Source organism: Opisthocomus hoazin, chromosome 6, assembly GCF_030867145.1.
Source record: "Opisthocomus hoazin isolate bOpiHoa1 chromosome 6, bOpiHoa1.hap1, whole genome shotgun sequence".
In the NCBI taxonomy this organism is placed as follows: domain Eukaryota; kingdom Metazoa; phylum Chordata; class Aves; order Opisthocomiformes; family Opisthocomidae; genus Opisthocomus; species Opisthocomus hoazin.
This window is the reverse complement of record NC_134419.1, coordinates 4,822,166-5,975,598: the sequence shown is the minus strand read 5'-3', so window position 1 is coordinate 5,975,598 and position 1,153,433 is coordinate 4,822,166. Positions and strand designations below refer to the sequence as shown.

The 1,153,433-nt window shown below is 44.3% G+C and overlaps 11 protein-coding genes and 1 long non-coding RNA gene across 36 annotated transcripts; 3 read left to right on the top strand and 9 right to left on the bottom strand.

Moving 5' to 3' along the window:
* Positions 1–228,425: 228,425 nt before the first annotated feature.
* Positions 228,426–276,540, bottom strand: PLPP3 (phospholipid phosphatase 3). Its single transcript, XM_075424422.1, has 6 exons — positions 276,376–276,540; positions 250,723–250,880; positions 245,528–245,811; positions 244,708–244,765; positions 235,965–236,141; positions 228,426–230,231 (listed from the first exon to the last, which is right to left on the bottom strand). Exons 1-6 carry the CDS (start codon positions 276,512–276,514, stop codon positions 230,106–230,108), a joined length of 942 nt encoding a protein of 313 aa, XP_075280537.1. The 5' UTR covers positions 276,515–276,540; the 3' UTR covers positions 228,426–230,105.
* A 30,493-nt stretch (positions 276,541–307,033) lies between these two features.
* Positions 307,034–330,725, top strand: PRKAA2 (protein kinase AMP-activated catalytic subunit alpha 2). Of its 3 annotated transcripts, XR_012764379.1 has the most exons (10): positions 307,034–307,187; positions 313,198–313,339; positions 315,407–315,500; positions 316,924–317,068; positions 317,970–318,057; positions 319,841–320,065; positions 321,424–321,928; positions 323,671–323,797; positions 324,731–329,019; positions 329,211–330,725. XR_012764379.1 is itself a non-coding variant. In XM_075424421.1 (9 exons), the coding sequence occupies exons 3-9, from the start codon at positions 315,441–315,443 to the stop codon at positions 324,967–324,969; spliced, it is 1,389 nt and encodes a 462-aa protein (XP_075280536.1). In that variant the 5' UTR covers positions 307,034–307,162; positions 313,198–313,339; positions 315,407–315,440; the 3' UTR covers positions 324,970–330,725. The 3 variants fall into 3 exon arrangements, 2 of the variants coding, with proteins under 2 accessions (XP_075280536.1, XP_075280535.1); XM_075424421.1 differs by having other exon boundaries at positions 307,034–307,162; positions 324,731–330,725; XM_075424420.1 differs by having other exon boundaries at positions 324,731–330,725.
* FYB2 (FYN binding protein 2) lies at positions 329,160–358,556 on the bottom strand. Of its 6 annotated transcripts, XM_075424417.1 has the most exons (20): positions 358,466–358,556; positions 353,775–354,555; positions 352,584–352,778; positions 351,470–351,503; positions 348,626–348,714; positions 347,830–347,858; positions 346,533–346,564; positions 345,581–345,665; positions 345,078–345,231; positions 342,767–342,893; positions 342,624–342,667; positions 342,256–342,325; positions 339,318–339,401; positions 337,967–337,995; positions 337,148–337,208; positions 336,482–336,574; positions 334,450–334,534; positions 333,985–334,141; positions 333,802–333,835; positions 329,160–331,411 (listed from the first exon to the last, which is right to left on the bottom strand). In XM_075424417.1, exons 1-20 carry the CDS (start codon positions 358,472–358,474, stop codon positions 331,393–331,395), a joined length of 2,211 nt encoding a protein of 736 aa, XP_075280532.1. In that variant the 5' UTR covers positions 358,475–358,556; the 3' UTR covers positions 329,160–331,392. The 6 variants fall into 6 exon arrangements, with proteins under 6 accessions (XP_075280532.1, XP_075280529.1, XP_075280530.1 ...); XM_075424414.1 differs by lacking the exon at positions 358,466–358,556 and having other exon boundaries at positions 353,775–356,540; XM_075424415.1 differs by lacking the exon at positions 358,466–358,556 and having other exon boundaries at positions 337,148–337,205; positions 353,775–356,540.
* Positions 358,557–366,529: 7,973 nt separating this feature from the next.
* C8A (complement C8 alpha chain) lies at positions 366,530–385,824 on the top strand. 3 transcript variants are annotated; one of them, XM_075424411.1, is made up of 11 exons: positions 366,530–366,780; positions 368,876–368,972; positions 369,846–370,061; positions 371,231–371,375; positions 372,980–373,110; positions 374,609–374,809; positions 376,134–376,374; positions 380,149–380,277; positions 380,970–381,127; positions 383,309–383,531; positions 385,514–385,824. In XM_075424411.1, the coding sequence occupies exons 1-11, from the start codon at positions 366,662–366,664 to the stop codon at positions 385,663–385,665; spliced, it is 1,812 nt and encodes a 603-aa protein (XP_075280526.1). In that variant the 5' UTR covers positions 366,530–366,661; the 3' UTR covers positions 385,666–385,824. The 3 variants fall into 3 exon arrangements, with proteins under 3 accessions (XP_075280526.1, XP_075280528.1, XP_075280527.1); XM_075424412.1 differs by having other exon boundaries at positions 366,531–366,780; positions 369,917–370,061; positions 372,921–373,110; XM_075424413.1 differs by lacking the exon at positions 369,846–370,061.
* Positions 385,825–391,997: 6,173 nt separating this feature from the next.
* Positions 391,998–411,069, bottom strand: C8B (complement C8 beta chain). Its single transcript, XM_009932989.2, has 12 exons — positions 410,928–411,069; positions 409,190–409,343; positions 407,964–408,105; positions 406,821–406,962; positions 404,511–404,643; positions 403,453–403,650; positions 401,074–401,314; positions 398,409–398,537; positions 397,750–397,913; positions 395,437–395,590; positions 394,099–394,167; positions 391,998–392,687 (listed from the first exon to the last, which is right to left on the bottom strand). The coding sequence occupies exons 1-12, from the start codon at positions 411,050–411,052 to the stop codon at positions 392,536–392,538; spliced, it is 1,803 nt and encodes a 600-aa protein (XP_009931291.2). The 5' UTR covers positions 411,053–411,069; the 3' UTR covers positions 391,998–392,535.
* A 6,598-nt stretch (positions 411,070–417,667) lies between these two features.
* DAB1 (DAB adaptor protein 1) lies at positions 417,668–900,283 on the bottom strand. 9 transcript variants are annotated; one of them, XM_075424401.1, is made up of 17 exons: positions 900,194–900,283; positions 669,291–669,362; positions 544,541–544,740; positions 485,178–485,317; positions 482,770–482,868; positions 461,357–461,488; positions 460,610–460,729; positions 459,974–460,012; positions 458,573–458,638; positions 453,870–453,929; positions 440,574–440,630; positions 437,601–437,663; positions 436,365–436,473; positions 432,889–433,437; positions 431,924–432,051; positions 430,891–430,989; positions 417,668–420,944 (listed from the first exon to the last, which is right to left on the bottom strand). In XM_075424401.1, the coding sequence occupies exons 3-16, from the start codon at positions 544,605–544,607 to the stop codon at positions 430,906–430,908; spliced, it is 1,713 nt and encodes a 570-aa protein (XP_075280516.1). In that variant the 5' UTR covers positions 544,608–544,740; positions 669,291–669,362; positions 900,194–900,283; the 3' UTR covers positions 417,668–420,944; positions 430,891–430,905. The 9 variants fall into 9 exon arrangements, with proteins under 9 accessions (XP_075280516.1, XP_075280518.1, XP_075280519.1 ...); XM_075424403.1 differs by lacking the exon at positions 900,194–900,283 and adding an exon at positions 786,635–786,654; XM_075424404.1 differs by lacking the exons at positions 669,291–669,362; positions 900,194–900,283 and adding exons at positions 569,348–569,460; positions 591,796–592,051.
* A 93,797-nt stretch (positions 900,284–994,080) lies between these two features.
* Positions 994,081–1,013,589, bottom strand: OMA1 (OMA1 zinc metallopeptidase). 4 transcript variants are annotated; one of them, XM_075424393.1, is made up of 9 exons: positions 1,013,484–1,013,589; positions 1,012,066–1,012,594; positions 1,011,404–1,011,632; positions 1,010,204–1,010,377; positions 1,010,004–1,010,111; positions 1,008,277–1,008,405; positions 1,003,843–1,003,917; positions 1,001,849–1,001,998; positions 994,081–994,399 (listed from the first exon to the last, which is right to left on the bottom strand). In XM_075424393.1, exons 2-9 carry the CDS (start codon positions 1,012,572–1,012,574, stop codon positions 994,181–994,183), a joined length of 1,593 nt encoding a protein of 530 aa, XP_075280508.1. In that variant the 5' UTR covers positions 1,012,575–1,012,594; positions 1,013,484–1,013,589; the 3' UTR covers positions 994,081–994,180. The 4 variants fall into 4 exon arrangements, with proteins under 4 accessions (XP_075280508.1, XP_075280507.1, XP_075280509.1 ...); XM_075424392.1 differs by lacking the exon at positions 1,013,484–1,013,589 and adding an exon at positions 1,013,239–1,013,417; XM_075424394.1 differs by lacking the exon at positions 1,013,484–1,013,589 and adding an exon at positions 1,013,094–1,013,161.
* Positions 1,013,590–1,013,598: 9 nt separating this feature from the next.
* On the top strand, positions 1,013,599–1,036,773 carry LOC142361769 (uncharacterized). 3 transcript variants are annotated; one of them, XR_012764377.1, is made up of 4 exons: positions 1,013,599–1,019,730; positions 1,020,875–1,021,008; positions 1,029,543–1,029,892; positions 1,036,449–1,036,773. It is a non-coding gene; the product is annotated as an uncharacterized LOC142361769 (long non-coding RNA). The 3 variants fall into 3 exon arrangements; XR_012764376.1 differs by lacking the exon at positions 1,036,449–1,036,773 and adding an exon at positions 1,030,653–1,031,373; XR_012764375.1 differs by lacking the exons at positions 1,029,543–1,029,892; positions 1,036,449–1,036,773 and adding an exon at positions 1,025,846–1,026,297.
* TACSTD2 (tumor associated calcium signal transducer 2) lies at positions 1,021,880–1,023,778 on the bottom strand. Its single transcript, XM_009932974.2, has one exon. It carries the CDS (start codon positions 1,023,776–1,023,778, stop codon positions 1,022,879–1,022,881), a length of 900 nt encoding a protein of 299 aa, XP_009931276.2. The 3' UTR covers positions 1,021,880–1,022,878.
* MYSM1 (Myb like, SWIRM and MPN domains 1) lies at positions 1,030,259–1,047,493 on the bottom strand. Of its 3 annotated transcripts, none has more exons than XM_075424380.1 (20): positions 1,047,386–1,047,493; positions 1,045,667–1,045,742; positions 1,045,396–1,045,466; positions 1,044,268–1,044,345; positions 1,044,104–1,044,130; positions 1,043,540–1,043,618; positions 1,042,726–1,042,824; positions 1,041,384–1,042,147; positions 1,039,039–1,039,169; positions 1,037,760–1,037,863; positions 1,036,767–1,036,844; positions 1,035,560–1,035,648; positions 1,035,179–1,035,233; positions 1,035,044–1,035,094; positions 1,034,461–1,034,535; positions 1,033,985–1,034,173; positions 1,033,620–1,033,752; positions 1,031,559–1,031,664; positions 1,031,378–1,031,435; positions 1,030,259–1,030,534 (listed from the first exon to the last, which is right to left on the bottom strand). In XM_075424380.1, the coding sequence occupies exons 1-20, from the start codon at positions 1,047,454–1,047,456 to the stop codon at positions 1,030,370–1,030,372; spliced, it is 2,499 nt and encodes an 832-aa protein (XP_075280495.1). In that variant the 5' UTR covers positions 1,047,457–1,047,493; the 3' UTR covers positions 1,030,259–1,030,369. The 3 variants fall into 3 exon arrangements, with proteins under 3 accessions (XP_075280495.1, XP_075280496.1, XP_075280497.1); XM_075424381.1 differs by having other exon boundaries at positions 1,031,378–1,031,432; XM_075424382.1 differs by lacking the exon at positions 1,035,044–1,035,094.
* A 2,376-nt stretch (positions 1,047,494–1,049,869) lies between these two features.
* LOC104328028 (CARD- and ANK-domain containing inflammasome adapter protein) lies at positions 1,049,870–1,052,182 on the bottom strand. The gene has a single exon (XM_009932987.2). The coding sequence runs from the start codon at positions 1,052,180–1,052,182 to the stop codon at positions 1,049,870–1,049,872; it is 2,313 nt and encodes a 770-aa protein (XP_009931289.2).
* A 20,977-nt stretch (positions 1,052,183–1,073,159) lies between these two features.
* On the bottom strand, positions 1,073,160–1,075,111 carry JUN (Jun proto-oncogene, AP-1 transcription factor subunit). The gene has a single exon (XM_009932985.2). It carries the CDS (start codon positions 1,074,697–1,074,699, stop codon positions 1,073,755–1,073,757), a length of 945 nt encoding a protein of 314 aa, XP_009931287.2. The 5' UTR covers positions 1,074,700–1,075,111; the 3' UTR covers positions 1,073,160–1,073,754.
* Positions 1,075,112–1,153,433: the final 78,322 nt, after the last annotated feature.

Sequence of the window (1,153,433 nt, the reverse complement as noted above, 5' to 3'; positions counted from 1 at the left end):
TTATTTTTGTCATTGCACAAAAGGTGATATTGAGCCCAGAATAACTGTTTCTATTTATGACTTTGGCTTTTGGCCTAAGCTCAAAGGAAGCGAAAAAAATAATGATATCCTTTTCTGAAGGTCTTGGGGCACTCAAGTTTCAGATGTTAGTGTACAGGAAAGTTTACCAGGGTCTCAGTGTCAACAGCAAAGGCAGCTCCCCAGTAGCTTTATTTGGGTTGTTTGGCTGTTCATCGGGGAGAAAACCCATCGGAGAAAACATGTGGGATAGGGAACAGAGGCCACAGCGATTCCTTAAGCCTACATCTACTAAAGCCTTTTCTAAGGTGTCAGCAACTTCAGGAGGAAGAGGAAGACTCAATAGCCAAGACTTCGTGCGTGCTACAACCCTCCAGCTCCAAGAGCTATTCTAGTCCCCAGTGAGGCACTGTCTCAGGAATGTACCTCTAACACCCCAGGAAAATATTTTGGTCCCTTAATGTGTTGGCACAACACACCGAGAAGGGTGACAGAGTTTCTTCCTGCTAAAAGAAATCATTGTTTAAGCTGAATATTGATGAAGCCAACAAATCACACTGACCAGGGTGTAATAACCGAGGAGGTACCCACAGAGATAGACGCTAGGTAGAAAGGGGCTTTTGCTTGCACGTAAATGGAGAACTCGTGAAGGGTGGATGTATATGTGGAAATGGATTTAATAAACACCTACTGAGCCTCTCTCCTACTTCCCTGCCTGTAAATATCCACCGAGGTATTTTAATCTTGATGGTTTTAATAATACAAGAAAATCTTATTAATAATTAAATTTTGGAATGTTTCTGCTTAGTCAACTCTAGGGCAACAGTTTAACTTGACACAACAGTGTTTGCTTTAAATTGTGTGAACCATGCCAGTCCGTGGGGGTGATTCATTTGCTGGCTAATTAACAAATGTCTAATGTAAATTTAACATTCACTTCGACTTACATTCCTGCAACCCAAACTTCTTTTTGATTGGGGTTGCTGCAAGTGGAAGCCAAATATTTTCATTGGTGGAGCCAAGGGGATGGCATATGCTACTCGTTTAGATTTCCATTTCCTTTGCATCTTCTCAGGGTCTGAAAGTCAGACGTTAACATTTCCAAATACAAAGTCATTTTTGTATGAAAATTTGCAAATAACCCCCTAAGATTTTCTAGTACTACTAAAACCTAAATCCCAAGTTCTTTCATTTTCAAGAGGACTGTGTCATATGAGGTTCCTCTATTCCTTGTTCCCAACTTTCCTGGTAAATAAATGCATAGACAATTTGGCTTTAAGATATTTTTATGACTTTCCTGTGCTGAGCATCCTTCAGCTGGTGGTGAGCTGGAGAACCAAGCCAAGCCATTGCTCAACGGAGAGGTGCTTTGGCTCCCAGTCACCTCTCTGCTTCGTGTAATGTCCCCACTCTCCCAGATGGTGCATCACTATTTTTTTCAGACATTAATGTTTCTGGAGTACGACAATACCGACTGTGATGTAAACAGGATCATAGCTTTCCCGATGGCCCACGTAAGAAGATAAACAACTTAATCCTGCAAATAGACTGCAGGCTCCTGCAGCTGACCAGGACTACACTCTCCAGTGGCTGTGTTGCTGGGAAGTGCTAGGTAAACAACCACAGAGAGGAAAAGTGAGGTACTTGGGGGTGGTTGAAGGAGCAAGGATGAGGTCTGGGGCTTGCATGGTGCCACGCAGAGAGAGTTTGGCCTTGGATGACTCTCATCACTGGTCCATGCACCGTGAGCCCTGCCTGCTGCTTGGGGAGCTGGTGGTAGTGGCTGCACGCCAGCTGGATGCCTTCCGGCCGTTTGCCTTTGCTTCAGGAAAGGTCCCTCTGTGGGCACAACAGCATGGCTCGGCAGGAAGGGAACGTGTCCTCATTGCCTTTTAAATGCCTTTTACCAGTGTTCTGGCAAGCCCTGGCACACGTTTGAATGGCCTCAGGAGGTGTCCAGAGGCAACAAATCCAGCCACATGCAGAGCCTGTGTGAGGGAACTGTGCACCTCTCCTAGAGACTTCCACCCACTTCTGTAATACCTCCCTCGTATCATCGGGTTGGACTCCCACAACTGAACACCCACCTGTTATGTTGCAGGAAGAGCTTATTCAGTTTCAATGCTGGGAAAGCCCGTGGTGGAGAATCCATCATTTTTAATGTTTTCTTAAGCAAATGTTCGCAATTTTGTGGAACATTTTAGCATTCATATCCTACTCCAACTGGCTGGCTTGCTTTCACCCGCCTTGTGGTGAGATACTTCCTTAAGGGAGCTGGATTTTGGGAAGCCTGTCCCGGGAAGCATGAGACAAGGAGCTCAGACCTCTTGATGGTAATTCTGCCATTTGTGCTGCTTCGCTTTGTAAGTTTGGAAAGGTGGCGTAGACCCTTTTGCTCAGTTTCCAGCTCAGCAAGGCAAAGCAAAGACTGCTGAAGCCCATCGGGGGCTGCTGTGGAGTGCAATGAAGTCACGTTCCTAACGGGCTTGGAAATTGTCTGATGAAAGCCATATGCTGATACTGGGATCATCTAACACAGGTTTGATTTCAAGATTGTTTGGAAATGATCCAGCAGGGAGAGAGAGGGCTTGCGACGACTTTTGAGAAATGCCTGCATGGGATCAAGCATCAGCCCATTTCTCCAGGAGAGAGATCCAGGTGCATCCGAGGGCGTTTATTTTAGAAATTGCACAGTAATCTCTCAATAACATCATTCCGACGTCCAGCACCTCCTCACTGCAGCTCTGTTTCAATGAGATATAGAGATACTGTGAAAGTGGTGGGGTTTTCACCCTATTTTGAAATCTCTTCTTGATGTAAATGCACTTTTCACTTGGTTTTGTTGAAGGTTTAGGCCAGGCCTATGGGTTGTGCTTGGAAAATCCAGGTTTTGCTCTGAATTTTGTAGCTCAGTCCTGAAACTCCCTGGAAGAAGGGCATGAAACATTCATGGGGGCTTTCTCTTGTGAGGGATTCAGAGCCGTGAAACATCACCTTGTTTTGTTATCCAGCAAGGGGAACTGTGCTCTACCTGTGTGCATTGATGTCTGCTGCTCTATGGGCTGGATATAAACATAAAATATCTTTGCCTCTGTTGCACGTACTTCCACCTTGGTGAGCCCAGAGCTGAGCAAACACAAGCAACAATTTTTTTTTCATCTTTTTAAAACAGAGTGTCCTTTTCAGATTAAAAATTCATACCATCATTAGTACTGAATGGTGTCTTCTTGACTCTCCTGTGCTCCCTTATGGCACAGGGAAACCTATGTAAAGAAAATTGGCTGGCTCTTGAAAAGCATAAATGAGAGGAACCGGCTGCAGGGAGAGGTTTCTGAGCCCTGTTAGGGTTCGAGAAGGAGTTCAAACACTTCGTTCTTCAGCTGCTGGAGATAAAAGTCCTGGTACATTCAATTCCCACTTTCTGCTGCTGCCAGTAAGCAGGGGGGCTTCTTCCTCAGCCTCTTACCACCGCAGAAATAACAGAGATAAAGCAAGCAAAATAAATAAATGCTTTGTGGCTAGAATAGATAATAATTTCACCAGCTGAATATTAAAATATCAAAGCTCAAGGAAAGGATATATAATTATGGGCCTTTGAAGTTCAAGAAAGGTCTGTTTCATCAACATGGTAGCTGATATTTCAAATGCAAAGACAGAATGATAATACTACACTGGCATTTCTGACCCACAGAGGATATGTTAGAAGAAGAAGGAAATCCTTTGAGACACAAACCCTTTAGACTGTGGGTGATTGATTATCCTACCCCAAAAGGGTCGTTCCCTGACAGGAGAATGTTGCTCAGCATCATTTCTCTCCATTTTACTCCTGCCGTATTTCTGATTTTTTTTAAGAAGGATTGTTTGACCCACTAAGAGCAGGTGACATGCGACACTGAAATGAATGGACTCTATGTGTGTAGTCGTACTGGAAATATCCCCAGATAAAACAGGAGATCTATATTCTCCAATCCAGTAAATTCTGACTGAACTTTATTTGTTCGATCCCAATTTCTAAACTAGGGCCAGGATTAAAAAGCTTAGCAAAATTTCCAGGTGGTGCAAACTTTTTACTTTGACTCCATGCTATGGCAGGTAAAGAAAAGTCAGCCTTGACACAGCTTATACAGAACATAATGCTGTCCTGAAAAAACTTGGATTCAGACATTTCCCCTTATTTTCCCTAGGCCCACTCTGAGACCTAGAGGCCCTGCCTGATGCCTGCCAGGCTTGCGGGAGCTGCAGTGGTGATGGCTTCAGTTTCCCACACTGCATTTCCCAGGATGCAGGACGGCAACTGGCGCTCCGTTGGAGGTGAGCCCTGGCTCATAAGAGGGCTGAGGAGGAAGATGTTGGGTTCCCAAAGGCACCACGACAGCCTGGGTAGGGAAAGGAGAACTTCTGAAGGAAAGCTGTAAGACATACAGCAAGGTATGCTTTTTGGTTTTTTTAATTTTATTTTTATTTTTGGTTACACTGTTAAAGAAAGATGTTTCACTGTGGTCACAGTGAAATAAAAAATGTCATTTGCTGAGGATATGCTAGGCGGAAAGAAAAGCTGTTAAAGCCAACTGAAGCTTTATGAGTGCCAGCAGTGTTTATACCATGCGGTTCTTGTACTTAGAAAGAGTTTACTACATTAAGGTTATTTTATATTTTAGTAGACTGTCGTCACATTTGGATACATTTTCTGTTGCAGATTAACATCCAGTCCAGTTTTGTGGTTGGGGAAAGACAAGCAAGAGCCCTCAGGTACATGTCAGTGGAAGAGGATCTTTTATTTGAGGGTAGGGATGTTGAATGACCCCAAAGCTTCCTGTTGGTGTTTTAGTAGCAGGATGTTCTCACCTCATGTTGGCTAGGAAGTCAAACTTCTATGCTTGTGTAGAGACCTAGTAAAAGCGTGAGAGCAGTGTACCGTATCCAATTGCCTAGGTAAAGCGTGTTATATAGCTTTTTGGTTCAAAGTGGGAATCAGCCTGTGGGACAGAAATAGTCTTTTTCAAAATGCTTTGCATGCGTGGGAGTTCTTCAACATGATATTTCAAACTTCGTGGTGCAATATGAAAGAAATGAAAGTTTCAGAATGGGACAGTTTATTTTGCTTTTCAGCGTGCATGTGCAGTGACTGTGCAGTAGATGGAAGGATGACGTGGTGATTGGAAGCGGCCAATTAAACAGTCATCTTCATAGGTTCCTGTTTGATCACTTAGAGCAAGAGAGCTCTACAGCACATCCTACACGTGCTGGTTTGTCTGAGCCCAGTTTGAATACGGGTGCAGGAGGGTGAAGGTGTCCACCCAGACCATGGTGGCAGCATGGCCATGCCGAGGTGCAGCAGCACAGCCGAGCTGCTCGGCATCAGTGAGGCTTGGAGGAGCTGGAGGTTGAGGGCAGCCTTTTTGCCAAGTACTCTACAGTGGTGAAACACAATCCTTCAGATTAGTTGCACTTGTCATTTGGCCTGGTTTCGTATCAACACTGTGGAGTGAGAAAAGTTTTGTCTCAGCACAAAGCGGGAGCTTTGGAGAAAGGCACAAATGGGTTTCTCCCAGCTGCGGTGTCCGTGGGGATGTGTCCTCTGTTTGTCTGATGCTGATCCAGCTCTGTTTGTATTGCATAATGTGGATATCCTTTTTGTCCTGCTCAAACAGCGAGCATTTTGCAGATTTGAAACCTGGAGCCTCTTGTTACGGTGCTCAGTGCGGATCCTTGATGTGACTGGAGCCTCTGGGTGCTATGCTAAAGGACTAGTGGCAATTTTTGCCCTGACTCCAGTAAAATTTTCCATCAATGGCTTCTAAGGTGGCATATCCTGCTGGTCAAAACCATCAGCTGTCTGAGGCTGGGAGGCTGTGCTGCTCCTAGTGCAACAGGGCTCTACTCGGTGTTGCTCAGAGCACCTCGGTAGAGGAAGTGTCTGACTTCGGAATAATTCACTGCATCTAAAATGGCTCTTGCAAAGCCCTTGCTGACACCCAGTTTAGTGATGGTTTGAAGATTATGAATACCTTGTTATATGTCAGAGTGAGCTTCCCAGGGTTTGGAATTACACTTTAACCAAAAACGTTAAATGTCAGGTTTCTTTTGAAGGTTGGGTTTTCTGTCTGCAGGAGGGTTGAGAATACATGAGTGAGCATTATTCCTTGCTTGGATGCTCCTGTGCTGCATGGCTGGGGGATTGCCTGTTGCTGGACTTGATTTTTCTTGAGATGTGTTTCTCTGGTTCCTTCCCTGCTTTCTCATGCTGCTGAATTTGAAGAGTCCTTTGGAGTGGCCTTTGGTGTTGGCCAGATGGGGATGACAAATGGGGTCACTCCAATTTTGGGGCTGGCATGGGCTGGCCCTGGCAGCCTCCTCTCCATGCATCCCTCTGCACAAGCCTTGTCTGTCTGTCGAGGACATGACATGTAGAGGGATACAGGTCCCCCTGGGAGACCCTCCTGATCCCCACACCCTGAGCTCCTCAGCTCTGAGTGTCCTCTGGGGTTGTCACAAAAGACAAAGAAATTTCTCAGGAACTACCACAAATCAAACCCAGAACTTTTATAACGAAATCTAAATGAAACCATAAGATAAGAGAAATAGCAAACAAGGATTTCCTCTCTTCTATGGTAGAACTGGCAATTTAAATTAAAAAAGTTGAAATAAGTGAGTGATACACGGTTCAATGGCAAATCCGAGTGTCCTGGTTCTGCTAGAAAGGCATTTGGCTACAGATTCAGCCCGTAGACTTTTCTGTGTGTGTAGACCTCTTTTTTTGTGTGTCAGTTAGCTGTTTCTACCACATGGCTTTAAATTAAGTCTTGGTCGGTGTCAGAGTTGAGATCTGTTTTACAGGGATGTATTTGTGGAAGAGCATCCAAATACCTGCCTCTGAACTTGTCAGTTGTAACTATATTCTCAGCAGACGTTGAAAGCCATAAATCTCATGCTGAGGGCTTTGAATATCACTTAAGAGCTTAAGCCATGTTCTTGGAATGAGTTTATGAGAAAAAACCCGGAGGGACTCAGCGGCAGGCATGGGGAATTGGATCCCTCCTTCCTTTCTTCTCGCTGGGGGCAACGAATCCCCACGGGTAGAAATGACAAAGCCTTTTCCAAACAGCACAGCCACAGTACGTACCTTGCAGGAAAACTCCAGAAAATACTGGAGAGCCAAATGTTGTCTCAAGCTAAGATCAACATGATGGAGTGGGAGGTGGGACGGGTTGGTCAGACCGATGGGGGAAGCACTTTCTGCATAGTAAAACAGCTCATTAAATCCAAACTAATTGCTTGGTCCTCAAATTGTCTAATAGCTGGTTGTCCTTTCTTCAGCTGGCTCTGTTCCCTTTCTGACACCACAGACAAGAGCAAGCGTGCAACTCTGATTTAGAAATGTCAGTGTGGTTTAAGTTAGGGAGTGTTTATAATAATTATGAATTGCCTTTACGGTTTATTTGCTTTCCTTAGCAATTGCGAGAAGACAGCAGCTGACAGCTGTGGAAATTTCTAGTGTTGTTCCCCCACTACGGAATGACATGGATCTAATTAGTGTGTACCATCAGCACTGCATTATTAAATTAATAATTGTTAGAAATCTATTTGCACCTGTGCTAATGTAACACTATTTATCCTAAAGCATGTTAAATCATTAAGTGCTTGAAGTCTCTAATGACACCGGCTTTGGGAGAACTGCAGCAAGAATCAGAGGCTTTCCCAAATGCATGAAACTGCCAGATGAAGGGGAAATTCTTTCCTGTGCAAAGCAACAGGGATTGCCTATTTCATGCAGCATAGGTACCATATATATATGTATATATGTGTATGTATGTATTTACAAAATACACCCAAGATCACTATATTAAATAACTTTTTTTTAAAAAAAAAAAAAGGTGCATGGGGAGGGAAGCAAAGCTGTTGAAAATAAAGCAGAGACTGTCTGGGCTATTAACAGATTCTGCTAGCGCTGTGCAAAGCACTGAGATTTTTAACAGATCAGCCAGGAGTATTGCTGTCAAAAAATCCTTTACAGACCTACTAGATTCCTTTTACCCCTTCAGCAATAGTGAAATAGAGATATTGAATTGATATGCTGTGTTAGGCTTGGCTGTTGCAGAGTGATTATGGTTGATATTTTTTGAGGAAGCAGACAGACCATAAAGAAACATGTTGGAGTCTAAACTATAACGCATCCACACAAAATATTTGCGGTGGTTGAATTTATGCAACTTGAAACTTGACTCTTTCACTTAATTTCTATGTATTTTTAGAATTGTTGATGGCAGGAGACAGCAGCATCCCTCCTTGAAGATTGCATACCGTTCTTGGAAACACAAAGGAAATAAACTTTTACCAAGGTGACACCGTTTATTATTATTAGTCCTAGTTATTTGTTTTTATTTTAGTGGGACAGAGAAGACCAGTCGGGGTCAAACCATCTGTGTGAGGCATCTTCTAGGAAAAGATGGCCCCTACCTCAGGAACAATTGCAGTTCAATGAAAGCCTGCATTCAGCAAAGTGCTTAAGCACAGATTTAATTGTAACCACATGCATGAATCCCTTTGATGCTGCATCATATCGGAAGCCGTGATACAAGACAATAATGAGGCGTATCGAGCAATCATATGGGACACGGATCGAGAGAGGAGCAAAGAGCTGAGAGGACAGGCATTTACACAGGCCAAATAGATAAAAGATGATGCCTTTTTCCCTTTTTGCTGTACATGGATCTCTGCTTTGTCTGTGTGGAGGCAGGAGGTCACTAGATCAAAAGTAGCCCGTGTAATCTCATTAGACCTCTTGCTCAATCCGTAAGCGTTTAAAGTACTATCCCATGGCAGTCAAAGGAAGACATGCAGAGATGGATGGCAGGACCATCAGGTCTGCAGACTGAAAGCACCTTGGCCATGTGTAAGCATTGGCGTAGCTGGTATTGTCATTCTTAACCCCAAAGTGGAGGTGATGAGCGAATGTCTCACACTGAAGCTACGTCTAATTCTCCAGCAGAGATGCAGTTGCTCGGCAGGTCAGCATCACCAGCCAACTTTAATCTGCTGAGTTTGTGGCTGTGTCAGCAAATTGCTGGTACTCCCCTGTCCACCAGTGTTGACAAGTTAAAACCTGACCTGTTAAAAGGGACAGCTTGTGTACATGAACCACTTCCACCCACTTTTGGAGGAGGTGAACAGCAGAGGAATCTGGCTTTTCCATGCATCAAGCTGAATTAGAGCAGATTGCTAATGTCTCCCACTTGTGGATTTGAATTCTGCAACTGTCTGCATTCGCTTGTGATGTAACGTTTTGCTGGGAGAAAGTTATTCCAATCTTGTGTGTTTTGTAACAGATATTGCTGTACTCATAAATCACTGCTGAGTGACTGCCTGCTCAGATGTTAGATGGAATTGCTATTACTGCACACAGGGCATGCAGTAGTACCTGATCAGTGCTTAAGGTTGGCTGAAGCCCCTGAGAACATCTGCCCACCATTAACTGAAGGCTTTTGAATCCCCTTTTCCTTTCCTGCCTTTCTCATTGTATGAAGACCAGAGGAAACTGTGATTTTTGCAGAAGCTGTTTGTCCTTTGTGAACCCTCTTTGAATGAACTAATGTGCTTTACTACATGCACAATGAAACATCAACGCGGTGCCATCAGACAAATTCTGCCCTCAAATAACTGAGCGGGCAAGAAACTATGAGCTCTGCACATGTGTCTGATAGACTTATGTGTCTCATCTGCGAAGCATTGAACTCAGAGGTGTAAATCTATAGGTTCAGTGCTGAGAATCTGTCCTGCAGTATTTATGGCTGTTGTTTAACTTTAATCTCAGCCATTCATTTGCTTCCTGGTTCTCATATAATTAGAACATATTAAACAGGAGCCAACCACAAGAAATATAAAAGGTTAATGCAGTTAGGAAATGTCAGTGGAATGAATACAGCTCACTAATTCACGGGTTCTTTCCATAAATATTTCCACCAGCCAAAATATTGACTTTAAGCTTTTCCATCTCCTGCATGTAAAGCTTTGTATTCCCTTGTCGCAGCAACAAATACCTCAGAGCATGTGGATGGTGCTCAGCACAGGGCAAGCGGTTACAGTGTGCAGTTGTGGTATTAATTAAGTGGCAGAGTCAGATTTCACGATGGTAAGGCACACCCAGACATGGAAAACTTGGACATAACAAAAAAGAGCAATGTGTTACAGTGGAGATTGCAGAAATTGTTTAGGACAACAGTCTGGAGCTGGTCCAGCAAACATCTAACCCCAAAATGTTTTGCTGCGAGTAGCACAAATGTTTGGATGTTTGGATTGAGAGATGTCCTGGGTCACTGTCCTCAGCTGCTGAAGAAGTTCACATCTTGGATCTTTTTTCGTTAATTGGTCAAGACTCATCTTAAGAGCTGTTTATATTCTCTTAACCCCGATTCCCATAGTGGAAGGTGGTTCCATGACCTCCTGACTCTACTGATTCAAAATAGTTTTTTGGTTTTTGTGCCTGCTGCCAGCCCAGGGTTCCTGAGCACCCTGACTGGGCTGCACGTGTGATGGGTGGGTGACAGTCATGATTTACTGCTGACCTCCCATGTTCCGAGCTTCATTCAAGAAATCAGCAGCTCCTACCTGTGGCTGTTTGATGCTGATGTTTCTCTTCTGTCCAGACTTGCTCAGGATGCTAAATGAAAGGGAACCCACTACTGTTTTCCTTGAATCCCTACCAAATTCCTGCCTGTTTGAGAATTAGAGATAAATCTTTCAGTGAGTCTGTAGTGCTAAACCCTAGCAGCTGTACTCAGGGTTAACTGTCCCTTGGGCTTTTCATGTGTGCACGGGGCATGGCTGCCTGCGCAAAACATGTTATTCCCTTAATCTGCTTCCCTAAGTGCTACCTGTGGTTTCAGATGATAAGTGTTCTGGATGTTTTCCTCTGGACCATCTCATAAAACCAGCATGTGCTATTATAAAGCAGTGGGCTGCATCTCAGAAATGAAATCGGTCCTTTACACCACTGAGGGCTGGAATGCAGATTCTCCATGCCGTATTTTTGATAGATTTTTTGTATCTAGCAGCCTGGTGGGATGCCTGCACATCCTGAGAGCACGTCCTAGATCTATTTGTGTCAGAAGATACAAACAATAAATTCACATTATGCTACATGTGCTCTAATGAAACTCCAAAGTGCTTTCTAGGATTACCTCTGCTGAGGAGGTGGGTAGTGCCTGGAAGGGGGTTGGGTATCTCTGTCAGCTTGCTTATGCCAGAAGCAGTGTGTCATGCTGGGCTAGGAGTCTGTGCTGGATAACTAGCTTTGAGGTGTGAGATGATAGATATCTGTATGTCTTTAACTCAAACACAGTACCAGCCTTTCTTGGCTTCATGTGTCCTGTTAACTTGCTTGGAGCTGGCTGGTGCATCATGCTATTGGGCTATGTAGATTGTGGAGGTCCCACCCACTCCTTCTACTCTTTCACCAGTGTTTGGTGGGATTATTCGCTCAGAGAATTTTATCCTGTAGTTTGACTTTATAAAGTAAATGAGATTAAATGTTTCATAAAGATAAGCCTTTGCCTAAGCACTGCCCTGAACTAGATGAGCACCCACAGACTGCAAAGAACTGAGGAAGACTCACTCTGCGGTGCTCGTGCTGCTCATCATTTGTCCTGTCTTATATTCAGCTACCTGGGTGAGTGTCCTCTTCCACTGCAAGGCTCACTTGCCTGCCCAGCCACTGGTATTTGTGTGTTGTGTTTTTTTTTTTTTGTTTTTTTTTTCTCCTGAGCCAGGTACACTGATTTGAACAGGGTGTACAACTGGAGAATGCAAAGCGAAGCAAGCCAAAATGAAATGCATCACCTGGCAGAGCAGTGGGAATCACCAGGCTGTGGGTGGAGCAGCTGGCGCGAGGGCTTGGAAGGGAGGTTCCATCAAAACTGTGCATCCCCACAATGGCAAAGGATGAAGGCTGGACCTGAAAGTGACATCTAAGCTGTACACCAACAGTCTGCTGAAAGGCAGCACTCCTGCAATAATGCTAATTTTAGGCAATGACGGGGAAGAGATAAAGGAAAGGAAAAGGAAAAGGAAAAGGGAAAGGGAAAGGGAAAGGGAAAGGGAAAGGGAAAGGGAAAGGGAAGGGAAGGGAAGGGAAGGGAGGAAGGAAGGAAGGAAGGAAGGAAGGAAGGAAGGAAGGAAGGAAGGAAGGAAGGAAGGAAGGAAGGAAGGAAGGAAGGAAGATTGATGCCTTTTGACCCAGGCGCAATGGCTCTAAGCAGAAACAACATATGGAGCTGCAGTGTCGTGCTGCAGTGCAGTCAGTGCCTTGCTTTTAAGCTCACTGCATTTTGTGCTGCTGATGCCCTGAATTCATCATTTAGTAAATATAAAGAGTGCCTAGCTTCCTGTAGCACTGACTACATGAATCTGGGTTCAATATACATGTGGGTGTATATAGGATACATTCTTTATGACTTACTGTATCTTTAACACCAATTCACAGCACTTGTGTAATAATGGGCTCATGACAGAAATCAAGATTTGCCTTTGAACGAATATATCTTTTATAAAAGGAACCACAGTGAAGCAGCCCAATGAGACATGCACTTGGTTTTTTATAAGGTTTTATACTGCTTTCATCCTCCTGGGATGTGTGTGCTTCCCATTAGTGCATTCCCCACCATCCTTGCCATCTGTCACAAGTGATTTGCTCTTTCTCATCTTATCTCCCCCAGAGGAGAACTGTTTCTGAACAGAATTAAGTGCCTTTTTTTTTTTTTTTTTTTGGTAGGGTTTCTAAGATTCCTTACAAGTACACTCCATTCGCTGCTTATGCTGGGGAAAGCCAGGACCTTTTCAAGCTTCTGGTCCTGCTACTCTCTACCAGTTTAATGGGTCAGACGCAATCAAGGCATCCTAGTGGAAATGTATCGCTCCCCTGCCCCATACCTTGGGGCATGGCTGGAAAGCATTGGTGCTGAGGGAGCTCTGGATTCCCAGCCTCAAACCCTTTGAAAAGCAGCAGCAGCAGTGAGGGTTTGAGCCTGAGGTGGTTCTGTTTTGGTGTAATCCTCTTCCCAGTATTGCTTGGCAGAACTGTGGTTGAAACCCTCACCTGCCATCTTGTAGGTGCTACTGGCAAAACTCCAGTCAAACCTTCTGAATTATCCACATGGAAAATTTTATTTCTGTGATGGCTTTTCCCTTAAAAATATCCAGTTCAGGCCTGGGGATGGGTGCATGAAAGTCATCTGGGAGTTAAAACTGCATCAGCCTGGAGTTTCACTGCCATATCTATTCACCACCACATTCACTAAGAATACACATTTTTTCCCCTAAAAATCTTCCTGTGAAGTCAGTCCCACTAAAAGCCACAAGGGCTGAGTCACTGTGCAGGGTCTTGTAGCACATAATCACCTGGGGGATTATTTCCTTGGTGGAATAGTTAGAAAATCAAGTATGTCTGGCCACTGGAAAGAAGAAGAAATTCCTTCCTGTATCCAAAACCATGGGGGGTGAGACACGGATGATGGCCAGAGGCAGCAGATGAGCCAGGAAGGCCAGGTGTTTTGCGATGCACCACTCAAGACTTTGTCATCATCTGCTCCTTCGAAGAAGTGTTCTTCTGAGACAACTTGGGCTTTGGCTCTGAGCTAAATCATGTCAGAAAGGTGTTTCTCGTTTTGCTAATTACCATCAAGCAGCAGGGATTATCTTCCTTGCTTGTATTGCATGGGGATAATTTGGCATTGGCATGACTTCTGAGTTGTTCTGATGGAGGTGTTTTTAAAGTTGAGGTCATGGCAGGGCTCCTTGCAAATAGCCCCTTCAGCAGCACTTGCTGTGCTGTATTGCCAAGGCATGCTGGAGCATTTTGAGTTTTCTCAGGCAAAAAAAAAAAGGGAAAAGGCCCCAGCTGAGCTTGGAAACCCTCGTGCTTCTTGGTTGAAGGCAGGTTATTTACTGTTGTTCTTGGCGCAGGAGCAGTTTCGAGGGCTGTGAGACTGGGCTTGGCTGCATTCAGCACGGCTCCTCGGCACCACGGAGGCTCCTGGCATGCCGGGGGGGTACAGAGCCCCCCAACCCCACATCAGCACAGGACACCGACCTGTGTTGGAGAGGTGGTTTAATCGTCTGTGCTAACTGGGGAACCAACCAGGTAGATGCCGCCCAACATGTGCTCAGAAAAATTCACGTCTACTACCTCCGGAGGCAATTAGTCAAAGAGCAGTAAGAGTGGGCTGCACAGCATCTACTGTAATGGCTAACTGAGGGACTGAAGTCAAGACTGAAGATGCTAAACTGCATGTTGAGGGATGTCAACCTATTTCTAGCTGAGCTCCCAGCACAGGGAAGGTTGCTTTGATCTGCGAAGTGGGGAAAAACTCCTTATATAGAGATTTCAGGCTCTATGTGGGTGGAAAATCTGGGAAATCTCCAGGTGGAAGAAAGCTGGTCTTGGTACGTTTCATAATAATATGAAATAACTTAAATATGAAAACTTCTGCTTTTGCTACAGCTGGCGTAGTATTTCCTTAAATCACAGTCCTCTGGATCTGGTTATTGTACAGGCCTTTTCATCTTCGAATGTCTTTGCAAGTTTTATCTAACTGAATTGCCTTAGAAGCACAATAAAATTGAGGGCAAAATATTAACTTTCTTTGTTTCCTCCTAGGTAATATGTTACACTTTCTTCCTCATTTTAGATGAATGACTCTAGTTCTTCATAAAATTTCTTCTAGTATCCTGGTAGGAATCCCCTCTGGAATAGTTAATCATGTGCTGTAACACAAATATGAGTAGAAGTTTGTCTTGCTTTCCAATTTTAACCTCAAAGTTTTCGGCTGTCTTGGAGACTTCCTTTGGCAGTCATCTTAAAAGACCCCGTTAGTGCCTCCGTCAAACTGCAGGCGAGGGTTTCATTACAACAGGCTTGGTCTAGGAGCCGATGTTAATCTTTCAGCTTCCCTTTAAAATGGGATCTGAAGGTTTGCTAGCGTTAGGAAGTTTAACCTAACAGATTACGGATCCTGGTCTATTCTCTATCACCCGATCGTCTCTTTCCAAGGAATGCAGAGGCTTTAGTTGCCTTCAAGACTAGGCAGCTTTTAAAAATACTGCCGGCGCTCAGTTGGCTTGCTCATTTATCAGGACAAATAGGCAGCAAAAGGGACTGTAGCTCCTTTCTCTCCTTTGCATTGCCTGGAGGAATATAAGAGCTGTAAGCTATATAATATAGTAGCTGTAGCACATCGGGAGTGCGTCTGGTGCCGGTTCAAGTAGAAGTCATGGGGCTTGATACAGAAATTATCAGCTGAGACTGTTTGGTTTGCGTTTCACAGGAAGCTGGATGGGACTATAACAACAGTCCCTTTGGGTTCTAAAAGTCTATCAAAGTTATAAATTACAATCTAGGCCAAACATCTCTAGTATTTGCAGGCAGCTATTCTGGGTGCTGGAAATCATGGCTACATAAAAGTCTGATGGATGGCAAGAAATGCGTTGGAGACACCATGCATGAAGCATCATGCATAGATCCTGGCTTAAGCTTTATTTCTTCCATGGCAAATGAACTTGCAAAATGTTTATTTGGCCAGGATTTCCATGGTAACAAGAAGGCTGTTTTGTACTGGAAGACATTTCCCTCTCTGGGAGTCCTTGAAAACTGGTGTGCTTTGTAATAAGTAGGTGTTTTGGAGCTGCATGTTGTGACCAGAGGAAGGGTGTTGTGGACCAGCATCTGAGGCTGGAATGCACAGCCATATAATCTAGCAATCATGTTTGCAGGGACTGAGCTGCTCAGGGTTTTGTACCTGCAGCATCTCCTGTCAGTGCAAACAAAATTCCCGATACCGCTGTTGGATCAATTGGAAGGCAGTAATAAAAGTCCTGAGCAACTGCAAAAGGGTCTTTCAGAAGATGCAGGATGCAGTCCCGTGTTGATACTGAATAAAGGTGAATCCTCTGGCACAGGAAAAGGTAACGGAGGCTTAAAAGGTGGAACTGCATGCAAAGCTCGGGAGAAGGTCTGGGGGTGTGAAGGTGTGATATGTGTGAGGTGTACGTGTGTGGTTGTGCAAATGTGGGCCCATGGGAGGGATGTTTCTGCACCACTGGGAAGCCCAGATGTTCATGGGAAGACTGGGCACATGTGAACTATGTGGGCGTTATTTGTAGAGCATCACAGTTGAGTGAGCAAATTTGTAACCTAACCTCGCCACCGGCTGGGGCCAAGCTATGAGAAAATGCTTAAAGTCATGGAGAAAGAGGATATACAGTCTGCCTTAGAGGTAAAATTTTTCCATCTGACTTCAACTGAAGTTTGAACTGTGTCCTAAGTTAATAATATTTACACCCATCTAAGGGAGGAGGCCTTTGATTCTGTAATGAGTCTGCGGTTTGTTCTGCGATACCTTTTTACTTTCTGCCATATGAGTTTCTCATGCTCTGGACAACCTTGGATGGGTATTTATAGAGCAAGAATGTGTGAATCCTTCACCCTTCAAACATGTGCTCAGCCTTAGGAACCGTAATGATTCATATCCTTGTCTAATCACCATTGATTATACACAGAAAACTTGGATAAATCTTCTGAGAGGCTTAAAATGCGATGTATATCTAGCTTCCAAAATAGCCATATGGGTTGTGACTCATTTCTTCAGATGCTGTTCATAAAAATCAATTATGCGGTCACTTGGGCTACCAGAAGGGATCTTTTCCGTTGGCCATTTGTTTCCTAATACTGTATTTTATAACTCTTAGAAAATCGTAAAATGGTTACAAATTAGATAATATTTCTGGCAAGAAACGTCCATACAGACAGATCTGTGGCAGTTTATTTAAAAGCAGGCTGGGATCCTAGAACATGCTGAGATTTTTAGCATTGATGTGCTAAAAACACCTGGCAGAGAAAAGGGGAAATGCGAAGCATCTGGAGAAAAAAAGTGAGGCTGCAGAGTGAGGGAGGCAGTTGCTTGTCTGGCACTCGGAGGATGGTTGCTTGCTCGACTCTCGCATTCCTTGCCCAAATCGTGTAGACCAGTGTTTTCAAATCTGATGGCTACGATTGGAAAGCTCAAGTCGTTGCGCTGTGATTACCTACCACCTTGAAGACGTAGGTGGCTGTGGCAGAAGAAGCCACCATTGACTCCTGTAGATTAAAGTGTTAGTCAAAGGGATTAAGAGAGGATGAGAAGCTGGTTTGCAATGCAAAATGCAACTGAGGTGTACAAAGTCTTTATAAAATATAGTGCTTTTTATAGTCATCTGATACTGCAGTGCGGTCACCCCTGGGAAATGCAGGGGTCTTTATGAGAGTTGCTGTTCATTCTCTGGGCTAAAGCATTTGAGGGACTGACACTGTCTGCTTCCTACCTATAAAATCTGCAGACTTTTCTATTGGTCTTTCTGCCTTCTCTGTAAGTAGGTTCTGCTTTTGTGTCGAAGCATCGTGGGTCAGTGTCAACAGTGTTTGGCTGCTGAGGGTGGCAGGGTGGCATGACACTAGTCCAAATGTCTGATTCAGGATGGTTCTTGTTTGTGTACACAATGTAGTGGCCCTGGGCTATGAGTATTAATCAAAAATGCTAATTTAAAAGGAGAAGATCGGGAACGTATCCTTGCAAGAAAGCATTACAGCTACTTCAGATAAGAACTTTGTCTCCTGAAAACGGGAAGATGAGATTATCTCAGAGATGTCACTGTGTGTTTGCTCTGAATAAAATACAACTTCGCAGTCAGCTGCCTGTGCCTGCATATGTCAGCCGGACAGATCCACCAACTTTTCCTGAAAGAGTTTTGATGTCCTGTGGCTGGTGAATGGCTTAATTAGAAATTCTTCATGAGATTCACCTCTGATCTTCAGATAAGTCACTTTGCATACCCTGCCCTTGTGTTTCCACTGCCTGTTCCATGCGTAGGACATCCATCGACAGAAAATCACTCCAGAGCAAATGCTACCCTAGCATAAACACATTGCTAGATTTCCAACTTTTATTTTTCTCAAGCAGTATATATAATTTGTTTTCTGCGCTTGCTCAGCTCTTTGAAATATTGCTAGGCTGCTCACCCATCTTATCTTCTTACACAAATATTTACGTGCATTTGTACTTTGTAAAGCATGATTTAAATTGCCTTTGCTGGACCAGTGAGATGGTGCCTCTGTGACCCAGCCCTCTGGTCCCAGGGTTGCAAGGCCAGATCGTGATACATGTCCCATGGAGAATTGTTGCTGACTCAGCCAGAAGGCTGCCAGCTTCTCCCAGAAATACCCCATGTTGCCATGATAGCTTCTGGCCATCCTCTGCCACCTTTTGCAAGTAGCTTGATCTACTGTCTTCTGGGTGAGCAGTGTTGCTCTTGCCTAGAGGAAGCTGTGGATGATGTGAAACAGCAGCTTTGTTAATCAGCTACATTACTCCAGTATCGTGTTTATTGTGAGGGCCTACAGGACAGATGGTTAATGGGCAAGACAGGCTGGTCCTGGACGCTGGACTCCACACTGGTGGGGCTGCCTGTGGCAGTGCTGGAGGTGTGGGATGGACTGGGAGCTTCCAACCAGCCTTGCCCCAAAGCCCTGTGCACAGCTCTGATTATGGAAACAGTGTATCACAGAGGGATGCTGATTTAAAAAAGAGAGTTAAAAAATACTCTTGGAGTCTCTGTCCTGCCTTAGACTTTCTGAAACAGCAGAAAGAGGGGGATTCTGTTTTCGCAGCATCGCTTCTGGCAGATCTCAGAAGAAAGTATTTTAAAACATTCCACTGTGATGTTTGGATGCTTTCACTCGAACAGAAGCCATGCACTTCATGCAGAAGTTGCTGGGTGAGGCTGCAGTCTCCAGAGGGTCTGAACATTTGTGATGGTTCCCCTGGCCTTAAAACGTATGAATTTGTGCATTTCTGTATTTATTAGTACATTTTTCTGGGCGTGAATCACTGGGCATTTTTCAAAGTGAGTCATCTGAAGGCAAAGATGCATCATTGCTGCGAGCTTACTGGTGGCTCAGAACTAACACTCAGTCAGAAATGGAGGGGAGGTCATTGGGTTTGACTTTCTACTGTTTAACCCTTTCTTAGGTGTCCCAACTGTCCAAACGTCAGCCCTTCTGGTCTAATAAAGTCATTAGCAGTTATCTGACCTGAGCCATGATTCAGTTTCTGCTACTTTTTTTAAAATCCCGAAACACAGAAAGAGTTAAGGGGAAGCAGTGGAAACAAATTGGATCCAACCAATGGTAAAAGCAGCTCAAAGTAACTCTAGTGATGGGTGATACTGTTTTTATAGAGGCCAGCAAAGTTCACCAAAGCCCATTAAAGCTTCTGAGCCAGGTCAACGGGCTTTGGATCAGGCACTTCGTCAGGACGGCTGCGTGGTGAATTGTGTACCTAATGCAGTTTTAATGAAAATGTTATCCTCTGGAGCAAGGCCAGATACGACTAGAGCAGGAGCAAAGACCCTCCGTTCCCTAGCAATCAAGGGAAAAGATATTACGGCTATTTCATAAGCCTGTATGTTTTAAAAGTCTAAGAAAGCCAGCCCACATCAACAGCAGAACGAGCAGAGTTCTACGTGGACACGTCATTTAATCACAATTTAATAAGGCTCCTGTATCAGACCTTCGTAATGAAACTTTTGGGTAGAACCAAACAAAGGGGTCACTGTGGGAGAGAAGAATGCAGCCTTTGATTCACGGTTTCTTTTTAGGGTTCACGATGTTTCGTTTTCAGTAAGCTGCTGGAGAAATGAAATGCTTTCCGCATGCCAACTGTTACCTCATAAATGGTCCTTATGAAAAGTAATTTGTGATCACTAGATGATTATCAGCCTTCTCGGCCAAGCTCCTGTGAGAAGCGTGAGTTCTTCTTCCCTCAAAGAACCCCCCAGGTATTCAGGCCTTTAACAAGTACTCCAAAGAGGTGTTTAGAGCCTGGATGACAAAAGGGTGTTATTTTAATGAGACAATAAGCTGCTGGGAGCCAACAAGTTGGCCTGGGACAAGTATGCACAGCCTGGTGGTCTGGGTTGTGATGAGAGGACATGAGGGCAGTGGTGCATCAGGCAGGGATGAGCTGCCTGCACTGAGGACCAAAACCTGCTATACCAAATGATGCCCAAGGATATTCATCCCCATGGGTGTTAATGGTCTCCGTGGTTTGGGAGCAGATAACTCACTAGTAGGTGAAGAGAGCAGTGAACAATCTGGAGATGGTGAATGGAGATTACAGATGGAGGAGGAAGGTGACTTTACTGTCGGTCTGAGCCTCTTGGTGTTACTGTTCTTGCTTGCCAGGTTTCAGAGTATAGCAAGGTCCCCTCCCCTTTATTCTGTAGAGCCAAGGTGGGGTCCCAGAACCTATGGGACAAGAACATCCATCACCCAATTACAGCTCTGATGATCATTATCGGCTGCAGACACATCTCACTGTCCCTGGAGGCAATAAAATGCAGGCACTGAAGCTTTTCAAGATATGAATTTGGTTGGTGCATGCAGCCACCTGGAAAGCCTTGGCCCAAAAGGACAAGCTGGAAAATGCAGATTTATTTTTTTTGATTTGTCCATGACCCTGCTTTCCAGAGGGACCTTGACAGGCTTGAGAGGTGGGCCTGTATGAACCTCATGAAGTTCGAAAAAGACAAGTACAAGGTCCCGCATGTCAGTTGGGGCAATCCCAAGCACAAATAAAGGCTGCGTGGAGAATGGATTGAGAGCAGCCCTGAGGAGAAGGACTTGGGTGTGCCAGTTGACCAGAAGCTCAGCATGACCTGGAAGTGTGCACTCGCAGCCCAGAAGGGCAACCGTACCCTGGGCTGCATCCCCAGCAGTGTGGGCAGTGGGCGAGGAAGGGAATTCTGCCCCTCTGCCCCACTCTGGTGAGACCCCCCCGGGAGTCCTGCGTCCAGCTCTGGAGCCCTCAGCACAGGACAGACCTGGAGCTGTTGGAGCACGGCCAGAGGAGGCCCCAGCAATGATCCGAGGGCTGGAACCCCTCTGCTGGGAGGAAAGGCTGGGAAAGCTGGGGCTGGTCAGCCTGGAGAATAGAAGGCTCCAGGGAAACCTTAGAGCAGCTGCCAGTGCCTGAAGGGGCTGCGAGAGAGCTGGAGAGGGGCTTTGACAAGGGCATGGAGTGACAGGACAAGGGGTGATGGTTTTGAGCCGAAAGAGGGGAGATTTAGATTAGATATTAGGAAGAAATTCTTCACCATGAGGGTGGTGAGGCCCTGGCCCAGGTTGCCCAGAGAAGCTATGACTGCCCCCTCCCCTGGCTGTGTTCAAGGCCAGGCTGGACGGGGCTTGGAGCACTCTGGTCTGGTGGAAGGGGTCCCTGCCCATGGCAGAGGGGTTGGAATGAGATGATCTACAAGTCTCCTTCCAACCTGAACCATTTTATGATTCTATGATCTGTTGACTCTCCCCAGATCTTTTTTCTTGAAAACATCTCACTTGCCTATTTCAGAGTGCCAATTGCTGGTTTTTAACCAGCGCTTGAGATACGATGTGTCCTGAAAGTGGCCCTGATGCTGGAGACGTGGGGTCTTATCTTCAGTATTTCGCCACAGAGGGGTTCGTTGTCCTGGTCTCCTGTGTGTGGCAGCATGTTGTTCCCCAGGATTCCTTCAGCCCACTCCTGGGGGAGTTAAACTTTAATTTTGTCCTTTGTTTGTTTTGTTCTTGCTAGATATTACACAGGCATTGGGCTGGATGGTTGCTTTTTGTGTACTGGAAAAAATAACTAAACTCTCTAGTGATTCTTGCCACGAGTGAATATTTATTGGAGGAAGAAAGAGTTTAGAGTTGTTTTTGCTCATAAGGCTCTTAGAGGCTGAGCCTCACATTGTTGTCATCTCTGGCGCGGTGCAGGGAAGCTGAGGGCAGGGTGTGGGTCACCGCTGTCGTGGGTGGCCAGGTTACCTGCCAAGCCGCGTGCAGCAGCCGCCTGCCCCGAGAACTTGCTCAGTGCACACAAGTCCTGTGCTGTCTCTCTACCAGTCCTTCCTCAAAGCTCTTTGCTCATGTGATACAGGCATAAAATTGATGGAGCTGATGTGAGCTGAGCAAGGTTCATCCAGCCTGTGCTCCCGTTTGCCTGGAGCTCCCTGTCTGGCTGGGTTGGTCTGGGTTCTGCCTGGGTTTGCTTGCAGGCACCATCGAGACAGGACCTCTCTTTGCTGTATGCTCTTGTCATGCTTCTGAGTTTGGGGCTTGCAGCTGCGCGGTGTTTGCCTTCAGTTCTTTTTCTTTAATGCATTGCTTCTGCATATCTGTGTGTGTGCCTATATATATTTATATATGAAAAATACATTTGTGAATAGATAGGTAAGATCTATACTTGCACACAAGTCTATTAATAACACAATATTCTCTACACACAAAATGCTATGGTACATAAATCCTATCAAACCCATACTATGTCTCACAGTGACTGGATAGCTGGCAATTAAACTGCAGCACCATGGCAGGCCAAACAAACGCCACAGGTTGCCTTATTTCTCCCTGCTGCCAGGGGCATGGTGCCCCTGGTTAGGAAGGAGTCAGTGTTGCTTCAGCTCAGCCTTTGTCAGCTCCAAATGTGAGGCATTAAACGGGAAGGGTCATCTGCACCCAGCTGTGTCTCCTCTGAGCAAAGGTCTTGGCATGCTTGGCAGAGTACACTTAAATTATGTGATGGGACGCTGTGCAGGCAGGTGTCCCGACTCCTAAAGCATTGCAAAAATGTCTCCCTAACTGTTATCTCATAAATATTAAATAAAGGACAACTTAGGTTTGCTTTATCATTCCCTAATGCTGCAGAAATTTTAGAATTATTAAACCAGCCACTTTGTTAATCCTTTTTCTGTTCCCCGAACAGCTTTTTGTAGCGATGCAAGGTGGATTAAAATCCAGCCCCAATGGAACACTGTGAAAAGGTGATTTATACTGTCCTTTTCATTAAGAAAAAAAGCAACAGAGTAAAACACAAATGGAATGGCCGGTATTTTTTCTGCATCCCGGGGTTATCATGGCTTTAAACTCTTCTCAACAGTGTGCTGTATCTGTAATAATGGATGCAGAGCTGCTGCAAATAAAGCAGTCAGGCTTCCCTTGCCAGTTTTCATATATTATGTTATGTGAACAATCAGAGAAGCTTCTGCCTCCCTGATTTCAAATCAAAAATGGCTAACAAGTAAAGGATGCGCTCAGCTTCTACCCAAAGCTCATTAAAAGAAACAACATTATGTGTAGTCAAAAAATATCTAGTGATGAGAGTCACTTATGAATTTCAGGGTGGAAAAAACACAGCTGCTTGAGGGGAGAGACTGTGGGTGCCAGGTAATGGGACAGGTATTTTGTGCTTATCTGCTGCTGGTTAAACACAGGATGCAGTGTGTGCTCCCCATCACTCCCTCATCTTGCGTAGCCGTCCCTTCTAGCAAAGCTTTGTGTGTTATGTTTGGCGACTTAGAGGTAGGGTAGTATATCTCCGGCTGCATCTGATACTAATAAAACATGGCTGAAACAAAATATAATAGCTCTCAAACTAATCCTTGCTTTCTTATTTTTACATCAGAAGCAGGGCATTTGTCCATCGGTGGCTCCGATACAATCGCGGTGAATTAAGATGGCCCATTTGCAGGATGTCCATAAATATGTATTGCTGTTCCTCAACCTGGTTTTCCTGGCAATTTCTTCTGCTTTCTCATGTGTCAGAAGATCTTCCCAAAGCTGCTGCTGAAGTACACTAGCCAAATGCCTCTGGAAAGACTTTTGCAGAAGCTGAGGTTATATGACCTCTCCTTAAATCAGAGCTGAATTGTTTGGAGTGCTTCAGCCTTCTGATGTGATGCTGTTTCCGAAAATCAGGCCCTTTTTGGATGCTGCAGGTTCTCCTACCAGGCCACCAAATCTCAGGCACCCAAATGCTGAGTCACCCACTAAAACACAGACCTTTATGTACCACCTTAGCCCTGGCGTTACCCTGACTTCCAGCATGGTTGAACACTGCTCTTCCAGCTTCAGTTGGTGCTCATCAGCCCAACAAAATGGGTCCTGGGTGTTCACGAGCTGCCTGCAGTGGAGGACATGCTGTTTCTCCTGTTTTCTAGGGCTGGGCACGCTCATAGCTCCAATAAGCATTGTACGTGGTTGGAGTTCTGGGGAGTTCATCTGTTACTGAGTGGCAAAATAAAAAGCTGAGAACGGGCAATAAAATGATAAGGCATGTTCAGTCTCCACCAGTGGCTAAAGCTCTCCTTAGGAGGAAGAGATAGCACAAAGGTTGAACCTTACCTGGCTGCCAACAGCATGTCTCCTGAGGAAGCACCTCTCTGTCCATCAGCACCAGCTGTCCAGGAAACTCTTCTTCTAGGAAGCCTTGTCCAAGGCTGCTGAAGTCAACACAAACATCTCTCACCTTCATGTGGCCTTGGCTTGAGCTCTGGGAATTCTGCAATGGAGAAGGAGAAGGTGATCCAAAGACAGCGGCGGGTGGCTTGGAGGGAGACCAGAGTGGCTGTGACCTTCCATCATGTCCATTCTGGTGGGGCAGTGTCCCGTTCCCCATGTGCCTCCACTGATGCGGGTCTGGAGGTGTCCTCACAGTGTGGGAGGAACCCCCAGCACCACGTCAGCTGCCTCTGAGTATGATGCTTCTCCTGCCCTTGGCTTAGGAGCAATGAGTCCTTCCACCTCCATTGCACGTCTTGCAAAGCAGGCTGTTGGCTAACCCCGGTGTGAAATGGCCTGCACTCACTACTTAGGGAGGGGGAGGAGGGAAAAAAAATGCCAAAAGCATGCCAGTACCAAGCACAGGAAAAGTTGTTTTTCATTTATTGTTGAGATATCAAAGATAGGGAAACATAGAAGCAGCTCTGGAGGAGCTGGGCGGAAGGCCTCGCAGTGTAGGAAGTGTTGGTCAAATAAAAGTGGAGGATGTTTATGGTGTGAAATTGGGAAGTGTTTTCAGGAAGCTGGTAGGAAAATTCAGCTGACATAGGACAGGGGAAAACAAGAACGCAGAGAGTGAGAGGAGGGACGCTCTGCCTTGTTTAGCTGTGTTTATAGAAAATTGGATGATCCTCAAATCTGCTGTTCAGTCATGAGCTGCCACAGACGTCCCTGCCCACCTCGTCTCTGCCGTTCAGGCTCGGGAAATGCTGCTGTGGGGTGTGCAGGGCTATTCTGGGCTGGAGGCTATTTTGAGAAGCATCAGCAAGGCCAAGCTCATCAGTACCGTCACAGATGGACTTTGCGGGGGTGAACTTGGCTCACTGAATTAACACGTTTGGGCTGTCTAACAGCAAAGAGCAGTGGAGGAAAACAGGCTCTTTGGGTTTTTTTTTCCCACAACTACCACCGAAGTTCTCGATGCGTTGCATGGGACATCTCTACTTTATGGAGCTTAAATGGAAGGTCCATTTTTCTTTCTTCTTTTAACAGTGAATAAAATGAGTGTGTAAGACCTCAAAAGATGGCAAAAGGTATCATTTAAACTGAAGTAAGAGCACCAGCTTACATGCTTTCTTGCACAGAGGTGATGGCCCTTAAAGTTCTCAGTTCTATTTCTCTGACTTGCCCAGAACTTATGGTGTGGCACAGATTAGTGAAAATAGTCTTGTTAAAAAACAAGAAGTTCCTGGAATGTGATCCCTAGGCAGAGCTCAAAGGCTACAAATGATTAAATAGCCAGGACAAATGAAAGAAAATAATCCTTCATCTACACTGTGGTCACTCTAAAATTCACTGCTGCAGGAAATCATTGAAATCAAACATCCTGGATGCTATAATTTTATTTTGTAAGGAATGTTTTAATTTCACATTCATCAATAGCATGTTTAGGCTAGCCAGGCAGTACAAGAAGTGTCCTTACTCAACTTTCAAGGCATTGAAGGGCTCACGAGGAGGAATTATTCCTCATTTGTGAACTCTAATGACTGAGTGTGGGCATTGCCAGAAGGGAAGGAATCACTTTCTTCTGCCTTGCATTTCACCCACGATGAGGAAAAGACGCTCAACAGGATGGATTTAGGATCTGATTGTAAGCAAGGCTGATATTGCCATATATTTGATTTAAATTTTAATCAAGTAAATTGTTTTTCAAATGCAGATAACAAGGCACTGGCTCCAAAAATAAAACACGAACAAGCAATCTATCAGCCATGTCTGTCAGCAAAACAGACGCCATCTCATAAACCTGCCAAACCAGCCTTTTGCTTCAAACAATAAAAACTGGAAGGACTCAAAAGCCTCAGCTCTAAAAATCTCTCTTTGTATGTTTAAAAAAAAAAAACTAAAATGAAAATGTCCCAGCTCTCAATTGGTGTAATTTGGATTAGGTTAATGTAAAAATGAAAACCAGTCAATAAATCTTTTAGTGGAGATCAAAAGCAATGTGTGCAGGAAACCAGAAAATTGATGATACGACATTTTCTGACACTCTATAACATTCATATTATTCAGAGAACTGCCAACCACAATTGTTCGAATACTCTTTTAACTGATGTTGTTACTCGAACTCATAAGCCAGCCACTGATCTCCCTGGGGAAAAACATATGGGAAGACAGTAGCTCAATTAAAAGTAATATGGTGTGTGGCTCTTAATCCTTGTTTGAGCCCTTGTGCCAGAAAGCTCTTAAGTGAGTGTTTAAATATAAGCCTCTGCTCAAATTTTATCTGTTTTACGTGCATTTCTTGAGTAAAATGCTCAAAATACTGTTGAATACCCGTTGCAAAAGTTGGGTCTGACTTCAGCTGGCCATGCTTGGAGATGGCACTGACTTTCTCCTGGGTGCGTTGGGCTCTGTGAGGAATTCTGGATGCTTTCTGTCATTGATAAATACTGGTTTCTGATTGCAAAAACTTGATTTGAATCCTGTCTCCCCCTAGTGATGTGAAAACAATTGGAAGGAGGTGAATGGGGTGTCAGAGGTTTAATGTCCAAGGTGCTCTCCTATTTACGTGAGCGGAAAACAGATGTCAGCAAGCTCTCCCCATAACTGTGCACCTCCACTGGTGACCATAGGACGGGGCTTGGAGGCATTTGGGATGGAGAGCATTGTGCTGCGAGCAGAGCTGCCGTCGGCTTGTTTGGCTGATTAAGCAGGCGCCTTTTGGCTGGGTTGCATTGTATCTTCTGCTCCTCTGCAGGAATAGTTTCTCCGTTGCGTGCCGGCATCTGTGCTGAATGCGAGTCTGGCATCCTCTTGCCTGTCCTGAAAATTAGTGACATCTGAAGAAAAGGAATGATGAAAACAAGATTATGGAAATCTCACTTGCATGGAAAGAAAAGTATTGGTATTGGAGACTTCCCGGGTGGATCATGCAGGTCGAGCTGTGCCCATGTCACCAGGCAGGCTGCGTGCCACTGGTGTCCACGGGGTTGTGCCCAGCAGAGAGGTGGTAACACAGCATTGCTTTCACCTGGTCGGGTTCCTACAGCTGATCGCAGCAGATGGGACCAGCATGTGGAGCGGAGCTGAAAGCGTACTTATTTTACTCCCATTTTCTTTTCCCTCCCCTTTGAAGGGGGGCAAAGCTGCCTGCACCTCGGCTGCAGGCTCACTATGGACAATGTCCCATGGAAGATGTGCCAGCCTTGCTTTTTCCCATGGCATTTTACCACTCATTAATCCTTTTGATTTTAGCCTCTTTGAAGCCCAGGATTTGGATGTTTTTCAGCACACTCTGAAATCGGACATGAAAACACTTCAGCCAGTGCAAAAGTTTAAACCCCTTGTTTAAACACCCTGGAAAGGCTTTCACTTGATATGCTGACAATGACTGACTTTATTATGTTTATCTTTTGGCAATATCTCCTTTTGCAATTGATAGCGTCTCGTGTTTTCCTGGTGCCAAGTTCAATTTCCAGCCTTACCAAATGAAAGGGTCTGTCGTGTTTCTCTGCCACGCTGTGGCGTGCTCTGGGCAGTCTGTGATTTCGGTGGTAAATACACAGAGGAATAAAATAAACATGTAACAGAACAGCACCCACAGACACACACATATGATAAAAAGTCTGGGCTTTCACCTAATTTAGACCAGAAAATTGGCATCCGATTTTATTGTTCAGACTGACTCCAAGAGCACAAACATATTTTTTCCTTCAAAACGAGAACTGCCAAAATATAAAGAATGATATCTGCTGCTTTGAACTAATTGGGATTAACTGTTTTGTGTCCGCTTTTCGTGGAACAAGTGCTATTTTACTCAGTTAATAGCAGCAAAGATTTAGGGAAATGGATGGTGCGAGGGTCCTTGCAGCCTGTGGCCACGATGCAGCGTTTGGATCCATGCAGGAGGGACATTCTGCCCGGCACCTTTGGATGTTTGAAACAGGAATAGTCTCTGTTCCCAAAGTCTCAGCCCTAGGATGCTCCCATCGCAGCATGCAGAGGCAAGTTGGAAGCAGCCAAGCCAGACAGGGGAGGGTGGCAGGGAAAATGCTGAGCTTTTGGCAATTTGGTTCCATTTTAATTAGCATTTTCTGTGCACTTTCTGATTTCCCATTTTTGTCTCCAACTGCTGAGACTGTTTCTGGAAGTGTTTCCGAAAAGCAGGAAAAAAAGCACAATCCTATCGAGAACCCAAGTACTTGATTAAAATTGTTGGGATTAGAATAGCATTGCAATTAGAGTTGTGTCTATTTGCCTTCCGGGGTTTACGATCTGTGTTTTCATGCCTTTTGCTGTAAACGTGGGCCTGGAAATTTATCTTGGGGTTTCAAAACAGCCAAATGTTGCAAAAGGTGCCAGAAGGACTGGGGGAGCTGGGAATGCTGGCCTTGCAAGAGGATGGGGGAGCAACCCGCCGTTGCCTGTGGCTCTGTTTGGGATGTTGAAATAGGTGCAGGAAAAAAATACCGTGTTCGGTTAAGGGCTGATCTGAAGAACCGCACTGACAAAGCATGTAAGGCATGGCGTGTTCTACGGAGGAACCATGCAGCATATTTTTAGCACCATTTCCTGGCACCTTGTGTATTAACTACTTCCAGACCGAGAGCATCGGGCAGGGGTGGTCTGAGTCGCTGGGATTCGTGTGCTGATCGTGCACGGCATGCGTGTGATGGGGTGGCTGATACAACTGTGGAGCAGAAGTCAAGAAGGAAGAGGAGTGTTTTTGATGCAGCTCCCAGGGGACCTCTCGAGGCGAAGATGCCTGAGCGCTGCGGTATGCCACTTGCCCAGATGTTTATACCGTGGATGAGCGGAACAAACCTGGAGACAAGCTGTTCCTGGAGCAGCCCGCATGGACAGGCACGCGAGAGCATCCCCAGGGATGCCACGTGGGGCTACCAGCCCTACCAGCCTGCTGTCCCCACCAGCTGGTGTGCTGGAAGGACCATCTCCAAGGGCATGTGGTGGACCAGGCCACCCGGCTGGAAAGGTCCTATGTGTGCAGGGGGTCACAGGAGTGGGTAATATTTTCTGTATGAATAATCAATCTTTTCGTCAGGATGTCCCTGGGATGCTTGTCAGCCTAGATATATGCTGAAGATCTGAGCAGGTGCCTGAGAAAATAGATAAGACAGATGCCAAACAGAAGTGTGGGTCTGCTGGCTTTGCTTATTCTGGTGTTTCATTAAGCTTTCAGTAATGTTGTACGGGGCTGATGCTTTCGCTCCTTCCTGCAGGACACTGCCCGTAGCTGAACTGCTGTCCAGCCTAGCCACCCTTTGAGTGGCAGGGCAAGCACGAGGGTCTCAGACCGTAATTTCCTCATAGAATTGATTATGTTTTATTTATTCAATGTTATGCCAAGTTGGGCAAAGGTCGTGAGAGGAGATGTAAGGCCCCAGGGGAGGAGGAACTTTCTAGGAATGTCTCCTTGGATGACCTTTAGTAAGACATTGAAGCGCAGGCAGTGGAGAGAAGGACAGGTGGACCCTGTTCCCCAAGGGAAAGGGACCTTTTCCCAGAGCTCCGGGTATTTATCCTTCCCAACGGAGCCCTCTTTGGTGGGTACGACGGGGAGATTTTCCTACCCCTTACCACTCTGCTTTTGCTGCTGGGTCATTGAGGAAACCACTAAACCAGCTGAGAGAACATTGATTTTGGATTGCTGGTTTGTTTGTTTAGTGTTGGAGTCTGCCATGAAAATCTGGGGCAAATTAAGAAAAAACAAAGCAAAGATTTTTCCTGGGAAGACAAAAAACCCACCAACCTCAGAAACCCACGCTGTTTCCTAACTCGGTGGCGAGGAAGAAGTGAGCACATGGACACACACACACCACACCACCACCTGCAGGAGACCTTCTAATTCCTGAGTCTAGAAAATCAGTGATCCCACAAAAAGACCCCTGGCAAGGTGACAGGAACTCCCAGGCCATGAACAAAAGTTATGCACTTTTCCCCCCCCTTTACTACTTTTACCTCCCAGCAGGCTTCACTGGATTCACCCTCCTTCACGTGATTTTTTTGCATTCTGCACTGATTGCAGAGGTGGTGAGAGGTGCTCGGACTGCAGCGTCCTCACACCTGGCTCTGATTCCCCACTCGCTCTCTAGAATTGATGAAGTGCCAAGTGTCAAGAGTCTGACTTCAATTTGGGCATCCAACGGGGAGACGTGGCTCGTGACGAGAGAGTCAGCTCTGGGGGAGGGCTCAGCTGCCAGCTTACAGGCAGTTAAAGCTTGAACAAGTAGTAGGTTAGGGAACTGCAAACATGGACCATGGGCGAGGGGAGAGGCTGGGCTTGCCGGGGAAGCCCGGTCTGAAGTGACTGAGGCAAATTCGTGCGGTGGGTGAGAGCTGGGGAAGCCTCACTGCGTGGCTGCCATGGCTTTTGTGGCTGTAGCACCCTGTCGCCAAAAAGAAATATATAGACTTTGGTATCTTGCATCGATCCTGGGAGCCAGGCACGTGCTTCAGAAGCAGCAGCAGCTTTCCTTCTTATTTCTATCCCTGCTTCTCATTTGCTCTGTCACCTCAGGCAAATCATTTAACCCCAGCTTCAACCTATTTTACAGGGATGTTGCAAGGCTTAATTAAGGCTTGTAAAAGGTCTTGAGTTCCTGAGAGGTGCCTGCTGGAGTAGGGTGATTAATCACATGTTGATGGCAGGGATATTGTGGGGGTAAATCCAAGCAGTCACCAGTAGGGCAGATGATATTTTTCCCTGGGGGAAGAAGACAGGGGTTGTAAAAGCATGCACATATCAGATTTATTCATTCTGGATATCAAGTTCTTGAAACTATAGGGAGGCTCTGTAGCCGAAACCACAGAAATCCGACTGTGTGGCTGAGATAAAGACATTCTGAATTTCCACAAAAGCCAATCAAAGATACATAAATTAAGGTGTTTCCCCCTTGATTTCAGAGTCAAAAAGGCAAACAATTTGCAAGACTTGAAGTTGTAGGAATAAAAGTTTGGCACTTCCTCTGAACATCATCCTCACCCTCTGAAAACACAACAGAATCACCCTGTTAGTATTCATTGCAGTAGAGCAAAAAGGAAGATTATTCAGAGGAGGAGGAGGGAAAAAACCCAACAACTTTTGCTGAACTTCATGCAGTTGTTCGCATGATTGCCCAGTTGCCCTTCCATATATAAAAGGAGAGGAGCAGGCAAATGCTGGGCCCTGTGCAGTTACTTCCAAGATGACCCAGTTCTCCTTCTTTGTGGAAAAAATGGAGAAGGAAATGTCGCCTGCTGAACTCTGTGCAGTGTTTTGGAGTTTGTTTTTTTTTTGCCCAGTGCTTTTCTCCTGTAACTTCGTCTCCTTCAACAGTCTCACCTCGAATTCACACCAGCATCATGAAAAGGAGCTGGGGCTTGGAAAGCAAACCAGGCAAAGGCAGAACAGTCTTTGCTCGACTTTAGAATTCATCAGGCTTTGCCCCAGAAGTTGGTGGTTACAAAGGGACGGACCTGCGCTGGGCTGGGTGTGCAGTGATTTGCCTTTGAATACCGAGGAGGGCTCTCCATGGCCCCGGTGACGGGGAGGAATGCAGCGAGCGCTCGCGCATGCAAACGAGGGTGATTTCATACGCTTTTCAGAGACAGAGCATAAATCAATGTTGTTTTGTAGATGGCTTGGCTTGCCGCATTTTTTTCCCTTAGGGAACATCCAGTATCCATGTACTACGCGGAAGGGCGCTGCAGGGGACAGGGGATGGCTGTGCCCTCTGTTTTCACCTCAATATGCAGCTCAGTGAAAACTGGATTTTATTCTTCCAGGGTCCAAACAGAGCCAGCCAAAACCAGAGATTATCATCACTAAGGAATCCTGCCTGGGGAGCTTCCACCAACCAGGAGAGCAGTCAGTTTGAGATTTTTTAAAGCATTTTTTTATGGCATGGCAGTTTTAGTTGAGCTAAATGAAGCTTATTGCAGTGGGGAATTCAGCGTGCACATGTTTAAAAATCTTTTAAGATTGGATATTTTAACTCCAGCAAATAATCAAGTCCCAGGAACAATTTAGATGAGTAATATATTAAAAACAGGCTTATACAGATCCAAGAAAAACGTTGGAGGATCCATAGGGGTCATTGTTATGCACTGCAGGCTTAAATATATTGACTTTTACAACTGCAAATGGATGGTTGCATAGTGGTTTCCACCAAAGAGCAGTTTCAGTTGTGATAACTCACACAAAGTGAAATTCAGTCTTGTGCACAGAGTCAGCATGAGGTCTAAGAACTGAGTGAACTTAATCTTTATCTCTCTACAAACATTACATCTCTTTAATCCTTGAGGCATGCCATTCCGGGAAGGACCCTGCATAAAGGATGCAATAGAGCAAGGCAGGAATCAGATTTGTTATTTATAGAAAAAATCTGAAAACGCTAGGCCGGTAACTAGTGGTGTCCCCCAGGGGTCAGTACTGGGCCCAGTCTTGTTTAACTTCCTCATCAATGACCTGGATGAAGAGTTAGAATGTTTTTTCTGGGATGCATTAGGAGGAGTGTGGCCAGCAGGTAGAGGGAGGTTCTCCTTCCCCTCTACACTGCCCTAGTGAGGTCCCATCTGGAGTACTCTGTCCAGTTCTGGGCTCCCCACTTCAAGAAAGATGAGGAGCTACTGGAGAGAGTCCAGCGGAGGGCTACGAGGATGGTGAGGGGACTGGAGCATCTTTCCTACAAGGAGAGGCTGAGGGAGCTGGGCTTGTTCAGCCTGAAGAAGAGAAGGCTGAGAGGGGACCTTATATATGCTTATAAATATCTGCAGGGTGGATGTCAGGAGGATGAGGCCAAACTCTTTTCAGTGGTGCCCAGCGACAGGACAAGGGGCAATGGGCACAAACTGCAGCATAGGAAGCTCCATCTGAACATGAAGAAGAACTTCTTCCCTCTGAGGGTGACGGAGCCCTGACACAGGCTGCCCAGGAGGGAGGGGAGGTTGTGGAGTCTCCTTCTCTGGAGATATTCAAGACCTGCCTGGATGCGGTCCTGTGCAGCCTGCTGTAGGTCACCCTGCTTCGGCAGGGGAATTGGATTAGATGACCCACAGAGGTCCCTTCCAACCCCTACCACGCTGGGATTCTGTGATTCTGAAATTACAGGAAATAAAGCATTTTCTAGAGGGGAAGAAAATCTCAAAAACAAAAATAAACTGACATTTTCACCAATGAAAGTGGTTTTTGCTTCTCTAAAATTGTATCATTGTCTCAAAAACAAAAGAGAAATTTGAAATTTGCCAGTCAGTGTAATGTCAACCCTTCCATTTCAGGAAAATCAGAGTACTTTTTGTACAGGAGATTTCTTTTTGATACAAAATTTGTGAAGTTTATAGATTTTTACAGAATAATGTTTCTTTTCCAGTGGAAAAAAATCAACCCACAATCAACTTTCTTCTGGAGGCTGTGCGAACTGCTCTATTAAACTCAAAACACCTTCGAAAGTTCAAGATTTAAAAGTCCATAGACAGGAAATATTCAAGGAGTATGGGTAGGTAGGATGTGGCCATAAGCACACAGGCTTCTTCGTGGCACTGTGGTCTGTTCTTCTGGGCTATTAGAAGAGATGCAACAGTGAAACCAACTGTCATGGGACAATGCCTTGGAGTTGCTGGGATTTCTCCTGGCAGGGTTTGTTGCCCATACCAAGGCATGCTCTTCACATGCGATGTACGCAAAAAACTGTCATCTATAGGGAAGTGTTGGTTTTCACTTGTTAGAGTTATACAACACTCTAGATTTTCACTGAGGTGATTTGGATTAATTTTTAATCAAATTTATGTTCTCATGCCAGAAAAAACTGTTGATGAAACTGGATTTCCATTGGCACCAAGACCTAAAGACTCAGCAAATAAAACTGATCATGGGAGCTGTAATCAGCATGTGAAGAACAGCCCCCGGCACAGTCAGATACCTCGAAGACTGCTGAATAGTTACATTTCTGTAATGCTTCCTCCTATGACGCGGTGTGACAGCAGATATTTCCTCCCTGAAGATGAATTTGTCGTTAACAAAACCAGGAGAGGGGACAGTGTCAGCAGCAAGGCTCGTAATCACCTTCGGTCGCAAGATATTGTGCAGGAACCCAAACGTCTGAAGGAAAATATTTTGCTTTATTCAAAAATACTTATTTCTGGTCCATTGGAGGAGCTATGTAGTTTACTAATTAGGGAATTGGGAACCAGGGGTTCACGAGTTGTAATCCTTGGCCGAGTGAAGCAATGTGTTCATTACAGCTGTCACTCAGCTCCCTCCTGTCTCACTTTTCTGATCTGTTAATTGAGGTTAAGACCCTCTATACCCCGAAGGTGCAAGGAGGATTAATTAGATGACGTCTGTAGCACTGCAGTCTTCACTTTGGGCAAAGGTTGGAGCTCCAGAAGAAACTCAGAAGTCCCACTGGCAAAGTTTGTTTTCTGTTGAAAACCTGAATATGGGTGCTTCAGTTCTGAATCACTGAGACGTTATCGTTTTCATCTGAAAATAACCAACATATGAAACAAATGTTTCTGACACAAGGGGGGCAGGAAGGAAAACTGATCTTTGACAAGTGTTTAACAGGTTTACCTGTGAAGGAGAGCAGGGAGGTTTTTCTTACTGAAAAAAAATCTGAACTCTAGCATCCCAAGTACTTGGCAACAGCATAATCACAACTTTAATAAAGCTCTCGGTTTTCCTGTTACAATAAATTAGGACTGCTCTGTGTTAAAAACAAAGCAAAGGGGAAGCAAACAAACCAAAACCCCAACCCTTGAATCAGTCCAGGGAAAAGGGTTCACTACTGGGCATATCTCAAAACCTATCCAGGAACTGCGTGTTCTCGAACCGATTAAATTTACCCACCAGCCGCTTGTTGGGCTGCATTAGCAAGCAAAACAAACTGGCTGACAGCTCGTGCTGTACTGCACGGGAAAAAAAACACGTCTCTCAATGGCTTTTCCAATTCCAGGGACGGAGCAGGCGTCTTAACTACTTATTTACTCAGCTCTGCTCACCCAGAAAGGACCCAACCTGATGGATGGCCCCTGACCTCTCTGCTCCGCATGGCCACCAGCCAGACTGCCACTTGGGTGTCTTCTGAGCAGGGAGATACAAACCTCCCATCTGGCAAGCGTCCAGCCTATTTTTGCTCCGTACCATCGTAAGAAATACTACACTTCCCTGAATGGATGACCTCGAAGTCACATGCAAGTTAAATAGAAGCGTAAGTTATCGGGACTTGCAGCCATGAAGCCATTCTCCGGGAGGAAAGGGTAAATAAACAAATCATTTATTAGCAAGTAAAATTGTTTTTTCTTTGAAATGCAAAAATGTGCTCTCTGGTGAATGATGTTCTTAGCTTCACCCTTCGCTCTCACCAGGCAGGCTCCAAGCATGTCATGAGCAAAACTGCTTTTAAGTCACCCGTCCAGCTGGTCTGCTGTAAGGTGGTGTTTGTCTGGTTAATCTCTTAGGGCAGCACCCGAGTAAGGGGAATTTAGCCACTGACGCTGAGGATAGCAGGGCCAAACCCTGACTGTGGATATGGGGCAACAGCGGCTGAGACACCCTGGTGTCCTGCGCTGGGGGGCTTGGGGGAGAAGGATGATCTTGGGTACCACCGAGGTGGATGTGGAGGCTGCCCATGCAGAGGTAATGACAGAGAAAGGGAGAAGGTTTGTGGCTTTCACACGAGGTGTGTCTGGAGAACATGTTGGTTTGCCTCTGCTCCTGGCTCTGTCACAGGGCTACACACGGTGTGGGACTGAAGAGGGGAAGGTGGCTTTGTGGCCAGCCCATCCACTTGTCCGGGAAAGAGATGGGGCTCCAAGGGTCACCTCCCCTTAGGGTGCCCAGCAGCGCAGACACCATCCCAATTTACTTTAGATCTTCCCCCTCCCTTTCCTGGGCTGATCCTTCAACTTACAAAGCTGTCGTCATTTTTCACCAAAAAAACACTACTGGAGTGTTCAAAGAAGCACACAGACTCTCCGCCTGCCCATCAAGCCCCCATCCTTTAAGCCAGCTCCTTCCAACCAGCTCCCCAGAGACAGCCAGTGTGTTAATTAGCCCATCCATCCTCAGGAAGCTCCTGTGTCTTGCCTCTGCTCTGCGTCACAGGCACATAACCAACAGAGGTTTACGTCTAGCGGGTCTGGAGATTCACTTTGGATGTCTCCTTTGATACCTTGATGATGCGGTGAGTCTGGACATGCAGTTGATCCCACGTGGGCTGGAGACGCCTTTACATCTCTGCTGCATGGTGCTGCCAATTAGGAGATGCCGTGGGGGAAACTGGGCTGAGTTCCTGCAGTTTCTGTCCTCCACTGGTTGTCAGCGATGCTGGTGAAGGTGGGACAGTGCCCGCTACTGCCCCATGGGAGCGTGGCAATGAGTCAGTGAAGAAAAGCAGCTATGTTGTGCACTGAGGAGGAAAATGAAGGGGAAAGATAAAAAGGTGAAGGAAAGCCTAGCTAGAAATCATTCCTGAGTCTTGTCAGTTTATCAGAAGAGATCTCCTGCTCCTGACTCCTCCAGGAGAGTGTGGGTTGGGGACAAACCTCCCAGCTTTCCCCCCACTTCAGAAATGGCTTTTAAGTCCATAAAGCTTTTTAGAAACACTGATTCAGAATGCGGTCAAACTGCTTCTGCTGAGGACGTTGACAAGTCACAGATTGCTTGTACCGTCACTGGTGTCCTGTGTCACCACGAGCGGGCCATTCGTGCTTGCCACACTCTCAGGAAGGAGACGTAAATATTTTTCACAATGATGTAAAGGAGTTGGAGTTACTACCACAAAAATGTTATTTTTCTCCCATTTGTGGTGCGCCAGCCAAATGAGCCCACTGGCATAAGAGCTCAGGCACAAACACCTTCCTCCAGTGCATTGGTTTGAAGAGTTGTTTAAGATACTTATAAAGCACTCAGGTCTCGGAATAAACTGCCCTGTAAGAGACACAGACCAGTGGATATGTCTGCATCTTGCCACAGTTGCTGGAGCTCCAAAGTAGCTGTTTTCTGGGCTGCGTCAGCTGTGATTTATATAATTGTTTTCAGGATCATATCATCATCTATTTCTTAAAAACTACCTTTTCCCCAAAGACTGGACTTTGGAAATGAGATTCCTGACATTCCTCGTATTGTCCAGCTGAGACCTGTGGTACAAACAGCATTTTTGTAACGCTGTTTGGAAAGGCGAGCTGTGTTTGTTATTGAACCCTCTCTCTCCATCTTATTTAGACATTTTTTCTTTCTCTACTGTTGTTATTTATGAGTGTGAAACTGGTCTTTCTGTTCGGAGAGGGATTGCTCCACGAGTAAAATTGTGGGTTTCAGCGGTCTGCAGCTTCTGAATGAATACTTTGAGTCAATAAATGTGCTACCACAATTTCATAACTTATCCATATGAGGATTAAAATAAACTGAGGAAAACAACAAAATAGATCAGTTACTTTTGTGGCGACTACTCAAACCTGCAGGACGATAGAAAAAGTACATCTTGCTTTCTAATTTAAATAGCACGAATTTATTTTTAGGCCTTGGCCAGTGTGGGAGCTTGTGGCTGAAGCAGAGACAGGGTTGCCATGGGTGGGTAAGGCCTCCTGGGCTGTTAAATCCTTCCTCTGGCAGTTTTAACGCTTGTTTCAGACAGCAGCTCAGAGCTCCAGCATGGGATAGTGGGGCAAAGTGGGAAGAAGTGGGATCGGTATCAACAGCCTTGGGTGCAAACCCTTAATTCAAGCACAATGAAATGCATACGGCCGAAACCTTTTGCAGTCGGTTTTCAGGGAACATTTCACTTAGCTCCTGCATCTCCCCGTTCTTCCACATTGACCTCGTTGCTCCTGGACCTGACCCATGTGGCAACACATTTCGTCTTGTAGTGTTTGTCTTCCCTTTCCTGCGACCTGACCAGGGCAGAAGAAGCTCCAGCAAATACAGCACTTGTACCGCGCAGGGCTGAGAAAAATTGTGTGCGTTCAGACGGGTGTGTGTGTGATATGAAACATAGGGCAGGGGGGGTTGTCCTGCTTGGGGACCCCTGGTGCTTCCAGAGTAGGGGAGCAAAGTACCCTGATGAGGCCACCGCTTTGTGGAAGGACTTTCTGATGCATTTCCAAGCTGAAATACAAGTCCTGCCATCTGGGTCTGAGGGGACCTACTCTCGCCTCTGCATGGGGTCAGACTTTAGAAAGGCGTTGCGGCTCCTGAAGATGCAGAAGCGAGTGGGGTTTTGAACAGGACCTTATACATGGGAAGGCTTAAGTAAGCTGCAGATACAGGGAAGATAAGAGATCATTTCAGATGAACGCAGGCATCTAATACTGTTTGAAGTCTCCAATGGTATCCAGGTCATCCTAATGGGACTGAAAGGTCGAAGGTGAGAAGCAGAGGAGACCTGCATTGCACACAGCGAGCAGTCCCTTGCCGGGTGCAACATGCTAGTCAGGGTGGCCTTTTCCTCTCCAACACTTGTCTCCAGCCTCTGTTGCTTCTTTCCAATGGTGGTTTATATCACCCAGGTAGAAGCGAGAACATCTGCCCTACCAAATGTATGGGCCTGAGTCCTGAGCTGGCCTGAGGCTTGGCTGAAACTTGCAGTGTGTGGCAGCGTTTCTGCATCACCAGCTGGAAGGCTGCAGAGGCCAAAATATCAGATCTGAGTTTCCAAATGAACTTCTGAGAAAGTTTATGCATGTCAAGCACTCTAATCCATGGGGTTCTGCTTGAACCTCAGAGCCACCCTCAGTGTGGGACTCTGAGCGTCTCCGAAACAGCCAGCTCTGCAGCCAGAGCTTTCTGGGTCGTGTCTTTATACTGTACGTTTCTCAATGTCAACTAAAATGAAAAGGCCATGAAGACATTACCTCTGTTTACAAAAAGACAGAAACAAACACTTGCATTTGCGAAAGCAAATGTCAACACCATTGAGCCGGAGCAGAGTTGTTTATGATGAAGAAAGGTTAATATTTAATGAAAGGTTAACTCCTCTTTTTTCTTTTTTTTTTTTAAGAAAATGTGCCTAAAATCACCAGACTTTGCAAAAGATATGGTTTTGATTAAGAAACATCTGACTTAACAAAAGCAAAGTCAAAGTTAATATGTGCATAGTTTTGTATTAGCCGGCCTTTAATTTTGGAGTAAAACTCTAATGATTGCAGTAAATTTGCTCATTTATGAAGCAGAGAGGAAATGTGATACACAGAAGAGATTAGGGGCAAGGAAAACAACCCTTCTACTGAAACAGAGACGAGCCCTGCCGCTGCCATATCCCCCCAGACTGCTTCCTCTAGGCTCCCTCAGAAACAGGGACGTGGGTTTTTCAAGGGTACACAAACTTCCACATCACAGGGGGAAAAAAATTCAGGATAGAAAGAGAGATCTGCGGGCTTTTCTGTGCAGAAGAATGTTTCGGTTCAGACTGAGCAAATGAAATTAGGCCTTTCTGCTGGTCTGGAGTTACCAAAATGAGAAAATAAGGGAAGGGGGGGGGGAGAAGAAAAAGAAGTTTTGCAGCTTCTGGGAGAAAGCAAGAACGAGCCACATCGAGCCCGCAGCTCAGACGGGGCAGGGCTGTGTCCCATGAGTCCCTTCTTGTGCATCCAAGAGAGGACCACAGAGCAAGATCTCACCCTACAGGAGCATGAAGCAGCGGCCAGCGCACCCCACACGCAAGGTGCAGGATGATGGGTGGGAAAACCTTTGCTGGAGGAACAATCAGCAGGAGAAGAGGAGTGCCATAACATGGTTAGCCTGGGTCTCGGTGCCAGCAAACAGAGCATCGGTCCCTTCTCCAGTCCCTTCGTCATCGTCCTTCCTTGCATCACACGGGGCTCAGCGACTGCAGGGCTCTGCCCAGAGCCCAGGGCAGCCCCACAGAAACACTCGCAACCCAAACACCTGCTGCTGCCTGAGCATATTGCACCTCAGGCTCGCTGAAGCCGTATTTTAAAGTAAAAAAGTTTTCTTTCCAAACAGAAGTTGTGCAAATATCTCTCTTTTTCTGAAAGGACACTGACATCCCTTCATTAACCATATTACCCCTGCAAAATGAACATCCCGGTGGGATTTTCCCATGCTGGGGTGTCCAGGAGATGGGACCTGCGCTGGGCACTGCCCTGCCAGGGCTCGGCACTGAGTGGGAGCAGCTGCACCACCGTCTGCCAGCACTCGGTGTCCCTCAGGACTCGAGGCGGGGGACGGCCACTTTGTTTTCCAGCCAGAATTTTTGTTTGCAGGCAGGAGGGACTGTTTGATCTCACAGCGATGGGAAAAGCTGCTGCGTTAGGATGCGTTTGGAAAGCGCCTGCCTTGGCGGTGGCCCTGATAAGGCTTGCGGTGTCTTTGAAGGCGAAAGGGAGGGTCCGAGGGGACCCCTGGGCATTTGGAGGAGGGAACATCCCTCGGGGGATGACAGCCCGGGCGCGGAGCTCATAACGCGCTCTCCTCAGGTTATCTAAATAGCATATAAATCACTGTCGGGGCTGCCATTTCCTCTGACGGGGACCCGTGTAAGTGATTAATAACACACAAACAGTGGTACTTTGTGGAACAGCAGTAAATTTTATTATAACTTCCTTCCACTTGATAAGCACTTCCATGGAGACAGGACACCCGCTCCCCTCCCATCCGCCGCCCGCAGAAGACCCCGGCAGCCCCGAGGTTAGGGAGGGCTCCAGCCCTCCGGCCGTTTCACGACCAGCTGCAAGCCATGAAAAGGAGCGGTTTTGTTTTGCTTTGTTTCGTTTGACTGGATGGAGCCTCTCATCCCCACTGACTGACCCGGGGTTGCATCTTGCACACCTGCTGTTAGAAAACTCCAATAAAGCGTCAAGCGGAGCGCGACGTGTCAAGCGCATAGTGTCAAGCATCCCTACGCCACGGCGATGGGATGCGCAGGGGCTGCTGCAAGGAGAAGTGCTCCTTACGAGACAGAGGTGGAGAAAGACCGTAACTGTTAGTGCTTGGGGTTTGGAAAGCAATGAGAGTGATTGCTGACGCTCTCACCACTTTACCCTTTTCTCTTGAGGATTCACATGTTCTCTAAATATTTACATAGAAACATGTGTTTGTGTATGTGGAATGCTATTTTTTTTTTAAATGTTACACTGTTTTTTTCAAGTGGGAGTGGTGGTTGCTGGTAGACGAACAACAGTGTGTAGCAGCAGTAAGCCCAGAGCAGGAACGCGGTAAATGCTCACGTGTCTGCAACATGGTGCTTGGGTTTTGTTACAGTGGGGGTGTAATTTCCTATCGCTTTATATCTGTAATCAAGTATTTTACATGCTCGGTGAAGGGGGGTGGAAGTGCCTGCCCAACCCGAATCTGTCCTGAATAAGGGTTTTCTCCCCAGTGCTGGTTTGCACAGGCAGATTTCGGTAGATGGGAGATGCACACAGAGCGTCTTAGTGTGTAAACTTATAACATCTTGCAAAAATGATTGGGCAAGCCACGGATGGGATGCGTCATATGAGCTCTCTGCTTTGGTTCTGGAATTTTTTCCCCCCACATTGTTTATAAAATCAGGAAGGTTTTCCTTTCTAGTCTTTAACGCACTACACAAGGAAAGGGAGCAAGGTGCAAATGGTGTAACAGGAGCAGGCAGCTGCTGGGAAAAGCTGAGCTGGTTTTGGTCTCTCTGTAGAGACCCGAGCCCAGAAATTTTGTTTTGCCACTGGAAGAGGCAGTCGTGAGCAGAGTGGTGGCTGCTTTGGCTTTTGGGCATCTGGGGCAAATCGCAGCAGCGCGTAGGACAGATTCGAGCTGAGGCAGGTGGCCCAGATGCTGCTGGGGTTTGGAGGTGACCCTGAGCAGGCGTCCAGGACAGATATAACCCTTGTATCTCTACTTAACACTGTGTGGCCCATGAATTAACTTTTTTCCTCCTTTTTTTTTGGCTAAGCACAAGCGAGTTTCTTGCTCTAGTGTGTGTGAACGGCTGATCTTGGCTGGCATGGTGCCATGGGCATGCATTGCAGTAACATGTATTCTATATGGAGGAAAAAGCCTCTGGAGAAACAAAGCTTCGAACCATTCAGTTTGTAAGGGGGCAACGCTGGCAGCAAAAGATGTGAATGAAAGCTTGTGGGACGCTGAATGAGCCAGTTAATCTAGATGGGTTTGCTTATTTTTCTTTCCTTGTAGGCATTGAGTGTAGGCTGAATTTTATTCTGACGGCCAAATGCTGGTCTGACTGCAGAGCAGCGTCTGTGTGCTCACACTTCTGAGTTCTTGGAAATCCTAGCAGTGAATGAATAAAATGCAAACAAAGTAGTAGCAAGGCATTTTTGTTATTCCTCGAGCAAATCCAAGCAGTTTATATGAGATAGCATGGCAAAGCGAACAGCACCGTCGCTTGGATCCTGTTCTAAGGGTGGCTCCTGGCTGCAATGGGCACGCGTCTGCTGTAGGTTGTGCTTGGGCATCCCTGTCCCGAAGGAAGCCAGGTACCTGCTCAGAGACCACTGAAATGAGCTCTGTCCTTGCCATCGCTGCAGGTGTCCAGATGGAACAGGAGCTGTCACCAGCAGCAAGCTGGTGATGCTGCTCACTGTCAGGTTTATCAGTGAGAAGGAGGGTTTCAAGGTGTTGTGGCTGATGTTTTACAAATTGAGCTTCCAAAAAATCCTGCTTAATTTTTAAAAAATTTTTCTTTTTTATTTTTTCCTGAGGCTGATTAAGTGTGAGAGAAGTTTGGAATAATTATCTTTCCATCCCAGCCTCAGAGATCTTATATATCAAAGAAACAACGGATGGGATAGCAATAGAGGAGGTTGGGAGGATGCTGCCGTGGTTGGGGAAATGGCATATAGGCTTGGGTGGGATGCCCATCTCAGATAAGGTGTCAACAAAAAACACAAAAGCTTCAGAGTAAGAAAATGACTTGAAATAAAAAGTAGGGAAGAAGTAGGACTTATTCGGAGGTTCAAAGGTAGGGTGGAAGCCCAAGGTTTTCAACAGCATGCAGCAATCATAGGGGATGATACGGTATTTCTTCCTGTTGCCTCTGCGTAAATGTAGTTATGAATGCTTAGACTAATAAAATTTCAGTGAGAGAGATTTCTTTCACAGTCCAAGCCACAAATACGTTTCAGGGAAAAGGCAGAACATCAATTTAAAAAAAAAAATTCCCAGAAAATACTGAGAAATTTTCAGCAACTTTTTAAAATGCTTTTGTGGAGCCTCCAAAATTTTTGTGGGCTTTTATCCTCCCATCCTAATCTTCACACAGCTGAAGAGAAACCAGCATGTTTGATGGAGCTCTCACTCAAGTATGTTTGCAGGAAGTCAACCCATGAAGAAATATTACAAAGAAAAATTCCTTAGACACTTTTATGCTTTGAATGACTCAAAACCCCACCACAAAATATTGAAAAATCTGCTGAAATTTGGAAAAAAATAAAAAAAGGAATCTGAAGGATCATGAAGAAATAAATATCTATTGTCCCACAAAAAAAGGCTTTATGTCTGCAAGCCAGGAAGGTTTGTATCATAATATATTCTGACACAGCACAAAGAAAATAAACAAAAAGAAAACAGCCGCCAGATCTATCTTTTGCAGATCCTCATGGAAATTCAGCGCTTCTTTGGGGATTTGTTTTTGTTCGCCATGTTCTGTGGTGGGTCTCAGGGGCTTCGGTCAACATGGCCAGGGGACAACCTCCATGGGCATGGCCCCCGGCATGTGCAGCCTCTGCTGCAGCCCCTACCTGGCTGTGGGCATGGGAGGAGGAAAAGACTGGGGCATTTTCCAGGCAAGGACGGGACTGGAAAGCGTCTACGTGTGAGGAATGCGTCACCTCTCCCCAGCTCCTGGTTAATATATCCACCACACTTCGGGGTTTAAAATCAAACCTCTTCACATTTTCTCTGTTATCGTGGGCTTTCTGTAAATGCTTTTTTATATTGCATTGCATCACTTTTATATCAAAACCAGATCAGAAAAAATTGTCCTTGGCCCTTTTTTTTTTAATGACTGCGAATTTCAAAGCATTTCAGGATTACGCAGTGAAAAAGAGGTACTTCCAGCCTTCATCTAAAATGGATTCATTCCTGTCACCAAAATGCATTAAAAAAATAATAAATAAACCACAAACTAGTTCCAGGCAAGACAGATGGATGTGATAGTTGAGCTTTGGATGACACCAGCCGTGCTGAGCCCTTGCAATGTATTTTGTGTGGGTAAATTGAACACGATGCTGAACAAAATGTGATTTTCACACAAATACTTTGTTTACATGCTTGTATGCTCCTCATGAAATGTTTAAGGCTCTCCTTTAAGACAAAATGCTCAGGTAGATGGTTGTGTCTTCAAACAGGCCTATATTTACTGGAGGGAGCAGGTGATTCCCTGTGGGCACTGTCTGCTGCAGCACATGTGTCTTCTGCCACATCGTGCTCTATTCCCACCTCGTTCAGATGTGGGCTGCATTAGTCACCGTGTTACTGGAATATCATGAAGAAATTGTAACTGCTTGTGCAGAAAAAGTCCAACATTTCAGTTCTATGTTAGAAATTATTTACATATATCTCAGAAAAAGGAGACTTTGTAAATGAGATGTTCTGGGTAATTTTGGAGCTCCACTCTTGTGTTCAAAAAGCTTCAGGTGGAAGTCAGTGGGACTAAGTACTTTTTCAAAAGTGGCATCTTGTTGACGCAGATTTCCTTAAGGAGAAATCTTACAGATTTAAAAAGAAAAAAAATATTCACTTACAGGAAAATTCTCCATTCTGGCTGGCCCTCTGGACCGTGTCGTAACTATTGCTGAGCACAGAATGGGCTTCTTTATGGCTTTGGTTTCCTGCTTCCATGTGCTCCAGCGTTCGCACTGCTGCAGTCTGCAGTCCTCAGAGAAGTATTTTGCATGAGTCCACTGTGAGATCTTCACTGACTCTTGCTTCTCATTAAGAACAAAAACTCATTCTATCCTTTGCGAATGCTGTCACATTGCTGGAAAATGAACTACGCAGGTGGGCTGCTTTCCTTATCCTATAGTGTTTCTGTCGTCTCAGTTGCTCCCTGGTAACAACCAGCCACTTGCTGCAAGTGTGAGAAACTGCTGCAGCCCTGGACGAAGCGCACTCCTGATTACTGAACCAAACCAGGGCGGAAGCAGACCAGCCGTGCTCAGAACGACTCTTCAAAAAACTTCTTTCCCTGAAGTTGATGTTACCGCTGTGACACAGGTTAAAGAAGGAGCCAGATCTGGGGGATAAGGCAGTTCAGGTAGAAGAGGGCTTGTTCTCTTGTTAATAAGAGACACAGTTATCATGTCCTGCTTTCAGGGAAGCGTTTCTGAAGGCTTGTAATTGGGGACGGTTACACTAGAAATATCTGTAGTTGAGTGTGGAAGAACAATATGGAGATTTGGTTGAGTTCTCTGCCCAGTGTTAGTTGGGTAGAAGAAGAACACATGTGTGAGAAGAAAGACAACCATTTACATTTGTTCTGTAAAGCCCCCTTGTGCAGGACAAACAGAGGTAGAATAGAAATTAAACCCCTTGCCAGGGCTAGGCCATCTCTGTTTGTTTGGATTTGCACTCCTGCCTTGAACCATCAGAGCTTTATGTGTCTTGAACTGAACCAGGAGCTCTAGGTAACATTTAAGCAATTCCAAACATGTTTTTCACCACTGAAATGACAGAAGGATTTTGAAAAATCAGAAGAAAAAAAATGTGTTTTACTTGAATTGTATTTTACCCAAATCCCTGAAGTGTGGGTAGTGACTCACACTCCCAACTGGTGTAAATCAGCAATGGGCTAACGAGCAGAGAGGAACCATGCTAATTTATGTCTCTGCCAACACAGCCTCTTTTTTTGGTGCACCAGTGCTGGAGCCACCAGCAACTCCAGATTGTGCACTCCCCAGGAGAAGGCCACCAAGGATAGGTCTGCTGAGGACACAGCAGGGACTTTCAGGTAATGTAGCTGCTCCACCTCCTTATTTTTGGCCCAGAGGCAGCTCCTATCTGATCACAATATTCAGTAGAATGTTTTAGTTGGGATATTTAGATGCTGTTTTGTGATTTTCCAAATTGTTGGATGTTATCTGTTGTATACATGAGAGCTTTATAGTGATTGTTTTTTTTTTCTTATGACTGTGGCAGTCACATGTTCTTGGTGACTGTAAAGCATTGCGTAGGATTTACCCCTTGTTTCTTCAGTCCCTTTGGAGTGCTGTCTTGAGATGGTACCTCTGTAATAAGCAACGTGTGCAACACGAGCCTCAGGTGCTAGGAAGGAGCCTTGGTATTGAAAAGCCCTGGCACAGCTTGGCCTGTTTGGATAGACCCAGCGGTTTGGACAGTCCAACGACATCCATATGCAATGATTTTTCTTGATTCACAATGTTGAAACTAAAAACCGCTTGGCTTTAAGCTTTAAGCCTCCGCATACATTCCCCTGAGAATGAGCATTTCTGGCAAACTATAAGTTCTTAAATATCGCTTCTCCAATTACATTCTCACAGGTTAGTATTTATGCAGGCCTGGCTTTTCAAATCCACGGAGCTGGTACTGGGCTGAGGCTTAATGCATTACAGGTGGCTTCTGGTGCTTTGGGCTCTCTGACCAAACTGATTCCAGATGGCCACACAGTATGAGTAATAACATCAGCTCATTAAGTTGCAAGGTTTCAACTACAATCACAGAATTATCAATGAAATAAAAGCTAACGGCATATCAGCTGCACCCTAAGCCATAAATAGGATTTACAGCAAAACAAAAAATTCATTTTGAACACAGATCTCTCATCATTTCAGTACTGGGTGTCCACATAATGGGTTTATTCACTAGCAGAAGAGTAAAAATCTGCCCTACCCTCTCAAAAATGTAGTCCTGAAGGCTACTGCACCGTGGTCCTGTCAGCCTCTGATTTTAGAAAAGCTTTCGGTTGGGGTCATTGGAAATGCACAACAGTATTTATCTGTGATGGCTTAGGAAATAACTGGAATGAGCTTAGGTCTCAGATCAGAGACAAGTGTCAGAAAGCCTCGTTACCTTGTGTTTTGTGTTACGGTTGCAAAGGTTTTTCTTTGTGCAAATTGTTATCTGTCTTCTGGCGTGTATATCACGTCCAGCAGGATGGCCCTTGCAGTGTGTACAGGTGGCTTCTGCTACTTTATAGCCTGTATCAACAGTGTTTTGGCAGTTTAGATGTCTTTTCTGTTCAGAATCACCCTGGGGAAACATTTCTCCAAGCTCCTGGGGTAGCTAGGGTGATCGAAATCCCTGATCTTGGCTGTGAAGGGGTGAGTTTTGCATAAAGAATGTAAATAGAATAGAAAAATACATGTAAATTAAGTAATGCCTCTTTGAATTTTTGTAGTCCTTGAGCCAAGCAGGATGTGTTAGTAGACAAATACAGCAGCTGAGGTAGATACTTTTTTAATTTCTCCTTGACTCTGACACCACTGAGTTTTGGTTGACTTGATAAAATTCCTGTCACCAATCCCTGAATCTTCAGTGCAGCAGACAGTTGGCATCAGGTGCTTGATCAGCCTCACTGGTTTCAGTGGGGTTTCTCAAGCACATGAAGCGGTGTGTGCCGATGAGAGTCTGCAGAAATCTGGCCAGACTGGGCTAAAGCTACAGCGTGGGGTGTGGTGTTGAGCAGAGCCCCTCTGCCATGGCACGGCCTGGGTCATGCTGATGCAGTGCTGATGGGGGGAATAGCAGGGAGGGCTTACAGTTCCTCTTGCCCTTGCTTGCATTCTGCTAAACCTGACCCCACTGCCAAGAAGTCAGGGCTTAATTAGTAGTAAAAACCTAAATGACTGAAAGAAAATGTATTAAAGAAACAGTGTCACATGGTTTGGAGCAAGGTATCATGTGTGTCGTGGTATAAATTATGCCAGAATGATGAATAAGGAATGCTTCCAACCCAGCTAAAACCATGAGCTGTTCTTCTGTGCACCTCCATACCAGGCATCCAGAGAACCTGTATGTTAGAGGCATGAAGGAATCTTGCTGTGTATAGTAGAAATGCCATGTCTTGTGGAGCCTGAGGGTGTAAATGGGCTGCCCAAGTTTGTGGGAAGCCTGGAGAGCTTTATATGACCCTGGTGCGGTCCTAGAGGTCCTGGTCGTGGTCAAAGCCTAGATCCAGTACCCTGAGTCACACTGGTAACCGGTGCAATGATCTGCTTTGTTACCACTCTGCATGAATAATTGACTCAAAATCAGACCCTTGATAATTAGAGACATTTTCTTTGGCTTTATCCTACCTGCTTAGCCTCCCCGGCTGCACTGCCGTTACAAGTGCAAGCAAAGTTTCCATTTCTACCCCAAGGGCTGTTTACGGTGGCAGCATTGCCTGTGGGTCATGTGATAGTTCAAGCAATGCAGTGCTAGGAAAGGTGAGTACATCTAGTGTCCTGCTATATGGGATTTAATTATCAACAAAAGTAATCCTGTAGGTAGTTCTCTCTCCATTCTGTAATTCTGAGGGTCTCGCAGATGTGCTGTGTCTCTTCTTCCAGATGTTGACGGCTTTTTCAGAGTGCTGGGCACTGGCCCAAGGAGGGATTTGGTATCGGGGAATTCTGGCACAGGCTGTGTTTCCAACGATGTGTACACCGAGGAAATTATTGTGTGCGAGTGTAATGCAGAGACACCTCTGGAGGCTGAGCTCAAGTCCCTGGGCAGGCACAGTATTGATCAAAAGTTGGGACTGTGGGCAGGCATGGACAAAAGTAACGTGGTGATTTAGTGGGGTGGGTTTTTCTGTCTCAGGCCACTGTTATCCTTTGTGCTTTTTGAATGATAGTGCCTCCAGCACCGTTCTTCCACAAGCAGCACGTTTTCAGTTGGGTGCGTGGTGTTACTGTGAGTTTTGAGGGCTATATTCAGGTGGTCTTCTTCAGACGTGTAATTTGGGCGATGCAATGTGTAAGTCGCAGGCTGCTGTTTCAGCAGGGTGATCCTGCCTGGGTTAAGACCTGTGCCCCCTGTGCACACACAGTGTCAATGGAAAGAGCAGAGAGCAACCCAGGAGCCCTAAACTCGCACAAGCCTGTGAAGTGCCTCCATGGGGGGCTTGGGTGATGGGCTAGGTATGGCATGGGTGTGCTGAGCTGGGAGCTGCCTTGCACCAGTCAGTGTGAAACTGGGCACAGCTCTATATCCAGGCAGGGCTTCGTAGCAGGAACCTCCATCCTGGCTTTTTGGGTTGGTTCTGGGGGTTTGAGGGTAGGACATGCCCTGAATGCAGCTCGCCTCCTAACCCAAGGGTCTGCTGGCTATAAGCAGTGGGCATGTGAGCTTGCGTCTCGGCACCAGCAGCGTGCAGACTCAAGCTCGTGTGCCAAGCAGAGCGGTGCTGAAGAAAGGCTATGTGCAACATGAGGAATGCCAGACCTACCCACTGTCTCCAGATCTGTCTCCCCAGCCAGGCTCTGGATCTTATTTGGATGCAGAGAGATTTATAAGGCATTCTCTTAATTAGGGGCCCCTGTTTCTACTGAGAAAGATGGGGAATGAGGAGACCTAACGGAGAGGCAATAGCGAGCAGCGGACTGAAAGGGAAGGCTGGGGAGACTGGTGGTGTGTGCTGTAAAGAAGTAGGGGCAATAAAATACACCAATAAAAATGATGTGTACGTCCATAGCCTCATCTAAGAAGGGGGAACAACAGCAGGTTCCTTCTAAGGGCAAACAAGAGAAACCCATCCATGTGTAAGCAATTATCGGAAACACATGGGAGAGGTGGACAGGGCAGACAAATCCAAAAGCCATATGATATTGCACAGAAGAGTGAGGCTCATGTAAAGCCTGGGAGTTCATATATTTCACAGCTCACAATTGTACAGAGACGCCAAAAGCTGCAACTGGGAAGGCTCTTCTCATTTTGGCCTCAAGGGCTGTGCACAGATGGGTAAAGCTGGGGAAGGAGTGCTGGGTCGAAGGGGTTGGTATGCTGCTGAGGAGAGCCAGAGTTCTGCTTGGCTCTGCTGTGTGCTTTCCTCTATAAAACTTTTGCAGCCAGTCCATGTCACAGGGGCACTGAGCTGGGGTACCAGCAGTGATATAGCTCTGCTGCAACAGTGCTGCTGCTGAGCTTTAGGGCTAACTTTGGGGAATCTGTGCTTTAGTCTGTTTTGGAGTGTGGACTTGTCCTTGTTGCCTTTAAATATTCTGTCAATGTAGTGGCAGGATGATATTCACTGCAGGGGTGGGGGTCCAGAAGCATTGCATCCAGCCTTCCACCCCTGCAGAAAGATCAAACAGCATCTTCATGTGTTCCCATCACTGCAAGGACTGTGGTGGAGTCTAGATGCTCCTGAGCTGCGTTTGTGCTACCTGGCCATGCACTGCTGCTCTGAAGGTCATGGTAGGTTGGAGGCCAAGGTGTCATCCAGCTCCTGTGCAAAGTGAGTGCACTGTGGACTGCATGGTGCTGTGAAGTACAGGAGAGATCCCCTCCACTGAGACCCAGCCCCGTGGTGTGCCAGATCAGCTCAGTTGAGCACATTTCTTCTTGGCAACTAATCTGAACCAGCTGTCTAAGCTGCTTTGTGTCCACTTGCAAAAAACATGCTGTGAACTCGATGCATGTCATCAGTTCACTGATTTGGATGCATTTAGCTTGTCTCAAATGCAACAACAGTCAAGTCAACCGCTGTTTTCTCACACATGCCCAAACTCCAGTCTGCCTAACAGTGCCCCAAATCGGGCTGATCTGTGAGTTGCTGTTTTCCAAATGTCTCATGTCACAAATGTGGGGACGTTGTCCCCAGGATATGTGGAGAACAGCCTCATAGGAGTCAAAATTATGCCACTTGGTTTTCTCATTGCAGACCAGGCTCTGGTCCTTAGGGATCATAACATTTGCTCGATCTCCCCAGCAGTAAGCAGACAAACTTATTCTCTTTAGTCTTAACAGTAGGAGAAAAATATTTGAAGCAACTGAGTTTTAAATTTACAAATACCCTGTAAAGCCTTGGACATTGCTATGCTGCAATAATCTCTTGCTTTGCAACCCACCGCAATGGAAGTGCTCTGCCTGTCTGTAGCCTTGTAATCCGAGGTGGATGGCTGGACTGGGAAAGAACAGTTTCCAAATGTGGGTTTAAGGGTTGCTTGAAGGCTACCTCATTTTCAAATGCACAACTGCTTGTTCAGGTTGGGCTGTGAAAGGAGCTGATCTGAAATGCATCTCTCTTGTATGTGCTATTGGTTACAGAAAATGATTCTGCCTTGTAAAAAACAACAGAGAGGAAGGTTCTCTTAACTCCTAATGTGCCATGCTCCTGAACGTTAAGGTGGCTGTGAGGTTGGGTTTTTACTGAGCGAGCAGATGTTTTAGTGCTCTGATGATTACCTTTGCTGGAAAGGGTGTGCTTACACCTCTGAGAGCAATGGTATGTTCAGCCTCAGTAAACATGTTCTGCTCCATCTCACTGAGCACTGAAAGCACAAACTGCTCTTGGGCTTCACTGCAGAAGGGGCGGCTTTGCCAATATAAAGAAGAACTTGTTCAGGGTCTGCTTTCATCTCTGCATTATCAGAACTATTAAAATGAGAAAAGAGCTCTTTAAGCCTCATTGGACAGTGACACTAAAAATACCCCAACAGCCCCCTCAATCCCAAGCCCCAAACAACTGAAAAACAAAAGCCAGCCCTAAACCCTAAGCCCCGGAAAACCCTGTGGTATCCATCACTGCCATGTATAATCACAGTTAAAAATCCAAATGAAGTCTGCAGCCTGTCAACTCTGCAGACAGATTTGGTGGTGATATGAGCAAAGCCAACATTTAAAAATGACTGAATTCTCATTATAAAGATACATGATCCTCCTTCTCATTGAGAACAGTTGGGTTTTGCTTCCAGTGGAGAGCCAAGCCATTTATTTTATAGCTCCATTGTATGCTGCACTGGGAATTGTTCCCGCAGATAGAGGTTTCTAGCATGTTTTCCCTATGTACTTTGTTCCACATGCACTGTGCCCTTTGCACATGCTGAGGGCTCTCACATGAATTACACTTTGCCTGATTTGGTTGGATGGGTTTCCTACATTTGTGTCCTATAAATTGGCATGGCAATGTATTTATTTTGGTAATCAACCAGTTCTTTGTAAATCTGTGAGCTTAATCCTCCAGGAGAGAGATATAAAAGGCTCATTCTCGGTTTCTAACAATGAAGATAAATACCTTTATTTTCATAACTTTTGGACATCTCTTTTCATGGCGTCCAGCCAAATCATGAGGTCCTTGCTCAGGCAAGAGCACGCAGATGTCATTAAGTTCCTCACCAGGCTTGTTAGGGCATGGAAAAACTCTTCTGAGGAAGGATGGTCTTGTGGTTTTGCCATTGATTGGGAATTTAGTTCAACTGGGCTAAGTTCTTGCCTTTGCCATGTATTTCCAATGTGACCTTGCATGACCCTCCCTGTCTACATCTGCTTCCCCAAAACCTCCTGCTGTCGAGCATATAAATCTCCTCGGTGCAGAGGCCCTCTTGCTGTGGGTTGTTTCGTGCAGGAATTTTGGCTGAGGCTGTGAGGCGTTGCAGAGGCAATGCAGATGTGAGAACAGCAACAAGCTTTCGGCTCCATCTGCACATCAGGACTGGCTCCACCTTGCTCCAAGGTGATGAGATGTACGCCAGAAGACACCTGATCCTGTTAATGCACAGCTATGCCCATAATAATGTGTCCATTCTCACCTTATTAGTCCAGGTGCTATAGCAATCAAACTTGGATGCACTGGTTGTTGTGCTCCTTGTGCTGAAGATGGCTCACAGCTGGGTGCATCTGCCAGTGGGGCCTGACACAAAGGACTGAGGATGGCTGTCCTGGGTTCTGCTGTCCTTTTCTAGCAGCTCATCCCTTCCCAGGGACTCTTACTCTAGCATCGTCATTCATCTGCTGATCATTAGTACTCTGGTGGCCTCTTGGCAAGACTGGTCACAGAAACATCCAGGTTTGTTTCCTGTCTGGAGGTGCTGGGAAGATCTCCCTGCAGCATTTTAAATAGCACTGGGAAAACGGGCGTGAAGGCTGAGTGTTTGGGCAAGACAGCGGCTGAGCGTGGAGGAGTGAGGCAGTGGTGGAAGGTGCTGGCCTCTGTGTGGGGTGACATGGTCAGGGGAGCTGGCGGAGGCTGTGAGCACAGGCTGGGGTCAGTTGGCTCATCTCAAGCAGGGGATATAGTATGTCAGGCATGCTGGTTGATGTGTTGTCATTGACTGGAGCATGATAAGGATCTCCCCGTGCTTCCGGCCATCCTCCGTTTTCCCCCCAGCTGGAGGGATAATTTCTCCATGGTGGCCAGCAGGAGGGTGGGGGATAGCACAGCCCAGCTCCTCTGCCATCCAGGGCTGGAGCCTGCCGCAAGGAAAAACGTATATGGCTTCTACTTGGCAGAGTTCCTCTCAGTGCGTGCTCCCCCTTCACACACACAACTGCGTTTGTTATTCTAATACGCCTACTATTTGGAGCGTGAGCTGCAAGCTCGTACTTGGGGAGAAAGTCTTAATGCATAGAAATGGTTCACTTCACTGAAGTGATACTGCGTGTGCTAGTTAAGCTCTGCTGAGCGGGACCCGGAGGATGCAATCATCATCCAAGAGGCCTTCACTGGCCTTTGGTTGATGTCCAAGTACCTGTCCCCTTCTGGTGCTCAGTGTCTTCCACCACCATTGCCTAGGGTGGGAGCTAAGAGTGAGGCTGGATTAAGGTGTGTGGCTATGGCAAGCAGGCTGCAGCCTTTTCAGTCTGTCCTTCGCCCTGGTCTGGCTGAAGGTGTTCATCAGGCCCAAAGGCCTCCATGAGCACCTCAGGTTTCATTGGATAATCAGACAATAACAAACCCTTTGAGACTTGAACTATGGCCACCATCTCTGTGTCAGTAGCACATGTGCTCATTCTGTATTTGGGAGCAAAGTTCACACATCACTGAAAAACCGTCCATTTCTCTATGCCTTTTGCAACATCTGCTTCCCCTAAAATACATTTCTTTGCCATTTTTTTTAAATTAAAGCTTGGGGGGGTGGGTTGGGCTGTGGTGTGGTGGTACAGAAAAGAAAAGGTTTTCTAAGTGACTGTTTCCATAGCCAAAAAATCCCTTTACAATAAGTAATGACGATGGTCCTTTTTTTTTTTTTTTTATACCAGCCTTTACAGTGAGAGCAATATGTTATCCATAAATCTTAAGGCTGGTTAATTCCTATAAAGTTCTGCTAGCAGAATCAAATGATTTTATTACCCCATGTCAAATTAATGCTGGGTGTCAACCAGTGTCGCTTCCTTCTTGAAAAATGACCATGACATTAAGCAGATTTTATTTATGCTTTCCTGCCTGATGATCAAAAATAGTAAAATTGAACAGTGAGGGTGGGGAAGAGTCAGTGCATGTTTTATAAATAACATCACCACCACTTCTCTTTGGAGTAAGCCCATGGTGATGCCCACACAGTGGGACTCGGGTGTGCTCCCTGGACACGTGCTGAATCTGTTTTTCCTTGTACGACTGGTTGTTGTGGGAAGGGAATTTGGACTCATGGCCCTAAAATCAACTCTGGGCCTGCTTCAGCTGATTGCCTGGTTTGATGAGAAGGGTGGTACTGTGGGACATGCCCCAAAGCACAGTGTTCCCTTTGTAAGAAGTTGTCTGAAATTCTTCTTGCTATCCCGTATTTAGGTATGGGAAAGGCCAAAAAGAAAAGGGAAGCTCATCTTCTGGCTGATGTCTGGATTAGATTCCCACAAACTGAAGGAATAACTCGTGTAGTCTCATGCCACTGGTCTTATACGTGTTGATGTCTGCTTCAGTGCTCTGGTGGGCTCAGGAACTTGGTGGCACCTTGGTGGGATGCCAGTTGTAATCTTTTTTTTAGTTTAACTGGAGTAAAATTTTGATTGTTAGAAGCTAATTATTTTATGGTGACACCTGAAACGTGCATAGACTCTGCAGATGTGCGTAGTCAAATACAGCCCAGCCTGGAAGCAGTTTGCTGTCTTCTGTCCAAGTTTTCGAACAAAACACTGAGAAACTCCATATGATGGTTTGGGTGAAACAAAATAAGCAGACAAGGAAAAAGAAACATTTCTGTCCTGTGATTCTTGGTGCTGTAATGTCCTTGTGAGAAATCCTTTATTGATAAACGGTGACCTCTTGTGCAAAGGGACAAAGAACCACGAAAGACCATCCCACTGGGAGCTTCATTTGCTCAGAAGGCAATCATCCTCGACAAGCCCATGAGTAGCTGGAGACAGTGGCCTGGATGAATTTGCCTCTTTGGTTTCCCCATCCAGCCCATGCAAGCAGATGGAAACAGCAGCTGCCAAGCACACCACACCTCCTGGCCTGCAATAATAATCACAGATCAGCTCACCTCTGGCCCACAGTAAGTGTCTGGAGAAATTCTTCCGTTGCCAGTTGCCCAGGTTCAAGCCTATTCTCTTTGGCTTGACCCATAGCTGGGGGTTTGTCTTTCACTACGCTAGTGAAATGCATTAAGAAAGGCCAGGCGAGGACATTACGATCAGCACCATGAAAGATAATTTGCTTTCTGAGTCAGCTCTCCATGTCTCTAGCACTGCCAGCACTAGGACTCACTGCTGTTTCTCTTGCTGCCCTGGCTGTAGTCGTTCTCTCTGAGCCCAAATATTTCCACTGTATATTTTGGGAAGAACTGGAACGTTCCACTCAGTCTTCCAAAATCTGAATATCACTAGTTATGGCCCTCCCTAACACCTAAGAGTCAGCCCTGGACACGCTGCACGTTATTTTTATGGATCCAAATCTGTCATGGTCCACCCAGTTTAGCCCAGCCACCTGCAGCTGGGTTAGCAGTGTTGTGTCCACCCTCTCTGAGTTTTCCCTAGAGATGCAATGGGGATGGTCTTTACCCTTATAGTCCCTCCTATCTTGGGATCACTTGCAGCTGAATCAAGAAGGGATACAGCCAATGCACAGCACAGGACATCATCCAGAAGCTGGGGCATAATGGAGCCTCTTGTAGCTCTTCTTTGACCACCTTCCTGGATCTCCTTACAAAGAAAACACAACCCTATGGAGGAATGGCATGGAGTCAGCACGCATACAGGGTTTTAGCTGGGAACCAGGGTGGGACACATTCCTGGCCCACACAGTCAGACCCATTTAGTCTCTTCCTTGTCTGGGCAGGACAGTGCAACCTCTCTGTCCTTTTCTCCAATTCATCCCTTGGTTCTGAGGTCAACATCATGGCCAATACAGTCCCTGAGGATTCAAGACCTGATTTCATCACAACTGTAGACCGTGAGTCCTGAGAGAAAACTCTGCTCTGCTTGGATAATTCAGCCTACACAACCAGGAAGAGAAAGACTACAGATAGGGAGGATGGGTTGTCCTTATGCTAAAGTGATCTAATCCATACTCCAAACATCCTCTACGCTTCTTTAGTCAAGCCCTAGGCTCATAACTGGAGAGATTTTTGACATGCCCACTTCTTGCATTCTGTCAATCAACCAGCTGAAGAATCTCTACAATGTCCAGCACTTCCTGTCATTGTCAGGAGCTTCCCTCTGATTCATTTCACTAACCTCTTCAGCCCAGATGTTCAAAGATGCACAAGTCTGAGCCAAAGAATAGCCAATTTGCAACAAGTGGCCATGAGGTGCTAATATCCCTTTGCCATAGGATTGGCAGCATGGATCATGCTTACATGGGAACTGCAGCTGCAGGATATGAACATCTGAAAGCACTGTTAGAACATAAGAAAAATAAAACAGTTCAGACACATGACCTCAGGGCCGATGTTTTATTAAAGAATATATATATTAATGCTGTTCCCTCTGATAAAGAACTTATTTAGTTCTTGCTTAAACTGACACCCCTAACCTATTGCTTAGAACTACTGTATCTTCCTATGCAGGGGTTTATTTTGTCACCAGGCCAAATAAAGTCATGTAGTTAGAAGCCTTTGGCACCTGCCTGCACATTTGCATCTGGGAAGAAAACATTTTTGTCCCTTCTCTCTTTCTCTGTACAGTTAGTTTATAGAGCCAAAGCTACCCCTAGGGCTCACTTCTCATGCTTGCTCTCGGAGCGATGTATTTCTAAGTCACCGAGTGTTGGGATGGTTGGAGGGAGCAAAGCCTGATCAGCCGTTTCTCATGATGGTCTGCAAAAATTGAAGTGTGACAAAGTGTTCAGGAGGACGCTTAATTATATTACAAGGTGTGAGGAACTTGGAACCATAATACGGAGACCACTATAGAGAAGATCATTTTGCCTCAAACTTTCCAGTGTGGGGAGCTTATAAAATATAAGCTTTTTATTTTATAACATTTTTATATTATAATTATATTTTAACTCACACTTTTAAATACATAAAGAAACCTAACGTTTTATAACCTTGCTGAACTGGAAAATCTGAGGCATGCACATTTGGTGATGCTGACAGTTTGATGCATGGATTTTTTGGGTCAATCACATGCTCTTGTCAAAATTCCTTAATTGCATCTCACTTTTACATAGGTTTTTACACTCAGTCCCATGAAAGTCTTGTTCAAGACCTTAAAATAGAGCTTAACTGATTCACAGAGCTTGTGTTGGTCTTACTGGGTTGATTCACCCAAGCTTTGTAATAATAATAAGAAATGATTCTTAACAACATCAATATGTTATTTCTGATCGCTTCCCCTGGGACTCATGCATGTTACAAAGGAAGCTGGTGTCACTGTTTTAAAGATAAAACACACCCAGCTAACCAGTGGGGATGTTAATTAGGCTTTGGACATCCAGGTTTAATCTTCTTGCTATTATCATTTTCCTACATGTGAAATGTTTATCTAATTTACTTCCACATGTTTTTAAACATCTGCTGCAAGATGGACTTCTCCATCCAGCCCGTAATTCAGCATGTGGGAGGATTTCAGTGGTGAATGTGGCTGTGAAAAGGGCAGACAAAAATAGCGTCAGCTTCCCAGGGTGTAAGGTCGGGGTGCCAGCTGGTGTAAAGCAGGGTGTCTCCTCTCCTGTGCTGCCTGCGCAAGGCGTGATTCATCTTCACCAAACTGTACTGGTCTGGTTTGAGATGTTCCAAGCCAATCTTCCACATTTTCGCCTATCTGAATCGGTTGCATTGTGAGGGTTTGTCCTGGATGAGTGAGACAATTACTGGAGAAAGCTTCTTGTCTCTCCATAGTGGGCTTTGTGGACACGGTGCTCAGTGATGCACCAAGTGCAGGTGGGCACACACAAGCTGTCAAAACGGGATGCTGAGCTGCAACATGCTCAGAGTGCAACCCTGGGTAGTGCTAATGGAGGAGTTAATGTTCCCTTGATATTGTCCTGGGTGGTAAACCCATTCGCAAGTGTTTTCTATGCAGCCCTTTTCTATAATCAGCTTTAAAGGTACCACTGAGCACAGGTCTTCCCAGGGATGCTCTAGTCATGGTACAGTGATGCTGTGCAGGTAACTGATGGGCAGGAGCAATGCTGTGATAACATTTAACCAAGAAATGGAATGGCCTCACTTGTATAGGAAGCCTACAATGGTCCCTTCTGGATTTGAAATCTGAGAGGTACCTGCATTTGGCAAGTACTTGCAGGAATGGAACAGCAGCCCTTCCCACCTGGACCAGACCTCTGAAGCTCACTGGCTGGAGAACCAGGCCAGGTGGGATTTACCCCTCGCTCTTGCCAATGTGTAACCTGGCAGGGCTGAGCTGCTTGGATACAGACCCCTCCTCCTCCAGTGAAAGCAGGGAGCCAGGCAGAGAGCAGCAGCTTTCCCAGCAGTGCTCAATGGCATGCCGTACCCCAGGGCGACTTGCCTTCCCTGCGGTGAAAAGCTGTAAATTACACACCAATAACTGCATGGAAATGGCTGGGCAAATATTTTGGAAGATGGAGAAACTTTGTAGAAACCACTGCTTTTTGAGTCACTTGTGGACGGAAAAAGGTGAAGATCTCCCTGGCAGATGATTTGCAGAACATTATTTGTCTCAAGAGTACCCGCTCCCTCTCTTCCTTCTCCCCTTTCTTATCTGCTTGCTCTTTTGCACTTTGCCATTCAAAGTCTGATGAAAACATAGTTTCCAAATTGATTTTTTTTTTTTTCCCCTCCCAAACTTCTAACATCAATAAATACTTCAAAGGTAGAGAGAACGCACATGCCAACTCCTAGCCTAGAGCTGACTTTTACAGCTCTGTAATAAACCCCTTTAAAAAAATGTTTATAATGGCCATGACCGTGGTACTTAACTATTGCAGTGCTTTCTGTCACCCTCATAATGTTAAGTGCCAATAAATCACCTGAACTGTCGCAGTGCCCTGTAGTTATTTGCAAAGCTGTTAGAGCAGTATTTTGAGGGTTTATTGACCAAGTGGAACAAAAGCTGGGTCTCTTCTGTTTTGTGGATTTTTTGGGGATGTTTTTGTTGTGTTTTTCCTCACAGGAGGGTAGATTAAATGCCACCCAAACCTCAGGCTGGCCTCTTGTACCCGCGGTGTGTAATGCTGCTATTTTTGGAGGTATTTCACAGGGGATCAAACCCAGTTCAGAGACGAGGCGGAGCAGCGGTTGCTCCGTGGTCGTGAGCCACGTGCAGTGCCTAACCTGCGCTCAGGGCTGAGCGTGCAGCCAGAAATGGGATTTGTGGGGAGGCACCAGGCTGCGCTGAAAGGAGAGGCAAGAAGCAAAGGGCCTTTCCCTGTTCCCAGGCCCTGCTCTGAAGCCTCCCAGACTCTACTTATAGCAGAAAGGGAGTTTTGTACTCCAGTTTCCCAGCCCGTGTTAGGCTGGGCAGAGCACGGTGCTCCCGTATTCCTATTGGCACCCAGTTCAGATCTTGCTTGGTGCGAATTCAGGGTGTTGTTCTGGGGCTTATAGACTCAACCATACCCCTTTTGCAAAGATTCTCTGTTGAGAATTCCCAAAATTTCACCCACTGAGAAGCAGAAGTAGTAAAACCATAAAATAAAATTTATCCTTCATCTTTGTTTCCTGCATGCTGTCATCTCTGCACTAGAGGTTTCTGAAGACAACTCCCTATGAAGGATAGGGATGAAGATGTCCAAAATCTAGTGAAGAGAAGAATTAGGGCTTGTGTCATGAGCACAGTCTTGGTTTAAAATTAATACATGAAAAATAAACTGTTTTCTCCAAAAAAGTAAACATAGTAAGTTTTCCAACTGTGTCAATAACCCAAGGACAAAATGAGTTTTGAGACAGCAATGGATCATACAGAAAAGCAAGGTTTAGCTGTTTGTAATTAAAAGTCAATATTAGAAGCAAAAGGCCAATCAGCTCGAAAAGCCACCTGCCTTCTCTTAAAGTGTGTTTTGAAGATCCTTAGCATTAGGAGCTGCTGTCTCTGAGTGTATTACCTGGTTGGAATTTTTCATGGAGCTTGAATTTATTAGAAAACAGCCCCAGTCAAGCAGAACTGTGCAAATTAAATTGGATTTACATGACGGGGTGAGGCCCAAGCACAGCAGCTAGGAAATGCCCGAGAAGCAAAAGACAAACCAGAGGGATCAGGGAGGAAGGCTGCTTTATGTAAACAGTGTTAAGGGGGAAGAAAAAAAAAAAAAATTGACTAATAGAGCAATAAAATTAAAATTCCCACTTCAGCTGCCCTGGGTGTTTCAAAGGGAGACACTGAGGGAGAGTTAGATAGTAGAGGAAATAAACAGATTTTAGTATATAATGAGCAGGAGGCTGGAATATTATTGTAGGATAAAGTGTTCTGGGACCAAGAGAGCTGACCCAAACCATGTTCCTGTTGCGACAAAGGGTGAAGACTTGATCTTCAACCCCAGTGAAGCCTGAAGGACTCTGTTGGCTTCAGTAAGCTCAGGGTGAAGCCTGACTTTCTCGTGGCAGTTAGGAGCTTCACAGTTTCTTCCTTTTAAGAAATATGTCTGTCGGCTTGCGCTGCTGAGTATTATCTTATCAGAATATGGTTTCTTCATCAGTAATATGTATGTTTCATCTGAATCTGTAAATTCTGAATTGCTTCCATATGCCAGATATTTCACTGGAGAGACCCTCCACTTTGGGAATGTCATTACTGCCCAAGGTAATCTTCTCTGAGTCATAATGTAAACTCAAAGTTATTGCAAGTTATTAGCAATCACAATTTGCCAGGAAAATAGAATCAAGAGCATATCAGAGAAAGTAACTCAATTGCAAAATGAACATGCCCTCTGTTGCAGTCTGAGCCCATTAATATCGACTTTCCAAATCCAGAGAGTGATTTCCTCTTGTGCCTGTATAATAAAGTGCTGCAGCATGTTTTCTTCTGAAGGAAGCAACAGGATTTTATTGAATGTATGGAAGGGAATTGGTTTTCTGGTTTGTTACTTAAGGCTGATCCTTACTGTCAACATTTGTGATGAGTAAACCTCAAGAAATAACAGAGCTAAAGGCTTAATCTGGTGCCACTGTGATTTGTAGAGCGAAGTTGGAGAGGCATGGTTGTGGCCATGCTGCTGGGGACCAGCCAAGGAGAAGGTGTGTGCAAGCACCCTGGGTGGAGGTTGCTTTGGCAGAACTGAGTAGTGCTGCTCTTAAAGATGAAGGGGTCTGCTAACAGCGACAGTGTGCTGCTGCCGCCATCAGCAGAGCTCGGGAGAGGGCACGAAGGAAATGTGGTGAAAAGAAAGTCATGAAAGAAGTGCTAAATGTGCCGTTTCATGCTGGAGCAGCTCAGCTTATGAGAAATCCTCCCTCTTGCATCCTACTGTTTAGAGTGTGGATTTGGAAGGGTGAGAAATGGCTCTTTACTAGTAACACTTTGATTCCCCTGATCCCGGTGGGCTCGTGGCGGGGATTTCCTCCAGCTAAATGCTGAAGTGAGCAGCTTCCAAGTCTATTTGTATAGAAATATCAATGTGTAGCAGGTCCAGCAACTGGCTGTGAAGGGACAAACTATTATCTTGGAGCCCTGACCCAGATGCGTCTGCTCACGCAGATGGCAATGCAGTATCCCTGCAAATGGAGCTGTTCTCCTAAGCTGCTGAGGTCCTTCAGCATTGCCTACAGATGTCCCAGTGATTGTCCCCACGTAATGGACAGTGGTGGCTTGGCCTTGCTCTGGTGCACAGTCATGGTGGGTGTCCTCATGAGCCTTAGACATTAATCAGTCCCAGTTGATACCAGGGGAAACTTTAAAAGCCCCAGTATGTGGGATCATGTCAGATGTCTGCAAGTGACTGCACAGCTGAAGTGAGAGCTGGCAGGAGAACTGTCTGGTTGGCTTCTCCTGAAATCCATCTATCCATTCTGGTGGAAAGAACAACCTCTTTGGCTGGTGTGAACAGATATCACTCCAAGGGGAGCCATAAAATGTTGCCCATTCATAGCATTCATCCGCCTGGCAGGGACACTGCTTCTCATGTGGCACTGGCATTTCTGATTCACTTGCCTGGTGTGAACCTGCAGTTGTGGGTGAGAGAATTGGAGACAAGGAGGACAGAGCAAATGGGTGTCTAACGGAGAGCTGCTTCTGGAGAAGCATAAGAGACTTTTAGTTGCCTGAGAGCCTCGGTGGTTCTCTGGACTGGTGATAAAGGATGCAAACTGGGTGCAGAATAGTGCATTCCCTGGCCCTCATCAAACCAAATGGAAACATAGCAGAGCCTCACCCTATAAAGCCCGCTCTGAGGTGTCAGCGGCTGACTTGTTCTGGTAGGACAATAAAGGTCTAAAAACCCCCCACCCCTTGAGAATTCATTTGGTAGGTGTTGCACCTACCTGCCCTGCACTTTCTTTAGCGTTACAGGTGCTATACAAAACCAGGCTCTGCCTGAGACCGGCACTGCTTTTACATCTCTGCAGCAGCAGCTGTGCACACAGTAACAGGCCAGCTTGGACACAGGAGAAGCAGGTCGAAGGCTCAGCCTGCTGCGGACTGCATCCTTACAGCTCTTGCATCATGGTGGGCCAGCAGCACACTTCGGTAGGATTTACAGCTCACCCACAGGGGATAGGAGAGCTGTCAAGCTTTGCTTCAGTGTGGACTGAAGTTGGGCTTCAAAAGATCTTTTCCTTCCCTCCCTTCCCTCCCTTCCCTCCCTCCCTTCCTTCCCTCCTTCCTTCCTGGGGAAAAAAAGGTGTAAAATTCTGTTTCACTCTCCTTGAATTTAACAGCGTTTTTTTCCATTCATTTCAGTGAGGTTGCAGGTATTTGTGTGTGTTTCCACCAGCTAGTGCCCAAGTGTAACAGCAGAGCTGGTCTGAAAAAGGGAGTTTCTCACAGAAGAAAGAAGAATGCAACTCTGCTGGAAAAGATCTTTTTTGACAGTGGCTGCAAAAGGTTGTTCTGGGACTGATTTAAAGAGCAGTGGGCAATCTTAGAAGATTCCCTCAGGGCAGCCATAAGTGAAGTGATGAAAATGTCCTCATGTTTTACACAGCTCTGCTCCGGGCCCGGGGGGAGAGGCAGCAGTGCTGGAACAACACGCAGAGCCCCATGCAGATGGTGCCATTGCCGAGGGGACAGGATGTGGGAGCAAGCACAAGTCAGAACAAGCAGGACAAAGCTTCAGCGTTGTGGAGCTGGCCGTTTGCGGGGCTTTTGCTGTAGCTGCAAAATGCAGCACTAACACCATCCCAGTGTCCCAGAGAGCTTCCCCATGGGAGATGTGATCTTCCTCCACCTTCCTACATGAGTCTGGCTGCCCCAAGATGGACCCATATGGTGCTTAGCAGACATCTGCTCGATATGGTGGGGCTGAGCAGGAAAAGCAGTGGCTCTTCTTGCTCCTTGTTCATCTGCAGAGAGAGCTGCTCTGGGGTTTCTCCCCGCTGCGTGGGTTCAGGGAGCTGCTCTGACAGATGCGATGCTTCACCCGGAGATGTCAGTGGTCATGACACCGCTCTGAAGTCTGCCGTGCTTATGTAGGGCCTGCTGCCAGTGCCAGGGAGAACTTCCACTATGCATGTGCTTCTAATTTACACAATTTGCATACTAATTTACAGCATATAGACAGAGAAGGAATGAGGGCTTGGAAGAGATGGAGGCAGTTTGTTTGTGATGCTGTGTTTGATGTGGCTGCCTTTTCGTGCTGGAGTTTTGCATGTGTGTGTGACATAAGTGGCCTTAAAAATACAAGGGAATGGGTGGGAGGAAAACAAGAATGGAAACTGCAAGCCTTTTTCTAAGCTAGATACTGTAATAATCCTGGCAATTAACTATGGAAAAGCTCCAGAGCTGGATTTTTTTCTGCCATTCATTTGTCTTCAGTAGAACTGAGAAAGGAGAGACCTTCCCACTTGCCGCACAGCAGCCATGCCAAAGGGGGGACTTGGTTATAACTAGTTTCAGAGCAGGGTGTCCCTTCTGGTGTATCTGTGTGCTTTGCCCATAAAATTCTCACACACACCCCCAGACTAGTGCAAAAAATCAGAAAGTGAACTCTAAAGACTTCTCCGATGAATGAGGCTCTTTGTTCTGAAACACTGTCACCCAAGAGTGAGCCCTCTGGGGAGATTTATAGCAAGATTTCAAACTACTCATAAGGGAAGACTTCTTTGATTAATCAGGCTGCAAAGCACTACAAGGCAGAAGTCCACAGTCAAGGAAGCTGAGCATGGCCACACAAGCAAGCCTATGGGTATGTGAATGAGAACTTGGGTGTTGCCATGTTGTAGACATTGCTTAGCTGTTGTGGTTGAGAGAAGTCAGTTTGCCAAAGCCCAGTATGTCCTGGGGTTTGACCAATGCTGAAGCAATCACAGGTTTTCTGGAGCTGGCTCTGGTTTGCACTGGCTTCTTGAGGTCCCTCAAGAGCCACTGTTTTATTGAGGGCAGCTGGACTGCAGCACCATGTAGCTCTGCCTCCCTTTGCTCTCATGGCCGCAATCTACAAAGTCACTGCTTCATTCATCCATAAACCATCTGGATGTTTTGCTCATGTCCAAAGCTACCTGGATCAAAGAAGGGTGCATCCCACAGTGCCATCAGGGTGTTGGTGTGATGAGGGACCACTGACTGCAGAGCTCCCAGAAGGATTCAAATCAATAAAGGAAAGTGTTGGGATGGAGAATCAGAGCCACCTCAGACAGGTGAGGTAAAGCTTGGGCTTTGGTCAGTCTTCTCTGTGTGGTACAACCAATCTAGTTATCCTTTGCAAGTAGGTCAGGTTGGGACCTCAGCTTGCTCTTCTGCTCTCGCTGGCTGTAAGTAGCTAAATTGGAGTAAGAATTTTCTCCATTGCAGAGACGGGGAACTGAGGCAAATACATGCAAGGCTGATTTCTCAATGGAGCAAAAGCTTTGCCTTGCTTAAAATCAAGCAGGAAGGGTCTAACAATGCTGAGATATGAGACTATGTTCTAGTCCCAAACAAGGTTTACAGTCTGGAAGAATTTCCTTACATTTTGTTTATTCTGTATCATGCACGAAGGCAGGTTTATGGCATGCATTCACTCTACAGTGATTATAGTGCTAATGAATTTGAGTAGTTAATCAATGTAGTGTGAGTTCTTCTCACTTTAAAAAAGAAAATAGTCAAACCATCCAATTTATGCTTACTCTTTGCAGAATGTTTTCTGTTCTGTCAATCTAAACATGGAGAAGTATTTTAAACAGATGTAGGCCATCAGTTTCTATAAACATCATAATTGTTTGGCACCACTGATGCTTACATTTAGCGATGCAATTTGCAAGGATCCACACAGACACCAGGCGCACGCTTTCTGCTGTGCGCAGAAACACAATTTACATCCCGTTAGAGGCCCATAAGCTTCCTCCTGTAAAACTGGCTTTAACTTCATGCCTGGCACCAAACAACGGCTATTACCCTTGCAGCTTTATATAGCTTTGTGCTGCACGCTCAGCCATTTTAGTGTACTTGCTTGGTGAGGTTTGGTAGGAGGATGTGGTTTGGATTCCACCCCAACAGCTCTTTGTTCTCATTACCCTGCTGCAAACTAGATGCAACGTTAGTGGCACCTCAATTTGCTCAGGGTTTATCAGAAGAAAAGAATACAAATGGCCTCTCGGAGCTCAGTTCAGTCATTTACCCATGAGTTTGTATGAACTCATCCAATCTGCTCTGGTGGGTCTGGGATCATGGGTGATCGTGAAGCTGATGCTTGTAGTTCTGTCCGCAGAAAGCAGAGGAGGTGTGGTCCTCAACTCGCCCTGTCATAAAAATGATGAATTAAGCTGAAGAGAGGGGGTTGAAAGGAATGGATGGGTAATATTCACACTAATAAATCTAGTGTGGCAATTAAAATCGCCTTTGAAAATGTGTATTATCAGCACAAATGGAAATACAGACAAGAGCAGCAGCTGCCAAGTGCTTCTCTGTGTTTATAATCAAACAGGATGGACTCAGCATTAGCTGGCAACTGCTGGCCAAGCCCATGGCTCTCATGGACTGGGATGAACAGCTCTCCCTAAGCCATCTTTCATCTTAAGCTCATCTGCAGCTTAGTTGTTCTTATTCCATATCAGCCTTCAATGTAGTGGTGGAGTGATTGCCATCATCTCTGGTCCTTTTAGTTGCTTTAGTTCTTAGTGATTCCTTCCATTAGCCCTAACTGGGGAGGTCAAAATCAGACACTTTTGCACTGCGGGCTGGCGGCAGCGTGTGGCCTGAAGGCATAAAGCCAGTCAGGGCTTTGCCCTGCATCATTCCTGTCTCAAGACAGCCCTGTGTGCACTGTCCTCCTGTTATGAAATAGTAAGCGGCAACAATAAAATGAGCTTTTGCAGATAGCGTATGTTCAACTCACAGGCTTATTTCTTAATATACTTTGGCTCCGGCCTCTAGCTGAGAAACCAGATTGCATCAGAAGTGTGGATAAATGTACAGTCAGGCCATTGCGCAAATCTTGCCTCGGTGTGACATAGAGAAAGCTGTGAATATCACCACAGATTGAAGGAAGCAACTGCTTCTCCTCTCTGACCCCCTGGGATGAGAGTTTGTGAACTTTAAGGTCACTTTTACTATCCAGTATCAGTTTTTGGTCAGCTAGGTGTTGAGAAAGGTGTTGTCCTGATTTTGAAGCACAGATGAGGCATTCCCCACTGGGATGGAGACACAAGGATAGAGTACCAGAGAAAAATTCATTTCATCCACCTCCAGCTGTCTACTTAAGGTGTCTGACTTAGCTGCATGACTTAGCTTGTCTCTCAACGGCTCCTCTACGCAGAGGAGAGAGAAAGGTTATTCCATAAGGCTCTTCCCTACACGTGAGGCTAATTCCTGCTCTGAATTGCTCACCAGAAGAAAGATCTCTCTACAGAGATTATAAAGAGATCAAAGGAAGATCAGCCACCCAATTTACTTGCTTATACAACATGATTAAAGTTGTCTGGGGCAAATGTTCTTATTCCTTTGCCCCCAGTGACAAAGGTTTCTAGGGCATCTGGTGGGCACCTCCATGGTGCAAGGGAGAGGTCCCTGCAACAATAAAAAAGGGGCTCTTTTTTCCCAGAAAGCGCTGAACTTCACCCAGAAGAAAGCTTCCAAGCACCTACAAGGAAACCTAAAGCTAGAGTAAAAGGTTGGAGTTAATGGAAGTGGTTCATGGTTGTGGTTGCTCAGTGGTCAAAACAGTTTGCTCTTCCATGTGTGCACAAAGGCCTTATTCTAGGAATTCCTGCTCATGCCACTAGGAATTCAGCCCAAAATAGACTCCTTGGGTCAGAGAAGAACAGAGAGCGTAGCTCAGCAATCAAAAATGCACCAAACTTGGCCTCAGACAGAGTTTTGCACTCTTTGACCAGGGCAGAACCTGGTGTCAAGCTTTCCCCAAGAGTCATACTCCTAAATGGGAAGGAGCCCAAAATGATCACATGTTGACTGCCTGTTCAATGACAACTGGCTCTTACTGCCAAACTAACTGTTTGGGGAGGTCTGCTCTTGGAAAATCGACTGCTGCCCGCATGCTGATGTTCCTCTAGAGAGCAGGAATTTCTCAATCTCGGCTGGGCCAATAACCCTTTCCAAACCCAGGGTTAAAGGAGTCATCTACTCTAGCCTTGTCGCCGTCTGCACCAGGGTCAGGAGCTCAGCAACAGTTTCTCTGCCACTTAGCTGTCCCCTCCCTTTCTACCAAGTCTGGTGTCAGTAAACCTTTCTGAAAGCGTGGGAGTGTCCTTGCAGTGGCTCCTGGCAGGAGGTTTGGAGGAAAACAGAAAAAATCTGCCTTGGGTACCTCTGCTTTGACTGTGACCTGAGCAGCACATTTCTGGTTTTGTGTTCTGGGGTAACATAACAGATATAAACATGGCAAAAGTACTATGTCCCTCCTGTTCTTTTACTGCACTGATGGATTTTAAAATATACTGGATTTCTTCTCTCTGAATGAAGCATACTTATTTCTTACTCCAGAAGTTAAACTGAATTCTTAGTCAAACAAGTGCTCTGAAGATAATGCTGTAGGGTTTTTGGCACCTACACACCTGCCATCAATTGAGTTTCTTAATCATATTAGGGTCCTTGCCTAGGTTTCTCGAGTGATGTTTGTGTTTCTAAAGATACGTAGGTTTTGTCCCTTAGGTAGCATGCAAGACTAAACTCTGGAAGCTGTAATTGTTCAGTTCAGACAAACATACTGACAAGCAATGGCCCATCCAGAGTAGACCTGAATTTCTTGGATGAGTCAGATTTTGCTACAGAACTCTTCAGTGGTCCAGGAGAAATCTGTGAGAAGGTCTTCTACTGGTATGCAAGAACCATACGATCCAGTATCTCAACAGTTACGTGAATATTTTAAAGACAATGAGATAACTTTTTCCTTCTGGCCTCTTTTGAAAGCAGGATTCATGGCTGTATGAACACGTGCACCGACTCTTTCTTCTGAACTGATCTGCTTATTTCTCCTAGCAAGAATGGTCCATCGGCCAGAGCAGCAATGATTCTTGGTTCCAGCATCATCAGAGCTTGAGATGGTCCACATCAAGGTCTGAATCCCAAGACTGGCCTCTACCAAACTGTAGGCTGGGGCCCAAAGATCAATAGTAGTTATTTAGGAAAGGCTTATTCTGAGACATGGTTTAGCAATGCCTGCAGTCTTTCCAACCTGGTAAACAGAGACAAGAGCACACTCCCAGCTGTTGCGCCTCGGCAGGGTCCCAGCTCCTTGCAAGCAAGGTCCACTGACCCCTTCTTAGCCTGCCTGATGGCAGCTGCCTGGGCTGGGCTAGAAGCCTTGGTTGAATCATCTGCAGATCCCACTTCCCACCCTTGTACAGCAAAGCAACACCTTTTCCCTGCTGCCAAAAATTTCTCCAATGGCCAGGCAGAAATCAAGCTCTGGCCACAATCCCCTCTGGACCCTAATATTTCCACCTAAAAAAAAGAAAAAGAAAACAAAGGAACAGAAGTAGCTATTTGTGCGCCTTTCAGGGTTGTGAAGCCGCTTGCCCCGCGGCTGCGAGGCACACACCTCAGGAAGAATGGCCGCTTTTCAGCCGCTGGCAGTTCGTTGCAAGCAGACGGGGCAGTGGCAAAGCCCTTCTGTTCAGCGCAGGCTCTCGGTCCATGACCCTTTCACCATTCCCAGTAACCCAAGATCCAACAAGGGCTCCTTTGACATCATTTGGGACTAAGCTGGAGCAGGGCTGGGCAAAGTCTTCCGCTTCAAATGGGAGGGTGAAAGGTGTTTATGCGAACGCCCGGGCGCTAGTGGGCATCACAAGTCTGTGGGGAAGTCACTGAGCAGTCAAGTTAATTATTTTTAATGAACTGGGCCAAAGCAGATTGTGTTATTTTGTAACATATTAGTTTGGAAAGCAGTGAAAGTGTTTGGCAATCCCTCCCTGGCCATCACAGGGACCCCTTTGTGCTTGCCTTTTCCCCACTTTTCTCTTGTGTGTATAGCTGGCTCCCACATCTCCACTTGCCGACGCTGATTGATTGCATTAATATCACTGTAAATATTACATAATCTCCACTTACAATGCTAGAAGGAACTGATGAGTTTTGCTTTGCCAAGAGTTGTCAGGCTGGAAAATAATAATAATAAAAGTAATTTAGAAAAAAAAAAAATCTTTCTTCTTTATTTCCCCACCTTGTTTTTCGCCACGTGTGTTTGCTATTGCCCATGTTGGCTGCAGACCAGGAAAAGGTTGTATCCACCCTTTGTGGCTGTTGCTTCAATGGGACAGCGAAAAAGAGGTGGGAAAAGGCAGATGCAGCATGGCAGTGAACTGTGCCTGGCCTCAGTTGAGGCATGGTAACGGAGGTATTGAAGGATGTCAGGCCACTTATGGAGAAAAAGTAGGTTTCAGAAAGTAGGGTTCAAGCTAAGGAGAATGTGGATATGCAAGGAGCTCTGTACCCATCCTTGTACTGCAGGCCAGTGGAAATACGGTTGCTGGAGTGTGGCAGCCTGTTCTCTCCATTAGTGGCTGAATTGAAGCTGGTGTACTGGGTACTTGAGCTCGCCCCGTTCAGCATTTAAAGACCCTGGTTTCACTTTCCTGCAGAAGTGACCGGTCTCCCAGGGTCTTTCCAAGATCATGTCCTGGGCTGGGGAGGCTGCAGGGAGGGACCAAGGAGAGCCACGTGGGATCGTCCTTCCCACTGCACTCGGGGCAGGTGGGAGGGAAGATGCAACTCCTCCTCCAGCACCGGTCCAGGGTCACTTGACCTTATATGTGTAACACATCCTCCATCCTGACCCTTGTTCAGGCCAGTTCTGTTTCTTTTCTCTGTCTCCCTCCCAGAGACAGCTACGTATCAGGTTGCGTTTTGAAGCAGGCGCAATGTTTTCAGACTCTGTAGAAAATCCATTTATCATATCAGCCTTACATTAGCCAAAGTATCGGAGATAAAAATTATCTTGGAAATCTAAACATAGATTCTAATCTAAGGTACAGCAGCATCTGTTTCCCATTACTTTTTATTACTTGCAAGATTTGAGCGGTATTATTCCTGCGGTGAGACATTTCTGAAAGCGGAGGTCTGCGCTTCCCAGAACTGCGAGTCCCGGTGCTGATTGCTGCTCATCTCCCGGGGCTCATCTGCATGGGAATAGCTGATTACTCAGCGTGCAGCGTCAGGGAAGCGCGTGTCCTGCGCACAGGCAGGCTCCCCGGGCAGCAGGCTCAGCCCAGAAAAGGGTTATGCTGACTTCAGCAGTATTGCCATTGCGGTTGGACCTTTTTCAGAAGTCTGCTCAGGGACACTTTTCCAGAGGTATTTGCAATACCAGTCTGCCAGGCTTCACTGGTCCAAACTGGCTGGGGAACAGCAGTGATGTGTAGACGTGGACACAAAGCCGTGACTTCAGGCTCCCCTTTTGTAGCAGAGCTCTTTCTGAGCTGTGCTTTGGGGACGATGAGGTCCTCGCAGGCTGCTGCCAGAAGTGACTCAAACCCACCACTACTTCTCATCTCATGAGGCCAAATCCTGCACAGGGTGGTGCACAGCACAGCGTTCAGCTTAGCCGTTGGGCAGGCCGCTGGATCCAACGTAATGCAGCCAGCCTTGCCTGCTCTCCAGGGACTGGCTTCAGGGCTTGGAATGCTTGAAGCTACAAGTCAAGTGGCCATGACATCCATGCACCAGCTTGGGACCCTGAGGACACCAACAGACCTTGATTTCCCTGCCCAGCCTCACCTAGGACCTTTGATGGTCCATGCTTGAGTGCAGGCAAGCCTGAGCTACACTGCACAATTACGTGCCCCTTGCCCTGCTTCTGAGTTGTTGCTTGGTTTTCCTGGATTTTCCTTTTGGGAGCAGCCCCACTCTTGCTTCTCCCTGATGCCAGCAAGCTTGTCATTCTTTGCAGTGCCTTGGGCATAGCGAAGGGGATGTGCTGTGAACTCAGCCTTGCCCTGCCGCTTGGAGACAAGTATGCAGCTCTGCAAACTACTGTTTGCCTCTTGAGACAAATTATGGCATACAGCAATAGTTGAGGAATAGCACAAGAGGAGTATGCAATGAATCATGATGCATATGCACACGAGGGGAAAAGTTCAACCTTCTGTTTGCCATTATCTGACTCTTGAAAGCTGAACTGTTCAATTCTTGCGTTTTCTTACCAGAGTTTATTTCTGTGGCATTTCCTAAGTCTATCTGTCTGTCTCTCTTAAGGCAGGAGAAAGAGAGTGTATCCTTCCTCAGAAGTTTGCAGTTGTGCTGGCATGCAAATAAAAATAAAATGAAAATAAACTAGGATAAGAGAGCAGAAAAGTGCAATGTGTAACTCTGGATCTCTGCATTTGCAGAGTTGAATGCATTTCTTTAGCTTACCCAGCTGGGGCAGCCACGGTGTGCCTGAAGTGTATCTCCACGGCACGTTCTCCTGCCTGGGGTAGAGGTGGGAACAGGGATGGGGACCTTGGAAACTGCTTTGGCTGCAGGAGGCTGCGTACCCTGACTTACCAGTGCAGCGGTGTTCAAAATCATGCGTCCCAGTTAGCAGCAGAGATGTCATTTTCTTCAGATTGCATCAACCAAAATGGGTTTTTCTCTGAGGGACAGAGCAAGCGGAGAGAGGAGAGAGATCATCCCCACCGAGTAACTCAAAATTGACTTTACCTCTCAAGGTACCTGTTTTCCCCAACACTAATAACAAGACCACGTGCTGGCTAATCTCCTAAATTAGCTCCCTCCAGGTGTATGAAACTGGGCTTTTTAGGGCAGTCCGAAATCCCATCAAATTATTATTGACAATACAGGAAAATTAGTCTTTAGTTTCATGGTCATTATGCACAAGTAGTCCTAAAGAACTGTGGTACCCAGGACTAGATGCAAACCAGGGGTTTGTTAGTCTCTGCTCAATACATCAGATTTTGTCAGACTTCCAGATTCTATAGTGGATACTTGTCCTTCCTCAGGCAAATGTTTAACACGCAAAGAGCAGGCCAAGAGGTTTCCAGTCATCTCATAATCATCTATGAGTACTCACATGGGAGAGGATGTCTTTTTTTGGCGGGGGGGGCAGGGAGAAGTATCTCCTTAATCTAGCGGAAAAATGAGGTCCCAAAATAACGAGGAAACAGAAGCTAAACACATTTAGAGTGGTGACAAGACATGGGTTTTCAAGAATGACACTAATTACACATTGCAACCCATTAGCTTGGTGACTGGAGGAGTCTACATTCCTTCCTTCCTCCCCTTTGCTGCCAAGACTCTTCTGGAGAGAGCAGGCTGAGCCATGGGGGAGGTCAGCGTGGGAGCGCTGCGACTCCTCCTCTCTCTGAGCTGGGAGGACGCAGCATGGTAATGCCGTACACCACTGCACCAGCTCATAACTGTAAACTGTCCCCCTGCTCAGCACCCTGGAGTGTTAACCCTGAAGCCTAATGATGCCCATTTCCACTTGAGAAGTATTTCAGGGCTAATTCCTTGGACAACAACATGTGCTTTTGCTGGGATTTGAGGCAGTCGGAGTAAAATTGCCTTGTTTGACCCCAAATCCCCCTCCTGAACCTCCTCAGTCTGCCCTACACCTGCTTGTGTGAGCTGCTTTTGTGGCAGTTCTGCCTGAAGAAGCACACACGGTTCATATACCTAAAACTACAATTTGGATTACGTAGCAAGAAAAATAACTAAATGAACCATTTCATTTGAACCTGACCTGCCAAATGAACCTGACAAAATTACAATGGCATTTGCAGTGTTTACACCAATCTGATTTTTCTGGATATTCTCCTGGAAAAAAGAAAAAGCACCCTCCTCCCACGTAATTTCACAGTAATGTTTGCTTGCTTATTGTGTACTCAAGCTGGCTGCGCAATTACCAAGCCACTTTGGTAGTTTATGCCACTACTTATCTTTTTATTAAACAAAAACAGCTATGACTTTCTGAACTGGCTGCACGCAGCAGAGAAAGGTCATTCTGGAGAACAGGGACTGGGACCCGAGCGCTGTCTGGACTCTAGCAGACCGCGAGCAGTTTGGGGTCAGAGTTTTTGGATAGAATTTTGTACAGTGTCCGACAACAGAGCTTGGGCTTCAAAATGTTCCCAAAACATAGCGGATGAGGATTGCCTGTATGGGTTAATCCTGCCCGTCTGTGCACCGGAGGAGATACTGCAGCTCTCCTCGTGCGTCCACCCCCTCGGAGCCAGAGGAGAATTTATGTCAAAGTACAGAGGACCTTATTACTGGTATTAGCACTTATTAACCAGTTTGATTCTATTAAGGGAAACCTGCAGTGAATAATGAGAGTTGAGCTGGCCCTTTCCACAAGTGCTTTAACAGCTGGTGGCCCGAGAGCTGTTTTGATGAAATAAATCACCCTGATGGAAAAATCTCAAAAGCCGCAGACTGTGGAAAGTTGACCAGATCTTTACTGGCAGTATTTAGGGATGCTCTAAACAATGAGACAGTTGTTTCCCTGTTACTTTCAGTACTGCGCCTGGAAAAACATGATACTCCTGAAGCTGGCCTGCCCTGAAAGGTTCGGGATGCAGGGCACTGCTGAACATGACTGCAGGACTCCTGGAGGGGCTTCTGTGCTTGTGAAGCTTTGAATGTCTGCGGTGATTAGCAGGGTCATCTTGACCTCAGCTGGGGATGGCAGGACAGGCAGAGGTGGAGGGGTTTTTCCCTGGAGCCTGGCTTTTTGCTGTGAGCATCCTCCACCATCCTGCACCTGCTGTGAATTCCTGGGGCAAAAAAAGAGTTGTTGCAAGGCACAGCCACTGCCATAAAACCTGTGAAAAGTAAATACGGAGGCAGGGCTGAATAAATCCCCGAGATCCCTGTGGAGTAGCTGCAAGGTATTGGCTCTCTTTCTGCGCGTGGCAGGATCTTGCCTTGGAGACCTCCAGCCTCTGGATGGCATCTCAGTGAGGCAAATCCAGCATTTCCATCTGGTAACTCTATTTTGGCTTATATCTTGAAGGAGATGCTCTGGAAAAAGCATCTGCTGGGGCAGACAAAGCCTCTGTCTGCGGCGGCTGGAGAAAAGAGCTAAGCAGTGGCACCGTCGCACGCAGGGCAGGAGCCGACCAGTGTGCAGTGGTGCTGGACCTCCCTTAGCCTCTGTGCTCAGCAAACGCAAGTGAGCGAGGCTGTGCCTTGAGCCCCCCAGACCGTGGAGATGGGGGAAGGCATCTAAGCCATTTGTTCTCCTCAAGCTGAGCTGGCTATGAGTGTTTGGTTGGGTTTGTTTCTCCCATTTTGGAGCTCCTGGAGCAAAGTGCTGTGGGGACTTTGCTGAGTTTTACAACAGAAAGCGAGAGCTGAGGTGACTGGCTCAAGTACAGATAACTGAAGATAATTTAGCAGATAGCAGGAGTTTCTTTTCACCTTTTCACCTTGACCTCCTCCTTCTCACCTCGAACAGAAACTGCTTCCTCGGCAGCCTGTCTTCAGGGAAACAAAACACACGGAGAAGAAATGAGGAGAGAAGTGTAAATCAAAGGTCGTTTTGGCAAGAGATCTAGTTTTCACTTTCTGTTCTTGGGAAGGTCTTCAGCCTGCAGGACTAGATGTCCTTTCAAAGGCTGGGAGTAAGGATAGGCGAAAAAGTAATCTGGTCTGAGCTTCTCAGCTTAGAAATCCTCATGCAGTAGGTTACTGAGCAGCAATAGAAAGAGGTTAAGGGCATACAAGAAAGGAGACCCTTCCTGTCTGGTTGGTGGTGGTAGCAGTTTCTGAGCTAGGTTTGACCCTTCCACGGATGCCTGCATGCTGCAGAGGAGCTTAATGCTGGCGTTTAGTGGTGAGGCAGTAAAACAGAAGTGATCTGCTAAATTCTGTCTAATAAGGTCTTTCTCTTTAATTGGGTGTTTGTGGATGTGGAAGTGGTAGTTTAAATACCTCGGAAGACATCAAACCAATGGGAAGGTATATGAGCGGCTGGGTGGGCTCCTGTTTTCTGGGCAGGCTCTCAAGAACCCTCGAGGAACACCCTCCGCTCTGCTCCCTGCTGAAGTTTCTATCAGTGCTTATCATAAAGCTCAGATGAGAGCAATTGTCACCAGTTGCCCCACTTGACTGCTTGCTTGTTCTCCTAAAATTAAAGCCTAATGACCTCCCAAGACGATGTTACTGGCACCTTTTCCTAATCAGCAGAACGTGGCATTTTGCATACATTTTTTTTTCCCTACCCTGTTGCCTTGGCCTCTCACCCATTTACACTGATGTGCCGTTTACACCTTTTAATGGCACAAGGGATGAGTCTATCCTGTTTATACAACATCAAATACAGCTTTTGTCATGTTCTCTTTGTCATGGGCAAACCAGACTGCCTTTACGGAGATTCATTCCACCTTCTGGAGCAAGACCAGGTAAATAAGTTATTACAGTCAGAAAGTCCTGTTTATGGAGGAAAAAAAATAGATCAAGCCCAGCATGTAATGCAATAACTGTGGGCTGTGGGAGAAAAGATGTAATTGTTGTCTGTGCTAAACACATATCTAAACAGGATCACAATTAATTAGTTATTTAATAGGTGACTAATGTAAATACTGCAATTAAAAAAAACTATTAAAAATCACATTAAAAAAAGAAACCTCACAAGAAATGCAGCTTTGTCCTGGATGGCCAGTCAACAAAATCAACAAACTGTTAAGAAAAAAAGTGTCTGTGCATGCCCGAATCAGTAAAACACAGATTAATTACTTGGCACATTTTATCTTCAAAGTCCTCTGCGCACACTGAGTAATTAATCCTCCCAACACCTCTGTGCGGTATGTGCAGCAGGCAGTGGTAAAAAACAAGCTTGTATTGCAGCCAGGTGTAAATACCTTGTTGTGGGGCACATTCTTGGTAGAGGAAATGCCACTGTAAAGTCAATAGTGGGGAGTGGAGTGTGCTTATCTCTTCAATGGCACTCATTGTAAGCCCCGGCTGCCTTTGTTTGGGGGGGGGGGAAACTGAGGCACGTGTCAAAGGAGTTCGTGGAGGCTGCAGAAAGCTGCCCTCAGTTTCCCCACCAGCCTCTGCGATGAGCAGAGTGGCTTTAGTGAAATCCGGTGAGCTTATGCAGCGCCTTTGCCTTCAAACCCATGTCTGAACGTCAGGTGCAACCTGGGGTTGGGTTAGTCTGCCAAACCTGAAAATACTTTCCAATGCAAGCTTTGGGTCTGCTGAGTTGAAATTAATGAATTTCAATTTAATTAATTGTTCCCGGGCAGAGGAGAGAGGTCCCCCTCCCTCGTGGAGTCCACTGTGGCATACATGCTCCACCAGCAGCTGGGGGAGGACTGAAGAGGCGTGGATGGTGCGGCCACGTGTGTCTGTGGTGTCCTGAGCCCATTTTTGGGCTCTGTCAAACAGATGACAAATGGCTTTCTGCTCTGATCCTTCTGCCTGTTGCTCCATGTGATGACTTTTTGCCATAAAGCCAGAAGGTGGGGAAAAGATAAATACGAGTAGTAGATCAGAGAGGAGTAACACGTGGGGGAATGAGAAGTAAGAATGCAATGGTGCGGCATGGAAAACTCACATTAACATCAAGCCATGTCATTAACACATCCAAGCTTGGGGTCCGGGAGTGCCAGCAGAAATAAAATACCTTAAGGAGGGAAATCAAAGATGATACCTTCTGATCCCGTCCATCTCCCATTAAATGCAGCAAAGGGCTGTGTGGAACTTGGCAGGTACTGCGCGGAGCAAACCTTCCCAGCCGGGAATGACTAATCCCACCCTGGCTGCCGTTAAGAGACCATTTGCAGCAGTGGCTAATTGGGCTGAGCATTTATACCACTGTCCAAAAATAAACTTTCCCACCAAGAAGGGTGAGCTACAAATGGAAAACTACCTGCACTGAGATTAATTCTGGTGTGGGAAGGAAGGCACTTCTGCAAAATGAAAAGCTGTATTCAAGAAAGGATTTGTTTTCCCTTTGATCAGAGGTGCAGCAAGGATGAAAATGGAGGTTTATGGATTTGGAGCCAGCAGGGAACACAACTTTCACCAGAACTGAACTTTTTGTAGTTCCATTTGCAGGTGTGCCCCTGCGTATGTGGAAGATGAACACTGCTACATGGCTTTCACAGTCAGCATGGTTCAAATGACACCAAAGTGTGGGTCCTCTGACTGGGGGGTGTTCAGCCTCGCGAGCTGGTACCTGATGCTGCAGCAAGGTGCTGCTGAGTGGCCCTGGGTCACCCCTCTGCCACCCCTGGGGACAGCCTGTGGGTTGACTCCACCTACAGCCACAAATGTCCTCAAAATAACTGCTTAAAATAGCCATCAACACTTCCTTGCCTCAGACTCCTCCATAATTCTAATCTGACACCATGTTGTTTACATCCATTTTCTTTTGGTTCTCAAGTGACAGCTTGTGTGGACCACAGGGTTTCTCCCTCTTCATCTTCTTCTCCCTACAGAGCTCAGGGAAGGTCCTGTCCTTTCCTTCACTCCAGACTCCTTTGCTTCTTGACTCTCAGATGAGCCTGTCTCTGTCCCCCAGCCTGCTTTTGCTCAGCCTCGGGGCCAGCTGGTTGGGGAAAATGCTGTTATTGAGGATGAATCCCCAAGAACAGATACTTATCAGTGTTATTAGGCTGGTTGTTGCCCTGTGGATTTTCCATTTGTCTAGGAATTCAAACAACAATAGAGAAGGCAGAGTTCGGAATCTCCAATGGATTTAGCAAAGCGTGAAACATTTCCCAAACCATCGCGTCACGCAGGCTTATCATGTGCGCACAAGCCCCATCTTAAATCCCGAGTAAACTGCCAAGTTCTTTCCCCATAGGACATGCTCCATGACGTATATCAGCTGGATCATCAGGATAGTCCGTCCCTGCAAAACAGCGTCTGAACACATGCTGTGGGTTAAACAAGGAACTTAAGCATGTGCTTGAAGATTATGTGCTATCCTGATTTGTAAATAATGCCCGTAACTCTGATTAGGACTGTGGAATGAGGCCGATCTCTACCCTAAGATGTGTTGATCTGTCTGGAGGTTGTCAGGGAATGTCACCTTCCTAATTCTCTCGTTTGTGCAATTAGGGTTTCAGATTTGGCTGAAAGAGGTGCATGCAGGTTGGCATTAGGTGACTCTTCTTTGAAGGCTGATCCAACAGCACTGGGTGGAAAAACTCCTACTAAGGCTGAGCAAACCCCAAACTGTTACTCCAGCAAATATTTGATTAACACCAAATACCCGCTCATTTCTGCTGTTCACGAATAATTTGTTGTTTGGAGGGGATTTAACTTTATTATTTTCCAGTGTCTCTTTTTCATAAGAATGTGTGCTTTGCCACACCAGCTGCTTCTGAAAGAACACCCAACACAAAAAATGTGCAGAACAGAGGCATTTAAGATCTGTCCTTTCTGGAAGGCGATGGACTGCCCACCTTTCATCCAGGAGCTGCTGGCTGCCCGCTGGCAGCCCAGACCCCAGGGTGTTGTGGAGAAAAGGGCATCCAAAATGGTCCACGTCCATTCTGGTTCTAAAAGCAGAACCAGAGCATACAGGAAAGAGTGCAGGTGAAGAATTGGAAGTGACACCTAGTAGTGAAGTAGAGAAATGCCATCAGTGAGCAGCATGGAGCTAGGGCATGGGGTGTGTGAGCTGTACTGGTGCTGGCCCTGGGTGCTGTGGTGTGAGGACATCTCAGTATCCTGCACCCACGTGCCGTGGTCCTTGGATGTGCCTCCTCTGGGGCTCTGCCCCGGGCTGAGGCCGGCGGGGGCTCGGGAACAGTCTGAGTTCCTGGCACAGCACCGTGGGAAGGACACGCAAGTGAACCCTCCCCGATCGGCACCACTGAAACCTCCGTGCCGGGTTGCCCGGAGCACCTGGGTGTCAGGGAGCGCAGCGCTGTCAGGATTGCTCAGCATCAGGCAGGGCCTGACCTGATTTCTAAAACTCCCATTAAATGATGAATACTGGCTTTTTTTGTATTTTAGCATCTCCGCTTTTCCTGCCTTCCGTGCTCACAGAGATGTATGGTATGTGTTGTTAGCCTGGTCCGTATATAATCCAACATTTATTAGATTATTAACCCTCTTACTCCTGTTGCTGGGTTTTTAGATCCTCTCATTACTAATTGGTACACGTTCTGGCACCTCAGTGCCACAGACATCAACAAATAACCTTGTGTTTCTTAGTATTTTTCAGAGCAAATGTCCCAAGCGTAGGACTTTCTCTTCTGCCTTGAAGGGAGTGGGAAGCAACGTTCCCAGCCTCCGCACGTGGCTTTCCCTTGTTTATCCCACGAGGTTGGATTAGACCCTCTGCCATCCATCATCCATTCAGAGATACAAATTTTACTAATGGCCACAGTGTAAATATTTACAGTAAACAGTTTTAACAGCTGACTTTTAGTAGCCACCGTGCATATGGAATTACATAAACAGGAAGGACAATTATAGGGGTCGAAAAATTGGCAGAGGAAGCAAGCAAAAGAAAGAAGCTAAAATGCTGAATTCCTACAGTATGTAATTAATAGAATAATTAATTAGCAATTACCCTTCTTTTATGAAGACCCACAACACAGGCATGAAACGAAAGTGTAGAACTATTTGGCCCTACAAAGTAATATATGGTGCTGAAATTCGCATTATGTTACTTTTTTGACCCAAGTGATTAGCCAGGATGTGGGGTCTCACGGCTTGTTTCCACTAGAAGCAGAAATTAATGATGGTCTCAAGTATTTCTTTAACACAATCCTGTTTATTTCAAAGACTGAGCAAAATCCTCGTTCCCTGAATTCATTAGGAATTAAATAGCAGGAGGCAGTTTCCTTGGGCAGCAGTCCAAGCCCCCTTTTCCAGCCAGCACTCAACCTAAAAAGCTCACTTCATCAGTCTCATTTCAAGGTCATGCTTCATGTGCTTCTTTAGTTATCCTTGACTTTTTCAGCTGCCTTCTCTCCTTGCTACTGTGATATTTCTCACGATGTTTTTCCTACTTTTTTCTCCCCTTTCCCCCTACCTCCTTCCCCTTCCCACCTCCCCCCCTAAAAAAACCCTGCATGAATTCCTTCACTGCTTTAAAAGCAATTCAAATCCTTAGCACCTGGCTAACTGATGCTCTATGTTTTAGGCAGTGGCTCCTACCGCTTTAAACTTCTAATTCTCCCCCCACCCCTCAACAACATAGCTATTTCTTCTATTTATCATCAGCAAAAGTGGCCATTAGGCATCCCCTCTCCCACCTGACAGTGGCTTTGTGTCTTCTGCCGTTGTAGCTTGAGCTTGCCAGATGCCTGTGATTCTTATTACCTTTCTTTTTTTTCCTGCTTTTTCTTGTATCCTCAAGAATCTTCCTGAGGGAAAGACAGAATTTGTTCTGCTCTTTTAGACAGGCTTTGCCCCTGAATGGGATTTTGTTTTTGCTTTCCACTCGAGATGGTAAACTCCTGTCACCACGTAAAACACAGAACGATGAAAAATTCCTGTGCGTGCTTGGTCTGTATGTGCACATGCACACTCTTCGGACCTCAGCGAGAAGATAGATTAGCTCTTATTCCCCCCTCCTCTGCCAGACTAGCTCTTCCTTTCTGTATGTTTGTTTAACAAATCGGAGCTAAGGCCACCTGCTCTTTGAAAGGCAGAAGCAGTATAAGGCAATAACAAAATGATTCAGTATTTCAGTGGAAATCTCGGTTCTGTAGCTGAGGTTTTTTCGGGCACAGTGAGCAGAGTATTTACAAGGCTAATTTCAGATATTCAGAGTATTTCAACAGGTTTTTAAAGGTCCGACCTACAAACTAGAACTGAGAGCAAGGCTTAAGCTTGGGTTTATACATCCCAAGTGCCAAGATTGCTCAGATATGCGCTCTGTATTCCCTTGCTTGGATCTGTTTTATCCTGCAGAAGGCAGGAGGAGGAAGGTTATTTGACTTGGAGCTGGGCAGATGTCTGACGAAATAACGTGAGCAAATTAAGACAGATGAAAAGTGGGGACACAGGGGGAGAGAAAAGTGAATTTCTTTTCCTCTTCTGGAAAATCCAAACAGTTCAATATCTGCTGCAGTCCAGGTGGCATTCATTTCCCTCGTTTAACTAATTGGGGAGACTGGGATTTTTATTTTGTTTAATTTATTTTCTTTTTACAATTTTCTTGAAGCTTTTTTTCATCTATATTTTGATTTGCTTTGGAACCACATGTTTTCCTGCTATATGGAAAAGAATCAGTAAGCCATCACCTCCACTTCCTAAAACACTTTTACTGCTGATTTCTTTTTTTATTTATTAAATGGATTTCTGAAAACCTGCTGTTGCCTTAAAAAAATTGAGGAAAAAAAAAACACAGTAGTAAAAGAATTAAGAATTCTTCTAGTAACTCTGTGGGAAAGACGTAGCCTGTGGTGACTGACTGGGGCTCAGGGAAAATCTTGCTAGGTCCCACCAGCTCTTCCTTGGAGGATGATCACAGCTCAGTCACAGCAGCAGGAGGGAAATAATTATGTCAGGACCATTTTTTGCTGGGGATGCACAGCCCAGTTTGGGGGTTCAAGGACGAACTGATGTCTTCTGCCTCAGGGGCAACCTCAGGCAATAAGTGACTCTGGGCCATTTTATCAGATCTCTGCACCAGCCTTGTGTGCATGCATGCAAGGAGAAGCTGATGGGACTAAATTTCTCAGATTTCCTTGGGAAAATGCTTGTACAAACCTGGATGCCACGTGAAATCTGTACAAAGCAGCACCATAATGACACCAGCCTGCCAGATCTCACTATTTCTTAGTAATTTGACTCTTGATCCTAGAAAAAGATGGAGTATTTCAGCGCTGTTGGGTTTATGTTCGAAGGGAGACTCAAGTGCAGACAACCACAAACCTTAATTGGCAATTAATGCTCAGATCATTAAATAATTTGAGTCCAAGGCATGCTGCCAAGGAAAACACCACAAAGATTGTGTTATTGTAAACTGATTAACAAACTGTGAAAGACAGACTTTTCCTGACGCAGAGGAAAGATGGGAATAACTGAAGATAGCAGGAGGCGTAATGTAATTATGAAGAACTTGAAGCTAGAACATAAACACAGGAATACAACCCCTGAGTCAGCAGTGCTCTTAAATAAATGTAATTTTAAACTCAAAAAACGCACCCATTAAATCAAGTACAGGAATTTTGTGCTTAAAATTAGGCCTATGCACAAGTGCCTTGCTGAGCTTGAGGCCAGGTGAGGCACAGGTCTAAGTGCTGTTGGTGTTTTATTCTCAACAAATTAGGTCCCATTTTCAGCTTGCCTGTAACAAGTCTGGCAAAGTTTGGGCCATTCTTGTCGTTGTTATTTGTGTGTCCCTTCTCTGTCATTATTATTCATAACAATAATGTAATTCCCACTCACACCTTGAGGCCTTAAGGAAGTCAGAAGAGCACTGATAAAGACTGGTAGATCTGTACAGCTTTCATGTTGTCAATACCCACGTTCAATACTAAAATATACCCTTAATACAAAGCAATGGCCAAATCTCCAGGCTCACGCTAACATTCATGCCTCCCCAAAGGCCATGGCTCAGTAACATGTAGTTTCCCAGAGATCCTCAACACATACGTATTCACATCTATATAATCTTTCTGGTATGCATCCGAAGAGACAAATTTAGCATGCTACTAATTTATTTTACAGATGGTTAATGACGCTAATTGTGCATGCACCTGTTCACTCAAAGGGTTTATTTAAAGGAATTGACATAATCTATGCAAAGAAATGGAGGGGTTGGGTCTGTAGCTGCTGTTAGTCCACTGCTACTGGCCAAGCATCCCACAGAGAACCTCTTTCCTCCCAGGATTAACCCATCTGCACCATACACTTTTGCACCGATATTCCATAAACTGAGGATTTGGGGGAAATAATTTAAAGAAAAGATGCTGTTATACTGCAGAGGTATTAAGAACAAAACTGAGTGCTTTCACGGCACACTCTGCCTCTGTCCTTCTCAGGTAGGTAACCCTTCATCCATCCTTCACATTCAGCTGTCTCTGACAGCAATGCTCCACACACGCTGGATTAGTCCCCGCTGTCCCCAGCAGGTCCCCAGGGCACTGCTGACTTGAACAACCTCCTCCCCACCTTGCCCCTCACCTTATGCCCAACACCAGCCCTTGCAGTGGCACAGGGTGGGAACATGACCCAACTGCTGTCCCCAGCCCCCTCTGCAAGTGATCGATGCAAGGGGCAGTGAGCAGAAGGCAAGAGGTGTGAGTTTTACGTTGTTTTTTTTAAGGAACATTATAATTTTTTCCTGTTTTATTGTGGACTGAGAAATGAATGCAAAAGAAGATGTGGCTAAACGCAGCTAAAATTAGCATAGCTGATATTGCACCCATGGTAGATCACATAGAATGAGGAAAAATAAGAAAGAAAAGAAAAAAAGAGGCGAGAAGATGTATAACAAGGAAGCAAATTTCTGCGTTCACAACTAAATGTACAAGGATGAAGCTAGAAATATCACAGCAGAGGGTGGACAAGGAATACCTTTGGAGCAGAATTGCGCTGGGTAACCTGTTCGAGAAGGAACCCAGCAAAGATGAAGTTGCCCTTCTTGTTGAAAGGAAAGGTGCTATTCCCAAAAGACGTAATCGAGCTTGAGCCAGTGCTTTTCCTTTTCATAGCAGTGTTCTCTTCACTTCTTCCTTTTCTAAGAAATATAGGACATCTTTGGCCTTTGCTGAGGAGCACCTGCTGGAGCCCCATCACTGCAGCCACGTTGCTGCAAATGGCATCCCATGACTTAAGTGGCAGCTAGCGGGTAACTAGAATGTACCATGCCATCTAGTTGGAAAACCACTAGCCATTTAATAAATACTTTGGCTTCCTGCAATTTTACCAATAATTTTGGTCACAAAGACCAATTGCCAGTAGAAGAGGATTTTTATGGTTCTCATCCAAAGTTCAGATAAAGTCAATGAAATGATTTCTGCTAATTGTAATGCAGATTGGCTCAGACACTATCCATGTGAAACCATATTTTTTCCTGTCTTTATAAAGTTTGCAGGAAAAGAAAAGGAAACTGTTCCACTTGTCTAGTTACTCTTTAACAAATGGTTTGAGCATTTTTCAAATTCTGCCTTTGGGATGTTCATGCGTGACTGAACACTGTTAAAATAGAACTTGACATTGGTATTCATGGAAATGCTAAGAAAACTGCCTTTCTTTATAAGAAGAAAAAGACCTAACCCTAAAAGGAACATTAAACACATAAATAACACGAAACATGGCTGTTTCCACAATAATTTGAATGATTCATGTATTTGTTTTTAGTCCAGGGCTTTTAAGATAAAGATTCATCATATGAATTATTTTTGTAGGTAATGCACACTATAAACATTTTATTCCTCCCCCCCCCCCCCCCCACCCCACCCCGAAGATCTGATACTTTATTTTTTTTCTGCGGAAAGTAAGATTTTTCCAAACTTTTCATGAATAAGTGGTGACGACTGAAAGTTCTCTAATCTCTTGCCATTTACAAGTGAGTCCACGTGGAGTTTTTGGATGGAAAGTTGAGCAGAAGGTTCCAAGAGCTGCAGGGCTCTCTAGCTCTGAGCCGGGCTGAGTATATGAAGATGTATCCCAGGCAGCAAAGTCCGGCCTTCCAGAGCACACTTATTTTTTCACTCTCATCCTCGCCCTCTGATGAGCAAAGGCAGCCTTTTCTTGCCTGCGCATTCCTTACTACCTACGTAGCCAGATCCCTCTGGGGTAGACAGGGGAGGATTTGGCTGCTCAAGGACCATCCCAGGATCAGGGTGGCTCATTCTGGTCTGGCCCTGGGTACCATGCTCTGATATTCCCTTTTTGCATGTTCGGAGGTGTTTGTTTGGAGGGAGTGTGAAATTTGCATTTTGGCAGCCCAGTCTTTAGTCCTGGGATTAACTCCTCTCGTTCCTCCCTTAAAAAGAAGCTGTACCATCTGGACAGGGGCTTAGGGGTGAGGAATGAGTCTCTCCAAGACTTCTGATGATTTAACAGGGCGGTTTATTCCATTAATACATTATGTGTTGGGGCATGGCCCTTTGGAGTCAATGGGAATCTTTACAGTTGGTTTCCATTAACTAAATCTAAAATGGAGGTACAGCTTCAGAGGCACTTATCTGTGGAGAAACACCAGTACACAAGACCCTGCATATCACAGCCCTGGGTGGCGGGTGACTATTAGCTGCTTTGGCTGTAAATCTTAGCTTCAACATTATGCTGCAGCCTTGGGTGGACTGCAGGCCTCACGTTCTGTAGTGATCTTAGAGGATGCTCGTGTTTCTTCTTGTGGTGCCTTACACAGTGTTTTACGTACCAAGACGCTGCACCAGGGGTGTGAAGATAGCTTGGAAAAAAAGTTTGCATTGCATCCTTAGCGCAGACATATTTGTGATGTGTTATTCTTTGCCACTTCTAGAACAGGTGGTCTCCTCTCTCAGGGTTAAGAGGGACCAAGCCTTGGAGGGACCAACTCTACCTCTAAGAGTTTATTGGTTTAGAGAGCACAGGGTCAAGAACAAAACCCTTTGCCCTGGCTAGAGTTGCCTCACCAAAACCACCAAGAAATGTGGCATTTCTTCCAAGGTTAAAATGTTGCTCTCACAGTAAGACATTAGATATTTCAGTAGGAACACCAGCTGTAGGCTCGTGCTTGTGTTGATCCTCTCCCTTCTGACACATGCTTCTGCAAGGGGACGTTGCTTCAGCTCTTGCGCTCCAGGTCTCCAGCTCTGTGGCGGTGACAGCTTTCCCTCACTGCTTCTCCTGGTTTTTTAGTTTGTCAGCTTTTAAGACTGAAGCTCCTTTATCAATATGGGAATGTTTGGGAGTGATTTTTTATACTCTGTACACCATTGAGTATATAGTCCATACACCACCACAAAAAAGGTCAACCATGTTCAGGTCTAAGATTCGCTTTAATAAAAATTGTACAGAGACAAAAGTGATTGATGAATATTGAATTTCAAATGTGGACTCACTTCTAGAAAATTTTGAGCATTTTTGCTTTCACGAGAATACCCTACTTGGGCTAAAATGTGAAAGGTTTGCAGTATTTTTTTCCGCAGGATGGATTGCTGTCTAACTATGTAGAAATACTCTCTACTGTGCCACATAGTAAAGCATATTTTTTTCCTCTTTCGCAACAAGTGGTCAGAAGCCAGCTTTCTTCTTATTTATCCAACTTTTGTCATCCTACAGGGAGAGGACTGGAGATTTAGTAATATCTTGAAAAAAAGGATTGCCAATACAAATGCAATTGTTTCTTGCAAAGGCACATCCAGGAGACAACATTCAATGCTTCCAAAAAGGAAAAGCAAAGCTGAATGTAAAATAATTCTGAGAGGAATTTGTGGAATGTAACAAGGAATGAGTCTGTGCCTGCCGAGATGATAGATCATTAAAATTCAATGAGACATTTCTCTAGAAGTCAGATATTCAGTGTAACATAACTCACAGTGCCCCCGGGGAGCAGTTGTAGGTGGGGAATGGACTCTTGGGTGATGGTTTATGGCACAGGCTCAACGGGAATCGGAGCTTTTCCAAAAGGAGAGCTGTTTGCATGCTTAAGACATCATCTAGCATTGCCCAGCTGAGCTGGTGGGACACTCTAGGAACAGCCAAGAAAACACGGATTGAATACTGAGATGTTAACCCATAAACAAAAGAGAGATCCAGGACTCCTGTGTATGGGGCTTGGCAACTTCAGCTCTTTGATGACAGCAGAAGAGTGACAATTAATATCCTAGTCCAGTAACAAATTTAACCACACCTCCACATTCCCAATCCTATTAAGTTCTAGTTAAATAGTATTAGTTTTAGTATAAACAGGACGTATTTCATATATATATGCATGACTCTGGCTAGGGTTACTGTCCTGAACCCGAGCCATGACAGATGAACATCTCCGCTTTAGCCTTGTTTTTGTTTTGCTGGTTATGCTTGCAGCAAACAACTGTGTCTGAGAATCCCTGGGGTCCATGGGATCAACTGTTTAATCAGCTGTAGCAAGAATGTAATTGTCTTTGTTGTTAACCGTTCAGCTATGAAAAGCCTAAGTAGTATATGTACATTTGGAAGCACTACATGAGTAGTTTTGTCCCTGCTTTGCTCCCTCCTACTGGTCAAATGCTCAAAATAACTGAAATATTTTGGAAGAGAAACATTTTGCTGTTTTGTCCAAAGTTCTTGTTTTCAGTTCAAACAGATAATTGCATCTGTAATGGATAGATGCTTTCTTCACTTGGCTCCGTTAACATCATAAAACACCTGCTAAGGCTGAGCTTCTTTTAGCTCTGAAATGTTACTTTCTAACAACTCTCTGTAATACAAATGTACCACCACATCTACAAAATTTTTGCTTTAGAAATTTTGAGAAACTACCCTCCTTCCCTCTACAAACGTACTCCTTTTTGCTGTTTTTTGTTCATTCTTTTTAGTCTTCTACTTAGAGCATGAACATTTTCCAGGCTTGCAAAACAAAAGAAAAAATTCCAACCAAATTTAATGTAACTGTTAAGGTGCCAAAAATGCAAATCTCCCGTAGCCATTGTTTCCGAGTACAGAGGATGTAGGATAATGAGGTGGTTCCTCCTCCCAGGGCAGCAGTCTTGCATCCCTGCAAAGGGAAGCTTGGACTGCTTCTCTGTCCACACCACAGCATGAGCAGGCTCTTTCTGCACTTTAGGGATGCCCAGGACACAGCCAACACTCAGCTGCTGGGGTGGGAAGGGACACTGGTGTCCACCCAGGGCCACCCTACCATGGGGGAGCAAACTCTGGTCCTGGTTACGCTTGGGCTCTGCAGGCAGACTTCAGCTTAACTGAGCTAAAAGGCAGCTCGTGTGGGCGATTGCTTCACTCTGTTGAGTGTTGCAAGACCACTCAAGGTTTCAGCTGTTTTTCTGCATGCTGGAATGTGTCTCTGGTCCGGGTGTTGAGTCATTTCTCCCAGAAACGAGTGGCTGCTGGCTCTTGATGTTTAGAGCAGCGCCTGCGCACCCAGGCGAGCAGGGTGCGGGGGGCAGCCCCGGGGTCAGCACCCTCTCTGGCGTACGGAAATCGGGTGTTGCAATCCTTGCGTGAAGATTGCCAAGTTTTTAATGGAAAGTTAATGGATGGCTAACCTCAAAATGCTGGGAGCTACCTAAAGGGTTACATCACTCTACCACCCACAAGCGTTTCTTGCGAACTTTTCCTGACTTCACCCGAACCTCTCAGCTGTCATCTCCTCTGGATTTGGACAGGCAGCAGCATTTGGGTTTGGTTTTAATCCCTTATGAAAGGCATTTTTTTAAGGTGTTGCTGAGTGCAGAGACAGAAGCAACAGTCCATGTCGCCAAGTGTGGCAGAGACGCGCTTGAGCACCCTGTTCTCAGCCTGAGCCCTGACTACGTTAGTGCTAATATCAAGGAGCTGGTGGGTGGGAGAAGGTCTATCCCTTTTTCCTTGCCATTGTCACATCTGACTCCTCCCGGACAGTAGTCAGAGGAGAGCAAACCACAGGCTCCTTTCAAATTGTTCCCAGTATCGCTGTCTCCGTGTCGTGCTTTTGAAATGGCAACCCAAGAAATGAAGAGTCCCCGTTTTCCTTCTCATCCCCAGCACCTCCCTTTCCAGCTCTCAGTTCCAATTTCAGAAAAAAAAAGTGAACGAAACAGAACTGATAAACATCTTGCCATGTTGTGTAACTCCTGCCCTCAGTGCATTTTCCATGCTCTCGAGCCAGACAGGTTATTCATTTTGAATTTATAGTTATGTCTCACTCTCTGATATCTCTATCACAAAAATCTCTATCTCCTGTTTTCTAAACCTGCAACTGTTTATGTTTGTCTAGCTTTTGAATTCCTCTCAGTCCCTCGCCAGGCTGGGGTGTCCCAAAGACTCCGGAGGGAGAGCAAGCGCTCGCCATGAGCAGGGACACGGAGGTGGTGGGTGGTCTGTGGGGGAGTGTGGCCGCCCTCCATGTACGCTCAGACTACAAACGTCCTGCAAACCCCAGAAATGTATTTTCCTTCCGTATGCAGTCCAAGGCTACAGGTAAAACTTGAGCTCCTGTGTCACAAGCTTTGCCAAGGGGCAGGCAGGCTGCTCCTTGGCTGCCTGCACTGGTGTGCCCGGCACAAATGCTCAGCTGTTTCCAACAGCCCAGAATTGACAGGGAAAGCTCGGATATTTTGACTTTTTTTCATCACTTTATTGTACAGCAAACCTGAAAGTATCTGTTTGCCTGAATTTTCCATGTGATGGAGGGTGGCACAGAGGCAGCGAGGAAGAAATCATCTCTGTGTTGCGTTGAAGGCGTTGCAGTTGTGCCGGAGTTTGCCTCTCCCTGCCCGCAAAATGTAACTTGAGCCTTCTGCATGAAACTTGCTCAATTTAAAGTTTACACAAATCATCTTGTTACTTCCAGCTTTCCTTAGCTCTCGCAGGGTTTTATTTGTTTTTTAGCCCTTTTCTCAGAGGTGGGTTGCTCAGCACCCAGATGCCCCCTAATTCCAGGGCGGAGAGAGCTTTGGGGGATCAGGTTTCCCGCCTGGAATAAGCTCAGCAGCCCCCAGAGCCCCAGGGGGAGGTCGGGCCATTTGATGCGAAGGAACTGAGAGATGCTGGCTTGGTTATCCATGCAAAAGGGAGGCTGTGAAGGTGTTACAGCTCTGCAGCATCCTAAAATGGGACTGTGCCAGGGGGACAGCTAATGTCCAGGTAAAGCTTTACATTAAGGAGATTTCGGAGGAAAAGGAGAGATTTCTGACAACAAAAACGGTGTGATGCTGAGCACTTAAGGAAGCATAAAAGTCTCTGGTTTTATAGGGATGTTAGGAGGATTTATGAAAAGTGCTATATGATGAGAATAAGACTTGAGGATGCAGAGCTCTGTTCCTAAATGCCCTCTCTGCCTGGGGACCAGGGGCATGCACCTTTTCTGGGTTGTTTGCACTCCTAGGACTCCTTCAAGCCCTAATCCCTTCCAGGGTGCCTGGCTTTATATAGGCACTTGCTATAAAAGAATCCTTGCCCTGCTTTAGTGGAGTTATTTTTCCTGCTACTCCACTTAAACGCTATAATTTAAACCAATCTCTGTTGGCTTAATACATACTGAAACTTTTTGTTCTATTGCCTGTGACTTAATTTTATTTCTTCTTTTTTTTTTCTCCACCCCCTGCTAATTCCTCCACTCAATTTTCATCTCCCAAGGCCACAGCTAGAGCAGTTTTTTCATGATTATCACTCATCGTAATAGAGTCAGCAGAATTCATGATGTCATGATAAGAAATCAACTTGCTTAAGTGATTTTGAAGACAACTCATCTCAATAATTCCCCTGCCCTCACCCTGACAATAAACTTATATCTCTTTGGCCTGCTTTTTTTACTAGTATAATTGTGTTTGTCATGATGGTAGCAGTGCTTTGTGTGCCAGAAACATATCCCCAGAGCAGCTGTGATGAAAAACACTGTAGCAAATTTTGCAAGTCATTATTAGTCATTTGCCAGAAATGAATGGCAGCTCAGGCTGGAAGTACGTTACCCAGACGATGCCCAGGAAAGCAAGGTCCATGGCGTGTGCCAGGGGCTTTCTTCTTCCCACACGGACAGGGATGACTTTCACTGAGGGTGGTCGGAATGACTCATGTCCTGCCAGAAGAGAGCTGGGACCCTTTCCTTGGAAGGAATGGGAATGGAGGCCGAGCCTGATTCACAATGTCTGATTTTTCTTGAAAAACTGCTTTTGAAAGCTCCCAATGCTGTTGATTCTGATTCAGTGGCCCGCCAGTGCCTAAACTGTTCTTTTCTCCTTGCTCCTATCCCTAAATGCAGTTATTGCATGTCTTGGGGTTGCAAATCCATGCTCCTGACTTGCAGTTTCTCTTTTCAAAACCCAGGATGGAGATATCCTCGTCCCTCTGGACTTCCCCATGTGATGCTATGGCTGTGACTCCCTTTCAGCTCCATCCTTTCCAAGTACCCTTCTCACTGCTGCTCTGCCTTTGCCCCATGCTCTGCAGCAACTCTTTACTGAGCATTGCAGGCAGGGTGGCAAGCTGGTTGGACTAACCCTTGGTTCTCCTATTTCTGCTCCATTTTTACTGCACCACAATACTTTTTCCCTCTCCATGTGTGTGGCTGGAAAACATCTGAGGCTTTTTTCCTCATTAAGAAATCTAGCTAGGTTAATTATAACAGTTCTCATTTTACTTTCCCTCTCCCCAGCCTCTAAGATGCTTCCTTTGTTGCTTTTACATCCCTTTTTGCCCACTTGATAAGACTCCTACTGTTTTCCCACCTTAGATATCCATGCAGGTCAGTGAGGAGGCCTTCCTCTTTTAGCAGGGAGATATATTCGAAGGCATTTTTTTTGTGTTTCCTAATAGAAATTCCAACCCCCTTTATCATAACAGTCCCTGAGCCCTTCAGTCTCCCTGACTCCTCCATCTCTGCTTCCTTTTTGATATTGAAAGCCATAGTTTTACTTAAAGTGAGTCAAGTTGTGATCACTCAATTTAGGGATATTTGCTATGACTTAGACAGCATTTTTTCAGTGCCTAACTGAAAGCAAGTCAGAAATAGCAACTGGTGAGGAAGCCCATCCATGAATAACTGGGCTCCACTAAGATAGTATAGTGATTTCCCCAATTTCCCCCCCGGAAATCTCTGTCAAGAGCACAATTCCCGGTAGCTTCCCTCTCTCTAACGCCACACAGAGGTCATTGCGAAGGTCAAGTCTTGGTCAGACACGCAGTGTCACAGCATCATGCTGGCTGGTCCCTGATGGAACTCGTTTCTTTGCATCAGCAAGGCGGCAGTGGCTTGTGATTTATCAGAGACCACCACACCATAGCTCTTGCTGCTCTGCAGAAATCCTGCCAGAGTCTGAATCAACTAATCTGATAATTTTAAGGGCTTTTGTGGTCTTGACTGGGGAATGTGTCTCTTCAAGTGTAATATGTCTTACATCCTTGAAGGCCCTGTGTGAATTTCATGGACTTATTTGGCTCTTTAAATCCTCCCGTGCTGGGAGGATGTTACTGTGAGCTCAGGGGTGGCTGTGCTCCTTTTGGCCTTCCATAGGAGCCTGCCTTCTTGTTCAGACCACTCTGAAATCCGCCTTTTATCCTCTGCCACTTTTGATTTGTTGGTGTTTCTTCTCCCACTAGTATTTTTTCCAGCCTGGTTTTAGGTACAAGTGAAGTTTACATATATTATGTTATTTAGAGCAGACGTTTCTGCTTTAGTTTAGCTAGAAGTGCTGCATCAGGGGTGGTCTTTCCTTCACTTCAAATCACCTTGTAATCTCCCATCAACCAGAGATCACTGCCACTTTCTGCTGAGTGCTACATAGGCAGCTTCAGCTTGGCTTTGCTTGATGGCCAAGAGCCTACACAACCCTCCCTTCTGTGAATTCTTCTGAAGAAACAAAACTCTCCATTTCCAACCTGGGCAAAATACAACCAACACCCTAAAAAACCCCAAAAGACCATGATCAGATCAAGTATGAGAAATTTCTCTGGGGACGGATATTTTTGGCTCTGTCAGCCTGATGACTGAACAGCCTATTTCAATGAGCCCCAGCGAGACCTCAGATTTGAGCGATCTCCACTGGACGACTGCTCACCAGAGCCCTTTCAAACCAGCTCAGCTAGAAAGAATTGTTTCACTTCAGTCAGATGCGTCCTTACACCCTGCTCTTCTGTGTGGGATTTCTTGCTGTTGATGTCCTTTTTGCAGTGGGCAGGGAACTTAGAAATGATGTGAAAAATTGTCTTCCTGTGGTAGTGTCATTAAATGTATACTCTGGGAATTGCTTTTTTGGCAGAAATTTGGAGAAATCATATATTTCCCTTTGTTTTGTCTTGGAAATACATAAAAAAATGAAACAATCACAAAGCTGCATTGTTATCAATGAATACTGTTTGGGAAAATATTGCTTTACTCTTTCTTTTCCATGCGTTTATTTGGGAGGTTATGGCTGTTTTTCTCTTGCATAGGCAGTAAAGTTCAAATTATTGTTGGATTTGGAGATTTTAGCCCAGCTTCACTTACAAAAGAAGTCAGAACTTGATAAAATGCCCACTAATGGAGGTGGAAAGACTCCCACTGACTTTGAGAAACTGTTGCTCATGTGTCAGAGAACACCCCAGAAATGTTTTATTTTATGATGATTTCAGAGTTAAGGAAATTGTGATTCTTTGAATTGGAAGAATAGATGGATAGTGGCTCACACTTTTGTACAATTCCTATGCTGCTACAGCATCACTGTTTGACTTTGGGTTGGGCATTGCTGAGGACAAAGCAGTAGTATATGAAAGTGGTTTTTTTCCCCTGTTGTCATGATAGACAGCCCAATCAGCTTAAATTTTTTATTCATATATATATATTTAGTCTTGTCCAATCAACTTGAAATTTGGAGAAAGTGAATTTGGGAATGGGATCTCCTTTGCATATCAGAAGGAGATAAAACAAGCTACAATGGCTTTGAGCAACATTCAGACAAATCTGGGCTAGAAACACAATTAAAAATTTTAGTGGTGGAAGTACTTAACCATAAGATACCCATAAAGATATGATTTGTGGATGGGACATGTAGGATTCTCTATCACTAGAAGCCAAGTTTGGGTGGTTTTCTTCAAAGTGCTCAGCATGACTCAGAGACACCCTGTAGAGAAACAAATTCAGGACAAGAGTTATGCATGGGTTGGGCAGGAGGTGACAACAGGACAAGGCTCATGTTTGGGTTAGGCAGGAGATGACAAAAGATAGTCATTACGGTCCACCTCATCCTTATAATCACAGATTTGCATTAAGTAGGTAATTATCGACAATATGCACTTCAAATCTCAGTTCTTATGAGTTCACCTGCAGGGAAATTTAATGCCCCAAAGACTTTTGCAGTTTTGGTCTGAAAAGACTGTTGTAGTTGTTGTTGTTGGAGCTGAGCAGGCTCATCGTCACAGCTGTAAGCCTGCAAGAAATGTCATATACACACGGCCCAGGAAAATTCTGCAGAAGCTTCTGGGCAACAGCGTGGTGTGGCAGCCGGACAGGACTTATAGAGAGTGGAAATGTAAATGAGGTGTTTGGGGCAGGTAAAAGCAAGCCTTCTCCTTTTCTAGTGGTGCTGTGATGACAGTCAAACCACCAGTATGCAAGAGTTATCCCAGGGGCTGCTTGGTGGCTCCACTCCTTGAAGGAGGGGTGCCTCAACATGCTGATGAGGACATTCTGGTTTCTTAGGCTCTGGTAACATCAAGCTACTTCAAAGGAAGAACAATTGTGAAGTTAACAGTAAGAAAAAAAAAAAGAAAAGAAGAAAAGAGGCCCGTGTTTTGTGGTTAACAATCAGCAAGTGTCATGTCTCTTTCCAAAGCAGAGGCCTCTTGATTTTTGCTTCTGTCTCATTCAATTATGCTCAAAGGACCATACTTAAAAGCTTCAGGAAAAGGAGTCAGACCTTTACAATAAAAGACAAGAAGCTGTGTTTGCGAGTGCCAGCCTTTAATTCCTGCAGTTCGCATAGTGAAGAGCAGTTGAAAAGCAATGTCAGGGCTGGGCTGATGCCAGGGCTGACAGATAACCTCTGAGACACCGTGCTCACCTGGGCATGTCCTGGTTTGGTAGTTGTGTACCAATCCATGTTCACTGCCAGACTCTTTCAGTTTCTTAATAAAGACATTTCTGATAGCAGATTAATCAGATTGCCTATTTTCTTGTCCCAGATAGAGAATTTGGAAGAAATGCTCCAAAAGCGTGAATGCTTCTCTTGACCAAGGCACAAATTCCCAAGGAGTCTACATCTGAGGTCCTTAAATCTCTGAGGCTGAGCACAGGGGACCCATATGTCTTATTCTGGATCAAGGTGAATCTCCCTTCTTGAAGGTCTAAGACCCCCATGCAACCCATGCACGTGAAGGTCTAGGATCGCCAGTTCACCCACTTCCCGGGACTGGGACTGAAATCCTTGATCCAACTCTCTCAAAATTATTGGTTAGCGTTGGTGGATACTTATGTCCAACAGGCCTTTTTCTCCATGCTGTGGCAGGAGTTTCTTGTTGTTACTCTTGAGCGGGACCTGTTGAAGCTGCTGTTGGAAATCTCACGGCAGCAAGGCACAGGCTCTGCGCTGCACAGGCTTTCACAAACATTCCTTTGCTTCCTGCATGGCAGGCACATCTCTAGGTCTGCTCTCATTCTCTTATTTTTTACCAGGATGGAAGGAAATTGTACATATGACTGTTCCCACTTCTGTTCCAGCTAAATAAAATGCTGAGAGCCTCCCCCACATTTTATGATTTGTTTCTAAGTTTATTTGAAGCTAGGGACAGGCAAATGGAATATGACTGGGATGGTGCTGAGCCCATACTGGGATACTGAACTGCAAAATTTCTTGGATAGGGAAATAGGTATGGAAACATGTTACAGCATTAATCAAAAATAAATCTTCCTCTATTGTTTTTCTTCTCTAAGTAAAATTCTATCAGATACTCATTTACAGTTTGGATACATACCGTGAAACATTTGACATATGATTAACTTCATGCTGTGAATTATTTGAGGCTTTCTAGAAGACTTACGTGGGATTTGGTGTGGAGCTGTGTGGCTCCTCAAGCCCCATGCAGGATGGATGGCATCTTTTCCTGCCACTTCTATGTTGTGGAGGTTGCTCGCAGGCTGTGACATCTCATCAGCTGAGATATCAGCATCTGCTTGGAAAATTCATTCCCATTCATAATTTAGCCATGTGCAGTAGGCACAGGATGTGCATATTTTGGAAGAGAGATTGCATCAGGGAGAAAGGTCAGCAGAAGGGGCATTGCTGAGTGGATCCGCAGGTGGTTTAACTCACTGCCCGTGAGAACCAGCGTGCAGCAGCTATTTGCTTTTCGCATAAACAGAGCATAGCGAGGTGACCCTCCGCTCTGCTCAGCACTCAACCCTTGGTCCTTCTGACATCCATGCTGAGGGCCAGCACCGTCCAGTGCTTCTGGAGAGTTGTTTTTTTTTTCACAACCTAGATTCAAGTTTTGAGCAAGCCAGAGACTTCTTTGTGTGTACACAAGAGCTGGAGCTCAGGCTAAGCAGCCATGTAGACACAGCCAGTGGGAGCAGCAAAGCTTAAAACTTCAAGCTCTGCTTTGTTCCCCATGAAGCCAGCGAAAGCTAGATTCTCCTGCTTACTGGGGAGGCAGGAAAGACAGGAATTTCAAAACTTCATTCCTTCAATTCGCCTTTCCCTCAAAAATGCTGCTCTTCCTTCAGCTTCTTCTCTGGTCCCCAGTCTAAGCCAAGTTTTCATAACTCCTTTTTCCCCCACCCTCTGGTTTGAATTACTGCAGTGTCTATCACTTTTAGCTGACGTTGTGAATAAACTCTTATAATGCAGTGAACATCTTGCTTTCTAAATCACTTCAGTGATAACCAAATTTAGCAGGATGATTTAGAGCCCAGGAAGTTCGGAGGGTGTGTTTATTTTACTAGAATTTCTTGTACACATAAGTGACCATCCTGCTGACTATCTGTATGAAGAACTCCTCGTGGGAAAAATACTGTGAATTTTGCTTCACTACCCGATTTCCACTTTTACTGTAATACAGTGTTTTGGTATGGAAATCACAGCTTCTGTTGCCGGAGACAGACTAACGCTGAAAACTCCCCAGAGGGAAATGAGCTTTCATCCAAGTGGAGGCCAGACAGCCAATTATTTTTCCTTAATAAGAACAACTGCTTGATGCTGCATCATACTTGAAACTAATAATGAGTTAAATCGTAACAACAGCAGCTGGTGGAAAGTGAAAGAATACCAGGAAATAGCTCCTCAGGCACCCTATAGTTAGCTTGTGGACTTCGTTGCCACAGGAGATCACTGTGATGACTGCTATTGTACAAACACCATGGCCCTTACTCAAGAAAAACTGTTGCTTATCTGCATAAGAAATATGCAAGGGAGGTTTCTGGAAGAGCTTGTTGTAGCGGTGAGGTGGGACAAGAATGACTCCGTGCAAGGTGCCTGCTCACCACGGCTAGGAAACTCTGTCAAGGCTTCCTGTGAAGCCCAGCTGGCCTAAAATAGATAACCTGGGAATAGCTGTTCCTGGAATCATAATGCTTAATCTACCATGCTTCCTCGTTTCCCCTAAGCCCCCTCTGTTCCCTCAAATTAGTGGTCAACGGAATAGAAGAGGGTTTCTGTGTAGAACAGCTGTCAGGTTTCCATCGTAAAATCACTTGTCAACTCTACCTGCCTCCAATCTGATTCTGCAGAAAAATTGTTTTCCAGTGTTATTTTGGATCTTAATGCCTCTGAAATAAATGCTGTAGTGCCATGGAAAAGCGGTCCTTGAGCTCACGAGCAGTGTGAGTGTCGGCAGCCCGTCCCCAGCCTGAGATTTCCATCTCTGTATTGACAGATTCTGCCTCAGGCAGCTCTAATTAGATATAAGATTGTGTGAGGATCAGAGCAAATTTATTCTGTTATTCTGCATATCTTGACACCAGCAAGGTTTTCTCCAGAGTCCGCACATTAATTTTGACATTAAACTTCCTTTACAGGTTTGTAAGTTTATACTTCTAACAAACTTGGCCTGTACTTTTTCCACTGATGCCCATAATATGTTTCATTTTAAGACCAACTGGACAAGCTGGGATTTTCTAGTTGTTTTATTTCCAGAATATAGGCTGGAAATCACACAAGGAGCCAAAACATACATGAACCTCTTATCATCATAATCAGATATATATCATAGTGTTACATAGGAAGAGCTGTCTTTACAACAACTGGGAAAAGGTGTGAGTCATCGTTTCTTACTCCATATACGTAAGTAGAACATCACACCACAGCTCATAAGATGTGATTACATATGAAAGGGAAGATTTGAACGATCAAGGTTTATCGCTGAGATTTTGCAATGGAAATGACCTGTGATTCACTTCTAATTTCTGAGGGTTTTGCAGTTTTTTTGGAGCTAACGAAAAGCAACGAAGAATGCTTCCCGTAACATCCAGAGCCCTTCGCTGTACAAAGGCAACAACACGCCGTTTTGGACACATAAAGGGCAAAGGACTTGCCAAACAACTGTGTCCTGACACTTCACTATTGGCTGAAAATTGACATCCACACATCACTTCATATCAGCTCAGCTTTGTCTTATACTCATTATATTGGCTCAGGAGCTGCTTTTTTGTACTCGTGAATACACATGTAACTTGTGTGTGCTGTTCAAGCTGTCTTGCTGGAGACCTGCCATTAGCCGGGGAGGTCATATGGATCTGATGGCTAGAAGGACAAATGAGCCAGAGAAAAATCAATAGAAACTCTACAGGGAAGCCCAGGAATCCTTCCAAATTATGGGGATCTGCTGCAAACCCTACCTTTTCAAGCATTTGGTGCAATTTCAGAAAGATCAGTCCCAGTAAAAACAACTGCTTTACTAAGTAAATAGAAGTATTTAATATTTTTCCTGTCTCCTGAAAGCAAAATCCATTCAAGGCAGCAATGGATGCAGCAGAAAACCTAGTGGCTCGTTTCACTGGGCTGTTTCCTTCTGACTGGACAAACTTTCATCCTAATACTCTTGTGAAGTCTTGTGAAGTCTCATTTTCAACAAAGGAATGGCCAAGCTGCAGCCAGTGTGTGTCATGAGAACATGACCAGGAAAAGGCACTTAGAAGAAAGTAGAACCCAAGACTACACGATATCTTGATAGTTAACTTGGTTAGAGTGATTAATACTAACAACCCGGAACAAAATGCGGAGTTTTGGGAGATTTGGGGTGAAAGCAAACATTGCCGTTTCCCATCAACTCTTTTGCTTCCTGGCTGAGTTTTGCTTATACCCCAAATGTTCACGTTGCTTCCTCTTTCCAAGACCTGGATAGTCATATTGACAAAATATTGCATTTATGGTTAATTTTTTGTTCTTCTTGCTCAGGACAAAAAAAGAGCAATGATGGAGGAAGAAGTCTAGCTGAAGTCAAGTAGACCCTTTGAATCAAGGCCAGATGTTTGTCTAGAGGACACCGGGACTCAGACATGTACATCTGAGTTACCTTTGGAAATCTTACAGTCAGGGCTTTTGCAGGAGGGCAGCAGGGTAGATATAACAGGGTTTTCTGGCTTTCAGATCCATGACTCTGTGGATCCTCTCATTAAAAAAAGCCTTTTCCTTTGCATTTTAAGAAGCTGAACTTCAGCTACTGATTCCTAGGTGGAGTTGCTAGCACCGGCCATCATGAGCTATGAAACACCTCTCTTGCCAACATTGTTGCAGCTCTTAACCACTGGACTCGGCATCGCTTCGCTGACTCTTGCTGGCCCTGGGCTGGTGTATTTATACACAGAAAAATCTGTCTCTAAATGTTTCTGAGGCTTGGGTTTTGCTGCCACTTTACATATTGAACATGACTGAGGTTTCGGTAATTGTTCCAATGGTGAAAAGCAGAAGAAATGCCGCTCACCCGAACAATCACTCTTGTCTGGTGATCTGGGTTTGATTATGGCCCTTTGTAGATGTCTGAAAATCAGTTCATATCCTTTGCTTCAGAGACAAACCCTATGAAATGTATTTAGTGTCCCACTGAGTATTGCTCACATTTAATTCTGTGTTTATTTTTGGTCACAAACTTGGTGGGTAACTGCGTAAACAAAGCTGCTATAAGCATACACACGGGCGCACAAAAAGGCTGCTGAGCAAACGATGCCAATCTGGGTAAGTCTAATGTAAACACCTAGTCTAGACAAGATGATCTAGAGGCAGAAGCCAGCTCTGATGTCAAAGGAGACCAAATGTTGATAAAATTGCTAGAACCAGGGAGCCAAAGGGGTTTTGTGTTAAACCTGGATAGTGGTTAACAGTGATGTTTTTACCCAGCTTGAGTTCATGGAGTTTTTGACCTAATATATTACTTCAGACTTCCTAACTCGGCATCCAGCATCTGAGTTAACAGGTCTGAAAAGCCTCTGCTTAGGTTAGTCCTTAGATGCTTTTCAGGACTGCAGGGTACAAAGCCCCTTCCAGCTCTGGGCAAAGCCTCGGTTTTCTGTACCCTAATGTGTCCTCTATGGTGCCTCCACAACACTGCCTGGTGTGGGCAGGGGTATGGTCCGAGGGACAGACCATCTCACCTGGTCCCTAAATCCCCTTTCCGTGTCTGTTGCCTCCTGTGAACATAGCAGGTCCATGCACTGCAGCAGCTCTGCATGAAGGGGTGCCGTCCGCTTCCATGCTGCAAATGTGGAGCTGGCTGCAGGCAATGGTGCTGAGGTCTGCTGGCTGCTGCCGCAGAGAAAATGACTCAGAAACTTCTACACATTTGTTTGCATTTCCAAGCAGGGCTTCAAGGTAAGGAATAGTTGAAGCCCAGCAGCTGAGCAACACTTGCCATCTGGAAATACAATCCCAGCAGAACTGCAATGACAAAATCAAGCATAAACTCCCTCTGATCTGACCCATGCTTAGTTTTGCCACTAAAGCAATGGTGTGGCTTCTTGAGGCTGTATTAACACTGCGTATCATACAAATTGCAAAGGAGCTGCTGCCCCTGCCCAGAGCATTCAAGCATGCTTAACCATCTTAGCTTAGAGCCTCTCTGGCTGTGTTTTGGCATGTTTGGCTCCAGTGCTAGCCAGAACTGGAAGTTAAAAGAAAAAAACCTCTCTCTCTGTCTTTCTCTCACTCTCTCTATCTAATGTACTTTATGTATGTGTATAAAAAAACATCCATGTTCTTCTTATATTTTGCATGCCCTATGTGAGATCTATACCACATATTGTACTCGCCCATTAGTCTGGTTGCTGGAGCAATTGGTCAGATTCTAATTTGTCTTGAGGTTGTCTGGCCAACATCTGCACACACTCCGTTCTAGAACGGAAACTGCTTGCCCAATTTTTGGAATACAGCAACAAAATTTCCCCAAACTAAAATAACTTCTAGAGAAGAAAACAAACTGAGAAAAACGTTATTCATGGGAAATGATTTGGAGTGCAGAACAATATGTCAGCTACTAAACAGGTTAGGGTCAGTGGCATAAGCAGCACCATGAAAGAGAAAATCTGCTGTGTGGTTCCTGTGGTGGGACAGATCTCCCACAGCCTGTGTCCTCGGCTGCCTCTGTTCCTAGAGCACTGTCCTGCTCAGGTCAACTTGCAGGACTAGCTGCAAGCCTATCCCAAAAGATGATCCTCATTGCTTCCAGTTAGGTGGATGTTTAACCTGCTGGATGCTGCTCTTCTGGCTCCTTGACCAATGGCATGCTAATGAACATGTGGGACTGAACCATGGCATTGATGCCTCTGGAAATCTACTCTGAGGAACAAATAGGGTCTTCACAGTCTCAATATTAGCAGTGCAAGGGCCACCACCAGCTCTGGTCTCTCCGATGCCAGTGCCTCTCCTGGGCATGAGACGTGAAAACTGAGGTGTGCCAGGGGTGGCTGCACCCTTCTCCCCACTTTCCCCAGCCCTCACTAGGGAAAGCTCTAGGTAAGATGCTCTTTCATATTTCCTCCAGCTGCCCCTAAAGGCACAGAAAAGCCCTGAAATGAGGGAAGTCATATAATCTATGTTCTGGATTTTGCTTAAAAGCATATTAATCTCCCTCCCTTTTTTCTTTCGGTGGGATTTCCTTTGTTTTACTGAGCAGCTGCAGGCTGCAAGGTCCCAGAATTGTAATTTTGGCCTGCAATAGCACCATATATTGTCACAGTGTGTATTACATATCCAATAAAGCCTGACTATTGCGTCCTCTGGGCACACTTTAAAATAATTGCTTGTAAAAGCACATACTCATCTCAGCTGCACTTGTCTGAGGGACCAGAAACAGAAAAGTCTCTCTGACTTCCCACACCACAAATTCTCCTTGTTCCTCCTTCGTCACAGTCACCCTTCATCACCTTCAGCCCCCCAAAATAAGCTTTTCAGAGGGAATCACTCAATACCAGTCTTTACCCCTTCAACCTTACTCAAGGCTGCATGGAGGTGGCCCTACACATGGTGGAGGCAGCTCCTCAGGGGCAAGGGGATGGCAGAGAAGAGGGAGTGGGATTTTTCTCTTTGTCCCATAGGAGAAAGAGGGATGCCTTTTCCACCTCCTCCTCCACAAATGCCCCTTCCTCTGTGCACACAGAAGAAGCAGGTCCAGACTGTGGTGATGGCTGTTGACTTCGCTACAAGCACACCATGCCACACTGGTGGCTGCCATTACTCTCTGCCTTTGGGCATAGGGTATTCAAACATCAAAACTACTACATAACACCAAAGAAAAACAATTTCTCCAGCTGACATGGCCTACAAGCCCCAGAGCTTTTTCCTTTCCTCCTTCACCTCTTAAATCCTCTGTGCAAGCAAGGAGACCATAACCCTTTCTTGGCTGTTTCACCCTGTCTCAGAGTGACTATTAGAAATTAGTGACGAGTGAACATCCAGTGCTTTGCAGTTTGGGGTCACTTCACTTTAAATAAGCATCCAAACGTTCACAGCTGAGCTAGCCAAAGCTCATTTGTCTCAAAGGTTTCTCACACAATTTCAGGCACAATTTCTTCTGGCCACAGCTGGGAGTATCAGGAGAATAGTGCTCGTTACTGTGTTTTGGCATGTTTGGCTCTAGTGCTAGCCAGAACTGGACATTAGAAGAAAAAAACCCTCTATCTATCTATCTATCTATCTATCTATCTATCTATCTATCTATCTGTCTAATGTACGTTATGTATGTGTACGTGTATAAAAAATTTAGATCCTCAGAACCCAAATGAAGCTTTATTCAAAACTGGTTTGAGTTGGACATAATGTTTCGGAAAATTGTTCTGCATTTCTAATCCACTTACTAGCAATCAGCATTTCAGTCCATTTTGAAAAAAGATATCATGCGATCTGACTGGAGGGGGTTTGTGTGTGTTTACAAAGTTATTCACTTACAGAAAGTAGCAGGCAAAAGTTTATCTACTGACAGCTCATTGTGAGAATTGCAGGCAGGGGCTTGAAATATTTACACAAGGTGTTTCATTGTGGACTTTCTGAATGTGAAAGTATTAAAACTCAAGAAATACACATAGCGAGTTGCAGAAAATTAATTCTCTTCCTTTCATTTCTGTACTTGTAAGCAATCTTTGCCAGTCCTCTTTCCATTCCAGAGCACAATATCACCCATAAAAGACCAGAGAGTGTCTGCTCAGTGCAACATTTCTGCTTGTTTATAACAGGAGGGAGAAAAAAAGGGTTGAATTTATTACAGCTGGTGGGGGAGATCTGGTTTTGTCCGTTTTACCTGACTGCCACCGAAACCGTATGTACAATGTAAGTTTAAAGAAGCATACCTGTAAAGAATTCCTGCTGTTGAGCTTTCCGCAGGGTTTTCCTGAAGTCTGACCTTCAGCAATCATGGTTTTGCCTTGTTTTACAGAGATCTAATTGTTCCTAATTTCCTGTCGATGAATGGTACAAGGTGTGGAAATGCACTTTTAATGTTAAATTTCAATCATTTGTCTGACTTAATAGACATGGATAGCTCTTTCGAATGTAAGTACTTCCAGTTCATGTAGGACATATTTATACTGAAAATCTATGCAGAGTGGGTAAAGCCATTATTCAGGATGCATGAAAATATTTCCTACCTACAGTTGTCGAGCTCTGTGGGAGCTGTGGGCACAGGGCTTGGATCTTCTGATCTCAAGAAATCGACTCTATAGGATGAATATTATTTTCTTCCAGTGCAAACCATGCTGGGTTCCTACCTGCCACAGGCAGGTTACAGTCACCTGTAGCTCAGCAACTTGCAGATGTCCTCCCACCGTTGGGGAAATCCTGGTGGCACAAGGGCAATGTTCCAAGAGGAAAATGTTTCCTGGTTTTCTTGTTTCCTTTCCTTGAAACACTGTTGGTCCTTTGGAATCTTTCTCCTCTTTCCCATGATTTCTAGTAAAGAAAAGTGTTTTGAATTGATGGATTTTTGTGTAAATCACAAATGTGTCTTGCAGTAATCTGCTTTTTGCAGCAGATTTCTCTCGCTGTTGCTGAGAAGGGCTTCCTTAGCTTGGGGTACGCTGTAAGGAAATCAGTGCATCCAGTTTAGCGACTGATTCTTCAAGGATTAGCTGCTCTACATTCCTCTCCTCTTGCCCGCAGAGGCAGGCGGGGAAGCACCCTGCATCACTGCCGTGCCCATGGTGTGCAGTAACGGCAGGGTGGGCTGCCCTGAGGCACAGGGGGCAGTGGCCATGAGAGCATCCAGCTCTGGGAAAGGAATGCTGGCTGCCTGACTTGAAGCCTCTATCAGAGCCCCCGTCTGAATGCCTTGATCTGAAATATATGGCAATATTTCTTCTGGGCCTTGATCTTGCTAGGTGATGCAGAGAGTAGTGTTTCTACCAGTTAATGCTTCAAAGAGGCACTAAAGTCCCAGGGAAAATCGCTTTTGACCTATGAAGACATAGTTAAGGAATTGCAAAACTGTCTTGGCATGGTGCAGGAGAACTTAGAAGAGAACTATTAATGATATCAGATAAACCAGTTCAGGTAAAGCAATTTGTGTATAGGCAGTAAGTACTTGACGTTATTTTAGACATGAGTAACATTTCAGCAAATTGCAATTTACTGAAATCTTTAAGTGAGCAGTCATTAATCCTGTAAGACTTCCACAGATGAACTTAGGCCTATGTTGCTAAATGCTATTTAGGAGCAGATTAAAAAAGAAAAAAGTCTCACCACATAATTTTCCCAGCTAATACGAAACCTGAATCAGAGTAATTATTGCAATTACCAAGTCCGTGTGTTTGGTATTTTTCATTCAGCTTTACACACTATTTTGAAAGCTCTTGACAGGACACTAAATTTTGTCTGAGTTTTTTCCCCCTTTCTGAAGCACTCAGTTACACCAAAAAATCCATTCATTTGTCAATATATGCAGCTATTCTTCTATTTGTTATGTATGATACCGCTTTTCGAGTACTGAAGCACAGGAAGTTCCGTCTGAATATGAGGAAGAATTTCTTCACTCTGAGGGTGACGGAGCACTGGAACAGGCTGCCCAGGGAGATGGTGGAGTCTCCTTCTCTGGAGATATTCAAGACCCTCCTGGACAAGGTCCTCTACAACCTACTGTAGGTGACCCTGCTTCGGCAGGAGGAGTGGACTAGATGACCCACAGAGGTCCCTTCCAACCCCTACCATTCTGTGATTCTGTGATTCTGTGACACTGAATCTATGAAAAGTGACTGTATTTTTCCTCTGAAAAAAAGATGTGTATCAGAACTTTTCCTTAACATAGAGTGTGTTTTAATATAACTCAGCTCATAGCTAGTCCCTTCCTGCGCAGATAACATTTTACACTCAAATTTTGCTCTTTGAGCTTTTCAGCCTTTCAGTTCCAGCACTGGATTCATATCAGGTTTCCTCTCTTAAATAGCTCTCCTGTCTGTTTTGTATAACTTCCACTGATTTTCAGGGTATCTTTGTTTCAAAATCTGTTGGTCTGGTGGGACTGTATGTGTCTCTGTTGTGTTTAACTATCCCCTGCAACCTGTTAATATAGCATAATGGCTTTGCAAAGATAAAAACCTTACCAACAAAATAATACTCCTTTCATTACAAAACAAACCCTGAAAAAAACTAGACACTGGAAATGAAAAATATTTCAAGAGAAGGAATATGTAGGTCACAGCTTTTCTCAATTTTTGTAATTTAATGCAGCCTGGAATAATTGCTGCGTGCATTCTCTTGAAATCAATTCCTATAATGTTCTTCTTGCTCAGTCTCTATTTTCAAATGTCCCTGGTAATATACGTTGTTTTGTTTTCCAATTAATTACATAGTGAAAATGCTAAAAAAGTAAGTTGAATCAGAGTTTATCCAAATATTGAAAAGAAACATAGCCATCCACATCAGCCTGTTAGCTGTTGGTCTCTTCGTGGGAAATTAACTCCACTTCTGAAGGTCTCACTGACACAAGGCCCCAAACTCTGGAGAAAAATATACTTCAGTGGAGGAGATGGGGGAAGTCAAAGACTTACCGCTCGAGTCTCAGGTAATCTGAGGGAAATCTGAGGAAATTAAGTAGTGTGTAAATGGTGCATAAGCTTTCTGCGTTGTGCATGCAATTCCCTTTGGAGAAAACAGTGGGATCATGCATGATTTCTTCTTCAGGATGGTGACCTTTTCCTCTTATATGTGCTGCAGAAGATACTTAAAGCATGCTCTAAAGCAATTTAAAAGCATCTGATGGCAGTAAAAAGGTTAAAGGCTTTGTGTACAGTCCCTAGGAATTACCTGGCAGTCCCAGTTTACATTACAAAAAACGACTGGAAAACCAGTTTTATGAGATTTGCATTACCGGTCAGCTCTGGAGGGCAGGGGGGAGATACTGGACAGGGAATAACAGAAAAGCGGTTGCACTCTCGCTTGCCAGTCTCAGAAAACCAAAGGTGAGCATATAACACCTTTGGTTTGACATAGAAGTATTTTTCTTTCCCTTTAGCTTCACATTTTTCTGCACACCACTTTACATGCTACCAGCTCTGGGGAAAGATATGGAAGATAAGTATTGAAGAAAGGTATCTACTTATCTGCTAAAAGAGAAAATACTGGCAGATTTTCAGATTAGGCATAAGTGTTTGAAAAGCTGTTCTATTTAAAAGATTATTTTCCACTCTGTAGCAAAAAAATGAAGTACTTGAAAAATATCAACATGTTTCATGAATCCTTCATGAATAATGGTCAGCTCCAAGTATGAAGTGGAGCTCACAAGTTAGTGTTACACTTTCTTCGGTATCTCTTTGCACATATGCCCTTTGAAATTAGTAGACTTAACCCCACTTTTGTTGTGACTGAAGAGAATTGTTTTTCCAAAAGGAAAAGGAGGAAAGCCTAAACTGCTCCAGTGGATAGTTCTTCATCCTCCCTCTCAACCACTGCACTCCATCACCGTCTCTTCACGTACAGTCAAGAAGTGTGCTATGTTTTAGGTGGCATTTGTAACTGAAATCTGGACAGTTTCTGTTGCTGAACAGCCTGATATGCTTCCCACAGAGGAGTTCTGTGGCATCCGAAGGCGAGTCAGGAACATCCATCCCTCTGTTACTTATTGCCAGATTTCTCATCTTACCGTTGGTGACGAAATAATTGTCACTATGGATGATTTCCATCTGCCCAGCTAAGTTGCTGTATGGCATTTTGAACTGCAGAAAGTATCAGGCTTTTTTTTTTTCTTTCTTTCTTTTCCCCATTTTCTGTCTTCGATTTAATACAGAGATCTGACTGGCCCTGCAAAAGAAAACTTAAATTAGAAAATCTTTAATTGAGGTGTTCCCTATCAATCCAAACAGATGTCTCTCTTATTACTCTTGCAGGAATAAGTGTTAACCAGTTGAGTACAGTAATTACTGATATTCATCAGCAACCAAGCTTGTTTAAGTGGTGTTCTTGCCAGATTTTTAATTACACTGCATAGATGGGACAGATTTTTAAATACTTTAGCCCTATGCAAATTTAATTATAGAGTTGGTTTTTTTGAGAAATCATCACTGTGTCCATATTAACAAAATTATCTGGATTGCCCTTAAGATAGTTTTTAAGCTGTTCAATCTTAGTTTATATTGTTTATGATGATGATGGTAATTGGATTGCACTGACGGCTTTTTTTGGTTAGTTTAGTGGGAATCTTTTCTCCCCTATTCTTATGACTAGTCATAATGACCACAAATAGCCATATTTCCATCTGAATCAATAGAGGCACACTGACTAATGCAGGAGGTCTTCTATAGCAGAAGCCGGACTCTCCTTATGTATCTGGTAGCGCAATGTTGAATAACCAGCAACCACCGTGGGTTCAAGATCCCATCCCTTTGTATTCAGCACAGCTACACACTGTTGCCTGTGTCTGCTTGCTTTCAGCTGTGGTGGTGTCACGGAGCATGCATGACACAAACTGCTCCTGCCCCCAAAAAGCCTCTTCATCAGATACAAATAACATCAATCAAATCATTCTCACATTGAATTTTACCTTTTCTTTTCCTTAGATGGCATAATCTAAGACAGTTACCACCCTTCTTAATTGTTAACACAAATCTCTTCAGAAATCATTGATCACCTGTCAATTTTTCTGATCAATATTCAAATGCCATCTTTTTTTTTCAGTAGCCATTAGATTTACAGGAGAGCATCGTATGACTTCATTCCATGATCAAAGGAATACACCGTTTAGTGCCAAGTTTCCAATGTGAATACTTGCGCTATAAAATTTCTTTCCATTAATTTGTTGCTTCTATAATTGTTCTTGTCAGTAAATGTGTTCGTTACTGGGAACAGAAACTTAAAAAGAACGTAAGAACAGTTACAGTGCATTCAATAAGGCATTAAAATGAGTATTCCTGGGAACCCTTTTGGTAGTATTTTCCCAGCAGTGTGTCTTCCAATGGACAGCTCTGCAGAAAGCTTGGGGAGAGAAGGAACCTGGATCATTTTCCATGGAAATCCTCATTCATTTAGCCCAGAGACTGCAAGACTGGACACTGTTTGGCAAGACATAATTCAATAACAGCATCTTCCCTGCCTGGGAATAGAACTCAGTTGCTTGGTTTATCTGAGAAACCTTGTCTGAGTTTTTAAGCACAGAAATAAGCAGCTGGTAAAGAGGAGAATTTGAAGCAATTTTGTTTGAAAATGCAGCCCTTTTCAAACAGCAAGGCTCAACTATCTGTATTATTTTGGAAATCTGAGATGACTGCTTATTTGAGAGAGCTTAAATGTACATCAGTTCTTGGTGGTGAGCCCTGTATTTTCATATCCATTCCTCTGATGATAAAGAAACTTGAGATAAATTGCAAAGAAGGGCTTTCCACAGACCCCCACCCCCCCACCCCCATTTGTGGAGGAAAGCCAATACATCAGAGAGAGCTCAGACATTTTATTGGAGGGACCACATTTTTACTGTGACCGTGGTAACCCTTCATGTTCCTGAGATGACAAAGTCCCTTCTCCTCCTCTCATCATCACCTCATGTCTGTGTGGCAACTTCAGCAACTGTTCTGAAAGGAAGTGCAATTTTAGTTTTGTTTCATTCTAAAACAAAGATATTAAAATGGAGAAATCATCACTTGGACCTCCAAAGAGCAATTAACTAGAAACTTAAAATTGGAAACCCTGATTCCACCTCAAATTTCTTTGTTTTAGACCCATTTGGAGTGATAGGTAGTGAAGGACTGCAGAAGTAGAATAAAGAAACCTGCTTACAGCAAGTACAATGACGTCTGAAACATCTGAGAGGCTTCATTCTACTTTGATATCCTAAATTTAAATAAACAGTGTAGTTGCAGATTCACACGTTAAATCCGTTTAGCAGTCAGAGACCAATACATCTGCTGTCACCTGCGTGATCACACATACAAGTTATAGCTGCACACAAAGAAGAGCAAGACTTACTGTTTTATTATATTTTATTCCTACCAAAGCTCAGACTTCGGGTTTTTTTGTCATATTTTCTGTTATCACCTCAGTCATCATGAAGACATGCCACTATGTCCTCGTAGAAGTTTCTGTGATTTGGGAAAGGTGATATGCTTTCTTCCAGCACAATTTGGACTGAGCAGGTGAAAACCTTTCCCCAGCACACAACCTGCTTGTTGACCTAAAACCAGAATGTTTCACCTGACCCACCGTATGCCGATGTCAAAATCTGGACAACTCATTCTTAGAGTGAGTGAAGAGGAACAGGCACCTAAAGGACCTCAACCATTTACCCTGCAGTAGCCATCACACCTTAAATATGCATGTTCCTCCCTATTGATTTGTGAGGGACCCCATGAATCTCTCCACCAAGTGCAAGTCTTCCTTACATGTGCTTAAAGTGCAGGGAGGTGAACCATTCATCACATCTGCCAGTTTTACCTGTGTTTCCTTTACACGTTGATTTTTCTGGCTATTAGTGGGTTAAATGGAAAACCACACACTGCTAAAGCTGCAGGTTAGTGCTCTGAGATTTGGAAGGATTTAGCTTTCTTATTGTGTTATTCTGTAGAAATAACTGTATTGTTTGCTGAGAAAAAACCCACAATAAAACATCTGTTTTACTCTTCACACCAATAACTACATTCATCAAACCCTGCTAGGGCTACTGAAGCAGGAACCATCAAAATACGAGAACCACTGTAACATCTGAGGGGAATTTGCAACTTTGCTGTACCTGGGAAGAACATGACTCAGTGTATTTGGCAAATACACAGACACTGGGGAATGTGTCTTGCAAAAGGCAGCAAAGCAGTGTCAAAGAGCAGATGGATTGCACTGTGCTTTGCAGACTGGAAGACGCTCTGTTGTCTCCTGGAGTAAAGCAGCTGCTCTGAAACATGTCTCCTAGCACACTTTCTGCTGATGTAGTGGTCGCTGTGCAGGAAGCAGCTGAGCCCTTTCTAGCACTTCCAGCAGCCAAGTCTGAGCATCCCGATGGTGTCATCCTTAGAGACAGTGTGTCTGAGGACAGGCAGTGATGAGGTTAAGGTGCTTGATAGCCTTGTTACCCCAAGTGCACAAGAAAGTGTTAGATGAACAGTAGCAATAAGGGGGCAATTAGGGGACGTAGATCCTACAGAGGTCCAGAAGATCCATCAAGGTTCGCCTTTTTGTGACATTTTCATTTTTTAATTGCAGCACTGCCAGGGGAGAGGGAGCGGAGGCTGTGCGGGATCCTTTGCAATGCAGATGCCAACTGCTTTATCTAGTACCAAAGCAGTGTCTGTATGTGCTTTGGCTGAAACCTGGATGCAGTGCATTGACCCAGTGTCTCTTTGCCATTGATCCCAAGGCAGGTGGGCTCAGGTCCTCCCCAGCATGGTGCCGCTGGGAGCACGGGGTCGTCACTGAGCTGCTTCTCATAAAGGTGTTTAAAAGTCATGCATGACCTGCCAGAAAAATTTCTCCTTGTCCCCTTGCTTAGGAGTGAAATGTCGTGCCCCCAAAATCATGTGGCAAGATTACAACCAGATTTTCACATTGCGATTTTCACATTGCAGTGTGTTCTGTTTACAAATGGAGACCAAACTATGCGACCAAATCACAACCCCTTATTAGAGGGGTAAAGGCTGAGACGGTAAAGTGCCGTGCACTGTGTGGATGGGCTGGAACCACTCTGCTGTGCCTCAGTTCGTTGGCACAGGACCCAGTAACGTGGGTATCCAACCAGTCGTTTTATACATAGAAACTTGTAATTGCGTGAGTATTTCCACTCACTCTTAATTCGGCTGATGAACACGCACAGATGTGAGGGTAAAAGGTTGTGTGAGATTCAGGATGTCACCAGCTCCTCTTACATAGCCTCCTTGGGCTGCTCAAGTGTTGTTTTAATAACAGTAGTAGCAACATTAATTTATTGTAAATTGAAAAGGAGAGTTAAAGCAAAGGAAAGCCGTGCCAGGATCCTCCAGGAAGACACAAGAAATCAAGAGGAGCCTTTTCTTCTCAGAATTGGAAAGCAACCCTGGGGAAGGTGACAATAGTGCACTTCTGCCACCCACCCCCTCCTCTCTGTGCCCATTTGCAAAGCCTCTGGGCAAAACAGGGGTTGTGCCTGCCACCTATGTGAGCCATGGGTGGCACCCATAGGTGCCTGGAGCACCTTGCACCATCAGCATCACCCTTGAGTCTCTGCTGCAGCCACCACTGGGTGCCTCGCCGGGCTGCTGGCTCACGTGGGAGCACTTTGTCAGGTGCTCCACCGAACCACCCCCCCCCGCAAAATGCTGCCGGGAGAAGTGCCAAGCTCGCCCTCAGGGTGACTTCCCTCAAGCAGCTGGGCTTGCTTTTCTCACACACCAGCCCCCCTCGGACGCATTGCATGGGCATTTGAGCAACTACCCAACCATAAAATAAGCATAAATGTTTTCTTAGGGAGTGGAAGAGGAATGTGTTTACAATCCACTCCAAAATTTCCCAAAAATAAAGACTCCATGTCCATGGACAATAATCGTATTAGCACACCAGGAAGTTGAAACAAAAAAAAGAGCTAAAAAAGGTCTGCAATGGTCACACACTGCTGGGTTTGTCCCTTTCCGGACACACTTGATTAGACTCCTTTACTGGTTTGCAGACAAAGTAAATCTAACAGGGAAGGACTGAAGTACTGACATATGGTTAAGATAGTAAAACACCCCAAACCTTTCCAAGCATTAACTGAATTTCGTCCAAAATTCCATTAAAATATATACTGAAATTATGTGGAAAAAGGGGAGGGTTTAGGGTTTTTTTAGCCATTTATGTGTTTTTTTGGTGTGGTAGTGTCATCGTGATTCTTAGTTCAAATTCCTCAAGTTCACACACCTCACACAAAATGCTGCATTGACTTGGTGCCACAACTGACATCCATTCAGGGAACGTTAATCTCATGGACCCTCAAATCTAACACTTCCAAATTAACATCAGTTGTGGTTAGTTTCTTCATATGCACTCTCTCTAGATATTCATTTTTTGGCTGTGTGCAACTGCCAACAGGAGAAATGCGTTAAAAGATTTAACTCTAGCCTCACACAAGCAAGTGGTGTTTCAGAACATCGATACTTTGGCAGGGGTCTGGACACTGATGGGTAAATGGAGACAATCTGGAGAAAAGTTTCTGGTATTTTCATTTCTCAAACCCTGTCCACTGGTGACCAGGGTTACAACAACTGGTCTTCGTCAAAAACCTGCCTCGCTTCCCCAAATCCTATTCTAGCACCTTAAAAATGTCAAGAGGGCTCATTCTTTCTCCTAAATGCCTTGATGGGAAGGGTACAGAGTAGTCCACAGTGGGCTATGATGTCTTCAGAGAAAAGTAAGAGGTATCTGGGTCAGGGCTTGTGTCAGGGACCTCCAAGACATCCTTCTTTGACAGGCTGGTAGCAGTTCAGTGCAGGCCATTATTTAATTTCAAGAACACTAGGAGGATCTATACAATTTTCCCTGTATTTCTCAAAAATTCACTGCTTGGACAACAGCACCAATACCTAGGAGTGAGGCAGATGGCGTTAGATGGTCGTGCTGAGGCTCATGTGTTGGACTTCCTTGAAATCAAGGTGGGCTACAAATATGCACTGCAGTCTGTTGCAGCTCCACACCTGAAAGGCGAGGAGACATTGCTGCATCTGTATCTGATTTGTGTGTGCCCCAACAAGGAAATTGTTTTGCAGAAGGGTTTTACACTCAGGCCATGTTTTTATTTCAAGCTGGTGAGATTTTACTGGAGGTCCACTGTGTGGCCCTGAGTGTTATGTGGTTTCAATATTTTGACATCACTAGTTAGGGTAAGACTAGAACATTGTTTTGAGTTGTTTTATTCATTCTAAAATGCTACTTTTACCCGGGAAACAACACCCCATGAATGTCCTCATATTGAACAAGTATTGGAAATTTACTGGAGGTTTCTCTGAACAGAAAATTTGCTAAAATTTTCTTTTGAGATGCGACATTAGTCAGGCAACTTCCTGATAGTTTCACCTGCGAACCAGGGAGAGAATCGAGTAACTTTCATATATTTTGCTTGCTTTTTTAAAACAGATATTTTCCTTGTTTAATTTGGAGATGGCGCTTTTTTTTTTACCTGAAAAAACAACTCCAACTCTTTGCTAAAGGCTAAGAAATAACAATCCAAATGTGAAAATGAAACAGAATCATTCATTTATAGTCACACAAAATAGTCAGTCTGAAATGAACTTTTTTCCTGATTTTTCTGGTTTGGCAGCCAAATTAAAAAAAAAAACAACATTCATTGCACAGCTTTAAATAATGTGTTTCAAAAATAGTCCAAAGGGATACATTCTCACAGAAACAGATTCTCTTTCATTTTTCAAGTCATCCAATAGAGAGGGGAAAATAGGGACCAGAAGCTCCTCCAAGTTTCCTTCTGCTGCTCCTCTTAAAACAGGGAAAACACATTTCTGACCACATTACATGTTTTAGTTGGACACCACTAAATACAAGGCTTCTGCTGAAATGCAGAACACCACCCGACCGAAGTTCAAAGTTGGGCAACCAGCCATGATTATTTGTAAAATAAAATGGATCCGAAAGCTGTCATAAGTGCAAATGCAATGGCACCTTGGAGCATCCTCCTACTTGTAAACACCCGCCCACCGTGGTCCCTGACTCGCGTATCCTAAGATTTACCCTCCTTCTGTGACACAGCCAGGATTTAGGTTCAGGAGGACTTTGGCTCGGGATGCTGGGTTGTCCTGCCTTTCCTTCCTTCCTCTTCCCTGCTGTGTTTTGGTTTGGGCAGTACATGAAGGCAACATCATTGTTTTCCTGGAGGGCACTGGGATATTTGTGATTCATGCACGGGTAAAAGAAGGAAGAATAAAGGAAGTGCTATGGGAAAGGGCCAGTGATTTCTTCTGAGGGATTTATTGCAGCTCCTTCATCTCCTTCTCACTGGGAGGGTCTTGGTCCTTCTCATCTGATGACCTTTCCTAGCACAGTGTGCAATGGCTGCAAACCTGTACTCCTTCCCACACACACTGAGTTAAGTATAAATCTTTGGGGAAAAATGTGTCCCTGATGTCTCTTAATGCAGAGACCTGTGTTTTAATTCTTTAGTTTCTATTTTCTGGGGTTTTGTTCTAGTTCATTTGGATGTATGAATGCTGCCTTTTATGTATTCCTTATTATTTCGCCTGATGGGGACGTTTCTGCCAGGCCCACGGTAGATTCTGCGTTCTGTGAAATACATAAATGCATTCACACACTCTGGCTAAATCACGTGGTTGTTAGCTTGCGATATTCCCATATCTACCAACAATTTAACTAGCGGAGCACTTAGGAGTGTAGCAAGGAGTGCAGGAGCAGAGATTTTCTGCTTTCCCACCCCAGATCTCCATACTCTGTGAGATCTGTGGAGAATATCTATGTAGCTGGTTGGAAAAAAATCCATTTTATAAAAAGCAGCAACGCATATTTGTACTTCTTTCCATACCCAAGAGCTGGTCATCCCTGAACCTTTCCTCACAGGTTTGGTTTTGACAACTGAAAGCTCTTTGGGCCACCCAAAACTCCCTGAGTCGTGAGCTTCAGGCAAACCAGCTTCTATGGCCAAGAGGATCTAAGAGAGCGATGCTGCATCACATGCAGCTGCCCTGGATGTCTCCATGCTGGCTGGTGTGACTATAACAGGCCACAGCTCTTGCCCAGGCACTGGTCCCTGATGAGGTGTGCGAACTGCTCCACCCTGAACCCCTTCACAACTGGTCCTGAAAAAACCTTTCTAGGACTGAGCTCACCCACAGTTCAAACGGTGGTTTTCACTGTAACCAGACAGGCTTTCAACCTTTTTTTTGGCTGAAGCGGCTCGCCAAAATTCAGGGCTTAGCACTTTCATTTTTTCTCCTCCCTCTTCTCTTTCCTGGTTCGGCTGGTGGGAAGAGGAATGCCTGGCTGGAGTCAGAGCCGGTGGGGATGTGGGCTGTTTCTTCCATGGGAAGCTATGAAGTCCCACTTCCCCCTGCACACCAGGAATCAAAGAGGCGGAAAGGCTCTTCTTACTCGGACAGCCAAGTGCCGTTCCCAACTGGCCCTTGGTCCCAAAAAAGTCCCTTTCGAGTTTCTCAGTTCCTGTGCTTATTCTGGCCTCCTCCTCTGCTTCTCGCCACTGCTCCCAGGCTGTGGACATGCTCTAGGCGCTCTTCCCACTACCATGTCCACCAGGTGCTTACCATCACCTCCATGATGGGATGGAGTTCATGATTCTGCCAAAGGAGGTCACCTCCGACCAACCCTTCGTCAGTGTTGAGAAAACCCTTGTCACCCATGAGGAGATTTACCCACTGGCCACAGACGTCAACAAGAAAATACCAGCCGTGCGGCACTGCTTGTGGTCTGCAGGCTTTGGAGACCAGCAGGACCTGGTCTGTCTCACCTCCTGGTGACACGCTTTGTGGCACTGTGCATTGGCAGAGGGAATTGGTATTTAAGGGTTGAAAATGGCAGCTAAATCAGGGCACTGGGCATGATTTCCTCTAGGCAGCCCGTACTCCGAAGCAGTCACGGCACCGAGCTCGAAATAAGACCTGTTCTGTTGTAATCGGTGAACGAAGTGCATTTCATGGGTGCCATGACGCATGTTTTTAAGAATAATAACAGTTGTATGGCTTGGGACCTCCTCTCTGAAGGAAATAGATCCAACATAATTCCATGTATATATGGCTACTTTAGTAAATATACTTCTGTATGCTGTAAAAATCGGACATTTTCCTGGCCCTAAGGGTGTGGATTTGTCTGCAAACATTGCCATAACATGAAATTTCAGATTCATTTTCTGCAGAGGAAAACAAGAAGATTTTTGGTAAGTTCTTGATTTAAGAAAAAAAAAAGTCAGTGCAGTTGTCTGCAGTACAAAACTTTGCAACTGTTGTCATTCACATCATCAACAAACAGACTGAAAGAAGTGGTGTGCAGGGGTGTGGGAAAAAGAGCTTTGTGGTTTTTTGGTTTCAGCTCTGCCTGTGAATCACTTTGCAGTCTTGGACAAGTGGCTTAACCTCTCAGGGACTCGATCTATTTAGCTCTGCTGTGGGCTGAACAGTATTTAGTGGACCTCATTTAAGGGGGCGTTTGAAGTATCCATGAGAGTTGGGAATATGCAGAGTCCCTGAAGAAAGATGGCATGTTGCTTGCTGGAGTATCACGGCTTCAGACTTCCAGAAATCCAGATGTCTTACATGAAAAGGGTGTTCTTGCTACATACGTATGAATTTTTCTTCCTTAGAGGCAAGCAAAGCAACATCTTCCAGACAGGGACTAATATCCTGACATCCTCCTCAGGCAGACTCTCACTCAGTTTTGCCTGAACTAGAATTTGGCTCTTTGTGAATTAATCAACACAATCCATTGACTCTTTAACCCGTAAATTGTCAAACTCCATTATTTCCAGCTAAGCAGATGGCTGAAAACAAATTACCTGTAAGATAAGGTACTCTGGCTCTAGTTTTAAGTAAAACTCATGTTTGCTAAACATGAACATTATAGTTACATAAATAACAAGAGAAAAAAATCACCACCATAGCCAAAAATCATTTTTCTGCAAAAGCATAGAGGATCAATTTCTTTAGTTTAGTATTACCAAACTTGGCAGTAATTCACATGTGAAGTATAGTGATGTCATCTGGTTGGCCTTTTCCCATCGCAAACAGTAAATCTTAAAATCTGGAGGGATCTTTTATTTGGTTATTCATATTGTACTGCATCAAGGGGTTACAACACATGTGCCTGGGCTTATTAAAATCATCTGGAAGAGAAGAGCTTATTATTTAAAGGCACAGGACTTGAGCCTATGCTGTTTTTCCTGGAGACTGTTTTTTTCTGATGTCAGCTACACTTACGGTTGTACACTCACCACCACTTGTATCACGTTGAGAGGGCCCTTTGTTTGGAGTGGCTTTTTCTAGTGTCTGGAAATAGACACTCTAACCCACGGACTTGCATCCATCATCCAAGGGACCAGGAGTGCGCAATGCCTTTCTTCTTAAGGGAGGACTTACACCGTCATAGTCCATCTCCTCATTGGCTTTTGAGTGGAAAGTTACTACTCTCTGGTGATAAAGTCCACACAAAACCTCCTATTTTGGGGAACAGGCACATTGTTGTTCTCTAGCCAGCCCAATCTCTTGCTCCCAGGGATGATTTCATTGCATTTACTCCAGTGCAGTGAACAAATAGCAGGCAGGACTTCTTCAAGTCCTGCGGTGCCTTCAGCTGGGCTGCTCCTTTCCTTGCTTTCCTAAATTTCTGCAGGCTTCTTTCTCCTTCTCATTTTTATTTACATTTCTGAGGTCTACTTTGTTTGGGGTTTGGTTTGGGCTGCTGGCTGTTTTTCTTGGAAAAAGCCATGGTAGAGCAAGCGCAGGATGTCCTCACGACACTGTTTCGTGGAAATTTCCCTCGCTGGAGATGGCTCTATGTTTCTCCAAGGCATCAAGCCAGCCCAGCACTACAAAGCAACCTGGAGTATTTTGCAGTCAGTGGATTCCTCATCACAGATCCAGTCAGGATCTAATTATATCTCTACATAGTTTTTTCCCCATTTACTTAATAACTCTGCATATGTGTTTGCACTGGCGCATTCTGCCTTGGCTCCTGTTTGAGTCCCTCTGCGTTGGCTTCTTCTTCTAACCTGTGTGGTTAGAGGTTTCACTGGTTTATTAAATCTCCTCATGGTACGGGGCAAAAGCCCATTTTGTAACTTAGCCAGGTAGGCAAGTTCCGTGCTGGAGCACCCTACTGAAACTTTGCTGAACTCTTCTGCAAAAGCATGACTGAAATATTTCCAGCCAATTGTGAACACTCAACAGCAACTTATTAGATAACAAAGCAATGATTGCTAGGTACACAAAATCAGCCCATGACTGGAATTAAAAGTTAAACAGAAAAAGAAAAAGCCATCACATTTTTTTCTCATATTTCGAGAAGGAAACAGTGTCTAACACCTGAAAAATGAAGACAAACACAGTTGCGAACAGCCCTTTACTTTTCTCCTCAAGTATTTGGAAAGATGTGGCAATACGAAAAACTCAGCTTTAGCTTTGATATTAGCAGATGATTCCCCACGTTGAATGCCACCATGAAAATCACATTTCTGTGACGGGGATGGGTCACTTCAATGGACAAGAACAGCTTGGGGTGTCAGGTATGAGACTGTAAGATCTGCCACCAGAAGTCTTATTCAGGTCATTTCCTCGCCTTCATCATACCGACCTGATTTTCAGTGCAGCTGTTACTGTATGCACTAATGCTTGTTGAGTAGCTCTCTGAATCCATTTCCACCCACAGAAAAGATTCCTGCATCGTCCACACTCGTGTATGTAAGTTCTATCCGTATATTTATGATAGAGGAAGGATAAAAGGCAGATCTCTCTGGTGTCTTAAAAAATATAGATTGTCAATACTTTTAAATTTCAAGGGCTGACTGTCCTTTTAGCACAGTGTTGTCACAGTTTCTACACTTACTCTGTTATCTTCAGGGTTGTCCTCATGCCTCACTTTCCTGGCTGTGAATGTTAATTATTTTCCTGCATAAAGGTAGTCACCACAGACCTGCTATAGATAATACTAAATCCTGTCCCAAGAGGCTGTTATTACCCTCCTTCGGTGTCTTGTGCACCATGTTGCAGTCAGTAGCCTCAGCCTTGCTTGTGTGATAGTGCAGGATAATGTAACACACAGGACAAGGAACAGCATTGCCAGGCTTTCTGCTATGCTGGCTTTGTAGCAGCAGCTGCCGTAACCTCAAGTCTCCATTTCTTCACCTCTGTAAGGGATACAGTACCGTCCTTCGATGTCACGCGCGATGCCACAGCACGAGTTAACGTTTGTAGATGCAACACGATTGCCAGAGAGTGCAGAAAGAACATGTATAAAACCTAGTCACAAATTTCCAGCCAGGCTTAGAAGTTAAATCACTTTTTTTTACAAAAAAGGTCTGCTTTCCATGGGGGAAAAATTGACATTTCCTGAAATCACTAAAACTTTTTATCTGACAATGAAAAATTTACTAGTCCCAGTTGGAATTTTTTGATTTTTTTTTTATGAAAACGTAGAAGTCCTAGCAAAGCAGAACCTCCTCGGCTGGTCCTGGTTGATTGTTGCTTTATTCTGTATCATACCTGATCACTGTTGCATTGACGTTTTCTTAGCTTAGAAAAAGGGCTTTGATTAATATCGTTGCAGAAGCCTGTTAAATGACAGTGAATATTTTAGTTATTGTACCTGCTTAGTCAAACAGAACATGCTTCCAATTAGCATTGGTCTGCACTGTTTCAAAATAAATGTGTAACTCATTATCAGCTGGTATCACAGGTTTTAAACCAAAATACATCCAAAAGGAAATGTGTAACTAATATTTCATATCAGTTCCATAAATCATGAGCACATATGCCTTATTTTTTCCTCTCTCCTTCTTGGATGCTGTACCCCTTAGAACATTAACTGCTGTGTGTGCCTATTGCTGTCTAAATGCAGAGCTCCGTCACCTCCAGTCTTTCGCCTGAGGTCCTGGAGAAAGCAATGGACAAGTCACAGCTCATAGAGAATTAGGGTCAGAAGGAATCAGCTGAACATAACCCTGAAGAAGGAGGGGTTAAAAAAAAGCACTGTCATGGGGAGATGGCAGGGAAAGTCGCTCCTCTGGGACACAGTTCTTTCCCATGCTCCCCTCCATGCGCCCAGGAAACATGTGGAGCACTCTCCATTTAACCGGGCCCACTGTCCTGAGCAGAGCAAACCTTTCCTCTCTTTTGGGTTGTGTTTCAGTCTATACAAGATGAGGAGTGTCCTTATATTCGATCTTCTCCCATCAAACCACAGTGACAAATGAATTGGTTTATCCCAGTATTAACTCTTGGTGGAGCATCTGGTGTGCCCACGGATCAGCTGAGGTTTGTCCAGGGGTTCCTGGGACTTGAGTTTCTGTAATGTAGACAGAATCAGTGTCCTTTAAATTAGAGAATATGTTGCACTGCTCGGCTCTTGATATCCCATTCATAGAGGGTAGATATTGCTGTTGCTGTCCCCACATCCTATGACCTACCTGAAGAGCCTGTTTTTATCTCATATAGAGAAAGCTTTCCCCTCTTTGCTAACACAGTTGATGATTGTGCCCCACCAGCCTCCTCTGCTTGGCTTTCCCCCCACCCCACCTTGCTCATCAGCCAAGGCCTTCCAAAAAAGGTAGTCACGCACACACAGAAGAGCCAGTTGACTATATAAAATAAAACAGACTGACCTACAAAAAAGTCACTGTGCAATAAAACGAGATGTTACTCGGCCACTACATGGTCTCATTCTGCAGCAGCTTTCCGTCTCTGTTTCACCCACCACCTGGTGTGCCTTCCCCATCTCTGCAGTGCGGGGATGCCAGGGCAGGGCTGTCGCTGACAGCTCTGCCAGGTGGCTGGGCACCATGGATGGTTCCCGCTTTGTTTGATTTCTCGGTGAGGCAGCTGATGAGACAGCAATCAGCCCTGGCTATAAGGTGCTGTATTGTTTGGCTGAGCTTTCCAGAGGACAAGACATGTTTAGGTGCGTCTGCTCTTCGCAAAGCACAACCAGCCCTGGTGCATACGTGAAGCAGGCCTGCAGCGTGCACACTTCTCTGTTTTGGCCATGGTCACTCAGTCCTACTGCCCTTTCTCTAATCATCTCCAAGTTTTTCTCTCCATTTTGCTTAGAAATCTGATAGCAAGTCAAGCTTGAATTCTTGTTCTTTCCTTGGATAAGAAAAATTCTGCACTGTTATTTTTAATTTCAGGAAATGCATAAATATTCAGCACTGACAAAATAAATGTGAGTAAATATGTGGCCAAGTGTAAATGAGACATTCAGCAAGGATAACTTTCAGCTGCTGGAAAAGTGAAACACATCAAGGATGTGCAGAAGGTCCCAGTCCCCATCTGCAATGGGGACTCTGGGAGGCTGCAGGGCTGGAAGGTGCTGGACCTTCTATGGGAGGAGAACAGTGAAGGGTGTGAGGGATATAAAAAATGAGTATGAAAGGAAGGAGAGTCTTTCAAAACAAGAGCGCTGTTTTTACGTATTTATGGGGCTACACAGGAACTGGTTGGAGGGATGCTGCACAGACACGTCCAAATCGGAGGGTGTCAAATGCTTGGATGATACTCAAGTATGCGTATTCACCATGTCACCCTTTGGCTTCTAGCAGCAGGCCAAATCCCAAAGGATCCCTATTATTAATTTATCCTTGATTCTTAGATAGGCCCAGGCTATTTTGATAAAGGGAGGAAGGCTATTGTGACTTTCCTTCCTTTATTGCTCCACCCAAGATTAAGCAGACAGGATATTTTACAGCATTGTACATACAGTCAATATATCGTCTAGCAAAAGGTGCTGGACCTCAGAGACCAGGCTCCCTTCTGTGTTAGGCTGTTTAGTTCATAGATAAAACTGGAGAAGTTTGATTTTTCAGGATTTTCTCCTTGCTCCTAAATTGCTCAGCCCAGACTTTTTTGTTTCAGATCGTGTCACAGAAGATCCTGATGAAGACACATGCTTGGTCTCTACTTAAACATAACTCAAAATATAAAGTCCTTATTTGGATGAGCATTATATGCATTTTTTTTTCTTGGTGTTTTCTATTGCACATTTAGAGCTGCCTGGAGTCCTGCTATTTTGCAGGATGAGGCTTCCAAACTATTGATCCTGGGGCCGTAGCAAAGAAACTCACCACAACAGCTTTCAGCCCAAATTCAGTCAAAATATAGCCTTATCCCTTCAAAGATTGTGTTCCAGAAACTCTGTGTAAATGTTGTTGTGGGATCATTGTGACCCACACCTTTGGTAATGCAGGCTTTCAGTCACTCTTACTTCTGTCTTATCACTGTTGTGTCTCTGCTCAGACCTTTGAGCTGGCTTTGCAAAACACCCTGTGAGTTGTGCAGTGCTTTTGCTGCCCACCACATCTCTCCGTCCCCTACTCGGGAGAGTTGCAACTAGGTAGGGAGGAGAATGAACTTCCACCGGGAAGGATTGCTGTTGGGAAAAGTCACAATGTACTCAAGAAGTCTGATTTGTTATACATTTTCCTTCTACAAGACCAGTTCTTCAGTCCTCATGGGTAGGCACTTTATCAATGAGAAAAGGAGAAAGGTCTTTGTAGACCTGAATCACCCTTAAACTGCCCTAGACATAGGAAAAGATTGGACTGACAAAGTTATTTCTGGTACTGGTCACTGAACATCACTCTTGCACAGCTGGGATGTGGGCTGGTGACAGGGGCAGGTCCAGCCACCCATTGCACTGCACAGTGGCCAGGTGCATGCCTGGACCTTGATAACATAAGCCCATATTTATCCTTCTGGTGACTTTTCAGTCACATCCACATCAAAATGTAGAGCCTCTTCTGGGAAAATAACAATGCAGGGGACGTGCATGATGAAAGGGCTCCCGGGACAGTCACTGCACCGACTCGGAGCTGAGCCCAGAGACACACCATAGAAGTGACGTGTTTCATGTCTTTTGCCGTAAGAGCCTGGTATCAGAGGGATACAGGACTGGTACCGTGTTTACCCAGGCACTTTGAATAAATCCGCTTCCTCCGCCAACAGAACCCGCTCAGCAAAAATGGATGAATGCCTCATAAAAGGGGGCAAATGCTCTATTATCCTTTAAACGAAAAGCAGCCTTAAAAATAAATGAATAAGCCAGGTTGTTTAATGAGACATTGAAATCAGCTATCACTGCCAAAACACAACTCCTTCTCTCAGCCTCCTGTTCTAATTATAAGAATGGTAATTTGCCAGCTCCCAGCTTCCTGTTATTAAGCCAATTGTTCAATTTTCAGAAAGATTTGGGAGAGTAATCTAAAAACCAAGGGCTGACATTCACCCAGCACAGATGATCACCTCCACCTTCTCCTTCTCCTCCTTCTCCTCTTCTTCCTCCTCCTCTCCCGCAGCAGGGTGCAAAGCCACGATACGAGGGACACCTCCATGTCTCTGAGCACTGGGGAAAGCCTTCTCCACGAGGCAAGAGGGTGGTGTCCGTGTGTGACGGGGAGCCCAAGAGACACAAGGCCCCTGGCACCAAAGGCAACGAAAAGAATGAATCAGCCCCCGAATTTCCTAGCAGACTTGCCGTGACAGCCCAGGCCTTGTTTTTTCCTTAGAAAGAAACAGTATTCCTCTGACAGCAGCCGTCTTTTAGAGGGAAAAGCCCTGTTTTTTTTGCAAAAACAACATACCTAGCATAATAAGATTACTGCATGTTATGAAATCTATTGCAAGAGAGAAAAAGGACTTGGCATGCCTGGCTTCTGCCAGGAGAGTGAGCAAAGTCACCCTGGCAAAGAGAAGTTCAGGTTTTCTTCTGGTAACACCAGTTGTTCTTTAACACAAGAAGGATACTCAGTCCCTGGAGGTCAGGGATAAAGTCGTTGTTTGCTGTACTCTGTATGAATGACACAGGTGCTTATATCCCTGGTCACCATGTCAGCGGCTTCTGGAGCATCCTGACACACAGAGCCTGTTGCATGTCACTCGAGGACTCACCAAACATTAAGGGGACTCCCCTGAAGTCATGAGCACTGATGAGGATAGTCTAATCAAAGGCATGTTGGTCCATGGGTCAACATTTAAGAATTTTCTCTTGTTCAAATGACAGACTTTTCTATCCTTGGACAGCATTAGACTGAAACAGGTTCCACCTTTGCGTGTTCTGGTGTGTTTTTTTAAAACCCTGTCGCCATTGTCTCTAAATACTACAGGAGAGGTTTTCAAAGACACAAATGGCAGTTCAGCTTCCAACTCCCACCACCTTTCCAAGGCAGATGACCATAAAATTGCCCTTTGTACAGTGAAAATCTTTCCTGCCTATACTGCGCTATTAGGTTACCCACACAGGCTTCTTCTCTTGACCTCAAACCCCCGCAGATCTTGAGTTCCCAGCTGCCGGCAGGACTGGCACTCGGGTAAGCGATGATATCGCTAATGCCTTTGCATCCTGCATGTTTCCTTGTTTCATTTGGGTGACACACATTTTTCCAGTGTTAAATGTCCATATTTCTGTAGCGCTATATATATATTTGTGCAGCATTCTTACAATAACGTTACACTGGAAATTTGTATCAGGCAGGATCTGTATTTTAAACTTTCAGTTCACTGACTGATAACAAAGTTAAGTTTTTCTAATTATTTCATTATGTTATCTGCATAAGAAATCTCACTGACTCCTCCTTTACTTCATCTTGCATTTAGTTTCCTACCTCAGTCTATATTCTATATCTTCATTCCAGGGAAATACGGATGAAGTGAAATGTATTGTAGAAATGAAATCTTCTGAATATTTTCCTCCAAGTGAGGAAATTCCCTGTTGTTGATATGTTTCTGTGAGCAGGACATACTCGGATACAGGCAGAGGATTCTTTGTACACACAGTTCCTTTCACAGCTATAAAACATTGTTGTTTACAGAGGTATATTTTCCCAGATCTCTGCTGTATTAATCACTGTGGCTGACCCAGAATGTTTTTTCTGAAAAGCAACCACTACCACATTTCCTTTCTGGGATGCGATATTAAAGTATGAATGCAATGGAGAGCACCAGAACTCAATCACACGGAGGCTCTGCACCCTCCTCATGCTCTTATTTGCCTTATAAGTCGTATCCTAGGAGCTAGCCTGGACTTTCAAACTGTAATTTAAGTCCATTGATCACCTCCTTCACAAAAATTATGAGTCAGCTATAACCGACGTGGCAAAGCTGCTTGTTGACTCTTCCAAACAGCTGTTTGAACAGACTCTCCAACCTCCAGTAAAATATTGCAGACAACTGTGAAGTTTACTAACTCCTTGTTAAAGCGATCTCCTTGAAGTCTTCAGCTCACCAGAAGACAAACTGCACCAACATGGCATGCTCCCGCTCCGAAGCACAAACAGCCGTTTCCACCAGCGAACAGAAATTATGCCCATAAAATTTTCCACTGGAAATTCTTGTGTCTCTGGTTTAGATCAATGACATTAAAACAAAGACAGACGGAGTGTTTTACTCCTATCTAAGGCAGTGGTGGGTTGCCGTTCTGATTCCTCACTTCTTTGTCTCATCTCTTCTCTTCTTGCTTTTGGCCCTGGGCTTACTGCTGTCACAGGGCGATGGCACGTGGCAAGAAGTCTTACCTCGCTCGTCCTGGTGTCCACAGCCTGGGATTTAGCCCTGGGAATGGCAACAAGCCTACGCTTCAGGACCGGCCCTCAGAGCATGACCTTCAGACATGGTTTTCCTTGCAACAGCAGCAAATTGATGCAGGGGTAACGTTGATGTTCCCATCGTGCCATGTTTACAAGGTTTCTGGTCCTTGCTGTCCATGTGCTCTCTACCCACTGAAGACTAGTTACGCTCAGCCCACCCAACAGGAGAGGGCAGCAGCATGACAGACAGGTCTGAGACCAGACAGCACTGGGACAGGACAGAGGACCAACAGTGGGGAAGGAAATGGGCTGACCATGCCCAGCAGCATGTGGGATGGTCAGTACATGGGACATTAGCTGAGGACAGGATGACCAAGTTGAACACTCTGCTAATAGTTGCAGACCAGTGCCTTTTTTCACAAAGACACTTTGCTTCTCTAAAGCCACGTAATGCAATACACAGCTTACTTTTTTTTTTTACACCATTCCCCCAGGTTTTCATCTCTCTGTCCTTTCTCCCTCCTGCCCCACCCTTCCAGGAATTCACATTGCACACATTTCTGCAAAGGGACTTAATGATTTCTCTTTAAAGCTTTGGGAGAGGAATGTCCTTTCTATTAATGCTTATCATTGTGTACTGCTTCAGTAAAGATTCCTTTTAAACCAAAAAGAATGTCCTGAGCAGGGCTGGGGGGGTGAATTGCCTAAGATGTTCAGCGTCCAGGGTCAGACCCCTGAACATGCACAATTTTAAACACAAAGAGAACACGAAGTATCGTCTGAAGTATTCCATTTGCTCTGGGCAGTGTATTTTCTGTGCTACCCACTGTACAGCATTGGGACTGTGATTTGTTTTTGTTTTCTTTGTAAATAAATCCTTATAAAGACTTTCCCTTGTCTGACTCCAACACAACAGATGGACCATATACTGCGCTAATGACTCAGCATGGTGAAGTCCCTAGCCCATGTCTGAAGCTTGTCTACGCCAAAGGATCTCAGGAAATGTCCTATGCCCCCCTCCTTTTCCAAGGAAACAGGAGACACATGGGAGACAGACCATGCTAGGGTCAGTTCCCAGCAAGGAGCCAGGACACAACTGACCTGTGCACGCAGAGCCCAGGAGGGTGAACACGCACGTGGCCAGGCCCCGTCTCTTCCATCACGATCATTTTGCAGAAAGCCATCACTTTTCTGAAGATGTCACCAGGTCAGCAAGCAGCATCACAACAGTATATGGCATCAACAGCATCATCTCTACTGCTGCAAATGGCCAGGGTTATGTCCTCAGTGAGGATCTATGTGACCAAAAGGTGTAAGCTTTTGTCACCTGAGCTACAGTAGCAGCTCCTTGAGCTGGTATCCGTAATAGCTTTCTATTCTCCACATGCAAGAGGCACTCAAAACATACAGTGCAGATTGTGAGCACAGTGCAGATGCATAACAGAGTGTCTGGGTTGACTGGTGGAAGGTTTTTCTCAGTTGCAAAGTCAGTCTTTCATGCTTTGGACCCTGTTACTGATATTTGATAATATATAGCATAGAAAAGATAGAGCTTCTATATCCCAGACAACAGACTCCATAAATGCACTTATAAAATAATTCAGTGAGAGATCATCTGTTGCACTTGTGCACGATGAAAGGGAAGCTGTCCAAAATCTGTATTCTAACGGGGAAAAAGTAATCCTTGGAAGCAGAGAGGGGGAATCTGCTGGCTAAGAGACCCCAGCAAGCTTTGAATGTTTCACAGGCTGTAACTGATACTGAGACTTCTGGGCAAATGGACAAAGGAATTCCTGAAGGCAGACCTCTCTCAAGCCCTAAAATGCACTTTTTTTTTAGTTCACAAAGAGACATCTTCAATGTTTTGGTGGAGGATGTTATTGGCTTGTCAGGGCTTCGGGAGGTTATTTAACTTCTTCCATTCACAGTTCTGGACTTTGTGGTCTTCTGTCTTTATTTCTAATGAATTTCTGTCTCAGCAGTGAGATGTCTCGTTCCCATTCCAGAGATGTAATTTGACTTCTCCTGTAAGGGATCTGGCTACACACACGTTTTTTCTGCAGCCAGAACTTACAGGCACTTCAGCTTCTATTCAAAGCAAATGTGAAGCTCAGTATACATGTTGGGGCCGAACTCCCATCACAGCAAAGTGCCCTCAAGGCCTTGCAAGTCCAGGCCCCTTGTAAATTTGCTTCTTTTAAGAAACAGAAAATAAAGTATCCTGCCTCTTAGAAAAACAAGGGTAAACTGAGAGAAAGTTCCTACTGCTCCAGAACACCCTCAAACTGCAGATAAATCTAAGCATGCTTGTGCTTTCAGTTTTAAAGGTTGAAACCATTGGGCTGGCTGGGGATAAGGAGAATCAAGGGATACCTGTCATCAGGGTGGGTGGTAGGGTCCAGGGCTGGTTTGCAATCTCTCCTTAGCTGGGTTAGTTGTGTACCAGGCCTGAGAGCTACTATAATATAGATATGTGCGGTACCCAAGGCTGCAGGAGGTAGAAGAAGTGGGGAAAATTGGTGACTCACAAAGAAACCCTATTCATGCCCCTTGCCCCACTTACTTTGCTGACATGAGTAAAGAGAAACATTTTCATGGGTTCTTTACCCCAGAAAGCTTCTCCCACAGCAACATTCTCCTCTGACACCTCTACACCCCAAAGCTGCAGCTGTGTCTCGCTTGTGAAATGGTACAATGAAGTCCCATCTCTACATCTCTTTAGTTGTTGGAGTCACTCTAGGCTTTTAAACAACCTCATCCTGCTGAATTAAGCTCTGAGCACTGCAAACCTCCCTTTCCCTTGGTAGCCACGGTTCATTCATGTCAGTGGATCTTGTTCAACGAACAAGCCTTATTAGACCAGGACTGTGTGCTCGTTAACAAAAAAGGATAGGAAGAAGGGACAAGGATAGATTCCTGAACTTATACAGCTGAGCTGGGCTGAGAGATAAACAAACTATTAAATCACGGTGCTGCGCTGTTGCCAGACTGATATATCTCTCCTTTGAAAATAGTGTCTGCAAGGAAATGACAAAAAATTTTCCATATGCAGACCTTACAGACGCACTGAAGTGAGTAACTTGGAGGACGTCAGTATTTTCAGTATTCCTGTCCTTCCGGAAAGCTGTGGCCAAATCCCCGCTGAGAATAACGAGAGCCTCCTGGAAACCATACTGACAACTCGGAGAGCACAGCCTAGTAAATGATGAGTAAAGACCCCGAAGTGATGTGTAGGATTCCAGCAGTACGTGGGCTTACGTCTGGACCGCAGCCATGTAGAGGTCATGGAGGGAAATAAATCAGTGGCTAGTGAGCTGCGCTGGTGAATTTGGCTGTGATTTCTGCCCCTTGCTCATTGTAGTCACTCCAGGACCTGGGACTCCATTCGTCAGCACGACGGCGGAAATGCAAAATCCAGATCATTACAATGGAGACCTTTGAAAGAAGGCTCTCAGGAGAAAGTCTGCTTAGCAAAGGGAGTCATCAGCTCTTTGCAGCTGCAAATATGTTGTCTAGGACAAGAAAACACAGAGAAAAATAAATAAATACAACCAAATCCTGCATTAAGGTCTCAGACCAAATGAAGTCACTTCCAGAAAAACATTGTCGAGCACTTTGCTTGTATAACACATGGATCTCTGTGTGTATGTGCTGCCATTAGAGACTGCAGTGGACTCATCAGGACTTAGGAGACCCATGTGCCCTGCCTGGTGTGGGGCGGGCTGCAGTGCAATGGGGTGGCAGAGGCTCTGCAAGGCAGTACTTCCAGATGCCCGCTGGGGCTGACCAGGGCTTGTGGTGCCCATTGCATACACTGAGGGCAGGATTCTGCTACCTTTCCCTAACTGAGAAACCTTTCTAACATAAACCAGAAGGTCTCCAGCTCTTGATGGAACCTGTATAATGCTCATTGCCTGTTGGATCAACTTCATCATTCCTCGTATTTTGTTCCCACGAAGCTTTCCCTCACCCCAGTTCTCCCAAATTTATTCCACCCTTCTCTTACAACTCGGCTTTTGAAGGCAAATTCCTTGTCACTTCTGCCATCACCCCAGTGGCTGTCATCTGTGAAGCACTGCATTTGTAAGACCTCATTGGTGAAACAGTCTTCAAGTCAAGAAAAGATTGTACCAGCATCTTGCAGGATAAGCAGTCTTTCCATGACATGCCTGACATGTCCAAAAACTCCAATAGACATGGAAAATTGGGAGGTTTTGTTGTAGAAATATTGCTGAACCCTAAACCCAGGCTGTATTGAGGGGCTTCATACTTGTCCCAAGTAAACCAGGGCCTGAGATTGTACCTGTAGACCTAGCTGCAAATTTAGATTTTAAGATGCTATGAATAGAATAACTCATACTGCTTTCTTGTTTTTTAATAGGGCAGAAAGGCTGAGAGCTGACAGCGGCTCTGACAGCTCCTTGGTGCCCTGGACCGTAGGAGCCAGCAAGAGCTGCCATCGCTCACAATCAGATGCAGCATGGAAAGGTGCTGTGCTCTCTGCACTGGCCCAGGCTGGGGAAAAAAAAAACCACTTTTGTCGGGAATATTTTACAGAAAAGAGGGATGTTGGCTCAAAATCTATTATTTTCTTTTACGAGAACAATTGTACATTTCTGCAGAGAGCATCAACATTGCGAATCAAATTTTCCTGAGATAGATAAACCCATTTTGACAGGGGTTTTTGTCCTTTTTTAGTAGCATCAACAGTCTTTATTCAGATTTTTGAAAGACTCTCTCTGACCGTCTTCTTCCCTGCTTAAACGTCAGTTTTGCAGCTAGACTAGAGTTTCCTCTTCCTACAGCAAGTGAAATTCATGGGTGGGCTAGAGCAGAACTATGTAGTTTATTGAGTTACGTCTTCTTTAAGCCCTCTTTTCCAAAATTTCAGTGAACCGTAAACAGGTACCCAGCACAGAGGTAAACTCTGTGGTTTGCAGAAAGCAAATGAAAGCGAGGGAGGAGAAGGAAGGTTATCTCAGGAGGGTCGGTCCTACCAAAGTCTATTCTGTCTTGGCAAGGAGTACATCCTTATTAACGCTGGTTTTAATAATACCCTTCAGATGGTTTATGCCTGCAGCAAGTGAAGTCTGCTGCACGAAGGCTGTTTGCCTTGGAAACCTTCCTCTGTTTTTCTTTTATTTTGATTCCCATTTTCAGGAAGGATGCGAAGCCTGCCCTCCGTTGCGTGCTCTCCTTCAGTGTTTCTGCCTCCTTCCCATAGCTTGCCTTGGGCTCCTGCTAGATAGTAAGATGTTAAGAATCATCATCAACAGAAAAATAGTGTGCTCTTTTATTTTATTTACACAGCTGCCACAAATTTTGTTATGCCTAAATCTTCTGTATTTCCTCTCTCAGTGGGTTGGAGAGAGAAGAATGGGCTTTTTAGCATTTGTGTTTACTTTCATTGCTCTTTAAAATATTTTATGGCCTTTTAACAGAGTGGCACAATAATATTAAAATAACTAAAAAAAAAAAGTACGGTAAATTTATTAAAGAATCATAGAAGTGGATTAACACTTCAAATACCCCTTCAAAGTGGCAGCATGTCCTTGCTTTGAAGTGAAGCAATAAATTCACTTTATAATTCTTTATTAGAGCTTTTATTGGAAATTAGAGTGCGTGTACTAAACAAAATTTCAGCTTATCTATATACAGATATTTGCCTACAAATTGGATGTAAGACAACGTATTGTACAATAGAATGCAATTTATATTGCAGCAGCCAGCAGAGATTCAGTCAAGGTCCACCCCCATGCTTAACGCTCCATCTGTCTCTCTTAAAAGTCAGCCTTACTCTCAAAAATAAGCAGACAGATGGTGTCAAATGGGAAAATAGCTGAAGTGGTTTGCTGCAGGTTGTATAGCAAGTTCACGGCTGATGAGCATCCCTTTTGGTACACCCAGCGCTGCCACCCGGCATTGCAGAGCCTGCCTTTCATGACAGCACACAGCAGATGATCCTAAGCAAAAGTTATGATACACTGATAGTCTTATCTCGCTGGTGGCTGGAATGAGAACAATGCAGTGTACAAACGCAGGCCCTTATCACAGAGAGAGTAGACAAAACAAGAGGGATGGAGGAACAAGATGCAGGCAAGGGGCTGGCACAGGAGAGGCATCCATCTCAGAGCAAGCAAGCAGCACAGGAAAGCGGAAGGTGGATACTTTATTATAAAGATAGCCACATACGCAATTTTACTGCTTTTGTCCTAAATAACGTCCTGAGGAGCACTGAAAGCCAACAGCATCCTAAGGGACGAGCCAGGCCAGCGCTTCCCTGGGTACCCAGCAGTACAGTGGCATGCAGAGACTCTCACTCTTCCTCAGCGAGGAGGAGGAGGACATCTCAGACAAAGCCCTTAACTTGCTCGGCACTGGTCATTTTCCCTCCCATTCCCTTCGCATTTGCAAAGCTCATCGACAAACTCATGATTTAAGGAGTGGGGCCAGTTGATTATGCCAACATATGTTGTTTATACGACGTAAATAATCACCATGGGGGTTGTCACAAAGGAGACTGCCCCTGGGAAGTCACAGGTGGGAGGAGACTAAATGGTAATCATGGCACTTGAAGCAGTTACAAGCTCCCAGTAGCTCAGAGAGATTAATCTTCTGCTACCTGCTCCTACTTGAAGTTATGGCATCCTGGATTTCAGGAGCTTCCGCTCTTCTGCATGACCCAACAAACATCCTTTCAGGATCTCCGGTGAATAAACAACTCTCTGAGATGCGTCTGCCCTGTTGCAGTACCCGTCCCAAGGAGTGCCTGCTCATCTCTTCAGCATTGTGTAAACACGCATGGCACAATCCGGAGCTATTTTCTTTCATAATTGCTTCTTCAAAGGGCCAACTCCTCACGTCTGAGTTCATCAAGCTGTCACTCAAGAAAGTCAAATCTCTGGACGGGTGCTGCAGCCCTTCCATGGGCTCCAGTTTCCCGCAGTTCATGGGCTCGAACAGAAGCTGTTTGACTCAGCTGGCTGCTGGGCTGGAGGAGGGCACCAGTCTGTGCCGATAAACAAGCCGCTTTGCAATGTCAGCTCCTTGACAGCTGCCCCTCGCCCTCCTTTGAAGCCTGGCGTGTCAGCAAGCTCAGCATCGCCGTCACGGTGTGCAAGGGTAAAGGTTTTTATTGTGCTAAAGGAACGAAGCTGAGAGCATTTCTCCTGGCACATTTTCTTGTTCACTGCAAACCTGTGATCCCAGATCCCAGCTCCCAGGACAAAACAGGATTCTGTTTGACTGGAACCAGTGTGTACAGGGGTGATTTTGCTTTGAAGGTGCATTTTTCCGTGCAGATTAGAGCCAGACTCTCCGGTGGTGTAAATCAGTGGCACAGTCATGTGTTACCAGTCAAACTATGCCTGATTTACCTCACCGAGCTTCTGTCTCTCTAGACAGAATCCACTCAGAAGACACTGGCTTTGTCCTACCATAGCAGTAATATCCTGATTAAGTTACAAATTTGCTACTAAAAACCCATTGTCATGTTCAAGTTATGCAGGGTGAACACAATATCGCAATACAAGTTAGCAGAAGGAGATTAAATAGTAGAGCCAAATCAGTTACAGATTTATTCCATAAACTTCTCATGATTTCGTTGTACTTTTCCCTCCTTTGATGAATGGATTTTCCCAAGTATGACAGATTTATTTTTTGTGGCAGTTATTTTTTCTGTTGCCACCCTTTATGCCAGTTTTCCATTAAATACTAAGGAACAAGATGAGGTGAGAAGTAAGTTTGTAGCTGCAATTTGATTTAGGTGCATGTAGTTCGTATTTGAGAACTTTTTTTAAACGACACAAGGACTCTGTTTCAAAAGCCTTTGTATGGCTCTTTGGAAAAACTCATGTTTTTAGGAAAAGGAAGAAATCTGAAGGAAATGATAGGATCTGCAAATGGCATTTGAAAAATCAAAATTTAAAAAAGATCCTGTTTCAAGCATCACTTTAAACTGGAAATTTTCTGAAAGATTGTGAAATATTTACATATAGTTAAAAGGGTTTTTTGTAAAGAACTGTGGAATATGTATGCATTACCGAGAGGAATTTTACTCAAAGTACTCAGGCAGGCTTTTGGTTTCCTCAGATTTCTTTGGAGATTTCCAAACCTATAAATGCCATAAATAAGATCAAAAGTTTCTCTGTCTGAATTCTATTAAACTGACAACTTTTCTTTCTTAAAAAAAACTATGATCCACAGTTTATTTTGCTGGACCCATATTTGATATTTAAGGAAATTAAACAAATCTCACATATAGTCTCCCAAAATAATATGGGGTGTTCATTAACACATGTTAAATTTAATGAAAACTTGGTGGTGAACATATAAATAGCACAGCTGTCAGGCTATTTTGTAAAACTGGAGCTGTCCCTGCTGTAAAGTGTGCAGAGCAGATTCACAGAGATAATATTTGTTGCTATTTGTAATCCCTCTTTTGTTGTTTCTGTTTTGTGGGCTCTTTGGTTAGACACTAGCCAGCTACACAGCGTGGTACTCCATCAATATCCTATAGCGCTGCTGCGATGCTTGCAAGTTGCCCAGTGTTTCCACGTTCAGCCCTATCAGGAAACAACAAGTCCTTGTGTCTGCATCCTTGCACAACAAAATCTTGGTGTAATTGCACCACGGTGAGTTGGGAGACTTCCAGTAGATGGTCCCCCCGGCAAACATAGACAACGAGTGATGTACTGAGTTGAGAGGGGAAAAAAAATTCATCTAACACTTTTGAACATCCCAAACCAGGGACTTGGACCCAGTTGTTCATTATCCATCCTGCTTTCCCCTACTATTAGAGATCCTAATCTCTTTTTCCCTAAGATGGCAGCTCTCTTCCATTCCCACCTCCACCGATATTTATGGGGCCGAGCATAATTATGTGGCTCAGCATCATGGTTCTCCAGTGGCAAGTTTATTACCCATTGACTTATGCCTGGCTTTACTAGCAAAAATTACATCAGAATCTGGCCCTCTGCTTTCATTTTCCTCTGTTGTTTAATAAAAAGCATGGCAGTATTGACACACGCTTAGCGTGACAGTTCTCCAAAAATCATTGTAAGGTAGCCTTACCCCAAATCCCCACTCACACTCGAGCTCCAGACAAAGCCACCTTAAAGCAAGTCTGTGGTTAAGTAAGTACTGCAGTCCTGATGCTGAAGATCGTGACTTCTCTCATGCTTCATGCTGCAGCTCCAGGAGCTCCAAGCATGGCCCAGGGAAGACTTTGTGACCTTTTGGACTGGTCTCCCCATCCCCCTGAGAAACCTCCCATGGAGACAGTGTGCAGCTATTGCTCAACACATGATAGCATCATCACCACTCCTGGTGCTTGCAGACAACCGTGCTCATGGCAAAGAGGCAGTGACAGTGGAACAGAGGCCAAAGTTTTGATTGAATATCCAAGTCTTGAAATGGATCTGCCTTCCCAATAGGAAGCTGTTGAATAGATTAAACCATTAAATGTGGTCTCGCATGAGGTCAGAAAGTTGATTCCCCCCCCAAAAAAAAAAATTACACCCTGTGAACAAATAGACAAAAGTAGTAAGTGTGGGAGTTTTCTACAGAAAGTATTGATGGACCTCAAGCAAGCACATGCGTCCCCCACAAAGGTGGTGTTCATCTAAAAACATTTTCCTTACCACCTCCCTCCCCACCCCAATTAAGCTTGAAGATTTTTTTCCATCAGCCCTAACCAGAAAGCATCAAAAGCTTGTTCCAAAATCCAATGACATCATAGGGAGCCTTTCCAAAGGCTAATGGGCTTTGGGATCAGGTCCCCATTTTTTATTCCAAGTGTTCACAACAGTGAGCTTAAATTGGTTCATGTGCTTGTATGTGCCCAAGAAGGTTTTCCAACCTTACGTTCCTTTGGGACAAAGTTTCCCCCCATGTGGTGGGCTTGAAGTAAAGCAAATTTAAATCCCATCAATCACTTGCATGAGGACATGAGAAGGGTCAGGCCGGCTGAGCAGAAGTGGATTTCTTCTTACATGTGGTCTTATCAGCACGACTGAGCGGAGGGACATCCCTGCCAGGCAGCTGCCAAAGAAGGGGTGCCAGTGGCACTATGCTGAGGTGAAGATGGTGGTGAGGCTGCCCAAAAAGAGCTGAGAAGTTTGCAAGGGACAGAGTGGGGAAGCCCATGGAAGAGAATCCCACAGGTCCTCTGCTCTGTGCAGCAGTTTTGCCACTATTTATGAAAGAAGCCTTGTGAGAAGGGTGGATCTGAATATTTCTATGCCTTCCTTTTGGTGGTATTCATTCATCTAGTGTTAGACATTAATCTTTGCTTAATTGACCAGAAGGCCGCAGATCCACGGTATGTGAATATGATCCTAATTAGCTCACTTCAGGTTACATATTGATTTTCTGCGCATTGCCTTTTGGAGCTGTGGAGCAGCGTGTTTTTTGAGGAGAACATAAAAGAGAGAAGGGCAGGGGGGTGTTAGTTACAGCTATAAATTTTACAGTTCACTGGAAACCACATTAAATGGCAACGTCGGTTTATAGATCAACTCTGCAACTGCTTGGTCGTTAAAGTGGTGGTGGTAGATTATTGTGTTGTAGCCTTGTAAAATATGGGCACCGTATTTGCTGGGAGTGAACTTAAAAAGAACAATAAAAGTCTCCAGTGTCTTTCATTTCTCATTTCTCTTGTGTTACAGTAGGCGATATGATACAATCTGTGTGTGCACTTTTCTGGGGTGTGAGTATTTGCAAGGCTTCTCTCTCATGCTCCAAAGGTCAAAGCTGATGAGTCTTCCTGATTTGAGGTTATACCAATTCTGCATCACTTTCTGCCTGCCCCAGACATGGAGGATATGGCCAGACCACCCCTAAATTGCAGTGACCTTCCAGGAGCAGCAATTTCCAGTGCCACTGAAGCTGTGTATCCAGCTGCACGGCCATCTCATGCATCAGCGGTGCCCGTGTTTTGCTAGCCCTTCTGAGCTGCAGAGCATCGTGTGCCTCTTCCAGCTCAGCCAGACCTGAGGACAAAATTCAAGTACAAAAATAAAACTTGGAAGTGATAAAAAATGGAATCTCTTCCCAGACAGTGCCTAATCTCTGCCTGTCTTCTGAAAATGTAGACATTTATTTTGGACTATGAAGAACTTCTTTCAAATGTTTGGCCACTACTAGAGACGCTGAGCTTGTTGGAAAATTCCAGCCACAATATGCTGCCTGATGACCAATAAATTTTGCACTGATGTTTTCCTTCCTTATCGGAACGAGAGAGCGGTTTGCAGGAGTGGTGCATTGTTCGCTGGAGGGATTAGGGTTAATAATCACATTTTTGTCTGCACGTGGCACAAAGTCACTTCCAACCAAGCAGCAACAAGTGCTGCCTCACTACAGGCCTGGCTGATCAGAAAGCTGTTCTTTAAAAAGAGGATATTTCCAGCTTTAAAATGCTGTATTGTCAGGTGAAATTAATTAGCTTTACTTCACAGTAGACAAATGGGAATTCTCTCAGAAACATACTTCTGTGGACTAAGCAGCTAATTGTGTGAAATGAAACATTTTATGAAATGCTACCGCTACCACTTACCACACTTTACAGAATTTCTCTGGATAAATTCGCACTCGCTTTGTGGAGGATAACCCAGAGGTGAGACGAAGCACATTGCTGTCATGAGCCGCTGTGGTGGGTCCAGGCATAGATAGGAAACCAAACACAGAAACACAGTCCCCCCTCCCCACCTAGTTTATTGTTGATACAGACTTTAAGCTGGATAGCTGTGAGCTTTCTGGCTGTCTTTTTTCCCCTCTAAATGCCAGACTACTAAAGCTACTGGTTGAATTCCTGATGCAGGAAGAACAAGTACTAGTCTGAACTGAGTCCAGTTTGATGGTGATGGCAGTCACCACCACAAGGCTGTCAACCTTCATTTGTTGAGTGGGTCAGTGGGACTGACCTTCCCACTCACTTTCTCAGGGACAGAAAATGATCAATATTCTGGGCATGTTTTTGGCAATTCCTGCAGAACTCACATGGCCACAGGTGAGCCCTCACTGTGCTCTTGGCTCATGAGCCAGAAGAGCAACAGAGAGCTTTAAAGGAGGTGTGAATGACCTCTTCTGTCCCCTTCCTGTGGATAGCAAGAGCTTTTGTTGCCTGCATTTCAAAAATTTATATAGTCTTGTGAATGCTGAATCTGCTTTAAAAATAACATAAACAGAATTTGGTAAAAGTGATTGAATACATGATGCTTCTGTCAAGTTTGCTTGGTCACTTTCTAATGGAAAGGACTGTGAATGCTGTTAGGAACTCAGCCGCTGAGTAATAAGGCAAGCTGCACAATTGGGATTTCCTTAAGAAAGAAAGAAAAAAGGAAAGCTGCTGTTCTTCTAACGCAAAGGGAAAGGGCAATGCATCTCTGCTTGAGATATATGTACTAACGTTACATGATCTGACTGCTCTTCAGTGAAAGACTAGAATGCGTTCCTAAATTTTTTATTTTTTTTTTAGTGTGGGGAAGCTTTGCTTGGCTAAGGGGAGCATAAAGATTGAAGACCCCATCTTCCACCAGGCTGCATCCTGTTTATGGCAGTTTGGCATATAGAAGTGCTTTAACCCAGCCACAGATCATCCGTGTTGATGCAGGAGGAATTGCTGGTTTCTATAAGATGTCATGGCCAGATTGTGGTCCTGGGGAACCTCATGGCGGGAGAATGAGTGTGGTATGTCATTACTGCTTTGATATTTCAGTGGGGGATCACCAGGGACCTTCTGTCAGTGGGACAAATATGAAAGATCTGGCAGGCGCTTATCTCAGCCAGGGTAGCGGCATAGGTCAAGGCTTGCTATGCTGTCCTGCTGCAAGGAAAGTCATTCACGAATTAGCCTTTGAAGACAAGCAACTCAGTGTCTCTTTGATGACAAATGCTTAAAACCATCCGTATAGTTCAATTTTGTCATTATTTGGGTGTTGTTCTGTTTATTGCCCTGTTTTTAAAAATAAAGACCTTGTCAGGGAAAGGTTGTAGCATGCCCCTAGAAAGACATTACATTCAGTTTAAAATTTCCTATGTCCCCAGCTAAAAATGTGAATCAGAGATAAAGTCTGACACATTCTCACCATTTGTCTCTTTGGCAAAAGGAAAAACAGGGTCATTTGGTTCTGGTTCTGACGTACAGGATGCCTCTTGAGCCGTCATACTTGATAACTTCAACTTGAACTTGTCCACTTCTGTAAATGGGGCTGATTTATAACTTTGCAATACAGGCTTAGAGCTTTGTGTGATTTTCTGTGTGGTACTAAGCTGCCCTGATGTAATGGCATTAAAGGCATGAGTTCTTGCTTGCCAGTTGTTTAGCACCAGGGACCAAGGTGTTCAGGTCTAAAGAGCCATCAGGGCGCACAAAGCGTGTTTCAGGCACAGTAACCCTGTGACAGGGGGAGTTCAGTGGGGTTTGGGAGTGATTTGTGGTAAAAGTCCTGATCTCTAGTATGGAAAAAAATCTCCCCAAATCCCGAAAGAAATCTGCAAAGTCAGGCACTCAATTTTCCTCTCTCATTAAAGTAATCATAAAGAATTTTGTTTTTTTAAAAAAGACAAAAACCTTTACTAGATACCACAATTGCTACTAAAATCTAAGGAAGTGCTGTCCAAACTCCAGTTTCTTGGGATTTTCATGTGGTTCCTCTGCCAGTTTCAGCTATAGTTAGACTATTTATGTCTCCTTGCAGCTTAGTGATAAAATGTAAGCCTGCAGCTGCCAGCAACTCAATCTCCTGCAGTTCAGAGACCAGAAATTAGCATGGATAATCCAAAACACACTACCAAATGGCTGGTTGTGAGCCCATCCTGGGTCTGAATTTCAATTGCAAGGCTGGGCCATCCGTTACTAGAGCAGGGTTGTTCTGGCTACGGACAGGTGTACTACAATAAGTCTTCATGCTCTTTCCCTGCACGTTGGCACTGCCTTAGCACAGATGAGACCATCATCTGGTAGATCCTTGAAGAAGTTAAATTTCCTCCAAACCTTCAGCACACGTCTCATGGCACAGAAGACGATGCCTGAGGTCTGCCAGCTCATCAGTGTTTTAGAAATACATGGCAGCAGGATTTCAAAGGTTGAGGCCGTTTATAGATGCTGGTTCTGGGAGTGCTCTGACAATGCCTTTTGTATTAGTCAGAGAAGAAATGCATTATTCCTGCAGACCACTCTGATTTCTGTTTGTTTGTTTGTTTTTAACTTCATATAGTACATATAATTTCATGTTACATGACTGCAAAACAAAGCTCTTTCAACCTTTATTTACTAAAGATGTGCTTGGCTGGGTTTGAGAGACTTCAAATGGCATGAGAGAAAACAGATGAGATGACAGGAAAAAACAGAAATTAGCTCTCACTCTTAAGATGATCCTGCTGTATGACTAACCCGGCAAAAATAACACATCTCTATGGGTTCCTCAGAGCTGTGCTGTGTGTTTAAAGACTCGGGGTCATTTTGTGTCTTACTCTGCTATAAGAAGACCATCCCATAACTCTGTTTCCAGGTGGTAATGAACCACTGGTTTAGGGCAGGGTAAGACTGACTTTCAGGAACAGCAACATGAGCTGGACAGTGAGTGGAATCATAGAATCATAGAATAGTTTGGGTTGGGAGGCATCTTATATATCATCCAGTTACAACCACCTACCACGGGCAGAGACCTCTTCCACCAGATCAGGCTGCTCAAAGCCCCGTCCAGCCTGGCCTTGGACACTGCCAGGCAGGGGGAATCCACAGCTTCTCTAGGCAACCTGTGCCATGGCCTCACCACCCGCATAGTAAAGAGTTTCTTCCTTATATCTAATCTAAATCTACTGTCTTTCAGTTTGAAGCCATTATTCCTTCTTCTATCACTCCACGCCCTTGTAAAAAGTCACTCTCCATCTCCCTTGTAGCTCCCCTTCAGGTACTGGAGAAAGCAGTAATACTGTAGGCTGTGTCCTTATGGACTATAGACTCCTCCGTCTGGGTGTACTGCACACGAATCCATTATGTTTCAAAAAAAAAAAAAAAAAAACAGAGTGTGGTAAAACATTCATTCAAATTATGAGCAACCACCAAAGATCCTGCCTTGCACGAGTTGCTTGACCATCTCACCCTGGTGAACTCTGGTACAGCTGCTAAAGCTAAGAAGTGCTTGTGTTTATAATTGTTGGAGTTTCTTAAAAGTGAAACAAGTGACTGGCTGCACCAGCTTATATGCACAGATGCCTCTGGGCAGCCTGACAGGTTGCACGTCTACTGCTGCAATGCCAAGAGCTTGACACTTACTTTTTGGGACCATGCTCGGTAGTTAATAGCTGACAATGTTGTCCAGCACTCGATCCTTATGCTACTCTGTTGCACGCATAGCTGTGATACTGTCAGAGGTATACTTGGATATCCTACACATTTACTATATATATATAAAATATGTTCTGAATTGTATGGATAAGGAGGAAAAAAAAAGTCCATTCCTGGCTGGATTCTGTATCTTAGCTCCTTATTTTGATTCCATTTTTCCCCATCTTTTTTTTACCCCTTTCAACCAAGAATGCATGCAGGGGTTATTGGAATTGGTATGTGTGTCTTATATTGGAATGATTAATTATTCAGAAATGTTCTGTTTATAATAAAACTCCCTTACAATGCTTGGACTGTGTCAAGACTGCTTAGAGCTGGCACAAATGAGAGTTATTCCCACTTTTAAGGGCTATTAATAGTGCCAAAGAAATACAAAGATGGCTCATAGCACCTATGTAGTTACTATTCATCACATACGTGCTTATTATATAGGTATGCATGAGATAAATAGACAGATAGATCTGCACAGCACAATGCTTAAGCTGTGCCAGAGAAATAAAATTCCATCCCCGGAGAGTCTAACTGAGAAGGCAAATAGGGGCTAGCAATGAAATCACAGATTACGATCGCAGCTAAATGGCTTCTTTGAGCAAGAAGATGAGTTGGCGTATTTTCCCTGGGAGGCTGATTCTGATATGCATGACATTATAAATAAAAAGGCATGAACCACATGCCAAGGATGTGAGCCAAAGCTGATAAAAGCCAGTGGGAGTCCTTCAGTGTCAACAGGCTTCAGAGCAGGTCTGTGATGCCGCAGGCTGTCTGAAAGTAGCTGCTGCAGCCTGGCATCCCAAATCTTCCCTACACACCACCTTGGCCTCATCACCACGGGGTCTGGACACTCCATGAATTGCCCTTAACATCCTTCACCATCTCTCTAAGGAACTATTGTCATCTCTGTGTTACCAACAGGTAGCACAGGTTTAGCAGGACGGCTTCTCACGATGGATGAAAAAGTAGTTGGATTAACAGGAACTGCGAATGCCTGATTTCAGGTTGCTCTGTCCTGGGGGCTTTAGAAGCAATCGCTGTGCTAATATCAGCTCTGTGCAGTGTGGCTGGAAGAAAGTAATGCAGGGATTTCATGATATCCCTATTTGTGTTGTAACCCCTGATTGTATAACATGACTGAGGATCAGAATTTCTCCTATGTGTAAGCCAGACCACGCCTAGCGAAGGCAAAAATACTCTTTCGCATTCACCAAGTGGCAGTTTATATTAACCAGATCCAGCTTCAAATCCAATTGCCTCCACCTAGTCACTTCCCAGAAAGCTGGTGAGGTATTAGATGAAGAGCTCATTTCAGAGATACATTAATTTTCATTGGGGATTTTCTAATAAATTCCTTCCATGAGAAAGGTACACAGGGGCTTTCTTTGTTAAAGACTGCAGCTCAAAAAGCCTCTTTACTCGTGGGAATAGGTGGCGTTCCTTTCCTTACTCATCCATGGAGGTCTCCAGCCAAGAACAGGGACACAACTAGCCAAAGAAAGGAGTCCACCCAAATAAACTAATGTCAAGTCATTGGAAAACTGTGGAAAATGTTCTGGAAATATTCTCATCATGTGTTCTCCAGAAGCAGTGTTTTTTCACAGAGGACATTCCCACTAGCAAAGAGCCCATGAACAGGTCTTCTCTTCTGCCTTTTCTTTTTTTCCCTTTCTGCTGTGTTCCCCAGCCACCAACGTGCAGGCTCCTGAAGTCAGAAAGCTAAGCAGCAATACATCTTCATTTCTGGAAAAAAAAAAAGGTAAATAATTATGACCATTGCAAGAAGATTTTGCTACCTCTAGCACGCTGGAGTAAAACCACAAACCTTAAAACTGTGCTGACTCTTTTTTCCTCTAGTCAGTGGAGCTCCTTGTATGTTTATGTAGTTATGGGCAGAGACTATGCTCCATCCTTCTTGTGCGATGTTTGGTCTTAAAATTAAAGCAAGATTTTCCTCCTTTCCACTGCTCTTCTCCAAGATATTTTTAGATAAGTATTGGGTCCTTCTTAGATTTCATTTTAGTAGGCTAGGGCTGCCGCAGATTTCAAGTTTCTTCTTGTAGGAAAGGCTGCATATTCCCTGGTCTTTCTAGTTGCCCTTTTCCTGCATTTATGGCCGGGGTTCACCTTGCCGGGAAGGTGCACAGCAACGCACGCCGGATCCCCAGTGGACTCTTATCAACATCCCTTGCAAAGGCTTCCCTGCTTCCTTGCATCTGCCCAGTCCCTCTTGCCAGGATCAGAACTGCTTTTCTCAAGATCACACTGGTGCTATTGAGTCATCCTGTGATTAATTAGCACGTCTGGGTCTTTCCTCCTTTGTCATTTCCCACTGGTGACCGAACTTTACCAGGCTGCCTGGCTCTCTGCTGTGGAAGGGTGTGCAGCACAGCTCCGATTTGGGCTCGATTCTTGCCATCCCAGAGCCTCTGGGAACCTGACATGAACCCTCGGCAGCTCCACAGCCCAGGAAGCAGGAATATCTGGGTTCTCCCAGGACTGGTAGAAGACCAGGGGCTCGTCCTGCATTTCCCCAAAGCTCGCTGAAACAGATGCGGTTCTGGAAAACAGTTGAGTCTGACAGGTCTCCAGTCTTAGACGAAAAGCCATTTGGTCAGAGTATGATCATCCAGCTGTATTCAGGACACAGCCTGCTGATTTTATGGATACACATATATCTTTTAGGACTAGAAATCAGCGTTGTTTTTGTCTTCATGTGTAATGTTTGACATATGATGTAAATTTACTTTTACAATGTACAGACATAAAAGCTACCGTGGCTTGGACTTAGAATTTATTGATTGTAGAAAACTGACTACCAGGTTTTCTGATTAACATTTTTGTATACAATGGGAGAGAAAAAATGAAAGAATCAAAGTGTGTGAGGGCAAATTTTGCACTAGATATAGAAATTATTTCGCCCTTTAAAATTTCACTGCTACAATAAAACAGTGTATGAACAATTAATTCAGTTTAGCACAGACCTGTCCTGTAAGTTTTAAAGTGTGCTCAGTAACTATCTAGCTATCCATAGGCTCAGTTTGATTCAGAAAATGTCTTGAATAGATTTATGCATGCCCAAGTGGTGAGTTACAAATTTAACAATTATAAAGCAAGATTTATCTCTTCTCTAGTACCAGAACGCCATGAATCTTTTCGCAGGAGCCTACACAAACAAGCTACGGAAAACTCTGAAGTCAGTGGGAGAAGGACCTGATTAGGAGCTACAGCCTGAGGCTTTTAGCTGTGGACAGACGGGTTTGGGCTCCCACCAAGTGCATGTTTGCTTTGCTGTGTGCTCATCACTTGGGCGGTTGATGGCACCCATTTTATTCCCAGTAGAGCCTGGGAGGACACAAACCCCCTCTGCTCTCTTTGCTCTTTTGTGCTGTTGATGCTCATCTTTGGCTCAAACTTACTGATGTTTTCTAGCAAAACTTTATAACTGTTGTTTGTTTATGCGATAGAGGAGTGTATAATGGACAGAACCTAGCCTCTAGTTGTTACCAGGGCCTGGTTCATATAAAATTTTCTAGCCTGACTTTATAATTCAAACCATTTTCATCCTGCAAACACACAAATAGGCAAGCTGAAGCTTTTGAGCAAGCCATGCCTGCAGCTGAGTGAATGTGTTCTGCTTGAGAGTATCATTAAAGCAATTTCCGATAATGTCTGGCAGTGGGTAGGTTTCTTCTAATGATTTTATTAAAAAGTGAATTAAAGGCCAAAGGTTGCTTTCCTACAGCCCTTAATTTCCTGTTTCAGTGCCAAATGCTGTGTGCAGAAATTGTTTGGAGCAGAAGACAAGGGAGGATCAGCCCCCGGCGAGGCTGTTGGAGCTGCGGCGCTGCGGCCGCACACGTGTGCAAGTCTGTTCTCGCAATGCAGTTTAACATCAGAAAACACAATGACAGAAGCACAGAGTTATCAATTACAGACATAAGCCTGCAGAAGTGGGAAAATGCGGTATTGACTCTAAACAAGGCCCCAGCATTCTGTTTAATGTCTGGGATATGATTTTCCTTTTCCTGACGCCAACTTGACATCAGCATAACTCCAGGGAGGGTAATGCAGAGGAGAAGTGTGTCCTGAAGGCTTACATGCCCTTTGGCATGACTGGTCTAGCAGTATGAGTTTGCATTTTCCTTGCATCTTTATGTAGCTTGGATGTTGCTGATACTTTATTTGTGATTTTCAGTTTGGTAAACCTGTGTAGCGCTTCAAATTCAGGAGCTCCTGGTGGACCAGCAGCTGTGGAGAAGCAGGGGCGTTTGCAAAGAAGCAAATAAACTAATGCAATAAGAATAAATAGAAGAACAGTAACAGGCTACAGCCTCCTTCTCCTAGGGTCTTCTTACCTCTCAATGCTTGTGAGAGAGAAAATACAACATCCCCAACATAGATAATGGGTGTTAAACATCAGAGGTTTGGAGTCAGCTGGGATGTGCTTTCAGTGGTATTCCATTATTTGGAAAACCAAACACAAATTCCCTCCAAATGTGCAGAAGGACTCTGTGAGATGCAACTTCCTCCTTTGCAGCATTCATGGGCCTGGCCAACTATTGGCCAGGAGCAGCATGTTGATAAAACTCCAGTCTTTAAAATACTTCTACGAAACAACCATAATTTACCCTACTGCAAGAGGTATAAACTGTAATTTAATAATGTGTTTGTAAGGGAACGGCTTTTTTAAATAAAAAACATTTTAGTATTATTAAAGAAATGTAGTACATAAAAATATCTAATTGCTGAGGAAACAGCATGATTCTGATGTTCAGATATTTAACAGGGGCAAATCATTACAAGGAGGGGAGCTGCGTTTTTATGGTGGACTCTTGTAGTATGGGTCTCGTTAAGATTTCAGGGAATCCTGTTCCAAATCTTTACCATTCTTGCAAATTATGTTAAGTATGTAAGCTTTCATCCTGCTCCAATGGTGAGTTCTCAAACATAGATGATGTTTCTTTGCAGGAGTTATAAGCATCTTTCAAGTTAAAGGAGACTATTTCTTACAGGACAAAGCTTCATGCTTTGGGCTCTCAGACTTCTAGGTTCAATTCCCGTAAAGTGTCCCCAGAACATCAGTTTTAAGAATAGTGCTGGAGTTGCTCGAACTCTCCAAAAGCTCAGACCCAGGGCAAGTTTAGCCAGGCAAAAACATGCAATTTCTGCTCCGTCTTGGTTGCAGTCATCTGCTCTGACACAAAATAGGATTAAGAATCATATAACTGCTTCCAGCTAATAGATTTAGGCTGTGGTTCCAGGATTATTAATACCAGATCTGTGCACTACCAGCTCACCCAGGACTATAAATCTAATGTGGATCAGGCATGGACACATGATTGTGTTTTGTCAAATTAGCCAAGGGACATGGTATGGAATTCATACCAGCTTTATACTTTTGTGCTAGCTGCAGCCCTGCTGTGGAAAGGCAGAAGATAGCTGGTCCAACATGAAGTTAAGACAATACTGATACCCTAAAAACCCTGCTGTTATGAAGGGGGTTTTTTTAGTTGTTTTTTTGACAAATGTGAACTGTTAACTGGAGTTTGTCTATGTTCTAGCAGCGTGTTGCTCATCTGGTACATGGCACCGATGGTCTGATACTACATGTCTTAGAGTTTGGTGCAAACCACAGCCTTAATAAGAATTAGCACTTGAGTTCCTGTCATGTAGCGACCCTTGGAAATCTCTTTCTAGGGCAGTAACCATTGTCCCCTTATCACATGTATGGGACCAAACTTTATGCTGCTTATTTGTAGACCTACGGCAGGTCTTTTCTCTTGAAAAACCAACATGTTATAGAGGACTCTCATGCATATTTGCTACAACACTCTAGTTATAAATATCTTTAAAATCTTAGAAGAAGGAGTCCACATTTCCTCATTACTCTGGTGATATGTTAAATAGTAGTTCTTGGTGTAGTTGAGAGGTTGGGGTTGGAAACTTACCTTGCCGAATGCAAAAAGTGGAGCTCTTCTTTGCTCTAAGGTTCTCTCACTGTCATCAAAGCAGCAGATAGGGGACTACAAATGAAACAGCATGGCTGTAGCATATGTGTTCTTGGCTGAGAAATGACACATGGATAACACATGACGAACAAATAATCCCATTTTATCTTTTTACATGATTTTTTTTGTGGTGGGAGATGAAGCTCTCGTGTAACTGCTAGGATGTGGACAGGACATTAGGCAAAGTCAGGAGTCTGGGGAGGCCGGGGATGACCATGCAGCCCATCCACACTATAGAACAGCTTTTTCAGGACAAGCCTTTGCAAGAAGATGCAATACAGGTGTAGATCTGCCCCAGGGAAGTCACAGCAATGTGTCTGAGCATCTCCATCATTCCCAAGAAATGCTGATAAGCTTTTCACACTAACACAACAACTCACATCCATGTGAGTCACTTCTGTGCTCAAGCTCTCCTCTCACCTTCATGAAAACAATTGGCCCTGAGGACTTCTGTATCGTCACACATGAAACACATCAGCAGCACTTCTGAACAGTGCTTTGGATATTTGGTCATGTTGGGAACCAGGAAAGGGTGAAATCTGGAGGGTCTTACATGCTGTATAAGGCCTGCAGGTCAGGATTGACACTGGAGTGTAACTGAAGTCAGGCTTTGACCCTTAACTTGGAAATACAAAGCTAAATTTTCCCCTCATTTTCCCCCTCCCGATTCCTCCCTGGTTCCCTACATGGCTGTTCTGTATTATGATCCCTTTAAATAAGCAGCCTGTCATTAGCTTTTATCCCAGTGCTTGCTCAGCCGGACTAAAGTCTAGGTCTCTTTGTTTTTAAGACTTGCATGGTGTGTAAGTGCCAGATGTTTCCCATCTCTTGGCTCTTGGTGAAATAAACACGAACTGCCATAACCTTCACCTTTCAACTCTTACATTACCTATTCCTAAAGTACAAAAAATGGATGTGTGTTTATGCAGCAAGGCTTTGAACTACCTTCCAGGTTTATGTCAAAAGTCCTATTCTCTAGGCAAAGATAACATATGAGAATGGGCTTGAGTATTGCTATAAAATTCACCTTCTGCTCTAATGAAGCAGTAGTCTTCGTGGAGGAAAGTACTCTGAGGGGGTTAGAGACCATGTAAAACTGATCTGACTTTCAGACCAAGTCAGTCAACTCCAGATTCGTCACTCCTGGAAAACGAAGTCACTCCGTGGGTGACAGTCCAGTGACTTTATATAAAAGCAGCGTAAATGTGCAGGTAGTCCATAGGGATTTATCCAATGTGTCACGGCTTTCTGCACAGACTATGCAGTTCCTCTCTTTAATGTATTTCAGTTATCTTTACAACTTTCCCTTCCCTGCCCCAGAAACAGCAAAGCTGATTTGGAGGGGTTAATACAGGAATTTTCATCATTAATAACAGCTCATCTAAATTAATCCTGGAGTTATTTTTCTTCCTCCCCTTCTTTTGCTTCTCATTTTATAAAATCTTTCTGGAAGGCACCTGGGTGACTTAGCTTTTGGCAGGGCATAGAGGGCTTCTTCAAGTTAATACTCCTGTGTCCTAAGCAGAGAATATATAGCCTCGGGAGGCTGGGACCAGCTGCCTGATGACACACGCTCAAAGCTTCCCAGGAACAGCTACCCAGGCTTAGGTATCTCATAAGAAAGCCATACAACAGCTTTTCCTTTTTAACTTGATTCAGTAGCATTATGCAATTAAATGAGGAACAAATGCTGTAATTAAGATTGCAAAAGCATTTCCATTAGAATTCCAAGTGAATTATGCAAATAGAATTTTAATTTGTGCTAATTCTCCTCTTCCCAGAAAAATGAAGTCTTCCGTTGGGGATGGAATATTTTTGGTCATAGTCTCAGCTGGAAGGTGAATTAACAAGAACAGAGCAATGAAATACTTTAGCCACTATTCACTTGTGCATACTGAAAAGAATGTGTTTTCCCCACTGTAAACAGACTGGTAGCTACATCTTTTCCCCACAGAAAGCTAAAAAACATCTTTCCTGCAGACCTGGGAAATTCTTGCAGAGAGCAATCATCATGGAACTTTCTTCTGTATTTTGAAATCTTCAGAATATTCTCACTGAGTTTTTGTGTTGATCCTCAAGCCAAATATTTGGAGACCGTCTATTTTAAAGAGTGCCCATTTTCCAGGCTGACTGGACTATCCACGGAGATAAGACAGAAACTGTAGGAAGCCAGAGCCTGAAGGATGGCTGTGTCTGGGCACTGATGAGTCTCCACAAAGTTATAGAGGGCCTGGCCTCTTTTATGACCTCTCAGTGCATATTTCCTTAACCAAGTTGACTCAGGATGCTGGGGTCACTGAAACACAAGTGATTTCAAAGGCTGGACTGAAGTGTACATGCCATGATCTTCTATAAATTCATACTAAACCAAAGCCCTCAGATCAGGAGCAGTTACTGGTATGTCTGAGGGGGAATAAGAAATGGCACACAGCGAGACAAATAGATTTCAGGGTCTTTCCATAACTTCTGCAGCACAGTCTATTAAGCTCAAATTTGTGCATACTCTAACCCCCATTGCATATGTCTAGGCTGTTCATCCATTCAAGTCCTTATTGAAGATGCACTGAAGTAAACTCAGAAGTTTCAGCTGCAGCACACACAGGTGCCTTAATCGTTTCTTTATCCTTCGTAAGTACCTGGTGCCTTTCTGTCTAAGCTCCAATCTAGCAAGCTATATGTAGGTTTAGAAATTTCACTTTTTCTATAAGTTAACCTTAACCAAATGACAGTGCCTTTTAGTGACATCTAAAAAATGCAAGGAAAAAAATAACATTTAATTGTTCACCTAATGCCAAACTGCTCGTTATTCAGTATGGACCTTCTGAGAGGCTACCGTAATTTAGGAAATACATCTGTGTTATATATAGCCACATATCTAGGTTGAAGATACCTGTACAAGACTACAAGAATTTATCTGTATCTTTAGATTCTACCTCACTCCTGTTAGACAATGCTTTACTTCACGTGTGGTCTCGACTGAAGCTAAAGAATTCTCCTGTCCCCTCAGTATTTCTGAATATAATATAGGTAATTAGGTGTCTAAATAGTTTTTTGAGTTTTGATGGTGGCTTAAATGGTTCAGAAGATAGATAGAGGAGGGACATCACACAGCCTCTTTGAGCAGCCTGGTCCAATGTTCAACCAACCCCACTTTAAAAAAAGCTTTATTTTACAGATAAATGGACTTTCCTGTATTTCAATTTGTGTTCATTGCCTCTTGCCCTGGCACTGGATGCCACTGAGAAGAGTTTGGCTCAGTCTTCTTTAGTCTGCCTTGTCAGGACTACATTGATATGGTCCTCCTGAGCCTCCTCTTCTCCGGGTTCTTCAGAGTCTCAGCCTCTCTTTGTGTGAGATGCTCCAGTGCCTCAGCCATCTTTGGGGCCCTCCACTGGACTGTCTCCAGTGTGCCCCTCCTCTCCTGTCCTGGGGAGCCCAACACTGGACCCAGCACTCCAGATGCATCTCACCAGTGCCAAGTAGAGGGGAAGGATCAGCTGCCTCAACCTGAAGGCAACACTCTTCCTAATGCAGCCCAGGGTGCTGGTGGTCTTCTTTGCTGTGAGGGTACATCTCTGGCTCTTCACATTCAGCTTTGTGTCCACCAGAATCCGCAGATCCTGTTCTTCCAAGATGCTTCCAAGACTGCCAGCCCCCAACCTGTCCTGGTGCATGGGGTTACTCCTCCCCACTCTACACTTCCCTATGTTGAACATCATGAGACTCCCCCTGGCCCATTTCTCCACCTTTCGAGGTCCCCCTGAAGAGCAGCAAACCCATCAATCATTCTGTGTCATCTGCAAACTTGCTGAGGGTGCTCTCTGTCCCATCCTTCTGGTTGCTAACGGGGTTGTTGAACCATATTGGATCCAGTATCAAGCCCTATTACATGCTCCGATGCTCATGCTCTCCTTGACACCTTCCTTGTTACACCGTTTTGTCCCATTACATCATCATTTAGCTGGAGCCCTTTGCCCAGAAGGTGGGTGACTGCTCTGATAAAAAGCACAGCAGTCACAAAATCAGATATTTCAGTGAAAACAACAGTAAATTTTTGTATGTAAAATGGTATTTAAATTCCTTCTTGGCATCTTTCTAGCGTACTGCAAGAGCAATGTACATTAAAACACATTCTGGGTTTTTTTTCTGTTACCTGAAGGCAGTAAATCACAGGGTTACAAATGTTACCTCACTTAGGAATAAAGCCATCCCCTTTAGCATTGGTTTCAGTAAAAACACAAATGCTTCTGCAGACAAATGACAAAGTTTTATGGCTGTGGTTCTTTGAAACAATTAATAAACATTTGTTTGCCACTTCTCTCTGGGGCCACTGTTCACTTACTAATTTACACATCACCAAGAGGCCATTTAACTCTTGCCTGTAGGTATTAAACGCTATCCATTACTGTGTCACTGAAAATATAAACTGTCTGGAGGTTGAGAGATGTTTGGAAAGGAATAAGAGCAGCTCAGCCCACGGCAGGTCATCCTGAGGCAGAGCTCAGGATCCCTCAAGAGCCTTATAGCTTCTGATGTGACTTAATAGCAGTGCTTCTGCCCAAAAGACTCTGTGTAGTGCTGTGAAGCACTCTTCCGTAACTATCACTCTCCTTTAGAAAAGATGGAGCTTGATGTCCACATTTCTAGATATTCTTCAGCTTTTCTTTGCCCTCCTCTTCTGCTGTCACATCCAGGCCAGCAGCAGTTACTCTCACTAATATTAGACTCTTTTCAGTGGTGCCTAGCGACAGGACAAGGGGCAACAGGCACAAACTGAAGCAGAGGAAGTTCCGTCTGAACATGAGGAAGAACTTCTTCCCTCTGAGGGTGACGGAGCACTGGCACAGGCTGCCCAGGGAGGTTGTGGATTCTCCTTCTCTGGAGATATTCAAGACCCACCTGGACAAGGTCCTGTGCAGCCTGCTGTAGGTGACCCTGCTTTGGCAAGAGGGTTGGACTAGATGACCCACAGAGGTCCCTTCCAACCCCTAACATTAACTGATTCTGTGATTCTGTGATTATCTGTCTTGTCCAGCATTTGCACATAACCAAATTACCCTCCCAACAGTTTCCAGATTTTTAACAGTGTGGATCAAATGTTCAGACTCTTCTCCTAGCTCATAACCCTCAGCCTGGGAATCAGATGTCCAGCTCTTCCCTGGGCTTATTTATAAATGTACATACATCTTCGAGTTCTATGTGTTTGTGTTCTTTGAAAACCTCATCTGTTTCCCTGGAGATTTGTGCTTCATCAGTTCCTGTCTGTGGGTCCCTGGTTGATAACATGACTTCTAGAAGCTTGTGAATTAGCTGGCTATAGCTGTTTGGTTTTTTTCCTTCCTGTTTGGCTTGAAAAACCTGCCCTCTGTAATGCTTGTTATTAAAAACTTAAAAAGAAAAGCTCTTGCGAAATATTTTTTGTTGTTGTTAATTACAATTCTCCCTTTTTTGCCTGTTTATGTTGCTTCTCTCTGGTTAGGCCAAGTCCTTGCAAACAAGATTTCTCTATAGATTTACCAGCTACGCAAGTGCAACAGGGACGTAAGTAATGCAGACTTTCTGCATATGAGTGTGCATCCATGAGGGCACACAGAAGAGGCAGACACGTGGGTAGCAACCCCCACCATCTGCCTTGGGCCAGCGCTGCATGGCTTTTGCAAGTGGTCCAAGGTTGCTCCAAGCTGGCTGTCTTCTGACTTGGTGCACCAGCATTAGCACAGCACAGTGCTGATGTTAAGAGACATTTCTCCACCTTTGGATGGGGACAGGATGCATGCCATACTCACCACGGGACTCGTGGGCAGCTTGGACCAGGCTGCAAATGTCCTAGAGATATTTTGCTCTTCTTCATACCATGGATTTCCAAAGCCTGTAGCTGCTATATGCAGCAGGAATAGCAGATTGGAGAGTGCACACTGGAGTGTTGAGCATCTTAGAGGTAATAATTCAGCTGTCACTGGTTATTTAATTCTTTGTGTAAAGACCACAAAACCTGGAGAACAGTCAGCATTTGGAAGATGCCATCACTATTTAGACAGCACCAAGTGCCCAGGTCTTAACATGGCTGAAAGACTTCATGAGCTCCTCTGGAAGTGAATAAAAATGCAAGGAAGCAGCAAACATGAAACACCTTCATGACCTGCTCATGGGCTTGCTCTCTCTGATGTCTTAGGTGGGTGAAGATGATTCTGTGGGAGGTGTATGGCAGAAAGGTCTCACTGGGTGCCCTCGTATGAGGATCACCCTGAAGCCTCCTCCAACTTTGCCAGCAACATCTCCAGTAATGCCAGTGGCGGTGATCAACATGTAAGGTGGATATCTGTCCCTGGGAGTGAGTGTTTGGCCACGAGCAGGCCTGGAGATAAGCCTATTTTAATCGTGTCCTGGCCTGACCAGTGCTTTTCCCAGCTGTCTCATGTACTGCTGGACTCTGGCCTCCTATTTCTGTGCAGACATTACAGAGTATTCATGTACAAGTGCTGCACAACACTTGAAAGGTGAGGTTATGTACGGCTTCTCAGACTGCCTCCCCTGTGCTACTGACTTATGAACGTGTCTATAAGCTCAACAGCATGTGTTTTTTCCAAAGGACAAAGTCTATTTGCACATGGTGAGCTATCTCCCAAGCGCCAGCACTTTGCAAGTGAACCATCTCTATCCCACTGCTGCCCAACAACAGCCTCTGAGCTACAGATTCATCTTTTGTCTAAAATACCAAGACAAAGCTGACCATCAAATAAAGAAACATTCCTTATGATATTCTTTTTTTATAGCTCCCAACTACTGTAAACTGTGGAGGAACAGAGCTGCAAAGCTGGCCATTAAACTGTCTGCTCTTTCCTGTTTGAACAGGACCTCTCCAGGGTTTGAGCTGCCTCAACCACCATGGGTCAACATCCAGGAAGGAAGACGTTTCTAAGGAAACCGTGGAGGCTTTCCACCAAGGTGGTTGCATGAAAGCACTGAAAGTGGTGAGAGTGACAAAAAGCAGTTCATTGGATAATGTAGAAAAAGGTAAAAAGTTATTGCACACAGACTGTTTTTATAATGAGGCCATTCAGGCATAAAATCACTTTAAATAGGTAGTTTGTTTCCACATAGCAGAATTATTTTTGTCCTGCTCTTTCAAGGAGGAGTTTATCTAGGCACAGGGGTGCATAAATAATAAATAGCCCTGGGGCAAGGCATTTTTACATTTTTCCCCCAGCTTCGTATCCTGTTGCAGTTGGTCTCAGGCTGCAAAATGAATTTTGTTTTCTGAAATAATATTATTTACTTTGAGTGCAGTACTCTGCAATAGGCTATGAATTCTATTCTGCAGTTGCAATGTCCCAAATCAGACAGAAGCTTTACAGTCCAGCATTTTCATTAAATGGCTTTTCTGTGGGTTGCAGGGCAGTTCACTATGAGGACAGGTACAGTCTCATTAGCTCGGGGACTGGCAAGAAAAGTATGCGTGTGCGTCACTGGATGGGCACACACTGTGGGATGTGAATGGTCCACAGATAACCCCATAGAGACCAGAAGTGGAGGATCACCCTGAAGGTGGTAGATTAGAGGAGGTGACAGCCACCGTGCTGCAGACACACCGCTGTGAGACTCTCCAGACAGACACAACAGGTTCATTTCTTCTGTCTTCTGTGATGCTGAGCAACTCTGAATATATTTCTAAAAGCAACTGCATCAGCAAGGCCAGGAGGTCACACTAGCATCTGCTTCTCTTCTCACAAGGTCTCATCCTGCCCACTGGGAGCCTGTGAGCTCTGCCTCCTGGCAGTGTCCCAAGGGCTGGAGTGAGCCTGCCATCAACACCTGCTTGGAGGAACCAATCTGGGGTCTGACCTACCAGCCCAGACTTACTGATGGATGGCGGTGGTGACCAGCAGTCCTGGAGAGACCCTGCAGGTGATTTAGAGCTAATGGGAGAGGAGGGAGGCTGGAGCAGCAATCGGGCTCGCCCTGTTCACCACTGCTCTCATGTAAGCTTTGGGGACAGTTTGGGTACATTACCAGTGGCTTTCCACAATTTGTTCACAAGGGCTCTTGGTCTGAATCTCGGTCTCTCTCAGCTAGCTATGACATCTGTCATTTTCTCACGGCACAATCTTGTGCATTGCTACCCTGCACTTCAGCCCCTGCAGGGAGCCCTTGTTAGGTTAAGCAGAACTGCACTGAATAAGCAACAAATATTTAGGAGCCTCAGGGCATGAAAAAATGGAGATGGAGATTCTCTTCCTTAATTTGGCTGTAGCCAACTTTCCCTATAGGCAGAAAGGAAGTGGGTGAGCTGCTTCTTCTCACCAATTCCTTGGATTGCCACCTGTGCATCATCAGGGATGAATGATGGTAGTGAAAGAAGCAAGAAGACAGGATTTTGGTATGGGAGACTCATGGTTCATCAGGGAGATCCCAGAAGGGTGAAACACACAGCATGCGGGCTCCTGGAATGGAAGAACAGCAACCTGCAGTAGGGAAGGGGTTGGGTTCAATGGGTTCAAGTGAAGAGCCTCCATCACCTGTGCTAGAGAGGTCTGGGGGTTGTATCAGAAGTTTGAGCCCAGGGGAAACAAACAGAAAAAGCTAAGGACGGATCAGCCTGAAATGATCCAGACATGCAATAAAGTCCCAGGTTGCTGGAGGGGGAGGGGGTGAAATTCCTGCTCTCCTCAAAGAGCATGAGTGATTAGTTCTAAAAGCCATGTGCCAACGCTCCTCCGTGCCTGCTGCTGTTCAAGATAAAATAACAGGTCATCTGTTGGAGCAGAGGTCCTTCCAGACTGAAGTCTAATTTCTGTGCTCCAGGGGCTTAAGTGCTGGTTCAAAGGTCACCAGGGAATACCAGTCGCTGAGCAAGGATGAAGCTCATTTTCACTAAAAACAGAGCCCGCAGAGCAGGACCCTGCTCTCAGTCTGTCTCACGCAGTTGGTGTCTGCACAGTCTCAGCAGGGAAAGAGGTGTTTGGAGATCAATAGCCTAGATGGGTGGTGCCAGAGCAGATGTTGGTTGTGTCACTACGCTGAGACAGGGCCTTACCTTCACTCACGTAGGCAAACGGCTTGAAGTGCAGGCATGTAAAATAAACCTCAGCAGCTAAAGATAAGCCCGAGGGAAGCCCTCATGGCTCCATTCCCTTGCACCAAAACTCTGTATGTCTTCATCTAGGAGCCATGTTCTTCCTACGTAAACTGTGCCTTCACCTACTTGGTGGGTGATCTTTGTCCCAGCAAAAGATGCAGAAAGATTGCAAATAAGTGTAGGTCTCACTAACCTCTTCACTCATAAGCACACACACAATAAAAGGTCTTTTTTTTTTTAAATGGAAATATTCATACTTGTGGTTTGAAAGGACCTTTCATTTCAGTTGCATGCCTCTAGTTTCTTATTACTGGAACAGCAATAGTTAATAGGGTTAAAAGGGTGAAGCACGGTGGGCATAGCAGCACCTGAAGCACAGCAGACACCCAAGGCCTCCCTGGCTGCTCCACACACTGGTGCCCCTGTCCGTACTGGAAGGAGGTCTGCCATCAGCTGAGGCTGGAGGTGGGCTGCTTGGGAGCTAGAGCAATGAAAAGGTCATGCACTGCTAGCCTAGGAAACAGATTTTCTTTTTTTTCCCTAGACAGCATGGAAAAACATAGTGCAAAATGTAAGTAAAGTAAAATGAGAACCCCTTTATCACCCAGGTAAAGCTATAGGGAGAACCTCATGTGACTTCAACAGAACACGTGTATTAGAGGGCCATTAGATAAAACGGCACTAGAAACTTTGGAAAAATAAACTAAGTTGAATGCTTAGGAACCTGAGTCCTGTTTTAGACTAGATGTCAGTCCATGTTTCACCTGGGCCATGAATTCCCGCCCTATCCTTTTCACTTATACACGACTCTGTTTTTCCTGTAACAAGTCACATATTTGCAGTCCTTGGTTGCCCTTGGAAAAACCACTGGACTTCCCCAGAAAGAAAACCCAAGAACCAACTACAACACAACCTTAACACAAAAGCTCTCAGGGGCTCCTTACGGTGCCCTGCAAAGCATTCAAGGTTTTTTAAGTGTTTGCTCATTATAAGCAGGAGCAGATTTTTTCCATTACAAAGTGATCTATTTCACAGCTTTCAGCCAGAAGTGTCAAGCAATCAAGCTGCAGTTATGCCTTAACAATTGCTAATATATTTCAGCACCTAATGAATCTATGCAAAAAAGGCAGGTAAAGGATAGAAACAGCCTGCAGTTAACTCCTGCCCTCCCCTTGCAAGGATTTCTATCCCCAGTCTCGCAGTCTTATGTTTTTACTGAGTGGCAATTAATTAAAAAGATCAAGATAGAAGAAAGATGGAAACCTTATTACTGGTGTTATATTTCCATACTAGTTTTGCCCAGAGGAAGAAGTTTCCCAGGAGATTAGCTAATAGTTAAGCTATTAAAGACTTCTAAACTGGAAAGGTTATTTGCAAGGTCAGACAACTTTACTAAGCTGGTAGTTTCAAAATTATCCTGGGTTCCTTTACTAATTCATCGATCAAAATGACACGTTTTAAATTGTAGATGAAAATGGAACAGATTTAAGTTCCTGTCATGTAACCCCTGCACAAAAACTACACATTACAAGCCTCTAACCGTAGTAATTTTTAAGTGAGAATGAAACATTTGTTCTTATTACGAAGTGCTGATTTACTACAAATTCACAAAGAGCTGAACCAGCCTTCACACTGAAAAACATGCAGCCTAACCAGCTTCTCCCAGGTGTTCTGAGCAGTTAATGCACCACCATTCCCCCACCAGCATTAGTTCTCTTTCTCATTCCCAGATAAAGATAGGGATGCACTTCCGTAAGACGGGAAACAAATGCACAGGAAGGAGAGATATAAAGGAGGGCTCTTCTCATAGATTCACCAACCTAAACCAAAGTTTCTTTATGGGAATCCAAGAGATCTGCAGGGGACAGGTGAGCTGCTGTGATCTGTCTCAGGGCAATACTAAATCCCACCTGGACTCAAGGCAGGTCAGTCCTGTGCCAGGTGATGAGAACTACGTCCCTCCATGTCCCAGGAGAAATGCTCTGGACCAGTGACTAGGCCCAAGAGTCCATTGTTCCCCTTCTGCTTCAGCTTTTGAAGTCCTCCACCTACACCGATATCTAGATATCCAGGTCTGATGCCCCTACTAGGGTGTCTGTATGGGGTTTCCAGGCTAGCTCTGTCATTCAGCTGTTGATCAGCTTTGCAATTATTCTTAATACTAGGACCGCCATTTGGGGATAACTCTAGATTGGCCACTGCAGAAGTTGCATTTGAAACATCTTGCTTGGGAGAGGTTGAGCACCTCTTACACATGAAGTCAGGTGCAGAGAGAAACATTTGCTGCTTTTCAGTCAAAGTAAGAAGGGTACAAAGCAGGGTTAAATGGGGGTTAAATGAACCTGCAAAGCATTAGTAGGCAGACAGACCCGGCCAGGACTGGATCACGCAGGAGAAATCCATGCTATGTTTGAGATGAAGTCATAAACAATCAGTTTGTTTACCCCTGAAGTTTTCACTGGGGTTTCAGCTCTGTGCCGAAGCAAGAGGAACCAGAGCCTTCACGAGCAGGGCAGAGCTGCTGAGCTTGGCCCTGCTGCTCCATGTTGTCCTCTGCTTGGATAGCTGCCCTGGCTGCCTGTGCCACACTGGTTCTCCCACATCTCTGAAGTGTGGTGGGTACACACAGCATGTTACTCTGCTGGGAGACCGGTCTAGGAATGACCCAGAGATACAGTCCCAGTCAGAGTCCATAATGCTGTGATAGCGGCTGCAGGGCTCCAGACAGGAGTTTGCAGAGAAGCATGTGCTCAGCCTTCTCCAGAAAGCAGGTCCCCCTAAGCAGTATCAGAACAGACACCATAAGCCAGGTTGTTATTCTGGAAAAAAAAAATCTTAAGCACCAAAATCAGTCCTTTAGCACAGAGGAGGAAGATGTCCCCAGCTTAAACAGAACAACTTCCAGCCTCGTAGGGAAAGCTCGGGAGGCCCAGACTGGCAGACCTTGAGGCTCTTGCATCCTGTGCACAACACTTGGAGCTCGCAAGAGCTGTGTCACCCCCGGAGCCATGCTCTCATGGCCAGTTACGTGCTGTCACAAGTATGTGTGCCGTTTCATCACTGGCTGCCTCGAATCGGCCGGTTTTGTGGGCAGCAGTGGAGGCGTTGCTTTTCTTTCCATCTGGCCCCTCTGTGTCCTCCAGCAAAGGAGTCAGCACTTGTGGCCACAGCTGTAGCAAACCCCATATGTCGAAGCTTGGATCATTTTCTTTCCCAGCCGAGGCATCTGGATCTGTGGCTTGTTCAGCTAATAGCCTCGCTGGCAGGGTTGCAAGCAGCTCTGGAGCTACGTAGTCACAAGGAAGCTTGGGGAGGAGCTCACCTGTCCTACAGGTCACTTTTCATTCTTTCTTTTGAAAGGATGTGACTCGTTGACATAAATTTCATAGACATTCAGTGAAAAATGCTACTGGATAATATCGACCTCCTTTCAAGGTCTTTGCTATCATATCTCCTGCTACTTCAAGAATTGCTCCTGTCAAGATAATGTGTTTATAAGTTTTTTTCATCCTGAATCAGTTGCAGAATATTCAGGCAGTGGGACATATGGAAATCATATGAGGTTTTACCACATTAGACTTGAAAGTGATCTCTTTAAGAACACAGGGGCTCACAAGTCGCAGGAGCTGTTTAGTGCCTGACTGCTGAGGCATCACCCAGAGGTGATGCATGGGAGAAGGGAAACTCCTTGCTCTTTCATCTTTGGGGATCACTAAGCTATCTTGTTAAAAGTGTATTTGGTGCTGGTCAGAAATCTTCCACTGAGCTTTTTTCCGGGGAGAACATGGAGTTTGGTTACATGAACACCATCTGTGTTCTCAAAATGTTTGTTTTTTCTATTGGAAACTGAAACCCCCACTGGTGAGCAGCCCAGTCCTCTGGATCCAGGACCTGACAAGGGGTTTTGTAATGATGATAAGTACAGCATCACCATCGTGGTGATGACTCCTGAGCTGGCACCTCCCTGCTGCCACAGAGCTGAAAATGAGACATGAATGATGATGTGAGCAGGAAATTTTAGGAATGGGACTTTCTGACCACGGTTGTTCCCACCCCTCTCTTCTTGCCCGGCACATCCCTGACAGAACAAATTAACCCTTATCTAGCTCCAGCCATGCCTACTGCCACTGAACTCCCTGTTTCCTAAATGGACTCCACCCTTAGCATCCTTATGCTTTTTATATGGGGTAACAGACCATAATTTCTCTGTTAGGGATCAGCTGTAGAACCTGCCTGTGCCTGTTTATATGGTAATCCCGAAGCAGCGTACAAAGAGACATTATTCAAGGCCAGATCACGCTTGCTATTTTAATTTTGCCTTTGCTGTTCTGAAGCCTTGCACCCACGCAGGATTCAGAGGGTAAGAAAATGCATCAACCAAGCTGATATAGAAAAGTGGTCAAAATCCATGTGGGTAGAAAAGCAATTTGCTTTGCAGAAGGCCTGAAGCAGAGAGGATGGAAGAAAGAAAGAGAGCAAGAAGGAAAGACAGACATCTGCCAAGCAGCTCCAGCATTTGTAACTAATGATGTGTTTGTTCAGACCAGAGCACATACTCGTTTACCTGGGCAATTCTGCTGTCACATGCCGCACACCAGACAAAGCCATACATCTAAGTTACCGAGCACTTACTAAGCAGCAAGCGTGGCCATTTATCACGTAACACTACATATATGCTATTTCACCATGGAATGCAGTATGCTACGCTGGAACACAGTGGCAGCCACCTCCAAACATGCTGAACAACAGAGTGTTTTTGTGCAGGGGGAAAACATCGGTTAGCTATTGCAGTGTGACCATCAGGCTTGCTTTGTTTCTTATTGAAGTCGCTACCCTGAAGCTGCATCATTAAAACTTTTCTCATTTGCAGTTTCTTTGGTAGGTAAATTGTTTATTTTTCTGTTTTAATAGGATGCACTTCATGCTGGTACCTTTCTTAATTTCATCTCTGAGATTCGCTGGCTCAGCTTCTAGAACAAGAAATGGCCAAGAAGCCGTATGTATTCTAGTTGAACATCATGAAGCCCGTAAACTGCAAGCTTTCTTTGAGGGACAAGCATGTGGGTTATTATTCAACCAGAAAACATATGTGAATAATTGAGGAAACGGATCCATCAGAAAATGTGAAGTCAGCTTGCTGTGAATAACATATCTGTGCATTTTGACCTGTTGCTGACAACAAATATATTTCACTATTACCTGGATAGCAATGATTGGGTTTTTTTCCTGCTCTAAATGAAAGCCAGTTGAGAGAAGCCGGCAACAGACAAATGATGCTCATTCCACCCCTGCTTTTACTTAATGGCTGATATCAAGATCCTCGGCATTCATTGGTGACATTACTATTAAAAACATATTGCTTATCTGGCTCTTTTATTCCTACAAATCAAGCCTGGAAATAAATCTGTGCTGATGGAGTGGTGAGCACGCAGCCATGGGAAGGAGAAGAGCTGGCCCTGGGCTGGAACCCACCGAGCTGTGCACCTGCCTGGGCTAAGCTCATCAGGCATCACACAGGGAACCAAAAAACCCTAATCCCCAAGGAGCCAAAATGTGCTGGACTCAGTAGAGGGGATGCAAAACCCATAGGGGGGGCATGTGACACCTCATTGCAGCCACCCAGCCCAGCACTGGTGCTTAATGGGGGAGGACTGGGACACTGGTATCTGTGTGCAATACTTCATGTGGCAATCCCAGGTGGAGGGACGATGCAGGGTTGCTTGAATGGCAGCAGAGCGTGGTGGTCCACTATGCTATGCACTCCACACTTGGCAGGAGTACATCCTATTAATTCAACATAGAAGTATATTAATATGTCAATATGTGGATGCAATAAATTACTAAATACAAAATAATCCCTCGCAAGTTATGCATGTGTGTTCTTCTGAGCAGCATTTTGTGTGTGTGTGATACGTGATATACAAATACCATTCTACCAAGATCAGGTCTCTAGGATTAAAAATATACGATGAATTAAAATTTCATATGAAATTCTAGCTCTGGTGAGTGCTGGAAAACATTACTTTCCCCTTTTCCCCTTCATCCCCAGAAAGCTTTTTATTGGGGAAGATGAGTAAATGTTTCACAGTCTTTTCCACTATGGAAGAGAGTTTTTTAATCACAAGTGTTGCCGAGAAGAAATGAAATTGCCTTACCAGATTGGTTTCAGGTACTAAGAAAAACCTGTAATGTTATTAATGCTGTCCAGGCAAGGCGGGATGACACAGTGCATCAGCTGAAATCTAATGACAAGTGAAATTTTTGTTTTTATTTACATAAACCAAGCACGAGTTTGAGGTTATATTTTGCCTCCAGTTTATCAGAATTTCTCTGTTTATTTTATTATCTGTCCTTGGGGCATGGACAAAGCTTTACCTGATTATCTGGAGTCAGCAAAGAAAGACATAACTTCAGGCTTTTTAAGATCTACAGATGGTCTGCTTCGGAGTGCTGGCAGTGTGTGCAGACACGATCAGGTAACTGCCGTGGGGGATTATGATATCTGGTGACCAGTTCTAATGTTCACAGGAAAAAATCCCAATCTTTCCTTGTAAAGGCATCACTGAAGGACCAAGTAGAAAAAAGACAGAGGTCTGGAAAGAGAATAAAAACATTGGGTGCCTCTATATTTCATGCCAGTTCAGATGTGGCCACATCTGATTAATGTTCTCTTTGCAAAGTCCTGAAGTAGGAACACACTGGGATGTTTAGTCACAGGAGATACTGTGTATCAGAAGAGGAATCCCATCACTCCTCCTACAGGGTGGCCAAAACCCACCAAGGTCTTCTAGGGGGATATGGGGCTGCATTGCTTTGTCTTGATTGTAGATGCACAAGGGAAATCTTGAGATCTCAGGAGCTGGCTGATGGGTGTCTCCAGGTGTGCAAGAGCCCCACTCACTGCAGGTACTTCAAAGGCAGACCCTGAGCTATTCCAGCCAGTCCCCTGCAAGCAGCCCAGATTAGCAGGGAAGAACGTCCCTTTCTCTCTTCTTGCAGGATTCCCTCAGAAATAATGTGTCAAAAAAAAAAAAAAAATCCTCTATTGTTCCATTTGGCTTTCAGCTCTACAAGGACGACATGGGATGACTTGATCACACAAAATTGATGAGGCCACCAGGTGAAGTTTGGGTGAAAACCGCTTCAAGATTTAACACCAGCTTTCGCTTTATACTCTGACTGAAAGCACAAATTTATTGTATAAGCTTCAGTAACTCGGGAAGCTACTAACCACTTTGGAGTCCGGCTCTTTATGCAGTTTTTGTCTGTGATATTTTTCCATCACATCTGAGCAGTTTTAACTTACTGTCAAAGTGAATCTGAGACTGATAATCTTTATGATTTTTTTACTGAGAGAAGACATTAAGCTACTTACTTTGGCTGCACTTCCTACCCTGCAGAAATTATTTATCCAAGCACAGCAGCAAAGTGGGTCAGGGGAGGAATAAAAAAGAAACTGCCCACAAAAATCTTGACTCCCTCGCAGAAGCTGGATTAAGACTCAAGACACTGGGCAAAAACCGCCTGCCGCATTCTCCGTTTCAAAGGTAAGGTGTCAGCTCAGACAGTGACGTGAAAAGGCTGCAAAGTTTGAGCTGCAAAATCGCTCTCCCATGGTTTGCAAGGCTAGCCACAAAGCAGGCAGCAGAGAGAAGGAATCCTAGCTCAAAGCTGCTCTGCCTTTACCTCAAAGGCATGTAAATCCCAAAGAGCGAGTTGCTTCCTTGACTCCATGAAAATACAGCGGAGAAAGCGCTTGGGAAAATGTGGGTGCCCACAGGGAGGATGGGAGGAGGAAAGGGGAGAGAAAACTTTTTCCCTGCAGTTTCTACCACAAACAGTTCTCTTCAACAGGAGAGTCGCATCTTTTCGCTGCTCCCTGAAGCGAGGGGAGCGTTGCTGAGCCCTTGAAGTGAACTGAGACGTGTACACGTAGCATTGGGGACTGTAGGTCCCGCGCGAGAAAAATAAAGAGCTCAAGTTGCAGAAAAAGAGTGATCTAGGAGTGAAACCTGAGAGAAGTATGTAGGCTGCCTGACAGCTCCCTGTAGCTCCAACTTAACCATCAAGGCTGCAGCAAAACCTTGGACAAACTTCTTGCTACAGGAAAAGTCACTTTGGTGCAGCTGGGAGGACTGGAAAACACGCTCATATAAAACGATATTCGCAGAGTAACCAGAGAAAGAAGAGGTCACACCATTTGTGAAAGCAATCTGTGCAGATGAGCAGGGAAACACAAGCGACGGTGGCAGCTCAGCTAATCAAGCAGAATCTAACATTAATAAACCAAAAGTGGACGAAAGGAGATAAGCCCCGGCACAGCTGTTGGCAGAAGGGAGTTTTTCTCACTTCACCAACAGGAATCCAGCCACCCACAAAAACCCAACATATTTCTCCTTATGTTAGGCAATTAAAACCCCAATCTTCATTCAGATAAACTTCAGGTAGTGTCGTACACTGTTCTTTATTTGTGCCTCCTGGTGCTGATGAGTGATCCTCCAGAACCACAAGCAAGCAGTCAGACGTCTCCACCTCCAATACAGGCAAAGGAAACGGTCTTGTCCGGGGGGAATCCATGAACCAAGCAGATGAGAGAAATGGGATTTTCATAATCACTCCAAGCTGCACCAGGTCTGATCTCACTGAGGTTAATTGTAGTTTTAGTACTGATAACCGTAGGAGCATTGTTACCAAGGGTAGTCCCAGCCAGGGCAGAGGTGGGGGCTGTGCAGCATCGGGCAGCATTTGCCGAGCGGATGCGGCCGGGCAGGCTGGAAGCACTGTCTCCTGGATAGCAGCCCTCCCAGGAATATGGCCTTGATTAAGCCAGCGAAGCGCTTTCTCAGCAGTGATGTTGCTGGTGACCTCCATGGGCAATGTGGGGCATCAGAGACAGACCTGCCAGCACAGTCCACCTCTCCTCACCCTCCAGGAAATGTCTCAGAAGACCAAACTTACAAGTGGACAAGCTGAAAAGTGCTGAGACAGTAGGAACAGACCTTCGGACAGGAAAGCGAGTGACTTCTGGGGTAAGACTGGTATTTGTGCAATAAAATTCCAGAATGACTCCAGATTCCCCTGATTGAGGCCAGATTTATTCTCTCACTGCTATGTAAGTCAGCTGTTAGGTTGTTTCTTTTCCTTAGGTGTTTCCCTGACTCCTTAATGAAGCTCTCTCACTAACTTCTCACTTGGAAAATAGGAATTCAGACAAGTTTGTAGAGCCTTTAGGGAAAAAAAAAGATAGCTGAATTAATCTGTCTTCTCCTCTGATCAGACACCGTACACATGCTGTTGGCTTCCACAAAATGATTAGAACCAGAGGTGAGAGCCATAGGCAAACTTGAAAATATCATTCGGCTCATCCCACGTGATCTTTCCTCACCAAAATGTTAGGAAACCAAGCTGTGTGGTATGGAGCAGCCTCAGATTGCTCGCAGATGTCAGGATGAAGAGAAGTTCATTTCCGTCTGTGAAGGAAAGGTCACCGAGTAGCACAGCTCCACCAGTGCATATGTACCCACCAAACATGACAAAAGGCTGCTATCAGAGGTATTTTCCATGCAGACAGCACATTTTGCAACTCTGACTTGCGTTAGGGTGACGTTACTTGTAGGAGTGTACTCAACCTCAGACACTTGCTGCGTTCCAAAACTTTTTTAAGTCTTTCCCTCTTGATATTTTCAAAGAGCAGCTCTTCAAGGTGGGTGATTTCCAAAGAGGCTGATTGTGCAAACAAGTCGTGGCGGATGGTTCGAGTGGGAAAATGCACAGCTGGAGGAGCGGTGGGGCTACAGATTTCACAGTCTTTGGGCTGTTTGTGAGCATAGCCTGAGTCAGCAGTCTGTGTTTTCTTCCGGGCAAGAACAGATATTTCATGTAAATTTTGCCATCCTGTCCTTGTTTCCCGTGTATAAGAAATGACCCAAAGGCAGAGAAGGAGACAATGCAGAAAATTGCAGTGCATGAAGGGTACCCATAAACCAGGAGCATTTTAAAATGAAGCTTTTCAGCATTTGAATTATTTAGCAGCAGATGAGCTGGAGGAAAGCAGGGGGTTACTGGCCGAGTGTGGAAACAGGCGGCTGCGCTGTGGGAGCCAACAGGAAGATGTAGTTGGCACTTAAACACATTGAGGAATAGGAAGACAAAGACTTTCTGCCCAAAGTGTGTTGGTGTGCAGTGCTCTGGGGATGGGTGATGCTCTGGAGCAGAGTGAACAGCTCTACTTGGCCCCACAGTATTCTGCATGTAAGCAGCTGCCTCAGTGCCTAATGAAGGCAAAAGCGGTCCCATCACTGCAGCTGCATCTACGCTGGGCACCTCTCCCAGCTCCATTTGCAATGCTTCTCCTCTCTGCCCGTAGGTCTGGACTGGGCTGGGCTGGACTGGGCATCCCCCATACAAGGGTCTATGGATTTACTCCTGGAGTCAGCCATGAAGACAGCAGTTCAAGAGTTCTGAAGGCTGCAGAGCGCTGATGTCTTTGCTATCAACAAAGCAGTATATCCACCAGAACTTCTCACTGTGGGTGCCACCTGTTAACACCACTGCTTCTGATATTGATCTTTTTACCTCTTCTCCTCCCACTGTGTGCATGAATCCTTTAAAAATCCAGCAGTTTCAACCAAATATGAATTCTACTCTTCTTAAACAAAAGCACTTTAAAAAGCCTGTATAGAATGTACAACACTGAATGAATTACCTTTGCTAGAAGTTCCTCTCTGAAGATCATCTCAGCTTTTTGGGGTCTGACTGTTCACAAAGGGCAATGCACAGCCTGAATCCGAGCCAGTCAAAGCTCAGCACCTCTAAACAGTCAGCCTTGGCTCCTCTGGGAACCAGAAGCTGAACAGGCCACACGAGGGCTACCAGAGTTGACCTCTGCAGGAGGTGCGGGGCTGGTATCTGGCTCGCACGTGGGACCTTCCGGATGGAGGCTTGCAAAGCCTGGTAATCCGGATGGAATCTCAGTTGGGGATTCATGTTAACGGGGTCTGGAGCTGGCCTATTCTGCTGCCTCAACTTCTCCCCATCAGTGACTCCCTCAGTACTTCTCTCCTTCCTGGTGTACGTGCCTCTTTTGAGACTGCCATAGATCAGGAATTCATCTTCAGATTAATTTCTGCTTGCCCAGAGTTTGTCACTGCTTTGGGATCATCAGCAGTAAAATGCCTCAAAACATTAATCATCATTATCGTAATTATTACAGTGATTACTGCTCAGTCTCAGCAAAGCAACAGAAGTTTCTCAAGCAGCAATCCCTGACAAACCATCAGTGAAATTTTTTTTTATATATAAATGATTTCGAACAGGAGCAGCACACACTTCTCGCTCCTTCGGCCGGTGGGGGCTCGGAGCCGTGTCCCTGTGTAAGCGGCACACTCGTACGAGCACCAGTGCCGGGCTCTGTGTAACCCAAGTGAAAACAGCAAAAGGTAACTGGCAAATAGATGTCAGCAGTGCTTCTAATCATCGCAGACCTCCTTTGACACATGTTTTTAATTGCTTTTTTGTAAAAAAAGGAAAGAAATAAATAAAACCAGTTATGAATAATCTAATCAGCTCAGCAACCACCTGTGAAACGTGGCTTCCCAGCTGCAGAAAATCAAATGGAAGAATAGAAAACAGACCATTCTCCCAGGTAACACACATTCACATTAGACGCGCGTCATTCCAAAGCCGCAGAAGAAAAATGCATTAATGCCATTTTTGTCTCACAGCGTACATGCCACTCTGTAAAAAGTATCTTGGAGGAATGTTTATTCAAGGAACACAGAGTATCTGCTTTAAAGTCAAAAGGTAGAGGGAGAAGATGGAAGAGGGAAACCTGCTCCTTGGCATAATTTCAAATGAAAAGAACAGCATCATCAACAAATTCCCACATAGCACTAATTTGAGGGATTGCAGTCCAGCAGGCAAAATTACTTAGGAATAATTAAGCATGCTTCCCTGATATAAAGGTATTCAAGCAAAGTTAGAATGCAGAGCTGTATAGGCACGGCTTTATTCAAGAAGTAATTTGTTTTCCTGGTATGAAAAGAGAGTTATGTTCGCTGCATTTTGGAGCCACCCAGCAAATGTCCTCATGAAGCTGTTTTTCATGGGAAAGAGCTGTTTCACGGAGGGAAAAAGGTAACATCCTGACATGGAGGAAAAAAAAAAAGTGAACTGTATTTTCAAGGCTGTTTTGACATGTTTTTCTTCTACACAGAACCAGACTTCAAATACAGCTTCGTAACCACGACAGCTAAATGACCCACCCAGAGAACTCTTTTTTCCACAAACAATATAGCGTCGGGAGAAGGAGCCTGAGAGGAAAAGCAAACAGTCCTTAAAGCAACTGCTTTATTTGGATAGTTCTGAACCACTGGCATTGGGGGCAGATTTTAAGTTGGTGGGCGTGAGGAGAGGAAAGCTCATGGTTTTGATTTGAAGTAGCCACATCAAAACCTGTTTTAGAGAAGGGAATGGCAGTATTTTGAAAAATACATCCTTCTTAAGGGGATGTTAGGGAAAACAATTCCGTGGCCTGTTGAATGATATAAGCCAACACGCTGGCTGAGGAGAAAAAAAATTGCCTGTAAGTGAGGTTCTTGGATAAATCCAAAGTACACCTTCCCCGGTCGCAGCAATACCTTTAGGTGAAGGAAATCATCATGCACACGTGCTGCTAGTGGGCAGAGAAGGGACAGCCAGCAGGTGTCAAAATGTTGTTCTTTCTTTCCCACCAAAGGGACTGCAAACCTGCAATCATGCACACAGTGTCAGCAAGAAACTAAAAACCAACTGTCCCACCCCAAAGAGACCTGGAGCCCCTGTTACGGATCCATCCACCCCGCCTGTCCAGGTACCTCCGATCAGCTGAGAGTCCCCAAGTCATTGCTGATGCAGCAATGATGGACGAGGCACAAATTTGCATGATGGAGGACATGGGATGGTGTTGAACAGTAACATTGGGAGGAGCTAGTGGGAAACTAGGACATCTCTTGCAAAGTCGTCTAGACTTTGGCTTCGACTTTCCCATGTACTCTTGATAGCTACATTATAAACCCACTCTATGGTTTAATTTGGTGACACTATTTCATTCCCCATGCTACCACAACGTTGCATCTCCCCCAGATGGCTGCTGCTAGGTCCAAAGGAGCTTTTCTTCTTTTTTGTGACCCACTTTGCACATTTCAACAGGTGGAGAAAAGCAAGGCAAAATATCAGGCAGTTCTGCATTGCCAGAGGCTTCTGGGCTGGTGGGGGAGGAAAGCAGAGAGCAGCAGAAGAGGGGCGATATCCTCACCAAAGTCCAAGCAAGGAGGGGTTTGACCACAGCATGGCTGGGCCTGCAAGGGACATATGTGCCAGCCCCTTCTCTGACGGGCTGTGGAGTTTCTGGTTGAGGCAGCCAGAGATCAGCAGTGCACTTCCACAAAGGTTTCTGAGGTTTGGAAATGTCTTTTCATTCCGGTGTGGAAGAAGAACCAAATTTTTCAAACACTTCCCCGAAATGGATTTGTTTTTTCATTGTTGCCATTGAAACATCTGTTTTCAGATCGAGAAGATCTGAATTCTCATTTAGCTCCTTCTCTGCTTATAAATTGACCCCAGAAACTCTGAAAACTTTCCCATGGAAATGTTATTAATGGCACTATTTCTCTTCAAGACATTTTGGTTTGGATGAAGCAGCATTTTCCAACAACAACGACAACAAATCTTGTTAAAATGTTTGAGTGGCTCCGCTCTCCAAAAGCACCAAGCATTTTTTCGAGCATCTTCGGATCCTGCAGCATACAGCACACAACAACAAAGTAACATTATTGTCACACATCAGATAGGCAATAATATGGTATTCACTTTGCATATCTGTAATGGACCTACATCAATGGATCTTTGTTTGCAACAAATCTCTTGCAAAAATGGGAAAAGGAAAATGCCATGAAATACCTCCAGACTCTCAATACCATTCAGCAAGGATGCATTTTGGTCATTAATCACCCACATTTAGGCAAGCAGTTAGAAAAGCCCAGCTGTTCCAGGACACAATGCTTTCCTTTATTGCATTAATGTCTCCCTACTTCAAGACAACTTCAACACATGATCTCCAAGAAGGACCATAATGCCTTGTTCCCAACGTGGTCATTGTGGCATTGTTTTAGATTGAAAAGTTCATGGACTTAAGGCCTTTAAAAAATCCCAGTTCAGCCTAATTATCTTCTGAAGCGTTTTGTACCGGCGATATCTGGTTTCAAACCAATGCCGTGTTTACCGGGCAGCTCCCAGGACAGCCTGGGGTCTCTGGGGAGTATGAAAGTGAGCTCTTGTGTTCTCCTAAAAACCTTCACAGAAAGCACATGCTGGGAATTGTTATGGATACCCTCCTCCAGAGGTGCACTTTTGGAATGGGGTCAGGTACAGAACAAGCTCTGAGCTTCGAACAAGTGGGACCTGTCTGATGCATTTAACCTGCTCTTAGTGCCGCGTCCTGCTAAAGCACTGACCAAATGACACCTTATTCCTTCCCCTTCCAGTAATGTGTAGTGCAGAGCTGCCACGTTTCCTCTGCTTGTCTCTAATTCGGGCTCTTTTTTCCCATGAATCAGACATCCTGCCACAGGCCTATTTTTCCCTGATACTCACACCCACTTCTCCAGCAATGTGTTCCTTTCTGCTTCCCACTGCTTGCCCTCCTATTCACCGGTGTCCAACAACTCCTGTAGCTCCCAAGTCTGGGCTTTCCCAGGAAACTCAGTGCCAGAAGGAGTTCAGGGCACTGCTGAGCCACATCAGTCTGCTGAGCACTTCCAGGCAAAGTTCAACGCATATTTTGCTGGATCTGGCCCGTGAGCATCCTCCCGCAGAGGACCACGCTCCCTCGTCCTCACCCTGGGGCTGAGACTGCGCGTCTGGAGCTGCCGGCAGCCGCCCCCTCTTTTGGCTGTACCTCTCCCCATCGATGCCTCCCAGGGACTAAATCCACTGCTGTTCAAACCCACAGCTTTGGAGTGGGTTTAAAATTTCCTGGGGCACATTCCTACGGCTTCTAGTTTCCAAACTCTCAGGAATTTGCCACACAAACATGTTCCTTCCCTTTATTTGTTTCTTCCAAGTAATTAGGTGGGGGATTGTTTGCTACCTGTCATACCTTGGTTTAAGCCATTTGGGAACAAAGTGAGAAAAGGAAAAAAAGAAAAAAAGAGACTTGCAGTGGATTAAGACTGCTGATTGTAGTAACAAGAGGAGGTATTTTAATGACAGGTTTAAGACTTGCTAAGTAACTGCTATGAGGATTATGAATATATTTTGTAACAGGGTAAGATTAACAGATAATCCTTAAAAAAAAAAAAGACAGTGAATACCTTTTCTAAAAGAAAAATAAACAATAAACTACAAAAGCACCAAAAGCCTTTGGAAATTCCACATAAGAGCAGTTTTCCCTAGAAATGTTGACATCATTAAATATTTTCAGGCCAGTGTCCTCGGCAGGATTGACATGGTGTGTCTTAATGTGAGTGGAACGGTGTTGATTTATACCTCATTTACCTTGGGCATTTCTAAAATGAACTAACAAGCTTCTTGACAGGGAGCAGCCTGGCATCGTCAGCTGCAGGGAGCACAGTCCACAAGGAGCAAGCCTTTCTTAGAAAATGAGCTCTTGCTCCTGAACAATGCCCTTATTGATACCTAAATGTCATATGGAAATTTCGAGGACACTTGGGGCCTTTCTCCTTCCTGACTCCACGAGACTTGATCTTAACCCTCGCCAAACTGAATCTCTGACCAGCCATTAGCTCTTGGATTTGACCCTTTCATTCTGTATTCATCACAAGTAACACAGAAAAGGCTGTATTTTCATTCTTATCACCAGTGGGAATGTACTGGCTGTAACACCTTCTCCTTGGCCGTACGCGAATGGTTTTATATCTACAAGATCCACGTAGGCAGATCTGTGTTGACAATGAATGAGTTTCTGAGTGGGTTTTTGGGGCTCTGCAAAACCATCTGAAGACTCAGATGCTTGTGCTTGCGAGGGACGTGGCCTCTCAGATCTCTGTCAGCTGTAACGCAAGCGTAGCATCAACAGGAAGGTCTATGTCTGTTCTCTGGCCAGCAGAAATGGGGACTGATTTCCTTACTATGTTTTTAAAATGCCATTTATTCCAGAATGAAGAAGAAAAGAAATTTAGAAATGTGTTAACAGTGGTTTTTAGGAGATATTACAGGTTCTTCAGTTAACTTGAAGCCGCGCTTCACCAAGTCTGTTTTCCAACTGCAAAATCAGGGAGCCACTGGATACAGCAGGACTTGGAGTCCATAGTGGGAATCTCTGGTCTAAAGCATTTCTGAGCTATGCCTTTGCAGATAGAACAGTCTTTTCTCCAAGAGGGAGGTACTGATACTGCCGTACTTGTAAGGTGCCTATGAGTGACAACACTTCAGTAGCATTTCATTTAAAACCAGCAGAAAAGAAGCACTCCATGGAAATGAAAGCAAGAACTAATAGATCATTTTTGATAGGAAGTATCTTATTAGCCTTTTACTTTCACTGACCAGAGAGACATGAAGATCACTGCCTGTCACACTGCAGGCTAAATCCCAACTGCCAAAGGCTTCACCCATGGGTGGGTCTTTTCCCAATCTCAGACACAGAGGCAAGACTCACTCCAGCTATGTTGCTGTGACATTGAATTGCATTTTGGGGTTGCAGAAGGGCTCTTTAAGATTAGAGAAAGACAAATGAAAGAAAACTCTGATTTAAATGAAGGTGGGAAATGTAGCTCAAAAGGACAAAACAGTCTGGGCATAACCTTCCTCAAGACCCACTGAAATCAGGGTAACCCGTGCCACTTAACGGGACAGGATTTGCAGCAAGCTTGTGGTTAAGTGTCCAGTTAAGGTCTTTGTTTGGTCCATGGCCAGAGAGAAGCAAAAACTGCTTTTTCCCCTAGAGAAGCAGTTTCTTGCCAAGTATCCGCACACAAGGAAAACAAACACACAAGAAGGCACCATCACAGATACCTAGGGAGATAAGCTGCAAAAACATGTGCTCTGGGCAAAAGTGCAAGGTGCAGAATGCGAGTTCATGATCTACATGTGTTCTTCACTCTGCTTTGTTTATTTTCGCTTGGTTTTGATGTGTTAAATTAAGGGATAGTTCATGGCCGTAAGTCATCTTCTTGCTGTTGGAAGCCAAATAGTGGGAAGCAGGTATCTTGTACATCAGAGACCAGCTGTTTCACAGGGAGACTTCAAATGACTGGAGCGAGAGCATGTGCAGTTGTTCTGTGGCTTAAAATGTTGAAGTAACTCCAAAGTTTTAGGAACAAAAATTGCCCTAGGTCTCAACTGCAAATTAGAAAGGGATGAAAATATCTGCTCCTCAAAGTGCTTCAATTACTGAGCTCATTAAACTACCAGGGACGGGTCTGAGTTTCCACGATCCTTCGTGGTACAGTTCCTGCTCTGAAGGCTTTGCGTGGAGCAGGACCAGCCTATGCAGCACACATGGTGGTAAGTCTGAAAAAGCGATTCTGGCCCCGCTGTTCAGAAGGACAGAGGTGAAAGACAACATTCCTTTACCTGTCTCCTGTAAGTGGGGAGCAGAGGCACATGCTAGCCCAGCTGTGTCCCCACAGATGGCTGTGGCAGTCTCCTCTCCCGCTGCCAATGAAAGAGGAAGGTCTCCTTTCCCCATTGCTTCTCTCTCCAAATTCTTTTTCCTCCTCCGGTCTCCCATGCTTCCATCTACAATAGCCCATGCTGGGCCATACTCTGCTTTCATGCTCCTCTGCCCCTTCATCAGCTATTATCATCCAAGCCGGGGGGAAAAAATGATCCATCCCTTCCCAGCCAGATATTTTCTCATTAAGTCAGTGAGTCAGACTGGCTCCTGAAGCACTGAAGCTCTGTGTGCAAAACACAGAGGTGGAAAATCTCATAAAGGTACAAGCGAAGGACTCCCACAATTTAGAGAAGAGATGTGTGCATGGAGAAAACACAAATGGACAGTTGAACATTTTCTTCCCCTTTTCCGAGACAGTTTTTCCCATGCAGCAGTTGGCTGCATTAGAAAATTAGTGCAGTGCTAATCTGTAAATTGTCACAAAGACATCTTAAGGAATTTTAAATAAGGCTGTGGGGGACTGCCCTGCACCTCCAGAAGTCTGGCTGTTGGTGTCTGACAACCAGTATGCTTTTTTTTCTGATGCATGTTTTCACAGTGCTGGTGATGATAGAATCATAGAATGGTTTGGGTTGGAAAGGACCTTTAAAGGCCATCTAGTCCAACCCCAGCTGCAGTGAGTAGGGACATCTACCACTAGATCAGGTTACTCAGAGATCAGTCCAACCTGACCTTGAAAGTTTGCAGGGATGGGGCATCTACCACCTCTCTGGGCAACCTGTGCCAGGGTTTCACCACCCTCAGTGTAAAAAATTTCTTCCTTCTATCCAGTCTACATCTAAGCTCTTTTAGTTTTAAACCATTACCCCTTGTCCTACCCAACAGGCCCTGCTAAAAAACCTGTCCATATCCTTCTTATAAGCCCCTTACGTACTGGAAGGCTACAGTTAAGATCTCCCTGGAGCCTTCTCGTCTCCAGGCAGAACAGCCCCAACTGCCTCAGCCTTTCTTCATAGCAGAGGTGTTCCAGCCCTTGAATGTTACTGACAAGGGCAACTTAGACAGCAACAACAGGATGAAGAAAAATCAAACTTTCTACAGAAATTTCCCTTGCTACAGCAAGACAACTGACTATATATGACTCACAGCTATTGACATTTAGTCCATCATCTTTAAAGTGCAGTGATCCCTGCTGAAACAGTAAACTGCGGGATTTCACAACCTGGCTGCTAGTGCATCTGGCAAGTGTGTTGTCAAGTACCAGGCTGAAAGCAGCAGCAGTCAAGGCTACAGGATGATCAAATAATTTCTGTTGAGTGTTTCATTGTGATCACTATCTGTATCTTTGGTTTTGTAACAGAACATTTAAGGAGACAGTGGGGAAACCGCTGGAAGCCAAAATCATGTCACAGTGGTGCGCTGCAGAGACAGTGGTTGGGAACACAAACATTGTCCAGTGTGTGTGCAACAGGGAGGGCTGGATTAAGTAATGCAAAAAAAAAAAAAATTTTCCCCCACAAATAAACAATGAAGATGTCACTTCATTATATTTATGGGTTTCATAACGGCAGTTATTTTCTGGCAGTGTTTCCAAGTGATGAGGTCCACTGAAGCTTACCATGAAGATGACTTTCCTCACAAAATTCCAGAGGTGAGATACTCATTCCTGGTTACTCAATATCCAGTTCCCCAAGCAAGAAACAAACGGCTTAAATCATCAGTGGCACACTGGAACTTCAGAGAAATTGAGCTAAGCAGTTTTTTAACACTTTTCGGTCGCCAAAAAAGTTTGCATAAAATGCATACCAATAATGAATGCTTTCATAGACTCATCCATCATTGTAAACAGGGATTGAATTCATCTGCTTATTTAATTCCAGTTAATAACTCGACATCTTCAGAACAAAAAGAAGGTCTCACTACCCTGTTTTTCTCAGTCATTGAATATTTCCCCTTTACATCCACCATAACTCGGTACCTGCCATGCTAATGAAACCACTAACAGCCACATTGCTAATGCACAGCTCAGCATCAAGGTTGTAGGTTTCCTGTATGTTTTCCCAAATCCAATTTAAAGACCTAACATACTTTATTAGCTGCAGACAGAATATTTAAATTCAAAATATATCTTTTTTTAAGTTTCATCTTTTGAAATGGCAATTGGCAATATTCAAGCCACATGTTAGCCACTTGTTTTTAGGACAGAGGGTATACCTTAGTACAAACCTCTCTCTGTTTCTTGAAAAAACAACAATAAAACACCCTTTTCCTTTTATCCACATCTGGCTGCAGCAAAAACAGTGACCCATGGAATTCAAAATTTCATACTTCACTGCTGCAGGCAAAGTCCAGAGGTTATTCTTGCTGTGTTTGTGAAAGATGTTGCGCTGTCAGAAAGAGCAGTGCTTATTGAAAAAACACATGGGGTTTCTGTTTCCAAAAATTATGGAATTAGCCAGTGATAAGAGACTTTTTAATGCCCTTTGGCCATTCATGGGACTTAATGGGGAATGGCTCGGTTAATTGCAAGACAAGAGTAAACAGTCCATGTCAGATACTATGCATGGAGAGTGCCACCACTACAGCTCAGCCGGTCTGTGTTGCAGAAGCAATATCTCTCCTAGGGCCTGCAATTCCAAGGAGACTGACATAAATAACAAAATAATAGTAACCTTCAATTTAACCTTATGCTAAAGATGTTGTAATACTGTAATGACTCATTCTTCCTGCAAAATCAAGGAGAGAAGGAGTTATCAGAAGGAGGATGATGAATTTAAACAATTTTCCCAGTGCCACCATCCATAGATGACCCTTCTGCATTCCTGAGGACCATCAAGCAGAAATTAAATGCGGTCTGAATTGAGAAACTGGGAGTCACACTCAAATCCACATTCATCAAAGCTCTTACTTTGTCAGACAAAGCAACCTGCTGTAGTTACTACAAACCCTATTTGTGAGAGGTATGAGTCCAAAGACCACCATTGTTATCATCCCTTGAATTTACTGCTGGAGGTACCCAAATTTGTCACTCATGTTGCTGTCCTCTGGTGAAAGGAGTTGCTTACATGTAAAGTTATGCATTTCTGTGGATGAGAAAATACAGTTGGGTGAACAAAAGTCTGTGTGAATAGAGATGTGAAACACCTCTGTCAGCCTCACCATTCCCAAATGAATTTTCCCCCATGTAGGACATAGGTGGATGATGGAGAGGTAAAGTAGGCAGCTGTCCTTTGCTGCAATGGGATTTAGGATCATGTCCTGTGGGAGATGTTGTGCTCTGGGAGCAATGCTAGGACAGGGTAATCCTCCCACCTTTAGCAGGCATGGACTCTCCTCTGCTCAGGTACACTGGAGCATCTGGAAGAAAGGCTATTGCAATGTGGCTGATACCAGCAATTCTGCACTGTAACAAGCCCTCTGTGCAGGAGGGACAGGCCAAGAAACATATTTCTGCACAATAAATACAGATCTTTGGAGACCGTTGTAACCAAACCTCTCTTCTATTTATTTTCTACTACTTGTGTGGGAAACAGCAGTGAAACACGAGCAGTGGCCATGAGCAATGACCTGGCTCCCAGGGCAGCCCTCTCTCTGTGGTGGGGTCCCTGCACACAGATGCCAGCTGGTGTTGGGGCACAATGGCAGAGGACGAGGGGATGCCCAACATGAGCAGGACCTCGCTCCGCTTTTCCCTAGCATATTGCTGCAAGGTCAGCATGTTGCTCCTTCGAAGGGAAATATCTGATTCCCAGATCACGTTTTGGCTGGCATGCAAACCCCGTCATCTTTCATGTGTGTATGGGGCGGGGGGATGACTTTACAACTTTAATGATTGCAGAAGGATATTCATCTGCCAGTAGGACCTTTAGGAAACACATTTCCTTCTGCCTTGCATGTGATTCTGAAAAACATTTGGTTGACATCTTTCTTCGAAGCTTCCTGATCATCCTACATATCTACAAAACCTGAACAGCAAAACATTGGCAGAACCACAGTTTCGCAATATTTTGATTAACGAACAATTTGTCCCCTCTGCTTTGATGCTTCCCTGTCTTTGTTTCCTGGAGGCAGGATTTCAGCACTGAGAAGGCCATTGAACTTCATCCGTTTAAAGGGGTGGTGGTTCCTCTTTGTGGCCTAAGTTCATTAAAACACCCTGAAAGCAAGGTATGAAGCAGGTATTGTTGTCCTTTCTTGGCACAGACTGAAGGACGTTTAAGTCCTTTCCTGACTTCTCACCATGAAGTCTCAGCACATGCCGTAACTACTACATTGAACATGCTTCAAACAGATTCAGAATAAGGATAGTTAGCATGCTTGTGCTAGCATGTATGTGCTTACAAAACATTATGTACTACAATAACCTTTGTAATTCAAACATTGACAAAGGAAACAAAATAGCATACCAAGTGAAAAAACGCTTTGTATGTATAGTGTCATTGGTCATTCCTATTAGAAAGAAGGTCTGAGTAACAAACTCCCTATTATTTCTTTTAAACCCCAAGCCAAGTAATACACTGTATCATATTAGTCATATGGGAGCTATAGGAGAAGTATTTCTTTCCATTTGGATTGCCCAAGAGTTAACCTAGGAGGAAAGCAGAGCATACTGATGACACCAAGCCCATGTCGATAAACATCATATGCTTTCCAGCTCCATCACATTTGGTTTATATCAGTAGTGCTAAATTCCTCCATATTTCCCAAAATTGCATTCCAACTCGTTGACATGCACATTAGCTGGATGTTAATCCAGTCAAAAATAAATGCAAATTTTGAAAAGAAAATGAATTCATATGTGCTTGGAAAACAAACTATTCCTAGTTTGCTGTCTTCTGGGAGCCATCAGCAGTCTTTCTTCCCCATTCCTTTCAAGCCCATTTCAAAAAGTTGCTTGAATAAGGTGTTTTAAAATACAAGACCAAAGACAAATGCAAGAAGGTAAAAGGCTCACCAGCTTCTCTGAAGGTCACCTTCATCCTCACCTCCAAATCAGGTCCTGTGGTTTGCATAGCAAGCCAAGGGGAATGGCCTTGCCACCCATCTGGGCCTCTATCGCACTCATTATGTGGCTTCCCAGCTGCACCACCACAGCTACAGCGTTGTTCCTGTGGCAGAGAAATGTGATTAATGAGAAAAGCTTTCCTGGTGCGTTACCACTGTTTCTAAAAAGAAATATAATCAAACTGGTATTCTTGCTTTTTTTTCCCCCCCAAGATCTGCTTGCCCATCCGTTCAGCCATCCTCTGTTCCTAGGGTTATCTATACGAGCACCATCTGGTGAGTCCCAGAGATATTACAGGCTCGTTAACAAAGCCTAAAACTGAGAGAGGAAACACCAAAGGTGCGAGGGATATTCGCTCCCACATGGTCTCCAAGGAGAAGCTCCTGGTGATGATAGATGAGCCTGGTCCATGTAGCACTTGCCCCCAGCCTTATTTACTTGCCTGGTCTGCTCCCAAAGCTCCCAGGCTTCCCATGGCAATAGTGCACAGCGGCATTTCCATAAGCCTGCAAGGGGGCTGGCCCATGCTGGGTTGGAGTCTGTGTCCCTGATTACCAGGGCTTTAATGTCCATTTCCCTACTCCTTTGATCCTGTCCATGGCATGCAGAAGAAAGGAAAATCTGGCTTTTGTCTGAAGCACATTTAACCCTGCTGCCCAGAAATGGGACCTTGTCAGTCAGTGGATTTCATGGGTGGATGAATGAGATCACAACAGTTTTCAGTTCATTAAAAATAAAAGGCCTTCCTAGCTCTTGCTTTAGATCTATTAGGAAATTAGTGCATTTAATGTCAGACCGTAATGGCAACAGAACACGGTATTATTACTTTTATAAGACAAATACAAGCAGTAGCTAAATAGCTCATCAGCTCCCAGGCTGGGGTGGGTTTCAGATGAGCTCCTGTTGCCCAGCTGGTATGAAATCCCCAGAAATGGACCACAGATGATACCACTGCAACCAGGGGTCGAGAGCTCATGCTGCTAAATTGGTCTGCAAACAGCAACCTGGACGTTGGGATCGCGTGTCCTTGTCTCCAGCTGGGATTTTCAGAGGAGTTTGGTGTGAGGAGCAAAGCCTGGCCACTTCTTTTTTTTTTTTTTTAGGGACTTTGCAGAATCCAGCCTGATTTCAAAACTCCTGTGGGCTCTTCTTCTTCAAAGAAATGAAGGATTTGTCAGAGAAATGCATGTGTCTCCACATCTGTGTTTGTAGCAGATGCTGATCGAAGTTTGAGCTACTCAGAGATAGTTTCCCAGTAAACCCAAGATGTTGTTGAGCTGGGAGCTGGCCCGTTCAAATATAGTCTTCGAAAAACCTGCCCTGGCTCTTGTTACGGGAGGATCTGCAGGATGGCATCCCTTATCAGAGGGGATTGTGCCAGAAGTGGGAGGGAAGGGATAAAATTGAGCGCTCAGAAATTACAGTGCTGAGATTCAGGGGAAGAAAGACCAATCACCCAGTGTATTGGTATCTGCCGCTGTTCGAGGACCCATGTGTAGCTGGGTTGGGGGGATGGATAGAGCAAGCTGCCTTTAAAATGCATCCATGGCACGGTGTTGGTCTTCCCCCCTCCTGAGCCTATATTGTTGCATGATCTCACACATCCACTACCACCGACATGTAGGGTGACACTGGTGTCAGAACAGGGGGCAAAGCAACAGAAGGCACATTACTCGGGCTTAACCAATTTCCCACTCAGGTCCCGCCAGAGCTACCCCATCACACATTTGAAGAGCACGAGCAGCTCTCCCGACACTTGGCAGTGCAGTGCGAGTTCGCATTGCGTTCAAACAGTCATGAAAACAAAACAAAACCCTCCGCAGCAATCAGAACCAAAGGTTATTTTCTTGCTTGTGCCAGGATCACCACATGGCAAAGATGGAGTCTCCTTGTGCTAAGCTCTGCCAGTGTCAAGATGTATGAGCAAACAGCTTGCTACCAGAAGAAAAACTGGGGAAAACCAGAAAGGCTCCGTGGTTTGTATGGGATAGGCAGGCTGGAAGCAAGGGCCAACAGCAGTCAAGGCCAAGGCTGGAAAAATCTCTGTGACAGGTATCTGCCCATCTGAGATTTCCTGGCTGGAAATGCTATGTTCACCCACGGGGAGTAAGAAGCTTTTTCCTGACCTGCTAGCTGATGTAGTCATCTATCAGGTAAAGAGAAACTCAGGTATACCGAGCAGCAGAAGTTAAAACCTTTCCAGCCAGAAAACAGACGTGTTTTGAGCCTTGAGTGTAATTATCCACTGGTACTCTCCCAAGCGATGTGGTTGACTTTTCATCGCTTGAAGATTTCCGATGAAGATTGGGTGTCAGTCCCAGAGCTTCATTATGGTCCTGCATGTGGGCTCAACACAGCTCTGGAGGAGACAAAGACAGTGAAGAGCAATCCCTCATGACCTTAAAACAGCCCTAGGAGGGAGTTCATGTGTTGCTACGTTGGCACTGAATGAAGCTGGCATTCAAATCTTCCCAGTAAATCCTGCAAGTGTTAACATTTATTGATGTTAATTAAGACACTGAATGTGTGACTGCAGAAATGCTATGGTAATGCCAGCCAAACTCAGCCCAGCACTATGCAACAGGCTTAGAAGGCATGATACCCAGCCCGTCGTGTAGTCCCACCTGCCGTGTCTGAACTGGGGTGAAAGGAAGGTGTCTGTCGGCACTTGCTTTCTGCTCTTGCATGGGTTTTTCGCTGACACAGAGACAGGATCGCATCTCTCCCATGTGCTTTAATTACAAATAGCTAAAACATCTGATTCATACTTAGCCTAATTACATTAATCCTAAAACAAATAATCCCAGCTCTTATGTTGTCAGCGTGTAATTTTGCCATTATTTCGAAATCACAGAAAATGGAGCTGGAAGGGAGCTCGCAAGGTCACACGACGTGACCGGCTGCCAAAAGCTCTCTGAGCCATCCCCGTGAGGTAGAGGTGCCCCGTGCAGATGCCTTCGCACCAAACAGCAGTGGCAAATCCACAGCCTGCCCCAAAAATCCACGCCAGAGCACCCCTAACTTTAACCGAAATATCTTTTGCTGCACATTAAGCCTGTGATTTATTTCCTCATTTCTTAGTGGACACAAAACCAGTTTGTTCATTTCCTCTCTATTTAAATATTTGAGTTATAATATCACATCTTCCCCCTCTGTCCTCTCTGCTCAGGACAGCACGAGCTCAGTCCTTGCCATCTTCCTGCAGAAATCGCATTTTCTAGACCTCGCATCATTCTTTGCTGAACTCTCTCCAGAGTCTCCCTGAAGTGTGGATTGCAAAAGCTGGACTGTTCATTGCGGCTGAGGCTTTGCCAGCCCCGAGAAGAGCAGAAGGGATACGCTTCTGCGGCTGACAGATAGACACGTCTGTGGCGTACGACACTGATTTACACACTCCAGAGTGCTTTCTGCTTTTTACAGCAGTCTTTTGGCATACTGAACTGCTTGGGGGGGGGTCTCTCTGGGACAGTCACCCCAGTCTGTGGCCCAGTTCAGCCCTTTTCTACATCAGGTTTCCAGTTCCTCGCCTGCTTTCCCCACATGTCGTAGGGAAGTGCCAGGGTTTGCCTTTTTCCACATTAAATTGCAGCATTTTTATTTCAGATGGAGCCTCACTTTGTGCAGATCACTTTGCGCTATAGCCTTGTCCACGAAACGGTGTACAACACCTCTTGCTTTGTCGTCACCTAAGCATTGTTGTTTGAAATTATTCTAGGTACAAGGGAAATGTGTTTTGTTTTGTTGTTATTGTTGTTTTTTAATAAAACAACAAAGAGAAAACCCAGACAAACACCCTCTGACTTTCCAAACCTCCCCGAGTGCTGAATATTGACATACCAGTGACAAGGGTAGATTTTCTCAAAACTTATCCAGCACCTCCAGGCTTTGGCATCCTCTGATGGAAACACTGGAAGAAATGGTTTTATTTATAGTAGTTCATTATTTCCACTTTCTTTCCCAACTTTTACACATTCTGAAAAGATTTGGACACATTATTTGGGAGACAGCTCCAGCCTTGGTTTTTATTTTACCCAGACCTGTTTGTTTGCTGTTGTTTAAGTGCAGTGTTGAGCTAAGCTTAATACTGGTGTAGTGTAAAGCCAGGACAAACCCTAAAGTGAACTGCAAAGCCTGTGTAGACATTTTTAATTTTCATTTAAACGACTCAGCAGGATGGGGCTGGCCAGACCTAAAGGTTTTTCTCTGCTGCTTTTGGAGCTACCTCAACTGCAGGGGCAGTTTAGGTACAAGAAGTGGTATTTTAGCTCAGATGAATTGCTAAACTTCATGACCTGGGCTGAACACTGCATGGGTACCTCTCGACAACCCTGTCCTTTCAAGCTGTCTTGCAGGGGCTGGGATGAATTTTGAACACAGAGTGAGAGCAGAAGAGTTTGGAAGTGAAAGAAAATAGAGCCAGATATGACATTAGAAACACAACCAGGGAGTAAATGTTTGGAGAATGAGATCTTTCAAAATAACTGCTGTGCTGTGCTCTCTAAATGATTAGTCCTGATGATGGGAAAATGTGCCCTGTTTCAAGCCTGGGCTAACCCTGAGGCCTCCGGGCTGTTGCAGCAGGGCCCCGTTCTCCCTCGGCGAGCGTGGGGATGAAGGAGGACTTCCCCACTGCTGGGACAAGCAGGCTCCATGTGTGCACAAAAAGACAACCAGCGAAAACCACCCAAAACCCTGAGAGTTTCCAAACGCCTGATGTGCACTGCCAGAGAAGATTGCAAACCATTTGGGGCTCTGAATTGAATTGCTTTAGCTCTCCTGCAATCAAGAGGGCACTAAGGTCGAGAAGACCCTCACATCAAGGGCAATCATTTCTGAACCTGCCTTTAAAATAAAATTAGATTTGTTTGTGAAAGGGGTTGTGTGAAGTGCCAGCACGCAATGGGCATTTCAGCCTTGTAAACTATCCACCAGATAGGAGCAACACTAAAGCAGCCTCTGGTAAGACACGAGAGAAAAGTAAAGAAAAAAAGCAAGTAATATAATACTACTCTTGTGAATCACTTCTGTGCTGTGGGAGCAAATACACAGAGGAGTAAATACGCATATTACACAATATTGCAATTGAAAGAAAGAAGCTCTTCCAAAACAAAAGCCACCGTCAGAGCTGGTGGGTCGCAGCTGAGCTTCGCAGAGCTGTGTCCTCTGTATCCACAGCACTGAGTCACAGCATATACATCCCAGCATCTGTCATGTGTGTTATTAACCCAAACCGGAGTGGATCCCAGCCAACCTGCCCTACTTTCCTGGCTATGTATGAGAACCAGCCAAAGCCTAACAAGCATTTGCCAGGGTTTTGATGTACAGCCATAGCCCAGGTTTGCCTGATTTGCAGATCTGGGTTAACTCCTAGCTGGACTGCGATGAGTCTCGTGTTTCCCACCACCCAGCAATAACACTAATCCGCTTTGAAAGCTCCAGCCTTTACCACCCGAAAAAATTCAGCCTTGTGATTTTGTTTTTTCTCCCTTGGTGCAATAATAGTATATCCCAGAGCTGAAAGCAATGTTTGGTTCCAGGAAACAACAACAACAAGTTTTCATTGAACTAATTAATTCCATGTGCATATCTGAAAGGACATTCATCTCAGTAGCTAGTTGATGTGCAGCTTAGTGAAACCTACCACCATCACAGCTGGCACAGCCTTCTCGGCTGGGGTTTCTCCTGGATGCTCCCTGTGCCTTAGACCCCATAAATGCTGCTGGGGCATGTCACAGCTTAAATAAAGGAGACCCTGAGACCTGAAAACCTGTACATGGGAGGGAAATCACTGCTGAGCCACTTGAGAGCACAAGCACTGGGTCCTCAGCTGCCTCAGCCCTGCCTGGGCTTCTCCGAGTGGCAGAGCAGACAGTCAAAGTAAATGCAAACGCTAGGAGTGAAGCTCTGTTTTGTGATTCATCAAGGTGAGATGCTTTCAGGGTGATGTGAAAAACTGATCTACGCATGGAAGCATGCATACGAACAGAGGTTATACCTGCAATTATATCAGGTAGGAGACAAATGCAAAGCAAAAAGCCAAGATGAAGAAAATAAATACCTCTCTGTGGTACATTATTGTGCAATTAGGTATGTGCGATAGGTAGCAGAGGAGGATCTATCTTGCTATGAAACACTGTAGCAGAGAAATCCTAAAAACCCAGTAAATTATTCCCATATGACAGTCCCTAAGTTCCAAGACATGGGCCATGTTCTGTCTTCAGAGCTACATCTGTGGAGTACACAAATCTTCTTTCCCGTCACCATGCTTGAAAAATCCCCACTCATGCTGCCGTAGGAAGCCAGCCATGGTGTGTTCACAGGAATGTGTTTGCGTGCTGTCTTCTTACACGGGAGAAAAGCATTTCTGGAGGCCAGGAGCATGATCTAGGACTAAACGTCGGATGAGAGCAGTCCAGTAACAGAAGGCATGAACCCACATTGCTCCACCACTAAATAATCTCATGTACCACTGGGGATTCACTTTTCCGCTAACCACCCTCTAATTAATGCAGTTAGGCACTGCTCTAATTCCATGCCTGAATTGCAGTCCAAGTCGAAGCCTACTCCCACAGACATCAATGGCAAACCTGCCATTTATTTCAGTAACAGCAGGACTGGACCACAAATATCTTCCTTCACCTGACCTTCAAGAGGCAAGGGAGTTCAAGCTTCTTTGACTCTGGTTTTGCTCTTTCCCTTCCCCTGCCAGAATCTGTAGGAGGCTAAAAGAGTTGCACCTGAAATGCCACCAAGAGCTTCTGCGTATGCCATGCGTAGCCCTCAGCGTGAAAAATGCATAAAGGGCATTTTAAGAGAGCTATCATTTAATGAAAGTATAATCAGAGGTTTCTAAAATTAATAACATGGGAAAGGTTTTGCATGGACCCAGAAGCGTGCCGCATTTTCCAGTGATGCACCTCCCATACTCTATGGAAAACCAACCCAAGCCCAAACTTTGCCACCTCTGTTTGATGTGGGTGATTGGTGTGCCCTCAATTTCTTCCTCCTGCCCAAGTGCTGCTACGCATTTACCACATTTATCCAGCACTACCAAGTAGTAGTATTCACCAGTCTCCCCTTTACTTCTCCCAATTACACATTTTGAGGAATCTTGCTGGTCTCAGGTGGCAGCAAGTGTACTTGTGGCAGTAAGCGAAGATGGTTGAAGCCCTGACCATGGTCTTCAGGCACCCACTTGTCAGCCCCAAATCCAAACCACTGTGCTGTGACCTGATGCCCTGATATGCCAGTTTACAGTCTTCTCTTAGCTTTTTTTTTAAATTTTTATAAATATTTGTAGGATTGAGTTTAATGAGCAAATCCATTCATTTTCATAATTCTAGTCTTCAACAGGAGGCAATAAGGGGTCAGCATGGCTGCAGCAAGGTCCAAATTGTTCTTTCATTTGAAACACCGTCATGAAATAGTAAAATATGTTTGTTGAAAGAATAGACTCCAACAATCTGCATGAAGGCAGCTCTTCAGGGTCGACTTGCCTTTCTCACTGGCATTGACACAGATGACCCTGAGCAAAGTCAAATTGAGTTAAACTAATGTGAGTTCTGTATAACTGTTGAAAAAATTGACTTTTGAAATGGGCGGTGTTCTTCTTCCCGCAAATGGCATTTGTCCTCTAAAATCACTTTCATTAAATCCTCCCACTGAAACATCCGTGGTGTTTAATAAGAAATGTATTGCATGTTTAAAAACAGCTGATTTGTTTAAATGAGTTCTACTGACATTTAGCAAATTTAGGACAAATATCTCAGTACTTTCTTGTTGAATGTAAATGAAACGCAGAAAGTCAGATTCTTTGCCCTGTTGTTGTGGAAAAGGGGCAGAAAAAGGGAATAAGCACAGTCTGAACCAGGCCCAAAAGTTTCTGATACACTGAAGACATTTTACAGCTAGATTTTCCTCTCACTTCTTCTGGTTTTTGCACCCCAGAAACCAGGACAGAAACATCTTTATAATAGAGAGGAGATCAAGCCTGGATTAAAGAACCAGATGCCATTTATTCCCAGTCTGGCAAATGACCCCAGAGTATATGGCAAAAAGTGTGAATAAAATGACACAGACCTCCTCACCAGAGACTAGTGAGCCTGTTTATTTACTCGGCTTCTGCAGTCCTTGTTTTACACATGGATGCATATGAATAACAACAGAATATTAAGGCTGCGCCAGCTGGTTTGTTTAAGACTTTAACTACTTTTACACCCAGGGCATTTTGAAAGGAGTGGAAACGCCTTCCCACTGTGAAACCAACCCACCCACCAGTCCCTGTTGGAGAGCCTTGGCCCCTCTTACCATAACCTCATTTCTTAGCGAACTCTCTCCTCTCTTTTACGCACTCTACAGATGCTGTTCAGGTGTTAAAAGGGATTTACACAAATGACCAGATATACTTTCATAATTTCCTTGTGCTTTTCAAATGATACTTCCAATAGATCTACCACAATATGAACTGAACTGAGTTTTTCACAGGATTTTTCTCCTTCCTTGAACAGTTTTTTCCACTGCATCCAGCATTCAAGCGGACCCCTGTCCTCCTCTTTTCCTCCTGTGCTCTGCATCTCTCCCGGTACAGTACCATCTCATCATCTGTCCTCCCCAGATCTGTCTTTTCCAATGCCAAGCCCTGGATTTTAGCAATGATGCTATGCTAGAAAGATAATGGCTTTTAATATTTGGCCTTTAAGAAGTCTTACAAGATTGACAGGTTTTCAGTGAGCAAGGGAAAGGTACAATTATCAACAGCTATTACTTTTGTCAGCCATTTATACATGTACACTTCACTGCTTTGCGTTCTTTCTACCTGTGGGAGGATGCATTTCCTTTTCTTCTCTGTTTTTCATGCCTCTAAACAAGGGAAGAGTCTTGATGCCACACTCTTTTTTCAATATCTACTTTATAGACTACTTTGCCTTTACAACTTACAGCAGTTGTGAGATCTGGGGATTTGGCCTGGACCAACTATTTTGCTGCATGGGACTTCTGATGCTCAGAAGTAGCCTGAAGCCCCAGGTCTGTCTGTGTGCACTCCCTGTCTGCTTGGTCCTCGGTGTGACAGGCGTCATCTGCTCTTCCAGCACATCCCGTTGTGGCCCTTCTGGATCATACGATAGGACCAACCGGGTGAGGGGGAGATGAAAGCAGCCAGGCATGACCCACCTTGGTGTCTTGCATTCTCACCATGGGGTAGTGTCCCTGGCAAACTTGTTTTGCTGAACTTGCAAGTAAAATAATTTTGGATTGTGATTGTTCAGTGGAGTAACATAGACCATGAGCAAAAATGCCCAAAAGTTCCTTTTCAGTGGGTTGCACACAACAAAATCAGGGTCAGGGAGAAGCTGGGGAAAGCACCTCAGTTAAGCATTAGAGGACTTTGTGTTCACCAACCCTCACAGCCAGAAAAGAGACTGGATCTGAACTTTTTTGTTTCCACTCCTCTGTCATTTACTAATCCAGAGTTTTTAATATTTGTAATATTCTGCTTTATTATTATACATTAGCCTAAGCTTATAATGAACATGGTGTGAGATATACACGGTGCAGCGTATTATGAACAGCTCTGATTGACGGTGCCGTGCAGTGATGACAGCACCGTGTTTTGCTTTCATTTTTGGAGACTAAGTGGCTTACATGTGGTCCCATTTAAAGGATGTCTGGGTGGCAGCTGCATTCTTCTGTGTGCTTATGAGAGGGAAATGAACTTTTCAGTCCTGAAATACTGTTAAAAGGGGTTATGTAAAAAGTCTGCATGCAGCTATTGAAGGGGGAAAATACCCTCTGCAGACAATGTGACTTCCTGTTTACAACACACAAATGTTTGGGGCATTGCTCTGAAATGTCACGCAAGACTTTTGATGCTTTCCAGAGCAGTGTCCTGACTGGAATCAGAATGATTTTTTGAGACCACTGTCCTCGGAGAATGAGACTTCTGTGAGGCTGTACATCTGAAATCGTCAGTCTGTTTCCCATATTTTAGCCTCCCTCTTTAAAACCTGGAGGCCTCATGTTTAGGGATGCTGAGCCTGTGCCCAAAGCAGCACCCTTCCAGCGACGGGGATCCCATTGCCCTTGTCTGGGAGGCAACTGTCTACACAGATCTACCACAGATAAACAATGCAGCACTGAAAAAGATCAAACCTATATACCAGGTATAGAGTTAGGATGGGAAAAAGCAATTCCACTTCTGAATTCAGGAGAAGGGATCAGCCCGTTCAGTTTCTGGACACAAAGAGAGAAATGTCACTAGTCTGGGAAAAGTTGTAAGCAGCCATGGCAGTCCCATGAAATGCCTCTCTTCATCAGGGCCAACAGATATTTATCTCTGTTACTGTGTAAAGGTATCTTAAAGTCCACCTGGAAGCTAATTGTGGGAGCTATAAACATGTCCTGTGGGCCACAGTTGAATAGGCCCTGGCACTGTATATCTCCTCTCTTTTCTCAGGTGCTGGCAGGCAGTATTTTTTTCCCTTTTCCTTTTCTATGGCACGGGCTGTCCCCACAGCTCAGCACTCATTTGCAGAGTGGAAGCCAAGGGCTGATGAGGAGCTGCTCTTGTTGTGCTTTGGCACCAAACGGCAGAGCTGAGGAGCGAGTGAATAAGTGACCAAGTCCTGCCAAGACAAAATGGTCACTTTCAGCGGAGCTGTGGCCTCCAGTGACAAAGTCCAAGGAGGCTGCCAACAGAGGGCTGACCCAGCAAAATGATGGTTTATTTATACATTTCAGCGTATGCCGAATGCATGCACTGTACTATATTCCCTGAGGGGAGAGGCGGTTAGGAGGAGCGATGGGGAACCGTGTGGTGAAAAATGTACTTTGTGAAACACACATGCTAGAGCTGCAGATCTGAGACCTGGATACTGATTTCCAGGAAGAAAATCTTCCAAGGGATTCCCAGAGGTCCCTACCTCCTGTTTAGGAATCAGAGGCTGACACTGCTGAGGGTCGGTGCGTATAGTATTTACTACATCTGGCAACCCGGGGAGAAATGGGCTGTAGGCACTCCTTACATGGTCTTGCCATCCCTGGTGCTGGATGCGTACATGAACTATGAAGCATCCTCCTGCACCCGCCACCATCTCTCAGGGCACCCACAGATGGACTGCACAAGGGTCTGCCCTGCGACTCCAAAGCTGAGCAGCTCTGCTGAGTATCTGCTGTCACAGGTCCCTCATATGGCGGATAAACGTCCCTCTCCTTTCAGCCACCTCTGTCGTACAAAGGGGAGGAAATAAGGAAGGAAATTTGGTGTCTGTGGTATGAAACCTGCACCAGTTTGGATCTTGCTTCTCACACATTTATAAGGATAAACCAGACATATCTCATTTTCTTTGATTTCTTGGGATTTTTGCTTGCATTGTTGTTTTGCTGGTTGTTGGACTGGCTACTCTGACAAGCTGTGTCCATGAAGCACTTCGATACAAGTGCTCATCTTCAGCATGCACAAGTCACTGTTTGGGTCATTCCCATCATGTACGCAATGTACCTTAAATTTTACTTAGACAGTCAGAAAACACACAGCATCCACACAAGCTAAATATGCCTTTTTCTTTTTTTTCTTTTTTACAGCACTAGAAGGGAGGCACAGAGAGGAGGAGACCTCTCTCAGGCTCCTTGCTTCTTTCTGCTCCTTAAATAACATATTAATCACCCAGACAATGTAACTGAACTCCAGGCTACTGCCTTCTGTCTTGAAAAATGCACTATCTTTTCTGAAATATTAGTATCTGGGAAGCACAGTCATTGTCGTTGTGTTTTTCTGAAATCTGACATAGTCCGGAGACTCTCTCCTCTTGGGAGCACTGACTGGGTCCAAGGAATGTCTGACGAACGCATAAAATTTTCCCTACTGATAAGCTGAGGAAGAGTGCGATGCTCTGTCCTCCACCGCACCTAGCCTGGATGAACCTTGTGTTATGGTATAGACAAGTCCTGTTTTGGGTCAAAGCAGCTGGTTTTATTGTTTAAATTGACTTTAGAAATTTTTCACCCTGATCCCATTGCATTTCTGCCTATACCACCATTAAAGGGCTATCTTGTTCCACTCGAGGCCATGTGGGTTTCTCAAAGTGCAGAAAATGTCAGGCTGAGATGAATCACGAATGGTCCAAGCAGAGTGTCAAGCTACGTAAGAAGAAAATGTCCTTCTCCTGACAAATCCTGGAACCAGCCTGGCAAGGCTATTGACAGAAAAGTCAAACGAAACCACAGACAGTGTTGCATGGGGGGATCTCCGCCACAGTAAAACACCACGGGACTTGGTGAGAGGAGGAGAGGCATGGCCTCATGGTATCCCACAGGACCTTGGTGGCCATGGGCTGGCTGTCGACTGGCCCAGTGAAGGATAATCACGGAATCTGTCCTCCTCACAGAAGAAACAAGAAGAGCAAAACTGAAAATGAATTTCAAAAATCAAGTTTGCATCCAGGTCTCAGAAACAATAAATGGGGGAAAAAACTTGCCTGCAAAAGCATTGCTTTGCTAAAGGTCTGCTGGGGTCAAGGCAAGCATATGTCTGCGTGGTGTTAGGGTGTAATATCTGGTGAGAAAAGGAGATAAGCATGAAAAAAGAGAAGGAGAAGGCACAGGGGAAATCTGGAAGCAGACAACGGCCTCTTGGAAGTCCTGTTTGTTCCCTTGGGCTCTGTGCTCCGGGTGATGGAGAAAGCTACACAGCTCTCACCTTCCGTCTACTGGGTCTACCAGTCTTAATCTAAGACGGCAGCTAAAATTGCTTCCTCTGGACTGTGACAAACCCACTCAGCTCCAGGGCAGGAGACTGAGACATTTTGCAGTGAATGTCACTTACTTTGAGTGAAAGGCTGTTGGAGTAATAGACAGATGATTTAGCCTGTCGCCCTTTTGCAGAAGCAAAGAGGTAGCTAAGAAAGAAGAAACTATTGATAACAAGATGGTATCTGTAATAAAGGGAGGCAAAAGCAGGCAAATGGAAATGTTAAGTGGAAGCTACTGAGCGGGCTTTGTCATCTTTGAGTATTGCTTCCTCCATGGATGCTCATGCAACAAAGCATTTTGCTACAGTGCTGGGCAAGACCTGGACGAGTTGAGTCCTTGTGTCCTTTGGAAGCAGGCATGGGATGCAATGCAGGAACTTCCTGCGGTGCGTCGCACCCTGAGGGACTCTAACACCTTCCTCCTGATGCTGGGGAGACAGCAAGGCGGCGTGCAAAAGCGAGCGTGTCATTCAGATCCACAGACATATGCTCGGCTGTCGTGACGAGTCTACTTCGTGACCCCGTCATGTCTGCCTCAATCCATCTTCATTTGGCTTTGAACATCGATAGATGGCTCAGCGGGTTTTGATTATGGCGATGCAGTCAGGACTAGCGATGAGCTGTGGAAAATTCCCTCCCACCAGCACCCCTATCTCTTTGTACTTAAATAGCTGGCTGGACATTGCTGATTTTCGTGCTGTCAGTGGAAGCATCAGGCTGGGAAGGCTGACCAGAGGTCAGCACGCTGGGAGGGAGCAAGGAACGGATTTTCCTCACCATTTCTTGCGTTTAACACAAACGGCCTGGTAACGCCTCCCAGCTCACTGCTCACTGCAGCCAGGCCTGTGTTTGTGGTTAGTGCTGAAGTTTGCCCTGCTGAGCAATTCCACTTTGTTATTTTAAAATTATAATACAAAAAAAACACATTAGGCATGATTTTTTTGAGCAGGGAAGAAGCCAATCTTTTCCACATTTTGATGAAAATGAGACACTTATTCTACCAGCAGTTATGGGCGTGATGCTGACGCTGCGGAGTGAAGCTGGATGGTCTGTGTAAGGCAGGTGGTGGCACTGGAGGGTCCTTCTGGACCTAAAGTGGATTAATAACCCTTTTAAAAAATAATTTCCTTTTTTTCCTGTGTATTAGAGAAAGCTGCAATGAGCTGAAATGAGCTCAGGGAGTACCCGGGGAGTATTCACACCCCTATGGCTTTGTGCGGCCAGTTCGTCTCGCTGCCAGTATTAAACTGGCAGCATTTATTGGTTTACGGCAATGCCTGTAGACCTCCTGGTGCTGACACGCCATAGACCACTTGCTGCCTTGCTGTCCAGTACTTCCCTGCTGTTTTCCCATCTGCTGCACATGGTGGTCAGACAGACAGAAATTGCCCTCTCTCAGCTTACTTGCCAGCAAGGACTGATGGTTGTAGGCTATTCCCATGGTGCGGAGGGGCTGTGGAGCTGCTCAGAACCACCTCTGCTGTATGGGGGACCCCTGCATTTGTGCAGCACCAGCAGTGCAGGAAGGACCTGACTGCTTCCCCAGCAGGACAGCTCTTGCTTAGGCTATGGTCAGGCTGCCAAAAACACCCACTAAAATGCTGTGTCACCTAACACCAGGGTGTGATCTACTCATTCAGAGCAGTGCTGGCAAGGGACTACTCCAAATTCTAGGGAAGTGGAGTGCCAACGTCTTGACTCAGCCGTGCTGCTGAGCGGCAGCGTGTGTTGGGCTCTCCAGCAGCAGAGGAAGGGGACGAAGGATGGCATTTGCTCCTGCTTGCAAGCACTAACATTGCTTCATCAGCTTGTGTGCAGCATCTTTTGGTCCTTGGTCCAAGTTTCAGCAAAGAGAAATACCTCTCATAGTGGTTATCACCATTATTATAATTTTCTTTTACAGAGTAAAAGCAAACACCGAAGCTCTCCTCAGCTGATTTGCAATATGCTGCAAGTGCAGGTTTTTTAATAGGCAAATGTGCAAAAGTTGGGAATTTCTTCTTAGTTACTCTAATTTTTTACAAAACTTGTGTGGCTCAAGTCATATTTACTCAGGGGAAAAAATGTACAGCGCCCACAGCCTGGCAATGTTTTCCTGAGCTCTGAATCAGAGCCCTTGATAACAGGGAACCGATGGTATGGTTGAAGCTGCATAATCCAGAGGCTAAACAGCAGTTGCAGACCAAAGGCCAGTCCAGTGCTTCTAGGCAGACCACAAGCTCATCGCAGAGCAAGTCTCGTTGTATTGCTTAGGGGCAAACTCAAATGGGAGCAAAGAGCTTCCAGTGAGCCACTCTGCAGATGACAGAGGCATGCTTAGAGGAAGATGCCTTCTCCACGGCTTCATCATCTCCAGGACATCTCAGCTGCATCCATGCTAATAAATGAAACAGGACCAGAGCTGAGCATCCCACAGACGCCTGCACTAGTCTGTGCTTTTCAGTTGCTCACATGCTGCTGTTCTACCTTCACATGAGCTGCCTAGTTCTCCTCCAGGCAGTTCAGCATGAGCAGAAGAAAACACAAATCATGGACAAGGTAGGCCGCTGTCTGCCCACAGACTGGTCCCGGACTTTAGTCCTGGTGGCTGTGGGTCTTCTGAGAATAAAAACTTCCAGCAGCTGAGCTGGGCCCAAGGCTGCTGGTGAGAACTGGTGTTCCCCTCTGTCCTGTGGTCCATTTTGTCCTTACACCCAAATGCCTTCCAGGAGATGAGGGATGCAGTCACATCATGTCACACGGTTCCTCTGTCCCTGGCAAAATCCCTGTGGGAACTCTTGTACGGCTTTATAAAAGAATAGTTACATTTTGGGATAGGGGGAATTTCTGTACGATGCACATGTAGGTCTCCTTTCTCGTCTTTTTTCTCTCACATGGACTCCTTGGAGAGTCTCAGCCAAATCAGTGAACACTGTGAAGCCCTCACTTCCCCCACCAGCAATAAGGGTGCTTGAGATATGAAGCGATGCTGTCATCAGGCAGATCATGGTCCTCAATTATTTACACAGTTCCTAGTGAATTACTATATTGTCTTCTAGTTACTCAGCTGTTGCCATTCAATCTGAGCACAAAGTGCTGCTTCACCCTGAATTGTCCCAGCTCTGCCTCCTGGGCTCCTCAGCCTGTGCCCTTCCTGATCAACATTGGGATGATGATCACAATCGCAAATGGTGCTTTTGCAGATTCCACTTATTCACAGTACATAATGATGCCTTATTACACCCACTTTGCACTGATATACAGGGGAATCTATTAAATCAAGCCAAAAACCCAGAAAGATATCACTTAATATACTACAAAAGCTGCTTAGGCAGTCTCCTGGAGGTGTTGTTCAGATTTGCTCTTTCTACATTCTCGGGAGTGAATTTAATGCTTCCCTCCAAATGCACACAGCCTAGATGGGGCAGAGAAGAGAGAAGTTCATTCCTTTGTGGCCACTTGGCTGGAGGCTCTGACAAATGCCTGTGATGGTAAGGAAACACAAACCAGTCCCAGGTGGCACCACGGCTCTGCCAAGCCTCCTCCGTTCCCCTCCACGAATTCTGCCCCTTTGGTGCGCAGAGGCAGCCAGGAGCGGATGGAAGGAGCACCCTTGCAGGCTGGCTGGGCTGGCTGCCGGCCATCGTAACTAAGCACCTTCCCTTTCAAACCACAAATGGCAAGGGTGTGACAGGCTTTTCCTATCCTTCTTTTATTTCCCTTTTTCTTCTGGTTCAGTGTGGATGACAAATAATGTTTTAGGCTCATCGAGGAAATTACCTCAGATTTTAAGTTCTTTCCTGGGGCAGCCTTGAATATTTAAGTATATATGTGTGCTTTTCTGCTTCTTTCTTCTCTGCTACACATCCGATAAACAGCTTCTCCTCTAGAAATGAATAGAAGATGATATCATGGCTCAGTGAAATGCACTTGTTGCTTTAGCCCTCCTTGTGTTTCTAAGGGCTCACTCAAATTTCACAGAAGTTGGCTCTATTTCAAAGCCTCGGATGATGGATCGCTGGGCCAGATTTCTCCTCTTGCTTTTACCATTCCAGAGGTATATAAGGCAGCAATATTAATAATGGTATGATTTTACTGGGGAATGTTATACATTACCAACCATGCACTCTTGAATGTAGGTATTTACCATGACTGCCTTGCTGGCTCATTTAAGCACTTTCTGCTCAGTAAGGTCTAGCTCCTTCCAGCAACTCTGTCAGGTGGACATAGGTTCATTTCTATTTTATGGAAGGAAGGAAAAAAGCAGAATTTGTCATAGGGCTAAAAGTCACCCCACCTACCCATAGCTACCCATATTAGCTAGCTCCCATTTCAGTCAATGAAGATATACTGGCACCTCCAAGGTGCAGATCGTACATGTCCATAACGCACTCTGGAGACTGTTCCCTCTCTTCACTGAGTACAGATGTAGTTGGGGTGTAGTGAGATGAAATCTGCCCTAGCTGCCTTAGCTGAGGGCCCACATCAAATGTTTACGGGATAGAAAGGAAATAAAGCTTCCTGTCCCACACCTCTGAGCTTCATGGTCACTTCTTCAGAGTCCCAGCACTTGCCTGTGAGCTCAGCCCTACACAAACCGCAGTAAATGATTCTAAATTATTCTAAAGACCAGAGCTCCAGGCCACTTACAGAGAAGCATTAGCAGAACAGAGATTCAGCCTGTTACATATCGTGGGAATAATGGTGCTCAAGATATCACTAGAGAAAAAAACAGCTATCCAAGAAAGATAATTTCAAGTTAAACACATTTTAGGGATGGCTATTCTTAGGGTTACTGCTATACTAAGGTAAGTCTTTTCTGTTGCATAAAGTAGGGAACATTATGCAGCTTTGCAGTCGTTCATTAGCAGTAGTCCTCCCAGGCCAGCAAGACAGTGTTTTATGCAAAGACACGTGGCACTTTTTAAAGACTAGTCATCACAAACCACTTGATTTCCTCTGATCCTACCCAAAGTCCTTCTATAAAACTGAAGATTATTAAAAACCCCATTTAAGAAAGCCTGACACTTATAGTTTTTCTTTTTTGGGGGAGAGGGAGGAAGATTTACAGTCCATTATAGCTTCCCTAAAGTGATCTGCAACTCTGTCATGCAAAAACCAAAGTAAAAAGAGGGAGACCCATGGTGCTTGGTGTGCTTTGTCTCAGGGATGTTGATTCAACTGGCACCTTGGTAAGTTAACTTGATTTCTGTAAAGTCTCTGAGCACCTCACACACACACAAAAACAGTCAGAATAACCACGTTTAAGAGTGATTCTGAAGAAGACGGATCCACAGGAGCACTAAGGAGGGTTAGATATCAGGTTCGCATCCAAACCTCAGTCAGCGGAAAACGGATGACATCTCCATGATTATGTTTCTCCAGCCGTGTTGTTAATCCCTTTGCCACATGGATGTAAAATGCTACTTCCTCTCTCCTCCGGAGAATTCAATCCTCTGTTTTGTGCACCAATGGTGATAAAAAATGTACCATTCAAGTTAGGCTCAGGATGAAGATATTTGAAGACAGGCAGACAAGCTGCGGCAAGGGCAGCTGGCTATAGGAGACTGCTAAAGGCCCACAGATGAGACAGGCTCTTTGCCTTGAGATGTGGTGTGAATAATATTTCAGGGTTTGTTTCTTGGAGCTGATTTTTTGAACAGCTTAAATCCGCTTTTTATACGTAAAGGCACTGTTGTGCTCCATCCCACTGGTGCACACACTGCACCCATGAGGCAGCGTTTTGAGGCTACTGGGACCGAAGAATTCATTTCTTATCCAAACCATAACTGAAGAAACTTCACTGCCTAATCACTGCAGCTGACTCCATTTGACAGTTTAAGTCAGGATGAGTATCAGTCCAGGGTGCTGAGAATGGAAAGTGGGGAGACTGATAATCTAAGAAGAGTTACGCTTAAAATGACACTGTGCTATGCCAAGTCCCACAGAGCACACGTGTTCATGGATAGAGAAAAGGAAATAATATACCTGAAAACTCAAATAGTGTGAAGAGTTTCCAGCCTGCAGCTGGAGATGTTAGTTACTTCTGCGCCATTTGGGAATGTTGAGAACAGGGGATGTCCTACATCTGAAGGCACACACCTGAGAATTTCTTTTAGCATGATTTTAATGAACTGCTCATAGGAAGAAACAAACCAGGCAGAAAGGCTAGCAAATGAACTCTCAGCCCAGGACAAAGCGGCAAAGTCTTCACTGAAAAAAAAGAGCAGCAGACATCAAAGTAAGGATTCTGTGATTTTCAACACACCTGGATGTCACTTCTCAGTGTTCTCAATGTTATCAATGTTCTGTGTCAGCAGAAATATGTTGGACCCCTCAAGAGCAATAGCAAAGACTTGGGAACAGATCCAGTGTGCGGTGAGAGCTTTCAATAAGCACTGTGATCATGAGCTCAGGCCCAGTGTGATAGAGTATTGGTTTGTTCCTTTGAGTTTTGTTTCTCAGGTAAAACTTTTCACCTCCTCATTCGGTGAGAACAAGTCATTAGACATTTTTAGGATCTTGACTTGCTTGCGTGAGTTGACAGCCCAAGAGTATTTGCCAAAAGTTGGGAAAATGCCAAGTTTTCATTAGACCTCTTGTAAACCCCAAACTGCCGTCCTGCGAGGCTACATCTGGCAAGGAAGCCATCTGCGATTCGTATAGTCTTGCTCCAACAAAACGACAACAGTGTGAAAAACTCTTTTCTCTGGTCGGCAGTGAACTGTAAAAGTAACATTAGTAATAGCTTCTGCAGGCTCAGTAATGACATAATTGACATTGGCTGAAAGCACAAGCCCCAACCGCGAGGTCTTGCCAAGGCTCTGGATTGATTCATATCATCCTTCAAAAATACAGGTCATAGTCAATAGCCCTCTTGGACGCTGCTTCTCACGTCGGTGTTGAGACTGGTCTCCTTCTGAGCAGTGTCTGCAGCAAAATCCCACAAACACAGTACGAGCCTCCTGACCCCAGTCCTAGCAAAAAAAAAAAAACAAAACCGAAAAGGCTGTTCTGCTTGACTGAAGCCATTTGCTTGATCCATAAACAAGGTCTGTATTTCCAATTGTTTAAAAACCTGCAGTTTCACAGAGAAGTGCACATTGCACCTAGTAATCTCTTATATCTACAGCAACATGACCCGGTGCATTTTATTTAACGCAGAGCCCTAGTAAGGAGACTGGGCTCTAAGCCATCTGCACATATGTTTCTTGGATGCCTGATATTTTCATTTTGCTTCAGATGAGCTGCACTGTTAGGGGGCTCCCATTTATAGCATCCGGGATTTTTTCCAGTATATGCTGTGCTCACCCCGTCTGCAAACCTCTCTTTCCCCCTCAATCCCCTTCACCCCCATGACTCAAAAAATACAAACCCCAACAGATGTCCATAAAAAAAAAAAAAGAAAAAAAATAAGAGTGAGACAAAAAGCACAGATTTGCTCAAATCTCTTGCTAAAGAAACTGTTCCCCAGCTCCCTTTGTATTTAAAAGCTGGAGGCTTGAGGCCCCCCTTATAGAGAAATTCTAGAAATACAGTTTAAAGACCTCGGTGGGACCGTGCAGCACGGAGAGACTGCTTGCTTACTGATGGGGAATGTTTAGAAAAACAACACCTAATGCCACCAAGGTTTCCATTCACACCTCTCCTGTTCTACACGTTTTGTGGAGAGCCTGGTCTGAAACGCAGGAGCTTTTCCTGCATTATTTAGACAAGTAAGTGACAAAAAAACACTGGACTGTAGCCTGAACCTTTTCTATATCTTTAGACCTGCTTGATGCAGGCAGCAAGCAAGAGGGGCTTTAACTAGCTGAAGGAAGACCAAAAGAAGAGGAAAAAGAGAAAAAAGAGAAAAAGATAGCAAAGGACTATTGGGTAGCACAAACTCGAGTGTCTGGTTTTGACTCTCCCCTGCGGTGTGAGTGAATCCACATTTGCGAAGATCAGAGGTGGCTCTTTGCTGACTGATGGGCTCCAGGGTGCAGGAGCGGGACAAAAGACCGCTGATAAAGTGATTTTTGTTTTAAAACCTGTCAGGGCCAAGTGGCCAAATCCAGAGCTGGTGTCAAGGGGTGGACCTCTCTCAAATTCCTTCCTGCTCAAAGTGCCTGGGAGTTTGATGTGGGGAAAGATGAAAAAATCAAAGCCCACACCTGAGCTATGTGGTGGCCCAGTACTTGTTCTCGTTGGTGATATTCATGAGGGCTGGGCTAGCCAGCGAGACATCTCACCGTGCTGCTCAATGTCCTCGTGCAGTCATCTCTGCTTCCTCTCTGCAGACACCTCATTGCAGCCCAGGGCTTTGTCCCTGTGCTTGCAGGAATCCCGGGGCCAGATTAGCAAAGGGATTTCTCTGAGCTCTCTTTCTCCTGCAGTTCCCACCTCCTGCCAGCCCCGATGCCAGAGGCAGAGCCCACACAGACTGACAGATTGACTGTGTTTCTGAAGCCAGTGCTCGAAACCAAGGTCAGGATGCTGGGAACTGACTCTGAATATGCCCTTCTATGGCCAAAGTGTCCATTGGCTCTCGCCTTTGGCGTGGTTTGAATCTCCCACGGGCCGTAATCTGTGGTCTCTTTTTTGTTTCATGCTGACTCTTTGACATGAGCCTTCAGGGTATGTTCATGCTCAGCTTGTTGGGTGGGAGACAGGGAGTTCATAAGCTTGGTGGAGTTTGTCTGCCAGAGCTCCTGGCTGGCAATGCAACGCTGCTCCACAAAGGGAAGGTCACTATCCCTTTTCAGCACAAATGTTGCTGGAGGGTTACGCAAGCCTGTCACAAGGCAGGAATGGGTCCCCAATATGGTTTTGTAACATGGATATGCCAGGACAATAGAGCTCAACTGACGCCTTCCAAAAATAAAGTCATCCTCTCCCCAGCATGGACCGAAGGGTGCAAGACTTGAAAGGTTCCAGTGCCTCCCACGCAGATGCCGGCTCTGTTTAACAACATGTTTCTGCTGCTGAGGAGGCACCAAAGCCACCGGGAAGGCCAGACACTGTCCATGTCTCAGGGACAGCCCAAGGACAGCATTTCTTGGTGTGCCCAGGAAAGCCTGGTGCTTTGAGGCACCACTGCCAGATCGCCTCAGGCAACGGGGACTTGGGGCCAACTGTCACAGGGCTGCCTTCCCTTTGGAGATCTTTCTGCACCGAGGATTTCTGCTCGATGATACCCTGTGAACCACTCCTCAGGGAGCCCCCCGGCCCCTCCAGACCACCATTCTGACAGGCTGTCTGAGTATTAATTCACTAACCCTGCTAAAGCGGGGTCGGAGCTGATTGCAAAAGGGAAAAATGTGTAATGCAGGCAGGGAAACAGGCAACATGACCAGAAATCTGGTCAAGGGTGGTCACTTCCTCCATTTGTATGAGGATTCAGGAAGTCCATTACAAAGTACTCCATCACTGTCACTTAATTCCAGCAAGATTACGAAAGATTAATAGTTCGGCTCCTCCTACCCCCTGCCAAGTGTTTTGGAGGGAGTGGTGTTATCAGCCCCATGGTGTGTGCCAGGTAGAGTTTCCCAGGACTTTGAGGAGCTTTCTTTTACTCTCCAGTACCTGGATAATCTGAGCCAAATCATCACGGGAGCCATTAGTGTCCTTCTAGGCATGTCAATGGAGAAAACATGCAGTGGAAATAACAGACGAAAAGCGTCATGTCTTTGGGCAGCAGGAATGAGACTGTGATGCCTGCAAGTGACCTGGCTGTGCTGCCTGGAACAGGGAGCCTCTTTTTATTAGGTTGCTCCTCAAGCTGGTGTTACTGTCACTGCACACCAGAGGCCATTAATAACTCTGGGATACAGCACAAGGGCGATAAGCAAGGCCATTACACGCTGCATTCCTGTCTTTGGCCCCAGCCTTGTGGTCCCGAGGAATTCAACCTGATCTCCAGATGATTTACAGCCTCTTCTTTTGCTTTTTCTCAATCTTTTCCCAGGCAACCTGACTTTGATGTGAATTCACTTTGAGTACGGAAGCCTTGTGAGCAACCACAAGCAAAACTGAGCATTTTCCAAGAGTCTTCAGGCTTCCTCTACCCACTTACACACCTTGGACCCAAGCATCAGGTAACCTGATGTAATTAGCTAGGCATCTTGTTACTATTGAAATGACATCTGTACTTTCAGCAGCTCCTCCACTTTCCCCCAGGACCATGATGTACTGCGCACGGCTACCGACCATGTAAAATTCAGGGGGGTCTGGGTGAGGTGTTCATTCATGGAGGGGAAGTAGGGCTGACCCAAGTGGCTCAGCCACATCTGCTCCCTGTCTGGGGCAGTTATAGCTACAGAGGTGCGGGGGAAGTTCATCCTTCAAAATGGGACATTGGGAAGAGAAAGACTGTGAATAGATTCAAATCTGATGAATACTTTCTGTAAAAAGAGGGAATGCTGGCCTTTGAAAATACCCCTACTTTTCTATCAGTCTTGCTTAAACGCAAAGATTGGCCATGGAAATGCTGCAAAGCTTTTTCCATTTTGTTGTTTTCTGAATGCTCATGTGTTTCAGATCTGCTTTTCATAGTGCTTCAGTTTCAAAAATTAACTTGAACCAAAGGAAAAAGTTATCCAAAAAGATTATATAGCCCCTAAATGAAGTAAAACATTGTATATCATTTAGCCAAAAGTTTCAGATTGATCAACTAATGAAGGTTTTTAGGGTTGTATCTTCCATTTCATTGCTAAAAGTAGTAAGATGGGATCATTGGACTAGACACGAAGTGGTATTCCCTCCCCAGTGATCAGTGGACTGTAAGAACTAAAGAAGCATTATTGGTATAATTATTAATATTGCTGCTCTAGTAACTACTGGTCCTTGGGTGTATGGGTGAATCTTGGTGGTAAAGAAGGGTCATACCTCCATAGTCTGGAGTTCAGTGGCATGGATCTATTTCTATTTTTTTCTTCAGGGCTGGTCTGACTGGGGATGCCAAAATACCTGGTTGCCCCTTTTGCTTGATCTGGCTGGCTTTCACACAGGGTGGCGAGCAGACAAATAATGAAAAAAAGGGTCAGAAAGCGGGGAGAACAAAATCTCAGACCAAAGATCTTGGACACAAATGTGCAGGTTGTTCCGATCAACCCCCTTTGAGAAATTGTCTGCTGAAAGACTTGGGTGCTTCTGTACCTTATAGTTCACACATAATCATTTATGTATGTTGTCCAGCATTTTTCATTGTCATAATTGTATAAAGGGTCATAGTTCACCAGTGAATCTGGATTTTGTGGTCATAGCAAATACAAGGATAAGCCCCGCACTTTAACAGAAGAAAAGCATGCTCCTAGAGCCATTTTTCCCATATGCTTCTTCAGGGCTGGCCCTTGGTTCACTGCTGGCCAAAAAAACGCCACAAAGACTTTTTTCTTTCTTCTTCCAGAGTTTCTTATTCCACTAAGGACATATTATTATTTTAAACTTAATGGGAATTTAATCAGAAAGGAGTGACGCAGCGACTAGTCACCAGCTGAGCTCTGTAGAGCTCTGGCGGATGGGGGCCAAGCCCCAGTCCAGCCTGCCAGAGCTCTCTTTTTGGTTTGGAAATCATTCCTGCTGCCTCCCGCGGACTGCTCCGTGGTCGTGGCAGCTGAATACAGTAATGGGAGAATGAAACCCCTTCACCTGCTGCAGCTCTCGCTCAGCTTCCTTCCACGCAAAGTGATCTCCTTGCTGGTAACAGCCTGCAAAAGCCCACGGCATCTTAAAACTGCGGCAGATGTTTTGTTTTAATAGGGGGGAGAGGAGGGGTAAGAAAGGCAATCAGTGACAGGCGGTGAAGAAGAAAGGTGGGAGGAAAAACAGCTAAATGGAACTATCCCATCTGCTTTTATCCCTCCATTAGCTGACACAGTAAATAAGGGTGGGGCAGACTGGTTTATCTAGGGGGGATGCTATGCTACTGAGTGAAGAACAAGCTGAAGGTGTCCACTGAGTACTTCTCGTGGAGTTAGAGTGCTTCCAAAAAAACAAAAATCCAGAAAAGCCAGGAGGGTCCCACAATTTCACCCTGAACCTCAGACCCATTTGGTGCCTCATTAATATCAGCTTAATTTTCTACCCTGTTCTCACGCCTCAGAGTTCAGCCTGAGATTTTGTTTCAAATGTCTCTGAAATTTGCAGTTGTTCAGGTCAAGGGTTTTGCTTTGGCACTCGCTTAACTATTGCTGGCTGTTCCTCTGCCATGGGAGGTCTGAGAGTATTTCCAGGTTTATCAGCAACATTTCTTCTGAATGTTGCTTCTCTAACCCTGCATTTTTGTGTGTGTTGCTGATAACCCATGTCTGAAATAATGGTGTGACTGTGTGCTTGGCTGAGATCCACCTGGATGTGAAAAACGGACATGCCAGAGTGGTCCACTTTTGCCAGCTATATTCCCAATGAGGAGGCTTCGGAGCTAATGGAGATATTCAGAAACAACGAAGTAAATCATCAGCGAAATCCCAGGGAGCTTCATCTCCCAGAGTTCTGCAGCAGGGATTATTTTGTTAAGCATTTCTCCTCTCCTCTTACCTTCTGCACTGCTCACGTGTCTCTTTTAAACAAAAAACAAACTCCACTTCTTCTCCCCCATCCCCATCAACATCTCTGAAGATGTCCTCTGTTTTCTTCTTCAACTTTGGCACTCCCAAGCCAACAGCAACATCAAAGAAATCTGCAGAACTTTGCAAGTTAGCAGTGATGGAAAGCAAGGGTGGGACACCAAGGCTACCTTGGTTCTTTAGAAAAGGAAGAAAGTTTTGTCAGTCCAGTTAGAAAAAACTGTAGACACAACCAGCTAGTGCAGGCACCATATAACATTTCCAACAGATCTCTCGCTCACAGGACTCTTTTAGAAGACACACTGATTACGGATTTTTTTAAACAGAAAACAGGGATGTAGCCTGTTTCTTGTGCAGAAGAAGAAACTTGATGCGGAGAAAACCCACCTGCTTTCCATTTTTAGGGCTTTTTTCCATTCTTGGGAAAGACTGTGGACAATTGTTGAACTACATAAAAGCTGTTTTATTTCCCCTCAATTAGAAAAAAAATGATATGAAGGATTTGCAACTATTCTGAGGACAAAAATTGTGACAAGAATGAATGATTCCTTTTCATTAATATGTATGTCTTTCAGTTAAGCTTTTAGTGGAAAAACTGCTCTAAAGAAGCCTAAATGTGACTTGAAGTCTGATGCTCTGCTAACTTGGCAAATACCTGAGGATGAAGTATGGAGAAGAGCTAACCTATAAAGTATCCTGTATTTTAACAGCCTGTTTCTCCATTAAGCATTTTTAGACATCAGTAGAACAAATTGTCCTCTATTGTATGTTACATGTCTGTGTGCTGTAAAAACATTAAGGCTTTTGTCAGTTTGCGACTTTAACCCTTAAAGATGTTACTGACGGCTGGTGCTCCAGCAAAGTTGTTGCCCTCTGGCTTTTGTTGGAAAGGTGCTGTTGATTTTATGGCTGTGCAGTCACTTCATCATTTGTTTTCACCCTCAAAAAGATTCAGATGCTGGTGGTAATTCTGTTACAACTGCTATCATTATTTGCTTGTAAGCTCTTCCATGGACCAGGACGCTTTCAGATGAAGAAATACATAGACCCCACCTGGAGTCCTGTGTTCAGCTCTGGAGCCCTCAGCACAGGACAGACACGGACCTGTTGGAGTGGGGCCAGAGGAGAGCACAACAATGATCAGAAGCCTGGAGCACCTCTACTGTGAGGAAAGGCTGAGAGAGATGGGGCTGTTCAGTCTGGAGAAGGGAAGGCTCCAGGGAAACCTTACTGCAGCCTTTCAGTACTTAAAGGGAGCTTATAAGAAAGATGAGGAAAGACTTTTTAGCAGGGCCTGTTTCAGTAAGACAAGGGGTAATGGTTTAAAACTAAAAGAGCTTAGATTTGGACTAGATATAAGGAAGAAATTTTTTACGCTGAGGGTGGTGAAACCCCGGCACAGGTTGCCTGAGAGGTGGTAGATGCCCCATTCCTGGAAACCTGCAAGATCAGGTTGGACAAGGCTCTGAGCAACCTGATCTAGTGGTAGATCTCCCTGCTTATTGCAGGGGGGGGGTTGGACTAGATGAGCTTTAAAGGTCCCTTCCAATCCAAACCATTCTATGATTCTATTCTATGATTCTATAAACATCATGCAAAAAGACACCAAAGGCTTTTGTAATTTCAGCCTCAACAGGGCAGGTTCTATAAGGCAGGGACCCCCCTGAAAAATGTTGTCAAACACCCAACTGTAGGCCATTAGTTATATGCCTCTCTTTAGGCTCCTTCACATGAAAAATAAAGTTAATTCCAACCTTGGCACCTGAAGGTGTAGGAGGGCTGTAGGGGTAGGTGGGATGAGCCTGTGTGTATTGTTGAGAGGAAGCAGTGGTGCTTTAAGATTTGTGCAAGAGCGAGCTTCAGATGGGCATTGCTGTAGCCCGGGTCTCCCTCTGTTGACAAGGTTTGGTTACTCTGACCAGAATTTGAACCTTCTCACTGGGTTTTTTTGTCGCCGTCTTCACTTCTTCGTGCTTAGTTCAGTGGTTGGGTGACTCCCTGGATGTCCTGCCTGACCTGGGAAGCACCGATAGCCCCGCCAGCAGCTCCCACTCACACAGTATTCATGTCGCCCTGGTTGCTTCCTGCATGCTTGACCTTGAGATAACCACTGTCCACCCTCTCTATGAGTACGGACTCTTGAGCAGGTTCCCACCAGGCAGGGACGGTGCTAACTGCTTGCACGGTGGCTGCTCTGCAGTAATTGTCTATGTCCCCACCTTAATCCACAATAAATGCAAGTTAACTCGTTCCAGTTTCACTGAATCATGAGGACCCTCAGGTCCCATTGCTGTTACCCCAGGATCATCACTGGAACAGGTCTTCCACACTGGAGACCCCCTTGAGCTCAGTCCTGCCACTATGCTAGCTTCACAATGTGCTCTGAAATTCCTATTTTCAGGCCATCACTGAGTTGTCTTTTCGTGGTGGCTCTGCCTGCAAAAAGAAACAAAATAAGAAACTCCTTCCTGCCCTTTCCCGGTGCCTAGGGCTTGCCTGTTCTTCACAACCACATGTTGGGCTGCTGAGAAATTATCCTAATAGAAATGAACTTTCTTTTTCTCCCCCGAAAATATTGTTTATAGCACAGACCATCTCCAGGATCTGGTTCTCACTTTGGCTATATAATTTGGGCAATGGGGATGGTGGAGGCAACACCATTGTGAAGAAGCAAAAGGTGTTTAAGCCCACCTCATATTAGAGCAAATTGTTCACTTTAATGATTCAATCATTTATGAAAACCTGCTGTGGCGAGTATAGAAGGCAAGAGTCCTTCGCTGGTCCCACTAACCACCACCCACTGGTCCTCGGGCTTCAGCTGTGGACCACCAAGGCCAAAAGACATGGAGAGAAGGACTGCAAAACAATTGCCAACTTTCCTTCCATGCTGCAGAATGAAACACAAAATCCTTTTCACATATGTGTTCCCGAGAGTGCAAGCAAAAAGAAAAACCAAATAGCATTTTGTGAAAACAGTGCAACAAGTGAATATGCATCTTAGTTACATTTTTTACTAGTCTTATAAAAAAGAAAGGAAACATGATGGCACATGCATAACGTGGACTCTGGGTCCTCCTCAAGAAAGCTCTGTGAACATTTGATTGCAAAAAAAATTGAGAAAAACTGAATTACTCCAATATTCATGCCAAGATTTTAAGAAGTGAGGGGTAACAGCTGCAAGACTAACCAGGAAATAACTGAGTAGTTCATGCTTGACCAGCTTGTGGGATGTGTTTGTGAGGAGCTGGTGACTGAGTCCTGTGACGTAGGTGGTCCCTTCCAGCTCTACGTGCCTGGGAATGGCCATGGCTCTCTTCCAGGCACCATCAGCACTAATGTATTCACTTTCCGTGCCACGGTATGTGAAGTAGCTTCGCTGGACCCAACAGGTTTTATACCTGGAAGTCCCAGAAGTGACTCCCACGCAATTCTGAAGAACTCACCTAAGCACCGAGATGGTGATAGCGGCAGCAAGGTCTGCAAACGCTGCCACCTTGCTGCTTGCTGGGGAGAAACCCAGCACCACAGCACCCCATCGGCCTACAGCCCCCTGTCTCCTACCCCTTTTCTTGGGGTTTTACTCATGAACACATGGAAATCTCTCTGTCTGCTGGGCAGCATTTGGCAGAAGAGTAAACAGGTCCTCCTCTCTCTCTTTGTGTTCAAACATCGGAGTTCACATCCTCTGCCTCTTCCTCTCCGCCACTGGCCCCCTGGAAGAGCAGAAGTACACCCCAGGGACGGCTCCACAAACAACGCCAAGGAGCGGTGGGGCGAGAACAAAGAGCCCTTCAGCCCTGTGAAAAGCTTGTCCTGGAAAAGGGAGTCGATCCCAACGCAGTCCCGGTACGGGGATTAAAAAAGCACCAGGAAAGCAGAACAAAAGCGAAGATAACGAGGCTTCAATGGTCCGCTCGTACATGTCTTAGACTTCATGTGTACGTGAGTTTCCATATATATATATTTCCAGAAGGGAAATATGAACCTTCTTTATAAAAATTACAGGCTTGCTTCTGAGTTTAACCTCTACCTTTTAAACAGTGGCCTAAGCCTAGGAATTGCTTTGTGCAGGGCAAAGTGTTCCTCTGGCCCAATTTGGGTTTGAAAGGAGTAAACAACTCAAGATTTTCTCACCTATCTGCTATCTCCTTTGTCTCCCAGGATCCCAATGAAAGGCAAAAGCTTTGCAAAGAGCTTCCGGACTTGCTGTGATTGCATCTTTCCCATCCCGGCATCCACATATTGGCTCTTCTTCCCGTTCCCTTCACACTCCCAGTGCCAAAAGCCTTGTACCTACCTCTGGTACTCACCCTCGTAGCTACCTCTTGTAGTTTCCCATTTCTTGTAACTACCTTTTGTGCTTACTGCCACCTGTAATTCGTTCTTGTAGCTACATTTGGTTACTCTTGTGCCTGCAGCTCTTGCTGGCTGTAGACACAGCTCCCAAGAACTATGGGATGCCTATGATAAATATATATGTATGTCTAAATGCCTAAACCATGCAGTGTAAATCAGTGGAAGGGCTAAGTATTTGCTAATAAATATATTAGATACCTATGTGTATATATATGGATTTTAATGGTGGTGTCCCTCCTTAAGCCGGTGATAGGTTCTAATATATTTATATACACACGTATGAATAGTGGCAGACAGGATTTCAACTGAGAAAGAGCTTCCCTTGCAACACCACTGAATTTCACAGCAAAGGCACAAACTAGAAGAGGTGGGCAGGGAGCTAACGTAAGGTGCTGCCCATAGGGATGTCCTTGCAATGTAATTAGGTATGGGCTGTTAGCCTCTTGTCCTGAGGAAAAACAATGCCAAACTGGGTTATTTTTCAAGAGCTGAGATGGTAAGCACATCAAGGTATGAGGATTCAGATTTTCCATTTGCATTTAATCTTTGGATATCATGGGACAATGTAAATTACCACCACACTATGCCTGGGATGGAAGCACTCAGCCTGGAGCTCTGCTTTGGCAGGCACCCATGAGGGTCCACCCCAGGCTTAAGGAGGGACAACACCATTAATGTCCATTACAACTCTTAACTAAAAGAAATTGGGTGTTGTAATATTGATCATTGCCCCTCTCTCAGGCAGAACTCCTGCTGGGAGCATCCAAAGGTTTGCCCAATCTTGTATTGCTGCATCAGAGCACCCAGTAACAGAAGAATCAAACCACACAGTTGCATAAACGTGAATTTTCTTGCCCTGAATCTGTTGTTTCAGTTTACATGATTCATTGAACGATTCCATTGGAGCCTGTAAATAACTTCCCCCCCCCTCCATTATTACCCTAATAATTCTCCTGAGATGGAAAATTTGTTTATTTTGACTCAGAGATTGTAAAACCACAGGAATAAACCAAGTTTAGGCTGCCAGCGCTTTATTTAATTTCTTGTTCTTTTGCTGAAGCTCTGAGAATAACTTCAGTTTCCTGCCGAAGAAGGAAACAGTGTTTTCCTTGACTTATGTAAATATGACTTCCCCACTCATACATTTTCCCACTGTTGGAAACAGGCAGGAGTCTTCCTAGTGCCTGAAGTTTGCAGCCCATGTAGAAGATTTTGCCCTATGCCCAGCTCACCATGGGCTGGCTTGGAGGGGCTGAAGTTTCCCCGGATGGAGGTGAAGTCCTTACAGGTGTGCAGAGGCTCGGCAGAGAAAGAGGAGGTGCCCACCGGCTCTCGTCGAGGACCTGCCTCCCGACCAGAGGGCTCTGACTTCACTTTGACCTCAAAGCAACACTCCTCTGTGTTCATTTCTTTGTCTGTGATTCAAGTCACTTGGCTATAACGTATAATCAAGACTTCCCTTACCAAGAGGAGCTGCAGCAAGAACAGAGGGAGTAAAGTATAGGCTAGCCATGTAATGGGAGCGTGTGAATGTGGGATGGGAAACGCAAAGCGGGGGACGGGGAGGCAGAGTTGCAGTATAAAAGCAGCACTGACATCAGGAGTTATTTCTCCGGCATGTCTATAATCATACGATAATATCCAGTTGGGAGAACATGGCAAAGTGTTTCAAACAAAGGAAACGGTGGGTGCCTGGAGCTCCTCTGCATATTTATTACATCAACATAATGATACAGAGAAATAAAAGAGAGGCAGAGGCTGGCGTTACAAGTGGGCAAGTGTCACCGCTACTGTGTGTAGCACTGCTGGGAACGTGTCTGGCTCAGGCTTGGTGTGGAGGATGGACATTGGAGAGGATGCCTGAACAGTGATGCTTGAAAACCTGGCTGTGCAGTGAGCATCTCAGGAGTTTGACCCACTGAGCTCCCCAAGGAGGAAGGCAAGCGGTGGCTCCATCACAGCGGGCCAGTTCTCACAGCAGGAAAAGCATTGCTGATGTTAAATCAGTCTTTCACTGAGCCAGCAGAAACGATGGTGGGGCTGGAACCTCAACCCAGATAAGATCAGACCAAATGGGAGGCGGAAATGTTGAACCATTTCTAGTGTGAGCCTTTCTAATAGGCAAAGACTGTTCAGGGAGGCAAGATGCTTCTTGTGGCATTTAGGTTGGGGCTTTTTCTGAAAGATCTACTCTAACGCCATCAGAGAATTACAGGCTTGATGCAAAGATTACAAAATTTAATTATCTAGCCTCTTGTGCAAGAGGCCAGGAAAGATAACATTCCTGCTAGGCCTTTAATCAATGATGTGCCTGTTTGCAAAAGCACTGAGCTATTTGGGGCTCCCTCAGTTTTCAGGGGTCCTGCTGCAAGAAGACTGACCTTCCCAGTGCAGGTACCAGCTGCTTCTGGGAAATCCAGCATCTTCCAAGGTTTCTCCGTCTATTTTCCCAGAAATTAGGCCACTGAAAATTTCTGTTCACTTCCGAAAATGGTGCTCCCAGTATTGCAGTGACAAATGAACTCCAGGTCTAGAAACCTTCAACCCCTAGGAACCTCTAAACCTCCACCTTTTCCATAAAGACAACTCCTTTCCTATAGCTTGGCTTTTTCATACAAAGATTCCCCAGCATGCTGTCTCCACAAATGAATCTTTTCACCTGAGGAAGATGTCTATCTGCTTCCCTACCAGGGCCGTTTCTCTTCTCACTGCACTCCCAGCTATCTTGCCGTTATTTATCTATTTATCTTTTTTCCTTTTCTTTCTATTACTGCTGAGGTGATGGCAATTCCCCGTAACAATATAATCCTACATAATTTATCATACTAAGTCTGTTCTGCTAATGCAATGGAGTCCCTGTTAGCTGGAAAAAAAAAATTTACGAGCAGGAAAAATCAATGTAAGCCATATAGATCTTGCACACTACTGCAGCTAAAGAGCTGATGGGGAAAATCTTGCCTGCTGCTGATAATCAGTGCAACGTATCGCTGCTGTGGTCTACTCATAACCCTTGAAATGAGGTTTTAATTCCTGAAGACTTGCACAAACAAAAGAGTTGCAGAGAGAGACACTGGGGTGGGGGGAGAGGAGCAGTGACCTTTGCAAGTGAACTCGCAAGGAAACAACAACTTGCCTCAGCCTTAGCCTGATTTTTTACATATTTTTTTTTTTTCTCAGAATGAAGTTGGCTGTTGGAAATCCAGAAGCACTGGTTGTCAGACACTGGCCAGATCCTGTGTGCTTAGTTATTCCAATGTTTAATCCTATGAAGCCAAGTCACAATACTCTGGACTGTATTTCTGGCTGGTCAGTAGCTTGAGAGCCTCTGATCACCCAGTGCCACAGAAAATGTATGGAGGTGGCCAAGGGGATGAGCATGTTTTATCGCTGGAGTAAACCTCAAAACCTCATCCATACTCTGGGCTTGGCATCCTTGTGCACTGCACTGATTTCTTTACAGAATCTCCTTTGCCCAGAAGGCTACAGTCTAAAACATCCAGAAGCAATAACAAAGAGGAATGAGGCCCATTATCACATATATATTATGTATATCGTATATCATGCATGCAGTATTATGATGACCACTTTTCTTTTTGATGGTGACGATCCATGAAAAATACTTTAAAAAACACAGCGATTCCCCAGCTTCTCTGCATCTCCTCCAGCTTCTTCCTCTTTTTTCCCTTGCTCAGGAAAACGTGCAAAACCATGGCGGGCCGCGGCTTCAATCTGGGGGTTGTTTTCGCATCATTTTGCTTTTGCCATCTTCTAACAAGCCTTTTATTTCCCCCCTGCCCTCTTTTGTCTAGGCTGCTTGTCACGAGCGTGATTGCCCAACGTCCCCCCGCCTCTGCAGCAGAAACTGCCTCTTGCCGCCGTCGTCTTTGTGCGAGACCCCGCGCTTCTGAGAGCAAACATAAAACACCCAAGTCGCCGTCTCTGGCTCCGAGCTTTTCCCCATCAGCTCCCTGTCTCCGCAGAGAGCACTCCCATTTCAGCCCTCGCCGGAGCTCCTTGGGGTAAGGTTGCAAGCGCCAGGGAAAGACACATGTTTCCCATTACACGCCGAAGTCTTCGCAGAGCCCTGGTGACAAGAGATCTTACAAAATAGCACTCGGTGGAAAGGGGCCGCAGGTGGGGGAGGGCCTCTCTGGTTAGAGGGGCAGATTCACAGGAGGGAACCCCGTTATTAATGAAATAGGGCAGCTGGAGACAGGAGAACAGAAAAACTTGCAGTGGCTGATTTTAGCAGAAACAAATAAAAATAATTAACCCTCTAAAATGCTCTCCCAAGATAGCCAGGTCTAGGGATTTGTTTTTCACGGCATTTATTCAAATCCACTCTGTATCATATGAAGCTGCTGCATGAAAACAAGAAAAAACCCCTCCCCCAACACCTCTGTTTATATAAATTACTTGATTTAGCCCAAGAGTCCTTAGCACTGCTCTCACACGCTGCTGTCCTGTTCCCTCGCCCCGCTTGGAAGCACTCCCTTGTTTCCAAGGTTGTGTTACAATCCCATTTGTTTCTCACTATAAAACCAGCTCATTACGTGGCTCTTCCCATCCCTGCTGTTACAATACAGTATGCAATTTTGCATTTGCTTATGACACACCATGATCCAAGCAATATAAATATCATGGCTGATCTGGTGTTAATCATCTCGGTCCCGTCTGATGGGAGGGCAATTGAAACTACACTATAGCTCTGCAGGTTATTCATAGCATCAGCTCACTAATTTTTACTGGAATACATTCGCATTTGAATGACATGTTTATTGGAACTTCTTTTGCAGTCAAAGAGAGTTATTGTGGGCATGGGCTAAATGCATTCAGCCATTATATTCTGCAAGCTGCAGTTAAATGCCAGACTAGGGTTGAGCTGGGTTTGAACAGCCTATCTATAAAATCTCCTTCATGTGTCACCAAAACAGACTCGCTAAAGTCTACAGGCTACCAGCTTAATATATTAGCCTAATACATTAGCTCTTAGCCTAATATTAAAATAACAATAATTGTCAGAGGCACAAATATTGCGGCCAAGCAGAGAGTGCTTGGAAAACGCAGCCCTCGGAGGGAGCAGGTCATCAGCCAAGAGAAATAAATTACCTCCAGCTCCTAGCACACCAGCTGTATCTAAATCAGCTTATATGTACGACGTTCGCAGTCTGGTTTTATCTCCTTGGAAGCGGAGGAGGGTTTGCGGTGCCGCTCAACAGCAGGCAGCCATCGGGGTCTTCGTTTTGCAGCATCCTCTGGGGTTGGCAATCACCTCCCAGGTCAGAGCGCCTTTGCCTCCCAGCCCTGCCAGCCCTATCTCCCAAGGAAATTTGGCTCCTTTTCCATTTTCCATCTCCATATCAGATCCTAAAGTACTTGGCAGCTGCTTTGCATGACAGTGTGCTCTCCTCCAGCTCCGACACTGGGTCCCTGGGCAGCTGCTGATGCTCCCACCCTGGCTCCTGAGCCATCCCTGAGATCAGCCATGGAAGAGATTCATTTGTGAGGTGAAGCAAATTTGAAAATCTTTTTCTTTGCTAGTTTTTATAGCCTACATGCATGCTGTCATGGAGGACTGGTGTTTAGATGGGCTCCATCGGAAAAGAGACTCCCAAAGCTTTCCTGCCGTGATGGTTTTATTTGGCACGTTAGCACCTCCGTGCCAGATCATCCTTCGCTGAGGGCGAGCGGCCTCACTTGAGATGGGCTTGAATTCCTCTCTCTGCCCTTGGGAGCTGTGTAAAACAGAAAACAACACAAATTTCAGGTTCACGGGGCGCACAAAACCTGGCGAGCCTTGCACAAAACTCGGTGGAGACACAAATCTGTCCTGGGAGCTGCCAGCAAGCACAGCCCTGGTCCCCCAAATTATCACTGTTACGCCCTGCAGTAAAATGCTCTGTTGGCCTGCAGGACACGAGGGGTTTGAGCCTCCACTTCGGGGTTTTGTTTTGAGTTTGCGAGCCTGCAACCGTTTTCCTTGCAACAGGCCAGCTGTTTTTTGGGAAAAAAAAAATAGAAAATCGCTGTCCTGCCTTCTCACAAACCAGTGCAAAGCACAGAGCTCAACAGAGTTGTTAATTTGGCTTTTGTGGTGAACCTGCCTCTTCTCAAATGCAAAATCGAAAGAATAGAAACCAATCTAAAAAAATCAAAGTTGCAAAGTCCTCCTTCGTATTTAAAAGAACCTGGGATTCCAGTCTTTGTATTGTCCCTAATTTGCAAACTCTTCATTTTTTAGGGAACACCCCTGCTCTAGTGAGGGAGCCCAGGACAAGAATAGCAATAAAATCTTTCATGGAGTTGATTCAGACAACTATTAAATGAAGTGTAGACTTGCAAAATCATGAGAAACAACTTCTTTGTATCTTTGAGATCTCAGTTCCTTGCTGACATCAAAATGTGAATCAGAAACTGAAATCACTCTCCTTGGACTATTTTTGCTGAAACTTTGCACAACTGAAGGCAAAAGCCCAAAGCATTTCTGAATGCAAAACACAAATGTCTTCAAGCATTATAAACCACTCCAGCTCAAGTATTGAAGAACTGCTCGGAAAGAATCAAGAGGATTTTTTTTGTTTTGTTTTGTTTTTCCAAGAAGGCAACATTTCTTATAAAAAAAAAGTTTATATTTTTGCCAGACTTCAAATTTCGAATGAAACTGGAGTCTGATTAAAAGTGATGTGAAATGAAAATGTACACTTGGATAATGAGTATTAATGTCTGTCGTAACAGCAGAAGGCAGAGGACATTTTTACGGGCTCGCCTTTTTGTTTTTATTTTCTTTTTTCGCAACTCTCCTGTTAGAGGGAGTGACAGCAGAAAGAGGCCACGCAAGGCTTAAATATGGGCAGGAAATTTCCCACGTGAGGTCAGGCAGAAAAATTTGCTGAAATGTCAAAACTTAGCCTTGCTTGCTGGGAAGTGGATGTGAGACCAACACCTTCAAAGCTTTCAGATAGGAAGAGAGCTCGCGTCTTGTCCCACAACTGGTCTCAATCCAGACGTTGGGGGACAGAAGTGTTTTAAATGCTTTGGAGATAAATAGTTAAAGCAGGAGTCTGCTGGCATGCAAGATGTTTGTTGGTATGTATTTTGGATGAATGAACCATGCATTTGTGAGCAACCTGGACCAGCTGCACTATGCTGGTGAGACAGCAACCAGAAGCTCATCAGGGATGGGGAGATTTGGCCAAGGAGTCTGACACAGGTCTGGGATTCCCATATCTACATCGAGAGCCTTTGTGGCTGAATACACACACTTTCTGACCACAAAGTACCTTATGATGTCAAAAAATATTTCTTCAGGAGAGCTTTCTCAGAAAGCGCAGGTAACCGTGAAATGTTTCTTTTTGAAGAAAACAAAGAACAAATAAAGAACAAAGCAGAAGTGGTTCATCCAAAACTTCCCAGCCATCTCCTCGCCACCAGGTTTTTGGCAATCTCATGCTAATCCATCTGGGACAGCAGATCAGTAGCTATGGCTGGTCCTTGGAATAAGGTCCCATGGGGCTCCTAATTCCTGCCACTCCCCTCACCTGACCCCTAGTTTGGGACACACAAGTTATTTACCCTTCCTGCACCTCGTCCTCTCTGGTAGTGATAATGGGAAGTGATGATTGCTGCCTGCTTTGATGAAGTCTCCTGTGATCTACAAATGAAAAATGCAGTGCAAACGCAAGGAATGTAATTATTATTATCACCAAAGAAGCTGCCTGGTGACCTTGGAGCTGCTTTATAGATTCATCATTGGTTCAGATCGAGATGGCGATGAGGCAATGTGTTTAAACATGCCATTGCATTCTCAATACACCAAATCCAGTCTTAGGGGACGGTAAATATTGCAAGCGTGGTTAACCCATGTTTCAGGACACTGCAATGTCTTCACCTTTGATAATCTTCCGAGCTCCAGCTGCCCCAGTGACACTGGGATTTGGAAATTCCCAGTCGATACTCATTCTGTCATACAAGTCAGGTTAGTTTACAGCCTGTGTTTTGCTACAGCCAATTGTGTGCAGACCTCAGGAATGAGAACCAAATACTATTTGACATTTACAGAGAGTATTTAATTTCAGAAAGAGCTTTTGTGTGTAGCAGAATCACACAGCAATGAAGACCCCCTTCCAGCCTGAAAAACAGCTGCTATTTAATATTATATAATCCTTTACGCTGCCCTCGAAAACAGAGGGGGAGGATTTGAATGCTGCATCTTGTTAAAATGACAGGAGAAGCCCCTATAGACTGAAGGCCATTTTCCAAATGGGAGTTTAGCTGTAATTACGGGTCAAACAACTCCTCTTAAGTAAAAAGTCCCCTTATTTAATGATGTGACACAGCATCGCTGTAGGGGCTTTGCTTTTCAGCAGTTTTCTCCTACCTCTCATTTATTAAACTAATCTGGCCAGAAGGACAAAACAACATGACCATGGGGAGAGCTATAAATCTTCCTGGTTTTGAGCAGAACTGGAGCCCGAAGTAAAGAGAGGTTGGGAAGCCACTTCCTCCATCGACAGGTTATTCCATAATTATCCTCTCCCGGGCTCTCTCCACCTTCCCCTGCAGCCTGTAGCCGGAATAGAGCCAAGATCCCGGGCAGAGTGGACACACCACCAGGTCCCCTGTTTCCCAGTGTTGTGCAATGCAATCTCTGTTATCGGTGTCCTCAGGATCTTCCCACAGCTGAGACAAAAGGTCTGGGGTTATTTGTAGATGTCTATAATTTGCAGGATCCTCCCTTAGTTTGCTTTGCTCTTAAATATAGGACTGGGAACTCCTGTGCGGAGTCGTCCCTCTTATTGCTTGATGTTTCCTGCGTACCGAGAGTGCTGTCAAAACAAATATTCCCCTACCCTTGTTTACCACGTTCAAGTCTTTGGCATCTCACACATCAGGCCCGGCTTCCTTCCAGCTCCTTATAATCACAATTGTATGAGAAGGAGCTATTAAAGGCTTTTAGCAGCCCTTTTCCTCCCAAGAAAATGAACCCGATCTCTAGGATGTGAGATTCGGCTTCTTTTTGTGGAAAAGGTGGTTAGAAATCCACTTAGCCACTCGGTAATATCGGGATCATCGGTCATTAACTTCCAGCCCGTCCCCCTGTAGCCAAACTGGCTCCTGGCTGGTTTCCTCCAGATATTTTAAGACTATCGTAGTATTTATCTCTCCTTCCTTTGCTATTTGTGTGCTAGATCATTGGGCTTGTGTTTCGTTGCTGTTTTCATCGCTTTTCCCATGTTTCAGCAGCAGACAGTGCTTGCTCCCGAGGTTGCGGATAGAGGAGGAGACCCGTGGACGGGTTGTGCACGGCAGCATGGGGACTGTTGCACCCTACAACTGCTCCCAAGGTCCCACGTAAGGTGGGGCTGGGGTTTCCCACGGGCCCAGCCCACAGACCTGGTCTGTGCACTGCTTGTTTCACACCAGAGCACAGCCACTGTGATGGAAACTATTGAGCTCGGGCTGAGTTTTTTCTCCTGTAGGACCACAGGCTATTCTGGACTTGTGAGCTGCAAGGGGACAAACGTGATGATTTATCCACTAAGCCACATAGGCCCCTCAAACAGCTCCTTAATGTGAAACATGTGCTGCCGAGCCCTGGCACTTGGTTCTCACTTTGGCTTAGCCCCCGTTTGCTCAAATGCCGAGCGCCGTTGGACAACAGAGATTTTTCTGTAAGAGAAGAAGAATTCCTGGAAATCCCGTTGCTGTTAGAACCCACACTCTTCGCTGGCACTTATTTAGACTCTGGCCTGAGTCATTTACAGTAGATGAAAGATGTTTCATTTGACTTTTATCTAATTATGATGGGTTTATGCAGATTATATGACTTACACTATTTATGGCAGGCACGATGTGTCAGTAGCAGAGCACGGGTGCAGTGTGCAGAGCTCGTGCTCGTAACTTAAAAGGTTATTTAGACCCATTACTCCCAGTTAGCACCAGCTCCTGTTAAAATATGCAGGAACAGAGCACCTATATAACCTTGCAGAGCAACACTTACATTCGCAGAGACCTTCAGGTGCTTGACAGACGACACATAGGAAACTGCATGGGGAACCAGAGACTTGTATTGCTGGAGTCATTTTAATCCCCATCACTTCATTATCATTGGCGCATTAATTCCCACTTTACCTCCCTGCATTGCTCTAGGGAGAGGAAATGGGTCGTTACAACAAATATCGCCTTGCCCGGAGGTTTTAGCATGAGGATGGCTGCATCTTTGCCAGTATCCACTAAGCCCTTAGGAGCCATTAGCTCAGGGTGCCTGCACTGCTGGGGCGGGGAAGGAGACAGGCAACCTCTGCTAAGGAAGCCGGCAGCTATGCCAGGAGGCTCGAATTTTACTGAGCTCAGGAGCAAGGCTTCAGGCAATATCTGGCAGGTTGGTAAGCAAATGTTCTTGCACGGATGTCGCCCTGGTGAACACAAGCCTAGCTCACCACACTCCTCCTTCTACCCCAGCTGGTGGGCTGGCCAACAGCAAGCCTTGCCACTGTGCTTACTTAAAAATAAAGAGTCTTCTCTTGCTGCCAATACCATGTCTTGAGGTACTGAAGAACATTAAAACACACTCCTTGAACGCTTTGGGATTGTAAGTGATGTTGGAGTCAAGGACGCTTCCTCTGTGCTTAGTGCCTGCAACTATGTGGGGATGCACTGTAATTGGGTAAATTGATTTGCACAAACATGTTTAACGTTTTCTAAGGGGGATTGTTTGGAATTTCTTATTCCACACACAAAAAAAAGTTCACATTTTGACTTTCTGTCTCAATTCAGAAGGAAAATACAGAGTAAAATGTTGGAATTTCTCAACAGATAGAAACCCCAAACTGAAAGCTGCTGTAATAAGGTGAGGAATGGTAAGTAGAAACCCCAAACAGTCTTGGTAACTAGAAATACCAGCAGATCTGCTTCTTCTGCATAAGGTTACGCACCTTGGCTGATGGTGTAGATAGGGGGAAATACCATCAGGATGTCGCTTGAGGATACACTTCCCTTCTGACACCTAACAGCCACCCTGGTTTCCTGGAGTACCCAGATGTGAAAGGTTTTCCATGGGCAGAGAAAGCTGATTACTTTAGAGCCAAACCCATCTTCATGCCCCAACCTCACCGCACTCCAGTCCACCTCAGCGCTATACAAATGGTTTTGCTTCTCTGTATTCTTAAGCTCATTTTCTTTTTCATAAACCTCATGGTTGCCTGGCTCTTATCTGAAACAAAATGTATATATTTCCCCCCCATAACGAAAGGTAAAGCAGAGCAGCTCATGTATGGATGTGAACCACCCCAAAAGCTCTCCCCTTCCCCATGCAGATGCCCCAAGGGTTGCAGTGGTAGGTGCAAGGGCAAGTGCAGCTCAACCCATGCAATTTTTTTTTTCTCTTCTGTACTTGAGCAAAAATAGCTGCTCATAAATATAACCAAGTTGGGAGAAAACGTCCTGAGGCAAACTGGAAGCTCATTACAGGGCCTGTGCTGGAAATGTTTGTGTTACATTTCCAATAAAGCACAATGTGTATTTTGGGAGGTTGGCTACGGGCAGCCTGCTCTCTACCAAACCCTCTGGCTCCTTGCAGAGGTGCCAGCTTGTCGAAGGCCATACCGCTATGTGCTAACATCTACTCCCAGAGAGGTCTGACGGTGGTTCATTAGCTTAAGCACTAAGCCACACTGCCTCGTACTTCTCTGTGTGGAGACCTGCTCTGCAAGAAAGCTACTTTCCATGCTTTTTCCTCTGAACAGTTAATCCACCTGCTCGGCGCCTAGCCTGGCCCACTTCTGCGGGGAACTGCTCCCATCATTGCAAGATGAGACATGCATGGCCTAATGCCTCCAGTAAGTTCACCTTCTTTATTCAGATCTTCCTGGAAGAGTTTAGAAAGGCAATTGCCTTTCTGTTTTCAGTGCCAGTTCAGACAAGGGGCAGGCACACAGTTATTTGAATATTTTGTCCTTAATAAACAAGACTGAAGATGTAATCCTCTGCCTAGCATCCCTTCCCTTACCCCTCCGGCCTATTAGCATACGGTGGGTGGAAAGTCTTCTGCAGCCTTTTGTTCAACTCGCGTTCACTGGTATCTGTGCAGTTATCCATCATCAACCCAGTGTGCTGCTGCTGGCTTTCAGCAGGGTCAAACCTGCATTTGGCTTTGCTCCAGCTCTACTGGTACATCAGCTGCAGTTCAAGTATTTAGCATAGAGGTAACTTCAAGTTCCTTTGTAGCTCCTTTGGAAAGCTGAAATGATTATAGATAGTTGTGCTGTGCAAATTTTAAGGTACATGTCAATCATCTTTCCAAGACATCTAAACCCTCCAGCTTCACATCATCCCATGGAGTTGTCTCCAAACCTCTACACATCACCCCAAGGAGTATTCTCCAAATCTCTAAGACTTTTGTTACATGTACCCAAGCTCATGGTGGCCCAGTTCACTTGCCTAACAGCATCACACCTGATTTATGTCAAGTATAAAGTGACTTATCCCCCACCCCTCAAGCTCGGAAATGCTGCCCACCCATCAGCGTTGCTTGAAGAAGAGCATCTTGCATATTAGCACGGAAATCATTAACGTTCATTTTTAAAAAAAGGGTCTCCTGCAGCTACAGACAACTCCCTGAGGGAAGATTATCTGTTTTTCAGAAGTACCTGGAGGTCTAGCAGATAAGATGCCTGACTGAAGCGGGCAAGAAGTAGGGCGAATGCTATCAAGCCACTATTCTCCCAGGGCCTGGAAGGTGGAGGGGTTAAGAGCTCCTAAGGAATCTCTCTTCTTGGAGAGTGTAAGATTAAATCTGACCTACAAGCACAAGGTGCTGTTACCTAATTGCTTGTACAAAGCAAAATTGGTCCCCAGCTAGTCCCTTCCTGGCTGATTTTGTGTTAACTTGCAGCCTTTCTTCTGTTCTTGTGGGGAAAGTGAAAACCTGAGCAAAAACTGAGTAAGCTTTAAACTTAGAAGCATTATTTATGAGGAAACCCCACGAAAAGCTAACCAGGGGATTCAGCTATGGGAAAATGGCGTGTTTTAATAAGAAAAAGCTTTTTTTGATAAAGAAAAGCAAAGGGATAAGGGGCATGGGAACACAGATGCAGGTAGCAATGAAAAACAAGGGAAGTATTAACATCGCACTTTTAACCATGAGGCCAACGAGCTGGTGGGACAGCTGGCCACGGGACGGGGTCAATCTGATATGATTACGCACCTTTACATCAAGCCTGGATGTCTTTCTAAAGCCATAGGTAGCAAGGCTAGACGTAAGCGCTGCCAGCTGATTTCTGAGTGAGGGACGGAGCATCCCGCTGGCCTCGGCAATGATTAATCTGTTTACGGTCGGTGTTGGAGACTCTTCGAAACGGGTGATTCGGCAGTGCCACATCTAACCAGTCCAGGCTCACACCGCATCCGTTCAAGGGGACGCTTCAGCTGGCTCTGCTGAGAAGAATTACCTCTCTTGAATTGAGCAGTGTTTTTTCAGCTGTGGATGTCTCATCGTTTACAAGCAAAGCCTTCATGGACTTTCTCTAGTTTTTATAGTTTTCCCATGGAAAGAAATACTTAGTAAAGAAAAGCATCAAAGCAAACCCCATTTCTTGTTTTAAAGAAAAGCTTTTTTTTTTTCCCTAGGCTTTGGTAGCTATTCATCCTTTAATTTAAGCAAGGCTTATATCAGTTGAAGTTATACTTGTGCTTACTTGACTTGAGGTAAACAGGACCTGCTTAAAACTGTACTAAGAATATCTACACAGTTTAATGAAATGGATTAAAATTTTACCTCATATTAAACATTAACAACTTTTCTTGTTCAAACAAGCCCTGGGAGGCTGGAGCAATGTTGTTCATTTGCCTTGAACATCCCTAAAATTTCTTTGAAAATAAGCAAATGATGCATTTGTGCAGAAGGCAGGTCCCTTTGAAATGATGGTGCTCACGGGAGATCTGACTCTCTTCCTCCTTTGGATAAAAAGAGAGTTTTTAGATTTCATTGTATTTCTTTGTCTTCTTTTGTTTTAGTTTTCAGATTTTATTTTACTTCAGAGCTCCTTATTACAACAACACAGTTCTTCCTATTCTGTTCATGATGTTTCTCCAGGGGAAAGATCAGCCTAGCAGGAATTAAATTCTCCTTTATTTAATTTATATCTCGGGCTGACCTCAGCTCGCATGCACGCACACTGCACACCTGGAAATGGAGATGTCAAAGCGTGGCTGGAAAGCCCAGCTTTTCACACCACTTCCTGTACAAACCAAGTGACGGCTTTGTTTAGTTTTATTCATTTTTCAGATGGGAAAGCGAATTCACATTATTTCTAGATTTGGTACCATTTTAATCACTTCAAAGACTTCAGGAGGAGGTTCTATTCCCCTCAATTCCCATTTGTCCCATCCATATACGTGCGCGTACAGATATTTTGGTGTTTTGGTGGTTCTTTCTCTCAGCTTTCTGCTGACACGTGGAAACACTAAAAGGTGTTTTTCTGAAATAATGGCCCAGTGTTCCTGCTGGTTACGAACCCTTAGCATAAAGTGAGATCAAACCCTGCAGAGTTCACGCCTTTAAACCCCGCAGATGCTGATGCCGTTGCCACCAGCAGTGAATGAGCTGGCAGCCTCGCGCTTCACGTGTCCCAAAACGCAGCGCTGAGAGTCACCTGATGGGAGATAAAAAAACAAAAAAAAGCCAAGACGGTTATTTTTTGGGTTAGAGACAAGAATTAAATGCCGCGCGAGGCCGTGCCACTATATATTAAAAGCAGCGCTGCCTGCGAGCTACCGCCGCGGTGGCAGCCGCTGGCTCTCGAGCAGGGCAGGAACCGGTAGAACGAGACTTTCTAAGGAAACCGGGAGTTTTTCCTGGTGCCTTCGCTCCCTTCTAGCTACAGATAGGATGGGGCGGGGATTCATCACAACCAGTCTGATCACTGCTACCCAAACACACACATAGGTGTAGTCCGTGCCCCGAGGAAATTATAACTCAAGACAAGCTAACGCAGGCACTCCCGCGCCGGCTGGTGCCAGTGGGGGTGGCGTGCAAAGGTGACAATTGAAAGTTGTTGGGTTTTGGGGTTTGTTTATGTGTTTTTCTTCCCTCTGCTGAGTCAACAGAAGGTTGTTTACTACCTCCTGCTTCCTTGGGTGATCACTTCTGTTGAACCTTGATGTAGCTTGGTAAGGCAAGCAGTTGGCCATCGGGGTTGTGCTAGGACCCTCACCCGGCACCCAGGGAACAAGGGTAGGAAAGTCTGGAGGAGACGGGCAGTAGCTCGTGTCTGTGGGCAGGTCGATGGACCACGTTTACAGAAGCCAGGAGGCAAGTGATTCACTTCATTCATAAAATCTGAACCTCTGATCTGGTCTCCAGAGGTAAACACAAGGTACGAACCGCTGGTCTTTTGGGAGGAGAGTGGTGGATGAAGGCGGAGGGTGTGTCAAGAGAAAGGGGAGAGGGGGGAGAAAAGTCACGAACGCAGGGTGCTGGCTCCAAGGACGACCATGCTGCACGCCAGCCATGGTCACCGGCTTGACATCAGCCCTCCACCACTGCAGGACCTCAGCCCGAGGTGACCTCTGGCTGCTATTTTTATCTTTACCAGCAGCTGGATGAAAACTTTGGACACCCAAAAGAAGGCAGCTTGGAACATGAGAAAAACAGGTCTCTGCTTGTGGGATGAATCTCCTCCCTCCCCCTCCCTTGATCGAGAACTTCATATCCGAAAATCATTGAGCAGAAGTACAGCAGCTCCAGCCTCTGAAGGCTGCCAAGCATTCTTGCTGAGTGAAGCTGTTCAGGCACAGCGAAACACGGCGGAACCCGGGGCTTGCGTAAACCTTTCTTACCCTGGAACAAAAGACCTGCTTTCACGGCAGTCAGGTGCACACATGAATCCCTGCCTGTGAAAACACGTTGAACTGGTCTCTGTGCAAAAAAAGACAGGTTTGACCAGAACGGCACCTTGTGCAGAAAGGATCTGCCAGCCAGGCCCGAGCATCAAAGGCAGAGGGCTGAGCCGGGTGCTCCGCAGCCTCCGATTAGCATCGGCGTGAGCAGAGCCCAGGTTTTGCAGCACTGAAGGCCACAACCAGCATCCAGCCTCGGGGTTCCAGCAACGCGTCGCGTTTGCATGAACGCATCGGAGTCTGTTCACCCGCCTCCCTCGCCGGGAGAGCTGCAGCGAGCCCCAGCGTGCGGAGCGGCGTGCGAACGGCCAGCCCCAAAGCCTCCCGGCTGCCCAGCATCCCTGCCGACGTGCGTTTGGGTGAAGGACCAAACGTCGCAGAGGTGCAAGGTGTGAGCTCCAGGGACTGCTTGGGGACCGTCCACAGAAGCAGTTGCCCTGGGATCCTTGCGCTTGTATGGATTTGTTTTTTTTTTTTTTTTCCATTTCATCCACTTCTCTTTCACTTCCTTCCTGACCCCCAGGAAGCGATGGCAATAGTCACCGTGCTCACGGCTTGCGGTACCCACACCTCCGCTCCTTCAGCTTCCACTTCTCTAAGGGGGTTTCACTGAAAAGAATATCGGTGCTCATTCCTCCATCTCCCATCCATGCCTCCAGCAGTTATCACTCCCCTCCACTGACTTCCCAAGCCATCGGCAGGGGTGAGCCCCAGCAAAGCTGCACCCAGCTGCGGGGCAAAGCTGCCCGAACCCTCCCAGCCCGTGGGCACGGATGGGGCCAGACAGCAAAGGGAGGTGGACGGGAAGCGGAGGAGGAAACGACCACAGCTTGGCCCGAAGCAGGACTTGGCGTTGCTGATGCTCAACCCCACGCTGTAACGTTCAAGCCCGTTGCCTTCCATGAATTTATCCACGGCCTTTTCTCCCTGTCGCCCACCTGACCCACACATCCTGAGCGAGGTCGCACGCCTCACCAGCCCCGCAGCCACCGGCTCTGCCCCCGCTCTTATCGCCTCCTGCGCTGCTTCCCCTCTGAAGCTTCTCCAAGCCCTCCTCTTTCACCCAGACATCTGTATTCCTGTTTTCTTCCAAGCAGCTGTGGGTCAGGGTGCAAAGCAAACACTTTTCTCAGGCCAGCGGTGGCTGTGCCCGCGCCAGCCCTGCACGTGAAGGGGTCCACAGGGCTCGGCTCCTGCCAGGCGCCGGCAGACGCAATGGGGTTTCCTCCTCCCACCCGGGTTGCTTAGACCCAGGCAGCCTGTTTTAGAGATCAACTGGGGATTCAGGGTCTGTCCTCACAGCCATTGCCCTGAAGCTAAAATCTCATTTCTACAACGCACTCAGCCCCCAAAGGCTTTCACATCCTAAGCGGCACCACAAAAGCTCCCTTTGCATTTAGGACAGGTGCAGGTTTACGAAGATTCTCCACGTGTAATAAAATATTGCTACTAATTAGGATAATAATAGCAAGTGCTAGCTGCGTTCTGCCTGCTTAATTTCCACCTGCTATTTATTTGCAGTTTGATGTGGTAGCTGCTTCCTGTCACGCATTCTTGCAAATTATATTTCTGAGCTGCGTTATCTGGCTGATGCAGTTCACCCAAGGAGTGGCCGAAACGCAGCTCTGACCGTGTCTCACCGCCGAGAAGTTCATTTTCTTCTCTACGAGGAAGAAAAAAAATATAGTAATGAAAGAAGAACAAAAAGGTAATAGTGGAAGAAGAAAAAAATCAAGGCTGCCTTGTAATGGTAAGCTGTGCATGTGTGAGTAGGGGAGCACGTGCTGTTGTGGGCTTTTTTTTGCTCTCCTTTTCCCCTTCCACCCACATCTTTGCAAACCACCAAGCTGCAGTTTTGTTCTGCTGCAAAGTGTCTTTTTTTTCATGAGAAGGTGGTGGTACAGAGTGTAGTTGTGAGTCCTCCCAGGCAGCAGCTGTCCAGGACATCCAGCAGCCAGGCTGCAGTTCTTCAGACTCTTTTTTATTTAATAAAAATAAAATTCTTTAAAGTTTATAATAGCGCTGAAGAAAAACGGATGCCCTCAAGAAAAAGGCATGTGTGCAAAGACTGGGCAGAGCCAAGAGCGCAGCGCAATGCAAACCCACGTGTGTCCCCATCACACCATCTGCAGCCGGAGCCGGTGGGACCTTCTTAAGTTGGGCAGAGAGGAACCTGATGAGGTTCAACAAGGGCAAGTGCAGGGTCCTGCACCTGGGGAGGATCAACCCCACGCACCAGTACAGGCTTGGGGAGGACCTGCTGGAGAACAGCTCTGCGGAGAGGGACCTGGGTGTCCTGGTGGACAACAGGTTGACCATGAGCCAGCAGTGTGCCCTGGCTGCCAAGAAAGCCAATGGGATCCTGGGGTGCATCAAGAAGAGTGTGGCCAGCAGGTCGAGGGAGGTTCTCCTTCCCCTCTGCACTGCCCTAGTGAGGCCTCATCTGGAGTACTCTGTCCAGTTCTGGGCTCCCCACTTCAAGAAAGATGAGGAGCTACTGGAGAGAGTCCAGCGGAGGGCTACGAGGATGATGAGGGGACTGGAACATCTCTGCTACGAGGAGAGGCTGAGGGAGCTGGGCTTGTTCAGCCTCAAGAAGAGAAGGCTGTGAGGGGACCTAATATATACTTACAAATATCTGCAGGGTGGGTGTCAGGAGGATGGGGCCAAGCTCTTTTCACTGGTGCCCAGCGACAGGACAAGGGGCAATAGGCACAAACTGAAGCAGAGGAAGTTCTGTCTGAACATGAGGAAGAACTTCTTCCCTCTGAGGGTGACGGAGCACCGGCCCAGGTTGCCCAGGGAGGTTGTGGAATCTCCTTCTCTGGAGATACTCCAGAGGCGCCTGGACAAAGTCCTCTACAGCCTACTGTAGGTGACCCTGCTTCGGCAGGAGGGTTGGACTAGATGACCCACAGAGGTCCCTTCCAACCCTGACCATTCTGTGATTCTGTGATTCTCGCACGCCCCCCGCCGTGGCATCGGGTCCTTTGGATCCACAGCCCTCGTGTGTCGTCAAATCCCAAAGGGTCACCCCCAGTCGTCCTGCTAGGCAAGGGCCCTAGCTCCCTGGCAACCCAAAGGCAGAACACCAGCTCACACCGGGATGTTTAGTTGTGTTATGAGCTTTTATTTAAAAAGCACATTTATACAGCAATAATTTCGCAGATACAAACTTCAATTTTGTATTCTACAAAAGTCTTTGAATATTCTTCTCTTTACAAAATGGAACATTACAAAAATACAGACAATTTAATATGATTTTTTTATACAAATGTCTCTAATTGCAGTTATTTTCATTAAAATATTACTACCACAGAACTACAATATTTTAGTCGACTATAAAAAAATTAATTCAATGCTTTTTTAAGCAGCAAAATGTAAATAACACAGGTCAGGACACAGTTTATAGTCATAGTGGATATATCTAAAATTGTTTCAGAAATAATATTTTACATAGTTAATTTTTAAGGTTTTATACATTATTTATATAATATTTATATATAAAAAATCATAGCTTGCTATAGTTGAAATGATAGGACGGATTCTGTAAGAAGGATGTGCAAATGGCCGTTCTGCATGCTTTGCGGGCTCCCTTTGCAAACGCGCTCTGTGAAAGGGCTGCAAACCAAGAACCTGTGGTTTCCGGGCAAAAAAAATAAAAATAATAATAATAATAAAAAAATCACACTCGATATAGGCACAACTGATTTACCACCGGTGTCACCGAGCGGAGCGCAGGACCTGGTACCTGCCGTGGCACACACCGGGTGCCCAAGGGAGGAGAAGGAGGAGGAGGAGGAGGAGGAGGGGAGGATGCACAAACCGACTGACACCCAGGCTGGGACGTGCCGCCCAGCAGCCCGTCCCAAAACTGCAGAATAAAAGTTTGCCCGGGACTCAGCCCCGAGGTCGTAGTGCGAACGCGTCTTCGGCAGAGCCGCCGCTACCCGCTTGCGAGCCGCCAGCTCCCGCGGGCGCGCAGAAAGTCTGCTGCGATTTTTTGGGGGGAAGGGTGGGGGGCGATGGCCGGGACGCGGAGGATGCTCTTTTCATGAAGGGCCATTTGTGGGTGCTGCGCTCGCCCGGGGGCTCAGGCAGGATGAGCCCTCGCCAGGGAGCGAGCGGAGAGGGAGAAACGTGGCTTCTCCGTGTGGAGGATGCAGTTATTCAGCCTCACTGCGCATCTCAGGACTGCTCGTTAAAGGTATGTAGTGTGATCAGAGACCCTTCAGAGATCTTTTTCTGGGCAAGCTTCTTCTAAACTAAGTCACAGTATGGAACAGAGGAGGCAAAAATCATCTAGTATTAAAAAGAGAAAAAAGCAACTCTTACAAACCAATCCCAGATCTTGGCTCAGTGCTGTTTCTCATATATAGTGCTATACAATTTAGTCATGAGTTGGTTTTTTCGTTTGTTTCCCTCGCAGGCATTGTAAATCTTCATAGTAAAAAACACTAAGATGGCCAGCTTTCCAAAATTCCCTTAGTGTTCATTAGGCTATGAACAATTTGGCGTTCACTAGAACATGAACACTCAAACCAATTGCACATCCAGAACTCCGGCACCTCTCTTTGTTCGGCTTTTGTTTGTTTTTCTTTCTTACTGTCGCTTTTGACTTAGTTGACCACCACCCCTTTCATCCAAATGTCTCAAGTTGAAAAGACCACAGAGTAAGACTTTACTGGTCGGGCAAGAAAGTCTCTCCCTACATTCTACTGTCTGATGAGATTTGAGAGCAGCAGGTAGTTGCTGTCAGCAGTCATTTTTTTGCCAAAAAAAAAAAAAAAATTTAAAATAAAATACAAACACCCATCCGATTTCTGAAAGGTCTACACCATGTTGTGATGGTTATTTCGCTCAATGATGTCCACAGGTGAGAGGATCTCCTTCCGGATGGGCGGTGGAGGCAGGCAAGTCTTTGTCTTGGGCTTGAAGAGATCTGAGACGTAGAAGACCTGTAGGGATAAGTGAAAAAGTCAAACTTAGCCACACTGGGTGACATTCTGTTCAAAAATTGGGTTTACAGAATATATACGTATCTTCAAGCTGCAAAAGCAGCACTTTTTCTGCTACTGAATGCCTGCTCATGACACCGAACGCCGTGCAATGCCAAGCACCTCCTACCACCTTTCTGTACGATACGGAAAAAGGCTCAGACCTTGCAAAAAAACAGCGTAAAAACATGACAGAACAATCTCATTTCTCCCCGCGTAATCATTCAGTGCAACACCCAAACCTCTGCTGAACGGGTTGAAAAGCCAGGAAACAGATACACGGCCCACACTCCAATAAAACAACAAAGGTCTCCGCAGGGCTGGCTCAACTCATGGCGAGTGGCTTTAGGGTCGGAGTCGGCGTGAAACAATTCATTCAGCCAGACATCAGGTGAGCAATTAAAAGCTTTCAAATCAAAACTGTGTTCCAAGTTATCAGCAATGAGTCAACGGTGAGTGATGCTCTCTTCTTGCCCCACCAAGGCGCCGGTACAGAGCCGGGGTCTGGTCCTGAAGCCAAAGCCCAAGTAGAGGAGGAGCTATTCCTGACTGCTTCTTCCTGAATATCCCGTGATGTAACCCCTCTCCCGGATGCGAAAAAGCCAGCGCTTGGCAATTTCAGGAGGTAGCAACACAATAAGAAACAAAGTGCTGGGAGGAAACTTCCACATCCTCCCTTGGCAGCCACTGCACAAAGCTTATCGGTCCTCCAGGACCAGGCCACTTTCTCCCTTGCCAGCCCTCAGCCCCAAGCCAGAAGGGAAAAGAATCAGACAGCGCAGATCCTCCGGATGGGGCAAAAAAGTGGTGAGGACTCATCATTCCATTGGCTGGCACCAAAGCCCCAAAGTTCGGTCCTGCCACCGACTGCCCCTGCCAGCCCGAATCTGCTGGCTCATCTCAGGCATCCTCAAGCATCGTAACTGGGACCAAGCAGTGGGTTTGCTGAGCCGAAGCCCCGGGAGGAGCAGCTGTAGGAATTAATAGCACGTTTTGAGTTTTCTCCCACAGTACTCAGATGCGACATTTAAGCAATAAGACAAAACGTGGGGAAAAAAATAAGTCCGAGGTGCTCAAAGGAGTAACATTAGGTTAGCACGCCCAGGCTGGGAAACACCGGGAGGGGAACGCAGGTTTTCCCCTCTGCATCTCCACGTTTTTCAGCTACCCAGAGCCCTACGCAGCAGCTCTAGTCATCCTAGATGACTAGCTGCAGATACGCAGCTGAGGTGAACAGTGAACCTGCCACAAGTGGCAATTTACTCCTACCATTCTAAGCGGGGATGCAGGAAGCTGAGCTGTTGTTGCTCGGCTTTTATTGCTCCGTGGAAAGGCAGGGAAGGAGCTGACATATAAAACAGCTCTTTTTTTTCGGTGCATGTGTTGGTGTCTGGCTGCCTAGTTGTGTAACAGAGCTGATAAAAGTTGTTTACAGGGCATCCAAGTGGTAGCATTTGTGCCTTTGGTTAAATAAGAGGATCCAGCTGAACCCGCCGAGGCTCTCAAGCTGGAGTCTGGCCTCTTGCTGCAGCATCACCGTGTAAAAGCACGCTGAGCTGCTCTGGCAATGGCTTTCTTTTGGGTCGTTAATAACTGCAAAACCCCCGCTCGGCTGGCTTGGTGCATTTCTGATGCCATCTCGCTCATTTGCCCACCTCGGGGAGCTGGATTCAATCAAAAAGATGTCCAGTTTCTGCACCAAGACAGCCATGACAAATCAATTTATGGGAGGAGATTGCTGAGTGCAAGAAGCATATGGGGATTACACCGAGTCTGGTCCTTATTTTGGACAGGAATGAGTTATGGTGGAGTGTCATCCTGGGTATTTTAGCTTTTACTGTGCTGCTCACTGCTTTTCAGGGTTTAATTCAGAGACTGGGTAAGAGGTTTCATTTCTCTTTAAACCGTATTTCACTTTAACGTGGCTGGAGGTTATATAAACACTTACAGGAATCATGAAACGTGATCTTTGGGGGTTAAAACAGTGTGTTAAATCCTCCTAATGCTTGAACTGTTTAACACAAAAAAGGACTAATAAACGTGCAAAGTTTTTCAGTTGGATTAGCTCCATTTCCTGTAGAAGGTGCTCTCCACCCATAAAGAAAACTTGATAGCAGCAGACTGGGCGCATATTGTACAAAGCAATTCAGTGTCTTATATTGCCCCTTAACAACTCCTGTTCCTTTTTGTTATATTGAAGAAATCCTTAATCACACACAGAGAGGTTAAACCAAGTCATCTGAGCTAGCCAGAGCAACAGCAAAAGGAGCATATCCTTCCGACGCCTCCCTTTTTCTCTCTCCATCAGATGAGACAAACCACACAGCACACAGCAGGCTGCCCACAACATCCATAAAAACTATTTCCACTTAAGAAATCCTCATTGTATTTCACCCCGGATCCGAGTCCGAATGTTTCATCAGCTGCAAGCGCTTGACACTAATGTCTTCTGCTTGTTATTTCAGGCACTGAAGGCCAAATGCATCTGCTGCGGCACAACCTGGATTTAAGCTCCGGCAGCCCTCGGAGGTGAAACCCACGACTTGTGAAAGTTCCAGCCTGACAACTAGGGTATTTTAAAAGCCCTTGATTATCACCAGAGCAGACTCTTCAAGGCTTTGCTGGGGGAAGGGGTGCCTGGGAGCACCCAGGGTGGGTTGGAGGTGATGTCCAGGTCCCTTCCTCTGCTCCAGAGCATCCCATGCACGAGAGCTGGATCCCAGAGTTGGGTATACCAGTAATTGCTCAGATACAGAATGAATCACAGAATCCCAGCATGGTTGGGGTTGGAAGGGACCTCTGTGGGTCATCTAGTCCAACCCCCCTGCCGAAGCAGGGTCACCTACAGTAGGTTGTAGAGGACCTTGTCCAGGCGGGTCTTGAATATCTCCAGAGAAGGAGACTCCACAACCTCCCTGGGCAGCCTGTTCCAGGGCTCCGTCACCCTCAGAGGGAAGAAGTTCTTCCTCATGCTCAGACAGAACTTGCTCTGCTGCAGTTTGTGCCCATTGCCCCTTGTCCTGTCGCTGGGCACTACTGAAAAGAGCTTGGCCCCATCCTCCTGACATCCACCCTTCAGATATTTGCAAGTATACATTAGGTTTCCTCTCAGCCTTCTCTTCTCCAGGCTAAACAAGCCCAGCTCCCTCAGCCTCTCCTCGTAGCAGAGATGTTCCAGTCCCCTCATCATCCTTGTAGCCCTCCGCTGGACACTCTCCAGTAGCTCCTCATCTTTCTTGAAGTGGGGAGCCCAGAACTGGACACAGTGCTCCAGATGGGGCCTCACCAGGGCAGTGTAGAGGGGAAGGAGAACCTCCCTCGACCTGCTGGCCACACTCTTCTTGATGCACCCCAGGATCCCATTGGCCTTTTTGGCAGTTTCTACACCAGTTGTTTTAGCAAAAAGCTGCTAAACTTTACACTGAATGCAAACTCCAGGGAGTTTTGGGGTGACGGTTAGGCTTGCTGATCTTAAAGGTCTTTTTGAACCTAAATGATTCAGTGACTCTGTAATTCTTCCCCTTATCCCTTGCTGCCACCTCCCAAAAGTGAGGAGAGTCTGCTGGCCCCTCCTAGGCAACAGCTCACGCCACCAAAGCCAGGTTTGGGAGAACAAGAACACACCAACGGTTCTTTGAAAGCTGATGAAACGGGACCAGGGTTGGGTTTAAACCCTGCCCAGGTTTTAAGCTGCTGCCTGAGATGTCCCCAGCCGCAAAGCCATGCCTGCAAAGGGCGAGGAGACAACTGTCCCCTCCACGAGCCGGCTGGGAAGAGCAGCGCCGGTTGCCCCGGGCTTGCAGGCGAAGCCAAGCCTGCCTGTGAGGCTCCAGGCAGCTGCTTCCTATGTCGGTTTACCTCGACACAGGAAAACCAGCCCAGCACCGCCGCAGCCTCCCCTTCCCAGCACAGCTTCCAGCTGCTGGAGGACCGGGAGGGGACGGCCAGCCCTGCTGCTCGTCCTGGCCAGCAAGCATCCGGACGCCCGGCCGGAGCATCCGGAGAGCTATTGTCTTTCTGAAACCACCGCTGGGATCCACAGATGGATCGCCTGGTCCCTGCTCCCCCTCTGTATTGCTGTTATCCCGCTGCCCAAGCGGGAAGGCACACGGAGAGGTGAATACTCCCTTGTAAAACTGACTGGTGATGTGCACTTGGTGCCTCGACAAACCCACGTGGTACATATTCGAGCACCTGGACTGAGACAAGCTGCTCCATTGCTCCCCACGTTGCCCAGGGCCTTTTCTCCCTGGGGCTACCAGCACTGCCACCACTGGGATAGGAAAAGATTTCCAGGATTTGGAGAAACATCCTAACGATACTGGTGTGAAGGACACAGGACCCATGACGCCGTTGCTGCGAGCAGGCGTTACAGCAGCAGCACACAGCCATACACACACACTTCTCTCTCGTTTCCCCCTCTGAATTTCTTGGCCCTGTGTGGGACATTGGCATCAAGCACCAGTAAAACCCAACAGAATCACAGAATGGTAAGGGTTGGAAGGGACCTCTGTGGGTCATCTAGTCCAACCCCTAACAGCTACGGCTCAGAGAGTTAATAATACTTCATTAAAACTTCCCAACAATGACATTTTTGTCTTGGCTTTGGAATATTATCAATGAATGGAAAGTACATAAACAACCTATTTTCTCTCCTTGCAAAACATAACATTGCAAACTTAATTCCTTGCCTCCAGCGCTGCTTTACTTTTTAGATCAGTCGAAAAAAACCCCAAACAAACCCCAAATCAAAGCCAAGAAAGCAGTAAGCTGTTAAAAATCTCGGTTTCAGGAGTTACAGACACAGGAACGACCATCACCCCCACCCCCTCTGTTTTCACGCGAGGCAGCCACCCGCCCCGGTGCCCCCCACCCTGCCTACTCTAAAACACTGACATGTGTCACTTCGAGTTACAGGGCTGCGCAATCAGCTCACTCTTCGGAAAGTAAATTGCATGAGAACAAGCCCGGCAGCCGCAGACGAGCGGGCACGGCTTTTGTTCGCCGTTTTCTCACGAGCCCTTTTGCCGCATTAAAAACCCACCACCAAGCGAGGCAGCCGGCCCCCCCCCGCCGGGCAGACACCGGCTCCCGCTCCCAGGACACCGCTTTTGGCTGGATTGTGCACGGAAAAGCCATAATCCCAACCGCCCCAGACTCCCCACTCGCATCCCAGGGGAAAGGCTTGCAAATGAGCCAATGCTCGTTAGCAACAGTGGCAGGAAAAGAGCTCTCCCTTGTCCGAACGCCTTCTCGGCGTGCCTGGGTGAGGGGCCCTTTGCCCAGGAGTCTCCCAGAGCTCAAGGCTGATGGGGAAAAAACCCCTAAACGTTGCATTTTTCGCTGCGCATGCTGTTTGTTCAGTGGGGACAAGGCTTGCTTCACCCCTCCGGCACGGCAGCGGCATTGCTCACGGGGAGGGGAAGCACCAGTGGGTGCAGCCTCCTTCGCTGCGTGCCCATCCTCGGGCTGGTAGGGTGCCCTGCTCGAGCCACGGTCCAGCTGGAAACGAGCTTTGCCCGCGCTGTCACGCAAGGGTGACGCCGGACCGAGCCCTCGCAGCACGCTGCCCGCTGCCCCGTCCCCGGCTGTAACGGCGGCCGACGTGAGCTGGCAGCAGCGTGGGTTGGGGAGGTGCCCCCCGTTCCCCCCGGGACCCCCACCGGCATCCCTGGCGCAGTTTGCCGCACTCACCACGCAGTAAGCCACCAGGGCTCCCTGTGCAAAGCCCGCCAGCACGTCGGTGGGGTGATGCTTGTGGTCCGACACGCGGGACAGGCCGGTGTAAAACGCCATCATGACGAGGGTGAACTGGAGGAGGGGTCGGAGCAGGCGGGCTCCCTTCCACGTGAATCTGGCCTGCAGATAAAACTGCGGAGAAGAGAGGAAAACAGAAAAGGTTGTGTTAATTTCACGGCAGCAAAGGAGAAGCTGCACCTGAAACACGCACGCATGGCAGCCACTGCTCTGTGGGGCTGGCCATGGGGCACCTGCACCCCGGTGGCTCATGAAGAGCGGACCTGCCAAATAAGAAGAATGGTCTTTTCAAACGTGTGGCCTCCTTCGTGCAGAGAGTCATAGAATCATTAAGGTTAGAGAAGATCTCCAAGATCACCAATCCAACCGTCAACCCAAGACCACCATGCCTGCTAGAGGGGAGCGGAGCGGGTGGGATTCACCCCATAGAGGGGGTGAGGGCAAAGGCAGGCGGGCACAGCCCTCCCTTGGTGAGCCAGGGCCAGGAGCTTGGGACCCTCTGTATCCCAGCTCACCCCCTGGCCCCACTTCAGTCACTAAGTCCATCAAGGTCACCCACACCATCACACTGGGCTGAGTAAGGACATTCCTCCCCACCACTATTCAGTACGTAACAGAAGCAAGGTCCCAAATTTGGGGCACACAGGACCCACGGCATCACTTGAAAGAAAACCAGGCATCATCGCAGCATGCCACACCTCCAGAGAAGCCCCAAGGATCTCCAGATGCAGCCGCAACTGCTGATGACGTGGATGTGAAAATCCAATCCTCTGACGTTGCCATCACAGAATCACAGAATGGTAGGGGTTGGAAGGGACCTCTGTGGGTCATCTAGTCCAACCCCCCCTGCCGAAGCAGGGTCACCCAGAGCAGGCTGCACAGGACCTTGTCCAGGCGGCTCTGGAATATCTCCAGAGAAGGAGACTCCACAACCTCCCTGGGCAGCCTGTTCCAGTGCTCCATCACCCTCAGAGGGAAGAAGTTCTTCCTCATGTTCAGATGGAACTTCCTCTGCTTCAGACTGTGCCCATTGCCCCTTGTCCTGTCGCTGGGCACCACTGGAAAGAGTCTGGCCCCATCCTCCCAATACCCACCCTTGTGAAATTTATAAGCATTTATAAAGGTCCCCTCTCAGCCTTCTCTTCTCCATGCTGAACGAGCCCAGCTCCCTCAGCCTTTCCTTGCAGGAGAGATGCTCCAGTGCCTTCATCATCCTCGTAGCCTTCCACTGGACTCTCTCCAGTAGCTCTTCATCTTTCTTGAACTGGGGAGCCCAGAACTGGACACAGTGCTCCAGATGGGGCCTCACTAGGGCAGTCACGTCTCCCAGCCCGAGCCCCGGGGTCTGCAGGGGCATAGGGAACAGCCGCCCCACCGCACGGCACGGGAAGTCACCCCTAGCCAGCGAGGGAAAAGCAAGGTCCCGCCTTGACCCAAAAAGACGAAGCTGACATGACGTCAAATGGACATTGTCCCTTGACCCGTCCCCCCCCCAATGACTATCTTGGGCCCATTTCCGTTTCGGCTGGCGGGCATGGCTGGTTCCTGTGGGAACCGGGAAGCCGGGCGGGAAGAGAGGACAGGAAAACGGCAGCCTGCTGCCCGCAGATGAGCGGGGCCGGGCTGCGGGAAGGGAGGGACGCCGCAGCAGCCTCCGGGCTTGGGGAGGAGAGCAGCACTCGGTGGGTCCAAGTGCATAAAAGCGCCTGGAAAACACCGCTTGGCTCCCGCGGCTTGGATCCGCCGCCCGTGGGCTCAGCTGCCGCGGGTATTTTCTGCCTGTTCTGAAATGAAGCGCTGGAAGTCAGGCCCAGCGTTGCTTCGTGGGACTCTGCAACATCAGAGGGCTGGAAAGGGGTTTAACACCCATTTACAATTCCTTTTACACACTCAGAGCACTTCACACTGCCTTGATATAAAAGGGAATGAAGCTCTCGCCCGTTTCCCTGAAACCACAAATAACTTAATGACACCATTTGCCTATAAAAGTGGAATTAATTGGAAAGCTGATAAGGGGGAAGCATAATTTTGGCCAATTTAGTTTGGCTGTTGCACAAACATTACATTTACCCCTTTTTGGAAAGAACACACACTGGGCTCTTCAGAGGAAATGAAACATCATGCCATGTGAATGGAGCAGATGCTCCAAATTATCCAAATTGTTAGCCAATTAACATGCAAGAGAGCAGTACCAAAGCAGCTCGGCGCCGGCTAACGCACGTTACGATTCTGGGGAATATATCTACAAACCAGCCCCGGTCCAGGAACGGAGCCACGTCACCGCGGCGCACGCCCCGCGCCGGTGCAGGCGATGCTACGGGACGAGTCACAGCTCCCCGCACCCCCACAGCAAACCCACGCCGACGTCGCCCAGCAAACAGACCACCGCGCTGCTCCTCTAGAAACAGACAATTTCCACGCTTGGGAGAAAAACAAGACAGCGATCATCGTTGTAAAAATTAAAAGGCATGTTCTGCCCAGGAGGATTAAAAAAAAATAACAAAAAACCCACCAGCAATGAGGAGGTGCTTTCCCTCCAGGTAAAATGCAGCCACCACGGGGCTTAAAAGCTGGAGCTGTAAAATAGCACAAGCCCATCCCGCACAGTCACTGGCAGTGATTTAACAGCAATCCTGCAAGCAGGTATCTATGCGGTTCACTAGCAAGGAATTGCATTTTTAGTTTGCAGTGCTTAGGCTGGCTGAATTTTCATTGCCATGGGATTTGTGCACCCAGTGATCCGTCACCGAGAATAAACTGTGCAGGCAAGATACTCCTGGGAAGTGTTCAGGGAAGGTGGTGATAGAGCGAGTTTGGGGACATTATATTTTTAAATGCAACTTCTCAGCATAGAGACAATGTCCCTTGAAAAAACAGCGTTTGCGGAGAGCAGCATTCTTAAAGCACACAAAAGATAATCAAACATGCTTCTACTGCCGTGGTTTAAGCTCCGGATTATTTTCACGTTCAAGAGTCTCTGCCCAGTCCATGTGACAGTGCAAAACTCAGGCTCCAGTCTGTTGTTGCAGAGCAAAATTAGCTCGAAGTATTGTACCTTATAAACTATTATTCCTAGTTCTACCAGGAAGACTTGAAACCCAACACCTTCAGTCTTGAGGCTCTGTCACATCAAACCCCTTAAGAAATCTGCTGCTGAATAACCTGATATTTGTCCCTTTTGTGCAGCCTTGACATCCCCTCAAACCATTCCATCCCACAAGCTCGGACTAGACAGGTTATCTAGAGCTGAGGAAGCAAAGTATCAATTAAAAATCAAGAATCAAAAGCTAACCCTGAGTGTGGACACACTAGAAAGCGGACACTTTCAATGCTGAAGCGATCAAAAAAATAAATGTGTTTGTACACCGACTCGCTCCACCCAACACCCAGCTCGGAAAAGCGTGCCTGATCTCCACGCTTTGGCCCTGGAAAAGGGGGGCACAGGCAGCGTGGCACCATGGGGGGGGTGTGCTGGGTGCCGCCCCCAGTCCCCAGCACTCGACTCGTGCCCACACCTGGGCACCTTGGAGGATTAAAACCCACCCGAACAGATCCATCTCGGACACTGCACGAGCAGCGTAAGGATCTCAACCGAGCTGCTTTTACTACCGCAATGAAAGTCTTAGGAAAAATTACTCTGTAATTCCCTGTTCACAAAGAGAAATAAAGAAAAAAAGGAGGGTAATGACACTTATCTTCTTCCATAGGCATACTGTCAGCATGCAGCGCATTGAAAACTGTGCTCAAACATCAGGGTGCTGAGACCCCCTCAGGGCTCTAGAGGCGAGCCTCAGGGTGCTCCAAACTTTGCCTCTGCCCTCAGTATGAAAGAGAAACCTAGCTAATAAGAGAAGGTCAAAAAGCAAAAGAGGGGCGTGGGGGCTGAAAGGATGACAATTTCCCTAAAACAGGAATTAGTGCTATTACTAAAAAATGGGAAGTTCCTGGCAATTTGTCTGAAAACCTGGTTTTGATGGGTTTTTTTGAAACCTGGGAGCAAATCTGAAGTGCTGCCTGCAAAGGCCTGCCAGATTTGGATGGGAATGTGGGGCTGGAGGGAGCCCTTCTTGGGAGCGGATGGAGGAGCAAGACTACAACTGGGGTTATTTCCACCACAGACCATCACAGGGCAACAAAAGTCAGAAGGAGCATCAACAGGAGCAAGGGTGGGTGAAATGAAATGGAATTGTGCAGAGCAGGAGTTATTTGGAGCTCCTGTCCACTGACTCCTGGCAGAGATCGCGTTACCACAAAGCAGATGGCTTGAAGGACGTCACACCACACTTCTGCCAGGGGACTTCCACCGTGCTGGTGGGGACAGCCCATGGCCGCACGCAACCCCCAAGCAAAGCCATCGAGGAGGAGCTGGCGGGGAACACAGGCTGAAAGCATCACCTCCAGCCTCCCCGGGCTTTCTGCCACCCAGAAATCCCATCCTGCTCACATGCTTTCCCGCCGCGAGGCTGAACTCCATCAACCACATCCCTTACTCACAGCTAAGGCTTCCTTCTGGGAAATGGCTGGTCTTGCTTCTGACTGTCTGGTCTTGCTTCCGACAGCCTGACCTGAAGCTACCTCCAGCCCCAGCCCCATCTGCAAGCAGAGTGGTACCCAAAGCAACATGGGACCAAAACCCCCTCAAACCCAAACCCATCTCGGCATAATGCATTGTCCTGGCTGGGCAAAGCCAGCTGGAGAAAGGGGAACTGCAGAACTGGCTTTTAGCACCAAGTTGGCCAGGGGACAAGGACAGGAGAAGGGCAAAGACCTCCCAGCACCAAAGGGATGTGTTGTTTGCCTCCTCCTTGCCTTCGCTGCGTGTACAGCATCCTCCCACCCTGTCGGGAATAACCCCATCAGTTCAGCAATGCAGTTCACACCTCGGCCCTGGCCTCTGATATAATTCCAGTTTATTCACTTAGGTCACCGCTAAACTTGACTCCAAGTCCTTAACCACCACGGAGTTTCCTTCGCACGGGCACATCATCACTCAGCAGCATGAGGGCACTGGGACCTTCTCCACCCTTCAGCAAGAAACCCCAGTGCAAAGCTTCACGCTTGCCCAGATACACAAAACCAGCAACATCTCCAATTTTTTATATAAAATGAGTAGTACACACTAAAACCCATTCTATCTGAAGTCTTCAGCCTCATCCATGAACGCACATTAAATACACGATCTGCCCTGTTTTACCACTCTCTTATCCAGAATCAGCCAGCATTGCTGAGGGATATTAATTTAGCTTTTCTGATATTAATTTAGTCTTTCTGCATCCTCTGTGTGGTTTCAGGCAACTTTGTGCCATTAAAAAAAAATAATAAATCAGCACTATGGTCTCACATGCTCTAGGGGAGTGGAAAGCCCCCCCCAACTCTCTGCAAAGACGCCCCACGTCCAGTGAAACAAAACCAAGAGGTGTGGGTCAGGTCCAGGGGGCTGTGTGGAATAAGCTGGTACATACCTTCTCCTTCCGCAGCCTGCTATAAATATGCATTACAGGCTTGCTCAGCCAAGAAGCAACAAAGCAAGGAAAATTAAGACAAAGAGGATTACCCAAGCGTAATTTCCCCTTTTAAATTTTTTATACAAAGGCCTGATGTTAATTGGGTATTCATGGTGACAAGAAGGCTGCGAGAAACTTAGCCCTGAATTTACAGCATTTAGAATTAATTCCCAGGAGATTTTACTGTGTTGCAAGTGCCTTTCCCTGGGACTTTTCCCCCAAGGCCCTCCGGGGCTTGGCATCTATCCACGTTTTCCTACCAGGAGTCCAGGGCCAAACTGCTTCTCCCTGATGGATACTGCAGGGCACTGCTGCTGTGCTGGGTGACGGAGAAGTCGTGGTCACCCCTCCACCGGCCACCAAAGGCTTGGACAAATCCAGCCCCACGGCGCAGGCAAAGCCCCGTGGGACGCGTGGGAATCCAGGTTTCTTTTAACAGACTGACCAAAGCTTTCTGGCACCCGTTTCCATCAGGTGAGGCAAACTTGAAAACACTGTAATTCCAAATGGGCTCCAACAGCAAAGCCAGGGAACGCCAGGAAAGACGGGAAGTGACATATCCTTGAAATATGAAGTATTGTTCAACAGGGAATGCGCTCAGGACATGGCTGATCGGCCAAGCGTCTGCAGCACTTGCTCAGCCCCACAAATATCCCCACTCTGCAAAGGCTCCCAGCAAACTCCCAGTACCCAAAGCACCAGCAGCAACCTGCTGCGGCACAGCCCTCGCTTCCCAGGCACCGGAGAACAACCATTTCGTTTTGATCGAGGTGATGCCCTGATTAAATCCATCAAACCCACCTCCTGCAGGCGGTGGCTTCGTAGATGCCATGTTTCCAACCAGGCTTCCAAAAACCCACTCAACCAGTGAACTGGGCAAGGTGGCAGGGTTTATTTTCCATTTTTTAAATTATTTTTGGGTATTGTATCAGCCTCCTTTTTACTCTGAGATTTCTAATTCGGGCTCTGGCAGTGGCCAGGGAGCCGGACTGATGGACAGCAGGGTGCTGCGACACAAGTTAGAATCGCAGAAACATTCAGGTTGGAAAAGATCCTTAAGATCACAGTTTCCGCACCTCCGATACGCACCGCATCACACTGTCTTGCCTCAAGTTGTCTTTCTCTCCCTTCAGTTGATGACCAAACTCTTGGTATCATTTTTCCCCTGACTTTCTAAGGCACAAGGAAACCGAGCAGCTGGTCAGATGGAGCTTGCTACCAAGTTTTGCGACAAGGAAAAAAATGAATTAAAATAGTTCTTAAGGGACTGGGCATCAAAAACTTTCCATGGAGAGGGATAAGTGGAGCAGGCTGTTGTCCCAGATCAGGCAGGGAGAAGGACAGAGGCTGCTCATAGCCTGACCACTCCCATATGGGACGGGGAAGGGCAAAGAGAGATCAGTTTTCTGCTCCGCAGCATTACGCAGGAGCTTAGTGCTACTTTTGAAGCCTGCTGCAAAGTTAAAAAGAAAATCCAGGCAGCGGGAATCGCTGCAAAACAGTGCTGAAAAACGAGCCATGCCAGTTCTTCCATGCATCCCACGGGAACGTTGCCTGCACGCTGCAGTTTTGGGGTCTCCAGCGCACCCCCTGCCACCAGCCCCCCCAGGCACCGGCATTGTCGTTGGTTTCTCCCTTGCTCCGTAACCGCTGGCTTTCCAGAAAAACACAGAAAAAACCCTGATGAAGCAACGCGGTCTGCACAGCGCCCTGCGGAAATGGGGTCAAGCCCCGGCGACTTTGGGCAGCCACTGCCGAGGTGAGCGGGGTGGAGATGCGGGGACGGGGCCAGCGCTTGCCCAAGGTTTGTCCCCTATCCTGATGGGCTCGATCCTGTGCAAAAGGTCAGCATCAGGCTTGGCTTCCAAAAAGGGTCCTGGAGCAGCATCTCCTAAAAAAAACACTCCTGCAAGGACAACTCAAATCTTGCTGAGGATTTGGAGAGAAACCACCACCGACTCGGAGACTGGCAGCCCTCGCTGTTTCCGGATGCCAGGCTCCAAAGCATCTCGGGGCCGATTTATCTGACTGCCCTCAGATCTCCTCGGAAATAAATAAATGCCGGCGCAAGCGACGGTTTCCAAACGCAGCTCAAAGTTTTACGATGGCAGCGGCGGAGGGGCCGAGCCTCCTGCAGAGCAGCGCTGGGGCAGCTCTGCATTGTAACGCAGCTGGGAGGAAACGGCCAAAATGTTTACTGAAAAAACCAAAAGTTTTTCCAGGAATTAATAAAGGGGGAAAACGAAGAAAGAATTTAATACGCCACCCCCAACTGACTGGAAAGCTTAGCAATTAAATTACAGAATTTGATCACAGGGAGAGGGGATCCAAGGCTGAAAAGGCAGGAGGGGCAGCGACAACTTATCTTTTCAGAGGGTAAAGGGCTGGGGGTAGCACTGCTGACAGATAAAAGTTTATGTTTAATGTTTTTATCAGCTCCATGCTGTTTCTTCGCTTGCTAGCCTGAGCTAACAAGAGATGGGGGACACAAATCCTTGAAAGGAAGCTGAAACCTTTCCCTTGAGTTTTTTTAAAAAATGATGATTTTTGTAAAAAACACAACAAACAAATGTAAATCCCTCTCCTGATGCTCCCGAACGGCTGCGTGCGGGTCCAGCTCCGGCAGGAAGGAAGCACCTTGGCAGCCACCCCGGCCCCAGCCCCGGCGCAGGAAGGGTAGAGCCATTTCTCACTGAGAAAGAAAAACAAGTCCCAGCCCTCTGCTCCGGATCCAGGCAGGCAGAGGCTGCTCCACCTGCTCCTGCTGGCACATTTCGGGACCAACCTAAACCCCCCCAACGGCGCATCTTCCCTCTCCATCGGTGCAGTGCTTTGGCTCACCCCAAACTCCTCCCAGTGGAAACCACAACGTGGGGTGAACAGAATTGCACAGTTTGTCCATAGATTTAGTAGGATTTGGATTTAATCACGGCCTTGGCTACATCCCAAAGCTGCACAGCTCAGCTATCACCCCTGGAGTCTCCATCCCAAGTATCACCACAGGGGCTGAGAGTGGATCCTTCCACCACCAGCAAGTTCAGGCTCCTTTTTTCAACTGACTTCCCCACCTCCAAGGCTCCTCGTTCCGTTACTGCTATCAAATGTGGGTGAGCACCTTAGGCAAGGGGGACAGGGGATAAAGCAGCTCAATTTCAAGTGAGGCTGTGGTTACTTACCACCAAATACAGCATGGTGTAGAGGGAGAAGGACGCGTGCCCGGAGAAGAAGGATTTCCTGCAAAACAAAGCAGGTGCTAAGAACCAGCCACTATAATCTCCTCACACAGTATTATAATTTTACGTGCAATACGGTGACTTGCTTGCTGCTACCGAGAGGTTGCCGAAGCAGAAGGAACCACAACCCCCAGTCTTTTGGGTTCTAAACCCCTGTTATCCGCCCTGCTCGCTAGCGAGGCAGAAAGCGAACGGGTGGGCAGGATGCTCGCATTGTTCGTCCCTTCCTGGTCTACTCATGGGACAGCAGTTATTTCCAGGACAGCCCGATAACTCATCGTCTCGCCTCAAACAACCAGGAAACCGTAAAGAAATAAGAAACGAGCAACTTCTCCGGTTGCTTAATTGCAACATGTGAAATGTGCCCCTGGAAATGTCAAAACTGAGCATCCGACGGATTCGATAGAGCTTGAAGGGGAGGCATTGATAGCCCTGCCAGCGCACAGCCTCTTCCTCAGAGGAGAAGCCCTGTGCTCCACCACATGCTCACCACGAGCTCAGCTCTTAGGGTGAACTCCCACATTGAGCAACCGCTCGGGAAAACAATAGTGCAGGAGGAAAGAGAAAGGAAAAGACATATCATTCAGCCGAGTCCCGCAGCTCCCAAGGGAAACCGCCCGTCACTGGCAGACGGAGCACAGCCTTCGCAGAAAAAGCAGGGTTTGAATCATCTATTGCTGGCAGAGAAACCCCAAGACGCATTTCGTGTGAGACACCATTTCGGTGGCAGCAACCCATCGCTTCGACGCCCACGGGCTCTCACCTGGCTTCCTGGACCTTGCTGTCGCTTCCCCTGCAGGTGTAGTTTTGGATGTAAACTCCCTTCGCGCAGTTGATGGTGGAGAAATCCAAATCGCAAACCTCGAGGAAATGCGGCCGCAAGCGCCCGACGGACACTTTGGCAATGTCTGTGAAGGACTGGCTGATGGCGCAGCCAAAAACGAAGCAGCCCACCTGCTTGTAGAGAGCTGCCACGTAGGGGTTCTGGATAAAGGAACGCGACTTCTCCTTCAGGTAGTGGACACGGTAGAGCTCTCCCGTTATAATCTGTGGAGGAAGCGCAACAGGGAGATTAGCGGGCAGGCAAAGAGGCTGTGCAAGACCAGCAATAGGGGGCAAATGCAGAGCTGAGACAGCTCTTCACACTCCAAGCATCTCGAACCAGGAATCTGCTTCCACAGCAAGGAACTCTGAGGGTGACGGAGCCCTGGCACAGGCTGCCCAGGGAGGTTGTGGAGTCTCCTTCTCTGGAGATATTCAAGACCCGCCTGGACAAGGTCCTGGGCAGCCTGCTCTGGGTGACCCTGCTTTGGCAGGGGGCTTGGACTAGATGACCCACAGAGGGCCCTTCCAACCCATACCATGCTGGGATTCTGTGTGAACGACAGCCCACAGGCTAGCGCCTCTCCATCCTCCTCCTCTTCCCTCTCAAGCAGAGCTTGCACTGCTCGAAGTGTTACTTATGGAAAAATTCGATAAATAAGAAAGAAAAAAAAACTAGATTCTGATTTAGCATGTTGGCACATCTTTGTAGAAATTAAACAGGGCCCCAGATCTACACCAGTATAGTGGAAAAAAACATTAACATAAATCAGATAAATAATTAGTGTGTGTTTGGGAAGGAGAGGCCAGATCCACTACCCTCTTACCAAACTGATTTTGCAAGAAAACCAACAAGCAACCTGCTTATCTTCATCTCTGAAAACCATGAACACACCAGGGGAAGACTCAGAAGGACCCAAACTTTTCAGATTCTGGCCCAAAATTTGCCACCACCAGACCCAACTCAAGATGTTCAAAGCTCCTGCAAACACCAGCTATTTCTGGGCATTTCATGGGGTCTTGGCATTGCATGGCAGCAAATTTTGCATTTCTTGTGACCAGGGTGCTCGTGTTTGACAATATGGCCATAAATCACAGTCAGGGAGCGGAGGACCTGACTTCTCATAATTCCGACCCAAAAAAGGCAGGTTAATGAAAATCAGGCTGTGAAACGAAGTCCAAATGTCTCACCTCTCCCAAAGAGGCAAAGGCTTAAATTGTTCTCCTTCACGTTACACACCTAGTTTTTGAGCTCCAGATTTACAGCTTTAGGATTTTATTCATTACTTGAAATGTTTTTATACCCAAGTAATAAATCGAGGCAGGTTTTTTTTCCTCGGCTGCCCCCTCGTCCCTGCCTCTCTGTAGTCACAAGGACTGTGATATGTAAAATTAACTGTCAGAAAAAATGCCTTCATGTTAATCCCTTTCTGGGGCAGCCAACAATATTCCTCCCGGCATGGCCGCCTGCCAGCGGCATGCAGGAGACGAGGCTCCCCTGCCTACCTATTTTAAAAGCTTGGCACGACCTTTGGAAACTAATAAACTGGAAAAGTATGGCAATTAGACTGAGAGAGATGAAGCTGTATCATTGTTTGAACTCACTTGTACCACGGCTTGAAAAAACAAAGGCTGACCTAAGATAGCTGAAACTGCAGCTGAGCAGGCTTTATCAAAGAGAGATACAACTACAATAATAATAAAAAATAAAGACAAAGCGCTCTGCTACCACGCATAGAAATACTTTGGGTGGCTGCATCATCATCTGGGGTTTACATGCCACCGCTGAGATTTACTCTTGGAAAGCTGGTCGTGACCAAGAGTTGTCTGGGGAGCTGCATCTAACCAGCTCCAGCATCACTTTAATTCTCTTGGACTCCAAGGACCATGGTTTATCTCCATTTTGGACCAGCTTCTAGCACAAACTGGCAGCCAGGACCACAGAGGGAGGTTGGAGCATCTCCTGCTCCTCTGGCAGGAGGCAACTCCAGGGTGTCCTGGATGGACACAGATGCTCCTGCACTGCCTGCAGCCTCCCAAAAGCCTAAATTCGCAGAAAAGGGGAGCCATGAGGCTTAAAACTCATGGCTTTTGCAGAGCGGAGACAAGACAAATTAAGGATGACATCTGATACTGGCAGATGTGCTCCAAACTCACAAACAGATCCACGTAAACCCGAGGCTCTGGGCCGGGGAAAGGCATGTGACCATTTTAAACAGGGACCAACAAAAGTCTGGGGATTAATATTTTTCTCTCTCTGTTGGTGGTCTCGGTAATTGCACACATGTAGCAGATTGTAAATTGGAGACTTCATTCCCCCGCTAACACACTGCCGGGCAGCCATGAACCCTCCCTGCTTCGTTAAAGCCACGGCTCAACCTTAACGAGAAGCTAAAAACTGGGTAAACTTGTTTTTTTGGCAGTGCTGCCTCAGATAAAGCAGGACGGTGAAAAACTAATGCAGCACAGATGTGCACGAACTGAAAGGACACCCTGAAAAGAAAACAAGTCTTCAAGATACTAAGCTCTTCTTACACCCTGCACTTCTGGCGAGCCATCCAGATGGGATATATGCTGTACCTATGTGATGGGCACAGCTCCCCGGGGACTGTCACACACATCTAGGAAAGACGGTCACTGTACAGAAGCCGGTATCAAACTTTTCTGTCTGTGAATGCCTTTTGCAGACATTTGGCTCTCGTGCGTGCCCATTTTATTGTTACCATAAGGTATCACCAGCAATCCAATTAGCCTGTCATTACTTTTACAGCTTTTCTAATCGCTTATGTCTCTGGTGTAACCTTCTCTGTGACTAATCACATCGAAGCGTATCACCTTCAACTGTAAAACAACCAGCGAATCCAGCCATGTAACTCAGATCATATAGGAAATTAATTTTCTTAGGCATTTTTCATAGGCTTTCAAGGCTGTTGGGTGTCAGGACATGGGGCACCAGAGCAGCGGTACCCATATGAGGCTCAGGCAGATGAAAATGTCACCTTCCTCTGACTATCCTGGGGACCCATCAACATGCTTCTGTGCCCAAGGTGATCAAATCAACCACCTTCCAGCAGGAAGGGCGGTCAGGAGCTGTGTGACAGCACACAGCCCAGGGTCACGAGCCTCTCCAGGGTCATCTGCATGGAAATTTACCTGAAGTCAGCAAATATATAGGTATTAAAACCAAACGCTTGCCCTCTCACATCCTGACCGAAGCAAAGGTCTTTGCCTCTGCTGTTTATTTAAGGGGTATTCTAGGTGTCCTCTAGCCATTTAAAACATGACCTGGACCTTTTACTAGACTGCCCACATAAAGCAAGGGCGTGAAATTTTGGCTGCGCCATCCAAAACGCCGGCTCCCTGGAAGTCCTTGTAACCGCTGTCCTGCCTTCCGAAGGCAAACGCTGTGAGCGAAAGGAGCGGAGTCAGTGCTTTGTGGATTTGGAAGGAATTTCTATTATGCTACAGTAATGCTGGTATCTGGGTTACGTCTGAAAAAAGAGGTCAAGCTGACTTGAATTTTCCATGCATGCTGCCATAGCAAAGAAATCTGTTCCTTCAATTCCTCGTTAGCCATTTGTATCACTCAACAGCAAATAACCGAGCTTTTGAATTTACCTTATTAAGTTACATTTGTTGTGGGCACAGCAAAACCAGGGCAGAAACATCTAATTCTTTGGGGATTTTCTTTCTCTTTTAATTGACCTGCTATTTCGTGGTAGAAAGCTGATGGATCACATAGGCAGCTGATTATGTTTCCAGTTTCTGTTCCAACTCCTGTATTTGCCACCGCCTCGTTACTGATCAGAAGCACACTCCGCACGGAGCCGGCACGCCGATAGCTCAGGGAGTAATGTGAAAATGAGAGCCTTTTTCATTTCATTTTTATGGCTTTTCCACACTCGGGGGTAATTCACCTGCAGGGTAAAATTCTGCTGTGTTTATAGAATTGGGAGTCTGGCACCTTTCGGGTTTGTTTTGTGGAGGGAGAGGGCATAGGAATAAGGTAGTTTCAGGGATCTACTTTGCTAAGTCAGTAGACGTGGTCAGGAAATGATGGAGATATTCACAGCACGGAGCAGCAAGGCTGGGGATGGCATATTACCAAAGCAGGCACCGTGCCACCCTAAAATACCTATTGCCCGTGACATTGCTCCTACGAGGAAAGGTGAAAGCTAGGAGGGGAACAAGTGCTCCTGACCTCGCCACCTCCATCCCTCCCCAGCTGAAGGACCAAGAGGAAGGCAGCACCTCTGGGAAAGCACCTGAGCTATGCTGGCAGCAGGTGAGAAGGAAAACCTAGGGACTTTTCATCGGGGAATTTCATCTTCAGCTGGAAGCGTTTAACCAGCAGCCAGAAGACAGCTCTTGCCTTCTGCCCCAGCACCAGATATATGCCAGGATAGGGAAGCTCAGCTCCATGGGCTGAATTCAGCTTTTTTGGCTGACACATAAAGCTCTCCCTGTGCGTTTGTTTCCTAGCACAGCTCTAGGAAACCTGGCAAGAAAAGAGAAGTGAGGACACATTGGTAAGGTGGTACATAAATGACTTTTTACAGCAAGGACTCTGGAATATGCTCCCCGTGGAAGGTTTTAGTTGTCTTTTTAATATGGCTGTAATATACAATCTCTTAAAAATCTAATACTAACCTGTGAAACTTTTCCAGGCACCAGTTGGCTGGAAAGATGTATCCTTTCTGTTTGGGTTTGGTTTTTTTTTGAATCTTATAAAATAGGCAAATACCAAGACTTATTTGCATAGGGACAAACCACGCCAAGTCCTTACTGACACTCAAGTCTTTTTGCTTCTACTCTGAACTCCTACCGGAGGGTGAAAAAGCTCTTGTGGAGCTCACGGACTTGCCCAAACAGCTTTGGGCCTGTTTACGGGATTCAAGAGTAATCTCATTCCTCCCATTACAAGCTTTCGTTGGCAAATGTTTACAGCTCCACACTCACATGGAAGTCATAAATGCAGAGGAGATGTGCACCTCGGTAGATAGCAGGGACACACCAGCAAGGCGGCGTTAAACCCCCACCACCAATGGGCCGTTGGTGCCATCAGCTAAAGAGACGACAAAAAGCCATCGAGGATGCCCAGGGGACAGGAGAGGAGGTTTCGAAGGCGGAACTTACAGCGAGGATGGCAATGAGGATGCCCGCAGCACACAGCACCGCGTCGTTGATTGTCTCCATCGTCTTCAGCGGGTACCTGATGCTGTCGTCGTCGCAGTAGAAGCCCCGCTGGTAGGGCTGGATTGTGCTCGTTTCAATGATGAGGAAGGGCAACCCAGCTAGAAAGAAAGGGAGACAATAACAAAACCCATCAGCAATACAGGCAAACGCAAGCAACTCGCGGAAAAAAAAAAAAGACCCAGCTAGAAAACCCCTTGCAAACCACGCAGCACCTTTCCTGATGCTTTCCTTTTCATATTGCTATCTTTCCAAAGAGAACAGCATTGGGATTTGTTTTTGCAAGTCGCTCTTGCGGGGAAAAAGCATCTCCTCTCTTATGGTTATCAGATGTCTACACTGCCTGGTTTCAGTTAAGCCTTCTGCACTGCAAATATTAACTTACAGGAACGGGCCCTTGAAGCAATCCCTCTGCAAAAAGCCATGAAAACAGACCTGGCACCTCTCTCTGGGGAGGGCCCGATGCTCTGCCGAGCGCCTCGCTGCAGGGCTGCCCAGAGCTCTGCAAACAAACACTGGAGGATACAGTACCAGCACAGCTTCTCCTACCTGGTCAGCCCAGCTATGCTCCATCCCCATCATTTTTATGCCTCTGCAGCCTTCCTCAGCTCCCTCCTCTCTGTATTTACAGGGTATATGTGTGTTTGTACCTACTAATGCCGTAAGACTACATGCTTTGAGCAGCTGTGGGACACCCGTCCTTGACCCATCCACGCAAGGGGAACCTGATCAGGCACCCAGCCAGCCCATCCACAAGAGCTCCCCATCAGAGCCCGTTCGCCTTCAGTCACGTTAAAGCCACTTGAATTCTGCTTTTAAATGCTGTTTGTGAACCCTCTGTGCAGGAGACCTGTGTCTGCACAGCTTGGCTGGACCTTTGCACCAGGCATGGAGCAGATGTGCTCAGAAACACAGGGTGATGGGTTAGGACACACACCATGGAGGGAACACCTCGAAATTGCTGCAGGTGTGTAACTCCATGTTCTTCTAAGGTTTTCAGAGAAATACAGCACTGTCTCAAACCTGGAAGGAGAGCCCTGGGGTTATTTCCCAGCCATGATGTTACCTTGGGCAGGGCACCGTCCCTCCCTTCGCCTCAGTTTCCCCATCCACCTTTCCTATCAAGCCCATCACGGAGAGGAGCAGTACACCCCTACACCAAAACAAGCCCCAAATTCCCTGAAACCTGTGTTCAGAGTAAATCACAAACCACACGGCACAGGAAACCCTCCTCCCACTTGCAGAGCGAAACCCAGGTAAGGGGAAAACAAACGCAGAGCGGTTCGGGCTGTCCTTGGGCCAAGACAGCAGGTCTCACGCCCAGATCCTACAGAAAGCACTAGGGTGTATTCGTCAACCACTAACTTGCCTAAGTATCTGTGGGTTTGTTCACACAACTAGAAGTCTAAGACATCAGAGGGTTTTTCCTTCTAAAATTAAAAAAAATTAGAACGACGGAGTGCTGTTGGGTTCAACCAAAATTCAGCCACGGTACTTTTTTAGTGATCACGATCTGCTAGATTAGCAACGGTACCATCCAGGGAGCTAAAAAGTGTCATCAAATTAATACTCCCCATCTCCACGTGAACCACTTTCTGTATTTCACTTTGCGCAACCCATTTTGGCTCCTTTTCCTACGTGTTAATAGGTTTGTCTAATCCGGGATTATTAGGGGGTTTTGTTAGTCCTAAGAAAAAGGAAAGCCCCCAGCATCTGCTCCGTGTGAGCAGGGACAACCACATACAGACCTGAAGCCTCTCAGTACCAAAGAGCAGCCACGGCCACCGCTCAGGACCCCTTTCAGATCCTCTCCAAAATCTCTGCGAATGGGTTAATCGCAAGCGCCGGGCCCCACGGCGCTTGGCAGGGCATCACGGTTTCCACCGCACGTGTGAACCGGCGAGGAAAGGCTTCAGAACCGCCTGCCCAGCTCAGATTTGGTAAATAAAATCGGACATCTCGTGTGAATCCAGTTGATCTTCATTCCACCATTTAACCGTTTTGATGCCTCGCCAGCCTGGCCCCAAATTGTGCCTCTGATGCCAGCAACCCAATATTAATAGGCCACTTAAAAAATCCTTAAGTTTCCCAGTGAAAAATTGCAGGAGAAGAGCTAATGTCACTTGGCATGATCCAATTTCACATGTACTTGAAGGAGCGGCGTAACAGTTGAACTCGGGGAGTAGACATGCCACGGTTACGTGGCTTATTGTTATTTCTCCAGTTCCTCTCGTTAATAGCTTTCACATGACAGGTCTGTAAAACACATGTTCCCACAGACAATAAAATACATCTGAAAGCTAAAACTGGCTTGGAAAAAAAAAAAAAAAAAGGACAATAGTGTTCCTATATATTATGTGAACCCAGGAATAATAAAGATTTGTTTTCCCTTCATTCATTGAACAGCATGGGGTAGTATTTCCACGTTTCAATTATACGTACGCTTGCCGCAGCTATAATAAGAGTATAACTGACCTACATGGTACTCATTTTCTTCAAGCGCACATAGGCAGAGTTCAGAAAACCCAACGGTTTTGTTTTCTCTCCTACAAACTTGTGGTTTAGTGGGATATTGCCAATCGAGTCTTGACATTTTTCCAGCAAAACAGTAACCTCAGATTCCCTTTTTTTCTCCCCGCCCCCCCCCCTTCTTTTTAACATGAGAAACATAAACACACTCTCCATAGCTGAACGGATATTACTTCGAAGACATAACATGCCCTTGATTTTGAGGGCTGGGTGAGAGGCTGCTCTTTCAGCCGTAATTACCCAAGGAAGAGAAGAGTTCAGCCCATGGCGAACGGTAAATCATGCCCAAGATGGCTCCTCTTCCATGAGGTTATTTCTTGGAACATGGGTTGTCTAAGTGACTGGGTCACCACCCACATTTTTTTTGGCAAAGGGGTTCCAGCACGGAGAAGCCTGTAGCGGTGCCAAAAGGCAGCCAGCAAATGGTTTTTGCAGAAAAACGCTACAGAGAGAAGTCTGCAAGGAGACAGAAAATTAAACACGGAGAGAGATGCCGTTGGGATCCCTCGGCAAAAGACCTCGGAGACATTATTCACACTAGGAAATCCGATGGAGGCAAAGGTATCCAGAAGTGCGACTACAGCCCGCGCACACCTGGAAACGGAAGGCAAGCACCCTATGGTTGTACCATGAAGATGGTGCATCTGGCCTCCTCGCTTCTGCCCCAGCCTACCTCTCCGATTCAGGGCTTTCATAGGAAATTCAGAATATGCATCCCTGGCTGCACTCACCTGCACCTGCAAATTCAACAGCTGAACCCCCCCGTAAGGGTGCAAAGTTTTCAACCTCCACCATTTCCCATCCCTACCCACGGTACAAAGCTATTGAGGACACAAGAGGCACGTTTCAGAGAACAGTAAGAAATAGAGACGTGCATTAAAGCGAGTGGCAGACATACACGGCATGAAAAAAAACAAAATCAAAAACCAACAACAAAAGCCAACACACTGATGTTGGGATGGTCACTCTTCTCCAAAAATGGTCTTACCTGGCTATTCTGCCTGTGGCTATGACTCACCTACTTGGACAGACCACCTCCAAAATCTTTAGTAGGACTGAAGAAGGGCCTCGCATCCTACCTTAATACTGGTATCTCCATGCTGAGAAATTACTCGGCAGCCTGGGGACCATACCCCAAGGCACGGAGGCAACCCCGGCACATCCATACAGGACTGTGTAACCAGCGAAGCACCGTGAGCCTCATTTCACAGGCAGAGGAAACTAAAGCACAGAACAAAGGGATTTGCTTACCCCGATGCAAAAAAGGTAATCGGAGCTGAGATTACCTTCCAAACTGTAACATCCTTCACAAGGTGAAATAAAGATGGGTTTTTTTTTGATATATAAAGGGGATTTTTTTTCTTTAATAACAGAACAGCCAACCACTTGCTTTTATCCAGATACGCTGTAGGAGATCAAACAGGGCTCCAAACCATGAGTATAACAGAACTCTCTCGGTGGCTGATCCTGCCCCATCCAAGCCCACAGGAGTTCTGCCACCGCGTCCATCCATGGTGTGGCAAGTGGCTCGGCCCCGCTCCGAGCGGCGCGGAGCAGGCGTGGACACTAACCAATTGTGCAAGGCACCGCGGGACGCCGTGGGGCTCGACACTGAAAAATCATGTTGCTTTTGTTGGGAGGAAGTCCAAGTGACTTGGTGACCTCTAACCACTGGTGTCCTACGCTAAGATATCTCAGAGCAGGGCTTAAATTTATTTGTCTTTCCATTTAATAAAGCCAATCAAGTTTGGAAATCTAACACCAAGGTAAAAATATTCTTTTTCTTGGTTAGCACCTTTATTAAGAGGCAATTAATAGGCAATAATCCTGGAAAGCCTGGCAGCATGAAAGCTTAAACCCCACCACCAAGTCTAAACAAAAACCCTTGCAAAACTCCCGTGTACTCTCTGACCAGCCTGAAATGTGCATAAAAATCAAAGGCAGAACTAAAAAGGGCTCTGTGTTGGGCACAGCACTTTGAACCTCAGAGTCTCTGAAAAGTTAACATTTGTGCAGGTTTAACAGAGGGGAAAAAATAAATTTAAAAAGAGGATAAGTTTTCATTGGCCACCCATCGGAAAAGCTGCAGAGGGAGAGGGAGCAGGAAGGGATGAGACGTTTCTGCAATGACCCACCCATGCAGCTCTCATCTTCCCAGCCCAACCTTCACCTTTGCGCTAAATTAAACACCATCTCGGGGCTGGGTTTTTTTTTTTAATGTTTGGTTTTGATGGAGGTTGGGTTTCTTTCCACTAAATCTTTCTTCTTTCAACCCTGCAGGTCAGTGGGATGTTGCTGGCTATCTCAACAAAGTAATGGTAATTTCTAACAAGCACTCTGTGATGTGTTTGGCTGCCAGTGTCCATGCTCTGGGCGTGTTTTAAAGGCTTCAGTAGATTAAACGTCTATCTTTATAAGTGAAAAAGATCATTAAATAATTTGGCAGGGCCGAGTGGGGCATCTAATTGCTCATTCAAGACACACTCTGCAAATATTTGGGTACCTACAAGTGATTTGCTTTCCATTTGAAGTACTTAGTGGCTGATCTTGGGTACATACAAACCTTATTTGGTTTACAACATTTGTACATATTTTAGAAATGCATAAAAACTAGACTAGCCTATGGTAGGCTTTTATTGGGGCTTTAAAAGTGGGCTTCCCAACTTCTAGAGAAGAATTGCAAGCACTGCAGACCAGCCTTGGCAGCTGCTGCAAGAGCAAACAACTCTTGAAGCCTGATGGCATTATATATCTATATCTAGACACAGATAAAAATTAATAACATGAAGAATAGAAGTATTTCCACGTTTCCATCATATCAGGCATATGCTGACAATCACACTAGGGCCTGATTCTGCACCAGCACCAACCAAATGGGTGGTGGAAGGAGGGGTAGGAACGCGGGTCAACCAAAAAGTCATCTCAGGGTGCCTGATCCACAGCCTAGCTGTAGTCGAAGGAAGGATCCCACTGCAGGCTGCACTGGGCCACTAAATTGTGGGGATTTTGAAGGGTTTTCAAACCATCTGTGATGTGCCTCCTTCCTCAATAGTTTTTGACTGAATCTGGATACTTGATGTCCATAAATTTGCAAGAGACAACTAGGCTAACATCAGAAATACAGAGTACCTTCAAATCTGTATTGTACTACCTGCTCAGTCTGAATTGTTCTTCACCTGGCTTCCAGCAGTCGAGAAGACTGCTCTGTGCATCTGCCTGTATTTTGGAAACACATCTAATATCTATGTTTGCAAAACAGATTGCCATTCAACTCCATTACAGTTCCACTAGTCTCAGCTACACAGAGGCGTAAGGATAGACAATTCTCTAAACACACAAACAAACCCTAGACTTTACTGTAGAACAGGTACCTGCTTTAGAGTGCTAAAGAACCCATAAACAAGGATCAGCATATCTTGCATTTCTCCGATTTGACCTGTTTGGAAAAGTCCTAGGACACAACAGGTTGATTTCCACAAAAAAAAACCCAAAATATTCATTCATTTTCTCCTTGCTGTAGGTTCTCCCACGTAACTCACATTAACCTTTGCGTCTACCTATGTCAATCTCTCTGGTGTCCTTCCCATCAAGAGGGTGATATTTCAGTCCACTTTATTATCATTCTGTTTCAGTCAAGTCATAGGAACTTCAGCCTAAATCTCACCATCACTTAGTAGGCATCGTGGTGTTGGGGTGATGGTTGGACCTGATGATCTTAAAGGTCTTTTCCAACCTTAACAAGTCTATGATTTTTAGGTCCACCAGCTGCTATAGAGCCCAGGAGACTTCCTAGCGGGCAGACACAGGCTCATTATGACCTAGATGATGATATTTTCTGGGTTTTTACTTTTGGGGTTTTTTTTTGTTTATTTTTTAGTAAGAACTGGTTATTCAGGAATGCTGGGCAAAATGCTTTCTCACGCCTGCTAATGCAATAGCAAACAGGAAGAAAGCCAAGAATATTCATTTTCTCTCTGGACAACCCTATAACATCGATGGCCCCAAGCTGCAGAGGTATTTGAGAAGTGCCTCTAAAAGGAACCGGTGATGGTGGCAGGAATGACAGGTGTATCTACCTGCTGCCCAAAGCGATCATCCAGAGGCATACCCATTCTCTGCAGTAAGTACAACCCTGTGCAACCTGGACGATGCCTATTGACCCAGCCACCCTGGGAGAGCATTATTATAGACTCTTGGCCACAGATACTTTAAACCAAATGTCAAATTATTCTCCTGCACTGCAAATTCCCCTGGATTCAAAACCTCATGCGGCTGGAGCGCAACGTGCCAACCTCACGCTCCAAGAGCTCCAGATGAACAGCAGTGCTGCCACTGGTTTTGCTGGGAGAAATACTGCTTTTAGAGAGTACCTGTTACCTATTTGCAGAGGTTAACACCACATACAAAGGACGAAAGAGGAGAAGGGAATTCTAAAAAGTGTAAGTCTTTCTTCCTGGGAGTTTGGCATGAGCCAATGCATTAAAACAGCTTTATATTAAAGTGCATGCATATTTTTAATACCTAAAAAATGCATCAATAAGAACAAAGGGTCTCATCTAAGCCACAATACCTAGATGCATATAAACTTCTGCATTTGTCAGGTAAAACAAATGTAAGCCAGACCGGCTGACCAGCAAAAGTTGGAGAGGGTGAATATAAAAGGCATTATCAATGGGAATCCAGAGCCAGCTCCAGTCAGACACGATGGAAACAAAGCCATCATTTGACATTGTCTACAGCAAGGAATAAAATGCGATACGCTGTGAAAAATCTGATGCGTCAGCATCTTTTGAGGCACCTCTATCATTCCAAGTGCTTTGGAAGGTCTCGCAGATACGACAACTCTGACCTAGGATGACCCGGCTTGAATAGAGAGAGGGAAAAAAAAAATCAAAAATCTGTCTGTGAACTCTGCAATACTGAGGGCAAACGGATCGTGTGAAAAATAGGCTGCGGCAACTATTATGTTTTCAATTACAAATGAAGCGAACACAGTTTGCTCTGCCGGTCAGCGGGGTTCGGAACGAGCCCTGCCTCACCACGGCTCCTCTGGGCTCTGCCTTCGAGGAAGGGCTCGGACCACTGCCCGGCCCCGGCAGCGCTCATGCCACGGGAAAGGGGCACGACACCCCATTTCTTTGGGGGAAATCTGGGAGTTTTCTTCCAAACCAATGTAAAGGCGAGCAGACCTCCTGCTCCCCTTCAACCACATCACCCCGCTGACACACACTGGACACACGAACCCCAAGATTTCCCCATATAATAACAAATCTGCTCCGCTGCATCAACCTCTACTCAAGAGGAAAGTTCTGTGGGCTTTTGGTGTTGCTTTATTATATTATATAAAGCAACAAGCAGAAACTCCGTATCTGAGCTCACTGGCCCTGAACACCACCACGTATAAGCTCTGGCTTCTTCTCCTTGCAAAACCATGCTGAATCCTAACAAGAGGGAGTGGAAATATAAAACGGCAGTCAACTCGCGACGCAGCCGACAAAATTCTCCCGATTCTTTTTAAAAACCGATAAAGGCGTAAAGCTTTTGAAGCAAAAATAAAGCCAGTTCACCTGGTCAACACCAGGTCTCTTAAAAAACCAACAAGACATAAAATTCATCTGCGGAACTTCCCAAGCTTCCTTTCCCCAAGCATCCCGGCCAGGCACTGCAGCTATAATTCAGCACATTTTCGGGAGCAACTGCCCGTTGCAGAGCCCATGTCCGCAGGGCTGATGCCTGCTGCCGGTAGCTTTCTGACCCAGTTCTGTCAATGTACCTATTGTAAATGCAAAATCCTTCTTCGGATTTGAAGCAGCAGCCACCTGCACAAATAAGGCCGGGTTATAACTCTGTAACCGAATACAAGCACTGAAAGCTTCAAAAGTCTGCAGTCCAAAAGGCACTTCTGACCTCTTCCTTAAAAGTTCACTAATCACTTTTAATTCATAATTTATTTCCTCTTAATATACTTGCTTTATATAATACCCCCCTTTTCTTCCCCCTTCTCCTCCTTTCTTTTTTCTGGATGTTCCCCAGGAGAAAATGGTATTACACAACTCTCTTGATTAACTGGAAATGAAACTTTTCCCCCCTCGGTAGTCGAGATTTGGTGGAGTTTCCAGGATATAATGCACGGTACGCAGTGCTGAAAGGAAGGCAAGAAAACATGAGCATGAGTGGAAATGATCCCAAGGCCCTTCAGGCGATGGGGTTTTGATCTCCGTGGTCCCTGGAGCAGAGCTCTGTCAGGCTTTGCCTATTCACCGATGGGTTAAAAAGCTGTAAGATTATCTCTTTTCTCCCTCCCCTGTATTTTGCCTGCAGTTACTGAATGGGAGCAGGACCCTAATGTATAACAATACATGATATAACTGAGATTGCACTGGCACCCACGTAATATTAAAAACAACAACAAAAAAATCATGCTTCTAATTAAAATAGCTTTGTATTCTGGGGAGGGCAGACTTTGCAGCGGAAGGCGGAGGTGTGACGGCTGCTGCCTTGGCCACGCCGCCACCACGCTGCCTGCAGAAATTTGAGTTACTTTGGTGGAAAGCAGCTGGGAAGGGGATACTTCGGTGGCAAGCCATCGCCCGCGGTGCCAGAGGTGCCCACGCCACGGCAAGCCACAAGGACTTACCTACCCATCTGACCCATCTGCCCCTGGGCGAGACCCTGTGAATATCCTGGGTCCCTGAAAGCCAAACAGAGATTTGTTTGCGACAGCATGGCTCCACGCCGCACACCATCTCGGACTCCTGGGTGCTTTTTAGCTCCCTAAGAAACAGTGTATCCTGCAAACCCAGGTGACGCAGGAGCAACACTTCAAACTTCATCACCCTCTTCTCCAAGCACGGGGCCACCCCGTCACACCCAGCACAGAACCACAGAATCACAGAATGGTCAGGGTTGGAAAGGACCTCTGTGGGTCATCTAGTCCAACCCCCCTGCTGAAGCAGGGTCACCTACAGCAGGCTGCACAGGACCTTGTCCAGGCGGGTCCTGAATATCTCCAGAGAAGGAGACTCCACAACCTCCCTGGGCAGCCTGTGCCAGTGCTCCGTCACCCTCAGAGTGAAGAAGTTCTTCCTCGGGTTCAGCTGGAGCTTCCTCTGCTTCAGTTTGTGCCCATTGCCCCTTGTCCTGTCACTGGGCACCACTGAAAAGAGTCTGGCCCCATCCTCCTGACACCCACCCTTAAGAAATTTGTAGGCATTTATAAGGTCCCCTCGCAGCCTTCTCTTCTTCAGGCTGAACAAGCCCAGCTCCCTCAGCCTCTCCTCGTAGCAGAGATGTTCCAGTCCCCTCATCATCCTCGTAGCCCTCCGCTGGACTCTCTCCAGTAGCTCCTCATCTTTCTTGAAGTGGGGAGCCCAGAACTGGACACAGTGCTCCAGATGGGGCCTCACCAGGGCAGAGTAGAGGGGAAGGAGAACCTCCCTCAACCTGCTGGCCACACTCCTCTTGATGCATCCCAGGATCCCATTGGCCTTCTTGGCAGCCAGGGCACACTGCTGGCCCAAACCACCACAGTCCCCTTTCCACGCACAGCCCGAGGCTCACTGCCACGGCTGTGTTGTGCGGCCAGGTGACATTTCAGAGCCCCATTTCCTCAGGGGACAGTATAAATCGGGTCGGCACAGGCAAAAACGCCAAATCTCTGTTCGTACCGACTCAAGGGACACATGTACTGTGCTCTTTAAACCCAAAAATGGATAACTCCTAATTTCCCTTTCCAGCCTCCCATAATAATGCCATGCCCTGCTGTCAAGGAACGTGTGAATACATTGGGGAAAAAAAGGTTAAAGCAGCCCAAGGGAATAGCAGTCCCTTTTTCTTTATTGCAGTTAATTTTGACAAAGGCTCTTCTGTTCCCCCCTTCCCCCCCAGCTTTGGGTTTTTCGCAGGGCTTTGTGCCAAGTTTCATTATTCCTCTTCACCATGGTACTGCCATGAAACCCGCCTGGTATGTTCGCCCAAAAAATCACAGGTTTTCATGGAAATTGTTTTTATCTCAATAACAACTCCCTTTGTCACCTCAGACGTGAAAGGAGGAGAAGGGCTCAGGCTTGAATCCGATCCCACCAACAAAGCATCTACAGAAAAGGACCACGACCTTCCAAATCCAGCATCACAAAAACCTGCCCTCCCCGCGGGGCAGAAACCCTCCAAAAACACTTCTGTCACCTCCCTCGTAGCACCGATGCCACCGCAGACCCGCGCGACAACCCACTCCGCACAGCCTCTGTCTTAACCACTTTGATGCATGGGAAATAGTCCGTACCGCTGGCGGGGTTGTTTTGAAGGATTTTTGAATGGAAATAGTTTCTTTTCTCGCAGCCCATCATGGCAACAGGAGCCCGCTGGCTCCCGTCAGCGAGGCAGGAGCTCAGCGGCTCGTAGGGGGTGTCCTCTATTTCCAGCCTATTTACTGCTCCGTTGAGAAAGGCGCCTATAGATGCTCTAGTTCTCAGATGGGACTTTGGAGGGACTCGGTTATTCAACAAGCCAACCCTTTCTAGGCGCTGTCAAAGGGGTGATTTGATGCCTTTCAGTGCTTACTACACAAAACGCTGAAAGACCAGCGAACTTCAAAAGCCGCAGAAGCGGAGCTGGAGTTTGGCAGGAGTTCATTAGCTGCCTGTGTCCTTCTGTGTGTGGCTTGTAATTACATGCAGACCTGATGCCAAATCCTCATCGACCGAGGGGTACCAATTAACATGCTGCTGGATGATTCACAGGTAGCTAATGTCGAGATTTATACAACCAGCGTGCCAAATATCCCATGCTTTTTTTTTTTTTTTTTTTTTTTAAGTTGGCATTTTTTTCCCCCTCCTCTTTTCAAATTATTGTATAAGTGAGGTTTTGCCAGCAAAATTGGGATTGTCCAGCCTGTCCCCAGGCCACACACCGGTGGGCCTGATCCTATTGTCACTGTGCACCAGCATCTGCAGGGACACGTGCATCCCTTGGTGCATAGGCCGAGGGCTTGCAAGTCGAACCACCGACCGTATTTTCCCTTTGTATAAAGCACACTTTTCTGCTTCAAGCAGAAAAACTCCAAAATTGAGGTACAATTGGCACCCCATACTGGCCGTTCCTGCTGCTTGTGTCCTCTTGCTCCTATAGGTAGTAAAACAGTAACAGCAGGAGCTTTAACAGAAGCTGGAGAAGCTGAGGAAGCAAGTACCTAAAAATGATAATTCACCTTTGAGAGAGAAAATGTATAAAAAAACTGCATCTCCTGCAGGAAAATACAGCAGTTATGGGATCCTCAGAACAAAAAAAAAAAAAAAAGCCTTTCTCCCCTTACTTGAGATCTGCATCCCTTTGCAGCCAGCTGGCTCCCAATGCAGCCATTGGCAATCAAAACCTTGGGAAGTCAAACACAACAGCACGGAAGCAAACCTTTCGTTCTCCTGCTTTTTCATTCTTGTCTTGTGTTTGATCCCCGAAACACGGGCACCCGTTTATCAAGCTAAGGGGAAACCATGGGCGCAGTGGAGCATCTTGGCACTGACTTGGAGCAGATCTTCAAGCACGCTGGTTTGCCACTGCCATTGGCTTTCCCACGCAGAGCAGGAGATCCAGCCCTCATTTCCTTCTTCTGCTTGACCTTCTACTTTCCAAAAGCCAAGACGGGTCCACTGAACTTCTCCCCCCAGTCTACAGCACCTCGGTGGCCTCCTGTCCCCAGAGCCACCACAAAATGAACAGCACGTGAGATAGCATGATTTCAGGTTTACTGGGCGTCTGATGCTCCTGGGCAAAAAGGAGACTGTAAACAGGGACAGCGAGGGGGAACTGGAAGAAATGGTCAGCCTTCATGTAACACTGCTCCCAAAGGTACCGGCCAAGCTACGCACTGAAAAACCATGGGTTTGAGTGCGTTATGGATATACACACAATACCCAGAGATAGCTTTTGCTCTTCTTTCTTTACCTTTGTCACACAGCTTTTCCCAACAGCCAGTTTCTATGTCAATTTTTCTGCCAGTCATTCAGCATGCAGACACCCATGTCTCCCATTCTGCCCTCCAAACACCCCAATTTCCATACACTTTCCTCTCTCCATAGGAGGAGCAATTTCTCCATCGCACTTCTTGCTCCCATACCACCGCAAAACGCCTCCAGCCCTGGGGGACAACTCAACGTCAGAAGGGCCGCAAGCACAACCCAACGCTCACACCACTTTATCCTTCTAATAAACCTTTCACTGTGTTTGACACAATACAGGACTTGTCCAGCCATGAAAGCCTTCTTGCTTATCAGGAGAATTTTTAATCAACTAGAAGAGAAAACATGGCCTGACATTTTATTGCTTCCTCGCGCTTTGCTTTTAGATGTTTTGGTTTTCTCTGATTTGTACTCTTGCTAATCTCTTTAACCGGGGATCGGTGGAAAGCCTCAAGTCTTCCATGCCCTCCTCCTCAGATAACTTGGAAGCAGAGGAGGAGGAGGGCAGCAGGGTGGGAATGGGAGAAGGCACCAGGCACCAAGCTCTCACACTCACTGCAGGTTCTGGGACATGGTTTTGTCCTGGCCACAATTACAAAACAACAAACAACGTCTGTGGGGAAGGGTCACAAGAAGTTCAGCTTTCCTCTATTAAAAACATCTGGTGCCTATAAAAAAACCCAACTGGTTGGTTGGGATGGCTGGTGGCATCTCCTCCCTGCTCGGCTCTTCTCGAGAGCGTGGTGGGACTTGGAGGTGCCACCGCGAGGGACAGGGATGCTGTGGGCATGGGGGGGCCCGGCGGACGCACACCCCGCTTTGCAGCCCTCCTGCTGCCAAGGAGATGCTCCAGCACCCACCTCATTTCACTTCTCCTTATCGGAGCCAGACCCTTCTTTAGGAGGTGCCTAAAGGCTCCTGCCAGAGCGAGCCTGTGAGCGGGCTGCACTTCCCGAGTGAAATAAAACGGCCCTGCGAAGCCAGCTTGGGTCCCAGCAAAAGGTTTCTCCAGGCTGGAGACACCGACGGGTGCCCCCCCAGCATCACCAGCGAGAGGCATCGCCAAACCCGCAGGGGAGGCGCGGCAGGGGATGGGAACCTTTATTAAAAAAAAACCAAAACAAAAAAGCCTAAACTCCCCCTTTGTTTCCAACAGAAATAAAAGAAGGGAGGAAAAAAAAAAAAAGAAAAATAAAAGAGAGGAGCGCTTACAGCCAGTTCCCCAGCCTGTAACACAAAACCGCGCTGTGCTGGGAAACCTTACACCGCGCAGCATCCAGCTCATGTACTCCTGCTCCGCTCGCCGCCTCCCGGATGCTTCCCCAAGCCCGGGCTGCCCTTGAGAGAAGCCAAGCCTCAGCCTCTGCTGAAAAGCCTCTTTGTTTGGATTCCCTTTCCAAATCAGCGTATCCTGAGATTGAACTCCCTCCCACCCCTCTGCAGGGCTTTTTAATGTTCAGATGCCTTCGGCAGCGGCCAGATTTGCCAACAGGTTTGCGGTCCTGTAATAGTGTTCAAAACCTTGGTGCTGGGGCACGCAGAGTGCTAGGAACTTTCTTCACGTTAAAGGAGAGAGGGGGGGAAAAAACCCAAAGTATTGCAGAATTACTTCAAATGGTTCTTTAATCGTGAATTGCGAACACAGGAGCTAAGTTCTCCTTAATTAAACAACAGCTTTAATCAGCCTTCAGTAGCGTACATTAAGGCACACCAGTGAGCTGGAGAGGCACTGTTTTTACCTCTCTTAAATGGGAATAATTGAAAGGAAACTAGACATGGCATCGGAGAAACCCAGGCACGGGGTCTGGTCCATACACGCATCAGCACGAGAGTTTGACTCCAACTGCTGCCATGAGCTTTCCACGCAACCTCAAGCCCATCACTCATTGCACCCAGCAATTAATTAACACAGAATCACACAGAATCACACAGAATGTTCGGGGTTGGAAGGGACCTCTGTGGGTCATCTAGTCCAACCCCCCTGCCGAAGCAGGGTCACCTACAGCAGGCTGTACAGGACCTTGTCCAGGCGGGTCTTGAATATCTCCAGAGAAGGAGACTCCACAACCTCCCTGGGCAGCCTGTTCCAGTGCTCCGTCACCCTCAGAGGGAAGAAGTTCTTCCTCATGTTCAGACAGAACTTCCTGTGCTTCAGTCTGTGCCCGTTGCCCCTTGTCCTGTTGCTGGGCACTACTGAAAAGAGCGGCCCCATCCTCCTGACACCCACTCTTAAGATACTTATAAACATTTCTAAGGTCCCCTCTCAGCCTTCTCTTCTTCAGGCTGACCAAGCCCAGCTCCCTCAGCCTTTCCTCGTAGGAGAGATGCTCCAGGCCCCTCATCATCCTCGTAGCCCAACGTGTTTCTCTGCACTGCCCACTCGGTCTGCAAACTCAGGGGCACAAGTGTGCTGCACGCAGACAGTCCCTGGCACGCAGCAGGGTCCCCCGTCTCTCTTGGGGTTTGCAAGTACCCCAAAACCCCACAGTCCCACAAAGGGCAGGAGATGCGGTACTCCCATGGCAGGACCTCTGGTCTAGGGCAGACCCACCAACAGCACCAAGAAAATAATTTCAGTTACCACGTAGAGCGAAACAGGGCAGACCTTGCAGCAAGAGGCTGTAACGGGAACGTCGGCACTGCATCTTGCCCCGACACCGCAGGAAAAATCAACCCTCTTCTCTGAAACCGGCCTCGGGCCCAGGACTTAAAGCAGTTTGACTGGGGGAAAGTTGTTTTTCCACTGGCAGTTAGCTTTTTTTAATTGACCTCAGGGTTATATCTTTCTCCATGAAAGCAAAACGCTGAGCATTGAAGCAGGTGGATTTTCAGACAGTGGACCCAATCCTGCGTTCGTAAAGCAACAGTTTCGCAGACAACCTCAGCGAGAGCAAAAGCGAAGTCCCTTGCGTTACATCCACAATCCAGACGCGTCCCAAGCTCCATCCCACTTGTCTGGCCGTTCTAAACACGCTGCATCCCTAGGCTCTGCAGTACCTCTTACAGCTTCAGGCCCTGGAAAACTTCTTTGCACGCAGTGATTTCTCAAAACAGGCTTTCTCTAAAACGCTATTTGACTTTTCCATAGTTTTTGCATTTGACAAAGACTCGTGTCAGCTCAGTCAGAGGAATAAATGCCACAAAACTTCTCCTTTAAGGAAAAAAAAAAAACCCCTACCCCTCACAGCCCAATGCTTTAGAAATGCTTCCACATGCTAATCAGCCTCCTATTCAGCTCCAGACTGAATAGGACTCCAACAATGACAAAGAAATACGCTGAACCTATTCCACATTTCATCCCCTTCACTCAAAATGTTGCTGTTACCTTGGTTTTCCGCCGCTTTGTGGGAGCTGCAGCAGAATGGCAGCTGCATGCTAAAGCTGCAGGGATGGTCAAGAAACAAGGAGTGCTAGACGAAAAAAAAATACCCTTTCTGGACTATGGGAAAAAAATGAAATTATTTGATGAGGTAGTCACTGATGCCGCAAACTTTGTTAAGAATAAGTAAAAACCCCAACAAAAAACCTGAGACCTCTTGTGGTCAGGCAACACAGGGAATTTTCTCTTATCTGAGGAAGTACGAGGGGGCTACATCCCCCTCCAAGCCCTTCCTTTGAGAATTAGCCATTTGTGTTAGGTATTCTCAATTGGCAGATGTCTCGGTGCACCTCTCCCCCCCGCCCCGCCTCGTATCCTTAACCAGAAAAAATTCAGTTCTTATTCTTGGAACAGATGAGCTGGTTCGCAGCGCTACAGGTGATGCAAGGTCGTTTCCCTTTTCTGCGGAACACAGGAGCATGGGAACGGAGCCGCCCGGGGAAGCTTTCACAGGAATCGAGGTGGGAAGCTCCGGGACAGATGCACACCTGTCCTAGGCACATGCTTTGGCCCGTGCCACAGGAGCCGCAGACTTCTCCTCCACGGCTCCACGTCACTGATGATCCGATTTCTAAAGATACCTTGGGAGGCTGGCGATGGCCTGGCAGGACTGGCAGAAGCACTGAAGTTGGCAGCTTTGCTGAAATTGTTAGGAATCAAAGGTACTGGGCTTGTTCAGCCTGAAGAAGAGAAGGCTGAGAGGGGACCTTAGAAATGCCTATAAATATCTGCAGGGTGGGTGTCAGGAGGATGGGGCCAGACTCTTTTCAGTGGTGCCCAGCGACAGGACAAGGGGCAATGGGCACAAACGGAAGCAGAGGAAGTTCTGTCTGAACATGAGGAAGAACTTCTTCCCTCTGAGGGTGACGGAGCACTGGAACAGGCTGCCCAGGGAGGTTGTGGAGTCTCCTTCTCTGGAGATATTCAAGACCCGCCTGGACAAGGTCCTGTGCAGCCTGCTGTAGGTGACCCTGCTTCGGCAGGGGGGTTTTGGACTAGATGACCCACAGAGGTCCCTTCCAACCCCTGCCATGCTGGGATTCTGTACATCGGTAGCTCTGAAAACCCCAGTGGGCACTTGGGTGTATCCGTTCTGGAAATATTGCCTTCAAAGTGTGCCCTCACCCTGCTCCAGCTCCCTGCTCACGCGCAGAAGTGGTGCTCCTTCATGCTCCCGGTCTCCTTAGAGATTCCCAGAGGCACAAACCTCCCCTGCGACGTGCCTGGGCAGGACCAAGGGCAGCAGGGCTCCAACCCTGGCACGGGACTCCCCTGGGGCTTCGGCTAGGCTGCAGCCCAGGAATCAGAGGGACAAGCAGCTCCCCAAAAAGCAAGTGCCATCTGATCAGTGATCAGAGAGCAGCTCCAGAAACTGATTCACAGCTATCGGCTTCAAAGGAGTTCTGCCGCCTGCCATCAGCTTACCGTCCACCCAAAATTACCCCGCGAGCATCACTCCGAACATAAACGCACTCAGCGTTCACTGACCAGACCTGCTTATCAGCATTTTGCCAAGCTATTTTCGACTCTCCCTTTGGAAACTAACACTTTAAAGAGTGGTGGGCTTTAGAGAAAAGCCTTGGAAGCCCTCAAAATGCTTGGCGTGCAGGACCAGTTGCCACGGCCGCTACGCTGCTACAAAGACCAGAGCAAAAACCTCGCTGTCAAGGTCGGTGGGATTCACAACCAGGGCTGGGATGGCTGCTTGCTCCGGCCAGCCTAGAGCTGAGCCTTGCAGCCAGGCTTAAACGAAGGCCCATCACACCACGCCAGAACCGAGGTCATAAATAACTTGCCAAGCGTCGAGAAGACAGAAAGCCCAGACCCCATTTGGCACGTTGGCTTTCAGATTCTGCGGCTGGATGCTTTGAGGCACACGATGATGTCTCAGCTTTGCACAAGCACTTGCTGAATGAATGGCCATGCAATTAATATCTCCACGCAGTGCCTGTCTCCAGCACACGCTTGATCAGACACTGGGGCGCTGCTGTAAAATCTTTCAAAAATGGCCGTCGTTCTCACTAATTTACAGTAAAACCAGGTGAAAGCTAATTACAGGATGCCATGCAGCTTGTCACTTCCTTCGCGCACAGCAGGCTGCAACCCTGACGCTGCTGGGAGAAGGGAGCTCTCAGAGGGAGCATCATTTGTTTCAAATGGGATGGCTGCCCAAAACCACTAACCAGCAACTTTCACTTCTTCTGTTTAAACCCGTGGAAGGAAGAACCACGCTGTTCTCGCCTCCTCCAACCAGCAAAGCTGAAGCGGCTCCAAGAGGTCCAGCCTGCTGTCTGCAAACTCCCCTGGCAGCGAAGGACATCTCCATGCCACAGCTACCTTCGGTGTTCAGGGCAAGGTCTGGATTAGCCCACCAACACCAATCCAGCCCCAATTTGCTGCATCTCTCAGGCACCATAGGCTAAGCCCTTCACTATGTTTTATCAGAAAGGCTGCAGGCATCGCCCAAGCTTCTCTATGCTATGGTCAACACAGCTTTCATGTCATTTTGGGCTAGGGGTGAAGAATTATGGAAAAGTACCAGAGGGTTATGAACATTCTCCACTGATTCAGTGTCATCAGCACTGTCAGACCAACTGCAGCTTCATTTGGACTTTGGCTGGCATCCCCAGCCTAGCCCTGTAGCTCCCAACTGAGAGCACCACATGCTCAGATAAGACAAGCTCATATAAGGGTGCGAGCTACAGGCAACGCTGGAATGAGAACATACAGCATAAAGAGCACAGGCATTTTCAAAGCATCAGAAGCTCTGGAGTTATATTACATGTTCTGCTTATAACATCTACTTGATGCAGAGAGTCAGCTTTCAACCCTCTGTCTTCAAAACATCCAACGCATGTGAAAAACAAGCCCACTTCCATGACCAACTTGACAGGATGGAGTTTACAGGAATTTCTGACACTGAGGAACCCGCCACAACAAACCTAATTTTCAGACTCATTAATACATGGTCTTGGTAACAAACTTCTGCTTAAGGCCAGTTTTCCAATGGTTTGCATTAAAAGCTGTATGAACACACTTCAGGTTCCTCTTTATCGGTGACATGTGCCTCCTCAGGTCTAACTTGAGGAGCAACTGCTGCTGATCATGATCCCACCGTCACAACTATGCCATCGCGTGCAGCCGAAAGGCAAGAAGGGCTTCTTGACCATCACTTCCCAACAGCTGCTCCAACACAACCCTGTACACAGACACCCGATCAGCGCTAAGGAGCTTTTCGCCTGCTAAAATTGCGGGGCAGGTAGTGCTTCTCCAAGGTAGATGTCACGGGAGAAAGCAAATGGAGGACAGATGGAATGGCTTTGAAAGGGATACAAATGCCTTTCTGAGAAACAGGCCACGCTGATCCATGAGGAGGTGTGACAGACGGGGCAGCCTCTTCCCAGCTTGTGGCGAGACCTTCCCAGCTGAGGTATCTGCAAAGCCAGACCGAAGGCTGGGTGCAGGCAGGACCCCCATGCAGGCAGGACCATGTTAGCAAGGGCGAAAGCACAGCAGGGCTCCCACAGCTCTGCCACACCAGCCAGTAAGAAAAAAATAACAATCGTCAAGCATATTCAGAAAAACTGACTTCAGACATTGTAGTTACAGAATAAATGCTGGATTACTTTGATTCACCTCTTTTTATGGGGCTTTATCATTCACTCAATTCTCATTTTCAAGCCTTTTTTTTTGAAATATGAAACCCGACCTATCAAAAAAATCCAACACAACTGCAGAAGCCAGGGCCCTAGGACAGAACAAAAAGAAATTGAAAAAAAATATGACAGCACTTGTACTAAAACCCCAGCCAGCATCCTGCTGCGCAGGAGGGAAAGCCGCATCCGGGGAGGGGGTTTCCCTGCTGCCCCCGGGGACGCACGGGGCCGGGGGAAGCTGCTGTTCTCAGCGCCGGCTGCGTTGACGCTGGAAGAGGAGGGCTTGAAGGCTGCTGCCTTTCCCCATGCTGCCTACAACAGGCATGCCCTTGTTTGAGGCGCAGGCAGACTGGGCGACCACAACGGTCCCTTCTGGATTACCAGGGATGAAGCGGGAGCATTGTATGAAGGAAACGGAGAGGATGGAGTCTGCTCCGCCAGAGCAAGCTACAAGCGGAGCTGGGGCTTTTTTCCTCCCTCTTTTAAGTCGTTTCAGAGAGAGACAGCAGGATGCAAACACCCTTCCTATCTCAGATGCAGGCACTAAAGAGGAGCCCTGGTTTGCAAGACCGTGCCCGTGCAGCGCGGGTTCCCCAGCTGTGGTATGCAAACCATCTTTGGGCGGTATACGGAGGCACATGCATCTGGAGGATATACTGTCAGCCTGTAGCTAGACAAAGAAAGTCAGACCAAAACAGCCTCAGAAAGGCATGCATATTAAATTGAGATTTAAAGGGTATAAAAATACTCTGTTTGATCTGGGAGTGATGTTTGTATTATTTTCTGTGCTCACCACAAACAGACATTAAAACAAAAAAAAAATGTCATCTACTGTAATTGTGATCCCATCTCCTGCCTGTCTCAGCAGCAGCAGGTACATAAGATTCAGAGCACTTCTGGCCATGAAGGAGCTGCACGTAATTCTGCTTTCCTAGAGACACATCTTCAGGCTGGCCAAATTCCACCGACTCAGGAAAGCCAGCAGATTTATACCTCCAAGGACTCGGTCTGCAATAGGTACAGCACTTCCTTCTTCTGCAATTAACATCCCTACTACAATTGTCATTAATAACCTGCTCTTGATAGGTTTCTTTTGGTTTTCATAAAGCCAATGCAAAAAAAAACCCCGCGTGTATTTAAGCGCCTCCAAAATATTTCTCTCTCATCTTTTCTTCCAGTCATCTTTGGCTCCTTTGGTCTTTCAAGCGAGGGGCAAAAGTAAGGATAGGTATCATGCTTAGATACTGACTGTTGGTTTAATAAGCAGCTTTTCAAGGCTCAAAAAAGCTCCTTTATTCCCAAGTTACGGTGGGGTACAACCACACGACCCCATGCCAAGATGCCACCTCTGCAAACCCACCACTGCCAAAGCACTTCCAGATCAGCCATCCCAGCGACAGACCCTGCTGCCTCGCAGGTAGCTTGCTGCCGCCAAGAGATCCTACAGGTATTAAAAATAGGCGATACATAAACATTAACGACCAAACCCCATCTAGGGATGCTCAAAACACGCTGACGACTCTCCACCCACGCAGCTTCTTACGTGTGGTATGGACCCAGTTCTCCCCAACACGGAGAAGACATGGCATGGAGAAGACAACGCCAAGGCGCTGGGACTGCCCGGCTGGTTTAGTATAGTCAGATCTCGCTATCCCTTACTAAAAATAAGAAATGGTTCAGTAAGCAGTTTCTTCAGGAGTGGATAGAAAGATGTTACCTACACGACAAGTGAGCCCTGCACAGCAGGGTAGTCTTAAAAGTAAAAAGAAAAACAACCAAACCAACCTCAACCCAAACAAAGCAAAGTTGCATAGCTCATCAAATTCAACTTTACAGCATCCAAATAACTCTAACCTCATCACTCATCTTTGATTCCGCCCACTGCTTACACTTCAGTGACAATCCCAGGCCTGCTTGCGCCGATTTTCATGGCGGAGCGACAGGGCCGCTGGCAGAGCTCAAACCCTTTTTGGTTCCGAAAGCTGGATGGCGACACAATTTTCTAGGCAGAAGAGGAAAGTTAAGAGTAATCTAAACTGTTAGCCTAAATTATAAGATTATATCCCTACTTACATAAACATGTCAAGGTCCTGCTAGTGTAAATATTTACTTTCAAAGTTCATTTTAGCATCAAGCTCGCTACAGAAGAGGAGATGCCAAATTTGTGAGAAAGCTGAAGAGATATTCAGGTCGTAAGAGGTCCTTCCGTCTGTTGTTGTAAAACTTCAGTTGTACAGATTAACCAGGATTGACAAAAGACAGAAAATTAAATTAGAGACAGAAAACAAGAAGGGTGGTAAATTACGCGCAGTTTACATCTCACCAGCCTGAAACATCTGCTCCCATAAACCCAATTTCCACGCGCCTAGGAAGCGGGTATGCCAGACGAAATCCCTCTATTTTATAGCACGAGCAGGACTTCTTGGGAGCTGTTCTACCTGTGCAAGCTGCGCAAATACAAGCTACCGAAGACCCTCGTCTGCCCTCATCGGCCTTGCTGACACCGCCTTCCCCTCTCCCGAGACCCAACGCTTGAGTTGGTGCCCGTCGAGCAGAGCGCAGGTGGCTGCTCAGCGTTTGCGGAACATGGGGAGTCCCCGCTGAAAAAGCAAAGCGGCGGGTCTGAGAAGAGTAAACTTAACCCTAGATGCTCCATCTGTGGGGCCCAGCCTCCAAAACACCCCACCTCAGGGGTCATGGCAGGAGGCTTTTCCCCAGCCGGCCCATGTCTGCTGCAGGAAGGCGGTGGCCGGTTGCCGCAGCTCTGCACAGTGCTGCTTTCCGGCACCAAAACCCCACGGTGCCAAGAAAAGCCACCCCGTGGGACCTGACCCAGCCAAAGTCGCACCAGTCACCCCCCCAGTAACGGCTCCACGCTCGGGACAGGAGGTGCAAGAAACTCGTAGCAAAAAGACTTGGGCTGCGATCGGGCTGAGGACGGTCAGATGAAGGGAGCGTGAGGTCCTCCCATCACACCTCGCATTTTGCTGCTCTCCAGCACAAAGTCACCCACCAGCTTAGCAGGGGCAACTTCAGGCCCTCAGTCACATTTTAAGATGCGTCATGGTGACCAGCGAGATGGCGATGGGGCGGCAGGGGCTCTGCCACGCCACCGGGCTCGCCCACGGCCCTAACAATTTCAGGAAGCATCTTCTAATTCTCTAAACAGAGCCCTCCCAGGAGGAGGAAGCAGATGGAGAAAGTCATTTTCCCCCTTCGGATGACCTGCTTTAATAAATGCACACTCAGTTCTTTTCTACCTCTTTCACCGAGTTAAGCGCCGACATGAAATTTCTGGGAAGTTCCCAGCGTTGGTGATGAAACCTCTTGCTCGTGCAAGAAACCAGAGGTTTGTCAGTGCAAAGTGCACTCGTTAGAGGAGTGGGGCGTTGGGAAACGCTCCGCTCCCCGACGACCCAACCCAAGCTAGAAATGCAGGAGACATGGGGGGTCTGGCTCAGCGGATCTCCATCCAGCCTACTCCACCAGCAACGCACTGCTGCCGATGGCTGGACGACTTTGCTCCCCGTGATCCCCAAGGAACGAAGATACATATCTTCCCCTTATGCACTTATTATCAAGAGCATCATATTACTTAACAGTGAAAGACAGAGTGGATCTTTCTAACGCCTCGCGCCAAATCAAAGCTGAAGGAAGCTCCTGATAGTTCCGCTTTCCTTATTCTGACTTTCTTAGATGTTTATGGTAATTGTCTCCTGGGTAATTTGTTTAAATGTGTGTGTAAACAAAGAAGGGGTTGTACACATCCACAACCTCACAGACAGCTGACGCGTGTCATTTCTGAAAGACATTTCAGCCACAGTTTATTCTTTTCATTTCCCCCCACCACAGAAAACCAATTCGGGTCAGAATTGCGGCAGTACCCGCAACAGCGGCCAAGGCAGCATCACAGACCTCTGCAAATCAAATGACCGCTTTTAATATTTCCTACAGTGGTCCTCAAACGAGAAAACGCCTTCTGTTTCCCTGCCGCTCCGAACGTCTTTGGGCAGCCACTCAAGAGGCATAACTCAGTTTAACTGCACTGGGAGGCCACTGGCCGCATGCCTACATGCGCCAGCAGAAGACCTCTACTGGGTACATCCACGTTGAAACAAGTCACTTCACCCAATTCTCCTTCTCATTATCTTACACAGGGCTCTGTTTTTTTACTGAACGTGTAAATACTCATCAACTTGCATCTGTCCAACTTTCCCTTAAAGCCTTCAGCTAGAGCTGTACCTTTTTTTCCACCTTCAAAGTGGGGTTTTTTTTGACAAGCTCAGGAAGGAAGAAAATTGGGAATCAAGTGCTTGGAAACTATAAGCTTAGTCTTCCCTAGCAAAAGGCAGACAGAAGAGCAAGCCAGCACACCTGTGAGTGGGGCAGCTGGCATTCAGAGCAGCTCCTGCCCCGTCATCCACCGGCAGGTCCGATACTTGGTCTGGGTGTATCTGAACAGCCCATCCCCAAACACACATCACGGGCTACCCATCACGCAATCACCTCCCCTACCACCTCCCACTCGTGCTCTTCACCTGCCGGTGACCAGCCAGACCTAAAGTTTCCTTCAGCTGTTGAATTCATGCTCTTACCTCTAAATGCTCCTCACACTTTAAAAAAGAAAAAAAAAAATCACAAAAAAACCCAAAGAACAGCACTCCATCTCAGTGTTTACTTTCTGATTTCCACCTGTAGCAACGTGAAACAAAGCAACACTCTGAGTTTCTGCCGTATCACATTATTCCCCGCTAACAAAGCCTTCCAGTGATGCTCGATAAGTTCTGTTTACCCAAACTATCACAAGTAGAATAACACATGTCCACCAACTGCTTTTGCAGTTGGGACCCTTAGTCTAGAGGCGGGGAAGAAAAACCCTTCAGCCATTCAGACAGCACTCACTGGTGCCAGGAATGCCTGCAGTTAAGAAAACTTGCATAAATAAAAAGTTTTAAAAGTTCTGACTCCTAGGAGCTGTTTCACCAGGAATCCAATCTTCTGTTTAAATAAGTGAGGTAAGTCAAGCTAGCTATGTTTCTGCTTCTATTAGTTTCATATATGGGCTCTCAAGTATTTTTATTTTTTCCAGATACAAGAAGATGAAGCTTTCTGCACCGGCCTCTGTTCTTGTGGGAATACAAAGAGAAAACCATGCCTCTCTTCTTAACGTATTAGTGCCTCGTAATACACACCAGATGACCAATAAACTGCATAAAAATTAAATCAAACTGACAGTCTTTAAAAAAAAACCCCACGGCCTCTAAGCAGAAAGAATTGTTTTGAAGACCGTGGTGCCTGGAGTACTCAACTCACGTGCTGCCGCGTTATTAATCTCTTTGTTGGGAGCCCGTTGATTCCCCCTGCCCGTGCCTGGCAATTAAATATTCAGCATCGCGGCCGTCACTGAACGGCCGATGTTCCGGCATGCAGAACCCTCCCGAGACGGGCTGCTGACAGGTCTCCTCCACTTCCAAGAGCCGAGCAGGCCAGCGAGCCCAGACCTCTGCCAGGGGCTGCCAGACGCCGCAGAGCCCTTCAAAGCCTTCTTTGTCAATAGAGTTTTAGCGAGACGCCTGCCCCTGGGTGCGAGGGGGGGAGAGGGAAGGGGGGAGAAGGACCGCTGGCACAGCCGGCACCGAGCAACCCGCAGGAACCAGAGCGGCAAGGGCTTCTTTTTGGTGTTTCTCCCCCACGACGGGGAAAACCCCGGAGCACAGCCCGGCTGCGCGGTCCGCGGAGCGCTGCCTCCGCCCGGAGCCGGCCCCGGGCCCCGCCGGGCTGCGGGCCCCGACCCGCGGGGCACCTCCGGGGGCCGCTCCGCGACACCGCCCGGTCGCGACATGGCGGTGGGGGGAAGCGAGCAAGCAAGCCATAAAACAAACAGTAATCGGTAAACGAAGGGGGGGGGGGGGGGGGGCGGCAGTGACCCCGGCGGGACGCGCTGCCCGGCCGCCGAGCCCCGCTCCGCTTTTGTTGGGGAAGCGGCGCGGCCGAGCTCCTCCCGCCCTCCCTCCGTCCCTCCCGAGCCCGGCGAAACTTTCCCGGGGCGGGGGGGAGCGGGGGCCCCGCGGCTGCTCACCCATGACGAGGCAGAGGCAGTCGAGGCAGATGAGCAGGGCTTTCTTGCTGCTGCTCTTGGCCGGGTTGTTGTTCAGCGCCGGGCTGCCCCCGTTCTTGCTCTCCGGCGGGATCGCCTTATCGTACTTGTAGCTCTGCATTATCGGGGGGGGGGGGGGGGGGGGGGGGGGGGGGAGGCGAGCGCCCGGGCCGGGCCGAGCCGAGCCGAGCCGGGCCGGGCTGGCAGGCGGTGCGCCGGGGAGCCGCTGCCGGAGCCGCTCCCGGCCTCTCCGGTGGGGCTCGGGAGGCGAAAAGCAGGCGGGTCTTCCACAGACACACACACACACACAGAGGAGAGGAGAAAAAAAAAAAAAAAAAAAAGCCAAAACAAGCACGAAACCACCAGCAAAGGGAAGGGGGGAGGAACGAGGGAGAAGTTTGCGGGTGTCCCAAGGCGGTGGAAAAGTCCTGGAGGAAAAGCTGGGGGGAGGGATAAAAAAGAAAAAACAATAATAAAAAAAATAGCTATAATCTCAAAATCTCGGTGAGGGAAGGGGGAAGGTGCGGAGCGAGGAGCCGGGCGGTGCTGGCTGCCGGGGGCAGGTGGGCTCCGCGCTGCTCCGCGCTGGGGGCTCCGGCCGTGCCCGCCCCGGCCGCTCTGGGAGCCGCCGGCCGCTCGCTGCACTTTTATTTCGCGAGGTCCTTTCCACCCCTCAGGAAAAAAAAAAAAAAAACAGAAAGAGAGAGAGAGAAAAAAATCAGTCACTTCGCCTCGGATGGGATATCCAAGTAAGCACAGCCCCTTTCCTGCATCTGACATTTTACATAGATAATTAACTCCACATTTTTTTCCTGAGGGAAGTTTAAAAAAAAAAAAAAAAGAGTCAGGAACTAAAGTTTTTTTTTTTCGCAGAGCAGAAGGAGGGAGCCTCTAGCGTTCGCAAACCAGAGAGGAGTGCAACGGGAGGGGGGGGGGGGGGGAAGGAAAACAACCGGCCGAGCCAAGGCTGGAGGGCTCTGAAAGGTGCTAACGGGGCGAAGGGGAGAAAGCTAGTAACAAATAACTTGGCGAAGGGGAGAAAACTAGTAACAAATAACTTCAAACAGCTTTCTCCCTGTTTTTCTTCCTGCCCTCCAGCTCTGCTCCCTGCGCTGAGGCAGACCCTTCGCGAGGGGACGCGGGGTGTGTGGCACCCGCAGACCCCCAGGGTCATCAGGGCTGAGGGGTGGCTTTGGCCATGCCACCTGCCCGCCCGGTACCACCCCCAGCTTCGTCCTCCTGCACGAGCAACGCCGGCTGCATGAAATCAGTGTAACAAGGGCCTTTGGAGTTGGGCTGAGGGATTGTGTTGGCGAATCGCCCCTTTGGTCTAATTAAAAATCACCAAGGAATTAAACGAAAGGTTTCCCAGGAGGCCGGAGTGGTGGGACGGTGATGCTCACAGCTCCGAGCAGGGTGGCTGGGGGTGCAGGCAGTGGGAACGAGCGTGTGCTACCCAAGGAAACTGCTCAGGACAGTGTCTAACCACTTTTCTTCTTTTTTTTTTTGGTCTTGTATCTGACCTCAGCCTTCCTTCTGCGTGCGGGCAAACCACCGCCGGGCCAAATCCTGAGCCGAGGCACAAATCCTGCCGCGTCCCTGGCGTTTCCCTGCCTGCAGAGGCAGGCGGGCAGGCAGGGAGGGCAGGTCGGACCCCCCACCAAGGGCACGCTTCGCTGCTACTTCTCGCGGAGCTGCGGACTGTAACCCGGGCGCTAGAGATTGCGTCTTGGCAAGGGCAGGTTTTCCAGGAATCTGTTTAGACACATACCCGGGCATACAGGGGCCAGCCTGGGAGGAAGAAAGCAAAGTGACTGTTTTCATATTTTACTTTCATATGTGCGGTCTAAAAAGGGGAAAACAGACCTTGGACTTTCCTCCAATTCTTTCACTGCGCCCCAGTGACCTGCACTCAGGTGCCATCTCCCACCTTGTTTTTGAGGAGACGGCTCTCTTTTGCCTGGTACGACTGCATATCACTGTGCACAAAAACATTAATTTTGACCCAAAATGGTGCCCTATGGCGACAGTCACCCACCCGCGGGCCAAGCTACCTTTGGAGGACACTTCTCAAGGTCTCTCTCTCTTTCCCCTGACCATGGCAGAGGTGCGGGTGCCTAATTTAAGCTTCTCGGATGCCTGAAGCGAGCGGAAAGAATCTTCACGTGGGAATTCTCCCCCAGCCGAGGGGGCCAGCCCCGCGCCAGCTGCGGGCACGCTGCCCAGCCCAGCTCGCCGCCTCCGCTGCGGGGCCGAGCATCCACCCTTCCCTGCACCCTGCAGAGCCCAGCCTTTGCCAGAGGAGCCCATGGCTTTCAGCAGCTGGCCTCAGCCTCCCCGCACCCCCAAACCTGCTGACTGAAAATGATCCCCACTGAAATTCCCTGGGCTGAATTCAGTGCTGCGTTTAAAGCGAGAGAAAGAAAAGAAAAAAAGACTTGTCATTGGAACGGCAAACAAAAAAAAAAGAGCCTTTCTGGTACTCAGAGAGAAGTTGAAATTATAGTTTTATATTTGCATTTACAAGACCCCTCAGGCTACTCATGTTTGCATTTTTGAAATAAGAAGATTATACTGTTAATTGGTGCAAGCCAGGGCACACAAAGAAGTCTGAATCTTGGACAATTTCTTCAGCGAGCAGCCTCGACAATTGCTCAGTTCACACTCGACAATGGGGAAGTCAGCAGCGCCGAAAAGCAGCTTCTGTGCCTTTGTCAATAATATGCAAGAGATTCATTGGTAATAATTAATCATTTATTCATAAATGCAATTATTGAATACACCATGCAACAGCTATCCATTTAGGGCTCAGCTTGTCCTGGCAGTCAGATTCTAAATTCCCTCTAGGGACATTTTTTTCCTCAATATAAATTAACTGAACCAATTGCATTTCTGTTATCCATGAATTTTGTCCCACATTTTTGGAGACCAGCGGATCTCACAACATTTCCGCCACTTTCCTGTCTAAGCTGGACCAGACCCCTGGTGAACAAGGGGTGCAGCACTGACAGAACCTATGGAAAGATAGAATATTTCCAGTAACACTTGTTCTTGCCCAGATTTAAACGTTAACCGAGATATTTCAGAACCCAACAATATTAAAGCAGGAATTGTGCTTTATTCATTCCACCTTGTCATTTTTTTAAGATAATAAGCTCTTTAAGACTACTCTTGGAAGGGGAAAAGGGGCAGGAACTGGATGCTGCCCCTTGCACCTTTGTGTCTGTGGGACACGACTACATGGAAACCTGCTCATTACATGGCAATAATTTACAACTGAGAGAAGCTCTTCCTCATTCAGCATGACCAGTCATCACGATCCAGGCCAAAGGGCATCACTTCAGTCAAAAAAAACCAAAAAGAAAAGTAAAATAGTTCCTGTTTTTACTTTATCATCCTTAAAAGAGCGTGTTCAAGGAGGACAGTAAGGCCTGGTTTGGGGAAAGAGGAGTCTTCCGAGAGCTCGTGTTTCTACCTGGAGCCCAGGGTGGGTTTGGGGGGAGAGAAAAGGGAAGGGAGGCAGCTCTGGTTCTGCTCTGAGGCTCATGGAAGTAGTTTATTCCACACGTTATTTAATGAAAAATAACTATTTGCTGGAGCGGGGAGTGGGTCTGTAGCCTGACCTTACTCTCCCGCTTACCCCATCCAACTCCCCTTGGCTTGGCACAACATTAATTAGCCCCTAAGGTGTGTTTCATTAGTGCAGCGTTACCACTGGGGTGCAGCCTTCATCAGCACGGACCCTCTCCTGCTCTTCCTGACGTCCTCCGAACGAGAGCGACGTGTCAGAGCGGTTTGATGTCTGAAGTGTGTGTGGTTGCACACTCATTTTGATGCGCAGCCCAGCATCAAGCCACCATCGCCTCCTCAGACCTGCAGCGGGGTTTTGTCTAGGAACCCACTTTGCTTTTGCATCCTGGAGAGCATTTGGCAGCAGCTCTTCTGGAGAGGGGACATGGAGTGGGGAAGGACCAGGCCCTGCCTATTGTATTTCTTGGAGCTGTTAATGACCATGGCTAGAGCAATCCTAAAATAAGAAAGTGAGCTGTGTTCAGCCCGCTGATTGTTATCCGCACGTTATCCGAGATTGTTCCCCACCGGACGGGGAAATGGAAGCAAAGTTACGTGCTGCGCATCAGGTGGCCTGGACTGGAGTCATGAGGCCAGAACACCAGTAAACTTCTGGAAAGTCCAAAGCTGAACCACCACTACCCTGTTCAACACTATTTTTGGCACCGTCAGCTGCTGCTGGAGAAAACACGACGAGAGGGGCTGCGAGTGGCGGGGAGGGAGCTGGGGGCATTGCCAAGCCCACCCCGAGGCGGGAGGAGGTGAAGGGCAGGAGAGCTGCCATGTCCCCTGCCTGCTTTCGCGCTGGCCACCTTCACCGGCACCGGGTTGTCCAGCCTGCACAATCATCGCTGCCCTGTTAAATGTTTGCTCAGGCTGGACTTAGACCCTGCCATTGCAGAGAGGCAAATAAAAGTGAAATCCAAAGGGGCCCCAATTCTGCCCTCTCCAATGCCACCGGGAAGAATCAAGCCTCATAAATCTTCAGGTCATTTTAAAAAATGAGCTGGTAAATGTCATCTTGATACAGCGCTTGCTGCTGTTCAGGGAATTGGGTATCCAGATTGATGCAGGCCAGGAGGGTCATCCCTCAAGCACATGCCTCGGTGACCCACGGCGTAGGAAGCTCTGTGGTCACGGCCCCGTTCCTGGCATCCCAAATCACTCGGGGTCAGATGCGTTCGATTTGCCAACAACCTTCAAGTCCAGTCTGTTTTGAAACCAGCATCTGTATTACTGCCAAGTTTCACAATCCTGGTGTTTTTCCTTCATTTAATTTAGTTCCCCTAAATCTGAGTGGCTCCTGACACGATTAGAGGATTCCACTTCGCATTATTACAAAGAGAGAGGAAAAATAAAGATAAATTTCAAAAGACATGATTATGACAAAAAGCTTAAAATGTGACCTCCAAATCTCTTCTGAAAGATCAAAACACGCAAGCTGTAGAAAAGGACGCCTTTTGATTTAATCTGAAGATTTTCTTAAGGCCAAATCCCACGATTCGAAGGAGCCTGATTTATGTTTTGGGGGCCCTGGGGACTGGTAACACCTTGTGTTTGGTGCTGGTTGTGCTTCTGTCTGCGGGCTGCCAGCCCTGTCCTCAAAAAAGAGAATAACAGCACCATCTACTGCCCTTCCTCAGCATTCGCTTAGGAAAACCAAACCCTTCAGCTCCACCAAAGCAGGTCATGGCTATGGTTGCCCACTGCCTGGTGGTACAGCCCAGTAGTGATGGAGAAACTGGAGCAAACTTGGACTGCAAAAATCAAAAGCAGTGTCTTAATTACAAAAAGACGCACGTAAATTATTAGAAATTCCAGCCCTGAGTAATACACCTTCTCCCCAAAAGCATTAAAAAGCATTTCAATAGACCAGTATTTTCATACAGATCCCTCAAATCCTTTCATGTGTTTATTAGCAGAGCCTTAAAGGGCTGTCTGTATAATTCACAATTTCTACCGGGCAGGCATTTTCACCGTCGACAACAGTTAATGAGAGAGGTGGCACATCGCCGCTCGTTTCGAATCCGGTGAAATCCGGGTCTGTGCTCTGCGCTGGCGAGCTCTCAGAAGTTTGTTTGAAAGTCAAGAATGCGCCATGGTTTAATGACGGTCCTAGGTCAGGATCTAAATGAAAGCTCCGTTATAAACAGCAGTCTCAGAGGAAAGGTCCACACTCGAGTTTCGAGCCCCACATTGATTACCGGCTAACTCGGGGTAGTTAACACATTTGTAATGTCTGGCCTGTACACTTCCCAGATGTTTGTTGCAGGATACAAACATTTGTGGTTTATAATGTAAACAGGTACACCCACATTTTTTCAGTCTGGATTTCTGGTCGCAAACTATCTCAATAACCTGACTGAAAATGCTCAGCATCCAAATAAAAAGTGGAAAAAAAAAAAATCTTTTTCTGCGTCTAGACCAAACCTTTTTATGGGCCACCCAATAGCTTTTGGCATCGCCTTCAGCATTTAAAGCCCCTGACGATGAACACGGGTGCTGACGGGGCAGATGCCACCGGCACCGTGGGGCAGCTGGCAAGGCGGTGCTGAGCCAAGGAGCCACCCTGAAGCAGGCGTGCATGGGCTCGCGCCTTCTGAATACGAGCCAAGACGCTGCTCTGGTGGGTTGATACTGGAGGGGTCTGGGTGCATAACCAGGGAAGCAGTGAGAGCCTTCTGAAAGACATCCTAAGCAAAATATATATGGAGAAACAGTGGGGTTTGTCGAGAGATGAAGCAGCGCAAGGGAAAGTGAAGCACGTGGCCCGATGTGTGGGGGTCCCTGTATCAATCCTGTCTCGCACAGCCATACGACATGAAAATGGAGACGCGCCCAGGAAGCGCTCCAACGTCGCTCTCGCTGCCGCCTCCCGTGAGACGCGAGGGTCAGGCCGTGTGTTTGTATACAATGCGCAAGTCCCTGGGCTTATCTGCTCTCGAGTCTCTATCTTTATAATTCATTGTCAGTGATCCTCAAGTATTTACGTTTGTTTGCTGGAGCCAAGCAGGACCCTCCCCAAATATTTGCTTCGGCACACAAAGTGGGTTTGCTGTAACCCCGGACATCTGTGCCTGGATCGCTCCGTGCCGTGCGATGTCCAGGGAGGTGTAAAGGGGCTGCGCAGCCTGGTTCTGCCATGGAGGAGCTTCCCTCCACCTGCACTGACACTGCGAAGGAAATCCTTGCAGCAAAAAGGGGAGAAAAGATGTTTTTCAGGGATAATGCTGCAATGCTGTGGGTTGAGCAAGGCTGCACAGTGGGTTGGCAAAATTTAGTGGGCGATGCTGCAGCAGCCCCTGGAGCAGCCCAGGAGCAGGACGGGGCGCAGGACCTCAATGTCCCCGTGGGCTGTGAGTGCCGCACTGAGCCTTCAAGGGCCACAGCATACACACAAAAATCTGACCAACAGCCTGAAAGCCCGCTCTTTGCTCCTGTTTATCTTATCTAGCACTCCACTGAAGTGTAGATTTACATAATACATACCTACTACATTAATGTTCCTATTCATCGAGAGAATCTCGACACGGTTTTCTTTGAAAGCCCTGCCAAAACTGATCAAGCTCCTTACAATAGAAGATGGTTTTATAGGTCCGCAAAGGGTTTTCTCCCCCGTCTGTCTTCTGAATACTTTCAGCTAGGCTGTTTGATACCGTGATAAAAGCCAGGCCCCAAAATCCAGGAGTGGTGGGATCCGCAGTTTGGGCTAACAGCGCATTGCAAAACTACAGCGCTCAAATTAACAACTCAGTATGAACCATTTCGATCACACCCTCTGTCTAGCTACAATATTTTCCTGAATTGTCTTGCAAGATCAGCTTTCAATAGCCAGAAGGGGTCAAGCCAGGCCCACTCCCATTTGTCACACACATTTTCAGCTGTATGCCTGGGTTTTTTTCCCTTGAAGTGCACAACCCTCCCTTCCCACTTCACTTTTCTGTGCCAGTTCAATTTTGCTTGGGACACTGGATTTCAAAAGGCTAAAGAACTGCCTATAAAGAGGAAAAGCTGCTAAAAGAAACAATGTTCAAGTTATGATATTGACCTTAATACAGCTCAAATGACTTTACAAATGCATGCAAGCTGCCTGCAGACCACAGCATCAAACCGCTGGAAGGATGCTATTCTGTTTTCTCTATAAAGCCATGCAGATTCACTACAATATATGTCTCGCCTATCTTTTGCTTTATTTCGAAAGGGCTGAAGAAATATTTGCTTTTGTATGAATGTCTGGGCATAAATTCTTCTTCTAGCTAAAGGCAGACAGATTAAAATGAGAAGCAAATTATCCATTTTATTTTAAATTGTGATAATGATCAAATCTGGGAACAAACTGTTGGGTTAGTGGTTGATCTTTCCGCCTTCATATCGTGCCTTTATAGAGGACATGCTGTAGCTGAACACAAAGTATTGGGCTCAGTACGGGAGAGGATGAAGTTAGGTGACTTGAGCTATCCAGAGACGCAGACTGTGGCATTAATGGTCTCTTCTGATCTTCAAAATCTGCAAATTTGCTCTGAACCGGGGGCTTATGAAATAACAAAGAGTAAATCCCTTTAAAATTGCCAGTAAATGTCAGGAAATATACTTTAAACACACAGAAACACAGATTCGCTGACGGTTGTTGCACAATAGATCACAGATAGCTTGTGCGCGCCATCACGGGCCCCTTTATCTCCTTTATCCAGTACTGCCAACCCCAAACAGCAAATATCAAAATCCTTCTATTTCAAAACCCTGAAACTGTTTTGAAATACTGAGATTCAAAAATGAAAGAAAAAGACAACCCGCCTCCAAAGTGATGCATTTTGACTCCTCGTTTCGGCTGTCCTCGGCTGCCTGCCTTTCTCCAGCCACGCACCCATGTTTACAGCCCTTCTGCTCCCAGCGAAGCCTCCTAGCACCAGCTGCTCAGAAAGAGATGCAAAGTACCAACTGTGAGGTGACTTTCGGGGTAACAAACCCGACGCCAAAAGCACAAATAGCCCAAGTCTGACAAGGCACCGCTTCAATACCGTTTCGTTCTCATCTGGTTTTCAGAGATGCCAGCCTGAGTGGCTCTGCAACCCCATGGGCATGAGCACCTGATAATCACCCCGAAAAATTCTGGTAGCTGATGGTTTACATCAAGGAACCCAGCCACTATTTTACTCTTTGCTACTGGACTTTGATGAAAACCTCCTGCTAATGGTTCTCAAGGAGAAAACATCAGCTTTTCCTCGTTCTTGACCCATTCTTGGTCACGTTTTTCATACTCAGATAGCACCTTGCTGCTGGAAGTTGAGAACCTGTTGCTTGCTGTACTACGCACCCTACCTGAAGGCGAGAGGTAGAACAGACCAAAACAGAAAAAAAGAAGCACAAACGAGCTCGGTACTTAAACTCACATGAAAAATAATTCCAGAAAAGGGGAATCCTGCTTCCTAAAATAGCTTGGCACCAGACTGTTGCTGATGCCAGCCGAGGAGAGCTAGCACAGCATGACTGCCTGCCCTTAGAAGAACTCAGCTGGATAACACAGAGGTCTCTCTGCTGTGACTGTCTGCTTAATACCATTAATTTTAAAAGAAAACAATAAACAGCACCTTGCTTCAAAAGTTTCATGGTCCATAGAAATTAAACCCAGCCAGTTCAAAAGGCTATTATTACTGTGCCTTCTTGTGCAGATATGATCTCAAGAAAAACACACATCTAGGTCTAATAATAATAAATAATAAAGCTATTCATACAGCCCGCTGCTTACATGATGGCAATTTCCCCATAATTGCAGGTAAAAGAAACGGGCACACAAACAGCAGTCTGTAGTAACTCTGGGTTACCCAGGGCTTGGGTTGAAGCTATTTCTTGTAGGTACATATACTTTTGGGAAGAAAACTATTTTAAACTCCAACTGAGGCTTGATAAAGCTCTCCTGCATCCCTGCCTGGAGCTGTATTCACACCAGAAAAACACAAGAGGAAAAAAAAACAACACATGAGCACGAAGGTGTTTCAGAAGGAAAATGTTTTCTGGGCGGTGATGAGACCCAGCCCATCTCAGCGCTGGACCTCCAGGCAGTGAAGCAACCATCGAACCCCAACAGCTCCTTCCCCATCTGTCACGCAAATCACAAGGCAAATTTACGCCCAGGAGTGAATGCCTGTGATTGAGCAAGCTGGGAAATCGAGCGCTTTCCCCCACCCTTTCTCCCTGGCAGGGCTATGGGGGTGGCGAGGCAGGGTGCTGCTGACGGCAGATGCTTGCTCCCTGATAAGGTCAGGGCTGCTGCAGTCTGCCTGGGTGCTGCTCGTGCAGGCAGGGCAGTGGGGCTCTGCGGGCAGCCTGTGCGGTGCCGGGTGGGATGCTGCAGCCCTGAGACCCCCTTGGTCATCTAGAGAGACAGCAAAAAGGCTCGGGAGGGACAGTCATAAAGTCACCTCCAGCGTGCATTACAACCTGTAACTCGGCATCCTCTTAACCAGGGACAGGGCACATGCAAATGATGCTGGTAATTGCACAGCACTCATTAAGTTGTTAAACTCAAGGTCACCTGCAGCATGCAAGCGAGGTGGGGAGGGAGCGTGGTGTCCCTCCCCTGGCTCCTGCACCTCCAGGCAGCCACCCACGGCCACTTACTCATTTTGGCATCCTGTCTGGCTCCTTGCACCTCTGCGTGCTCCTCCATGCCGTGCACATCAGCGCCTTCAAGACCCAGTTGGGTGTTGCCTCCCAGCTCCGCCCCATGTACCAAACTGGGGCTAAGCCACGGGGCCAAGCGTGGCTGCCTCTCCTGAGGAGCTTGTTCATGGTCGCTGTTTATTTGAGAGATGATAAAAGCAAATATTTGACAGCCACGCTGGGGGTCTAATCCTGCCTGGAGCTGAAGTTGAACCTTCCATCAGAGGAGGGCACAGACACGGGACAGGGACCCACGCCACCAGAAAGGTGCCTTCAAGGTAAAGAGAAAAAGGAAAAAGCACCCAAGCAAGAGCCATCTCTTCTGGTGCTTGTGCGTTCTTCCAAAGTCTATTAATGTCCTAGGGACAACTTGGCTTATTTGGCAAAGAAGGTGGGTGAAGCAAAGGTAGCTCCCTCCTCAGGAGTTGTTTTCCAGCATTTCCAGTCACCTGCAGCTGTCCCCAGACTGCACACCTGAGGGGACACACCAAGAGACTGCATGTGAACAGACAGCAACGTACGCGCGTCCAAGCACCGACAAGGCTGGCAGCATCCCGGAGAAAAAGAGGACATGGGTGAATGCACCCAAGCAGGCTATAATGCACCTTGAACTGTGGGTGATGCCTTTGCTCTTCACCCGTCACATCATTTTCCCGCCCCCATGGCCCCAATGGGATGGCAGCTGGAGCTGGAAGAAGTCCACCTCCTCAGCCCTTTGGTTTTTTCCCCAACCAGAGGGGAGCCTCATACTTGGATCCAGCTGCAGTTACAATTTCAGAACCCAGGACTGCATTCGGGAGCCCAAATTCCCCCCTTGGATGCCATCTAGTGCTCAGTGCTGAGAGGAGAGGAGCCTCGCAGGGGCTGGGAGCTACTGGGGAGGGAGATCTTCTCCGCTCCTCTTCCAGGAACCACAGCCACCCTCCTGGCTTCAAGCTGCTGGCTTACTCCAGATTTCATTTCCCATGATCACGCTGAAAATCACCTGTGATTTGGGTTGATTAAGCCTCTTCCGACTATTTCTTTCTTTACTTCTTTTTTTGTCTCTGTAATACTGTATAACTTCAGGAATAAGCAATGACATGGCAGTGCAGACTCAGGAGGCGGGACTCCTTCAGAGTATAACATCTGCTGGAGAAGTCTAAAACCTGTTTCCAATCAGTAGAAAGAAAATGTTTCCTTGAAGTGCCAGTCTATCAGATTTATGAGACAAGGCTGCTATAGGGTGGGAAGGGCCTGTTTCTCTTCATTTGGTTGTAAAGTGACCCAAAATGGCTCATATGGCTCCAGCCACCTCTTCAAGGGGCAACGTGGATCCCATGCAGGGCTGTCCTCCTGCTTTTGAGGGGAAGCTTGGGTAGATTGTCAAAAGCCAACATGATGAATTCAAAGAGAAGAGCTTTCTTCACAGATTACAAGATGTGCAGAGGGTGGTAGAGGGAAAACATGTAGAAATACAGAAATATGACTTGAAATGAGAACATAAGGAATTCAACTTATTCATCAATGACCTGGATGAAGAATTAGAGTCTACGCTCAGCAAGTTTGCTGATGACACAAAACTGCGAGGAGTGGCTGATACACCAGTAGGCTGTGCTGCCATTCAGCGAGACCTGGACAGGCTGGAGAGCTGGGCAGAGAGAAACCTGATGAAGTTCAACAAGGGCGAATAGATGGTCCTGCACCTGGGGAGGAACAACCCCATGCACCAGTACAGGCTTGGGGCGGACCTGCTGGAGAGCAGCTCTGCGGAGAGGGACCTGTGTGTGCTGGTGGATGACAGGTTGACCATGAGCCAGCAGTGTGCCCTGGCTGCCAAGAAGGCCAATGGGATCCTGGGGTGCATCAAGAAGAGTGTGACTAGGAGGTCGAGGGAGGTTCTCCTTCCCCTCTACTCTGCCCTAGTGAGGCTTCATCTGGAGTACTGTGTCCAGTTCTGGGCTCCCCACTTCAAGAAAGATGAGGAGCTACTCGAGAAACTCCAGCGGAGGGCTACGAGGATGATGAGGCGACTGGAGCATCTCTCCTATGAGGAAAGGCTGAGGGAGCTGGGCTTGTTCAGCCTGGAGAAGAGAAGGCTGAGAGGGGACCTTATAAATGCCTATAAATATCTGAAGGGTGGGTGTCAGGAGGATGGGGCCAAACTCTTTTTAGTGGCGCCCAGCGACAGGACAAGGGGCAATGGGCACAAACGGAAGCAGAGGAAGTTCCATCTGAACATGAGGAAGAACTTCTTCCCTCTGAGGGTGACGGAACCCTGGCACAGGCTGCTCAGGGAGGTTGTGGAGTCTCCTTCTCTGGAGATATTCAAGACCCACCTGGACGAGGTCCTGTGCAGCCTGCTGTAGGTGACCCTGCTTCGGCAGGGGGGTTGGACTAGATGATCCACAGAGGTCCCTTTCAACCCCGAACATCCTGTGATTCTGTGAATGCGGAATGGAAAATAAACCTAAAATTTCATATGCATTTCCAAGAAGCTAGGTTTACCTATTTCTACTATTTTTATTCTTTTTTTTTTTTCTGTATGTCCTTATGCATACGGAGCTTAGAGCGTTAGCACAACCTGCAGCCACAGGTGCTTGAATTGGCTCATCATACATGCCCATGCACCCCTGCCCCACAGCTGGGTGCCCAGTAAAGGCCGCATCCCTTGTCTCCTCTCGCACCCTGCAGAGATGGTTTTGGTCTGCAGGAGATGAACCACCTGACTGAAGGCTTGGGGCTTGTCCCAGTGCCAGGATACGGGGCTGAGGATCCTCAGTCAAACTCAGAGATTCATGCATCCTAAATTAGACTGCAGTGTATTTTACTCGATTACCACTTTGTCCCCTTCCCAGTGCTGCTTGTCATGATCCCTCTGTGATCTCTAGGGAATCACCATCCCACCGGTGATCACAGCACATGCCAGCTCATAAGGTCTTTCTACCACCAAGCCTCAGTCCCAAGAAGTATCATGAGACTCACTGAGGCTGGAAACCTCCCTCCTCCTCCACACCCCCCGTCCCAGAGCCCAGGGACACACACCCCACGTGCCCCTGGTGCATCACAGCCCCGCGGCTCCCAAGAGCTATATCTCAGGTCTGTCTCACCAAGCCCAGGTCTCACCTCTGCACTGCAATGTAGACATATCCTCAGGGCATGTCTATTCACTGGGCTCAGGCTGCTCTGCTCCTGCTCGGAGCTGGGAGGGTGCAAGTCAGGTCTGGTTTGGAAGCTGCAGAGCGGCGTTACGGTGCAAAGCGAGCCGAATTTGCCTGGGCACCGCGCCACGCTGAAGCAGCTCTACAGCATGCATCCACCTTGGGGCAAGAGCAGTGGAGGCTGTGCAGACCTGCTTCTCCAAAGCCTTCTGCCCTGGCTCCCAGCTCCCCATCACCACCACTCTCCAAGAGCCGTTCTGCACTCCCATCCACAGCTAATCCTGCTTTTCTCTGCCTCTGCTGGCATCTCCTTCTCCCAAAGGTGGCATGGCCTTGCTCTTGCTGCAGCAAGTCCATCAGGAGCATCGCATCTCAGCACCCTTGGGGTAATGCATGGCTACCGCTGGAGTCATGCTCCCATTTCAGAGGCACTGGGAATGAGCCTGCTCTGGGAGAAGCTAAAATGATTCATCTGCAGGCTTGCTTGCTGTTTTATTAATTCCTCTTTTTTCATCTCCAATTTCAAATGGTGCAATTTTGAGATCAAAGCCCTTCCCCTGCTCTGATGGCTCTGTGTAAGCCTGGCCTTCGCATGTAGAGGAGCCTCTGCCTTGAGGAAAGATGTAAGACTCAATTTCAGCCAACATGAACCAATTCACAGAGAAGGCAAACTGGGCTAAATTTTGCTCTCACTCATACCCATCCAAAGTCAATTGACTTTAATGTGGAAAGAACATACCTACTCAACTGATCTTAGTCAGATCAGGCCTATCCCTGCTGTGTATTTAATAAAACCCATTGGATGGTGCCACCTGTGAAATAACTGCAATTACCCCTGGCCTGAGGCGAGAAAGAGTAGTTGGAGAGTGTGCTGAACGGACAGACAGCCAGTAGGACACAAGGCATCCTTCCACCTCAGGAAGAGGTGTTTGTATTGGGCTTCCTGAGCAATACTCAGCTCAAAGTTTGATCAGAGATGCTATTGACACTCCCCCTGGTTTCTTCAACAGGCTATGAACAGCCCCATGTTCACCCTTTCCTCCCCCGCTTCAACACTGCTATTCTTCAGGACAGAAAGATGTTGAATGAGGCCGAAAACGCACAGCTATCATAGAATCATGGAATGATTTAGGTCTGAAGGGACCTTTAAAGGTCATCTAGTCCAACCCTGCTGCAATAAGCAGGGACGTCTTCAACTGGATCATGTACCTCAGAGCCCTGTCCAACCTGACCTTGAATGTTTCCAGGGATCAGGGAGCGACCACCCCACTGGGCAACCTGTGCCAGGGTTTCATCACCCTCATCATAATAAATTTCTTCCTTATATCTAGTCTGAATCTACCCTCTTTTAGTTTAAAACCATTACCCCTTGTTCTACCACAACAGGCCATGCTAAAAAGTCTTTCCCCATCTTTCTTATAAGCCCCCATCTAAGGGAGAATAGAGCTTCTACCCAGCTGAAGATGCTGGTAGATGTTGCCCAACATCATTCAACACATCAGGAACAGAAAAGCTTGTACTTGGGACAACTGCCAAAGTTTAACATAAGGTGAGTCCTTCAGAAGGGTAGTGGGATTCCATTTTTGTTTAGACCTGTCACAGTAAAACTTGCCTTAGATTGATTAGGTGTTCTTTTATGATAAAATGAAGCAAAATCTGTCATAACGAAACATCACACCTTGCTGTCTTTTGTACTCTGAGCAGCAGGTCTGTACAGCGATGCTGGGCAGCAAAATAACAGGGCAAGGACAGGGCCAGTCTCCCCAGTTATATCTGAATGTAAACATGGTCTCTATAGGGCATGGATGAAATCCCCAGCCTGAGGGCACAGGAGAAGAGCTTAAGGTTGTTTCAGCTGGACCTACTCTCCAGACTTTGACCATTGTCCCAAGGCAGCCTGCAGACCCCGGAGCAATGCCCTCTCTCCCTTGGGTGCTGGCCGAGACCATGCTGGAGCAAGCATTGAACAATCCCCGTGCCAACAGCTTCAGTTATTTGTTCATTTGATTTTTCCCCGAGACAAAAACTTTGCTACCACTGCTGCATAGCCATGCAACGGGCTGTCCTCTCCTGGAGCTGCAGTCCAGCTCCCCCTCTGGGTCCTTTCTGTGTCACCCTGCCTGGTGGCACTGCTGTTTAGGAGATTGCTCGGGTCACACATTTTGGCAGAGCCAGGCTGGATCTGTCTCTGATGCGTGACAGCTCATGAATCACTGTGAATCAGGAACAAACTGGCTTCCCTCAAGTTTGAAATGAGCTGAATATTCTTCTCATCGACCTACTCCATCATTCCCCATTTACAAAAAAAGACTCACTCTTTTTGTTCTTCCACATCAACCAGCAAGCAGAAGCACCTCACTGAACGGGGTCTCTTTTCCTATTAGAAACTGTAACTACATTTGTCGTGCGTGACACAACTTGATGTATGTGTTGCTGATAAAACACAGGCTTTGGTTTAACAAATCAATACAACAATTCCGTTCAAAGCCCCTCTGAGCAAAAAGCTTCTTGATGTTGAATGTTTCCTTATCTAATCTTTCATACTTCAGCATTTCTTCATTTAAAATGTTGTTAATTAAAAATGCAGAAGGGGATGATCACGAGGACAGATTAAAGAAATTGAACAACATTTTTGAAATAATAACTGCATTACATTGCAGGGAACAATGTCTTCTTACTAACTAACTGCTGTGCTATCGTGCCAAGGGAGCCCAAGCAATGGCTCAAAACCCCTCGGCGTTAGGGACTATGCAAAGACAAGAGCTGCTATAAAAAGCGTACAAAGTTTCTACAGGGTGCAAAAGGCAGCCTAGCAGGTGCTTACATCTCCGGTTTCTCTGAGACAGATCACAGAATCACAGAATCACAGAATCACAGAATGGCAGGGGTTGGAAGGGACCTCTGTGGGTCACCCAGTCCAACCCCCCTGCTGAAGCAGGGTCACCCAGAGCAGGCTGCACAGGACCTTGTCCAGGCGGGGCTTGAGTATCTCTAGAGAAGGAGACTCCACAACCTCCCTGGGCAACCTGTTTCAGTGCTCCGTCACCCTCAGAGGGAAGAAGTTCTTCCTCATGTTCAGATGGAACTTCCTCTGCTTCAGTATGTGCCCATTGCCCCTTGTCCTGTCACTGGGCACCACTGAAAAGAGCTTGGCCCCATCCTCCTGACACCCACCCTTAAGATATTTGTAAGCATTTCTAAGGTCCCCTCTCAGCCTTCTCTTCTTCAGGCTGAACAAGCCCAGCTCCCTCAGCATTTCCTCATAGGAGAGATGCTCCCGTCCCCTCGTCATCCTCGTAGCTCTCCGCTGGACTCTCTCCAGTAGATCTTCATCTTTCTTGAAGTGGGGAGCCCAGAACTGGACACAGTACTCCAGATGGGGCCTCAGTTCCAAAGGCTGATAAAATCTGCCTGAACCAAGACTTTAGGAGCTCTATTCTTTGAGCTACTCTGCATTTTATAAAGACTGATGTGCATCAGATGATACATCAGTTAAAAATAACTGGGGAATATCAAGCAATCATAAGTACGTGTCCTGCAGGTTTGCATATTTTAATACTGAAATGCCTGCCAATCATGCATGAAGTGATGAGTCTCACTTTTGCCACTGGAAATAGCTATGCAAATCCTTCTGTTTTGGTAGGGGTTTTATTTTGGAAGGATGTCCTAATAGACACTGCTCGGTGTTCACGGTAAAGAAGGCAGACCGAAGACCTCTGTGTTGCAGCTGGAGTAGAATGGGTTTCGAGGTTCGTTCTTGTAGAATTTTTCTCAGGAATCCCATAACAACCCTGTAGCTAACCTACAGCCACCAGCCGCATCCTTCGTAAAAACGGGAAAGCTAGCATCAGACTCCAAATGAAGAATAAACAGCAAGGACGCAGGACTTTCAGCTGTGAGTACCACAAAAACATCCCATGCCCTCTTCACTAGGACTCAAGAAGCACCAGGACTGCCTTAAGAGTGAAAATTGCTTCTGGTTCACATGGAGATCCAAGCTCATCCTGCACCGTGACCCTGTGTGAAGGGCTGGTTACTACAGACCGAAGAGAGAGGTGGAATTCAAAGCCAACCTGGATATCACAGCTACTCTCCAAGACAAGAGAAATGGGTAAATATATATGCAGTTCAGCATAAAGGTCTGGCCACCCAGAGCCATTTCACTGCACAGCTAAGCATGACATGGATCTGATTTCTGTGTCTTCCTTTTAGCCACAGTAGAGCAAAATCAGTTCACTTAAACCACTGGAGTAAAATCCCTGCACAATAGCCCCAACATGCCTTAGATTGCTAAAATAGCTGTAAGCCAATAATCTCATCTACCGTTTCTCATCTGTATAGATCCGCTCCCTTTAGAAAGGAGTAAAAGCAGCACCCATCTTTTATGGGGAGAATACAATTGAAATTAATAGAATTCCTCAATTAATCGATAAGTCAGCACAAACATCCTATGGAATTTCCATCAAAGACATCCTAGCTCAGCAATGAAGCTATGTTCATCTCATGTCTTTATATAAAAGAGTAAGATTAGGAAAAATGTGATGCCCCAACTGCCCAGAAGATTTCTCCAAGCTTCAAATTACTTTCTCCTTGTTCCTCTACATCCTGCCCTCAACACGTCTTGGAGAGGCACACTTCTCACACTCGTCCTCCCCAAAAGATGCTCAGCAGCAGAGAGGACTGTCCCAACTCTTCCTCACAGGAACTGAGGACGTGGACCACAGTAGGAGGCTGCTCAGCAGAAAGTCTCCTTGCAAGTGGAAGGAATCCACCTAAGACTTAATGATCTCAAAAAAAGCAGGAACAGGAGCTGAAGGACAAGGCTACCTGTAAGAATACACAGTTATAATTCATTTTGTCCTGGATTTGAGACATCAAAGGAGGGAAGTACATCAGGAGGAAAAGGAAGCAAAGTTAGAGGGATAAAGGCAAGGCACAAGGAGAGTCTGGGGCTGTCCTTCAGAGAAACAGGCAGAGGGGAAAGACGAAAAGGGAAAGCAAGGGAGCAATGGGGAAAAAAAAGACCTAAGAAGGGAAGGGGAGGTGAGAGGGCTAAAGGGATCAGAGAAGAAGAGAGTCAGGTTAAAAAAAAAAAAAAAAAAAGAGTCAGACTGGACATTCTATAAAGAAAATAGAGAATAAAGATTCCTAGAAAGTATGGTCAAGGGAAGGAACAGAGACCATGAGCTAGAGGTCAGAGAACTGAGATGCAACTAACAATGAAGAATTGAACAAATAAAAAAAGCCACCAATATTAGGATGCCTGTATTTGTTGAGCTAATCCTTCTACTTTCACTCGTCCTAACAGAGTTGGTGCCTGAAACACGATTTGAGACACAGGCAGGGTAAGGGAACAGCACATCAGAAGAGGTGAAAAGGATCAGAAGAAGCCTTTTGTTCTTCTATAACCTCTCATACTTTATACCTCCACCTCATCATGATCATACATGGTATAACCTTCAGGAGGTGAGTTTGCAGGTTGTCCTACATGACATGCTGTCAATCACTGTATAAATCATTGCTCTCTTGATTTTTCTCATGCTTGTATTCCACATGAAACTTTCTCAGCAAAAGCTGCTGCTCAGTCTCAAAGAGGTTAAATGGTTTTCCAGCTGATCCTTGGCCACAGTTTCTTTCTACTCAGCTCAAAATAACGGCCAAATCCAAGCTTGGCTCTGCGCTGTCTTTTTTCAGTATTACTTGATAAGTTCCTTTCGTATGGAAAAACCTTCAGATTTATCTTCCACTTTTCCCCCATACAGAGATAGTGGCCAAATCACAAGCGCCTTCGCTGAACATGTGTGACTCAGATGGTCGTGAAACGTAGCAGGGCTCCATTTCCACACGCCGACTTCCAAGACCCAAAGTCATTTGTCATTTCCTACTCATCAGACCCCCCAGCCCAGTCCAGCTATGACAGCAGTGGACTTCACGAGAACTTGTTTTGTCACCGATTAAGCTTTGCCACCGCAGTCGCTGGGTTGCACAGCGATAAATGCTGGCATAGGGCTCTCCAGGGAAGAGATTCCATCTACATCCGCGTATTCCAGATTTTTCCTCCCAGTTCAGCAAACTTGGCAAAAACATAGTTGGTTTCTACTTAAGCGGGTTGCAAAAAACTGACGTTCTCATCTGAGAGCTGGTCTCCAAAGACTTCTGTGGAGGATGCGAGCACGGCTCCCACGGTCCAGCTAGCCCTGAAGCTCACGTCTGACAGGGTATCCTTGGACTAGAAGCACTGCATGGCCTTAGCAGAGCAGAGTGGTTTAAACCAGTACGGCTGATCCACCGAAATGATAAAACCAGATTAGGAGATCTAATCTCTAGGCATCAGGAAGAACTGATGGGAAGGCCAGCTGTGAAAATTGCTTTCATGTACACAACACACAAGAATGGGCCAAAAACGCTACTGTAGGGTGAAGTCCTGTATCACAGGACTTGGTCAGAAAAAATTCGCGGATTATTAGAATATACCATTTCTCAAATTAATCAGTAAATTTCCAACACAACATACACTAAAGTCTATGTGGAAAAGCCAGCTGCTTTCAGCATGCATTGGAAGAAATTGGAAAAATTATCCTAATGCACAAACTTGCAATAGGACATAAGTAAAATTACATCCCTGCTTATAAAAGCAGCCATATCAAGTAGACTGTAAAATTAATTTGATGCAGTAACGCGCTGTACAGCCTAAGCAAAAAATGATATCCCTAGCTATCTAGTAATACTGCTGCATACATCTAATGGGCATGATTAACGTGATATGAGGCTCTTACATAGGTACACAAAATATAGCCAAAAAATTGTTATTTCTCATGAAAGAGGTTTTGGGCTGTTTGTTTTTAACACGGATGGTCAAATTCAGGTTTATTTGTGCAATACATTGCTGAGTTATTAAAGCAAGCATTGTACAGATGTTAACTCAGAAGCCTGGGAAACAGGGAAAACACGCTTTATTATGTGTGATCTGTGGTTCATCTGCTGATCAGTAAAATACGAGTAACGACCCTATGCTGAGGCCCTAATTCATTAAGTTTTTTTATACAGCAGTAAGACATGCAGGTTGGAGAGGAATACGACTTATGAGTGCTGCAAGTCAGAGTTTACACGCGTGTTTTAAGGGCTTTAACACACAGTCAGGTGACTGCACTGTAAAGCGTTACCCCACTGTGGTTGACAAGTAATTACTGCACACGTAAGACGTCTTACCCTTGTGTGAAAGCAAGGTGACTCCAGGCACCTTGCTCCATCGATGCCAGCGTAAGCCTGGGCACGCAAAGTTCCTGCAGAGCAGCCGAGGGACAATTTCTTTGACAATGGCAACTTGTATTAAATCCTTTAGCAATTATTTCTTTTCAAAGCCTCTAGATAATTAAGTCCTCTCTCCCAATGAGCGCAACAGTTCAGGCGCGTTTCCCGTTGCTGCCTTGTTAAGCTTGGTGACCTACATGAGCGGTGCTGCTGCAGCCCCAAACCGGGCTCTGTCTCACAGACAGGCAGAAATGCCAGCCATGCAGTCACCCCCGAGCATCGGTTTGGTGACAGCCTTGGCACGGCCATTGCAGACACTGAACTTTTCATCCTCCAAGACGATCCCACCAGGACTGAAGTGCACAATGAGGGGAAAACTCACTTTTTCCTACCAGCCAGCAACAATCAGAATTTCTGAGTGTAGGTCCAGATGCAAAGGCATTGACGGCCCTTTGGCTGGTTTTCCATCTCTAGGAGGCTCTGTTATTTATCTCTGATCTGTGCAGGACTCAGGCTAATGCAATGCAAGTGAAAAACCTCTACTGTTCTCGCAAATAACTTGAGCCATGTTGTTGCCATGTCATACAAATTTATAAGGCGAGATTCGCTCTCAGTTTCACCTCTTCTTGCTGTGCATAGGTCTAGGAAGATATGAGAGATCATTCAATGAATGTCTGCAACTTACATCCGCTCTGTCTTAATGGCACCACAACCTATATATAACTAGATTTTTTTTCCCCCCTTCTAGACACATTTTCTTGATTCACCTTCAAAAACTGACTGGGTGAGATTTTATGTTTGTCCAGATTTTTTCCTCTCACCGCTGGCTGCCACATCGCTCGAATACAGACGCACAAAATGGCTGGGAGGGTCCTGATGTGCCCGTGGCCACGCAGGCACCGTGTGAGCCCCTTCCTCCAGGAAAACCATCCCTCTGTCACTGCTGACTGTGGATGTCCGAAATGATGCCGGCTGCTCTCCCAAAAGGATGTTTGCAACTGGTGGGGGGGGGGGGGGGGGAAAGGAAACAAAAAAAAGAAGCATGATTTATGTCCTGTCAGAAATGTGTTTGGTTTTTTGTTTGGTTTTTTTTTTTACGCTACATCCAGGTATCCGGGACCAGCTGAGCAGCCTGCTTGCTTACAAACTCCTGATTTGCCCAGTTTTGGTTGAGAGAGTTAGGTGGGGTTTGTTGTAGGAACAGCTGGATTACAAACACAGCAGGGAGAAGAAGCCCCGTGCCCCGCTGCGCAGGCAGCACCCTCCGGTGCTCCCCGCTCGGGATAACCCTCCCGAGGGACTCTGCACAAACCATGAGTCCCGCTCGGCAGGGAAATATCCAAAATCCCTGCTGAAATGCACAGGTAATGCCGGGCTGATGCTTACAGAAAATCACTAACAACTGCAAACTGTCCAAATTCACCCCCCCGCCCTAGAAAAAGCCCTCCCTTCCCTCCACGATGCCCCGAGCACGCAGGCGAGCGAGCACGTCTCCCTGCCCCTCGCCTGACGACCCCCGAGACGTCTCTCTCCCCGCTCACACACACTCCGCTACGCAAACTCACAGTTCACCCATCTTCCTCACGTTACCATGGTTTCCCAGGTCTCCTACCAAAGCTCATTCCCACGATGTAACCTAAAACGCTTTGCTCAGAACCTGTCAGAGATTCCTACGCATGGATTGCAGTCTCGATCTTCACTTTTCCCCAGTAGCTGATTTATTAAAAATACCTAATCCCAACTGTGCCAATTTCTCAAGAACACATCCTGATGGTTTCTGGAGGAAGGGCAAGCCTATATAAAGATATCAGAGATAGGATTTCACAGCCAGAAAAATTAGGGAAGCATCAAATCTAGGGACATAATCGCATCCAGTTCCTGATGATCTTTATAGCGTGGGAGGTTATTTAAAATCATACATCTTCCATATTTTTTTTCCGATTTAATAATATTTGAAAGAAGCCACTCAAGCCTCTCAAACCAGTATTTCTGATGCAAGAACTCCACACCGCAGACCAAAAATAGCAGAATTATGAGCGCTAAAAGTGTCTAGCAAGGCTTTTTATTTTAATTCATATTTGAGAAAGGTTTCTAGCAGCTGGGGAAAGTAAGAGCTGTATTCATAAAACCCTTGGATATTTGCCACACAAATGGTGCTTTTATTGAGCCGGGGGGTGGTGGGAATGGGGAATGTGCCTATTCTGCATCAGGAATGCGTTTCTCCGATTCATAAATCCTCCCCCTCTCCCCCAGCTGACTAAAGGAAACTTTTCTCAATTTGCCACCGAGGTGAGAGAGGACGAGAGCGATTCTCCGCGAACGGCAGCCCCAGAAAGAGGTGTTTCAAGCTGAAACAGCACCCTTATTAAAAACACGCACACAAACAGGACTATGTGTTACAGCCCGGCCGAGCGATGCTCAGACCCGGCACAAACAGCAGGGACAAATCTCTCATAGTTGCAGTCAAGCCATCGTACCAGCAGCCTGCCACGAAGCGTAATGTCCTGCCGTAAACGCATACATTTTTCAGGACAGGTCTGAGAGTTTCCAGTCTAAAATGCCCACTCAGACACAGGCGGGGAGAAGGAAGGAGTTATGAAGATGGGGAACTGAAACACGAAAAGATCGAAGGCGAAATAAAAAAAACCCCACAATCTACATTTTCTTCAAAACTGGTGACTGAAGATGATATGTAGACACAAGTGGAAATGGGAACTAGAACTCCTGATTTCCCCCAAGCAAAGCTTTGTCCTGAGCTGCAGGTACCACAAGGCACTGAAGACGCTCCTGAGATGCAGCAGCTAAGGCGCAGGGGAATGCCTGTACCTTGGGTTGCTCTGGGCTTAGAGACTTTGCAGCTCAGTGCCACTTAAAATGGAGCAGTTTGGGTTAAGAAGAGAGGTCTAGTTTTTGGCAGGTTCCCAGGTGGGGAGCTTAAAAGTAAAAATAAAATAAAAGCCACTTAAACATGAGGGCTTGGCAGCAGCCAAGTGGAAGGTTTAGATGGGGATTTTTAGACTTCAGCCCAGCTCCATCTCTCCTACTTTGGGCACTGCAGTCCTTAACTGTGTGTAACCTTTGACAGCTTGCCCAGCATCCCACACAGGCTGAACCCAAATCCTGAGGTCCTGGCTGGGACACGAACCAGGTGCTTGATGTGCCGGGACTGACCTTGCAGCATCCCTCCACCCCAGGCAGGAACATCTGCACTCCACAGTCCCGTCCAAATAACAGATTCTGACGCTTCAACAAGCCTCACTTGAAGTGTTTCTTTGTCTCATACCATCTGTGTGTGGTTTAATTTTAGCCCTAATCTTATCCTGGCCATTGTGGACGTGGAGAACACGCTGTTCTGCCGTCGTGTTTGCAGTAATGCTCTGATACAGAGGAGCAACCCAGACAGGGCAAGGAAATAGCGGACTGATTCTGCAAGGTCATGGATCTTTAAATAGCATTTCATATCAAGGTCAAAACAAGCTGGATCTACTGTACAGGCAGCAGACTGAATCCTAAACTCTTCCTCAGTCTGTCCCTGGAATAGACACTCATGGGTCCAAACCGAAGGGTGAGGATAAACTTCAAACTCCTCCTCACCAGCAAGTGCTTTCCCAGCTGAGCTAATTAGGAAAAGCCAAGAGAAGCTCTGCCAGCTCTCGTGGATTATGCCCTAAAAGAAAACATACTTGGCAAGCCACTGAAAAAAATGGTATAAGCAGCTCATACGGTCACTGCTTTTGCCTCCACTCTGCTAGAAGTTATCTTTCAGGATTTGTGGCTGAGTTCCATGCTACAAAATTTCTGTAGGAATTGGATTGCCCACAACTTGTAAAGAAAAGGAGGGTGAGACTGCATGGAAACAAAAAATACCCCACCCCCCCATTCCATATAGCTCACTTCAAACCCACATTGTGCTTCACATTTATGGATAAAGCCTAAAAGATTGAGTCCATGATTGCAGAAAAAGAACTAGTGTACCTATCTGCTTTAAAAATAACCCCTCAAACAAACCATCGCCCTAATCACAGAGCATATGAAAAATAACAGGAATTCATTATTATTAACTTCTAATGGGATGAGGCATCTAGTTACTCATTTGTGTCCTTAAAATCCCTTATCCAGAAGTCTCATTCTCATGTAGAAGGAGTAAACCGCTCAGAAGATGTGTCCTGCTCTAGCTGCTGGTTAGAGCGTGTGTGTGCCCGGTGCTTGCATATGCAAGCAGTCTCTTTTCAGCAGCCTCCTCATTAAATGAATGTTTATCATGATGCATGCTGAATGTGTTCTATTTTCAGGGTAAGAAATATCACACCCCTTCCCCACTCTGACTCAGGAAGGGTTTTCAGCACACATTCCCACCAGAGCATCGGACCTTGCCATACAGTTCAGGTTATCACTCAATACGTAAGAGACACCGTAACAGACTTTGGACCCATATGCACTAAATTTTTGGAATAATACTTCTGTATTCCATGTTGTTACATTCTATTACAATGAGCTAATCACAAGATTGTTTTTGAATAACTGACGCCCAGAAAAGTTAATTTCCAGTGCTGTAGCATGACAGTTCAACATCTGCTGTTGGCCAGTACATGGGCTTTGATAAATAACTTCAGTTATATAATATAAATGGGAATTGCTTGGTTACAAATCTAGTGTGCATAAGCCCCTGGTGCATGTAGTTTCTCTAACACTCAAAAAAACCCATTTCACATGTCACAGTTTACCCACTGCTGCATTATCTCATTAACTATCTCCTCCAAAAACAGACTGTGAAAGCAAATCCTGCTGAAAATCCACAGATTTAGGGCACTTACAAGGGTTGGATGGCATGCCCCAGAACCTGAGCTTTTGTATAAACAGATGCACAGCATTCCTCATCTTGCTTCCTCACACTGAACTGGTACAACACAGCATCCTAACCTCTTCCCAAATGGGCCAAGGGGTTCAGGGTGCCGAGCTACAGTCCTTTGGCAGGTCAGACGTAGCTTGTGATGTGGAGCTATGAGCACTTGTGCAGGTTCACGACAGTGACCGAAGCCAACCATGTAACCGGCTTGCCCCGGTACCCTCCCAGCCCCTCAGCATCCTGCTGCTTAGCCCTGCATGACCAAAAAGGCCTCTTGCATACTGAGTGAAGGGAGTTCGGCGCCCGAGCAGAGCACCGGCAAAGTGTGAGTGGCATGAGCTGCTGTGAGAGCTGCGAGGGGTCCCCATGCTTCTGCCCAAGACTCCAGCACCCCAAAAAGGGTGCAAAAACCCCTCCGTGTTCTAGCATTCAGACTTAATTTCTACTGTAAATCCAGCCCTGGTAGCACACCAGGAAGAGCTGAGTGCCCCAAGCAAAGGCACCCCATGGCAGCTCTCCCCATGCCATCACGTAGTCCCTGGCTGCGGGGAGGGTGGAGGTGCTTGGATGGGAGGATCTGGTTCCTGGCTGGCACTTGTGTTCAAAGAGGGGCACAGCAGCAAAGCAAGAGAGAGCAAACCCTGGCAGGATGTATTTAATAAGCCCAACCCCAGAAAAAATGATGGCTAACACACAGTGTCTGAAAAATCAGAGACAACTGGCCACAAAGGAACCAAAAACACGTGAGGATGCCCTTCCCTAAACAAAGACATATACTCTGCTGTTCAAGTGAAGGATTTCCTAATGAGGTGGGAAGGCAGGGAGACAGAGAAAAAGCCCAGAGACTGCAAACCACGCAGCCTCTAGCTGGGCTGAACAGCACCCAGTCTGCGTTTGATTTCGGTTTTAAATAAGCTGCAACACTACTAGGCACAGACAGATCATTCACAGATGAATGTAAGGGGAGGAAAGAGATTTCTATCCTGCTTCACAGTCAAATACCATTTCGTGTGATCTACACCAAAAATAAGAATGCCACCGTGCCAGACGCTGGAGTCTCCATCTCCTAGCAACACCTCCCCACCCAGTGCTTTACTCAAGACCCTCCAGCTCCTGCCTATAAACACAGCTCCCTTCCCCAGTGTGTGCAAAAGAGACTTACAGACACACATACATATAAGCATACACACAAACGTGTGTTTATTTAAAAGCCAGAGGGAAAATTAAGTAAATTCCCTCAAGCCTGAGCCCCAGCACTGCTTTCCAGGAGCACCCCAGGCTCTCCAGAACAACCGCTCTCAGCTCCGACATCGATGCAGGTGGAAGGTGCTCACCCACCTGGTGCCATGCCTGCTGCCAAGCAAAGGGCTTCCTACACTTCCCTGTAAGCCTCAAGCCCCTCAAATATATCCTGTAAATTAAAAACCTCATTAATATTAAGTCAACATTTCTAGTAAACCGCTTCTGGGTGTACAACAGGCTGCAGAAACACAACACATCGGTTTGCTCTGAGATTTAGCGACCAACTTTTAGGACGAAGCAAGATGGCAAGATAGGACATCTACACACAGCAGCTCCTGTTAAACACATTAGCTTAACCATCAAAAAAATACCATGGGAGATCTCACCCATTTGTTGTGGTGCTTCATTCAGGCGGAGGCAGGGCCTGCCAAGACTGGCAGCAGAGATCAAACAAACCCCACGGGCTCCCGTGTGCAAAGGCAGAAGCGAGCTGCCGAGAGCTTGCAAGGTGGAGACTTGCACGGACTGACGATTCTGCAGCTGCCTGGGGAAGACAGAGTTTGCTCAAGCTTCCCTGGAGATGGCAAACTTTAGATAAGATAATAACAATATTATTTGTAAATACCATTTCTCTTCTTCCTTCATGTACATCTATTGTTCTGATTGAACAGATAAGGTTTCATTACACTTGCAACAACCTTACTGTTCCCACCCTAAGCTTGTAGTTTTTATTATTTATATTATTGGATTTGTTGAAATAAGTTGTCATTTTATGATTTATGACAGTACAGTTGCATAGCCTGGTCATTATTTTATCAGGTATCCTTTGTTTACTCACCTTCCCAAATAGCTCTTTACTGCTTCACAGCACGGACCGTGTTTGTGACGGCCTTCTGCTGCTTCTTGTGGCTGAAGGAGAAACAGGGCGGACAGAATTAAAACACTTAGAACATGGCAGAACTACTCTTCAAACACGCTAGACCAATTTCAGTGCTCAACCATGGTAGTCACTGGGGATGAGCATGCGTGTCCTCTTAACGTGAACTGTTCGCGTGGTCCAGACAAAGTTTGCATCCTCTTTAGGAGGTGAGGGGGACCACCCTGCGTTCCTGAGGAAACTTTTTGGACTTTCAGGAGAAATCCTTCACCGGGTAACTGCTTGAAAGAGAAATGGATCTGAGCCTCCACACAAAGAACAAATCCTTTCCCCTAGCACACAGCTCTCTGAGCTGAGGAGCAGCTCCTGCTTTGCCTGGTCTCTGGTCTGGAGATGCAGAGGTCCCAAGACAGCAGTCACAAGGGTCCCGTCACCCAGGCGAGAGGCAGCTGAGGCCATGGGACTGCAAAGCAGGGAGACCTTCACCTTATAGCAGACACCCGCATCAGCTGCCTGCCAGCCTCAGTTGCTGTGCAGCGTGGCAAGGGCTTTTTCTGGGGGGTTGCAGTTGTCTTCTGAGTAAAAAGGGAAATCTTCATCACAGAGAAGAGCTGGGATCACTAAATGGGTGTTTCCTTCAGGATAGGGTTTTCTTCTCCCCAAAGTACATTTCTAATGAGACGTTCTAGCAAGAAGCAGCCCACTTAGAGCAGCCGTTTTATTATTTAATATACAACATCCCCTTACCAGACTGCAGGCTGTCCCAGGACTGAACTGCTAAGGAATGAATAATGCTATCCTCATTAGGACGAGTTGTTAGCTCTTGAGAAACAGCAGCTGACATCGCTGCCAAGGCATGGAGATGGTTTCAGCTGGCTGTGCTGGTTGCTGCTGTAGTGATATTTCCTTCCCTGTGCATGTGCTTTGCTCCTTCGTATTAACACAGCTACGGACCCACAGGAAGGCTCCCGCGGCTGCTTTGCCAAGGGAGAACTGCTCATCCACCATCACACCCCGGCGCACTGCGCAGCGGCTGCTAGCAGTAGGTAGCACCACCATCACCCCAAGTTCAGCCCTTCCCAACCACACACATGAACTTACTGGCACACACTAGGTCTTCACTTCTCCCAGCCTGCAGTCCAGGGTGAAGGACAGCAAGGAGATATCCATGAGTACCACCTCCCTTCCTCAGCATGCAGGACCCAGGGCCTGGCAACACCCCACCAGGCAGGTCCTGACACCTGCTGCCCACCTCACAACCACCCTTCTCTTCTCCACAACACTTTCTTTCTCCCCCTTCAGCCCACTACCCAACCACTCCAACACAAACCTCCACCCCTTCCTCCCTCCACCCCACCTGCCCATGCTCTTTCATGCCCATCAGTCGCTTCCACCCATCCACGCCTTGTCCCCCAGCCCAAGCTACGGCTGGGCCTCGCAGGGTGCGTGTGGGGCCATGCTTCCCACCCCACAGCACATCCCTCTGTGGAGATGTGCTCCACAGACCTAACACAACTTCCCCGGCTGGTGTCAGCCCAAGCAAAGTGTCACCAAAAGGAGGGATCAATCCAAGGAAGGCACAAGGTAAGGAGGGTGCACCCCAAGGACAGTGTCACCCAAGGGTGAGTGTCGCTACAAGGAGGGTACCACTCTCAGGCACCTGCTCTCCATGGAGAGTACCACCTCCAAGCAGGTGCACCCCAGAGAGGGTGCAACCTCCTTCATTGGTTGACATCGCCCTTTTCTTGGGAGGGTTCAACCCAGGTAAGGTGCACTGCAAACAGGGTGCATCCCAAGAAGAGCGTCACCCTCAGGCAGCTGCGCCATGCAGGCAACCGTCACTCCAAGGAGGGTGCCACTAGCTGACAGATGCACCCTCTGACTGGTGCCATCCCAAGCCAGATACACCACAACAAGGGTGCACCTTCCCTTAGGTGCAAGGAGAGTCCCAAGGAGAGTGTTCCCATCAAGCGGGTGCACCCAAAGGAGGGTGCACACTAAAGATGGTGTCACTCCAAGGAAGGTGTTGCTCCCGGGTGGGTGCATGGCAGGGAGGTTGTACCCCGAGGATGGTGTCACTCCAACGAAGGTTGCACTCCCTGGAGGGTGCACCCCAAGGAAGGTGCACCCTAAGGGTGGTGTCACTCCAAGCAAGGTGTCGCCCCCAGGCAGGTGCATGGCAGGGGGGGTATACTCTGAGGATTGTGTCACTCCAAGGAAGGTGTCACTCCTGCATGGGTGCACCCCAAGGAAGGTATACCCTAAGGGTGGTGTCACTCCAACGAAGGTGTTGCTCCTGGGCAGGTGCACCCCAAGAAAGGTGTACCCTAAGGGTGGTGTCACTCCAAGGAAGGTGTTGCTCCCGGGCAGGTGCATGGCAGGGGGGTGTACCCTAAGGGTGGTGTCACTCCAAGGAAGGTGTCACTCCCGGGCGGGTGCACCCCAAGGAAGGTGTACCCTAAGGGTGCCGTCACTCCAACGAAGGTGTTGCTCCCGGGCAGGTGCATGGCAGGGGGGTGTACCCTAAGGGTGGTGTCACTCCAAGGATGGTGTCACTCCTGGGCAGGTGCACCCCAAGGATGGTGTACCCTAAGGGTGCTGTCACTCCAGTGAAGGTGTTGCTCCTGGGTGAGTGCATGGCATGGAGGGTGTACACCCAAGTACATCATCACCCAGGGAAGGTGTCACCCCTGGGCAGGTGCATGGCAGAGGGGTGTACCCCAACCACAGCATCACCCAGGGACAGAGTCACCCCCAGGCAGGTGCATGGCAGGGGTGTGTACCCCAACCACAGCATCACCCAGAGAAGCTGTCGCCCCCAGGCAGGTGCATGGCGGGGGGGTGTACCCCAACCACAGCATCACCCAAGGCGGCTGTCACCCCCAGGCAGGTGCACCCCGAGGAGCGTGGGACCCACACAGGGAGCACCAGCAGCAGGGCACGCCCCGCCGAGGCTGTCACCCCAGGCAGGTGCCGCCCTGAAGGAGTGTCACCCCACGGAGGTCTTCCCCCCCCTACCCCCCCGGCCCCTCCCCGCCTCCCGCGCTCCCGCCCGCCGCGCCGCGCCGCGCCGGGCCGGCCCTGTGCATTGTGGTCCGCCGGCGTGGGGCGAAGATGGCCGAGAAGCAGAAACACGACGGGCGGGTGAAGATCGGTCACTACGTGCTGGGAGACACGCTGGGGGTCGGCACCTTCGGCAAAGTCAAGAGCTGAGTAACGCGGCCGCGGGGAGGGGGCCGGGCTGCCAACACCCCCCCCCCCCATCCCCAAGTTAACGCGGGCCTCCGTTAGCTCGGCGGAGCTCCCCCGCCGCGCAGCATCCCCGGGGGGCGGCGGGGCGGGGGGTGGGAGCTGCCCCCCTTCTCAGGGAAAGGGATAAGGGGGGGCTGCAGACCGCGCTGCAGCCTCCCAGCAGCACCCACCAAAAACTTTCCTCCCGGACTAGGGGGGGGAAGGCGGTGGGCGCTGCCGGGCATCCTTCCCCCCCTCGCCGTGCCGAGCCTGCAGTCCCCCTCCTCTTTCCGCCCCCAAGGCGCTTGGCAGCCCCGGGAGGGGTTGCTGCCGCCCCCCCCCTGCACCTCGCCCAGGGGAACGGGGTCCCGTAGCGGGCAGGGATTGGGGGGGGGGGTCGGGGAGAGGGGGGTTTCCTCCGTCGTTCCTGCCGGAGTGGTCAGCCCGCATCGCGCAGGCTTTACCTGCCTGTGAGGTTTCCCTATACCTGTGTTTCTCTTCCCTGTGAATTCTGCCATTACATGCGTATTTTATCTTTTAATCAAGGTATTAAAAAAAAAACAACCAAGCAAAACCCTACGGAATTTGTCTCTAAGCACAGTGAAGAGCTGTGATTCCCGGTTGGCAATGGGTTTAGCTCCAGCGGCTGCCCCGCTCGGGGTCCCCGGCACCGCGGTGCTGCGATGGGCCCGCGCTCGGCCACCGGAGTTTTAAAATAAACCAAAACTGGCGGCGCGGGAAAGAAACCACCCCAACCACCCGAGCTAAATCCACCTGTGACCGTTAATCAGGCCCCTAAAAATATACTGCTGTGTTTAATCCCAAACCACAAATTTACTGGCTGAAGAATTATCAGAAGAAATACTTCCACTCATGTATGCCAGCAGACCTCAAAAAGTGCTCCAAAGGCACGGTTTTTTTCTTGCAGAGCAAATTAAACCTGCCAACAATAGCCTTTTTTTCCTTAATTACCTTTCAGGAGTAACTAGCACAAACATCCCCCACCCCACATATGACCCGACTTTGGTAAAAACTGACAGTTTCCAAAGAAACATTTTGAATAACATAAAGAAATTTCCTAGCTCAGAATCCTTTATGGGTCAATAGTATCCTTTATTTATTTATTTATCTATTTATTTATTTATCTCCTTAATATTTTGTCTGCAACCGACAGGTGAAATTTGGAGTTGAGATGGGAAACCGAGATGAAGAAACTAGATCTGCTATTTATACAGAATTACAGCATTTTAATCAAGTGAGCTTTAGGAAAAATGGTATTCGCTCTGTTTAGCAAGAAACATGAGAAAAGCAAAGAGATTTTTGCCTGAATTGGTTTAAGCTTTGAGTATATTGTGTATAAAATTGCCTTTTTTTGCTATGAAGGCGGGCGCCATTGGTGACATTTCTTGTTGCTGATGCGTTGTCTTCAAACTCTGCCTTGCACAGGACTTTGTAGGAGACACTTTTTCCTGCCTTACTCCTTAAGGTTAAGAAATCATAATTTACAATTGTGAAGGATTACAATTATTAAGGAAATTTTAAAAATGACAGCGAAAGGAAGGATTTAGTGATGATGGGGTACTAACCAGAGCTCGAATTTGTGGCTGGAGCTGAGTAGTTGCTCTGAGCCATCAGAAACCAGAAATATGGCAGAAAAATGTCCCTGCTGCCCTGTTGGGATAATCATTCTGGCTCAGCACCACCTGGGTCGTTGGTGAACTGATAGTCCTAAAAATCAGCTAAGTGCTGCAAGAGGTGTTTGGTTTTAAGCTCATTCAGTTCCTGGACCTTGTGTATAGAAAGACCATATGAGGCAAAGAGGGGAGCATATAGTTGGTAGATGAAAGCAGGATTTTGTTGATATTATTGAAATTCCAGCTGGAAATGGTGATTAAAATGTGGCGTTTTTTACAAGAGAAGAAGGTGGCGGGAGTTAACGTGGTGGGTGTGAATGTGGTGGATGGATAAGAGGTCTCATGCCAAGGGTCAATGTTACTAGACGGAATTATGCCAAATACAGGGAGAGCTGGTAGTAGTTACTTTCCCTGTCCTCCAGGCCAAAGATAAGATTAATTTGCAGGAAACAGAACTATGGAAATTATTTGGAATTTTGAGTTTAGTGAAGCAATGAAGGGAGGAGGTGGCATGTACAAATTGCTGCGGTGTTTGTCCTGGGCACGTCCCACCTGCGGGTCCCTAAAGAGCTCTCCGGTGACCGCAGCCCTCGCACAACGAGGTTCACGGTGGTTGCGGCTTAGAGAGCTTCAATTAAAATCCGGTGGAGTAACACAAATATTTTTCCATGCGGTGCCACGCACCACGTCCCCGGTGGCCACTTGGTGGTTTCTTCCCCACGCTTTTTGGCCACCGAGGTGATCAGTTTGTGGTCCCTCAAGGAGCGGCAGTGCTTGGGTTATGTTTGTGTTGGTTTCGATGGCACCTCCGTGGGCTCGAGTCGGGGTCAGGTCCCAGTTTCCCAGGCACTGCACCATTGCCGCTGAAGGACAAACCTTGCGTTGGAGGGAAGATAAACGAAAGGAGACTGAACAGATGAGGGAAAGGGAAAGAAAGGATGATACAACACACAAGCAAGTGGCACTGGGGCAGAATTAATACAGCGTTGCTAAATATACGCTTTGGGTGGATTTCGTTTTTAACTTTGGGCTAATATAAGGGCCGGCAGAGCTGATAGGAAGGGATTTTTCTCACCCCTCCCTGAACTTTTACATTCTCCTGAAGCATTTGCGAAAATGTTAACTGCTGGTGCTACCTCAGCTGCGTCAAACACGCACCCAGAGGTGGGCTTCATAGGTACCGGCTGCAAAAGAACATGCTGTCAAGGGGTTTTAATGAACATCTCAGCTTATGTAGGATAATCACTATTACTCCTTATTTTTTCCTCATAGAAAAATAACTAAATTAGAATGATCCTCTTTCAGAGACTATTTACATTGTATCTCTTCCCTTCTTTCCTCGATGGCATCTGATGCTGAAGCGTTCTGGTGCCCAGGCAGTCGCACGTCCGAGCAGATGGGGTAGCAGCTAAGGACACTCACACCGTGTCCCGTTCGGTGCCGTTTTCTGGAGTTTAGGGTCAGCCAGGGGGGTTCTGTGGCACAGTGTGCAATGCTGCTCCTCGTCTCAGTGTCAAATCCATCTCCTCTGCTCACCCCAACAGCGCCCTGGTTGCTGGGTTTAAGCTGCGGCGGAGCTTACCTGAGTGCTTGTCGCTGAAAAACAAGACATATGGCTCCTTGCTAACACTGCTGCTCAGCCCTCCCTCCTCCCCCTGGGCTTTTAATCTGGGGAGGTGTTGAGAGAGAAGGAGGTGGCTTCCTCACCACCACCCCCCGAGACCACCATTGTCCATCCTTGGGGCGAGGAGAGGACAAACCCGTTGGAGACGAGCTGCACAAGCATCCCGTTCCGTGCCCGCGGGAGGCATGGGACCTGCCGCTGCTCCTCATCCTGGGGCTGGATCGTCCCACCAGCGTGTTCCGGCACGTGGGGACAGAGATAGCGACTCAGTGAGCAGAGGGAAGGTTGTCCTTGCTGCCCCATGTCAAAATTCCCACGTCTCCAGGATGCAGCCGGAGAGACCTGAAAAGCTTAGAAGTCTCCCAGCACATAGCAAATTATGCTCTCTCTTTGTCTTTGTCTCTCAAGGCGTTGGAGTAGGCTTAACAAGCCACTGGGGACTGAAACAATAATATCTCTGTATCTAATGCTTACTGTAAGCAAAAGATGGATTACAAAATAGACTGTTTATTTTTAATTATTAATGTGTTTGAGCTAGCAAACTGTCGCAGAGTTACACATTGTTTGTCATGGGTGGAAAGGAGATGAACTATTTGGCAATGGTATTAAAAACAATAATTATTCATTGTGGGGCATGGCCATTTTTTTTCCCCAAATGTATAATAACAATTTTTCAAAGCATATACTTGGTAAGGTCAGGAAGGGTTCTCGTGAAACAAAGGATGGCAGAGATCAGGGCTTTTTTCCTAGTTCAACGATAAATTTCTTTGCTTTGCTGTTCCTCATGGACGCTTAGTGCGTTATAATCCATTAACGGAGCTGAATGAATCAAGGGCAGCCTTCAAAGTACAGCTTCTCATGCTCCCAGGAAAGAGAAAGCAAGGTGCTATAGTTGACCAAATCAAATGCTGCTGGGAGAAGTCTTGATCTCAAAGTCGTCTGCTGAAGTTGTCTTACACCCCTCTGCCATGCCTTGCCCAGCCTCCTCGGTGCAACGTACACCGTGACAACCGTGGCAAAGAGAGATCGGTGCCCTTTGTAAGGCTACTTACTGTTGGCACAGCTCGGGGACAATTTCTTGCGGTGGCTGAAGAGGCTGTACCCCGGTCCCCTTGCAAGCCCCAGTAAGGCTGAGGCGTGCCTTGGCAGCCCTTGCACACACGCTGCTTTGCAGAGCCTTGCTCCAGCAAAGCCTCCCTGCCATGGGGCAGCCCCAGCACTGCTCTGCTCTCCTCTCCCCAGGGATGCACAGGGAAAATGCCTCCTCCGACTGTTTACGGCGCTTTCCATGCACCGCACGGGAGGAATGATCTGCCTTCTCCAGCCCTCGGCTAATCCCGAAATTGCATCTATACCGCGAAGCTTAGTTTATTTTCATTTCATCTAGTAGTTTTGAGTATTGCAAGGAATAAAATGGGCACGCGAAGTGGTGCTTTAATTTTCAAGGGCAGTAAAGTGTTTTATTTTTAGGATGCTCTTACTGAGGAAAGAATCTCTGGCAGGTCTTATCTGGTGGCTAATAATAGTGACCTGGCGTGCCCCGAGTGGTGCCGGCGCTGCCACCCTGCCCTTCTCCCGCCGTCTGCTCATGCCGTTTGCTTCTGATCAGCTCATTAGAGCCTCCAAAATTACAGAGTCTAATAATGTAATAACAAGGTTTGCTCATAATTATTAACTCTTTGCGCTCTGTGTTATTACTGGAAGGGTACGGTTCGTAATTAGAGAGCAGAAGTATTTACTGTAAGCAGGTTTTCTGTGCAGTCTTCAGAAAGCCATCCGTATGTCACCATTTTTAATAGCACGTTAGCAAATACTGAGAAGGGGTAGCTCATGGCCAGATATATAAATATCTGTTTATATCTAAAAATATATAAACATTCAGTTGACAGTTTTCAAGCAGTTTCTGCTGTTAACGTCAATATAAATCTTGCTTCCTAGGAGCTTTTTATTTTTTGCGTAGTCTGTTTGTTGATAGCAAATGGATCAAGTGCTGAGTTCATTTCACAGAACGATTAAGTTAGTGCAGTTCCCCCAGTGACAGTGGTGCTGCTCCAGTTTGTGGTTACTGTTTGTCCCTGTACACAGGAGATAAGCATCAGCATCTCAGTGCACCAAGTGCATGTCAGAACAACCTATATTGAAGTTGGTGTCTTTTCTAAAACCAGAATTTGCTCTTGCAGTACAGCAGTGTTCCTGCAGCTTGTCATCAAACCAAGAAGCACGCTTGAGAAAGTATAAATAGAAATTCATTTCAGTAACGCAAATCCCGCAGTCCTATTTTGGGCAGGGAAAATCCGTATATCATTTTTTGAAAAGAAGTGTGATGGTTTAGTTTTAAGACTGGGTTTATTAGGGATTTACTCAGCCAGCATGTTACGGTGGAGATTCTCCTCTGCCATTTAAATATCTCTGTTTCTGATTGATCTAGCTTTTACATGCTATAAATCCTTGCAAATTAGCTTTGAGAATGACCTCCCCCAGTAACTCACTCTATTTTATTTAGTTGAGTGTTTTTTGCAGAGATGTCCCTTGTCTTCTGTCTTTCGAGACTCCACTGGGAAAACAATGAAGTGAAGAGACAAAAACCAAGTTTAAAGTATTTCACCCGCTCATCTTTTGGTGTTTTCCCTCCAAGAGTTGCTTTTTGCTTATAAATCACAGTGTCCGAAATGGCTTGGATGAGTCTTGCCACGCTGTGTAGTGACTTTGCAATGCTCTCTTCCTAACAGTTGGCGAACACCAGCTGACGGGGCACAAAGTCGCAGTGAAAATACTCAACAGACAGAAAATACGCAGCCTGGATGTGGTTGGGAAGATCAAACGAGAAATTCAAAACCTTAAACTCTTCCGGCACCCTCACATTATCAAACTGTAAGTAGCCTTTCTGCCATTTGTTCAGCTTACTCCTCCGTCTGCAAAGACGTTGCATACACAGTTGAAAGGATTTGGAGTAGCAGAAGACGTTGGGTGTGTGGCCAAGTTCAGGCATGGTGGAGCCAACCGTTGCTTTTCGAGAGTCTCCCACTAACTTACAGGGAGACACAGCTGACACTTTGTGGAATGATGGAAGATGCTTCTTCCGTTGGGAGTCTGGGTGACTGTAACAGCCCACAGACCAACGTCCCCGCATCGAGCTTCAGTCAGCTCAACGTGTCCAAGCTGTCCTCTCTTCCATGCACAGGCCATCATAAAGGTGCGTAGAGAGGGTCTGGGCTTTCCTGCGCTGGGATGCTATTCGGAGTCTTTTGTGATGACCCTCTCTGGGCTTGATATCTCCGGACTGGAGGCTGCTGAGAATCGTGCCTGAGGAACTGCAGCATGGTCAGGCTTGTAGAGTGAAGCTTTGGCCTGGAGTCAATAGGATTTGCGTTTTAATGGCCTGATTATCCAGAGCTTAAAGGAACATTTTTTTTTGCTTTAATTTATTTTTCAGACATAACTTTTCAAAGTTGCCACTCTGATGAACCTGAATTTAAGTTGTAAATCAGCACCTGCGCTCCAGCCTCTGGGATTCCTTCTCAATCCCCAGTTTGTGCAGCCAGTCCGCATTAATGAGGCACTCGATAATATCTTTGGCATTTCTATAAAAGAAAGCTGTTGAATGGTAACTGCAAGGATAAGTTGACATTTAGGTCAGCCTTTAAACTGGCATGAGATATAGCAAATACCTGGGACTTAGAGGCTAGGGAAAACAAATTCTCTCTACAGTTAAATAACTAACCATGCAGCAACTGTTGACTTTAGAGTAACTGCACAGTTCCATGGATTTATTGGAGAACAGATTGGTATTATTTCACGAAAAAGTCAGCAAGAGTCCTCAGCTGTGCACCCAGCATCCTGTAAGTGAAGTCCTGTTCACACATTTGTCAAACCATTAAAGCCTAAAAGTTTAACCCAGTTTAATAAGATCAGTGTCCTATGTTATATACTGCAATCCTGAAATACAGTGATAAAGAAAAGAGGTGAGGAGGGGACCACAGTACATAAACCTCCTCTTTCAATAGCTTTTTACATATGTATATAAAAGAAATAGTGGGACAATTAACAGTAACTTAGGTGTCTCAGGCCAAAGCACTGTAGCAAAGTTAAGTTGATCGTGTTGATCTTTATGGGACCATCACCTGTTCACTTGCTGATCTCTGAAAATTGTTTGAAATCTGTTTGCTTCAAATTACAGTCCATGGAAATTCAGCTGTTAAAAAAACCCAGCAAACAACAGCGTGTCTGACATAAACCCAAGGGGGTCTCAGCTGGTGCTGCTGTGACTTCGCGTAGCTGCATGGACCTTAGCTGCTCACTGGCAGTTCGTACCCGCTGGGACACTGAAATGCCTCTGCAGTGCTCGGGGATGGTTTTGAATGAAAATGGAGAATAAATTGGCCAGTTGAGGGTGATACTCTTGGGTTTTTTCCCCTGTTCTAGAATATAGAGGGATTTCATATTTGAAAAATAGCTGTGATCCTTTGGGGTGCTCGTCTGTGTTTCTATACCCTTCCAAAAGCAGCTCTCTCTAGTGTCTAAGCGTTCTTCTCTATCTCCTTTATCCTTGATGTGAGGGAAACCAAACAGACCCCCCTCCCAGCCCCCAGCGAATGAAGCCTTCGTTGCTAAAGCTGTTGTTGCAGATCTTAGCTAAAACAGAAATTTGAAAGTCAGGAGAATCCTGAATGTGATGGGATTGCCTGGCAGAGATTTCAGAGGATTATTTGAAAGCTTGAAGAAAAGTCATCGGTCTGTGAAAGAGATCCTTTCATAGAGAAGTGAAAGATTATACTTGAAATAAGAGATGGCTTTTCAGAAGTGGAAAGCAATTACAAATGCAAGATCCAAACAAATGCTTATTTGAAGGGCTGACATGAAACTAATAATCTGTTTAAAAGCCTTGCCCTCTTCTTAATCTTTTTTTTTTTTTTCCTAAAACCACTTGTGTTTTTGAAGGTACCAGGTCATCAGCACGCCAACGGACTTCTTCATGGTCATGGAATACGTATCTGGCGGTGAACTATTTGATTACATCTGTAAGCACGGACGGGTAAGTGCCAGCACGGTGTCAGCCCAAACACTTGTGTGGGAAGAGGATGGTGTTTAGAAGCAAGGCGACTGCTAAAGGGAACGCAGTTAAGGTTAAGGCCCAAAACAGAAGTTGTTTCACAGCAATCCCATCTGGAGTGTCTCGTACCCGGCTCGCACAAAAGTTGCGTGCGATTTTTTTGCAACGTTCTCTGATGTATTTCGATACGCAAACCAAAATATCCAAGGTAACATGCTGCTTAGTGGAAGTATTTGGAAAACTAGCATATTTTTATAGTTTTTAGCTAGGGGTTGCCTGTCAAAACCCCCACGGTTCAGCAGCAGATTTACATGTGTGCAGGGCACCGGAGGGGGAGAGCACTCAGTATGGTCTCAGTCCTGGTCGTTCACCTCCCCCTCGGCTCCACGTCAGGCTTTTTGAAGACTTTTTAAGGATGTGGCTTATCTGAACATTTCCAAATGCCAGTAATCCTGTGGGGTATAAATCACCTGGGGTGTAGGTGGAGCCCATGAAATGTGAGGTTATGGTTAGAAAGAAAATCACTAGTGTCTGCCCCGTGGACATCCTTGTGGGCAGGGAGCAATCACAGGGCAAGAAGATGACAGTGGGCTGAAGTGGACATCCCGAATAAGGCTTCGGGTGAGGGGTCAGCCCAGCAGACATTTTCTCTCTGTACTGCAAAAAGCCAATAGATTTACAATAAATTGGTTTAGATTAGTACACCGGTCGGTGGCGCGAAGTCCATTTACTTTTCTACCTACAGTTCTGATTTCCAGCCCGCTTTACCCAGTTTGATCTTTTCGATCTTTTCAGTGACTGGTTTGGATCCTTTCTGAACTTTTGCATTCAGAAACTAAATTTGTCAGGAAGAGAGTCTTTAGGAAGTCATCTGTAAAAATAATCAGTCTCCTTGTCATTTTAAACATAATTTCTGTAATATACCTTATATAGCTTTATAATTAACACAGCTATACAGCTAATATAGCTATATAGCTAGTTAAAATCATCACAGTATTCCACCTTTAGCTTTTTTTTCCCAAAGCTGTCTGTCCATGAGGAATTGCTCCCTGCAGCATCCTCTGGGGTGTTCTGTCCAGCCTTGATCTGCATGTGCTGTATGGCGGAACTGGTCCCCTTGGCACAGGAGGCCATTGCCTCATAGGTGCCACCAAGAAGTTCTCCTCGATAGCTCAGCTAAATTTAGGGTTCTAATTTCATCTTGGGGCTAGGTCATTTGCAAACACTAGCACATTATAAAGTGGCAAGAGGGGGAGTCTGCTTTATTTGCTGCTTCTGGTCACCAGCACGCTGTGATTTTTCTCTCCGCACCCGGGAGCGTTTTGGCTCCTTGCTAAGTCAAACCTTCCCTTGCCAGCTCCTCACGCAGACCAGCCTTCAGGACTATTTCCCCTTGCACCCGCAGGTTGAAGAGGCAGAAGCTCGACGCCTTTTCCAGCAGATTCTCTCTGCGGTGGATTACTGCCACAGGCACATGGTTGTCCACCGAGACCTGAAACCAGAGAACGTGCTGCTGGACGCGCACATGAATGCAAAGATAGCTGATTTTGGTATGTGACCCCAGCAGCATTCCAGAAACGCAGCCAGCTCCGCGGCGCTTGCTGGAGCGTGTCCGTGTAGCACGCCTTACAAAACCCAGAGCCTGTTTTCCTAACCACCAGCAGTTGCTCTACCTGAAAAGCCCACAGTTATAAACACCGGCCTTTTTGCAAAAGCAGGGGTTACTTATTGTAGGCTGCTTCCGTACTGGCATTAAGAATGGAGCAGCAAGGTAATTTGCAAATCTTCGCTCTGTTTTAGTATAATCACCTAATATAAAGATTTAGCTCATTTATGTTCGAGGCAGGCGCAGTGCAGCTGATTCCAGGGTGAGCTGGCTGCGTGTGTTTATTTTCATGCATGTTCGCCGTACGTTTGGCCTTGTGCTCTCGGCCTCACTTCACTTTACAAACGAGCAGTTACAGGAGTCTGTAAGTGACGTTACCGACTGAAATGTATTGAAATAGCTGGGCTGCCAGCTCGGTCCCGAGGAGTCCTTTCTAGCAGTGATAAATCCTTCTGAGGATTTACAGATTTCACAACGCCGCATAATTCCCATATAAAGTAAGTGCTCTGGGGTGAATTATGCTTCTTTTCCTCTGTGCTCTGGGATTTGCAACTTAGAGAAGCAAAATTAGCCTGGAGTGAATATTCCTTGGTTGGATGTGAAAATAATAATAATAAATAATAATAAATAATGAGAAATAATAAAAAATAATAAAAATAAAAAATAATTATTAATCATAATAAGTTGCAAACCAGCTCAAAGGAGTCTATCCAAATTATGTCAACAGTTCCTCTGCAAATTTGCCCCTCCACTTGCTGTGCCTCTCCTCCTCTGTGCAGCGCAGAGTCCTCTGTGGCTGGACCTTCACATCAAACATCAGTATGTAGTAAACATGTTGTTTTTAGGCTTGTCCAACATGATGTCAGATGGCGAATTTCTGCGCACGAGCTGTGGTTCCCCAAATTATGCAGCCCCTGAAGTCATCTCTGGAAGGTAGGACATGCCACTTCTCATCAAAGCCTATGTGAGTACATGGTCTTTAAATTTGTTCTTGGGATTGGAAACAGATTTGCACGTTTAGGAAAAGCAGCTGAATCATTTCAGCCTGTAATTTATGTTTGGGTGAATCTACTGGCAAAAATCTGAACGTTTTCTTGGTTATTACGTTTCTCAATAGCTGTAACGGCAAACCATGTTTTGCTAAAGATGTTTACTTTGGAGGAATTATTAATAGCAGATGTTGGCTGTTTATATTGCTAATTAAAGAGAGTGAAAATTACTCTTTGGATGCAAATACTGCGGTTTCAGATGGAAAGGCTTTTCCAGGCCACCTCGTTCTCTCCTGCCCACCTATAATATAAAACACGGTGTTAATGAGGAAAACCATTCACTAACAGAAGAATTGGGAAGATCTTTAATCACTTCCCTACGCTGTTGAACTCTTGTATTGGAAATACTTGTCTTCTATTTCCTTAAGCTAGGGTTTTTGTTCGTGACAGTAGGTTCAGCCATCATAACTTTGTTTTGAACTGATGAATTGATAAACCTCCAGAGTGGTTGCATCTCTCACTGTGCAACATCTGTACAACACATGGCATGTTGAACGCACTCTGCAAGGTTGGATGGGGCTTTGCCCTGTTGATACAGAGGTGTTACCTCCTATATTTTACCGCCAGGAACCTAAGTTACGTGGAATATACTCATTTCCCTAACTCTCTCTGTAATAGCATAGCAAAGGTTGCAGATGCAGATAATAAAATTTTCAGTCCTCTGTATGGTCCTTCAGACTGCCCGTCTCCTTATGATCTGCCCCATATTTTTTAATCACCCTTTGCCTGAGCAAAACGGGCAAGGGGCAATGGGCACAAACTGAAGCAGAGGGAGTTCCAGCTGAAACTGAGGAAGAACTTCTTCACTCTGAGGGTGATGGAGCCCTGGCCCAGGCTGCCCAGGGAGGTTGTGGAGTCTCCTTCTCTGGAGATATTCAAGACCTGCCTGGACAAGGTCCTGTGCAGCCTGCTCTGGGTGACCCTGCTTTGGCAGGGGGGTTGGACTAGATGACCCACAGAGGTCCCTTCCAACCCTGACCATTTTGGGATTCTGTGATTCTGTTTCATGCAGAGATTTCTCTATTTCCATTTCAGCCTCTGTATTTCGGTAGGATTTCGCAGCCTGAGGGTAGGCACTGCTTCCCAAAATCTCTAAGAAAACATCAGTTGTAACAAAAAGACGTAAACAAACTGAGCAAGCAAGCAGCAGCAAACCCCATATATTTGGGGCGTCTTGACTTGGTGATGCCAGGGAGCACATTAGCAGCTTGTCGGAAGCGGGAGCACTTGCATACCAGCACACAAACTTCAGCCGAAAATAAACGCTCAGAGATAGAGTATCTGCTGCTGTTCAGTCTGCCTCGCTGAATGAACAGAAATTGCTGGCTGAAACCTTGGGGTGAAAAAGTGAAGAACCTGGCAGAGCTCTTGGAAATGTGGGGCTGGCTTTTTGGAGGGTCTGGCGGAGGCAGGGATGTACACGGCCGTCCGGAGGAGCGTGGGTGGCCCACGCCAGCGCTGCCGTGTCTTTTCCCCTTGCCCTTGGGTGATTTTGGCGTAGGCAGGTTTGGCTGGGGGCATCCGCATGAGCAGCCCTGGGGGGGGCTGCAGCTCTGGCCCCCATGGAGCTGGCAGTGGGTCCCCAGCTCGCCCAGTGGGACCTGCACCCTAACTAAGGAGAGGAGGATGGGGGGTGACACCTTCCTCCTGCCCTTGCCTTCTTGCAGGCTGTACGCCGGCCCCGAGGTGGACATCTGGAGCTGCGGCGTTATCCTCTACGCCCTTCTCTGCGGCACTCTGCCTTTCGACGACGAGCACGTCCCCACCCTCTTCAAGAAGATCCGGGGAGGTGTGTTTTACATCCCCGAATACCTCAACCGCTCCGTTGCCACTCTCCTCATGCACATGCTGCAGGTTGACCCCCTCAAGCGAGCAACCATCAAGGACATCAGGTCAGCCCAGGTGGGATGGGGTGGGCTGGCTGCGTCTGGGGGCCTCTGGTGTACCCGTGGCTGTCCTGGGGGTCACCTGCTGGCAGGCAGGCAGCGTGGTTGGCAGGAGTAGTCAGTTAATCCAGCTGGGTTTTGTCCCAAGTGATTCAAGGAGCACTTCTGCACCCTTCGGTGCTGAGGGACAGGTGAGTGTTGCCGGCTGGCAGCAGGTGGTGATGAACAAAGTGATGCTTTTCTACATATTTTTATATATATATATAAAATGGTACTTTATGGCATTATAAAATAGCCTGGAAAGTCTCTTAATAGTGCTGAGCAAAACCACCTATATCTTGCAATAATCCTAAGAACTTAATACCCACCAGCCATTTTTCATTACTTTATTTCAAGACCACCTCCTTCTGGGTACCAGCTCAGAACGAGAGGATAATCATTGTACTTAGTGTCTGTCCAATAAAAAAAAAAGAGAAACACAAGAATTACGAACTGGATCCTTAAATGCCAGATATAGTTTAAATGTGAGCAAATGGTTCATCTTTAAATGCAGAGCCGTTTTCTTGTCTAGTCAGTGAGTGCGGTGCCCATGAACCTTTCACCTGCGTGCATCACTGTGGAAATTCAAGGAAAAGCAAACAACTGGGCTCTTAAGCAGATATGTGTGCCTTCAGAGATCATTAAAAGTCCATGGCTGATAGTAGGACTTCAAAATTCTCACCATTTGAGTCATTTTAGAAATGTTTTGTAAAACTGGAGCCCGATACACGTTTTATGATCTTTGTAGTAATCCTTACATCTAGCTGGTGTGCTAAGCGTATGCATAATGTTGCTAGGACTTACAGGAGCTCTCAGGCTTTTCATGAATTTGCAGTGGATGGCCTTAATTTTACCCTTCAAGTAAAACCAAGCGAAATGCCTTTTTTTTATTTCTTAAGTCGGTAGGACTGGAGGATTTAATGGCATGCTAGAGCAGCCATGCCATGTGGCGAGATTACAGTTGGTGCGTTGAACCTGGAGACAAAGCTCCCTGTGGCATTTAGCCACTTAATTATCATTGACTTCATTGTAAAGCAGTGGGAATCAGGTACCTGGATAGCTCTGATGCTCTGCATCTCTTAGCAGACCCACGCTAATGAAAAAGCGTGAGCGTCTGGTGAGTGCTGAGGTCTTACTTCAGAGCCAGGCGAGCAAGGAGCTTTGCTTGCAGAGTGTCATCGCTGTTGCTATACTGGGGGGACCGTGCAGGGCTGGGTTGAGCTCCCCAGTCTGCAGCTGAGGATTAGTCTTGGTTAGACGAAGCGGTGGTTGCCTCAGCTTGCCTTGCACAGAGCTGACGGCAGCTCCTCTCTGCCTTTCCCCAGGGAACATGAGTGGTTTAAGGAGGAGCTGCCCAGTTACCTGTTCCCGGAGGACCCTTCCTACGATGCCACCGTCATCGACGACGACGCGGTTCGGGAAGTTTGTGAAAAGTTTGAATGCACGGAGTCGGAGGTGATGAACAGCCTGTACAGTGGTGACCCTCAGGACCAGCTGGCGGTGGCTTACCACCTCGTCATCGACAACCGGAGGATCATGAACCAAGCCAGCGAGTTCTACCTCGCCTCCAGCCCCCCCACCGGCTCCTTCATGGACGACAGCGCCATGCACATCCCTCCCGGGGTGAAGCCGCATCCCGAGCGGATGCCGCCGTTGATAGCGGACAGCCCCAAAGCGCGGTGTCCTTTGGATGCCCTCAACACCACGAAGCCAAAACCCCTGACTGTCAAAAAGGCCAAGTGGCACCTGGGAATCCGCAGCCAGAGCAAACCCTATGACATTATGGCGGAGGTCTACCGTGCTATGAAACAGCTGGACTTCGAGTGGAAGGTAGGGGGTCCTGGTGCTTCGTGGTGGTGGCTTCCAAGGGTCATTTCATGAGCTGGATTGCCCAGGGATGTTAATAAGTACAGCCTCAACTGTTTCCAAACAAATACACCTTGCGATCATCCCTGCTATTTCTCATTTATTCAGCCATGCTGAATTAAGATGCAAGCTGGGTTTCAGTATCTGTGGTGTTTATTTATGGCGTGAAAGAAGAGTTTTCTTTCTGAATGCTCTAAGCTTCTGGCTGGAAAGATGATTCTGCCTCGTTGAGCTGCAGGAATAAGAGAAGAACTGGTCACATTTCTAATTTTAGCGGCTAATTCCTTGCGAGGCGATCTCGAGTGCTCCTGAGAAAAGTAACTCTCATTATTTCTGCTTGGGTTCTAGCAGTCGTGTGTGCTGAAGTGGCATGACGTGCATCTTCTTCAGGGATGCATAGGTGAGGGGCAAGGGGATGGTGGAGACAGGAGTTTGTAGTGTTGATGTGGTGGCGTTTTCCTTGATGGAGACGGGGTGGTGCTTGCGGACCAGATGCGCTTCGACACGCTCACTGCTTCCCCGGTTTAGGGCTCAGCTCCTTGAAGCTTGATTTAAACGCAGATGACATTTTAGTTGACTGCATGCACTTCAGATATTTCTTCAGAGCTACGCAGCATTTAGCCACAATCCTTTTCAAAGTCAGATTAATAAATCCCCAAGTTAGCCCTTAATATTTGCTGCTGGGCCCCATTCCCGAAATGTCGGAGCAGTCGCGGAGGTGAGCTCTCCTGACTCGTGGCCTTTCGCAGCAATCTCGTGCCAGCATCGGGAGCAAGGTAGGGAGAATTTCAGCCCAGATCTTCATCACCGGAGGAGATACCCTCCTCGCTCCAGGGCTGTGCAGTGTGAACGTCACTGTGCCGCATCCTAAAAGCCTCCTATGTCCTCCTTATTTTTGATAATATTACAGATTTAAAGCCAAGTAGTGCTCAGAAACCTGATTTCACTGCACCAGCCAGGAGATGGACTGTCTGCAGATGCATATGCCTCCACCAGCCAGACATTTGGCAGCTGCATGGTTTTACAGAGACTGAACAAACCTGACGTATTTCTGGTACAGCTTCACAAGTCAGCCCAACGTCTTCGTGTAGGCAGCGGAGCTTATTTCGTCCGAGGAGGTTTCACAATAGTCTTTCCCACCCTAAGAATAACTTCAGATGTGACTCTTCATCAGAATAGGCTTTTCCATCCGTGCAATCGCTTCGTAAATATAGCACAGAGGAAAGATACTGCAAATGAGATGCAGCAGATGGTGGGGTAGGAAGCGGCGAGAGAAAATACGCAGCTCAAGGCTGATTCAGGAATGCTGAATTTAGCTGTGCCGATGGGAGAGGTTGCTCTCCCCAGCTGCCCAGCCTGCCCTGGTGTCACGGGCATGGTCCTCGTGCGCGGGTCCAAGGGTGGGCTTTTTAGCTCACATGGCCGTTGCTGCTGGTAAGGGAGGAGCAAACATCGGTTTGGTTCTGGCAGATGGGTCACAACAGCTTCGTCTGCCAGCAGCTGGTGAATCAGAGCCCGGAGAAGCATTTTTAAAGGTAGGAGGAAACAGGGTATGAAGGCGTTTGCTTAATTTTGTAGGCATTGTTCTTTCTAGAAACGGCGTTTTTCTCAGAAGATGTCTTGCTAGTAGTAAGAAAAGAATAAGGAGAGACATGTTTGTCTTACTACCTTGAATCTTACTCCTGAAAGGAAGTTTCCCGTTGCAGGTGGTGAACTCCTACCATCTCAGAGTGCGCCACAAGAACCCGGTGACGGGCAATTACGTGAAGATGAGCCTGCAGCTCTACCAGGTTGATAACCGCAGCTATCTCCTGGACTTCAAAAGCATCGATGGTAAGTGGGGAACGGTGCAATATGGGATGTAAGAAGTGTTGTGGAGAGGGACTTGGGAGTGCTGGGGGACAAGCTAACCATGAGCCAGCAGTGCACACTCTTTGCCAAGAAGGCCAGTGGTCTCCTGGGGTGCATTAAGAGGAGTGTGGCCACCAGGTCGAGGGAGGTTCTCCTCCCCCCCTTACTCTGCCCTGGTGAGGCCCCATCTGGAGTACCCTGTTCCAGTTCAGGGTTTCCCGGATCAAGAAAGATGAGGAGATACTGGAGAGAGTCCAGCGGAGGGCTACGAGGATGATGAGGGGACTGGAGCATCTCTCCTACGAGGAAAAGCTGAGGGACCTGGACTTGTTTAGCCTGAAGAAGAGAAGGCTGAGAGGGGACCTTATAAATGCTTATAAATACCTGAAGGGTGGGTGTCAGGAAGATGGGGCCAGACTCTTTTCAGTGGTGCCCAGCGACAGGACAAGGGGCAACAGGCACAAACTGGAGCAGAGGAAGTTCCATCTGAACGTGAGGAAGAACTTCTTCCCTCTGAGGGTGACGGAGCCCTGGCACAGGCTGCCCGGAGGAGCTGTGGAGTCTCCTTCTCTGAAAACACTCAAAATCTGCCTGGGCAAGGTCCTGTGCAGGCTGCTGTAGGTGACCCTGCTTTGGCAGGGGGGTTGGACTAGATGACCCACAGAGGTCCCTTCCAACCCCGAACATTCTGTGATTCTCTGTAAACCACATATAATGACAAGTTTGGAAGTTTAAAAAAAAAAATTACAAAATCATTCTTTGCATTTCCAAATGCTTATACAGCTGTTTCAAGTCAGCGAAAGCCCTTTTGATCCATTTGTCTCCTCTGCTGTTCCTAGTTTCTTACCAAACATGCATTGCAGATGCCAAATTAATGCCACTTTTTCTTTTTTCTTTTTTTTTCTTGTATTCAAGATGACGTGATGGAGCAGAGGTCTGGCTCGTCCACGCCGCAGCGCTCCTGCTCCGCCGCCGGCTTGCAGCGTCCGAGGCTGAGCATCGACGCGGCCGCAGCCACCGAGTGCCAGTCGCTGATGGGCTCTCTGAGCGGCTCCTTCGTCGGCAGCATCCCCTCGGTGACGCCGCGCCTGGGCAGCCACACCATGGACTTCTTCGAGATGTGCGCCAGCCTGATCATGGCCCTGGCTCGCTGACGGGCGGCACCGAGGCACCGGTCCCTGCGCACTTGGTATTGCACTGTGAGGATCTGGTCTGACTTGTCCGTTCCTTGTTTCTTCTGCTTCGTTCCTCCTCCGCCGCCCCTCACCGCTCCGTAGCCTGCGACACAGAGCCAGTTCCAGACCCAAAACATACTCCCCTCTAACAAAGCACTGAGGAAATAAGAATAACTTCATTATTTCACTCGTTCTGCCGTGGTGAAATGCATCCAACGCCCTTTTTTTTTCCAGTGAACCGAATGGGAAATGTTGGCACGGCTGTAAAGTAGCAAACGTACTGCTGAGTTGTTTGGAAAACACGTCCCCCCTGGTTCCTCCTGAGTTAACGGAGCTGTGGCCAAGCTCTCTGCGATGTCGGTAGCGGGCGGTGAGGTTGATGTTGTGTCCCCGTTGCTGTGCAGAGCAGGGGCAGGATGGGCTGAGCCAGGTCAGAGAGGTCCACCGGGAGCTACGTGAAACGGAGCGGAGGGCTCATGGAGGAGCTCTGTGGCGTTCGCACGCAGGTGCCGGTGGGGTTGCCAGTCTGGCAACACTTTCCTCCTAAAACTAGCAGCTGCTTAGGTGCTTCTGCACTAGTGCAATATGCCATCCCTCCCCTCTGTTTCTTTGTCCCCCGCTAAAGACGGGGAGGGAAGGTGGGATGTGCTAAGGTCCCGTTGCAAACCTGCTGTGGGAAAGCCTCCACGTGTCAAGTCTTTGCAGAGGACTGACCCATAAGGTGCTTTATCTCCTCCTCCTGAGAGCCCCGGACAGCACTGACCCCCTCACCACGTTCAAAGGAGAAGGCTGCTTGCCTTTTTCCAACCTTTAATTGTCTCCTTCCTCCAGCCCGCTCACCTTCCCCTGCCTCACCGCCAGCTCCAGGGCCCTCATCCCAAGCAGGATTTGGATGAGCCACCCGAGAACCCGGCGCTTCGCCCACCACGCACCCAAGGGTGGGGATCATCACTGCCGGGCGAGAGCCGGCAGCATCGCACAGCTCTGGAGCATTTACCTCTCACCTTTCCCGTAGGAAGCCTCCGTCCATCATCACCACCCTAAAATCGCCGCTGCGTCTGCCTTCCCTGCTTTCCCCGCTCGCAGCTTCGTGCCGCCGGAGACTGGCTTTTCGTGCCGAAGGGCTCTCCCATCCCGCTGCTGCTCGCCGGGCTGGGACCTCCACTGCTCCACTGATCAGGCAGGGATATCCGAATTCGGAGTTCTGCTGTTTCTTTACTACTGGCTGTCTGAAGGATGGGATTTTATTTTTTAAGACAAACTGCGGGGATTTTTAAGGTTAAATTCTTGTTATTCAAGGGTAAACTCTAATGCATGTGTGACTTCTTTGTTTAAAAGAATTATTTTTTTTGATTACTTAGGCTTAATCTAACGGGCAGCGTTGGCATCTGCTTGGCTTTGCTGTGGTATTTAATTCCATTTACTTGATTGCAAAGGCACGTAATAGTCTAATCAGTCAAGGAACAAATGCTTTATGAAAACTTTGCCAAAAAAATCCTGGGTGGCTTTTTGTTGTTGTTGTTTTTTGGGGAGGTTTGCTTTAAGAAGCAAAGCAAAGGAGAACTGTTGCTGGTCCCAGGTATGCAGTCATTCAACTTCAAAAAAAAATTAATCCGTTTTTTTGATAGCTTCTTATGACCCGTTGAGGTTTTTTGCTAGGTTTTTTTGTACAGTTGCACTTTAATTTATACTTTCTGCAAGTTTCTATGAGAAGCAAGGGAGAGAACGACACACTAAGCCTTTTGTACTAATCATTATAGGCAATGAAGACAAATACGGGATATTTTTGCCATCTACTGGCAGTTAAGTGGACGTTTTCAGCTTGAAGTCCCTTTTATTTAAGAATACAAAATTGCCTTACTTTTGTTACAGATTACGCCTAGATTCTCACTAACGTGACTTTACACCTCCAGTTTTTCCAGAAGCCACACAAAGCAGAAAGCTTTAAAATAAAAAAAATCAGTTTTGCTGTTAAGTTCTCATACGCTAAATCCAGTGCAGCAGTGGCTGGATTATAAACCCGGCAGCAGAACAATTTTGTTTTTAAAAGAAACACTGGAAATATTTGTAGTACTCCTAGGTTTTGTAACAAGCTTTTTATTATATTATCATTATTAAATAAATACTCTAGGGTGGAGGATGGCTTTGGTACTGTGCCTGGAGGCTCTCAGATGATGTGCTGTGGTGTGAGCAGGTCATACCTGGCGAGAATGGAGAATCCAGACTCCTCCATGCAAAAAACAACCCCACCCCAGAGCCAAAGCTGAGCAGCACCCACCTCTTTAGCAGCTTTCAGATCAGTGCTCAGACACAAGTAAATGCTGAGCCACCAGCCCTAAACAGTTTCGGGTGCTGGAGATAAGCCCCTTTGGAAAGGGAGCAGGAGAGGGCAGCTGAGCAGCCGTAGGGACAGACATGAATTTCCATCTGGGAAATGGTTAGGAGTGTCCATATCCCCACTGTGAAATGTATTTGAAATGCGAAAGGCTGTTTAAATCATCACTCACAACTGAGCATCTTGCCAAGTCACTTGTCCTGGGAACATCTGTAGCCCCGTTGATAACGGCCTGGTGCATTAGATATGAACAGACGTATGTAGAAGTACAGATGTTTTGCCTTAAAATGAGACTTGTCCTCTGGGATTTCCTACCCAGCAGAACTAATAGAATTAAACAGCGGCGAATGCGGCAGCAGATGCCCTGGGGAGGAAATATTTGCGTCCTGGAGGTGAGTGGGATTTCTAGGTGGTAGAATAAGCCCTTGTGGCACTTGGCATCTTCTCCGACCCATGCAAACATTAACTGGTGTATGGCTCTGCAAAACCAGTCCTGCCTAGAAGGCCAGAAGAGTGGCTCAGTTTTCCATATAGAGAGAAAGATATCACAGAATCAGAATCACAGAAGCCCAGTATGGTAGGGATTGGAAGGGACCTCTGTGGATCATCTAGTCCAACCCCCCTGCCAAAGCAGGGTCACCTAGAGCAGGCTGCACAGGACCTTGTCCAAGAGGTGAAGCATCTGTCCTGCTCGACGTCAGCAGAGGCAGTGGGGCGAGTGGGACTGATGGAAGTACCTCCATGATGAACGTGTCGGATTAAACTGTCCATTACAGCCTTGCCCAAATCCATGCTGCATGTTGAAATATTCTGAGACATTTCACTTCTTTTTAAAATTTATTTTACCTTCAGACAGGCTGTTTTCTGGTTTCCAGCTGCAAAGAAGCTGCTGACCTCTGGTTACATTTTCCAGAGGAAAAGTTTAACTTTTACACTGTTACACTGTGGTCAGGTTTTTTTTTGAGTTATGCTGGTACATGCACAAGCATCAGGAAAAGCAGGGTAGACATATCTGAACTACGGAAACTTGAATTCCTCCAAGTGCAATTCTTCAAAAGCCACTGGACAGCTGTGCTTTGCAAGCCACAAACTCGCCCAAACTTTGCTTCAGCCCAAGGGGGAGAGACAAAATGCAGAGGATCGAGTTCAGTTAGGCTCCAGCATTAACCTCCGGCTCCTGGATGAGTTAATTCAGAAATAGCTTGTACTGCACTGGTTGGCAAATATATATATATATATAAAATATATATATAAAAAATATATATATAAAAATATATATATAAAAAATGTAGGTAGCATCCTTGTCATTGGCCTCTCGGTTTTATTTGCCCGGTGGGGTAGGTGAGTGCCCTGGACATCTGCCATCACACACACACTGATCCCGGCATGCGAGAGGACCCAGAGAAAGGGCATGGTATTTTTACACCCTCTTCTAGGTAAAGCCTGTGAGTAGGTTAGCTGACCCCGTCGGATCGGCACGGCCTCGGCTGGCGAAGGGCGGAGAGGTGGCCTCGGGAGCCACGAGCATCCCGCCCTCCCTCCCTCCCCGGCCAAAGCCCTGCTGCAGACGGGGTCTGGGGCCGTTTGATTTCCAGGAGTCAGAGCTGAGCAGGCGACGGCAGCGGGATGTTTTTTCCTCTTAACGGGTCAGAAGTGCATCTTCAGCGTGCGCGTCCAATTGAGCTTTTCATAAGGTGTGTAGAAGCACAGGGGTATGGGCAGCGTTGTGAAAAATGAACTGGTTAGTACCTGTTGTATATACATTTTTTGGTGTGATTATAATGCCATTCGTATTGGAATAGATGAGGTTCGAACAAAATAACCATTCTGTCTGCTCCTTTTCATTTTACTGCTCTTTATCATCAGTCGTCTTGTGTGCACCCAGACAGAAGGAAGAGAGACCCATGCGCGGGACATGAAATCGTGCCTTCGGCCTATTTTAGGACTGCTGGAAGTCGCAGCTTTATTTCAGGAGGGGCACAAATCCCTCCGGTTTATGCCGCATCCACCGGTGAGACATGCAGGCCGTGTTTCTAAATACTTGAAGTACCATTTTTTGGGCAGTTATTTGGCTTTACCTTTTTAGTAGCTGAGAGGAGAAGGGGAAGAAGAATCGCATCCATCCCTTCGGATGAGCCGAACAAATCCCCGCTCCAGCTCCTGCCGTATTTTACTGGAAAGTGTGAGGATCTGTTTTTGATTCAGGTGCATGATGTAATTCCTAGAGTCACCTTTCTTAAGGTCTTGCTTTGGTATGGGCTTTCCATTGGCTTTCTTAGCGCTTCCTATATATATTACTTTTCATCATTCACTTATTAAAAAAGCAGCAGCTTCCTGTCATTCAGAATTTCCAGTCTGCCTCTTGGACCTGAAGTTGATTCAGTCAGAGGCACCTCATGCCCGGGAGGTGAACTGGTTTTCGGAATTCCCACATCATCCCCATTGACCAAACACTGACTTTTGCTGAGAGCAAACCTGGTATTAGAGGTATTCGGTGCTCGTTTTGATCATCAGAGTTAGGAGAACTGGATGGTAAATCAGAGCTCGAGCTGCAAAGCACGGGTACACTGTCAGTGGTACAAAAAGTCGGTTTTCAACAAAAGCCTAGAAATTCCTGCTGAAGCTGCCTTAATTTAAAACTGAGAGTTCGTTTGTAAGACTCATCTCTCTGGGTTTGTTTCAAGTTTTGAAATAGTTTATTTATCGTCATCTCACAAAGCTGTGAAGTAGATGCCGTAGACACGGTGATATTTATTCTCGTTGCTGAAAGCATGTTCGTGTGTTCTGTGTCATGTTGTATTCGTTTTGTACCTCAACACATTTGTTGTTTTTTTTTCTTTTAGAGTGCAAAGCAAAACTGAATCCCAGGATAACTGTAGTGTCCATGGCCCAGCATCTCTGCGCAGACAAACCTCAGCTCTGTGAGAGATATGGACTGGACTAGCCCATTGCAATTTTTTGTTCTTGCTATAAAGAGTATTTATGAATTTTCTTTTGTTAAAATACTGAACTTTAAAAAGCTCTGAGGATAAGCATCCCTCCAAACATATCATTAACATGAGGCTCAGAAAAAAATACCGGACTCTATAACTACTCCATCCTTCTTGGCACTTTGTATTTTGTCAGCTGATGGACTGGACGAGGTTTTCTTTTCAGATTAATCGCTTTAGTACTTTCTGGGGCTAGCTGTTGTGGAAGGGCACAGAGCCTAGGTTCAGTTTTGTCCTTTGTGCAAGTAACTGTGCATTAGATAATCACAACGAAGCCTTTTACCTTCCATTTATGCTGTGGAAAGTGTTTCTCAGTGTACTGCACTGCATGTGATAGCTGTCTCCATGGTTGACATTTGCACTTTAATAAACTCAGAGATGAAAAGAGGCAAGAGCAACAAATCCTTAAAGGTTACTTCTCGCTTGGTCCATGTTTGCAGGCTGGGGTTGGCTGGTAGAGTTTCCCTCTGGAGATGCTCCTGGGACTCTGGAGATGCTCCTGGCACATCCCGGCTGCGGGGCCATGGATGCCCCCAGGGCTTGGGGGGGGGGGGGGTGGGGGGGGTGTGAAGGGGTATGGAGGGGAATTGAAATATAGACATGAATAACATAAACAGCTTCCCCGACCGAAATACATGCCAGGAGCCAGGCCCAAAGCTTTTCTTCTGTATTAACGTGCATCCCGCAGAGCTGATGGACTTGCGCTGACTCAGATCTCAACTCCATACACAAAAGCATGGAGAGAAGGATTTTAAAGATATTATGCAAAAACAACCTTTCTTTGTTGCAGGAAAGGTGCTTGGGGGAAGAACTGGGGACTTAGTTCTCACATGGCTGTGATGCAGAGAGGTGTAAATCCAGTGAAAGCACAAAGCTGCAGTGAGTGCTACAGTGTCATTGCTCTCCCCAGTCTCCCTTTTACACAATTTATGTGGCACAGAATTGGCTTCTAAGAAGTTTCAATTCTCCCTCCTTCAGCAGAGCAGAAGGGTTATCATGATGGGCTCCATTTTGAGAAGGAGTGTGGAGGATCAGAGTTTAGCATTCACGTGAGACTTACTTCAAGTTTTGATGTGTTTAGGATGTACCAGCAAGGCTATAAAAGAAAAAAAGAAGAATTTAATTTCCTGACCGGTATCTTGACCTAAATATAGCCAACCCATGGTTTAATTGAGGAAATCTAAGTTGCTATATCTAAAGCTTTTTTGTATTGTCTTGAGTCATCCCCTATCAAGTGCTTTCCTGCCATACATGCACTGGAATCTGTCCATGAAGAAAAACAGTTTAAAAGTGCATTGCAAGGCATCCCAACATTGTCAGCTGCCAACGCCAGGGCAGAAGTTGGCGTTTCACATCGAGTTGGGCCACAGCCCCACAAGGACTGTGCGTAATCGCACCAGGATCGGGGCCTGATCGTGAATATCTCAGGAGATATGAGAAGATTTTTTTTTTAAATTTAATTAAAAAAAAAAAAATGGTTAAGTATCGTCCTTATGAGGCAAAGAATGAGCACATGTGGCTGAGACGAGATTTGCCTATAGTGCTTACAGATGTTACATGTGATGAAGACTTCAGGAGTGGTGAGCTAGTGCTAGATGCGGAGGAGGATGAGGAAGGAGACGAGGAAGGGGGTGTTTTCTTCACAGGATCAATCCTAAACATTGCCATGGAAAAAAAAAAAATCCCCCAGGTAAACCGTCTCCACAGCTTCCGTCGGGATAATTCCCCGCGAAGGCTGTAGGTGAAGGACGGAGCGCACGTCCCAGCCTGCTCCCAAGCCAAACACGCGCTGCAGCTCCCCGAACTCTCCAGCTCCCCTCGAGAAGTCTAAATATTTGGGCTGGCAAGCCTGCAAAGCTGCGCATGCTTACAGGGGATCGCTTTATTTATTTTTTTCTATTGCAAGGGTGGATGCAGGCCAACGCACTTAATAGTAACCACATGGTAAAATAAATAAGAATGCCTGCATAGACTTAAAAGTAAATGTTAAATATTTGTTCTGTTTTTTCTGATGTCTCCTATGCCAGCTTTGAAATGGCCATGTGGCAAACAGCGCTTTTATTTTGCTCTGTTTTCTTAAGCCTGGAACGTTTAATAATTTCTAATTAAACATCTACGTTTTTAGGATATTTATGAGCAAGCTGATATGGGCTCTTAAAATGTGCTGGGGAGGGGCAGAAGCTGTACACTACGGTCATATTTAAGGGCTTTTTTTCTTCCAAAGCCGTGTAAAAACCCTATCCACATTTTCCTGCTTTTGAAAAGGTATCCACTGGATACACGGAGGAGAAGCCAGTAGCAATTTATATTTCTCTTCCTACATTTTGGAGCTTTTTTCTTAAAATAAGCAATCGTCCTCCAGGCCCACGGCGGCGAAGAGCCCGAACACAGGGGCAACTGTTGGGTGACTGCCTGCCGCTGCGAGTCGCGGGGAGCCAGAAGTCAGCCCTTACATAGCTGGGATGCCTGAGTTAGCTTACAAAAATAAAGTGAATTTTGACTGGATGCTTTATTTACTCTTTTTTAATGTTTTTTTGGAAAGAAATGAGTCAAGTTTTCCACTATTTTATATATTCAACCCAGCAAGAGTGGCAGTACATACTCCTTATCTCAATACTTTTGTCAAGCCCCAAACCAGTTCAAATTTATACGGTTTGCTTTTTAAAAAGCGAATCTTTCAGGGAGTCTTGCAGTTCCAGCCCCTGAAACAGAGACTTACGAGATGGAGCAACTAAACTGTACAACTTTTTCATGCAAATGCAGAAATATTCTGACTATTTCAGAGCTGACCAACAAGGTGAGAAATACTGACAATAACTAACGTTGAGATAATCGGTGAAGACATGCTCTAAATAGCAGACAAAAAAAGGAAACATCTCTTGCACATTAAATGGTGTAAGTGTGAAAAATAAAACTTCATTTAGGTTTGCATCATCACGCCGCAGTTGACCAACATGGGGTCTCTCACGGATGCAGGAAGCACTGGAGAGACCTTCAGGGATGCTCTAGGGGAGAGCAGCTCTTAAGCAGTTAGGACTATCTGTCTCAGAAAAATAATGTTTCCCAGCAACGGGCACCTGGGCAATAGGAGGTTCATTTGTATCAATTATGCATGAGCATGCAAGGAAATGATATTGCAGCAGGGAATTTAAGGGTGTGTTTTTGGCAAGGCGATGCACACCCAGTGGCCCATGTTTGCAGCAGATGTGAATTAATCTGGCATATCTGAAGGCAAGTCAAGAATCTCCAATTTATACAAGTCATGACTGGATGGGGCTTTTTTTTAGCTACAGTTGGACTGGAAACCTTTATAGCAGCAGAATAGCACTCTAAAATTGGAAATACTTCTTTAATATTTAATACTGGCTGTTTACATTAACCTTCCCCTGCCTTCAGAAGTTTTAAGTACATTTCTCCAGATCTCAAATGTCTATACACAGGAAGGAGAAGAAAATATGCATCATAATAAATAAAAGCTGAGTTTACCTGAAGTTCAAATGCTCCACTAGAACATAACCATCTGAGAGAAGGGGGGAAAAAAGAAGCAAATTAATAAACTCCTGAGCAAACACAGGCACAGTGGCTAAGCACAAAGAACGTACTGTTGCTTGCCCCTCAAAACTGGATTGCAAAGTCACCACCCGTGCCAAAGACTTTCTGCGAACTTACATCTGCCCTCCGAATTGCGGCAAATCACTGCGCTGCCCTCCGTGACATCGATAACGTCCAGCTGTTCTCCAGCTGTGAGTGGGAGATCAACTCTCCTCTTACTGGGGACCGAGCACTCGGCCGTGGCTGTGTTGATGACATTGATCTCCTTATCGTACTGCGGAAAAGAAAGAAAACCGCAAGTTATTGTACACTCGTGTACAATGATTTTAAGGGCAGTGGGGAGGGATGGAGAGAAGAGATTTCAGGATGGGTTGTGAGGCTTTGTTTGGGGCTCAAGAGGGGGAAAAAAACCCCAGCAACATCCCTGATGAAGATTGCAGGTTAGGGGAGCAGGCAGCAGGTCAGTGGGACATCTCTCCCAGCATAGCTAAGGACCAACAACTTTCCATCGTGCATCTTTTCAGCATGACACGTAGCTGCTTTCCTCCTCTGACACAACTAGTTCTCTAAAAAGACACATACCATAAATGTTTCTCTAAAAATCTTCTCTTCCTTTTCCATCTTCTTGCTTTTTTCTGCATTGCTTTTCTTGACTTTGAAGATATTTCTGCACCGGGAGAGAGACACACATGCACATCACAGAATCACAGAATGGTAGGGGTTGGAAGGGACCTCTGTGGGTCATCTAGTCCAACCCCCCCCGCCGAAGCAGGGTCACCTACAGCAGGCTGCACAGGACCTTGTCGAGGCGGGGCTTGAATATCTCCAGAGAAGGAGACTCCACAACCTCCCTGGGCAGCCTGGGCCAGGGCTCCGTCACCCTCAGAGTGAAGAAGTTCTTCCTCATGTTCAGACGGAACTTCCTATGCTTCAGTTTGTGCCCATTGCCCCTTGTCCTGTCGCTGGGCACCCCTGAAAAGAATCTGGCCCCATCCTCCTGACACCCACCCTTAAGATATTTATAGGCATTTATAAGGTCCCCTGAGCATTTATAAGGTCACTTCTGAGGTCCATTTAAATAACCCCTGGCACATTGTGAAATGCAACTCCAGCCTTGTCTGCAATGAGCTCTTGGAAGGGCAAGGCACACCATTCATATCGCTGTTTTTCATAAAAGGATGAATATACAACTCGGATCTGTTGGTGAGCGTAACTTGAGCCATTTTTGTATCGCCATTTGGAATAACCGTGTTTTCTCTGTAAGCAGTGTGGGAACAAACAAACTCTCTATCAAGTGTTTCAAATCAGTTGTGTTTTTATAGAAGTCAACAATTCACTTCTCCCCCAGCAGTTTGTCTTCTGCTTTTATTTATATTCAGACATAAAGGGTCCCCAGAGAAGTCTCACCCTGAGTCATTTATGGAAGTGGGGCTTGACACAGCTCTCCAAATTTTTGTTGCTTTTTTAGCATATGGAGGAGAAAGTCACCCAAGCAGACATTTATGTGGCGCTGTAAGGTGAAAAACAAGCTCTTCTAACCGGCTGAAGGGGAGCAATGGCTGTTCATGCTGGGGCATTCCCTGGGAATGGAGATGCCACTCTTTCATTTTAAAACTATGATGGGAAAAAACAACCAGCGAAACAAAAAACACCCACTTGCAGTAAATTATTCACCCTTGGCTAACTTTCATGCACTTAAAATTAAGAGGAGGGGAAACAAGAGCTGAAATTAGGGACTTCTAAGCTGTGCAGAGAATCCTGCTTGGCAGTCTCAGCCTGTGGGACCTGTGATCTGCAAGGAATGGATGGAATCGCATCGCCTTCCTGACAGTCTGTAAAATTATACAGATGGTTTTGCACAAAACAACACCCGGTGTTGGAGCAACCCCATGCAGGAGCTCTGTGGTGAGAACCCAGAAAATAGATCTCTGGTTTGCATTCATCTGAAGTCCTAGGTATTGGGTCAGGACGAAGTTCATTGCTGTGCACGCTTTTCTGATTTGAAAGGGAAATGGAAGCTTCCACTTCCACACAAATTTTTGCGGCACTGGTCACAAAAAGTTTTATTTTTGCTTTTATGCACAGATGGTACAGCAAGAGACAATGCAATAAACCCAGCTGGAAAAAGAAGACCCAGAAAGTCAATACTTTAAGATAAGGGCAAGGGGAGCACGCAGGCAGCTCCTACGCCGCGTACAGGGCTTCTAAACAAAGTGCTTTGGCCAGAATAGCAATAGCTGCTCCACAGAGATCATATATTTAATCAAGGCACAATTAAAGGAGGAATGGGACTTAACATGGCAGAAAAGCAGCCAAATATACAGCAATTAGCACCTTTTTGTCTCAGCTAAGTGGGAAGATGTGATACAACTTCAGGATGAGACTCTCAGGGTATCTCCCGCTTGCATACAGCTCAGATCTAAGAGTTTCCTTTGCCCTCAAGATATTTTCTGCAAAGTTTCCTGAAAGCTGGGTTCAAAGACAAAGGACCCTGGAGCAGCAGCCAAACACAAAAATGCTTGTGCTATCAGGGGCATCCCACTCCTGCAAGTGACCGAAGAGATCCACGTACAAAGTTAGACAACATGGGAAAACACAGAATGAAAATCAAGACCTCTCCACACGATCGCTGCTTTTCCTTTGGTCCTTATCCTCTTTTGCCATCAGAAGTTTTGGCATCCAGGTTTTGTACTTCTCGTCCTTCTCTCTGAGAGGAAGGGAAAGAGCCACACAGAAATTCAAGTTTTTTTCCAGCAGACTGTGTCCCCTCCCCAAACCCTTGTACCTACAAAGTAGTGATTTTTCTCTCTGCATCCCCCCACAACCACCACTGCAACGCAAACACTTGCTGCGATTTATACCAGCACGCGCTGCCGCCACAATCATCTGGCAGCAAGACATCGAGACATGCTGTTCCTATTAACAGTAATTTTTCTGACAAGGAGCTTGCCAGGATGGGGCTGATTATCAGGTCTGGGAGCCGGAGTTTTCCTTCCTTAGGAAAACTATCTGAATTTTCACGTGTTTCAGGGAGCAGCTCTCTCCTTTTCACGTCTCTGGCACTAACCAGGTAACATTGAAGAAACATTTTGTGGGATGCTATTTGCCAAATTAAACACACATGGAGAGGGCACCTGGACTGTCTCCAGAGGACTCAGTCCTGACCAGCTCATGACCCTTGGTGGCTTGCGGTACCGCAGGCTCCCCAGGGCACAGGTTTGTGCCAAGAGGAACATCTCTGTGGCCTGGGGCCAGCCCCAGGAGAGGGCACCCTCCTCACCTTGGCTCTCTCTGCCCCACCTCGGCATCATCGTACACCGTGTCCTCCTGGGAGACAGCTGCTGTCAACCGAAACACAGCAGAGAAAATTATTAGGAGATGTCATTCAGAGTCCAGTACTCAAAGTGATGTATTGCAGAGGAAAACTGGGGCTGCTGCTGACAGCTCAACCCAAAGCGGCCAAGGCAATGCGAAAGGAAGATTCTTGGGACTCTGACACCTGGCCAAAACTCCAGCACAAGACAGGATGCTTAAGTTCGTTAGGTGTGTTTGTGGTCAGTTTTCAGGATGGGCTTGGCCATCCAGCTCCAGGGAGCATCAGCAGCTTCACACTGCAGCCAGCCCAGACAGGGTTTCCATCCCAAGAGCATGAGTATGCTCACTCCAGCACCTTCTCAAGGCTTGATCAGTGGGGACAGTTTTTGCATCTACCCCCATTTACACAAGGCATGAACTTATCCCTCCAGCAGGCAGCAATAAGCCGCAAAGTTTTACAGAGAGCTGCTGGAGCACAGTCGGCTTTAAACACCACCAGCAGCCCGGAAGCAGTGGCTCAGCATGGACTGCTTCACACATCGCCTTCCTAAATACATTACAGATCTGCAAGAGGAATGGTCTCCTTCAAAGAAAACCACCCCAAAATAAACAAAATACCCACCCTCAATTGAAGCACAAATCCTTATCAAGTCTTCAAAGTTAACACTGCCACATTACATGATTTTGAGGAAGGCACGATGCCTACAGTCGGCTTTCCATAGCACAACACATCTGCCTCTTCAAACACACACACAAATCCCCAACTGCCATGTTTGTTGCTTACCTAAATTTGGTATTAAAATGGAAACCAACCTGCAGATAGAAAGAGGCTTTTAGAAACACGTTTGCACATCAGCATCGCCCAAAAACCCATGAGCACCGACAAGCTGGCAGCACGCAGCACTTGCTACGGTGTTGATGGAGGCAGCTCTAGGTGCATGGGCTCTGAGACACCAACAGCGTTTACCAGAATTGCAGCCCTTGCTAAATAAAGATCTCGGTCCTCTGGCAGTAAGAAAAGCCATTTGTTTACCAATCAGGGTATGAAAGGTCTATGCTGCATCCAAAGAACAGTCCAAATCAGCAAAAGCACCCTCCTCCTGACCACCCCTACACCCATTCCCAATAGTTAGAGGGTTGATGGACAGTTCGTAGCAGTAGTCAGTAGTAATTCCCTCCTTGTAATCTGCCAATATCACAGGTTGTCCAGGAATTTAGATGTGACAACGACTGCAGATATCTAAGATGCTCATAGGAGCTTTAAGGGTTCTTGAAGGTGGGTTCTTATGGGTTCTTAAGGGTTCTTGGTGGCTGCTTCTCTGTAATTATATTTAGCAGTAGTGCAGGGAGGAGCCACTGACATGGCAGAGCACCTCGTGTGGAAAGGCTTTTAAGTAAAACAAACCTTCCTCAGATAAAAGAGGAAAGGAATAATCTGGAATTTTGAAAGAAATAAGAAAAAGTAGGATTTTCCTGGTCTTCAGGCACTGCGCACAGTGTGAGGTACATGCTGGCACCTCTGGAGGACAGGTTCTGCAGGCAGCTACTGTGCACTTGAGGAAAAGGCAGTTTCCATAGAACCTTAACCAGGATTTTGAATATTTAAAAGTAAGAGTACCCAAAAGGGCACTATAAGAAGTTATACTATGTCCTCTATCCTAAGCTATTAGACTACAGACTCAATAGTAAACTTCTTCAGCAGTTGATGTTGCTAGCTTGACTATAAATGGTACTTGGAATAAAAAAACTCAACCCTTAAGAGTCACATCAGCAAGCCTTTGCCTAATCCTGGCCCACAGGTCTGGGCAGCAGGTATTTCAGGGCAGCAATATTTCTATGTTGCCTTGTGTACCTGCATCTTGCTGCGGTATCACAAAGGTACCACAGGCAGCAGAAAGCCTACAAAAATTTGGACACTGCTGTAGAATCAGCTCCTGCAGATTCCTGACACCAGAGACTTCAGAGAAGCTGCACAGATGGACCATTGGCCACATCTGCCACAGCAGCTCCTAATGAGTTGACAGAAGCACATAAAGCTGTATTCCTTACTCCTAGACCTCCTGCTCTCAAATTGTTGCAAATATGCATGCTCAAGTCTAGAGGGGGAAGGGGTTGGATAGCCAACATTTTCTTACTTGAAGTTTTCCTTGAACCTGATATTCTTCAGCTTCAATTTTTCTATCTTAAAAAAGTTTCCGAATTTCTTCTCTTTTTCTGTTCTGTCCAAAAGAGAAACAGATTTTAAATTAAAGAGGCACTAGGTGCAGAAGTATGTGAGAGCTGCAATACTCGTAGCCCCAGAGATGCTGAAGCACGTAAAGGAAGGTCAGCAGACCTTAGATCTCAGCTCAGCAGTAGGCTTTAAGCCTTAACAGCATCATGCGGATGAATGATGGATTCAACAGGATAGACACCAACACAGCAAAAGGTGCTTAATTATAAAATCCAAGCTCAAATTTTTGATTAGCTTTAAACTTTTCAGTGTTACTTGAAGTTGTCCTCCTCTGACCCAACAACTACAGAGTGATCCAGGTTTATTTGGAGTAAAAATTGCTGATGAACGGGACAAAAATTCCCTAGAAGCAAGCAGTGCACATTAAAGGAGGACATCAGGACCCTCTGTCTGTGCCACTCTTCATCACACATTTCTGTCGTGTAGGCTTTTGAGACAGATGTTCCCCTACACACACCCCTCTGAAGCTTACGGGAGGTTGCAAAGCTACACAGTGATTTTCTAATAAAGTATCTGCAAACAACGAAGAGCCTCACATGGGGGACATTACCCATGGACAAGTATTATTAAAAGTACTTTATGTGTATCAGCACACCTAATCCTGCATGCGGGATCAATAGAAAGATTACATAAAGGCTGGTTTGGGGATTAAGACACTGACCTCTGAACCCCGTGAATTTGGTCCCAAACCTAGCTTTGTCATGAAATTCCCTTGCTAACCCATCAAGATGCACTGCTTCTCTGTGAATTAGCAATAGAGATTGATTTCTGCTCCTGTTCAGCAGGTGCCGAGGGGAACAGAAGAGGCATAAGTATGCTTCCCGGCAGGTGGGGGACACCAGAAGGCTGTACATACACCAGAAGGCTGTGCTGCCATTCAGTGAGACCTGGACAGGCTGGAGAGTTGGGCGCAGAGGAACCTGATGAAGTTCAACAAGGGCGAGTGCAGGGTCCTGCACCTGGGGAGGAACAACCCCATGCACCAGTACAGGCTTCAGGCAGACCTGCTGGAGAGCAGCTCTGTGGAGAGGGATCTGGGAGTGCTGGTGGACGACAGGCTGACCATGAGCCAGCAGTGTGCCCTGGCTGCCAAGAAGGCCAATGGGATCCTGGGGTGCATTAAGAAGAGTGTGACCAGTAGGTCGAGGGAGGTTCTTCTTCTCTTCTGCTCTGCCCTAGTGAGGCCGCATCTGGAGCCCTGAATCCAGTTCTGGGCTCCCCAGTTCAAGAAAGATGAGGAGCTGCTGGAGAGGGTCCAGCAGAGGGCTACGAGGATGATGAGGGGACTGGAGCATCTCTCCTACAAGGAAAGGCTGAGGGAGCTGGGCTTGTTTAGCCTGGAGAAGGCTCAGAGGGGACCTTATAAATGCCTACAAATATCTCAAGGGTGGGTGTCAGGAGGATGGGGCCAGACTCTTTTCAGTGGTGCCCAGTGACAGGACAAGAGGCAACAGGCACAAACTGAAGCAGAGGAAGTTCCATCTGAACACGAGGAAGAACATCTTCATTCTGAGGGTGACGGAGCACTGGCACAGGTTGCCCAGGGAGGTTGTGGAGTCTCCTTCTCTGGAGACACTCAAAACCCACATGGACAAGGTCCTGTGCAGCCTGCTGTGGGTGACCCTGCTTTGGCAGGGGGGTTGGACTAGATGACCCACAGAGGTCTCTTCCAAGCGCGACCATTCTGTGATTCAGTGTTTCTGTGACATGCACGGCTGTTCCAGGAGCCAGATGCAGATGCCAGCACGCTTCCTTCTGGCCAGAGAAGCTCGTGCACCTCCATCACAGAACTCCCACTTACAATTTGCAGAGTAATGGCACTTTTGCCTTTTAAAAAGTGCCCAGTCACCTCCAGGGTTTCAGGTCTCCCATACCTTTTTCCCCTCGCTGACACACGCAGGCTCTATGTGCACGAATAAGCTAGGCTCGACTCCAGATGCGAGCTGATACGAGTCTCACATCCAGAAGGGAAAAGCAGATGTACAGCAAGACCTTACTATTCCTCCCACACTGCTCCTTACAACAGAGCCACCAGACGCATCCGAAGCACTTGTGTGCAGCATCCCCAGCCCATACGCCGCTCCCAAAGGCTCTCTCTGTTTCTCATCAAGGGATGCAGGAAATCTTTGACTGCGTGAGGGTAGGGAACCACACAGAGCTAAGAAGTAAAAACACAGCTAACTTCACATTTCACCTCTTAGTCCATTTGGAAAGCTCAGACAACGTATAAACCTGAGGCTGCAAAACTCATTGCTTTTATAACACACCCTCTGGAAGCAAGTATCTTGAGAACTCAGCGATATAAAAATGGGCAGGCTGCAAGTTAGTTACAGCATGTCAGCTGCGGGCATTAGCTCTCAGCCTGGGCTCCTTTCAGCCTTCCAGCCTTCTGTGATCTGAAATGTGAACATTTTGTCCCTTTTAACGGGGACAGTGTCCCCATGTGTCCCTCGAGCATTACCTCTTTTGGCATACACAAAAAAGGTGCCATTTCTCAACTACAGCTGAGCAACGCTTTTGACCAAAAGCAAGGCAGCGAGACCATCCTGTGTGTTTTATGCAGGCACAGGTCTGCAAGGAAAGTACTTCCAACAGATGGGGAGTGCTACAAGCTCGAATAGAAAGGTCTCACTGCTTAGGGGTTTCATTTTGGTAACTATTTTTTGCTCCCTAAGTGTCAGCCAAAGGGGAAAGTAGGAGGAGTAGGGGGAAGAAACCCACCCACACAAATTCTCTGCAGTTGCATTAGGGAAAAAAAGGCTTCCAGCCAGTACCTGGCATGTGTGATCAAGGAAATACGGTCAGTATTTCAAAATACGGGCTAAGAAATTGCAACTTACTCCATTTTTGCTGGATTATCACCCCCAGTTTCAACATCTTCATATGTTTCTTCGTAGCTGTTTCCTGAAACTCAAAACCAAGGCATGCCATTATCACAAACCACGTTCAGTAGTGATGAGGTGAGGTCTGCAGGACAAATTGCACCCAGGCCACTACATTTTACTCTTACAGAGGCTTAGAGGTCGCTTAAATGAATTCCATGCTAGGCAGATGTATTGCTCCCCACTGGTTTTAATGGGAATTTAGAGCAACCAGGCCAGAATTAGACCCTATAGATGTTGAAAGTTAAATGAAGCTATTCATCTCCCAGGGACCAGCCCAAATTAAAAGCGGCTCCCATTTGAGCTTCCCCATGCGCTGCACTTACTGCTGGCTGAAGCAAATGGACTTGAAGCATCTGACGTGTGGCTGCTAAAAGACAGAAATATTATATGGGGATGTGCTGCAGCGTCATTTGAAAAAGACATTTCATAGACACAGCCATTGCGAAGAGTCCGGGTCCATACTCACAGTCTATCTTGTATTTCCTCAACATCATCATATATATACTCTGATGCCTGCAGAGACTCACAAGTGTTTTGGTTCAAGGCTGTTCTTTCTACTCCTGGCTTCGGAGCACCAACGTACACGTAGCGCACTGGAAATGAGATAGGACATTTGCTTTAGAAGCTTTTCTGAGAAACTTCTGTCAGGGCAAGGACAACTGTTGAGGATAACAGCTGATGCCACAATAAATCACAGAATCACAGAATCACAGAATAGTAGGGGTTGGAAGGGACCTCTGTGGGTCATCTAGTCCAACCCCCCTGCCGAAGCAGGGTCACCTACAGCAGGCTGCACAGGACCTTGTCCAGGCGGGTCTTGAATATCTCCAGAGAAGGAGACTCCCCAACCTCCCTGGGCAGCCTGTTCCAGTGCTCCGTCACCCTCAGAGGGAAGAAGTTCTTCCTCATGTTCAGACGGAACTTCCTGTGCCTCAGTTTGTGCCCATTGCCCCTTGTCCTGTCACTGGGCACCACTGAAAAGAGCTTGTCCCCATCCTCCTGACACCCACTCTTCAGATATTTGTAGGCATTTATAAGGTCCCCTCGCAGCCTTCTCTTCTTCAGGCTGAACAAGCCCAGTTCCCTCAACCTCTCCTCGTAGGGGAGATGCTCCAGTCCCCTCACCATCCTTGTAGCCCTCAAAAAATGAAAGATTACAGCCATACTTTCCATCCCAGGAGACCAGGAAAGTCTCCGCTCCGAGCCATTTTGAGAAAGCAAAGCATTTAACTTTAAAATATTTTAAAGTTTTAAAGTATTTTATGTTTAAGAAAGTTAAAATGTCTATCAGTATTCTCAGTTGTGGCAGCTCTCTGCCACATTTGAGCGTTTAAGGACGCAAATGCTCCTCACCAGAAAACAACCCAAGAGACTACTCATGGATGTTTGCAGAGTGATTGAGGGAAAGGCTTAGCATGGTTGGCGGAGGTGCTAAGGTCCCAGTAACTGGGCAGTCCATCGAGAATGCACCTGTAAATCAACACCTCAGAAAAGAGACAAGGAGAGAGAGTATTCCAGAGATGTATTTCACCAAGGGCTAGAACAGAGCATGAGAGTTGCACCTCTTGAGGTTAGAAAAAGATTATTACTGGAGGACTCTGTTATGTGGCAATATTAAATCCTGAAAACTGATTTAAGAGAGTTGGAGTAATGTAGAAATGCAGCCACACAAATAAATGCAGACAGTGTTTCTAAACGAACACGGGTGCATGCAGTAGGTCTCACCAGAAACATTCACCACCACAGATGGTCTAGTTAATGACCAGAATTTCTGTAAAACATTCGAACTCCCACGAAGAAGAAAAGGATGGGGGGGAGAGAGAGAAACCAAGCAATTCTCTGAATCAGCTTCTCTGGTGAAGCAATAGCAGGAGGCTCACCATGAGTACTTTTTTAAAAAAATCCCAACAGAAATTACCTCCAGCTGTTCAAAGGTCAAGAAAACCAGCAAGATTTCTTATGAAAACAGACACCAACCAAAACAGAAAATTATTATGAAGTGATTTCAAATAAAAAGAAACAAAACCCAGGACCACACCAATAACAACTACCACAGCCACAGTCAATTTACACTTTCTCCTTCACACTCCTGGTCTATCCACAGAGCCCAACAGAGACACTTTTTTCTCTTTCATCTTTAAAATGCTGCCATGTCACACTAACAGCTTGCAGAGGCAGGAGTAAGCCTTTGCAGAATAGAGCCCATGCACACTTATACCTGAAGTTGCAAAATGGTGCTTACAGAAGAAACATGACTGGGTTTAATTGTGCAGCTAAGGTGCGTATCATCAGCTCCAGATGCTCTCTCAGAGCACTGTGACAGAAGGAGCCCCAAGTCAGAAAAAGTCTCACTGGAAGAAGATGGAGCAAGGACCCATTATCCATCTTAATAAGGGACAGAGGGAGACTTCAGGCTCTCATCCTGCTCGTGCATTCTACCACAAGCCTTAGCCAAACCCTTTTCTGAGACTCAATAAATTGTGAGAAGCAGACGAGATGGATTTCAGTGCTCTTGGATAAGGGCAATCTGCTAGAAAAACAAACACCTTGGTTTGAGTTATGCAGATGGTTAACCAACTTAGGAAGCTATTTGCAAAGCCAAAATAAATGATTCAGACCAGAATACAAATGCGCATGCAACCTTTTGCCCTGGTTTAACTAAATTGGTTCAAGAGTTGCATCCAAATTTAACAGGATTTCCCATATGGAAGAGACATTTGGGCAACAGATGGGACCGAGGATTGAGGAAACACTCAACAGCGCAATGAGATACTCACAGAGCTCTGGTCCGTCTTTTGCCAGCCCTTGTGGGGTAGGATGCTTTGCAGTCTGGGTACTGGTCACATCATGTTTCAGTTGTGGCACCTTCATCCCACCTCTACCATCTTCCTTGGTTTGGCTAGTGGGACATAGGTATTCGTTTCCACCTGTCTGAGATCAGACATTTGGTTTGGTCAATACAATCTTTAGAAACAGCTTTCTAATATAAGTTAATATAACTTACATACATACATCTATAAGAATAGAAGTTATCTTTCTGTGGACTTAGGACAGTTTCATGCCCTTTTCCATCGGGGATTTCTGGTGGACATAGGTGCTGCTTAGCAGCACTACCTGCCTTTTAGGCAGTAGCACTCGAGCAATTAGCAGGCAAAAGAGAAGGCAGAAAAAAACAGGTGATTAAGGACTCAAATTTCAACTGTTTCCTGAAGAGAGGGAGGATAGAAGGAGGAGAAACATCCTATAGTAATTATTAAAAGGAATCTGAAGGATACGATACCTTGAAAATTTTCTTTGCTTCCTCTTTCTCTCTTTCAAGACTTGTTTTTTCCTCTTTTTCATCCTCTATTATAGCTCTTCCAGGACTGAAAGTTTCAGAAACGAGAGAGATCTCAGAACAGAGATGCTTTAGCAAAGTCACAGACAGACAGACAGATTGCTTTATGATTGTGCCCAAATAAGCAGCTCCTTTTCCCTTTGAATGAGGTAGATGCCAAAAGGACTGCCAATACTAAAAGTAAGGGCAAGTCCAAATCTAAAGGCCGCTGGTTACCTAGGTAATAGCAATCACTCTTCGAAAAGACACAAACTAAGACAATTGTTTTCTAGTAGCAGGAATGGACAAGCTAGGTCCATTTGCCAGTAGCGGTACCTGGCCCACAAGACGTACCTCTCACCATACTATATGGTGATCTAGGGAAGATAAAGCAACAGGAGGCAGAACTTGATAGCTTTTTTCCAGCATCACACCATTTCCCACTGAAGTGACCCTCTTTAATCACATGATGCTTCAAGCCCATCAAAAAAACCAGCCTTCAGCCAGTGACAGTAATTATACACTGCAAGGAGTTTGAAACGTGATATTTATATTTACAAATTCAGTGTGGGCCTTGCCTTACCGCAGAATTTTGGACCTGGAACCGGCTGTCCCACTTTGAGACCCTCATACCTCCCCTTTCTTATACTGAAAGCGTTCAGGTTTCAGTAGGAAAAGATAATGTATGTTCTTGTGTGCCAGAGGAGAGAAGAAAATCTCCCCTCCAGATATGATTTAGAATGAAAACCATCTTAGAAACCACGAGTGCTGACACAGAAGAGCATCATTGTCTACATTGTCCCAGTCACAAAATATATGAAATTTCTTTCTGTTTACTGAGTGTTACAATATTCTAACCCTAACCTGAGTCAGTTGCTGGGTTGGATGAAGCTTGAGAGGAAGGAAAGGAAATTACCTGGATTTGGCAAAGAGAAAAGTCTTCTGTTTCTAGAATAAAGAGAGGAAAGCCTTCAGCCACTGTGCTTTTTTCAACAGTCAAGCTTTTATACAAGGCCTCAACTGTCATCTAGTATTTAAAGAAATATTTCTTTAGAAAGCCCAGAAGCATTTTATGTTTGGAATAGTCATCAGACAAGGATATTTCCTCTACTTTGCAGGACAGGGGATACACATATTGACAAACTATACAGGGATAATCTAACAGTGCAAGGGATCAGGCCGATGAAGCTACCAGTCAGAATGAAAGCAATTACAGGTTGGAGAGCTTACAGAAGTGGAGGAAGGTTTCTTTAATAAATAAAGATTTTCCAGCCTACCATAAAATAAGACTAGAGCTGAGCCAGAGAACCTCTCTGCAAACCATGCACTGATCAGTGCATTTGGAAACCTGTGCTATTCCCTGGACACTTTGATTGCTTTGCAAGTCAGGACTTGAAAGTGGATTTCGATGTTTTCCAAAGAGTAGTTTCACCTCTTTTAGCAGAGCCAGAACTGATACCCAGTGCATGATTATCTCCTGGCACGAGGCGACATGTTCTCTCAGCCCAGCTACCGACTGTGAGCTCGGCCATGCAGCCAAGCAGGTCTTCTCTAGGGACAGCTGCAGCAATTCCTGCCCTGGGCAATGCACTGCCCTGCCTTCACTGCAGGGTATCTGCACTGTCAAAGTGAACTGCCATCCCCTTTGTAGCCAGGGTAAAATGAAAAGAGTCAGGCCATAGTTTGCAGCAGAGATATCCCTACAGCAGGGGATGGAAACCCTTACAGTTGTGCCCACAACAGATCCCCCTGCTTATGAGCCAAAGCTCGAAGAGTGCTGCTATGACAAGGAACCTGGCTCAGTCTTGCTTTTATGCCTTCATAGATGGATTACCAGCACCAGCCCACCTTTGACAGGAAATTCCAGAACAGTTCAGTGGATTTTTCCTTCAGGTAGTCATGATCTTGATATCGGTGGTTGACACTTACTTGGTCTACTACCAATGTCCAGATGGTGTTACCACTTCCTTACGTGTTTGCAGAGGAAATCAAGGGAACTGACTCTCTCCCCTAGTGTGTCTGGAAATCTCATTAGTCTTTGTGTCCCCTCTGCAATTTCTGATTTATTTTTTGCTAGTCTTCACAGACAACACACATAAAGAAATACTCGGCAGGTAAGAAATAAAGATATTAAAAATTTCTAAGATAAGAAAGCATGATATGTATGGTACAGTCAAGCCTAAAAGATTAAAACCAGCTGTGAGGAGACTTACATTGTGTTCCTGAGGCTCTTCCTTAGGTACTAGAAAAGATATTTGTGAACAAGTATTACTTTTCAGTCCATGTTAAAGTCACTGCACTTCAAGTTGCAAAACCCAACTTCAGCCTACATGCTCAGCATCCAGGCACATATTCACCACGGTATATTCATTGTGTCCTACTGGTCAGGGTCCTTCAATTTGCTGTCTGAATGTTGTGTTACATTCAGAGGACTGCAGCATCGATCTGGGCTGGCCACAGTTATCCTAGCCCTTGGGGAAACCCAAAAGGGCTGAGGTGGGTCCCCCCAAGGACATAGCTTGGCTCCTGTTCCAATGGGACAGATAACCAATGCACAAGGCAGAAACTAACCTCCTCAAAAAAGGAAAACTTTGAAAAAAGTAAAAGCAGAACAGTGGCAACACTGAAGAAAATTATACTGCAAAGAAGTAGTGATGGAGATGGAAAAGCTCTGTACCTTGAAAAAAACGAGTTCCCAAGAAGATGCTGAGGTTTGCCTCACTGTCTTCTTTTCTTTCTCTTCCACTTGGGTAGTATCTCATGACTTTTCCCACCGTAGGTTTACTGTAAGCACCATCTCACCACCAAAATTCTAACTTCTATTTTGTCTGTGCCCCAAAGGCCTCATGCAGTGACAGTGCACAGAGGCAATACAGACAGTCATCTTTGGTCACCTTGACCAATGCACAGCTGCTTTTCTCAGCTTGAGGAACCAATATTATTTCCTTTTTTAAAGGCTCTATTCCAGATAGCATGTAATTCACCTAGCAGTTTTGCCTTGCAAAGTACCTTCAATGACACACAAGGTTGTGGTGTCCCCAGACTGATTCAGGTACATCAGGGTTTCTTCGTAATTATACTGCTCTTCAAGTTGAGCACTGAGAAGATGAGAGAAAAAAACAGAAGAGATTGTTTTTCAGGCCCTTTTAGAAGTCTGGGAAAAAAAAAATCATCTTAAGGACAAGGAATTCAAGCGCTTTGATACTGAGCCTACAAGAAAGCAAAGTGAAATCAGGAATCCCTCGGAGGGAGAGGACCCTGTGCCAGACGCAGGGCTCGGCCAAGCCTCCTCCCGACTCCACACTCACACTGCCTTTCCTTTGGGAGGACAGGCTGTGTTTATGGGGCTCAGAGCACGTCAACGGACTTCATACCAGGGTTATGGTCTTCTGCCTACAGCAATCCCTCAAGTAGAAACAGAACAAAAAGTCCTAGGAAGCTGGAGCGCAGCACTTTTCAAACACACTACAGCTACTTAAAAATTAATAACAACCCAGTTGCACAGTTTAGCATGCTGTTTCTCACTTATGGAAACAGGAAGGGGAAAATACAGATATTGGAGGGTAAGTTTAAAGGTCCTGCTCCTGAGCTTATGAGGTGACACGCTCCATGCCGACACGGCAAGCAGCCGTGGGAGGAGGCAAAGTGTCACAGCCCCAGCACTGCACAACCTCAAGTATTGGGCTTGCCAGCCCAGTCCCCACCTCCTCATTCTCCATTTTCCTTTCCTCCTACAGAAATTCAAATTAGCACCATTTGGGAATAGGTGCAGCGAGAAACCCCAGCCTTCCCGGAGCACCCAGGCAAAGCCCCGAGGCTTCCCCTCCACCCACAGCGGCAGAGCTTTCGGCAGCTCAGAAGTGTACTTGCACAAGATGTGGCTTGCAAGACAGGCGGGGGACGGGGTAGGGTGGTGAAAGAGCGTCAGGAAGAGTTATAGTGAGAACTTCCATCTTTTAACAGTAAGTCAATAATAAACCTGAGGGAGGGTTTAGTTGTCCTTGAATTACCCCGCTGTCACAACTGAGTGTCAACAGAGTAAGAGCTAAGTAGTTGTTGCAAACCAGAACAAGAGGAACTAGAAACTCAAGGTGCATTTTAACAGTAGTGAAATCAGAGTAAGAAACGACACCTAAAGTCAAGCAGAAGCTTGTGCTAATGCCAAAGGCTGCCCTAGCCCCTGCTCTCCCCTGCAGCCCCCCAGCACTGGGGGCAGTGCCTGCCCGCTTGCTGGTCCCACAGCATGATTTGCACGTGTAGGTCCCACACATATACTTATTGCATTAATACCATAAGCAGGTATTTTGTCCCCTGTGCCATCACTTGGGGAAGAGGAGACCAGGAAAAATCCTTACCCTTCGCTTCCCAGCCTAACGCTGGGATAAAATAGCATCCTGGGAACTTGGCAGGACACCAGACAGCCGTTTATATACACCACAGTGATACACCGGACCTGAAATACAGCTGGTTGATGGATCCCTGGCTAGCGTCAGTGAGGGTAAAATGTTTATCCCCAAACAAGGATTCAGAGCTCAAGATTAGCTGGCCCAAACAACTACGTCAGGGTCTTTAAGAGACCAGACCATTACAGGTGAGGCTCCCAGATCCGGGCTTCAGGGAGGGGAATTTCTGCCCCCCAACCCCCATGATTTGGCTTTTACGCTGGAGTTAATTTAATTCATTTCCCCGGTTACCACATGGTTAATATTTAACAAGTGACCTATTGTAGAGACCACACCACAAGTATTAGAGGAAGATAGCTAATCTTGCTGCAATGTATTACTGGGACAGCTTCCTTGTGGTGCATGACAGTTTTGGAGCTGCTTATTTTTTGACCAGTTCTCTGCTGACAAGTACAGGTGAAAAATTGAACAAAACACCAGCCAACACCAGCAGGAACACCTCACGATGTGAAAAGCACAACTTGTTGTGTCTTTAGCTGCAAGAGTTCATTGTTTGGGCACAGAAAGTATTTTAAGAATTTGTCTCTTTTTGCTTTGGTTCAGCCACTCTGTTTCCCATTTTCCCAGCTGTATATTGATGCAGCTAAGACAAAACATATATATGAATATTTTTCTCCACTTTTGCTGTTTTTGTGGCACAGAACCAGGACCACTACGCAACCACTCATGACAAATCAGAGACGTAGCAGAAAAAGTCAGGATCCCCTTGCATACAAACCCAATTGTGTTTGTAAGGTTTTTGAGCTGTTTCAGAAATTTGCGGCTGCAGAAGCTGAACCGATCAGTTCACGTCCTCTGGTGAGCGAGTCTGGACCATCACTCAGTAAACATCTCACTTCAGCATCTGGAGACAGCTGAAGTCCTGGGGATGGGGAGTGGGAGCAGCAGCTCCTGTAGCCTGGCTGGGCTGGCTGCACAAACACGCAGGAGGGCAAGCTCCTCCGCTGCCGGCAGAAAATACCCCCAACACCTGCAGCTTATGCCAGGGCTTTGTTTCAGCAACAGTTCTCAAAAGCCTCGCGTTTCTGAAAACACCAAGCTTGAGTACATGGAAAATAGGAAGGCAAAAATGCGTGGTGGGCGGATGCAACCAAAGCAGTGGCAGAGTTTTCCCTCTGACCAGCTAAACCACACCTAATGACACATGGGCAAGGCTCTCCATGCTGTTCGAAAAGCCCAGAGGAGAAAATAGGGATGAATCTTTCTGCTCTAGGAGAAGGTCATCCCAGCCAACATTGAGCTTCCCAGCTAGGTTCGCACAATCCCTGGAGCAAGTCACTGCCTCTGGGAATGGGACGCTCCCTCCAGGCTGCACGGGGATGCTTCAGCATCACGGGATGGGGATGCTCCCGTCACCTACGAGCCGCACGTTGCCTCGCCGCACGCTCACCTTCCAGGAATCAAGTAATCCTCTTCGCCAGCAGCTGCACACAAACACACAGAGGATGAGCGTTTGAGGGCGAGACCGCTCTCCTGCAGAACACAGGCTGCGGCAACGGGGAGGTGCGATGGGGACAGACCTTCCTCGGGGCAGCACGCCACACACAAAGGCGAGGCGTGAAATAAGATTGCCAGCAGAAACTGAGGATGCGGCTGTGTTAATATGTCATTATTTCACGTTTCCAGGCAACAACCTCAGGCTTTCTAGGGATCAATAATTGAGCAATATTGAGAGAGCATGGAGTTGATGACATATAAATGTAAGTAGTTTCCTCCATCAAATTGATATATTTAGAAAAGGCAAGTCAGTTAGAAGAGTGTTTCAGTGAAAGCCTCTCTCTTTCCCTCTTCTTATCAAGGCCTGGGCAGACCAACAAGCACTGGCACAGTAAAGCCAGAGAGTTTAGCCAAGCCGTTCCTTGAAAAGCAGCTCTCTTTGAATTCAGCAAAAGTTGTGCCTTAAGATCTGGCTATAATTAAGCCTGTATCTATAAAGAAACACTATTTAGCAGCTTAATAAGTGGTCCAGAATATTCTATTATGCAACATCAAAAGGGTTTTATTATGGGAAACTGAACTTTCGCATTTCTTGATGTTGGAACATTTAACGACGTTGCCCTCTGTTGTGTTTAAAACAGGAGGAGGGGGATTAGCAGACCAGTTTCTTCCAATTTTATTGTGCCTTCCCACAGTTGTGTGCTGCGGAGTCAAGGCATTTCCCATTGAAAAGGGGTGATAAAGATCAGCTCACCTAGTACTCAGCTGCTGCTACTTTACAGCCAGCTGTAAACCACTCACAACACTCTCCAGTTGGGAGGGAAGCAGGTTTCTGCATGAGGGATCACGTCCAACCTGGAAAACCAGATCCCTTTTCCAGATTAAGAGCAAAAATCAGTCTCACTGAAACTGCTGGGCTCTTTTCAATGTTTAAGGATGTTAGAAACAAGTAACAACGTCTTATTTCCATGTGCTTGGAATCGCGGCCTTATAGATGTCAATAAATTACAAATTATTATTAATTTTCTGCAGAACAGTTTTGGGGAGAAAGACTAGAAATCTCTTACTTGTTTCATTCCCTCTGTGGACTGAAAGCACGGCACTTCGGAAAGGACTGAGATCAAACTTCGGGGGTCTTGCTGGCTTCGCAGGGGCTGGACCCAGGGATTCAGCTGAAGGGAGAAGTTTAACTCTTGGCCATTTGCTCCCAGGGCTGTCAGACCATTTTCCTGCTCTGGGCTGGCAGACAGGACGCTCCAGTTCTGCCCAAGAGAAGCAGAAGGACAGGCAGCAATTTGCCCTCATTTAAGCAAAAACCCGTGCAGGATCATTAGTTGTTATACAGAAACATTTCCAACCAGCTCTGCTTCCTCCCAATTTCAGCATCCCCGTTACACAGCGGGGCTCTTACCATGTTACCAGAATGGAAAAGTAAATGGAAATGTCCATTTTTACATATTTTTTACAAAGTTAACCATGTTGGGGCCTCAGCTCTTGACAGCTCTCTTCCTCTGCACTATAAAATACTAGCCTAATTTTCTGTACCGATAACAGTTTAATCTGCCAGGATTTAGTGGCATAGCTGTTTTCCATACACAGTCCGAGCAAGGTAGCTTTCCAGGGTAAACAAAGACTTAATCTTTTCAGTGCCCCATCACGCGGCGTGACGTTAGCAAGGGGAACTTCGCGGCATTTGAGTTTCCTAGCACCGGTTTCTGTAAGAAATATTTCAAGGAGAATATGCTCTCTGAGCTCAAATATGACCTTTTGCAAAGCTGGGAGGGTGTAGAAGGGGGTTTCAGGTTTAAGCCATTTTAATTTGAACAAAACTGTCTTTGCAGAAAAGCCAAGCCTTTCTATCACTGTGTGAAAACCAAATAGCAGGGTGTAGCCACATTTACTTTGTAATTGCGAAAGGCCAAAGCAGACCAGAACTGAAGATACTCCCCTGTCCTCACTCTTCATCCTACTCTCAAGATGTGGACTATTTCTTAAAGTGAGTTTAAATTCAGTGGAGTGGGGAGCCCTCCCCTTACCCAAGCTCAGCACAGTTCGGGGCCCGTTTCTCATCTCCAGGACCACCAAAGAAAGAAGAGAGCACACCAATGGGACAGTTTGGCCTCTTGTTTGAGGGTACCAGCTCATAACAGCTTTTCTCTTCACCTGCGTTATCCTGCACTTTCAGAGCACCTACATACATATATGCTCATATGCATATATATATATATGCTCATTGGTAAGAGTATAAATTACTATACCTTTCTGAGGGTGAGATTGCTCTCCTGGTGTGCGATAACCCGGCTGGCAGAAAATAGTGGCCACCACGCTCTCAAGAGCAGCTTCATCAGAGCCCCTGTGTCCTATGGGAGCCTGGGGAAGAGCTGGCCCGCTGCTGTGCAGAGCATCCTTCTTCTGGGCCAGCAGGTCCAGCGTGGGCTCGCTTCCGGATGGTTGCATCCTGCTGCTGCCCGACGCAGCCGGAGCACGCATCGCCCTCTGCTCCAGGCAAGGGTGCACGTATAAGTTTGCTGCCCGTTGGGCTGGAAGCATTCCACTTACTTTCTTTCCGCGGGATAAAGTGTTTTCCCAGATCTGTAGGGCATGGTGGAAAGAATTTTGGACTGGAGTGTCCTCTGGAGATGTTTGGGCTGATCCTTGCTGGTCAGTGCAATAGGATGGGAGAGGTTTCTCTGGATCGCTCTTAGGAGAACTCAGCCCTTTCTCCGAGACATTGGCTTTGTGCTCTTCGCTGTGCCCCATTGGCTTCACATAACCCAGCTTGGCTCGAGGCCATGTCAAGGGGTTGCACTGGGTGAGCGCAGAGGGTCGGGCGGCAGGACGGGCAGGTTCATCCTTGGGGTTTAGTGTCATCACTTCTTCCTTACGCAGGGGCAGAGGGCTGGACACGAGGTTACCTCCAGAGCCCAGCTTGGGAGGGATTTTGGTGGGAGGCTTCTTGTATGGCTGCACCAGCTTGTTGGCCAAGTTGGAGTCATTTTGCAATTTTGCTCTGAGGGCTCTGAAATCAGTCACACCTTCCTGGGAGGAGGAAGAGAGGAGAGCACAGAACATCTGCCTTCAGAGGTGGCAACAGGCAATTTATACGATCATGATCGTTTCAGAGAGAAAGAGGCCACAGACCTCATCCTGATCACTAAAGGATATGCAGAGCCTGGTGGAAAAGCAGGAGGGGAGAATTAGCTTATTCAAAGGATCCTCCAAAGGCTCACAAATCACTGCTGATGAAGGTAACAGAGCTGAGAAAGGGGGAAAACAAAGGAGCAGAGCATGGAAACACAAACAAGCAAAGCCAGTGGGACCAGTGGAGATGGCTCCTGCTCCCCAACATCACTCAGCGTTGGAGAATCTCCCTTAGAAGGACCTGGCAAACAGTAAAATGAATATCAGAGCATCGCGGCAGAGGTGCTGTGATACTGTTTATGCACCTGCTGGGTAGGAAAGCAGCACTTATTTTCAGTACACAAGCACCAGCCATGGGAGAGGTTGGAGCTGCTCTGGAGGTCCCCAGTCCATCCTCTGCTTCCTCTCGGAAACTCCACCATGAGAAGAGAAGCACCAAATATCCTCCTTGATGGGCTCCAAATGACCTCTGGGACAAAACCTTCTTCCTCCCCCATGTTGCTTCAGCTCAGGGTGCCCATAGCTCTTCGGATGCTTCTCCCCTCGCCATTATTCCCACCCCAGGAAGCAGAAGACATACAACTCAAACACATGACACACAAGGCCAGTAAGAGCATCTCCCAGTCCAAGTGATGAAGACCGGCTAAGATACTCAATTTCTCTCCCGTACAGTTACCAGAGCCCTTCCTATATATGATTTTGAAGAAAGAGAGCTAATCAGTGACAGCATAGTTTAAAAGGGTGCTTAAAGAATATTTTTGTTTCAGATCTTTGTCCCCAGGCATCTCACCATCCCATGCTGGAGAAAGGGGACCACAATTTTTGCCTGCAATGCTGTGGCTTAAATTCAGCCCTGAACTGAACTACGGAGAAAATATGAAGAAAAATTTACGAGCTACTTAAGTCCTTGAACTGCTCTATAACTTTTTATATGCCATGATTACATTAGGTGCACTACTCTGGCAGCTTGGTTCAGTGCGGAGAACTGTAAGGCTTCAGGAGAACCTGTCTAATGAGGAAATTGGAAAAAATTATCTAGGACAGAACTTCGTTATTCTGAAAAAAGCCCCAGCCTTAAGTGTTAAGGCAGAACAGATGAATAGCATACAGAGGTTTTATTGCATTTAATTGCACGATTTATTAAACACTGACAATTTCTCTTGAATAACCCCTTTCACTGACTTTATTACTTTCACAGGGTAGTGCATGATGTAAAGAACCAACCCTTGGGGGAGAGGTTTGAATTGCTCCAATTATATTTCATATTAGTGGTCAGCAGCGCGATGCCGTGTCAGCTGCCCAGACAGCCTAATCTAGGGGTGAGCCGATGGGAACGAGAGTTTTCAGAAGCATGCGAAGGATGAATCAGATTTTGGAAAAAAAAAATAATCCCACATGTACCCCATCCCTCCAGCGATGCCAGACAGGAAATAAAGCAGCGAGATGCCCTAATGCAATTGCACCGAGCTTTTGCACGTGCTGCGGCAACGGTTGAAGAGTTCAACGCTGTTTACTGAATTTCTTCACTGTAGCACACAGTTCCTCATCAGTGCCCTCGGAGACAAAGGAAACAGAAAACAGAAAGTACCTGCATGTCTCAATGAGCCACCACCTGCGAAACAGAGCTTTCAGTCAGGCCCTTCCCTGGCCCTGGCTGTGACAGAAGCGGCTGTGACTGGAGAGAGTCCAGCAGAGAGCTACGAGGATGGTGAGGGGACTGGAGCATCTCTCCTGCGAGGAGAGGCTGAGGGAGCTGGGCTTGTTCAGCCTGAAGAAAAGAAGGCTGTGAGGGGACCTTAGAAATGCTTATAAATATCTCAAGGGTGGGTGTCAGGAGGATGGGGCCAGACTCTTTTCAGTGGTGCCCAGTGACAGGACAGGGGGCAACAGGCACAAACTGAAGCACAGGAAGTTCCGTCTGAACATGAGGAAGAACTTCTTCCCTCTGAGGGTGACGGAGCACTGGCACAGGCTGCCCAGGGAGGTTGCGGTGTCTCCTTCTCTGGAGATATTCAAGACCCACCTGGACGAGGTCCTGTGCAGCCTGCTGTAGGTGACCCTGCTTCAGCAGGGGGTTGGACTGGGTGACCCACAGAGGTCCCTTCCAACCCCGACCATGCTGTGATTCTGTGACAGTCACTAGCTTGGCCCTGCCTTTAATTAAAGAGGGATAGATATAAGCCTCCCTTCCCCCCCCCCCCTCAAGTTGTTATTCCTTTTGCCTTGAAATGGCAGCTTCAAACGATTTGCCTAATTAACTGGAGGGTTATCTACCCTTCATGCACTCCTGGTGCTCTTCACCATGGGCAAGAGGAATATAGTTTCCCCTGGTTTGCAGCCCGCTGGATCTTGGTACCGATGCCACGAGCAGACCCAGCACAGGAGGGACATGTGCAGCCCCGGCTGAGCACACCGAAGGAGGATGGGGTTAAGCTGCACTCCATGGCCAGATGCTCCTTCTCCCTCCCCACAAAGCTCCTGCAACTGCCACTTCCTTGCGGAGGGCTGAGCTTAGCACCACCCTCTGAGGTGCAATGAGTTCTCCTGGCCTCTGCGGGGATGATTTTCCATTAAAGCCAGGACTGTTTCAAATCACAGAGCCTTCCAAGCGACTCTCCGGCTCGACCTGCACACCTTCAGCTAGCTGAGGGTGATGATCAGCCTATATGTGGTGCCAAGCGGGTCGCAGGCAGGTGTGGTGGGACACACGTGAGGTCCCAGCCCCAGTACCCCACCAGCCAGGGGAGGGTTCAGTGCAGCAGGGAGAGGTGCTCACCGATAAATTAGACCAGTTGACAAGCGGGGAGAATACAGTAATAAATTTAAAGGGTTGCCAAAAGCTCACAATGTGTATTACAGCTACATCTGGCCAAATAATTCACTGTGAATAATAACACATTTGGCAAAAGCCCACGCAAGATGAGAGAGGGAGAGAATAAAAAGGAAAGAAACTTCCATGGGCTGGAAAGCTATGAGCATTACGGAGTCAGGGGACAGCTAAACTTTCCATATTTTCTCCCTATAAATAAAAAGCTTTTCTGACATTAATATCATCCTAGGAAGCAGAATAAAGCTCATATTAAGCCTATGATAAGGATACCTTTTAGAAAGAGCAGCAGCTGGAGGTTTGTGCTGATACCAAGGACTAGCCAAAAGGAATCCTAATTCTTATTAGTTTTCTGCAGTTGCTTTTCTAAAACAAATCCACACAGGAAGAGAAACCCCACTCAAGATGTGGCACACAGGACAGCCAAGAGGAAGCACTGCAGGTTCCCCTCCCGAAATTTTTCTGGTTCCATCCATTCTTTATCTTGATTTGCAAGGGAGCTCCCGCGGGTAAATGTTTAATCGGCTCTGCCCTCTGCCCGGCAGCGGGGAGGCTGGAGCAGAGCCCAGGCACCCTGGGCACGCTGACGAGAGCATGCCGCAGATACCATCTACTCATTAACCCGCTGGCTTCTCCCAGAAAAAAAAATAAAAATAAAAAAGAAAACCACCTCTACGTTTTGTTAAAAGAAGAGGCAGCAACCACAGCCCGTTTCAGAGCGAGGAGGGGGAGAAACCAAGCACTGAGAGCCCCTCAACCCCCACTTTGGGGCAGAGAAGCTGTCCCTTTGTGGTCCCCATGGAGAGCAGCCTAACCCCAAGGTTAAACTGCTCCCGGCACTTTATGGAGATAACAGCCCCAAAGCTACATATCAGCAGCAGAAAAACCAAGCAGCAAACATTTCACGCGGGCCAGGGGCAGAGGAGACAGAGCAGCCCATCGCTGTGGTGAGGGTGGAAAGGACCAGCGCCCGGCAGTTACCACGTCCATCCCTTGGCCGCTCCACGCCGGCTCCGGCGGTTCAGCCCGGCAGCATCTTTCCCTGCCTCCGGCCAGCTCCTGCCCTGGCTGCTCCTCGCTCCGTCGCCCGTCCTTGCTGCAGCACCGGGCGAGGCGGGGCGAGCCCGAAAACACACCTGGGCCAAGGCATGGGTCTGCCCCCGGGGCGGGGAGAGCCTCACCCAGGCAGGGCAGAGCACAGCCCGGCCCGGCCCGGCCACCCTTCCTTGACCCGGCTCGCGCAGTCTCCGAACCACAAACGTCAACACCGTGGTAGGGTTTGGGTGGGCTCAGGAAGGGAAGAAGCAGGTTTGGTTTGATTTTTGAGGGAAAGAATAGCTCTTTCCCTCAGCACGGGTGCCTCTACAGCACCCATGTCCTTATGTCCACATGGTATCCATACACACAGCAGTTCTCAGGTCCCTTCTCACACCTGGGGGGAGCAGAGGAGTCCCACCAAGCCCAGCAATAATCCTCACCCCACCTCTTCACAGGTCTCCCATGGGTGACACCCACCCTACTGCATCAGCCCAGCCTGCACCAGGCTCTTCTCCAAGCCGAAGCCAGAGACCTCCGAGTGATTAAAAGAGACATTTCCCTGTAGGGACCAAATGCTCTCTTCATCTCTGGACAGCAGAGCCCAGCAAAAAGAGTCATCCTTGCTGAAGCCCACACTTATTCCCTGGTGAAGCAGCTCCTTTTCATGGTCAGGTGTTTCTCAAAGTCCTAAGGACAGATCAGTTAAAATAGGGCAAATAAGACTTTTCCCATCACTGGATATTTCTGCCCTGGAGAACAGCCTGAAAGAATCTGTCCAAACATTGAGCCCGTGTTTCTACAGAGCACATCTCCCAGGAAAAGCACTGCTGGTTAGCTTGGCAAGCAGAGAATAGAGAGCCCCAGGACTTTCTTTTTCCCTCCATAGCTGATCAAATATTATATCCTCTTTTTCTGCACAGAATCACAGAATCACAGAATAGTAGGGGTTGGAAGGGACCTCTGTGGGTCATCTAGTCCAACCCTCCTGCTGAAGCAGGGTCACCCAGAGCAGGCTGCACAGCACCGCGTCCAGGCGGGTCTTGATTATCTCCAGAGAAGGAGACTCCACAGCCTCCCTGGGCAGCCTGTTCCAGTGCTCCGTCACCCTCAGAGGGAAGAAGTTCTTCCTCATGTTCAGACAGAACTTCCTGTGCCTCAGTTTGTGCCCATTGCCCCTTGTCCTGTCACTGGGCACCACTGAAAAGAGCTTGGCCCCATCCTCCTGACACCCACCCTTCAGATATTTATAAGCATTTATTAGGTCCCCTCTCAGCCTTCTCTTCTTCAGGCTGAACAAGCCCAGCTCCCTCAGCCTCTCCTCATAGGGGAGATGTTCCAGTCCCCTCATCATCCTTGTAGCCCTGCAGGAGCACTTGATGTTTTCCTTCAATCAGAGAAAAGCCTGCTGCATGGAGCCTGGGTGCTGGGCGGTATTTGGAGGCAGCTGACAATAGGAGTCATTGGCACCTGGGCAATACTTAACCATCACCAGCTGATCCTAATCCCACATACCAGGGCATGGAACCTGTCACGTACACCATTCCCACAGAATTGCCCGGATAGGGGATAAGGGACTGATAAACCACATCTGTGACCTGTGGCACCTGATGGCAAACTGTGTGCTTGTGATTGTCTGAAGGTGTCCCAGATTTCTCTCCAGTGGTTTGAAGGTAATGCTGTGGTACGTGACTTGTGGAGGGACATCCTCCTTCTGCACGTGAACATCAGGGAAAACCTTGCCCTCAAGCATCCCTACCGCTCTTGAGAGCGGGATCGATGCTCTCCCAGCCTAACCTGACCCTGCTGTCCAGAGCCAACCTTGAGGAAAGCAAAAAAAAAAGGGGGGGGGGGGATTCGAAGAAAAAAAAAAGACTCGGTCGTCGGAGACATGACTCAAAGTGCAAGTCTCATTCCTCGCCACATGAAAAGCCCTGCTGCTGCGCGGTGGTCTCAGAGAAGAAAGGGGCGGGTGTCCCACCGAGCCGGGAGCTGGCAGGGAAGTCCCGCAAGCCCAGGCTGGAGTCGCGGCGTGATGAAAATGAATGCCAGCTTTGTGTACAGGTAGTGGGGAGGATTTATGACCCACCCAGTGGCACGAACACGGGTCGTGAATTAAAGCACTGTTGGAGAATCGGGAGGTTATGACTTTAGAGCTGTGGTCTTGCGGAAAAGGACAAGGCAGATTCCTCTCTATGGGCTCTAAAACTAAAAAGAAAATGCCAGAAGTTTTTTTAAAACATGCATTTTGTGATTGGTAGCCCTGGTGGGACCCCCACTTGCCTCAGCTCCGTTCGACAGCAGCCCCAGGGCTGCCATAAATCGCACTGGGCTGTAATAACTGCCGGTGGAGCGCGATGTAGCTGTGGTGTTGCATAGATCAAACACCGCAGAAGTGGGAGCCGACTTTTTTCTCTGGCTCTGGTCCTTTCTGGGAAACACCTGATGATAAAGAGCTGGCACCGCTCTGGGTAAGCCACCTTTTAATGGGCCACATGGCACAATTTCCTTAGAGAAACTAGACAGATACGTCAGGCGACGACAAAGCAGGACTTTACACCCTCCCTGAAATGCTGGAGGGAATGCAGGTAACTCCTCAGATAGCCGTTCTGCTCCTGCCCCACCTCTCCCCGCAGCGCTGCTGCCGCCCGTCGGTCCCCACCACGCCAAGTGCCACGAACAGCAACGTCCCAGCAAAACACAACGACCGCCTTGTCCGCCGCCGCTATGAAACAGCCAGGAGTTAGGAGCAGGAGCTTGGGGTTTGATCTGGGTTTGTGTATCGGAGGCACCGACCCAGAACGGGCGTTCCCAGGCGCAGCCCCGACTCGAGTAAAACCAAAAACCATTACTAAGTGCAACAGCACCAAAGACTTCCTAAGCCTGCACCATCTCCCCAGCACACACAATTTCAGCCTGTTTAAATATCTAAATTTTTTTTTTTATTTGGATGGGGTTTTTGCAGTGATGCAATTAGTAGCTCATACAGACACGTCAGGCCAAGGGCAGCAAGCAGAGCATTCAGCCTTATTTTCCCTGCATTACTCTCTTCAGCTACTTAGTGACCAGTGGGATGTGTCATAGGCTATAGGTATATTATACAGATTTGGGACTTTTTTGGATTTCACAGAGGCATGAAAGAGAGACCAGAAAAAACAGCAGATCTTGGGAATATGATGTATTCCTAATCTTTCAGGCTTTTAGAAATGTGGGGCAACATGACTGGAGAAGACCAGGGAAATTCTAGGGCAACCCAGTCTTCTTTGGAAGACAACCAGATTCAGGTATTGCCCATGGCATGACTGGTGATAATGTTAGCCCAGTGTTGTAATACTACAGACTGGGGGTAGGCTGACAAGATATTTTCCCTTCTCACAGCTACTGGGGGACAGCACTGGGGGAAGGAGACTGGGCACAGAAGGAAACGGCTGCTCCTAGGTGCGACGCAGTAGGGTCCGTATATCTGAAAAAACACTTCAGAACCCAGAAAAACTGGAACGAGAGGATAGCAGGGCACCATCTTGTGCTGGAAGGGATTTCGGCTCAGTTTTTATGCTTTATTCTGTCGCCAGGAGGGTCAGGGCAGCCACCCCAGCCCGGTTCCCCGCACATCTCCCTCTTTTTCTGCCAGGAGGCCATATCATGGATTTCCAGCAGAGGGGGAGATAGGATCACTGGTTCCACCATCGAGCCGCTTGCTCTGTCTTGCTTCACTGGCACGAACGAGAAATTTAAGCAAATGCAGTATTATTGATCCCTGCATTCAAAAAGCGCACAGGACAGAGCGCTGTTTAGGAGGAGCCAATGCAGGTACCCATGTGGCTCCTTCGGAAGCTTTAAGATGAGCCCCATTGAAGCATTGTAGCAGTCAAGAAAATGGATTTAAAAGCCTTGCAGTGTTTCAGGTTTTTTATCTGTCCAAGCTACAACATTGTCTCTGCAGTACGGCCCTGATCCCACACTTAGGTTCACACTTCTTTTTTAGCACTACAGCCCATATAATTGCTCATGTGTTTCAGGCTGCGTTCTCTGGTAGAATGTATGCTATCAGGCAGGTTCAGTATTCGTTGACAACAAACGAGGGCTGGCATGTCCAGCGCTAGAGCTGTGGTCGTCTTCTGGTCCTTAGGCGGCCCTTTTCCACACCTCTCTGCAGCCACTGGGTTCAGTAGCAGGGACACGTGCCCAACGCATGTAAATGACAGACAGCTTTGTTGGTCCTTGCAATGCACTCCGTGGCCGGAGAATTTTTAGCTGGGGATGAAAAACAGTTGAACCTCAGGAAACGAGATGCACAGCTGGTGTGCAGAGGAAAAGCATGCTGGTGGTTGCAGAGGTGGGTCAGCCCTGTTACAGGGACACGACTGCTGCCTGTGCTGTGGGACCGTCACCATGTCGGCGCCCATTACTGCCAGCACCTGCAGGTGATGTTTGCTGTCACCTTGCTGGCATGGGGGATGGTGACCAGGGTCGGCTACAGCCTGCAGCATCCTCTCCCTGCCCTGCAGTAATACAGCGCATACAGGCACGAGGCCTTCAAGGCTGCAGAAACACCATCTAGCACAGAGCATCTGCTCAGCAGCGTAAACTACAGCAAACTCATTATGTCTGTGCTATCCTTTTTAATCCTTCTACTCATGTCTTCTGTTTGCTACACAATATAAAGCCATCTTCCAAACCTAAACTCTTCTCTTGAAGGTGTCTGTGCCGGGATTTTGAAGTTCAGAGATGAAGACCTTGATACCCAGCTTTGCTTCCTTGGCAAAACAGAAGTTACTTTACCAAGCTCCTGGGCAGAGAAATCTCTCCAGCGCTTGCAGAGAGGATGAGCTGAGAAAGCCCATGTGTGCTGCGAAAGCACGTGTGAAATGGCAAACTTTCCAAGGGCAGGGCTCCAATTGCTAGGCACAATTTCTTATCTTGCCAGATCTAACATCTCTATAATCGCTGTACATTGCAACCGTCTCTATAATTTAAAAAACCCCACCCTGCCCCTGAATGAAAGGCTGTCTGCCCTGCACTTTTCCCTGGGGAACCCTGAGAGAACAAGCAGCACATGGCAGGTGTCAGTCACATCGCTTAATGCGTGACAGCAAGAACCTCGGATACAACTTTGGGGGTATGGTTCATCGAACAGAATAAAAAAGAACAGGACTCTGCCTTTAGATGTTCATGGTCTTCCAGTCAGGAACAAACCTCAGATTTACAGCATTGTATGAATAATGTACTACAAAAAATTATAAATAGAATATTGGCATAAAAAAGGATGAATCTTTTAAGTAACTGCATCCCCTGCAGCAAAAACCGTATGAATATACTAAAAATAAAAATCTACATATAAAGAAAGTACAAATGTAAATTGCTGGACAAAACAATGTTCTGTTAGCTCTTGTAATATAACTTCCCCCTGGAGCTAAGCTCATGCAGACAGCCACGTTACTGAATGTGCTCTTCAGGTGCTATTTAAAAGATCAATGCATTCTGCAGCCACAAATTAATTCCCCTCGTTGGGCCAAAGACATTTGAAGTGGAAACGAATCCTGTATTGCTATCAGAGAGGAAAAGTGGGTGCCTAAGTTTGTTTACACTGAGTTAATCTGATCCTGATTTTAGATGCATAAAGGTTGTAAACGAGGAGTTACGCTGGCAGTGAAAGGTTCTTTAGTGTCCTGGAAAAGAGCTTTGTGATGGGAATAGTCCCAAAGTGATGCTGCAAACTCCCACCCAGGCTTTGCTGGAGTGAGCTCGCTGCCCAGCCCAGCCCCTCAGAGCTCATATTTCCATGCTCTTGAAGAGCCCCAAGACTTCACTTCACGGCTCATCATCTTGAAGGTGACTGCATCGCTAGCGACAGCACGGCTAGCATTGCGAGCCAGAGGTTCAGAGAGTTAATTCAGGTTTAGAGGCAAGGCTCCAACACACATTTTAGACAAGTTCAATTCATAATGTTATAAATGGAACCATAACTTTTATATATATCACTTTTGGAACATAACACCTTTGAGAAAGGTTCTTTAATTTCACCTCTAACGCGGTGTGCCTTGCTTGCCGCTTAAATCTCTCTCGCATGCCTCCCCCCCCAAACGACCTCACCTATCAGAGCGAAATTGTTGTTGTGCCTGATTGCACAAACCAGCCCAGCCTTTTACCTGGGAGACGTGCCACAAATAACTTTCATTATATATATGGTGTGTTTCTGATGCTGCTATCAGAAAAGAAAAGATATAATGCTCCGACAGTCTTGTTTAGATGCTGAGGAGGCACTTGACTGTACAAAACAGCCATTTATATCAAAGGATGGCAGAACTTTGGAAGACTAGAAGAGGACACATTCGGCAGACAGTCAGGGAGGCTCCCACCATGGGGACAGTGGGGTCCATCCCCACCAGACCTTCATAAGCATTGCTAAAACCTTTTCAGGTCATCCTGTCTTAACAGCAACATGCAGAGAGGCTGTAATGTCTAATAGGGAGGTAACGATGGGGATCGCCTTAGGCCAGTTTCAATCCCCCTGCTTTTCTCCCAGGCAAAAGCAATTTTGGTTTAATAGTATATAAAAAAAAAAAATTAAAGCCCTTATCTGAGTTTTCTTGCATAGGCGAAGAAAGGAGAAGGTCTTTCTGAACTCATCTGAAGTGCATTAGTAGGTAAGGGATGACATTAACGTACTCTCGAAGGTCACAAAAAGGCAGTTTTCCTTTCGTTCGCTACAGCGTTTACCCATGTGCTACATTTCTTCACGTTCAGCAAAGACAAGCCACAGGGTCATTCTGAACTTTAATTACTTTAAAATAACATAGTAAGAGGTCCTTTTATTTTGATAATTTACAATACCAGCTATTGAAATGATCTTTGCAATTAATTTGGGAAATACAGAAAGTGACACTTCTATCCCAGTCTTTTGTGGACAGAGGACAATCCACTGCCTGCTTAATAGCTGTAATAGGCCAAGACCAGATTTTCCTACAATAATTACACTTTCTCTTGTACTTATGGAGGTTCAAGCTTCCAGCTGTCTGCTGGGAAAATGTCATTTATGTGTTAAGCATCTCAGCCCACTTACGCAGAAATGAAGAGATACAGACCCTTGTATGAACAGAGAAGTCTTCATAGATCTCTTACTCTTTTTTAACGAAGATCTAATGAAGTTATAGATCCCTTGTGCGTTTTTGTGCCTGCCCAGGAGCACTCAGGGGCATTTTGCAGGCTATAGGCAAGCTCAAGGAAACAGGTAAGGGGCAACTTGGGCTGCAGCATGACCAAGCGTCTTTCCAATGGCCATTTTTCCTTTCTTCCAACACGTGAGAACTAAATATTGTTATCCTGTGACTATTATCTTAATCATAAATAACCCACGGTGTTCATGCTTTGGATGGTTTGCTTTCTTACACTTGTGCATATCCTTTATTTCCGTGTTAAGATCCCAACCAGCTAAAAGCATTAGAGCCACTGCTGACTGATGGGTTCACACAGCTTGTGGGATAGGACACAATTTCAGATTCAGGGGGTAGTTTTCTCACCCCAAATCACTTCAGAAAACAAAGATTTGGATTGTAGTGATTGTGTAGGGCCATCCTAAAGCCAGGTGATAACTCACATCAGCTTTGGCAATGGGACAGTGTCTTGCGGGGACGGCAATGGGAAGGAGCTGAATTAGCAGGTCCTTGACGTATCTGGAAGGTACGTGTTCCTTGTAACACAATTTTATAATAATCTTCAATTTGCTGTACTGGGAAGCTTTTCCCTGGTCAGCAACCAGATGCACCAAAATTACAGTTAAGTAAGTCACTGTGGGAAATAAAATGAGTTTCCTCCTCCTTCAAATTAAAAGGAGGGTTCAGCGTGGACAAGAAACGCGCTGCTGCAATAGGACTTGATTGACTTTAATGTGGGAACAGTTGCACAGTTTAATATATTCCCTTGCCAGAAAACTGGGAATTTGTTTCCAAAAGGCCAAAGGCCTCTGGGGGTGTGTCCTGATCCTTTGTGATTTGATCTGTGCCGTCGTCAATGATTTACCGCATCGTTTTGGAGTCCGGTGGGTTCTGTGCTGCTTCTACCAGTGCTTGGCCCACGGCGTCCTGAAGCCTAAAGCTTTGCTTTGCAGCTACCCTATAACAAACACTTACATATGGAAAAGCAATGCGGTGGAGCCTGTGCCCGCTTTCTCCTCTGATTCTCTCTGTATGCTGGCTGGCTTTAACGGCACGTCAGGCCACGGCTACAGCACGCAGGGAGCTGGAGGCATTGCCTTCCCAGAGGTAAGTCTGTCCCCCCAACAACTTTACATATAGAAATTACGGGCAGGTTGGTCGCCCATCAATTTTGTCCTGACTTGAGGCATGTGCACACTGTGTTCTCTGTAAACAGCTACCAGAAAAAAAAATATTGGCAGTTGTCCAAAGCCCAGGCTAGGCATCGTAATTCCTTCTTATAGGAACTGTTTGCACAATGGTTTTTCTTTTACAGATGACTGTTAAGCCTTCTTAAACTTCTTTACAAAAATCACCATACTGGTTTTGGACACTTGGAATGAATTTTCTATACAGAATTATTCACAAGTGAATATTTTTCATATTCTTTTCCATTATTATTATTCTGCATTTGACAATGTGAAGTTAGGAAGTGCATGCTTATAACCCAATTTTCAATCCAAGTCAGATCCTCATACTTCTATTTTTTCCCCTGAACAATATTATTAACACTATACAAGTGTCATTTAGGCTTTGAAGGAATGGAATAAACAAGTTTTCTAAAGCTATAGTGTCATAAGAGGAAAATGGTTGCATTTTTTTTCTACAGCTATTAATTTCAGGCTTGTTCTAAAGGCAAATATGATTTAGAAGGATCAAAAAAAGGTATCAGTGATAATTGGAACGTGGAGACAAGGAGAAGGCGGAAAGAAAAAAAAATGCAGTAGTGATACACTTAATTATGAAGGCTTATTCCGATAATCCCTTTTGAAAATGAACAAAGACGAGATTTTTGATGTTTGATGAACTTATCAAACAAGGCAGAATAATGAAGAGGTAAATGTAAAATCCAATCGAAGGTGAGCCAATTAAGTACTTTGTGAAGTGCTGAAGGATACAGCCCACAAATCCTCCTGTCAGAGCGAAAAGGCATCAATACATGCGTGTCCCCCAGCCCCGTGTCTGTCTGCAGGCTCCTGTTGTTTTCCTGGAGACATGGTGGCTTTTTATCTCACGCACTGATCTGCATCCACGAGCTCCTTTGCTGAGCCGTTGCGGCTTTCATTTGGTAGTCTCTCTTCTACAGCCTCTGATGAATCCCCAGTGTGCTCCGTACCTCTGCTAATTATCAATATTTCTCTTTGGACTGCAGTCTCGGAAGTAAAACAGACTGCTCATTAGTTAATCACCAAAATAATAATGATATTTTGGCTCAGAATAGCCCCTCAAAATGCTTCGAAGGCTGTGGCAAACACAGAGTTGTACAGATATGCCACAGATTGCTCCTCAAGACAAAGAAATACATTATATAAATAAATATTGTAGGAGTAGGGACAGAAATAGCGATCATAATGACTGGGCTGGGAGGCAAGAGAAGTATTTTCTTGCTGTTGTGTAATGATATTCACTGTCTGTGCAGAGAGTCCGATCCAAGGGCCATTGCAATACAGTACCCTTGCTATTTTCTGCTTTTATACTCTTCCTCTCGTGTTTTCGTTCTTCCCGGAATTTATGCATTTCCTCTTAGAAATAGTCAACCAACAAAATCCCACAGTCAACACGGCTTTGTACCTTGCCTTCTCAGCGCTGATGGTACAGCCATTCCCACCACTCCACAAAGGCCATGGGACTCAGACAGACCCTAATTTCGTGCTTGTCTGGAAAAATACTGACCATGAGTTCACCATGGTGTAAAAAAAGAGAAACCAATAGACTTCAGAACAGGTCCAAGGTGATAAACATCACTATTCCTGGAGTTTGTGATGTGCTTCTGAGAAGAAAGCCAGAAAAGAAGCCTTTTCTTATAATCTCTCTTCTCGACATTCCTTCTGTTTACTCAGTGCGTTTGGTCTTACATATATGATCTACAAATATTTTATTACAATCTATCTATTGGAAAGGGCTAGGATCTCCTGGGAGAGCAAGAACCCCAAGACAAAATCCTCAGGTCCTGCACCTGCTGCCCCTGACCAGTTCTGATGGTGAACACTTGGACGGGGCATCTCAGATGGTAGCACCCATCCCTGCTAAGGGATGCTTCCCATTTCCTACAAAATAGGTTCCTGCTGGAAAAACACACACACAGATTTCTCCCTGCTAGCCTCCAGCCCTCCTTAAAACACAGCTTCAAAGACCTTAGACCGCTATCTCTTCCCCTCCTTAGAAGAAGCAGCAGAGATGTTAATTCTCCAGCTCCCATCGACTGTCAGCTGAGCCAGTGGTCAGGATGGACTGATTGCTTTCCTTGCCAAGAGAAAAAAGTAAGACTCCACCGTAATGTATTCATTTATCTTCAGATGTGTCTGTGATGAGGATGTACACACATTAATTATATATATTATACATATTCATCATTCTGAAGCATCCAGTAAACTCATCCAAGTATGATGGAGATGCTCTTCTACTAGAGAGGCTCTTACCCTGGTGTAAACTGGGGAATAAATTCGTTTAAGGCAGCAGAACAGCAAAATGCAAAATCAAGGCAAATAGTGGAAGAATCAGGCCAGAATATTTGCCCAAGACTTTCTTCCTTTTCTGTCTCAGATTTAATTAAGTATCCCCTGATTCTTCATGCAAATATTCCAGGGAAAAGAAATTAAAAGCAGCCTTCATTCATCAGCTCCTGTTCTCAATTTTTTATATCATTTCACATATGTCTTCATAATTCAAGAATTTATTTTCAAAAACCTGACATAATTTTGCTTTCTACTCAGTTTATATCCCTGCATTTTTTGTTCCTATGCTTATAGTCAGCAAATGATTTGGCTCTTCTCTCTTTCCTTTTATTTTTCCTAGTTTAAAGAGCAGCAATTCTTATTAATAATCCGTCAGAAATGTTGCAGGATCAGTGTTGTAATTAGTGTCTGTGTCCATCTGAGCCTGTTATATTCCAGGACAAAGCGTGTGTAACTGGAAAAATTCCGTATTATTTCCAAGGTATAAAATAGGGAAGAGATTTTTAAAAACAGTCATCCCAGCCCCCTCCCCCAATTCACTTGTATGAACTTCAGGCAAATCTTGTGAGCTCCCACCTCTCTGCTGGCTCTCCTTTTCCATTTATCACATGCAAAGTCTTTGGGCCACACAAAAAAATAACAATATAGATAAAAGCGACAGTTTTAATTGCTTTACAGCCTGTGGAGGTGATAGCTCTGGAGGATACAAGTTGGGTGTTGGCGGTGTTTTTCTCTCTTGCGCGGTTCAGCACCGGTACCGGAGGCTGGTGCAGCCGGCGGGGTTCGCGGGGCAGCGATGCACGGGGCACCTCTGGGGCGAGCAAGCTTGCCGTGCTGAGACGACCTGCACGGGACCCCCGGGCTGTGGGCAGGACTTTCGGTGCGAGGAAACGGGTGAGTGAACTGGGCATGAACTCCTGCCAAAGAGGTTTCAGTCCTGGCTGGACAGACCTGGGATGGTTTCAGTCCCCTGCCACGGGCAGAGCTTTGCCAAAATGTGTTCGGCCCAGCCAGCAGCACGGTCAACCAGTGCAAAGCAAAGCAGGAGATTTCCCCATCTTTGTTTTTACCTCCCACTTTTACAGAAATCCATACATGTTACGCTTAGATTTGGGTAGAAAAGAAGGCTGTGTGACATGGAAAAGGTTAATTTTTCAGTGGAACAAAGAGAATAGAAATACTCTATTCCAACTGCTGTACTACATGCTCATGCTCCCCTCCCTGGGCACCACCGCTCCCACGATGCCCCACTTTCTCCCCCTGCAGAAGACATACTTCTATCATGAATCCAACTAGCAATCTGTTGGGGTCATTTGTTTATTTTTAGCTATGCCTAGCTCTGAGGATTGGGATATAATACGGCTGTTCTCTGAAAGTTTGACTAGCCTTGACAGATTTTAGGTTTGACACAAATGGCTCAAACTCCCATCTTGAGCATTTAATGAAAACCCTGTTGAAACTTAGAAATACACACCAGGTCTGTGACCAGCTCCTCAGCTGGAGCAGGTCATCGTCACTCCATTGAGGCAAGTGCAGCAGTACCAGTTCCCTCCTGCCATGAATGTCATGTCAAGGCTTTCTCCTTACTCCCAGAAGCAAAAGCTGCCCTTCCTGCCAACATCCATTCCTGAGCTATAATTATTGCAATAAACTCCCCAAATACCTCCTGCAATGGGAAGAGGCAAAAACACGCTTTAACCAGGCAGAGTTGACTTCGCTAAGCCAAGTGGAGAATCTATTGCTTCCCATAGCTCCCTTCCCAAAGTGTGATCGTAGATGATGAAATCAGTCCAGTGAGGTTACCTCTACTTGATTCCCATCTCATGGGAGCCCAAGTGAGCAGCAGGCTTGGACTCCAAGCTGTGCTTGCTCCAGGTGGGAAAGGAAAACCTCCCCCAAGGAGCTGGGAAAAGCAAGCTCGCAACGGAAGAGCACTGCGTTTAACACCCAGCCTGATTTCTTGTGGCCCTGAGACAGGGGTGGAAACCAGCACAATCAGTGCAAGCTGCCAAAAAGGTTTTCTGAAAGGCAGATAAGCGATCACCTGTACCTGTGCACTTCAGGTCGTTGTATTAAACGGCATCTTGTGTGCAACGGAGAGCGAGACTGCAGAGATGGGTCTGATGAGGAAAACTGTGAGGACGAAGATATTGAAAGCCCTTGTGAACATCTGTTCCCAATCCCAGGGTCTGAAAAAGCAGCCCAAGGGTAAGTGATTTCTCAAAAGCTGCTACTGTCACAATCAAAACTGGCTTCAGGTTTTGGTTTTCATGTTGCTCCTCCCTACTAACAGCAGTGCTCCATGAATTGGTAGTGTGCTGCACAAAGCCCAAAGGAGAGCTACTGTCCCACCCAACCGTGGGTAGCACGGAGGGAGGCAGGAGGGTCCATCCCAGCTTCTACTTCAAATTCTGTCTCTAACTTACTATCTGACCTTGGCCTCTCCCAGCCACTCTGTACTTGTGATGTCCCCTTTATACTTATGTAAAAATATATCCCAGTTATCTTACAGCTTTCTGCAGCTGATAAAAGCAATATATTAAAGCAAACAGTAGACTCTGGAGATGCAGCATCCTGGTGGCATTCACCCTTCAGGTAAACATTGAACTCCAGGATTTAGGACTTCAGAGCACAGATGCAAGGCAGAGGGCCTGAGCTCCACACGAATCTATGCAGGGTAAACACTCCTATCCATGAAAAACTGTTACCCTGTTCAGTTTCAAAGTTTGGTTCGGCAGCACACGCAAAAGAGGAATCCAGAGCAACTCGAAAGGCAAATTGTCTGTTGTGACATTCTTGTTTTAAATCTTGTGTTTTAAGCAAAATACTGCTTCGTTTCACTTGGAGAACATGGGCTACAGTAGGAGACTGTAGTCAGCCATTAGATAACTTTTCCATCAGCTGGATCCAGCTCTCTTTGGAGTCCATGAGACAAATGTCTCTCTGGCCCAAGGGCCTGAGAGAGCCCATCAAAAGTTTTTCAAGACCTACAATAATTTTCACCAAACACCCCATTTAATGCTGTTTTCTGATATGTTTCTCCCGCAAAACACACAAAAGCAATAGCATTCACTATCTTAGTCTTAAAGACGATTCCCCATAGTGAGGAGCAATGCTGCTGTCTAGTTTGAATAATGCTTTCATTTTGGGCCATGGAATTACAGGGAATATTAAATAACAGGCGGGATTTCAGAGGGCAGCAGCTGTGATGGCTGGAGAGCAGGAAGAAAGAGGCGTAAGGAAATAATAAGCGAGAGACTTGGCAAAGCACAAGCAGACTGCAAGTCTAGGGAGGGTGCGAACTCCTCTGAGAAATGGGACCATTATTAAAAGGAAGAAGATGCAATTAAGATAGAAAACAATTACAGGGAATGCCAGGAAATGCTTTGTGACAGTGAGATGCATTAGGCTGCGAGAGACTCATGGGGGACCTGGAGGAATTCCAGGACATTGGGACTTTCATAACTGTACTCTCCAGCGTGGACTGGAGAATTTAACTGATTTCTCCCATCTCTAGCATATGAGTCCGAACCAATGTCTTGGATATAAAGTGGCTGTTTGTCTCCAGTTAGCTTTGGGGATGAGAGAGCAAGGAGAACAGACTCAAACCTTACACTTTAGGTGCTATCTCAGTTCAGAGTCATAGACAGAGAGATAACATATAGTGTCAGGAGAATAGACACAGTGACAGAGACTGTTGGGGAAATAAAATGGGAGCTATGGATAACTTTCTGAATGCTATTTCTTTCCAAGATACAATATTCTAACACAAGAAGAGAGCCAGTACATATATGATCCTTATTTTTTTGGAGGCCACTGTGAGTATGTCTACAACGGTGAGTGGCGGGAGCTGAAGTACGACGCTGCATGTGAACATCTGTACTATGGAGACGACGAGAAGTATTTCCGCAAACCTTACAACTTTCACATATACCAATTCCTAGTAAGTACTTTGGGTGGTCAAATTCAGCAATGTTTTCCCAGCTAAAAGCCAAACTTCCTATAAGTACATTATGTACATTTTATCATTCACTACAGGTTGTCTTTCAAGGTACATTTCTCCAGCTGTCCCCAAGATAACAAGCAATCAATAATATAAATGCTGTTTTACGGCATGTCAAGGAACTAACGTGCTTTATCACCCAGGCATCCCCACTGCTCACTCTGGCCTAGTCAGAGCCAAGAGAAATGGGTTTTCTCTAAATTCTGCTATTAATGAGCTGCAGAGCTTGCGCAAGCCACTTGCCCCCCATAGGGATGAAGCTGGCTATGTGTAAAACGGGAACAATGCTACTGGTTCAATCTTTGAAAGCATTTTAAGTATATGGAATGGCTACAAGGGACATAAATCCAAATTCTGAGTGAGGCAAAGATCCTGAAAGCCATAACCATGTATCACAACACGTATGGGGGAGGGGGAGGCACATCTGATGTTGGAGATTGAACTAAGTAGAGCAGGAATTCAACCTGGGTCTCCCATGTCGTAAGTGGGTGCCTTGGCCACGTTGTTAAACATTTACCAGGCTTTTTGCAATGAATGAATGAAACACACGTTATTCCAGGGGAATATTACAGCCACCAGCTAAATGCAAGTGGCTTTCATGTCCTCCCAGCAAGCAAGACTCTCCTGTGCTGCCTAGGCCCCAGTCTGAACCCAGAGAGACCCATCACATGGACTACATTTTCTTGTCCCCTTTATCTGCTGCTAGCAGTGGAAGGACATCTGCACCACGGTCAGGCACGGAGGGATGCTTGAGCATGCCCCATAGGCATCTTGACTCAGGAGCTTCTACCCACCAGGGTCCAGGAAGACACTGATGATGATGTGAGATTTTTTTTTCAGTGTTGGTAATTTAGCCAGCTTTGTATAGAGATGGCAAATGGCACAGACCAGATTCAGCAAGGCTGCTCAATTCCACAGGCCGGCAAAGCAGAGCTGTCAAGGAAAAGGTCACTGCTCTAAAACCCAGGCAAAATGATGTTTGTTTTCTAGTGTTGCCATTGCCAGTGGCTGCATCACCGCTGCTGAATTTTTTCCTAAATAAATTCATCCAGAAGCAGGCTTGAGAGAAAAAACTCACTCCAAATCGTTAGGATTTGGCAGAGCTGTAAGGAACTGGAAGGAGGGTTTTATAATGGGAAGTGTCAAGCTAGCTTAATAAGCACCATTACCAGGCCTGCCTGTAATGGTGCTGCTTTGAGTGGCTAAACACAAACCTTTGCCCTGCCTGAAGAAGCAAAATGCATGGCTTTATCCACATTTCTCACATATTTCCAGATGAAATGGCATGGGACTAAATTCTTTATTCCATATTGACTGAAGTCAGTGATGGTGCTGTCAGGAGCATCACAGGCTTCAACAGAGGCACCATCAGCTCCTTATAGAGATTAAAAAGGAAAGAAAGTACCTGAAAAATTACTGTCTGCTCCTTTCACTTTAGGCTTATGCTGATTCTGGATTCACTTTTGAGTTTTATGATGATTCAAAGGATCTGCTTGATGCCCTTAAAAGTGATAAATTCAAAACAAAAGGCTTTACCATTGGAATTGGGCCTGGAGAATCAGCTTTCCAGTTAGACTTGGGCTTCACTTTATCGGGTGGCAAAGGATCCCTGAAGAATTTCACACAATACACTGCAAAGGTAAAAAAAAAATAGAAATCAATGATGCATATGCTTCAGTCGTGTCATCTGTGCATCGCATGGTCTGGCTGTAACTTATGTCAGTTTATTCTCTCAAATGCCTTTTTTAACACATAGTAATTGTACCTTAATTTGTTCATGTAATTGCAAATGTATGATCATTAGTAATCCTCTTTGTTGTTCTTATTACGTTTTAGCAAACAGGGAGTGGGAATAAAATTGAATTACGAAGTACCACAACACATGTCATCTCACCCCATCGTGTTTCATGGCTACATTAAGCACATAAATAAAAAAATGCTTAAAATGATGATGAGGGAGGAGGAAATATCAAGATGTTGATCAAAACAGTTGTCCTCAGGGAATGATCTCCGGCAGCAGATATATCTTGTTCAAATTAATACAAGCTGTCTTATGATGGGCCAATATGCTACTTTTTATGAGAGGTTAAAACACCGGGCTGAGTAGAAGAGTACCCAATAATAGAGTGCATTTCTCACAGTGAGTTTGCATCATGGACTAGCTGTGACGACCTCTTTCCAGTCTAATAACACGAGTGCTGCTATTTCCCACATTTACCGTGCCCCGTCTCCACTTCTCTCGTGGCTGCTGACAGAAAACAATAAAGAAGAATTACTTTGATGGTGTTCTGAGTTGAAATGCCCTTAAAAGCTGTTTGAAATGGGCACCATTATAGTATTTACTGTGCCCTTGTCTAGACTCACATGATGTTTGCAGCTAAACGATGATCAATTATTGAAGGAATCCTTTAAAGGGCTGTTCTGGTTGTGTTGGAGCCTTGTCTGGGACAGTGGCTGATCCAGAAGAGGATTCGTGGATCTGGTGGAATATCCAGGTATATCCAGGAGATCCTCCCCCCGTCAGCACCTTCCTGGCCAGGGTGTCCCCCCAGTGCCGGGCTGGGCTGGGCTTGCCACGACCCCTTGTCCTGCATCACTGGTTGAGGCTGTGAAAAAAGCAAAAGGGAATAAACAGCAAAGAAAAGAAGGCAGAAAAAAGAAAGAGAAATGGAGGGGAATCATGCGGAGCCCGATTCTGATCATATTCTAACATCAATAAAAAACCTCTATAGCATCCAAACCCAGGGCTCTGCCCTCCACCTCATACAGCCACACGAGAAAGAGACACTGCCTGTAAACGCATTACCACTGATTTCATTTAAACCAGGGCTGGGTTTCACGCCTTCAGCACGCACTGACAGTCACAGATTCAGGCTTTCCTCTGCAAAACTAAGGACTAGAAATTACTTTTTTTTTTTTTTTCCTGTATGTTGAGTGGCAGCTCCTGTTTTCTTTACCTGCAGGAGGTTGGATTCATTAGAGGTACGACAAAGGTGCAGACAGCTCATTTCAAGATGAGGAGGGACAACATCGTTCTGGATGAAGACGTGCTGCTCTCCCTGTGGGAGCTTCCCGACACCTACAACTATGGCATGTACGCCAAATTCATCAACGACTACGGCACCCACTTCATGACATCTGGCACTATGGGAGGCGTCTTTGAGTACATCCTTGTCATAAATAAAGAGGAAATGAGAAGAAAAGGTTAGAAAACCACTAGAAATTCTCTGTTCACAACTTTCTGCTTTAAACGGGGTGTTTCCAACCTGGAGACCGTGGGGTGGGTCCAGTCCACCAGAATAATTCATCTGGCTCTGGCTGCTCCCCACAACCATCATCTCCCAGTGTTATTAGCTAGACTTCTCTGAACTTCTTCTATTTCTTATGGTCTTTGTTCTGGCCATTCTCATGAATGCTCAAGGACCACAAACTCATCCAGAGTAAAGAAAGATAGCCCACTCACGTTTTAGCCTCCTAATAGTGAGGGTTTCAATTTTCTGTAAATGGAAAAAACGCATTGCACTCGGCAATATCTCTGCCACTTCGCTCCAGTTAGTGTCATACCTGAAGACTAACAGACCTCTGTTAGCTCCAGTTCTCAACAAATTGGAGTGTGTGAGGCTGGAGAGCCATACCTCTAAATCTCAGTTATATAAAACATACACTGCAGATCTAGAGTGCAAGAACAGCCATTACTGGTGAGACAAAGCACAACATTTTTCCTAGCCAAAAACCTAAGGTGCAGAACAATAATATGGTACTTTAGTACACTAACTGGATTGTCAACTTTCGCAAAGGTGTCGACGATGCAATAGATCCCACTGCCCCTAAGGACCATCACTCCGCTCTGCTGAGTGTTACGCCGCCTTGGTAACTCCAGGCTGGACATTTTTGCGAAAGAAAATTGCGACCTTGTTCAATAGGTGCAAAATTCTGCAGCTAGTGCAAACTGCTGTAATTCTATTAATTCCATTTATTTCCGTGGTTCTGCCCCAGATTCTGACCCCGGTCTGAAATGGTTTGGTACCATCAGCACTAGGATAACTGTGCCAGAATGAGAGTTAACCATGCCAGTTTTTCCACAAGAAATTACCAGTTGAGAGAATTTTCATCCAGTTCCTGAACTGCTAATGTTTGGAAACATGATGCCTCTTCAAATCATTTGTTCACTTTGAAGAGTGAGTGATACTGAAGCAAGTAAGACCTTGGCAAGCAAGTCTTCAGGAAGCAGACTGCCAATTTCAGAGAAAGAATGAATCAAGAGCATGTAGAGGGAGGCTATTATTTTGCTTTCTTCTTGTGCTTAGTATGTGTATAAGGAGGAGATTTACTGCTATGAGATCCCCTATCTTAGGAAAGAAGGATGTTGAAGTTCAGCAAAAGACAAAAATGTGCCCCAGTAGAGATGTAATTTTCATTCTAACGTAGCACACTTTTGTAATTTTCATCTAATCTAGACTCTGCTAGAAAGTTCACATTTACCAAGTCAGCAGTGCTCTACGTTGCATGACAGAGACCCAGAAGGACCCACCTGCAGTGCCTGATACGCCACTGTCTAAAAGCAGTTGGAAAAAAAAACCCTAATTCTTCTAATGGTGGTCAAAGCCATGCTTGAAGGCTATGTTTGCAACAGGATTATCCGCCTTCCCTAAGGAATGGTCAGGATCAGGATATTAGCGCTCAAGTCTTCAAATGAGAGCTTCAAAAGATGAGTTTGAAGCTCTGCAGATGCCTGGAGATGTATGGCTGAGTCCACACAGGGCTGAGCAGCAAGGCAGCTGTTTTAGATCAGCAGCCTGAGAGCCCACCTAGCCCATGAGGCTACATGCTAAATGCTCTGGAAGAGAAAACACTCCTTTTTTATAGACCAGTGACTAAAGCACAAGCCCAGGGGGAAGATTCCTAGGCTGAGTCCTCCCTAAATGAGAGACAGCTTGGGTGGTCGCTGAGCATCCAGCTAGGAACAGGCATGAGATGGACTTTAAGCATCTAGGAAACCTGAATTTTGAAAATGAATTCACCTTCTGGGTTTAGATGCCCAGGAACAGACCACAGCTCAGCAGTGCAGAGCTTAGGACGGCAGTTTTGCTGCACTTCTAGCCTTCAGGCTGCAAGGGCTTGTATGGATGTGGTCATGAGTGAAATAAATACATATGTCAGAGTGAGGCCCCTTGTTGCTCTGCCATCAATATTTTTCATTACTTGTTTTTAAAATAGATTGTTATGGTTCTATTATTTAGCAGAAAACAGTACAATGTGTTCACACATTACAAGAGCATTTACGGGAGAAACATTATGCACAGAGTAAATTAGAAAGAGTCTTCATATATTCTGATTAATTCAAAATGCAGCAGTAAATCTTATCACTGGAGCACATTTAACTATCGCAAATTATATCATACAAAAAACTATCAGGGCTCCCCCCTCAAGTGCCTATATTTTCTATGGCCACCCTTTTGCCATGATAACCACTTTTCATTTATCAAGGCCCGATCTTGCTGCAACCAATAGCGAATTGTATTGACAGACCCTTGCTGAACATAATTACTCAACAGGAACCATGGCGAATCAATTAATCAGGGTGTTCCTCAAGTTTAATTTTATGGCACTCCAACACCAAGAGAAGCAATCACTCCTGCTGCTGTGGGTGAATGAACTTTACCCACTGTGTTTACCACTGTTGAACAGTTTAGCACAAGTAATTGAGTGCTAGACATTTAATCTTTCTCAAGGGCCCAGTTTTGGAATGGGATGGAATTCCCCCCTGAAGTCTTGCGTATGCATCAGCTCTCACCAGTTTGAATCCAGGACTTGTAGCCCCTCTCCCGGGATGCTGAGCATCTCTACCGGTTGGGACCCCCCCAAGCCAACGAGCAGATCCATGCCCCATGCAGCTCCAGCGAGCCTCTCCTGCAGGGTGTGCAGAAGGGAGCAAAACCAGAGCTAGGGGCATTTCACCAGTATTTTAAACACAAGCAAGACAAGACACTGCTCCCCACTGCTGGGGCGAGGCAGTTCAGCAGACAACGCTGGCTTGGGGCTCGGCTGGAGGTTCAATCTTTAGCCCATTAAGCCACGATGCACAAATCCCGCTGACCTCTGTGCCCCCCTTTCAATACCGGGGTATTGATCGCCAGGCTGCTTTGCAAAACACTTTAAGGTCCTCTGACAACAAGAGCAATATAAAAGTTACCTATTACTTGCAATACCTGTATTCATTGCAATCAATGGATTTTTTTAACTATTATAGAAGAGGGCCTTATATTTGCAGTACACCGAAGTGCGTACATAAAACCAGGCTGTATGAAATACGCGCATTGCTTACCTTGGTGAAACCACCTCGTTAGTTCACTTCTCCCCTCTGCAGTCACTTCATGGGTCTCCAGTTAGATATTTCCATGATGTATGTGGCGGTGCTGGCAGCGGCAGCCCAGCGGCAGGCAGTGAGGCTCTGGCAGCTCTCAGCACACAGACCTTTTGCGAGTTGCTACTTAAGGATGCTGCTTCAGCCGCTAACACACGGGTCAGATCCTGAGTTTAGGAAAATTAGCGAGGATCTATTGATTTCAGCCGCTGTTCCTAGCTTTACCCTAGTTATGAGTTAGCCTGTTAAAAGAAAAAAAAAGTTGTGATTTTTTTTTTTTAAATAAATAGACCAAACAAGGAAATACATGCCTGAAGCCTTGTGTTAAGATTTTTTACTTTCTTCTATTACTTTGTAAGGGAACAATTTCACAGTAAAGACATTTTCTTTTTCACCTATGATGTGATCAGCCCAATCTACCCCAATAAAATGTTGGCTTTGCCATTGCAACACTAAAGGCTGTCCTCTGCCCAGAATAGCTCTTGACTTTGAAAAGGAGGCCATGCAAATAACTGAATATTTTCTTCATTGGCAGGAAAAAAAAAGTAGGAAAATGAACATCCTTCCACTCAGAATGAGTCACCGATTTTACCAGTTTCCTTTCTGTTTTGCAGACATCAGCGCTGAAGAGATAAGTGCCTGTATTGGCTGGTCACTTGGCCTCACAGTCAGGGAGACTGAAGTGCAATTGGAAGCGTCTGTGTCATCCTCTGACTGTGCAAAGAAAGGATTCCTGAAGACGGGTATGATGGCAGGGCAGGTGCCTGTTGATGCATCTTGTATCGCTTCTTTTGGTCACTTGGGTCAGGAGATTCAAGTAGGGGCACACAAGGGTACAAAGAAGGGAGCTCTGGTGCCATCCCCAACAGTGGGTCCAAAGCGACTTTGGATCCAAGTCTCCAGGAGTACTGATTGCTCTTGAAAAAGCAGGAATTAAGGTAGCAATATCTGGATTAGAAATGCATGTAAATAGAGGCAGTGGGGTGGCTGGCAGGCTGCAGTCCCTATAGCCATGACAGACTGGGCATGGATGACAAGGGCAATGCGGCAACTGTTACAGAAGTCAAAACTGACGATAAAAACTACTCAAAAGAGGCTAGGAAGCCCCAGATTTGTAAATCACTTAACCAACTATAAACAGCATGATCTACTGCCCATCTGCTAACTAGAAACCAAGGCTGGAGGTGTGCAGGCTTTTCAGGTCTCACCAGCTTAGAGCATTTAGGGTGCTCAACCCATCACCGACCACCCTGGGATAACACGGCAGGGCTGGCCCCGCGAGCCGGGGACGCTGATCTCCCATCGATTTCAAGAAGCAGCATCACTGCTGCTCACTGATAGCCCTTTGCACGATTGATCTCACCTCCATTAAGCAGCTTCTAGTGTATGTGTGGAAACGGTAACTAAATAATATGGTTGTAATTCAACTTTTCAGATGCTGAGACCCACAGTGCTGTTGTGGAAGATATTATTCCCCGGATTAGAGGTGGAGATACCAGTTACAGCGGAGGGCTCTTAAACAGTTGGGACGGCAATATGTATCGTCACTGGGGAAGGTCATTAAAATATAATCCTGCTGTTATTGATTTTGAGGTAAGGCTTTTCTGCAGTTGAAGAAACTCTGCTGCTATAAGGAATGAAAGTGTAGTCGAGCAGATCATTTCGTATTTTTATTGTGATCCCATCACAGAACAAGATTAAATGTAATGGGCCACTGATCCGGTAACCCCTTATTCATTTCACAATGGGGAGCACATCTCCCACCGACCACATCCACAGGGAGATGGACAAGCAGCTTAATGCTGGATTAGTGCCGAGTTAAGTTACTGATGCGTCCCCAAACAGCTTTCCGATGAACGGCTCTCTGTGGTTACATTCATCCATATTATTCTCCCTAATGCTGTCCGCCCTCCTGTATAAGCAGGGGACTCGCAGGAGGCTGGGGAAGGAGATTTCCCCCCCCAAAGGCTCTGCATAGTCCCCCCCTGCTTTTCACCTGCCTCAGAGCCGCAGTGGCTATGCCGAACTTCTGCAGAGTGTGGTGGGTATAGCTGCAAGTGCTTCCAGGAGTTTTCAGAGCAGGGCTCTCTTGGCTGCTTTGTCGGGTGGGTCCTGTCTTTCTCCGTCCTCCAAAAAGGGGGTCTGTGGCCATAAAAATCAGCCAAGCTCTACGCCTACCTTTTGTTTTATTGGATGCCCCATAAAATGGAAAGATCACTGAAGCATCCCACAGGGCTTCACAGATGCGGAGGAGATGGGTGCAAGCGGAGGGGATGAAAAGCGAGAGAGAAGAGCAACCCTGCAAACAAATAATCCAGGGCCAGGGACCGCGGCGGTGTGATGAGCTGGGCACACCTCAGTCAGGGGTACTGCATCTACCCTGAGATGCTACGATCGCTGGTCTGCTCTGGGAGCACGGCGGTGGGTGTGGGGGAAGGACCTCAGACCCCGGTCATGGCAAGGACACGCCGCCACTCCCATCCCTCCCACCTTCATTTGGAAGCGCACCCGCTCCTGGCTCTGACAGAGGGTAGAAAAAGGGAGAATGGAATCAGGAATTACCTCCGTTATTGGCAGGGCAAGAGGGAATCTGCAAACCTTCCCGGGCAGCACCCCGGTGGCGGAAAGCCCTGATAAAGTAGAATCACTTTCAGATCCAGCTGAACGCATGCTGCAGGTTATTCACCTTTCTGCACAAGTTCCCATCAATTCTTGGCAAAATTTATTGCAATTTTCCAGTAAACCACGCGCTGACCTGTTTGTTGGCTGCATTTGGAGCTCAGCAGTCGCTGCGCAACCGGAGCTGTCGATAAGTGCCCCTGCCCACTTCAGCAGCTCTTATCTGCAGCTCACTCCTGTTCGTTAAACAGGCTTGTGCAAATGCAAATTTGTCTAAGAGCTCTTCCCAAAGCCTGGCTGACCCTCCCCATGAATCGCTCTCACTGCGCCTTGCTCAACGAGACGATGCCCAGCTCTTCTCTGGGACCAGCTTCCACTGAGTCCCAGCCAAGAGACGCAGCGTTCGCACAGACGCATGGATGGACAAATGCAAATATGTGTCCTCAGAGCAGCTCTGAGCTTTTAGCTTTAATATTCTGTTGAATATTAATACTCGTTCGGGCGGCTTGTAATTACAGTTGCCCAGACTGGACTATTTTTGCTGCATGGTATACAGGAACTGGATTTTGCTACCAGAAATATGATGAGCATGTTATATTCTTCAAGCTGTGGATGGCACAGTATTATTTTGCTCCATCAAAGGGCAAAAAGTCGGCTGGTAAAATTCTCCATGCTCAGCATTTACTGGATGGTTCACAATCTGGGCACCATTAGTGCTAGGCTGGCATTAGGTTTTGATGATATCCACTCTCCAGAGCTCTCACCAAAACATTTTTGGTCAAAATGGCAAAAAGCATGCAAGAACCTCTGAGATTCTGACAGCACTAAGAAATCAGTCAAAAAAATGGGCTTACTGGGGTGTTTTAATTTATCATTTGAATTCACACTGAAATTTCAAAGCATGTCCAGAAAAGCCAGTACTGCACAAACCTCTAAGATGAGGAAGGTTTTGGAACGGTGGTTTCTCACTGGCCCCATCAGTCTCGGTGACACATTTGCATGATGTACATGGAGCTGTCGAGGAAGACAAATGAGTTTTTTTCCGAGCCCCGAGTTTATCCAGCAATGTCACAGCTCTCTGACTGCAGCGTGGTAGCATCTCAGTCGAAGCCCAGCTGAAACTGTCTCCATGCTCTTCACCTCTATCCTACACAGCTGCAGCCCATCCACGAAATCCTCCGCAGAAGCAACCTCGGCAACATGGAAACCAAACGGCAAAACCTGAAACGGGCTCTGGATGATTACTTGTTGGAATTCAATGCCTGCCGCTGCGGACCGTGCCAGAACAACGGTGAGCCCATTTTGGTGGGAGACACGTGCTTTTGCCAGTGTCGACCAGGTGACGGAGGCCCTGCCTGCGAGCAGACTAGGCGCCAAGGTAAGACCCTGGCACGCATCCATGGCAGGGGACGGTGAAAGGCAGAAAAGGGACAGGATTTTCCCCTCCTCGTGGTTAACCAACAGCTCTTTGCACCCGTGCATCAATCAAGCCTTTGCTTCTGTATCGCTTTTGTTGCTACGCTATCCTAAGCAGCCCTGCAAGAGATGTAGATTAGCAGCTTAGGTGATTATTATAAATAAATTAGTGGAAATGAGGACGTGTTTAATAGCTGGAGACTTGCTGATATATTGCAAAGAGCTGAGCTGGGGTGTGGTGGCAGCACCCTGGAAAAGCCCCACTGCCCATATTGCCCACCAAGGGGTGGGCTCTGCCTGCCTGTGGTGCTCTACGTACGCAGCTCGTTACCATAAACGAGACCATCATCTGGTCCTCACTGACCGGCATGTCACATCCTCGGGATGGCGAGTCTCCGAAACACTTGCGGCATCCCACGAAGGATTCCTGCTACAAGGGCGAGAGCACAAACCCCGACAGGCAAAGAGGGAAGGAGGGGTGAAAGGGTCAGGCTAAGCAACTGGGAAGTGCTGCTCAAGCAACGGGCCACCAAAAATGCTGCTTTGGTAAAAAATAGCCACTTTGCCAGATTCTTCCCGGCTCCCATAGGGAAACATTTTAACTAGAGGGAAGTATCTGTTTTGGGGGAGAAAAAATGTGGTTTTCCAAAGTAACAGACTTTTATTTATGTTTTATTTATTACTTTATATACTATCCTAAGAAATTAAATGGGTGGCCAAAAAAGCCAACCTCAGAACATGCTCTTTTATTTCAAAAAATGTCACTGTTCTTTTTGGATATTTTTGTCCTGATTCGTGATGACAAAAAAAGAAATCCAAATCTCAGCACCTGAAGCTGGCAGAAGAATCCTTCTACAGAGCAGTTCCACCAGGCAGAGCTCCAGGCTTCAACCGTGTTCTCATAGCTAGGATCTCACCACTGGAAAAGCAAAGCTGTGAGGAGATAAGGAGTAGAAGCAGAGCTGGGTAGGTGGTTTACGAAGCTGAACTGAAAAGCATTGCTTCTACGACTCAAAAGTGGGTTTCTTTAAAAATCTCAGCTTCTTTCATTTGTCTCCATATCCAAGGAACCTGCCTTAGACGAGGAGCTTAGAAAGCTCAGGACCTGGCCCCAAAGCAGCCCACCAAACCGGCCAGCCCCTGTGCTCCCTGCTTTTAGCAATAGTGGGGTCAGACATAGTTTGAGCTCATGGACAATTTCTAGATTCAAAACTCATTTAAGACCAAACCCAGTTCTTTTAAAGCACGATGTTTCAGCAGACGGGAAACCCAGCATTTCAGACAGCACTAAGTAAGAGCAGACATATCCATTTGTCCTGTCTGGATTAATAAAGTGCCCAAGCCAGGCATGAAGGCCAGTTGAGTAAATAAAAAATGACAGTAAATGACAGCCATCAAGCATCCCCATCCTTCAGGAGCGCCACCATAATCCATAGTATCGAACGCTCCTGACAACTCAGTCTGTACTGTAATGAAAAAGCCTTGAAATGACCCATCTCCAAAGGGACAGGCAGACTTTTCAAAACACCTCCATGACACTGGGAGACTTCTGTCCCTCTGGCTTGCCTGGAGGCGAGAAATTGCAGAGAGAGCTGTCAGCTGCCCTTTGGGAATGGAAAGCCAAGCCGCAGCCTTTCAAACGAGCAGAGGAGAAAAAGAAAGAGCTACTGGTGTCTGAAAAAGGTGGTGCTGCTTCATCTCCCTGGCTTCAAAGTGCCTTGGTCTCAATGGTCATCCATGTGCTGGGCACAGCGGGGATGGACCAGGGAGTCCCGCTCACAGCAGAGGTTACAGCCAGAGCCAAAATCACAAACTGGTGGTGGCATTCAGCTCAGCCTTCCTCCCCTGCTCCCACCTGAAGTATGCTGCTGCAGTCAGGCCATATGTAGCACTTCAGACCTGAATAGCTGGGGTTTCTTCCCCCTTTTTTTAATGCATTCACAGGCGGTGAGACGGACGGGCGCTGGAACTGCTGGTCCCCATGGGGTCCCTGCCAGTCGGGCACAGCGCGGCGCAGCCGGCAGTGCAACAACCCGGCCCCGCAGCGCGGCGGGCAGCCCTGCGCGGGGAGGGACCTGCAGAGCAGAGCCTGCTGAGAACCCGCGGGACGGCGTCAGCCGAGAGCGGTGCGGAGTCTGTGCTGGGCTGCAAAGACCCCCGGCACAATCCTGCAATGGGAGAAATAATTGTCAAGTGCTGCATTTCTCTAAGTATGGAGACGGGCTGGATTCACTGAATAAACCCAGACCCATTGCTCCGGCTGACTGAACGCGTGCTTGTTACCCCCTCATCCTCACCCCACGAGATGTGGTGGGAGCCCCACCAGTTCACAGCAGCACGGCTGTGACCCGGGAGATGGTGGAGAATCCACGCGGGTGGCTTTGCTGCTGGGTGACCATGGGGCCATAACGTGTCAGGAAACAAATTTACCACAAGTGTTTACGTAAGTTAAGCTTGACTCGCAGAAATTTTTACATTTGCCTTTGGAAAACACATTAAAAGCTCACGATCCTTGCATTTTTACGCAGTTGGTATTGACATATGTAGCACGAAACTGGTACAAGTTGGCGCTGTCAGATTTTTAAGCCCAGCATATTGGCCAGGGCTGCATTTGCAGCAAAGCCATATGCTGCTCTGCATGGGAGGAGGCGTAAGCCTAAAGACGCCGAAGCGTCATTACGAAACGTGAACCCAAACTGACGAAGAATCTTAAATAAATAAATAAAGCAATAAATAGAGCGGCTCGAACACAACCGTTCGGCAGAGGATGGTCACACACAAGCGAAGGCTACTCCTCTTTAAGACCAGTGATGAACTGGCCATTAGCACACAGGCGTTTTATCTCCCAGGCACCCAGAGTTGGAGAAGATGCTAACGGGCTGCTTGATTTAAGGGGCTTTTTTGAATGTAAGACGTAAATCTCAGCACAAGAATACACACAGTATTGAACTGTGTCCAGAGACCGCGGCGAGAGCCCGCAGCTCCCTCTTCTTAATGAACTGCCGCAAAAACCTAGGGTGGAGGGAAGGCGAATGGCACTTCATTTTACTGTGCTTTTCGTTACAAGGGAAGAAGGCAAAAAAAAAAGCCCTGAGAAGGAATCGGGCATTATGAAAAGCAGCAACAGCAACAAAACCTCAAAGCACAAAGGAGCACTTCTATATACATTTGAATGGAAAGAGGGAGTAGAAAGGAATCATGGTTTAGTGAAAGGAATTGCTCAGCTATAGCTCTGATTCTTGGAAATGCTTGTTTTTCAACAGCGTGTCAGCGGTGATTTAGAGTCTGACACTCAGCTGATGTAAATCAGTGTTGCTCCTTCGCTGCAGTTGATTTATGCTACCTGAAGATCTGGCCCTGTATTTTCTTTTGCGTGCGTGTTTGCCAAAGGATGATTTTTTTCACCACATCTCTTTCGCTTGAAACGGAAACTATAGGCGGTTTTTGTATGTGAAAACAGCAAACCGTGTTGCCTCGAACACTGAGACACAATTGTTCCGTGAAAAATCCCCATGATGAGTGGTGAAGCTGTGGCCTTTTTGTCAACTTTGTTTTGCCAGGTAAAGGTGATACTCACCTGGAGATGAATTTGCTCCCAAAGGCTTGAATCTGATGTCTTCTATGTTGGGAAAATGCAGCAGCATGAGCTGCTGCGGGGCTGCGGTCTATGGCTATGATTTAGACATCCCAGAGGAATGTGAAATGTAGGATTAAAACAAGTTTTCCCACCAATGGTTTTGCCAGAACTGTTTGGCATTGGGCTGGCAGATCATGTAGAAACACGAGGCACTGCTCTTACACCAAGGACTTGTTTGGCTCACAGGCGATTCTTACCTTTACACTGACTGTTCAGGACTCAGGAAAATGCCTGAAAGTAAATGAGTATAAAGTCACCTTAGTTAGAAAGCCAAGTATGCTTTTTTTTGTAACTAGAGGGAAGAAATTAATGAAGAGGAAGATCTGATGCCTTGGAGGCTGGGGAGGGACAGGGCCTGCAGGAAGGCAACCTGCACCCTCAGCTTTTAGAGCCATTTCTAAGATAGATCACAGGCTGGAGAGCCACAAAAAAAATGAAAGAATAACTCCAAGTGATTAAAGGAACCGCACGTGAAATACCACCACAGAGCACATATAAATAAGAGTGAAAAGCTGGGATTTGCCTGCAGTTGTTCACTCTCGGCTTCGGAGCGCAGAGATGAAAGCGCGGATACGTGCGGGGCAGAGTTCATCACTCACCTCGCAACCCAGGGCAGTGCAATACAAACCCAAGGGTTTCCTTCCAACGCCGAAGGCAGCTGGGTAGCAGCCCCTCTGCTCCCACTCCAGTCCCCCCCGTCGCAGCCAGGGCTCAGGCATCCGCACGGCTGAAACTCGGGAGCAGCGACGCTGAAGCCAAAAGAAAGGAAGAAGCTGCCTCTAAGATCTGGAAAGAAACAGATTATGAGCAATTACACATTTACAATGTCAGTCAAAGCAGCTAATATATCTCATGCTGAAGTGGCCAGCGTGAGAGTTGTGCTAGATGAGATAAGCAGCAAAAACGTACGTTTCTTACTTAAACTAAAAGCTTCAAGGGTACAATAAACACTGCAGTTGCACCCTGGTTTTAATGAATGGATTTTCCCCTCTTGCACGCTGACACACATTTGATACAGTTATTTATCCTATATATTTCTTGTGGCGTATTTCCCAGGAGACCTTGTTTATCTTGCTCATAAGTACATGATGGATGTATGGTGCTTTGGATAAATAGTATCACAATCAGATATTTTTATGGATATAGGCAAACTGGGTTATTAACAAAGGAAGGGCAGAGAGGAACCGGTACGCAGAAGAAAACAGCAAATGATTGATGACAATACACCTGAGGTTGCAAGGTGCAGACTCCAGATAACCAGCTAACAGAAGAGTAGATAAGGGCAGTGCTTGAGACAAAGCTGTTTTCTACCTTGGGGTCAATGTCACGCCGACTACCTCAATGCCTGCGTCCCTCTGAGCCTGGCATTTCAGAGCAGGCAAAAAATTCCCCAGCAGGAGCAGCTCAGAAATGATTGCCTTCCTTTTTATACAGTGGGGGAACAGGAAGATACAAAACATTTAATTCTACCCCAAAATACTTGAACCAAAAGAAACGCCAGATTCTGGGGAGTTTGGGGAGGGACTGGCATTGGTTGGGATGCTGTCATGCCCAACACAGCAGGACTCTCAGTGCTCCACGACAAATAAGTAAAAAATAAAATGTTCATAATGGTAATAATTATTGTCTTCATCTCCAGTTTTGTTGATTTACACAAGCAGCGGAGTGTTAAAATAGGACATAGAAGGAAGACAAATCTACAGGCATGTTTTGACCTGAAATCTGGCAGCTGTCTTGGATGCTTGCTGGGCTCTTTATCCATTGGGGTAAAAGAACCAGGAGTTGGAAATCTGGGGACTGTTAACACCTCTGCATGCACTCGCTGGGTTGCTTTCCACAAATCTCTCCATCTGAGAGAGAACCTGGGGAGGAACAACTATATCCATCAGACAAAGGGAGAAACCGGAGCATTGCAACGTAATTTAGCAATACTATGACTACCACAGGGTTTGCAAGTCCCCAGCCACAGCCTAGACCACGTTCCAGCCCCACAGGTAAATGCAAAGCGTCTACGTGATAAGAAAAGTCAGGGAGCAAGTGAATCCAGGCTGGAAACCAGTCTGATTTACCCATTCCCGTTGGAGATGTTCGGGGCTGAAAGAGTCAAGCTGGTTTTGTCCTGGGAAAGCTCGATGTGACAATTACAACTTACCTCAAATAACCTTTGGGGAGCTTCCTAAGCCACGCTGACCGGATCCAGCACACATCACAGCAGCAATGTCTTCAAACAAGGAGGTGGAGAAAATAGTTTCTCCATGTTTACCGAGTTTCTTTTCTTCACAAGCAAATTGCTTGTGAAAATATAATACGGGACGTGGTAAAGCCCATTGAGACAATAGTCTTAACCACAGAAATGGGCTGGAGCAGTGCAACCAGCGCTGAACATGCACACACTGTGCCTGCAGCCTTCCGCAGTCTTCATACATGGGTTATTAATCTACACTTACATAGGAAAGTGGAAGTTAGAAACACCAGTAAAAGACAGTACCAAAATTTAATGCGTACCAAAATGAAACAATAAAAGCTTCAGCATAGGATGTTTTATTACCGTCCAGGTCCTAATAAATCATTAGTTGAATCAAAGCACAAAATCACAAGGACAAGATAAAGTTATGCCCTTCATGGGAGGCTTCTAAGCCTACAGCCTCAATATTCAACCACTGCTGAAACCATACTTCAGTTTGACTACCCTGCTGATCTTGAAGATTGTCAAATCTCTCCTCCGTTCCTCAAAAAAACCCCCAAATATCCAAACCGAGGCACTGCCACTTAAGAAAACCTGGGCTTTTCTGATGAGGAACAGTGCAAGTTCAGGTTGGTACACTGGGCTCTGCTTGCCACAGGAGTGGATAGATGCACCACGACCATGCGTCAGTGTTTACTCCAGACTGATGATGAGGAAAGGTGGCTAAATTTAAAAAAGCCACTCTGCTCACCTGAGAAAGCCCCTGATCAGATTACATTGATGCTTCTCGAGGAGGGCAGGCGACTGCACTGCAGTACGTGTTCTCACAGGCACCCATGAACCATCATCGGGGTCCTCTGTTGCACAGCTTCTACAGTGTCTTTTTAAAAAGCTCTGAAGAATACTACACTTAGCATAAGCAGTGACCTCTTTGACCATGACCAGAAATGAATCTCTCGGCAAATTTCTATCACACAAAAGATATCACAGTTACACAGTGGATAACGGAATGTTTTGGGTTGGCAGTGCAATTATGAAGCCCATAATGAGTATGGAGCACTCTTCTTTTACATATGCAATGTGCTCTTCCTTTCTTAAAGCTGTCACAGAAACCTTGCCGATAAGTGTGGAGGCGGTATGAGGGCTATAACTAAATGCATGTTCCATTGTTCAGATGTCAGAGAGTCTGAGTTGTTCTCACAAGAATTACATTTAGACAACATCAGTCTGAAAGGAGCGAAACTGGTGACACCAACCCATCATCGCCAGCATTGCTAAAAACCTTCAGAAGAGTGTTTGACCTTGCAGATGTCAGAAGACTCACAACACTCGTGAACAACTTCACATTGGTGGAATTCGTTTTCCTGGAGCAAAGCTATTGCCGGTTATTTCACAGCATGCCCCAGCAAAGGTCTTTGCAAAAATCATTAACCACCACCAACGCCAGAGGAGGCAAGTCCCTGCAACAGCCCCGCTCAGGTCAGTCATGAAACGGTGCACGGTACTACAAGTTCTTCTTTGGTTTGATCTGGACTGTGATGCACGGCTCCGGGGACGGTAACAAAGGGTGAACCACACACAGAACCACAGAATCACAGAATGGTAGGGGTTGGAAGGGACCTCTGTGGGTCATCTAGTCCAACCCCCCTGCCAAAGCAGGGTCACCTACAGTAGGTTGTAGAGGACCTTGTCCAGGTGGGTCTTGATTATCTCCAGAGAAGGAGACTCCACAACCTCCCTGGGCAGCCTGTTCCAGGGCTCCGTCACCCTCAGAGGGAAGAAGTTCTTCCTCATCTTCAGATGGAACTTCCTGTGCCTCAGTTTGTGCCCGTTGCCCCTTGTCCTGTCGCTGGGCACCACTGAAAAGAGCTTGGCCCCATCCTCCTGACACCCACCCTTCAGATATTTGTCAGTATATATTAGGTCCCCTCTCAGCCTTCTCTTCTTCAGGCTGAACAAGCCCAGGTCCAAGTCCCCAGTCCTTGCTTTGGCTCTTTTCATGGCAAACTCTCTCCACCTCAGATGTCCTAACCTGGGTGGACTAGCAATGCAGCTGCTGGCATACAGGCTTCATGGGGTCAGACAGATGAACCTGAGCCTGTTTGGGGCAGATGCAACTACAAAGCGCAGCAGACCTCAGGGGACGTGCAGATGTTTGTTCCAAAATGTTCCATTATGCTGCTCATAACGGAGAATGGCAGAAAAGCGGGCTGCTCATCCCGCTGCAGCGGAGGGTCCTGCCGTCCCGGAGCGACAGCCCCCCGTCTCGGTGCAGCAGGTTCAGCCTCTCCCGCGAGCGCAGCCCCTCTCCTGCCCTCTGACAGCCCCAAGCAGCAGAAGGCGCAGCAGCCTCTTGCGAACTCCCCATCCCAGCAGCACCCCTCCGTCCTTCCCTCCCCTTCCCGAGGAACCAGAGCGTCGGGGTATCTGAGCATACCAGGTGTATCCCATACTCTCAGCGCATCTGTTCTACTTCCGAAACGCGCCGGAGGAAGCTCATCGCTGTGGCACGAGTACAGCCGCTATATAGTCTAAACGCTCTGGTGTCACCAGACTGTTCTTCGCATTTCGGTTCTCCTTCAAGACAATTCTGATACTACAGACAATTTAAGTTAAATACAATAAATTGGGAAACTGGAGTAGTGAGACACAGCAGCTTTAAATGTCACATTAGATACTATTGTGCGCAGTGAGATTTAGACTTTAATATGCTCTATTTTGCTCCACATGACACAGCTGTCTTCACAGGGGCTGCGCATTAGCACACATTCTGGTGCACGTAAGATCAAACAGTCTTTTCTTATCTCAAAGGAACCTTCAAAAACAAGACAGTAAAACTCAAAATCACGCAGCTACCAAATAAGGCAGGAGACAAAGCTTGTCTCAGTCAACCCATTGCAATAAAGACAGAGAAAAGTGAAAATATTAAGAATAGTCAGCACATTCAATCCCACAGGACAACTGCAAAGCATGACCAAAGGTGTGAGTCATGAAACACACCCAGCTCCCAAGGCCTTCTGAAACATTTCCAACTTCAATGCACTTGGATAAGACCCGTAAGCAGAGCGAAGCCAACCAGGTAACGTCTTCCCACTCAGTCTGCCAACTGCTCATCAGTTTTGTGTAAGTTCCTAACGATTCCCTCTAGCAAGTAACTGTCTCAGCATCTGGCCCGGAGCATGATGAACCACCATTCTGTGGGGCAGGGTTGTTGCACTGTCGTCTCCTTGTTCGTTGACCTCCTGAACATGAAGACCAGCTGGCCCAGCAACCCCAGTTTCCATTAACGGCAGCATCTGGAAAAAAAACCCAAAGCCAGAGAGGACTGTCAGAATAAAGCAGCTCTTTCCATGGGAAGAGCTGTCATCTTCCACGAATCATATTTAAATACAAACAGCTCCGCCCCGTCCACACTGCTATCAATCTACTTGAGTCATTAACAATAAATTATTGTTTTAAAGATGTTAATTCTCTGTTCAGCATTTCTGGTGTTTGGTCAAACTACACTTTATGCAACAGGGACAAGGGAAAAAAAATTAATTAGCTTTATATTTCCCTATAGGGCATTTCTCTGTCAGACTTTGTCCAAGCCTTGGTAAGAAAAACAGCAACTAAACTGATGTTAGCCACATTTTGAGATGCTAGGGGAAATGCTGGCACGTTCTTCTTCAATGAACAACAGCTGGAATATTCAGCTTTCTCTCCATTGCTTTTCCTGTTCCACTGTTTCTTCTGGACCCTGAGCACGTGAATGACATAAATTCAAAATCCTGAGAATCATGGAGCCGAACACGCATGATGGAGGCAATACACAAAAGGAGGAAAGGGGAGTGAGAAAGGAAGTTACATGCTGACAAGTGGATGGATGTGAGTCTTTAGGATGGTCGGATGCGATTATGCATGCGGTAAGCAGACTGGAACAAGGTGTAAGTGACTCCACAGATTAAGGCTCCATGGACTCCCTTAGAAAAACCTACAAAATTCACCGTCTGCTCTGTGCAATCTCGGCTTCAAATGCATTTCAGCCTGGCTTAGTCAGGACACAGTCATGCAGAATGAGAACTGGATAAAAGACTGTAAACAAAGCGCAGTGATAAATGCAGTGCATCAAGCAGAGGGATGGTGCCAGAGCTCTGGGTGCCTGAGACCCGGTATTATTTAGCATCTAAATTAATGAGCTGGAAGAAGTAAACAAAATGATTAAATTCACAGATCATCCTAAACTAGAAGGAGTTGAGAACATCAGTCAGGAGAGAGCAGCAATCCAAAGTGACCAAGAAGCATTAGTAAATGCTTCAAAACAACACAGTAAGGTTTCAGGATTAAAATGCACGGTAGCATACCTGGGCAAAAACAGTTTGCAACATACTGGCTCTATCAAAGGGAAAAACTTGGGAAATAGAGATGTTGGAGGAGACCTGAGGCTTGTCATGGATTGTAAATTAGGTAGGAGTTCGTATTTTGATACAATTGCAAGGCACGTTTACGCAGCTTTGGACTGCAAAAGGAAAGCCACCTCCTCACGAGCGCAAAGACAGACATTTAGAAGAGGGCAGGCAAAGTCTAGCTGTCACCTCGGCAGGACCCTAGCCGCTCGTGCACTGGGCTGGGCAGAGGGGGGACATCACTTCCCATTCGTCAGCCACCATCCCCAGACGCTCCTAAATACAGCCGGGGCTGTCTCCTCGGACTCGGGGTCCCTCTTACCTCTCCTCTTGCTGACCTCGCAGGCAGTGCCACGGTAGCCAAGGGCACACAAGCATTCACACTCGGTTCCTGGAAGTAAGCAGAGATGGTGCGATTAGAGCCTTCAAGTCGCATCTCCCTGCAGACACCCATTTCTTCTCAGCGCTTCATCTTCTGTGAGGAAGAGACAGCGGGTGAAATGATATCAGCGTTTTTCTCAGCCGGTAAAAGTATAAAATAGCGATAAAGCAGGGGAGCTGCGACTCCCTGCCGCCCCTCTCGCCTCCTCCTGCGGCTCAACCTCAGCTGCACCGGCGCAGGAATTCAGCAAGCCAGGGTACCACACAGCCCCCGTGCTCCTCTCCAAAAGAGCTGTCTTGGTAGGGCTGAGAGGGAGCAAACTGCAGCACCGGGAACAAGCCCCCGGGGACAGGAGCATCCCAGCTTCGCTTTGTGGCAGGGGAAGAGTCCGCGTAAGCCCACGCCGGCGGCCCAGGATTGCGGTGTGCATCCCACGGCAGGACCTCGGAGGAGTGCTCCCACTTAGGAGAATAACAGTCCTTTAAAATCCCGTGGTGAGAAAATCCTAAATGAAACGCTAACTTGACTCTGCTCCTCAAAAGTTACTTAAACACTGGTAATCATGAGATGAACCCTTTAAGTGCTACAATCAACTAGCTGGTACCTGAAGGGATCGTTTCTGCATTAGATACATTTAGATGATAACGATTCTCATCAGGACTTCTGCAGATGCAGATTGGAATTAGGCACTTGACAAAATGGTCCCTTTGTTAGAAGCTCTCATCACATCATATATCTCTGTTTGGGCAGTGCGGTTTTCATTCAATTTGATTATTTTTCCCCTTCAATTTTAAATCACAGGCTGCTGTTAAAGGAGGACAGCTTCTGCTACAAATGGGGGGAGGTGATGGTGATAACTGTGCTTGGCACTTATACGGTGCTTTTCATCTTCAAAACACTTTTACAAACACTAATTAACGCTGAGACAGTAGTCACTTCTGTAGGAGGATGGAAGCAATCTTAAAAGCAAAGGAGGAGACTTAAACATGTCAAGGTTTTTTTTTTAATGCATAACTGAGATGGAACAAATTCTGCCACGAAACCGATACAGATGGTCACTCCCATTAACAAGGCTCATCCCTTGACTTTACTGTCTTTACTTACCAGTGACATTCTACACATAGACCACCGTTAAAAAAAAATTTAAAAAATTAATTACCTGAAAGAGAAACGACAGGAGACACTAAAGAGCAGGTTACTCGCCCAGCTTCCTCGCTCCCCACAAATTCCCAGCTCCTTTCTCTTAGAGGGTAGAGAAGAGGTGCGAAATCCTCCTACCTCGCAGAAAGGGGATGCCGTTGCCGTGGCACGGAGCACAGCGACAAGAATCGCTCTCCAGCTGAAACTCGTCAAGAGCCCGTCGCAGATTTTCTTTTATTGCCATCGCATTGGCAAAATCTGTCGGAGTCACCAGCTGATACAGCGGCTCTGCCTAAAGGGAAGGAAGAAACGGCATTCGTGTCCAAGTTCAAGATGGTGTGAGCGTCGCAGGGCTCACTGCTGGCACAGCTGGAGAGCGAAGTGAAGGTCTTGTGGTACCAGGTCTCCCACCGGTATTTCCTTAAACCTCACGAACAGCAAGGCAGCAATGTCAGGAATGCTTTTGGGGACCCTCCCCTTAGTTTGCAACACCAAAGCAGTCGCAAACGCGCAACAAAATACAACAGCCACACCGTTAGTCAACGGACGGGCAAAGTGTCACAGAAGTTTCATTAAGTCCTTTCTCATCCAGTTTCCTGATATTGACACATTTAGATCAGATTTGCTCAAACTTACATATCCTGAGCGCTCTCTTACTCTGATCTAAAGAAGGTCCCCCAAAAAGCCACCCCCCAAAATCTCCTTCCTTCCTCCTACAGCTGCCCAGCACAGCCAGAGGAACACAGTCGCAGGCCTTCACATCTGCGCTTTCACCTTCACCGCTTCTGTGTTTCAAGGCTGATTTCTCTCTTTAGCAAGCCAAGGTAAGGGTTTCCACTGCCTTCAGAAGGGAGAGGATTGCAATCTGCGTCTGCAGACGGGGTCAGTGGGAGAAGATAAGGGGGTCCACAACATGGTGAACGTGCAGTAGGGACGAAGGAGACTTTGGCTTGCTCATTTATTTTTTCCTGAGAACAAGGGAAAGTTGAAGTGTGGTCTCAATACTGCCAGTCCCCTGCTAACGCCAGTGGGATGATATGGGCACGTGTCATCAAGACAAGCTACAAGAAATAGAATGTTTCAATAAAAAAATGCTCATTTCCTGCTGCCGCACATCCACTCTTCATCAATTATCTGTGATCTGTACTTTGCTTTTTGAATTCAGATCATACAAATGAGGAAATACACTGAGTGACCTGCCAAGCTCCTTCAGCAGATGATTTATGAACTGATTTGCTTTAGTTTTCCCTAACTAAGCATTCCTGGGCTGACATTTAGTCACACTCTGCTGGTACTTCTGATCTTCAAGCCCCACAGGGATATTGGTATGGAAATGAAGGATTGCAGATACCAAATCCAAATTACATCCGTCTGGGGTTTTTCACTGGGCAGCCTGGTCACCGATGCCAGGCAAGACAAAGAACATCAGAATTTCTTGTGGGAGAATTTTCTGCATGTGGGATCTGGCGCGGAGGGTTGCGTTGATGTTGTCTCCTTCCTGGAGACCTCCCAGCACATTTCTGGAAGGTCAGTCCACAACACACCGGGAGGGGGTTGGGAAAGCCACCGCCGCCGCAGTAAGTGCTGGATGACCACTGGCTGTATTTCCAAATTACTCATTTTTGCTTTGCTTCATATTTTTTAGGAATCACCTCTTTTTTTTGGTTTGTTTAATGAAAAGTCAGAATTTTCAATAAGAAACAAAACACTTCTACAAATATAAATATTTTTGCCTGATTTTTACAATGAAAACCAATTATGCAATAATAAAATCAACTTCCACCACCACCAGTCCAAACTCCTGATGTTCACCTGATGTTCTCTTGCACCTTTGTACTATTCGCGGAGTGAACTTATTTTGACATTAAAAATGATGAGGCAGAATTGCCACATACTTCTGCTTGCTTTTTCCTCTTACAGTGCCTTGCATTTCTAAAACTCTTCAGGATCAAAAAACCTTGACTTTTCAAAACCTAACTCGTACTTTTAAGGTTTAGCTCTGCTGCACAAACATCCAGGCATGTATGGTGAACCACTTCACCTTCTGAACCAGAGCGAACTGTTGCTAAATAATCACTGGTGCTCAAGGAAGACAGGAGAAATTTCAAGAAAAATGAAGTCCTTATAAAATACATGCTGCCAGATGTATTTCTGGTAAGTGATACATTGGTAAAACAGAGGTGGATTGTCCGACCTGGTTGGTGGGCAGCAAAATTAGAAAGGTTAAAGCTGTTTGCTTCATGCGCTTCCAACCACACCACCCTTCTTAACGCATCACACCTCTGATTTTCTGAATACCCAACCTTAGAGAAACCACCTCGCACAGTACAGATCTATTATTTCCACTAGAAATGTCCCTGGTTTGTTTTTTTTTAAATCCTGCTTGTTTAAACACGGAGTTCTCCAAGCTGCTCAGCCAAGTGAGGCTGAACGAAGCGATGGACACAGTACCTTCAGCTTGATGATTTCAGGGTTGTACTGCACAGCATCACCCCACTCCTGCATGAGCGCAGCCGTCGGCAGGTCTCTGTAAGCCAACGTGGCAACGTGTTCGCTCGCTCCACCACGAACAAGGACAACGAAATCTTCCACAAACTGCTTTTTGGAGGTGCTGTCTGCAAAAACGCGTTCAGAAAGCGGCCAGCTCTGCTCTGGCCTGTCTTTGTGGACTGCAGCTGAGACACAAGCTCACAACAAAACACCCTGTATATGACCCATCCCCCTGAGAGGGAAGAGGAAAAAGGCCACAAGTGTTTCACACCTGAAGCTTTCGGGCTTTTTTGGGTGCAAAAAGCAGCATGCGGGGCTGCTCTGCTGAGGCGGGGGTGGACTGGTAACACCGCACAAGCCAGGGGGGTAACGGTTGATCTGTCCCTGCTTCGCCCTGGGATGCTGAGCAGATATCTCTTCTCTACCCAGCAATGAAAATTTTGCAAAAAAATCCAAGCTTTGAGACATCTACACCTCTGTTAAGCTTGGCTGGGTTAGCCAGTAGACTCAAAAGCAGCTGTGAGCAAGCGGGGAAATATTTCAGGCAGGCAAGATCACAAAATCTTCTTTTCACTACGACAAAGGCTAGAAATTAAACAGCAGAAGTGCCTCATGCTTACCTCCAATCTCTTTTAAAAGGGATTTACAGCCGGCTTCAGTTATCCCAAGCGCCACATAGACACCATAAATACTTGCACCAACGTTAAAGCCATGCTGCGCACATTTCTGCACATCGCTTAGAGAATAACCTTAAATACACACCAAAAAATGGCAGTGTTTTAATACAACTGTTCGATGTCCATATACACAGCAAATGTGAATTGATAAATATTTTTCCTTTGGGAAAAAAAGGAGATGAGATGAAGAAGCCTTTTTTGGGAATATTTAACAGATCTATATGAAATGAAATGAAATCTCTACATTTCACAGAACTCTGAAACAAAGTGCAAATGCAAAGTAAATGCCGGAAGAGGCTTTTCATGACCATCTCAGCCGTACTGGGTTATGCAGAACTGCAACGGGTGGGAGCCTGGCCTGTGACTTAAATGCCAAACATCTTTGACACAGGACTACCCACCACCCATCCTCATGACCAGGAGCCAGGGTTTTTAAGAGTAACAGATAAAGTAGCTTTTCCTCCCTTTGCTAGCTCGCATCTCCAATTCTTTGCTGCCAGAAAAGCCTTCATCGTTTTATAGAAGTTTCTCCATGAAGCTCTACTATAATTTTTTTCCTGGCGTATAAGAATTTGCCCTAAAAATCTGCAAATCCTTCATATGTTCTTCCCCAACATCCTTTTCCAAACTCATTGCTGTCCTGACACTCAAGACTATTTCAGCAGTTATCATGGTGAAACAGCAGATATGACACTCGGATACCTCTTTTCTTTCTCTTCTTTTTTGCTGTAATTCCCCAGGTTGCCCTGAATTCTTTACTTTTTTTAGTTAAACTCATTTCTTGGTGATACAAATGCTCACAAGGCAAGTACCACTGTATGGCTGTCCTGTTCTCACACTCTTCTCATATATCAGATTCTGGCCAGTTTCTAGATCAGAAAAGAGGATGCCCTGAGTTTTGGGCTGGCACAGGATGGCCCCTATCAATGTTCATAGTCCATATGCACTTGAAGGTAGGAACCACTATTTTATGACACCCTTGTCCAGTAAAATCCAGACCTCTCTCCTACTGCCTTTCCCACAGGAAGTATCAAATCATGAACCATAGATGCATCTGGCATATTGGAGGGCAGTACAAGAGAAGAGAGTCCAGCGGAGGGCTACGAGGATGATGAGGGGACTGGAGCATCTCTCATATGAGGAAAAGCTGAGGCAGCTGGGCTTGTTTAGCCTGAGGAAGAGAAGGCTAAGAGGGGACCTTAGAAATGCTTATAAATATCTCAAGGGTGGGTGTCAGGAGGATGGGGCTAGACTCTTTTCAGTGGTGCCCAGCGACAGGACAAGGGGCAATGGGCACAAACTGAAGCTTAGGAAGTTCCATCTGAACACAAGGAAGAACTTCTTCCCTCTGAGGGTGACGGAGCCCTGGCACAGGCTGCCCAGGGAGGTTGTGGAGTCTCCTTCTCTGGAGATAATCAAGACCTGCCTGGACAAGGTCCTGTGCAGCCTGCTGTAGGTGACCCTGCTTCGGCAGGGGGGTTGGACTAGATGACCCACAGAAGTCCCTTCCAACCCCAACCGTTCTGTGATTCTGTGAAGTACCAACCGTATGGCATGGCGTGTGTGATACTAGATCTGCAAAAGAAGACTTGCTTTCCAGCACAGACAATGCAAACCTAACGGTGGGACTGAAGGGAAAAACCTGAATTCTCAGACTGGACCTATCAAACCTCAGCGAGAACTTACGGCCCAGCACAGGCCTGGGGATAGTGTGAAAATGTTGGTACTCCTGCAGGATCCTGATCTCGGTCAGCAGACACTGTCAGGCAGCATTCTGATGCAAACAATTATACACACTAGTTGAAACAAACACGGCTTGTGAAGGGCCCACACCAACATCGGAGAAACTGGGCAGCGCTAATGTTTTGAATATCTGAAATCCCTCCGGGCTGTATCTGCCTACAGGATAAGAAACTTCCTAGACAGCAGAAGAGCAAACAGACTGAGTGTCTCACACGGCAGAGACCACTAAATGCTTTCGCAAATAGACAGCGAACGCAGTTACTCACTCCCATGCCAATGAATAAATAAGAGAGCGCAGCTATTGATTAATGTCACGCGGCTCGTTCTGTCCTACACAACAATCATCATTTCTCGCAAAAAAGGAAGCCAGAGTCAAAGAGCAAGAGCAGTGTCAGCCACTAGTCACCCAGTGAATTATTTACTGTTTCCTACATGCTGGAAAAGCTCTCGAGGCTAAAGGTGTTTCAAAACTGTCATTTGAAAGGCAATGGATAAAGAACTTAGGTGAAGGTTTTCAAAGCTAACAAAAGCATTAAGCTACATGATTCTCATCCATCTCAACATCATCAGCCTCCAAAATGTGTCATCTAAAATACTTGCTACAGGGGCCTTTTTATGAACCGGCAGCACCCACAGCTTCAGAACTAGATGAAGCCCCCGATGCTGAGCATGCTTTGAAAATCAGCCTCTTTATTCACTGCCATAAAGCACTTCCTGCGGGCTTTCTTTGAGATGCTGTTGACTCCTTCTTCCACCATCTCTCTTTTCTGACCTCAGACCTGAACCATCATTGGGTGCCTTCAGAGGGTGCTTCCCACCAAAAAGCTGACCCCAAAGCTTCTTCACAACCATCAGATGCACGTACCTGCCTTTTGGAGCTCATTGCTGTTCACGACTAAAGTGTACTCGTAGATGCCACCGACGGTAGCCTCCGTGATGTAATGGGTCCCATAGTCTCTGTAGAGCTCTCTGTACTCCCCATAGCTGTACTCTGACGGGAGCTGCTGGAGTCTCTGCAGGAACTCATAATGCAGCATCAGGGCTCGGGGCTTCAGCTTATAAATGGCAACAGCCAGCTCGGAGCGGGCGTGAATAAATTTGCTGGACTATGTGAAATGTGGAAACACAAGAGAATCCAGAAGAGGTGAGGGATGCCATTCTTGGGACAACGTGTAGTTATTTGCTATTAAACAATTCATACCGGCCAGGATTTATCAATTTAACAGTTTGCAAATGGAACTCTTTCAATCTAGCAAAAACAAAACTTATAGTAGTAGAGTTTCTGAAAATCAGGAGCGGTATTAGAAAGGGAAAAAGGACAAGGGAGAGACAGTCATTAGAGCTAGATGATGGCTCAGGCCATGACTGGGACATGGGAACAGCCAGGCTCCAGGCTCTGCTCTGACAGACCCAGGATGCAAGGACACAAAGCAGCATCCCACGAGATTGCCCTACCCCGAATAACGCTGACCAGCCTTTGTCTCTCACAAGCTCTCTCCCAAAAAATTCTGACATCTGAAATCATGATGATTTATATGTGAAATGGTAATTCTCTGGCTGATCCAAATTAATATTTATATTTCACAGAATATGCCATTACCAAACTCAAAGGAAAGACGCAAACACACACTCACACACACACATGCTTGTATGTCTCTGTATAGATACGTGTACATGCGTAATTATTCTATCTCCCTTTTCCAGCATAAAAGTCAGGAAAAGAAGAGGTCTTCCGTCATGTCCAAAGGATTTAGCGTCCAGTTGTTTGGGCCGGCAGGACAAGCACATCAGGGGGGGTTCAGTATAGAACTCCACAGCTTAAATAATAAAATCAAGACTTAGTATTGGGTTTCTTTATGGATATCTACTACAAATGCTTCTCATATACCTCTGATCTTGTCATGGGAAATGCCTCTCTGCAGGAAGCAAATGCAAGTTTAATAGCAACAAGGAACACTGGGCCATTCCTGAGTGCACTTTATACTGAGGGGAGAGACGTAGATCAGTGATGCTGTCAAATCATTGACGGGAGCTAGGTTTGTTTACAGCACTAACAGATGGAAAAAAGAAATCAAACGATGGTGCACACTACCTCAGACTGAATCTTATGAAGCAGTCCTAGGAGTTACACATTAAAGAAGCTTCAGCCAGCTTAAAGTGTGCATTGGATCACAGCTGTGACCAAACCTCCACAGACGAGACTGGCAGTGACTGTGCCATCGGTATTTTGTGGCGTCTGTGTCCTGATCTGGTGAACGATGCACTCGGCAGACAGATCACATCAGCCGAAGTAAAATGGCACGTGTCAGTCTACAATTAAACCCACGGAAGGCCCGCTAGCAGTTTTCATTCCAGGTTATTGTCAAGGCTGTCCTACAGTTGAACAGCTCGGCTTCGCTGTCTGCGTTATCATTTACTGAAGTGACAGCTCCTGCCTCGCTGAACTCACCTAGAAGAGGGATGGCCCTTCCCATGTGAGATGATATTCTGCAGGAATCACACAGACAACAGCTGTCCGTGTTGCAGATGGGCTGGACACCCCACAACTTTCTGGACCTGCAGAAAATCCTATTTGCCCTTCTGTCACCCCAGATTTCTCTGTCAGTCACTGTAACTCACCCGTAAGGGCAGAGGGAACTCTGCTCCTGGGTTCCTTACCTAAATCCCAATTTTACCTGTGCAGATTCCCTTGGTGGGGTCACTGTGTTGGTCGCACCCACTTGCCTCCCCCCTGCCAGGCTGCTCTGGCATCGCTGGTCAGAGCTTTCGAATGGCTGGCAGGGCGAGGCGCACAGCAGCCCGTGGCTGGGGTGCAGCACGGAGACCCTGTCAGGAGTGTCACTGCTACATCTCCGAATAGAAAGTTCACCCTATGGAGGGGAGACCATTTGGACCTGCTTCTTAGCTTCATTTTTTTTCAATGACTTCACTACAAAAATCCAGATGCGGACACCCAGCAGGACACTGGACAGAGTGCACTCAACTGTGGCTGATTTTGGAGGCTGGGCAGTCTGGTTTCTGGCCAACAGGTAAATAGAAAAGTTCGGGGGTGCTGCACGAACAAACGAAGGCGTTGTGGCCTTAGTATACACCTGACCAATGCAAACTGCAAAATCCAATCAGGAGGAAAGATTTCGTTTATCCTAGGCATGGCTGCTGACCATGGCTGATGATGGGGATCAAACTGATACACACACACATACATGTAACGTGTTAGCAGAGAATTCAGGGGAGCAGTGCTTACAGTTGAAGAAAATCTCTTCATCCTTTGAATGAACTTCTTGAACCTGTTGTCGTTGGAATTGTAACCAAGTTCAAACACTCCTGGTATTTTTATACCAAAGCTGAAGCTAGACTGTGAAGCTTTTGCCTTCAGGACACTGCTTTCATAATTTGAGTAGGAGTCATATTCAGTCATTGTAAATTCATATTTGCCTTTGGTCTAAACAGAAAGCAAAACCAACACGTTTAATTTCCTGCATAGCGACTGTATACCTGAAGCATGGGAAGGAATACGGATACAAAGATACTTGTAAATTAATGCTTGCACTTTGAAGATGAAAAGCTTTGTATAACTGCAAAGCACTATTATTATTAACACTGGTACTTCAAGAATACTCGATTTATAGCAGCAGGAAAGCTACCATCTCCCCCACACTGCAAGGACCTTAGGCTTTTACTTCACATGTCAACATTACGCAAAAAAGGTGAAATCTTAAACACAGGCATCAATGAAAGTATGAATTCTAAGAGGAAAAGGCTTCCTAATGCGCAACACTCAAAAATACCATGCTATGTCATCAAGAGCTTTAAGGTCAAATACACAACATTTGAAATGTAGCTGTGATGCAGCACAGCGATGAGCTTCCACACAGAGCACACGGTGTGCTGTGACATCCCAGGCTGTTGCTCAAGGACAGCTTTCCGAGTCTGGCTCTCAAGGCACTCTACAACTCTGCCCAAAACCAACCTCCCCGAGCCCACGGGGTGGCTGCAGGGCCCTCTTGTACAGATGGCACCAGGAAGGTTACGCTCGGTTTTTGCAATGACAAGGTCCAATGGAAGACTGTCATCTATTCCAGTACACATGGAAATGATGAGGGTACTTGTCCAAGTTCAGCCAGTGCATGGGGTATGATGATGTTCTAGAAATAGGGCTAAATTAAGTCTCACCCCGTTTGATTTCATGAGTTCTATAATTCTTCATAAAACGATTCAGTAATGAAGCTTTACCGGTATTACACAGTAAATTCATTAGAATGTATGCATGTATGTTTAGTTGTAGACGAATCTGACACATACCTCTGGCATATAGCTTTCTACATTGTATGGCTTTCTGAATCTCGTGTCCACAATATAATGGGGAGAACATCCCCCAGCATAGTACCTGTGATCAAGAATTAATCCTTCCAAGTTGTTTGTGAAGATATTTAACCTGTACATGAAGCATAACAGCAAAATATTGTCATCAGTTTAGAGGTAAACATCAAATGACTTGGCTGAGAAAGGCAGAAGACTTTTTGTCTGGCTGAGGGCTCTTTGATTTGTCTTTGAGAGCTTCTTAGTTTTGAAACCCCAAAGGAAAGTTTTGCATCTTTTACTGTCTGATCAACCCATTTGCTCCAGAAAACCTGACTAACAAGAAAGGAAAAGACAATCAAATTTTGACACTGCAATGAATATATTAATTACAGAAGGGCAATTTTCACCACGCAGCTATGAATGACACCATGACAACTTCTGTGGCCTTTACTTGAACTGTCTAGGAAAAGCAGAACAAACTGGACCAGCCAAACCCCCATCCCACCAGGCTGCCCACCCCAAGCATCTCCAGATGCCCACGGCAGTGCAGCAACACCCAGCACGATCTCCAAAGACTGGTTTGCTAACCTGTATCATCAGTCCAGACTAATTTTTAATTCCCAGTTCTTTGTTCTGGTTTATCAGTCATAATCTTTGCTGGGTTGGTCAAGAATCAACCAGAGGTCAGTAGATAAGAGTGAAAATTGTCAGGGAACACGATCTAGGTACTCAAGCAATTGTTCAACTAATCCTTGAAGCTATTGAGAAGTTTCCTTTGACTTCAGTGGGTGATGAACCGTAATCTTCACCTGTCTGCTCTGAGATGTAGCACTGCAGCATTTTTAGATGGGGTGATTAAACCAGGCTCATTTTCTTTTCCTATTGCTGCTGGTGGGATCTGCTGCAGTAAAAACCCTTCTGTTGCTCACTGTCAAGACACCTTCATGCCACCCTCATGGCACACACCTGAGCACTCACCTCCGCAAACTCATACCCAAGTAGTAAAAAGAGTCATTAGAGGAAACTTCACCAAAAAAAAAAGATAAATTGCTAACAGTCCATGTCATGTCCCTATTAGCGTTCCAGGCCTCTGTTAGACCTGCCTCTCCTCATTTCGGGGAGAGAGACTTGCGTGATAATGACTCTGAAGCTGTAAAATATTAACTCTAATTTTAGAACAATCTGAAAAGAAGGGAAGTCCACTAAAAGCAAATTACTGAGCAATTGTAGCTTCAAAGAGATGAGAAGCGTGTTCCTATAATTGCCCAACATTATTTTAAATTTTGATTAAACTCAGAAGTACAAAGTATTAGCAATGACATGTGCAGCAGCCATATCTCCAGAGAAATAGGCAGAAATTATAATTTTTTCCTCACAATATGATTTTTTTCTTTTCCCTTTTTTATGTAAAATGCATTTTTTTTCCCTGTAGAATGAGAAAAGACTCTTTTCCCACAGTCCGATCTTATAGAAATTTGCCATAGTCTTAACCAGTAAAAACTGGATCAATTCAGACATGGATTTGAATCCCAAAAAAGTTAGGGCTTGGTAACATGCAGGTTAATTCTACCCCACTCACACAATGGACACAAATTCCACCGTCTCTCACTGTTGTGGAAGGAATCCGAGAAATTTTGACCTTCCCTCAAAACCAATACACTGTGCAAAAATACAAATCCATAGTCAGGTTCAGATTTTATGCAATCCAAGATGCTGATTTAAGACACGCTGTACAGAGTGTTGTAACTGTACGCTCAGATTTTAACAAATCCTCCGTTGTTTTTATTTCAAAAGCACAGTTTGAAGTAGTCGCTCAGCTCTTAAAGGCTAGGACGTTCCTGCTCCCCGCAGGCTGAATTTGGCCAAAGTAACTTTACTTACATCTGTGCAAAATAATTGGATTATCAAAACTCTCCCGCTGATTAATTTAAGGGCAAGTACCTGTAGATATTAGAGAAATGCTTGGTGTTGACATTGCCCTCTTCCCTCACCAGGTTCTGGCAACACAAAAGAGCTCACACAGGCTCTCGCTGTACATATTTGCAAGCTGAGCTGACGATCTCTGCAGGGTGCACAAGTACTCCTGGGTACATCTGGGACTTCTACTCAACTCATCTCTCTCTGAAAGACTCACGGGGTCAACAAGGATTTTCCTACTGGGCTTTGGACCAGGACCCCAAAAGCGGTTGGATCCCAACTCCTGGACACAGCAATTGCTACAGCTTTTCTCCATTCAATAGATATGTCTGAAGCCACAAGATCACTCTTATCCTTAAGTAAGGAAACATCTCATGAAGGTCACTGACTTACCCCTTTGCCAGATTCTCTATTCCCCAGTATTGCTCCATCTTCTGGTCACATTTTTTGAACACTTTTTTGCAGTTTTTTTCATCTGACTGGTCCCCACAGTCATCATCCCCATTACAAAGCAGCCTCCGTGTAATGCATCTCCCTAGGATGGAAGGTGAAAATTACTTGTAAAACAATCTATTATCATGCTTACTGGTAGCACTGCAAAATCACAGTCCCTGACTCAGAGTCTAGAAAAAAAATAAAAGACTCCTGTAGTGTATGGTTCAAACCTAGCTGGAGAATATCTCCTCTCTATATGCATGGAAAACCTCAGATTTGTAATCACCAAACTCCATCTGCTCAATTTTGCTCAAAACTTCCAAAATCTTAAAGTTCCTTGTTCAACCTAGAAAAAAAAAGAAATCCCTAATTAAAAGTATAAAAAGGGATAGAGTTTTTCTGTTGTTAAATTGTTTTAGTTTTGCGAAAACAAACATGCTGGAGACTGCCCAGCAGACCTTGTATGTGGTGTTATTATTTCCTCCCCTTCCCATGTCCGTAATTATGGAATTCTTTTTTTCAGTCTCACCAAAACACTAGCCTGGGGGTCAGAGAGCGAAGGTCCATTCCTCTGCCCCATCTGCCGTGCTTAGCTCCCCCCTGCCCCAGCGCGCTGCTCCCTGCACTCTCTCCTCTCCGCTGCCCGGGTGCAGATGCAAAGCAGAGGCTGATCAAATTTTGGATACAGCTAACTGCTGCCTTGCTTCCCCGCACTGCTTACAGCATTCCCGACTAATTAGTCGTTGATACGGACGGAGGGAAATGCCGTGAGGACCACCACCATCACAACCTGCTGAGCTCTTGGGCACGTGTCAAGGATGCCCAGTGCACGTTCTCCTGTTGCTGTCAGATCCACTTGTGCTAGAGATTTTACTGACATAACTGGGTTTTAATTTCCTATTTGGAGATTTTAAAAACTCACTTTAGACTGAGAGATGCTAGCAACAGACTCACTTAAAACCACTGATGCAAACACAAGCATGGACGGAGACGGGTCGGCTCCTGGCATCTCTCTGGCCCAGTAAAGTGTTGTAGAAGCAGAAAGTTCAGTGATGTTAGAGATGCCTGAGCACCACCGCTTCCCACTCCCCCAGTCCTTACCTGTAACTGCGCACACAAACCCGTCGCATCTAACTTTATTCCTGCACAGGGTATTTGTAACACAGTCTTCAGTTTCTTTGTCGGAGTAATCGCACGGATCTCCATTGAACTGAGAAGGCTGTTCCAGGCGGGCAAATCGGTACTGTGATGAAATAAAAAATATTGACTCCAGTGGACAGAAATTGTGAATTTCACACTTGCCTAGTCAAAAAAAAACCTTCGTGTCACGGAGATCTGATCTAAGAGTACTGTCATATTAAAAAAAAAAAAAGTGTCGGCAAAGAAGTGTGATGCCGGCAACGCATCTCATCTCAAAGGTTTCAGATCTGCGACAGTTTTAATTTTACTAAGGAAGGACTGAGGATTGGAAGGGATGAAGGAAAGTTTGCTTTTCTTTGACAGTTTGTTTAAATGAGCCTGACAGGGTAGTGCGGGCATTTGCACCAGTAAGGAAGGATTCAGTTACATCTCCTCTCTTTCAATTAGCGCTGGTAACGACATCCCTTGTTATTTTCTGTCAGTGTATTTACTTGGCCCTCTGTATCATTAGGGATTATTTTCCGCCCACAACACTGCTGTGAAGCAGTCAATTACTCTGTCCAATATGTTAGCCCTGCTTTTCTTTCCAGCTTTTAAGATTAACTCTTTGATACGAAGCTTCACTCTTCCCAACTCCCATCACTGGCGATTCCCGCTTAAGCCTGGGAACGGCTTCTCCAACTCATTAGCAGAGGTCCCTCTAGCAACAGGGATTTTGGTCTTCACGCTAGTGGGATCATTATTTTCATTTGATGGGGCTTCTTGGGTAGAAATTGCTCACTGGCAGACAAGAAAAGCCATCTTAATCCTGAGAGGCATCAAGTGTCTCCAGGTCCCACTGGGGACCATTAGTGGGGATGGTGCCTCGCACCGACACCAGAAGAGGAGGACTGTGTTGTAGCGGAAGTCCTTGCAAAACCTGGGCTTCCCACCTGTGTTTTCACCAAGTCTGGGCTTATACCTTCTCAGGACAGCGAGGCAACCTGGAAACCACTGGAGTTATTGGGGGTGAAGAGTTAGAAGCGCTAAAAGCCACCTGAAAGCAAAAGCCGGCAGTCTCACCTGTACAGGGCCTTCCTCAGCAGCTCCCCACTCTTTGCCCAACTCCATAGACCAAAAATACACGGCTTGGAGGAGGTCCTGCCCCCCAGCTTCTCAGACTTCATGCCTAGACCATGAACACTCACCCTTTTCTTCTGACAGGGATCACAGTTGCTCCACGAGGACCAGGCGGAGAGCACGCAGTCGCGGGGCTGTGGCAGGCTGCTCACGGACCGGGCACGCCTGCTGCCAGCCACGCTCTTCCTCGTGCTGCTCAGGTTAAGAGATTCCTTTTCACCACTGCATTCAACAACATGAGAGCTTCAGGGTGTGAAACCACCGAGCTGCGAGGACAGAGCAACTTGGCCTATAACCGTGCAAAACTATACAGCAAAAAGAACTAAAATGCTTGTTAGACCTCATCAAATCTTCCACGCAACCTCTAGATTTCGGTAGTCATTTCATACTGGCATTGATTCTGTATGAAACCTGATTCAATCTTCAAACCCCAAGAGCAGACCCAGTCTTCTACACCACCACCACGAGAGTAAGTCTGCAGAGCACTCAGGAGGGGTGACTGCAGGACACATGCTCCAGCTAGCCAGCACGGGAAACTCCACCCATGTCCCACCAACCTGGGCTTCATCTCCAGCTGTGCAAGCCCTACCAAATAACCTGGCCAAGGGGCCAGCAGTAAAGCCGCCCCATCAGTTCCTGCCCTTGTCCCACCACTCCCTGCTGCTTGCAGTATGGGCAGCGCTTTGGTACCTCACTGCCGTGCACGACAAACAGCTCCAAGGCCAACACCTCCACGACAAACACCAGTTGCAATGCTAAGGGCGGGCATACACCCCGCATTTTTGAAAACCAGGCTTAAGTGCCTCCCTTTGCCAAGCAGGCTATTTTTAATCAGGCTGGCCAAAACCATTAGTCTTAGACTCTATTCTACGTTCGCAATAGAGAGTCATTAACCCATTAATCCCTTTCATGCCTGTGATGAACCTGAACCCCAAGTGTGAGCCTTTACTCTTCACCCCAGCTCCTCTCTTGCCCTCTCCCGTGGCAACTGTCTCCAAGGTTTCCATGATGCCACAGCTAAAATGCTGCCTGCTCTCTTGGTGGATTCAGTACTTCTGATTAAATCCTCGTCCCAGACAAATGCTTCCTCATGGCATCTAATCTGAGTGGGAAGCTGTAGTGGAACACTGACAATTAGTTCCTTTTCATACCCACCCTGACAAGCAAACCACCACGGTAGTGTTCCCAAGTCCTCCACCAAGACAAGGAATGGCTACAGCTGAAGTTTTAAGTATGATTCAGTGCCTGGCAAGGGGCTCCCACTGCTGCATATTAAAAATCGTATGGAATAAGGGAATTACAAAAACTCATCAGCTCACTGAGGCATGAAATCAGAGCTCAAAGTTCCGAGGACAGTGGAAAAATATCGTTAGCTTGGAAAGATTACAGTCGCTGATTGACTGCAGCCCTCTGAAAGAGCACAATCTATTAGGCTAGCAGAGAAAGAAACAATGATCAGCCAGATCCTTGCCATTCAGATACTCCAAGAAAACAAATCCCCGTCTCTCCAGCACACTGTCGGGCAGCTAGCAGGGGCCAGGGGCTGCTCGTTGCAAACAGAATTCCACGTTACAACACGACCGTGGGTTGTTGTCAGCTCAGATTTACCAAACAAACAAGGTTACTTTACTGAAGGCAGACACGTTGCACGACGTTAACTTGAAAACGCTTTCGCTATTCATTAGCAATACAGAAATCGCTCAGAAGGGCACTTCTGTGCCACACGACGTGGAAGCAGCAAGTCCGTACTGATTTTCACTCTCTGTCGTGTCACCCCACGACACGGCTTCGGAAGCGCTCACTTACCCAAAGCAACGAACGGTGAGGACGCCGAGGACGGCGTAAAGCAGCACCAGTCTGCCGGGGTGGGGAGCAAACGCGGCGCGTGCCGTGCCCATCGCTCCAAGGTACCATCGGCGATTCGAAACCATCACCGCCCCCTTTCCGTCTGCCGGGGGGGGGGGGGGGGTTGAAAATGGTTCAAGGAGAAAAAGATAAATTACCGGGTTGTTTTTCCATGCTGTAAACAGCAGCTGACCCAGCACCTGGCAGCTTCACAAGGTAAATGTTGCGTTTGTGAGCACACGGCTTTCTGGAGGCGAGCAGGGAGGAAGCAGAGCTCTGTCCAGAAGCAATTTACGCTTTCATTTGTAACGCTCCTTTCAAGGCACGGGGAAAAAGGAGTATTTCAACAACTGAAACATGCTCCAGTCTTGGCAAGAGGGAAGCGAGAAGTAAACTGAAGTCGGCTTTCTAGGAATAGAGTAGACTGCAAAATCATTTATTTATTTCTGCTTTTCACGTCTCTCTTCCAGAGGAAGGCCAGGCACGAAGCACAAGCGGTCATTCTCATGGCCGAGGGAAAACCTTCGTCCCCATGAGCACCCTTTGCTGCTGCTCTCTGCAGCCTGGGCTCGGGCTTGTGCTGCAGTGCAAGCCCAGAGTCCCAGCCCTGGCTGGGCCCTTCCACAGAGCTCCTCTGCTCCACACACCCAAACACTCGAGCCCACAGAAACAAGACCTGTCAGGTCTCAATTAAACGTCTCAGTGTTGTCTACCTACCACGCTGAGTCATTCTTGCTCTTAACTGGTCCTAACAGGGGCAGAGAACTTACCAAGGGCTGATTCCCATCAGCTCAGCTGGGCTTTCAAAGGCGGATCAGGATCTTCAAAACCCTGCAGGATTTTTCTTCGGTTGCCTGTTGCAGCAGCCTTCACGTCCCGCCGCTTCTCACTTCAGGCATGGTTCTTCTTGGTTCCTGAGACACAGCAGTCTTTCCCTTCATCTTCCTAACTAGTCTTAACCTACCATGAGCATCTCAGAGGGAGAAAAGTTCCCTGAATTTGTGTTTCCCTGTACAAAATGATGAATATTACTGTGTTTTTCCACCCTTTCTCTTGCTGGACAAGCAGAGTTTCTTTTGAATAGTTGCACTGTGTGCAACGATGACTTTTAACAGCGTAGCTTCTCACCCTGGGCTGAATCTGAGTGCTTCAATGATACAACGAATAAATACATTTTAATTTGCCCATCATGGGAATGATGGATCCTAGATATAAAATTAATTCTATTCAGTAATACAAAACAAACCTGACAGCCTCAGCGTCATTACGTGGCCAAACGCTACCCCGCTTCATGTGTCCAACAACAGTATTCTGACCGTGGAGCCATGTCTCCGCAAAATAAGCTCCTGGCTGCTGCCATCTTTCTAGTTTGGCAGCTTGATGATAACAATTTAACACAGAGAAGCACATTAACTGATTCCTTGTAGGAATCTGCTGCGAATAAAACAACTGTGTTTCAGGCAGCCAGTTCTTTAACCCAAAGTTACTGAACAGTCAGTCAGTGATGAACTGCCCTTTCATCTCTAGACATGGAGGCCAAACTGTCAGGAAAGCTGGCTTAGGCTGCGCAAAGCTGTTTGCCTTTTTTTGCTTTTTTTTTTGTTTCAAATGACTTTGCCCCAGACTAAACCCATGATGTGCCTACGCAATACAGCTTGCTCAACCTCTGACACAATTGATCTAGCTGTTAATCATTTGTGCATGACAAAAAAACCCCACCATTTACAGGAAAGACCTCTCCATACGGTAGCTACTCATCCAGTAGCTCCATGAGGAGGTACTCCAAGAAAGTCCTCCATGAGGAACTACTGGAGAGAGTCCAGCGGAGGGCTATGACGATGATGAGGGGACTGGAGCATCTCTCCTATGAGGAAAGGCTGAGGGAGCTGGGCTTGTTCAGCCTGGAGAAGAGAAGGCTGAGAGGGGACCTTATAAATGCCGATAAATATCTGAAGGATGGGTGTCAAGAGGATGGGGCCAAACTCTTGGTTGTGGAGTCTCCCTCTCTGGAGATATTCAAGACTTGCCTGGACGAGGTCCTGTGCAGCCTGCTGTAGGTGACCCTGGTTCGGCAGGGAGGTTGGACTGGATGACCCACAGAGGTCCCTTCCAACCCCGACCATGCTGCGATTCTGTGATACATGGGACCTTTCCTGGCTGGGCAGTGCAGTACACATCCAGCATTTCCACAGCAGCAGAAGGGAAGCTAAGATTATAAGCACAGAGCACCCTCTAGATTTAACTGCACACCATGACAGTGATCCTGGTGTGTGAAGATCTCAAAGCTGCTTGCTCCTGTGTCGCTGCCTCTCACCACATACATCTTAGTGGCGACCACGCTTGCTCCTGAATTTATCAGAAAGAAGTTAGGTTGAAAGAGCAGCAGGGACCCAAGAGACAGAATTTCCTACATGTCAACATACATTTCAGAGAGAACTGAAAATCAGAATCAGGTTTTCTACATAATTTATCATCTGGTTTAATTAGAGGTAGGTCTAACATAAAATTTATGACGACAACCATAGCTCGTTTTCTGCTTACTTGCAGTTGGGGGCTTAGCAGGTCCACGGATCATTGGGAATGTCGCCTCGTAACACTGCCTGTGTCCTCTTTCCCCAGTCTTGTTCCTCCTTCGTTGCCGACTGTAATAGCCGTGGCTGTGTGCTGAGCTGTTTTTAAGTCCCAAAGCACTTTGTGCTAACAACGCTGTAAGTCATTGAACACAGGTTTCATCTCAGTTGAAAATGAAGCCTCACTAAGTGTCCATCATGAACACCGAGTTTCCAAGTACAACACATCCTCTGCAGAGTTCATAGCACCAATGTAAGTCTGTGACCCCTTGCTCCCTGTAAATAAAACCTGTACAGTTTCACCAAAGATGATTTTTTTTTTTAATAGCAGTTTCCTGTGCAAAGGAAGACTGTGAAACACATCAGAGATGAAAGGCGCTCCCTGGCAAAGGTCAGATTGGAGTCAGCAAGCAGCTGTTGATGGTATTGTTCATGCACTTTTCAAAAAAGAGTTTCTCTTTCTTCTTCTCTGGGACAATCTTTTCATTCCCTGCTTCATACTCCAGAACACATTTCCTTCTGCAGAAGAACACAACTGGCTCATTCAAATGCAAGAGGAGGCTCGCCCACTGATTTTAATGGTGAAGAACATCAAGTGGCCAACATGGTAAAAATCACAAGTAAGAAACCCTAAGGAATGTTTTCAGATGTTTACTACAACAGACTCTGTTGCATCACCGTTTTTGTTACTAATACAGTTATTTTCTGCTGGTGAGCCTGGTCTCTGAAAGTCCCTGGACATAAACACCTCACTTTGTTGAGCTTAATTCTCCTTTTTTTGCTTTTGATTCTCTACAAAGAACGCCTTATAGTGACTCAGTTCAAACTGGGCACAGGTTCACCTACTCTGAAAGCTCTAAGGTCCTGCAAAGACAGTAAGACAGGGGCTGTAGTAATGAGTAGACAAAGAAAGAAAAACCCACCATGCCCCATCGCTTGCCTCCATCTCCTCTCCATCAGACCTCAAGATAACACACACACAAACTAATTTTCAAACTACAAATAGCATTTTTTTAAAGAAAACACAAGACATTCATAACCTGAATATGTCAAATAGTACAAAATTCACAAAACCCGCAACATCTTACAGCACTGTAATTTCCACGTATCGCTAACACAACTGGCTTCTGACACAGAGAGCTTTTCTTAGACCTCTAAAAACTATCTGTTAAAGAAGACAAAGATGTCACGAAAGGTCTTCACACAGCTAGTACCTGGCAAGAATTCTTCATAATCCTTTACTTTCACAAATGTCTGAGGCTGAATGGACACTGATTTACTGCCCATTAACCTGGTTTTCTTTTAATCTATCGTGATTTCCTTTCCTCGCTGGTGAGGTGTATTTATAGCAGTGGTGCTGTGGGAGCTACGAAATGGGGGCGAGAAGCCAGCAAATAATATCTGAACCTAAAAGATATTTTTTAAAAAAATGCATTCTGTATCTGAAAGGCCCTTGAATGAGTAACCATTGAGGCTATTCTTCTTACTGAGATTTTTCAGGTGCTGATAAAACATTTTAGGGGTGATAGATGAGCCCCAGGGCAAACACGTCCATTGAGATAAGACTATTTAAAGCTCTAAAAACTAATAGCTGGAGAGTCGTTTCACTAATAGACCTGGTATTTCCTGCCTCCAGTAGGATAATTTTAGAAGGAGACAGGCAATGTTACAGGTAATCAGGAAATCGTATCAGGGTATCTCCCCATATTCCTCAATGTCCTGCTGAAATGTATAATTCAGTTTCCCCACACTCTGAGACAGCAAGTAAAGCAAGGAAACAAATATCCTTTTTCCTTCCCCATGCCAGCTCTCTGCTTTACACTAGGTATTTACTAAAAAAAAAAAAAAAAAAAAAGGCTTTTAATGGGGCTGACCCCAAAAAGCAAATCAGTATGAGAAGGCCAACTTGTGGAAGACCTCATCATGAGAGTCGACAGAAGTACTCTTACAAATCAGGACTCTCGCATTAGTAACATCAGACCACAGCCAGGAACAGGGGGCGAGTCCCCCCAATTTCACACACAGGAGCAGAACCAGAAGCCACAAGCAGATCTGTAGATGTTCCACACATTGGCCCCAAACCCGCATCTTCCGGCTGCTATATGGACTTCCACTTTGTTCATTCACCACTGCGTGCTTTCCATGCTGGCTTAGGGAGACAATTGTAGACCATGGATTCAAACCTCTGTAGAAAATTACCACGAGATATCACCTTTCATGTCTTTGAAATTATATTCTTCTGACTGAGAACAGTATTTGGCAGAAAACTAATAAATCCAAACCTGACAGGACATGAGTTGTTTAGAAAGAAATGAAAGAAAAAAGGAAATGGTGCATGGAAACACACATCACAACCTGGAAAAAGGAAGAAAGAGGTTAGCTTATCTGTTGCAGCAACTGTCATTGGGTAGTGATTAAAGCACATAAAACACCGCCTTTAATCCAGCGTCTGTGAGTTAAAATTGCACATTCCCAGTCTATACGATCAATTGCTTTCCCAGAAGTCACTGACTTAGAAAAGAGAGATCTGTCAGAGTCCTCACTTCTGTAAAACCGCAGGTTGATTCTGCAAACTGTTTGCTAAATAAATTCTCATTACTGCAGGAGACCATGGTCTTAATTAGCATTAGTTAAATTGGGACCATTTCTCAAGGAGTCGTGTTTGAGTTGGATGCTCTCATTTACAATCTACAGTCTCTTACTGCACTTAGGTTACAGCAATATTATTGCAATATGGTACATTGAACCAGCACGGTAAGAACTGGATTTTTTCCCTTTCTGAATGATGCTAATGCCCAGGCAGGTCCTCTTGCTTTCAGATTCGTCACCATCACCAGACCAGGTATCAGAGCTGTTCATTCTGTGTTTTAAAACTGTGTCTGTATAGCAACTGTGCAACACAAGCCGATTATAATCCTGTTTTTTCAATACCAACTTCACTGCAGGGGTACGAGACGAGCATCAACAAGACCAGATTTGGCCTACATTGTAAAAATGCATTTTAACATCATACTTAGCTGTGTTTTATCTCACTTTGAGTTGACATGTCGCAGCTCATTGAAAACAAAACAGATCATGTTCCTCCTTCCAGGGACATCTGAATACAGTTGGCTACACACAAAGTCAAAATGACTTTAAACCTAGCATGTTTGCATCACAACCTTGGGAGCCAAGTATTTCACCAATGTTCATTGAAAAAGGCAGTTAATGTTTCAGCATGACCCACGGGACATTTCTGGTGAATGAGAAAGGGATGACACATCAAGAAGAAATACAGTAAAATATATGTGCACACATCACCACCTCTCTCTCTTCCTGCATATAGACACGTACCTCTTACCTTTAAATTTCAGTGTGGTATCTTGCATATTTGCTTTGCTCGCTTGGCAAAGAATGGTCCTATTCCTTACCTCGTCCGAAAGATGCAGTACTTGGTACCTCTGAAGATCAAACAACTTTATCTTGCATGTGGCATCACGAGTTTCCCACCAGTAAAACACTTCAGCCTACCCTACACATTGCCCCGACCAGTAGAAAGGTCCCACTGCAGCAGAAGGTGGTGTCACTGACACGTTTTGACAGGTCAAGGCTCTGCTCTCAATTCTGCACATCTTACTGGAAAGTTTTGGGTTCTCTGCTTTCAAAATTGTCATGTTTAAATGCACATTTTTTATTTCAAATCTTATTGGAAGAGGAAAACGTGAGCAAAATTAATTACAGCTTCTCATGCCACAAAGGTACTCCAGCTCTGGCAGCACCACACAGCGCGGTCTGTCCCAGGAACGCACGATTTTATGGGAGGTGACTGAAATACCTGCTGGCTTGGGATGCGCATCTTAAAACACCTGAAAAGAGGCCAAAAATGGGGAGGCAGCAATTAAAAGCAGCAAGTTAAGTATATGCAAGATAAACAACACTTGGTGCGTTTAAGATCAGGTATTCCCCAAATCGAGGCACTTTTTTTCTCCTTTCCCATACACCTCCACTGTCAAAAACACTGGCCCTGACAGACATCCACGCTGCCCCGTACAAACGGCAGAATTACTGCAGAAGAGCAAGAGCTACGAAACAAACTTACTGAAATGACACCTTTTTTTAATGTTTTTATTCATAACATTATTACATGGTGTGTTACAGAAATTAATGGAAAATTCCTAAAAATTTGTTGGTTTTTTTTGTTGTTGCTGAATGCGTTATACATAAAGTTAAAAATAATGTGTCCATATATGTTAACAAATGGTCATTATCTGAGGTAAAGTTAAAGTAGGTTTAGAAATGTACTGCAACAGTCATTTTATCTTTCTCATCTTTATTAAAAAAATATGTGTCAGAATGCAGAAATAAAAATGAATGAAAACCACGGAGTAAACATTTTTGCAAAGAAGGTGCCCAGTACGTTATTAGATGAAAGGTTTCATCAGACACTTGGATGACTACAATCTATCAAAATATCTTCTCGTGACAGGTAAAGATCAAGAACCTACGGGGGATGGGAACAGGATGGCTGGTGGGATTCCCTGGTTTTTAAATTTAAAGTGACAAATTTAGTGCTAGTGAAGGATGAGGGATTAAACGATTGCACAAGCTGGATATTTTAGTTATCTACAATACTGGGACAGTGCAGAGGCCTTCCAGTCCTCCCAGCTCAGCATCTCAACCATAACAAGGACGATCTAATCGTATGACGAGACAATTCAGAATTTGTTTTTATTTAGGAGCGTTGGTACAGGTAAGACAAAGGTCCACGGTGATGGTCCAGCTGTCTCTCACGAGACACTAAAATCCCAGCCTCATTCCCTCGGCACCTATTCGTTGCAAGGACTACGTCAACGATCTGCTTCCTACAAATACGATGTCAATGGATCCTCTGAGACATACATCTCTTCTGTTTCTTTCAACATTTTACCCCACAACCGGGAATGCGCTGACGATACTAAACCTTAAATGTCTATGATGAACCAAAATAGTCTTTGTAGTTCCACACGTAGGACAAAACCCAAGAGTCACTGAGGAAGAAAGTAGCACCACTGTGCAAATTAGGAAAATATTCTTAACGAGATGTCCTTCAGAGACGCTTTTACCTCTGCTTTTAATCCTGAAAGACTCAATCTGCCAAGTTTTAATTTATCTTCTCCGGTTAGAAAACTTCATCTTTCTTCTGATGGGAAAATAAGATTTGCTACAAAGCTGTCTGCACATGACTAAGGAACAAGCATCAAATGACCATGAATGGGGATAAAAGTTCTCTTCTCTGCAGGTTCGTTAGGTTTATTCACAGCTAATTTTTCATTCACATACATTCTGTAACGCACATTTCTCTAATTCCTCTAATTCAAAATAAAAGACTGGAACCATGTTGTGAGATTTGGTTGTACATATCAACAATCGCCACCCCAGTTATTCTGTCTTCTAAACCATTTTTAGCTTATCATAGAGATGAAAGAAAGTAAAGTAATTAGAACTCCAGGCCTATTTTAATCATGACAAATGTAAATCGTAATGTGTCAATTCAAAAACAAAATCTGCACAATAACCCTAAAAACTGATTAATCTTTTGATTTCTTTAACGTTTTTTCTTTTTTCTATTTTTTCTTTTTTTTTCTTCTTTTTTTTTTTTCTTTTTAGTGTTAAACCACTAAATTCAATATACTGTAACTGCATAGGAACATCAGGAAAACACATTTGACCTGTATAACAATTCTCTGTAGGGCAAAAATATATAGCTTCTTTATGAAAATCATGTGCTAAACATATGAACCCAAACACTGCACTTTTGCTTCATAAATGTAAAAAAAGGAAGTTTTAAATTCTTTTGTTCTGCGTGTAAACAGTTTGATGACTTCTATGCAGAGGTTTCAAGGAATGTCAATGAAATGTGGTTTCTAGTAAGTGGAGTAGGTCCGTGTGATAACGCTAGATCATAAAATCACATATTCCCATTCATTTCAATAGTCGCTGACACGCTGACTGGTTTTGGCAAACGCACTTGAGCTTCAGCCCGTTATCGTAAGCATGTGAAAAAACGTACGTGATGTGAGAACCACAGACTGGGTTTGCCACACCTCCCAAGCACTGCGACTTGCTACCTTCTCTACTGTGTAATGGCATTAGTAAAAGAATTTTCATAACATTTATATTTACAAAAAAACTGGCAATTTTCATTCGAACTCCTTAAAGCCATTTCCCCTTAAACATTTAAAGAGTTTAACAGTAAGATTTTTTTCCAAGTTATAAAATAAAAATCCCATTTGATTTTTCTGATGTACAAAAAGTGATAAAGATGAACGATTTGATCACGGAATCAGTTTGTTATTCCAAAATCCACGCCATCCTTGTCCCATCTGTAAAGTCCGCTTCATCCAAATCCCTAAACCAGAATCACATCAGTATTATTTGGCAAATGATTTTTTTTTTTTCATCAAAAATGGCACACAGAGAAGAAAACACTTGTCTGCATAGCATTACAGCAGCAAGATACTGAAGAAATAAAAATATTCCTTTTCTGCACTTTGTTTAGAGTTTCCTAGGAAATACTGACTCTTTCGTCTTTCCTCAGTGGGACTCGATGACCGTTCTCTACCCACAACATGAGTAATCCAACAGAACAGCAGCATTTCTTCCTCCTGACGCGCTAGAACTTCCAAGGTCCATTTGGCAACATTTTCAGTCAGGACGGATAAACAAGCGAGTTTCATTCTGTGGTTTCAAGTTAGGAATCATTTCTGCAGGAGGCGTTCTGCTGTTACAGCTGTTGCATACAAAACTACAGAATAAGAAATACAAAAAAAAAAAAAAAAAAGAAGAAAGAGAAGACACTGCCAGTACTTTTATTTTTTGTTGCTGTTTAAATATGTCTACACGGGGAGAAAAAAAAAGTCAGGATCAGCCTGATGTAAGTGATGATGAAGAACATGTCACCGTGACATAAAAAGTGCCGACTTGCGCCCGAAAGGCTGCTGGATGATAATGCCACTGCTACATACGGATTCTGCTTTTTGCTCAACAGAAAAAGAATGTCTAATACTCCATAAATCTCCGATGCTCATTATTTATATGTGGCACACAGAAGGTAACAAATGTTGAAAAGAAGACCGAGGAGTAAGATGTCCCAGTCTGGATACCCATGACTTGTGGAGACTGGTGGTATGATAAGCAGGGAGAGTTTTTATTTTGTGCTGCCATAGGAATCTGCCATTGGTTGCCAAAAAAAAAGAAGTGTCAGGAACGCTCACAGAGCCAGTCCAGGAGGGCAATCATCTCTCCTTGTCAGACAAAATCAATCGGACAAAAGCGTGAGAGCCAAAGGCCTGCCATGTTGTTGGGGTTCGTCTCAGTCCTGGAGCACCACAAGCCTGTAACAACGCTATTTCTTAGGTCTGCTGATCTGGGCGTAGAGAGGTTCTGCTTCCTGAGGAGAACAAAGATAAAATAAGCAGAGATGTCTCCAGACATTTTTTTAGAACATTTTTCGAACGTCTGTTTGAGAACAGCAATACCTCGTGAGTCAACACCCAAAGCAAGCGTTTATTTCTGTGCTGCCTCGAGCGGTCACGGCACCCCGGCTGCGTTGCGAAGAAAACGTGACGCTATTTCACAAACTGAATGCTTACTCTTAATTTCCTCTTCCAGTACTGGAAGTGCACCCGTCCTCACGAGGTATTGCTGGACACAGACATATGAAGAAATGAAATGATACTTCTATGACCAGATGTTTTGAAGTTCACGGGCCAGAAATGCAGCTGGTGTAAAACACTGTTACTCGTAGCAGGCTGAGACCCCCCCCCCCAGTAGCACAACAGCAGAACGTAGCTGTGGGTTTTACACAACTCCTGGAGAAAAACACTTGCAAACGGCGACCGCCGCTGAAAGCTGAGCTAATGAAGCTGTGATGGGATTTAAAACAACGACACGAGTCAGCGATGAAGAATGAGGGAAGCTAGCTCTGCGCAGTTTGATTAGGAGTCCGTATAGCCATTAGTAAACTCATTAAATCCGGGAGGCAAGCATGTCGATTTGCTAACAGATAGTTTCTTGGGAATTTCCTGGATGCAGGGGGAAAAAAAAACCTGCCATGTTCTTCAGTGCTGGTTCATAGCTGACACCCTGTGCTTTCTTAACATTATGTTCATCTTGGCTGCGGTGGGAAGCAAACCATCCATGGACCCTGTAATCCATTCTACTTCATTTCCAGAAACTAATTTATTAAACTAAGAATGACTTCTAAAAAAAGAACAAGACAGGCAGAAAGGCTAATTAATGCCATACTGCATTAACTCTCCACAGCTTGATAAATATTCAAATACCATGCCACGACACTGAATTTAACCAAGTCAGAATCAACTCCTGTTACAGCAGCATCAGCAGAAGCTGACTTTGAGCACAGAAACCTCTGAAGGCCGGCAAATTACCGGGCACTGCGGAGCACAGAAATGCCTGGCAGGGGATGGCAGACGATTTTAATTACTGCTTACAAAAATGATGCTGATGATGAGAAAAACAGCCCAAAAGTGGATTTCTAGAGCTACATTTGCTCCGTGCGCAGGGTGGCTGGCCAGTGCTCCAGGCTGTGCTCCATGCCAGTGCCCCGTCCCACCTCACTGTGTATCTCATGTTGAATGAGGAGCAATACAACAAATCCAAATTATGACCCCTTTCCCCCACGCCGAAGAAATTTGTCTGGTATTCCTTGAAATGAGTACATTTCTGGAGCTCGCAAAGACTCTGCGTCCCCATTTCACACCTACACAAAGCCCTGGGTACACTATGAGCATTACGGGAGAGAAATCCTTTGGAAAGATTAAATAAAGGCTGCTGAAATTCTCCCCAGCAAGGAGCAAATACATTTTGTGACCTTGAAAAACTGAAGGTGATCAGAAGAGATGACTGAGAGTAAATAACTGCACTGTGTGCAAAGTCCACCTATGCCAATTCTCACGTACCACAGACCTGAAGCTGGCAGAATGATCTATCACAGCTAGTTCAGAGAAAATCTGTCCTAATTAATGTGGGAACCTGACACACGCCAGGCCATTCTTCAGGCATCTGCTGAACCTGAGGTGATTGCAAAGGGAAGTGAAAAGGAAGGAGGAGAAGAAAAGGGGAGGGAGGGACAACATCCCTTTGGCACAAAAGATGTCAGTTTTTCAAACGCCTTCGGGGAAAAAAAGAGCTTTTCAAAATGTCAAGCGTGCTTGTTATAGCTGTCCTCACGTATCTTTGCAGATATGCAGATGCATTTAAGGACCAGGTGTCCTAAGGTGTCACTGAACTTGACACCCTGGAAGGAGAGCAGGAGCTCATCACTGGTCATCAGCACTTTCGACAACGCATGAAGCAGCCTTTAGGATTAGACGTTTCTTTTGTCCGTACCCGCTATTTATCTGAACGTACACTTCATGTGGCAAAGGCCTGCATTTCTCACCGATCTGAATAATTTTTCTTCTGGTAGATCAGATCATTTTGACTGAAAAATGTGCTTTTATGTCTTCCTTTTAGTTGATTTTCCCCGTTCAGAAGCCTAAACGAGAAATTAATTGCAGTAATTTCATGCAATCTTCTCAGCCAAAATTTTTTCTCAATGACTGAGATTTGTCTCCTAATATTTTGAGATAATTCAAGCAGTGCATCTTGCCTGTAGCCCAACACTGCAAACGGTACCTGTAAGTATTGACAACGACACTCAAGAGAGCAAAAGAGAGCAGAAAGGGACAGAAAAGAGGCGAAAGGAGAGCTGAGGGCTGCTGACTTCACAGACCGCTCCTCTCACAGTGCCAGGCAGCGGGCCTGCACAAGCATTACTTTGGAGGGTCTGGGCAGTAGAAATCAAACCCCTTCTTTTTACGGACACCACCCAAAAGTCACAGGGAATGTCATTAAAGGCAGGCGAGCCTAACTCTTCTGACAGCATCGGAATCACCTCACCGATGCTTTCTGCTTCTACCACTGCTGTAGGAGCAGATCTGGAGGGAACGAAACGGAAGAACGGGTCATTGCCAGAAGAAAAAGAGGAACAAATAAAATAGCATACAAAGCTTCTAACTCACGTACATGCCTCATCCTTTAAGTGTTTCCCTTTCACTAGGATTGGCCCAGAAGCACTTCTGACACGCGTTCATCAGCCCACAGGGAGAAACCAAGAAGATAACTGGCAACACCATTCTTTGCTGCTAAATCCTCTACTCGAAGGCTGCTATCAGCTTCAGGGATATGCAACTTCTGGCAGATGTTTGAAAAGTAAATGTTTTCCTTTATGTTGGGAAGCTGCTATCAAAGCAGTGTTTAGCGGTATGCTCACACACCAGTGTGGCTCTCTGCACTGAACAGCAGCCTTTAAATAACAAGGTATTGCAGGAGGAGGGCACGAATTCACAGCTCAGGTATCTGACCAAATTGACAGGTTGCGGTAAGGGACCAGAAACGTCTAAATACACATGCCTCAAGTTAGACAGCTAAATATTTAGGAAGCTACAAGTATGTTGTGTAAATGTTGAGTTATGAACTCTCTCAGAATTCATTGCAAAATCTGCCAAAGAGAAAATTTTCCCTATGTATGCCACATTTACATATTCCAGAGATACTTCATGCTTAAAATCAGTTTATTCTTTGCATTTTAAGGAGCATTTTGCACCATAAACAAGACTGCAGCAAACAGTAAGTATTTCTGGTATAGTACGTTACTGCATGAGGCAACAAGGTTGCTAATGGTTTTGAATAGCATTATGTAAATACTAGAAGTAAATCTGCATCCAATTTAAAGATATTAACATCTGCTCCCCAGCAGAACTAATCGTTGCAGAACATCTCTTGAAAGATTCAGCACCTACTTGGGCTTGTGCGTGTGAGCTCACTCACAAAACGTAACAGGGGACTTGGTGAGGACGGAACTATTTTTACCCTGGCAGTCCTTTCATCACCGCGAGGCACCCTGCTACGCGCAACGCTGCAGGCAGGATGTACTGGAGCGTAGAGGTGAAGCCCGCATAGATTTCTTTGCCCTTTACAATAGATTCTCAGCAGTGGTTTTACTCCTGGCTGACTGATCAGAAAGGGCAGGCTCAGATGACAGAGTTTCATGAAAGAAGTGTGCCGGAGCGCCAGCCAAAATGAGAACCTCGTGCTGGGGATGCAAGTGAAGGGAACGGGAGTGCAATGCGTCTTCTCTATTGCATGCTGACTCAGGAAAACAGGGCATAGTCAACTTGGCAAGCAGGAGTCAACTTCAGTATCTTTGGTGATAAGACAGGTAATTCCTACTGGCCCGTTAACAGACAGTGGCTTACCTTTGGTTATTTTTATTACAGTTAGCCTCTCTTAGCAGCATGTTTGGGATTATGACTGGGGAGTGCCTCTGTTCTTACTCTAAGCCTCCCTAGGAATATTTCCTAGTCTCAAATACCTAGTTTAATTATTAGCATGTTAAAAGTCTCTGTAATTTTAGCATCAAGATGGATGCTATACATCCATAAAATGAAAAAGCAATGAGAACTACTCCAAAAGATGAACCCTGCTTCAACTTAGTGCCAGCATAATAATGATCTGCAGCAAAGAAACACGCCTATTACTTCTGGGCCCCTTTCCTAACAAAACAGGAGCCACACAATTATACCTTCCGTCTACGCATCTGTCAATTCTCCTTCGTAACTTTTGAACCCGAGGGCCAATTTGAAGCAAATTGTTCAGAAATTTCAAAGATACTAAATTATCACAAGTGCCTTTTTAAAATCAGCTGTGCAGAAGACAGGGAACTTTTAAATGAACTCATTACAGAGAAAGCTAGGAGAGCTCATTCCTTGATTGCATTGCTGGATTGGCAATCAGCAAGTACACGGCTCTACCCAAACTACATAGTATGTTGTGTCTTGTTTAGAGGAAGAAGTTGGAGAAATGGAAGGGTACACCTGGCTACTTCAAGTGGGCTTGGAGACATTGGAAGAGGTGAGAAATCTGTGTATGAGCTGGTCATACTAAAATGGAGAGCTCAAAGAGGATTTTAGCAGCAGAGAGGAAGGCAAATCTGTAGGATGCCTCTGTTCACAGAGCAGCCTGGGTCTCTCTGGCCTTGTCCCTTCAGATTCTCTGGGAAATATGATGATGAACAAATGAGCATGGGGCCTGAAATGAAAATTTTAGGATTACTCTGGAACGAAGCAGGAATTCCCGACCTGTGATCTCTTTCCAAATGCACAACCCTTTCTTCTCCTCTCTCAGATTCACAACCCTGCTTGATGCTGTGTCTTTGGTTTGAGGATGATAGCTCGGGAGCCTACAGTAACAATAGGTCACCTACAATCATTACGAGTTTCTCTTTAGACTCTATTCAGTTCCTGCTGAGCCGGATGAATGATGGTAACAGATCCTGCAAATACAGCCTGTGACATTTTGAGTCCATTCAGATTCTTTGTGCAACAGAAACCAGGCAGAAAGGAAGAGAAGGTTGAAGAATCAGCTTAATATGCCCTCTTGTCTCTTCTCCCGGGTAACTAGTGATAGGACAAGAGGCAATGGCCTGAAGTTGTGTCAGGGGAGGTTTAGATTACATATTATGAAAAATTTCTTTACTGAAAGAGTGGTAAGGCATTGGAACAGGCTGCCCAGGGAGGTGGTGGAATCACCATCCCTGGAGGTGTTGGGGGGATGCTTGGACTTGATGATCTTAGAGGTCTTTTCCAACCTATGATTCTATGATTCTGAGGCTCATCAAGCTCGCAGATAAGCCAATGCTTTGTCCATAAGCTGCTATTTTCTTTCAACTTCCTAGTAACAGCCCAAATAAACAGTTATAGTAGTCCATCCTGGAGCTGAATAAGATTATTAGGAACATTTATCACTAAGAATGGCACTCGCTCAAAGATGGATGATGGCAGCTGGCCACCAAAGTACCACCAAAAGCTGATAGACAAATATTCTAATAAACTGTTGCTCTCCTGGCAGTGCTGACAGCATCATGAAGGCTGCGACATATTTTTAGGGCTTATAATTGTCTGCACACATTTCACAGAACAACTAAACAACTTTTTGAGGAAGATATGCTCTAGCCACAAATGTTTTGAAGGTTTCCTGAGAATCTCTCGTGAATGACTGCCAGTGCAAGTCTTGAACTGGGCATCCTATCAATAGAGCTGCATTTGTTCCAGCACTTAAAATGACTTCTACTGCAATAAATGTTGTATCAAATATTCCCTTATTCTCTTTCAGAAGTCTCACCCTGGTGCTAATTTGCCTTCAAGAACCAGTTCGTGTGGTCCATACAGAGTAAGACCACATCTGTGATATCCGATCCCAGTATTCAGGCTGAATTTATTCCTTCCACAATCAGGATGTTTTGTCAGGAGATGCCGGCCAACATAACGACAAGTATCCAAAGAAACCTGACATCAGAGAGTCCAAGTTTTCTCATCTCCTTCCCTTTTCTCTTCATGTTTGAAGGCCCCCCTTTCTATAGCCTTTGCTAAGCTTTCAATTCTACAGCTTCAGGGCATCCTAGTGCCGTGGCGTGCTAGACCCATTGCTGAGGCTGAGCTAGGAGCTGAGGCTGAATACCCCCAAGAACAGAAATATCTGCATCGGCAGGGGCTGCACCTAACACCTTATAATTCAGGTGGATTGGGTGCACTGGTGCAGAGAGGATGACCAGGTGAAAACTCCTCTGTTCAAACATCTTGCTTTAATCCAACATGTCAATAATAAGACATGTTTAACACATTTGGTAGAATTGTAGCTAAACACAGGTCTCTCTCTCTCTCCTTTTACCATAGTTATCCCCTACGCAATCTCTAAAGACAGCAGCAGTGATTAAACGTAAGTCAGCTGAAGATGGCAGTTGTTTTATTCAATGTTCTCCTCACCCCTTTTGGAAAATCATGATCCATCCTTGTGCTGGTTTTGGCTGGGATGGTGTTAATTTTCTTCATAGTAGCTAGCATGGGGCTATGTTTTGGATTTGTGCTGAAAGCAGTGCTGATAATACAGGGATATTTTCATTATTGCTGAGCAGTGCTTGCACAGAGTCAAGGTCTCTTCTGCTCCTCGCCCCACCCCACCAGCGAGTAGGCTGGGGGTGCACCAGGACCTGGGAGGGGACACAGCTGGGACAGCTGACCCTGGCTGACCAAAGGGATATTCCATACCGTATGACGTCATGCTCAGCAATATAAAACTGGGGGAGAAGGAAGGAGGGGGTCTTCAGAGTGACGGTGTTTGTCTTCTGAAGTAACCACTGCACATGATGGAGCCCTGCTTTCCTGGAGACGGCTGAACACCTGCCTGCTGATGGGGTGTAGTGAATGAACTCCTTCTTTTGCTTTGCTTGCACGCACAGCTTTTGCTTTACCTGTTAAACTGTCTTTATCTCAACCCACGAGTTTTCTCACTTTTTCACTACCATTTCTTTCCCCCATCCTGCCGTGAGGGAGTGTGTGAGCGGCTGTCCGGTGCTCAGCTGCAAGCTGGGGTTAAACCACGACAATCCTCAACACTGCTCACAAACAAAGGGAAAACAACTGAATACAGATCTTGGTATGAACCACTTTCCAAAGTTGATTTTATTTCACCTGTGAAAGTTAGACCTGTCTGCTACTTATCTCCAACTATAAAGGGATAAAAATGTGAGTTATCCACAAAATGTCACATTTACCTACTAAAAACTCATAGCTACTTGTAGAAGAGTGACTTATAAGAATGGCTACTGGTAGGATGAGGACTTTGAGAGCTTAAGTTGAAGGTTGCAAAGGGAACAGAGGAAAAACAGAGAAATGAAGATAGTAACTGAAAGATGCCTAATTATTTCTACATGAGCACATGGAGTATCAGAAGGAACCAAGAAGCCAAATTGCTACGGCACCTTGAAAGATCAGACTACAAAATACTAGGCAGGTGAGTGTTCTGAATATATCAAGACAAGATAAGTAAAGATATTCTATGGGCATAGCTGATTTCAGAGAGATGCCGGGAACACATACAATTGAAATTTCTGAACACAATGCTATGTCATGCTCCTGAGAAGTCCATTCATCTGAGTTGTATGCTGTGCCATTCTTGGAGTGAAGAACCATGTTCTAAAGAGCGAAATAATCTCCCATCGGAACACACAAAAGTGGCTTTTTATGCAGACTGTGATTCTTTTGTACTACATGTTTCTCCCCATTAAGTTTCTCTCCAAACGTGGAGCTCAATACACAACACAGTAGTAAGTCCTGAATTGATAATTTTCCATGGGGATTAGACTTTCCGTTGCTCTGATGATACCAGCCTTCAGAATGAGATGGGCTGGTTTTAGCAAGTGGATTTCCTAGGGCCTGCTGCTGAATGGCACGGCACAGAGGCACAATGATGTTACTGTAACTTCACTGGATAGAGGCTTTCTTTTTTCTCAGCGTCCTGCTCCTGCCTACAGCTTTTAGGAATTACTATAATATGATAATCAGTAACATTATTTAACATTTCCCAGAATATATTTCTGAGAATTGTATGAATTTTATGCAAGACTCTACAAGGAATAACCAAAAATACAGAAAAAAAACTATGGAATCACTAGTAATATACTATTCTTGTAGCTCCCAGAGACTCATGACAGGTAAAAGAATTTATTCTACTATGTGTTATATAAAAGCAGAACAAAAGGAGTCCCCCACCTGGCTGCCTTACACGGTAATACGCGTTAACAGACTTACTGTTTCAAGTTATATCTAGAACTCTTGGTATGTAAACACATGTGATGCTAGTTTACAAATGATGCTCACTACCTTTGTGACAGTCAGAAACTTAGAAAGAGATTTTATCATTATTCTCCCATGATGAATTTCAGAATTACCCTGGCTAGGATAAACCACAATAAACAAATGTATACGGGTTTGCAGAGTGCGGGACTCGGATAAAGGTCAGATTCTCTTTCTTGATCTAGGAAAGAGCTCTTGAAAGGATCTGATGCTCAAATAGCCAGCTACGTCAGTGCTGGCCGAGGTCAGGCAAAGCCAAAGCCAAATTACTGTGTGGCACCATCAGTCTGCAGAAGCAGTTCTCGCTGGAGCACAACACCCAATGGATGATCTTGCTACAGCAGCTCATCCCAGCTGGACTCTATCCTTACACTGCCATTTTTAGACTCAAGGAGATGCAAAGCTTAATGCTCCTTTTGCTTTAACCCCCAAGAGCTGAGCATTCTGTTGCTGAAGCTAAAGGGGGAGATGCCTTCTTGCAGCACTATGTATTATTAAGAGATAATCTTATTATTCCCAAGTGGATCAAAGCTAAGTTACTGCAAGATTTTTTTAACCATATTTAATGCACAAAGTAAACTGACTCCTAATGAAACTACTAATTTTGAGTTGAAACCAAATTACTTCAGGTCAGTATGGGTAAGTCACTGGTAAACGCAGTGTAATTTCTGTACATAAATAGAAAGGGTTCTACCATTGTCATGGATTTGCTCCAGGAGCTCTGTGCTGAAGAACAGAAGCAGTATCAGATTGCTTATCTGGGTAATACAAATCATGAATGGCAGACAGGGAGAAGATAATGAAACATATCCTTCACATAGTAATACTAGAGAGTGTTTGGATGGAGTAACAATGCTCAGCACTCATAAAACTTCGTAGCTTTACTGTCTTTTTGCTAAAACATATATACTGTCTTGAAACAAATCACAGAACATTCACTGGCAGCCACATTTTCTAATGTGCTCTGTAACACAAAAGATGAAAAGATCATCTTTCCTTTCTGTTTTGATTTAAACGACTTACATTTGATGAAAAATTTTTAAACCAACAGTACGCCAATGGTAATATGAATGATCATAATCTTCAGATGTTTTTAATTTCCAGTTTGAGATAAAAATACACAAACCCATTTCAGTGTTTTTTACATGCAGATAATAAATGTGCTGCTTTTACTGATTATCACATTGATTTAGGGTAGAGGTGCTCATGTATAATTACATAATTTTCTTTAATGTTTGTTATGTCTATGGGTAAGATGTCTTATTCCAATTAACATGTTACATCTGACTAAAGGCCAGAGCGGATCCGATAAAAAAAATGTTCTGCCTAATACACTGTTAGTAATGGCTCAGTTTCCCTACTTCCCCTTAGAATTTGAACACACAGTAAAATAAGTCTACATTTCTTTAAAGCATGCAGGCAGCTGAAACACACATATCTGCATAAGCTGCAACACTTAGTGAACGGCAAATGCCATGCAAACCACCGAGCATGAGGAATACACTGTGGATAATGGAGAGGAAAAACGGAAGAGATGAAAAGGAAAAACAAACCATGCATCCATGAAAGCAATGGTGGGCACTGGTGGAAGAATAAGTGAACACCTCATGGTGTAGAGAGAAAAAAAGGACAGATACCTACCCCAACCTGCGCTATCTAGCTACCGACCTGTGGACTTAGAGTATCACCAGTTGGCTCACCAAATGGATCACTGTTGGATGAGGCCTGAGACTCATCAGGCTAGAATACAAGAACATAACACCTTTTTTTCTCAACAATAGAAAGTGAAAAGTCAACACGAGGTTATTTTCATGCTGTGGGCATAACAAGTACATCCTGTCTCATGAAAACCAGAAAGTGAGATCTCACCGCTGATACGTTCTCAAAAGCCATAATGGTTTCCTATAGCCAATGTAGGCAGGATAGCACCTCACCAGTACCTGCTGGAGCCCATGCAGGAGCTGCCAAAGACTTTAGAAGGTACTGGATCAGACATATGAGAACAGCAAAAGGCCCTGAAAGCCAGCCAATCTATGTGAATCAGAAAGAGTCCAAGCTTGCGTTGTTTTGTACCTTTGGGTGCTTTTTTTGAACAGACTCCCTCTTGTCTCTGGCTCACTTGGGCTCTTTTCTGCCTAAGATACCTTGTGATTTCAAATCATTGCTTGGATAACATTTCTTGCTTTGGTGCACTTAGTCTAAGGCAAAGAAATCACATACTGAGGGCCAGAACATTGAGGAACATAACTACACAAGCAACTGGGATGCAAGAATGTGCAAGACAACATCAACCATCATCTTTTAACACACAAACTCTCACACCTCCTTCTGCAGCCTCAGCATGTATGCTGTTTTATCTCAGACTTCCTTGCCATCAATAAGTGAGTGGTGGTACGCTAAAAACGACACTGGCTACAACCAACATCTATGACCTTACATACGAACTCTAAGTTTGCTTCCTTGTATGCAATATTAGTTCATATCAACAGATATGTCATGCTATTGGCTATCAAAACCAAAGCAGGAAGCAAATTCTGTCTGCAGCTCCCCCTTAAATGCCACCCAGCCCTGTTAGAATACTTATTCCTGACACCACCAAACAGCATTCAAGTAAATTCTGTCTTTTCTTGCTAAAAAGAGCTAATCAGTATTTAGAAACCTTGTTGCTACTCACAGCCTCTTGCTCCTCACTTTTGCTCGGGCTTTCAAACCCCTCTTCAAAGAGGTCATCTGCAGCAGGATCACTGGTATGAGATGCTGATGATTTCGATGGAGAACTCTGTCTGGGTGCAGGGGTTGGAGCTAAACAAAGATTAAGGTAACAGCAACAGAACATATATCTGTTATTTTGTTCAGAAAGACACAGCAGCACAAAATTTGCTCATGCTTGAGAGCCCTCAATTTCTATTACCTGTGAAAATTATTTTCTGACAAGGAGCGGTAACAGGTAAATTTGAACACAGTAGTCATTATCAATTCCATATATTTGATTTCATTCAGCGGTTTCCAAATTAAGTTTGTCTGCACCTAGCATCTGTCTTTAGGAACCAGGGAGACACCACTACATCCCATTAAGAATTCATGAGTCGCCTGCCCTATGGCAGGTAAGCAAAACAGAAGGTCTCCGGCTGGCCCCTGGTAAATCTGTCTCTGATTAATTCCTCTTTTCAGCAACCTGCAAAATCCCCCAGCTCCATGCTACGAACACAATAAGTTTATTTTACAGCTCTTGAATGAATTTCCTCACGTCCAGTACATCAAGCTACTAAAATAAATACCCATCCTCTAATTTCTGCAAAGTATGGCTTGAATGGGACATTAATGAAACCACTCGTAAGACAGAAAGCCATGGGCATTTTCCAACCAGCTTGCATGTCCCTAGCACAGAACACATATTCCTGTCTTCTTAGAAATTAAATTTCAGTCTGCAGCTATCAGGGCTGTTGATTTCAATCGTCTCTGAAATTCCTCTCTGATACTTTTGTTATGGCTGGAACACATTTAATAAGCTAGACCATGCATGAAGGTTCTCAGTCCAGATCCGTGTTGCAATTTACTGTATGAAAAAAAAACCCCAAAATGCTCTGAGGAGCAGTCATGTCTGAGGAAAGGTATGGAGGAAAGCATATAAATACTCACGAGAATTCGTAGATGGTGTCGTGGAAGTCACAGGAGTCAAATTTAACTGAGAGATGTCAAAGTCATCACAATCATCTGCTTCCTGTGCCATCCCAACTTTGTTAAAGTAAGTTGAAAAGGCCTCTGAGGTACAACTGAGGGAAGGCTGATCTGGTTTTCTTGATGGCACTGGTGGAGGCTGAGCCATCTGGAAATCCTTAAACATTTCTTTTCCCATTTTCTGTCTGGGCCTGTCTGTCTGTGGACTCGATCTGTTGGAATCACTTGTGGGTGGAACAGTAGCTATAGGAGCAATGGTACCTTGAAACATGGCTGCTTGTAAAGGCAAAACAGTTTGTGTTGGCATGAAGGCAGTCGGTTGGAACTGACCAGCTACAGATGGCCACGGTTGCTGAGTAGGAGGAAAAATACCGGGTTGGCCCCACGCTATCGCCTGTCCTCCCTGCATCACCTGAGCAACTGGAGGCTGAGCACCCATGGCCAACTGCTGTTGAACAAGTGGTTGCTGTCCCCAGAACGACGGCAGAACAGCTCCCATGGCAACATAACCTTCAAAGAATAAAGAGAGCAGGGGGGGAAAGAAAAAGATGAAACATTTTACACTACTGCCAGAAGCAGAAAAAGCTACACAATACATCAGAAATGTGCAGGCTGCGTCAGTGTTCCCAGAGCTTCAGCACATTTAAAAAGAAAACTGAAAGACATGGTTGAATTCACATCACTGAACAAATACTTGTATACAAAACCACAAATTGGTGGATATTGGCAATAATCCTTCCCCTCATCTGAACAAAAAAGTTCTCCTCTTCCTCAGTGAGCACCCCCTTGGGTCTCTGAAGACCTGTGCGCATGGACCTCATTGGCAGCTGGCCATCTGGCAGCTCCCGTCCCCAGGGCTCTGACCAAGCACAGCTGGGATCAGTTTGGTCAAACCACTTGCCAGAATCATGGAGCTCCCAGAATATTCCCTAAGCTCACCCCGTTGCAGCACAACCATGCTCCTCACCACTGAGCTCTGCAGGCTCTCCTTGCTATGCTGACTCCCCCCCATCCTCTGCCTTTCACCTCTGCCCATCCAGTTCCTCTTAGGGCCGGGTTCTCTGGGACTGAGCATGATGCACTGGGTCAGACTGGGATCATATTATAGAGTCATAGAATGGTTTGGGTTGGAAGGGACATTATAGATCATTCAGTGCCACCCTCCTGCCATGGGCAGGGACATCTTCCACCAGACCAGAGTACTCAAAGCCCCATCCAGCCTGGCCTTGCACACTGCCAGGGAGGGGGCAGCCACAGCTTCTCTGGGCAACCTCTGCCAGTGCCTCACCACCCTCACGGTGAGGAATTTCTTCCTTGTATCTAATCTAAATCTGCCCTCTTTCAGCTCAAAGCCATAACCCCTTGTCCTATCACTCCATGCCCTTGTCACAGCCCCTCTCCAGCTCTCTCGCAGGCCCCTTCAGGTACTGGCAGCTGCTCTAAGGTCTGCCCGCAGCCTTCTCTTCTCCAGGCTGAACAGCCCCAGCTCTCCCAGTCTTTCCTCCCAGCAGAGGGGTTCCAGCCCTCAGATCATTGCTGGGACCTCCTCTGGCCCTGCTCCAAGAGGTCTGTATCTTCCCTGATGGAGTTTGTCTTTTCAGAGCAGTCCATATGCTGCTAAACAACGAGCTGCCAGAGCAAGCGGAGCGAAGGAAGAGGACGCCCAGGACTCCCTCCCCTCCACGCAGCTTTGCCACTGTTCCTCATTCTTCTTGCTTTTATTCTTTGCTGCGGAAAGCGACTCAACCACCAGCCAACTCCCACCAATGGCGTACCAACAAAACTGGTTCTAAGCTGGAGTCAAGCACCTTCATACACGTTAGATGACAGCTCAAGGGCCCTCTGATGACAGTGTGACCTTCCTGCAAGAGACCTGGTGCCGTCTCTTCTGACCCAGTTACAGTTCAAACCGTTGGGACTCCGAAGAGCAAAGCAAGTGTCTCAACTTGCATAATAAAAAGACAGAGCCCAGGTGAATTTGGATTTAAAAAACCCACATTTGGTTGTTACCCGGATACTTGAGAAATCAAAAAGGTGCTGAGCTTCTCCTATATTACACACCTAATAACAACAAACTGCTTCGGGTATTATGCTAGCGTAAAGCCTCTCTAGCTGGGGAGGAAATGAAAGACTAAAACTAAAATTATAATTGCTTCCTGTCAGACCTAAGCCCTCTTTTCATGCTACCAAGAGTTGGACTGTGTAACAAGAATTTGATCATATGAATGCTTTGCTATTTACAATGAAAAAAAAATCTGAAACTAAAACTACTGCAAAAATTGTTACAAATTAAACCACGTCATACAATTATGCTCCACTGACAGAACTATTATGCTTTACAGGTAGGCTGTTTCACATTTAAATGATTTACTGCTAATACTTTACAATATGGAACCTCTCTGTTACTTTCAATACTGTCTTGGCTTTAAAACTCCAGTTTCTAACCCAACTGTTTTTCTGAGTCCTCCTGTACCTTTTCCCCTTTGCTGTATTTCTAGGCTCTTTTGTAATGCTAAATGTAAGGGTGCCTGCAAAATCGTAATGGGAAAAGCTCAAAATAAAAAAAATAAAACAGAAGCAGAACTTTGAAAGACTAAATTAATGAGTGATGAAAGAACAGCAACTCAGATATATATATATCTATTTCAATAGATGGCTATGATGCATTCTCCCGATGTCCTTTTATCTTGCCCCCCACTGTAACCTCATCCAAGCAGCGAGGATTTTGATCTGACGTTATCCCCAGAACTCTTCATCATCGGCGTAACCTTTCTGAGATGCACGGCTAATCTGAGGCTACAACGCAGCCCATCAGAGGAGGAGGTAACCAATTAGAAAGTCACTGCTGAATGATTCAAGGCACTCCTCCTCCTTTTTTTTTCCGTAAGTGGAGCTGAGAGCGCTGCTCTTGCTCTGAGTATCCCAGGGAGAGTCGAGTAGTCAAAACCACAGGCCTTGCGTGTCTGCAGAATGCTACACAGCTTTTGAATTTTGAGCACTTTGAGGAACACAGAAAAGTCTAAAGGCTTTGACCAAGTGGAATACCTTTGAAATGCAATCAAATTCTCCAAGTCTCATTCTCTATTTACTGGAGATAGCACAGGATATTCATTGGTACTGCAAAGAAAGCAAAGCTACACTAAATGCTTTTTCCTCTCTTGCTACCGTACCTAGCAGGTACGTTCTCCAGATGGCTGAACTACGGTTGAACTCCCAGTGACTTTTCTGGCTTTTGTTTTAAAAAATGAGGGTAAATTCAAAATAATGTACTCTCTGCTTGTTATAGACTTGTTTTGCCTTGCCCTGCAGCACTGTCCTCAAAATCCTTCCCCACTTCCACTATACTAAATTAATGCCCTGAAGACTGAAATGCAAACCAGAGCTGAGCACTGATCTCCAAATTTGAGCCAAGCCTCTATTTCCAGCAGACTTCTTACCTGAGGGTACGGCAGCAGTGCTGAAAGGTACAGAACCAAACATGTCTGTACTAGCAGGAAGTGACTGGGATGAAGATGGGATAAAGGCATCACCTGGAGTAGCAGGAGTCTGCAGGAAAACAGAAATAGAACACACTGATGTCACACCAGCTGCAGCTTCGGCAGCACATGCTTTGCTGTTGCATCATCTGCTACTCAAAAAACACAGGTTTGGCGGAAAGAAAGAGGAAGAAAAAAGAATAGAAAGATGTAGAAGGAAAGAAGCAATAGAAGTATCAGAACTTGCTGGAGACAGAAAATGACCCCTTGTACCAGCGGAAAAAATAAAAATAAAATTTGACTGGAATACATCGTGTGCAAAATACTGACATCCTTTCTTTCTCCAGAACATACAGACTTGTGATTACAGGTGTTAGGTAACACCCAGTAGAGCAGAAGACGGAGGAATTAATTAATGAAACAGTAAATGCAACTGCAATATCTGCAGGATTTATGGAAAACTGAATACATATTGCTTCCAATTAACCAACAGGACCAGAACCATAGGTCTACATTAAAGGAGAAATCCAATCTAATTGAGCAAGCTACGGATGAGGAGACAGGACTTTAATCATCTAGTCCCAGACGTGCTCCAGAATACCTTGGAGCTCTGAAGCTGGTGACTTCACAGTTTTCTCAGTATATTCATACTCCCTCACAGCTTAACGTAAGGTTCAAAAACTTCATAGGAAAACAATAGTTTTTTATGTTTTATGACGTAGAAAAGCACGTTGAGAGAATTTTCTTTTCCCTCCAAACACATCCAGCCCTCTCTCTCTCCCCTGTTTTGTCTTCCTTCCTTTAACGGCAGTTCTGGGCTATGTGCTTGGTGGAGCCACAGAGGCATGATATATCAGGCTGTAACTGGCTCTTCCTGCAGCGCAGTGGAGAGACAGAGCGCAGTGAAGCACACACCTCTGATAAACACCAGCCAAGGAGATCTGCAGTTCAGGTTATATCTTACATGACACCTAGCCCTATATCAGAAAAATAAAAGTTGAAAATATCTTTTGCACATCATCATGAAGCAGCGACTCCACATTCAATTTGCTTCGCTTTTATTTTCTCGCAATATAAAAACTACTTTGAAATCCTCCCTACTGGAATGGCTGATGACCTGAATTGTAAATGTGCTCAATAAATGTGCTGAAAATAGCACGTAGAAAAATACACATTTCAGTTGCCCTGGATACTCACTGGGGGAGAGGTTACGTCAGGAGGAGTGGACATGTCCCCAAAAAGCTCTAGTTGGGTAACAGCCTGTAAAGAGAAAAAAAACAAAACACATTTCCATTTATCTTTTGAGGAGAAGAAACTGTGAATTAACAAGTTATAACTTGTAATCTTAACTAGTAACAGCTAGCAATATAAATCCCCCCAAAAGCCATGTGGGCTTCAAAAGTCAAGTCCCATGTGAAGGAAACACATGGGTTCAAGCTATGGGATTTTGATATTGCTGGTGGACTCAAACAGCCAGCAGCTGACCCTATACAATAATTCTGTAGGGAATTCTCCACCATAAAAAAATGAATAAAGCATGAAAAAACTATCCAAAACAGGAGTGGATGCGTTATTGCTCTGCCCTTAACATCAGCGAGCACCAAACATGATTTATTGTCAGTCCTTTTCCCTGGCTCCTTTTCTAAATCCCTATTTCAAGGTCTTGAAATACGGCAGCAGACTGTGGAAGTGACAGAAGGATACAGAAGGGAAGGGCTTTTAAAGTGCTGCCTGATTTCCCCTTGCCCATGGGACAGGTGTGACCTGGATAAGTGGACTTGAAGGAGGATGCACAACTGGGTTATTTTAAGTTGTCAGCTCTACATTTAACTCACGCTAGAAATGTTTTCTCAGGGCGTCCTTCGGATTGACCTCAAAGTAGATCACCCATACAGGTCTCACTCAAGTGGACCAGAAGAGAAAAAGCACTTTCATAACAAGGAGCACCCTGAGTGCCTGCATAATTAAAGCTCCTTCACATGTTCTGGAGTAAAGTGACTCTCTTCCACCCTGGTCTGCATCTGCAAATCAGTTCATCTCGAGTCCAGGGACAGCAAAGCACAGATCCCTTATAGCTCCGCAGGAAACCTAAAACCCACCCACCACCCTTATTGGGGTGGCTATACTAGAAAGTTCTGATGGGAACTCAGGAACTACTCCTTCTCCACTACCTTTCATCTGCTTACTGGCTTTCCTTCTCTGTATCATACTCAATCACACATACACATGTGGAAGCCTCAATTCTCATTACGAATGAGATTTTATGTAAATCTTCATTCAGTTCATTGAATCTCCTCCCCGGCTTAGGTACATAAACCTTGCAGCCTCCTATCACACACATAGGTTTGAAAGTCAATTGAGTCTTGACCTGCAAATGTGGCCACCACTGAGCCCTTTGGACATGAACCACACTGGCTGCTCAGTCTTTACAACCTATCAGAGGAGAAAGATTGCCCTAACTTTCCCTCTCCCACCCTCCCTTCCATTATAAGTGATCCTTTAAGAAGTAAGACTATCATTCAAAATATAATAATTTAAAAGGTTTGTACATTTCTGCAATCCAATCTCAATTCCCATACAGAAAAGCAACGCTACAATCACTGAGCTCTGGAATTTGTCTAACAGCTTGGATGATTCTTAGGTTTTTGTGTAACGATGTACCTAGGAATGAATTATTTCACATTTCCTCATATCATGTCTTATACTAAACAGATCACATTGCTTTAGTGATATGACAATACATTTTCTTCTTAAGGGCCTATTTATCCCTCTAAATATCTGTGTGGAAATGGAAGAAGAAAGAAAGAAGAAAATCCATGTTTTATTCAGGGTATACCAATTCTAGTGCACATTACTAAAATACTGCTAGAAGTAGCTTCAGCCAAAAAAAAAAAAAGGCCCATAAGTCACTTCTGCCATGTGTGTAAACACACCAGGCAAGCACTGTTAAAGTGCCCATAAAAGTTGGAATAATGACAGCAGCAGCCCTCGTTTGGAAACCACTTCAAGCCTCCTATAGGCACTACTGACTCGAGAGATGCCAGGTTACACCGAACCACGGCAGGAGCCGCCTTCTTCTCATCTCTCCAAACTGCTTGTTCAGCACCCCTCCTAAATCTGCCCTTTCCTGCATGACTGGTGGGTTTTTCACTGGCTTCTCCTCTCTGGCTTGCTAAGAAATAGCTGGTGTCCTTTCGAGCAAGCCACGAGCAAAGGCTCTTGCAGTGCTTCCATCCCAGGTGAGGAAGCAGGAGAGCAAACCAGAGGGGATGTGAAAGCCAGGGCACATGTCGTTAGACAGGCTAAGGGGAAGTGTCTGCAAAGTTGTACATTTTTCTGTGGAAAAAAAATTACACGTTTCATATCAATACTGAAAATTGATAGTGAGTGTGCTTTTGAACTCAGGATTATATGGTATGTATTTGAAAGGTGGCAACAGATCTCTGTGCCTCAATACCTCTGTAAAATGGGAATAATAATAATTTTCAGAGTTCTTCAAGGTGATGGATCTTTGGAAACTCTTCGCAGATAGAACTCTGTTAAAGCACTTAAGAGAAACTCTGCGGATGGATTTCTAAACAGGCAGCTGGAGAGAGTAATAGGAAAGCCAGCTTCACTATTTGTTGTATTAAACGCTCATTCACAATCTTCCCCAAGGAAAAGAAATATATTTACAGGGGAAATATTTCTCACAGAATAGCAACCTTATATGCAATGGGAGCTATAGAAATCTGGCAGAGGATGGAAATAGCAATTTAGCAGGAACACAACTTCATCGTTTACTTACTAGAGACAGTCTTAAACAGCAACACTTGGAGGTGGGATTTTAAAGTCCCAGATGGTTTGGATCTGGATTCTGTATCCTGCATCTAGCTTGGTTCTACAACCCAATTCTCCGCCTGTGTTAATGAACGCATCTTGTCTGACACAGACGTAGTTTTGACCACTTGCAGCATATATGATGCAGAACACCAAACATCATCTACCTGTGCGATTTCACTGGCACTACAGAGCTGATTTCACCCATTATATTATTTTACAGTTATTCCCATTGGATATTAGCTACACTCCAATGAAGTCAATCCCGAGTCGAACATTTTCATGCTGCGCTATTCCTATAGGTGATTTCATCTATATTTCCTTAAAACATTTTTAGTGTCACAACCTTACCTGAGTGACTGAAACAAGATTTTCATCAATGTCCAGCAATAAGTTTCCATTCTGCAGCTGTAAAGCATGATTTATGAAATGAAATGAATGATTTATGAAAATGACATGAATTTCTGAGCATGAAAATGATAACCTCCATAATCACTGACTTCACTATTGAAATGAAAACCCTCTACATCTTGCAGTGAGCACAGATATGAAATCACACATGCAAAACGCTGAATCTGAATGCTGCTGGGATGTGGGGTAAACACACACTTTATCTGTGCTAAACCTCATCTTCTGGTGCATAAGGCCATTTCTCAGCTTGCATCATAACTATTTATTTTCCCAGATATTTATTAATTCAGCAACAAGCATACCCTGTGAGGTCTGATCCTGCTTACATTACTGGAACTTTTCACTGGCTTGGTGAAAGCAAGGACTTCTCATCCTCAGCGGAAAAAGAATAATGAAGTTTTGGCAAGAAAAAGCTCTAAAAGCAAGTATTTGCAGAAAAACACAGCTTCCTCTTATAACTGGGAGAACTACAATATCAATGTAAACATGTTTAAGATGCGTATTTTCTTTCCACAGTAATTTTGAAGATTACTTACATAAGTCAGTTCAAGTTACATTTAAATCCATTGTGTGTGTGTAAATATATGTGGGAGCATACTGCCCACACATACCTACGTTATCTACATCCATCCACATATTTAACACAAATTCTGACTTCAGTGTCATCAGAACGTTACAATCCAGATAACATCTACTGAAGTGTTAGAGACTTAATTTTTTAAGAAACAAACATAACAGCAAGATACCAAAAATCAAATCTTAGATGACTGAGAAGATTCATACAAGTTACCAGCTGATAATCCCCATGCCATCTTAAAACAATTAGTTTAAAAATCTCAGAAACAGCCTAGAATGTTCCCCCCCCCCCAGTCTCATCACAGACCTGCAGAAGAAATAAAAAAAGAAGATTAGCAAAAGGCAAAGTGAGTAGAAGAAAATGTTATCGTGTGCAACCAGGAAAGGACCCTGTCCTGCACGGTCTTGAACGTACGTGTTTGCCCTGCTCCAGGTAAGCAAAGCGTGAAAAACCTCTGTCCATTTATTTAAAGAACTCCACAGACCTCGGAACCAGAAGGGTTTCCTCTTCAGGAAGGACCAGTTTTGGCCAGTGGTTAATGGCCCGTTGTTCTGACAGCCCCCTCGTTCAACTCCCCTCCCTCCAGCACCCAGGGCTGCAGCCCGCATGGCTCCGAGGCGGCTTGAAGCCGGCTGAGAAATCACCACGGCTCAGCACAGAGGAAACATGTGTGCTGTGTTCAACGGACCATCAGAAATTCCCACCCGCGCTACAGCGGGACCTTGCAGAAACCATTTCCCACCATGTCACGGCACATCCCCAAGGGCCCAATTATCACATAGCACTTGAACTGGAGGTTCCATCGGCTCGTGTTCGGCATCGCACGCCGGTGAGGAGACACTTCCGAAGGGTGAAATCTCCCTGTCTGTCAGAGCATGGGACAGCCTTCAACTTCGACCGTGCCAAGGCTGCAACACGGCGACCGAGGGCAGAATTTGGCCCTCTGAGCCTTCCTCCGGTTTGGCTTTTCGATACAAAGCGCTTAACCTTGGCAATTAAAGTCAACAACCCTCTCCCTCCTTCCCCAGTGCACGACAGAAAATAACCAGCAGCCTGGAAAGATGCTCCAGCCCTTGATCTTTCTCTAGGATTGCTGTCTGTGGATTTCTCCACAGAGCGATGTAAAAGCTTGCTTTAATTATTTAAAAATGCATCTCCTTGAATATGGAAACACCCCTACAGCTTTGTCAACCAGGAACACAGCAGCCACTTGCGCCCAGCTGCGCAGACCGAGGCGGAGGAAGGGGTATTAATCCTTGTATGGCGGTGACATTAGACCTATAATGAAAGCTCCATCTTTCCACACAGGCATGTGAGACACACTGTAAATCTTTTAAACATGAAATATGTAAATCTCACTTCTTAAAGCAGCAGCGAGATATTTTAAACCACTCCAGCCAGTAATAAAATTCCTCGCGGTGCTTCTCACTGTTCACTAAAGAAAAACAGATTATCCAAGAGCTGCAGAAAAACCAAGAGTACAAAAGCAATGGCAAGAGAGAAGTGAACTGTGGCTTTCATAAACCTGAACCAGAAACGATCCACCTCCACTACAGTGTTCCCTCAGATTGCCAGGTACTCTGAAAAACATCTTTTCTAAGCAACGCAAAAGTTCAGGTTTTGATAGGGAAATCTGAGCCAGGCCTCCTGCACTTGTAGGAGTGTGAAGCACCTTACTTCTTTCGCTCCTCTATACATAACAAGCCAGCATATTCAACTTCTGTTAGTCTGGTTTTACCAATGGCAAGGGGTCTACACTGACTTAAAACATCAGAAAACCTTCTTAATATCGGTATAATTTGCAAACAAGATGATAAAGGCAACATTTTTAACAATGTGCTTCTGAAATCTCACAGAATGAAGAAAAGACGGCACTTAAAAATATGAAAAAAATACACACTAATTAACTTGTACTGTGATACAGAGCTCAGCAAGTAAAAAAAGAGTATGAAGGACACTATATACAGCAAATGGCCAGCAATTAATAATAAACATTTAAGTGAGGTATTAGCTGTTCAAATCTTTTAAGACAGCAGAGGGATTTAAATTCGAGTTTCCTGCACTCAGGGCAAATGCCCTACCACTTGGCCCAGCAGACAGAAGAGGGACCATCCAACCACGCTGCCTCTCTGCATTTCCAATTCCCTTTTTCTAACACATATTTTATGCTAGAAGTCTAAGGACAAGTCAAATGGTTAGTCAAAGTAAAGACTTTTGATCTTCTTTTAGTTGAAAATGTAAATATTTTGACTATGTCAAATATTTTTTCTGAGGGTTTGAATGATTCTTTTAGTTAAGCAAAGCTTTGGTTATTTGCACAACTTTATACAACTAGTGTTGATATTACTATGAGCTCCGTGAGCTGCAAGCAGTTCGCTAATTAACTACAATTCATTCTAAAAAACAATTAGAACTGTAATGAAGGAGAACATCAGAATCGTGACTAAACTGATCATCAGTCAAACCATGCCTAGTAAGTTGAGACACACTGAAAACATCCAACAGACATACTGTTTTCCTGTGAAACTACTCTTGGATTAATGAAGGGGCATGATAACTCAACAAAGAATTGCTCAATTGCTTCGCAATTAAAGAGAATACACTGAAGAATATGCATGTGAAGAAAAAACTGTCAATGCCTTTGCAGTTTTCAGCCTCCTACAGATCCTAAAGATCCTCAAATGCTATAACCTTTCCCGGTTACAGAGGTAACGGCAGCCGCGATGTTACCATCCGCTCAGCTTTACAGAGGTAGAGGTAGAGCTGAGCACAACCTCTGAGTTGTAAGAGGACATTTAGGGTGATTCCCAACCAGCGCAGGTCACAGTGGCAACGTGGGTTGCATTTAAACCACACCGACTGATTTTTATCCAAAATACAGGCATTTGGGCATCCGTCCCTTACACAGGGTTCAAATCCAGTCCTCGGAATCCTGTCGGACACGGGAACCCTCCTGTTTAAAGCTTCTCAATTTTCAGTTCTATAGGGTCATTTCTCTCCTCTGTATTTTTATTTGAAGTAATAAACCCAGGTTCTGATGTCAGTACGATGTACCCAGCTATAGGGTAGCCTTGAGCTTCATCGCATTCACCAACCGTCCAGTTTCCTTCGCTCGTTCACTGGGAAGCGCTGGAGGTGCTGGTTGAAAATGCTGTTGGTCAACCCTGCGCAGCTGAAGGGGTGGGGTGGTTAAGGCTAATTGACATAATAGATTATTGAGGAGCTTCTGAGTGAATTGCTTCACTGTTGTTCGATAGCTTCCTTTAAATTAAGGGTCTCTTCTTATGATCAAAACAACTCTTACTCATTTGTTTCTTTGCTCTTCATTTGAAGGGAGCTTAATTCTAAATTCCCTATGTACTTTAGATATTTACTCTTTTAGGAAACGATATATAAAATGCTTCAATTATCACTTTTCCCTGACAGACTCCAACCAGTCAAGAGTCCAAAAGAGTGACTCTAGCTCAGAGACAGACCCATGCTGCTTCCAAGCAACACAACACCCAAGAGAATTAAACCTCCCAGAGCACAGAGGATGCTGGTGCAAAGGTCCCAGCCACACGGCCACCTCCTCCATACCTTCTCCTGACCCCACGCAGTGGGTTCAGAGAGCATGGTGTACACCACGGTACACACCGGTCACACCATGTGTATTTAGAAGAAATGCTGCAAGTCCAGAAATACCACTATGTTGCTGAACTAAACACTCAGGTTTTCAAAATGTTGAGGCAAGCAACAAAGCTGTTGCAATTTACGTTTACTATGCACTAAAAGGCCCAGAAATCTGTCTTTTAGAAACGTAAGCCTGGCTTTAGATTTAGGCACCTTTACAAATATGTGCAATTTATTGCACGCGGCTGATGCAATGCAAAGATATTAAAATGAAATATATTCTTCCATTCAACAGAAAACTCGAAACGAAGGGGAAGAGCGAAAGATTTCAGCTGATACAGTGGCAAAAGCCAGCCGGCACCAGACTGAGGAAGGGTGTCTCTGCAGGAAAATCAGGGACCAACGAGAAGCTGCTGGCTGGTTCAACGCCAGGGTCAGCCTCGGCCAGGTTTCCACCCAGACTTATGGCCAGACACATTCCCCGGCATCAGTGCCATTTCTTGCCTGAAGATCTATTTCTGAAAGTAATTTGTTCCCAGTGTGCGGCTCCACCAGTCCTCCCTGGTGAAAATGGGAACGAGGACTGTGGCGCGGGACACAGTAAGAGCTCACACGGCGAAAGATGAACTCTTCAACGTCAGGGGACTGCGGCACTGCCCGGGTGGCACAGCGCAGCCAGCCACGGTCACACCCGATGGCTTTCTTTAACTGCAGATTGGAGAAACAAGTGATGACCAGGATCCAAACTTCCACACGGGAGCAAAACTTCACTTCTAAACTGGGACGGCAGAAACTGCTTTGGGTGTTTGTAGGGAATAAACTGCACAATTGAAGGGAATTAGAAATAACCCCAGTGTTACTACTTTAAAACACCAGGCACAGTTACACAGGTCTATCTCATGGTTTTCAAAACGACAGGTGACTGCAGCTGTAACCAAGAAACAAGCTATTTTTACTTTTGTTATTGAATACCACATCATCACGGTACTTTTGAAACCTTGAAATCTCCTGAGTTTCAGCAGGCAAAAAAAGCCAAGGCCTCTGTATTTCTGTACTTAATAACATAGAATAGCACCCAAGGAATCTGCAAAAATTTACAACAGCTTCTCCCCAGACTGATGCAGAATGTATACAGCTCTTTCCCCAGAACTGTATTCCCTTTAATTTGTAAATAAACACTAAATTGTGCAACTGATATCATTTAATGCATGCAGTGATACAGACTAGGTAAAGCTACAAACATCACTACTCGGGAAGCAGACTGTGTGTAAATAGATGGTTTAGAACATTGCTACGAGATGCAGGGCTCCGAGCAAATCAGACTTTAGTGAATCAATACAACGTGCAGCTGTCAACTTAATATATCAGCAGCCATCAGATAAAATCTGCATCAGTCATCTTGCACAAAAGACAAAAACTCACTATATGTGACAGAACTTTACCCCACGATCAATGAGCTAGACTTATGGTTCAGCTACTCTCTTTTTTCTCCCACAGAATCACAGCATGGTCGGGGTTGGAAGGGACCTCTGTGGGTCATCTAGTCCAACCCCCCTGCCAAAGCAGGGTCACCCAGAGCAGGCTGCACAGGACCTTGTCCAGGCGGGTCTTGAATATCTCCAGAGAAGGAGACTTCACAACCTCCCTGGGCAGCCTGGGCCAGGGCTCCGTCACCCTCAGAGTGAAGAAGTTCTTCCTCATGTTCAGACGGGACCTCCTCTGCTTCAGTTTGTGCCCATTGCCCCTTGTCCTGTCACTGGGCACCACTGAAAAGAGTCTGGCCCTGTCCTCCTGACACCCACCCTGCAGATATTTGTAAGCATATATTAGGTCCCCTCTCAGCCTTCTCTTCTCCAGGCTGAACAAGCCCAGCTCCCTCAGCCTTTCCTCGTAGGAGAGATGCTCCAGTCCCCTCATCATCCTCATAGCCCTTCGCTGGACTCTCTCCACTCTCCCCTTTGGAGAATGTCGCAAGGGACAGAATATTACCCCAGAAAATGTACAGGAACCCAGGTAAGCTTAGGACCGCAAATACACATGAAGCCCTTAGACATGGGACCTAACACGCTGCATAACTGTAAGGGGCCACTGAAATGTTTATCACTTGTTTGTATCACCCGAGTTCTGTATCAAAAGTACCAATCTAACCTGCCCTACCATCACACTCATCACCTATCTCCAACAAGATAACCGTGTCACCAGGGCAAAACCCGCAGCTTTTGCTTGCTTCTTTGTTTCTTGCTCTTTCCATAGTACAAGCAGAGAGAGAACGATGAAAAACCGATCAAGCACAGTGCTGCCGGAATACAGTTTTCCCATGTGATGGGATTACGGCCCAAAATCCTAAAGGATTGCACTGGGAAGTACAGTAAGTTCAATGCTTCGACAGCATGTAATCATTCTGCTGGGGGTGCAGGGTTTAGGATCGCCTTCAGGGAATGGTATTACAAATGCAGCAGTGGAAAGCCTGCTAGCAGGACAAAAAAACGGATTAAAAAGAGCTCAGGATGTGGCCCAAAATATCAATATGACATAAAAGAACAATTAAATCAGGAGATTTTATTCTCATCTGTGAAGCAGTATTCCTACACTACTAAAACCCATTATTTGACATTCTAGGTATAAGATTATGGATGGACTGAAACCAGAACTTTGCATGGGCATATTTTCAACATTTAGAAACTATCTAGATTAAGATTCATCATCGTAAAGGGTTTATACCTATACATTAACAATGGATTAATTCTAACATCTAACTCTCCAGATTGTTGGAAATCAAGATGCTGAATTCAGATTAACTGTTTTTCCAATGTTCTTGCACTATCTGGCATCGCAAGAACAATTTTTGAAGATTCAGTTGAAATCTCCCTATCTTTGAGCTCTGGTGCTAAGACCTACATGTCATGTATGTAACACACATGAAGAAACCTCATCACTCCATGTTACAGCTGATATAATCTGGGAAGACTAGGGAAGAGGGCCTGCTTTCTGCTTCCTGTGCCATTATAATTTTTATTAAGGAGTAAACCACAAAATATCCCCTCAAAACATAGCTTAAAAAATTAAAAGGAAAAAAGATACAAAGTCAAATTAAAAAAATACAAAGACAAATTTAGTTATTACAGCACTCGATCAGAGCACGCACATCCCACCAAGCACAGCAGCCGTAAGTTGATGGTTGCGGTCTCCATGAAACATCCCTGACAGCGGGTGGTTCCTCTCCTTGGAACAGGGACACGGGGGTTTGAGCAAAGTCTCCGACCTGGCCTCTCACCTCAGCTGAAGCTGAACAGAGTCTGCTAGGGAAAATTCAGGCGCTTAAGTGTTTTTTGCTGTGGATCCACTCCAAACTGCCAGCTGCGTAGCTGTTTATGCCAGTGCTGAGTGAGAAGAGGCTTTTATTCAGAATTTTCACTTGCATTTCACACAGGTATAAACAGAAGCCAAAAGTGTAAAACAGCAGAAGATGAGGCCCATGGGTCTTGCTAAACGGAAGGTAAAACCACCTTGACAAGTCTCAGTGACCTTCTGCAATGTAGAAGAAATTAAATCACAGATAATGACAGACCTTGACTGGTAACGCCCATACCTAACACGAAGTCCAAACAAACCAGACGTGCCAGCTGCCCGCCCCATGGCATCAAGGGATCCTCTCTGGCATCAGCCAGACCCGACCGAATGCGGGACCCTTCTGCAACACCAGTAGCTTCCCTCTAAGCCAAAAGAAATGGGAAAAAAAACCTCTCAGACACAAGTAACTCAAGGCACGACAGCGCAATGTGAGCAATGTCGCTGGAGACCACCTAGCAACATCCTCCGGGATTGCCCCGAGGATAACACGGGGCAGGTGACGCAGGTCCCGAGGGGACAGTACCCACACGGCAGGCGGAAACAAATGGCTGATGTGGGGAGAATAATAAGGGAGAATAATAAGGGCCTCCTGCTACAGCACAAGCCTTGCTCTCGAAGACACGTATGTGACAACAACATCTCACCTTCAGGCGTCAGATGTTACCTTTGGTATGGTGCTAATGGTTTCCATTATAAGCCAGCATCAGCATCAGAGTTCATATTGGTATTAAATCAAAAGGCAACCTGAGAGGAGGAGCACATGGAGCAGAGGTGTTGCCAGCGCTGTGCAAAATCTTCTCAGAATAGTTAGTACAACATCTACACTACACATACTGGTGAGTATATCCACTTCTATCTTAAAAAAATAGCAACGGCCCACTAAAACACCAAAGAAACTCATGCCACAAGACGTTATCGTAAACAACTAACGTTATTTCCAAGCTTTGCAAAAACTAGCTGTGTCTGTTACAACACACGCCCCACACTGTGATGTTAAGCCGCATACGTGGGGTTTAATTGAGTGTAACTGTCAGGGCATTGGAACACAGGTGTCCCTTCTAACAAAGGCAGAAGAGATGGTCACATCTCTTTGCAGGCACAGATGGTCAGAGACTGGGTCTGTGCACTGTCTCTCTTCTCATGTTTGAAAATTTGATCCTGGAAGCCTAATTGTGGAGGCTGAAGTCAACGTCATCGGTCTGCAAGTTGCTTCCATAAAGCCACAGATGCAAAATTAGGGAGAAGCCACAGTAACAAAGCTCTTCTCCAGACCAAGCGTCATAGAAAGAATTCACTCTGTAAGGGATGCTCAGAGTTATCTGGAAAGCTGCTCTGAAGAACTTTATTGCCAGACCTTTTGGTATGCCACTGCTCCCAGGACCGACTTTCCGCATGAGCCGGGGGAGCCCAGGGCTGCTGGTGCCTGCCAGATGACTCCGGCCACACTTTGTCTGACTCGAGACCGGAACAAATCAGACCTGCAAACGGCACCGTAACCCCAGCTAGAATTAAAACAGCTTTCCTAAATGCAGCTTCCTACTGCAGGCAGAAGGCTCAGGCAGCTCTTATGGCTGCCAGACCTGAGTGTGCAGCTTCACCTGCTCCTCCCATGCCTTGCCCCTAAGGCAGCCAAATTACCCCCTCTCCCTCCCACCCTGGTTTGATATTTTCCACGTAGCTGGTACTAGCCACCTGACTGCCTGCATCGTAAGGCATCAGCTAGAACGCCTTGAATCTTTGTACAGCAGGAAGATGAGCTGTTTGAAAGCCTTCATAAAACTGTAAGCAGATAGTTTAGACGTTTTGATGAGAAGAGCAGGTTTTATTGTGATGTGACTGACAGTCTCCGCAAAGGGTATTTACAGTCTGACTCTTATTACTAAAAACACAATGACAGGTAGAACTTGATGGTGATGTGTAATGGGGAGGCGACGGGAAATCACGACAAAAAGAGCTCATTAAACATTCCACTTTTTCAGAACAGTTAATTTCACACACGGAACCACAATTTCCAAGTGGAGCGCGTACCACTTCACACAAGCTCTGTGGGGTAAGCTTGCTTTCCTTGTCTGGCTTGGTGTCTGTTCTCAGAGAACGGAGAATAGGAGAACTGGTCTAAGGCAGGAGCAGCGAGAAAACAGGAATGAACACAAAGCAGTGTGAGCTGATACAAAGGAAGCGGGATGTACTGGGAGGATACTGGCTATCTTGAAAAGTGTGTGTTTGGAGCTGAGCTGCACGCCCGGGAGAGGAAATCTCCAGGAGGGCAGGATTTGCTGCGAAGGGATGCAGCAGAGAGATGCGGAAATACAAGAATTCTACTGAGTAAGCAACCTTTTCATCCCAATGTCAGAGAAGCGACTTGGCAACCAGCCACCACTCATAACTGATTTCAGTGGGCACGCTCATATTCCAAGACCCAAGACTCGTTCCTTTCCGCCCCATTTGCACTGTACTTCCATTACTTGATATCCGAGACCGTGAGGAGTCACACCGCAAAGTACTTTGACACCTCCTGACAAACGGCCTCACACACGGCACGGTACTGTCTAAGCGCATTGGCTAGCTCGACGCATAGACAACGTTGAATATTTTGCTTCAGGGCACTACTGGGAAAATGCTTCATACCCTCAGCCCCAGCGGGATCCCATACGCACTGGGGAAGCGGTATTTGCCCAGATGGTCCTGGTGTCTTAAGAAGCTGTATCTTATGGAAACCCAGTATGAATTACACCTCCCAGTTTCAAAGTAACCTTTGGAAAACGGATTCTGGCTTATAGTTTTTACACAGTGGTAGATCTCACCCCACCCAAGCCTAACTATGTATAAGTTTTCATCCCAGCAAGTCATTTACAACTCCACTGCAGCCACGAAAGAACAATGTCCAGACGTAGATTTATTTCCATCTGAGAGGGACACCTCTCACAGACAGGAGGAATTTCCCTGTGAAGCGTCTATTTCTCTCCACGGGCTACAGAGAGTCAACGGCGGAGGGCACCTAGACGCCAGCTTCAGTATCCCTCGTTTTTATGTGCGGACACTAGAGATAACTTGCCTGAGAACACACCGAAGGGAAACAATCCCAAGACGGAAAACCGATCTCTGTCCAGCGAACGTGAGCAATTCCGTTTGAACTCCAGCAAAACTTGCTGCATTTTTATTAAGTGTTGTTTTTATTGTCGGGAGAGAGAATTCATGGTGCCTGAAATCTATTAGGAGCTACAAGAAGTTTCTCACTTCATTCATCCATTATGAAATTAATGAAAGCAAGCTCTCCTAATACAGAAAGTGTCCTTCTATGTTTAAACCAGGTAGATGAGCTAGATTATTTGCCCTCAGATTGAATTTTAGAGGTTTATCTAATAATGACAGCTATAAATTGAAAAAAAAATTATGGCAAGTGTCTCAATGACAGAGAGTCTCAGATGTGGAAGGGTGAGCAATAAATCAGATGGGCAGTGGAATATTAAATTGCTAATTTTAAGAGCCATTGCTGCTTTTCTTTTTTCTTTTTTTAATACACACTAGTAAAAAGGTGAAACAAAAATCCCAGCTACATATTTCTTCCTCTTCTCTTCCTTCTCTTTTTCTTCATAAATTACAGTACATAACTTGTTTGGTGAAAAAGCTCCAATCACTTTAAATTTAACCATGAAATAGAAAAAAAAAAAAAAATTAAGTCTGCAACCAGCTTCATGGAGATGACAGGTGAAATATATTTGATGATTACAGAGTAGGGTCCACACGCCCTACATCTCACAGCCATGCTCTTTACCAGGACACTCTAATGCCAAAGTGTCTGCAGACATGATTGCAAGTGTACTGTACACCCAGTCATACTGCAACGACCTAAATTACAGACTGTACCCTGAGTAAATCTGAAACATTGCTGGAGGAATAATAAAGTCGCAGGAAATATACAGTGGAAAAATTGCAACACTGAACTACAGTGAGAAATGAGTGAAAAATCTACAGCCATTCCACGCCCACAAATACCTTCATTAGTTATGCAACATGAGTTATTTTACTAGATGTTCCCAGCCAACACGATGATGCCTCCCTCCTCCTACTGGCTTATCATGAAATATTTATGGCAAGTTTTGTTTGTTTGTGCAAAGCACAGAAGTGTCACAACTCAGGCCCCCATCCAGCCCCTCCCCAGCATTTATCTTTTTCATTCGGCATCTCAGGCTCCGTGCTCAGCCCAAGCTGTGCTAGTTACCACGTCCTTGTGTGAAAGGAGTCTCTCTTTCTCTTGAACACAGGCATTTTCCCCACGCTTACAGTAGACCGAAATTCCCGACCTTTTCCTTTGTTCTTCTCCATTCTCACACAAACCCTCAGAAATACTAATTTTCTGTGTAACCAATGCAACTGAACAACTTCTTGAGGTATTTATAGCACCAATTTATATTAAACAGTATAACCCACCCTTCAGCAAATGCATGCCTTGTGCTAAGGCATCTGTCACTCCACTTCTTCTCTCAGTCACTTGTTACCATCCTTTATACACTCTGGGGATAAATGCTTCCCCTCTTCAAAACACTAATGTGCAGGAAGGGAATGGTGCCATTTGGATACAACAGCATATTATCCCTATTTTATAATAGTCTACTGGCCATGCAAGGCACAGAATTAAGAATTAAGTTGACAGTCTGTATTGACCCCTAGCCTCCTGCATACTTAGAGCACTACAGAAATAATACATTGCAATACTGGGAGGAAATCTCCTTGTTCTGATTAAAGCCCACAATAACCAGGAAAGCAATGCAATACATAGAGAAAAATTTCTGCTGCCTGGGAATTTGTGGAATGAGGTCTTTATGCACACTGAACCTCGATGTAGTTCCTTTCAGTTTCCCACAGCTGTTTAAACTAACGGCAATTGCACATGTCTCTGCCCTACAACTCTACAGCTCTTACTAAGCTACCACAGAAGTTGGTTTTATTGGAAAAAAAATTGATTTTCTATGATATGTGTTAGGTTGGATTTTGATATAACGTCTTTGTTTTTTTTTAACAAATGACAGAAAAATAATTCTAAGGCAAATTCCCTGTTTTTGGTAACATTTGATTTGAAGCTTGTTATGAAATCTTCACCTATCAGCATACTGTATTTACCAAGAAGTCTTCTGAGAGGCGTAGACATTATAGCCGCAGAAAATCACCGTAGAAGTCACAGACAATCTTCTGACATACCTTCTCCTAATGCTGCTTCCCTCGACTTCCACTCTATTCAGCCCTTGCCTCCCCTGCTGTCCTACTAAACCAAGCTGTAAGGAGCACAACAAATCAAGTACAGCTCTGACAGAGCACACGGGGGAGAAAACGGAGCCCAGGCTCACCCAGTGTGATAAGCCTTGTACAGCACCGGGTAATAGAGGAACTCTCCTAATCCAGGCAGCAGCGATTCATGCATTGACATGCAGAAGGCTCACTGTCGACTCTTAACCACAGATACCACATGTATAAATGGTGACTTTCATAAGAATGAATCGGAAAAGACAGAAAGGAGATTTAAGTAATGAATGAGATGGATATAAACGACATTACAATCCTGGTTACTCTGAACCAACCGACAACAGATCATTGATAGAACTCCCAAGGAATGTATCAAATGTTACAGACAATAATGAAAGCCACAGAAGCTAAGAAACACATCTTCTTTACTGTATAGAAATAGGGAAGATACTTACACTTACAGGTTGACTTTTTGGCACATCATAAACACCTTCCTTCTTTTGGCTGGTAGGAACCTGCAATAGCAAATGAAAACTAAGGTCATTACGCAAGCAAGTTTGATGAAAAATTGCAATCTGCAACTGATAAATTTAAGTACAGGGTAGTCAGTTACTACTAAGGAAATCAAGGATGGCTCCCTTTTCATGCAAGCAGTAACACTAATGGAGACAATACTGAAGAAATAAAACATCTACCTCAATTTTTTAAATCCTAAAGCCCAGCAGTGTTCAGAAATGAGATTTTCATTCTCAGTTAGGTTTGGCTGCATTAAGTTCAGGTGCATCTGGATCTCCTTCCCTGCTTAATTGGCTGTTTTTTTTGTTTTACTTGGGGGTTAGAAGACATACATGGAAGTCATGATCAGCTTAGTACATCATCTTATTCCATGGCAGAGATCCAGAGTAGAGCCACTGATCTGAGGGAAAGAGGTGTCTGGCCTACGGCGTTAGATTTCTTCCTTCCAATCCATTTAATAATTGAAGTCAAGCAGAGTCATAATATGTACCCCTGCAGCGATGGGGCCCTGCGGCTGCTCTAGGCAATGTTTGGTTACAATTCTACAGTTTCACTAAGGAATTACCAGCCTGTCAGGGTCTGACACAGCCAGGGAGCTGAAGTCAACAGCCTCGCATGGGCAGGGGACGACGCACTTCAGAAACTTTGGGCGAGTCTTTAGTTGAGTCAAGAGTCACAATTTACACCTTGGGCACTGACCAACTGCTCGTGTAAATTCAGTTGCTTTCTAACACTGGGCATTGCTAGCCTAAAGACTGTTGGTTTACGTATTTATAATTTGTGATTCTATTTCTTTTCCTTCCTAGAAGGGCTGAATGTCTATTGTAAATGACACAAGCAAAATGAACAGTAAAAACATGCTTTAAACAGACAGGAATGCTCTAAGTAAATCAGTGCTACTTTTCCACTGAACAAGGGCATTCAGCATCAGAAGGTTACATGTCAGACATTAATGAAGGTTAATTAACGGCACAGGTTAACAGGAGAATTAATATGGCAGATATGTCAAAAAATGATTATGTTTTTGTTTTCTAAGACTATAAATATCTTAAGAGTTCTGCTATTAGAGTAGGTCTGGTTTAGGGGAAGCTGAAGGAATGTTGCTGATTTATTGAGATGTGCTATCTTTCCTAATTCTGTATAGTCTATCAAAACATCTCTCTACTGTTCAGACATTCTCTTGCCCATTTTTTAATGTCAAAGTCATCATAGGAAACTGTATATCTTTAACTTGGCGCATGCCACAGAAGTCTGCCAAGAGCACAAGCGCAGAACCCTCATAGAAACTGCAGGAGCTTTTCAAAAGTTCTCTTCTATTCCCACCCCAGGAACGACGTGCTTGCCTCAGTTTTCTCAAAGTACTGGCCACTTCCACTAAAACCACCTCTGACATTAGATACGCGAAACTGGTAAGAGTGGAACAACCCAGTTTCATAGCAATAACAGTCTGTAAAGAGAGAGCGCTTTAAGTGACGGCGTAAGAGCAGAAACCAAGAATGGTCTATTTAGTAACTCACTGGAAAGCTTAGCCCTTGTAAAAAGAGCACAAATGTGGTTAAGATACACTATTTATAAACTATCACGAGGGTGCACTTTTCTCTCTGGGAAGTTTCTCCTTCAGTCGTTCTTCTCTTCCTCCTTCCAACTTTTCCATGAAGCCATCCCAATTTGCACGCTCTTGTTCACAGCTCATTGTGGAATCAGCATTTCCCTGCACTATCGATCCCTCCCTTTTAACTCCAGCTTATACTTACATTACATAAAAGCTCCTGACGTCTAGTATCAAGACCGAGAAACTTTTCTGAAAGACATTTTACTCTCCCAACTCAATTCTGCCTGTCTTCTTCTTTTTACTTGCCATGTACCATCACGCTTTTTTGCATTGCTACTTAGACTGGGAGTCTGCAAGGGATTTCTCCTGGTTTTCCTTTGATTAGCAGTATCAGCAAAGGGGTACCAGCACTACTGCTGCTGCCAGCTCTGGCTCTGACAAGCTGTGAACCATTTTGTCGTACTTGCGCCTCGCCAGCAATACAAGCACCGCAACTCAGAAACCCCCATCTCAGCTTGTCAACTCATGGAGCAGAACTTGCCTCTCCGTAGAGACCAGTGCTGCTACATACACAACACAAAAACCACCTAACAAAACCCCCTTCCACCTCACTACCATAAGCCAACAGACAGGCAAAGAGATGCTGTTAAGAAATCTGACACTAGGTGAGAGGATTGGTACATGCTCAGTGATCAGGTCCCTCCTTAACTAACACATCAAAGAACACACGCAGACAGACAATATTAAAAGAGCAGACAGACACAGAGAGTCTTTGGGGCACTGTATCAAACAAAGGTAACAGACAGAGAAAGAATGCTTAAAAAGAAAATTGTGACCTCTACTATGTTACAAAGAAATAGAAATCATCACTTTTGGCATGTATCTTCCATCTCCGGTTATGCGCTGGGTAGGAATCTTTTCCACCAAGGGAGAAGTGAATTTTTTCCATACCAGCTCTTGGTTGAAAGACCAGAGCAGCACCATGGGAAAGATTTTGGTGAGGCTGAAGTGAGGATGCACAAGGTTACTGAGAAGATGCATGTTTACCAAAGTGTAGTACGGGGAAGGCTTTGTGGTAAATAACAGAAGCCGGCACCAATTTGCATTGAACTAAAAAAAAACCAACCACCAAACAAAAAAAGAGAGAACCTTTTCTACTTTCATTTTTAATAGTAGCCTGGATGGTTCTGAGATCATCAAGATCTTGTAAGAGAAACAATTTTGCCAGTGATCTGAGTGTCAGATCCGAGCTGTGGGAACCCAGATGTGCAGCGAGCCGAGAGCTCACGCAGTCCATGGGAACCAGGACGCTCGCGGCTCTGGGCGAGTCTAAGGTAGTGACACTTCAGCATCTGTCAGGTACCACAGACACTAGAGAAAGACTCCTAGCTCCCTAACCTCCGCACTTGCTTTCTTCAAGGTATTGCCTGTAGTAAAGACAGAGAAGGACAACGCTAGGCTGCATTTACTGAGAGCACGGAATTTTATGTATCCCAGGTATTTTTTGTGCATCGCTGTGGGAGAAAAAACTTCATCACATCCAGACACTGTCATACGAAGCCTTGAGCAATTCTCAGGTGACTTACAGGACACTAACAGTAGTACCTCGAGATGACGCAAGACCTCTCCACATGCTTATCTTCTTCTATTTCTATTTTAAGAAAATGTCCAGAGAGTCCTCCTGCTCTTCAGGCTGATCCTCAGAGCACAGTTCCTACTTCTCCCCACCCACTGGAGTTTGATCTAAGATCTCCAGACACTGGGACTGATGACCCCATTTTGGTTGCTTCCACCAGTATTTCACTACAACAACACTAAAAGCTTCGCACTTCGATGAACAACAATCCGGATTTTTTTGTCTGAATGTAGTTGTCATGGGATTTCTGCTTCTAGCATAAAAGTGACAACTAGCATAGCAATTTTTTAACAGATTGTCTTCCTGAAAACAGTCAAACTTTCAACACCCTGCGGCAGAAAATTTTTAACCTTAGGCACACTCTCACCTCGAGAGCTTTGCATGTCTTGGTCTCGAGATGTAGCAAGATGTGTATTCTAGTCTGTGTGGTGGGGTGCCAGGTAATGAACAGTTAACTGAATCTCATCTTAATGACCCTGAGCTGGTTATTTTCGAATGTTTAACCTGCATCTCCCTTCCCTACTTAGCTTCTTTCTATTTTGGCTTACGGCTACTCTACCCTTTAATTTTTTCTATTATCTTCCTACCTTTTTTCATTACTTCAAAAAACACCTTTTCCTTTCTTTTTTTTTGTTCTATTATCCTTGCTCCTGTCTACCTTAAAAAAGCTTTGCCTATTAGCAGATGAACCTCTAGTACAGCTAGATGAAATGCTTAATCACTGCTTGAATCTCCTTCCCCTCCACACTAAATGATTTCCGCAGATCACGGTTTTCTTACAGAATGCAGAGATTTCTGTCTGTCTCCAGATTTGCCTCCAGTATGTGACACGAAATGAATTACATTATAATTTAATAAACCCTGTACTGATCCCTTGAGGATAAATTGAACGACAAAAGGTTATTTTATATTGCTTTCAATGCAATTTTTTGTCAGTGTGAAGAATGCAAGCTTGGGATCTAACATAACATAAGCACTCTGAAAATCTTTTCCCCAGTCTGGAGGATGTCCTTTGAGAGCTCTTAGGTTTTGCTCAGTTATTTCCTTGGTTAGCCAAAAGGAAGAGCAGTACCATCAAAATGTCTTTCTAAGAATTGCTTAAATGGTCCGCCCTCCATGAGATTTCAGTATCTGTTTCTCAGAACAGGTGTAACAGGTTTCAAAAAATTAACAGGAAAAAAGCATTTACTATCTATCACCTTACATGGTCCACTCAAAAGTTTAAGATCCTTCATACGTTGACAAAGTTCATAAAATTTATGGAAGCTGAAAGGAGAAACAACAGCAAAAACCACACTGCGACTGGGCAGATTATTGATGTCACGTCATCAGAATGAAATGCCAGACATTTTTGTGATGAATGAAAACTAATAAAAGTGAACCACATATGAAATGTACTTTACTAAATGCTTGCAATTGTTGCAATGAAAACACCGAAGGTAGCGATTTTATACCTGATAAATGTTTTCTTCTGTTTCAGGCTCACGGATCGGCTCGTGTCCAGCCTCAAACACAATGTACTATTACACCAGCCGCCAGAGAGGAAAAGTCAAAGATGAAACAGAAGGGAAAAAGGCGATTTGGAATTCCACGTCAAAACACAGGCAGGCATTAAAGACACAAGTTCAAGGTACAGGCTGGCAGCAGGACACCCGGTTTGTTGGAAAGCGCAGAGTAAGGTTGTTTCATATTTCATAAACCGGCAATGAATAGACCTAAATCTCCTCTAATGATCATTAGAGCAACTCCCTAATTCTTTCTCACTAGGGAGACCGCCTGTGGCCGAATATTAATTTTCTGAAGTCAACGTGAATTTTGCCTCTTTTACATAATGGCAATTATTTATACACTCATTTATTATCTGTTAATAAAGAAGCTAAATCCAGACTGGGAGAACAGTCTGGTGCTCATGTAACAGGCCACACAGCAAAAGCCGGTCACAACACTTCTCATTTTCAGGTTCTTGCTTGATTGTGAAGAGCACAAAGCGAAACTCCTGACATTATAAAAGCTGAATAGTAATTTAGGGCATCCTAATTCTTATCAACTTTCTTGCTGCACCTCAGGCACTGTTCAATATTCACTAATGGCTGAATCAGTTTCAGCGTGCCTCCCACTGACATGCCTAAGTGGAAGAACACAAGATCTCCAGGAAAAAAACCCCTCAACTATCACACATTTTATTTCAGCACAAAAACATAAGAGTGAAACTACATCTTTTTCTTCTTCACACTCGGTAGGGTATCGGACATGAATATATTGACGTATTTCTGATAATCATCTTTGCTCCCAGACATTTTGCTTGGATGAAACAAGACTTAAATTTCAGATCTCTTATTAAATCATAGCCCAAATGCCAACAAGGGCGTGTGTTGTAACATCAATTCCACTGTTGTTTTTTTCCAAACATTCGCCCTCTGAATTAAATTCTGGCCCCACAGAAGACAAAACCAAAATGTCAATTTGTTACTATCAGATCAAGATGTCACCTTCCTTATTCTCAGAGTAACTCCCTTTTCAGTTGGTGTTTGCATTCAAAAATTATGACAAATCTCATTTGGAAACTTAAAATCTGGACTCACAAGCCATATTTTAGGAAATATTTATGACATATTTAATCTAATGTTTTTATACTCCAACTGAAATATTGTATCCTGACTCTATACAGATATATCGTGCTATTACTTACAGCTTAATCTCTAAATATTCTGCTTTCTGTAAAAAACTTACAGGTTTCTCAGAAGACCTATCTCAGTAAACTGCAAAACAGCTTGTTACAGATTTTGGCTGTGTCTTAAGATAACATATATCTAGTCATTTCTGAAACTCCAAGGTCATACAGCTTCAGAAATTACCTGGTATACAGGATCTTCTACATCTTCTTCCAAAATTGTCTATAGCAAAGTAAGAGGACAGGCAGTAAAAGCAAAGAACATAAACAGCAGAGATAAAAGAACTGTATTTAGAAATTAAAGGACAGCAAAGAAATAAGCAAAATGGGCAGGTAAGTATATGGTTTCTTTCTTTCATACACAGATGAAGTTATATTATTGTACAAAGTAACTTTATTCAAGTTTAATTCAAGTTTAACAATTTGCGCCTTCTTTGATTTGACTCAAATACACACATTCAGAAGTATAATGAATCTTCCCTAAAATATTATAGACACTGTTAAAAACCTGCTTACGATACAGTGACCTTCACTAAAGTTATCCTTCTGAATTAGAAGCAATACTCTGCAGGAAATGAATAGATCATTTCCAGTTGCTAAACATGTTCATCACACCCAGGAGATAGCTTTCATCACTGTTTAATCCTACTTTGGAGCTCATGATGGCCGTTAGGGTCATGTTGGTCCACGTGAAGCTAGCACCGTTCAAACCTACTGCTCTTCAGAAATGCTGAGGATGCTCACTGCCTCTGTGGAGCAACTCTGGGGGATAACTTCAAACCATACTTTTCTTGGCAGTAGTCTAAGCTTATGCGCGTACCTGGTATACCGCTTGTTCACACTGTTTGTCCTTTTGTGCCTTTTTTTCCATTTCTTCCCTTTGTTTCAGTTCATAGATGAGCTGAAACAGGTCTCGCAAGTCCAGAATTACAGGTTCAGCCTATGGAAGCAAAAACAGGAAGGAAGGTTTCTGTGTGGGAAAATACACTCCTCTTATCCCACCCTTCTGACAGAGCACTTCTAGCATCTCCACAATTGAAGAGAACTTCATCCAGAATTAACTTCTACCCTAGCACCCAGGCTCAGGTTAATTTCTATCAAACTAACTATATTTCCAAATTAATGACAATTATAATGATGAATATTAACGAATCATGACTATAAAAGGCATATATATGAATATAAAAGCATATTTATTTGTGATTTCTCATACAATGGAATTACAGTAGACTATATGCAAAGTAGCTATTTGGTTATCTACTACTTTCCACTCAGATGAGTACAGGAATATAACCAAGCGTATCTGTATCCAGTCTAGTTTAGTTAGAAAGCAAAACAGTAACTAATTATAAAAAAATATAATGTGAAAAATTGGAAACAGTGAAATATATTCCCTTTTTCCAAAAGTGCTTTCATTAATTTGCTATTTAAGAACATCTAAGCAGACACTTGTGACATATCTAGCATGATCACAACCAAGACAAGATTGGCCTCTTGAACAGCTTCTTATGAGCACGGCTTTTCTATTGAGCTACACTGCAGAAAATGACAGCGATCTGACACTTACTGCCTGGGCTGTTTTTATTGCCACAAATCTGTGATTTCCCTCCTTTCCACATACATATCCAAACGCTCGATGGTCTGTGATATCCTTTGCGATGTATGAAATTTCATGAACTGCATGGTGGTGCTGTAGTAGCTATAAAAAAAACACCCAAAACACAGTAAGAATTCTCCATCAGAATGTTCTATTAAAAAGCTGTATAATTTCTGTTTCATCAGTGCTTTACCTGGATCTCAATACACACATAGAATTAAAACAAAAAACATAATTTCACACCAAAATCAATTAATATCTGAACTCTTTAAGCCTGTTCTCTTTCCAAAATCCAGCTAAGCTTGACTTGCTTTAATAATTGGACTAAACGCTTCAAATGAATATTTTTCTTGGTATCTTTTGGTGAGATATAATTCAACAGGAAATATGTTGCCTAGTTACTACCTACACAGAATCCTATGTACAGAACCAGTATTTGAGGTATATAAAAGCAGCAGCAGCAGGTACCTGCAGATTCACAGCGGGCGACTCCGAGGACGGAGTGATCTGCAGGGGCTGCAGAGCTGGAGCCAAGGTATCCAATCTCCCCAAGGGTCGGCACCGGCCCTGATTCATCCCCGCAACACCCAGCAGCAGCCAGTAAGCTGCATTTCATTTAAAGCATAACAGAACTCCAAAAACTTATTTCTCCCAGAAAATTCATAGAAATGCAACTATCCAGCTTGTGCTCAATGCTAAATGCAAAGGTTCACATTTTATTTAAAATTCCACTTTGGTAATTGTAATAATAAAAAGACTCCATTTGGTTTAAATGTATGAGTAAACCTCTCCCCAGAGCCAGGACGTGAATCTGCGAGCCCTACAAGCATGTCTTGGAGTGCCAGCACCTTTCTCACTTTGGCCTAAGTAGTATTTTATTACCAAAATAATATTAATGCATTTCTACGTAAAATAATCTCCTTGAAAAGTTTATCTAAAACAATCTCTTAGTTCAAATTTCTACCTTCTTATATATTGACCTGCTCTTACATCATCTAGGAGTCACGCTATTTCTGAGAGCAGGCAAAGCCTCACAAAGGATTCTTCCGAGGCCCAGATTCCTGCTGGTTTTGAGAAAAGCACATTTTGAAAATCAGCATGGTATCCAGGCAATCTCTAAACAACCAGTTATTTTCAGAGGTTAAAAAAAAAATTAAAATTCAAAACTGGAGAGGGTGCGTGTGTGTAGAATCGAAAAGGCTGAACGCGTGCAGGGCAAGTGACGAGTGATGAGACTTCTGTAGAACATGGACTGCAATTTAAAAGGAGAGGCAGCACTCAAGAGACAGATGACTACATATAAAACAAAAGACTGGACATTTTTCATTTTCATTTCGCAGTAAATGACTCCTAACTTCCCAAGATCAAGATTGCTTGCTCGTAGAAAAATGGCAGTGTTGCCATTGACTTCAGGCTGAATGTGGCTAAGCTGAATGAAGGTGCACTTCAGACTCTCCCAATGTGTTAAGCATTTAAAATTAATGATGGGATCTTACTTAGATAATACAGGGATATTGATTTATTAGGTTTTTCTGAAAACCAAGCTGCATGCTATCTGTTACAGTGAAATGAAATGTTCCCATCTCTCTATTCTGCATATGACAGGGAATGTTATGTCTGGCTCCTATTAAATCAAAGTTCTTTGACTTTGCTTTATTGATTGCAAGACAGCGTTTTGCACCGAAATGAAACTGCAATCAGATTCCTTCCTCATGGAATTAAATCTGAAGATCATTCTACCATGGAAAAGTATCACCCACAATGTAAGACAGCAGATGGAGACACTCCAATTTATTTGGGAACCCTCATTAACCGTTCGAAAATCGTTACCTTTTTTAATGGTTATGATATTTTACAGATGGTATCAATAGATGTACAAATTAAATAAAGGTGACTGCAACCTTATCCTTTCACATATTTTACTGGACGGAGCGTTTAGCAAGAGTTTTTCACTTGTTTGAGGGATACGGAGTTGGAACATAACATACACACGAAGCGCAGTGTAGTGTTGCACACACACATCTGTACTCAAATGTAGATATAAACACTCCTTCCAACCTGCGTTTTCACAGCCCTCGATCCGTCTGACGTGTCCTTTCTACATATTCCAGTACTTCATTCCAAATATTACTTCACGAGTGCCTGATTCGTTGCTCATTGTAAAGCAGAAATAAGATGCCTGTTGCAGTCAGTAGAGATTTACCACCATAAAATGCCAGATTAAAACTGCATCCTTTCTGCAAATCTTTGTTCTAACGCCGCCGCCTGCCCAGCACCCTGCAGGGTCCTTCCCAGTAGCGAGACATGGGCAGCAGAAGGGATGGAACAAGGATTACCACCACCTCGTCCTGCCAGCCAACGGAGACTTACAGCTGAGGCTACCCCTAAACACACGGTCTTTGCATGTTTTGAGTCGATCTGTCTGGTGCATTTGCAGATTAATCTGCCCCCTAAAATGAGACCAACCAACAGAAACACCATCTTTATCCCTCGGTGTGTACCTCCTCAGAGCAGTCCCGAAAGGAAACGAAACAAAAGCCACACAAAATTCCTTCCAGCAGAACCGCTGGTCAGTGCTCCACAGTAAATATTCACGAGCCGATCTGCCCCTCTCTCTCCCCAGCCTTTTTTAGTATCTTCAAGGTTCTACCATGACTCAATCCCGTCTCCAGTGGGTCAGAAGCACATAAAAGAAGTGTTTCATAACTCAGCAATGTTTATGATAGCCCTGTATGCACATTCTGATGGATTCCATCACACGCTATTTGATGATTTTACTGTATCGCCGCTGAGCGCTGCTACGAGCCATTTACCAATTCATAAGTGAGGTATCAAATTGTTTTGGAGGGCTGCAGCACGACAGAACAAATTATAGAGAAGACTTAATTTGTATTATGGTTCAATACAGTCAATTAAATATTGCACAGATTAGAAAGTAATTTAACATTTAAGCTTCAGTTGTTAAAAAAATCCACTGTACATAGCCTCCAAATTATTTTAGGTCTCCTGTGACTTTAGTCACTGTTGCAAAAGTCAAGGATTTTAAATGCAAGCACCAATAAAGTCTCAACCCCGATAACAAAGGTAGTCCCATGATGCACGAGCCCTTCTTTTTAGGTTAAACATGATGTCACGATTAGATTTTAGTCATACCTTACAAAGTTTTTTCCTCGTGTTAAAGAAGCCCAAAATACCCACCTCCACCAAGGCTGGTGTCTTCCCTCTCCCCCATAACTCTGTTCCGGTATCTCCCACTAGCCATTATTTTCTCTCCTTTTCTCCTTCCTATCCCCCGCTCCTCGTCTTCCCCCCACGTTGCTCCCTGTACATCACATGGAATTGATTTAGCTGCCTCTGAGATCTGCAGCATTTCTAATTTCCCTCAGGCTGCTTGGCACCTATCATAAATTTTTTCACCCCTTATCCTCATCTTGCCCCTTTATTTCCACGCTGTAGCCTCCAGTGCCACTAAATCAATTAAGTCAATCAATTAAGTACTTGGAGGGTCCAGCAATCATGTCAAATATGTGAGTTAGATGGCACGAGAAAGTCACTGCTTTACTATCGCTATTTCTCTTTTAATGAGGTTGTCTATTTAGTGGAGCCTGGGGCACAGTGTTAAGAGCCACAACAAAAAAAACCCTGCAAGCCGCAAAGCCTCCTGTAAAAGCTGCCCCACCGCAAGCAGGAGGCACGTACCATGCAGCACTGTATCCATAAGGACAAGTTTCACAGGGATTTCACTTGCACGGCCTTTCACCTTGAATAACTAAACGGCAAGCCCGCTTTCAGATCGTAATTTCCACACTAGCGACACTGGGATGGGGGTGAGGGACGTGGCCCAAGCACCCTCTGCATTTCCATGCCTGTCCATTCACTTCTATCGCAGTTGAATAAGCAAGAATATATTTCACATGTCACATAAAGCTCCCCAAACATCAAAGTTACCCACCAAACTGCAAAATCCTTAACTGACTTGTAATAAAATAACTTTATGAACTGCAGTTTTAGTCATGCCGCTGTCTGCATGAAAGCCCCCTGCACTCCAGCTCCTCCTGTGACTGCTCAGCAGCACTTTAGGAAATCGGGACCTACATGTTTAGGAAGACTACTCAACAAGTTGTAGAAGCCAAACCCAATGTGGAAAATTACGGCAATGCCTCACCAAGCAGCTCAGCAAGCCAGAAGAGCAGTAGTACATTGACCAGTATTTACTGCGATGCATTAAGTGAAAGCAATGAATTGTAAATCACGTGAGTGGTTCCGAGATGAATTTGGTCTCCTCGCCGCAAGAAACGCTGGAGGGGTACAGACGTGCAGCCAGCTCCCCCACCACACCTCGGAGGCTGCTGCCGTCGTTAGTGGTGCTTGAGACGCACGTACCTTTGCACTTTGTCCAACGTTCTTCATGGCCATTTCCTTACAATTCCTGTTTGGTTTAGCTGAGATTTGCAGTGATCATGGGGACGATAAATGGTCACAAGCATTTCTCTAATCACCTGTGTTTGTGCTGTAATGCTTCTCTGCCATTTTGTTAAAACGCACTTAGCAGAGGTGGTCTGGATCTGCTCATCTCCACCATGAACACCCCACAGTCCAAACACGTGCTCCAAGAGCAGACGTGAAACACCGGAATTCTCCGCAGCTGCAGATTCAAACCCCAGACCTGCCTAGTTTTATAACTTTCGCGCAAGGATGGAGAGCAGTCCCTTGTATGTAGACAACTGAAGAAAACCCCACCCAAACCCCCAAACCCCCTCGCTGGCAAGGAGTTTTCCCTGGTACCCATCAATGGTGCATGGATACCTGTTAAGCAGTTGTGAACCTTTCAACTTCTTTTCCCCCTGGAGACAAGGGAGTTTCAATGGGACTGTGTACAGACAATTCGGGGAAAAAGTCAACAACCTCAAATGTCAGTGAAATGGAAAATGAATCGGTAAATTGTATTTGCACCATGAACTGTTCTGTGCTGTTTTCTGGAGCTTACTATTTAGGTGGCAGATTGGGTGGCAAGGCATCAGCCAACCGAGATACACAGGGGACGAGCAGATGGGGGAAACGCAACAAGCCTTCCCCTTAACCGTCGCCACAATTTTCAGCTTTAATCTGAAATAGCGAAGAGGAGGCAGCTCGGAGTGTCTGAGAACCACAGTCACTGATGATTCCAAACTCCCTGCGAACCACTGCTGGACACAGCACAGGGGGAACGAGAGCAGGGATGGCGACAGACCTCATCCGCCTGAAAAAGCCAACTGCTCCCTTGCCCCCATCAATGCGTTCACCCACAGCCCTTCCCCTGCCTCTCTGGTGGTTCCTCAGCGCTCGGCGCAGTATAAAAACATGTCACTGGCATGGTGAGGTGTTGCTAAAGTGCAGATGAAGAGACAGAACTTGCAGCTTGCTGTCAGAGGCGGCTAAATCCAACCAGGCAAGGTACTGCCATGGAGTGAGAACTGAACCCTTCCACGGAAGGAGATTGAACACGTGCTACATACTACACAGCCCAAACACATGGTCCAGCCCTAAAGCTTTCTGACCCAAAGCCTCTCATGGAGTCTGGGCTGAGTAATAGGTTATGGACTTTCCATCTGCAAAAAAAACAAGAATAGGAGCAGAAAAGGAAAATGTAATCTCTGGAGCATCCTCCAAGCCTGAAGGGACTTCTCAGATGGCAGCCTTTAAGCATGTCTTCATAATGAGAAGAAAATAAAACTGTCTAATCCCTGTGCTTCTTCCACACACACTGACTGTGCAGACAATAACCTAAAGAGAGACTTTTCCAACTGCCAACTTCTAAAAGGTGTTTCAGTGGCCAAGCTTTGCAAGAAAAACACTTGGCACAAAAATCAGGCTTTCAGATTATATGCAGATCGAAGCTTGGCGTACGTATCACAAACGGGCACATAAAATATGGTGCTGACGAAGAAAAGAATGAAGACAGATTTAGCTCCAGTTATCACAGACTCAGTCCCTCCAGGGGGTCAGCAGTCTGGCTGTGACACAGTAAAGCATCTAAAAGATGTGTAAATTAAATTTCCTCTTGATAACAACAACAATATTAATAAACTCTTACCAGCCACTCTCTTCCTGCAACCGAGGAGACTGGAGCAAAAAACAGATTTATGTGCCTTTCCAAGCTGACACGGTAACATGCGGCTGAGTTAGGAAGGACGAAAGTCAGTGAGCGTAATTGTGTGTGGAAGGATAAGCATGTCTTCAAGTGGAGTGCTAGACTGAGCTCAATCTGTACACTCCACTCCTTCCTATAGAGAGGCAAGCGCTTGGTGAAAGTACCTAAAGTACCTTTTTGGCTGGACTCGGGTGGATAGCTTAAAGGGTACTTCAGCCTCAGCTAAAATCCCAATTAACCCTTGCATTTCCTTTGCCTGATGACCAAAGCATCCTGCTCCTGCCTGTATCTCACCTGGGGAGCAAGAGCAGCGAGTTCTGAAGAGAGCAAAGGCGAGCGTCCTTGTCGGTGCCTCCGGGGATGGGCACATGCAGCGGTGCTCCCGGCTGGCCTCACCCGAGACCCCGGCGTTCACCGGGAGTCAATTAACTTGGCGGGACTTAACTTTGCCAGCGCAGCAGTCTAATTGTGATGAATGGATCTATGATATCGAGCTAGCCGGATGTTCCAAGAACCTAATTTGTGAAAGAGAACACCACTAAGGTAATAAAACTTCTGTCTGGCTCACATAATTTGTAATAATGTCTGACAAAGACCAGATATGAATTTAGTTATTGTTCATTGTCTTAGGAAGCAAATGCTAAGTTGCTCATGCAGAAGACCCATTTACTAGATATATGAATTTGAAAAGGAACAAAACAAAACTGGAAAGCACACATGGCCAATTTTGTATCTTCACTTTAAATGCTTTTCAATTTTTTATTGTACCAGGAGTGAAAGTAGCTAGCTAAATCTAAACCCCTTGTCCAATTACTATCAATCCCAAACTATATTTCAAATATGTACTTGCAAATATTGTTCCAGGACAAGGAAAATGCTAAAGGGCAAGAAAACATTTTCATAGAGCTTTGGAAAAACAAATGTGCCACACTAAAGCCGTGATGCTGGACCTCCCATGAGTCTCATACTATTTTCTTACGGTTTCTGCATCAGACACCGGCATTGTTTTATCAGCAGGGTTAACAGGGCATTGTTTTTATCAGCAGGGTTAACATTGTTTTATCAGCAGGGTTCTTGGTAAGCGATACCAAGAAGCAGCAAACCTGATCCTTGATACCAAAGTCAGTGGCCCCATGAGGCCATAATCAGCTCAGTAATGCAACACGGCCCTACACTGCAGCTGTATGGGACCACCTGCAGACTACAACACATTGCCTTACCTCGCTATTTCACTATTTCAGCGTGGTCTACAAGTGACAACCCTTGCCTGTAAGGATATTCTTTTACTCTTTGGCATGGCAGCTGCCCAGTGGCTCCTGCTGGGTTTCCAGGGCTGTAACACTCTGTCCATGTGAATTCTCCCTTAGCCCCAACCTCATCACCTTCTGCAAAATGGCCAGTAGATCGAACTAGCCATAAATTCACCACTATTGCCCTCTGCTCTCAAGCCAAAGCTTGCACACAGCCTAAGTGTAGCACCACTGACCATTCCTGGTATTTTTTTCCTGATCCACTCTGAAGCTCGTAAGACTCTCACTGATTAAACCCTGAATTCGAGGGAGCATGATATTCAGTAATGAGACAGTCAGTCCGTTACAGTATCACTGAACCTCTCCATATTTTTATTGCGTTCATCTTTATAGCCTCTGAAAGTCTTCTGAGAAGCCTTTACTTTTACAAGGTTCTTTTGTTCCTTTACACCAATATTCCTCACCTCCTGAAACGCTTTTGATTTACATGAACAGCACAAGAAAGTCCTTCACACAACTCCTAGGAGCTTTGGAGGTAATTTTTTGGCTGTCTCAGATCTTAACTGCTTCAGATTCAGCAAGCATTATGACCCACCCTCTTCCTGTAGCCTCTGATTCGAAAAGCTCATCAGTGAAAACCAGCCTCTGATTTTCCTGATTTGTCATGCAAATCCTATAAAGCAGAGCTCGCAAAGATCACAAAAATCCTGCTCATACTGGCAATACTAAAATTTAAGTTGCACTGGATAGTCGTCAAGCAGCAACCTTCTTCAACCATAAATTTACCTTCCACAACATTACAAACTTCTCTGGAAAAGGGGAAAAAGGACAAGGGGGATTTATTTTATATTTATCTATCTGTCTCCCAGATACCAGTACCAATTTAATAAGACTTCAAAGGGGGCTGAGAGAAAGCACATGTACAGAAAAGAATAAGAGTAGAAAAGCACTCTATGAATTCACAAACAGTGTATAACCAGTGTGTCATGTTCATGAGCCAATGCAAAATGAAAGCAAAAGAGCTGAGAAATTCACACGACACAATATTTTATCTCTTTCAAATACAAAAGTGATTTTATAATCAGAAATAAACCAAAGCATACAAGCAAGAAATCCTGAGTTCCACAACAACAGATTGGTTTCCAGTGGCATAGTAAAGAACTGGACAAAATCCACTCAGTACAACTCTTCACCACTAATGGCTTTATTTTCTCACGGTCAATGTATAAATATAGAGTACCATCTAAAGGAGACATCCTGCAATGTCTCCTACCACAGACATCGGCTTGCTTATGAGAAACACTTGAGTCTACCTTTCCATACCACAAACTGTTCAGCTTTCCATGCTGGGGTCACCCCTCTCTACTACTACTTTTACCAGAATTCATTATCATGAGAAATCCTCCTGGTTCCCAGCAGAGATGTCTGAGCTGCTGGCTATTCTTCCCAACGCAGAACTGGCCTGTGAGGCGATGGCAGACTTTTCAGTAAGACTAAGGACAACCTCTATTGGCACCATAAAATCTCAGATTATTCCATGACTGGAGGTGTACAATCACAGAGCATCAGAATGACATCGGTGCCGAAAGTGCCTGCAGGTTGTGATGGACTCGGTGTACCTGCAGGTCAGCAAATGATGACTCTGGAGTGATGAGTTATACAGTTCAGAAATAGTGTCATTCACTATCTATCCTGGTCATAAACACCACAGTGGCACTTCATACCATTTTATTTTCAGTCTTACTACAGAAAAAGAGACAAAATCATTCTCTTTGAGTTACAGTTGCATGTATAAACAAACTTCAAATAATCCCATAAAAGTGCCACTCCTTCGTTTGTTCAGGTCCCACACTGGACACATAACCTAGGATATACAGCATCCGTAGCAACACACCGAGTGTGTGCAGTGCTTGAGCCGTAAGATAAGAATAAAATAAAATGTAAAAGGTGACCTCAGAGAGAGTCTAAACAAGAGCAAAGAACTTGCAGGTAATTTGTGGCTCGATTTTGGGTTTTTCCCCCCGCTGCATTACCGGGCAGTAGGAATTTCTGGGGTTGTACTCAGTAGGTGCCTGGCACATTGTGTGACAAGAGTTCTACATCTCTACTTGGGCAATGGAGGGTATTTGTGAGTTCTGTCCTGGCACCTTCCCAAGGGAGCCCTACAGCTCCCATTTGCACATTTTAATGCCCAGAGTGGTTTCTTCCCTGCTCATTTTCATGGAAAGCAGGCTGAACGCTTCGTCTTCTCCTGCTAACTGACATCTCCAAACGCAAGCTTTGACTAAACAGTCCGCACGCAGACGTGGCCCAGCAGCCAGCACGGCTCAATTATACTCGCTTTGCACTCTCCCTGCCTCGCTCTTCTGTCCTGGCAGTGGGTGTCACAGCGGCTCTGCCTTTCAGACAAGATGTCAGGCAGGGCTGCCCGCACCTTTCGCTTCAGCACACGCAGCAGAGCCTTTCACAGCTTGGATGCACGGACCCTGCCTTGTTTTCTACTCCTTGTTCCTTTAGTTCTCCCCCAGGCTTTACAACTTCCACGCACAGCCTGTCTTCTCCTCTCCTGATTAAAACTGAAATTCCTCATTACTTCACTCTCAGCACCGCTCAGCACTAAGCCTCATGCATGTACAGGCTACACTCTCACATGCTTTACACTTTAAAGTACTTCCAAATTCCTGTATCATTCACAGGAGAGCATTTGGCTAATTAAAGATCCCAAGAAGGCTATAAAACCCTCTACAAAACAACCCAGCCTTTTTAAAAGCAAGGACACAATCGAAAAAAATTGGATTCAGATCCATATTTTTACTACCTAAAATGAAAAAAAAATACTCAGAAGTATGCAGAGCAGGGGCTAAGAGCCATATGCAGTATTTTCAGATACCCACACTTCTCATTTGCTTTAAATATCAAGGCACTCAAATTAATTAGTGCTCTGCCTCACCTACTTCACAACGCTGCCTCTGAAGCTCGCTGGAATGTTGCTGCTTGCTTCACTGGGAGTACAGTGATGCAGAATTATTATGGGAACCACAAAGAAGTAAAAAAGTCTTAACAGAAGAGACAGGCAGAGTCCATTAAATGCTGCTTTCTCTAGCGGAGTGTTACAATTTCGGGACACGTTAGGCCCTGCTCTAATTCCACAATTACCACCAGGTGCTGGGTAACACAACGGGAGATGCTGGCCGATCCCTTAGGCTCTGCCACACACGGCTGCCCGCACGCTGAGTGCGCAGTGCCTGAACCAGAAAGGTTATGAGTACAATTCTCTCATTTAGGAAGACAACTTTTGTGAAGACTGTTTCTATATTTCGCAAAGATCTATTGGTATCTGAAATATCTTTTTCAACTGAAAGACCGGGATAAAAACAGGTGGTTGTGTTGGGTGACTGGTGACAAATAAGACCACCCAGTGGAAACCACTGTCCTTCCTCCTCTTCTCCTTCCACAGGACCGCTTCTTACATAGAGGAAGCAGAAGAAGAGGCATTTACTTGTCCCCCTGGACTATCAGACTGAACAAGGCTCTTGCTGACTTCCCTGTAAACACAAACACGTTCCTGAGGGCAGAACATCATCCGCTGATTTTATTGCCAATAGAGACCTATTACTATTCTCCTGTAAACTCCAGATAATTTTAAAAGTAAACCTTCCTGTAGTTTCTCTCTGCCATTGCACTGACAGCAAAGGTCATCTGTATCCCTTGCATCTGACCCAGCAACAGGAGAGGTTAAACAGGCTACAAGTTAGCACAGGAATTCAGAAACATCATCGGAGGTATTGCTATTACCCGGGCAAATGGCAAATTGCAGAGCAGCCTACCAGCTAAAATGCACTGAATAGGAAGGAAAATCACCAGCACACCCGGGGCGTAATGCTTCCCAGCCACCTCCACGAGGAAGGAACAGCGCATTTCAAAGGGGGACATCACTTTCTGCTATGGCACCTGCTGAAGGTCCCCCACTGCTCTCTGGGGAGGTTTCAGTGCATCTCAGCCGCCTGCGCTATTATTATGGCAGCATTTCTCTCGCTAAATCCTTTCCCGAGCAGTTTGAAATCCAGTCACTGTAATTCAGCATGTGCTGAAAATGGGCCTCAATTTTTTCCTAGTGTTTTTTCTTCCATTTTTCTAGTTAATGCATTAACCTGGCTTAAAAATATCAGTACTTGCAAACAACTCCCCCACCCCAAGCAACTCTGTACTCTTCTATAAGACAAAATCACAGCTGGAGTCAATAGAACTACAACGTGACCTTCATATCCTAATTTATTTATCTGAATCACAGAAGGCTAGTGACTAGAGGTGAAAAACCCAACAAAACTCCGAGTTTCGTGCCACTGGACAACACCGGAGGGATACAGTGCAGCTCCCCTATACAACAATAAACATTTTTATAACCAAAAGTTGACTTTTGAGGTTTTAGGAAGCTTACCAAACATAAAATCTAAATGATATTGGAAGTGTTTACATAGTTATTTTTACAACAGCTCTATAGACAGTTACAGTCCCCCCTTCTGCACTGGAGGCCAAAAGGTGACTGGGAATAGGCATATAGTGGGGATCCCCGTACCTTAACACACAACGCACGCAGCAGTACCTCTCTTTCTTAAATCCATCCTGCAGCGCTTGGATTAAACAACAGGAGGCCAGATACAGCCGAATGAGACCATCACTAATGACATAAAACCTAATTTTCTGCCTTTTTGAAAGCATTTACCTTCTCACACTGAAAAATACAACTACAACAAATTCCTACAAACTATTTCAGTTTGGATAAAACATCTGGAATAGCTTTATCTTATCTTCATGCCAATTAGCGTCAGAAATACAAGGCAGTTCCTGCGGATACTCATTACAAGAAGGCTGAACTTGGCTCTAGGTCAGAGCATTTCCAGGTGAGAAGGAGGAGAGAAATTTCAGTCCTCCTTTGTATTTCCAAGTGTTCAAAGGAAAGACATAAGGTTCAAACGAAAGCTCCTGACCCCAAAACACTCAGACTTCACCATGTGCAAAATCACATCTGAGTTTTGCCTTTTGGGATCTTTTTTTCACGGTGAAAAACCCGACATAACACAGAAGGCTTTTACAAACTTCACACAGCAAACTGGGCATCTATGAAATGTGTCTCTACGAGCTTGTGGCTATTAAAAATCCCTATGGAGCACTCTGAACCATCCAAACTGTCTAGGGCACAGTTTGGAAGACCAGTAAGAAATGAATTACAATAGTCAATAAGGGATGTAATTATGGAAGTAGGTTCTTCTGACATTTACATTTTGCTAACTGCCAAATGTTTTTATGAAATGTGTTATTGTTTCCCTTTTCAAGCATCAGAAGAACAGAAAACCTTGTCAGAGTAATACGCAGCTTTTTTAAGTCCCCTACTGCCATATTCTAATTAGATATATTTATTGCACATAGAACAGTAAATGCCATGTCTTAGTATTCATATTTATAAGTAGAAATACAGGAAACTGCCAAGCAACAGAGCAAGAATCCCAGTTGGCCCAGAGGGACCTTTCGGAGGCAGAAGCTGTGGACAATGCATGGAATCCCTGTCAGGCGTTAAGAACGGCCATAGATATCGCCACTTTCAAATGTACATGTAAAATTTGACTTTGCTGTTTTTCAGTATGCTCTTTATTGTTATTACACAATATTTTTATCACCGTAGTCCCTAGAAGTCCTCAGCATGGTCCAAGACCCACCTTTTCTTAGAAAAAGTTCCTACAAACAGAGAATTCTGATAAAAATATAAATTAAAAGTTAATCCCAGAGAGTTTAGACTGTAATTCCAGCCTTCGAAATCTAAGGGCCAGATGCCCCCTGAGACATCAGTGAGATGCACGACTGCAGTAGCTCCTCCTCATAAACCCTCGGGCACGGGGAAGTCCCCCAGGTGCTGCCCTGGCAGGTGCCCTCCATTGCTCCTCTGCCCCTTCCTCCCAGGCGAGCACGCCGTGGGCAGCCCAGCCCTGAAACGCCAGACTGACATGGTGGAAGGTACGGTTGATTCACCCAATGCAACCATTCCCCAAGCCACAGATCTGCAAGGTCACGAGACAGATGGCCAGAAGAATTCACACCTCGAAGACTGTGTTCAGTTTTGGGCCCCTCACTACAAGAAGGACATTGAGGTGCTGGAGTGCGTCCAGAGAATGGCAATGAAGTTGGTGAAGGTTCTAGGGAAGAAGTCTTATGAAGAGCAGCTGAGGGAACTGGGGTTGTTCAGTCTGGAGAAGAGGAGGCTGAGGGGGGACCTTATTGCTCTCTACAACTACCTGAAAGGAGGTAGTAGTGAGGTGGGTGTTGGTCTCTTCTCCCAAGTAACTAGTGACAGGACGAGAGGCAATGGCCTCAAGTTGAGGCAGGGGAGCTTTAGATTGGATATTAGGGAAAAAATCTTCACTGAAATAGTGGCCAGGCATTGGACCAGGCTGCCCAGGGAAGCATTCCGGCGACATCCCTGGGGATGTTCAAAAAATGTGTAGATACGGTACTTCGGGACACGGTTTATCAGGCATAGCGGTGTTCGGTTGACAGCTGGACTTGAGCTTAGAGGTCTTTTCCAACCTTAATGATTCTATGATTCTAAGAATGATTTCATGGGCTGGATCTACAAGCCACTGTACGGGCTGCTCTCACCACAGGCAAACGACAGCAGGGTGACTGCAAGCGGCAGCACAGTTCTGCATGACTAGCTGCAACCACAGGGTACCAGCAGTCTTGGCACCACAGAGTTCAACAAGTTTCTAGCACGGCAGTGTTTTAAGGAGGGATCTGAAGCAAAAATAAGGGGGTACTGCATGAATATATGCACAGAATTCCTCCAAAGTCTGATGGGCAGAATGGGAAGAGGCTCCGAGTCACTTATTTGAAAACTGAATAAATGAATGATGCAAGTTGGTACTGTGGAAAGACTCCTCAAAAGTGGGTGAAGAGTAAAGACAGCCCTGAAGAACCTGGGAAAAAAACAGTCAGGCTATGGCTGATAAAACAGAGCAGGCAGATTCAGCGTAGGAATGCAAAGAGAAGTGTGACATGATCAAAAGAATAAGCTGAGCCAGCAATCTCGGCAGTCATGATGGATTTAAAAAATAAAAGTCACATTTGTCAAGGACAAAGAAAAGGATAACAATTGAGACACAAGGTGAAGAGAGGCAGGACTGGGTTTTAACTGTAAGCATTACAATAAATGTTGTATTTCAGAGCAGTTAAGAATAATCTGCAAGATCTAGAGTTACCTGGGATGCGACAATCAAAACCAGCACTGAATCAAAAAGGCTGCTAAATTTACAGGGCTCAGTAACAGATGATGCTGATATTTTCCTCAGCACTCTGAAAAGGAGGTCAGAGAAAGACCTTTGGGTGCCAGGATTAAAAGGCCCGGTTTAGTCATGTTAAGCTTGAACAGTTGGTTAAACTTGTCAGGAGAGGGCTGGAGAGACAGGTCAAGATTCGAGCAGGAGGAGATGGGGCTGGCACCATTTGGTTTGACACAACAACCAAATTTGTATTTGCAAATGAAGTAACTCTGACAAAAAGCAGGAAGAAAAAGAGATCAAGGACAGAGAGCACCCAGGAAATCCCAGATGAAAACTGCAGCAGAGAGAAAGAGAAATTCGAAACACAGGGATCAAATCCAGAGACGAGAATCAGGGAGGCCAGGAGGAAGAATGTCGTTCAAAATCAGCTAATGATGCTAACGAAGTGCTGCACTTGAGATCAACCACGAAGAGGCCAGCAGGAACTTTGGGAAGACTGGTTTCAAAGGAATGAAGGGGCAAAAGCCACCTCTGGGAGCTTCTGGTCCAGAGCTGGAGGGAGCCCCAGGCAGGGATCGTTAACAGCCTCCTGGCCGACAATACGCTCTGGCAAACACAAAAATTCAGCGAACTGATCACACCATCTCTCTGGCTCACTGCACAGTGAGTAGAGAGCAGATAAAATTAATTCCTTCATTTTTTTTCTATTTTTAAATATACAGAGACGCTAAGTGATAGAGACTTGACAGTTTGACATTTCGTCTGCTCCAGCACATGTGCTTCAAGGAGTAAGTACAGATCCATAATGGTACCTCGATTTCTGGTCAAAGATGCCAGAATCAACAGATTTCCAGTAAAGTCAAGAAGTACCTTTGGTATATTTTAAATGACGTCTCTTCTGCCAACACTGAGAATTTTAATCTTGCGAAAATCTTCTTTCAGCCAAGTTTAGCTGTCCTGTTAGCAATCTATCAGCATAATTAACACTGTCATTCACATCAAATGGAGAAGAGCAGCAAATCCAGGGGTTATCAGCACAAACCTGATAAAGTCTCAGAACAAGCTGGAAAATACTTTACAGAAGCCTCAGCAACAACTTTGAAAAATCTGTGCATTATAAGGTCAAGAGAGCTTAAAAGGTCACGAAGATGGGCAAGGTGTAAGCATCTAAACCTGTGGCTGGATCATATCAGAGCTGTAACATCATCTCACCAGAAGAGAACAACCCGAGGCCAGCAGGATTATTACCACCAACTATACACATTATTTATCTGGACATCGTTAAGAGTTAAAGCAGAAGCACAACCACTAGTTCTGTGGCCAGCATGAAAAGACAAATTAGTTTTTCTGTAGAGAACACTACAGGTAAGGTGTGGTCCCCCTTCCACGGAACAGGGAGGTATCATTCACCGAGCATCACCTTCTCAGGTAGGTAAATCCTGTTCTGCACGAGAGTCACACAATCCTCCTCAAAGATAATAAAGGTCAGAGTAAGGGATAGATAACAACAGTGAGAATAGCTAGTCAAGATGAAATATAAATGTATATACACACAGTTTTCCTCCTTGGATTTCATACTGACAGCCTGAAGGAAATGGCTACATACTAAATTCCTAAAATATGAGTAACACACTGCAACGCTTCTCTGCGATGCTGTAACCCACCCAGACACTTACAGTATTTCTAAAAATTGTACAAATCCACAGGCTGTACCCAAGCCTTGCATTTTCATAAAGATATGGTTCAACATGTCTGACAGACTAGCCAATCCCTCCAAAGTATATAATAGATAAAACAAATGAAACGCACTCTTGGGGTGCTGCATATAAGAAAATGAAAAAAATTGGTGAAATGGCTGTCATCTTCATAAACTGGCTTACAATTCATCTGTTTAGCAGATTCCTCACAAATAAATGAGATACTGAAGTAGGTCTATGGTCCTTTTTGGACAATGGTAGAGTCTATATAAATAGAGGAGGGTTGGACTAGATGACCCACAGAGGTCCCTTCCAACCCCTGCATTGTTTCTGTGATTCTGTGTGATTCTGTGATTTCATCTGTAACAACAGCTCATACAGATATATACTGCAGGATACTCTGTCAATTTTCCACATCCACCAGCTGATATAAAATTTTACTTAGTTCTTTACTTAAAGCCAAGTAGTACTTTTTTACTTTCATCGTATTTCTCTTTCACAGTGTCTGGGTTTTCCATTAAAGTCAACAGGATTTTGCAATTAGAAAAGAGCATGAGTTTAAAAGTATACCCCATTACATGAATGTAGAAGAATATGGTTTCCCAAGTATTTTACAGAATTTAGTTGTTATTTTTAAACACATTTTTGAAAAGTAACCTACAGTAAACAAAGATTTATTTTTACATAAATAAACAATGAGACAATTACAGCCTCCTTATGGAGACCATATTAGTCATGCACGTTTAATGAAGCATTACTAAGCTATCACAGGGAGATAGCCTGATGTGTGTGATTAACTAAATAATATAAATAGCTGATGAACAATGATGGTCCTTTAAAAATTCTGCATATTCTGCTGTATTGAGAGTTATGTTTTTTGTTGCTTTCTAAGGAACACATTAACCACTAAGTTCCACCCTGAAAAGGAGAATATTAAATAGCATAATGCAATTATTTGCATTTTTCCCTTCTACAGACCATGCTTTTGAAAATACTGAACTCTCATGACAGTTTACCAACCAAGAACACACTTCAGCTTGTGCCGTACTACATTTGAAAGATGACGCCTTGCGATGTCACCAGGGTGCAGGTGGAATATGACAGAACAAATGCTCAAAAATACTTTTCATATAATATGCAGCCATGAAATCTCTGAAGTAGCACTGGGTAGGAAACATCTGGGTTTAGTAATGATTGTGGTAGATTTTTTTATGTTAATAAAAAAAAAAAAAAAAGTATTTCCTTCAGGTGAGATATGTATTTGGCAAATATATTCTGGAGAAGGCCAGTGGGATGGATGGCCAACATATGGTAGTAGACAAAAAAGGTACATTTACAAGAAAAAATAGGGTCAAAACCCGAATGTAATGACAATTTTTGGCATACAACAGGAAAACATCCTTGTTAGTCAAATTCAACAGAATTTTTGATTATATAGCTGATGTTGGGACTTCAACAGCAGAAGAACTTGTGGTGTTCTGTCTCCGTGAGCAGCCTCCTCCAGCACACGAGTGAGTCTACCTAACACTGTAGGCAAACCGCAAGCTTGCAGGCTGAACTCTGCTAAGCAGGGCCCTTCTATCACGTTCTAAACACATTACTTGAAAAGTGGTATGAAAGGACCTATTTAGATTAATCCAGGGAACAGCATGATGAAATGCAAGAGCGGAGTATTGCTGTATCTATCGCCACACTATAGATGAACTAAACTGTATTGCATCTCCAGTGCAAACTCCTAGCAAATCCTGCTTGTATTTATCTTGGTGAGATAAATTCTTCCCAAATGATATCCCACCTTCAGCCTAATCTCCTTCATGGATAAATTTACTCAAAGGGCAGAATTCCTGATGGCTGGAATAACAGAATTATTACAACCAATATTTTTTATTAATATTAGGTCTGGAACATATTAAAGAGAGCTATAAAGTACAGCGGGGAAAAAACCTCGCTTATCATTTTCAGTAGTAACCCAACTGCAGCCCTTCACGTGTAATGAATTATGGAGCAATCCCCCTAAATCATCTCTATGAAGTCAGCTATGATACTGCCAATTTTTAAAAAATTGCTAGTTTTGAGCTACAAATTGATTTTTTATTGTGATAAATTAAAATCCAATAGTAGCCTACAAGATACTAAACATACAGAAGCCTACACTTTTTCAGAGTATTTTTTCTCGTTTCTATTGCATCAGATTGCCATCGTGGCAGACGTGATAGCAGTAGGCAATGACAAAAATCAAGAAAGGACATTTTTGAGAGGTAAATAACCTTTCCAAATAAACAATAAGTGAGAACTGTGTCCCAAAATATCTGTTTGGGAATCCCAAAATTACGGAAATACAACTAAAGCGAAAGCATTGGGGGGCACGTGGAAGGCAGTTAGAGGAGAAGAAAACAAATGCAAGATTATCCAGGCTGTTCCCTGTTACGGGTGTATTTTTTTCCCCGTTGTACGAATGTGAATGTCAGTCTCCAAACTTTATAAACTCTTAAGTTTAACATTGATTCCACAAGATCTGTGTGTGCAAACCACAGACTTCTGGCTGCCCCTTTCCCTTCTGTCCCATCAAAAGAGCCAGGCCGAGCAATCGTACGTCTCCAGTCTGGCCAGCTTGTGGGATTTTCTCTATCGCTCCTAAATCAAGAATGGGATTCTTTACAGGAGGCTCCACAGTACAGCAGGAACACAGCTTTGGGGGTGACTTTGTCAAGGATGTGAAACTTTGGGACATGAGAGACCCGAGCTGGGGAACAAGCTGAAAGGATGGTGGCTGTAGAGAACCAGCAGCGGAGTTCAGGCACCCCTGCTTCAGGAGCTTGGAATGGAAAGCACTGTTCTCCTGCTTCCAAAAAAACACGTAAAAACTGATGCCAAAAGCTCCCCGCATCCCTCTGTCACAGTCCTGTTTCAAGAGGGACAACCCCATTCTCCTGCCCATCACCCTGGCAGCTCAGGGGCAGACATCTGGAAGGTGGATTTAAAGGCTTCAGTCTAAGCCTCTGCGAGTGAGTGACAGCGTTACTATAAGGATGATATAGTTATGTCAGATTTAGTGTATAGGCTGTCAAAGTCGTGAAATGACAGAGACTTCTTCTCATGTCCCTGCCTCACCAGTGGCAGACAGGAGAGCGTGCGGGACACTGCAGGAAAGGTAATTTGGCTAAACCACACCTTTGTTTCTAAACGTATCCCCTTTTCCCTCTTTATTTTATGAAAATAAATCCTATGTTTGTGAAACATTGATAGACAAGTGCCACAGGACAAGTCTCTCCCTTTCTTCTACTTCATTTTCTGTTTTCTTTCTTTTATTTCTACTTTTTTATTTATTTTCTTTTTATTTTTTTATTTATTTTTACTTTATTTTTTTACTTATTTATAAGAAAAGATTTTAGTCTTAGGAAAGCAACTGTGACCTCAGTGCAACTTGCAGACGAAAAAGAAAACAAAACATTACCATCTTGTTCAATGTGTTGCACTCCGTTCTGTACACTGAACGACGTTGCTGTTCCCTGGCCAAAAAACGGTGTGTCATCGCGTAGTCACATACTACCCCAACGTCTATTCATTAGAGGACCCAACCACTGGCAGCCCTAACCCTGACATTTCCCACCTTCTGAACGCAGGCTGTAACCCCAGCAACGTTCTCTTCAACGCTGCTTTTGTATGAATACTTTACCCATGCTGTACACAACACATTCCAAATGAGCTTTTCATTACTAACTACTCGTATTATGTATCAGTGAGCTCAATGACATTGATTTTCTAATAATATAAATTAACTGGCAAAGATAATTTCATCTATCATCAGTAGGGTTTTATTTCTGGCATCATGTTAAATAGTTAATCTTTCAAAAGATTAAATCAAGAGCTTTTTAAAATTCACGGCAGAGCTTAAACTGCTGTAAAAATCTTCTTAATTAGGATCAAAACAGTTTGTGTGTTGTCGCTTTATATCTAAGTAGTATAATGTTTTGCTTAGGTTTCTTCTTTCAGAGCAATTTAAAAAACCAAACATGATATTACTGTGGCAAAAACTGTGTAGGGCATGGAAGACTCCTGCAGCTTCCTCGACCAGATGCTACTGGGGCAAGCTGCTGCCTGGCAACCTCAGACAGCAACCTCAAACTTCCCAACAACTCTGACCTCCAGTTCTGCACTGTTCCATACGCTTTTTCTACCACTGATGACACAAAAGCTCTGATTCTTATGGTTCCTGCGTATCCGACAGAAGACAGTCACTGCTGTTAACAGGAGTATAAAGCCCTATGGTGACCATGACTGGGCTGATCTCAGATCATGGACCTGACAAGAAATTCTTTAGCACTCCCCTGGGACACGTTCAGGGCAATCCCAGCTCAGGGTGTGCTGCTCCCCGGAGCTCCCTGTGCACCTCCTTTTCTCTCTCCATCTCAGGCTTGGGGAAAACAAGCTTCACTCTCCCAGAGTTGTCCACAGCTCCCTGTTTTCTTCCTCTCAGCTTCCCACGAAACACAGGGCCCAAGCCAAGCCAGTCCTAGCCTCTAACCCTCCTACCTTGTCTTCAGACTCTCCAAAGTCCCTCGGTACTGCTGAGGAGGCTTAAGCAGTGTCCAGAGGACTGGTGCAGCTGGGCCCAGGCCAGTGAGAAAACCCACAGGGGCACAGACCTCAGGCTGCCCCATGGACTGCTAAAGCCTTCTACAAACAGGACGCTGGTATTTTCCAATTTTTTATCTGGCAGAAGGAAAACAAAGCCACTTTCTGGACTCGGGAGGTGTGAGTGTTTATGCACATGAGGAGCATGCGTGTACTCCAGTCAGTGGTTCTGCAGAAGTATCCAGGACAAAACTTCACAATAAACCACGTCTCCGTGCTACACTCGACATCTCAGTCATCTAATGGCTTGCTCTGACACATCATAACCCTTTACCAAGCCTGTCAGACGCTTCATGTGTGCTTATGCTGGCGAGATTTTACTGCCCGGTAAGGAAATGCTTTTAAAGAAATATCCATAAGAAAATTCAATTTTGTTCCATCACGTGATTGTTTTACTTACCCCTGTCTTTTCATCGAAGATTTTGATTCCCCCAAAGGAGACCGTTAAGAAGACTTTTTGTTTGTGTTCTCCTTTCGAACGAGCCGCAGCAACAATTCCCTATTGAAACAAAGAAGAGTTGGGCTGGTTTCATTACTCTTCTAGGTGCCACAGCATGACATAAAGATTTGCTTGGAGATGATTCACCACTTTTCTAGGAAGACTTAAGGGCTTTCCAGGAACAGTCCCCTCTCTTACTCCCGGCTTCCTCCCTTTTTTCAAGGTACCACACCTCTTAATGCTACCCAGAAAGCACTTCAAATGTGCTCCCACTTCCAACCCCTGAACCAGCTAATCTTCCATGAAATTCATTTTCATGGAAGCTGAAGGTTATTTCTAGCATACTCTTCCCAGATATAAGCTGTTTTGTTTTCTTCTTTTTTAAAATGAAAAATACAAATGCCAGCAATTTTAGCTTACTTCATGGGCACACGTATCTGGAATAAGCAAACTGAGATTTTTATAGAAGAAAAATATTCTTCTCAAAATCAAACTACATCTCTGCTGTAAAAAACTGGTACTGAGGGTTAGGTTTTTCCCTGATCTCAGGCTTTTACTTCATAAGTAACTTGCTGATACATGTCTCGTGTATTACTCTCCCGGTAAGTACAACAGCAACTTCTGCTTCCACCTTCTCTGGTGCCTGCCCTGACCAATAACACTGTACTAAAGATCAAATCTAACCAATGGCACTAGTAAAAACAAATGAAAATATTTAGCCTTTATCTTGTGATCTGCAACTTCAACATGTTTTAATAACCACTAACTTCTGTTTTCAGACCTTCACGAGGTTGTTGTTCTCATTACACAGACATGAAAATTCAAGAGAAAAAACAGAGCCATTTGTCAAAAGTCACCCCAAAACTTTATGCCCGGCCTTAAAACTCCTGTTGCTAGACACTAGGTTTCCAGAGCCCATAACTTCATGCTCTGCTGCCTTCTAACGCTCCTTTCCCTTCATAGTTTTTGTTGTCTCCCAACACTGTTTACATCAATTTCACCACTGTGCAAACAGGTATCAGGCACCTGGGAGATGTGGATAGGGTAATCCACAGACGAGAGAGACAACACGGCTTGTGCAGCAGAACAGGGACAATTCTCCCAAGTTCCTTCTAGAAGCTATGAAATGATGAAAAATATCCAGTAAATAACTGAAACAGATCGGAATGTTGTGGCAGGTGTGATAAATCAACACCGCACCTTTTGGAATAATTGTTTCTTGCCATAAAATGTTCATAACCGATTCGTAAATTGGCTACCAGCTCTTTCTTTCAGACTGTGGAACCGTAAGATGCATGTCACCCTTTGCTCTTTCTTCACGAATAGCCACCTATTCCTCCCAGTTCCTCAGGACCGGAACCCTGATAGTTGGTAGTGTAAAATATGCTATTTAGTGATTTCTCCTCCTGAAAGAAAAAGTAATGGGAAATCCAGCAGCTCTCTTGGTAGAGTGCTGCGGAGAGGACTGGAAGGAAAAAAGCTGGGAAAGACACCGCGGAGGGTTTACTCCTAGACGTAGCTTGTAACCCTATAATGCAGATGGGAAGTGAACAGCCAACACCGCACTCAAGAAAAACTCAACCCATCCTTCCTTTTCAACCACTCCAGCTCTCCCACTTTTCCCAGGGCCACATAAAGGGCGCTTCCTATAGAGAGCTCTTACGCTCTCTGAAGGTTGTAAGGAAAGATTGAGCCAGAGCGAGATGTCTGTCGGGCTCCAGAAAGCCCACCCTCCTACACCACTAGTGCTTTCAGACTCTGCCTACTCCACATCTGCTTTTGTCACTGCTCTGTTTCTTTCCGAAAACTCTGGGCATTCCTCTTCATCTTCTCATGCTCTGTTCTCCCAGTGCACTGTCTCCTGACATTGTAACCCACCAACCCTGCCATCACAGGTGCGAGACATTACCCCCCCAGTGAGGACACCAGTTCCCCCCTACATCTGGCTACCTACACCCCACACTGTCACTCGCCCCTTCCCACCTGTCCCGAGAGGAGATGACGGTCAAAGGCAGGGCTGTAGGTGATTAGCACGGTCATATAAAATGTTCTGATATACCATTTTTCTTCACACTGGTTTACCTCCCCTTCTGCATAATAAAATTATTCAATTTGCAGATGCGTTGTTTGTAATTTGTGGACAAATTGCAGTGGTGTCAATCACGGATAACTACTGAACTCAGAGATAACGTATTAAAATTAAACTTGGATAAGCAATATCAGCCAAGAGCTCATGTAAAATTGACTGATTTCAATACATAATTAACCAGAGTCTGACTCAGTGTCATGAAAGGAGAATGAGAAAAAGTTCACGCAGAAATTTGCTCCCATCAGCTCCATAATATTAAGCATTAAAAGTTCCACTGCACCTTGAGCTTCATCATGGAGTCTTGGCATAACTTGTCACCTCGTGCGGCAGAAACCTCATCTATCCCGATCAGTTTTGCTTTGTATCGGACACCGTCACCTTTAAACCTCTTTATTAAAGTGGCTTCACTGCGATCCTGACCTGAAAAGACATAAGGGAAACACGGAAATTTGCATGAATGCAACGGAAAATAAATGAACAAATACCTGCAATTAAGTGGCAAATTAGCTCTAACTCCTACCTCAACACGCGAACATTTGAATACAATTAGAAGAAAAGCACTAGTTCAATAAAACCTTTTGACCTTGCTACCTCAAATGAATCCACAGCGGAATTGTTGCCACACAAAACCTTCTGCACGAAATTTGCACACAAATTAGGTTTACAGAAATAAGAGATAAGCCTGAAAAAGACCTCACGGATCTGAAAACTTCTGATCTGTACGGGTTGTTTTAATCCCAATACACTTGAGAATTCTTCATTTTGCAGACAAAACTCTAACAGAAACATACTACTATTTCCTCGTACACTGACTTATCTAATTGCATCAGCAATATTTACACTATTACCATCTGAATGATGAAAACCGAAATTATATGACTTGCCTAGAGAATGTTGCTGCTCTAAAACCCCCACAAGAAACACTGCATCCTTGTTCTATTCTCTCTGCTTACAGACACCTACAGAAAAACCACAATCAATAGCATCAGCTCGCAGAGGCTCATCATGAGAAGCTTAAAAAATTGCACAAGATGTTTCATAATAAAAAGGCAATCTGGGGTAAGATGGCACGGCGCTGATAAAGCCAATGCACATAAATGACAATGCTCAGCCTAGCCTGAACCACACGATGATGACACGAGAGCAATCCAGGAAAGAGACAGTTTTGTTGGGCAGAATTTTTCCCAAAGTATCTGCAGAACAGTTTATTCTGTGTTTTAGCTGGAAGAAATATGTTAGTTAGGGAATCAGTCTTCCTAAAATTGATTAAAGATATATTTTGCAGCTGTCTGTGGAATTTCTTGCTAGGATCTCAAAAAACCAGCAGCGAACTGTAAATAATTGCAACCAAACAAGGAACCAACGAAAAAACACCCAAGGCACAAATAAGCAAGCAAAAATGTGAGCTCTTAAGAACCTGAAGTTTCTCGGAACCAAGAGATTTCACCAGAAAAACCTGCCCAAACATAGACTGATGCTGCTAAAATTTACCCTCGGAGCTCTAGGCACAGCTTTTGCCCCATCCTCCCAGCTACTGTAAAACACGCACAAACAGCGAGAGCCTGCTACACATGAACCGTAAGTCAGAATCTCGTATTCGACACCTGTATTTGAGAATTTTGGCCCAAATTGTCTCCAAAGGTCACTCCCACGTGAAAGGTCAGATTAATTAATAAAATCTGCTTCAGTGTGGCTGGTTTTTGATAAGCAGAAGTGCAGAAGATTTGGGGGGAAAAGCGATTTTGTTTTACATTTCTATTTAAAGCACCTTTTTCAGCAGTCAGATTTGCTAGTGTTACACACCCATCAAGTGGATGAATAAACCAGGTCCAAAACTATGGAATTTATTTTTACAATACTATTACAGGAAAAAAAAAGAGCATACATGACCAACGTAAATTACTTCCAAATGAAGATACTCATTTGGTTCTCCTTCCCCCAAAGTACAGCACAGTCCACGCTGTGAACTAATGATGGACTAAATGCATGTTAAAAAAATTGAATTATTTGAAGCTAACTGAGATCTTCGAGTGTGTTTGAGCACACAAATACCATTTCTTTCAATGAAATGTATCAGCTCAGAGCAGTATTTTAATGCTGCATTTACAGCCTCTTAAAAAATAAGGCGTCTGATTAGGTGTTGCTGTGCTAGTTCAGCAGCTACCCAACTGCTTCTCTCAATTCGTATTCACTCCTGCTCCCTCCACAGAATTAAACAGGGTTGAAACTTCATGCTCTAACATTGTATTTTATTAATACATTTTAATTTAAAAAAAAATTAAAAAATCTAAAGAGACATAAATGATAACTCAGAAACTCGAAGTAGTGCTCATTTCATTCCCCAGTGAAACACCAAGGCAGATGTTGGCACCGTCAGCTACAAAACCATGAAAAAACATTTTACACTTTCAGCTCCGGAGTGGGGCAGGAGGGAGAACATCTGGAGACACCACAAAGTACAATGATAACAGTGGACTTTTCCATATGTCTTTTATACTTGCGAAGCTATCCTGTTGATTTGCAGTAAATAAACTCCTATTCCAACAGATTTCTTGCCAACAATTTTCAACCTTGCGTCTTCATTACCGCCGAGGGCGGCTGTTAGTTAACAGCATGAGCACGTAAGCGTTCACGAGTGTTTCCTGGGTCCGAGCCACGATAGCGACCTTGCGTTCAGCCGTTCTTTGAACATTTATACTCATTCCAACCTCTGATCTGTTTTGCTGCGTGTAACGAAATCCCGGCCATGAACAGCCCATTCAAACACAACTTCTGGCTACGTTTGCTTACGCCCAGGTCCCATGTCAGTTATGACCCAGATTAAGTAGGATAAAGTGCTTTTAGGATAAATGACTGCGAAAAATCATCAACCTGAAAATTATGTAGACGTTTTGAATTATAGTGGAAACTGCAAATTACTAGAGGCTACAAATTCATCCGTAAAACCCCAGAGCATATGTCCCATGAAAAAGCACAGAGAGCGCAGACACACACTGCCCTACATTACAAATCAGCCATCTGCAACAGCCACCATTTCTCAGCACACATCCAGGCCTCCCCCGATCTACGCTCTACGCTTCTGGTGCTGTAATCAGCACTGAAAAACTTTCTACCTGCTTGGAAAATTACAGTCAGACCCACACTGTCAGTATGGTCGATTTTATCGCACTCCTGAGACGCAAGATTTATGCGGGGTGATACTGCATCTGCACACTGGACACTTCTAAGTCCAGACACTCATAAACATCTCATCATTACAACAAAAAAGTTTTTTTTTAATGATAGTTCTTGAAGAAGGTTCTTCCTGTGTTTGAAACTGCATAAATAAGAGATTCCTGAATTATGAGGCTGTAATTCTTATGCTTTGGAGGAAGGGGGACGTTCACAAACCAACTATGAAGATTCTGTGGAAAACCAAAGCCTGAGGTCTCAAATCATTACTAGATCATAATCTACAGCAAAATTAAAAGCATATGTATAACGACAACCGCTTCTTTCCACAAGACATCTCCTGAGATCTCACTTTCGGATTTCTTGACTACTGAGAACAGTACAGCGGCCAAAGCCACGCTGGGTGAGCAGCCGATGCCCACCTCAGTTGTCCGATGTAGGGATCTGCCCAGCGCTCCTCATCAGACAACCAGCACCACTACATCATTCCAAAATGATCCTAAATTAAATTTCTGTATTAAACTTTTTTTAACTTCAAGACCAAGTGGTATTTTCTAATGGTTTGCTCTAAAATGCTTTCATAAATTGCTTCTCAAAAGCAAGAAATATCCCAAGCATCTGTTCACAACTCCACACAAGCATTTTACAATCCAAAATGGAATCAGATTATCAACAAAGTCAAGTGCGATTTATATCTCATGCCCCAAACTGAGGAAAAAATGTGAAAGTCAAAGAAACCACTAACAACATCACACAAATACAGTTTAGAAAAGAGATTTATTTATTTTAATTAGAAAATATGCTGCTGTTGACACAGGCAAAGAAATGTTTTGTTTGCAGCATATAGATTTATAATCCTCAGAGGCCCTTAAAATGTAAATGTAAGAGTAATTATTTTATCTACTTCTGTAGATGTCACCGTTCACCTTTAAGCCATACGTGTTCTGGCTGGAGCCACTGCTCCTGCTGAAATGGGAAAGCGTGACCTTTGCTGCCGAGTTGTGATATTGCACTTGGCCTTCCACGGTCTTTTAAGAGAACAATAAATCCCTGGAGCCAGGTGATGCAATGCGCTTCTGCACTTGCATCTGAAGTAGAAAGGCTTATCATCATGATCATCGTTAAGGTATTTTATCCATCTCACTAACTACACTAAGTAATAAACAAGGTTTTTAACACAGTCAATCATTTTTATTCGAGGCAATATACCTTAATGAAACTCAGATTCTGTAAAGCAAGCTAGACACAGACCTGAACCCAGACCCCCAAGTACTCAACCCAAGCACCTCCAGCGCGTTCAATCCCAAGACGCGACCGGCGAACAGTCCAAGAGGAACACGAGCGACTGTGGCAGATCCAGGTCAGAGCAGCCCGGGCAGAGCGCCAGAGCCGGGTGCTGCCGGGGCCGTTCCCATCGGCAGCGGTCACGGGAGCTACTCGAGGAGCTGCTCCCAGGGCTGTACCGTCACAGCAACCCGCCAGCTGCCATTCATCCCTGACTCTGACCTCAAGAGGGAGAGCTGTGTTCGCATTAGGTCATCTGGCTCCATGCAATGCTCTTGCCTTTGCAGACTGAAGCTCACTAAAGGTTTTCTTCCCAGGCACCGCGTATTTTGCTGAGTGTTTCAAGAAGACTTCTCCTCACCCTTGGTACAAGTCACGGATTGCACTCGATTTCCGCTCTTGGCTCAACACAGCACCAAGCTAACGTTGTATTAACATGCTAACATTTAGAGCAAACGCTGTCATTCTCCCAGGGGATCTGTAAGTGAGTGTATTTCATAAACAGAAAAATAAATGAAAGCATCACCGCAGTAAGCACAGTGTTGCTTTTTCTGTATGTTCTCACACCACACCACACATTCTCCCTTCCCAGCACTCACTAATCTAAACCAATAGCCCTGGAAATGGCTATATCCTTTATTTAAACGTGTGAAACCCTCAGGGCATCATCTGAATTTCTTGATTTTACGACTGTAAAATATAGAATGAGATGATCACCAAAGTCAATAACACGCTCCTGGCAATCAGTTCGCTGAAGAACGACACGCCACTGTCTGTTTTTTTTTCTTTTCTGACTAATAAACTGTCAAAATTGTATCCATCACGCATTCAAATTATAAACCTGAAATAACACCTCCTTACATCTTGCAGGGCTGAAAAACAATCACATACGCACTTATAAACAGCCTACATCTTCACGGGGACAATTAGCATTTTTATAGCACCAACACAGTGGAAAATACAAAACACCACGGTGCAGAATGACCTCTAAGATGCCGCACATACTGAAGACCAGTGAATTAATTGTTAAGTGAAAGGTATTTCCCATTAGCTGTGCATATATATGCCCCTATCTCCACATATATAGAGATACACATCTACACTTTCAATATTTGGCCATATGCACACACACAGTACACAGCTTCATTTGGCATTAATTATCTGAAGAAAATTCACGGTAATTTTAATCAACTACCGACTTCCCTAGGAAAAAAAAAAGCACACAAGCAGGTGTTGAGGAGAAAATACTCCTACATAATTATACGTAACTTTCAGTACTGCAGCAACTAAACAGCTATTCATGAAGGAATTACGAAAAGCTCAGATTGTTCTCCTTGATGGCACATTTTTCTCAATGGTTTCACAGAACCACGAGTCTGATGCAGAGCGCTCAACACCATCCATCACACAAAGCGATGGATCTTGATACCAAGACCAGAGCACCTCGGGAATGTAATTCTTGCTTCATAGGCATAAAAAAGGTCAGTGCATGTGATAAATGATTTTGTCCCAAACAGGGTTTCAATTAAACGTACAATTTATTAGGCGAATAGAGGCAAGCAAACATGCTTACTTGGGATTTTAAAACTAAAAACTCCCACAAATTCTCAGATCCTCCTGCTATCTATTAATCTATTTTTTGAACTCTGCTGCTGGAGACAGCAAACTGCGAGTTGCCAAGTTGTGTATTTGTCGCTGTCTTTGGGAGCATAACTGCCCAAACCCACTGTGCTGCACCTAGAGATCTGACACAGAAAAATAAAATCATCTTCTTTTTTAAACATAACAATTTTGAAAAGAAACAACATCATATCTAGCAGTGTATGTGCACACAATTTAACTTCTGGTGTTATCGCTAGCATTCTCTTCCTCTAACAGTACTTCTCCAGTGAGTTGCTTGCAATTAGCCATTTTCAACTTTTTTGAACAAGAGAGTTACTTAAGGGTTTAATTTCGAGATCTAGAATTAATCTCAAGTGACCAGGGCACATTTGCAGTAAGACCTGCTCGCAACATCAATCACTTCTATCTTTCAAATGAAGATGTACTTTGAATTTCACACTTTACTTCATCGATAAAGGCTAGCTACTAGCAACTGAAAAAACTACCGATGTAGTGAAGTGCCATCTATTTACGGGGCTGGATTACAACCTCAAAAAGCATGTTAAGATTTTATAGGGAATAAGTATCTCTTTTTTATACAGGACCCTATACAAAACCCTTGGTTGCAGTATATGAGTACAGCTTGAATGCAAACTTCTCCTTTCATCAACTGATAGGGAAACTCCTAAAAAGTCTGCAAGACGCATTTTGGCGTGCTTTTGGCTTACTCAGCTAGAGCTAGCTTGCTGTAGGGTCAACAAGTGAACCCTGCTGGGGTCTGCTGTGTTAGCAAAGTGTTATGGCCAAGGTACAAGCACATAAAACCTGAGCAAACTAGCTTTCAACCCTCCTCCTGCCAAGAACCCTGCCTCTGCCTAAGAGCTGCCCTTGCCCAGGAGTGCCATCGGGAAGCACATGAGCCTCCTGGCTCGAGGAACGAGAGGGAGAACGTGCCCTCCTGTCCTGCTGATGCTTCGGTCCTCTTGGTGCTCCTGCTAAGAAAAAGGGAAAATGCCCCATTTTGACAGCAACGCGAGCATTTGTCTTGAATGCCAAGACTGAGAATATTTCTAGGGAACATGATAAACCGTTTAAAGAGAGGACACAGCAACCACACTGAAAGCTCAATGAACTTCTATTACGGTTAAATTTAAAAACATTACCTACAATTTTAAACACCGGTAAGGGCTCTCCAGGCAAACTCAATCATCATTCAGCCTATCATCTCAGCAGCACTTCCCAATTGTTCAGCACCGCTATTCACAGTAACCTCCAACTGAGAGATTTTATGGCTTCTGGCATTATTAGCCTGTGAATTACTGTACTCGAAGACACCTACACATCCCCGCTCTTAGCACCAAGTTTCCTATGTAAGTAAATAAGATGTTCCTGTATTATTTGCCATCTTTGATCAGAGCTTTATGAGCAGAGATGTCATTCACAAGGTGACAGCAATTGCACTTGCCAAGTTTTTGTCTTAACACTTTGTACTCTACACAAGCTAATACAAAACAAGATGTACATTTTGCTGTCTCCAAAGCAAAATGGTTGTGTGGACTAGATTAAATGATTTCCTTATAGTACAAAGAAGTATGTGTGAGTATGTTAACAGAAGAATTCAATTATTTACAGAGGAGGCCTCAGTATAAAATAATATTTGATTAAAATTTTGGACAAATCTCAGTGACAGAGAGTCTAGGGCAAGCACACAGGAGACGGCAGTGATTGAGCACCCATGCTCCACGGGCAGATGACAAAGCACTCATTTTAGTTTTAGCCAGAAGGCTCACTGATCAATTTTATTTTCTCAGATGGTCTTTGAGATGACAGTATATGGGCACATCCTCAGACACAGAAATGACCAAAAGCTGAATGTAATTAAACTTCCTTTCAGCCTCTGTACTGTGCAAGTCTTCATAAATCTTTGAAAGCCACGTTGTAAGGTGCCTCTTACAGCCTGGATGCAGAAGCAGCTAAAATCCCAAATTCTACACTGATTTAAACTGAAATAAGCCACTGCAATAAAACATCGTTTTGGGTTACTAGCGTTGTTCAGCAAGTCCTATGGAGCAGTCATCAAAAATGAAACAAGGAAAACTTCGTGGTCGATTTTCTGCTCTTAGACATTAATGTCTTTAAGGATAAAAATGATGTTTCCTCTACAACTAGAAGGAAAGGGAGAGGACAGGTACCTGTGGATTCTTCTCTTTAAAAGACAGAATAGAGTTCAGCAAACTTGGTTCACCTAATGTTTCAAAGCTGGGGTGAATGTTTAAATCAAGCAGACACCAAAATGTCAAGTAAATAAAGCCCTTGGGAAAACAAGGTCATCACCCAGTTCATTCCTTACCTGCTTGCCTGGTTGTCAGTTGGTTGCTTCTAAGACAAAATCACTAAGAAAAGGTAATTGATTTTATAGTGATCCTCAATTGGTGTTGCTAAGTGCACTGCATTTGGATGGGGCATGGTAAAAGCCCAGATACTCTGAAAACCCTGGGACCCATTACACCTGCGGTAATATGCCCAAGCAAAACAGCCCTAATGGGGCAACCAGTAGATACCACCTAGTGCCAAAAATCTCTACAAAGGACTTCCAAAGCAGTGAGGAGAGGCCAGTCCACATGGCACTACTAAACTACCCCACAATGTGTCATTTCCCAATCAAAACTGAACTTGCTGGGGAAGAGGAAAGTATACTAGAATTGCCTTTCCTTCCAAGCTCCACCGCAGCACTGAGCAGCACCTTAACGCAGCTGAAAAACTAGCCAGCACCAGGAAAACGGATCATTTAAAGATGAGCATCTGAACAATTATTTTGATATGTGAACATGCAATAAGACTTGCAGAGCTGCTGAATTCCTCTGACTCTCTTTAATCCTACAAGAACTAAAAGTGCTCAGAACTTCGGAAAAAAAAGTGAAGTTGCTTTTATGTGTCTACCTATATCTGGCTTTAAGTACGTAGTTTTCAGGAACAATTTTAATTAGACTTTAACTAATCCAGCACACAGACATGCATTCGCTTACACGCAGCGCCCCAAAGTCATATCGAGACACACAAATTCACAATTTACACTTCAAAGCCTACAAATATATTCTGTTGATGAGTCTATCAAAGAGCCTAGTTTTTGTTCTGTGTAAAGAAAGAGAAAGGGTGGAGAATCAGTTCACTTCATACAAATGCCAAATTCTTGTGCTGCCCTAAGATAAATGTTAGTTCTCCAGGACTATGAAAAGAGCAAGTTAAGAAAAGGATATGGTCTGCTGATTAACGTTCCCAAATTTCTCACATGTTCAATAAGAGAAAAATCTTTCCATTCAAGATAACTAATTACAGACACTAAAGTCCCCAAAGGAAACAGCAACAGCCCACAGCAGCTACGGCAGGAGGACGAAGCCATTCACTGATTCACACTTCACCGCCTCCCGCCAGCACCCTGCTCTGCTACGGCATCGGCGCTGCGTGCACACACGGAAGCGGGGCCGTGCTCCACACTGGCTGAAATCACAGCCGTGTGCTGGGGCCACACCAGGACTGCAACTCTAAGTCACCCTCTTTGTCGACGTCGAACTCTGATTTCGTTGAAGACTCACGCCAGTGCTAGTTAGAACCAATGCGGTCACAACGGGCTGCATCACGCACCGTGCCGCGACGGCAACTGCATCCCAGAACCACCCCGCACCTTTCTTCCCATGGAATTACCGGCACTGACGATCATGTCTGGATTTATTAGTTGTTCTGACGATGCTGGTATAAAATGCAGCTCTGGAATGTGCAGACCTGTAAGTTCCTGGCTTAAAAAGCTGTCTCCAAGGCCATGGCATCAGAGGCAGCACGTGGCCTCGGAAGAGAATTATGTACCCACCTTACAAAGCCTCTTCTCATGCAGAAAAAGAATGAAAACGACATGTTAAAGACACACAGTAAATAGATTTGTAGAAATTATCTTATGATCGCGTTAATTCAATAAGAAAAGCAGCTGCTATTTATTTTCCATGGGCAAATGGAAATACCAGTTTTCACCACAAGGCAGTCAACAAAAAAACAAACCGCTATTTCCCTGCTGAAATTGTTCACATTTTGCTATCCAATGTTTCAGGAAGAAAATTATTTTCATTTTGGCCTCCCACTGCCTCTGCAACATCAGAGAATGTCTCTCTCTGTTGGAAAAACAATAGGAGGCAAAGAGGAAAGCAGCTTTTTTCCTGAGACTTTGGGCTAAAAAACGCCATCAATTTCAAAATTACAACAGTGGCAAAGTGCTTCTTTCAATCTGGTCCTTTCATTTTTGCCTCCTGCTGCCGTTCCTATTGTCAAAGTGGCAGCAGGAGGCAGAAATGAAAAGACTACTGCCGGCAATCGCCCTTGGGCAAAGCATTAATAAGAAGTGAAACACCTCCGTGCCGTAACAAATTCCAGAGGTAAGAAAGTGGAGTCTGTGCATCTCTCGTGTGTTAGTGCCACGGAGGATCAGCCCATCAGGACAACTCTTCTGTTTCTGGAACTACGTTCATCAGGCATCAAGGAGCCAAAGTGTTTGGGCTGGTGCTCAGGAAACTAAGAATATCAGATGAGTAGCAAAACGTAACAAAACCAAACTGACAAAACCCACCAGAATCACAGAATCACAGAATAGTAGGGGCTGGAAGGGACCTCTGTGGGTCATCTAGTCCAACCCCCCTGCCGAAGCAGGGTCACCTACAGCAGGCTGCACAGGACCTTGTCCAGACGGGTCTTGAATATCTCCAGAGAAGGAGACTCCACAACCTCCCTGGGCAGCCTGGGCCAGGGCTCCGTCACCCTCAGAGGGAAGAAGTTCTTCCTCATGTTCAGACGGAACTTCCTGTGCCTCAGTTTGTGCCCATTGCCTACCTTGTCACCAGGTAGAGGAAAGGAAATTACTCAACTGGAAAAAGCTGGGGCAATTTTTCAAGACATTGGGTGCATGGGTTGAGTTGTAAGGGCACAAGGACCCAACTGCTCGCCAAGCCAACCTGGAATGTTTGAATCCAAAGAGCCTGTTGGTATGTGAGGAGAAACAGGAGAAAGGACCAAAGCCAAGTGCTTAGTGCTACCAAAAGTTTTACAAATTTTAACAGATTTGCTGAGCCACCTGAAGACCAGTCCAGCATTTCAGAGCTATTCACCTAAAGAACGGCAGGAAGGTACAGTGCAACCAGAAAGAAATCGCTAACAGCCCTCCTTCCAAACACCCTGCAAGCCAGAGAGAAGCCCTTGAAAAGGGTGATATAACCAACCCAGCCAAGTAATCACCTCTGTCTCGTGCCTTTTGGTGAAGTTTCCAAAGAACCCAAGTTGCCCAACTGCAAATCAGTGTCCTCCAAAGATGACGTATTATAAATGATGCTTTCACTGCCTGAAAGGAGGAGCTCCATCCCCAACTGAGCAATAGCCGAAGGTGTCTCAAAGCTGCCTCTGGGAGCTGGGCACTGCAAGGATGACTGAATCGCATCCTTTTTGGAAGAAGTTTGGTGTTAAAGGGGTGGTTTAAGTTAGTCCTAGGAATTTTTCAGCAGCTGGAGTAAATCAAGATACAGGGTAGGAGCTGTGTCTCGGTCTGTCCCTGCTTAAGGCTTCAAAGAGAACATATTATTTGCCATGATCATACATGTGTTTTTACTACCTTTGTGGTAGTAAGACTTCATTACAAGAAAGTAAAATCATATTCCTCTGAAGGCCTTGGGAAAAAAGTGTGAACAAAGTAGACTGCATCTACAGAAGTTCTTTAAAAACAGAGAAAACAACGGGGAAGCAAAAAAAGGAGCTAATGAAATTGAATATCATACTATTTTTCATTGCATGAATTAAATAAGACAGAGGAAGGTTTTCTTCACTAAAACTGAGCCAAGATAGTGTTACCTTTCTCCTATTAAAAATAAAAAGTAATGATACTTCACAAATAAAAGCAGTACTATTTCTTGTGATAGAACCGAACAACAAAAATTTATGAAGCTTGAAAACTGTACTCCGCGCAACGTGCACCTAAACTGTTTCATCACCTGTGTTTCTCAAAATAATCAAGGAAGATGACTTAAAAAAAAATCCATATAAACTATAAAAGGAGGAGAAGATTTTTATTCTAAGGTCAGATTTCTCTACTAACTTAACCTGTACAAAATCCTTGTCCTATTAACTTTAAGGACACGCAGATAAAAACAGTCTGCTGAAATCAACACGGACATTAAGAGCAGCCTCCGGGGAAAAAAAAATCCTATTAACATCATTAAAATATTACTAGACTTTTAAAACATTATTATTCCTCTTGCAGTTGTATTTATCTTCTGAAGAGCATAAGGCCTGTCTAGTCCGTGTAATACTCTACAGTTACTTCATGGTTGGTACCATCAAGATTCTCTGGCTATTTCTACCTCTGACAGTATTTTCTGAGACCACACTGAAAACATTTATCAAAAGATGCACGAGTCCTCCTTTGGACTGCACCCCAATGCCTTCTCAATAACTTGCCTACAACTTGTTCATTTACAAACAAAATTGACTGTGTCTAATCTCCATGAAAAAAAACACAAAACAAAACAAAACAAAACCAACAATCTACTAATTTAATGTCTGCATGCAGCTTAGTGTATTATAAGACAGGGCATTGCTATGCCAGGTTAGTATGCTATTAGCTGGTGGATTCTCAAGCATCTGTCATGCAAAGTAGGTCAATTTCTAGCCATATAATTCTGATTATGTCAAAATATTTATTCATGAGTCTCCTAATTCAACATACTTCAAATAAGTCATATTTACGTAAAAAAAATACATCTAAATTATGGTTGCTAACAACTGGGTTATCGCAGCTTCAAACACTCTGGTAATCCAGAGACGCGGATAATGTTTTTTCCTTGCAATGTAGTAACGAAATTGTTTTTATTTCCTATTTCCCATTATTTTTCATCTGGTTTCCCAAGGAACACAGTGACACTAAGTTAGAATGTGCAAAGCAACGGAAACCCCCGTCCTCCCTTCTCATGCCCATTCTTCCCTGCATTAACACTTCAACCTTAGGGCCAATTTCAGTCAGGTCTCACCTACATTATGAATTTTTCACTTTACTGGTCAGGGCAAAATAGGCGGCTGAATAGAGGAGAGAGACCCTATCAATGAATTTGCCGGGGAAAGGCCATGCCGTGAGCTTGTCTTTGCTTAAAGCTTAGATCAACATCAAGACCTGAAAAACCAGGCTCCCCCAGTTCCTCAACCCACAAAAGTCTTTTCATCAAAATTAAAAGATTACCAGGAGAAAAGAGGGGTATACAATGACTTTTATCATCCACATGCTCAACAAGATCTAATCCCTTCCAGTGACAGATTAGGAATGACTCCGGGCAGCAAGTAACACTCGTGCAATAGCAGGGAGATGGAAAAGTTCATCACCCAACCAAGGCCAGCTGTGACTAGTTGATCATAGAGCAGAACAAATATCAACTCCGTGGTTTTCAGTGCTGTTGCAGGGAAAGAGAAGGTCTTCAAGATCACCATTTTCTTCATTCCCCTGTACCCTGCTGCAGCATTCAGATTACCTGTGGACCTTCCCTTGCTTCTACCAGCACTTGCTTTTATCAGCACCGACACGATGGATTGCACTTCTTACCAACTGTATTGCTACTAAATATCCTAAGAACTTTAGGCTTGGCAGAAGTAAAATCTTGTAACTTTCCTCCCCAAGTAAACGCTGCCTAAACCTGTATTTCGCCTTCTCATATACTGTCAGGAGGTGCAACTGAAAAATGTATAGTACTATCATTCCTAAGGCAATAAGACTAACTCTTTGCTCTACGATCACAGAATCACAGCATGGCAGGGGTTGGAAGGGACCTCTGTGGGTCATCTAGTCCAACCCCCCTGCCAAAGCAGGGTCACCTACAGCAGGCTGCACAGGACCTTGACCAGGCGGGTCTTGAATATCTCCAGAGAAGGAGACTCCACAACCTCCCTGGGCAGCCTGTGCCAGGGCTCCGTCACCCTCAGAGGGAAGAAGTTCTTCCTCATGTTCAGACGGAACTTCCTGTGCTTCAGTAAGCAGTAAGTTTTCTTTGATGCCATTCTAGCACCACACTGGCAAGTTTAAATGATGAGACACTCAGAGCAATGCCCGCAGCAAGATGCAAAAGGCACAAAGGCTGCAGGCAGCTTCTCCTCCTAGGTCATACAGAACAGCTTATATACATCTATAATCTATAGGATTCTTTGCTTCCAGGACAGAGAGGAAGGAACAGCTTTACCTTTCTTCACTTAAGAAGCTGTCCCTGAACAACTGAGAAAGCCACACAAGACTTAAACACTTTTGATGGTCTTTCACCTTTGTGTATTAACAAACCTTTTTTTTTTTTTAAAGTTTGCCTTTAAACAACCAAGAAAGGCTGCACCTGACAAAATCATGAGAGGATGACACTCTAAGTCATCAACCACGCAGCTACTTTTACAAGCTTTTAAATACAAATGGGTGTTTCTGGCCACCGTTCTAAGCAGCTGTGTGCCCCCCTTGAGGGCTCAGTCCTCCGACACCCGCGGGAGCTGCACCAAGACCCGGGCACATCACAGCCGTTACTCCCGGATTTGCCCGAGGTACCACGTAGGCACACAGCTATGGTCTGTCAACGACCTTTTTAATCAAAGAAAATAAAAGGAAGGCATGAACACTTTTAAATGCTTTCAATTACCAATGTTGTAATATTAATTTTCTAAATGTTCCCCTACACGGGTAATCAAACTGCGATCTCTGCTCCCTTTATCTGGCTGCTTCTCACGCTAGGATTTAAATGCTACATTTTGTTTCATCTGTAATAGTTTTCCCTTAGACCTTTCTGGTGGAGTTTGCAGGCATTCAATATAATCTGATCGTTGATTATGTCCAAAGCAGTTATTTAACTTCCTATTGGACTGCTTTGAAAGAAACACTACGGTGGCTAATAAGACTAATCTCAGAACTACCATTTAGGAAAGATTCTTTTAAAATTTAAATGCCAATTCTTTCTTCAGCCACCCTCCTACGTGACACAACAAAAATAAAATCTATTCAATATTAAAAACAACAACAGTGAGCCTGAAGGGGCAGATCAAAATACAAATTGAGGTGTTGAAAAAAAAATGTCTACTCTATAGATTTTACAGTTAAAATACTACTGTTCTATAAAAACCCCTTTGTATTTTAGAAAATCTAACAGTATAAGACAAGGCAAATTACAGCAGACGCAGTAAGATGAGGAAGACTTGATCCTTGGGTCATATGTTGGCAAGGATCAACTTAAAAATCACGCAGAACTCATCATGCAAACTCTGACACTGCCTTTTGGCGGACCTGCACTGCCTCTTCAAACCACTCCTCGCGTACACAAATGTCAAGTTCTTTACCTAAAACTTGAATACTTCTCCTTAGGGAAAATGTGTGGGTTAGACTTTGTTTCATTTCACCTGTTCACCATCTCAAATCCCAGGTGTCTGTAAAGCAGAGAGCGCAGATGCGCGTGTGCGACATGGAGACGGACTGGCCTCGGTCAGCATCGAGCTGACTCAACTTCCATTGGAACAACGCCACTGGAAAGCTGAGCAAAGGAGTTAATAATAGAATAATAGTAGACAAAACAAGATTCATCTAATCAGCCATGTATTTCTCTGATTATAACAAACAAAGAAACAGGATTGTACGACAATTTCCAGAGCTTGGTAAACTTCAGCAGCGCCTTGTAATGAAGCCTTGGCAAGAAATAAGTGAAATACAAAGGTTTTTCATATTGAGGCTCTGTAAACAGTTTCCACTTTTAGAAATGTATCCTAGCAACTCATAGAAATGGGTTGTAAAGACAGCTGGACAAAAACATAATTTGGAATAAAACCAGATGTAACTGCTAAACCAGCGCGTCTGGTGGTCCTGAACTGGTCTTGCAGCCACATCTCAACTCTGATTCAAGATGTTGAGAAAACAAACACCAGGACGAACAGATGTCTTAAAACTAACATCTGCAGGAAAAACTATTAAAAAGTGCATCGGAGTCAGTGGAAATGATTCTGAACTTTGTATTCCTTTACTACTGCTGCAGAAAGTCTCTTTGGCATCCAGTTGAGAGGTGTGCTGGACCTACACCTCGCGCTTTGTACTGGCATCTTGTTAGACAGAGGTACCAGATGCACAACTGAATCTTATTTATCAGGTGTTCACTCAATTCCATTGCAAATCAAATTTTTTTTATTTCTTTTTTCAAGAGAAAACTGAAAGAAGTGATTTGTATAACAAAGCACAGACCTTGATTAAATGTCTAATCCATAATTCAATACAGAGATTCTGCTGACATCACCAGCAACAAAAAAGATTCATAAAATTTATCATGAATACAAAAGGTGCCTGAACTGTATTTCAGAATTAGTATTCAGACTACAATTGCACAAGCATTATTGGCGATGGGGATAAACCACGTTTCTACATAACAGATGACTGTATACAAACTCCCAAGAAGCTGAAACACGAGTGAAGAGCATCCTGCTCCTGGAGATGCAAACAGAGAATACTCCTCAGAACATACTCAATTCTCCTGCGGAGGATTATTTTGCTTTCCATTGATTGCTTACATGTAAACTACAGTACGCAGAACACACAGAATAATTAACTGCCAGGCTGTAAATTCAGATACTGTCGGGTAATTAGCTCAGTCACAAATCTTCACAACTGCACTCAAAAGTGGTTGTAAATGGCAGCAGATGCCAGAAAGTGGGCCACAGACTGGGTCCTGGTTCGGTGTTCAAGGACTGAGCAAGGGATTCTTGGGGGAGGAGGAAGAGTTAGGGCTTTTTTAGGGGGTGAGGTTTTTTTTGAGCCAAGACTTACCACAAATTCCCCTTGGTAGCTTAGCTATCAAGAGGAAAGTTTACTACACTGAACACCTAATGGGTAAGACTGTTTTTTAAACAAGCATAGATACATATAACTTCCTCAAAATTTACATTTAACAGTTTGCCAGAGGATATTTTTCCACAAGAAACGCCAGTTAATTCTCAGTCTCACATGGCATCCTGAATATTCAAAGAGAGGCTCAACTAATTCTTTGATTTTTCATTTCTCCAAAGGTCGAGTTATAGTAATTCTGTTACGAAGTCTGTCAACAGATACATTATCAAACCAGTAGTACACACTGCAACATATTGCATGTTTAATTTTGTTTCAGTTGATAAAACTCCCGTCCTTTACGATATATTACCCAGGTTGCATACGAGGGGACAAATCCAGAAATCTGGTTTTGATTCATAGAAAGGGAGTCATGATCTGACAGGCAACAAGCTCCAGCTTCAAAAAATCCACCTTTCTAGTGATATAAAGTAAATTATTTATCTGAGAAAACATTTCACATCACTCTACTAATGATCAGAGTTCACTGAAGGACCCTCCATCCTGGACACGGCTTTACCTCCAGCAGAACCTCTGTACCACGGCACCCAAGACTAAGTACCAACCAAAACATAAACCAGCCTCTGGAAATCTTCTGAGTAGAGATGGATGCTAAGGCAATCAGCAGCCTGCACTGAACATGTCAATGAAGTTCCTTAAGTTTGGTGGGATGGCAAATGAGACAAGGATACCACCCCGAAACCCCCTCCCAGACCCCAAGGACTCCCGTGCCAGAAGGGACAACTTTCCGAATTAGCAGCCTCCGTTATATTTATTTAATTCATTGACCTTGCCCACCTGGCTTTTTGAACTTTAAGCATCTGACACAAACCTGCTGCCTAAGCCATATTGTTGCAAGGAGTCCCCTGCACCCCAGCGTCCAAAGAACGATGTGTTCTGCTCCCTCGGAACTCGGTGCCCATCAGCTCCCACCCACGCCGTGCGGCTCCTGCTCAAACGAGCAGCGAACACTTGCTCGCTTGGTTTTGTAGAACTTAACTTTCAGATGCCGTTCCAAAGTGGCGACTGAGAAATGAGAGCCCATCACTCTACAAATAAATTTATAACTATTTTTCCTACGATGTGCATTGTTTTACATTATATCAGCATTGAATTTTATCTCCTGTTTCACTGCCCAGTTATTCAATAACATCACACCTTTCAATGCTTCACTGTTAACTTTTGTCAGCTGCTTTGGACAGTATTTTACTGGAGCAAATGCCCCTGCAGGTCCTGCACCTGCGGAGGAACAACCTCATGCACCAGTACAGGCTTGGGGTGGACCTGCTGGAGAGCAGCTCTGCGGAGAGGGACCTGGGTGTCCTGGTGGACGACAGGTTAACCATGAGCCAGCAGTGTGCCCTGGCTGCCAAGAAGGCCAATGGGATCCTGGGGTGCATCAAGAAGAGTGTGGCCAGCAGGACGAGGGAGGTTCTCCTTCCCCTCTACACTGCCCTGGTGAGGCCTCATCTGGAGCACTGTGTCCAGTTCTGGGCTCCCCAGTTCAAGAAAGATGAAGAGCTACTGGAGAGAGTCCAGCGGAGGGCTACAAGGATGGTGAGGGGACTGGAGCATCTCCCCTACGAGGAGAGGTTGAGGGAACTGGGCTTGTTCAGCCTGAAGAAGAGAAGGCTGCGAGGGGACCTTATAAATGCCTACAAATTTCTTAAGGGTGGGTGTCAGGAGGATGGGGCCAAGCTCTTTTCAGTGGTGCCCAGTGACAGGACAAGGGGCAATGGGCACAAACTGAGGCACAGGAAGTTCCGTCTGAACATGAGGAAGAACTTCTTCCCTCTGAGGGTGACGGAGCACTGGAACAGGCTGCCCAGGGAGGTTGTGGAGTCTCCTTCTCTGGAGATATTCAAGACCCGCCTGGACAAGGTCCTTTGCAGCCTGCTGTAGGTGACCCTGCTTCGGCAGGGGGGTTGGACTAGATGATCCACAGAGGTCCCTTGCAACCCCTACTATTCTGTGATTCTGTGATTCCATCTGCCCCCTTCCTGGCTTACGTTACTGGTCCAGGGTGATTGACATCGGCAATGCAAATCAAGATCACCATTTTATTACCACTGCTCCCTTTTCCCAATTCATTTATTAGTTCTGAACTTCACACTTTGGGACTCCTGCCACTTCTCAAGAAAAAGGGGGGAGGGGGGAAATCAGATTAGGACTAAACTGAAATTCAAATGGAGAGCACACCTAGCACTACATTTTGATTTTAGAAAAACCTTAAGATCTTTTGTTCTAAATAGTGTTACTGACCTAGAAACATATACTCATCTCTGGAAATAAATCAAAATTCCTCCTACATTAATCTAATTGCACCAGTGGAAGCTAAGTAGTCCCTTAAGCAATTTAAGTTTCCCTATTTGAGGAGGAAAAAAAATAAAAAAAATCAGGCTTTCCTCATCCCTGGGACTGTGTTTTGTAGAACAAGCCAGTTATGATTAATTTCTCTGTTTGCAGTAGGAAAGTCATTTTCCATTAAAACAGGAATAGATGTGAGCAGATAGTCTGGGTGCTAGTGAGCACTGTATTAGCAAGTAAATAAACGCCTTCAAAATATATAAAACAGTCTAGGTTTGGTTTGGGTGCTGTTTTTTCTTGTCAATGCCATAAAACTCCCACAAAATTGCCGATTTCTGAAATAAGCCCAGAAACTAGGAAGTGTTTTTAGAGGTAACTGTAACGAAAAAAGTGGAAACGACAGAATTAATGATCCTGCTGGCTTTCTTACCTCCTATTCTTGTGATGGCGAAGCTGTTTTATCAAAGGGCAGCAACACCAATCATCGAAATCATTCCCCTTTTCCTGCGGTGACAGTGTTTAGAAGGAAGGAGAAACCCTTCTCTACGCCTAAAGAAAGGGTGCAAATGCCAGGAGGATTCAGGTCTCGTGTCTTAACCAGAGGCGAAGGTGGCCGCGCAGCCTGGCGCCAGGGACCTCAGACGTAGAGCGGGACAGGATTTCAGACTCCTGTCTCGGTCTATCTGCGGGCTCTTCTGAACCTCAGCCTGAGGAACGTGGCTCTCCCCAGGGGACACCAAGGGGCAGGGGAACTGGTGTGGTCTGGGCTCCATCAATGGGGTGAGGAGACAGAGGACCACGCGTTTTACAGCGTGCATTGCAGCATTCGGTCCCTACGAACACTGTATGAGGTAACGCTTACACATCTTGTGCTACACAGGTCGCAAGACGACTTCTGGACGCTGTGCAACCACGATTCGCAGTTTGCTTAAGCGGAAATGGAAACTCTTCTGCGAAGAAGTCTCCTCTCCCTTTTACCAGTCTGTTCAAAAAGCTCTTTCCTCTCCTCAAACACAAGGCTTAATCGTACTGAGAATACGATCCCAGCCCTGTCGCCCCAAGGAGGAGGCACCTCTGTCGCCTGAGGTGCCATTCCCCTAGCAGCTGGTTAGCAGCGTGACCCAGTTGTGATTCCAGATCAAGGACAACCAGGGAAACTCGTGTCACAGAGCACCAGAGAATTTACTAGGGCCTGTGATTTCTTGTGAATCCTTTTTCCTTAGACAAGATGTTCGCTACAAATCGCTCTTTGTCTAGAGTAATTATTTGGGGATTAGGAAGTGCTAATAAAACCCTCTCTTGAAAGGCTGGATGAATTTGAGATGATAACAAGGTTGTGATGTGCCTAAGGGAGCAGGGGCGTCTTTCTGATTGTAATTTAATCAACCTTGATTAAAAGAAAGAAACATTTACCTGTACCCTGTTCAATAAATTTTGATAAAAGTCTATATTCCAGCAGGCAGCCAATCTATTCTGCCTAGCATGCTCACTGTAAACAGGCTAAACTCAGATTCCCTCGACTTCTGCTCTACCCCAAGAAAACCAAACGAGGACATGATGGTACAGTATGAACGCAGTATATATGCTAAAACCCTTGAAGAATACTCCTAAACACCGAAGTGTCTGGTGTTCTTGTTTCTTCAAGCAGTGTTCTTGAGAGACATGGTCCTGATTTCTGCTTTTAATACTCCAAATCCATGTATCAGTCCCGAGAATCACTGCTTGCTTAGATTAGGGAGACACAGCCAGCAGAGCAGTACCGATGCACTTCCACCGCGTTCAGCCCTAAGTGTCACTGCAGTGGTGTAAAATTAGACTTGCAACTCAACGGACTTTCCTCCTTGGAGTCTGCAGAGGAAGGAGCACTGCAGAGCTTCTGGCTTTCTGCTCACCGACAGTGTTTGGATAGAGCCCTCTGCAGCAGTGCAGACCTCTCTTGCTGAAGTGTTCCCACAGTAATCATCTCTAAAGGAAGAGTAATTTATATTAGCTACTTTTTCTTGATATGCTGCAGCTGAGGGGACAACAATAAATAGCAATTATCTGTACTCTTCCCGAAATATCAAGTCTCTGAAATTCCAATTATTTGCTCTCATATATACCAGCTCATCATCAGTGTAAATGTTTCTTTCCACCATTTCTTTCAGTCTTTGAAAGAAAAGCCTATGTAGCGAAAATCTAAGGATGCAATGGATTGACTACGAATAGCTTATTACTTCTGCAAAGTATCTCAATTATTGTAGGTCGTACTAACCCAGACAATTCAGGCTTGATTAGGCTAAAGTTATTTTTCCTACTTTAGTCATGTAGTTACTTTTATTTACAGCAAGAGCCCTAAGCTGCATACACTTCAAAAGAAACCAGAATAGTCAAAGAAATGCCTACCTGCCAAATGAATGAGTAGAGACATATATTAGCTGGTGTTCCTTAATCCGGATAAATCCTAGCAATTGACTGAATTTTCCATATTGTTTAGACAAGCTGAAACAAGCCAATTTCTGTAAGACCTCCTGAGTTAAAATACATCAAAAAAATAAGAGCACTGAAAATAAAATACACTCTGCACATAATACAAATTAACATATTGCAAAATCACCTTCACTAAATGCAAACGGAAGATGAGATTGTGATATCCTTACTCTGGTATTAATTTGAGTATGACTGCTGATGAACTGAAGTGCTAATTAACTTGTAAAGCTACCAGTAGTTGGCTTTAACTGATTGGCTGTATTACAGAAATCCTAGGATGCCCGGACATGTCAAAAAAAAAAACAAATCCAAAGCTAAAAATACTTAGGTTCTCACTGTTTCGAGACACTGGTGGTTTTAAAAGCAACAGAAAGGAAATCCAACAGATACGAACTGCTTTGCAAAATAATGAAGTGAATTAAATTAAACTATAGCTTGATGAAAATCGGTTAGGAAAACAGCACTAATGATGCTAAGAATGGAATATAACATCTCTCTGGCTACACCACATATACAGTAAGCTCACTGTGCACATAAAACAATGTAGTGAGTGCAATAAACATAAACCACAGTAAAAAGGAGAATGTGCACTTTATATTAGGCAGTATGCAGAAACCTAGGCCAATTACGTACATAAAATATTGGTGTATGCTTCACACATATACATGTGAAAGAACAATGAGGAAAAAGCAAGGCAGCAGGCAACGTTTTCAAGATGAAAGAAGTCCCAGCCGGAACAACAGGAGCTAACTAAAGAGCACATGACACAGCAGGCTCTTCCCTCTCCCTAACCTTTTTTCAATATCCCTTAAAAAATATATTAAACAACATCAAATGAGGCAGGAAATCATACGATTGTTATTCTCTTCTCCATTTAGAGATACTGGCATAAACTGACTGCCCAGAAGCTTCTGGTTTAAACACTTATCCCCTTTCTATCTTGGACTTCGACGTGCCAGTTGGATCCAGAAGACTCCCACAGAGGCACTTTCACATCTGGCACAGAATAAAGTTTGACATCTGAAAGGCAGAGGGGCATTCTGTCGCCTGCTGAAAACGGCGGGGTGGCAATACCGTGTCGGATTGGTGGCCCCACAAGCTGGGATCTGTATTATAGAGTTTGATTACTTCACTGCAAAACCAGCAATCGGCAATTACAGCATAGCTAAAGGAAGAAACCCACCTGTTACTAACTCATTTATGCACCATTTTGTGTTAATTAAGGATCATCTATACCAAATGTTAAGCCTGGACGCCACACAGTTAATACTGAACAGGAGATAGTCACTAGCACAGGAAAGAAATAGGGAAACCAATTAGCAGGGGAAAAAACCCTCAAAATTGTTAAATACAGATCTTTAAGTGTCTTATTACACCAACAGTTAATTAAGAATAATTTACAGAAACAATTATCATTACCATATTAACACTAATTGTTCTACACAGGAAGACTGCATTGTGTAAAGCAAGACTGCCTGCGCCTTACTTCAGCACATAAAAACATCAAGGGGCTTTCGCTGGTCTCCTTCATTCTCTTCCAGTCTTTTACCATCTCAAGAGAGAAGGACTCTAAAACCAATTCACAGAACAGGGGTTAAATTAAACACAGCACCCGCTTACTGTTATTGAAATAAGTCAAGTTATTGTATTCAAAATATTCATCCTTTTTTTCTCTTCCTTCATGAAAACACATCACTTACCACCCTCCCCAGGAAAATGTGTCATCGCTAATATTGTATGGGTAACAAGCAGTAAGATCAAGTAAATACGAAGAGACATAATTATGTCTACATACGGTTTAAGTCTCGAGATCCTAAATTCAGTGAAAAAGTCTCCAAAGAGAAAAGAAAGGGAATATTAAAAAGCAGGGGAAAAGACTGTCAAAAGTTAGATGCCAGAGGGATGAAAAGAAGGCTTTCTGCTCACATTTTTGATGCCAACGTTGCTTCCTCAAACCCTACAGAGGGAAATAGAAGTGAAGCGCACGCATCCGAGCCCAGAACCTGGCCCTTCAGCTCAGGGCTGCCGTGCCTGACTGAGTTTCATTTCAGCCTTCTCCAAACGGCCTCCCCTGTTGCCTGCCTGCCAGCAGCTCTTGATTAGGCTGAAGTTATTTTTCCTGCTTTAGTCATGTAGTTACTTTTCGGCGCAGCGATTCCTGCCTTCAGGGCAGGGACGGAGCGCGGCACCCGCTGCAGCTTCCCTCAGCGCAGGATTTTCAGCGCTCTCCGGGTTCTCGGTCCTCAGAACTCGTCCCCTTCTCACCCACGAGTACCCAAAAGGTACCTGCTTTCCAGCACAGATTTGCTCGAGAAAAGCAACTGCAGACGTGAATGTCTCCTCCTGGATCTCAGACATCAGTATTTCACATCAGCCTTCCACATTTTATTTTATAGGACAAACAGGGACTTTGAGATTGGAACATTTAAGACGTGCCCTAGCAAATCAATCCAGAAACACCCAAATTTTATTATCTAATGAAAAAACCCAACATTAATACAATAGGCCCCTAAATACAGTCATCTATTCAACCAACAACCAGAGCAGTGGCCTTGGAACTTCCAAGTAATACCCTACAAAACCAGTTGCTTTTTCCTCAATCCATACAGCAAAGATGTCTGCTGTCTCCTGCCTGCCTCTTCCAGCAAGGAACAAAAATTAGAAACAAAACATTGACTACTTTTTCCTCAACTGGCATGTAAATGAGAGGGAGGTGCCGCAGGAACACAGAGATTTTTTACGGTGTTAACTTCTCCCAGGCCGATTCCCTCGCCCTCCCCTGAAGTCAGACACACGCAGCACTAAAAGCTCTGGGTAACCTGGTCAGGGGAGCTCTCATTTTCTCCAGATAAAAAAAGAAAACATTTGCAGAGAACTGAGATGCATCCAATACTCAAAAAATACTTAGAAAGTTATTTGTTTCGTGATGGCTAAATACTGAATATTGTCCCCAGAGCCTACCACAGGAGTGGACACTAAAAGAACTTTCTTTTTTCCTTTTTGTCAACATGAAGAGGGAAGAGAATAAAGCTGGTGTCTATGTACACACAGGAAGGAGATAAACATCAGAAATGGCCTTACATAAAAACTACATCAAGGTACTTGGGATATTTAACATTTATGCTGGCAGTTACAAGGGTGGTGGTAACAGCTGGAACAACGCGTTTCTAAAGCCGGCTTTTCCAAGAGTAGTGGGCCTGTGGAAACAAGGCAATACAAATTATTTACTCAGGCATATTCCTCTGATGCTTATTAGATTATTAGGGGAAATAAGAGAAGAGCGCTCTGGAAAACGATACGGTGATATACATTTGAGAAATTTGCCACAGCCTGGAGTAGAAGAACATCTACTGTAGTGACCTTGGGACCTTATAAATGCTTATAAATCTCAAGGGTGGGTGTCAGGAGGATGGGGCCAGACTCTTTTCAGTGGTGCCCAGCGACAGGACAAGGGGCAATGGGCACAAACTGAGGCACAGGAAGTTCCGCCTGAACATGAGGAAGAACTTCTTCCCTCTGAGGGTGACGGAGCCCTGGAACAGGCTGCCCAGGGAGGTTGTGGAGTCTCCTTCTCTGGAGATATTCAAGACCCGCCTGGACAAGGTCCTGTGCAGCCTGCTCTGGGTGACCCTGCTTCGGCAGGGGGGTTGGACTAGATGATCCACAGAGGTCCCTTCCAACCCCGACCGTTCTGTGATTCTGTGATACAGTGAGGACCAGGAGAGCCAAGAAAGAAGCTCAAAAGAAAAGCCCCAGCAACTGCACTGCAGCTGGAAAGTCATCTGCCTGACATCCAACCATGCTGGTTGTTCACAGTCTGGTCTAGCACACGCAGACAGTAACTGGAAACAGCAGCGTGACACAGAAGCAGCAGCCTAGAAAAACCTCCTACATATATTTTGCATCATCATCTGTGTGAGGGCCTGGACTCCAAGTTCCTGCCAATCCAATGATCTCATGAAACACAAAGGTTTAAGTTCTTAATGGAGGAAGACAAACGAGCTTCCTTTAGAAAGAGGAGTAGATCCTGCTGCCTCCGCAGAGTCATGCCAATCACTAAAGCTACGCTTTTCAAGCTTACAGAGGCCTTGGTAACTACGACAGCTCCAAACTCTTTGCTGCAGGTGTTGTTCTAGCTCAGTCCACAAGACAACATTAGCCCACTTTTTTCTAATTATGGCCCAGAGAAGTACCAGGGTAGGTGCAACCTCGCCAGGCTGGCCTGTCACATGAGAATTAGTCATTTTAAGCCTTTTGCTAAAATACCCTACAGGAATTGAGCTGTTTACCTTTAATCTGAATCCGTAGCCTAAACCTTTACACAATCCTTGCCTACCCACCACATTTTCATCTTACCTATAACTAAAACACCGAACACTGCACCTTACAATAAATGCACCACCACAGCAGAACAACAAAGCAGACTTTAATACTGTTTGTGTTAGTGCTGTCATTTCAAAATTCCTCAGACCTTACAAAGCAGTAGAAATATGCACTTGCTTATACAAGGACATCTGCACACAGCAAGGCTAGAACGCGTCATTATTATCCTCTGCAAGCTCATCTTTTGAATAATACAGCAAAATTGGAGAATAAACGCTAAAGATGGATAACTGAATTTTACTATTTCTCCTGTCCTGCTCCTTTCCTGTGCACACTAAAGCATACACTTGTCTGGCAGCCACATAGCATGGGGAAATCCCACCAGCAGACACTTGAAAGTACTCGTTTACCTGTTTGGCACATCTGTGTTGACAAATAGGATTTTCAGGCCAGCTCATTAATATCGATTCTGTGTGGGGCTACTGAATGAGGAGGATAATGGCTGAAAGTTGTAATGCACCTCTGGTCTTGAAGTTAGCCTCTCCCCAGTTTCTGAGGCTCCCCTTCAATGCTCTCCCGCAGCCTCCTGCCATTACGTGCAAAACGAGCAGCAGCTCGGTGTGCCGAAATCAGACCTCAGTCCCTGAGAGCTTCTCTCCAACAATGCTGGCTAATGAAAATGATGGCGGAGGAGAAGAGAACTGTAATGAGACATTTCAAAAGAGTCACGCATGCTTGCTTCAAGGTGCGGAAGCATTGCGGTGCACCCGTTTTTTCAAACAGCTGGAAAGTCTAATGACTTCTGTGACAACTGCAGAAGCTCCTATCCAGGTACCGGCACCTTCTGATGTAAAACAACTTCAAACATGGAGGTAGCCCATATCCTGGGAGCAGGGTGACGGAGGGGATTCTGCCCCTCTGCCCCGCTCTGGTGAGACCCTCCCCCCCCCCCCCCCCCGGAGTCCTGCGTCCAGCTCCGGAGCCCTCAGCACAGGACAGACCTGGAGCTGTGGGAGCAGGGCCAGAGGAGGCCACAGCAATGATCTGAGGGCTGGAACCCCTCTGCTGGGAGGAAAGGCTGGGAGAGCTGGGCTGGTCAGCCTGGAGAAGAGAAGGCTGTGGGGAGACCTTAGAGCAGCCTTTCAGTACCTGAAGGGGCCTGGGAGAGAGCTGGAGAGGGAATTTTTTATAAGGGCATGGAGTGACAGGACAAGGAGTAATGGCTTTGAGCTGAAAGAGGGGAGATTTAGATTAGATACAAGGAAGAAATTCTTCACCATGAGGGTGGTGAGGCCCTGGCCCAGGTTGCCCAGAGAAGCTGTGGCTGCCCCCTCCCTGGCAGTGTGCAAGGCCAGGTGGGATGGGGCTTGGAGCACCCTGGGCTGGTGGAAGGGGTCCCTGCCCACGGCAGGGGGGTTGGAACAAGATGATCTGTAAGGTCCCTCCCAACCCAAACCATTCAACGATTCTATGAAAAAACATGAACCCTGTGCCACCTCTGGGTGCCTCCTCTCCTTGCACAAAGGCTGAAGGGGAGAATCACGGAGTGGGAAGGACGAGGACCTACCCACCAGCGCTGCGGAGTGCGAGTCCGAGCTTCTCACGCACGGTCAAAGGGGCTCACTACACCTCAGAGTGCTGCTGCTCATCGCAAACTCTTATTCTTTGACCACAGTCTTTGCTGCCTCCGCCCATCCCTGTTCCTGTGCAGCCAGCCTGCCCACAGCGTGAAAAGGCAGAGGTGACCTTTTCCCACACGCCTACTGATTCAGAGAGCAATATTTAACATTTAAATGAGGCACAGTAGGCAAACATTTACAGCTGCCCTATCTCCGACTCTGTGCCTCACTGGCTAACACACAAGTCTTTTGCCTCTCACTTCAGTCAACAGATTTGCAAAATCCATTATCAGAAAGTCTCTGGATGTGACTGGACAAAATTTTGTTCCCTGAATATTTTTTTTTTTAAACAGGCTATCCAGGTATTCAGAGTAAATGTTCATTGTTTAAAGAGACATTTTTCAGCATTTGTATCTTGCAGAGGTGAGTTCCATGAGACATATATCAATTTCATTTTTTTAACTTAAACTTACTGCTCTTCATGTTTGACTTCTTGTTTGATCTATTAGCATGAAGCACCTGATTTATCTTTGCCAACTCGCTGCACTAACCACCCTAATTTTATCCAACTTCTCTTGTGTCTTCCCCTATCTACCATCTTTTTGACTATACTTCCCTGTAGCACAACAGCATTGTAGCACTTCTGCAATTTTTTTTTATTTATTCCATTCTCCAGACATACTATGATACTGTCAGCATTAAGGAGCAAGCAATTAATTTTTCTCTGTATGGTGGGAAAAGATAAGAAGAAACTACATTTACAGGGCAGAGATTAAGTCAAACTTTCTGTCCTGCACTTGGACCACGGTAACACCTACCTACCAATAACATACCGTTCATTAAAGTTTTTGTAAGACCAGCTTAGTCAAACATCTGCCTGGCATGGTCCAGATCTTACCTCTGTGATTTCTCAGAGACTTTCAAGCCCCATAAATCTGCAAATTTATATCAAATTAATTTTATGCTATCATTTAGACTTTTTTTTTAAGCTAATATTTTTAAAGGATAAACAGAAGCATTTGTAATTTCCCCCGCTAACTGCCAGAAAGTCTCATGTATAAATTCCTAGAAGAACCTATAAAGACAAAATGTTTTTACTTGAAGACTGCAAACTTAGCACCCTCCATGTGGTCAAAAAGTTTACAGATTTAATCTGCAGCCATTCTCCTGCAACCGTTCTTGGGAGTCATCAATTCCAGAGATATTCCTGTTCCTAGGCATCAGTTCACTGAGCTTCTTTCCGGTGAGAAACATATCCAAGCTGAGTATTATCTCACTGAACTGCATAGGATTCAGCTGAACCAAATGCAGTACAATATTTTTCACTTCATTTTCTTAACAGCAATTATTCAGCGTGATTTTTACAGGCACAGTGCTGACTCAAATGTAAATATATAGCTATATGTAAAAGTAAATATATAGTTATATGTTTTGCCCTATATATAGGAAAGTTCCCTAGAGTACCTTTAAGTAATGTCATTGTGGTTTGTCTTCTAAGACCTTCATTATGCTCCTATGGAGGAGAAATGGCTGTTCATCACTGAGCACTGTCAATGCCATATTTCCTCTATGAAGTTGGCAGTTTACAAGGCACAGGATTTTATTGGGTTTTTTTTCCTTAGACATCCCTTTTCCATTCTTACATTTTGTAGGATTGTTTCCTAAAGAGACACGACGCCTAAACTTTTGTCTCTCATTAAAATGATTTGAGCTACTTACTAACCGCAAATGAATTCAACAGAATGTGAAAGATATCAAGTTCCCATCGATTCTATGAAGATCAGAAGCCAGAGAGGAAAGGTTCAAGTGAGGGTCTCCACTGAGAGAAAAACTGCAAGACCAGTTCAATCTCATCATTAAACATTAAAACAATCCATGGAAGAGAAAGTAAGACCCAGCTAACACAGAATTACTCATATTCTCTTTTGCTGCCAGTCCTGGGCAGTTCATAACCTGGACAACTGACAACCAAAACAACTGAATTTCAAGCTTTGCTTTGGAAACAAATGTTTCAAGAATAATTTTTACAGCACACCAGAAAGCAAAAGTAAAGCCTGAAAATCCTCTACAGAATCATATCCTCATTCTCACAACACAGACAAAAGCAAAAGCATAGGGAAACAAAGTAAAATTTGAGTTATGATATTCAATAATTACTTCATACTCACTTTCTTCTCCAAGTACTTCACATACATATCTATATTTATTAATTACAGTCACACTTATGAGAAAGTTACAACTCAGCTTTGGTTTTGGGCTTGGTTTTTTTTTAATCCAAGGTATTTTAATTTTATTTGCCATTCTATTCTTTTTCTTTTTACTGTTTTTTAAACTTCCACTGCTCCCCTTGCAGAGCAGCAGAGGCGAGGGAGGGCTGGTGCTTCACTCACTCCCTGTCTCCCAAAGGCTGGGAGCGGTATCTCCCCTCTCCCCCTGTCTGAGCCCTCTCCCTCTGCACTGGTACTTGCTGCTTGGTGTCACTAGCACCTTTTTCTCAATCGAGAAGAAAGATGAACAGCCCGCCTGTGCAGTCAGCTTCAATTTCACTCCATACATCAGCTAACTAAGAGAGCCGCAGCGGAGTACAATTTACATCCCCCGTCAAAACTCAGAGCGTAGCCGAGGGCCCACTTTACACAGCTTCGTCTGATCTCCATCCACGCCTGCACTTGCAGTTTCAGCAGCAACCAACTCAGCCCAGTTGAAACGTTTTAATGTCTAATCTACAATACAAATTGCTCACTTGCTACAGAAAAGCCTATTCCTTATTATAAAAACCACAACAGACAAGGCTAAACATAGCATGGAGAAATAATGTGAAAACACAGATTTAGCATTCAGCTCTTACCAGCAAAGGCATAGTGAAATCCAGCTGAATGTTCCCCAGTGAACCAAAGCATAGATCTTTCTTAATTTTGAATAGGTTAATATAATTTTTTGAGAAGCAAATGTTTGTCTTTTTTATTTAGCTACAAATTGTTTCAGCTCCAAGTACAGCATGCACACCTTTGCAGGCAGCACTGCTAGCACATCACTGAACTAGGCTGAGCACTTCCATCCTCAGTGCCTGATGGCTCACTTAAAACTAGTTTTGCAATAAAATTACGTGATTTACAACTTCCATTCTGATACAACATTGACAAAGAAGAAGTACTAATGGGACACGGAACTCAACACCCCGATGTATTTCGCTCTTGTGCCTGTTCAGCGACAGAACAGTCACTGCTCTGTCACCAGCAGCCTGCCAGTGCCTGGAGGGGCCTGCGAGAGAGCTGGAGAGGGAGTTTTTACAAGGGCATGGAGTAACAGGACAAGGGGTGATGGCTTTGAGCTGAGAGTGGGGAGATTTAAATTAGATACAAGGAAGAAATTCTGTACTCTGAGGGTGGTGAGGCCCTGGCCCAGGCTGCCCAGAGAAGCTGTGGCTGCCCCCTCCCTGGCAGTGTGCAAGGCCAGGCTGGATGGGGCTTGGAGCACCCTGGGCTGGTGGAAGGGGTCCCTGCCCATGGCAGGGGGGTTGGAACTGGTGATCTATAAAATGCCTTCCAAGCCAAACCATTCTATGCTCCTATGAGAACCCAACATGATACTGCGCAGAGCAGCTGCATCGTGACGCTGTCACCTACAGGGCTTGCATCCAGCTTTGAATTTTTCACAAAGTGAAGCTGAGTGACAGTGAGGTAAAAATTCAGCTTTTACCTCACGCTGGAGATTGGAAATGAAGACCTTAGTTCATTCAGACCCACTGGCGGTGAGCCCTTCCTTCGAAACAGACACAACTTCGCTAGTCCGCAACTGCTTCAAGCCAGAAACACACAAAAAAACTGAGAGTGATGCCTCCGCAGAGGATAAAATGCTTTACAAGCAGGTAGTGTCGTTGGTATCATTTAATACAGAAAACCAGCATTTGCTCTTGTAAAATCAATGTAGTGTATCTACCCTCCGCTGATATATAGGATAAACCACAGAACTTGGTAACATATCATCAGAGAAACCACCTAAAGACATTCACATGTGGGAAGACTCACGTTCACACAGAAGAATCTTTTTTTCTTTAACTCTCATCTTATTTTGTAGCAAAGAAGCACAAAAGCCTAACTCCGGGCACCAAGTCCATAATTTCACATCTCTGGATTTCTAAGATTTACATCTGTCATAAATATCAGAAACACGAATCTTCGAAATCAAATATTAAAATGAGGGATGATACTGTATTGCGCTGTGGCATATTGTAAATTGCTGTCATTTCTTGAGAGGTGGCAGCATTTCAGAGGTGGCTGATTGCTTTATTATTTTTGCATTCATTGCCCATCACTGATGTATACAGGTTCATTTTCATTTTTAAAAAATAGCTCTAAAATAAAATTTTAGAAAGCACTGTTCACAATAGTCAGAGAGCACCCATGATTTCTAGGCAGCGTTCTATGAATCTTGTCTTTATTTAGTTTGAAAGTTTGTAAAATACTTCGAGATGTAGGACAAAAAGACAGAGCTCCATCTCCATAGACAGCATTTATAGATGTGTACAGGATCTCTACTAATTTTGTGTTCAGACATGCCATAAATATCTCCAGCAATGGAAAGCTCAAAACGTACGTTAACATTACGAGCTTCTTGTAAAGCGGGTTCTCAAAAATACATCTTAAATGTATTCGGTTAGACTCAACATTTAGCAGCTTATTCATCTGCTCTTTCCATTCTACAGAGAGGTAAGGAAAAAAAGCAGTGTTTTAGTTTTTCAGTAAAATAAATTAATGGGAAAATACTTCACTATATCCACATGTGAAGCATGCAAGGATGGAAATCTGTTATTACCATCCACTGGAATGTTCTTGGCTTGCTGATACACCATCACAGTCCGTTGGTTTTCACAGTGGCAGCTGAATGTTCATCCCTCCTGTATTTCTTTGTGTTTACTGGTCATTACGTTAACCTCCTTGTACACTAAAGGTTAGCGTGAAACTTCCTTAACTTCTTCACTTAGATCAGAGCTTTCTGTAAAAATGTGCCATTTTTGCACCCCCCCCCCCCCATTCTCCACTGTATTGTAATTTACTGCAAGAGTGAGAACGAAAGCAGAAAACAATTCTATATACTCCATACTACCCACAGTGAACAGGAAAACACCAACACCACCAGTCACACCTTCAAACTGCGACCTTAACAGCGATCAAACTCCTCTGAACCCATTAAGAAAGGCCGGTGAGATTCCCCACACGTGCAATCACCTGGGTCTGATATACTTGCCATTTGCTCCAAATCTTCATTTATCTGCAACTGTGATCTCACTGTTCTGTGTTTTGTTTCTCTAACTGCAAAGGGAAGCAAGAAAAGTGGTTTTCCAGCTCTGTGTCAACGCACGTGACGGTGTAGGTAATACGGCCTTGCAGTCACTCAACGTGTACGGTCCTGAGTCCTCATCAGACCTTTTCAGTTACTACTTCTCCTTCCCATATACAGCCCAAATACTACAATCATGGATGCATTAGAGCTCCATAACCACACAAATATGTCACAACTAACAAAGCATAGCATATTAGATGCCTCCAAACCTTCCCTTGGTTACAATATACAATATACAAAAGTAAGGGAAGACTATACAAAGCCACCTTTTAAGTTGCTGTAAATCACAGCTGTTGTTGAGCCATGCCTGAAAATTATCCTCAACATGAGTTCAATAAAGAGAAACCATTGTCAGGATCTTTTTACCAGGTTATTTTCAATTCTGCTGTAGCAAAAGGATGCTTCTTTTAAATAACAGATTAATTCTGGAGACCTTCACGTAATGTGTATTATGGAAGAATATGCATAGAATAAATTTTTCCAAGCAAATCTCCAACTGCTGTTAGCAAGGATGTAAGCATGAGCAGGACTGCGAGGAAGCTCATGGTGTCAGGCTATAGAAGTATAATAAGGGAAGAAATAACAGAAGACACTGAAGGCAAGCCAGGTTTGCAGAAGGCCTCGAGGATGTAGTTAGAGCAACAATCCTTGCACTTGGCCAGCAACATCTCCCAGGACACAGTTGTAAACCAATTTTAGTGAGGAAATCCCAGCAATAGGAGGTCCAAAAAAAATCAAGACAGGGCAAATCAAAATAGATGTTGCGGTTCACTGAAGTTCCTGACACTTTGGGAAAATAATCTCATTTCCATACTTTAAACAAATACACTGATGTGACTGGTGACCGACCAACACGTTTTAAGTTCTGAACTCAATAACCAGATGACGTTTTGCTTCATGATTACAAAATACTGCTTCTAGTAATTCATAAACATTAAGCTTTGGCTCTTTTCCATGAACTACGCTAAGCATTGTCTCTCCTCCTTGTGAGACTGCGTATGCATTGCCATTTTCTATTCTGCATCACTGTTATTGCTCTTTACCTGCAACGTCTGGAAAAGCATTGCAGAAACATTACATTTAGACAGAAATGGAAACAAGACTGCAATGATGCCAAAGAGCACTAATTAAAGTGGAACAAATTAAATTGGGAAGACGCTGAAAGGCTATTTATTTGAAATGCTGTATTTCAGGCCACCTAAGGAAAAAAGAAACCTAAACAGTTTTCCATTTAGAGTTATGGTTAATTAATTATGAAGGTAAATCCATAAAGACTAACAGTGGTGCTGCCTGTGTATTTGCAAATACTGCAATTCCCATACTCCCAAAGTCACTTCTGGGCTGCCAGTTTTGATGGGGAGGTGAGGAAGAATGAAGCCTTTTCAGGAACATCCCACTAAATCCAATTTGAAAATAAAAACCTTTATTTATTCTTTGGCCTTCTAATAAAGATGCTAACCCAACCAACAAGTAGCCATGACGGAAAGTGGTTGTCCTGACAAAGGTTAATAGCTTGTACGGCTATTCCTCTTCAGCAGGCTTCTCACTCCGTCCAGCATAGATCTACAACTGGCCTCACGTTCTCATTTTGTAAACATAAACTCCCACCTATAAACAGCCAAACTGTAAAGCAGAAAATAACTGTGAAAAAGGGAAGGTTACAGACCATACGGGCTTTCAGCCAGGGCAGCGAGGAGCGGAGCAGCTTCCGCAGGTGCAGCCCCCAGCTCCTTTACTCCGGAGGGCCGTGGCACTTCATAGAAGCAGGAGCGCAGCCCTGCAGCCCTCACTGTGATTAGACCTCCAGCACTGGGGGAAAAAACTCCCATTTGGGTGCATTTGGACTACAGTGGTATCTTGGCATACAGGGGATGTGAAGTATAAAGCGATAAATTTAGGCAGGTGTGTTTTCAAAGCAATTGCTCAGTTCAGGAAAAACACACCTCTAAAAGCGCTTGATATGCTCCAATAATATTTGTAAATAGTTTAAGGAAATACCTGAAATTGCAGACCAGCGAGTATGTCTAATTTCAGTTCAGCATGACGGTTTTCCTCAAGGGAAGACAAGTCATAAATAGGAAATTGGAATGTCCTTAAAACTCCAGCACGATATAGCCTAAATCTGCCACACAACTGAACAAAAGTGGAAGAAAAATAAAAAAGAAATCTCGGAAAACAAGATTGGAGTATTCTCTGTGTGCCTTTTGGGAAAAAAAAAAAAAAAATAGGATTTTCTGCCAAAGTTATTTTTACCAAAGTTGTTCAAACCTGAATTTCTTTTTTATCTGCCTTGGGCAGAATTCTCAATTCCCTACGAGCAGAGTCCAAAGTGTGTTTCAAGACACAGTGACACCTCCAGAGCTGTGCAAATGCAACACCTGCCCCTGAAGCCGCCTGTCGTGTTCTCCGATGCCATCAACACACTTCTCCTACTTCTCCCTCTTTGTTAACTCCTAAAGGGAAACTAGAAGGAGATCGCCTTCTGTTGCCATGCTGCAGGCTGGATTCATTAGGAATGTCCTGACAGCACACTGCCAAACGAAGGGGAAAAAAATTGTTAAGAAATACGGTGAATATTTTCTTATTTTAGATATGTCACACTGCATATATTACCTGCAGGAGATGAAAATATTACAGCCTTTTACACGTTACAGTAAGATGTATGCTTTTATCAGAGACTGAGGGAAAAAATGGGTCTAAAAATGAGAAATAAAAGTTTATTTTAGTGAATACGGGCGTGTTAACACGACAGTGACGAACCTGCGCCAACACAGAGCAAGCAGGATTTACACAGCACCAAATCTAACAGCAGTTTGATTTCTGAAGCAGCTTTTCCATTCTCAGTGGCAACTTCATTCTATTTCTAAGAAAATTTTAGAGAAATTCCAATTTAATTGCACTCCATAACCTCTCCACCTTTTTCAATAACAAAGAAAATAAAGGCTCTGCACGCCTAGCAGCTACTCAGTGTTAAATACTTACCTCCTCCTCTTCCAGCGCACACTGCTGTGGGGTTTGCTACGTCTCTCTTACCGCCACAAGATTTTTTCACAGCATTAAATTGCCACATATACAATCCGTATTATGTTGACCGTTATGAAAACTAGGCAGACCTTGCACCGAAAGTTGTATTCATCCACATTTAAAGGACAATTAGAAAAATCACTGATATTTATTTATTTTTCGCATAGTATTTTGCACAATTCAGCAAGCAGTAAACCTGGAGTCATATGTTTATTCTTACAGCCTGAGACCAAAATACCTTCATAACAGCAAGATATTTAAAATCTCTCCCTTCCTAGAGAACCAGCTTTATTTCAGGTTATCTTAGAGATAAAATCACCCCCCCCTACCTGAGCGCTCCATTAACAGCCTGGCCCAGCAGCCAACAATAAGTGGAATTTAAGGCTTTTAACCAGTCTCAGGCTTTGTCTACACTGCAACGTTTTGCTGGAAAAAAAAAGCCTTCATATTGAGGATAGTGCTGTTTTTTCACATTTTCTTGTATCAAACCTCATGCTATGGACAGACCTGGGCCATCAACACCCTGAAATCACCATCACATCCCCTGCCCCAAGGAACTCTACAAGGCCACTCACACACTAACAAACAGATGCCGCTCGTAAGTATTTTGAAGTTATTTCATTCCTGGTTGTCATGAAAATTGGTTGCCTCTGAATTTCCTAGTAATGTTTAAATCCTCGTTTTGAACCGTAAATCCACAGACAGCTTCATAGGCAGCAACATCAATAGGCACATCTTCGCCTCTTGCCTTAGGATTCTATAGAAAACTATAAATAGAAAACTATAATAGATAAAATCAACAATAAAAAACAAACCAGACATATCAGCACTAACATGAAACAGTTCTGACTTCTGTTTTTCCACGATGCTAACAATCCTTACATATTTCAGCTAGTCCTAATTAGGGCGGAATGGCCAGTCTTGAAAAACAAGCACAATTTTACGTTACAGTCTTAAAAATATACAAAAATACAGCAGTCCATTTCAAAATGTAAACTCCAGGAAAACACATTTCTGTACTGAAGAAGTCTGGTTTCAGCTAACAAGGGACTTATTTAAAATATTGTCTTGTTTCGGTAACTTCTGGGAAAATTGTCTGCACTGATTTCAGCAGATCTGTTTTGGAACAACACCACCACATCAAACGTGCAAAAATTTTGCATTAGTTCCAAAGCACAGTCCACAGCAAATCTGCCTTAAGTGGGATAGCTCTAGCAAACTAAAAAATTAATTCTCTCTTCTTAGTTTCCCAGAGAAGTGTAAACAGTTTGTGGCATGTTTCTTGCTTACATGAAATCTCACCAAAGATACTTCAGCCTGGGGCTTAATGAACGATACAGCACTTCAGATAAGTTTATTCTGTCTCGGTCCTGCCTTCTGAGGAATCCACTACCTCAAAAGTCAATTGAAAACTGCTGGTTTACAGCATCATGTTTATTCACCACCGCAAGATCTAACTGTCAGCAGAGACCTTTATCTTTCAAGACCAAACTTACCCCAAGAGAGGTGAAGAGTAAAGATCCCTGCTCTTTCCAGGCAGATTTTCACTTATTTAAAATGCATCTACATCACTATCTCACTTAACGTTTCCAATTTGCAGGTTAGATTTTCCACTTAACTGGAAAAACAAATGGAAGCTGTCAAGAATACAGTCTGAACAATATCTCAGTGTATGGCTGCCCTACGCTGTCGTATCACCAAGTAACTCTCATTCCCAGAAGAAGCTGCAATTGTTCAAGCCACCCAGAACAAAGCTCAAGCCACCCTTCCGCTGATGTTACGACAGCCACCTCCTGCTAATTCAAACCGGGCGCTGCTACTCACGGAGAACCCTAAGCAAGAATCACAGAATCCCAGCATGGTCGGGGTTGGAAGGGACCTCTGTGGGTCATCTAGTCCAACCCTGCCAAAGCAGGGTCACCTACAGCAGGCTGCACAGGACCTTGTCCAGGCGGGTCTTGAATATCTCCAGAGAAGCAGACTCCACAGCCTCCCAGTGCTCCGTCACCCTCAGAGGGAAGAAGTTCTTCCTCATGTTCAGACGGAACTTCCTCTGCTTCAGTTTGTGCCCATTGCCCCTTGTCCTGTCACTGGGCACCACTGAAAACAGTCTGGCCCCGTCCTCCTGACACCCACCTTTGAGATATTTATAAGCATTTCTAAGGTCCCCTCTCAGCCTTCTCCTCTCCAGGCTGAACAAGCCCAGCTCCCTCAGCCTCTCCTCGCAGGAGAGATGCTCCAGTCCCCTCATCATCCTCGTAGCCCTCCGCTGGACTCTCTCCAGTAGCTCCTCATCTTTCTTGAACTGGGGAGCCCACAACTGGACACAGTACTCCAGGTGGGGCCTCACCAGGGCAGAGTAGAGGGGGAGAAGAACCTCCCTCGACCTGCTGGCCACACTCCTCCTAATGCACCCCAGAAGCCCATTGGCCTTCTTGACAACCAGGGCACACTGCTGGCTCATGGTCAACTTGTCATCCACCAGCACACCCAGGTGCCTCTCCACAGAGCTGCTCTCCAGCAGGTCAGTCTGAATGCTTCACTTTCCGATGCATCTGAAGTTATCACCTACAGGGCTTTCCTTAGCTTTCTTAGCTCCGGATGAATCTCTGAGGTCATGCAATATCTCCAGTCTAATTACTGAGTCAGGACCAGGAACTCTGGAATACAGCTGTGACAAACACTGACCCATAGGTATTAGAGGAAAAAGGCTCCATTTTGTTTTTAAGACAAAGTAGTAATCTTTTTGCTGGTACTGTTGGAATTTCTGGAGTCCCTGGAAACAGCTTCTTTCAAAATCCTTAATAGTAAAGCGAGTCCACGTTTGTGTGCCTAATTCCATGAAATCTCTCAGCATGGAGAAGCCACAGGCACAAGGCTGGTTTGACTCTCTGCTAGCAGCTGGGATGCCAGAGTGTCTGGAAACGTAACAGCCACTGGAGCCAGTGGTGACCCTGGCCAGTAAAGGGAGTAACTTGGACAGCAAGAAACCAAGGCACGCAGCCAAGATAACTTCCAAGTTATTCAATATTGAGGCAATATTAAACTCTTCTTTGTTCTACTAATGTCAAAATGAAATATTTTTATGTATTTTGAGCCTTATTAAAACCTATTCTTCCTTTTTAAAACAAAACTTAATTGAAACTAGCTATAAGAAGAAAGTTGCATTTATCAAGAAGTGACATTTCGTAATTAAAATACAGTTCAGAACAAAACGTTTAGCTGCAAAGGCGTGAATTTTCCCTTCTTCACTGTTGCTGCCAACTTGCTATTATTACGAGTGGCGTTAAAACTAGAAAACTGGCGGTTGCTTCATTTCAATAAAAATTATCTGAAAGGAAAACAGAGATCGTTTATCTAGCAAAAGATTAATAGCAATAGCCACAAACAGTACTGACTACACACCTTTCCCGTGTCACCTACCGAGCCCTGCAGCCGGGCTGTGCCTTCTGGCAGGGCTGCTTTCCCTGGGTGAGCCAACTGCCTGGCCTGCGTCCCACACTGCTCCTAGGAGCCGCCGGTCCGTGGAGAACGCGTCAACCCAACGAGTAGCACCTACCATGTGGAGAGACTGAGCAGGAAAGCAGGTGCAGGCCTGCACTGCGACCATTCAAGGTCTGAGAGGCACCATGAGATTGGTGCCAGCCACCGGTGTTTTATCCTTGACACTTCTGAGAAGCAATACAGGAGAGACCTCAAGGGAGAGCAAGAGTACAGAAGGAATAATCAGATGCCTGCAATAAACTGTGACTCTGGATCAATGTCAAGAAATGTCTTCACCATAGACTTCGGACAGCCCTCAGTAATGGTATTCAATGTCTGCATTTCTTCAGTTCCCCGGTATTGCTGGTTGTCTACTCTTCCAGACAATGGCTGATGGCTTTGCCACCGTGGAAATGCTTTTTCAAAGAAGAAATTCCTTGTGCTCCCACCGGCGATGCCCCCCCGCCCTTCCACGGCAGATCCTTTCCTCGGCACATCCCAATTCCTCAGAGTCTCAATAATCATCTCTGTATAAACCTGCACTAGTATCTTTGCTAACGTGGAAAATAAAGAGTAAAGGGAACACAGAAGTTGATCCTCAAGTGATAAATAAGACATGAAACCATTTCTGAAGGTTGCCATTTTGTTCTTGCCATTTTGTTCAATACCTTCCAAAAAAGTTGCATTTCTAGATTGTTTCCTCTATTTAGGGCAATCCTGTTCCTCCCTTCCTTCCACCTTCTTAGTCTTCTTTCCTTGAAGGCTCCATTTTGGGGTCAACTCAACCTTTAATGAATCAGTTGCTCCCTGTGACTTCCCACAAACATGCTCGCGTGTTAGCAGGACTACTCCATTACAGCAGTACTCCCTAACTCACGCTAGCGAGTCCACAAAGCTGAATTTCAGTTTCAGAAGGTAAGAATGGGAAAGAAGCATCAGGTTATGCACAGCTGGCTACAAACTCAATCATTCCTAAATGTCTGTACGTGTCTCCAACTAAAGAATCAGGTTAGTTTTAGACACATGGAAGGTTTTGGTGTGGTAACCATGACATGGTGCCCATGAGCACTGCCTTCTATACTCACTTCTTGTGCCTAAAGAGCTGAAGGGGCTCTGCTTGTAATAACTACAAGCAGTTGTAAGCTAGAATCCAAAGTCGACTGGTAAATTACTTTGGGATATACCAAGGTGTTAATTCCTTTTCCCAAAACAACATTCCTGGTACTAGGAAAATCCCAGCATCTACACAGGGCAGCAATAAATACAAACTTTCTCATACAGGCAAAGAAAATGTGCAACAGATTCTTATTCTTCTAAATGGAACGTAAGATGGAACAATCATTTCCACTGCAGCCTTCCACTTCAAGACACAAATAAAAGGAACATCATTTGTTTTCAACATCTGTCAGTGAACTAGGAGCAACAAAAACATTCCTACTTCCCTCACGAAGTGAGCGTGCTCCTAAGGCTTTGAAGTAGGTTAATGCCATGATTACAGCATTTGCAGAGTTTCGCAACAGCATGCTGCTCCAGTCTCCTTTCATACTTACCAACTACATGAATAAAAATGCTTTTGGTACAAAGGTTAAGTACATTAAAGAAGAGTCATACGAAGCTTTAGCCACACCTCCATCTGACATATGAAATAAAAATCTGCAGGATACAATGGCTTGATATCCTCAGAGTTATTCAAGGCTTTTGGCACAATCTTGCCATCTTTAATACTGCTTACGTGTTAGAAGGTTTTTAAAAAAAGGGAGCATAAAGAGCTACCTCCGATCATACAATGAATCTCGTGCTTCAGCTTAAGATGATAACTGTTGGGATTCACTGCCAGCCTTCGCAGCAGCCTGGGATCCGGTTCCCTTTCTAAACTGGTGCCTGAAACGTCATCATTTGGAGGAACACCCTCTCCGTCACTGGCAAGAACTGACCCAGCACTGCACACGCTGGGAAAAGGCTGTTCTAGCTGGACTCCAAGTTCTCTCATCTAATGGCTGAATTTCAGATTCATAGGTGAAATTTTGATGAAGCAAAAGCATTTCCTTCAACAACTGTGACTTAGAATTAACTTAATATTACTATTAAGCTTGAGGTGGGTAAACTAGTAAGAACTTATATAAGTAAGCGAAATTCTGATGAAAAGAAACCTATTGACTATGAAATCTCAGACCTCAAAGCCTATCATACGCAACAGAGCAAATAAAAATCCTCCTCTAAATGCTGACAAAGGAACTTTGAAAGGTGATGTACTCTGAATATCTTGCCTTGGTCACACCAGCATAAGCATATTTATGTTTTCTACACATGAAAGACTGGCTGACTAAATACCCATATCCCAGGGATGCTTAGCTTACATAATCAGCACTGGCAACAGGGAACTGGTTGCGTTATACACCTACTACTGGCAATTAATATAATTCACTTTTGTTTGTAAAAATATTAAAATTATTTTTTAGGAGAAAATACCCAGTTCATTTTTTCCAATCTGTTTTTTTCCCCCTCACAGACCCTTATTTCTAAATCTTTCAGCTTGTCAGTTCTGAATAACTTGGTTAAAAAATGGTATTTAAAGGGTTTTGAGTTTAATGCAGGCCAATAACCTTGAATATTTTAAAGCAGCAAGAAAGAAGCTTAACCACACATTTCAGCAAGTCTAAAGAGACATAATTTGAAAGGTATTTATAGCTCGTGCCTCTTTATTTTCACATCTCAGGCTTTCAGAACCTTTGGTCTAAACCTAAAGGGGAAATTTTTCCCTTTGAACTAGGCTACTTCAAATGGAAATTTCATTACTAACCTTAGAGAATTCAGTCTCCTCCAAACATCATCTGCTTTGGGGTGAAAAATAAAAAATCACAGAAAAAACAACCAGCTTGTGTTTGGATATAATTAGTGAGATCACAGAAATGACAAAACCTGACCTGCAGAGGTTACAGGGCATTACCGAAAGATGATGTCCTAACGGTTTAGACTTCTCTTCTGGAGATACACTGTATAGAACGGAGCATGAAGGAAGGACACAGTATGTAGTACTGACCTCACTGAGTTCATCTGATTGTCAGTAAATTCATAGGAGTTTCACGTTTCAATTCTCAAGATACCTTCACATTCCTGAAAAAACACACCGAGAGCTGAGCCTTTGGTATCTCCTCCCCCTCTGTCTCTAGCCCACTCCCCTGCAATTCAGCAGTGGAAACCAGTGTCTAACACGCAGTGTACAAATTCAATATTTAATAAAACATAAAAGTCCTCTTTGATAATTCTGCACAAAGGTGTAGCTCTGACCTTCTTACTGTTTCTTGTTCACCAGCAACTCTAAATGAGAGAGTTTCTTGGGAAGAAGAAACCCCACTGCCCTCATCCCATGTGTTCTGTCTGTCTTTCGAAGTCCAGCCACACCAAAACTCATTCACAAGCTTACCCCACACTTTGTTAGGCCTTAAGTGGTAAACTGCTGAAGAACAAACGCTGCATTTTGCCTTGTATTACCAACAGGCTCTGCGGTCTCCAGCCCCACAACCTGAGAGAGACTGTGAATGCCATTCCAAAAGAAAAGAAAGGTTGCCACCGCCGACTTCAAGCTAATGCACAGGTGCTGCCACGAGTCTGATATTTTGCTACACAACATGCAGTTGCCTTTGTTGTTACACAAATGAGCTTTTGCATTATGAAAGAGTGGGTTGGAGCGGGGCCAGAGGGGGCCCTAGCAATGATCTGAGGGCTGGAACCCCTCTGCTGGGAGAGCTGGGGCTGGTCACCCTGGAGAAGAGAAGGCTGCAGGGAGACCTTAGAGCAGCTGCCAGTACCTGAAGGGGCCTGCGAGAGAGCTGGAGAGGGACTTCTGACAACGGCATGGAGTGATAGGACAAGGGGTGATGGCTTTGAGCTGAAAGAGGGGAGATTTAGATTAGATATAAGGAAGAAATTCTTCACTCTGAGGGTGGTGAAACACTAGCACAGGTTGCCCAGAGAAGCTGTGGCTGCCCTCTCCCTGGCAGTGTGCAAGGCCAGGTTGGATGGGGCTTTGAGTACTCTGGTCTGGTGGAAGGGGTCCCTGCCCATGGCAGGGGGGTTGGAACAAGATGATGTGTAAGGTCCCTCCCAACTCAAACCATTCTATGATTCAATGAAATACTCAAAAATAGATAAAATGTTGATATGACTTTCCTGGAAGCTGAACTTTGAGTAAAAGGCGAAAAGCAACTCCTACATTTGCTTTTCAAAATTACACAGCTTCAAATATCCTGCGTTGCGTACGCCTTACTCTAAAACTGGACTCCAGTAATAAAGTCATCAAGTCAGGTGACTTGTTAACACTGACATCTTTATATTTGAAGTAACAGTGACATCTTTATATATACCTGTCTTAACAGACGATCATCAGGTGACAGGAAATACATTTTCATAGTATGTTTCTAAAAGTTCTTATTGCATCTTTAAATTTGCACTGATTGCTTCATTATGAAAAGGATCCAAATCTTCCCTCAAAATTTTTTTATTTTAAATTACCTTCTGTTTTAAGAATTGAGGAGCTTAATACAAAGACAGGAAGCATTTCATATAAGCACACAATAATTTCACTTATTAAAACTCCTGTATACAACTGCTCTATGGACACTTAGCCCCATATGATTGGTTCCACCACAAGATTAAAAAAAAAAAAAAAAAGAAAAGAAAAATGCCTCTGTGATCTTCATAATCTTTTCAGTATATTGGCGTTTTCTGCATTGAATAGAATATGAGGAATTACTGAATTAAGGAATTACTGCAGAGTTTACTAGGTTTTCAAATATATGGGATATATATTTACTTTATCTTTATTCACTGAAATGACCATGTCCCTGAAAATGGCAATGAGATAATGCAAAATGAATGAATAATGAAATTAATATAACATCCTAAATGTTTTTAAACACAATAAAAGTTCACTGCTTTCAGAAGATCTGACTCCAGGATCCTTACTGCTCTCTTGAATATCTCTACATTAAAAAAAAACCTCCCATGAACTTATAAATTAGCATTCAAGTGGGCTTTCAGGTTGTTAGGACTCCTTTCAAGTTATTTTTTAACAAACAAGTTGTGTTTGTTTCATCGAAGTAAGTAGTCTAGCAGCTAGTGGGACTACCTGCACTTGCCTGGTAGGAACGGACTTGGCCTAAAGAGGATAAACCTGTATTATCCTGGGCCTCATTAACGTATGCACGTACAGATGACTTGCAAAGAATGGGTCTTTCCATGATTTTAAGTAGAGTTAGACAACCACTAATAAACCTCTTCGTTATATCATTAAAGACTGTTCATCCCCCTCTGTTCTAACCCTATGGCCATGTTAAACATCCGTATCTTAACTGACGACTTCACAACTGCTGCGATCTCAGTCTCTTCTCACCACCTGTTCCTCTCATCAGTTCAGAAAGTGCTGCCAAAATAATCTCTCCCGCATACTGCTCTGACTGCACCCCTCTGAAGCCCTGCACTGATTTCCAGTCCTTCAGACTACTAATTTTAAACTTCTTGTTCCTTTCTTCCAGCTGAAGTTTGCTCCGTTCAGACTTTTCCTGTCCTGATACTCTCCAAAAGGAAAAGGGAGCTGCAAAAGCAAAGGAAGAAAGGATGAAGAAAATGGCAAGACATATATGCATGTGCTGAAGCCGCTCAGGGTAATCACCAGAGCTACCAGACTTCCCCCCCCTAAAATCATGCCCCACAATCGGCACGTGGGTCAAGGTCTTCTCCCGTACCTGTAAGTGGGAGGGATTCCCAACTCCTCTCACACAAAGCTTCTCTTTCTGAAACATTACCTTGCATCTGGAGGGAGGTTCCTTAGTGAAGCCTTAGTTGAAAACCATACTTCTCTACCAAAAGATCCTCTGTTAACACATCTGTTCATTTTGTTGAAAAAATATCCAAGAGTAATTCCTGAACACCTACAGTTTCTACAGCCTTATTTAATTCTCACATGAGCTACGCTGTCTTCCTTTTTATACCTACCCGAGTACTTTGCTGAAGCACCACTGTCAGCTTGGACATTGTGACTATTTTCTTCTTCCAGTTGCTTTCATGTTCTCCTGGTTTTGGCTGGGATAAGAGTTAGTTTTCCTCCCAGTAGCTGCTGTGTTTTGGATTTAACAGGAGAAGAACGTTGATAACACTGATGGTTTTCAGCTGTTGCTCTGAAATAAAGGACTTTTTCCAGTTTCTCACATTCAGCTAATGGGCAGGTGTGCAGGAGCTGGGAGGGAGCACAGGCAGGCAGGTAGCCAGGCTGGCCAATGGACATATTCCATACCTTGGACATCATGCTCAGTTTATGAATGGTGGTTGGCCAGGTGGGAGGAATCTGCCATCTCGTTTCTATGAGTTCGAATCCGCTCTCTTGTCTGGGAGTTCGAACTTTTCTGTGAGTTTGGTCTTTTCCGGGAGTTTTGCGAAATTCACAAAATACTTGCAAGTTTGGCATTCTGTGATCGCTGCTCAGAGACTGGCTGCGAAAATTGCATTGTACATAGTTTGTTTTGCATATTCATTATTATCATTATTATTAGTATTTTCTTTGTTGCCTTAATTAAACTCTTTCTCTCAACCCACGGGTTTCACCTTTTGTCTATTGCTCCTCCCCACAGCACTGGGGGGGACAGGGAGGGGTGAGCCAGCAGCTGTCTGGTTCTTGGTTGCTGGCTGCCGAGTTAAACCATGACAAATGTCTCTATGATGTGACCTTTTTCAAAAGCTATTTATCAGACTGCCTTCTAAAATCATTCAAATCCCTTCTAATAAAAAAAACAAACAAAAACCCCAAAAAACACACCACCCCCCCCCCCAACCCCCCCAACTTGTTGATAGTTGTCATTTTTTTTCTTTTTGAGAAGTATATATGAAAAGAATTTTTCTCGGATGTGAGGAATTGAGCTCTTCTGGTGCTTCCACCAATCTCCATGTATTCACGTTCGGGTTGGGGTACCATGCACACAAAGCAGGCAGCTCCATCTTGACTGTGAAGCATAGAAAGCTGCACTGAATGGAGCACGTTCCCTGACCACTGTCTTTCCATTCACTGAACAGGGCAAAGGTCTCCAGGAAATAGCGACACGAGCTCAGCTCATTAAAAACTGCATGAAAATGTATATCCTGAAGGGATGTTAAATTAGGCTTACACAGGAAACTGAGTCTGTGCTTCCTTAGAATTTTAGTGCTTAACCTTATAGCCTCGGCATTTCTTTAATGCAATTAAATACAGAGATATAGATCTAACATACTGCTTTAGTTAGTCTAGCAAAGAGAAAGAAAATAGGTGAGCCAGATAAAGCACTCTGTAGGTAGCTTTCATTTTGATCTCTAGTGTCTCTCTAGCATTGCCATCTTCTTGACACGCTCGCAACAGTAGAGGCTGTGTTCTTCCACACCCAGTTTTACTGAGAAGAGCTGATAACACATTATTTTTAAAAAGACACTTCAGAGTCTGTGCATTTTTTAAAAAAATTGCAATCCATAAGCATCCCTACACCAGTAAATACAGCAAACATTAAACACACATAGGTAACCGTACCATTATTAAATCTAAGCCATGCCCAAGTACAAACAATTTTCCTGAAGCATTTAATTCACTTTATGTGACTTTGTACATCTGAGCTCAATGTACAACTCATACAGGCAACACAAGGTATATAAAAACATTAATTCAGTCAACTACTACTGATATTTTTGCCTTCCACCTAGTTATCAGCATGCTAGCCCACATTATTGTGACGTGCGAATATTACCCTCTTATTACTTTGATGGCAATTTCACATTTAAAAATGAAATTAATAGCTAACCTCAAAAGACTTATTATGCTTAATTTCATTTCACTCCCTGAATCATCCTTTTCACTATACAATTTCTCCTCTAACTAAACTAAAAGAATCAGAGGTGTAATTACAGATTGCAGATTAGCTGTTCAACATTTGCTAGTAGTTAAAATGGGGGCAGACATTAAGCAAGTTGACTCCAGAGAAAGCTGCTCCTCCTGTCATTCGTCAAAGAGCCTCCTCTGAAACGCTAATATTTGCTAAGTCAAGGATAGAGCATTCTGTGCTTGTGGACAACTTTGCAGGGCTCTCCCAAAGCAGGACATCTGACCACCACTGAAACCACTGCCAGAAGGATCTCTCACCTTCCCCAGCTGCACTCACTGAGGTCCCTTACAGGTATGGCAGGAGGACATGATGCTGCCCCAGGAAACCCTCGCAAGAAACCATCCCTTCACAGCCAGGACAAACCAGGGAAGCACAGAGGCTCGCCTGTGCCACACAGCCGCCTCCCAAAACACCGCTCCACAAACCGGGAGGCCGCGCACGACATGGAGTCTCCTTTCCCTTGGGCTCACTCTGTATTCCTGGGTCAGGACTTCACTGCAGGCGTGTGCTCTGTTCTGAGCCTGCATAGGAGCACTAGTGACCTTCAAAAGGAGGAGGACATGTCCGAGCGTCAGCCACTGATGCAAGAAGATGAAATCCTGAAGGGCCCATAGGTTCACCAGGAGACTGGTCAAACTGATGTCTGCCACCACCTATGGAGAAAGCTCTGTGTGTATATATGTGTCCACCAGCAAACGTCATACCTGACCAGCCACAGGGTAGGACCAGGACGGAGCCAGCTGTGTTGTTCATGTATACTGGTACTGTTTCTGATTAGCGGGTGCTGGTAAAAGCTCTGCTCTGTGTGGGGTGATACGTGTGGCTGCTTGCGCTCTGTGTGTGCGTGCCTATCGTGAATACGTGCCCAGCCATGCTGCTGTCTGGACCTGAACACACCAAACCACACCAGCAGTGTATCAGCTTGAAACAGGATGAATCCCCCGGGTCCTGTAGCCCACCAGATTCAATTACCTCTAATGGAAGATTCTGGAAACACGATCATGTTAACATATTTGGTTCCACACATACTGACGTTGTGTTGATAGGAGCAACAACTCGTTTTCTCCCCTGACGCAAGCATCACAGAGCAGACCCAAAGCCCAGAGAGACCACACACTATTTGCACCTCCACTTTAAACCTGATCTACTTGGAGCAAGGAAGGGTGGTTTCACAACTCAGCAGCCAAATGGTAATTTGCCCTCCCTTCTCCTACTTTTATTGCTGTTCTGCAGCAATGAGTAATGCTGTCTCCAAGAAATGGAAGTGAAAGCTACTCTGTTCTTGTCAGCATAATAATGGATATTGTGTTGGCAACTGTTCTCCTGCGCTGCACAACAGCATAAATAAAAGGAATTGGGAAAAGCTAACAGTACCACAGTAAATACAGTGTGTAAACTCATCTGCTTGCAAATAAGTGATAACCTCTTCTGTTTGTGTTTCAGCCTGGGCAACCAGAAGAGTATAAACACCGTCGCTAAATCAGAAGTGAGTCAACTCCACTGATCCTCATCTGTGGAGAGAGGTTGTGGGCGAGAGGCACCCGCTGTTCAGGAAGGGTCAAAAGATGTGAAGAGTGCCTCCATACATAGTTGTATAGACAGCAACAGACTAAAAGACGGCCTTCTCCAAATCTCAGGTTAGTTCAGTGCTCGGATATTAGCTTTGGCCTCGCTGCTGTTACCAGTAGTAGGCAAAATGTCAATGAGCATTAAAAGTATTTGCTCCTCACGGCTTGGATTCATGCACAGTTTCTGTTCACAGAGGCTACACAGATTCGAGCAGCGAAGACTTGCCTTCTTTCATGGTTTAGAAAATGGATACTCTTTGGAATGTTCCTCACTACAGAGCGCTGTGAAACGTGGTGCAGCTCCTACTCGTGATGAGCCATTAACGTGTCCATGCAGTGAGACAGAGGCCTCCGCAGCCTGAGCTCTGGGCTAGCGGGATGCAGAGCAGTTCTGGTGTAAATGATATCTGAAGGCAGAATGAGAAGTTCTTCAAGGCAAGAAAAAGCTTCAGAACGTGGTCCTTAATGATGGAGGTCTTCAGTGAACAGCTGATGAGCACCAGTAACTTTATGCGTTGAGTTTCTATGAGGAAAGGCTGAGAGAGTCAGGGTCCTTCAGCCTGGAGAAGAGAAGGCTCCGGGCAGACCTTATAGCAGCCTTCCAGTACCTGAAGGGTCCTACATGAAAGCTGGAGAAGGACTTTTTACAAGGGCATGGAGTGATAGGACAAGGGGTGATGGCTTTAAAATGAAAGAGGGTAGATTTAGATATAAGGAAAAAAATTCTTTACTATTTCTGAACTTCACATAGGACCCTATATTTTTCTAAGCAAGAAGCGCTCTTAAGACTATCAGGGAAAGAATATTTTTTGTCACTGAAAAAAAAGTGACTTAGCAGGATCATAGGAGCATCATCCGTCAGTCTACCAACCAGTTGTTCACGGTGTTGATATTATAGGCACCAGGAAACCAGTAACAGAAACTACTACGGCAGGTGAACAGGAGAAGAAAAAACCTCGAGGTACGCAGCATGAGGACTGCCCGTGGCGGTTTCGGTACCACAACTGTACACCATCACTCTGCTCTCTGAATGCAGGCTTCCCACAGATTCACAGGGGCCAGAACCCACTTACAGAAGCTGGTGTGACCCTTCACAATGTCTCCACATTCTCTGCCTGCCTCTGTCAGCGCTTCCTCCACTGTCACCCTCCAGAGAGACACATCTTCCTTCGTATCCAAAACTGACTTCATCCAGGGCTCCAGGATGCTACACACATCTTTTGGGGCATATTCCTGGGAGAGCAAAGCTACCAAAAATCCCTCATTTCTCCTTTCTTGTAAAACCAAAAGCATTCAGTTGTCTTTGGCATTGGTTGCCAGTTTAAAAAAAAAATAAAAAAAAAAATCTCTTTCTTGCTGCTTATATCGCAGGGGACCTTAATTCTTAATTCTTCTTTTGTGCTCGCTATGCCTGTTCAAAATCCATAGGTACACATTAAGATTTGATCATCTGACACTTGCATTAAAATACACATTGAAAGAATTGCAAATAAAAAAAATCAGTTAAGCGCATATAACACACCTACCCATGGTTTCACTAAGAATTGGTCCAGTTTAAAAAACTGAAAAAATAATTTTGCTTTTTATTCAGCTCTGTTCTCATACAGAAGACTCATACAAACACATTATTTAGTTAAACAAACCAAATACATCGTTGTCTTATCTGCAAAACCAAACAACTGTAAAAGCTGAGAAATGCATTTTTTCCTGTCTTTACACTAACACTAGTTATTATATAAAACAATGTTCAGTTAAAAATAACGCAAATAATATGTAATTATTTCTGAGGAAATGTTTATCTCTAATTCATTTCCAAGAGGAATGTATTACTTCATAGAATCATAGAATCATAGACCTTTAAGATCACCAAGTCCAACCATCCGCCCAACACCACCATGCCTACTAAACCATATCCCGAAGTGCCACATCTACACGTTTTTAAACACCCCCAGGGATGGGGACTCCACCACTTCCCTGGGCAGCCTGTTCTAATGTCTGACCACTCTTTCAGTGAGGAAATTTCTCTTAATATCTAATCTAAACCTCTCCTGATGCAACTTGAGGCCATTGCCTCTCGTCCTATCACTGGTTACTTGGGAGAAGAGACCAACACCTGCTTCACTACAACCTCCTTTCAGGGAGTCGTAGAGAGCAATAAGGTCCCCCCTCAGCCTCCTCTTCTCCAGACTGAACAGCCCCAGCTCCCTCAGCTGCTCCTCACCAGACTTGTTCTCCAGACCCCTCACCAGTCTCGTTGCCCTTCTCTGGACACGCTGCAGCACCTCAAAGTCCTTCTTGTAGTGAGGGGTCCAAAACGGAACACAGAACTCGAGGTGCGGCCTCACCAGTGCCAAGTACAGGGGCAAAAACTACTTAAACACATTCACCCACTGTGCCGTTAGACAACCCAAACACATTACATATTATATTACCGGTATTCTGGATGGCCAATAATGTGAATATTGATTATACAGCTAGAGCACATCATCTACAAGAACGACAGCTACATCTTTACTCCTGAGGAGCACAGTGAATGTCTGGGCCTGACATATTTACCACAGGGAGTCTGATCCTATTAGTTGACCAAATTCACTGTGTATTTCTTTGCACTCAGGAACATGCCGTAACGCAATGAATGAAGGGCTTACAAATTCAGCCACGGTGTATTTCAAATATATCAATTTTGTGGCAAATTTTTCTTAAGAGTAAGTGACCAGTGTTCAGAAGGTCTAGGACATTAAAGATTAAGAACACAATGATTTTTCACCTATGGTTTTTGTGACTAATTTACTGTAGTATTTAGCTAAACACTTGTTTCTGGCTGCTTAAATACACAAACCCTGCATGTTTCCCTCCACTTGTACATTGCTCCACACTTTTTTCTTCACAAGTTGACTAATGAAATTACTGTGATATCATTACTCAGAGAGCAAAACATATTGGTTAGAGCACAAAATAAGGAACGGGACCCTCAAATGACATATCAAGCTCTGTGGTGTAATCTCCGGAAAGTAAACTGAGAGCTCAGCACTGGCTTTTGATGCAAAGATCTAACCCACATCTGAAGTCAATTTACATTACCCCCATACATACGCAGGTCATGAAAGCTCATTACTGTCCATAAATTATATGTTTTTGTATTACTAGGTAAAATTCCTCAAAACTTTATATAAAAGTGTACACTACAATAATGTGGTAATGCTAGGCGTTACCTGTTCATTCCAGGGAAAACTGGTGAGCAGCTGAATGCTTCCAAGATTGCTGGTATCACGCTCATTTTTCAGACTCGCTTGTCTTTGATTTCCCTTCAGCAAAATGGGAGCATTTACTGAGACAGCCGATACCTCTAACCTGTACTTCACAGTGAGTAACACTTGGAGGTCTTTTATTATTATTTGTCGAACTTCCCACAATGTCAATGGAAAAGGCAAAATGCTTTGGAAAAGCAGAAATGCGACATGCTGGCAGAAATGTCATTTATTAATTTTTATTAGGCAAGCAAATATCTTTGGATGAAGAATTATATAAAAACATCATCATCAACATACTTGTCCCTGTAGAACATTTCTGTGTGAGCCATATGTGGAACTTCCACTAATCCAAACCTCTAGAGGCATTTTAGCTACTAAGCTGCAGGAGTTAAGTCACTCCTGCTCAGTTACAGTCATTACATGACAGATCTTCCCTGAACTCTCTAAACAAAACTTTTTGTTCACAAATGTCCTAATACAAACTTTGCTGGGAGCCTCTTCAATGACTGCAAGTAGACAAAAAGTTTCCCTGAACATTACTTTATTTGCCTCTTTGGAAGTTCTACCTCCTCACCAGCCTCAGCCCCTCACTTTCTCCGTATTTCACCCTGATCTCTGATGTAGTTTGATAGTGTAAGTAGATGAAGCCAGAAAGAATGTTCAGCACAGACTGAACTGGATGCACAGGTGATCCTCACTGCCAGCAGCCGACAGATTTCCTACCGTACAGCCAGCCTTGGAGCTCAGTAACACCCACCGCTATTTAATGACTGTTAAATGAATCAAATCCTCTGTGGAACATGCATTGCATTAAGCTCCTAATTACTAGTTTCAACTGAAATGCTTTGACGACTGTTAAAGCATTGAGAAATGATAACAGAAGCTCTCAGGAAATGTTATTCTTAACACTCAAGAGATTATTGATTCCTCTGCTGAGGAGCAGCAAAGTTAACAGAGCTCCAACCTTCACTTAGGTAGACCTGTCTCTCAATTAAAAACAACAGTAAATATTGTAACCGCAACAGGAGACAACGTCCGTCACCCCCAAAGAATGCTTCAATTAACACAACCATGGACCCTCTTTGGTTGAAAGCCATATTTAAAATAGAATTCATGAGCCCTCTAATTTATGATAGGTTGTTGGATAACTCTTGTTAATTATAGCTACACAATGTCAAAATTAATGATTTTCCCACCCTCTTTCAACTTGAGAATGAATTCATAACTTATATTAAGACTCAAAAGATGTGCAATTAATATTGTCAGTAACCACTTCACAAAAGAGATTTGTTCAAGGCAGGCATGTGGACTCAATTAGTGTATCAATTAATGTTGCTGTTACTTGATCTATAAATTATCGAAAAACCCATAACTACTGCAAGGAAACAAAGCAAATCCACGCCCCATCAATGAAATAAGCTCCTGACTGTGCCCCTCGTTCATCACTCTTTAGATCAAATTTGAATTTTGCTGGATTCCATGAATCTTAGCAACGTAATCAGAAAAATAAACGAACCTAAACCAATCTGACAACCTGAAATGCCTCATTACTGTGATGATGCTTTGATTGTTGTTAGCTGATTGTAACGTGAAAAGAAGTTCAATAATACTAATTTCAGAAATTATTTTTAAAAAATCAACCATCATTGTTCATAACACTTATTAATTTAAACTGAAGTTCCAATCTGGAAATGAACCTGTAAAAATTGCATTGACATTTCTATGTATCAGCAAAATTGTAACTTTCACATCAACCAGAAACCTCCATCCCACTCTCAAATTTAGCAATGATTAGTCCAAAGATTAGACTGAAATGAGGTCTAAGAAACCCAAAACAGGACTTGGGTAGCGTTAGGCGCCTATGATGAAAACTGAACATGACAAAACAACCTTGTTTAAAGGCCGCTTATCCCCAAAGGCTTTTAAATTAACGAGGTACCTCCCGTTTGATCTTAGTATGACTAGAGTTTTGCTTCTGGGGATGCAAAGGTTCTCCTTTAGATAGTTAGACAGACTTCACTCTCTCATTAGAGTTTAAAAGACCCAGGAAACTGATGTGACTCTGCCAGCGGCCCAATCCGATATACGGGAATGGTCCCAGAGCCACTGCACTTCTTCTAATTAGTAGTCAGACAGTTAAAATGGGACACTTAAGCTTTTTCCTGTCCTGATCCCAAAAGGATCCAACTCACATCTTCCACCACGAAGAAAGCACTGCCAGGCAACACCCGCTGCTCTGCCGGCGTGAGCAGGGCAATTCCTCACCTGGCATGAAACAGCTCCCGGAGCGGCGCCCGCTCGCGCTCTCCCTCCTCCAGCACAGCTTCGGAACCTGAATGTTCATTCAGTCAAAACGAAGCGCCCAGCTCATGGCTGGGAGAAGGCATCGAGCTCTGGCAGACGTGCAGCACGTCACACCCCCTCCAAATTTCACATTCCTACTGGCTAGCTACGGCAAGCCCCGACCTGGTGGCCTGACTACTGTGAGATCTGCTTCCAGATGCCACGTGTTTCCCACGCGCCGCAGTGGAAACCGATTAAATAAGGGAACTGCACCCATGGGCATCCTCAGCATCACAGATCGTTGTGGAACGTGGCTGCGATCCTCTTTGTATCTTGCTTCCATTGCTTAAAGTCCCTGTCATTTTGAAAATTGACTCCATACAGGGGATATAATGAGAGATGATTTTGAAAAAGAATCCCAAGCTTCAGACAGAATAATTACAGAATTTAAGTGCAAGAAGAAGAAACCAAATTCCCTAGAAAAGTCTCCTGGCCTCCCCCTAAGCAGATGCAGATCTGCATTCAAATCTGGCAGCCAGGCTCACTTTACTGACCTCCCACGTCAGTTCTCCTGTGTAAGTTAATTCTGCAAGACGAGATTCTCCAAGGCAGTTATCAGTGTGGATTCAACATCAATGCCACACATTTCCCCCAAAGAGGTTTCTAAATCAATTTTCATTCCGATAGGCTCAAGTAAATGTTTTCAGTTTGATTCAATAGTCCATACACATTTATAAAATGGCTTTTCCCCCCATGTACTAAAAGACAAATACAGTTTGTGTTTCTAACAACTTTGGCTAATAAAAAACTCTAATTTCCTGTCCTGAATGGTACAAACATGTAATTTTTATTCACCTCTCAATGAACCAGATGACATCAACAAATGAAACAAAATCAGCATTTAAGAGCATTATTTGAATCATTAATTCTCTAAATGCTTAAAGAACACATGGTTTTTGGTAGGCTCACCAAAAAAAAAAAAATCCCCCAAAAAGTCCTAGCATAGAGCTTTCTAAATCTTCTGAGAATTTTCCACGCTTTCCTTTTAGAGAGCAACATGAAACCTCTTGAGCATGTCTTTTAAAATTTATCTTCAGAAAAGGTAATTACAATACAGTTATTAGTAGATATCAGTCAAGAGTGGATTAAAAATCAGGGCTGGAAGTGAGGGGTGGCAGAAGTCTAATCTCCTCTAACAGCATCTAGTGTGCTGGAAGCTCATAAGGTGGAGCAAAGTGTAGAAAGGTGGGCTGTGGAGGTCAGGGTGAAACACAGGCTCTCAACTGGTAAGCTTCTTCACAGCTTCTCACTGGAACAAAAAGCGACAAGCTGGAGAGCAAGGGAGGCGCTTGGCTCACCTCTGGGTTCAAAACTGAGTCACGCAGAATCACAGAATGTTTCGGGTTGGAAGGGACCTCTGTGGGTCACCCAGTCCACATCCCCTCTGTTGAAGCAGGGTCATCTACAGCAGGCTGCACAGGACATGGTCCAGGCGGGTCTTCAATATCTCCAGAGAAGGAGACTCCACAACCTCCCTGGGCAGCCTGGGCCAGGGCTCCGTCACCCTCAGAGGGAAGAAGTTCTTCCTCATGTTCAGACGGAACTTCCTCTGCTTCAGTTTGTGCCCGTTGCCCCTTGTCCTGTCGCTGGGCACCACTGGAAAGAGTCTGGCCCCATCTGCCTGTCACCCACTCTTATTTATAAGCATAAGTCAGCTGAAACTTCTACCCCCTGCCGAGAGCATGACCAGGTAGCATTTTCTACAGACCATTGAATTCTGGATCCATCAGCTCAATGTTGACTGAATAAAAGGCAAAATTAGTACTTGATTTTTAATAGCCTATTTTTAAGATTATCCAGGGTGATAATGTTAACACAGAAAATTACAATTTGATATTATCATGTTAATGTTGAATTTAGCTATCATACATTAGAGTTTGGGAGCTGTAATTCTACTTAAATAGCAGCTTCTAGGAGGATTTCATATGTAAGTTTTGTCCTAACTGTAGTAACAACCCTTCAGCGTTAGAACAGAATACTGCCTTACAAACCAGCTCCGATGACCATGGAGAGACACTGAATAGTTGACTATGACTAGAAAGCTTACGGCTGTCAAAATACTGTGCCTAATGAGAAATGTTTAAAATAATCTCTTGTAAGAGAACTGCTTTGCATATGACTACAAAGAGGTAAGTGCTCCCAACATATAAAAGAAATATTGGTTAAAATCTGTAACTCTGCCAGAGCATTTAATGCCATGTGCCCCATCTGCAGCAGACATCAAACTATTTCCCTGTCACCAGAACATCAGTAATCCATGCAAAATATAACAAACCATAAAAGAACTTCAAACACACATCCTACCCTGCTGCAGGGACTTAGTCCATCCCAGTAGCAGGACTTTGCGTTTGCCCTCATTGAATATCATGAAACTCCTCTTGGACCCTTCCTCTAACCTGGCCAGGTTATGAAATTGTTTGCTTAACTAACGATGTTACAGTGCCTTTAACTCAAGTTAGGCATTATACCACAAACATACCAGTCACATCACCTGAATAACCACCATTTTCTTTCCGGCTGCTGTGCTTCAATAAGAATAGCAGCTTGGAATTATCTAACATTTTATCATATTTTATATTCGTATACCTTACAAATCTTAGGAATTAAGCTGTGTGTTATTTCAACACTTCAAATAACAAACACTACCTTACTGTATCCTTATAGAGAACGCTAAAGACTTAGCTGATGCTACACAGAAGGCTTACGTCGAGATCAGGAAAGAACCCTGTCCTGTGCTCCATCTCTGTATTAATCCTTATCCCCTTTCAATCACCCTAGATCTGCAGCGTGGGATACACATTAAAAAGTTCTCATCAAACCTACTGTTCTGTCCCAGCACAGTGCAGCGACCTGCAGATGACTTGAGAAGTACCAGAAGAGTAGATCATGCAGCAAAAGAGGCCCTTCCCTGCTCTGGATGGAAATGGTTGCACAATTATTGCAGAATAACCTAATTCACTGGGAATATATTAGAGCTGAAATTGCTGTTCATGAAGCAAAGGCTCATTTCTTGGGAATACTCAGCTGCATTGCATAATCAAACTCATTGATTAGTAACGTTACAAACTTCATGTTAGTACTTGCTACCTGTCACTGCTCGCAGTTAATGAACTTGCGAAAAAGGAAGAAAAAACAAAGTCCCTGTTTTCCACATGTCCATCATTCACACTATGCAGGGGAGGACTCATTTGCTGAAATATACGCAAATACATACAATTCAATGACAAGTGAACGAGCACACCAAGTTTCTTTTGACTTTCATTATGTGGGATTTGAACAGCAAACCCTGAATTGAATACCTTGTCTGTATAAAGCATTCACTGCGCCGCACAGCCTTCGGACAGCGGGATGTGATCGGATGCACTCAGACTTCCACATACAATACAGAACAAGATTAATGCTGGAGATTTGCTACTGCCATACACTGTCCCTTCCAGTTCTTCAGATACTTGGACATGCTGCAGGGAGCTCTGATCGCTGCCACAGAACGTATTTTCTGCTTCTTAACAGTAAAGGTAAACCTCAGAATTTCCATTTGGGAGACAGAATCAGATTTTGTGCAGAGAAGCGTTCAGTTTCCGATTTCCTGCCTGCCCCAAAATGCTGAACGATCATACAACCAAACCACCTTTACTTTCTTTATCTACCTTGATGAACATCTCTCAGACCACAGTCTCATTTACATGAAAGTTCCCCTATTTTTGCCTTTCCAAACTGCAACTTTTTTATCTTGAATGAATTTTTTCATCTTGTGAGTTTAGGCCTAGAGTAGTCATAAGGCTTCTAAAACTGTCTTCCCAAACAAATGCTTAAATTTTTTTAATTGCTGTTGTCTCTTTTTAAAAACGCTAATATAAAGATTTCTGACACAAAAGTGATAGCAAACACAAGGCCTTAATTATGGGTTTGGTAGAATTGCCACAGTCAAAGGTATAGCTGCCCAGGAGTTGAACAATTTATTTATCAGAAATCTAAGGTCAGTAAAATTTGCAACACATACATATAGGAACATAGATGAGAATATTTTTTTGTTTCAAAAACCATAAAAATTCCTCATAAGTAAATGGCTAAATTATACACCCACAGAAAGAAACAGAATAACAAACCAAAAAGCTCACATGAAAGTTCAAATCTGCTGCCTCAAGTATAACTGTTAAGTATGATTTTTTTTTTTTTTTTATTTAGTTATTAAATTTAGTTTCATTCTCAATTTCATCATCCGTATAGGTTTGGTTTCCTTTTTTACATAAAATCAAAGACAGCTACACAGACCAATATGAATTACCAGTGGAATTTAAGATCTTGGCCTCTAAGTTCATCGGTACTTAAACCCATAAGCAATAAAAATACTAATAAAGATCTAAAGATAAAATTTCCTACTAAAAATCTTTCAGTACTCCTATTTATAACCACCAAATTCATATAGCCCCATTTCTCATGCTTATCAGTCCAAAGAACTGCCCTACAATCTGATGCAAGACTGTAAATACAAACATGAACTTCTCCAACTATGCATTTATTCATAGCTTCTCCTTGAGTTTTCCTCCTCCTTGTTTATATTTCCTTTACCAGATTACAATTTGTCTCTATAGATTGTTACCGAGTTCTCTGTAACTTCACAGTGTCAGTAAGATTCAACCTCCAGTAACAGAAAGTACATTTAAGCTCTGGTTAGTTCAAAACAAAGTAGAAAGAAAGCATTCAGAAGAAAATTTGTTCATCAACAGAGAAGAAAACCTTATCTTTTGCTAGGAGTCATTTTTAAAATTGTATTCCTAATCATGAAACAACTGCAAGATACACAGAGTAAAAATCAATGAACTGCAATACATTAAGTTCTTTCTTAGATTTTAAATATATTTCAATAAGATATATTTTTAATGTCAGAGAGTCAAATCACATGTTCCCATATCAGACTGCCACGGGGCTTAATAAATTTTACTTTCACTGACGACACAGGTAACAGAAGAATCACAGAAGATGCATAAAACGTGGTTGACGCATGGGCTGATCAAAGCTCAAAATACACACGACTGAAAAGAAACGAGTGCCTACCTTTCTTTTTGGAGTCTTTCTTTGTGCTGGTTTTCACAGCCACTTGAAGTTCTGTCTCAGTTGACATCCTATATCCTTAGTCCTCTTCACACAGATCCAGGATCTTGGTCAGGCTCATTTAGGACGTCTCTCCAAGAGAATAATTTAGCCTTTCAGATACTATAACCCAAACAGTTCATCTCATTCACTCCTTTCGAGTGCTGTTAAAGGAGGAAACAAAAAGTAACAGTTATCTTCTGAGCTGAAAACAAACAAACAAACAAAGCCACTGCAAGCTTACTGAGGAAGACACTGATGAAGTTCTCTGTCTACAGAGTCAATTGCCCCCAATTTTAGATGCTTAAGCACAGTCATCTAGTCCTGTTTGAGATGTTTTGACATATCTGTCTTCGCAGCCTAGAGACACTGGAGGACAAAGACTACGATCCACGAAGTAGCTGGAAATGTCACCAACAGCAGAAAAATCTGCAAGGATTCAATTCTTATATGCAACAGTTCAAGGTAAAAACATATTGCCAGATATTAAGTTCAGATTTTTACTCCTCAAATGCTCTTTTAATGCTTTCGTTCTCCTACTTAAACAAAGACAAATGAAAAATGTATTCATTACTCATACTGAGAACATCATACTTCACCACTCCTCTTGCTTATGATAATGCTTCCAGCATAAAAGAATCTGCCTCCATGTAAAGAAAGCTATAATTCTTAACACCCATCTAGTAATTCTTCTTGGAAAGAACTCTGAAAATAGTATTAATTAAACCTTACAGTTTCCACAAAATACAAATGGGATAGGATTGTTTACATGGGGCAGAAAGATTACATTTAGGCAGCAAGCTACAGCTTTACAGAACGTGTGTTTGTTGGGGGGACACAAATGCATCGGCTGAGAACCCCCAGAAATAACGGCAGAAAAGCGCCGGAGCAGTACGAGGGAGGCAGGCTGTAAGGCTGCAGGTGGGGCTGGGAATGCACGGGCTATGCAGGCAAAGAATACACAAAGCATAAACAACCAAGCAAAGAATAAACCATTGCTTCCAGTCTTACTGCTGGTCCCTCTTGCTTTGAAGGATGAGCCACCTACCTCAGCCAGCCTGTCGAGGGCAGAGGACCCCCCTGTCCTGAAGCATGTGTCATGGTCTAAAGCATCTTCTTATTGCTCTTTCTTTTTGTGAAAAAGTTCTCATTATTAGCACAATTACAGCGAAGTCCATCTGGCCTCTCTGAACAGCTGCCCAGTTATTAAATAAGCATTTAATAAAGAAATTAACCCAGCATATCAGCTGGTTAGCTGGCCAGAGATTCACTATCGTTATATTTATTTACTTGTGTCCCTTCTCTGTCATTTAAGAAAGTAATACACTGCAAACATTGAAATAATTTTGACAGTTGAAATCACTTTTCACAGTAAGGGCTGTGAACCCACTAGTACTTTCAAATCCAGGCTCTTTTAACATTTTTAAAATGCTTCAGTAACATTACACTGCCACGCACGGTCTGAAGTGATTTAATATTGCTGAAGTGTGTCAGGGGCTTTCTTTAATAAGCTCTTCAAATCTGTATGTGTATTATAGAATATTCAAAGATAGCTTTTCAAAATCTGCTGAACTGATTTTGAAATACAAAATTCCCTCTTTCTCCTCTATGGAGTCTGAGTAAGCGCTGCATAGCAAAAAGGAGTAAAAATAAAGCAACATACAAATCAGAGTTGCAGGGCTTGCTAAATCCACCTTCTTGGAATGTGTGAATAAACTAAAACCATTTTGGTTAACATTCTTAGCCAAGAAAACAGTAGGAAAGGACAAAGCAAATGAAGGCTGACCAAAGAGAGACAAGGAATAAGACAACAGCCCCAAAACTGACAGTCTCCAGGGCCTGCAGCGCTCTTTGGAGAGGTCCATGGACAGGGAGGTGTCTTCTCTCCCCCCGACACGGTCACAGCAGAAGCCACGGGCAGCGATAAACGCGTTCCCCGTGCTATGAGGGATCCACCTCACCCCACTGCCAACAGAATCGCTCCTCACTTACGCTTCAAATCCCCCCAGCAAAGAGGGAGGAACGCGCTGCAGAGAACAGATGTCCCTCGCAACCCCCATCTCCTTCCCCTCCCCCTGCACACAACCCAATTTAATAATATTTAGTTTTACAGCACAGTAGGGACGCATCGGTCTTTACAGCTCAATGGCACTTACTTAAAGCATCTCTCAAGTCACAGCTGGATTGACAGTTTATTTTTCTAGAATTTGGATTTATATTTACCTAAAGGTTAACTGCATCACTTTGCAAGAAACACTAACATGAACGACTTCACAAAAGGAAAATATTTATAATAGTTATATTTATCATCAAACCCCAACAAAGAAGAAAAAAAAAAACCCAAACCAAATTATGCCCAGGGTCAAGAGCTAAGCAAATTTTAATGTTTTCGAAGACTGCTTTGGATACAAAGCATCAAGAATGTCATCTCCTGTTGTCAGGTACTTTGAACGGGACAGCTAAAACAGCAGCATCTGAATGGTACTGAATATTTTAAAATAACAGCATATGACTGCTATCTCATTTGAAACTCTCCAGAAAAGCACCATTCCCTCGAGGCTATCCCACAGAGTAATATTTTTTAAAATAAATGCATGTCTATTTTTGGACAGGTTCACGTATTGATTCACTTTAAAACCTAATCAGGTCGCACTCTCGCAGCTCATAGATCCTTGACTAAAGCAATAGGTATCTTTGTAAAGGAGCCCATAAACATCTGTCAGATGCAAGCTATAGTTCAAACTGAATTTGCTACAGAGACGTTTCCTCCAAAAGCATCGGTCTTTATGTAAGCTACATTAGTAAACTTTCATGCACTGTCCATATTTCAGCCGTTTATTACCCAGATGAGAACGCCAGTCAATCTGCTCTTCAGCGCAACAGCTTTTATTGTCTCCTCCAATCTAGGTCACCGCTGTTAAACACTCCGCTCCTCCAACCGGGGAAGTACTGCAGCACGTGTTTTATCAATGAGATGCTATTTTCTTTGATCAGTTCTGCCACATTTCTCTCCCTGCTTTAAAGACAAGATTTTGCTAGCCGCATTTAAAAAAATAATAAATCCATCATTTTACACATATCCATTCTAATGATCTTCTTGTGTGCCTTGTTACTGTTCCAGCTATTACAGCGTTACATGCACGCCTCAGCTTTTCCTAAAGAGGATTCAGAGCTCTTCGTGTTAACGAAATAGTGACATTTTCTGTTCCCTTGTTAAACAGCTACACTAGGAACACAATTTGCGCATTTTGGAATTAACTGGCTTTTAATTCCAAGAGCGGTCTTAAGCCTGCATTCTGTATTACTCCTACGGCGGCACAAAACCCAAAGCCTTAGGGAAGAAATATTTTTGTAAATTCACTTTGCAGTTCTCATTAACACAGGTTGGGCCTTTTACACACAGGGAAACTAGTCACATGCTCCATGCGCCTCCTAAACCACAATTTCTGTCAAATCATTTGTCTTTTCAACCACGCTTTAGCGAGCTCAGGAAGGGGTTCTTAGGTGACTTCCCCTGGTCCCAGTTACGAAGGAGGTCAGGCAAGACGATCATAATACTTCCCCTCTGGCTTTAAAATACATGAATTTATTAATTTTCTTCAGGGCTTCAAAACTTAAGAAGTTCCCTCCCCTGCAACCAGTTTCCATCTGCTTATGTCAAGGAAAAGCAGTCTTAGAAAGGATTTGTAACTAAGCCCTGGCATTCCCTAGGTATTTAAGTTCTCTGCAGTCCAAAGCGGGATTTGACAAGAGGATAGTACCTCCCACACCCTAGTCTGACAAAACAAAAACCACACTACCATCCTTAGCTCTTGCTTTCATGCCTCCGAGGTCTTGCAGTTGGGTCTTTCCCAAAGCACCCAGTTTCATCATCTGTAAGAGAATGTTTTGACACCCATCATTTTGCAAGTGTTAAACAAAGCCCAAACACATTAAAAGGGCAAAATATAAGTGACAAAGTTATTTTAAAAGTGCTGTTATCCTGGAAAACTGAAAACAGTTCAAGCATGAAGGGCTGCTACCCAGGGAGAAAAATGTTACTCATCAACTTCTCATCTGACCATGAAGCCCCACACAGAGAACTTCAGCGGGACCGCACACGAACAAATGGAACACCCGATCCTCACCACCAGTGCCCTTTACACCCTCCAGAGAGAGGAGGCCACGAAACCCTTGCGAGCTGCTCACACTCTTCCGTACTCATCAGCTCCTTTCCCCGATGGTCAGCTCTTGCAAACATCCTGCGGGCAGCTGCTTGGTATCAGAGTATTGATCTTTTACAGAAGGCACTAGGCTAATCCCAAACTGCAACCCAAGGGACTGGTCCCAAACCCACTGAAATATTTCAGCTAATCAGGCTTGTAAGTAAGAACCCGAAAACGAGGAGGACGAGGTAAACAAGCGAGCTTAAGATACTGACACAGAGGAGAAAATGAGGAGGAAAAGAAAAGCAAACAGGGGAAGCTGCATCTATATATGCTTCATTAAAGCAAATTCCGTAACAATGTGTTTAGCAGTAAAACCTAAGCCAGCTCACGCATTAAAATTCTGTCTGGCCTGCAAAAGAAAACAACCTCCGTGAGACTGCTGCATGTGCCCAGACCGTCTTCTCCAGTTTTGTCATTTGCCCACAGAACAGCATAATAAACTGTTTCCAGTGACAAAGTCAAACGACTCGCTGCCACAGCATCGCACGTCAGTCACTGCTTTGTCCTGCAATTTCTCTGCTGGTATTTCTGCATCCTGCAAGGCTGAAAGGACGCTCGCTGTCCACGCGCACCAGCTGAGACCCGGCACAAACCCTCACTCCCGCAGCAGGCACGCAGAAAGCCAAGCGCCCTGTTCAGCTCCCCAAAACCCCCTCGTAAACTGCAGCAACTCCTCGGAACCCCGGCACCCCGCTTCTCCTACCACCTCCCGGCACTACACAGCTTGCAAAGGCTCACAACCGCCTCCATATCTCAGACTCAGCTTCGCTGGCTCTAAAATGAGCAAGTACTCCCCTCCACCTCTGATTTTCTACATATTAAGACAAAGGCAGGAGATTTATGTGCTTTATTATCCTGTCTGTACCATGTACCTAATTAACACTTTTGAATTCTTCCGATATCAGAAAACTACTTAATACTCACACCGTAACATGTAATTTCTTTTTGTATATAGTTGCTATTTGTTTAACTGTATTTATAAAATACGTCTCATCTCCTGCAAACAAGATGCTATTTAAAAAAAAAAAAACACCTACATGTAACTAAGGCCAATAACACATTTTGTTAAATTTATTGTGGTTTACAATATGCTTCATTACTCTATCTCTGGGGCGTCTTTCAGGCATGTTAGCCAGTTCCTCAGATGGTGTAAACAGCACCACTGAAGCTGATTTACCACTAGAAAAGCATCTTGCCAAAAAATTGACCTATAAAGTATTTCAAAAGTAAGATGTTTATTAGTATTGCAATGACAGCAGGAATAATTACTAAAATTCCTCCTGGAAATCACTCCATGTAGTGGTGAATACTACACTCCACCTCACCAATTATCCACCAGAAGTGCTGTGAATTTTCTACTCACAGAAAATGCTGACTGGGTTAAAAAGATGCCTTTCACAGGAATGAATTGATTTAATCAACATTTTTAATGGGAAATTACTAACATCTCATTTTAATTTTAGAGTTTCTATTTTATACTATAGAGGACAGCATTCTGGAAACAAAGACGAAACAGAAGACATCAACCTTGCTCTAACAGAATTTTTGAAATATTCAAAAGTATGCCATTTCGCACTCAGGAAAAACTACATGACGTTGGTTCATAATTTCTCTGAGGAAGGATATCCAAATACTTTCAAGAAAAACTGCTAGATTTGAGCCAGTCACTACAGACCAACAGAAAAATATTTCTATTTTTTTCCTTCAATACTTTCAACAGGAAATTCATCCTCTTACGTGAATTGCTAGAATCACAGCCTGAAACCTTTTAAAAAAACCAAACCAAACCAAAAAACCCAACACAAAACCACCCGGCACGGCGAACCCAGGACTTGCTGCTCTCCCCCACTCTGCTCTGTCGCTGACCGGAGCTACTGCTGCTTAATTCCGGTGCTGCTGTGGTCCCTCCAGTTGGTCCCAGCCTGATTTCCAATAATCAGGTATCAGCTTCAACTCTGTGAAATGACATTTAACATCCCTTCCACAGGTTTTGGTAACACCAGCTCTTCTTTGAGCTAGGCATGTACCTGGGAGCATCATCAGGCAATGGGATCAGCACTGCTTTCAGGAGTCCTGCGAGGCCAGAAGGGACAGAATCAAACCCCAAATCCATTGCCACAGAAAACGTAAAGGCTGGACACAAAATGGAAATGATAATTATTATTAAAAGTAGTCGTGGCAGCACTGTATGCCTTCAGTTCCATCAGAAAGCATGCAAGTCTGCTGGACAAGTGTATTCGGAGCCTTGAACGCAACAAGTCCCCCCTGGGAAAGGCCAGACACCCACAGACCGTGTTTGCCTCTGCTCCGCCTGTGCGGCAGGGAATGCCACTGCAGCCCAGGGAGCTGAAAACCAGTCACAAACCCCCTGCGTGCTGGGGGTACAAATACAACACACGTGGCTCCTCTGAGCGTCTTTTTCTGCTCTGAGATGCAAAACTCTACTCAAAGCGCTATTTGCAAGCTTTTGCAGGGTATTACCTAAAAAAGAGCACTGCCACTGAATGGAATAAGCTTAAAAACTTCCCATCGCTCCTCCGACACCGAGATGCTGTGTTACCAGGTAACACAGAGGTCCTTCAGACTGGACCAGAGATTCCCTGTGCTCACAGTGAAACTGAATTACCTCAATGCTTCTCCTATACGAATTGTGTTATGCCAAGACTTTCCTCCACCCAGATAACCACATTGCTGACCCTGAAGCAGAAAAGAAAAAGAATTTCTGATAATGCTGTGTAAGAACAAACAAGAAACAAAACTCACAACTGCCACAAACCCTGCCCAGGCAGAGCCCGACTGCCACCCGAGGTCCACCAGCAGAAAACTGCCTTACCTCTGTTAAAGTCAATAAAGTCACACCAGCACAAAATCAATAGCGTTACATTTGACTTCCACTGGCGTAACTCCATTGATTTTAATGGAGTTGGAGTTACACCAATTTTATGCTGGTGTATCTGCATTAGTGTCAGTGAAGATATGCCGGCGTGACTGATGTAAACACCACCACACCAAGCAACCCCTATATGTCTAAAATTCAATGTCATTAACTCTAAAGCAGCAAGAAAATGCAGATCTGTACATTACCAAAGCAGGGTCTTTGGAATTTATTTTTGCAAAGCAGAGCAGCTCTTTTGCGATCCTCTCGACGCCAAAGAAACAGAGTGAAGACTAAGAAGAGAGAAAGGACAAAGTACACAGTTGGGATCACAGTATTCTGTAATTAGAGCTGTTAAATGATTACTAAAGTGCAGTGGTGCAATCATCACGCTGAAGGAAAGGGACAAGTATGCAGCCAGAAGCATCACCAGGGAGAAGGTAAAAGCAATGTCAGAGACACCATGCTTCATATTTAAATGTAAATTCTTCACAATCAGAATTTGTGCCTCCTAATTGGAAGAAAAGGTTATGGAATTAAACATCTCACATCCTGGACAGCTCAGCATGTTTTTAAGTGGCACAGTAAGTTGAAAGGCAACTTCTCTCCTGTCCTTTACAGAAATATCTTAATTCAGCTCTTTTTTTTTTTAATTTCCAGATGACTTTCTTAATATTGCGAGATGGAACTGAGACTTGCTCTTTCATTTATTTTAAATAAAATACAGTACAATACCTACACAAAATCCAACTTTAGCTATGCTTTGAAACCTGAAGTAAAGCTTGAAGTGATGCTTTACGCTGGTCTTCTTAATGGACATGAATTTTGCACCAACTTTTTCAGGTCCCTTTGAGCTTTGCCCAGTCACACAAGTTCACCTATACATCATGCCCTTCAGTTTTCCGAACGCTTCCTGACATTACAGCAAAGCAAACTTCCCTCATGTCAACAACAACAAACTCCCCCTATGCCAGGATCTTTATTCACCGCTATTTTTCAACACTCAGCCCTTGTTCCCTGACAGTTAAATATTAGGAAAACTAATCAGAGGACTTCACCTCGCTGTAAACAGACTTCTGATTTATTACACCAAACCCAGCTACCAGACTTCTACCAAAGTTCATTGACTAGCACAGCAAAGGGGAAAAACACGTACGTATGAATTTACACACACCAGTAAAAATTATTTTCACATTGTTGGACCACAACCAACAAATATCAATATTTTAAACAGTCCAGTGTGAGTTTTAGCTGCAGAAATACTTCTGACAATTCCATTTAAATAATCCAGTCTTCAAATCAGCAATGTCACTCATGAAGGTAATCCCACACGACTGCTAAAACGAACAGCAGGCAGGCTTCTGAACACCACCAAACAGAAGCACTTGAGAATGGCTGCTAGATTTACTGGAGAAATTTCAAACCACAAATCATTTTCTTGAATTCACTTATCTGTTCTCATCTCATTTGTGAACTCAGTGCCTCGTATCTGATTATGTTTTACACTGCTCCACAAACATCTCTGCTTTCTATCAGTAAGAACGTTAACCACTTTAGAAGGGCGGAAGGCACCTCCCATAAGAAGTCAGGCTCTATGCATTTTCTGTTCATGTGTAAGATTCATCAGCATTTCTAAATAATAAATGACAGAACTCTTCCCACAGCTAGAAAATAGACTACAGGGGAAAAAAACCTGACAATCTAACCCTCGAAACTGCGTGGCCTGAGTGTTGTTCTCTGCATCGTAATTCTACACAGGGAAATACCAGAGTCTCAGCTCTGCTATAACCATGCAACTGGAGAGGTCTACGTGACCACATCATGCATTTACAGAATCAAGGCCTACGTCATCAGGTTAGGGACCCTGCAAAAGGAATTACTTCAAAGAAAAAATAAAATCAAGCCACTGCCAGGCTAAAATGTCATGGAGGGGGGGGAAAGATGCTCTTGATTATTCGGACGGGGAACTCTTAAGCCACTAAACAAGTATATGGACCTTCATGAGTGGTAACGCATGACAAAACCAGGCTTATTTTCTAAATATTTTTAAAAATCACCCAAGTAGTACACAGTGAGGATCCGTTCACCTTCTACTGTCATGCTACAGTTTGTTCTCTCTTGGAAGCAATTACAGGACAAATGCCAAGCTACAGAAGGTATTTTTCCAGCAGCAGCATCTGGCTTCTTGGCAGACTCCTCAGGCAATTTTATTGGAAGCTTTAGAGATGGTGTTGGGTCAGTTCTAGCTATATTGCTCATGAGCTGTCTGGCAGTTTCCTCTTCCTCGATGTCATAATCCTTCTGATCTACCTTGAAGGAATTAGCACACTTTTATCCCTTTCAAAAACAGTTGACCTGCAAGGCATTTAGGGGCTATCTACAGAGACACAGTAAAAGTCACTGGTCTAAATATGTGCACCTTCGAGCCAGCAGCATTTCAGCATCCATTGCCTAATGCATCATCAAGAAAACATGCAAGCCATGCAAAAACTCTGTGTGTGTGTGTCTCTCACTGGTAAATTGAATTCATTCCTTATGATTAAAGAAAAAAACCCTAAGATGCACGAAAAATTAATTAGTCAAAAAAAAAAAAAGCTAAGCAGGGGCAACAGCAAATCTGTGCTTTTATAACATGAACTGCTCTCATACAGTGAATACAGTACTGTGCTGCATCCTGTAGTAAGGGACACTGCACACGAAGGCAAGCAGTGCTTCTGGCAGACAGCAAGCACAAACTGAAATACAAGGAGATCCGCTAAGTCAACGGAAGGAAAACCGCTCCTGAGAATCTGCCTCTTGCAGCCCCTGCGTTAAAGGCAGTGCCTCCGAGGGCAGCAGGGGCGCGGGGAAGCAAAGCCAGCCTGCGTCCTTTGCTCTCCCTGCTGCCCATCCCTTCCCCCTCTCCAAGCCCAGCAGCTAAAATCTGCATTATTCTGCAGCTGTGATCATGATTAATCCTCATCCAGAGGGATGAAAGACAGGATGCTGGTTTTACCCTTCCTCTTCACATACCAACCAAATCAAGCCCGCAACAAAAAGGCTTTCCATCAGTTTAGAGCAGCCCTCTAGAAGTAATACAGAGAATACTACAGAAAGCACATTTATAGTCACAATACAGGTAGGATCCTCCTTTTTTAAGAGACTTCTGTGCAATTACTACAAGAAATATACTCCTTAATTAAAAAACAATGCAGATGTGTTCATTATTATCCTTTGTTTTGTTAAGACTTTCCCACAAAGATATGCCTGGATGTCTTCTTGTTCCTTTTTTTCTGCCTTTCAAGAGTTTTCAGAGAGGTTAGAGTAAGAAACTCCCACAAAATCCTGTACCACTTTATTTTCTAGGAGAAAAAAGTCCTAATGCCCAAAGGTAAATATTACAGGTACAAGAAACGTACTCTATAATTTAATAAAGGGCTATGGATCTTGGATTTTCAGTAACAGGAGTACACTGAGCAACGTAACAGAAGATTGACAGCACTAAGAAAGATCATCCAGGTCAAACAAAAAGCCAAACGGAGTTCTGTCATCAGCAGAGGGCACCTAAATCCAACCAGACACAGAATTCAGACATGGCTAATGCGAATTGACTAATATAATTCCATTTTATGCAGGGCAAAACATATTCTGATTACAGGCCAGCGGTGCTCGCAAGCTCTAAATTTAGGTATCATTAGGGCCAGGTGAACCGTTACGTGAACTAATCTGTATTTTATCCATATCAAAGATCTATACTGTCCACAAATTAATTTCTTAGATTTAAACCATGTATTCACTCTCATTATTTCATACATCTTTTGGATGTCCCCATTCATTAACTAAAATTTCTGCAGAAGCACAGCACGCACTGACAATGCAGCCTGGGTTTTAACATGGCACACACTGAAAAATCGATTATTTAGGCTCCAGTACCTGAACAGAAGTTACTGGCACACGAAAAACCAAGCCATCTTTCAGAGGAGACGCAGCACAGATTCCCTTGTTTACAAGCTTGTTTCTGCAAGGTATTAGGCAATCTCAATGATGAGGTGAACATCTGAATACCAGCTGCAGACTAAATTTCCAGTGATGCCCTAGATTTCACTGACTACACAAATGAGATGAAAGTTGCACACACAGGCAAGCAGAGGGTTTCCTGAATGCAGCAAAGATCCAAAATATTTTTATAAGCATTCTTAATTATACAGTCTCAACAAGGCCTGCAAGTTGAGCGAGCAATGAGGAATAACCATCAAATGAGCGTATTTCAGTACAGCAAAGAAAATCGATTAAAAATATGAGCAAAATGTTGATCTACTTTGCACACTGCTCTCCTTTAACACCTGGTATACTTCAAACAATGTACATTATATTCACGGATAATATAACCTAATCTGAAATAAAGACTCAGCTATAATGAAAAACAGTTGTTTAGCCAGCCAATTTTAACGCCAGGAGGTGAAGAATACCTAGTCCACTTCAAATGAGAGGGAATTTAGGAACGCAGAATTCAATTTCTCCACTTGGAAGGTAGCCAGGACCATTGGGTTAAGCACCCGTGCCCTTGTGAAAGGACCACAGGAAGCCAAATGACTACCAGCGGTCAGGCCCTCGGCTCTGCTTCTCCTTCGAGCAGGGCACCCTTGGCAGTCGCGTGTCCTCCAGCTCAGCCCCAGTGACGCAGGGCAGCGCTCCCAGCAGCTCCTCGGGAGCCTCCTCACGATGCCCAGCACCAGGCAGGCCCAGCCTTGCCCAGCTTGTGAAACCAGACAGGCTACCAGGGCGATATGGTGAGACTGCAGATGATGTCCAATTAAAGCCGTTCAGATAAGTATGTGTTCAGTGAAGTTACTGCCTATGTGTCACTTCAACATTTTGGATTGTTTTGTTTTTTTCAGTTCCACAGTCAAAATAGCAGGCAGCAATAATATTAGTTTGGAAGACATGTGATGTTTGTGTTACCCACTCAAGTTAATTAATGAAAATAACGACAGAGTTACAAAAATCAGAGATGATTAAGAACTTAAAGACCATCCTACCCATTTCTCTGCCAAGGAGGATTTGTTCTTAACAGCACTTTCTTCTGTTCTTCATCAAACTTGTAAAATGACGCCAGCAGTAAGAGTCACGTCTCCTTCCTTCTCAGGCGTTCATACATTCAGGCTGATTCGGAGGAATAAGTAAAACCCAAGAACAGAGGTTCTGCCAGCTTCGTATCATTATTCTGAGTTAACTGCCAGGAGATTATCTTGAGCAATTACTCTCATCCCTTCGTGCACACAAATTCCAGGTACCTGTAATCCTCACATAGCTCAACTGTTAAACCAATCTATCCCCTTCAGGTAAGATCTAATGGTAAAATCACATACCACTGAGTTTATCACCCAGACTATTACAGTCTCCATTATTCAATATTGCTTATTATTTTGTACTTACAAAGTCAGCGAGATGTGATTTTATTGCTTGCAAATCATTCTTACATTAGTCTTACGCTGTTATAACTTCACTCTGCTTTTCCAGATAAGCTTTCTGCTTTCTGCATATTTAAATAGTAACTCTAATTATCCCTACTTGATTGCCCTCCTCTTGCAAAGCCTTTCTACAGTATCATCTGCCGTGAATTCTTCAGCCTAGATTTTAAAAATCTTAATCCTTTAGATTTTAAAAAGCCCAAGAAACATCACATTCTTTAATTTTAATAACAGCAGAGGTGTTTATTTTTTTATTTTAATTTTAATAACAGCATAGAGGTGTTTCTTTTTTTTGAAAAACATGCATACTGGGTTCCATCTTCAGATATATTTTTTTCCAAAAACACAGAGAGAAGGGCAGATTAGCAATTACTACATTGGTAAGAGGGACAGTCCAGAACAGTGCTTAACAATAAAGTCAATGAAAGAAAAAACTATTGACATGGTATCAGATCAGCAAAGAAAAGTTCAGTCGTTGTCTAAAAATATTCCTTTTTTTGTTAACTATGTTTAAAAGAGTTTTCTGGATTTATTTCCAACCACAGTCGCAGAAAACACTGTATATTTCTAGTTCATAGATACACAGAAGCTACCTGAGGCTACATAGTAGCCACAATTCATGCTATTTAATGCATTAACCCAGGTAATCCATTCCAAGAAATGCACATTACAGTAGCTCAACACATGACAATAAAATGTGAGTAAAAACTAATGTTTCTTAAAAGAATTTTGTTAGTCTTTTTTACCATTTTTGTAGCGATTTTGCTATTTTGGTTACTCACAAGGTATTTTGGTTTCATTACAATGGTGTTTGGTAACAACACGTGTTGTTAAAGTTGCCTAACACTTCTTACTACGAATTCTCATTTTAGCTTCTTGGAACTTTACCAACCCAAAATGTACCTACTGGAGCTGAAATCTTCCCCGTAGCACAGCAGAAGCAACGATAGGTACAGTTCAATCTCCAAGACCTCGTCCTGCTGCCCTGAGACAAGAGATCACCCCTTCCTCCTCCTGCCTCGCTAAGCACAGTTTCCTGCAGACAGTGACCGCCTTTATCGCGCAATCCTGGTTTTGACCCTCTAGCACAGGTCTGTTCCTCTGCACCAAGACTTTAGGTGGAAAGCAAAGTTACTATGCGACTGCACGCACAACTTTGCATTCAGTTATCTTCCATCTGGACAATGTTGAGTTTAGCATTTCTTTACTGATGTGCTTGGCTCTGTCACAGTAATTTACATTTTTATGTATGTGTGTAATAACATACAGGAAAACGAGGCAACACAGGTGTACCACAACCATATTGCAGTGTCTTCTGAAATTCAGCTTGCAAGCTGTATTCTTTCAGCACCTACTCCTGCAAAAGTTACTTTAGCAACACATGGCAAGCCTGGCAGAAGCGATTATCTCTCAAAGAAGGCTTTGGCAGAGAATGATTGGAAAGAAAAACAAGAGGTCTAGTTGGAACTGTGACTTTCAGATCTGTTTATGTCAAAGCAGTATCAAAAAATGCTTGGAAAGACAAAACAATCCAGGCCCTGAATGCTCAGAGAGCACTTCTATTACTATAGGCAGCGCACTACTTTAATAAATAAACCAACCAACCACCACACAAAGACACCGTAGTCCATCTCTGAGCCAAAGACCTTCCTTAGGAAATGTGACATTCAGACAAGAAACAAAGCTTCTCTCTCATCTTCTCAGTCCCTCTCCACAAATTATACAGCAATGAAGACTGGTGGTATTTCATCTACCACCACCCCAAAAGCACAACACAGTGCCACACGGTCACTCCTGACCCAGCTGGCTTCACGCACGGCACTGACAAGAAAGCAGGGTGGCAGGGTGCTCGTTCTCCAAGCTCTGGCAAGTCCATCAACAGGGCTGATCCAACCAAGCTAATCAACTAGGAATAAAATTCTGCCGCTGTGCACATCCAGCACCAGGATCCACAGAATCACAAAATGGTAGGGGTTGGAAGGGACCTCTGTGGGTCATCCAGTCAATCCCCCTGCCAAAGCAGGGTCACCTACAGCAGGCTGCACAGGACCTTGTGCAGGCAGGTCTTGAATATCTCCAGAGAAGGAGACTCCACAGCCTCCCTGGGCAGCCTGTGCCAGGGCTTCATCACCCTCAGAGGGAAGAAGTTCTTCCTCATGTTCAGACAGAACTTCCTCTGCTTCAGTTTGTGCCCATTGCCCCTTGTCCTGTCACTGGGCACCACTGGAAAGAGCTTGGCCCCATCCTCCTGACACCCACCCTTCAGATATTTGTAAGTATATATTAGGTCCCCTCGCAGCCTTGTCTTCTCCAGGCTGAACAAGCCCAGCTCCCTCAGCCTCTCCTCGTAGGAGAGATGCTCCAGTCCCCTCACCATCCTCGTAGCCCTCCGCTGGACTCTCTCCAGTAGCTCCTCATCTTTTGTGAACTGGGGAGACCAGAACTGGACAGAGTACTCCAGATGAGGCCTCACCAGGGCAGTGTAGAGGGGAAGGAGAACCTCCCTCGACCTGCTGGTCACACTCCTCCTAATGCACCCCAGGATTCCATTGGCTTTCTTGGCAGCCAGGGCACATTGCTGGCTCATGGTCAACCTGTCATCCACCAGGACACCCACGTCCCTCTCCGCAGAGCTGCTCTCCAGCAGGTCTGCCCCAAGCCTGTACTGATGCATGGGGTTGTTCCTCCCCAGGTGCAGGACCCTGCATTTGCCTTTGTTGAAACTCATCAGGTTCCTCTCTGCCCAACTTTCCAGCCTGTCCAGGTCACGCTGAATGGCAGCACAGCCTTCTGGTGTATCTACCACACCTCCCAGTTTGGTGTCATGAGCAAACTTGCTGAGGGTACATAACTCTTCATCCAGGTCGTTGATGAAGAAGTTAAACAAGACTGGGCCCAGTACTGACCCCTGGGGGACATCACTAGTTACCGGCCTCCGCTGAGAAGCAGCCTGGTTGAAGAAAGTAAGCCTGCTTGCCAGTTTAGTTTCCCGTATGGAGGCTAGCTCAAAATCTTGCAGCTGCCCAAGATGATAACCGAGGGGTTATGAGGGCAAGTTCTGAACACCTGCAATACAGCCCCTGGTTCAAATAGACAAGAAAGGTATGTCAATGTGCCAGACAAGGTTTTAGGTTCCTTTTATTTTCTCCAAATTGATGACTTTGAAAGGAACACACGCCTTCAGACCCACAGTAGAGATGTCCCATTGTGATTTATGCTTTGCTCTGCTGTAACGCTACAGCTCTGGTAAGAGCAGAAGCAAGCGTATCGATTCTGCCGGCTGGGTGCACCCGCGGGGACCGAACCTGCCCTGGAGTCAGCACCCTGAGGCTGGGGACGGCTGCTCGGAGCTGAACGGCTCAGGGACAACGCGAGGGCAACAACCGGGCCAGATCCACGGTGACCTTCACAAAAACCTCCACAAAGTTGGCCGTGATTTAAGAGAAAGTTATATTGGTAACAAATGTATTAACAGCTTGAACATCTCCGCAAAGCAAATACTTCATTATTAGTAAAGGCTCTTAAATTGTTTTTTTTCAGCAAGACTCAACCTTCCCATCAGGACTGAAGTGCAATTGAAGAACAACTGCTCTCACCAGACCATAAGCAAACACGTCAGGATGCCCAGCCTTTTTGCAGCAAAGTAACCCTCTGCCAGTCTATTCAAGACCAAAACATGACTATATTCAGAATATTACTGGAAGAATAATTCTGTTTGAAGTTCAGTAACTCCCAGATTTTTATATGTGCAGTAATTTGATTCTATTTTTATCCATTAAAGAACATTTGGATTAACAGATTGAAAAAGTTCATTCACTGCTTTATATCCATACAACTGTTACAAACCCTCCCCCCTGCTGCCCCTATAATTAACTAAATCAAGGCAGAAATTACATTTACATGTTCTTGAAAATATTTAAAAATCATCATTAACATGTGTGACTTCATCTCATTTTACTTATGAGTCCAAAGTTGTATCCTGAATGCCATTTTTATAGAAATTGAGTGCCAAATACCACGAAGTTCCAATTTTATTGCCTATTTAAAAATATCCTAACAGCACTCAGGCAAATTAAATTTAAAATTAAACTTAAAGCAAAGCCTTTGCATGCCACCATCCTATTTCAGGCAACAATTTCAAGAAAGGAAAGGGAGAAAACAGACTGTACATATACTATAGTTCAAAATAGATTCCTCGTGTCAAATGGCATAATTTTTCCTTTTTTTTTTCCATTAAAGAGTTATTTTAAGTCTTCTGCTGAATATATTTACATGCACAATGAAACTTTTTCAGTGGTTCTTTCTCAATTATTCTAAGTGCTGTAACACTGCATACACTAATAGTGTACACATATATACAAATCCACACATAAATGTATGCACTCATGCACACAATATTCTTGCAAAAAGAATTAATGGAAGTTTTTGACTGGATGCTACCCCCTGCAAAGATGTTAAATGTGAACAGTGCTTACGGCTGGGTTCATTAACTAAAAACGTTGCTGTTGTCTGCACAATTTGTGTTGCTCACATCAGAATGGACGACATGTAAAATGCTAATTTACAGACTCAGTTCCTTTCAATTTACCATCAGGGTCTCTCTCCGCTAGGAAGTTCAGTGGTCGCTTACTACAATCCTCACAGAACAACTTGAGCTGAAACTTCACTCAGCCCCTGGAGATCAAACTCTGCAGGCAGTCTTCTCCAATATAAAGAAGAGGGAAGAAAAAAAAAACCCACAAACACCCCCTCCCCGCCCCCCGCCTCCCAAAAAAACTAAAAACAAACAAAACCAGACAAACAAACAAATAATGAAGAAGAAAAAAGTGGGGGAAGAAAGAAGAAAAAAAATAAAAGTTTTGAATGAGCTCCAAACATATCTTCTGTCATGCTGTCATGGAAAAGTGATATCCCAACAGCCACAGTCCACTGTCATTGGCAAACACCACATCTTCCAAGACAAGAAGCATTATACTTAAGAGTAGCAGCTAATGTCATTGTAGATAACTCGTTTCACAACTTCAGCTGTTCATCACCCTATCCTTCTTCAGTCCTTTTCCTAAAATCCCTAGTTGTAGAGCACCTGCAGTCCGAGAGGTCTGCTCACATCCAGTCTGAAAGCTGCTCTGAACTCCCACGCCAAGCATGGAATTTCACTTTATCAATTTAGTTTGGACTAAATGTCTCCATTACAGGTTGATGCCACACTTGATAAACAGATACTATTAAGAGATTAACTTCAAAATCACATTATTTCTCCAAACTAAATCACCAGCACTGGTACAGCCATCATGCCCTAAAACATTCCAGGACTTCACTCTACCACAGCCGTACCAGCTGTCTCTTCTTTAAATATCTGCGACACCCAAGTACTTCAGAGACCGTAAATAGCAATTTATTGCTATCACAATGTATTATACTTACAAATCCTTACATTATTTATACCTTTAAAATTCCTGGGCAGGTTCATCCGTTGTTTCATTTCCCTTTCAGGGATGCAGCACCGTGCTGTATCTAACTTTCCACAGGGCCCCACTGCCTCTCTGCCAACAGGGCTCCCTACTCTTTGGTCTACAAACTATTTGGTTTCAAAGATCTGTTCTTTACAGGGTAAGGTTTTAGCAGCAACTTAACGCCTTTAAATTCTTCTCTGTAACCTCTGTGCTAGTTTATCAGAGCAGTCATTAAGCCTGGGCACTTTGAGGCTGATGGGTATATCTAAGCTAGCCCACTTCGAACTAATTGCATTCAATTTAACATTCTCCAAGCACTGGCAGTCCTCATTCAAGCCAAGTGTGAAAGTTTTTAAATTAGCTTTTGCAGTTTGATTCACAGACAGCAAATGCAAAATGGCACAGGATTAATTTTTTCCCAACAACACAGTGCAACAAAATAGCCCAAAGGCTATATTAGTTCATTTGCTTTAACTATTAGGGAAGATTTGCAGCACAGAGAGTGCTCCAACGGAGACAAAAGCTCCAGAGGACTTTCAAAGCTTAATATTGCCCCTATTAATTAAAGTACCATACTTTGTACAGCCTTTCCACTCTGTCACTAGATGTGAAAATGGAAGTCTAGACCATTTAAGACAAGCCGCACTGATTATTGCTTAAAAGATGAACATACCAATACGTTTTTGTCATTTTTATTACCGATCAAATTTTTAATATTTAATAAACTCTAGTATTGGACTGTAAAATGGTCTCTACAGAAATCCACATTTTCCTTGGGAAAGTACAAATCTTGACTTCACATGTAATCTGACAATGTCTCTTTTGATCGGTCTGCCTGTGCTTGCCAAGATACAAGTTAAAAAGGAAGCCAGAATATTGAATCATCTACTACAAAATGATTCGTTAACTCCCACCACACAACAGCAGAGCAGGATGGAAATTTAGCTGTCTGGGCACTTTTTATTCTCCCAGCATTACCACTAGGCACATACACCGAGTTTACACAGTCAGCTTTCTGAACGTGCAGTGTCTTTTCACAAAACTTTCAAGCACACAAATTTCCCTTTGAGCAAGTACAGAGGGTGTGCACGAGCTGCTCCAGCGACAAATAGAAAAGTTCAACGTATACAAAACCCGATTAAATACTCTACACTCAGTCTTCAGAAGAAAAATATTTCTCCAATTTAAGAGACAAACTAAAATCTCCACTAAGGACTTAGCTCACCTCATCAAAGTACCTATCAGAATATTAGATAAATCCTAGATGCCCATTCTGACAATGTGGTTGATGCACACTACACCGCACTACCGCAGCCTTAAGCATCAGAAGAAGTAAGATACCACGAGATCAAAGTCAGCTAACTTCAATGGGAGCCTTTCCATCATCTTCAGAAGTTTTTAAGTGAGGACCACAACTCATAATCACTCTTTCATTCAAATTATTTGTAATACTCTAACAAGTAATAATTCTAATAACTGTATCAATAGTGGTAACTCATCACAGATGGAAACTATCTTGAGGTATAAATAGTATTTATAGAGAACTATTAAATTTATGAATTTTTTTTTTGCATGCATAGATAGATTCCACCTCAAAACTGCAGATTCCAGATTCAATATAGCCCAGGACATGCAGGCCACAAACTATAAAGTCAAAGGCCTATTTGTAAATGTCAAAATGTGAAGTCACTGAGGTGAATATAATTTAGACGCTTCTTGATAGGACTCAGAATGCTAATCTCAGATATCAACTCAGTTTTACCAGGATTTTCTATTCTGTGCTAAGAAGTTACATACTTGCATTAAGGCGATCGTAAATACCACTTTATTTGGTAAAAAAGAAGCCTCTTACACAGTAGATTTGCAAGCAAATGACATCAGAAAATCTTTATTTGTTAAAGTTTGAAAACAGAAACCACATTACCTATTTAGTGAAACATATTTATAGGACATTTAATAAAAAAAAAAAAAAAAACCACAACCTTGCAACTCTTTCTTCAAGGCAACTCCAGACCAGCCAATGAGACCAAACACGAATGCATCACTGTCTGCCAGCGGGCAGCCGGGGGCAGGGGCATCACCTCCACACATAAGCCCACACAGAAGATCCACAAACTCGCCTAGCTTCACTGACACTAAAATTTGATGAGTTTGCATTTCCAATCTCCAGCTGCAATAAGAATCATCTACACATAAGCCTAGTTAATACGAATGCAGCCTGGGTGAACATAATGAAGTCAGACCCTGACCCAGCCAAGGCTGTGACGAGCGAGCAGTGACAGCGGTGGGCAGGCTGGCCCAGCCTCCGTCAAACAGGAGCTGTCACACGAGCGCTACTCCTGCTGCCTCCATTAAAGTCAATTTCGGAACAGCTACAAAGGCCTGAACTGCAGCTCGACATGGTAATAAAGAGCAATTTTAATATGTCTTCACATTCATTTTATGACATCTTATCTGATGATGCTTATGTAACAGAAAACCGAGATGAGATTTCATTGATTTAAACGTATCAGAAAATCTAAGTTACACATACAAAACACAGAACTGAGAAAAGACACTAGTTTAAAACCCCATACTTCACCCACGCCTTTAGACCACTACGATTTTGTGTGTAACTATAGACAATACAAATCCTTAACACAAACGATCACAAAGCTTTACACCCGTAGGTATAATACAGCCCACTATGTACAGAACTTCTTTGGTGGTAAGCACAACTCCAGCGATCTCTGAATTCACTTCCAAAACTTGTAAAGCTTTATCAGCTCAGATGGTAAATAACTACAGGTTATTTGATAGCTAAACTTGTCAGAAACCGCAAAAGAGATACAATCCAATTGTTACTGAATCTAATGAATACACTTTTCTGGTCACTTCATGTCAGGTGCTAACAGACATCAGAATCATTAAACAGATTCACAGGAGACATCATATGTGTGTGAATATTTATGCTTAAGAAACTTTGAATTCTATCCAAATGTAAATGCCACAGTATAACTGATCAGTCATGATCATGAAAGTCTTCCAGAGTATTCTCATTTCTAAAACAAACTAAGATTGTGAAAAAATCAGGTTTTGGTGAACAGTTAGTGGATTACTGGCAATTCCAGAGCAGGTACAAAGCATTCAATGGGAATGGAAAACTGCCCTGGTATAAACAAGCCCATGTAGGATGACTGCACAATGCTTTGCAAATATCAAGTGGTAAATGCATACACTATCCAGTTGTTACATGTTGTAGAGAACGTAATCCGACATGTTGCAGATACCAGGATTCTGACATTCAAGTAGGGCATATAAATGACAGAAGCAGCACGGCTAAATTTCTTGTGATCATTGGAAAGTCTCATCTGGTGCATTTCAACATTTGGAAATCCACACGTACTTCAATTTTGAGAAATCAATTAATGCTCATCTTTACTGAACACATGAAAATATGTACGTGCTGATGAAAGATACTCTGCCTAGAAATTCTGATTCCATCTGAAAAGCGACATGCATTCTAGACAAGCACAAAACACTGGCACTCCCCTTCCGTGGTTACCGATAAAACACAAAGGACAGATTATTTTTTTTCCCCAGCACAGATATCGGCGTTAGTTGGAGGAAAAGAACGTGCAGTTTCAGCACGATCTGGGTTATCCTTTGGGGATCTCAGTGGATAGAAACGATTCCTGATATTCAGGACTGAGGCCTAAAGCAACACGTTTGCATTTGAAAGCCACTATGAAGTGCACTAAAGGCAGCAAGCACAATATACTGCACACTTCATCTGTTTCGGTATTTTTTCCCTTCCTGTGCTTATTATACTAACTTTATCTTTGGATCCTTAAGCTCTTCAGATGGGCCTTGGGTTTTTCTTTTCTCTCTGCGCAGTAAGATAGGGACTTGATAGGGACCAGCAGGGACGCTGTCCGTGACATGCACCTCCGATGAAAAAACATAACATAAATGGACAAGTGCATTCAGACAGTAATCCCAGCCCAACATTATTTCTTACTAAAATGGCTTCTAGAATTATTGTTTTCTACTATCTACCAAGTGAACTTCAATTCTAATCGAGAGACAAAAGGCTGCTTTGGAGCTGCACAGCCACTGTCCCAAGGGTACCAGGGAAAATTCCAGGGCCACGAAGTGCATTACTGTAACCGAGAAGAGGGAGCACTGCTGAAGATGAGGCAGGTAAAACACCAGAAGGTGCTGCAGGTCTGCTGTCCTCAAAGTGCCAGAAATTAACAGTTGGCAGACAGTTGTTGGGGTTTCCCACATAACTTCTTACCAACATAAAACATTCCTATCTGAAAGTTTATAGTGCTAATGGCAACTCTAACATCTCCTTTTAAATGCATTTCAGCTGCTTCAAAATAACACAACATTGCTATTTCTCTTCCCCTCCTCCCTGTTGAACTCCTGTTCTGAAACAAGCGTAGCTCACAGCCTTTCTGAAGCTTTTCCACCCATGTCCAACCTGAAAGCTCACTCTGGCCTCACTACAACAAAGCCAGTTCTCTGTCCAAACACACCATAAAGCTCATTCCTTTCTTTCTCACACTTCAGTCACAAGGATTTTCTTCCTAACACCCTCTTTCGAAAAGTTTCTTGCATCTTCTACCAGCAATGTCTTCTCAGCTGTTAAACAAGAGAGACCCAACAAACAACAGTGTGGCATGTCCAGGAGACGAGGAAGGCTCGCCCCTTTGACAGCAAGGAGCTGCTCATCGAAATGCAGCCTCAGTTGTTGAAAAGGTACCCCACATAAAAAAAACAAAAACATTGAGCAAAATCAGGTCCCATCAAAGCATGAACCACTACTGGTAGTTTCATTTAATTAGATGCATAAATACATATTTCAGTACCTAGTTTTAAAATAAACATCAGTTCTGTGCATATATACACATTTTTATAGATTTGCCTAAAAGAGCAGACAAACAGACATGACCAGAAGTTATGTCTGCTTTCACAGCAAGGCAGTTTCTTGAAAGAGAATAAAAGTAAGGCTAACTGCTAGCGAATTATACCATTTCACCTTTTTGCATTTGGTACAAATTGATACTACAGGATCCATTAGATACAGCAAAGAGGCCTTGCAGGGGAAAAAACTGCTAAACACTTACTCAAGTAAGTAGCAAAATAATGTCATTGTTTCAATATATTACTTTATATATTGACCAGATAGCCTATATATGTGTGTATATATATAAAAGCCTATATCTACTTAAGACAAGCCTTCAACTGGCAATTTGTAACTCAAGAAGCAAGTGTTGCCACCAAAGAAAGAGTTAACATGCAAATCGTCACTCAGTTTAATGTAGTTACTGATCTGTAACAGCATGGAACAAACGACTTCGAAACAGTTATGCTGGTGCAACAGAGCTATGCCAGTTGACACTGGATCCAGGATCTGTCCCAGCGTATAGCTCCTTCATTCACTCCATTAAATCATGTTTGCTAGCAACTACATTGCACTAATGGGTGCATAAAGCTATTCTGCACCTGTCAATTGCCAAGGCATCTGTGCAAGCACAATGAAATGGAAAGAAGTGAAGCAAGGAACCCTACCGTTAAAAATAAACCTAAATCAATACAAATAAAACTTAAGCACTTGGCATCTATGGCTGACTTCTTGCTAAGTATAAATGGTATCAAGGCATGTTTTTAGCCCAACACTACCTAACAATATTTCAGCAAATCAGTTTGTATCTTACTAAACAACACTATTTGCATTTAAGTGTCCTAATGCAAAACAAAGTAAATCTCCAAGTGGCAAATGCTCAAGATGAATGATCGTGCTGGGTTTCAGAAAAGTTTGGTTTTCTTCCAAGAACCACAAAGCTACTTCTGTTTTCTGCCTAGGTTCAGTGCTGTTTAATTTTGATGGCTCGGAGAGAATCACCAGTCCTGGTAGAAAAGCTTCAGTTCTGCTTTATGTTACTCCTATTTCCAAAACAACCAGTACAAAGCAACAGTACAAATCCAAGAAGTGGAATTTCCACAAAATGTTCCACTTGCATGAGTAGCTGTTATTGCCAGCTGCAGCAGCCAGAATATCAATTTACTTGCCGTACAAATTTTAGGAAGCATGAAATAAAAGTGAAGGCAGCCTTACCATTACCTGCTTGTTTTCATTTCAGAAGCTGCTTCCCCTTACTTTCTTTAAGTATCTACTAACACTTTTTTTTTATTGCAGTTCATCTTGAAAATTAATCATCATAAATTTAAAAACGTTTTCTTGCAAATCTGTCAGGTTTGTGGTGCTATTTCATTTATTACAAGACCACATGACGCATCAGAGCTCTGTATTTGAACATGACATATTTTCACTTTGTTTTGATACCACATTCGAAAATTGTTCCTATCAATCTTTCACTGGAGCCAAAACTTAACTGTCTTGTTCACTGAAACATTAAATGCCAAGTCACACAGATGAATAGAAGCATTTGCAAGTTTAACATCTGCATTTGCAGTTGCAAACATTTGCAAAAGTTTCCTGTCAAAAAAGTCTACAGAAGAGAATCCACACAAGTGAATGAAGTCCGCAGTCAGTACCCTAACCCAATTATTCCTAATCATTTTGGTCAGCAGATCACACCGAAAGTTCACAGATTTCATAAACAGGCTGATCTTTGAGTAGAATTTTGGAAGCGTTCACAGGTCAGATTTCCAAAGACTATTACAACGCGCACGCATTTGCCGGGCCCAGCCTATGCATTGTTTCAGATCCACGATTTTCTGCATCATTCACTAGAGAGAAGCAAAAAACCCAAACAAACAGGTCATATACTTACAGTCCCCATAATGCACCATTTTCTCTCTAAACAGTGGCAGCAAACAGGCACATCCAATACTGTATTACTTTCTTCTCTCATTCATGACGATGTCACACACAGGTTCTTTGATTCTGAAAGAGAAGCGTTTCCCAGGTTCTAAGGATAGAGGTACCCCAACCAATCCATCATGCTTTGTGTGCTAATGATAGACTCATGCATAAGAGGCACCAGAAGCAGTCAGAGGCAGCAGGCATGAAAAGGAGTGAATCAACTGTCAAGGGTTGTGATCTGAAGGACTGCAAGGCTGTGATTAGAATTTTCAATCAGGACTTCCACAATTCATCACGCTACAAGGGAAGGGGGGGACGTATTTCTTCATCGGCCCTTTCTGCTACCGGCAGAGCAAGTTCCAGGGCATTAGAAAAAGGGAAATCTTAACGCCTTACATTTATAAGCAGGTATGTTTGAATCTTCAGGGAGTGGAGAGTGAAAGATTTTCTGGGGCTGCATAGCTACTACTTTTTGTCTGCATACTCAAAACGACATTATTTGCAGCCCGAGCCTTCAGCTGATGAAAAAGCAGACAGCTCTTCTCTCTTCTGTTGTAGGAATACTTATAGACACCTGAGCAAGAAGTAAGCCTGGAAACCTTTGACTGTTGTCTTTCAGGACATGAAAAGGCAATCTTTCATCAGAATTTGCTAACGCACTCTGTGAAACGTCAGAAAACAAAAAGGCAGAGCTCTTCACAAGGATGGTATTCTCACAATCTGCGTGAAATCACCTGCAACACTGGACGGGTGGCACAGCCACATTTTCACCAGGTAAAAAGAACCAGCACATTGACTGAGCGCCTAAGTTCAGACTAATCAAACATGTGGTCTAACTTTGTTTTCCTGATGGTATTTGTTTGCCTTGGCACTATCTCTACAATCCCACAACTTAACAGCCTCAAACAGGACTCGGAGATCTGCTACAGCCTCTGTTTTGAAACCAGGAGAAAGCCACAACAGCTTTTCAAATGTTTTGTTGCTTCTTCCCCGCCCCGTCCTCACCTATGAAGTGTAGTAACTCTGCCTCACTGAATACAGATTTTGCAAGAACTCATTCACAATGGGGATTGCTGCCTCAGAGAGCAAGCCTTCAACTGGGAACTGGGTACTGGTGACTTGAACTACGTGCCACAGGGAACCAGCGGCCTGCCTGCGTCAATGTCACTGCTGAGTCCTTGTCTCAGAATCTAGATCCAAGCGACAGCCCAGGCAGATTAGACAATTTATTGAAATATATGAATGAAGCATTATTTTAAAAGGCAATTTTCATGTTCAACGATGAATAATGAACAGTAAAGACAGTTCTGATTTGCATAATTAATGTTTCAGTTATTGATATTCCTTCAGAGGGTCACTAGCCTTTCTTCTCCAAGTTAATTAATTAATAAAGCAACTCCTTTTATGTAGGTAATTGTAATCACTTTAATACTCAGAAGGCATGTAAAATATCTGGCACTTATTTTTTTAATGTTGCAACCCTCATGACACAGCGATCTTTTGCAAAATGTAAACACTCAATGGGTCCATTTAGCTCCTGACTAGAAAGAAATCCTTCGAAACTAACAGGAAAGAAATGCCTAAATTACGCACAAACATAGCAATATGGGCAAGACCACCTTTTGTCCTTACATTGCAACAGTCATATTTTCTTTAATGAAAATCTCAGCTTCGAGACAATCTACTGCTAACGGTGCAAATCTATCCTCACATTTAGCTGAAGATTGCTCTGAGGAGATAGAATCATTTAGCATAGAATAGATGTTTATGGGAAAACAAACTAGAAACTTGTTAGCAAGCAGCAAGCTTTAAGTGCTCAGCATTTTACAGGCAACACAGGAATTTTCCTGTTTCCATTAAGAAATGCACAAACAAATCCCATAAACAGAAACCTGACCCTACCCTTCTGTTACAGAAAGACCTATTGCCCATGGTAAATATTACTTATGCCAGGTGAGCTGGTTACTTTGCTCAGTGGCCAGCGCTTATGTGCAGCTGCAGCAGATCAGACATCATGCAAAATTCAACCTGGAAAGATTTACTGAATACAGTGCTTCAAGAAGATAAGAAAGCTATGAGGTTACAGCAGTTATGAAAACTTTTTTCCCCTCTCTCCTTAGCAACTGTACTGTGACCAGCTTCAGTACAACACTATGAACATCTTGACCCACGGGTTAGTTTAAAAGCTACACAGCCTGTCTGTGAGCTATTGTGTCACAAGTCAATGACTACAGCTTATGCTCTGTAAATCTCAGTCTTGCCCCATCCATAATCCATCCAAAACAGTTCGGCAAAAAGCATTCCAGTGGCCTCTTTCATCATGTCTCTCCTTGACGTGGGAGAATGAATATCAGATTACCATTTTTATCACACATAATATTCTTAAACCACTAACCTGTAGTCCTCCCATTTCTGACCCTTTCTATCTACATCCCCACACTTTCCTGCCGAACAAGCATCTTCATGGGGGGTGGTGGTGTTCCAGGCTGCCCTCCTAAAGTAGTGCTACACAGTTCTCCAAAGCCAATTCTTTGTTGCTAACATTTCACTTTGAATACATCTTTTATTGTGTGATTTAATGAAAGAGAAAGAAAGGGATACAAGATATCGGTATCTGAGTACTGGCACCACTGAGAAGCCGGTAACTGGAGTCCCATCATTCTGCTATTTCCTCATCAGAAAACAGCTACTGTCTCTCCTATGAGGCATTCCGGGAGACAGGCTTTGGGGTTTTTCTGCTTTATACAGTGCCTAGCACTGCCAAGGGAAACTGAAGGGAAGGAGGGCCCCAATCCACCTCCACAGTTCTGGGGAACTGGATTGCAGTGCTGGTAATAGATGCTATTATTTGTCGTACACACTCATCCGCATCACATCAGCTGCTAAGACCTTGCCAACATTCCAGACATCATCAAGAACCACTGCAACTTGTTTTCAGACTGTAAATCTCCAATCTGCTCTCCACCTGAGAGATTAAAAAAAAATGTGAAATAACCTAAAAACTGAAAGTCATCTCACAGAAAACGGAAATAGACACTGTACGAAAAACACATTCCAGGCTTGAAAATTCTCTCTTTTATGTAATTCTTATCCATAATCTTCCAGGGGATTGTTTTGATCTCTCTCTCCACAAGCACACCTCACAGTACTTTTAACCGCTGCAGATCTTTCTAGCCAGCGGTCGGCTGTGCATTCAACTGGTCCTTCTAGCAAATGGTATTCAAAAGAATGCAGCCACTAAGCAGATTATGAATAAAACACTCAGGTATTCTTTTCCGTGTTTCTCAGTAATTACTCACAGCCATGGAGTGTAATAGAGATCTGCTTCTTCAGCGTCTCACTTCTAAAGGATCGATGTGGTGCAAACACAGGCACTACAGGACTTGATAGCAACTTCTAACTGCTTCTTACAAGAGTCTCCTCGACAGCTTTCTCCCAGGCACTGAGGGGCTAGTTACATAGCTGCTATTAGTGTATATTTGTGTCTTTTTGTCAAAATCATACTTAATAAACACAAAGAACCTACAACGGACAGATCCACGAAGAGATACAAATGAAATTCTAGATTAACAAAGCTCCATTAAATCAAGTTACCAATTTTACCTCCAGGGATAACAATTTGGCTTGCAGTGCTGGGCTAAATAATGCAGTTCAACACATTAAGAACAGATCTGTATTCAGACTGAATGGACTTTTATCTCAGAAGCAAGGCAGAAGGGAAAAGAAATGCTGAAGTAGCTCTGTTTCTTGCGCACAGCACTACCTTCTCTTCTTCATCTTTTGCAACTATCACGATCATACATCCATCACCGTATCTTGCACATTCCCCGACAAAGATACAAAATAGGTCTCAAAAATCTGTGTCTTAATGGGTGTCATCAAAATAAATTCCAGTTTATTTGGATGCAGCACATGTAACATTCATAAAACACCCAGAAACCAGTGTCATTAAAAAGCGGTGCTTCCCCTTTGCCATCCAGCCACTGCCATAGCAAGGGCTGTTTTTACCACTTCGTACCGCAGATACCTTCACTTCCCCAGAGCGCACTCAGCAGCACGCCTGGAAATTTCTCCTCTGACCAAGAGACAAGTCACCTTTTCTCTCTGTAGTCACAGTTTCAGTTTTCCATGAGACGGTGAAAAGTTTCTCTATTGTCAGCACTGCAAGCTTCTCTCAAAGCAGTTCTATTTTTCCGTACGTAGCCACATTTTCATCAAATTTTAGTTCATACATTTTATGAAACTGTTTGAAAACCTCAGGATTTAGGTTATAAAAAGAACATGAAATGTAGGCTAGGCTATAGTGGGCTTTCTAGGGAATACTCCACTAGAGCAATCTCTTGATAGGTAAGGCATCTTTCTTGCTGTAAAAGCAATGATTGTTAACCACAGATTTTCAGTGGGCTCTGGAGGTTTAAAGTATTAGAAAGACCTAATTTCATTCAAAACTATCTTCTTGCTTCCTCTGGATTTTATATCTGTATGAGTTCAGGTAGAATATAGAATTGAGCAAAAGAAATGATGATACACCATTAGCAAAAAACCTTGGTTGAATTTTCTCTATCTTATAAATACCATCTAACATCTAATGCTGCCAAGTTTGCTATAGATTATTTATTGTTTTGATTATCTAAAATGGATATTTTTTTTTCAGACTGAAAACAGCACTTCAAGGTAAAGAAAAAAAAGTTATTGTTACTAAATGGACAAAGTTCAGCAGGGGAGAGGAAGAGTAATGTAAAATTACGTGATTTCTATTGCATCAAAGTGGGCAATGAAAACTTTAATGTATCTGTTCCTCAGGCATACCTATGAATATTTTTCAAGCAGAGATATACAATTCCAATGATGTTTTTACTCCTATTTTTGCTCTAGTTGAGTAATAATTTGAACTCTGAAAAGGATCCATTTTCACAGATATTCATACCACTTGTCCCATTCCAAAGAGACAGGATTTATTTGTTAACCAAGTGGCATTCCAGTTTAAACATTCTGCAATATCAACACATAAAGCATCCTAAATACAATTTAAAAGTTTGCAGCTGTATTTACTAATTAAAAATTATTTGTTGTCTAACACCCTGTGTTTTAATTCTGCATGTTACAGTGTTTTCATCACAAAAGAAGTAAGCGAGAGGATTCCAGACTCATCCTTCGTGCTGCCTTTACCGTACATTCTGAGCATCACAAGCTTCACAAAGACTGTGTGCAGTGTGGATGGCAAGACACACTCTAGTGGGGTTTTTTTCTCTCTCAAGAACTATTTCAACTCATATGTATGACCTCCACAGTCTAACCGATGACTATTCAGTGCATCAGTTACAAAAAACAGCCATTCTCATTTCCTTTAAACTCCTCCTCAAAGAAATAAATCAGTATCTTGACTGATTGAAACACTTAACTGCCAGTCATCTTGCTTTGTCCCTTCGCTGCCTCACACCAGCCTGCATGAACTCCAGAGATGCAGAGCAGTGATTAAATTGTAACACGGAGCACTGAGAGCAATAACTAAGTGAGCAGTTATAAACAAATAACACAGTTCTTCATAATTCAGTAAAATACATTATTTGATTTTGTGTGCGTTTTTGAAAGCCAGTCAAAATAGCCGTGCTTTTTTACTAATGCAGTAACATTACTGCTTAATGGTGGAAAGCACAGGAGAGCAATATATGGCCTACAAGTAAGAGTAAAATGGGCAAGCTTAACAATGCAAGTTTATCTTCCTTATGAATTACCTAGGCAGTGCTTTTATCATACGAGATCCGTTGTTTCCCAATTCGGAAATTACTTCCTGAATCTATTAACTATAATGGGAGAAATGTATTTTTCAGTCTTACTCTCTGAACACCACCACCCCCCACACCCCTCCCAAATAAATCGGTCTAAGCAGGTGAGTCTAAACTGGCAGCAAGGCCGAAGTATTTCACGCATGCAACCACTAGCTCCCTGTAACACTAAAGGATTTTTTCGAGGGTGGGAGCACAGAGATGAAAGGATTTAAGTGTAAATTATACAATGATAGTACAGCTCTAGAGTATTACCATGCATGTGAGGGATTATTAAAGATCAGGTAGGATTTTTCTAGCCTTACTTCAGACACCTCCAGGGAAACAAATTCTGCAATGCTCCGCAGGAGATAAAGAACCACCTGACTATATTAACAGGCTCATAGATGTAATTCCATGAACTACAAGCTTTCTTTGTACTTCCCATACCTCAAAGTGCACAACATTTCTATCACAGAATGGTTTGGGTTGGGAGGGACCTTACAGATCATCTCGTTCCAACCCCCCTGCCATGGGCAGGGACCCCTTCCACCACATCAGGGTGCTCCAAGCCCTGTCCAGCCTGGCCTTGCACACTGCCAGGGAGGGGGCAGCCACAGCTTCTCTGGGCAACCTGGGACAGTGTTTCACCACCCTCAGAGTAAAGAATTTCTTCCTTGTATCTAATCTAAATCTGCCCTCTTTCAGCTCAAAGCCATTACCCCTTGTCCTGTCACTCCATGCCCTTGTAAAAAATTCCCTCTCCAGCTCTCTCCCAGGCCCCTTCAGGCACTGGCAGCTGCTCTAAGGTCTCCCCGCAGCCTTCTCTTCTCCAGGGTGACCAGCCCCAGCTCTCCCAGCCTTTCCTCCCAGCAGAGGGGTTCCAGCCTTCAGATCATTGCTGTGGCCTCCTCTGGCCCCGCTCCCACAGCTCCAGGTTTGTCCTGTGCTGAGGTCTCCAGAGCTGGACGCAGGACTCGGGGGGGGGGGGGGGTGTCTCAGCAGAGCCCGGCAGAGGGGCAGAATCACCTCCTCAACTTGCTGGCCACGCTGCTGGGGATGCAGCCCAGGGTATGGTCGGCCTTCTGAGCTGCGAGCATACACTGCCAGGTCATGTTGAGCTTCTGGTCAACTGGCACCCTCAAGTCCTTCTCCTCAGGGCTGTTCTCAATCCATTCTCCACCCAGCCTGTATTTGTGCTTGGGATTGCCCCAACCCAGGTGCAGGACCTTGCACTTGGCCTTGTTGAACTTCACAAGGCTCGCATGGGCCCACCTCTCAAGCTTGCCAAAGTCCCTCTGGATGGCATCCCTCCACTCCCTCGACCACACCACACAGCTTGATGTCATCGGCAAACTTGTTCAGGGTGCACTCCATCATAGTCCTTGCATTTCACATGTTTTTGAAGGATGACATTTCCACTCCCTGGCTTAGTATTTGCATGTCTTGAATTCTCTAGTAAGGTCCAACAAGAGTAATATTATTTTTATTCATATCTCTTCCTTCTCCTAAATTGCAACACCACATCCCAAACTCATTTCACAGAATCACAGAACGTTAGGGGCTGGAAGGGACCTCTGTGGGTCATCCAGTCCAACCCCCCTGCCGAAGCAGGGTCACCCACAGCAGGCTGCACAGGACCGTGTCCAAGTGGGTCTTGAATATCTCTGGAGAACGAGACTCCACGACCTCCCTGGGCAGCCTGTCGCAGGGCTCCGTCACCCTCAGAGTGAAGAAGTTCTTCCTCATGTTCAGATGGAACCTCCTCTGCTTTGCCCCTTGTCCTGTCGCTAGGCACCACTGAAAAGAGTCTGGCCCCATCCTCCTGACACCCACCCTGCAGATACTCACAAGGTCCCCCATCATTTACCTAAGCAAAGTGCTTTGTACATGTACAGCCATTAAAATCACCATGATTTTCCTGAATATGAAAGATAGAGGTGGAGGTACTTTCCTATGCTCCTGAAAACTGAAGTCAACAGCCAACACCTGTATTACACAGCAGAAGATACATTTACTATATTATTCCTAATGGCATACCAATTGCTATCAAAACTCTAAGAAGTCACATTTCAGTCACCAGAGGGTAGTTTGGTAGCATTAAAACTGCAAAACAAATACAAGAGGCAAGGCATCTGAATCTGTTCCAAGTGCTGTGACTACATGTACGGCATTCCTTCTTCTTCAGAAGCTCTCAATCACTTCCCAAGTCTCAGAATTCATCAAGCTGGATTCATTTTCCAATCTCCTCACATTTCAAATCCTCTTCTCACCAAGGCCCAAACACCAGCACAGTTTAAATTCCACTTTCCCCAGTCAACAGGAGTCACTAGGACTCTTGGTATCAACGACCACTGCACGCTACCTCACAGGAGTCATCAGCTGCAACACACGCTCAAGATGTTCGCTGCCACATGTGCTGACAGAAGAAGACAGGTTTTCCTTCAGTTGTCTGACTGAAACGACCAGAGTACCTCAATGAGCACACACCCCGTACACAATATGCTCTTCCAATTACCTCTTAAATCTTTGATCTCAAGGCCAGATATTTAACCGCAAAGTTTGAGCAATTTATTTATGATGATGCTATGAACAGTAACATTGCTAAATAATTCCCTTTAAATAAGTTACCTGTTTAAATTTAAGGTTGTCTGGCACTTCCCACTGTAAGAGTCTTCTTTCAATTGCTTGCAGCTTTGCCAGGTTTTTAACTGTTTGGGCTACAATTTTACACGTCAAGTGTGTCTGCTTCAGGGCAATTTTTGGGACATGAGGGAAGAGGAATGAGTTGAATCACGTCCAAGACTTAGACTGTAAGAAAACATTGTGTTTTGACTATGTTAAATAATCATTATGAACTTACATTTGAAAAGCTTTCTCTGTTTTGAAATCGTAAGCAAGATTTGGTCTTCATATCATGGATCCGTTTTTCTTGCTAATCCCCCCCCCCCCAAATAAAAAAAAAACACAACAAAAACCCCCAAACCACCTAAAATAAAAAAATCTCAGACTTTACACTTGTCCAGTGACTCCTGCTTTATACTAAAATCCCTCTAACACTATCACCCCTCCTGTACCCTCAAGAAGGAACTAAAATGTGCACGTACATTCCTACAAACGTTGTCCTATCCCTATAATTACGGCTCTGAGTGATACCACACAAAACAGTGGAACTGACAGCAAGAGGTTCATCTTTCTGTTAGGACACCCAGAAAGCTGCTGGATTTGAATGCAGAAGGTTCAAAGATCAGACCAGAGAAGAGAGGAATAGACTTTGAACTCTTGTATCACAAGAGCCAGAAGAATTTGTGACTGCTATTCATTCATGAGGACGTGGGAAGTTTAGTCTCGGATTCAAGAGGCAAAACCAACTTCAGTGTAAGGGGATCCATAAGGTCATCCGTAAGAGAGGTTCTGCATCCAGATAAGGAGCTAGGAGGAGAGGAGAGCTAACTCCTGGTACACCGGAAACTGGAATTAAGAACTAACATGAAGAACATGCATCTCATTTACTTCTATTTAGGGTCACAAAGAACATAGCAGAACATGCTGCCACAGTTACTCAATCCAACCTGACAGTGTAAGCCTGTCGATAGGAAGGACAAAAAAATCTGGTCTTGATGACGCACATGGATCTCAACACAATGTGATTTGATGTTCCTCCCCAGAACAAAACAGGAGTTGTATTTCACTTACTACGTTAAAAGCAACATCATCTTACCATTACTACTGTACCCCTTGTTGAATACTACAAGTGGAGTTATTTCAAATACTTTATTTCATTAGACAAATTTTCTAAGAAGACATAAATTAGGGCATATGGTTCATAATATTTTCACTTCCTTTCCCTGTAACCCATTTCACTAGTTTTACACTTCATCAATTTAAGCATTATTGCTAATCTGTAACATTTAAACTCTGTCACAAGAGAAAAAAAAAATCCAAATGTCTAATTAGAAAGCTGTGATGGCCATTTCAGAAAGCAGTGTTACAATTTCTACCTACATCTAATACATACGAGAGCATGGCAGCCAGAAGCAAATGCAGAGCTTACAGGCCTACGGGTTTTTGTGCAAAGATCGTTTTTACTGCTCACTTGAGTACAAGGAAAAACTGAATCTCCAGAGTACAGAATCCCCATCTGCAAGATTTACAGCTACACAACAACAGTGTAAAGCATTAAACAGCAGCATGAGAACGTCTGTTTTACCACAGCATAAACCCAAGGGCAAGTAACATTTTCTATATTGAGCGTAACACATTCCAACACACAACTGAATCAACACCAGTAGTATATGAAGATCACCTGATGGCAAGAAGAGCATCTCTGACTAACACCAGAAAACTGCTAACATTAGCAGAAAAGCTGTTTTCTACCCAAACCTTTGTACTGAAATGTGACAATCTTTCAAACATGAACAAGGGCCAGAAAATCATGCAAGAACAAAACAAAACGAAACAAAAAGCTTTCACAAAATATAGAGGAGTTGAAGTCTCCATTACAACGCACTGTTTGACTTAAAATCATTGCGAAGGTTTACGAGGAACTGTTTAACAAATCTTTGTGAACATATGTGAACTCCACTTCTTCAAAATAAGCAAGATACATTTCTGTCACATGCTAAGAGTTCTTCTGCAGGTTGTATTAGTGTCTTAAAAGCATCGGTGATCAATTAGAATTATTACAGGAGGGGATTCAGAGTTATTATGTCAGGTTTTTGAATGATAAAAACATGTAAGCCTTTGTACTACAAAAAGACCGGGCTGTTCAAAAAAAGAATACGTTCAAAAAATGTGTAGATATAGCACTTCAGGACATGGTTTAGCAGGCATGGTGGTGCTGGGGTGACAATTGGACTTGCTGATCTTAGAGGTCTTTTCTAGCCTTAATGATTCTGTGATCTACACACACACATCCTCCCGAAGACTTCGGCCAGCAGGTGACACCTTTGAAAACACCAGTTAAAACGTATCCCAGCCCAGTTTATTAACAGACCATTACACTGTTTCACAAGTTACTAGGTAAATATACAAGTATTCAGGGAAGAGAAAGGGAGGCCCTGGGTAATAACGCATTATAATAGGAACTGGTTCTTTTCTGTACCGTGACTCCATCCTAATCTGTTTTTCACATTATATTTTTGAAATAATATTGGGTACACTGTAACACAGCTTCCAAGGCTCTAATAACAAACCGTAATACACTTCTTTAACTGTTAAAAAGGTAACCTTTGGCATGTGAGACTGGAGCTGAAGTGTCAGTAAGACTGTTTTCTGGGTGCCAAAACACAAGAGTTTCTCTTCCTAACTGTGGTACATGGTTATGAAAGCGTAAGGCAGACTCCATTAGAGATTCTCACTTTCATAGAAAAGCTTTTGTCTATCTCATATAATAAATGCATATTACATATATAATATATATTAAGATCTTTAAATACCATAAATATAATAGTCTTTAAAGAAGTGGATCAGAGACAACTAACATCCTTGATTCACTCAGCCCAAGCAGCTGCATACCACAAGCGGACTCCAGCACTCGCGAGCGCTCAGTCCTGTGCCTAGTTCAGCGCTCCATAGGTAAGTCACACACGTCACACCTTCTGCCTGCTGTAGCAGTCCTTTACACAGTATTTGCTCCTCAGAGCCAGTGACCGTAACTCCTCTAGCTCCACGCTCTTTTCAGAGCACTGCAGACATATGGAGCTGCCACATCACGATTAAGAAGTTCCCCTCTCACATCACTGCACGGAGACGTATTAAGAATCATTACAAGTTATTACCAGCATCTCACCAAAACATTAAACTAGCATCTTTCATTTAAAGGAAATTTATTTTTAAAAAGCACTACTGCAAGTTGCAAGGCCTTTCAGTCTCTCACGTCTGCTTCTCAAGCTTTTATTACAACAATAACGAATACATGCAATAGATCAGTCTTTAGCAGAACTTTACTCTTCTACTTGCATCATCCTTATAAACTGTTCTCTTATTAATTAGTTATTTGATCTCAACATATTAGAAACAGTACAAAAAATACTTTGTTCTCTGTACTGCTCTGTAGCCTATGTGCTTGTCTTCTGCTTAAAAGCTTGTCTTGAAAGTCCTATTATTAATTGCCAAGCATTGGAACCGTTCCTCCAGACATCATCCCCCATACTTTGAAGATAGAGAGATGAGATTTTCTCCACTTTTTGCACTAAAGCACAAGCTAAAGTACATCTGAATACACAATTCATTCTATTGAGCACTGTGCTCTCCCTAATGCATCCAGTGCAGCCAACTTTTTACAGCAAGTAATTGCTGGAACAATCGGGACTCTCATAAGGTTTAACAAGATTAATATACGCTATGTCATCACGTCTGCATCTTATCTCATGCAGTGACACTAAAACGTTCAGGACGCACCCAACAGAAATACGTTAGCAGTGATCAAAAGCTGTGTAACAATCTTCTGTAACTCCACGCTGAACTTTCGAGCAGTGATTTATTAACGTGAACACTAGAGAGCTATTACAAACTACTTCTGTTCTTGTTGATTGTAACTGAAGATTAAGTTGCTCTTTTTACCTAACACCTGCAACCTTCATGTCTGAAAGGGGAAGGAATCCTCAGCTGCTTCCAGTTTGTTTGTTTTTCCCATATTGTTTGAATACACAACAGTAACCCTACACTGACCCCCTGAATGTTTTTTTGGAAAAGACACCTTACACACCCTGATTTCTTAGAAGCCAGCATAATTCCTGGTGGTTTCCTGATGTCTGTTTCTGCTGACAAATCAAACCTTACACAGTCTTGCAAAAATCCATTGTTAGTCTCTCTCATGAAAATACATGTCCACATATGAAAATGAAATACATTCACTATCTTTCAACATAAGAGTACTTCTCTTAAACAAATAAATAATCACTGTGAAGCAGGCAAAGAAGTGCAGCATAGTCCACCAAAATAAGAAAGAAAATCTCAGAGGTAGTCCATGACAGACATTGAAATTGATATTATGTCTGCTTTACTCATTGTCTAGGTCCAAATTATATACATACTTCCAGCCACAAAGAAGAAAAGCAACACTGTATTCATCAAGACAATTTATTCTTGTGTTATTGGATCCACAAACCAAATGACATCTACCTGCACTATTTTCCTTCCCTGTACTGTACTACTTCCCATCTCCACCAAAAAGTTCCATCTAAAAATACTGATTAGCAGAATCAGCCACCCACGATGTTTACGGGTCATTTACAATCTGTTCTTTGAACTAAAGATGATCTTTGCAATAAAGAACAGAGTTAATTCTCTACACAGCTTGAGCAATATTTCGAAGTTTGATGCACATGAACCACTCGCCTGGATTTCTGCTGTATGGAAAAAGCGAGGCAGCTGGAGTTCAGTGACTGAGAACAGGATTCTTCTCACCTAAATTTCAGCTGTCAGGACTGGGCATCTTGTATAAGCTAACGAACTAGGCTTCTTCTGCAAAGAACAGTGAGTGACAGAACCATCCCATGTAGAGTCCCCTCTCTGCCATCTCTTCACCTTATCCAGGAGCCCAACAGTAGAAATTACACAAGAGTGAAACATGAGAAACACTACATTCAAAAGGGACAACCACCTAAGTAGCTTGTTCAGTCAACAGCCCTGCCACAAAAAATGGAGCTGCAAACAGAGACCTCCTCTACGAAAGTCACTTGCTGTTCTTCGTCAAGCCCAAAACTGGGAGTGCTGAAGTCTCAGACCTGTTTCGTGGCTGTGGCGGAGTTATTTTTCTAGTGTCATTTCACAGCATAAATAGGATTTCTTGTCCTCTCCAGGATCATCCTGCACTGAAATCCAGAAACTGAAGCTGGGCACAGTGGGATTCACTCAATAACAATTCTCACTGTTCTCTGAGGATCTGTATTCCCCAAAATCAATTAGCATTTGCTACAAACGTAGCATAGCAACAGCAGACAAGCCCTCATTTGATGTAAATCAGTGTAGTTCATCTGATTTGAAAGAACTTTACCAAATTTCATCAGCTGTAACTCTCACACAGTGCTTCTGAATAGCTCGCTCCATCACTAGCGAGAGAAGGGTCATAAAATCTGAGTGCCAGGAACAGTAAGTGGTCAATTCAATTTGTTATCCTCTTCAGGACTTCTCAAACATTTTATTTCCCTTGTTTTCAGAAGGAAGAAAAATGGGTCTGTATATATAAAAACTGCCACACAGGGATGGTGGGTGGAAAACTGTCCTGAAGCCATAATCTGAGATTTGATTACTTCAGCAGCCGCAAAGACAAAAAATTCATAAAACAATGTTTAATAAACTCACTGACTTTTTTTACTGTTTCTAAACTTGAGCAAACTGCCAACATGCTGTGTGAAGTAGCACTTCCTGTTGATTTGTTTTGTATTAATTATAGCGTAATTAAAAAGGGGAGTCTTTACTGCAATCAACTACCAGGTGCTTTAAAACAAGTAACAGGGGCCTTAACGTTTTCAAATGATATTGCCAGTGTTACTGTGGCACACCAATCCAATTCAAAAATGTATGCACATTTAGGGAAGAAAATCCTAGCACGGGAAAACCTTCATTATGTTAAAAAAGGGAGGGAAAAGCCCCACCTACTGGGAAGACCCTTGATATTGTTGGTATAGCTGCTACAGTTAAGACATCAACAACTAACAGGTCATCTACTCTTGCCATTAAAAGGTTCGAATTTGCTAATACGCCTCGGAGCTTGAAGAAAACTGACATAAAAGGCAGTAACAATTAAACTAACTTCACTGTGGATTTTGTTACACCAAGGAATGAAAGGGAAAATCGAAATATTAATAAAACCTTCACTGCACCGACTGTTGATGAACTACACAGCAGTACAATCTCACAAATATCAGCCGGACTGCATTAAAGTTTAAAACTATTCTGTTTTTTTCCTGATTACCTTTGTGCTTGGCTTAATCATGTAGCTAGTTGGAAATTCCAGCCCTGAATCCTCTATTGCAGCAGCGCACTGAAGGCCAAGCTATCAGTGCACCAGCAGCCCATCACTGTTTCCTTCAAGACCTAGCAAAGTTCAAGGAAGCCGAGTCTCCTACACCACCATAGCCACAAGCAAAATACAGTATATTCAAAATTATTGGATTGGTAAAGGTTATACAAGGAAATCAAAAAGATAAAACTGAACTTCTTCACACTACCTACCAGTTAAAAATACCCACTATCCTAAACACAGAGAAAGTTTTTCTTTCCTCCCATCATTACTGACAGATTACTGAGAGAGAGAATTAAAGGAAAGGTATGAACTCAATCAGGGGAGAATTCAAGTGACCCGCTACATGTTAATGTGTAAAAAGCACATGCCAATTGAACTGTTATGGCCAGTCTCCAGGCAGAGACTGACAGGTCCTGGAAACGCTGTCAAATTCCTAACACACTGTCTGCTTCTGCGCGAGCGCTGAATCCTGCCGGCTTGGATCTCTTCATCCTGGCTTGATCTCAGGAACTACTTGAGGCACCTGAATAAATCCAATGAAGATTAAGCAAGCTGAAGTGTTCTTTTTCTTGGCCGTTCTAGCATCGTTTCTTAAGAGCTGCATCTCAAGTAACTAGGAACCGATATCAGATTTTTTTTTTGGTACGGTGTACAGAGATCACTCATGTTTTTTCCCCTCAGTCACTCCAAGTACTGAAAAAAATTTATAATCCTCTAGGTGGAGAAACAACCAATACGATGCTCGCTATTCTTTAAGTAACCAGTCTGTCAATAGGTTAGAAGGCAGTTATATACAACAAAAATAAGAAATGTGTATTGCATCAATTGGATTCCCAGTAACTAATGTTCTTAATTTTCAAATTAGCATACTTATAGTCTTTGCATTTCCAAATTCTAAATGTGAAGCTACAAATGTCAATAATTGCATTTAAACATTTCAATTGACGGATAAAATTGGTTTTGGTAGGTACAACTAAGGCAGCCATATGTTTAAAAAGCTACTTTATGCTGCGTATTAGTGAGCCAACTTTTAACCAGCAGCAGTTGGTATGAGCGTAGGTATGAAACCAGATGATCAGATACAACAAAAGAAATCTCCCCATGACTTGAACATAGTAACACTGCAAAATCCACCACGACTTTGAAACTTCTTGCGTTTTCTGGAAAGTGTCCATTTCAAAGCACTTAGTACTATCTAAAAATTGTATCATCGGGTATTCTTAATATCCACTGGCATTCAGTATGCATATTTTTTCCTTTTTTTTTTTTTAAATTATTTTAAATTTTTGTAGCCCATCATCTTCAGACTGTGGATTTTCTTCCTAGTTATGTTGTGAATCTTAACCAGAAGATAAGTAGCAATGTAACACTGTGGGAATTAGGAAAGCATCCGCTGAAGAACCTCTTTTGTTTTTGAGTATCATTAACATGGGCTAAGAACACTAGACAGCATATTATTCTGTTCTCTCTCTCGTGTTGACCACACACAGTCCAAGAAAAGTGCAATCTCCTACAATTAGTTCCACAGCTGGAAAAGAAGTAAGACCTTTCTTGTTTTGCAGAGACCTAAAAAAATGAGTCACCCAGTGACTGTCAAACCTATTAACTCGCTAATCACTCACTCCTAAAGGGGTGTTTATGCTCAGCTGTCCTAGAATGAAAGTGGAGGGGAAAACAATCTCTAACTGGAAAGCCAAAAGGTTTTAAGCACTCCATTTTAAAAGAGAAGAGATAAATTTTTAAGCAAAAAAGCAACTCTTGTCAAAAGAGATTCAAGAAAAACCTCCCTTAATGACACTGAATAAGCATAAGAATCCCGCAGACCTACTCACTCTGAAAGCAAAGAACTCTTTTCAGGTAACTGCTGCTATGATCTTGAATTTCTGCACACCCACGATTTTCCTAAGCTTTCTAACAATAAACCTGCACAGGTTTAAAAAGTTCTTCTCCAGAACATGAACATACATAGACAGATTGCTAAGCTTCAGAGTGCGTCTTTGGACCTAACACAGATAGACTGACGGGTCCTGTTACCTAGAGAGTAACACAAGACAAGGGACCTGCACACCACAAACTGCTCTCAGAAGCCACAACTGCATCGCCCAGTTGCTAATCAGCTCCCAGTAGGCTTCAAAGCATGCTGGCCCCAACAAACACATTCAGTACCACTTGTCATCAGCAACCCTGCAAAGACGAAAGGCAGCAATCACCCACAGCAAAGCACACCTACCAGTGCCCCTATCACGCTGATGACAAAGGTATTTATACTGCTTTTTGCTACAAAGAGCATTTTTGGGAGATTCCAGCTCTATTTTTAGTAATAATGGGAAGACTTTGTATTACAGGACTCTTGATTATCCTCAGAACTAAACAATGATACACTCACATTCAAGTATGAATAATTCTAGCAGCCTTAGTATTATGTCTTGATTGTCTGGCTGTTCAAAAAATGTCCTCTAAATGTAATTTTCCGGTAACCACTCACTGAGGAAAAGCACCTCCTAAAACCACAGGGACATTGCCTAACATCTAAATCTGAAGTTTTTGCAAGACAGCAATATGCCTGCTAAAAGAAAACAAAACAGCAAGCACACATGCATGATAGGATTATTTGATTCAATACAACATAAATTAGGTCAGACTCCTCTTTGGAGAATTCTGTGTCAAGAACTAGGTGGTCCACTAAATTTCTATTCATTTGCCTTCAGGCTTGGGGAATTGCAAAGACTCTCAAGAAACTGATGTTCTTCTACCCACAAGAGTAATCACTGTTTGGGAAGGAAGAAAAAAATCTCTCAGTGTAACCGCTTGACAATAACTGGAGACCTGAGAAATCTTTATACAATAAAAAGAGCAGCTAATAAATCTTCGTACATATATAAACACATGCACACATGTATCCATACACAGAGATACAGAAAACTCAATACAGAAAAAAAACAGCAAATGCTTTTGTGTACTTAGGTATTACACTGCCCTATTTTCTTATGTTGTACACACCCCTAAGAAAAGTAACAATTTATGTATCCTCATTAAACCAACAGTAATGGAATGACCGGACAAGCACTATCTGTGGAAAATGCAAAAGATTATGGGCTGGAAACTCTGCCCTGAGCCTGCTCCCCGGCAGGGTCCTCCTGCTCAGCATTTTTAAAAGCTTACCCACACTCATCATCCTTTCTGATTCTATAAGCAAGTAAAGTAAATCTTCCCACCTCCAAGGGCCATAAGAACACGCCAACTACTTCACCTATCTAAGAAGAGGACGGAGTCAGAGCAAGAGGTAACAAATAACCCTTCAGCTGTCCTGTTACTCCACTGTGGATGATCCGGTTAGGACGTTCAGCTGGGTTTGAAGAGCTAAGTCCTGGATGGCTGCTTCCCCCACAGCTGGGGACATAAGTGCACCTGCACAGACACATCACTGGTCATCCCAGGCTACCAGCTCCACTCAAACTCCTCAAAAAGCAACAAACTGATTAAGAGACAGAAGCTGACAGGTGTCTCTCTGATCTGGCTCATCAAAATGGGACACTTCTTGGAACACATCCACCACTGAAAACAGGTCTCAACACAGGTTGTGCAGACCCCACGGTAGGCAGCAAGGCTCACACCATCAGATTCTGACAGAGGATATGTGTGTGCCGCTGAACCACTGAAGTAACGACAGTTTAGGACTTTTCACTACAACCTTTTTTCCACAAGTTCTGACAATGTTTATTGCTTAAAAAATTGAAAGCTCTTTCCAAACAGAAGAATGGGAAGTTTCATACTGCACAGCTAAAACCACCATTTCTACCTGTAACACCTGAAAATGTGTTTGATAGCTGTGTAAGATGAGACACACAGATGAGGTTGCACACAGCAACATGGTTAGCTTTTCCATAACTCACAATATTGGGTTTACTTGCTTTTTCTAACTTGTGACAAACGTGCTGCTTTTAAATAAAAATGGAAGATGGATTCGTGGATGAAATTCTTAAACCACCACCATGAAATGTAATTCTACTGTAGCTAGACTGGGCAAAAAACAGTGATAAGGGCAAAATAGAGAGTTGCAGGTTCTTTATACGACAAGCCAAAGTATGAAAACAAAAAAATGTTTAAATCTGACTAATTACTTGGGTTAAAATCATTCTACTGTATCAAAATACTCATAAAACAGTGCAGCTGATGAAGCCCAGCATACCCTTACAAGGGCTGGCAAATTTGCAGAACAGCACTTGAGGTTCAGATTAGTAGAATCGTAATGAATATCTACTCTAATACCCATGTAATTGCATGGATGCATTTGCAAGTGGTACAATTAAAAAAAAAAAAAAAAAAAAAAGAAAAAAAACACACTGGCACAACTGAAGTCCAGAGTCCAGACTGTGTTTTTAGTGTCAGTTGCAGGGACCTGAGTGACAACCTGGAAGAATGACTATTCCCCCAAGAAAGGAAGAATTGCAATAAAGATTTCCAATTCCTTCCCACATCACAATATGCTTTAATCTAGCACTGAACGTACCAATGCAAACATACTCAATCTCATTGTTTTTGTGCCAGACACCTAAACTGTTTTCATGTTTTATCCAATGATTGCTGTATCAGAAGTGCCCACCTCTTGCACGCTGTATGAGGAGCTGGGTGCTCAGCACAGGCTCCTGAAAGACCTTCTTGGAACTACAGACGTAAACACTGCTGCTGCACTACACGTTGCAAGGCTTTACACTTCCTTTTGGGAGCCAGCACCCAGCATCTCTGTGCCTCATCCTCCCACCCATAAAACCAGGATGGTACATGACTTCTTTTATCTCACAAATCCACAGTGCAGATAAATGCTTTAAAGACAGCACTAGTACTATAAGAACGAAGCCACAGAAGGGCTGAAGGCAAGCACTGCTGAAATAATATCAAATAGTACAGGACATACGAGAGACCAAGCAGTAACATACTTACATTCCTACATAATTATCTAAGCAAACGTATTGTGATCCAGCAACTCTGATTAATTTTGCAAGAATGCTTGGGTAGCATTTTTAAAAATCAAGTCATTACCTTGACTAAACATTGACTTGGACGGTTATCTTTAACTATCAAGACCTTAACTAAATATTGACTAGGAAAGTTAATTTGAACTATAAAGTCTACAAAATCTTGGTCCTCTTTGCTAGTATTTGCTATTACTTTAAAATGTAAACACAATTGTAAAAATAGAGGTTTTCCCACCTAACCAATATTTAACCAAGTAGCTTGGCTGTTGCTAAATTCAACTATCCTGCAAAATTTGAAATCCAAAATATTTAAAAGAAAATGAGCCTGTTATGGATGAGAGGGAAAGGCAAATCTTCCTGTGTTTTGCTTGAGCAAGAATCTCTCAAAAGTATTAAAAAAGAATCACAAGGTTCATGGTTTAAAATTATTTCGATACATATATGCAGGGGTCTTCCAACGAAGTAACTGTGCCTTGCCCCAAGCACCAAGCAGGCCGACCACCAGGAGCAGGTGTTCATTCTGGTACTTTTACTTTTGAAGCCCTAGCAGCAGCTACTTCGAGTCTACATGCTCCACTATTGGTGTCACTTCATCATGTGAGGCCACAGGTCAAAGGACATACACAGGGTCTTTCACTAGCTGAGCCAAAAAAAAAAAAAGCAAAAAGAAGAAAATCAATTTCAATCCTCCCAAGATGAAACCACTGATGTGTGCAGTCACTAAAGTCCCAAAGGTAATCCTACAAGAAAACATGATGGTGTCCTCCATCACCATGCTGTGAGATACTGTTAAAGGGCAGCAAAATAACCTATGAGGTATAGTCCAAGATCAGCATCTATATCAAAACACTCCAGACAATAGATCTGAACTTCTAGACCAACATGAACGGTGCATTTTAAATGTGTAACAAAGCAAAGTGGTAATGACAAATGGGCAAGGAATCTTCTGTTTCAGGAAAGTGTTATGTCCGTGGCTAAACAAATAAACAACGGCTGTGGATCCGGCACTAATTCCACCTACAGTTTCACTTCAAGAGTTTGAAAGTGCCTTTTAGCTTTGTGCCTTAATTCCTTTTTTAATATATCAGCTGCCTTTAGCACACTCAACGAAAAATAGCTTAAGAGCAAATATAAAAGACATAAATCTCAGATAGAAGTGGAAATCTCAAACTAAATGGTGAAAACTTGCTCTTCCGTTATTTTTGAGTACAGTAGCAAGGAACAGATTGATACTGGTGTTGCGGGGGGGTGAGGGTGGGGAATGAAAGAACAATAAACAATACGATCATCAGTAGTTTAACGCAGCGCTGTGTCTTGCGACGGAAACATACTGCGAAACAGCTTGCAAGATAAGCTTCATCAACGATCAGTAATTTTTATTCCGTTTGAGTGGCTGAAAACAATAACCATGATTAAACGCTTCAGACGTGCATTCAGAATTTAGACAAAGGGCAAAGAGTTCCAAGGACTTTGCTTTGAAAACTACGTTGGGGAAAGACCTAAAAATTAGCTTAGCCGGTTTGCAATGTACAAGAAAAGAGAAGTTCACAGGGAAATCAGAAACTTCCCGTTCACCTGCAAGCTCCCCGACTGTCCCAAGCAGACCCAAGCTCTGTTCTTCGCTGTTCGGACGCATACTGGTCCCAGCTCCCCACCTCACCATTCACACGCGCGTTTCAAACGCGCCGCTCGTGAACGCGAACCCCGCAAAACACAACAGAGAGGAGTGGCGGCGGCTCCCGGCGTGGTGACAGTCCCCTGCCTGGCCTGGCACTCCCTGCAGGGCCTGTCGCGACTGTCGCGGCCCCGACGGGCAGCCAGCCCCCCCCGCGCCGTCCCAACTCCAACTAACCCGAGGGTGCCCGGTCAGACGCGCTTGGTGACTCGGCGGCCGTGCACAAAAAAGCACAAACAAACACCCGAAAACATTCAGATCAGGGGTTTGTCGCCTTTTTTTCCCCGAAGGACCGTAAAAGTGAGGTACGCGGACCCGCAGCACTCGATGGAGCAGCCGCTCGCCCCCCGCGCTGCCGGCAGGCCAGGGCCTGGGGGCTGCTCGCCGAGGACCGGCCGGCGGCTCCCCAGGAGGGTCCCCGGCCCAGGCACCGCCGAGGGGTGCCCCGGCTCGCCCCGTCCCCCTCCCCGGGCTCCGGGCGCCATTTCCCCGCCGCTCCTCAGCGCGGCGCCTCCCGCCCCCCGCTGCACCTTCCCGGGGAGGGCAGCGGCGGCGCAGCCGGGGGCCGGGCCCTGACGGGCGGGGGGGGGCGGCTCCCCCCGGGCCGCGCCGAGGGAAGCGGGGCACAGCCGCGACCGAAGGGGCCACCGCCGCTTCCAGCTGCCCGGAGGAGCAGCCCCGGGACCCTCCGGGCTGGCAGGGGGTGAGAGGAGCTGCCTCTGCCCCGCGACTCGGAGGGGAGAGGGGAAAGCCGCGCACGCCGCTCCCCTCCGAACCGGCAAGTTCCCGCGACTCGCGGGAGGTTTCAGCCCTTTGCCGCCCCCGCTCCGGGTGACGGGAGAGAGCGAAGGGGAGGACGAGCAAAAAAAACACCTCAAGAAAACCCCCAAACTTCCTCCGGAGAGCAGCTGCCCTCCCGTGCCTGCTGCGGGGAGACGGGGTGCCCCGCACACGAGGGAGCAGCGCACCCCGCCACCGGGCACCCCCTCCCCCCAGCCGCCGGAGGGAGAAGGGAGCCGGCGCCCTCACCTGCCCCAGCGAGCCCTCTCCTCCTCGCGTTCCTCTGCTCCCCATCGTGGGCGCAGCAGCTGCTGTTATTCCTCAGGATGCACATGGCTCGCCCATGCTGGCAGAGCCGCCTTTCCCGCGCCGCCTGCCCTCTCCGGCCTCCGCCGGTGCGGGGCTGAGGCCAGAGGGAGGGGAAAAGGGGAGGTGTGTGGCGGGGAGAGCGGCTGCCGAGGGGGTCTGTCTCCTCCTCTTCCTCCTCCTCTCCCAGGGCTGGGGGTCTCGGTGCAGCTGGGCAGGGAGAAGGCAGGGGGACGGCCGGGACGGGGAGGGGGGTGGCTGGGCTCAGGGCGGGGGGAGGACGGCCCTCGTCTGAGGGAGGGAGCGGCTGGCGGCCCCGCCGCCGAACTCCCCGCGGCGCCCGGCCCCTCACAGCCGCCCGGCTCCCGCATCGCCGCGCTCCAGCCGCGGCCAGGGCAGCGGTAAATCTGGCGGTGCGGGTAAAAGGGGCTTCCCCGCGGCGCCGGGGGTGGAGGAGCGCAAGGGAAAGGCGGTCAGTGAGGGCGGGAGGGCGGCCCGCTGCCCACGCGTGAAACCCGGCCGCGGGCTCCCCCCGCTCCGCCCTCGCAGCCGCGGGGCTCCGTGCCCGCACCGGAGCGGCCGCGGCCGGGCAGCCCCCCCCCCCTGAGGCGCAGGCCGGGGCGGGAGGGGGCTGGGGGGGGGGGGCCCGCCATCACACCCCCGCTAGCGCGGCGTTTTTCTCATGGCTTCCCTCAGTCACCCATGAAAATTTAATGAGGCGTTTAGGGCCGTTACCTTCGGCGGCAATGGAGGGAGCATATTTCGCCTAATGCACTTGCTGCCGAGCCAATAGGTCTGGTGCAGGCAGATCGGGAGTCGCGGAGAGACTCTCTCCTTTCAACGCAAAATTCACGACCCATTAAACTTATTCTGCGGTAACAGCTTCTTTGCAAACGGAGACCCACAGAAAACAGAGGCTGCCATGCGCTTCCTGACAGGATTTACATACAGAGGAGAAGTACATTCGCCAGGTTATTGCTGTTTCACTAGTATGATCTCCAGTCGAGGCGTAAAAGCAGCTCTGCTCCAGCTAACTGAGGTAAATGACTAAAAGAAAAGGTTTTTGCAGTCTCCAGATAGGTCTGATTTGCCTCCCGGGTCTGAGCGGCAGCGTCTCCTTCGGCTGACAGAGAAGAGGGCTCAAAGCACCACAGAGCATCCGATCTGATGAGAAATTGCGAGCGAGATGTTGTGCCGGGCAGGCAAACACCTAACTGCTGATGCGCGCTCCTCGAGATGACAGTCCAGGAGTGATCCCCAAGATGCTCACGGGGTAGGAAGGTGTTTACACGTTATTCTACCTCCAGCTGACAGGCAGGAGATCTGACCCCATGTGGCAACACGCTTCACCGGGCAGGGAGCACCCGCCCAAGAGCTGAGCCAACAGATCGGCTGAAAGTGCCTGCAGAGATCCGGTAACTTTCTCAAATCGTTTCAGTTTCATCTTCCTCAATTATTCTTTCCATAGCACATTAGGTATTAAGCATAAAAGATAAAGTCATCTAATAACCTTTACGACGTAACAAAAATGCACTTCAAAAGTCATACCACGTTTATAGAAGTAGTTGATGGAATGGAGACTTCTACTGTTTTCTTCCATTCCATTTATTACAGAAATGAAAGGCAGGATTATCAATTGAACCCACTTATTCTAATGTGGATTAAAAAAATTAAGTCCTGGTAGTAAACTTAATTGCAGCAGTATTTCCTATCAGTGACAATTTTGCTGTCTCACAAAGACAAAGAACTTAAGAAAAAATAAAGTAACAGAATTCACCTTTCCATTAGCAAATGATAGGTAGCATCCTCTAAGTGACACGTGGCTATGCTTGTCTATAAGTATTAAGTCCAATGAAACGTTGGTGATCCTCAGTTCCCAAAATGCGTGTTTTTTTTTTGTTGGGGAAATGCTAAATGAACTGCTCTACATCCTTACACATTACACTCTAAAATGAAGTTGTATTTACCATGTTGCTGGCCTCCCTGAGGTCCTGCAGTTTACAGGAAGGGTGCTAGCAGTTGACTAAGAGAAGGAACTTTGAGTCAGGGTAAACTTCATTCCTATTTCTGCAATTTATGGATGCAAGTCACACTTGCTAACAATATTTTTTAAATATAAAAGACTGCACTAGCTCACAGCTTGTAATATGAATGCAAATAAACTTGTAATTATACTATGCAATTTTCTACTTTTTTTAAAAAACTATGAAAATAGAACAGACCTGAAGAGCAATATGAACTGCAGTTCTTCATTGTGTTCCTTCATTATGCAGGAGTTGCCATAAGCAATCTGCTCTGTTTTAATGCGAAATACTTTTTAGGTCATAAGTTTGCAACACAAATTCTCACATAAGAATGTTTATATGGTCACAGTTCCTCCTGTCTAGCAAAAAACATGACCAAGACACAAAGGAGGAAGAAATTTGGTGTGATAGCTGGCATACCCTTCTTTTGTCTTTATCTGTAAAGCTTATTTAAACTCAACATTCCTATACTCTCCTTTCTGATGATGTACTATACCATCACAGATGAAGTGATAAACCATTAAGAGTTATATATTAAGAAATGTAGGCCAAAGATGTCATTTCCACTAACCACTGACCGGCTGGAGGAGCTGAAGATAGGAACCTAAAAAACTAGTTCTCTAAACCATTTTTCCAGTGTGTGGAATAGTTACTGCTGCAGTGCTCAGTACTTGCTAAAATAGCTGAAGGGAAAGCAGTATCATCTTAGCTCTTGATTAGATTTGAGCTAACAGGACAATGATCATAAGCTATTTCAGTGTTCCGGGGCACATTAGTTGAGATAGGGATGAAAGCACTGCATAAATTGTTTAACGAATTGCCTCAACATTAAAATATCCACTACCGATACCTGCACGCCTGGATTTTAAGTAATTTGTTATACTACCCAATTTACAATAAGAACTGCCTTTGCTAGTAACCCGCTGTAAGAAGTACCCCACAGAGCAAAAATGTTTACCTGGAAATAAAAGATAATTCACAGGATGATTATGGAAAGTGAATTCACTGATAATTCACAGTTAAGTCTTCTGACTCCTTAAGAAAAAGGTACTCAAAAAACTTCCTCCTTTCACCTCACAGGCAAGCTAACTCTGGTTAGGCACGCAAGCTGAGAACGGAGCCGGTTTCCTTCCAGAGAGACCCAAATAAGGACCATTGGCTGAAAGATGGATCTCCAGAGCTTCCCTTCCTAAAATCCGCTCTGGTGATGCAATTTTTTAGCATTCTGTTGGCCAAGGAGAAGAAAGTTTTCTTGTATTTAATCCACTGGGTTTTGTCCTGCTGCAAGCCTATGTGTTTCTCACGTGAAATGCTAAGATAGTATCCACACTGTAAAACTAGAATCATCTTGCATAAATGGTAAATCACTAGCCCTTAAAGCCTGTAAGGTTACTGTCAGTGCACATGTGTAACATCCATTAGTATTAATGAGAACCGGACATTCTCTAAGATGGAATATAGGTCTTATTTTCATTAAACTAATTAATATATCTCAAGCTGTGGAGATTATGAAGGGCTACCAAACAATGTTATAGAGAAATTCTGAGCAACGTTTGAGAAGGAGCTTTATGTGGTGCTTTCAAAGAATCTAAAGGTGAAAGATATTTGTTACACTTGATTCAAGTGTGATTTTTGGAGTAGGTATTGAAAAGAGAATCAGCCATTATTTCTGCTATTAACATCTTACTAAAATACAGAACAATGTGCAGACTATCCCCTGCCAAATGAGCTCTCAAAACATCAGCTTCCTCACAAAACCACTCTGTGCATTTACTGATCTATATTGTAGCCCACAGCAGGATCATCTTGATCACTCTGGAGATACTCGACGTGAATAGTTCCTCACACAATAGTGGTTTCAGTTTAATAAGTTCCTCTAAGACAATTAGGCACTGACTGAAAATAATACCTGCTGCATTACCAGTAGCTATGGTAGCCCACCTCTTACCATTGTGGCCATGCAGTTAGCTCCATAGCCATTCATCAGAATTAATCATGATTTGGTATTCATCTTCTCTTTTCTCAGATGGGAAGAAACTCAGTGCTTTCATTTCACTAAAAATCTATTATGGATATTTTCTTAACCTACTTCTACCTACTCAGCTCATAGGTGACTGAACAGAATATGTTGCTGAACATTGCTCTTTGCTATCAAAAAGATGCAGAAAAACTGTGGTGATCCTTCATGGAAAATGTGAAGCCCCTCTATCTTCTGGCAGCGGCCCGTCAGGAAGAGGTTATGATAATTCTTCACTAGACAGTGCAGTCTGGTGAAACATGTATTATCCTGAAAAGTCCCGGGTATCTTAAAAAACAGCACATGAAAATACTGACAAATTAAATTAACTGTTGAAAGTTCCAGAGACTCATCGCAGGTTTCTGACAATGTACCTGTGTATGCTCCCACTGTATGATGGCTTGGTCACAGAAGGAACTCTTCCTTTCATGCATCTCAACAAAGACGGCACGACCTTGTAGTTAGACATGCAAAAAGGATTCAGGTGCTTGGTTCAAATCCCAGCTCTGTCACTGATTGGTTGTGTGACCTTGGATAAGTCAGTCTATATTTTTTTTTATGTCCATCTCTACCACACCTATTTCACAGGCCTACTATGAGACTCTCTGCACTAATGTTTGGAAAGACCACAGAGGCATGCAGGGACGTATGACACTACATAGACACTTAGCCGTTGTTATACATGCGACCATTTATTCCATCTTCAGTCCCAGGAGGAAAACCAGAGAAAGTATCTTACTGTTGTGTCTGCTAGCTCCTGTTATTCTCCATCACATATTCAAAACCTTATTGAACTAACCCTAATGAAATCTCTTTCCTCAAGTGCAAATGAACAGCTCCAACGTAAATTCTAGGACTGCCCCTCTAAAATCAGCCTTCAAGTAGATGGCAGCAACTAGGCGCTTGTCTTGCCAAATTAGGGAATTTGCAAAAGCGCTGGAGATGATGAACCACATTATTTCCCAGATGCCCACGAAAGAGTCTGTGATTCTTCAAGTACAGCGATCAACTTCTTCACAAATCCAAACTGCCTCGTATTTCAAATCCTTTTTGGCAAGGTGCATTTCCCTTCACAGCCAATTAACTGCAAACTAATAATTTAGAGTGGGTTTGCCTCTGCAAAGGTTCCAACAGAGAACGTGTTGCTAAGAGCATGATACATGCACACATTCTGAGTTCTGTTGTTCTTTCACCCCCCCCCAGACATCACTGATGATCCACATGTAGAAATCTCTTTATTTAATTTAATAAGCTCCTTTCTAGGAAAAGTTCATGGATGAAGAAAATTTTCAGCATCCCTTATATACTGAAAGCCCACGTTCCGTATTACTTTCCAAAGTGCTCACACTAGTTAAACACACGTAAACTGACAGCAAAGGGTATCTACTACAGAAAATGTATATTTACTATAGAAAAATCTGTCTACCCATGGAAAATACAGATCTGCTTTATAGAGAATTTTGAAATTTGGCTTTATTCCGAATTAGACAGTAAACGGGGGTTTGCATATTTTGTTTTAAACTCTCTGCTTCTCCAAGAAGAACGCTTATTGCAGCTTGTTCTTAAAGATGTTGTCTGCTTTAACAAGGAGTCAACACATTTAAGCTCTCCAATTTGACAATACTGCAACTTCTTTTTCACTAAGTATATATTTATCCTCATTATTTCTTCATTTTCAGATGTTAGTCAAAAACTTCAGACTCAGAGGCTCCTAAAGATCTTGGCTGTTGTCATACTCCATGATTTTGACAGCAAAAGATCCACTTGCCATTGTAAAAATCATTTTTGTTGAAAAGAGACAGACAAACATGATATTTAGGACTGCATTCCCCTCAATTTCTGCCAAAATAACAGGTATTCAGAAGACAGCAATTGTATGTAGTGAATGTCCTCAACAAGTAAGGTTGTTTTTCATTTCCTCTTATGTCACATTACATTTTCCTCTTTATATTTTCCTTTAAATATTTAGACAGAGCAGAGAGTTTTAAACGTGTCATTGACACAAATAAATGTTTAAGCAGTCATTCTACCTTGGGTTCAGCTCTTGTCAGATCTGATAAGTTAAATATCACTGGATCTGGTCAGTAATTGGATGGAAGACCTCTGAGGAAAACTCAAGTGCTGATGTAAGTGGCACTAGTTATTCAGTAGGTGTTTTTCTTAACCTCAGACTCATCCTGAAAAATGCCCTCAGCATGGTATCATGAGCACTAGCTGAACAAGGCATTCTCAGGTAAGATTTAACGTGTTATTTCTGTTAGGCACTAGAAAAGATTCCTAACACCTTCCTTCGAAACTTGCTTAGCCCACTTTTAAGTTAGTTGAACCCACTGCTATGTAATCTTTGAAAGTATAAAATCAATTTTTAATAATTTTTCTGTTAATAATAATACATTTTTTAAATCTGTTGCTTAACTAGTATCTTGTACATTTCTTTGCCTTTACTGTCTACATTCCTGACCTCTCCTTTTACCCTCTCGTTATGTTTCTGAGTGGTCAGCCTCGCAGCCTGGCTCATGGCTACCAAAGCATAGATGTTTCCTTTTGCCATTTCAGAACCAACATCAGCATTTCCAAACCCAGATATAATCCCTCTTTAACAGCTGTTGATTATTGACTGTTTTGGCACTGCTTCTTTGTGATGGGAGTGGAACTGACACTGATGGGATGCTCATCCACCCCTCAGGCTGCGGAGTATGCTGTGGCCAAGGACTGAGGAATTACGTGAGGTTGCTTCACTTGCTTATGAGCTCAAGACTTCCATGTATGTAGCTCAACAGTACACACCTGCCAGGGCCAACACCTGCAGCTCAAATACAAGATCTCTGTGCTTCTGGGACCCCTGCAACACACCATGAAATTAACATACAGGTAAAAGTAGCTCCTGGAATGTCAGTTTTCTCTTTGTCCAGCAAGGAGGCTGGACCCTGGAGCTCCCAATCCCCACGCACTCTGCACAGTAGAGGTTTGCACAAGTCTGGAAATCTCAGCTCTAGGCAGCATGCCAGAGTTCATCCAAACATATATGCCTAAGTTGATATTTCTGTAGTACATTTCAAAACTTGACAAATCATTACTTTCCGACGTTTGGTATTCATATTTTTTCCTCTTTAAGCTTTCCAGGCAGAAATGTAAATTGCAAGTGCCACCATAGCAACTCAATGCAATAATATAAATCTTCAAATAACAATTTAAATGAAGGATGTTTGAAGCATTTTTATTCTGTAATAAATTTATAGGTGTCAACTAGATCAGGGCTTCATTTCTAAAGGGGTTTTACTGTTTATCTAAAAAGACAATCCTTCACTTTAAAGAGATTATAACATTAGCCCGAGACAAAACACAGAGGTTTAAAAAACATCTCAAACGCATACTATTTATTTATATTAGAAAATTGCTTAATGGTACAGTTTAGGTTCCTAAATGTCTATGCCACTTCTTATTCCTGGCTTTCTTATTCACATTCAATAGGAATTTATGATAGAACTAAGACAGAACCTATACAACCTAGTTTTGCAGTCCTCATTCACTGCCACAAAACCAGGATAACTTCAAAGATTGTTAACAAACTTGATTTTTAAAAGACTGATGGTTGTCATATGCCTAAGGCTCAGTTTGAGACTATGCAGCATATACATAGAAGAGATGACCGTTTTTCAGATATGTGGTTCCTCTGGCTAAGGTGGTATTTCTGCAAAGCAGGGTAACACTTAACAAATCAGAGAATACAATGGCACCCCTTCAACCCAATATGAGGGCCAAGTTCCAGTTTTAGATGCTAAGCACGCACTATTGCAGCTTTTGGGAGGCTTACTTTCACATATATTGTGTGTCAAAGACTGAATCTGTGTGCCAATCTCTAGCGAAACTGACAAAACCAGCAGCATCGATATCCAGAGAAGTAGTTACATGGAATCAAGGTTACTTACAGAATAAAAAGAAATCCAAGTTATTTTTAAACTGAATAACCCATTCCTTTCTGATTCCTTAATTTCTCATCAACATCTGCCTAAGTGTATCTCCCTTTACAATGAAGTTCGTTTCCTTAACGTAAAAATAAATTTGAACAAGAACACCAAGATGTTTGTCAGCTTTCAGAGCAGGGAAAAACCCAAGCTGTTTAGAAAACAAGGTTTTTGACCATGCAAGCATATTCACTCTGGACTGCAAATATATCATAGACATGGTGTTTAGCAAGGAACAGAATCCAAATGTTATTAAATAGATAAGGGATTATGAAAGATCTATAGCGTTCAACTGAATAGTTACCTTCTCTTGAAATGTAAGTGCTTGGGACTGACAAATGTCAATAAATAATACAGCCCAGGAGTGGGTGGTAAACAAGACTAGATCCATCTGGCCTGTTGATGAGGAAAAAAGCGTGCTGTAAAACTCCCAGCTACAGGACTAGGAACACATATGCAAGGGCCCATACTGGATGAGAAAATGGAAGCATGCAACTTCCTCAGCCTCTTGTGTTAACTTCAGATCTCTAGTAATGTATGCTCCAGTCCTGCGTATCGCTGTCCGTATTTGTGCTTGGTACGTAATCTCCCATGAAGGCGCGAGCATGACTTGCATTGGAGAAAGCAGAGTTCGTGGGAAAATCTGCTGAAATTAAACACTACCAGTAAATGAAACTAGAAGTTGCCAACATTTGTATCCAGGTAGCCTTGAATCCACCTTCCCACTTTTCATATTCTATGAACATCTTCCTTTGCTAATCCACAGTCTGCCTGACACACCTACTCACTGCTTTGCCTCTAACATCATCTGGAAACTGAACCTCTCTCTATAGAACACTAATTTGCTACACCTTCCGAGGATGATTTTGCATTGAGCTCAGGAAGCATGGATTTTGTATGTGTTTTGATGAGCCATCAACTATTTTAGATACTATTTGAGCTCACCAACAGATTTCAAAATGAAACAAAATCTACCTCTCATCACATGCACAACAGGATATAACAGATGTCACAGAGAAACCAAGTAATAGCAGTGTTCATGGCTGAATTCAACAATTACCTCTGTGCTCCACTCTGTGGACTCTGCCATAAAGCCCAATAAGCATGAAAGAGACACCTACCCCAGGAGTCCAGTGTAAACTTTTATAAACAGCCTAGCAAGGCACAAGCCAGAAAACCATACAAATACACATCTTTCACACTAAAACCCACCCAAGAGTTAGGTTATATCTGATCTTGAATACACTCTGTCCTGTTGGAGCAAAGATGGACGTACATTTTGGAGAAAGAATAAAACTGATGCCTCCTCTGGGAAGAACAAAGAATATTGTGTCCATATCTACACTACAATTTCACTCTCATGGGTAATATTTGCTGGCAGGGATAGTGTCTTGTTGGCAATTCTGTCACTGACCACTTGCAGCCAGTATGAACACACTGTAAACCCCCTCTTACAAAACACCAGCATCTGGCAGCTCCTTCCAAAACCCTCTCTAGATGAAAAGCCCACTGAAGATCCTTTTCTTTGGCTCATTGCACAAGAGTTGTACGTGATTTTTCTGTAATTTTCTCCTGCAATGAGTACTCGAAAGTTACAATTCTGTCCTTTCTCCTTGGTGATACCCATCACTGATCTATCAAAGTACACGCATTAGAGAGCTTGCCAAGTGGATAGTCAAGCAATGCAAAGACAGGCCTTTGATGCACATTGTGACCTTAGCGCATTCCCTTTAAATGTCTGAAAGAAGGGAAGGAAAAGAGTCTTGTCTCTTTTCCATTTGGGGGGAGGGGGGCATTGAGTGGCTCTTTGGCTACAGGAGCCTTCACATTTATTGCAATTATTATAGCCCCTAGAGGCTTCAGCTGAGACTGGAATCCCTTTATGATGAGCAGTGGAAGACAGAGAGCAAAAGAAAAGCCTTATCTCAAAAATGCATAAACGAAACACAGCTAAAAAGGCTGGGAAGAAAACATCCTCATCCCTGTTCCCATAATAAGGAAAGGAGGCATAGGGAATAAGTGAGTTTTTCCCCCAAATCCTAGTGAAATCTGTGGCAAAGCCAGGGGGAAGGACCCAGGTCTCTGCCAGCTGCTAGGCTGACACCTTCACTGTCTGTGACACAGACCTCATCTTCCAGGGGCTGCAGCTCGCTCACATCGTGAGGGTTGGACTAGATGACCCACAGAGGTCCCTTCCAACCCCTACTATTCTGTGATTCTGTGATTCTGTGATTCTGTGATCGTGCATAACCTTTGAAGAGACCTTGTGGACCAGTAAATCAACATTTACAAAGCTCACTGCACACACAGGCCTTTCTGGGATAATGGCAGTTTGTTAGTTTCTATGTCTTTGCCACAAAACAAGGGAAGAGAAGAAAACCACAGGCTTCGGGCAGTACAAATATTAGCTGTAGGAAGCGTTCAGGCCACGCATCTGGCACGACCTCTAACTCCTCTCTTCCATCTGGTCTGTGTATCCAGCTGAGAATATCCATTTTACTATCTATTCACCTGGCCTAGTGTTTGAATACTCACTGCGATTTAAACATCGCCACAGAAAGGAGCTTTAAAGCTCAAACATGACTTAGAGCATGGTTTAACAACAATCAGATGGGAACTATCTCACTTTAGTTAAATGGGAATAGGATTAAATGCAATTAAGAGCTCCCAATGATATAATAAAGACAACTGAAAAAAAAAAAATCAAGGCAAGTGGGCAAGAAGCAATCACCTTTCTGTCTAGAAACAGTCAAATAATGACATTTTGATTTTTCTTAGGGTCACCAAGGCCAAAATGTGCAAAATGACCTTCATTAAGTCACACTTTGTACTTTTGCTAGGGGACTGTTGCATCTGCTCCTTTCAATTTGGCTTGTTTGAGTAACAAAGCTCCCAGTGATCATCTAAACCTCATTTGAAGCACCTGTGAACAATTCATTATATTAATATAACAGCAGGGGAGGAGTACAGATACTAATAAATAGGCTGTTGAGCAGCTTTTGTTGCCAAGGTTGCTTTACCCAGCAAGGAAATGCCCCCTCCACCCAAAAGCTGGAGCACTGTGCTGAGACAGTGAGATCTGTTGTACCACAACCTGTCAGAACACACATCTGGCAGTAGAGAAGCATGTAAGTTATTTTTTTTCCTTTCAAAACAGTTGATAAACTTGTGTCTAATACTTCTGAGAGACTCCAGCATGATTTGAAACAGTTTGTTCTCAGTTAGCATAGAACAAATGTTCTCCAGCTAAAGGTGGCTATGAAAGGCATTTGGTAATGATTTGTACCAGCTGGGCTTCTCATTACTTTGAATAGATTTGTGTAAATCAGCACACAAAAATAAGCAAGTGGTCAATGCCTTTAATTGCATTTGGATGTAGTGCAGCAATAGCAAATATTTGAACTTTTGCATTTTTCCTCACATTCTGCATTTTCAGAAAATAGATTTTTTTTTTTTCTAATAGAAATACGAACAGCAAAAAGATTTTGCTGTTAACATCTATTTTGTCTGGTTTCACTTAGTCACATTTTGCAAATGTCAGTGAAAAGCAAAGGTCAACTGGGAAAAAAACAGTGTGCTATGGATCAGTACAATTACAGAATGCAGAGTAGCACGGGGTTATAGAATAAGCTTAGTAGGAAAACATATCTGCAGTATTGGATATATGTGTGGTAAAATGCTGCTCATGGACCAGAGTATCTATCACCTTAAAACAGCAGAAAAAAAGATACTTTGTATGTTACTATACTTTAAGATCTTTTTTTGCAAAGAAACAGAGGCGAAAGTGATGTTTTCAATTCATTGCCTCTTTTTGCATATCGGGGCAGCTTTGAAACAGCCTTGGTTTTGACAACCAGTTTGCAGGCCAGAGCATCTTAGGTGTGCTCTGGCTGCAGTGAAGTTTTCTTCCATTGCCCAAAGGGACCACAGGGAGTTATAAACTAAGTCCCTGTAGAAGATGTAGGCTGTATTCCTCGCTCTACAAAGGACCCTGGGAAAATACAGTAAGGCCTAACTTTTAAAAGTATTTAATTATATCTAAAACAGTATGCATGAAGTACCTAATTTTATAGCTCTCTCTCATATTGTCTTTTGTCTCTATTATTCTGCTGGATATGGGAGTATTTCCAGCCACCTCACGACACACCATATGCTTCGATGCGTTAGCGTTCGTAAAAGACACTGAGAAACTTGAGGACTGTGCAGTTAAAAATTATAAAGTATCTTGCCCTTACAGATTCAGTTGAAAGTTTGCTACTGTTATTATTCTGGAAGGCATGCAAAATCCATACAGAAGTGTCTCAAGACAGTTGAACTGGAATAGACATTGCCCCATTTTCATCCCTTCGTATAAAGAACAGGAAATTAGAAAAGGAAGGCTATTACATGTATCAATAGCCAGAAGGGATATAATTTTAAACACAGAAGTTAATATGATCAATATAATTTTATATCAATATAACAGAGTAAATAACTCCCATAACATCACAACCTCACATTTTCTACGTCACCATAGACATGGATTAAAGATTATTTCTTCCTTAGAATTTTCTCATTATAAGATAACCTTTTTATTCTGTAAATATGTTTGTTGGTTTCTCAACATCCAATTACACATGCACAGAAAAGCCATAAAGATATCCATTTTATATTTTTGATTTTTGATGAATTATTTCAAACTTAGAAACCACAAAGTAACCAAGATCTACTATTAACTCTTTGCTGGGATTGATTTAGCAAAAAATGGTAATTGTCACATTGCTTGTGGGATATCAAATATAAACAAATATTTGCATACCTACCATGAAATCCTCTCCAAAAACATGAAATTGAAGAATAGCTGAAGCTGCTTTCATAAAAAAACAAGTTAATGTTTACCATTTTTGTGTAAGGGATGATCATTTGAAACCTTTCTTTGAGCCAAAAAGACTCACATGATGCAAGCAGGCTGAGGGATTTTCAGTAATTGTGTCTTTCAGAGCTATCTTCTGCATTGATAGCTATGAAATAAATACTGCATGTGAGCAAGTATAAAAACGTACTTGAGGTACTTCTGTTAGATAGAATCTCATCCCCTTGAAATTGCATTTCACATGAAAGATGCCCATTGACACCCAGCAGTTTAACTAGCTAGGAATATATCTAGTCAGCCACCGCTTAGCCTTAAACTGTTATCTGATTTGTCCCATAAAGCAAAATATATGAGGTACATGATACAGCATGGGGATAATGTACAATAAACATAACTTTCACTGCAGGAAGATGAGTTCCTATTGGATCATCTCACAACAGAACCAACTGTGTAAGAATCTGCCCAATCTGATCAAACTGTTTTCTTGTTTATATTACTTTATTCCATAAGCAGAATTGGAAACAGTCTTTTTGGTAAGACAGTTCTGTGATAGCTTTTAAATTACTTATTCTAGCAAAGCCTGCCAAAACTTTTCTTCCCCCTTTTGAAAATACGATCTATGTTACTTGCTGCAGTGGCAAGGAAGTACAATCACACTATTCTTCTTTCAGCCTCTCCCTTTGAATCTCTACAGAGCATGCAATCACCATTGTCTTCTTAGGTTTCATCTCAGGACAAGAGAAGCTATGGTTATTAAAGAATGGAATGTATTGAAAAGACTTTCAAAAACCATGACGTTAAAAGCTATCAAGACTTCTGAATAATAGCTCACTAAATATGTTTACATTTTAACAGGGATTATCAACTTACACCTCCATGAGAAGATCAAGCGAAAAAAGGATTTCTTTATGGGACTTTACAATAGTTATTTATTTTCTCTTAAGGAATGCAGACTCTATGTCAAGTCTTATCCATAGTCCTGGAGTTATGTAATTTTGTACGTATTAATCATCACTTTTGATGTTCTGTATCCTTTTAAAGGTATAAGTATTTGGATGGAAAGTCTTCACACAGTTTGCATTCTCAAATAATTGCTATAAAATCAAAGGCAGAGGTTCTGGGGTAACTTTCTTCACCTAAGCATGCACCTTCTAAATGTTCACACAGAGGAATTTTGAACATGTCACCCACACACTATGAAAGAGCACAGAAGTTGTGGCTTCAAGGCCCAAAGGCTCGCTGTGGGTTTAGCCTATTAGATACTGAATAAAACTAGGTCAGGAGGACCTGTGCCCCAAGGAACATATCATCTGAATAGCTGATAAAGTCTTTGGCTGGAAGGGAGCCTGGAACATGTATTTTGATAGCAACAAGTTTATTATTTGAATTTGTGATTTCTGGATGAAGAAAAAGAGCATTGTTAGGTAACTTAAGGAGATGATGATAGAAGGCAAAGGGGTGGGGAAGGCACACATGTGGGAAAGCTGACATGGGGATCCAGTGCTGAAGGGACAGATGGAGTCAGAGCAGGGCTGTGACACCTCTTGTGAGACCCCACCTGCAGTACTGTGTCCAGCTCTGGAGCCCCCAACACAAGAAGGACATGGGTGTGTTGGAGCTATTCCAGAGGAGGGCCACGAAGATGATCAGAGGGCTGGAGTACTTCTATGAGGACAAGCTAAGAGAGTTGGGGCTGTACAGCCTGGAGAAGAGAAGGCTCTGGGGTGACCTTATAGCTGCCTTCCAGTACCTGAAGGGGCCTACAGGAAGGATGGAGAGGGACTTTTCACAAGGGTGTGTAGTGACAGGACAAGGGGGAATGGCTGTAAACTAAAAGCGGGCAGATTTAGATAAGATATCAGGAAGAAATTCTTCACCATGAGGGTGGTGAAACACTGGCACAGGTTGCCCAGAGAAGCTGTGGCTGCCCCTTCCCTGGCTGTGTTCAAGGCCAGGTTGGATGGAGCTGTGAGCAATCTGGGCTGGGGGAAGATGTCCCTGCTCATGGCAGGGGGGTTGGAACCAGATGATCTTTAAGGTCCCTTCCAACCCAAACCATTCTATGCCTTGTGGTTGGGCAAGCAACACAAGCTCTTCTCATCATGGCTTTCACACAGGCAGCTCTATGCACAACAAATTCATCACTGTTTTTAAAACCAAGCATGTAAAGTCAGCCTTTCATTCTGGCCATATTCCTGATTTACGCTGTTAATCAGCTTCTAAGTTCTATGCTTTGTGAGCGTTCTGCAGACTTTATTCTGAAAAGTGGGGGGGGGAATTCACCATAGCAGGTTGGAACAAATTTGGCCCTAAATGGGTTTGTAGGAAAGAGCAATTCCCTTGTGGTTTCCCAAACTTTCCCTTATTGTCACAAGCTCACTGCGAACACAGTCTGAAATTTTGTCTGTTCTCACTGACCATTTCCCTCTAGCTTTCTTGTGTTTTTTAATTATTTCTTAATTAGATTATAAACACTACAAAAGCAGTGAAGCACTGCCTCTGAGCTGGTTTCTGCTAACAGTATGTTTTAAATGTGTATTAACTCACTGTTTTAATTTCAAACTGAATGTAAATTAAATTAATCTTTCAACAGAAACAGTAACTTGTCATTGTCCTCACTGCTTGTCTCATGCAAAATTTGTTCACTGTCTAAAAAGCCATTTTTTAAACTTAAACAAAATTGGTTACTGACTTCAGAACAAGCCCTGTTGTCTTCTGTCATTCCAGATCTGTACTTGGTGGAGGGACGTCATCAAGAGTTTTATCATTTTCCAGTCAGTGCTCTTGCTACAAGCTTACATAAATGCTTGCTAGCTGTTGCAAATAAAGTTATGCCTTTCTGGTGTACCACTGTCTGACAACCTACTTCAAGGTATTGACAAGCACATTTCTTGATTTCCTTGATTTGGTTAAAAAGTTTGCTGTAACCACAACATTTCTTTTTCCTAACAAAGAGCTGTAGGGTGACTAGTTTTTGCAATTAATTCCTTCTCACGCTACAGCACTTGCCAGCGTAGTCCAGAAACCAGTGGAGTAGGGAGTGCTCCCTGCACACAAAGTGATACCACCCACTTGGTACTTGGCCAGTGACCCCTCACGTCCCCAGGGAGGATGACCGGGGATGCATCCCTAATCCCCGTGGGGCTCTCCACTTCACAGGCTGGAAAAAGGCAATCAGTGCCAACTGCTCATTAACCTTCCCCACTGCTGGAAATCTCTTGGTTATGAAAACATCTTTATGAGAGCAGAGCTGGGGAAACGGAGGGGCAGGGTGTGGTGGGAAGGGTCACACATCTTCATCAGCGAGCAACAAAAGGAAATGGAAGGATGGGTGACGTTACAGCGTTTTAGTTTCCATTAGCATCACAAAAATAACATATTCAGCATAAAAATAACATATTTTCCACAGGACCTATTTACCTCTGAGACCAGAGTCTCTTCCTCCTGACAGTTAAATTATGGAGAAATTATCTCCCAGGATTTATCTCTGATTTTAAGCAATTAGTTGTTGGCTGTTCAGGACACCTCTGAACAATTTTAGCCAGTACTGCCTGAAAAGGTTTGCTGTGGCGTCTGATACTCTGTATCAGCTCTGTGGGGAGAACACAGAAGCGATCAGTTATTCTCAGAGGTCTTCTATGTCTTCAGTCCATAAAAATATTGTTAACTGTAGAGCTTAAATCAGCACTGTCAGGGACACCCAGTGTTCATCCTAACACGGCAGCCCAAGGCTGCGGGAGGCATTACCGTTGCTCTATTGAAGCTTGCTGTGAGGTGGAAATACTACCCTGGAGTTCATGACTTTGTAGCTGTAAGAAAAGCTATAACCATCAGATCTTATTATACCGTCTTATGCGCAACTCCGTAGAAAGGGAAAATCCAATACAGGACTCTGGGGACCAAGAAATCCTAGAAAAGTTATCTGTGGAGGGAAAAAAAAATCCAAAACATAAAACCCAAACAGGTGGAAGGAGCAGGTTTAACTTTCCAGGACCCCCCAGTGAAAACCGAAGAGTTTACATCCTTAGGATCTCTGTGTGACTGACACGCTAACGAGCAAATTTCCCTCAGGCTTGCCCTCCCTACTCGTTTTTAACTGTGCATGCTAACCAGCACAGCCAGGTTCATTAAAAACATTGCATTTGTGGGAGGCTGTGGAGAAATCAGTTTGCCTTAAACATTTTTTTACAAAGATTTCATTGATCCAGGATGACATTTCTGATCAGAATCCATGAAAGAGACTGAGATAAGACAAGTCCAGGTTTAAGTTCATGCCTTCCCTAATTCAAGTCCAAGTACTCAGTCTCTCATTCTCCTCCCTTTTAGCTCAATGAATATTTATTTTTACAAAATGGAGAATTTTCTTTCCCGGGGGTACTCCTCCCCATCTGCACCGCCATCTCGCAGGCCCTCACAGGGCTGTGAATAGACAAGATTCTGATTCTTAGTCATCACACACACTGTTCACCCCTTTTTGTGTTGTTCCTAATACACATTTCCATTTTTAGAGCTGCATGCCTGCACTTGACGGCTGCCTCCCCGGCCTTTGTACAAACGTTTAAAGTATTCGCTGTCCTTGCCCTTAATGACGGCTCGTTGAAGGGAAACACCATTAATGTTTCAGTGGTGCTCATTGTACGCAGGATAGCAATGCAAATATTAGCTCAGGTTATTTTTATGTTAGCTTTGCTCACTGAGTGGTAGTGTTGCCAGCAAAGCGATCAAGCAGGATTTCACGTGTAATTACGGCCCGAGAATGAAGTTTGATGACTTGTAGAAAATATCGGGAGATTGATCTACTACTGAAGAAATAAGGTCTGATTCTGACAGTTATTAGAAATGAAACTAAGCATTCAGTTTCCAGGACATATTTGTCCTAATTTTAACACAGATCTACGAGTGACACTATAAACACTGCATTTGTTAAAATATTAATACAAATATGTATGCACAAGGAAGACATAATTGGGTGGTGGTTTTGTCTTCTGACAGAGGAAAAAGCCAATTTAAAAAAAAATATTACTTACTTCCCTCAGACAGACCTTGTAGGTTAGCTACGAGGAACTCATAGGTCACATAAAAGTGCAATGATAAAAAATGCAGGTGCAGTGAAACATTTATAAAGGGAAAGTATGAGCGAGTATGTAGTTTAGAATCTGAAATGACATTTTGGCATGGAACAGATCTCCCACGGGACAGTTTTGAAACTTCCCGAAATTCTTAAAATGACATCTTTCAAAATGAACAATCATCAAATGCGCTGAAGTCGTTACCTCAAAGTGCTTTACTAATAAGGCAGGCTGGGAATATGCTAAAAATAAGTTGTCTGGTTTTACAGCTTGCGCATGGTGCCAGGAGCTGTGCCCCACTGCGTGTCACCCACCCCATCCGCCCTTACGGTTTGTGCTAACTCGGGTTTGTTTTGACAGCCCAGGAGGAGCACAGTGGGGAAACGCGCCCAGCGAGGCAGAGGAAAGGCGCGTCTACGCCGTGCAGAGGGACCCAGTGGTGCGGTCTGACCCAAAACAGCTCCGAGGAGGTGAGAATACTTCGGGGCATCTCTGCACTGGGACAGCCGGGACAGCATATGCTTGGTTCATGTGGTTAGTGGCGTAGCACAAAGAGCACTCTCAAAAGGCTGAGCTTGTATTATTGAGCCTGTTTAGAGAGGAAACGAGAGGGCAGGAAATGAACAGTGCAATGAGGGCATACAGCTATTTATTGAAGAAGTTCTGTAGAATTCAGAAAAATAAACCCTGTTAAAAGGAAATTCCTTTTTTGTGCAATGCATATTTAACCCAATGGACCTCTTTTCCTCGGCTCTTGCTAAACATTAAAGCATAGAAGGATAATATGGATTTGCTACTGTTCTTAGCTTTGCTATCGTTCTTTTCCTTCCTAAAAATGGAAAACCTGAGGTGCTAACCATAAGCTGACAGGAGTCTCACTCCTACAGGTATAGTATTTCACTGTAAGTTTCTTCTATCTGAATTAGAGGTCCTAGCCACTGACAAAAACAGAATAAAAGAATAAATGTTCCATTGCTTTCACCCACCATTGATCTTCCTTTTAATGCAAGGATGCTTTTCCATTGATTTCCTTAACAACTACAGACACAAGCAGAAGTCTGCTTTTTGCCCCCAGATGAAAGGTTTATTGAAAGTAAGACCTCTCAATGGAGACTGGAGTAATGCTTTGCATAAAATCTACGATTATAAACTTGCAGAAACACTTGTGTCACCTTTGGCTTGACTACGCGCTTCTGAGAGAAGCTGAGTTATGTTGCTGCACCCACGTCCATCCTTTCTCCATCACCAGAGGTGTTATCAATGCTGACCTGCTGGCACAGCTCCACATTTGATCACTCATTCGTTCCATTTGGTTCTACTGCAGAAATCTGGGTTAATTTAAACATATGTAAGTAGTGGAGGATTTTTCCTCCTGTGTGCGCTTCCATAAATCCAGGTTAGCAAGCAACTCTACAAGCATTTCCTTGCTCTTTGGTCTTCCACACAGTAACTAGGAAAAGGAAACAAAACCTCACACGATAACCTGAAATAGTCTCTTGTCCACAGAGGAGCCCAAAGACAGAACGGAAATCCAGGTTCAGGCCAGACCCAGAGCTGCAGCTCTCACGCTACATTAGAACAGAGACCTTCGGGAGCATCTTTCCCACACCACTTCAGTTCAGCCCTGTTCTATGCTGCTGCTCGACATAGCTTGTCACTTCTTGGTTGCAGGCTGGTTATACAAGGAGAGGCCATGAGGGCTGTTCATGCAGCAAGCAGCTACGCAAGAGTACTTCATCTGCCTGGCCACTGTGTAATCGCACACTGGATTTACTGCATGCCATTCAGGACCGTCTGTGAAGAGAGAGATTGCTCATTTCTTTGTAGACTGTTCCAGGCACTCAGCATTATGGAATACAAGCTTTTCTACAAGTGTTTATTAACCTCCATAGAAGGGAACGTGTCATCCCATTTTGTAGACAAGAAGCCAATAAAAAGGTTGATTTAGGCATTCAAAATCAGCGACTAGCTCTTAAGTGTGTAGTCCGAAGCGCAAAAGGCTAGGAACTACAAAGTAAAGGTCACAAATATTTTAGGGTACTTCTTCTCATGAAAACAAACAAACAATCAAAAACTTCCCCCCCCCACCTGATTTTCAAAAGCCATACTGTGTTACATGAAAATTTTTCCCACTCCCCAAAGTCAGCTGGAGGCAGACACTCACCACAGATATATCAGTCTGGCAGTTACAAGGCAGGATGATAAAGATCCTGCTTTCAATTGCTCCTATCATTGGAGCTACAGAGGAAAAACCCACTTCACCAACTGCACGATGGCAGGACCAGGGTGCACGCTCCCCGGTGAGTAAATGTTTTCTTTGCAATTATAGCTTTATATCAGTAAGGAAACTTAATAGAAAGAGAATTGGTGCCCATGCCATAACTTAATTCAAATAGACTAAATTCAGCAACCAGAGCAGATGATGACTTTATTAGGTGCTATCCCAGATATTTGTGTGCTTTTAGTACACCCTGATGTGTAATTGTTCAGCTGGTGAAACAGTGGCAGAGCTTCACTGAAGCCAACGAAGCTGCAACAGTCCAGCTAAGAAAGATGTAGAGAGCTGTATACATATTTTCTCCTTTCTTTCTTTCCTAATTTCAGGTTAACGCTGGTTCCAGAGCTTCGACCCTCGAACAGGGACTGCAAAAAAGACAGCAACACAAGCTGCTCCTTTTTGCCTGTCAACCTATCCCTCTACTAATCGCACAATTTTGCCTTAAGCAAATAGTAAAAATGGGACTTTGTTCATTTTCTCCATGTTCTTAACTACAGACGGAAAATATCTGCAATACACTGCATACGACAAATTAGCTTCCAGTCCATTTCCAATCTTAGGTTGCTCCATGGGATTTCCCATGGTGTAAGACAGAGCAGAAGCTGTCCAAATGCCGTCACAACTGAAATCCTGCTGGCTCAGTAACACAACAAAATGCAGATGAAAGGCTTTGAGCTATTTCAGCTTATATAGTTCTACACACAAATCACACGTAACTAGGTTGACTTAACTTTGCTCTAAAATTCAATGATGGTAATGAATTTTTACATCTTCTCTGCTATTAGTGACTTGCATGTAATAATCCTAATAATATTATCTCAAATTCCTACAATACTACAATATTAATGGAAATGTAAAACTAAACTGCTAAAGCTTAAAACCGATTAATAAAATATCCCGTCAAACAGATTCATTTCACTTCCTAAAGCAAAGAACTTCACTTGATCTCAGAGCATTAGCTATTTGAAATGCTAAAACATTTTTTCTTTCAGTTGTAAAAGATTTTTCCACAGGCGAGAACTTGTTTGTCACTACTCACACGGCAGCCTTCCCACAACAAGAATCCTGCTCTGTATCTGTGCTTAGGCACTGGAGTGTCTAACAAGAACAGTTAGATTATCCCAATGAGTTAATTGGGATTTGGAAATGGTTTGGGAAGAGGTGCTCTCTCAGGTTTTCTCCTCTGTTGGGGAAATACGACTTGCCGGTTAAAATTAGGATCTCTGTTAGGAAAGGCAGCATAAGCAGACTTTGACTCCCGTCTGCTTAGATAGTCTGGAGATGAGACTAAAAAGAGAAGAGTTCCACAGTAAAGCCCCAGATGTGAAATTTCTAGGATTTGAATATCTGAGTTCCATCTAAATTTGCGCTGACCTTACCACAGGTGACTTGCTGTGGAGATCCGTATCTGAGTTTAACAGAAAAGTCAATTTGAAGCGGTAAAGCAACCCAGCACAGCCTCATAACTGCCAGAAAAATACAAATGCACTTTCCCTGCTTCTTCTCTCATTTCAACCAAGGTGAGTGCTCAGTACCCTCCCTGGGGACACCAACACAAAGAGAATCCCGAAACAGACGAAAGTGTGATCCCAGATCAGGCATGTTCATGCTGGGTGCCAGCTGGGACCAGCACACCCCTCTTCTACGCATCCAGATGTGTTGCAGACTGCCGAGGAGCACGCAGAGCAGTGCCAGTTCGCACGGCGGTGACGGACATCTCATCCCATCTTTCCTTTGGGAGAAGTGCGATTCACAAATGAGCGAGCAGAAGAGAGAGCTTGGGGCGAAGATGCTGCGAACGCACCGTGCTGCCCTTCACTCGTTGGATTAATCCCACTGAAGCCGCAGTCCTGCACACATGTAAATACTCGCGAAATAGCAACCCTCAGTTGTGCAAGCGGAGCGGACGGATACGGCTTAGGACTTTAACACAGCACTGCCACCCACGGAACAGATGGGTCCTTGCATGGGATGCATCCGCGCTACCCAGACTCAAATAAATCGCTGGACCAGAAGCCTCCAGCTTTCCCACCGCAGTGAAACGAGCGGAGACGAGCTCTGTCCCCAGTCATCTGCCATCATGCACATCTAGATGAGCAGGCTTGGCTTTCTCAAGGTCCCTTCAGGCTCACAGCACCATGCATGGGACCTACCTGGCTGTCTTTGGCCGGTGAGATGCATTTTGCTCTCCTGGGCTTTGAAAGAAGTAAGAGAAAGAACAGCTCATGTCTCCATAAAGCACAGCATTCATTTAAAGACGTCTAACATAAAACTGCTCACAGAGGTTTCTTTGCTTTCACCAGAAGATTCTTTGTTTTATAAGCTCCATTACTACGGTGCTATTAAAAGGTTTAATGATTTAAGTAGCACTCTTGATTTAAGCCAGATGCTTCCACTCTCCACCAAGTATCAGACCTATAGTCTACGAACACAAACATGAGAAATCCTCTCTGAATCTCTTAAGGCTGATACTACTCAATTTAGTATTTTAATATTAGCCAGAAATTCCTCTGGAAATATTCAAGACTTTCACAATATTGAAAAATAACCCACTTACTAAGTTCTAAATAATATTTATTTTAGCTAACGCCAGTATTTTAAAAATCCTTGGTTCTATAAGCCTATTAACTTCTAATACTACCAAGTTCAGCTACAGCGGAAAAAAAAAGCCTCCTCTTGCCGCTTATTGACACTGGATGTCATCTAAGTGGCTAAAATGCAATACTGTTCCTAGGATTATTACTGCATGAGATAAAGATATTTAAGAATGGACTCACAGAACAAGCAGCGAGCAGCACAGAGCTCAGCCGTATGGGAACACACCTTTTCTAATTTCACTGTATTTATAGGTCAGCTAGTTTTATTTTGAAGCACAAGAGTTTTACTAGGAAAATTCATTACTGCCACTTGCTCTGATTTTCTTTCTCAATATAATTAAGCTTTGCTAATTGTCTGTCATGATTAAAATCATATCAATAACACCCTTGTTTCCCCGTCTGGCTGTGCTCCAGACTCTTCAGAGCTCTGGTTTAAGGGCAGGTCTTCCTGTAGTGGTTGTGAAAGTCTTTTACCAAATGTGTGAGGTGAGCTGTTGGCCTGTTTGCCAATAAATTCACAGAAGTCAGGATTCTACCCGCGGATTTTCCAAGGGAAAGAAGATAGTCAAAAAGAAAAGATGCGACCAACAACCGTATTTTAAGTAAAAAGTGAGATTCACTGAAGATCCAGAATTCATTCTTGCAGGTCATAAAAATGACCTCGAACTATAGACAAAGATATGGAGGTGTTGAAATGGATGATTACTTCAGGGCTGTATTACCCTCCCAGCAATACAAAGACGATGTAAGGAATGGAAATTCAGCCAGAACACAGAAAGGAGAGAAAAGAGGAGAGAGGAGGGGTGGCGGCGGGGAGGGGAAAGAAAAAAAGAAAGAATCAGTGCTGCTGTTTTAGCACAAACCGTTATTTCTCAGTGGAAGGCAAACCAGGGGTGCAGAGGGCAAGAGCAGGAGCTGAAGGCAGCTGTGCTTGGCACTAGGGCCCGCTGCCCAGCTCGAGAGGACCCAGCGAGCACCCTGGCAAGGGCAGCAGCACCCAGTTGGGAGGCCAAAGCCATCCCTGTCTTCTTCCTAAATCCCCTTACTGCCTACCCCTTAGGACGTTCCCTTGATGAACAGAGACAGAGCTTGGCTTTTAGCAGGGTTCATCAGCAAATTTCTGACAAAACAGATTTTCAGGGAAAAATATTGATTTATTGACACGAAGATGCTTTAACTTTCGATGCTCTTGTTTCCCAGTAGGTCCTTTGCTGGGGAATCAGGACTCCCACTGTCCACTGCCTTCGGCAGTCCCACCTGGCACATGGTCTCTCTGCACCGGGGACAGCGATGCAGGGGCACCTAAATTACGACCGGGAGCCCCGAGGTTGTGTGGCTCTGTGCTTCCCAGCAAGGGAGACAGAGACAGAAGAAACACTGCAGGTCCCACAATCTGTTTTAATGTTTTTTAAAATGTTACCACCACGTAGAAACCCAAGCAAGCTTCAGGTGAGTGCTTCTGTCCGCACATCACTCGTGTGTCCCAGTGTCCTGATGCCAGAAGCAAACTAACCAGACTGCTATGTGCCTCACCTTCGGGCAGTATAACACACATGTCTGGACTTTTCTAGCTCATTCACAGTTAACTCTGCGCACTTCTGCTATGTAACACATTCTGTGCCTCATTTCCCCTTAGGAAAAGAAAAAAAAAACACTGCCTTTCCCTCCACTTCTGTCTAATTTACACTGTAACCTCTTTGGGCCAGGACCTATTTCTTGTTACGTGCTCATACAGTGCCTAACACAAAGGCAACCTAATCTCAGACCCTTTTTTAATGCAAATGTAATAGACAAGTGGGCTGTTTGAACAGACAGGGTAATTTTGGTTCCCCCTTGGTAATGGACTTTTTCTCTGGGAACAGATAATTGGGCTGTTTTGTCATTATTCTCTTTAAGTGAGGTTAAGGTCCTATTGGTGGGAAAGTGAAATATGTATTGTGGGCTAATTAGCAGTCCATATCAAGATGTGCTGGGGCAGAGCTCACCCTGCATTTACTGAACTCAAAAGATGGGTTGTACTAACGCAATTAAGGGAAGAATTTGGCTATGTACACATGTAGATGGTTATACTCGTGCGTCTTCCTTTTACTGCAGATCATGCAGAGAAGGGTTTGAAGACTAGAATCACGTCCATAACAATTATGGGTCTAGACAGAGACCTGCCTACAGGCACGAGCTACAGTTAGAGCAGTTTCAGCTACTGCCTCCTCCAGAGGAAGCAGTCAAAGAGGCAGTGGTACTCACGCTCCTCATCTACCGCAATGTGCAGTAAAACAGACTTCAGCCCAGTGGCAGGTTAAGCTGAGCTGTTTCACTTGGCTTTGCAGCGGACTAGAAGCACACACACAGTCAGTCAGTGCATCTCAGCTGGGGGCCATAGCTTTCAAAGCCCTGGAAGTGAACTGCTGGCAGCTGGTTACGTCTTCTTGCTCCAGAGTCAATAGGGTCAGTGAAGATGTAACCTGGTAAATCCAGCCCAAGGAACCCCAGATTTGATCCTTCGCTCTTACATGCTATTAGTTATCGAAAGGCTCTTTCTCCTCACACAAGGAAGCGTGTTATTCATGGTGCCAGGGTAAAGAACTAAAAAAAAAATTTCTTCATCAACTTTGTTGTCAAATACATTTCAAATGCAGCAACCTCTATCTTGGTGCTCTTTGTTTCAGTCCAAGACTGCCAATCTTCCATCACTTCTTACCATGAAGGTCAGCTTATCAGAAAATAGCATCAGTGGCAGACATTTAAAATACATTTATTCCAAGGCTTCTCCCACCCTTTCCCATGAATAGTAGATTTAAAACCTCTACTAGACAGTCCAGCTTTTCCAAACCAATGATGGGCTACTCTGGTCAGTCTTTTAATGCAGTGAATCCAATTTGCTTCCCAGTGCAAGTCAGAGTGTTGATACGAATCACGAAGCCATATATAAAATACATTCTGGATCTCTTAGAAACTTTCTTCCCCTGCGACATTCACATAACCAAGATTTAAATCAGAGAGGTCCCCTCCACTAGCATGCAGAAAGAAGAATCCTTGGCTCCAGGATTTACACCTTTCTTTAGTAAGATGGATCCTAATTCTGACAACCTCCTACAGACACTGCATAGAAAACCTGCTCGTTCCAGCTGTTACCCGAGTCTCAGAATTGCTTTTACACTTCGATTTTAATCCCCTAATTACATGACTTGTAAGTTACTGAATTCTCTCTTCAGGAGAAATCCAGGATATCTTGCAGAAAGAAAAAAGTGGTATGTTTCTGCAATGCTTAATTCTCACACAATGAAGAAATACCAAACCAACCCAACAAAAGACAATCTGAATAAAAAAAATAATTACCACACACTCATTCCTTTAAATGCCAGGGAAAGAACTGTCCGATATATTTGAAATTTCAATGCCTTTTTCTCCAACACCTTAGGCTTTAATGGCTTTCAAACAGGACATAGTATGTAATTTTCTTAAGGCAATTTCCAATGTTTTTTCACCTTCAGAAAGAATGTGCTGGGTTAATCCTTCCCTGCTGACATCATAAGGATGATTTCTCCAGCTAAATAGGTCTTCAAAACAAAAGGAATAAAAAAAAGAGTTCATTTACAGTTCCTTTGCTGAGCAGACAAACCATACTTCAGCATCGCTCAACGACAGCCTGTGGGACAATTGTCCATTCAAATGATTATCGTATTGCAGTATTCATCCCAGCAGTCCCTGAATAAATTCTTACATTACAGTCCAGGCTCTGCTGTGTGAAGGATTTAACAGTCTCTCATTTGCCACTCGGGAGACCTGGGTTATGCTCCTGGATTTGCCATTGCCCTCTGGTACGCTGCCCCTGCAAAAATCTCTTTGCCTGCATCTCTGTTTCTCCACCTCTAATTTGGGGATCAGGATGGCTTTATAAAGCGCTCTCCTGCAGAGGGATCAATGTGTAATTGTTCAAGTTTTACCCTTTTGAACGGCTCTCTTGGAAAGCAAAGAATTTCAGTCTTCATTTAGAGTACAAAAGCTGGTGTGTCTGCGGCATTTTTAAAGGCACTTTCACATCAAGCTCTGAGAACACGTAAATGAAAATACCTCTGAAACAAATTCTGTTTGTTTATCATCCATTGTCTGTATACACTGACATGCAGTTCATCTTATCTTCAAGGGGAAAAAGTTAGCACTTAAGCACTTATTTCTGCTGAAAAACCATTCATATAAATAAAGGCGAGACAGAGAGAGACAAAGTGCTCTGTATGGACACTTTCAGCTGACAGAGAAAATGCTCCTACCACAACAAACTGCAGCACGCCCTGGGAGGACAGCACTACTCCTGATTTTCATCTTTGAAAGAAAATGAAGAAGAATGAATAGCTACGCCTCACTTACTCTTGAAGCAAATCAAAAGGAATATTCTGGTATCTATTTTTTATCCTCCCGTTCTTGTTAATGAAAACAAAAGACCTAAATATTTGATTACTTCCCCTCTGTGTCAAAAATAATAGTTCATGTCCTTTCTAGTTTGACAGAAAGGAGACTTGTTAGATCTAAGTCCTTTCATCTGAAACACTACCACACAGGCTTGCACCGGTCTAACCTATTAAAATAAAGTTGAGCTCTGAAAAGCTGCGCTTTTTTTCCCCCCTTTTGGAACTTCACTGCAAGCAATGATTAGATTGCATTTGCCAATAAATCTATAGGGATCAGTGAACCAAAATAGCTGCTCCCTCTCAAACCTATCAATTAACAGGCTTCCTTCATTAACGACGTTACCATTTCGTGATTTGCCTTAAACCTCACTGTGTTCCATCCTGTGCCCTTCAGAACAAAAAAGACCCAGGCTAAAGGCTGTGCAAAATGCATTTAGGACATCCATGTTTGTGACTTTATGTTTTAGCAATCCCAGCAGCACTCACAGCTTTAACTGGGGGGAATCACAGACATGCAGGATCTTTCGACAATATGTGGTTCAGGTGAAAACACGTCTCGGCAGGAAAACACTATGTCAGTACAGAAAAAAAATTAAAAGTGACCAGAAAATTATTTGAACTAATAAAATGAAAAAAATACAAGGGAGCATAATTTTAAGCAATCGGTATGTGGGGATAAGGAATTTCAGAAAATCACATGTAGTGTGCAATTACAAAGAGTGAAGGAAGCTACAGGAAGAGTGACCTTCTTCCCCCGAGGTCATTCAAATTATTCTAATGGCAACCTCCTGCTGTCAGTATTGGCCATAAATACAGGTGGTGTGACTTGTCAGCGGCATGGTTTTTTCCTTACATTTTGTTACAACGCAGATTCCATTTCATTCCTACAATTTTCCCACCAACTGCATTGCCAGATCAGTTGCGGACCCAAAGAACCCAGTCTTTGCACCCAGCCGTACCCCAGTCCTGCCACGCTCCCACTTTGGCCCCTCATTTTTCCACCTAGAGTGGATATGTTTTACACAGTTCTCAAAAATCAACATTTAGTATGATGCATGTATTTATTTAAACAGAACTTTTATTTCCGGTAATTACTGGCACAGCAGTATTTTTCTTGCTGATGTTTTAAGTAACCTGAAGAGTAGATGAGAGAGAGAGAAGAAGGAGATAAAAAAGCAGTTTAAATGACTCCAACCTTTTAGCGGAGTTGTGCCGGTCTGAAGCTGAATAGATCATTCCAAGTGTTCTTTCCAAATGGTTGTGTAACCAAAAAAAAGAGGAAATAAATCAGGGCATGATTAGTCTCTGTAGCAAGAACTAGGTAAGAGAACAAATCAAATTTAACACTAGGAAAGCAATAATGGAAAATGCCTGTCTCAGCGACAGTTTCCTTGAGATAAACAATCTGACAGCGCTGAGCCGAGCCAAGCCAGTCTTCTGATAGGCACGGCGAAAGCCACTTGTCCACGCTGAGAACTTTGTAGAAAAAAAAATACCAGCTGTAGTCTGTCCCTTGTTCGCATTATGGATCTCTGCCTTTAGCAAAGATAAGCTATTTAACAACGTGTTATAGTCCAGAAACTTATTAGTCACCCTCTGAGACACTCAATTAACATTTTCACAACTCCAACAAGTTAAAAGGAGCCAAAAACTCTCAAGCACCTTTGAAATAGTTAACGCTGTACAAAGACCACAGTATTTTTTTCTTACTATCTTCCCTTCCTAACCTCATCATGTAACAGTCTCTCGAATATTTCCAGGCTCACCCTCTGGTCATCGCTATGTTAAACCTTCCCTACCACCCACTGCCTTCTGATGAGCAACAAAGTCGTCCCAGGGAGTGTGGAGCACTGAATGCGGACAGACTGTTGATGGAAGGAAACGAGTATGAAAACTGCAAAAGCTTTTGTTCTGTATGATGAAAGCCCACATCAGTATGGAATACACCACTCAGCTAACAGAGCGCTCACAAATCTTAATTCATCCATTTTGCTATCAGAATTCATTTCATATTAATTATAGAAGAGCAACATGGCCCTGCCTAAGGCACCACCATGTACTCAAGATAACCCAAACAGACTTCATAATGTTCAAAAAATTATCAACTGCCTATGTGAAATCAAGAGTAACGATGCAATCAAGTCACCAAAGAACCTCATTTTACGTTTAGCAAACCCAGTTCACTCGATGGCCATTTCACGAGCTCTTCATTTCCCACTCCTGTAGCACCAGCGAGTCCCAGTCTCTCTGGCTCAGGCCCACGAGCCATGCTCAGTGTATCAACCCACACACCCACGGCTCATGAGCTCCTAAACGGGTCGGGAAATTGTGAAATAGACACTGCCTCCAGCACCTTAGCTGACACAAGTGGGATATCCCTGAGATGGAGCTGATGGGCGAGATGCAGCCCTGTGCTGTGAGCTACGACCACAGCCTTCCACCTCACCCTGCCACCCATCAGGGCTGCATTTAATCCCTGACTTCTACCAGCCAGGAAAAATGAGATGGTGAGAAATTTATTAGGATTTATAATCATGCATAACAATCTGCTGTACATCACGACTTGGACTGGAAAATACGCCTGACAGTAGAATTTCACCCTCGTTAGATAAAATGAGGAAAGGTGATTGTGTGTGATCCTTGCCCCGTGCTTCCATTGTGAGAGAGAAAGGAGACAATTGGCAACAGCGTTTCTTATTAATTACACATTATCTCTTTGAATAGACAGGGGTATGGAGATCTGTTTTCTCCTCACTGTTTGCTGGCGCAATGTAAAGAAACATTAACTGGACAACAATACTTTGGGCTATAAGGTATTGAAAACTCCTAAACCCTACAGAGCCACCCAGAGCTAAGAACGAGGTATTTCAATTTCCAATAGAACTCAAGGGGAACCAATAGTGAAATTTAAGTTAACCAAAATTTCTAGGGCCACTCAACACAACCACCAAGGAGATGTGTGTGCCTTGCGCCTGATCTCTCTCCCGCACAAGAGGCTCTGCCCCATTCGACATGCCCTGACTTGTGTCCCCTGCTCACGCCATTTCTATGAAAAATGGATACACAAGGAGACGTGACTGTACGTGTTCAAAACCAGCCAGAGAAAGGGTCCCTTGCTCTCTCTGTGTTCCTTGGTGGCCAAAGCACTTAGGGTGTGAGGAACCCAAATTCTACCCAGAGGATCTTCCCCATCTTGTGCAAGAGATCCTGCCTACTGCTGGTTACACTCAAGCAAATTCCAGATCAATTAATCGCAAACATCCTCTGCTCTGTTTCCCCACCCTGGCAAATTTCTGGTTACTCCGGGAAGCACTCACCAGTTTCCAAAAAAGCCCGGTCCCTGAGAGGTCTCCTTTCCTGCTCACGGGCCAGCTGAAGAGCCAGCTCTCCCTGCAAGCGAGCCTGGAAGCTCACTCCCGGGAGGGCTCTCCCCAGCTCCCTTCAGCCTTTCCTCAGCCCCTCTGAGAATGATCTAAGACCATGGAATTAAAAATTAACGCATTCAAGTGTTTTTATTTTATATTTATACTTATCTCCTGTTTTGCAAAGAGGTTTTTCAGTATTTCAAGTTCCGATTTTTAAAGTTTTTCTCCATCAACTATATGATTCTATGATTCTATAAGCCCTTGAAACTTAAAAGCAGAGCAAGATGAGAGAGCGAGACCTGATGCCCTGAGAAAAAGACAAGACACCCGAGAGCTGACAAAACTCATTTGAACATTGACATGATGCTGTTACACTGAACTGCACTGAACGTGTCCAGAAGTGCCTGGGTTTCTTTAAGTACTTACACTGCGCTATCACAGAACTTCAGAAACCTTCAGCACTAGAGATTAGTGCTTTAAAACCTAACCTGACCTAAAGCAAAAGGGATGGGTGCCAAGGAACAGCTGCTAATCGTTTGTCAGTGATCTTATTTGCCTTACTCCTGCAGCACTCTGATTTTGCTTGATGGGTAATGCCAGAGTATCCGTCCCTTTAGACTACCAGTACGGGTCAGTCATGGTACTCTGCATATAAATTGGCTGCGCTCATTTGTAATGTTTTCCTTCCTCCGTTGCGCTGCTTCTTGATTAATTAGTGCCATTAAAGCACCTACACAGAGTACACATGACAACTCGCCTTGCATAACAGTGGGAAGAAAGAGCAGGTCCTTCTGAATTCAGGGAAAAGTCTCTGAAGTGTAAATAGATAAAGATAATCAAATTCAGACAAGATTAAAATTAACAGACTATCAACCAAGTGACACGATTAATAAATGTCCACAACAAGCAGGGACAGAAAGGACTCCGAAAAGACCAAATGTAATTTAATTAAACAAATGAGAACATATGAAAGAAACCATAGCGGATAACTATGTGAAAAGACAAATAAAGATTTCAGCAATAATTGATGTTATATTATTCACTACACAAAATGAACTGTATCAGTGTTCCTCTCTATTTACATAGCAAGATGTAGGTGGAAAACCTTGGAATTTTAACTGTAACCTTGTGCAATATAGATACTTGTCCTCCGTGTTAATAAATGAAGTTTTGTTCTCTGTGTAGCACAGAACATTAGGCCATGTGAGTGCCGAATATCCGTATGTACTCACAGCAATCTTGTGATGCAAGGGAATACTACTATTCTGATTTTATGGATAGAGTTTTACAACCTCATTAGTCTTGAGGCAACAAAGCTTTGTTGGTAGGGTTTGGTTTGATATTACAGAGCGTGAAAAATCACATCCCATAATCTACATGACTAAAATAGGCAAAGTTTCTAATGTAAATGCAATGAGGTTGACAAAACCCTGCCCATCAGCTTTGCTTATATTCACTCGAGTAGCTCCACTGGCAGAACACCTCTTTCACTGCTTCTCCACTGGAGATTCAGCCCAGCAGCCTAACTGGAGGGGGGAAAGCTGTAACGGAGCTAAGCCTGATCCACAAAGCAACGAAGGGACTTGCCAAGGGACGCGGACGCCCGTGCTGCAGCAGGGAACCAGCTTGCAGGAGAACAGCCCGTCCTGGCACGCAGGAGAGGAGCAGGCGGAGCAGATAAGAGCGGCTGAGCCAGGGGTTCCTCTGAGCCCAGACGCAAAAGGGACCTCAACAGGGGTGGGAGCGTGGACAGGCTGCAGAAGGAGTAAAGTCACATTGGCTGGGCACGCAAGGATGGAGGAAAGAAGACTCTCTGCTTTAAGCCTGGTTCTTCAGTTACTCAAAAGCTAAAAGGGAAGTCTCTTGTTTCCACATTAACGCTTGAAGAAATACGTGTTACCCCAAACTCAATAACCGTCCAACTGCATGTGCTGAACTTCTCCTGCCATGCCTGTCCTGCTCTCGTTTAAAGTAACACTCAGAAACCTCTGTTTCTAGCAAGGTGACTCACCACCCTCTCCCACTACCCTTAAATACCAGTGCAACCTACTACAGAAGCCGGTGGTGTATCAGGGAGCACCAGCTGCCCAGGTAACCCTGCTACGGTTGGCACGGCTCTGCCTGTGCAGGTGAAGACATACTGGGTGCTCAAGGAAAAAACAAGGCCAAAAAGAAAGGACACTGAAACGAACCACAACCCTTCAAAAATCACAGCCATGTGGATACTGAATAAAAAAAATACGATATAAAAATATGATATAAAAATTTTGCCTTAGACCAGAACAACTGTATTGTAATGAGAGGTTATTGTCTCTATGGAGATCGGAAAAATTCTTGTAAAAGACAATGCCACCAAATGGTCTGCCACTGAATTCTACCATCGCAGCACTGTATAGCGTGGCAGTTTCCTAATTGTCACTGTTTCCTACCCCACTTCACTAATCGATTCATTTGATTTTACTGCGTTTCAGTCACTCCACACAGGAATCACGGAGCGGGGGTGTTTATAATGAGATCCTGTGAGGCCCCTGTGTAACTGACCCTCAGCGATACAGCGTTTTTATCAACAAGCCAGAAGAAAATACGAAAACATTATTTGATAAAAATGTCAAGTGACTGACAAAGATTAGGGGAATGGTAAATAATGAAGTGGAGAAGGTATTGATTCCAAGCAGCCTGATAAGATCAACACAAGCAAACATCATGTGCTCTGCAGTACAGCTATTGAATGAGTCCTAAATCCCAATTAGGAATTAGGATAAACTGGAACAAAGAACATATGGCACTTTTACAGGTTGGAGAAGTCTATTTTGGGAAGCCAGGGGCTGAAACCGAGAAAAACATGGAAATCATGACCAGGCACTGCCATTGTAGCACAGGGGCTAATGCACGCCACGACCGTGTTAGCAGAATAAAGCCACACAGGAATTATATCATACTGTTAATGTGAATTGGTACAGCCACAGCAGTGATGCAGCAGTGCTGTCCCCATGATGAGTCTTGCATGAAACAACCACAAGAATGATTAAAGGAATAGTAAATACGTGTTAAGAGCAAAAAGTAAGGAACTCAATCTATTCGGTTTGTCAGAATAAAGGAGAGGGCACAAGTTGATCACAGCTTACTAATACCTACACGGGACACTGAAGTTCAATAACTGAAGCCTCTTTATAAAATAAACAGAGCCATAATGCGATCCAGTAGCTGGGAATTAAGCTAGGCAAGTTCTGACTTGAAATGAGATGCTGGCTTTTAATAGGGAAAGTAATTAACAACTGGAAATGATTTATCGAGAGTTAAGCCGCATTCTGCAACACTGTAAACCTGTATTTCACAAGTGGATGTTTTCTGACAGATACAGCCCAGCTCAGCTGGATTAATTCAGGGTAGCCTTCAGGAGGTCAAAAGAGATTATTCCACTGGTCCCTTCTGGCTTTGCAAACCACAGGGCTCTAGATCAATCCTCGTTCCCACACCTCTGGCCTTGAGTGTCTCCTTCAGGTCATTAAGTTTAACATCCACTCACCTTTCATTTAGAATATGCAATTTAAAGCTTTAACTGCCGCTTTAATTTAATGGTAATTAAACCTGAGCCGGCCTCAGTGTTTTCTGTAACCAACTCACTAGTGCAAAGCAAGAGTTGGACATAGGCTTCTGGAGCCACCCTCTGACCAGGTTGCCACGAGGGGACAGGGACAACAGCATGGCTGATCCTCCCCCAAAGGCCAGCCACAGCCTGACTTTTAATTGAAGGGCTGCGTCCCCAGAAACCATTTTTGGCCTGCAGGACCACAAGAACAGGGTGTCAGCTAAGGAGCAAGATACAGGGAGCCAGTGCAGAGTTCACCAAGTCCTGACATCAACAGACAAGTCTGTCATTGAGACAAGCTTCCCTCAGCCCCCATCCCAGCGCAGTGCAGACCTTTCCCTTGCCTACATCCATTTTCCCTCATCAGTGTTATGATATGGCCAACATTCCCCTTCCTGAAAAGATTTTTCCTGGTCCTCCTCCTCCTGTCCCTTGACTCCAAATCTGAGCCTATTCCAGCCTCGCGGAGGCTCACTTAAGCACCACACAGCCATTTTGTGGCGGCAGAATAAACCGGTTCCAATATTCACAGAATCACAGAATCACAGCATGGTCGGGGTTAGAAGCGACCTCTGTGGTCACCCAGTCCAACCCCCCTGCCAAAGCAGGGTCACCTACAGCAGGCTGCACAGGACCTTGTCCAGGCGGGGCTTGGATATCTCTAGAGAAGGAGACTCTACAACCTCCCTGGGCAGCCTGTTCCAGTGCTCCGTCACCCTCAGAGGGAAGAAGTTCTTCCTCATGTTCAGACAGAACTTCCTATGCTTCAGTTTGTGCCTGTAATTCAGCCCATAGAGTTTCTGAAAACACAGACTATTCTTTAAAACAAAGATGATTTTTAAAGGTTTTCACTGAAAGCTCGTTCAGCTGGTCAACAAATTGTGCAATGCTGCAAATATTATTTACAGCCAGAGAGCGCTGGGCGCAATACATCCTAGCTGAATAATGCACTCTGAGCAAGTACCCATTAGCGATGATGATTACGCACCAGAGCACCTCATTAAGCCTTTGACTCTCTGGTATCCGTCTAATCAAGACAACCGCACACCATCGTCGTGTTTCTCAACTCTGACACAACCTGCCACGCTTGAAAAGGGGCAACTGCGGAAACTGCGAAGGCACCGCGGCCAGCAGCGGAGTGAAAAGCGGGACAGGCTCCCTACGCTCAAATGGTTCCAAGGGGGAATGTTTAAAATCAGACTCCAATTACTGCCGCCCCGAAAGGCTGATGTTTCCTCTGACAGAGACGCACGCACGCACACAAAACTCCATCAGGAGGGCCAAAACAGAAGCAAAGTCTGTGTGTTGTTCTTTGCGTACTCACACACCTCTCACTATGCGTAACGAGAGCTAGAAGCCCTGCTCGGGTCTTCAGAGAACTAGAAAGAGAAATGCCTTTAATCTGAATAAATGCATAAGCCTTTCCTACGCTTTACATTGAATTAAATGAAATAAAATAGCTCTCTTTGACCTAGGCCAACGGAGATACAAGCTGGGAAACTTTAAACCAAAGACTGGACTGTTTTTTCACAGAAGACACAGACTGGCCACATGCTCCTCTCCTCCCCCTGCCTGAGACACGCGTTGCGGAATTAGCTTTTAAAGTGTTCATCATGTTGTGACCAGCAACCTGGTATTTCGTACTTTTTCATTTGCAAAGCACTTTCCAATCATTAGTTATCTAACAACTACTTCACAAAAAACTCCCAGAAAACACAGAAAGCAAAACCGGTATGCCTATGGTTATCTGGGGAATCAAATCCAACAGGTATGCTCTCAAATCCCTTCCAGTTAATGCAGAAGGCAGAACGGAATTTGCTCATTATATACTGCCATGCCCATGACTAATAAAGGACTCAATAAATTGTTAGCTTATAGAGAACACGGTATGGGGTTTATTTAACTACATTGTTTAGCAGAGATGACACAATCCATAACCTCATCACCGAAATAAGTAAGAGAGCCTTAAAGCAATATATAAGTTGCCACCACCATCACCAGGCGCCACTTCAGATGACAATATACATAAGCAAAATATTTAAAGATAGATAACCTCAGATATGAAACGTTACATTGCTGTCTTTGGGTTTTGGTCTGGCCTTAAAATGCAACTTGGGTTTTATAGAAATGTAAGTGGGCTTAAAAATGAAAACTAATGCCTGTGTACCAATCTATTTGCAGTGCTCTAGATCTGCCAACTGAAGTGATAAGGAAGAACGAGCCCCAGACACTCCATGTTATTTGGTTTCATTCCTGTTATTAGCGGAGGTAATTTACTCAACGTTGTGAACACACGCAGCTCTCGGAAACTACCCGAGGGCTGAGCAAAAAGGACTTTGCTGAGTTGTTTGGGTGAAAGCAGCTTTCCTTTTACTAACCTGTCAGCAGGGAGGTCAGCAATAAAAAACTTAAACTCTTACCTCAAGTGAAATACTTCAAATCTGCTAAAATGATATTCATTTTCCTGAGGTACTCATGGGAGTTTATGTGGAGATAAAGCACACAAGTGTCATTTTTATTCCTCGAAGATCTGATCATGCAGAATGCACAAGCCTTTACGCTGAACAGGTTTCTGTTGCAGCAGTCAGAATCTTCTTTCAGCACAGCTGGGTGGCTTCTCCAGCAGTCAGCATCATCTGCAAGAGAGATGTGGGGACCACGAAGTATTCTTCCTTGAGATGACACTGACAGCACAGCAGGACTATCTCAGAAGTTTCAGTAACGTAATAAAAGTCTCTGTGCTCTGAAATAAAATTAGGACACTGATGTGACTCCAGGTTTCTCAACAGACCGGAGCCTTGTCGGTTTATTGCATGCAATTTAGTGATAGTCATACCTTTCATGGGGTGCAAAAGTGCTTTTTTTTTTTTAATAACAGCTACAGAAAATCAATAGATTTCATGAGTTCAATTAATCCCTGCAGCTGCTGTGCCAGAGTCAGAAGGAAACAAAGAAATTTTCCATTTCTCAGCTTTGGGACTAAGCTACCCCACTGTTGTCTGTAAACGAGGATGGCTCTTGAGTACCTCAGACTGTGGTTCCCATTAAAGCAGGTTTTCCTGTAATTTGTGATTTTTAAGGGTAAACCCTTGTAATTTATGAAGGTAAGCCAGTGCTAGACTATGTTCCGAACTAACAGAGTCATGGAGTCATTTATACTTCAATGTGTTTGATGGCTCTTAAATATAAAGCCACTAGGATTTAGGTTTGGATAACAGATCAAGGTCCTTGGGGCAGACTCCTCTTAGCCTTGCTGAGTTACAAGTAGGTTCATGCTAGAAGACTTACGTACTATTGGCACACATTCTTAAGTAATTAGTGGAACACTGACTACCCGAAACCCCACTTTTAGATTTTTTCCTAAGGTGCTGTCTTCTGTGACAGTGGATATTCAGCAGGAGGTTGGAGAGCCCTTGCCAGCAACTCGCCAGGGGAAAATCCAATATTCAAAGCTGCTGAGCACCCGTGGTCTGGGCATCACCACAGCTCATCAGACTTATGTCTTCTGCAGGGACAGCTACGTATGTTGTTTGATTCCAGTTTAACCCCTTTCATCTGTATGACTGAAACCTGCAAGATACCTCTTATTCATGATATATTTCCTTGTCCAAACCCCAGCTTGGCTTGGACCACCAACTGCTTGACACCTGGGCACCTACGGTGCTGACCTGTGCACACAGGGGACCTTACTGAAACGTGTGACACGCAGCCTACATTTTCTCCAGGAAGAAGGTTAAGGTTTTATTTCTCCCTCTAAATTGCCAGTCTGGGTCCTGTAAAGGGCCTATAAAGCTCGTCTTGACTAATTACTCTGAGGTAAAAGCAGTGACCTCAAGTAGATCATTGTCCTTTATTGCTGCCAGATTTTATACCAAGACAGTTATCCTGGTGTAGAAAGACGCCTTTTCACATCACAGACAAAGTAAAAGCCTTTGCGTTTCCAACTCTCATGTGGCACTTTTTGCCAGCAGCAACTTTGAGCTAGATTTGAAACGTTTATCGAGTGATTCACCTTTTGCGCAGCCCAGAAGAGCTGCCTCGTGCCAACGTTGCTTCCCCCAAAAAAAGCACCTTCTACAAAAGCATGCAGCACATTATGATAATGTGAGTACAGGGGACACACCGAGGAGCTGCAAGGGCCAAAAAGACAGCGATGGGCCCGAGTTCGGGGCTGCGGTCCTGAACGGGTGGCTTACAGCCCTCCTGACAGAGGCAGCATCCTTTTGTCAGGCTCCGTGTGGGCTTTTTGCAGCAAAACAACATCATCCCACTCTACTCCATCTATCAAAAGAGGGGGGAAAAAAGGCCAACATTTGGATCTCTCGACTCCTGGTACATCACACGCTGGTTTTATGTCCCCCATTATCAGTGGCCACATACCATGGCACTGCAGGCACTTGTGCACTTGCTGAAGGAGGACGGGGAGCGTTTTCTTCTGTTGGAGTGCGGATCAGTTTGTATTTTTCAACATGACGATTGTGGCTGCCAAACCCGATAATGAAAAATTGAAAGTCAAATAACCCCTATTAGTCTGTCAAAGGTTGATGGAGCTGGTATTCTATTTTCCCATTGTGAACGACTACCATTGTTAAAAGCTGACAGGCAAATCTCTGCAGAAATATGGACTCTTTGTGAGAGCTATTTATAGTAACATATGACAATGCAGTGCTATAATATGCATACTAAAGCATTGCCCAGGATATGCAAGAGCCCCCTGGTACAATTTCTGGATTGTAAGGCAAAATTCCATTAAGATAAGCACATTTGAGAGGCTTAAACCAACAAGATACGGAGGAGTGGGGAGGAATGATTTGGGGTTTGTTATGGCGTGGCACCAACAGCCGAAGTATGTACAACAGCCTTTTAGGGATGGGCAGAGAGCACATTTATCAACAGCAAAAGAGCAAAAAAAGTCAACTTTGTGTGTATTTTGCTCTGCTTTTCTTTTTCAGTGGGTTTGTTTGTTTGTTTGTTTCATTTTGTGACCAGTTATGAAGTGAACCAGGTCTGTGCCTGGATGCCAGAAGAAGAGGGAAGTGCTGCTGGTGATGACCAGTAGGGAACAACAGCAGGATGGATGGCTGCAGGGGTTCAGAGATGCTTGCTAACAAATATCAAAGATGAGCTGGGACTGGGTACCTAGGATGCTCCGTGTATGCAGAAGCAGGTCCAGGCTTCGCAGCAGTGTCAACAAAGTCAGGACAAAGCCCAAAGATGAGCACCAAACGAATGACGGCAGCAATTTCTGAAGGACTGGATGACGCGTTGGGAAGAAGCCAACACAGAGTGCAATGGCAAGATAAAACGGCCAGCACAGCTGAGCACACACTAGGATGATTAAGCCTCGTGCCCATGGCCTTCCCCTCCTCCTTGGATGCCAAAATTCATTGTGGAGAAGCAGAGCAGAGTCCCCAGTGCCACCCAGTCCCCTCCACAGCACAGCTCTTTCTGTGGGCAGCCGGCCCTCTCCAAGCCTGAAGAGCAGCTGTTGCTGCTTTCATCAGATGTTTTCTGACGCACATGGCTTTGAGAAGAGGGGAAAAGGACATGGAAAGGAAGGGAAAAGGAAAAGGAAAAGGAAAAGGAAAAGGAAAAGGAAAAGGAAAAGGAAAAGGAAAAGGAGAAGGAGAAGGAGAAGGAGAAGGAGAAGGAGAAGGAGAAGGAGAAGGAGAAGGAGAAGGAGAAGGAGAAGGGAAAAGGGGTACCAGGGTGTTATTTTTTGTGACAGTGTTTCCTGCATGCATTTGAAGCTCCTGCAGTGTTGATATCCTCTGTTGGGTCATGTCTGCACTAGCCCACAGCCTAAAAAGCAAAGCAAGCCAGCGCTTCTCCTGGCACTCAGATTTCTGAATTTTCACTTTCATTTCCCATTTTTAACTCTGAAACATTTCTGTGCTTCATACCATCAGGAGTTGACGGCAGAAGGTATCAACGTAACACCCCATGCTCTGGAGACTGCGCACTCTGCAAATCAGGCTTCCCTGCTACTGCGGCGGCTCCGGGGGATTTTGACCGCTGTCTTGGGTGCCGTCACACAGCCTTACTGCTTTCAAACCCCACGGTGTATCAGAACAGTAAAAGCCAGAGTTAACAGGACAAGAACGCTTCAAAGATGAACTCGGTATGTGGTAACAGTGTAGGCAGTAGCAATGCAGTCGGGTTCCTTGCTCCCCTAACGCACACATCAATTTTGCAAAGCCTCTGCCGTTTGCATTCACCTGCCTGATATAAAACTTGTGAGCATCCAGATAACACAGTTATTGGCACCCTACAGTTACCTAGCCTGCTAGATACTATTATTGTATAGAGATAAGATACGAACGCGCACACATATGAAGGAAAGAAGCTAAGACTGATAAAACTCCATGAGCACAGAGAGCAGATTAAGACTCAGCAACCTCTTTGGCTCTTGTTACCAGCCCTTTTAACTAAAAAAACACACAGGATATCTTTAAAATCCTTGAAGAGTCACCAAACGCCACCCAAGCCACCAGTGCCTCCTGCACTTCTTGCAGTCACAGAATCACACGCAGAATCCCAGCATGGTCAGGGTTGGAAGGGACCTCTATGGGTCATCCAGTCCAACCCCCCTGCCGAAGCAGGGTCACCCAGAGCAGGCTGCACAGGACCTTGTCCAGGCAGGTCTTGAATATCTCCAGAGAAGGAGACTCCACAACCTCCCTGGGCAGCCTGTTCCAGGGCTCCGTCACCCTCAGAGTGAAGTTCTTCCTCATGTTCAGGTGGAACTTCCTATAAATTTGCTTTTGCTCTGATCTCACCAACTGCATCTTCTTCCCTTATTTGCCTAATTTTCTGGTTACCAGAAGAACAGCGTATACAGGAGGCAATGCGCATTGTGGGTGGCTTTACACTAATGGCATAGGGTCCTTCACCATAGCCAGACACTGTCAAGAGAATGCAAGGTGAACATTAATGTCTTTTAAACTACATGCAAGTGTTAATGAAGTTCCTTTTGAGGGAAAGAAAGAAACGAAACTGTGCATTTAAGTGATGATTATGAATTGTATTGGCTCTGAAAACCACCTTGCCGCTTCTAATAAACCCTTCCAGTTTTAAAATGGGGTTTTTCAAATGCGTTTTTTGTTTGGTGCTGGCCTCCCTCTAGTCACAGGGGGTCTCACAGAATCACAGAATCACAGAATCACAGAATAGTAGGGGTTGGAAGGGACCTCTGTGGGTCATCTAGTCCAACCCCCCCGCCGAAGCAGGGTCACCTACAGCAGGCTGCACAGGACCTTGTCCAGGCGGGTCTTGAATATCTCCAGAGAAGGAGACTCCACAACCTCCCTGGGCAGCCTGTTCCAGTGCTCCGTCACCCTCAGAGGGAAGAATCACCCTCAGTCTCATCACCGATTTCAAGGAAAGAAGGGTTGGCCAGCAAAAGCTACTTTAAACTATATTCATGAGGTATCTTCTACCACTGCTTTGCTGTTGTCTTCACAAAACATCAGAGCTGCTCCAAGCAGGAGCCTCTCAGAGGAGATGCTGCCCTGATGAATAGCAAACCATTCTTCTATTTCAACCCTTCTGGTAAAATTAAAACAGAGAAATAATTTACTTCAAACAATCGAAAGATTTGCTGTAATAATGCTACAATGCTTCAGCTTGAGACAATGAAAGATAATTTTAGATCATAAAACAAGAGCAAGTATGTATGTGCTATGAATACAAATAATGAGGGTTAATGTTTAAGCATGATCTGAAGCATTAAAATACATCTGAACAAATCAGCAACATGAAAATATTTTAGGTATCAAAACACAATAACAAAATCACAATTATTTGCCATGATTTCCTGTTCAGAAAGTTTTCAAACTTTTCAGGCTCACCAGTTCCTCCACAATGCTTTAACTGGAACATTTCCAATGACCCCCTCAGTCCCAGCCCTCCGTATGGGTCGTTGCCCATAAAAGCTGATGCAAACCTCTCCCATTTTGCTTCCTTTACTTCTCTGTTTCCTCATAACAAATATTAAATAGGAATAAAATTTCAGAATTATCCGCTATTAACTAGAAGTTATGTGTTGATTTCCAAAGGCTTTGTATTGGGCCTTTAGGTTTGGTTGTCATGGTTGTAGAGGAAACCTCTACACTGTAAAACTCTCTTTCCCACCCATAATTCCCCATAAATGAACCTTGTTCTAGTCAACTTTCTGCATCATCTTACTTTCCCATTAGAAGCTGCTTTATGACTCTCCCTCTGGACCTTCAAGCTGGTTACAGGTTCAGGAGTTACCTAATCTCTATCTTTTAAAAAGAATAAATAGAAGAAAATTTTTTGCGTCAGATCTGCACTTGCCCAACCATATTTGACAACTCATTGGCTCCAACACTTCAAGGAAACAACTTCTATATGATTTCAAATAATTCAAATCTTCAATAGTACGATTGCAAGGGTAGAGCTAGCCTTAACGCGAGGATTTCAGCTCTAATCCTGGATGAATACTTAGCTGATTCAGATGTGCATTTATGGGGACAATAGTGTTCCACTAGGCAGCAAGACACTAAAACAATGATAAGTGAATTACAGAACCTGCGTTACCGACGTGACGAGGTGACAGCTGATGCCTGTGTTGTCACGTTAGAGGGTGGGTTTGCTATTATTTGGGCCCCTGGAGCCCTTCATAAAGCCTTTACGCTGCTGACTGATTCAGAAGGTGGAATTATATTTGATTATGGGTACTCAAAATATTTTATGAAATCGTGTAGTGCATTTCCCAGGAGAAAGGAAAGAAAGGGTGGGAAGGCAGGTGCCAAACTTGCTGTGAGACATCATTCTCCACAGCTACAGCAAGGGCGGATGATAAAAAAAATGTAAATTAATAGTAATTCCCTATCAGACAACATGGGCTGACTGCATGTGGCCTCCCTACCCCGTAACCACGCCAGCCCCACACACCCAAGTGTGGGCCATGGCATCCCTGGGGCCACGGAAAAGATCCCCTTCTCCTCAGCACCTCCTGCCACCGCAAGCCTTGTCTCCTCCAGGCCACCCCAAGCGTTGCGTCCTCATCCCACGCGGCAGAGCAGCAGCTCTCCGTGGGGATGGGAGAGCCCCTCGGACCACTCACCTCCCTGGGAAGCGCAGCTGCAACGTGTAGACATTGGACATTGCTCCAAAGGAAAACTGTCAACACTTGCATCAAAAACTATTTCCCCAGGCCCTCAGAAAATACGAGTGCAGTATAATCTGGGTTGATTCAGGTGCTAACCTGCCAGACTTGCAAGCCATAAGGAGAAGAGCACACTTACAAGTCTCTGTGTGGAAAATGAATTACTGATTTATTTCCTTAAGTGCATTAAATAAGAGAGTTTTGACTTTAAATCAATAGAAAAGCTCAGAAAGTTAAACACAGAACACAACAGATTACGCAGAAAATGATCCTTGAAAAATTTTGCACTTCTGCAATACTGGAAGATTTTATCTTCTCCAAGACTGGAGGTCTTAGCTCATTAAATGTCAATATTTCGGTCTATTACTCCAGTTTGTACTGTGGTACCGAGCCCATAAATTCGAGATGGGTGTGTGTGAATAACTGCGCTGGGGGGTGAGCAATAACAAAATGTGCAGCGGGGCACTGGACCTTCTATCAGGAGGAAAGTTGTTGTCCTTCACACAAATCTCAGGAGATTAAGCAATGGAAGATTGTGTCAGACAGCACGATTTCACGGTCTAGAAATTAAAAAATAAGCTAAAACTCCGAAATGGAATTACCCCTCCTGCCAATAACCTATTACTGTGCAGTTATTAAATACACACAGACACTCACATGACCACGTTGCACTGTAAATCACACTTGCAGACAGTTCATTTAATGAACAGTGTTTGCGTAGACAATCTGTTTGGGATGATATTAAATATATAACGCCACTTACTCCAAAATGCACTCAAACTTTGTTGCAATCCTCACTTGGAAAAAAGAAAAGGAGGGGGAGAAGAATAAATCATTGTGAAGTGGCAATATTCAGGTTTAAAAAACAGCAAATAGGAACCAAAGCTTAATTTAATTTAATAATTTACCTTTAAAGAATTTATGCTGCAAAGCTGGATGATGGCCCAGTAGAAAATACGTAGGATTTTGCCTGAAGTTTTTCGTAATTTAAATATTACACCATAGATTTAATTTACTTGTGTTAATGTTTTTGCCTTGAAACGCACTTTGAGGATGTAAGCGTTACGCACAGCCTCCTGTAGCCGCTCCCGCGCTGGGTGCACCCTCTGGTCCCACACACAGCCCCAGCACCGCCCCGGGGTGCGTCTCCCTCCTCCCCTCGGCAGCCCAAGGCTCGGGGCCGCCATCTCGCCACGTGCTCGGCAGCGACCGCCGCCGAAGCCTGACCCAGATACGCTGCAATCCCGATTCCCGGCTTCACGGGGGAGCTTGGCCGCCTCCCGCCCTGCGCGGCTGCAGCCCCTGCCGCGGCCAAACGAGAACCCAAGACGAGTGACTTGCCCGTACCTGCACTCTGCAACATCTCAACCGTGCCGGAGGTGAAACCCGATGGAAATGGGGATAACGTGAATACTGGAGCTGTAATATGTATTTTATAAATAGAGGAGATTCAAAGGGGAAATACAATCTCACGCTGCAGGGGTTTAGCCAGACTCCATCAGGATTTAGGTGCAGATTCTGCTGCAGAAAAAGACGGTGCCTTATCAGGGATCTGCTGCCTGTGGGCTTTCTTGCATTTTCCTTGGAAACATCTGGTGGCCCCTCAGCCCTCATTCGCAACGCCAATTTTTAAATCCCACTGTTCCACTGCAGCCCCACGCTAGCGAGCAACAAGCCTGTCCCGACTGAGAAGTGTGACGGCACAGGCCCTGCTTCCGCTGGGAACTGAAGGTCGTGAGCCCCTGCGACCACGAAGCAGATGCACGGACAGTCCCCATCCAGTCCCAGAAGCTATCAAGGACACCGCTCTGGGCCTGATAAATCAAGTTAAAGAGCATCTCGGAATGCTCAGCCAGCTGGATCACTGGAATGGCTAAACACTCCAATACATCTTTTTGAGGTAAGATATTGGCTTGTGCAATGAAACAGATAATTGACTATTCCATAGAAACCGCTGGGGCTTTACCTCTGGGATCGGCAGGAACCCATCTCTCTCACTGCACAGGTAAACCTGCAAGTCTTCGGGTTTGATTTTATTCTCCCAGCCTTCCAGGGTGAAGACTGGGAACAGAAACCAAGCCCAGGCGGATCTTCTCGCATCAATCCACCCGCCGATGTCCTGCGATGATCTGTGATTGAGCGCGGGTGCAGCAGCCTCATGAATCAATGCAAATAGCATAAGCTTCTAAAATAGCCATGAATACAGGAAAACCCATCCTTAGCCGGGTGGGTCGGACTGAAAGGAGCTCTTCAAACCCCCATCATCAGTCGCAACAAACCTTCCCTCGCCCCACTGACAACACGAATCCAGTGTTTGCTCTCTGATCTGCTCTTACACTGATGGACATGGCGATACCTAGGAAATAACTGATGTAGATGAGAGGAGAGCGTGCCACCCCCACCCTCCTCTGGCTCTTCCCTCTTCCAAACATGACATCAGCTCCACAATTCACGAAATTGTGGATTTTTTATTGAAGATGAAAAATGAATGAAATCCAGGTTATGGAGCTGTAATTTCAGGGCAGAGTTCCACCAGACGCGCGGGCCTCTTAGCGCTTTATTTCTGTGGTTCTCAGGACCCGAGCTCCTTGATGGAATTACAGTGCTGTCATTCAAGTTGCTTGTTATTTGTTCTGTGGGTAAATAAAGGGAATGCATTTAAAGGGCTGCACTAATGTATTCAAATATTTGTAGATAATCCACTGTAAATCTCAAGACTGGAGGATTTTGCATAAATGCTTGAATCTGTAACAGCTAGGAGGGAATTCCAACTCCCTGACCGACTAAATTACACAAAAAATAGCAGGATGATTAGACTAACCACATTAATATTCACAATAAGTTTTGTCTGTCAGCACGTAGACTGAATTCAAGGATTGCATCCTTCTTAATAATTGTATGGCAGGAGGAGAAGCCAGCCACAATCAGGGTATAATAATAACAGCGACAGACATAATTTCAGTTGTACAGCATCCCATACCGTATGGGATTGAGCTGCTTATTGTATTTACTTATAGTTTTCATCCAAGTTTTGAATGACGGTTGACCAGCTAAGAATTTTTACTGTCCAAATATTCCTGCTGTCTACATTTTGGTAAGGTAGAGAGGGGTTCTGACAGCCCTGAGTCATTCGGATCTTCCACAAACCGCTCGTACATTTGTCTACCAGGAAGAGAACCCTCTCCATCAGCAAAGGTGTTAATAATATATACACATATTATTAACTGAACTTCTTTTCATTTCTTGCCCTGGAGTCATCATTAGTGAAGATTAAACATGCATAAATCAGTCTCTCTTAAATTAGTGAATACCATCAAATGTCACCTTGTTGAAACTGAAATATATTTATATATTTATTTATTTTTCAAAAAATCGGATGATGTCGAAAGACAGATACAATTATTCCACCATCCACCACTTTTTTAGCCAGGCCACTGGGCTGCATCTAGTCACTGCTCCCATAAGTCTCTCATTATCTCTAAACCAGGGTAAATCAAGGTCAGGTCTGGAATTACTGGCTGTTGCCCACATGCCTTATACAGCTTAATTTTACTAAAAAATCCCGGGTGGTTTGGAAATCTTGTGTGAGGAGGATCAAATTATATCTTCAGCTACATATATATGCTGCTATGCCAATCATTGGAAGTTGCACACGTATAACAGAGAGAGAAGATTAGCTGTCAATACTGCAAATAAAAACTAATTAAGAGCGAATGGTTTAATGATAGAGGATCATATTTCAACATTGCCAGTTCCTGCTACTTTATCATGAGTCTCTTGGAGTTTATTTAAAAGTCCTGCTCCTGAAATAAGGTGATTACATGAGAATCTCACTGTCATTAACCAGGAGCAATTTCCCAGCCTTTCAGTCGCAAAGAAAAGCTTAAAGATGTTAGCTAAGTACACCTTCAAGGCTCAGAAATGAAAACACTCAACATTTATTAATCTCAGTAATTTCTGAGGGCCGGCTCACATCATTAAATGCTTGGGGTTGGCTACACTGAGATAGCAAATGTACCAGAGACATCCCAAATACCAGAAGGCTCTTTGTCCTTTCAAGGAGGGGAACGCTGATGTTGTTTATTCATAGCTGCTAAGTTTAGCACAGCTCCAGGCACGAAGCATTAAGAAACGTACTTCTGTTGATTTGCATTTCTGCTAATTATTTGCTGTCACCTCCAACACTGTCAGCTGGAATTGGCTCCCCTAAAGGGCACTGGACAGACAGGCATGGTGGGGTCAGATCTGAGACCGGGCAAACAAAATTGTTCTATGCACCCTACCTTGGGGAAAAAAAAACAGGAATTCAACGTTATTCCAGGTTACGGTTGCCTAAACGAGTGCTGCACACGTTGGGGTAAGCTAGCGATAGAAGTGCACGCTTCAGTTCTCTATACTGCATCTGCAGCATCTTGCGTCATCTCTTCTGCGTTTTCTTGCTAATCCAGCTTTCTTCTGCAAACAGACAATTAATCGGGGGAAGGCTCTGAAAGCCCTTTAGTTGCCTGACAGCTCGGACGTCAGCGCAAGCTAGGCACACAAATGCTTCTGAAAAGTCCACGTTTAATGGAACAGGGCAGACATTTCCCCTTCTGCAGCCACCTGGGGACCCTCTAACTCCTGCTGGTCTCTGCTGAGGTCCTACAGCCATCGTTAACATCGTTAACACGCTTCCCCTGGCAGCTGCCTGAACCTTTAGGTCTTGCTGACCTTGGCTGGTCTCTTCATGGGGGCTGCCTGGACCCACAAAAAAAAATCAGTGGCACAAACAGAGCTGCCCTGTCCCCAGCTGGCAGTGAGACGGTGGCAGAGCAAGCACAGGGAGGGCTGCAGTGGTTTTGGCTAAGGTGGCCCTGGCTCAACAAGAGCCTGAGCCTGGGCTTGCTGTTAGCTCAGCACTGTAATTTGGGGCTGTCCATGTAACGGAGATGTGCTTTAAAATCTCCGAGTTCCCTCCCTTTACAATGGTGATAAAATTCAGCACGTTAAGTGCTGTGCTGACACAGGGCATTAATCTTTACATCTCTGCATGCTTTGTAAGTGTTGATGCAGAACGACAGAAATATTGCAAAAACCACCAATACTAAAATCAAAATATCTTAAAAATAATGCTTTAAAAGTTAACTTTAAATATTTCTATAAAAGGGAAGTACCCCAAGATACACTACTGAATCACCCCAAAACTGGAGGTAGAAGTGGTTTTGAGTTTGATCACATTAATCCTCTTTCCCAGTTAACACTGCTACAAACATTTGCCGTAGACCTAGGAAATACCGTTCCCATTAACATCAACACCAAGGAAATACTGCTCCCATTAACAGCACTATCACCCTTGAACGCCAGTTCAGAGAACACGCCTACACACCAAGTCTTGGATAAATAAACACAGGGCTATAGTACAGAATGTAAATAATGATAGAGGCTTAGTTCATATCGTTCCCCATTCCATACTGGGATCGAGGGGCTGTGGTCAGGCAGACTTCTCTTAGTCTCACCTACAACAGCTCTTCTATCCATAGAAATGATTAAAAATTAACTAGGCAAGGAAGGCAGATTGACTTTATTGGGTACTGCCGAGATCAGATTAACATTCCACTGGCACATGGGAGTTCAAAGTTCAGGTTCTTGCATTACTGGAAGTTTAATTTTTAATCTTTTTTTTTAATAGTAAAGGTCTAGATGAGAACCCTAGTTAGGTTCTGCCCCGACAAGAAGGAACCTCAGACCATAAACTTCAAAAGCATTGATGATGGGCATCTGACGTTTGCTTCTCCAATAGCAGCAGGTTGTCTTGCCTGCTGAACTAGTGGTAATCCCAGAACGAATCACGTCTCCATTGATCATCTTGACCAAACATATCATCCTGCTCCAAAGGGTAAATGAAGTGGGGAGAGAAAAGGAGGGAGGCCTCAGCAGACAGCTGCAATTCTCCTGTTCCTACCCAATGGCCAATGCCACCTCGAAGGACGAGCTCTCGGACCACCTGCACCTGACCCCAACTCAAGGTTTTAGTGCACCAATGACCATAAAGACTGCAAGTATTTGTGACCTACACAACACTATTACCGAGGCTGTTCTGTCTGACCTCTCACTTCAGCAAGACCGTCCCAGCCATCAGCAGACACACACTCTTAAGAACACGGGATGTTCCACATTTCTATCGCCATTTTACCATCTGCCTTTACTGTACTTGTTAAAGCCACTGGCAGAATTACTTCGCCTACCGTCAGTAAAGAATTAAGAACGAATGTTTAACACACGACAAATCCTTTGCCGCCAGCCTTTTTAGATGTTCACATTCTATCTCACGCAACGGGGCTGTGGTTAGACTCTCACATCAGCTGTTACAAAGGTCACAGAAGAAACGGCAGACCTTGTCTCCCACTCAGCCGCACCACCCTTTCAAAACAACATTGATTGCTCTTGGATGTAGATGGGGGACATTTGGTGCCTTCACATATGGAGAGCATATTCTGTATGTTCAACTTGCCTGTGAGGTAATATTTCAGCTGAATCTATTGTCTGTCACATCTGGTATTTTGAATAATCGGTTAAGTGAACACTAAATTAAATTAAGCCAAGCCAGTGTCATAAACCTAAAGTGCATTTCCAAAGGTTCTCCCATATGAAAAGGAAGTTAGCTTAGAAGGTTTTAACATCCTAACTCCGAGATCCTTAATTGCAAATAAATCAAAGCAAATAAATCAACAGCCTATGTGCTTGCACCCGTGGAATAACCCACTACAGTGGATTAAAAGTAAATACTTGGGAGGGAAGAACACAACAACTCAGATGGATCTTCCTGCATAGAAACCTGCCACAAGCAAAGGGCTTATGATGGCATCCAGAGAGCTAAGAGACTAAGCTGGAAATACCAGGGAGACACTGCCCCACGGTGCTTGCTTCGTCTGCGAGGTGGGCTCTGATGGAGCAGGAGATGCTGGCTGCCCTGGGCCCACTCTGGCCCTGCCGGCAGCCCCTCCAGCCACGGCGGTGAAGGAGCTCTACGAAAGACGAGGTTGTTTTATCTGCCTGACACCAGGATGAGCGGGGAAGAACGAGTCTGGTGTCCCAAGCAGCTGCTAGCCACAGCATGTACCCCCACATCTTCTCCCATCTCGTGGAGCTACTGGGCTGAATCACTCCAGTATCAACCGAAAGAACGATCTCACAGACCAGTAACATAAAGCAGGAGCTAATTTGTAAGCTTGTCCTTGGGGATGCTCTACACAGCCTTGTAAATGTAACGATTGTACTGATTTCAGTCAAAGGACTGTCTTTTCGTACACCTCTAACATCACCGAGCACCATGCTTTACCAATAAAGGGCTAATGAACCAAAACAGTTGCTCATATGTTTTCTTACTCCTTCTCTGCAATGTCACAATAAATCTATATTGCTGGATAACAGCAAGCAGATGGATATCGTAGCTTGCAATTTGGCATAGGTATTCTCAATCAAGTCAAAGATTAATTCTCCCCAATGATAACCAGCTTTCTCATTTGTTAGAAGCCCATTATCATTTTCTAAAAGGTTTTTCTGAGGACAAGGGTAAAACCAGCTCTCTTTGTCTTATTGCTTTATCCGTTACAGAGAGAATGAGGAATGGATTTCTGGAGACAAGGGGGAGTTAACCACAGAAAATGATATCTTCAAATAAGCATACAAACAATAGCAAAAATTTCCTAGAAAGACTCCTTGATGGAGTACATGGCTTCATGGAAGGTATCTCCTGTTGTTTTCTGAGCAGCCAAGGAAAGACTTTTTACTGCTTCATTATGATTACTATTTCCTCAATGAGACTGAAAAATTAAGAAGATCAGAATTAAAAAAAAAAAACTCTTCTTGAGAAAGAGCCCTCTTGCAATAGAAAAAAGAACGCATTCTTTTTTCCTAAAACCATCAAAGTGAAAAATAGAGTAGAAAAACAACACAGATTTCACTAGCTGGCCAAAATAAACTGGCGATGCAGTGCCATTTCTAATGATGTGGAAAGGCCCAAAATTCGTAAGTGAATGCAAACCCTAGCAAATAAGGTGAGCTTCAGTGCTGACTTCCAGATCCTGCCTTGTCCCTGGTCCCGCAGGAGGTGTGTAGCACATCTGGGAAGAAAATTTACATTTCCTGACTCTTCTTCCTCTGATTTTAGGATTTCACTAAATGCTCCTGAAAACATCCCCTTAAGATATTTGTTACCCTTGAATTTTGTTTGCTAATGAGGTCCTAATTGTGGCATAGCAAGTTCATCAACTACTGTACTTCTACAAAACAAAGAGGTACTGCAGCTAATTATTCGTTAAACTGATTATCAGAGTTTTGCTACTGTAAAATTTCATAGCTATTGAATTTTCCAGCTGACATCCTGCCGCAAGACATTTTGGTAAGGACTCTAGCAGAGGTCTTCCGCCAGGCCTCACCGGGGCAGCTGCAGATGGCAAAGGTGGGTACGCACTAACGTGTCCCACTGAACTGCAAGGAGCATGAGAATGTGGACACTTCTTCCTTCTTCCTCCTGCTACAGAAACCATAATTGGTGGCAGAGGAAGAAGGTATACTGCTGGTCCCAACAAGGGTCAGCACCGTCTGTCCAAACTTATTACACACATGATATCCCAATTTAAAGTATGTTAGTGTCACAGTCATTTCCCTTCCTAGTTGAAGAGGCAGTTTTGCATCAAATTTACCAATAAATGACTTTCAAGGAAAATAAAGGCAGACGGTATCTTCAGAGAAGTCTAAGACTTAAACAACCCAAGCCTGCCAATATTAATTGGGGTTACAGCTGCTTTTAAAACCTTGAACTAACCAAACAGCAGCGATGTGAGGGGCTTTAGAGTTGCTGCTCTTCTCACAACCCTTAGCACTTTCATTGGGGCATCTCAGGGCAACCCTAGGCACCCGCCAAAGGCCAGGGAAATCTCTCCACTGACCCTCATGGGTGCTGGGTAGGGTCAAGTCCAGGTGATCGACAAGTTTTCACTCTCTGAACTCCAAAGAACGATATATTAGTAGAAAATTAATAGCTAAGTTGGTTAGTTATTGATTAATAGAAATGCTACAGTGCTCTCACGATTTCAAATTGTTCCTGACTAATGGAAGAGGCAATGAAATTGAAACAATGACCTCATTGTGTTGGAAGCATCACCGGCAGAGCATGGGCAGGCAGGTGACTACAGCATTGACTACAGCATCTTACGTCTTGCCCTGGAAACATGGATTAGCCAAGCTTGGCTAAATAGGGAACCTGAACTGGAAAATATGTTTCTGTATTAATTCTGGGGTTAAGACACTTCAGGATTCTGCCCCAGAAGATAATTGTATTTCTTTAATCTGTTGGGCAAATATTTCATTCCCTTTTCTGCCTCACTGCTAGTATGTGAGCTCAGGTACCTGGTGTGAGTCTCCCTAAGCGGTGAGGCTCGCGGTCCTGAAAACTGTCATTACCTTGTGCTGAATAATAGCTGCTTCCAGCCATTTCCACCTTTTCTTTCTACTGCCTGCTCCAGTGCATCAAGATTAAAGAACAATGAATAAACAATAAGCCCACATCCCCACCAGAGAAATGAAGTGTTTCAGCCTGGACACAGGAGAGCTGAAAAAGATTTAAATACCGTTTCGTGTCACCCACTCCAGCTTTGCAAATCTGAGCTGTGAGTCAGCCATCCTCTTCTAAATCAGCGCAATTGTGGTGTCCTTCGACAACAAGCCCTGCAATTCTTCCCACAGCCCCCGGAAACGCAGACTTCTGGGAAGAGTCAGAAGCCAACACTGAAGTGGCAGAAACAAAACTCCTGAAGCCGCTCGAGTGCTTGCCCGGCAATGGCATCCCTTAAAATCATGCAGATTGAATCAGCAAGTCCCTTCCACAGAGCGCCTGCACGCTGAGAAGCCAACCAGAGCACTTTCCAATACCGACATCAGAGGCAGTGTAAAACAGATAAACCACTAAAATGATTGATTTGGAAAAAGGGAGAACTAGATTTTCAAAATCGTTACAGAATCACAGAATGGTAGGGGTTGGAAGGGACCTCTGTGGGTCATCTAGTCCAACCCCCCCTGCCAAAGCAGGCTCACCTGCAGCAGGCTGCACAGGACCTTGTCCAGGCGGGTCTGGAATTATCTCCAGAGAAGGAGACTCCACAACCTCCCTGGGCAGCCTGTGCCAGGGCTCCGTCACCCTCAGAGGGAAGAATTTCTTCCTCATGTTCAGACGGAACTTCCTGTGCCTCAGTTTGTGCCCATTGCCCCTTGTCCTGTCACTGGGCACCACTGAAAAGAGTTTGGCCCCATCCTCCTGACACCCACCCTTCAGGTATTTATAAGCATTTATAAGGTCCCCTCGCAGCCTTCTCTTCTTCAGGCTGAACAAGCCCAGCTCCCTCAGCCTCTCCTCGTAGCAGAGATGCTCCAGTCCCCTCATCATCCTCGCAGCCCTCCGCTGGACTCTCTCCAGTAGCTCCTCATCTTTCTTGAACTGGGGAGCCCAGAACTGGACACAGTACTCCAGGTGGGGCCTCACTAGGGCTGAGCAGAGGGGAAGGAGAACCTCCCTCGACCTGCTGGCCACACTCCTCTTGATGCACCCCAGAATCCCACTGGCCTTCTTGGCAATCAGAGCACACTGCTGGCTCATTGCTGGCTCTTATTTTTAGCTAGAGGGTTTTGGAAAGAGGAACGGTGTTTCCAGTTCCACCACTGACTTGCTCTGGATGTGAACACGGTCTTTGCTGCACCGAGTAACGTGTAACAGAGATCTGCCATGCAGTGAGGCCAAGAGATTGAAAAAAATTTGGAATCTCCAAGGTAAAATTGTTACATTACAAAATCACATTGCTATGCAATACTCATTCTTCTGACTGTTTAGGCTGAATGTCATTGCAGGCTACTATAGTCTTGTAATATAAAGAAAACACCAGTGAAAAAAAAAAAGAAAGACATACCAGCCTCTACCACAGATATCATCAAAACAGGTTTTATTGACTCAAAGGCAGTGGTTTGCCATGCATATCAAAAATAGCCATGCATTTATGCTTAAAAAAATAATAACCCTACGCTATTTGATAGTTGGTGATACTGAATTAATAATTTTAGCAAATCAGAAGGAAGTTAACGTAATCCTCAATTTGCTTTACATCTTCAAAGTCACCTACGGCATTTTACAAGGCAGGTAATATTATCACAGCTGGACACCGAGGTAATCTTTTGAGCTCTTTTTCCTTCTCACAATAAATGTTACAGATTTAGCATGATACTGCTAAAATAGCTGGTAATTTACTTCGAAAGATGAAAGAAAACAGGTGAATTGACAGCACCTTGAACTCCCCCAAACTGAACAGAAATGCCAGCAGGGCACCATACCACTGCGAGACCCAGGGCTGGAGATGGACGGGCGACGAGAGCCTCCTGCCCTCCCTCCTCCTCTCAGGGAGGTTCGGATCCAACCTCCTCCATCCCGGCTTTCCGTCTGTCCTTCGCTCTGAAGCTGTGTGATTTGCAGAAAGTGGCTGTTTGAAAACATCAAGCTGGCTCTTTGCGGCCGACACTGAAAGCAGAGCGAACAAGGACCCCACCAGTGAACAATATTCCTCTTTTCAGCCTGGCATTCACACTCGGGAAACCACTCGAAAAGCTTAATGGGCTCAAACTTGGAGACTAGGAAAGATTCAGCTTTAATTAGCATCCAGTTCAAAACATCCATTTTAACCCTTCTTCTCTGGGGCACAGCTCCTGTTGAGTTTAACCAGGATCTCACCTCCTGGAAAAAGCACGGCTGTGCCTATAAATTAAGTTCAGCTTAAAAGCTCAAGAGAGATGTACCCGCTCCACAGGAAAACAGGGTCAGTTCTCTCTGTGCCTAAGGATCCAAAAGCCCCGTTTAAAGCGGCGAGCACAAATTAGTTGTCTTTTCCGCAGAGGACAGATGTTAGATTTGTCATCAGCTGCATTTCTTTCTTGCTGAAAAAATCCCACAAATACAAAGTGCCTGAGCATCGCCCACCGTAGCTGCCCACGTGGGGCTGCTCAAAGCAGGGCTGGAGCACCTCTCCTAAAAGGACAGGCGAAGAGAGTTGGGGCTGTTCAGCCTGGAGAAGAGAAGGCTCCGAGGTGACCTTAGAGCAGCCTGTCAGTACCTGAAGCGACTACAGGAATGATGGAGAGGGACTTTACACAAGGGTGTGTAGTGACAGGACAAGTGGGAACGGCTACAAACTAAAAGAGGGCAGATTTAGATTAGATATTAGGAAGAAATTCTTAACCATGAGGGTGGTGAAACGCTGGAACAGGTTGCCCTGAGAAGCTGTGGCTGCCCCCGCCCTGGCAGTGTTCAAGGCCAGGTTGGATGGAGCTCTGAGCAACCTGGGCTGGGGGAAGGCATCTCTGCTCATGACAGGAGGGTTGGAACTGGATGATCTTCAAGGTCCCTTCCAACCCAAACCATTCTATGATTCTATGACCACACGTGGGGGTGATTTCCACCACCTCCATCATCTCAAGCTCCCCATGACCCCTAGTGGTGCTTTCTTATGGGCACCAGCTAAAAAACTACTAACGTACTCCGTAGAAAAATACTATTAAAATAAATCTCAAGGGTTGTGGTGATCTTGTTTATCCCTGTGTTGCCTTCCAGCACCATTCAGGGCATCTCATAGACAGCAGGCACAAGACTTGCTGTGCAGACACACACTCGCCACTTGCCATCAGCGGTGCAAGGAGCCAGCCCTAATGTTGCTGTGGAAGAACCTGGTATAGGAAATCACTTGCAAGTTTATGGTAGTAGTCCGATTTCATCGCGTTTTTTACTGGACAACCATTTCATTTTGTGTCTGACCATGGTTCCAGCCTAACGTTTAGCGATTATGAAATATTATAGCCAAGGCACACGGACTGTGTAAGAGCCTGGTGTGAATACTAAATGGTCTCTCCACTAACTTTCTGCATAGAGTACTCAATGTTTACTCTTATGAGTTCATTTAAATACATGTTACTCACACAAACATTCATCTCAGGCTCTTTCTTTGAAGTGTAATTGCTATGGGATACTATCACGTGCTTTTTAAATAGAACTTAAAAAAAATGAAATAAATATATAATTCATTTACAAACATTTACATATCAGAAACGCCTAATCAAAACCTCCCTGATTTCCATGTCAACTGTCATAGATGTTTTAGTAATCAGCAGGCTTATATAAAAAAAAAATCAAAACATATTTGTCTTCTTACATAAACTATTATAGCAATATAATGTAAAAAGTTAGAGATCTAAATGACACTTGAATAGGGGGAGCTATAAAAGATGGAATGATTGATTTTGTAATGTTCTCAGGTATTATAAATAACCTTTAAATGTCTCTTCTGCTTTGATTTGCATAAGCAATTGACAGTTCATTAGATATGGGGGAACAAACGAGACACCACAAGGGACATTGGTCTAACCAAGGACCTGGGGGAGTGACAGTGACTTTGTAAAAGAAAAGGGCCAGTGCAGGGAGTCCTTCTGCAGAGCTCATAATTAGGAGAGGGTCAGCTGGTGCTGCTTCCATCTCAGCTCACCAAAACATCAACTGCAGATTCACCAGGGTTACCACCAGCTTCGCGCTGTGCTCCAGAGAAGCTGTGAGAATTCATGCACAAACCAGGGCTGGAGGCCACAACAGCCTGAGGCAGCGTGGGACCTCCATGGGACCTCCACAGGTTCTCCATAGGTCGTCCATAGGAAATTCCTCCCCACACCCAGTGTTTCCCACCACCGCCGGGGCTGGAAGTTCCCCTCTTGCCATGCCTTGGTGAGAACCCATGCAATCTTGCAAACACGTGCTTGAGTTTGCAGCATTTCTCACCCATGTGAAAAATAAAAGGCTTTTGCTCATGGACAGCCAGACCCATTTGCTCTGAGCTGCAGCCCAGGGTAGAGGTTACAGGGCATGAAAAGGGAGGATGGGAGAGCAGGGGAAGGAATGAAGACAAGGGAAGATAATTGAAAGTACCAGTAGATTAGTTATGTTGCATATATCTAATGTAATTAGTATTAATAAGCTGTCAGTCAGAAGATGTAGTTGTTAAAAGGCAGTTTCAATAGGGAAAATGATAATTGAACTCCTCCATGTATTTGTCTGTACTTATTTATCCTGCTGGGTTTTTTCGGTTCATTGCCACAGATCCATGTTTAGCAAAAGTGAAATTAAAGTAGTAAACTGAGTTTTTTATTTATTAACTAGGAAAAAAAATTCTTGTCTATTGCTCTGAGTAGTGCCAGCCACAGGAGGAAGGCTCAGGGAGGTAAATGGTGCGGCCCTACACTCGGTTCTCACTCAAACCACAGTGTTTTCAAGCTATAACTTTAAAATTATTCTGGTTTGCTATACACATACTCGTTCCTATGGCACCTGGCATGGTACTGCTGCTGCTTTCTTCTCTACTAGTGGGTAAAGACACTGCAGATGCTCGGCAGGGTTCTGTCCTGTGGTTTAACGCTGCAGTTCCTCAAGCCGGTCAAATCACGTGCAGTGAATAATGTATTCAATAATTTCCCTCTTCTCTTGTTTTTAATTTTTCAATTGTCTGCAAGCAGCTTACAGTGTTCCCCAAAGCATCTGTAATGAGAAATTAGTCACTAAATATTTTATACAAACAGTTATTAGTCTGTATCTTGATCACAAGCAGTATGCTGCGGATTCAAGTGGGATGGGAGGATTTGGATTGGATTTGTATTTCTGACCGTAAACTGGATACGTCCAGCTCCTGGAGACAGCTTTGCTTTTTCTGCTTCTCAAAGCAGCCCTCATGACAACAGTTGGGGTATTTCAAGCTCCAGCAATCAGATGGCCAAGCTTAAAGTTATGTTAGCTGTGATGGCTCTCCAGTACCCCCAGTACATCACCTATACTGTGAGTACCTCCAGAGTCTCAGAGCTACCTACAAACACCTCACCCCTATTCTGGAGCGGGGGAAGCGAAAGCAGAGTCAAACATGACTTTGGCTGCGTGGACAAGGTCTTGATCTCTGGAGAAATCATGACTTCTATACCCAATGTCAAGAAACCTTTCCTCTTCACCTTGGCAAAGAGCTTAGCCCATGGGCCAGGCAGAGCATTGCCCGCCGCAGGGTCCCTCAGGTGCCCTTGCAGCACAGTCCTCCACCTCCCACCGCTCCTCGCATCCAAACAGAGCACTGGGAGTTAATATTAACACCAGGAATTTCTCTTCTCTATGTCACATAGGTAAGAAATGAATCTTTTTTTGTCATTAAAATCACCTGCTAAATTTAAGGAGTCTCTAAGTCGTAAACCATGGCTAACTTTCCACAAAGGTGGGAAAATGCTAGAAGCACCACTCCGACTACTGCAACCAATTTTTAAATTCTGAGTTTGTAAAATCCAGAATGAAGTAATGGAAGGTCTTGTCAGGCTGTAACAGTTCCCCTCAGCTCATGTTATCAAAGTGAAACATTTCTGAATGGGTACTATTCCAGGCGAGGGATCCACGGCGTTTTCCGACAGGGGCTACTAAAGGAAAAAAAAGACCTTTGAGGTGGTTAGGAAGAAAAATGGGAACTGGGACAGTACCAGAGCCCCTTCTCCTATGTCCAACACCCTGTCCTGTGCAGGGTCACGGAGACTCCAAGGTGGGGACGCAGAGATGCCAGACGTCTGACCTGGCTGCATCGGGGCTCTCCAATGGCTTGATGTGACTAATGTGGATTATTATGATTGGAGCTTTGTTTGGTAAACATTGATTGTTTTCTGAATGTAATTAATTGTCATCATTTGTTGCAGTCGTTTTGAACAAGGCCCCATGTAGTGCTCAGCAGAACGTGAGGATGCGGAGAAGCTCACAGTCCATCAGCACCGTCCTGGGAACTGTCTGAGACCCCATCAGGCAGAAAGTCACGCGGTGGAAACGTGCTCCTGGAGCTACCTGGGACCTCCCTTGGGTGTTTCCTTCCTTTCCTCCTCCTCCTGCCAAGCTCCAAGGTAAAAAGACATGATTCCGGTGTTTTTAAGGACAGGGAAGACTGAAGAGGAACAGCTGGCCTTTCAAGCTCTTTCACCTTTTCAGGATGAAATGTTTGCAAGGAGCTTTGGACAGGGGAGAGTTTGTGGTCATTAAACAGCTTGTCCCATAATTGCAAATAAGGATCCAGCTGAGGCAGAGCTCCTCTGTACAGAGAACTTGTTTCTGAACTTCATGCCAAGAGGCAGGGCTCATTTTCAAGCCGCGGGGCTGCTCCTCGGCCTCCCCAGCCATGGGGGGACCACTCGCCCACCCCCTTACAGAGTGAGAGACTCCCAGAGACACACGGACGACCACTGGGGCTCTTCTTCCCAAGGCATTGCTGATATAGGAGCCTGCCCCACCACTGGAGACAGGACTTCAACCTGTGTCTATTCACACAGGGACAAAACTGATTTGCTTCCAACTAGGTTTTCTTGTGTTAGTTGTTTAACATCTTCCTACGTTTTTTTCCTCCCTTTCTTATTACCTTTTCTGATAGGAAAGACGTTGCAGATGGGCATCAAACTGTGCAAAATGTAAATTATGATTGGGTAGAGTCAGAACATAAAAAATAAGTTATTTGGATGCTTTTTTTTTTTTTTTCCTAAGGACCGCAGCACATATGGCATGCTAAAAAAATGTCTCATGTTCATTAAGGCTAAATGAGACAGGTTAGAGAATCACGGGCACCAAATGGAAAACTCGGGGAAAAAAACACTGGCTGGCAACTCACTCTGCTGATAAGATTTTTTTGGATGTTTCCCTCCTGCCCTCTCTCCCTCATTTTTTTTTTTTTAAACTGCAAGGACATTTTCACAAATATTTCACAAATATCTGATGGCTGTTGCTTAGGAATCTGTCCTCCCTGCTGCGCCTTCCTCATTTGAAGGTCATAATCTTCAGCTTGCGAAATCATAATTATCTCGCTAGCCAGTAACTCTGATGTCACAAATGGAGGATTATGATGACTTCAATGAAAAAAGCAACAGCGGGAGAAAATGAACTCCTCAGCCACCGAGAGCTTGTTTTCCTCCCCCCCCCAAAAAAGATACAGCGGAGAAAAATATCAGCAGAATGATCTCCAAATAGACTATTTCCCGCGTGGTATCAGTGCCTCTTTCAGAATATGAGGGCAATTTCTGCCCTGTGCCAGTTTAACACAGACTTCCACTTTATTTTAACGCATAGCAGGTCTTCTATTTAATGGAATAGCAGCATCTTGCTACTTCTTGTGGAGCTCATACAAGGACCTCAGAGTTCTTCTATAAAAATGAAACGAGCCTCCCTTTAACCCTTCGCAGAAATGAAATGGCTGAGATTCCCCACAAGGTCACCTGTGCCTGAGGTTCCGCTACTGTTGGAGAATTCACCACTACATCAAAAAATCTAAGAAATAAGTGCTGTCTGTCAGATTAATAAAGTGTATTTAATCTGTAACTACCCTTATTGCTTGTTATTAAGCAGTCCTGCCAGCCTAACTCACAAAATTCAGTGACATGTAGTGGGTGAAAACTTCTCTCCCCAAAAATGGGGGAGAAAAGGGACCAGAGCAGAGCCAGGAGCATCCTGATGCATTTCCCCTCTCTGCATTCATGGATTATCCCCTTCCTTCGGCACGGACCAGAAGACACATATGCCTCACTTCGACGTTATTTAATTATTGGAACTCTGACTAGAATGACGCCGCCGACTTTCCTCCAGGATAGACGCTCTGGGAACACGATTCAGCAATTCTGACTGCCATTATTTTGAATAAAGCTATCAATGTTTCTCCTGAAGAGTTTGGAATACAAGTAGATTTCTATTGTCACTATAAATGCTAGCGCGTGTCTCTTGGGCATCAAATAAAATACATTTCAATGCTACTGGCTGCTTGAATGAGACATTAAAGAGCTATATTGCGCATTCCTGCCGTTTTATAAAAATATGAACTAACAGTGCGATGACACGGTTCTACCGTCTCTTCCGATTACTGATTTCAGGCACTACCTTGCAATACATCGATGCGCAAAATCAGCAGGGCTCTGGGCCCAGCTCCCAACCTGGAAAAGGCCACGGATTCTGCTGCACCAGTGAGAACAAAAGCATTTAATGCTGGAGGCTTGGAAAAACCTGCAATTCCCAAACCGTCACCACGTTCCCCGCCACTTGGCACCAGCACTGGGCTGTGTAACTCGGGGGAGGAATAGGTGGCAGCAATCGCATCCTCACAGAAGAGCCGCCTTCCAAAGGCACATCACAGCAACAGCATCCTCAGCTTCCCAGCTGCGGATTTCAGCAGCGGACGGGAGAATACGGGGGGAAATAAAACCACAACAGCTGTAGAGCCACCGGCCCCTGGCCCAAGGAGTACGTTGGGAGACCGACGCGCACACCCACTGTTCTCAGTCATTAGAAACAACATGCGCTGGGCTGGTGTTCGTGCTGCTTTTCTCTGCCTGCCCTGTTTCTGCTCAAGGTATAAATAAATTAGGAGCGAGTCAGGCTGCACAGAGCAGAGCATCGCAGAGAGCAGAACCGTATGGGGTCAGAAGTATGTGTAAATTCTTTATCAGGGTTATTTAAAATCTTCGCCACATCTTCATCAATTCTAAAAGCTCCAAAGGCACTGAAAAATTATCACATTTTGTCTTTGTGTGGCCAAAACCTTCTTGTGCTTTTTTCTGTTCTCGCTGCAGCTGATATACCACATCATCACCATGCTGTTCACAAACTCCCAAAGCACAGAGCACAGGGCACGAAAGAATAACACGGCATTTGCAAACAAGCTGACAAAAATCGAGATGGCTCACCCATCCCCAAGAGCATCCCGCAACCTCTTTCCGTGTGTCATCGACGACACCAGAGAGGCACACATCGGCTTGTGGAAAAGGCCAAAACACACATTGCTGTCCTTGGGAGCAGCCCTACAGCATCAGCCTGCGTGGGGTGGCCCATGGGCACCCAGACATGGGAGACGGGTCCTGCAAAACGCCTTTCACGTGGGCTGCCCCGCAGAGCCACGGCTGCCGCACGAGTACGGTGGGCAAAGCTCAGTCTTGGAGCAGCGGAAGAAAGCACGGCAATGGCAGGGGATAGCAGTCCAGATCAAGCCAGGGGCTCACAGCTCTGCAAGGACATCTGCTGAGGCCGATACGTCACCAACGCAAGAGATGTGGAGGAGAGCAGGGCCAGGACCCCGCTCCGGGAGGGTGACTGCGAAGCGTGCAGCTGGAAGCACTGGGAACACTGCGGCTCACATGAGACGTGCGCAGGAAAAAAAGAACAAAACCCTTTAATTCCACCTCTGCCAAAAGCAGGGATTAGGAATTTCTCCTAACGTTTAGACTGCTTTTGATGTTGCGAAAGGTGACGGGAGAAATGCCACTGCTGCCAGAGGACCTGGGGACGGCAGCACCCGGCGCTGCTGCAATACCGGCTCCTCGCGAGAGCCCAGGAGAAATGACACGAGAGTTGGTGTCACGACTGTGGAGTTAACCTTCGCCACCTCCGTATCTAGCTGACTGAGTTTCTCCCTTAATGAAGCAGTTTGATTTATGTATGAGTCATTCGCCTTCATAATAAATTTATTAAATGATCATCTTTTTTTCCCTCCAGATTTGTCACTTGAAACGTGGTAATTGGTGTTTAAACCTGCGACGGCATGTCATCAAACGAGTTCAAACAACGTTACGTGTTCCTTGCTCTCCGTATCGTAACGAAGCTCGGCTGTCAGCACTAACTCGGGGACAGGAGGACTCCAAAGACGAGGAAAAACCCTGGCGTGAAGACGCTGCCTGGGGACGCTGCCAGCCTGGGAACTGCTGCTCCTTCCCACTCCCTCGGTGACACGAGACTCACCAGACACTGGGGAGCAGCACGACACGGGTCGGTACCCGGGTGGTGGTTTGGGGCTCGGGACCGGCTCTCAAACACCACCTCAGTTCAGCACAGCGCTTCAGCAAACAAAAATCCCAGCGAATTCGATGAGGACTAATTACATGGTTAACGTTTCGGCATGTTTGAGTGTGTTGCTGAATCGGATCCTAATCCCTCACTCTCTTGGCATCTCAAAACATGAAAACAAGTAAGACCCTGCCAAGAATCTGCTATAAAAATAATTGCTTTTAGTTTAAAAAACTAAGTTATAAAATACCAATAGAGTTGCAATGGGTCTTATTTTCTCTGCAAGCATTATTTTACATCAGATCATTGTTTTTCATTTACAATTTGAATCAAAAAAGTACTTCTGTTTTAATTAGTTTTATAAATGTGCTGAGCTAAATGAATACAGTAGTAAAATCAAAACTACAGAAAATGTGCGTAATCTGAGCAGACTGTATTACTTGTGGAACAAATTGTAAATCTATTGCTCAATTATAATTATTTGAAATGCCAAGACGTGAAAATTCTGAATTATGCTGCCACAAAAAATCTACAGCTCATCTTAATAAACGACGATAACCTCAGCTACAAGATGTTGTCATTTGAAAGGTTTCCATCTACACATGCAACTTTTTTCCCACATTACACATGCACTTCTAGCACCTCATTTGCATCCTGATTTGATCAATGATTGCCTAAAGCAAACCTGGGCTTCTGCTGGGAGCCGCAATGACTAAGCAAGTAATGCAGTCTGAAGACATGAAACCTGAAAACCCAGCTTGCGAGGTGTCGATGCCTGAGCCCATCTAACCCCCGAGTCCTTACAGCTTCCTCAGTTCAGCTGACGGGAACAGCAACCGCAGCACGCCAGCGTCACCCCGAAAGGGCGGCTCTTCCAAAGAGCCGAGCATCCGCCAAAGCACATCCCTGCCTCACCCGGGGGCTGAGCGAGCCAGCATTTTGCCACATTTTGGCAAGGACCGCAGTACAGACGCAAGCCTTTCTTCCCCAGAATCACACACAGAATCACAAAATGGTAGGGGTTGGAAGGGACCTCTGTGGGTCATCTAGTCCAACCCTCCTGCTGAAGCAGGGTCACCTACAAGCAGGCTACACAGGACCTTGTCCAGGCGGGTCTTGAATATCTCCAGAGAAGGAGACTCCACAACCTCCCTGGGCAGCCTGTTCCAGTGCTCCGTCACCCTCAGAGGGAAGAAGTTCTTCCTCATGTTCACACGGAACTTTCTCTGCTTCAGATTGTGCCCGTTGCCCCTTGTCCTGTTGTTGGGCATCACTGAAAAGAGTCTGGCCACATCCTGACACCCACCCTTGAGATATTTATAAGCATTTATAAGGTCCCCTCGCAGCCTTCTTTTCTCCAGGCTAAACAAGCCCAGCTGCCTCAGCCTTTCCTCATAGGAGAGATGCTCCAGTCCCCTCATCATCCTCGTAGCCCTCCGCTGGACTCTCTCCAGTAGCTCCTCATCTTTCTTGAACTGGGGAGCCCAGAACTGGACACAGTGCTCCAGATGGTGCCTCACTAGGGCAGTGTAGAGGGGGAGGAGAACCTCCCTCGACCTGCTGGCCACACTCCTTCTAATGCACCCCAGGATCCCATTGGCCTTCTTGGCAGCCAGGGCACACTGCTGCCTCATGGTCAATTTGTCGTCCACCAGCACACCCAGGTCCCTCACCGCAGAGCTACATATCACAGGCTGCCAAAGAGACGAAACCCCTTGCCCCAGCAGTCTGCAGTCTGCGGAAGCAGCTGAAGGGGGGTCACGCTGCAGACGGCTTCTGATGCCCCCAGACCTCGCCTAGAACTTTGCTGGAAGGCTTCTGCAGACGATCTGCTCTGGAGAAATGAGCTGGTGTGCAAAGATGAGCAGTCCTACATGGCCAAGGGTGTAGATGGAGAGCGGAAGAGTTTTAAACTCATTCTCTGATTCTAATTGGAGACTTCTGTTCTGGATGATAATCTTAGTTTTCTCAGAACCCATTATAATCAAGGCATGCCTTAAATTACTCTTCTCTTTCCCGCGATGCCTCCGTGTCAAAGCACTGCGAGTGGCAGAGACTGGCAGTATTTGATTGCAGCTTTCAGGGCATTAATAACCATGTGAAATTATTCTTCTGAGCTGAGTTTCCTTGCCCACTGGCTGCTCTGCAGAGTGCTAGGACAAAACCCAGCCAGAAATACAGAAATTGTATTTCTGCACAGCTCTGCCAGCTGGCCACACCGTTATGCACATAATTCCTTCTACCTGGGTTTCTCAGTAAGAAAAAAACAAACCCCGAACTGAATACATCTTAGGAATTTCAATTTAATTAAGAGGATGACAACAGCAGATACAGGCAGGAGGGTGTTTATTATCGTAACAGATTTCTACCTGCATTGCACTGATACACCTATGCCCATGTATTGATATGTTCTAGCCAAAAAAATCTGTGCAATCTGCACTACGGCGTAGCGGACATCAGTGTCGCACGTACCTGTTTGGAACTGAGAAAAGGAGACAAAAATCTCACTTTGTGCTGCAGGAAAGGGAACAGATGGTGCAAAAATTCACACACACACAAATTCACACTTTTTTACGACACAAGGTTACCAGCAAGATCCTTCCATACTTATGCTTAAAAGGATTACGGCTACTCATTCTAGTCATCCCAGGGAAGGTCACAGCAATGATCCGAGGGCTGGAACCCCTCTGCTGGGAGGAAAGGCTGGGAGAGCTGGGGCTGGTCAGCCTGGAGAAGAGAAGGCTGCAGGGAGACCTTAGAGCAGCTGCCAGTGCCTGGAGGGACCTGCAAGAGAGCTGGAGAGGGGCTGTGACAAGGGCATGGAGTGATAGGACAAGCGGTGATGGCTTTAAACAGAAAGAGGGGAGATTTAGGTTAGATATAAGGAAGAAATTCTGCACTGTGAGGGTGGTGAGGCCCTTGCCAAGGTTGCCCAGAGAAGCTGTGGCTGCCCCCTCCCTGGCAGTGTGCAAGGCCAGGCTGGACGGGGCTCCCTGGTCTGGTGGAAGGGGTCCCTGCCCACGGCAGGGGGTTTGGAACTGGGTGATGTGTAAGGTCCCTTCCAACCCAAAACATTCTATGATTCTGAATTAGCCACTAAAACCGAGCTGTGAAAGGACTCCAGCAGGTGAGGAGCTGCGTGGTAGAACAAGGGCTTGGCAGAGGTCTGCAGCCACGGCTGGAGCACAGAGCGAGCCACACGCATCTTGTCTCTATGAGCACGGAGGCGCTGGCTCTTCTCTTCAGGTGAGTGCTCAGTACTTCCATGCACAGCTCCACCCGTTCCTGCAAACCCCTCAGAGCTGGCTGCTGGAACCCAACATGGCCCAAACAGCAACCCAGCATCTGCAAGCGTGCTGCCTGTTTTATTTAAGAACATATATGCAGATGGTTGTCTTTCAAGCACACTCTATAAATAAAACATGTTTAATAACCCAAATAAAGCAAACAAAATAAATAAACTATGCTACCGAACGGCAACTTCCTCAGCAGAAGAATCTGTCAAACCTTTTCTGGGGTTCACAAAGTGCCTGCCTGCAAAATGCTTTGCACAAGACAGTACTGCTCCTCCGACAGCTGCGACAGCCTGCACGGTGCGTCAGCTAGCAAACTGCTCTGTGCAGCTCTCCTGCTCTGAGCCAGGACGAACCACACCAGCTCCAATGTCAGCCTGAGGCAGTGCTGAGTTTTATAAATGCGAGTTATAGACTATTAGAAAACAGTAACTATAACTTTATTTTCATTCTGCTGGGAGTCAGTGTAGTCGTCGCGAGGTTAGTAACGCCGGGACTTGTCCCAGCTCGCTGCCCAGCCTGGCAGATTCCCCACAGACCACCAAGGAAAGCCGTGAAGCCCTGTGTGCTGCGGGATGGTCCTTGGGCATCACACCTTACTTCTGAAGACACTTTTTTCACTTGCTGAGTGGGGTAACATGAATGAGGCCTGACCTTATCTGGGTTTATTTCCAGCTCTCAGACAAAGGGCTGAAGCCAGCCCGACCTGTGCTGATGCTGGAAGTTGTCAGGCAGTGGTCCTGCTCCTGCTGTAAGGACCAGGACGAGAGATGGGGCGCAGGGGAGCAGTGCAGAGATGATGAGGTGCAGGGGAGCAATGTCCCGTCCCAGGTGGGCAGGAGGGGGATGGCAGCGCGCTACTGTCTGCTGAAACCCGTGGTGAAGCTCCTCTGATACAACTCCCAGCTGCCTCTGCAAAGGGGCTTCCCCACTTCAGCGACTCCGTCTGTCAGTGGGGAATCACTTCTACAGGCAGGGCTGGCAGGATTGGAGCCAGGCTGGTAAGAGGTGGTTTCCAGAGTCAGTTTGTTCTTCTCTGCCCTTTATTCTCTACATAAAGCTGAGCATGCAGCAGGTGAACCGAATCCAATTCAACACTGACTAATTTTTCTCAGGACACAAGCTCCCTTTCATTAAAAAAATAAAAAAAAATTCCTCTGTATTTCCATACATGCTGCAACCTGCTGAATTACCAGAATGTATTATTTATACAAAGCCTCCTGCTTCGGAGAGGTCCGCAATTGTTGGCTTCCTTGCTATGTGCTACAACGCAGCTTGCCTTGTTTCACAGCCAGAAGGGCCGCTGTATCTTTTTGTGTTCCTCTCCCCAGCAACTCGGCCATTCTTCGGCGACAGACCGTAGGTGTCAACAGGTGGGACGGGGCGTCGGGAGGCAGAGCCCGCCGCGTTACTACAAAGGACCATCTGGGCACGACGTGCGGGCACAGAATGCAGAATCCGCAGCCAACAACGCTGGAACATCTGTCTGCCTCCAGCCTCTTCACCTACAGTAAAGGTCACATACCGTCACAGTGCCAGCTGCGCCAGGTACTAGTTTTTTTTTAAATAAAAAACAACAAAAAAACCTAGCAGTAGCCTGTGGGGACATATTTTTGGCGTCTTTATGCATTTGAAAATCACAACGTTCTGCTTAATTTAAAGCTGAGGTATCCTCCCACTTCTCCCACACAGGAGGCGGTACCGGCGCCGATCACACACGTGCGTTTACTCGGTGAGACTCTCCAGCGGGTGCCGGAGCCCGCTCCACACGACAGAAGTGGATCCTGTCTGCTTTGCCTGCATAAAACTGGGGATTATACAGGCAGCCAAATATTTTTCAGCCAGATTTCCCGATGATATTATTGAAGCAGGGAGCTTTAAAAATATTAACGTGCTATCAATCATTCACTTACAAACCTACAGAGCAACTCAGAGACAACAATTTCCCCCATATTCCTAATGGAATTTGCTATAAATAAACAAAAGCATTCCCACCCTGCACTTTCCCTTTCCAAGACTGCTGCCAATTAACATTTTTATATTCCTCTGCGGAAACCAGTGCCAAAAATTTCCCTATCTTTAACAGCAACCAAAGCAGCAGCTACTGAGGACTCCTGCAATCCTCAATCCATCACCGCAATGACCGAGCCAAACCCCAAAACTTTCAAACCATTCCTTTGGCTAAATCCCACCATCTCACCTCTCCTGGCTTTTCATAACAGCACCATGCTTCCAGCCCAGTGTGCTCCCTGCTGACAAGTGGGCAAGGAACAAGGATGGCGTCGCGTTTCTCGGGTGGTTCAAGCTCAGCAACCCCATGGGTGCTCCTCAGCTGCCAACGCAGGAGCCGCGTGGGGCACAGAGATGTTCCCCAGTTGGCTTTTGAGGAGGAGAAAGATGGGAAGCTGTCCAGTTACCTATCCAGTCTAACATAACTGGGGGACTTTTGGCCCTATTTGTCTGAACATAGTGCTTTTTTAACACATTTTGTTAATACTTTACGGCTTTTTTTGGGAAACACTTGGCAGGACGTACCACCTGAGGAAAGGGGACCTTCACCTCAGGTGTGTCCAGATGGCAGAGCCAGCCTTGAAATGTGGCTCCTCTCCAAGTGACATTTTTTTCAATCCCAAAAGCCGTATTTTCCCTCATCTTTTATGAAGGTTTTTGATGCCCGTTTGTAAACTCTCTCTCTCTCCAGGCTTCCTCCCCATTCCTTATACCCAACAAGCTGGCTCGCTGAACGACACCGAGGTGGCTGGCACCGCAGCACTCGCACCCCGCCAGGCACCACTTTCCGGGGTTTGTTTCTCACACCAGCCGCTGGTAAATGAGGCTCGCGTGACAGACCACTAGCTGGATAATGAGTTCATTCTCCAGACCCACCGAGAGCAAGGTAGTTTCCTGGCCCATCTGTTCGCTGAGCTCCTCACGGCATGGCTCTGGGAACGCTGTTTCCGAAGAGAGCAGCAAACACCCGGCAGACCGCTGATGTGCAATAGACCCCGGTTTGATGGCCCCTGTAACGTGCAGTGCAAAGCTTTCTCAGCCAAAAAATGGAAAGAGACGGAGCACTGGGATTGCTTCAGAGCCATTGCTGGAAATTCTTAAACTGGAAAAGAAATCCAGGGGGGAAGAAAGCTGCCAGAAGGTTAAAATAAACCTGCAAGCACAGAAGTCGCACGGGCACAGTGCTCTTCCTCGGCCACCTCTATTTCCTTCACATTTTCTAGGAGAAATAAAAGCTCCAAGAAAGCCACAGGTCTGTAAACAGAAGCGGTCAGAAAGTCAAAGGAAATACCTAGAGAGACCAGAACAAGAAATGACACTTAAAATATCAAGCCAGGAAGCGTACCCAAACTCAGCTGAAACTGGCACACCTGACCTCAAAAAGGAATAAAATAAAATGTTTAAAAGCTCAGATATCAGCTGCAAATATTTTCAGAGGCAAGGAAAACTGGTAGCTTCTTCAGTTTAGAGAAGGGGTGAATAAAAAGTGATGGGGGGGAGTGGCATACTTGAGTGGCGAGTGGTTTAACGAAGACAAAGCAGGCTCTCTAGCAAAGCGTCTTCTCAGTACGAGGATGGGACAACGGGCGACTCTGGCAAACATCACATTGAAAACTGCCCTTAAAAAACACTGTGTATGTCTCTAAACACAACGCTGCCCCACAGAACTCGCTGCTGTTCGCTAAGAACAAGGTGCAGATGTAGGTGATCCATTCACGCCTTGAGGTGGATGAAGGTCAGGAGAACAGCCTCACTCACACCCAGCAGGGCTTTTCAGCAACGAGCTCTCACGGCTGGCGCTGGGATATGAGCCAGCTATTAGCAGACTTCCACAGCTGCCTGTTGTCCCATCTCACATCATTCTTCCTGACACATATAGCACTGTCCATACAGAAACAGGACCAGAGACATCCAAGGTGCAATCCAGTATGGGAAGTCCTATTTGGTTGTGCAAATACATTACTGTCTTCTCCCTGACTGTACCAATGCCTTAACTAAGCTGTAATATCTCATGACTGGAACCTTTCTTTAATTCATGCTGAGGAGCCCTCACACAATCTGCGGCACTGAACAAAGTAGTAAATTCACCTCAACATCTTTATGCTTTCCCACAGTCTTTAAATCATTCATATCCAGACTTTCTGTGTGTTCTGGATCAGATGGAAACGTTTCTAGCCCATAACTTATCCATTAACGTTTTTGAGGAACAAACTCTTTAAAGAGAAAGCTCTGTTCTTTAATCATCGGGAGAGAGAGCGAGGCCCATGTTTTATCGCTGCCTCAAGAAGCCCCTGGGCTCTGAGCTGCCCTGGACCGAGGTCCCTGTGAACACCGGCAGAAATCAGGCCCTAAATACATCCCTAGGAAGGGCACAGACTGCAGACGGGTGGCTGGTGAGGTGCCATCTCCCTCCCTCTGCTCGCTTGCAAAGGAAGGGAGGGCTAACGGTGCTCGAGATGTCCTCCCCCTGCACACCACAGAAGAAGTCAGGCAAACCTTCCCATCTGTCCCACGATGTGCTGCTGTGAATGAAACTCTCCAATCGTGCTTCCCTGCAACACGCAATGCAATTCTTCTCCAAAACTTGATAAAAATTTGAAAACAAGCTTGAGAACAGGCTCCACTGCATCATCTGCAGAAGCTAAGTGGGGTGAACACCAGAGCTGCACAGTGGGAAATGAAAGACTTCACTGCACTGCAGCGAATTTGTGAGACATCTCCCAGTGTCTCCTTCACTGAGAAACAGCGTGCCAGGGGCTCATAGGTAAAAACCACTACAGAAAACCGCAAAACACATGAAAACAACATTAAGGGTTTGGATTAAACATGCAGAGTTCTGTAAAATTCAGAGAAAGACCTTCCTCAGTGAGGGAAGGTCTATACACCAAGACATTGCAGCCATTAGCATACCAATGACAGAATCACAGAATGGTCGGGGTTGGAAGGGACCTCTGTGGGTCACCCAGTCCAACCCCCCTGCCGAAGCAGGGTCACCTACAGCAGGCTGCACAGGACCGCGTCCAGGCAGGTCTTGAATATCTCCAGAGAAGGAGACTCCACAACCTCCCTGGGCAGCCTGTTCCAGTGCTCCGTCACCCTCAGAGGGAAGAAGTTCTTCCTCATGTTCAGACGGAACTTCCTGTGCTTCAGTCTGTGCCCGTTATGACATTGACGGTCCCTCTCTTTTGACAACTGCCCTTTTCTCCATGAACTCTTTTTCCTCCATAGGTTTAACCCAGAGTATGAAGTTCCCATATTCACTGCTACAGAGGCTGGTAGGAGAGAAGAAACCCAGGGGGTTTGCTATACTGTGAAATCCCCCAAGCTAAACTGCACTGAACATATTTAGCAATGACACAATGTAGACTTGCCAGGGAAAGCCTTCTCTCTCTTCAGAGGGTCTGCACTGGCAGCTTTGGAGCCACCTTCCACCGCTCTGACCATGAACCACCCAACATGACTCACAGGTCTGCTTCATCCTGCTTCAGTAGCTGGTGAAGGGTCTGGAGAACAGGCCTTATAAGGAGCAGCTGAAGGAACTGGGGTTGATTGGTCTGGAGAAGAGAAGGCTGAGGCGAGACCTTCTCGCTTTCTATCACTACCTGAAAGGAGGCTGTAGTGAGGTAGGTGTTGGTCTCTTCTCCCAAGTAACTAGCGATAGGACAAGAGGCAATGGCCTCAGGTTGCATCAGGGGAGGTTTAGATTGGATATTAGGAAAAATTTCTTTACTGAAAGAGTGGTCAGGCATTGGAACAGGCTGCCCAGGGAGGTGGTGGAGTCCCCATCCCTGGAGGTGTTCAAAAAAACGTGTAGATGTGGCACCTTGGGACATGATTTAGTAGGCATGGTGGTGTTGGGCTGATGGTTGGACTTGATGATCTTCGAGGTCTTTTCCAATTTCAACCATTCTATGATTCTATGACCCCAGGGAGCATCTAGGAAAGGGACTCTTTGGGGAATCCACTTCCAAAGTGCAACACGAAGGTACAGGACATATGTCTGGATAACTGAGGAAGTCCCTACCACTCCTCTGCTTCTACAGTCATTGCTCTTTCAGGATGCTGATGGTAACTTTTGATGCAGTTCACCCATTTTTGCAATTGCAAGGATGAACTGCATCTAACCTCCTCTCCCCCAGTAAATGAAGCACCACATGCAGGTAGCAGTGCCTTTTCTGGTTCCTGCAGTGACTCAGGACCTCCTCGGCGCAGCCCTGGGACTTGCTTTCAGCAGCAGGAGAGGCCAGAGTCCGGATGGTCCTCGCTACAGCACTGCAATGCTGGGAAGGTTTAGGTGGACACTTGGAGGAACACACTGCTCTCACCAACAGCTGACAGCAGCAGGGTCCACAAGGCAAACCTTCTCCTTCAGAGACCCCTGTGGGCCTGGGAGAAGGGACCATACCACCAGCTGAGATGGCAGCAGTTGACTGCTATCTTCTTCAAAATTCTCATGGTGTCTTTGAGCCACACAGGACCTAAAACTCTTGTAGGGCCAAGGGACGTTTTGTTGAAAGCACAAAAACTTGCGTTTGAACCAGCAGGATACTGCAAGCAAATATGAGCATGGGACAATGGCATGCTGCTAGTCTGCATGTTGTTTCCTTAGATGCTCCAAATTTCTGGCTTGAGGCCAGTTTCTCAAACACATTGGGCTCTCCCCAGTGCCGTGTTACCACAGGTTTCTCCCTACTTCTGAAAATGCTCTGAGATGGTTTGTCCTCCTGCAGTGCTCTCCAGCTCCCCTCTTCCCAGCTGCTCACAGCTTCTGCCTCCAGTCTCTGACCTTTCGATGGCTACCCAGGAAAGCCCAAATTCAGTAAGAGACTTTTTAAAGCAAGCAGTTTACATATGATTAATTCTTCCTGTAGACCTCAAAAAAAACCCCCTTTCTGATTAACAAAGGTCACTGAATCTCCAAAGTTTATTGCAAACAATTCAAACACATTACAGCCCTCCTCTAAACAATAAAGTAAAAGCAAAATTGGTTTTGTTTGGGAAAATAGATGTGCCTGAAGAAAAGGCAAGAAGCTGGCCAGATACAAACCAAATAACGGATGGAAGGGCAGCTGTGTGTTAATAACACCAGCAACTTGCTCTTACAAAATGAAGAGGGACAGGGCAGGACCTCCTGCCACAGCAAACCTGAGGGCTCACCAATCACAGAGGGAAAGAAAAAAAAAATACCCTAACAGCGAGCGCTGCCCAGAGCTTCTCTCGGAGTCGCCTGGCAGTAGGGTATTCTCCGCATGCTTCGAGGTTGCACTTCTCTTTCATAGATGTCAAAACACTTTGCAGAGGTATGACATGACGTTATCTTCACCTTGCAGGCAGGGGAACTGAGAGGTGGCGATGGGAAGTTATTTTCTCGAGATGAGATAGCGGGTCATCAGCAAAGTTGGAGCCACGGTCCTTAACCACTCCAGCCTCGCCGCCACCCTCCACAGCCTCCTCAGGGAAGACCAGGTTTGAGAGCAGCAGCGCTTCCCGTCGCAGGTGCTGTGCCTCGGAGCACGCCAGGACTTTTCAGGGGTGACAAGCGGTGACGGCGTCAAATGAAGCTCTGCACCTAGGGCTGTCCAGCCCACTGACGAGCCATGGTGGCACAGATACCGTCCTCCGGCAGAGCAGGTGCTCCTCAGGCAGGGATGCTCCAGCCCTTGGTGGGCTTTCACAGCTCTCGGGGACCGGCAGAAGGAGCAGCAACCTCCTTGGCCAAGAGAAGCGTATGAAAATATTAAGAGAGAATCCTCGATCATCTTCCCTCATGTTCCAGTCATACCTTTCTCTGTTAGGCAACTGTGATTTTGCTAACCTGACTGATCCATAATTCATAACTATTATCCACGCTCAATAATTACAGTGTTAATATTTTGGTAATTTAATAGTACCTTTCTGCGGCAGAGTTCAGTGCATACCACTGACTAATGCACAATTTAATATTTAAGTGTTTACGAACAAAACTGTTCTCTCTCCCCTTTCTTTTCCTCCTCAATTCATACCTTCAAAATGTTTTCAAAATATTAGGGAGAAGAGGAATTTTTGGAGGAAATCTCCTTGCTTTAAGGCCAAATTTAAAAATTATGAAATGCATAATGCCTGATCTATCAATCAAAGCCAATTCCGCAGTACAGACGCACTGAAAGCCCTTCACTTTCTAATCACTAATCGGTGACACTATTAAATTCAGCCCTACACTCTATTAGAATTGCAGTAGCAAAGCACTTAGTGTAATATCCAAAGACAGCTTACCGAATCCTACTAGTTTGGCTCAAAGGCAAGCCCAAATATGTTAATAATTTGAAAGCTTCCTTAAACAATGCGCTTTATCAATATGCTCAGAAAAAGAAAATAAAAATACCTAAACAGAACTTTCATAGATTAAAAAAAATAAAAACCTAGCCTGTGTCCTGCCAGAGGACTCTGACTTTTTCACAGTGTAGGCACTGATCTGTGAATTACCTGTGGCTGTGTTGGTGTCCCGGCTGCTGAGCCCCTCATCGCCCAGCTGCAAACTGCAGGAACCATTTCCATTCCCTGCTGTTCCCCACCCTATTCACCCTCCCTTCTGACCACATTCATTTCAGGCTTGTTTGTAGCAGGATTTTTTACATCCTCATCTCCCATTTCCCCGTTTTCCCATCAGTCCCCTAAGCACTGTGCACGTACAGGGTTGGCAGGGCACTGAGGAACTGTACTTGGGCTCCTCTCTCCGAGCCGTGGCTTGCTTCCTTGGCCTCCACCAAGGGATGGACACACAGACACACCAAGCATCTCCGACCAGGTCCAGCGCTCACGTCCTCTCTTTTCACCTTATTGTCAGCCTCAAACATGGGATTTTCACAGAATCACAGAATGTTCGGGGTTGGAAGGGACCTCTGTGGATCATCTAGTCCAACTCCCCTGCCGAAGCAGGGTCACCCAGAGCAGGCTGCACAGGACCTTGTCCAGGCAGGTCTTGAATATCTCCAGAGAAGGAGAATCCACAACCTCCCTGGGCAGCCTGGGCCAGGGCTCCGTCACCCTCAGAGGGAAGAAGTTCTTCCTCATGTTCAGCTGGAACTTCCTCTGCTTCAGTTTGTGCCCGTTGCTCCTTGTCCTGTCGCTGGGCACCACTGAAAAGAGTCTGGCCTCATCCTCTTGACACCCACCCTTCTAAGGCTTCCTTGCTCTCCAGAGTGAATGTCACTGACGGTGCCCTGCCGCAGAACACCCAGAGACTCAGCAGAGCCGCCCACCTGCAGGCAGCGGCACAGTTTCGACGAGGGGATGTAGCAAACATCGAGTTTACACGCGTACCGAGACGCTGCGCGCTGGTGACAAGTAGTACAAAGGCTTATTTGAAGCAAAGACAGAATGACTGCATTGCTCATGTCAAAAAAAGATCAGTGGAAGCGTAACAACAGACCATTCCGCATGCTACACACACCGCATGAAACACAAAAAAGACTCTTTATGTTTCCTGCGCTTTTCTAGCCTGGTTTCCCGGAAAAAAAAAAACAAGAGATGCAATTGTTCTGTCAGTCAGTGCTTCCCCAAATAACTTTTGAACCTGTTGGCTGATCTCAGGTTTGACAGATAGGCAGAGGTCTCAAAGGGATTACGTTCCTACTAGACGCGTGAAAATAATAGAGACTCCAACCAGTGCCTTCACTGTGCTCACCTCCGCGCCGTGCCTTCCTCTGGTCTGTACCTCAGGGGTACCAATTAGACCACAAGCCAGAGGAGCTCTGCGGATACAGGAACAGCTGGGGAAATGCTTACTTCCACCATCAGACAGAGCACACAAGAAAAATAACGTTGCGAATGCTCCAGCCACGGGACACGCTGAGACGAGGGCTCCTGCCTTCTCAGCTCCATCCTCCTCCAAGCACAGAAATCCAGGGCAGAATCCAGCAAGGCCGGGGCGGGCAGCCTGAGTAGCCGTCCTCGGTGTCTTTGGCGCTTACTTTGTTCTCCAAACCGAAGCCGCTGACGACGTTTGCAAACTCCCGTTAGCGGTAATGCCCCAAGGGCTGCCCCGTTTTCCCGCAGGCACAGCAATGAACGGCATTGCCTGCCTCGACCTCCCCTGCCTGGCCCCTCGGAGCTGCAAACAGGAACGCATCCTCTGAGCTGCTACAGCACAGGTACGTTTTCTTGCTGACATTACAGAAAAGCATAAAGCAGCATTGCCTGGCACAGAGTTAGGTTTCTATTAAGTTTCGAGGGGATGCATATGACAGGGAAGCTACAGGACTCTCATTCTAGTAGCCGATGCTGCTAATTAAAACTGTTTTGGAAAATCTGCAGCTAGCATATAAATCACCCCACTACATGCTATAAATAAGAGGCAGATACGGAATTGAATAGCTCCCATTTGTCAACTGAATGAAGAGATTTGATTGTGCCTTTTTGAATAATAAATCCAGACATACCTAGCAGGGCACTGAGAGTTGCTAGAAGTGTCTCCTTTATCAAACAACAATGATTATATTATAGGGTATGCATTATGGGGGATCATCCATTTCTCTTGTTTTCTCATTTATCGCTGACATCCTCCCTCCCAGATGAAACATTTTCTCCCGTACAGCATGTGTTCAGGCAAGGATCTCAGAAGTGAGGCAGGAGTGAACACGACTGAATCTCCTAACATGATGTGGACCTACTAGGATGAATCACAGAGAAGAAGAGAAAATCTGAGCTGTGGAAGCCTAAACACACAGGTTTTTCTTCCTGTCCTTTTTCCTGCAGCGCTTCCAAAAGGACACTCAAAACGCACCGGGTCTCAGACGAAGGAGAGTCACGTAGTCCTTACTGGCAATGGATGTCCATTTATACAGAACAACGCAGAGAAACAAAGCTAAATTCCTTAAGATCATCTTGTAACATCACTGCACAATGGAAATCCCAAAAGGCACCCACATAAGCAACAGATTTGCACCAATAGTAGTAATAATAATAATAATAATATAATGTTACCTCACTCCTGTGTGGAAAGCTCTTTTCAACCATGAACACTAGATCCCACTCACAGCCACCATGTCTTTCTCACTGTAAAAAAACAAACAAATGGGCACCAATTAGGAAATGGCATTTATTAATGCTAAATTCAGAGCAGCTTCAAATTTTGCACATATACTCATAAACAAGAAGATTTAGGATTCCCCGTCACACGGAAGGCTGCAGAAGGTTAATTGAGTTCACTGGAGAGGTATCATTACCTCTATAACATATCTCAGGAAAAATGCACTGCAGTCGGGTTATGAAGAGAGATTTATTTCAAGCCTTTGAAACTATTTGTTGAATTTTTGCCCTCTAACAGGACAATGATTCCTCTCGCTTTGCCCCCAAAACCCTCTGCAAGTGCACAGCAGCTTCCCCAGCATCCCCTCGAACGGTGGGTTTCGCAGCTTCCCGTGCGCAGACGCTTTCATCCCACCCACCAGCAGACACGAGACGCAGGTGAGCTGTGACCTCTGGGATCCGTTCCCATTTTCCCAAAGGAAAAACATCCTCTGGGACTGACCACGGGATTCAGTGCAGGCTCTTTGCTCCCGTGCCGAAGGAGCGACTGCTGGCTGGCAGCCCGTGAAATGAGCCCAAAAGGCTGCAGAGAGCTTCCCAGGGTTTGTGCCTTTGCTTTCGCTCCTGGTGTGGCTTCAAGTGGGGAGAAAGAAGGGGGAAATCTCCCCATCTGGGGCCCCTCCTCCCCCCCTGCTTTGAAAATGGCAGCAACTGCCTACGGTCCTTCCAATATCACCACGACACACAGCAGCCTTCTTGTGGCCTGCTCCTCATCTGCTCAGGCTAGTAAAGCTGCAACCTATGTGTACTTACTTTATCAACAGTAATTGTAAATCAGGATGATTTTGTTATTTTGAGGTTCTGTTTGCAATAAAATGGAAAAGACAGCGCTAGGCTGAAAGAATTTGGTGGCTACGCATTGGTTTTGAAATCCCAGCCGTGTTACCTGTATCCCGAAGTGCCCACCCTGCTGTCTGCCCTCCCCTTGCCTCCTCGATGGCTGGAGTCCCGGAGTCTAAATAATGTTCCAAGCACCGCACGTCAGGGCACAGCTTTCACGTCACCAGCTCTGCACAGACTGTGCAGTCACTGTTTAGTGCCTGATGATGATACAAACGCTGCTGCAGAGCGATTCCCAGCACACCCAGAGCACAAATGGCGCTCCCCTCTCGGAAGCAAGCAGATGGGACTCGGAGCACAGAGAGGATAAACCACCAGTTTAACAAAATCGTTTTGTTCAGATGACCTGAACCTGAAATTAAGGTGTTAAAATCCAAGACAAAGCGGATTTCTGATTGGCAGCCAGTGATGTCATACCTGTGCCAATTACAGAGGTAATTCATGTGCCTGCCTTTAGAAAGAAATAATTCCCTCTCAGATACAGCAATAAGACACTGCAAACAGCCCATTTGCGGGGGATTACATGGCACTTCTCGGGTAGTTAAAGTCACTGAGCCTTTTGACCTTGTGCCTCCTAACACTACTGGAGGCATAATCACGTCGGGATGCACTGCTTACCATGTGTGTCTTATTGCTCAAATAGAGTCCAGCCACCCAGCCACCCCAGCCGCGGACCTCAGGCTCGTTTTCTATGAATTATTACGAGAAAACAACAAGAATGTAATAAACAGCGCTATTAATTAGTTTATTACATCGGTTCAGAGATGGACGACACAGACTAAGAAACGCTAGACGAAGCCTGCGCCAGGCCAGAATAAAAGCATTTCTCAGGTCATTGCCTTACCCACAGATATTTCATGCTACCACGACGCTTACACAAGACAAGTAAATCTTTGCACGCTGCAGTATTGAAGTCACTAGAACTAATTGGCTCGCCAGATGAGATCCTAGCCTGCTCACTGTCATAATGTTCAGCGTATCATGAACAAAAGGCAAGGGAGAACTTGATATCAAGAGCATTTCTAAGAGCTAAAAAATTAACACCTAAATTGGAAATCAATATATGCTTCAAGCATTGATCAGCAGAACAGAAATCTTCAGGTTTTTGCCTCTACCAACTGAATATTGTTATAGGTTGAGCTAAAGTCCACTGAAACACCCTACTTTTAACAGCTGTTAAATAAAAAAAACACCACAAAGTAAACCCAACCCTATGCTTTATGGAATGACCGCCTACCTCGACCACACGCATGCGGATCTCCGCAGAACATCCAGGAACATGCTAAGCCAGAGGTCGGCAGTGACTTTTTTACCGTCTCTTAGTTTTTGAGGCCGTGCTTGCCTCCCCAAGACAGACGGCAAAGACCAGAAGGAACCACAGCCGAGGAGCATCCCCTCTGAGGAGCACCACCTTTGAGGAGGATGCTCTTTGGTACACGCATGGGAAGGGCACGAGGTGATGGACCATGAGGCAAAGATTTTGAGCTTGCTCAGTATGTGGCAGCCCAGACCTCGTCTCTGCAATGCCATGCACACGCCCTCCTACTATTCGGCATGGAGAGCCGCACGAAGGCCACTACATTTCTTTCAGGAGCAAAGTTAGCGTCTCCACACAGCATTCTGCTCTGTGGTGGGGACGTATCTCCTCAGGTCAGCACGAGGTGAAGAGCAGCTGCAGAATATGTCATCGCCTGCTGTATATCTTCTCAAAGCAAGCTTTTCAGACTCAGTGATGAATGAAATGCCTGTGAAAAACAAATGTCTTCTTGTTGGAGTCCTCCAGCCTGCAAGGAAGCAGGAATTTCTGTGCACTACATCAAAGAAACACTTGACCCTACGTGATCAATTCGTCCTCCTAATTATCGCACACCGAAAGACCTGAATTTTTGCGAAGTTTCTCCAGTGAAAAGGGGTGAGAATACCTCAGAAAACATTAGAAAAACTGTACATCTCTATAAATATTTGTTGGTCTGCATTCCTTTAACTTTGCATGATTAAATACAGCCTGCTTCTGTTCTTCCACTTTATCCTCTGGGGAAATTTATCATCAAAATTATTGTACAGCTTTCATTACTCTAGCCTCATTTAAAAACCTTGCCCTACTTATTATTTAGGCTGCAAAAAAAATGTTGCTTTGTATAGTATTTCCTATAATAGTCTCAATCATTACATTTAAAAGATTGCTGTAAGGCAGCTTAGCCTGCATTAGAGAAAAATAAAGCGGAATTCTATAGTTCAGTGTTACAGTTCTTCTTCAGCTTTTGTTTCCCAAATCATAACAATGCAATTCCTTAAAAGGCTTTCGCTGCTAATTAGCAACATTCAGGACTTCAGTCCCCTGCTCTGCAAGGGACATCTAGTGACTTTCCTCTGGCTTAAGAGGGAGCGGGGAGAGGCAGAGAGCTGGGAAGGGAAGGAAAAGAAGGCAGAAGGCTCCATCAATGCAGAGGTCCGGCGGCCTTTTAAATCAGTGGTGCAGGGAACACCCTCAGCTGTGACAAAGCAGCAGGCAAAGCAAGCAAATGGCATTTTTTTAACTATTATTCAAAATTCCTGTTTAGGACAAAGAGACAGACATGGCTAGTTAAAAGAAACAAGATGTGGTGTCTACAGGGAGGGAGAAAATCTGACTTAAATCCCAGTAGTAATTTGGGAAATTGCTCATACTGACACATGAAGCCTCTTAATTTGGGTTCCTTCACTAACAGCACCACTCTCTTGCTGAGTACCATCACTGGTTTTTTTCAGATAATGCTATGTATGTGTTTGTCTAACCCTTCTGCACTTCAGAAAGCCTGAAGTCACTGGTACAGTTTTTCCTGAAATGCAGACTCTCCTGAGGGGTTATCACGGAGAGGTCATCTCTTCTCCCATTAGCAGCCCCAACAAGATCTTCTCCTACATGGACTGCAGAACTGAAGACTTTTATTGCTGGTATGTCCATAGCAAATTCAAAAGGAAACCACAGGGTGAGCTAAAGCCACACATTAACACTGAACATTTTCTGGATGCCGCGTCACTTATTTATTGGCTCGTTCAGGTTGTTCTGACCTTCCTCACTGCCTTCCCTGGACTCGATCAACCTCAGTGGCTTTTTTGCTACCCACAAACCCAGCTACCCTTCCACCTCTTCTCCATCCCAGATCAAAGACCTGAGACAGGACTCAGGAACATACAACAAACCCCTGATTTAACCTTCTGCAATGGTGAAAATTGCACGGTTATATCTAATCTTTGCTTCAGGTTTTGATTCATGACTATACTTTTTCCTTTCACCTGCCTACCTTGTCTTTTTGACTGCTTTTGACGAGAAACCTTGCTAAAGACCTTTCAATATCATAAATAAATGAGATAAGCCAGTTCCTCTCTCTTCATTTCTTATTGACAAGTTCAAACGCTTCTAGAGATTAAGAGTGAAAGACTGTAAGTGACCTGCTGGGTCATCAAGCCTAGACTTTTCCTATCACTTCTAGCCATATCCTACAGTACCTTTCTACTGGATAAGCCTGATCTTATCAGCATCTCCCAAATGTTTTCTTTTTTTCTTATCATTTGAACCACTTTACCAGGTACAAATGAAAGTCTGTATCTCCCTGGATCATTTTCTTTCTGGTGTCACAAGAAGACATTTTGTACCCTGATGGAATGCACCCACAAGTGCTGAGGGAGCTGGCGGATGTTGCTGCTAAGCCACTCTCCATCATCTTTGAAAGGTCCTGGAGGACAGGAGAGGTGGGTGCTTCTTGAACTGGGGAGCCCAGGTTCAAGAAAGATAAGGAGCTACTGGAGAGAGTCCAGCGGAGGACTACGAGGATGATGAGGGGACTGGAGCATTTCTCCCATGAGGAAAGGCTGAGGGAGCTGGGCTTGTTCAGCCTCGAGAAGAGAAGGCTGAGAGGGGACCTTACAAATGCTTATAAATATCTGACAGGTGGGTGTCAGGAGGATGGGGCCAGACTCTTTTCAGGAGTGCCCAGCGACAGGACAAGGGGCAACGGGCACAAACTGAAGCACAGGAAGTTCCAGCTGAACATGAGGAAGAACTTCTTCCCTCTGAGGGTGACGGAGCCCTGGAACAGGCTGCCCCGGGAGGTTGTGGAGTCTCCTTCTCTGGAGGTATTCAAGACCCGCCTGGACGCGGTGCTGTGCAGCCTGCTCTGGGTGACCCTCCTTCAGCAGGGGGGTTGGACTGGATGACCCACAGAGGTCCCTTCCAACCCCTGCCATTCTGTGATTCTGTGATTCTTTCCATCCATTGAGCAAACACACTCCTCATCACTCCAAGGAAGGGAAAGAAAGAGAGAGAGGTAAGTCTTGGTGGAAGGAAGGGAAGGGAACAGGACAGCGGAGCTGATGTTTATACAAGATATACTGCCAACTCCAGCACATGCAATGCACTGACAAACCGGTGAACCAATGAAAAAATCCTATTTTTTAAGAAAGAGATGTCAAGGTAGGGATCAATATTTTCCTTGGGTATTATTTTATCATTAGATTTAACAGATAAAATTACAGTACTTTCTTTTTTACCCCTAATTGTATGGATTCAGAGTTAATAATGGAAAATATGAAACGTTCTGCTATTTGCCATGCAGAAAATGCAGCTTTTTCATGAGTCCGGTCAGCAGAGGCTGTTTCCGATCTGTTCTGATGAGCGTCTGCATGCTTCCTATGACTGGAGGGACTGTGCTCATTAGCTGTGCCCTGCTCTAGAGGGGGAAATTACCATGCACGAACCTCGCAGTCAGCCCAAGGCCCAGCTCTGTGTGCCAGCAGCTGCTCAGCACACGCAGACGCACATTGGCAACCTCGCCGCCTCTCAACAAAATATGTTAGGAAAATCCATAACGCTAAAACATACCTATCACGACAAAAGGGGTTTTCACAAGAGGAAAGCACGTTCCGCGTCCTCTCCCCAGCAGCCATTTCAAGTGCATAAAAAGCCTGGTAGCTTGCTGCAAAGAGCAGCAGAGATCTCACCCAAAGGGGACACCGCTCTGGTTCGGGGCCAGGAGAGGTCAAACGTCACCGCAGCGCGACCGTCCCGGGCAATTTCCAGCCAGTCTGAGCCGCGGCCCATTAACCCGTGTGCTATGCAAATGCACCGGGTTACAACGCTCACACGAGAGGGAGCAGCTTGCCACCCTCTCTGGGTTCATAACAGCCCCAAACCTCCTCTTCAATGCAGCCAACATCTTCATTTGACGTGGCTGACTTGCAAAACGCTGTGGTGCCACCAAAACATGTCCCCAAACCAGGTAGCTGTGGCAAATCTGAGAGCACACAGGGCTTGAGGCAGAGAATGCTCGCCCACTCACGCAGCGCAAACGAGCAGGAGCGTGAACCTGAGCAGAGGTTCAATGCTGCTGCTGTCTTCGAGAGGAAGGGGAGGAAGAAATTCGATGGATTGGGGGTTTTTTGAGTGATGCATTAATTCCGTAGCTTGCAATGCTATCTTCTTTTTCAGAAAAAAAAAACCCCAAAGAAGTATTCTGGGTTTTTTCTGCAATAAATTAGTATTGTCCTCTGTTTTATAAACCAAGGCTACCTATTCTTTCTATATATTCTGAAATACAGCTAATCCCTTACATAAGCGTTTAAAAAAGAAAGATTACCTTACAAAACGCTTCCAACTTAACACAACTCGCAGAAGGGGAGACCACAGCTACCAAGCAACAGACGCAAGGCACAGCTGGTGTTTTGGAATTGCCAGGAAAACATACCAAAACCACCCCTTTGCCTCGCGGATCCACGAACCCAGCACGGGTCCCCACTGCCACCAGCCACAACCCCCCCCCCCCCCCCCCAAGCAGAAGCTGCTTCCTCCTGGACAGGGGAGCTCTGGTGCCTCTGGTCACGGGGGCAAATTTCCTACAACGCAGCGGAGCAGGTACTTCCCTGCAGCCCACAGAGAGGACCACACCAGAGCAGATATCCACACTGAAGACCCTGGCGACCCCACACTGGAGTAGCAGCAGATATGCTGAAGGAACTGCAGACCATGGAGAGCCCATGCTGGAGCAGGTTTAACCTGAAGGACTGCACCCCATGGAAGGGCCCACGCTAGGGCAGGGAAAAAGAGTGAGAGGGGCTGTTATGGACTGACCGCAACCTCCCATTCCCATCCACCTCGCGCTGCTGAGGCGGGAGGAGGCAGAGGAATTGGGAGTGGAGTTGAGCCTGGGAAGAAGGAGGGAGGAGATGTTTTAGTTTTTGTCTTTGCTTCTCACCATACTATGCTATTCTTAAGTGGTGATAAAGTAAATTAATTCTCCCAAAACTGAGTATGTTTTGCCCATGAAAGCAATTGGTAAGTGATCTCTCTGTCTTTATCTCAATCCATGAGCTTCTCCATCACATTGTCTACCCCCATCCTCTTGAAGAGGGGGAGTGAGAGCAGTTGGGAGGGCATCTGGCAGCCAGCCAAGGGCAACCCACCATGCTTGTCCATCCCCTGGCAGGCATGTCTTTCTTTCCAAGAGTTTACTTGGAACTGCTTGCTGTCAAACCAGCATCCCACAGAGAGTTAAGTGCATTGTACAGGACCTGCAGATGGTGGTTGAATGGCATGACAGGGACCACTGGACATTGGCCATAGGCAGGGATCCTGATAACCACTGTTAAAGCAGTGCTTCTCCGTAACTGGGAGTTCTAGAGGGGCTGGGAACTGGCTAGTCCAGAAAAGAGAAAAGTTGATCCCAGCATGACAGCCTTTCTGTCAATCCAGCCTCTATCATTTATTTAAGTGCTCTTCTAATCTTCCAGGCTGCAGCTCATACGTTTATATTCTTAAATTCTTTATGAGCAGCAAGATTAACACCTCTTTCATCAGGCTGGAAGTAAGGCTGATCCTGACTAGTTTTGATAGGTTCCAGGAACCCCAAAGCTTTCAATAGTTGTTCTGTTCCGAGCTGTGCTTTTCCCCAAAGAGAGCGCTGCAGCTTTTCCTGTGGCACAGCCTACAACTACTTCAAGATGTTTGTATCCCACCATTTCTGAGTGAGAGCCTTAACAACTCCATCTGCTTCCTGACCCCCAGATCACTTTCCATCAGCAGAAAGAGAAACTACTGGCACTAAGGGGATGGTTGTGGGATTATCAGTTGGTTGTCAGAACGTGAGTCACAGAAATCGCACCCCTCCTCCTACACCTCAAACCAGAAGAAACAAGCTGCCAGGTTGGCAAGAGTCTTTGCTGTTCCAGAGCACCCAAAAGAACTGATCAACATTTTAAGCAGAAAGGTCCAGGTCCCTAAGTCGAAGGGACAACTTTTTTTTCTGTGGTCCTTCAAGCACATTTTACAAGAGGTCATCCAGCAAAACTAGGTGGTCAGATCATCAAATGCTTGCTGTGTTTGAGGTCTCCCGCAGGTACACATCAGTGCAGATGCTTCTCTTGTTGTCCCACATGTAGCACAAAACAGGTCCAGAAACAGGCCGACTTGCCAGGGTATGTCTGCAATCATGGTCTGAGCCCAGCTTCTCCTCAGCCCTACATTCATTATGATTCAGACACAAAGGGGATGTCCGTCAGGTCTTCTGCCCCTGGATTTGCCTTCACATGGCATTCCACATCTGGACAAGCTTTCTGAATTTGTTCCCTAGATGATTCCGGCAGCATTTGCCCCTTCTTGGCATGTCATGCCAGCAGCATCCCTGCAGTGAGCGTAACAGGGGCTGAGGAGGTTGTTTCAAGGAGCGCTGAGCAGGAGTTGAACCTTGCTTCTGTTGGTTCTGCCCCGAGGCCAAGCTCCCCCACCCTGACACCAGCCCACCTGCACCTCAAGCAGGAGCTACCACTAGGCAAGAAAATCATACTGGGCTCCCTGCCACCTACAGTGCCATCCCAAAGCCAAGGCTCAGGCCTGAGCATTTTCCCCACAATAACACTCTTGCAACTGAGGAGAAAGAAGAACAGTTCTCAAAGTCCCATCTAGGGTAGCAGACATGAACAGGCCAAGGCTGTGGACCTTACCTTTCATGCCAGACCTTATCTCTCTAGGGAACATTTACTAAATTTGACCACCCTCCTCCTCTGCCTCGCCTGTTATTCAGGCAGACTCCATTCCCACCTACCGTTGAGTCCCCCACTTGTGGAGACGTGAGAGCTTCATGCAGCTAAAACCTGCCTGACAACATCCATCACCATCTTGTGCGCTGTGGGTTTCAACCTGCGCGAGAGTGCTTGTACTCTGATGGAAATAACGAAAACTGATTATCTCATCACGTTGTCTGCAGTGGAAAGCAAGGCTGATTTTGACTTCTGAGTAGTTGGATCTAATTCTCCGTCATGAGTTCACTGTTGCTTTCCCCTCCCCAGCTTTTCTGTCTCTTACCTGTTAAAAATGAAAGGTTTTGAACAGGAATGGGCAAGGGTCATCTCTACCTACGCTTCGGTTCTACAGTCAGTGTTGTACAACAAATACTGATGAGGATCATGATGATAATGAGGAAAATAATAATGAGCATTGATCTCAATGGAGATGCTCCTCCATTCTACCAGGCCACTGAGATAAGAAGCAGGAGTCCCCTGACATAAAGGATGTGTCACACGGAAGTTTAATTAACAGCAAATCACAACCCAAAATGACATATTCCCCACACACACACACTCTCAATTTTCGTAACTGACTTTTCACAGCAAAACTCCAGGGGACATTTGGAAACAGAGGAGAAAGCAAAAACTTCTGCCCCCACATACAGCTTGTTACACTGAGGGAGTCAGCCATCCGTGACTCCTCTCTGATTTCCTACAGTGTAAATCATGAGCAACTGCAGCGTAGTCCATGGAGAGCCACCAATACAGAAGATGGGAGAATTAGGTCCAACGTGCTTCAAGTAGATGCACTTGGCATGTTACTTCACAGCTTCACGTGCTAATGGCAACGCGTTACCTTCTGATAACGGTGCCATCGGCGCGTGTCAGCTGAACACATTCCACTGCTCCTTTCAGCTCTTTTACTGCTAAAGGAAGGGGAGCGCTTTGCTCCCGTCAGAACGCTTTGCACTTGTCCAGCGCCGTTTCCTAGCACTTTCCCAACACAAGTTAACCCAGGTGAAACGCTCAGGAGAGCACCATTAGGGAGACAGCACGAGGCCTCGCTTGCAGGGTCAGCTCGAGCAGGCATCAAACCATGCTGCTGCGGTGGAGATGGGCTTGCTCTGAGACCCCAAAGCCCCACTGCCTGGTGCCACCTCAGCTGCCACATAGCCATGCGGAAACCCCACATCCAGCAACCACTCACCTTTTTTTTTTTTAATTACTCTTCAGTCAGATCTTTAACTTGACCAAGGTCCCCATGAACACTATGTGTGGAGCAGGAGAGCCAAACCAAGATGGGTGAGGAGGGCAGGACCTCTGCTTTTTTGCAGCAGGGAGGATTTGCACCAGCATCAGCCATGGAACTACGGCATAAGGAGCGTTACAGATTTATGAGGTTGCTCCCAGCTCGTATCAGGATCAGAAGGGAAATCAATGCTTAAGGGAAATTCACATAGCTGTAAATAATCGAGAAAGAGTGTTTAGGACTGAAATATTTACTTTTTAGATACAACTTTGGCAATTGGTATTTCTGTAATATAAATATTTTTATCTTGCTTTCAAGTGCCAGACATTTCAAATTTTTTTTCCCAATAAATGTAAAACATTTTTTGATTGACATACTCTTTTTTAACTGCTCATGCAAGATACTAGGCAGGGTAACATGGGTTCCCTTGCTGTCAAGACTTAACAGAGACCTTGTTTACGAAAAAGTGAAACATGTAGAATTCTTTAAAAGACTTTTTTTTTTTTAAATAACTACTATGAAGTAGTTGACTTTTTTGGGGGGGGTGGACTAGATGACCTCTAGGGGTCCCTTCCGACCCAAAACTTTCTATGATTCTATGACTTATTTTATGGACTAAGTAGGAGGAAGTAAGGAATATCTCAGGCAACTCCCTGCATTTCTATCCATTAGATATTAACTCATTACATATCGATCATGGAAGGAATCAATTGTTCAGATTAAATCAGTCTCCAACAGGATAAGGTCATAGACTTCTGCTATTAACTGCAATCAGCCACTTAAGAAGAGGATACCAGCAGAACAGTTCAAAAACAAGGTGCATCTTCCATTGACAACCTATCCCACAAACATTCCCCATGGAAGAGCTCACATGGGAACCACAGGTGAATTCAGGCTACAACTGCAGCGCTGCGCAGCAGATATCTAACATGAGGTTCAGGGCACCGTCCCACGCTGTAATCCAGCCATCTCTCCTCCCTGCAAGCAGCTTCTCACCGATAAAGAACGGCCCTTCCTGACACGAGGAGATTGAGCTGATGGAGCAAAGATTGCAAAAAAGGAGCCCTCCAGCCCTCCCGTATGGATGCACCCTGCGTGTGCGGAATGAACATTTACCGGCAGGAGCCAGGAGCAAGGAAGTCTTGATCCTATCTTTGGGAGAAATAAATAATTGTACTTTCAAAAACATGAGTGAGAAATAAAAGGCCAAGTTTGTACAAAATTCGAGCAAGCCAGTCTGGTGAATCCGGACTTAGCCAGCTCGTACCGCCATAAGACAGAGATCTGTAACCTAATTGGAGTGAATAGCTTGATGTGCACCGCTATTAGAGAATCAAAGCTCCTGTGTCTCAGCTTCAATATCAGTGAAACAGAAGTAATAGTGTTTACCCACCTCACAGAGATAATCGGAGTAGTTACGTCTGTACAGAAATGCGATCATGTAAAAAGCACTGTGGTATGAAAGTGCTAAATATTATTATTAAGTGTATGTTTTGATACTTCAAAAACACAATTCATTCAAGCTCTTCTATTTCTTTGACACTTGTAACAGGCTCCCAATGTGGCTTAAAACCCCTGCTCAAAAATAAACATCAGAATAATGAGCTTTCCTTATTTAATTCACCAAATCGGCACAATAAGCTCATGTTTAAACAAAAAATGAAAAGGAAACTTGCCGCTGTGCCAGAACAGCAGCACAATCAATTTTAATTAGCATTGCTCATTGTGGGAAATGATAAGGTATCAGTCATAGTAATTGGTGGTGTTGACAATTAGTCAAAGTCATTAACATCTCAAGACCCAGGACAAAAAAAGCTCGCTGAATTTTAAATATCTGGAGAAGGCTTGCTTCGAAATTCTTAATTTTTGCACAGCCTGAAAACATAGCTTAGATTTACTGTTCGTTAGTTTTCCATCAGAGCACAAGCACTGTAATAACACAGCCAACCCGCATGTCCCCAGCGCTCGATCAATACGAGTTTTCCACAGAGCGGCTGCGAGCGGGGCTCCTCTCCTCTCCCCTTCCCTTCTCTCCCCCCCACCCTCCCCTTCCCTCCCCTCCCCTCCCCCGAGCTTTGCTGGCCAGCACCTCCGCGCCCCTCTCCCCACCGCTCGCCCTTTGGTTCCCTTCGCCTGCTCTGGGAGCTCGTCCCAGACCCCATCCCGGCAGACACAACACAGGATCATACGGATCAGGAAACGCTCCCAGCCAAGGGAAATGCCTTCGGCTCTTGAGCTGGAGCTTTTCCAAACCCCGCATAGCCCCATCCGGGAAAACCAGCCCTCACGTACATCGAGCTAGGGTGGATGCTGCCCGTGTAAGCAGAATCAACTGCTACTTGCAGATACCATCTGGACCACATCTTTTACTGGCTAACAAGCAATTCCTCAGGCTTCTTAGAAGCTAAGGTATAAGGCGAAGCCTACGACAAGTCACCAGACACACTACAGGGCACTTAAGGGTTTTGACCCAGTCTCACTTACACCTGGGCAGCCGCAGCGACCTTCCTGCCTGCGTTTGCTGTCTGACTTCTGCTGAAGGAGAATCTGTGCTGGCAAAGGAGGTCAGGGATTCGATTAACCAACAGAGGAAACCACACAGCCCACTTGTATGCTTCAGATTAGAACTGACACAAAGATTTCTAATGTTCCAGTAAAGTTAATGTGTTAATATCAGCTTATTTTTCTGACCATCGAAACCATAAAGTCTCCGCGGCGTGGCTGAGGGCTACTGGTACCTTCCTGTTTTAGCTGGGAATAACTGAGATAGCCAGTACGTAAGTGCCTGAGAACGGGAGATGACCCACCGCAAGGAGCTGCGCATGGCTCACTGACGGGCGCTGCTGATGCTCAAAAAGGCAGAACACGATCGTCATCAACTGAACCAAAAAGCACTGAGTTAATCAGAAGGACTCCTGACCATCCGCCTTCGGAAGACACAAAGCATGGGAATACACTGTCAATTGTTTTCTGCCAAAGCAGTTTCAGTGAAAACCCAATATATTCCACCTCCCACACCCTTCTGTACCTTTACTGTAAATAAAGATGGATATAATACAGCAATAGCCATCCTTCTGGTGTAAGTAGGTGTTGTAGTTTAAAATAGCAGAGGTGACATGTATTAGTCATTCGTCCTTTTACTCGCTTTAAAGTGTTTATTTGTATGGAAATTAAAGTCAGGTAAAAATACCACCTCTTTTCCTCGCATGTGTATCTGTTACACCGTCACGGCTATTCTTCTGACCCTGGGCAATTACCACTCCCAAACAGACTTTCAGGCAACGGAGTAAAATATGCGACTGCCACAAAGGAACAAATCCTGCCTGCCAGAGGCTGTCGAGCAGCACCACTGGCGTACCTGCCAGAGAGCACAGCGGCAGAAGAAACCCCCCCCCAAACCCAACCGAGATTCAACGCCAAGAAGCTCCGACTTCGATTCCCCCCTCAGCCGCCGGCCTGCAGCAGCAGCGGGGCCCTGCCACCGCGTCCGCAAGATAAACACCATTTTCAAGGTCAATTTCCTACGACCAGTTGCTTCATTTCTCATCATTTTCCGTCCAACTTCATAGATTACCACTTAAAATTGATTTATTCTTTCCCTTTCCAGCATTACTTTGCACTTCATTTCAAGGGGGGGGAGGGGGGTGGTGGGGTTTTGTCGCTGTGCTGTACAACGGTGCTGTCATAAAACAAGGAGGCTCAGCTGGGTTTCAATTGACTAAAATGACTGCTCAGTAAAGCAGCGTGTTACAAAAGCTAAACCAAATCAAGAGGCACCTTCCAACCATTTCCCCCTCTCCTCCCTACTGCTAGAAATATTGTTTTTTGGATGCGGCATCATGTGCTTTTATGTTATGGAACTCTGACTGTAAAGAAAATGTTTTAATAGCCTCTAATAGAAAACTAAAGTTGTATTTCGGTCTTCCCAGGGTTTGGGATTCCTTCTGCAGGCCGGTAGCACTCACGCTTTAGATCAGATTAAAGCTGACAGAGATGAAACTGCGCTGGCCCACATCCTTGGGCTTGCTCCAGGGCCTCTCATCTGCATTTCATCGTGATGTGAGCACATGTTCCCATCATTGGTACACTCATCTGCATCACTCTGAATGTTAATCACAGGCTAACCCAATTTCTTCAGTGAATTTATTACTTACTGCTCATTAAAGTTCATAAAACCTAATGTGAGGCTGAAATAAGCAGAACAACCTTAACAAGTAGTCCTCAGCCACACGGCGATTCAGAGGCGGCAACGTAAGCCTCAGGAGCTCCTTCTTCGAAGGCTTCTTTCATAGGTTCTCCGGGGGACGCAAGGGGGCAGGGGAGATAACAGGGTACCAAGGGCTGTCGCAGCTCTTTCGAAAGCTCTAAAATTCGCGTCCTTGTCGCAACTCACTTCTCAAAACAAATGCAGGATTTTTTCAGAGTTGTCGGTATTTTTTCAGTGAATGAGGAAGAAAACTCCAGGATGAAGGCAGGAAAGCTGCTTTCCTCCCCTCCTGCTCTTCACGGAGGCCCTGATCTCACCGACACCTGCAAAATGCCGACCCCAACGCCGACGCGCAGCCCCGCTCAGCCCGGCGAGGCTGCTGCCGTGCGTAGGAACGACGCCTGTCCCCACGCGCCGGCAGTGTCGGGGCCCGCAGCTTCTGAACAACGCGGCCACGCAAAGCAGAATGACACCAATGTAAGAGGACGAGTTCTCACAGGGAGAATCTCGGGCAGCACGCAAATATTCAATGTTTTCCCAGCATCGGGAAGCGAGCACTTTCTTGCCGACGTCCCTAGCAGTCGGATCTGAGGAGTGATGCTTTATGGCACTAACCTTTGTGATTTACCAATAACGCATGGCAGGAACATGCTTCGACAACACTCGCATGCCTAAAAAAAAGCACATGCTTAAATGCCTTGCTGAGCAGGGCCCAGACAGGCTGCATTTGTGTTTTTCATGTTGGAACGAGGCAATCTAATGTATTCCAATCAACAGCTAACGTAAACGTTAACATCTACCTCCCCAATGAACTCTGTGCATCCGAAATTATCTGAATTTCCTCCACCAGCTCCTCAGAACCTCGGGAACACACATGAATCCAAGCTTCCAAAATCCCGAGTGGAAACTGCTACGATTCTCCAAAGGACATTATGATTGAAATATTCAATCAGATGATGCTACCATCAGAATAATGAAGCCTTCGGAGGATTTGCTTCATCCGAGTCTAAAATAATTTTGAGAGACACTTTAAAGGAAGAAACCACGTCTGCGGGAAGAAACACGACCAACTTCTTGCCAGAAAGAGGATTATTCTGCAAGCCAGAAAATGACACCTCTTGGTAGTCCAACATCAGATCTGTTTCCAGGCTAAAATTATACGTCACAAAATACATAAATATAATTTTTGCACAGCTGTGCAAATGAAAACACATCTGTTGAGAAAAGAAATTACAGATGTTTATTCTCCATTCTTCAAAATTTCCGTAACCATAGAACGAATCTAGGCTGAAATTAGAAATTTGCTCTCTCCTTTAATTAAATCAATTTGCATTTTTTTCTTCAGCTGATTAAATAATAGAAAAGCATAGAGGCGAGGGTGGGTTTTGTGATTAAGGCACTGGACGAAGACCCAGGAGAGCCGAATTCAATTCCTGGTCCTGCCACAGACTTCCTCGGCGACCTTGGGCTCAATCTCTTTGCGCCTCTTTTCCCCATCTGCGGAAGACGGATAATATTTCTCTCTCTCTCTTTCTCAGTCCCCGTCACATCTATTAGATTGCGAGCTCTGCAGGGAAAGGACTATCTATTACAGCTTGTACAGACAACACCCGCTACACGGGGATGGGATCAGAGCGGGACCTGCTGCTGCTCTGCCCCGTCGAACTCCCAGCGGCAGCAAGACGCCGCGACCTTTCACGGGATGGCATCGCCGCCATCCGCACCCGAGCCACGCATGCACGCAAGGAACGTAAACCAGGTTCGAGGGAAAGTGATGCCGGGCTTCTCAGTGACGGTTATGGCTGTTGTCCCATTCAGAATGGTTTTTGTTCACTAAGCTAAGCCTACGGCCCAGACACGAAGCTGCGCACAGCGGTGCCCGGTAGGACCCTGCTGCAGAGCGCGGGGCTGCGCTTGGCAGGGTGAGGTCTGCAACCAAGCACAAAGCAAGACGAGGCCAAACATTTTATCACATTTTGTTTTCCAGGTCCTCATCCCATTTCACATGAAAATTCTATTTTGTATTATACAGCATTGCATTTTTTGCCAGCAAGGCTGAGGCACAACCTCCTGAGAGTGTAAAACCTGACTTCAACAGGGCCAAAACAGCCCGCGGCTCTCCGTCGGGACACGGCTGCGGATGAACCTTGCAGCTGAGTGATCGCAACCGCAGCCAAGAGAAAACAGGAATTCATCTCAGGAAAGAGACTAGATCTTAATGGAATTATTTTAGAGCACAATAAAACACCAAGCTGTCTTCATCACCGCTATTACTCTTGCCCAGCTAGACTGCAAGCATATCGCATCACATCAACGGAAGGAAAATGAATATCTTCAAAAGGAGACAGTTCAGCACATAGCACACAGTCCAGCTACCATAATGATAACTTTCCTGATGGCGATCATCTTAAAAACCCCAGTGGTTATAAGAAACTCTACGGAATTGATCAAGTTTGATGGCTTTTATTTTTTTAAATAGAACCAAAATAGTGCAATTTCAAAAGAATATTTCTAGCTCTGCTGTTTTCAGGGATTAACAAACCATTATGTACTGGAGCATACATAATGGAATCAGCAAACAGGAATCAGCGAGTAATCTTCTGTCTCCGCGTCGACTAATGTGTAATTGCCAGAAGCACCAGGGGAATTTCTGCCTTTTGTTAAAGCTTCAGGAGGTGACTGCCGTCAAATCTGACAGAAACACAGAACAAAACGATCAGCTATAGGCCTGAAAGGTAATGGTTACTGTTTAATACAATAACACAACTTTCACTACGGTCGGGAGCTAAAGCCCGCGTATTGATTCGCAGCCGCAAGTGCTAACTGCTACTATTCAGCAGATTACGGGAAGAGAACAGGGAGCTTCTGAACGCCACGGACAGAGAGAGTCATGATATGCAAGATGAATTTTATGAAGCAAATTTTCTTCATGGATCCTTTACATTGATACAGCCTCAGTTCAGTGCCACGAACTGATCGCCGTGATCAGACAGCTGATAGGCATCGCATCTCCCTAAGCCACTGCTTTTCCATTAAGAAGCTTGCATCAGACCAAAACACGACGAGGGAGAGCAGAACATGAAGAATAAATATCAGAGAGAAACCCACGAATATGGGAATATTACAAAACTAAACCAAAGCCCCTGCCTTTACAGAACAAATGCATTCATGGCGCTGTGTGAGCGAGCAGCAGATGTGAAGCATCATAAAAAACATTCCTGTGTGAGCATCCTCAAGTTCAAAGCAAGGGGGATCTGTTAGCTTACCTTCTGGGGCAACGGCTTTACGCACGTGGCATGCGAGTGCTGGAAGAAAGGCTGCGCGCCCAATACAAACCTCAGCAATAACGCATGAGATCACACTGATCCTACTGTAAAGAATTGTCCCCAAGAGCGAAGCAGCAAAAGGAGTACTTCAACGTGGATCCCGCCAGCTCTAAAAGGATTACTGGAGCGCTTCTCTAGCTGGTCTCTCTAAAAGGCAGCTATTGGCACCCAGAGACTAAAGAAAATAGCTGTAAACACTGTACAGCTTCATGTCGCACTTGAGGCTCAACGTGTTGTCCTACGGCAGACTACAACTTTACAACGTTCACGCTGGAATTGGATGGACTCAGGCCTATACATTACATCTGGCAGAAAAAGTATGCGCGCTGAACTTAGCTCTTCCTGTTCCTTTACTCCTTAATAATTGACTTTAGATCCTGTGGCTAAGCAATTACTGATAAAAATAGCATTTGAAGAAAGATCATTTATTTTTTTCCTCTGTTTTGAAAGCCATCACGGGCAACGGCAGAATATCAGTCTTGAAAACAATTTATTGCACTCCACCGTGAACATCCACGCCCAATTTCTGCAGAACTTTTGTCACCTTTAAGTATATAAAGGAAGACAAAGAATGTGAAGTCGAATTCTTGCTATAGATTTAGAGATTTCATCTAAATAATTTCTAGTAGGGCCATAACGTCCTAAAATGTTCTGTGGAAGATCAGAGGCCGCTGTGAGAACACTTCTGGGGAATTTGAAAGAGTGACAGAAAGAAACAGGTCTGCCCAACTCACTGTGACAGAACTAACTCCTACTCATGGATTTTCTGAAAAATAAATATTCTCTGGTGTTACATTCTCTGTACTTTTATTCTTCCATGTATTTCACTCCAAAGTAGCCAGTAGAGTTTTTGGGACTTGTACCAAACCCTACTGAAGGGCACAGCTGATGATAGACCCTTTCTTGAAGGTTCGTGCAGTATCTACTGAGGGATGCTAACAAGACATTATCAAAATAGTTCACAAGATTTGTACAACTCCATTCCATAAAGCACAATTTCTACATGCAAATAGCAGAATTCCCTCTGCTCCAGATTCTTGTCTGGTATCTCTTTGCCCACAATGAAACTAGAGGAGCACAAATACTGGGGCCAACTGCTCAAGCACCCTGTAGAAGTTAACACAGCGGACACTGCTGCTGGAAACGTTACTGGTTGTGCTAGAGCACCATCTAGACACCCCAGTTAAGATGTATGCTTGCATTCGACAACATATAAAACATACGGTAAAAGATACTTCTCGCGTTCCCTAGTAGGGAGAGGAAGCAGGGGATGGATGTAGAAGCACAGATACCGTGAGTGCAGTAGGTAGAGAAGCGGGGAACGGTGCTGCGTCAGGCTAGAGGTACTCGAGACCTCCCATCAAGGACACTCAGCAGCTCAGCCTGGAATAGCACAGAGAGGGAAGAGCCATGCGTATGCAGAACAACGGGCAGTGAGGGGGAAGGTGCGATGGGAGAAGCGCCTCAAGCGAAAACAGAAGCAGGAGGATCACAGTAAGATAAACGCAGAGAAAGCAACTGTCAATAGCTTTAAAAGCTGAGATCAGATGACTGCGTCCAACATGGCAGAGCAGACTGGCCCATAACCTCATCAAGAACTCCAGGTAAGAAGCAGATTACGGCAGCAGCATTTTGAATGAAGTTGCAAGAGCACAAGACAGGGGCGAGGTCTGTTAGTCTCTTATTTTTACCCAAGGACTGTATAGGACACCACAATCAACCACACCAATGCTACAAATAGCATCACAGTGCTGGAGTGGAGGCTGTCTTTGACGGTGACTGCTTTTGCCTCAGCTACTGCAGATGAAAAGATTCTGCTTCAAAAGAACTGTGGAAGAGCTTCCCATCCCGTGGCTGATCCTCACCAGTCTGCTGCCATGGCACGAGGTTTTACCACTGTAATTCTGTTGCGTTAATCCATCACAGAAGCTTTGCTGGAGAACTTTCCCCCTCTATTTTCTGAGCAAATCACACGCAAACAGCTGCTGGCCAAGCTAGAATCCGCATGTGGGTGTTCAAAAGCAATGTTAAAAAAAAAAATGCAGTATAGACCACTAAAATAAAAGCAATTCCTATTAAAAAACATTTTAGACTTCTGTCAGGGCTGAGAGGTCAGGTGCACGATAGAAAGCAATGCTATGTATAACATACGTGCTCCTTCAAACCTCGTTATGCTGTAGCACATCTGTATTCCAGCAACATCTCAGGTAGGAAATCGTAGCGATATTGATAAATTATATTGTGCCCACACCACTAGGGTGCCAGTAACGTTTCCAAACACCTGGAGGATTGGTAGGCGACTCTCACAATGTATATATAAAGAGAAATCTTGTTTTGTCTCCCTAGAGACAGTTCCCCTTCTAATGGAGTGTGGTCAGAGGGGCTCTGCTTAATTCACACATTTAACTCTATCTTCATCACTTCACAGTGTTTTTTGTGCTAACTACAATGTATTGAAGCCATTAGGCAGGAAGACTAAGATTGACTTTTCTTCTTTCATGGATTATACAGAAGGAATGGGAGCAAGTCGGGCTCATTAGCATATGTTTAAAGAGTTCATGGGGCTGGCAGTAGCAGAAAGTACCCAGCAACCAGCAGAGACATTTAATTCTAAACCTTGCACATCAACATTAAAAGGAATATCTCTGCTTCTCACTGTTACATCATTAAATGAACCAGAAGAAGCTAAACTAGGACCTCTGGAGGTGCTGACAACAGAGTCATCTGCGCTTCAAGAAGGATAACATGAATTTTAATTATTGTAGCAAACTAAATGTTAGAGTACTTACTCCCCTTCAGCGGAAGGAATTAGAGTTAAAATGCGTGCCTAAAGACTTGCGGTGCAGCCAGGCGTTCGAGGAACAGGGCTGTGTGCTTCTGGAGCCCGGGGACCACCGCAGCCTCCCGCCTGATGCACCACGGCAATGTCTGGCCACAGAACCTGGGCTGCTGGGTGCAAACCTGGCACACGGGGTGCGGGTTGTGCCCGGGAACCCAACGAGGGACGGAGCATTCCTCCGGCAACCTCAGCTTCCTCATCCTCAGAAATCAAGCGGTGCTGGCTTGCAAACGCGGGTGGGTTCGAGGAAGACGACTGAGGGTTGTCCTTCCACAGGGGACCATCCCTGCAGCGAGGTGGCCAAGCGGCACGTCAGCCTGCTCCTCACCTCTCCCAGTTTGCAGCTGGTCCCATTAGGGCTGGTTTGAAGACACAACGCCATGCTCAGCATCAGCCATCGGACTCGCAGGTTTTTCAGGGATGCCTCATCCAAGAGCAGCAACCTCTTGCAGACCAGCAGGATGACCGGGTGAGAGCAGCAGGAGTTTCAGCCACTTCGCTTCCACCCATTTGTGCTTACGGACCAGTAACTTGAGATATTAAATGACCTTCAGGTGCCACCTACATGGTCATACTGCCCAAGGAGAGAGGAGGGACTGAGAAGTCTCACTGCGAGCAGCAAGGAACACGTGGAGGTCATGAAAACGTGGGGTTTGGTGCGGAAAGGGGCAGCAAAAGGCTGTCCCATGCCTCCCCTGGCCCCCTTACCCAGGGCTGGTGGCCCCAGCCTGGGGCTGAGAGCAGCAGCCAGGCTCTCCCCTTCCAGGTCACCGGTCTGCACAGAGCAGGTCTCTGCAGGAACAGTTTAAGGCCGGAGGATATAACTAATACTATTTTCACACAAACCTCCCGAATAGTAGACTTTGCTGTAACTGAAATTCTGGGATAGGGCTTTTCTGCTTAATTCACAGAGAATCTGCACTCTGCTGCTTGTCTTGTCCCCCACCCCATCCAAAAAGAAAAACCTCTCATTTAAGGATTTGAACCCGCTCTGGCACACGGCAGGCTCCGGGCGCGCGCCGCGGGGCGGAGGAGAAGCAGGGCAGCACACCAGGCCCACGCGTGCCTACGCTGCAGATATCCTCCTCGCTCGGAATTTTGAAAAATGTCAGATATCAAGGAGCATATGTTCCACGTGCCCCTGAGCAGTCACAGAGCACTACATTTACAAACAGAGAAAACCCATTTGAATCACTCGGTACATTTGCATGCGGCGTCTGTAGGATGTTTTAGAATGAAGATTAATATGCGTGTCGAAGCAGGGGAGCTGCGCTGACAGGCTGAGCGAGCCGGCTCTGTGGTCGAGAAGCAGCAACGAAGGATGCGTGGGGAGATGGGAACCCATCACAAAACCTCCCTGGGGCAGAGGCAGGTTTCAGGCGCCCTGTCGACTGGCAAACGCCGATGCAAAGGGCATCTCTTGCTTTCACAGATTACTGCTCTTCACACTGAGGTTGGCAAAGGCCATCTAGAATGAGATCTTCATCTCGTGCCCCATTGCACGGCAAGGATCGCACCCAGGCTCAGCAGCTCACAGGGATGTGTCGGGCATCTTCTCACACGTCCCCAAAACCACAGACCCTCACCCTGCAGCTCCTTCATCACTTTTACTCATGAAGAAGTCAAGTTCAAAGAGCAAAACGAGAGAGGCAGAGCCCCGTCAGACATCTTCTCGAGCTCATTTTCTGCAGTTATTGCTCACAACGAAACGCAGACGTTTAGGGGGGTATTATTTGAAGTGCAAATTGCAACAAAAGGCCTCGGCGACGTCCCGCTTGCCGACTTTCTTCATCCTCGCTAAGAGATGGCTACCATGCTGGGGTTGAGGAGCTGGGGCTTTTGAAGCACAAGGCTTTGGTTTATCAGGTAAATAAGCCGGGGAGGTGATAAGCCACTCTCTGAAAACCCTTCAATAATCACAGTGATTTATGCCTTGAATTCACACTCCTTTAGATTTCCCCAGCTTTTTAATGACAGAAAAGAAGATCTTGGTTTCAGAAATATTCAGTGTCCTCTATTGTCAGTCTCTAGCTTAAAAAATAATTAAGTTTACTCTCCCGCTAGCCTGTTATCAGGTCAGTGCAAGATGCCAAGAGATCAGCATGCCATGGTAAGAAATATTTCTGTCTATTTAACCCACTAATTCAATCTCAGTAAAGAATGAAACCCATGAAGTATCTATTTATAAAGTAAATACAGCACCTATCAAATATTGGTCCTGTTTCAGGCCATTAGCTGGGAGAACGCTGGGAAGGTAATAGCCACCATTTTTATAGTGTTAAAAAGGAGGGGTTTCTTCCCACCATTCTTTGTCATTTTTTTCATGCCTGTAAGTGTTGTCCTGAAAATGTTATGGGGAGCACTGGAGGAGATGGACCACAACTGCAATCGGAGAAAACGCTCCCAAAGCGCCTGCAAGTCCAGGCACTGTGCACGGCAGGACTCGCCGTCCTTCTCTTCACACCGCGGTGGTAAAAATATCAGACATCAAACAGTGGATGCACACAGCATTCAGGCAATTATTGCCCACCATCAACAGTTCATTTAAACATTTCTTCTGTAAATGCAGCTTTGTGGACTGGCAATTTCCACAGAGGTATTCATTCTCCTTGAAATCGTTCAGGTATTTGCAAAAAAAGCCAGTGCCTCCTACATTAAAGTGCTTCCACTCAGCCATCCTCCTTTAGTGCCTCTGGGGGGGGTTAATTGGATTACTTCATGGAGATTATTTTCCAGTACAGCCTAGACCTCAATATACTGGGATGCAGCTTCTTTCACCACGCTGATGGGGGACTCCAGCCCCCACCACCACCTTGAGAGGGCCATCCTGGCACGCCGAAGGGAACGGGGGTAGCGAGGACATCGCGGTGGGGCTCAGGAAGCAGCACCAAGGCACCTACCAACATTCCAGGGGAGGACAGTTTAAAAATGTCCAGGTTTTAATATTTAGCACTTTTTTTGTTTTCCTCTTTTTTTCTGAGCTAAAGCAGCCCACAGTGTCCCCTCTCTTCTCCGTCCCCTGACATACGGTGTTGACGTGACTCCCATCTACCTTTCCTGTTTTGCAAATCCAGCAGAAGCTGTTTGGTATTCTCACCAGCCATTCATCACAGGAATTAATGCAGAAGTTTCAAGTGCTAAGCCAAAACAGTTTTAGAGTGCAATTAAAAATGCATTTATTTTCACTATTATTTCACAAAGAATATTTTCAGAAATAGTAACCCCTTTCCAAAAAAAAACCAAAACAATCACACTGGAAACATCACAACTGTCTTAAAGGGAATTGCTATTGATCTCTGGGTATCTTAAATTCAGCAAAATACCATGGCAAAACTGTTTTCTAATGAAACGGTGATTTAAATGTCATTAATTTAATATTTGTCATTGCCTTTTTACTACACTAATCCCTAAATTAAGGACTTCAATGTCTCCTATATCATTTAGGGATTGAATAGCTTTGATCCAGATTTAAAGGTTTAGAAGCGCTTTGTGTGGAGTTTTTCGTACATCCTCCTAGGAGCCATTAAACCTCTGCCAGAACCAGGGTGCAAGCTAATAGTAGTTTCCAAATAAATCTATTTTTTAAAACTGGGGAAGAAACCCCAACGTTTTCCATTTCTAACTAACCAACTCCTATTTCTCCCTTTTCAGGGCAGAGCAACGCAGCTGAGGAGACTTCTCACGGGATGTTTTCTGACCCCAAACACATTTCAATATAGGATTGTTATTACTTTCTAAAACCAGCCATGACGAAGAGAGTATGAAGTCCGGCTGCCACAAACGAGATGTTAAAGCCAGCTTGTTATGACTGCAGTGATCCTGATTAATTTCTTGGACTCCAGCCCCTTCGGAGAACGTGGGCTGCTTCTCTTCTGACACCATCGGGCAGCGATGGGTGAACACCTGGAAGGCAGGCTGGTGATAACGTCCTTTCCCATTTACCAGTTCAAACCACGACACAGAAAACACCGCAGCATTTCTTACAGACAACGCATAGGAAACGTACGACCCTCCTGGGCAGACTCTCCAGTACTTCAGCTGCATGGCACAAGCCCAAACCCATCGGAGGTTCATGGCTGTTCTACAAGAAGGGTGTTAACTTCAGTTAGTGGCACGTGAGGGGACACAGCTCCCAAACCATGGAGATATGACATCCAAAGACAGCCAAGAGGGAACCCTAAAAGCATTTTCTAGGTATAACTGGATGGCTTTACAACGGGAGCGGTGCTCTCATCCATGACTTGCACAGTTTGTGTCATAACTTTAACACACTAAAATTATTGTTGTTTCCCCACATACAAGGATCTCCCCTTAATTGTCCACATAGAGAATTTAAATAGTTCAGCGTGGAGTTGAATCCTTCATTTAAGTCGTTTGTGTCTTTATTGGATAATCTCTTACGTGTGCTTCATTATATCAATAACAGTAGGAAATTATTGATTTTTTCTAAAGCCATTAAGTTCAATTAGCTTTACAATTCAAATGGAAAAATGGTAAATTACCTTCATTTGATGACAAAAACAGTAAGAGGAAAAAAAAAAGGATAATACCCTAATTTGTGAAGTATGTGAGCAAAGTGGTAAAGGTAAAGCAAACAAATGAATATTAGCATAACAGCTCTAATCAGCACCGTTCAGCACTTAAAACTTGTATCATTATGCTCACTGGACTGTGTAGCAATAAGTAGTTGTGATGTTGTTTACCCACTTAATCTTGTGAATAAATTAAAGTAGAATAAATAATAAACAATAGGAAAAAGGGTGGAAAATCATTTGGAACAAATTAAGCTTCTGCTTATCCTCAGCCTAGGGCACACATACCATACCCTAAAAGTTGCTGAATATCGAAATGTAGTGAGGTCAGAAGGAAAACACAGACCCAGATGTCTGCAGGGTCTTGGGAGGCAAACCTGGGCACGTTCCACCCCAACCCAGCCCCAGCCGAGGGGAGGGAAGAGCCCGGGACATCGCTGGGGATGACGCATGGCATGCAGGGAGCATTGGCTCTCTCCTCAGTGCAGTCCACATGGCATTAGGGTAGGTTTGTCCTCCCCATAAAAGAGCATTTTAAATATTTTTTCCTTTTTGTTATAATTTATCTCATCAGAAAACTACTGAAATGAATTATGAACTGAAAGCCTGATTTAAAAATCCATTAAAGCGTATGCTAGTGATCAGCTAATATATGATAAGCCACTTGATCTAGAGCAGATTTTACTTATTAATTTTACAGGAATATAACATTTTTTTCTGCTGTTCACAAATACTACATAAAAATCCAAGTAGAGATAAGACCAATGAAATAGTAAAATAAAACTGAGCATGTGGTGAATGAAAGAATCTTTTTTAAAAAAATTATATCTAAATTTGTACTGTAAACGTTTACTGTAAAACCATAGGAAAGTTTTATCATTTAATTGCAGTCACTGCTCTCAGAAGACCTGTTTCAAAACTTTTAGCTTTTTTCCCCCCAGTAGAAATCAGAATTGGTTCTTTCTCTGTTTACTACAGCACGAAGCAAGAACTTTTCAGCAAGCTCTGGGTTGCCGTCCCTAACGCAGTTTCTCCAAGCAGCGCTTCCCTCCACCAAGCTGGACTTGCACACGCTTCCTAAGGAGTCCAGGGAGGAATTCCAGTGCCACGACGAAGCATGTGCTACCTGACGTGAGAATATACAAAGAAATCTTTTGCCTGACTATTGACCAAGAAAAACCAAGAGCTTTGCGTCTTCTATACTCCGTCCCTGCTAGAAGGTACCGTGGACCTTGGAGGACTGGTACCTGGATCTGCAAAGCCTCTAAGAAAGCTCGCGTGTGATGCTGCCTTTCCGCCTAATACTGTTTCAGTTCCCAGCCATGCCCAGACTATTGATTTCTGCGGCGACTGCAATCAGTCATAATGAGGAAACAAGAAAGAAACCATCCATCCAGACAGAAACCCACAATCAGATATTATCTGGAGCTCAGTGCTGATTTAATTTCTACTGACCCAGTCGTTTGGGTTGGCTAGAGGTTTAGTGCAGGACTAAGAGTTCACTTTGTGCCCAACAGTAATCTTAGCATTATTACTGTGTTCATCATCTTCAAGGCATTCTACAAACAGCAAGAGAACATTTTTTGACTTGTTTCTCTTATTCTCACATGAAGTTTGTTCGTCTTATTTTACTTTTATGGGTTGATTTTATTAATAATAAGGAAGTGCCTAGTCATTTCCTTACCAAATATCATGCTAACCAACCATTTTTCTTTCCGAATAATTCACCTTTAATGTTCTTTCCCCCACCACGAAGTCCTCCTCTCCACATCCAGCTGCAATGAACTTTACTGCTTAATACTATAAAACCCAGACACCTTCATTTACTGGATGAGGAGTATAAACTTAGAAATTATGTATTCCCAAGCTTTCCCCTATTAGCAGCCTTGTGAAGAACTTCATTGAATGTGCTTGGTTCCTCCTCTCCTTTTCCTTGCTTTCTGTCCTCTGACCTTCCCCCATTTTTGAGCCTGGCTATCTCTCCAGTTGTTTCATTTTAGCCCCACAACACTTTAAATGATTTGTGAAGCTGCTTCCTTTGACCTGGCTTTCTAGAACAGAAAGGTCCATACTTCAACAGTGGTATTAAAAAAAAAAAATTTAAAACTCCATTTTATAGAGAAACAGAGGTACGGGGACTGTGTAGCTTGATCCAGACCTAGCTCTGGAGAGTGCAACACCACGGAGAAATACATTTCGTTCAAATATTCCCACCTGTCGTGGTCAACATGTTTGATGGCCGTTCCTGACGCAAGATGTAGTTCTTGGTCTTTCGTGGCCATGAGATCTCACATGGCCATCTGTGAGGAAGGCTTTCCTCCAGCTCTGTTTTTAGGACACTCATGCAAAATGATGACCAGACCAAAAAGATCAATGGTCTTGTCATCTTCTGACAGCTTTGTCCCTGCCTGTCACAGCAGTCCATGACCGTGGACCACAGACTACCCTAAGGTCTGGGGTGAAGACAAAACGCTAGGCTGGTATCTGTTAACAAAATTCATCTGCGACTCAGTATGTTATTTAAAAAGTCTTTCTGTGAGCTATACAGGATGACTCTGCAAACTGCATGTGCCCATGGGCCATCCTTTGGGAACTCTTTCTGCACGCTGAGTTAAAGCTTACCCAAGCAGAAGGCAGATGTTCTTGAAGGCAAGCATAAGGCTGTGGAATCAACTGCAAAGCTTAGGAGAAAATTCACCCCCATCCACCCCGAACGCAGGACACAAACCCTGATTCTCCTTGCTTTACTTTCAGTGCATAGCAATGAATGCATTAAAATCCAAACCCAAACTCCTTCTCTTGCCTCAGAAAAGACTTCCACGCTAACAAAACCAACCAAACAAAAACGCTATTAAAATCAAACACTCCATTGCTCACACTTCTCTTCCTGGGGAGAGATGACAGAATAAACACCGCATGATAGATGCTAGTCCCGCTGCTTAGTGCACTACAGGACGGTACTCTCATGCGAGAGGGATGAAAACAGCCTCTGACCGACACAAAACAAACTCAGGCAGAATGCAAGAAGCATCCCAGGCTGAAGTTTCTGGCCCAGGCTGCCTCTCATTAAAACTGTGCAAAAATTGTCACTTCAACATGAAGCTAAATTCAGTTCATCACTATTGACTCAATCTGTGGGGTTTTGGGGTTTTTTTTTTTCCCCTAAGCCTGACACTGGAGGGGAACCTTCTAGTGCTCCTCTAGCTCAGCTGAGCCGGATCTGCAGAAAGCCCCTAGCTGGGGAAATTTGCAGAGCTGTCATGCAAACATTTTATTTTCTCCTTACTATAAGATACTCATCTTGTGCAAAAGATCTTTGCAGGTCTCGTGCTACGGAGTCTTTTTGCCAATCATTCAATCGTTTCCTTCCTCTTCCCCAGTATGGTCACACTATTGATTTCTTTCTTTACTAATGCAATCATTAGCCATGGGAGAGTAACAAAGTATCTGTCCCAGATTCCAAACCTGCAATCAGATCTCTTCTAGACTTCACCATTGATTTAATTTCTAGTAAACGTTTCCAATCTTCATCATCGAATGTGTGGCTTTTGTAGATGTCAGGAAAATATTTTCCATTTAATATTTTGAAAGAGGCTACGTATAAGAATTGATTTCCAGGTGTTAAGTTGTAATGTTGAAACCAAATGTATCTCCCTCTATCAAGCCCAATGTGAAATTCTAATAATCCAGTGGCAAAAGTAGTCCAGCACCAAATACATTTGCACTGTTGCTACACTTCTTTATTATTTAACTGATATATGCATTTCTGATTAGTTTCTGACTGTGCTCTGTTCATCTTTGATACCTTCAATCACATTTTCAGGAATAGAGCTTTCTTCATTAGGAACCAACATTCACACACAGCCTGTTATTTACCATGCAATTATTATAATTGTACATACAGTGGGAAGGAAGGAAGAAACTTCGGTTAAAAACACTGAATCAGGACTTCCCCATGCAAAGCACTCATCCTCTTTATAGAATGACAGAATGGTTTGGGTTGGAAGGGACCTTTAAGATCATCTAGTTCCAACCCCCCCGCCATGAGCAGGGACATCTTCCACCAGACCAGGTTTCTCAGAGCTCCATCCAACCTGGCCTGGAGCACTGCCAGGGAGGGAGCAGCCACAGCTTCACCTTCGCGGTGGTGGGATTCAATCAGACCTACATACTTCATACTTCCACCTTTCCCTCATTACACATCTATATGCTTATACACGCACATACAGGACAAGCAGGTGTTTCACAGAAGCCTGCCTTCCAGACAGAAGCATTCCACCTTGGTGGTGTGTAGAGCATATTGCAGCCCTGGGGCTTAGACTTTCTCTGACAGAAACTGCTGTGCTCTTTTCTACTAAATTTCTAAATCAGGGGTGCCCCACCTCCAAAGCTTGATGTTACCATGGTCATATTGTTAAGAACCAATAGCAGTCACTTTTTCTTGGGAGTTTTTATTATTTTTGACTAGAAAACAAACAAAAAAGTTGAAAAAATAAGTCACCCCTCTGCCGAAGAACTGCAATACCCTACGGAAGAAATACCTATTCTTTAGACATTATTAATTAACTAGCTAAAGTACGGTACAAGCGTTCATCTACTTTGCATGTATGCACAGGGCGCCTGAACTTTGGAGAACATACTGATGAGAAAGGGGAGTGTGACTGGAACAGAAGTATCAAGAACAGAAAAATCACTGCACAGACAGGAGTACTCCACTTAGCTGTTTCTGAGGCAGCTGGAAGAGAAAAAGAAATAACAAGCACGTGTTTTAAAGTGTGAGCAAATTCTTACGCAGCTGTCACGAAATATCCTATAAAATACCTCAACGGTAATGACTGGTCTCCACGCAGGCTCCCCAGTTCGTATGCTCTGAATCCCATCGACAGAGGCCCCTTCCAACAGAGTATTTTCTGACCAGACTTCACACTAGGGTTCCCATTTGGGGAAAAAAAGCAGGTTCTCTCCCTTTTTTTTTTGTTTTTGATAAGCAGGACAGGCTGGATTCACTGTCATTTCACAGAAGACCGAGCATATTTCTGACAGCAGTGCTCTGGTTCAAGCACAAAGCATCGAGCCCAATCAAAGGGCTGCTGAGCGACATCCTTAGGCCTGGGCGACGCAGGAGGCAGGACTTGACGATCAGGATCTAACCTCATCTGGCTTTCACCATCTGGGAAGCCGCGAAGCGTAGCCTGAAAGAACCAGAGTTTCTGAACATTCGCAAGGTCTAATTGTATCTGCAGCCAACCTAGCATGAAAGCCGCACGTGCTAGAAGAACAGCCGAGTCTAAAATCAAACGTGTTTCTCCTGATACCCTCCCAAAGGCCATTATTTGAAGGGCAGTCGCACTGCAAATACATCAGAGCTAACGGCTTGGTTTCAGTATTGGTATATACCAGCCTGCTCCATGCCTGGTTTATATAAACAGAGAGAGGCCGGGAGGTCCTAAGGTGGCTCTTCCATTGAATCAACCGCAATCACAGTCAGCCAAATATCATTTACCATTATAGATGATGTAATTCCACTGGGATGTGGTTAAAACGACTCCCAACTCACTTTCCCTAGAGGAATGCAATTTATCTGGGCTTACAGCTGTTGCATTCACAGGATAAGATTATAAAATAATCCTTTCAGGAGCATTAGGAGATACAGTGGTTCCAGGGTGGCCAGAGCAATCGAGTCGCACTGATGTCCCGGGAAACGCTCCGACTGCGAACGTGATTTGGGGAAATGAGCGTCCTGCAGGACCTCTACGAATTTCAATGTGCCTGCCTGAAAGGTTTGGCTTCTCCAAGCGCGGGGAACTGCAAAGGGAGCCCACCACATCACCAAGCATCTTCATGCGAATCGATAGTAAAAAGAGTAGAGGAAGAATTTAACAGAAACATAACATGAACTCCGTAGGACAGAATTACTTCCCCACGAGGCTCCCCAGTAAATGTAACGGTTTCATAGAGTTGGTGCAAACCCTTACACCTACATGGCCTGCGAACGCATTGACGATTCCCAGCAGGTATAGATTTACTGCCTATTATTCATTCCTCCTTAGCAATAATATCAATTTAGCTGTTAGTTTTTGTTTTGACTCAGTGCTTAGGAATCAGCAGGGCGATAAAGCTATTTAAATGGAAATACTATTCAAATGTACAATCACCTGATTGGAACACGAACAGCTCCTGCTCCTGAACATTTCTCATCTAATAGCTGCTTTTTCCCTCATTAAATGCAGAAATCTGATTAACATTTAGATCACACGTGCTTTACTTACATCAATTAGGACCAGATACCACAGTTTTGTTAAACTGTGTAGGATTTTTATGCTTTATCGTGAAGGGAAGAACAAAGAAGCTCCGTAACGCTGCAGCTGGTCCTTTCTACCACTTCTATTATACCTGCGCTGTCAAGGACAAACATTAACTTTAAACAGAATTCTGCAGGGACAAACTTATTGAGAAAAAAATTGGACACTTGGATGAACTCAGCTTTGTAACGTGGTACAATGATTGGTAACACTGTAATTCTGTCTATTTGCTGGCAACAACCAATTAAACAGTCGAAGAGGTTACAACAGCTACAGCTTCGGAAATAGCTGCTAGAAAAGCCTATATGTGGCCTGAAAATGAAAACCTCTCTTGTTCTGATCAAAAAATAACAGTAATCTGCAATTCAAGTTAGAAAGGATCAAATCTTAGTTGTTCTAAAAGCTTCAGAAATATAACTGAAGAGGTAATTTATGATGTCCACCGCGTTCTTTTTCTCAAGCCACGTTGTCACACACTTCACAAGCTGCCACGCCGTTCAGCGAACGCTGAACATACAGCTCAGCCCTTTGAAATCAGAAGTACAGCCAGAATTAAACAGCAAAACAAAACAAATGAAAGCACACCGTAAGAATCCCCAAGCAGATTAACATTCCCTGCAACAGCCTGCTCCGACTGGTCCCTAAAGAGATTCAAGTAATTTTAATGAAGCATTTTCCAAAATTGAATTCCACCCTAACGAGTAGGACGGAAACGCGCTTCCCGGCCAGACGGCGGGTCCGGCAGTGCCGGCTGCCCGTGGCACAGGTTTCGCTGCCTCGCCCCAGGAGGGGCTCAGCGGAGCAGACGCCTTTCCACGGAGCGCACCGCCCTCAATGCCACCGCAAAGGATGGCTTTCAGAGACAGCCACCCCCTTCCCTGGGTGAAGGGTGCACAGACCTCATGGCCCCACCAATCCAGAGAGCAGGCTACTATTTTTAGAGGTGTCTTGGGTTTCTCAGGGTCACAGAGCCCGGAGAGCCTAGCCAGGCATCGACCAGCACACGTGCAGAGCGGCTGCACGGCAGAGGTGCAGCGAGTCCGCCGTGTCCCACATCAGAATCTTCACCTACTCAGCCCAAAGCCGATCTGCGCCGCACGGCAGACCCGACATCGGTCCCAGGCACCAGATGTGCCGCTCACACTATGACCACATGCCCATGGGCAGTATATTGACCTGAGACATGCAGGACCTCTAGCACAGACAACCCAGCGCTGAACGGACTTTGATGCACGTGCCAGCAGCAAAAGCAGAAAGTCAGTGATTACATTGCCAGAGGTCTCTCACCGTTTAGTTCCTTCGGAGCAGTTCACCAAAAACAGAGTTTGTGCCATGCTTGCATCTTGCCAATGTGCTGCACAAACCAGGCAGCAAGGTTCTCCCCTGCCTGCTTTCCTTCAACGTGCTGCCCTAACTCCCCACATCATCTGGAAACACACCAAATGCTGGTTTCCATGTACCTGTAACGGAGTCAGCTGGCATTCATGTGCGGGGGGAAAAGATCTTCTCTTCACAGCATATAAAATCAAGTTTAAAAACAACGCAAATCCATTTTCTCTCTTTATACAAGTGCTTAACTCAGGTCAAGGTTGAACTGACTTAAGGAAAGGATACCAAGCCCTCTGCAAGGGACTGTGAGCACAATCTTGTGTTTGCATTTAATTAATCAGCTGAAGCTTTCAAATCTGTACTATTATCTCTTTAATAGACCGGCACCCCGAAGGCTTTTGCAGCGAGCATCCTGGCCCGCGGGGCACGCCGATGCCAACCCCCGCCAGCCGCAATTCCCAGACCTGCGGCAACTCCACGCAGCATGAGGCATGCGAACAAAAGAGCTCCAAATTTGGGAGACTAAATATTAATTGATGGTAAACAGAGTAAGATTTAGCGGCAGTGATTAGATTCCCCAGTTGCTTTACGGGTAATGTTGTTATTGGGTAATGAACTGTGTCTTTTTCTTTCTTTCTTTTTTTTTTTTTTTTTAAATCCTGCAGATGTCCGGCATGGAAGAGCTGTTCCTCAGACGGCTCCCAGATGAACAGCCTGGCGAATGTCTAACTTCCCACGCAGTCTGTATTCCTCAGACATTAATTAGTGGTATTTCGGGAGCTGTGAATGATGGAAGAGTCTCCTTATTTTTTGTTGTTGTTGTCTGAGAGATGTTAATAATCTAAATCAGACTTGCTCTTGCAATCGCTTTCCACACCACTAACTGTCTGCCCACCGAAACTCCTCGAGGGCCCAAAGGGCAGACAAGGAGGTGCCTTGCGGTGGCCTCCAACATGGGCCTGAGCTGCAGCTTCCTTTGCTTAACAAGAACATGAAGAAAAGCAGGAAAGATTCAGAAACACATTGGTAAGATGCCAACTTGTTGATTTGTTCGCTTTCTTACTGCAGCTCAAAGGCAGCAACAGCTCCTGGCTCAGGTGAGAACCGTGCCATCCTTACAGTGCAGGTGAAGATTTATAAGGGGACCAGCAGCATTCCCGTTAGCACCTCTCGCAGTATATGGGCATGTTACCTGACCCAGCTGAGACCGCGTAACAAGAGAAGAGGTTTTGTTTGAGGTTTTGTTTTGTTTTTTTTAAATAGCCAAACCCACCAGCTCTAGGAGAAATCGTGGGGTGGGAAGACAGCAAATATTTCCTCATATTGCAAGTCTGTACGTGATAAAACCTGAAGGAACTGGTACATCTCATCTGATTTGCACTGAACAAGATGCTGGACTTGAAAACAGTCACTGATGGAGAATGCCACACCCTATGGTATGTTGTGGCAATGATTTAAATTACCCTCCCTATTTAAAATGTGTGCCTTGTTTCAAAAGAGGCTCAGGTTTTCTTGGGACCATTGGCAGGATCAAGTTTTATTGCCCGTGGTAAGTGGACACCCTTGGGAAGGGAGCGGCCCTGACGAAAGCACAAAGTGTTTCTGCTCCTCCTCCAGGCTTCCCTGCCATTCCTTGTGGCTCCCCAAGCTCCAGCGAGGCAGTGGCCATGGTTACTTGGCTGCTCCTGGCAATCCTCCACCTTATGCTTACAGCCAGCTCCGACTCCACATCTGCCCCACGTGCAGACAGCGTGCATCTTCCCCCGGACTAAAGCAGGGTAAAACATTACCAGCTTACGTAGCAGAGAGGAAAAAGCAAGACAATAAGCATCAGCTGAGTTAAACTAGTTTGTTATCAGGCACTTCCCTAGCAAAGCATGTATTATCTTTTGCCACCTTCACTTCAGATAACGCCGCTCGCGGTTTGCTGCTGCCACGTGCAGCATCCTCTTGCTTTGACAGACTATTGTCAGACAAATTCACTCCCGCACCCAAGGCATGGGGCAGCCCTGGGAGAGGGTTTTTTCCCTGACCACCCAATCTCAAGTCCTCTCCCCCCCCCAATAACCAATCTACTTAACACAAGAAAAAGGGTAAAGGAGGTTTTCTCCAGTGCTGTTATTCCCCATCCATCACCATGCTGGTAGCTATGTTACAAATACCTGCAATATGTTCTTCTGAGCCTGTTTCAGTTTACATCCCCCAATAAAGGTCCCCTCCTTCCCCCCAAGAACTAATGAACAAGGTGATCAGCAAATTGCTAAACACAGAGGGAAAAATATCCCAGAACAGTCTCAGAGAACTGACCTCCCAGCTATCATTTATGAACCAAGATCTGAACTGGTCTCCAGCAGCTGGCTGAATCTGGGATCTGGCTCCCCGAAGCGCTGCATTGCATCGGTGGGGAACCACGCGCCTGTCATCTCCACTGCCATTCCCAGCAGGCGAGAGGAGCCCAGGTTCATCCAGAGTAAGTCCTCGCATACAACTGTGTGAAATCAATAGGCACTTCGAGTAATTTTCTGTAACAATAGCACACCACATGCTAACGAATCCGTTCAGAAGAAGAGATGACTTTTTTATTACTACATCCACTTTATCATTTAGTCTTTCCGCAGAATGCGTTCAAAACAAAAACATGTGCATTTATAAGAAAGCTTCTAAGACAAACAGCATCAGTTAAAAGATGGAAAAAAAGATGTTGGGAGTTTCTCATCCTGCTTATCCCCTCTTCTGTTTCGCCTGCAAGAAACAAAATGGTTTGACTACGGCTTTATCATCCTCAAAGTGTAAAACAAACAAAACAAACGAAAAAAAAACCCCACACCTTCCTTGCCTGAATGAAATCCAAACTTGAGGTCAATTATTAGCAAAGACAAATCCTTCTGTTGTTTTCGTGAGTTAGAAAAATCAAAGAAACTTTGATACCTGACTTGTCTCCATGGCCTTCTAACTCCTGGGAAAGCTATCAACTAACCTGTCTGCGCTCAGTAGTTTCCCCCCCTCGTTAGCACTGCAGGTTAAGGGCATAACCAGCACTCCTTCCACGGAAAAGCCTGGAGCCTTCAGCACTTGCCCACCACATGAAAAGAAATGTGACTTGAGTCCCCTGCTCCCCCCAAGAGGACTCACGCCATCATTCTCCCCTCAAGCACGGCAGCTCCTGCTGCGGCTCCTCCTGCTCCAGCTCCACCTCTTCCAGCCATGACAGCAGGAGGAAAAAAAAAAAAAAAGTGAAACCAGCTCTAACTTTCAAGAAAAAAATGTAAATATGGAGCTCAGGAGAGGGGTCGGGGCTGTGAACGCTGCAGGATGGGACAACAGAGAACCTGCCTTGGGAGGCATTTACGGATACAATACTCATCTCAACGTTTGTAAGGCATCAGCTCTCCCTACAGTAACACTTCAAAACCCAATTTTGGGCCCTAAATTCTACTCCAACTTCTAATAGCAAACATTAAAGAAGAGGAATTCTTTTTAGCTGTGACTCCACGGAGCATCCTTGTTTGCTCTTTTTCCTCTTTTAAAAGCAAAAGCTTTCAGCAAAACGTAGCTTCCAGGAATCACCACATTACAGAGCAAGGGCAGAGGTCTCACTTTCAAAGCATGCCTTCTACACTGAAAACACTGGGAAATCTGCTCTGTTCCAGCAAGGAGGGACAATAAAGTTGGTTGGAGAACCACTCATGCTAGATTTGTTTTCCCCTACAAAGGCTCTCATAGGGCTGAGGCAATATCTTCACAGCCCCATAAATCCATAAATGTTGACAGAGATATTATTTGGGATCACCGGACTTTGTTCTTTCACCCGAGATCAGATCCCTTCTGCTTCTGAACGAAACGGCCCCTTTGGCTACCACCAGGACACCAACTCATCTGACAGTTTGTGCATCAGACAGCGGTGTCTGCATCCGAGCTGTGACAGAAACTGTTCCACGCAGAAGCAAGAGCAGGAGCAACCAGCCACCACGCAGGAGTCGGGATCCCAGGCACTCGCTCTCTTTGGCAGAGTTTCACACGCTAACGAAGAGGTGTACACGTAACCTGCCTTAAGGACGTACAGATGCAGATGACAGCCTCGTTACGTGATGCCATAACTGGAACATCTCGTTTCTGCAGCAAGAGGAAAATATGAGGCCTGTGTATTGCACTGCACAGAGCCGCAGACAACAAGGACGACTGGCAAGCCCTGCAGACCCTCATGGACACGACATTATCAATCTCAAATGGTCAGTTGCTGCACGCTTTACTGAAGTCATCCACATCCGTGAAACAGCTCCCTGTTTGTCTAACAGTTCTTTATAAAACCTTACTGACACTCCAAAAAACCATCACTTCCTCTTGCACTGATGATGAACGTATGTATAGTCACTTTCCAAGGGGAAAAAAATAAAAATAATAGCTAAAAAAAAAATGCAAACCTGAAATTATTCTCTCCACACATCAGCCCTTCACACAGCAAGGAAAGGGCCCCTGCCGTGCTATCCTCTCGCCCAGGTGACAGCAAGCTACGCAAGCCTTGCCAGCAGCGACAGTACTGTCCAGACCCGCAGCCCGAAGGAAAGACGGGAGGCGGCAGGGCTTGCCTCCGGGTGGGAGAGCAGCAACAACTCACCCGTAATGGGGCTTTTACGGGGAGTTCCGTGCTTTCCCTTGGGAAAGGCCTAGTCATTTCATTGCCAAAAAAATATTTAAGGATTGCTACCCAAAATAATTTTTTATGCTACTGTACCATATGTTTCTGGCTCTAACCAGCCTGAAAAAAAAAATTACATTCTCATTACTGTAAGTATGGCCAGTCGCAACTGAAATATTAAGCTGTCAGACACAACTCCCAATGCAGCCACTGCCTCGAAAGCCCCCATCAGAGATGGTGCATCTCACCGTAGTGTGTCCGTCGTGTGAGGCAGCTCCAGGACGGCACCTCGCCCACGCGAATCATGGCGTGCTGAAACAGGTCATACGCCAGTGTCAGGTTCACTTTTTCATAGGAAATTTGATTTAACTTTAGCGATACATATATTCCTTTTGGTTTAGCTCCCCACTGGGAGAGTTGATTGAATGTACAGAAAACTGAAGACTGGTCCTGAGAATCAGTTCTGTGGCACCGTGAAAATCCCCACGGCAGCTGCTCCTCGCTGTACGGGCAGTGGGTGCAAACACGCTCTGCACGCCCCGAAGCTGGCTGCTGAAAACGCAGCCACCAGAAAGGACTGCAGGATTGCATTCAGTTACTGGAAAAGAAAACAAAGCCTCTGCCCGCTGACTTTATTCTGTACTAAAAACCTGCAGTCGTGACCGCAGTGAAAGGAGAGAGCACAATTAGTTATATATTTTATTAACAATTCCTATTTGGCTTTTTAAACTTTATCACACCTTAAACACTTTGGAAAACTGCAGTCGACAGCTCCAGACTCAAACTCAGCTGACTTGCAGAATGGCTGAAGAGTTGAGTTAGCCCCAGTAGACCTTGATACTTTGGCTTTTTCTTCTCTCTTCGCTTTTCGTGAGCTAATTCAAGAGCAAAAGCTTTGTCTTCACGGCCGTTTGCGCCAGGTGCTCCAGTACCACAGAACAGAGTCCTTGCTCCTGACAGCGCAGCCTCAGGAGAGCCATGAGAGCAAGTACATGGAAAGAGTGGGGTTAAGATTCCACAATGGGCACTGGCACAAAGGAAAACCAGTATTTGTCAAGATTTTGTAGGCACACAGTTCAGTTTTCAGAAGAGAAACACAAGGTTCTTTTGCAGATGCACATGGCAATCTCCTCCCCATGAGCAACCGCTCTTACGAGGTGGGACAAAGTATTGACTTGAAAATGGGCACTGGCACCACGTTGGTATAAAGAGTGGTCATCGCAGGCTGCGAATCCAGGACTAGGTCTCCTAAACCCTAAAGGAAATGGTGGCACTACAAGATGATTTCCATCGAGGTGACGGTATTTTTCCCAAAGAGCACCACACATGTGCAGATACATGTCCTTCCCCCCCCAGCCCAGACAGGGTGGGTTGGGGTTGTTTTTTTCTTAAGAAAGCAGCCAGAAACGGTGATGTTCTCTTTGGATAGAGAAACACAAAAGAACTTGCATTCTATTTCCAGCTGGATAATCTTCCAGGACATCAATACCCACTAAAACGTTTAGAACAATTTATATACTCTTTATACTCTCTAAAAAGGAAACAGCCTTTAAAAGCTGAGTTACACACTATAATTACTCTAATTCTCTGCATCTGGCATTCAAAAGAACCCAAATTAAACACCACAGAGCACCTCAAGTGCATCCATGGAGCAATGAAGGTGGAATTAACTCCAAATTAAATGGGACATCTTCAGAGACTATCGAACCACTATTCAAAGTGCATAGAGATTAAAACCTTTTTACTTTATTGCACAGATTATTCCTCTTAGAGCAGGGTAAGTATTTTGAGAGCTTGCTTCAACATTTCATAACCCTACTTGGACTACAGAAGTGCTTAAATTGGAAAATCCTGGAGCTAAACACCATAAACATTGGAGAAGTTCTAGGCTGGATCAGCTCCAAACTCTGCAGCTTGGAATGAATCATTGATCTTCTGGTGAATAAAGACCTTTCTCGCTTGATGTTACAGCGGAGGCAAATGCAAGCCGCCCAGCGCGTGCAGCCACTGCGCTCGAACCCCCTGCACATCTACAGCGTGGCCAGATTAGCTGTTCTTACACTCAAAGTACGTGACTAAGGGAAGTCACAGAGGAAATTCTTCTGGGGTTATTCTGGATGTGCTACATCACTTGTATTAAGATTTAGGAATGAGCTGCTATGCTCTTCATCCTCAGTGCAATACAGCCGATGACCCAGACGTCCCCCGACCAGCAGACGTAGATTTGAAAGCAGCACACACTGTCTCTGTGGGTTAGACCCACACACTGTCTCTGCTCAAGTGATCCGTGTGGATGCAGCAGCCTGTTCCCACGAATCCAGTGCCAGACATCCAAAAACGCGGAGGATTGCTGCCTACAGAAGTAAGATTTACAGGTCTAATAATTTCGCCCACATGCTTAAAATTGAACGGGGCTGGTTTTAGTTCAAAGATGTGAACCCTGCTCACTGTGCAACTGTACCATAACACCTAGAAAAGCACAACTGCACACCAGGAAGCAGGACAACCTTTGAGGGACAGACCCAAGAGCAACCTCTGTCTTCCAGCTGGCAAGAAAGGCAGGCAGGATGCAGAGAAGACTGCAGCTGCTTCCCATCGCAAAAGGAATTGGGGTTTCAGGGTCTGAGGCACATGGCAAGGAAGCCACAAGCCAAGCAGATGTCTAGCAAAGGACAAACCACCTACCACCTTCATGGCACGCCCAGGACTCTGCCCGCAGAAGAGGAGAACACAGGTGAGAAGACTGAGGAAGGGAAGTCACCCTGCTCTAGCTTGGAGTCAAGCCATAATTCGCAGCTGCTTCACCAGGAAGGCAAGAAGAAAGAATGCATCACTGAGGAGACTGGCAAAAAAAAGGTCACACTTTTGTACCTGGGAACAGGCTGCGAGTCCGGTGAATTGTACTTACACCACTGAGCAGCGTGGTCACGGCAGCCTGCAGCACAACCTAGTTCATCAGATTTGCAAATGTTATTGATTTATCTACACGGCTCTTTATAGTCATCCTACTACCCACACAAAAATAGCAACAGCTAATAGATTCTCTGAGGATAAATAGCTGAAAGAAACTATCTGGGGGATGCATTTACATTTAGCGAGTACAGAAATCTCATTCTAGAAGTCTTGAGTGTAATTATAGCATTTCTTCTTGATACTCTCTCCCTTTGCAAGACTATGGCAATTGTGTGAGTGTAACCAGAAGCCATTACAACAAATTGGTTAATTTTAATGAACGCGCTCACTACAATGTCTAACGATACAGTAGATGTAAATGTGAGGACAGTGCACATAAATGGCTCAGGAGTTCAGAAGAAAAACGCGGCTGCCCTTCGCCACGCGCTGTCTGGGCCCACAGCCGAGAAAGGCGCAAGCAAAGCTACGTAGATCTGACTGCAGAGGTAGTCCCCAGTCCTTTGTTCGGTGTCAGATTATTTCATGTGATTTGAATGTCATTCTGCTCCACGGGCTTTAATACATTGTCTGCTGTAATGCACTGATGATAACATTCGGGATGAAGGCAACATCACCCAACTACCTTTCTCATCTGTTCTCTTTCCATCTTGTCAGCGTACAGCCATGGAGGTTATTTTGCTGTATCTTTTTATATTTCAGGCTTTGTCTGTCCACAGGCTTATCTTGCTTTGCCATAAACTGTGAAGCCTGCTTATCTGTCTACGCTCTTAATCTATGTGATGTATTCAGAAGTATTATAGGTTGCTTACCTCCTCTGCTCCAAGTCTTTGCTTCCCAGTTCTGTATTCCTCTGGATTTTTTTCTTGTCCTGCTGCAAATTCCCCTTTCCGGGCTATTAACATATGAAGCATTTACAGCTCCTTCTGTTGTTTCTATGCCGATAACTCAAACTCGCTTCAAGTCTTCCAAGTGAAATCCCACCCTCTGCAGCAGCGACTGCAGACCCCTGCCCCTCTCAGCTACCAGAGGAAGAGGAGCCTCTGAAGGCTACACAGTCTAAAGACTGCTTCACCGAACGCCTGATATGTTTTGACTCTGAGCTACTGACATGGGTTCCTAAAAAGAATTAGATCCTGCATGTGATCATGTAATTCTGAATGAACACTAGTTATCCCGATTAAAGAGTTTTCCACATTGTACCCTATTTAGGCTCTTACAGAATTTCTTTGACTCAGAGTCTGGTTTAAATGCAGATTTTTCTAGATCCTGTTTATGAATGTATTCCCTAAGAGTCTCTGAAAATTTGTCAGTGCCTTCCAACAACTAAAATAATGCAATTCTACAGTTTTCTCAATCCCAACTTTTTTATTTTATTTCTGCCTCTTAAGTTTTCCAACATAGATTTTCAATGCTTAAGCACTGCAATTTCTGGTATGGTTTTTTTTTCCCTTCTCTGCACTCCTGCTTTCCTTTAAAAGCTCAGAAATTTACATCAATTTCTTATGGCATTTATCTCCCATTTCCCCGGCAACAAAGAGATAAAGAATTACTATTTTTTTATTTAGACACTAAGTAATCAGACCAGCCCTATTCACCAAAACACACAGGCACATGCCTGCGTTGCATCAACGTACGTAAGCAGTATTCCACTCTGGCCTTAGTTAGTAAATAACCTTTACAAGTTCTTGAAGCCCTGACATTTTACATTCAAGGATTTGAAAAATGCCTTATTATTTACATCTATATTTTATGCACCTTCCCTTCAACCTCCACGTCTGCTTTCCACACCGTATTTATTCCTTCTCTTTGCTTCAGAATCTTCCTTATCACTGTGTTGTACTCCTGATACACGCATTATCTACACTGCGATTATGTTTATTCTCCCCTATTCCTTTGTATAGAGGGCATTTTAAATGGCTTTAAGCTACCTGATTGAATAGAGTGGTAACAGTTCAACATACGAGGCTTTATGTCCAGTAGCTTTTAGCTTGTCTGTTACATTAATCACATTTGATTTCTCTTCATCTACTCTTTACTATGTTCTTCCAAACTTTGGTCTACGGAATTTACACATCCTTATTTCTCTTCCTTTTGGTTGTACCTTGTATTCATCCATCCAAAGCATTTACAGACACTCACTGCAGCACATCTAAATGCCAAATGATTAAATTACAGCCAGTATTCTTCAGATACCCTCTCACCTCCTCATCCAATTGTGTCCAGGCACTACTGAAAATGAGAGGTCAGATGCTGCCCTGAATCTGTTTGCCCAGCTCCCCGCGGAGCCCAGGGTGACCCGTTCCTACACGAGGTCTCCCAGCCTGTCACCCTGTTACGAGGATGTTTTACAGCAGACGAAGTGAGCCGAACAAAGAACTGCATCAGGCCCCACGCTGCCCGCAGCACGAGGCAGCGTGCGTGTGTGCGTTAAACGGACGCTCATGGCCCATCACACACACCGACAGCCCCCAGTCCTGCAACTGTTTCTACACGGGGAGCCCTGGAACTGTGCTGGAGCCGCTGACCGCCAAGCGCGAGACGCGGGGTGTGTTACAGCAACACCTCCACCACGGAGAGGACAGCAAGCCGGCCAGCCTGGAGGCATCTGCATGAGCATCGCCTGGTGTGCAACGAGGGTGGAAACTGCAGGCGGTGAAAACCGGACAAACTAGTGATGGAGATGGAAGGTGAGGGAGGATTAAAGGTCCAAACGTGCGTGCATCTCAGCACACCAAATGCCAGTTATAGCTCACCAGCTACAGAGAAAGATGGCACAACGGCGCTGGTCCACGCACATTCAAGGACTGACAATATTCCTTCCGCAAAGGGCTAGCATGTTTTCTGGCTTTGCGTTGAGCTCCATCGCCTACAAACACCCACAGGAGCTCCAGTCTGAGAAAGCACAGCTCACCAAACGCGAGAGCTTGCGCTCGCTCTGCAAGAGCGGCAAGATGTCGCAAGCTCAGGGCATCGCTGGGTCACTGGTCACTGCAGCTGGCAATGGGTACCACCACGCTCCCACCAGCCACTTCATCTCAAAGAGGTTTGTAACCAAAGCTGAGGGCCGCTGGCCTGCAAATGCCACAAGGCTGACCAACAGTCACCTGTAGCACCTTTGGCACATAAATAGGACCATATTTTAAAAACAGAGCTTTTGGAGGGGGGCAAGAGTCATCAGCACTGTTTTCCAGTTAACAGTAGCGGTGGCATCCAGGCCACAACCCCGTACGCAACAGTGTGAATGCACTTGCCGTCTCAATAGATGCTGCCACAGCCTGTCCACGTGCTCTGGGGCACATAAATGACCTAACCAGGCTTTAGAAGAGGTTTCTCCATCACTGCCTACCCACACAAAACACATTTCCTGGAAGACAGCCCTGCAAGGTGGTGGCCAGGGGAGCATCTCTGCTGCTGGATCCAGCCCAGCTAATATGGATTATACTCACCAGCCACCCAAGCTACATTCACGGATGCCTGTACATCTAAGGACCTTGAAAATAGGGTACTAAGTGGACTACAACGTTTTATTGAAGCCGTGACCAATTTTCCAACTCGTAAAGCCCAGTGGGTCTCAGCAGCCCATGCAGGCAAGCCTGTCAAAATGTTTTCATACTGCCTGAAAAAAACTGTAATTGCCAATTGCTTTTTCTGGGATTGAAATTCAGTATTAAAGCCACGTATTACCCAAATACAGTTTCCAAAGGAACTGGGGATTCTAATAGTCTAATGACTGTCTCCTAGAGTTCATTTTTCACTTTTCAATAATTGGGTTTCCAGTTGCATTTGCATAGAGTACATGTAAAATTCCATAGCCTATTAAGTTAATCACAACATGAAGCTAATAAGCATGGACACGCAAAGACATACCTAAGCCCAGATCAATTTTTGAAGCGGCGATTTGAAGTTGCAGCAGAATAACTGCTTCTCGAGCCTGCCAATTTGATAGGTAAGAATGCGTTTTAAAGAATTGAAATTTTACACTGTGGAGAATAGCCTGTAGTTACTCAATACAGTCATCTTCTAAAGAAAAAAGAAAAAAAAACCCAACCAAAACACTCTGAGAAGAGGATTTTAGTGATAGTTCAAGCAATTTAACCTGCAGTTTCCCTTTTGTGTTTGCCTTTCCTCTCTCCATCCTCCACCCAACAGCATCTCTCCTGCAAAAGGCTGAGTTCATTAAGGAACGATGCTCTACAGCATCCAGCTCTGCACGGCCTCACACAAGTACCACTCTTCAGTGCTCTTCACCATCATATTTCCGATCACACCTCTATCCAACATAACTCTGAGGAATGCCTACAGATCAGCAGGCTCCTTCAGCTCTCACAAACTGGCTTGGATTTACACTTTTCCAGCCCTTACAGCCTCTGAGCGGCCGGACACCCGTGCTGTCACTCTTTACACTTGATTGTAGCTGGCCTAAAAATCGCCAGCTGATCACAGAGAGGTTGTCCCACCCTGCCCAGGAGGCTGGAGCCATCTCCTAGCCGAGAGCGCAAGGCAGGCGCCTCTCCTGCCCTCAGAAAACAGGAGACTTCCCTGGGAAAGCTTCCACGTCGCAGAATGGTTCTGTGCCACCAGCTTCCCATCTGCCTGCCTGGAAGGCTTTGCTCGAGCCTGTTCTTCAAAAACAAGGGTTTTGTTCTGCAAAGCCATGCCTGAAAAAGACAGCCTTTTTCTTCTCTTTTTTTGCCCTCCCCCCCACCCCCCTTTTTTTTTTAAACAGTATTTCATCCTGATGCAGAATACGATCCCCCCCCCCCCCCCAAAAAAAAATACACCCTTTCTCCTATGTGAAAAAGGGATTTCCATTTTCTGGCAAGGTCTATGCGCAAGGACTCTTAACAGAATAGATGATGTCGGAGCTTAAGAGCTTTCAGGATGATAGTTTTGTGGCGGCAGAGCTGCTCTCTTTTGAAGCTTAAGGATTTGAACGAAATTATGGGAACGTAGCCAGAGGCAGTTTGTTCAGTGTTGGCTTTAGAGGGGCGGGGGCTTGGCAAAAGAAGAGAAATCAGTGCTTTTCTCAGCTATAATATTCAATACATTTGAATGTGTTTTCTTGTTTTTTCCGTTGATTTACAGAACGATATGTTATTCAAAATATATAATATACATGAAGACTCAAGGTGTTGTTGGGTAAAAGGCGCATTCCCTCTGATGGGAGAAGCACCAAACCATCGACTGCAATGCTCTGGCTTTTCCTAGGAGGTTCAGCGGGATTTGGCACAGGTTTCCTTTTAACGCCATGGCTACTCTTTCATTTCTCTGCAGTTATTCAGATATGAAGCCTTAATTTTGTTGTTTGTTGTTGTTTTTGTTAATCATGACATCATGGGTGGAAACAGGGCAAAGCAAGCAGCCCCAGAGGGAAATAAAAATCAATCCGAGCTGCTCATTAAAAGGTAAACCGTCAATAATCTTTGTCAGGCCTTTTTATCTTGGGTTTTAGCACAGTGTGATCCCTAAGGCAGCATGTGGTATTGAGATTTAAAATGGCTCCTACTTTTCACATCTCCATCAGGAAGATTAACTCCTTCAACACAGGCTGAAATCACCCTGATTCTAATCAGCACATAAAAACGGTGCAGGATGAAAGCGATCGTTTTGCAACAGCTTTTCTGTATCTGTGCTGTCAGAGAAGGAAAAGATCAGCTTCTGAACTTTACTGAAATGGTGCAAGTCCGAAATGTCTCCATAGATAGAGCCTCCACAATGAAGACTCAGATTAAAATCTGACCATTTGATACTTTAAGCATTTATATAAAAAAATATTTAAGAAAAACCCACATGTGTTAACACTTCAATTCCTTTTACATAAACAACTGGCTTTCTAATTTCAGCAAACACCATACAGATTTATTTGGAAAGCCAATTTATCTACATACTTGATATCAAGACTAAAGATTTTTCCATCAATTTTAGAGCAACGGATCCTCTGCAATACAACTTCAAGCCTTTGAAATTAGGGTGAGCTCCCATCATATCATTAACATAGGGCTAATTGCAGAGGGGATGACAGCTCATTGCAGTAGTGTTGTTCCATCCATGTAGCGCATATTAAGAAAAATTAGCTTCCCAGAGAAACATACATCAGAATGCTTTAAGCAGACTGCCAGCTATCTTTGCCTACATGTCCTCCTCCATGGATTTAAAAGAATGAAATTTTTTTCTTTTTCTTGAATTCTTTTTCAAGAAAAAAAAAAAAAAGAAATGCATTGGACAAAGCGCCATTTAAAAGCACATATTTTTGTTTTCCTGTTATATGTAAGCCTTAGCTTGAGAATTTAAGCAGTAGGTTACAGAAAGGTGAGGCTAGTGCACACGCAGATCACGTCTATCCACTATCTCATGCTACAAGCAGGGATTTCCATACTAAAAAATAAAAAAAAAAATGGAGCAACAGTTATATCTGGATTCCACCCCCTCAGGCCTTCTTGGAATAAGGATCTTGGTGCACAGGAAGCACACACCTATATTACACAGAATAACTTGTCCGAACAGTCAAATATTAGGTCATTAGATCCAACTAGAGCCCTGCAAATCGGTTTTGCTAGGGGGATGACTCCAGGACGTTGGCTATTCATGGTGAAGGTATCCAAGACCACTAGAAAGGCTTCCCTTCTTCTGCCCAGAGCCCACCAGCATGGCATAGCCACCCAGCCACCTCCACGGCTCCTGAAGGCACCACGTGCCAGGAGAAGTCACCAGAGAGCCCGTTGTGAAGCCATCCCTCCTTTCGCAAGCACCCCACCAGGGGAGAGCGAGCCTGCGAAATACAGGCAGGTTATACCAGGGCGATACTAACACTGAATTTTCCAGAAACCACGGGATCTTTAACAGGGGGAACAGCAGCGGGAAAGCAAAACAAAAGCATTTAATTCTCAATTATGAAATACTTTAAGAAAATACAAGAAGCCGACGCTTGTGCTTTATCATCATCCCACAGCCAGGTTTTCTTTATGTGATGCTTGAACTCCAGCAGTGAGGTAGGATTAAAAATAAAACCCATCGTGAGTGCACAAGCTCATGACAGAAAAAGACAAAACAGAACTAGTTTTGCAATGCAGGTTTACAGTGCTCACATTAAAGAGACAGTAAAACAGCAAAGGAATGCAGCATATGAGAAGCCTTACAAGAATAGCTGTATATTTATCAGAGACTTCCCCTACTTGGAAAAAGCCCAACCAAACAAAACAGCAATATCCATCTACACCGAGGTACGCGCTTAGCTTAATCAACACTTTTTATTTTTGCTCATCAGTTTGAATAGAGACCTAAAAGTGTGCTGAATTATTTAGCTTGTTACTGCTGGATAACATATTAGGATAATAATCTGCTGTATTTACAATACTGAATAGGTTCTGATTTTCCTCCATACTTATCTGGGGATGAGAACGTTGAAAAAAGAAATGCAAAGTTTGATAATGTTTTGTTTGGGACTGGAAGGGCCTAATTTAGAAATATCAGTAACGCAGTTGGTCTAGGGGTAAGTCCACAGCAGGACACAGGGCACGGCAAGATGCCCGGCCAGCAGCGAGCGTGGAGCTGGGCACTGTTATTGTCCTGGTACAAGAAACCAGTGAGGGGCTTCGAAACAAAAGTCCCCACCACAGCGTGGTGCCAAGCTCGGCCAAGGAAGATGCTCGAAATCCCACTTCCCCTCTGAGCCACAAACACCTGTGGTAAAATAAACGGTGACACAAAACTGGCTGTCTCTGTGGTACCTAAACACAGGTACCAAAAGTGTCTTCTGACGCAGGCAAGTGGCTCGACCCTTTCTTTTCAATGAAGGAGTTGGAAAAAGGATGATGACAGCCCTTCTACAGGAGAGGCTGCTTTTCTGTCCTGAAATAAGATGACCCACCCTCTTGCAACACATCTTTTTATAAAGGCAGTGCTCTCGGTCACTTCACACAACCTACAGCCACAAGCTACCCAGCAAAAAAGGACAAAAGGTGGCTCTCAACTTTCACTTAAGAAACAACCTTTAAGCCACCTGAAGTTAATTTTTGCCTGATGCTATGTATTTACCTGAAAATATTTAATAAGAATCAGCTGCGGGATGATCAAACAAGCAAACAGTCAGCCAGAAAAGGCTACTGGAGGCATGATCCTGGGCCAGCTTCAGGTGCATTATGAGAAAATCAGTCAAAGAGATCATGTAAAAATCACATGAATAAGGCAGCCACCAGCAAATACATATGTACATATGTTACATATGTAATACATATGTTCATTTTGGCATCTGGGCGTTGCAGCTGCCAAGAGAGCAGGAGTGCCTGGAACCTCTGGAGCAACAGACACGGTGCCAAAAGGAGTTTCCAGACTACAACCATGTTTTCACTTCTGATTTGCAAGTAGCAAAGCCTAAGCCCCACTGCTCGGCCACCCCACTGCACCCTCAGGGCCGACAGTCAGAGTGGGAAGCTGGTTTGTTCACAGCTTGAAAGGCACAACACTAATTTACTGTGATTACCTCCAAAACACTCCTCACTCAGGTCCACCAACTGATCATCCTACCAAAAGGTAGTACCTAGCTCAAAAGAAAAACAGACAGGAGAAGAAGGAAGAGAAACCTGAGGCTGTATTTCCATCGACGTACATGCATCCAGAAAGACAGACTGCAGAAGAGACAAGAATGCGTGGAAAAAAGTTAAGTTACATGGTTTCAGCTCACTGGGACATTAACTGGGATGGAGGTGGGTGGGTGGAAGTCCCTGTTAAGCTCACAGGGAAGTTGCATTGTCTTTCCCCGTGAATCCAGATCCTCACCTAAGATTAGCCGATATAAGTAGATATGTCCTGCCAGGCAACTGAAATCAAACTCTTTTTGCTACAGTGACTGACATCAGCTGAATCCCGGCACCACGTACCAGGGTGTTTATGAAAAAGATCTTGGAGGAACTACAAAAATACAAAATTGGTGTGCGACACTCATTTGCTAAAGGCTATGAAAATCTGAAATTGTATGAAAACCGATTCCCAGAACACCTGACACAGTTCGGAAGCACAAGGCAGAATCAGACAGTTCCCTTAGCGATGGCAGGCACCGAATACAGGCGATAAAACAGAAGTGCTCTACAGTGCGAAGGGAGAAGCTGTAATCTCAGACAGACAGACAATTCCACTGTTGCTAGCTACTGACACTGTGGAATTCACCTCTTTATAAGATACAGAAGTTTTCCTCGTTACACAGACCCCTGAAAATGTCTGCATTGCAAGCAAACAGCTAACAAAGGCAGAGATTTATATCTGTTAATTTAACCTGCAATCTATCTCTGTCTTTGTTATCATTATGAAATGCAGCAATACAAGCGAGCAAATGAATATCTTAACTTTGGCATTTCAGATGAATGTTTTGTTGAAAATTGTGTGTCTCTGCCTGTGAGATTTCTGGAACACTTGAAGTACTCCCAGCAAGTTATTCCATAAACTATCTACCAGACCATATGTTTGCTGCCTACCAGTCTGGGCAGGAGATGTCCAGTCGGAGCCACATCTGAAAGGAGGGAGCAGCAGCCGCCAACAGTGCTCCCAGAACTAATCTGCATTTGCAAATGCCACGGTGGAGTTGGCAAATGAAGCATTTCAAGTGCAAATAGCTGTGAAGACGTTTGTGTGTAGCACTAGAACCAGTGGGTAGATGCTGGGTTTGTTTCTGTTTAATTTTAGAGAAGGTACCTAGGTGCCGGTAGAACAAAGCCACTTTCCCAGGCTTTTGTTTGTTTGTTTCTCGAATAAAGATGATTCTTACATGGAAAAACCCTGTTTCTCTTCTAACTTCTCATTTTGATGCATAGCTACTTACAATAATTGTGCTCAAAAATCACAGCAATTATAAACACTTCTCCTGTGAACAATTACAGGCACACTTCTCCAGGCAATATGGTCCTAGAATTTTAAAGCACACGCATTAAACATGGTTATAAAGTTTATAAAAACATATGTACATGTTGTACATATAAGCATATATACAATATGTTTCTTTTATGAAGCCATTTTATCTTGAAACCAATTTTAGAAGCCACTTACATACGTTTCAAGAAGTCTTCATCTTTTACATGTTTCGACATTACACTGTGGACAATGTCTGTGTTATCTGTGTGCAATTAGTAGACCACACGCAAGATGATATGTATTCCAGTAGCAAATCGATATAAATAGTCAAGGCTAGGATAAATCAACACAAAGATGAAATATTATGATCTGGGCTTGCGTTTACAGGATATAATTCCCGCCTGATGAAACAGAGTTTCTGAAACGCGTCTCTGTCACTTATCATTAACGCTGACCAGACATAACCCCAAGATTATGCTAATACAAGACAACATTCAATTAGCATACAGAGCGCTCTCTAATCAAAAGCCCACACAGTATCAGCGAAGTTTGAGATTCCTCCCCCCTCCATTCTGCACTCATATTTTGCAAAGAAAATGCTCCACTTTCACAACATTTCCTTTTAAAAACCAGCGAGTCTCCTTCGATTGCTCAGCAGTCAGTAGCGCATTCCCGGAGGAAACTGCCGGACCACACCGATGCAGTCAGCTTCTCTCTTCACCCACATATTCACCTTCATCCTACCCAACAGCATCATCAGTCTAATTCATCTCCAGAAGTATTCTAAACATGAAATGCATGTGGGCTACGTGAGGTTTTCTTTCTTGAACCACGACGCTTTCTTAATACCACTCGATTCCAAAGGCCTCGCTGATGGGAGATGTGGAGAAGCCTCTTTTCCCCCATCCCCCAAAAGGTTTCCTAAGTGGAAACCCCAGGATGAAGCAGACGGCTGAGGTTTGGGGCTCCAGGAGGGAGGCAGGAGCCAACAGCACAAGTGCAAAGCTCCACAAAGCCAAAAAATTTAAAAAAAAAAAAAAAAAAAATCAAAGTATCAGTACAACCCCCCCTTCCCAAACAAGGAGTTCTCTCCAGAGGGATATTTTTACAAACTGTTGCTTCTGGAAACACTTCAGTTACCAGAATAATCCACCTACTTTTCCAGAGGACTCTGCTTCTGGTAGCTGCACTCACCCCAGGAAGAAGCGTAAGTTTTTTAGCTCTTGGGAAAGAAAATTGAACTATTCAGCCAAGCGCTTGGCTGGAGGGTCTTGAACCATTCTTCAAACAACCCCAAAACTGCCGAAGCCACCTTGCAAGTGCAGCCAGGCAGATTTAAAAACTTGCCTAAGCAACATTTTCCCCATTTTAACAACATGCAGCTCATGCCAGTGTGGAAAATGAGACCTAATGTCTATGTGGGTTCGTTGGTTGTGGTTCCACTCGGAGGCAACATGGTTTGTTCTGTTGTCCCACGGTGCAGATTTGAAGAGAGCAATCAGGGGGACTAATACACAACAGGTTTAAATGCTTGGGATTTTAAAGTTCACTAGACACAAAAGTAATTAAGAACTACCCTGTTTCCAGTACCTGATCCAACACGTAACCAAGCTGCAGCACAAAACTTGCCTTTTTAATCTATGTTTCAAAGTAAACACTTGTGACTGATCCCTGTTTTATCCTCGCCTCCCACATTGCCATATGGCTACGGATGTTTCAAACAGACATTATTCCAATAGCTCATTGCTTACCATCTTGTGCTGAAGAAGAAAAACTACAGACAGTTTTGACAAAAACAGCAATTGCCTAAAAACGCGAAGTATCACAGTCTTGCGTCGTCGTAGACGTTTTTAGTCTGGTAACAAGGCTGGGCGTTCATGCCACACGTAGAGAGGAGTGAATCAGCACGTCTGCACCGACTTCACCGTGGCCCCAACGGTTCGCACGAGCAGAGGCTCTAATCCCGCCCGATATCCTACAGAACAGACATCGCTAATGGGGATTCAGCACACATCCAGCCTAATTAAAGGCAACATCCTCTCATTCAGTATTTCTTAAGCATCACAGAAAGGTAAGACTTCGATTCACACATTGGCTGGGGTGAATCTCCTACCGTGCCACGACACAGTCCAGTGGGAAGCAAACATGCCACTCATCCCTCCATGGTACACGGTGGGAGGAAGCCGCCGGGGTCTCAGCCATCCCAGGACTCTGCCAGCTGCCGAGGGGGACTTCGACACGGAGCAGCCGAGGTAGGTTCTGTGATCATTGAGTGATTGCCCTTGCGCACCAGTGAAAGATCGGGAGTTTTTGAAGAAACAACGCTACTGCCAGGTCCTGGTAGCCTTGCTTTTCTTTGGCAAAAGGAAGTTCAACGGGGAGCATATTTTGGAGTGAACAGGCAGCAGCTCTGATTTTAATGGATTTTCCTGCGTTACATCCCAAGGCTGATCAGACCTTCCTGGCAGTAAGGAAAAAAGAGATTTTTTTCCTCCAAGGAAACAGCAGACTGCTGCAAGCCATCACATTACTGCAGTTCAACTCCTTGTTGGCCAAGCCACGTGAAGCAACCCTGCACGTACCCTCCCAGATGTGCCTCCCTGGTTAAGCTGAAGACTTTTATGAACTCCTTGAGCAAATACATTTCACCTTGTAGAACAGAGGTGGTCCAAGAGCCTACATGAGGGCAACTGCACCCTACCAATATGCACTGGCTTTTTAAATTGCAACCACCTCAACCCTTGCATTCAGTGTCACTGCAAGCTCAGGACAACAGCAATCTGAGAGGAGTCCCAGGGTACAGGTCTCCAGCCTCACGTAGCAAAGACTGTCTTCATGCTGATTTTTTTTTTTTTTTTTTTTTTTTAAGTTGGGTAGATTTATGGAAAGGAAGAAAAGGCTGTGAGAAAGAAGAACATGAAGCTTGCCCTGCCTCATCTTTCTGTGAGATTTTACTATCGTACCACTTGGCCACCTGTTTCAGAAGCAGATGGAGAGCCAACATTAGTTATCAGCAGAAGGAGGCCCTTCAGCTTACAATTAAGTGGTTCCAATTGTATCCTTTCGAGGTGAGAGTATATACCAAGTCATGTGTCCATCCATCATTTTCATAAGCGTCAAAAAAGGCACTTAATTAGCTATGTAGCTTGCTAATGAACATCAGGCCAGCTCTCCGCTACTCCACACCAGCTCAGACCACCTTCCACTTGTGGCCTATCCTGCTCTGATGTGACCCCGAAAACACTGGTCCTTTTGCTACGAGGATGCACACGCGTACTGGAGGCCCTACTCCCAACGCACACCAAAATCTGCCGAGAGCCAGCAACGCGATTTCTAGTCCTTTGGCAGGCTGTAGTGAAGAGCTCCTCTAGCAACATCTGGCTGACAAGACAGGCATCTGGCAGGTCATTGCCATGTTACTGATGAGGAATGCCTGGATTTTAAACACAATGCTTGATACATGAAATATGCCTTTATAACATAACTTATCTAACACTATATATAACAAACATAATATATATACACTGTATTTTATATGTACACGTGTGTGTATATGTATAAAAACAACTGTAAAGTAATAAAAGTCAGTGCATGTGTCTCTGCAGGGCAGAGGGCGAAGCAGACAAGGAAATCCAAGTGCCCTAACACAGAGCAAGTCCAACCTCAGCGTACAGGGATGGCAACTCAGGCAACTGTAGTAGATTCGCTCTTTTCTGCAAGATCAGAATGCAGGTTATTGAACAAAAGACGACAAAAAGAATAAATAAGGGTCCTTATTTTTAAAGCACTACAGGAGATCTCTCAAATAACGCCTTCAAAATCATACAAGAAGGATTTCAAACAAATCAAAATCTGCTTTTGCACCAGAGGTATTTCCCTTGCTAATACCTAGGACCCAAAATGTGTTCTGATTATCAAAGGACCAGCCAGGCTGGTTTCTTATTTCTTATTATTCACTTATTTCAAAGTACACTAAGGTAGAGACTGCCCTCAGGTCAGATGCTCAGTGAAATTAAACACAGTACTTAATCAGAAGTTAATGTCTGTGACTCCTCAAAAGGTCAGCGTTTTTGCGTGTGCAAGTTTTCCAAGTCAATGGATTCAGAAGGAAAGACCGCATTCTTCTCGCAATCCTCTCTGGCATGACTTTCCACCTGAATTAAGAGTTGTGAACGTTTGTTGCATATGCTATGTCAGTCCTGCTGAAGAATAAAAACAATTAGAAGAAATTCCACTCCCTCACTTTCTCCCCTCATAGGAGTTTTCACCTTCTTTAAAGCAGAAGACCTAATTTTGCTATAACAATTAATCCAGAATAAAGAACAGGCTTCCTTTCTTTTAGTCATTTAAAAAGTTTAATCCTGAAAAATAGGAACGACAAAACTTTAAAGTGACATTCTTCTCTGTGATCTAGACTAGCGAGGCTCCTGGGAGCAGGACGCTGCCCAGTCCGCGGAAGCCCTGAGTGCCGGGGGATCTTCGGCACGGAGGAAGCATCTCCAGCAGAAGAGACAGCAGCCTTGAGAGCATGCCCAGAGAGGAGGAAACCCAAGGTGCTCTCTTTGGCTGCTACCAGGACCAGAGAAACCTTCCCAACTACAGTTTGTTAGAACTTCCTGTAGAAAGGAAGGAAAAGCAAATAAAAGCCTATAGGAAAGATAGGGACAATGCTTTTAGTAGAGACAGCAGTGACAGGATGAGGGGTAATGGTTTTAAACTAAAACAGGGTAGGTTTAGGCTAGATATAAGGAAGAAATTCTTTACAATGAGGGTGGGGAAACACTGGAACGGGTTGCCCAGAGAGGCAGTGGAGGCCCCATCCCTGGAAACATTCAAGACCAGGCTGGACAGGGCTCTGAGCAACCTGATCTAGTTAGCGGTGTCCCTGCTCGCTGCGGGGGGGTTGGACTAGACGACCTCTAGAGGTCCCTTCCGACCCAAAACTTTCTATGATTCTATGATTCTATAATCCCAATCATCTCTAGAAAAAGTTCCTGATCAGTTCAACCTGCATTGGGATTTTGGAGGAAGCCGTTTTTCACCACCCTGACTTCCCCGGGACGGGCACAGAGCAATGCTATTTCCAGCTCTCAGGTTCAGTCTTCGTCACATCGGCTTCATTTTCTGTGATATCAAGCAACACGACCTAGGCTTCGCTGCTGCTCCATTGCAAAGACGCAAAGAAAAGCTGTCTAAAACACTGGCAGACTCCCAGGGGAGTTAGAGGCAGAACTTCATAAACAGATGATATTCAACACGTAGGTTGGTAAGAAACTCGTTTTTCACATAACTGTTGTGCTTGGACTAGAAACTGGGAGAAGCCAGCTTTGCTGTGTCCCAGATACGCTCTCACTGCTTGGCTTTTTAACTCTGTAAGAGCTCAAAGCGTAACGCGTCTGTGCAGTTTTGCAACAACGCCTGCCTAAAGCCAGCGGTCACGGGGATGCAGGAGGCAGATCTACAGGTTGTAGGAACGGGATTTTGTTTAACAGAAGCATGGGATAAATTTGAGAATTCCTATCCTTATGAGAAAGCTTTTCTGAACTTGAAAAAGTTCAAAAGTTCAAGTGAACTCTTTCCAGGAGCTATATCGTGGTTACAATGCTGATAATTTTCCTGTTTAAAAATTTAGCTTTTTTTTAATTAGAAATATATAAATACACAGTGTATTAAATTCCTTTCAGTACATTACAAGCCTAAAAGGAAATGGACAAAGATATGGAGGGCTTACTCTTTTTTTTTTTTTTTAAACAACTTAAAAAAAATCCAGACAGCTAATAATCTTATAATAACTTCAGCTTTGCATTTTCCAGCTCTTCTTTTTCTCAGTCACACACCAAACACTTTTATATGGCACTTTTTGTACTATGAATTTTAATAAAACCAGCAAAAGAATTGGGAAAGAAGCTAATTTTTCTATATGCCTCTGGCAAACAGGAAGAATTCAAGAATAAGTTAAAAGATATCTTTCTACTACCGAAAATTCATTTTCCATAACAAGACACTGTCAGCTTCCTGAGGAGCCTGTAATTCCAAGATAAAGATGAAAAGATGTTGTTTTATCATAATGGCAAGTATCTGCATCCGTATTTATTTTGTGCTTTGACATCACCGTACAGTTTGTATTGTCATGGTACATTGCAAAGTAGGAAAACATTTAGCTATTTCAATAACAAGAGAATAAAGGATAAAATACCAAAGGGAAATAGCACGGCACAATCATTTCTGAGTATCCCTAGGAAAATATTTGACCCACATAGAGGGAACAGAGAATTTAGTTTGTTTCCTTGCAACTGCTTTTTCCGTTTTTCAGTGGCCAGCCCATGCATTTTAATCACCAAATACTACAGCTTTCTCCGGCAGGCAGCTGCTTCGCTCCAGCTACACGGCTAAAACCCGGCCAGAAGCCAGCAAGCGTGGGGGCAGATGACCCCCCAAACCAGGCAAGCAGTTTAGGATGCCCCAGGCACCCAGATTTCACCCAGCTTGGTGGGCTTAGCGCTACCTGGCCACCCGTTCAGCAGCACGCGGGCAGATGAGGGGCAGCATTTTCGGGTACAGCAACCCTGGAAGTCCGTTAAAAAGCCCCAAACACTAGTGGGTACCTCCTCCCGGTAAATGGCTTAATCACTCTTCTGATAAAATTCCCAGCGGCTGCCTTGGAAATGTCTTACTTGCCTGTTGCACCGTTCTCTACACGTCAGATAGCATTATGCTCGTGGCTTAACTTCCCCCTTGTTTAGAAGCTGCGCTGAGGTTATCTTTTCAGCTTCTTGTTTAAATAAATTCTGAATGTGTCAGTATCAGTGCCTCTACCACAGATTAATAGAATCAGCCAAAAGGATAGCTGACATTTTTGTTGCCATAGAAACTGGTCACGATGTTACGCAGCTTGTCTGGTTCCCATTTGCCATATATCTAGCCAGCTTCTGAACACGGTCCCCTTTTGTTTCATGAGGAATTACATTAAAATATTAAAATATAACTCCATCTTAGTTCAGTCCCCATTCTGTAGCAAAGAGGATTATAGAATATTAAGATACTTCCTAAGGAAAGTGCAAAGTGATGATAATATTGCTGTGTGGCTTCTGTGCATTCCAGATTAAAAGAAACAGAAAATACAAGTGGAGTAATTTATCCCAGAGCCGTATATCCCAGTTATCCTCCATTCAAGTATCTCCATCAGCTTCAAAAAAACAGGCTTTTCCTCACCGTACCTCAAAGTGGATGTACTTCAAATACGATTACACACGACAAAAACAAAAATAAAAAGACCTTCGTGAAGATATTTTTTAATACGCCATCAACATTTTTCTGCATAATGCGTAACCTTCTCAGTGTTGCTATCAGGCTCCCTCTCCACAGAGGCATCGCAGCCTCGAGAGAAAACCACTCACACAGAATTAAGATGCGAAGTTGCAGCACTTCGCGAGGCAGTGTGGATGTATATTGTGCCAGAGGGCACTGTACACTTGGAGAAAATGCAAAGCAACTCAAGCAAGAACAATATCTAAGGACTCCAGACTGTCATGGCCCTCTTCCACCTCTCCCAGACACACTAATGCTCGCTATTTTCGAGGAGCCCATTTGCCGATACGGGGATTAAGGTGAGAAATAGGTTTCAGGCAGTTCATTTTCTCCTCTTTTAATATACATGAAAATCAGAGGGACAGCTGACGGAGCTGAACTCCCTCGCACCGAGCACTCCGCAAACAGACGGCAGCTCCTGCTCCAACGGGACTTCTTCCCACCAGAACCCCACTCACCCAGAGGCATCCAAACCCCCCTTCCAGTTACTCTAATTTGTAGGTAAACAACTACATCACTGTCACCACTACCCAAAATCTATCCCAGTCACGGCAAAAATCCCAATGCTGAGTTTAATCCCTATTCAGACCACTAAGCACCATTTTGGTTTGATTTCCACTGTTCAGGTAAGCACATCCCACTCATTACCCTGGCCAGGGACTTCCCCGAGCTGCTCTCGGGTGCTCTGGTAACGAGCACAAGTAGACAGGTAACACCACACAGAAAATCCTCCCCTTTTTCCATACATTCAAGCGTGGACATCAAGAGCTGTTTCGCAGGGCTTCCCACTGCCGCAGCCACGCCACAAACTCTCGCACATTTTCTATCTTACTTCACCCAGGAACGTGCAAGGAGCCACTGACAGATGTCAGATATTAAGCAAAAATTTTGCCCCAAGCAAAGCACTGGATGCTCAAGCTTACGTGTGGTATGCCACAGCCTTTGACTTTGAAGATATTCATGCCCAGCATCAGTCTTTTCTTCTCCCTGCAGTTCATAATTAGGTTCCCCTTGGGGCACAGCCAGCCCGAGCACGTGCCGCTGGCAGCTTTCAGGGGTGGCTGCAGAGGGTCCCACAAAGCAGCTCTGCATCTGCGGAGCAAAATTCCTGTCCCCTTCCCTGGGAAGGAAGCAGACAGGATGACCCGAGTGCCTTGCAGGACTGCAGAGGAGCAGAAGAGCTGCAGCAACATCCCTTTCTGTGCCGCTCTGAAAAGAAGCTAGCCACAAAGGCCAGATGCAGCTGGTGCTTACACGGCTGTGTGGTGTGGAAATGGAGAACGGCAAGTTCACGAGAGGTTTGTTGGACTCGCAGCCTCCCTGCAGCACTGGAATAGTCCTAAGAGCTAGTAAATGGGATGCAAGGGAACTACAGCCTCTTACCACTGCTAAAAAGGATAGGCACAGCCCCTGCAAGTAGAACAGTAAGCCACTCTCCTTCCCAAGCTAACCCAAAAGCCAAAGAGATGCCCGTCCTTTTGAGCAGCCCCTGACAGAGAGACCTTGTCTGTTCAACCACAGTCCAGGCTGGAGTTATTCACATTTTATAACTGTTATCCAGTCATATCTTTCAAAATACTCCATTCTCATCACTTGTACCGAAGAGGAATAAGATGGAAGATGGGGAAGAATGAGGTTTTTAGAACAATGCCAGCCGCAGAAGCAGCTGCTTGTTGTCTTGAATGTCCTGGGTCTGATGCTTAGGTTAATTTTGCATGCCTGGTTGCATCAGCACGTTGAGTTATGCAATGTAGCAAGCTGTCGCACTGTACAAAGCATGACGTATCATCTCATTGATGCATGAAATTAAAAAGATGTGGTTTGCTGGGTCACCCACAGATAAACTGAACTTGATTTTCAGTCAATCTCCTTTTAATTATATTTAAACCTTCCAAGATGGGGAAAAAAATAAAGAAGAAGAAAAGATTGTTCAAATACCTGCTCATCCAATAATGGTAAATAATTCCAGCCAGTCAACGTTAAAAGTAGGTGCAGCAGGTTGAGTATTTTCTTGCTGGTTTTGACACACTTGATGAAGGAGCAGTCACGATGCTTGCTTGTCCCATCGCAGCAAGGCACGCGGGGAGCAGAACAGCCTTTCTGGGGCACCCCAGCATGGCAGGAGGCTACGCGAGCTGCAGAAGCTGTATTTACCCTAAACCAACCTCAAATGGAGCTGGAGTGCTGGCACCTGTGCTAGAGCACGGTTTGGGTCTGTTCCCTTACATTGCTGAGGGTGGCAGAGACATCTGAAGATACTCCCTACTCAGGGCTGGTCCCCAAGAGCAGCTTGCTCAGGGCTGGGTCCAGCTGGGTTTTGAGTATCTCCAAGGTCAGAGACTCCACCACCTGCCCGGGCAACCACCAGCTGGCAGAAACAGCAGAAGAAAAAATAGTTGCTGGGAATGTGACACTTCTTTTAGGCAAAATGCATCTCTACTAGCAAACCCTGGTTGTGAAGATTTAGAGGGAATCACGTGCACCCCAGTGCTGGTCAGAGAGTTCACGTTATCAAATTTAGAGTTGCTACCACAGGAGCCTGTTCTTCAGGTATGCCATTTAGCTACCCCTCCTTTTGCCCAAGAAAGCAAGTATTTTAGCATAGTCAGAAGAACATAGGCATGATCTTCTAAGTCCAAGCATACATTCTTGTAGCAACAGAGATGGCAGCAGGTCAGCACTCAGCAGAGCAAGTCTCTGCAGCAGCAGTCCAGACAAGGCAACCCACGCTCAGGCACAGTACAAACCATGGTTGCGGTAAGACAGTATGACCTGGATATTCAGTGGTTAAGACAGAAGCAACGGCAAGAGGTTAAGAAAATTGTTGGAGCCTTAAGAATAAGCCTACTCACCTTATCCCAAATAATTGCGAGAGAAGTTGTGGATGCCTCCGCCCTGGCAGTGCTCAAGGCCAGGTTGGACAGGGCTTTGAGCACCCTGGTCTGGTGGAAAGTGGCCCTGCCCATGGCAGGGGGGTTGGAACTGGATGATCTATAAGGTCCCTTCCAACTCAAACCATTCTGTGATCTCTGGCTTTGGGAAGATTCCCCGCAAAACAAGGACAATAATCTAGCAAGGCTGGGAAGCATCAAAGTTGCACTCTACAAACAGAAAAGATGTTACATGCGCCCTGTTCGGACACCTTGCAAAGACAAGAGCTTGACTCTGAAAACTCCACTACTGTCTTCACATGTAGTAGAAACAGGCTGCATATCTTAAAAATAATCTGGCATGGGTGCAGTTGAAGGAAGCATTGTGGGTGGGTTTGGTTGGGGGGTGTTCCCTCCTTAAAGAAAGCAGGAGGGAATGAGTAGGCAAAGGGTCAAAGAGAAGAAAAATAAAGCTTTTCCAGCTCTTTTTGTAGGCAATGTTGGACTTTGCGCAGTACAGACAGTGGCTGGCAGAAGATGCAGTAGATTCATACATTACATTCCTGGAATATAAGTTATTCCCCCCAGGAATGGAGACAAGAAGTAAAACTTATCTTAAAAAATTTATTACTGTAATCATTTTTAAAGAGTTTCAGAATCTACTGGGTTTGACTTTGGAATGAGGGTGGGAGGTGAATGGTGTCCAACGCTGATGTTGCCATGGCAACAACTTGTTGCTGGACGTAAAAATAAAAATGCTTTCTGTCACTCTGGGAATATAAATCAATAATTGCCAGGGTAAATTGAGTGTTCTGCCACACCGTACACACGTGATTTGTTAATTAAACCCACACCATTAAGGCCTGTGCTCACAGTGGAAGCATGGTTGGTCCCTGTGGGTGACACAGACCCTGCGGAGCTGGGACAGAGCAAGATCCATGCATCGCTTAAATCCCATTTTAACCTGCTCTGTGGAGCTATGTGGTCTATGGTCCACTCACGTGCTTCTGCACAGTAGAAATTATGGCTTTGCCATCCATTTTTACTTGTGAGAATGAAGGGTCTTTTTATTTAATCATTAATGTGCTGTTCTGACAGTAACAAAAGTCATTGAGGAGGAAAAGAAAACATACACAAATAAAGTTATTAGGTAGCTTGGTCAAAAAACACAGTACACAATATATACCATATACAGTAAATATTTTCCCATTCTTATGCAAACCACTGTCCAGACCGGTGCAGGCAGTGATCCTCAGCAAAACCAGTTCTTGAGACTAACAGCAGGCTAAAATATGTACACAAAACTACCCAGTACAAGCCTATGAACCATGCAGACCCCTGTGAAACTCGATGTTTGTGCAGAAATTAATTAGAAACCAGGTAACGTAAACATATAGCTTATATGACTTACAGCAAACAAAAATCCATTGAAATATATTTTATTGTCTTTCCCTTTCAGCAAATAAATCAAAGGAAAATATGAAAAGAGATAAAGCGTGAAGCACTACACAGAGTCAAAACCGCACCATACGAGGCAGCCTCGGTTCTGAAAGTCTCTCCAGAAGGGCATTACAGGGGAATCCGGTCCACCCCAAACTGGTCCACGCCAGAGGGGACACAAGAACAGCCTCAAGCTGCTACACTTGCTCCCACAACTTGTTATCTCGGCTTCAAATCCGCAGCAACAGAGGTGGCAGATAGCCTTTCTCCCCGTGTCCTCCTAGCAGGCCCACCGCTAATCACCAAGCATTTCCATATGTCAAGTGGAGAACCAGGAGGTTAATGAATATGCAAGAAGTCACATCTGCAGCCTAAACATACAGGAATCATTTCAGCAAGTCATGTATTTATAGCAAGAAAGTTCTATTATTAGAAACGTAATTAGGGCCCGAGATTCATACGCACAACTCTAATCTACTTGAATGAAAGAACATGCAAGTACCCCAGAGCAGAATTTATTCTCCTGTACTCAGATAAAAATACACCAGGTCTTTGGCTGGATACAATTTGCAAGAGGAAAAGAGAAGAAAAACAGAGAGTCAGGTTTAATGAGACCAACAGGTAGCTAAAGAAATTATTTCTGAAAGTCCCGAACTTGGTTGGCAGCAATGAAATTCAGAGAAAAATTGCAATGTTTTTGCCGTAACTGATAATCAAGAAAAATAGATTCATGGCTTTTAGAATAACACAAAGCAATAAAATATGCAGAAACTCATTAATATATCCATTATGCAAAAGGCTATGAATCACAAGCTTTTGTATTGTCGGAAAAGAAACACTAAGCAAGAGGTCTGGATTTCAATAACACACATAACTATCAGCTCATTTGACGCAAGAGCTACAATACGACAAAGCGTGTCCCTGTGTTTCAAGAAATTCCTTTACAATGGAACATTTCTCATTTCAATAACTGCATCTGAGATCAAAAAATAATCTATCACATTGAGCATCCACTTTAAGGAAACCTAATAAAATGTTCTTTCAAACAATGCTCATTTAGTTGCCTGCTAATGCAAGAGCTATCACTCGCTGCATGTCACACCGTGTGCTCTCCTTCCTTTCTAAAGCAGGAGGACATAAAATTCTGCTAATTCTGGATATGGACCTCAAATGCGGTCACTTCACTTGTGCAGTTTCCACACTAATAAATGCGTTATGAGAGTTCAGAATGAACTACTAGAGAGAGTTTGACTTCTGACTAGGAATCTTATTAAAGCACAGCTTCAGGGAAAGGTTTTTAATGCAGCATAAATTGTCGTGGCAGTTTTTACAGATGGTGTGGCAGTTTCCCCCCCTTTTATTCTTTCCTGTCCGGTTTCAGATTAAACACAGGGTATCCAGCAGTTTATGCAAAGTGAAGGAACCCGAGTTCTTCCCCTGCTATCCTCCACCTCCCCACCGTGCATCTCATCATTTCCACCTTCAGTTAATGACTTCCCAAATGCTGAACCTCATCATGCAATCCCATTATTTCACACCTTCTACATATTAGCGTTAACACTCTGCTACCTCATTCCCAGAAGCTACAGGCACTGGAAGCAAGGCAGCCTGGTAGGAAACCACAAGAGCCTACCAAGAAATTCACTGGAGCCGTCTTACAAATCTCCAGGTGTGTTTGAATAGGAAAGCATTTGAGAGCACGAGTCGTAGGTTCATCTAAAAACCTTGTACTTTCCATGGCCAAATCTTGTTGAAGTTGATAACTACAGCAGCTTTCATGCTAATTGGTGACACCTCCTTCGGGACATCACTGTTGGTTGTGTATTAGTGTCAGTGCATGTAATTCAGCTTGTTTTTATTCTTGCGCCGTCTGTCAGCAATAACGAAGGTGGGAATTGGCCAGGGCTGTCACTGGATTTGCTTTTGTTTTCTCTACAAGTGGTTATTAAACCCATCTTTTCTGTGACACTCCCACCACCTTTGTCTGTAAATTTGCTAAGGTATCACTAAAATAACCCTGGGAAAATTAAACAGCAGAGCTGAGGAGCAGAGGAACAGTTTGGCGACATCCTCCTCCGCTCTCTCAGCAACACCAAACCACCATGGGGAGATAGCGCAAAGCAAAAGCAGCAGCCAAAAAACAGTAGCCTGGAGAGAAACTCCCCACACCGATCCCCACGGCCGATGACACAATGAACACACGTTCTCCTTAGAAAGAGCACGATGGGAGACTTCATGCATACAGAACAGAGAACAATCTGGGGCTTAAAAAATCTGGGACTTGGAAAAAAGTAGAGTTGTACAGACTACAAAAAGACAAAGCAATTTAATCCTTATTTTCAGGACTTTGATCTTCAACTCTCACCTTTCCCCACCAACACGGCTCAGTGCAGCAGCCCCTTCATACATTACAGCACAAAGAAGTTACCTCCAACTCACACCAGCCCTAACTGCAGGGGCGAGGAAGTTATTCAATATTTGAGTGATTTAACTCTTAAAATCCAGAAAATAGCTGAACTGCTGCTTATGCAAAACACTTCTGTCACACAGCCGATTCACGCAAGCCTGTATGCAAACACTTCCACAATTCCCCCGGATACAACAGAATTACACACCTGACCTTCTTTTACAGGATATTTGCATTTTTATACAATTATATTTCAAGAAAGTACATAATTTAAGGAGAGGAAAAAAAGTACCTTTTTACTTTGCAGAGTTGCTCCCACTCTCAACGTCCAAACTGTTTAATTTAGTCAGAGAGGATAAAAAAAATCACCTACAGTCACTCCAAACATTTCAGAGCAGCAGCTTGGTCCTTCTCCTGCCCCACACACCCCACAGCCAGCATTCACTGGGGGAGCTGGGAAAGCCCCTCCTCCTCACATGAAGCCCTCGCTCCCAGCTGAGCTTCCCCCTAAAAGGGCTTGGGGCTGCCTAGAGCAGGCTAAAGGCTTGCAGCAGGTATAAACCCCACAAAACCAAGCTGATTTTCAGCCCCCAGGATGAGTCGGCAGGGCTGGTGCTTACTGCATGCACATGGCTCGGTGGTTTGCTTGCAAACGATGCATGATGGATAGCACCTGTATCCCCACCCAGAGGGTACCACTGCTACCACACCACCCAACAAATAACCCCCAGAGCTGCGATTCCTTTGGTCATCAGGGAAAGAAGTTTGTTCCTTCTTTATAACTATGATTTTTTTACAGGAACGTCTGAATCCTCCTCAACATCTTTGACTAGCTGAGATCCCAGAGAAACCCCACTTCTTAATCACCTGCACGAACCAAGCAATGTTTCTTCCTTGGAGAACAAGACTAGTCCCTAGTTCTGTTCCTGCATGGAGTCTGAAGGACGTGAACATGCATGGACCAGCCTTGTCCTGACCCATCCCCTGGCACAACTCAACATCTTGACAAACTGAAGCATAGGAAGTTCCAGCCAAACATAGAACTTCTTCACTCTGAGGGTGATGGAGCACTGGAACAGGCTGCCCAGGGAGGTTGTGGAGTCTCCTTCTCTGGAAATATTCAAGACCCACCTGGACAAGGTCCTGTGCAGCCTGCTGTAGGTGACCCTGCTTCGGCAGGGGGTTGGACTAGATGACCCACAGAGGTCCCTTCCAAGCCCGAACATTCTGTGATTCTGTGACCGAGGGCATCTCAGAAACACATCTCCCTGACTGTGTTCACGGTGTTGTCACACGCATGTGGGCTGCGGGGTGCTTCTGAGCCAGGCGGTGAGCTGAAGAAGTAGCACCTATACTTGATGCTGAGGAGAGGGAAGACTGGTAATTCCTGCATCCCTGCAGGGAATCACTCCTCAGCCCCAAACCAGCACCCAGCAAAGCCCAGCCTCTGCCCAGAGGAGCTTTTGCCTACCAGAGACCTGCTCCTCCAGCAGGTCTGGAGAGCCCGGCTGAGCCAGGGCCACTAAAACCTGTGCCGATACCTTCACACCGTGTCACCTGGTGACAAGCCCTTCTCACAAGCTGCAGTAAAATGACACTTCTGTGGACAGAGTGAAAATGTTAACAGAGATTCAATCAACAGTTTAGGTTGATGTAGGAAACCTCAGAAGGGCTCAGAAGACCACTGCATATAAAATATGTAAGGTGACTTGAGACAACACGCTCCATAATTCATACAGGGATGAAAAATTTCAGTGATAATAATTTATTCACTGACTACAGCCCCTTTACTGTCCACCAACCGTCTTTCCATGAGTTACAATGGTAACAGATCTATTGTGCCTTTTTATTCATTTGCATTTGTTTTGGTCTGAAAATTCAGCAAGTAATTCAGTGTAGTGGAGCTACACTAATGAGCTTTGTAGCCACACAAGTCTTGTGTTCCTGCTTCGGTTCTCTGAAGGCTAAACGGTAACAGGAAAAAATAAAAAGAGACAAGGTTTCTCCTGTGGTCACTGAAAAACTAACTTTCTGCAATCCGAGTCTGGGTTGCTGGCTGCCAGCCTCAGCAGCTCCATCTGGCTCCCCTCCTCCCTCCGACGAGGGCTGCGATGACCCAGCAGCCTCCCCACCGCCGAGTCCTGCTGTCGCTCATGCGATACTGATACACAGGGGTCACACTGGAAACATCTTCACGACAGATTTCCACCATCATCTCCCGTATTAAACTGTGCCGAAAGCTCAGCCTGTAACTTCTGCATCAAGGCTGTTCTGCCTGCAGGTTTTCTAGAAGGCTGTCCAACCGTGGTATTGACATTTAATAGATGGGGACTGCAACAAACCTGTACGGAAGCCGTTCAACTGGTAACTGCCTTTTTAACTACGAAGACATATGTAATCCAGCCTGGTGACACCAGGGACATAAGAAAATAACATCAACACAAAATCTATAGGAAGCGGAATAAAAATTATTATTTTCAACCAGGTCTTGCCTGAAAAATGTTTTTTCCCCTGAAGGATTTCTAACATGGGTATTCAAGGTAAGGACCTAAAATTTATATGCAGTTTTCTAAGTACCTAATCCATTTTTCAGGGGAGCTCAACACCCACAGCTTATAACACCAGAAGCCGGCTGGTGCTCTCTTTGCAGGTAGATCTGTCTTCTTCAGAGGCTGAACTGGGAGAAGCTGCACTCGGGGCTGCGCAGGAGGAGCCACTGCTGACTCAGCGACCTGCCAAGACATTGGGACTGTTGCTGCCCCTCCATGCAAATTCCTGGAGGGCACAAACCACATGATGTTCTCCTTGTCCCATAGGCTATTACACTGGCATCTCTATATAAACTTGGTATTGTAAGGTCCTTGAGGGACACAAGTCATTAATGGAAACCTGAAGGCTCCTAAGAGCAAATTAATAGCCATATATATTTTATATATTCATCAAGAAAGGGAAATATGCCTGTGCAGCCATGTATACAGCTTCTGCTGGAAGCAGGAGACAAGTATTACTAGCAGAGGCTCAGATCAAGGTGTGCTTCCACATCCTCCATCCTGTCAGACACACAGCCCTGTAACACCTTCAGCTGTGCAAGTCCCACAGCGGATCCGGCAGGGATGTCGGGTGCGAGCAAGCCAGCACAGCCTCCACTGAGCAACAGCAGCAGAAGAGTTTGCTCTGCCTCCTTGTAACACCATCTAGCATCAGCGGAAGAGCCCCCGCACCAAAGCCATGCAACCAGCAGCGATTGCTGTGACTACGTGGAAGTGACCATTTAGCACGCGGCTGGATTTTCCCAAACAGCTTAGTTTGGGCCAGCAAACTAATTTCATGCAAAACACTGAGCTGCAATCAATAGTATCAGCTGCTATCTCTTATCAAGCTGGGGATGGGCAGGTGGCACAGACACAGAGATGACGGGTTTTGGCTTAGAAGCACCCTGAGAAAGGCTCTTGCCCTTGAACATGCAGATGTTGATGATGGGTTCTCCTCAGCATCTTCAGGACTTCTTGGATCACAGATCTTAACGTCACTTCCTGAGCTGTGAAACTTAAATTATATTTCAGTACTGAGGGGTAAGTTCAGACTAACTTTATTTTACCAACAGGCTGTGTGAAAAATTTATTATATCATCAGTGTTGCAGGTAGTCTGTGAGTCGGCTGTCTCAGCTCCAGGAACGTTCCCACCCTTCAGCAGGCTCTCTGCTGGGACAGCCTCTCATAGCTTCTGCACCTACAGTTCTGCACGTGTACTTCTGTTTGCGTGGAGCTACACTTGATTCAGTAACCATGATACATGCTCATGCCCAGAAATTGTCTGGCTATAAAGCGATTTCCTGCAGTGCCTTCTGATCTGCAATCTTGCCCCATACCAAGGCAGGAAGGAGGCAATGAGTCTGCGCGGTCTACGCCCTTCTAAGCTCCAATCAGACACATTTTGGTAAGAAAAGCACAAAATAACTCACCACTGAGGCTTTCAGGGACCCACTTTGTTAAAAAGGCTGTTCAAGAAGAGAGGACACCTTGATCACGATGCTGTGATTTGAAGGATGGGAACCACAAGAACTGTAGTTCCTAGAGAAGGGAGGAGAATGAGGTCACCGGGATAGAAGAATCGTTCTTCAAAAAGGGAAAAGGAGACCTCCAGCAGTCCAGTACTTACTGCGGGTTGGAGATCATTCCATTTTCATGGAGACACCAAACGCCCCGACACGTGACATCACACCTTGGCACTGAGAAGAACAGATATGTCTCCCCTCATACAACAGCTTTATCCCCAGCAAAGCAATCCTGAGGAATCACCAAAACTTGTTCCTACAGGAATATTTTGTTTTCCCTTATGGGTTTTTTGTGGGGTTTGTGTTATTTTAAAGGAGCCTACCATCCTGCTCTGTGACTTGTTGCCGCTGGCATATATAGCGACTTCGTGCCACAGTTTTCATTTGTATTCCCCAATGAATATGTGATTAGCAACTGCACTTATAATTAGTAGTTTTGTCATTTAAAGTTCACCAGTTTTGCAGCCAATTATTGAAGAGAAAGCTGTTTATTATTTTCAATATATTATTACTTTATTATGGCTCATTGCTTTAAAATACTTAGTTTAATCCTTCGCAGGTCCTTAAACACAAATATGGCAGCTATTAGCAACCTCTTCAGTCAGGCATAAAATTGTACCCACAGGCCTCATAAACAATGGAGTGCTTTGGAGAGATTAAATCAGCGTATACAGCTGCGAGGGAGGCCATTAGGAAATACATTCTCATTCTGCCTCAGTGTTATTTTCTTTTGCCACTGTGCTCTTGTCAAATCTGTCAACTACCTGTGCTCTCCTCTCCATAAATAAGAGATGTCACCTCACCAGGTCCATCCATCAGAAACATTTCAGTCAACATACAATTACATCCCGCAGCCTCCTGCTAATCTACTAATTTCTATCATTTGTATTTCAAACGGGACAAGCCGGATGGCGAAGAGCAGAGCTGTGCAAAGGCCAGAATGCTCGATCTCCTCTGCAACCCGGACGAGCGCTGCGGCTCTTAGCAAAGTTTGCGTTTACATAGTATAAAGATGGAACAGTTGTCCTCCCTGCACCATATTCTCAGGTCTGAACTTGGAAAAAACATCATCCTGGCCAAGTCTGAAACGCTCCCCGTAGCCTGGCAACTCCTCTTAAAACACAAAGTGAGATGGACTTGTGGTGTCAGAACTGCCTGCAGCCTGCTGAGCACAGAGACCGTATCTGGTGTTGCACGCGCATTGGCGCTGCACGTGTGCCAGGGGCATCCCAAATATCACAGAATCACAGAATCCCAGAATGGTAGGGGTTGGAAGGGACCTCTGTGGGTCATCTAGTCCAACCCTCCTGCCGAAGCAGGGTCACCTACAGCAGGCTGCACAGGACCTTGTCCAGGAGGGTCTTGAATATCTCCAGAGAAGGAGACTCCACAACCTCCCTGGGCAGCCTGTGCCAGGGCTCCGTCACCCTCAGAAGGAAGAAGTTCTTCCTCATGTTCAGACGGAACTTCCTCTGCTTCAGTTTGTGCCCGTTGCCCCTTGTCCTGTCACTGGGCACCACTGAAAAGAGTTTGGCCCCGTCCTCCTGACACCCACCCTTCAGATATTTATAAGGATCCCTCCAGCCGCCTTCCCTCTGCCCCGCTGCAGCATCGCACAAATGAGATGTGTTGAAAGACAGGCAAGGCGAGAACGACAGTTCAATATTTGTTCCACCCCAGCAGTGCCTGGTGGAATTCTCCTCCCTTTCCCATCCACCAGATTATTTTCCCTAAATCTGTAATCCCCTTGAAATCATCAGGTGAGCCATTTTTCCATTATATCCCTTGCTCAAGATTGCCAAGAGCTCCCTACAGAGCCAAAGGTAAGTGCGCTATTTGCTGAAGGACAGAACAATCTCAAATGAGGAGGAACTTGTATGTGAAGTAAAAAATCTGACACAATTATCATGTAAATTATAGTGGCTGTTTTAAATCCCCTGCCAGCCAGACATGAGGTTATACCACATGCTTCTGAGGCAAAGGGAGAATTGCTTTCTTGCCTGGAGACAAGAGAGTAATATTAGAAGAACAACCAAAAAAAAAAAAAACAACAACAAAGCAAATCCGAATCTTTGCTGTAATAAATATTGGCACTACTTGACTGTTTCCCATGTAGTGCTCTCTGTATTGACATGCAGAGCTGCAGATCCTGTGGTCCAACATTTGTTGTGAAAAATTAAGGTAGCAAAAGCAGCAAAGGCAAAGAAAAACTTCTGTGAAATTCTGAAAAAAAGAGCATATTCTGCTTATTATTTTTCAAGCCTGATTAGGCCTCCTTATCTAGTTTCTCTTCTCCTTCCTGCTCTGAAACAATGCTGTAAAAGAGAGAGGAAGTATTTAAATAAATAAGAATATTGAAAGTTCTCTGAAATATATTATTATGAAATGATAATAATATACATTATCATTATTATTATTATTATTATTAGCCTTCCTATATCTGGTTTGCAGAAAGAGACACTTGCTGGCATTTTTCTCCCAATTTCCATGCCTGGTCCCTGGTGGGACCTGCAGCTCAGTACCATGCATCACATTCCTCTTGATGGACTTGCTAGGATTATCTTCTAGGATGTAAGCAAGGAGCACAATGGCTTTCAAACCTCTTGTCTCTTGCCTTGCTTTCCTTCTTTAACCTTCTCCTGATCTACTCTGGTAAACACTGCACTTAGCCACCCTTGCTGTAATCAATTGACATCAGATCTAACGCCCATCTTCCCTTAAGGTGATTTTCTCTTCACAAGCCGACCACATGGCATCAGCCAGATCTAGTTGGCCATAGCCAGCTTCCCTTTTTAATTACACACTTTGTCAGCTGCAGAGGGAATTAAAACAGAAATGGCTTAAATATGCATTATACATAATCCATACTTGCAGCTAAAAATAAATTCCACATATTCAAATATCACCAACTACTTCACCAGCTGTATATTGCATGATACATTCCCTGTCTCCTCCCATTTAGAAAAGCCTGAAGAAAATTAGACTTGTGGCTCAGGATCAAATGCCAACCACTCCCAAAGCTCAACATCTATCCTTAGGTAGGTAAGGAGCCAGAGGGAAAATCCTGATTCAAATTTCTGAAATTTAAAGCCACTCTTAAAGCTTGGGGTCTGCCTGTGCAGGACACAGAGTGCACAAAATACTGTCTTCCAAATCCTTTGATCTGGAACTTTTTGAGTTACATACCAGTTTGGGGTCATAATATACCTTTAAGCTTTTTTTTTTTTTAAGATACAAAACTGCAGTATCCAATGACAAAGACCGCTGTAACTTTGGTGTGTCCCAGCCTAATTTTGCTCATTTCAGACCAACTTAAATCCTTTGTAGGTTTTATGTTGTTGTTCTCTCACCTTCACCCTACGTACCTCCTTAAGTCAAACATAGTTATGATCTTGTCATTCTAACAAGAAATCTGAACCCAAATTAGTCACCCAGAGAGATCTTCCAGGGGATGTCATCAGGAGGTGAAAACAAGTCAACAAGTACTCAGTAGTACTCAACAAGCACTCATCACATCAACGATATTTTACAGTATTCCCATCCTCTTGTTCCTACATTTGCAGACGGTATTACTCTAGGTTGTCTCTGAATGACTAAGTAGTAAGAAGACAGCGATAAAACAGTCACAAAACTGCGATCTCTAGGTGAAAAATACTAAGAAGGAATAAGTCTTCAGATCTTATGCAGCTACACTAATGTTAATTTTCCAGCAGAGATGTTGAGTCAGAAGCTGCTGCCTGTTCTTACGGGTGCTATGTTCTTATAGGTAAAATCTAAGAAAATGCACTATTGCTTCAGATCAGCCTTCCACCTCTCCCAAAATCAGTTCTTCCACTTCTTAAGATGCCACCACTCTGCTTAGAAAACTTATCTGCAAGAACTGAAAATCTATTAATCAGTATCATCGAATGAGGACACTGCACAGTGAGTGATAAGGGAAGGATGAAATCCCATTCCGCAACGAGCCAATTAACTTTATGCAATTTAAATGAACTTGGCATCGACATCGTTTGGGCAGAGCCAGCCACACTCCCCGTCACAAACAGCTAGGACTGTTTGCTAAGAAAGGCGGCATGCAAGCGAGGCGCTCCCTCGAAAACGCTGTGGTCTGGAAGTGAAAGACTTTGGGCTGTGTTTGCCATTTGAAACGGTAACAGCTCAGCTTCTCTGGAAGAAATGCAAAATTTCAAGTAAAAGGGAATTTCGATGTATTCTCCTAGTGGTCCCGCTTAGATGAACTCGGGTGTTCATACCGCGTGCTACGTTCTGCATGCTGCGATGGGTAGAAACACGTAGCTTCTGTAATACTGCATTTCCTGCTAAGGCACTAGCAGGTCACTTTCTCCTTTTCTTTATCACTTTTTCCACAAGCTATTAATGATTTGTGTATTCAGAAAGACTAAGCAACAGGTATTTTCTTGCACCTAAGAAATAAAATCAGCATCTCTAAATCTACATGCTGGGCAGGTCTCACCTGGCCATGATCTACACGTTGGGCTGCAGGACAGAGGGGAGGACGAAGGAAAAACACTTGCCCAGAACAGGCACACACAAAAACCGACTGATTTATGAATGCAACACTTGGAAAGTGTCGAGCATGCAAATCAAAGCTGCCTTGGAGCAAGTTCATTTTATAGCACCCGCATTTGTATGGCAGGTTAATCACACTGATGCTGACACAGCAACCTCAGGGTAACTTTAATAAAGGTTTGAGGCTTGCTTTCTTTTTTTTTTTTTTTTTCCAAAGGTATAGTTCCAATTCATTTGAGTCCAAAATTTACATTTTTGAGTGTGAGTTTTAAAAGGTAAAGGAATGCTCAGAAATAAGTGGTCAAAATGAGAAAAAAAGATCTAGACGTAATATTTCTCTGCATTATTGAATAGCCAAGTCACTGCAGCAGGGCATTAATAGATGAGAAATGGGATGTGACATCAGTGAATTAAGTAATCAGACTTAAAGACAAACAGGAAACAGCACAAGTGGTAAAAAATAAAACCATCTTGTAATCTCCTTCCGGCATTAGTAATGCAAGCTGGTGCATAAAGAGGTAAGGATGTTTTCTACATTGGTGCCTCACATCTTTTTATGTATCTTACAGTGTTTTTGCAACATGACAGGTTTTAGACTATAACGACAAGTCTACACCAATAATACACATTTTCTCTGCTTTACTCTCTACCTTCCACACAATTGTCTCCAAGCTATACTGTGGCAAAAAAAGCCCATCTACTGACTAGAGCCAACACACCGAAGCTACAGGTTCCTTGGACGCAGATGAGCAAGAAGTTGCTCAGCAAAGGACTGCTGATCACATTAAAAAACTGGTTGTACCAAACCCTTATCTGTCACCTATAAGATACTGCAACTGCACAGAATTATTAACAAAAAACATGGTTAGTAATGTATATGAGAACGCACACACCCAGCAGTCAGGACTAAAATCCTGGCCCTGACCATATGGTCCAAAAGCAGAAATGTCACACAGCTGAGCTAAAGGAACTGCTACCAGAGCTACAACAACCAATTGGTCTTCCAGCCATTACTGGAAGGCATTACCACTTAGATACATATGGACAAGCTAGTACGATGCCTGAGGACTGAAAATTAGCTTGTGACACATTTTGGAAAGATGTAGTGAATATAGGAAAATGTGTCTCATCTGAGAGGTTAAGATGGGCCTCTTTCTTCTCAGGCAGCAAGCGTTATGATCTGATACAGCGTCAGAACAGCAAGCGCTGCAAAGAGTTGGAGGCCATGGGAAGCTTCAGACTCCGATTTTCCAATCACTGGAACCGCATCAAATATATGCTTACCCCCAATTAGGCCACATTAAGATGCCCAGCTACTGCATTCTCTTAGACTGTGCTAATTTAGGCCAATACATCTACAACCTCATTTTCTTTAAAATTTTGGTGAAAACAAACCTTGATGGAGGACAACTGTAATTCTACAGGTAAGAAAAACATGTGAGGACATGAAGGCAGTAGCTGTTGGTGGTGAGGTGGTGGTGAAGCCAGTCTCATCCTCTACACTTGCCAACACATTGATCTTGGCTTCTACAGCAACGTATATTGAATGCACAATTTTGTCCTATTTTGGTCCTGTGGCATCTTTGGTAAGACTTCAAGAAAAGAAATGAAACACACAGCCACAGCATGTGATGAGAGTATGATTCACCAGTTTAGTCCAATATACGAAGGCAGACACGCTGGGAAACCTCAGGTACCAATGGTTTAGTTACTACATCCACAGCCACCCAACACAGCTTCTTCATCATAGTCTGAGTGCTGTATCTACATCAGCAAGTAATTTCACAGAGCAGAAGTAAATCATTAGATTCAATGTAGTAATGAGGCTTCAAAGTCTACACTCTGTATTTCAGGCATTCACTGGGGACTAGATTTAATCTGCTCCCCTCAACCAAACATGCCCACCATGCATGTGGCTCAAAACTTATCGCTGCTTCAGACCTTTTATCTCCATTAGAGGCTGGGATGCATTGCCTGGGGCAGTTTGTGCACAGCAAAACAGAGCTGCGAATTGAATCAGCACGCAACCAGTTAGGAAAAGGAGAGGACTGGCTTCACAGCCGTACTACTGCTCTGAATCAGAACAGAAACGTAGCTGTGGTTGTATTACCTACACTCCAACTAGCAAATCTATGGTGAATACATCTGCCGGCGTTCACTGACTCACTGAGATAGATGTTATGTTTCATTAATGCAGCTACCACAGCCATCCACGCTGAAGATACACAAACGCCATAAATTGAAAGTGAAGACCCTGAAAACTGCTAGGAACATGCCCTATGGACGGTATTACATAAATTTGTACTGTACATAGAACTTATGCTTTAAATGAGGGGAAAATTAAACTATTCAAGACATTCCTTGCTATTTGCTGCAAAGCCACAGGTTAGCCAGCCACTGCAAGATCTCAGTTGTAGCAGCTATTTTCGATCTGGTTGCTTTGTATCACACATAAGAGCTTTTTCTTTTGCATCAGATGTAGAGATTCTACAGAACAATCTTATTATATAGGCTACAGGCCTCGCCAGGATTTCTTTTTAATGAAACCCATCTCTTTCAATTAACTTGATTGGACGTGTTGATGTTTTGGGACTTGATTAATAATCCTGGGAGATAATTGTGCAAAGGTCCAGAGGCACTCAAACGTCCATGCAAATAGGGAATGATGGAGGAATTGTAAATGCAATCTGTAACACTCAGCACAGTGGCAAGCCCAGAGCTGTCGCTCTGCTCAGCTGCAAAAAACAAACAACCCATATGCCAGAAGTATAAACTATCTGGTAGCGGTAGCTCAATCTATCATTTCTCTCCTGCAGCTGAACAAGTAACAGAATTAACAGCGTAATACCTTACCGAAGGAGTGCTTTCATCCTTTGGCTTAATTAAGAGATTTATCCAAAGTAAAGCTCCAACTATAAGCACACTGAAATCCAGATGCATAATCCCCTGCTTTCATCCTGCTCTCCAATTAACGTTGGAGGTACCCAGCAGAGCATTTGCACCCCAGATACAGCACAGTCTTTGGTAAGCCATGATTCCTCTCCTGTGCCGCAAGACAGACCGGGGACTTGATCGAAACCACCTACTGCATTGAGGCCTTGCGTGAGCCCAGGTCTGGAGGACAATTTCTGCGTGTGCTCCTCATCTCGTTTTTGGAGCAGGAAAATTTTCTGAAAAATTACTTTCAGACAGTTGTTTCTTAATCATCGTTCACTTGGATCTGCTCCTGACCACATCCACCGAACGCAGAGCTGACAGACCAGGTGAGAGAAGCAGGACTGGCTGCCATCGACTCATCCTCCTGCTTCAGTACAACCTGCCCAAGCCAGCACCACCCCAGTGATCCTTCCTTCCCGTATTTTGCACACCAAGGCATCTTTTCTCATGGGGGGTTGGACTAGATGACCCACAGAGGTCCCTTTCAACCCCGAACATTCTGTGATTCTCACTTGAAGATCCAAGACTTAGAAGAGAGAGATACAGCAAAAAGCTGTGCTAGGACCAGTGCTGGGTCTTTCTGGAGAGAATCTTCCTACCCCAACTAGTGAACCACTACAACGTTCCCTTCGTTTCCCAAGTTTGGGGGTTAGGTGAACATAAACTGACCAAGTGGCCAGACAGGCTCAGTACAGCTACCACTGCATTTCAGTGCATGAACACCATCACCAGGCAGCCACACGTTCATCTTCAGTCACATCTCCAACTCCCCTTGTGTATCATGCTCATAATCTCACAGATAAAGCGATAAAGTATTTACAACTCAAAGGCTGCTAAATTTACTCCCCAGTGCCCATATACATCTTTTGCACAGCAAGTCCTTTCTGGCTTAAATTCTGCACGCTAAACCTTAATTACTGCTGTCTGACAAAGGGAGAAATTGGACAGGAAATACAATTTTGAAAAGCATCAGAGTGACAGAGGTGACTATCAACCATTTTCAAAAGCAACTTTAGCCAATATCTCAAATAAAACAGTTCATAAATTGTTTATCTTAAGCTGGAGCTCATGCTGCTGGTTGTACTACAAGGTGCAGACACCTAAAAGTGTCCACGACTGGGTGGGACGTGCTGTGACAGGACGACATCACTCATGTCTACCATGTGCCAACAAATGTAGACTGTGCCAGGCAATGCCATCAGGAAGCCATGCAACCCATCAGCCATCTTGATTAACGCATCTCCGCTTATTTGGTAACCTGAAGCACAAGCTCCTCACCAAGCTGGGAACTCCCTTGAACAGCCCAGCGACGCTGCAGGCCTGCAGAAAGAGGAGCTGCAAACGAATTCTTGTCACCTCTCTGTACACGATTTGGGAAGTCGTTAATTCTGCACTCGGACTGCAGCAAAACTGTGCAGCTGCTGGAGAAGTTACCTCGGAAGAGTTATCCAGTGCCTAACCCAGAACATACAGCTGAGCTTCCCGCGAGCAGCAGGCAGCAATGCATGGGCACGGGGCGGAGGACCGTCAGCCCCCAGGCTTCTCACCGTGCCACGTGCCTGCCACGAGCAAACCGGCATCTGCCACTGCCTTCCCACCTGTACCCCCACCTCGCGGGTCTCTGGACCGGTCAGGACAACAGAAGTGACCTACACTCATCCATGAGGCAGAAATGGCCTACAAATTTTCCTTCTGCTTCTCTTTTACCCTCTGGGGCTGAACGGAGTGCTCCGAAGCCCGGCACTGGCGGCGGTGGCAGTGGGACCTCACTCACAGAATGGAGCTGCTCTTCCCTCTGCAGATGCAGGGGATTTTGCACTAAACTTTATTTTCCTTCCCCATTCCAGTTTGCATTCCCTGCAGTTGTGACTGTGGGGATATTAAATAAACTGCTTGGGGAATAATTTTCAGTCATGAGGGAAGTTCATTTTCCTCCTATGAAAAAGCACCTAAAATGCTGCTGTTCTTTTTATTTATCTTAATTCACTGTAGGCAGACAGCACACATGGAAAATCGTAACCTAACAAAGATGCTGAGGGGCAGAATGGAAACAAAGATATAAAGGCTAGGCTACTACTTCTCTTATTTTTCTCCCTCAAGTCTTCCACAGCAACTGCCTAAACCTTCGTCTTGCACCTCAAAATCCTAAACACAAAGTAATGCAATCCTTGCCCCCCCCCATAAGCCATGTACCGAGCAGGACAAAATCCAGGGCGGGTATTTCTTCGTTATTTTTTCGACAACGCAGCAGAGTCACAACTCTGTCCTTTGGAGGAAGCTAAAGGAGGACGCATCACCCATATGCTGACTGACAGAATTTACCTACTGTAATTGCCAAAGACGGTGTCTTCACCGATGCCAACGCACGGTATAGAACGCTCCAGTGAAGTGAGATGAATGGAACTCTCCCTTGGTAACGGGCCCTTAACTAGGGTCGTTCATCACCAAAGTATCCCAAGCACATCCACTGCCAAGGGGGGACTTTCTGGCAGAGAGAAATCCAACTCCTACTGCCAACGGGTTAAAGGGAGGGAGGGAAAAACCTCTTAATAAAAAAGAGGGCCTTCCCCTTAGGAAGTCAGCAGGAGCCACAGCCTCAGCAACAGACCTTCTAATTGAATGTTTTCACTCTGATTTAGCAGAGTGCTTCTCCTCCCTGTACTTACAAGCCTGGTTTAGATCGCACAAATTGCCCACAACAATTGGCTGGCATGTCTTCTCCTCCCAATACAAGGTGAGGCCTCAGTGACCCAGAAAAATACATGGCAAAAAATGCAAAAACCCCAGGTAAAAAAGGAGTCTTGGGAAACTCAGAACGCAATTTTTTGAAATTAAAACCCAAGAGATTTGTTAAAATATTGCTTTTGAAGGAAAAATAACTTTCAGCTAATTTATCAGCCAGTTTTGGAAATAATAATTATCACTTAATACTGACTTGTACAGATCATTATCTCTGATTTCCATTTACTTATCATTTAGACATACATACACATTATTATTAAAATAGCTGGAATGGAAATCTTTCAGTCAGTTGATTTCTTTGTTTCTAAAATTTTATTTTCCTTTTCAGTCAATGAAAATATTCCAGGCTTCAGCTCTTTGATCACCTGGTAATGTTTTCAAAATTCCTACTTTTTCCTGTGTTTGGAAAAAATTATTTCTGACTAAGATCTTAAAGTTTTCTAATTTTAAAACTTGAAACTGCAGATTTCACTACAGTGAAAAGCAATATACTGTGCTTCACTTAGGGCAGGTCTAGGTACTCTCACCATGTATAAGCACACCACCACTCTAAAACACCCCACTGTTTTAGCAAAGAAGATCTCACAGGTGGAAACCAGGGGAACAGCACGAATAACAGGCAGTTACGGCAAGGTGGAGGTTGTGGTCACAGGGATGAGGTTACAACCACATCGATGCCAATTTCTTTGTAATGCTAGACCTGACTTTAGTCAGCTCAGAGAGTAATCTGGGAGTTGTTCTAGAGACTACGACAGAGGCAAAGGACTTCACCCTCTCAGGTGATGACTTGACTTGAGTCAGATGTACTTTCAACTCTCCTGTCAGGGTTGTGGCAAGACAACCTACCCACAGAAGAAGCCACCAGCCCAAGATGAGCTGGAGGAGAGGACAGCAGCAGATCCACCAGGCACACGACCTGCAGGAAGCCCTCTGCCCACCCGCTCGGCCACATGTCCCATGAGATGTCTCATCCTATCCAAGGTCTCACTCTTGGCTTCAGAGCACTCAATAACCAAAGCTCAGCTCAACGCCTCCCAGACACAAGCTCAACAATTTGACAGCAAACTTGTCTGTCAGAAGGATGCCACCGAAGCACACAGACTTTCAGAGAGTTGGTGAGGGAGGGAAAGGTGTCTCTGCATGCACAACTGGCATGACTTCTTGTTCTGCTGGAAACCCTCAATATCACAGCACAGAGTACAACCTTGTGATGAATAGCACAGGATAAAGCACATTCTCCACAGATCTGGTCATCAGAACATGATGACACATACTCACAGAAAGGACTAATGGAAACGTGTGCTTAGTTTTGAAATTAAGAGCTGGGTTGTTATAGAAATATTTAAATTTCAGCCCAGGCCCAGCTTAATGGCTTTAGATAATATATCATATTTTGATCTAACAAAGGCTTCATTGATTATCCTGAAATTCAGAATTAGCTAGATACATTTCATCTGACTCACTTGTCCTGTATTGTAAAATAATGATGTAATTTGTAATAAATTACTAACACCGAGTTTCAGCAGTGACAAATTGTTTACTTAATTCAATAAAAGAGTGTCACTTTTGTAAAGTGCATAATCTTAGAGAACTCAGATGGTTGTGAACTGCAGGTTATGAAGAAAAACATTCATGTCAGTCCAACGTACAGAAGAAATAAGATCTGAAGCAAACTAACTGCATTCCCTCAGATTACTCTCTTGCACTTGTGTGTCACTCTCAATTTAAGTTTTTTCATGAAATCAGCCAGCCTGGAATAGGCAGGATCATTCTCGCTCACTGAGTCTAATATGACATGACTAACAAAAGCAGACACGACATGTCACAGCAATGAATGACTCATCAGACTGGGAAATTCAAAAAAATACCATGTTCTAAGATACAATTTTTGACCTTTACACTCTCCCCCAACTTATTGTACGCAGACCTTTTAGAAAGCTCTGTGAGAGCAAGAGGCAATAAAACTTGCCAAACAAAGGAATAGGATGGGGGAAAGGGATGGTATTCACCCACCTTTGGCAATTTTTTGTACGAGAGACAGTCATCAAGGCAAGCGAAATCTCAGCCCTCCTGCGTGTTTGGCCAGAAATTCCTCCATTACAAATCCTTCCTCTGCTGCCAGCTGTTCTGGGGCCCAGGACAAGTGATTTATCCTTGTTACCTTACCTTCTGCATCTCTATAATGAGGACCAAGACACTTGTCTATGTTATACAGTTTCTGCAACAATTCATTAGTTAATGTCTGTAAAGTGCTTTGAAGATGTGAAGCGTTATTACTGATATGTTTTGCACTAATTTTTAGGTACCCAGTCAACATACTGTCCACACATCACTTCTCTCTGCAGAAGAACCCTAACTGTGCTAAGGGGAAAGAGTTATCACAGCTTGTCCTGGTGTAGCCAGCTTAGGCCAAGATTAAGAAAAAGGAAGACGATTAATTGATTCTTACTTTTTCAGACTGATTTAGATTCTAGGGGTGATTCAAGCACAAATCTTGCTGCAAATGTGTTTCCACACAAAGCTGTTCTGAAATCAGTGAGGCTCTTGATCTGTTTACCCAAATATTATAGGACAGAAAATTAGGACCTAAGTCATTTTCCAGATTTCTTGCTGTAATAATTTACAGTTTATTTTTTCTTCCACAACTTCTATCTATGAAATCTGCTCTGAAAATAACATTGAGAAAAATCTGGTAGGAATAAGAAATAGCAAATTGAATTACAATAATAGGCAGTAAATAGCCTACACGATACATTTCAATTTCTAGTCACAGAATGGGATTGTATTTTTCAGATGATCAAAGTATTTCTTTGATTACGTATATTTTCCAGCAATGCAATCCATTTTCATTTAAATCAGTATTCAAAAACTAAAAACTAAAAAATCAAGCAATCTCTGTTGTACATAAATCCACTCTGCTTTCCCCCACAGGACCTGCTGCACAGCGCGCACTATTTTTCCTTGTACTACAGGGTAGCTGGGAGAAGCCGCCAAACAGCTTGCACGTCGTATCTGAAGAGATGAGAGAAGACTATTAAGAGACAGAAAGGAAATGAGGAAAGATCTGAATGCCAGAATGAATACCGGATCTGCGCGTGTCAGTGAAAACAAAGATGAACAGAAGATCGGGGGAAGCAGTGTTGAACCCATCAAGAAAAGCAAGGCAGGAAACCAAAGCCTGAAAAATAAGAAGATGAAAATGGAGCAATGACAGATCTGTGCTGTGTTAAGTAAAAAAATACGAAGGAAAGAGGTAATAGTGTAAACATTATTGGGAAACCTGAAGAAATCAATGATGAATTTTCTTCCATCGTTTGGCTCTCAAACTTGTCTGCAATGTCCAAGAAATGAGATTTGCCCATCACAGAAAAAGGGAACGCTGGACAGAAGGAACACGAGGAGCACAAGAACATACTGCGGTTACTGCTGGACCCGGGATCTGCTTGGACACCATCTTCAGACCAGTGAAGCCTCGCTGGGAGGGAAGAGCAAGGCTGTGCTGTTGCTTTGGGAGAAGGGGCAGCCCGTGTTCTCCAGGCTGCCATGCACCCTACTGTCCATGGCCAACCTCACCTGAGGCTTTGCTTTTGGCTAGTGAAATAGGACGCCACCCATGAAGCTCAGTTTAGGGTCTTCCGCTAGTTTTGAGCTCTCTGTGGAGTTCCCCATTAGAAGCAAGTCTAATGGCCAGCTGGCGTTCACTCCAAGGGCCCCAGCTGATCAGGGAAAAACACATTGCAATTCCTTCTCCTCTCCCGCCTTCTTTTAAAACCCAGTCTTCTAGAAACAGCTTAAACACCAATGCCATGGCAGGCTGAGGTGGCTTTGCAAACCTGGCTTCTGAGAGGTTCTGAACCCCCCTCACCTGGCCACCACTTCTACAGATGTGCTGAAGCTTCAAGACTTGAGGAAGACACCACCAAAAAGCCACGTGAGCTCTGCTACCTGCTTCTTCACGGTGCTGTCCCAGATTCCTCCCTGTACCAGCAAAAAGGCAGCTCCATGAGAAGCTCCATGGCACTGCACCACAGACTTACCCCCAAAGAAACGCAAACTCAGTAACAGTTAATGTTGCCATAACCTCACACTAATCCGTGTACCTAGTAAGCAGAGAGTGCTCAGCCTTATTTTCACTCAAATGCATGGTACCATTCAAGGTAGGGAGCTTTGGGGGAGAAGGTAAAGCACGAAAGGAGCCACACTGTTCATGCTTCTATGCCACCTGCAAAAAAATTCTGCTTTTTCTCTCCTTTCCTGCATGAGCTGAGAAAAATATTTGAACCATTAGTGTTAGTGCAACTGACGGAACTTGAGTGTACTGGGTCTGTTCCCACATACAAGTTTATATGCAGATAATTTCTAAGCTTATCAATTTTAAGCTAGTAAAAAACACAAGAAGAAATTCTAATTCTGTCCATATATATTAAATCAGATTCTAATCTTTCCCTCAGCAATTTGATTTTTAGGAAAGGATAAGGAAAGCATTCACAGTGAGAGTGCTTTTCAATAAATCATCATTAATTATATATGCACACTAAGTGCATCAAACAAGTTTGGGCACATAATTAGGTAACTAATTACACTGACTCTGCAACTCCATACTTAAATGGACTTATCTGCCCCTAGATCCACCTGATCATTTCTGGGGGTTTACTTAGTTGCACAAGGTTTCCTTCACTATCAGGCACCAACTGTTGAAAATTTTTAAGCAACTGCACTTCCATGCCTAATTAATCATGTAATTGCCATCATTATTTGAGCACCTTTTTGCTAATTTAGCCTTTGCAATGCTTCAGTTGTAAGAAAGGCATATGGGAGAATCGAGCAGTAAGTGTCGCAGCCGTGCATAATCAGGTAGGTGCTCAGCTTCTACGGCACGTGACATCCTCAGCTCTGACAGCAGCCATCAGGAATTCAATCGTTCAGCAGCTCTCAGGGGATAGAATCATAGAATCATAGAATGGTAAGGGTTGGAAGGGACCTTGGAGATCATCTGGTTCCAACCCTCCTGCCATGAGCAGGGTCACCTTCCACCAGACCAGGTCGCTCACAGCTCCATCCAGCCTGGCCTTGAACACTGCCACAGCAGGGGGCAGCCACAGCTTCTCTGGGCAACCTGTTCCAGTGTTTCACTACCCTCATGGTGAAGAATTTCTTCCTAATATCTAATCTAAATCTGCCCTCTTTTAATTTACAGCCATTCCCCCTTGTCCTGTCACTACACACCCTTGTGAAAGCCCTCCATCCTTCCTGTAGTGCCCTTCAGGTACTGGAAGGCTGCTATGAGGTCACCCCGGAGCCTTCACCTCTCAGGGTCTGCCCCTCGACAACTCACCGAGCACTGAAAATCATCACGATTTCATAAAAAGGACATCAAAGTACAGTCTATTGCTCAGTATTAGTGCACACACCTTGCCATTTACACCAGTATGATTCTAAGTCCTCCTGGAGATTTGGAAGAACCTGGTACGGCCCCGACACCAGCTCTTCTCTAGTCATATTTGGCCTGTGCCTTCCCAAACATCTTCAGCTGAGCAGAACAAAGCCCATCTCACTCTGGCACGAGCATGTTTGGGCAGGGATCAGTGTACGCGATAGCGGCCATCTGCATCCGTACAGGATTTCAGCATGGTTATCCTCTGGACAGATAATCCATGGTTGTGTGTAACCATTATTTCGCTTGTGCTGTGTCTTACTGCATGGCACACATTTTTAAGCATATGCATACATGTGTACACGAGGAACACATACAAGGAAAAGCAAATGCATCCAAACCTTCTCCATACTCAGACCTGTTCCAAAGATGAAAAGGAGCCACTAACTTTCATTTCTCCCCCACCGGTTCTCTTTCGTTCAAATCTCCAGCAAAGCTAAAAGCTGAAGCGCAGAATTAAGCGAAAAGCAACATCTGTCTCGGTGGCACTTCCAATTTAGCTCTGCAGAGTGAAGAATTTCAAATTAGGTTTGAGAAACCCTCACCGCTCTTCGTCGGTTTGTGATCACTCAAACGTAACGCAAAAATTCTGACAAAGGTTCTCCACCTCTAAGTTGAAATCTCATAGAAACTTCCCAACATTAGGCTGAAAAGGTGGCTACTCCAGAAAACAAAATGACAAATTTTTACATTATGGCCATATTGGACACAGCCTGCTACAAATACATCAGACTCCTTCTGCTGTTATGTGCACAATATCAGAAGCTGTGTGTCAAAATTAATGTCTTGAAGGGAGAAAGTCAACAATGGGATTCCTCCAGAAATTAGGTATTTACCAGCAGAGTAAAGGGCATGCTACCCTTTTTATTGCCTATTTAGCAGAAGCGATTAATATTTTCACCAGCCTCCGTGTGCAAATTCCACCGAATACAGTGCGATTTGCATACATCTGTATATGAGAGGAAATATTTGTAAAAGATTCAAAGAGCAGCATCTCAGCCTAGCATCAAAAGGGTTTTTTGTTTTCCAGCTGGCCAGCATTTGGGGCTCATCTCTGCCTTACTTTGCCACAACTAAAACTATTTCCTACTGGTACAGCAGTTTAACAGTTTATTGCCCCTGATGTGTGCGATAAATATAGCAGCTTCAAACCTTTTAGAAATATTAAAGGTTTTACGGCTAGATGTGTGACAGCCTTGATTAATCCTGTGCAGACAGCAAGAGTCAACGTGTGCAGATACCTGCAGTCAGGACTTTCAAAGTTCTAAGAGTTTTCTTCGATGAAGAAGCTTTGTAAAATATGGCTTGTGACATGCAGCACTGGGAGAGAATTTTAATGCTGCAGTAGACACTATAGTTTGCAAGAAATTAAAAAAAAAAAGGGCTTGTACAGCTGGAAACAACTTTTTTGATCTGGAAAAAGAAACTAGAAGATGAGGCAGGATGAGCTAAAACAGAGTTGGTGGGTCTACCCAAGCACAGCTTCATGGGTATCTACATAATTTTTCACCTAAATGTAGCCATTTTTTAATCAAAACAAAATTTTCTAGAATAAACTCAGTCTCTAGGGCTCTCAGGAGTCTATTAGATGGTTATCAGATAAACAACACATTAAGCGAAAGCAGTACCATGTACAATCTTGCTCTATGGATCACAAAAAGAACCCCTCGGTGCACACACGCGACGCAAACGGGTGACGATGTGTCCCCGCGGTGTGCCCGATGGACGGACCCAAGGCGGCACAGCCAGCTGGAGAGCATGTCAAGGAAGTCAAACATCCCCGCGGACGACGTCGAAGCAATGACTCTTCCACAGCACGTGAAGGCTGGTGCTTTCACAGCGGGCACCTTGATGCTGCGCGAAGAAGTGCTGGAACAGCACGAAGGCAGGTGGGATGGCTTTAACTACGGCCACAAATGAGGTCAGCCTCCTGCATCAGCGTTCACTGTCGGCAGTTGGCTTTGGAGCAATTGTAAGAAAATATATTTGGTTACCAGAGTTAAACATGTACCCAACCCACCCCGTTCTTGGCAGAGGAGAGCAGGAACACTTGCTTTTGGAGCGCAGCAGGGAGTAACTTCCTTGGTCGGATACAAACCCTGAAGGTAGGAGGATGCTCAGGATTTATTTCACACCTAGTTAGCTCAAAGGCATCTCACTCTTCTTTTGGAACCTGTGCTGTGGCTTTATACTGGACAGCTAAAATAACAACAAATTATTCCTGGTTTTAAAATTAGAAATTAAAAAATAAATTTAAAAAAACTAAAGAATGGGAGATACCTGCCTCAGAGAGGCCATGGGGCAGGTTGTTACACTCCAGCCCCAGCTTGATTATGATGACAAATGGCAGAGGAAACCTTCTTGTTCACCCAAACAAAGATCAGCTGCTATCGTTTTCAAGTTTCCATAGCAATGTGATAGTCCAGCATAAGCAGAGCTTGGGGGAGTATGGAGAAACAATACAATTCAATTATCTCCATAATTTCAATTGGCTGATTGGGGTAGGGGGAAGCCTCAGGAAGCCGTCCCGCTTTCAAGAGAAGAAGAATAATCTCTTTATCTTTGGTCTTTTAATTCTGTCAAAGATGGCCTAAATTACAGAGTGACAACTTGCAAAGCAGGAACATATTCTCTCCTTAAATCAGGTCTGGAAATGCCGTGAGATGAACTCTGATAATGCAGCCTGCAAGCCCTGGGAGCCAAAGCTGTGCAAAATTGTTTAATATGGTCAAATCCTTTAATCCTCATATCTGCTGATGCAGAAAACAGAATATTTCTGCCATTTATTACCAGAAACATTACTTTCAAACTCCATAAATGTTGCCTGAAGATCTTCTGCGGTGGCGACAGGAGAGGTCTGCATTTCCTTTGCTGGACAATTTTGATTCTAATTTATTTAGGCACAAAGCAATACACAGAAATGAACAACCGTTGATTTTTCTTCATCTTCTTCAACAATTTATTTCAAGAACAACTCTACGCCTTTTCATCTTCTTCTTTACTATCTGTAAAGTTCAGGAACTTGAATGCCCTGAAAAACTTCGGAATTGATCGGACTTGTAATGAAAAAGGATCTCTCTCTCTCCCCCGTAACACAGGAAAATAAAATATCGTTAACTCCGCAGGACAGTATACTGAAGATTGATCAATCCCTCTCTTTTCCTACCATCCCATAACACAAGAGCAAAGGGGTCAGTTGGTAATTGCCAGTAAATTTGGAACGAATAAAAGGAAATACTTGTTCACACAGCCAGCTTGAAGAATTTCCTATCACGGAAAGCCATCAAGTCAAATGCTCCAGCCAGATTTTAAACAGGCAAGAAGATTTTTGTGAGCGGTGATACCCGCGCCGAGCAGACGGGATAGAGGGCACAGCACCCAAGGGAGAGAAGAGAGCAATAAGGTAATGATGATTACATTTCATGCTTCAAAGCACAACACAACAGGAGCCGGGAAGGATGCCCACACCCCATGCTGAGCTCGTTGGCGAGAGGAGTTAGCCGAAGCTGCAGACACGAGCCCTGGGCTTCACAGGGAGAACTCAGTTTGTGCCCAGATATCAACATTTTTGAGGATGCTCCGCTATCAATGGAGGATCTTCACGGTACAATCCCCTTTTCCCAGCACAGAGAATGGTGGGACGTCTTGGGGCTCATGGTGCTGGGAGGGGCTCGGGGAGGAGGGGATGCAGAAGGCCGGCTCGAAGCTCCCAGCCCATGCCAACCACGCTGGGTCCCCCCCAGGGGCTGCTCCCCGGGGCGCACCCCCCACTCCTGCCGCACGCTGCTGCTTTGCAACCCTCTCCCAGCACCACGTACAGGTCGCAGAAGATACCGGCGGGCACAGGTAGCAAGCCAGTCTCTACGGGCAGCTTGTCACCAGCCGCGCTTCCAATTCTTTTGAGCACAAAGCATCCGTGAGGCAGGAGGGGTTGCATGGCACCTTGCAGGGACACGGCTCAAGGACCGACCCATGGGCCAACCTGCCGCACTGACAGGCACATCTTTGTGCGCTCCGGCATTTATTCCACCCTTAAACAGCACTTGATGCCTTTGAAAACTCCTCTCTCTGCCGTCGCTGCTGGAAGGCCACGAGTCCCGTCCTCACAGATGTTTGGGGCGATGCTCGCAGGCGATCAAACAAAATCCTACAAAATAACTGTTTATTTGCTGTCAGCCAGCTCCGTAGCAGAAGCAGCCTGGCCTACTAAGAAGCCAGTCAGCAGCATTCGCTTCGGAGACCAAAGCTGAGATATCGGCACGCAGGAAGAAGTACATAATTTGTCCAGATGCAGCGAGGAACCGAATGACTAATTCATGAAAGTGCGATTGATTTTGATGAATCAATGCATTGCAGGATCGTGGGGAGGAGGGGGAGGCGTCGGGCATTTTACAGGCTCAGCGACAGGGTCCCACTTTGATCTGGGAAACAAAGACAACCTTCTTCTGTATCAGAAGGCAAGCCCTGATTTTTTTTTTCAGCCAAAAAGTGGCTTCACTCTTTCAACAGACAAACATCCCCTGTCTGGACATTTCGCAAGGTCCAGATGCTGCAAACTCAACTCCCTTGGGTAACCTCATTCAAATCAGTTAAAACACCCCATTTTTAAGAACCTTGACAGTGACTGATTTAGAATCTGCCCCCAACCGGCACCAAAAACAGTTTTGATAGGAAAAAAATATATACAAATCAGAAAAAACAATGTTAGCTGTTCACATATTCCCATCGCTAAATTGCTGGGTTTTAAAACAACCTGTTTCAGATGGAAGCATCTGAAAAGGAGAAATACACATTTATATTTTAATGGGAAAAAAACAATTTTCCACAGCAAGAAAAGATAAATGAGAAATGGCCCCAGTTAAGTAAAAAGGAACATGAAAATCTTTGCTTTCCCCGTACTTCAATTACAGATAAGTGGGAGACCAAACACATTACTACCTTCATGTTTCAATCACTCTTTGTCTATGAAATTTCATAATATGCACTTCCTAGCTCTTCTCTCTCTTTTTGCAGATCATGAGCAAAACTGAGACACTGCCTGGTTAAAGCTAATTCAAAATCCGTTCTCTGCTGGGATACAAATACATTTCTGCGTATATTAGGAGAGGGAAAGTTGATGGCGGGTGACTGGCTCCGAGGCTGACTTAACGTTTGCCATCAGGCAGAAATGCACACTCACAAATACACCAAGACCAGCAAATCGCTCCCTCATTTTTATTCCCCAGGCACCAGCCTGCAAGGAAAACTATTTATGCTTTTTCCTCACATTATTATACAAAGTAGTATCAAACAAACTCTGATTCTCTGCGCTGTATTTTCCATTGTGCCAACCGTATGGGAAATCATTAGCTTTGATCTTTTGGAGGAGAGGACAGAAGGAGAGGTGGAGTTATCAAAACAGGTATTTTATTCCAAGCCTTAGCTCTTTAGGCCTCTGAACAGATTTTCATGACCCAACAAGGCTTTCAAGTACCTGTGGCACTTAAAAAATGCTCACCTCTACTGAGAAGGTGAGAGCAAGGGTTTCCACCGGCTTGGCGAGCATCTTCTGCTCTTGTGAAAGACAACGCGGTCAAGGAAGAAAATCGATCCCTGCTCTAAAGCATAATCATGACTTCAGCTAAGACAGACAGCTGAGCAACTGAGCGCACGTATTTCAAAACCTGCCCTTTGAGATCTCTTTCTTATTTAACCTGGAGATTTGAAGAAGTGAAGTCAGAGAAAACCTGCATGCAATAAAAAGAAATAACTATTTTCTTATTTCCAGGCACACCAAAGCCTCGCAGAAGGCTAAGGGACACGCATGGGTCAGGAAGCAAATCGGCAAATTCTTGTTTCTGAAGAAGAGTGCTTCAGGAGAGGCTCAGAAATGAACACCGCATGTGCGGCTCCAGCCCTTTCAGGGTCACCTCTTATTTCTTTTTTAATAAAATAAACATTACCAAGATTTAAAATGTCCCTCAGGCTCCAAAACACGTTGGTCACCCCAAGGAAGTGGTCTGAATCGCTCTGAAAATGAAACTTCAAATCAAAGGCCTAGATCGTCCCTCTGAGGATTTCCCATGGCGGCTCTAGCAGGGACAACCCCGGGGACTCCCCCGAGCAGCCCTCGGAGGCAGAGCCTTGCTGGGCGAGCGGCCGGCGCGCATGGCGGCAGCGACACTCCCCAACGGGTACTGCTCGAGCCCTGGTTTACCCCACCGAGCTGCCGTGTGTCCTTTCCCTTCGCGTGCCAGCAGCACGTAGTCTCCGAGGACACGCTGAACGCTGGTAGCTCTCTGATGATGCAGGTTCCTACTTGACCTTTACAATTACCACACATACTGCGAGCTGACAACAGGCAACTGTTGGCTGCAGTCACTGATTTCCAAAGCAAGATGTCCAAAGGATTGAAGTATATTTTTCTCTAATTAAAAAAAATCTAAAACCCATGCATAAATCACCTGAAATGGGATCTGACCCAGAAAACTGTACACTACTGAACTCCGACGTGACAGGCAGAAGTAACTGTAATAAAGTACGGAAGGCTGGACTGAAATTCAGTCCATCTGCCTGCAGAGGGGACAGGGATGGCTCTCCCAGCCCTCTGCAAGCTTCCCAGGTCTGGGATAAGTGAGGGCCACGTGCTTTGGTACAGCTCCTCAGCCCAACACCATCTTCAAAGAGCAGATGGGGCAAGGGTCTACCCTGCCTGGCAGCCAACGCACCTGAACCCAGAGGGAAAATGGAGAACAGAGTGTCGCCAAGGGTAATTTTAATTCTCCCCCACTATAGGATGATAGAATTATTAAGGTTGGAAAAGACCTCTAAGATCATCAAGTCCAACCGTCACTCCAACACCACCATGGCTGCTAAACCATATCCTGAAGTGTCACATCCACGCGTTTTCTGAACACCTCCAGGGATGGGGACCCCACCACTGCCCTGGGCAGCCTGTTCCAATGCCTGACCAAGGATCGAAGGTCTGAGGGAATGACCACATCAGTGTGAATGCCCAGCACCGCAGCAGGAATAGTGGTGGGAGAAAACAGAAGGACACTGTGAAGATAAAACGTGTTGAGAAAGAGCCAGTGGGAAGAAGCAAGAGAACTGAACCATCTTTAGAAAATGAAAAACTCAACCACCCAGACCAGCTCAGCCCAGGAATGTGCATTATTGACAGCCTCGGTGGGGATGGCGCGGTGGAAACGATGCGACCCACCAGAGCTACCAGCTGGGAGCCCCTTGCTGCTGCTGTCCTGTGGCTTCCCAGAGGTGGACGGCTTGTACCAACAACCTCCCATCCCCGCTTGCCTTTAATAATCCAGAGAAGTCCAGTTCCTGCCTCTGCCCAGGAACAACTTTCTTTGCTTCCCCTCCCTCCTGCACTCCCTGCCCTGGCTTCCCTCCAGGACTGCCCCAGGAAATCAAAAGGAATCCGTCGGCACCGCTCCGCACGGGAGGAGCAGGGACAGCACTGAGTGACAGACAAGATGCACAAACATAACTCACTGCTGTGAAAGCAATTAACGGCACTCCTGAAACATTTTTCCCAGTAAGAGACATTCAAATTCAGCCAATCTGTCACAATCCTCCGTTTGTCATTGTCATTTTTACCATTGTCACGTTATTTGATGCTATTAGGCAGACAAAAGCGAGTTGTAAGAACAACTGAAATAACCCTGAGTTGATAAAATAAATTAGCTCAGAAATTTGTATACAGAAATACTAAGCAAAAAGCAAAATGATGTCAAGGTTGAAAGAATTAGGAATTGAATTTTAACCAGCCCACATGTTTATGGCTGATTTCCTGATGAATATTTTATTTTTAATAACCTTCCTATCACATTCACTAAAAGGTCTTACCAAGGATGGATCAGTAAACAAATCTGAAGGGGAAAAAAGGCTGCTCGGAAACATGAGACACTTTCAAAGCTCAAACTCCCTGGGGAGGAAGAGTCAAAAGGAACAAAGACAACTCTTAGGATGAAAAGGGAAGACGCTGTATGACTAAATAAAAGAGCGATATTTGATAGGTACAAATTGGATATGTTTCCTGCTTCACTCCTGCTGCTTAAAAATGTCAAGTCCCTATGCAGATTTGCCAGAATAAACATCTCTCGCTGTACAGGCAGGGCTTAGACTTGGGCCTAACTCTGCAATCGAAACCTTTCCACCGGTTCTCCAGCGCTGACGCGTAGCAGAGGGCTGGAGACACGCCGTCGAGCGCATCGCATCTGACGAGGAACGCCGTTTGTACCGCCACGGGGTGCGACGCTCTGGTAGCTGGCAAGTCTCCCCACACACATTTCTTTCATCAAAAGATAATCTCCATTTTCACCTTCAAAAAGGGCAGGTAATTATTAATGCCTTCTTTTTACCCAAATATTTTAAGCAACTAATTGTTGCCCATGGGAGAGAATTTAATTATTTCTGATGAACAGCCAAGACACAGAATCGGGAGAACATGACAGGAAGAGTGTGGAAAATTTGTTCCAGTGCTTAACAGTGTGGCTATCTTGCCTTTTCATCCTGAAACGCCAGGCATTGACTTTTTTCCCCCTCCCAACTGATTTCACACAATCTTCAGTTTAGCAATCCAAAGCGTACCCAGCTGCAAAAGGATCGCAGCTCCCTGGGCCAGGGCATCTGCGGTTTCCCACCACGAACAGGGAAAGCGCACGCAGGTCTCTGGGCAGCTCAGCAGCAGGACTGGGCTCGCCCGTCTGACACTGGTTGGAACAAGGAGCCACCTCGTCCCCCCTGCTCGATGTGCTCAGCCGAAAGGCAGACGCAATGGACCATGCAAAACAAAATACCAACCCCTTATGGCCTTTACTAAACAGGAATGCAAGTGCCTAGCGAGGCAGCTCCGCGTTCAGGAGACAGGAGCTGCCTTGCTACAACGGGACGGCTGCCTGTCCGTAAGCAGACAGGATCGGACACTCTGGAGGATGCACAAAACCCCTGGCTTGTATGGAATATCTTGTCCAGAAAAGACTGATTCTTCTAATTTTATGTCAGCTGAGGCTTGCCATGTGACCTGGAGCGTGTGGGTTTACACCGCTCTTAAAAAAAATAACTATTACTATCACTCACAAACATTTCCTTTGGTTTCCTGCTCAGTAGCATGCATGCGCAAACCAGAATATTATTTATGGAACAAGGCACTGTTTCATTCCTGTTCTTTAATGGAAAGAATATTTCGCATCAGTTGATCAGGTAGGTGATTCATGTGCAACAAAGAGCTCTCTAATGCATCTCCTGGATACAGCAGGTTTATCACACACTGTACGCTTGAACCTAGTCACGATGCATCGTATAAGGGCTGATTCTGCATTCCTACATTAATGATGCCTATACTGAGGGCTGCAGGTATAGAAATGGCAGGACAAAACAAGCATATGTGAATGGGTACATGCTACTAGATTAGGATAAGTGAATGCAGTAGCAGGCTGGACTTGAAAAGAAAGAAGATCAAACACGAGAGAGAGAAAACGCATCTCAGCACTCTCCCTTCCCAACCAGTTACACAGCCGGGCACTGGGAAACAGTGCATTTTGCAAATTTCCCCATAGCAGGCATAAAAATAATGCAGAGGAAGCAAGTATCGTATATCCTCCCATGACTTCACATTGTCGTCTTCCAACACGGTACTGTTGTCTTTCACTAGTGCCACTAGTTTCCTTCCATCCCATTTCAAAAGGACTTCTCCTGCTCTGTGAGGAAACAGTGAAATTAGGAGAACCGTGCTGGTAGATAGCTGACAAAGAAGGTCCTACCAGAATGCATCCTACTATTGATGCTACCTCCTTAGAGACAGCCCACGGTGTGGGTCACGGAGGAGCATGGTGGAGGTGTGAGTCCGAAGACGCCGCAGTGCCGCAGCTGCTGTCCCCAGGAGAAGCGGCAGCAGCGGAATGGAGGCAGGAGTTCCTACAAGGGGTGCGTGGGACCAGCCCTGACCATCGCCAGCTCCACCTTCCACCAGCAGAAACTTTTCGTACAACCTGAGTTCAACGCTTTCCTTTTAATGGTAAAATTCCTAAGAGACGGTGCAGACTAGCACAGACAAACAGCAAATAAAACCTGCAAAGTACACTTGCGACAAGCCTGGGTCAGTGAGAAACGCCTCAGGTTGCTTGGAAATTACTGCACCCTCCACGTCCTGCCTCCGAAAAGCCACTCAAACTCAGGAAAACTCCAGCCCTCCACGGAGCGAACACGAGCAATGCCGGGAGTCCTAAGGAGCCATTTGCACATCATAGATTAAGAAGAGGGAATAGTTCATCTGCACTTACAGACCAACGCAGACCTATGTTGTTTGCTAAATTCATGGAAATAGTAAATGCATTCTCAAAACCCTGTCTAAGCTGCATGCATCCAACTAAAACCAGTAAGGACAGTTTAAATATGAATTTGAGTAACTTACCCTTAAGGAAAATATGGGTAACCTCAAATTACAGCAACCCTCTAACAACAATTATGCATCTTCCCAGAGAAAACCCAGGTAGAATTTGTGAGTCCTCACCCCTGTGGTCAAAAAACCTACAGCGGGATTCATTTTTGTTGGTTTGCTCGTGTTCTTATCAAAGATTATACCTGAATTGCAAGCTGACTGCTCAGCAGATCGTTCCACTTAACGAAGTATCTGGATAACGCTCCCAACCTGCTGATGAAAAGAGCTGCAAAACCGGTGCGTTCATTAGCACCCAGCCCCTCAGCAGAGAACAAGAGCAGCTCGCTCAGCTCTCGCTCACCAGCCATCTGCAACCAAAAATAACATTTTTGGGAGCTTTGATGCTCGCTCTGAAGTAACAACTTTGTTAGAACTGTTGTTTCCATTTGTCTCTACCCCTTCCAAAAAGATTCGTTCTCAAGCTTTCCTGAACATAAGCCTAATTTAACGAGGCACCTGTTTCGCAGAAAATCCTGCACCCTTTGCAATCATGCAGAGAGGTTTTGAAACCTGATTGAAATAACCCCAAAACGGTATGTTAGCCTGTATTTGATCTCTATTTTTTCCTAAATTTAAGTGGGTTTTCCCCTGTTGTTTTTTTTCTTTTTTCCTTCCATATTCTCAACTCTTTCAGATGTCACATCACAGTGCTCATCAGCTGGGAAGCACCTCAGAAAGTGCGGATTACGCACGAATAAACTCCCTGTGAGGAGAAAAATTCAGCCACAAGAGCTGGAAGCTGCATGTGCTAAGCATCAAGCTTTGCACTTCTTCCTCCTTCTCTACCTCCCTTTTGTCATCTGTGTGATTTATCTCCCAGTTTGTATTTCGGGCAGCTTTATGGCATAACAAATCCAGGCTAAAACTATTTGTTTCTCAACTTTCGAGAAATACAGAGTATAGGTAAAAGTCCGGTATATCATTTTGACCATCCACCTGCCAACTGAATATTATTTTCCACAGTATATATTTTAATACTTCCTCCCATCTGAATATCCAATGTCCTAAGAGACATGATTCATACCATCACATCCTCTGCACTATGATGAAATGCTGCCAAACACACCCCTAATTTGTATTTATTTTTCACATTGGCACACTTCATTGCAAACTTATGTCTAATTTGTTTCCTTCTGTTGCACTCTCGGTCTATTATTTCCGTGCCAGCTGTGTGCTTCCAACTAGCTCTCGCAAGTTCTACGAACACCTGCATTCCTATTTTCAAGGTGAAGGCATTTTGTTCTCTTTTTGCCTATGTTCCTTATTTCTCTCTTGTTTTTTATCTGCAAATCTTCTCAAACTGAGATCATTAATTTGCACACTTACTCCCTCTCCCAGCTCATTAATGAAGAGGTTAAATACAACCGGACCTAACACCTTTCCCAGCAAACCCCATTAGGTACCTCTCCCGACTGCAACACTTGGCTATCCATCATTCAGCTCCTCTTGCACAGCCTCTTGGCCACGCTTCGCATCGCAACGCTCACTAAACTAATTTGTCAAATAGATTTCTGAAAATGCTATCTCCAATGCTTTGGAAAAATCCAAATTTATGACATTAATTGCCTTATCTGCTGCCAACAGAGCGGTGATTCTGTTTTAAACCACAGTGCGCTTTCTTAGGATTTACTCTTTCTAAACTTCTATTCTTTATTGCACTTAGTTTCATTAGCCTTCTAACACTGGTGATTTTAGCTCCACTTATTTTACTGATGATAGAAGATATTTTTCAAATGGAACTGCCAGAATCACTTTACATACTGTTTTCAAACTGATAGTCTATTAGCTTTTCACCAGGTAACCCGTGATTCCTCCAATTTTATCAGCTCCACTTTACTATAATTTGCCCGTTTTCTTTACACAGTGACTGCTAATTAAATCCCCGCAGGTGAAGTTCATTCCTCTGCAGAAGACCAACATAGGTGTGTCTATCTTTAAAGTCTTGTTTCAAATGGAAGAAAGGGATTTCTTTCTCTGTTAAAGAAAAGAAGAAAGGGGGGGGGGGGGGGGGGGAAGAGCAAGTGCAGTCAGTTGAGGGTGTAGGTACCCAACTCAGGGATGTTGTCTTACACCCTTCAGCTGAAAATCCCACTTAATGCTGTTTTAGACACACGGACATCCCATCGGCTGGCCCTGGCTACTGCTTCAGAAGGTACTAATTAGCTCAAGGCTTGTAACATGGCACCTCTAAACGTTACACGAGCCCATCAGCTCCTCCACTGCCGCTCCGCTGCAGAGTCTCCAGCTTAACTCCTTGGGCTCTGTGACTCCACAGCATCTGCCCTTCCTACGCTGCAAAGGGTCAAGGGCTCTCACTGTGCTCCTCCTCACCCTTCATCCCTTACATCCACATTTATTCCCTCTAGCCTTGCTACTATATTCTTGGATGCCAGAAATAACGTACAAAATATCCCTTCACAACTGCTGGGCAAAATATTGCCCCGTCATAATGGGGCTATCAATCCTCATTCCCTGGAGCCAGAAACTAATCTTCCTCTTTGCTACAGAAATGTTTAAGAATTATTTTAGCACCTTAGCCATTTGAGTTACTCTTTAAATAGACCCTTCTCTTCACTTATTGCAGGCCTGCTCTCCGTCTTGAACTTCCTTGTCCTTTATAGATTATTTCTAAGGGAGCTTTTTTCTTCTTTTTGCTGACTCTAACTCCAGCTTATCTTTGTCCTTTTGCATTTAACTCAGCTCTGTATTCCTCTTTCACTGCTTTGGCTGTTTCGACACACGCTTTTAGCCTCCGTCTCTGAGAAGTCCCTCTTTAAGGCACAGCAATCACTGATTGTTCCATATATCCCTTCCAGCCATCCCACTTTACCTCCTAAAACTTTCTTAATTCCTCAAAATATGGTTTCCTGAAACCTCTGTATTGCGGCTTTCTGTGAAGCTAATATATTGCTTCTTTTATCTCTGGTTTTCATTTTCGTCTCTATTGTGCAAGCGTGTTTGTGGTTGAGCAAACCCATCTTGTACAATTTCCCAGCTGCATCTACAAAGGCGCTGAACTTGATAGAGACGTAGTGCAGTCTGCGGTCATTATTAACCCATTAGCTTATAACTCACCCGCCTGCTCGTTCCCCTGAGCCTTGCCTGCCTGGTCCACCCACTTCTGGATGGATAAATGGGATGCAGCCTATGACACACCTAGCTCTTTCTCACGCAGTGTGGAAAGCCTCAGCAAACTAGTTGAGAGCCTGTAATTGAATTAAATATAAAAATATTTAATTAGATTAGATTTAGATTAAAAAGAACTGAGGGAGAATGTGAAGATACGGTTAAAGCAGGAGTGCAAAGGCCAGCATTACAGAAGAACCTGGCCAAGGCATTAAGAATTTGTACTAACGGTTTTCCTAAGCAGCATATAAAACAATAGATTTTCTTTTATTCTTCAAAGCAATTTTTGTTTGGATTAGAACAGAATGTAGTTTTCGATCTTCTCTATTGTACGATGAAGAAAATGAATGAAGACAAGACCTCAAAATGAAAGGACAGTTATGTACATCATAACAGCTAATGACTAGCACATACTTTAGGGATATGGAAGCTGCAAAGAGACTAAATTATTTTCTGTGGATAATACATGATGGTCATTTAAAGCCACGTATATTCTCCAGCTGGTTGCAGTCTTGTTAGCTGTCATTCTGACAGCAGAGAAATAATTCCCATATTCTATTGGCGGGCAGCTTAGATTCCCATTTGTGGACCCTCATGCAAATTCTGGCATTAGTCTGAATGAGCGCACAGCCCCTCTTCTGCCCATCCCCTGCAGTGTTCTGCATCCGTCACTAAGGCCTGCTCTTCACCTCCTCCCCTCTTTGCTCAAAGGACGCAATTTCAGCTTCTCAACACTGTTTTAATATCTAGAATACCTGCTTGAGCGGGGTCGCCCATCTCTGCGATGCTGTGCTAGCTTCACACAGACCTGCAGACTCAGTTTTTGATTCTACAAACACTCCGACATAGGCAGTTTAACCAATATAGATTTATCGCTTAGAAAGGGCAAGCTACACCCCTCCGAGTCCAACGGGCGCCATCCTCCCCTCCAGCAAGCGCTGGTGCTAATTAGCATTGAGGCCCTCTGAGATACTGAGGATGCAATCAATGGAGCATTCCTCCAGTCCGTGTCTCTGCTGAGCAAACTGGCGTTTCATCGCAGGGGCTACTCTCAACTGCAGCCAGGAACAGCTCAGCCCAGCTCAGCCGGCGAGAGCCGAGGTCCCACACGGACCTGGTCCCACACAGACCTTCCCCCAAGCCATACCCTGGTCCAGGAGCCCCAGGTATTTCAGCAAAGTTAATGATCTTGAGGGCCACTCTGATGGGTACTGCTGGACTGACCACGTTTACCCACCTCACAGCTAAAAGAAAGGGCTAAGCTGTGGAAAACAGTCAGATCTACTAAATTTTGGGTGTAGACGAACCCCTCCCAGGGAGCAGGAGCTAGAGCCATTTCAGAGCCCAGAGGCTTCCCGGCAGTCTGGATTTGAGCCATCGCTTTCACAGCGCACGCAGGGAGGATGGCATGACTTCAGCTTTCCTCCCATTTACTCTTTGCACAGCGGAAAGATAACTTGTGCAGTTCAGAAAAATCTGTATTCTTACAAGGGAGTTGTTCTCCTCTCGGTCGGTAAGCCCTTACACCAACACACACACGCCGAGCAGGCGAGGAGAAGCTGGGACCCCTCAGACCTCGTGCCCTGGATTCCTGGTGGCTTCTCAGGGTGGGCTACTTTGCAGCTAAAAACTGAATTGCTGACAATATGCAAAAGAAAGAGGATTTAGCCAGAACACAAATAACCTTTTGGCCTTAATTTGTTCTTCAATTTTACACTCCTCTTGCGCTCCTCTGGAAGTCCCTCAATACAGAATAAAGTCACAGTGCCACAACGGATCTGCATCTTTCCTCCCACACCAACAACACTGAGTGCTCTGAAGAATCTCGTTTTTCTTCCAGTGATCACTCTGAACAGTGATTTTACCTCTCCCTTCTCTCCTAACCCACCCCAACACAACCAGAATAGAAGCAGTTTTCTCCCTTTTAATCTGACATTGTTTAACAATGTTGCTTCTTGTGAAAATCTGTTGACATTATACAGAGATAAAATACCAGGTTTCCTTGTTCACCAACAATTTCTGTTCAGTTTTAGCACTTTCTAGCCTCATCTTAAGAATATATGACAGAAAAATATAAAGCACAGCTAAGTTTTTTCAGCAAATTCTTTTCAGGCATTAAAAAGAAGGGGAACATCCAATAATCACGAATTGTTTCAGCTCATCATCTACGCCAAGGAAGGATTCTCAAACCTTATTCCTCTTACAATGGGAAGCTGGTAACATCTCTGAAAGGAGCATTTAATACTTCTAAATATGTAAACAATATTGTTCTAAGAGTCCGGCTCCTTCTGAAGGACAGAAGCAAAATACATATCTGTGATGACTCACTAATTTACACAGCTTTGTGGGGTGTTCAGATGACCTAGTGATGAGTTCATTCAGACGTGCGTACTAAAACAAATTAACAGAAGATTTGTATTTAATTATCTTAGGAATAGACACTTCTATTTACACCTTCTTTTATTTTTATTTTGTGATTGCCTAAACACTTTTGTGAAAAGAAGATGCTGCCTAACAAGGCACCGCAACTAAGAGGTTAAAAGCAGATTAAAATAAGCAGGGGGAGAAATTGCTCTTTCTTGTAGTAGTTGTCTACTGGGTAATAAACGCTGCAGAATTTATGCCATTTTGGAAAAAATACCATAGAAAACAAAATATTGCAGGTTTAAGTATCTTAATTATGGAAATTTCATATTCAATGAACTCTTGCCAAAATAAACTGTGCACATTATCTAAAAAGCAAATGTTAATTAAAACTGTATCTTGATAGCCTTCCTGGCTCACAAGGCATCCTGAACGTGTGAGATTAAACAAGGTACTTCAGCTGCAATCAGTCCTCCGGCAATGGGTTTCACTTCATTTTTTTGATGTATGTAGGACCAAAAGAAGTCACCACACATTGATGGCCCCTGGCAGCACCTCATCTTTTTGTCTCTAACATTCTGAATCTACAGTACATATTTCACAGACTCCATTACAGCTGAGAATAGGTTCACGCAAAACTCTACAATAAACAAAAGACTAAGTTCCAAACATTAATTAGCTGCTTCACACAAAGATCTCCATTTATCATTGTACCCAGTGCACACAATAATTAAAGCCATAAAGAAAAGAGGATGCATTAGTATTTCTGTACTCCACAGGCTCTGAGGAGGGATGGCCACGGGTTACTGAAGAGGCCAGCAAGTTCTTATCCAGCTTCAGCTGGGGACCAGGTAAGTCACTGCTCTTCTTTGCATCCATTCTTACGAATTCAAGAAGAACAATAATATAATGCATGTGCAAGTAAGGAGAGAGACGGTCCACTGCCGAGGTTCTCACCCAAGAATTTGGTTCAGTACTGTGTTCTGCACACATCTCTGTAGGTTTGTCTCATCACAGAGACACTTCAAGAGCAGATGTAACGGGCGCTGCATCAAAGTACAAGTAAAGCATTGCTCTAACAACAGAATCCTGTAGCAATAAAAATGCAGGTACTTGGGCATATTAAGGTACATAAAAATGCATCCAAGCATGCTGGAAATGCCTTTATGGCCTGTGGTACAGCCTGATGTACCACGTCATTACTGCTACATCCACCCCAGCGAAGTCAATTAAGGAAACACAGGTGGGCATCCCAATGCAAAGTCAAAAAACGATCGTTCCCCCCGCATCTGTGGCCTGGTTTGTGCCTCTTGACCTCATGCACTTGAATGAGGCCTGAAAGGTGGGAGCTCAGTTGCTCTCACTCAAAGCAGGAAGAGCAGCGATCCATCCACCGAATCCCGGGGCGTCTATTCCTCTTCATAAACTACAGGTGAAATTTGGCCAACCATACTCCTACCCCAAGTGTTTTGGGAAGGTGAGGCAATCAGTTATGGGTTGAATCCACCTCCTTCCTCCCCAAGAAGAGAGCTGTACTGTCTTCCTCCAAGTATTTCTGGAGAAGGAGGGCAAGCAAGACTCTGAGGAACTCAGGTACAAATGAAGGAAAGATCATTGCCTGTAGTCAGTAACAGGCAAGATATCAAGAGACTTTATCAGAACCCAGTTACCAAAATAAGGCTTCTTTACATCCTGCTAAAAAAGCTGAAGGCAAACATAATGCACCATGAACACTGACATGTTCACGACAGTAAAAGAGGAATACATTTTCTCAGCATAAGGTAGTACATATCTACATAGTAGTATCATCATAAACCTGTGGCCAAAACATCCGCAGCCATAAGGCTTAGAGCATCCTCGATACCATCTCAGTTCTGTCTGCTTCATAAAAAGCTTCCTGTTAAATACACACATACAAGCACTCATAATCTCAGCTGCTTCACTGCCAACTTCTCCATCAGTTGATTTCAGAAAGAAGATGCTGCAGTTCACATGCAATTACAGACCTCTGGAGCTCAGCTACAGAGGCGATGACACACATCAGCTGCAGCCCTTCACACCTGGCCAGGCTCTTGGCTCTGGGCTACACCGTTTTTCTTCTAACATGAATTAAAGCAGACTGCATACAACAAACTGAATATTTCGGTATCAGGGTTATTCAAAGGTCAGGCCAGAGATTTTGCATGTCCAGTTTCCTGCAGTCTGTGGCAAGCTTGTCAGTATTTAGATTTCTAAGCAGGTTATCTTCAGAGCATTTTTTCCACATGGATTTGCATAAAGAATACTAACAAACTGCAGTAGGGGTCTAACCATGTTTTACAGCTATTTCCCAAATCTTGCTTTTCCCACAGCAGATGAAAAGTCTTTAAAGCTACCTCTAAAAATCACACCATGAAGTGCAAATCTCTCCAGGTTCATTGATCTGGGTGTATCAGTCAATACTGGCTGAGCAACTTATGAAAAACTCAGCGAAGCCAACAAGTTAGGCCCCTGGGAACCCTGAGTGATTTTCCAAATTGCTTAACTGAATCTTCAGGCATCTAAACACCTTTTAAACTCTGGTCTGGGGTGTCTTTAACGCTCAAAACACCTTACCGAGACACAAAAGTGCTTTTATTTCTGTTTACAGAAGCTTCTTAGCCAAAATCTCAGAGAAAGCTGTAGTTTAACAGGTTCAAACCGAGGTGTCCCACGTCCTAGGGAAGTTTTATAACCACCAGCCTCCCAACACAGCTGGTCCGGAGTCTTTTTCAAGGATTGTGTTTAAAATCTTAGGCCTGCAGCTCTCTGTGGGAATGTCAGCTTGTAAGAGAAATACTGAGCTTGGAGTCTGAACTCATGACTCCCATACACCAACGAATTGCACAGCCCCTACATCACAAAGCTGACCCTATTTTATTTGATCTTAAGATGTTCCTAAATCTTGCCTCTTTCCATGGTCAAGGGATAGAATTTAGTCGCTGGTAAGCTATTCAGATTTCATACTTTAGGACATCAAAGTATGAATGATGTTTTTCAATTTTCTCCACTTAAGCTTATTAAAAGAAGTATTTTAAAGGGCATTATTCCCTGAAGTTACTGTATACAAAAATCCGCAAAAACCTTTCTCACTTTTGGCTTTGGGTCAACACTGAAAACAGACACAATATATTTCTTTAAGGACATGTCACAGAATTATACACCCATCACTTAAACTCTGAATGGCTAAAATACTGCCTGAGACAAAGGGAACCTCACAGCCCATTTGGTTAAGGGACGCTTTAGGGAAAACACATCCTAATGCAGGAGGATTTCCCGTCCACTGAATTTTTAATATTTTTTTTTCACAAGTTATCCTTTCCCACACTAATAAATGGCTGCAAACTGTAAAAGCATGATGATACCCTGCCTCTACAACGAGGCACTGCACCAGTGCTGTGGCCTGCCAGGCTGCTGCTGCTGAAGGACCCGCTCCAAGTCCCCAGGTCAGCACCATCCTCCTGATGCGGAGTCTATTTCCAAATCCCCCAGCACTGATCTTTGCTCCTGAAGGCAGCTGAAAACAAGCCGTATCATTCCCATTAGACTAAAAAGCACCAGTATCTTGTGAAGTTGCAGCAATATTGTTGGTGGATTTAAACAACCACCGTAAAAGCTTGCAGCGTGAGAACGGCTGACATGGCTGTGTATATCACTCTTTATTACGCTGCTGATAGAAATTTATATCTGTATGTGGAGCTCAAGCCTCAGAGCAGCAACACAACACAGCAAAGCACAAGAGTGTGTATTTTAGAGAGGGGATAGACACGAAGCTTGGTTTTGTTTGGTCCAGCGACAGTGCATGGGGATGGGACTGAAGAGACCAGGATCTAACAGCTGTCCGTGCACTCTGACTTGTGTCAGAACATCTCCTTCTCTCTTCTTCTTCCTTCTCATCTCACCTTTGTCCACCCTACCTGCCCAGACTGACAGCTCTGGGGACAGGCTGCTGTACAAACGATCTGCTGCGGTGGCTGTAGAGTGATCAGCACAGCCAGGGTCCCATTTCAGACCGACCTCACAGGCACTTCCCTAACGAGCACCGACATTCGCAATCACATCATTAATTCACAGAAAACACCAGCATGGGTTGCTGGTGCCACACAGCCACTCGCACCCCAAACCGGCCAGCTCAGTGTATGAAGGATGACTGGAATTTCTGTGGTTTACACGCTTTCCTTCGCACAGAGGGCTCATCAAGACAGCCACTTGTTACTACAGGTTTCAAAGAGAGTCCCGTAGGTGCCTCAGGCTCTGCAGTAAAGAAAGGAAAGGAAAAGAGAGGCCAGAAGATCAAGATCCACCTTGGTTTGGTTGGAAATAAAGCTTTTCTTGCTGTCGAGGTACAGTGGATTTATCGGGCGCTGCCCGGACCCACTCAGTGCACTTGCTGGGGGCTGGCGGCCAGCACAACCTCTTGCTTCCCCCCTCCCACCCAAGTCTGTGCTGGTCTGATGGCGGTGGGCAGGCTGGCAGTTAGCAGAGAGGTGGGGTGTCTCTGGTCACTGCTCCACTACAACGGAGCTGCTTCTGCTGCTGGAAGACGTGGACGGGCTCTGCATACCTAACAGCAATACGCGGAAAGCTAACACAGCAGTCCACATCTCAACAGGTGTCTCCGGGGTTCAAGCTCATCCAGAAGCCCCTCGGGATGGCACCTTCACGCTGCTGCTCTCAAGACCATATCCCAGCACATGCTAATGAACATCCTGTTTGAAGACAGCAAAGGACACCAATACCTATTTGTTGAAAAAGCAAATCTTCTTCCCAAATGACATACACACACACACACACAACCCTTCTTCACAATTTTCCCTTCTCCCAGCACGTCCTGCAGCCCACACGAGCGGTTGCAAGCCCAGAGCTGGTGGCTGAAGGAACCGCCTGGATGGCTTCGGGAGGCAGCCGAGGTTTTGAAATGGGGATTTTGGCTTTCCCTCCGCAGCATTTATCCAAGGCAGCATTGGCAAGGCTCAGGTTATCCACACTGCGCTGAGCAAACAGCACGCAGCTCATTTATCCGGAGGGGCTTTGTTCAGCTAGGTTTCACGCTCCCAGCTCCAACACAATGTTTAACTCCTCGAAGATACACTACTATACATTTAGATACCAATCACACAAGCCATCATTTTAGATGCCTAAGAAAGTAAAATTAAATACCACGGGGATTATATCAGAATCCAGGTTTAGCTAGTATTTCAGCTCTGGGTCATTATTTCATATGTATATATCAAAGGAACGTGAATATGGAATAGGCTGAGATGCAGACTGCAGATGCAAATGCCAAAATACTAGAAGACTAATAGATTATTTTTAAGGGGAGGGAATAGACCGAAAATATAGGAGAAAGTTGCTGAAATAAATCAACGGTGAGCGGATGCGCTTGGCCAAATGGCTTTTTTCTTCGTAGTCTAGCGATTTGTTTTATCCTTATGTTTCCCGAATCCAGTCAATAAGACTGCATTAAAAATGCATGGACCAATTTGATGTATACAACACTGGGTTCTTCAGCAAAGCCAGGGCATTTGGAAGGGCACAAGCACTATATTTATGTACGGAAAAGGAGAACAGAGGTTCGGAGAGGGAAATACTTGTCAGACAACAGGTTCCCCATGTAGCAAACACAATAAATTCCTCTCCTTTTGGGAGAAACAGCGTTCTTCATCAGCAGAAGCTGCCACGCTCACATGTAAGGCACCCACGGGGGGCAGGAAGAGTAATAGCACCTTAGAAGAAGAGAGCAGCCTGTATTTTCACCACTTCTCTTTGCCACTAGCTGTATTTCAGGACTCCCGTGGATGCAGGCTGGGGCGAGGCATCGCCTCTGGCTTTCGGGAAAGCTGGCAGACAATGAATTGGCATCAGAAAACCCAGCTGACATTTTCCAATTTTCTATCTGGACAAAGAGAAGAAAACAGCCAGTTTGCAGGGAGTGCCAGCTGAGCTGGGGTGTTTCACCCGTCGGGCTCAGCTGACAGAGCTCAGCGGCCGGCTTTGGACCCGGAGTTATTCGGGAGCATCCCGCCTCCGCGCCCCTCTTTCATGCACGGCCATTCCCGGTTCTGCCTCCTGCCGCCTCTCCGAATCCGGGAACCGGCACGACCCGTCCCACTGCAAGCGGCAGCTCCAAGCCTTCCCGTGGGCAAGCCGAGGCCACCAGCCCCTCCGCAGGGCTGCTGGCCCCTTCCAGGCAATCCTGGTGTCACCGGGTCCCAGCCGGCCGCCAGCAGACTGCGGAGGCAGCCCCAGCTCTGCAGGGCCCTTCAGCGCACCCGAGTTACCCCGAACCGGTTTCCGAGAGGCTGGTTCTGTCAGAGCAGGGCTGACGGGCGCATTAAACGAAGCTTGCTCGTAAAGGCCGGACTCTCCAGGGTGCCGCTCCCCAGACCGGGCACAGGCAGGACCCAGCGCAGGCACCAGCCCGCTGCCAGCCTCCTGCTGCACCCATCCTGCCGGACCTATTCACAGGCGGGTTACAAAGTCCTTTGGCTGGGTATTTCAGGTTTTTTACGAACCTGACCATGCGGGCCTTCAGGCTGAGGGATAAATCAAAGCAAAGGATCTCCGTTCGCTAAGAAAGTGCATTGGAGTCTCCTTCTCCGGAGATATTCAAGACCCGCCTGGACAAGGTCCTGTGCAGCCTGCTCTGGGTGACCCTGCTTCAGCAGGGGGTTGGACTAGATGACCCACAGAGGTCCCTTCCAACCCCGACCATGCTGGGATTCTGTGATTCTGTGATTGCCCAAGGAGAGGGGAAGGAGAGAGAGGGGGATGGACGCACCGAGACTCACAGGGGAAGGAGAGAGAGGGGGATGGACACACCGAGACTCACACGCTCTTCATAAAATCTGTCAGAGGACACAGGGCTGATTTGCAGCTCTGCTGTCACCCCGGGATGCCTACAGCCAGCCAGCGCTGCTCAGGAAGGTCTTCCCCGGCAGGAAGGCAGAGAACACATTCTGTGACACAGTAAAACATCGAAATGAAATTTAACAACAGAGGAAAACAACTTCTGAGAGCTTCTCCAGCAGCTGCAAGAGGTTTGTGCTGCTACAGGAACATCTGAATTTGCATGAAGCGTAAACACGCAGACACCCCGCTCCTGTCTGCGCCCAGAGCGCGCAGAAAATAGCACATGTTCCCTCCCTCGCTTCCCCCTCGCCGCGGTCGCGGCAGCGCCGAAGCCCTGCAAACGGCTGGAAGGAAGCAGGGCTGTCATCCAGCCGCTCCGCTGGGATGAGATTGTTCCAAACTGTTGTTGGGGCCCATTCAAGCGGCAAAACATTAAATGTTTCTATTATTTAGTGCATGCAGCTGGTTAAACCGAGCAGCCCAGCAGGCTAACGGGAACACGGCAATAACCAGGTCAGCCAAAGGAGGTGTGAGCGCGTGTGCGCGTGTATATATGAGGATATATATTGCTTGCTGCTTCTTATATCAAGTGTAGATTTAGGAACAAATAGCCTGTGTTGTAGCATCTTATACCACTGAGAGCTGTACAAGGCACTGATTAACTTTTTAAAACCTGCTGGGGAATGGAAGGATCTCTAGGAAGGTCGTTCAGGGGAAAAGCTGCCCTTAAAGGAAAATAAGATACAAGAGCCTTCATGTAGCTTTAGGCAGAGCGGGCCGGCCATGCAAAGGCCTCCTGGATTTGGGGCTCAAGTGCCTCGCAGAAGGAATCACAGAATCACAGAATCCCAGCATGGTCGGGGTGGGAAGCGATCTCTATGGGTCATCTAGTCCAACCCCCCTGCTGAAGCAGGGTCTCCTACAGCAGGCTGCACAGGACCTTGTCCAGGCGGGTCTTGAATATCTCCAGAGAAGGAGACTCCACAGCCTCCCTGGGCAGCCTGGGCCAGGGCTCCATCAACCTCAAAGTGAAGAAGTTCTTCCTCATGTTCAGCTGGAACTTCCTCTGCTTCAGTTTGTAATGTATTTCAGTTTGAAATGTATTACTCCTGCATTGTGGAGTTACTGCTGGAGCATTGGTCTCGGTCAGAAATCACTCCCTGTAAAATTCCAATGTTTCCATATTATTTTTTGACTCTTTGGAAGCTATTTCCACCATCTGGACTTATACCATCATCCATCATAGATCCCCTCCTAAGTGTCCTCTCTCTAGGCAGAATCATGAGGTGCTTCATAGCCATTAAAAAATTATCACCTTAGAGTCTCCATAGTGTTCCGCAAACCAGCCTGTAAACTCTCCTAATATTTAGGGTGACAAGTAGGAAAAGCGAAAGCAAGTAGGCATTTCAGTGATGCCAGGACTAGTTGCTCAGTCACCTACCATTTGGTTTAAGAAACAGTCTGAAAAAATCAAGCAGAAGTCTTCAAGATCCAGGTATTTACAGAGTAGGTGGACAAAGCGCACGGTATGATAGCAGACAGAATGATTTTTTATGTTATTTCTGCATCTGATTTCCTTGGGTTTATGGCACCTTTGGCACAAGCACACAGGCACTGCCCTGCACCGTCTGCAGCCTTAGCTGCTCCTCGGTCCATCCAGAACGCCCTGGTAGAGCAAACACGCTGCCTCTCACCGACCTGCTCCTCCGATCTACAGTGAAATAAATCATAAACTATTTCATTCTATTAAAATTCTATTCAATTCTGACTAACAACACAGGGAGGTATATTTACTGTATACTTTTTTTTTTACATTAGAAATCCTGTTCTGCAAAAGATCCGTGTTCTGATATACTGACAAATTTTTAAATTTTGACATTCAGCTTCATCCCACTTAAGAGCAAATCTTCCCTATTTTGAAATTTTCAATGCTGGAAAATCCCGCAGAAAAGAGCGTTTCATACAATTTATAAAATGCTCCATAGGTGAGTCGCCTACTTTCATAAAATGAGGAGACTATTCTAAATGAAAATATGACTGTCAATTAAATATCAAGACATTCTGTTCCAAAAACTTTGAAATGAGATATTTAGACATCGTAACATCTTTCCCTAGATTTCTCAGAAAATAAATAATGCCAAATTTAACCAATTTCACAAAACATTCCTGTTCCAACGCAACTGCAGGTCTCAACAGAGTATGGTATGTCAAAGTTTCTGCAGTTAAATTTGCTTGAAGATGAATTAATAAGGTCCACAAGGTTGGGCTAGTACACCCACGCAAGTTTCACAGTTTTCCAGTTCCAAAGGTTAAACTTGCACGGTATACCAGTACACCACAGTACGCAAGCTCAGAAAATGGACTCTTCCATTCCCGTTCTAACTGTTCGCTCCCCTCAATGGCATATTTTTTCCAGCTCGTTCTTGTTGCATTCTGCTGTGTATTTTTGGCTCCTGTGTATCTGCTAAGGTAAGCAAACAAAACTTGAAAGACCTATTTCTGCTAAATCAAACTTCTGCTACAGATTCTTTTCATCTTTATTTTTCCCCCCCTCTTTTAAGGTTCAGCTACTTACTATGGTGGCTTTCACGGCCTTGAAATCTGCTTCAGAAAGAAGCACAACATGGACCCCTGTTGATAATTAGCCTCCAGTTTGAAAGCGCGGGAGAAGGAGGAGGTTAATATCCCCCATCAGCAACTACAAAGCGAGGCGGACAGTCTCATGCTGCCTTGCTCTCCGTCTGACGGCAGCAAACCCGCCGCTCTGACACGCAAGAAACATCACTGGAAATTGGTTCCTGCATTTTTCAAATGGAGTAAGAGTTCCAAAGTCATCTCGATACTACTCCAATTTTTGCATGTTATCCTAATCGGATACCCCGATCCCTCCCCTGGGTGCTCAGATAATATTCACATGCACTAAAATCCCTTCCAGATCTCCCGGGGGAAATTCCCTAGGCTGGAGGTGGCAGCGCCCAATGGAGAAGGTACACTCGGAGGCAAACGATTCGCACCCAAAGGTGGGAGCTACCTCCTCACCTCCCTGATCTCTAGCGAGGGGAAAACAGCAGGAGAGGAACATTCCTGGAAGGCCCAATCCATAGATGCAATCCATAGGTAACGCAACGGGAACAGGACGGAGTAACTAATTACATTTGGAGTGTGTGTGCAGTGCACTTTATCGACTAGACCCCTTCAATTGGTATTTATGTTCTTGCTGTCTGGAAGCCCGAGGCCTTCTCTGAGTGATCTTAGTAGATGAGATAAATAGAAATTATTTTACAGTTACTGATCTGGTTACTGACATACATGTTTCTTGTTTGTAAATGTCAATTTATTAGCATATGAAGGATAAATTCCTACAATTACTTAAATAACTGTATTTTCTGAAAAATCATTTGAAAGAACAAAGTAAAAAACCAACACGAGAACGTATTTTCACAACCACTGAATCTGTTGCGAGGCTGCTTTGGAAGATACATAAACCAAAGCTGACACCATACTTGATCTCAGCCAAAAAGCCTAATAGCACTGTTATAGCCCATAATGTTTTACATCTGACAGCGTAAAGGTCCTGTTTGTGCATCTATCAATTATTCATCACCTTAGTAAAAATTACTACCCACACAACCACGCTCCATGCCAACCGCTCACGCTGCCGCCTGGGATGGCAAAACCAGAAACCGCTCAGGCTACGGAATCATTTCCAAGTCGGAGGACGCTTTCCCTGCCCAGGCTGATCTGCAGTCAGGCTGCTACGCCAGACGTTGCGAGAGCTTGAAAGTGAGCACAGCCCTAATATGAGCGGGTTGGAGAGTCGAGCAAAGAAACCATCTATTGTCCCCTGTCTCTGGAGCTTTAGCACTGCTCAAGGTTACCTATATTCCACATTTTCTAAACCATATTTTTAGCTTGAGAGGTGGATAATCCCTGTACATAAGAGCTATTGGCAAGTATAAGTGTTATTCAAATCTCTAAATCACAGACACCCGCAGCAGCTCTTGCACACTTTAGCATTCATAGGTGGCTTACTCCATGCAGGGTGGACAGCCCAGTGCTGTGCCCCGCAGTTAACAGATTTTTCTGCTGTAAAACACTCTTCCTCATGCCAGCCTGCACTGAGCTATCCAAAAGTTGCAGCTTTCTGTACCACTCCCTGTGTCCTGACCTAGCGAGTACACAGCATCGTGTAACCTGGGAATACGGAACACGGAATTCAGTTCTACGTGGGACTTCACCTCCAAGCGCGCAGGAAGCGCTGCCTGTGCTCAGGACCCTGGAAACGCTCTGAAAACGGGCACGCACCGGACTCTGCACGCGAGGAGAACCCGAGGAGCGGCACAGCTCTTGCTCAGCGGGTGACGCAAGACGTGGTGGACAGCAAGGCCGAGGCACCTCGCGAGGGTATCGACAAGACTGCGTAAACATCGGAAAGTGAAATCAGCGGGTCCAAAGAGCAAGATTAATGACAAAAACGCACATGGTTTCCCCCAAAGGTTACACAGATGAAAAATAAGAATCATCTGCTTTCAGAAAATCTTCCCCTGGATCTTGCAGGAGTTAGGATACTTTTTCACAACCTCTGGATGTTGCTGACAGAGGAGTGGCACGTGGGAGGGGCGTCTGCATCGCGGAGCCTCTACTCTCCATGATGCCTTGTCTTCGTAAGTAAAAAATAAAACAGCAGCTGTGGAATAAAGCTGTAACCCATGCAGAAAATGATTTTAAAATAAATATCTGGTGCCTTTCTTACCAGAATAGATCTGAAAATGTTTTCTGAAGGCGAAAGAATAATGAATTATCAATAGGCAACGTGGGTGGAATCACTTGTGTTCCATCTGCCTTCTAGCTGCCTAAATCCCGCAACTACCACAGTCACACAAATGCTCTATAGCTACGGTACGTGAGCGGAGAGACCCTGTATGTCTCCTACTGATTTATAGATTAAAACCCTGCTTGGAAGAAGCCACCTACCAAGACGTGTTCAAGTTTTTACAGTCCTGATTCAAAATCAGTGGGAGTCCTGCCACTGATCCTAACAGCAGTCGGATCACATTTCCCACAGAGAATTACTTAGGAATTTTAACACAGACACTTTGTCAGGAAAAAGAACACAACTGTAGAATATGTACTGAAAAAAGGGAATTTTATATTGGCAGGAAGATAGATAAAACACCCTAATAGGTGTTTTTTTCTTCTCTGATTTCCATTATTCATGGGACTCTAATGATGCCTTTCTGCATGCAAGACAAAAGTAAACCATTGCCTCCTGATAGCAAGCATGGCACTCCGTCATTAACATAACGTGAATATGTTAATGCAATAGTAATTACTTACCCTACTGCAGTCAAACCCCCTTGCACTGGAAGGGTATCACTGTTTCAGTTTCATTTTCACCAAGATGACAGAAAGGGCCCCGAGATGATTGTCTGTTTTCGTATCATATTAATGAAAGTGAATATTAACAGAATTGGGAGGGAAATTAGGAGCAAACCCAGAAAGGAGCTAAAACGATGCCCTAACGCTGTAAATAAATTGATACTGCTACCTCATACTTTCCTCTTAGGACCAGCCAGAAAGCAGACAACGGCAGATAACTCGATCAGCACATTCAGGCAGTGTTGGCTCGTAATAAAACTTTCAAAACATGCAAGCTGCAGTTAAATTTAATCAAGTGAATTTCACATCCACAGCAGCCTCTACAAACAATTAAAAAATCAGGAAGAATCACAATTTCAAGGCAACGTCGACAGCCAAAGAAAGCGTAATCCACATTTGCATGAGGTCCTCATGCATCTTGTCACGTATCTGCACTGAGATCTTCTCCCCATTTGGCACAAAACTTTCTTACTTCTCAAACAACTACTGAATAAAGTCCGTAACTCATTTATCAAAACAGCTCTCAGCCAAAACGCTGAACTCTGCGGGCCACGGTAATGAATTACTGACTTTGGAAAGAAAAGTTTGAGACAGATATGATTAACTTTCCATGCTGGAAATGTGGCTGCCCTGAAAGGGCAAGGAGTGTTGGGAACTGCAGATGGCATCCCGGAGCTCCGCAATGCATCCGGAGCATCTTACGTTCCCTGGGGGGATGTTCGCACTGTGTCTGCATCTAGACCTGGAAGATGCCATTGGAATGGCAGGACCCATCATCTGTCTGTGATTTGTACGTGATATAACTCGGTAACTGGATGGGCTGCAAGAAGGGGATAGAGAAGCATGAAATGACATGTGAAAAGTAACAATTAAAGAACGAATGCGGAGGCTTTCTATCTCCAAAGAACCTGCTCGGTTTTGCTGAGGTTATCTGAAAGGATACTCCTTGCCAGCGAGGATCCAGCCAGCCAGAGTTGAAACACGATTTTTTTTACTTTTAGGTTACAAGGCAATAGTGCAGGCGAGCAGGGATGTTGCTGAAATCCAACTCAGTAATGGAAACCTGGATGAAACGCTTGCTGCATCCTTATCACCTCTCCGCAATTCAACACAAACGCCAGCAGCCTAACCACGTGCGTAAGACAGTTGAAGGAGTTTATGTTAGTTCAGCCATGTGTTGCTATTCTGATAAAGGACAAACTGACTCACCATTAGAAGCCAACAACAGCCTTAGAAAACGTACTGTTAAGCATGTTTTTTGGTTTTAAAAAAAATAAAATACATTTGATGCATTTTGAAACGATGAACAAAAAATAAAGTCTGAATATTCACCCATGTTTTGAAATGCAGAGAGCACACTCAACCTGCAAAATCACCCATGCTCTGCTGAAGTCCTTCATGTCCAGACTTAAATTATTTTTATTCTTTGTCAGTGATAAAATGATGCTTAATATTTTACCTCTTTTCTTCTCAGCAAGACTTTTTCCTTGTTTTGGGAAACAAACCTCGTTCCCTAGGGAGTATGGCATCAAACAGCTCCTGAAGCAAAGAATATTCTTTGCAGCTGTTCTGCACAGGGTTCATCTGTTGTCTGACTCCAAAGCGACTTGTGCATCGCTAGGGTCAGAGATCATACGAATGGAGAGAATGTCACATAAGCAAGTACCAACAAGGACAAAAACAGAAATATGGGAACGGTTCCCCATGCACCAAGAATGAACTAATGCTAAACAAAGGGTAATTACACTCCTGAAGTAAAGCTGCTTCTAAATCTAAGCGGTGCAATACAGTAGTATATCATTACCAGGCTCCTGGTACAAGCACAAAGAGCAATACAATAAATAAAACCAAAATTCCATACCCCGTCTGATCTCTTCTCCAAATTGAAGCATCTCAAACATTACAGCAACGTTTTCTGTATTTCATTACAGAGTCCACACTTGCCACTTCCACACTGAAGTGACTGCAGTAAGTCATCATGAGAGAACATGGCTCAGTAACGGGGTGCATCCAAAACCTCAACACAGATACACGAAAGCATTGCTACCCAAAAGGTGAAAGAAAACACTGCAATGGAAATCTGAGCCTCATAAAACCTGAGGATTCTTGCACACCTATGTCGCTCATGAAAGTGGGATGCTGGGGAAAATAAAAAATATTGAAATATTATCACCTTTTAGAGACCCTTAAGGAAGCAAACAGGCAGATCAAAGCACAGCTGATTTACGAGCAAATCCCACCTATTCTTTAAAGAGCTTTCCAAAATTACCAGTGTATACTGGGGCTTTAAAAACAATGGATGAAAAAGTAGAGATGGAAGGGATTTCATTCTTCACATAAAATAATCTCTGTGTAGAGCATATTAGCGTTCCTTTGAGGGGCTCTATAAAAGCCCCTACGTTAGAGAGAGAAGGAAATATATTGAAATTGGCCAAACTAATCCACAGAGCTAAAAGACTCAACAAAATGTTCGAATACTTGCTCTGCAAGTTCTTCTGGGCTCCATCATAAAGCCTGGGTTATTTATAATCAGCCATAAAGAATAATGAGGAGGGGGCACAACAGTCCTTTTGTGACGTCCCTTCAAGCCCCCACAATTCACTTGCTTGTGAGGAGCACATCCTGCTTCGCTCCGACAAACAAGATGCAAGATCACACGTCTCCAGAGACGGAAAGAGAAAAGCCACAGAAAAGACAATCACGTCCACTCTTACGTCCAGCGCTGTCATAATTAATGACAGCAAAAAAACCTGAAGGGCTATTAAGCCCTGTGCCTCAGGGGTTAGGTCAGTCTCTAAGTATTATAGATCCAAAGGGGACCTGCAGGGAATCGCATTATTCCATACCTCCCTCCTGCATGGCTCTTACACTTTCCCCCAAAAAAGACTGTAATCAATATTGTCAGAGACAAGATACTGGAACAGATGGACCTTAGGTCTCACTCAGTTCCTGTGCCTATACTATTATTAGAGGAGAAGCTGTCACAGGTATCTAAATGGTGATGGAGCCCCTGAAAATGAAAGGGCAGAAAAAAAAGGAATGATGCAGCAGGCAGTTCAGCATCTGCTCCTCTTCCCTTCTTCTTTCAAGCACAGAGGTAATGCTTTGCATGGCTTCACAGAGCTTAAGGCTAGGACTCCAGCCCCATTCCCAGGAAAAAGAAACAGGTTTGTGTACAGTGTAGTCCATTTTTCCTAACTTTTTTCCCTATAAGTTCAACAGAAAGCTCTGAAAAAGTAACTGATGCTGCCTCCCAAATGCCTTCTTCATCGCAGCTGCCTTCCAGGAGAAGGCCACCTGGCCCTGCACGTGGAAACGAGAAAAGAAATTGCAGCGTCAACCCCCTGGCCGGTAACAGAACATATTCATTATGTCCACAGCCTTCAAGGAACTGGTGTGTTTGTGCATAATTTAGTAGGTAGTTGCAGGAGTTCATTGTTATAGGCTGAGCATCTACTTTAATGGTTATAGATACAGTCTGAGTTTTCAGTCTGCTTCTCTGTTTCTGAAGGGGAGAACACTGCAAATAGCTATAGGAAAACCATGGTATAAATCACACAGAATCACAGAATGGTAGGGGTTGGAAGGGCATGGGGCACGGGGTGGGATTTCTCTGCAGACCTCTTTGAAGGGTCTTTCCAGCCCCGGTCACTGCACCGTGTCCCATCCCATGCCGGATGCGCTGCCTGCTGTGACACTGCTGCGGCTCCAGCCGCACCCCCGAGCGGCTCAGACCCCCGGCTGCAGGCAGAGCCCCACGTGAAGCCCACAAAAGCCCTCTTCTGTCTCTTCACCATGAACCAAAGCAACACCATTCAAAACCAAGAGGTGAACGTGCCACTGCAACCGTGTCAAAGTGTGACCTTCCCTCCTCCCGTCTTGCCCTCCCAGACTTGGGACTTCAAATCCCAAGTCTGAAAAGGCACCTCTTGAGGAAAGGCTGAGGGAGCTGGGCTTGTTTAGCCTGGAGAAGAGAAGGCTGAGAGGGGACCTTGGAAATGCTTATAAATATTTGAAGGGTGGGTGTCAGGAGGATGGGGCCAGACTCTTTTCAGTGGTGCCTAGCGGCAGGACAAGGGGCAACGAGCACAAACTGAAGCAGACGAAGTTCCATCTGAGCATGAGGAAGAACTTCTTCCCTCTGAGGGTGATGGAGCACTGGAACAGGCTGCCCAGGGAGGTGGTGGAGTCTCCTTCTCTGGAGATATTCAAGACCCGCCTGGACAAGGTCCTGTGCAGGCTGCTGTAGGTGACCCTGCTTCGGCAGGGGGGTTGGACTAGATGACCCACAGAGGTCCCTTTCAACCCCTACCGTTCTGTGATTCTGTGATCTTCTGATGACGAAGGATGTGGCTGGGAAGTGTCAGAAGTTGAAGGACAGGAGCGAGAGGAATTAAACCACCGAGGGATGCTGAAGTAAGGAACATGCTGCCAGCAGTTCGGTTAATCTGTGCGCTGTTTCTAGTAACAGTTTCATAAAAGTGTAAGTTTAATAACACCTAAGCCCCTTCCAGAAAAGTGCTCATTAACTCAGTGTTGCTGTCTGGTATATCCTCAAATTGCTACCTTTACAAACCTGAAGAAAACTTCAAAGACTGTGAGGCTGAAGACCAAATATTCACTGGTGTCTTAAAATGAAATCTAAGGTAGGGCAATGAGCGGAGGAACAGTTGGTGAACAGTTGGTGAATGGATATTTTTATGCAAGGAATGCCTGAAGGAAAGAGAATGAAAAAAACTGTGTAGGAAGAAGGAGCAATTAATATGCTCCTTTTTTTTTCCCTTACGCTTATTTTGATTTAAAAGTCTATTCTTTCAGTATCACAGATTAAGGTCGCTATACAATTTACCATGGAATAAAACTTGGTCATAATGGTTGAACCACGAAATGAAAGGGTCTATGACAGAGTTTTTAATTATTCAAAAATGATAACAAAGATATGCTGAATTAATTTTCACATTTTTGCATTTCTACATTTCAAATGAGTATGTGTGTAGATACCATTCCATTCACTGCGAAATGGCAAGCATCCTTAAGGGCAGTTCCCTCGTTAATGCCATTCCTGATTGGGAAGGCCACCAACTGTAACAACGACTTGCTAAAAACATTAAACACTTCAACGTTCCATGGGAGCTACTCTCACCAAACAGCCCTGACTTCCCCTGAAACGTATGCAACTGCGAGCCTTAGATGCCGAAAACTACTGAAATAAAAAAAAATAAAAAACAATTTAAAAAATACTCTGGATCCAAATTCCCTCTCGCATCCTACTAATTACGGGGCACGGACCGTTAGGTGTGAACTCTTGTCAGCGTAACGAGAGCTGTGAGGCCAGTACTTGCTACAGCAGAGCTGAAACTGCATCCCCGTTGTTCTCCCCTCGCTGTTGTTCTCCAGCTGCAAAAAAATATGAACTACAATTATGCAATTGTTCATTTCCTATTTTTTGCCACTCAACATAACACTGCACGTAAAATCTCCGTAGAGATAACTAAGTAAAACACTAGTGTGTAGAAGCTAAAGCGAGCGAGGCTGCTCCTTGCGGATGGCAGCCACCTTCTTGGCTCTCCAGCACCGTCTGTTTATGTGGTTCATTCCAGCAGCATCGTCCCAGTGTCCACAGCTGTCCCAGTTTGGTGCATGCTAGGAGCGTGTAAACGAAGACTGCCGTTATTGGAGTTAATGGGTTACAGCAGTGCAAACCAGCAGTAACAGCAGCCAGACTCGGTGGTATTCCTGGCTGAATGTTATGCCTGAAAATTAGATTTTCAAATAAAGTCTTTGGCAGTTTTTAATTGCTTACTACAGATGTCCCTATTGTACGACCTTGGGGGACTGTACACCCCCGTGCAAAGTGCCAGGGGGAACCTTCCAGGGCTGCAGGGCCCTGCCTGACGTAGGCACGATCAGAAACCGCAGTTACAGAGCCGCGGAAAGCAGCAGATACCAAGCGAATGTGGAGGTGAGCTGGACCGGACCCTCCCCGCTGCATTTATCCTGGGGGTGATATGCTGGCTTCCAGCAGGGATGAGGAGAGAAATCTTCACATCCTCCACATTATTATAAACAAAGAATCAAATCCAATCCCAAGGAACTTGTAGAGGTGTGTGAAATGTGGGCAATTTTATCTGTACCTTGGCTCTATCAAGAAGTATTAGTAGCATATAAATACGGTTGTGGAGGGCAGATGCAGAGAGTTTAATAGCTTTTTATTAAAAACATGCTCCTAGGAAAAGCCTACAGAGTCTTAATTTTTTTTTTTTAAACTATCATCATTTTTAAGAGAAGTTCCACTCCTGAGATACATTTTCACAACTGGAACAGAAACAAGCCATCCAACAGCTAGGGAGAAGAATGGAGAAAAGAATAGTCAAGTGAAGATCACAGAGGAAAAGCTGTTTAAGAGTCTCTGCAAGAGCAGGACAAATATTGGCATCAAATATTTATGGACAGTCATTCAATCAAGGCCCATGAGCATCCTTTCAAGTATTCATTCTCCTTTTTATTCACTACTTGCAAAAATTATCTGCATGAGCAAGGTCTAGCATGACTAGATCTTAGTGTAAAATATGTATACTGATTGCAAGCACTAAGTTTTCATATTTGGGGAGAATCTGACATTTGTGAAGTCCATGGGAATTTTGCTGTGTTTCAGAAACACTGAGATTTTACCCCAGATGTCTTCTAGCTGATTTCAAAGCAAGAACAATCAATTCTGCTGGCAACAGGAATAGCAAATCATTCGTAATCTTTCTTCGACTGAGACAGCTTCTGACAAAAAGTCCATTTCCCAAGTTACCGTGAATAACACAGGGACTTAAAACCAACTCCAGTTTGGGGATAAATTCTATATAGTAGCTACTTGCTTGGACACAGTTAATGGGATACTGCAAAAAACAGGGAAAGCTCTTCCCACACCTATTCTACACCCACACACATATGTGTGCGCACGCACACACACATGCAAATACACTGGGTTTTTTTTGGTTTGGCTTTTTCCTTGTTCAGACTTGTGATTTAGGACATTAGTCTCCATGTCTGAACTTCAAATTACAGTAAATTGCAGAGCAGTAATTTCCAGGAGCTGTCTGTGTCCTCCCTCTGAAGAGACCCGCCGGGGATTTTCAACGCGCACACCTTTTACAGGACCAAGTCCTTATTCACAAAGTCCCCATACACTCCGAATCCTCTGAAATGTTTCAGATGTGTATCCAATATTTGCAGCTTAATTTCTCATGGTATCGTTTTTTAAATATATGTATATATTCCAATCCTACACATCTCACTGCACACGTGCGGTGAACACCAGGTACATTTGTACTGGGAACACTGTACTCTGTCATTAAGAGCTGTATTGACAGCAAACAAGCTACATATCTTTTTTTTAACAACATATAATTTTGCTGTTGTTTGCACGTTTTCTTCAAGACATATTGGATACCATTTGCTTTTCATTACAAAAAACGTGCTGACAACAAAATCACATATTCCTGACACACAAAAGAAAGAAGAAATAGCTACCATTTTTGGGGCAGGGGAGTTGTTACATGGGAAACTTCGTACATCGCTACCCGGGTATGCAGAGCTCGCTTGGCTTTCACTCACACCAAAGCAGGTAGCACATGCATCTATCCAGACACAACAGAGGTGCTTGAGGCTTCCCAACCCTCCATCCTTTTTATTCATATTGCAGTGTATTGATATATTTTTTTTAATTATCTGAAGATAATTAAATCTGGATACCAAGGGTAGCCAGATGCAAACTTGTCGGAAGATTTACAGTTAGGCTGCTACATTTAGAAGTGTGTTTGTACCTACAAAGCCTGTAAGACAGCACTGCAGAAGGGCCCACGCCCCATGCTATGTTAGCCAGGTGAACTCATCACACGAGTGCCCAGTAGCAGTGTCAGTGTAACATCCAACTTAACGACAGAGATAATTTCTGATTCTTTATATTCAAGACACACCTAAATCCAAGATCTGCAGCTAGACCTAAATCAAAATGTGTGTATAAGAGCCTTCGGAGAAGGCAGAGCCACTATTAAATGGTATAGATCTTCAGGTGAGGTGATATACAGCTCCACTGGAGTCAAGCAATAATTTTGCACCATCTGCTCTCCCTTTCAATTAAATTCCGACTGTACACACGCAGTCCATACCCACGTACCACTCTGCTACACTACATCGGTGGTCCCCCAGCTGGATCGGGACCTGGTGGCGGCTACCTACAAGAGAAAAGGCGAGAAGCCAAGACAAGTCCGTGTCTACATATCTGGAAAGTGGTACCCGACAGGAAGCAGGCAAACTGGTACCCCTGGTATCTCCTTATAAAATCCCCAGCATATACTGGAAGGCAGACCCAGAATACTGGCTCCAGGAGTCTACAACAGATATTTTTTGGTGAATGTTTGAACTCCGCAGGCCAGGTACCTGCTTCACACTCTTGCTTTATGCTCACAACCGTCCATGCAAGAAGAGCAAATCCCAATAGCTCAGGACTTGCCTCTTGGTCCAAACCCTTCTCTGGATGTGCAACACTGGAAGCATCAGGGCTATTCTGCCCAGCCTCTTCCCTCCATAGTTTTCCAGGCAGGAGGATTTTTAAAAAAGAGTTGGGCCGACAAAAAGAAAATACGTTGAAATTGGCCAAAAAGCTGGAATAACAGAACAAATTCCTGAAAAAGCAGCAGGTCCCTGGGCTATGGTGATCTCAGTCTCCACCAGCTCGGGGCAATCCACAGCTGTACTGGGCCTGTGACACTCACCAGCACACTGCAGCTCTTCCAACTGCAAAGCAGACTGAGGGACAGCAAGAGAGTACAAAAGTAGCAAGAAGAGAATTTTCTTCCTCTGCCCATTTTTAATTGTTATTTCTACCAAAAGTCCTCCAAAAGAGTAAGAGCGTTCAAGCCCCTGGATTTTACTGATGAAGAGAAAGTCAGACACAGTTTCTGTTTTGTCCATGAGCTGTATCGACTTCTTATTACCAAAAAAGCCACACTGATCTCTCTGGAGCTGTACTGTCCATGTACTTGGGTCTAAAATATCTCTTTTTTTCTAGTGTGGTCTCTCTCCCTTTCTCGGTTCCCTTCCCCTGTCCTCTGCCAGCTGGTTGGTAGCTAGTGCAGCTGGCAGGGATGCCAAGCGCGTTGCTGCAGCGGAGCCCTGGGCATTAGCAAGGATAGTAATCAGTGGTCAGGGAAGCGTGCATTGAACACGCCAGCGACACTGAGCAACAGGGCCACTGCTCTTTGTATCTGTGCACTCCGACCTGCACGATGCAAAAGAAACTGCATATCAGAAAGAAGAACGAGTGGATAAGCACTAGAAAAATGCTCCTAGCAGTGATGACCTGCCATCCGCAGCACTTCTTTTGGCGTACATCAGCGTACCACCAAAGACAACCCTGGAGCAGGTGTATGCGTCTGACTGCCAGGAACCCCACGCCGTGCACAGTCACGACGGTCGCCGGTGCGGTCCCGCTGCAGCCGCCCACAGACCAACACCGCGCAGGAAGCACCCAACCGCTCAAGCCCACCAAGTCCATCGGGGTTCTGAAACTACCCACCTACCAGTACGAGCACCGTGCCAGGAGCAGAAGCTCACAGCTCTTCTCCACTGCTGTGGAACAACACAACTGCACAGACAGAGCTGCAGGCTCCAGCGATTCAGGCTGTCTAGGGAAAAACTTCTTGCAAAAGCTGGTGTGTTTGATAACAGAGAGGAAAAACTGGGGGAAAAAATCAAATTAAGCCCGTAACCCACATGTCCCCTTTCCCAAGCACTGTGCAGCGAGTGCATTCAGTGACACAACGCTGCTGACCTGCGCTGGCTCAATCTGCAGCTAAAACGCCACAGGCCCCCGTAATCAATAAGCAAAGCGGCAACTTGTCTAACCTGGGTGCTTGGCGGGGGAACCACGGGCGGTCCTTCGTTTGCACAGCCCACCCTTCTCTTCCTCCCACCACCACACTCCTTTTGCGCTCTGGCCTGTCCCACAGAACGCAGTGGAGCAGTAGGTTTGGGCATTAGATTTTTCTCCTTCACACTTCTGTTCAGGAGAAGCCTGCTGTAGGTGACCCTGCTTTGGCAGGGGGCTGGACTAGATGACCCACAGAGGTCCCTTCCAACCCCGACCATTCTGTGATTCTGTGAGAATTGCAGTAATTACGGCTGGTATTTCAATATAGGTGAGTTTGCCACATTTCTATAACATAGAAATATACATATATTTATAGTTTATACCAACTGTTATGTATAGTTTACACCAACAGTGGAGTCCATGTGAATGCTTAGTGCAGCACAAACCACTCGCCCTGACCAAACGGATGAGCAGCAGAGCTGCATCCCTAAAGCAGGCGCAAGGAACAGACTGACTCCTTTATTTAAACAGCTGGCTGAGAATTCAGCCTTCTTTTGAGAATCCTGATATCTTTTTTTTTTCTTTCTGCAGAATTAAAAGTCATTAACCTGATTTTCTTTTAACATCTCTTGACTCCCGTGCTTTGCTAAAATGAGTATCTCCCTTCTGCGCATGTCTGTATCTTCTGAAAATCAGCTGCACACCCATCACTTCAGAGCAGGTCTGAGGTTCAGGAGCGAACAAGATCCCTGGGACTGTGATTTTAGCACTGCTGATCAGGGTAGGAATCACACAGACTAGCAGCAGCGGGTTTGTAGAGCTCAAGCCAACAGAGGAGTACAGCTGCCATGTGACGGGCTGATTTCCAAAAAGGAGAGGCCAAAGAACAGACCAGCAGAAATAAAAGAACTTTTCCACCACTGAATTAACGTAGCAGAGGGTGGCCAAGAAGCAGAAGCCTGAGACCTGCTCCAAGGGTCCCTAGACAAAGCTGGTTAACTACAAAGATGGCACAATTATCAAAAAGCTAGGAGGCAGCAGGAAAAGGCTTACAATTCTGCAGAAGACAGCAATCTTACTGGCCTGGGATAAAATGTAAGTTGTATTCAGGTAAGGATCTCATTAAAATCTGGGAGAGTATTGAGTAAGTAAAAATAAGCACCTCAGGGTCCAGCCTATCCCATCTTACTAATGAACTCTCAGACACAGAGAACAAAATTTTGCCCAGGGAGCAGCTTCCCTGCTTTACTCCACGATCTCCTGTGAGCTTACAGGAAAGTCAAGACGGTTCATGAAGTTTAAATCAAGGCGCAAGTCGATTTATCATAGCAGAACAACACAGTGTGCACGTCTGCTTCAGGATGCTTTCTTCCTTCAGTTATTTTTTTACATCTCTTCAGAGCACAGGAAACATATGACATAATCTGAATATTTATGGCACGCTGTGTAAAAGCAGAAGCCCCTTTTCTGTACCCATCTCATTACAGGAGTTTACATTTTTGGAAAGGCTTCCTGTTCTGGACCAACCTGAATTTCATATTTCTGCTCCACTGTTCACCTAGACTAATACAACGGTGTAGATCGGAGAGGGTTTCAAACCATTCAGCAGCCTTTCGAAAAGCAGAGCCCATGTAAAAGAGTTCAGCTAGCCACTCTCCTTCATCTGAGGGGAAAGCTTGCCTTAGGCACAAACAAAGCTTCAAATTGATTTAATTTAAAATTTCAAACTTCTGTATGCTGCTCAGCTTCCGACTGCCATCTGCTTTTTCAGCTTGCCGTGACAGAGAGCACATTTTTTATTATGTTTGTTCAAGCAGGTCCATCAGCACAATATTAATTTCCAGAGTTTGGGAGTTCTGTACGCTTTAAAAAGCCACCAGTTATAAATCTGATCCGGAATTATCAACAAAAACACCACAGCTCATTTAGCCAGCTTTCAAAACTGCATCTTCTCAGCCTGACGCTCCCAGACTCTGTTCTCTCTTCAAACTATTCCTCATCTTTGTTCGTGCTGCACCAAACATGTAGCTCCCTTGTGATCTTAAATCGGGACCTTATCATTTTCTATCAGCTACGAGATGAGCCTTCAAAAAGCAGTAATCAAATGTATTTCTGTCCCATCAGATGAAGACACCCCTGCTCAGATGTTCCCCTGAGACCTGTGGCAACAGAGGAGCAGAGCAGTGAACCCAGTTTATCTCAGATCAGACCCTGGGCCCTACCAGTTCTTCACTCCAGGCATTTCTGGGCCTTTCCCCCCCCCTTTTTTTTTTTGTTCTTTGAAAGCTTCTTGTGTAAAATTGATTTTCCAAAGAAAAAGCAAAAAGGGGGTCACTTGGGACCTCTCCACTGAGTTAACCGACTTTTCCAAACTGCTTAACTAATGCGCTGCATTGTGCCAAGGCAAGAACAAGTCGAGCTCTTCTTCCACTTGCAAACGCACTAAAATTAAGTTCTTCCCTAGGCTTTACACTGAAAATATGGCTCTTTTCCATCCTTCCAGAACACCCTCCTTCCAGCAAACCCACTCCTAGAGACAGGCATATGTTACAAACGTCCCGACAAAATGAACTTCGAAGGAAGCCGCAGCTTGTGCCGGTCCCTGCTGAGCAGCCAGAAACACGCCAAGTCAGGCTGAAACTGCAAACCAGCGTTAATAGACGGGACGTGAAACAGCCCGGCTGCCAGCGGCCGTGAGGAACCCGCAGGCGCACCCCAAATTCACCCCACGCCACGGCAAGCCCTCCTTTCTGTCAAAACCAGATGAGGGCTCACCCTTGCCTCGCAGAGTGGACTTGAAGTCCCGGTTCGCTTTGCACAAGGAACTACGCAGCCCTTAATAACTCTTTTAGTTGAAAAATAGAACTGGGACTCCGTCCCCACTGGTCACGTCTGAGCCCAGCGCTCTCTACAGATTGCTTCAGGCCTGCTCTCGTACTGAAGTTCCAATCTAGACAGTTGTATCTTCCTCCTAAGCTCTCCTCACAACCACTGGCAGCCGGCCACCGGTGGGTATTTGCCTCCCTGTCCCCCTCCACCTGATTTTATTTCCATTCAACGATGAACTAGCAATCCTGCCTTCATGTTGACACTCGACAGAGCGCTTCAAGGTCTCCCTGAGAGGCACTACACAAATGTAAATTCTATAATTATTGGAAAGCGGAGTCTCTTCCAACCTGAGTGAGATCCGATAGCATCTCTGCCTTATAAATAATGTAATGTGCTGGCAGGGTTTGCTTCTCCGTACAAGGCACAGAAGGCCCAGCTGGAGCACAAACAAGCAGGCGAGAAAAACACAGTTGACAAAAAATGTACCGGGAGACCCAAAAAGATGTTCTCTATAGATCTCGGCATAGACGGACAACAGGGCTGTCTTCCGATGGAGGGCAGCGTCTGTGATCGGTGAAAACTGCGTCTGTTTGGGAAAGATTAGAAAGCAGAGCTGAGCCATGCTAGGGATGCGAGACTTGCAAATATCCCAAATATTTCAGTCAAATCTCTTTTGTAGTCCCACCTTCAAAGTCAGAGATCGTAAAATAATAAAACGCTGCTGTCAAGATCCTCAAAACAAACAGTTGAGGGCAAAAAAAAAAGATAGTAAGAAAAAAATCAGCGGTGTCTTGCTAACCGAGCCCCACTGGCAGCTCTTCCCTTGGCTCGGGACAAGGTGACACAGGGGGAGCTGTGTGGGACGGCAACGCTGCCCAGGCGAGACCCCAATGTCCGTCACAGAATCACAGAATCCCAGAATGTTCAGGGTTGGAAGGGACCTCTGTGGGTCATCTAGTCCAACCCCCCTGCCAAAGCAGGGTCACCTACAGCAGGCTGCACGGGACCTTGTCCAGGCGGGTCTTGAATATCTTCAGAGAAGGAGACTCCACAACCTCCCTGGGCAGCCTGTTCCAGGGCTCCGTCACCCTCAGAGGGAAGAAGTTCTTCCTCATGTTCAGACGGAACTTCCTCTGCTTCAGTTTGTGCCCATTGCCCCTTGTCCTGTCGCTGGGCACCCCTGAAAAGAGTCTGGCCCCGTCCTCCTGACACCCACCCTGCAGATACTTACAAGCATTTATTAGGTCCCCTCGCAGCCTTCTCTTCTCCAGGCTGAACAAGCCCAGCTCCCTCAGCCTCTCCTCGCAGGAGAGATGCTCCAGTCCCCTCATCATCCTCATAGCCCTCCGCTGTACTCTCTTCAGTAGCTCCTCATCTTTCTTGAACTGGGGGACCCAGAACTGGCCCGTCAACCTTTCCCACCTGGTTTTAGGGTACCACAACCAGCCAAAGCAGCTTTTTCACTCGCAGGTTGGTAGAAGGACTCAGATACCTCACAGAAAGCCCCTCGCCTTTTGCGAACCAACCACATTTTCTGAGATGAAAGGCTGAGGGGAAGGAGCCGGTTTCCTGCAAAAACACAGCAAACCACTGGACTATCTGGAGCTCTTTTGCAATTTATGCTTGCTCAGCAATTTTCAGGAGACTTGCTTCCAAACGATGCCACCGTTTGGGGATTTAAACCATAATCTTTAAAATACATATTTAAAAGGTATTAGCTAATTATTTAGGCTGTAACTACTGCAAAACCAGCAAATAAACCAGAGTTCTTTGAACTGGTGTTTTTGAAGTTAGCAAGCGTTTGAAGTGAGTTACAGGTAGGAGCATTTGATTGACTTCTGTGGAGACGGGCTGTAAATGAGAAGGGAGAAGGTGCCCGGTCTTTGTGCAGGGAAAAAATCAACAGAGAGTCAGGCAAGGAGAGCTCACCCGGCAGACGACAGCCCAAGCAGAGCTGGAAAAGCTGAGTTTTCCCCACCGTTCCAGGACCCGCTACGCAGCTTATAAACCACTTAGGACACGTTTAAACTTTTCCATAGGGTGCCTGCACAGAACACATTTTTACCAGAGAAACTATGACTTACGACGCATTTAATGCTTAACTAAGGTACTACAAAAATTTTCACTTCCTTCTATGCCAGGAGCTTCATTCTCTTTATTCACCTGCTGTGGCACTCTCAGGGAAGCCTGCTAATTTTCATTTTATTAGCAGAACTATTTTTTCCCTGATACATGTTTTCCAAACACCCATTTTAAGACCATTGAAAAAAAAAAAAAAGATCAAAAAAAAGGATCTAAAGGTGAGTATTATTAATTTGGAGTCACCACAACACAGGAGACCCAAACTGGTATCCATCAGCTACATCCCGGCACATCCCCAAGCACACCCTCCTCAGCACGGGTCCCGCGCGAGGCATCACGAAGCAGTGGGCTTATCTCTATTTCGCTTCATTCCTGTAATTAGTTTAGGTGACTCGTTTGCCGAGCGTCCAGCACCCACGCCTGAAACGGACAGCCCTGAGCGTGCCTGTAAGGGTGACGCTTCCGTGAACACCGGGTTCCAGGCACCCTAAGTGAGGCAGGGTAAGAAATCTGCCTTTCCGAAGGTGTTCGGATACCGCACAGACTGACAGTGGATAAAAACCCAACAGGCAGCCATTTGTTACTATTAATGTTTAATTAAGAGCAGACGTTATTAGCTTCGCGTCAGAAAACCAACAAGTCTTCTACGCATGGATGGAAATTCTGAGTTTGTTGATGAATAAACACTTCATAAATGAACGCAGAGAGTTTCTAAAAGGGAACGCTGTCTGGGTATCACGCCGTTGACAAGGTCTGGAGAAAACAACGCATCTGATTTGCATTCGTTCTTCGTCATCCTCTAATATTCATGCTGGTATAGAAAGATGGCTGGATCTGGTTTGGGGTTTTTGGGGGGTTTCACAGAAATTTGGGGGTTTTTGACAGAAATCTCTAACTGATTATACATTGAAAAATACAACCCCACTCTTTTCTTTCACAGAAAGTCATCAGACTTAGCAGCATTTACCAGTCTCCTGACTGCTCATAAATATAAAAATAACTTGAGTCCAAATCTTCATTTCCTTTTTTTATTATTCCATTATTCATTTTCTTTAAAATAACATTAACCTGTTCCGTGTAAGTCCTTATTTTCAGTACTTAATTTATTTCGGTCAAACCGACACTCGGCTGAACTTTGTACCTAACTCGTGTACTTCAGAAAGAAGGTAGCATGCAGCCAGCAAACCCATCATGTGCCTATTGTATTTTGGAACAGGGTTAGAATTGGGTAAAGCTCTTGTGAGATGGATGAAAATATTCCTGAATGCATATAAAGGACTTTTAAAAAGCCAATAAATACAGCAGTATTGCGGCCCCCTACAACAAAATGACACAGCTGGAAAATGATCTCAAGAAACAATTTTCATGCTGGTGCAAGACCTATTAACGAAGAAGAGTGCACCTTTACAGAGAACGAAGGGAAGGCAACGCATTGGCATTACACTTCAGTAACCGAGGACCCTGTGGAACTGGAACTTCAAAATAGGATTTCTTAAAAGCTTTTTCTTTCCTAAATTCCCTTTGCAGAAGCCTGCTTATTCTTTCATAATCACTTCAAAGCAATCCCCAGCCTTGCAATAAAGTAAATTCAAAGCAATTAGAGAGTAGATCTACACAGCAAGACCAAACAGTGCTTACAGAGGTTTTCTGTAAAGTGGCTCTGCATACATTTTCCTTGGAATGACATTATTTGTATAAAGAAGTGGGGGTCTATTTTATGAAGGAAAGAAAATACGAAATAAATTTATGACAGCAAATAGAAACATTGCATCTCTGGAGTGTGATATTATATTGCAGTTTGCAAGAACAACCAACACAGCACTGCCCTGCTACATTCATACATTTTAGTGAACAATAACAGAGAGGGGAAGAAAGAAAAGGAAGGAGTCTTTCGCAGCGTGCTACAATAAAAGCCACCGCGTACTACAATAACAAGCTACACATGTTCAGGAATAAACAGACCAACTTTGCGCTTTCCTGCCCCGTCTCCCCAGCGGCCTTGCTTTGCTGCCTCGCTAATCGACGTGGTCGGGAAGGCAGCCCTGTGAAATGTAAAACTGCTTCTTCCCGTCTGCTGGCGAGGCCGCTGCTACACGAGGAGCTGAGATGCGGTTATCGCATTGTGATGCAAATAAATGTAACAATTAAGAATATAATTTTGGAAGATGTCAGTGGTGTAATTACTCATATGGCTTCCGGCCAATTAAGCAGTAGGTGAATTAGCCCATTTAACTGGGTTTGGAATTTGAGCACAAGGTGTTTTATGCTTTGTATTCTGTCAACATTTTGCTGAACTATACGTTAATAATTCTGATTGCTCCCGAAATCACATCTGGGCAAATTTGGTCTGCAGCACACGAAATCACTGCTTGAAAAGCTGCATACACCTGTGATCCCAGTTGTGCAAGCAGATTGAGTCCAACAAAAGCTCCATTCAAGGACGATGGAAGTCTCGATTTGCTTGTAAGCCCATTAAACACACTGAATGGCCATGAAGATGAAACAAGGAAGAGCTTTAGGACTCTGCAGTCAGAAGTCTTCCAGCAGAAATGGCAGTAATAAAAGAACAACACAAAGTGATTATTCCCAGTATAAAAAGACCAGCTTATAGCATCAACTGAAGAGGAAAAAGAAAAAAAAAAAGTCGTATCTCTTGCTTGGAGACGCTGTGATTGAGCTAATCTCCTCTATTAGCAAATGATCACAATACACAATAGTCCTCGGCAAGATGCGGAAACAGAGGCACTCACGGGTTAGTGGAGAAGCACTTCACAGCTACCCCAAGGAAGCACAAAACAGACACACTACGACTGAAGATTACACTGTTCATGACAATAACAGCATACAAATGAACCCTCCTTCACAGGAAAAGATTAGTCTGAGAACTAAAAATCCTCATTTAAAAAGGGTCTGAGGAAACTGAGAGCCAAGCTAATACGGCAGCATACGTCTGTTAGCCACAAGGAACGAGAGAGAGTGCAAGACCTGGATGAGACGCTCTTTTTACAGCAGAAGCTGGTTCTTTTTGTCTTACTTTCAAATTGTCATTCCTTAAAACTAAGAGGGTCCTTGGGTGTGATTAGCATCTCTGACTGAAATCCCGTCACTGCTCACTCAGCCCCAATGAAGTCACTTTATCCTGCAGACTTCATTTCTGGGAGTTCTAGGAATAAGTAACAGGCCTTGAATTGGGAAACCTGTTTGAGAGAGCAGCCTAGCATCACTCCACGCTGAAAACAAAGCAGTGGCAAGGAGGAGCAATACTGAATGGATTTATTTCTACATGCACGACAAGACTAGACTCCCAGGGCTGCGTTCAGGGGAATTGCTGCACTGGAGCTGGATCGCTCTGTCCATTTTATACAGCTTCAGGCTCCGGGCAAGGATCCCTTGCACTTCCCGACATTACAGAAGAGAAATCAGAGGTATAGCTACACATCATCTCAGTTCATCGGTAATACTCTGCACATTTAGACACTGCTGTGTAACTCCAGCGAAGTCAGAGGCTGGACTCGGCTGCACAGCGCTTCCAGAGCTGGGGAACAGGCTGCAGGAGTTCAACCTGTGAAACGCCGGTCTGGGATCTGGATTGCCGTCTCCTCTGCTGCAGTACTTAACACCTTACCGGAACAAGTTGTTACAGCCCTCCACGCCTCACTCTTCCCATTTAGAATATCAGAACAAATCAATGATTCGTATTTCAAAAGGATTTTTAGCTCTTTGCACGTAGCACGCTCTGTAGCATTATTGTTATTTATAATTAACAGCAGGGTTACTCCACTATTAATAACACTTAGCTGTAGTGCTTTTCATCTTCAAACCACTTTCTGAGCATTAATTAACTTCAGGCTTCTGTTATTCAGGAAATTTTTCTTTTTCTCATTCTGCTTCCCTTCAATTCCCTGCGTTACAGTGGTAATGGGGAAAACCACGTGAGCTCCAAGCAACTCCATCCTTAACGTTCAACTTTAGAGGGGCACCTCATCATTTTCACAGTGAGAATTGGTTCCGCTTTGACGAATTTTCGCCAAGGTGTCTTTGTAAGACACCAGAGTGGATCCACACCGCCCCATTCAATCGGGACTGCGCAGGCTGAGCGGCGTACAACAGCTTTTCTAGGGGTTTCCCCATCTGCCCACTGCCCCGCTCTCCTTGCTGCGATGTGGAATTAGCAGAGACTGCGGAGGGGTGCTTGGGAGCTCTCAAAACATCGCGGCAGTTAGAGCAATGGGAACAGAGATGAAAAACACATTTTCTTCAGTCTGCACTTTATCTCATCCAGAATTTTATTCCAGCAGCAACATCTCAGGGCAGCTGGTCCCACTTTTTTGTTGATTAGCCATTTCTCAGCTACAAAATATAGCACATAGTCCATCTTTCGTGAAGGACTTCTTACTCAGCAATGTACTTCGTATGTCAACATCAGAAGATAAGGCATCACACAGTACCCCTTCCCTTCTTGACGAAGGGCTGGTCACCAGCAAGTAGCAGGACCCTGCTTTAGCTCCTCTCCCGCCAGCTGGATCAGACCATCCCACCCATTTTACCCACTTTGGATGGAACCAGCCTTGCATCTGGGATGCTTCTTAATTCATCCAGGGTGGGCTTTACTAGCCTGACATGCTTGTCCATAGTTGTCTTCGTGACTGTTCATGAACATAAATGTGTTCATACTGATGTATTATTTTGTTGACTATATTGTTCTGGGGTTCACAATCTTTAGATAAATTTTTTTTAATTGTATTGAAGGTATTTAGCCTCCTGTGTGTTTTAATGGCAGTCTTCTAACATTAAAGATGGAATTAATGGAAAATTGTTTAGCTATTCCATGGGACTCCTAGACACCTGTGCCTTCAACAGATTGAGTTACCCAGGGCTCTTCCCCACTTCCAACCATCAATAACATGCACTTACAGTGAAAGAAATCATTCCCAGTGGTGTCCCTTTTGGTAGCTGCTCTGGCTAGCACTGGCACATTGGCTCCCAGTGTCCTCAGAGCACAGATTGCCCTCACCTTTGGAAGAGAAACTGAGAAGAAAGGGGCCATGGGGGAAAATGAATCTATATAAATGCAATGGAAAAAAAAAAATAACAAGCTGTTCCCTGCTGCTCTACATCTCCTTATGAGCAAGAGTCTGTTACGCTGCTGGCTCAACAGGTTATGCTAGGCAACCTTGCTGCTATAAAGAGAGAATGAACGACATCAAAGAAATGTAGATCCCTTACGGAATCATTTTGGGTTGCTGTCCTTTGGCTCATACACTGCGGGGTCTGGACCAGTTATTTATTGAAGGGACGCTGGGTCATTTTCATTTACTTGCCACATTGGTCAGCATCTAACGTAAATCAACACAAACCCTATTTATTAGATCCACCTTTGCAAATTGCCAACTGCCTACAAGTTCCTTTGCATCCCTGTACTGTACCAAGAGACAAGAGAGAAGCAATGGACTCAGCCACCAGCAGCAATTCCAAATTCAGCTACACCTGTAGCTGTGTACGCTGGGGTATGCCTTTCCTGGACAGCTTCACCACAAAATGGTGTTTTTGCATCATCAAGACTGTATATATGTGTAAAGGGAATGCATAAGCTTGCAATGAAGTATGGCTGCAGTTCATCTAATTTTATCTCATTCATCATACTAAAAGCACATTTATTTATTCTAGGGCTTCCATATTTTTTTAATGCAAAATCTATAATGGCAAAAATCCCCAATCTGTGAAACTAGCCACATTTTGCATGATCATAAGAAAAGACGGTATTACAAGTGGTAGACTAATTATGCCTTCTCGGCATATATTTGGCCCTAGAGGTAAAGATAACATAAATTCTTTATTGTGTTCTATTTTAATGTCCAAAGATGAGCATATTCCACCACTTCTGTAAATTACAGAGTTTCCAGCACACTCTGCATTTAAAATCCAAAAGTGGAACGTACACATAGTTGATTTTAAACAAGAAAACGCTGTTTGCAAACTGACAGAAGTATCTCACCCAGCACATTGTATTAATGTCCAGTGAAACAAATCACGTAACCAGCTGCTGGAATAACAGTCCTAGACTACTGCACCATATAATTCAATTGATTGCCCTGAGAAACAATAATATAGTTATAATACTGCTACTAGCTTGATCCCCAGGGGAGCAAATTTAGTCTGGTCTCCCTAACTGGTTGATAACATATTTAAATGCCAGTCAGTCACTAATCCGTTGCTGCTCCATCCTCCGAGAGCTGCTTTATTGAACACTGTAATTGCCTGGATGTTGTTTTTCATTTCTGTAGCTGTTGCTGTTAATTAAATATTGCGTAGAAAGCTCTCTCTGACATTTCTTACCGCATTCTTGAATATCTGATAAGATACACTGGCTGAATATTTGTACCTGCTGCTGTCTGCTGATACTCTTGTCCTAGATTCAAACCCCCAAAACACTGAAGAAATGACATACTTTTAGCAAAATTAGGACTCACACTGTTAAAGGGCTGGGGGGATCGGAATGAAATAGAGGCATATGCCATGCCTGTCAGATAGCAGATGTCTGCCAAAGCAGGATGTACACCTGGACTACAAGCTTTACCTTCCTTCTCCCCGTATACACGCAGAGGACGTGGGCATTCCACTTCGGTAGTGGCAGAACTGATTTTATGGACTTGAACCTTAGTAGCACATGTCACACTGGGCTTTCTTTATGCAAAAAATCTTGAAGGCAAATAAGGTTCAGAATTAGTTGCTTTCAGGTATGCCACGATACAAAGGAAAAAGACCATGAAGAGGCATGGTAGCAGCTCATGAGGACGGCTGGCAGAGGTTCGCCTTCACACGGTCTTTGAAGGGAGAAGGGAGGGATAGCTCCAGCTGTGGATATTCGATGCCCAGTGGCACAGGAGTATCAACAGGTGAAGACCGAGTTGGGGCTCTGAAAACATCAAGAACTTCTCTAACACTTGAGACACAATACTGTTGTTTTCACACTGTACTCTAATGACTACTGCCTCCCAAATTAACAAGACTATTAATGAACAGAAACTACCATTAATGCTCTGAATTAAGTTGCCCAATGGTGTCTGACAACTAAGTCTGGAGCAGTAACAAAGGATGCATCGCAGGCAGATGTGGATACACACAGAAAGTGCACATCGTGTAACCACACGCATTTACGCATGCAGTGTGCATCCACAGGAACACATACAATGGCCAAGCTGAAATATCTGGACCAGTTAAGCATTTAACTAACACAACTTTGAACTGCAATTCAGATGTTTTAAATGTTTAAATAATAAGGATAAAAACCCAGCACTACTGAAGTATTTGATGAAGCCTTTATTAAGTTCAGGAGAATGCAATACTTTACTGGTTTTGCTACTACTAATTGGTTTAATGCCACCAGTATGATTAGTGGTCCATCACGCTTAGAAACTAAGACGCTGCATGGACAATCTGAGGAATGGTCCCATGGGAGCTGTTTATTACTAGCTCTTCTACATCCTCTCAGCAAATAAAAACCATTGGTGTACTCCAAAAGTCCCAGAGTCAAGGATGCTGGGTTCCCAACAGCTCAGTGCAGTCAACATAGAAGATGGTATGCTGTAGAAAACTCACATAAGGAACAAAATAAGTTATTTCTGGGACATTATTTTGGAAAGCCCTGTATGTAATTACTTCAACAGCGAATCTGCTGAACCCTTACTCTGTGCATCAGCCTTGTTTTGAGTCAGGTATTTAGATTTTATTGTTCCAGGGCCTTCCCACAGTCAAGCTACACTGCTGTTCCTGTAGATGCTCAAGGAGTCCAGCCTCACCGCAGCCATCTGGCTATCCTCTTTCTTTAACACGGTCTGGTTCAAAACCATCTCCCTTTTCAAACTAAACAGTACAACCCTCTTCACCCCATTGCCCTGGACTATGAGATTTTATACATTGCTAGTTTATTCCTCATTGAAAATGAGCAAGAACTGAGTCACCTGTGCCCATATAAACCAGTAACTGCCCGTACACTGAGACTGTGAGAAGCGCATTAAACTTTTTCACCGCAAATCAAAACTAAGCTGAATTATTTTCGTTTTGCTGCAGGCTAAAAGCTTGCCCAAAGACACTTCTGCTCAGCTGACAAGAAGTAACTTGATTGTTCGCGCGAGCCCAAGCCACAGGACTTTTAACATTTTGGAGGACTCTCAGCTGTCTCTTTCTCTGCTTTTGTGGACTCCCCATCAACAAGAAGACACGGGAAACAGCTGATGTTTCCCACCACTCTTCTACCCATAGGACAATGTTTCCTTCTAGGTTCTGCCATAAAGTCACATGACCCTTTAACTCTCTGGCTTAGCGGTACCATCTTTTACGAAACCTAATACCCTCAGCAAGTTTGCTGATGACACCAAACTGGGAGGTGTGGTAGATACACCAGCAGGCTGTGCTGCCATTCAGCGTGACCTGGATAGGCTGGAAAGCTGGGCAGAGAGGAACCTGATGAGGTTCAACAAAGGCAAATGCAGGGTCCTGCACCTGGGGAGGAACAACCTCATGCACCAGTACAGGCTTGGGGTGGACCTGCTGGAGAGCAGCTCTGCGGAGAGGGACCTGGGTGTCCTGGTGGATGACAGGTTAACCATGAGCCAGCAGTGTGCCCTGGCTGCCAAGAAAGCCAATGGGATCCTGGGGTGCATCAAGAAGAGTGTGGCCAGCAGGTCGAGGGAGGTTCTCCTTCCCCTCTACACTGCCCTGGTGAGGCCTCATCTGGAGTCCTGTGTCCAGTTCTGGGCTCCCCAGTTCAAGAAAGATGAAAAGCTACTGGAGAGAGTCCAGCGGAGGGCTACGAGGATGACGAGGGGACTGGAGCATCTCCCCTACGAGGAGAGGTTGAGGGAACTGGGCTTGTTCAGCCTGAAGAAGAGAAGGCTGAGAGGGGACCTTATAAATGCCTACAAATATCTGAAGGGTGGGTGTCAGGAGGATGGGGCCAAGCTCTTTTCAGTGGTGCCCAGCGACAGGACAAGGGGCAATGGGCACAAACTGAAGCAGAGGAAGTTCCGTCTGAACATGAGGAGGAACTTCTTCCCTCTGAGGGTGACGGAGCACTGCAACAGGCTGCCCCAGGGAGGTTGTGGAGTCTCCTTCTCTGAAGATATTCAAGACCCGCCTGGACAAGGTCCTGTGCAGCCTGCTGTAGGTGACCCTGCTTCGGCAGGGGGGTTGGACTAGATGACCCACAGAGGTCCCTTCCAACCCCTACTATTCTGTGATTCTGTGATTCTGTAATAGGAAAACACGGGTTTTCTCTTTCACCCTGCCTTGCAAGCTCTTCCTCTTCCAGTTATTCACATTTTAATTTATGCACCACTCCAGGCCTGTACTCTGCTCTAATTCTGACCACATGCTTTCTGCTGTGTAATTCTACAGTGCAGTCAGAGATACTCGAAAACAGAACAACCCATACAAGACAAAGTTGCATTGCATGGCCTGAAGAGCTCTTGTTTCACCTGCTCTAAGTAGGCAGGTACCCACTTTCCAGGACAGACCACAGTACCAAAATTCAGTTGTGTCCCTTAAAGTCTTCCTTCATTTGCGAGTAAAAACCCACTTCTGCTGAAAATACGTAGGGAAATTCCCCATGGGACACAGCTTGTTTCCCCACGAGGATCCATGGGGACAAACATTAGAGCAACAATTAGAGATCTGGCTTCCTTCCTCCACAGATGGGAAACACGCGGAGCCAGGGAATGCGGTTGGGAAGCGCTTTCTGTGCTTCATTTGAGCTTTCTCTCGAATCAAGAGTGCATTTAGGAGGCAGTGTTACTTTAGATCAAGAGAGGGTGACAGGAAAGGGAAGACCGTGCACACGCTGCCGTTTCCACCTTCGCACACAGCATCTCTACAGCTCTCCGGGGAGACGAGAAGCGAACGACCACATACACTCTATTGCTTCTGTTTGGTTTATTTGTCACTCTTTGTAGGTTTATAGTTAGCTCCTGCTGGTAGCCCCTTATTTCTGCCTAGTTAAGGAAGAATGTGGTGGTGTATTCTTTCAAAAAGAAATGTTTTCCTTTACTGCACCGCAGGTGACAATCCCCTGGTGTCTAGCAGTGCTGGCAGTAGATGACTTGGAGATTTCTCAACAGTCAGAAATCCTTCTGGAGAGCCCCTTTTTAGTCTCCCTTTCCGAGTTTAACCTGCCATGTTTCTAATATGATTATGACTCTCAGTTCCCTGCCAGAGTGACAGCATGAGACAAGTGGGATTTGGCAATGATGCCGGAGGATGCAGGGTGGCGAAATCAGAGAGCGTATGACCAAAGTAGCAGGGTCCTCTGCATTCAAAGGAGCAGCATTTCCATCTCCCAGTGACCACTGCACGAGCATACTGACAGCTACAAACTGCCAGATAACAACAGATTTGTTACCGACCTCTGGGCCAAGAATTAAGGGGAGATCATATTCTGTTCCTTCTATTTCAAGAGTAAGCAAATACGCAAGCAAGCAAGCAAGCAGAAAATCTAGTGGAAAGAACACATACGCTCACGTATCAAGAAACAAGGCATTTACAAGTTGACAAGAGCAATATACAAAAGATATTTAAAACACAGATTTTCCATTTTCTTTTTTTTTTAAATCAAAATGACTGAAGACATAGATTTTAACCCTATTTTGAGGCTGACGAGTATTTTTCAGCCTTATGAATGCTTTCTGGATCTACAAGCCTAAAAATATGGTGATTTTTAAGCCAGATGATTTATTTCAAGCAATCTTCTCCCCCTTGAAATCACAAACGCATATCAAGATGGACTAGAATACCCACATAATTAAATTATATCAAACATAAGAAACTGTTTCAACTCACCAAACAGCTCATGTTCCAAAAAAGTAAAAACTCTTGTACTAGTATTACAGATTTTTAAACATCACATGAATTTTATTTTCAACGTTCCTTTAAGTAAATATAAAAATACTTCCTCCAGCATTTTCAGGTTAGTGAGAAAAATGTGGTTTTTTTGATTAAACAAAAATTCTTTTTTAAACAGTAAAACAATTGGAACCCTAGACTGGAGTCTTGATCCTGGATGAGCAAAGTTGATACCCCCCGGGCTAAAAGTACCAATTCTCCCAATAGCTGGAACCCTTCAGGAAGGTGACGGCAAGCAGGCGTCCTCCACGCTCGCCCTTCCCTGTCCCAACCAGCCGCCCGAACGCAGGTCTGCAGAAGAGGCCGAGTGGCAGGTATTTGTACATTAACCTCAGTGACTCAAGTGGTCAGTTTTCTACAAATATTCAAATCTGGTAATTATCATCATAACGACTCTGCATTGTCCTTGATTTGCGTTTTAATCTCTGTAATTAAAGTGTCTAGCTGCCACAGCAACAGACGCTCTAGAAGCATGTCTGCTGTATAATCATAATATTAATTAAACCCACAAAGTAGCTATGCAATAAGGAAAGGACTAGATGGTATAGGAGACCTGCAGCTTTAAAAAAGAAATTAGAGAACCTTTCACACTGGTGTGCCACATTCAGTGTAGCTCAGGGAAGGAACGGATGCTCTCCCTGCCAACGGCTGCGAGGCCGTACCGTGGATATGCCCAGAGCTCGGAGGGTCTCACTCCAGCTCCCCACGGAGAAGTATTTGGATCCCCATACAATCAGTAGACTGGCCCCTTGTGGACACTTTCAGCAAAGTAACTAAAACCCAGACAATACAGAAAATTAATAAATTATCTCATCCAGAGAGAGGGAGCCTTTTTAGCAATGACAGCCCTTCTCTCGCTCGTGTTAAATGTTATCTGCCAAGGAGAGGAAGGTTCAAGCCGGCACCTCCACTACAACAAAGTGCCTTCGTCATAGATCCCACAGACCTGTAATAAGTCTGATTTTTCCCAAAGCAAATTTAAGGAGCATATTCACCTGTCTGACTTCAGGGTGCCCCGTTCACCTCTAGCTCTCCACCACACAGCAGCAGCACCTAATCTTTGCAGGAACTCCAAGTCTATAGTTAGCAGCACACTGAAGGATGAAGATCAGGTATCCGTCCTACAAGCACTGTCAAATGAAGAGAAAATTTTCTTGTCCGACCCAAGTGATGGGGTGCACAGGCGTGCGTGGTAGGGTGTGTGCACACAAAGTTGGGTTGCTGGGCTGTAATCCCAGAGGGCGCTGACAGGATGTCTCTCCCCCCAGTTTTTGGGGTGAAGTAACCAAAACTGCAGAAGAGACCCCCTCCAAAACACTCGATGAGAATGCGGGCTGTAGGAGCAGGTAAGCAGGGAAGTAGAGGGGGAAGGTTCAATAAGGCCCTTTTTTGCTTCTAATCAGCAGTGACTACAGTGGAGACACCAGCTGTGAGCTTGTCAGATCCGCTGATGATACACAACGATGGGGGACAGTCAACACAGAGCCAAGCAGCATGGGAACTTCAAAGGGAAACCACATTCACCGCGTAACTGGAGTGAAACATGGCAAAGAAAAGGGAACAGAAAAGGATACCTGCTGGTGAAACCTGGGGCTTTGGGGAGGGGAGGTTGTTTTGTTTTGTTTCAGGTAGTAAAAGGAAAGGTAATGGCAGGAAGCAACATCGGTAAAAAAGCAGAGCAGAGCCTGGATAACTGCGAGAGCGCATGAAACACGGGAGGGAAGGCTAGCCCCAGCTTTGGATAAAATAACTGTTCTGGGGAGAACAGAACGCGACACCTTTAGGCAAACTCCTCTCAATCGCACACAGCTGATGGGGGTGGGAATCGGATGTAGGGGAGGGAAAGGTAAAGGAAGATTGAAAAACAGTTTTACTAATAAATATATTCTGCGTTAGGTGGGCTAAGGCAGTACTTGAAAAAAATTTATAAGAAAAAGGTATTTATCTCTTAAACTGATTTTTCAGCTTCGAAATCTTGCTAATATTCTAGCTACAAGGAAGCCACGCGGCAGCTGGCAATCCTGTTTTAAGCTGCTGTTTGCTAGCGACTCTGAAAAACTCAGTTTTTCTTTTATCTGTAAAAAGAATTGACGCACTGTTTCAAATTCTTACATGTGTATCTATTAGCTGGAACAACTGGAATAAGTCATTAAATTCTTATGCAACAATTAGCCCTTACAGTCAGTAAAGACTTCTTCACAGAGGTTCTTCCTCATAGCCGGGAAAGTGGGGACAGCGCGAAGCCGAGCTGCACCCACCACCACTGCACACACAGGGCATCCCCAGGGCCACCTCCAGCGGGCCCAGAGCCGCCAGGCACACAGCAGGCTGGGTCGCCTCGGCCCACACACTCAGCTCCTCGCCTCGCTGCAGCGGCGAGAAGGCCACCGATGGCTGCCCAGCGTGTCCAACGCCAGCTGCTGCTTCCTGCCCCCAGAGAAGAAGGGCCTGCAAATAACCCACTTAGCACTTTCTGTGCACGTGATAGGGTATTTGGGAGCTTGGGGCTGATTTTAACCTGCTTGAATACACTCAATAAAGCAGCCAGTGCTTTATCTATCAAGTTAATATCAAGTCTTGGCATATTAACTCCTGGCTTGGTCTTATCTGGTGTGCAACACCATCTCTAAGCTAGTTGTTTCCCTCGCTATGGCAAAACTTACTGCAAGGATCCAGCTTGAACACATGCAATGTATAATACGGTCATCTCTTAGATATGAACTGTAGTTCGCCACACAGCTGAACGCTTGTGTTGACTTTCCTTTTCCACAGTCCTTAGAAATAACGGTTAATGACACTAAAACTTTGTGTCTCCTCCTTGCAACTCACAAAGCACTGGGCAAACACAAAGTCAGTGTGGAAGTGACAACAGGTTTTTACCAAATTTGCAGTTAGGAAGATTGAGATGGAGTTTAATATTCAGTTTAACCCTAAAATAAAGCTGATACTATCCAAAGATGGACACCTGCATTTCTGCTAGATGCCTACACTGCCTGAAGGAATTGGAGCTGGCAGTGTAACTGGGAGGTCTGCTTTCCAAGGCTGGAAAAGCACAGGCAGAAGACTTGAACCAGGACCCAGGAACTCGAGACGGATTCGTGGCACTGCAGTAAAGCACATTCACAAAAATACCTCAGTCCTTGCGGAACGAGAAGTGAGGTGCTGCTGGGACAAATTTATTAATGTGTGAGGAGCTTGCACTGCTCATTCACCAGTGCCACAGGGTAACGTTACCCCTTTTGAATTAAATAATCTCAGATGTAATTCCAGCAAGAAAGACGATCTCATGAGGAACTCCAAAGTCCCCTTAACACACTCTCTTTATTTACAAGCCCTGTTTCTATGGGCATAGAAACAGAAGACACCACCTTATTGCTCTTCTGCCAGCCAGCACGTAACCCAATTATTCACTCTTGGCTTTTCTCTCACCACAGCCCCTTGGTTTTTAGTGTCAGTGTTTCATCTGGTTGTCCCCACAACACAGTCCCACTCAGTCCCAGAGCACCAGTGATGTAATTCTTGTATTTGGTGCATCAGCCCCTTGGAAACCCTCACTTTGCACAGTGTGCTTCTGCTGCACTACCATGTTTTAGGAAGGGCCCTTCCGTTATTTCTGCTCTTAATAAACAAAACGGCAACCAAGGTGGCTAGCACTTCGTCTTACAAGTGTAACAGAGTTCTGTCTAACCCATAACCCTTCCCAGAGATAAGCAATACTCCACAGCTCAGCAGTGTGAGAAGCTGAGCGGGAGGAGGGCTGGCATGCATCCTGATCGAGACAAACACCAGAAATAGTATTTGTTCACAAGGAGGCACCAAAATAGATCCTAAACTGGATCCAGACCTGCCTACGACAGCTCAATCAAAAAAAACCCCAAAGATGGTTTTAAATGAAATTTCCAGCTATTTTAACAATATTCCCCTCCACACACACAATTGTTTCCCACACTTACTACTCTCTACCACACATATGCACAAAAACCAGTGCCAAGAGTTCTCCTTTCTCTTTCCTCTCCTTTGCTCTTGCCTCTGAATCCCCTGGCTCCTCTTCTCAGCAACCCCTTTGCAGCTAAGTAGGATGTAAGCAGCACAGAGCACTTGCTAAGAGTGGTCTTCCTTTGTCAGCTGATGAAAAACCTAGCCCTTTTTCTGATGGTTGCTTGGAGTAAGCCTGTCACCCTTCAGTTGACGCAGGCTTCTCACAGGAAGCAGAAGACCTAACTGGCAAGCAGGGAGAGGGGACAAGAAAGCCTCTTGGTAGCAGCTAAACAGAAAAGTTGAATGGTCCTAAAGGGCAATGGGATTTGACACTGAAAATTGTGAACAAGGCAGACGTGGCCCAGAAGAAACAGCAAGGTCTCTCCAACCTGGAAGTGCAGAAGCCCCATGGTCCTGGGATGAAAGACTTTGGGGAATGAGAAGAAGCCATCGTTCTGGGTTCTGCCACCTCTGAGAAGTCAGCAAAAACAGGAAGGCTGCATTCAGCACCGTGCATCACAGTTGCACCTGTCAAGCTGGATCGTCTCCAGTCCCATTTTCCAGCTGGATTCGGGCTGGTGACTGTTCAGAGAAGCCATCTGGGAAACACAGACCCTGCCCAAACCTTCCAGGGAGAGCCTGCATTGCACAGCAGCATGTCCTCCTTGCAGCTCAGGCAAAGGCTCAGGCCTCTTCCCAGGATGGGCGACGGTTTTGAGAGATTTCTATCAGCAGGTCGTTCAACACTTGAGCACAGATTCAAAAGGAGCAAGATACCACATGAAAGTAACTGCACTACAGTACTGGGAACATGCGATTAATGGCATGAAGTAGACCTGAATTTAATCTGGAGCAGAAATGAAATACATCACTTTGATTGAGCATAGACTTCTTCTTGCTGCTTTCTTTGTCATTCAGGTTTCAAGTGCAGTTTTTTCAAAAAATCATCTACTCATCTCTGGTGTTCGGCGTACTACCCTTTCCACATGTTTGTTTCTGGAAATACTTCCATGCCCAAGTCTACAGAACAGAGTTAAGTATTCCTGCCACTGGGTCACTTCCTTGCACTTACAGCTGCAATCATGTGTATTTGCACTGACAATTTAATCACATTGCACTGATTTGTCATAAGCGATCACTTACTGTTACTAATAATGTTCTCATTGATTGGTTTGAATGGAACACTTGACAGTGATTGAAGGTCAGACTGACATGGCCAAGCTGAAACATCAGTGAAACAATACAGGTTTTCTTCCCACACATGTACTATAAATTATTTTGAAGGTGATTCATGTGAGCTTAGAATGAAGTCTAAGAGTATAATTGTCTTTCATTACTATGCAAATTATGAAAAAAAAATCATCTAAGATCTAGCCCTACTGATGATATACCGCTGTATCTCCTTTCTCCTCTGACAATTCACATCTGCAGCACACAGAAGTTAGATTATTATCTATACCATTATTAACTCAATCTACTTCTCAAGGTGGTAGTTGTGTTTTTTCCTAAAGCAGATATTTTGACATAGTGTACTTAGAAGCTGTGGAATTCAAAGCCAAAAGACAACGACTTCAACTTTCTTCACACACTTTCAAGGCAGCATTTAAAACTTTCAAAGTTTGATGGGTAACTAATATAATGATACTAAACTTGGAAAGAAAACAGATGGCTTAAACCAGGCAAATGAGATATATATCAGAAACACGTATCAGCTGGAAGAATAATGCAGCAATGTTTTTTTTTAAAGATGCTTTCTGAAATAGATTCACCATCATATATTATTTTCCACTTATGTGCACGAGCCTGAGCATGTTCCACATCTACTGAATTACTCAAGAACAGATCTTGTGTTTTACAGGTGTAGTTGCAACTAGTCGTGATAATTTTTTGTAAGAAACATCCAGACATTTTAGGAATCAATATCGCAGATTACTGACCAAGCAGCAAATCACAGTGTGCCCTCTGCATAAATCACTTCCAAAAATAAAGTTGTCATAACTATCCATTAGAACAGATAACGCCTTATGTTAATCTTCCTTAGGGTGACGTGCTTTGACCACACCTAGTGCAACTGCACAACTCCAACAACGTGATTTACTGAAAACCATACTCAAAAGAGGCTCTAGGGAGTAGACCAAAACTCAAAAGGGGAACAAAACCAAAACCTCCTTTATCCAAAATCCTTTTGCCTCTCTTCAAACAAATAAAGACAGGATCCAATAAAATTGAATTTAAATCTCATATGGATAAATACATAAATGTTCCTAAAAAATGTCATAGGCCCAAGCATAGTTCTCTTCTGCAGTGACAGTCTCCCCTAGTATATACCACTTTCAGCAACACAGATTTTGGGGTGTGGCTTCTATTAACTAAGATCAATTGTGAGGAACAATGCTGTGATAATGAACTTCTATTTACTTCATCCCTGTTATCATCCTACCTGCATTTTGAGAGTGCAGCTGAGATTTTGCCAAAAGGGAATTTTTCACTTAATTCCTTATTTTGACATGTTAGAAACACGTAATTCATATGGTTTCCAAAGACTCACCCCCATTTTATAGCTCCCTGCTTTCATCCCTTAAGCCTTGGAAGACAAACAGTATTGTGGGACTAGAGAACTACTGACCCTCTACAAACACCGAGCGAACAGTGAAATGCCAAAAGTGAAAATCCTGTGCACAGAGCCAACCAGGGAGTCACAGCCCACGGCCTGGGGGATAACGGTTCCGAGTGGCAACTCACCCTACCGCCACCCCACATAGAGCACGGGCACTGAGGGGCTGCTGGCCAGGAGTTTGATCAGCTATGGCCAACATATTTCATGGGGCAATCATGCCAACAAAACATAAAATCGGCCATTGACAGATATCACTGAAATAGGAAAGACGCTCCATTCATCAGATAATTTATTTATTGTGAACAATTATGGGAGACCACCAGTACTGCTGGTTGAATTCTGCAAGCTACTTCCCCAGTGAACGAAAAAATCACCAAATACTATTGCACAAGGAACCTGCCTTCCGCAAGCAAGCACAGTCTGTGAAAACCAGCCCAACCTCTGTGCCTTCCGCTCATCTTCGAAACACACTAAGCATCTGAAGGAAGAGACACATTATAGTGCTACGTGAGCTCTTGTGATTTTGCCGTTGTTGGAAGGACATTTATTTGTTTATTAAAAGAATAGCTACTAGTATTTTAACTATTTTTTTTAAATAATGCTTGCTTCCTATCAAGTGTCCTAGATCTTATTTCAGAGTCGAGTCTGACCCGCTTAAGCAAAAAAACTGACCTTAAGAGCTTTGCTGCAGTAAGGACCACTGCTTTCAGTCCTGAATTATTTAAAGCTGAGAAACTGCAGCTCAGGAGTATTTCACAAAGCTTTTGAAATTGTAAAAGAGGTAGAAGAAACACCTCACCCAAAACACTGCTCTTAAAGATTCTTACTAACCCCAAAAGCCACCGGTTCAAGGGAACCATTGTGCTAACAGCCTCGGAAGGCAACCTTTTCCTCTAAAGTATCACCCAGCACCCACTAATTCTCATTTTATTAACAGCGTTTTCCATGATATTTTAATGTGCTCATGCACGGCTGTCGATTGCCTCAGCCTTGCTGAGATTGCTTCGGGGGAGCTACTGACATCTGATACCAAGGACAATTTCTGGAGCAAGGAAGATTGTTTTTTTTCCCTGAGGATCTATATTACTTCCAGGAATGAGCTGGGTTGGTAGGCTTAAAAAGCAGCACGCCAATTCTGCTGATATGGGACAGCAACATGAAGGTAACTCGTACCCACTCTCGGTTCCCTGGGGTAGTTCCCCGCTCGGGAACTAACATAGACATGATCTGCCCTTGTTCAGTGACTCCTCTGACTCCAGGAGGCTGTTGTAATATTATTTCTGCTTCTTAGTCATCACAGCTTTTTTTAATCCAGCTTAAGTGTGACGTCTTGGGGCCAGGTGAATAGTGGGGTGGAAAAAACCCATGTATGCACTCTGCAGCCGGTCTTATCTTCTGCAATTCAGGCTTGATTTGAGTGTGCAGTCAGATGGAATGAGCTCATTCAGTATCTTGAAGATCAAGGACTTGCTAAATCCCAAATGCAAACACGTGACTACTTTGAATAAGGATGGCTGCCTCCCTGCGCACGGAGCACAACTACATCTTCATTCCAACTCTGCTCACATACCAAACTCCATCCAGATTTAGTTTCAGTTTTCCTTTTTTGCCACAGGTAGAAAGTGGGCTCTCGCACACACTGCTGAGGAAGTCACAGACATTAAAAAAAGGCATCCAATTTCAACTCTGTCCGTTATGCAAATGCAATTAAGGTATATTATCTTCATTTGGTTTAACACCTTTAAAAAACCTTGAGCAACAAGCCTAATTATACTTTCTTCATCACGTCTTGAGTTTCCAACACTCCTTGCTTCAGCACAAAAAAAAAAAAAACAAAACTAACAAACAAGCAGCAAACCTTGCCATCAACATGTCTCAGATAAACAGCAATAAACTTTTACGCTTATTTTGCCCATTCATCTCAAGGAAATGCTTTACAAACTGTGAAGCCAAGATCAGCTTACCCACCTCTGGGATGGACCGTCAGAACAGTTTAATCACACAGCAACACCAAGCAATGTTTTAGGATCGGGCACGAAGAACAATACTAACTCTAATTGAAATTACTGGGGGAATTAAGGCATGCAGAATATAATTACTGATACTGGACTTTGTCCAGTGCAAACTGGAGTACAAGCCAGGACATGAAGTCCAGCCACCTAGTTCCTGCCAGAAGTGCCATGAGATCTTTAATGAACGCAAGTGGCAAGATCCCAGAGCACTGCATTCGATATGATATGGCCTTTTAAAGAGAAAACAGCCACTGAACAAGCTCCAATTTTAATGCGGCTCTAGTGCTGAACAAAAAAAAATACCTTGCATCACCTACTAAACACAAACAACATTCTCATAAAAATACAAGCTAAGTACTGACTTGGCAAACTTCAGCGTATGTAAGAACTACGCATCAAGCATTATACCAAATTCTAGACAAAGTCTAACGAACCTCTTTAATCAAACTCCCCTGGGCCTGCAGGACATCAACAAAATTCTTTATTGTGGAACTAAATTTGTTCTAGTGAGCTCAAACTCCCCTTCAACCTTGCAGACAGAAGTGCATTAGGGAAAGCAGACAGACCAAAACCCCACTACCTCCTATGATTGCTCTGCAGGCAGATGGCCGTAGAAACACAAGTTGTTTAGAGGTAGAGCTGTTCTTTCTGTTTTCTCACAACTGTGTGTAAATGGACGTGCTCCAAGTAGCTCCTTTCCCACAGCGTTCTGTGACAGAGCCCAGCGCTCCCTTCTCCAAGCAGCCCGTTCCCGTGGGGCAGACCCCCTCACCGGTGGCACAGGGAGAAGCTGCCGGAGGAGTGCACGGAGTCGAGGGAAGCCACTGGAGCTGTGCAGCTCGGACCCAGGGCAGCATCCCACCGCCAGCACTTCCAGCACAGCTTGTTGCAACCACTGCACGAGCACCACCCGGCAATTAATCAGACCACTTTGGTTTTAAGTGGCCAGCTCTGAAGTGGGAGATGCGATTTTAAAATAGAGATAATGTTTGTCTAGTTTTGTAGATGTCCTTGGGATCTAAATCTAAAAAGAGTGCTAAGCATTATTGTTATTAAAGCAACAAAACACATCCTAGTAGCAGATACAAAGGAGTGATTCTCAAAGCACAGAAAAGCATTAAAATAAGGTCACATTCCTCAGAGTCCCGCGGGATCTGAAGTACAGATGCTGTGAGTAGCTAGCAACTAATTAGTTGCAAGCAACTAATACACCGCGCTGTGCTAACAGATACAGATACATAAACACATCCTCATGTACACAGAGAGAGTTTGATTGTGTTTTTAAATATTTCATGTTGCAGGCCAATTATCATAAGGGAACTGATACGTAAAATTGCAGAATTCTTCATTATGCTGTGTTTTCTTCAACTCATTTCCATTTGACCATGAAACTCTGTGCAGCCTTAAAACAATTCATCAGCTACAGTAAAACAAAATTCAATATGGTGGGAGGTGTAATGCAAGAATAAAATGCTTGGCTGAATTCTTTTCCATGAGGGATTAAAAAAAGCATATATACAAGGCAGGGGGGCAATTTTTGCCCATTTCTATACATCTTGCCAAACTTCTATTTTGTCTTTTCCCACATTCCACCTTCCTCCACGTGAGAATATTACCTGAATGCAGGTGGAAGTGAGCCCAGTAGAGCCCGAGGATCGCCGGTTCTGCCCAGCCCTGGCCAGTGAAGCTGCCCCCCTCTAACGCCCCTCGGGTCCGGGATGTCCCGACCCAAACCGTACAACCAAACAGCCCTTCCCAGAAGGACTCCCTAGGTTGGCTTTCATTTGCAACGGAGACTACACCATGCTGTTAGCTGGTGGACAAGATAGCTTTAGCAACTGCAGATACCAGCCACCTTAAAATCCTGCAGTTCACAATGATGTGAAACACAACTGTGTGAGCAGAACAGCCGAGCTTATTCCTGAGACCCCACTGCCGGCAAAGGGCAGACAGGATGCTCCTCCCCAGCCAGCGTTCCCAAGTGCCTGATGGCTCTTACTTTCCCCTGAAGTCCTCTCATTTCTTCTCCCCCTCCTCTGTGCCTACCCTTCTCACACCTCCTTTTTCACGCCTCTTTACCCGCCACTCTGCTATGCCTGAGATAGTTTCCATTGCCCTGTGTCCTTCCCCAGTGGCCTTGTTATCTTCTTCCCGTCCTCCTCCTCAAGACTCACTGCGCTCAGCCAGCCTTCCACTGAGGATCTGCACTTTGCACCCAGGAAAAGTGGGGAACATTTACAAAAGGATATAAATAACTCCTCTGCTAAAGCTTTATTGACTTTCAACGGGATTTCCGATTCTTGTGGTTTTGTCTCTCTCTTTTTTTGCCTCTCCCTCTTTTTTCTCCTCCCTACATCACCATTTTTTAATGGTACTACGTAGTGACAGTGGAATAACAACTCCAGTATGAGATCAGCTGTAAATACGCTTATATGGGCACTGTGGAGTTCCACACAGGACAAGACACAAGCTGTGAGCAGAAATCCCATCTATGTCAAGTTACAGATCTGATCTGCAGTGGAGGTTGCTGTTACCCAGAGGGTGAAAGGAATCTGACTCCTAACAGACCAGTCTATCCTTATAAAATCTGCATTTACAGGGAGCCACATTGCTAAAGCACCACATGCTATCACTCAATATAAAAGAAATTTGGTTTTCTTCCTCCCAAAGCAGTGTAAAAAATAATATCCAATACTACTTCATCAGGGTTGGAAATGGATATATTATCTAGTGTTAACCGGAAAAGTTCATGGGGAACATTGCCTACATTTATTGTTAAATACTGTATGTGCCAATAATTATTTTCTATTTTCATATTATTCTATGTCAAAAAGACAAGATTAAATCCCTCACTAAAGCTACTGACAAAAAGGTCAAGTGCATTTCTTTTAAGATGAAAAAAAAAATCCATATTTGTAACATATGCAGAGTTCCTGCTTTCTCTCTCCCTGAACACTTCTTTAATCACCAACCCTCACTCACTGAAAGAGGGGGTCACGCCCTCAGTATTTAGAAACCTTTCCTAGTTTTTGCTTATCCTTCCTCTGCTCTTCATCGCCACCGGCCCAGGAAACCTTTACCATCAGAGGTGTCCGAGAGGAACCCCACGCACGGCACGAGCAAGAAGCCATGAGAGTGACGTACAGCTTCGCCTAAAATTGACACCCGCCTCTACAATTGACAGCCTTCAGTTCTCGCAGCACTAACAACACAACAGCTAACCCGGGTGGAATGAACACAAGAAAGAGAACTCTTCTTGCAATTTAGAAAATTATAGGATCTTTTTCCTTTTTTTATGTGCAGGTTTTTTAAAGATAACTGAAATTGTTCAAGCGTAATGGAAAGTGACCTCTTTCAGGTGTATAATTTTCTGAAAACCCCTTAAAACAACAGGCTTTTCTCTTCTTCACAAAAGGCAGTTATCCCATAATTGGCATGCAGACATGGAATCGGTATTTGCCAGCAGCAGAAGTTCTCTCAAATAAATTTGTTATGTCAGGTGCAACCGCGAATCTGTCGGATGATCATTCTCTATCTGTTCCGTGCTGACGGAGTGCTGCACCCAGTGTCCGCGCAGAAACAGCCTTCGAAAGAAAACACTCTCATTTAGGGAAGGGCCAAAACTGGGAACCAAAATAGCCAACATCTCCTCCTAGGGCTGCCTTAGACATTCATCGTCATCTTTAAATACGCAACTCGCTGCTTCAGTCTCTTCTTTATTTATAAGAAACTGGCAATATTTAACACACATGTGAGAGTAGCGACACAAAATGTAATGCATTTATTGTGACCTTCAGCTGGGAGGAACTACAGAAAAACAACAAATTCATATTCTTTGCTGTACTCTTGTGCTTTCTGCTCCTGAGCAGTCCGTACTCTTGTACTTTCTATAGAATTTAAGTTTGTACATACAAAAGAGCCAATAATGGAGCAAATCAAAGCTTCACTTAATAAAACTTACTTTGATGTCACTACATTTTTCCTTCCATTAACCTTTCAACTGCCATGGACGTTCTGCCTATATGCATTCATTTGTCCGGCAAAGTGGAAAATTGCTGGCAGGGTAAGATCTAAAAAGAAACCATCAGATGAGACAAAAAGAGAAGATTTATGAAAATCTGCTTTATGGCTCCATGCACTAGAGCACTATAAACTGAAAACTTTGCAAATTAGAGTGTTATTTATGGCCTTCAACTTCCATGTCAGCAAAAGCCATCATACCTGTAGAGTTAAAATTCTTGGAAACAAAAGTTCATGGACCATGCCTGGCATCAGAGACGACCATGTGAGGCACAGCACTCTTGAAATACAGTTGACAATGTGCTGCTTTTCTTTTACTCTGATGGCTTTTATGGGATTCACAGGTGGTAAAATATAAAAATTGTGGAGACACAAAAAGAAGGAGACTGTAATTCTCTTTGTGAGATTTATAGTTGAATGTAGCTTTGCCCAGTGGCATCTCCTTTGTTCTTCAGGTACTTCTCAACCTCTGTAGCCCTCATTCCTGGGTGCTGGAGTGCTCTGCCCTGTAGGACATCTCTCTGCCATGTAGCGACTCAAATCTGAGCTCCACATTAGTCGATGGGAATTTTACTGTCAGCTCAACTGGCCAGGCTCCAAGCACAGATCTGTGCACAGCCCTAAAGTTGGGGAGCTGGCATTTTGGTTCAAGCCACAATCACATGCAGTTGTTTACTAATACAAGCCCATAAATCGACGTTATACCTGCACCCCCAACTCTGCCTCTACGAATCAGCACAATGCAATTGTAAACAATGTCTGCAGCTTCATTTTTTCCTAGGGGAGATGGTGCACTCGTCAATGTGCTCGGCTTTTCAAGCTCGTTGCCTTCTCTGCTCAGCAGGCTGCCCTTTAACATGCTCCATCTGGCAGATCGGTGGTGACACCCTCTCCCCCCTACGTGCTGGTAGGCTTGTGACGGCAGGCTTTGGGACGCCCTTTCTCCCATCGCTTGCCTCAAGCCAGCAGAAGAGCAGCCTGCTACTCCCTATTAATTTTCCAGTAGGGAAAAACATCTTGGGGCTCCCTTCTGAGTGCATTCTGCTACTCATAAGCTGGCTTCTGTCTCACACAAAAATTAACTGTGCCTCTGTAGGGTTTTTAAACAAGCTTCAAACCAGATTTTTCTCTAGATGCCCCAGATCTGCCCACCTTCCAATCTACCTTCCTGATTGTCTCCAGGCAGAAGAGACAGTCTACCACGGGGTGGGGATGGGGACACAAAATTAACCCATTTCATCTGCTACACCTGCTCCCCTACCACCCCATCCTCCTGTTTGGAAAGGAATTTTTTCTCCTTTCCAACTATTCTCCAGATTAAAAATAGCTTTACTTCCTAAATCAGCCATATCCACCTCCCATTTCTCCTTCTTAGTGTATCTCCAGGGTTTTCATGTTCAAGTTCGTTGGCTGCACTTGCTCGTTTTCCATTAAGCAAGCGATGCTGCATCATTTGCCATTTTAGTATTCAGACTCATTATGGCCCTTCTATAATAGTGAAGTATTTTCCTTCTCGTTTTGTGAAGAGACACCAAATCATACAAAGTCTTACTGAACCAAAGCGCAATGATGAACGGAACCAGGAGTTCACACATTGTAATCCAAACCCTAATGAGCAAGCCCAGCCTCGTCGCAGTACAAGAACTGCTTGAACGCAGTGAAAATGGGTACGGACAGACATCTAAACAGATAGCAAAAAGGCAACAGAAATCTCTGGGACACATAATGGAATGAAGGGCAACCCCAGTGTGAGCTTCTTGTTTTTCACTGGCGGTTGGCAGCTAGCACTTTCTCAAGAATTACAAGGGGGAATAATTGGAAGTTTGCTCCAACGCTTTCTTCAACCATTATAAGCAACTTCGGAAAACAGTCAAGAGCTGCGACAGGGTAGAAATAAAAGACGTTGTAAGGCCAATCTTCACCTTAGAGTGAAAGTATAGGTAGCCCCGCAAAATCTCTCTGTTCACTACAGCGAAGAAGCCATGGGGGATTTATCAGGGCAACATGTTTCCTACTGAAAGCACAGAAGTTTTGAAGAACTGGCTGTTCAATATTTGGATTCAGCAAGCTGTTTCTGGTATGAACTGCCTTAGCGGTAACTAATGAAAAAACCCATAAAACCTTAGCCTGTCAAAGAGACAGCCGTGACCTTAATTCGTCACCGAGATCTTTGATGAGTAGGAAAGTATCTCCCTCAAATATCCTAGAAGGACAGCATACCGCCTAATGAGCTAGAGGTCTCAAACCCACAGGCACCACGGTAATTACAAAGGGGTATTTAATTATCTAACCCTGGCATCTAAAGAATTAACAAACCTTGATAATGAAAGCAAACCAGAGAGGAAAGAAGAATTCATTGCCTAAGCCACAAAACGCTGGGAAAATCACTATAGAGACAGATTTCAATAGATTCATATCTGGTATTTCTAAAAGCTTACTGTGTACTAAAGTGCCAGATGTTCACACATTATGGCTGTTATTACTGTTAACAGCATTAATTGGGAAAGAGAGGAAGTTAATCCAATTTAATTCAGGAAACTAAGTAGAGAAATATATAAGAAAACAAATGGAAGTCTGCAACAGATACCCAATATTTTGGCAATCTGCACATTTCATACTCTGTTGACAGAGTCACTCCACAAGTGGCCAAACAAGAGAAATATCCCTCCCTAGGAACTATTTCATTTACATTTGTTCACCACAAGGAACAGCAAAATAAATAAAATAAAACAACTCTTGGTGTTCAGGGCCCTGTATGGCCTCTTCTCATAGCTCTGGCAATGCCAGAGCTTCGTGCACACCTCCACATTCCTTCACTTGCATTATTTATTTCCTTTCCAGAGAAACTTTTGCCTTCCCAATGGCATAAAACCACTGGTTCCTTGAATTTCAGTGCACCATCAAAAATAAAAGGCATCATTACATGTAGCCCCTATCTCCTTGCAAATGTATGCAAATGCATGTGGATAACAAAGCAATTTACATCTGCCCAAAGCCTCAAAGTGAGTGTATTTGCTTTGATCAAAGCTTAAAATGGGATTTATCTGCAGGGCATAAAAACAATGTTTGCCTTAAAGAAAACAGCGGTGGCTTTAGATCGCTGCACCGAGGCTGTTGTGTTCACTGCGGCATTGCTGCCTGTAATCCCGCTAAGGTTGCGTGAGCCTTTCCCTTCTAATCTGCTGCATCCAGAAGCTCGGAGCTTGCCATTGAAATGTCTCTCCAACTTACACTTAGCATTTACAACATTAATCCACCAGCTTGCCTTTTATTTCCTCACCAAATTATCAAAAAACACCCACCCCTAAACCATGTATCTCTTTATAATTCATATTTTATTATTAGCATCCACTGCTATTTTTGCAAGAAGCAAGCTGAATTCTCTCAAGATGTTTTAAACCAAGGCCAGAGAAAGCTAAGTTTTATCTGGAAAACATTCATCTAAAAATAAAGGCCAGTAAACAGATAATGTACAAAAAAGAACATGCCCGTGATGTACTATTTGGTTCACTGAACAGTTGCTGCCCTCAAAAAAACACAAGCAGTGGAGCAGATATGAAGTAGTCCGCATAATTTTTCCTTCAAATTGCGTCAGCAGACAGAGATATAGCTAATGGTAAGCGAATAATTTGAAGAAATCCAGAAATCGGTGATGATTTGATAATTGTCGTGGAGATTCCCAAAGAGATTTTCACATCTGCCACAACAGGGAATCTTTCTGCAATGTCCATGAAATTGGAAAAATCTGTAACGTCAGTGAATTCATCCTACAATTCTTGGAAGCTGTGTTTTAGGTGAGAAATACCTCAGAAAACACGGGCTATTCTGCTCTAGGGGGTTCTGCAAATCAGCTGGGAGGAGAGGTAAGTTTTAACAAGAAGTCATGCAAGTGAGCCCATTAAAGAACTTGTCGAGCTGTTCCTGAAAGTCATCTGAGGATACTTCAAGCTGGAAGCTGTTATTTGAATTTGCCAACAGCAACTCTAAAGCCAAGTGGATAAACCCCCCCACATTTAATAATTTTATACTGCATATTATCCAGATGCAAACAGGAACAGAAGACTCTTCAGATAAGAGGTACTCGGTGTTAGCTATTTCTTTTTGTCTTCAGCACTCAAAGTTTACTCAACTCACCATCAGCATCACCACACAAGGGGTGACATTCCTCACCGGGATGGCACCCAGGCAAACCTCCTGCCCACCAGCAGTTATAACCCAAGGGCAGAATTTCCTCCCATAAATACGAATCCGCTCACGAGCATTCCTAGCATCGTCTGCATTTTGCACGTTAAGGATGTTATGACAAACAGGGAGTTTCAGCTACCACTTCGTTAACTCCATGCAACTGTCTCCCATGCATACAGCAGAAGACTGCTCACAGGCAGGAATCAGTAACTGCATATTCATAAGTATCTCAACACACAATTAATTGCTGAGTGGTGAAAAAGCAGTAATGAATAGATTTATGCTTTAACACTGAATGAAATACATATTAAGCACACACTTCGTGCACGTTGCGTCACCAAGAAGTATACTTGGCTTCACACCTGCCACAAACTCCTCACTGCATCAGAAACCCAAAAGCTTTAGTTGCTTAATAAAAAAGAGAGATAGCATGTCCTTCTTCATTTATAACTACTGCAATCACATTAGATCTTGAACTAACCCATAATAAGCAGAGATAAGTGTTGGATTTTCTTTTTTTTTGATGTTTTCTTGAAGCAGTGGCAAAGTGCACAGTAATAGGCTGCAACATTACCATATTGCTTCCCACTTCGGCGTTCAAATAACTTAGCTATAGCCTAGTACAGACAAGTCTTCTGATGGCTTTGACACTTCCATTTTCACTTTCTCAGTTTTGATCCTTCTCATCATTAAATTAACCATACTCTGTAATTGTTGTTAAATGACAACCAGCAATAGAGCCAAGGAAAATGACCCCATTTTCATACTGACCTTACAAATCCATTTAATTGGCACCCGATTGTCAGGCCAGATGAGTTTCTGTTGGATCAGAAACTACATCCAAATATGTGAAACCACCGTATCTATCCTTCCAACCACATTTGGCCCATGTACCAGATTTTCTTCATAGACTTCTTTCATAGATTTCCTGCAAAGTTGAACAGCCTACGTGAGTACACTGTCCAGCGTCAGTATCCTCATGGTAGTTTCCAAACGTCCAAATCCTTCCCTGTACTTCGGATTAGTTTTAACCACATAGCTAGAAAATGTATTTGTATTGAATTTATATTGCTCCTAAATTAATGCATACAAGGAAAGATGTTAGCATCAAGATTTAGTACTTTTTAACCTTGAAGGTATGCCATATAATAGGTATTGATTTTATCTTTTTTATTACACAGAAAAAATAATAAAATATGTCTGCTGGTGAACTGTTATATGACAGAATAAATGGTTAGCAGTGTACGCTATAAAATGGCATGGTGACACCACGTATGTTTGCTTTAAAAGCTTATTATAAAAATCAATGATGATATACATCTTGGTTAGGCTCATTTTTTCTAATTAAACAGACAGTGTCAAAAAGAGGTTTTCAGTAGTTCAAGCTGTAATTCTTATTTCTCTTCATCATCTGTAATATTTTCTCTTTCTGAGGAGGCCTTGCAAATAATATTACTCTATAAAATTTTGTTCATTTCCACTCAGAAATAATTCTGTATGAGGCACTGAGGTTAATGTTGTTCTTTTATGTCTGATCATCATAACGTGCAATGCTTCAGATTAAATGTTCTGGTTTTCCTAAGCAGACTCTAAGAGTGAAATTCTGATCGCCTTCAAGTCCAAGAAAAATTTCCGTTCACCCCAACAGAGCCAGATTGTACACCCTGAAGGTACGAAAGCTGCTTCTCTCTCCTCCAAGTAAGCAAGGAGAAACCAAGGGGAATAACTCTGTGGAAAGCAACATAAAAGCAAGCTGGCAGGATCTCCGCTCCAAAGGGATCCCTCCCAGCAAAAGAGAAAAGAGAAACACCTTGGGAGAAACGCAGCGTTCTTTCTATCTCTTCTGAAAGCGCGTGGAGGCAGAGTCATGGTACAAATTTAATTTCTACCTTAAGTGATTAAGGTGATCTTCAAGGTTTTAGCAGCTTGCAGTGGCACCCAAACCTGGTTCAGCTCAAACTCACAAAACACCCCTGTGGTGCAGCCGTAGCTGGTGCTACTTCCCTCAGCGTACCGCAGCAGTTCTGGGGCCCAGCTTTTAGAGACAGGGTTCAGCCACAGCCCTGCTGGTAGTTAACAGGTACATAACTCTTCTAAAAAGCCCTTAAATATCCTTGAAACATTTTTGTTGGTAGCTGCCCCTTTTAAGCTGATTGGTCTTCAATCAAAATGAAATATAGCAAAACTATTTTGTTATTCACCCAGAAAATTCAGACACAATCATCTTTCTTTCCTGAATTCCACCTAATTTGTTAACCTGTTTCTATTATCGAACAACTTGTAGATGAATGCTATATTCCAAGGCAGAAAAAGGGTCTTTACACAGCGGGAATATTACCTCTCTGGCTCCCAGACAAAACTTCTTTGGCATTTCTTGAATCTATTTTGAATTGCAAGCTTGGACATTCATAATGCCCCACTCATTAAAGATCTCTGCGTAAAACTGATCGTCAGACATGCACCCTCAGCAAACGTGCGGATGGTACTAAATCAAGGTGAGGCATCAACAAAAAAAGCAGAGCCTCAATCCAGGGGGACTTTGATAAGCTTGGAGATGGAGTCACCAGAAACCTCATGACCCTCAATGCAGAGCAATGCGAAGTTCAGCCGTCACCACAGACCAACCCCACGCATGAGCACAGGCTGGGAACCACCTGGGTGAACAGCAGCTTTGACGAAAAAGGCCTGGAGGTTTTGGTGGGCAGCAAATTCAATATAAACCAACAGTGGACACCCACAACCAGTAAGAGGAACCACAATACTGGCTACATTAGTTTGGGGAGTACTGTTCCCCTCTGTCTGGCACCAGGGAGGCCAAACTCGGAATATTGTTGTGTTTGGACGTCCCCATTCAGGCGTGATGCTTGGAAGCTGTCAAAGGTCCATGATACTGCTATCAAGATGGGCCAGTGAGGTACAAATCAGATCTGTATGGAGGTCTGAGGGAGCTGAGCTTGTTTATCTGGAAACTAAGAGTGGATCCAGTGGCATCTACAACTACTGTAAAATCGAACACAAAGATAATAGCCAAATTCTCACGGGTATCAGCAGACAACACAACACAGGGGCGACAGCCACGAGCCGAGGCGGGAAGGTTCAGACCGGTCACTTGAGAAAGCAGCATGAGCACACATTACAGAAGAGGCTGTCAAATCTTTGTCCTCAGAGGATTTCAAGACAGGGCTTGACTAAGTCCAGGCTGACCCGGCTAGTGTTTGCGATCATCCCACTTCAAGCAGGAGGTCAGACTCAAAACCTCCAGACTTCCCTCCCAACCAGCACTTCAGTGAACCGAATGGCGCTTTTGTATGGAGTCCTCTGCAGCTCCTCTGTTCTCATACCACTTTTCACAAATCGCTTCTGCCAAGTTTTCAGGTGGTGGAATGCAAACTATTCTAGAGAAACAAAGCCGAAGCCATGTCAAAGTCTCTTGCTCACACTTCTAACCCAACCCCATCTGCTGCATAATTTTCTGTCTTCCTCATTGAGAAAGGCATTTTTAAATTTTCTTCTTTTTTTAACTCTCTCTCTTTTCCAATTCATTGCTATGCGAGCCACAAACTGCAAAGAAATGCCTGCAACAGAACTGGACCCTCTGTTACAAGTAAATTCTTTTCTGTATTAAGACACAGCCTTCCTCCTTTCAAGAAACAGCAGCCAACGGAGCCAGTATGTGGTCAGATTCCTCACTGCCTCTTTAGTGTCTTTAGTTTCCTCTCAGCTTCTAAAAAGAAAAGCGGATCCTGATCAAGGGTACTAGAGAAAAGCCAAATGCAGTTCTCTATCGCCTCAGACTGCCTTAGCCCTCCTGGGACCTCGGTATCAGGCAAGAAAGGCAGGAGCTTAAGAAGCCTTCCTTTTTCATCTAGTTTCCACCTTCCTGTCTCCCTATATTCTTCAGATATCAGTCTGACAACAGAGATAAGCAGAGTGACCTATACAGACCTCTCAGATAATATCTGGATCTCTGGAGAGATCCAAATGGAAAAAAAGAAAGTGCTATCCCAATTGTCTTAGATACCTTTTATGAAAACCTAAACCACAGACCGTGCTTCACTTTGTGTTACTATCATTTCATATTACTCTCAGGTTACCCTATGGGTTGCACTCAGGAAGGTCTTATGACAGATAAATGGTAAATCAGAATACATGCACATATTAATACTCTCTTGAGAGTATAATACTGAAGTTTATAAAGGCACTAAGTTATCAGATCTAATTTTAAAATACCAGGTCTTACATATAGCAGTATTTTGCCTGTTTCTGAACAAAATTGTACCTGGTGGGATACACAGAAGCATCTTGTAAAAAGCATAAAGGTATTTACTTTAGTATCAGTAATACAGGAAATCTGTCTTTATCCTTGACTGAGTCTCAACTACTTGATGTAACCTTCGCTAACACCACAGTGTCAGCTCATAACCAATTTCCCCTTACTTCATCTCCTAAATCTGAACATCCTTGAGGCAAAATTCACAAGTGTCGAGGGTTTGGAGAGTCTCAGGAAGGGGAAGTGCTGTCATTAGGACTACAAGCCATGTTTCACTGCGTACTTTGTACGTTTCGAGAGCTTACTTCCTCCTCCTGCTCTTAAATCTTTGTTGAGAAAAGATTGTGACTAGGAATGATGAAGTGTGTGAACTAAGGGGATTGTAGTGTCCTTAAAAGAAGAAAAAGAAAAAAATGGCACAGCATTCTTTGCAGTGGTTATCATCAACAGCCATCCTTTGTGCTCGAGCACTCGCTAAAGCATAAAGTAACTGCAATACATCCCATCTCTATTGATTCAGAAAAGAAAGGTAATTGATTCACCCTCAGGATTTCCTTTAAAAGACACTGGGTAAGAATTATCTCTCCTATATCATATCACAAAACACACTAAACAAAGCTACTTCAGATTTGTATACTGTCATCCATCACTGGAATCCCTGAGCTCTTTTCAAGAATAATTGAGAGTAGACAACTGTATTTTGGGGGTTGTTGCAGGGTCTCTCTGCCTCTTTCAGGGTGAAACCCTCCACTTGGAGTATGTGGGAAAGGGTTGGCTTGGAGTGAAGGAGGGTTTGTCATTTTGCTGATTGACTTGAGTTTGAGGCTTTAAAAAGATACAGCAAAAATGATCAAGATAAGTACTGAAGACTAAACGACATCAGGTAATCCCCTTTCCCCCACCCCCTTCATCATAGTTGTCATCCGCATGTTTAATTTCAGCACGTTAAAACTTCTACAAGAAGGGATCATGCCAAAGTGCTGAGGCATATGCTTGATGCCTTGAGCCCTAGGTTACACAACATCTCTTACTCAGCAAATGCAGATCCAATGCTACCACGACGATTTATCCAGAGGGCTCGGTTTTTAAACCTCCTGAATTCTACTCTTTTATGGATTTGAGTATTTTTAATGTATCATGCATACACCTTATAAATGTATGATTTCATACAAATGAAATGCTGTAAATTCTCCTGCTACATGTTACAAAACATCAACCACATGACAGGGATGCCTTGCTTCTAGCCACTGGCTCTTGTAGTGACTTACAACAGACACTTGGACACGAAACTCTCGGACAACAGTTGAAAATTTGACTTGATGGAGTGAAACTTTATCTAATAAGGGTAAAGAATAAGGAGAAAACTGTGGTTCTAATCTATACCCTCCAAAATTTCTTTGTTAGAGATTTTACTGAATGCCTGTAGCGGTAACAAACCACAAGAACCAAAGCCAGTAGCTCCAGACTTCAACGTCTTCCCACAGTAAAAATAGAAATTTCAAAGTTATTCTGTGCAGGACAGCAACTGATAGCCAAGAAACTGCCTCCCATAATTAACATGCTGCTTTTCTAGATGAGCCTCTTCACTAAAATATTTTTACTTTGTATTTCTGACACATTAAAAAAAAGACGAAGGGCTGAGCGCTCAGACTGGCAGATTGCCTGCACGTACTTCGAATCATTAACTGATCTCCTGTTGTCACCTGCTGCCACGTCCCCACAGGGGAGCAGATGTCCCGAAACAAACGGTGCTACTGGAGGGGGAACGTCAAAGTCAGCCGAGACGCAAAGGGCCCCTCAGAGCTACCAGTTCCCAGGAGACTAAAGCCCGGCCACGCACCACTGTTGGAAGACACGGTGGTGCTCCATCCAAAGCGAGAGAGGAACTGTCACGGTGTGTATGCCGCAGTCCATTAGACCTTGTGGATGGGAAAATAAAGGGGGATACTGTCCCAGACTTGCCTCCAGACATAGCTGGAGCTGAGTGATGGGTGAGGAATGTCTAATGTACATTAGCTGCCTTTCTTTCTGCAAATTGTGAACAATTCATGAGTGTCTCAACTTTATCACAGCAGACACTGAGTATTACCTGCGATTAGCCATTAATACTTTCTGTGAATACTTCCTAGTCTGTGACACCTTTTCAACTACTTGATTGTATAACATACCCGAGTGGATTCGGTTAAGACAGAAGTCACACGGTGTATCTGTTCCTTAACTGGAAAAGACAATCTCAGAGTCTGATTTCTAGGGTGAACAGTCAGAATTACCTATTCGAAATGTTCCTTCTGGAAACATTTTTCAATCCTCCTATCTCAGTGCAGCCAGAAAACCCACCGGCTACTCCATTTAAAGAAAATAAATGTAAAAAGGAAATCAACAGCTAAAGCTGATTCACTTTCATATCTAAAAGAACATTTGTGCAAGATGACACAGCTCCGGGAACCAAACCAAACCCAGGCAGCGTAGCCGCCTTTGGAAAGCACACCTAGGACTGATTTCAGCTGCTAAGTGTGGACACAGGGACTTTAACCTCTTTCAGGCACTGTCGCAGGAATGATGCGTGGCTGAAGAGCTTACCTAGCTCCATGTTTGGGTGTGTGTGAGAAGCTAGTGAAAAACTGTGATTATCCCAAATATAGTATTACGGTATGGTATTACACATACGCAGCAAACTCTTCTCTTCCCTTTGGACCCTGCAAGAAAGTAGAAGAAAAATCCAGGTATTTTTTGCAGAGCACTGGAACTCCTGCAAACCCTCATTAAAGGCCATGGAGACACCATACATTTTAATGTCTCCAGTGTGCTGATGCACTCCTCTTTGTTACCTGGAAATAATAAACCTACTGTGTACACTATCTGCATGTAGGCTATCCACGGCACACTCCAAGCATGCATCTCTAGTAGGTAGGGATAAAAACACCCAGGGTAAAATAACACTTTTAAACCCACGTGGAAATGCTGGCTGGAGACTGCCAGCAATTTATATAATTCATTCTCCTGCCTTATAGGTGATACATATCATTAATGGGCAAATATATTTGCCTGTAGATCAGTACCTGAAACTCCTCCTGATAACTCCATCAGGCATGGGAACAGGTCTTAAATTTGCTAGTAAAACTATAAATCTGTCTTTAGTTGAGCTTAATCATACTTTAGCCATCGCACAGTGTAAAGCTTGGCTCTCCACATTTTCAGGCTAATGAAGAAGACAGTCGAGTCAAAGCATCAATAGCTCCTCACTGCAGAGAATACCACACTGCACCATCATTCACCTGACTCTGCACAGTCGAGAGCGGTGAGGGAGACACTGATGACTGCCCATGCACACCGTTGTGGGCAGCCACAGAAAACAACAGACTGCTTGGATGAGCAAAAATCTCCATCAAAATAAAAAAAAAAAGGTCCGCCTGATTTTGGCTTTTTGGTGTGTACAAATGACAAAGGGCAGATGGACACTATCATGAAAAAGGGTGTTGGGAACAACGCAAGTCCCTGCGTGCACAGGATCCTGCCTCTGTGCCCCAGTAACCATGTGGGGACAACACGGTTGGTTTTAAGGGCAAATCTGCACCTCTGAACAAAGGCTAGCGAACACGACAAACACCCCCACCCTGCCTGGCAAACTGTTACATCTGCAAGAACGATTTGTACATCTAATTTTGAAAAAGACTAACAAAAAAAAAGTAAATATAAAATAAAATCATAAATATAAAATCTTTTTTTGTGAAAACAAAACATTTTTCTAGAACTGCCATGATGTACACATCTTATTGCCCAGCTATTTTTTAATCTGCCCTCACTGAAACTCAAAACTCCAATAAACAGACTATTAATTGCTTTTCTTAAGCTCCTAAAAGGGCTTCCAGGACCCTCCCCGTGAACTGCAACAGGCTGGGCAAGGCGTAAGGCTGTGCCAGCGTCCATCCCAGGCCCTTCCAAACGTCAGGGATCCCTGTGTTCCTAGCTGCATCACGAAGTGCACAGTCCACAATAATTTTGAAGAGAATGCATTTTCGATTAGATAAATAATGCATAGGAAACACATACTTTGCTTGCTAGCTTGTGGGAGAGCCCTGTTTGATACACACGCACATTAAGGCTGCAGGGTCTGAGCTTGTCACCAAGGCAGCAGTCTGGGATGGATAATCAGCTCTGTGTACAGGGATGAAATTCCCAACCACTTTTCTCTTAATGAGAATTATATGGCAAAGGTCTGACTCTAAACAAGTGTCCCAAAGATGGCTAGTCTTCATCAGACTAGAAGCAGACACATGCCAGTGCCGTGCAAACACAGCCAGGAGGAAGCAATAGACAAGAAAAACTTTTAAAAAGGGATTTTGAAAAAAAATGGCTAATTGTTCCCAAGCCTGAGTAAAACACAATAATCCCTTACTCCGAGTTATTTTACTTCCCAGTGGAGACAATGAAGGAAAGCAGAATTTGAATGCTTTGGAAGATTTTCCACTGCCAAAGATAATGTAAAATCAGTGACTTCGGGGTAATTTTGTCAGGTTTGAGACGCCATGGCCAGGAGCTCTCCAACTGTTCGACAAAACAGAGATTAGTTCTCAGAGCCTTTTACCTAATTTTTTTCCCCTCTTTGCAATATTACATTCTGTGTTGGGACATCTGGTCCCGCTGTGGGAAAGCGATGGAGTCTCCTCGCATGAGGCAAGGCGGTTTGGGAAGCCCGCCAGCAAGGTCTGCTCTCTGTCGCTGCTTTGTCAGGGAGTCGCAGGACGCGGCGTGCCGTGTGTCTTCCCATCCAGAATCGCTCGAGGTGTGAAAAATGGCTGCATGTCACCTATCGCTCCGTGCAATCAATCACCGGCTGAAAAAGATAGGGTGCTAGCTACTCTCCAGACGACACGAATACATGACTGTTGGACTCCTTTGGACAAATAGGTTGCTTGGTTGAGAATGGCTCTCCTGTTCGTAGCCAGGTATAAATAAACACACAAAATACACAGCTAATCTGTCACCCAGAAAGTCTTGTGGAGCTTAAACGCGCTGTCTGACAACCTCGAGGAGCCACCACCTCTACCGAGGGGCTTCGGTTCTGATCCACCTTTCACAGGGCTTGGGTCAACGCAAACAGCAGTTTGCTCCATCGCTTGCTTCTTGTTGAAACAAATAAAGGAGACCAGAATCAGGTCCAAAATTCTTCCTCAGTCCAACCCCCTGATTCTAGAGCATAACATCTTAAATTGTTTATTATGAGGCGCTTCAAAACTAATCACGATTGTTTTGAGATAGTCCCAGAATATAAAAGCCTTCGCTACGGATGGTTGGGTACGTCAGCTTTGGATGTTGTCGGCCAGCACTCCAGGTCACTCTTTCATCTGACCATACCCAAAGTTCATTATTTGGTTCCAGAGCTTTGGGTTTCATCCAACTCCTAAATTACTACCAGTTTGATAACAAAAACAAATGCTGTCTGTTTGGCTACTAATTAGTCAACAATGATGAAAGGAAAAGAAAATAAAGCAAAACTTTTCTTCTGTGACAAGCTGTCACAAGGATATGAAGAGCTCTAAAATAACAAGTCAGCTCCTCTAGAGCACATGAGACAACACAGCAGCACATTTCAACGCGTGATTCATACCGTCTCGCAAAGCAGCAACCTGTGAGTAGACAAGTATCACTCTGCCAAGGAAACAAGAGGCATGGGAGAGTCCAAAACTCTTCCCAGTCACAGCAGATCAGCTGTTGGAGAGATGGTGACAGAAAATGAAAAAAAAAAAACAGTTTTCAGCAACAGTGCTGTCCAACATTGTAGCTGTTACCAGCAAGACGACGTGACTAACAGACAGCTTCTAGGGGTTTGAGAAAATGCTGTGACTTGGTGAACGGTAACAGTAAAAGGAATTTCATATCCCTCTAAGTCCACTGTGGGCAAGTTGAGTTCATAAATTTCCTAACCCTCTTCAATGCACATCCGTGAGACATCCCCACTCCATGCACAAAGGAGCATGGTATCCATCATGCCCAGTAAAACCCAAAACAGAGCCATGCTTTTGCCCAGAGAGCTCAGTAGCTGGGCAGGAAAAGAAGGGACGCTGGTGGCATCTTCTCTTGCTCTGAGCTACGGCGTCCCACCACAGGCTGCTGCTGCTTAGTGCCCTGGCAGGACACATCAGGTCACTGTACGTGGCACAGAGCAGGACTGAGGCCTCCGTGCTGCCAAGAAAATGCACAAAAATCGATGTGGCACATAGCAGCAACCATGACATCGGGCAGGAAGCGAGGGCAGTGCCATTTTGCTTGCTCATGTTGGTGGACCTCGTGTCCTGCCCTGAGCTCCCTAGGAAGGACCCAAAACGCAAAAGCTTCCCAGCTGCACTGGCTGCGTCCCTCCCGGCTCTCATCTGCGAAGCCATCCAGTCCCCTGCACAACAGCCTGAAAAGACACACGAATACACACCAACACACCAACAATTCCAGAACAATGAATTCCAGGCGCGTTGCAAGGAGGTGTTGGCAGCAGAACAAGTCTGATTCAAGGTCCTGTGATAAAAGTGAAACGAGCTCGCATCTCACCGCTGCACATGCAGTTTATGAGCTGCCATATTATTTTACACAGTACGCTCATTCCATCCCAGAAGAACATAGAGCAAATAAGCACTTGAAGGATTCTCAGGAACTGCACCTACACCGGAATCAGACACGAGCATGACAACAGCCTTCAGAAACGCAGACTGGGAATCGCACACATCCGACACAGACTAAAACCCACAGCATCGAAACGAAGCCACCATGTACATATCCGCCACGTAGGTACCTACAGGCTACCCTACCACATTTTTCCTACCAATTTCTCTCTTTGGTTTGGGGATCAAACTCCTTCAGATTTTCCAGCTCCCTTGGCAAACTCCCAGAGAGTGTAACAGGAGGGGAACAAGAGCTGGGGGGAAGCCCCTGAAGTTCTTCGTGAATATTGACTGTATTTTAAATAATAGGCAGTGTACTGCAGTTTCATCTGTTACCATCCTGTAAAACATATTCAGTTTATAAAAGCTCAAATCCTCTTTTATCTTCTATAAATGGTAGACTAAGGCCTTTGTTAATCCAGGTGTTAAAACACTTGATAGCTGCCAGTCAGACAGCCTTGATGCAACAGGAAGAATACAGATGAAATAATCTATATCTCGGGTAATGAACTTCCACCACGGTGAGGACTGAAAACACCTTCTGGGAAGTCATCTGTTGACAGACATTCAGAAGTTATTGCTGATACTCAGTTTGAGAAATATTCAAAGAATTTCCAACAGGAATCATCAAGCACTCTTTCTTACCTGACTACCTTATGTCAATATTATTTTAATTTATATGACATACGTTGTAGCAAACTCTATTCTGAAAGCAAAACCTGATGTAACATATAACTGCTGCCTTTGGGAGAACAGAGGTAATGATTTCTTAGCAAAACATCATTTTTATATGACGTTTCATAAGCAGCCAAACTCACGGCTAGAAAACTAGGACCGCTGAATTTCCATCATTTTGGAGAACTTAAGTAGAGACTATTTTGAAGGTAATATAATATTGACTTTCCAGCACTGATGATTGAACTGTTATGATGCAGTAAACGATCCACTGTTAATATTTCACCCTTCTTCTGTACCTTTAATTTTTAAAGATACCCAAAGTGAAAGGATGTGTGGTTGCAGAAACAGGGACTGGGACTCATACGGCCTGGGCAATATGCCTGACTGCAACCTTCAAGCTTTGGGCCAAGCACTGCAGGCGAAACTTTGTCCTGTTCATATCAAAACTAAAGCACACATGTCATTACACCTTACTGTCGCTTCATTTCATAGCACAGGTGTCCCCATTTGAATCATAATGAAGGTATACCTGGAGCCAGATATATTTTATTTTTTAAAAATGACTAGTTTACTTACTTTAAAAACAAGTAGTCTTGAAAATTTGGTTGAAGTCTTTCACTGATCGCAGGCTTGTGGGCCCAGCTGCATTACTTCTCTGTGCAGATCCTTATGTGTTTGGTGAATAATAAGTATTTTACGTCCCAATACTATCCTGAAGAGGTTTTTTCTTCTGAGACAGTGTTTCTGGCAAATTAATAATTCAGTGATGTTTTCATGGCGGTTCTTTCACCTTTATTTATTGCCCTGGCTGGAAGAGACAAAATTTCCCTTCAGAGAAGGAAGACTAAGAACTTATCATTTAGAACAGCTGCCTCAAAAAAAAAAAAGTGATTTTCAAGTTTCCCTGTAAATTTCCTGCTTTAAATTACCTTTAGCTCTTCTGGTAATCTGTCTGCAGTATTTAGGGTTTGTATTTTTAAAAGTAATGATAATGGTAGAAAATATCAGGATCTCAGGTAAATAAGGTTTTAAAAAAAATCACGTAAGTGTAATAAAGATGTATTATTTCATATTTCATGTTTACTTTTATTTATGTGCTTTTATAACTTCAAAGAGGCTAGGAGTTGCTGCACAGCAGCTCTGGGAAAGTTCAGGATATTGGCAGCAAAGGTACAAACCAACATCAACTGGTAACCTAGATCATCCCCAAACCTGCTTCGGCGCACACCTCTCTCTGACAGTCCATTGAATATTTTGCTGTGTCAGTGCCATAAGCCCTTTTCATTCCCTCAATAAACTGCAAAAATGAAACAAATCTTAAGGAATTAAAAATAATTTCTCATGGAGATGAACACAGACTTCCACCTGCAACAGTGCTCAGTCCTCTGAAAATAGATTGATTTTCCAATATTGTTTTCCAAAAATACAGTTTTGAACTGAAAAGAAAAACAGAAGCAAAAATATTTCTCATTTCTTAAAATTCTAAGTTTCATCGGTTTTATTCATATATTTTGCCAACTCAAAGAGTGAACAGAGTCCCTCTTCTCAGTGTGAAGCCAGATACATCATTAACCTAAAAGCAGCGTAACCCTCTGACCAAGGACGACTTCAAACTGCAAAGCGTTGGCTGTCAAAGAACTCTTCCCCACAAAACAAACCTCCTGAGATCCGATGCATGGAGACACTCACTTCAGGAAATTCAGTAAGGCTTTGTTTCTTGAAACATCCTGCCATTAGAAAGCTGGACCACCTGTACCTCCATACACCTCCAAAGCTCTGCTCAAAATCAGCACTGCCAGTAAATTAAATTGGCTTAATAAAGGAAACTTTTACCCCAAAAGAAGTGGAAGAGTTTCTGCGAAGCCTTTCAGGAAGATCACTGAAATTCAAGGTTATATCCTCAAATTTCCTCAAATAACTTGTGGTAAGAGCCAGTACAAAACTTTAAGCAGCGTGAAAAAAAGAAACATCATCACAGTGCTGGAGCAACTCTGCGTGACACAAAGGTGGAAACACTGGGCTTGCTGATTTCTAGCAATTTTATACCAATGTTTGTCACCAACACCCTACTTAAAATGGCCCAGTCTGGCAATACTGCTGCTACCACAACTCCATTCATCTTCTCTCTTAGCATCAAGAGAGAAAACAAGATGATAGTGACTACAGATACTTTTTTTTAAAGTATATAATAAAACGTGTGAGTATGACGTGTAAGTAAAGGTGCAGGGTGATGGACAGTAAACACCATCCGGAACAAAAGAACCGGTTTCTAACATTTAATGCAGTGCCCTACTAAGACGCTGTGACCTAAAAGGGCCCATTGCAAAGGGTTAGAAAGTATGTCACTCCATCGGGCCGCTTCTGTTTTTAGGCCCTCTTCTGAGACCGCTGCGAAGCACAGCAATTAACGACACCTTTTTTAGATCTGAGGCAAGGAACGCCTTTGCCTGGGGAAATGGAGTGAAGCCAGCATGCCCGCTGCCGCTGGCCTCCGAGCGGGCTGCTGTCGTCAAGTGTCCACATCCAAACGGGATACACAGAACCTCAGTGTTCCTCTCCCACGTGAACACCTTCACCGAATGCTCACTCCTGTCTTTTCTTCTTTCCAAAGATCTTTTCTGGGGGGGTCACGTGTTGATCACAGCCCAGGTAAGAAGTGTGGTTATTTCCACCTACACCACTCTCTATCAGCTTCTGCAGGCAGCCTGAAGAGGCGGACAGACATCCCGCACTATCTTCGTGAATACTTAAGTGCCCATCCAAGCTTTCAGTGGGATTTACAGTTAACTCATATGCGAATCAAAAAAACATATGTCCCAATAACATCTGGTATTCTTTAAAATCTGGTCCTGAGTAACTATATTAGCTGATAATTCTCAGACACATAGGACTTCATTGCCCAGCAACACAGTTTCCTCCCAGTAGCATTTTGCCTTTTGGAATCAACCAAACACAACAGCAAAAACACAGCACGGCGGCTTTCACTCCTCTCTCCGTGGCTGAGTCTGCAGCAAGGTCACCATACCAATTAGTGTATTCCAGTACGAAACATTCCAAACCAGGCAGCACAACCTTGCCCTACAGACCTCTGAGTGTACTGGCGTCATTCTCTTCAAGAAGCTTTATTTCATATAACGGTGCATTTTAGAGAAGCGTCTCCTCACAAGTAACACAAGTAAATGATTCTTCTCTTCCAGAGAGATCCAGGACTGTAAACACCAGGCTGTCTCAACTGATTCCCACTGCCAAAGTTATCAGCTCAGGTAGCTTCTAATGTACGTGTTTTCATGACACCTGATTAAAGCTGGTGTCATCACAGTTTTATGGACTACTTAAATGTGGCAATTTCCATTAAGTGTTTTTAAAAAAGCAATTAACAGTTTTAACAAGAGTTCACTAGTTCAAATCATTTCAGCATTGACTGGTAGATTGTCCTCCTGGGTACCATGCCTGACATTTGCAATCTCTCAGCCTCTCACAAGTAGCATTTTGGCAAAGTAGGAGCAGAGTTACGAACACTACTCGGTACTGCAAATATACCTCTCTTTAGAGGAAACAACAGAGTAACAGCAAACCAAGGTACCACCAATGAGCAATTAGCAAAACTTGCAAACAATGCTACTAGGGGCAGCATTTCTGCTACAGAATTTGATTGCCCACCTAGCATGAAAGCAGCAAACGCATCTGCAACAACGCCCCAAGAAAAGACAGGGAGGCAGCTATGTGTGAAGGAGAGCTTGAGAAAGACAGATCGCACCTGAATCGTTTTGTGTGATTGACTGATTTGCAAGGAAAAACAAAAATCGGTGAAAATTAAGAGTCTGCAGTACCAGTGGAACTGAAAGAAGAGGATGATCAGGTTTTAGCAGGGTCCTACGCTGAGTGGAGAGCAAAGGGTCAGCAAAGCAGGTGCCAGCCTGATCATTTGGAAGACATATCAGAAATCAGTACGAAAACAAAGAATTCTCAGCTGTTAATTTTTTTTTTAACTATCCTTTTGCTAATAGTATCTATCATGGTGCCGCAGTGCAAGAGGTCAGGGTTTCGCGACACAGACCAAGTCACCATTTAACTACTCGATGTGAATCTCCCACGCCTTCAAGTGATGAACCACATGATGAACTACCACCATCTCCACTGGCACGCAGATACAGTGTGTCTTTACTAAGCACAGAACATTTGTCAATGTGAAAACAATCAAAGTAATACTACAGCACACCTTCTGTTGGGAAACCAAACTGCTGCATGTCAAAGAGATGTGAGGGAAAGAGCTAACACCTTTGTTGCAGGACTATATCTACATGGGAAGTTACACGTTGTTCCTCCTCCGTTTGCTCTGTGATACGCTGGCTACTCAGAGCACAGCATCCCCCCGACTCCTTCCCAGCTGGGTGCTCATCCCAGCTAGTGTCCAAAGGACAGCCAAAACCCCAGGCCAGGCCAGAAACGGCATTTCCCAAAGAGCAATAAACCTCTTCACCCAATATGGCAATCCTCCCTCAATATTTCCCTCTTCTTCTTTAAAAAGACCCCTTTTTAAGGATGGTTCTAACACATTCCCATGCCATTTATTCAATGATGCGAGAGCCCTGTGAAGGCCACGGCATGGAAACGATCACCTTTTCAGTACCCTCCTCCTTGCGCAACACAGGCTGGGAAGTCCTGGCATGAGGGACTTGTAGCTTTGTGCTTCTCTCAAGAGAGAGCAATTTCAGACAAATGTAAGGAAACAGTTGGTTTTTTACAATGCTCATTTTGGCAATTTTCTCTCAAATCAACATTTCTTTTCTTTAATTAGCATCTTTCCTAGAAACTACAAACAGAGAATGACATTTCTCTATGGCAAACAAGAAGGGAGAAGAAAAGGCGCGGGAATTGCCAGTGGTGGGGAGCAGCAGGCGATGTTGTTCCCCTCCACCTGGATTTCATCGGCACTGGGGCAGCAGGGACGGCTCACTGAAGCAGCCCAGCCACAGGTCAGAGATGCCTGCTCTGTCCACACCAGGTGATCCAACTTCTTGTTCTCACTAACACCAACCCATGCTGCAGCATGTTTCACCAGTGTTGCATTTTGGGCAAATCGTGCTGTTGCTCATTGCATGGTCAACTTTAACTAGCACTGTCTGTTGCTAGAAAATTTGGGCTTAAATAGTTCACGAGGCTCACTCACCTGTGAATTTCTCCCCAATAAACGTCAGCAATAAACCATGCCCAACAAAGCCAGTTGTGCTAGCCTCAACTATTTTTTCTCTCACACTAAGACACAACTAAAGGCATACAAGAAAGTGGCTGTCACACTAGTCTCTTGGGGAAAGCTGTTAAACTGTTCAGACACACATTTTATTTGATTGGAAGATAACAGTAGTTCAGAAATAAGAACGGTTTTTACTATATAATATTAAAGCAACACATTATCTATTTTGCTTCTTAATTGAGACTGCTTTATATAAATTAAAACAGAGGCTTTCCTAAGTTATCATGTATGCTCACAGAAGTATTAGGAGCACTTTTAATTAAGCCATGAAAAGGAATTTGTTTTCAAGGATGAGGTGGTTTCATCATACTCATTATGGCCTATTCTTAACAGGGGATCTTACAAGAAGCTCTCATTAAACAGCTGTTTGAAACGAAAGTAGGTTGATGCACACCAGCTACTCCCACTATTGCAACATCATACTTCCAGCTTAAAACAATTAAAGCTCTACAGTGACCACAGAATTTCTTTATATTCCTCTTCACGATAAAATTTACCCACAACATCTGCAACTGCTGTTGAAAGAAACAATTCTGTGAATTTAAGAGTCCAAAGACAGCCTGCTACTTTTTTTTTTCTCCCATTTCAAATCTCAAAGCCAGTGGGGTCTGCAGGTAACGCATAAAGAAGCCAGGTCCGAAGAGAGCTCTGGAAGCGTCACTCAAATACCTCATCCTTTCTCATTTCAAATTGATGTTCTGGAAGCCCAGGAGCTGCCCGCAGCAACAGCCATTAGTGACTGGGTGCAAACTATAAAAATCAGAGGAGCAAAAGGTTGGAGGGCTCTACAGGCAGGAGCATCCCAGGAGCTCTTTACAGAGATCGTCCGATGTGTAAGTCTTATTTAGGACAGCGCGGCTTGCTCTGGCAGCTTGCTAGTCATGTAACATCACACCCGCTCCACTGAAACACAGAGAATACCAGAGTCTGGGGAGGAACATCAGCATCAGCACTTTAGCAGAAAACCTTGCTTCTTCCAGGAAAGTCTGAAATTCATTGGCATATATACTTCTCCCCAGCATACACTGGTCCAGATTTGAAGCAATCCCAGTTAACAGAGCTCTATCAATGGAAAAAGCATCACCACCACAGCCGACAGAAGCATCACAGAGTACTCCTCAGGATTATCACGCAGTAACTTTCCCCGTTCTTTGCAGAAAATCTCAATCGGGATTCCCTTCCTTAAAATACCTGTCATTGTCCGACACATTTCCAGGACAAGCCCAGCAGCTGCAGAGATTGAGCCAGAAAGCAAGAGAGCTGAGCTGTTGGGGTGAGGGCACCCAGCTCTGGGGTAGCTCACAGACAGCACTGCGCACTTGAAAGGCAGTAACCAGGTTTATCCTGTTACAGATACGGTGAAAGTGAGACACGGAGAAGGAAAAAGGATTTGTTTGAAGTCACTCAGTAACACAGGGACTGTGCTCCAAAATAAAGCCTAAATCTGCAGAGAAAACAGAAAATTAAACAGTATTCAAAATTCCCTCAAAAAATCTCCGACCTCATTAAAAAAATTCAGTCAGGGAAAACTTTAAATCCTGGACTCCATCCTAAAAGGCAGTTAAAAGGAAAAGCCACCCTGGGCCCAAGAAGAAGTTTAATTTCAGAGATAAATGAGGGAAGTTCTCATCTCTCAGCAGTAAGCCTTTTAGTATTTATGACATTGAAATTACACTGCATAAACAAAGGAAAAGTTAGAAAAGGGCTGGCTTCATAAATAATGGCACATTGTTGTGCCAGCCTGATTACCTCACGTCTGTCTTCACGCAGGCACCAAGCCTTCGCAGGGCAGCCTGCAGTTCCCTCCAGCTCCCCAGCCAAGGGAAGTGGGAAAAGTCTCCTTTGCCAAAAGGAAAAAGACAAAACAGAAAAGACCATCTTCAACAGAAAACAGTTTCATGATATCCGATATCCTGCCATGAAACTTTCAGGAGAAGAAGCTGCAACAGATTAAACAGCACCCATCTGGTTGCCCGAGCACCGGGGGCTGCTGGTGGTGGACGCTCCTACGGCATGGCGAAAGCACACGCTGGTAAAGCGTCCGTGGCCTCTCCCTGCTCCGAGCCAGACACCAGCCGAGGATAAAACGAAGGAAGCAATTCCAACAAAGGAAACGCCTGACTAAGTTTAAGTCCACACCGCAGGTACGGTCAGGTCTGGTGCTTTCGCTTCCCGACCCCTGGGTGCCGAGCCCCAGCTTCAAGCAGAAGCACGGACGCGTCTTGCTAAGAGGCGGGGTGCTGGCGCCCAGGCTGCCCAGCAATGCCTGTGCCTGCGCACCGCCGTCGCCTGGGCTCCGCTTACCCCAATCCCAAAGGCTCCAGCCAGCCGCCCACGGACAAGAACAGAGAAGCAGCACTTGCACAGGGAGACTCAGTACCAAGTCTGCTGCTGTACAAACTGCTCGCAGGCCAGAGAGGTTTAGTTACAAGTGTGCATACATTATAGCAGTAATCGCATCATTTTTAAAGGTAGTAAATAAGCAGACAGTAAGCAAGGTTGGAAAGGGTTAGGGACGAGAGAACAGCTCAGCAGGCAGCAGGATATGAAACAGAAGAAAGTTAAAGTATACAAAAATTCTCTGATTTATCCTACTGAAGAGTCTTATTGAATTAAGGCCAATAAATAAATGAAATTATATCAGGCACAAGTTAATTAGCAAAGTACAAGAAATACAATAAAGTGAACGAATAAAATTGTCCAAAGTAGCTACAGAGTCATCTAGATTGCTTAACGCAGTGCGGGTACGGGCACTGAAGCTAGCTGAGGGCACCGGCGCGAAGTGAACGGGTCTGCCTGAACCCCAGGACGCGGCGGGCACGGCTCCCAGCAGAAACGTGGAGCCAGCTGCGGTACGTGTATACGGTGATGTACATGTTTGTCAGGCGTAGTTAGCGGTCACACTGCTAAAAGAAAACCAGCAGATAAACAGTGGCTAAACCATCCTATGAGTTCAAGGCATCATCTTCTCACAGGGCCTGCCAGTGCACTGATGTGTCTGGGCACTTGTTGGACGTTTTGGGCATTTCCACCACCCTGCTGTCAACCAGTCAAGGGTCCGGCTGTTTGTTTTACCCCTTGTCCCCCTGCCACCATTTATGTCCTCTCCCTCAAGGTCAGGCTCTCGGGAAACCCTGTGCTCCAGTGACTGCTCGCAACCACGGACCTCCTTAGGAGTACGCAGCTTTTAAAAGCATCAAGGTAGCATCTTCTGTCTACGCAGTCTATTGCAATTGTTCCAAAAGGGCCTTTGGGCATCGCTATGGTAAAGTGCATATAAAGCTACTAGTTATTCAAAACGTAGGCCTTAGAGAGAGCGAGCACAGCATCCAGCAAGCCATGCAGCGGCTAAATGCGGGATTAGAGGGGCTCACAGCAGCCACACTCCAGCTATTCAACAGAAAGGGAGGACGTTTTGTTCCAAATAAATTAGTGGAACTAATTAGGCAGCAAGCAGGAATCACACTAAACTACTATGTTACACAGTAAATAAAGCCAGCCTTAAGTGCTCCCAGAGAAGCTCAATATAGGTGTCAGCTCTCCTCTCACAGGAGGAGAGGAGGGTACCAGCAGCCTCCAGTTACCCAGCCGGCTTTCAAACTGTCTTTTTTAAAATCCAGAGTGGGAGGTTGGAGGCTGATTCATGGTGTGACCCAGGGTTCAGTTCTACAGCTCTGCTCATCCCTGGGGAGAGAAATTACAGCTCCAACAGTCCAACCAAACATCCTTATCTCAGACAAAAACATCTGGGACTGCTTTCTCCGACGGCAAGCAAGTGGGCTGCACCAGAGCTCCCTGCAAGGGATTAAGCAAGCTTCTACGGCATTTCAACAGCCGAGGATTATGACAGATTGCTGTCATCCAGAGGCAGGACGGTAGATGCAGCTCCGTTTTGCAGCCTCAGCTCGACTGCAGACTCGCTGCCGAATGAGCCCGTCCGTGCCTTTTACAGTCTGTAAGAGGACACAGCCCCAGACGCGTCCGAGGCAGTCTAACCGACCTGGCTTGGTAGGCTTCCAGGTTTTCCACTGACCTGCCATTGCGTCAGAGGGATTTGCAAGATCTTTCCACCTTGCATTCAGCCCTCCTCGAGTACACCACAGCCGACACACCACCATATGCTATCTTCACCTAGTTAATTGGAACTTTCAAGCTAGCCATCAGCTACGCAATTCATAGTTCTATTTGACTTTTCGATCTTCTGCATATGTTGGGTTAAACTGCACAGCTACCAGTGCTAAACCAAGTCAGACACTATTATCATGCCCTCACTGTAAAGCGAGGAAATTCAGAACGGTATTTAATTGCATGGTCCTTTATATTTTGACTTGCCAACAGCCAAGTCAAGTGTCACATAATGAGCAGCATGAACCAGCAAGACAGAAGAGGAAGATTTCTTTAAACATGGGGCAGAAATCATGAAAGAAATTACTTTCCTGGTTATTTGATGACCCACAGCTGTATAGCTGATAACCATATTGATGCCCATGGGGGAAAAAAAACCAACCAAACAAACAAAAACTCTAGCTTCAACTAAATTCTAACTTTTAACTTGTACCATTTACCTTAACATTATAAAGTGTTCATTACCAAAACGCTGATATACAAGTGGAAAACATTCCGTCTAATGAGTATGTGTGTACTTGCTGAGTCCCCAGGAGGCTTCTCCAAACGAGGTGCTCACTTCAATGAACCTAACATGGTAATTAATAAACTCACTAAACAGACTCGGCTGCTGCAGAAAAGATGAACAGAATTGAAGGAAACCCTGCCACGATGGAAGGGTTTTCAAAAAAATACTATGAAGAGTACACAGAAGGAAAGACTTTTTAAAAAGGAAGATGAGGGCAGCGAGAGTGGAAGATGAAGAATGAAGAAGTGGTCAACAGAACAGGACTTTTCTGGGAGCACAGACAGACGACAGGCAACGAACCAAGGCATCAATGGCTCCACATCATCTCACGCTCCACTCCAGACAGGCTGGGAGGGTTTGTGCTTAATCCTTCTTTTAAAAGGTTACATTAGTGCTTATTGTATTTTGCCTGCTGTGAAGTGAGGATTCCTCCCCATGAATTGTATTAAACTGGTTTTTGTGTCTATCTGATACTGTGGTTTCTTTCTGGTTTCGTCAATAAATTGGATTCCCAAATTATAGATAGCATTATTAAGCATCCCAGTCAATTATTAAAAAAATACATCAATGATAACTATCAAAAATATATTTGGTGCTAAAAAGACATTAACACATTATTGCTGGAGGAGCAATTTTTATTTGCCGTTTTTCCATTATGTTGAACTGACCACAATACCGCTCACAGTATGACTTAATTCGTTTCCACTTAAGAAGAGGAAACAATTTTGCAAAATTACCGCAGATCTTAATACCCCCGGCTCTGCTTTAGTACGCAGGCTTGCAAAAACAGGAGTAACAGGCTGCTTTGGTGGCTTTTCTCTGCAATGCTTTTTTGGGCTTTCCGTCAAAGTTTTGCTGTGCCTAAAACCGCCTTCATGCCACACCTCCTCCTCTTCATCTTCAGTCTGCACGTGTAATACTTGCCGAAGGGTTTGGGGTCAGCACGTACTGCAAGAGATCTTGCTGCTGAGGGGCTGCAGTATTGAATCTCCTGGCAAAGCTGGGAACGGCCCCACTGCCTCTGCTTATCCCCAAGAGTTTCATCATGTCTCTGGACTAGGGACACGGTCCATCAGCCACTAAGAAACAGAGTAAGGCTGCTGGAAAGACCATTTGTCTTGAGTTAAACAGATCTTCTCGGGTAAGGGGACAGGAGCTTCCCTGTGCTTAGGGTACTCACTTGGGATTTGCAAAGCTAAGGTCCAAGTCCCAGGTCTACCTGATTCAAGCCCTACTTCCCCGTGACAGATACTAACACATCGACTCCTGATTCTGGGTGGTGGTTCCTGCTCTCCATCCTGAAAGCCTGCTCTGACTGCTCCACTCTCACAGGTTGTAGTCAACCCCAATTCCAAAACCAGGAACTTCTACACAGTCTGTAAATCCTGTCACTGAAGAAATGTTTCTCACCCAGCTACAGAGATCAGTTGACGATGATGCATTTTCACCTTTTCCTCTTTCAGCAAGTCATGTGTGAAAGCAAACAGAACGTGCAAGGGGACAGCAGCTCTTTTGAGCATGTGTGCTGTGTGTGAGACACACATGGCACACAGGGAGACAGCATAACACCACATCACACACCAACTTCTCAAACAACCACCGTTAGTCTGGAAAAGCCTTTAACTCACCAAACTGCCGGCCATATAGGATGGCTCCAAATTGTTGAAAGTCTCATAACTGCTGTACATACTGCAACATATACTAGGAACGCATGTGGTAATTAGAGACTGTCTACAACGATGACTACAACAGAGGGGAAAGCAGACATGATGACACATGCTGTGCTGTCTCCGTTGTCCACGAGGCTGCTGGTGAGAGGAAGACGCAACACTGCCCCAGCAGTAGTGCTGGGAAGGGACGCCAAAGCTGTCAGTTCCAAAATGTTGCCCTCCCAAAAATCAAAAAAAACAACTAAATGTTGCCGCTGTTATCAAATGCAGAGAGATACGGCTAATTTTCAAGATGGTGAAGCCCAAAATTGGGGATAACTAAGCCCTGTACAAAGCCACAGGTTGACACTTTTAAGAAACAGGCAAAACTTCTTTCCCCTACTATTTGTACCGCAGAGTCCACACGGCCGCTGCCAGCGCAAGGTAACACTCCACCCGCTCCTACCCGTTAGCTGCTTAATTGCCAGCTAAGCTTCCATCCTGAATCCTCCCCGTCAGTGCTGGCTGGGAATGATTGATGAAGCAGACAGCACACAGCTTGATTTCTTGGATAGCAGGTTGCTGTTGCAAAGCTGGCAGTTGAGACAGATCTCGTTCTGAATTTTGCATGGACCGTGTTTGATGAGGAAGGCATTGAGGAAGCAAGAATAAACATGAGGCACCAAGATGTAATACTGAATCTCGCATGTCACAGCATAACTGCTCTTTGAAGAGCCCTGTTAGAGACGTGCTTGGGAACAGGCTCCAAGCAGCCATTGTGCAGGGGTGTTAACGCGAGGCAGTGTCAGTGAACCCGCGACGCGTAGCCAGTCCAGTCGCAAACCTGAGGACGGAGCTCTCCGCCTTTGCCTCTCTGTGTATGAACTCCAGACGAAATACTGTCTGCTAAATACACACATTCATTTTGGCAGGGCATATTGTTTCCACCCTCCTCCTTAAAGCCTACTTTCAAACAAGCCGAGGGTCATTTCCATTCCATGTAAGTCAGGACAGAGGGTAGGGAAAGGCCAGAAATGACACATTTTTAATCCTAAATCTAGTGCAAGGCAGCAGCACTCCAGAAGCTGCCAAAGAAAGGGCAGGTGGCTGAGGAGAGGTGGCCAGAGGAGCTGCAGCAGCACAATCTTGTCAGAAGCTGGTTTTAGTTCTGAGCACCAGCCCAGGGTTTACGGGTCATTCTGTACAGCAGGAGCTCTGCATTTTGTGACTGTATCCCCTCCATCCTCTTCAGGCAGGTGGATGAAGGGCACGCTTTACAACAACACCTGGGCATGTTGGCAGTCATCCATGAAAACAAAGATAGGGGGGGTGGGGGGGAGGCAGAATAGACTTCAACAACACAAAAAGGGCAAAACTGAATCACAAAGACAGCAGAGAAAACAGCGTACCTGAACGCAGTTGCCCGCAGGATGACTGAAGCACTTCTCAGTTTACCCAGCCTGGAAGCGGTCCCCACGCCCCCGAAATGCACAAGCTGCAGAGGCAGCTGCCGAACCCAACGGTAGAAAACGGCCCATTTGAAATTTTGGAATAAACATCATTCTTTCCACTGGTGGAGTCTAAAGCTTAGAGGGATGCCGGGGAACATCTTTGCTTTTCTGACACCCTTCTCATTCAGAAAAACATTTATCTTTGCTGCAATATGCTGAGCATCTTTTCCGTGCTTGAGCCCCAGTATTCGCAATCAGATCTCACCCCTAAAATTCACAGCCAGCTCCCCAAGGAGGGAAGGAGGAGCTGTGTGGACACAAAGCTACGGTTCCCTTCTGGGTTTGAAGGAATGTGCTCAGAAACTGCCTCCATGCGAGGAAGATAGTTTTGGATCCACCTCTACCATATGCTGAAGCAACTCTCCTCACTTTCTGCCAGTACTGAGGGAGCTGGCAAACACGAATTTGGGGGAACGCAGTAGCACCCCAGGGAGTCTGACAATCTGCTTCCCTACATGTTATTGGTGCTTGCTCCCCTGGCTTCATCCCAGTCCTCTTCATCCCCCATTTCTCTGACTGTCCTGACCTTTAATCTCTCTCCTCTGTACACCTTTTCAGCCATCCCCTTAACCACACACACACTCCCCATGACACATATAATAAAGATCCAGCTCATAAAAACAGAGAAATAAAATTCAATGTTGAACTCTTGACATTTGCTATCCATTACTGAATTTGTACGCACTGTCTTTTCCCACTGCTCATTATCATTTGTCTCCATATCAGCCCTCGTGGTTTTTTTTAATCCAATTCTCACAGTATTTGGTACTTTATATAATCACATACTTTGAAAAGCTGGAGAATCTCAGCTTTTAATGTGAGAATCTCAGCTTTAGTCAAAGTGATTTTCTACCTGCTGGGCTTTGAAAGAGGGGTGCACAGAAGGAAGAGAAAATCCTGAATACATAAATCCTCAGGGGCTCAAATGACACAATGAGAAAGCTAGACCAAAAAAACTAAAGGAAAAAAAAATATTTCATTTTAATGAAGTCAACTTTCTAAGCCAATCTCATGAGGAAACAGGCAATAAGAGCGTGACCTACATGGCCTGTAGCTATAAAGGGGACTGGTCTAGATTAACACTAATGTCAAGATTAGCTAATATCCCGTTTCAGGAGAGAGGGCCACACAGCATTAAAACCTTCAGAAAATCTTGGCTCTCGCTCTAGACAGATGTGGGCAGAACCATCTTTAAGCAAAACATTTTTCAAAGCTTTCCATGGGGCGCCGAGGTGAATCTTTGCTCAACTGTAACTGGATTTCCAATGGCAAGAGGTTCTGCCATTCAGAGACCAGATAAAGGATGAGCCGGGGACATGGGGGAGAAAGTCCCAAGTCAATCGCTGTTTACTGGGCAGTCCATTTCTCATGAACAGGTCAGAGGACTGGCATCTGTAGAGACTTTGTCTTCAGCGCTTAACAAGCTGAATTATTCTCGACATTTTTCTTGGTTTTGGGAAGTTTTAAAATTCTCCATCAAATCTCTCTTAGTGCCACAAAATGTGGTTTGCTATACATAATCTCGTTACAAGGTTTCCAAGAGTTCACCGTGTGCCCTAGAGTTTACAGATGTCTTGAGTTATCCTCAAACATCATTTTTAAAGTCTGCATGTTAATAAGGTGTGATGTATGAAATTCTCTTTATAACTTTAACTTTGAGACCATTTTATATCTCCTTTCTGCTCAGGAAGGCATTGAGGGAATCATTTTAGCTACAAAGCTCTCTCTTCTAATCCTGATGTGCTCAGGGAAATATCGGAATGGTTTTGATACGATAAATATTTATTTTTTACTTTTGCATGAAAACAGCATTTCCATTCATTTGAAGCAGGAGTTATGAACCCGATTACAAATTCAGAAGCAAAGAGGCAGCTTCTAATTACCCGCTTTCCGCATGTTATTCTGTTTCTCACTTCAGGCCTAAATACCAACCTATGAGGACACTTGCACCACCTTCTGAGACACTTAACTCAGATATGGTTAATTGTAAATGAAATATTTTTACCTATCTGACAGTCTACTCTAACTGCATAAAGAGATTAATAAAAGACTTAGTTGCCCACTGATAAACAACTTGAGAACCTGCCATGTCTCCTAGACTCCGTGAAATGCCTTGAAACCTACCATGCCACGTCTGTTTTATAATAATTTATTTTTTCTTCTCTATTAAACTCTAAAGTCATTATTGACAGTCACCCTGTTCCTTTCAGTTGTGTTTTCCTAATAACAGCTTAAAAAAAATCAAAGTGATTTCTGTATCAAAAATGTCTATGTTACCACTGCCAAAATATACGCACAGAGAAGTACATCTGCACCTCGCACCAAAATCAAATATTGTGTACTGCATAAAATCAACTCAAGGATGCTGTTATCCTAGGACTGTAAAATATATTCAATGCATCATGTTTTGATGCTTTCCACTGACTACATCATAGCTGATACAGGTCATTTCAGATTGGACGTGAATTTTGAATATATGCATTAAAATGTAACCAGTCCTAGGGAAGAAAAAATACACCTGTGCTTCCAACGTGACAGCATATGAAACAAACCCCATTTTTCATTAATAGAGAATCATTACTCAGTGCGACGGGGAAAGTCTAGAGGAAACTTGGGGCATACCTTCTGAAGGGCTAATCTGTTAGAAGGACTTACAATTTGACACGTGGTGCATAAAAACCACCCTTAAAGAATATACTAAAGCAATAAATCTACGAACTCAGCAAAGCAGAAAAAGGACACCAGCATTTAGCTACCCTGTGATGTGAGCTACTTCGCTGACGTGATTCTAGATTTCAGGTTAAATTTAACATTGATCTCCAGCCAAGCACTGGATCTGTTTACACAAGACACTGCATTTAGCCCACAAATGATCATGGCCAGTCTCTTTCTTGCCTCATTTTAGCTATTCTACAATAAGCAGAAAGCAGGGGACTTCCAACAGAGAGACTGCAATTACTGATACTTTCCCCATTAGTCGTCTTCTCTCCTATGAAGTCACCGGATACAGTGTTCAGATCTTTAGGTACTCAAGCGATCGTGATCAGCTCCTGATGAGCAGGCATAGGAACTGGTCGGTCTCTCACATTAAGTGGGAAAGCCAATAGCAAATAGAATAACTATTTAGCGATACTCACCTCATTTTAATGATACCTATACAGGAACTTCACGCATTGTGGTACGGGTAGCAGACTCACAGAAAAGGTTATGAGTAAAAAGAAAAAAAGAGAGAGATGGATTTTCCTCCAGTTTGGCACCATTATCAGACATTAGGCACTGAAACCGCTACACTTGATCAGTAAATGTTTTGTCACAGTTACATCGGAGTCGAGCCTTCCCCCTCACCACCCCTGCCCCAACAGTGAGACAGACACCAGGTAAGATTTGCCAGCACAATATGTACAATCTGCACAAGCATTAAGCAGACAAAGGGAAATCAAATAACAAGAGAAAAAGTAGAGACGGTGATTTTCTTTAGGCCTTCATTAATGTCTATTCAAATATAAATACTGAACAAGAATTCGCATTTCATATTGCGGGAAAGCACATTTGTGCCAAATCCTTCGGAGATTTGGTTCAAGAACAGTTCATCCCTATCTGAAGATTTGCCTGAAATACTGTCAAAACCCACTACCACTTTATGTCAGCTGCAATGAAAGCTACCGTTGCACAAGAGAGAAATGCAAAGAAGCTTCACAGGACTGTGTTCCCACTCCTGCCTGCACACTCACGGACCTGATCAAATCCTCTTTGGTCTTTGCCTTTCTGCTACAGCTTCAACCGTGCCCATTTTAAAAAGCAGCACAATACACCAACGGCAGACTGTTTCCAACTTATCTACACCATAACCATCAGAGGAGGTACCGCTGAATTTTCCATTTCTTTTCTAAGTTTCATCGGTGCCTTTCATGTTATCCACAGGAATCAAATTGTGAACTGTTCAGGCAAATTCTTACGTGATCCCTGTTCTCAGCCTCGTCTCTCACTTTTCTCTCCTACTCACCAACTTGGGGACTCAGTTTTGCACATGTACAAGACAACCACCAACATAAACAATTTCAGGTTCTGACTCAACCAGGAATCTGTCACAAAGCATTTTCAGTCTCTAGCAGAAAAGATGTGGGATTGGGGCAGGGAAGACATCTCTAAGCTAGAACAGTCCCCTAGTGGCCTTCCATGATGGAGTGACTGCATCAGTGGACAAAGGAAGAGCTATGGATATCATCTCTGTGGAGCTCAGTAAGGCCTTTGACACGGACCCCCACAACAACCTTCTCTCTGAATTGGAGAGAGATGGATTTGATGGGTGGACTGTGTGGTGGATGAGGAATTGGTTGGATGGTCACATCCAGAGGGTAGCGGTCAAGGGCTCAATGTCCAGATGGAGATCAGTGGAAAGTGGTGTCCCTCAGGGGTCCATACTGCGACCAATACTGTTTAATATCTTCATCAATGACATAGACAGCAGGTTTGAGCACACCCTCAGCGAATCTGCAGATGACACTAAGCTGAGTAGTGCAGTCAACACGCCTGAGGGACAGGATGCCATCCAGAGGGACCTGGACAAGCTGGAGAGGTGGGCCCACGTGAACCTCATGAAGTTCAACAAGGCCAAGGGCAGGATCCTGCACCTGGGTCAGGGAAACCCCTGGTACCAGCACAGGCTGGGGATGAAGGGATGGAGAGCAGCCCTGAGGAGCAGGACTTGGGGGTGCTGGGGGATTAAAAGCTGGACATGACCTGGCGATGTGTGCTGGCAGCCCAGAAGGCCGACTGTGCCTGGGCTGCATCCCCAGCAGCGTGGGCACAGGGCGAGGGAGGGGATTCTGCCCCTCTGCTCTGCTCTGGTGAGACCCCGCCGAAGTCCTGCGTCCAGCTCTGGAGACCTCAGCACAGGACAGACCTGGAGCTGTTGGAGCGGGGCCAGAGGAGGCCCCAGCAATGATCCGAAGGCTGGAACCCCTCTGCTGGGAGGAAAGGCTGGGAGAGGGGGGGCTGGTCAGCCTGGAGAAGAGAAGGCTCCAGGGAGACCTCACTGTGGCTTTTCAGTACTTAAAAAGGGCTTACAAGAAAGATATGGAAAGACTTTTTAGCAGGGCCTGTTACAGCAGGACAAGGGGTAATGACTTTTAACTAAGGGAGGGTAGATTTAGACTGGATATAAGGAAGACATTTTTTACGCTGAGGTTGGTGAAACCCTGGCACAGGTTTCCCAGAGAGGTGGTCGATGCCCCATCCCTGGAAACATTCAAGGTCAGGCTGGACGGGGCTCTGAGCAACCTGATCCAACGGTAGATCTTCCCGCTCATTGCAGCGGGGTTGGACTAGATGACCTTCAAAGGTCCCTTCCAACCCAAACCATTCTATGATTCTGTGATCTCCAAAGTCAGAGAGTCTGCTCTTCGTTGCGGTGCAGAGCGCAGATCACGTGCAATGCTGACGCTGGCTGTGCCCATGCTCCCCTGCACTGTGCAGAGATGCTGCTGATCAGCTCAGAGAAGTGACGGTTACAATTGCCACGGTGTGATGGTACCTGGAGAAAGGGTGACAGTCCCTGAACCCACGGGGAGGAGAGGCCACCCCTCCTTCCCGCATTAAGTGTGCCCGTGATGTCGGGCACCTGATGCGAATGGCAGCTGCACGTCCTTGATCACTGGTTGCTTATTTACCAGCAAGCTTTTCCAGGAGGTTCCTTCAACTCAGTCAAGTCACTTCACTACTTCTAAACACATACCTACGACCAGTTTGCTCTGTTCTCACGCATGCTACTCCATCAACAGAAATATTCAAGCTCATTAGAGCAGGCTGTCAAAAGCATTTGCAAGAAGAGATTTTCTACTTCAGAGGGTTCTCATCAGCTACCGGCCTCCTCTTCAAGAGGAAGAGGAGTAATACAACTGTCTTGATTAACCTGGATTTCTGCAACATCAAACACTTGCAAACAGAATATTCACAAACACCCTATGAGCCAAAAATTGTTAGCCATCATTTTCCCATAGCTTGTCCTGGTTCCTTGTAAACAAGAAGAGCGGAGCAAACAGGATGCATACATATTCATGTCACAGCACACTGAATTTATCAACGTAATACTGAGTACCAATTAACCAAGGGAGATTCACAGACCCGCAGGACTGAAGGCCTGTCACCTGCACTGGTCAGATTAGGGATCTACACTCTCCAACATACTCTTGGAAAGCAGGCGGAGGAAGTTTGCCGATATCAACTTATTCAGGGTAACGAGGACAAAGGCTGACTGTGGGGAACTGCAGAAGGACCTTAGGAAATGATATGACATATGAGATGGCAGGCGAAATCCAACAGAGATAAATGTCAGATATGCTTGTGGGAAAAACAATGGTAACTTCACATATGAAATGATGGACCCCGAGCCAGCCATGGCTACACAGGAGTGAAATCCTGGATTTACAATGGACAGCCCCACAGAAATGTCAGCCCAGTGCTACCAACAGTCAAAGGGAAAAAGACAGCAGATGAAATGTTAAGAATCATTATGGGAAAAGGAAACGTAAAGCATGGACAGCATGGATGGGGACTGCTTGTTCACAGACTTTCCCAATAGTGGCACAAGGACCCCTTAAACCAAACTGGAACCGTGTCCAAGACAAACAAAAAAAAATGATTTTTGTGCCCAACGAGAGAAGCTGTGGATGTCACAAGACTACACTGGCTTAAGGGTAGAAAAGATTAAGTTCCCAGAAGAAAAATCTATTCATGCTTACTGTCCACACAGAAATCACTCCTAGCACAACATCCCTGAGCTGCAAACAGCTGGAGCCTGGGAAGAGCTAGAGGAGAAGCACCATGTGTGCCGGCCTTGCTCATCCTCCCGTAGCCTATGGCCACTGCTGGAGATGGGATGCTGGGCTGGACCCTGTGAATGGGAATTAACAGAATTATCTGAAGTTCAGCTTCATACCCTTCGCAGGAATTTGATTTTTATTCTATTTTTAACCCAACATATGCTGAATTGTAATTTCACATTTCTGGTTCCAGCGCTGTAGAATTTTGCAAAATTAATAAAAAGAAAGAATGGGAGGGGGAGAGTGGCAGAGTAAAGACATTGCTCATTTTCAGAAATACAGGCCTGACTTCCCACTACTCCAGAGACAAAGCTTACAAAGACTTTAGCTACCTACCTGCTTCTGCAAAAATGCCAGCTAAGGCTATTTTCAGAAACTAAGCATGTGCTGTTACAGAACCATCCCGGTTCTTCCTCCCCAGTCATCACAATCCACGACACAGCCACATGTAAAAACTCCCCGACATCAAGGTGCCTGTGTGTGGTCAGGAGTGCCCATCTCAAGGGGATCTTCTGGATGAAGCCAAGGAGCTGTGCGAAAAGGAGGAGCTTCCGGAATCGCCGTAATCCAAAGCGACGGAAGAGAAAGCTCACAGCAGCAAGCGGTAACGTGAGAGCTGACTCTCGCAGAGAGTTCGTGCTTCTGCTATCAGTGCTCTTTGCAAGAAATTCTGTTCCACGACACACTCCCCTCTGATCCTAATTTTGAATGCAAGACAGCTTTGTAGTAACTAATCCTATTAGCATGCTCCTGAAATCTGTAAGAGCAGAGATGTAGGACTGGCCCAGAGACTTAGCTCTCAAGCTCTGCTCCCCCATGAAACAAATTCAGGTTCACTTCAGCAGTCCTTAATCCCTTAGGGACTGATTAGGTAATATTTACCAAAGCTGAGCGATAGTTATGCACAATAGCAAAGCAAATTAAAATATTTAAACGAAAATATTTTGGACAAAATATGCTTCTTAATTTGGAAAACTTCACAGATTTTTCCTTCTGTACTTTTCCAACCAAATCAGAAAAAACGAATGGCTGATGACTTTTTTTTCCACCCCTTTCAATTTTTACTGAGCTCTTTTCCTACAGTCTCTTTATCATCTCTCCTTTTCCTGCCAGGCCTTTTCAAAGGCAGGAATTGAAAAACACGAATAAAAGAAAAAATGGAGAAAATAGAATGAGAAAAAAAAAGGAAGAGCTTTTTTTAAAAAAAGTTGTTTGGATAAAAGTGCTCGATGTTTGAATGAATACAGCTCCTGTCAATTTTTTTTTTTTTAAGAATTATTTCATTTTACTAGACGATAGTGATTTTGGTAGAGGGGATGAGGTGGAACCCATCTGCAGCAGACAGAAGTGCCATCCCAGGTCTGGGCTTATTCTCTGCACAGCCAGGTCTGCATCCCATGTTAGATGATCCCCAACGACTCTGGCAACAGCTGATCAGAGAGAACCCTATAAATCGCCTACGGCGGCGGATGAGAGCATGTTCGATTAAATGGATTTCTGTCCAAGTTCCTGTTGTATGACAGTCAAAATGTTTTAACATTTTTGTAAATGTGTTTCTGTGCAAGAGAACAAAACAGATGTTTTCTATCACAAACCTTAGGCTGGTGACTAGGCTTAGGTCTCGGAGATGGAAGAGCATCAGTCAGCACGACGCAGGATGAAGAATTCCACGGGAAATCAGGCAGTGCCTCCACCCGTCGCACCCATTTCACATGATTCAGCAACAGACACGGTAACAATTTGATTTCAGCTAAAATTATTTTGTTTTTATTGAATTCTGGAATGAAAACAGGTTTTATATCTTTGAGAGACATCATGAAATAGAATAAGCAGCTTGTACTCCACATCCCCTCAGACATCCCATATCTCAGTGCAGGGACAACAGGTTGGCAGCAGGGAATCTTTCAGACTCCAGAAACATGCAATACCTCTTCATACAGATCTGTGTTTTGAGGACAGCTAATTCAAAACAAAAACCCCACACCATTAAGTAACAACAGTTATACACTGAAGTTTAGCAAATTTCAATGCTTTTGTTTAGCTTTTTGAAGCACCAGCATTTAATTTCTGAAGCATGAAACACATCCCAAATGGTAAGTCGATCAGCTCTGTGTCAGAATGGCTAGGTGATTTCAATTTCACAGCTTCTCAAGAATTTTATTACGTGCTACGTCTTAATGAAATACAATACTGGCTGTGACATAATAACTATTGCAAAGGAAAAAATACAGCCTGGTACCGTGACAGGCTGATCTCTAGTCAGCTCCCATCTCAGTAAGAAAGCACTTCTGGCACTTGCCCAGCAAAGCTGCCCCAACTTTGCTAATTCTCTAATCACAATGTTCCCTGGGATGCCACTGCCCGGCAGCACTGCTGTTCTGTAGGCTCCTACCCAGGCCATTGGTCCATGCCCAGTTTTTCACAGCGTCTTCATAACTGCCTAGTCGTGTCAGATTCCTCTATGCAGAAGCAAAGGACTCTGTGTGTATCTGCTCCATTTAAATCGGGGTTCTAGCTTCAGGTCAACAGTCCCCTGCCCAGTTAATAATGCCCAACTATCTCTACAGGTTGGCTGTACTCCATGGATAGCTAAGCACACCATGGAGAAGGAGACATACCACACGGGGCAGGATGCGGGCATTGATGCTTTCCGTGGTCCCTGCCAAGGATTTGAGACTGAAGACCTTAAAGTTGCCCCAGAGTAACAGGCAATGGGAGTCTATGAAGCTTCATGCTGTCTGTGCAGGGCCTACAGACACATGCTGCCAGGGCACGGAGCACACTCATCTTCAAAATACAACTGGAAACATCCTTCTTAGCAACAGGGTCAAGGCTAGGAGAGCTTTCACACACAAACAGCAGATTTTGAGCTCTGAGGACAGTGGAACTAATGCACATCCCTTCCAGCGACCCATCTCCCATCAGCTCGCGTTTGCGCCACAGCTGCATGATCTTCAGTCCTCCCTGAAGGTCCTGAAACTGCATATTGCTGCACCTCTAAGCCATATGTGTTTCTGACACAGAAAAAAAAGCAAGACAATGACATAACCAAAACCAGAAGTTGGTTTTGTTTCTTTCCAATAAAAGTTTTGGTCTAGGAGGGCATGGAAATTCTACCTCACATTTCATATTTCCTTGCTTATTCAGTACTGGAAGTAGAAGCATCTATTGGGATTTCTGTTCAACTTTGACTCTCTTTCTCCTCCTCCCCCTCACAAAACCCCATGAAATATTGTTCATTTAAAAACATAAGTACAAGATGGGAATTATTTGAATCACCCATTCCTCACCTGCTGATGGCCTCTGGTATAACTTGGGGCTGTTATCTTTCATTTATTCATTTCTTATTTCAGGGCATAAGCAATGAGAATCACCACTACCCTTAACATTAGCAGTATTTGAGTCTAACTTGCCTGACACTTGTATTTCAGGAGAGACACAGAATTCGAAAGTGATTTACTGGAGCTTTGAAAACCAAAAGGGGTTGTTTGAAACTGGCTATTCCCACCATGGAATCTCACGCTGACACAGAACGTTTTGAAAGGATGATTCAGAGAAGCAAGGATCCCTTGTAAATCAGTCAATATTTGCTTTGTGTTCAGACTTTAATGCTACCTTTACCTCCACCAAGTTGTCTCTGAGGTCCAGATTATACCTAGTTCAGGTTTGGGAAGCCAGGGACGGTGCTCAGAAGAGCTGAGCAGAGCACAGGGGAAACGAGGCTTTTTAACAGCATCCACTTTCCTAAGCTAACACCAAACAGCCGGGCAAACACAGCCATTGCTGATGGGTGAGACCGTATCTCTGACAGCATTTCCCTCCCATCACTTTCTTCTGACATACGTTCACATTGCACTCAATTACACATCATTTCAAGAACATCTTGCAAAAACTGTTACTATGTTATGGGTCTCTGTTCCCATTTCTGATCCCCTTTCTGTCTGATGAACACCAAGTATTTAAACGGCCCCAGAATTATGCTCAGAATGAAGCTAACTCCCACTGCACAGGCAGACATCAGGACTGTGTCATGACCACACTCTACCCCAACAAAAGCTTTGGGTTTGGCCTCAAGTTGCATCAGAGGAGGTTTAGATTGGATATTAGGAAAAATTTCTTTACTGAAAGAGTGGTCAGGCATTGGAACAGGCTACCCAGGGAAGTGGTGGAGTCACCATCCCTGGAGGGGTTCAAAAACCGTGTGGATGTGGCACTTCAAGACATGGTTTAACAGGTATGGTGGTGATGGGTTGACGGTTGGACTTGATGACCTTAGAGGTCTTTTCCAACCTTAATGCTTCTATGATTCTATTAGCCACCCGTAACATGCAGATAATGCAGAGAGCACAGGTGTAACCTGTCCTCGGATGCTTCTACAACCGCCCTTGAACAAGCAAGTTCAATCTAACAGGGAAATCACCAGGAAGAACTATCTACACTCCTCAGAGTGAATGCATCAATCCATATACTTGAACAGAAACATTTAAAAGAAAAAAAAAAAAGGAAAAAAAAAAAGAAGAGACAGACATCCTCAGTTAAAACTGAATTACAGGACACGACATTTTCTTAGTGAGTCAGACTAAGCAATTAGCCAAAAACAGAGTAAGTCGTTTCAGGCAGTTCACCTGCTCCTCCGACTTTAGCTTTCTCAGTTGTGTGTCATTTTATAATCATATTTGCCTAATTTCCAAATTTGCTTTTCCAACTGACTACCTAAGAAACAGCAAAACAGATTGTACCAAAACAGCTGTGAAATGAACATAATAAATCAAAAAGCAAAGGTTTATTTACTTTCTCTTCCTTCCTAGTTCTTTAACCTACAGTAGTCCTAGGCTTTGCCTGCAAAAAGTAGATAAAAACAATACAGACAACAAAAAAAAACCAAACCAAAACAAAAAAAACGTGAGGCAGTTTTTAATGGCTGGCATGGCTTTCACAGCACAAATCCTGCTGTTTGTTACAGGGGTTCCAGCGCAACAAATCTCCCGAAGACATTAACCATCTCCAACAAACTTAAAAATATTAAACTCTTATGTGAAGAATGTTTGTGACTTTTTTTTGTTTAAAAAAAAAAATGAAATTTATATAGCTTCATTCACTTCATATGTTTTTGCATCATTCAAATTCTTGCAATACTACACGATAACGGCCTATATGCAGAAGAAAAAAAAAAAAACAAAAAGCAATGCACACCTCCGCTAACATTTCTTTCCTATTTTGTGATATAATTCACTATACCCAGTTAGCTCCCTTCTGAAGCCAGAAAGGAAATACTGTGAAGAATCAGAAAACAATGAAAATGAAATTAAAACAAAGGGAAAAATCACTCATATGAAAACATGAAGACGACATATTTGAAAAGTACTGAAGCGTAACCTATCAATTTAAAGATTTTTGTAAGGAATAGAAGAAAAGGCTCTGTCAGAGATAAGCAGTGTGACGTTCCCTGTCGCCACACGAAACAAGACTTCGAGGATATAAATCCAGGTAGCTTCTGATAAAATGATGTCAACCTTCTTTTGTTTTTGCTGCAATGAAGAGAAGCAGCTGCCTCCATGCTGGGCTGCCAGCACCTGTGCAACTTCTGGGGCCAGCTGGTTTTCTCAACAAATTGACTTCAGATATCAACCCAACAGCAAAGGCGCTGCTCTTCTGGCACTCAGACCATCCTCACCTTCAGCCCAAGCTGCTACCCAGGGAATTTCAACTTTATGCAATAGTCACATTTTCTGACAGTCAAAGCTTCTGTCGTTTCTGTTCCTGCAATGGATTTTGTTGCTATTATAAACTGAATTCCTGGTTGGTGGCATTTATTTGATTATAAATTTCCTTTCACGCTTTTGAGTCTATACCTGCTCAACCTAATACAATTCCATGCTGACTGGAGCAGCTTTCAATCAACGTGTGAAGCAGCCGAGTTTGGTGACTTTATAGACAAGTGAAGAAGCCAGAAACACAGAAAAGTTTGATGTGTGTTGGAGGAAGAGGCAGGGTTGCTCTAAATCACCATTTACCACAAATCTGCGCTTTTTTAGCAGGCTTTTGCTGATAAATATCAGCTAATCCTAGAACTGGATGCTTCAATTACGGGATTAACGTCAATCGACGTACAGAATAACAGAAAGCAGAGCTGCTTTCCTTACAGAGGTACTAAATCAGCGTCTCTTTGCTGGTTCCACAGCAGCAGGCTGGCTGCCCTGCAGGGAGATGCTCAGTTTCCTGAGCTGGAAGTAAATAGTGGCTTTTTAAACAATAAAAGCATGGGATTCATTGCAAAGTCTTTTAATATGACCTGGGTGGTTTGGGAGTGAAATACAAGGGGGTGAAGAGTGCCTCCGTATCCAGTGCTCCTTCAAAAAGAAAAACATGAGAAGAGATAACCCAAAAGCAGGACTGTCAGCACGAGAGCTCAGCATCCTGCAGGAGCCAGGCTTTTTAAATCCTCTCTTTTTATTCTTAAAACAAAGATCCTCCTCACAGCTGAGTATTCCAAAGATACGATTTAGTAAATCGCTAAATCAGTGAAGAAATGGAGAGAAACCGCAGTAAGGCCACAGAGAAACCCTCTCTAGAAAGCAATTCCTTTCCCTCCAGGGCCATGGACTCACCCACAAATAGAAAACTGAAAAGTGAACTAGAGAAGCTGGAAAAAACACCTCAAATAAAGGGGACCTTTTAATTAACGAAGCGAACAGTGCTCCCTGTATCAGCCATTTTTCTCTTTTTCTTTCTTTTTTCTTTTTTAATCCATCTGTTGGAAATAGAACCAATTTCCAGCCAACACACCAGACTCCTGTGCATCAGACATACTTCTTGGCTGCGTCCTGTGATCCTTATTCAAAGCAACACCCCAACGCTGCACACTATCCTGATGTTTTGCTTTGGAATACAGCGTGTGCTACAGACATGCAATAGATCATGGTAATAAGAGGCAAAGTACAGTTCAGATTCTATCCTGAGGAAATTTAATAACCCAGAATTAGAAAAGTCTAACTCATTTGACAGCACTTCTTTAAAAAGATATATCATGAGCCCAGAAAGTAGACACATGCTGCAAGGTTTTTAAGACTCTCGCAAAGGTGAATCCACGTACTGAGAAATTCGAAGTTGGCTGTGGAAGGCGAGCACACAAGTCCCACCAAAATCATGGTGCGTGTCAGGCGGGATCTCCTGGCTACCTTCCCCAGCCCAACCCAGCTCTCAAGCACTGCCCAGTTCTGACAGCGGTGGTCCAGTTTCATACTTCAAAGAGCAGTCGAAGAAGGCACCTTTCTGAAGGTGTGAGAAAAAGGACTGGTAAAAACGGATAAGCACTTCAAGCCCTACTCCTTTGCTTGTAGGAATTAACATTCCAAAGCTGCCCGGCACTCTTTGTGGGGTGCCAAGCTGCAGTGGGGAGGGCCAGGTTCGTACCCAAATCTCGGGGTGAACTCCCCACCTGAAGTGTGAATGGACACACGAAGCCAGACAGGAGCCTCTACCACCCTGAACATCCGTGTGATGTCCCGAAAGCGCATGGCAATAATGAGCTTGCACAATCTATGGTAAATTAATTCAATAGCTCAATGAATTTACTGTCCTACAGAGATGCTGGAGTGGTAAAAATGGATAAGCAATGTTGCTTATGATATTTTTACAAAAAAAATCCACAACAGTCAGAGGGGAAAAGAACATGTTGGAGAAGACAGATTTTCACAAATATTTGTATTTGAATTGCTGATGAACTCTTCCTGCTGTTATTTTTATTAATGTTTTAATTATATATGCAATACACTTCATGAATAACTGAAAATATATAGGAGCTATAATATTTTACAAGCTAGAGAGACAGTTATATAGCCAACTTCAAACATACTTTCTTTCTGTTAAGGAAACAAAATGCACTGGGACCATGACCTTTCATGTAATATATTTAAAAGCGAGTATGTGATAAAGTAGTTCTCCTGAGCTCATGCTAAAACTGATTTTGCCATCTGTAGAGCAGTATTTCACTCCATGTCTCCACGTTGTTTTAAGATGTACCGGTCAACTGAAAACACGATGGATATGGAATGCAGCAGCAAATTCTTACTGGGGCATTGTAAGTTTTGGGACATGCTCAAGATCTCAAGTCCTTGGACAATAGCTTATTATCCCGAAAACACCTCTAAAACAAGCAAAACTTTAAACATGCACTGTGCAGGGACCTGGTAAGGCGAGTGAGCAGAAACAGAAACCGTAATCGTAATGCTACAAATGCATACTACAGCAATATTTTGAGAACCAGTTCAATACGCAGGTGAGTTGAGGACACACCTAACTTAGCAAAACAGTAGAGTACATTCTTCTCAATGATGTAGTCAGCCCAAAGGATTCGACTCAGCTTTGGGACAAGCAGAGAGTGAGTCCATCCCCTCAACCGGACTGGGCAATACCCTCAACACACTGAACACCCGAGAAGTAGACCCACCATGCTCTCATCCAGTCTTCCCAACCTCACCATAACACCCAAGGTATTGCTGTGTTGAGGACACTGACTCCATTTGAGTTGCAGGCCTTGAGGTCTGCTGGAGACTTGCTGTGTTGACCCTTCTGAACAGCATGTAATGGAATCTTTATTATAATTTTCTTTCAACCCACACTGCTACAAAAATTTGTCAGCTGCTTTAAAACGGTCTCTGTTTTTCTGGCCCTGCTTCTGGCAATCTAAGTAGCTGTCATCACTGTGGGAGCAGCCTGCTTGATAAGATTATAATTTTGTTTACATTGTGCTATAGGATGCCACGCTGAGTACAGCGCAAGAAAAATGGCAATCGACAGCATGCGATGCGCATTTTCAGTAAAATGCAGGGTATCTTCCTTTATGCCTTCCTCAGAACTGCATGATTTTGGCTGATGTTCTTAAAAGTAAAGAAAAAAAATGCATTTAATGTATTTCTTCACTGGAATGTATTGCAGTAAAAACTGTAATGGCCTTTTTTGGCACCAAACCTAAAACATACAGCATTCAGAAAACAGCTATTTATTGAAGCAGGAAATGCAATACCAAGACTACCAATCACTTTTTACATACAGAAAACTGGCAGTAAATCTGGCTAACGCCTACCTCTCTACCAAAGGTAGAGCTCCCAGTCTCAAACTAGGAGCAGCCAATTTGCATTTGCTGCGCGGTTGCAAGTGAAAGGCCTTACCACATCTCATTTTCATCCTCTGCAAAACGTAGATATGGCCACGTATGTTAAGAGAGGGTCACGAAGCTCTCTTAATACATGAGACTGTAAATCTACTATGGAAGTGTACCAATATTTTCACAGCAGTCAGTTGGGTTAGTTTTAATTTGTGTTTGATTAGCAAAGTGCTCTGGGCCAGACTCACAACATTCACAGAATTCCCGATGCACCGAGGCAAAATTTAACAATTATAATGGTAGTAATATGTATTCAGTCTTAGCCATCAGCTGTTGGGAAAATGGGTCAACAATAACACAGTTGTATAGCTAGAGGATTTCTCCACCGCACATTTAACTGCTGCAGTAAAGGGCAGCGAGGAACACCAACCAGATTCTATTACCTCTAGCATGATCACCTCTATTTTTCCCTTCTCAGTAAGCGAAATATTTTTCTCTACCTTTTCCTAGCTCTCTCCAGAAATTAATTTCTCAGCTGTGTTCTGTTCTCTCCTTCCTATAAAAGGTCGGCCAGAGCTGGAGTACGTGGTCCCAGGAGCAAAGTTGAATCTAGGTCTTTGCATTGGAGGGAGAGGCGCTGCACAGCTTTGTCAGGTCAACCAAAAGGCAACGTCATGAATCCTTAAGCAGCGCAAGTGCACGGAATGGGTACTTCACGTTCATAATTGATGACTTACCAAGAAGGGTTACTGAGTGGTTTTACATCCAAATCAGCGCTGTTAAGCCCCATCGGTAGGCAGGAAGAGCGCGAGCCAAGGAGGGGCGAGTTTCTGCGGTACGTTTGCAGGTTGCTGTGTGGGGGGCAAGTACACGGAGCCCATTACGAAGACGAGGGGTCTCTGCACACAGCCACCCACGCGCACTCAGAAGGAGCACCAGTGCTGCTCTGCCCGGCCAGCGTAACGGAAAACTCTATCTTGGGGTTTGACAAGACAAATTGTGAAATTTATCTTTCTCAGACTGGATTGTCCTCCGTGTAATAGGAACAAAAGGCAATACCAACAAAAGAAAAAGCAGCATTAAAATCCTTTTTGAGGACAGAGAAGGAAGCAGTTGTACATCAATATGCTAAGTCGGTGCACAACACATCACTTCGGTCTGGAGGCTCAGCTCAAGCCTATTGACCCACACGACAGTCCCTGCACAAGACCTTGAAGCACAGCTGAGGGCTTCAACGGCAGGACCTGCAACCACCAAAGAAAGGGAAATAAAAGCACAAACACGAAATGCTTGTCCTTGCCTACCTTAGAGCGCCCAGCTTCACGCAGCTCAGGCAAAATTTTTAAAGAGCATTATTACTGCAGATGACAAGGGTGTTTTGTTACTTGAGGACAATTGGAAGCGTCAGAATTTGTGAAGGTATGAATGTCAAAACATTATTTCTTCATTAATGGTATCAAAGCCTGTGCTTGATTTAACGGTCACAGTTTTAAGGATTCATCAATGTCATTCATTTGAAGCCTGCCAAAGTACACATGTAATTTAGTCTGATTGTTTAGGGATATATTTCATCTAACTCCTGTTGTTCAAGAACAGAAGCAGGTGATTTTGGCTCAGTCTGCTTCTCCTAACAACTGGAAACAATAGTAACATGAATTATACCTTACTTCACCATTCAAGTGCAGAGTGACTTAAACACGTTGATGAGCAAGAAATTGCTGAGACTGAAGCTCCAAATTTCACGTTTGAGAAGTCTGAACCTCCCATTTGGAAGCACCAGTAGATTTCCATGCAGCAGCAAATACAAAGTACTGAATTATTTCCAGCTCCGTTTTGCGAAGTGAGCTAAGGAGAAACTAGAATTGGCATTTACCGTGTGTCAGCAAATAGTGTTGCAAACATCACGGCTAGAAATCCAGTCACTCATAATGATACCCTCTCGCTCCTGAGAGAAAAAGTGCAATAACCTCTTGCACCCGCACTCCCCCCCGCTGCTCTCACTCAGCACACACCCACAGACCAGCACACACCGGCACAGACCAGACCCTACCGGCGCTCTGGGGGAGGCTGTGCTTAATTGATTTAGCACTTTCAAGCTGATGGTTGCATATTGCAAAATTAGGGGTACGTTCTGGCTTTGCTCCCAACGAGGCAGCACAGCCCGAGCCAAGAGGCAGGAGAGAGATGTGCAGGAATGTATTTTCAAACCTAGCATCCGGCTGCCTTCACCCACTGCCGACACCACATGCAGGAACGGCGCCTGTAACAGTATGTTTTGCTACTCACACCTTTCACTAGGTGTACAAGAATGCACACACAGGAGGATCCAAAGCTGCACACGTGCAAAACACCCTAGTAGAATTTGCATCTACTGACTGTAAGCAATAGTAAACCATAGCAGAAAAACCCATGCCAAACCTCACGTTACTACAGCAGCAGAGCGGTGTGAAGCCAGGAGAGCACAAGGCAACGCTCCTAGCCGTTACCTCACAGGGTACTGGAAAAACAAAGGCGAGCACGTCCAATTCAAAAGGCAACTGGATGCTCTCCCTGAAATGCACGCTAGGACGGAGCGTTCTGCCGACCTTCACAGCCAGCCAGGGACGTGAATGTAAGCACGAAGCAGGCAGAAGTTCTCAACCGCGACACGGTGGCAGAGGGTCAGGTGCAACCATTCCCCTCCCCACGCCGCTGACCGCGCACAAAGCAGATGGCTTGCCACAGATGCACAGATAATTTTTCTGACCAAAATCAACATGCCAAATTATCCTCCAAACCAATGGCAACTGGAGGACGCACAAAATGATACCTTCGAAGCCAGCTGGCACACGCCGTCCTGGGCCTGGATGGGATCAGTGGCACAATGGGCACACAACTTTGCTTCCATCTGGTGTGGCTGGCAACGGCGGAGGTCGACGCGCAGGCTGAAGGAAGAGAGCAGTGCTAAGATGAAGCAGTTGACTGATGACAAGAGAGAACTGAATGGGGAGGGAGAAAATGACCTGCAACAAATCAAGTGTGGCTGTATAGATGCGTGTCTCTTCAGCAGACTCAATCAACAGCCCGCGGGTGACAGAGATACTGAAATGGTTAAACAAATAGCTTCACGCCGGCCGGCCCAGAGTTACGATGAGATGGATAGATGCAACTAAGAACCACTGACCTTAACAGCACAGAAAGAAGCGAGTGTTCTGGAAAATACATAGATAAGCCAAATACACAACACAAGATAAATACCAGAATGTGCTATGACTTGCATGCTAATCCATAAAGCCCAAGGTAAATGAACAGACAAACGAGTAGTCTAAATGAGAGAAATGTCAGTACCACAAATTGCACCACATATTGGTAAATGGTGAACAGAGGGACCCCCAAAACCTCCCAAGGGTTCCCAGTCTCCAACTTGTCAATGTGCTGTATCTTCAAGCAAAAAACCCTTCACGAGACTTTCTTCCCACCTCACCTCTCGTTTCTTCGTCATTACACTGAGAACTGATCCTATCTTTGGTCAATAAATACTCCTCATACCTTACGTTTTCAAACACCAACTTTCAGATTTTACCTACACTTGATCTGGGCCCTTAGCAGGAGTTTCCACAAACTCATAAAAGACAAGGAGGTGGTTTTGTAGAAGTCTTTTACTGCAATGCCTTACAAAAGACTTTGTACAAGGGCATGCAGGAGCAGTGGGCACGCTGAGATTACCCATTCTCAGAGTGATTCATTTTGACCATTTGTTTACACGTGTCCATACAAGTGCATCAAATAGCTCTCATATTCCTAGACTCTCAGTGGGGGGAGATTTTCTTTTATTTCAGTATTTATACGCAACAAGCACAAAGGAGTCTCACTCCACAATGAAGGCTCCTGTGCGAGACAGCAAGACAAATAAAAAGCTATAGGATTTAAGGGTACAAAAAAAACCAGTCTGCCAAAAAGTACTGCAATTCGACAGTGACTCACTTTTCTCACGCAGGGAGCTTAGCAGAAAGCCTAAAAATGGCCAGACGCCAAAATTGAGCTACTCAGCACGAGGGCATGTTTCCTGCACATCATGATCAGCTGCGGTAGCTGTGAAAAATCAGAAGTCAGGAGGCATAGTCCAGTTGTAAAATGCTTAACGGAGGAAAAGGGGGAGGGAAGGACTCACAGGTCAAGGTTATCATCCAGCATTAACAAAAGTAGGAGCACATCTCATCTCCTGCTCTGCCGTACCCTCACAGCTCGCTTCTGCCGGTCCAAACACCAACCTGTCCTCTCCACCACTGATTTCTGGGTTTATCTCAACAGTCTGACCAAAAAACTTGCCTTAATGTAATAAAGTTAATAAAAGGTGTTAATCACTGTAATGTCTATTAACAGATCGTTATTGTTTGCAGTCCTAACACCATTTAGCACTACCTTCTGAGGGGTTAGACACCAAGTCCCACAAAACCAGACAGTTCATGTGAGAGGGGTTCAGGTGACAAAGAAAGCACTAAAAGGCATGTGTTCTCCCAGGGCAGTTCTTGTGCCCACTGACATTTCACAACAAGCAAAAGTGCTCTTTTGTTGCTAGGTGTAGACTGCTTACCGAAGGCAAACATGCTTGTTTGCTGCCAAAGATTCAAACCTCTCTTTGTTTGGAGGAAAGGAAAGAGAGAGGATTATCCAGCTGGGGTTAGATAATCACAAATCTCAGGGAGGGTGACTTTTTGGGAAAAGAGGGAAAATTAAAATTGGCCCAGTATAAACATATTTCCCTTTTTAAATTATTTTTCCACAGAGCTTCAGATATGATAGGATTAAAATGTCAGTACATGAACCCTATGCTCAAGTGTCCTTCCGAAGGTCTCATACGTAAACAAATCTTGAGATCCCAATTCTGCGTCTCCCAAGTGTGTTTAGGTCTTGAAATCAGCCGAGACCATGACACAACAGGGAGCATCCTGTGCAGAAACATGCAGAGTGTTTGGAAGCGAGATTGCTGAAGATCTTCACCAGATGAACCAGTGTAAAAGAGCCATCAACAGATGTAGCGAAAACCTTTCACACAATTTCATTCCAGTTTAACATCCTTTTTTTTTTTTTAAAGATGCTTTTTGGCTTACAAGTAATGTTTACTTTTCAAGTAAGAAGTAGCTGAATTTTCATTTTTATATCTAATTTACTTTTTATTAGATATTCTTCAAAATGTTCTCATGAGCATGGGGCAAAAAGCAACCAAAATGTACAAGGCAAAACTAAATTTTCTCATTCCTTCTTAAAAACAGCTTTCCTCCTGATCCTTCCACTCATCAAGGGTTAGCTATTCTGAGAGACTCCCTACCCAACTGATGAAGGAAGCAAAAGGAGCTGTTCATAAAATATTAACTTATTCATCTTTTTAATCTTCGGGAATCAAACACAGATTAATCATCAGAATTCTCTGCCTTTCCGTCCATCATGTTCTTAGCACAATCCACAGGGAAGAACGCCCTGCACAGCCCAATACCAGTTAGAATCACAGAATCATCACAGAATCACAGAATCATCACAGAATCACAGGGGTTGGAAGGGACCTCTGTGGGTCATCTAGTCCAACCCTCAAATCATGTATATGTTTATCAACAGCCAACTCCATTTTCATCTGCTACTGCATGTCAAGCACATCCCAAGTCAGTCCTTCCAGGGCAGATATCTGTGGGCACCACAGCTCCACTTGCGTCTCGGACAGAGCGTCCCCCAATCCAGGAGAACGGGGCTGCGCAGGCTGTGCCTCTTGGATGTCACTCCACAGAAAACACCAACCTGAACAACAGCATGGTAAGGCAGGGCTTCCTTCCCAAGCGTCACCTCTTTCCTTCCGAACTGGGTTTGTTTGCTATATTTATTGTGGCAGTGCCTTTTTCATTGTGCAAGCAACTGCCCTTGCCAAGCGCACTGCTTTCCCTTAGGCTACTTTAAATCTCTCTAAAAACCAAACAACAATCCTTACCTTAATATAAAGTATCTGTGAACAGTTGAGAGCAATATAGAAGAGCTTTACATTGAGAAAGAGTGGTCAATGATGCACTAAGAGCGCTTTGTCCCTAAATACAAAGCAGATCAAAATCCAGTTCTGATCAAAAGCACAAGCTATTCGTGTCTGGCCATGGAGCGGCTCTCCTGGCCCCCACCCAGCAAACCCTTCAGCGTGCCATTAGCTCTTAGCCTAGGATTCCAGCCTGCCACAGGGCTGCCAAAAGCACCAGTCAAGGGTCAAGCCCTCACCCCTACCACCCAGTCTGGCGGAGCAGGTCAGAAACACCAGTCCGTGCTCAGAAACGAGCTGGCAGTGGCGCAGCGGGGCTCTCCTGAAGGTCGCAATGCCCAGCACGTCCCCCAGGTTGCTCATCTTTCCCAACCTTTTTGCCCAGTGTCCAGAACCAACCCACCGCCCACGGAGCCCCTGCACGGCTGGTCCCGCCTGTCATGGAGGGATTGATTTGCAGCACAGAGCCTGTTTCTCGCTCGCCCTATTTTCTTGGTCACAGTCGGTCAGACACGCTTACTGGCTGTTGTCCACCGCCATAAATTTTTTATGTATCTTTTTAAATAACCCCCAGTAAGCTCTTAGGAAAGCCTGATTGTGGTCTGTTGCCTCCTTATTGAAAAATACTGCATGAACACTAACCAAATAAAACTGAAGCAGTGGCTGCCCAGGGAAGACGTGACGGGCACCCACAGCTACTGCCTCACTACCGCTGTTATCCAGGCCAGCGTCACACCCTGCGAGGAGAGAAACTGCAACCACTAGCAGGTGTCTTTGCAGGCTGTAAGCAGCAAATGGACTCCAGGTGTGAGAACAGAGACTACACTCAGTGGCATCAGTTCACTTACAACAACCAGTTTTATTTCCAGCCTTTTGACTGTGCCACTGCTGCTCAGGACGGCTTCTAACGAGAGAGCGACCGCCATTAGAAACAGAAGCAAAGCAGCGGGGATTTAGTGCCTACTTGGACGCTGCAGGTTAAACCTCTCTCAACGACAGTGAATTTTTTGGTGTTCAAACTCCATTTCATGGCACTCCTTTAAGACTAGAAGAAAGAAAAAAATTGTACTGACATTTAAGTCACACCCTGGAGCCCACTAATCAGACATAGCGGGCGAGCAGAGCAGCGTTAGGAAAAACATGGGAGAAGGACAGGGCAAGGGCAATATCAACCGAAAGTACGACCCTGGAAAGCCGGGTGGAAATGGGGTGCAGGGAGGCCCAGGGACAAGATGTGTGCAGAGGAGGGAGACAGTAAGGGAGCGAGCAACAAAGGGATATACTCAGAGCACGGGCCAGCACAAGGAGAAGAAAACTGAAGCACAAAAGGAAAGAAATTTTGCGTCATGGGGTAGGAAACCTTGCTGCCTGAGAGCAGAGCAAAGGGAAAGGCAAAAGCAGAATGGGAATGATGCTGGAAGCATCACAGAAGAAAAAAAAAAAAAGAGCAAAAAGGATTCAGAATTTTTAAACAGCATCCAGAAAAAGATGGGGGGGGGGGGGGGAAATAAAAGAGAGACCAGACAGCACAGGCCCTAGGAAAGACAGGGAGTCCCAGGGAAAGACCTGACTTACAGAGCACTGGACCACATGGCAAGAAACCCACAGGAAAACTGTAAAATGCTGTAAACTTAGAGAACCTTAATTCTATCAAACAGAGGTAACCAATAGCAATGTGCATTATATTGTACCCACTACGTATTTTCAAGTGGTATGTGAATCATTACCACAGAGTGCATTGAAGGAAACATCATCATAAGCACTCATGCAAGGGGAGAAATGCATTTCTCTGTAAAAATGCTTTGAATTTTTTTTCCTCAACGGTTTCCTCTCAAATAAAATGATGCCTTTTAGATACTCGCATTTCAGAATGGAGGGGGGGGGGGTCTTGTTTTGTTTCTCCAAGCATTTCTGAAGAACATAGCAACACCCCCAAATACCTCTTAAAGCGCTTTCCTTATATCAGTTTGGGTATAAAATTAACTCTGAAATAATAATAGCTTAAATGAAATGCATTAGTGTCACTTGGTGTTTGAAAGCATTTAGTAACAACAATATTGAAAGACTCATGAATCTCACAGTGCTTTAAAACTACACCATAACTACATTTTGCAAACATATTCATCTTTACGTGGATTGGTATGTTCTGACAAGTTCTTCCCGAAAACCAGTCGAGGTACCTAACAATAGATAGCTTTTTTCCAAGGCAGGGAATAGATCTTTTAATAATTGGTTTTGTTCCTCTTCACTGGAGAATTATGGAACATTACTAGTCCCAATGAGAGTACAGATGATGCATCAGTACAATAGAAGATTAGTTCTAATAGAATATTATAAAAATATATCGTAAAATCTTTCTCATTTCAGCAGGGTTTAGAAATCTAAATCACTAACAGCATTTAGGAGATCAGCTCTATACTCTTAATTTTAAGTCAACATATACAGACAGTGCAACAGCAATGATGACTATCCCTAAATCTAGAAATTGTTTCTAATTTTTAGTACATGGGGGCTGGACATTCACAGGGGCTCCTGTAAAGCTCTGCTAAGAAAGCAGCTCAAGGCTTCTTGTTGCCAACTCTTTCCTGATAAACCATCTCTGAAACAGCCACCATCAGCGGTGACATCAGAGATGCCATTGCTCTTGCAGGACTAAACAGCAAGAACATTTGAACAACTGCAGGTGACACCGAGCTAAGAAAAGCGCGCAGAATCAGCAGAGAAAGAATGTATCATCAACAAGTTGGAGACTGGGATACAATATCCAAAAGCTGACACCTGACACAGTGCAGCACTTTCTATTTGCTCATTTTATTCTGCCGTCTAAAACACGTGTGGTGAAAGCGTGAGGTGATAAAAGGCCAAGTATCTGTACTTCAGCAAGTTATAATGCATACAAGGAAAAAAAAAATGGTATTATTTGAAAACCAGCAATGTCAGAGAAGTAGGACAGAAGCATGAGATGCTAAGACCAAGCAGCATATTCTTCTTTTTCTATTGCACTGGAAAGACACTGGCTATCTCAACAGGGATCCCATTTTGAGTGCCACCCCTTAAAATACAGGGAAAAGTCAACAGGGGGGAGGGGGACAAAAACAAAGAATAAAGCGATTTCAGAAGCGTGATCAAGAAGAAAAGAACCAATGTTTCTTTTTTTTTTTTTTCCCTCCCTTCTTCTCTTCCTGCAAAGCAAAGGCAAGCCAGATTAAATGAAGGAGGTGCAAAGCATCATCCAAAAATGTCCAACAGGGCAGTAATAGAAGAGAACATTCATCAGTTCTCCTCTGTACAACTGACAGGACGACAAGCGGTAGAAAGAATTAGGTATCAGAAAAATGAAAGTCTTGTTAACTGTAAGAGTGGTGAAGACCCAGAACGGGCTGTCTAGGGAAGATGAGAAATCAATACCCAAGGTTTAAAAAGAGGTTAGACAGGCTGTCAGCTTCTGGAGGCGAGACGGGTACACTTGATCTCACCTAAGAGCCTGGCAACATACCCAGTACCTCCACATCAGCATTTCTGGGATTTTTTTTTTTTAATGGCTCAAGTAATTTGTCTCGATTATGGGATAATTTCACATATGAAAGAACATATTCGATATTAGTGTTGGCACATGTTAACTGGTTCTTACCACTGCTACCCCCATCTTTTTTTTTTTTAAATGAAAGGCACCAAATTCAGTGAGAAATGAAATGTTTCTTACTCTTTTTCCTCCCTTTTGCTTTGTTTTGCTTTCTCATTTAAGGGCTCAGCGCTCTGGGTGTTTGTACCTTTCAGTTTCTTTTTCCTCAAAGAATTTTAGGAACGAGAAAATAAAATATTTTCACATGATATTTGATTCTGCTCTAAGGTCACCACACAACTTGTCTTTCTTGTTAACAATAAGGTGATGTTTTGATCTTGTCCCTCCTTTACTTAAGTAGACATGGCACCCTAAGGTACCTGCTAACGGATACTGCGCACCCGTTTGCTCCAGCGGAAAAGCACCCACGCGCACTGCGGGGCCCTTGTTCTCTGCACCCACTGGCATCTCACTCTGACTTTCAGAAAACAGCCCAGTAAGGCAGTCCCCAACCATACAACTGCTTTCTGAAGTACCTCCTACCACGAGCGACACATCCTCCCCACTACTAAAAAAATGGGACACTTGACAATATTGTTCTCCCACAAGATAAAATCCTGCCCTTTATCTGTAGTCTGGGGAGCAGTTTTTGGATTGCTGAAGGATTTCCCATTGCAAAGCAATTTAGAACATCAGCCTTTGCTAAACAAATATTGACTTTGGGACATGCAAGCAAAAGAAACACACATCCTTTCTGTTGCAAATATCAGCAGAACTTAGCTCTAACATCAGCTGAGCAGAAAATTTCTGATAAAAAGAGGTACTGGACAAGCGACACCAGTTTGGTGAGCCCAGGCTTCCAGGTGCTGGGCCCATGGGGAAGCTCCACAGTGCAGGCTGGCACACAGCAATCATCTGGTAGCCGCAAGGCAGCCCAGCTCCCACCCTTGCAGCTCATTAGGCCCACAGGAACAAATTTAGGATCCCCTAAAGAAGAACATAGAACTGCAAACTACCTTTTTAAAAAGCAAATATTTTCATTGCATTTTACTCCCAAGTAGGTGCAGAGCCATCTGCCCAGATTCCTCTCAAACTAGAAATTTCAACTTCAAATCCGGTGCTGGTTGAAAAGACTGGAGTTTGCAATCCTTATCTGAAGCACCGGTAAATTCCCATGTATTTCCTAAACCAGCTAAACACACACCTTTCAGGCAAGCAACATCAACAGGACCATTTCTACTGTGATGGAGATGTACTGAGAAAGAAGTATATCTACTTTTTCTAGAATTACTTATTTCGCACAGATTAAAATCACTAGGTGCCATTTTAATCAGTGTTTCTATACGGCATTGCTAAAATGAGAACATTAGCAAGTTCATTTACATTTGCAAAGTAAAGCAATTTGAGCAGTACGTGAGCATTACCAAGCCGCAAGGATGCACGAAGTTAAAAGATTCTGAAGAACAAAAAGCTCTTAGGCACTGTACCACCTTCCCTCTTCTCACCTTTCTCCCCATCATGTTAAAAAGCACCATTGCAAGGCATATTTCTTTCTACCCCACTCCTACTTCAACTCAGATTAAAATGTCTCTTGTGCAGAGCAAGTACTCTTGGTGCATAATGAAAGAGAAGTTTGCATTGGGATTGGGAAGACCCTGCCGTGGAGGATGCTCCCTCCTGCTGCCGCCTGGTCTGCCCGCGGGGTTGCGGTGAGGCACTGCCTTCTCCAACGCCACCAACATGCACGTAGCTACGCTTGGAGAGCAGGAAGGAAAGATTCAGGCAACTGCTGCATTTCTTAGCTTCCAAAGTTGAGAAAGATCACAGTGTCATAACAAATCGGGTCCCTCGTCCCAGAGAAATAGTTCATTTTTTTTTTCCCCAAGAAAATTTGATTAGCTGTAAAGCTGACCATTTGTATTCCAGTCTCGAGTCCAGCTTTGTCTAAAACAAGTCTAAAGGAAACACTGACAGAGCATTAGCTGTAGCACCACTGGGTACTGTTTTAATAACTTTTTAATCGCCCCCACAAAAAGCCACATCTCATTTCTAAATAAGTCGGCTAATTTCAAAAGAAAAACCACTCAGAGCTCCCCGTTGTTTCTAAAGCTTTGTAAAATTAAAAGTACATTTTATTCCAGTTAAGAACACAAGGACGCAAGACATGAGCAAGGCTGGATGTGTGGCAGTTCAAACCCATTTCACTTCAGCTCATCTTGAGCTCTGCACCCTCTAGCAACGTTGCATTCTTATCCTTTAAAGAAAAGGAAACACAACGGGACAACATGTAGCAAACCTGCTACACAAGACTTAACTGCAACCATTTGTAACCTGCATTTCACTCAGATACATATCGTATTTTTAAGCAGATATTCCTAATTAAGCAGAGGAAGTGGTTATCGCCAAGTGAGTGACTTGCAGAACAGGGTTATCAACACTATCTGATATAACAAAAGTAACCCAAGATACTGATCCGGAATTAGCTGGCCATCACAAATTGCAAGATCCCAGGACCAATCAGGGGACATGGAGGAAGGAGGCAAGACACCAGGACCACAGCTCTTGCATCCGAATGAGGACTCAGCATCACCCTAATTGCCTTTTGCCTGGGGAGGTGACAGGGTCTGACATGGTCTGTCTACTTCTTATGCATCCTTCCTTATCGCAATATCCGAGACCCACCGTGGTGCGCACGTGTATTCTTACAGCCCTTTGAGGTAGGCAACCCTGCTGCCTCCCCGCCCTAAACAATTCACCAGGAGTTACGCAGAGTCAGTAATCGAAGGGGAATTAAACATGAGCCTCTTGCATTGCAGGTTAACTTGCTATGCTGCTAGGTCATCGCTGCACTCTGGAGATGTCATTCCAGGCTATTAAGGTACTGCACGACTGTAGCAGTCTTGCTCAAGTTTTAAGGAAGCCTAAGAATACACAAAAATCTGTAGTCGGTCTGGCAATCCCAAAAAAAAGGCAACAAGATAAAGGGATCCTGAACTTACTGTGGTTTTGCATTAAGTATATCAGCGTGTGAGGCACAGTGCAGCAAGCTCTGCAAAATCCGAGTACCCCTGGCATTTTAAATATACCAAAAAAAAACCCAAAAACCCAAAACCCACATCAAAGATATTAGCTAAAAAGTAGTACTGGCACATCAGCACGGTAGGGTCAGGGCTCAGGCCCTCAGGGTCAGCACACGGTGCTGTAACGCTGCTCGGTGCTTCAGGAGATCAGGGATCCTGCACTGCGCCCGGTTTTACAGCACAGACATACCCATAACTCAACCCACAGCTTCAGCCCACTCATCAAATAAAACAATATTTTCCATAGCTGCAAGCATTTTCTTTTCAAAATCTCAGGGTGATGTATGGACGTTGACGAGGGCTTGGCAATAAATCTAAAAGGCAGGTAAATATTAACATATTATTTGCAAAGGTTAAGGCTGAAGTACTGAGTCATCTCTGGTCAGAAAAAGAGAGTCAAGCCCTTCCGTCCTTCAGTCCCTGACTTTTACACATCAAAGAGTTACAAATGCAAACAGGACAGTGCCAGAAACCAGGCTCTGAAGCTCAGCTAAATGCTCCTTGAAAACTTAAAATGAAAAGCTCACCAGTCTTGCGTTGTTTCTGTTAAGCGATGCATGCTGCGGTGCTGGCTCATGGGTGAAACAAATTGCTGCTCTAAGTCTGTTAAAAAGGGGAAAAAAAAGGCTACCATATGGTGGTGACTGCAGTATCTCTTAGCAGGTGAAACACATCCAAAACAGTGGCTACCATACTTAATTATTGTGACAAATTCAGTGATTCAAGCGGGGGGGGGGGGGTTGTTCAGGTTTTGTTGTTGTTAAGTAGGTTAATGTGCTACCCCCACCCAGAAAAACTAACACTGGGGATGAGAGAGGAGGAGGAGGAGAAACCACAGAGTCACACGCAGACGTCTATGCCACCCAGACATGGGAGGGAGTTCAAGCACCGAGTCTGTGAAACTCAGGACGACGTAGGTCTTAGCACACCAAAGGAGGAGGAGAAGGCACTACGTAGCCCAGAGTTCCTCACTATCTAACCAGGGCACCTACTGAGGTAGGACCAGCACTGAAGCCACATACACTGCACCTGCACTGGTGAAGATGGTGAAGCCTGTGCTGAGCACCTGAGAACCTGCTGACACCCAACGCAGAGACTACAAAAAAGCTTTGATGAACCTCATTTCCCCCTTCTGACATACGCTGTCATGTCCCGACACACCGGCAAGGCTGAAGAGATGTCAGGACACAAGGCACAGCGGGGCTGCTGCCCTCCCCGCAGCCGGGTTTGGCCCCTCTTGCAGCAGGCTGCAGGGGGTTTACCAAGTGCTGCCAGGCAGACAGACCAGCATCCACAAACACGGTTCTGAAAACGTCATGGGAAACAGGAAAGGTTTCCCAGCCCCGGCAGTTCCCAGCGCTCACACGCGTTTTTTTCCTCCCCTCAATATCTCAGCTGAGTTGTCAACGCAGCTTGAGGAAGTTAATCTGCAATTAGATATTTCAAAAGTATTTACAATACAAACTCAGGTTTATTATACCCTAGATTATGCAAGATACAGGCACAGAGTATCTGTCTTTTGATGTGAAAGCATGCCAAAGCCTCAAAAAATTACTTGAATAGCTTCAGTGTAGCTGTTGTCTGATCTCAAGGTCCATGATGTCTGGCACGCTCAAAGGAACGCTTGGGCAGCAGCTTCAGCCGGACGTGATTTCAACCATGGGTAAATGAAATTACTACTTTTGCATTTCAGCATCTTGCCTTTAACACCAAACCAGACAAACAGCGCAGCCAGACCCGAGGCTTTCCGAACTCTAAACCAGGACTGAGGGTCAAAGCTTTGCTGCGAGCTTCCGCAGGGATACTGTTGCTAAGGAAACACGGTCCCCATCGCTAGCAAGCTACCACATCCATGTCTCTCCGTTCTGAAGGGTCACCTCCTCTGGACGTTCCGAATTAGTCAGGAGGTGGAGGGAATCCAAGAGTACCTTAAATACAAGCAAGCACACAGACCAAGTGGCACGTGAGTCCATTAGCCCCATGCATAGATGGGGCACTTTTCCAAGTGACTTGCCATTTAGCGTAAAGTTTCACGGGATGCTGCTGGGATCCTCCACAGCTGCAAGTGCTCTTCTCCTCCTCCCCTCGATGCATTTCAACATCACACTGTCCATGCGTCACACATTTACAAGAAACAGATTAAGTTGTTCCAACAATCTGACTTTTTCCCTTCAGAACCTATGTTATTAACAGTCAAAGCTGCAATTTTGCTCAACAGGAGAGGTCCATGAGCAGTTTCCCCAGTTCCTCATGCCCCGAATCACAGCTGTCTTGGCAGCATACCCACGAAATAATAACCTAATTTCAAGCATCAAGACATGCCCCTCTGCAACTCAAGTAACTGAAAAGTCCCTGTGAAAGAGCCAGAGATTTGATTCACTGTTTTTTCCCCAGGATAAACACTTCAGGTGAACTCGGCTAATTATACTCATCACGAGCTGAGCTCCTGAGGTTCCCACAACCCAACAGATTAGTTGCCTCAATCATTTCACACCTACGAGTTATGCATATATATAATTTTTTAACAACATCCTAAATCCAAGCTCTTTAACATCTTGCAAAGGGGATACACACACACCCCCATATATACACACACATTTGATTAAGTAATTTCCTTTCCCTTCAAAAAGGCCCAATTTAAAATAAAACTTTTGATAGCAGAAACAGCTATGAACTTACCCAAGTTCAAAATCAGAGCTTGCATAATTTTATTTCATTATAAAAAATTCTTTAATTACCATGGTGGGTTTTTTTTCTTCCTTTCATAGGATCTTACAAATCTTAAGGGAAAAAGCCTTTTTGCGGTCCTTCCACGCTCTCCCTAATTTGCTCAAAAAGCCTACAGTAATTTCCCTGAATAGCTTCCAAAATGAATCCCATAAAACAGCCTCTCTCACTGGAACTGTCTTATTTGTGGGTGAGTGGAAGGATCAACTCGTTACAGGGCTTGGGGGGGGGGGGGAACCAAACAAAAAAGTGTTTGTAATTTTAAATTCATAAACACACATTTTAAAGCGTGCCTACCCTGAGCTGCAGGCGTCTTTCTGCAAGTTAGAAATACACCACAATCAATGCAGCCACAGCAGTTATTCCTCATCTCGGAAAAGAAAGTCTGACCAGCGGTAAATTTGAAAAGTAATAAAATACAACCTTACCAAAAATATTAGCCATGAACTATCTACAACTGACACACGCAACTGATCTTTGGTGGCAGGGAGGCATCTCGGCGGAGTCCAGGGCTTCCCGAAAAGGTCACCACACCCCACACCAGCCTCAGCGCGGGGAGCGAGACGCAGCGTAGCTCAGTGCTTGTTTACAGCAGGAATTCAGACAAGCTTGCAGCACAGAAAACACAAGTCGGCAGTCTCAGTAGCCAAAAAGGTGTGGTCACAAGCCCTGGCCAAAAGAAGCCTTTCCTTGCAAGAGCTGCTCGCTGCATACCCAGCAGCACGGCATCCCAGCAGCATCCCCAGGTCACAAACCCCAATAACAAGCTCCCCACGACAGCAGCCCGAGGACGGCCAGGAACTGCACCACGGAACGAGGCGATGCAGCGGTGCTGGTCTCAGCCGCAACGAGAGGCGACGCAGGTTTACAACAGGCTCCCGCCAGCCTCAGCAAGCGTCATCGGCAAAGATGGAGACGAGAAAGAAACAAAAGATCAGATGAAAATGCCTGATCTCACAAAGACTGGCTCAAGGTTATGCCTAGTGAATTGAGAAGGGTGAACAGGGGTCTGCTGGCCAAAACTGGTCTGTGTGAATATCATGAGTGAAAACTGGTGACTGAAAAAGGCTGAAGAAACATCATGCGAAAACAAACAGAAGAAGCAGGTTTCATAGACACCATCTACCCAAGGTTTGATGTCACTGCCCAGCCCATCCAGCCGTGCCGTTTACCTTGAGGATCCCTACATCGGGTTGTGACAGCACTACTACCACATCAGTCAGACTCCAGCACAGAAAGGGAACCTTTCTCTGCTTCACACAGGATCCTCTCCACTTCTTTTATATTTACTTTTTTCACTTGTTACCAGATTTTTAATCCAGGTTACAGATTCACACCAGAAAAATGGGACAAGATCCAGAAAAACGGTTCCTGTAGCCTGTGCACGGGCCGAAAGCTGTGCCAGGAACCGACCAGGCTCCTTGGCTGAGGCCACCAGCGCTGCTCCCCTCACACTCACTGCAGGGCCCATCTCGCCCTCAAACACATTGGTTTTGTCCAAAGAGACTACCTAAACAGAACCAAGCAGCCTTATTACTTGACAGAACAAGACATTTCTGACTAATACCTGAAAACATGGGACTTGAATAAATTTTCATTAAGGCTGTTTTGCTAGCCACATTATTTCCATTGCAGAATAACCCAGATTATGAACTCGTTTTCTGGTGCATCTCAACAAATACAATCCCAAATTTAGTAAAAATTTCCTGCTATGCTCACTATGGTCACCAAATGGTCTGGATGCCTTTGAATTTCTGAACCAGTTTAGCTATTGTGAAGACACCTTTTAAACCATCAGTTGCACTTAACACAAACTGAGGTTCGAAAAGAACCGCGCTCTCTAGGTGCGTAGGCCGATAAATTCTCGTGAACTTGTGAAAAGCAGCTGAAGTTCTGTGAAAAATCAGTCTCGTCACCTGGTCACAGGCACCCAGACAGGGGCTGTGTAACAGCGTCAACGTGCCGTCTCCACACTTGTCCAGCCCGACGACGTGTGACACGCTTTGTTCCTCAGAGCTCTCGCAGCACAACCTTTCCTACAACTCCCCCCCCGAAGGGAGCATTAGCTGCACAGCTACATCACCGGCGCCGGTGTGCACGCAGGGCTCCCCGAGCTGCACGACTCCTGCAAGGAGAACACAAAGGCCAAGACACAAAACGACAGACTAAAACAAACGTGTTATCCGAGCAAGTAAAGCTACTAAAGCAACAGCAGAAAGAGTCTGAATCCTACACAGCTCCGACAGCCAGCTGGTCTCCCCCCCCCTCCCCAAAGTCCCCGAAATCTGCTTTGTCGAGGAGAACACACTGCACGAGAGCAAGTCACCTTAACCGAGGCAGCAAAACCAGGAACAAAACCAGGGAGATTTCTTCTAAGTGCCAGTGGACAAATGGGTGCTTCGGGCTCCCGATGAGCTCAATTCCAAATGCATAATTTGTCAGGCTTGGATTCAGGATGACGCCATCAACACCCAACACATGTTCTCTTCCACACTTCTTCTGTCATATAACCCAACATGATCTGTAAGACTTTAAAAAGCCTTGTCAGCAATGGTAGATCAAAATAGCCAACCAAAGGGTAGAACAGGCTAGCTGAGAATATCCTTCCTAAAGGCTCCAGTAAAACCCCAATTCCATTTTGGAGGGAAGAGAGACAACCACAGAGGAATTCTCTAACAGAAAAGCAAGGGCTCACCTCACATATTGGGAGTTATGGCCAGTCTCGGACAGCATTTTATTTTCCATATACTTCTCCACCAGTCCAACCTTAAATGCTATTATCCAGAATGGTCAGACTTGACCGATTATGAAAGTCAAGCCACTCACTGCAGTAAACTCTTGATCCAAGTCCAGCAATTCCACGTGAATCCTGAAGCATCACCAGTACTGTGAGATGTTGAGTGGCTATCTCCAGTCCGGAAACCATGAGATCCCATTTCAGTTTTGACATGACACACATACCAGCACATTGTCGCTCTATGCTTCAGCTAGACTTGGGTGAATAGACAGAGCAGAAATCTACCACACCACAATTGCTCCACCAGCAGCCGTCAGATTTCAGCACAACCCCTGAACAGGTCTCGTTCCATCCAGTATGCCTGCAGTTAAAGCTAAAGCCTGGGGATCCAGCAGCATGCTTTCCCACAGGCAGACTGAAGACTCCATAGCTAATGCTCTAAAGGACAACTCAATCTTCTGTGATCTAGCCCAAACAGACAATACAGCTTGATGAACTGGTTAGACAGATTTTCCCATTAATCTGAGCTTCTTCCAAGAGTTCAATACCCAAAGCAGACTATCTTTGACAAACTCCCAGTCCATGCAAAGAGGAAAGTGGAATGCTTTGCCACTAAGGGAACGAGAAGTGAGAGGAAAGACAATCACTAGGTACCTGTGGGTTGAGCAGAGGGGCAGGGACAGACAGACACACACACACACAGCTTGCAAATACAAGACCAAGAACTTGATCCCCAATTAAAATATTAAACAGCTGAAAAACTTACTAACCATCAGTCTTGTCTTTAATCTAATGGATACAACCTTAGATTCTTCGACCACGAACAACCCAGCCTCTCAAAAATTTACTACGGGAAAATGTATTCTTAAATCAAATCTGAGCATGACTCAGAATTGCAACTCTTTGTTCCCTGATGCTGCAAGGATGTATCTGGGCAGGGGGCGGAGGGAGAGGGAGGGGTGTTACGAACAAGCTGGCTCAACCAATTTCTTGTAAATACCACAAAAATGAACACTTGACCACAATCTATGATTTGGATATAAAGAGAAAATAAATCTTAAAGAAATGAGCACTTTTAAGTGCTGCTTGAGCATCACATTGAAGAAAACATTTATGAATTTTCCATCATGTTGCAAAGCATCATGTCAGGCAGGATCAACCACATAAAATTATTTTGTGACAATACATGTAAATGGTTTTAACATTCTCTGTCCCTCTAAAGCAATAGCGAAGACTAGCCAAGCCATCTGAGAGTTCAGAATTGTAATAAGGCCTTTGAAGAGATTATTTGCCGACTAATCCTATATTTTCTCATGGAAGCATTCTACAATTTGAAATACCATATTCACACAGCGCATTTCGCCTTCCAAAAATTACCTCTGGAAGAGCCAGTGAAAAATTACACACTGCGTAGACAAGCATATATCTAAATGATATGCACATCTAACAGAAATAGATTCTTTTCAAGGGGTCCTAAACCCAGTTTTTCCATTTGTTCGTGCAACTGCATGCAATAATAATTTATGTATAAGAATCTATGCATTTCAATCAGATACACACAACTGCTAGGGTGTTCTGCTTGCTGATTTTTACATGTTTATATAAAAAATAATAAAAACAAACACATCTTTAAAGGTATTACGTTTGGATTTTTTAAAATCTGAAGAATATATTTACAAGCCTCATAATACTGAAACACCTTCAAAGAAGGGATATCCATCAGAACACGGAATTTTAATGATCATTGCTTGAAAGCAATCACTGAGAGATGTCTTCAACACATCTTCATTATGCATCCTATGCAGTGCCTTTCCCATCAAACTATTTTCTTTACTCCTCGCCTATGATTCTCAGGAATTCAAGCTTCTAACCTTGGTCTTCTAGATGACATCCAAGTCAGATGACTCAACGGCAACCGGCCAAAAGCGTCAGTGTCTCAGTGACACGTTCAAGCACTCCAGTGTACCCCACATTCCCACTGAAGCAGGCCACAGCAAGGGTAGATCCACCAAGTAGTTTTTTGATTAAAAAACCCAAAAACCCTCACATGTGCGCACACCCACACCCACACACACCCCCTGTTTAGGATGCAGGGAATCAGTCCACCAAATCCTGCTTTAAATGACAAGAAGAAACTAATAAACCAAGAAACTAAGACACAATAAGACTGGTTTGATACTTAGATCAACCCAAAAGAAAAACCTGCTTGTCACCACAGGAAATTTTCCTGACTGCCTGTTCAAAAAAAATAAGCCTGTTCCTTATCCAAGTGTACCAGCAGATACTGAATGAAAGCGGTTAGGGGTTTGGGAAGTCTTCAGGCAAGCTGCAGAGCAAACTGTTGCGACGCTGCTTATTCCAAGGCCCAGCCATTTCATCAGGCAGCAGAGAGCGAGCCGTGCTGTGCAGCGCTGCATTACAAGCAGTATGCCTTCCCCTATTTTTGTTCGCTCCTAATGAACTCCAAAGTAATAACACCACACTGGAAATACATTGGGGCAGCAATAAAAACCTGTAGCTGCATTCTTGTATCTTTGTCACGCCTGAAAATATTCAGATTGAGCAGCAACGACTTGCTAGAACTTCAGCTGAAACAAACGGGTTTCAATTCACTGCAGCTCTGCTTGGTACAACGAGCTGGAGAGCCCTGTACCTGCAACAAATTGCATCAGCCCCAGGGGATCACAGGACAGGGCGAGGGAGAGGGAGAGGCAAGGCTGACCCTGATTTCAGCTGACTCCGTGGATTTGTTAACATCCGGTCTCATTTGCAGTAAAATATTTAAAAAGAAAACACATGAGAATATGAAGCAGTTTCAGCATGTCAGGTGTACTTATACACAGCATGTAATTTCTAAAGCTACAGAAGTGCTGTAGGATAGACATGAGAAGGCTGCCTGCATCCCTACCACCGTAAGGTGGACCCAAGTTTATGAAAGCTGGAGAATACAAAGAACACCTCAAATCAACTTGAAATATGTATTCACATATATCTATCTATCTATCTGTCTCCAGCCTTCTTCAAAGCTGCCCCGCATCACATTGCATCAGAACATCATTATTCTACCTGCCTTCCGGTGAAACAGGAAAAGAACAGCAGAGAGCGAGCACTGCCGCAGCAGGCTGCAGAGAAGAACCACGTCCTCGTGTTTATGCCACTGCACTGCACCTCAAAAGCAAACAAGCAAAAACCACAGCGTAGTTACAGTTCCTCCCCCAGATATCCTGTCCACCCTTCTGTTTTCATCTTGACCTCTCCATTGTTCACAGCAGCCAGTCGTACACAACTACGCAGAAAAATCACGTACTTCATCGACATTTCAGTGCCATGATTTCCAAGACGGGAGCAGTTTTGCCTCCCTTCCCCACAGAGTTATCGCCAGCCTTGTTCTCCTGTTCTGCAAACACCACAGACTCTGTCCTGGTGCTGGACACAAAAGGAGAAGAACACAGACAACCCAACTCACAGAACACATCTGCCTTTAATACCTTTCCTAACACAAAGAAATTAGCTTAACCTCCTAATCAAAGATGAATGTCGTGTTCAAAAAGCCAAGGCTTTTCTCCAGTAATAAGCTTATACCTGTAAAATGCTGTGGCACAGCAACACAAGGCTTCATTTTCTTCTGTGTTTTGCGATGGAGAGAGAAGAAGAATTTCGTTTCGCTGCCCCATTCATGGTGCATCCCTGATCCTTGGGTCCTTAGTGAAGTAACTGGCTTTTGGGTGCAACAGCAGGAATAGTCTTCAAAGTGGCTTTCAATAACTTAACTCACAAAAAAAAAAAAAAAAAATCCACTGCCTTCTAAATTTTCTTTGTCTATGTGAGAAGGAGTGCATTAGATCAGATAAGGGATATTAAATGGCCTTTAAGTCTGACAGCAAAGAACAGCTCTAATGGGAGTCCCAAATTGTGCTGCCAGCAATATACTGTACTTACAAAACAGCAACATCAAGATGCCAGAACAGTGCCATGACCTATATTTCCTGCAAACCAATTTTCTTCTTTGTAGGGTGGATGGAAAGAATCCAACGGCTTTTTAAGTTCCTTTTCTTTCTGCTGGAACTATGCCTTATCATACACATTTTTCCTACTCCCAACTTCTCTGTGCCCCACAGCATTTAAAGCATGAATTATCTACAGCCTACTTATGCAGTTATAAACAATAAATACTGCAAAATCGTGTTTAGGCTGCAATTACCGGATGGGAACAGAATTCTTTGTATCTCATTTCCCTACTTCTAAAAGAAGCCAAATCCCTTAAAGGGGAATCTTAAACAGAAGAGCAATGTTACAGGAGAACAGAGGTCGCATATTCTGAGGAACTTCTGTGGATTCATGATGAAGTATAGCTCAGGTGATGCTGTCAGAGCATGGAAGTTCGGACCTTAGCATTTACCCCCTCAAAATTACAAGTCTCCCCACTCTCTAGGCTTTTCAGTACTGCATCTTTTTTAAAGAGCGTAAGCAGGGGAAACGCTTACCTGAGCTTCTAGGAAGGTGGCACCCAACAAAACCCACGGCTAGCACAAGGCAAAACCATCACTAAGGACTGAAAAGCCTGGGAGACAGAGCCACTTTGTCCCATCTCCCAGGGTTACTGCCTGGGTTTTGCACAAGTGAAGACGACCAAATTTCCAACGCTCATATTTATCAATGTGGACAATTTACTCCTTTGCGCACTCCCATCCTACAGGAAAATTGTATCCTTTAAGTAGGACATAAAAATCAAGACAACGCTTTCAGAAGAAAGGAGCTATGTTTGAATTCTTGTACTCCCACTGCCTTGTGATATCCGTAATATTCCACTTTTTGTCTCAGGAGGAGCTTCACCCATGTCTTGTACAGACACACTATGCTCGGCGTGGTCAACAAAACACCTGAAAGGATTTATGATAAGCTTATTTTCACCACCCACCTCCCTTTCAGACATCCTTGCCAAATGCAAACACTCTCCCTCTGGCAGGAAAATTTGGAAACAGAACACCTGATGCAGCTTTTGTTCCAAAACTGTCTCACGTGTGTTGAGTGTCAAAAAGAGCCATGTTGTGCCACAGCACTCGCTTGTCTCGGGAAAATTGAAATCGTTCGGTGTCTAACACTTTGAATGATTTCCCAACTTCTCACTTGCCCCATCTGCTCCTCTCAGTTCATTTTGATTTGTTTTAGCCTTTGTGTCGGCAGTGGCACCAACAAAACTGCAGCATCACTGCAAGTTCCTCTGCTATGGAGCAGTGCCAAGTTTGTCTCAAATTCAGCCTCCTTCAAAAGAAACCATCAAAAACCGAGATCACTGCCCAGTTCTGTTGTCTCTGCCTTCCTCCAAAACACGCAGAGGCAGCTATCTGGCTTCAACGGTGAGCTCTCAAGTAACATGCCACCTATAAGACAACCAACATTAAAATTCTACATCAGAAGTCTGCAGAACACAGCAAAGCACATGAATGCTGTATCTCAGCCCCCATTTTACTGTATTAGTTGGCCCAATTAGCTAAGGAATTAAGGCAAAATTATTTGAGTTTACGTAGCATTTTGTTTCTTTGCTGTTTGCATGGTATTTACAGGACCTTTAAGGCAAAAATGCCAACTACTTTCCAACATTTAAGAAACTGGGATTCTGGAAGCAGATGTAGAACTTTTAGTTAGGTGAGAAGACTGATAAAAACAACAGGTGAGATACATGCATCAAGTGGGTTCCTTGTTAAGGCAGTACACAAGGCAGGCAATCACAGTGCTCTCCCTGAACTTCAAGAGAATCAGGACACATCCACCCAGGGTTTTAAAAAGGGTCTTAAATATGATGGAAAAAAGACATTACAAATAAGCACATGGAAAAAACCCCACCGCCATCTGCCCATACAAGTCTCCATTGCAAAAGACAGCTCTGACTGAGCAGAACCTTAAAAACACGAGGAAGAAAAGAAAAAACCACACACACGGAAACCCCACGATCACACAATTGTTCATCCTTCCACAGGCTTAATATCAGTGATCACCAGGCTAATGGGGGCCCACGAAGATGCAGGTGTACTGGTGAGCAAGGAATCAGTCCGAGACTCTCAGTTCTGAGCCACTAAGGACTGAATAACACAATATTGCACAGTGAAAAACAGCTGACAGGGAGCAGCACTCACAGCTCACACCCCTAATTTGTGTCCAGGGCCACTGCAAGCACCACACTGAAAAGAGCTGAAAACTCTTAAGACAGTCAGCGGGACTGCCAGTGGTCTCAAGTTGCCCTAGGTTTACTCTAAAGCAGGGCTCAGATCAGTTAAAAAAAAAAGAAAAAAATGTAAACCTCTGCAAAACCTTGGCACACACTTCTTCAAGTGCACATCACCAAAGAACACAAGTGACTCACTCAACATGGGGCTTGGTTTGGTATTTGTAATGAAAGTTCAGGATTTATCAGGTAACCATGAATTTCTGCTTCAGCTTCAGTCAGGCCCACAGCAAGTGTACCAATGCTTACCCATACTCAGCACTAGCTCCACTATGCTGAATCATTTAGCTACAATTTCTTACAGTAGCCTCAGTGGTGTATTTTTTCCCCGGCGTTCTTTTCTTCCTTCCGGTGAAGCTAATGAAATTTCGCTTTACAATTCAAAAGATATATGGCTATGCATTTTTAAAGAGAAGTCACTAAACGCACTGCTGCTGCAGCATCCTGAGCAGCCAGTCACAAAGTTGCGCCGGCCCTGAATTCAGGGAACGTCGTTCAGCGGCCATTGGGGAGTAAATGAGGCAGAAAGCAAGTTAGCCAGGCAACTGCGGAGCCGAGAGCCCAATCAGATGCGGGGGCTGCAGGGGAAGCAAAGGTGAACAGAACTAGAGAGCCAGCATCCAACATTTGCAAGGTAAAATACGATGTTGGCAACTAATAGGTAGAAGCAGGAAGAGAAATCTCACTGACAAGAAGGGCTGGCTGTTTCATAAACTGCTCTTGTGAAATTCTCTGGAAGACTGAAGTGCCTTTCAGTGAGCATGTGTTCGTACTGCTTCTTCAATAAAGGGAGAAAAATACATCAGGATTGATCAAAAGAATGAATTAACTAGCTCCGATGGACACGCCACTCTCCTTCAAAAGCACAATTGCTCCAATCTCTGTTACTATCTGTTGACGTCTGCTGACAGGTAAAAAATGCTATTCCATTCCCTAATTTCTACTTTTGAAATAAGGGCTACATGATCTCCTTGTCACTGTGACATTCTTAGCAGCCCTGATGTACAGCATAATTCCAGTGATGAAATCTTGTTCGGTTACTGATTTGTTCCACAACATACTGAAAGAAAAGTTGTCAGCCAAATGTCTCCAGCCAATTGCAAAACACATTATTAATAAAATCAGAGTAAGAGGAACCTTTTTGTATGGCTCTTCTATTAAATAATTTCAAGCAACTCCATTGCACAATTACAGTATCTGAACCTTGATTTTTAAATGTTGCCACGTGTAAACTCCACCATGTATTTGCACTTCCAGTGATAATCTGAAGGCAACAGTCTGTAATGAGTGAAATTATTAATAAACTTTACTCCCGGTCTTCCCAAATGTCATTGTACCCTAGCAGCCTCCACAAGGTGACATTCTTGCTACCAGATTAATATTTTATTTCTTCAAAATTTGTAGATAGAAAGTTACAAGAACAGACAAGCATTTCCACAGAAAAACAACCTGTTTCAGAAAGTGAGACAGCATCTAGAATTAAAGTACTTCCTTGGTCTCCAGAATCAGAAGGAACCAGGCAAACCATAACCTCCAGGACCAATGGCGATACTCAGCCTAGATCACTTCTCCACGTGGGAAGAATGCCTGGTCCAGGCATTAGATAACCTGAGCTTGGGCAAATTAAACTGTAAAGGGAAGAGAAAAAATGTGAAGGAAAGAAAAAAAAATGCCCAATCACTCCATATCACCATCATCAAAGAACTGTTCTGTCAGAAGACCGAGTAGCTCGAGGAATTGGTAATGGTACACGCGCCTTTTCATGTCTTGGTAACCTGCGCAAACCTGGCTCAAGCTGATAATGATCAAACCCAATTACAATCTGACAGCTGTTCAGTGGCTTATACAGCGCTGCCCGCTCTTACGATTTTATCACAAGTCTCATGATATTTAGCATTCTCCTTAAGCCCTAATTCCTGAAGTCAAGCAATTACCCAAGATTCTCCACTTCCAATAAAAATGAAAATTGAAGTTTCCATCCCATGAGTGCAGAACAAAGCTTTAAACATGACTTAAATGCAATATAAGGGTTTCTAAACAACAACAACAACAAAGCACAGATTATGTTTAAGTTTGCATGATTTATAAACTGAAAAGGTGATGCTTTGAAAACTAAGTCAGGAGCTGGAATGGTTGGCTGACAAAGCTGCACATGAACCATCTTATTCCAGCGTCCAGTGCTGAAGGCAGAGCAGCAGCCGCTATCACAACCAGCACAGCCACGGCCTGCGGAGAGCTAGGCTGGAACAGCAGGACTGGCCTGTCTCCGGGGCGATTCACCCGGCCCTGGTGCTGACAGCAGCGAGCCTCCGCTGCCAGCCTCATCTGCCCCTGCTCGCCTGTCAAAGAGCTCGTTCATTTCCCAGGTTCTCATTTCAACACTTCAGACCATGACACTATTTAAATATATATATATATGTATATACACATTTAAAGTCCTGCAGGTCACTTTACAAGCTTCTTACAGCTGCATAGCCAGATACAGATGGATACAGATATACACAACACAAGTATTTACTAAGAATGAGCAACCCCAACAGCTAGATCATTACACTATCAAACAGCAAGGGTGGAGCATGCATCACCAAATCAGTGAAATAACAGGCTTAAACCAAAGTCATTGGTTAAAAGTACAGCAAAATAAATCACCTGCACAAGCAACTACTTCAGTTTTCTACACCTTTGCAACACCGAGTGCCTTGCTAGAACTTAACGCATTTCTTCCAACACTGATGCCTGTCTCTTCAGGACAAGTTTTACTGTCTCCCATACTCTAGTCCAGCTCAAGCACATTTAACTCAAGAGAAACCCAGATGACAGCAGGGGAGAGGAGATGGTGTACTGCCCTGCCCTGGCTTTCGGCTAAGTTCTTCACCTACATGTAAGAAAGCCCTGCTGGCTCGGAGCAACGGTCCAGCTGGCTCTGTATTCAGTGACCTTGACCCTCTGGCAGTCACCATGAGCAGACACACACGGCGATAAACCACCAGAACACATTTCCAGCCTCCAGGCATTTGTGAACTGGCATTTCTACACCAGAAGCAGTATCACCCCACGCCATAGTCCTCAGTTCTACCACACACTTGTCCAGAAGATTGTTTGGTCTGTGTAAGCTTTTAGCAGCTGGGACACTCCATGGCAGAGAGCCTTCCTGCGTTAGACCACCTTGTGTGAGACATCTTACTTGTCCTGTATCTGCTGCTTGCTCATTTCATATGACAACCTTCACTTAATTTATTGGAAAAGACAATTCCTTATTCAGTTCTCCATACGATTTTAACAGGTCTCTATCACAAGCACCCTCTTTTCCGGGCTAACCTTCTCCCGTTCCATCTGCCTTGTTTTTATGCTGGGGAACATGAAATCTTTGTCTAGGGTAGCTCAATCACGCTCAGAAAATAGACATTCAGCTAAAAATCTCTCACTTCTATTTCTGCAAAACAGTTCTTGTCTTGCTAAGTTACTTGTCCAACCCAAAGCTAGCACAGGAGTCCAAAACCTATAAAAGCAGGATACTTACCTAATTACTCCAGTTTTCTTCCATATTATGCTTACAAGACATGACTATGCAGAATTCAAATTACACAGCTCAGAAAGAAAATTAGACACCAATGACTTCTAAGTTGAGCCTCTGTGGCTCTGGACCAGGGAAACCTTTAGGTCCACCACATCAAACCAGCAGGCTAGAATTTTGGTCATGCGATAAGACAGTAACATTTTGACACCTGACCTGCTGCAACAGCTAAAATGGTGAATATTCACTGCAACCCGGCTGTTTTCTTTCTCTGCTTGATTCCTAAGAGGAACCCCAAATATGCATAATAAAAACTGGAACATTTCAGACACTAAGCACAGCTGACCTTTACATAAAACTACTCTATTTCAATAATGTGTAAGAAGTGATGCATTAGTATCCAACATGCCTGTCACGCTTTGTAAAGACAGCGCGGATGCTGAAAAGCTTTCCTCTTTTTCCAGTGGTATGCCTTTTCATAAAACATAAGCCACATAATACGTATGCTGCACCAAAGTGGGATTATGATTTGAAAAACTGATGATCCTGATGTCCTGATCCCAGGACACGTTCTTCCAAATTCTCACCTGCAATTTACAGTCCACTAACCACAGGGCAACTGTTGGAAGGTCATTTGCACAGATAACTGCTATAATACAGAATTTGTGATTTAGCCAAAGTGACACCAGCATTAGCAATAAAGGGCACACTCTCAACCCTAACCAAGGCTTGACTCCAACTCTACACAGTCCTCCTGTGGACCAAGCCACAAAGCCTTTTCCACACAAAAAATACTGAACTAATATAATTCAAAGCATGAATTTAAGCTCATTTGAAAGGCTGCAAAACCATGTGTAGGCATGGTTATTCCAATAGTAAAGTTGCAATTTTCATTTTAGCTTCAGCTAACTGCAAGCATTTAAACGTTAATCTATATAAGCCAGTCCTAATCTGAAAGTTGTTTCCAATAAGGGCCCTGTACCAGCTTAACTGCGCAGCGAAAAATAAATCAATCTGAAGTGAGACTTGTTCAGTGATCATGTACATCTCAGACTAGAGGGACTTTGGGCTATTGACAGTAATCACACGCTTTAACACAAGCCCGACATCATCTCTTCATCCACTAGACAAATAAAATTTCACGTTGGAAAACAATAATGACAACAAGTTAATATTTTCAGTAATAAGTTATCTTCACAAAGAGCACTTGACCTTCATTGTAATTTCCACGCAGCTTGCAGTAAACCACCTGAGTGTGTATAAAATGTAATGAATAAAGAAATATTAAAAATGATAGAATGTTATTAAAGTAGGTCACAATCCAAACAGCACAATTACTGAAATGATGTTTGAAACTACATCACTCACAATTCTTCTCACACTTGATGAGCTACTCTAGAATTTATTTTGCCTAACAGCTTCTGTCCATATTCTCTCTCTCTCTTTATCCCCAAAGACTCTATTAACGCAGCCCACTGTGCCGCATGACAGCGTAATGCCCACATGAGGCATGAAATGTCACAGATCACAGCTTTACACCTGGCCAACATAATGTATTCATCAAATTCTTTCAAGCAGTGGAAGCGTTTGTTGTGATTTTGTGGGTCAAGCCACACAGAGGCAGATGGAATGGGCACTTTATTTACATGTGAAATCCCTAAGCCCATTCACTTTATTTATGACGTACAAAATCTAGCCTTACACAGTCATCTAGGAAGCCTTAAACCAAATACATTGTTATTTTACAAAGATAAGGATAAGTGGCTTCCTCCAAGGCTTCTGGATGACAATGAAGATTCATTTTGTTCCTTAACAATACATTCCACATCCTCAGAACATCATAAAAATCCCAGAGCTGGGATTCTGATGTACATCCTAAGAGGACATCGGCATAATTAAGACCCACCTGTACGTTAAGGCAACTCTGACATACCGTAACAGAACGAGGAGACTCTGCCCAGCACTCAACAACCGCCCCTGTGAAACCCCCCCAAATTCCGTAGGAACTGCACCATAAGCCTCCCTAACACAGGCTGGAGCGATCAGCTCTTTACTTTTAACCACAAATTCAAGGCGCGTGGATGTAGGTATCGGCTTTACCCATCCTTCCATAGACTACAAAACAATCTAAACTGTCCACAAACACTTAAAAATGTAGAAAGGAGATCCCTGGGTGCAAAATGTATCACTTCATACATTATGTATATCTGGAGTGATTTTGAAACAGCATTTTAAATTATTGACATTGATGTTATCCTGAGAGTTTAGGGGAAAATTTCTATATATATAGCAAAAATCTTTGCTATGAGAGTACTAACCCTTCAAGAGTTATCTTTCCATTACCTGTGCTGCACATGAGCATTAGTGACATAGGTAGCTTAGAAACATAACCTCCTTCTGTTTAAGCCTGCAAGAAAACAGAATCTCGGGACAGATCTTCCAATAGGAAAGAAAAAAAGAAGAAAAAAAGGTATCTACCATTACATTGCTCTTCACATTTCACTAATAAAATTATATACTCCAGTCCGGATGCATATCCATTTTTATCTCTCATCATCTGTCACTGCTTCACGACCTCCAAGACAGACTGCAAGCACTTTGATAAACGAACGGAAAGATAGCCCAGTGGATACAGAGCAATCCTCCAAGTTCCCAAAACCACACTTTGACTGAATCACAACAAACGCATCACCCCTAAACTTTTAATATAACATGAGGCCTCTCCTCCTCCTGAGAAGCATACTGACGTCCTACTCCTTCTCTAGGCTGAACACCAAAATGCACTGCCATTAAAATACATCGGTGACCAGACAATGATTTTTTTACAGAAAAGAGGTGCTTTTTAATTTTTTTTGTTTTGTTTTTGAGAAGATTCAAGTTCAGATAGCTAAACAGAAAATCATTATTACAGAGAAAAAAATATTTTACATATCAACTCCTTTCTCCTGAAACACCAGTTACTGTTCTGTAAGATTTATCGTCTGCTCACTGTTGATGACTGATGTTTCCATCTGCTGGTCCTCAAACAACAGGGGGAAGAACCAGCACGCCAGAGCTCAAGGGACGAGAGGGAAACATGCCACAGCCAACTCCAACTGAAGGGGGTCTTCTCCACAGGAAGACTTGAGGTATTTAAATTGGAACTGGGCTTTGATGTGTGTTCTTGCAAAAAATACCTTATTAGTCTCTGAAACAACCAATTGCAGTGACAGGAGGTACTACAAAGACCACCCAGAGTTCCAACAGTCCACCATGTCATATAATACTCCGCCATGATAACTAGGGTTGATTCCGTTTAGAAGGACCTGCCACTAACACACGTGCAAAGAGATCCCTGCCAACATGACAAAGATCCAGGGAAGGGAGAAGTGATGGTATAAGAGCACCCTTGCCTACCCCACCACAGAAAGGAAGTTAAGTAGAAAGAAAATACCAGGTAATGCCGAGTGTCTGGATTTCCTTCCATCTAAGGAGCTCCAGGTGAAGAAAATCCCTGGACATGGGGAGCTGCAAGGCAGGTGGGCCTGGAGAGGAAAGCACATTGACCAAAGCAGCACAGCCTGAAGGAAGGCAAAGCACTCGCTTCATCCTCGTGATGAAGTGAAAGCTCGAGCTTTCAAATGAGATGTAAAATAGAGCCCTGACCATTCATCGTCATTAAAGATCCCATGACAATTGTTGCAAGAGTAGAAATGTTAACTAACATGTCCTGGCCAATATCCAACTCGGATAATTGCATTCTGCTTCCTAAATCCCCCTTGCAGTTTCAATTGGATTAGTTTTTCTTCATTTCTCTTCCCTAAACCCCTCCTGCACAATGTTTCCAGCCCAGAATGGCTGCTGTATTCCACTCCAGAGGTGCGTGAATTATCAGGGTTGGGCAATCCCGCCATACGTTTTGTATACATTAGTCAGAGAAAATGCTCTGTGAGCCAGAGTAATACCCTCATCTCTCACTGAGGAGTATTTAACTTCTCAAATGAGAAATCCCACTGATGTCAGTAAGATTTTTTCTTTTCGCTAAAATATTGCGCTGCAAGGAAGGGTGAGGATACCAAACCCAGCCTCCTGCCAGTTAGAATAGTCCTTTGCTGGGCCATATCCTCAGCTTAAGGAACCAGATGGAGTTGCTTTGACTTCAATAGAACTCAGCCACATTAAAACAGGAGTCAATATTTATACAGCATTTTTCCACTAAGTCACTCATGTTTAAATTTTGCAAGAATCAAAGAAGTTGGCTGTTGAACGCATCAATCTGTAGAAATAAAAGAGGAATATCAGAACGTGTTCTCCCTGCTTTTTAACTGGCTTGCACAATCTTCACGCTACTTTAAAGGAAAGTTGGAGCTTTTTTAACTTGGCATACTGATGAAAAAATGAACATGCTGTGAAATATGAATCTCCTGTTCTTTGTTATGCGTACTCTGCTGTAGGTACTCATAATACTACAGAGGCAAACTGAAAAGTCCTGACCCAATGCATTTTACGAAACAGGAGGAGCAAAGGTGATTTATGTGCGTAAAAGCAAAAACTGACAAGCCTTTGATTTTCTTGTAGAACAATCCCAAAACGATTGTCAAGACTGCTTAGGTTTTTCACCCTCTGCATTTCCTGTAATAGGGCTATTTTATCCAAAATACTGTTTTATAGATACTGTGTAATGGGTCATTTCCATCTGCTATCCAGGTTACTCAAAAGAATACTTTTCGTTCCCTCTTCCAAGAACTCTTAGCAACAGTTGAGAATGGTTTGTTTTCGTTTCCAGCCTGATTCTGCATCCCTGGTAAAGCGTAAAACCACAAACACGTCAGCTACTTCACTCCTTAGAGCCCCCATAGCAGGAGGACATCCTTAAAAAAACCTGCGAGCGCAATTCTAAGCGGCCCGCAGTCAGATGAACAGGGAACACAGAGAATACACTCATATACTCCTCGTACTAAGGGACGGAACCGAGTGGTGAAATTAAAGGTTGGTACCAGAGGGTGATTATCAGGCACAAGCATGGCTGAGGCTCATCTGAGGAGCACAGATGGGTCTGCAAAGGAATTTCATGTCGAAAGCAGACGGTTAAAGAAACATAGACTACGTTCGTGATCTGCAGCACAGACACGAAGTTGGTAAGGAGAAAGCTGATCATCAGAAGTGCCTGACTCAATTTTCTGCTGCTCACGTGCTGCTGTTCTGGGTAGCAGTCTTGACCCCAGCTCGGCTCCTTTCATACACCACAGCTGACATCAACATAGAAAACATTACCCATCCTCAACTCTACACTCATCCGTTCCCATAGTTTCGCTCCAATGGAGAAATGGGCTTGAGCTGGAGAACACTGAAGTGTGCATCCCTATTGTAAGTAGTGCTCAAGATTACCTGGCATTTCTACAGTAAACACAGGATTGAAAGCTTAGCCCTTTCACTCAAATTTAATTTCAAAAGCGTACAACTGCTCATCAACGGCCTCGGTTTCATCAACAACCTGAAAAAAGACTGAAGTCAGACGTCTCTTTCAGCCTTCCTTCCCACTTTGTTTTTTTTTTTTTTTTTTTTTTGAGATTACTGTATCTGGGAACGTTAGCATTACTGTGCTCGGAAACACAGTAGTCACTGCCACAACAATCGATAAAAAATTAGCATGACTACAGCAACAGAAGCTCGGGATTAGAGAGATCTAAAACCGGAAGGATTTCCCTCCCTCTGCATCCCCATGAACCCTTCCAAAACCTGACCATAAACATTTTAATTCTCTGTCAGCTTGCTGGAGGAAATCATTACAGAAGCAAAATCGGAGATCACCAGGTGCCGCTCTGCATAAGTGTCTGTCAGTCAAGCAGGTGTCACCCCGCAAGTCACCCCAAGCACTCCCACCCTCCAACCCTGGAGAAGGGTGCTGGACACAGAGGGTTTGCTCAGAGCACTGCGTGAGTGCTTCGGCCAAAGCTGTGCTTCAGACAGTCGGTGGCACGATACCCTAAATCTTCATTCATTATTTAAAAGAGTGGTTCTCTCTGCCCTCCCTGGTTCAAGCAGTTTATACATTTAATTTAATTTTAAGAGATATGTGTTTGTTTACTGGAGCAAACAAAAACCAGTAATGAAGAGCTGCAGTTGGAGAGAAGTATGCAACCTGCTTGTCTTGCACTCAAAATTAAATTTTTAGCACCAAATATTGACATTAGAAGGTAAGCAGCTTAGTTCCATGTCCGCTTTTCACACCTTCCAAGTATGCACCAGAGGATTTGGTGCGAGATCGCTGAAGGATATGTGCTGACCCATGCTGTGATTTCAGCATTACATCCCACAGAAACCACCATCTCAAACATGTTGGGGTTCCTCAGAATAAATCTTCATCACCCAATTTGCCAACACCACCAACCTCAGGAATCTTTTTCCCTTTTAACTCTAGTTTTCCTTGCAGCATCACAGATAAACCACACACAGAGAAGAATGATGGTATCATGTACCACTGCACATCACCAGGACAGAAACTGCACTCTACTTAGTAAGGAAATATATTCAAGCAGGAGACCTCACTGTCCATTAAAGGAAGAAGGAAGGGGGGGGGGGGGGGGGGAAGACCAGAAGAACCTGTTGCAAAAAAGAGAGAAAAATTATTTAATTCAGATTAAAGCTTTGGGTTTGGGGCTTTTCTTTTTTAGATTTTGGAGTTAGATTTACCACTCACATGAATACCTACAAGCAGTTTAACATCACAGTTAAAAAAAGCACAATGAATTCAGCCCAGATTCCTTAAATCCAACATAATTATTTCCCATTGAACTACTGAAGTCTACTGAAAACGTAGCTGCAGCATTAGAGGGTTATTTGCTCCAAGGACCTTTTTAATATGGCTGTATTGTAATACTGCAGTGCAAAAGCCTCTCTAGTCATTAAAAGAAATTCAGCTCAGAAACACAACTTGTGGGCAATGAAAAATACATTTGCTTCAATTTGCCCTCATTTAATAATAGCATTATTTAACGAGATCAGTTAAAACGACTATCCTCACAAGACATAGCAGTGCACCTCTTCTCATGAGTCTCCTAAGGCACCGAAATGAAATTCATTTCTCCAAACCAAACATTTAAAGCAACCACCAGCACTAGAAAGACCACATTTAACAGGGAGAAAAACATTTTGTGACTGACCAGAAAAAACAGCCCCTCTCCCCCCCCCCCCCCCCCCCCCCCATTTTCCTTTAAAGCTGGCGTTTATTTCATTGGCAAAGAAAATCATATTCTTCTGCTGGAAGTAACAACATATTTGTCACCACACTTTGCTTTTCATTCGCAATCAAGCACACACGGAATTTGCCCACACTGGAAGCAGCTGCTCCAAGGCTGGGTGGATGCTGTACCACACCGCCAGTCCAACCCCATCCAGCCCTGCACGATAACCTCCCCGATTAACCACCTGCATTCTTCGAAGGCGTCCAGAGAAAGGCTGAAAGGGCTGAAGGGCAAACCCAGTCTTTACCCGGGTGGCAGACCTCAACCCGGCCGAGCAGGGCTGGTTCAAGTTGCCCCTTCCAGGCTGCGCAGGCAGAGCTGGATGCGAAGCAGACCCTGCCGAAGAGCCACAGGCAGCCAGACACCGGAGCGCAGCCGGGGCGGGTGTCTCACGCTCCCTCCCGCCGCCGAGATGCTCCCAGCTGCGGCTCCAAGTTGGCTCTGCCCGGCTCGGGAGCCCCGCACGCCGCCAGCCCGGCGGGTTCCGCGGCCACAGCCGCGCTCCGCACCCCCTCCGCTCGCCCGTCCCGGCCGCGCAGCTCTCTCCCAGCCGGCAGCCGGCCCCGGCACCCCCCCCCCACCCCAAACTTTGCGCCCAAGTCGGCCGCCGCTACGCGCCTCTCCCTCCGCACCCAGCTACGCGGGGAGCCGGGACCCCCCACCCGCGCCCGGCGGCAGCGCGCGGATGCGGGGCGGCGGGGGGAGGCCACCGGCGACTCTCCCCCGGCTCCTACCTGCAGCCGGCGCCGCTCCGCGCAGCGCCCCGCTCATCCTCCTGCGGCGGCGGAGGGGTGCGCGGCCCCCGCGCTGCGCTCCCGCTGCTGGGCGCGCAGCTCCCGGCGCGCAGACCCGCGGCGGCGGCAGCGCCGGTCCCCTGCAGCCACCGCGCTACCGCATTCCGCCTAATAGCGGGGCGCGGCGCACCCGCGCCTGCGAGCCCCCCGCCCCGCCCGGCCCCGGGGCAGGAGGCGGTGCCCGGCCGGCCCCCCCCCCGCCCTGCCCGGCCCCCGTGGTACCGTGCTCACGGCTGCTCTCGGCGCCGGTGCCTCTTGCTGCCCACCCGGGGGCCGGCGGGGCTGGAGGGCGAGCTGAAGGCAGTCATTCCAGCCCGCGGGTGGCCACCGCGCCCGGCTTGGTGGCAAGGGGGGGCTGCAGCCAGCAGCTGGCTTTGGGGAATGGGGCGCCGGGGCCCGGCCTGGGCAGCATCGTCCCTCTGCAGCGGCGGTCACGCAGCGGACAGCAGCTGCGAGGGTTTGCGGGGCTCCGGCCAGCGGTGGTGGGTCCCTCGGGTCAAGTGGAGACGCTGAGAGGCGTTGTGGGCCCAGTGGGACGTGGCATCGCGCTTCCTTCCCACCCCGACTTCTTCTCGGCCAGTTCCACCTGGCTTCCCCGCAAGAGGTTTCCTCCCTGGCTGCTGGCTCCGCTGTGCCAGGAGGAAGGGTAGATGTCTGCTCTTGCTGCTTGAAATCGGACTTTGAAGGCAGAAATACTTTTGAGTGACAGCTTGTAGCCACAGTGGATCAAACTCCCCGTTTTGTTCACAGTTTGATGTTAGGTATTTATCTTGGAAGCTCTGACCTAAGCCAGCTCTGTCGATAGGTGACTGCCTGCTGGGCAGTGTTCAGGACGGAGAATCACCCTCTGTGCGCTGATACCTTGCTTGCTCTTCTTGTCCACCCTTTCAACAGGATGTCACCAAACAGCAAAATTAATCCCTGGCAAGGAGGAAATTCACGTGTGAGCTTGCAAACCACACCAGTGAGACGGCGATTAAAGTTCTTGTCTAAATCTGGGAGCTCAAGCTTGTAATAGCTAGAGAATGAGACTTAAGCTGCTTTACGTATTCCTTCCGACGTAAGGTCGTTAAAGCATCTCTGGTTACTGTACCTCACGGGAGAGGGAGCCTTGCTGGAGGTGTTAATAGTCGCTGAATTCGGTGGCTGCTGACATGTGCCATGTGACAAGGTGTTAACCTGTTGTCAGTGTGACCCAACACATTTGCCTGAACCATTTTTCCTGGCCCCAATCTCTTACCAGCTCTCCTGAGTCACATATTTATTACAAGAGTAATAGCCCTTCCTGCTTAATGGGCTCCTTTGATTCAAACCTCCAGCCATTCGCAATGGCTGCCTCAGACGTTGTGTTATCCTTAACTTGTGGGTGAGAAAAGATGAATAAAGCTGTCAAACACCCTATTGATTGTGTGATTGAGACGTACCCTGATTGCCCTTCCTACATGGAGTTTCCTCCATTCTATTTCTTTTCTGGGTTTTGGGTGAGGATGGAAAGAGGAACCATGCCTACAAAATGCAACTCAGCTTACGGTCTGTCTGCCCAACCTTCTCCAATCCCGCCACGTCTATGTGAGGAATCCAATTCTCAGCAAAACTCTCTCAAATCTCCAGGCCTGCATCCTTCCAGTGTTAAATGATGGTGTCTCTGACTTTGAGGCCCCAACAGTTTTCTTGCTTTTGTCTTTCTCCTTGGTGTTGGAGGGAGAAGTCTGGCACGAAATCCATCAGGTTCCCATAGGGACTAGGTTAAGCCACAGCTGTGAGCTTGTGATTCAGGTACAAAGCTCCAGGCCAGGTTGGATGGGGCTCTGAGCAACCTGGTCTAGCTGAGGATGCCCCTGCTCACTGCAGGGGGGGTTGGGCTAGATGGTCTCTAAAGGTCCCTTCCAACCCAAAGCACTCTACGGTTCTCTGACTCTATGAAAGTGGGATCTGAGAGATCGGGGTTTAGCTTCCAACTCCAGTAGAGATTCCTGCCTGCTTTTGCTAAAAGCACTTGCTAAAGACACACAGGATGATTAGTTGGGTTCGAAAGCTTGCTGTTGGTATGATTAACTCCCTGAGCTTTGGGAAGAAGAAGCTTTGCATAGAGAGAGCGTAACAATGCATATCTGTACCAAGAGCATCGAATGTACAAATGCTTATCTGCAATCCCATCCAAACAAAGAGATGCAGAATCGGGAAATGCTTGCAAAAGATCACTGAAAGAGATCTATATGCAAGTGACATTAATTTCCATTCCTTAAACGCAGATGTCTGAGCAAAAAAGCCACATAAGTGCCTCTGAATAAGAGAGCACTGGAGTGCTCACGCAGAGCTGTCTGAGCTCCAGTGCCTCTGAGTCAGCTGGGAAGCAGAGTGCCACAGACATCTGGGCGAGCAAAGGAGCAAGCCCCGAGAGAGGGAGCAGGAGCAACGATGCTGCAGTGCACAACTGCAGTGAGGGACTGATTATACTCATCTCAGAGCAGGCAGAGTTTGAAATGGAAATGAGGAGAAGATTTCCCTGCCACACTACCCAGCAGCTACAGCAAACGTTGCTCTAAGACAACAGGGAAGCAGGCGGCATGCAGCGTGGACTTTGTTTTCTTTCACCATTATGCAGCTCATCCCTGAGGTTCATTTAATTGTTACTCAAAAAGTCCCATACAGAAATGAAACATTAAGAAAAAACTATTTCTACCTTCACATCTTGACATTGATATTGAGGTCTCCCCGCATGCAGAGGCTTCAGCTTGTGTACTCAGAACAGAGCAAATTAGCAGTTTTTTACACAAGTTTCATCTTTACGGGCTTGGAAACAAAATACCGCCTGCGATGCGATGCAAAGGCCTCCCGAGCCGGGAATTCAACAGGCCTCACATCTGAGGTGCGGAGTAAGTGCACTGCTTCCTCCTGCAGTCAGGCACGTCTGAGAATGCCTCATGTTACAGTGCCTACTCCACCCAAAATTCCTATGAGCAAACCAAACCCACCTTCGCTGATGTGCTGCAGTTTTCCCCGAACCTTCAAAACTTCCAGACACACAAATTCCAGGAAAGGATCAGTGCAAACGTCTAGCAAACTTTTGCCTCTGCTAAAAGGAGAAGTTTGACTTGCCTTGTCACCATCCTTCATCACAGCTTGGGGTTTTTTTTCCTTCTTTTTTACGACTTTAGGAAACTCCTGGCTTTCTTAGGCAGGACGTGCATCTTCTGCTGGCACCTAAAAAAACAAACACAAAGCCCCTCTGATCTCTGTTTTAGTTGAGACTGAGACACTTAACCAAAAACATGCCCAGGAATACCACAGGTCTCATATGCATAGAAAAATGTTTTGACTTTTTGTGTTGCAATGCTTTTACTTTCCACTTCCCATCTGTGGATGGAGCTTGATACAGGTGTCACTACCCCAATTTTACCAAAGAGACAGCTGAAGTGAGTTAGCTGGTGTTTGACTCGTAGCACCATCTAGAAGCAGATCAGGTGGCATGACTTGACATCTTTCAGATACACACAGGATGATTTGGATCCTTTGCTGGACTACAGAGAAGATCTTTCTTTCTGGAGGTTTCCTTTTGACCTCTGTTATAAGAAGTATCCCATATTCAGTGATCAAAAGCAGGAGACTCTGTCATCGGCAGTCTTTGCTTGGGTGACACTGAGTAGATCATAGTGCCTTACATCCCTGCTGTTCCCAATGCCCCAGGTTCCCTCCACCCCCAAGCAGCCCCTCCCGAGGTCTTTCTGTCTTGCTCCTCAGGGTGGAAGAAGGGGGTGGGGAGGAGCATTCTGGGATTGTCGGTACAACAGGGCTACCACTTCTATCAGAGACAAATGATCAGTTTTCTTTATTATTTCCAGACCAATACAGTGAGTTAAAAGGGATCTCTGAGATACTGCCCAATAAGATGCATTGCATCACTGTAACATCCACTACATACGCCTACACTAAACTCCAAGATTAATATTCAAGTGTAAACATTAGTCTGGATTTACCTCCACAATATACATGACCACCCTCTTCATCCACTTAAAGAGTAATTTAGTATTTTTATGCAGCAGTCACCTCCAAAAAATGCTACTTCCAAAAGTAAAATTCAAGTAAAAACCATTAATAATAATTGCACTATTTCTTCCTTAAAATGTATTCCTCCATATTATTTCTCTAGAGGAAAACACAGAAAATATCTTTTGACAGCCTTGTGTTCCCTTTCAAAAACATTGGAGAGATCAGACTTTATTAGCTTAAATATGAATCAAGAAAAATAAACTTTAAAATTGAGATTCACATTGCCTAATACTATGTTTGGACATATTTATACCAGTAGGAATACTGCAGTCACCCAAGCAGAAAACAAAAACAATACATATCTCTCCAGCCACAAATACACTAATTTTAAAAATCAGCTATTTCCAGGCTACACTTTATATTCTACTCATAAAAATAGAAGGATGGTGGCTTGAGAGGAGTTCATACTTAAAACTAGTTTAACAATAAATTAGCGCAAAACATAGATAACATGTATGGCTATTTTACAGAAATCAAGATGCTAAATTCTGCCAAGATAGTATTTGCTGTGAATTATTCACTTAGTTCTGTTGGTTCCTGAAACTTTATAAAGGTTCTGTGGAAAGCAGGGGGGGGGGGGAGGAAATCAAGCATATGCAAAGCAGAAGAGCATCAGAAGTCAAAGAAGTCTCCAAGGGAGATGAACTTCAATGCCAGAGTAGGGTAAACAAATGGAATTATTTACAATATAACATTATCATTTGCGATGATATTTTATTCATTATTTAATCACACACTGAGTCTCCCTTGCAGCCTGTGGTAGACAATATAGCCATTTTGTTCTGTCTTTCACCTCCCATGTATGTATGTAAATCATATAGTTTATTTAACATTTGTATACAGCCTGCAAGCCACTGCCTCCTGCCTGAGTTTAAAACACACTTGTGTCCCTCCACCTGCTCGTAGGGGCTACACAGATCTCCAGGCAGCAAGAAACCAGGAGGTGAAACGACCGAGTGCAGAGGACTCCCCGTCTCTCTGATCCCTCCATAGCAGGCTGGCACGTCTGCCGCCAGAGCTCTTCCTCGTACCAGGCAGCAAAAACCCACAAAGCAAATTCGAGTCAAGAGGCGGTGTGCTCGGTGACACGTTGGACTGAGATTCTGTTAATGGCCACACGTCACCTTCCATGGCAAACCGAATGTTCACAACAGCACGGCGAGTGCGGGAAAACAGACGTGTTTATTGACAGAGACGCTAGCACAAACAGCAGCAGCAGTACTATAAAATCCAGGACAAGACAAAAAATCATCCTGCTTATCACCACTTGCCGTTCATTTCAGTTGGTGCAGAATTTTCTTATCGACGAGCTGAGAAGGAGAAGGAGGGTTTGCGTCTCAAGAATGTCTTGCACAACAGCCTAGAAAGGATGAGCTTTTTGTCCCAGCGCAGAGTTAAGCAAAATCACAATTCTGTGCTATAACTGAGGCTTAGCTTCACTACCTCTTGCTATTTTCTGTACGCTCTCACATCGAAGAAGTCCAATATTCAAGCTAAGTTTCAAGAATCTCGTGATTCCTGTCACAATTTGCATAATCATGTGTACCCATCGAGTGCTAAGGGAAGTCAACATTGTAGGAAACCATATAATTAAGAGCTTCTCAAAGCACTTTATCCCATCAAGCACTACCTTACAGATACCAGGTATTACTTTTATTAAGACTTAAGGAAATGAAGAGCGATGAGGATGCTTGAAACATCACCAGGCAGTCGGAGCAAGCCAGGAACGGCAGGTGACTTACCCCCATACATCCTAACTGATTAAGGAGGTTACTCAGGGAAACAGGAGAAAAAGAGTTGTCGCTGGCTGAAGCTGATCCAGGGTCTGCTGTCGCTGCCAGTTCCACCTGCAAGCAAATGCCAACTACAAGACCTCTGAGCTTCCTTCCTAACTTCTTCTGCTGTTAGCCTGATCTCCCCACTAGTCCCTACGAGAACAATTACATCCTTCTTATTGGATTGTCTCAAATAATAAAGGTGTTTGCAAATATTAATTGTCTCACAAAAAGCTAGGATCTTCAGGTGGTGGTTGCTGAAAATGAGGAGTTTGCACTGGAAGAATGAACAAGCCTTACTAACAAATGCAAACCTACAGGCTGTGAACAACCTTCTGTTGCATTACAGGGGATGTCATACTCAGTTTGACTTCACTTTCCAAACTCGTTTGGTCCTGGTGCCACGTGCAGCCTGATGAAAACATTATTAGCTTCATTTACTGTAGGTGGTTTCTTAATAGCTGATTCACATTCCTCTACTAGCCCATAGCCCATCCCCACCTTCCTCATTTAGGGTGTACGTGGAGCCAACTGAGACCGTAACACAGACTCTGACACTGACAAATGCCTCTTTTTGATCACTTGAGGTTGTATGAATCTATCACATACACATCAAAATCAAACACAAAGTAAGAGAAGCATTAATTAAACCGTACCAAACACAGACTTGACAAGACTATGATTTAAGTATAAAACTGCCTGAAGAATAGTGATTCAATATTTTAGTTCGTAACCCACTTTTCATATAATTGTACAGAACTGAAAACAGGGAACGCTTTTCCCCCTCCACTCCCTTCATCTGTTTTATTTTATCTTTCGACTCAAGCTGGCAAGTCTGTCTCAGCATCGCCTATGAAAAAAGGTGACACAAATTGCTCAGAGAGTTGAAAGAGAAGAAAAACTTGTAAACAAGTTACCTATTCTCATACCCTGTCCCCTAATTCCAGCAGCACATCTTTCAGAGGATGAAGTTTCTTCTTCTCCAGCTCCAAGGCTGAGAATTGCTCCACGAAACTTATGCAGGTTCCCCTGTGGTTCCTTATCTCTATAGAGATCATCCTAGATCATAGGAACGTTAAAAAAAGAGCACAGCCATTCTCAAAAAGCTGGCAGGCATAGCTGGTTTAATCATTCGGGAACCGGGAGGGCTGACTTACCAAAGGTTTACTTTGGGTGTTAATCTAGTGCGTGCACAAATGCTTTAGACAAGAAGTCTTGAGACTACAAGCTCTTGTGAGATTTCGAATACTCCCTGCTCAAAGGTCAGCCAGAATGTGAAAGTCTAGGGGGTCATGAAACCTACAAAGAATAAAAAACAAACACAAAGAATAAAAACCCCAAACCTGTAAATTGAAATACTTATATCTATCTAACCTACATCACATCAGCGCTCCTACCGAACGTGGTGGAGGAGTCAGCTGCGGGCAGGAGCAGAAAGATCTGTGGCACAACAGAGGTAACTGCTGTAACAGTAACCCAGAAGTGATCCAAAGGGCTAGCACTGTATGCGGGCATACACCACCTCTTGCATTAATTTGTTGAGTGCTTTGCAGCCTATCTCCCATCCTTTAATGTCAGAAAGGCGTATTAGAATATTAAAAAGGCCAGGCAGGCCTGACATTTGACACCAGCGGAGGTGAGAGACATGACCTCCAAGTCAGAGCCTGTTGGGAGGGTAATGCTAACTTTCCTCTAATACCTTGCAATTTCCCTTCCTCTTTGACTCTAGGGATACCCTCTTTCTTCCTCTTGATTCCAGGCTAGGCTTTGTTTTCTTTTTACACTTCTCTGTGTGTAGTCCTCTTCTGTTTGCGTCTCTGACTTCATACGTAAGCAAGAGAAATAATGCCTTTTTTATCAATAGGAATTCATCACTTGCACTTTTGGATAAAAATAGCTACTCTATCTTCTGTTTCCTCTCATGTATCACTGGCATCCAAAAACATCTATCATCTGAGCCTTGCCACTGTGAAAAGATGATCTTACATGAGAAAAAGATGCAAAATTTTCCCCTAGATTGCCAAGAACCTTCCCTGGAAACCTCGTCGTCATTTGCTGCAAACACAGAGCTGGCCCGTTGCTCGCTTTGTCATCTTCTGCGGTAGCCACAGGCTGAGGCCTTTGGATTTCTTCAGTTTTATGATGAGTTTACTACCAAGCTATCTTCAGCGTGCTACTTCTCACTTGGATGTGCCAGGAAATGAAATCTCATTCACAGCAGGATTAACATCATCATCATCATCATTACTATTATTATTATTATTATTATTATTATTGAGCTGGATACATCTGAAGGAGCGCAGATGTCATACCATTGCTCCCATACACCACTTCCCCTTCTTTGCCGTCTGCTCCTTGAGTCGTCAGTCAAAACAGTTTCGGCATTCTTCACTGTCATTCTCAAATTTTCTTCTGCTGGCCCAATTTAATTTCGTTTTTGCATCCTCATGTTACCCGGCATGCAAATTAGTGAAGTTTATGCGTGTCATTTATCTTACTCCTTCCCCGCCCGGGAAAATGTATACTTTTGGAAGTCTGATCTTCATTACTCTTTTTGACAGATCCTGGTACAGCTTGAAAATGCTCCACAAGAGTTATCTGCATTGGCCACATTGATTTATCAGATTAATTTAACTGCTTTGAAGAGGCTTTCAGTAATAATCAGCTCTATTGTGTTCACAAACATAATTCTAAATGCAGAAATGTTAATTAAGATCCAGGGTTCTGATCTGGCTTTTTGTAAAGATAAGGGCAGCTCTGAAATTCAGTTTCGTTTGGCTTCCAAAACCTCAGAGATGTTCAGGGGTCCCAGAAGCAGGTGGCCATCTCAGACTCTCCTCTTTCCAAAATACCCGCAGCTTGTTCAGACCTTTGCCCTTGGTCTTCCCCTGCGTTATCATGAGGACACAGCAACAGGCAGTGACAGCAGCAGTAAGATCAGACTCCTGCTTTCTTGGCACAGGTAATGTAATAGAAATGAAGGCTTCCAAACAACAGGAAAATGTAGAGGTGGAAGAGACTAAAACATACAGATAGAAGAGGCTAGAATGAAACTAGAACATACTGGAACAGATGACGGTGATGTCATGAACTGCACAAACTGTATTAAAACGTGTATAACATTTTATTTTTCAAAGTTTTCTCCCTATTCTCAGTTAGTACCACCATCACTTGATGAATAATGCCTCACTGTTTTCCAAGTAAAAATGTTTTTTTTTAAATGGAATGCTCTCCTAGAGACTTGTGTTGGTGCAAGTGGTGTTAGCAAAACTGTAGCTAAATGCCTACAGATAGTGGTCTTTCAGGGTTTTTCTAGTCCCCAGTGGGGAGAAAGGGCTTGGATACTCTACTTGTTGCTATGGTAGCTACTAAAACTGCTGCTCACAAGATTTTTTGAATTGCTCTCTGTATTCAAACATGCTTTGAAATAAGGTTAAAAATCAACAGTTACAGCACTATTAAAGAGGCAATTACTGACTTCTTTATGTTTTCCGAAATAAAAAAAAAACAGAAGCAGCACTTAATGTCCCCTCTGCATCTCAGTTGTGTTAATACTAAATCACATGCAGTTTGTAAAGATTTTTCAGAACAGAGATTTGAAGTCACCCTTATAAATAATTTAAATGATTTATATAATTAAATTAGAATGCACTATACCTCTTTTTCTTGATAATTTCAGATGTGAGAGCCTGCTATAAAAGTGATCCCTAGCTGGAGACAAGCTGCATATCAAACAATACTTGTTAAAAAAAAGGGTATGAAAACAGATTTCTAGGCATTGTGTGTGTTTCTGGGTTTGAAGAGGTGCTTTTCCCAGCTTGTCTCAGGGCACACATTTCACACCGGCAGCCGGACCGGAATGCTGCACTGAGGCTCCAGCTCTGCCACTTGCTCGCCCTGATCTTGCCATCCACCACAAGCAGGGACTTTCCCAAACCTTCTGTTCACTGTTTCAGAGTCATCTGCGTTTTCAGAGACAGCCTCCATAGCCACGCTACTCTCATGAGATGATATGCTGGACCACACAAGAACAGTTGCCAGAGCCAAAGGTGACAGTGGGCCTGAAGGAGTCTGGATAGGCAGCCACATCTCCCTGGGTTTGCTGATGCAGCTCTGAAGCACTTTTGTGCCCTCACTGTGGTCTTTCATGTCATTATTATAACTGATAATTAAAAAAGAAACATTAAAATTTGTGTACTAGCCCAGGCAGAGGGGATGTCTATCCAGGATCTGGTGCACTTCAGCCAAGACCAACACAACCAGTTTTGAGATCCACCTGGAAAGGGAACAGTTGATGCTCAGAAAAGCGAAAATGAGATGAACATGCACTAAGAAGTTTTCCTCTACAACTAGCCCTGCAGAACAGAGATAAAGAAGAAGGCATGGAACAAAAGCTGTGGTGTTCAAGGAACAGCTTTGTTTTGCACTACTCTCAGAGGTTTTTGTCTGAATTAATAAACAGTGCCCTAAGGGAAGAGATTGGAAGAGACTTTGGCAAGATATTAGCTCTTCCTTAGCTGGGCAGACAAGCCAGCAGCCATACAGCAGTAAACAGAATAATCTGCCCATAGGGAAGCTTCTTCTTAACTCTCATTAGTTAGAGATGGGGTTATACCCTCAAGCATGAAGCACAAATCTAGGAATTTTAAAAGCATTAGTAATAAGAAATCCACTGTTAGCATTGTTTCAGCTCCTTTTAATTGACCATAATGCAAATATGTTAAAAATGTTTAAAAGATACTTGAAAGGAATTCCAGAAAACAGTCGTCTCTGCTGGTATTGTGTTTAAATCGGTTGCAATGCCCAAAGAAAATTAACTCACGTCTTAAATAATTCATGCATTTATTGGGTCAGAGGCTCTTTCAGATCTGATGCTCCGCCAATAGAAATGGCAGAGATACAAATGAGAAATCAGACGGGAGCATTATCCATGAAGTTTGAGACTGGATCTAATCCCAGCCTTCTTGAAGTAAGGTGTGTGGCGATGCAAAGCTGGTTTTCAGGCTTGCTGCTTCTGAAAGCAACGAAGGTTTTCCCAACAGGTGCACTGCATTCAGGTCATATTAGTGATAAGCAGAGCCACACAGTTTAGAACAGTAGTAACAGAGAGATTGTGTAAGCTGCCTGAATGCAGACAGGAGTGTAACCTAGCCACAGCCATATTCAGTCTTTCTGCAACGTCAGTAAACAGCCAGCACTGACTTCTAGAGCTACAGAGAGGGTAATGTGAGCAACCTGAAGGTGGAAGTACTGCTGTACCTTTACAAAAATCATCACAGCAGCTGTGGGGTGCCCAGTACTATAGGTGCCCTGACTCCCCAGGACTTCAGCAACATATACCAATGGCATTTTTCATGTTTCAGCTCCCTTTGATAGACTGGTAACTGGTTAACATTCATAATGAGGAATTGCTACGGTCTGCGTGGACGCAAATGAGGTGTGACAAGCTTTTGACATAACTGCTCATTCACCTCAGCTGTGGCCTTAGCACCCTCAGGTACCCATTCCTGGCTCTCATAGAAGAGAGGACTGCCCACCACCATGAACCATGCCATTCCGTGTGGCTGCTTTATATTGTAGAAAAACACCCACTAGAGATGAGGTCAGGGCCACCAAATTCATTTCTCTCATGACCGTAGGTCTGTTGAGACCTTTGTTTTTAGAGATGAAAAATGACTGCATTAACCACTGCAAAGCGAGATGCAGCTTTCCGCTATGCGGCACCTGTAAGGCAGCACGACATACCCCAGGATGAGCAAAACACGCAAAGGCTGAGTTAAAATCCTGGAAGGGAAACTTTTACATCAGTTGTTACCAGTGCATTGTCTCTGTTGGAAGCACTCCAGGTATAGCTGAATTAATTCAGCCAGGGTGTTACAAAAGGCATGGATAAGCAATCCAACATCCATTTGGGAGAGGTGGTAACGTGGCACCACGCTGTTGGGAGATAATCAAATGTCAGCCTGGCAACTCTGCTGATACGATCATTAAAAGATGGGCGCAATTCCATGAACACTCCCAGGTTTTTCATCCCTTGAGATGGAAACAGCTTTACCCCACTTAGAAGAAAAATGAATATTTTACATGTATAAAGCTCTTTTATCCCGAAGGGCTTCTCTCAATATGGCCTAGATTTATAAATAGATTACCAGCAGGTGTCTTTGGAGTTGTGATCAATTAATGATAGTCTGGCCCTACAAGTACAGTGGAACCTGCTCGTAGACGATCTCAGTATAATTGTGAACACACAAAGGGTAAAAGGATTTGGGTCCCATTGCTCGTCATGCGCAAACGTTACGTAGGCAAGAGAGAATGCTACTTAAAAAGTTGAACAGAATGATGTAAGACAAATTTTCACTAGGGGCTCGATTCTGCACATCATTTACTTCCTTGTAACTGAGCAAAAGAAGACAAAAGAAGACACATTCAAGTAATATTAGAGGTCCAAATATAAGGTCACACAATCCTGACGCTCCTAATAACATTTCTGAAAGTGCCTTCGAGTCTTTGTGTAACATGTACCTTTTTCCAAATAAAAAGCAAGAGTGCAATCAGATGACTGATTGCTCCAAAGAGGAGCATGAAGCCTACCAGAAAACTCTGCACATCTGGGATCTGACCCTGTCATCGTACGTAAAACAGTCACTACCATCCAATTAGAATTTCCCATTAGCAATAAGGACGCCTGAAATGACCTGCCTCTAGTATTTGTAATTTTTGTGGACGTACTGAAGCTGAAGCCGTGTTAATTCTAGCTCTCTAAAAAGGCATCAACACCAAGTTAGGAGATTGTAAAAACGCTAAGAGAAAGCCTAGAGTACCTACGTTTCTAAAAAAAAGGCCCATAAGACTAAACCCTGGGATTAAACTCATTAAAAACAAAAGCAAAAGCTAATTAGATACTTAGGATGGTTATTTCTTCTTACAAAAAGATTTCTTTAACCCAACCACTTGAACTAGTCCACCTGCATACTAAATGCATGATTACTTTAACGGGGGCCAGGACAGCTTGTTTCTCGCTACCATGCTAGCAGAGACAGTAAGTTATTTTGCAGTGAAGCAAGAAAGGCATATCTATTCTGCATGCATGACTTATGCTAACCGAGAGCGCATAGGACAGCAGCTACATTACCATTAACCAGCATTTACAAATGAAGGTTCATAGGAAGAGAAAGCCACAGCATTTCTTTTAACATATTCTCCCATTATATATCTATCCCAATAACCTCCCAGGAAAATGAGGAGGTCAAGGGAACAGTCAAAGTTGACAATGCTGAATCTCAAAACTACTGTTATTAAACACAGCAATTCGGAAACTGAGAATTGCTGATAGAACGATGATGTGCCAGTTAGACCAACGGTGACCGTAAGGCCAACAAACTACTTGAGCAGGACCATCAGCCAGGGCAAAAGAGCAAAGAAAGTAAAAATTGGTCTGAGGCAATCTACACCAATGGTGTATTTACAGAAAGGGACGAATGAGGAATATGCCAAGTGAAAACAAGTATATAAAACAAAAAGCAAAGTAAAATCAAATGTTGCATCACACACATCCTCTAGCTCATAAATACAGATGCTGGAATCACAGAAGGCTGCTGGTCTGAGTCATTTCACAATCTCTTGGGAAAGGAAATTGGTGTACAAAACATTGAGGCTTCACACAAAAACTTATAAATAAGGACTCCTGAGAAAGATGTAAACAAAATTTACAAGAACCACAGAAGCAATGCGTAAGTGGAAAGAGCTGATTTTTAAGAGAAAGAACTGCACTGCAGGAAGTCTCCAGAAGCAGATGGCTGTAGCGTACAAGCAGGTCTCCTGGGAACTTCTCTCCAACGCAGCTTCTGATGACTGCACCTCCAGAAGGTGGCATTTTGGGTAGGCACTACTTAGGACTTTCAGGAATGCCTCCTGACAGTGTTTTGATCCACCCAAGAGAACACAGACGTTCCTAAAGGTCAGCAATAATGCTCTGCTATAGGTGAAGAAGAAAGGGGGTTAGCAGCACCCTGTTCACATTGTATCAACTTGTCAAATAAAAATTTCTTAGCCACTGATTTTTTCCTTGGCTGTCATTTGTGGTGACTTACCACGAAAATTTTACAGAAGCACAAACAAGTAAAATACGTCTAACGCTCCTTCCACAGCTTGCAGCCCTCTATGTAACCCATCCAGTTTCCCTTCCTTCTGCAAATCCTCAGAGCAACAGGAAAAGAGAACACGATTTATTGAAGCAGGTCCAGAAGCCCCCAGATGGCAGGCGATTGCAACAGTCATAAGAAAGAAATAACACAGCTAAGTCAAAATAAAGCTTACACAGCTATTGCTAAACTTACCAAATAACCCTCCTTCTCAAGCTTGAACCAAAAAAAGGAAGAACTGTTCAGCAGCAAGCCAATTGCAATAAAAACCCGAAAGACAAACTGAGAGCTATGTCCTTGTTCACATACAAGACAGTTTTAATGTGTATTCACAGGGGGAGCTGGGCAACGTGGACTCCACATATTCTGAATTTCAGGATCTTTGCAGAAATGCAAGTGGTGTGTTAAGACAGAGTAGAGGTTCAATTTTGTGCTCTACATCCCATCTGGAATAATGATAAAGAAAGAAATGCTGAATATCTCAAGCAAGGCCAGATCTTCAGGCTAACACAGAAACTTTGTTCCTGCAGAGAGAGAAGCTTCTAATGTCCACACCTGCAGAAAGAAGAATGTCAGGGAGAGGGAAGAGGCTCCCAGGCAGGGTCACCAAGTGATTTTTTTTTGCTGGGATGCAGGATAGTTCATGTTAGCAGGAACCTTAGAAGGTCACGTAGTCCAGCATCCCGCTCAAAGCGAGGTCAGTTATGAAAGCTGTGCATACTGCTCTTCCACCTCCTACTCCTTCTCCTAGAGAGAAAAAAGATCCATCAGTCAGCCCATGACAGGGAGAGGAACTGCTGAGGCACCCTCTCATCAGGGTGCTTTGCTGTCAGCCAAGGAGTGTCTCCGCCCTGCTCTGGCACCTCGGGAAAATCCCTTTTCCCAGCTGCGGCAGATCCAGTCAAGCTTCCAGTGGCTGGCACCTCTGAACAGAGACGAAGGAGCTACCTGGTTTCAGGATCGCCACACATGCCCCTGTGGAAGAGGTCATTCCCCTGCTCATACCGGGTAGCTCAGCGACCAAGCACCGACCACAAACCTTTGATGTTTTAGAGGGCAGTATGGTTTTGGTATTTTTGATTTTCCATATATGCCCCAGAAAATTCACTCCTTAATTTTCTTTAAAAAGAAGGGCAGGATTCACCACTGGAGATACAGTCATGTTTGTACTTCTGTAACAGCAGGTAGACATCAGAATAGTGCATCCTAAAATGCAAACCTTTCCTTTCCTGCTCCTTTCGATTGAAAGGCACAGGTTTTACAGCATGGCACGATAGATTGCTTAAACAAATGCTGACTTCTCTAATCTTCAGAGGAAAGGCAATTTTCCTTTCTCGATGTTTGCTAAACCCCTTTGTTCAAGCAAACATAAAAAAAGACTTCTCAAAGAAAATTTCACTCGCTTCTCCCCCAACCTGCATCTTCCAGCCTGTATTTACAGCACAGAAACATATCGTGCAGGATATATGAAAGTAGTTACTGTTATTAGGCATGGATCTGTAGTGTGAGTTGTGGCTGCAGCAGCATAACATGTGATTGCCTAGATAGTTCTAAGCTTTAGCCCCGCTGCACACAGCGACTGCTGCGATAACGACACACTGAAGAAGACATGAGATGAATGTTACACATCTTCGCTACCAGATTCCCCAGATCAGTGATGTTACCCTTTTTTGGATTTGCAAATCAGCCACCAGAGTGGTTCGTATGATAGCAGATACTTGTGAAGCTAGAAGCTTTATCATCTTTTCAAATTAGTAATCGTGTTCTATCCCTCCAACCCCCCACCAGAAAAAAATTATGTTTAAATAAATCCTGTCATCCCAACTGTCAGTTAGGATATTACCTGTTCTAGGACAGGAATGAGAGGAAGTTCCAAGTCTCTGGGAATTTGGTTGGGTTTTTCCTGTTTCCCCCACACACCAAAGAAATCCTAAACCTTTCAGTGCCAACGGTGCACTAGCACTGAAAGTCTGACATTCCGAAGTCTTCAAGGATAGAAAAGCTGTTCTGCTCTCAGTCCTGTTCTGAAGATACGGTATCAGGACATGACAGCAGCAAACCTGCATGGGTATTATTCAGAAGATCTTTCAGAGCTTTCACATATTCACGCAACCAGTACCACTGAATAAGCACTGTAAGTACTAACACGGCGTATCTGAGCTGACATCTGCTCCTTATTCAGCCTATTATTGGCTTTAACTTCGTAAAAGGCAAAAATGAGATGTCACTTAAGATGGATTCTCCTACACTTATTCACTTGTAACATTATCTAGGATTCACACGTATTCAAATCCAGAAGATATGTGCTTGCTTTAGTAGGTCTGACATCCTGATAAGAGATGTAACACTTAACACATTAGCCAGAACATGATACTATCCTGAGTTCAAGACAATATCCATGAGAAAATTCCTTCTGCAGATTTTGAAATCTCAGTTCAAAACAACATATCCTAATACTTCTCGTCATTGTCATTTGAGAATGGTAAAACAAAACAGTCACCCCAGTCAAATCTTCAGTACTGGATACAAAGCCAGCCCCTGTCGGTCTGCTTTCCCGTGAACATGTTAGTGGAGTAAGATGAGCTAATGGACGCGGCAAGGATAACGCTCATCTTCTAGTTTATCACTGTTAGCACACAAACTTCAAATAAATAATGTGTGCATTTCCTTGTACAGCTGTAGGTGGTTTGTATCTGGAAGAAGCAGTTAAAACCAAAGCTGATCACTTGATTTGCTAGTATTCCACCAAGGTATCATTGTTATGGATGCACCATTTACTGTGCAGGGCCTTGGCAAAAACACAGAAGAGTTTGAAGAAGAGCTTCAAAAACAAACATCGCTTTATAGGATCCCTTCAAGCACTCACTCGCAGCTCCCAGTTCTCTTTAGGAAGCCGCAATGTCAGAATGATTTCTTTATGCCTATCTTTACGTCTATGTCTACTTTCACAGCCAGCTCTTAAATCATTTCTCTCTACTTCAAAGCAAAGGAATAAGCACAATGATACATTCCTTACAGTGGGACTTTTCTCTCTCCAGACTCTGGACTTCTTTAGGGCCAACAGAATGAGGAATAAACACAGGCCTCTTCCCCTCCCTCTCCTCTAACCACAGGCCTTCGTCCTCCCTTTTCACACGGAGCTGAAATGCCATAAACACCTCACAGGTTCAGAGCATGTCCTCAATAAGAGAAACATCCCACAACCTTCACATCTTCTTTCCTAGGTGGGGAGTAAAGGCAGAGCATGCAATGCAGGAATCCCAGGCTGCCTGAGGGTGGTAGGAGCAGATCCGCAGAACACAGCAGCTCTGCTGAGGACCCTGCATTTTGGGGGAGTTATTTGAGAGCAGCCTGAGCTTGATTTAAGCGGGCTGGGTGTCCATTAGCAGACAGATGAGGTGCGCTCCTGGAGCATCTCTTCTGACTTAGTTTCAGACTAAAGAAATCCACTTTGTGCACTCCAAGAGTCACAGTGCAGCAAATGAGAGATTACCTTAAAAGCTTACCATTGACCTGAATTAAAACATCAGGGTAAATACCCACCTGACAGGCAGATTTATTTTTCTGTATCCAAGTACCGTTCTGATCTGATTTACAGCACTATGTAACACAATCCGAGCAGTTCCAGTTCCCCGATGTTAGTCACTATTCACTAATTAAAGAAATATTACATTCAGATATCTGATGAAATGAGGTTGACAGGTAAGCAAGAAAAACAGGATGAAATCAACTTACAAATTCAAAATCTTAGGGGCTTTAAATTACTTTCATTAAAATACATTTTACTAAGAAAGAAAGAAAATCACATTTGAAACTAGTTTTCAAAGTCATAAACCTCCATTCTTTTTTAAACTTTATATGGGCTTTTAACTCATTTTTTAGGAAATCAGTGCTCCGGTGACAGCTGTGATCAAAGCTGCTTTTTCCACAGTCAAGAAATAAGGTTGCTACAGCTACCCTGATGACAGATGTGTTTCCAGAACTTCCACACTCTGTTCCAACCTACTGGCTGCAACTGATTTATAGCCTTTCTAGAATAGCTTTAATATCTGTCTTTGGGTTTTGTTTAGTTATTTAGCATTCAAAATTGCAATTTATTTGTACGCATTAATAATCCCTGTAGAGGCGCTTCTTTCGCACTCTTCAGATGTGGTTTGCAAAGTAATTTACAGATGCTAAGTCGAATTACTGCCCATGAGGTTCTGCTCTGCCAGAACATATTACCTTCTCTGTCTGGTGGTCGCACAAAGCAGTAATCCATTCCATTTGACGCTGGGTGAACCAGGAAGACACCAGTGAGGCCTTGACCCCCCAAAAGACTTGTGCATACAAAGATGCACATGCTGCAAACAGATTATTGAAAACAGGGAAGAGAACAGTCCCAACCTTTTCTTTGGGTCATTCCTGGCATAGGTTAGAACAATTCTATGATTGTCTTAAAAATATGCAGTCTAATCATGGTAGTTGTGCAGCTGGAAGAAAAAGGGAACTGGAGAGCGACTGACCAACAGCTGCAGGACAGGCTAACAAGGTGGACATCAGCTGGCCGAGGACTGACACAGGTCTGTGCATGGCGTTGCGGTGTCGTGTGGATGAAGAGATACAGACTGGGAAGTGTACAACCGCAGCGTACAAAGACGTATAGCACGCATTGAACACACAGTGCATGCAACATAAATGAAGCCTGCCTGCACACTTTGCAAATAAATAAAGTATTCAAGAGATAAGAAACAGGTGGATGCGTAAGAGGATTGTGCTGTATCAAGAGGAACTCTAGCTGGAACTGGTTTGAACTCCTTTGCATGTTCTTAATCCCAAATCCCCAGGGTTATGTTTGCTCTCTATCACATGGACTTGAATAAAGGTTTGTTAAGCCAGTTTCAAGCTGAGCTGACTGTCTGGACAAGTCTCAGCAGGTCTGCTCCCCACTGTTAGTCCTTGTACAAACAGCAGCACCCAAGGGTGCCAGCAGTGACCGGCAGGACCAAGCAGCCCACAAAAGAGGCGTCCTTGGAAGATGCCAAGCACGTGTCACTGGCAGGTGAGACAGTATAAGCCAGGATCAATAAAGCCACAAATAATTTGTTGTTTTCTTGGCCATCCAATAAACTCAAGTTTTAGGAGCAAAATTGAACCTGGAGTCAAGAATATTTGCTATAAGTATTAAAAAAAAGTTTCCATGTATCTGTATGTATTTTTAGTAAATGACAACTGTGGCATTGACATAACTGAGTAGACACATTTCCAGCTGCAGATGCTAAAAATAAGAACCTTCAGAATAAACAGTTCCTATTTCCACTAACCACAAGGAAAGCATGAAAACATCTACAGAAGTCTTAACTATCAAATGCACAGCTAGTGAAATGCCAGATCTTGCTCAAGTATAGAAATAGGCAGTTATAAATCTATTTTAAATGTATATGCGATTTTAATAAGCAAAAAGAAAATGATCCTGACAATAGTAGTGTTATTGGATTACATCCATTACACTCATTTACAACACAAATATATGCATTTTATAAACAGCAAGCAATTTGTCTTTGTGTTGAGACTGAAATTTGCTTATTGAAATTTATATTAGAGAGGCCACAGATTAAAAAACCCTGGGATAGAGGAGTTCTTATATAGTTGGTACAGCATCTAAGAAATCAGGAATTTTACCAGGTGTTGGGGTTTTTTGTTTTTTTTTTTTCTTTTTTCTTTTTTCTTTTCCCCAAACAATGTTTAAGTATTTTGACAAGTAAAAGGAAGACTCTGCCAAAACCACAGTAAAATGTATTACATTTGGAGCTTACAGATACTGTGTAGACTAATAAACAAGGGTTTCTGAGAAGCATTATTTTAATACCAGTGCTCAGATCAAGGAAGCATCACTTTAAAATGGCAAAGTACAGAGGCAAATACTCAGCCTGCCTGCACGCTTGTTCAGACAGCTGTAATTCTTCCCAAGGTACAGCCTGAGCTCAATTCATCACTCTCTTCAGTTTCAAGGCGTGCTAAAACAGGGATGCGCGAGGAAGAAAAGGTCTCATTTTACAGAGCACAGACAGCTAGGCTGGGGATCACTGCAGCCAGGGCATTAGCAGGGCAGCCCAACAGCCAGAGCTAGATGCCAGGGGAATGGAGAGATAACCAAGGTTCAACTGCAATAAAACCTAAAGTTCAAGCAGAGACTGAGAGCACAAGCAGTGATCTCAGTTGCTGGCCAGCTGAGGAGTAGTTACAACACTCCCAAAGGCCAGGTGCCGTGGGAAGCCTCAGGCCTGATGAAACCCTTTGTGTTTCCAGAGGCTGTTAAGCCACAGCTGTAAAATAGCTCCTGCCCACAGCTGCGTACCCCAGACATTCACCTCCATCCTGCTGCAAAAGACTGTCCTGGGGGTGTCCCACTGATGCCACAGACCACAGGGCTTGTTAGAGGATGAGGATAAACCCCCGCTGGCTCCAGCTTTCTGTCTCCTTCCATATCAGCAGTTACGTATTCATGACGTCGATTCGTTTGGTGGCGGAGCCAGAGATGCATCCTACTTCACCACTCAGATTTTCATGGGGAAGGCATGCATGTTGGTGTCTGTTAATTAATTTCCTCCTCATCCAAAATCAGCTAAATCAGACTCTCAGAATACACCGTGATAGTCAGCACAAGGTGTATGTCAAACCACAGGGCTCTCTTTCTCATCTGGAACTACTACCCAAATGTAAATGCAGAACACAGATATCTTTATCATATAACTTCTATTCCACTTATCTAACACTTCATGAAATGAAAGCCAAAAAAAATTAAACTCAAGGTACTCTTTAACAGGAGATACTTTGTGCTGATCTCCTCCCATGAATACATTTTTAACTGGATTTTCCCCTTAATTTAAAACAATACCTTGCAATCAATTTAAGATAAGCAGCGGAATGCTCAATGCTCACATACTGCCTATAGCACTTTAGGCTCTATTATTAGGCTCTACGTCCTATGTTACAGGCATTTTAACACTGTGCTGTCCAGCATGTAGCTTAGAACTGCTCACATGGCTGGTTTCAGACGAGGTGTAGGAAAACCACTTAAAGTTCTTGCACACACGGCACACATTGGACTGGCTCGTTTGATAGTGGTGTATTCTGAGGACATGGCAGGGTTAATGAGGCTAGTGCTAGGGTATGGCTACATGAGCAAACTGCCTCGGGGCAAAGGAGTGCAGCTCTACAGCACGTTGGCTGCTCCACAGGCAGCTCTTACCTTGCGTTATGACTCTTCTCTGTCTTCCCTGTATTAACTTGTTCTCATAGCCATAACCCTAGGAATATGCTGGCATGTTAGCAACAATGCATGCTCATTGGAGGCAGCAGATGTTAAGAACACTTTGAAAGGCTAAGAATCCCAGCATGCCTGCAAAGGGAAAGGTAATCCTTTTAGTTAGCAAGATGTTGTACCCCCAGCCTCGTTACTGGTGCAGCTGGGAGACACTGGGGCAGGGAAGTGATGTAGTGACAGAAGGAAACAGATTGCTGGGATCTTGAGGCAATGCTTCACAGAGAAGCAAAAGAGTAGGAGCAGCCCCTCTGAGATCCACCTCTGGGTCTCAGCAAGAGATGCTAAAGGCAGATGGAGGGTGCAAGAGGAGATGTCTGCTCTTACAGCAGTATTTACTCCTTCTTTGGGGAAAAGGTAGAAAATCACATACAATATTCCTCAGGCTGGACCCGGTCCACAAGCTATGAGTGAAGATACGCCGTGTGAAGTATACCTGTGCATCTAGCTGCTATCAGTAGCAAAACACTCTAACTGTAGCAAAGTACCAAGCACAAGAACCCTCAAAGGAAACAGAGCAAAGGTCTCTGAACAGGGACTAAGTGACAGACGAAGCCTCCTTCCCTGCCACGTTCCCTCTGTACTTCAGCTTCCCCTGCCAGACCCACCTCTGGCACAGCTTAGCGAGGACCAGGGATGTGCTGAAATGGAGCCCTGGGCAGCAGGTGCCTGCGGGGAGGCCTCTGGTCAGGGCAAATAAGACCTGCTGGTGCACTTGGACCCGGACGTACTGGCGATGGGTGAGAAAACATTTCCCTTAACTGCCTTCCTGCAAGCAAGAGTTCAGCATCATCTCACGGAAGCACGGCGAGAAGCTAAAGTTTTTAAGATTTCTAAAACTTTTTGAAGGATGAGGGTGACTTACAAGTGCCAATCAGCATAAATCCCACTCATCTAAATACATGTTTTAATTAAAATAATTTTTAAAACCCTTCAAAATAATTTTTTCCTGAGGTCAATCAACATAACAGCTCTTCATCCTGACCTTACTGAGACTGGCATACTCTTTATGCTTTGCTTGCAGTCCCCTTGACTTTAGCATTACTACTGCTAGAAGAAATTACTATTAAGGCAATGCAGCACCGTCGCTTCGCAGCGCTGTAAAAGAGATCAGGTGCATCGTCCTCATCGCACACTGAATAACAAAGCAAGCTCTGTGCAATTAAGCGATCATCAGCAATATGGCAAAACCAGTGCCCATCCCTCTGCGCTCATTCCAGCCTCTGAGCCAGCTCGTTTGTTGTACCAGTTCCCCCTCCCATGTCATTTTTCACCTGGGCTGATCCCCAGCGAGGATCCCTGCACAGCTGTGCCACTGTCTGTGCTGAAATACCAAGAGGGGCAAGGTCAAGTGGAAAGGTTAAGGGCTGCTTAACCTTCACTGGATGCTGAGTGGAAGCTCCCTGTAGCTGTGGCCTGTGTTGCTGTATTTCACATGTTGGCCTCACTCTCTCATGCAACTGAAGTCCAAAATATTCTGGTTTTAGCGAGGATAAACAAAACAAAAGCCCACCCTTAACCATAAGTGTCCATTGCAGCCTTGATTTTGTAATAGCAATCTGCTAATTAAACTGGGTAGCTAAATTTTCTTAAGTAACATATTCTGCAGGTTTTACTATTTTATGATATGTATCTATACAATGTTACAGTGGGGCTTCTCAGGAGGTGTTACTGTGGCAGCAAATGCTAGCAGGGTAATTGGTCTTTACTTTCAACAGAAAGAAAAAAGAGCCTAACACAAAAATAATACTCTTTCCTCACAGACTAAGCTTCAGTAATGAAATTAGGACTTCTAACACAAAGCTATAAAGAGTGACAAATCTCTCTCGCAATTCTTAATTTGTGTTAACCCCTTGACTCTAGCAGGTCTGGAGCTCCTGACATTAAGTGCTAATGCATTTAGCATTAAACATACACGCTAAATGCATTAGAATTATGCCATGCTAATGGAAGCATTGATGGCCTGTCAGATAGGTCGAGTATTTGCTTCACTGGGGTGTTTACTACGAGTGAGGCTGCGTTTCAGCATCACAGCCTTGTCAGAAACTTCAACGATCTTTATTTGGAGAAACTGCATGGTACAATCCTGCGTTTCATTGTTTTTTCTCCCATTCTTTCCAGCTGATGACTGGAATTTGAAAGGGTACTCTAATTAACATCTTACCACCAGCTCATTGATACATAATTTATGAAGAACAAAACCTTTGTTTTGTTACATCTCTGAAGAGGTATCTTTTGGATTTAAAATACAAGGAGCTTACTGAATGTTGACTACAACCTATCATCTCAAGCATAGCAAGAGAAGAGAGTCCTGTGCTGAACCTGCTCCTTTTGGTACTTGAGTTCAGATATTTGACAGAGAGAGGAACAGAAGCAGAAGAAATTAGTATCACAGAGTATTTGGTTGGTAAAGTATTACTCATATAATATCTTATGAAGTGCACTGTCCAGCAATAACATGGTGTTCTTCTTAATATCCATCGATACAAGCGTAAGTGTATTGCAGCATGCAACGCACTTAGATAAACGTTGTTTGTTACGCCAATGAAGAGGTCTATATTTTGTCACGTATACCACTACATCAAACAAACATCCTAAAATATTCAGGCTGAGTAATTCCAGATCGTATATAAACATACAGAAAGACACACACCCCAGAGTAACATACGTAGGCCATTGCTCGCAGTCGGTACTGGAAACGACGCGTGGCTGGAACAGGGACAGGTTACCTGTTATATGCACTGAGAATTCCCGGCCCCTGGGGCTGGGAGGTGACTCCCGAGCTCTGATAACTGCTGCAGGTCTTATCTTCTCCAAGGTCAGTTTATTTGTCAGCATCACTACGCAAAAACATAATGGTCTAGAGAGTTTGTGTTTGCTTTCTAACTTTATGCAATTAGTCGCCTAAACTGTTAAGAATTTAGCACAAATCATGCTGGTAGCCCCAGAACATGTTCAGTATTGTGCTCTGGATTTCAGGTTACAAGGGCAATAGAGACTTCATTCCAGAAAGAAGCTGACACCCGATTTAGAGTTGCCATACAGATAGATTAGGCAAATGTCTGTGGGAGCAAAATACACGGCACAGCAAACATTCTGCCCGTGACATATTATCAGGTTTGCCCCGGGCAGCAGAAGCTGAGAGCTGACAACGGATGGCATCTGGATTTTCAGAACAAACCCCCAAACGTTTCTTGTTATTCACAGCTGACAAAGCCTCACTAAGACATGCTGCTTTTGATTTCTACCTGTCAGGCTACATTCCAGCCCCTGTGATGCATCCACCTGGAAAACTCAGAGAGACAGTTTTATGATGGGAGAAATAAGACAGCAACTGAATCTTTGCAAATGAGAAAGCGCATGGGCTAGTCTGTGTTGTTTCCTCCCAACAGCTTTCCCCATAAGCCGTCCAACGGCAATGCCTTGAGTAACCGAACTCCTCACTTTCTTCTCTAATATGCTCTGTTTACGAGGAAATGCATGTCCAGATTCAAATGCTCAATAATTCACCATTAAAAGATCGTGACAAACTTGAAGAGAAAAACACAGTGCTGAACTTGCATGGTACCACTCGCCACCTCTGCTTCCCCACCAACCCTCATCCCCGGGAACTCCACCGAGAGCAAATAAAAGTGGTGGCAGCAGGAGCACATAAAGGAAAGCATTAAGATATCTGGTGGGAGGACTCTGCCCCACACCACACAAACCAGAACTACACAGGGGAGAGATGTTCTATTTTCTTCAGAAAAAACAGAGTATCAGGAGGAAAAAGATGTCAGTCTTTCTTATATTCTTTAGCAGAAAAGTATCTACTGTGTGAAATCACCCTGTTTGTACGCTTTATCCCTGGCCCCACCCTAAATATATCTTTTTAGACAGACATTCACTGGAGCAGAGAGCATCTCGCATACAGCGCTTGGCGCAGAGGGGCTCCGTTCTCGGTGGGCTCTTAAGAACAACCATAAACACGATCAGTAATAATAATCCCCACTTAAGTTACTGGAGGTATTTTTAGGCTAATGCCCAGCTTAAAAGCATAATTCATTCACCACAATGAATAGAGCCAGCAGAGCATCAGTAATAATCCTCTCACATTACAGAAAGCATACTGAGACGTTAGAATAGCACGGTGACGATAACTCCTCCTCATTACCAACTGCGAGTTGCAATCTGTGGGAGATATCTTTTTCAACATCAAAAAGCACACAGTTTAGTGCACGCAGGGGTAAAAGATGGAGACAGATGCCTTACACTACTGAATTTAAAACTAGGATGTTTACTATAAGCAAAGAAAGATAGCCTTTGGAAATGGTTGGTTAAAAAAAAAAAAAAAAGAAAGAAAAAAATCACCTGCTAGTTTCATACCATGGAAAAGAGTAACTCCACAAACTCCATGAGTCAGCGTATCATCAAATAATCTGAATATAAAAGCAGGAGCTCTGCACAGAAGTGTGAATGCTTCAGTAATACTCCCCCTTCACACTCCCTTCTCACTATTTTCCCTTTCATTAGCAGGCATAGAGTTTCCCATTAGCTTATTGCTTCTATACCTGCTTTAGCTTACTCCAGGAATTTCCACTGCCTGCTTATCCAGCAGCTCCTCTCTTACCCAGTTTCATGGCCTTAGCTTCACTGCTGCAAGTCATCTGCATTAGTAAACACTGGGTGTGCAGGAAAAGGAGGCTCCATCTTTAAAGACCCCACTACGATTCACTCCAAATAGGCGTGCCATAACCACAGCACGCAACGCTTCTGCTTCCCCTCCTCAGGCACCTCCCCACGCAGCACACAACACCTCTGCTCCGGTGCGTACCTCGGAATGAATCTGCGTCGGAAGTGCAGCCAAACGATTCACATGTGCTGGAGAAATATGAAACACTAATTGAAACAAAGCAGCTGGAGAAAACTGCTGTTTTCTCGCAGTCACAGGTGCTTTCTACCACCTGCCTTTCAAAATTCTATTTCTAAATAATTCATATTTTTCATGATACTCTTCACCCAGCCAGAACACCCAGAAATTTATAGACTAATGGCTGAATTTAGCCTTATGTAGTGGGTTTCAGTAATGGTGTGGCACGGTGAGATGAATTACATCTGATGATGAGGTCTGAGAAGTGGGACGTGCTAATAGAGCACTAGGTAACCACGGGAAAGAACCTGCACCCAAAGTAGCCCGTGGCTGTGCTAAAAGAGTAGAACAAGATAAAGGAAATTGCCCTCCCTGTTTGTAATGCCTGGAAATTTACACTGCACTATTCCACCACATACATTAGCAGGTTCGAATTTTTTTAAAACAAGCTTGTTCTCCATTAATTTCTCTTCTTCCTCACTTACCCTGTAACCCAAAAGGAGGACACAAGTAGGAAGGCACTAGAAACTGCAGAGCTGTGAGGATGCTGTGACGGAAGGGACCAGGACAGATGATGCGATGCAGGTCTCGTCACCAGCCTGGCAAATGAGGTGATGACTCCAGCAGCACTCAGACACACAGCTGAAAATGCCCTGCAGCACTCAGAAATTCTGCAGACACGATGGAGAACAGGCAGGAGGGATATCCAGCTGTAACATTACGCTCTGCTGCTTTTCCAGGGGTAGGAGGAAGCCCATGCTCTACCTTTACAAACTCCCATCCCACAAGTGAGGCAGATGCCAGCAATCGAGAATACCTGATTTAGAACAATTCTAGGCAAGAAACATTTGTGCCAGGAAGAAATTAAAAAAAAATGCAAACAGAAATGCTGCTCTGCGTAAGAGAGCATTGTGGTTGTTGTTCATGGCAAGTCACCCATGCTATAGAATAATTGGAAAACTCCTGTTAGTTGATTGTATCATTTACATAGATCAACATCAGTCATTTTTGTATTGGATCAAACTACTGAATCTGAGACTTCTGTTACTGGCATCTTCTTGGATATGACACATAAATAAGTATCGTCCTGTCTGCAGACGCAGCAACAATAGACAACACAGCCAGCACTGTCACATAATCAAGCATCTTTTAAGAGTAATGAATAGCTTTTGAAAAATGTCATGTAAGCGAGTAACTGATTAAACTTCATGACAAAAAGGAACACGGGCTGCTTTGGCTAATCACTGTTCACTCTCTCTGTCCAAACTCAAGTCCTTCTCTGGGCTGATGAAGATATATCTGAACGTATACCTGAAATTAAAGTGATCTAATGCACACCAGTAATTGCTTCCCCTCACTTTCAGCAAGAAGCTATAGATTAACTTGTTAATTCCAAATGTAGCACATTGAAGAGTCTTCTCTCTGCAAGGATAGTTCCAGAAAGCTCAGAAATAAATGAGGACAACATTTGTTATTAAATCTCTAAGATTTTCTAAAGCAAAGAAGAATCTGCGCAGGTGCTCCACGACTTTCTGTTTTAACTTCCTGAGGGCTGTGGACTGAATTTGATGAGGTCAATTCAACAATATATACATTCTGAGCTGTTTTTTTCTCAAAGAACAAAGAAATATGCATCAGGAAGGGAAAATTTACCAAACCATGTGGATTCACAGACACACAATAAAAACAAATGCAAAAAGATAACAGACTTAGATGCTATTGGAACTTAATCCTGGATTGTGTGCGTCTGCATTCCTCTCTTAATACATTACAGATCACTATTACAATTTTATTTCTTCCAGACCTAAGAAATGGAATGGGAAGAAGGTAATTTAGATCCTCGCACTTGGAGGTTCCTGCAGAGGTGTTTCATAGAATAAGGAGCATCCCTGTGCTAAACAGTTATTTGTTAGCTGGAGAAGAAACATAATTATTGACCATCATTGCCATAGGCAACAACTAGAGTCCATACCACAGTCTATAAGTCAGTTGTGCCATCATACCAGATACCACAGCAGACCAGAGACTCCTAACTGCTGAAGGTAGTTGTCAGGGTGGAGCTGAAGAGGCTTTCCTCACGCATTGCTGAAGTTTATCATTCCTATTCATCAACTCTTCAGGAGAGATCCAGCCATCTCTAAGTCATGCTTATAATTTGCTGGAATATATAGCTTGAAGACCAGAATAACAGAGAGGATTTCTTTCTGCTAATAAACCAAAGTGATCTGATGACTTAAGGCACGTCAGTAATGTAAGAATTAACAAACCCCAAAATTTCAAACTGGCGAACAACTGCTCCCCTCTCCACTGCTCAGGGAACTTCTCCCTCAGCCTGCACAGCTGTACTGAGAATTCTCTAGGCAGATATTTAGCTCACTTCTGGCCTTTGTGTTGGAAAAAGCAAGCAGAAAGAGACAGCCTGAACTTTTTCCATGCATAATCAAAAAAATAAGAGCAGCACTGGCATTTTCTGGTTTTGTGTCTAAACTTGCAACTGTTCTATATACCAGATAGGACTGAAATCAGCATTTAAAAAAGAAAATTGAAAAGGTTAAATGTAGGGCTCTCACTGGGCTACTAGCTGTCTGCTGTTTGTGAAGGAAAGAAGAGGGTTATCTGACTGCTGGTACCACTGTAAAATTAATCCAGGCATAATGTAGTCAGGCTTTGGTTGTTCAGTTAAGAGCCTATTTTGCATTTAAGAATAATCACTGTTTGCTCTACAAATTCGTCCTCTCTCAGAGCATATAACACTTTTAAGGTATAAACCAGGGTGCATAAGGATGGTATGCAAAGGCTTGGACTTTTCTCATAACTGATTCAAACGAATAAACCCACCTTCTTTTTCTCCTCCCACCTTCAGTTTCCAAGTAAAAACACAAAGAACATCACTCCAGGCCTCCCTTTCTCCTTCCCTGATCGCCTCTTCTTCTGACCCTCAACACAAGGTCCAGAAGTCCCTGCTACATCTTGGTTTCCTGATTATCTTCTTGGTTTCATGTTTATCATTTATGATCATCACAATGCAGTAGAGTAACAAGTGCAGCTGCAGCCAGTATCAAAGCTCCACCGTGCTTGCACTGACCTGACCAAGCGTGAGTTTGGAGTCAAATCTAAATAACCAAATGGACAATGAATAACAGAAAACATTTATGGTAGAACTGACCGAGACCCAGCTGGTGTTTTTGCCCAGTGTTCCCGTGCTTTTCCGTGCCCTCGCTAAGGCCCTCTCTAAGCATTCCTCCTCCTCTCCCACTCGTGTAGTCCAGGCACAACCTTCACTGTTTCACAAGGCTCCTATGCTGAGCAAGTGAAGTGTAAACTACCACAGCCAGAATCAACCAGCATGCAACATCCATCTACCTGGGCTTGCCAGTAGCCCACCACTGTTAGGACTGAATTTTTATCTCAGTTTTAGACAAAAATCAGTGGAACTGCCCTTGATTAGGCTGGAATAATAAGCCAGCACTTTGCTGTGACATTCCCCCCTCTTTCTATTCACCTTCTATTTGAATTTATATCCACAGAATGGATAAGCCCAGCACCATTCACCGCACCCTATCCACCAGAGGCACAGAGAACAGATGATTTTCTTTCTCTCTGCAGCAGGGACTAATCATGGCCCTCCTTAAAACTGCTCTTTTGAAAACAGCATCATAGGTTCCTTGGGTCTCCACAGTTTTAGGGTTCACGACTATATGCAGTGGTCTCCACAACAGGGCACATCTGCATGGTTTTAGGAAGCACCAATGTTACCTCTGAAGCTTTTGGGACCACCTGTAGCATCTTGGGCTTTAGCAAGGTGATCAGGAAATTTCAGAATTCTTCTGTTCAGAATTTGGAAAGCAAAACCTGATCGAATCCTAGTCAGATGATGTCCACTAATTGTCCCAGTGGAGACAATAAGAACGTTGCCTCTATTTCCTTCCAGTTATGAAGATGATTCCAGCATAACTGTCCATTACATCTTACACTCTCTGAGCTGGATGATTTAGAACTATACCAATTTTTGGCTGTTTTGGGTTTTTTTTTCCACAAAGATTCAAATGTTTATTTAGAGCAAAACTAAATTGAAGTTAATAGAAAGATGGTGTTTAGTTAAAGACAGGAGTAGTTAAACGCTGTTTAATTAACCTGCTGAATTGGAACCTGTGGGATGTTGAGAACAGAGCACGGCACTTCAAAAAGCTCAGCAAGATGTTTAGTACATGTACAAATACATGAGCTAGAACAGCATTACAATAGTGTCTGATTAGTATTTATATTTTAGGGGCAGAAGACAAACACTAGCTGGAAGCAATCTCATCTCTGTTGTTTTAAACTGTTAAATGCATCATCAAGGGTTTCTGCCTTTCTCTCCGGCATTAGCCAGTGACGGAGACTAAATGGATCATTGATCTGTTTCAATATTGAAAACTGGCCCAGGATATGAAGACTGCCCTTTTGCTGAGGGAAACATCTCAACACCTTATCTGCACAAGAACATAAGTGAATTTCAAGCCCTGCTTGGTAACCACATACACTGAGACAAAACTTAATTTTCCACCCCCTTTTTCATATATCTTGATTCCCCGCCCCCCCCCCCCCCCCCCACCCACTTGTCTCTGGAAATTTCTGAATTCATCTCTTCGGCTTTATGAATCAGACCTTAGAGGGCAAGAAGATGAAACCTCCATGATCTAAATTAACCCCTTTGATATTGCGGCTGCTGCTAGAAAGTAGAGCAGACCTTATCTGTAAAGTTGTCAGTTGTTTTGTGATATTTGCCTAGAATTAAAAAAAAAAAAAGTGCTAATAACAGTAGAATCCAATTAAAAAATCATTTATAAATTCATTGCAAACAGGGAGATGACAGGGAAATGGTTAAGCAGATCAGTGTTGGCTGCAGAAACTGGAACATTATTAGAATTTCTCCATGAATATCTAAAAATGAACATTTTCTCTGCACCTTCTCCCTGATACATGTCCTGAGGGTTTCTAATTGATTGATAAGCCAGTGCCAGCTTTCTTCTCAAATAGGCAAGATCACTTACCTCAAAATTTAGGAAGTACAAAATCATTATCTGCACCATTTAAGAAAATACTTCCATTTCCCTGCTTTTACACCTTACTCTTCCTATCCTCATCTTTTGCTCTTTTGCAGGGTAATAGCAACCTGATATCCAAAAAACCTGTTCCAAACCCTTTTTTTTTGTCTCATGCATCCCCTCTTCCCCCCCACAGTTTAGCATTCTGCACATGGAGCAGAATTCTCTCCTAGTTACAAATTCTAATATGCCCTGATCTTTCCATTTCTAAATCTGATCCCAACCGGAAACAAAAAGTAATTTTACAAATAATAGGAAAGCCTGAGGTTTGGTATGGAAAAGCTGAAATGGGCAAGGCGAAGATGTGATCTTTCTGTGATGCAAATAATGTTCTGCATTAAACGCGTAACCAAAAATAAAGCTCCCTGAGGTATATTTGCTAGTTCAGACAAGAAGAAACATCTTTTGCATATAAACATAGACTGTAGACTGAAATATTTCTCTGTGTGAAAATAACCAAGGATATAATTAGCGTGGTTCTTGGGCTCAATTGTATTTTTTTAAATAGTTCAACTTTCTGCTGTTTGCATTGAAAATATTGGCACGTTTGGGTATTTGCACAAAGGTAGCACTGTGTACAAGCAAACATAGAATGTAACTGGGAGAAATGTTAAACCTTTTAAATGCCTTTAACATATAAATGTAAGAAAGTTATGGTAAAAGCTGAAAATCAGGGCCAGTTCTCCTCCCGTAATGCAGATGTCCAGAACTAGCAGGAGAGTTCAGTAATAGTGGGCTGAGACTCACAAAGAGTGCAAGGCACACTGAACCTAAGCTCATATTTTTAGCCCTTTGTTAGATCTCCTGCACCTTTGAAATAAAAATCAACAATTTAATTTCATTAAATTTTAATGTAGATATCTCATGGACTGATTTAGGGGAGGGGCAGGTTTAATACATAAATAAGTTTCGGTCTTTATCTTACTATAGGTTTGGTGTTACTAGATTTGGTGACTACAGCTGAACCATGTGAAGCTACATGACTTGCTGGACTGAGGCACAGAAGTAAACAAGGTGGCTGTACTGACATTATTGCTTTGTTTGATTCTGTAGGCAACCAAATTCCACACGCAAGACTTGGAGAAAACGAATACCCAGCCATATGACTTCCAGCACCTCTCAGATAAGTCAGTCAAGACCTTTGGAATCTCAGACTACAACTGCATTTCTGAGGGTTGGAGAATCAATGCAACGTTACCTACAGACCTTTGGCATCTACCAAAGCAATGAGCCCATACCGCTGTGTTTTCCTCAGAGGCAATCTCCTTGTGTGAGACCTGAGAGAACTCAACGGTCTGTCAGATTTGGTTGAAATTAGTTGAGGGCTTCAACAGTTTTCAAAGACCAATAGATCATGCATACAGATAGAGAGACCCAACATGCCTCATTTTCTTACAACACAAGACAAAAATTCTCCAGCCTTTCTGACTGCAGCCACCCTTAGATGAGTCAGATCTAGGAAGGAAGTAGAACCCAGCAAAAGAGTCTACAAAAAGCGCCAAAACAACAGCTATGACTTGTCAGTCAACTCATTCAGAGTCTAACCCAGACAGCTGGAGCATTTAAATTCCAACACTTTTCAGTGTTTAATTCTTCAAATAATGAAGAAGGATGGGAATCATGGTTCTGTGCAATTCCGTCTGAGTCAATCTGGTGCAAGAATAGCCTGTCAATCCAAAAGGACAAACACCCAAAACAGTTTCTGACGGTCCCACACTCACCTCCATCAAGGCAAGATCAGCAGGAGGAGACCAGTAAGTCCTCAGCACAACAAATGATCCTATTTTGACTCCTGTGAGTAGCTGAGCAGTAACTCACCTGGACAAAGGTTATCTGGGGACATGAAATTTTGTTGATTGACTCAGGGATCTTATAGGGAACTATATGCACATGCTCACCTTCAGTTCTGCAGAAACCTTTTACAATTTATATGTTGGTTTTCTTATACAAGGTTACTGACTGTACACATAAGTGAGGCTGCATTACTATATCATATGTTTATATTAGACAGGTGCAATGTTCAGCCTGTTGGTGCAGATTGTGTGTTCTGCATTATGGTAAGAAAGAGGCTTTATCTTAGCCACGTTACTTATAAAAACTCAGTGTTTTCAAAGACAACACATAGATCACGAAGGATATAATTATTATTAAATTTTTTTTTAAAAGAAAACTAGAGTATGGGTGGTGGTATCTAAATTAAAATGCTTGTTGCTAGGTAATTATAGGCAGATGTAAAGGAGACTTCTATCAGTTTTGCTGTAAAAGAGGCAGCTGTTATAGAACTGATGGAATCTCTTACACCATTTCCAGCTGCCTGGTGCTGGCCGCTGCCAAGGAGAGGATTCTGGGTGACAATGAACACTGAGCTGAGCAAGCACCTACAGTTCCTGTACTCCAGCATCAGACTTCAGAGTTTTAAGAAAAAAATCTCCTTAAACCACTTGGCTTGCTTTGATGCATATTCCCCACTCAAAATACCTGTCTTATCATCTCTCTCACACCAAAGGATATCCTGCCATTTCCTCATTAAAATAAAGTAGAAATATGAATGAGTAAATTCAGTCAATATTCAGCCCAGTTCTTCAACAAGGCCCCTAGCTTCTGACATCACATCAGTTTCATTCAGCTGTGGGTCAGATGCATGGGACTCGGATGTGTATCTTTATTTTAATTCAGATGTAGCGAGCATCCTTTGCTGCAAGAAACTCCTTTTGCAACATGTCAGCAGGAGACAATGTATTCAGCTCCATAATTATGTACTTCAGTACAATCACATACCATTATATACAAAATCACCACACTGCTGAAAAAAAGCCTGAAATGCTAATTAGTTAACAAATTAACATTGATTTGATTTAATATTGAATAAGGGTTTGCAGCTTATACTTATGAGAGAACTTCACTTTCAGGCATGCTCAGACACTCGTGTTTTAAATAATACTGTGCAGCCTGTACCAGGTGCACAGTGGCTTCATTATCTATGTATAAAGAGGTATGACTTACTCAAAATAAAATCAAGCACAGAGACTCCAGCACAATGTCATCCAGCAACACAATACCCTTTGGGACTGAGCTACCAAGTAAAAGCAGAGTGTAACAATCACCTGTCTCTGCGCTGCATCATGTCGGGGAAAAGCGAGCAGATCATATTTCCAGTGTAGTGCCCTTTCCTGTCACTGATGTCAGTACTGACAGGTGAAAATCAAAATAATAATGCATATTCTAATAACATTTTGCACTCCTAAGGCATCTTCGTGGAAATAACTCAGCTTTCAAAGAGCATCGACGATTTCAGTCCCAAACCACTCCCCATGCCCTCCCCATTCTGTCCTAATTCTGTTCGTTCAAGGGGTGTTTTGACATGGACTGAAACACAGTGATGGTTTCACCCAGGGAAAATGAAGCAGAGGGGAGTTCAAAGAAGAATATTTAAGAGGAGCCATTTGAGCTGCGACAGAGAATATGAACATTTAATACTGCCTGCCCCAGCATCTGAACAGAGGCAGCACTGATGTCTTCAACTCCTGCTGCTGGAGTTCTGAATCCGGCCATGCACACAGGTCACCCCAACTCAGAAGGGGGCTGTGAGAGGTGTTAATGGGGCTGGCAGCTGCCAGTCCTTCGGTCCTGCTAGCACCAAATGGAAGGGTGCCCCTTGGGATCCAGCATACACGAGCACGGGAAGAGAAGCCAAGCAGTTCATTGAGTGGGTGACCGCTGCTTAACGAGAAAGTGCTCTGATCCAGGAAGGGGCAAGACATCAGAAGAGCCACTTCCCATCAGTGGGGAAGCGAGGTCCCTCCACGTGCTGGTTACTGCAATTGCTCTGGCTATGTATGAGGAATACAGTGCAGAAGAACAAGCTGCAGTTAAAGGAAACTCCCTTCTACTTTGGACATACCTGTGCTGCCAAAGGGAGCAAGAAGCTGCTGTGCTAAAGGTGGTGGCCTGGGGAGGCCAAGACAGCGGGATGTGGAGGCAAGAGTAAGAACAGAGCAGTTCATTGAATTGTTCATTCCATTGGTGAAAGGTGTGGCAGGAGTAAAAGATGCCGCGGCTAACGTGGAAGCAGAAGATGGAGACTGGCTGACAGAGCTTGGCAAAGCAATGTCAACTTCTTTGAAAAGTTTGAACTTCCAATATGACTGGAGTTAGAGAAGATACTTCTTTAGCACACCTTGGTAGGGGAGCGAGGAACTAATGTATTTATCTTCTTGGGCAAGGAATGGGCACAGCTGCAGAGGAGCAAATGAATATACATTGAACGATCAGTTTCCAAGATTCCAAGAGCTCCTTATCTGTTTCTCTGCAGGCTTGTGTTGGTACTCACATTATCTTCTCTTGTGCAGCTTATAAGCGTGAACAGCTATAAGCCTATCCCATAACATTCAGGTCGATTTCCAAAGCTACAACAGCAACCAAACCAGCCTGCAGACAGCAGTTTTGACAAGCACAAGGGAATGGCGAGCTAGAAGAGGTCCGTCTTTCAAAGCAATGAGCCACAGGGTAAGCAGTACACTAAGCCCACTACAGCAAAGGGACACTGCCTTCCATTCTCAGCACTACAGAGAAGACCCACAGATCCCAGAGGATCAGTAGCAAGCTTTCTGACAGCTGTTGTCTTCACCCAAGCCTTAGGGGCCCTGCTCTCATGAGGGGCTGAAAGGCTTTAGCCTGCATGGCTTGAGAAGCCTCATACATTCTGCACTCTGGGCACAGAGAACAAGTATCACCCACTGAGCAGCAAGCTGCAACCCTCCTCCTATTTCTTACCCATGGAGGTGCTCCCTCCACGACATAAGTAGCCTAGTGGAAAACACGAGATTGGGCCGATGAGTAAAAGAAAGCAAAGATCAGATTTATAAGGATATGTAATGAAATGATTTGGCTTACAGCTGAAAATATATCTGAACTCAAATACTGTGGTTTTAAATCCTACTTGAAAACATGGCTTCCTTATTTCTTTATGCTAACTTGACACTTATTAAGAAAACATGGATTGGGTATAAAACTATATTCAGTACAACAGAGCAAATGTTAAAATCAGGGCAAAAGAATCCAGGGAGAAATTTATATTTGCTGGGATGAAAATCTAGATGCAAAATGTTGTCCACAGCTGAGGATTAATTTTATTACATAATTTCACAGTTTTCTGGTTGACTGAGTGTGTATTTTCTGATAACTCCCCAAGAAGGAAAGTATTTTGTGTCTAGCAACTCACACCAATACATTGCTGTATTCAAGCAGCACTTGACCTGCTATACACTTATTCTGTTATAGTTCATTTTTTTCACCCTGTTTGATTCGATCTCTTCTGCATTTGCTTGACCTAGTAAACGATTCAGTTCATACATACCATACTGCACATAATGTAATTGGTGAGTGTCACAAATGAATACCTAGAAGAGACCACCCCCAAAAATACATAAAAGAGGGGAAGTCATTATTAAAAAGGCTGATCTTCTCAACTGCTGCTATCAGTTTGAATAGATAAACTCAGGACCTCTCTTTGTTTCTTATATGCAAAATGTCAGCTTCTGTAGACTGTTGCCCTCTATGCCCCACACTAAACATGTTACAATTGTATTATCATAAAGCATTATGTAACATAAAGTGAGATTAACTTTCAATTATTTGGGTCAAAATTTATTCCAAATTGAAACTCATTCCCCTGCAGTGAATCAGGTCAAAGAACAAAAGCTCTCAAAAGCAGGATTTAAGACCTTGCACTGACCTGCAGACAGTGTCTTCACAATTTGTGACTGGCACCCATGGCTTACAGATGGCTCAGCCCATATGAGGCTGGCTGTCACCTTAATGCACGCATAACCTCTTACCCTGAGATAATTTCATATACCCCTCCCATTTTCAAAAAAAAGCAGCTTCATGCAATGGCAGGAACTGGAAGTCATCTGATTTTTTCATTCGCTACAAATATAACTGCTAATGCAGTAGTAGCTGTTGCATTAATAAACCAAATCAACCGATTAGAGAAACCTCTTCACTCTCTTCTCTCCTAACCTTACTGCAATGACTCATTCCTTCAAGAGTGATCTACAGTTGTATTTTCTGCCAATAGACTCGGGAGTTCAAGATCTGTTATTTACTGGATGGTCACTGGAGATTTAGAAGTGAAGTAACCTTGGCTCTGATTCTATAAGTGCAGCACATGGCTAGATTTACATCCAACAAAACAATATACTTACCAACCCCTGAGAATGATTTTCAATATAGAATAACAAATTTGACATCAAAATATACATACATTTGTCACAGAGCAAACATGCATGATCCCAGTCACTTTAACTGGAGTGAATCACCGCCCCAGCACCAAGCTCTCCTCGAGGTAGCGGAGTAACAACGAGCTGGCAGCAGCACACGCCGCAGTTATCTGTTGCAGCAGCCGTTAGCAGGGGAACGTGCTGCATCCTCTGAACTGCATTGACCAAATTCTGCTCGGCAGCTCTCAGTAAAGGTGCTGCGAGCGCTACAAGGCAGCTCACAGAACAGTTCACCCACTGGAAACTACCTCCCTTCACCTCCACCGCAGAGGAAAGATCTGCAACTCAGCACATGGCTAATAATAAAGGCAGGGGAAAGGTTGCATTTTTTTCCAGCAGATGCTTAACTGAACCCAGATCTCCTCAGACAAGCGCTGCAGCTACTCTGAGTGTCAGTTACCACAAACTGGGAAGTGAGAAGAAGAAACAGACATTTAAATGTGCTTGGCCTTTCAGTCCTCCAGTAAAGAAAAGCCCTGGCACATACCGTCCTCTGGTTTGGATTCAACTTGTGATCCTGGAATAAGGGCAGTACATCAGCAATGCCATTCGAATTACTGGTGGACAGTAATCTGCATTAGTGCACTCTGCTTACGAGGAAGAGCAGCAGCACATCTCTGTGCTAGCAGGAAGACAGAACAGCCTTTAATTCCTGCAGAAGTGGCTCTTCTCGAGGCAGAAAGAGGTCAGTTGTGGGACAGAGCACAAAAGAGCTTGTATTCACACAGCTGTGACTCGGGGGCACTAGGTGCCTTAACCTTCACAGGTGCATTTCCCAGTTAGCCAGAAGTTACACAGTAAACAAAACTTTTAAGAAGTAAGACTTACAGGAATCCAGTATTTGTGTAAGGAGCTTGGTTCTGCCAGTGTGCCTGCATCACCCTTCTGTCCTCTGACTGGCATTCCACATACAAAGCCCCAAGAAACACTTCTTGAACGGAAGAATTAATAAGATTGCTGGCATTTTTAAATGTCAGTCAGTTTTTACACAAGGTCTCTGCCTGTGGAAAAATGCAAGAGTCACAATCTGTAATTGTCCAGCAGGAGTGTCTCTTTTTAATGAAAATGTTGAGGATGCATCTAGAGGATGCTCTGGAAGGGACATCTCTTGCGCTGCTGTCTGGGGGTTGCCCCCAGAGCTCCTCTCCTGCACCGGCAGGGATGTCAGATGAGACAGATGATAAGATTAAACACTGTCCTCCTCCCAGGGCAGGCATCAGCACCCCCACCTCCCCGGGGAGATTCAGCAATGAGAGTGCAAGGATCTCCAGGGCGAAGGAAACAAGGAGGTCAGTGGCTTCTCCCTGACAGATATCAGCCTTGGAGACGGCACATGTACGCACTGCTGCCCCTTGTTCCAGTGCTGGGCAGGGCAGCTGCTGAGAGGGTGAGGGGGGCTCCTGAAGCAAATGCACTTTACTGCTTACCCAAATGTTGTGGGAACGGTAAAGAGACAAGGCGAGAGTAAATTTTGTCCGGCCTTTAAGTTTCAACTTGAAATTTCTGTACCAAAATTCTAGATATGATGCAAGGGGGTCAGATGTACAGCTCCTCTTAACCCCAACCAAATTCATGCCTCTAAAACTCCAATAGAAAATTTCACTCTTTTTTTTTTAATTATCTGATAATTGCAGATGCTTACCATTGGTTTTCTTGTGGTATCCTTCTTAAAGTCACACCACCAGCAAAGCTCTCAAAGCAAGCCTGTCAGATTATGCCTCACTCCTGCAAGGAGACACATTATCAAAATAATCTACCCTTTTAATTCCTCCTGTTTTCATTTTTCAAAAACCCAGCAAGAACGAAAACCAGGCAAACGGCAAGAAACAACATGCATTGTCCAAGTTCATGGTAAATACAGACACAGATTAGTGAATCAAAAAATGCCTGTAACAGACTCAGGACATTTAAAAGCAAACATGTATTCGAAGTCAGCTCAGACTCTGCAGCTAATCCTACAGCCGCAGGAGGTCCCTACCTGAGTAGGGATATGCTGATCTTGATTGCTCATGTGACCTTTCCTGCCTGTGCTCCAGTGCCACATGGTGAGCAGAACAAGTTGCTTTTGCGCTGCATGAAAGCTGCAGGCTTAACCCTGGAGGCAATCAACACATTTCATCCTTGGCATGACTGCAATGGAGTCTATCACATGCTACCACTGGTTATCAGGAAACCCTCTCCAGTTCCTAATTTACATATGCACAAATTAATGATCCTTATAATTTTTATTCTGAAAAATGGGCAAGCTCTTGTAATACATGAGAATTTAAATTTTCACACTCATGTTAGGCTTAAAATCTATCCAAATGGGCACAGTGAAGCAGTTTGACTGCATATGTAAAAGAAACCACAGCCTTCATCTCCAGGCTCTCAGAGAAGCCAGGGCAAGGGATGGAAATCAAATGGCTTCCATTTGAGTCCCAGAGAAACGTTTAGCCAAACTTGCATTTATCAGTTAAGCTAACTGCTCTCAACAGGAAAAGGAAAGTTGATCAGTGGTTCCTACAGTCGCCTGGGAATGTAGCACCATACACCCCTACTCCACAGGGTTCCTTCATGGGATTTGGCAAATCACTGAGCTTGGACTCTTACACTATAAAGAAGTTACTTGCTTGTCTTTAACTAGTTCTTTGGCTGTAAACTTTGGGCCAACAAAATTTGTACAGAAATAGAACTAGATGAAGTCTGCCCTAAGGACAGCTTTGCTTAGCTTAGCCATGATAAATCTGAAGCACTTTGTCTCTGTTGGGATTTTACACCATGAAAGCTGCGCCTGTCTTTGCATGGTGAAAGCGATTATTTTCTTCTCCACTGGCAGGCAGCATAAAAACTAAGTGTCTGTGTCTCATTTAATACAACTAATATTTGTACTCTGTTCCTGTACACATATATAGGAAGAGGTCGTGCAAGGCTTCTACGATAGCAGTGACATTAGAGTTAGCTTTTTTCTATTCATTATCATTTGAGCTTTTTCAATATCCTCAGCAGCATCTCCCTATCTGACAGCCAGCCACAGCGTCTAGGGAAAAAGCCAAAACACAAAAAGCCTCAAAAGAGGCTGGCCAGAGACAAGCCAAGGCAATAATATTTTATAGAAAATACAAAACATTTCTGGGTTTGAATTTAGGCATATGCTTGTCCCCATTTACAGCCCAAGATTGCAGCAATGATTGCTAATAGACCTCTGTGAAGAGTAAAAAATTACGTTGATTAGTTTCCAGCAGTGCCATTTGCCTTTGCAAAAGAGCCTGAAGTAAAATGAGTGTGAGAGCTTGTCCATGCTGTGTGAAGGGAAGAATTCAAATTCCACAGCACGCTGGGGAACCAGATACAAAACCAGTACCTGTGACAAGGGCACCCAGCTGAGTACATGTGCACTGGGCAGCCTGTTTCATCTGTGCAAACTCTTACCTATATTTATTGCCCATTTTAATCTGGGAGGGGTTTTTAATGATGTTCACCTCCTTTTAAATGATGGCAGAAATATCTGCTGGTCAAATGGTCAAATGCTTAATGCAGAAACATCTCCTGCTGACACTGAAATGCTAAATGCAAATAAACCTACCGTTCATGCAATCCTGCCCAAAAGGGACAGACTGATAGTAATTTTTCCTCAGATACAGGGGAAATTGGTAAAAGACAACTGGAATAGAAACTGGGACCTGGACAAGCTGGAAAGGTGGGCCCGTGTGAACCTCATGAAGTTCAACAAGGCCAAGGGCAGGATCCTGCACCTGGGTCAGGGAAATCCCTGGTACCAGCACAGGCTGGGGATGAAGGAACAGAGAGCAGCCCTGAGGAGCAGGACTTGGGGGTGCTGGGGGATGAAAAGCTGGACATGACCCGGCGATGTGTGCTCGCAGCCCAGAAGACCGTCTGTGCCTGGGCTGCAGCGTGGGCACAGGGCGAGGGAGGGGATTCTGCCCCTCTGCTCCGCTCTGGTGAGACCCCCCCCCGGGAGTCCTGCATCCAACTCGGGAGACCTCAGCACAGGACAGACCTGGAGCTGTTGGAGCGGGGCCAGAGGAGGCCCCAGCAATGATCTCAGGGCTGGAACCCCTCTGCTGGGAGGAAAGGCTGGGAGAGGGGGGGCTGGTCAGCCTGGAGAAGAGAAGGCTCCAGGGAGACCTCACTGTGGCCTTTCAGTACTTAAAAAGGGCTTATAAGAAAGATGGGGAAGGACTTTTTAGCAGGGCCAGTTGCAATAGGACGAGGGGTAATGGTTTTAAACTAAGAGAGGGTAGATTTAGACTGGATATAAGGAAGACATTTTTTACGCTGAGGGTGGTGAAACCCTGGCACAGGTTCCCCAGAGAGGTGGTTGATGCCCCATCCCTGGAAACATTCAAGGTCAGGCTCGACGCAGCTCTGAGCAACCTGATGTGTTTGAAGATGTCCCTGCTCACTGCAAGGGGTTTGGACCAGATGGCCTTTAAAGGTGCCTTCCAACCCTGCCAGATTGGTGTCTGGGAAAAGGATGCTGAATGTTTCCCAAAGAGAATACTCTCCTCTAAAGTTTCAGCAAGAAGAAGAGTTGACAACTTGGTTTGGGAACTGAAGGATACTTGCAGGACACAGACACATGACAGTCTCATGTGGTTGTGCATAATGTTGGACTTCCTTTCAGAGGTCTTAAATTACCAGTTTTCCCACCTTGACACTTTTGAAGAATCTGCTGTTTGACCTGTGTGTGATGAAAATATCACCCCAATAGAATAGCTATACACTACTCAGAATAATAGACAAGGATACATTTACTAATGTCTGAGAAGCACTCAGGCGCCGTGGTGATAAACAATATTGAAATGCTTAGGTAGGCAAGTGGGTATTACACACTAACAGAATTCAGAACATAACATCCACTAAACATGACTTTTTTTAACTTGTCTTTGCTTTCATTGCAACCTGCTGCCATGCAGTGATGGCTTCAGCCACTTACTCAGCAAAAGAAGCAAATGAGACTTACTTCTCACATGTCAAAAAGTGGAAAATATAAACCTTTTTCACAATTTGTAGAAATGCTTGATCCACTGTGCAGAAGTGATGTAAAAGGCTTTTTTGCTGTACTGTTCATCTTTAAAAGAAAAGCTTCTTAAAAAGATGTATTCACCATATCAAACCAAAAGCACAAAAGGTCCAACAACTGCCATAAGTGGGAAATATTTGCAGAAGTAAAGCTGCTGGGCAAACACTGCAAGCAACTGGAACTACTGATGTCCAGCCTCGGCTGTGTGACAGACCCTGGAAGGAGCCTTTGCAACAATGCACAGCTGAGGAGCGATCTTCACTCCTATCATACAGCTCTCACGCACTGGGATACGTTACTTCAGCCAATCTCAGTCATATGTAATTTAGTGATAAAGTGTTTTATTTCTCAGCCCATCCTGAGAGCACAGTGAGTCTGACAATCCTGAATCAGCTGAGGGGCCACACGCACACATCAGCAATGCCACCACAGCATCGTTTCCCATTCGAGAGCTTGTTCTTGTTACACAGTCTTCCTATGATGTGGGTGCTGTTGTCCTCAGCACCCTGCTCAAGAGGAATATTCCTTTGACACAAAAGAGAAGCGACATTCACAAGTACCAGGGAAAAGCAAGTGGTTTCTGTCCAAAAGCTGGTATACTTGGAGGATTCCCCTTTTCTATCCCTCTCTCATCCTTTATCAATGTGAGGGTGGATGGAAAATAAACAGCATCCTGCTCTAGCTCTCTTCTCCCTTGCCTGTAACTTTACCTTTCTTTTACTTTCAGCTGTCCTGCACCAAGAGCACAGACTGCAGCAAGGAGTCGAGCATGGAGGACATTCCCCTCCATGAATAAAAAAGGCACTCCCATGGAAGGGCTCAAGCACGGCTGAGAACGGAAAGAACAAATCTCTCAGCACTAGCAGCTCTGGGTTAGGAAGCAGGTCTCTCTCTATTGCCATGTGTATGGTTCTCTAGCTTAACTCCGTACATTTAATTTCTGACACCACCAAGTACAGTTTTGTAACAAGCCCTTTTGTAAGAATTGTTGCTTTCACACATACACACAAAAAGAAGCTAAATATTGGTCTATTTTCCATCCTACTGGCCCTGCCTAACAAGGTAGTTTGACAGGCAGATGGACAATAAAAGTAATGCAGGTTTTTCCTTCATGCCTGCCTACACACCAGCCATTTCCATGCTCCGGAAAAAGACATTTGCTACCTGCTGTGCTGGTCTGCCTCCTTCCACAGGGCAGCTGCCTTGGAGACAGCTGATGCATCTGGCTTTGCTCTTACCTTGCCCTTTACAATGGGGTATGATTTTAGGTGTATTTCTGAGTTGTCCCTGGACAGGGCGCACGCACAAACATGTGCATGCATGCACATACATACATTAACACACACATATTTATGTGCTGGTGTTGAGCCTAATTCTCCTCAACTTTTCAGGATAAAAGTGTATTTTGAGTCTGATTTTCAAAGGTACTTGTCTTTAAACACATATTTGCACTCACAAACAGTTAAACACAACATAATATGTTCGTGTTTATAGCCTGCTGTGGCAGGGAATGGGCTTCAGTCAGAAGTTCACTACATGGCAAATCCAACAAAGCAGCAGTGCCACATGAAGTCAGCAAAAAGAAAATAGAGTCTGAATATGCGTCACACACTCAATCTAAACTGCACAACTGGGGACAAGAACTTTTAGAAATCTTTCTAGAATGATTACCACAGAGTTGTTTTCAGGGAGATTTAGGGTTTAAGGTGACTGTTTCTAGAGGGAGCAGAAGAAAAGTCATGTATATTGACTGGTCAGAACTACGTAAGGACACAGAGATCAAAATGAGAGGGATGCATGGGGAGATGGGAAGCTGAGGAGGCAGCGGAACAGGGGCTCCATGTGCTGCCTGGAGCTGATATTCCTGTTATCTTTGCAGATGTGTTTGTTCAGCAGATAAGCAGCCAACTGAGTCTCCATTTCAGAATGGAAATAGTATGTTTTCACATCTGACTGCCTGAGCCGAAGCAGCCAGGCCGTAATTTTGAACTTAAACGTGACTGGCCTCCCTTTAGCATGCCAGAAGCACTGAGCAAGAAAGATAGCCAGTGCGTCAGGAGGTCAAACCCACTGAGCTCAAAGAGTTACACAGATCTGTGACTTAGACGACCTGTGCTGGAGTCCTATCATAGAATCACAGAATCATTGAATCATAGAATAGTTTGGGTTGGAAGGGACCTTTAAAGGCCATCTAGTCCAACCCCCCTGCAGTGAGCAGGGACACCTTCAACTACATCAGGTTGTTCAGACCCCCGTCCAACCTGACCTTGAATGTTTCCAGGGATGGGGCATCGACCCCTGCTCTGGGAAACCTGTGCCATGGCCTCACCACCCTCAGCATAAAGAATTTCTTCCTTATATCTAATCTTAATCTACCCACTCTCAGCTTGAAGCCATCACCCCTTGTTCCATCACCCCATGCCCTTGTCCCAGCCCTCTCCAGCTCTCTCGCAGCCCCTCCAGGCACTGGCAGCTGCTCTAAGGTCTCTCTGGAGCCTTCTCTTCTCCAGGCTGAGCAGCCCCAGCTCTCCCAGCCTTTCCTCCCAGCAGAGAGGTTCCAGCCCTCAGATCACTGCTGCGGCCTCCTCTGGCCCTGCTCCCACAGCTCCAGGTCTGTCCTGTGCTGAGGGCTCCAGAGCTGGATGCAGGACTCCAGGTGGAGTCCAACCAAACCATTTTTGGTAAGGTTATGAGTCATTTATTTTTAGAGGGATATGTGTTTATAGGGCAGGCCTCTGCCCCTGTGGGGACTGCCACCAGTTGCTGGGCTGCTGGATGCGCACAACAGAGCTGGCTCTAATAACCAGTAGCCAAAATAACCTCTCCTACAGCACCCACAGTTGCACACAGAACTGACACCAGGACTTGTTCACACTCTAACCCTTGCTCTACTGTTGTCCTTCTTCATGGACTCATTTTACTAGTTAAAAATTTGGCTTTTTTAATAATCTTTGAGTTTACCAAAAATCAAGTCTTTGCTCTTCTGGTTCACTTTTCCTGTCTGTGAAATGGGAATAATACTTATTTCACAGAGAGATGATGCATGTGATGCATGAAGATAAACACTGCAGTTACCTCACATATGAGGCCACTCCAAGGGAGAAATATGTCTGAGTGTAAACACTACTTTCTGAAAACATTCATCAGCAATCTTTAGTCTAAGGAAATCCCCATGGCCATATGGGCTCCAATAGCCTTATTAACCTGTTTCATTAGTGCCAAGCAGAAAGTTGCATTTATTAGACTAGTATGATTTTTTTTAAAACAGCAGGAGCCTCCCTTTTTCAGTCTGTGCTTCTGTTTGCAGGTTACTCTTTCTCCTGTCCCATGCACCTCACCTCTTGCCATGTACCTTCCCAAGCACGCTGATTGTAGACTGACACCTGGTTTCATTCACCTCTCCTTTCCTAATGCATATTGTCAAACTTGTTTTTCCCTGCAGCAAGGCTTAGTCATAAAATCAACTGGAACTTTTTACAGTGCTGTTGCATTTGCATGCTAATCAGCAAAGTCTTCATCTCCCAGCCCAGAAGAATGATCAAGCTGCAGGCTTACAGAAACCCTTTGCTGGCAGAGTTAGGAATCCCTTATTACTCCCCGAGTCCCCCTCTAAGCTTCATTTAATCTATCAGGATTCAAATCTGGCCTTTAACCTCGTTCACCCCCTCTCCCCCAATTCTGGCCAGTATCACAATTTGACTTCCCCAGGTCAATGCCATGGATTTTCTGCCTCCAGATGTTCCTTTCTATTCCCTGTCCTAAGACTGCTTGCTACAAGAATAAGATTGGATTTCTCAACTCATGGGTGAAGCACTGAAAAGAAATGACCATTTTAACAACTCCTGCTCACTGATGTTAAAGCGATGATATCATTTTACCATCATTCAGGCCTCTTTTAGATCTTGACACTTGCCAAGCTAAACAAAACCCATTTTGATCAGTTCTAACAAGATGATAAATATGTATATACACAGGTAATGCAAAATCCATTTCTTTGCATGACATTAATAAACATTTTGTTGCAATGTTGTATAATTTAATCTTTTTGCTGATAGAAATCATTCAATATATTTAAAGTGAAAGGGAAAATTTAATGTCCTTAATATAAACCTTGCCTGATTTCAGTGCAGTAGCAGATTTTTGTATCTGGGATTTTTTAAATGCTTTTGCTGGTTACATTCAGCCATCATTTAACAGCACTTTTAAAATATATTTGAAGCAGACATTTCTGGCCTTAAGTGTCACAATGTCTGAGTTCAGCTTACAAGATTTGAACAGAGATCTGAATTTTCCAAAGACTTCCACCTCCAGTATCATAGCTCAGGCTCATCTCCAGCACAATCTCATGTAAAGAAAACCAGTACCTGCTCCCTAAGCACAGAAAAACTGGCATACACCTCGCCCTAAGCACTGCCCTGTTGGCTTTCCTGAATGTAACAGCTAGAGCCATCGGGGGTTATCCAGTGGAACACCATCTGCATCCCAGGTTCCCCAGACTAATAACATGCACGAAGCTATTTGCACATCTTTGTTTCATTAATAAATCAGGAATTTAAATAAGGGAAGAAGGTCCAGCAATCAGGCTGTGGACTTGGGATTCTTGAGTTCCTGTTCTTCCGCTGCTAAAGATTTCTGCCAAGCAAGGTGGCATTCCCATGGCCTAACTCTAGGTATCTAAAAGTTAGTTGCCACAGGCTGTGAAAGAAAATTCATCTGCCACTGACTCACCCTTTGGAGAAACCAGTTCTTTCTCATGAACTATAAAGGGTACCTGCAGCTAGCTTCTAGATGCTTAAATTCAGTGGGATGAATCCCACCTTTGTAATCCAGTCTCCTATACAACAATAATATTTTCGTACTACCAACATGCTGCATAGGATCTGAAGCTGAATGAAAAAGGTGTTTTAGACATTTCTTCACTGCAGACTTCCACTTCATCCAGTCTCTCATCTACAAATGAAAGTAATTTTTGGAAATTACTGGAGGAAGGAATAGGCACTGTAAGCACTAATGTAAATTTTCCTTCTTTTCTGCGGGAGGAAAAATCTTTGCCGACGAGAAAGCCTCTTGCTCCCCTGGGTGAACGCAGCTCTGGCTCTGTCTGTTGAGACTGACATAAAGATTATTGCTTGAGATCCTGCTCTTTGTGCTGTGGACATCTGGGACAGGGATTAAAGCCACTGAGCTCATTTGACATATAAGAGACCACTGCTACCTTGGAAAGGGTAACAGACACCATCTGATTGCTTTCAAGCCAGCTGCCTGAAGGGTGAAAGTTAGTGTAACCACTTTGTGGTTATTTAACAAACGTGGTCATTTAACAGATTTGCAATTTCAGGAGGACTGAACAGACACATAGAAGTTTCCTGGATACAAAATGAAATCTGTAAAATGCTGTGACAGAAATGTTAAAATTTAAACAGATCCATCTTAACAGGCATTTTCCCTTGTTGCATGTTGAAAATAGCTTTTGCTTTTAATATGTTTTTGTGAGACTTTAAAGGTGACTTCCATAGTAGCTGTCCTAGATCATTTCATCCCCTTTCCTGACTTCTGAGAATTGAACCAGATGCCATTTTAAGGATTGTTAAGCAATATCTGTAAACAACAGTGGACCACGTAAAAGAGCCCAAACTCTGGAAAGACTTAGATCAGACCAGGCATAGGACCTAAAAAATTTTAATAGCCCAGCAACAAACCAGGAAACCCATTGACTCCCAGCTTTGAAAGCTGCTATCTCCTTCCTCTCTTCTGGGATAAGAACTCCCGACTTCAGTCTTCTCAACAGGTAAATTCATTTGCAAATGGCTGCTTGAGGTTTGAAAGCTGGTAGCCTTTGGGAAGCACGGTATTTTTAAGTAATCTTAAGTATTTCTTCATGTATTTTCAATCCCAGCAACTGACAACCTTAACTGGCGTGTAAAAGATAATGGACCTCAGTAGGCACCCAGCTGAAATAATAACCATCCCTTGAATATCAAAAAGCAGGCACTCAGAGCATCTATAACAACTGATTTACCTTGAACATTGGGATTCATGTAAGTAGCATGCTTTTTTCCCACACAGCAGACCCCCATCTCTAAACACATTGGGCCCAATTCTGCTTTCACGTACTCTGTCAAGCTCAGTGGATTTATACAGGTGGAAGCATGGGGAGAATCATTCTTGCTGTGGTTAGCTTTAATTTTAAAATAAATGAATTTTCCATAACAGTGACAGTATTGACCTTACATATTATCCAAATAGAAATTTTAATGAAACAAGTATAACACTGAGTATAGTTATAATAGATATGCAAATATTGGTCTTTTCTTAAAGGTCTCCCTATCCGGTCACATGGATATTTCCTGCCTATGTGGGGATGAAGGCAGAGAGCAGTTATTAGAAGCTGAGAAGGAAAGGATGGCTGCACAGCCATGAAGAATCAGGACATTGATTAGATTTTCATTCTCATTTCAGGAGAACTCTCCCTTTAACAATGATCACAGGAGAGCTGTAAAACTTGCTCCCTTCTTAATTTCTTCTTGCTATGTGACAGAATCCACCTTTGCTTTCCACTGGCACTCAAGAGCAAGCTCTGCTCCAAGCCAGGCAAAAAAAACCTATGTACATTTTATTTTAATTGTGCTTGACTAAACAACGTGTAGGTGTAGGCAACGATTCACATGCATGGTGACCCATCCAAATGTATGCAAACCAAATAAAAAAAACCCAAACCTAAACCACAACAATGGTGTCTCCCAAGCTTCCCAGCCCCAGCAGATGGAAATTGCATTTTGCTTACTTTAAAGCTCAAAGACACTGGAAAGTGAACAGAAGGCGGTAACTTGGCCTAGATTCATGCATAAGAGTACAAAGGTTATAAAATAGAAGGCTTGAAAAGCAATCAGAGTCACCAGCTGAGAGAGGTTTAAAATAACAGCCTAAAATCAGGAGCTTCAAAATAAAAGTCAACTAAAAAGAACCTACTGTAAATAGCTAAAAAAGACATGATCTGAAATCACATTATCTGTCTACCAGCCAAAATCAAACTACCTACTTACTACATCTGCCTAAAATTTTATTAGACCTTATTGCCTAGGGCTAGATGGTTAAAGGTATTTAGGTACCTAAAGGCGCGGAGAGGAGTCCACTGGATTTTTCACTCTTCCTAGACATCTAGTTCCCACTTACGTGATTTCCGTGCACTGCTCTGCCTCCATGCAGAGCAGCTGCATCACTCAGCACCTCTTAAAATCAGGACTTGTGAATGAGATTCCCCAAAAGCTCCCTTCCCCAGCTTTCACTTTCCACAAAAGATCTGGGTGTACATTTGCTGGTGGAACCTGTGAAGGCCAGAATGTTCCTGAAAACTCGCCTTTTAACTCCCTGAAGAGGTACCTGAGTTGTCCTGAAAACTATGTTCTCCCAGTCATACAAGTGGGGCATTTAAAATCTTTCTCTTCAAAAGAGGGGTGCTACTTTATGCTAAAAGATGGGTATATTGAAAAATTCTGTGGTTATTTATACACATTCGTATGTAGCAGGTGCATGGAGTGAATCAGAGCAATAACGTTATCTGTTATTCACTAATGACAATTGATTGTCATTTGCAAATGATCCTCAGGGTGCAGATCTTAACATTTTAGAACTGTGCTATGGAAAGAAGACTGGGTTAGAGAAGAGTTTACACAGGAGTCCATTAGTAGGACAACATCCTCATAGGCTGAGCTCTTAAACCTTCTTAGAGCTCATCTAAAACCCAGCAAAAGTCAAATAAACCAGGGTAAGAGCCCTGTCTGGGAGCAAGTTGAGGTTAGGTCTCAAGAGCTCTGTCTGCTCCATTCCTTGCCCAGTTCATAGGGCTGTTGCCTGTGCTGCTCACTTCTGAAGCATGAGCATCGAAAGGGTCATAGCCCCGCCAGTCCCAGTCAGGCACCAGAGCCGAAAGCTTACCACAAAGCAGAGCTGCACCCCAACAGTGCAGCAGCAAGACCGAACAGCACAACGCTCTCTGGCCACTGTGCATCTTTACACCCTCCGGGTCTGAAAAGGACACCGAGACACACTCCGTGACTCAAGGAGCACAGACTCTACAACGCATTTTTTAACATCTGCCTTAACCTAAGCATGTGGCATACCCATCATTTGCACGCACAGAGGAGAGATCCCGTGGTGTCAAGAAAATTTTGGCCAGATGCCCACAGAAAACAGAGCTGGAGAGACTCCCGTATTTGTTGGTGCCCTGCAAGAGCCAATAGACTGAGCTGCGAAGCTGTGTTCACTTGGAGATCCTGAGCTGGGACTGATAAACTCCGGCAGCCAGTTTGACTGCCTGGTTGTCATGCACATAGCTCCAGCTACTACCCAAAGTCTCAAGCCCTTGTCATATAAAACTAATTAGTAGTAACTACAACACTGATTCATTCTCCCAAAATTCACTTCCAAATGCTCATGCTCCCTCCATACACCAAACTCACCAACCATTTCTTAACTAGGCTCTGTGTTCCTCCTGCTCTTTGGTTCCTGGTGAACATCCTGCTCTCTGGTGACTTTTCTAGTGAAGTTGCTCATTCCTCCTCTCGGGAAATCTCTGGGGGTCTGGCCTGGGCTCATTTCTCTTCCCTTCTGTGCTCAGTGTCATGGCTCTCTCTTGCTGTTCCATTATCACCTCTATGCTGACAACTCACAAATCTGCCTTTCCAACCCTACCCCATACACGTAAATCTCTTCAGCACACCATCCAGCGTAACCCCCTGCCAGCTGAAGGGCAACTTGGACAGAATTGAGCACCTTATTTCGTATACCCTCCACCCTTCCCCTTCCTGCCTTTCTCCATTATTTTCTTAATTTTGCCTCCCTCCCTGCTTCCCTCCCCTTCTCCCAGGCTAGCAATGTGAGCACTACCTTCTATTCTTCTGCCACCTCCTTCTCACATGCAAGCTGACAAGATTTAGTGAACTCTCTTCTCCATAGTATTGGACCCTTCCTTTCAGCCACATCAACTGAAACTTTGCCTATGCCCTTTCCATCTCCACAACTTTACTCTTCTACAGCTACATCCTCCTCCCTCCCTCCAGGCTGTTTAACATCCACGATGTTTCCCATCCAGCCCAGCAGCCAGAACTTGGTGCTCCTTCTGTATATTGTTTCATTGACTCCTATTATAACAACTTTCTAGTTGTGCGTCTACAGCTCTGCAGTCACAGAAAGACTCCCTTCTCTATTCCATTTTGTTCCCTCAGTTGCCAGCTGGGGTCCTGGCACCCATGCCTCATGCTATACAGAGCACATTCTCTGTGCTTCACAGATTCCAAATGACAATGTGCCTTTGTCTGTTCAAAATAGAAAAGCCGCAACAAAAGAAATTTTATTTTTGAAGAGTGTGTTCGATGGAGCTATTTACTATCTCCAGAAATTCTTTCCTGAAGTACAAGAGCCCACGTTGTTCGGAACAAAATGTAATGCTGGCAGGTAAGTTTTATTGCAAGAATTGTTCTTCACTCCTGCAAAATGAAGGTAACAATGTACTGAGACTTTTCGAGCTGTAGAGCTGCAGGTGCTTGGCTTAACTCCATCTGTATCCAAATTTGTGTTTAAACATGAGCATTCTGTCACAGCATTCTTGCATGGGAAAGGGGAGGGGAAACATCTAGGGTGCATCTGAGTCAAAAGAAGGGTTCCAGCACCATCCCTGGGAATGTTAGCATCAACAAAAGCCACACTAGGCATCCCTTCCAAGAGCAGATCGCTAGTGTGAGGTAAGGTATACAGAATGACACCACTTTATTTCTTGGAGAGGGCAGACAAGAGGCTGAGTCTCAAAAATATAGGTTAAAAGGGACATGAAATAGCTCCTCCTCTTTGGTCAATCAAACCTTTCATTTCTTTGGCTGTTTTTACAAGATCCTGAAAAGAAAACACTTAATTCCAAGGTCAAAGAGAATGCTTTGTATTGTACTAATTATCTTCCTGGTTTTCATTTCAGGATGAAAAACATTAGATCTACTTTGGTTTGATCCACACCAAATTTATTTCCTCCATATTTACTCTTTGGTTGCCAAATTGAAAAGCAAATCCTCAGCCCATTAGATGAAAGCTAATGTGTTGTGCTCCCATTCCTCACTAAGAGTGGTTTCAGTTGGGCCTTTTCATCTCAATGGTATAAAAAAGACTTTTTTCTCAGTTCTGTCTGGATCCCTTCCAAGTGTCTCTCATTTTTCAGTCTTTCTCTGAAAAATAAAAAAGGACTGTCTGCAGAAAACTATTCTCTAACCGCTCCTTTGTGTCCCCTCCCAACACAGCCAGTTCACTGCATTCTCTGTGCTCTTTGTATTTCCCAGTAGGAAATGGCTTGGAGTCTTACCTTCCCCTCCAGTGCCCTATGAATTCCTTCTCCTTACTCAGGGCATCGAGTTGAGTCCTGTGCAAGCTGCCCTGTCCTACACCCTAGAAAAGGGCCGTTTTGCCCTTAATGGTTTCTTAAGACTTTCCCAAAATAAAGCAAAAGGAAAAAAATCTATTGCATTTGCTCAAAAAAGAAAACCAGTCAAAGCCTCAGTTCTGCATACAAGTCTGCAGCAATTCCAGACCTACGAGGTTTCCCAGTGTACTTAACAGGTTTCAAAAGACAAAGGCATTTGGTCCATATTTAGGGGAAATCCTGTGAACCTTCCCATCAATGTCACTGGAGTTGATGGGAACCAATTTCTGTGGAAGGCATGGTGTATAAAAATGAATTCTTAATGCAGCCAGGTTTTAGCCCCTTTCAGTTCCTGAGAAAAGCTTCCACGTGTGTACCAGCCTCTCCAGAAACATCAGCAAAGGAAGAAGCCTCCCATTCCCACTGAACAGAAACCATTTGTTCCGGTCAGAACAGAAGCAGGAATAACAGCAGGGAAGAAAACAAAGCTGGGTGCTTCCACAGCCGTTGTTACATGCGTTCCCAGAGCCTGCACGGGTCACAAAGCAAAAATGAAGATGTTTTGCACAGACAGGTGCAGGCACTGCTGTGATTAATCAAGCCATAATTAGGGACCTGTCGGCAGACACTAAATATATGTTCTAGGGCTTCAACTCTCTCAGAAATCTGTGGATGGAAAACTTGCCAGGCAGGAAATTTATAAAAACAGTGGGTCTTTGGATGATGAATGCGTACAAGAAAAGAAACTTTCACCAGGCTATGATAATGAGAAGTCTCTCTATTGCTTCACATCTATAATTTTTTTCTTTCTATTTCTCTGAGTTTATTCAAGTATTTTAGTATCAATTGACTACATAGTTTAACAGACATATCCTACTCTCTTCAGCAAAACAGACACAATTTCAGCATCTACAGAGGAGTAGTGGGTTTACTGGTTTGCATTGAATCAAGTACCTGCAAGTCTGTGGAAGCATCGAGAGGTTCAAATACACTGAGAATAAAAGGGGTCTCCTCTTCCACTGCCCTCACCTTACATATCTTAGCACCTAGGCAAAGGTGAAGTATCTCTATTTGACAGTGAGCAGAGGGTAGAAGTCTAGTGTCATTTTATAACCTACCCATGAATTAGTGCAAAGTCAAGGCTTGAGATGTTGTACTTATTTCTATGCAAATGTGAGACAAGGGCCTCCCTTCACAGAGTACTACGTCAACCTGGGGCTGAACTGACCAGCACACCCCACTGCAGAAACTCGTGTGGTTGATATCCATGAGGGAAGAAAGGTAACTAAATCTTGATCAGACTTGAGAAGTACCATGAGATAGGTCTAGGGGAAGCCCACAAAATGAAACAAGGTTATCTGGGGAGTCTGTGCCAGCTAATGCTGCCCTGTTCAGGATAAAGGAGCTGCGGGGCTGATGCCACTGGTTTACAGCCACCCCTCTGGCAAATTTTAAGTCTTCATGTGGATATTCTCCTCTCTCTGTTCCATACAACACATTTCTGTCTCTGTATGAACACGTTCCTTTACATTATAAGACATTTCTTTTGGACTGCTCTGAGATGCATACATGTCCCAGTTACAGCAGCTCACAGAGGAACTGTCAATAGCACGAAGGTGCAAAATGAAGAAAGTCAGTGCTTAACAAAATGTCCAACCATCAGCTTCTCAGCAGGAATTTGTAGCAGGTGCTGACTTACCCACTAATGCATGTTGCTAACTGGAGAGGACTAGTTAGTTTGAAGCTAGCTCAAGTATGCCTTCATAAGCTCAAGTCACTTTTGCATAGACTTTTGATATTAAAATATCTGCTGTCATGTGTGCTGACACAATGATTTGCAAATACAGATGCTGTGGGTGACGTGATTATCATGATTTTATTACACAATGCTGTACTACGTAACACTACACTATTAAATAAAAAGGGATTCCAAGAACGAAGATGCTGCTCTGGACAGAAACCTAACCTACAGACTCATGATCTGGAAATTCCATAGTCTGAATCTTCATCTATTTCTTCGTCTCAGTCATCAATCGCTCCACCATATTGACAGCATTTTACTTCATCTGAACATTGGTTAAATTTTTTTGAGGCAGGCAAAGTGTTAGGTGTCTGATTGAGCTCAGTGTTATTAAATGTGAGGGGAAGTCATCTAATGTCTGTTTAATTGTAGCTGCCTTTGGTGAGTAATATTGATGATTAATCAATTGGCCAAAGGGGACAAGCTGAGAAGGGGAATAAGGCTGAATCGATGTGCAGGAGAGGATGTGAAGTAAGATGGACTCTGAATCGATGGTGTTGCTACTTGCTCAGTTAGGCTGGCGATTGCCATGTGCCCTCTGCATAAGCTCACGAGCAATGCAAAGAGGTTGCTTCACAACAAAGACATTTCACTGCTTTTTATTTATATTGATTTCCCAGTGAAGTGTGTCTTGGCATTAGGGATTCCCACAGAGCTGGGAAGAAAGATCAGCTTCTTTCCTCAGAGGGTCAAGAAATCCCGAGTGATGAATCTTGTCTTCTCAGAAAAAGAGACAGGAGCAGAGGTTTGGCTCTGAGTTGCCTACTGGAAAGGAAGAACTGAAAGTGCATCATTAAAAGGGAGGGAAATATAAAAGTCCCTGAAACTGAAAAGCTGTGATTAGGAGGGAGGAGTATATAAAAAAATCTGAGCAAAAGAAAGACTGATGAGGTTGGTGTTGTTAAAAGGAGTATTATCTGATATGGTAAAATTTATTTTTGTATTTCTTTAAGGCTCTTGTAGTTAAGATAGGTGCTTTCTATAGACACCAAAACACCACAAGCACACAAGCTTTCTTCACACCCGGCGCCCAGCTAAGCAACACACGGATGAGCGCAACTGGAAGAAGTGCTGTCCTCTGCTGGGAGGAATTCACATGGCTCAGCTGTCTCGGAGCCCTCCAGCTAACGTTCGAAAGCCCTGTGAAGCAGTGACCTCTCACCCAGTGCCAAAGCAGGAGAGAAGGGTGCTCCGCTGGGCAGCACTTCAATTCCGAACTAATGCGTTTTAACTCTGAAAGATGTGAAGCAGCACCTGGCTATGAAGTTGTTTCAAGACTTTTTCATACTGATGGGGAAATTGGATTAAACAGAAAATAAATGGCAAGACTAACACTAGCTCAGGCATCTCAGCTCCCAGACACTATCCATGCTGTCAGGCACTGCCAATCCCTGCAGCACCAGACTGCGCAGAGCCTCAGTAATACTGATAAATCATTTAGATATTCTTAGAAATAAAGACACTATTAACATTGAACTCTGCCTTGCTGCTTTCCTGTACTTACTGTAAGCCTTTATTGGTTTAAAGGAAAATGTGCGTTATATTGCAGGTAAAAGAGGTTCTTGAGTAAATACCCTTCCCAGAGGAGCTCATGAGAATAAGCAGAAAGGGCTTGGGAGTCTTCCCAGATTCTATTGCCAGGTGATATTCAAACTCCAGATAATCCTGAGGACTCACATGTAACTTAAATCTTGCAGTTTGTGTGTTCATGCCCCATGAGTACTATACCTGGAATATTTCCCCACATCAGTATGTGCTAATAGACAATAAACTTCACCCTTTAAGCTGCTCCTGAATGTCCTAACATAGCCACCTATCTTACAAACTCGAACAAATGAATATGTATATTTTTCTCTCTTTTCTGTTTCCCATCTGCATGAAACATATGCCATGTACAGTGATTCCAAAAGATCAGAACAGGGTCTATAGTCCACATGCTGAAATTCGTAATAAAATATGCATGATGAAGCCTTGCAGAGGAAAGCGCATTTCAAACCAGGAAAAAAGCCCTCCTTTTTAATGAGGGTTTAATTAATGTCAGATGGGCTCAGTTGGTAGCATTCCTGCCTCTGGTGTAGAAGGTCATGGTTTTGAGCCCTACGTTAGGCTCTGGGCTCATAACCAATGCTGACACTGCAATGTACTTCTGCTACACTGTTAGAGGTTCTGACCTTCAAATGAGGTGTTTAAACGAAGATTCTTCCTGCTAGTCTCTGGTGGTTCTTCCAGATGGAAGCTAAAGAAGTCCTGGCACTTTTCAAGTAGCACAGGGAATAGCCCTTGAATCCTAACTCACCCTTGCTGAATAAAGTAGGTTATAATACACAAAGCTGCAACTGTCTGCTGTTACTGACAGTTGACAATACACACTAATGAGACCGCTCTGTTTATTTATGTGCTGACTCCACTTACCATACAGGAAATGCTCACTGCTTTGTTGTGAAACGGTGAAGGACTTTTTCTCAGTGCTTGAAGAGGGGAAATATAGGGAAGACATTAAAATAACACAAGAAGTGTTGATTTCCAAAATGAGAATGCCCTGCATATTTTCCAAGAAAAATGGTACCACTTAGGACAAGGTCCTGTGCAGCCTGCTGTAGGTGACCCTGCTTCGGCAGGACTAGATGATCCACAGGGGTCCCTTCCAACCCCTACCATTCTGTGATTCTCTGATTCTGTAATAGGCTAATATTTTAGGCAAGGAGAGACACAGGAGATAAGAAAAATATGAGGCTTATGAAGTAGGTAAGAGCCATTTCAAGACTTCTTGCAAACTCTAAGTTGCATGAAAATTAAGACCTACCTTTAGAAGCAATAGGGTTAAAAATCTCAGGAAAATTGTTCCTGAAATAGCAGTCTGACTGGTATCAGTCTATGTGATCCTGTTAATCAGCTGAGTCATCACAAAAGACACCATATGAATCCATCTGGAAATTAAGATCTTTATGATCTGTCCATTCAGACCATCACATATGATTTAGAACTAAATATGAGAACTGCTTCATTTCCAACCCTGCCAATCCTCCTAGCCCCTGACCTCCTCCCCTCCTCCCACCACATATATTACTTTAGAATCAAAAAGCATTCTGATTTCAGGTCCAATGTAACTCTTTCACCTAAAGTAGAATTAAATTTATACCTTAAGGCAGAAGGCACAAATATGGTTTTTAAAAACAAAGTGTCTTTATTCAAAGTATTAAACTGGCAAGAGAGAAAATGCAACAGAAAAGCCCAGAACTTCATCTTGGTGTTTCCCACCTGCTCCCCCAAGAACCTGTGTTACACCCACTTAAAAATATTATGTGTCTAACCTACTGAACATCCAAACCTAATAGAGGCTTCCTAACATGAACCTTACAGTTTGTGCTTCTGAAGTGCCTTGATGTCCCCCGAATGGCGGTCACAGTGTAATCCTAGCAGAAAACCTTTCAGCATCAACAATTTTTTTCTATTTACTCTAGCTTGGCTTGGGAGGAAAACAAAATGGGCTACAAAATAGGCTCGTGTGCACTATGCCTCCCGCACAATTTATTGAGAACAACTGAATATAGCACAGCAAGCCAAAGCATTGATTATCTAGAATCTGGTTTATGCCTGGGTAAATAAAATAGAATCGATTCACATATAGAAATTTAATTGGATTTATTTGTAAGACATCCTATCTCCTCCCTTTTGTTCACTCTGCTGTGCCTACTGCCACTTGAGCAGAGAAAAATTGAAATGATGCCATCTACCTTTAATGAAATTACATCTAAAATATTTACAGAGGCTCACTTCATGAAGATGGACTTTTTTACTCCTCAGTAAATCATTTCTAGTCTTCAGGTAACAATTTTAATGTTAGAAAGACCTGAAAAGTAATTTATGGCTCCGGAAATCAGAGCAACTTGAAAAGAACACATGTTTTTAAAGAAGGTGAGCTGTAGTCCCATGGAGCCGAGCCAAGCTCCCTGCCAGCCTCCCGTGGGTATTCAGTCACAATGCTTTTCTATGGCTGCATTATTCGAGACCCTGAGTAGTGACAGCATTCAAACTTCTTACTCGGCTGATAGCATCTGCACAATTCTAGGTATAGTTGGTCTTTTCTTGGAGCAGGAAAACTGTTGCTTCCAACCGTATTTCCTGTGATTTCATATGCAGTGTAATTTTGAATCAGTTTCTAAAAAGGTACAAGGTTCAAGCACAGAGCTGTACAGCATGAACAAGGAGCTTAAACGTCCAATTACAGAAGAAAATTTAATCATTGACTACTTAAGCTAAACTGGTTGGGTGCAAATGGCATTATTGCTGTCAGAGAGGAAACTCAAAAGCAGTTTGCTAAAGCCACATGCTGCCCCTCTGAGCAAGGCATGCACCAAACAGCACGGGGCAGGATGTGGTCCCTGTCAGTGAAACTGCTGATGGACCAGCTAGCATGGGCACCTTGTGTGGGATGCATCTCACCTAGTAGCTTCAGTTTAACTTCAGCAGGGCATCAACTCTAAATTAGTTGTCCAGGCTCTCACTATATTTAGTGAAAAGAGGATGGGCTCCTCCCCAAAACACTTCACAGCCTTAAAATGAGCGGGATGAATCATTTTACATGGCTATTTTCTTCCACTGGCTGTAGAGGGAATTCAAAAAGGTGAATGAAGACCTTAAAGACAAGTCTGAAAACATCACATGTCCATGGTCCCATATTAAAGAGATGCTACTGAAGATAAGGCAGGAAAATATCAGCAGAAAGTGTTGCCCTTTCCTTGTACTCTTTACCGCATAACGAATTAAATGTAAAAATTAAAATGAAATACTGGAAACTTCTCAGATTCTCAGATTTGAAGACCTGACCCTTTCCACAGTGACTCTCAGACTAAAGCTGATGGGATCACTAGGGGCTCATAGATCTGCTTTAATCCCTACAATGAGGTCACTTCTTAGCAATGTCACACACTGCTAAACTCCAGCCAGGGCTTCCCAAGGCTTTTGAGATGTCGTAGCTATAGCAACAGGAACCCAAACAACTCTGTTCCCTACATGACAAGACTTTGTTGGGTGTTTCTTACAGTTGGAATTCAACTGTGATCAAATGCACAGGTGACAGCTCTGCTGAGGAGGTATAACACACACACAGCAGGACCTAATCAAGCTGCAAAGTAACCTGAAGAGATGAGAGCAGTGGGAGCTGTAGGCAATACAGGCAAACTCAGGAGCGATGCCAGCCCCACACCACAGACTGAAAAAATCAATCGCGCTGTCACAAAACACAGATTAGAAATAGGAGTTTCTTCCTCCATCAAAGGGAGTAACATTAATCCTTTTTATTGTGTTCTTTTATTGAAATGTACTCTGGCTTTTAATGCAGGTAGATGCTACACTTGTTACAAGGGACATATGGAAATGAAAAGTAATATTTCTTTGGTGAAAATGTATAAATGGTTCAAGAATCTCTGCTTTAGTGACTTTTTCTGACGGCCACCGTCCTCGCCCTGCTGTCATGGCTCCCTGGCGCTACTTCCAGCAATGAACAAGGCAGCGGCCTGTGTTCATCTCTTGGGAAAAGTTATTTATACAAGTATTGATTGCGCAGACTGAAGGGCAGGCAGACTGATAGCTGGCTGCAGTAGCAAGACTGCTTTTATAGCACAGCTCACAAGCATGACAGTGAAACCTTTTTTCATTCCTTATCATCACCTCTGTCAGAGCATTTTAAAGCAAAGTTATACAAGATTTAGCATTTGATTGCCACAGCGCATTTAACACCTATACACCAAAATAAAAATACATTCGAAAGCATTTAGAACAAACAAAGCCACAAAGCAAATCTCAAGTTACTTAATCATGTAACCATTCATTGGTATCCGTCTAACAAACCTACAGTGCCTTTTGCTTAGAAATTTTTCCTAAATGGAAGCTCATATTGCAGCTGAGCAGTTCTTCCCAGGCTGGGGCAGCATGGCCAAAGGCTGAAGACACTCCTCCCTGGAAGATGGAGTCACCTCTGGACAGAATATGGGGAAAAAGAAACGAAATACAGTGTTCCCTTTCTGAGAGCTGAAGATTCTGCTTTTTAAGGTTTCCATTTAAAGCTCTTTGTTTAGAATCAAATGGCCACACATTCAAACACCCAGGCCCGACCAGATGTCTGAGAAAGAGTGATTTCATTGTTTGCCCACGGCTGTCAAGAAAAGTCAGACGTACATCCTTGGAAACAAGGAAAAATGGAAAGAAGGTCTGTGATTCACTCTGAAAGGAGAAGCACGACAGAAAAATCTTGTAACAGCAATATTTATGAAAAAGGCTTCCAAGTCCCACGATAATTATTTTACCCACTTCTTGAGAGAAGAGAATGCATTTTTTCCCTGTATGTGCAGAAAAGAGGCCTTTGGAAATGTGCATGTGCTGGCACTAGGAAGCTGATTCACGCGAGCAATGGCAGCGTACTACCAGAGATAAAAGCTGCAGCACGTGGAAGAGCTTTGGTAGCATGACAGCCTCTTGCCACTGTGATCAGCTGTCAACCATACCTTTCAAAATATGGAAATAAGAAATTTATTGGTATTTAGCTACAGTGTGAAGCAGTAGGAGACAGAAACTCACTCCACAAAGTCCCCAGATCCCTTTTACCTCCGTTGTTCTTCTCATAATGCAAGGAGATCACCACCACCACAGTCCAGCATTTAACCTTAAATGGTACTAACCATGCACAACAAAATGACATTTTTAAATTTTAATTTTAAAACTGCATTTTCAAGAATAAATTTATCTATGTTTCAGTTTTTAAAAATGTAAATCATTTGGCTAACCTGACAATTGTATTTAATTCATTTTTCCTTTCTTCTGTTCAGGGGAAACCTGAAATTTCAATTATTCATCTGGTTCTAGCTTTCAGAACAATCGTTCCCAATCAGCAAAAAATCCCATCACAGGGGGTTTAAACTGGAGTCCAGTGTCAGAAGAGAGACACACAAAAGTTCAAAATATTAAGTCAAATTATCATATTTTTTAAGCACGTTTTTAGAAATCTGGATCCTGAACAGTAGGTGAAGAAGGGCTGCAGAACAAGGCAGCTAATCTACTACAGAACACCCTAGAACACTTCTGGTCCTTCCCAAATCACAAATAAAGGTATGCTAGTATCTGATATCATCATTGTGTAAGAACTACTGACCAAATCTCAATGCATTCAATCACACAGCTTCAATATAATGTCTCAATACAGATTCCACAATACAATGGCATGAACCCACTAATTAAATATAAGCACTATCCAGCCTGACTCTAATGCAGCAAATAATACCAAATTGGTCATAATTACAACATAAAAATCCTATTATGTTGTGATTCATTTATTCTTCATATTTGTAGCTAATGAAAATAACTTATACTGATAAATAATTCCTCAAAAGTTCACTCCAGTGAAGAACAGAACAGGAGTGGCCCATGTCCCCATTCTCTAAATTGTCCTGGAGATGAGTTTTAATTTGCCATAAATACTTCATGCTGCATCCTTTACTACTGTATTATTCATTTTCTAGCAAAATGTGAGGCAACTAATCTCACAAGGGAAAAGACAGTAGACAGATAGTAGCAATGATTTTTTTTTCCTTTCCACAGCCTGACTGTGGTGACTGAGAAAAAGTGGTAGGATCTCCAGGAAGGACGTAGGATATATTTTTCAATTGGGAAATACTCTAAGATTTCTTTTGCCAGTCCAGATAAGAATAGAAAGTTGAAATATGAATTATATACAAAAATAAATTCCCTGTCAAACATCTCATTTAGATTTCAAATATTCTTAAAGTTACTTCAATAAAAATTTCAAAAGGAGTCATCATTTCACAGAAAAAAAAAACCAAAACCTATTAATTTTCAAAAATATTCTATATCAACCATTTTGGGTTTCTTCTCAAAACTCTACCATAAAACAACTATGCTCTAATAAACTGCCCCTTCAAAAGCTTTCCATCATGGAATTTTTGTCATATTGTGAAAACACAGAAGACTTTAGGGTGATTTGTTGATTAAAGTACCCCCAAACTCAACAAAAATTTGAACCTCTCGTTCTATTCTTCCTCAAATAAGTTAACTCTCTACTCCTGAGGCAGCTCACAGCACAACAGTACTTCCTGCTAAACACACCCCTGGGCAAGAAAGGGATTCACTTTCTCCAGGAGAAAGTTCTTGACTTTGTATTAATTTATCCTGACAAAAAGCGCATTAGATCTAGCTCAAAGTACACTGAAGTTATTTAGAATTTTGTCCACCTGATTATTGGGATCTAAATGGACTTCCTGAAAAAGGAAAGGAAAAGGAAAAGGAAAAGGAAAAGGAAAAGGAAAAGGAAAAGGAAAAGGAAAAGGAAAAGGAAAAGGAAATGAAAGAGATAATCAATCCCTGCTGTTTCCTAACAAGCGAGGAACCTTCAGTGATGGGGCTCAGAAAATGTATTATGGTTGAGACCTTATGAAGCACTCTGAAATCTCCTGCTCTTTCTCCTGTCTGGCTCAGATCCTTCTCCTTCCTCCACTCTGAGAAATATGTGTAAACAGCCTTGCCTACCCTTAGCAGTGTATCACAGGGTCCATCCTTGTAGATGGTCTGCAAATCCGTGCATCTCAGCCATGCTGCCTTTGGAGGCAGCTAGGAAATAAATAGACAATAACAACATCAAAAAAACCACAGAGTCCAGGTTCCTGCTCCAATCCTACTGAAATTTGTTCCTTTTGAGCAAAGGGTGCAGGTCTCCTGTATGATGTTTTGCAGAATAACTGACAAGAACAAAGCCCACAATTATTAACCTTTCCACTTGTTCCCATAGTTTATTGTGACAAGACAATGCAATAAGCTTGAAGGTAATCAAAAAGCAATTTTGTAGTGGTGAGCTTAAAATGACAAACCTTTCATTTTCTAAATAAATCACCATTATTCCCACATGGTCCATGCTTGACAAGTTTGTTTCCTTAGTAACAGAGTACTTAAACAGGGTTTGTGTGCAAAGATTATACCTTTAGCCACAGAAGTGAAAGAGGAGACAATAGGACAGAAAGTGGTCCACCCACCTAAGTCTGTGATTTAAATATTTATCAGCTGGGTAGTGACAGAAGAGCAGGAGGTGCAGAAGCCCAGGTATGCCTCTTCCCTCCATGCATTTGGTGTGCTTAGCAGAGCCTACGGACTCTGAGGGGTTTTCAGACTACAGTGCCTAAACTGAATTTAACACTCCCTGATGTTTGTTCAATAGCTCACCTAATGTTGAGGTCAGCTGTCTTATAAATTATTGAGCAGATTAACAGTGTTGGGACTTCAATATAAATAAAGGGTATGCACCAGACAAAGAAGACATCCAGTGTGCCTGGCTCAAAGGCAAAAGAGTGAACAGACAGGAGAAAAGATAAATACGCTGTGGATACATTTTAGACCTTTCTGCTTTGTTTCATCAGTAATTAAATGACTGATTGCTTTATAATAGTATATTTGTTTGACTGGATACACAAAACCTGATGTTATGCGGTACTGTGCTCAGTCCACTGTTGGAGAAAATCCTTCAGCCAACTCCGTTTGTCGATGCCTAATAAATTCCTAGTTCTCTTCCATCAAATGTAGACAAGCCAAGTAAACACTGAATGGGCAGGCCTTTGAAAAATTTAGCTTGCTCTGTAATTAAACAAGGACAGCTTTTCTAGCAACAAGTTAAGCTGCTGCAAAGCAGATTGATTTTAAGTCTTTCAACAATATTTTTAATATATTTTCCCCCTTGTCAGCTGATGGGTTTCAAATTCCCTGTGATGAGCAAATGCCGTAAAAGGCTCTACAGAGCCAGCATGTTGATGACTCTAAATCACATACTATATAACCTATCATTTTTACAGTCCTAGATTCAGTTACCAGCCACTCATATACAAAAAACACTGAGCCAATGTGTATAAAAAATCCCGTGTATCCAAAATACAATGCCCACTTCCCTTCTGACCTGATCATTTCAGCAGCTGTCCCAAAGAACGAAATCACAGTAGTTTGTCAAGTGCCAAGTAACTTAATGTGTTGGAAGAAAAAGAAAATAAAATTGAATGTTGCTCTCTTGCATCAACATCAACACTTGGAAGGCAGTGTTGCTTGCTAACTGTAAGTAGCAGAGGCCAAGATCTTTTCTGCAGAAGAATTATCAGAATGAGTTTATGCCCAGATTCAAAACTTTCAAATAAAACTGGTGAGATTGTAATGTTGATGAATTATATGTGTTGTTTACAAGTAAATTTTCTTAGTGTATGTAAAGGGATGTTTATAAATGAATACTGAACTTGTGATTTACAAAAAAGTAAGGCAGTATATATTCTAGCAGACATAGCTTATTTTAAATTTCAGTCAAAAGTAACAGCCTCCAACATTCATTATGACTTGAAGTGTTATTCATCAGCACTTCTAAATTACCAAAAAGAACAGAAGTATTCACCCATTTCCTTACACTTTCCAGCAGCCATACAGCTTGCTCACAGGTTTGAATAGGTTCCTCAAGATTATGAAATAGGCTGCTACTACCAGAACTATTGCGAAACACTACTGGCACAGAGACAACATGAGTGACCTGTTGAAGGTCACCTGATAGCTTATTGTAATGAATGAGGGGATGAATATTGATAGTTAATTTACTTTTGAGGAGAGATTTCTTCTCTTCATCAGTCAGCTGAAGTGTAGAGACAGGAAGCATTTATGCAATTCACTTCTGTTCAATCAGGAGTATTCCCAATGTGGCCCAGAAAACAAGGCTCACACGCCGAAAGGTAAGAGCTCCAGACAAAATCTGAAGTTAGTTACTGAAAATTACCAAGAACATTGAGACAAACTATTTTACTTCGTTTGTTATTGGCTTTCAAATAGTGACCACAACAACTGTGAGACAGTCAGAGATACCAGTAGCGAAGAGATGTTGGTCTCACAATCAAAAAGTTCTTCCAGTGTATCTCCTGCCTCCTAAGCACCCACTCTCCCTCTTGCATCTTTTAGTGTAAACAACATTCAATATTGAGATGTAGGATGAAATACATACAGAGTTTTGCTACTAAAACAATTTATCTCTATGCATGGGAAATAATGAGCCCTATTCCTTTAACTCTGGGAATTAGGCTGACTTTTTTTAAACGTACTGAAATACAAAACTTGTTCAATGTAAATTACCGGCTTAATAATATATTTGCCCAAACATTCTTGGATGAAATATCAATTTGGAAGAGGCGCCAGATTAGATTCATCAGAAAACATGTTGCAGATAATTTAGAAAATATTAAAATGTCAACTTCTCTCCAATACTCCCTCTGAAATGCAAGAGAGGATATTGTTCAGCTCAATAATTCTATAGTGCTGTTTTCTTTTCCCTTCCCCCACATTATGTTCTCTTCTAATTGTCTCCTGCTACAGGAGAGGAGCAAAATGATCCATTATTAAATGTTTTTGCTGAGTGCTTTGTCTTTACCCTCTCTGATCAGGAGTGAAACTTTCCCCCTAAGAACAACTTCCACCTTCCCAAACCCCGTACAGAGATTGAATCCTGTTGTTCTACACACTCAGTGCAAACTTAGCAAAACGAAAAACGGTTGCACAATTTTTAAGAAATAACGTTTTGATCTTCCATCTGTGACAACCCAATGTCTATCAAGTCTTTCAGTAAGAAAGTAGAATTCTGCATTACAGGACTGAAGTGACAAGATATATTTGCAAAAAAAATTTACTATTTGCACCAATTTCAAGAACTGCAGCGCAGATTTATGCATTCCCTACTGGCAATTTGCATTAGCAATAATCAGATGAAAAAGCACAAGCCTGCAAGAATAGCATTTGCTTCTGCATTTAAGAAATCAAGTGTGCAAAGCTAGTTCCTGAGATTTCTTAAATGATTTTTTTAATCCCACCTATGGTAGTCAAAAGTACCTGCAAACTACATATTTAACCTGTGGTTTAGAATGCTTTTTCATTAACAGTCAATAAGTTGACTTGGTTTATTTATTTACATTTTAGGGAACAGGGTAAAGTGAATCTTGCTGTTAAGCAAAGACTCCAGATTACCACTCCTGTCTCTTCTATAGTTTTCCTGTGTGATCCTTGGTAGATTACCTACCCTATTTTTAAACATGAATATTTATATCAAGTAACTGTACCGAGTATTCAGTGGGGGGAATGACCACCAAAGTAAATCTTTAAGCATGGAAAGGATAACCCACATTCAGATGTTAAGGTCATCAGAAAGCCTATGAACTATACTGGTAGGATTTAACCTCTGACAGGTAGACCCTAAAACAATTGGGAAAACAATAGACTGCATTAAAATACTAGGCCTGAATCTCTGATCCTTTGAGTGCAAATTATTGATGCCAGTAGCACCCAAGCGTCAGGAGAGATCTCTCACCCACATATTGACTGAGCCTGTTCTTACTTCGCTGATAAATCCTGGAAAGATTCTGACTCTGGGAATAAGCTACCTTTCCACCACAACGTTTTTGTGTTGCTCTGTCTTCTGGCACTGCCAGTGCCCCTCCTTACTCTGGACTCCAAAATTTAGTCTGTACTAGACTTGTACCGTGCGACGGACGCCCCCTCCCCATCCCAGCACCATCCACACCCACCTCTCAACACGTCTGTCCGATCGCTGTATGGAGTCCAGCCCTGGAGCAGGAACACAGGGCTGCTCAGGTCTTCATCTGCTCTGGGGCAGGCATATCATTGCCCTGCACAAGTCCTGCTGCAGAAGAGGCAGTAGCCTAGTTTTAGGGCACAAAAGGTCTGTGCTGAAAACCACTCGTATAGAAGGAAGAGTTAGCATCCATACTCGGGCCTTTGAACACTCAGTTGCCAAGTAACAACTTCACTGTCCCACGCTGGGTTTTGTAGGCTCCTGTGGTAGGAGCTTCCTCCTCTTCAGGCAGTGGGGAGTAAACTGCTTATGACAGGTACCACTCAAAGACAGAAAAACTACTATGCACCATTCACTTTGCTTACTGGGTAGAAAGCAGATAACAACTTGAAGCCTGGGTGCCCTGCTCCAGCTTTCATAAAACCACAGCCAACGTCTTCTATTTACCCACAGAGACATCTGAGATCTTCTGCAAAGCTGTGCTTTAGATCTCAGCCATCATAACTGTACTTCACAAGAAACAAGGTCTGCGACAGGAACTGAAGTTTATACAGATCAGTGGCATCAGGCTATTAATTATCTACAGTCTGTAAGTCTCTTTGAAATGCAACGTGTAAGCTCTAAGGCTTATTACTAAATTCTCAGTTACCACACTGATGTGCAGTTCAAATGGTTAGAATAAACTGTTATTCTAGTCATTATTCAAATCACTAGAATAAACTGTAAAATCCTAGAGAAGCATTACTGAGTGTCGGGCTAGAATCTAATATCTTCTACATCAGAAAATGAAATCCTGATAATATATTCTAAATACAACTGATATGGTGGTGTCCATCTGAATTTGCAGATACCTTGAGACAATAATTCTGAGAGATGTGAACATCCACAGCTTCAAGACTTATTATGCTGCAGGTTCATCATGAGGACTAGCATACACGTGGGAGAGCAGATCCACAGCAGTGCAGCCAGCCCAGTCTGAATGGACAATTTTCAGCTAGCGGGGTAAGTCCTGGGTCTCCCTGCTGCTCCCGAGGTCAGTTCAGTGAGCACAGACTAGAGGAGGATGCTGCAACACTGCCTCTGCTAGGGAGCACTGCAGCAGGGCAGAATCAGACAGACTTAGAGCGCTGAATCACTGCAGCGACCTGTGTTCTGTGGAGTCCCTGATGCCCTCAACTGCTTTAGTAATCACTTTAGGCCCAGCTGCTTTTAGTGAGTACTTCACCCTTCTGTGCCAGCATTTCTTACGCAGATAGACCATTTTAGATGAATTTCGTGATTAGAAGCTCACAGTTATCCAAGTCCTTTGCTCATCAGTAGTGTGACATTCACAATCTGCCAACACACCACTCTGGCAGATTAAGTAGAATAGATTTTAAATGGTATGTTATTGACATTTCAATTATTTAAGCTTCGGTAGAAAGTGACCAGATGAGGTTTAGATTATATGATCTGTCTCACAAAAAAGTTCTGCCAGAAAGGAGCCGATGAAAAGAAGGGGTAAGGGGTAGCTCAGGTGACTATAGATCATAGATGAGGAGAAGAAGTAGACAAGTCAGATATAGACTCAGTAGGGGGACAGATCCAAAAGTGCTTTATAAAATAGTCAAAGTAATACAAATGCTTTTTCTAAACACCGCCCAAAAACTCACAGTATAAATCAGCCACCAGCAAAATTAGGAAGGCAGGTGGTTTCTAGTTATGAGAAGATCAAGATTCTGGAAGACTTCCAGTGGAGACAAGACAACCTAACTATTTGTGAATGGGATTACAGCGCATGCTTGCCAAAGCCAGCAACAGGCAGGACTCGGGGACTCAGGACATCTTTCCGAGCCCCATTTTCATAAGGAACACTGCACTCTACAAAAACCAGTCATCGTATTACTATTACAAAAGTGTAAGATACAACAGTATAATATGTAAGTGGTGTAAAAGCGTAAGATTCCTGCTCACAGAAATTAACAGAGGATATCTCAGGGTTACACGATGTTCTGTGTGACAGTACATGCATCCTGGACGGAAGGCCCTGACCACAAAATGTCAAAACCACTGCAAGTCTGTGATTATATGAACCTCTCATACAACAATCTGCCTCAGTTTGCTTAAATCCTTGTTATAAATGTTCTGTGCTGCAGAAGGTCAAAACAGCTGGCCAGCAACACTTGTATTCTTATTACCACTTGTATTTTCACAATAGCCAGAAAGAATAAGGTGGACCTTCCAAACAGGAATAAAATGTATGAGGCTTTTGATTTTCATCTACCAGTGTAATCTTCCCATTTCCAAATAATTACAGACACACTGAACCTCTTGATAATGACTGCGGAGTGGGGAACAAGCAGTCAAGTATTCAGGATTTTGTATTAATAATTATAATAATTAACACTGTCACTGCTAAGCATTGAAAACATGATGGCCAAAATGTTCAGCCATGGGTGTCTTAATCCAGACATCTAAATTCAAATCCAGCCACATAAGCAGGGAACTCATTTTTAGCTGAGCAATTCTGGCTTCTAAGGGGGTGATCTACTCAAGAACTTTGATAACCACCTCATCTATGAACAACTGTGAAATCACTTGTCTTTTCAAGAAAACACTTCAGCACATGCTTAAATGCTGATGTAAACTGGGACATTATTTGGGAAATTAAGCAGAGTTAGGTGCCTAATTTAAGCATGTAAGTTAAAACACTGGCATAAATTATGCATTTTTGTAAAGATACTCTCTCTCACATAAACAACAAATCAGACATTTTTCTTGCACTGTAAAACCTCTAGGCAAAGTGTGAAGATGAGGCTATTCTCTTCAATTTTTAGAGAATATCTGAGGCACATTAACTGCCAGAGTAGGAAGAATGCTCTGCCAAGAAAAAGCGAAAGATTTTCCGAATTTTATTCCTGAGGAAAGAGTTTGTCATGCTACCTGAAGCCATGAAAAGAAAACAGTAAATATAATGAAGCATTAACACCCATCAGGCAGCATGTTTATAGGCAATTGTCTGCTTCACACACCCTGAATTGTATAATGAGACCAAGTGAGTTTTACTACCTATGAAGTAGAGTAATCATCCTCAAATGAGCTGCCTGGAAAGTATTATTGTCGTTATGAAATGGAATTTATATGCAAAAATAACAACATAGATTTGAGTATTAAGTAGGTCGTTATTGACATGACTGGTAACAATGGAAGCCAACCAGAAATTGCCTGTCTGATTTATCACAAAAGAGAGTGGGATCCAGGAAACCACTTTTTACTCTTCTACAAACCCTGAAACAATTTTTTTTAACTTCAGCCTTCCTTGTTTCATCACCCTTAGGCCACCATGAAGTTTCCATTAGTAGCTAATTGCAGACTTGTGCCTACCTCAAAATCGGTAAATTCCTCTTTGTTCTTAGCTCAGATTGAATTCTTAGAAGTCTTAAAACAGAGTTCAAAAAGCAGATAGTGAACTGACTGCCAACTAGAGATCTCAAAGTGCAGAAAGCTCACCTAATATCCCCATCTGGAGAGCCAGAAGCAGGCCACAGCAACTCAACACCGATCCAAAAATGGCAGCATTATAGGATAATGAAAGAAAAGTGTAAAACAGGCATCAGGCATGAATAGAAGACAGATTTTGGCTACAGGACCAGACATCACTTTTACAGCTTTCTCCAGAAGGAGGACTGTGATGCAGGGGTGAATAAATGAAGGGGGCTGTGTGTGACAAACCAGCAGCTCAGATGTTGAAACCACTCTTCTCCTCCCCCTTTTCACTTGGTCTTTCCCTCCTGAGGCTCAGCCAGTTCACTGTTCATCCAGTTGGCTCAACGAAACAGACGTCCTTTCCATTTTATGCAGAGCCACAGATTCCTGGGTATGAAGAAGAGCTCTTGGCTTGCACCACTGGAAAAAGCCACTGCTGGGTTTACTCTACTGCAACAGAAAGGCCAGACACAGATAACCATGAAATAATTAATCAGTGGTTAATTATGGTGTAAAGATGGCAAGTTAGTTTTTATTTTCCTGCAAAATTTTCCCTTTGTAAGTGCAAAGAAATAAAATTCTGTGTTGGACAGGATAATAGATGTCTGATTCCATCTCCTCTTTGGTGGGCACACTCCAGAGAGCATAACTAAGAAGGGCATCTCTACATGGAGAGAACCAGGCTAGTAAATATGAAAAAGTGGCAAATGGTGACATTTTGCCCCACATGTGGTACTCTGCACAATTACAGATTTTCTTTATAGGAAGAGAAAAGTAGGAACCTGCTTGTTTTCTGAGTTGGCTCAGCTGTCATATGTAAAGATCTCATACATGCAGCCCAGAGGATTTGTTTTGCTAAACAAACTTGCAATCATCTGTCTTTTTAAATATAACTTCTGTGACACACAGAAGAAAATCAGAAAGCAATGCTGAAAGCTTTCCATGCTCTATTAATTTTATTATGTAAATCCACTCCCCAATTGATATTTTCATTCAAAACTAGCACAAGATCCGTCATTATTCCTCAATGTAAAGGGAAGGAAAACAAGTAGTATTCAAGCAAGTACTCTCATTTGGATTATTATTTTAATACAGCAGTATTGTCTGTAGGTAATTTTTAAAGCATATTTGCATAGCAATTCTAGGCTGCTCTTTCCCAGAGGCTGTTTAGCTTTGTCAATATTTATTACTATTGCTTTTGTAAATACAATAGAAAGAAGAAATGTTTGACTTTAACCTAATAAGCAGATTTTGAGAAATGGACAACAAAATCACTTTTCTGCTTTTTGAGTTATCTCCGTACCTAATAATACCACAACAAAGGCAAAGTGAAACTCGCACAGACTGAAAACCCATGGAAATAGGTGCAAAGCATCCTCAGTGTTTTAACAGCAGTTCTGCTGCCATACGTGAGGATTAAATAGTTGGTTAAAAACTACTTTTAAAGTAGTTAATGTAACACACACTGACATAGTCCTATGGACATACAGACAAATGTACATACTTCATTTAACTGCTACATTCCTTAAATACTTGGAAGAAGTGTTCCACACTGGCATGGGCTATGAATTGTACTTAGTCTAAAGGCCAAACACAGGCTTTGACTCCACTGTGAATACTATAGTTCAATTACTCAGACCTAAATGTACAGAAGTAGTAGAGGAGTCAATAAATCAAAGCAACAGAAACTCTTTTCCCTACAGAAACATATTAGTCATTTTTTCTCCAAAATATTATCAAATTATGATTTGTAGTACAGAAGCACCTAGCATTTTCAGGTAAAATTTTTGACTAAACACTCCAAATATGGAGCAAGAATTAATCCCCAAAGCAAAGAACTTCCAAGCAAGAAAGACAACAGTGGGGAAATCAAAGCAACATAAAGGCGATGTGATTTGTTCTAGCCAGGAACAGACCCACGCACCAGTTCTGTGCATTGTTTGTGACAACGCGGGGAATCAAAGTACAGCTTCTGAATGACATTTGACAGTTTAAAACTCTTACAGAGTCATTGAACCATGGTATGCCACAATGTACAGGTTTACCATTTTCCAGAGAAATTTACCACTACCTGGCAGAGACCATATCACACATCTGCCAGACTGTCAGGGCTCTGAGGGCACTAAAATCCTCAATGGTCCTGGCCAGCTTCACCTGGGGCTTCCACCCACACCATGAGACCACAAACTCTATTTAAGCTCATACGTGAGGTGTGCTGGAGGAGCGCTGGTTTCCAATGTTAACTGGAGCTGTGCCTGTCCCTGGCCTTAGTGCTCCTTGACCCAGACATCAACCTGCAGGCTGACTTCCCAGCTTGACCGCGGTCCTGCGTCCTCAGTATGGGCCCAAGCTGATCCTGACCTATAGGCTGACTTAGAATCATAGAAAGTTTTGGGTTGGAAGGGACCTCTAGAGGTCATCTAGTCCAACCCCCCTGCAGTGAGCAGGGACACCACTAGCTAGATCAGGTTGCTCAGAGCCCTGTCCAGCCTCGTCTTGAATGTTTCCAGGGATGGGGCCTCCACTACCTCTCTGGGCAACTCGTTCCAGTGTTTCACAACCCTCATTGTAAAGAATTTCTTCCTTATATCCAGCCTAAACCTACCCTGTTTTAGTTTAAAACCATTACCCCTCGTCCTGTCACTGCTGTCTCTACTAAAAAGATTGTCCCCATCTTTCCTATAGGATCCCTTTAAGTACTGAAAGGCTGCAATCAGGTCTCCCCGCAGCCTTCTCTTCTCCAGGCTGAACAAGCCCAACTCTCTCAGCCTGTCCTCATAGGAGAGGTGCTCCAGCCCTCGGATCATTTTTGTAGCCCTCCTTTGGACCTGCTCCAACAGTTCCATGTCCTTCTTGTGCTGAGGGCTCCAGAGCTGAACGCAGGACTCCAGGTGAGGTCTTACCAGAGCAGAGTAGAGGGGCAGAATCGCCTCTCTCGACCTGCTGGCCACGCTTCTCTTGATGCCGCCCAGGACACGGTTGGCCCTCTGGGCTGTCAGCACACATTGCCGGCTCATGTCCAGCCTTTCATCTATCAGTACTCCCAAGTCCCTCTCAGCAGAGCTGCTCTCGATCCTTTCATCCCCCAGCCTGTATTGATACCGGGGATCACCCCGACCCAGGTGTAGGACCTTGCACTTGGCCTTGTTGAACCTCATGAGGTTCACACAGGCCCACCTCTCTAGCTTGTCCAGGTCGCTCTGGATGGCATCCCGTCCTTCTGGTGTCTCGACCGTACCACTCAGCTTGGTGTCATCTGCAAACTTGCTGAGGGTACACTCGATGTTGCTGTCCATGTCATTGATAAATATATTGAACAGCACCGGTCCCAGTACAGACCCCTGAGGGACTCCACTCATCACTGGTCTCCATCCGGACATTGAGCCGTTGACCACTACCCTTTGGCTGCGACCATCCAACCAATTCCTTATCCACCGAACGGTCCACCCATCAAATCCATGGCTCTCCAATTTAGAGAGAAGGATGTTGTGGGGGACCATGTCAAAGGCTTCTTGGCTTAGTCTCAGACCTGTCTTGTCACTATGATGTCTCACCATCTGGACTCCTAATTGGACCTGGCCACCACCTTTGCATCTGGCCTGTTTGCCTGGCATAGGTACAGTGGGATGTGGCTCTGGCTGGTGAAGCCCCTGCTCTGCTGGTTGATGTTGCTCTTGGCTCCCAATCCCTCAGGGAGCTGTTGGCTTTTGCTGTTCCCTGACAGAGCACGTAAAGATGCTGTAATACAGCATTAATGAAGGCATTAATGAAGATACTGATGATGTATGTTGAAGTGGAAGTATCTTCTCACAACAGAATGGCTAACACTAAGACAAGAGGGGTTTGTTAATAACCTCACGGGTAAGAGGAGTTTGGAAAATTGAAAACTTCAACTCCAGAGCAAAGTGAACAAAACACACTGCCTCTAATATTGGCATTGCCATTCAGCAACCTTATAGGACAGGTACTCAGAGCTGCTGAGCCAAATAGGAGGTGTTTGAGGCCAAACCTGAAAAAATTCCTATTGTATGTGGGAAGGGAAAGGTTGTTTCTCTATAGAACCTGTCAAGGCTAAATCAAACCGATCAGGAGAAAAAAAAAAAAAAAGTTAGGATTCAGAAAAATTCAAAAGCCTGCATCTGACTTGACATTCACACTCTTGACATGGTTGTTCACTTTTCAAGGTCCACTACACATTTTCTGACACAGAACAAAATTCCAGCTGAGGGTGGAGGAAGAGTTTTTGAAAAATCGCACGCAAAAGCACATATTCCCACTTGGCACTGGGGAATTCGACACTATCATATTTTTTACAGTTCTGTTTTCAGCAAGTTTTGAGTAGGGCTTGGTTGTTTATAGTTGCATTTTGCTTATCCTTCAATGCTATGAGCATGTTTTGGGTGTCTGGATTTTATGGCTCAATTATTTTACTGTGGAGCAACTACAACAGTGTCCATGTTTTATCAAAGGAAAAAGGCAAGTAAATTTTCCAATTATTAAGGCAATCTAGCACTTGGTGTATATCATTATGAAGCTGTTAACAAAAATGCTACATTTTCATTAGCTAAAAGGCTATTTATCCCTAATGAGTTGTTAAAGACTAAGGGCAAAATTCTGCTTTCAGTTACACCAGCATAAATCTGCAACCCACTTGAGTGCCTCTGGATTTATATTGGTGTCAGTGAAAGCAGAATTTGGCCTGAATGCTCTTGGATTTGACTTTGTAATCTGTTTCCACTTTAAGAAAGTCATTATTCACCAGTAAGGACCAATCAATAACAGTAATATTGGGGGGAAGGAGAAATCAAAGGGACTTCTTTTTTTACCCCCTGTGGATACTTCAGAACACAATGCATCTATTGAAATACAAACCATAGCCTCAAACATGTAAAGCAAGAACACATTTCAAGACTGCTTTGCAGCCTAGAAGCTGATGTGCATCTACATCTGAATGACAAACCCCGAAACTGAAGCTGCTGAATTTCTAGGGCTTCCCTTTTAAGATAATAGTAATGGGCAAGCAGTTGACCAACAGTAGGACCCAGCGTAACATTTTCATGAAGCCTAACAATTAGATTTAATAGGTCAAAGTATTAAAGAGAAGCTGCAATGGCCAAGATTTTCAAAATCTGTAAAAAGATCAGCTTTCTCATGGTGTGAACACTGTATTCCACAACTTTTGTTAGGAAGTCTGTTGACTCTACAGAGTACTTGAGCCAAACATGTTTGACCACTCTAGGATTCCAGGTTGCATTTTTGGTCATCAGTGACTCTTGCAGAGGGCAACATAGTCTTTCCTCTCCCAACCTGACCTCCTTTCAGCTAACCTAATAGATCTGCTCTTTCTGTTTTGGAGGCAAAGAGAAGTTCTGTTTGCTTTACTGTATTTTTGTACAGTAACAATAGTAAGTGTCACCAGAAAGTATCAAGTTCTTGGTTGCCCCAGTTTTTAAAAACCAGCGGATTGCTGCTAATACACATTTTTCCTGTCTTCCATGATTGACTCATCTATTCCTTTTATCTGCTTTCATCTATGAAAGTATTTGCCATCAGTAAACAAATAATATAAATATACTTAAATACAAAAGAGAAGGGAGGTGCCTTGCATTGTATGAATTATTACCCATGAAAATATTATAATACACATGAATAAAACAATGTTTACTGTAAAAGAAGAAGAAACATGTACTAACATTTCTCAGTATTAGTAAAAGTATGATTTCTCACTCTCCTTTTCTTTACTTAGTTGAATTCAACTCTATAATCCTATAAGGCACTAAACCCTGGAGAGCATAAATAAAAGTAGAGTCACTGAGGGCTAGCATTAATTCACATTACATGGCAGACAGCTACAGGTAAAATATGCATTTACAATGAAACACAGCCTCTAGGAATCAGTGAGTCCAGTCTGAACATCTGTACGGAGCTGATGAGCAAAAAAACCCCTTTTCGAGTTAAGAGAGGAGGTTCCTGTAGTGACAATGAGAGTATCTCAGGATGAAATGTCCCAGCATCTTCCTTCCAAAATATTCTTACCTTCGCTTGTTTTGATCAACAAGAACAAAAACTTGCAAACAAATAGCAAGGGAGTAATATCATGATACCACCAACCACGCTTTGGTCCTTGTCCACACCAATCAGCTCTGCAATTCATAACACATGTGTTTTCATACTCTTAGGAGCTAAAGAAGCAATTACATCACTTCGCTACTGCTGGACTGGAGCACAACTCAAGGAACTGATTTTCCTGGATTACACAGGAAGCCTGTGACAAAGCAACAAAATTAACTTAGGGCTCTTCGGTCTAGTCCACGGCCTCTGAACTATCTATTCTGCCACTCTTTGGGGTTAAAGGATGGGAATGCAGTCCTAGTTTTTTGATAGCCTCTAAAGAAGAAAAAGGGAACCCAGTACATGGGTTCCTGAGGTTCTGATATTTTGTCATACGTGTCATTGGATGTTTGTCCACTGCAGCACCCCTCAATCCGTTACATATTTTCAATCTCTCAATTTCTTTTGTTTCCATTTGCTTGTTTCTCCATTTTTCATCTTCACTACCTCTTCCATCTGGGGCACAGCCTCTTTTCTTCCATTTGTTCATTTTTCTCCCTTTTAGCATGTTTATCACATTTTTGTACGGTTTCTTACTGCAGCAGAAGTCAGCGGAAGAACTGCACACCTACTGCTGATGTGTAGTATACACAGAGGATAAGATGAATTCAACACTTCTTTGCATCTTGGGTATCTGAGTAAGGGATAAATAAGGACTCTACCAATCTCTGGCTCTCATAGCTAGCTACCTGGTACTTGTCTATGGAAGTTTAAAGTCCTGCGAGAATCTCAGCCACTGTGGAATTTGCTTTTAAATTCAAAGTGGAAAAAAGCAGATTCGGTATTCTGTCTATAAGGAGAATGATGATTTCAAAGCCACTGGGTACAAAGCTCAAGTCTTAACTGTTTCCAGGTTGTGATGAATATGAACATCACAGCAAATCAGCAGACACTCTTTGGAGAGCACAAGTGAAAAGTCAGCATTGAAAGATAGTCCATGAACATGCTACTGAGGACCTTATAAGTGAGCAAAAGTACTTTAAAATCAATATAAAATGTCAATCATAACAAACAGATTTCAGAACTGCACATGTGCCTGATGTGAAAAGTGAAGCTTTGAACCAAACTACCAAACTAATTGTTATTTAAGACTTAGGAGAAGATTTGGCTCCGGGGTTCTAAAGTCAAAGACTAATGCAGTAAATATTCAGCTCCATGTATCATTTGTCTTTCTTCCCCACTCAGTTTAACTTCCAATTCTCATCTGACCTTTAAAAAGCATTCATTTCCTCATCTCTAACCTTAAAGAACTTGCATCAGTTTGGGCGTCCAAGTGCCCTCACTGCTTTATCAATCAGAAAGACTTGTTCCAAAGCATCATCCCAATCCTCTTTAGTTGGTGTCTTTTTACACTTACTTTCCCATTAGTCTACTGGCCAGATTAAAAAGCAGGCTTCACTGACAGTACTTCTTGCAGAAGTCCATGAAATGAAACCTGCTATTTCCCACAAGGATCCTAGCATATTTACTTTGAAATTTCAGAGGGAAGCTGAATCCTATTATTGATATGCCACTGATTTATATCAGGAAGGCTCAACACCCAGATATCATTTATCTTGGCCTACTGTTTGGAAAATGAAGCATTCAATATTGTGTCCTTTGACAAATGCATATAGGCACTGGATCCCAGAGGTAGCTCTAACAAATGGTTTTATTCTTGCATCATTCTAGAAATGCCTAAACACAGCAGCTACACAGAATTGCTTTTGTGTATTCACACTAAGTAGTCTCGCTGCTTTTGGGGAGAATTAAATCCAAATCACTAACCCTCAAGCCCAAAAGCTGCAGAACTCATTTATTTTTAAACAAAATAATTAAAAGAAAAACACTAACCACAAAGACTTCACCTTTAGAGTCAAACTGCCTAATTGAATTTGTCCCTGGAAATCTTATTACAGTAGGGAAAAAAACACACATTAAAGCCAGGGCTTCACTTCCAAGTGAATGTTCCATCAAGAAGCAAGAATCTTTTTATTTGCTTTGGATGCAGTCATGTGTCTAATCTTACCATAAATACTGTATGACTGTGTTAGACTGATTTAATGGCAGCTCTATAAATAAAAAACCCCTTGACCTGAAGTACCAGTTCTGTGGCTGCTGCAAAGTCAAGGTGCTTGCTCGAGCTGAGGGTGTGGGGCCAAGTCCCAGAGATGCATCCTGCCCTAGGAGACACGCTATTAACAGTTGAAACTTGGAGCCCTCCTTCCCCAAGTGGCTCACGTTGAGCTGGGAGAGGGTGGCCTAGCACAAATTCTCATGTGGCAGGACACAGCTTGTGAGCTGGTGATGAAATGCAGAGAGGTGTACAGGGATTGCCATTAGGATGTTGACATTTCCAGTTGGAAGTGGTTTGTGTTCCTGTGGTGTTCAGGGCACTTGGGGCACTGCAGTACCTGCGTCTACATGTCTTGCAGAGGACTGTGGGCATCTGTCCACTAATGTCTAGTTGTTCTTGGCTCCAGCACTGCCAGGTGGTAGGTTAGAGCCACCCATTTTCTATGGTGTCTAGGGGATGGATTCACGCCTCCTTGCCCCTCCAGGGATTTTCCAGCAGGTAACTCTGATCAACACTAGACACCATAGAAAATTCTCCACTGGCTCCAGCCGTGGAGAAACACCGACAAGAAGCAGCCCTACACGTGTCTTTTTCCAGTTACCGTTGACCTGCATGTGACCAAAACTATTAGCTTTCCCAGAGACCTCATTTCCCATACACATATGGTTCCTGTCAGTGAGAGAGTGAACTGGGCACCAAGGATATAAAAATACATTGCATTATCAGTCCAGAGAACAGGGCTGGGCTCAGCAATCAAAGCTGAGCTTACTGCACAGCACAGCAATGTGTCTAGCCAACTGGCTAGCTTGGGTAGTGCTGCTTGACTCTGCCTTGGCATCATCGCTAAATTCTCCAGACGGGCTCAATACGTCTCTGTGGAGATGACATCACGATATCAAAATGAAATGAGACTATTTAAATGCAAGACTATCGTGGTGCTAGTGCAATGTGAAAATGAAACTAACTCTATGTAACCCCACAGGGAGCAAGTTACAGTTTGAGAGAGAAATAAAACAATGTAAATGCATGTTACACTGGACTTAAAGAGCCCACTGAGGCCAGGGTCTGTTGCTGAATTTGTTTGGGCGTTCAGCTTAATTTGTGTCATATATCTTGAGCTGGATGCATTGTTTTACTGAATAGCTATTAACTAAAATTAACATGCAGGAAAGTATATTAGCGCTCAGGCAGGGTTTGACCTAAACTGTGAAAACCAAAGACACCATGGAAATCTGACATGTTCTTTCTAAGTCGGAAACGTCACTGAAACCACTCAGTGATACAGAATCACACAATTACGAGTATTCTAGCATAAACAAAGAAAGATGTTGATAAACTCACTGGAAATTAAAATGGGAAAACATAAATGACACAGAATGATGGGATTCAGTCTGAATTGAGGCTATCTGGGTAGGGAGGAGGAAGTGAAAATGCAATGTTATCATAAAGTATTTGAAGAGTGTGAAAGAGCAAAAAGCTAGTTTTAGTCCTTAGGGGACCTATCTAGGTGTAATGGCACATAACTGAGTATAAGAACCACCAGTCTGAATACCCAAAACAGCCTTGCATTAGTGAGATCTGCTGGGCTGTGACATGATCTCCCTTGGAAACAGGAGGTTTCAGCTGGATCTACACTAGGTGTGCTGGGATTCCCAACACAGAAATACACGTTCATGTGCTGCTTAGCATAACAGCAGTGACACACTCATGAAGCACATGCTGCAGCTGCCCTAGGCAATAGCAACGGAAATGTATTAAAAACTTGGGGTTTTGACAGCCATGCTGAAGGTGATGTTATGGACAGTTCACCAGACTTCTTGTGGTCTCCAGGTATGCCTAGGCAGTATTTCCAGTTGGAGAAAGGACATAAGCAGGTAGGCCCAGAGGCATGCTCATCCTCCCACTGCAGCACATCCACAGCTCACCTTTTCCATACATTTAATAATTAGAAAAACGCAAGTAGAGACTAATTTCCTCGGTGATCATAAACCTTAAATGAATTAATGAGCAACAGGTATACAAGACAGAAAAACATTATATTATAATTTTTTGAGGAAGAACCTGAGATTTATCTGAAGTCTCACAGGAACAAGAAGGGAACTAAAATTTCCTGTCTACTTGCTAGTGACAAAAGGGAGGTGAGATACACAAGTGACATTATGCAGGTCACCTTACTTCTTTTATTGACATGCATTACTGCAGTGACAGAATACAGATGCTCCCAAAGAAGTACTATAGTTCACAACGCCTAGAATGTCAACAATATTCAGGGAATCTTTAATCCAAATAACCAGAAGTATTTCAATATGTCCTTAAAGAGCACTTAATCTATGGCAACTGGCCTTGCTACAAAATCCCTGGGAAATTTTGCCTTAGAACTACATGCAGCCACTATACAGTTCCTGCTCTGTTGAAGTTAAATGTATCAACTACTCATTTAATAAAAATAATAATCTTAAAGACTGAAAATCAAACAGAACTCAATTTGTATAGATTAGGGATCAAAGCCACGATACATGTTAGATCAGTTTCTAGGATACAGGAGAGTAAAGCAACATTAAAACCATGTTTGCTGTGCAGTGTCATCATTAGGAAACTCCTTGACTGTCTGCAGAGTACTAAGGAGAAAAGTACAAGGAAACACAGCAGGAGCTGAAAGCACTGAACTGCGCAGAAAAAAAACCCTCTTTAAGATCCAAAACAGTTTTGGATGCAAATTATCATCCTGACCGTATTTAAGGAACTTACTAAGGACGAGAAAACAATCTAACTGCAGGCACAGACACAGTCAGGAAAAAAAGTAAATTCTAAGCTTTCCAGAGAGCAGGAATACAGAAGAAAACAACAAACCACAACAAAAAAATCTGAGCAACAACAACAAAAATGCACCCTGTAACTCACACAGCAGTTTGGCATCTGAAAGAGCTTGATGAAACATCCTGGAGTTGGGTGGGGTTCAGTTCAGATAGTGCAGCTTTCATAGCACTTGTTTGTCACACCTAGATTTTGCCCACATGTTAGCGTGACATGATTTCCATGCCTTTCCTGCAGCTCTTCTAAAGAAACACAGCAGATTAAGATTCAAGAGAGAGAAATCCAAAAACAGTGATTTGAAGTGATTGTCTGTGTTCTCGGACATCAAAGGAAAATGAATACAAAAATTTAAAGCTACTGTGCTGCAGGCTGGTGCCTACCAACTAACTTCAAGAGACCCAGACTTGCCAATTCCATGTCTAGGTTTCAGGTCCAGCACTCCCCCTCTACTAAGCAGCGAGGCCTGTTATCAGGTACAATTACCCTACTTCCAAGCCATCAAAGGATCGGACTCTGGGAAGATTCTGATCTCTGGGTACACTGACAGTTACAAATGGTCTGTGCAGGCCCTATGACAGGCTGCTCACTTGGTAACTGATGAGCTGGTGTCCTGGAAAGCAGAGCCCATGTATTTAGCAAATGACAGAACTGCTATGTTGATCGAATCTATGTGGATAGTAAAGAAAAGCAAATACAGGCTTTACACTAAGTGCCCATGATGGATAGATTCATCTTCCTGTGCGCTACTCCCATTCCAATGTATTCATTCAAACTACACATGTAATTCAAAATTTTCCTTGAATTTATTCTTGTTTGCAGGAACTCTGAAGCACTGTGCTTCCAAGCATTTGCAAATGACAAAGTACTATACTCTGCTCCAGGGAAGGATTTGAGTCCATATCCTGAATTAAGTCTGTGGCACACTCTTGCTAGCTGCAATAAATAAAGAGTAGGCTTTGATTTGTCTATGTGACAGTGTAAATCAAAGGAAGCAGAGGGAACAAAACCCCAACCACATGGCATCTATGAAATAAAAGTAGGGATGGAGAAGGTGGTTCTGTTTCCTCCACAAAGCTTTGGCTAAAATCTTTGGCTCTGAAGGAGCAAAAAGCTCAAACCTCACAGCTGGAGGGACCTCAGACTTCACCTTTGTGTTCCACAAACAGTGTGCAAATCCACACATTTTACTGTCAAAATTAATCACAATACTGAAGTTTAAAAAAATTTTTTACACTAAAGGAGAGAATTCTGCAAGATTTTAAGTTTCCTAGGGGACTAATTTTGGGTCTTTGAAGCCCACCTGTGGGGGATGAGAGATACAGATATAGACTCTCCTTTTTAAAAACTCTTTCCTTTCTATAAATCACACACAGCTTTACGAGGTACCTTTGCACCAGAATCTCTAAAGCCTCAGGGCACCTAAGCAAGCAGTAGCTTTGCCAAGATTTTTTCGGGTTGGGTTTTTTTCGTATTCTCTATTTAGGTAATTTTTGCAGCAGCAAAAAAATCCTAATTAAATTGCCTTCGTATTGACAGCTTCTTTGTTACATTTTTTCTACTACCTTTTCACTAGGTCAGCCTGATGGACTGGAGCAGACGCGTTAAAACATGATCTCACTGAGTCAAACGAGTTACTGCAGTCCAAACCTATCAGCATACTCATCTGAAAATGTTCTAGTCTACATTCAGTTTTATTTTAAAAGATGCAGGATTTCCTACGTTAGCCTTTTAAACTAATAAAGATATAGAGCAGCCTTGTCTTACTGAAAACATGAAATCATTCCTATCTGCTTCCAAGACTGGTTTGCCAACCTGCCCATCAGTTTCTGTGACCTGGCAAAGGTCGTTCTCTTGGTGGATGAGTTTTCTGACCTTCTAAAGAGGGGGGAATCAAGTTCAATAAGCAGCTCCAACAGTGAGCCTTTCATCTCTGACCTCCAGGCTGGATTACTGCAACTCATTAGACTGTTCCAGTGAAACATGCTAATAGATTGCACATTAAGAGTCATTGATGTAGCAGCACCTGGGGTGAAAGTCTCTATAGGAAGAGTTCAAGATGCCATGCCTTACTTGCAGCCACTGCCATACTCCATAGGTTAAGCCACTTCATCTCGCCTAGGCTCTTAACTGTCAAAGCTTTTCTTGTCATTTTAAAACACAGACAGAAAAAAGTAGTAGCTAGAGTAGCTATCTGGATTTATCCTCACATTCTTCACAAGCAACCAAGCTTAAAGGAGAAAAGCAGGGAATAGGAAAAAAAGAAGGTTAGGTGGAAGAAGCCTTAGAGGAAGACAGAGGTCACAAAGCAGCTCTGTCTAGTGTTAGAGAGGAAGAGCTGTGCTTATGGCTCCTGCAGGAGAGGCCTGCATGCATGTGCTTTGTTCCTGTTGTTCCAGGAGGCAGAACTGTGTACCCTGTCTATAAAAATGACACCAAGTCCAAATGACTGTAAGGAACATTTTACTGATATAGGGGAACTCGTAAACCAATATAGCAAAGTGTTTCTTTGCAGACCAAGTTATACATGGCAAAAAGGCATCTTTATTTTTGTAATAAAATGAAGCAAAACCAATATAAATATTTGTGGGTTTTTTTTCCCTCTCTGAAAGAGCTATGCTTTTATTACAGCATCTTGACATGACTGCTCTGACCATCAGCAGCCATATCGCCTCACACCCACACCTGACAGCTACGCCGGCAGGTGCTGGCAATAAGTTACAGCCTGACTCCACATCACTGGCAATAAAAGTTGTTTAAAGACCCCCAAATGTGCTATTGCTCAGGAAACTGATCAGTGTATCAGATAGGAGTGCGTGAGTACCTTCTGAACACTCCTCTTTGCTAATGCTGTGCTCATTTTATTAGCTGCCCTTAATATCCCCGTCAAATTCAAGGTCCTCCTTCTCAAAGTCCTAGATGTATCTGCTCATGATAGCCATTAAGAAACATCCTCCAAGATGTGATGCCTCAACGTATGTGTCCCACAGGCATTATGAAACATTAAAATGATAAAACTGAAAGTACAAAGTTAAGAGATGGAGATTTCTTCAGGGACAGCCTGATAGATTGGGACCTGCTCACAGAGAAAAATCAAGAAGTCCATAGGTCTCAATGTCTTCTATAGCCCCACAGAAAAGTCATTTCAGTGGATCCTCTCTCTTGCAATACTAACAACAAAGATCAGGAGAGGTCAGCACATCAAAGGAAAGTTAGTGTTAAAAATAGTTTGCCAGAATAACAAGAGACCAAACAGCCATGAGTAATGCGTATGTTACGTTAGCTATGCCCACAAACACCTCCAGTCATTAAAGCTGCAGCCAAGGCAGGATGGAGCTCCAACAGATGTGTGGGAGTAGGTGATGATACAGGATCAGCATCATTCATGATAGCAGTCACTGCTAAAAAGGTAGGGTAGTACTCTCAGCACAGCCTCAGGACACACCTCTCAGCTTCAGGTAAAATGTAAGAATTTACCTTTTTAATGCCAGAGGTCACAACCCACCATATTGTCCAAGGCTACTCACAATAATGCAGGCTTTAGAGAAAGCACCAAAGCCTTCCACAGACTTACCTGAACTCTGGCTTAGCGTGTGATCAGATTCGGCCATCATGCATGACACCCTGAATGAGTGTGCAGTAGACAGGGAATACCCGATATCTACGATTCTGACACACTACAGTAGCAGTGTGCAGTTACTTCATCTTGATTAAAAAAAATAATACACATCATTTGGGGACAAGCTAGCTTCCTTGTCACCAAATCATCATAATTAATTTAACCACTATCATTACAGCTGAACTTTCCAGTCTAGTCAAATGAAGTCAGTTCCTTCTGTGTACTTTTTTTGGATGTTTTCCTTCCTCTGTAGCTAATTCTTGAACATTTTTTCTAAGCCCTAATTCATACCTCCTTCCTGCTTACTGAAGATAAAATGTCATCTGTGCAAGAGCTCATAATCAGCTGATTCTGACAACCAGGGGATAAAGCACAAAAGGAAGAATATTGTTTTAAGGAGGGAGAAATCCAGATCTAACTACTGGGACTCTTGCCACGGATTTCAATGTGAACAGAATAGAGGCTTCATTGTTGACAGTGAAAATTGGACCCTGTTGCTTCTCAAGGGTTTTGTTTCCTTCTAGCTCGTTGGCTGAAAAAATGGTGAAACACAGACCAATATAGCCTCATCCGTATTATCAAAGTAATGGGAGGGTGCTACAGCTGAGGGTATAGCAAAGAAGTGGGTAAAACCCATCAAACACAGTGCTAGCTGAGGTTCTAGTTGCTTTACAATCATTTGCGATTTTGTTAAAGTGCTTAAAGACGACAGAAATCTTCTCCGGTTCAGAATTTGAAGATATACCTGGCAGTCTCTGAAATCCAGCTATGCACGTTCAGCTCCTCCATATACCAAGCTCAACTATTTCCCTTCACCTTTTTAGTTCATTAAATAACTTGCATGGAACAAGCAGAGAGAGAGAGAACATCAATCACCGAGACCACAAAACCAGAGTCCTCTCATTTCACCCCCTCTTGACCAAGTAGGGCTGCCTGATGTTAAGGAACAGCTATCTCTTCCCCTCTCTATTATCTCTCCTATTCTAGAAACAGAATTCTAAAGAAAAAAATTGAAACAGCCTATCCTAATATTTTCATTTTGTCCTCACCTCAGATACATATGCATCCTGATACATCCTTGAATTTATTTTCTCACATTTCTGTTTTACAGAAAAGAAACTTACACACTAAAAATCTATGTGACCCTTGCAAGACGGCATAGGAAATTGAAATTTGGAGTCTCCATTCCTTAGCTAGGAGCTTCACCACTAGGCCATTCTTACATTATAGTCAAACAGGCTCTCCTATCCCTGGATGTTTGCATCGGGGTCCAAATGCACCAGCAGGCCCTAATTGCCCTGACCAACCTCAGCAGGGACCTTCGTGCAGGTACCCACCACCCAGGGCTCCCTTTCAGCTCAGCCCCCAGGCCTTGCTGAGCTTTGCTGGAGGTAAGCCTGGATGCAGCCCTGTCCCCAGCTGATCCTGACATGTTGCTGGGCCTCCCACTATGATCTTGGGCCAGACCTGTCACCTAGAATTTGTCTGATGATCACTGGACTGTCAATGGGACCTAGTTCTATCACCAGCCCTGTGCTGCTCACCCTGCTTGTGAGATGACTAGCCCGGCACTGTGGTCACCCTCAGCTGCCTGCTCATACTGCCTCATGGAGCAGTCTCACTCCCACCACTCCCTGACAGGTTGTAGGGGAAGAAAAAAAACCAGGCCCTTGGACATCAGAAACATAGGTGGAAACATATCTCTTACCTCCTTACAGCACAGATCCTGCCTTAATCATTAGACAGAGACAAGCATGCCGTCAGCACCAAAATAAAATATTCTGCCTTCATTTGTTACCCTACAGTAGAAGGAAAACAGATCAGATTTTCAATAGTGGCTCCAAACTGCCTACTACAAGTGTAAATCCAACAGTGCATACTTAATTTTCACATGTTAAATTTTTCATTCAGTCAGTCATGCCCTTCTGATCATTTCTACTAAAGGAAAGTAAGGCTTGCCAGACAGCAGCTTCCCGTAAAGTTCTCTGCTATCCAGATAAAGAAGAACTGAAAGCTTTCAACAGAACCACGTGAGAGTCACTGGCTCACAAGGACGATGTTTCAAGTTGACTCCAGAGAAGAGTCATTGCAGTTAACACTGAAGGGGAATATCACCTTGATAATTTACTAAAGCCAGACTAAAAACTCAGGTGTTGCAATGCATCAGTTTCAAGACCCCCTCAGGCAACCCAACTGCCATCTTGTGGCTACCAAACCAAACTGCTGCAACTTTGGTACATTATTCCTTCATCAGTTACTCCTTCATTATTTATTCCATACACGTAAGGAGTAGATCTGATGACAACATATCCCAGGCAGGAACACGGAGCCCTGATTCTCTAGAGTCCAAATATACAACACAGATCAATGTTGCTAGAAGGGAAAGAGAGATAAATTTAATTACCTCAAGTCTTAGATTGCAGAGTGGTAGGAAGGGGAGCATCTGGGTTGGGGCAGGAGTCCCCTAAATCCTGGTACTGTTCTGTACACATTGATCTCACAAAAGAAAACCAACTTCATTATCTACATGAAAAAAAATCCTTTAAAAGTTTGGGGACAATATTTCGTTTGACAATTGGGTCAAATACCAAATGCTTTATGCAATTCTAGAAATTAGGCAGCAAGGGAGTTAAAAACCACCACTTTTGCAGTAGATTCTTGCATCTTTTGTGACCCCTTGAGTCAACCTTAAGAGCTGTTTGAAAAGGTCAAGAGTGGTAGCTGAGACTATGAAGAGCCTGCAGTGAAGCTTGCACAAGAATTTTGGGGCTTCCTATAAGTTTATCAAGTTTTCAGCCCATTTAGCACTTTCAATAGATTTTGTTGCTGATGCACGGATCGCCGTGTTCCCTTTTTTTACATTGACTTGATGTTGAAATGTTAGTTTGCTCATCCTGATTCTGTGGCACTTGATGAATTTTCTACATTGTGTAGAGAAGACATGATAAGAACCTGATAGAAACTGATGGGCTTGGACCATGATGTCACTTATGAACAGGTAAGAAAAAAAACCCCAACTTTTACTATTTTGATAGAACTCACCTTGAAAAACAATCTTTGCACTTGCCATCAGAAACAAAAGACGGAATGACCAAAAGGCTGTCTGCAATGTGTCCCAATACAGTTACAACAAACACACCTCTCCTATGAAAATCTACATGCCAGTGAAAGCTGAAGGAGAAAGTAGGCAACTCTGATCGTACAGCATATGCCAACAGCAAAATTTTTTACTTCCACTAGTAAAACAAACTGTTTTTAAGATAAGCTATCGGAGCTTCTTCACATCTGTGCCTCCACTGACTTTCACAGGAAGGCAGCAGCAAAATGACCACAGACTTACTACCTTTCTCTTTGCCTGCTCCCTGCAGTTCCAGCTGGAACCGCTGTCCTGAACTGCTACCTGGAGCTGAAACAGGTGTGTCTTCAGCTACAAGATTTGTAAGCTGAATGCTACAACATAAATTTACATAGCACATACTTTGGGTTCTATCACCAAGAAGTGCTGTCGGTCAGCAGTGTTTTTATCAAATTAAGATATAGAAGACAACCACATCAAATAGAAAGTTATTTTTCAAACACTTATTTTCATATCGGTTTTGCTGGTCTCCAACAATATGAAAGACTGTATTAAAGATACTATACAGGTGACGAAGTTACACATCAGGTTTCTATCAACTGTGGTCCCACCAAATGTTGATCATGATTTACTTGTTAATCCAGTATTTTCAGAATCCCATTTTAAACTGAAATGTTAGCCTAACAAAAGGTTTAGAAATATCATTTTTAGAAGGTGACAGATATCAACAAATAGAAGACTGCTTGAAAAATGTTTATGCTTAAATTATAATGAACATTGCACATATCCTTTTCAACTTTCATGCCCTAGTCAACGTATTATAATTGAGCTTTACTGAATTACTTTTCTAGTGGATAAATACTGTACACGCTGTAGTGTGAAGAGACATCATGTAATGTATACTAATTAAGCCATTATATCCGTAGAGAAGATCGTATCTGAAATATCAAATCAGCAGGAATTAAACATCTCAAAGGATTAATGAAATGTTATGGAGCCATTCACTTCCAGGTCAACAGGTTCAATTTCAGCTTAGTTTAATAGTGATAATGAATTTATGTGCTGCAGATAACAGTTCTCTGCATCCACTCATAAATCAGGGTAAGAACCCCTGGCTTGTACCAAGAGCGGACAACTTTAACCAGCACAGCCAGAACAAGGTAGCCAGGAATATTCTGCTAGGCCTGTATTTGGCACATAGCCTTGGGCTGCACGAGATCAAACAGCACATTTACTGGGTGGCTGCAGTACGTGCAGGCAGCAATGAGGGACACCAGACAGTCAGTTCTCTTTACAGATCTGCCAACAGTTGCCAACCCCAGCAATGAAGTTATCACAGGCAGAACATTCAAATTCATCTTTCATTTGATCAAGTTTAGAGTCCTCTCTGCTTATCCCGATTCCTCTCTCAGCAGCCCTTGCTGCTTCTAGCACAGACATGTGCAGCACAAGATGGGGTGGGGGCATGGGAAAGGAAGAACTGTAGCCAACTTTTAAGTTATCTTACAACTAATGTGACAGCAAAGACACAACAAACCCTGATTTAGTGGTGGAATCACAAAATTGAGGTTAAACTTTTTTTTGAAACTAAGTAACCACCATGTCAACAGATTTAGGCATCAGCTCCTTAGTGATGATGGGCAGTAAACAGACAATAACCAGTTTATGCATAAGAGAAAGTAGTTAAGAAATAACTGCATCAAGAACAAACAACAGTGTCTCAGTCAAGTATCCATAAAGAGGTACATCCAACTTCTGAAGATAACACACTGAAAGGTGACAAACTGCATAAATGTAACAATCACCCAAAGCCTAGCCCTTCAGTTTGCTATGAGGACTCTGGTTTTAGACACACAGACATCATGCGGTGTGTTAAGGAATGATTCAGAACGCGACAGCTCTAACCCCAGATATGTTCACTGCTCTTCTGCGAAGCTTTGCTAAAATCACTTAGTGAGCTTCAGTATCTCCAATAGAACTGTTAGAAAGTCCACCTATGCAGGTATTAACGGAACAGCTTCACTAGTATTTATGAGGTGCTCCAAGTGATCTAAAAATGCAAGTTATTAATATCAGTCCTTACTGCAGGTGACTAAACCACATTCTGCAATACAGATTAGAAATCTACAGAAGTCCCAGCGTACCCCTGACAGGGAAGTAAGGCTTCTCCTGGTACCTCTATTACCAACACATTTTGTGATCATTCTGCTTCCCTTTCAAAAGCTCCCAAGATCTGGAAAAACAACAAGGACTTTCAGCAGAGAGAGTTCTGATGGCAGTAAAATAGCTTACAACAGACTATTGTAGTGGAAATAGTTTTTCAACCAGGGACATTGAGATACAAACACCACACTGAAAATTAAAAAAAAAAGCTGTGGCAACCTACATAATGTATGAAAAAAGCATCAAGCTAGCAGGATTGTTCTCCTTTAATGACTACAAACAGAATTCAAGAACAAAGAGCGTTGTAACAGCTGTTTGCTTTGCTTTCCTGGCAGTTATGTATTTCAGGTTTAAAAAAAGAAAAAAGAGTAAACATGACAAACCAAAAGTTATAAGGAGACATTTTTATTACAGCACTGCCTTGAATGCACAATCCCTGCCTATCAAATCTCTCAATGCTCCCACTAAAGTAAATGCATTAAGGGATTTAGTGAAATTTGCCCTATATATTTAGTCTTCCAACAGGAAGCTGTGAAGTACCTCATGCAGTACTGGTGATGGAAATGCAGATGCCTTTTTACTGCTCTATCTTACCTTTTTTCACTTTAGCCACTATTCTCCCTCTTGTATGGCACGCATGTTACAAGTGCTGAATTCCTTCAACAACACTTATAGATCTATTTTTCCTGTGACATACTAAGTTGCACAACTGCAATGAAAAGTTTCTACAGTGAAAAGCTTCCGCAGTAAAAAGCTTGCAACCATAGTATTTCCTAAGGCATATATTTTGAAATGATAATTATTATTAATAATATCTTAATATGTTAGTTTATATATTAATATATATTCTTGCACATACACATAAAATTTTAAATTATTATATGCTCTTTAATTTAAAAAGTGCCATTTTTGCTGACTTGCCAAACCTTTAGAAAGCAACATTTTTGTAACTTTTCTGTTCAAGAAAGAAAAAAAGAAAATAACAATACAGCCAGATGTAATGTATAGTATTCAGTAACAATTTAAGGACAAAGTGCCCTCCGAAAGGCAGATAAGCACAAGGCATTTTCTGTGTTGGACAGTCAAGAGAAGCAGAAAGAAGAAACTCCTCCCAAAGCACTTGAGAAAAATATTAGGGATAATTCAAGATGTAAAGTAAAAACTGAAATATTCAACTCCCCATTTTGGACTTTAGAATCATAACGTTTTAGTGTAGAGGCCCAAGTCCTGTGTTTGTGTGTGTACTTTATACATATACACACATACGTACGTGTGTGTATACATATGTAAGGTCTGCGAGGACAGAGATATGTTTTATTAGACCAGTATAGTAGGAAAAAGCACATAAGCCCTTTGTTGGTCTAATATAAGTACTGCCTCTCCCTTGAAAGCTTTTCTCTCACATCACCATGATCATGGCTACAAGACCATTTACGTACAAATTAAAAAAAGAAATCTCCCTTGGTAAACTTAAAAATCGCATTCCACTGCAATACTTAAGCCACTTAGACAGTAGAAACAGGAAGCTTGTGTAGTTTCGTACTTCACCTTGAATGCTGTAAGTGCCCTTCAATGTTCTCCTTAGTCCTAACAGACACAAGCATCAAGTTGCATATCAACCAGGAGCCCTGGATAACAAAACAAGCTTTGACACTGGAGCGCGAGGCAGGCAGCAGCGTTGGGGTCTTGGTGTTGCAGTACAAACTATCAGGTCCACAGGGAAATCTAAATGGTGTATTTTTCTGTTTACCTTCAGGTGACAATGCTCAACTGGTTCAACACATCACTGGATGTCTGTTACAAAAACTCCTGTCACTAAGAATAAAAATGGATGGATGAATAATGGTTAGGCTGGACCTTCTGCCTCTTGCCAGGAATACTGAGAAGAGATTTAAAAACAGCTTCTAAGTAATATGCAGCCAATCTAACCTATATAATCAGACCTCCTAGAATCATCAACATTACAGCTACATCAACTTACCTCTGAATAAAGATAAGTTAATTAGTTGCTGGCATTTCTTACAGGACTCTGGTTCGTCAACTGAAGTCAGTAATTACTTTTTTCACAATCTTTTTTTCCAACTATATTCACTGGCAGCACCGAATAGGTTATTTTGTCTTTTTTAAAAAGCTTGCATTCCACTTTAATTGAAGAAGTATGATAAAGTCTGCCCCTCTCCATATATAAAAAAGAATGTTTCAAAATACAAGACATTGCAAAATGTTTTGAATGCCCCCTTCATGTAAAAACCTACCATAGATGAAACAGATTTTTGTTTTAATACAAGTCAGTAACAAAAAGCCTAACAGCCAGTACATATTAACAGATAAAGGAACAGGACTTCCCTTTTTTATTTTCATTCGCTGCTGCCTCTATGTCTTCCTGCAAGACCAACATTTCAATAGTTTCATCAACTGCAAAGCAAGGATAACTCAAACAGTTTCAAATAAAGATTAACATACAGGCTAGACCATCACGAAACGCAGAGTGTTGCCTATATTGTGCATATTGGTCTCCACGGTATAAAAAGTGTGGCTTCAGGGGAACTGGGGCAGGGGAGGGATGCTCAGCATTAGATGGCAGTTTCCTGAGGAGAAGCAACCCAGTGCTACAAACTGGTTCTCATACAGTGGGTTATTTTCAGAAGAAAGACTTGCTTGAAAATTATTTAACTCCTTTTTTTGAAATTGAACTTTGTGCAACCCTTTCAGATTGCTTTGAAGAGAAATGTTGAATCAATCCATACTCTAAAATGCCTTACAAAGAAGAAAAATCCCAGCAGTAAATCCACCTAATTAAGTGGGGGTGTATCTAGCCCATAGGCTATTACCACATCTCAGCTTAATATTTTTAAATGTACTATATGTGGAACAGGCGGTAAGCTCTCCTCATTATTTCTCAAATGAAGCTGAACAGATCTAACCCAAATTATAGCAAGACAAACCAGACAACCTAAGTGATGAAAACTGTACTTTTTCCTCTGCTTTAGGGACACTTTTGGCTCATCTGTCCTCTGATCAAGGTGAGCCTGATAAAGCTGAAAATTACACTGTGTGACTGGATTGTACGAGACTATATTTCCCCTGAGAAGTGATTTATTTTAGAAACTCTTGATGAGTAAGAAACTTTCTGCTCCAACATGCTACTCTTCTGTGTGGGCATGGTTCCTTATTGCTTTGAGTGAGAGATCACATAAAAGAAACATAGAATATGAGTGGATACATCTTCTTTATGGTTCAAAGACAAATTTGCATTATAAGACAGACCTCCAGGAACCATAAGTTTCATAAAAAGATAAAATTATTATCATTAGTTTGTAGGTTTAACTGCAAAAGTTACTGGCATATCTTCCACTTTTTGAGTGTGAGGAAAATCCAGTTTTGGTTTTGAGAGGTCTTGCTTTGCAGAATTTGGGGGTTCTTGATCTTTAGATGATTCCAGAAGATGTTGCATGTTAAGTCTGAAAATGAGGCGAGGATCTGGTCCAGAAAGAGATGGGCAATTGCAGCTCTCTCTTATTTTAAGAGCCTGTGAATACATAGGAAAACAAATCAAGCTCATTCAAATAAGAAAAAACAAGAAAGGTTTCAGTCAGCGATTTGGCCTTCCAGTAAGGTCTGCATTTGCACACAAAGCTTAGTGAGTATAATACTGAGTTCGAGTTGTTACTGAACAACTTTTCAACATAAACCAAGAACTCTTAAGAAGAAATGTAGCAATATGGTAAAACAATGGAAAAAAACTGAAGAATGAAAATAATTTTCTCACAGACAGTCTCTCAAAGAATGAATACTCTAAAAGGTACAGTATACATAGGAAGTTCTCCAACTATTTTGTGATACTTGTTCACATCAGTAATTTGTACCTTTTAATTTACATTCACATGTATGAACGCATTAAGAAAACAAAGTGCTATGAATAATTTACTTCACCAGATACTTTATATAATTGAAGTAAATATATATAGATGTCTGACCCAAAAAAGGAGGGAAAAACCTCCAACAACATAATGGACATTTAACTGTTCGGCACAGAGATCCAGACAGTTGATCAGTATAGTTAAGGTCCAGTTACACAAGTGATCTCATCTCCAAGAAGCATTTGAATACACAGCTTCCAAGTGCTTGGAGAAAACAATTTCTCTAGAAGTTAAAAAATTATCTGGATTAAAAGATAATCACTAAGAGACCAAACTCTAAATTACTCCTCGTCACTGAGTAAGTGCCATTGCTTCCATTCTACAGATTAGAAAGTAGAGGCACACAGAAGCCAAAGAATTTCCCAGAGAATCAAAATCCATTGGCATGGGCACACTCCCCCCAACATCGCTCCTTCTGGGCAATCTGAGAAAGGTACGACAATGGATGACTTTCATGTCTCAAAGGCACTGTGGAGAAATTTACACAAAACAGTATGAAGTCAGCTGTTTTAAAGGATGCTTAAGTTGGTGTTCATTGTAACAAAACTAAACATACTTTAATTTGTTGATAAAAACGGGCAGCTTGTTTTAGAGCTAACAGCTCTAACAACTAAGTCCGATGCAGTACTTCGCAAGTGGTTGTGCACATATCTACTAGTATCCACGGATTCTCCTACAAGATCCATTTAAACTAATCAAAAAAAGCAAGTTCCTGTGTATCATACAGCAAAATATTATATGTAGAATTCTAGAGAGTTCTACATCTCTGCTGGAACTATTTTTAAGATTTGCAAAATGAAACACCAAAAAACCATGACGTCAAAGACTAGTCTGATCTTTAACACTAATCAACGGCCATTGTGGTATGGTCACTTTTATGCAGTATTATCTGTACCTTAGCCTCAATTAACAGTATAAAACTATGAGCAGATTAACATCCAGCTTTATTTTTAATCCTTTCATAGGAAAATAACTTCTCTTCATAACCGTGGAAAAGTAATGGCTAGACCTGGCCTGAGCTGCAGACAGGTGCCTCCTGACCAGTACTAGGGACTGTTAATGGAAAGCGTGTGTTGATTCATTTGTTCTAGATGGATTAAAGAGGAAGAAAAAAGTAACACAGTCTTCATAGCAGTCCTACCACCGCACTTAAAAAACAGAGCAGACATTTAGTGTGGTTTACATACACTAGATTTGGCTGAAATAGCATACCAAATATTCTAGTACACTTGTGCATAAGTATTTGCCCATCATTTTGAAACATTTTATTATTCTTCCACAGGAGACACTGGGAACATCTTACTACAGCAGATTTTAAAACAGAAGAGCAGAGCTTCTTAACTCATCTCTTCATATAAGGAGGCACCAAAACATATTTCTCTCTAACTTTACTACAGTGAACTGATAAAGAGTTTGCTGTAAATGGCTAGACATAAATAGAACTTAAATTTAACAACTGGTTTTGGAAAAAGACACATTCCAGGAATGTAGCAAGAGTTTCTCCAGCTGTTTCTTGCTGAAATGTAACAGTCAAATTACTGGATACAAATCTGGATCAGGCATGCAAATATTCCTCTTGCCTAACTTTTAACAAGTATGAATAAAGTTTTCAGTATTTGTTTTTCTACAATGTGATCATCCATGTAGTCACCAAATGTAACTCTGCTGTTGAACACTCTTCTGCTTCAGTGACCAATTAATTTCTAAACTGACATTTATGACCAACCAAGAGTTTTCTCATGTTCTCTTCCAGAACATAAGCTGCTGCAAGACTGCATTAATGTCAAGCAGCATTATTCAAGGCAAATGGAAATATAAAGATTTAGGCTGTATCCTATCCTGGAAAGCGCAACATAATCCTCTTTTAAACAGATATAGCAATTCTAAATCTCTGGTTTTCGTGGCTATATAGGGTCTTGCCTATTTCCATGGTTTCACTTCTCTAAAATACTAAAGTCACAACAGCAGAGGTAAAAAGCAATACTTCAGAGTTAACACTCTTACCCTCTGGATGTCTTTGTGTTTTTGCTAGACATAAAGCTGTCCAAGGAGGTAGAAGGCATCTATTCAACATCATCAACTCACATGCCATTAAAAAGACTACAGTTATGAGAACGGAAGCTATGCTGCCACATCATCTCACATTAAAGACAGCTACCACTACACACGCTAGTGAAAGGAGTCTTTGTATGTACGTTTGTGACTGCCATGCAACATTCAGCCCTAGTTAGAAGGTATTCTTTCCCTGGATTAGTTGACTGCTGCTGTTTTGTTTTGTGCCAGTAGCTCTCTAAAATCATTAAGATGCCAGTAACAGGCTGAGGAGCTTACAATGTAATTTTTCCTGCAAGATAAAACAGCCCAACATGGTCAGTCATACTGTACTTCCAAAATCACCAGCAACTTCAAATCCGGCCATTTAATGTTGCTCAAGTAAATTGGTTTTTGACAGTTCAGTAACAGGACAAGTAAAAGCATTCATAATGAAGCCCATATTGATATTATACGAAGAACATGTTTCATTGAGTGTTTATACGGAAGAGTGTTCTCAATAAAGACGACAGACAGAACTGATGCAAGGTTAACTAGCTAGAGTGAGTACACAGATTCACCTGGGAACTGAGGGTACTTTAATGCTGTTCTTTTCAAGTTAACCTTAAGAGAGAAGTACTGCTGTTCAGAATAAAGACCACCTGCACGCTTACTGGTTCAGATGATCTCAAATAAAATATCAAAACTATTGCTTGTAAGTAGCACAAGTGAAGCTGTTTTTCTTATTAATACAATTGCAGACACCTCCTGCGATGTGCCGGGAGGGGGGAAGGCGTAAGAATTAGGGATGTCTGCCTCATCCTGTTGCTTTCATATAAAGCTTAACAGAAGACACAAATACAGAAACAAGTAATTTTTAGCTCTCAGAATTAATCCTTTGCTACTGTCACAGATATCAAGCTACCTACTGCATCTCAACCCCTTACAGTCTTTTGAAGTCCATCCTACTTCTGAGGCTGTCAGCTCTCTCAGTATAAAAGTCACGTCATTCTCTTGTCCGCAAACCAGGCCAAGGGTTATAGTCTCTTGCGTATTAACTGCGACTACCTTGGCAGGGCTGAATACACTCTGACCTTGCAATTCTGACAAAAACTAACAAATAGCACAAGCACATGGGCGAAAAAAAAAAAGAAAAACCAAAAATCAGAAACTTTGAGTTGCAAAATTGATTACAATTAGCAGGCATAGGGAAGACAACAGGTTCTACAAATGAAGTAGCAGTAAAAAATGATTAAAAGAATGGACAGATTTGTTACTTGATGGAGAAGAAAAGCAACTGATACATGGATAATACTAATCTTCAAATCTTTCACTATTTCTGTTGGAACAGAAAAGGAAAAAGGTGACAAAATATTTAACAACTTTATGGGGAAGACAGAAACACAGGTCAGTACCTTCTATTCTTATTTTTCTGTAAGTTTGCACATTGACAAAGCTTAATTAATATGTTCTAGGACTATCTGAAGTAATCTTCACATCATAAGCAAAGGGCAAATACACCAACCCATTTCTGAAAAGGAAGCAAAATAAATCTGTCTTCAATATCCCAAAAGGCAGCAGACTGAGGAATAAATAATGACTACACAAACAGTAATAAAAATAATGAACAGCCAAATATAGATTTGACAAGAACAGGTTTTGCCAACGTAAATTAATTAACTTTTTTTTGACAAGTTAATTGACCTAGCAAACAAATAAGAAGCAGTAGAGGTGGCACATTCCAACTTAGTATTACTCTCAAAATGATCTCAATACAGCATCTCCACAAGAAAGACTGTGAAATGGGAGTTACAGTGAATCAAAAATGGAATCCGAGCCAACAACATGATGCCAAAAAAGCAAATGTCACATCAAGATGAATTTTTGTGTCGCAGGCAAGGCTCAATAGATAACCTTCTGCTTTATTCCGTGTAGCTGAGTCTTCAGCTGACATATAGTGCTCTATTTGAACAGCATACTAGGAAAAAGGCAGACAAACTGTAGCGAGCTAGAGAACATTAAAATAAAAGCTTCAGAGATGAACTAGAACATCCTATAGCTTCTCTCTGGCACTACACTTTCAGAATTTTTCTGTCCAGAACAATGGTAAGCATCCTCCCTGCTAGTACAAAATTATTTTAAGATTTCTTTTTCTGAAAATCAAATGCATAGACAGGCCTTCCTGGAGCATCTCGCCACCTTCCATGTAGGGATTCTAGATTTCAGTTTCCTATTTAACAGTATATTCTGCTTTCCTAGTTTACAATCCAAAACTCCCCCAGTCTGAGGAGGAAATATTTCAAAAATATGTTAAATCTTTTTAATTTCCTTTATTTGCTTTCCAGGACAGCACCACTTTGTAACTACTTGTGGCTCCCTTATTTACCAGTTCCTCAGCTTGGCTGCAGCTTCCAACTTGTTCAGAAAACCAGACGCAACATCTTTAAAAGACAAGGAGCAATTCAAATGAGTTTTAATTATGTGAAAAGAGAATCCCTGTGATATCCCTGCTTTAATTTACATTCCCTGAGACTGTTAAGTCACATCACTGAGACATGCCATTTCATTATCTGAAGAAAAATTCTCACTTTATATGATCACAACTTATTGTGAACTTGCTTAGAAGTCTCTAGAGAAACATCTCTGTGGCCTGAGAAGTCCAAACACTTGTCCCTGTTTCCCCCAGATACAGTAGCTGGTCTAATAACTGTTATTAGATTGTCCTGAAAACCATTTCAGCTTCAAAACCATCAGCACATGAAACACAACAATATTCATATCAGTATCTTTAATACAAACCTGTCTATTTCATTCACATCTTTAGAGGAAGAGCAATTTCAACTAAAGTAATATTCAAAGTCAAGTACAAAGGTAAAATCTAGCAGAGATTTTTTTTTTTAAGGATTTAAACCCTTGTTTCTTGCTCGTGATGGTTCTGATACTGAGTCTAAGAAGTACAATTTCTTCACAGAGAGGTACTAGAGAGATTAAAAGGTCCTTTTTGAAATCTGGTTTCTCCCCTTTGGCTCTGAATATCTAATTTATGGTAAACATGCTGTTCTAAAAGACTTTAAGCATGTGAACAACGAAACAAAAAGGCGCCAATATTGAACAACAACAAAGCCCTGGGATTCCTGTTAAATGCCTGAGATCTAGCTCCAAGAAGGCAGCTCTCAGATGAAGGGGAGTCAAAGTTTCAGACAAGAAGCCTCAAGCACCACCTCTAAATACTACAAAAGTGGAATAAAAATGAAAGAAGGTATCAACCTCACTCATCTAGTGAACTTCTGTTAAACACAGGAAGCCTTCGGCCCTGTGTTCTCATCCTACTCCAAAGAATGTTTAAGGTAAAAGGCAAATAAAAACATCTCCTCCTCAATTATCTTTTCAAAGAAACTGTCCTAGCCTTCACCACTTTGGGACGCAAGAGTGGCTACAAAAAGATGAAGGTTGCTCCACCTGTTAAATCAGAAGAGATCAGACAGAAATAGCATGGCTGCCAGTGCTACACAGTTGCTCAGTTATTTAACTTCTTGGCTCAGTCCTGAGGTAGAGCATAAGTAATTTATTTCATTACCGCTTTATAAGTCAGCCAATAACTCTATGAAAATAACGGATCCTGAAGCCTTTATGTGCAATCTAACTAAAATTGAGGCTCTAAAACAAGTATAATTTTCCATTCAGCTGTTCTAGTGCGTTAAAAATCCATCAAAACAGTCTCACGATCAGTTTTTGCAAAGTATAGAATTCGTGTATATTAACTCAAAATATTCAGTCTAGCGAGTCTCCAGCCCCCTACGCCTAATGTTGATTTTGATTTATGCTATTATTTAGAATATTTACTGCATTCATTCTCATCCAAGGATTCATGAAATTCTTTTTTTCTCCTTTGAAATCAGCAAACACCTCAGCATTTTCGTACTCCACCTCCCAATAAATCTTCAACTGTCTTTAGAGTTTGGAATTGAGAAAGACTTAGTGACTGAGTGTTTTGGGAAAAAAAAAAAAAAAAAAGAAAAAAAGAGGAAGAAGAAATTACCAAATTACCAGCTGGTTATAAGAAAGGGAATCTCCAAACACAGTGTAGCTTGCTGAAAAACAGTGCTGTTGTGAAGTGCTTTAACATTATCCTTGAAAATGAAAAAAACAGGAAATAAACAATCCATACTATTTTTCTGTAGTTAAAAACCCCACTATTTAAAGAAATAGTAAACAAAGATTACTAAACTTGGAACAGTTCTCTGTTCTTAAACTAACAGAGTAGCACATTAAATTAAGAGAATCCCCAAGTAGCGATTCACTTGGCATTCCGCTGAGAGGAAATCTGAAAGGAAGAACAGAGAAAAGACTGCAGATTGATGGGCAATTGCATGAATTCGCTCAAGTTCCTTGGAGTAGGGTAAAATTTGCTCCCTAATGTGACGGAACAGAGATGTGAAGAAAAAAAAGCAGGCTGCAAAATCTACAGAGGCCTGTCATAACTAGAGGTATTAAGAAATCTTCTACTGGGGATCTGACATTCTTCCGAGGCACAGTTATTCGAGGCATATTCAATCTCACGTCAGTGAGAGAGACATGATAGGATAAAGCATTCTCTATTTGACAGCCTAGGGCTAGCTACCAAAGCAAGAGAAGTCAAGATAGTTTAGGCATCCAACGTAAAAACTGGCTTCCAAAATGATAAAAAAAGAGAAAAGAATGGATAAGACCTGTGACACTCTCACATCTATACCAGGAAAGCCACTCAAAAGCAAAAATACTACACTTCAATCAGAAAAGAAACAAAAAAAACCTAGAAGATAATTACATTTTACCTGCACTATCTTCATTTTTCCTCATTTAATAAAATAAAACCTTTAAAGTTGAGAGCTTTGTAATAGAAGATTCTGTAAGAATAAAGAGAAAGATAAGCACGATGCTAAAAGAGTAGATTGTGAATCAATACCAAAGTAGCTCGTGAATCAATACCAAGCTAAGTCTGACAACCTTCCTAAGAGAACGAGAGACACTTCTTTGACTCTGCTTACCTCGGGGATAAGCCGGTCTAAGTGCTCAGCTCTATTTTCATGTGAAGGGTGTGTGGAGAGCCACTCCGGTAACTTGGGCTGCCCTTGAATGATTTCTGCTAATTCCATTTGTTGCCAAAATACGCTGCTTGCTCTTACATCCACACAAGCCTGAAAAAACAAAGGAAATGTCACACCGCTAGATTTTTAAAAGCAATACAACTTACATTCTAATGGATATTGAATACAAGAGACATCTCAAGTTTTAAATTTCCAAAGCCTTTTAGGTGGTCCCCCACCTACCTGACAGGAAAAGGCTGTTCTAAAATATCTGTATGCAGTAAAAACCTCATCCAGATAGACACCGGATTTGTTCCTTTCAACATCTATGTCATTCCACCAATCATAAAAAACCGATTTGCAGTTTCTGACACGTACTTGTTTTTTAAAACCTCAGCTGCTTATTCTAAGTCATATTTGCTAGACACAATACAGCAGAAGAACAAATTAATAATCTCCACAGATTTAGGCAAATTTACATGAAGAAGTTTAGAGTCACAAATAAAGTGATAATAATTCATACTTAAATAATTCTAAAAATGAACAGCAAAGGCTTTTCTGTAAGTGATTACATTGCCTTTTTCAAAGGAGATCTGTGCAATCCACAACAGGCTAAAACAGTAATTCTGCAGAACTAGGACTCTCCTCTCTCTCTCCGCAGAAGTACACATTTAACCACAGAAACTCATGGAACACTAATTTCAGGAATGGCATCTATATATCACCAACAGACTCCTTTATATTTGCACTTCAGTGGAGCAGAGATAAAGAATAATATTTCTTACATTAATTTTCATTCGTTTAAGAGAGAGAGATGTGTACTCAGAAGGTAAGAAAATTACCTTTTTTTTTCTCCTACAAGAAATACAGAAGTTGCACTTTAGACTTTGAATTTATTTCTTAAAATTATTATAAAAAGATTATCTGCAGACACAGAGAAATGCTGAGATACCACTTTGCTTGTTTCTTTCTGGTATGGCCCTACATATTCAGTATTACAAAGCAGCGAGGACCCACACAGCAATTGTTTTTTCATGGAACGTATTATTCCCTTAGATGACTTTAAACTATAAATGCAGTTTCAATCCCAGAATCCATTAATTTTAAAAACTATTCCTTAGAGAAATATTAATGATTATTAAGAAAAGGAAATTTCTTTATGAAACATTAGCACTAGATGGTGCTGCTCTCATTTACCTGACACTTCTCTAGCTATATTGCACTTGGCTAGAAATGAAAGAGTTGTTTTAGTTTCTTTAATTTATATTTTTTTTTTTGGTCCCTGTGGATGTGACTGAAAAAAACAAATAATGAAAAAAATGTTGAGTAATTTCTGACCAGATTTTTCCCTTATTTGAGCAAAGCCGCATTGATTTTATGGCTGTATTTAGACTAAATCTTGAAATACTAGGACATTATTGTTATACTTTGTAATTATCAGCAATCACAGAAAAAATAATCACAATATCAAAAGTTCTTAAATTTTAATGAATTCTTATGAGAATAGATATTATAGATCAGAATATATTACGTGCACTACAACAGAGTAAAACATTCCTAAGATCTTCTCAGAACAGAGAGAAACAAAGTGAAACAAAAATCCAAAGGGCAATTTATATCTTTACATACAATTAAATAGATCCTACTTACAGAAGCTCACTATTTGGCATTCTCCTTTTTATAAATATGTAGCTTTTTATTCTAATAGTAATAAGCTACATAGAAAGTCTACTGTGCACTTAATAATGCACAACATTACAAACCTCAATTTTATTACATACAGTTTAGCCAGAATGACTTTGTCTTTCCCTACAAACTGTTTGATTTCCCACAACCTCATCAACCTGCATCCCCCCCAAGTTTACTTCTGTGGGAAGTATGAAACTCCCGCTAATTATAATGGAAACCGAAAACTGTCTGCTAAATTGCTAATAAAACAAACAAGCTGTAGTTACCTTTGCTGCCAGCTGAAGTCCCACTTTATCAGCTTCAGCCTCCAGTGTTCTGTTGTACGGTCTATCAAACATAAACTGCAAAGAAGCACAACAAAGCTCTCTTTCTTCGTTTTGAATGTGTACTAAGCTAAAGCATTGTAGCTGTTTTTCTAACCTTCTCATAAGAAATGGTGTTTATCTATCATGTTCACATTGCATTTGATCAATATTAGTTTTCTTCATGTAATCTTTAATTCCATTATATGAAGTTCATTGATCCTGCATTCAATGGAAATTAAACCAAATTCCACATATTTCCATAGCCCCTCTCATCAGCCACTCTCACAGCATTTTGCAGCAATCAAAGGGTCAATGAAAACTAGAATTTATTCACTTCATTCTTTTATTTGCATTAAGATTTTTGTTGTAGCAACTGTATGTAAAAAATTCCAGTGGCTCCCTTAAACTTTTATGATGCCTTTCTTTAAAACTGGTATGGTCTACTTGGTATGGTAAACAGCCCACAGTATGGAATGCAGCCATAAATGTTTCCATACAGAAATCACTCCTTTGTCATGATTATCCCTCAAAACAAGTTGCAAACTGCCCTTGAGAAATCAAACTGGAAGACCTAAACCTAACCAACTCCTCTCTCTTTTTTCTAGGGTATGACATTGTATTAATGCACATTAAGAGACAGCAGTAGTTTTCTCAAGTGGTTATTTAGTCACATAACTCGGGATCTTCTGGCATATGTAATTCACGTGGATTTGGGCAGACTTGCCCTAGTATATCCAGTTGTGGTAAATGCAAATCAGGACTTCTTAAAACCACCTGCTCCTTCAGAGATAAGGAACATGCCACAACATCCTGGTCTGGGCATCAATTAGGAAATACCAACTCAAGAATGGGGACGTGCAATGTTAGCGAAGAGAAACAGGCTTTACCAACTCTTTATCTGGTTATAAAAATATGCCCTCCTTATAAGCTCCAGAAAAAAAAAAAAAAGAAAGAAAAAGACAAAACAGAAAAGAAGAAGAGCAAATAAGTGGTCCAATCCCTTGAGTACATAAAGGTACCTGTAACTTTGTGTGTCTTTTTAAAGTAGTACTGTTAGTCTCTCTTAACCAGGTCAGAAACAGAAGCCAAACAAAGCCAGGCCTCTACATGTTTTTTAAAGCCAAATAACGCTGATTTATAAGTAACCATAGATGAGGTCACTTTCTAAATTCTTAACTTCTTTACAGACCTTACACATTGCAATTATATTTTTTAAATCCTCTGATGTCAAAGGTGTTACTTGAAGTGGAATATATATTTCTTTTGCCTTGGAAAGTGCTCTGGGTCTACTGGAGTGCACATATTCACTGAATGGCAAAGATGTCCCTGGCTAGTCTGTCATACATTCCTGAAGCACCATCTCCCAGTTAGCCAGATAAACTATATGTTCAATTATTAAACATTTCTCAGACAAGGAAACGAAACTGCTAACAGGCAACAGGACAACCCAAAGCGCTGGCTGGAACAGAGGCTTACACAAGCAGGCAGTTTTCTATTTCCTCAGGTGCAACCATTTGTGGTTTTCTTCTCTGGGAGGTTTACAACAATTTTAAACAAGGGGTGGCATCCATCTCAGAAAAGATCTGTAAAAGTTTAAGAACTAGGAAATTCATGGCCTGAATGCAAGTGTCTTACTAGACCATCTAGAAAGAGAGATCTGGGACAGTAACTAGACAGTAATAAAAAGATCAGCATTAAAACTCTTACCCCTTCAACAGTTTTATTTGCATTTACAGTTAAGCACTACGGGATTACTATTTACCTGTGTGTCTATCCCAATACTGCCAGCAAAACTATGGCTGTATTTTTAAAAATAAGCACAATACTAACGCAATCTCTAGTTCAGGACCTACCCATGCTGCAGACTGCAGAAGCAGGGACAGCAACTGAAGAAACCAGCACCCTACAAGCGCTGTTATTTCCTTTAGTTTTCCTCTATGTAGCTGCTACTGACCAGTCACAGACAAGATACGAGTCTAAACAGACTCTGATGTCCTTCCATATAGCAATTCTTATGCTGGATACAGCTTATGACCAAGTAGGGTTCCAGATTTGTTCTGTTCTGATCATTACCAAAATTTAATTAACGTATAAGAGACTTCAATGCGTCCTCTGCAATTTTTGAGAATTCTATGTGTTTCTTCTTCAGATCTAAAATTACAACTATTAGATAATCTCAGTCTCTTGAGACAACTTGGGCTCTCTTTCATAGTGTGCTTCTAGCCAATAAAGTCTCAACAGTGGTCACATAAAAGTGTCTTGAGGCATCTAATATACAGTATTACTCATCTGTTACTGAAAAATTAATTTTTTAAACAAATCTTTTGTGGATGTGTTGGAGTGAAAAATTAGATCTTCAAACTCTGATCTAAAATCATTGTCAGAAATCGGACATAATAACGAAGTCAGATTTGATTTTTCAAATCAATTACCAGAGCTGTCTGCGTATGTTAAAGAAAAGGAAGTTCCAGCTGAGTTGACCATCCAAAATCACCAGTTTCCACATGAAATACAAATCTGATGAAGACAGTATTAAGTACTGCATTTGTACATACTGGTGTGCAGGACATGAGGAACACTCAGTCATGCTTTGTGCTATTCGAATAATAATTGCTAGGCTTCCATTCCCATATAAAATAACTGCTGCTGCAAAAGCAAAGCCAACATGTTTCAGTTCAGAAATACAAGACTAAAGAACAACCATGAATGAATCCCATAAGAGAACAATTTCTTAAGGCAAGCAAACCCACTAGCTTTGCAGAAAAAAGCAGAACTGGAGCTAACATGCCAAAAGGCCTACAAAGGGCCACCCAAAAGTACTCATAGTCAATAATAAAAAATAAACAATAGTCAGTAGGTAAAAAAGTTAAGCCTCTGAGGACATAAAAGAAAAACAAATACTGAAACAGAAGCAAGTACTGGAATATGGCTTAAATAACTCTTTCACAGAGTGGGATGCTAAAACTTTAGACAATAAAATACAGTTATGAAAGAAGAAAAGAGACATCCTGAGAAAATGCGCTGAAAGATTTATTTTCACGTAAGCACAACAGGCAAATGTTGAATAGAGGAAACAAGCAGACATTGCACTCCTGGGTGACTAGCAGAAACAAAAATTTCCGTTCAGCATCTTTTGTATATGGGATGAAAGCTTTGCCAGTATTAAGCACTTCTTTACTCTGCATTTCATATGGATATGTTTAATGTTACTGAAGATAAGTTTGATCAGAGTTTTAAACCAGGATATTACTGTATAATATCTCATATATGATAGATCTTTTCTATAGGACACCAGGACTAGGAGCTTAAAGCCAGGTTTCATCTGCAATCTAAAGCACAACTCCAATCCCCGATGCCAAAATATCAGTTGCTGTTAGCCTAGAAGAGGAGCAAAGATGCTGACAGGGAGTTAAACCTTGCTGTCTAAATTATGAGCAGTCTCAGGACTGATTCACACTTTGCTTTTTCCAACTTCAGCTCTTCAAAATGCTGGCTAGCATTCATCAATGTATAGGTTTCTTACTACTTGTACAAATATCCAAGCTCTTTAGAGATAATTTATGTTCAGAATCCACACAACTACACATTAGCATAAGAACTAACAAAACAGATTGGTTATGTTTACTTTTATGTTTTTGAGGAACTGGGGAAAACCTCAGGAGAAGCAGCAAGAGAAGTCAAAGAAACCAAAGAGCTCTTTTGCTTAAATTCAGATTCAATTTTTATTATGTAAGCAAAGTTTATTTTAAAAAAACCCTACTTTTTTAAAAAGAAATGGATCAGTAACTGTCTGGAGGCAGAGAGTAAATTAGACTGCTGAAGAAAACTGGCACCACAAAGCCTTTGAATTTTACTTTAGTGGAATATATGCTGTCTGACAAGACTCATTTAGTAAATTTTATTATAGCATGGTTTATACTTTAATAGAGGGTTTAGACTCTAAATTTTCTTATCTTGGAAACCATGCTTACCACTGACAATGTATTCAAAGATTTCCATCTATTTTATTTGGTTTAGAAACAATTTAGCAATTACTCAAAATAAAAGCATGGCATTTCAATATTTACAACTTTAAATGTTGAGCTACATTTCAAAAAGACAATCTTCTAACTTAAATCGCAAGCAGGTACTTGCAGTCTGTTCCGCTAAATCCAGTCATTTAAGGAGATCTAAAGTTCTTCAAGACAACAAATGAAAATATGTATTAACTAAAGCTGATTAAGATCTATAAAAACATATTTCCTTCAAAGACATACTCAAATATTAAATTTTTTGCTTATAATACTTCTCCTCTTGCCTTTTTCCCCAGACATACTACTTAGTGGTACTATCTCCCCATGATTAAAAATATTTCTCATAGAACTCAGGAAGGATAATATGAAATGTCAGTCTTACCTCCTGCAACTTGCTCTGAATCCACTGGCCAACAACTGCCAAACTATCACGAGGACAGATGGCCCAAATCATAGTGAGAAAGATGAGCGATAGAAAATCCAAGAAGTGAACCAGGCTGGCTTTCTCTGCCTGCAAACAGAAATTGTCCCGTTTTTATTCCTTACTGTCAGATGTTTCTTTAGAATTTAATAGAATATGCAAACATTTTAAAAATCACTGATTTTTTTTCTGTGCAGCCACAGGAACAGGGCAATCACAAGCTCGCCTGCTCACACAAAAAAAATCCAGTGGGATACCAGGTACTTTCAGTCTAGAACCCACACCAACTGCATAAATACAGCTGGAGCAAACACATTTTGGCTATCTCCCAATTCAAGAGATTCAAAGCTTGAGATAAGATGATGGGGCCGCATGCAGACAGAGTTCTTTAGTAAAAAGGCCACGAAACACCTCACTTGGAACGAAAAATCTATAATAAGACCAAGAAGACGGTTCTTCACATTAATTTGAGAAGAGATAGACATAATTTAGACAGGAATGCTAATGTGCTAAGGGGACACTAGGCATAATATATTTATTTTTTATTTTCTGTTGCATTCCTTTAATTTCAGAAACAAAAACGTCCTGAAGAAAGAAACTGGATTTTTCCTGTTTTTCAAAGCTCTAGTTGACATGCAATAAATTGACCTGAGCACTTACAAGCCGGATCACGCAATACTTTCATCTATGCCAGTTGGGCGGCACAGGTTCCATACAAACAAGAGAAGTTCTAACAAGTTAGTTGGCTCAACTGATCCCAAGAAACTAGGATGTGAACTGCCGCCTATCCAAAATCATACAAGACGCAGTAAAGCAATTCTCCTCTATTTTCATTGCCTTTAAAACGTATTTACCCATTTCCAGATTAGTTTTGCAATTTCAGCAGCATCTTTATGTTTACAGGCTTCTCATTACATCTTCTCAAACTGATGGACAGGTAATGAATACAATTTTTTAAAATGACATCCATAGAAAGAAAACAATCTGGACACAAAGAAGCATTTTCTAGTAAATCACCACAATTTAGAACAATACGAGCGATATTTCTACACCATCCTCTTTTTTCATAGTTGTACCTACAAAGCACAACAAAATTATTACATTCATTCTGTTCAAATGACAAAGAACTACAAATTTCATCACATCCATGTCAGGATATGGAAAAATTAAGTCTGTGAAAGCAACCACCTGTAAACGCAGAATCAAGCTCCAGGCATTCTAGAATTTGGCATTCTAAAACTGTGTGCTACTATAATAAAAATATCGCTAATTTTAGAATAATTTATTAAAGTATATTCACTTCTGTAGATATTAACAAGTGAAGGAGTAACAAACTGAGCGGCTGAGTGCCTCTAGTTCCTTATGTCTGTACTATAGGAGGAGAGGCACCTGCAGACAAAGTGCTAATTGACTGTTAATAGCGAGCCATAATCCATCTCTACCACTATGAAAAAAAACACTGGCAGACTTTGTGCTAACACTGACTACTACGGGACTTCTGACAGTTATTAAGTACTACATGAGTAATAAGGATATAGTGTAGCAGAACACTCTCATTTCAAACTCAACTTTTCATTAATTATAAAGAGTCACATTGAAAACTTTGGTTGGTAGTGATACGAAAAAATCTTAACTAAAGCAATTAGAGTTAATTTAAGAATTTTAGACAGCTTTCTTTAAATACTTACTGCATGTTCCAGCACAACATGAGCTATTTCATGTCCCAAAATGAAAGACAGCTGATGAATATCAGAAACTGCATTTAGCAATCCAGTGAAAACAAACACTTGCCCATTCTGTAAACAAAGAGAGAGTGAAAGTTAAGTAGAAGACACATAAATAAAAAGCTGTTTCACTAATAATAATTTTTGTATTGGGTTCAACTTACTGGAAGCACAAAAGCATTTACCCCTGGTTCATCTACCACGTGGATAACCCACTTGAGCGCCGCGACCTGTGGGATGTCCTTATTGCTTTCAGACAAATGGCCAACAACTCTCTCCACAACCTGATAGAGTGCGTCTGTCTCAGGTAACATTTTACTTTTGAATTCCTCCATCCACTAAAAAAAAAATTAAATTAATTGATTGCCATGCAGAACAAACACACACTAAAGGACTAATTGGTAAACTAATCTAGCGGCTATGCACAACTTCGTTAAATCAAAGTTACCATGTTTTTCTTTTATATAGGCAAACCAAACATTATTAGAGTTCAGGCTTTCAGACAGCCAAGTTAATGATTAATAAACTTAAAAGGAAGTAAACTGACCACAAATCAAAAATAAGACAGTATAAACTTCGTCCTACAGCCTCCCGTATCTGGTGTTTTCCTAACACAGAGTTAAGCTTGGCATCACAATTTGACAACCCGTTCTACACTGTCCTGAATTTCCATCTGAATTTACAATTTTTCTATCTCTGTGTATTTCTGTTGTATCTTACAAGGTGGGCAAATTTACACAAGAGATGTAATTTGAATTATCCTTGTACTACTTCTGTTCTGTTCTTATCTCACATTCTCTGTCAAACAGGAATATAGTGACATTTGTATATGGATTATCAAGTTTCACTGACTTCAGAAAAGAAAGTCACAGAACTCAAAGTTACAGAAATTAGTGTGATGGACAGTTTAAAAGAAAGAAATTCAAAGAAAAATTACCTGATCCAACGAAAAAAGATGTAGAAGAGAGGACCTCAAACAAGTGCCCAAGAATGCTCAAATCAGCACAGAAAACGAGATTGATCTCAGCGTACACCTATTAGCTATGCTTTGATTGCTTCTACCAGATATTTGTTGTTACACTACAATAACACAGCTAAAAATATTTGCTACATGCATGTAGCGTGCTCTTTAAGTATCACGTGCCCTGAGCAATCTGCTGTTGGAAAGGAACCCTTAAAAAGGGATGGGGGTAAGAGGAGGGAGTAACTGATGGAGCTGCTCTGCAGGGTTCCGAGCATGAAGTTCAAAACTTATGAAGAACGCCACAAGGTTTGTTTGCCCATCTCATTAACTGGACTATCTCATCACTAAAAAAAAGCATTAACAGCTTTAGAGTATTTTGAATTTTTCTTGAAAATCTTACCATATCGTATTCCAACTGTGACAGTTCCCTGAAGTGCTCTTTTCCAAATACCAACAGTCGAGCACGCCCAGTGATGGGTGTCTCCTCCAAGTGAGTAAAATAAAACATGACAAATAAAACTCCTAAGCTACTGACACCCAGGAGTATCTTCCATTTATTTTTTCTTGCACTTTCTTTAAAAAGTTCCCGTTTATTAGGAGGAAGTGCCTTCCACCAATTTCTTATGCTCCTGCAAGATACAAACAGTGTTAACTTTGGACACAGTTAAAAAGGAATTTGTCAGTGCCTGTCATTGTTGTATGCTCTATTACAGTCTCACCTCATGTCAGAGCTTATGGAAGGTTATACTGTAATTCGCTTCTACTCCACTCCATTTCTTCCCTCCCACAGAAGAAGGGATGCCCCTTCGTATCTTGGTTCATCTCCCTCTACCACATGCAAATGAGAATGAGAAGAGCAAAAGATACATCTAACACCTCTGAGAATGGAAACAACTTCTCATTGAGCAAGCTGTCAACCTAGGCCCCATTTCTACAAAATTCTGCACATATACTACAAATACACACCTACTACAAATACACCTACCATTCTCCACAAACTCATGCACACATCTTTGCATAATGTGGTCTTACACTAAGAGAGGAAATAAGATAATATTTTACCTGCCAAGTATGATAGCAAATAATTTCTGAGCTGGCTTAACAATAATCCAGAATAGAGGAACTGGTGCAGCCTGAAATGATGGTGATGTGCGAAAAGACCTGATGATCTGAACATTCCAAGCAGAAAAATGCAGCAGGACTTGCCCTATAGAACTGATGTGGAGGGATGTGATCTTCTCCTCCAGTGGCCGAGAAGACTGGAAACCAAACCTTCCTAAACTGTGACGCGTATTCTTGTATACTTCTGTATTCGGAACATTCACAAGACACCCCAGTCCTTTACTGACGAAGTTTCTACAGGAGTCAGGGCTTCCAGTCAAAAAACAGTTTCTAGTATTTCCACTCAAATACAGCCTTTGGTGTCTATCTCGTGTACAATTGGCTTGAGTTCTGCAATGTCCTGCATAAGGCCTACAGAGATTATTGCACTTCCCCTGCTTGGTCAAAGAAACCAAATGTAAGAAAACACAGTTCCTGCCCGGCAACTTCAGACCATAGATGATATTCATAACTTCTCTGGTTGGTTACCCTGCAACAAAGAAAAAAAAACCAGAAGTATTAAGAAAACCACCCAATCACAAAACTCTGAAACATTACTTCATTTAATCTGAACAGATACCATGTATTTGTTCACCAACAGCTGCACTGCACAAAGTTACAACTGCATCCTGTTGCAGTTTTAAGCCACCGATCTGCTCTCGAGCGTGAGTCAATGTCTTAAATCACTGAGAATAAAGCAAAGTGCGATATTTCTCTTCTTTCACTTTTACTACCACAGACCAGAATGACCTGCCACAGCTGCACACACCCCGAGGAAAACCAGGACCTATCGAGCGTTTTACTAGTACTTTGCTCTTGAACGCAGGGCGCACAGCTGCCGCACCCGGCCTAGAAACGAAACGGCTCCACAGGGCGAAACGAGGCGTCTGCGGGCCGGCAGCCTCCTAGGCACGGGGCACGGACGTGGAAACGCTCTCCCGCCGGGCAGGCCCCGGCCCCCCCCGCCCGCCGGGCCCCGCAGCGGTCACCTCCACCCGCGGGCTCTAACGGCGGCCTCCGCTTCCCGCGCCGCTCCCCTCAGAGAGAGGAACGGCCCCGCCGGCCCGGCCCACCGCCTCCTGCCCGCCCTTCCTGGCAGCGGCCGGGCGCCCCGAGCTGCCCGCGGGTGCTGACCTCGGCTGCCGGCCCTCAGAGCCCAGCATCCCGCTGGCGGAAAAAACCCCGGCCTCGGTGCTGGCGCGACTATCGTGATACGGGCAGACGTGAGGAGGCGCGGGAAGGAGGAGTGGGAGGGAGACGTGTCACGGCGGCGCCCACCGGGGAGGAGGGGAGGGGGGACGGGCAGCTCTGGCCGCCGTCGCAGCTGGACGCCCTTGGGATCTGCTTCGGGCCAGCCCTCCTCCAGCGGGCTCACCTACCCTGGAGGCGGAAGAGAAGGAGGGGTCAGGTCGGGCCGGGGCGGGAGGCGGAGGAGGAGTCGGAGGAGTCGGGGCGGGAGGCGGAACGGGCCTGGCGGCGGCCGCCGCTCGGCGCCCTTTTCCTCAGGCGGCGGCCTCCGCCTCGCGCCCCGTCACCGCCGCCCTTGCGCAGGCCCCGCCCCCCGCCCTCGAGCCCCGGCGCGCGGGACGAGGGAGGCAGACACGGCGCGAGGCGGCGCCATTTTGTGCCCGCGGAGGGAGCAGGGTGGGAGTGGCCCTGCGCCTGTGAGGCCTTGTCCCTGGTGTTTCTGAGGCCTGTGCTCTGCCTCACCTCACCTCACCGCTGGGGTTGGCCCCGACTCCTGTGTTGCTGGGCCTGGCTGTTAAGAGGTCCCGAGCCAGAGCTTTAGAGCCCTTCTGCTTTCAGAGCTCATGGGTGTTATGCCTTGGGCTTGCTGCAGTTTTTGAAGACTTGGAAGTGTTGAAGTGCTTCTCGCTAGCAGAGAGGGCTGGTGATGCTCCTGTGGAAGGGAGCGGTCAGCTCTGCTGTGACAGTGGTAGGTGGGGAGGTGATGTTTGGCTTTTCCCAAATCCAGTGAAATGTCAAGCTGCTAATCTAATATGTAAGTTTTGGCCTACTCAATGATGTGATGTGAAAAACAGGTTATTTGTGGAATGAAAGGGTGAGGCTGGGATGTGTGGTAATGAGAGGGCGGCCCAGGGTTCATACAAGCCCTGGGGCCTTCTATGTAAACTAAGGCACTCTCATTGCGAAAGGTAAAGGAACACAGATCTCTGCCTTCAGCAGTCACATACTCTAAATATGAGCAAAGTCAAGTATTGTTCAGTGTTTGCTGAGATCTGCATTAGTCCATCTGTTTTCATTAATAATCGAGGCCCTCTCCTGTGACAGTTCTTTAGCATTAATGTCTGCTACCAAGGAAAATACAAGCTGACCAGATCTTGGAGTCCAAGCCAAGAAGAAACCTTATGTAGTTGCTACCGGAAAGCGGCAAATAATTCATTCTCTAAAACTTCAGTTTGGAGCTTTAGAAAGCGGGCATTCTTTATTGCCGCGCTGGATGCACAGGGGGTAGCTCCACCCAAATGTGTGTACCGAAAAGACACAGGTATTTATGCTATGTTAATATACATATTCATTACATTCCTGAAAAATGCTTCACGTTTTTTCCGATAACTCATTAGCATATGTTAATGGCCTTCATGCATGTCTGTTGGTGGCACCAGGTAGTTGTTGGGGGTCTTCAGATGAAGGCTTGTACTCTTCATCACGGCATCTGCTGGTCGAGCTTTGCTTCTGTGCAAACTCAGTTCTAAGATCACCTATACCATGTCCTTCAAGGTTGCTTCATTACAGGCTTATGGTCACTTTGTAACCTCCTTATCTTCATGGACCTGCATGTCTGCTCTCCCAAGGCCGAGCTGTCTAAGTGGGATTATTCAGGAGTCTCTTATTGTACAACCTTCCCAGTTATTCAAAAAGAACCAAGATGTGCTTTGGTTTTAATTAATCTGTTGTGCAATGATTCTGAGACCTAAAGTGATAACTTTTATCTACATTTGCTACTTTCACAAGTATCACAGTGATAGATAGAAAGTCTGTTTTCATTAGACACGATGACTTTAAGACCTGCCCAGCCTCCACTATCATAAGAGGCATGAAGAGTAAAATCTGTCAGTCAATTAGCATAGCATTAATTTTTGTGACTGTCAGCTCCAGTCACAAAAACAGCTGAGCTGTAGCAGCAGAAAAACACTTTGTCTAACCTGAGGCCTGTGTGTGTCCCAGCTGTCAAGAAATGAAGAACTGAAATGGAAGCTCTCATGAATGTCTCCTGCTGCTTAATGTCCTTATTTCCTACACTTTGTATTCGCTTGCTTTTCTTGTCTTCTCTCTAGCATTCTCCGTTCCTAAGCCAAGCGTGAAGGCTTTCTGCCATTTCTTCCACAGAGCGAATGTCATTCTTCCACCTCACAGAGTCTCTGCTTTATTTCAAGTCTGCTGAAAAATGTTTTTATTTTCTTTACGTATTTCTTTTTGCTATTATTTGCTTCTCCAATTGCATTATTTAACTCTGTCTGCACAGAGGGTATAGGAGCTTTTTCTGCATTCCTGACTCACCTAAATCCATGTTAAACTCAATGGATGTTTTGAGTGTGCAAGGATGGGGCTAAAAATTGTGTCCTACATTCTGCACTTCTAAAGTCTCCTCAAGTGGCATCACCTACAATTAAAACTTCAAAGCTGACAAGCAGCAAATACAGCACAGATATTTATAGGATTTCTCTGTCAGATGCCAACACTAGCTGTCTGTCTATACGAAAATGTGGTAACCAGTTGAGCAATTGGATAGTTATAAAGTGGTGTTTTTATCTAAATAGACATATAGTGAAAAAAACCTTCCAGCTAGTCAGTTTACCGTGGCTCCTCTTGAATTTTAATGAATATATATGCATATAACTATTTTTTTCTGTGCTTTAAAGAGCTAGGTTAAGGCTTGTTTTGTAGCTGAGATTTTGCTTACTAGCCTCATCTCTTCTTCAAAACAAGACCGTAATTCACGTTTCTGAACAAGACCAGAAGGCAAGCTTTCATGCTTTAAGACTGCATAGGACCTGCTTAGAGGTCATAAGTGATGTAGAAGTTTCCCAGTGAACCTCAGCATGGCACTGAATTTCATTGCTGAAAAACTGATCTGTAGAGCGAGTTCAGGTTGTGAAGCTGTCTTTTCATGGCTGTTTTTTTTCAAAGATGAAATGCATATGAAACCCTTGTGAACTCTGTACATGGTAGGATGGAGCTCACAGAGTCATTTTTATTGCCAGTCCCCAGACCTTTGCTTCAACTTGCTGTGGAGGAAACAATATCAAAACTCCTTGACTGACTAGATGCGAGCTCATCAAAGCTTTTGCTCTCCACATGCACTGTACAAATACACTATGCAGTAGTCCTTAGCACAATTAACCAATTAACACTTTAACAGGTAGAATTTTCCTGTGTAGATGTGTCCGTTAGTATTTGTGTATCTCTCTATATCAGAAAGTAATTGTACTGAACTGAATGATATTTTATATATGTATGAAATTATTCACACAAGCAAATAAAAGTAATGAAAAACAGTTAAACTGTAAATATAAAAAATATTTTTGTGTATATTCAGGTGGAAACAATTTGGTACTAAGGTCTTCTTACTACCAATTTTGATCATCACAATTATAAAGTTGTCAGTTAAATGTACAGTCTTCAGCTTCAAATGAAAAACACTTACTCTAAAATATTTGTCTTTTATATAAATCCAAGCAAAACCGAAGTATTAATTGATGGGTTTGTCACTGAAGTTTCAGTGTAATTCACTTCTCACTAGTATTGGGCTAAAATCTTGGCAGAAACAGTGCACTCCATCAGCCTTCTGCAAGTCAGAAACTGGATTTAATGCCACTTAGACTGTTTGGCCAGTTGAAATCTCAGAAGTTCACACTCAAAAGACTAGGCAACATTTCTTATAAATATCAAGATTTATCCAAATCTTGTTCACTAGAATATTCTGTCTTGATCCACTGAGCGTATTGTATTGTGTACTAACTGTCCCTTGCCCCACCTTGCCCCGCTGACATACCACATAGTAGAAACTATTTAAGAATTTGTTAATAGGTAGTAACTATTACTGCTTATTATCTATGTTGTTGATGTAAAAAAAAAAAGTAGATTCAAAATCCAGAAGATGAAGTTACTCAACCAAGCAGAAGTTTACTGCAAAACTGTTCCTCTAAGTGTTGTCAGAAATTTCAGTACAGTCCTTTACAAAACCTGCGTGAAGAGGTTGTAAGTAAGAGTGGTCTTTGCTTGCTATTTTACAGTATTTTAATGACTGTCAGTAACAGCCATCAGTCAAAAGACTATTGGATCCCTTCCTGCTAAAGAACTGATGTTGGCATCCCAGATGTCCAGTTTGTTGGTGCCATTTATTCAGCACTGGCATTCCTGGGAATCACTTAGTGCTGCCAATCTGACGCTGGCTTGCACCAGTGCGGAGTACCTTGCTGGCCCAGGACGCTAGTCAACCCAGAGTTCAGTGCCTTAGCTATTTTGATTTTTCTCTGGGGTAAGGTAAATACAGACAAGATACTGTGAGTTAAGGAACCAGGTGTACAAACATTCAGATGAAATATGTTTTAGGAACTTCTGATTTTGAGGGCCTTCATATGAAGTAATGAAAATGAACTCCAGCAATGCTTTCAGCTTGCCAGATCTGACAACCATTGCACTTTAGAGGGCAACTTGGACGCTTAATAGTTGCAAAACTGGCAGAAATTGTGAGAATCTATCACTTATTAGTCATTATTCTCCTGTCTTTCTAATTCTTGTACATGATTTGTAAACTGCTTTTGAAGCAGCTGACCTGCATAAAAACATAAGTGAAAATAGTAAATATGACAATTCTTCTACTAGAGCTCTAAAATTCAAAATTTATTGGGAGAGATTGGAAAAAGGGAGCATTAATTAACTTTCTATACTCTACAGATTTTGCTTAAGTCCTTCAGCAGAACTGAGACAATTCTAAAGCTATCTGATTTCCAGCAACAGAAAACAGCACATGAAGATGGGAAAGAAAAAGAACTCAGCAGAGCAGTGCTAAAAATGAGGGTGTTTCACAGCATAGCCACATCCAATTACTTTCTGTTTGTTCCACTTAGCTTTTCTGGGTGCAACCAGACTAGCAAAAATGCTGAGATTTCTCATTTCAGGCCTTACAAGGACAGACATTTATTTCAAACAAAACTTAGCTGAAAAAGGTTGGGTGCATATGCCACCAGTATTGTTGGGCCCACATGTAACAATGGCAGTGGAAAATTAGAAATGCAGTCTCATTCAGTTTTTCATTTAGATAATACAAAGGCTCCCTAATTGTTTCTGTGGTGCTTGATTTGTGCTGGAGTAGGACCGTAAGAGTGTTATTCCTTGGGGAATAGGGATCGTCGTGAAAATGAGATGTGAATCTTGTCAGGCTGCCTGGTGTGTATGAAATTTTAACTAGATAAATTCTGGTACAAGGAATTTTGTTAGAATTGCTGAATAATAATTATAAAAGTTCTGGAAGTTGATTTTTCCTGCTCTGATAGCAATTGTAATGACTCAAGATTAATTTTAGCATTAAAAAAAGAGGTAATTGCGGTACTTAAAACCCTGAGGCAAATCAGTGGAAATGCTTTGGAAAGGATAATTATACCTGTATGAAGAATGCTGTCTGTTTAATAGCATTGACTGGTGCAATTAAGGAGAAGTGGAGGAAGGGCCAATTTGTTACTTCTTTAACCGTTCTCTGAAAAAGTGGTTTGTTTTTTCTAAGGTGATTCCCTGAGGTTTAAATATTTTAAGGACTGTTGGGGGGATCTTGTATCTAGTTGTCATTAAGTGCTTAACATCACAGAGATGCTGGTGTTTTAGCATCTAAACAAGAACAGTTTATCTGGCAGGTGTTTTGTTTCACATCGTTAACCTAACCTGGCCATAATCCCAGTCTAAACATCCATAAAGAGATTATTCTTAATCGGGGGAAGACAGGACAAGAAGAGGATTCTCTTTGTTGTTCCAGAACAGCAGCAGGTTTGGGCTATTTTGCCACTGATACGAGTTAGAGCAGACTGGAAGCTGACTGGAGGCGTAGGATCTGCTGCCACAAAGCTTTCCCTAGGGTTTGCCTGCTCGAATGGAAATAGTGATGCGTGTGTTTTTAAGTATAGGTGTGGGAACGCACGTGTCTGCACACACACCAGTCATTTGCAAATTAATGCAGGGATTTTGTGTCAATGCGTTGGAGAATACATGCTTGCATATATAAACAGGCATGGATTTTACCAGGGGGAATAGAGGGAACAGAGTTTAAGAGGGTTTTAATCCTTCCATGAATCCATATCTTTCATTTCCTTGCTGCAGTGCTGGCATTGCTTCTGGCACTGACCTCAGATCTTGAGTGCTTAAAAAAGTTTCAACTAAAAATTAAAAGGGAAGGCCCAAACCAGTTGCACAAAGGTAGTAGGGCTGTACGGAAAGGGCAGCACTCTGCTCCTCAGAGTCGTAGCACAGAGACAGGATTTTTTTCTCTGCCGGAGGTTGTTCTGAGCTCTCTAAGGCAGCCCTTCACCAGCTGGAATTGCAGAACATCACTGAGGCAACAGACAGCTCTGCCATCGTTAAAGCCAGCATACCCGCTGTTACATAATACAGGTAGGTAATAGCACAAAGGTACTCTTTCATATCAGCTATGGCTTTACTTCTGTATCTGCCCACAGACAGATGCATAAATATGTATTTATTTTAGACCTACAGAGTATTAAAACAGCATTCCAAAAGAAAATAATCCCCTGAATTTGCTTATGCCTGAGCAGACCCCACAGAAACCGATACAGGATTGATGTTAATCACTTTATTCGGGGCACTGCTTGAAAGCTGTCAACCAGTGCTGCCTAGAACATAAACCCGCCATCACTATCACCATCCTGGCTGCACCCACAGAACCCACTGCAGAGAGTATAAAGCCTCACTACTTAAATTACAATGAACAAACATGCCATTAAAACAGGATGATGTAATCAGGAGAAGGATAACTAGAAATTTCAGCATTAGAAATTTCTAAGTTAGAATGAATTACAAAAAGTATTTTAATTTTGCAAAATTTAATGCTGACAAGGAGTTCACTTTCTCCTTTTCAGTGAGAACATCAGCAGTGGACAGAAAGTCAAACAAGCCGGCCATCGTGGACTGTTGCAGTAAAATACTTGATCTACCAGGTGCAAAAAAGATACTAACACATAGCTCGAGAGGCACTATGACTGGAGCAGCAGGAGACAAACGAGTACTTAGGAGCAATGAGTGTGTTTGGTTTATCAAAGTCCAGATCCTACAGTGGCTTTACAGAGCTTTATTCAAGTAGAATGAGCTAGTCCAAAGAGAGGTTCTCCGAGATCTGCACTGCAATTAATCTTTCCATTCTTTTGATTAATTGCAGACACGTACCTTATCACTCCTATTAAATGACCCTGGTCCATTTCCAGTCCCCTAGCAGCACGCAGCCTACTGGTGCTTGGTGACTAGCGAGGAAATAACTGACCACAACACATGATTTTCATGGGGCAGTCCTTTAATGATTCATAAAAATATGAATGGTACCACAACAGCCTCTCTTGTCCATCTCAGTTTCTAAAACGAAAAGCAGGAGCCAAAGAAAGACGCTGAAACTGTTCTCTGTTACGATTTTTTCAACAGTCATTTTTGCCTGTCCTAATCAGAATGATGTCTACATGTTTATATTCTATTTTAATAAAAAAATCTCATAATTCACCTTGAAAATATTTGTTTTTTCTTATGACAGAAATGAGAAAAATGGAGTGATTTTAAAAGAATGTTGACAGCCACAGTAGATCCCCAGAAGAGGCTGCACATCTCACGATCGCTGATGGAAGGACAGCACCGACCTCTCGAACGCACAGCGTTTATCAGCTCTGCGTAAGTTAAGGAAGTGGTGAAGCAATGTACTTGGAAAACTTTTATTCTCATCCTACATTTCTTCAGCTCTGAGGGCTACTCAGCTCCAGATTTTTAATTTAATCCATTGTATAAAAGCGTAACTGCAAAATTGTGTGGGCTAAGTTCTGCATTTTCCTATGACTTAGCAAAATTCAGCTTAGCTACTAAATTCTCACTTCATCTTCTATCAGTACTAATATATATACATGACTGAAAAACAACCTGCTTGGACGTGTTGCTGTAAGCCACATCATGAATTACAGACCCTGCTCTAAAACTTTTTTCATGTATTGATACTGCTGATGCAATTGCATAAAAATCTTATTTTTTGGAAACATGATGCATCCATGCCATTCTAGGTATCCAAAGCCCAAATTTTTCCAGCAAGTAAGTGAATGAGAATGAGGTTAAATGGAAATGGTGTGTGTTGAGCCAGAAAATATTAAACAAATACTCTTCCCCACCCCCCACCCCCCAACCAGCAAGTCGCTTCCTCTTCTAAAATAAACAAAGGCAGAAACAGAATGAAAGCATCTTCGCTTTTTTCCTGGTATCCTATTCATTCAGTAGAGTCAGAGATGCATATTTAATAGTTTTGCCCTAGAAGTAGCACATTACTGACTGTTATTTGAATTACAAACTAGTAACGTGTAAACTAATTAACAGAACAAAAGAGCTGACCCTGCTGCAGTGCCTATGTGTAGCGGTTTCATTTTGAGCGTAAGCAGATTAGACTGATGGGACGTCAGACATCCATACACTGTACCGAGAATATAACTGCCAATATTTCAACATTTAACAACTAGCATTATTTTCTTAAACATGTCCTTCATGGTGGATGTGACCTCCCAAACAAGGAATGCAGCAGAGGAGGAGGTAGCAAAGAAGTCCAGTTGTAGCATCTTGGCCAAATTCCAGCTTCAGTAATTACACTTTGCTCTTAAATTCCTCCCGCAGCTCTACTAGAATAAAGCTCTTTTTCAGTTTGTCCTGAAGCATTGTGTAGTATTTCTGTGAAGCTGTACAACACTGAAAAATATCTCTTCCCATTAAAATTGCAAGGGGAATTTGGGTAGACAGAAAGCTATTACCCAGAGTTTGAGTTTGGGCAGAACACCAAGGTTAACTTACACTTGTGTTGGGAACAAGGGAACTTTGCTGACTAGGAGTGGCAGCCCCTTGCTAAAGAGCACAAGTGGGAATAGCTTGCTGCGCTGCCTGAATACAAACTTGGAAATTTGGGATCTCCGCATCTGGAAAGGACCACAGGGCTGTTTCCTAACAAATGACTCTGTGTAAAAGCCTCTGCTGCTGTAGTGTATCTTATCACAACCTTATTTGGTTATTTAGTAATATTTATGAAATTATTTGTTGACTAAAAATGTTCCAGAAACTTAAGAAAACCCCAAAAATAAACCCACATTGAAAAAAAGAAGTCTTTACCAACAGAAAAGCAGCTACATAACCCAACGATGCCAAGGCAAGTATTTGAGTTTCAGTAAGTAGATACAGCAAGAACTGTTCAAAGCGTATTTCGGCAACCTGAACCAGGCCTGCAGTACTACTGAGAGCGCTCTGTGTTATGCTCAATAGACAGCCGTGACAGTTTTCTTAGCCTCGAGTGGGACTCATTTAAAATATTTAGGTAACAGACTCCCAAATTAGTTTATACCCAAACCCAAAAAGTCATTCTTATTAAAGTAGAATAATTCAGACAGTCACTGTACAAATTCCTGTAGAAAGGAAAAAACCCTCTCCAAATCCATCCACATACATGAAGTCTGTTTGCTGTTTGTATTTTGTGCCTTTTTTTTTTTTTTGTTCCTTCCTGTTGTCGCCTTTTTTCAGATCAGGGAAGCTGTAAGCTTGGTGCTCTTGTTTCGCCCATCTCTTTAACCTCAGCTTTCTTGTATTCTCTTGCCCACAGCCAGCTCAGAATAACCAGCACGTGACGCCAAAGCCAGCAGTCAGTATCACCACTGCCACCAGCAATCATTTGTCTCACGCGTAACTCGGGTGGCTTTTTGGCAATGTAGTAAATCCGTAGTTTTTCAATATCCAGAGCATCTCCACTGGCAGTCAGTGTGCTGTTAGAATGAAATAGGGAGTTGTCTTCTGTATCTTCTCCAAAGTAAGAGGCTGCATCGGCTGTATCTACATGACACTGAGATTTCTCATTCTGGTTCAGGCAGATCTGGATAAATGGGGAATCATACTGAATGGCTGCAATGTACTTGGGGTGCAGTTTGCACTGGCTCTCAGACGGATGTTTCGGGGCGTTTGCTACATCGGGAACATCAAAGGCACTGGACCTTTTTTTGTGCTTGATCTCAATGTAGATCCAGCTTGTTCTAACCCCTTCACCGCAACTCGGGCGTTTGTCACCCTTTTCAGTTCTTCTTACTGCAGGAGTGTTCACACCCCAGCAAATACTGGTTTGATCGCACTGCCTGGCTTTGAAGACACCACTGTCCTCGCAGTCTGGATTGTAAATGCTGTCATTATCCAACAGTGCACAGGGACGGGCCCAGAAGTGCTTCTCCTTCAGGGGGATCATCTCTGCCTTCATCAGCAAGCATTCTGAAGTCAGCATTGAACAGTCTGCCTTGTGATTTGAACCTGCCAGTGTGCAGGTGCAGTTCCCAGATGCGCCCTGGGCACACTTGTTGGTCGCACAGGTAGAGTTGCTCTGCACTGATGAAGCTACCGCCAGCATCAAACCCAGCAAAACCCCAAAGAGATGCTCCATACTGCAGGTGCAAAGCGTGGATAGAGTCCCGAGTGACAGCAGCCAACACCTGAAGCTTTCATCCATTCACGGAGTCTACTCGTTTCTACACGCTGGTGTGCTGCTCCCTTTATCAAGATTCAAATCCAACCCACCAAACAGGTTCTTCCTCCACAGCTGGCATCTCGGACCCAAATCCTGGAGGAGGCAACAAGCTGCGCTTCCATCTATTCCTTCTCGGGGAGCGGCACCGATGCCTGCCATCCCTCTGACTCGGTGAAGAAACAACAGCAAAGAGACAAAAGCCAACCTGAAGCACAGCTGCTACCTTGGGCTTCCCTTATGGATGAAGGCACCAGCAGGTTGCCCTTTTCCTTCTTTAGACTCGTTATGGACTGTGTAAATGCACGTTTAAGGAACTTCTCCCTTTTCTGTTGGAAGAAATCCTACTCCTCTGCTTCCATCGTGGTTTTTTCCTGCCTCTTCGCTCACACAGCTTCTCTATCATTCCACTGTCTCAATTCTTAGCAGTTATGGACTTCCTCCTTTCTACTTTCACGTATTTATAGAATACAGCCTTTTGGAGTTTTACGTATGCTGCCTGGAGCAGCTGCCAGTTCAGGAGGAACTGTTCGTCAGTTTGTTTGTCAGATTGATGGCTGCTCTCCTACTTGCAGAGCACAAGCACAGTCTCATCATCCAGCACGGAAAGCTTCTCTCCCCGCTTTCCTTTGGCACATACTTATCCCAAGGCAGCACTAGGAATGATGATTTTCATGCTTGCATTACCCTTACAAAGTTGTTAGCCATTTCTGAAGAAATTTGTCAGTTTGAACTTCGAGTAATGCCTTTCGCAGTACACTCCAGTAGCTCCCATGTGCCCTAATGATCTACAAAGCATGAGTTACCATTTCCTTGTGTTTTGGCAGCTGCTGAAAGGTATTTTCCCGTTTGCATTAAGCAAGTCCCATTCATCTGATTTGTCAAACACTGTCAGACACTTTATAAATTATTTTGGGACCAGTAATGACCACAGAACGGTGTATGTGCTGTTTTCCCACCCACCCAGGTTGCACACTGCCTTGCAGCCAGCTCCTTTACCTGAGCTGCTGTTTCCCCGAGGGCCTGCCCTGCTCCAAATCAATGCCAGCCGGGCTGCTTGCAGCGATGCCTTCTGTCCGTGTGAGCAGTGGGCAGCCACCCTGGGTGCCAGTGAGTATTTATAACACAGGATAGGTTTAAAATTAGAGCTCCAGAGGTAAATACCCACTGCCACTAGAGAAGGGCACAGTCTAGAGCCGACCGATTTCTAAATAAGCCACAAACACACGCTACTTGAGGGAGCAAAGATGAGACAAGCTCTTCAAATCATTGCTGGCTCCTTTATAGCTCATTATGACACCTCTCCATTTCCCCTTCCTTCAGATAAAGATAACTGTAGTCACTTTCTTAGAAAATAGAGATCTACAGTTAAAATGATTATAAAAATTGCTAGGTATTTCAAGTTGTCACACTGACAATTCTTTGGTAATAGTTCAGTAACTTTTCCCATTTCTAATTCCTAACGTCATTTACCTACAGTAATCCGTTTTAAAATTTCACGTCCCTCCTTCAAAGTCAAAATCCATTTAACTGTCACCTACATACTCACACGTTGTCTTAATTTTATTTCACTTTATGAACTTCCGAGAGAGTAGGTTTTGCTTTTCTTCTCCCTGGAGAACAGAGCCTCAACTGCTGTAAACTTACAGCTCACAACCGGCTTCCGCGAAGCGATGGCAATTTCTGTATGGCTGAGCTGCGCTGCCCTTGCGCTTAGAAAGCGCCCTATGGACGGGCAGTAACAGGACTTTTTGGTAAATAGTAGTTTGCTTTTATGATGATTAGCCTGGTCTCAGCCTTACGTTATCATCTGAGAGTCTCCCCTTCTTACAGACGCTTCCAGTGAAGCAGAGTAAAAGGGGATTGTTGAAAGTAATACATGGAAGAAGAACCCTAGGTAACGAGACGGCATCATCTGCCTTTCCTGCTGGTGGAACATTCTCATTGCTGTCACCTTAATTAAAAACATTGTCTCTTCCCTCACAGGCGGCCAGAAGCATGACAACAGTTTTAGAAAAGACCCATCACCAAGCAAGAAGTGTGGAGCAGTGGCAAGAGAAGGGCAAAGGCAGCATAATTTAAGGTTTCCCCAACAGCCGCATCAATTGCCAAAATAAAAGTGTGGTTTTCCATTCACTTTTTTGCACTGGTGGATTTCTCCCTCTACAAAGGAGGAGAGAACAGACTTATTTTAATGACAAAAGTATTTCCAAACATCTATATATGTATATATATTTGTATATACATAAAAATGTATATGTAATGCCTCTGTAACACTAAAAAAATAAAAAGTATTATTTCCTTAATCCATGCTAAGCTGTAATGGCACTACAAGAGTTAATTAAGTAGAACAGCAGGCTGTAGAAGGAATAATCCTGTAGGAAATGTGGAGTGCATTCTTTCTTCAGTGATTTCTGCTTCCATGGAAACAATTTCTCAGCGCAATTCTAAATCTTATAAAAATAGGGCACTAGGTCTATGTAAAACAGCAAGACGTTTCCAATTAAACAACCAGAACGCTTTTATCTAGGCCATTAAATACTTTGTTCGGTATCAAACACGATTAGGATGTTCACTGGGCTGTTACGGACCCGCTACTCACCGTGCGCAGCTCTGTGGGGCCGGGGGCAGTCACCCTACACGCACCCCGTGTCCCTCGCCGCCTCCGTGGGTGCGCAGCGACTGCACCGGGCAGCTCTGCGCTGCGCTCCGCACGTGGTACTGCAGCCCTGCGGTGCCCAGCAGGCCAAACCCTCCACCAGCACAGCAGGAATGGTCATCTGGCTCCTGCTCCTGGCAGAAACAGAGCTGGGACCCACGCACTTGCAGCAAATTCAGGTCATCAATTATTTGCAACACAATTTGGTGATCACCTTCAAAATTCGCTGGAGGTGCCTGTGAAGACGAAGCCCTTGGGTTACTTCAGTGGTCCTACAGCCAGGATTATCTGTGAAAACCCTGTGCTGAGCACTGCTCTGCGCCTCCTGGCATCCCTGCCACAAAGCACCGCTGGATCATTCGCTGAGGGAGGCCAAAGCGGAGGGCTGGTGAGAACAAATGGAGGAAACAAATCCATGCCAAGGTACGCGGCTGCTGCTCACGGGATGTCAGCACGAGCCAGAAGTTCACACGCCCTCGTGAGAACGGTTTGCTCTTCCTTCAAACCCTTTTTTCGTATCGGCTGTGGCAACGCTCCCTCTAGCGGCATTGCACTCGGCTGAATCCCTGTGTTAGTGACCTGGCCTAAGTACCAGGTCTCAGGCTCAAGAGCAGAGAAGCTACTACAGATGTAGAACGCATCTTTCAAGGTACCACGCAGATACGGTCTCTAGTAGTAGAGGTCTCTAGTAGACTAGGTCTCTAGCCTCTTGTATGCCATCAGCCAGGACCAGCAAAGCAGCTAGTCAAAGGAAAAAAGTGCTTAATAGCAGTGGCAACAGCGTTCATGTCTTATTTAGCTGGTTTGGGGTTTTGCTCTTTTTATTTGTTTGTTTTCCTCAACTGATTTGTTCTTGGAAAGTTACTTATTTAAAAAAAAAAAACCCACGGGCTTTGCCCTCCCCTCCCCTGGAACACCAGGCTGGGATAGCACAGCTTGACTCGGGCAACAAGTGCCCAGAGAGGATGACGTGCCAGAAGTTACATCGCAGGGGCCAGGGGGTTGGGTTGGTTGGTTGGTTGGTTTCCAACCTGTTGACTCTTCCCATTTAAATCGTATCATTCTACTCGCTACGCAACCCTCTCCCATCTCCTGAGCAACAGCCTGGCAAGGCACCCCCGCTGGTCTTACATGCTATTTCTCTGTGTCAGTCCATAACAGGTCCACCAGAACAAAGGTGGCATAAAAAGAATTGCTGGAGGGGGAAAAAAACCCCTAAAATTTCCAAGCAGCAACATGTAATGCCTTGTAGGCGTTTGGTAGCAGAATAGGTCGTATTTTATCTTCTCAGAAGTACGCACCTTCCACAGAACCACAGAATGGTTTGGGTCAGAAGGGACCTTTAAAGATCATCTAGTCCAACCTCCCTGCCATAAGCAGGGACACCTTCCACTAGACCAGGTTGCTCAAAACCCCATCCAACCTGACCTTGAACCTTCCAAACTCATATTATTAACCACACAGTCAAATTAAGTTATGAAAAGTAGGTTAAGTATTTTCTTAATTGGCTCCTGCCAACAGAGTTACTACTTAGCACTACAGATGTGGTGTTTCCAATTCACATACACCACTGCCTGACAACACTGGCCTCTGATGGTGTTAGCAGTCATATTTCCTCCCACACCACCCTGCTAGTAAACTGAGAAAACCCAGAGTTTGTGTGTGCATGTCAAAGGCTCAGTACTGCACTCTGTCCTCTTCTCAAGAGACACACGGCTTCAGCAAGATGTTGTACTCAAAACTTCCCTTATGCGACATCGCTGTTCAATCCAATTAATACAACTGTATTACTTTAACTCATTTTAATCATTAAACAGAGAAGCAGCCCCAACACATCGTTACCACTGCTTGGGTAACACTGACACCCACCCTTAAACAGCTGGAAACAGACTGCAGGTGGACAAAGAACATCAGCTACTTCATGTCGCTGTTACACAAGAGATTCCCCGCTCTCTTCCTACAGACCAGAACTGAGCACAGCTTTCAGTATGGACATTTATGCTGTGTGGTTTTTCTAGAGTAACCTATGCAAAACTGCAAAAGAATCCCTCATGCTGGGAATGGCTTCTCACCACGAGTGCAGCTGGAACTAGACTGCCAGCAAGCCATGCCACGGTTTTAGTTCGGAAGTCCCCAAGGTGAGGTTTCAGCATGCAGGCAGACCGAGGCAGCGCGCCTTCTGCGGATGGATACTCCGAGCCTGCAGGCTGTGCAGAGCAGCGGGAGCTCAAGCTGTGCACCAGCACATCTCAGCGCAGGCGAGGAGAGCACAGAACCTTCACCCGTATTTTTAAGTCCGTAGCACTTGAGTCTGCGCTGGGAGAATCACCGAGCACCAAGGGCTCCCCTTTCCATGTGATCAGGTTCTGCACCTTCCGCGTAGCGACAGAAAGGGACTGGCGTTTCACGAGGCGTGACAACAAAGCAGCTTTAACTTCCTGTACAGGAGGTCCCTCCTTGGGATGCAACTCTGCAATTTTAAAGCTTTTCAAACTCTTTATACAAATGAAAAGCTGAAGTTAAAAATGTAAACACATAAAATCTTAAAATTCCATTTATGTTATGTAGAACTAGATATATACACACATATATATGTTTTTAAAAGAATGGAGTCCATTCTCATCTCTCTAAACTCAAGGTCTTGCTTGCTTCATGTTTCCAAATGTATTTTAGACCTCTCTGAGAAACTGCCCAAGATAAATCTGTGTAAATAGTAATACCTGTATACATAAAGTTTCCTCATGATTTAGAAAGCAAAATTTAAAGCACATTTTTTCTATAAAGATTCACAGTGATATAGCTCATGAAACATCTCCAAGTTGCAATCAAGAAATTTCTCAGTCAATCTGCTTATGACTAATTTATCTGGATATATACTTGTATGAAATGATAGCTGAAGAACGGATACAAAACAGTCCGTTTTCTTACTGAACTGCACATTATAGAGAAGACTCTGAATATAAAAGTTATTTTTTGTTTTTTCCTCTTTAAAAAGACAAATGCTTTTCTGCTTGTTGCCCTCAGTTTGCCATCAATCGAGAGCTCGTTTCCACAGGAAACAGCGGCACTTAGAAGGGGACAAATCACAACGATCTGGCAGAACAACACTGTATCTCCCCGCAGAATGGAAGACCAGAAAGACTGCAACGTGTAGTAGGACAGGAGTTAGCATTTCCACTGGAAACAAGCACAACTACTACTGAGAAGTCATGAAAACTGGCCAGCTTTTCCTCCCCAAATACAGAAGCCAGGCAGCAAAGAGGATGCCAAGCAGCTGCCTGACCACAGGGGTCAGTGGGCAGGGGGAAATCAGACGATGCATTCAACCACAGCTGAATACAACTTCTGACTGGACACCAGGAAAGCCGAAATCGGTGAGCTACAAAATTTTCATTTCGGTTAAGTTGTAAGCTTCTCTTTTGTGAATTCATTCAAACATAATCTCTAAAGCATTAAGGGACAAATTCATTCCGAGTTCGATGTGTGCCTATAGATAAAAAAGAAGAGAAAACTCCCAAACTGATGCAGTTGGGAGAGGACACCCCCCCCCTGCCCCGCTGCCTGAGGCACAGCACCCTCGCCAGGCTGTCCCCTGCCCCAGTGCCAGGCTGGCAGTCACTCAGCTGGTTCTGTGGCACTCGTTCTTTGCCCAGTGTTAGCATTAAGCATTCCTCCTGTAGTTGGGTCACACCCATCAGGAGTTCTTCAAAGCATGTTTAAACCACAACGATGACACTGGATTCTGTAACCGTTACTATTGAAATGGATAATAATTCTGAAAGAGCTGACATAGTGGGGAGGGGGGGAAGAAAATAAAATCAAAATTCCGTAGTTTTGTTCCGTTAAAGCCGTCACGCTGGCAATTCATTTGAACATTCATTCTCATTTTCTTCGGCATTACTCTTGTTCTCACTCTTGGACGTGGAAAGGAATAAGTTCTCTATCTGAGTCAAGAACTCCTCAGCAATGAAGCAGTTTGTCACCTTGCCCAAAGTCTTCCTCATGCACTCCAAAAGCTAGTCAAAAAGAAAAGAAAAATTATTTTTTTGAATTGTCATTTTTTTTCCTGAGTTTATTTTTTTCCCCTGTTCTAGCTGGTAAGTATTCCAAAGGGATTTTTATTTATTTATTTAGGATCAACACTACAGAAAGCGTTCGACAGTACAATATAAATGCTGGAAAGGAACAGTCACTCAGCAACACACGGGTGATTTAAACCCAATTCTTTGAAACCAATTACACAGCAGCTAAACTCAAGAGTATTCTGCCAACTCAGTTTTAGATTTAAGCAAAATCACGTTGAGAATAAAAAAAATTAGATGCGGGTAATCATTGCGTACGTGTTTTCTGTTTATGTCTTTTGCTTTGGGCAGATTTTCTGTCTTGTTTGCGCAATTAATGTTAGAGCTGTAGCGATTCAGAACCTCACAGCAATGACTATGCTGACTGGAAAAACGAAAGTTCCCACTTCTGCACAACAAACACGGCAGAGCACGACTCTGCTGATGGAACAAAGGACCAGGAAGCCCAGATCTTCTCTGGAAATGCACGCGGTTCTCGATACCAGAAGCATACAACGTGCTGAGAAAAGACACGATTAATTGGGTGTTTTTCCCTCTCTAAACTAAGGCTACAACTTGGTATCTGCACGTAACCGCGGTCTCCAGCTCTCTCAAGGGAGCATCCTTATTTTCATGGTGTTTGTAAGTTAATCAGCTGTGCTGTAGAAGTCATTCATTGTGATTAGTCTACATCTCTGATGTGTAAAAATGCAACTTCAGGTGAATTCTGATGATACGAAACAGATTTGTATTTAAAAACACATTTAAAATAAAAAAAGCCAACAGAAGAAAACTTACTTTCTGCAAACAAGTCAGGTCAGAATCTCTATGAAAAATTTTATCCATGGGGACACTGCTGTTGGAAGAAAAACAAATAGTAGTGCTCTAGAAAGCAGACCCACGTCATTATTGAAACATCAATAATAAACATGCAAAAATTCTAAATCAGCTATTCTTCGCAAGAGCAGCAGACACATACCTATGGCAGAACCTGTATTTTTCAATTATCCATCTCGTTTTTTCAAATATTAATTCCCACTGAGGTTCCTCCAACATCTGCTGTACTTCAAACTTGTAGGGCAGGCCTGCAATCGATTGAACATCGTTATTCAGTGTTTCTAGTGCACCTAACTTTTCTAGTTTTAGGTGCAATCCCTTCCTGCCCCATAACTGTTTATGATTTATTACTGACTGCAGAAGCTGGCAGTCCTGGTACTGGCCAACAGTAAGGAGGTTACAGGACAACTACGCCGTATTTTGGATTCCAAATGTAATTTTGGTGAGAGTAGGGAACAAACCGGTTGTTCTTCCTGCCCTCACCAATCCCTCATGCCATAAAGAAGCACACAGAAACCTACAACATAACAGAAAAATGGTGAAATGAATGGAGTTTTTATAAGTTAGTACCACTTTTCTAGTAGATCTCTCTAAGATCTACCTGATTATTCAGTGAATAAAAAAGAGTGTGTTTTTCATGTATGAACTGGCTGAGAAGTGGCTGACCATTGTTCTTGACTTCAGGGCAATTTTGCTCCTGAAGGAAGAGATTTTTCTAGTTCATCGCAGGTGGGGGAAGGGGAATTTGGAAAGTATTATGAAGAAACACCAGAAAATTACTTGCAGAACACAATTCAGTTACCAAAAATCGGGGAGAAAAAGAGACTGTAAATTTCAGTAAGTCCTTAAAAAAAAAAGCACCTTTCCAAGATCATAAGAATTTAATGAAATGAAAAGTGTGCCTTCCAGCTAGACCTCAGAAGAAGTTGGAAAGAAAGGAATAAATACAATTTTCTCTTTAAACACACCTCAAACGTGAAGAGTGTTCAGCACAGAATGCATTTCCAAGAGTAGGAATTATACAGAAATACTGATGGCTCATATGACATTCCAATTTGTGTTCATCTGCACCAGCCTTTAGCGCTACTGCCACGGTGTAACTTTTCTAAAGAGCTAGAGGAGATACCATCTTGTAAAAAGTTGATTTCCCGAGATGAACATAAACACGAAGTCCTCTCAGACAGAAAATGTATGTGACCAAAAAAACGTCTGCTTCTAAGGGCAGATAAAAGTTGGGAAGCATTTTATCTGCGTGGGGAAAGAGGACAGACCCACGGTACTATCAGGATGGCAAAGAGGAAAGCCTGCCTCCCCCAGGAGTGCATCTGCAGGCAGGCGTCTGCCCTGCCTGCTTCCACAGGAAAAAACAGAGCGGGGACTGCTGGCTCACACGGCCTCTGCTACTGCCTCGCCAAGAGAAAAATGGAAACCTTGGGGTCTGGGTGCAAAAATCAGGACTTAAACAGGGGGAGGGAGGAGGCAGCTGCTACCATAACCATATACCGTTATCACAGGAATTTTTCTCAATTAACATCAGCCAACGAGCAGGAGATCTGATCATCCCTTGAAATACCACAATTTTTATATGATATGTTCTTAATTATTCAAGAAAGGAAAACACCCCATTTTCATGAAATGCCAATGATATTTTCAATCAAGAATTTGTTCTCTTCGCTTGGGATTCAGGCCAGCACAGCATTTCATCTTTCATGTCTTGTGTTTTCCCGGACAGCTCCCAAGTTCGAGCCTTTGACCTTCTGAGTGTTAAGTTACTCAAACACGGATTTTTGGCTGCTACAGCAGCCAATTCTTTGCTACTACAAATACTCAATCGGAGAAGCTGTTTGGAATTTCGTAATGCAGCAAAATATCAGTATCAGTGCGAAACAGTTCCTCAGCTGTTCATATGGATACTGTGCGTAAGTAACAGCAAGCCTCATCCCAACCCTTTAATTTCTTTCATGGACTGTGGGAGATACCAACACAGAAGAACAATCTTCTATCTGTTTATACCTGTGTATTCCTGTCGTGACAGCACGGACTATTTGCAGCATTACTCTAAGTGAAATTCCTGGTTTTGCACAAAAGTTACTAACACAAATACATAAATATTTGTCTCTCAAGCTCAAAAATGGACATTTTCCCCCTTAGTATCCACAAGGAAAAGAAAAATTAAGACCATGGATAAATCATCGGTACTTACGGTAGGAACCGTCTGAACTGATCTCATCGCTAATTACGAGACAAGTAATCTGAGAATATGGAAGAGGATTATTTCGGTTGTAAGGACTTATAATCATTCCAATGAACATGGCACCGCCCCTGGAGAAATAACTCTAAAGAAAACAGAAACACACAACAAAATCCCATGTAGAAGAAATACAACCTTTTTCACAACAGCATTCTGAAATTAAAAAAAAAAAACAGAGTTGATGTAAATTTATGAACGAACTTATTTAAGAGGCATTAGAGCACTAATGTGCCTTAACATTGCAAACACCAGGGAAGTTTTCGGGTTATTGGCTTTTTCGCCATTTCTTTCTTCCCGATGTAGGGACCAGCAAGTACCTGGTATTTAGCCTGCGTGTCGATGTCTCGGATGGAGGGGTTGGGGTCGAAGGCCGGGTGGGAATGGTACCACCCGATAACCCGGTACCCTCGGGCAGCCAGCGTTTCCGAGGCCTGCGTCTGTGACACGGGGTCCATCTCGCACTGCAGTCCTGTACTGAGACTATTGCACGGCTCTGCTGCACAAACCTGTCAAAAAAGTCTCCAGATGGATAAATGCAAGAAATCTCCATCAGTTAAATAAAGTTTAAAGACTTTTAAGAGTCAAATACCAGATCTTCCTTCCCCATGACAGAGCTGACAGGCCAACACTTGCCTCACTTTACTTAAGTAACTTAAATATATTTACTGTAGTCTTGAGATGTTAAGAGTTGTGTTTAAGTAGTTGCCCTTCAGAAATAACATTTACATCTATTCAAATTATACATATTATCGTAAGTTTTAATACTTTAGAGAAAACATGAAAAGACACTTACTTCTACAACTTTATCAGCTTCAGAGTATCTTCCACCTAGCAGCCCTATTACTTCTGCCATAGACACATGAGAGTGCTAGAATGATATTAAACAATTATTAAAGTTCAAGTTGTATCATTTCTCCTAGTTTTGATCTGCACGCAGCAGAATACATTGGCTTCGCAGCTACACATCAGTAACTTCTCAACGACATTCAGGAGGAAGACTTAGGACAGCTAAAGACTCTCAAACACCCAATGTTTCAATTTAAAAGAAACAGAAGAGATCATGTTTGCTTATTATATACACGTGTGTATATAGTGCATTGGTGTAACACTTCCCTTCACAACGCAACGCTAGCTTCAAAACACAAAGGCTGTGCAGTGCCTGCAGCGCTGCGCAGTGCTGAACAACTGCACCAATTCTGGTACAACCGTTTGTTGTTCAGAAACCCCCTTTTCCGAAGGAAAAGACGTTACCGCAAGTACTCTATTCCTCAATCTTCTTACGTTGCCCATTGAAAAAAAAAAAAAAAAAAGGCAACAAACCAGAAAAACACAACTTATACATCGTAGCTTTTTGAAAGATAAAACTTAATCCTCACCAAATCCATTATTAAAAGTGCTTCACAAGACACTTTCACCTGAAAAGGTTCCTGAAATGATAAACGCTTTAATGAGTACCAGAAAAGCAACGTAAGTAATGAAGTGTTCTTGATTATTCACTCACAGGTACATACCTGCTTCTCTTCAGTGAATAAACAGCACGGTATCAGCTGAAAGGGATCAAAGGAACTATAAAATGAAAGAAAATTTCTCTAAAGATGTAGGACAGTCAGGAAACTTCTCAAGTTTCCCTCTGTCTCCTTGGCAGAGGAGGAATAACCTTGTTTTCTTTACCGGATTTTCTCCACATCCCACATTAGCATGACTTCCATCAAATACAGAAACCTCACTACCCACACTCGCGAATTTCAACTCAAAACACTGGAAATGCACACATCACCTTGCAGATCATAATACAGATTAATGACTTGCAGCATTCCAGTCTCACACTACCCAAGAGATTTGTTTGATTTCCAGAAGATCTATGCTTGAACATGATGTGCATCAAATAATACCTTTTTATTTGTCTTGAACCTTTAGAAGATTTTGCAGGTTTCAGTTTTTCTTCCTCTCTTCTTCTTGCCAATTCTTCAGCAGACAGATGCTAAAAAATTTAAAGGAAAAAAAAAAAAAATCTGCCTTCAGTGCTCTTTCAGTCGTGATTCCAAAACCAGCCCAGAATAAACTCCTGACACCAGTGTCCTCTCAATACGCCATCAATTTTTGCGTGTTACAGGACTACTCAAGACAGAGGGCAGCTGCCATAGCAGAACGAAGCAGCGCGACAGTCCTGACAACCAGAGGTCTACTCCACAAGATGCCCGATGACAGAACTCTTACATTCCTCAAGTCAATCAAATTCAGTGAAATCACAGCCCGTATCGCAATCCACACACAAATGCAAGTGTGCTAACTAAGGAGAAAACCTGCCACCACAATCCATGGCCAGAATTTATCGTGACACCTCGTTAGCGATAAGTGTTTCTAAACTTGATTTCAATCCAAACACGTATTTTGCAGAAGTGTTAGCATTATTAACCACAGTTACTCAAAAATAGGTATGGCATTATAATGTTATGGAAGTAATTGTTACAGATACTTATTACCAAAGCTTGCAAATTTAAGTGTTTTTCAAGAAAAAGAGAACATTTACAGTTCTTCCCTTTTTGCATGCTTTGAAATTGTACAAATGGACAATGGGTATTTCCTTTCCAAGTCTTCTATAAAATACTTAAAACTCATATGAATTTTTCTAAGCACTTCCTAAGCCACAGTATTTCTGGGGATATTGCTAGTAGCAGAATTAATATTAGGCACTCATATCACCTGCCTGCATTATAACCACAAAGAAACCATACAGGACTGAAAAAAATTAAATCTTTTTCTCCTATCCCCTCCTGCCAGCTTTAGGAAGGCAGTTAACTGAAAACAAAGGGTCACGAAGTCTCCTGCAAGACAAGGTAAAGAGCGTAACAGGCACAGAACCCTGCAGAGCCATACATGCTCCCAACACGCACACCTTCAGAAACTCCAAAGTACAGCTGTATTTATCAGCAGGTTGAAGATGCAACGGCTGCTACGCTATTCTCAAATTACTGCTTCCACAGAGAGGTTAAGTACCTGTTACACAACTGCTTCCCTTGTATATCCGATATAACACCACCTGCTAGCAATTCGCAAGAATTCAGTCTGTAAGGAAAGCTGAAAAGACAGCAGGGTTACCTCAAACGTCTGTCCTTCCAGATCCTTTGCATCACACCAGTTTCCCCACGGATCTCGCACTCGTCGTCTTCTTGTACGCTGCAGCAAGCAAACCAACGTGAGTCAAGCATCTCGCTCCCGAAACAACCGCCTTTCCTTCACTTCCTCAGCCTCTCGACAAGAGCACTGTCCAAAAAGTCGCGTCCACATGAGTGTTACTAACACCATAGCATGTTTCCAGAAAAGAAAGTGAACACCCTGGAGTTCTGTAGAATTAAGTAGTTCACAATCTGTCATGAAATACCATCGGTGAAGTTTCCAGTTTTTAAGGCTGTACACCAGAACACCTGGTTGATGCTCCATGGATCACCAACATCTGACAGCAACAGTGCATTATTATCCAGCTCTGAATTATAGCTCAGACAACAGAAAAAGCTGTAAGCCCAGTATATTTACATCCAGTGTATGCTACAGTTCTTTATGCTTCAATTTATTTTTTTTAGCGGGATTGATTTAGTTTTCCTCTCATCAACTGATTAATTTCACTATGAAGTACTTACAAAATGCTACATTAAATGTGAATATGAAAATTAAATCTGGCAAGCCTTGGTAATTTATGCAATTATAAATGATTTACTACTAAATGTGTGCATAAGGCTCTCAGTAAGTCACGTCATCTACCTGGTATACCTAACAGTTAAAATGCAAGCAACTTAATCACACGCCAGCAATACACTCTGCTATCTTCTGGCTAATTCAGGCTCATACATTACGGAGAGGTGCGGAGGAAGGGGTTAGGGCTGCAGGGAAAAGACTGAACCACCACCGTACTTAAGTACCTGAACAGAAATGAAACGCGTAAGACAGCAGAAGTTAGGGCAGGCACCTGTCAGTTAGACTGACACTCGGATCACAGGGCAGAGAAACCATGCCCTAGCTTGAAAATGAAGACAGAAGAGTCTTTCTCCATGCTGCATGCTTTTTGCCGTCCCCACCCCCCTCACCGAAGCGTACCATGGACTGCAAGCGCTGAGCGAGCTGGTACGCTTCCACTGTGTCCTTGCCTTCTTTGGAGCGCGTTTTATCAGCTGGCTGGGGTCGGTTGTAGACAGCCTGTTCTGCAGGATACGGAAGAGAGATACGCTGTACTTCAGTACAGTATGAAGCCACTTATCTCTGGTACAGAGCCAAGAATGATGTAGAGAAGTGGGAATGACAGATGCCATAAGGAAAAAAGCAACAACGAAAAAAAAACCCACAGCGAAAAGACATCTCTCGATGGTCATATTACTGATTATATAGCCCTCTCCCACTGCCACAGCATTGTTAAGACAAGAACACCTCCTTCCTTACTGTTAATTTATTTCAGACAAAGTGTATTTACAGGCCATTCCTCCTCTCCTAGGTGACTGTCATTCAGCTTTGGACCAAAATCAATCCAGAGAGACTGAACCGACAGTAACTTACAGGTGTATATAATTTAAACATGTCACCTAATTCTAACATTTGAATTTTGTAAAAGATAGCCCTGAGAATGAAGCCATTGGTATTTATTTAGGATACAGTTCTAACTCAGTACAGGAAAAGAAACAGTAACTTGAATTCTGTCTTGGAGGGAGGGCAGAATTCCAGATACAGCAGGTATCAGGGGAAAAAAAAAAAAAAATCCAACACTGGACACAAAGAAAAGCACGCACAAAAAAATCCCACTCCACCAACTGGTGTGCAGTAAGCATAAGGGGAGGCGGGGGGTGGAAGAAAAAGTCTTTTGTGTAAAACCAAAAATCCATAATCCTGTAAGCAGAGTACAAAGTCCTCTAGATGTTCAAAGGCCGTGAGAGACAATCTGCTCAGAAGGTCCTTCCCAGCAAGGGCTAACGTGGATCCTCCCGTGTGAGCAGTGCATCCCGGCATTCAGCAGCCCTTCAGCATTTAACACCAGCACCGCTACAGCCACATAGGTTGAACACGACTATATTGAACACAGGCCAAACAAATATTCTCTTCTACAGAAATTAAATGTAACAACAGTTACTGTTTAAGACATTAAGTGTACAGAGAAGGTGGAAGTTTATCCACAGGGATGCTTGATTTCAGTTAAGTGCAGTCATCCACACTTCAGTGAAGTGAACTTCAGACTCTCCTTCTCAAGACTCATCTACCAACCTTAAGTTCAGCCTTCGCATGAAAGCATTCATTTTAATAAAAAAAGTGGACAGTCAACAATAGATGTGTTCAGCAAGAACTGATTAGAATTTAAGCTCTGAAATGATTCAAATAAAAATCTCTTTACCACAGCCAAAGTTAATCGCTCCTATTAATTCCAGGTATGTGTGGATCCGTCCAATGCAGTTAACATCACCGCAGTTCTTAAGGCCTGGACGTACTGAAGTCTTATTCAGGTATTTGGGTTTACATCTCCCCCTAAAATAAAGAATAGCACATAGTCAAATAGCAAAACAAATTCTGGGAGGAGGAAGGAGTTGTGTGACTTCAGCTGAGGTTAGGACAAGCCACTGAGTTGTTTTTTCCTTCTGCGACCCACGCACTACACACCACTATGCAGGGCAATCACAGCAAAAATATAAATTTCACAAAACACATACAGTTTATTTTAGGGTTATTTATACACAGAATCAGAGAACGGTAGAGGTTGCAAAGGACCTCTGTGGGTCATCTAGTCCAACCCGCTGCCGAAGCAGGGTCACCTACAGCAGGCTGCACAGGACCTTGTCCAGGCGGGTCTTGAATATCTCCAAAGAAGGAGACTCCACAACCTCCCTGGGCAGCCTGGGCCAGGGCTCCGTCACCCTCAGAGGGAAGAAGTTCTTCCTCGGGTTCAGGTGGAACTTCCTCTGCTTCAGTTTGTGCCCACTGCCCCTTGTCCTGTCACTGGGCACCGCTGAATAGAGTCTGACCCCATCCTCCTGACACCCACCCCTGAGATATTTGTAAGCATTTATAAGGTCCCCTCTCAGCCATACTTATTCAGAGTGAAACTTCTGTTCCATGTGTTAAAATAAACTCTTCAGCACGACTGGTGCCAGGAAGCAATGAATTGCTCAGAAGTACTATGATACTGTTAAACTGATATAAGAACACCTGCATTAGATTAGTTTAAGTAGCTCATATAATCGCAGGCTTCCTCGGTGTAATAAATAACCCTGGTTTCATTCTCTATGCACTTATTACTTGCTTTTAAACTGATACTGCATTGTTTCAGTTCAACACATCTCTGGTATGCAATTTTAGAGTTTCTTTGCACCTAGAATAAACTGTCAATACACCAGACAAGTGAATGAGAACAGAGTTAAACTCGGCAATTCCTTCTACTTAAAAGCAAGCCAACCAACACAGCAAGCACACAGAACAAAACCATTAACAGAACAAACTGTATAGTGAGCCTGCTACCACAAATCACTGAAGTTCCTTACACTGGTTCTTTGGAGATGGAATATAAAATATTCACATGCACAAGCACTACTCCAAATTGACTCTTAATTTGAAGTATTTTTGGCCAACGTTATTTACTCTAACACAGACTATTTATTCTAGCTGCCCGTCTATAAAGGCAGCACTCCAATGCTACAGACCTTCATTACAGAATTCATTTAATCAGTTATTTTGAGGGACCATTTATTAAAATCATATATGCATTCCTAAACATAGGATGACAAAAACTGGAAGTAAATAACATAACCAAAATGGATGCAGCTTGTTCTGATATAGGACACTCGTTTTCGTAATGTTTCAATGTATTTTCATTGCTTAGCTTCCAGAATGTGTCGCAGCTTTACCCAGCAGCTGGCAACTCAGCACTAGACAGCCGCTCGCTCACCCCTCCCCTTCCCCCGCAGCGCCGTGGGGAGGAGAAACGGACAAAAGGGGAAACCCATGGGTTGAGATAAAGACAGTTTAGTAACACAACAAAGTAAACACTAATGTGAATACTACTACTACTACTACTAACAGTAATAATAACGATAATAATGAATACGCAAAAGAAACTATACATAATACAGTCTTTCTCATCGCCCAATGACGGATTCTCAGTCAGTCCCTGAACAGCGATCACAGAACCCATAAAATTGTGAACTTCATAAAACCCACAAAAAAGACCGAACTCCCGGCCAAGAGAGGATACAAACCCACAGAGAAGAGAAACGCTGATGGCTTCCTCCTGCCCTGCCAACCCCCATTCGTAAAATGAGCATGACGTCCATGGTACGGAATATGTCCGTTGGCCAGCCTGGCTACCTGCCTGCCTGTGCTCCCTCCCAGCTCCTGCACACCTGCTCATTAGCTGAATAAGAAAAACTGGAAAAAAGTCCTCGATTTCATAGCAACAACTGAAAACATCGGTGTTATCAACGTTAAACACAGCAGCTCCCGAGAGGAAAATTAACTCCATCCCAGCCAAAACCAGGACAGTATGCCAGGAAAAAAATACTGGGAAGATGCAAAAGAAGCATTAATAATCAGTGCTGTTCACTGGCAATCTTTACAATGCTACCGTAAAATTAATTTTACTCTTTTCAGAAGCCAGCTATTGGTACTACGTACTGGTTTAACTACAGCAATGCAGGACATAAGTCATCTTAATCACTTATTTCAGTAAATGAAATTAATGCATCTTACCATTGATCCAAAATATAATTCCTAATTTTCAAATAACGCTCTGGTGTTTTGGCCTGGCGTCCTTCAAAAAATTCAGGAATAGCTTGCTTTTCTTCTTCCAGAATGATGCTTCTGTCCACCTCCACTTCTTGATCAGGTGGCTTCAGCTCCTCTGCTTCTTCCTGATGATCTTCATCCACTCGGCAGAGAGAAGGAAAAAGCAATCCATTACCAGCCAGGTCTCTCTGTTCCTCACTGCGCTCCTGATCAGTTACTTCTCTAGTACCATGAGATGTTACTAGTCTGCCTTCTTCAGTTTTCTCAATAAAATTATTGTATTGCTGGTAATTTAAGTTCACAGATTTATCACCGTTCAGGTGCTGAGAACATGTTGCTGCAACACCTGGAATTACTAATGCATCCACTGTATCTTGCTTGGTAAGTTGAGGATCTTCTTCAGGTGAAGAAATTACAGAATTGTGTCTAACAGATGAGAAAGCACATTCCATTCCCTTTGTTTCTTCAGCTGGACTTTTTGAAACAACAGACAATTCAGATTTTCCAGTTTCTTGCTGCAAGGTAGGAGAAAGTAGTTCATCCATGTCATCAGTTATGTCTACTTCTTCATCATCTGACAGCTTTTCGATTTTCACTGCATTCAGGTTGGGGTCTACACGGCCTCTCAAGTTTCCAGACGACCACGCTTCTACCCTTATCCCATCTTCAATGGGAAGACTACTACCACATTGACTTTGCTCTTCTTTTTCAGAGTCATCATTTTTTGCCTTCGGAAAATATAAAATACTTTTAGGAGTAAAAAACAAATCAACCCCCTCTGCCTTCCAAATAGTCAGAACTATTTTATTTGAACAGCAGACATTCTGAAGTGTTTCTTCCTCATCTTACCCTTTTAATACATTTTTTTAATCCATTGCAATTGACTTTTCCACAGCATTATAGGTATACTTCTAGCCCTTCAAGTGTAAATTAATACGTATTTCTGTCCAAAAAACCCAACAGACAATAGTAATGTCTTCTTAAATGCCCCCTAAGTCTCAAATGAGGATAAAGCTGGAACAGCTGTATAGGGGAAAACAAGTATTTTCAGACTAGCAACCAACAGTATAAGATACTACAATTACACTACATTTATTGTGTACTAGCAATAAAAACACTGAAGTCACTCCAGGAATTTGAAATATTTAAGTCTGCAAATAAGCATATCCCACTTTTCTGAATATGGGAATGAACAGAGTGTGTAATTTAACAGCAGTACCCTGAAAAGACGGATTAAAAGCAAGCTACACGTACAACAGCATACTTGTCAAACAGCCTTTTTGCTAACTAGAGACACTCCGTTTACCTTGTTCTTAAAATACTGCCGAGCGTAGCTCTTTACTTGTAGGACAGTACGACTTCCAATCAACTTGGCAATTTTTGTCCACCGGCGGCCAAATTTCACCTAGTACAACAAAGTACATTTAAGTTACCCAAACTCTAACATTCCAGACATTGCACTTTATGTGCCAAAAGAGTTTAAAAGCCTCAGTTATTCATTACAAATGCACAAACAATATAGCAAACCAATGGTTAAGAACCTCGCTACTCACATTCTATCTAGAAGAAAAATGCATCCAACAGTAAGTTACTGCTGTTCTTCTTAACTAGAGGATCTTCTTCACCCAATTCAGGCACGCTGTAAATTATGCTGCCCACTAATTCAAGGAATCGTACTGAAATTCAGTTGTACTTGGCGAAGCAAACCCTATTACATTCAGCACCGTGCAACCATATAATCTCTAAAAACCTTGCAATTGTAGTTAAAGGATTTCACTTTATTAGCAGTTTTGCCTTAAGCACGTTACACTTCCTGTAGTTAACTACAGCATCATAATTGTACAATTCATAAAGCTGTATATTTGAGATATTTTGTGATCTCTAATTGTAATCAGCCTCACCTGACCAAAATCTGGTAAACAAAGCCATTTTGGAAGATTCATCAATATAAATCCGATTTATCACTACACTCTTAGTAGATGGCAATTATTTTTAGTATATTAGAAGTACAAACGCAGAAGCAGATAAATGTAACGTGCTTATTTATATAAATTATTTTTTGTTACTTAAGATGAACTAATGACTTCTATTCAAAAGATTATGTACATAAACAAACTTACCAGTCCTTGCTCAAACAGTTCTTTTTCTTCTGATGTCCACTTTAGTGAGCAGCTAGCTGATTTTGTAGGTGATCGCACCCTGGGAAAATAGTAAACAGAGCTAGTGCTTTCTTAAAAATATATATTCTCAAATCCCAGTAACTGAGGGCAACTTCTGACAGGAGGACTACTCCCCACCTTCTGTAAAACTCAAGGTATTATTTTAAACATGAATGCAGCTGATAAATAAAACATCAAGAACCACGTCAGCTTCTCCATCACAAAGGAAGATTCAAGGCAACACAACATCCATCAGTAACTAATGCTACAGAAATACATAGAAGCAGTAAACAGAGAAGTTCAGGCAAGAGAGCCAATCAGAATTAACAAGCGTTTTTTTCATAAGGACCACTGTGCTACAAAAAACAAACTTGTTTACTGCAGGCCTATTACTACACAGAACAGTATTTATTTGCATTGAAAGGACTCTTAAATATCTTTTTTTTTCCTAAATAACGTCCAGTAACTTGACAAAAATCAGATGCCACACTTAAAAATGCAACTCAATCATTAAAATGTACGTACATAACTTTTCCAGTTTTCTTATGTGGGCTGCAAATAAAAAACAAAGTGAAAATTAAAATTAATAATTGTGCTGGTGTTGCATATCTCAGCAAAATAATCTCATTTTGGAAGGACTTTACATTTCTTCTCCTCTAACTGAGAATTCCTCCCAGAACACAGCTTACCTTTTCATAGATCTTTTCTCCACTTCCTTTTGATTGAGCCATATTTTTTCAGAAAGTGATTTATTAGATAAATAGTATCTGAAATAGTTACTAAGTAAGTTTTCAAAGCATCAGAGATATTTGTACTTGTGAGAATACTAATGATCATATGAATTATACTGGTTCATAATTATTCAGTTGTAGAAGCAGACACTGCACTGCCTTCAAAACTGAAATACACAATTTCACACACTCCTACTAGTTTAATGCACAAGAAAGTGACGTTTGACTTCTGAACTCCCATGCTCACTTTGCTTGTAGCAAACGAGGTATCCTGTTTCTACAACAGCATTTTTCTTCTGTGACTTAGAAAACATACTAAAGCAATTTTCATTGTACTGATAATTTCACATTAAGCCTCAATAATTCACTCTATTAGGAAAATTTTAATTGCTTTATTTTCTTGTTCCTCTGTTACTGTATATTACTATGCTCAATTACAAAAAGAACATGAAAATAAATTAGCCCATGATTACCATTGCTATTAACTACTTAGTCTGTGAGGTCAACTTACGTCAGAAATGCTACTACTGGTAAGACTATTTCAGCCAACACTGCTAAAAAAAAAAAAAAAAAAGAGGAAAAAGAAGGGGGGAAAAAAAAAAGGCAGCAGCTGTACCTTCCTGTTTTCATCTTGCATGCTGGCAGAAGTATGAATGTAGCCAGACAAAATCAGACAGTAAACCAGTTCAAATGAAGAACAATTCAGTAAAAAGAACGAGCTACTTTCAGCCACTTCAGCTGTTTCACCAGGTTCACCACGAAGCCACACCAATGGCTGCGTCAGCACAATGCTGGAGGTTGCACTGAACAAGCAGCTGAAGTGGGGATGGATATTGCTAGTTTTGGTGCCAATGCCAGCTGAAATACAACAAGCTTTGGAGTAATTTTCTGAGAATCAGAAGCACCAAAGGAAGCTGCAGATATCTAGATGACAATTCAGGGGTCCTCCTTGATTTCTGCAATCTGCCTACAAGATAACAGTGCTTCAGTCACCGTCACAAGAAAAGATTTGTCCCGTTCCTTTGGAAACAGGAAGTTTTTTATTGTTCTACAGGAAAACATACACGAAAATCAGCGAAAGGATACTCTTCTTCCAGCAACATCTTCTCAATGACTGCCCTGTTTTCTTCACTAATGCTGCTGTCCAATGTCCATGGCTGCAAACAATACAAATGTTTTAATATTTGAATCCCATCATGCTGTTACTTGAGTATCAAGAATATGTAACAGTTAATAAAAGTAAACAAAAAGCACTGGTTAAAACCGTAAAAAAACATGTACATGGAGGGAAGAGAATGGAGAAAGCAGAAGTTCTGATAACCTTGCTAGAAGTACCATTCATTTAAAATGTACTTACGAGACTGTTATCAGTCCTCCAAGATGAATCAAGATAGTGATCCTGCAGCAAGCCTGAAGCTGTGTTTTCATGATCTCTGAAAAAGATTCCAGAGTTCAAAACAATGCAGACATATTCAAACAAAATGAATGCTATCAGAGCTAAAATAATGGTAGTAAATAACAAAAACATTAACAGAAAATGACAGAATTAGATGCTAAAGTTAAAATCATATACGGCAGACTATTACATAATGTTACTCTCTTCTAATATTCCATTAGACATAGCATAACCCCCCCTCAGTAACTCATCTTTCTTAGTAATCTCAGTAGCAACTCCTCACCTAGCTCATTGTAGAGTGTATACGATACCAGTGAAACCCTGAATAGTAAAAATTCTCTTCCAGAAAAACTGAAAGCAGGAGGGACCATGAAAAATATACCCAAGTGAAAGGAGACAGAATTTTATGGACAGTTAAAACCCTGTATTTTTAATACTAATTTAATTTCAGTATTAAAAGTGTAATTGAGTTGTATTACCTTCACTTAAAATTTCTCCATCTTTCCTCAAATAAGGTAAAAACATACCCTTTATAAAGAAAAAACGGTTTTCCTCCTGAGCGAAACTGATACTTACACAAGGTTTAATAGAATCCTATCATACAGAATTGTGAGTGCTCTTAAGGACTTCATCCAGATTATGCTTGATCTTGTCTTCAAATAACTTACTACTTTTACAAATGTTACTGATTAATGTAATTCATCAACATTCTGCAGCATAAAATCGCCTTATTAATTCACGTAATTTTTTTTGCCATTCTTTGCTTCCAGAACATTCAGACTTTTCCAGAGACTAATTAGCCCTATATTCCTTGCGATGCTACTGAAATTAAATTCACCTGCTATTCTGAACTGCTGAATCACAAATCACAACTGCTTTGTGCCAGCAGTTCAAACATCTCTTTACAGGTAAGGATAAATCCTCACGTACAGCCATAAACCAATATAACTCCTGCTGGTTTTGAAGCACATGAAGAAACGGGTTGGATCAACAGCCCCCTTTGCCCAGTGTTCCGTCTCCAGCAGCGGCAGACGCTGCTCCGGGACAGCAGGCCAGCCCGGCCAGCCTGGCACAACCCTCCCACACGGTCCCCGCCGCCGGCTCCGCAGCGCCAGCGCTGCTGCCCGTTCACCCCAGCACCCGTTTACAGATCCCCCGCCCGCCAATGTGCCGAATCGGTTTTCCGGCCCTCCCCGCCTCCAGTTTTCCGAACCCACCCCCCAGTTCACCACCGCTTATGCAACACCGCACCTCCCGCCCGTGCAGTTTGAAGGGGTCTCCCCGCAGCCCCACCACCCAGCTCACGTCCCGCCGGCTCCCGTGACAGCCGCTCCGCACCCGCCTCGCCTCAGCGACCCCGCAGCCCCCTCCCCGCGCCCCGCCCGGCGACGCTCAACACCGGCGCTCCCCGCCCCACCGGCCCTCAATGAGACTCCAAGGTCTCTCCCCTGAGGCGCCCAATGGCGGGAAGCACCGGCGGCGGCCGAAGCCCCGGGCGAGCGCGGCCCTGCCCGGCAGCCCCCCTCAGCCAGCGGCACCGCCCGCGGCTCCGAGGACGCTCCCGCCGCCTCCTCACGCAAAGCCGGGCCGCCGCGGCCCCACAAACCCTGCCCGCGGCGGGGAAGAGACGCGCTCCCCCGAGCGGCAGTGTCGCCGGTCCGCGACACGGCCCTCACTCACCCCGGCGCCGCCTCTCCCGGCACCGCCGCCGGGTCCCCTTCGACGTCCACCTCCAGCTCCTCCGCCGCCATGACACCGGCCCCGCCGCTCTCGCGAGAAAAGGCGGGAGCCCCGCGCCGGGTGACTGGGCGTGCGCGGCGCGCACGCAGCTGCCCTCAGTGAAGCTGCGCCCTGAGGAGAAGCCGGGGAGGAGGCGGAGAGATGGCGCTGGGGTAGGCGGGGCGCCGAGGGGCGGGTGAGGACGAGCCGGGCGTTGAGGGGCGGCTGAGGGCGAGTCGGGCGTTGAGGGGGGGCTTCCAGGGAACGGGCGAAGGGGAACGGGGTGAATATCAGGCAGGGACGGGGGAGCGCGGGGGTGAGGGGGAGGCAGAGCGAGCCGCGGCTGAAGGAGGCCGGAGCCCGCCCAGGCCGCGCGCCCCGGTGCCCGCTGCCCCTGAGGGGCCCCTCGCTGAGGGGACAGAGAGCTCCGAGGGGGAAGCCAGGCCTCGGCGCGGACGGAAACCCCGCCTGGGCATTCGCCTTCCGTCGCTTGCGGCTGCTGAAGCCTGCTGGGTTTGCGAGCAGCCCGGGGTGAGCCCGGGCCCGGTGGAGTGTGGTGGGCTGGCCGAAGAGGGAGGCAATGTCCGTGCGTCGTGCTGCAGGTGTCGGTTCTGCTGGCCTCTGCCTGTCTGCCTTCAAGCATGCCGTCATGTCTTCTCGTTCATCTGGAAGATGACAGCAGCAGGGTGTCATGTGGGTTGTGTTGTGACATTTCTATAGAAGTCACAGTTTCATTCCCATATGTGTTTCATTTCATGAGAAGTATTTGTTGCTTCATGGTAATTGGGCATCCAATCATAGAGTCGTAGGTTGGAAAAGACTTCTAAGATCATAAAGTCCAACCATCAGCCCAACACCACCATTCCTACTAAACTATATCCTGAAGTGCCACATCTACATGTTTTTTAAACACCTCCAGGGATGGGGACTCTACCACCTCCCTGGGCAGCCTGTTCCAATGCCTGACCACTCTTTCAGTGAAGAGATTTTTCCTAATATCCAATCTAAACCTTCCCTGATGCAACTTGAGGCCATTGTCTCTTGTCCTATCACTAGTTAGTTGGGAGAAGAGGCCAACACCTGCCTCACTACAACCTCCTTTCAGGTAGTTGTAGAGAGCAATAAGGTCCCCCCTCAGCCTCCTCCAGACTAAACAGCCCCAGCTCCCTCAGCTGCTCCTTGTAAGACTCATATTCATATATGACAGCTAAGACTCATGCTGAAGGGTAGTGTGAAGAAACGTGAGGGTCAATTACCATTATATAGAAAATGACCACAGAGAACCTTCCGTCGACTGTTTTAAGAGATGGCAATACAAATATTTTGAACCAATAAACTCTGTTGCAACCCTTTTATTCTGAACAGTTCATCTTTGTGCTGGAACTGATTTGAAAGTGAAATTAATAAACAGCAAATATGATTGTTTTCACTATCTTTACTTAAAAATGCAAAATCTAGAGAAATGGTATGATGAAAGATAGAAAGAAAAATAATTGTCATAGTCTCGGGATCTGTCAATGCCATGTCGTGGGTATAACAGAAATGTCTGAAGAGGGTCCAGCCCAATATTGAATGTCAGTGTAGCACAGAAGGGTGTCCTGAAAACAGCATCATTGTGTTAGCAAAGTTTTGGGCACATGCTGTGCCTCTAGTTGGTTTATACGAAGCCTCTTGATGGGATTTATTAACGTGGGGAGTGGGTCTAGTAAATCTAGAGTAGAGCAATCCCACACTCATAAATTTTCAGGGAGATGCCTTCTGATTTCCAGTTAGCTCAGAGAGCAATACTGTCATCAGCATAAACCAAGGTAATATGGTGTTAACTGCAGGAGAGCCAGTGCTGTTCAGCTGTTTGCTACCCTGCTTCTCCCCTTTGTTTAGTTATGGCTGTGAAATAAGTTGGATCAGCTCACACCTACAAGCTGGAACAGGCATGCATGGCTGGACTGAAAGGGAGGGCAGATCTCTTTGGCAGCGCTCTGCTGTTAGGTCTGTCTGAGCTAAACAAAACAAATCTTATCTACTCCAGCATCTCTGTGCTCTATATCCTTGAGGATACAGATGTCTCCTTATTCATAACAGATGGCTTTTAAAAAACGTGATTTCACTACACAAGGCTTAACTAAGCTATCAGTACAAGCTAATATTCACAGATATCTGAAAAGTGGGGTTTTTTTTTAAAGTCTTGATTTATACTGGAGGAAGTCATACACAATGTGTTTAAGACTGGTGCGTTTTAAATAGGTTCCAAGTATGAGATTCCTGAGAGAAGCAAAAGACTCATCAACACTTCTTTAAGGTCCTTTTTTCTCATGGCCACCTTTGATTGCTAACTTAATTCTCTCTGCTCTAACATAATTCTCAATCATACCGTGGAACAGCACTATCCAAATTACATTAAAAGAGAACACTGCATTTAAATTTAGAAGGTTTTGCTTTACATCTTCATTTTGTTATTAACATTTTCTTTTTCAAAAGTGTTACAATTTGAGCCTGATTTTCTGTTTTATTAAATTCTGCTACTTGCAATGGGGTCTTTTTGAGACTATTAGCAGCTAGTAAATTTGCTTTTTCTCCTTGTGACCAGTTTACAAGGGAATTTGCAGCACTAAAATGACCAGCCTTGCACGCACAGTGCAATGGAGTATCCTTGCTGCTGTCTAAGGCATTAATGGCTGCCCCGTGGCTCAGTAATAGGTTTATCAAGTCGCTGTGCCCATATTCCGCTGCAATATGCAGTGCAGTCTTTCTCCAGATGTTTCTATCATCAATATTTTTATTTTTCCCTGATGTCAGGAGAGTTTTTATGACCTCTGTGTTTCCTTTGATGGCTGCATAGTGCACTGGAGTACATCCATCCATGTCCTTAGCTCCAGATCTTCCTTTTTTAGCTAACAGAACTTTCACGATACTGAGATGTCCTCTCACAGCTGCAGCGTGCAGGGGAGTCTTTTTCTCCTTGTCTTGTGCGTTGGGGTCAGCTTTAGCATTCAGAAGCATTTCTACCATTGTTTTGTCTCCCCTCTCAGCAGCAAAGTGTAAAGGTGATTTTGATTGCTTATCCTTAACGTTAACGTCGGCTTTGTGGAGCAGCAGCTGTTGGGCAACATCAGCGTTACCTCTTTGACTTGCAATGTGCAGGGGAGTAACAAACTCTTTAGTGACAGCATTAATTTTGGCCCCAGCATTAACTAAAAGGCCAACTAATGCTCCTTTATTATGAATTGCAGCAACATGGAGTGGGGTTTCATCGTCTCGGTTCGTAAGGTTACCTTCCATCCCTTTGCGCAGCAGCAGATTTGCGATGGAAGCAGCCCCAGCTTGAACTGCCAAATGCAAAGCTGTGTCTGAAGCAGGAGTCTTTATTCCGAGGTTTGCTCCCTTTTTGATTAGAACTTCTGCTGATTCAGCTTTGCCTGTTTCACACGCCAGGAGTAAAGGAGTGTACTGCATTTCATTGTAGGCATTTATATCTGTTCCTCTGTCAGTTAAAGCTGCTACAATAGCATGCAGATTTTTCTGTACAGCTCTAAAAAGAGCTGACTCCATTATGTCAGGCGACAAATCTTTCGAATATTCTAGCAGTATTTTGAAGATGGATGGGCGGTTGCTGTTGAGGGCTCTTTCGGCCATGTTGGAATCAACACTGGCTCCGGCTTCTAGCAGTACTTTTGCAGTATTTTCAGACCCCTGAGAAACAGCGTAACTGAGAGCAGTCTGTCCTCTTTCATCCCTTCCATCAGTGGAGGCACCAGCCTTTAAAAGCATTTCTGCCAGACTGCTCTCATCTTTAAGAGCTGCCCTGTGCAAAAAGTTGTGCTGGCTCCTGTAGCTTCTTGCCTCTTCTTTCAGGAGCATCTTCAATATGTGACTGTGGTTGTTCTGTGCAGCCAAATGAAGTGGCGTCTTGCCTGCCATATCCAGACTGTACATATAAGCACCATGTTGAAGAAGCACTTCCACTGCGTCACCATGGCCTTTCTCAGCAGCCCTGTGCAGCGGTGTTCTTCCTTTCTTGTCCTTCACATCTGTCTTTGCACCTTTGCTGATCAAATATTCCATTATCGTTAGATGTCCATTAGCGGCTGCAACATGCAGAAGTGTTTCGCTTGAAGAGTTTAGTGCATTAATATCATTATCTTCCAATGTTTTCTCTAACTCAGAAAGATAACCTTTAGCAACTGCATCAAAGATGTCAACATCAGCATGATCTTTTCTGGATTTTGCTGCTCTTGAAAATGGAGTTTCTTTTTCTTTCTTCTTAATAGCCCATTCTTGCTTTTTTCTTTTATGACTGTCCTTTTTTTGCTCTTGCCGTTCTTGCTTTGTTCTCCTAGGACTGTCTTTTTTTTCCTGGTGCTGTTCACTGCTGTTTTCAAACCAAGCTTTGTCTTTTTCAAGTAAATATCCTACCAGTTGTCTTCTAGCATCTCCGATGCTTTCATTTACTTCACTGACATATTTTCTCATCTTGCTATAAAGTTTTGGCTCCACTTGCTTTAAACATGGATAGAAAAAGAGCCTGCAGGCTCGTTCACCTTGAGACATTAGTATGTCTAAAACTCGAGAGTTTTTTTCTGTTCGTGTCCTGTAGAAACTCATGACCATCTTTTTTTCTGGGGTAAAAATACCATTGTTTATCAGCCAGCTCAGAAGATTGTCTGGGTCGTTTATGCCTTCTACTAGTTCTTCTTTTTTAGTCCTTAGAACTTCAATTGCGTACGGATTTGTAAACAGGCTACTTGAATGCATGATCATGTTGATAATCAAAAAATTAATTGAGCTGTTGTTTTGACGTTTGAAGTTAAATATGAAATAGCAAAGCCAGGTTCACATCATTTCACACGTTCTTTTCATAGGACTATGAACAAGCAACCGTTGTAGTTCAGTGATAAATCGTTATAGAATGAGAAATAATCAAAACTCCCTCACCTTTGGTTTTCTAGTTGTTAGAAGTCCTTTGATCTCCGTTCTTCCTTAGCAACAACTGAAGTTTAATAACAAAACAAGAATCTGTTATATGTAAAGATATTCCACTTGGAAGACTTCTTCCAGATTTTTTTATACATAATTAGAAAAAAAATGCTTTTGTGAATCTGATGTTTGAATAGAAGTTATTTGTTTATCAAGTTCCTCTGGCCAAGCTGGTTTTTGTCTGTGCTTAAATGACCAGTCTATTAAACATGACAAAAGAAAATTCACAGCATAGTTACTGTTGCCATGATTACATACCTTGTATGATCTTGAATGAAAGAGTACACATTGCCAGCTATGTAGGTGAAAACCCTATAATGTAATGAAATAAAAACATAAAGACCTAGAAAAAAATAAACTGTATAAGCAGCTAGTTATAAGAAGTGATCCAGCCTTTCTAATATGAGTTACAGCTTCAGTCTATGAGGTATATTTAACTTAAAGGCTATTTAGCTTGCCATTCCTGCTGTAACCTGGAGTCTGTCTGGAACTTAATTCTTTTACATGAGGTGGATCAAGGCGTGTGATTCAGTATGTGACATTGAAAATATAATTAAATAGAGCTTCAAATCTGTGAATATGTATAGTCTTCAATATGGGTGTAGGAACTTTGAATCTAGCTGTAATTAATTTAACTTATTGGGGTTAAAACTCCTTATGGAGAGAAGGAAATAATAATCATCTACACATTTTGAAACCAATTGAGAGAGAAATTGAGATTACAGAGTTCTGTAAGAGCGAGAAATAAAATGAGCTGAAAAGCTGAAATCTTGACCTTATTTAAGCAAGTGGGAGATGTTGCCATCTGTTTCTTAGTTCAGTGCCCTTTCTGTTGGGTCCTGCTGCCTTTGAATGTATTTTCTTTAATAGTATGTACAATGTGACTGATAAGATTTTTAATTTTTTTCTGTTGATTTTGGTTTTATAAGTAAGTTCACAAAGCTTATTCTATTAAAAAAAAAAAAAAAAAGATTTATTGAAGGAATAGCCGGGAAAGGCAAGACTTTTAATATATATTTTGAAAGCCAGCCAGTTACCAAGTCAGCATACTTGACAGCCAATTTAAGAGCCCAATAATTCCTCTGAAATGCAAAGAAGGGCACTACAGCAGGAATAGCAAAACCTTTGTCATTGAGTTAGTGATTATTAGTGTGTGACATGAAAGCTCTGGTTTATTGGAAGGAGTCAGGAGGTCTGAATTGTGTTCCCAAATCTGCTAATGACTCAGTCTGTGATCTGCAAATTATTTAGTCTTCAGGTTTGACTTAAAAAAGTGCTGAAGATCGGTCCATGTCTTGAGTAAATTAATAGAGCTTAAAGTTTGGTGAAATGAGATCTTTCTGTCATCATTGTTATTGTTCCTATGCAAAACAGATAGCAATACTCGATTATCTGCACAGGAAAGTTTGGAGTTCCGGCAGTGGCAAATGTTATGTAAGTGCTGAGCAATATTGCGAATATAGACAGCACAAGAATTTTTGGAACTCCTGAAAAACTTACAAACAGAAATTGTAATATTCTGTAAGCGTCTGTTGGTATGGCAGTAATTTCCTAGTGTGCTGAAAACAGAAATTTTACCAGCAAACGGTAGAAATGAAAGGGTGCAGTACTCCTAACTGGCCTTGAGGAGGAACATTTGAACAACGTATGCAGGCAACATCTCCTTCAGAGCCCCTGTGGGACTTTATTTTGGTAAAATAATATGCAGCAAAATACTTAGATGCAAATCACAGTCTTCAAAATATAATTATGCAGTTTTTTAAAAAAACGTCTTCATTATATGTATGTGACTTATGAGGAAAATCTGTCTTAAAACAAGAATCACATTTGACAAGAAAACTTTGGAAGTTGTTATATGGATTCATTTTTAGAAATAATGTTTCAAAAACATTTATTTTTTAATTAGTATTTTAACTACTTTTAGAATTAAGCCTTTTTTGCAATAATGACTTCACAAAAAGATTAAAAACCCAAACAGTTGAGAAGAAAAAAGGTTCATAATTGGCTGTTTGAAGCATGCTTTTTGTTTATATCTTTTAAACTTATTAATTCTATTTATTTAACATATGAATGTTTTAGAGAAGTGAAAAATACTAAGGTTCCACACCTCTTCTCTTCTTCACTTAATTAGAGTGCATGAGACCACAAACGTGTGGGATCACCAGGAAGCTCTTCATTAAAAATGAGTGGCAAAATTCACTATTACTAAAGATCTACGAAAAGAAAAAAGTTAAGAGAGAGGAAGAGGCAAATCTTTGGCCTTCTTTGTTATCTTTTACATTTATTTGTTGTCTGAGGGGCAAAAGGTGATTTATTTTTTTTCTTCCTAGGTACTCCACAGGCCACTTTTATTTCTGCTGGCTTCTTTAGCTCCACGTGTCCAAGGACTGTTCCTTAATAGGTTATTTTGAAAAGCAGTCAGTGGGCTTTGCTTCTGTCTTCTTTGTCAGATAGCACTTAGGGATCTCTGTGTTCACTTAAGGATCTCTGTGTTCAGCAGTATGGATATGTAGCAGATCAGCTTAGATGATTGAGGAAATTTTATGCTTTACTTTAGAAGGACGTAGTAAAAACTTCTGGTTGGTACTAGTGCAGGTTCAGCTTCAGCAGTGCCATCAGAGAAACTTCACGCTGTCGGTGTGCTGATTGTATTTTAATTGCGTGCTGTCAAGAAGCCTGCAGCGAGCAGCTTGTCATGACGCAGAACTCCTGAAAATCTTCACCGAGACGGCTGAAGCTCTGACACCAGTGTTAGACACGGATGAGTCGGTGTGTGTGTAAGATTAGCTTAGTTCAGACAGACCTGTGCAGATGCGGCACTGGCTGTGCTGGCAGGATATCGGCTGAAAACAGCATGCCAGAGTTTAGAGCAGGCCTTGAAAAGGGCAGGTGATGCTGGTGTCAGGAACCACCTCTGGTCTGGCCTCCGCCGAGTAACTGTGCAGGGAGCGTCTGCTCGCGGTTCTAACCCAGCTGGGGCTGCTCTTGAGAAAGGAGGCTCGAGCCAGTTACTTCTCACGTGCAGTCTCAGGTTTGCTACTAACTCCTGTCCCTGGGCAATTCACTTAATCTCTGTGCCCTGTTTACACAAGCATTAAAAAAGGAAAAATTTCTCTAGCTCACAGACACGTCCTAAGTGTTTATTAACGTTGGTGCAGTGCTTTGAACTTCCAGAGCGCTTTGAAGTTTGTGTCCTTTGAAGTATTGTTTTCTGACTTCTCCAAGATGAACATTTATTTCTTAAATGAACACGTGCCCAGGTTTTCCAGCTTATTTTGCGTTGCTATGTCATCATCAAATACACATGTAATTTTCTCCGGTTTAACGTCTCGGAGATGAAAGCGACCCGCGTCGCCCAAGGAGCAGGGGAGCGGCGGCGGCCGTGGCCGTGCGGAGCCTGCAGAGGTCGCCCTTCCTCCACCGAGCCGCTCGCGCCCGCCGCCCTGGCGCTGGCCGCCGCGCGCTGCTGGGGCGGGGCCGGGGAGCCCGGTGGCGGCTGGGGGCTGCGGGGGAGCTCCGCGGTGGGGTGGTGGGAACCCGCACCTCACTGACCCGGCGGCACCCGCCGTCGTGTTCTTGTGATTCCCAACGTGTACTTAACTTCAGTTAAGACAATGGTTTGCAGTAATGCCAGCTGTTTATTGGGAACGTATCTCGCTGTAGAGTAACTCGCCTGTAAGAGATAACAAAGCTAGCATCATTATCTAGACATTGCGAGGGATGGAGAAATATATCTGGGTAATCAAGGCATTCTCATTGATAAACATGGCTCGGGAATAAAGCTTTGCTTTGGATAACCAGAAATCTAAGTGTGGCCTAGCTGGTTGAAGTTGAACTATATTTAAGTATAGCTAGATTGAAAAATAGCAGTGTTAGAAGTGTTCATGATGGTGATTAGAGTGTACTTGACTTATTATAACACTGGAAGAGAAGCTGACTAGTCAGAATGTCTGCAAGAGAGACAAAACAGAGTGCTTAGTTTTGCCTAAAGATTAACCAGTAAATTAGGGAAGTCAGAAGGGGAGCTTTGGCACTGAGTGATCTTGTATGCGTTAGTCATAGTTTTATAGAGAGTAGGCTTGGGGCCTTTCTGGTGCTGAGACGTCTCTGCCCTGGCTGGTATTTAAATGCGAGGTGTTCCCTAGAGTGGTGCTGTCCTCTGCATGGTACTGGCACATGCAGAACGTGCGTATCATCGGGGGCCTGCTGGAGGGAGGGGAAAGCTGATCTGACCAGTCTCATGTTTTGCATCTCAGACCAGCACACGGAGCTCCCATCTTATCCTCTCTGCAACTTATACATTGGCAGGGCATACCCACCCCTGCAGAGTCCTGTGCCAGTCCTATTCTTCAGAGAGATACCTCACAGAAGGCACAGCTTCCCAGATTTGTCCACTGTTCACAGAGGCTTTCAAAATACTAAGTAATAATACAACAGCTGATATAATAATTCAGGTATTTTATTCTGTTTCCAATACGAGTCCCAATGTTATCCCAATCCTATAGTACTATTTCCTCAAGTGTAAACAAATGAAGATTGTGTCAAGTGCTGCACCCGTACAATGCATAGTGTTTTTTCCCGAAGATTAGCGTGTACTTTTATGAGGTTCCCAATCTGGGGTAGTTGTAAATGGATAATACACATCTGCAAAGTGCCACGGATGGCTGTAAATGCTTATAGAGCAGGCTGTCTGTCTGGATTGAACTGTAGGAACGAGGCTTAATGTACACAACTCAGCCAAAGTGAGGATTAGGATTGTTTTTCAGTTGACCATGCATGTATTAATGAAGTTTAACACGAGTGACCAAACTATTTAGAAACCGTTCTTTGCCATTCAGGTTTTTTGAACAATTAGATTTAAGTATTTTTCCAAAGTTTCTGCATGGAGTTGCTTGCCAGGTAGTTTTCTGAGAAGCTACATAGAGGAGGTAGAAGGAAAACAAGCTTTCTAATTTCGCTTCACAGAGCTAAGGGAGAGCGTTTCATTTCAGAACATAAGAAATAAAATAAAAGTTGGTTTGAAACAAACAGAAAAAATGTTAGTGGTGATACAATGAAGTATATATTTAGTTATTGTGGTTTTCATAATGCAAAGTAAAATAAATACTACAATTTTTGTGTCTAAGTGAGGAGTATGACTAGTTTTTTGTTTCCATACATATTTATTCTGCAGAAGTCTTTACTGTCACAAGCTTAAATTAAATTTAAGATCTAATTTGCCTGTTAATCTGTTGACTAAAGCTGGACACTAATACTGATGTTACTAATGAGGAGATACCATTTTCTAATTCATTGACCTGAAGATGTATCAGTGTCATGATTTTATTTTATAATTTTAGAAATTTAAACGTGTCCTTTCAGACCAACGCTAATGGAAAGCAGTTATAGCAAAATGCTAGTCTTTATATCATTAGCATAAAATGTAAATGATGTAAAAGTATTAAGTTACTAAATGCTGAGACAGCTTCAAGAACCAGCAAAACCAAATGAAGAGAGGGCCAGGGTTTTTCTCCAAAATGGGCAGATTTTTTTTCCATTTTAAACCAGACAAGCTCTTGTGGTTTTGAGTCAGGAATATACACTTTGTCAGTGAAATCTTACAGTAGGAAATACTTTATAGAAGTTCTTTAACTGTTGAATACCAAGATCCTCCTTATACCCCCTGTACTCATCGTGCTAACCTTACTGGCAGCGTTACTCCCAGAAGGTAAATACAGCAGTGCCAGTAGATCTTCCACAGAAGCCTTTTGGCCAAATTTGCTTTGTAGATGTAATTTGTGAAAAACTATTCTTGATTTACACCAGTACGCAAGCAGAGTTTTGTTCTTACTGATTATAAAATGTTGTAGATGTGACTAGAGACTAATGTGGCTTTGAAAGGAAATAATGTTTTGCCACATCATAAACCAGTTTTAATTGCAATTATTTCTTAAGTTATTACAGTTAGATGTCAAGCATCAGACATAGTATGGACATTTACCTAAACAATGTCTTGCTAATGAAGTCTCCACACACACACTTTGAAATTTTACTCTCCGAGGTAACCACATTTACAGTAAAATGTGTGAAAATTTTATTTATTATGTCAAAAGAATTTTCAAGTCCATTTCTTTTAGTCCCACAGCTATTTTTTTTAAATGAAAATGATATAATTTTTTTATTCCAGTAAGAAAAATTATAACTACTCTGTACAAAATGCAGTATGTCTTCTGAGTTAGCGATCGTAAGCTTTAGTTTCTAGTTACATCACCAGCAGAAAAAAGATACTGCAGTCTTCCAAGTGGGAGAGCAGATAGTAGTGAATAGGGGCTCCATTAATTCGCTCTTGAAACCTGTGAGAGGGCAGTTGAAGCAGTTGGGCCTGGCTGAGTCTAATTGGTGTTCCGATAGACTTCCAATACACCAGAGAAGATTCCCTGCATCTGTTGCCTTCTCCACAACTGTCATTTGAGGCCTCCATAAGCTTTATTATTTCTTTTTTCTTAATATTCCAGCTTTGTTTCTTGTTTCTCTGTCTGTTTACGTTGGAAATGGTTCCCGTATTCCCTGGTCTCTGAGCTTGGGAAGGTGGCTATTACATTGTGAGACCTTTAGGGGTTTTTTATTGCCATAGTTTTATAGAAGATTGATAATAATTAGCACCATTTAACAAAATGCTGTGCAAGCTTATTTGTGACCCTTGAGTGACTGTAATTCTTACATTACTTCTTTGCTTCTCAGTTTTTCAATAGCGTCGTTCACTGCAGTATGGAAAAGCAAGGCAACTCAGGATTAAGGAGGATTGCCTAGCAGTGCTGGTTTAGCTTATCTTCACTACTTTTTATTTGTCTAGAATTCTATATTTAGAGAAGAAGTAAGTTGATTTCAGTTACTTCATATTAAATGGCCAAAATGTAACTTTCATTTAAATTCTACTTGTCGTCTTATTCAGATATCTATCACCAGTACATCTTCAGTATTCTATCTAAATCTGTCTATAGCACTTTCCTAGTCTTTAGACAATTCAAGTTACGCAACGGGCTTGCTTGTAACCACTTTTAAAAAAAATGGTATTTTTTCTTTCCTTCTTCTGGAAAAAGATATGGAAGCATGTAATTGTTGGTGTGGTTTTTTTTTCTGATGACCTTTGTTATCATTCAGTTCTACTCCATTCTGATCAACTAGTTAAAATCATCTTGGATTTTTAGTTGCATTCAGTTTATGTTTGTTGTACATCAAAATGAAGTTCAACTTTTCTAGTATAGCAATGGTAGAGAACCATAGGAATGTACTTGTTTCTTTCTTATTAGTGTTTTAATCTGCTCACTATTCTGTGATTTGGTGAGTAGCTTTTGTTCAGTTTTCTCATTGCTAGAAGGTTACCTGAGACATACAGAGTTAATTCTTTCACATGTTATCTCTTCTTTCCAGTTCTGGCAGCTTCCCATGTCTTCTGTTTGAATCCTCTGGCCATGGCTGTTTTGGTTCCCCCAGAATGTATGCGTTTGGTATGTCAGGATCTGGATTCCTGCACCTCCCATTAGTTCCAGTTCAGCAAAGTATATAATTATACACCTAACTATAGCAAGGTGCCTCAGTGGAGTGTAAGTTTGCCTCCCAGAAACTTAGTAGGACATTAGCACCTCCTATCTTTTTCTGAATTATTCTTGAGCATTAAGGAATTGATTAACTGGAGCACTGAATCGGGACCTCAGCTATTCTCATGTCTGTTTGACTCCATGAGAAATATGCTTGTTGATTTGGATAGCTCCCTAAATCACAAAGTCCTGACAACTCCTCCAGATTCATGGTGTTTGCTTTCCTTGGCATATCCCAAAACATCCTTCTCTGTTCAGCTGCACCTGTGATATTCCAGCAGCTCTCTTTGTTCCCAAGCCATTATGTCTTCCTACTCAAATTTCCATTCAAAGAGTGATTCATGCAGCAGGGGAAAGGCATGACCTAGCTGCCCCCTCAGTTTCCATCACTTTGCAAATCATGTGCAGTCTCATCTGAACCAGAGCTTTCGTTTCAGACTTCTCTATTCCCATTTCTGGAACTAATTCTTTTATTCCTTACTCCTGCAGTCTGCACTGTGAGCAGAGAAATGTTTGCTCATAAAGAGGCTTTTTTTAAAGAAACTAGCTTTTGTCATAGGAGCGATGAAAACACTTCAGCATGGATTTTCTTTCCCCTAGGAATGCCTTTTCTCACAGCAGATGAATACATATGGTTGTTACCTGTGCTGTAGCTACTCTGTGAACAAAGCACAAGCTTGACTCATTATATGAGCGTTCTTTTTTTTAAATAATAGCTTTCATACTCTGAATGTTTGGTTCTGATGTCCAGCTGGAGAGAATTGCACATCTCCACCGACAGTCTTTACAAGAGCTGTATGCTCTTCAGTCGTTCTGTCTAATGCTTTTGATGTCTTCCGTTGTCCCCTGTACTACTTTCCCCTTCATCCTTTGAATATTACTACCTTATGCCTGTTTGAGTCTCCTCTTCCACCATTATTCCTCTATCATCAAACCCACTCATTTACAACTTTTGTCTCCTTTACTGTGCAGTAGAAGCATTCCCTGTCTGAGAAGGTTTATAAGGTTTGTTTTTCTGGGGTTTTTTTTTGGTGTTTTGTTGTTGTTTTTTTTTTCCCTTCCCTAAATAGCAGTTCTGGGTTTGCAAGACTCTCAAGATTAAACTGTGTTCTCTGAGACTTGTGAGACCCCTGCCAGGTGATGTGGTAGATGCTGAAGAGGCATCAAGACCCATTGTAGTCTACCTGTAGGTATATTTTCTGCTGCTGTGGTTCTCCAAACTGTTTGTGTCAATATGTATAGCATAATAGTACACAGAATAGTAATATCCCTGCTGGGGGTTTTAGAAGACCCAGAATAAGGCGTGATTTTTAACAATTACTTGTGCTGTGAATTAGCTACAGTAAGTAAAGAGATCAGCTAGAGAATCAACCTTCTTTTTCCCTTGTGTCACAATACATAGAGAAATCTTAGTTTTAACTAAGATTTAAGGTAGCATCATGAAAACAGGATCAACGTGACATTAAGAAATGAAAGAAGGGATATTGTAGTGACAGCTCAAGCTAAATTAGCAACTTCATGTTTAATTCAATAAAATATTCCTGTTTAAAATTTATCTGAAGCGGCCAGAGCTTTCAATAGAATTCAGAGCAAACCTACTAAAGAGTATACATGGCCATGGCGTACTTGCTAGAAATATTGGCAAGTTTACATTAATTTTAGCAAATTATATCTCAGATTTGCACTTTCCAAACTGTTTTGATTTGGCATCTGTATTGTTTTCTTTTTTAATCTTTTAAATAAAAAACTATTAAACATCTTTTTGTGCTCCATAGGCTTGCATTTTGTTAGTTTATTTTACAATAGGTTGCATTAATGTTATCTGGATGTGACATTCAGTTTTGCGTGGATTGGCACCGAAACCACCACGATGGTACTTTGTTCCCCCTTCCCCTCTTTTACTCGCTGGGATAATTTCCATCCAACAAAGCTTTTCACAAATAAGGAAGGAAAAGGCCTTCCTGTACAAGCTTCCTGTGAATCCTATCCAGATATAAAAGACTTGTGTAAAAGCTTGGCAGGCAATCCCAGCATATGCCACTTAGTGACTTCCTTATTTTATGCTATCATTCCACGTACAGCAAATGAATCTGAAAATCAGAGTAATTTCCATTCATTTTCGAACAAGAAATTTTAAATGGTAAATTTCCTATCTGTGTAGAACGCCCACATTTTAAATTAAAAGTTTTGAATGCTGACAGCATTAGTCATAGGAAATCCTGTATGAACATCCAGCACTTGAGTTGGACCTTCCCCTAGATCACGCCATAGAAGGAGTTTACAGGAAAACATTCTGTTACTCTTAAATACTGCATTGAATTTTAACCCTTTACATGCCATTGCATCTGGTATGACAGTGCTTTTTTTCTAGAGCCCATTTCTCATTTTCTTGTGATTGAAATGTTATTGAAACATATACATTTCAATGCTAAATTTTTCTGTATTTCAATAATATACCAGTAACATTCTATGGATACATCTGTGTACATATACACCCTCCCCCATGGCCACCAACAGTCTTCAGTATATGCTATTCAGAAGAAAATGAATTTGAAGAAAAAAATACTGGTTTAGAATATTATATTGGATAGAAGGAAAGCAAGTACATCTAATAGCAGGATGTAGAATTTTTTTATAGTTGCATATATATGGTTAATTCTCATACCAATATATTGCATGAAATACTACATACAGTATAAGAATTTTAGAATATTTGGTGCAAAAAAAATGGTGTTCACAGAAACACAGAGCTTTGACATATAGGCTTTGCTGTGTGCAGTTCTGCGGGTTAACCCATTACGTTTACCACCCTTCCTTGTACTGGCACAGGACACTGCCATCAAAGAGTGACCTTATGGAGGAGATGGCAGAGACCTCCTCTTCTGCAGCTGTATTTGGAAAGGTGGCCGTCGCTGTCGAGCAACGTAGTGAGCAATTGGCGGAGGTAAAATCTTGAGTTAGGTGTATCAGCTTACATTCATTCTCTGTTTTTGAGATACATACTGTCTTGGATGAAATAGCAGGTTACCCCAGACAGCAATTCACACGCACGTTAGGCGCTATGGTAGCAGTCTGAGAATGGCAGTGGGATCACCACAGCGCTCAGAGGAGGGTTTACTGGACATGAACATCAGTGTCAGCAGAGTGTTGCTACCTTAAGGAACAGACTGGTGCCATGATGCTGAGAGGGCAAATATATTATCGTAGAATTATAGCATGGTAAGGGTTGGTAGGGACCTTAAAGATCACCTGGTTCCAACCCCCATGCGCATGAATTAGTATTGTTTAATTATGAATTAGTATTGTATAGTTCCAACCCCCATGCACATGAATTAGTATTAACACATGAATTAGTATTCATGTGTTAATTTTCAGCATCAAACAAACTGTATAGCTCAGTAAAAATGGAAAGCTAAAAAAGCCAACACAACTTTGTAAATTAAACCATAACGTGGTGAAGGCATGAAAGTAACATATACAGCTATGTTGCATGGGATCATTGTCATATTACATGGGTGAACCAACTTTGGTAGTTTCTTTGTCGTTATTTAAAAGGAACCATCCCACAATGGACATTATATCTCTTTAACAAGAAAAAAATCCTTTTTTTTTCATTTTGGTATCATTTTCATTTAGTGGGAAAATCCCACACACATGTTAAGTTCCTGTGGAACAGCTGGCTTAAATTAAGGTCTCAGACTTAAGGAAAGAATCCCAGAGCATAAAGTATCAAATAATAGCTAAATTCAAGATTAGGATGAGGCTTGTGATGTTAGGCATGGCAAGCATATATTAGGCAAATGAACTTAGAGAATCATTTTTTTTTTTTTGAATATGGTGAATCATAGTACTCCAATTTTAGATCAAAATACAGCAATGTTTAAATATAGTATAATATAGTTTAAAAATGAATCAAAACACATTTTAATATATCATTATTCATAGGTGAGAGGCTGTATATTATGCAAATACCAATAGATGACATTAAAAGAAATAGAAAGCCATTGAAAATTCTCAGTATTTGAGAGCTCAATTTCTGTTCTGACTCTTCTCATGAATTTAAAGAGCCTTTCATATATTTTTGAAGCTTCATCATTACAGATTTTTGGTTGTATAGGCAAAAGTGATAATTTTTACTGGCTACATGGAGAGTTTCTGTTTGTTTTCAAACTATGCTTATAAAACTTCTCTTTTTTAATGCATAGACTCATAGAGTCATTTAAATCAGAGTGTAGATCTCTGTGAAGTCAGTATTATTCTGAAGATCCAAACCAGAGGGAGGATTTAGGCCAAGACATAGTTCTTTGGTTTGGGGCTTTTCGGTTTTGTTTTTTAAGCCAAGACCTGGACTGCCTGGAAGAGGAGAATTAAGTTCAGTACTTCTCTTCTGCACTGTAGATCTCACTTGTGCTTCACACAACCAGCAGTTATGGAAAATGGTGGGTGGGACTATGAAGTAGCTCCTCATGTAAAGCTGTAGGTGGAATTTGAACTCAAATTCGTTACTCTACTGTGCTATTGTCTGATGTGGTGTCAGCTGAACCCCAGAAACACTGAGGAATCTTATTTTATTTTTGTATGTTAATTGCTAGGTCTTGCTTGTTTCTGGTTTTATGCAGTTGTACAAGACAGGGACTGTTTCTTCTTAATGCCCTTAGATCACTACTGCCACCATAGAAGTTAGACCCTCCTAAAGAGGTGGGGAAAGGGTGAGATCATTAGTAGTGTGCTTTCACAGATGGATGGTCCTGCACTGCTATGCTTTGATGGGCAGTGTATTCCCAAAGGGGATAACATTTTCCTGCTTAGATTGGACTGTGGACTTACCAGAACTCTTAGAACTGAATTTCAGGAGAGAACACCGTTAGAAAGGCTACGGAAAATCACGTGGCACTAGTCTTCAAGTGAGCTGCTGGTGTTCCTAATTTGCAGCAGATTTGGGAATTGAGCTGTTGCTAATAGAAAAGCAATAACTTCGTAAGATCTTTGCTTCCCTGAGCTCATTACTTTCTGGCTTTTGTCACCATAACTCGCCATTATTACCTTTAGCGTTTGATTGGAAATGTAACTGGCTTTGCTAGTAGCAAGCAGGTATTCATGGTACTATGAGAACATTTCGTTAACCAGGTTGCCAAATTCAACCCACAGGCATGTAACCATGGAAGCAAGAACAGTTAACATTAAGTTAAAAACTAATCCTTTTTTCTATTGCCAGTCTGGCATTTCCTGTCCAGTGGAAAACACCAGAGCAATTTCTGCACATAGGAATGATAACGCAGTGAATAGAGGGGGCCAAGGAAATAGCTTTAAACTAATTTTGGGTGTGCTGGTGTATTTTGTAAGTAAATTCAAAACAGCCATGGAAGCCAATATCAGGAACATGTGCAAGAAATTCCCTTTATAAGACTTTGAATAATAACCTCACTGCCCTCTTAAATAATTTGAAATATATATGCATAAAGTTAGTCATCTAACAAAAACAGTTTCATACGCAGGTATACTAAGGACTCACAGTTCTTGTTCAAGTTAATGGGTGCATGAAAAATGTTCACCGTGAAAGTCAAACCATGTTTTATAGGTTTGTCCATATGGGAAGTTGAGCTTGTTTAACAAAAAGTGTGAATTCAAATTAAGTTAGTAAAGCTGGTGCAAAATCTGCCTGGGCATTTTTGTAGTGTAATTTAAATTGGGAAGAGTGAATTTAAGAGTTCTGACTCAGTCTCTGGTAATTTGAAGATAGCTGGTGACCATTTCAGAAGATGCCACATCCCTACTGCTTGCACCTGCATTTATTGCCCCTCATCATTTCGTGTGTTCATAAAGCTGTGTGGTTAACAGAATAAGGGAAGCAATGCAGATTAAAATAAGCGCTACCAGCACAAATGAGGGAGTGGAAAAGAAGAGGCAAAAGGAGGGAAAAGGTGGCTGCTCAGGCTGGCACTGGTGTGAAAAAAATGCTTACACACATCAAAGCTGAGCTCCCCAAGGCCAAGAGGCGGATATGTCAGTGCCTGCCTGGCAGCAGCAGCCCTTGTAGCAGTACTGGCCAGCTGTTTAGCTACTGCAGTCCACAGACTGGCATGTAAACCTAAACTGCTTTATTGGTAGCTTCTTAAAACACCACAGCTAAAGCTGTGTGATGTCATGCAGCAAGACCCCAAGCTGTATCAAAAAAGTGAGGCTGTGCATGCGTGTGTACCAGTTTGAAACAATCAGTTTTAAAGAGCTAGAGCTATGTAAATGTCTTAGGAAAATAAAAGTTTAGTCTGAGGCTAACCAAATTCCTGATAAGAAAAAAACTCTATTGGGACAAAATGTTTTGCCCTTCCTCATTTTCTTTCTTTCTTTCTGCTCTGGAAATTCTGACATCCCTGTTTCCCAACATAAGAAGATACTATGATTTTTAAACATGTTTTTTTTCCCAATGTTTGTCAGTTGTCTGATTTCCAAAACTGGTATATCCAGCATCTTTAGGACTTCTGCTACTTTTAACTGTCAATCAGGATGTTGAGAATCAAGTTGGTCAACTTTATTGTTACTTTCACAAAATTACACAGAAGCAAAAGCTGTCAGTAGTTGTGAAGCTTAGTCAGGGGCACTTCTCTAAATGTGCCACGCTTAGGTGGTTTGGGGAGTGCAGAAGTGAGAAATAAAATTCAGAAGTCTCCAACCAAGCTAACATATTAAAAGCACAGATAAATCTGCATAGAGAAAAGCAGCTTGCTTTTTCACAGGTCACAGCCCTGAAAACTGATGCAGTGGGAGATTAGAGAAAGATGTGCTGCTGCCTGCTGCACTGGAAAGATACTGGTTAGAAGTCTCTGCTTCAGGGAGAAGGAACCTGGGCAAAACCCACTAAATTCTGCTTACATTCCATCAGTTAAAGAAGGAAACTGTGCTGTTAACTTTTCAGTGGTTAGCTTTGGTCAGTAACCTTGTTGCAGATTAACTGTAAACTCTTGTACTGTCAGTCCTGAAGTCAGCTATGCTTACTGTATAGCTTTACATAGTTGTATGTAATTTTGCATATACAAGCACTTTGTTAACTAATTAGAATTTATATATTTAGAAATACTCTATCTGGTTCAGTCATGGAGCAGGGAGAATGGACAATCTGTATGATAGCAAAGCCAAATAAGAAAACTAGAGGTGGATTCTGCCTTGAGAATTTGGGTTCCTTTTCTCCCCTTCCAGTATTTGGGTCAAACACTTGGTGATTATTTAGCATGATAAAGATCATATCTTGATTGGGGCCCTGAGACACCACTGGAGGGTTCATAGTAAGTCTTGTTTTTGATGACTTCTTGTAAGGAGCTTAGAACAGTTAATGTTTGGGCATGCCTTAGTGTTTGTAAGAGTGCACGTTATGTGTATGATACAGTAGAGTAAAAGTTTGCGTATGGAAATTTGTTCGTCACTAACACGTGGTGGATGTGTGCAGAACTTTTCTGTTTAGTAAAAGGAAGTATCTCCTGATTCTGATCAGGTAATTGTTTCGGCCTGGTTTCATCCTGTCGGACTAGAGGTTCCTAAGTTTAAAAAAGTAGAGTGCTGAGACATAGGCACTTTGAATTCGCAATTTCATTTACCCAGATCACTCTCTGAAGAGGCCGGTGCTTTTCTGTTAACCGTAAGGAGAACGTGTGGTGCCTCCTAACCTAGATAACTTAGCTAGGTGTGAGAAGTTAAACTGAATAAATCCTGAGCTATATCTTTGAAGTGTTACGGCTTCATTTAAAAATGAACTGTGTTTGACTTTTCAAGGTTAAAATAAAACAATAACCAGAGCTTGCAAGGTGGGTGCAGCAGCTTACGAGGTTTGCTGCTGTTAAAAGTTCTAAAACTACTTGTGGACACAAATGAAAATGAACTTTTCATAGTTGCCAAGGTGCTTTGATTTGCGGTCACACAGAGGTCAGCAACTTTGAGAATCGCATCACTTGAAATAGGCAGGCTCCAATTTTGGTAGCGCTAGTCCATGCTTTTAAACCTACCGCTAATCCATTCAGTGGAGATTCAAAACGTCTTAAGTTATCTCTTTTCAATATGAGTGCTATGTGAATGGCTTTGTGAGTTTGAATAGCAACATTCAGTGGATTATGGCTGCATTGTGCATGTTTCATGACTTGTTATCTGAGACATAAAAGGCATGATAACAACAGACATCTAAAAGTCATGCCCATTAGTTCATCATCGTGGAAGAGAATTCAGAAAAATAGCTGTGGACGCTGAGTTTTGAACGCTTAGTGTCCTCTGAAATAACTCTTGTTATTCTATGATTAAAATGATGCCGGATCTCCCTACTTGTTGCAGTGATTATTTTAAGAATTCAGGAGAGCTGTTAAACTTAATCTTTTTTTTAGTATGTTTGCATGATAGCAGGTTTCATCTGAAGACTTTTCTGGTGACTACACCATCTGAGCAAAGGCTCCTGTTGCAGGCATCTGTGCAGCTTGTTCCAGGACTGTTTGCTTTTGAGCTCCATCTGCTGGAACTGTGTCCTGTTTCCCACATTTTTGGTGTTATGCTGCCAGGTTTCACAGGAATTGGTTTGAATTTAAAAGAGAATAAGGAACGAAGTTCACAGTTCAGAGGAATTTCTAGCAAGTCATTAGTGCTTTTGTGTAGGGAATCAACCTAAAGATTGCTTGGAGAATACAAGGCTCAAAACACAAAATAATTGTGAGACTGAGGAAAAGAAATACTAGTTCTTCCTCCACTTTTGTTTACAGAGTTAGTTTCTAGGTATTTTATACAGATTTGGATTAATCAGGTCAGTCACAACCTATCAAATTCTGTATGAGATTTCAAAAACAGGTTACTCACTTTGCTCGTTTTTCTGAATTAAGGTTTTGTTTTGTTTTCCCATAATGTCTGTTGTTACTCCATAACTAAGAAAATTAGCAGTGTTTTCAGTATTTAATTAACTTTTTAAAAGCCATTCTTCTCCATTGTAACTGCGTGTCTAGTATTTCAGAATATTCAAGGACAGAAGGGACCATGATGAATGTCTAATTTGATTTTTGTAGTTCCATTGTTCCTTAACAAAAGAATAATGTGCAAAATTGGAAAAGAGGGCCCTGCTGTGCAAAAACACTCTAAAACTGTTTAAGTAATCAGAGGCTTTCACAGTAAATTATATCATGACTTTCTACAAGTTTTCTTTGTAAGAAGCACCATTCTCTGTGCAGAAAGTATATATAATGTTTATGTCAACAATAATGTATATGTGTAGAATTAGGATTGCCAGCAGTCCTTGGGTGCAGACTCTGGCGTTGGCAGAACATGTAATTCTTAAGAACAAGCACTCCTCTGGAAGAATTACATTCTCAAAAGCAAACCACCTACATTTTGAATTTTCCTTTTTTTTAGTTGGAAGGCTCATACTACCTTCCTTATCCCTGTCCATAAGCTAATGTTAGATGTTACTAAGGGATATTCTGTTTCATAATGGGTTTGTGTGTATAGTAATTTCAAATATTATTTCCTTGCTGTCCATCTGCCTGTTAGCAATATTTTGTGTTCGGTTATGATGTTTGCAACTTTTTTTTCTATGCAGCAAACTTTGCCTGAACTGGTTTTAGTTTCTTGATGTGGGTAACTCTACGCTGTTACACCTAAGTCTTGGGAATAAAGGTAGGGAGGAAGAGATGTAGAACAGAGAAAGCGCTAGGCTTGATATTAAAGATAAGTGTTCGTTTTTTTCGGTTCTGCCTTGTACTTCTCATGGCCCTGGTACACCGCACTCCGTGGTGCACTCCACAGATGCCCAAGCGTGTTCCAGCCTGAGATGGTCCATCTGCCTCCGCAGTCTATTTAGTAACACTGCCCGGGCTAATAACCCCAGAGCCTCTGTCGAGGTTACCCACTCAGGCAGAGCACTGTGCTCGGTAACTTCCAGTTTCAACGCTGGTTCAGGCTCCACAATCCACCGTGCAGTGTCCATATGTGCTGTGTGATGCTGGGTAAATGATGTACGCCTGCTGTACAGTAACCTGGCTGGCTGTAAGTTAGATTCTGTGCTGCCTGCAGAGTTGTAGAGAGAAGATCATGAATGCGTGTGCACCAATGTACTTCATCGAAATGCCTGTTTACTCTTTCAGAAAGCAATTATTATAATGGATTTCTCAGGCTTCTGCATGGGACAAAACTGTCAGTCATTTTCCACATAGGTTTGGAAGGATATTGTCTGTATTTCTTGTCAGCTTCCTATAAACTGGAAAGATAGCTAAGGCGTCTCTTGGTCGCTAGACTGCATTGTTAAATGGGTATGCGCTGCCTTAGGCTGGTATTTAAAGTGCCATGTTTTGAGGTCAGTATTTTTCAGACCTACAGAAACATAGGCAGTTGAAGGATGGGGACTCTATTAGTAACTGCTACTGTGTTCTGAGATTGAAACTGGCTGGTATGTAACTCTTTCCCACTGTAATATGTTAGATTGCTACTGTTACCTTTGTAATGACAAGTACTTTGGATTTAAAGTTATTCATGGAGTAATCATGGTCAGACTCCCCTTATAGCTCACTTCTGTTCATGGGATAGAATTCTGAAGGTTTTGTTGGTTTTATTACAGACCCAAATTCTAATTAATATTTCTGTGTCCCAAACATGTTGTTCTGATTAGAGGCTCTTTGCCTAGGCATTTCTGTGTAGCCTGCCCTGTTTGAAACCCTGCCTTTTTCTGACTTCACTTCCTGAATCCGTTGACAACACTCACAGCCAAACAAAATACATGTTCACAATGCTGTTATTTGCAAAATATTCCCTTGTGAGTACAGCTGGGGCAACAAAAAGAGAGTTTCTCTCCGAATCGCAGAGAGAACGGACTATTCCTTATAGAAGTAAGGCACATAATGCATTAGGCAATTTTGATCTCGGCAGTAAGTGTTAAAACTTTGCATTTCACCCCATACAAATGCATGCGTGTCTTTCCTTAGTTGTGCTTACTGATCACCAAGTGATCTAGTAATATAGTAAGAGTGCTGAATTTTTATCTGTGCTGAAGTGAACCGATAGCAACAGGCTCATAGCCCACCACAGTGTTTACAAAACAGATGGAGGTGGAGGGGATATAAACTTACTTTGCCCTGTCTTAGGCCTGATCCTCAAACGAGGTGTGGAACCAAAGAAAGGGTTCATCTAAGTCACATGTTGTCTCCTTGTGAAACTGTGTAACTAGCACTAAAAAGCACCTTGCTGGAAGGTAGATTCTCTGACTGGACACCAGTACCCCCCCGAGCTGGACCAAGTCAAGTAACTCATGTCACAGAAGCCAACCCAGTGCCCACGTAACGAGCAGTGCTGTTCGTCAGTAAATTTTTTGCCTGTGCTACAGAATGTTGTGCTTGAGAGAGAAAACACATAACTGCAATGCTAAATGTCTGTGTGTGCGTATTAGAATAGGGTGGAGCAGACTGTCACTCAGCTGTGTTTAATTAACATAGTATTTTATATAATGTATTTATTTTTTACGTAATTAGGTGATTAAGCAAAATGCTTGCTAGTAACATCTATTCCAGAACCCAGCACTGTTGAGAGTTAAACATGCACCTTTGCAGGTAATTAATCTCCTTGCCCTGCTTATTTTGCTAGTTGGCACTTGCTAAATCCCTGTAAAACCACACCCAGCAGTGCTGTGTATTATCCCTCTGCTGTCTATTCCTACATATGGTCAAAATCAACTTACCTTCCGGGTTGCTGACATCAGCAAAATGTACTCTTGGCAAACTACGGTATCCTCCTAGTAACCCTTTGTTTGGTTGGTGTTATTACAATTGTATTCCTCTGACAGCAGCAAACACCATCTAAACAGTGCCTACCTTGACACTTGGATTATGATGTGGAAGGAGATTACCATATTACCATATTTTAAACATTAAAACAACCCCTCTTATGACAAAATGCGTATTATATTAGGGGGGGGGGAGGGGGGAAAGATACTTCTGTGCTTCCTGAAAGGAACTAACCCACATTAGTTGCAAGTTTCAGGGTATCATTTTGGTAGCAGTAAAGGTGTATATATCCGATTATCTAGTCATCTTGTGAAGTGACCTTCAACAAGACTGTCACTTCAATTCAAATTACACTTATTCCTATTTTAAGGAAAAAAGACATTTTTAAGACTGCCTACTCTAAAAAGTTAGCATTCGCTAATTATGAATTTCTGATGTTTTCTGGCTATCTTTTGACAGAACCTATTTCCTCTGCTGTTTGGCTCTAAGCAGCAAGCAGCAAAACATGTGGTCTCCCTTCAAATATATTCTTATTAAACTAAAGGAATTGGGTACAGTGTTGAAAATCCTGGTATATTAAGTGTTTCCCCCCGCCCCCCCACCCCCACAAGTTACGTAGCATGTTTCTAAGGTATATATTTATATTGTCATTGCACTGAAAACCAAGATTATGTTATAAAAAATATATGAAAAGTGCCAGAGAAGTTGCTATTTTCAGCAAGTTGCTGAACACAAGCAACAGGAGTTGCTGTTTTTCAGCAAGTTGCTCTTTTCATTTCCCACTAAGCTGTTTTCTCATTTTTTGCTAAAAAGCTTAGAATCCATAGTGACACCTAAAAGGGGAAGGATTTCAAGATAGCAAAAGGGCTATAAAATTTTTCTACTGTTGACAGCAACATTGACAAAGATATTAACAAGCAAGCATCACCCACCAAGGAAGGAAGGCAGGAGCAAAGGTGAATGTTTCTATTTTTGAGGTCTAGAGCATGTTTTTGTATTTTTTTTAAATACAACCACTTGCCTTATCTTCTCAAGGGCATTTCTTTAATAAAAAGCATGTCAGATCAAGTAGCCAGCTGCTCCCCTTCTGGAGCAGTTTCATACACTGCCTTTCTAGCCCTCTGCAACCTGTTTAAAGTTAGCTGTCTGAACTGGGCCACTAGAGTAGGGCAGGCAAGCTAGTCAGGTTACGATGGGGAACTACAGCTTCAGGACAACTCGGAAAGCTGTATTAGTTTAGTGATCTAGCTTCTCTCTCCTCCTCACACATTCTCCAGGACATGCCTGTAGTTACAGAGCGAGTTTAACATAATCCCTACCCTTTAGATTTCAGCATAAGGGGCATTTTCCCAACTCAGGTACTAGCAAAAAAAAAAGTGTGAGGGGGAAATGCATTTTAATTATTTTATTTTTCTTAAATATAATAGAACCTTCTAGAATTTTTTCCAGAAACAGAAACATTAAAAAATTATACTTTATTACAAATGGTAAACTCAGAGTGCTAAAAAAAGCCTCTTATTTACAAACAATACTGGGCAGTGCCCAAATAAACAACATAAAAATAACTTACAAAGTCATGAAGTAGTTTATTGACATTAATCAACTTTCATAAAATAAAATAAAAAAAAGATATGTACATACACAATTTACTTGAAGGCAGGCAGAATAGTTCTTTTTTGTTTATCAGCCTCCCACAACCTCCCTCCCACTTTTTTTTTTTTTCTTAAGGAATACTACATAAAGCAATCTACAATTTCTATTGCAGTTTAACCTTTAATACTGAATGATCATCGAATGTTAGGTCCATGCAGGTCTTGGTCAATGTTAAACGAAGATCCGACGCCTCATCTGAGCAGGAACAGCACTTCTGGGAGCAGTGCTGGCCGCTTCGCTAACTCAAGCTGAAGGCTCACCAGTCTTTCCACACATGCGCTTTGCAGAGCACAGGCAGGACTCAGCCTTTCAGCTTTTACCATTAGCTTTACGCGTCTGCCACTTTGGGTTTTGTGTTGTAGTTATACCACAGTTCTCGTTTAAGACAGTCTCTTCAAAACGTTTGCAACTGTTGTGTTAGCATGAGCTGGCACCCGCTGTTGACATGGTTCATGACCTTCTGCTTAAGCTGTGCAACCTGTTCTCTGAGCATGTTGGCAGTGGATGCCAGCTCTGAGTTCTGGGCTTTCAAAGTTTTCACTTTTTCTTCCAACCTGGCAATCCTTTCCAACTTCCTTTTCCGGCATTTGGATGCCGCAATTCTGTTTCTCATGCGTTTTCTCTCGGCTTTGATTCTCTCCTGCGACTCCATGTCAATAGGGGACAGGGGAGGAGTCTCCCCTGGCATTTCGGGTACAGTCTGAGGCTCTTCTTTCAAAGCCTGAAGCCGGGGATGCTGCACCGGCATCTGGGGGTTTATGTGATGCTGAGCTGCGTAGCCCATGTTGTTTGCATTGTAGTTGGGAGCAGAGTTGAGCGCGTTAGGGTTGAAGTTGCTGAGATTGGCGTACACCGGGGGCTCGCTGTGCAAATTCGCGTTGAAACTGCTGTTGCCGGCCATCGAGGACACAGGTGCCATGCCGCCGTTAACAGGCTGAGCAGCGGAGGTGACGCTGGGCATGGTGTTCTGGTTGTGCAGTTCCGCCAGGGCTCTCACGAAGCCTTCCGCGAACCCCTCCTGCTCGTCGGTAACGTTTTTGGGGCAGAGGAACTGCGTCGGGGTCGGCGTGGTGGTGATTAACCCGTTGCTGGACTGGATGATGAGCCGCTCCAGCTCGGGCGAGGCCAGTTTCAGGAGTCCCACGTCGGGGGAGGTGAGGATGTCGGCGTTCTTGTTCCTCAGGTGCGGCTTCAGGTTGCTGGATGGGTCGGACAGGTTCAGCGTCATGTTCTGCTTCAGCACTTTGGCGTTATTATATCCATACCCGCCGCTCTCCGGCGGCACGAAGCTGGCGTTCAGGGCATCCTCGTAGAAAGTAGGCTCCATCTTTGCACTCATAGAACAGAGTCCGCGGAGTGGCGCCGGGAGCCGCGGCAGCGCCGAGAAGCCGCCCGGCCGCCGCTTGCGCCCCGCCGCCTCCCCAAGCCCCCCGGCCGCGCGGGGAGCGGGGACGGAGGAAGCCGAGCCTTACTTCTCGCCGGGGCGCGGAGGGTCCTCCCGGCGCGGGCCGGGCCCGCGGTCCCTGCCGCCGCCGCCGCGCTGAGAGCCCGCCTGGCCTGGCGGGGCGGCGCGGGGTAACTCGCCGCCCTCCTCCGCCTGCTGCTTCGCCGCCGCGAGTGCTCTCCGCGCCTTCCTGCGCGCCCTCCCCGGCTCGGCTGGCCACGCTGTGCCTCTCCGCTCGCCTCCACCCGGCGGCCGGAGTCGCGCTGCCACCCAGCCCCGCGCTCTGAGCCCGCTCCCGGCGTGGAGCCCTTCACTTATCAGCGACCGGGAGCCCGCTAAAAATAGCCCATGATGTCACCCCGCGGGCTCCCCATTGGCTGCCGCCGCCTCTCCCGGGGGAGGCGGGCCGCTGGCCCGGCCCGGTGCATATCAGCCGGTCGCCATGGCCACCCCGCCCCTAGAAGCTTCTTAGCGCCGGCGCGGGGCCTTGTGGGATGAGGTAATGCTGGCGGCCGCTCGGGGCATTGTGGGCTGACGTATTGTTTTTGAATATCTGGTTACCGCGTCCAGAGCGCGACCGGGGTTGGCCGCCGCCAGCGCCTCCCTAACGGCCACGTACCAACCGCCCGCCGGCGGGGCGGGGGCGCCGCGCAGCTCCCTCAGCCGCTGCGGCCCTGGCCCGCCAGCCCTCGCCTCTCCCCCGCTGGCTTTCGCGCCCATTTGCCGGTTTTCCGGCCGGTCCCTACGGCGGGCTGCCGGCGGGCCGCGCTCCGGCGGGTTTCGGCCTGTCGCCTGTCGTAGTTCCCCCCCGCCCCGCCGCCGGTGGTACGGCCCTTCAGGTGGCGCTCCGGGGGAGGCCTCACGTGATTTCCCCTCCTCACCGCCGTCCCGCCGCCCGTGCGGCTTCCAGGCAGGGCCGGGGGCGGGGCTCTGGCCGCGCGCGGGGCCGGGGCGGGCACCAACCGCCGCGGGGCGGCCCCCGCCCACGCGCCCGCGGCGCTCCCCACCGAGGGGCCCAGCGCCCCCCCCCGCCGTCCGGGCGTGCCAGAGGCCTCGCCCTCGCCCGCCTGCGAGCCGGGGCCGGCGGCTCTCGGGGGAGCCCCGCCGTGCGGGAAGGGTGGCCCGGCTCCCGCGGCGCTGACGGGGCCGGGTGAGGCGGGTCTGGTGGCTGCGGGGATGTACGCGAGGGCTTTGCCAGTGCAGCGAGCGGAGGTGGCAGTTCCCGGCCTCAGCGCGCCAGGATAACAGCGGGGGGGGACACACAAAACCTGACAGGAAAAAGCCGGGAGGGTTTCTCTGGGCTCGTCCTGGCCGGGGAGCGGACAGCGGCGGCCCAACGTTAGCAGGAGGGCCCCGGTGTTACTGTGGGGGTACGGCTGAGTCGGGAGGGAACAGAAAGGCTGGAGCTGCAGGGCCCTCGTCCAGGGGAAAACTCTGCCGCCCAGCAACAGATGGGCGAGCTCTGCTTCGCCGTCACCGCTCGGCGATGAGCCCGGCGTGCACCGGGACGGTACGGATCTCTAATAAAAGGGTGTGCCCTCCTGCCTGGATTCGGTTTTCGTGCATTCCTCCTACTCACCTTGCCCCGCGCACACCCTTCTCGCTGGGAGGTGGGAATTGGTGGCTGCTGACGGGCAGCTGCCTCCGGAGCAGGGCGCAGGAGCTATTCAAGGACAGGCGGTGACAGTGCGGGGTGGGACAGGGGCAGCCCGCGCTCCTTAGCCTTGCAACACGGAGCTCTCGCCTGTGGTTGTGGGGTGGGCCAGCTTTCCATGTCAGTGAAGGACTTGGTCTGCCAGGTTTCTTTACCATACGTGAAGCTGACAAACTTATGCCTGGGTTTGAAAATACACTTTTAAGTTCTTCAGTGCTATTTTTTCCTCGATGTAATGACATAATTACCAGTTACAATATAGGAAGCAACAATGAAGCAAACAGAAATACAAGCAAGAAAGAATAGTGAAGGTCTAGCTCCCCTGTTTGAAGTTGTTGATTTTTTTTTTCGTCCCCGTTTTCCCCTGGTGTTCCCACCTGACTTCAGCCACTACATTCATTTGACCACACGGTGGGCACGGGTGTTACTTTATATGCTGACTGGAATTCTGCAAATAATACCTGCGCTTCTCTGTACGTTTGCGTGAACAGTCCGCGGCACGAAATACAAAGTTTTGGCTAGGAACAGGGCTCGCTCTGTGCTGTTGGTGTACACACAACCTTCACATAGGCAGCATCTGTCAGTGTTGCAGGTAGCTCAGACTACTCAACTGCCGCTGTAGCTTCAGCTTTTTGCTAAACAGCAGTGTTACTGCATATGCGTAGGTAAATCTCCGAAATTCATTAACGCAGGGAATGCTAGAAGCATTTGTTTAACTCATTTTTAATCTTTACCTACAAGATAAATAGAGGCCAATGACTGACTCTTCTGGCACAAGAGCCAAGGGCCATCAAATGAAACTGGCGGGTTTGGAACAAGTGAGAGAAATGTCTTCACAGAACTGTAGTTAAGCTGTGGAACTCCTTGGCAAGAGCGCTGTGTGGACTGAGGGATTTTGAAGTGATTAGATGAATTCACAGAAGAAAAATCACTTAAGGGCTATCGAACGCATCGCATCTCTGGCTCTGGAAATCGCAAAGCTGCAAATGGCTTGTGCCTGGGAGAGCATCCTGAGGCAAAACTGCTGTGCCCTGGTTCCGTGTGCCTCTCCAGGTATCCACTGTTGGCTCCTGTCGGAGACAGGGTGTCTGGTCAGACCTGATGTGGCGGTCCTTGCTGCGTTAAAGCTCCCCCGAGATAGTCCGTAAATGATCTGTCTCTGTGTCAGCGGGCAGTTTTGATGTTGAGAAAGGGCTTGTCTATGCAAGGAAGAAATTCTGGAGAAATGTAAGACATGAATTTTAAGCTGTTTGCTGTGTGGAGGTTTTTATTGTAAAACAAGAATTATTTTAAAATTAAGCTAAAAAGGGTTTTTTTTCTGGTTTCTGTTACATAGGAAACCATGCATTAATTTGCTTTAATCACTTTTCTGTATAGACAAGTAATACTAATTAAGTTTATTCTGATTTATTGCTGGCATATTTCACTTGTTAGAGGTTTGTCATTTTATCTTTTGGCATCTTTTTCTGCATGTTTCTTTTGTCCCAGAAAGCCTAGTTCAGACTACAAGGAACATGGTCAGTGTAGCTTTAACCACTCTATTTAATACATATTTGTATAACCTAAAAAACTCTACCTTTTAGTCTGTCCAGTTCAGTCCCGCTGATATGAATGCAAGATTTTCATTAGCTTCAGTGAGTGTTGGATTGGGCTGGAGATATTGAAGTCATTTAATGTCTTTTTTTTTTTTTTAATCCCCCACCCATTTTAGTTTTCTGCTTCCTTCCTTTTACAGAGGTGGAGTTTCAGGACTAGACATTCCAGTTTGCCAGAGACGTGTTGCTGCTGAGGCCTGTAGCTCTGAGGGACACCCATCAGTCCACTCATTACGTTAATTGCTAGTCACTTAGAGGTTATTTGGTCAAGGCTGGCAATAGGCAGTCACGCTGGTCATAAAGGTTGTGTGTAGCAGGAAAGCTCTGAAATCAAAGACAAATGCTCTTTGCTGCTCTGAGGGGATTTTCTACCTAACTCGGGACTGACGGGTGAGCGGGTGCTTACAGAGGTCTTGGCTTTAGATTTCAGCTGAGTGCCCCAAGTTTACCACCTGAGACTTGCTGAGTGCTGCCGGTCAGAAGTGGACCCCGTGAGCAGAGAGACGGTGATCCTTCATGGCCATTAGCCAAGGAGCTGGGAATTTTGGTGGCTGTGCCCTGATTTATTAAACAGCTATTACTTTAGGGCTTCCCCCCCCCTTTCCTGATGTCCTTAAGTCAATCTTCCTTTAGTAGTATGAAAGAACACTTACTGACCCATTTATAAACCATAGCCATTTACATGTCTCAATAAACTAGCTTGTGGGTAGGGACTGGAAATGAACTATATATCTCTGTTGCTGTGAGAGGCGGATGCTTGGAGTAGCAGTAATGCAGATTTTGATTTATAAAGTTTTCTAATCAATCAATACAGGACTGACTGAGGCACTCAGATAATCTGAATAATTAAATGACTTTTCAGGGACAAATTAAAATTTCTTATACATACCACATCCGTCTAAATTATATTTGGTGCCCAGGAATAAATGGGCTCATTGTTTTGTTTCCCTCCCATATCACAAATGCTTTTGGCTTATTTCTAGACTGTTTGAAAGAAAAAAAAAAAAAAGATAACTGGCAGTTTCTGCTCTTTTGTACTGGAAACAATACTCACAGAAAGAAAATGCTTGTTTTCATACAGTTTTTCTTTAAACGTAGGTTTATTACACCATCTTGCTTTTTCCTCTCATCAGAGATGTTTCTACAATATTTTTATTATATAGACAATTATTATATACATTTTTTCTTTTTTTTCTTGTTTTCCCCACTCACTTCATGCTTTCAGGTGTGACATCCTGCTTCACCTCTGCGTGAAGTGAATAAGAATGGGAATTCCTGGATCTTCTCATACTACTTTTCACTTGCTTAAGGAATTACTATAGAGCAGGTTTCCCCAACTGAGGGAGGCAATGAAGAGTCAGAAGGAGCAAGTATTTTATTTACTACATCAGAGTATAGTGAAAGAACCTGGGAGTGAGAGAGCACAGGGAACAGGGTTTCCGTAGGCTAAATGGAAGTAAAATAATTCACAGGTGCTCCTGTTCCCGATTCCTCCCCAGTTCCTCAAGGTGTGTTTTCATAGTTGGTTCAAGTCCACCCAAGTCTGCAGCACAGCAGAGGTGTGGCAAAGAGGTGCCACCTCGTCCACCCCCAGCTTCCGTAGCCTCTCCTTTTGCTCTTTGCCCCCAGTAGTGCTCATGTGGCTGGGTAGAGATCCAGGAACTGAATCTGGCTGAAAGCTGAGCTGAAATAAAAAAAAAAAAAATAAAAAAATTCAAGGATACAAGGGAGGTGTGGGAATGCATAGGCTGGGGGAACTCTCCTCAGAACTATAGGCACTTGTAAATGAATATCATGTCCATCTCCTCCACCCTCAATTAGTCATCGCATAACCAAGCTATACGCGTTTAGTCCTTTTCATCTTTCTTCTTGTCAAGCCCTTTAGCCTGTCCCCCTCACCTACTCATCCCACCAATCATTTTAATTAATCTCTGAATTTCTTTGAAACTACTAGTTTGTGGAATGGAGGAAAATGAGTAGGTTAGAGAGACAAGATTGTGAATGATGGAGGTGGGGCAAAGTTAGGAGACTTTGCAAGACCTGTTGGGTTACCTCCTGCGCAGGACAGCAGCACTGACTGTAAACACAGAAAAAGACTGCAGAATTACGGGAGGAACCACTAAAAATGTTTTCTATTTTCTTAAGAATGCTGCCTGAGCAATTCAGACCCTGGATGTTTATGTGCAGCAACATATGAATGAATGATTTTATATGACTGTCTCTAAAGTGGACAGGATTATCTCCTCTTTACCCAGTGGTTTGTTATACTAGGTTTCTCACTATTATTCTTCCCATTCCCAGCTAGCTTTATGGAGAATTTCAGTGGTCACTGCAGGTGCTCAGAAACATATTTTCAAATAAGTTATCAACCATATTTTTTTATTCACAGAATCACAGAATGTTAGGGGTTAGAAGGGACCTCTGTGGGTCATCTAGTCCAACCCGCCTGCTGAAGCAGGGTCACCCAGAGCCGGCTGCACAGGGCCTTGTCCAGGTGGGTCTTGAATATCTCCAGAGAGGAGACTCCACAGGGAGGCCTGGGCAGCCCGTGCCAGGGCTCCGTCACCCTCAGAGGGAAGAAGTTCTTCCTCATGTTCACACGGAACCTCCTCTGCTTCAGTTTGTGCCCTTTGCCCCTTGTCCTGTCGCTGGGCACCACTGAAAAGAGTCTGGCCCCATCCTCCTGACACCCACCCTTGAGATATTTATAAGCATTTCTAAGGTCCCCCCTCAGCCTTCTCTTCTTCAGGCTAAACAAGCCCAGCTCCCTCAGCCTCTCCTCATAGGACAGATGCTCCAGTCCAATATTCAAACAACTGTATGTATTTCACAATTTTTGATCAAAAACATGACCAAATAGACCAAATCTACGTTGTCTAGAGATGAATCTGAAAGGAACTCTGGGGCCTTGCTCCCCGTGCTTTTTAGGATGTTACAAATCTAAATGTCACACCATTAATGTCTCCGTGTTCATTATTTCTATACCATAGCATAGCCGGTGCTCTGAGAAATAGAGAAATGGGCAAAGTTCCCGTCCTGTGGAGCCTACAGTTGGAAAAATCCTCTACACACAACGAAGGCTGGCAGAATAGCAGTTGATCCGCAGTGGGAGCCCGAAGAGTGAAGGTAAGCAGTAGAGGAGGCACTGGAGGACGTGTAGCATATGGGGAGCAGACGGCTGCACGCAGAATTTTGAGCTGCCAGCGGAAAAAATATTACCATACAAATAGAAGCATACTAATGCCGAGTGGTGGGGAGGCAGATGAACACCTTTGAAAAGATATTTACTGTGTCTGGGGACAAGGATCCTGCTGGAAGCGTGCATTTGTTCAGCTATTACTGAGTCGCAGTTTCACTGTGGAGAACTGAAGTTAACTTTCTGGCATTTTCAGGTTTCAATAAACATGTATTAAAGCAAGTAGTGGCAACAAAATGCATTGATTTACGATTGCCAGTCATGACTGAAAGCCTTGGAATAACTGGATTTAACCATTCAGAGCCCTTGGTAAAATAGCTCAGTTTTGATTAGGGTCTCAGAACAGATACAAAATGCTTGGATTTTTAGTTAATAAACAGTCTGGCATCCTGTCAAAGTTGACACCTCACTCTGCCTTAACAGCTGTTGGAACAGTAGGCTCCTGGCAACCTGGGATAAAGCAGTGCTTGCAACAGGAGAAGGAAAGGAAGCGAGTCCGCGTGAGACCAAAAATGCCTTGTGTGAAGCACCATGGAGCTTAGGGATTTCCAGTGAGTGATCAAGCTCTCCTTCTCTGTGCTGGGGGTTGGGGCTTGGACATGGACAGTGCGTTTCTGTTACTGAGTGTCACCCGTGGCTGGTGGCTGACAGATGTAAGGACACCTGTCTGAATTAGAGGAATGTTTCTGACAGTAGTGGCAATAAACAGAGAAAGCACTGAACAGTGAAAGTAGGTCCTGCAGGTTGCTCCTTCCCAGGGATTATAGTGGCCGAGCCTGTGGGGAAGTTTACGTGTAGAGTGCCTGCTCATGTAATTCAAATGGAAGCATTCACTCTGGATGACAGTCATTTGTGTTGGAGTCATGGTGTGGGAGCAGTTAGGGTTGCCAAATAGCCAAGGAAGGCATTGTAGGAAGGAGAGGGCACGGCCTGGGCAGGGCAATACCTGAAAGCACAAGCTAGTTAAAGACTTCAGTTTTGGAGAAGATGCTGCTGAACTGCTACTCTTCCTCCATCCCATCTGATTAGCAATAAACAACCCGATCTCTGATCACAGCTGACGTACCGCACAATGACTGCATAGCTGCTCCGCACTGGTCTGGGCAGCCCTGTCCCCTCAGAGGGTGGGAATGTCCTGGTCTTGTCCACAGCAGCCCCTTAGAATTTCCACAGGAGAAGAACCAGGACACTAGAAACCCTCAAAATTGCTGTTCTTTCCTCTGCAGTGAAAACTGTATGCAGTTGCCAACACCACAGTGTCTCTATGTTCCCTTGTTTCATACGGAAGCAGAAATGGAAAATTTACTCCAGAATCAATACTGATCCCTACCTGAGATCTTGTTTTTCACAACGGGTTCAGGAGCACTGTTCGCATATGTGCTGGAGGAAGTACTGCATGAACAGGCGGCAGGGCATTTGGCAGACGCGTTGGTCAGCTCACAGGACTGTTTATTCAGTCTGCTGAGAACATATGAAATGTATAAAAAGCCATAACATTTGAATATATTAGAAACAAGTTCATGAGATCAAGGAAAATTTTTAGGATAAAAGGATGATAATAAAGCAAAGGTCTAAGGGCTGTGATGGCTGCTAATTGAAATTAAGATTTTTTTTAATTTTACTTTTTTTTTTTTTTTTTTAGGAAGCACAGCTAGAAAGATATTCCAAAATATGGCTGTATGATATTTAGAGATCCGACTACCAGCCGCAGTGTGCACATATTTGCAGAGGCTTCTGTTCAGCTAAGAATGGGCTGCGGATTCAGGTAAGTCACGTGAGCGAGGTTAAGCACGCGTGTTGTAAGAGCTAATGGTACAGCATAGCCTTGTTCTATATAAGCATGTTTTGTGCTGATGTTTTCCAGTTATTGCGTTCCTTACAGTCAGTATAGGAAAAGGTGTGTGGCTGGCAAAACTGCAAGCCTGGACAAAGCAGTTCTGGGTGTGGATGCTTACAGCCTGTTGCCAGGCGCGTCAAATAGGCATTTGTGTCAAAGATCCGAGGTCAATTCAACGATAGCCAATTTCAGCCCTGGACTGTTACATAAATATTAATAAGAACAGTGGTATATTTTGCATTTATGTTATTGGTCTGCAAAGTATTTACCTAACCCTGTAGCAGTAGTGGTGGGGACTATATATCACTTCAAGACAGCCAAGAGAATTTACAAAGTGAAGTGTTCACCTCTGTAATGTGACCTCGTGAGTTTAATGAGAAGTAGTCTTATTTTCTGTATACCAGTAGAGAAAAACAGGAGAACAGAATAAACTCAAATGTGGTAGAACAACAGTGTTCGCTGGTTTTGCCTCCTTGCTGAATGACCCTTAATCACTTTTTGCATCTCTGTGGCTTGGTTTCCCTGCCTGTAAAATGGGCATAATGAGACTGAAGTTCTGGTAAAGCATGCAGATCTATGGGAAATAAATGCTATACAAGTGGTATGAACTATTTTTGTTTTAAAGAAGTACATTAAGGAAAAAGGTACAGAAAGGAATGGAATTTCATCTGGAAGAAGATCTAGGATTAACTTATTGGTGTAAAATGTTTGTTACTGGCCCCATTTGCTTTTAGTGTATCAACCACTGACATTTTTATTAGTTCATCAGCCTTGTAATGGGTTTTGAGTCTGACCCAGGACTGTATAGAAGCATATACTGGCACTTAGATTTATGCCACTTTCACTCTCCGGTCACTCTCTGACATTTTGACCAAATATCTTCCGGTTGCTATGGGCTTGCTTTTTGGAGGTTTTTGTTTGTGGATTGTTTTTTTTTTTTCTTCTTTCCATTTAGAGTCTCTGCTGCAAGAGGCTCTGACGATGATTTGGAGTTGTTAATGTCAAAAATGCCGTGTAGGAGGAAGTATTACATGTCAGCTTCCCAGAAGGGGGAAGCTGAGGCACAGCGACCACCACCTCTCCAGAATCACACAGATGGTTTCTTTGAACAAAAAGCCTGACACTTAGTGCAAAACTTTGACAAGAAGATAATCACGTGAAACATAGGAGCTCTTCTGCATTCTACACCCTTGGGGAAGCGAGTGAGCTCAACAGGCACCCCTTACTCGCAGGAGTGAGTATTGCTAGTCCTGGGGAGGTGAACCTTGCAGCCCCCTTGGACATTTCCACTCCATAAACTGGCACCTAAGCTTTCTTGCCTGTTTTTACTCACATGTTAAGTTTTAAAATGCTATACATATAGCAATCATTTTTAAGGGAAACTAAGAAGCGGTTTTTAGCAGATGTAAATCAGCACAAATTATGATGTCGTTAGTTCCCCAAGTGCTTTCGGCCAGCACTGCTGACAAAAGAGGCAGTCCTGCCCTCTTCCTGCTCCCACGCTGTCCCCTCCCTTGCGCTGACACAGCCATGAGGTGAAGTGTCTTAGGAAATACGTCCCGTTCAAATCTATCCCAGCAAAAAACCTGAATGGCTGGGGAGAGAGGGAGGCATTTGCTTCTTTTCAGGCTGTGACCAGCATATCCCAGATTAAAGGTCTTGTGGAGCCACCGTGTCCGTGCAATTCACTGGTCACCGTGAAAGCCAAGACCTTCACTAGCTTGTCCCAACAGCTTCTGGCTAAAAGAGAACTGTGCTGCAGCTGGAAACTCAATCAAGCAAGTTTCAAAACATTTCATTCATATGTGGTCCTCGGTTGATTCTTAATACACCTTTACTACAGTCGGTAGTGCTTCATAAACCTTGTCAACATTGCAGTCGAACAAAGGCTTGCCTCAAGATTTTGTGTTGTGTAAATAAACCTTGTGCCTAGCAGGGTGTCACTGAGTTAATGTAAAGCCTGAAAAGGGGAGGGCGTGGGAGCAGCATGCCAGTGTTAACATTCTGTTTTCTGCACAGGATTGCAACAGGATTGCAACAGCTCAGCCTATCTGAGCCACTGCACGTACCATAAACATGTCTCTGCACTTGAATTTGATACGGGTGGTGATAGAACAATATACCTTTCTGAGAAGTGGCAGTGGACAGGAAGATTTTCTTTTAAGGAAATGCCAAATAAACAATAGCAGTTTTCTTCTTAGAGTGCTGATGCTTTCCAGGTGGCCCACCAGAGAGCCAGACAAAGGAAATAAATATATATGGCAGCATTCACTCAAGGGTTAAAGTTTCAGGGTAAGGAGGGGGAATGTCGAAAATCCCATGAACTTTAATAGTTATGCTTGTATCTTTGTGGTAGTTCTGACTCCTTTTCTTGCTTTTCACAGATCAGTAACCAGGGGACAATTGACAGGAATAACCCCCCTGGTAAAAATACACAACTGTTTTTGAAACAAACAGTATTTCATATGCAAAGTTGTCTGGTGAAGTGCATGCCCAGGGTGCTTTTTCAGGCCTCATGGGAAGTTTTACGAAGAGCAAGCTACCTTTTAGCAAGTGCTTTTTCTGTTAGTTTCAAAATCTTCTGTTGCTTTTTTTCTAGAATGATTTTCTCACAAAAGATGATACAAACCATAAGAAAAATCTCAGCAGAGCTTAGTGCTCCCCCTACCCCCTTCTCTTGCTCCCTCCTCCCCCAAATAGTGGGAGCTCTCAAAAATATTTTAGTATCCTGGAGATTAAGAACAGTGTCTTTAATTTGTATTCATCTTGTAATAGCTCTGACTTTCACCGCCTTGTCCTCCCCTTTATTGGGAGTACATGTGTGAGCACTCCCTCTAATGTTGTTTATGCGCTCGCTGTCAGGTTCAATAAGCAGTTTCTTAGCAGGGCACCTTCCCACGTGAAGGAAATGTTTCCACTTCTTGTCTCCGCTCCTGCTTCCTCCATGTGCAGTGTCTTGATGAGGCACAGCAGAGAGCAACAGAAATGAGTATCAGCAGTATCAGTAAATCTTCACTGACAAAGGGAAATTAACTCTAGAACCTCGTGAATCTAGCTTAGATGTAGGGCAGCTGTTTACAGGGTGTTTTATAGGTGTTCTAGTTATGCGAGTTTTGCGTAGCGCCTATGTTAAGTTTAGGCATTTTATTAATAGTGGATCTGGAAAATTTTAGATCTGTAGTACAACCAATGCACCTCTTGGGTAACGCTGAAAAGAATGTGGTAATCTGTTTAAGGATTCTCTACGTAAATAGAGATATTGCTAAAGAGAATCAAGATAAAATGTAAATGTGAATAACTGCTCCTAAGACAAAGAAAAATTGGCAAGCAGCCAGATAGAATTTAGAAATTTAATTCGTTTTATACCACAGGTACTAAATCACACTGGTGGAGTCCCAGGTCTAGTCAAGTGAATGGCAAACCCACTGCTAACTCATAGGACCAAGGATTTCCCCTTCATGAATGGGTATAGATAAGTAAAATTTCCCAGAGCAGAAAAACATGTTATAGAGGTGGACAGATTCTCAGCTTTGAGGCAGAAGATACTTTCATTTTCAGTATCTCCTTTAGAGCTTCTTTTTGCAAGACCAGGAGTGTTAACTCTTGTGTCTGAGCCAAAATTCCAACCTAAGCAGAATGTACTCATCTAAATTTCCCTTTTGGTTTCATTTGGACAAGGTATTCTTTGGTGTAGTGTTGCTGTGTACTGTTACAGCAGTTGCTGTGTTGGGAGCTTGGGAAGGCGCCCGCATGGAAGAGGTTGCATAAAAATTAGACCATTGTAAGCTCAGAGAAACCCCTGAGTGTGATCATTAAAAAGAGAAAACGATTAGGGAAAACACATCAAAGAGTCTCAGTGAGAGTCCTAAAAGGAAAAATACTGATTATATTTGTTTTGATTTTGTCTTACACGAAGTAAAAGATGTGTGGTGTGTCCTGGGTCGCCACCCTAAGGGGTGTGTGCTTAAAGACAACAGGATCAGACTCCAAGACTTCGATGTGGTTTATTTTGGTTGCAGGGCTGGGAAGATAAGATATAATTGTGCCGTATACATAGTGGTGCTATCAATCTGATGGATTATACTTCCCGTACACCCCTGACCACCTTGCCTAGCCTCAGCCTGCTAATCTGTTTCTAGCAGGGTAACTGCTAGCTTTCTGACCTTTCAAGAAACTTTCAACTCCGAGTTTTAAAACAGTCACAGAAATGTTTTTCTTTCTCCAAATGTTCAATTCCTCTCTCCGATGAAAGCAGTCAGAGGCATGAGGTGGGTAACATTGATTACTAAAGCTTGCATGCAAGTTCAGGTTCAATAAATTGTGACTCTTCAGGGCTAAAAATTGTGTAGAATTCCATTCCAAGTCTGGGAATAAAAGCAGACATTTATTGATTGTCCTGTTGTTCACACTCCACCAGATTCTAATACTGTTATTTTAGACCAATGTTAGATTCATTTTTTAAAGTTTGTTAGACTTGGTCTGCCCTGGGAACCATGTTAGAAGAGGTTTGAACTAATGGAATATGCAAAATGTGGTTTCAGAGCTCGCCTTTAATGTGGAAAGGGGAAGAAAGGTTTTAGTCTGTTATAGCAAATCCAGTAAGGGAACTGTTTACTTAACGCTCTCACAGTTATTTTTTTAATGTGCCTTTTCAGAGCTTTTCAGCTGGGTTTAGTTCATATGGACGAGCATATTGAATAATGTTTTCTACTAATATGTGCTTTTCAGTTGCTACTCTGACTTCAGTAGTTACAGTCATTATTTTACCTGGCAGACTGGTATAGTAGATCCCAAAAAGCTAAAGGAAAATAAATGAACAGGACTTTGCAAATGGCGGACTATGAAGTATAATCCCTATAGACTTTGAATTTAGGTTGAAAGATTGCATCTGAGTTATTTTCCCCTGGAAATATCTAGCATTTATAAATTGACGTGTCAGTAAGAATATTACAGATTGTTGTTTGATACGGCTTGTATATATTATGTGACTTTTTCACTTGAGTGATGTAGCCATCCTAAGAAAATGGAAGGCAATAAAGTCTGGACATACCGTCCTTCTGAGAATATTGTCTCGCTTTCCAAGTCCACGTAGTACTTCTGTGTAACAAAAACACGTCCAAAAGGTGCGTGTATCTGAAAACGGCAGAAAAAGTGCCACTTTCCATCTCAGGAGTTCCACTGCTTCCCTGGCTGCCTCACGCTGATGGTCGTTTTAGGACTTTTTTTCACATTGGGAAAGGCACTGACATCCTACATCAACAAAAATAGATGTAAAAAATGCAAGGTATAGGAACATACTCTCTTTGTGCCAGTTGGGTGATACGTTGACTTTGCTGCTTATGCATATTTGGCATTGGCCTTTTTAGACCCATCCTGAGTTTGGGTCCAAGCTGCTGAAGAAATTGTCTTGTAGTTTATGTTTTTGAGTAAAAACAAGGGGTTGCTTGGAACAAGCATTCTACGTGAAAGATCCTTGCGTTTTCCTTATATCCTTCTGCCACCTTGATTTGGTGACGTGCTGTAAAATCCACCTGTTCTCCTGGCTCATTTGGGGCTCTAGAGAGCAGTGGGTGAACGAGCCAAACATGAGAAACAGAATGGAGAATGAGTGTAGATGGCAACGCTTTCCTTCAGACCTTAAAGGCTCAGAGAATTTTTTCTGTGTCTGGGACGTCCTGCTCTTGTGCATTAGGTAGATTGACTTCTTATTCGGATCAGGAGTCTAATCTTTTTTCTCTTCTTGAAAGAAGTATAAAAAAGTCACTCTGTTTATATTAACAGAGGACCTAGATTCATTTAGTTTCGATCTAATCCTCACCAAACATCAGATCTGTTTGCAAAGCTAATAGAAGTGTAATGGCAAGAGCAGCAGTGGCAAATACCTTTTTCTTTTTTTTTTTTTTTTTTTTTGCTTAATATCAAAGCTAAGTACGTGGTCTTGGTTTATATGCAGGATTGCAGATTTGGATGCTGTTATACCTGTATAATAATACATCTAGAGCCTAGCACAGTTCATAAACACAGAAAACAAATGTAATAGTTATTTGTGCTGAGTCTTTTTTTTTTTTTTTTTTCCCCCCTGTATACTCTGTCCTCCCTTTGTTACTTAGGGCACTAATGCTGCATTAAAGTAAGCAGCAAACTGCTGCATTTATCTTCATTTTATTCTTCCAGGTCACAGCAACACACTGGAAAGAAAGCCACTGTCTGTAGCAAACCTCCTTAAGTCTTTTAAGGGCATCTATCCGGATAGACTTCGTGGTTATAAAGGGCTGATGCTGTAAGTATTCATTCCACTAATGGCCTCATTGATTTTTATTTACACTCTTTGCTGGTTGCATAGATTTTCAGTTTGAGTAAGAATTGCAGAATATATGCTGAATTCAAGTATTACAGGCGTATGTTAAACAAGCTTTCAATATCTGTCTTTAGGATGCTTAATCAAAGCAGTGGCTCAGAAGCAGACTGTTCAGTTTCCAGCGAAGCAGATGAGAAGTGCAAGTGGTAAGCACTGTTACAAACCAGGTGCATAAGTTGGAAAATGTTGATCCAAATCACGTTATTATAAGTAGTAGGGAAATGTCATGACTTACTGAGATTAAACAAAGACCTGCTTAGAATCTTGTGACTTCAGCTCATAAATGGATTTCATCACTCATTACAGCTGCATAAACAAATGCATGTGGTATATATGCATGTTTTGTTTTTGGAAGTTGTTGTTTTTAAAATCCCCTCAGAGTTTTTTTAATTGCTCCTAATGAGCCAACGTTCCCTGGTTCTGGAGCGATGCCTCGTGTACCTGAGGAGCATAGCACAGTCATTGCTTTTAAGGGAATAGTTTGCCTGCTTTTCTCTCTTTCTGGCAGCTGAACTGCTTTGGCAAGCAAGTTATTTTAAAGGAGAAATTTACAATATGAAACCTGATGTCAAGGCTTTATGGAAAGTAGTCTTGCCGTAGTGCTCCTTTGGAGCTACAGAAATGTGATCCCAGCCCAATCAACAATTGGAGAGAGTCCTGTGCAATGTCTGAGCTCATACCAAATAAGTTTGTCACGTATCTAGATATTTTTCAGTTTAATGTAGTTTCTCACGTTGTCTGTGGCCTCATTTCTCCTGATGGGCCTCTCATAAGAAATCCTAGAAACGGATGCCCTGTGATTATCCATGGGTAATTAGTACTTCCCCCATGTTTTCTTGCCAATATGTTGCAAGTGGGATGTGGTAATCAAAGTTTTGGTCTTCCTGCTGCAATTATTACCTGAAGGCACTAATGATGGCAGTAGTTTGTGACGCAGAGCAAACACTTGTCTGTGTATTGAAAACGTAGTACAGATCAAAACTATCAAGCCATTCTCGTATCTCTCGGTTAAAAGTTGCTGCTTTCAGTTAAACCTGTACTATTCAGCATCTCAGGGCAGGCGATTATCGAAGTTTAACCTCAAGAAACTAAGATGGCAAAATGTATGGGTAATCTTTTGAATTTCAGTATGCTATTTCATATTCAGAACTGGGATGCTGTGTTATTCCTGGACGGGTAGCATCTCATTTTAATGTTACACTGTAAATTCTTACTTTTTTAACAATATCTAAAGGAAAATTACAGGGTTTTTTTCCCCAAGAAAAATGTTCAAAGACACTCCATTTTTGTTGCGATTTTCTGAGAAAGATTTAAAAATAAAATTTAAAAATGGATATTGTTGGGGAAAAAAATGTACTTTTTTCCTATTTTACTCAAGGCCTCCTCTTTTTACTCCTGAAAACCAGAGTCAGGAAAAGAAATAAGAGTCACAATATGGGACAATTCATGGTCAAGGGTGGTTACACATATATCCTGTGTAGATGGATTTGGCCTGAAGTGGTTTACTTTTTTTTGCTTTCTAGAAAAAATAAAACAGGTAATAAAAAGAAATGTAACTTAAACTGAATTAAACTGAAATCTTATTGCTCTTCTGTCACGCAGCCTTAATTTTTAGGCAACTGGGGAGGAGTCCTAATCTTGTGTGTTCCTAAAGCTTGCTTAAACAAATTGGTGAGTGTCTGAGGCTTGGAGTGTCCTGCCCCTTCTACGAAGGTCTTCAGAAAATCCCATTGCTCATCACCTCTGAAAACCTGCCCTCTTATGCAGGTAGCTAAAAAGATGCCTGACGTTAGAGACTCGTGCTCCAAAATGTGCCTTGAATGCCTTGAAATGTCACATTAAAATCAAGTACGGTTCACCCACAAACCATCTGGCTTTACAGATCTGAAAATGATCTTTCTAATTAATTAAGCCTTTCTGCTTCCTAATAAGGCCTATTTGAAGTGCTCGGCGGCTGGAGACGCCAGGGCTGTGCCGAGCAGGAGCGTGGCCATGGCCAAGGGTCGCCCAGCTGTGGCCAGTGGTCCCCTGGGCGGTGGTGGCCCAAGCATCGCTGGGGAGCGCTGCCTCGCCCTACCTCGCTGTGCTGGCTGTGCAGCTCCTTGCACAGCGCCCGGGAAATACCTGGCTTTCTCCTTATAAGGCCAGCGAGCTGCTGCGGGAGCCCCGTTCCTGCCCCAGCGCTTCCCGCTTCCCGGCTCTGCTCAGCCACAGTCCTAAAAAGGCAGTTCCTTGCTCCCGCTTCCCACAGCCGAGCTCCCCAGGGAGGACAGCCCTCCCAAGTCAGGCATTTTACTTACAAGGAGAGCCGCGCTTATGGATTTTGCTGTTGCTTCTCAAGGAAGCTGTTGTGTTTACAAGCACTGCTGGGGTTCTCCTCTTGTGTAGTGAATAGGCAGTGAATAATGAAAAGTATAATAGAGTGCAGTGTCTGCAAGTCTCTCCGCGCAGGCACATTTCTGCAACGGCATAGAACCCTGTAGGGTCGCGTCTAGGGAAGGAGGTGCACCGTGTGAAGCGGTTCAGAGCCGTAGTCTTGAAAGCATATTAGGCTATGGTTTTATAATAGAAAGTACTCGGCAGCAATATGAGCTCAAAGCAATTCACGTCCTTTTTCCTCCCTCCCCTGGCTGCCATTCCTGCGCTGCCTCTTTGCTTGTGCTTGCTCAGTTCTTTGTGGGGGCCATGCTGTGTTCTTGGTTTGATTTGTTCTGCAAGCCAGTTTTCTGCTCACATTCACAGTGTGGCTTCACAACAAGTTGTGCTAGTGTAACTGAGTGAGTGGGGGATAGGAAAGGGGGGAAAAACCCTTGGTTATTAATGCCCCATGCTCTTCCTAACACAAAACCAGCGCTGCTATACTCTCCTCCTGAATAAAAACTCTTCAAATGCTGAATATTTTATTAGATATTTTTACAGGTTTAATTGAAAATTTCTGAAGGATCTGATTATTGGCTTATTTACTTCACATGCCAAGTTACAAGCTTAGTTACAGTCTGATGGATTTTTAAGGACAAGTTCTTTACTGGAGCCAGATTTTGGAAAGACTTGAATATGCTAATTCAGGAGGGATTTTACACACCACTTTTTCTTTTTATTAAATCAACAAATCATCCTAGCTTAATTTGAAAAAATAAAGAGGAGTGTTTTTCAAATTTAAGATCTGTGAAATTCTGGCATGTGCAGTGCACCGACTGGTCACATACTTCTTTCAGAAAGGGGCTGAAAATCTTTCTTTTTCAAGGGGGCTATTTGGGAGAAGTCCCTGGATAGTGTGCTTTTTCGAGCGTGCGAGGCGTTGGGGTGCAGCTCGCAGAGTTTGAACATACTGTGCTCGGGCACAGCAGTTTGTCTCTTCAGAGCCACGTACTTCCTTCGTTTATCGGACTGCTCTTGGCAATTCTGTTCAACCTTTGGACTTTATGGCCTCTCTCAGGATGTAGCATTGGTTCCCTAATATCTCTTCTCTTGTCTTTTGCCAAGTTTCCAGCAGGCAGTGAGGCCGTGACAAGCAGGGTCACAGGTGTTGAAGGAAGTCAGCAGCACAAACAATTATTATTACAAAACCGGATTCCGCGGTTACAAGGATGAAATACTGCTTTTCTTGATGAATCTGTCATACCATCTCCATCTTCTCTTTTTCTGAGATCGTAAGGTGTTTTCTACCTCATTTTGCTTTTGTAGCAGTGCTAGGTGTGTGCCTGTGGATTTAGTAGGTGGAGTTAACACTACTTAATGGTACAGATTAAAAAAAAAAGAATGCCATGCACTCATTTAATGCACATTGTTAGCTGAGATCTGTTGTGTGTTTTCTAATGTTGTTTTTATACTGCTGGGGCCTTAAATATGTCAGTCATGTAAAACGTGTTAAAACTCAAGTTATTCATGTGTTGGAATGGTGGTAGAGGAGGTATTTGAGAAGAAACAGAGATCCGACAATAAGGAAGAGGGTGATTAGAGAGAAACATTGATCGGGCAATAAGGAAGAGGGTGATAGCAGCTCTGGTACGATGAGGCAGGAGATGGCATGTCTGACCAACAGCTATGGAATTTGATAATTTAGGAGGAAAAACTATTTGCAGCTATAGGTTATGGTCACTAAAGACAGCAGAGGCACGTTTAACAAAATCCTGATTGGCAAAGGGATGCTCCTGCCTCTGCCAGCAAGGTAGGGGGGTAGTCAGAAAAGGTTGTGCTGGAACATGGGAAATACCGCTCGCTGAAGAAATTCCTCCCCGTAGCATTTTTGCCTGGCTGTTGGTAGTGGTCGCAGCATACACCATGTGCCACATGTTGTGACCCAGAGCTTTGGAGGATGCCTGCTGTTGGGAAACACACACATGAAATGGTAGTGGGAGGAATTCCCAGAAGCACAGTAGTCATGCTGAATTCAGAAAATGCCCACATGTAGGTTTTAAAGTGAGTAGCAACTTTCCTGCAAAGTGTCCTGTCTTTCATACTGTCATTAAAGCAGACTAAACTGTCAAGGTCTTTTAGAAATTAAAAAAAAAAAAATTGAGTTTTTTTGACAGTTAGAAAATTTCGCTGTGTACGCAAAGCACTTGAATGTACGCAAATGACAGTCAGTTTGAATTAACAACCCCCATCTCATGCTTAGTAGTGCCATTCTCAACCTGTGATTGTGTTGCTTTTCTTAGTCCAAAATGTAGCAGCTCTGCATGGGGCTCTCACTAGTCCTTGTTTATGTACAAATTTGTAGCAGAGAAACTCTGTCAGCTTTCGTGATGGTAATATTTTTTTATAGACTATTCCAACTGCGTTCCTTTGTCTGAACACAGTTATAGTGAAATCAAGGACATATTCTCCTTCCAGTACGTGAATTACGTTGAATTGCAGAATCACATTTCAGAAAAAATAAACCCCCCTGCTTCAGAAGGTTTCACTGCTTTAACCATACTGATAAAACAGTGAAAACTTGTGAATGTTTTGAAGGTGAAATTGAGAAAAGCTGGGGCCCTTTAAATCACAGAGGTGGTCTGAAGTCCCACTGTCTAATGGTAACCCGTGTGTTAGCCCTGTGTGCAGTCTCAGCCCTTTGTTCGTTCTCTACTCATCAATCTCCGGTTAATTCAGTGGGAGAAGGTGACTAAAGGTATCTGAATTTGCCCTTTAACCAGATGAGGAATTCAACTACATTTCTGATAACACGGGTTAAAGCACGTTGTAGAACAAATGGGTTTAACAAGCTAATGTTGTTAAAACCATACATATTAAATGTCATCTGTGCTTATAAGTGGGACCTTTATCAATAGGAAATGTCACTCAGAATCTAAGGAATCTTTAATGAAGAGCTTATTACTTCCAGGGATGGGCTCTGGAGGTAGTTTATATAAAGCTAACATTTTCGTATAGGTGTATTTGGTCAGTAAGCAAATACACTTTCATAGTAAGTGTATTTCAATGTAAACGGTACAGGCTTATGTGTTCTAAGCTGTCAATGTCATTGCCACTCATGAAAATCAAACTTACTGAATTTGGAGAGTCAGCCATCGCAGCTCAGCTTACTTGTTATTGCTTTGAAATAATATGTTGGAAAGCAGAACAAACGAGTTAGTACTGGGAAAACATTCGTTATTGTTAGTTGACTCCTGGTAGCCTGTGGATCATATTCACTGATATTTCTAAGGCTGTTATCATTTAATTTTTACCAATTGCAAATTCTTCTGTTTTAATACAAAAAACCAAACTCTTCAATGCTTGCAGTAGACATCCTAAAGGCAAATGGGCTAGTTAAAGCCCTGAGTAACCTGGTCTGACCTCATAGCTGACCCTGCTTTGAGTGGGAGATTGAACTGCATGTCCTTCTGAGGTCCCTTTCAACATGAATTATCCTATGATCTTGTGATTTGTAAAAATGATTAATGCTATTTTTGTATCTCCTTTTGGGGTATCGTACTTTGAACCTTTTTGAGATGGTTGCTTTTCAGGAAAGGCTATCACACTGGGTGTCACCTGCTTAACTCTAATCACACAGTCTTCCCACTGAAGTGAAATGGTAAGCAGATGTCATGTTAACCTTTAAACATGGTTACTCAACCAAGTATGCCACTTTGCAGACAAGATAGTGCTAGCCACAGGTCAGAGTGTTCAGTGTGTTGCAGGAGCTAGACCGTATGTGTATTATCCACTTTTTAAAAAGGTTTCATTAAGAATATTTGATCTGGCCTACCAAAAATTTAGCAATGTATGATTAGGCTTTTTTTAAATATCTCTGCTTCAAGATTCATTTGGGCTGGGAGGGAAAATATGTCATCTCCAGGCATGTGAGATGTCTTCTGTGTATTCTCCAGGTTGTACAATTTCTATGCCATTTGTATTGCAAAAGGCGAAGTAGTAAAATAGTGTCAGGGTGCATAATACAACTCATGGAGCCTGAGTTTTTCATGGGCCCTAACAGCAACATATAGTGACACTAAAGGAGTTTACCGAAAGGAAGATGGCATTTTCTAGGGCTCTCATCACAAGTGGGTACAGCCCAGCTTTTAAAAGTACTAACCAGAAACACCTTGAAACGCTGGGCTGTAAACTACAGCAGACCAGTGCCTGTTGTGCAGGCTGTTTGGTTCTTGTGGTGAGGATGGGAACCTTAAAAGTTGGGTAGGGCAGAGAGCAGGAAATGGGAGCCATTACAGCTGTCCCAAGGGAAGTGGTTCCACTCGTGAATCACAGTGCTGGTTTCGCCGCGCTGCGTGGGAGTGGCGTCCTGTCCCGGGCGGATATTGCCGGCTGCTGGGGCCTGGGACGTCTCACTGCTGCAGGCGGGGAAAAGAGCAGAGGACTCGCTGTCTCACTAGCATCGCTCCTCTGCAGCCTGCTAACCATCGTTTGGGCAGCTGGGGCAGGATGCGTCAAGGCCTGCAGGAATTAAGTGATATGGTCCGTTGCCATTAAGAAGGTGACCAGAGGGTGACAAGGACTGCCGTGCTTTACTGGAGAGTTTGACCACATGCCACACAGGCCTTAGGTTATTCTGTGGAGAACAAAACCTACTGCTGTGTGAGACAGCCCAGGTTGCCAAGTCTTGCCTTCCCCCGCCACCGTGAGTCACAGGGCTCTGGCAGAGGCTGGAGCCTGTCTCATGGTGGCACAGGAATGTCCTGCCCTGGCTCGTACTCAGCCTATCCTAGAGGAAACCTTCTGTGGAGGCTTCTGGGCTCTCTCTTGCTGCACCGAAGAGCTGCCACACCCCAATTTCTTCAGTCCTTCTTGTCAGGGCACCACTGACTTACTCATAACTGATACAGACGTCGAAACCAAGCAGTCCTTCCTCTGTTCTGTGCTTTGTGGCTCCTAGAGGCTTTTTTAATGCTGGAAGGAATGTGCCCCTTCACTTCGTTCTGCCTACTCCAAAGCCTCCTCCAGGAGGTGTTTCCATCCGTTCTCAGGAAGAGAAGGCAGAGAAGATGAGACAGATCCTAGCAGTTGAGTGTTGCTGTTATTTATCCTTCCTAAGCCCACTAATGAGATAAATAGCCAAACCACTATTCATCCGAGGCTTGTGTGTGTTTTCTGTAGCTGTGTTAGCAGTGGCTCAGTGTTGGGAGCGCAAGTCTGCTATTTACAGTTTGAGAGGCAGTGAGTGTGCACGATGGACGATGTGGAGAAAGGGCAGAGCTGTGTCTCCCACTCCTGTATCTTTCTGCACTGATTAAGCGTATCTGCTTCCATCTCCGATGCAAAGGTACACAGAGCTGTACCGCAGCTCGCTCACCGATGAGCAGATCATTTAGAGGTTTCTATTGTTCATAAATCACAGTGGAGAGAAAGCTAAGATCTGAGTCCCCAAGGCTTCTGGTAATGTTGTGGCTCACCAAAGATCTTTCATCTCAGCCCTTATTTCTTGCTAAGAACTTGTCATCTTAATCATGGAGCAAGAGGTGCAGCAGCACTAATAATTTTGGGAACTTAGGCCTTTGATATAAATTTGAGTTAATTTCGTGATACTAGGAAACTGATGCAGTGGAATTTTTGTATCATGAGATGTCTTTGCAGCGACAAAGTCTGCCATTAAATCTTAATGGCAATCCATGAAAGTGCTTGCAGTTTTGGACAAAAGGCAGCACTTACCTAGTAAAGTTAACAAGGAAGTGAAAGTCTCTAGACCTGACAGGAGTGACCTGGGACAGGTCTGTTGCTCTTTTGTGGATGGACTTCAGCTTTGCTTATATGACAAGATAGCCAGGTGCAACTTTTCCTGTTAGAGAAGTTACATGTCAATGTTAGCCCGTGGACTGAAACAGTAACCCCTGCTAAGGGCCTGAGTTTATTAGGTCAATAATTAGCTTATGAGGCATACAGCTGTACCTGTGTAGGTTTTTGAATTTCACATTCCATCTGACTTGCTTCCAGTGAGTTCAGCTGAGTTTGTAACAGACAGTTCACATATACCATGAAGGGGTTGTAAAAACATTTGTTAAAGAAATAAAGGGGAAGCCTCACGTAGGAAATCTCAGGTTATGTGGGAGGGGAGAAGAAATGAATGTGTCTGCTCCACAGAAGTTGGGTTTAGCCAAAGGGCCAGTCTAATTCATAGAAAGCAAGATGGTCTGAAGGAGCTGTGTGGTTCAGAAGAAATTCCTTGCATCTGCCTGGATCCCGTGTCCTCACAGAGGACCTAGTATAGCCCAGAGAATCTGCTAGAACTATAAGGAAGCTGAGACAGGGTAATCTGCACACACTTGATTTCTGGGTTTTCAAGAGAATCTTTGCACATACTTCTAGATTCAAGCTGATCTGCTTTGCTGTGTTTTCACTATCATACAGCCCCCCAGGGTTACACAGTGAGCTGGGCTCCTTCTCCAGCTGTGGTTCCAGGGAAGAGTGCGTGCCAGTGACAGGGGAATCATCAGGGTCGACAGAAGGGCCTTGAATGAAACAACTGGACTGTAATTCTCAGGAAGGAGCGCTGGAAAGAGGATCTGCACCGTGTGCTTAGAAAAGCCAAACTAGGTTGATGCCTGGACGTGGCTCACTCCGCAGAGGCTCACCACGTGTTGTACCGTGTGGGTTCGGAAGTCAATTACACGTTCAAATAGGGAAGGACGATCAGATCTGTTGTCTAGAGACAGTGAACATCTCTGCTTTCACTGGCATCTCAAGAGCAGTACTTTCAGGGGAATTCCCCACCTGCTTATAAGCTTAGGTAAGAGAAAACGAGCACATAGTAGGGTCTTAATGATAGGAAGATTAAAAGAAGAATCTTTCAGAGAACTGGAAAGTGTGGATGGGATTTCAGGGGAAGGAGTGCAGTATCTTCTGAAAGGTAGAAGAATACTTGCAAAAATGGGTTCTGTTCAGATGGAAACAGTTTCTTTTAGAGACTTCTCATAACAGTTTACACAGTCAAATACAATTTTTACTTTAAAAAGCGTGAGGAGGTTTTCTGCTTTAGGGCAGACTGAAAGCAACTCAAACCCCTGACTATACCTCAGTAACTGCCATTTTCTTGGGTAGCTATAGCATCTTGGAGGTTTGTCCTTCAACAAAAATATATATATATATATATAAAAGGGGTCACCTTTTAATTTCTGTATAATCAAACAGTCTTCCCAAAGTCATGTTAGGGTTGCACAATATGTTGAATCAAACTATGTCCCTGAATGTAAAACCCACCAATCTTACAAGTTATTGTGTATTTGTTATTTTATGTTTTGTTAAAGACAAAATAGTCAGTAAAGTCAAGAGGGGAAGTGAAATTGCTTGCTACCAAGTTTTAGTTGTTATTTTTAATGTAACAGTACCCCATTCCTGGATGGGGAATATGCATGAGGTGACAGGTGGATGCAGATGGAGCAGCAGAAACTGGGAGGTTAGGTCAGGCTACTGACACCAGGAATTGAACAAGATCTAGGGCTAAGATTCCTCATAAACCTTAAATTAGATATTCAAGGTAATGAAAGAGAGACTTAAGCTTAAAGACACCCCTTCCTGGTGGTTTCTTGTACTCCTGGGTGCCAAGGCTTGTGGTGTTATGAGCAGAGATCTGCAACAGCAGCCTTAATGAAAGCCGTACATACAGCTCAGCTATTTATCCCATATCACTGGAGCTTTAGAGTGCACGTGGGCTGAATTAGCATTTCTGATTAACCTCTGTTTTTTGTGCAAATGTTCCAAGGTGCTAATCATTATGTTAGTGTAATGAGCTGGAAAAGGTTCAGGTTGAAATGCAAGCAGCGTCTTAAAAAACAACTAATGTTTTTGTCGTTGTCTTGATTGGTAGGCTGAAACCAACTTGGTCTGATTATTCTGCCAGTAAGAAATGTGCTCAGGCTGACAGCTTGTACATTGTGTTTTATCTTCCAAAGGAATTTTTACAGTTACAAGCTTCAGAAATAGCATAGGTTTATAACTGAAAGACTGGCAGATGTTTAGCTGTTGTGGATAAAAGCAAGGTTTAAGTACAGCTGTTAATTTCACATGCTGGTATCATGTAAAGCAGTGCTGAAAACCGACGTGTTGTAGTTGGCTTTTAAGGACACTAGCACCCTAAGAAATTGTTTATATCTCTCCTGCCTATTCTCTGGAACTCTTTGTAATGCTTCCAGTGACTACGATGATATACTTAAATAGAAGAGCTGATCTACTGGAGCTGTACCCTAGAAATGAACTCCACTAATCAACTGCTCATGACTCCGACAGATGTTTCTGGTTTTCAGACAATTGGAACCTCATGTTCTACTATATTTTTAAATTTTTTTTTTCTTCTTTTTGTACTAGCAGCAAAAGCCCCATTACACATTTGAGCTTCAAAAACTTGTCACATGATACCAGGAACAAATTGTTAAGCCAGTCAGCAAAGTTCAGGTTTGAAGTGGTGGTCCACTGAAGGCAACTGGGGCTTAGAAGCCGGAGTAGTGGTTTTGTGTAAATGCCAATACTCTATTTCAGCCTCTCGTATGAAATTTGGAAATGTCAGATGAACTCAGATCACAACTCTTTTCTTCAAAGACTGAATCAATTTAGGATGTGGAGAAAAAGTGATACTTTTGAGGACATGAATATTATACTCTCAAAACCACAGAAATGGGATGAGAATTGTTTATATGATGTTGTTATATAAGGACTTATCTCTTGCAGCCGGACAAAATTGGTGAATTTTCAGACATAGTGGAAATACAGTTGTGAAAAATTTGCTTTTTACTTCAATTTGTTTAGTCTCTTGCATTTAACTTAAAATTCCAGGTTTTTCTAATTGATAAGTTACAGATGGATCCTTGCTCAATCAATATCTTTGTATGATTTGGGCAGAAGGAAGAATAATGTGGGTAGAAAGGATGATGTATTGCCACTCCAGAAAGATGCAGCGTACTCCGTTGTGAACAAAATCAGAACTACTTAGTGGAGACGAAACACCTGTTACGAGTACAATGGAACCATTACAGATTGTAGGCACTGGAGACACACTTCTTTGGGATTAAAGCAACTCATTTGCAAACCATTTTTCTGTTGGCAGTGAGCAATTAACCGTGAACTTTCCCCTACCCACAGCTCACCCACACTGGATGGATTCAGGAGCCGTGGCAGAACATGCTTCGATAGGCACGACCAGGAAGTTTATCAGTATTGCACTTGGTTAGCCAAGCAGGATCCTGCCCAGATGTGGGATACCATAACCAGAGCTTGTTCCTTTCACCCTTTCCCAAAGTAAATACATTAACTTGCTGCTGTTGCTGCCCTTGATTGTCATGATAAATGCAAATACAAAGAGCAGTGTGAGTTGCAAGCTGTTTCATTAAGTGAGTGGAAGAAGGCGAGAGTGAGGGTGGAGAAGGACATTTACAGTCTCTGTGGCCACTCTTAGGGTACCAGGTATTTCTGAAACATTTCTCAGCTGATAAAGGTTTAATCAGTTCAGAATATGGCCAATAATGTGCATTGGGCATGTTTGTAGTTGTTTTCAAGCTGGTGATACGCGCTCTTCTTTGAACATCACGTTCCTTCCTGTTGTTTTAAAGCCAGTCTCCAACCTCCTGGCACCATTTGCATGTATTTGATGGACCTTGATCTTGGGTTGAAGGTCTAGCGTGCAGAAGGATTTCTGTCTGTGTAGAGATGCTGTATTTTTTTCATGGCTGTAGATGAGATTTCTTGTTTGCTTCTGTGCTCTCTGTGTAGAGAAGGAAGCCGAGGAGCCCATAAAAACCGGTACAGAAAGCCAGTGGGTGATCCTCATGAGAACATGTGCACAGAGTGGTGGGAGTGGGAGGAGGGGAAATCGTGAGGGGAGAAGATCGTCTAAGCCAAGGGATGACAGGACTTCAAGAAGAGCTTGATTAGAGGTCCTGAAGTTGGCTGACAAGCCATGGAAAGAAAATATAGAGTATTGATTTGCAACTTTGGCAAGTGCCTTTTGAAACTGAGAGAAGAGTGATTTTGGTGGAATGAAGGAGCAGAGAGTTTAACTGAGAAGAATCTGGCATGAACCTGGACGAGGAGACATCCAGATGTTGTTGCAAGTGGTGAGCCCAGTGATCTTCGAAACAAAGGGAGAAGGTGGGAGATGAGGGACAGAGTGGACAGTACTGAAAAAGTTAAAGCTGAGCAAAGAATGGATTTGGGTTCTTATAAGTTAGCAGAAATTTAAACTAGCACAAGCATGTCTTGTAGAGAGAAAGAAATTAAACACTGGAGCAGAAGACAAGATGTAAGGCTGAACAAAAAGAAAACAAGGTTGATTTGTAGATCAGTGGAGAGGCTAGAGGGAAAGCAGATAACAAGTTTCTTTATGGGATGTGAGAGGGCCTTATTGGCAGAGAAGAAAATGAACACATTGTGCATTATCAGTTTATCTCTTGGAAGGGATAAGCCAGGTCCAATGCAGAGAGAGAAGTGGGGACAGAAGAAAGGAAGTATTTGGGCAGCAACCATTTTGAGGGCTGGTCGAAGGAGCTGAAAAGACTGCTAAGATCATAAATGTGGGTTGTAGCTAAATTACAGAGGTGAATTTCTAGTGGCAAAAAGGTGGCAGGACAGAAAGGGATGGAAATCAGTCTTCAGGAGTGGTCTTTGACCAGGAAATTTCTTCTGCAAAAGCAGAGGAGGCAAGTATGGGAGAAGAAAGAAAAGGATTATTGGAGAAGAAAAAAACATGGAAAGACTCAAGCTTGTTGATGGGAGAAAGGGAAGATAAAAGTAGGGAGAAGGATTGAAGGTGGACAAGATGCTGCTAATGCTAATGGGAAAGAGCAGATGCAAGATCACTGTCAAGCAATGCTGGAAGAGACTTTGACAATGAGTGAAGTTGGAAGCTGAGCAGCAGAGCGCTGTAAGGTACAAAAAGCTTTCATGAAGTCAGGTCGGGGTGTCAAGAGTGCTGCTGCAGCCACTTCCTTCTGATGTGGGCAGAGACGCATCTCGCTGTTACCCTTGTCAAGCCACAGGGTCTGGCTGAAGTGTGGCCTTCCTGCTCTTTGAATGCTGGGTGCCAGCTTGACCAGACCTTCTCTCTTGCGCTGGCTGTTTTGATGGATTTAGCCTAATTTCTTCTCCCCATATGGGCAGTCCTGTAGCACACAGAAGAGACCGCCTTTTGAAACAGTCGCTTCTCAGAGTAACTTGCCAGTTGGTGACAAAGCTGATGCAGAGCCTGCTGAAACAAATGCAGAGACTCCAACTGATGTCAGTAGTATGGGATCAGTCTATATCTGACTAGAAATCACTTCTCCTTTGGCTGTGTTTTCAATCTCTCTCTGTCATCTTTAGGAGAGCTACACTATGAAAAGCACAAATCAAAATGTATCTAAAGGAACATGTCAAGGGGTAACAGCAGTGAATAGAGTTGAAGCTTTGAGTAAGTCTTTTGGACTTAACAACTTCCACAGTGGTGGTCTCATATCTGGAGACTGTGATCAATGTTCTCCCTTTTAAAGTATGTAGAGAGCTTGTTACCGTGTTAACCTTATCTTGGAAAAAAGACCTGGGCTGTATAAAGAGATCAAAAGTTCGAATGGACACTGAAAATAATTTCAACTGGTTCCCCAGACCCCGGATAGCTTGGTTCAGATAGTTCCCAGACATACAGAGATGAGGCTGAAGATACATGGTCAGGCTAATAGAAGCATTTTCCCTCCCCATGCTGGGGCAAAAGGAAACCAAAGCTGGCTTTGCCTGTAACCCTAATTATGCAGCTCCTGTAGATTTTTGGAGGGATGTAAGAAAGCTCTCTTCCCCTCTGCCCTGCTTCCAGCCTTGTGGCCAGGGAGATGGAGAGATTCCTCCTTCCGGGGAAGATTTCCAGAAGTCTTAAATCTGCTGTAGAGTTGACTTGTCGTAATCTCGTGTGTGTATGTGTCTGTATCTAAAGCGCATGACCTGGGTGAACAGGTCCCCTTTGAGAGGGCAATGACAGGAGCAGACTCTGTCAGCAGCTGCTCAAAGCGGTGGTTTTGTGGGCTACCCGGAGAGTTCAGTCCCCGGGGGTTTTCAGTCTGGCACCTCTCGCTACCACGTCCATGCACTCGCTCACATACACACAGTGCCATCAATGAGTAGTCATCTGCCGGTTGCACGCCCACAGAGCACATCAGGAAGGAAACGGCTGGGCTCTCAAAGTCAGGAGTAGTTAAAAAAAAAAAAAAAAAAAAAAAAAAAAGTTTGAAAAACCCCCCAGCAGGCAGCCTGTGCATTGTACCGATTCCTCCCGGACTGAAGGAATCCTTTGCCCCGTGATTCATGCTGAGCTGTCGTTCCATCCGGCAGCAGTCGTGTCAGGCAGCCACCCACTTTTAACTGGGTGCCGGCTCTGGCACCGGAGCCTGCAGCATTTCAGGATTCTTTTGTTAGTCAGGGCACTGGCACTTCCTTTGGCATTTGTCAGTCTCCAGGAAGGCTTGTGTGTGAGTAGGGGCTTGCTTTTTTTTTTTTTTTTTTTTTTTCTGTTGTTATTATTTTGTTCGTTTACACATTTGGAACCTGAAGGTTTGATTCAGACGTCTTCCTTGCTCTCCGCTTCCTGTAGGTTGAAGTCTCTGTTTTCTGATGATTAGCCAATACCGGCTGTTCTGGCAACGAAGATGTCTCAAATCAATCCTATCCTGTCTGGCTTTCCAGGAAGAGAGCCGCCCCTCCCCTCGCTCTCCACAGCCCCTGTCATCCAACACTGAAATTTATCAGAGCTGCTGCGAGCAGGAAATTAGCTCCTTTACAACTTGTTCTCCACTGCTGCTCTTTCATTTTATTGTTTTAACGTTTTCCAGAAAATAAGGCAGAAAACAAACCTGCTTCCTCTTTAGAAGAGTTGTGCTGTTAACCTGTGAAATGCTTATTTCCCTGGCAGGCTGCTTCTTATCTCTAGAAGAGAACCACAAGATTAAAATCAGTTAATGTTGAACTGAGATAATGAATAAAACACTGGAAAACATTCAGTCATCCTTTAGCATCCTGAAGATAAGGATTTCTACATACAGGCATCAAAGCTGTAATGAACACCAAGGGAGGGATAGGCTCAGGAAAAAAGGAGTGAAGGGTGCTGCCTACAGACTTAGGAATGTGCCTGTGAGAAACTTATTTGGGGGCCTGGGTCTTCAACACCTCTATTAAGTTGTCTTGACTCTCGTGAAGAGCTGAGCACCTGCTGCTTCCATGCATGCGAAACTCACCTTAGAATTGCACTTAGGGAACAGAAAAGTGAGTTTTGCTTATTTTATGTCTGACTTTAAATGTGGATATATTCATGTTTTCTGTGTGTCTTTCCAACAGCAACATTGGAAGATTGTTTTTTTTTGAGATATGCAGAAGGAAGACACTCTCTTAATTAATATCAGACATTTTTGGTGTTATTCAGCATTAAAAATAAAACTCTGCCTTTGCCAGAAGTAAATTTGGCAATTTTGTGCTCCCTGCTGCAGGAAAACAATGTCTCTCTTTAGAGCTCAGAACCAAGCTTTGGCAATGAAATGAGACCCAATGTCCATTGATCTCGATGGAAAACCTATTATTAGAAGGATCACTGTGACCACATCCTGCCATCATTTTGTACTGAGAACCACCACTGAGGTCAGCAGGATTTTTGTGCAAATATTTATGGCAGGATATGGCCCACTTCAGGGCGTTCTGAGGGTTGACAAGCCTTCAGCTGAATTGTTCATTCTTCATGTTGATCCTATCAGCCCACTAAAATCTGATCCGTGAACAACTGAAAATCCTACCATCGAAGTTGGTGTTGACTGAAACCAAGTAAGTCACTTTTTGTGCAATTTGAACGCAGACATGAGGCAAGACTCTGGCGTTGCACAATGTCCTGACTGATTATGCTGTGCCTTGGACACGGAATGGGTCGTATCCTTCTAACTTCTCAAGAAAGCAGCAAGGAGTAAATTGCTGCTGTGATAGATATGCGGGGCCCGTGGCTTCGGCAAGTGAAAACTGTTGTTAATTGAGTAACTCAAGATTTTTATTTTCAGCAAATGCTTTGCATATGTGACTAGTGCAGCTAATTTCCTGCTTGCCAAATTCGGTTCTATCAACACTTATTGGAACCACGAGCTCGGATAGCAGAGGGAATACTCTCTCCTTTTTCCTTTTGATATGGGGAATAGATGAATTCTTTTCAGCTTACTGTACATCCGTGTTTTCACTGGACAGCAGAAAACTGTGTCACTGACTCATTGTTTCATCTTGGGTAAATCATCTAATCCTGTCTATCCCAGTACCCTCGTGTGTATAAATCATGTAATGACTCTCATCTGTCTTTACAAGCTGTTAGAATAACTTTGGTTTATATAGTTTGAGTTTTACTTTAGTCTTCAGTTTTATTGGTGAAAGAAGGAGGCTCTTACCCAAGTCAAAGCCAAAAGGTTTCTTAGCCCTGTCCGGGCACTGAAGCCATCAGTATTCACAGGTTTTCATAATTTGCATAAATGATAGCATTTTAGCTAAAGTGTTTCTCATACCTGTAGGGCCAGGCTTTAATTAATTAAATTTTAATTAATTAGATTTTAATTTAATTTTCAAATTCTGCAGAATTTGACACCCTGGTATTTTCAGCAACAGCTGTTGGAGCCCAGCTGGACCTTTGGAAGGTGGGAGCGTACCTGTGCTGTGAGCTTGAGTCACAAACTTCCAAACTCTGTGTGTGGATTCCCTGTAAAAGATGAGTGGAATAGGTACAACAACAAATTGATGCTCACCTGAAAGGGGAGTTACGCTATTGCCTGGTTCATATGAAGAGTGTATTTTAGATTGAAGCCTAAAAACTTACAAAATAAATTAAAAGCTTAATCATTTCCCTGTGTATCAACATCTATAAAGAGGAAAAAAACAAACCAAACCAAACAAACCCAGTACGTGACCTGAAAAAATAAATGGGCCATTCGACAGTAGTAAGCCTGCAAGACATTTTCAAGCATTGACTGCACGAAATGATTCTTTGCATTATAATCTGCATCTAAAGGCCCAGGACTAACGTGGTTTATGGCCTCCTCCTCATCCTCCTGTAGCTGTGTGCCTAAAGAAAATGACGCTCTAATGCTGGGAAAAAATGCCATGCTAATAATAGAACTGTAGGTAGAAATGTATTACAGAATCACAGAATGGTAGGGGTTGGAAGGGACCTCTGTGGGTCATCTAGTCCAACCCCCCTGCCGAAGCAGGGTCACCTAGAGCAGTATTAGTTTCAAAGAACCTGGTCTCTTGGGAACCTTCTTCACTCAGAGATAAAACTTCTGGGTGGAAGAGACTGCAGGTTACAAAGTTAGGAGAGTACAGGGGATGGGTGGTATTCTCAATCAAAGCACTTTTAAGGGATGTGGGAGAGAAAGGTTTGCATCTCTGCTTTTTTTTGTTTGTTCTTTTTACCTGACTTTCCTCTTTGGCTTTTGTGGAAAAAAAAAGTCCACTTTTCAATTTTGGTATTATCCCAGTGCAAGAATTGAACTAAATACTAAAACCTCAAAAGTGGTTGCAAAATGGAATTCTTGTTTTCCAGCCAGTTCCGGACCAGAACAGTTCTATCTTTGTGGAGAGTTGGACAGAGAGGTTTCCTCTTAAACAGGAAAAGTGTAATCCTGCACCTGCACCGTAGTCAGAGGAGATGTCTGGTTCTCTGATAGAGCTTGCCGCGAAGCAGTTTGCATTCAGTCCCACACAGCAACCCTGGGCAGCAAGTACACTAATGGAGACAGCCTTGTGGTTAATGTGCTGAATCGGGACTCAGACTAGGTTCAGTTCTGGCTTGCCCAGAGATTTCTTATTTAATCTTGAGCAATGCATTTAATCTGTCTATGCTTCAGTTTCCTGTCCGTGAGAGTTTGCCTGCATGAGGCATCAGTGAACTGCCTTAAGTACAGATGTGATATTAATTTAGTGCAACCTGTTAAGCAAGCTAACCATTTTATGGTTAGTTTAAGCTTTTTTGGAATAGGTTCAAGCTAAACTAAGTAGCTAATTTTCAACTCAGAGTACATATTTTGCACAGGTGCATCTAAAAATCTGATTGAATCAAGATAATGAAGCTGAAAGGTCCATGTGCACATGTCCTTGCAGCTAAAAAGTATTTTTTTTTCCTCTAAACTTTGTCTGGAGGGACAGAAACTACCTTTTATCTGGCTCCCTGCATAAATGAGCAAATAGTTTCTAGACAATTCTGAAGGTGTGAGTCTACCAATAACCCTGCTGGTTGGGGCCCTTATGCTGTGGGGATGCTATTTTCACATATATTTTGGAGGGAGAGTGAGATACTCGCACTTCAGGAGGGGCGCAAAATCTTATAATCAAGGTTTCTTACAAGATTCTGATAGAAAGTGAAGGAAATACGGTGAGGGAAGTCTTGACATTGGTCTCCATCATTGCAGAGGATAAAATGCCAAGAGCTTCCAAATTCAGGAATTTTATTGCTGCCCTTTGAATGAAAATGTGCAGGTTCAGTCTGGACAAAGAAGTCACATCACTAAAATGAAAGGGAATCTTTTAACTGCTTCCTTGTATTGTCTTGTCTTACTATCTGCTTTGCCACCAATGTTCTTTTTTGTTGGAATTAACACCATGTTTTTTGTTCCCAGGAATAATAATAGCAATAATAGAAAATTACTGCTTTGCAAATAATTTTGGAAAGTACATACGGAAATCTTTAGGAGTGAAAATAGCTGCAGTGGATGATAGTTGCTACTAGCAATGAAAATGTTTGGCTTAAGGTGTAAAAAAAAAAAAAAAAGCATGTCAGAGATGCTGAAATTTCATCTGGATAGATATATGCCCAGGCTGAGTACATGGTGTTCTCAGGCACTGGAAGGATAGAGGGGAGATCATGAATACCCTGCAGTCCTGACCTGCCTTTGTAAAGTTCTCCTTACCACAGGCACTAAGTGTTCTTTAATGCAAGTCAAGCACTCCAGATGAGGAAAGAGAGAGAAATTAGTCTGAACAGGAAGCTTCAAATATTCTAAGACTAATTGAGTTTAGATAATTGAGGGGTTTTAGAGCAGTAATTCAGAGGAGAGTGGGAGGGGAGGACAGTTTAATTGAGAATGCCTGTCCATCTGTGAATTCTCCGTGCAGCCTTCTGTGGCGTGCTCTGGTTGTCATTCATTCTGACCTAAAGGAGTTGATGTCGTTTGCGATGACCTTATTAGTTAGGAGCACTGCAGGCTTCCCCTTGCCTTGGTAGCTCTTGGCGTGCTGCCTTTGGTGCAGTGCATGTGGGACAGTTGTCTGTGTTGTCCTTGACTGGAGGAAATGCCCTGCCCTGGTGCCTCTGCCCTTTTGAGACCTCGTAATGTGTTCTGGGGTCACACCAGGAGCTGGGGGGGTGAGGAGCAGTGTTTGAATGGTGCTTTGTAGTTCATCAGAGGAGCTAAATCTTCATTTCTGCTCCAGCAAGGCAGCCAAAATCGGAATCAAAACCCAAAACTCTGCTGCTAGGAGCGGGTTGATGGTGATGATAAGCCTGGCTGGTTCAGGAGGTGAGAGGAGATGGCAGCCAAGCCTCATTGCTTGCCGAGGGAAAAAGTTCCCAATAGCTTTGCACTGACTGCCACTAAGAAAACAACATTTTTAAAGGATGTCATCGATATATTCTGCACCTCGTGGGCAAACATGCCTCTGCTAGCTGTGGTGCAGCAGGACGGAACCCCTCCTGCTCTGCGACTCCCTGTGCAGGTGCAGCTGGTTGATGTCTCACAGACCAAGCTTGCCTGCTGCCCGTAATGGGCAGGGAGCAGGGCAGAGAGAGACTTCGGTGTGGCACTGCAGGCAGGAGAGGTTTGCACACAACGGGCAGGAATCGGGTGAGTGAGACGGTCCTGGGGTGCAGATGTGCTGGTTATTGAGGATGCTGCTGAAGAGCTCACGGCCATTGACTCGGCTACTGTCTGACAGCATGGGTGTAGCCCAGGTGCTGCAAGAGCGGTCTTCACATCCGAATTTTGATTTGGTATTGAATAAATGAGGAAGAAATATGATGCTAGAGCTGTGTCCTGCTTGACCATCCCTCTCTTAGGCCGTGTCCACCCTGCGGGCAAGTGGCGTGAATTCCGATTTTATGCTGACTGGTGCTTGTAGACACGCCAGTGATTTAAATCGGGCTGGCCCAGCACCATGCCAAATGTAACTGAGATCAAAATGCTGTTAAAACTGCAGCAGATCAAGTTTCTTAGTTTAGAGAGAAGCTAGCAGATACGGAGATGAAAAGCCTTGAAGCCTCTACAAGCACTGACAAATTGTAATGCGCTTCTTGTGCTGTGTTTGTAAATACAAGCAACGTGACTCGGTGCTCTGCAGGCTGTTCTCTCACCATAAAGACATCTGAGAAAATAATAAACGCATCTGGAAGTGGATTAGCTGGGGTTTTCTTCTGTCTCCTGTTCTTTTACAAGTGTTGCAGTGGAGGAGTTGCAGCGAAGCACTAGGGGCCCTTTTCCGACAGACCGTCCCTCTTCCCCCAGGAGTCTGCTCTTCAAAAATGAAGAAACAAACTCTGGGATGTTTTCATGGGGAGAGCCAGGCAAATGCTCTGTACTAACCTGCTATCATCAGGTGTTTTCCTAGTGATTGTCATCGCTACTACCCCTCTGGGGCTATTCGGATATGGGAGAGTGGAATAAATAATCAAAGAGGATGTTCCTAGCTGCTAATTTTCAGTCAGATTTGATATTGGTCCAAGATTTAACACTTCCTTTCTCTGCCAGGCACATACTAAAAATAACATATTTTCAGGATATTGGAGACCACTAGAAACCTGTGGTATTTGGCACTTGAATGTTGCCTTTCATCTGCAGATCTCAAAGCAAAAAGTTGGAGCCTCACCATGTCTACTTGGAATTAGGAGAATTTGAGACCTTTTTGGAGCTGTTTGAGATGTAGGTAAACAGGAGACAAAATCTCAGAATGATTCAAAGGGTCTGAATTTCCTCATTGAGTGCCGTCTATTTAAAAAAAGAAAAAGCACCTTTACCTTGGCAGTCCTGGGTCTTCTGTCTGTGCCTAAGAGCGTGGTTAGTCCTTCGTGGGGCCAGGGGAGATGTTTCCCTCTGCAAATAGGTTACAGCACCCAATAAAAGTTGGGGAGGAGTTAATTCATATATTGTTGTTTGGTTTGGTTTTGATTTTGTTTTCCTAGTTAAGCAGGGCTTTAGACTGCCTTGCAGTAATCAGACTTCTTAACTAATACTGCTGGCATAGGGAATGGTTTTTTGACTGAGGGTTTTCTCTTTTTGTTGTGGGCTTTTTTTTGTTTTGCTCCTCTCTACTTTATTTTTCTCTTTGGTCTTAGTCATTGGTAACACAGAGATGGTGGAAGCACCTAAAAAAATAAAAGTACTGTTTGGCTGGAAGAAAAGCAGATTAGGTCTGTTTGTGTAGATCGGTTGTAACGTCACCGAGAGTCAGGAGGGTTCCCTGCCGGTGTTGCACGCTGTCTATTCTGCCCTGAGTACAACGTGTCAGGCGGGTCTTCTCAGGCCTTGGGAAAGCAGCTGCTGCTTCTCTGTTGGGAAAAGAACACATAGGTGGTGGGCTTCAGCCAAAAGTCCAGTGAAAGAGCTTAAATAGAGACTGATCTGAAAGGCGGGCTGAGAGCAAGAGTGAAGTTCCCCAAGGAGAAAGGATTTATTTGGATTCTCTCCCCGAGTAGTCAAGGGCTTTTCTCCCAAGACTCAAAGTAGCTGCGGAGCCTCTTCCCTCCTGAGCCGAAGGACGAGTAATGATTTCTTGTGTTTGATAGTTTTAATTGCTCCGCTCGTTTTGATAATTTGCTGAAGTCTGTCAACGCATCTGTAATTGAATCAAACTGGCAGCAATAGTCGCTTGCCTGGAAAACAGCAAGGGCGTTCATCCCACGGTCGTGGTGTGCACAGCTGGCCATCGAGGCCACGTGCAGTCGCCGAGAGCAAAGCAGGTTCTGCTGGGAATCACTGTCTCGAGCAGCTCACGCATCAGTTGGTGTTCACGTTGTGCCACCTCTCACAAAATGGGAGGTGGATCAAGCCTTGAATTACCACAGGTACTGGGGTGTTTTCGTTACTGGGAAGGGGGTGTTCTTGGTCTTTGATGTTGGTGGTGTGATGGCATGGAGATAGCTACAAGAGCCTCCTTACTGTGAGCAAGCATTGGATTGTTTATTTGGTATAAAGAATGAAGTCACCTGCCTGATGAGAGATTTAAATGTTAGGGAAATGTCAAAACTGCCCACAAGTATTTGATCTGCCAAATCTCAGGGAAGTTATCATTTCCACCCTGCTTGGGGAAGCTGGTTTTCTTATGTTTTAGCTGGGCAGCTGTACTGTATTGTCTACCTGACTGTGCACTGAGCCAATTTGTTAGCTTCTGCTTGCCTGATCTCACCCCATCCTGACAGATCTGTAGGAGCACAGGTGGAGCATAGAGTTGTTTTTTTTTTTTCCCCTCAGTAGTGATGGTAAGGTACAAGTACCAGGTCTGGTTAGAGATATTTCATGCCTGACTGTTGCATCATGCTTAGTGACCTTCACGCTCTTGCTTGTGTGGAGACTGTGGGGACCTTTTGATTTACAGCACTGCTATTTAAGTGGTTGTACACCTTGGCAAGGGCCAAATTACTATTTCAGTTCAAGTCTGTGGGTGATGAGTGAAGAGACACATTTTGCACTCCTGTCATGCTGCTGAGAGATTTATTTATTTTTTAATGTTACAGATTTCATTTGAAGTAAAAAAAAAGACTTTCTTTTTGCCTGAATAAGAATATACTGTGAATAAATATTTCTGTGTCTCCTATTTTACTTCTCACTCCTCAGCGGCTGCTTCCTCAAGGAATCTCTGTCGCAGCTTTTCCTCCAACTTCGGATTGTTCTGGGCCTTCCTCTCCCTGTCAGCAATTTCTGGCTCTTGCTTGGGTTTCTTCCAGTACCCTGCTCTTCATCTCCGCTTGAAAAAAGAAATCTTTCCTTTGCATCTCGACTCTCTTTTCCCTTGGCAGCAGACAAAAGGGAGGCACTGCTTGTGGAAAAGTAACCGCTTTCAGACCTGTGAACACAAAGTGAGGCTGAGAGAATCAGATGCTCTCCAGATTTGGAGACGCTGTGCCTGATGGAGAGATGGAGAGATAGTAGATGTTAGGGGGATTCCTGCATTGCTTCAGAGCTGGAGGAGCAGAAGTGAAAGACAAGACAGCTGTCGGGGGGAGCAGAATTCATTCCCCGTCTCTGTGTCTACACTCTGTGGCCTTCTCGGACGACGAGCAAGCAGGTGCCTGTCGGCTGAATTGCAGTGGATATTGCACAAGAAACTGTAGGCTGGTGGAAAGACTCCAGGGAGCCAGCTTCAGCCTACGGACAGTAGGTTTGACTCCCTTAGTCTAGACACTCTCCCAGGGATTACGTCAACAATAATTTGTCAGTCTCTATTTATTTTCCAGTGGCATGGTTAGTATTTACTAGTGCTGAGATTCTCCTTATACTCTGCCATGGTCTTATCATACAAGATTCACTTCTAGCAGAGCAGCTCCCTAGGCCACAGTTTCCATTTTTTTAAAAATAGTGTTAGTGGTACTAATGCTTAGGAGAAGGAAAGACATAGATGTACCTAAACATCTGCATTGCATTGAGAGCCAAGAGCATCCTTTGGGTATTTTGAGAATCTCCACTTCCAGCTGATGACCCAGGAGCATCAGATATTTTAATAAGAATTGTACACGTTCAGATATGTACATCGGGTTTGGGAGTAAGGTTTGAGCATACATTTCTGTCACATTAGGAGAAAGTTTCTTCAGTCTCAAAACCACCGATGAAAGGAGTGTCACACTTCCAGGTTTTACACAATTAACCTGCTACTTTCAGTACAGTAACTTGAGCAAAATTACACAAAATCCCTGGGGAATGTAAATGCAGCCCAACTTCAAACATTAATTTAGGTGCATAACATGAGAGGACACTGTCTCTGGGTTCGCTGTGTAGTTAATGAGCAGATGACTTTAAGCTGCAGAAACTTTTCAAGTAGGCTTCGGCTCTGAATCACCCTCTGGAAGAGTTTTCCTCTTCCTATGGGCTAGAGAGGAGGTCTGAATTGGGCAGAATAAAATTTTAAAATAAAGCTGTGAGAGTAACCACCTTTTTACTTCCTCCCTTCTTTTTGCAACTAGGATTAGAAGTTCAAGCGCTGACAACATTTTGCACCCTAACTTCTGGACTCCCTTCCCTCCAATGATGTTAGGCCAAGTCTCCATGATACAGAGAGAGAGTGATTGAAGAATTGCACGTGCTAAGGACCTGGTACGGAATAACCTAAGTCTACAAAATATGGACTTCTTAGAATGTGTTTAATGCAGTGCTTGGCTTACAATGTGCAGCAAGATAATACAAGTTTAGCAAGACTTGTTTTTACTGGTTTGGATCCCCCCTCCAAAGTACTGAAAGGGCATTAAACTGTGCAACTTGTTGGTTGTTGGGGAGGGGGAAAACCCATGGAAAAATAAATCTGTAACTCAAAACAAAAATCAAGGAACTCTCTCAAACTCAGAGGATCGATGTTGTTTTATTATTAAACCACTGTGCTGTTGTTCCCATGGAAACAAAGAAACAAATATTTGGAGCACTGTAACACCTTCCACCAAAATTCCAGTTCAGAATGTTTTGGAAAGTGTTCCTGTCGATGAGAGCCCTCCTGTTCTCTGAATGACTGCTTTGTGCAGCCTTCCCGGACTCCTGCACAGGCGACGAGGTGAAACTCTGCACTCAACCTCTTGAACCTTACTTGTCTTTACAGTTATTTAAAAGGAATTAATTGCATCAGGATGTCTTTGCCCAACACGAATGATAAATTTGAGGCTGCAGCAATGACCCAAATGAAACGTGTGACAGCGGTGGCATTTGGTCATTTACTACTGTTTTGGGTGGAGTTTTTTAAATCCATAATTTTCTACAGTTCGGTCCTAGCAACATGCCAAATGATTTCACCTTGAACCCAGCATGATGTGCTCAGAAATGGAAGGAAAAAACCCTATGAAGTACAACTGACATTGTGACTAAAAATCATATTTAGTTTACCAAGATAATATGATCCATCTACTCATTACTAGTTGGAAGAGATCTTTCCATGCTGCCAGATATCTTTTACCTGAGGCACCCCATCTATTTATACTTGCAGGTTGGGGTGGAATCTGACCAAACTTAGCAGGTGCTCTTTTTTTTTTTTTTTTTTTTTAAATTAAAATGCTGCTATTGTCTTCTCTTTGTCTGCACACTTGCTTTCACCTGCAGGTCAACCATCACGTTTTAACTGTTTGAACCAGAAAGTTTTCTTGTTTCCTTGTTTTCCAAACAAGGAGTAGTAAAATATATCAACTCTGGTTTTCCGTGTTGGATTTTTTTAGTGACTATAAGGTCAAAACTGTAATTAAATATCTCACCACCGAGAAGTGCATCATACTTCTCATTTCCAGAGTGGAAAATAGTTGGCAATGTCTCATTAAGTGCAAGCCGATTTTGCAATCTTTCCCTTGTTGGAAGCACTAATCACCTTTTTCTTGTCTACCCACATACCTGTTTTCACACAGTTCATAAAAGTTTAGTATCTTAGAAATCTCTTCTGCTCTCTCAAAGGTCTTTGAGATCTGCTGGATGGTTTGAAAGTTTTTAAGGATGGGAGGGGGAAAGGACATTTACATAATGGTTTTGCACATTAGGCTAAAATGTAAATTTCTGATGTGTGAGAAGACATCACGATGATTTCAACTCTGTAAAATTGTGCTGCCCTTCTGAACTGGAGTTCATTATGCTGCATTTACTCTGTGTAATACTGCTCGTACAAAGATGCTGATGCCCTCAGAATGTGAAGTAAAACAAATGCAGTTGTCTAAAACTTCCTAAATTTTAATGGAATTTTTCTCATTTTTCCCTGTCTAATGAACCTTGACACTATAGTCCAAAAACTGCTCAAAGTTTGAAGGCTTAAATTGTAACCAGCTCTAAAAATCATCCTTTTCAAATTACAGGCAGGGTAAAATATACCAGCATGGGAAAACCTTCCTTCGCTGTAGGGTGAATGAACTGTTCAGATGCCTTTGATGGACCACACACTATAATACCTTTCAGTATTATCAAATAATAACTCGGAAGCCCTTGGCCATATGCTATTTGAACTGAAGTCAGAGGGCATATTTGACATGTGGTTTGTGGTCCCTGGAATATATCGTGACTGGTGGAATATACTGAAATGAGGGGCTAGGAAGTAGTGCTTTTTATTTGTAAAATCCTGCTTGAGGTAATTGAAGTAGCGTAGAGCAGAAGGAAGTCTTTTGCCCAGGCGAGTGGTTATCTGCGTATCACGGCCTTGCACGTCTCCTGTCTCAAAGGAGTATGTAATTCAAGAAGTGTCCCTATGAAAGGGAGAAGTAGCTTTTGTTCTCAAAACCCAGCGTCGTGGTGATTGAGGCCACATGTTCCCTCATGGCCCCTAATCAGTTTGAGGCCGATTCCTATTTTGTTCCTTTCAACCACTGTTATTCCAGCTTTATGCTATTGTAAATTTGCTCATTCTCATCCAGTTACACTGGACTGTTTCTCTAGTGGGTCAGGCTCTAGGTATATAGATACTGATATTCTTTCTAATGTACTTTTGCTGCCTTATGCTGGGTAATATTTTTCTACATAATAATTCACAGTAACTGTGCCTTAGGCAGTGACTCGAGCGAGAAGGTTATGCAGCAAAGCTACAGTACTTTAAAATACCAATTTTGGATTTAAAGAGATGTGTGAAAAGGGAGGGGTGTTCTTGGGCTGAGGACAGTCTGCACAGTTTGAACATGTTGCAGTACGGTGAAAGATAACCCGTCATCTTGCAGGGAGATACTGTGAAGATTCATGTCTTCCAGGTGAAGATCCTGCTGCAATTGCAGTTATTGGTTATGAACATTTGAGGAGACACACAGTTGATCAAGGTGGCTGTGCATTAGTATTTTATAATTATAGCTTATTTTTCAGAACTGTAATTTTGCTAGAAAATGCAGTTGTTACTGCTCCCAGTTAATTTCATCTTTAATTTGTCTTATAATTGATAATATTTTCTTTGTTGTGAATTCATCGCTGTTGTATCAAATACTCACAATTAGATTTATAGAATTGAAAAATAGTGAGTCTAATAAAGGGAACTCTAACTCACGCTGCAGGAAAGCTGAGTTCTAGTCCCTTTTCTCCAGAGGGACGTGAGCCTGTATCTGCAGCTTCCAGGAATGGTCTTAATCACTATATTTTGGGATTGGGTTTTCATTTTGAAAAGAGAACATTATGTTTTCTGGATCATTCACTAGAATTGGTGTCTTGCCCTTGAGGTGCATGTCAAGTCCACAGGGCTGCTGATTTATAGGTCGTTCTCATTCTCACTGTCTGGCTTGATGCTTTTTGAGATTCTTCAAGCAAGGGAGGAGAACCAGTAGAAGGGGCCTTTTGGGGCTGTAGCCCAGAATATGCTGTATTGCCCAGTTGGGAAACTGGTCCAGATATACTTTCTGGGTATACTTTGATTAAGGGGCAAGGAGCCAGCGTGTCAGATGTTTGCACCACAGAATTTAAAAGATGGGTTTGTCTGCCAAGCAGTTTTCCCCCCAGTCTTCATAGTACTAACATGAATTAAAATAATGCGGGCTGCAATTGCTGTTATAAAACCCAGCATGACTGTATTTCAGCCAATGCTTTTGTGTTTAAACCAGTGAACTAATGATCAAATCCACAACTTCTAATTGCAACCAGTACATGGTGTTGTAAACATGATACAGATGGCCTTGCTACCCTGTTAGCTTCCAATTAAAAAATAAATAAAAGAAAATTTACTGGTCACTTAACCCTGTATGCATAAGTCTCAGCCTGACATCAGTAATGTGTATTTGTTGATGGAAGGAAGGGACGAGAATTTCCCTTCTTGCACTTTCACTCTTCCTTCTGTTAATGTGATCATTTTGAATTTGATGTTGGCTGTAGAATTTGCAGAACTTAAACATGTAATTTTTAGGAAAAAACAGAGTTGCTATGGAGTAGTAAAAATTATTATTTCTCTTCTAGCCTAAGTTACTCCCTTAGCAACAGCCCTGAACTAGATCTGTTGAGTCTGAATTGATACTTCTGTGTAGTTGTTTGCCTGTTAAAAATAGGAGAGTATCTTTTTCCTTCATGGATGCTAATAGGATCTTCATTACTTGATTTTGTTGGAGACAAAATTTGTCCCAGCTAATACTTTTCCTTGCCTGATCCAACTGAGTAATTAAGTACATGCCTAACTACAGTAACCTGAGTAGTGTGACTAACGAGAGTATGATTCCTCTTGTACTGAAGAGATTGTGAGTGTTTGGGTGGGTTGGGACTCTTATGAGCAAGTTCATGCTTTAATGTGTTTTTTGTTGGGATGATCAACCGTATACTTCTTTGTGTATTTTTGACAAATTAATTTGACTTTTGATAAGCCGTGTAGATAGAGGAAGGGAAGACTTTTCAGGAGCAAGAGAGCCCTTTTCTGTCCAGTCCTAGGTATTCAGCTGTGCTTGCAGTTTTTGTCTGGTTTTCTGTGATGAAATGGTTTTACTTAGTGCATATTACTGTGACTTGAGCCACCTCTGTTTAGGGTTGCTCAGTGCAGATTCACTGAGCTTTGCTGATTCATTCAAGTTAAGAATCAAGCTCTTTCTTCTGAAATAAATAGCGGTTTAAACTCTGTGACCAATCTGCAATGGGTTTTGGGAGACAACGTATTTTTTGGCTGGACAAGTCCCCGCCTGGGATGCATCTTATTCCAAATATAGTCCAGTGGTACTGCATTTTTTACCAAAGCAGGTTTGGGAAAAGAAAAATTAAGCAGTGGCACATAGGAAGAGAAGTGATGTTCACAGGGAGCACTGGGATCTCTGCAGCTCCGAAAAGCAGAAAACCTGCATAGGGGTCGAAACCGCTGTAGGAGAGCAGGGAAGATGATACAACGTAAGCTGTACTTATTGTAGTGACATATCTCCCCGTAAAATGTAAAGTGCTTTGAGACCTTGAAAGTCTGGTTTAGTTCTTTGTTTATGCAGCACCTGAAACACCAGAGCCCTGATCTCTGAGGGGGACTTCTGGGTGCTGCTGTGATATAAAAAGTGAAAAATAGAGAAAAATGCTACTGGGACAAAACATGAGATTCTCAGTATTAATGACATTGCAAGACACAGGAATCTAAGAATGTGTTTGACAGTCTGTCATTGTAACCACTGAAACCTTAAAGGTCCAATTAAAACCTCGTAAAGAGTAATTCAGTGATGTTTGCATATGTAAAATAAAATGCTTTCATAGCTCAGCTTTATGAGCATGTATGGACTCTAAGAATTCTGAAAACATTCGTGTATTTTTATGAATGTCATGAACTCAAAATTATTTAGCAAATTTTGCCACTTTTTTTTTTCTCCACAGGCTTTCACCATTGCTTACAGCCCAAACCACAAATAAAGCATTAAAATTATTGATGTGAGCTAAGCAGGAGGGCCATTGCCAAAAATAGCAGTATTCACTCAAGCTCATTCTATGTAGCTCTGGAAAAATTATTCCCATGCTACAGCAAAGATCACATTTTTTCCTTTCTTCACTAATAGCAAAAATATTACCTTTCAAGTGGTCTGTTATTCCTGCAGCTGGGGGATAAGCAGGTTGGATGGAGTTTAAGGTAGCTAAATGAGCAAGGCTTGCCGATCCAGCCTCCTGCTAATACAGTGAATGATTTATGATGCTTTTCGCTCCTGGTGCCTTCCCACCCCCTATTTTTGCCTTCAGGATGACGGCAAAATGAGGCAAACAGGCAAATGAAGCCTTGTATTTGACCTAGCTGAGCTCCAGGAGCATTGCTCTTTGTTCTTTCCACTTTAATGAAGTGCATGAGAGAAGTTTGAGCACATGGTTGGCCTCTCAGAGAGTATGTTCAGAACGATGCTCACAGTCCTGCCTTGCTGCGACCAAAAAGATGCTTTAACAGCAGAAAAAACATGAGCACTCTGAAGTTTGAAGAGTGCAGGTATGCACATGCGTGAGGCTTGCCTTGTGAGGTGCGTCGATATCCTCTTAGGGAGATTCAGTCTGCTTGGCAGTGATGGAAAGACACTTTGTTCCTGGATAGCAATCCACGTGTGGTGCTCTAGTAGAGCCGAGGTCCCCGGTTTGGGCGACCTGCTCCCCCGTATCAGCAGCAGCACACAGGAGGCACGCTGCTCGTTGGTCCCCGAACGTGCAGAGGGCTCTGCAGTATCTGCTGAACAGGACAGGTTCAAACTAGTTACGTATGCAACATGCACCCTTCAGGCCTTGCTGTGCCTAGGCCTTGCCAGCTGTTTCGAGGTGGCTTCGCACAGCACCTGATAGGTCTTAACTTCCATGAGGTTCCCCGATGTATACGTTGACATGTCACATACATTAATATTGTGGCCTTGATAGCGGAGCTCGAGAGGAGAGGCATACGAGCAGGCAGCCTTCGTGTGTGAAGCATCTTCCACGCCGTATCAGACCTGCTTTTCTGACCGTCTCTTTCGAGAGGGCACAGCACCCTTGCTGACGAGACGCTTCTTAGTTTGTGGCGCGCTCATCAGGTGTCTGCATGGGAGGAGCTGAGCTAGCGCTTGGCGTGCGTAGTCTTTCAGCCTCCAGAAGTGAAGTAGCTGTTTTATGGGGTTCAAACTGCAGCCCTGGGAGCTGTAGCGAATTGTACGTGGTCCCAGGCGGAGTCAGTACCAGTGGTAGAAAGAGCCCACCAGTGCTGTTGTGGGGGGACGCAGCAGACGTTGGAAGGCAGGTGGAATTTACAGAGAAATATAAGTGATGCGATAAAGTGCTGAGAAAGAGGGTGAGACATCCAAAGGAGAATTTTCTGAAAAGAAACTGGTAATCCTGAGGTGTGTTACGCTGTTGAAGTGCATGAGGGGCAAAGAATTGATACTGTCCCTTGCAATAAGTTCCCTTTGATAGGTACAACTCTACTAAGAAAATGCATTTCTATACTTCCTGCAGACAGTGAGAGACAGGTTTTGTGCTGAGCAGTGCTGCTTTCTGCACTGAGATTAACCATGGCACAAAGACTCAGATTATGCGTTAGCAAATGCTCCAAGTGATTTAGAAAACGATTTGGGGAGCAAGTTTCTGAGCTGGGTGCTTTAACCACCAACGCCCAGGTTTGTCTTTTGGCAGATCAGTAACTACCTCACTGCCCGTAGTAAGATGAGTACACCTATTTCTGATCTTCCTCAGATGATTTGAAAGGCTAAATTTATTTGTGTGAGAATATAGGGTTTGGAGATCTTGGAACAGTATCAGTACAAGGAATGATCATCACCAGTTTTAAAATCCAGCCTTGAGTCCATGATTCAGAAACAAAATGATCACGAGCAAATACGAGAAAGAAACCTGATATCCCTGTAAAGCTCTACCACAAAGAGCTGATCCTGTTAATGAGCTATTACCAGCGATGGGACGGGAGAGAAGATGGACAAGTGCTGTGTGGTGTTTTGGCAGTGATCCTGGATCCCATTCTGCCCCAAATGAAGCCAGCAAGGCTTTCATGTCTGACTTCAGAAAACCCTGTGTTATGCTCAAGCCATGGACAAATACACGATGATTAAGAGCTTAGTGAGCATCGCACGTCAGGTTATATGTAGTTAGATCGAGATCGTTCCTGCACTTGCTGTGTGTAAAAGGGTTTGCCTTGGAGAATAGTAGCAGCAGTCCACAGGGAGGGCAGGTGAATTGTGGGGGCTCTGATGGCTGTGTGGTGAGAGCAAGAAGAAATGAAGAAGATTTAGAGCTGGGGAAGAGAAAAGCTTATTAAGCTGAGAGAGCAGTGGCAGTAAAGGTAGGACCTACTGGAAAAGTAGGATCCTGGGAGAGATGTGTGCCTCCAAGCCCCTTTGCTAAATAACATGGAAAGAAACACATGCACATCATTGTTGTAGGAGTTTTTCTCATTAGATCAAAAGGACAACATCACAGCAATCTGTTGCTTCTGTAGAAAATACAGCCTCCACGAGGAGGAGGAGACACATGTGGGCAGCAAGAAAGCTCTTGAAAAACAACTAAGGAGACAGCATGGAAGAAACAGCTTACGGGGTGGGGTCAGAGCAGTCCCAGTGCAGCCAGAGAGGAATGAGAAGGCAGATGAGTGGGTGAGGACAGACACCCTACCGAATGTTGATTGTGGCACAGCCTCCATCTGTCCTTCCTTGGTGCACCCACTCCTAGTGCTAGGAATAAGCTGTGATACCATGGAATCAGATTGCTGTTTGTAATGGTAAAATTGCTGCTGAGAAACACAATCTTTGTTTCCTAGTGAATGATAAAGAAACAATAATAAATGGGGTTTACAGGCCTGAGTTGTTTATACTTCTTTGCAACAGTGTTCTTTGTTTCTGCAGACTGTTTTGCCTGTGCCATCACAGCCTGGAGACCCATGCTCTACATGCTCTACTGCATGGGTGACTTACCTTTTGTAAGATCCAGTAATTCATGGCTATGAGACCAAGGCACTTTGATACCAGACAACCTCCGCATTAAATAATCACCACAGGTATTGATGCTAATACAAAGCTACATCCAAGAATTCAATAGCTTTCACTGTTGACAACCCAGTAGAGTTTCAGCTGTTAAGACCTTCCTGTTTTGCAGATTCTCCTTGAGGACTGTGGAGTAAAAGAAGTCTAGAGTTCGTTAAACTGTGTATTCCAGTTTAGGCATTAATCTAGAAATGTAAATTACCTTCAGAAAGTAGAATACCTTCAATCTCATGTAATTATGAGATTAATTAATACATCCATCAAAAAGGCTTTTTCTTTGTAACCTCACGTGTCAGCCTTCCCATCAAGAAACTGGACAGGAATATCAGATCAAAAAGAGGGAGTTTTTCCTTCCTTACTCTTCTTTCAGGCAGTTAGTAGGGAGAGGACAGAACCGTCCAGAATCATCCGTACTGTGCTGCCTTCGCTACAGAGCAAGTATTCATATGTCTGCAATACTAGTGTAGTATGAAAAGCAACCAGCAAAGTCAGACCAACTCCCAGACCCCAGGTTTGCTGTTCGATTCGTTCTCTCTTGACTTGTGTACTCGACTCTTTCCTTCTGATGACCTCGATACTGAGGATGGCTCTGCAGCTCCACATGTCTGAATTTTGTGCTGTTGGTAGAGCCCTGTTTCAGGGAACAATCCTGTTTAAAAATCTCAGGAACGCTTGCACAAAGGCACAATGACATGTCAGAGGTAAATAAAGACGTGTTTTTATTTTGGCACTGAATTTCCTTTGGAAGTATTAGCCATCACTCAGTGTGAAAGGACTGACTGCTCTACAGGAGGGTGTTACCATGTTCTGAACCTGACTTTAATGTGGTCCGTGCTAGAGCCAGGAGAGGTCACCAGCAAAGGTGGACTGTGTGTTCTCCCCAGGGTAACAGTATGTGAGCCTGTGCGTTTGGTGTAGGCATATTTAAGGTGAGAAAAAACAAATCCAGAGAAAAAAAAGTAGCTAAATCTTTTATGTGTGTTTTCTTTTTGGAGGGAACACCTGTCTGGGGTAAGACTTCATTGCATGCATTCATGAGAAGTGGGAAAGCAGCTCTGTTTACTTCGACTTCATTAGTGGCAGACCAACTTCTCAAATGAGCACAAAGTTTCTTTTTTTTGCCAGCTCCAAACAGATAAAATTACTACTTGGTAAATTCCACATAACCTTTAAGGCTTTCAATCACAGCAGTAAATGCTACTGTGCCCCAGCTCCTGCTTTTACTAAATTGTATTATAAGCACCTTAATTATAGCCCATGCTGTCTGATGGGCCACGGAAAAGGTCGTCTTCCCAAGAACGTATGATAACAAGGGTGGAGTGATACTGGTCATTTTTTGTCAGTTGTGAAAGAAAGGGCTTTGCAGAGGAGAAGATTAATAGTAAACAATGTTAATCTAAATATATCTCAGACACAAAATATCACATTCCTTCAGGCATGCCTTCTCAGGAGGTACTGGCATTGACCATTTTACCGTGGGGATAGCTACACAGAGACATGCTCCTCCTGTTTGGAGCAGAGCTAAAAATCAGGTGTGTTTTTGTTGTCGTTTTACTGTTGAAGCTGCAGCAGTGCAGTGAGGTCTCTCGCTTGCATTGCTTTTAGCAGTTGAGTTCAGGGCTTCCAGGTTGAGATCTAGTTCAAGGGCAGAGAAGCAAACAGAAACATTTGCAGTGACTTCACGGTGGTTTGAACAAATTCTCCACGCCGCGGCAAAAGAGAAGAATCAGACCTGGGTCTTACGGGAGGATTAGTCCGCCGTTATAGCCCATGTCTGCCTCTTCGCTTATTTAATTATTTTTATAGGTCAGATCAAATGCAAGTTGGAGGCAGCTCGCTTTTGAAGTCACTGCTGTACTCAGTATAGCAAAGCATCTGGCAGGACGATTTCATTTCTGACTCCCACTGTTAATGGCATGGCTTTGGGCCTTTGGGTAGGCAGGCTATCCTTATCATCTTGGCAGGCTTCCAGCTCCAAATAATAATCCATTAACGTCTGCCCTGCTGGCATTCTTGCCAAATACAAGGGATATCTTTTAAATAAACATTGGCAGTTCCCAGTTGGAGGAAAGAGAAAGGGAGTAGAGGAAAAACAATCCTTGACATTTCAGTGACTTTGCAGGGCTAGCTGACACCTGGTACCACCCTTATCTGCGGGTGTTTATGCAGAGCTGCAAAACACAGCTTCTTCTGTTGGCTCTTTTGCTTTCTTTAAATAGAACTGGAAAGACTTATAATGATGGGAGTAACTTTCTTGGAATGGCACTCCTTTCTTTGCCTTTTTTTTTCCAGGCTAGGAAGACCCCCGTGCTAACATCTGTGCTCCTGTTTTCCTCTGAAGTCCGGCAAGAACAGCGTAGCAGCCTTGCATGCCTTGGACTTTGCCAACAATATTTTTTTTCCCACAGTTTTCCTCCCTAAGGGATTAAATACAATGCAGATTTACTTTCATGGGGGCACTTTCCCACCTGACTTCCTATCTTTTTATTTATCAAACCAAACAGCCACATTGATCTGCCAGTAACCAGAGCAACTGGGGCTCAGCCCATTCTCGCCGTTCCTTGGGAAGTGCTTTTTCGCTTTGTTTCAACCATTTCACTTTCTTTCTTAGTAGCTGAACTCTCAATGACAGCTTGAGGTTTATTTTTCCAGCTGTTATATTTTGCTTAATAGCAATAAAATTACTTGTTTGGATATTTCACGGTATCAATAAATGAGCTGTTTAGGTTTTGTTTTTCCAGTCCAGTTAAGATACGAAGCAGGATTCATCTTCCAGAATGTGACTGAGAGACAGTAAAATATTTATTGTTCAGAGAATAACATAGGGTCAAACCTAGAGTTTGCTACCCAAGTCTGGAACTGGATTTCATTTCTGCGTGTTTTGCCTTGATTCGCTGGCTGCGCTGATGCTACCTTACTGTGTATCAGAGGTGTCTAAGGGCACAAACAGACTCTCTTTTATTCCATTTTTATAACAAGTTAATTGAAAGACTGGATGGTAGTTTGAAGGATTTGAAGTCTTCATTGTAAAGATGTTTTGGTACTCAGTTCTCTCCTGCTAATGACTTGGGACTTGGTTTGCAACTACTCCCTTGTCAAAATTTCCTCAAATTCTATATTGCATTTGCAGCATTGTATTTTACTTGCCCCTTTTCATCTGAGTGGTTGAGGCTATTCCTGTCTTTCCCTCAGTTTCAAAATAAACACCATCCCCACCCATGATTAAACTTCCTATCAAGTTAGCATTATTACTGGATTTTCTGATGTGCAGCTGAAAGTTTCCCCTAACCCTATTACTTGTGTGTGGGATGGGGCAGAGGGAGGCACCCGCACTGCGAAAGGGCACAGAGACAAACAGACAAAGTGCAGAATGCATTTTTTGACCAGATCCTCATTTTGGGGCATTAAGCATTTATGTCTCAACACTTCCTTTTTTGAAGCGTGGTGACATTTGATTATGTGAATGTGTTTCCACTGAAGATAACTTAATCACCAGCACTGGGAGCTTCTGTGTCTCCTAATTAAAATGGAACCAATCTGAATCTCCCCAAACCCATCTTTGCTGTATTTTTAGTTTAATATATCGCTCCACCCCTGGCCAACCTGTATGTGGTGAACCTTCTGCTGTTTCCTCTGTGGTTATTTACTGCTGGAGCCAAGCTAGTTTCAGTTCCTGAAGCAGAACCAAGCAAAGCAAATGTGGTGAGAATGGAGCTAACTGGAAACATTCCCAAAAGATAGCAGATTTACTTCCAAGCGCATTCTGATCCACCTACAGTGGAAAAGAAACATCATTTGCAAATCATAACCTCTTCACTCTGTGTAAATTCTGTCTGGACACTGACAGGCCTTTGTTTATAGTCTGTACTTAAATGTGACGAAATGTTTGGTTCTTATGCTTTAGGCTCTTCACAAGCAGACTATAATTGAAAATACTGTTAAGCATCTTTGCAGTGGAATTGATCTCCTTAGCTGTTGAAATATTGCAGCTGAAGTGTAAAAAGGGGACAAGAGAAGAAATGCAAAATATTGGGAGGCTGCTTAAAATAGGCAAATGCTTATTAACTAAATGTGGATCCCTAAAGTGGATTAAGGTGATACATCTATTGCTCTGCTTACATTGTTCTATTAGACTGTACCAAACTCTCGCTGCTGGAACATGTAATGTCTCTAATTTTGCTAGCCAGGAAGATCTTTGAATGCAAGTGTGCTCAAGTAGGGAGAAAGGAGGCAGCTACTGTTGCTGTGTGGGTTAATAAAACACTTCAGCGGGCGTTACGTAGCAGGGAGGAGCACTCCGTAGTAGCATCTATCGGAGTCCAAATCTGGAGCTGTTAATTCACTTGGTTTAGTCTATGAGGGTCTTCTCCTCCAGGGAAAACAGCAATGTTACCCCCGCCGAAGTGTGAGGTTGAAGGGTTAATAAATACAAAACTGCTGTACTCAGTAGAGGCTGTGGATTTGTGCCAGGTGAGATCTGTATTCTGCTTTCCTGAAAGTAACCCTAAAAAGCGCTTTGTAGAGTACTCCAGTGAGTTTCTAGCACCTGCTTTACTTAGATGATAAAACTTGCAGGGCAGAGAGAATGTTTACTGTGGTTTGCTAAAGAAGTGTCAGAATTTCTCCTCTAGTAGCTTTTCAACTTGTTCTTCAAATTAGAAGGGTTGAGGTCTTGAAAATAAAATCCTGGATGTTTAGTGAAAACAAAAAGTCGAATACAGTGCAAAGGCCCAAACTGTGTCTCCCACTCCTGTGCCTCCCCCTCTTCCCAGGGGATGTTCACAGTAGTGGTGAAACACTTACTAGACACTGGGGAATCCATGCGGGAATTAGTCTCAAGGAACAAACTCCGCAGCAAATCTGGCTTCAGTAGCTCTGCTGTTGGAAGGGTTAATTGTTTAAATAAAGAATGTGATGCTTTACTTCAGGCCTCTCTCTTTTAGAGACTCTGTAAGTATTTTCTAACCCAGATTTCAAGAACAACAATATGTAGCTGTGCTGGAACAAGTGCTATTTTTAAGTTTCCTGTGGTTTGAGACATTGTCAGATTTCTCTGTCTGAAGGATCGAGGGATCCAGAAAACCATTTCTGAGTTTCTGGTATGAACTTTGAATGAATACAAAAATGAATAGACACTGATTTTCTGCATTGTAGCAGAAGAAAGAAGATTAAAGGCCTCAGCTATGCTAATGTCAATCCAGAGCAGCTCCAGCAACTGCAGGTTTTAGTTAAATAAATACCATATAACCTAGTTCAGGAAAATCCCTCCACTACTACAAAACAAGTTTTTCCGCTGTTACGGGTCGTGACCGTGTACGGAAGCAACCCACGCTGATAACCTGTTGCACAACTGATACTGAGTAAGAGTCTTCAAAGAGCAAGTCTCTGCACCTGCTGACCTCTGGTCTGTCTAGCAGGCCCGTCCGGCTTTAAATGATGAAAGCTGCCGTCTCCTGTGCGTGTCTGCCGCTGACCATTAGTCGGCTGTGCACAGCCTGTTCTTGGGGCAAGCAGAGACAGCTCACGTGCAGAGGTCTATACATCCTAGTAGAGGTCCTGCTGTACGTGGGAAGATGCTGTCTGCCTTCTAGCTGCATCTGTGACGTCGTGGCCGACCTGCGGCTTTGTAGATTTTGTTACGGATAGTTTCTAGAGCTCTGCTGGCTCTCCCTGGTACGGCTGTCGCTATGTGTGTGTGTTACCAGGCCTGGTATAACATGTGTTAAGACAACACAGTAAAAATACTTTTCTTTTTCTTTTTTATAACACCATAGGTGCTATTTATGGGTTTGACATGCTCCCTGTGACACAGCCTTTCTTGTTTCACAGCCAGCAGTGCCTACGAACATCTTTTTACTTTGTCTCTCCTGCCCCTATATTCGCTTGCCCCATAAATATCAACAGTTATGATTAAATATAAAAGGCACACAGTGCCAATACTTGTGTATTGGCATAGGGGAAGAAGAGGTAAGGGTTTTGTTTTTATGCAGACTGAAACATTACAGTAGCAGAAACAATGGCACTTACAGTAAGGTCACAGTCTCCTGAATAAGAGAATTCCATCATTGCCTGGAAACTTTGCACTTACATGGGGATGTATTTCAGTCTTGAGTAGTAGTGTAGCATCTCAGCAAATGAGTGTTACTTCATACGTCCAGGAGATCGTGATGGCTCATGCGTATTTTTTGACAAGACTTCTTTCTAGCAATGCTACTAGTGTGGACCTTCCCATGCACATTTGAACCAGCATAGCTTCGACCACCTGCCACCCTGTGCCCTCCATCCCTGCGAGTGAGGAGCTACTGGAGAGAGTCCAGCAGAGGGCTACAAGGATGATGAGGGGACTGGAGCATCTCTCCTACGAGGAAAAGCTGAGGGAGCTGGGCTTGTTTAGCCTGAAGAAGAGAAGGCTGAGAGGGGACCTTAGAAATGCCTACAAATATCTGAAGGGTGGGTGTCAGGAGGATGGGGCTAGACTCTTTTCAGTGGTGCCCAGTGACAGGACAAGGGGCAATGGACACAAACTGAAGCAGAGGAAGTTCCATCTGAACATGAGGAAGAACTTCTTCCCTCTGAAGGTGACGGGACCCTGGAACAGGCTGCCCAGGGAGGCTGTGGAGTCTCCTTCTCTGGAGATATTCAAGACCCGCCTGGACAAGGTCCTGTGCAGCCTGCTGTAGGTGACCCTGCTTCAGCAGGGGGGTTGGACTAGATGACCCACAGAGGTCCCTTCCAACCCCGAAGATTCTGTGATTCTGTGATTCTGTGATTCTGTGAGTGGAGGAGCTCTGGTCAGGTTCTGGTGGGAGCCTGTTGCTTGCCCTTGTGTAGACGAAGTGAAAGCACTGCCTTGCTCCTTGCAATTCAACAAGTTACTGGAGGCATGCACCAGACTTTGAAGCATTTTTTGGTCTTTGTTTGATATTCTCCTGCCTGTTACCTCATCTGAATGAACTTCAAGGCACTGACACCTTTCACACATCCTCGGAGTTTGGCTGACGTTTTTTTAAGACCTTCAGTAGTGCAGCACAGCAGCAGTCTCTTCTGGTTCACAGGAATTTATAAGAATCCAGAAGCCTTTCCTGGGTGACATTAGACAAAAGAAACCAGCAGTATGGTTCTACCCATCTGGGAGCAAAAGGCAGCATATATAAAATGCACCTAGCAGAGAGTTTTCTATGAGAAATGCCACACGATGCACTGATCCTAGAAACAGACTTTAAAAGTCTGATATGGCAGTGGTACACGAATGAGCAGTTGCATGGCTTATAAAATTCTGGCGTGTGGCAAAATGACACATCTGGCATCTAGCTGAGAGAACCTTTTCACTGTTTTTTCTTACCCCAAAATGCTTTCTCCAGGGGAAAAAAAAAAAAAGTTAAATTGGCCAAAATAACATGCTTTCAGTATTAGCAGGATATGGCTATCTGTGCCCTGTGACAGTGGAGAAAATATCACATATACAATCAGCACATTATGTTGTTGACCAAAACAAAACTGGAAAGTTTTCGGAACAACCACTGTATAATGTCAGATTACCACGGTGTCTGTTTTTGGGAGCCTCATTCTCTTCTTTGAGAGTTATTATGCCAACATATGAAAGAGAAAACTAAATGGAAACCAAGAAAGATATCATTTTCCCTCTTCCCTCCCCCCCCCCCTTTCTTTTCCTGTTGGGAGTATTTCTGTTTGTCTGAATAAAACTGACCGGTTCCAGTACCTGACTATTATTTAGGATTGCTTGCCAGCCTGAGAAGTTGTTACGCAGGTTGCCCTGAAATAGCTCGCCTTTGCCTGCAGAGCACCTGTTAGCTGATTGGGAGACAGTAAAATTCAGGGCAAAGGCTTCCCAAACACAAAGGATTGCTTGTGGAAAAAGACGTTGTTGATCTTGGATGAAGTTATAACCACCACTTGATGACTTTAGTGAGGCATTGTATGGTGTGCTAAGTCTGTACATGTGTTTCTGTGTGTGAAAAAACAACACCTGAGCTAAACAGAAGAGAACAGAGCTGAACCAAGTCTCCTCCTAACGGGCTTTCTTCAGGTGTATTTTATGGAGCGCTTTTGAAAGGACTTTTTGTGCAAGCCCCTTGGAAACTCTTTTCAAAGCTGCTGCGCAGAAGTGCCAGAGCCTGTGGGCCACCTTCCTACTCAGAGTTTGCACCTTGTAGCTCACGTCTTTCCAGTTCAAACTTTGGTCCATCAGATCAGGTGTTCCAGACCCTGTGAGAGTCGTTTGCCTTGGTGGGAGGTGGAGGAGCTTGAAATAAATGAGATTTTTTATAGAAGAGTGTTCTCTCTTTATCCCAGTCCCTGTTCGTTCAGCTGTTCCCACACACTGCTGCACCCTTAACTTTGCGTTGTGCCTCCTGTTTGCTCTACTCTCCAGAGGTGCTCATCCCTTCTCTTCGAGTCAGCTTTGTGTTCTGACTCATTCATTCTTGTGGTTGTGGTTCATTTTATGGGGCGAAGCAACTGGGATGACCTTGTGAAGATCAAAACAGAGTACTTTTTAGTGAAACACAATTGCAGTATTAATTTTCAAATACATTTAGGAATAATATTGACCCTCCTTTGTTCTTTACAGGAGCATGCTTGTTTTGGAAGATAGACTGCAAAAACTTTTCATGATAACATAGTTCATCTACAAAATAACTTGTTCATTTTCAGAAATTTTGTTTTAAAAGAGCTGCTCTTAATTACCAGGATTCATGAATACATCAGTCTAATCCAGAGCCCACTAGAGTCTGTAGACATCTTGTTTTGCTGACTTGGTTTCCAGTGAAGGACCGAGTTATGAAACATGATGACACCTCTTGGTCGTGCTGGCTTGTATCCATAGGATCTCCTCGCTCCTCAGGACCTTTCTTTTTGTGGTTCAGCTGTAGCCTGCCGGAATAACTTTGGCTTTCTTAGCAAGAGTTTCTGCTCACTGCAAACTTGTCAAAATTTCCGCTTATTTTCAGAGCTAGACAGTTTAGTGAATTGGCGCAATATGAACAGTGTTGCCCAAAATGTGTACAGTGACCAAAGCCATACCACTGTGTTTTTGGCTAGCAGCTACATTCTGACTACTTGCAGGATCTTGTCAATAATCGCTGCGTCCTTTCCCAGCAGCTCTCGCAGGGGCTGTTGTGCAGGCTGACGGGGAGGCTGCCTTGTGCAGAACTGAGGTTTGCCGCTGGACAAGGCAGCCTGCTCCATCCATAGCGCCTGCAGGAACTGGGTAGGAGTAGTAGTACTTATTTCTTACTGCTGAAGTTACTTCATACCTTTCTTTTAACATTTCAGCCAGAAATGAGTTATTTCTTAGCTACTGTGCAAGGCAGCACCTCTGAAACCTCGCTGAGTTTGGGATTTACCACCCCACCACACACACACAATACCTTTTACCGCACTCCAAATGCCAGAATGCACACAGTCCATGTGCTTGAACGTAAGGCATACAGGCTCAGGTCGAGGGAAAGCCGTGCAGTACACTGATCATGTGCAGCAAGCTGGTCTTCTGCTGCAGTTTTTGTTTAAAACATGATTATTTGTGCAGGCTGGATTCTGAAACATTTGGTTTGGAGCTGGACGAGCAGAACTGCCAAACTGGATGGTTGACCGGTGTGCTACAACAAAGGCAGAGCAAGGAGCCTCTGGTATCATTCAAGTGCTTGACTGTTTTTTTCAGTAGGTATTTTTTCAGTTCACAGCAGGCCATTGACACCAGAAAGTGCAGCAACAGCAACCTCAGTGGTGAAACTGCCGATGTTACAATCAGGGGGGAGATAAAGTGAAGTATTTGTTGGAGTGGCAGTGCCAGGAAATGGCTGAGACATCACATGACGGAGGATGTGCGCTCTGTAGCGGAGGGACGTATTGACTTACAGGCCAGACTTCCACCAGGCTCGACCAAAGGCAGTTTTGGCTAGTTATTTGAATTACCTGACCCACTTGCAGTAGGAAGTCATTATATAGACAGTAAATACCTACCCCACCCTTAGCAGGCAGACAGACTCTTTGCCAAAATGGTCTAGCTCAGTTTCACAGAATGTAAAATATTGTAACTTTCTAGTTAAAGCTGTCGTTGCAAAGACATTAGGAGCTGCTGCTGTTCCAGTAAACTGCTCCACTTCTTGGCGTTCTGTCACTGTGGAGAAGGCCTCTAGGATTTACCTCTTACCACCACCTGGAACACAAATCATACGCAAAGAACGAGTCTGAAATTTTTCTTAAGGTGCAAATCGCTTGCTTGTCCCACTGACGAGAAAAGCTCACCGGCCCGCTGGCAGCCGGGGAAGTTGTCTGTGACGGAGGATTCCGATCGGAGCTTTACAAAGCCGTTCATCTGAAGTGCTAAATAGAGACTCCAAGATCGTTTTTCCTCGGCTTTTTTGTTTTATTTTCTTGTTACAAAATCTGCAGCTAACTTAGCACACATAACATGCTTGGTGATTAATTATCGTTAATTAGTGGATGGGTTTAAAATTTTAAGCAAAGTGCTTGAAACACTATCTACAAGTTACCGTTTTTTAAAAAAATCATGTGGCTATTATAATAATTTGTAAGTGTAAATTCTTTCCCCATAAATAGATGAGATTTCACCAAGTGTTCACCTTTACTGTTGACCTTTAACATAATCCTGCAATTTATTACCAAAATAAGATTCTGATCTTGCTTACACCAAAATGTAGTTGGACAAAGTCCATGAGAAGACAGCAGATTTATACTAATGCAGCTAAGAAAAGATCTGGTCCAAAATAGATTCTGAAATAAGAGGGCTTCTTTCAAATTAAAATGGTGATGGCCTTCACTTGGATTGTAGGAATAGGTGATGGCAGAAAAGGAAGAAAAGAGCTGTCATGTCTTCTACTGCACATATATCTCAATTTAATTGTGCTTGTATTTTATGAGACTTACGTGAGTCTTAGATGAGACTTCAGATACTGATACTTAAGGTACTGGGATGGGTTGGAGCAGTTCATTTAGCAGAAACAGAAGTGAAAATTTTATTTCCCTCAAAGGTGAGTTCTCCGAATTCAGGGGGTAATATTTCATCTGATAAAACTAGGGGACAATCTTGTCCCGCTCTGCGAAATCAGTGCTATTTGCTGAAGTTGACCCGATCTATCTGTACGCGTGGGGCTCCTGTGCTGTTGCTGGCTTCTCTGTGCGCCACGTGCTTGCTGCCTGGGTTGGGTAGGCTTAGGAGAGACCACGGACAAGTTAAAAAGGATTTGTGCTTCTGTTCTCCTGGATCGTTAGTCGCTATGTACAGTATTAAGGATGTGTTGCATTGGGTGTAACAGGGGATTTTAATGCACTAAGGCAAAGATCCATAAAGAACCTAGGCACACGGCTCTGAGGCTGGGATTCAGAAGCCTTAAGGAGGAGGCTACTTTGCCTGCACAGTGAGTTGGGAGAGTTCAGTGTCTACTAATGGGATTCACACGTACCAGTACGCTGAGCGAGGGGATCGAGTTAGCGAGCTGGAAAAATGCTGAAGAAAAGGATACGTTTCTGTGCTTCAGCTGGTACCTAAGCCCATTTCTTGGATCTGACCCTGCATACTGAAGCTTTAGTAATATGTACCAGTCAGCCTGTGTTCACAATCGCATTGAGCTTCCTTAGGGAAATAAATCAAATTAACCTTTTTTACATTCGACCCTGTTATTAAAGTAGAAGGCTGAACACTAAATTGCACTGAAGGCCCAATGCTATACTGGAGCCACACTTCCCTTGTTTCTGTTCTATTTATGAACACCCTTCATCAGCTAATCTCTGTTTGGCACAGTATTAAATTTAATCACTGAACTCCAAAACATTGTAATGTGTCTACCTACTCCATGGTTCCATTTGGATGGAAATTTTCTATCTCGTTTAGAGACTGTTAAAGCCCAGCCTTTCTTGTTCAGAACAAAAGGGTATTGTTTACTTTGTTTTTCGTTATTTTCGTATTCAACAAAAGATGATTATTCTATCTCCTCAGTGCTGAGATCCCTGTGAACATGTAGACCTCCTCTCTACTTGCTTTTCTTTCCCCTGGGTGACTACAAAATAGAAAAATTTCCTTCAAACAGAAGCTTACGGTTGAAATGCACAAAAGCTAATGTTATTTATCTCAACTTTAAAGGTTTTCGTAATGAAGGTATTAATTAAAAAGTTGATGTGAGGCATAAATGAATGAAGAAAGAATGTTACAAGGCATAGCAGCAGTAGCAATGAGAATAATGCACGTTTATGATGAAGAATGAATCTTCCATGATATAAAAACATCTGTTTCAGTCAAAACCTTTTGGCCTTTTCAGAGCAAACCCACAAACATGTAGTTGTTTGTTTGGATCCCATTATTGCCATCACTTTGTAACCTAGGGAAAACAGCATTTTTTGATCGTACAACTAGGCAGCCTGTGGGCAGGAGAGCAGGGTTCTTGCTTTTTGAGAGCTAGCAGCCCATTCACAGTGGGCTGACTTTCAAAAGACCCATTTATGGAATGACGCAAGGTGCAAATTATGACTCACTCTGCATAGGTTAAGTTTGTAAAAATCAACCTTTATTCATCTTCCTAGCACCTACACAGCTGCATAATGTATTTATTATCTCTAGGGTCCCATTAACCCTTTCAGAGGCTTAGAAGTGATCTGCAACCCAACCCAGACAAACCGATGTACTTATCTAGTGAATTGAAGTTTTTCTCTTTTATCAGTGGTGATCTAGTGAATGGCAGATTTTCTTCTCTCTGGCCAAGGTTAGGTCACAGACTGGCCCAGAAGCCTGAGTTTGAACATTTCCTCCTGTTCTAACAGCCCTCACAAAAAATACGGTGATTGCTGGTGTTGTTTGCTGATACATGACACTTTTTTCCAGGTCTCAACGAGATGGACCAGGTGCTCCTCGATCTTTGAGTCCTCTACTGATCTTGCAATGATACTGTAAGTAATAGTTGTTTATTACAAATGGCTTTTTAAGCAGAAGTTAAGTGTCGGGCCAGCACATTTTATTAGTTGAAACGTTTCCTTGTATTTCCCACTTGTATCGCAACCTGCTTTTAATGGTAGATTTATGGGTATGGGCGCAATTTTGCTGTGTCTGCAAGGCCTTTAAAAGGATAGAACCACCTCTTCACCTTCTCCACCCATCTCCTTCCCCGTATTCCCTCCTTTCAAAGGGAGAACATCAGGACATTTGGAGATTCACGGGGCGTTCCTAAACCTGTGTCAATGAGGAAAGTCTACCACGCTGCTGGAAATGGTGTGCAGCCACTTGTTCCTGTGTTTCAGCTCTCCTTCCTCTCAGGAAGCCCAGACTGCAAGGGAAGGAAACCCCCAACTGACCCTTGTACATGTCATTGCAAAAGATGGTGGTTGCTTAAAAAAAGGGTGTTACCTTACATGCATGGCTTCATTTCTCCACCTATTCCTCTACTGTGCATGTTACAAATAATGATAGCTATTACAGGACTGGCTGTATGGGATGCACACTGAGAAATGAAGCGTCTCCTGCTTTGACCTCTTGTCTGCAGTCCTAACTCAGCCGAATATTCCTTGTCTGGTAATATGGCCGGACTAGAGCAGGGACCGTATCTTCTCTTATTACTGTGGGTGAATAAATGGTGCAAAAAGGCTTTCTCCAATGTTGAATCAAACACTGAAATTTATTTACTTCCTCTCTGTTCATAAATACTATGTGTCAGCTTTCTGCAAGCCCGAGTATGCTAACCTACTTGCAGAGGTTCCTACAGAAAAGAAGTGGCAAAATTGCATATAAGATTATTTACAGCAAACTCGTGAAAAATGAACATTGGCCAGATACTTGTCTGTGTCTTTACTCAGGGAACACGTATTACCCTGTGACTTTCATGGTCAATCACATCTAAACATAAAATGTGAGTTTCAGAACACAGGTAGGGAGCAGGTGGGAACTGAGTATAAAGATATATATGCCGTTGTTTTTAAGCCCATAATAAAACTTATTGAATACTGGTGAATAACAGATGCATTTAAAGGACATTACGATCTGCTCCTGTTTAATCCTTGAAAGCAAAAAGCAAATTTGCTCATGAATTCTCTGTAATGGTTTATTCTTTAAGACAGAACAATGGAGGCTTGGTACGAAACTGACTGGAATCAATAAAAAGACCCCCCTTTTATGCCCCAAGTTTGTAGCCTACACAGAAGTCTGTTATGGCAGCTGCCACCTTTACTAACACACCAGGATTTGGACCAGGTTCGTCTAGGGCTACAGCGGTAACAGCTCTTAAGTCTGGCTGAAACACTCTGATATTCCCAGTGGATCAGGCACAGAGGTGGACCTGTAACACGCACTCACCTGTGCGTTACGTCAGTAAGTCTAGTATGTGCTGTTCCAGTTGCAGCTCTTGTAAATTAATCAGACAAATAAGCTGCCTTTTCGCTTCATGCCACTGCTGAAATATGATCCAAGGCTCAGGTAGATTCCAGCTGTGATCTTGCTCCTTGGTTATGAACATGCATTTATGTTCTCAAGACGTTAGAGCTCCTTCTACACAGGCAAAGATTGTAAAAACAAAATGAACAATGTTCTCTGTGTACAGTAGAGTTATTTAAAGTGCCTGAGGGTTTGAACATAAGCAGACACTGTGTTCGCATACAATATAAGTAAGACTTCTGGGTTTTGGCATTTAAAATGACAATTAAAAATACAGCAGGCATGTTTCAGCAACTTTATGGGATGCCATAAACATCTGGAAAAGGATTCCAGACAAAAGTAAAGATTCACAATAAGGATTCTGTTCTTTTTGTTTCCTACCTCAGTTTTTAGTGTGCGGTGTTGTGACACACCACAAAACCAATGAAAGAGAAGTAAAGGGCAAAAGGTGTCTTGCTCATTGGAAGCTGTTGCACGACAGAAAATGCTTCTTTGGGAGAGTCAAAGTTTACAGCCTGTATGGTTCTGTTCAGGTAATTGTTCTAGGTTCCTGCTGTTCTAAAAATTTTGAGGAGAAAAAGCCCCAAACAAGTCTGGAAAGTGGAAAACGCTTTCCTTCCTCAACACAGAGACAGACAGAATGGACTCAGAATCTCTCCCTGGCACCATTTTGCCTACCATGGCACTATCTGGGTTTTCTTACAGGTGTTTACCAGGGGAGTGATGCTGCTGCATAGTCAGTCAGCTATTCCCCCTGTAGCCTCCTGACAGCATGCCATAGATTATGAAGTTTTGTGTTGTATCGTATACCTTTAAGCAACATAGTGGTTACAAATTTATAAGGCACCTCCTGTTGTGAATGTGTTCTAGGCATTAAGCTGAGAAGAAGAACCTGAATCTCAAGCTAAGGATTTAATTACAAGGCCTTTCTTCCTCAATACTTTTTTTCCTGCTACTTATAAACCCTTTGACAAAAAGAGTTCCTCGGCTGCTTTGGTTTTTTTGTACCTGAACTTCTCCTTAATATACTCCTTAATCTCCAAAACTCTTTGAAATGTTGTTATGATGTTGAGTGGAATTTCCTCTAGGATGGTCAGATCTTTCCTAGCCTTAAGATGGGTGACATGTTACAGTTTGTTTTTAGATAGTTCTGAAATCCATCTCTTGTTTTCATGACTCTTCATCAATGTGTTTTGTTCTGTGCACTTGTGAAACCACATAGCCATCAACTGACCCACCTAATGATGCTCGGCCAAAACAAATCCCTCCTCCCCCAGCTTTGCTGGGTTTCTCTCAGTCCCCTCCTCACCATAGGACTCACCTGTGGCTCCTCTTTTTTTTTTTGCACTCCTCTCTTCTGAATTCTGAAAAAAATACAGCATCTTGTGTAGTATTTGGGGTATTCACAGGGAATTTACCTTCTTCCTCCACACAGGGACCAAGGAACAGTCAATCTTTTCTTTCTCGTCACTGTACACCAGCATTGGGATTGTTTCACAGGAGCCAGGTCTAAGTGAGAATTAAATTCCTACCACCCCTGCGTGGAGCACGGCTCCGCATTCGTGCTCCAGTGCCTCAGTCAGGGCAGGAAGCGCAAAACCAGCCCACAGGGACTGGGAACGGGACATCTGCCAGAAGCAAGGGAGATAGAAGGTATCTTAGGGTTACATTTGTTTCCTGGGGCTGTGCATTTGATTTGTTTTCATTTTCCTTTCCCCTCCCCCTTACCACACCTCAAGACTATGTAGGACTCTAGTTTCCGCTTTACCTGTATTTATTTCCTCTAATTAGCGACAATTTAGCAATCTGAGGGGTTCAGAAGCAATCCCATTCTCGCTTTCTACCTTGCTAATTGTAGCCTCTTGTTCCTGACCCTGCCACAGTTGCAATGCCATGCTGTGAAACAAAATTCAAAGGTCTTTTTGTTTTTTTGCTTTTTACCTTACATTCCTTCCCTCTCTCTTACAGTCCTGCTCTGTGTAGCCCCAGCAGCTCGTTTTCCCCTCAGGGAGCATCAGGCACATCCCTCAGGTCTCCTACTGAATTCTTTACCTTCCTCAAACACGACCTTGGGCTGGATCTCACCCCTCATGCAGGTGCTCAGCATAGAGCCAAGTTCAAGCCCGTTTAAGAGATATTTCAGGGGCTTAAAGGGGGATGAGATAGGGTGAAATTTTAACACTCATTCTCTGTGCAGGATAAATTTGATGTTACGTGTGATGAAACGGCTGTGGTGGATAGTCTGTGGCTGTGAGTGATCTTGTGTGCTTATTCCTTTGTGATTGCACCTATGCGACTTCTTCGTTTGTATGATCAACCTGAAACCAGTTTGATGAAATAGGGTTTGTAATTGCTGCCATCACAAAAATCGTAACGGGAAAAGCAGTTGCAGTATGTCTCCAGCGTGCTGTCTCCAGGTCCTGTACCTCGCTGAACATTGCAGATAGCTTCTCCAGTGATGGAGAAGTGGAGCTCATCGGAACATGGGACAGATTGGAATAATCTCTTTCACCAGTCGAGCAACACAGAATGGTTTCCTTGCCTTTCATCTGCTTGTGCTTTGCCCAGGCTAGTCATGACTGACAAAACCTCAGCTGTTTGGGCAGGTGTATCACAAGCCGCTGCACCTCAGTCTTAGGAAATTTATCTTGCTGTTCAAAACAATTCCTCACACTGCTTGACATTTACTCCTATGGATATTTGTAGACTGTTATGTCTGCCCTTACTTGTTGTTTAACCTAGCAATAAGCATTTAGCTCTGTCCTCATAAATCATTTCCCCTCAGCTCTTCAGCTGCCTGTGCCCCTAGAGATAAAACACCCAGGCTAAGCCTACCTTTTCAGTGACTGGTCCTACAGGATTTTATTTGGGGCACAAAATCATTGCTCAAGCCATGATTTCATTTCTGGCTTATTGCACGATCCTTTGCTGATTATACTGACCTAAGGATCTATATCAGCAGTTCTCTAGTTGTCTTTCCTGTGTTGTCCCATATACTCTGAAGAATTGTTCCACCTCTTCTCCCAACTTTAATACCACTAGTTCAGGCTCCCTGCCCCTTCTCCGCAAGAGGACATCTTCTGGAATAGCAGAGGCTGCGGAGAGTGTCTCTGCTGCCTCTGTTCCCACTACCTTTGTCCCTCACTCTTCACTGAAGGACTTCTCTGCAGCCAGAAGCTGGTTCCCAGGGGCAGCTGGAAGGTGGGCTTCCACTGCACGTGTCCCGGCATCAGTGTCTGGTGGGTGCAGCTCCCTGGAGCAGGGTAAGGAAGAGTAACCAGCTGGATTCAAACCTCCTCTGCCCAGATCCATGACAGGAGCTGGTGGGCAGGGAGCTGGGCCAGGGGGCTTGCCAGCTGGCTGGGAGAGCAGGGGAAATTCTTGCGTTTTTGTCCCTCCTGTGGGCACCTGTCTGCATTTTCGGAGTGACTTGTCTGCACCTAACACATAGGAATTTCAGGAGCTTTGTGAGGAGACCAGAATGTGCTGTGGATTGTGACATCTTTGAAGGTATCTGGATCTTAAAACAAATGAATTGCCACAAAATATCACCAGGAAGAATTCAGGAGAACCCTGAAAAAGGTGCATTTATCCGGTTTGTGAAGACACTTAAAGTGACTACAGCAAGGATTGAAAATAAGTCAGAGTTGTGTAAGGCACAGGAATTACTTCAGGGTGCAAATCAGGCTTTGACTTTTAGGGAGAAGAAAGAAACTTCTTGTGGGCAGAGTTGCCCATAGCTGCCTATTGCAAACTTCCTTTTACTTTTTTGTTCAATTTTTCTAAGTGGTTACAACCACAGATGCAAGAAGGACCAGAGAGATCCCTAATCTGGCACAGGATATCATCTCATCAGCATAGAGTATCCTACTGCCACGTGCAAAGCAGAGTGTCGTTCTCTTTTTAGCAGGTAAAAATTTGGAAATTGCAAAATTATCATGAAAGCAAGAGACAGGACAAGATAGAAGACATTTATTTTCCTAAAAACTCAAGAAATTTAGACAAGCCTCAAGTCTATGCTGTGCTTCTTTCCTACTTTCACATTCATTTTACCTCCCTCACTCTCGTTTGTTACTGTGTTAAACGTGGCCAGTTACTGCAGTGCATTTTCTTTCAGGACTCTCTCATCTCCGGGTTGGAAGAGTCATCCGTTTGCCTTGGAGAAGAAGAAGAGTTCGGTTCTAAATTCGGGATGACTTGTTCAAAAAACAACTGAAACATTCTGAACATTTATTTTGATTTTTCTGAAGACTGAAGTGTCTTCTGATGTAAGGAAGAGGGTCATATATGAGCATGAATTAAGTTAAATAGTATCTGGAAAGTTTAGTCTTCTTTAGTGGCTTTGTTCAGTTATTCTACGTCTTCATTATATTTACATAAACATTAAAATCATACGAGCATTACATTTTCTCCACTAAAATAAAGGAGATTCTTACAAGAAACTTAACTCTCTGCATGTTTTCTTTGTTTCATATGAGTGTACACATGCGCTTTTTAGTTTTGTTGAATAACTCCTTTAGCCACATATTTCCGCTCTGTTTGCATCTCTTCAGACACAAGGCAAACACAGAAGAATTCCAGGTGTAACCAGAAAAAAAGAAGAAGCTGGTTCCATCCTCAGATCTTCAAAATCATGGAAGTGTTGTATGTCTATTTAAGATGTTGTAGAAAAAGCCACTGGAGTTCAGCAAATTGTATTAAGGTCATCAAAAACATGGCATCATTTTCTGAAATTTTCATTTTCTAGATCACAAAATGAGAAAAGAGAAGAAATGCGATAATCCACTTGGAAGTGAAGGTCTTTCACTTCTGCCTGGTTCGTAGTTTAGTAAAAGTTTATCTGTGTAAACAATTATTCACCAGGAATGGTTAGTCATTGCTATGCTTTCTTATACTTTGTTACCAGCTTTCATGTTCTTTTTCTGGGGCTTTCTCAGCAAGTCCATGAAGTTTGACCTCACTTACTGGCTTCTTGTACTCCTTCAGTATATGTCAATCATGCTAGAATGATGAACTTTGTAGAAACTCCTGGAAATACGTGCAGTATTGAGGCAGCCCTGGCACTTGCTGCACAATCATCAGACTAAATCGGAAACAAAGCTGAAATCCCGTCCAAAAGCGAGGTTGAACATTTAGAATGAACCTGTGGAGATGTCATTGGAAATGCCCATATTATCGCTATCCTCTCTTCTTTACGCATGAGGACTGAAGCAGTCTGTCCAGCAGAAACAGGTTCTGCACCAGTGTTGTGCAAACAGATACAGAAACACTGCAGTTGAAGAATAGGCTAGGATCTGCAGGAATATGCTGTAATCCCTCTGGCCTCCTCATGAGGTGTGAGCATATTACAGGGAGAAACGCGGGACCAAGCTAATAACCTTTCTGTTCGTGGTGTGAAAAAATTCCAGTTTTCTCTGCTGTGAAAGCGTGGGAATCCTTGGTTTAAGATCGATCCCATGAATTGCTAAATGGCCTTATGCCCACTGACTCATGGCAGCGTAAATTGGGTAAGCAAAAGCTAACTACCTCCCATAAAACATCTCTCCTCTTGAATCTGTTTCTGGGTGAGCCATTTTGTCCCATGACTAATTGCATGGCTCTTCACTGACATTGGATCCACCCTCCACAGAAAGTAATAAGGGTTAATTTTCTGATTTTCCTGGGAGAGGATTTGGACCCTGACTTTAGCAAGTTAATTTTGCTGAGCAGACTGATGTGCGGGTTGTTGCTTAACAGCACAGTCAGAGCAGGAATTCTGTGAGGGCCACAGGCTGATGGCAAATCTCTCGGTCCCACTCAGAAGAAGACATCTGGCAGACAGAGCGGAGTGGGCCAATCCATCCTCTATAACAAGCAGAAGCGCGTATTTCTGTGGCTTGCTCTGCAGACACCTTCCCCTCAGAGACGGTGCATTTAGAGCACCAAGAGTTGAGGGAATTGTAAGAAGGTTTCTTCTGTCTACTTCCCAGACCATTTCTAAGCAAAAAAACCCAAAAAGCAATTTAGAATTCAGCTGACTTGAATATTAAATAGGATGCATTTTAAAAGCTGTGACATTATTTGAGTGAGGATGCATTTAGAAAACTTCCTTTTTTTTCTAAAACCATGTTTATACTGTAAGTTGTGGACACAAAATTACTACTGCTTCATACCTGTAGCTGAAAAAGGAACCATGTACCTCTGAATGTCAAACACGGTTTTAATCTGCTTTGCAGCTTGTTTTGTTTTGGTTTTCTCTGTTTCATTTCCCTTTGCGGTGTTAAGCTCTGACCCTGAAAGGTGAGGAAGTGAAGGAAATGGAAGAGTGAAATCTGGGGAGTCTGATGCTAAGAAGCCAAGGGAACCACGAGGCACTCTGTCTGGTTGTGAGATTGAAATGTAAGTGGACTCCTGAATTAACTACTTTGGAACCTACTTATGTATGTGGACTCCCTTAAGCGTAAGTCTTACATTAGGTCACCGAGATGGCATTTGGGCTTGATTTATGTTGGCACAAAACTAGCTATAAACTGCACATGTGTGCCCATAGTAGCCCCTTTTCAAACAGAGCATGTTTATAGAAACAGGAAGCATGGCTGCAGCAGGAGTACACGGAGCTGCTGCTGTGTCAACAGCAGCGCAAATACAGGTATCCAGGATCTGCACGCTGCATTCATTTTCCATGTATTTCAGCTCAGTCGATAACTTGGAACACCATGACCAGAGATTAGGGGTTGGTTGATGGAGCTAAAATGACTTACTAGGTGAAATTTACTCCACTAAAGATGTATATCTGAACAAGATCCACAATCCTCATTTTAATCTTTTTCATTCATACTTTATCTATCTGTGGCTGGTATTTCATGGTGATAGTCTCTCTCTTTTTTTCTCCCTTGGAGAACGAGGACACACTATATTAATGATAACTGGTTCTGTAGTCACATAATTTATCTTTAAAAAGGTATATGCTTTCCTGTCTGAAGAGATTTGAACCTTCAGGTCATGTTCAGGGAAGTGTAAACTCTTCACTGTTCTTTATACGACATTGGAAACAGATATATATAAGCACCATTCAACATTTCTTTTAGGAGATAGAAAGACAGACATAAATGAAGATCAAAGAGAGCAGAGCGTTACTGGTGACTGAGAAAACTGTATTCTTTGGTTCCTCTGATGCATTTATTTGCCTATTCAGTCTTTGACCTGTTTGAGTTGTGAGATGCTATCAATAGGCGCAAATAACCTTCTCTGTGATCCACTTGGATCTGCTGTGCCTGTAGTGAAATAAGAGGGGGTTTATGCTTCAAGAATGCAGCACCTTTGAACATCATCTCTCTGACACCGGTGAGACCCTTCCCAGAGAGGGAGAGATGAAGGTGAAGCCAGCCGTGAGGGCCCTACCTCCTCCATCTGGGTTGACCTAATAGAAGAGCTGCACTCTGTAGGAGTTCCCTTTTGCAACATCCGTTTCTTCAGACTTCACGGCAGTCTGTAGCAGAGACAGTGGTGTTGTGTACACAAAACAGTCTCCTCTCAGTTTCTCAGGAGAACCAATGATGTAGGAGGAATCCTTTTTTCCATGTGGTATACACCCCCCTCTTTCTCTCCCTGAGTTGGGAGAATCCTTATGTTGGTGTTTAAATGATCCAGGAGATTTTTTTTAGGGCACATCTCATATTGGGAGTTGGAAGAAAAAAGATCTTTGTGTTGTCCTGGAAAGGCTGAGAGGAAATGCATGTGAATCCTAATGCCCAACTTCTCAATAAATGATGTTGGTCAATGAAGATTAACTTGAAATAGGAACTAGCAGCAGGTCTTTTAAATGGATGTGCTCTACCTCTTGCACCTTTAGAGCTAACAGGAAGTGTAAGCGTTGCTCATAGGAGCACGCCCTTAGCACAGTAGGCTATGGCATTAAGCAAGTAACTTGGAGAGTTTGGTCTATTCTCAGATCTTACTGAAAAACAGTAGTGATTGTGTTGCAGTTCTTGTTCAGTGGATATAGGTAATCTCAAAGCCAATGTGAGTAGGCTATAGGAGCAGGACTATTGTATTACTCACTGAAGACTTACACTCCCTTTGGAGATGGTATGGGAATGTGTTTCTGTCTGGGAAATACAGTTCCCACAGCAAGTGTCTTAGGGCTTGCTTATTTACTGATTGCAAGTCAGATATATTTGTGAAAACATTTGTAACCTACAGCATGAAAAAACAGAGCCAAACAACCTGCACTTAGTGTTCTACTGCATGAAATATTTGAGGCCTGATTGCTGAATGTAGTCCTCAGCGTCCTGGCGTGGTCACATTAGAGGAGCACAGGCTGCGATGCTCTGTTGGGTTTGGGCTGAGATATCTTTTTACCCCTTCTGTTGGAAAACTGCTTGCAGGTAAATGCTTAGTTCGAATTATCCTCCTTTCCTCTGTAACTTAGGGGCATACTGTTGTGTTTGGGACAATATTAGAACAGAATAACAGGCACACTTATCAGGAGGACTGGGAAACAGATACTGCAGTGCTGAGTGGGTGTCATGGGGGAGGGTTTTTTAACTTCTCTGGATTAGTGCCCAGCACAGGAGTAGATGGTAGGAAAAATCATGTCGGCAGAGAGTTGTGTGTTGAGTCTCTGTGGGTGTGAGCTGAGGACACCCCGCAGAAGCCTGTAATCCCATCTCTGCTTTCAAGAATAGCAGGCACAGGCAGCACAGCCTTCAGGAGCTCTCTGATGGCAAAAAGGGCTGCGGCAGTCTGCCCTGTCGGAGCAATGTCCGTGCAGCAGTGTGGCCGTCAGATGGAAAAAAGTCTGTTTATTAGAAACTAAAATGTTTCTTTCCCACAGGTAAGAATCATGAGGTTTCCAACATTCTGCAACATGTTCGAACTGTTTGAGAGAAATCTTTCCCTTCAAATTTATCAAAGCCAGCTCTTATATCTGTTACTGCTCCCAGTTCCTGTCTCACAGAGATCTGCTGCCTCTGAAGGACTTATATCAGTGTCGTTTATTTGGATGAATAAGAGCTGCTGGCTGTAACGTTTGGTTTGCGGCGTTTGTGAGGACTCTGACAGTTGGGATGTCTCTGAAGGTGCCCATTAGAAGGTTGCTGGAAATTTACTTTTGCACCGTAACTTTCATCTGAAATACGACTCATGGTGCGTCGTGTCCATGTGTATTTGTGTAGTGGGAGTGTGGTTTTAACACTGAGCTTTATTATAGCCCCTAACAAATTCTCATGTTTTATAGTCTTTATCCATACCAAGTTTACTTTTTTTCCCCTGTGTGTACTTGAAATTAATTTGCATGATAAATGTAGAGCAATCAGAACAGGATGTGAAACAGGAACCTCTGGAGTGAGCATGAGTAGGACACAGATGTAATAGCCTCCAAAAGCACACGCTGCTCGCTGACATTTGTCAGTAAGGGAATGGCCTGGAATCCCAGCCCAAGCAGATGTGTTGCAATAGGCAGAGGAAGAGATCAGTCTTAGTGTCCCTTGATGGCTTCTCCTGAAGATTTGAGGTTGTGCCAGCTGCTGCTCCGGCCGCCAGCTTTCCTCTGTTGTTCCAGTCTGGATCTGGAACGAAGCGTCTCTTCCCAGCCGTGTTGTGTGCACGTTTTGGTATCTGTGAAGCACAGTCTTGATGTGAACCTGGACAGGGGAGGAGAAGCTGCTTATAACTGGACCTTGCCTCTATTTGCATAAGAGTTACCCAGAGGAAGAAGAACGTTTATGGTCATTTTATACATAAAGTGTAGAAGCTCAAGAGACTCAAACTGAGATTGGGCAGCTGTGTTGGTCACAGGGGTTTGTAGGCCACATTGCAAGTTCGCCCCAAAGGATCTTACACTGCGATTCAGCTCCAGTCTCTGGTCCTGCGTAACCTCCTCGCTTCCCCCCTGCCCTCCCCCAGATCCCTCCGTCTTCCTTATCTCTGATACCCCTCAGCTGACCCCTCCACCCCTGGTTTCAGAGTGTCTCCTCCAGAAGCTGGACAAATCGACAGATCTGTCAAGGGATGCGGGAAGGGAACCAGGGGTTATCTGGGTGTGCAGGTTATCTAAGGGGTTGCTCTCAAGAAACAGTATCTGTAAGCAGTACAAGTTATCCCAGGCCAGAGACAAGTAGAGGCTGGGCTGGTGAGTTCATCAGAGCCAGCTGTCTTGTGGATACGAGTGAAAGATGAGAAGCCTGAAAATAGTGGTAGAGTCTCCCTGAAGCCAGAAAGAGGTGCCTGCAATTGAGAAACATGGAAGGAAAGTGATTTTTTTGGTATGCATTTGGGGACTTTGAATTAGCTTGCTTGGTAAGGAAGGGCTTCCTGGAATTCTTCGACCAGTTTTATACCCAGAAGGGAATTATTTGGCACTGGATTCAATATACACACGACATTTGACTTTGCAGTGAGACTGCCCTGTGACAAACCCCCTCCAAAATATAATCAGCAAAGTTTTCCTCAGATGCAAACTCTGCGTCTGCTTCCAAGTTGGACTCCTGCTTGCTCATTCCTCAGCTGGGTTTGTCAAAACTTCACAACATTTGGTCTTGCTTTTCCTTGCAGTGCTGAGTCACTCTCTGATTTGAGTGAGAATCAAAGTGTTTGTTACTGTAAATTTTGCTAGCCTCTGTCTGAAATCCACGTGAAAAAACCTGCAATGTCAGTTTGCTCAAAAATGAATTTTTAGAAGAATTTTTATCCTCAGTACTTTTATATGTAACACTTGCACATATTTTGTCTCCTCTGTCACTTGTGGTCTCTTTAATCACACCATGGGAATCTGAACTGTGGCAGGATCAGACACAGAAAAAGCATGACCAAAGGAAAACAGCAGTTTTATTGGTTTCAAATAGACTTTTCAATGTAAGAGGTGACTCTTCCGAAAAGGCAACACAACGTCCTTCCGTCTGCTAGGTCCTGTAACAGACCGTAGGATTTTTAAGTCAGCCTGAGCTCTTTTTGGCTGTTGTATAATGCACTGTTTGGGATGTGTAGAGAACGCTGGTCTTTAGTGGCTCTTCAGAGACTTGAGGTCTTAGCTCTGTAGTTCCTTATTTCTGTCCCTGTTCATCCGGGTCAGGCTGGAAGCGCATACGAGGTGGTTGGCACCGATCTGTACTTGGGGAAGTCGGATGGCAGTGCAGATGCAGAACGCACCTTTCCCTGAGCAAAAGCTGGCCGCTGCAGGCAGACGTAGCTTACATCTGCTGAAATCCCAGAGGCACACGCAGCTCCGTGCGAGCTGGCTCTGGGGGACGCGCCGGGGAGCTCTGAACAGCAATCGGCAGTCACAGTTGAGCTAACGAGCTGGGGAACCTCAGTGGTGGCAGAGCTGTAGCTTCGTGGCTGGAGCAGAAAGCAAGACCCTAGTGCATGCGGTGACTGGTGGGGCACGTATGTGCCGCAAAGTTTTTGCCTGGTACGGGGTATTGCACAAATATAACCAAGGCCGTAATTTTAAGGATTATACTCATGCACACAGAGGAAAATTTAGTTTTCAGAATTCTTTACTGGTGATGAAACATAAGCCAGAAAGAACACTGTTGGGTTTTCTGATGTCAGTGTGAGCTGACAGAGTTGACAAGAAGAAAAATGATCCTTCAGTTATAGGCTAAAGAAGTTTAAAAGAAGTCACAGAATCACAGAATCACAGAATAGTAGGGGTTGGAAGGGACCTCTGTGGGTCATCTAGTCCAACCCCCCTGCCGAAGCAGGGTCACCTACAGCAGGCCGCACAGGACCTTGTCCAGGCGGGTCTTGAATATCTCCAGAGAAGGAGACTCCACAACCTCCCTGGGCAGCCTGTTCCAGTGCTCCATCACCCTCAGAGGGAAGAAGTTCCTCCTCATGTTCAGACGGAACTTCCTGTGCCTCAGTTTGTGCCCAAGTCACTGAGACATAGCTGGTATGGAGCCCCATAATGCTATTATTATATTTGCCTCTCAGAAAAAAAACAACATGCTTGAAAGTCCTTAAGCTGTTCCCTCTCCTTCTTCCTCCTCTGTTGAAAAATTAGTCTCTTTGTCACGTGTAAGAGCTGTACAAGTAACAGGAACAAAACATGTAGGTGTTCTGAATAAAGTCATTAAACAACATGCTACTTGTTAAGCACATCAAGTTCTAGACAAATTCATACTGTAGCTTTTCTGTTTCATGGGCTCAGGTGATAAAGAATAGTGCAGCACTTCCATCAGTAAAAAATTTATTTCTTGCCTTGAATCAAGTTGTGACTCAGAATGAAAATGTCGCTGAGACATGGGCTGTAGTGAGAAGATATGGCCACTGTTTCCAATCACCCTCTAATTAGAAGGGGTTTTTGTTGGTGGTGCATGAGCTAATGTAATCTCTGCAGGGCTAAGACAAGAATTAAACTCCGCTTTCGTCAGAAAAGACAGAAGTTGATAAGCCATGAGTTGAAAAATGTTGCATTCAGTGGTTCTTCATAGAAAGGGCATTATTAATGACACAGAAGCATTGCATGGTAAGAAGTCTGTCCCCCCAAATGTTAAAATGGAATGGAAACACACCTTTTCCATTTTTGCATTTTTTTTCTTCTGGAAAATCTAACTAACTTCTTTCTGAATCTTCTGTGATCTATGCATGATATGTTAATGGTATCATGTAATCATAGGATATAATAATGCAAAATGATAACTAGAGATTAAATATTATATAGTCATATATATAACATGGCACTGGTTTTGGCTGTGGTAGTTGCCATCGACATATATGTCCAGGAGGAAACATCCAGCCATTAGGCGCTGTTTATTCACCAGGGAAGTTTGGGAACCTCTGGTCTCGGGGTTGAAGGCACCCACTAACATTGTACTTTATATGCACTCCCACTCGGGTTGGAGTCTACCTACCTTCTCTGGAGAGTTTTTAAAATGCCATTACTCCGAATGATTCATCGCCCACATAGGGAGGGAGGAATTCAAATCAGACAGGGAGCAAAGCGCTCTCGCTAGGAATAGGAGGAGATAGGGTTTCTGGCGTTGGGAGAAGTGGGGGAGGAAATGAAACCACTGATGGGGAGAACGGGGTTCTGCGATACGGAGGGATATTGGTGTAGTTAAGTGGGACCAGGGTGTGAGAGCAACAGACGTGAGCAGTGGGGAAGAGGAAAATGGATGTTCATCAAGACCCAGCCATAGGAAGAAAATGGAGGAGAATATAGTGATGGGGAAAAAAAAAAAGCCTGGCTTTTTCCATGAGTTTACGCAGCTTGCGTATCTGAGGTAACGTTTGTCTTTCTGGTTCATTCCAAAACTCATATCTGTGTCTGAAGGAGACTATGCACTTCTGGCCGTATCCATGCAGGCCACAGCAACGGTGTTAGCAGTGCCATCACCCCCAGGAGCTGCTGGACACCCTTGCAGTCCATTGCAGCAAGAACCACTGGTGGGACCTGGCACACGTCCCCCCTCTGCGCGTTCCTTGATGGCACCGGCCCTACAGCCAAGAAGCCCAAAGCAGGAGGTGGGAGAGATCTGCAACAGGGAAGGAAGGGTCAAGGGAAAGTAGCTCTGCTTGCACAGCTGGTTGAGGGCATTTTCGTTATAGAGCTACCTATTTTTAATGAATACTTTGCCATATCTCCTTTGAGTTATGAACTGAGTTGTTGCCTCCTATTGCTTGTGTTCACTACAACTTGATTACGGGATACAATTGTGACCCTGTCCTGTTCAGGATTTGCTCTTGACCTGCTTATCATTCTAAATGAGGGTTGCGAGAAAGGGAGCATCGGGAGCTGGTGGTGGCTGTCAGTGCGAATGCTCTTTTGATATGGTCTGAGGCTCTAGGGATAAAATGGCCTATCTTTTATTTTAGTGTATAAGCATTACCATGCTTGGCTATGTCAAATATTCACAAATCTGAGATAGGTTTTTGGAACATGTTTCAAAGATGCTTTTTAAAAATTTCATTTACAGTGCTCCCTGTTTGCCTTCTTGTTTGCAAGTCTGGAGAATGCAGATGGGTCATGCTTTCAGGCTTCTTCATGCAATCGAGTTTGAGAAAAATTTTTTTAGACATAATTATATACCCTGAGGAGCTGGATCCCATTCAACTTGCAGAATAAATCACAGCAGTTAGTAGGACTGTACTGGATTGAAAACATCCAGGGAGGAAATATCACACATTTGTAAAATGCCTCACTTGCACTAGTTTCTCTTTATTTATATATTTACATGTTTATTTACTGCAAAGGTAGTGTAGAAGTAGAAGCTGTTTTGTTTAGATAAAATCAAAACAAGTCCATTCCTAAAAGTAAGAAAGTGAAATCAGGTAGATTCTGATTGCTAAATTTAGACAGATTTACCATCTTTTCAATGCCACTGTTTTAGGAAGGAGAAGGTTAAAGTGGAAAATACCCACTCTTCATTCTGCAGTGAAAATGGAAGCTAGCCAGACTGTCGGGCAATCTAGTCCTCTGGTGTGAAGCGTGTCTCCTTCTGTCTCGGGGCCGAGGGAGCACTGGCTGAGCTGTCCGCACTGTTTGGATACCAAGGAACTTTCCATGTCTCTGACCGCCCCTATTTCTTGGTTTCTCTCCTTTCTGAGAAGGTTCTGAATGCTTCTTGAGTTTATTCTCTGTGTTTTGAGATAACATGTGGAAAGGAAACTTCTTGATCTTTTTTTTCTGTTGTTGGGGAAGTCTCTTCTTTTTTCCCTTCTCAAATTCACATGACTATCAGGAGTCGAGGAGCAGATAGGTAAGCACTAAAAACAAACGCAGAAGAGCGAGCCATCTGGTGTGTGGAGGAGGGCCGACTCCTACAGCTCTGATCTCAGCACCATCGTACAGCATCTGCGCGGGGCTGGGGACGGCGCTAACGGCGATGTGCAGCCTAATTAGCCACATGAAGAGCTGGCACCTACACACCTTGAGGGATGAAGTGCCTGATGCCCAGGCAGCTTTCCATAGCAGCCTAAGGAGCAGAAACAGCCCCGGGGCAGTGGGAAGGGGGGTGGGGGAGTGGTCTGGGGACACACATCTCTGTTGCAGGTTCCTTACTGGAAAGCATCATTCATAGGCAAGTGGGGCTCTGCACTCACACTGTGTTTGAAGTGGTGGTGTGTTTGTTCCCTGTAAAAAAGCGTCATAACAAAAAAATCAGAAGTGGTTGCTCAGCCCAGCTGAGTTGCAGCTTCCTTCCTCAACTAACCCGATGGGCACAGCGTTCCGTACAGGCTGATGGGATGGCAGACATTCCTCGTGGCTGCTTTCCTGGGAGCTTCTTCAAGCCATGTCAATGCCAGGAAAAATGGCTTCCCTGTGGTACTTTCTTGAAAGCTAGAAGTCTTGTCTTGTCGTCCTGTGCAGGCTGCTGTAGGCGACCCTGCTTCGGCAGGGGGTTTGGACTAGATGACCCACAGAGGTCCATTCTAACCCCTAACGTTCTGTGATTCTGTGAAACCAGCCCCAGACTGGTGTTGTTCCATGCTTTGCTTTGCTGTGCAGTGGCACTACCAACCCTGAGATGAACCTGCTAACTCCTCACACATCCCTTGGGCAAAACCAGCTGAGCTTCTGAAAAATATTGCTTCTTTTGCTGTCTGTTTTGGGCCTGTATTCAGTCCTCGCTCTGCAGCTACTCCTGAGAGAGACTTTTTATTGATGGGAGTGAAAATGATGATTTCTGAAGTTGGGATAAGATGAACTGTCACAGAGCCAGCGATAAAATTTTGAGTGCGCATCCAGCTGTTAGGCAGTGACACCCTACTCTGTGCAAAGTCTTTTACCTGCTGTTTTACCTCTCCTTCTTAGTGAGGCTAACGATAATACCTAGGGACACTCCTGAAGGCATAAGTAGTTCATATTTACAGCAAGTTTCAAAGACATAAATGGCTACAGAATTGCAAAGTAGTATTATCTGCCATTTTGGAAAGATGCTCCAGGTTTCTGTGAGATTTAAAGTGAAGTAGAAAACTAGGCTGTTTATTCTACAATTCACTAGAAAAATAAGTTTCTATAGAAACTGCCACTTCAGAGGTATTTACATTTCTCTACTATGAAGCATCTTGAGAAAGAGCATTCCCATAAATAGCGAATAGAAGTTGTTACATTTGGTATAATAAGATAATATTTACAAAAGACTGTGTGTGTTCTAAGTATTATTATGGGGTTGCTGTATAAACCGTGGATCCATTGAATATATTGTAAGATGCTCAGATCTCCTCATAGGAAAAATCAGATAGTGACCTGTAAAAGTAATGTGTAAAAATTCCTTCGTGCCCTCCCTGGTGATGAATCTGCACTGAGAAAGGGGATTGAGGCCAATATCTCCAGCAAGGCTGATTCTTTAAAAGCTCATTTCTGAGTAAGGTTACAAGAAAAACACTGACATTTTTAGCTGTAAATGGGGTGCTGCCCATATGTACATGTGCTTGCAGTTAGAATTTGAGTATTTGTTACTGGTACTTAGCTTTGCAGTTTCCTGCAGCTCTCCGGTTGTAATGCACCACATGAGTGTATTGCTCTATAGTTATCTATTAGTGAAAACAGTGTAAATAGAATCAAGAAAATGTAAATAGCATTAGCTGTGCTTGTAATAGTGGTGAGAGAAGTAGATTGGGAAAGGCTGATGAGCAGTGGATTGTGTGCTGGAAGCCTACTTCAGTCCTGTGTCCATCTTTTTCAAGGAATAGACTAAA

Bases quoted from the DNA above. Each gene is read 5' to 3' on its own strand.
- FYB2 (XM_075424414.1), bottom strand. From the start codon at position 354,588: ATGTTCTGTGCTCTCCTCTCTTCCTCCTCCCAGGAAGGTGTGACTGAT. The intron at 342,894-345,077 runs GTGAGTATCTCA...TCTCATTTCCAG, and splicing joins AAAAGACGGACCAGAGCTCT to TGCGCTACGTGTACGTTGGT. The intron at 334,142-334,449 runs GTATGTGTCTTT...TCTTTTCCGCAG, and splicing joins TTTTTAGAGAAACATTTATG to TACGATAAGGAGATCAATGT.
- TACSTD2 (XM_009932974.2), bottom strand. From the start codon at position 1,023,778: ATGGAGCATCTCTTTGGGGTTTTGCTGGGTTTGATGCTGGCGGTAGCT.
- OMA1 (XM_075424393.1), bottom strand. From the start codon at position 1,012,574: ATGAATATCATCTATGGTCTGAAGTTGCCGGGCAGGAACTGTGTTTTC. The intron at 1,010,112-1,010,203 runs GTAAGTTGAACC...CTTTGTTTACAG, and splicing joins TAAATGCTTTTGTGCTTCCA to AATGGGCAAGTGTTTGTTTT. The intron at 994,400-1,001,848 runs GTAAGCAGAGTC...ATGTATTCACAG, and splicing joins TAGACCGGCTTATCCCCGAG to GCTCTTAAAATAAGAGAGAG.
- PLPP3 (XM_075424422.1), bottom strand. From the start codon at position 276,514: ATGCAGAGCTACAAGTACGATAAGGCGATCCCGCCGGAGAGCAAGAAC. The intron at 250,881-276,375 runs GTGAGCAGCCGC...CTTTCTTTCTAG, and splicing joins CTGCCTCTGCCTCGTCATGG to CTGGGTTGCCCTTCCTCATC. The intron at 244,766-245,527 runs GTGAGAGCCCGT...TTTGTTTTGCAG, and splicing joins AGCAAGGTCCAGGAAGCCAG to GAAATCCTTCTTCTCCGGGC.
- JUN (XM_009932985.2), bottom strand. From the start codon at position 1,074,699: ATGAGTGCAAAGATGGAGCCTACTTTCTACGAGGATGCCCTGAACGCC.
- C8B (XM_009932989.2), bottom strand. From the start codon at position 411,052: ATGGTTTCGAATCGCCGATGGTACCTTGGAGCGATGGGCACGGCACGC. The intron at 409,344-410,927 runs GTAAGTGAGCGC...TGTTGAATGCAG, and splicing joins CTCACCGTTCGTTGCTTTGG to TGGTGAAAAGGAATCTCTTA. The intron at 401,315-403,452 runs GTAAGCACTGCT...CATTTCACATAG, and splicing joins TGAAGAGATTTTCTTCAACT to TCCAGCAAATTTATTCACGC.
- PRKAA2 (XM_075424420.1), top strand. From the start codon at position 307,094: ATGGCCGAGAAGCAGAAACACGACGGGCGGGTGAAGATCGGTCACTAC. The intron at 307,188-313,197 runs GCTGAGTAACGC...TCTTCCTAACAG, and splicing joins CACCTTCGGCAAAGTCAAGA to TTGGCGAACACCAGCTGACG. The intron at 317,069-317,969 runs GTATGTGACCCC...TGTTGTTTTTAG, and splicing joins TGCAAAGATAGCTGATTTTG to GCTTGTCCAACATGATGTCA.
- LOC104328028 (XM_009932987.2), bottom strand. From the start codon at position 1,052,182: ATGATCATGCATTCAAGTAGCCTGTTTACAAATCCGTACGCAATTGAA.
- C8A (XM_075424411.1), top strand. From the start codon at position 366,662: ATGCGGTGGAGCCTGTGCCCGCTTTCTCCTCTGATTCTCTCTGTATGC. The intron at 370,062-371,230 runs GTGAGTGAACTG...TGTGCACTTCAG, and splicing joins CTTTCGGTGCGAGGAAACGG to GTCGTTGTATTAAACGGCAT. The intron at 373,111-374,608 runs GTAAGTACTTTG...CTTTCACTTTAG, and splicing joins TTCACATATACCAATTCCTA to GCTTATGCTGATTCTGGATT.
- MYSM1 (XM_075424380.1), bottom strand. From the start codon at position 1,047,456: ATGGCGGCGGAGGAGCTGGAGGTGGACGTCGAAGGGGACCCGGCGGCG. The intron at 1,044,131-1,044,267 runs GTAAGCTGTGTT...TTTTATTTGCAG, and splicing joins GAGAAAAGATCTATGAAAAG to CCCACATAAGAAAACTGGAA. The intron at 1,035,649-1,036,766 runs GTAACCCTGCTG...TAAATTTTTTAG, and splicing joins TGGAAGGACAGACGTTTGAG to CATCTGTCTGCTGAAGAATT.
- DAB1 (XM_075424401.1), bottom strand. From the start codon at position 544,607: ATGTCAACTGAGACAGAACTTCAAGTGGCTGTGAAAACCAGCACAAAG. The intron at 458,639-459,973 runs GTAATTTCTGAA...CTGGTGTAATAG, and splicing joins TAGAAGATCCTGTATACCAG to TACATTGTGTTTGAGGCTGG. The intron at 437,664-440,573 runs GTAAGGTTGTGA...TTCTCTTTACAG, and splicing joins ATCTTGTTTCAGTCACTCAG to GCTGTTACCCAACTAGAGCT.